Below are 1,100,938 nucleotides of genomic sequence, written 5' to 3'. Positions count from 1 at the left end.
AGGGAAGAGTGACCCTGGCAGAGCATCTGAGTAAAGGGCTGAGGCAGGATGGAGCCAGACTTTTACATGTTGCCATGAGGAGACTATCTGCCCAAGCTCCAGCTTCTTTCTCCCTGGCCCTCTTCACCAGGGGGAGGTGGGACCACAGCCCCCAGAGGGAGCTCCTGGCAGAGGCAGTGAGGCGGATGGCAGGATGGCACGCCCTCACAGGCGGCGTGGAACAAGCCTCGGCTCAGAGGTGACGATGAGCCAGGATGTCAGAACAGCCTGTTCACCACTGCACTGAGATTCCAGCAGCCAAGGTGGCCTCATCCTTAGAGAAGGATCTTTGGTTGTGTGAGTACAGAGAAGCAGTGTCACCTTCACTGCCCAACTCCCCTTACAAAGCTCGAGTCCTCCCCACTTAGGCAGGATGGTGATGGACATGACTGCCCAGCCAGAGGGCCTGCTACCACCAGGAGTCCCTGTCTTGGTGGTTCCCATTCCCACCAGCAGCTGTTCTGGGCAGTCTGCAGTTTTCCTCAGAGAGATCTGGTCCAACCTGCTCCTTTTACAGATGAGGAAGTTGAGTCCCAGGAAGGGGCAGGACTTGTCTTAGGGTTGTGGTGGGCAAAAAGACTCGGGCTGCAGGCTAAGGCCTAGGTTCTGTCCTCCGCGCCCCTCCCAGGCCCTGGGGCCTTCTCAGAACCCCTCTTGGGAGGACCCTGACCAGAACATCTACCCCGGGGGAGTGGAAGGCCCCTGGCGCCGCCCCTGTGCCCCACATGCAGTGGTGTGTGTGGCACATAGGCCCAGATGCTGGGTTCGCCTCCTGGCGCTGGGGCCTTCATCCCACGGTGGCAAGAGAAAACGAGGACAAATAAAAGAGAGAAATTCTCTCCTCGGAAGAGCGTTAGGTGTCTGAATGGCTTCCAAATAAATAAAAGTCTCCTCAGAGCCCCTGGCCAGCACTGACAGTGGCTCTAACTCTCCACGAGACATGTTTTTCTGCCTCCAGGTGGAAGTGAAGAGTGTCAGCGGTGGGCTAAGTCAGGCTCTGACGGAGGCTGCCTTCCATCACCGCCTAACGCCCCATCAGCAGAATGGCCACGGCAAATTGCTTCCTCTGATAGCCGCCCCTCCAGGCCCTCGGAGAGTGGAGACAAGCGGGTGCTGGCCTCCCCCACCAAGACTGGGAAAGAGAAACAACCTGTCTCTAACTTGCTCATTTTGCAAATGAGGGAACTGAGGCACAAAGGGCTTTGGCAACTTGATGAATGAAACCAGCAGGCCCGGGATGTGTCTCCTGAACAAGTTAGCTCTGCTCAATGTGAGCACAGTGGGAAGCCCATTTCCTAACTGGGGTCTCTCTGAGGGCAGGTCCACGCCTCATGCCACCCACCTGCCCCTTCCCAACAGCAGAAGGCACTTGAATGAGGGCAATAAGTACTGATGGTACATGAAGTGGCAGGAGAGATCAAGGCTAGACCCCAGGAAGTAACTCTTGGAGCAATGGGCTATGGAAACTCCCCGAGGAAAGTCCTTTTGCTTCTTCTGTTAAAAGCATCCCTTGGCTTTTGCCCTTCAACCCTTTAGTGGATTAGCTTCTGCTAGGTGGTTGATGGGAGGGCAGGACACAGCTCCACCATCACTTAATTTAACTGATGGCTGCTGTTCCTGCAAGGGGCACTTAGCACTTCATTTGTTGAGCCTGGAAGATGGATGAGGCTAGGTTTACTGAAAGAGGTTGACGCTGGGGCAGGTGGCAACATGGCCCATAGGAGCAGTGTGTTGTGAGAGGCTGGAAGGCCCAGAGAGGCTGCCTTGTCCAATTTCATGAGGCCCCTGCTTTCCGGAGCTGGTGCTGGCACTCAGGACCCTCCCTGTGAGTTCCTTGGACACCAGGCAGGGGGGAGAAGGGAGGCTTTCTGCCAAGAACTAGTCTAGCTTTTCCATTAGCACTGGGTATGGATCTCTCCACTCTCAGAAGCATGGTGCCATCTGCAGCCCTCGCCAGTCTCTCTGGGCTAGATCCTTCAGGACCACTGCCTGTTCCAGGGTCTGAGGTGAGGTGGAGCAGAGAGCAGAGAGGAGGAAGGCATGGACTTCTCTCCCTCGCAGGTGGGAACAGCCTGGGGACATAGATCGCAGAGGAGCCATTCTCGGCCTGGATCTGGAATTAGCCTCAAGCATAAGTCAGATGCACTTAGGATTCAGTAACTACCTAGGCCCTTGGAGGAGGGTATTTTCCAACCCAGTCCCCTATGAAATCTTCAGTGGCACTGACCCCAGGGGGAATGGGTGAGCCATTAGGATCTTCTGAGGAATGTTGTGTGGACTGGAGGCTACTCTGCTGTCTGGGGGGTGCAGTGGAAGCTGGTGGCACTGAAGACAGATGGGCCCAGGCTGGGAAGGCAGCAGGGCCAGAAGCTCCAGCTTCTCAGGCCACACAAAGGGGCAAACAGGCAGGGGTGTCCCTCTCCCTAGAATGGATGGAAACACTCTCCTCTCTTTCCTCTGCATGAAGTAGTACTGGGTTAGGCAAATGAAGGGTGCACCTGGTCTTGATGGAAGGCACAGCTCGTGCCATGTGGCAGGAAAACAGGGGCAGGGATGGGAGTTGACTGGACAGGCAGGGCAGAGGCTGCCTTGGGATCATTGTACCCCAGGTAGACTAGCTGAGGGAGGGGCATCACAGTCCAGAAGGTGTGGGGTGGGGAAGGGGAGGTTGCCCAGGGCACAAGTGCCACAGCTGTACATGGCTTGCAAGGATTCTGGATCCCTTCCCAGCTGGGCCCGGGGTCTAGGCAGGTAGGAAACAACCTGGCTGTTCTGGAGATGACTGAGTCCCAGAATCTATTTCAAAGGATAGTAGGACCTCTGTGGACCCTTTACTCTATTTCATAAATGGGCGAATCAAATCTCAGAGATGCCATGGACTGGGACCAAAGTCACCTACTGAACAATGGCACCTCTGAGATCAGAACCCAGCCCTCTGGGTCCTTATTTGGGGCCATCCATGGTACTCTCTTGTAGTCAGAGCTGGCCCATGTTCCCATCTTGGGTGTCTGTTTTCCACTTGCTGATTAGGGTGCCAGACATCAGAGCAAGACAGGTGCCAGGGCAAATGCAGACAAGCAGAGGGTTCCTCAGTGGCCTAGAGACAGATCCTGGAGGTCTGGGAACTCCCAAGGCAGAGCGGAGCCCTGTCTCTGCAGAATAAGGATGTCAGAGATCTTCGCTGGACTCCAGGCAGGCAGGCGGGGATGCTTGGGAGGCTGCACCCAGGTAGGCCAGTGAGAGTCGGTGGGGGGGCAAGGAGGCTTCTGCCTGTTTGTATCCCCCCAGCTGGAAGGACTCTCGCCTGCTCTCCACCCCCATACCTACCGCCACGGCCTCCCTGAGCCCAGTCTGGCAGCTCCAGAGCACCATCTTGCTGAGGTCTTAATTTCTAAATGAGCGAGGAGGAGTTTTGGAGAGGCAGAGGCGGATGGAGAGACATGCTGAGAGAGACAGAGAGACCTCGGGGAGGATCAGGATGTGGACTCAGCATTTTGCAACAAGCCACTCAGGACTTGCCTGAAGAGCTAAGCCAGCTGCCTTCGGGTGGCTGGGAGAAGGCCATGGACGGAAAGACTGAAGATGAGTCAGGCATGGGGCAGGAGTGGGGGAGGGTGCTCAAACCTAGGGGTAGTAGGTATGCTGGGCATGCTTGGGCCCCTTAAAGGGAAGGGAATTATCAAGTGTTGACGAATGACTAAATACCTATATAATAATACATCACCTCCATTGTGCTGGGGTCTGGAGTCAGGCTTGCCATGTGACTCCTGCCAGTCCTTTGGGAGTGAGGTGGACCCTGACTTCAGAACCCCATATAACCTCCTCCCAGGTTCCTGTGTTGTTCTCTACCAGCTACATGTCTCTGATTGGACTGAGGGCTCCCCATAGGCTCCAGCCGCTCAGTGCCCCCCCACCCCCATACTCACACTGCAGCAATTCTGCTGGACACTCCAGGGCAGGTGTTGCCCATTCAGGCTGGTCTCAGAACACTGGCCTAGCTGTTCTTATAGAAAACTGGGCAAGTCTGGAATCTCCTCACCCCAGGCTCTGCTGACTCCCTCACCCTCCAGACCTGCTCTTGGCAGAGCCTGGGGAACGTACTTGGACCTCACTAAGACTTGCTGCGTCTTCCTGGTAAAGAGGCACTGAGGGAACTCAACCTACAATTGCAGTACCCCTACTCCCAAATTTCCCTGGGGACTGAGAACCTTATGCTCCCCGTACAGAGGAAGAGGGCTTGTCCTGGATCACTCTGGCTTTCCTGTGATTTCTAAGGGAGAATTCTTGACATTTCCACTTGAAAGTGAATGAGGACCATAACCCCCATGATCATTCTCCTCCCTTTCTGTCCCTCCTTCCCCACTACATACCAGGCTAGAAGGATGCCTCATTCCTGTAATAACTTTCCAAGTTGATAGCATTAGCCCCACTGAGTGGAGGAGGAAACTGAGGCTCCAGTGGTCCGGATTGAGTTGTTTGATCTGGTCCGGAAATGGTAGAGATGGGATTGACTCCCAATCCGGTTCATCCTGGGTTGAGTCATGAGGAGTTCATTGTGATCTTTAAAACAAAATTTTTTTAATGAGCCCATCTTATCTCAATATGCAAAGCTATGCACATGGAATGCAAATTAGCACTTCCTGCCCACTCCCAGGGTGGCAGTGTAGCCTTCAGGTTTGACCAACGTCTACCAGGCCTCCTCTCACTTGCTTGGGCTGAACTTCTCTGTTTTCCCCCATCCAAGTCACCTCCAGGCAGGGCTTTTCAGGAAGCAGTTGGGGATCTGTTCCCACAAGGCCAGTGAGCAGACCTCGGATTCCACTGGTGAGGCTAGTGCCTCTGCCCCACCTCCTCCCCTTACCATCCTTGGAGCCCCTGGCCCAGCGGAATTGAATACCTGAACTTTGGGTTGTGTGAAGACAGTGACTGCTTTCTGGTGGGGAACATGGGAAGGCTTTCTGGAAATAGAGGAGAGGGCATTCCAGGTGAAGGGAACATTGGAGAACTAGTAAAAGGTGTAAAGGTAGAATCTGCTCCAGGGAAAGCTAGTGAAGCGTTTAAGGTCTGCTCTGTTTCGAGAAGTGAGCTCTCCATGATGAAAGAGCCCATTGCGCTGGAGCAGGCGAGCCAGGAGGCCAGGAGGCGGGTGGCAGAGCTGGATATCAGCTGTGGCTGCAAATCATAGGAGAAATGTCCCATGAGCACAGGGTGGAAAGGACAATCATCCCCCTGCTTGGCCTGATTCATGGCTGGGGAGGCAGCAGACATTCACTGGGCCCAGGTGACCCTGAGCTCATTACCTAATGTCACCGTGCCTCAGTCTCCTTGAAGGTAGAATGGGTTTAATAACCCCCCTCATCTTTATCTTAGAGCTTCTGGGAAGCACTTGGGGGCTTGATCCATTGCTGAATCATAAACATGCATGGAAGGGATGTACCCAGGGTGCCCTCCAGGCCCAGCACACCCTGAGACTGCTCCAGACAGCTTGGAACTGAGGCACAAGCCAGGGGCAGGACTGGGAGCACATTTCAGAGTGATGGGTTAGTGAGGTTGAGGCAACATGCAGAGACTTTTCCTGCAGCCACTGAGGTACACAGGGAGAGTAGAATGGCCTGTAGAGAAATGTGATAAACAGGAACAGAAGATGGGTGGCCCAGGTCAGCCTGGAAGCTTGCTTTTGTTAGAGACAGCCGGGGAAGGATCCCAGGGAATAAACAGATTTGTCCATTAAATGGGTCAGATGGGGGCAGCTGTTAAGCAGGATGGGGTCTGGAAATCTTGTCAACCTCTCCCAGGACACTGGATTTACAACTGTCTTTTTAAGAAAAACAGAATTCATTTTAAACTAAATTTGATGCAGATCCCCCATATGACAGATTAAAGTGGGGCTGCTCGGGGTGCCTGGGTGGCTCAGTCGGTTAAGCGTCCGACTTCAGCTCAGGTCACGATCTCGCAGTCCATGAGTTCGAGCCCTGCGTTGGGCTCTGGGCTGATGGCTCAGAGCCTGGAGCCTGCTTCCCATTCTGTGTCTCCCTCTCTCTCTGTCCCTCCCCCATTCATATTCTGTCTCTCTCTGTCTCAAAAATAAATAAATGTTAAAAAAAATTTTTTTTCAAAGTGGGGCTGCTCTGATGGAGGATGGCAGAGGGGAGGGGGGCTCCAGAGGCTTTCAGAACAGAGTTAGGGGGTACACCCCACACCAAAGGTGGGCACAAGGAGGGATGGGTGCTGGGCAGAGGCCTTGGCTCCAAACAGGTCTGGACTTGTTTCAACCCTCCTTGGATGACCTTGGGAAAAGCCTTTTACAGCCATGGGCCTCATGTTCCCATCTGCAGAATGGGTACCTTCTTAGTACCTTTGTCCTCAGTTGCTAGAATAAGGGCAGAGACTCCCCCCTCCCCCACACCCCCATCACGGAGAGGGGTTATTTACTCATCTTCCTGAAGCACTGAGGTCTTGGGGAACTCATCTTCCTCCTGGCTCAGCTAATTGGAATTGCTTCCCCCCTCGCCCCCACCTCTCAGTAAATTATGTGAATTCCCCCAGTCAGAGGCCTGGGTGATGGACAGCCCTGTCACAGCAGCCTAAGTGTTTAGAGAGCAATTGTTCTGGGGAAGGCTGCCATTCCTCAAGCCTGTGCTGTGCAAGGCTCTGCGGGGAGAGCCAGCCTGGCCCTGCCCAGGCCCCAGCCCCTGCTCCACCCCTGCCCAGCCACCGGAGCCTGCTCCGCCTAGCCCACCAAGCACGGGCTTCCGGTACGTTATCCTTGTCATAACAATCAGAACAGCCGAGAGGTATTGCTCTTAAACCCTCAACACACATTTTTATAACCTTTCTGTTTAATAAGAAAGAGACAGCTCCAATTAGCTGGGAATATTCTGCAGAAATGGGATTATTTTAAAAGCTCCAGCAATATTATAAAATAGCTTCAGTAAGTGAACAGCTGTTGCTGGGCCCCGCCCGCCACGCACAATGCTCTTCCCACACCCTCTCACCGGGCGGGGGGCCTCCCTCCCCTCTCCAGGCAGCCCAGAGTCCCCAAGAACTCTACTCTGGCTGACAGTCAGGGACCCCTCTACCCCTTACACCCAGCAGCAGGGTGTAAGCTGTGGGGTGTGGGGCATGACGCCCCCTTGTCCTGGGCTGGAGGAGAGGGGTAGTTTGGACCTCCCCCGTGAGGTGAACCATGGCCTTTTAAGAGTCCTGCCTTCTCAAGGAAAGCCTATGTAGGCACGCCAACATCATCTCTAAAGGGCCTCCAGCCCACCCTATTGCCCTGTGACCTGGACATATCCTCCACTGTGAAAGGACTCCTATCCTGTCACAGGCCTCCCTGGCCTTTCTATCTATCCAATCAAGGGTGCAGAGCAGGGTTACCCAGCAACTTCGTTATGGTTACTGTGCATGTTCTGAGTCCACTCTGCCTACACCTGCCCCAGAGCCTGGTGAGCATTTTACCTCAGCTCCCCCACTTCCTCTTTCTTGGGGCCAATGGCCAACCCCTCTTTGGAGCCTCCTCTATTCCCACCCATAGGCCCCTGCATTCCTTCTGTCCAGAAGCAATCTTCTCCATGTTGTGCCCACCACAGTTAGCAGCTTTATTGCAACTGTATCCAAAGTCAAGGTCCTGGGGACCCTGTCCTTTCTCCCTCTTCCCATACCTGCAGGTAAAGCTCTGCAGAAAGGTTCTCAGTTCCCACCTCCCAAAACTCGGGCTGTATTTCATCTATAGCCCCTCCATTGGCAGCCAGCTTCACCTGGGCCACTTTGGGCAGTAGTCCCATGCCTCCTCCCTGGAGCCACCTCAGCGTCTGTGAGGAGAAGCTGGGGGTCAGGGACTTTGGGAAGGTTGTAGGTCCTGTTTGGCATGCTTGGCAGAGGGGCAGAAAGATCTACCTTCCCACTCCCTCTGTCCACTTGCCCCTCAGCCCACAGTGCTGACACCCTATAGTGCTGGGTCTCCCCAAGACTCAGGCTGAACAGCAGACAATATTTGAACACACTTCAGGGAAGGATAGACTTGGAATGGGCCACAGAGTCTGGTTGTATGGTTGGATAACTGAGTCCAACTGAGAGGAAGCTCCAAGGCTATATTTCTAAGACAGGATGGGAGGCAGGACCCAGGCTGTCTGTGCCAGTTCTGGCATTTAACTTTTGTGGGTGCGAGCACAGGTGGTGGGATTTGAACTCTCAGCCCTGGTGTGGTGGGATACAATGAGTTCTGCCTCAGTTGCTCAGGTGACCCAATGTAACTCCCTCCCCTCTCTGAGTCAGGAGCCCTCTGAGGGCAGGACTCCTGGGGCTGAGGTGGGTGATGAGACACTGGGGCAAGCTTCCAGGGAGGGTGGCCTTCTGTGGGTACTCTGGCAGAGCCAGGGCAAGGGCTGGGCCAGAGGCGGCTCTGAGGAATCAGGTCCCCTCCAGGCCTGGCCAGAGAGTGTGGGACCTCAAGGTCCCCCTCGAGGCTACTGGAGAGAGCAGCTCCATGGCCAAGGGACTACCCAAACAATGGACCCCTCCCAGCACCGAGGCTTTGGCCTCACCGGGTGCAAGTCTCAGGGACACTGCCTGGGGAATGGGAACAATTTCAGGGCATCCTTGGGAGGAGACCGCAGCCCAGGAACTGCAGCACGATGCAAATGCACCATGTGCTAAATGGGGAAAAATGAATTTTACACCCAGACAAAGTGACTTTTATCATGTTAACGACCATGGTTTGCTCATCATGTCTGCCGCAGTGAAATGGGGCCTGTGGATGTTTTTCTTTTAGTTCTGCTTTTAAATGGAGGCATTTTCCCCCCTCGTAGCAGACAAGCCAAGCCCCTTAGATTGGGATGACAGAAGTGCCGATTCAGCAAAAACAAAATGGAGGAATTTTTTTTTAATCTTCATCTGTGCCTTCCAGCAAAAATAAGCTCAGAATGAGGAGCTGGGGTGGGTGTGAGGAGCCCTGACCTGGAGACAGGAATATAGCTCTGGCCCAGCTCACCCCCCAAGTTCCCTGTGTGACCTACCTCACCCATTCCTGACCTCAGTTTGCCCACTGGTACCCGGAAAGAGGTGGGCTGGAGCCGAGGCGCTTACAGCCAGAGAGCTGCTCTCCCCTGGCCCTCGACCAGGGAACCAAGTCAAATTCATCACACTGGGTGTGTCTGGGTCCAGAACTGCCTATTCCATTAGACGGACTCCCAGAGGGCAGGCCAGGGTGGAGTTATCATTGAGTCAGTGGTGCCCCCAGTGGCCAATACAAGGCTCTGCATGGAAGGGACACATGTTTGCTGCCAGAGCCAAGGCTACTTCCCTGACATCTGCAATAAGTGTCCAAGAGAAGACTCCTTTAACCAAGTCCCCGAGAGTCCCTCCCAGCTGTGTACCCCGCGCATTTCATTGACACATGGCAACTCCATATTGTGCTCATCAAGAGTCAGGAAAACACCATCTGATGCTTTGTACAGCTGCCCAGCCCAGCACCCAGCTCCCCAGGAGGAGCCTCTGCTGTGCCCAGTGGGGGAGTGCTCAGCTAAGGCAAATGAAGAGGTCTTTGGGGCTGGCATATCTGGGAAACCTCTGCCCTGACACCATGCAGTACTGCTCTGGAAGGCTCACACAGGTCAGGCAGGCAGGGCACTTGATGAGCAGAGATCAGCAGACAATTAGCCAGCCCTAGAGGAGGTAATTAATCAATGTCCGAAGCCTTCCGTCTGGGTCTGCTGTGATCTCTGCCAAGCCGGTGCCCTGGTGGAAGTCAGGGCCTGGACTAGGGTGACAGGGCTGGACTCCGTTGCTGTCAGCACCCCCATTGCCAGCACAAACACCATCACCAACACTGCCTCCAGCAGCTCAGTGTTGCTCTCACCCTCATGATAGCATCAACAGCCAGCCAGGGACTTGCTGTTCCCATCCCCATCCATACTCACCAGTGCTTATGCCTCTGGACTCAAGATGCTTTCACACTGCCCCTTCATTTGCTTCTCATCAGTCCCAAAAGATACACAGGTGGCTCGTTAGTGGGGAGACTGAGGCATAGAGAAGTGAAGGGCCAGGGTGTGAACCTGGCCTCCTGGCATACAGCCCACCATCCCTGACATCCCTCCCCTCCCCTCTCCCAGTTCCACCTGCTCTCAGAGCACATCCCTTCTTCCCATACTAGTCAGGATAGTCTCAGTTAGGCTACAGTAACAACTCTAAAATCTTAGTGGCTTCAAATGATGAAGGTTTCTTTCTTTGTGCGGCTATGTGTCCTTCACAGGTAACCAAGGCTCTGCCCTATGTCATCCTCACACTGAGACCAGGCTGACCAAACAGCCAAAGTCTAGAAAAGGGGAACAGGGCCCTGAAAGGTCTCACACCAGCAATTAACTGCTCTGGCCTGGAAGTGTGGCCTCTGTTCATCATCACTCATTAGCCAGAACCAGACACGCAGCCCCACTTGACCACCAGGGGGCAGGGAGGGGCAACTCTACCTTGAGCCTGGAAGCAGGGAAAACTTGAATTTGCCAACTGCCAACAGTGGCTATGTGATTCCCCCTTCCTTTTCTCCCTCTCTTCACCTCCCAGACCCATGCACCCAAATTCTCCAGCTGCTGGCCCAGCAGGACTTCGAGGGTTGAGATGCAGTTTCCTCAGTTCCTCTGGGATCACACATTGGGCTTCCTGTTTCAGGAAAAGAAGCCCCCCCCTAGGGGATGAGGCTGTGTGAGCCCAGAGGTCCTGGGAGCCTGTCCTGTCTTGGTGGAGGCTTGTGGAAAGGTGGGGAGGGTCTGTGCTGGGCTTCCGGCCGTGACTGGCCATAGGTGTGGTGACGGTTGGGATGCAAGAGGCTGAGGCAGAGATCAGCCAATAGAAGTCTCTTGGGGATTCTGAAAGGTAGAGGATGGGCCAGATATGGGTGGGATTCTCCGTATAGAGGCCACGACAGAGGAGAATGATGAATGAGGTGGCAGAGAGGTGTCCAGCAACTCTGGGTGACCAGCCAGCTGGCTAGTTTTGGGCTGTGAGTCTCATGGTCTATGCAGGCATTTATAAGGCACCATTTGGGGCGTCCCAGTTATACACACTGCTCCTCCAAACCTCTAACCTCAGCCACTTGCAAACTGTTAACCTTGGACAAGTCAGTTAATCTTGCTGCACCCGAGTTTCCACTCATGGAGAAAGGAGGTGTTTCTGCCTGTCTCCTCGCACAGGGAAAGGCTGGTCATAGGATCTGTCTGTCCCTCCTGGCCTCCCAGGGGGCCAGGCCGCAGGAGAAAATCTGAGATTAAAGATTGGAGGGGAAAGGGGCTGCTTGGGGGCTCTGGGTACTGGCTCTGAAATTCTGGGATTCAGCCCCAGGGCCCCACATTCCCAATTTAGTGTTCATTTTGCTCCACCACCACGGACCAGGGTCCAAGGTGAGTGATGAGGTGGCAGGATGGGGAAAGTCTGCATCCAGGTGAGGCCATATCTGGTTCTCCTGGTGCTAGGGTGCCTGTGCCAGGGCAAATGTGGCTCTTCCCACATCATCCATCGCTGGGCCACAGAAGGCTGGTTATGATCAATAAAACCAACAATTATCCTGTCATTACTGATTGTGAGCCTGGGACAGAAGCAGCAGCTGAGCGGGGAGCACTTGGGGTGTGGGGGAGCTCCTGATGAGGACAGCCCACACCTGGGGTGTTGGCCAAGGTTGGGGGCTGCCGCAGATGAGAATAATGGAGACTGCCAGGCAAGGCTGCCCAGGAATAGGGAGCAGGGCCCAACAAAGCAGGAAGGACGAAGCTCTGTCTGAAGGAGGTGGGAGGCAGGCCAGTCCCCACCCAGCTGGGGGAGGAGGCAGCTCTGAATGGGCTAGCTGGCCCCACCCTCTTACCCACTCCCCTCCTGCTGGTGTCTCTCCCCTCCCCAGCAGCCTAAGCTTGGGGAAAGGGATACATCAGGGAAGGTAGTAATTATGAGCAATCCCAGCCACAAATTAATCCCATCCTCTGCCTGCCTATCCCACCTCCCACATCTTGGGATCCCCAAACACTCAGGCAAAATAATCTTGTCACCGCTGCCCCTGAGGGCATGTCATCTTGGTTTCCCAGGCAGGGGAGTGTCTAAGGCAGTGGGTACAGGTCTGGCTGTGGGGAGGTGGGTGGGGGTAGGGAGCAACTGCCACTCTGGAACCTGGGTCCCAGTTCTGGAGAGTGAGAGCTGCTCAGCTCCTGGCCTGGAAACGGAGTACCTGCTCTCTGAGCCCCTTGGAGGGTGGGACCAGCCCAAGGCCCGCTGAGTCAGCCAGGGCTGCAGAGCCACAGCCACCTCAACCCCTCAGTTCTGTTCCCTGTCCTATTCCAGCCCCACAGAGGGGAAATCTCTCTCCATCAGAGGGAAGGGACGAAAGGAGAAGTGATTTATTATTCTATTCCATTATGCCTGTTTCCAGAGAAACTAATTATGGTGCATTGTTGTATTAGATACTTTCAGAAAGATTACATTTTCTTACTTTGGCCGATAAAAAAATTAAATCCATCAGTTTTCCTAAACACATTACAGTAAAGACAGACTTGCTCCTTGTAATTATTAATCAGTCGGATTTGAGGATGCAAAGCGTTTGACTTAAGCTCAATACAGTCACGAACAATGTCCCAGGATCGCATTTGGTATTGAAACAATTTTTCAATTTATTAAAAAGTCATTAAGGCAGTTGAGGTGGGAGGTGCAGGGAGCTGGGCTAAGCCGCTGAGTCAGGGTTGTGGATCTGGCAGTGACGGTAGGCAAGGGGACCTCTGCAAGCAGGAGGAGACCCCAGGTCTGTCTCACTCTTAAGTCCAACTGTATCCAAGGGGCCTGTTCAAGGTGAAACGAGACCTTAAAAGTCAGTTCTTGCCCCCTCCCCAGCAACCCCACCCTATGCCTATCCAGCTGTCCAGAGTCTGCCCCATCCAGACTGAGCTCTATAGGACAGAGCAGTGGGAGTAAAAGGTCCCTCAGGGGACAATTTGACATACTGAGCCTGAGCCCACTTTGCAGTGGTCCTGCACAAACAGCTGAGAGTCCACCTGACTCCCCCACCTCTGGCAGGGAGACCAGCCCCTCCTCCCAGCTCAGGTTCTCAGAGCCCCCAGCTGAGGACATGTGGCTATTTGGAAGGACACCTGGTGTGGCCGGGTGCCTTGTTCCAGTCACTGGCCCTGCTCACTCAATCATTTAATTACTCCTCTGACACTTCCTACTCCCACGAGGGATTTGCAGGGGTTTAAGAGGCTGGCAAGCTACAACCCCAGCTTAGCCTGTGTCCTGGCTGGGATGGGAGCTGAGGGGCCTCAGTAGGACCTACGATCAAGTCACAGCTCAGCCACTTGCAAACTGTTAACCTTGGACAAGTCAGTTAATCTTGCTGCACCTGAGTTTCCACTCATGGAGAAAGGAGGTGTTTCTGCCTGTCTCCTCGCACAGGGAAAGGCTGGTCATAGGATCTGTATGTCCCTCCTGGCCTGGAATTCTGCCATGTCACCACCCTGCCCCTCTGCCATCAAGGCAAAGTCCTGGCTACTCCCTCAGGGGCCACTTTACCCATGTTGTTCCCTCTGACTAGAATCCCTGCCCTCTCCCATGGGTCTTCCTTCTAGAGAATTCCACCCACTCCCCTTTCAAGCCTCTGCTTTAAAGATATTCTCTAAATCTGAACGGGACCTTTAGATGTTCCCATGGCCTCTGGGCTATTCCCTTTTATCACACAGTGCTGACCAGAGTCTTATCTGCCCCATTAAGCATGGACCCCCAAAGAGTCAAATCTTGTTCCTGACCTCCACCAGCAAAGACCTTATGCCCTTCCTCCACCTGAGACTGACCCTAATCTGGCCTGAGACCTTGCTGGACTGAGCTGGCTATTCTTTCTGGGGCTGTATTGGGAGGGTCTAGGATCCCAGAGCCAGAGGATCAGACAGTGCTCGGCCCTCATATGCTCTCTTGATCCAGTGCTGAGAGACCCTATGCAGCAGCAAGACCTTTCAGCCCTACCCCACCCCAGTGCTCTACTCTGGATGTGTTGCCAGGGAAGGAAGACACAACCCCACTCGCAGGATGCCCCATACCCACCAAGAAACCCAGGGTGAGGCAGGGGCTGGGACCAGAACTTAGACTGCCACCGACTTCTGGGTTACCTTGATTTGTTCCGTCTCTATGTGCCTCAGTTTCCCCCTACCATGTTAGCTGAACAGGAATGGAACTGGGAATTAAATATCTGAATGGAGGGAAGACTCCAGGATAGCAAGGACCTGGGAGCAAGGACTGGGGGTTGAGCATTCGCATAATTGGGGGTGACCGGTGAGATTGAGGCTGGACCTGAGGCACAGGGCTGGATTCCAGGCCTGCCTGGCTCCCTACTGTCAGAGCTCACAAGGCCATAGAGAAGGATCTCTGGTGCCAGGCACCCTGCCCCCCTCCCTACACCTCTCACCTGCGGGCAGGTGGAATTGAGCGTGTTCCAGACACTCCATTTCCTGGGAATTTATGGAGGATTTTATCTTCCCTCTTTGATCACCGGTGAGGGGAAGGAGAGGGCACATTTGGCTCCCTCCTCTCCAGAGGGGCAAGGAACAGCAGCCTGGCCACCCTCAAGCTTGGAAAATACTGTCTGAATCCCACCTCAGCAACCCCCCTTCCACCTATGGGGCCTTGTCAGGGCCCGGCGAGTATGGGGAGGGGATGGCAGCCATTTAAGCTGTCACTAGCTCCATCAGAGGATTTAAATCACTGACACAGAGTAACAGCGCTGTAGATTACAGCACGTGAGCCACGCGGGCGCAGCATGGCAGAGGCAGAGGAGGGGTGAGAGGGGAGTAAGGAGGTACAGGCCAAGAGAGGCATAGCTCTGGCACTTCAGTGGTGGTGGGGGGGGCTCTCTGCAGCTGAGGCTGCCTGCCCTTCCACTCAAACTAGCCCCCCACAGAAGCCTCCACACCTCTGGGCTGCTCCTGGGCCCCTCCCCAGGTGGAAGATCCATTCTTTGTTCCCTCCAGATAATGGCTGAGACCATGGCTCATGTCTCTCCCAGATTCTCCATGGACCTTGCATCCACAGCCATGGGCACCTCTGTGAGTGGGTGAGGACAGGAGGGGGGGTGGGGGCACCTGGCAGGGAGCCTGCCTGCTCCTGCTCACAGGCGCCCAGCCATTGTCTCTGATTGCATGGTATTAGCCGTAAATTACAGCCTTTGGGAGGCCGCATGTAAAAATAAAATAAAATAAGTGTCAAAAGACAGAGAAAATATTGATTCTTCAGGGAGAAGAAAAGATGGCTTGGTTAAATTAAAACTTTGAGAGGAAAGCGAGTGTGGGAAGATGGTCCCCAGGACTGGAGAGCAGCCTGGGGCATGGTGGAGGTAGCCAGGCAGACCATGATTCAGTTGGTCAACAAACACACTGGTCTTGAAATCCTGGCCTGTTCAGGCCAATGTGGAGGAGACACAGGAAGGATGTGACACCACTCACTGAGGAGACAACAGACCCATGAGACTCACCAGGAGGGACCCCAGACAGGGACTCACAGGCTGCAGTTTAGCTCTGGCTGGGGCCTGGGTGGGTTGTGGGAGCTCTCCGTGGTGCTGATGGACATATGCTAGGTGAGAGGACTCCTGCCCTCCCAGCCCAGGGAGAATTCCACACTCACCCCTTCTCTGCCTGAGTCTGGGACCTGGAGGGGGGCCCACATTAGAGCCCAGTTTTCCCACCCATCTATTTCCCGCTCCACAAACACTCATCTTCTTGTCCCTCTTCCTTTCCTCTCCCACTGAGAAAGATGGGGAGATTTCCCAAGTCTGACTCATTGGGGGCAGAAACAATGGAAAGACATTCTGGAGGACTGACAATGGCCCTCACTGCTTGGGACAGATGGACCATATCCACAATGATGTTTCCATACAGGTGGCATTTCCCATTGGGGTCTGATATAGATACCAGAACTACAGCATCTTGAGGCCAAGGCCAGGTATTCAGCATCCTTGCATTCCTCGGCCTGTGGGGTTGGGCTGAGGCAGAGAGGATGCTCAGAGCACGGAGAATGTCAGGCCCAAAGAGACAGACAGGAGCCCTTAGAAGTGTTGACTGACAAGGGCTGAAGTGATAGAAAGTGTCTCTCACCGCCTGCAGGTCGGCTAGAGCTCTACCGGGCCCCTTTGAAGGGACCAGGAGAATTCTGAGGCTGCAGCTATTTTTCTAGAGGCTCCTGGGCTTCAGATTGGGGGACTCATTTATTTCTTCAATAAGCAAAATGCATTAAAAGGACACTCCACTCCCAGCAATAGCCTCTGGGTCCTTCACTCACTCCCCATAGCCATGGGCAGAGGGAAGCTCTAAGTTAGCCCTGCCAGGCTCCCTTTCCTGTAATGAAGGAGGTCACAGCAGGGACATCTGTAAGGTGCTTGCCATGAAGGAACAATGATCTGAGCACAGCAAGGGCTGTGTAGCTGTCTCTTGCCAGAGATGGGGAGGGAATTCTTGGGCGTGAGACACGTTGTCACCAGGGGCACCTGCCTGAACCTCTCCCCTTTCCTTCACCTACAGGCTCTGGCCCCACTCACCTAGCTGTTCCCACTTTTCAAGCCTACTGCCCTCAAAGTGTGGCAGGAAGGGGCACTGGAACATGTCGCTGGATAGGTCCTGGCATGGCCTGCAGTGTAGTGCCTGCCCTTATCAGCAAGTGGGTCCTTGCTTGGGAACACCCTCTCTGATGAAGGTGCCCACATGATGCCAGGCATCTGGATGAAAGATGCCTGCCTTCCTGAAGTGGGGAGGTGGGTGGGGCCAGAGCCAGAGCAACCTCTGGTGCCAGGAACCTCTACTCACCTTCCTGCTCAGTAGCCCTGAGGCTGGTCATGTTTAATTCTCCACTGGCACTCAAGGCCAAAGTCTGGCCATGGCTTCCTCTTGCCACTTAGGCTCCCTGACCCTGCAGCCCATGCACAGCTGCCCTGGATGCCCACATGGATGACAACTGCAGGACTCAGGAAGTACCTGGGGTGGGTGACTCTCTGAGGACCCTACAGGGATCTGACCTAAAAGCCCTCTCCTCAGTACCTAAATCTCCTTGACACATCCAGCCACCTCCGGTGTCTTTGAACCTATCCTCCCCTCCCCATAGTTTGGCCCCCAGGGTAGCCTTTCCCCTCATCCCTCCTTCCTCAGCTTCCCTCACTCCAGTGCCTCTTTGAGTCCCCTCCTGTTTACCTCCTCCCCACTCTGAACCCCTCCCCTGCCCAGCCTAGGGGCCATGCTGGCTGATTTCACCTTGAAGCTCCCTTATCACAGTCTCCATCTCCTGCTCAGCCTTAGCTAGAGCAAAATTGTTTTCTTTGTGCTTACCCTGAGCAGTGGGGCCAGAGTGAGTGTGGGGGTGGGATTGGGCTATGGTGGGTGGAAATTCAAGTCCTAAGATCCAAGGGTCTCCTCTGCCCCCTCTTCCGGCATGTGATCCTGTCCCTATTCCCCAACCCCTGGGCCAAGCACAGGTGTGGCTCACCCTAATTTGCTGTTCATGCCCACACTCACTCCTTTCATCCTGGGCTGAGCTGACTTAGCAGACACTTGGATTGCCCTCTCCCCTGTGTGAACATGCTTCCCCCACCCCATGGGTTAGGATGCACACAAGCACACGCTCACATTTCTTTGGACTCCCATTTTGCACTTGTGCTCCCCCTAGGCATGCACATACTCCCCCCGCCCAAACATGTACCCACGTGTGTGCATACACCTAATAGAGACACCTCCAGATCAGAGCCCAGAGAAGCCCAAGAAGTTTCCATTTTCTTGACCCAGTCAAGACACCCTATTGTACAAATGGGAATGCAGAGGCCCACAAGGGTGAAATGGAAGCGGGCATCCTGGGTGGGAGGTAGGGCTGCAAAGTCCCAAGGAGAGGTTAGGGTTAGGAGCCCACCTGGTTTCCCTACTGCCTTCAAGACAGGCCTCTCTGCTGGGCTATTCACCTGGGCACATTCTCTCTCCAGCCTTTATTCCTCCCCAGAGCAATCAAGATCGCATTGCTCTGCCCTAGGGTGTTTCAGTCCCCCATGTCCCTCCATCCCTACCATCCACCCTTTCCTCTCTATCCCTTCCTTTCTATCCCTGGCCACCTCCCCATCAGGAAAATCATCTCAGACCCCAGCCATGGTCTGGAGTCCCAGCTCCAGGATCCTGCTATGTGACCTCAGGCAGGTCATCTCACCTCTCTGAGTTTCCATTTCTTCACAAATGGGGATGATAACAGAGCTGACCTCACAACCTCACAAGATCTTATGAAGCTGAAAGACTTACCTGGAAAGGACTTAGAACAGGGAACAGGTATATTACATTATACCAGCATAATAGTAACAGCAATGGTAATAATAAAGCTGCTGCCCTTCCTGCATCCCCATCCCTGGCCCCACCCTTAAGGATAATTTCTGTATCAAACTTCTTGCAAGAGTTGCCTGCACCCCAGCCACTACTTCTTCTCTACGCACATACTCCTACACGTGTGTGTCCACCCATGGGGGTGCGCCCCCCAAATTCACATTCATATCTAGTACTCTCACATGCTCACACACACACATAAATGGTAAACAGAATATAATTCATTTGTAAAGGAGACTTCAGTCGTGCCATCCATCTTAAGCTAAAATCCAATATTTCCTGGCGCAGCCCGTCGGGTCTTGATGAATGGAGAGGACAAAGGCTCCGACTCACACTCCCTGCTCTCTGGCACATCTAAACGCCAGCCACGAGGGGCCAAGTGGGGCTGGAGGGGCAGGGCAGCAGTCCAGCCATCCTGAAAGGGGTCTTCTAACAGTCTAGCAGCCCAGGTAAGGCCAGAGCAGGAACTCCTCTGCATCTGTCTCCCATCTGTAGCCTCCCAGAGGTTCAGGTGGTTCCTCTCTGATGCTGTATTTTTTCTGGGCCTTTTGGGCCTGTGCATCCTGACTAGGGGATGGGCTGAGCCTCTCCAACTGCCTAGATGCCATTCCCCACTCAATTCCATTTCTCTGTCCCCAGCCTCTTCACTCTCTCAGCTACCCCTTCTTCTTCTTTTTTTTAAATGTTTATTTATTTTTGAGAGAGAGAGAAGAGACAGAGTGCAAGTAGGAGAGGGGCAGAGAGAGAGGGAGACACAGAACCTGAGGCAGGCTCCAGGCCCTGAGCTGTCAGCACAGGGCCTGATGTGGGGCTCGAACCCATGGACCATGAGATCATGACCTGAGCCGAAGTCAGATGCTTAACCAACTGAGCCACCCAGGTGCCCCTCTCAGCTACCCCTTCTGAAACAAGTTCCCCTGTCCCTGCCTGCACTCCACTCCCTTAGAGCCTGAGGCCACTTCTTGAGTACCCCTGGCCTCTGCTAAGATGTTCCACACCCTAGATCACCATTCCTTCCCTTCTTAACCTGAGGAGCTCCTCTGCACCATTCAAGGCCCAGTTCAAATGCCCTTCTCCCAGGAAGCCAGCCCTGACCCTCCTGGAAACAAACGAGTCCCAGCCAGTCAAGGTGATTACGGCCATGCAGCTGGACACGGTGAGGGAGGACAGAGCATCTGTCTGGGGCCCCACCACGTAGGCCCCTGCAGGCCAAGGAGGGGGCTAAGATGCAACCCAGGCAATGGGAATCCATGCAAGGGATTAAGGGGAAACAGCGTGGCCAACTGAAGCTCCTGGGTGTGGTCCTTTCCTGACGGTAAGCCTGGCTGAGGAGCCCCAGCGCGGGCTGTTGGCTGTCGGAGTGCTCAGCTCCCGGTTAGCGCTGGCGCCAGAGCTCGCTAAGTGCACATTCCTCCGCTTGGGGAGTTTGATGGCCCGCGGGGCTTCCTCCGCAATGGCCTATGCTGTTTACGAACCCCTCTCTGGCTTGGAAATAGACTGTCTTTCCTGAACGATTTTCTCTTTTCCCATTTACTAAACATTGATTTCCCCCCTCCTGCGCCTCTAATAGAGCAGAAACCAATACGTCTTTGTTTGCTTTTCTCGCGCGTTTGGGACGCGGGCGGCGGCGGGGGGCGCTGCGGAGGCGGCGGGGCCAGGCGGCGGCTGCGCGCATGTGCATCGGTTCAGGTGGCAGTGCCCTCGCTGAGCTACTCGAGCCCCGGCCGGGCTGCCCAGGCCCACATCTGGGACACCAGTACGGTGCCGGCACACCCAGTCCTCTGGGCTGCCGCGGGGAGTGGTGGCAATGGTACCGGGAAGACAACCTTTTCTTAATCGTTTCCTAACTTTCCTACAGGCAATTTTATTAGCAGTGCCTCACCTCCAGATCCTTCTTTGAAGTCAAGGTACTTCTGGATGAGGGGTCCATTTAGTGCCTGGGCTGCATTCAGTAGTGGCCAAGTGAGGCTGGGACATTCTTTTCTTCTTGCATTCAGTCACCAGACATGTCAGAACACTTGCTGTGAGCCAGGTCTGTTGCTGGCTTGGCATGGAGGAGGATGAGGCCCCTGCTCTAGGGGCTCTAACTACGGGTCCCACACTGCTTTCTCCTCAGGAGGCGCTGGAGTAGAGAGAATTCTTAGACTGAGGCAGCTCTGGCAGGGGAGCGAGGAGCATCAGATTCCTAGGGGTAGGCCCTGGGCAGGCCACTGCTCCCTCTAAGCATCAGATTGTGCATCTGAAAACCCGGACTATAATAGTTCCCTGAACAGAGTGGCTTCAGGAATGAAGTGTTGCCAGCATTGTGCCTGGCATGGTGTAGCTGCTCAAGAAAAGTTCCTTTCCATCCTGGCCCTGCCGTCCCCCTCAGCCCACTGAAGAAGCAAACAAACCAGGGCAGGGAGGAAGAATAACTGAGCATGAGAAGACCTCAGCCACCTGTGGCCATGGTGTTCCCCAGACCAGCCAGCCGTGCAAGCCTTCCCCTTGCAGAGTGGGGATTCAGCTCCCTGGTTGTCAGGAGGAGCTTGGCAGATGGAGTCACTGCTAGACCAGGATTCACATGTGACTTTGGCAAGCGTTTTCCCTCTCTGGACTCTGGTGTCGCTATCTGGAACATGAGTCTGGTGCACAGGTGGGCTAGAACTGCTGACCGAGGCTGGTGCTGCCCATCCTGACCCTCAGGAGCACCCAGGCTTACCAGCACCCACTAACCCACCCCAAGAATAGCTGCCACAGCTCTGGGTCCAAATTTTACTTTGCTGTTATTCGCGGTGGGAGCTTAGGCATATCCCTTCTGTCTTTGTGCCGGCTGATGGCCCCTAGTTCATAGAGTTGTGCTGGGGATCAAATGGCATGAGAGTGTCCAGCTCCTGAAATGCAGTAAAGACTCCATTTGTGGAGAGGGTAGAGGGGCTCAGAGAAAGGAATTGTGGGCCTGGGTGAGATGCCCCAAAGTAGAAGTTAAAACAGGGCCCCTGGCCTCTCTGCCAACAAGTTATGTGGTTACATGTCCATCCAGAACCCCTATTGAGCTTCCCAACAGCTCTGTGAGGGACCTGTTAGAAACTGTGGTTTGTTCCCATTTTACAGATGAAAACAACGGGAACTCAGAGAAGGGAAGGATCTTGCTGAAGTCACACAGCAAGAGAAAGGCAGACCCAGAAGAGGGCCCAGACCTACTGACTCTAGGTTGGGGTAGTCTGTAGTCATTGGATGTGTCAAGAGAAGAGAGGGCACATCTGGCAGGGATCCTGCTGGGAGCAAAGATCTAGAGGCAAGAATATGTATGATGCAGGCTGGAGGAAATGAAAGTCAAGGTCAATTTTTAAACTTCCCAGGAATTTGGCTCTGGCTTGTTTGTGACTAAGTGAAATGTAGGAGGAGACTTCATGGAGTTGTGCCTCATGGAGACAAAAACCAGAAGTCTCAGTGGACAAATACCAAGGGAACAAGGCTAGGGCAGATGCAAAGAGGGGTTTGGGGAGACTGAAGGGCAAAAAATCAGACAGGGATACAGGCAGAGAGATGGAGAGATAGAGGGATGCACAGATAGATGGGTTAACAATGGATAGATGGATGGACAAATGGACAGACCAATGAACAGAATCACTGAGAGCACTGAGCGGGATCCAGCAGAGCCAAGAGGAAGAAGGGTATCCCCATATCCCAAGCAAGAGTACCTGTGTGAGCAAAGGCTCAGAGGTGAGGCTGAGAATGACCTCAGGGCTTTGGGCAGTTGGGAAGGAGGCTGGTATCCATTACAGTAAACCTCAGAGGCCGAGGGCTATGAGGAAAGCAGGACTGGGGTGGCAAGTGGTTGGGAGGTGGGAGAGGAGGTAGTTATGTCCCCCTCCAGACTCCTGCCAACCCCAGAAAAGCCCACAACAGGACAAAGGTGATTCTAGGGTGGGTTGGGTCATTCACATCCTCTAAGGATCACTGTACCCATAACTCCGTACAGTTGGTGCCCAATGTCTATTTGGAGAAAGGGCTCAGATGGAGATGACTTCACTGCACCAGGAGCCAGGTGTGAGGCCGATCTCCAGAGTAAGGCTGTGACCACCCAGGGCCAGCTAGGGCACGTGGTGGGCAAGCGACAGACACCCTGAGGGAGCCAGCTGCAGCCACAGCACAGGGAACCTCAGTAGGGGCCTGGACCAATTAAGAAGGAAGGGGAGGCAGCAATAATTAAAAATTAAAAGCCAACAAGACAGCAGTTTAAAAATGGAAGGAGTGAGTAAAACAATTAGCAGAGATGAGGCAACAGGGCAGGCATGATACAAATGGAGCTGATCACAAAGCACTAATGACATCGGGAAACCTAATTTTTACGGTGTCAGGACTGCGTGATGAAGCACTGGGCCTGCTCCCCTGAACCAGTCTCATGCTGTCTGAGGTCAGTGGCACTTGGTCTCCCTCCGCACACCGCAGAGGGGCCTGAACACGAGGCCTGGGGGCAGAGGGCACCTGCTGGTGGGGAAACTTGGAGGCGGAGAGGCCTAGGGACAGTGCTGGGGGGCGGGGGGGGGGGTGGTGGAGGAGGACAGGACCCTAAGTCTGGGAAACCAAGGCACGAATCGAGGGGGCCAGATATCACCCCCTCAGTGTCGACGCCGACAAGGCAGCGGTGGTGAAGTCACAGTCCTCCCCAGCACGCACCCGGTTGCCGCGGAGACCGGAGGACCCTCCCTGCAGAGGGAGGCTGAGTCAGTTTGAGTAATGGCGGAGAACGCCGCCGCTGATGGGGAAAAATACATCTTCATAACAGGGTGAACCTTTTGGAAAATGGAATAAGTAAAATAATTGAGAGAAAGAAAATTGAGTTTTTATTGCTTTTTAAGTGTTTAAGTGGAGGTTTCATTTAGGGAAATTATCGTTGCTTTTATTTTTAGCCACCCGGTAGGGTAGGGCGGGGCCTGGGAGAGCTTTGATTCGGGGCGGGGCTCTCCTGCCCCTCCTCCGAGGAGCCCCAGGGGCAGTCCATCCATCTCCCCAAGATGGGAAGGCGTCCAGGGCTCCTTCTGGATCGTGCCTTGCCTCATGGTGTGTCTTGGGTCCTGCATCAGGCTGGTTGCTTCACCACCTCTCTTGTCCTTCTCCTGTGTTGGAGCGCCCCCCCCACCCCCGTTCTGTCACAGCTCTTGCCCACACAGTCTGGGATGAGCTGGGGGCCTCCCCCAGGGCTCCTCTTTAGGCTGAGTCTCTGGATGCCCCGCTTTTAATTTCCTGGCTCCTCCTGACTGGTCCTGTGTCTTCTGTCCCCTGCTCTTGTTGAGGGACTCATCCATGATGGAGTGGGGTGGGGGGGGGGGGGGAGGGATTCCTCAGTCTTTGGACCTGATGCCCAGAAAGTGCTTGTTGAGCCTCTCTGATGCCCTCTGCCAAGCCTGGGTGTCTACAGCCGCATCCACCATTCTTATCCCCATTCACTTCCCCGTCCCACCTCTGGCTGGAACCCTTCCACCTCCTGGAAATGGTTCAGTCCAAGGCCACCAAAGACCCCACCAGGCAGATCACACACAGTGGTCGAGGTGGCCTGCCTCTCCAGACCCCAGTGCCCTCCTCTGCCCCATGTCTGGCTGTTACTTGGGGTTCCATCTTGGGCCTACTCCGGTACTCCCTTTTCTGTCTCTGGGATTGGTATCTCCAAGGCTCCAGTCTTCTTAGGATCTTCCAGATTCTCTCCTGAGCCTCACATGGAAAGCCTTGCTGGCTAGTCTTCTTCACTCTTCACTGGACCCACCAACCCTTCTTGTGCAGTTCAACCCCTGATCGATTTATTCCACAGACCCCCTCAGCTCTCACCAACATGGCAGTTCCAGCAACTCCTTGGTCTCCTGCCTCCACTCTTGGGCTCCCTGCCCTGACAGCTTTTTTCAATTCTTCAATAGTGTCAAGCTTTTTTCAACCCCTTTGGGGCCTTTGCTCATGTTATTCTATTTGCTGAGAAACTCCCCCCTTCTTCACTTAGCCTTGCCCAGGCATAGGGGGTACTTTCATCCTTCACGTCGTGAATTGGGAGGCAGAAACCATGATTCATGTTATTTCAGTAACAGAATGGAATTTACTGGCACAAGTAACTGAAAAGTCCAGATCTATGAGCTTCAGGCATAGCTGGATACAGGTGCTCAAACATTATTACCAGAACACAGCCTCTCTATCTTATACTTCTCTGAGTGTGAACTCCATGCCTCTCCAAGACCTTCCATGTCCTTCCCCCTCAGAATACCTCATTCCTGTACCCCCAGCAGAAGCCTCAGCATCGAATTGGTCACATGCCCATCCCAAAAAGTCATTATGGTCCTCAAGCTGGAGGAAGCTGATTGGCCAGGCTTGCACCAAGTCAGGGAGATAGGGGGAGGATGTGTGCTTGTCTCCAACCCATAGAGAGAGAATGATGGAGTCATGGATTCCCCAGGGACAATTGGGAGTGAGCACGGGAGCAGGCCCGGCCACTGCTGAGCTTTCATGCTGCTTTAATTCCCTTTCCTTGATTCATTCCTGAGGTGGGGTGGGTGGGTGGGTGGGGGTGATTCTTTTCTTGTCTGGTCCCCTCTAGGCTGTGCCCCAGAGGCAGGGACCAGGCTGTCTTGTTCACCACAGGATCCCTAGTGCCAATGAGTTAAGGGGAGCCCCCTCGTGTTACAGATGGGGAAACTGAGACAGGGTCTTGGCTAAGATCACACATCTATGTTCATGCTAAGGTGCCCTATGCTCTGCTCCTCATGACATCTCCATTACTCTTCCACCAGCCCCTCCCAACCCTCTTCCGAGTGCTCCCACAGCCATCTCCCCCCTCCCAAATCACCCCCATTCCCACACATGCCTCCATCCGTCTGCCTGTCTGCTCATCTCTCCTACACTCCTCCCATGGTATCCACACTCTGATCTCTACTTCCTCAGTCCCAAAGCTGCCATATGCAGTTCCAAGGCCTTGGTGGCCCCCCACTGATTCTGACATGCACACAACAGCCCCTCACCAGCATGTGGCTTGTTGGCTTGTTAGCAACTGCTTTCCACACCACACACCTGCCTCCCCTCCTGCCCCTTAGCTGCACTGTCTCAGTCCCTTTGGACATGTCTTCTTCCAGATCATGCCTGTCCCAGGGCTCTGTCCCCATTGATGGTCTCATACCTTCTCTCCAAGTCCATCCTTGCTTGTGGCCTCATTCTCATCCTTGGGCCATAGTATGCATGTTGTTCTCCTGGATCCTTTTTTTTTTTTTTGTAATTTTTTTTAATGTTTATTTATTTTTGAGAGAGAGAGAGACAGAGTGTGAGCAGGGGAGGGTCAGAGAGAGAGGGAGACACAGAATCTGAAGCAGGCTTCAGGCTCCGAGTTGTCAGCGCAGAGCATGATGTAGGGCTCGAACCCACAAACCGTGAGATCATGACCTGAGCTGAAGTCAGATGCTTAACTGACTGAGCCTCCCAGGTGCCCCTGTTCTCCTGGATCCTGACCTCTGACTCGAGTCACCTTATGAGACACCTCCCACACTGCACTTAGGATCTATTCCCAGACATGCTGCTCCCACCCACCACCAATCCATCCCTTCTCCCAGCCCTGCACGCCCTATAGAGCACAGGTTACAACACTCTGGTTTGGACAATCCAAACTCCAGATGGGCCTTCCCATCCCACCTCTGCTCAAAACCATCCCTGACTCCCCTATTGTCCTCAGGATCAGCCTAAGCTCCTCCCTCCCACACCTACCACACTGACTGCTCCAACCCACGCCCATGTCCTGACCCTGGCTGCTGGTCTCCACAGATAGACAAAGTGCCATCTCTGGAGGGTGTTTTCATTGGCTTTCTTCCCATGCCCCTGCTGTCCCCAATGCCTAAGTGCTTTCCCTGTCTTCTCCCTACACCCATTCCTTTCCTTGGTTAACTGCTCCTATTCTTCCATCTTAGGTCAGAGATCATCCACTCTAGGGAGACTTCTGTGCCCTCTATCCTGAGCCAGACTCTTGTCCCTGTCTTCTCCCCTGCTGTAGGATGTTTACCCATGTGTGCACTGATTCCTCTTGGTGTCTGCCTGTGTCAAACCCTGAGCCTGGTGCACATTACTGAATGAATGAATGAATGAATGAATGACTTTCCAGTGCTAGGGACTTTCACACATTGGACCGGTTCTTCCAATGCAGGATGTAGGTCAGTCAAAAAGGCCTCCCAGGGCATGTTTGGCAGAGTCCAAGACCAGCATTGCCAATTGAACAGGTCCTAAAGCATCCTGAAATGTGGGTAATATGTCTGTATTATCATCACTGGCCCCTGCCCCACCAGGAGAGGACCCTTGGGAAGCTGAGAGGGCACAAGCTCATCCTCTGCCTACCTTGGGTCTCCTTTACATCCTTCTTATTCTCTCTGCCACCACTGAGTCTCGTCCTGGTCCCTTTGGTCGGTGACCTTGGTCATAGTTCCTTTCCCTTCCCCTTGCCTTCTGCTTTCCTCCCTGGGGTGTGTTCAGGAGCTGTCTCTGGCAGCCTCCCGCCTCACCCCCCCACACACCTTGCCTTGCCAGCTCCCATCCCCTCCTTGTGCAGCCTCTGTTTCCTGAAGCCTTGCCCTCCCTCAGCTGAGTGCAGCTGCTTTCCTCTACGAAGTTAAGTTGAACTGATCTGCTGTTTAATTGCCTGATGTGTTCATTGTCCATGTGGTCCATTGGCAGAGGTGGCTGAGGTGGTGGGCAGGCAGAGAGCTGGGATGTCTCAATGCCTAAGTGGGCACCTGCCTGCCCACCTGGGAGCATAGCAGTGCAGATGTGCTTCCCAGAGTGGCCAGGGCAGCAGGAGAGGACTGCATACACCCACCCACACATGCATTCACCAACACACAACACAACACAAACACACACACACACACACACACACACACACACACACAGGCAGACTCTACTTCTAGCTGCAGCCAACAGCTGTTATCACTGCCTTTCCTGGGCCTGGCATTCAAGGCCTCCATGATCAAGCTGTAATAGACCACGCCAGCCACATCTCCTCAAGGTATTCCTGGACACACTGGGGGCTGACCAGAGGAGGAGGCATTCTATCTTTGTCCATCAGTCTGTCAGTGTGTCTGTGGAGGTGTCAGTCACTCTGGGACTCCCCTCTATAGGCACTTCTCTCTGAGCCTGCCAGGGTGGGCAGGGGTAGGCCAGGCCTCCCACTCACATGCCATCTGCCTTCCTCTCTCAAATTTGCACTGGGAAGCTCCTGAATTCTGCCCAGCCCTGAGTTGACCCCAGGCACTAGGAAAGGAGGAGGGGTGGCAAGGAAGATACCTCCTGGAGGAGGCAGAAGTCAGAGGATGAGCCTTCACTGAGCACCTACCGTGTGAGGAGCTTTTCACACCACTGTAGTTGTTGCATTTGGTTCTTATCACAATCCTGGTCTGTCCCCTGCCCGCACACCCTCCATGTCCCCCTCCCCTTCCAACAAGCAATGAGCTCCTCAGGGAGTGCCCTTCCCAAGTCACACACCCTCCTGCTTGACCCTCTCCAGCATTCCTTGGTTATTTTTGCAAGGCCAAGGATAAATCCCAGTTGCATCTCCTCTCTGGGCCAAGCAGGAACCCTGGGGTGGGCTTGATTGCCCCTTCTGCTCACTGCTAACCTAGGTCCATCTTGCCACATTCCACCATGATACTCACCTCCTTGCCTCCTCACAATGTCCATGTGCCAGGCAACCCCTGAGGTCCTCACCGGCCCTGTGGCAGAGGTGTGCCTCTTGATCCCATTGTATAGGTGGGGAAAGTGAGACATTGAGAGTTTAAGAGACTTGCTGGGGAGCTCACGGTAGAAAGTGGCAGAGGCAGGAAAGGAACTGACCCTGGGTCATCATTGGGCTGGCTGATACCCAACTCCTTTGCACACCTTCCAGACAGATGGGAAGACTGAAGCCCTGAGGCCAAGAAAGAAATGTGCATGGTGGTCCCATGCACTGCAGCATGCTGATATTCAATGCATGGTATTCTTTCCAGAGGACAAAGTTTCCTCCTGAGGATTTCCTGCGGATTGGATTCCAGATTACAGGGAGCATATCTAGGCTGCTTGGGGATGGGATGCAAACCGTCCCAGGCCACAGCACACATTTGCATCCTATGCCCATTACTAGACCCTCTTATCTCTACAGCCCCAGGGGCCTCTCTTTGTAGGGTGCCATTAGCTGTTCCTCCCCTTTGAAGGGAAGTGGTCAAAGGGGTCTTTGTCCAGCGCCAGCCCTGGAAGGCTGACCTTGGATGAGTGAGTACAGTGACCACTGTCAGTAGCCCCCTTCAACTCCTTTCTCTCCCCGAGGGAGAGGGCATGGTGTTGGGGGAGGGAGCAGAGGAGGAGGAGGGGAAGTGCCGAGGAAGAGAAGAGGGAGAAGGGAGGGGAGAAAGGGAGGAGAAGGGTGAGGAGACTGACTATGAGGGAGGGGGAGGGGAAAGGGAGGGAGGGAGGAGGAAGGTGAAGGGAGGAGAGGAAGAGGGAGAAGAGGAGAGGAAAAAGAAGGGGAGGGGAGGGGAGGAGGAAGCACAACCTGACCTGCAGTGAGGCTGGAGGGAGGGGAAGGCTGGCCGCAGGGGAGGCAGCGGTGGCTGCAGGAGACAGATAAGGTTGGGGAGAAAGACGTGGCTGATGGGAGCGGAGGGATTAGGGGCTCCAAGGGCCAGTCCTGGGCCTGTGGGTGGAAACTCAGGAAGAAGGGAGGCTGCCCTATCAGAAGGGATGAGAGAGAAGAGAGATCCCACTCCAGGGGACCCCTGTGCCCTTGGGGAGCAATGAGAAAAGCCCTGCCCCCATTCATCTCTGCTGCCTAGTGAGCTATCCAAGCAGGCTAGGGCCTCTGGACCTGGGCTGGTCAGAGGAACAGGGCAGTGTGGAAGACACCCTGAGCTCAGGGCCCTCCCCTGTAGGGGAGGAAAACTTCCTCCTCTTCCCGTCTGGGTTTTTTGGCTAGCCTAATAGTTAAATTGACATAAGACAGATTAACAGGAGAAAAATATTTAATTTCCTATGTACAGAAGCTCAAAAAATCTGAGACTCAAATAAGTGACCAGCTTTTATACCTTTTGGACAAAAGTGGCAGCTTTTATACCTTTTGGACAAAGAAATTATAAATTTGTGAAGAACTGACAAGGCAAAGTTTGGGGCAGGGGTAGTAAACAGGTGAAGTTCTCGGCCCTGAATTCCCATCTCTGGTGATAAGGGTATCTTTCCACCTCCTGGTACAGGGAGGCTACTTTTCACCTGGGAGATGTATTTCCTGTTTTCAGGGGGACAGAGAAGGGCCAAAGTGTCCTTTCTGCACCAGCTGCTTCTTAAGTAACTTTAATTCCCAAAAATCAGTATGCCAAAATGGCATGTTTTGGGGTGGCTTGCCCTGAGCCCTATCACCTCCAATCAAAGGAGATAACTCATGGCTATGGCAGTCCACCACATGCCAACTTGGCATGCTCACACCCTGGCAGGCATGTATGCCAGCTATGGAGGCAACAGGGACTGTCCCTGCCCTGGCGGAGATTGGCTACCCTTCACACATGTGTCCTATGCAGCTGTGTTCTTACTGAGGGCCACGCACAGTCTCTTGGATTCCCATACTCTGATTGGTGCCTGTGGCCTCTCACCTGGGGCAGGGGGAGACATGCTCATGCCAATTGGGCTGGGCCCCAGTACCAGGTGGGGTAAGGGCACTGCATAGCATGCTGTCATTCTCAGGGCTAGATTCTGAGGACATTCCTCTTCACCTCCTGAAACAGGATAAGGCAGGCTCCTTGGGGAGGCCTATGGGGCCCCTGGGCTCCAAGCTGGAGGAGCCCAGGCCTGAGGCTTCCTGAGTTTGCACTGATCATAAGGCTGAGCCTGGGAACCAAGTCTTTCCTGGCCAGAGGAACACGGCTCAGTGTGGGTGAGGGTGGGACCCCCACCTTGCTAACTGTGCTGTGCCCAGTACCCAACACATGTGGGCATGTTGTGGGCACTCATAGATGTCTGGAGCAGATGAATCTTGAGCTCTTAGAAGCTGAGTTTCCCAGGGGCTTGGTGGGAGGGGGTCACTTCTCCAGTCCCCTGCAGAACTGTGCAGGGACCTACCTGTGGTAGCTTCCTCCCTGGGGGAGTCCAGCTGATGAGACTGGGAGTTAGGGAAGGGCTACCCAGTATCAGCCCCATAGAATAGAGATAGGACCTGTTGGCCAAGAGCCTGGATGCTGAGAGCAGCTGATGGAGATAAATGTTCCCTATCTGGGTGGGGGTCAGGGCTGGCTAAGGTGGCCTTGGGCCTGATGGATGAGTCAGGGGTGGGCCAGGAAGTCGGGGAGGCCTCCTGCAGGGGATCTGTCCATGTAGCAGGGACCCAGCTGCCTGCAGCCTGCCCAGGCCACCTCCATGGGAGGGCTGAGGGTCTGAGGGAGGGGAGAGGCTTGCCCTACCCTGTCACGGGTGTGGATGCTGAGGCCCCGCTGGGCCCACAACTGCCCAGTGGGCCAAACTTCTGTCCAGGCAGGAAATGGTGGGTTTTCCTGGGTATATTTGTCAAGTAGACCAAGACTGTCCTCACAAAGACCTCAGTGTGAGGGCCGAGCTGCTGGAGGGCCTACTCCCAGGCCTTATTTGTTTGTTTGTTCATTCATCTATTCATTTATTCCCACGTCTGCCCCTGGTGTCCTTTCTGGCCTGCTATAAACCCTTCTCCACCCAGTGAGGCCAGGCCCTTCCCACTCTGGCCTCTCCTTGCCCGTGCCACTCTCCTTCTGCCTCACTGGCTTCTTGGCTGTTTCTCTAAGAAACCTCTAGACCTTTGCTTTTGCTGCTGTTGTTTGTTCCCATCTGGAACCCTCCTACCCCTGATGCACGCATGGCTAACAACTCTTGACATTCGGGTGTCAGCCCGGTGCTTCAGGAGCTCCCCCTCCCTGAGTGCCCATCTGAAGCTCCCCCTCCACTTTTTATTTCCAGTCTTGTTTTGTCTCCTTCAGAGCCTAAAAATACCTTGTTTATTGGTTCTTTGTTTATCATCTGTCTTTCCCAGGCGTTGGGGAGCCCAAAGGAGCCATCACCTCACCAAGACCTTCCTAGGAGACAAGGTTTCAGCTGCTTTCCCTACTGGTCCACGAGTGCCCAGGACCCCGGGGGGGAGGACGCACTCAGGTCAGAGTAAGATAGGCCTTGTTTATGGACCAGTAAAAAGAATAAAAAGAGGGTAGTTGCCAGGGCAATTGGCTGCCCATCTCTGAGGGTCTCACATAAAGGCTTAAGGCTTTGATCCAGCCTGTCAGAGGGGGCTCAAATGGTCATCACACACCCAGAAAGTAGGTTCCCCAAGCCCTGCCGTGGTTAAGCCCCAAGGCTGGGGTGCAGAAAGGGTGCATGCCGAGATTGCCACCAAGTCTGGGCACCTCCTTATCCAGTATGATAGAGATAAACGAGAAGCATCTGGAGCTGGAGTGGATGACAAGGAGGCTGATGCAGCCTGAGTGATGCAGGGCTTGGGGAGGGGAACAAGACATTGGGAGGTGAGATGCTGGAAGAATCCAGGACACCATCCCACCATGGTGAAGAAGAGAAATGTGCTGGGGAGTGGGGTGGAGGCAGTGGCTTCTGGGCCCAATTCAACCTCAACCCATGGATGGACAGTGCCAGAGTCTTTAATGCCACCCTGGTGCTGAGTTCTGGATGGGGAACCAAGTAGAGGGCAATGGGACCTTGCACAACAGTCCTGGCTCCTCTCCCCATCTACCCCCACCCTCTTCCTTCTTCCTCTACCTTCCCAGGGTCCTCAGTCTTCAGGAAGGGTCCTCTCTGGTTACCGGCTGGGAATCAGTGGGCATGGTCAGGGCTGTGGGTGTCTCAGGTTGCCAAGCTCCTAAGACCCACCCCAGGAACCCCCAGTCTCTGTTCTTCCCACCCAGCTACTGCCCTAGCAGCCCCTACAAGTGCAGAGAGGAGTCAAGGCCAAAGTTCCCTCATTCCTCTGAGATGGAAGGAAGCCCTGTACCTTGGAGGAACTATGGCCCCATCTTGCCTCAGCTTTGGAGGTCCAGGGCCACCAGATAACCTCAGGGTCCCTTTGGAGGTCAAGTTTACAGCTCCAAAGAGAAAGGACAGAACAAGGCACACTGTGGCTTCCACTGCTGCCACCTGGTGGCTGACAGAGGCAAAACACCTGCTATTCCAGTTTGCTGAAGGAGGTGGAGGGAAGACACTCCTCAGGGTTGGGGGCAGAGGCACAAGGGGGTAGGATATGCACTCCTCTCACCTCCACTAGTATTCTGTCCTGGAACCTGGGCCTTCACTTGCCTTGGCTCAGAGCAACCCCAGGTACCATCAGACACGTACCACTAGAACTTTCCAGAATGCCTTCAAAGCAGATCTGTCTTCAGAGATGACCCATCTGGCCTCTACTGTATTAAGGGAGGATTGGGGGCTAGAATGATAACCAAGATCATAGCTAATGGGTCTTGGTGGCAGAGAAGAGGGGGAGGAATAGGAGCCTAGAGGGAGGAGGGAGAAGGGGGAGCAGAGAGGTGGGTGTAGCCCAGCCAATCCCTGCTCTTCCTTGCCTTACTCTTCAATGAAGCTGGTTCTCTCTTTGCAGGACCTGAGTTAGGTGAGTCCCATGAAGTTCTCCTCAGCACCCTGCAGCTTCTCACGTGTGTTGTGATAGTCCCCCTCCCTGCTCCAGAATTGGGGAGGCTTGCTCAGGACTGTTAGGCCTTGGCCAACTGGCCCCTCAAAGTGTCCTCAGGAAGGAACAGATTTCCCTTCCCACTATCCCTTAATTCCTCACCACTCTGCCTGTATCAAGGTTATGTCAAGGTCACAACATTGACTGAAGGAATTATGGTGTGGTAGGCAAAATTAAAACTGGGTACCAGGAATGACTGTTTCTGGAGTCCAAGCAAAAATCAAATGCAGCACCTAATGTGGGCTTCCCTCTCCTTTTTCTTAACCTCCAAGGGACATATCCCACCTTGCCACCCTATCCTAACAGGGCTGGTCTCCTGACATTGTTTGTCCCTGTCCACTCACCAGGCCACAGGACATGCTATTTCCCCAGTGGCACATTTCCCAAGTCTCAATAACTCATTGAGAATAACCTCCAGGAAAAGATGATGCTGAAATGACTAGATGATAATATGAGGGGAAAATTAACTTGGATCCCTACCTCACACCTTAAAACAAACACCAATTTTAGTTGGATCAAAGCTAGAGGGACCAAAGAATGAAGAACACATTTCCAGGGAAAAACAAGGGGTTTTGTGTGGTTTTAATCTCATATGACCTTTTCTAACTATAACAACAACAACAACAACAACAACAACAACAACACAAAACAAAAACAAGAAAAGCCACAAGAGAAAAAAAAAACAGACACATTTGACTGCATATAAAGCAAACATTTCCGTGTGAAAAAAATAAGATTTAAATATAAACAACAAATTGAGGAAAAGAGTCACGAACTTTGATACTCTATGAAGGGCTCCTATATTCTAGAAGGAAAAGACCAGCAATCCCACTGAAAAATGGGCAAAAGAGATGAACACACAGTTCACACAAAAGGGAATCCAGAAGACTCAACCACAGAAACCATGCTCAACCTTATTCCTCTGAGAGAAATGCAAATTCAAAAGGCAAACTTGTGAAAGGTCAATGCACATTTCTCAGAGAGCAAGGGAGTGGCAGAAACTTGTAGCTGCTTAGTAGAGTGGAAATTGTATAACCTCCATGAGAGCAACTTGGTAATGTCTATCAAAAATTAAAATGCACAGATCCTTGGGCACCTGTGTGGCTCAGTTAGTTAAGCATCCAACTTCGGCTCAGGTCATGATCTGACAGTTTGTGAGTTTGAGACCCGAGTTGGGCTCTGCCCTGAGAGCTCAGAGCCTGCTTCAGACCCTCCCTCTCCCTCTCTCTCTGCCCTTCCCTTTCTCTCTCTCAAAAATAAATAAACATTTTTTTTTAAATGCACAGATTCTTTGATCTAGCACTGCTCACTTCTGGGAATTTATCCTATAGATACACTCACACGCATGTGAAATTATACCCCAGGACATTCACTGTGTGATTCTAAGAGTAATCGGTTGGAAACAGCCCACTCCGAAGAGGAGCCTGGCTGAGTGAATACGGAACAGCCTCCATATTCACTATGTACAGACTATGCAGCTCTTAGAACAGAGGAGGGCGGGGCAGTGCCACATATAGGGGTGTAAGAATGAGGTGTAGTATATGTTCAGGATGTTAACCTCGTGTTTTTTTAAAAGAAGGGTAAGTGCTCTGGAACACTGTGGTACCCTCCAGATCTCTCAGCCCCTATCTTCCCTGCTCTGTCCAGCAAAGTTGAGTTGTATGGGGGGCATCTCCCTGGCTCTGCCCACTGGTGTTGGTTATGACCACTGGGACCCCACCAGAAATTTAGCAGGTGAGAGGAGGAGGCCATGTTTATTCCCTTGGTCCCTCCAAGTCCATCCTCCTTTTGGTTTTTCTAAACAGATATCTGGTCACATCCCTCCCTGTTCACACTCTGTGGCTCCCCATTTCTCTCTGGATAGAAGCCAATCCCCACCTCTGACCATGGGGCCCCACCATGGCTTTTGAGGGTCTGCTCCTGCCAGCTTCCTGGCTGCCTGTTCTCTGTGTCTCCAAATCTCTCCCAGCTACCTGCTCTGTGGCCTCTTCCTGCTACCTGCAACACTCCTCTTACCTGAGGGGACAGCCTCAAAGGAACTCCTTGTCCTCTCCTGGATGCTGGGCTCCTGCCCTCACAGTGTCAGCCCCCATTGTAGTGCCTGCTGCTGGGCTGGGCTCTGCCAGGAGGCTGAAAGCAGGGGCGCTCTTCCCTGAGCCCCACCAGTGCTCCTGGAATGCAGAGTCTAGCCAAGTGAACAGAGGTTCCACGAGGCTCTTGGCCTCTGAATCCCTTCTGAGTCTGAGTTCTGCTGCAGGGCCCAGCTCTGTTCCTTCCAGACGTTGGAGAGAAGGTGCCCTGCTTGACTCACCTATGGGAGACTGGACCAAAAGAGGCGACTGGACCAAAAGACTGGACCCAGGAGACTGGAGACCAAGACTCAGGCAAGAACCCTGGTAGAACAGGCTGCCTGTCAAGACCGGGTAGGAAAGGGGCTGTGTGCAGCCAGAAGCTATGTTTTTTTTTTTTTTTAATTTTTTTTAACGTTTTTTTTTTAAATTTATATTTGAGACAGAGAGAGACAGAGCATGAACGGGGGAGGGGCAGAGAGAGAGGGAGACACAGAATCGGAAACAGGCTCCAGGCTCTGAGCCATCAGCCCAGAGCCTGAAGCGGGGCTCGAACTCACGGACCGCGGGATCGTGACCTGAGCCGAAGTCGGACGCTTAACCGACTGAGCCACCCAGGCGCCCCAGAAGCTATGTTTTTAAAAATAACTTTGCTGTCAGCAGCGGTGAAACAATGTAATAAATATGAGAAATAAATCTCGTTAACATGTAATGAGCTGCCTTATTAATGTGTTAAACTTGTAAGAAATGCTTAAGTGTTTAATTGGCACCTAATGAGGGTGCCAATTAGGAATCATTATACATTTCTTTAAAAAATCGTAATTGGCAGGGGGCCATTTCAATCAATGCCACAGGGCTGGTTTCATAGGGACCCCGTCCTGGTGGTGCATCTGGTAGCCCTACCTGCAGGGCCACGCATCTGGTGGCTAACCCCACTGGAGCCCACAGCAATGTCAGGGCCACCGGGGTTGGACCTGTCCTAAACCCCACCAAGCATCAAGACTCAGTTTCTTCCCAACCACCAAATCCTGCTACTGATTAAAGCCCACCTGAACTGGTGCCTTTGTCAGGAGGCCACCTTGTTCCTTCAGCCAGATGGGGGTAGGGGGAGATTTGGTCCGTTTAGATGCTTCGAGAGGCTGGGAGCTCAGTGAGGATTAGTGGCTGTCCACCAGTGCCCAGCTCACAGAACCTCTGTGTCCCTTAATCAGCTCCCCCAGGAGCCCACAGGAGGAGGCTGAGAGAAGGCTGAGCTGGGAGAGGAGCTGCCACCAGGGTAGGGACCTCTCTGTGGCTGGAGACAGGCTGAGAAGCAGTGCTAAAGAGCATCCTAGGGCACCCTAAGGGCCTCTGAGGGGCAGAATCTGGGTCTCTCTTTCTCTCTCCCTCTCTCAGCTAAATATCATCTTGGTTACCTTTACAAGTAGCCCCTGTGTGTCTGGCAATGCCCAGGGAAAGGCAGTCAATGGACTCAGAGTGGATTCCATCCCTCCTGCCTTCAGGGATCAGCCCCCCTTCCCAGGAAAATAAAGCCAAACAGATCTATATTCCAGGCCAGGCCAGCGGAAGAGAAGCATCTTGAGCAGCCAGAGCATGATTAATTACCAAATTAATTACCAAATTAATCACTCGGGTAATTGCCAGAGAGCTGGGAGGAGGGCAGGGAGGGAGGCTGCTGCCCACCAGGGGCAAGGTCCAGCCAGGGGCAGGGTGGGTCGTGACCCTAGCCCACGCATGGGGCTGGAGGGTTGAGGGCTGGCTGCAGGGGAGGCAGCAGGTTGAAGGCCTTGGGGGCCAGACTAGAGGGCTCCAGAGTTCAGTGAAAGCCTTGCTGGCCTGTGAGTGGAGGATGGAGGGGACATGGGGCAGTGTGGCAAGTAGGCATGGCTGGGAGCCTGGTTAAGGTGACTGGGAGGCTCAGGGAAGATGACCGGGTGGCCTGTGTGAGCATACTGTAAGACTTGGACAGAGGTACTTGGTCCTCTGAGCTGGACAGAGAACATGGTGGGCAAGGGGCCAGCCCCTCCCCTGCAGCCTGTGGACCCCCAGACCTCCTGGGCTCTGAGCCCCTCTGTGGCTCTTGTATTAGGAGTGACCAGGGAGTGGCAAAGCAGCCTCTGCCATCCTCTGGTTTTCAGGAACTGTCAGGAACCAGAGGGACCCCATCTGTCCCAGTGGAAAAATACTCAAGGTGGCCACTTGGAACAAGGCAGAGGGCTCTCTGGCCCCAGAGCTCAGGTTCCACCTTATCCTTCTTGCTTGCCGTACCTGCTACCACTTGTCCCACCCAGGCCAGATCCTAGAGGCTGAACTGTGTTCCTAGGAGACCCCGAGTCAGGTCAGGTTTGGAGGAGGAAACTGCCCCATACTCCTGTCCCCATTTATCAGTGGGGGACCTGGTGGGGCCATTTGTACTGCAGGCAGAGGCAATGTTAGGACTTGAGCTGCTAATAGGGGGTTGGAGGGCAAGACCTTACTTAGGAGGTGTGGCCTGGGCCAGGTGGACCTGCAGCCCCCGTGGACCCCAGGGCTGCCAGAGGGCTGGGCCTATAGGTGACTCCTTCCACTCCTGCAAAGGCCCTATACTCCTCTGGGCCACCCCTTAGATCTTTAGTGTGTTATTTATTTACTTGGTGTGTACCATGTGTCAGGCACTGTTTGAGGCCCTCTACAAATATGAACTCTTAATTGTATCAAGTAGAGAGGACCTGTCCCAGTTTACAGGTGAAGAAATTGAGGCAAGAGGTGCAGAGGCTTGTCTGGGGTTGCAGAGTGGTTAAGCTGGGATTCAGACCAGCTGTTCATGCAGCAAGGGGCATACAGGTGAGTCCAGTTGTCCCAGGGTCCCTGGGCGGGGGTCTCTGGGACCCCTGTCACCGATGCCCATGGTAGAAGGCAGAGCCAACTTACCAGGAGTCATACCTCCTCCTGACAGCTGGAAGAGGGTTCCAGGCCAGTTGTACCACCACTTCCTCCTCGGAGTCAGTCTGCCTGCTGCACTTGACCACCAGTAATCACATTGCAGGAGCTGCGTGTTTCCTGCTATCTGTCTTGCTGGAGATGATATATGGGGAGGAGATGGGCAGCGCCCGCCCTCCCCAGCCACATAGTTTGGCTGCTGCAGGCAGCGAACGCTCCATCTCATGTGTTCACTCATGGGGATACCGGAGCTAAAAGGAGGGGGCATCTCGGTGATATACCCAGGAACCAGCCTCAGCCCAGGACCAGAATGGGGCCTGCCATGAGGGATGCAGGAATGAACCAGATCCATTCAGAGGCTGGCCACAGAATTGGGTTCAAACGCTGTGTGATCTAAGTCACAATCTTACTGAAACTCGGGTGCAGGTGGGATAGCTGATTAATTTCAGAAGAGTTCAGTGGCGGGGGGTGGGGGGGAAGGCTTCATGGCTGGGGGAGGGGAGAAACATTTATTGCCTTTCTGTGTGATGCCTGTGTGGGCACTGCAAGGATTTGAGGTAAAGATGGGACAGGCATTTACAGTGGAGGTCAGGACAGACACAGGTGGCAGTGAGAAAGTTCCAGGAAGGAGTGATCTGCTGATTTGTGAGCTTGGGCCATGACCACCAAAGGGCATGTCCCCCAGCTTCACCCCTGCCCAACCTCCAGCCAGCTGAACCTTCCAGCGGGCCAGCCCTGTCAGGGGCAGGAGAAGGCTGGCTGTCTCTCCTCCCTATGGAAGACCCCTGGTGAAGGTGAGGGGGGCCCAGGCCCTCTGCCACCCTCAGTGCTTGGCACAATCCCCTGCTGGCCCCGAATATCCACAGGGCTGCTGCTGAAAGGTGAGGCACCTTGGGGTTCAGTTTTTATCCCCTGCTGGGCAAGGCTAATTAGATCCTGGGGTGGGGCCTGCTTAGACCCCCTAGGCCCAAGATGGGTGGGGTTTCTAGGGCCTGTGCTCTGGGAAGAGCCATCTTTCATAGTAGAAGTACAAATAACTACATACATTTATTGAAGACTCTCCATGTGCTTTTTATACATTAACTCATTTAATTTCCGTGATGCAAGACCCATTTATCAATCCTCTATTTAGTAAATAGCCCTGAGTACCTAGTATGCACAGGGCTCCGTTCTGGCGGCTCAGGCCACAGCCAAGAACAGTTGCCCTGACCCAGCTCCAGTCCAGACTTGCTCCTGGCGGGGAGGAAGCGAACAGCTTCATTGCACCAGCCATCCAAGAGTCCTGAAAAACGCCTCAAAGCTAAATTTCACCCGGAGTACCGCCCTTGCCCCCGTCGCTCAGCCGGCCTCCACCTGCCTCCCCCGCCACCCTGCCCCACCAACCAACCCCCTAATCTGGGCGTGCACCGCCACCTGGTGGTCACATTGGGAAAGGGCTTAGAACTGAGTGCTCTTGTCTCCAGGAGGAAAACCGTGCTGGCTCTACCCACTCAAGCCCGGGAAGGTCAGCACTTGGGCCTCCTGGGGGCCTCTGGGGGTAGCGGAGATGGGTGTGGTCTGTCTAGGGGACCCTTGCAGCAGCACCACTCTCCTGGCGATTCTTGCAGAGAAGCGTCTGATGCATCCCTGCTCCTACCTGCACCAGTGTAGAAGACAAGGGGTTACTTTGTAGAGAGGCAGTGTGGTCAAGTCATGTAGGGCTGGTCTGGCACAATGTAGGCCTTCCACGTGTGCGGGGTTGCCAGGTGAGATCCCCATCCCCAGTGCCCTGGCTGTGAGGAATCCCATCATTCCTTATACCTTGCTCAGCCTGAAACATCTCCCACCACCTTGTGTCCACTCTGTGCAAGGTCCAACACAGTGAAAGCCTTGCCTTGCCCCCAGCCAGAAGTGATTGACCTCTTTCGAATTCTCCTGTCACCTGACCTGCATCTTTGTCACTTCCTGGGGAGGGGCATGTTGTTGCTGTCAGTATCACTGTTCTGGCTTGCACACCAGGTGGGACTCTCCCACAGCCAGCCCCTTCTGGATGCCCCCTCAGCTCTGGAATCCAGCAGAGGGCCTGGTGTGGGAGCTGGGACCGTTTGAAGGGAACGAGTGAGGGGCAAGAGGAGGGGGCAGCTCTGTCTTCAGAAAACATTCTTTCCTTCTTTTGGAGTGTTGGGTGTGAGCTCTGGGGTTTGCCCTCTGGGGTCAGATCCAGGCCCTGCCTCATGCTGAGCAACCCTACTGTTCTGTGTCTCAGTTTCCCCATCTGTAATATGACCGCACACTTTGGGGCTGCTGGGGGATTATATTGGTTCTGATTCTGCCTGCAAGTGTCCCAGGAGGTTCCCACACACAGATTCTGGGTCTGACCCACCTGCAGGGACTCACAGCAGGAGCCCTGCCCTCCTCCTTCGCTTCAGACTTCATCTTATTGAGTGTCACCTTACTGACCCGTTATTGAGCTCCTGCTAAGTCCCTTAAGTCTCTCATAATCTGGTGTTCTCAGCCTTCTGCCGGTGAAGAGCATCTCCACGAGCTCCAGCCAGGGCAGGGGCCCTCCCTCTCACTGCATGGACTCCTGGGGCCTCCAACCTGCTGGCATGGGAGTGGGGGTGAGATGGGGGGTTAGTGTCTGCCTGCTGGGCGCTGACCAAGAGGGACCTCAGCAGCAGGGCCAGGACTAGGATGAGGCACATGAGGCACCCAGGGCACAAATTTAAGGAGGCACTCATGCTCAGGTTGGTGCACGTGCCATCTGAGTGAGTGGTTCCTTACATTTGGAACCCTAGGCCCCTATTCACTTCACTCTAGTCTTGGCGTCGCCAGATGAACCCTTGACGTGGGGCTTGCAGCGTGAGGGCTGCTCTCCACACCAAATGAGTGAGAGGCTGAGTGCAGGGAGGGATTCAAGGATGGGGCCTGAGGAGAACTGGCAGTGCGGGGTGGGGGTGGGGGTGCAGGGTGCGGGGAGCTCCAGACAAGTGACCTGGCTGAGGCTGGGGGCAGGAAGGCCCCTTGCAGTGCCTGCAGCTACCAGCAGGTAGCAGCACAGGCTGGCGTTGGAGTCTGAGAGGCAGATTGGGAACCCAAGGAGGCAGTGCCTTCTGGGTGCCCTCTCAGGCCCCATTACTGTTTCTAGGGTTTGTCTGAGACTCCTTTCTGGAATGGTGTAGAAGAAAAGCCAAGTGCCTGGCTCTGAGCCTGATGACCTCAGTCTCTGGGTGCTGATGTCTTCCCCTGTAAGATGAATGACGGTAGGCCCTCACAATGGACACTGGGAATAAAGTGAGATTGTGCAGGATGTACTAATCAAGGGTAATTGTTACTAGGACCAGATTCTGGCCATTGTTCAGCCATGCATACCTTTGAGCTGAATGGCACTCCTGCTGGCAGTGGGGAAGACTGACCTGACCCTCCTCCCTCCGTGAGTGATCCACTGGGTCTGGCACATGGCATGAGCTCAATAAATCATGCATCATTATGATTTATTATTGCTATTACTATTATTGGCATTGTTATTTACCCTGAAGTCTTTTATCTCTTGTCACACCCCAGGAAGTAGAGCTGACTGCCCCTCCTAACCCAGGCCTCCAGGCCTCCAGACCTCCAAAGGAAGTGTACTAAGAGCTGGGCGAATGGGAATGGCCAGGGTGAACACCTTTCTCTCCTGTTCAACCAGTGGGTAGAGGACAGGGGGCCCACCAGCCCCAATGGCTGGTACGTCTGCCATTTTCCCCTCCCTACATTCTCCCAGGCCAGACCGCAGGTTGCAGTCAGGTATAGGAGAAGCTGAGGGGACTGGCTGGACCTCAGCCAGAAGATCCTGGGAAGCCCCAGCAAGTGGGCACTTTCATCCAGGAAGCTGACATCCAGGAAGGCAGGAGCTGGACAAGTGTGAGACTGGGAGACTGGGCGCTTCTTGACAGTCACCTGTGGGGCTGGGCAGCCCCAGGTAGGAGAGCTGGCACCTAGCGACAATGTTTCAGAACAGAGGGCTAGCAGACAAGGCCATGGATCCTCCCATGCAATACCACACATGTACTCCTGGATGATATGGGGCTAGAATCCAGGCTGCCATGAAGCCTCAGAAGTGACCTAGTCCTAGCCCTCACCTATGAAAGCTGGGCTGAATCTGTGGCCATTTCTCCTGAGCTACCTATGTGTAAGAGGTCTGGAGACCGGATCTGCCAGGCTAAAGAGACCAGGAAGGTGGGGGCTTAGAGCATTTTGGGCCATCCTGGTGGGTGCAGGCAGATTTGTGCCCTGAGAGACTCCATGCAAAGGCCTGCTGGGCCACATGGGTTGTGGGCCCTGGGCCCAGGCTGTACCAAGTTCAAATCTAGGCTCTGATGTGCCCACTGGCTGTACACAGGGCCCTGGGATGCTTGCCTCTGACTGCTCAGTTGCAAGGTCCTCACATATGAAATGGGAGTGAGAAAACCCTCCTTCTCCAGCCATTTGTGGGCATCAGACATGATGGATGTTGGTCCCCAGTGAGAGATACTCTGGTCCTCCCCCCCTCCCCAGACCTCCAGCCCACACAGGAATTCATAGTCCATCCAGGCACCCAGAGAGTTACCTTTCAAGCTGAGCTTTGAGAAAGAAAGGGACCCTCTAAAGCTGAGGGGAAATCCTGCTTAGGGTGGCAGGGAGGTCTCTGACCCAGACTGTGTACCTCCAGCCAGAGGCTGGGAAAAGGAACCCCCTCCCCAGACAGGTCTCAGCCCCACCTAGCCCTCTGCTCCCCACACAAATGCCCTCCTGGGCTGAGCCTCTAGACCCAGGGTTTCCTCTGTGGTGGAGGAGACCATCCCTATTTTTTGTTCCTCCCCAGCCCCCTATGCCTGCTGACTTTCCTCTAGGTCCCACAGGTGTGTGGAGGTGGTCTCCCCCTGGGGAGAACAGACACCTACCCTGATCTTCTACTTGCAGAATCCAAGAGGCCAGAGTGATGAGTGGGGGTGAGCACCACTGCCAAGGGGCTCTGAGGTAGGGGTGAGAGAGGGCAGACCCAGGCGCAGATGGGACAGCATCCCAGCCTCACCCCTCTCCACTGTACCTGAAGTTCTCCACACTCTCCTCTTCCTCCCCCGCCTCCTCCTCCTCCCCCTCCTCCTCTCCCTGTACTTTCTGCTTACACAGTTCTTGTTCATTTCCCAGCTTCACTGGCCTTTCAAAAGAGGCCTCCGTACAACCATAGATACCTCTGCCTGCAGTTCCCCTTGTCCTGAGCCCACAGAGGCCAGGCTGGATGGGGTGCCAGACCAGCGGCTCCTGGGGTTCCCTCGGATACCCTCAGCCAAGACGCTCCACACTGAGGACTGCTGAGGGGTGCAGTTGGACAGGATAGGGTGGGTTATCTGCCCTCAGCCTCTGAATGCCCCCCCAGGCACACCTGGCCCTTATCCCTGCGTTCTTTTGCATATAGATGTAGATATAAAGATATATAGACATAGGGTATGTATGTATACACATCATACACACACACAGTCATCCTTTTTTCCTATTTGACACCTGCTTCCTCCCATCTCAAATGGAGGTGCAGACACCAACCAATGGAGCTGGTTCACTGACAGGATCACAGTGCTGGGCTCGGTAATGTTTCTGGAAGGAATCAATAGCAAGGTTAAACTGCTACTGGTTTCTGAGCTCACCTCCACAAGAACGACCTTTACATTCTGAAGGTGTCCCTGATGTCTGCCTGCAGCCAGGCAGTGGGGTTACTGTATACACTTTGGCTGGAAGTTGACACTTCACTTCACTAAACAAGGTGGCTTCCTCTGAAGGTGCCCATCCACGTCCACGCTGATAGCACCCACTGCAAAGTGCTGCAGCTTTTACCCTGAAGCCCTGGTTGCTATTCATTTATAGAGGATTCGCTTAGCGATGTATGTGTGTGTGTGGCAGGGGCATTTCACAAGGGCCTCCTTTAACAGACAAGTTCAGGAGCGATAGGGCAGGCAGGTGACTTTCTCCCCCTATTGGCCTCCTTCTCTGGTGAAGAGAGTTCTGGTCAGCCCGCCAGGCCCATGGTCACAAGGACACATCAACTGAATCCTTCCACCATGATATTTATTGATCCCATGCTCTGTGGAAGACCTAGGAATGTGCAGGGAGTTTGGGTCTCCTCCACGATTGGGAGAGAGAGCTAGCAAATAGAAGGTGGGTAGGAGGTATCTGCAAAGGGATAGGGATGAGGCAGTGGCCCTGTCACTCACAAAAAGTTGTACTGTCCACCTACCTGGGCCCACCCTTCGGAAAGGGCATGGAGCAGGCAGCAGGAGAGAATGGTGACAGGGTCCTCCTGGAGCCTCCATCCTGGCCCTAGTCCCTAGGTGCTAGCCTTACTCCATAGGCCTCATTCTTTTAGGGTCCCTTAGACACTGAGTCTTCTGTAGCTCCCACATTTTTGGATTGAGGGGTTATCCAGCAGGATGGGGGGCACACAGCCCATCCATCCCTCTCCTCTCACCCCATGACCCTTAAGAATCCTTCTGCTAGTCTGCGAGACCAGGGTCATCACTGACAGGCCCATCTGTGTGACCCCAATGAGGGTGGCCTATGGAATTCTTGGGGAATCACCTTTACCCAGGGCCCTGGCCTGCAACCCCGGCTCCCAGCCTAGCCCTCCGCCATGGAACTGCTGCTCACCCTGTCCTTGTTTCCTATGCTGGCCTGAAGGCTCAGGTCTTTAGGGGAGGATCTGAATATCACTTAGAGTCCTGGTTTGTGGGATTTTCAATGCTAAAATTGGGCAGTCCTGAGAAAACCAGGAGAGTTGGTCACCCTGGTGTCATTCTCCCCAAACCCTTCTGAACCCTGTAGGTGGTTTCCACACAGATGACCTCAAGGCTTCCCAACTCTACCCACTCTCTGCACCCTGTGATCTGGGAAAGACCACATTATTGTGTTCCCTTTTGTGTTTCAGACCCAGTTCCTATGGATCCTCAGGCACCACACCTCCCCCTAGTCCTTGGGGCTCAAGCCCTCTCCTTCTTCAGGTCCCACAAGGTGCACTTTGCCTCTCCACCCAAGGGGATGGTAGGCATTGTGACTCCATCCCACAGTTGAGACACGAGGCCCCACAGCAGCCTGAACTCAGGGCCAGAGGCATTTCATCAGATAGTTCAAGGAAAGCCAATGGAGCTGCCAGCTCATAGCTGGGCTCCAAGTGACTATGCCAGGCCCCCACACAGCCCTTCACCCATCCTGTCCCTCCTGGTGTTTCACACCCCAAGTGTCACAGACTCACACTCTTTTTGTGTAAACATCTTAATTACATCTTTAATGCTCTCACATGGAGATGCTGTGAGTTAAATTACAGCGTCTGTGCATCCTAAATTACCCACAGCCCTCCAGTTGGTTCAAGTGTTAATGTATTTATAGCATCTAGAGGAGGGAATACATCCCAAATCTTCCCTACATGGGCCTCCTTGGCCCTCACATCCTGACACGTGGTATTTGCCCAACAGAAGGTCTCTGCTGCTGCCCCCGCATCCCCTCCAGAAAGCGGAGGACAGCAATGGTGGCGAGGCTGGGCATGGGGGCATGCTTCTGTGCATGCTCACGTGCGCATGCATGCTCAGAGTAGAAAACTGCTCAGCTCCTGGGGTCTGGCTTAGCCCCATGCCTTGCTCACATGCCCCAGACTGGTAGAAGAATTCCTGAGGGATGTGGGGTGGGTAGACAATGGGTGGGTGGGCTATGCTATCAAATGCTATCAAATAGGTCTGCTTCCCATGGGGCTACCCCCGCCCCATTTCAGGCAGTCAGAAGTCCCCAGATAGCCCACAGCCTGTGACCACTGCCCTCAGACCAGTAGCCTCTCCCACAACCCTAGATCCCCAATATACACCAGGACAGGGAACCATTTTCAGAAGCAGATTACCTGGCTTGTAGAGCCCAGTGAAGAGATGAGATGGGCAGCAGGACCTTCACCTTGGCTTTCCTTTCCCTTCAGTCCCAAACACTGAAGGCAGAGAAGGTGGCCTATCCTGGTGCTCCCACACACATCAAGGGGTGGGGTGGACTTGGAGGCTGGGGCCCATGCAGAAGGTCTTCATCCTACCCTGTGCTGGGATACTCACATCCTACCCTGCACATGGGCACATTCACACACATGTCTGAGGCCTTTGAGCAGGTCCAGGCATTGTGTCCCTCTACACCCGGTCCCCTACTTCCTTTGCTCTTTCCCAGCCAACAGCTGGCTGCCAGGGAGGGTGGCTGGGAGGCCTCATGGACCCTCCAAAATACAGATGGGCCTTGGGTAGGAGCAGCCCTCTTCCTGGCATCCTTGCCCACTTGGCAGTTCTTGCTTCATCCCTGGGCTTCTCCTGGGGCTGAAGAGAAGCCTCTCCACACTGTAGAGGAGGCTCCAGATTCTGAAGACAGGTCTCTCCCTGACAAAGGGGAAACCCTCCCTACTCCTCTCTCCTTTCCCCTCCCATCCCATGTCTCTCCCCCATTTCCTCCACATTAGAGGAGCAGACCATGATGTAAGGAGTCTGGGGAGGACACAAGGAAGCTAGCATAGCTCTCAACCTTCCTGACATGAGGGATGCCCTCCATGCCAGGGCCCTCAGATCAGGGGACATCAGCAGCCAGATGTCCAGCCTGGCCAGGGCCTCTCTTAGAGCCTGGAGAGTCAGCAGGTGGGTCCTGGGAATAGCTGGGCCTTGGCAGGGCAGGTCCTGAGAGTAGGTCTTAACAATCACGGAGTGAGCAGCTCAATGGGCACTCTGGCAGGTGTCTTCATCAGAAGTCCAGGCCTGTCCCCGGGGCACTCATGCATGGATGGCATTGGCTACGTCGGTGAACACCAGCCGGCTGGGCCTCTGCAGTGGGCCCTGAGAGGGGAGAGTGGTCTGCAGAGAGACAGGGGCATCAGGGACCTTGACCAAGGCCATTCACCTCCACCCTTGCTTCCGGGTTTGTCTGTTTTCACTTGGCACCAGCTACGCCTTCCATTTGGAATGCTCTCCTTGCAAGTTCAGCCTGGATATACCAACTGGCTCTGATGACCACCCCCCCCCACCCCCCCCAGCCACCACCAGTTTGCCAGCATGCACTTGCCCTGCGGGCCTAGAGGCTGGATTAATTACGCATGCACCACTCTCTCCCAGCAGAAGGGGGCTCACCTCTGTATCCCCTAGCTCTAGCACAGGGGCTGGACCAGAGGAGGCAGGGAGGCACACAGGAAACAACTGTCAAATTGTCAGTAGTCCCATGGGCTGGGTGGACCAAGGTTCTCAGCCTGATTTCCCAAATATCACAAGTGGGGAATGTGTCCTGATCAGTTGCCACAGAACTGGTGGCAAAATCAGGAGGTCTCTGGACTCCCAGTCTGGACTCTTCCTGAATCCAGTCTCCTAATTCTGCCCTGGCAGGGCCAGCGCCTCCCCCCCCGACCCCCCCCACCGCAACCTGTGGGGTCAAGGCAAGGAGAAATGCAAAGGGGTTTCATGGGTCAGGGAGAGACCAGGCCTCCTCATGTTGCTCTGGCCCTTGGGAATTTTAGGGACTGGTGGCAAATGGCCATGCAGCCCAGTGGCTCTGACAGGGTGACCACACAGGTACCTAACCCTTTGGATGTAGGAGGTGAATTTGGCTGGGGTATCCACACACCCAGGGTTTGTCAGTTGCTAGGAACCCCCTAGTGTAGTCAGGGGTGCCCCTGTTCCAGAATCTGACCCCAATCATGATGTGCTCAGGACCAGGGCCCTCAGGGGGCAGAGGCACCAGCCTCCCAGTTCCAACAATCTCTCCCATCAGTCCTCTCCTGCTTTCCTAGCCAAGGCGTGGGGGCACAGAGGGCAAGAATTAGGACTTTCATTTGCAGACAAGCAGAGGCTCAGAGAGGCCAAGGGGCTGCCAAGATCACTACGTTAGCAGGGGTAGAGCTGGGCTGGATTCCAGGGCTGCCCTGGCCTCATGTAGTCAGTTTATAGGTGGCCACAGGGAAACTCTACCTGTTTCTAAACAAACCTGACAAAACCCATATACCCACTTGACTGTATGGCAGGTGCTGGAAAGCTGCATGAGAAAGGAGGGAGGGGTGGGGGCAGAGGACTCATGAGCAGCCTGCAGCCTGGGTGGGGAGCCTGGTTAGTGCCCACCTTGCCCTGCATGGCCTGCATAGAGGCAGCAGCCTGCATGGAGGCAGCGTCCCGCCCGTGCTCCAGCAGCTCCTGCTCCAGTTCATCTTGTTCCTCCGTAGGGTCGAAGTTGTACATGGGCATGAGCTGGTGGCGGAGCTTCTCCAGCCTGGGGGTGGGGGGAGGCTGCTGGGGGCATGGCAGGTCCTTGCCCTCCCTCCAGCCTTCCGGGCCCTGCCTGATGCCCAGCTGAGCCATAGCACACAGCTATACTTAGGGGGCCTGAGGTTTCCTCTGGGATTAAACGAAAGCTATTTTTGTACCTGCAGTACCACCTCCACCCCTCTGTTAGTTACCCACTGCTGGGACCAGATGGGGCCATGGCCCATGGAGGCATCATCTGTGGGGTCCATGAAGACTGCGTAGGCCAGGGCCGTGTGTGATCCACAGCCTCTGCGGGCCAGGCAGTGTAGGGGAGTCAGTAACCTGGAACTCAGGGTATTGGGGTAAGGGTGGCTCAGCACTCCTGGAGGGAAAGTATTCATCCCCAGCCATGAGTGGGCAGAAGAGGACCTGACTCCCTGACCAGGGAGAGGGGCCCCAATGTTGGTGGGACTCTCTTTTCCCACCCATGTCTCCTGGAGTCCAGCCCAACACTGCCAACAGGCTGGAGTTTTGGGTGGCAACTGGGGAGTTACCTCTTCTTCTTCCTGATGTATAAAACCTGCAAGAGAAGGAGCAGTGTCAAATGGCTGGGAGTGAAGTCCCTGACTAGTCAGCAGTCCCTTGGGACAGGGGGCATCCTGAAGCTGACGATGGGGAGAAGTGTGGGTCCCCATGTCCTCAGGGGATTCCCTCCCAGGGACACACACATCTGCATTTGTGCCTCCTTTTGACATTTACCAGCTGCTGACAGTGCCTGGGCTTCGAGGTGGGGAGCAGGCCCGTGCTTGAGGAGCCCAGCCTGGGAAGACCACGCAGTCAGGCCTGGCCTGCAGACAGGAGGACCCTATCTCTGCCAATATAGACTGTGGTTTCAGCCACTCAGCACCTGCCTCAGACTCCTCAGGGCTGAGGGGGGAGGGAAGATTTCAGCACACCCTCTCCTCTCAACTCTCCCCAGGGAGTACATGGCTTCCCCAGAGCCATGGATGGGCAAAAAGAACAGGGGAGAGGTAGTGGCCAAACTCTGCAAGGCAGTGGCTCTAGGCAAGGCTCTGGGCTGGGCTTCTGAGGTTTCCATGGGAGGCTGATGGGCTTCAGTGGACGGGGCCTGGGGAGGAGAGCGTGAGCCCCTGAATAGCAGCCCAGACTGAACACCGGAGCTCGGATGCTGGAGGAACGTAGAAAGGCCTTGGGTCCTAATCCCCATGGTACAGACTGGAAGATAAAGGCCTAGGCAGTTTGAGGAAACGTGCAAGACCTAAGAGCTCCAGGTGGGAGCAGAACATCCTGATACAAAGCACTGAGAAGGGAAGAAGGGCTGGCCACCAAGGCAGGGACTCCAGGGACCTCTGCCACCACCTGGCTGTTCCCTAAACTGGTGGTTTCTGGCTGCCAGGAGAATGACCACTTCTGCCTGGGGAAAAGCCATGTCCCTAGAGTCTGTCCTCTGTGGTTCTCATATCCTTTGTGCCTCATTCACAGCTTGAATCTGGTTTGGTTTCCAGCCTGGCCCAGAGTTCCTCTTGCTGCTTGTTTCCTCGGAAACCCCAAAGGCCTGAAAAGAAACTGACTTGCCCCTTGCTTTCCATCCCCTCCAGGGGTCACATATGGATGATACCCTTGCTGTCCTGTGGAAAGGATGCTGGGGGAGCTCCAGGTCTCAGACCCAGCCCCCTATCTGCCCTGAACCAGCAGCTTCAGCCCAAGCACCTGGACTCCCTCTACTCCCTCTACTCTGGCCCTTCTCCAAACCCTCCTTACTGCCCTGTGGTCCTGTCCTACAGACGGGTCTTCACGAGAGTCCAAAACCTTTAACCAATCTCCATGCCATGGTCCTGCTGTTCCCTCTGCGCCACCTACTGACACCACCCTCCCACATACCTTCCTTCCAAATCTTCCCACCCCTCACCATCCAGCTGCAGTGCTGCCTTCTCCAGGAAGCCCTCCCATACGACTCCATCTGTGTGAGGCACACAACCTGGCACTGATTTGCCTCTCCTCATACCCAACATGGCCCTGCTGGGGGCTGGCATGAGAGGAGAGGAAGCAGCATTCAGGGAGCATCTCTGAACCTGTTCCCTAGTGCCCAAGAGCTATTTTCTGCCCTCCATTGCCTTTGTCCCACAATCTTCCTACCTCTCTGGTTTGGGCAAGAAGTTCCTCTATCCTGGCCCTCTGAATGTTCCTCCAGAATGAAACGTAAGGGAGTGCTCCCAAATTCCTGGGACAAAATCTTTTGCCTAGAGTCATAAGGGCAGATTCCAGACCCCACATTTTCCCTGAGGTAAGATTGTTTCAGTTTACTTAACTGCCACATTGGTGCCATGGGGAAACATTGGCGCTCTGCCTTGCTCCTGCCCAGGGAGCCCGCTCACTCTGTGTGTTGCATCCTGGCCCTGCTTGCTGGCCAGGAGTTGTTCCCTGGCAGTGATCCGGAGCCTACAGGGCCCATATGGCAACCTTGGTTTAACAGTAGCTCCAGCCAGGTCATGAATGGACCATCCACAGCCTTATTTGCCAGAGCAACCTGGTCCTGAGCCTAGGGCTAGCCATCAGAGTCTGCGAGGGGCAGTGGCCAGGATGCCACCATTGTCAGCCCACCCAGGGGACCACAGGTGCACCCCAACTCAGTCCCTCTAGGCTGCCCTTGGCATCCTTGGTTTATCTGTCTCCTATTTCCCCAAAGAAACCCAGGGCAGGACCTTGTCTCCCTAGTCCCTGGGGACCTGAAGGCTTGGTCCAGGGCAGATGCCCAGTAAATAACTGCCAAGTGAATGAACATTGCCAGCAGGCTGCCATGCCCAGAGCATCCCACCCCTACTCTGCAGCCCAGGTTCTATTCCCATCGCCTTCTGGCCTCTACTCCTATGGCACCCCTCCCCCCACTTGCCTCACTGTCCTGCTTGCTGCTCACAGAAACCCCTGCCTGCCTCCCAACTTTTGCCCATCAGGACCCTCCACCTGGAACAACCCCCTCTCCAACTCCTACATGGCCCCCATGGCCCAGCTCAAGACACCATGTATCCTGAGAACCTTCTCTGGTTCTTCCAGTTGGAGGCAGCCTCTCTGGTCTCTGGGTCCCTAGTGGAAAAATACCTGGAGAAGGGGAAGATCGTGCTATCATTAACAGACAATTATCTTCTGATTAGAGTTTCTAAGATCTAAACACTGACCACCCTCCTCCAACTGACGGCCATCTGGGTCAGCCCCAGCCTGCCAGCTCTTACCATGGCCACAGCCAGGCCAATCACTGTGATGATCCCAAAGGACAGAAGCATTGTGCCCACACCAGCTGTGCCACCAGCCACATCAGGGATTCTGGTGTCATTAAAGCTGGTAGCTTCTGTGCTGAGGGTAGTGGTCTCGGAAGCTGGCCCATCTGTGGCAGGCTCCAGGTCAGGCTCAGAGGTGGGTGGGCGGCTGCTGAACCAGCTCCTGGCAGATGGGATCCTGGAGTTCATGCTGATGCTGGGAGGGCCCTGACTGAGAGACTGCCTGTGGTCAGCCAACCTGCCAACTTGATTCTGACATCAGTAGTGTCCCAGACTGTGGCCCCCCACTATACTTGCAGGTTGCCAACTCCTTGGATAAAGGGAGCTCCCTGGCTCCTTGGGTGCTGGAAAAGAAAGAATAAAAAACCATGAGGCTTAGAACAGGACTCAGTGGTAACATCAAGTACCCCTAAGTTCTGAAGGCACGGGGGAAATAAAAGTTTGAGGGCAAAGGCAAGTTCAAGGGACATCAGGACATGTGCTTTACTTATGTACAGTTCCCATGTGGATTTAGGAAGGTGAAAATGAAGCCCTTCCCCTTCTCTGAGGGTATGATAACCATAGTGATTATACTTGGAAGATGTGAAAGGTGGCGGGGAGGTTTGAAAGAAAAAGTCTCTCCCCTGTGTAATAGCCACCTTCCCACCCCTACTCCCTGCATTTCCCATCTCCTCACTCCCTGCCCCCCATATGCCTCACCTCCTGCTTGGAGAAAAAAATACTGCAGCTTTTTCCTTTCCTGGAGGGAAACACTTGCCCAAGAGTCAGATGACCTTAGGCATGTCACTCCACTTCTGTGTCTCAGTTCTCCTGAGTCTGAGATAAAACAAAAACAAAAACAAAAACAAAACCCCACCTCCCTCACAGGATCGTTAAAATGGCAGAATGAACTGGTTCCTAGAAAAGACTTAGCTCAGCGCAACCCTTGCCCACAGTAAGCACCCAATGTATAGACCTTCCCCACTGGGCAGCCCACTTGGGAAAGGGGAGCCACAGAAGCCCCTGGACCCAGCCAATTTTGTGATCCAGGCTGTGTTTGCAGTGGGGCAGGGCAGGTGTGGAGAGCCCAGGAGGCAGGAAGGGGAGAGAGGCTAAGGTCAGCTCCTCTGGCACGACTTCTCTGCAGGCTCTTAGGGTCACTGGACCTCCATAGGGGAGCTAGGGGCTGCCAGAGACAAGGAAAAACCAGGTGAGCAGGGAGTGTGTCTTCATATGCAGGGATGGAGCACCCACTCTGAGATGATTCTTATCCCCTCCCTCCTCCCTTGGGATGAGAGGGTGGGAGATGTGGCAAGAGGGTGTGGCTTAGGTCTTCCCAGGCCAGAGGGCGCAGGGTAAGGCAAGGTGGGAAGGGGGCCCATTCAAGCTGCCTAAGGGCAGGTCTAGGGAGAAGGGGAGATACACAGCTCATGGCTGCACACATACCTCCCTGTCCTAGCTCATGGGTGTATGTGGGGTGCCTCCCTGTGCAGGTGCATGGGTGTGTGTGTGTGAGGAGTGTACACACCAATGATGGCTCCTTAGGAAGGGGTAAGGTTGGCAGAGGGATATGGGGGCTCATCCCTCTCTGCCCTCTCCCTCCAGCTAGGCTGAACGCGTCAGCAGCCCCAGGTTCTTTCTTGGCTCTGCCTCTGACCCCAGACATGACCTTGGGCCAGACCCTTAACTCTTGCTCTGGGCTCTCTTTATTCCTCGATCCAAAGCAGAGAAAAGGCCCTGCCCATCACTGTCTGGGACTGCCTGAGGGTCCAAAGGGCAAGAGAATGAAACGGGTGAAATGGGTTGGCACCGCGACCTCCGAGAACCCGCATACCGTTCTCTACCAGGTTCCTCAGTCCTCCCTGCTCCAATCCCCATCCCCGCTCTGCGACTCTGTGATTCCTCCATTCTTGCACAGAAGCTGCGACCTCAGCACTTACTTAATCCTCTCTGGGACGCCGAGCTCAGCCGGAGAGGCTAGGGGTGGTGGTGATCGGCAGGAGGCCAGAGCCGGGGACTGCGGGTCCGACCCCAGGTCCGCCCTCCCAGTGAGCTCCGAGCCGGGGCGGGGCCAGCTACAGCGCACCGCCGGCAGCCGTGAGTGCCGGCTCAGTCGGCTTGGGCCGGGACAAGCGGGGCCTGGACCCACCGCGGGGGTGGGGCCGAGGCGAGTAGCCCCAAGGGTCCCCCATGCTCCAGTGCCTAGCCTCTCTGCCCGCTCCGCGCTCTTGGCTCCCGATTGGCTGTCAGGCCCAGAGCCTGCCCGGCACTGGCCCGATTGCCTGTCGCTCTGATCTGGCTCCGCCCCCAGCAGGAGCCGGACACTGGGTGTCGGTTCTTGCAGATCACCCCTCGCTCCCCGTGGCCTTTGCTGAAGTAGGGTAGAGGACCTTGGATGGCTAAGCCCTTCTTGCACTAGAACTCGGGCGGAGCTCTACCTCCGCCGAGATAGACGCGTGCGTCCGAAACGCAGGCGGACGCTGAAGGCTCGGGAGAGCACTGGACTGGGAGTCCTTGGACCTCCATTGAACTCTGGCTCGCCCCTCTATGGCTTTGTGACCTAGAGCAAGATGCTTCCTCTCCCTGGGGCTCGCTTCCTGCTCAGATGGGCTCTACTGAGAGGCCTCTTGGGTAAACGCCCACCCCAGGCTAGAAATGGGGTGCTTAGTTCAGAGAAGTTGGGAGCAGGATCATATTATTATTATTGGATTGGTATTATTATTGGGCAGCCTGACACAATCCTACATATATTCCTCACAATAGCCTCCATCCACAGCGCGATCATCTCAGGGGATGGACCCTCGGATACCTTCTAATCTTCGGGTTTTCAAGGGAGTTTACGAGGATTAAGGGTCTTGGACCGAGCCCAGGAAACTGCATGTTTAATAGTAGTTAACAGTGATCTAGTTAACAATAGATCCTGGTGGTAGGAGGGTGTCAGCAGGTCACACTTTTGTGGGACACTGCCGTGAGTTTTATAGAAGGAGCAACTGAGGCCGAGTGAGCTGGCAACAGCCAGAGTTCGAACCCAGGTCTCCAGCATCCAAACCCTAAAACCTGGGAGCAAGAGGGTCAGAAGCGGCCCTGGGGTCTGGTGACCCTTGGCCCCCAGCGCGGCTCGGACCACTCTCGGCCAGGTCTTGAACACTGGGTCCCGCCCTTAGATTGCTACCGTCCCCAACACTGGAATCCATCCAAGTGCTGCTAGGCCTGTGCAGAGGCTACGCTAGACCACGCCCCTGGACATCGCACTCCAATTCTCAAACCTTGGGCTGGCTGCTTACAGCCCCGTTGGGGCTGACCACGCACCACCGCGGCTGGGTACCCAAATGCCAGCTCGTAGTAGTCCCCGCGGGCTGGGGCCATGTCCCCTCCGTGACCTTCAGGAAGAATGGGGAGACCTGGCTCCTAGGGCGCAACCTCCCACACATCCACGCACCCTGGCGCGGGTGGACTACCGGCGCACCCCGCGTGGCTTTCACAGCCTCCTCAACAGCCCGCAGCGGCTTCCCGGGTGGAACCCAGTAGCACTAGGAACTCTGGAGCTGGGCAACTGGGTCCGCCCGAGTCCTTTCTCAGAAGCACCGACCCCGGAAGCAGGGCGCCCGAGGGTGCTCACGTCGGGTCTTGCATATCCGGGGGCCATGCCCCGGCAGTTTCTGCATCCGGGCGGGCAGGCGCGGTAATTCTTGAGGCCGGTATGTGCTAGAAATGGGAACCGGGACGGGTGCCCCTGGACTGCAGCACTCTCGAGACCCCCACTCCGCGTTATATAGATGAGGAAACAGGCTTGGGGAGAGGCGACCTTGCCTGGGTCATTAACGATGCTTTGCAGAGCTGAGAGGGAAGCTGCGTCCCGGACTTCAGGCCTTGGCTCCTCCTGGGGCAACGCTCAGGTGGACAGAGCTGCTCTGGAGACCGGAGGACGTGGGTTTGTGTCCTGCCTGGGACAGTGCTAGCGAGGTGATTTTAGGCAAGTCGCTTTCCCTCCCAGCTGGTCTCTGAAGGTGTGACACTTAGCAGGTGCTCAGTATGCGAGTTTGGACCTTAGTCCGTGCGACGGGAAAGGGGACCACTAATTTTAAATCTTCTGTTAAATCTTGTTTGTGATAACTTACGTATAAAGTTAACAAATAATCGTCAATTTCTTTTTGGCCGGGGATTTATGCTGATGTTTAGGATTATGGGTTAAACGGGGCAGGGGGAGAATTTTAGCATACAAATCAGTCAAGTACATGCAAAATGTCAAAAGCAAAGCTCCCAAGCAAAGGCAATCTCCTCTCTTCTTGCAATATTAGTTAAGAGCATGTAACATTGAGTCCCTCCCATGTGTTGAGCTGACTCTCAGGCCAACTTTCATTGTCTGCTGCACTGCTCACGTGGAGTTGATGTTATTCTCCCCGTTTTATGGAGGACACTGGAACTCAGAAATAATGACTTTCCCAAGTCGCACACACTAGATGATACAGATCTGTTCAGCCCTCAAGCCTGAGCCCCGACCCATCACCAGGGACTGAGCTCTGGGTTCAGCCCACTTCAGCTAAAAACATGATGAAAACATAATTGGCCAAGACAAGAAGAATCAAATAAGTGGGTGAGGGTCTAAAATGGAGTTAAGGAGGTAGCAGAGCAAGAGCGTGCCCTCTCTCAGGCAGCAGGTCAGGGAAGAGTGGGTCACACAAGACTCAGCTGCTCTCCTGGTTCTTCTCTCTTGCAGGTTGGCAGTCACATCTGGATCAGAGCCACCTTGAGGAGCCAGAGCCTGTGACCATCTCTACCTGGTTGGAGCCAGTGACCCATCTTCAGCAGCTGACATCACTTGGAAGACTTAGGGACCTGGGAGCACTCAGGAGAGCCTTTCCCTGAGACATGGAGCTTGGGGACCGAATGCTCCGGGCCCTCCTGTCTGGCCTGGGAAGGAAGGGAGGCACCAGGGGCTGGGCCTTCAGCTCATGGCAACCCTATCTGCCCCTGGCTGGGTTGTTGAGTGCCACAGAGGTGGTCAGCCACTGGACTGCAGTCTTTGAGAAGAGGGGCATCCCTGAGGCCCAGGCATCCAGTGAGTACATCGTGGCTCATGTCCTTGGAGCCAAAACAGTTAAGTGCAGTGTTGTTAAGAGGGCAGAAAATGGGGGAGGGAGAACCTTAGGGAAGAACATCCAGGCTTTTCTGCCCCACTGAGAATGCTAAGCTAAGAGTGATGGGGTTTTTCTGAAGGCATGTCTTAGATGGATACTTATTCATTCATCCAGCTAATGTTTACAGTGTGTGCCAGGCAGTAGGGATCCAGGGATGACCAAGGTGGTCAGTGTTGGGCCCACAAACATTGTCCACCTAAACCTGGGTCAGGCCCTTGGATCAGGGGAGGCAGCCACTCACATTCTCTGTGGGGCAGTTTCAGAGCCTGAGACCAGTACTTCGGACCCAGCCCCTGAGTCCTTGGCAGCTACAGCATGTGCAGAAGCTGAGTAGCTGCCGATTGCAAAGGTGAGCATCCATGCGCCAGACCTGAGGGCTCTGTGTGGGGAACAGATGTCTGATTTCCTCCAGCCCAACTAGTTTGTGGTCAGGGAGGAGGAAAGTATCCAAGGACTAGGAAGGTGTTGGTCTGAAGGATTGATGAGAGGGGAGTCAGGCAAGTAGAAAAGGAGAAGGGAGGGAGGGAAGGCCTTGGCTCAGAGTCCTGGGGCAAGGAGGACGACCCTGACGCTTTTGGTATCCCACAAGTTCTCTCAAATCAGTCATGGTCCTATTGGTCCAGGCTCTAGCACTGATGTCACCCAGCTGCCTCCTCTGCAGGATGCCTTTGCAGTACATCCTCGGGGAGTGGGACTTTCAAGGGCTCAGTCTGAAGATGGCCCCCCCAGTGTTCATCCCTCGCCCGGAAACTGAGGTAGGTGTGGCACCAGGACAGGGCAGGATGGGGATGAGGGTGGGGTTTAGGGTACCTGTCTTGCTCCAGATTTCCTCCAGGGGGCGCTGGGGCCCTGTGATTATTGTCCTCAGAAGCCTTCCTTTTCCATACTGGTGTCTCCTGGAAGGCTTGGTAGGTGGGGCCAAGAGTGTAGAGGTCTCCTTCTGGCCTCCTTGAGTGTCCTCACATCCCAGACCAATGTCCTAGCTCCCAGACATGGCCTATCCAATCCATGGGGGGAAAGTGCCTTCCTCCTATCTCAGGAGGTGTGGGTGGAGTGGATAGGGCTCCAGCTGGACACCTGGAGGCCTGGTACAGCTATGTGACCTCAGGAAAGTCATTGACCCCTCTGGGCCCAGATGATGAAAGGATTGGGCCAGGGAATCTGTGACTTGGTGGTTCTCTTAGATCCACTGTCTGGTCAGGTAATCACCCGTGTCCCTCATATTACTAGGACTAGGGATTGGGTGGCCCTAGATACTGTCTGTTGGTAAGGCACCCTTACTGTGGGAGAGATGCTTTCTGTAGCCCTTCTTGGGCTTCCCCTTGACCTTATAGGGAGCCAGAGAGAACAGAGCAGGTGGATGGGGCTGTGTGGGGGCTGATGGGCAAGCTAGAGGGCACCAGGCTCTGAGAAGGAGTGTTTCTCAAAAGGTACCCAGGCATACAAACATTCCTAGGAAAGATCATACCTCATTCACCTGCCCAGACAGGTACCCAGAGTCCCACCTCATTTTCCTAGACTCTCTCCCCTGGCCAAGAAACCTTCTGACCCCATTCACTTCCACATCATGTGGTTCAGAGGCCAGGTCCTCACTTTACAGCCCAGTACTGGGAGGGACAGTAGGGAATCTGAGAACCACCTAAAGTCACAGGGCTGCCAGGGGAAGGAGCGTGGGGGCAGCACTCGGACTTTCTGACTCTGGGTCAGGGCCCCACATCTCCCATAGGGCTGTCCCATCTGGGATTGGATGAGCTGGGATGGAATGCGGAGATCCAGAGCAGGAAGTGGTGGTCTGCCACCTGTAGGTTTTTGGGAGGCTACCCTGTGTCTTTCCCAAGCATGTGACCTCTGGCTGGGAGCTCACTTACTGTCTCCTGAGGCTGCCAAGGGTCAGGACATGGGAGGGAAGCTACCATGATGACCTTTCAGTCCCCTCAGAGCTGATCTGACACCAGCCATGTGCTCCAGGGTTCTGAATGTGGAATGTGGACTTCTGGCTCACATGTGGGCCCCCCATTCCTGTGTGGGTCTGGGCCAGAGAGCAGCTCTGTTGCAAGGAGCAGGGGGAGGGGAGAACGGAGGGGGAGGCTGTGGTTGGGAGGTCAGGTCCTCACCTCACTGTGCAGACATTTCTGAGAACTTGCCAGGTTTGCCCCAATGTGAAGCCACATTGGGGGTGCTTTACCAAGAACTTGAGAGGACGTGGCCTGTGGCAGGGAGTAGGGAGAATGGGTGCAGGGAACAGTTCATGGTGCCTGTGATCTTTCTATCACTGGAGGACAGTTTCTGATGATGGGGGCAGAAGTCAGAAATGTGAAGCTGTAGGTGGCATGTGGCTCGATGAGTTGGGTTTTCCCTGTGGGTGGGAAGGTGGCTCAGTCCCCAGGCTGGCGGTGTGTACGGTGGGAAACCCAAGGCTGAGAGTGTGAGCCATTCGTATCCAATTGGGCAAGATGAGGCTCTGCGGGGTATGGGAGGCTCAGTGCCTTATCTGTGATTAGCTTGAAAGAGGCAGTGCCACCTTCATGGGGCTGCTGTCTCAGAGCATCCGAATGGAGGGTACTCACAGCAGTCAGGTCCTGCTGAGGCCTTGGGCTGACTTCTTGACGGAAGCTGTCTGTTCCCCACATTCCCTTCTATCCCCACCCCATCATGGTTTTGGATTCTTCCCTTACTCACCTAGAAGAGGTGCCCTGAGTCTGAGGCCAGCTCAGCTTTCAGCCTCCTCTAACGAGCCACCAATTTCAGGCTGATGGAGGCTGGAGGCTCTTCACTTGGTGAGGAGGAAAGTTTGTGGACTTCTTGCAGGTGTTCTCTACCCCTATAATTGTCCCATAGCCAAGTTGATCCTCAAGTGGTCTGGAGTGTAATAGAGGGTCCAGGGGACACTCAGCTTCATGCGCTCCCTGGGATGGCCGTTCATATATGTTGTATGTCTCTCTGAGGTCAGGGGTGTCTCTCTGAGGTGGCTGGCCAGTGTGGCTGTCCAAGTGGTCATTCTCCAACCAGAGTAGGTCTGTCTGTGGCCAGGAAACCAAGAGAAGTTCACAACCCTGACAAGCCTCAGCTGTCCTACCAGATGCTCAGTATGTGGCTTCAGTGCTGAGCCCGCAATCTCTCCACCACAGCTCTAGACTTCTCGCGCTATGGTAGTCCCAGTGCTATGGGCCCAGGTTGCTGCAAGCACCCCTGCAATCTCCAGTAGTGCCTGGTACAGGACTAGTGGGAGCAAGTGAGGGAAACAGGAAGGGTTGAACCCATAGGCCAAGTCCTACCTGCCTTGAACTTGCTACCCTGGGCACAGGTGAGCTTTGCTCCTGGGATTGGGGGGCCTGGAAGGATAAAATGCCTTTTGGGACTCAGGACTGAGGAGCTTATATGGCAAATGGGTCTGAGTGATCTGGAGCTGTTGAGCTTGACTGTTGATATTGGGAGTTTGGGAGGACCTAGGGGAGTCTGAGACTTAGAGGGTAGCTTCCCACGACCACTGAGAGCTTGCCCAGCACTTGGAAAGTGGCCAGGAGGCCCCTCTGAGGGTCAGGCTTTGCCTGTGGGACACACTGTGATGGGTTAGATTCCTGGTCTTCCCATCATGGAGCCTTCAGTCTGGTAGGAAAGGCAAACTGCATCCTGGACTTTAGACTCATGGTGAGGAGCCATGGTAGAGAGAGCCTGGTGGGGCGGTGGGGGTGAGGAAGCCTTTCTGGAGAGGTGGACCTGTTTATAGATGAAGGGAGCACCCACTTGCAGACCCCTTTGCCCATTCCTGAGCCAGCCCTGCCTAGGATTCCAGGAGTCCCAAGTAGGGAAATTCTCCTAAGGGTTGTCTTTGAGAAGGAAGCACACTGCCCTTTCCCAGTTCCATGCCTGGCTGCTTGGGCCCTCACTCCACTGCTCATTAGAAACAGTTGGCTACTGGGCAGCAGCAGCCCTCCACTCTCACCTCCACCCTGTATTGGTTTTCATGCACAGTCCCTGCAGGTAGCAGATGGGTGGACAAGACTTGAAAGCCTGTTGTTTCCAAAGTGACAGTGTCTATAAGTGTCCCCAGGCCCCCAAGGCAGGTGCAATCAGGCACCTCCCACCACACTATGCCCACTTATTCCCATGCCTTGTGTATGCATGCCACAGCCCTCTTCAGATATGGGGCTTAGGTGGGACTGTGTTCTCCCTACTATGCCCCACCTCCATGGAGGCAATTCCCTGTCCCTCCCTGGGAGACTTCTAAGTTCAGCTCTATGAAGAAGCTGGGGCCACTCTGGCCCCTGATAATTGGCCATCATGAGCTGTGAACTAGGCTCCAGGAGGGGCCTTGACCCCTGGGCCTTAGCTTCCTCATGGACCATTTGTGAGGATCCAACAGATTAATGGAGGGAAAGTTCTGGAATCAGGGCCAGTCAAAGAGGAAGTGGTCGAGGAACATCAGGCATGGTTCTAGCATTGCCATGTGCACAAAACAGAGGCTGTCTATAAAAGGCCTAGCTGAGGTTTATGGAACACTTACCATGTACCAGGAATGGGACCCATGTCTCACGAATGTGTTTCTGTTTAATGTCCCCAGCATCCTGATGAGGTGGGTTATCATCCACTCAGTTTCACAGGTGGGGAATCTGAGGCCTAGAGAGGCAGAGTGACCTGCCCATGGCCTGACATAAAGTTCACTCTAGCTTTAGACACCCCCCTACATTGACCCCTCTAACCATGCTTGGGCCTCTGTGCCAGTACCCCCTGGAGGGCTGGGTTGTCACTAACTCTGATCCAGACCCCTTTGCCTCACAGGAGCTGGTTGAATGGGTGCTGAAAGAAGTGACCCAGAGTTCCTGTCCAATGGGAGCCCAAGGTGGCCCCCTCATCCTGGAAGTGGGCTGCGGATCGGGAGCCATCTCCCTCAGCCTGCTGAGTCAGCTTCCCCAGGTGAGCCCCCTCTGCGTCCCTGTGCCCCACCCTGAGTAGACTGGGATTACCACTCACTGTCCCACAGATCCTTTCCCCACCCATTTCTGCTAGAAGCACTTGAGAGGAGGTGGCCAGATATGGGAAGACAGGGCTGCCCTCAGCCTATCATGGTCATAGCCTCTAACTCTTTTCCCCTTTTCTCTGGCCAGACCCTGGCTACAGAGAGGGGAATGGCTGTTGGGTATTTCCCTCCTCTCTGGTAGGGGTTGGAGGAGAGCTCTGGTCCCCAGCCCTGGCCTCTCCAGGCACCCTGCCCCCTACATACCCATCATTTATTCTTGGGGCAGAGCCGAGTCATTGCTGTGGATAAAGGAGAAGCTGCCATCTGCCTGACCCAGGAGAATGCTCAGAGGTAGGCGGGCTGGGGAGACAGAAGGTCAGGGTTGGGGAAGTCTGACTTTGGGACCTGGTCTCAATCCCTGTTCAGGTATTAAACTCACTGATGTCTGTTTTCTACTCCTAAGAAAGGGGAGGTGGTGGTGGGGGGGTGTTGCCTGGCATGGGTCCCACAGGGTTATGAAGGACAGTGGGCACCAGATAACTGCCAGTCCAAGAAGAGTTTATTCTCACAGTCCTGGTAGCCACAAGTAGGAGCCTCCCCTGTGCTCACCCTCACTTCCCATCTCTTCAGGCTTCGGTTGCTGGACAGAATTCAGATCGTTCCCCTGGATGTGACTTTAGGTATCTTCCCTACCCATCTTCCTTGGGGTGGGGATCCTCAGCACAGGTGCTGAATGGTGGAGAGATGGATGGAGGGCTTCCCCAACACACACACACACACACACACACACACACACACACACACACACACACACACACACACACAGTATCTTAGACCAATCCTGCAAGTCCCTGCTGCCTCCTGGGCTGATTTGACCCATGCAGGGACCAGCCACAGGGTCTTTGTTATTTTCTGAACCCCTGTAACTAGTGAGATCAACTAGGGCTTGCTTGCTTGTTGTCAAGAGATGAGCAGAAGCTCAGGAGAAAAGCTTTAGGACCAGAATACTTTAATACTTTAGTGCCTACCCACGCTGCTCCTGCCTGGCCCAGGCACAGCACAGCTCAGCCACACCTTTGCAGAGTGTTCTTGGGTTCTTGCTGCAGTTCTGGCTTCATTACATATCCATAAGATCTTTGAGCCTCATATGCACCCTCCATAGAGTGATACACCTGGTGTGGCACCTGGCACCTGGATGGAACGGACAAGCAGAGTTGCCAGGAATTGACTGACTAAAGCCAGGCATGCCCTCCACACACCGAGTCCATGTTGGCTATGGGGCAGCATATGGCAGGGCCAGTAGGGTTACAGAGAACAGAGGCTCTTGCATTGACCAAGCAGTCAGAGAGGTCTTCCTAAAGGTGGCACTTGAGCTGAGATTTGAGAGGAGGGAGAGAGGGCAAGGATATTCCATGTGAAAAGTTGCCATCTCAGAGTATACATGCTCCTGGCCAGGCTGCTGGCCGGGGACCCTGGGCACTAATTTGCAGGTCTGGGTTATCAGATCCAGAGATAGGCCCATGGTGTGGCCTGGGGAGGGAGACTACCCAAGGGACATGGTGGCAGGTAGAGCTGCCACCTAGTCTCTGCTGTGTGTTCCCTTTGACCATAGAGGGGAGCTGGTCACACCTCCTGCCCTGGGGCCCCATGGACCTGGTCGTCAGCAACCCTCCCTACATCTTCCACCAAGACATGGAGCAGCTGGCCCCTGAGATCCGCAGGTACAGGGCATGATAGGAGAGAGCCAGGCCTGAGAAGGCCTTGGGGGATGTGTCTGCCCTGGGGGAACTACACCATTGGGAGGGCCAGGGAGGGAGAGGGGACTAAAAGGGACAGTGATGTTGAAAGAGAGGTTCACTTAAGAGCCCACAGACCTACTCGGTTTAGCTTCTGCCTTCCCACTTAAGACCACTGAACTTCTCTGAACCTCATTTCCTGCCTTTGAAAGGGGAGTGATAGACCTTTGTAGGGCCATGAGGAGGACTTAACAATGAATGACATTAGACATTGTATAGAATACATAGAAGGTGCTCAAATGGGTACATCATTTTACAGAAGAATGAGGCCCGGAGAGGGAAGGTGCCTGGTCCAAGGTCATGTAGGGGCTTAGCAAGAAGGCTGGGACTAAGACCCTACTCCAGGCTTTACTGTGAGTCATCCTGTTCTCAAACAAGGGCTGAGAACTAGGGGTAGCCCAGGATCCCTTGGACAAGGCAGCGGTAATGTGGGTCAAGGTGCTGGCTCCCCCTTTCCAGGCTCTCAGGAATGGTCTAGCTAGTTCCAAGCCCCCCCCCCCCCCCTTCAGACTAAGCATAGGAACAGCCTTGCCTCGCTATCAGTCAGTGGGATTCACTAAGCACTCCCAGCACTGCCTGGTGGGCTGCTGCCTATAGCAGGTAGGGGCATCAGAGCTGCTGTTGGGGTCTCCTCCCTCTGTGTCCTCAGATTTTCCTGTCAGCCCAGAGTGTAAGTTCCATGGGGCCCCTTTGTGGAGGGCCCTGCTCAGTTTAAGATACCCCCTGTCCCAGACTCTCACCTTCCACTGTTTTCCCTTCAGCTATGAAGACCCAGTAGCCCTGGATGGTGGGGAGGAGGGCATGGACATCATTACCCACATCTTGGCCCTGGCACCTTGGCTTCTGAAGGACTCTGGGTATGGATAGGGCAGGTCTTCTGGATCTGTCCCAGTGTGTACTAGGCCTGCCCTGACAGTCATTCTGCCCCCACGCCTCCCGGTCCAGGTAACCCAGAAGTGCAGGTCCTAGTCCTGCCTGGTTGAGCTGACCCATTTCTCCTCCATGTAGGAGCATCTTCTTAGAAGTGGATCCAAGACATCCAGAGCTTGTTTGCAGCTGGCTTCAGAGCCGGCCTGACCTGTCCCTTGATCTCGTGGCTGTGCGCAAGGATTTCTGTGGGAGGTGAGCTCTACCTACCCCACCCCTACCTCCATAGTCATAGCCACACTGGTTCTTCCACTCAGGCCATCCACAGCTCTGGCTGTGGGGAGAGTATGCTGTTCCCACACTCTGCTCATCCCCTGGGATTCAGGCAATAATTGGCCTCTTGTCCCTGTCTCCTTAGGCCCAGGTTCCTGCATATCCGGAGGTCTGGGCCACAGTGTGGCTGCCTTATGGAAGCCTGACCAGGGCCCCAGCCTACCAGAGTGCCTGGCTGATCCTTCTTCCTGGAATGCTACTTGGAGGGAGGTGATGGCACTTTCTAGAACCCAGATGCTTATGACATTTCCCATGGCTCTGTGATTCCCCAAGCTCCACATTTCTGGGAGACTTGGGGATAGAAGCAAGGGTGGGGATGTCCTTCTTGGGGTGGCAAAGAACAAGGACATCCATAGTTTGGCTCAGAGCTGAGCAGACCTAGGTTCCCATTCTGGCTTCCCATCACATCAGTGTGGCCAAGGGTAGGTTGCTCAGTGTCTCTGTGAGTGGAATTGCCTTGGGGATGTTGGGAGATATGGCCAATAAAGTGTCAAGAGACCAACAAATAGTCGTCTAATGTTTTGTTACTGTGATTTGTGGGTCCCCTGTCCCCTTGTCCCCAGCCAGTGCTGGGAGTAAGAGCTTCCTCCTGCTCCAGCAGGACTAGCCATCAGTCTCCCATCTGGTGGGAGTGTGAAAGTGCAGTGTGGAGAAAGGCTCATGGGTGCTCCTTTTGGCCTTGGATGCCAGGGGCTTGGGACTAATCAACTCATTCCTAGGGTTCGACCTAGCCCTCAACTGCCCTAGGTACACTCCCACACACCCTGACTGGGTCTAGGCTCTGAGCACAGGAGTATCATCTGAACTTCAGCTCAGAGCTGACTGCCTGCTTCCTGGAGGGGATTGGGCTGAGGGTCTTTGGTGCACAGTTCTGGGGTCACCTATCCTCATTTATTTCACTGAAGGCTTGAGCCAGTAAGGAGTAAGCAGCGTTTATGTTTACTTTTTATTCTCATAGCTTTTGGCTAAAACATTCCTTCCAAGTTGACCTTGCAGTTTCAGGTAACCCATCTGTCCCTGGTTGGAGCTGGGGAGAGTGAGAAACCCAGACAGCGCAGGTAGCTGGTTGTGACCTCCACCCGAGCTCTGGTCTGTGCAGACTTGTGGCCACCAGGAGGCCCGAAAGCCCAGCCCTTCTGTCCACATCGACAGGAAGCCTCCCAGTTGGCAGGTGCTGGTGTGAATCTGCATCAGAGTGGGTCCTGAGGAACATGCCAGACCAGACTGGCTCATCCCACTGGCACTTTCAAGGGCCTGACCTGGTGGTATGGTGGCCAGAGGCAGTATGGTCTGGTGGTCAGTATTCTCTGCTAAAGCTAGGATGCTGGGCTCCAGGGCTGTGTCTTGCACTGGGACCTCGGGCAGCTCCTTTCCCTGCAAGAAGCTGGCTCTTCTGGCTCCAAGGCCAGTGTAAGGTGGCAGCCTCATTTTAGCCTCAGTCAGCCAGGTGGGGTGTGAGCTGGCATCTGAATCCTCACTCCTTCAGCAGGGACTCCCCAAGAGAAGATGTGGCCTGCCTGACATCCCGTGGTGGGAAGTAGCCAAGTGGAGATGGGAAGTTAGGTCCCTGCCTTTGGGGAGTCTGTATTGCTGGGCTCATACCTGGCTTGAGTGACCCACTCCTTCCCCTACTGTGCTGAGGGTCACATCTGCCTTAGCAGGGGCCACACTGCAGCTCCTAAGGCTCCTGTGACCTGCTCCTTGCCCAATGCCAGCCACATGGACTCCAAGCTCCTCCTGACTTCGTTTGAGGAGGATCAGGGACTCCCCATCATGGCTGCCTGGAAGGAACCTGGGAGGGTGCTGTAGGGCACAGCCAGAGAGAGGTTCCTGGCTTTCTGAGCCCCCTTGTGCTCTCCAACCTTTGCCCACATAGGTCCTTATCAGTATCGCCCATCTCTTCTGCCTGTGCCCTTCAGCTCCTGCTGTCTTCAGCAGCATCTCAAGGCAACCTGCCCCATTGTTCCACAGCCTGGGCCACACCTCAGCCAGTACTGGCTTCCCTGATGGTTTCACTCTCCTGGCCTTGGACCTATCACCGAGGAAAGGTCTTGGCAAGCATGTGGATATGTCACCCCAAGAGACCATAATGATGGGAATTACAGTGTCGGGGCAGCTGGGGTCACAGAAGCAGGAGCAACCTTTGGAGACAACCTTCCTAGAAAACCATGAGGCTTGACTCCTCTGATAAAGAGATGCAGGCCAAGTGGACTGGCGGGCCGGGCCTCAAGCCTGCAGCTAGAGGGGTGGCCAGAGGCCCCTGTGGGGACCACGTACAGCACTGGCTTGATTGGGCCTTGGACATTGAGCTCTGATGTTGGAGCCACACCACCCTGAGTTCACATCTTGGCATCTGCCCCTCATCAGGATGTGACCTTGGCCAGATGACTTCACCTCCCTCAGCCTTGGCTTTCATACCTGATAAATGGGACCCTGTGCTTTATCTCATAGGATGGTTCTGAGGAGTCCGCGGGATGCACCTTTGACGGGGCATTGTGTTTTCACCGCTTGCTCCAGAGAGCAGACATGTGGGGAGACACAGGGAGGGCCTGTACCCTTATGTGTCTGTCTGGTGCTTGACACCAAAACAAAGCAGGCAGAGACATGGCAGTTTGGAAAGGAGGGAAGGCAGGGATTTCACTCTTGGGCTCTTGACGTCTACCTGCTCTCTGGAGATGGAGCCCCCAAGAGGCTGGTAGTCTGGCCGCCTAGATTTCCCTCAGCACCTCCTCTCTGCACTAGGACTTGAATGCCCTGAGGTCCAGGCCACAACAATCAGTGGCTCTGCCCCGGAAAGCCAGGCTCACCTGCCCTATCTCCTCCCTCCTTCCTGGGGCCAAAGCAAGAGATGAGTACCCCCCACCCCCGCCCCAGCATGTGTTATGGAGCTGATGGTAGAGTCCAGGCTCTTCAGACCCCTGAGATCTTGAGGGATGTGCCTACTGCCCTTCCAGCCTCCTTCAGCCAACCCTAAGCATGGACAGGGGGTGTGGGAGTCCTTGACTGATGTACTCGGAAAGCAATTCCATCCTGTTTGCTGACAGTTGAGGAAACAGGCTTTGTCTCACAGTTGGGTGCTTGTCCTAACTGCCCTTAGGTTTCTCCATGGGGGCCCATCTAGCTGCCCTATTGAAATGTACCCCTAAACTCGTAAAGCCTTTTTAATTTTTAAAGTTTTTTTAATGTTTATTTAAAAATGTTTTTCTTAATGTTTATTTATTTTTGAGAGACAGAGAGAGACAGAATGATCAGGGAGGGGCAGAGGGAGAGGGAGACACAGAATCCGAAGCAGGCTTCAGGCTCTGAGCTGTCAGCACAGCTGACATGACAGCCCCCTGACATGGGGCTCAAACCCATGAACTGTGAGATCATGACCTGAGCCAAAGTCGGATGCTTAACTGACTGAACCGCCCAGGTGTCCCAATGTTTGTTTATTTTTGAGAGAGAGAGCGCGCACGAGCACAAGAGAGGGAGGGGCAGAGAGAGAGGGAGACAGAATCTGAAGCAGGCTCCAGGATCTGAGCTGTCAGCACAGAGCCCAACACGGGGCTTCAACTCACAGACTGTGAGATCATGACCTGAGTCGAAGTCAGACACAACTGACTGAGACACCCAGGTACCTCGCCCCTAAACCCTTTTCTGCCACCACCCTGTACCTGGACCCTGGGCCATTGACTGCTGCCAATCCCTGCCCTAAACCCTTGGCTGTCTCCTCATGACTTAAGTATGGTCACTGTGTCCTGCAGAGTCCAGGTCTGAAGAGGTGGGAGGGGGGTGGTGATGGCTGTGGGAAAGGCCCTGTGTGGACCCCTTTCAAAGCCCCATCAGTGCTCTGAGTAAGCTTCCATCAGAACAAAGTGTTCCACTGCTGACAGGCTTTGAGAACTGCTTTAACCTTTTCAGGCCAGCATGTCCTTCCCTGTCCACCTTCGGATTCTTTTGTCCACCGCCTTGGACTGCAGCTTCCTCGCAGAACTCTCTATTCCCTAAACATACCTCCTTCCCTTTGCCCAGGCAGTGTCTTCCATCAGGAATGCCTTGCCCACCACTGCCATCCAAATGATCCCTCCCCTCCCTTCAAGCTCCAACATAGATGCTGCCTCCTCCAGAACACCCGCCCTGATCCCTCTGTCCTCCCTCCCTCCTACATACCATGCTCCTAGCCCAAACTTCTGCCAGCACTGATGACATTCTGCCCCATGCATTTGGAAACCTTCCTGTCTCCCTCATCTCTCTAGGGCCCCATGTGGGTCTGGCATACCCTAAGGTCAGTAATGTCCACTCATAAACCAACGATGTGTGTATTTTCTAGAATGGAGCTTGAACTTCCTGTGTGGCTCTTGTCTGATCTGACAGCAGCTTTTGCATATTCTGGTCAATAGGGAGAGAAGAACTATTAGGGCCCAGCCTCCCACCCAAGCTAGGCAGCTGTCCGAGTTAAGCCATGGCTACTAATGGGCTCAAGTGCACCTGATCTGTGCACAGTGGCTGCGCCAGGAGTACAGGCTGTTCTTGGCGGCAACGGGGGCAGGTGCCAGGTTTCCTGGAGCTCTGGGCCCTGGCCAGCCCCCACCCAGAGTCTTGGCCAGAACAGCGGCCTGATCCCCTGTCAGGACTCCTCAGTCCTGGACGAGGCTTCTGGATGGGGTTTGGGATTGGCAAAGCAACCCTACCCCTCCTGTGGCAGACAGAAAAATGGCCCCTAAGATGTCTGTGTCCTAATCCCCCAAACCTGTGAATGTGTTACCTCGCATGGCAAAAGGAACTGCAGGTGTGATTAAGTTAAGGATCTTGAAATGGAAGGATTATCCTGGATTATTCAGATGAGTTCAGTGTAATCAACAAGCGTCCTTATAAGATGGGGGTGGGGAAGGAGATTCGAGGGAAGCAGAGGTCACAGAGAGGCAGTGTGCTGGAGAAAAGGGCCATGAGCCAAGGAATGCAGACAGCCTCTAGACACTGGCAAGGGCGAGGAAATAGATTCTCCCCTAGAGCCTCAAGAAAGAATAGAATCCTGCCAGCGCCTTGATTTTCACCTGGTGAAACTAATTTTGGACTTCTGACCTCCGGAGCTATAAAATGATAAACTTGTGTGGTTTTAAGCCACCAGATTTGTAGTAATATGTTACAGCAGCAGTAGGAAACTAGTACAGATTTTGGTACTTGAAGTGTTGCTGTCACAAATACCTAAAAATGGAAGTGGCTTTGGAAATGGACAGGAGCTGGAGGAAATTTGAGGTGCATGATAGATTGCCTTGAATACCTCTGCTCTGAGAAGGGGGGTGGCTGAGGTGGGGATGGGGAACACCCCTCCATCTGGAGACCTGAGCTGCCCAGGCTCCCTATCCACAGGTCTAACGTGGTAGAGAAGACTGGAAGACTGCTCGGGGTGGGCCCTGGAGAGGCTGGCCTGGCACCAGGGGCAGCTATGGAATAGGACTGCGATCAGGGGAAAGGAGGCAAGGCTGGCTTCCATGGCCCATCTCTGTGGCATGGGGGCCACCCAGGCCTTCAGAGAGGATGTCAGGGACTGGATCCAGCACCTCTTGAGTATATGAAGATGAGCAGGGGCCTTGCACTCTGGGTTGCCAGTACCACATCTGTGAAATGGGCACAAGAGTGCCTGACTTCAGGCTGATGGATCTGAACCCTCTGTGTGAGTTGTGAAGGGTTCGTCTCCTTCCAGTCATCAGCCAGTGCCCAGCTCCTGCTTCAGGTCTGGACTGGGCTTTGTGGCTCAGATAAAATTGAGACATTCCTGGGATTCTCAGCCTGTGATAACCAAACCTGAAATGGCCAGCTAGAGTCCTTGATCCTGTCCCTGTTCAGGCTGGCCAAGTCCTGGGGCTCTTGAAGCCATGGTCCCACCTGAGGAGCCACAAGGAGAGCTACTGGGAGTCCAGGCATGGGCTGATGTGCCTCACGGCAGGTCTGGGAATCTGGATTCTCCTAATATGCTTTCGATGAAGCCAAGAGGGCCTGATCATATTGGGAGGGGTGGATTTTAGCAAGACTAACGTCTACTTCTTGATCTCCCTCTTTCCAAACAGTTCCAAGGAAGGGGCTCACTAGGGGTCACATAGCACTTACCTCCTGACTTGTTGTGCAGTGCTCTCCACCTTCATTGCTGCCAAGGGCCTGTGGTCATTTACTTGGATGGTGTGGCTCTTTCATATGGCTCTTCAGGTAGCTCCTAAACAGAACTGACTTCAACCATTGCTGAGGGGTTGGGTGGAGGACATATCCGGGACAACAATGGGGCCCATGACTCTGACTAGAGCCTGGGGCCACCCTAAATTGGAGAGTGGGATGTTAAGGATAGTCAGCTCGAGAGTGTGGGATGCCATCAGACATGCCAGAAGCAGTGTTGGACAATGGACAAGGGCGTCAGGAGATCCAGATGCGACCAGTGGTGGCATAGGTCAGAGACAGCCCTTGAGGTAAAATTGGGAAGACCACCCTCCCAGGCCCAGTAACCAGGCATCTCCACATGCCAGGTGCCAGGTGCTGCACATGCTGGCATAAATCCTGTCTGCACATCAGGAATGGCTTTCTTGGCCACTAGACAGGTGAAGAGACTAAGACTTAAGTTGCCCAACATCACACAACCAAGAAGTGGCCATGCTGGGGTTTGAACCAGTCCTCTGATGTCCCAGCTAGTGGGCGGGGACTTTGAGCAGGCCCCCTCTGGAGGCTGACTGCATCCCAGGGCCTCAGTTCCCAGAGAGGCTCAGATGCCTGGGGGTGGGGGGAGCGGCAGGGCTGACCTGAGTTTCCAGACAAAGGGGAAAGTGTCAAATCAAACAGAAGCACCAGACGTGGAGCAAGCTTCCTTCCTTCCCAGGTGCCCAGCTTTCACACTCCGCAGCAGAGGAGCCAGATGCAGAGCCCCTGCGTGCGGGGGAGGGGAGGGCAGTGAGAGTGGCTGCTACCGAAAGGAGACTGATGTCCCCTGGACGTGGGGTGGGACTGACAGACATCAGACTCTGCTTCTCAGCTGACAAGTGGGTGGGAAGGTGAGTCCTATCTCAGCATAAGGGGTATGAAGCCTGCCTGGTGGGGGAGGCGTTTTAGGTCCCCAGGCCCGGGAGATCCTGGGAGGAGGCGCTGGGTGGATGTGCCTAAAGCCCTCCTTGAAGGCATTCCACAGCTCAAGAACTAACTACAGCTCCCTCTCTCTGCCTGCACAGAAGTGCGCCATCTCTTCCTCACTCTGCCCAGCCCTTTAGAGCCGTGGATTTTGTTCTTTCAAAGCAAGCTTCAGGTGCAACTCCACCATGTAGTTTTACAAAGATAAAAGCAATACCTTAAACATGAATGTATTTTTAAAGTTCAAATTCTCAACATTTTCTCAGCGTTAAGTCCATCAGGAGGACAGCAGTGAACACACATTTGAACTGGGATTGGGATAGGAGTTGCAGTCTCAAGTCAGCTTTGGTGTCTGGCTTCTTTCAGGGTTTGATTTCAGTGGCACAGGACCAAGTGACCCCTGACTCCCACAAAGAGGTGGTTACAAGTGGTGGCAGTGTTTCTGAAGGCCACCTTGCAGTCTCTTTCATTCACAGGGACAGCAAGAGAAGCTTTATTTCAAGCTCAGTACAAATCCGGTTCTCTGGACACATAGGGAGGAATCTAATGTGTCATAATTTGATGGTGTGCCCATTTGAGTCTGTGCGTGGTTTTTAAAATTGGGCTCCTTACAATAGCTAAAAATATGAAAAGAACAGAGAGGGAAAGCGAGAGGAAGGAAAGGAAAGGAGGAAGGGAAGAGAAGGGAATGAGGAAAGGGAAGGGAAGGGGGAGGAAACTCATGTGTGGCTCCTTTGGGTTCTTGGTGTCGGCAGCCTCTGCCTCCGCCTCTCCTGGGAAGCCCGCCCTGGGCTGCTTTACCCCCACAACCTGGAGATTCCCAGTGCCTCCTTTCATTTAGTGTCTGTCTCAGCAGGTGAATCTGGGCCACATGCTCCTGAAAAGTCTCAGGAGTCCACAATCCCCTCTCGGCTCCAATGTGGACCGATTCAATCCCTGGTTCTGGGGTAGGGAAGAAGGCACCAAGCAGGGAACAGGGACTAGGGGCTTCCCCCCAGGGTGTATGGTGGTGCCTGCACGGGTGGGAGGACTGGAGAACCCAGTGCCCCTGAAAGCCTGGGGTTTCTGTAGTTCTGGGTACCTTCATTTCTGAGAACTTGCTTTGGAAAGAAAGAAATGAGAAGCAAAACCCTAGGGCCCAGCACCCCCCCCCCCCCCCCCCGCCTTCCTGCCTTCCTTCCGCTGAGTCACAGCCAAGAGCTCAGTACCTCAGCCTCCTCTTGGGGCCACTTGGGTGGGGTGGAATTCAGGGTCATGTGAGGATGCAGCATCTGGGACAAGTCTTCTTTTCCTGCCAACATCCTCTGTGAAGTTACTGAGGGCTGAGGCTACTTCCCAAGCTTGGGGAAGGGGTGGCTGAGGTCCTTATCTGTCCTGTCTCTCCTCCCATTGTCAGGCCCATTGTTCACCCACAAGCACTGAGCACCAGCTGTGAATCAAGCCAGCGTTGGGGTGGTTCAGGCAGGAGGTCCTGTCACTGAGGAACTTGTGGACTTGGACAGGGACTTCTCCTGACAGACCCCCAGTGAGTGGCTGTGTCCTTAGGTTTGCTCTAGTCAGCAATGGGGAGCCACAGGAGGCCCTAGGCTCTGGGGAAACCAGGCCACACCACACACGCACCTGATAGAGACTTGCACACCCCTACGCAGGTGCCCCTGTATACAGGCATGTGCAGAGGTGTGGGACTTAAGCACTTGGGTCCATGTCCATGATCACAGGTGTCTGTGCAGGGCTCCCATGGTTGGAGAAGCTCTATGCTTCGGGAGCCAGGTCAGGACTTTGTGTGTGTTAGGGGGGTATCACCCCATCTGAGGCCCAACCACTGTCTCTGAGTCATGGGAGCCCCTGGGAACTTGAGTACTGTGCTCCCATTTCATGGGGAAAAAAGCTGAAGTCCGGAGAGGCCCCCCATCTCAGCCAGGCTCACACAGCAAGTTAGGGGAGATCTGAGAGGGGAGTGAGCCTGACCTGGGTGCCTTGCCCACATTCCTGACCTCTTTGATCTGGCATTTGGGGCTTGACACCCCCCTGATGACCACACTGCATTAAACTCTGCGAGATAAGATTGGTGATTCTCCCAGCAAACTCACCTGAGGACCTACCACAGGGTCTTCCCAAGCTTTATGGACCATTCCCAGGGATTTCCCACATGCCGTCTTTGGTTGGGCCATCCTAGATGCTTGGAATGCTGTCTCTTGCTCTCACTCTCAATCTTCCTCTCTCTCTCCCTCTCTATTAGTCAAATGAAATCCAGCTTCCATATTCGACTTAAATGCTTACTCCATCTTTTCTGACCCCGTGGAACTTTTCCTGTCTCTGGCCTCCCCTGAGCATCTCTTCCCCTTCCACCCACTGCTCACCCACCTACTAAACATAAAATTGATCTTTAGAGGCCAAGGCTGACAGTGGAGGGTCCTTGAGTTAGAGACGGTGGGAGCCACATCCAGGCCAGCTCAGCCTTTCAGACTTTGTCAGTCACTGGGGTGGGCCTGGAGCTAAGACAGGAGACAGCACTACCGGGTGCCACCACCTGCCCCCAGTCCTGCCCCTTCTCTGAAGCGGCAGCAAAGTCCTGCTGTGTCCTCTGAGGGCGGAGGAGACCGCAGCTGACAGAGAAGGCCTGGAGCACTGTGCTCGAGGCAAGATTGGCCCCTCAGAGTTTGTCATTCTGGATTGTGTTTATTCCTCCACACCCCTGAGCACCCCTCAACTATGTGCCAGGTCTGTGCCTGTGTTTGGCAGGTGAAGGGTGAGGGCTGGACAAAGTGTAGAGAACCCTCAGGTTTGTTGGGTGCTGCTGTTTCATAAAATGGCCCCAGACTGAGTTCTCTGCTCCTTCACAGAGCTCTTCCCTTCCACCTGGTCTCGGGAAGGGGGCTTGGGGGCTGCCTTTTCCCCACGAGGCTCTAAGCCCCGTCGCTACATGGCCATGCCCTCACCCCTAACAACTAAGAACTCTGTCCAGGGCTTTAGCTGCTGGCCTTGCTGTGTCTCAGGGAATGGACACAACCGACCTGCCCTCTGGAATGGCCAGCTTGTGTCCAGCCTCTAGTGCAGAGGGCCCAGCTTGGGGAAGGCCATCGGGATTTCACCTGTGCCCCTGGCTCAGGGCCCTGGAGAAAGTTTTGTGGGTTATGGGGGGCGGGGTAGGAGGGGAAACCTCACAGCCAAGGGGAAGGTGGTTTTCAGTTGCGCATGCCTCATTTCCTCCCCTGGCTATCCCAGACCCATGCCCCTAATGAAAAGTCAGCTTTGCTGCTTATCTACTATACAGCTATACAGTGTTTGTTGTTGTTTATTATACAGGGAGATGGCCTAACTGGTTCTTGCTGGTGTACTGGAAAGCTGTTAATGTATGTGGTTTATCCTATAACTGGCCACTTCTTGGTTTCTCTTAGATCTGTTGGTCGTTGCTTCCCTTGGATTTTCTATGCCGATATTTTACCACTGAAAATAATGATAAATTTGTTTTTTTTCCTTTCTAATATTTATAGCTCTTATTTTTTTTCCTTGTCTCATAGCTTGGCTAAGACCTTCAATATAATATTGAAAAATGGTGATGGCTAGAGTACTTGTATCTTGTTTCCCACACATGGAGTGATACCTCTGGTGCCTCCCTATCAAGTGTACTTGCTTTGATTTTGGATAGACAGCCTTTCTCTAGTTAAGGATGGCTCAGTCTCATCCTGGCTGACTCTGTTTTGTTCATTTATTTTAGAAGCTTATTTATTTGCATTATTCATGTAATAAAACTTCAGTGAGTGTTTGCTGATTGTCAGGCCTACACTTGGTACCAGAGTATGAAGGAAAAATGGACACAGATGCTGCCCATAAGGAGTTCATGGCCTAATGGAGGATAGAGGGACATAAACAGGCCTTTATCCTTGGACCACATGGCATGCACTTGATGGCGGTCTGCTCAGCACTGTGCAGGGCACTGGGGATGGGCAGTATTCGGATAAGACCCTGCTCACACAGAACCCCTGGTGGGGTCACATCCTCTCCCACTGAAGTTCCCACATGGCAGTTGCAATGCTCAGCCTAAGGCTTTCTCTGATGCACAGGCCAGCTTGGTAAGTGCCTGAAAGGTCATCCCCCGGAGCAGCCCTAAACCAGTGAAGGTAGGAGTTGGTGGATATGCATCCCAGCTTTCCCACTCCTTGGGTGGAACAACCATGAGATGTGTTCTATTTCATCTCTCAGCTGAGGACTGAGCTTCGGTTGCCTGCAGAGGGAAACTGCTCATTAACACACCTGCCTAAGTTTCCTTTCTTTCCCTGTCTTGCTTCCCCTCTCCTCTATGTCAGAAACTGGGAAGGCTCTGTGATTTTGCCCCACTTGCAAGCTAACAAGTTAGCCCCTTATATTCCCAAGGATGCTGGCAGAAGGCACAAGACTCGTGGTTCAGAAATAAAGATCAGTTTGTTACAGTAACAGTGGTAGACCCAGGATCAGCCTTTTCTTGCACCACTCCCGTGAAGCCCAGTTTCCACAGGATGACCCAGTAAGTACCAGATGGTGCCTACACATGCAGTGGTTTGCATTACAGGAGAGGAACCCTGGGGTCAGGGGGCCCAAATCTTTTATAATAGGCTGCAAGCAAACCTACCAACGTTGCCTCAGAGGGAGATACTATCTTTGTTATACTGGACAATAAACAAATCCTCCTTTTTCCCCTAGAGGGAGATACTATCTCTGTCTTCTAAGGCTGCTTGGTATAATAATCACCCTTGAAAGGATTGCTTGGAACAAGGGAGTCATTGAGCCTATGGGCAAGTATACAGAAATATACTTTCAGAGAACCATGGAGAATTGTCTCCCAACACCCTACTGGTGATTCTTGGCATCACCTCCCAAATAAGCTATTTGTATTTGGATCCTTGTCTTAGGGCCTATTTCTAGGGGAAGCGCCCCCCCACCCCCTGTGCCTGAGACAGGGAGGTGACACTAAACGGGCATTAATGAATTTCTGACGTGACTCTCCTTGCCCCAGACTAACCTGTCCTGAAAATGATGCAGGGGAGCACATGAAAGAAGAAGAAGTTTCCTCACCCAGAATCGATATTGTTGTAACTCCTAGGGAGATGCTCTAAAGGGCTTATAGGGTTTTCTCTTTCATGTTTAAATATTTAACACTTATGGTGGTTGGCTGCCTGTGTGAGGGAGACGTTGGACTTCCTTTTTTTCCCCCAAAGCTTTCCAATACCATCTATTGGAAGTTGTGCCTGATCTGTAACCACTCTCCTCTCATCTGCCTGGGGCCTGCTATTTAGAACATATCACAAAAACGAAAACAATCGATTCACAATAAATGGATTAAAAAACACGTGGGCATCACCATCACTGGGGATTTGACACTCAGTGCTGCCATAGTGTGAGACAGACCCAAACACCCACTCATGCCCCAGGGAAATGCAGGGAGGTTGCGACCCTGCCTCAGAGTTCACAGAGGATTTGAATGTGAATTGGGAAGGTTTATCTCTATAGAAATATAGAAATATTTAACAGTGAATAAAAGTTTCAAAAAGCTAAAGTTTTAGTTTCAAATCTTTTTTTATTTAAATGTTGACATCAGTTCGTTATAACTTATAATGTATATTTTGCCTTTTCATTTTTCTAATTCTGATTATTTTTAAAATAGCTTTTTGGAACATATTTTAAATAATTTTCAATTTTTTAATATATTTAGTTTAATTTATATTTTTGTGCTCTTTGGATATATCACTTTAGTCTTTTAAATCATTACATATCCTCTTGGATAGAAATTATATGAAAAATCTTGATTATAATAACACAACCAATAGTTTTAATGGAATAAAACAAGAACAGTGAATGTTACACAATAAATATGTAATACTCTATGAATTAAGCATGTCTTTATTTATTTCGTCTAACACCACTGAACACCTGGACGTGAGCGATAATTGTGAAACTCAATCATCTTTGATATCTGACTTTCTGATATTAAAAAAAATCTTTTTATAATGTTTATTTTTGAGAAAGAGAGAGAGTGTGAGTGGGGGAGGGGCAGAGAGAGAGGGAGACACAAAGTCTGAAGCAGTTTCCAGGCTCTGAGCTGTCAGCACAGAGCTCAATGCAGTGCTCAAACTCATGAACCGTGAGATTATGTGACCTGAGCCGAAGTCGGACGCTCAACCGACTGAGCCACCCAGGTGCCTCTGACTTTCTGATATTTTTACGTGACTTCCAGACATAGAAAAACTACAGGTTTTCAGATTTTGTATTGTTATGAAAGTTTCTTTGTTGAGTAGGAGGATAGAACACATTTTATTAGCAGTTTATAGCTTGATTTAGGATTTTTAAGTATTTAGATTCTGTAACATGGGCTTCCATTTGTCCTTTTGCCTAGAGCACTGCAAGCATCAGGGCCTGTGCTCCAGTGGGAAAAGCAAATGTGTCCTCGGGTCCCTCTTGCTGCAACAAGGGCCAGAGAAAGAGCACTGCTGGGGCTCATGTCTACATGGGCTCATGTTACGGGGAAGCGGAGGGGTGGGGTGGGATTAGGGAGGAAAAACCCCAAAGAGAAAGAAAGCTACACATATACTCCTTGCCACGATAAAGGTAAGTGATAACATTGTCTCTGTTTTACAGATGATGGCTCACAGACGATTTGTGACTAGCTCAAGTCACGCAGGTGGCCTGGCTCTGAAACCATCTGCAGCAGGGCTCCAGTATCCCCTGAAAACCCAGTAGATGACACCGGCAGCTCTTCCCATTCCGGTTGGGTGGGCTCCGGGTCCAGTTCTCCCATGGTGGGTTCTTTCCAGCCAGCTTGACCTGGGTGCAGGTGCCCAGGCCTCTAGGTGGTGGAAAACTCAGCCTGCTCACGCACTGCCAGCTGCCTCAAGTAGCCTCTGAGAACCGGCACTTCTGAGAACCGGCACTCCCAAGCACAGGCACAGTGATGAACCGTGTCCCTAGGCTGCCCCACCATCCTCCTACAGGGGTCAAAGGACCTCTGTCACAGGCCTGCCTCACGGCTCCATCAGGGCACTGAACCTCAGCCCTTCTCAATCTCAGGACTGGCCCTGCAGGATGGGTTGGGGGCCCTGTTCTCTGGGACGTGTTAGGGTTGGGTGGTAGCAGGCTTGGGGCTGTGCTCAGTGAGAGGCAAAGAGTGACCTGAGGGCATGAGCGGAGAGGCAAATCTCTGCCCACACTGCTATCCAGGCTTGGTTAGGGAGGGTTCTCCGTTTTTCTGAAGGCAAACATGCCCTGAGTGGTTAGAAGGCTGCCCCAAGGCCACCTAGCCAGAGAGGGAGGTCCTTACTTGCCCTCTGTGCCCATCCTGACCTGCCCTCCAGCCCCCTCAGCCAAACTTCCAGGCTCCTGCTCTGATGATGCTGACCCCGCAACCCTGTAATGGGGACACTGAGCTACACCCTCGCAGTGTAGCTGGACCCTAACCCTGTCCCAGACCCAGGTCATAGCCCCCACAGCCTTCCTGGGGGCCCTGTAGCATCTCCCCCCCCCCCCCCCCCATTATCCAGGCAGGGAAGCTGAAACTCCAACTGGCCAGATGTGTGCTTCAGGCTGCACAGCTGGGCATTGGGCTGGGACTACTCTACATGGCCTGACTCTGAAGCCGGGGCCTGTACCCCAACCGTGGGACAAGGATCTGAGGGAAAGGCCATGTAGGAAAAGACTGGCCTATAGGAGTGATAGGAGATCTGGCCAGAAGCTGTCTGTCCATCAGGAAGGGGGACTCTGTGAGTCAGGCCTGGCATTGCTGACCCCACCTTGCTCTCCCTCCTAATCTCCTGAGCCCTTCACACCCTGGCTGCTCACTGGTCTGGGCAATATACTCGTGCCCAATAACCCACCTTCACCTGTGTGCCCACACCTGCACAATGCCCCCCACTTCCCTACTGTTTCTGGTTGTCCACTCTGTGCCTATTCCTGGGCTAGATGTTGAGTACTGCAGAGGCTGTGCCAGACTTGGGCATCTCCTGAGGCCCAGCAGACTTAATGCTGAAATGGGGGGAGTCCCAGGAGACCCCTGCAGTCAGGTAGGGCTTCCTGGAGGCAAGGACCAGAGCTGAGGCCTCAGCACTCTCTCCCCCTCACCGAGGTCACTGCCTGCCCTCTGAGCCTCTCTCCCTGGAGAGGCCAGCAGGTTCCAGGAAGCGTCCCCTCACCCTGCAGTGCTGATTCCAAGAACTGCAGCTCCTGGCAGCGCTAGCTCAGGATCCTTTCCTAGAACACAGGCCTCGCCCCGCCCGGCTGCTGGAGTCTCATTGGGCAGCTGGTGGAGATAATGGAGGAGGGGGTGCCCTGGGAGGAGCCTCTGTAGGAACCAGACACTGGGAGGGGGGCCCAGACTGTCAGCCCAGAGGGGGCCAGGAGGTCAATGAGTGTGAAGACGCTCTGACTTTCCCCCGCTTTCATTCGTTGGCTGTGGGGGGCGGGCTGAGGGGGTGGGCGAGCCCAGTGAATTCAGCTCAGAGCCTCCCTGCACACACAGGAGCCTTGCTCCTTGGATCCAGAAATTCTGCTGGCTGCTGCAACTTCACCCTCCATATCCGATTTTCTGCCACCAGCCTGGCATTCTAGGGTTCCATTCCATGAGCGAATGGCACAGGCCTTACTCTGGCCCCATAGCAGGCCTTCATCAGATAACCTCCAGAGGGACAGGCCAGGGGACAGAAGCATCAGGTTCTAAGCAAAGAGTGAGGGATGGGACAGTCTTAGGGCCCTTTGAAGGACATGACATCTATATTATTAATCCTGTTATAATTTCACCTAGTGTGGTTAGGACAGAGGAAGTCACCCCACCCCATACCCCGGCAAATCAGGTCAGGTACGTGGGGATCTGGGGTGACAGCCCCGGATTCATGGACAAGGACAGGGCCCAACTTCCCTCAAGGTCACTGGGCCTCTCCTCTGGGGCGAGTCCTCCACCCCCACCACCTCTGAGCTGGCAGCAGGCCTGCCTGCCCGCCTGGGACCTGCCAGATCACGTTGAGCAACCAGTTCCTGAGAAGCGTTGAAGGCTGTTTGGTTTAAAATTAACTCCCCCGCTCCTCCCTCCCCTGCCTGTGGGCCTCCTCTGAGTTCTTGGAAGAGGCGCTCTGCTCTTTCTTCCTGGGAAGAGGCCTCCAGCCGCAGCTATGCTGCGATTCTAGTGAAAACACCTCACTCAGGGTGGGGGTGGGGGAGTGCCCACACCATGCCTTCTCTGCACTCTGAAAGACCCAGGGATCCTCCTGGAGTCTAGCATGCCCCAGTTTGCCCACTGAGACCCAGAGGAGAAAGGGGGTGATTGTCAAGGTGCTGATAGGGTGCTACTGTCCCCAGAGCCCACAGCCCCCAATCAGGGACACGCTGTGCTAGCTCTCAGCAAAGAGGTAAAGGGCTATAGAGACACAGTCTGGGCACCTCTGGGTTAAGGAGATCATGCACACTGGCAGTGAACTCAGGACTTTTGCTTCTTTGAGACGTATATGGATCAGAGAGATAAAGCAACCTGCACAGGGTCACCCAGCTTTACTGGCCAGGCTGACAACACTGACCAGGCAATGGCAATAATGCCTAGGGACAGGCCCCACAAGCACCTACATTGGGGTTAGCGTGCTCTCTGAGAGGAGACCGTTGTCTCTCACCCACACTCCTCTAACTGACCTGGGAACCCATTTTCTTCTCGATAGGCCTTCGTCTTCCAGTGTCTCCTTGAGCTCCATGTCTCTGGCGCTTTGGAAAAAAGGTTTTTTGAGAAACTGCTCTTCTAACAGCACCTCCTGCCACGGCCATCTACCCAAAAGAGCTGAGGAAAATAAAGGAATGTTGGCCAAGTGGAAAGGTCAACACACGCGCATGCGCACGCACATGCGCACACACACACACACACACACACACACACACACTCATAATGATGTTGCTCAGAAGTGGGACTGGTGGGGGTAGGGAGCAGTGAAGTACTCTTTGGAAAGAGGCTGAGGGCCTAGAGGCACTTTCGAGAACAAAGCTTTGGCCCAACCCAGACTACAAGTAAAATTTTCACCTCTGATGGAGGAAGACCCCAGCTCTGGTGACATGAAAAGCCCCATCTGGCTCATCTGATGTTGGATGAAGGGAGAATCCTTGGAACAGGGCTCTGCCTGGGGAGCATTTGCTGGGCATCATTCCCCTTCCAGCAATACCATCCCAGTGTGGGTCTTGCTAGTGGGGACTATACGTGGAACTGTCCTGGCGGACTGCCTGGAGGAGTCATGGCAGTCCTGAGTTCCCTCAGGCCTCAGAGACCACTTCTAGTGCTCTGAGCCCTGCCTGCTTCAGCCAGGCCAGGGTCATGGAAGAAACTATCTTTCCATTAAGCATAAAGCTTTGGCCACACCAAAAAGGCTCCTCCTGCTCCAGGCCTGCCTCATCTCCCGCTCATAGGTGAGCATCATCCCACTTACTCCTTGTTACCCCAAAGTCAGATCCAGTCACTCTCCAACCCCCTGGGGCACGGGCACTACCAGTATTTCTATTAGAGGGAGAAACTGAGGTTCCTAGAAGTTAAACTACTTGCTTGGAGTCCCAGAGTGATTTTGGAACTGAGATTTGAACCCTGCCTATCTATTGTTTTCAATTTGGCTGGTTTGCCATTTCAAAGATATCCCTAGGGGACTTTCATGGGAAGTATGGTGTGTGTGTGTGTGTGTGTGTGTGTGTGTGTGTGTGTTTGTGTGTGTATGTGCGTGTGAGATATTTCATAAGAAGACAAAGAATGGCTGTTTTGAATCTATTATTGAAAGTGTTTTCTCCTCTCCAGGCTGGAGACAGTTGGGAAAACTCAGGCTCCAGGGAGATTCCCCAGGATGCAGTAGGTATCTAAAGTAGACAGGAATAAATGCTGGGGAAGTTAGGGAAGACTTCTCAGAAAAGGGGCATTTGAGTTGGGCTTTGAAGGGTGAGTAAGAGTTTGCCCTGGACATTCCCGTATGAATGATACAGTGTGATGGGCTATTAAGAGGGAAGAGAATGGAATGGATTGCCAGTTTTGGAAGCCATGTCCTGGAACCTGGGGTAAGGCACAGGCAAGATATGGTGGGGGAGGGGGAGCCTGTGAATATCACTAAGTGGGGAAGGCAGGGCAAGGTCTGGTTTGTGAGCACCTCACTCAAGATGGTGGTAGGGCTGAGGAGGCCATCAGGATGGTCCAGCTGGGTGAGTGAATGAGGCTATATCTGGGCAAAGCAGCCATGGGGAGCAGCAGGAGGGCAGCTTGAGAGGGACAAGGGGCAAGATGGATGGACATGGGGATGTGAATGTGGGGGTTGTCTCCAAGATGGGGGGACAGTGGAGATGTGTCTAGGGGCTAGTGAAGAGTCCAGGTCTGGACATGGGGAGTCTGAAAGGCCATGAACCCGGCTCTTTGAGTTGCCAGCTAGCAGGCAGCTGATTCCAGTTCAAGAGTTCTAGGGAGAGAGGGACAAGCCCTGGCCTGGGACTCAAAGTCCTGGGCTCTAACCCCATATGTCCACTTCCTCTCTTGGTGACTATGGACAAGCTACTTTGCCTCTCTAGGTTTCAGGCTTGCATCTTTGAAATGAGGTAGACCCAGAGGCACCTGCCCCACTCACTTCCATCACCTGTAGCTCACCTATGAGGTCACAGGCCACTGAGGGCTGGGAGAGGAACAGGCCTGAGGGAGACCACCCCCTAGGTGTGGGGCAAGGGTGGCAGATGGCCTAATCTTTATTGTCACTGTGAGAGAAGTTGCTAGAAGGTTGGGCTGGCTTCACCTCCATCCTAGCCTATGCAGAGACCAGGCCAATGGGTCTGTTCACTAGGACCAGAACCCAAGATCATTGGCAAATGATGCATGAGAGTGGAGGACTGGGCTTGGAGGACAGAGCTGATGGGGAGAGGGGCCACTTACAGCTCCAGGTGGTTCCAGCCCAGCTCTCCTGCAGCCCAGATGGGGACCTCAGCAGACATCAACACCTGCCCAGACCACCTCTCAAAAAAGATGAAAACAATGGACAGAAACAGTTACAATGACAGCTGAAGCAGGTGCCAGATTGAACCCTATCAGACTCTCCTCAGCATTGCCTCATTAATCCTCCTGGGCTCCTCATGTCCCCTCTGAGGGAAGTGCTGTCACTCTCCTCACTTCACAGCCAGGAACCCTCTCAGGTTCTGTGAGGTTGAGGGAAATTCCCAAGAACCAAGTGGACAGCACAATCCAGACTGGAGGGGAGTTTGGGGTAAAACCAGGATGTAGGGGTTGTGTTAGCCAGGATTAAACCTCCAGGGGTCTCTTCTTCTTGGGTCTCAGATGTGGGAGGCTCAGCCTGCCACCCAACGGTGACCATTGCAATGACCCCTCGGGCAGCTGGCTGCGTGGCCTAAGCTGGGGAGGAAGGCCTACACCGTGTAGTCGGGACGGTGAGAACTCACCATGAGAGGTTGTAGAGTTTCTGGCAAAGCTTGAGCCTGCTTTATATTAAAACTGGTCTAACAGGTTGGTATGAGGGGACTGCCCAGGCCTGCACAGGCTCTACTTATCCTGGAGTAAGAGAGCCTCGGCGAGGTCCCCAGAATCCTCTCCTGCTTTCTTGGTTGGGACTTCTTTCAAGCACCTGTCCCCCACTTGACCGTGGGCAGCTCTGCGGGGTGGGAGAGAGCAAGCAGCCCCTCTGAGATAGCAAGCAGCCCGGCCCTGCCCTCAGCCCTCTTCAGACTGGCATTCAGCTTTGGCCCAGCGAGATTTGCTCAGTTGCAGATTAAAAGCTGAGCCCAGGTACAGGGGCACTGATGACCCAGGTGGTGTTAGGATACTTGGTGATCATGAGAGAAACATCCCAGCAAGACCTCACTGACAAGAGGAACCTGGATAACCTAGTGGTAACTCTGTTCCAAAGTCATTCCAGAAGGCTGAGTCTAGCGAGGGGCACCATACAGAATCATCTCCAAACCCACCTCCTCATGACCTGGTAGAATCCTCTGGGGGTGCAGCCTCCATGCCCTGCCTCTGACACCTCCTTCAGAAAGTGTTCCTGACCCCTTACTTCCTTTCTGTGTACCCTCAGCACCCTGCAGTTGCCAAGGCTTTAGTATGTCAGCCCCTGGGTGGCAGAGCAGAACAGAGGTCATTCCAACAAGCTCTCAAATAAAGGTTTGAACCCTGGCTCTGCCACTCACAAACTGTGTGACCCTGAGAAAAAACACCACCTCTTTCTGAGCCTTACTTCTTCTGCTGTAAAGGGGGACAACCTCTGCCAGTATTCAAGGCTGCAGCACAAAGTCCTGGGGCACAAACTCCACCCAGGATCCCCAGGCTGCAGTCCTCGCCTCCTGCTCCCCACCACAACCACCCCTGCCATAGCCTGTACCTCTCAGCCTCCTTTCCAGCTTCCTGTCCCCAGGCCCTGTTGGAGGCCATCCCCCACCCAGCTGACAGGTTTGCCCCTGAGAAATGAACATTAGAATATAGCATTTCCCTGTTAAACTCTGAGGAGGCCCTCCACCACAGTAGAATAAAATTCATGTGCCCCCTCTGCTCTCTCCACCCTTCCTGTCTCCTCAGCCCCCCTGGACAGCCATTCTGGACTTCTTTCTCCTGATCATACCAAGTTTGTTGTTGCCTCAGGGCCTTGGTATTGGTGGTTCCTTCTCCCTGGATGTCTTTTTCCTATGTTGTCTGCATAGCAAGCTGCTGCTCTTTGCTCAGGTGTCCCAGCTCAGTGGCCCCAGAGCTTTCCCTGACCCTCTCATCTGCAGCAGTGTCCCCACACCCAAAGCCACTCTCTGCCCTGTCCCTGCTTTGCTTTCTTTACACTCTTAAAACTTGTCCTGAGTATCTATTTGCTCATTTGTTTATTGTTTCCTGCTCACCAGCCCAGGAGTCCCATGAGGAGGGGGGCTGTGTCCCTCCTGTGTCCCCAAGGCCCAGATGGATTCTGGCCCAGCTGGTGCCTGAGGAGCATGTGTGCTAGTAAAGGACTTAACCAATGGGGGTTTCCATCAGTTATTGTTTGTATATTGTGCAGGGTCCTCCACACCCAACCAGATGGCTCCTCTATTTCTCCCTGGCCAGTGCTGTCAGGGCTCCCATTACTAGCCCGGAACCACCCGGCAGTGAATGTACTGACCAGAGGGTTTTCAGCATCTGTTAGGCTGGGTCTCTGACTTGGGTTTGGGCCTGATGACCTGCCCTCTACTGTCCCTGTTCTGGGCAGGCACCACTCACTCCCCTGACAGGGAGACAAGATTGAAGCAGAAAAATATCAGGTGTTGGAAGTATCTGGCAGCTCCAGGCAAGGTGAGGAAGTATCTCAGTCCCAGGCAAGACCTGGACCCTGGCTTGAGCTGAGGCAAAGGTGAGGGGGACAGGATCCTGTTGATCAGACCAATGTCTGGTCCAGAGACCTTAGCAGGCAAGGACATAGGGGTATAAAACCAGCATCTAAGATCAACTTGCCTGCAAGCTGCCAACCCCAGATGCCTGTCCTTGCCATCTCACATAGCAGCGCGGGGACAGACAGGCAGGCGGGACGCCTCAAGGTAAGCTCTGCTCTGTACCTTACTTCCTCAGCCACTGCCTTGCCCACTCTGGGCCTCAGTTTCCTCATCTGTGGAGTATGGGTCATATTCAGGCCCACTCCCATGGTTGTGGTGAGCACTACAGGAGGTGCAAAGCCCTTGTCCATTGCCAGCACCTGGCAGGCACCCTGAGACACCTCCCCCTCCGAAGAGTTTGTGGGTTTCCTCTTGCTATGGCAGTTTTCTGTCCAGGTCATGGCACCAAGTGGGGAACACCCTGCCTTCAGCCCCTCTGTGTCTACTACTCACCCATTGGGTGACTCAGATTTGTAGGTGGAGCAGACAGCGGGGTCACCTCAGGCACTTTGGGAGTCACAAAGGGGCTGAGATCCAGGCTGAAGCAATGAGGAACAGCAGACATCCCTGGCAGGTCATGGTGACCTGGAGGAGGTGTGCCGTCGGGCCCTGCAGCCAGCAACAGAGAAGGTGCCAGGCTGGGCACCTGGGCCTGGGCACTAGTCCCAGTAAAGTCAGCCTTCGCTCACCTCTTATTCACTCACATCCAGTATCAGGTCTATTCTTTGCCATAACTATCTGCATGCCCATAACGTTTGGCTTTTTATCCATCCCTTCCTGCCTCCTCCGTGTCATCAACATACCAGTCCTTACACCTTCCTGCTCTCAATCTTCCAGCATTTGTCTCTTCTAATCATCTAAGTCCCAAGAAAACAGGAAGGTTAGGACTATTTCTAAAATAAGGGTTAGAAGGTTAGTGAAGGTGCAGAAAATTTCAGGACACAGTGGAATTTACATTACAAAGTCAGACCATCAGATAATGGAGAGTTTTCATTTTAATTGCTCTTCCATCTACTTCTGGTGTGTAGGGCCCTGAAAGGAGAGGGTCCCCAACCCCAACTGGCCTGTGCCAGAACCTCACCAGGTCCCACCTCAGGCCAGACCCTGCCAGCTTACTGGCTGCCATCCCCAACTCCATTGTTCTGTCCCACTGCACAGCATGACTACTTCCCCAGGCCTCCTTGTGGTTGGTAGGGAATATGAGCTTCCCAGTCATGCCCTGGTGCTTTTGTACTCCCTGTACTTTCTCACTGGAATGACTGGCCCTGACTTCTCTGTTGGCTTCCTCCTCTCAAAAGACACTGCCTCCAGGAGTGGGTGCCCCCACAGCACCCATCCCCCAGCATTATCTACTTCCAGTCTTTAATTGATATCTCCTGTTTACACATCTCTCCAGTCTGGTGCTCCTCTGCCACCATCCCCCGCCCTGGCAGTCACCTGGTCAATGACCCTGCAGGCAGTCCAGCTGGCCTTCACCTCCTGCCTCCCATCCTCCAAGGGGAGCAAGAGGTAATGAGAGAGGAAGGCTGCTCCCTGTACCTCCCCGACTCTTCAAAGGGTCCCCTAGCAGGACCTGCTCAGCCACAGGTCACTGGGCCCCAGCTGACCCAGATGTAAAGTGGGGGAAAATAATATAAAAGGGGACAAATTGTGTAAGAACTCAAAAGAGGTCTCACTGAGGTCTCCTTAAATGAAAAGTACAATTTTATTGTCAATACAGAAAAATCAGTGGAAGAAAAAAGACTACCAAACTGGGTTTTGCTTGTTATAATACTTATTTTATAAAGTCTTATCAGATAGGTATTTCTTTCCCTCTCGTGTGCAGGCACCTTCCTGGGCAGGAAGCCGACCCAGCAGAGCTGGAGCAGCAGCTGTGGAGCCAACATGCTGCTTCCTGACACCGCACACACGCTCCCGCAGGCTGGTGCCCCACCGAGACCAGCTCTGTGCAGACAGGGCTCTGTCCTGCGAGGGGGTGAGTGGCAGGCTCTGCTGGGCACTGACACTTTGGCTTCATTTTCTTGTCCACTTTCCCACCCTCCCAAAACAGGGCTGGGGGCAGAAGAGGGTGCACACATTCACAGGTGGGTGGGTCAGTGCCAGGATATCCAGAACTGCCTTGGATCCAGCAACATGTCTCAGGATGGGGCTCTCCACCAGGAGGAACCAGAGAAGTTGGGGCAGAGCTGGGGTCTCCAGAGCACTCAGGACTCAGGGCAGAGAGGTGGGATTGGCTCACCTTGAGACAAACCCAAGGAGAATAAATAAATAAATATTGTATAACTTTGTAGTCCCTCAGCCTGGCCTGTTCCCCCATCAAGGGACTGTCACTGTCAACCTCAGTTCCTCTGGCAGCCATCCTTCCTGAGACAGGCTGGCTAGAAGGAGGGGGCCTGCCCCACCCTGTGGACTGAGACACCAGGGCTGGCAAAGTCTATACAGTTCAGGAGCCCACAACAGGCAAGTGGGGGCTTTGGCCTCACCCACAAGGTGAGACAAGGTCCCGCCTGTCTCCCTCTCTTCTGACACATGGCTCACCACAACGGAGCCACATGGGAGCTGGGGGTGTTGACCTTCAAGTTGTGTGACACTTTTCTCTACCCCTCACCCCCAGCCTTGCTCCTGCTAACTCTTCCTGGTCCAGCTGTCAGGTGCTTGCAGTCACTAGGATAACTGGAGGAGGGACGATGGGAGCCCAAGTCCAGCTGGGGCCCGTGTCCCTTCCAGGGTATGTTTGGGTGAGGCTAGGCGGATGCTCAGGTGGGTCAGAGCTGGAAGGGGTACTGTCGGAGGTAGTCAGCCATGCGCCGGGGCAGTGGCAGGCAGTCAACATCAGCCACCAGACGGTTGATGACAAGGCGGCACAGGTGCTGCAGGCTGCGGGCACTGCTTCTGCGCACAAAGGGCTGCACCAGTTTTAGGTGCACGGCGGTGACTGCAGGGGCAGGCAGTGCTGGGTCACCAGGCGCATCTTCCTTAGGGGTAGGCAGGGCTGGGGTGGGTGCAGGTTCAGGGCTGTCACTTCGGGTGTCAGCAGTACAGGAGGCCACATAGTGCTGCACGAGGCTGACCACGTCTGGGAAGGCCAGGATGCGTGGCCTGGACAGGCAGTTGGAGTCCAGGCGGAAGCTGGAGTCAGCGTACTCAATGCGTACGTTGGTGGGGCCTCGAGTGGTTTTGACAGACAGAGTGAATAGATAGCTGGGGTGGGTGCTGTCGCGTACCAGGAACGTGCCCTCTGGCATCTTCTGCAGGTGTTGTCGGGCCTCGCTGGCCGTAATGGAACCCCAGTACCAGCCTAGGCAAGTGGAGATGGGGCCAAGAGACTAGTCACAGTGGAATTTAGTTGGGGGAACCAACACAGGGCAGGGCAGGACTCTGCCTCCCCCTTTACACTTCCATGGGGAGGACTGTACCCCCCCCCCCCCCCCCATCAGACTCTCCTGGGCAGGGCCATGTCTCTCAAACCAGACTCAACAGACAGAGCTAAGCTTTCCCCATTGGACTTCCCAGGACAAGGCCTGCTTCCCTCCTCAAACTCACCAGATTCCCGGAGGTAAGAGAAAGTCTTGGCTATGCATAGCAGATCCTCCTCAGGGTCCAGCACCTTGGGTTCACTCTCTGGTTGGGCTGGGGTCTCCTCTGCCACCTCCTCCAGGAAGGACCCGGCAGGCAAAGGCTGCATAGCTGGTTCGGGCAGCTCCAGGGACTGGGTCCACAGGGGCCGCTGCCCGATCTGCTCCACAGCCAGCAAAGAACAGGGTCTAGAAGGGGGTGGATGGGCAGTGAGTGGAGGCCCTATGCCCTCCTGTTACCAGAGACCCTCTATACCCCAGACCGGCTATATGACCTCTGGCCAGTCCATCTCACTATGAGCCTCAGTTTCCCCTTTGCCCACTCATGGGCTCAGTGAGATCAGTACCCCGCCTCCCAGCTGTCATCACAAATGACTCCTTGATAGCTTCCCCTACATGTTGATTCTCTTTTGAAAGAGACTTCTCCACCCTCCTGCATTTATTGAACATTAATTAGTCTATTTTGCACCAGCTGACAACACAGATCATGCCCTATAGGATTTCTAGCTCACAATGGACAACTGATGTCCCTGACAATGGTAGGATCCAGTGCAAAGAAGACTCACATGGGTGCCCTGTTGGTTGAGGTGGGCTGATTAGATTAAATGGCTCTGGTTCTGCTTGAGCCATGGCCTGGGCCTTCATGGGGTGCTCCAGAGAGGTCCCAAAATTATGATAGGATGCCTAAGGTCATATGCTACTTCCCCATGGATAGGAGTATCTGTAGGAGGGACCGCGGTCCACACTGGCCAGGGCTTAGAGGCTGGAACAATCTCCCTAAACAGGTCAGACTCCCATCCTGTTTTCTGCTCCTCCCAGCTGAGGGTCTGGGGTGGACAGTGGCTTTAAAGGCACTGGCAAATCCCACTTCCCATAAACAGGACCTCCCACCAAAGAACAGGGTACTCATTCTACATTCCAGGCCCACTCTGGCAAGCCAGTCCTACGAGGCTCTATGATCTTATGTAAACCTTGCTGTTCACTAGGACTGTTCAGCTTCTCTACCCCCTCATAAGGGATGCTACCAGCCCAGATCCTGAGGGGGTTGGCAACACCATCTTGTCAGGTGACTAGAGTTGGGTTGCTGAGCCAGCCCCAATCTGAGCAGTAGCTTTTCTCTAGGGGAAGGCCACCCAGCATGGTGATCCTGGGACTTCCAGGGAGTGAGGGGCAAGGATTGGCTCCCAGGAAGAGACTGCTGATCCTTCCTCACTCCTCAGAAAATACATCCTCAGGCCTCAGTTCTGGGTCTGGTCCCCTACTGGGCCACAGGACACCAAGATAATAAAACCATGGGCCTTGCCTTCAAGGAGAACTTATAACCCAAAGTCACAAACACAAAGAGTGTCATGGGGGAGTCAAGGTCTGCCTGTTCCTGAGCTGAGTCTGCCAGGCCAAAGGAAGGTGTAGGGGAAAGGCACTCCAGGCAGAGATGAGAGCATGGGTAAACTATGCCAGAGATTGCTTATGAGGCAGGATGAGGTAGGCAGAAGCCTTGGCAGGACGCAGGCAGAGGAGCCAGATCTGACAGTGTAGGTTATAGGTGAGCATTAGAAGATGTTAACAAATTGGGAGAAGAGGCCACAAGACCCTGGCACACCACAGTTTGTTTAATACTTTTCCATACCCACTCTGGGTGCACTGTGGGAGCTCTGGAATCCTAGTGGGGGAGCCATGTTCCAAGGAACTAGCTGGTGGCCTGCCTGCTGGGGCCCAAAGCTCAGCTCAGGCTAGCCAGTCAGGCCAGAGCGCCTGGGGGTGGCCATGTCCAGATAGCTTAGCAGGGCACTTGTGGGCATGGGAACCTCTAGGGTCAACAAGGTATCTGGGTGTGTAAGGAGCTGTATTGGTCCCCACAGTTCCTGGTGAGTGACTGTGTATCTTAGGAGGGGTGTGTCCACAGCTGTCGTCATGACGGGGGCGATGGCTTGTGTGTTCCAGGTGTGGGTGGCCTGTACCTGTGTGTGCCTGTTGTGGAACCCAGCCTGTGAGTCCTGCCTGGGGATGCATGCCAGTGGGGCAAACTCAACCCTGAGGGTGGACCCCCTCAAGCAAAGCTGGGAGCCCAAACTTATATTTGGGAATCTCTGCCCCCTACCTTGGGAGGGAACCAGCTGGTTTGTGGCTGTGTGTGTGGAGGTCTTAAAAATCTTGCTCCCTGACACCCAACACTGGTCCTGAGGTTCCAAGGGACTTTTAGCTGGAACAAAGTAAAAAGAGAATGTGGGACTTCAGAACTGGGGGGATCTGGAGGACAGGGTGTGGGGGTATTCAGGAGTCCCAAAATTCAGAGGAGGGGTATGCTGGAGACGGCCAGGGAGAAGTATAGTAGTATAGTTTTCCTGGCACCTCTGGGTTTCCTCCCTGGAAGCAGACCTGCTCAGAGCAAGGGGCACTTCAGCCTTGCCCCACCTTCCAACCTTCTTCACTTGGTACTATGCCAGTTTTGATAACAACAGCCACTGGGCCACCCAGCTCTTCCTGGGTGTGGAGTGCTCACTCATATCTTCTTTCTCACTCCCTGGAGCTTTCTGAGCTCCTGTCAGATCAGTCTGGAGAGTATCAGACCCATTGTTGAAGGGGATGCTGAGGTGGAAGGAATGCTGAAGAAGAATGCTCAGTTGAGGCCAGGACTCTGTCTTACCAGCCTCCACACCATCCTAGTCTTTGAGGAAAGTTGGAGAAGGGAGGCAGCAGTCAAGTCCTCACTGGGATCCCAGACTGGACTGAGGAGGGGCAAGGCAATTGTGGGGGTGCCACGGGCAAAATTCAGGCTCTTCCAAGACCTGCTGCTCAGCCAACCTGGGGGGAGGCGAGGATCTCAGACTGGCTTCCCAAGAAAAGCCTAATTGCTAGCCCATGGCAGAACAGTGAAATCGGAGAGGGGCAGGGGCTAACCTAATGTCAGCAGTAGGCCCTGCGGCCTGCAGGTTAGGGTAGAGCGCTCTGGGCCCAGAAGGGGGTCTGGGCAGGTGAGCCACATCTTGGAGGATAAACTCCGCTGGCGTTCAGCTGCTCCAGCCAGAACCCAGGCTTAGGCTACCCGGTGCTCCTCCCGTCGCCAGCCGACCCCCAGTTTCACTACCCACAGTGCGAATAGGGTGGTGACGGTGTTGTCACCATTCCCTGTTGTCACCCTGAGGTCCTTCCGCACTCGGTCATTTCCGACCCGTCAAGCCCTCTCAATAGCCGGCAGCTAGCACGAGGCGGTACTCTCCCGAACGCCGGGCACCGTCGCCCGGCTGGGACGGCGAGCCGCGCTTACCCCTGAACGCAGAGGACCATGTCCCGGCAGCGGCAGCGGCAGCTCCGGAGCTGAGGCTCAGCCGGACGGTGGAGGCTGGAGGGAGCCCGTGAGCGCAGGTCTCGCTCGTAAGGCAGGCTCCCAGGGCGCACCGGCGACGGGATGGGACTGAGAGGCCAAGGCGCTGGCGGGCCGGGAGGGCGCGGGGGGCGGGCCGGGAGGGTGGGGCGGGGCGAGCCGCCTAATCTTTTGTCCTCTGTGTCCCAGCCCTTCCCGGAAGCGACGTCTTCCTAGAACCGCCGGCAGTGCTGCCGGGCCGGGGAGGGGCGCTGGCGGGGGCGCCGGCTCCTAGAGTAGTCTCAGGGCAGCTAAAGGAAACACCTTTGACAGATTTCCAAGAACTTTCCAGGAAAATGGGGCGGGGCCCCACGCGCCGACCAATCGCAGCTCGGGGGGGCGGGCCAATTGCAGTTTTGAGATGCGAGGCAGACAAACTAGTCGGGTTGAGCGTGACCTAGGGACCACCAGGGAAAAACCGGGTTGAAGAAGGCCAGGGCGGGGCAGGGGTTCTCCGGGACAGGGGTTCTCCCCACCCGAGCGCAGACTTCTTTCGGGCATTCCGCTTCACTGGGGACAGGCCCCTGTATCTCTCTGTAGAACTGGTGGCAGCACGAGGCAGGGTCTTGGGTCTGTTCTCCCAGCTAGCGGCTCCCTCAAGGCGGTCTGTCTGGTGTGCAAGCGCCCCCTGTGGGCCGCACTTGGATCTCCGGACTCTGTGTGCGGTGGTGGGGAAACTGGTGGCATGGGGTGGGGTTTGGAGAAGGACATGGGAGGAGGGGAGGGGCACAGAGGGGGGCCTCAGATCCGAGCAGGTCCGCAGGGGTCACAGCCAAAAGGATCCAGGCGAGAATGTTTTCTCTGAAAGACTTGGGGGAGAAGGCACATCCCAATCTTGGGATGGGGGCAAGTGTGGAGACTTCATTACTCACTTGATGGCTTGGGCACTGGGAGACCACAGCATGGGGCACCTATGTAGGGTGCAGTCTCTTCAGTAGAAACTGTCTACCGCTCCATTATTATGAAGACAAAGGGGCTTCAAGCTGCCAAGCAACAACTAGGATTTGAACCTGGGTACCTGAGTCTCTATGGGGTCAAATCCCAAGTTCTCTACCTCAAGACTCTGTCTTCCCTCTAACTGTAAGTATTTTACAGAACACTTAGTATGTGCCAGGTTCTCTCAGCGATTTCCAGCCTCATTTCATTGTCTAACCATTATATATTGTGTCCTCTTTACAGGTGAGGAGATTGATGCACAGAGAAGTTAAAATGCACCCTAGATCTCACAGCTGACAAGTGGTTAGTTGGGGCTTGTAGCCCAGTTCCCCCCAACGCCCCATCATCTCTAAGTGCCTTAACCTAAACAACTCCTGGGCATCCTTCAAGATCCAGCTTTAAGGTCCTCAGTGAAGCTTCCTGCCTCCAGGCCAGTCCATGTCAGAGTACCCCAATGGTGTCCCCTTGAAAGCTCCCTTACAGATGTCAGTGATTATGCAGTTCTGTATGTTAAATTAGAGGGCCCCAAGGGTTTTGCCCTCCAGCCACCTTTCGTGAATTTGACAGTTACGCACCTCACCTGTGTGCACAGTATGTGGCCTGCCCCCGTTTTGCCCCAGGTGTTGTGGGTCCCCTTGGCCAACTCTTTATCACCTTTCCTGCTGTCTGCTCCCTACACACTCTTGCTCTAACTGCTAGGCCCACATCGCCACCCAGTGGCGAGTCCTCTCATGGTTTCACTCAACAAATTTCCATATTCCAGGATAACCCCTCCTCCCACTCCAGGGATTGGCCTTGTCACAGGATCTCCCTGCTTCTTCCTACCCAAAACAGTCACAAGATGGGTCAGTCACAATAATACACAGCAGTGCCTTCCTCAAAGTCTGGCTTATTTGGTCTCGCTACTCTCATCATTTGCAGCCTCTCCTCCCCCTGAAGGACAGTTCACATGTGTATGTGTGTAGGGGATATATTTAGTCCTCTCCCCCTCTCCCCACACTCACTGGACCTCTTTGCCACTGTAAGCTATTCCAAAGGCCTCAGCCCTAGACTTCTTGGACATACAGCTATCATGGAGGACTGTGTGGCAAAGTCTGCCACCATGAACCCACCCCTGCCCAGCCATCCCAAATGCTGAATTCTCCCATCAGTGTGCAGGTGGTTGCTGGAAAATGAGCAGCTAAGGGAAACCACACCTTCTGACTCTCTTGGATTAAATGAGCAGTTGCAAAACATTTGTCTATGATGGACCTACATGGGAAATGTGTGTGCTTTTGTAAGCACTGGCATTGGTTATGGAGACTGCAAGAGGACAGGCATCACCAGTGCTTACTTTTTACATTTCCCTATGGTTTGAATTTATTATAACAACCAAGTTTTACTTATGCAATTAAATTTTAATTAAAAAGAGATAAGTTAAAAAATACAATTATAAAATGTTTAGAATAATTGTAATCTAATTCCATTTTTAGAAAATAAGATATCTCAGCAACTACAGCATACACTGAGATAACTTTGGCTGGGACAAGGAGCCACCCTCAGCTGCCCAGCACTCTGCTTTTGAGTGGGACCCTGCTTGTCCAGAATGAGATCTTGCTCAGCTTTGGGCTCACCTGGCCCAAACCAATTACCTCCAGAGGGAGGATCCTTCTCCAGTCTCCAAGCTGCAGAAGTTTCCAGATCACAGGGCTTCCTCCAAGGCTCTGAGATCTTGGATCAGATTCTTAAGTGGGACTCAGGGAGAGAGATTCTGGGTCCAGCTAGGCATAAATGTGTGTATGTGTGTGGTGTGCATGTGAATGCCCATGTGTCTGTACACATGTGTACATATTTGTGCATTTGTGTGCATATCTGAACATATGTGAGAGCATATTTGTACATGTGGATGTAGGAATGGGGCAGGGAGGCACAGGGGAGGAGAGCATCATTTGAGGGTAAGAGCTGGGCCCTGGAGTTGTTCTTCAGGGGTTGGGATGGAGACTCTGCCATGACAGCTACTGATGTTAGGCAGGTTGCTTGATCTCTAGTGCTTGTCTGTCTTGTAGGCTGTGTGGGATGTGTTTAGCCCTGCCTACTCTGGTTCCAGTGAGGTCATGGAGTGACCAGGTAGAACACCCACACAGTGTCTAGTCCAAAAGAAGGGTTCAGTACGGTCAGTTGAGGTCATCATCAGGGCCTCTGCTTCACTGAACTCTGCTAGCTTGAAGAGTGTTTCAAGGAGACAGGGCAGAGCCCTGGGCACTTTCCTCCAGCACAGCAGGTTCCAGCTCTCCAGGAACTGCTCTGAAGAGCCTTGGACCTACAGGACCCCAGGAATCCACGTGCACCTACGTGCGTATTTGTGCTGGGGCATGCATGGGAGGTGGGTGAGAGCGTTAGTCCGGCCCAATCCCAAAGCCAGAAGGACTCAAGAGACACCTACGGGTGGGACCTAGGCTGTGCCTGCAGTTATACCAGTGGCCTGTAGATGGCAGCAGAGGCCCGCGCAGAGATCATGACCCAAGTCTCCCTTTCCCAGTACCAAGTGAACCACCTTGTTCCAGTCCCTCAGTCTGAGGGTTGGGGAGTGAGAGGGGTGTGCTGGTGTAGTGCAGATTTGTCCCAGGAGAGAACAACACCCACTGCGACTCTAGACAAGTTGTTTCCTCTCAGGGGTCCTCAGTTTCCTCATCTGTGAAATGAGGTGTTTAACAGCCTGTGATGGTAAAACTGTATCAAAATACCTAAGGTATAAAATGGGCTCAGAATAGAGACCTAAATGTGGAAGGGAGCGCCACATAGCCAAAGAGTATCTGGGGTGGGAGGAGGCGATTTTGTAAACATGATACCAAAAGCTCAAACCAGAAGGTGAAAAGTTGATGGATCTGACAAATGGGAATTTAGGATATCTGGTCTAAGGACGCTTCATCCCAAAGGGGAAAAAAAAAAAAAAAGCCACGGATATGAGCAGGAGATGCACAGAAGGCGAGAGACACCCAGAGCCCGCAGGGATGGGAGAAACGCGAATCACAACGAAATGCCATTTCACGTGGCTCGATGGCAAAAATTAAGACTAGGTACGCTGGCGGTGGGCCACCACTAAGGAAGTCGCAAGCCTTACAAGCCTTGCTAGAGGGCCGTCTGGCAGCGTGCAGAGAAAACGCCCGACTCAAGTGGCTTCCTGTGGCTCCAAGAGAAACTGCGCTGTCACTTCGTAGGTCGCTGGTAAGCTCCGGGACTCTCACTGCCCTCGCGGTCCCGGGGCCCGGGAGCCTAGGAGGTTTCCGCTCTCCTTCGGGAAGCCACGCCCCCTATTTCCGTCGGGGCTCCGGGGCGGGGCCCGCCGGAGGCTCCCTCCACGCCCGGTCCTGCCAGGGCCCGCCTGGCCCTTTAAGGCTGACCAAGCCCGGCCTCAAGTCGGGGACGCGCGGGGCGGGAGCGGGCGGGGGGGGGTGGAGGAAAGGAGGGGGGCGGTCACGTGGGCCGCCGGCGGCGCGACTCTGCTCTAGGCGCTCGCGGCCGCTGGCTCCCGGGACCGCGGTCCCTGCCCCTCGCCTGCGCCGCAGCCAGGTACTCTGCTGTCAGATACGCCCTTGCCAGGTACGCCCTCATAGGGCCCCCTCCACCTCCCTCTCCCAGAACCTCACGGTCACTTGGCGCCCGACCCTTTACCCTCTAGACAGGTGTCAGGCCGGACTCCCTAGTGCTTGGTTGTGCGACCGCCCCTCCTGCCTCGGCTCTGTACTCTCCCGCAGTTCGTCCCGAACTCCCGGCCCCGTCCACGACCCGCAGCCCAGACAGGCTCTAGGGCTCCAATACTGGGGTGTCTTGGAGGAGTCTGAGAGGAACTCATTCTTCCCTTCTCCCTCAGGTGGCCCTGGACGCGCCAGGCTGGGGGCGCCTCTGAGCGCCCCGCGGGGGCCATGGATGACGAGACAGCAGAGGAGCAGGGGGGCCCCGCGCCACCGCAGGGTGCACCCTGCGGACCCGGCTCAACTGGCGCTCCTGTCCTCGGGGGGCGGAGGGAGCCCAAGAAGTACGCAGTGACCGATGACTACCAGTTGTCCAAGCAGGTGCTGGGCCTGGGTGTGAACGGCAAGGTGCTGGAGTGCTTCCACAGGCGTACTGGGCAGAAGTGTGCCCTGAAGGTCAGTGACCCCTCCTGGGTGACCCGGAGGGCCCAACAGCAGAGGCTTGTGGGTGCACATATGCCCAGGACCCCTGCTAAGCTTCTTATGATCAGTATCTCCTTTCATCCTTACACTACCCTGTAAGGTCAGGCTCCTGGTCCTCCTTGCTTTACAGGTGGGGAAGTCGAGGCTCAGCTTAGCTAAACTCAGGATGTCCCTGAGAGCAAGGGGTGGAGTCAGTGTGAGTAGAGTCTGCTCTACCCGGAAGCAGGGAAGGAGCGGTTCCTGACTCTGGGGTTATGGCTGGCTGGGCTTCTGTGTTCCAGCAGGGAGTGGGAGTGGGGGGTGGGGGCTTACTCAGCTTGGTTGTTCCTTCCATGAGAAACTCTTCTTCTCTTTCTTCTCCCCCCACCCTTCCTACTCCCCTCTCCTCTTCTTATTTTTCATGAGAAGCTCTTCTGACTGGAATGAATCTGAGTTTCCTTCTGCCTGAGGCTGAGTCCCCACCAAGGCTTGGGGTGGGGCTGCTTTCTCCTATGGCCCCTGCCTGCCTGGGCTGGAGGGGTGGGAAACTCCCAGGGCTGGCTGGTGGGTAAGGATGGTGCCCATCACGTCTGTGAGCAGGAAACTGCTGATGGGCTCCAGCTGAGTCACCGGCCCCATGTTGAAAGGGGCAGGCCCTGCTTCAAGCCTGACCCACCCTGGTTCCTGGGCAGAGGGTGGGCCAGCCATCTATTCATGTCACACCACAGCCTCCCCTGGAGGCCTGGCTAAGAACTCACTGATACAGATGGAATCCAGGGAGTTCTGGAGGTGGCTGATCTAGCCACATAGTTCTGGCTTAAGTCACTTAGTTCTTGGCCCAGGACCCTGCCTCATACCCAGAATGCCTTGAATCTGTCATCACTGGGAAGTTCACTCCATTGTGGTTTGTGCCAGTGGCCACCTGGATGGGTAGATCATGGCATGGAGAGCAGCTTTGGAGGTTAGAATACAGCAAAGGATCTTCTCATTTTACAGACATTGCAATTATGAGCTTGAGTGCAGGGTTCTGCAGACGTGGCTCTAATCTCTGGCCTGCATTTGCCAGCTCTGTGACCTTGGACTAGGTCCTGGACTCTGGAAACCAGGTTTCTGCCTCTGTTCAGGGGGAAAGATAAGGGGTTTATGTGAGCTTGGAATGTGATGGTGCCTGTAGAGTAATTGGTACTGGGTCTGGTGCAGGTCTGGAGAGGCTACGGGACTTATTTAGGGTACAGTGTCTGCAAGTAACTGAGCAGGGACCTGGGCCCAGCTCCTGTGTCTTTCTTAGGGGCACTGGGGCTGATAGGATGGGTCTGGAGGTGGCTGGTCTGGGCTGGCAAGGCTGAGTCTCAGGCACAGCTTCTTCACCTACTAACCCAGTAGTGAAGTGGGGTTTGGGGTCCTCCTCTGAGTCCTTCGAGGGGGAAGTGGCTGTTCTCAGTGGGGAGTTTCCACCTCTTCCCTCAGCACCATCATAGCTCTCTCACCTCTTAGGAGGTCAGGGGCAGTTTGGGTAGGCAAGGGGCCAAATGAGGCCAGAGAACCTCTTCTTAATACCAAGCCTTTGGCCCTGTGTGCCAAGGCTGAGTTCTGACCAGCCCCTATGGTGTTCCAGATGCTGTGAGCGAGGCAGGGATAGAGGGGGAGGCCAGAGATTGTGGGCCCAGGCAGCACCAGCTTTAAGCAGAGCTGGGTCTAGGCCCTTCCCCATAGATGCTGTGTTTGACAAGTGACTTGGGGGGGGGGGGAACTCTGACTACAACAGTTTCCAAAGCACTTCCTCTTGAATCTAGGGCTTCAATGCTTTCTCTGTTCTGGACTGCGAACTAGGACAGGCCTAGAATAAATTCTCCTGCTGTACCCCTTTAGGCTTTATGGGTGAATATGGCCAGGGCTACTGCCTTGGAACCTTCAGGACCTGGCCCTAAGTTGGCCCTCAAGGGGTACATGGATTAGATGTGGGCCCCACTCCAACACTTTGCTTTTCTTGCCCCCAGCCCCCTTCCAGTGACCAAGTCTGGAAGTTTCTACCATCTGGCAGGTCTTTACCATCTTCCAAGATGGCACTAGTACAACCTCTGGCACATCGTACGTGTACTGTGAGTGGTGGCTCTAACTTTGAGGAAGAGGGTGGCATTTTTCTGCTTAGCCTCTACCCCCTGCCATCTCTGCCCTTCTTGGTGGTCCAGGCCAAGTGCCCTGGCCTCTCTCCATCCCTGTGCTCTTGGCCCTGTTATCCAAGATGGCAGATAGTGCTTACCCTGAAGCCTGGAATGTAGCAGGCCCTCATCAAACAGGAAGAGTTGTGGTCAATGTCCTGTAGCCGTTGCTATTCTCTGGGGGCCCTGGAGGAGCAGGCTCCTCCCCGGGGAGCTGGGCCTCTTCCCCTTTCCCTCAGCTCCTGACACTGCTGTGGTTTATCTTGGCTTCACTCACACTCAGCGGTTCCCTCTTGAGGCCAGTTTCTGCTGCTGGCAGGTCTTTCCACTCTTCAGTCCCCCCTAAGCACTTGCTGCAGTCCCGTTGGCAGGACCTAGAGGACTGTCCGCCAAGCATGGGGGGCAGGGGACTGCCTCCTACTGACCTCCTGCCTATGCCTCCTTCTAGGCCTACCTAATGAAACAGTATGCCTCAGTTTCACTCCTAACTGGGCACAGCCCTGCATATCTGTCCCCCATTAGTCACCCCACCACATTTGAGACACAACCCCTCAATCCTCATCACATATGTGAAAATTGTGACCTGGAGCCTGTGGTCGGAAATCATGTAGCTTGATTAAGATTATAGCAGAGGCCAGAATCTCTTCCCCTCCTGATTTCCTGCCCAGCCCACTTGTGGTCCTCTGCCTCAGGGCAGGCAGAAGTAGCCATGGCACTTAGATAAATAAAAACCTAAAAAGCTTTGAGAAGACAGAGGGGTTCTGCATGCGGAAGAAGTGGATTCTTCTTTCCTACCACTGCTCTCTGGGCTCTGGGGCTAGGGGCCCTCCTCTTTGACCACTGAGTATGTTGGAGGCCCCAGGGCTCCCAGTGCCCTCCTCTTCCCTTCTTCTTCAAATAGAATGGAGTGGTGGGGTGCTGGGTCCCCATGCCGGGGAGTTCCCCACATTGCTCCATGGGTGGGGCTGGCCTGTTGAAGCTGGTGCTGTGGAGCTGGATTTGAGGCTGGGTGGGGCTACCAGGCAGGCCGGTACTTTCTCATTTGGCAGCAGCCACCCCCTTACCTACCAACTCCAGACCGGTCAGATCAGCCTTGGCGGGGCCATTTGTTACCGAGTCAACAAGTCAGGAAGCATGTGGAGGGGCCGGCAGTCCTGTGCAAAGGAGTCCCCAGTAGGGCTTTCACTGTACCCAACCACCTCCCCAACCCCCACCCCATGCCGTCCCTCTCCTGGAAGGAAAGAATTTGAGGAGCTCATGTGCTACCATGCTGGTAGAAAGTTCTGAACTGCCAGGGGTGGGCAATTTGCTATTTAAACAAAGATTCTAGAAAAGGCATCAAACCCTAAAACCTGCAAATAGTGGAGTTTTTGGCAGAGATTGTTTGAGCTGCTTCGTACCTGCTCATGCATTTGCAAGCTGTGCTCAAAGCCTAAACTGCTGCTGGGACTGCCAGGGTCTTCCCACCCTATCCAGGAGCTGACACAGTCTTCAGGCCTTGGTGCTGCAGATTCTAATATTCTCAAAAATGGCCAACAATTTCCCAGACTGTTCTGATGGGTCCTATCCCCAATTCATGAGATGTGTTATGTTACCTAATTCTTGTCATTCCCATTTTATGGACAAAATTGTTGCTATTCAGCAAGGCGAATGACTTGCCCAAGATGCACAGCTGACGAGTGGCAGGACTGTGACGTGAGCCCAGGCAGTTTGATGCCAGAGTCTTAGCATTTAAGTCACCCTGTGCCTCATGCTAGTTTATGGGGACAGGGGATGGTTTCTAAGACTTGGTCCCTGGAAGGGTGCTGTCATCATCTTCTGTGGTTCCACTGGGAGCCCTGATAGCCCCAGCTGGGCCCCAAGTGATGCTGCTGGTATTTGTTTCTATCTGCCCAGCTCTCCTCACTGTGTAAGACTGTCTGCTTGTGAGCAGACAAGTAGTCCTGCAGGCCAGCACACAAGGGCCATGACGGCTGTGGGACTGCCTCAGAAAGGTTGTGTGGTTTGTCTCAAGCCTTTTGAGTCTCAGACAAGCCCAGCCCAGCAGAGTCCAGGCTGCCACAGGCAGGAAGTCAGGTTGGTGAGTGGGCGAGAGGAAACTGTGTCAGGGCTGGGCCAGCCAGGGTAGACTTCCTGGAAGAGACCGCCAGCTTTAATCCAGGCCTCTGATCTGAGAAGGATGTGGATGACAGAGGAGGGCACCGGGTGTGTGTGACAGCATGCTGGTTTGGACAGCTCAACACCTACCAGCTCAACACACTACTCACAGTCGTGTGTCCTGGCAGGACATGGCTGATCTCAGCAGGGCAGGTGTCCAGACCCCAATAAACCCTGGGGAGCCATAGAGGGACTATGAGGGCTCTGTGGAAGAAGGGCCTTGAGAAAGGGCAGCCACTTTCCCTCTCCATTTGCCCACAACTCAGATTCATACCTCACCCCTAGGGGCCTCTGTCTATCTTTGGTATCCTTCCTCACAAAGTGGGCAAAAATCCTCCCTCATTCCCCCAGAGCTTTCTTTCGTGACATCATCAGAACCATTGTAGAGCACTGTTGCTCAGGGTGCTCGAGGAGCTTCTGGGTCACCTGGGCTGTCATTCAGTTCAGGCTGTGTGGGAAGCGCCCGGTCTCTGTAACGACAGAGGTCTGTCATGTCTCTGCTGAGGTTTGTACTTGGGGAAGTGATTTCCCTGCATGGATCCCTCATCTTTCTCTCCAAGGGCCTCCTTGGGATATCATCATGGGATACCCCTGTGAGTGGGCAGCAGGTGGAGCATCTGGCTTTGCAGTCCCCCCACCTCCTTTGGTTCCAGCCTCGTGACTGGCTGCCATGTGTCCAAAGGTGATGGTCACCAGGCAAGAGCTGAAGACTGCAGTCAGCCGTAGGTGTGGTAAGAGTGTGCACCAAACCCTCCTGCATGGGTAGGTCTCCTGCTCTTAGGACAATAAGAACATGGCTTTCACTGGCTCCCGTGATTCTCTAGGAGAATTTTGGTTCTGCTGGCCTGCTCCTGTCTGTTCAAGATCTTATGTGTTCCCACATGAGAGGCTGCCTGGGGTTGAGAGAGAGCAAGGCTCTGGGCTTGAAATCCTTCCTGCCACCTTCTCCCTGAGTGACCCTGGACAAAAAGGCACTTTTGGAATCTTTTGCAAAATCATCATCTCTGTGGTGTACTTGAACCCTGGGTTTGAACATGTGGCCGGAAGGAAGATTCAGTCTTGGTGGCTGTACCTATCCCTGTGTTCCTGCTATGATACAGCACAGGCCAGTAGACACTCTTAGAGGGCAGAGCTCTCATTTGGGGCTGCTTGAGTGCATTTTTTGGTGGCGTGTTATCAGTCTTTATGAGGACTCCCTTGGGCTCATCTTGCATCTGGGGAAGCCAGCCCTTTGTGGGGTGAGAAAGAATAGTGTGAAAGGAACTTTGTATCCTGGACTCCCCCACCCCCTACCCTCCCACCCTTTTGGAATTAAGTGGATTAGGCCCTGTGTGATTGTGAATAAAGTCCTGCTGCTGGGAACCATGGGGGTTTTGCTTAGAGCAGGAGTATGAGAGGAGGCTGCTGCTTGGGGGAATAAGGAGCCTCAGGAGGCCTTTTTAGCACTGGACAGGCCAGAGATGCTGAGAATATTGATTTTGGGTTTTTTTGTGGGTTTGGTATTAGGGTTGCCTTTTTTTTTTTTTTTTTTTTTTTTTTTTTTTAAGGCTAGGGCTTTGTCCTTGCTGCTTTCTCTTTATGGCACTTTCTGTTCTGTCTCGTCCATTTCTTCTTTCCCCTCTCTGTTTCTCCTGCTATCACTTAGTCCTTCCCCTCTCTCACCTTGCCACTTTCTGTCTGAGGAGTTTCAGGCTTAGCTGGGCCTCTTCTCTGCAGCCCGCAGGCTGACGGCAGGCATAGGACAGATGGGGCTGGCCAGGTGCTGGGAATTCATCCTAGTCACTCTGAAAGTCTCCCCCCAACAGTGTAGGGTAGGTGTAGGGCAGGAAAGAGGAACATCTGGCTGTGCCCATGCCACTCACAATGTCCCCTCCTGCTGCTGGCCTTGACCAGTTGCTGGTGGCCTTGGCAGCCAAAACAGTGGAGTCAGGAACATTTAGGCCAAGCTTGTAACCTGAGGTGTCTCCTGTGGAGTGTGGGAAGTTAGTTTCAACTGTGGCCTCCACCTTTGGGTCTTCTTTTATGGCTCAATGGTTTGAGACTTTTGCTCAGGACAACAGTGTGAGACCAGGAGCACTGTGACTCCCAAAGATTCTCTGGCTAAGACTGAGGAGAGGAGCTGGGGTCTGAGCCAGGGCCTCAGAGCCAGTGGGAGGAACTTGTGGAGAGGCTGGGAGGGCTTGAATGTTAGATGCAACCTACCTCTACTCTAGAAGCCAATACTGTCTATGGGCTGCCCCATACTAGCTGGGATGAGGACCCCAGAACATCTGACTCTCTAGCCTGCACCCTGAACCTGACCCCCTCACCTCACTGACCCTCAGAGGCTATTTTCAGGGGTGTAATGGGCCAGGGCCTGGAGCTGCCACACTCATCACCCCATTCCTAAGGGTTCAGCCTCCAACAAGGGGCTCACAACTTGTTCTGTAGGTGTTCCCCCAACATAAAGTTTAATCCCCCTTCTCAGGCTGTGACAGAGGGGCTGGCAAGTACTCTCCATGCTCTCTGGCAGGCAGTGGCACACAGAGTAGGAGTTGGGGGTGGGGGATGGGATAAGAACACCCACTTATCCCTTGAGTGCTTCCTACACACTAACCACAAACAGAAGAATCTAAGAATGGGTTGTATCACTCCAGTGTCATGGATGCAGAGACTGAGACTCAGAAAGGCAAAGTAACTCACTCAGAGTCACATAGCAGGGGCATGCCCTGGCTGGGCTGGAACCCTGGCCTGTGGGCAGCCAAGTTGTGGCTCGCAGCTATCCCTGGGGATCAGGAGCCAGACCTCTCTCCTAGGTCACAGTCTATCCATCTATAAGATGAGGAGCTGGCTGCTCTGCTTGACAAGGTCCCCCGCTTCTAGCAGTGAAGACTTTTTTGGTGGGCAGTGATCGTGGGCAGTGCTGGGGAAGCAGACAGGCAGGTAGTGGCACAAGTAGACAGGCAGCGTGGAGACTGGCTAGAGGGGGCCCCAAGATGCCACTCCTGAGCTAGCTAGTAAGTTTGCCAGGGGAACAGTCAGCTGTGTGACAGGGGTTATGACTCAGCTTTGAAGACCTTTTTCCACTGTACTCCATTGCCCAGTTCAAGCCTTTAGTCAGGCTGAGCCTGTACCAGGGTGCATCTTTACCCTAGGGAGGCCTGAGAGAATGGGGATGAGTCACTGTTTGCCCATTCCTATGACAGGAGTGTCCCTCAGTGCTGCCAGGTTACTACCCTGGTCTCTCAGAGGACTTCCCCTTCCTCATGGCTATGGCTCCATGGCATGATCAGAGACCAGGAAAATTTCCCAGAAGCTGGCTGGGTGTGGGAACCCTCAGAGCCCTCTAGCTGAACAGGAGCAGAAGAGAGAGAGGGGCCGGGGGGGGGGTGGGTGGTGCTGGGGGGCACCAATGGAGATTGGAAGCCACTTGCCCCTGCCTCTCCTGGGAGAAGACTGAGTAAGGTAATGGATGCCTGTGCTCACCCAAGCCTGTGTGGGGAGCTGCAGGGACATGGATGAAGCCAAGTGAATTGAGAGCAATGCCAGCAGATACAGTGTTGGCTGTTGGCTTCAGGAAGAGCAAGTCTGGGGGGTGGAGTTAGAAGTTTCCCTAGGGTCTTTGCACTGTGCCTCTTGGAGTAGTCCAATATGTCCCCCCTCCTGTCTCCCACACACATTTATTCCTTTGTTATCTTTGTGACATCTCCAGGGGGACAGAATCTCAGGGGTGCTGAATCTCCTATCTCTAGGGCTGGCCAGGGGCATGGCCTGCTGGGTGCCCTGGTCATATCCTCACTTGCCTTGGTCACCTTTGCTTAGGGAAGGTGGCCACTGCCCTCTGTAGCCCCAGCAGCTATGTAGGCATCACTGTGGCACAATGTGGGACACACACTGGCTGAGGTGGGAGTCTTTGTGAGGAGGGACCATTGAAGGAACATTGCTTCTGAGGTCAGAATAAAACATTTGTATTTGCTGAAATCTTCCAGTCTTACGGTGAAAATGTCTCATTTTTACACTGTCATAGGAGAAATAGAACCAGGGTAAAGCTTCACTAATTATGTAGCTGATTTTGACAGAAAAATGCTTTTTTCCTCTAAGAAGTTAAAGGAGGATAATAGAACCTGTACCCTCTGAGTATGTACTCAGGGACCTCACAAGGCACCTCAGCTCCTCCCCCCAAACCCCCCACTGTCCGAAGGCTGTGGGCAGAATGCTGGGATCTGATACCTGCCTGGGGCAAAGGGAGTTCTTGTCCTGCCACTTCATGTGTGATCTCTGAGCGGGGTATGTTTGTGTGAAGGTTGTAGCTCTCTCTGGGCCCCTATTTCCACCTGTGAAGTAGATGTTGGTAGTCCCAGACCAGCCTGTCCTCCTGTCCCCATTGCCACGTGTGAGGAGCCTGCACACCACAGATGGGGAACTGGGGCTCAGAGAAATTAAGGAATAAGCCCCAAGGTCACTGCACATTTTGCAGAAGGGGACTTTGCTAAAAAGGATGCATGGAGGACTTGAGGGTATAAAGGTGGCTTCCACTTGAGGGAGTGAAGATATGCCTCTCCTCTAGTCTGCCAAGCTGAGAGCTGGGTGAGTTCCCTGACTTGGGTCCCCAGCTCTCCACCTTGCTTCCCCACCTGCCCCCAGGGTCTCTCCCCTGAGATTAGCCTTCTCATCCTCTCACCACCAGGAAGGGTCTTTCCCCTCCTCACTGAGCTTTTCACAGCAAAACAGAATCCATAGACTCTTGATTTTTCATTAATTTTTGCAAAGCCAGGTCTAATCCTGCCCCTCTCCGGATTTGAGACCATTTTCTGTGACCTGCTGGATTCCAGAGGCTGGGATCCCTCTGGGTGCCAGAGGCTGCATCTGGATTTCCCCAAGTTTTGAAGAACAGGGACATGAAGAGTGTGGGGCCACCTGAGGGCAGATCCAGGGGAATCCTGAAGCCAAGCAAACCTTGAAGCCCATATCCACTCAGTATGCACTTGGTACTGTGCTAATCTAAGCCCTCTGTGTATTCTCATTCCATCTTCATGGCCATCTGGGAACTTGCATACTGTCACTGTTCCCATTTTCCAGATTGGACCAGTGAGGTTCAGAGAGGTTGAATGGCCTGCCCAAAGCTTATAGGCAAGTGGAGGATGGAAGCGACCTCTGCTTCTGGCATCCGGGTCTGTCTGACCTGGAGTCCCATGCCCATAGCTAGTCTTTCATACTACATGGCTCCCAGCCTAGGGTACTGGGATCTCTGGGCTTGCCCAGCCCACACTTATGTTACTGCTGTCTCTGTCCCTCCCTGCCGTGGAGCCCAGCTCAGTTCTCTCTTTCTGGAAGCATTCTTCCCCTCTCCCACCCATCTCCACCTCTCCCCAGACCTGGCACTTCTGCCTTTGTTTCCAGGTTGTCTGTAGCTGGTGGGAAACAGATAAACTGAGGCCATCAAAATTTAGCAAATTGAAGGAGTCTTGCGTTCCTGACTCGACAATTTCCAAATGTGTGTCGGATCTCCTGTCCACAGAGGTTCCTGGGAAGACATCCAGATTGGAGCCTCAGCCACCCTCTCCCATCCTAGGGAGATGGTCAGGGAAGCTCCCAGCTTATCAGCTGTCCTACCCTCATCCCCACACTTCACTCCCTGTGATCAGGTGCTCTGGCCTTGGCCTAGAAGGGGGTTATTTGGGGGCTCCCCTTATTCCTAGGCTCCCTTGGCTAGACTTCCCCACCTTGCCTGCTCTGCCAGGTTCTGGATCTAGAAAGAAAAGAAACGGGAGAGAAGGAGCCAGGACTAGTTCCCTAGGGCTTATATCCTCACCAAGTACCCTAATTTGCAAACTCATCAATAAACCCCCAAATCCTTGAGGACAGACTGCCTGTGGATGCATTCTCAGCCCTAGCTCTGGGCCTAGCCCTCAGGCAGGGCCAGTAAATATTTGCAGAAGTAGGGAAGGGATTTGTAAAATGGGCAGGCCTCCCTGAGCATGAGGGTTGAATCTTGGTTCCCAAAAGACTCCTGGATGCCAGAGGTGGCTTACATATGTAAGCCATGAGACCCCAAGAAGCCCCAAAACCTCCCTGAGCCTGAGTCTCCTCGGCCACTGTTACAATAACCACCAAGTGGCAGAGCCTAGTCTAGACCCCAGGGTATGGGGCCAAACCCCACATATGAAAGGAGCAAAACAGCTATCTGCATGGTCCCCACTGCCTAGATACCAACAGGCAGGTTCAAGTTCTGACTGTCACTGCCCAGCTGTGTGACTTTGGGCAAGTCACCTAACCTCTCAGAATCACCGTTTCCCCACAGTTAAAAGGATGATACTGGTTCTTCTCATGATATGGTGAGCACTGAATGAGGTGATGTCTATGACCAAATGCTGTGGCCAACACACTGCTGGCCGAGCACCAGGGAGACAGTTGTCATGAAGGGGTTGCTAAAACTGATCTGATTCTATCAGTCCCCGAGCATCCAGCTGGGGCCTGGGCATTTGGGGTCTGTGGTGTCATGCAAGCTGACCTCCCTGGAACTTAGCCTCTGAGGAGGAGAGGTAAATGGACAGGGCAAGTGGAGGACAAGATATGGTCAGAACTTAATGAAGCGAGGTCTGATCTGACATGAAGCCAACTAATGCATAGCTGCAGAATTGGTTCCATTAGCTCCTTTAATGAGCTACAAAAGCTGGGGAAATTAGTGTGTGAGAGAATAATGGCACACGTCTGATGCTCTAATTTGAAGCTGTGGCTAAAAAGTTAGATTTGACACTGCCGGCACCTCTCCAAACAGCACTAGTATCCTTGGATGGGGATGGGAGTGGGGGAGTGGAGGCAGTGAGTGAGGGGAAGAGGGGCATGGCTCTGGCTTTATAAGAAGATACTGAGGCCTTAAGAAGGAAATTCCTGCTTCTGAATCCTGAACTTGAGGTCAATCCATACCATCCCATCTCTGAGGCTATGGCTACCATTCTGAGTGGACAGAGCAGCTTGCAAGGGTCAGGGGCTAGCCAGGGGTGGCCCTCATTGGTATTAGCAGCACAAGGCAGGAGTGGTCTCAACAGCTGGCTATAAAATGAATCTTGCCATTCCAGTGGCATGTGTTTCTCATAAAATTAGAGATCTGTCACCATGGGAAAAAAATAATACCAAATAATCAGACTGGGAGCCAGAAGGGATCTTAGATATGGCTGAGTTGAACATTCTTGTCAAAGGGAATGTGGTTAAGTTCAAAGTGTTTGTATGTATGTATGTATGTATGTATGTATTTATTTATTTATTTATTTATTTATTTATGAATGTCTTAAATTTTTAATCCTTTCTTTACAGGTTACCTAGACCATTTTTGATTAAGAAAACTGTAGAAAGTTAGTAAGTGCCACAAGCAAATGCCAGGCGGTGGCATGTGTCAATTTTCCACAGAGTCCTGCTTTGCGGGGTGTCTGAATGTGCTGCTCAGGGTCTCCACTCACATTCGCTGGAGTCAGTTGCGGCAGAGTTAAGTCCACAGGTCGCTTCTCCCTGTATTTATTTGTAAACTCTTCAGTGTTCTTACAGAATTTTTTACGGTCCTTAGAGTATTCTTCAGCTAGATCAGCCCGAAGTGGTACATGGGCTGGGGGTCATTCACCAGTGCTCTGAGGGACTGGATTACTTGGTCGGTTTTGGTTGCTGGCTTCCAGTTTTCAGCACTAATCACCAGCAGACAGACCTGTCCCTTTTCATTGATGTTTGGGTGATAGATCTTTGTTTTAAATATGATCTTCGGCGGTTTGAATGGGTACTCTGCTGGAAAGTTTATTTCGATTCCAAAGACCCCCTTATCATATGGAGGGTTGTCAGGAACAATAAGCCCTTGCCAAGTCAATAAATTAGCTTCATCAACCTGGATGTTCCGGAAGCTTTTCATTCCACATTTGCGGATTTCTTCAAGCTCTTTCATCAGCCTCCTGCTGGCCGCCATCTTGGATCTGGTGCTGCTTCAGAGTGCTTTTTCTTATCCATAGCCTCTCTCTGTAGAGAATAGAAGTTTCCCCACAGTGAACAAAATGTGATTTTAAAACCTGTATTTTCCTATAACATTCTGTCCAGTTCTGCTGCCCGAGTGTTGGGTGTTGAACATGATGTAATCAATAGCCCAGAAATGCAGCTCTTCAGCATTCTGGTCTGCCCTTGCCTGAGGCTGGGACTAGACCCCCAAGTGGGAGAAGATGTGATAGGGGTTAGGGACATACCAGTCCTTCTACCTCTCTCTTTTCCATACTCTGGCACAGAACAAAGCTGAGATTCCCCAGAAAATAAAGGGTCTGGCGATGTTATCTCAGCCTTCTAGTGGATGTGCCAGGCTACAATGCCATGTGCTGGCCTTAGTCTTTAGGAGGGAGTTTATTATCAGATAGTTTCATGCGAATCTTTCTGTATCTTGGAAAATTATTGTCAAAGGCGTTTTCAGAATGTCACACTTTTCCCTCATGTAAGGTCTGATGCAGAATCCCTTTAAGAATTTGGTCTTGGAGGGGTGGCTGGGTGACTCAGTTGGTTATGCATCTGACTTTGGCTCAGGTCATGATCTCACTATTTGTGAGTTCAAGCCCCACATTGGGCTCTGTGCTGACAGCTCAGAGCCTGGAGCTTGCTTTGGATTCTGTGTCTCCCTCTCTCTTTGCCCCTCCACCGCTCTTGCTCTGTCTCTGTCTCTCTCAAAAAAATAAACATTGAAAAAATAAAAAATAAAGATCTTAAAAAAGAAAAAGAATTTCGTCTTGAAAAAAGTTCAAAGAATGTCTGTGCTTCTCTTCATGGGGTGATAAAAGCAGCAGAACCTATCTGGTTTTCTTCTTTGCCAAAACTCCCAGGAAGCTCAGAATTAAATTGTATGTTCAGTTGTAGTTATGAGTTAGTTACATGGGTGTCTGGTATATTTAATTTTTCTCTTCATTCTAAAGAGAATCTGATGTTTTTTGTTTTATTTGTCATGCTTTAGGATTAAAAAATGCCTGAAATCATGTTGTCAATGAATAGAGGAGTGGAAATAATAGACTTCTAGTGGCTCACTGGACAGTGAGAACAACTGGATACCTGGCTTCCAGGAGATTCCCTTTGCTGTAAGAATGATGTCTCTCAAGCCGTGGGTTGTCAAGAACTCCAGAGTTAATATTTCTTAATTTGTTAGTGCCTCACTGATGGGAGAGATTGCAAGCCAGCTCTCTTTCCCCGGAAGGAGTGGGTGTTCCCCTAGAGGCCACACAGCAGGTTGGCCCAGGCTTCAGGTTAACTGGCTGGGAGTGTGGGGGTTGGGGTGGGGTGGGGTGGGGGAGGCTGCCTGTCCAGGCTGGTGGCCTTGGGACTTCCTGTGTGTGAGACAGATGGAGATAGTGTGAACACTTTTACCTGAGAAGAGCCCAGCCCTGGGGTTAGCTGGATGTGGACACTAGATATGTGGGTGAGCATGTGGGCCTGGGTGGATGGCCTTTCTGGGGCTGGGAGGTGGCGGTAGTAGGGTGTTGGGGCTTGTCCCAAAACTGCGTCTTCACAGAGCCACTGCAGACATCCCAGCTCTGTTTGATGCCCTAGGAAAGCAGACAGAGTGCTTTTATAGCTCTGGGCAACGTGAGGTGATGCAGAAGATGGGGCCTCAGTGAGAGAGGAGGTCTGAGCAGAGGGGTCTGGGCTTGGTCACCTGCTTGGGCAAGGCTGTCACAGGTTGAGTTGTGGTAGCAAGACCTCCAGTTTTTTTTGGGCACCTCTCTGTGTCCAGTACTCTGGTAGGCACTTCAGAGAGATAGAAAATGTTGGATGAATAGATGGACAGATGGGTGGTTCCCATCTCTGGGGGTTCAGAGTCACTATTGCAGGGAATGGAGACACATGCATACCCACAGCCCCTCACTTGCACACTTCCCCCACCCCCCATGCTCCCTATACCCATACACCCTCAGGGACACACCCCTATACATGCATGTACCCATGTTCCCGTGCACATCCCTACACACACCCCTGCTCTCGCACACACCTATGCACACGTTTATTTCAGAACAAGTTTCCTGAGTCTTGTAAGCAGTAGTTTTGGCTAGTGCCTCTTCAACTTGGTGTCACCCCCTCCTCCCATTTCCCCTAGGGGAGGGGTTGTCTGGACACTCTCTCAAAAGTCCCTTCTCCTCCCTGTTCAGCCTTGCCACACTCCAGCTTGGTGGCCCCAGGGCAGTGACTTCATCTTCCTGAACCTCTCTTTCCTCAGTCTATAAATTGGGGTTGCTGGTCCCGCCCTGCTTGCCTCATAGGGCGGCACCAGCATTCCCATGAGATAAGGGAAAAGAGAGCGTTTTGTCAACTACAAATTGTTTTCCAAACAGTCAAATGTTGCTATTGCTTTCCCAGCTCCTGAACTCAGGACCTCCTCCATCTACACGTGAAGCCTGTCCTTGGCTGGGACGGAACACAGCAGGGAGGGAGAGAGGGAGCCTGGCCAGTCCCAAGGCCCCCATTCCACCTGGTGCCGCTGGAGGGGCATGGGCCCCGCTGCCTCAACCTTTGTCAGGGTCTACTGTCTGCTGGGGTTGGCAGGGATCTTGGCCATTTGGCTGTAGGGTCTGGGGACAATTTGGCAATGGAGAGTGAGGGAGAAGGGAGAGGTGGAAACAGCCTCATCAAAGCCTGAGTCTAGAGCGGTGTCATTTGTTCAAGGATATGTCATCTCAGATTTGATGCTCATCTACCTGTGGTGGGGGCCCTCACCTCAAGTACAGCCAGGAGCCCACCCTTAGGAGAAAGCCAGAGTTCCGTCTCACAGGTATGTGGGTGCCTGCTGGGCATAGCTGGAGCTGCCCAGGAACCATCACTGACACTTAGTTTTGGTGGACCGCTGGGAGGTCCAGGGGACATGGGATGGGAGTGAGGCAAGGGTGGGGGATCTGCCGAGGTGACTACCCCCCTTCTTTTCTTCCTGGTTGTGACTAGGGACCAGGTGGCCCCCATGAGGTTCAGGTATTTGGATAGGTGTCCGTGGAGACTCAGGGGCCGCTCCATGAAGGCAGTGATGTAGGAGTGGGGCTATGGTAGTTACTTTGCAAGGAGCTTCTGACCTTTGCACCTCTGAACCTCTGAGAGGTTCCCTTCTCCCAATCTAGCCCAAACCCCATAGTTTCCCTCTGTGAGAAACTGAGGCCCAGAGACGCAAAGGAACCACCCAAGGTCACACTGAGAGTAAGAGTAGAACCTGAGCCTCCTATATCTTACCCCTGTGCTCATTTCTATGCCTGGGAAAAAGGGGCTCTTGCTTGGAGACATCTTTTATGAAGGATTGTATGGACTCATGTACCTGCATGACTGAAGCCAGTTTATAGCAATAGCCTGTGGGCTGGAGCAGTCAGGATGGGCTCCTTGGAAGAGGTGGTAAAATCTGGTTCACCATTTGTTGAGCTTTCCTGGGTCCTCCTCAATTTAATCTTATTCTGTCCTCATGGTGAGTTGTGAGGGTTTCATCCTCTTAGCTCTACTTTCTAGGTTTACTTGTTCAATAAATATACAAGTATTATCTGAGCCAGTGCTCTGTGCCAGGCCCAGAAACAGGGACCCACAGGTGACCAGGCAGATTGGCCATGCTCTTGTGGGCCCACGGTCTCATGAGGGAGGCAGCATGGTGCAGCCTGGCTGGGGAATCAGCCGTGTGGCCTGGGACCAGTTACTTTCCCTCTCTGTGCCTCCATTTCTCAGCTAAAGAATGGTGATAACAAAACCCCTTGCTCCTAACATTTATAAAGTGCTCAGAACAGAGCCAGGCACATTGAAAGTGCAATATCTATATGTGTGTGTTTGTTTAAAGAGTTATCAAAGGAACAAGCTAATTGTAGGTTGTGAGCCAGTGCTGCACAGGAGGGAGGTAAAAAGGGTGATGACGTGGGAGCTTGCTGGGGAGCTGGAAGTGTTTCTATCTTGATGAGGGTGTGGGTCACGGGGGTGTGCAGCTGTCAAAACTCATTGAGCTGGGCTCTTGAGGCCTGTGAATTTTACTGTATGTGAAGTATACCTTAATGAGCAAAACACATGTATAAAAAAAGAAAAAGGGTGAAGGGAGAATGCGGAACTCTTGAGGACCTCTTTAGTCGGGGTGGTCAGGGAGGGCTTCTGAGAAGAGGTAACATTGGGGGGACTCCTGGAAGAGGAGAAGGCTCTGGCTATGGAGAAGAAAGATGAGGAAACTGAGGCTCTAAGAGGTTTGGGGCCACACTCAAAGCCAACCCAAGGGATTAAGAGTGACAGCCCAGGAGATTTCTTGGTAGCTGGGCCTGGGTGGGACCAGGTCCACGGCTCTGGCCCCTGTGATCTTCCCTGCAGAGAAGTCAGTGGAGGCATTTATTGTGTCTTCTGGGGGCAGCCATATCTCCACCCCTGTGCCTGTTCTCAGGGCCTTGGCACTCAGAAAAGGACTATTTTAATCCGTGTGGGAAATGGGTTCCTAAATATGGACTGAGTAGGGTGGGAGCCATTCAGAGGCTCCAACTCAGGGCAGCTCCACCTGCTCCTCCACCTCAGCAAAGCACAGGGTACAGTCTTAGGCCATCAGGCCCTCTGGCCCTCCTTGGCCATCCACTCCCTTCCCCCCTCTCTCTCCCACACCTCCCTTCTAGCACTGTGCGCACCCGCCCGTCTTTTGTTTGTTCAGGAGCTCAGTGTTTTCTGTTGGCCCCAGCCAGGGACCTGCAGCTGGACCTGCCCTGCCTCTTCTCTAAAACTGCTTTCAGCCTGATTGGAGGTACAGAGGCAAAAACCACAGGGGGAGGTGCTGGGAGGTCTTTGCAGACAAGGAGACATTTGAGCTGAGCCCAGAAGTTTCCTCAAAAAGAGGGAGTTGGCCCAATGGGGAAGGAGAGGGGCAATGGTGCATGTGGCATAGGCATAGAGTAAGGCTGTTTGGGCCTGGTAAGTACATTATTCTGACCAGAACAGGAAGGGTTGGGAGCCAAAGGTAGCAGGCAATGAGAGGAAGACAAGCCCTGAATGGCAGGGGAGGTGGTGGCTATTATTTGGAGCCATGGGGGAGGGGATTTAAGGGGTGGGGGCAAGGACAGGTAGGGCTGAGGACCTCACTAGGAGTGTTCCAGCTGTGCACTTGGGATTTTATGAGAGAAGAGAGAGGACTCTGGTGTAGGAGTGAGATGCTAGTAACAGGGCAGTGTGAAGAGGGGGTCCTGGAGCCAGTCTGAAGACCCCTCCAGGACACAATCAAGTCAGACCAGACTGGGCAAGAGATAGCAAGGGGCAGGGAGAAGTGTAAGGAGGCCACACAGAAAAGAGGTGTAGAGGGAACAGAGCAGGGATGGAGGATGGTACATCTTGGGTCCTGTGGCTAAAACTGGGGTACCCCTGGCTACAGCCACCTCAGCTAGTGTGGTGAGTGGGAGTGACTGAGCCCCTGCCTTCAGCACTGCAAGCAAGAGTCTGGTACTCAGGAGCTGTGTGGGCAGAGAACTGAGGGATGTTCTGGGAGGCAAAGGCAGCGTGAGCAAAGGACCCATGGTTTCCAGGCTGGGAGTCTGCCTACAGCAGCCTCCATGCACACCCCCACCCTGGACTGGTTAATGGAGCAAGGACCCCAAAACTGGTGGAGGGGCTTGCCCAGCTCCCTGCACCCCCAGGCTAGGTTGTGGTTAGCTGCTGCAGAAATGGGGGAACAGCTATGGGGCAGCAGGCATGAGAGCCTACTGCCTTCCTCTGTGCTCCTGTCTACCTTAGCCTAGAGAGCTTGGTCCCAGAGCTGTTCTTCACAGTGCCCTGCAGAGGAGAAGGCAAGGCCAGGGATGGTACAGTGTCCTGCAGGTACTGAGCAAGATGAAACTGCTCTGAGCTGTAGGCTTGAATTCTGACCCTGGTCCTCAACCCTGATCAACTAGGAAACAAATGGGGCTGGGTCTCAGGTGAGCAGCCCTGTGGGGAGATGGTTTGTCCCTGTTCTCCACATTCTGGACCACCTCACCCCGCATGCTGACTTCTCCTCCTCCCCTATACCTCCTCTGAGCAGGACCACTCCGGGGGGCCTTGCTCATTTCCAGCAACTGGCATTATGGTTGGCAGCCATAGCCTAGGGCTGAGTTAACCTGAATGAGGATCCTGATGCCCGCCCACCCGCCACCTGCCTTGCTGTGATGCATCCTGTAGGGATGACTCTGTTATTACTCCATTTTACTGAGTTGTGGGCTTTGGCTTGGAGCTGTGAATGTTTGCCTGAGGTCACACTGAGTCACTGGGAGAATTCAGCCCCAAACTCAGGCCTCACCTGACCAGGATGTTACCTCCCTCAACTAGGGTGCCCCCTGCCCCCAGACACTACCTATGGGTCTTCAACTCTTATGCCATAACATTGCAAAAGTGCAGCTCGAGGGATGTGTGGCCCCTGACCTGGGGTCTCATACCTGATGTGTGATTTGCTTACAAAGCCCACTCAACTCCCACTTCCCTGGCTGCCCTGGAGAAGGCATGCAGGGCTTCTCTAGCCTCTGAGTCTTTCTAAGCTGTCAGCTACCCCCAGGGCCTTCCTGTGGCCATTGGACCACAAATCAGAGAAACCTAGATTCAAATCCTCATTCTGCCCTTTATAAGATGGGTGACTTTGGGCAGGTCACAGGCCTCTCTGAGCTTATGTATTCTTGTCTGCAAAGTGAGGGCAGTGGCACTATCTGGGTGGCTGCTGGAGAAGTGGGCTGTGAGCCTGACACTTTCTGTGCCTACCTGCCCTCAGCTCCTGTATGACAGCCCCAAGGCCCGGCAGGAGGTGGACCACCACTGGCAGGCCTCAGGAGGCCCCCACATCGTGCGCATCCTGGACGTGTATGAGAACATGCATCACAGCAAGCGCTGTCTGCTCATCATCATGGAATGGTATGCTGGCCTCATTGGTACTCCTGTGGCCCCCAGGCTCCCACCATTCTTCTAGGGGCCCTCTCTGCTCTTCAGATAGCAGCTATGGGAGGCACTCCAGCCCTTGAGGAGTAATGGAGGGGCAGCTTCAGGCATTGCCCATAGAGCTGTGCAGCTGCTAGCCACAAGGCCGTTCCCACAAGGATGGGAAGGGAACCATGGGGGCTCCAATTTGGCTTCCCTGAGTGTGATTTCACTTTGGGAAGAGGGCTGGAAGATTTGTCAGAGAAAGCTGCCAAGTCCTGATTGTGGGTCAGGGGAGATTTGTGGGGGAAGCAGGACACACACAGTCACCTCCTCGATTTGTACTCCTGTGGTCCCTCCAGATACTGGGAGCCAGTGGCCTCTTCTACCTTGAGCTTCTCCCAATAGCACTGTGGCTCAACCCTAGCCTTCCTCAGACCCTGGGCCTCGTGTCTACACCTCAAGCTCCTCCCCACCTACCTTTAAGTCCTCCCTTATCCTATAGGTTAGCAGCTCTTGAGTCAGATTTGGGGTTCAGATCCTGGCTCTACCACCCACTGGCTGTGTGATTTTAGATAGCCCTTAACCTCTCTGAATTTTTGTAACTGCCATGTAAAATGTGGAGGAAGATCTAAATGTAGTATTCACCCTGTACCTGACTCCATTCTAAATGCTCCATGTGTATTGCTTATTCAATCTGTGCAACTCTGTGACACTGGTGCTATAAATCCCATTTTACAAAAGAGGAAGCTGAGGCACAGAGAGGTAAAGGGACCAGCCCTGGGTCACATAGCAGTGCACGTGAAGGGTTTGCCCAGGGTACAACACCCTGTAGGTGTTCAGAAAGCTGTTGTCATGATGATGACAATTGACATCTCCTCCCTTATATGAAGAAGCTGAGGCTTGGATGGAGGGTTGGGCTGCCCAAGCCTCAACCAGATGGGGGCAGTGATCCTGGTGAGGATCCCTGGGGAGCCCACCCTATTTCTAAGAGTCCAGTTAAACCCACCCAAGCTGATGGCCCACTACGCACCAAGTTCTTCAAGGCACGAGGAGGCTGATGCTGACTGTTTCCAGGGGCAGAGCGGCAGGGCCTGAGGTCTGGGCCTGTGATTCAGAGCAGGGGCAGGCTGACACTTGATTAGCCCGCTCCCTGCTTACAGTCACTTTTCTCTTCTAGCATGGAAGGTGGTGAGCTATTCAGCCGGATTCAGGAGCGTGGCGACCAGGCTTTCACTGAGAGAGGTATGTGCATGCAGCTGGACCAGAGGGGGTGTTCCAACTGAGATGAGTCACAAAAAGTTGCTGTGTGATGCTGGGCAAGGCCCTGCTCCTCTCTGTGCCTCAGTCTATGCAGCTGAATAAGAGATGGTGGGATAGAGTGTTCATCCTCCCAAGGACTTCCATGAGTTCAAAATACCTTGTCAGAGATGGACTCTTCATGGCTTTGGGATGGAGGCCTCAAAGCCTCTTGGTGCCAATGAGCATCTCAGCTGGGAAGAGGTAGCCCAGACCTGAGGAAGGAGGTAGAGGGGGACTGTGCTTTCTACCCCCAGAGGAAATTAAGATGAATGGGGGTGAGGGTATAGGATGGGTGTCCTGGGTGGCAGGACTGCTATCACCATCTTGTGCTATTCCAGGGGGGTGATAGGGTGGGGGCCCCAGGCTGCTCGACTTTTGACTGGCATCACTGCCCCCTCCTCTATGTCTGCAGAAGCTGCAGGAATCATGCGGGATATTGGCACTGCCATCCAGTTCCTGCACAGCCGGAACATCGCCCACCGAGACGTCAAGGTGAGGCTCTAGGACCCAGGTTGGGGGACCAGGGAAGGGAGTACACAAGCCTCAATGGCTCCCAGTACCCGCTAGATGGAGGCAAGTTTCCTTGATCAGCATTCAAAGCCTCTGCCCCCTGGCCCAGACTGCTCTTCTCAGCCACTTCTCCCATGGTTTCAGCATATTCCTTCTGCTCTAGCTAGATGGGTCTCCTTGTTTCTTTTAAACACTGTGTAATCCCAGTAGGCTTAAGCAGAAATGAGTGCTTGCCTCAAGCCAGTAGACACTGACAAGCATCTTGTTTAATTCTCATATAACCCTGTGAGATAGGAGCCATTACCCATTTTACAGATGAGGAAGACAGGTCTCAGAGAGAGATTGTACCTTGCCTAAGCCTGCACAGATGCCACACTGGGATTCACTCATTCTTTCTTTCAGCAAGGACTTTTATGAACATGCAATGTACCAGGTCTCAGACAGGGACTGCCTGACACTGTTGTGGCTTCTGTGAAGTAACAGCCATAGTTTTGGTAGATTAGGTCCTCTAACGCCAGCATTTTTTTTTTTTTAATTTTTTTTTCAACGTTTTTCATTTATTTTTGGGACAGAGAGAGACAGAGCATGAATGGGGGAGGGGCAGAGAGAGAGGGAGACACAGAATCGGAAACAGGCTCCAGGCTCCGAGCCATCAGCCCAGAGCCTGACGCGGGGCTCGAACTCATGGACCACGAGATCGTGACCTGGCTGAAGTCGGACGCTTAACCGACTGCGCCACCCAGGCGCCCCATAACGCCAGCATTTTAAGGGAAAGAAGCCATTTGCTGGGAGGCAAGGAGGAACCAGTTGAAGTAGTCCCAGCTCCTGGGTCTGTTTGCCCTTTCAGTGGATGGGATTCAGACACTTTCTAGAGGCTCAGCTCTCCAAATGTCCTATCTAGGGAGGACTGGGTCCTATAGGTCATCAGGATTGGATGCATAAAATGCAAACCACATGAGGCAGTCCCACACACATATGTATACACGTGCCAACCACCATCAGAGCAGAATCTGTGAGTCCTGAGCCCTCTACCTCAGGCTTAGAGCATCACCCTGAGGCTTACTTCTTCCTGAGACTGGGCAGAGAGGAGTGGAGGGCCCAGCTACAATATCAGGCTCCTCCTCTGGCTGAGTACTGCCAGTCCATTTATCTTTTGATTCTGGATACACATGGAGCCAGGACAGACTCACCTTCTGAACCCTTGCTTTATTTTGGCCCTGGCTTCCTTTTTTTCCCAAGGAGAGAAAAACCTTCTTTAGAGGTGACTCCCTTGAATAAACTAAACATGCTTTCCTGCTTTCATCCCAATCCAAGATCAGATCATCTCAAATAGAACTGGAGAAAAAGCTTTCACTGGCTCCAAACTGGAACTCCATCCAATACCATGTCCTTTTACCCCAGCTCTGCTTGAGGGTCTCTCCTTTCCTCCAGAGCTCTAGGTCCTATCTATTCATTAAAAACCAGCTTCAGGACTGCCTCCTCCATGCAGACCTCCCCGCTTCTCTTTTCCTCAGGCTCTCTGTGCTTTGCAACCAGGAAGAACAGCCTCTGTGCAGCTCCTGGGGCCTAAGTGGTGGGGGCTTTCTTCCTGAGCAACCTCGGGCAGGGCTGCCTTGCTCGCTTGTTCCAGGTTGGGCACAGGACATGGGCTTGGCAACATGACAGCCTACCTTGCCCCAGAACCTTCATTTTGGTATTTCATGGCAGCATTACCAACACAGGCTCCAAAGTTCCTGCCCCTGGGCTCTGTGTGGCACTTGGCTTTTCACAGCTTTGGCTGAACACCTGCCTCTGTTTCCCTTCTGCAAAAGGAGGCGTTACCTCCCAGCCACCTTAGTCTTCTCCATATTTGGCCCACATTGTTGGTAACCAGAGCCCCGGTCTTTTTAGTGAGATGGAGCTGGTTCCTCCTGAATGGATTGGGGTGAAGGAAGTCTGCCTGAAGATCATTTTGGGACTCTGCCCCTGCTTGGTGCCTAACTCCAGACCAATGTTTTATCTTCCTGGCCCAGCCTGAAAACCTGCTCTACACGTCCAAGGAGAAAGATGCAGTACTCAAGCTCACTGACTTTGGCTTTGCCAAGGAGACCACCCAAAATGCCCTGCAGACACCCTGCTACACTCCCTATTATGTGGGTGAGTCCTTGGGATATGGTTTGTATGTCCCTACTCCCACTGGACCCTGCTGTGGTGTGGGGCATTCTATGGGTTGCAGAAGCCAAAGGGTTAAAGCCCAGTAAGGAGGGAGGAAAGGATTCTATGGAGGCGGTGATGTGGGGGGCCGGAGGCTGCAAAAATATTCTCCCAAACTTCAGCTTCTGCTTTTGAAAATAGATCCAGGAAAATTCTGGCTGTGGCCTGTGAGCTGAATGACATCACAGCAGCTCTAAATATATACGTGATAAAAGGCTGCCATCAGCTCGGGACGGAGCCCAACCGAGGTTGTTTTTCTCCAGTTTTTATCTTCCTGGGATTCATATTCACAAAGTAGGCAGTCCTCCCCTATTACATTAGAAGGATACAGGGCACCAGCCACTTGTCTTGAGGGAGAGGGTCCCTTAGACCAGGCCATGGACGGGATTTGGGGGTGTCACATACTCATGCTTCCAGAGAAGCTCCCTGCTCCCTTGTGAGTGGGAAGCCCAGATCTGGAAAGTGTCCCTACTGTGAGAGAGGGGTGATGACTCTATTTACAGAGGGCTCTTTTCTCTCAGGGAGGCCTTCCAAGAGAGCTGCTGAAGGGGTGGGGAACCCTTGAGACAGCTGAAACGGTATCCTGTTTACCAGGATGTGTTTTGCAGTATTTTGGCTTGGAAATCTTCTGGCTTGCCCATCATTGCACAGGTGGGAAGAACAAGGCCCCATGGGATGGTAGCCAAGCTGAAAGTGGAAACCAGAGCCCTACCCTTGGCCCCTCCTTGCCCGTGATCTAGGCTGTACATTTAGGGAGACAAGGGACACAGAGCAGCTGGTGGGCTGAGGCCCTTCACCTGTGGCTGGACTCCACCAAATCCCAGACTGACCTTCTCTTCCTCTCCTCCCTCACCAAGGCTGATATTGGCCCGAAGAAGCTAGGAAGCTATCATTCTTTACAGCCCAGCCTAAAAGCAGGTTTATTTTTTCTGGGAGCCGTTTTTCCTCCCCCAACTTCACACACATGCTGCCTTCCCAGAAGGTGCCAGACACCAGTCTGCTCTGCCCCACCCCCCAGCCCAGGCACCTGCTCCCCACCTTTCTCAGGCTTCAGGCTCCTATCTGAGCTCCAAGACCTTTGGTCTGAGAGCCCTCCTGTGCCCTCTGCCCTGCTAGCTCCTGAAGTCTTGGGTCCAGAGAAGTATGACAAGTCGTGTGACATGTGGTCCCTGGGCGTCATCATGTACATCCTGTGAGTACCACCACCTTCACCCCTATACTACCTCCTCATATCCTCAGAACCACTTCTGCTCTGCCCCCCCTCAAACCTTTGGTGAACCTTGAGCGGGTCATTCTTCATGCAGGCTGCCCTTCCCTTCTGGTCAGGGGACACCCCTCCTTCAGGCTGCCTGAAGGTCTCTCCTTGCCAAGGGCAGATGGCATTCCTAGCATGACCCCAGAGTCCAGAGGGCTGGTATTCTTGCCAAGGTGGCTGCCATAGTGGCTGCCTGTCTTCTCAGTCAGGGATTTGGGGAGGGGAATGGGTCCACCCTGGTGCTGCCCTCACACCTGTGCTGAATGACCTCCACTCTCCTGCAGCCTGTGTGGCTTCCCGCCCTTCTACTCCAACACGGGTCAGGCCATCTCCCCAGGGATGAAGAGGAGGATCCGCCTGGGACAGTATGGCTTCCCCAATCCTGAGTGGTCGGAGGTTTCTGAGGATGGTGAGCTTGCTCCACTGGACCCCATCAGCCTTCATTCTGGGAGATACCACTTTGGTGTCAAAGCAACCTACGTTCAGATCTTGTGTGTGTGACATCTCATATCCCATATCCCAGCTGTGTGGCCCTAGGAAGGTTACCCAAACTTTCTGAACCTCAGTTTCTATATCTACCAAATGGGTTCAAAACTCACCTCCTCAAAGTTTCCTCTAACTCCTGTCCCTTATTAAGATTTTCCCTTTGAGGACCCTATATCCATTCTCTATGGCTACTTAATGAGCTCTTCCCAACACTTAGTAGCTTAAAACAAGAAACAGTTATTAGCTCACTGTTTCTATGGGTTAGGAATCTAGGGGCACATGTAGAGCGGGGTGGGGGACTGACTCTGAGGGACTCTGTAACTTCCCCACTCCCCATTCTTCCTCTAGCCAAGCAGCTGATCCGCCTCCTGCTGAAGACAGACCCCACAGAGAGGCTGACCATCACACAGTTCATGAACCATCCCTGGATCAATGTGAGTGCCTCTGTGCCCTCTGGTGGGCAGAGTGGCCAGCTGGAGTGGGGCCGTAGGCAGGAGGGTGATGTCTCTGGAGGTCCTGGGGCAGGCCACAGATGTGTGATAGGACCCCACCGACAGCCTGACTTTGCCACTGCTTCAGTCAGGCTCCTTTGCCTCCCTGAGCCTTGGATGTCCCATCTAAGACAGGAAGAAAGGGGGTGGGGTGGGGAGCCAGTGCTGTCCCAGGTGCCTGCAGGTTCTAATCCATGGGCTTGGGGCTCCTTCCAGCAATCGATGGTGGTGCCACAGACCCCACTCCACACGGCCCGAGTGCTTCAGGAGGATAGAGACCACTGGGATGAGGTCAAGGTAGGTGGATGCTACCTCAGTCTCCTTACAGCTTCCTGAGGTTTGGAAAAAGGGACTCCAGGGTGGTGGCTACCAAGATCCTGCGTCATCAGCCCCTCCCCCATGCCTAGACACAGGACACCTGACTGCACTGGTGTCCAACTGTGGCACTCAGAGCACTGGGCTGTGCTATTGCATTCAGGATGGTGCTCCTGGCTCACGGGGACTTTGGGCCAGGGGCTTAGTGAAGGGGCTTTGGCCATAACCCCCCTACAGTTTCTATTTTGGAGGGTGGTCAGCCTGGTTTTAGACTTAGTGGAAGCCAGGTTTGAGCACATGGGACAGCAGCTCAGAGCCCCAGGATACCCTGAACACAATCTTCAAGCTTCATGTCCTGGGTGACTTTCAAGATGATGTCCCCTGCAGGCCTATGGTTCTTAGCAGGTGACATTAGCCAAGGTCCCTCTCCTACTTACACTAGTGTGGTCCCAGGGAGTCACTATACTTTCTGTGCCTTAGTGGATAAGCTCAGGGTCCACCAGAAAGGACTGTAGTGAGGATTATGTGACACAAGGGGATGGCCCAGTGCTGGGCGCTTGGGCAATAAAGGCTGTCACTGCCCTCATTGACATTAGTAAGGGGCTAGAGGCAGGAGGGTGATGGTTCTTGAGGCCAGTATGTCCTGACCTCCGTGGGTATCTGTCCGCAGGAGGAGATGACCAGTGCCCTGGCAACCATGCGTGTGGACTATGACCAGGTGCAGATCAAGGACCTGAAGACCTCTAACAATCGACTGCTCAACAAGCGGAGAAAGAAGCAGGCAGGCAGCTCCTCAGCCTCACAGGGCTGCAACAACCAGTAGCTCATGGGGCCTTGGATGAGCTGGGCCTCTTGGTGTGGCGTGTAGATCCGAGTATGCTGTGGCCCTGACCCAGAGGGCCTGAGGTCATTATTTGTAACAAAAGGATCGTTTTTTGTTGTGTTTTAATTTGTCACTTGGAACATCAGGATGGGAGACCTTGACTCCAAACCTCATTAGAAAGGGCCCAGAGCCTGGGAGTTAGGGAGCCACCTGCCTCAGCTGCAGAGACTTTGGCCAGAGTGGCCCCAGTGAGACATAGGTCTGTTCTGCGCTGGGACATGGCCTTAGACTTCTAGGCCACTAGGGGTTGTGGCAGACTTCCCTCCTCCCATGGAGATACCCCCTCTGTAGGGTAGGCAGATGGGCCTGGCCTTGGGAAAGGCATCTGGCCATTGGTTGCTATGGTGACCAGGGACCGAGTTGCTGTCTCTGAATGCTGAGTAAGAGAGTAAGGGAGGGAGAAGGGCCAATGGAGGGTCCACCTCTGCCTCCTTGGAGAGGTTTGTCTCCCTCACACTACTTGCCCCTCTCAGGATTCCTCCCTTTGGTCTCCTCGAGGCACCAGGGTCAGTCTGCCTGCCTCGCTGGGGGGTCCAGCCCTATCTTGCTGCAACCCCATCCCACAGGCCCCTTGGAGCTCTCTCTCTGCAGAGTCCCTGGGCCTAGTGATCCTGTTACTACCCCTTACCCAAAGAGTGGCTTCTCATCTCAGGGGAGGGTGGGAGGTATTTTTAACCCTTTTCTACTTTGGAAACTGTCACTGTGACAAAAGCCAGCACAGTTCTCCTGCCCCCACCCACTCACCGGATCCCAGGCAGGAAAGCTTCTCTCTGTAACAGTTCATCCTCCACCTTGTCCTGGTTGATGGCAGGGACTGTCTCTTGGTGTACTTTTTTGAGGGTGGATGGCTGAGGACAGGACCAAGAGGCTTCCCGTTAATCAGGGGTCTCTTTCTACACTCCAGGTCAGACCTGAGGCAGTAGAGGGTTGCTGAGTGATGCTTAGAAGGTCTGGTTCTGGGTCCTGGCTTCAGCCTGAGTGGGACAAGAGAGGACCTTCCTTGCTGGTCCAGGTTTACCCAGGCCCACACTGCCCAGAGTAGCCTCAGGGTTCTCAGTGCCAGATATGGACCTGACAAGTGCCTGATACACATCCTGGTTCCTGACCCCTCTCTCTGGCTGGGAAGCCCTAGACCACATCAGATAGGAAAACACCACTGGGGTTTACATCTAGATATTAATAAACACCATTTTGGCATTTTCTCCTGGTTCCTAGGTTTCTCTGTCTACATGAGTGTACAAAAGTGGCCCAAGGGCAGTTGCTCACACCTACTAGTGACTGCACCCCCTTCAGGCTTGGTAAACATGCCAGGCTGACTCCAGGGCCACTGTGGCCTTGCCAGGCGTGGAAAGGTCAGAGGAGTGGAGGAATGGCAGCTGTCTCATGCCACCAGCTCTGGGGTGCCCAGTGCACTGTGTGTGTGACACCCACCCCCAGGCCCCGCGTGCACCAGTGTCTGCCCACAGTGGCCACCCCCAGCTGCATGCCAGCCTGCTGAAGGGCGGGCAGAGAGCCTGCTGCAGCACTGAGCTATTTTCAGAAGCTGCCAGATTTCATTTGGCAGCGAGAATGTCGGGGAGGGAAGGGGGCGGGACGCTGGAGACTGTCTTTTGACTATTCCGGCAGCAGAGCACCCTCTGCCCTCGGGAGCCCTTGCGGGCAGCCTGGGCGGGGGGGGGGGGGGGCCCTGACTCTGGCATATTCCCTCAGTTCCTATCTTGAAACCTCCCAGTTTTCCAAGAGCTCATCTGGCACCTGCAGCTCTCCCTCCTCCACCTCCCGTCCCCTCAGGGTATGGAGGAGGGGGGAAGATGGTAGAAGGCAGGGAGAAGCCAGCACTCCTGAGATATAGACTCCTTCCTAGCTTGGCGACCTTGGACAAGTCCCCAAGCTCTCCCGCCTCATTTCCTCAACTGCAGTGAGGAGGTAGTGCCCACCCTGGGGAGTCATCTGGGGGCTCCGGGCTGATGCTGTGTGTGAAGTGCTTAGTGAGCTGCCTGGTGCATGGCTAGTGCCCAGCACTCATGTGCTACCCTAGCATACTTAACCATCAGGAAGGAGAGAAATACTTGAAGTTGCCAGAGGGATAAGGAACCCAGCCCCAAATCTACCTCTGGGACTTCCTGCCCAGAAAATCAGGCTTTTGCTACCCACGGGGTTTCATTTCCAAGAGCCTGCTCTCCAGAGCAGGATCATATGGGCTTTCTGAATCGCAGTTCCAGTCCTGGGCTTCAAGAAGGGTGGCCCACCCTTTTGAAGGGCTCCTGGGCTCCCCAGATGAATTCTAGGGGCCTCACGGAACCTGTGGTTCAGACCAACCCTCCTTGTGTACTCTGCCCAGTGAAATGCTGGCCAGATGCAAAGGCAGATAGTCTTTCTAGTCACAAAGCTTAAGAGCTGCAGACGGACTCCTTTGCTCGGTTGCTGAGTATGCACTGTGCCTGAGCCCCCGTGCTGGGTGCAAGGAAAGCAGCAGTGAAAGCTGCACACAGGGCTCTCAGGAGATTTATACTCATCAGGAAGAAGGATAAGCTATCACACATATGTGCCGAATCACAGGCTCAGTATGATCTGTGAAGAAAGGATGTGGCTTGAGAAGGAGGTGTCATAGGGCCTTTTAAGCCAAAGAGATTAATGCACACCAGTGGCTAAGGAGGGTGCCTGATTAATTTATAGGATTGAAGTCAGAATTGCAGGGACCAGGGTCTTGGGGACAGAGGGACTCTGTGCCCCTCAGCTCTGCTTGTCTGTGCTTCTCCCTGGGGCTGTCCTTGATCTTCTGCCTGCATAGCCTTCTTGGCAGCTAAGACCGTGGTTTTAGCAGTTCCAGAGGGGAGGCATCTGCCAGGTGCCTACACTCCAGACCCAGGGAAGGATTTTTATTGGCCATATGTCACCCATCACTGTTGTGGGGAAGTGGCGGGGGGTGACTAGGTCAGGGGGGTGCAGCAGAGGTAGTTAGCAAAGGAGAGGGTGGAATGATTGTCCATGTCTACTTGGCCACTTTCAAGAGCCCAAGAGAAGCATGGTCCCTTGATCTCTGGTATCAGGTATAGCTCTCAAAAGCCAGGGCTAGGAGGCTGGATGCCTGGCTAAGTCACACTCTTTGGGCCTCAGTGTGGCTATCTGTGAAATGGGAGCAAATGTCTCACAATCAGGTAGAATTAGGTGAACTAAAAAGCCAAGTGGCCACATGTTCTCATCAGCCTGTTCAGATACAGGCATTTGCTTGGCCTGCGTGGTGGTTTTCCTGGGAGCTTTCAATAAAGAATCCATAGAGGTGTACTCACATGTGTGCATGAATGAATGCATGTGTGTGTGTGTGTGTGTGTGTGTGTGTGTGAGAGAGAGAGAGAGAGAGAGAGAGAGAGAGAGAGAGAGGTTGAGAGAGAGAGAGATTGCTTCCCAGTGATGCTTCCCCTGACCCAGCTGACAGCAGAGTTCTCTGTCTTGCAAACCTGGTGCTGGCTGGCTTCCAGGAGGCTGGTTCATTGCTATTCCACACCAGCCCCTCTCCACCCTCGATTCAGCCCCTCCAGTGCAGCGTCAGAATTGAGCCTCAAATGCAGCCAGCCGCAACCTCTGCAGGGGGCTCAGTGCTCCCAGGCCTGCTTGAAACTCTCTCTGGCAGGCATGAGGAGGAAGCATAGGCCCTGAGTAGCTGTCTCCAGACCTGACTGCCTTGGGCTGAGCCTTTGCATCTCTAGTGGGTCCTCACAGCTGCCCTCAAACCCAGCAGGGTAAAATTCTTCCCTTTGTCCCACTGGGCACTCAGCACGTTCACCCCTTGGAATTGAGGCCGGCAGCCAGGGAAGGGTCTGGGAAGTTCACTTCCTTCCCTTCGAGTGGGTTAGGGTGGGGTTGGGTTATTTAGTTTAGAGCCAGGACACCTGAGTTTTGGTTTACATGAGGCCTTGGGCAAGGCTGTTCCACTTTTTGAGGTTCCCCAACCTCATCAGTAAAATGAGACATTGATTAAGCAGGGCCAGATCCTTTCTGTACCCTTGGCACACATGCTGCCACCAGTTGATGGCAGATCACACACTTTGCTGGGTCTCGGTTTTCTTATCTTTTAAATGGGAGTAATCCTCACAAGGGTGGGCATTGTGTGGTGGAAAAGGGGAGAGGGACAGCCAAGTCCAAAGGCCTTGGTCACCAATGTTGCCCAAGTGTCTGCTAGGTGACATGTCAAGGTGCCAGGATTCTGCCAGTTCTGCCCTTTTTCTGTTTCCCATCACCAGGAGAAAGCAGCTAGAGAGAAAGTTGGAAACTCAGGGAACCAGTTTGCTGAGGCTCAGAGTAGTTGATCAGGGCAGGTTAATTGGGGTGTGGAGCCACCTGCTGGTCACCTGAGTGAGCATTCAGTAGATGCCTACTGTGTGCCAGAGCCTGAAGGAGCTGTGGTCCTGCCCTGGTGGAGGGGGAGGCTACAACATCACAGTGAACAGCTGCTGTTTATTGAGTGCCTATTGTGTGCCAGGCACACAGTGCTGGGACTTTACATGGACCATCTAAGTCCTCACATTCCCATCTTGCAGATGGAAAAACTGAGCCCCAAGCTCTTAGTCACTGCTCTTCATACTGGAGAAGGTCAGAGGAAGGAATACTACTTTTGGCTGGGGACAAACATGGAAGGATTCCCAGATGTGGTGACATGTGAATTTGGAGAGACAAAGATTTTGGAAAAGGGCATTCCAGCTGGCAGGTAGAGGGGGAGGCAAGGTGAGGAGGCAGGAATGGGATGTGCTTGTGTGAAGGATGGAGAACAAGTAGGTTTAGTGGGTGAGAGGCAACCGTGGCAAGGAGATCTTTCATTTTTTTAAACCCCATCTCCTACAGGAAGGCAGAGTGGGGGCCTCAGGGATGAGGCAGTGGGCACCTGGTAGCAGCTTCCCCCTCTTAGCACGCCCAGAGCAATCTCATGTATTCTCCCCTTCCCACATCCGCATGTGCTTCCCCTAGAGATACGCACAGCTTTTGATGCTAGTTTATCAAACAACCTGTCCACCTCCTCTTTCTGCTGTGGCATTTTCAGGTGGCTCCTGTGTTGCTTCTCAGGGGCCAGATCTTTTGACACCTGGCTCTCTGGGTCTTCAGGATGTGGTAGAGGGGTCCTAGGGCCCTCCACCCCTGCTTCCAACAGAGCTGATTTGTGTACTGGAGTTTCTCCTGAGATGTAATTTGAACAAGAGTTTACATGGTTAAAACATTTTTATTGACCACTGAACCAGAGACAAATAAAATATATCTCAAATCCTGCAGATAGGCATTGCAATCCCATTTTACAGATGGGAAACCAAGGCTCAGAGTGGCTAAGTGGCTTGCCAAAGTCCACGACTAGGCTCTGAAATGGCAAACTATCTTCAAGATGGTCCTTGCTCCACTATCCCTGTCCTCATAGAGGCCAGACTCCATGAGGACAAGCAGGAAGCAGCTACCTGCACTGTCTGGTGGGCTCCAGCCAAGTGCTAAGGGGGAAGCAGTGGTGACTTGTGATCATGGCTCTTATAGGCAGGCTTACTTTCCTCTTTCTTGTGGGAAGTTCAGAGAAAGTTAGGACAAAGAAGAGGTAATGGGGATGAGGTGGCATTGGGGAGCCTTCCTTATCCCAAAAAACCTGCTTCTGCTGCAGGGACAGTGTGGATAAAGCAGATTACACCCCCATTCCCACCCCCAGGCTTCATCTGTGTTTACAGCAAACTGATCAGCCCTCAGACCTGGCCGTGATTCTCTGTGCAGGAACCTGGTGAATCCTTCAGCCACCCCCTGGAACGGCTCCCCAGTGTCGAGACACTCCCCAGTACACCTTCACTTCCAGCTGATGAGACCTTGGTTCATGGGCCATGTCTCCCAACCTGGGCTGTTGGGGGTGCATGGAAGGTTTCAGAGCCTGCCATGGAAAGGCCGAGTGAGTGAGGGGGCTGGGCTTCCCAGCTCTGGGCCTAGCTTTCCAATCCCACTTTCAGCCCATGTTTTGAGCACCTAGAATGTGCCCGGAATGTCTCATATAAGATCTCCTTTAATTTCTGTCTCTCCATTAGCCCTCTTAGGCAGAGGTTATGCTCATCTTGCAGGCAAAGTCACTGAAGTTTGAGGAGTACCAGCTTCCCATATGTGGTATGTGGCAGGGCCAGGTCAGAACCTGGAAATATGGGGCTCTATAATCCCCTCCCTAAGAGGAAATCTGTCCTTGCCCAAAGAGTCTCAACCCTGGCTGATTCCTTCCCTGACCTGGCCTGGCTGAGGTGTCACAAGCCTGCCCTTTCCTTCTGCTGGTCTTCTGTGCCCTGGCTGCCAGAGGAAGGGCTCTTGAGGATCACTTCCCATGCCCTCTAACCTCTGAACCTGGGAAGGGAGTGCCGGTCCCCTCTCAGGGTGGCTTAAGGTCAGGGCACTTTCCTGAGGGTGAGATTGAAGTTGGGCCAGGTTGTGCAGCCTGGGGTATCCTCCCAGCTCTGCTCTGTGACCTTGGACAACTGTCTTAACTTCCCTGAACCCATGTGGACAAGTGACACTTGTCCCCTAGCCTATGAGACTGCAAAAGGGAAGGCACAGAGCCCTGTAGAGCTCTCAGCATGCTATAGGTCCTGAAAAATGTCACCTCACACAAGAGACTGTGGGGTATGATGGTGTACAGGAAAGTATTGAGTCTCAAGCTAAAAGCCTTTAGAAAGGAGGCTGTCTTCCTGGGAAACGCTGCAGTCAGAGCTCCTGTCTGATTGAGCTGCCCACCTATCCTCGGGACATCTTTCTGTCTCTGAACATTCCTGCCAGGCCAGAGCCTAATGGGTTGTGCAGAGGGGCTGGCCAGGGCTGTGGGGGTGGGGGGAGACACATGAGGTAGAGGAGGCTTTGTGCAATGGCAACCAGGCAGGTCCAGAGAACTCCTTCTCACAGGGTCATTAAGGAGTCCTGTGGGGGCACAAGTCTGGTCTCCGCACCAGCCAGATGAGGGGATGAGCTAACCGAGAGTGCCTAATGTGGGCAAGCCTCTCTGGACTATTGGCAGGAGCAAGCTAAGCAGATGGAACTCCTTCTTTAATGACAGAGCTCACAGCCAAAGTGGGGTGACAGGGATAGGGGAGTCAGGGAAGGTCTTTGAGAAGGGCACACTCAGCTAAGGAGGAATACAAGAAGTTGGCTATGAGAAGAGCAGGAGGAGGGGCACCTGGATGACTCGGTTGGTTAAACAACCAGCTTTGGCTCAGGTCACGATCTCACAGTTTGTGAGTTCAAGCCCTGTGTTGGGCTCTGTGCTGACAGCTGAGAGCCTGGAGCCTGCTTCAGATTCTGTGTCTCCCTCTCTCTCTGCCCCTCCCCCTCTTGTGCTCTGTCTCTCTCAAAAATAAACAAAAAAAAAATTTAAAAAAAAGAGCAGGAGGAAAGGCATCCCAAAAAGGGAGACTAGCAAGTGCAAAGGCCCTGGGGCTGAAAAGATCTTCAAGTATCTGAGGAGGAAAAATTAGCATAATGTGCCTGGAGAGTACTATTCTAGGTCAGCTTCCCTTGTACAGAAGTGAGTGTGTGGGCAGCCTTATGGAACACCAGGAAATTGGAATTTTGGAGGTGTCTTTCTCTAGGCTCTGTCCACTGACCATCAACAATAGGATCTGGCTCAGGACAGCTCAGAAAGATGTGAATCAGCCCTCACCTTGCCTTTGACTCTACAAATAGAATATGAGCTCCTGAGACAGAGTTAATATCTAACTGTTGGCAATCATTTGGATCCACTAAACTGTGGACATAAAGCTTGCTGGTGTTGTTAACATCAGCAAAGTCAGTGCCCGTGTCTGTTTCTTTAAAGATAAGAAGCAGTAAGACAGCACTTAACTCTGGAGGCAGATTCTGTAGAGATAGGGTGCTGCCCTCTGGGCCCAGGAGAGAGGAGCTCGCTTCCAATCAGTGAGCTCCTGTAACCGGGGTTCACTCTTATTAGAGTTATGTGACTGCTCAGGTGTCAGATCCTGGGGTGAGGGGTTTGCAGAGATTCTCAGCAACAGTCACACACCATAATCTCAACCAGGAGAAGAGAAGGCCCTCCTCTCTCCAGCTCCTGAGTCAATGCAGGCCTCCAGCCTGGGCTGGGAACACTGCCAAGGGATGAGGGGACCCCAAGGTATTCTTCTCAGGACAGGTACCCCATCTCCTATGCCTAACCCTGGAAGATTTTCTTCTTTCTGTGGCTCTTGAAGTCAGGTGGGTTTTCTCAGCTAATTCTGTGGAATAAATCCTGCCCAAATGAAGCGGGGAGGGCTGCCTGGAGCAGGCAAAGATGCAGTGGGTGGGAGGAGGTTTAGGAGAAAGACAGGAGGCCAGGTTCTGTCCTCTGGGAGGAAGGAGGTCAGAGGTCAGCTGACTCATGCAATGCCACACAGAAGGTTAGTAGTGGAGCTGTGGACAAAGGAAGGCTCCCTGGAGATGGCCATAAAGTTGGGAGTGGGGAGGAGGGCATCAGGATGGGGGGGACCTAGAAGAGCTTGTGGGTTCAGGGCTTCTGATGTTTTCTCCTCAGAGTCCTATTACCTGGAGGGCAAGTGGTGCCTCTTGGGGCCCTGTACTTTCTCATCTCCATGTGTGCCCTCCTGGATTGGCCAAACCTAGCCACCCTCCAAGGATGGGAGTGGATCCAGGAACAGTGAAAGTCCATACACGTGTCGTTCAGACACAACATTGGGAGCAGTTCTAGATAGGATCTGAGAAGGTCAGGGCTGGAAAGTGCCTTATTGTATTTCATTCCCATTTTATAAATGAGAAAGTTGAGGCTCACAAGCCAGCCTCTTAACTTAGACTGCCTGCTCCCACATGTGCAGCCTCCCTGTCCTCTGGTTTGCCAGCTTCCCTTCTCTGGCCTCAGAGTTCTCTTTCAGGTCCTCCTGGTGCCCACCTTCCTCTGCAAAGCTGTTTTCTCTTTTTGCTTGCTCTTAAATGGGACCTTGTCAGCAAGTTGCCATGACTCTCATTTAGTCTTCATTTCCATAGGCCTTCACGTGAGAGGAGTATCAGTGCTCAGCACTGGGAGCAAGAGGTAAGGGGCTCTGCCGGGGGCATGCAGAGAAGGGCAGGTGTGCAGGAAGGCTGGTCCTAGGCACGCTGGGAGGCAGCGGCCTAAGCCTGGAGGCCTGAAGGGTGGGGCTTCCCTATGCAGGGGGCTTCTTTGAGTCTGAGACTTCCAGATCCTGGGCTGGCTGCTGAGGTCCCTCTCTCTGCCACACCCAGGACTAGGACTGCCGGAAGGCTGGGCATATAAGGGATTTCCTGGTTGTGCCTTGAGTACAGAGAGGGCTGCAGCTGTGGAAATTTTGGAAGACATGCCTATTTGATCTGGAGTCCTTGCTCTCCAGCTGAAGGCATGACTGCTCCCTGTAGCCTCCTTCAAGGTGGGAGCTCCAGAGAAGAGAAGCTGCCTCAGCCTGGCTGGCACCTACATTTACTACCAGCTCCTTGAGTGATACCACTACTCAGCTTGGTTTGGGGCTCTTAGCCTCAGCTGGCCACGCCTAGTGCTCTCTCACTGGCCAATGGTTGCCAATGCCAAGGGCCACTATCATTCTCCCTTCTTGGGGTTCTCTCTGCATCTAGACAAGATGTGGGCCACATCCTTGACCTGGATGGAGGTGGGAGAGGGGAAAGCCCCCCCTTCTGCCCTCTCCCCCAGAGTATCTTCCACAGCCTCCAGTCTTCTCCCCATGGATGTCACAGTGCTTGGTCCAGCACTGCCTATTCCAGGTTCTACAGTAGGTTCAAGGCCAGCCCCTGGAAGACTGGTCACTGCTCTTTCCTGGTATAGAGAAGGGGTTTTAGTGTCAGGAAACACCTGGAACTCTGGGGCTGGCTGCTGCCTGTGATCTTGGATAAGGCTCTTCCCTGATTTGGAATCTTAGTTTCCTTGCCCATAAAGCAGCCACAAGGATTCTCACAAGGTTCTTGAGAGGATTCAATGTGAGAACATAAGAGAAAACACCATAACCAGGGAGTCTGCTGCCCCAAGAGTTGAGATAGTCTAGCTCAACTGGAGGGAGTGGGGGGCTCTGGACTATTTCTAGTGTGGGGAGAGGAGAAGGGTCTGGAGGGAAGGTGGCATCTGCTCTGAGAAGAGGACCTGCTCTGAGGCATCTGCTCTGAGAAGGGAAGTTAGGAATCCAGAGGCTCCCATGCTTTGCCAAGGCCTCTGACACTGAGGGTGGTGTGCCATTTACTCCCAAGGATTTCTAAGAGTCAAAGCTTGGGGCTCAGGGAGCCAGGGGAAAATAGTGTTGGGAGCCAGCCTGAAAGAAGGAGAGAGTAGAAGGAGGGAGCAGGAGATGGATTTCTCTTCTCCAAAGGCTACACATGAACTTAAGTCTTCCCTCAGGTGCTGGGTGTTGCATTCTCCCACCTCCTGCCCACAGGACCATTTGGCAGGGATGAGAGAGCTTCATACTGGTGAGGGCCAAGGACTACCTCCCAAGCACAAGACAAACCCTGAGGTTACCACCTGGTTCTAGGCCCAAGGAGGGAAAGCATTCATCCCCCTGCTCCAGTCCATTCCCTGGCAGTCTTGGTCCAGCTCCCCAAGCACAGATCCATACCCACTCCTGCTCTCTAAGGCCAGATTTCTGAGCCCAGAAGTTAAGGCCTGGCCTTGATCTGATGAATGAAGCAGGTCAAATACATGCTATATGCTCCCAGGCCTGATTTATCTAACCTTTCAGAGCATGTCCGAGATGGAGCTATGGAAACGTCCACACAAGGAGTAGCACTGGGTCTGTGATGGGCTCTAAGAACAGTCTGTAGGTTTGTCATTTGGCCACTGTTCTGGTCAAGCAAGTAGCTTCCAAAGTGTGTTTCTGCATTATAGTTTATATAAAGTGAAATCTTAAGTGTAAATCTAAGTCGTATTTTATTTTTAAAATATTTATTTATTGAAATATTTATTATATTTTAATACTATTTTGAAGACATACACATTTTTTTTTCTATTTTTTTAAGAGGTTTACTTTTTTAAGTGTTTGTTTATTTTGAGGGGGCTGGGGGCAGGGAGGGGTAGAGAGAGAGGAAGAGAGAATCTCCAGCTGGCTCTTTGCTGTTGGCATGGAGCCTGAAGTGGGGCTCGATCTCACCAACTGTGAGATCATGACCTGAGCTGAAATCAAGAGTTGGATGCTTAACCTGATGAGCCACCCACACACCCCCAAGAGGTTTAACTTTTTAAAAATAATTTTTAAACATTTGAATATAGTTTTGTGACATACAATGTCACATTAGTTTCAGATGTACAACATAGTTATTCAACTTCGGTATACATTATGCTATGCTCACCACTAGCATAGTTACACTATGTCACCAGACATGCTAGTATGGTACCATCGACTATATTCTCTATGATGTGACTTTTATTCTCGTGACTTACTCATTCCATAACTGGAAGCCTGTATCTCCCACTCCCCTTCACCCATTTTGTCTGCCCCGTATCCTCTTCCTTCTGGCAACCATCAGTTTGTTTTCTGTATTTGTGGGTCTGAGCCTGCTAACTTAGATTATTCTAAACTAATGCATATACTCATGTAACCAGGGTTCTAGTCAGAATATAGAACATTCCCATCACTTCAGAAAGTGCCTAACAGTCCCCCATCACAGATGCTGATCTGATTTCTATCACCATAGGTAAGTTTTGCCTATTCTAGAAGTTCATTTAAGTGGGATTACACAAGTATGCGAGTATGTAGTTTTTCGTGTCTGGCATCTTCTGCTTCTTTTCAAGATTTATCTGTGTTGTTGCATTAGTAGTTCTTTGCTTTTTATTGTTGAGTAATATCACTTTTATGAATATACCACAATTTGATGGTTATTGGGCTGTTCCAGTTTTTGGTTATTATGAAAAAAAGCTGCTATGAACATATACATCTTTATATGGACATCTGCTTTCGTTTCTTTTGGGTAGATATTTATTTATTTATTTATTTATTTATTTATTTATTTATTTATTTAAATGTTTATTTATTTATGAGAGAGAGACAGAGAGCAAGCAGGGGAGGGGCAGAGAGAGAGGGAGACACAAAATCTGAAGCAGGCTCCAGGCTCTGAGCTGTCAGCACAGAGCCGTACACGGGACTCAAACACCATGAACCGTGAGATCATAACCTGAGTCGAAGTCAGGCACTTAACCAACTGAGCCACCCAGGCACTTCAGTTTTGGGTAAATATTTAGGACTGAAATGGCTAGTAAATAACTAGAAGTGAAATTTCTTGACATACATTAAGTATATATTTAACTTTTTAAGAAATGCCAGATTTCAAAAGTGGTTGTATCCTTTTATGTTCCCCCAGCAATTTATGAGACTTCTGATGGCTCCACAACCTCGTCAACATTTGGTGGTATCAGTCCTTTTTATTGTAGCTATTCTGATGGATGCATAGTATTTCATTGTGGTTTTTCATTGTTTGCATTTCTCTAATGATTAATGATGTTTTCATGTGATTATTGGCCAGTTGTAAATCTGTTCAAGTATTTACCCTATTCTCAAACACTGGGTTGTTTGCTTTTTTATTATTGAGTTACAGTAGTTCTTTATATATTCTGGATACACATCCATTGTCATATATAGATGTTGGAAGTGTTTTGGCTTATCTAATCCTGGCTTAGCTACTCATTTTCCTTTTTTAAAAAAATGTTTATTTATTTTTGAGGGGGGTGCAGAGAGTGAGGGAGGCACAGAATTGGGAGCAGGCTCCAGTCTCTGAGCTGCCAGCACAGAGCCCAACGCAGGGCTCGAACACATGTACCATGAGATCATGAACTAAGTCAAAGTTGGATGCTTAACTGACCGAGCCACCCAGGCACCCCTATCTACTCATTTTCTTAATGGGTGCTTAAAATTTTTTTTTAAAAAATATTTATATATTTTTTCAGATATAGAGAGACAGAGTGCGAGAGGGGGAGGGGCAGAGAGAAAGGGAGACACAGAATCCGAAGTAGGCTCCAGACTCTGAGCTGTCAGCACAGAGCCAGATGTGAGGCTCGAACTTGCAGACCATGGGATCATGACCTGAGCTGAAGTTGGTTACTTAACCGACTGAGCCACCCAGGCACCCCAATGGGTGCTTTTGATGAGTGGGAACTTTTAGTTCTTTTGAAGTTCAAGATACCATTTTTTTCTTTTATGATTAGTGCTTTTTATGTCCTCTCTAAGAAATCTTCACTTACTCCAAGGTCATGAACATCCTTTTATGCTTTTCTCCCCTCCTTAATCTGTATAATTTTAGCTTTTACATTTGGGGCCATGATCCACCTGTTATTGATTTTTGAATGTGGTAGAAGCTTAGAATTGAGGTTTATATTTTTCTTGAAGAAAAATAAGCATTTCTTTCCCTGTCAAATTGCTATGGCACTCATCAAAAGCCACTTGACTATATATGTGTGGGTGTAGTTCTGGACTCAAATATCTTCTGTCGATCACCTGATTGTCTACATATCTGCCAATACCATATTGTCTTGATTACATTCAATCCATGAACATGGCGTATCTTTCTATTTAGGTATTTTACACTTTTTTTCTCAGCAATATTTTATAGTCTTGCACATCTTGCATTACATTAACTGCTAGTATTTTCAGTTTTTGGATGTTATTATAAGTAGAATTAAAGAAATTTTTAAATTTCCCAATAGTTAGTTACTAGTTTATGAAAACACAATTGATTTTTTATGTATTAATGTTATATTCTGTGGCATTGCTAAATTTACATATTAGCTCTAGTAGGTTTCTACATTTACAATAATGTTATCTGTGAATAAAGACAGCTTTACTTATTCCTTTCCAATCTTTATGCCTTTATATTTCTTGCCTGTACACTGTCTGGGACTTCTAATACAATGTAGAATAGCAGTAGCGAGAACAGAGTAGAGGCTTTGTTTCTCTGGAGGCCATTCTTTAGACTGGAGGAATGACATGCTGTGATTTACACTTAAAAAAAAAATCCTCTGGCTGCCTGGGAAGAATTGTAGGAGCAAAGTGAAAGCAGGGAGACCAACAAAAGGCTGTAGAATTCTGAGTGAGAAAGGGTGTGGTTTGGTCTGCGATGGGAGATCTGAGATATATTTGGAGTTAGAGTCATTGGACGTGAGACCACTCAATGGACGTGGGGGAAGGAAAGGGGCACCAAGGATGACAGCTAGCATTATTGTGAGCTGTTGGGGTGATGGATCTGCTGCCTCTTGAGAGGAGGAGACATTGGGTGTGCAGCTTTGGCCACTGTCATTTCAAGGTACTATTAAGACATCCAAGGTGTCAGGAGGTCTGCCCAAGTGATGGAGCTAGGGGGCACAGATTTTGGGAGACATTAGACTTAGATTGGATCCAAAGCCACAAGACCAGACAAGAAAGGGGAGATTGTGGAGGAGGATGAAAAGGAGACTTAATCCTGGGGCAGAGGCCCAGGAAACTTGAAAGAGCTGGGAAAGCAGTAAGGTAGGAGGAAAACCAAGAGTAAGGTTTTTGGAATTCTCTTGAAGCAAGTGTTCCAAGAAAGGAATGGTTACTGTGTTGAATGCTCCTAAGCAGGAAAAGTGGGACAAGGACAGAGAGAGAACATCACAGTTTCCACCACGGACATCTTTGGTGGCCTTCACATGGGCACCTCAGTGGGGTGATATAGCTTGAAGCCCAGCTGGAGAGGTGGGGGCTGTAGATAGGGGAAAAGGAGGCAGTGAGTGCAGTGAAGGGGGGTGGCAGCCTTGTCCAAGCAGTCAGTAAGGAGGATTGCAGGGCTCTAGGTGTCTGCTAAGAGACCAAAGCCTCACTGGCCAGGGGGAAAAAGAAAAATGGGCTCTGTGCTCTGGAAGTCAGGAGCCGGGCCAGCCAGTGTAGATGAGTAGACAAGACACCCTGGGGAGGGAAGAGAGGATGAAGCATAGGAATCTATGCTCAGTGCTGTCCCTGGCTCTCTGTCTTGAAAGCCCAGCTTCAAGAACTCCTCCATGCTCATCACCAGGAGGGATGAGCTCTAAGGAGGGTGGAAAGTGGACCCTGGGGTGCAGGGCAGCAGTGTGGCCCAGTTCCATGTGCCGCATCTGTGTTTTGTTTTCTGAGAAAGCTGCACTGCTTTGTACAGGTAAGTTTGTCCTGAGAGTAACATATACTCTTTGGGAAATTGCAGAAAAGAGGGAAAGGTTTACTCCTGGGTATATTTTACTCTGGTTTGTTTCTACATGCACTTGTTCTTGCATAATTATAACTATGCTATGAACAGAATTTGGGGCCTGATTATTTTTCACTGAATGTTACGTAATAGATATTCTCCACGTGGATATATGGCTTTCATTGTTGTTAATGGTTGCATAAAACTGCAAGGGGGTAATGCCCCATGCTCAGTAAATTCATGCCCTACTTGTGGTCATTTGGGTTGCTTCCAATATACAGACAGTATTGCAGTGAATATCTATGTGGATGAAGCTTTTCCTTGATCCATTTTCACAGAATTAATATTTGTGGGTTTGTGATACTCACTTGCCTTATTGGGGGGTCAACTAGAGCCACCCGAGTGAGAAATACTACATGAGGCAGACTGCTCTCACATACCTGACTGCCTGCACACTGTCATTTAATTTTTTTTCTTGTTATTTGATGGACCAAAGAAGGGGCCTTGTAGCTTCAATCTGTCTTTCTTTGATGGTTAGAGAGGATGCTCATTTTTCCATTTATTCATTTACTCAATTTCCATTTGTTCTATTTTCCCTCATTGGAGAGGAGATCCTATCAAAGTGACCCAGTGTGGCTTTCCCAGTGGCTCAACAGGCCCTGCCAGGGCTTTCCTCACCCACTGTAGTGATCTAAGGTCAAAATTTTGTAGACACAAAGTTTTGTGTCTGTCTGTTCAGACTGTCTCCCCCTCACTCACCAGCCAGTTTTTGTGGTCACATTCTTTCTCCTCAAGGCCTCATGAGGCCCTGGCTGCCCAGTTTTCAGTGCCAATACTCCAGGTTAGACCCACATCCTAATATCAGGGAACCGTGGAATAGTCACTGCAGCCTTTCGGTCTGCCCTGTACTTTCTCCTCTAAGCCATCCTCAACTCTGCCCCCAGCCACTTCCCCTGGATCTGGCAGAGCCTTTGGGCAACATGCCTTGACCGACTGACCAATCTAGTCTCTACTGACTGCTAGGAATTCTCTGTCATCTGCCCCCATCCACCTGCCACCTCTCCCAAGGAAATCTCAGACTCTGGTCACACTGGCTTCGTTGCTGCTTCCCCCACATCTTTACTACTGCTTCTCTCTCTGCCTTAGTTCATAAGACCTCCAGCAAGAGTGCCTCTTTACTCCTGAGCCATGTTCAACTAGACTCATCCTTGAAGACCTTGCCTCCTCAGCCAAGTCTTCCTGGATTTTTCCAGTCTACTTGGCGTCCCTGCCTTTGAACATCTGTAGCACTTGTAATCTACATGGGCTCTCTGTAGATTACAATAAGTAGTCCCCTTTCCCCCATCCCACTTCTGAAGGAGTTGAGAAATAAAACCAAGATGGAGGGTAAAGCATCACCTTCTTCATTGATGAAAGCTGGTGGAAGGGGGCAGGAAGCAGCTTACTGTGAGACCAGTTGGACCTGTGAACTGAGCCCAAGATTCAGCCAACCTCCTCCCTCCTCCCATCCCTCTAGCATCACTGCTCTGGCGAGTGAGGCCCAGGGGTCACAGCCAGTGGAGACCAGCATCAGGAAAGGAGCATCAGGAACGAGAAATCTACGCCTTTCCCCACAGTCCATACCTCAGGGAGAAGTACTAAATTCTGTCTTGAATTATTATTTAGTCACTTTCTGTGGGTCTGGTTGCTTCTACTCCACTGTGAGCTCCTTAAGGCGAAGTGTGCACAGCTTCTGATCCTCACAGTGCCTTCAAGTGGGGAAAGAGAACTGGCTCTCAGAAAGCCCCTCCTTCTTCATGCACACCCACCCCTGTGAGGTCTGCAGTTCTGTTCTGAGGGCTTCATTTCTCCATTGATGCTGGCATGAGTAGATGGAAGTCCTATACGTGTAGGCAGGGATGTAACCACTGCCATTCACTCAGGCTGCCTTTCCTCAGAGCAGGCTTCCATGAGGGTGCAGGGTGTGGGGACACAATTACTCCCGGTGCCCTTGTACTAGGAGTGAGAAGAGAAATAAATAAGCAGTTGGGGTGCTACATACATGCTTTGCTCAACCCACAATTGTGCTAAGAGCCTACTTTGGGCCTTTACCAGACTGATGAATGATTGGATCATCCAAGGCCTAGGGGATTAATTATTTTCGGCTGGGCAGGGGATCCATGGACAGAGCCAGGTCACAAACTCCACTGCTCTGCTGGCTGCTGCTTTCTAGAGGAATCTGAGCCCTCACACAATTTGGAGCCCACCTGGTAATGCCTGGATCCCAGAGCTGTGGGTGCACACACATCATTGCACCACGTAGAGTTAGAAAAAGATTTCTCTAAAAATAACCACCGAGGAATATTTAATTTGATAGAAAGACTGTGACTAATGCATGAAACAGAGAGAGTCTGTGTGACAAGACACAGTACAATAATGGGGAAAAATTCATGTTTGACCTTTAAACCAGTGCAAAATGAAATCGATCTAAGCCTTGGCAGCTGAAGACCCTGTGGCTCTAGGGAAACTGGCTATGAGCAGGGGATGGGATGATCATGGAGGAAAAGTGAGGGGAATATGTGGCTTTTAAAGGTGTTGCATCATGGAAATAGATCAGGGAAATCAATACCTTTTGGTGTTAGATAGAGAGAAGGTGGTGCTGAGCTAAGTGCTGGCTGGTGAGAGGCGGACGCGGGAGGCCAGCCCAGCTGGATGGGGGTGACTGAATCACAGGCTGGCTCTAAGGAGAAGCAGATTCCACAAAGGCAAGGAGACCCAGTGTTTCTGGGCAGCAATTGGAGCTGATGGGGCGGGGAGTGAGGTTCCAATGTTGAGCAAACACTTGCCCTGTGCTAGACTCTGTATTGAGAGCTTCATAGGCATTATCCTCCTAATCATCCTGACACATAAGCTGTTATTATTCCCATTTGACAGAGGAAGAAACTGGGGTCAGAGAGATGAAGCTACTTGCCTGGGATCACCCAGTTGGGAAATGTCTGGAGCTGGATGTGAACGCAGAGACTTCAAGTTCTATTTGCTGCTACTAGGTCATTTAAACTTGAAAAAGCCCAAGAATGACAGGTTGGGGTTGGGGCAGGCTGAGTGTGTTGTGGTTTCAGTAGGGCCACATGGTGACGAGTTCTCATGGAACATTGCCATGGATCCTGGCATGGCAGGTTTCTGGGTTGTGATCATTATCCTTATCTTTCCATAATTCATGACTGCATTTTATAAACTCTGATCCATCAACCTCATTGCTAACTGGAGAAGAAAATAGTCTCCATTTCTTAGAGTTGCTCTTCCTCAGTGGCAACAGAGAGAGTGCTGGTCCTACAGGTCAGGGTCCTGCATGTTCCAAGTACACATCCAAGGTGTATTCTCTGGAGACAGTTCCTCAAGCATTTTTTTTTTTTTTCATCCTCTACTATATACATGTTCCTGGAGGAGGAGATTAGCAATGGCCCCTGATTAGATTTAGGGCCAGTTGTTTCTTGGGATGCTTGGTGATATTCTTTCTCTAAAAAACTTTAGCATGGGCAGGGCTGGGGGTGATGAGCAAGGTGTTGAGATCAAAATTGAAGAAGGGGGGCAGAGACCCTCCTGGACTTTGGAGGGTTGGCTCTGACAGGAGGCAAGTTGCTTTTCTTCTCTGAGCCTAGAAATGAGGGCTGAAGCTAGGCTTGGTTGTGCCATCATGAGAATCAAGGAAGGATTGGCTTGACCAGGAGAGAAGGAAGCCCAGCATGGTCCTGGGTGAAGAGTAGTTCTCCATAGCCTCTGTTGGGTGATCCAAGAATTGGGGAGTGTGCCTTTGAGCCCAGCACTTAAGGGGATGGGCCTTTGCCTTGGTTGTTCTCCCAATAAGACCAGGATCTCCTTGAGGAGCCTGATCTTAGGGCTTGGTCTTACTCATGTCTCTCATCTCTGCTTCTGATCCAAGGCCTGGTAATTGTTGGTACCCCCAATATCATGGGACCCAGCAAGGCCCCAGAATCTGGCCTGCTTCCCACACCAGCCACATCTCTCCCCATTCTCCTCTTGCTTGCACTTATCACATCCTGGTCACATTTGCCTTTCCATTCCTCAGATAAATCAAGCTCCTTCTTCACCAGACCTCCCTCCCTAAATGCTGCTCTCTCTGCCTAGAACACTTTCCTTCTTTACTTGGCTGATTTGTCTGCATTGTCAGTTTCCAGTTTAAACACCACTTCCTCCAGGAAGTCTTCCCTGATTTACCAAACTAGGTCAGGCCCCTTGGCGGATGCTCCCTTTGTACACTGTACTCTTCTGTCCTAGTACTTATGTCTCTAATTAGAGATTCACTTGTGTGAATAATTGATTCACTTCTTCTACTCCCCAACAAGATGGCAAACTCTATAATGGAAAAACTATCAACAACTTCTGTTCTGGACCTGGTCCATAACAGGTATTCAATAAATATTTGGTGAGTGATTAAGATTTTCCACACCTCAAGGTGAAAAGTATAAGGAACTGGTGGGAATGAAGGTTCCCTTTCTAGCTCTGGCCACATAGCAATTCAGAGATAAAGTAGGTGGTGCTACACCAAACAAACAGGCTTTGTTTTGCACTTAAGTGAATTAATGAAGACATTGCAATTGGTTGCTTTTTATGTGTAGAGAAATTACCTCTGTCCTGATTTGCAATATCTATGCTATTTTGGGCTGTTTTTCTCTTTTGGGCCTATTTATATTGGAGCAATAATTTCACCATTTGGCTACGCAGAGGCCCAATTAATATTACAAATATGGTCCCATAAAATTCACTTCTTGACATTAGAACGTTTTGTTGCTAATTACTCTCCAAGGTTTTTAATTTCAATTCCTCCTTGGTGACTGAGTGTAGAAATTCAAGGGCACAGTTATTTCCCCCGAAGGGAAAGGAGAACTAAGTAATGCCAAGTTTCTATCTACTTGCCCTTCCTTCCTGTGGGGTATTTGTTTTTCATGCCTTCTCCTCCCTTTTTCCTGGCCAGAAACAAACAACAAACAAACAAAACCCATTTTGGAACAATGATATACATTTCTGGGAAAATAAAAACACTCATTTGCTAATGTATTCATTCAAGCAATATTTACTGAGCACCTACTGTGTGTCAAATCCTGTGTGCTAGGCATTAAGAACACCAAAAATAATATAGCATGGCACTGTCTTGGGGTAGCTCAAAGTCTTGAGTGGGCAGGGAGTCCTGAAGAGCCTGTGACATATCTGGGGGTACTTCTCACGGTAGAGCTTGATAGACACAGCCCATCCACGAGCACCACATCAGTCCCAGTGGTTGAAATCAGGGAGGTTTTGGGCATTTTTCATTTGAAAATCTTGGTTAATCACAGGGAATCTGCATTTTAATAATATTTTGAATGGGTTGATAAAATAGGAACAGATGGTTAAAGTTTGTCATTTTAGGGAAAATAATGAAATATTGCACTGCTTAATCTGTCTTTTTCACACTCTTCCCTATCCCTTCCCCACCGCGAACATATTCAGATGTAGCAAAATTTAAAGCAAAATACTAATAATATCTTCTTAGTCACTTAGGTCTCTTTCCTGAAAGGACCCCAACTTTGTCAGCCAGTTCTGTGTTAACCTACTCTGTTAGCCCTTTACTCCAATGTTGCCTCCTGAGAGGAGAGTTCCAAAAAGGTGTTGCGTTGGGGTGTTGCTTTTGGGGATGCTTGTGCATCTCTCTGCCATGAAGAAAACTAGCTTTGTGGATGCTCTATTAACCAGAGTAGACTCACTCCTAGAGGATCCCAGTGGGGCAGAGATGAGTTGGGAAACAAATGTTTCTGAGCCTCCTATCCACCTGCCCCTGGGCTGTTTATGTGCATAAGTCCTAGTTGCAAGCACTGCCTGATCAAGAGAAGGCAGAGCTAAGTCTACCATCACCTGTACTTTGCTTAGATTTGCCACCATCATCTGTACTCTGCTTAAATTTGCCTCTATTACCACTGCATTTCTCTGAAAATTTCCCACCATTCTGCTTGGACAGAGTATCCGATGAGATCAACCATGAGAGAAGGAAGCGAATGCTGCTCTTGCACCATGGCCAGAAACTCTTGGGAGACTGAGCATCGTGTACCACTTGCCTACTGCTCACCGACTTCAGTAGCAAGAGCCTGCAGGATGCTCCTGGATAAACATCATCTTTGTGGCCACACATTGTTTTATGAGCTGAGTCATCAGACTGGCTGGCTCCTTAAATACTGCTATCTGATTCTCCAGGCAACAGAAAAAAAAGGGGAGAAGATGTGAAGTGTAGCTCATTGAGCTTTGTAGAAGAGTGCCAGTCTCGTTGTCCGAAAGTGATGGGGGGATTTATCATTATGATGTTTGCTTGTGTTAAAAAATTGATTAACTTAAGTTCTATTTAAGTGAAAAAGATGATGCTGTCTGCATTTCTTGTATGTTATATACACAATGTTTGGTTATGGGCTATTTTTAATAGCCACCAATCTTGAACAACTTCCTGTTGAAGACTTGATTCCTTCTTTAGTCAGCAAGTTGCAATTTATCATCTGAGGTAATGAGTTCAATCCAAAAGTAATAGTGACATGTTAAGTCAAACTGTTTGCACACTTGTTTCTTAAATAGCAAACCATGTTTATATTTTACATAGCTACTCAATAAGATGTCTCAATGAATTTTTTAAATTTAATTTTCTCTAAATGTTTATTTATTATCGAGAGACAGAGAGACAGAGCATGAGCATGAGCATGGGAGGGGCAGAGAGAAGGGGAGACACAGAATCTGAAGCAGGCTCTAGGCTCTGAGCTGTCAGCACAGCCTGACACGGGGCTCGAATGCACAAATCGCGAGATCATGACCTAAGCCGAAGTCGACGCTCAACTGACCATCCAGGCGCCCTGATTTTGTTTTTAATTTTAGAGATAGCGACAGAGAGAGAGAGAGAGAGAGCGCAAGGGAGAGGGACAGAGGGAGAGAGAGAGAGAGAGAGAGAGAGAGAGAGAGAGAGAGAAAGAGAGAGAGAGAACCTTAAGCAGTCTCCATGTTCAGCCTAGAGCCCAACACAGGGCTTGATCCCATGACCCTGGAATCACGACTTAGGCCAAAATTAAGAGTCAGACGCTCAACCAGCTGAGCCACCCAGGTGTCCCATCAATGAATTTTTAATTAAAGCCTATATCAAGGAAATTTACTCTTTTTTTTTTTTTTTTAAATTTTTTTTTTTTTTTTAACGTTTATTTATTTTTGAGACAGAGAGAGAGAGACAGAGCATGAACGGGGGAGGAGCAGAGAGAGAGGGAGACACAGAATCGGAAGCAGGCTCCAGGCTCTGGGCCATCAGCCCAGAGCCCGACGCGGGGCTCGAACTCACGGACCGCGAGATCGTGACCTGGCTGAAGTCGGACGCTTAACCGACTGCGCCACCCAGGCGCCCCGGAAATTTACTCTTTTTAACTCAAGTTTCTCAATTGGGAGATTTGTGACTTGCTGAAATAAATTTCTCAGTTTTCTTTTCCAACCTACTGCATTATGATCTCAGGTAACATACAGGTAGACCATTCACCCAAGAGTATATGTTGAATTCCTGTTTGATGGTAGGCATTATGATAGTCTCTGTGTGGGGTAAAAATAAACAGAGCAATCTTTGCCACTTAAAAAGGAAACAGATGTTTGTCAATGTGCAAGGCAGACCCATCTGATCTCTTGGAGGAAAGTGGGGTGAGTAGGTGCTACAGGAAAGGCCCTCGTGGGAGAGCAAAATCTCCTTTTGCCAAGGGCTGTTGGGAAGTTTAAGGGAAGAACAGCCCTTGGAGGGTGAGGAGGATCCATGAGTTTCAAGAGAGGAGAATGAATACATGGGTTGAGTGATACTGTATGCAAAGGCCCAGCCAGAGCCAGGGAAGAGTAGCTGCTTGTATCTAGAGTTGGGACACCCCTGGGGACTTCTGGGAGAGCAGTTTCTGGAGGTGACAGGGTCAGAAAACAGATCATCTGAGAGTCAAATGAATTGCATTAAAATAAAGGGATTTGGAGTGGTTGATTATTCTTCACAGTCATCTAGAAGAGGAAGAAAGAAGGAATGGAAGCTGAGGGTACCAACAGGGCAGATGTTGTTGGTACCACAGAAGGAGCCTATGGAACAGAACTGGATGAAAATGGAGGGCAGAGAGCAACAATGGGGCGGGGATCCTAAGAAGGAGCAGGCAGTGAAGCTGGGTGGTGGTGAAAACATAAAGAAGTGGATGGAGAAGAGGGGAAGGCAGGGTGCCAAGGGTCCTGATTTTCAGAGGCAAGTTGAAGGTTGGCTCACATGTTGGGAGGGGTGTGTGTGTGTGTGTGTGGGGGGGTGCAGTGAGAGTGGACTGACAGTATGAAGAAGGGCTCAGAACAGATGCTGTGGGTATATGAGAGCAGGTGTATATCTCTGCTGAAGCCTGATTCTCCATGATGTGCTCTTTTGCTTCAAGAAAACAATCTAAATTTAGTACAAAGAGCAAGACTGTAGGAGTCTGAGATTTACCAGATGCCCCCTTCTCACCTTGGCCCGTTTTCTTTTCCCTTTACCAGTTGGGATTAATGCATTCCCATCCCTGAGCTGAGGTGTGCAGTTGTTGATTGGGAGTATCTTTGTCTGGGGAAGCTGTCATCTAAGATGAATCCAGACTGGGAACAAGAGAGTAAACTTTGGGAAAACCAGTCATTGGGCTCTGAGACTGTGATCGTGTACATCAGCCAATGGAGTGGAACTAGGAGATGAAATAAGAGCTTTAAGTTTGTTCGTTCAGAAGGTCTGTATAACTTGGCCCACTTGCTAGATAGCTCCCTTTTTGGGAATGTGGGCTTCATTACATGGTGACATTCCAGGGTGGTCACTGGGCAGGGGTCTTCTGGGAACAGTTAGCTACATAAAGATAACTCCTTTATTATGTTCTTGGACTCCCCCAACCCCTCAGTGTATGTAGCTCTTGAGAAACTCAATCATTTACAGAATATTTTCCTAGTACAGGAGTGTGCAGCCTTCATTGGTGGGAGGAGTGAGTCTATAGGTCAGGATTTGGGGATCTGTGGCAATAATCCAGGTGAGTTTAGTCAGGCCTGGAATGAGTAACTAATCATAAAGGGCATTATGAAGAAAGAACCAATAAGATCTGTTGATTACCAAGATATTGTACTAGTCTTGCTTCCTACTCAACAGGTGCGCATCAGGTGTTAGGTAGGTGCTGAGAGTGACTTTAGCCTGGAGCTTGCCTTTTGGGAGCAGTCTTAATGGGAAAAATAAGGCACAAATGCACACAGCTGGAATCCTAGGCAAAAGAAGGGGAGGATCCAGTCTACTAGCTGCAGGATCTGGGAAGCTTTCCTGGAAGTGATGCACTGATCTGGGCTTGGAAGAGTGTTCAAGTGAGGAGTGACACCAGGGTTTTGTCTGGTGACAGATGCTGGTGACAGAGATGGATAAATATGCTGGGATTAGGGCTGGGACCACAACGTGATCCAGGTGCAGGTTAAAGAAGTCCTGCAGTTGCCAGGATTATCCTGATCTTTGGAGAATGGTTGACCTAGGGTCACAAGGTGATATTTGCAGAAGTAAGAGGGAACAGATTTTGGGGGGGAGGAAACAAAGGAGGAAAGTTTTGGGACTGAGCCAAAAGTCCGAATAGCCTATAAGGCAGAGACCTAGGAGGAGCAGAGGCGGTGCCCAGCGCAGGATCCCAGATCCTAACAAGGAAGGGTTTCCTTACTAAGAAGGCTACTCTGATTGTTCACACTCCAAGAATTTACCGCATAGGACAACTCAGCGAAACAAGAACCAAGGAGGCGGTAGGGCTTCGGCCTAGAAGGCATCCCAGAGACGAAGAGCGAGGGGCAACAGTGCCCCACCTTGTTCTCCCGCGGCGACCCCACCTTTCGGGTCCGGCGATACGCAGGGTGGCTCCCAGGACCTTTCCGGGATGGGCAGTGTCCACACTGTGGGCGACACTGGGATGGGTCTGAAAACGGTATCCTTCCCTCCTCCCTTCTCGATCCTCCCTCTCGGACAGAGTCCCGCGGCAATCTCGCTGTGCCAGGCAGGAAGCACCGGACGCGCAAGCCTCTAGCGGCCTAGGGCCTCCCACCTGTCCAGCCCGCCTCTACCATCACTTGCTACCGCCGAGGGCGGGGGTCCACGGAGGAGCTAGGTCTGACCTCCGCGGGGCCGTCCAATCGCCTCTCGCGGATTTCCCTCCGCTGGCGCGCGACGGCGGCGCGTGAGCTCGCGCGCGGGCTCGGGGGGCGCGAGCCCGGGCAGCGCGAGCCCCCGCGCGCCGGGAGTGGCGCATGCGCGGCCGTCCTGCGAGCCCGCTGAGGCGAGCCGAACCGCGGCGGCGCCGGGAGCAGAACAGCGGAGCTGTGAGGGACCGAGCGGCGGCGCGGGAGCAGCGGCGACGGACAGGTGGAGAGACCTCGCCCGCGCCTCCCGGGACTGCTGGGCCGCTCGCGGGAGCCTCGCGGTTCGGACGTGGCGGCAGCGGCATCCCGGACGGCCTGTGAGGGATGCGCCGCCCACTGCCCCGCGCCGCCTGACCGCCCCCGCTTCGGCTTGCGGTGCGCCACAGCCGGGCCCGCGGCCGTCCCCGCCGCGCTGTCGCCCGGCCGCCGCGCCCGCGGGGCCGCGCCCGGCCCGGCCATGTGGACCCCCACGGAGGAGGAGAAATACGGCGTAGGTAGGTGAGGCTCCGGCCTGGCCACAGCAGGGGTCCCAGGGACGCGCCCTTGCTCTGGGCCCCGTAGCGGCCCCGCCTCGATTCGCGCCCGCGCGCTCCCGCCCCTGCCCGCAGGCTGCGCGGCCTCGGCGCGGGGCGGGCGCGGCGGGGGCGGCGGGGGGCGGCGGGGTGTGTGGCGCTGGGGTGGGAGCGGGCCTCCGGCAGTGGGGAGGGCGGCAGGGGGCGCTGGCGGTGCGGCCTCGGCAGGTGCGGCGGGCCGGAGGGGCGGGCACGGTGGGCTGGGCCCCTGTGGCAGTGTGAGGTTTCTGGTGGGGGGTACAGGGCAGTTTTACCCAAGAAGCCAAATCCTGAGAGTCTTGTTTTCTCCGCACCCAATCTCAGTTTTAGCGAGTTTCCGCACCTGAGTTGCTGAGCCCGATGACTGTTTATTTTTTGGACTGGAACCTTTCAAATGGATAAAAAACGTTGACATCATTTTTCCAGTTCAAAATTTTGTAGACATTTGACTGCAAGTGTTTGGTCTGTTTTAATTTGTTCTGCATTCAGTATTAGAAATAATTACTTCACACTGGGAAGGGTTTTTGGACATGTCTCAATGTTACGTTTAGTGTGTGTATATAGTACGGTGTCGTTAAAAACAAAAACACCAACAAACCTGCTTTCAGGTGAGACTGTTATTCATCTTAGAATCCTCTTTTTATCTTACAAGTGTTAAACTCCAGAAGCTAAATGATTCTTGTAACATTAAACTTCTTTAAAAAGAATGAATATTCAGTAATACAAAGGGTTGAATGTTAGTTTTCCTTTTAATAATGCTAGTGTTTTGTGGCAATAACATGATAGAGCTCAGCCACAATGCATTATTGTAAGTCCTGTGCCATCTTATTGGGTTAAAAACAGATTTAAAAGGTTGAGTGTACAGGTTCCCCTACCTCCCAACTTGTAATGGAAAACTATGGATGGGGAAATCTCTCTAAACATAGATTTTTATTTCATGTTTTTTTTCACCTCAGCTCAATCAAGATTTAACTCACAGTTCACTACGAAATAACTTAAAAAAAATTTTAATAAGAAATTTATTCTCAAATTGGTTTCCATACAACACCCAGTGCTCATCCCAACAGGTGCCCTCCTCAAATGCCTATCACCCACCCTCCCCTCCTTCCCACTCCCCATCAACTCTCAGTTTATTCTCAGTTTTTAAGAGTCTCTTATGGGAGCGAAATAACTTTTTAAACTGGCAGTAGTAACAAACATTTAGGAATACAATCAGGCAAGTTATGTGAAAATTGAATTTATTGAAATTTAAGGACCTGCAGAGAGATCTTCTATGTTGGTATAAAATCCTGTTTTGAAAGGTAACTTTCTAAAGTTTTTAATTAGCTGTGCTACAATGGCATGATAGTATGCTAGCATGGAAGCGATAAAAGAAGCCCTATTGTTTGAGTCTCTGTTGAGAAGGAATTGGGAAATGATGCAAAGAGCCAGGATTTGCCTCTGGGGACATTTTACCTTTTCTCTTAGTTCTCTAAATACTATATATATATATATATATATATATATATATATATATATATATATATGGCATGAAATGAAGAGTTGATGGTTTATCTTTTCCATAACTTGCTTTCAGAACTGCTGAACTAGAATAACAAATGATGTGAAAGTGGCACCTAAGTGATAATTCCTTCTGGGAAAGAATCCTTGAGTAGGAGAGTTAGCAGATTTCTGAGTCCTGGCTTCTCTTTACTGGTGTTGTGGGCAAGTTAATATCATTTTCTTAATGTGTAAATTGGGGATAATATTTACCTACAGGGTTGTGAAAATCAAATGAAAGCATACCAGATGCTTAATAAATGTTAATTTCTTCTTTTCCCTGTAGTACTCAGAGTAATAATAATACCAGGTATTTCCTCTGATGTGTTAGTTCTTTGAAGGACACAGTGCAGGGTAATCAAGATAGGCATATGTGAATCTCCAGGCACTAGGATTTGGTGTGTGATTTAATCAGGAAGATGGAATGAAATTCTTGCATTCTTAGGACTGTGGGTTTATCTTTAGAAAAATGGTTATTTCCCGTGGAGAGGACACAGCATTGGGCACAGGGAAGGACCTAAATGCTTTGTAAATGAGAGATGTTGTTATTCTGAAGATATTAGCAGTTGTGATTTAGCGTACTTTAGATGCTTTTCCTGCCAAACAAGGCATCTCTTTTCCTACTTTCTCTCACAGCTTTGTTCTAGTGTCCCTTCCTCAGTTATGGTCTGAAAGTTCTTGTAGAAATTGTTCAAAACTCAGGGTACATCTCTTTCCGTAAGCACGTTAGGACTCTTAGGCTTTTTATTTAGTAAAATCCGGTTCAGCCTATAAAGTAGCTTAAATGTTATACTTACAATAAGAAAAATAGTCAATCAAAAATAGTGTGTTAGCTGCATTATTTAATTGCTAGTTTGAAAATCTATTATTATTCCTAGGAGGTAGTATTTTGAGTTTCAGCTTTGATTTTTATGACCAACTTGGAGCATAGGTTTCTATCTCTGCTTGCTTTGCTAATCCATAATCCTTACAGCAAGGAGGGAAAACTTGTACCTACTCCCTACCAATTTGGAGAAACTGCTTGGATGTTAGTGAGGGAAAAAGTCCCCTGTTGCAGCATTGCAAAGGATTTTTTTTTCCATTGCAGCTATTCATCTGTATTTGACATTGGTAAGGTGTTTGAGATTCTGTAGAAACATTTTACTTTAGCTTTTTTTTTTTTAATACAGGAATTCTATACAGGTTACAACATTTTCAAATTATTTGATTTATTCACCTAGAGCTAGGTGATAAATGAGCTTCTATTCATTGTAATATTCTGTGGTTGACTTTAGAGGAAGGGGAGAAAACTGTTCTTTTTTGAGGTTTAGTCTTGGGTCAGTCACCATGTTGCTGGGGATTCTTACTTAATGTTATACCATATAGAGTCCCAGAGCAGTTCTAATGTTATCTTCATCATACAGATGAAGAAACTGGATCTCAGAGGTGGTTAGTCCTTTTTTGTCCTTCAACAATTGAATATTCTCTTTATTTTTCTTCTTGGCAATGGGCAATATTTTGTGATACGTTTGGCTTTTTTGCTATCCTTCTTTAGTATTAAAGTGGCTGTTTTTTACTGAACCCGTTAGCCATGTGTTGACTCTTTATGTCTCTTTCCCTCTGAGATTCTGTTTTCCTTTCTGTTGCCATGAATGCTTAGAAAGCCCTGTATCTTTCCATTCTTTACTTTACATTTCCAAGAAGCTTCCTCTTCTAAAATGCATTAGGTGAGAACAGTCCACCTATTTTTGTGAAATAGTTGTCTTTTCCCATATTGATGGCACCCAAACTACCCAATATAGAAACCAAAGATCAAGAAAATACTTTTCTCATCCTCTGACAGCAGCAGCAGCAAACACTGATAACAAAACAAGAATGTTTATAATTAACTTCTAAAATAGAATAGCAGCAAAAGTTTGAATACATATGTACTAGTTTGTCATCTTAAGGCTGGAAGCTTGCCTCAGGTCATTATCTTGTTTATTCTGCTGTCATAAGGTAATTTTTTTTTTAATAACTCAGGGCATTTGTTGTTTATTTCCTAATCCACATTTAGTAAATAAACCATGACAGTTTTTCCTCATCACCAACCAGAATACCTGATATTTTAGTTTTGTAATGTTATATTTATTTTTATCTTGTATAAAAAGTAATTCATATTTTCTGCCTTACTTTTACCAGATTTCCTTTTGCTTGATTTTTCCCAGATAGAACAAAAAAACACTTTTAAAAAAAAGCCCTGGGTCCTTAAAAGAAATTTACCTTGTAAAGATCCTGTGGTGCAGAGGCATCTGAAGGCGGAGAAGGAATAGGTTGATGAAACCAGATTGGAAAGAACCAGTGATCACAAAATTTCACTAAATCTGTTGGTAAATAGGCTAAAATAGGCTACAGTTCAGCGAAATAGTGCAAAGGCAGTGGGCTTTTTAGTTACTTGTTCCATGAGGGAATCCCAGTGTTTGAAACCTCTGTAAGGGCCCCATACCTCTCAGAGGTAAAGGCATCTACTAGGGATAGAGAATATATCATATACCCAGGACTTTATTTTGTTTTAAAAAATGAGGATGTGCTTGATGTTTTATGATTGGGGTTTAGTGTTTACAGGGAGCTTCCACATTATGATTCTCCTTGAGCCTTACACCATAATATGTCCTCTTCCCTCTTTTTGAAACAGGTGGGAAAGAAACTTTAGCTGAGAGGAGTTAGGGACTGATCTAGGGAATTTAGGTCAGTTAGTGCTGAGTTGAGATTTGAACGTAGAACTTTGGGAGTCTAAGCCACAGCTTCTTTTACTACATCATGTTGCTTCTGAAAGGACTTTGTCAGTAGCGTATATCTGTGGCTCAAAAGATAAGTCATTCTTGTGGTGCCTGAGTGGCTCAGTCAGTTAAGTGTCTGACTTTGGCTCAGGTCACGATCTCACAGTTCGTGGGTTGGAGCCCATGTCGGGCTCTGTGCTGACAGCTCAGAGCCTGGAGCCTGCTTCAGATTCTGTGTCTCCCTCTCTCTGCCCCTCCCCTGCTTGCGCTCTCTCTCTCTCAAAAATAAATAAACATTAAAAAAAAAAGACTACATAGTATTTATTGTTCTGCTTCTAATTGTAAAGATTTGCATTGGTAATGAATACACATTTAGGACATGACAAGTCAGAAGCACGTTTTTAAAGAACTCTGAAGGATATGTTCGCTTTTTTAAAGACACTATTAGCTGAGAGGAAAGAAGTTGAGTTTGGCAAATATTTATTGAGTGCCTTTTCAAACCAAGAGGTCTTTTTTTTTTTTTTTAAATTTTTTAACGTTTATTTAAAAAACATTTTTTTTAATGTTTATTTATTTTTGAGACAGAGAGAGACACAGCATGAGCAGGGAAGGGGCAGAGAGAGAGGGAGACACGGAATGTGAAGCAGGCTCCAGGCTCTGAGCTGTCAGCACAGAGCCTGACGCGGGGCTCAAACTCACGAACTGTGAGATTGTGACCTGAGCCGAAGTCGGACGCTTAACCGACTGAGCCACCCAGGTGCCCCTAACGTTTATTTATTTTTTAGAGAAAGACAGAGTATGAATAGGGGAGGGTCAGAAAGAGAGGGAGACACAGAATCTGAAACAGGCTCCAGGCTCTGAGCTGTCAGCACAGAGCCCGATGTGGGCCTCGAACTCACAGACCGCGAGATCATGACCTGAGCTGAAGTCGGACACTTAACCGACTGAGCCACGCAGGCGCCCCAACATTTAAAAAATACATTTTTTTAAATGTTTTATTTATTTTTGAGAGAGACAGAGTGCAAGCAGGGGAGGGGCAGAGAGAGAGGGAGACACAGAATTGGAAGTAGGCTCCAGGCTCCGAGCTGTCAGCATAGAGCCTGATGTGGGGCTTGAACTCACAGACCATGAGATCATGACATGAGCTGAAGTTGGATGCTTAACCGACTGAGCCACCCAGGTGCCCTACCACTTAATAGAAAAGTCACTATGCAACAATATTCTGTAGTCTATTCAAATATTACAGTTCATTTTATCATGCAGTGTTAAGGGGCGCCTGTGTGGCTCAGTCGGTTGAGTGTCTGACTTCGGCTCAGGTCATGATCTCGCGGTTGATGAGTTCAAGCCCTGCCTTGGGCTCTGTGCTGACAGCTCAGAGCATGGAGCCTGCTTCAGATTCTGTGTCTCCTCTTTCTCAGCCGCTCCCCTGCTCATGCTCTGTCTCTCTCTGTTGCAAAAATAAGTAAACATTAAACAAAAATTATCATGCAGTGTTAAAAGAGAATGTGCTTTAGAAACATTAAACTAAATTGTAAACATGACACCTTTTTCTGTTTAGCAATTTTAGACATATTTGGAAACGTAACAGTCTCAAGATAATGGTCATTGAAGTTAGAGGTTGAAAGTACTTTATATATATTCATATCATATTTTTACATTGGTGCTAATTTTTATTTTTAATAGTTTGTATTTTGAATCTTTCTTTTGAAATCTGTGTCTTTATTCTTGATGATAAGAATGATCTGAAATTATTCCCAGTGTGTAAGCATTATTGGATATGCTATATTAGGGTTTTAATTCTAACATTATGCTTTTACTCTAATGAACAAACCTGTTTATGATTTTGCTCTCGACTCTTGCATAACCCCTTTTGACACATTTTGTATGGAAAAGCAAGATTTTTTTTTCACATAAAGCCTCAAGGAACTTAAAAAAGTCTTCAAAAATACATTGCCATATTATTTTAGCTGTGGTCCAGGTACTTGCAGTTGATTTGCTATATCACACAGTAGGATACTCTAGTAGAAATAATTACTATGTTGGGAAATGTCATTCAGAAGCTTCCTGTTTTCCTACTTTTCTGCAGTGGAATAAAATCTCAGCCTCCTGCTTCCATCTGTTTCTCCTTCTCTCTTCGAAACTCATTCATGAGCTCTTACTCACTGGTGAGTGAGAACCAAAACTGATGGAAGAATTAGTGTATGATGAATGCAGAACTTTGTATTATAGACTTAGTAACATACCTCAGATAGATGTGCATTTGGCCTTTATTCAGATTCATCTAGTGAAAAGCCCTAACCACTTTTCGGGACAGCCCTATTTTATTGTTTCGAGAGCTGTAATTCGAACATTCTTCCTTACTGAATAGACTCCCTATAATTTCTTAGAAGTCTGTGTTCTGTGCCTATATTTAAATAATTTGCCTCATAGCCCTTCAGTAATTTATAACATTTTAGAATTGTAAGGCATTTTAGAGATACATGGGTTTCAGGCTCTAGAACTAAGTAAGTCTAGTTGGAATAGCTGACATTCATTAAGTGTTTACCACATGCCTAGCACTTTCATGTTATGGCTCAAATTTGCTTTTCAGCCTCATCTGCTGACCTACTGGTACTTTATAATTTAGTGGAACTGAACTTTCACCAAGTCTTTCAATCTCGACTTAATTACACTAGTGCTGTCATGTGCCAGGACTATTTGTCACCCATTAAGTACTTGTTATTTACTGCATCATGTCTCATTCATATTATTCCTTTTATGTGGGGTCTTTTACCTCCTCCATCTCTCAGAGTTTTTCCTGCCTAGCTAGGCTCCTTTCATATATTGTTATCTTTGTAAATCTTTTTAGACCCTTGACCCTCTCTTTCTCCAATTAGATAGATTTTGTTCTTTTAAGTTCATAAAACTTTGTACCTTATAGTGGTATGTTTATTTTGTCCTCTTCCACTAGACTAATGTGTTTCCAATTTTTTACTATGCCCTACAATAAGAAGTACATTTAAAGTTGCTATCTCTGGGGTGCCTGGGTGGCTGTAGGTTCGGCTAAGTATTTCAGTTCAGGTAATGATCTCGCTGCTCGTGGGTTTGAGCGCCACATCGGGCTCTGTGCTGACAGCTTTGAGTCTGGAGCCTGCTTTGGATTCTGTCTCCCTCTCTGTCCCCGCACTTATGCTCTGTCTCTCTCTCAAAAATAAATAAACATTAAAAACAAAATTGCTATCTCTTGTGTGTGTATCTACACATACATAGACTTGTATACACATATATGAAAAAGTTAAAAGTTTTATGATATAGTACTGTGTACTTTGTACAGTGTACTCTGATATTTTCTGTTAAGTGAGAAGTATTGGTGGCAGCTCACTCAATGGATCTTGTGACCCATGGTTAAAAAAAAAACACTGCTTTAGGCTATAAACTCTTAAAAGTAGGGATTGTGCCAAATTTATCTTTGTATTCTTGGCAGATATAACTCAGTGCCAGGCATGTAGAAGGTTTTATTTATTTATTTATTTTTTATTTTTTTTTCCAACGTTTTTTATTTATTTTTGGGACAGAGAGAGACAGAGCATGAACGGGGGAGGGGCAGAGAGAGGGAGACACAGAATCGGAAACAGGCTCCAGGCTCCGAGCCATCAGCCCAGAGCCTGACGCGGGGCTCGAACTCACGGACCGCGAGATCGTGACCTGGCTGAAGTCGGACGCTTAACCGACTGCGCCACCCAGGCGCCCCTAGAAGGTTTTAAAGCTTGATTTTTGGACTTTTGAGCTACCATCTCACACTAATTACTCATACTGAAGTTATAGCAATTAAAACCTAGATTTTATTTTACATGAACTGAAGTCAAGTCTCTTCCATCCTGAACTTGTACGATTGGTAATAAATATAAATGTAAAATTATTAGTTTTATTTAAAAAAGATTTTATATTTATTTCCATTACATTTCATCAAAGGGGAGCATATTTGATTTACCCCTATTGGTCCTAAGTTGGTAGGGGGCTAAACGTATTTGGCTCAGCAGTACAGCCTGTCAGGTCTTTTTGAAGTTTGAATTTTCAATGTCACATATTATTTTTTCTTTGAACCTTTATCTACCCAATTGACAAATTTGTTTTCTTTTTCCAAGTGGTTGGTAAAAGGGTTGAACAGAATCAGAAAAAAATGTTATCTAGTGGGAAATGTCTAGTTTATAGACAAATATATTTTGCTATTTTGAACACAAATAATCTGAATGACTTATTGACATTTTATGAAATTGCCAGCTGTGCCACTTTTGTGAACCTATTCGTGTTTGGGATTAGGGTGGGCTCATAGCCAGATTGTGGTTCATAACCAAGGGGGAAAGATGTTGCTAAAGAGGTCTGTGTGGCCTTATATTTAAGTGTGGAGAACAAAGAAATTATAGCACTAGAAAGATGTTAAGTCCATTTTCATCTTCTGTATGAAATTTCATGTACATTTCATGTACAGGAGGAAGGGTGGCCCCAAACTTTTCTTGAGTTTTGTTTTTGATATTCTCTTCACATTCCCTATACTCTAGATATGCTGGACAACTCATCCTTTTTCCAGACAGGTTTATAACTGTCCTACCTTTGTCACTTTGCTTAGATTCTTATACTATGACAGGAATGCAATGATTACCTTTCTCTGCCTGGGAAATGGCAACTTAAAAAGCTCAAATGTCATCCCTTTGATGCCTTCCCAGCTCTGCCGGATATAAATAAGCACTGTTGCTTGCTCCTACAGCAGTTGGTACCAACCTTTGGTATGGCACTTATCCCTTTAGATGCTTAATTACATCTCTTTACCTTGGGGAATTAAGCTTCTCTAGGACAAGGGACTTTATCTTCATGTTTGTAACCCCAGGACCTAGCAAATAGTGAGTGATCAATAAATGCTTATTTAGGATTCCAATCTAGTGAAGAATTTTATTTTGCTTTGTTAATCCTTATAGTATTTTATTTTTTTCCCAGTAAAAACTTTTAGTTTTATTAAATAATAGTTAAGAAAATCTATGCCAAATGGAGCTATGTTTTAAGTAGTGCTGTGTTTTAAGTCAAATGCTATGAATCATTACCTTTCACTGATCAAGTGACCTTCAAGGTGTATTACCTCTACAGAAGCCTTCTCCTTAGTTCTATAAACTCACAGTATGTCCAGGATTGTTTATATAAAACTAAACCTTAATGAAAAATAGTTTCTTTCCTCTCTTAATATTCTTTTTTAAAAAATAATTTACATCCAAATTAGTTAGCGTATAGTGCAACAATGATTTCAGGAGTAGATTCCTTAGTGCCCCTTACCTATTTAGCCCATCCCCCTTCCCACAACCCCTCCAGTAACCCTCAGTTTGTTCTCCATATTTATGAGTCTCTTATGTTTTGTCCCCCTCCCTGTTTTTATATTATTTTTGTTTCCCTTCCCTTATGTTCATCTGTTTTGTCTCTTGAAGACCTCATATGAGTGAAATCATATGATATTTGTCTTTCTCTGACTGACTAATTTCACTTAGCATAATACCCTCCAATTCCATCCACATAGTTGAAAATGGCAAGATTTCATTCTTTTTGATTGCCGAGTAATACTCCATTGTACGTATGTATGTATGTATGTATGTGTATGTATGTGTGCACACACACACACACACACACACACCCACACACACACTACATCTTCTTTATCCATTCATCCGTCGATGGACATTTGGGCTCTTTCCATACTTTGGCTGTTGTTGATAGTGCTGCTATAAACATTGGGGTGCATGTGTCCTTTCGAAACAGCACACCTGTATCCCTTGGGTAAACACCTGGTAGTGCAATTGCTGGGTCGTAGGGTAGTTCTATTTTTAGTTTTTTGAGGAACCTCCATACTGTTTTCCAGAGTGTCTGCACCAGCTTGCATTCCCAATCCTGATAGTACTTTTTTTTATTTTTTTATTTTTATTTTTTAATTTTTTTCAATATATGAAATTTATTGTCAAATTGGTTTCCGTACAACACCCAGTGCTCATCCCAAAAGGTGCCCTCCTCAATACCCATCACCCACCCTCCCCTCCCTCCCACCCCCTATCAACCCTCAGTTTGTTCTCAGTTTTTAAGAGTCTCTTATGCTTTGGCTCTCTCTCCCACTCTAACCTTTTTTTCTTTTCTTTTTTTCCTTCCCCTCCCCCATAGGTTTCTGTTAAGTTTCTCAGGATCCACATAAGAGTGAAAACATATGGTATCTGTCTTTCTCTGTATGGCTTAATTCACTTAGCATCACACTCTCCAGTTCCATCCACGTTGCTACAAAAGGCCATATTTCATTCTTTCTCATTGCCACGTAGCACTCCATTGTGTATATAAACCACAATTTCTTTATCCATTCATCAGTTGATGGACATTTAGGCTCTTTCCATAATTTGGCTATTGTTGAGAGTGCTGCTATAAACATTGGGGTACAAGTGCCCCTATGCATCCTGATAGTATTTTAATTTTTTTTTTTAACGTTTATTTATTTTTGAGACAGAGAGAGACAGAGCATGAACGGGGGAGGGGCAGAGAGAGAGGGAGACACAGAATTGGAAGCAGGCTCCAGGCTCTGAGCCATCAGCCCAGAGCCCGATGCGGGGCTCGAACTCACGGACTGCGAGATTGTGACCTGAGCCAAAGTCGGACACCTAACCGACCGAGCCACCCAGGCGCCCCATCCTGATAGTATTTTAAAAGTCAACCTCTAAATCTGATAATATTTAGTTGTTAGAATTTTGTGCCATCATGAATACACTTTTTTCCCCTCTTAACCTTTCTATTTCTTGAGCCTGTTAGGAAGGTTTACTGCTGAGTTCAAATGACTGACTTTGGGTGGCAGCCTTAGAATTCCAGTATGAATCCATTTCACCTAGAATTTCACAGTTATCACAACAATGATTCAGAAGTCTTGTAGCAGGTAATTGGGTGTAGTTTGAAATTACCCCAACAATTCTTCTTTCATTTGACACCTTTGGGGAAGCTGTGTTTTGGATGAGTGACTTTTCTAGAGAACTCAAGGTTAAACCTTTAAAAGCACCAAGAAAAGATTTTGTCTTTTTGTTGTTGTTGTTGTTGTTGTTGGAATTTTTTTCTGAAATGTAATGTATTCTTCCCTGTATTGTGAATTCAGTATGTGGAATACATTTAAGCTTTCTCTTTTTCTGTGTAATAATTTTCCTTTTGAGTACATTATATATGTATGTTCATTAGAGAAATGTCAGTAAATATAGAAAAATACACACAAAAAGAAAATAAGGATGATATCTTACTTTTGGTACCCACACATAATCCCTCTCAACATATTAGTGTATCTTTCTAGTCTTTTTCTATAAACACATTTAAGTAGACATTTTTAAATAAATTTAAGGCCATACTGTATATATTGTCCTATAATCTTTTATTTTAAATGTATTATACTATGAACCTTTTCTTATGTCTGGCATGTTCATTGTTTTAATGACTGCTGTTCCATAATATGGATATACTATAATTTACCTAGCCTCCTACTTCTAAACAGTTGGTTGCTTGAAACTAACTATTGCCAGGACAGTGAGGGTTCTTATTTCTCTGTACCCTTGTCACCTTAGGACATTATTTCCTCCACAGATTTGCGTTTTTCAAAAATTCAAAATTGATACATGCTTGAAAGGAATAAATCTTTAAGCATTGCAAAAATAAAGTGTTCCCTATTGCCAGTTCAACTTCTTGGGCATCAGTTATTTAACTGAACTTTCTGACTATTTGATATTATTAATAGAAACAAATGATTATGATGCTAATGCAGTGATACTTGTTTACTTCCTCACTGAAATCCCTAATTCTACTTAGTGATTCTCTTGTTTGCTCCTTTTCTCATCTGATTGTGATGCTCTTAGGGAATTTGGGGTGATATGTGGGACTCTGACTCACTATCAATGACTTGAAATATGTATTTAATTTTTTTTGTATCTCTGTACATTCCTTTTCTTGGTAGATACTTTGAGTATTATCCTTTTCTTTTTCTTACTGGTTAGCCACTCATTGCTGTTCTGTTTCTGTCCCCAGCTATACACTTGCAAGCTAGAACTGAATTGAACTTGTTCAAGGGAAATTGGGTAATCAACTGTGTGAAGAACTAAAGTGGCTTCTCTCTTTTTTGGAGTGAGATTCAGTGCCTTTATGATAGATTCAGTCCTGCTGAAAGAACTTTCTGACTCATGGTCAAGGTGGGGCTCTATAGGAAGGCTCATCTTTGGAACAGAGGCAGTGCTGTGAGAGTGACAGAACCTGATGCATATTTGGTCTGTGCAGAGGGCACTTTCCCTGTGAATGGCTGTTATAGACATGACATGACCTGGTAGTGCTGCAACCATTTTGTTGTCATGAGGAGAGCCAGGAAGGAGGGGTTTTGTTTTACTTTTAGGTCTGGGAAAGGGATTAAAAAGCATTATGGTTTGAGGGAAGGAACCTTTGGAAAATAAAATCTTTTGATACATTTAAACATTGAAATATTAAACAAATTTTAAATGTTTATTTTTATTATTTTTTAATATGAAATTTATTGTCAAATTGGTTTCCATACAACACCCAGTGCTCATCCCAACAGGTGTCCTCCTCAATGCCCATCACCCATCCCCCCCCTCCCTCCCACCCCCCATCAACCCTCAGTTTATTCTTAGTTTTTAAGAGTCTCTTATGGTTTATTTATTTTTGAGAGAGAGAGAGAGAGAGAAAGACAGCATGAGCAGGGGAGGGCGGAGAGGGAGGAAGACAAAGAATCCAGAACAGGCTCCAGGCTCTGAGCTGTTTGCACAGAGCCTGATGTGGGGCTCTGTACCATGAGATCATGACCTGAGTCGAAGTTGGATGCTCAATGGACTGAGCCACCCAGGCGCATATTGAACATATTGAAATATTTAAGCTCTAATGAGACAGTGGTATATGACTATAAGTAATGATACTGTGTTTGTCCCACAGAGCACTCATTGTTTTTATTGATTTGCTTTCTCAGATGCTGTAGCAGGTTTCTGTGTTAGTAATGATCTATTTTATTTTTATTTAAAAAATTTTTTTTTAACTTTTATTTATTTTTGAGACAGAGAGAGACAGAGCATGAATGGGAGAGGGGCAGAGAGAGAGGGAAACACAGAATCGGAAGCAGGCTCCGGGCTCTGAGCCATCAGCCCAGAGCCCGACGCGGGGCTCAAACTCATGGACCGCGAGATCGTGACCTGAGCTGAAGTCGGCCGCTTAACCGACTGAGCCACCCAGGCGCCCCAGTAATGATCTATTTTAATTCGTCAATTCTTCACCTCAATATTTAAAAATTATTTTTATTATGGTAAAATACATTTTACTCATTTTAAGTGTACAATTCAGTGTCATTAAATACATATAAGTTGTTGTATAATCATCACTATTCTTTATTTCCAGAACTTTTTGATCATCTCAAACAGAAAGTCTATACCTCTTCCTACATCTCTTGGAAAACTTTATTTTACTTTGTGTCTCCATGAATTGGACTATTCCAGAAACTTTATATAAATAGAATCATACAGTATTTGTCCTTTTGTTCCTGGCTTACGTTACTTATAGCATAAGGTTTTCAAGGTTCATTTGTGTTGTAGCATATTTCAGAATTTCATTTCTTTTTATGACTGAATAATATTCCATTTTATGTGTATATATGACTTTTTTAATCCATTCATCTGTTGATGTACAATTGGGTTGTTTCCATCTTTTGGCTCTTGTGAATAAAGCTGCTGTATGAACACTGGTGTGTAAGAACACTTAGTGTGCAGGAAGAGTCCTTTTCTTTTTTTTAATATTTGTTTTTGATAGCGAGAGAGAGAGTGCACACATGCATGTGCACAAATTGGGGGGGGCAGGGAGAGAGGGAGGGAGACAGAGGATCTGAAGCAGGCTCTGCGCTGACAGCAGAGAGCCAGATGTGGGACTCAAACTCATGAACTGCTAGATCATGACCTGAGCTGAAGTTGGATGCTTAACCCAGGTGCCCCTTGAATCCTTATTTTCAATTCCCTTGGGTATGTACCTAGGCTTGGAATTGCTGGATCAAATAGTAATTCCATGTTTAACTTTTTGAGAAATTGCCAAACTGTTTTCCACACCAGCTATGCCATTTTCCATTACTAGCAGCAGTGTGTGAGGGTTCCACATCTCTACCAACATTTCTTTTTTAAAAAAAATTTATTTATTTAAATTCAAGTCTGTTAACATACAGTGTAGTATTGGTTTCAGGAGTAGAAGCCAGTGATTCATCACTTACGTATAATACCCAGTGCTCATCTCAACAAGTGTCCTCCCTAATGTCCATCACCCACCTAGCCCATCCCCCCATCCAGCTCCCCTCCAGCAACCCTCAGTTTGTTCTCTGTGGTTAAGAGTCTCTTACGGTTTGCTTCCCTCTCTCTTTTTTTTTTTTTTTAATCTTATTTTCCCTTCCCTTCCCCTATGTTCATCTGTTCTGTTTCTTAAATTCCACATATGAGTGAAATTATATGATAATTTGTCTTTCTCTGACTTATTTTGCTTAGCATACTACACTCTGGTTCCATCAACATTGTTTCAAATGGCAGGGTTTCATTCTTTTTGATTGCTGAATAGTATCCCATTGTATATATATACCACGTCTTCCTTTTTTTTTTAATTTTATTTTTAATTAAAAATTTTTAAATATTTTTATTTATTTTTGAGAGAGAGACAGAATGCAAGTAGGTTAGGGGCAGAGAGAGAGGGAGACACAGAATCTGAAGCAGGTTCCAGGCTCTGAGCTGTCAGCACAGAGCCTGATGTGGGGCTTGAACCCACGAACCGTGAGATCATGACCTGAGCTGAAGTCAGGCGCTCAACCGACTGAGCCACCCAGGCGCCCCTATTTTTTAAAATTTACATCCAAATTAGTTAGCATATAATGCGACAGTGATTTCAGGAGTAGATTCCTTAGTGCCCCTTACCCATTTAGCCCATCCCCCTTCCACAACCCCTCCAGCAACCCTCAGTGTTCTCCATATTTATGAGTCTCTTCTGTTTTGTCCTCCTCCCTATTTTTATATTATTTTTGTTTCCCTTTCCTTATGTTCATCTGTTTTGTCTCTTAAAGTTCTCATATGAGTGAAGTCATATGATTTTTGTCTTTCTCTGACTAATTTCACTTAGCATAATACCCTCCAATTCCATCGATGTAGTTGCAAATGGCAAGATTTCATTCTTTTTTGATTGCCGAGTAATACTCCATTGTGTGTGTGTGTGTGTGTGTGTGTGTGTGTGTGTGTGTATACACACACAACACATTTTCTTTATCCATTCATCCATCAATGGACATTTGGGCTCTTTCCATACTTTGGCTATTGTTGATAGTGCTGCTATAAACATGGGGGTGTGTGTGTCCCTTCGAAACAGCACACCTGTCTCCTGTACCACGTCTTCTTTTTTTTTTTTTTTTTTTTTTTTTTTTTTTGTACCACGTCTTCTGTATCCATTCATCAGTCAATGGACATCTGAATTCTTTCCATAATTGGGCTATTGTTGATAGTGCTGCTGTAAACATTGGGGTGCCTGTGTCCCTTCGAGTCAGCATTTTTGTATACTTTAGATAAATCTATTTTTTATTTTTTGAGGAACCTCCATACTGTTTTCTAGAGCAGCTACACCAGTTTGCATTCCCACCAACAGTGCAAAAGTGTTCCTTTTTCTCTGCATCCTTGCCAATATCTGTTGTTTCCTGAGTTGTTAATTTTAGCCATTCTGACAGGTGTGAGGTGGTATCTCATTGTGGTTTTGATGTGTATTTCCCTGACGATGAGTGATGTTGAGAATCTTTTAATGTGTCTGTTAGCCATCTGGATGTCTTCTTTGGAAAAGTATTCATGTCTTCTGCCATTTCTTGACTACATTATTTGTTTTCTTGGGTGTTGAGTTTGATAATTTCTTTATAGATTTTGGATACTAACCCATTATCTGATATCTAATTTGTAAATATCTTCTCCCATTCTGTAAGCTGCCTTTGAGTTTTGTGGATTGTTCCTTTGCTGTGCAGAAGTTTTATCTTGATGAGGTCCCAGTAGTTCATTTTTGCTTTTATTTCCCTTGCCTCCAGAGACACGTCTAGTAAGAAGTTGCTGTGGCCAAGGTCAAAGAGGTTGTTGCCTGTTTTCTCCTCTAGGATTTTGATGGTGTCCTGTCTCACATTTAGGTCTTTCATCCATTTTGAGTTTATTTTTGTGAATGGTGTAAGAAAGTGGTCTAGTTTCATTCTTCTGCATGTTGCTGTCCAGTTTTCCCAGCATCATTTGCTGAAAAGACTGTCTTTTTTTCCATTGGATACTCTTTTTCTGCTTTGTTGAAGATTAGTTGGCCATACAATTGTGGGTCTATTTCTCTGTTCTGTTCTGTTGACCTGTGTGTCTGTTTTTGTGCCAGTACTATACTGTCTTGATGATTACAGCTTTGTAATACAGCTTGAAGTCCAGAGTTGTGATGCCTCTAGCTTTGCTTTTCTTTTTCAGCATTATGTTGGCTTTTTGGGGTCTTTTCTGGTTCCTACAAATTTTAGGATTGTTTGTTCTAGCTCTGTGAAGAATGCTGGTGTTATTTTGATAGGAATTGCATTGAATTCATAGATTACTTTGTGTGGTATAGATATTTTATTTTTTTTAATTAAAAAATTTTTTTTAACGTTTATTTATTTTTGAGACAGAGAGAGACAGAGCATGAACGGGGGAGGCGCAGAGAGAGAGGGAGACACAGAATCTGAAACAGGCTCCAGGCTCTGAGCTGTCAGCACAGAGCCCGACGCGGGGCTTGAACTCACGGACCGCAAGATCATGACCTGAGCCGAAGTTGGACGCTCAACCGACTGAGCCACCCAGGCACCCCAGTATAGATATTTTAACAATATTCTTCCAATCCATGAGCATGGAATGTTTTTCCATTTCTTTGTGTCTTCTTCAATTTCTTTTATAAGCTTTCTGTAGTTTTCAGCATGCAGATCTTTAACCTCTTTTCACCAACATTTCTTACTTTTTTCATTTTTTGATAATAGCCATCTTAATGACTATGAAGTGGTATCTCATGGTGGTTTTGATTTGCATTTCCCTAATGATTAGTGATGTTGAGCATCTTTTCATGTGCTTATTGGCCATCTGTAGATGTTCTTTGGAGAAATATTCCACTGTATATATATGTCACATTTTGCTTATTCATTCTTTGTGTTTGGACATTTGGGTTGTTCATACCTTTTGGCTATTGCACATAATGCTGTGGTGAACATTTGGCATATGAGTATCTGACTCCCTATTTCCAAATCTTTAGGGTATATACCTAGAAGTAGAATTCTTTATTATATGGTAATTCTGTGTTTAGTTTTTTTGAGGAACCACTATACTGTTTTTCATAGCGCCTGCACTATTTTACCTTCCCACCATCCATGTTACATTCCCACCATCCATGTGCAAGGATTCCCAATTTCTCTACGCCCTTTGCCAGTACATGTTACTTTCTGTTCTTAAAAAACATATTTTTATTAGTGGAATGGGATCTCATTGTGGTTTTGATTTGCATTTCCCTAATAATAATGATGTTGAACTTCTTTTTATGTGATTATTGGCCATTTATAGGTTTTCTTTGGAGAAATGTCTATTCAAGTACCTAGCCCGTTTTTTTTTCTTTTCCAAATTTTTATTTAAATACAGCTAGGTAACATACAATGTAATATTAGTTTCAGGTGTAGAATTTAGTAACTTATCACTTACATACAACACCCAGCGCTCATCACAAGTGCCCTCCTTAATGCCCATCATCTATTTAACCTATCCCTCCTCTTCCCACCTCTCCTCCAGTAACCCTCAGTTTGTTCTGTATAGTTAAGAGTTCTGTTTCCTGGTTTGCCTCTCTTTTTCCCTCTATGTTCATGTGTTTTGTTTCTTAAATTCCACATATGAGTGAAATTGTATGGTATTTCTCTGACTTATTTTGCTTAGCATAGTACTCTATAGCTCCATCCATGTCATTGCAAATGACAAATTTCATTCTTTTTTTTATTTCTTTGCCTGTTTTTAAATAGATCTTTTGTTGTTGTTGTGCTTCTTTTTATATTCTGGATATTAACCCTTTATCAGATACGTGGTTTGCAAATTTTTTTCTGATTTCATGGTTTGCCTTTTCACTCTTTTATACTGTCCTTTGATAGTATAAGTCCTTTGATACACATAAGTTTTTGTTTTTGTTTTTTTTTTAAATTTTTTTAATGTTTATTTTTGACAGAGAGAGAGGGAGAGAGAGACAGAGCATGAGCAGGGGAGGGGCAGAGAAAGAGGGAGACACAGCATCTGAAGCAGGCTCCAGGCTCCAACCTGTCAGCACAGAGCCCAACAACGCTCGAACTCACAGACTGTGAGATCGTGACTTGAGCTGAAGTCGGACGCCCAATGAACTGAGCCACCCAGGTGCCCCAATACACATAAGCTTTTAATTTTGACAAAGTCTAATTTATCTGTTTTCTTTTGCTGCCTGTACTTTTGGTGTCATAGCCAAAAAAAAAAAAAAAAAAAAAATCATGACCAAATTCATCGTGAAGCTTTTCTTTTGAGAGTTTTATAGTTTTAGCGTTTACATGTAGATCTTTGATCCATTTTGAGTTAATTTTTGTATATGGTGTAATGTAGGGTTCCAGCTTCATATTTTGGCATGTGGATATCCAGTATCCCAGCACCACTTGTTGAAGAGTCCTTCCCCATTGAATGGACTTTTAGCATCTTTGTTTGAAAATCACTTGACTGTATATGTGAATCTCTGCTTCTTTTTTTTTTTAATTTTTTTATACATTTATTCATTTTTGAGAGACAGAGACAGACAGAGCACAAGTGGGGGAGGGGCAGAGAGAGAGGGAGACACAGAATCTGAAGCAGGCTCCAGGCTCCGAGCTGTCAGCACAGAGCCTGACGGAGGGCTCGACTCACAGACTGTGAGATCATGACCCGAGCTGAAGTGGGACGCCCAACTGGACTGAGCCACCCAGGCCCCCATGTGAGTGTTTACTTCTGAGCTCTGTTCAAGTATTTATCTGTCTTTATGCTAGTACCACATTGTTTGGATTACTGTAGTTGTGCAGTAGGTTTTGAAATCAGGAATTGAGTTCTCCAACTTTGTTTTCTCAAGATTGTTTTGGTTATTTGGGGTCCCTCAAGATTCTGTGTGAACTTTAGGATGAAATTTTCTGATTTTGCAGAAAATGTCATTGGAATTTTGATAGAGATTGCATTGAATCTGTAGATTGCTTTGAGTAGTGTCATCTTAACAATATTCTTCCAATGAATGACCATCTATGTCTTCACATTTATTTTGGTTGTTTTTATTTTCATATTGTTCATTGTTAGTACATGGAAATACAACTGATTTTTGCATGTCAGTTTTATATCTTGCAATTTCTGATGAACTTCTGAGTTTATCTATTAACTCTGACTTTTTTGGGGAGGGGTATAGATTCTATAAGGTTTTCTACACATAAGACCATATCATCTGCAAAGAAAGATAATTTTAGTTTTTCTTTTCTAATTTGGATGCCTTTTGTTTCTTTTTCTTGCCTAATTGTTGTTGTTGGGACTTCTAGCATTATGTGGAATAAGTGAAAGCAGGCATCTTTGTCTTGTTCCTGATCTTAGGGGCAAGAAAAGCTTTCAGTATTCATCTTTGAGTATGATGCTAGTTGTGGATTTTTCTTATTGGTTATTTTTTCTTTAGCTTTATATTAATTTTCCATTTCACTTAGTCCAAACTATTACTTGTTAGTGGCCTTGCTTTGCATGTTTGTATCTATAAAAGTATGTATCATGTGAATCTGGGCATTTAATCTCTTCCTTCTTCTCAGAATTCATGTTTCATTTTGCTGGTAGTTCTGTGTCCTTCCTCAGTCCCGATTCATTCTTTCTTACCATATTAGTTAATATTTAAGGTGAATATACTAAGAACATTTATATAATTTTAAAGAATAATTTATTTTTTAAATTTTTATTTATTTTTTAAAGAATAATTTAAATCTACACAAGTTAACATGTGGTTATTGTTGGAAAACTAGATGGTAGAGATGAATAAAACACAATTTATTTGGCCCTAATCTTACTACTCAGAGATATTTATATTATGGTTCCCCCTAGATTCCTCTAATCAAATGAAAATGATTTGACAGTTGAATTTGAAGATAATATTTAAATCTTCTTGAGTCAGCACATAAGAGTGGTTCTCACATGTACTTTCACTTAGGGATATTCTAGCTAATTCTTCACTCCATAGAGACTATGTAGTTTAAATCCCAGTGTTGAGAGAAAGGAACTCATGCGATTGTAATGGTTGGAGATTGGTGGAAGCATTTGAAACAGATTTAATATGAAGATATAAGTGGATAGAAATTGTTGAAGAATAATTCATCCCCAAAAATGTAGAATTTGAAATGATTTTAGTTATGATTTGGGGGTGGAAGATAAAGATGGTACTGAGATTAACATGATACAAAGATTGGCAAGATAGTATCAGCTTTAGTTGTTATATTGAGCCTTTGGTATTAAGAGGGAAAGTTTCTTGGCAAGAGTAGAAGAGGAAGAAGTTTTTTTTTTTTTTTGAGGTAATGAAAAACATAGGTAGTAACATGAAATTAAAAGTATAAGTCTAACTGGCAAGTCAAGATACCTCATTGAATTTTTTTTTTAATTGATTCAGTATACATTTGTAGAAGATTTGGTACCTAGGCTCTGTGGAACAATGAAGGAAGAAGGCACAGGTCTATCTAAAAACCTTTAATCTGGAGGATTGTGAAAATTAGATTTGGGAAGTTATATTTTATGAAGGTAATAGTTGAAACAATGCCAGTAGACAGGAGTTTTTAGCTAAGAATTATATATTCATGGAATTTTGGGTCTGGAAGAGACCACAGTGATGTAGCTCAGTCTTTATGTTTTTGTGATGGAATCAGCAAAGTCAGAGATGTATAGTGACTTGCTCGTGGTCACCCACTTTGGCTGGCTATTTAGGTCTTGAATTCAGATCCTGATTCCCTTTACAGGGTTTTTCTCCTGTATCACTCAATCTTGGGAAAAACAAAAAAAAAACCCACATGAGAAGATAGGAATCAGCCTAGAAATATTTATCAGATGCCTGCAATGTGGCATCAAATATTCCTGCTCTTGAGGAATTTATTCAAAGGATTCTTTTAATTATAGTAGAAGTCCATCTCAAATTGAAGCAGAAGGGAGAATGTATTGGTTTATGGAACCAAAAAAGACATGAATGAATCTGGCCTCAGGATAGACTGGGATCAGGGCTTCAAGACATCAGAACCTCTCTGTCTCCCTCTTATATTTAGCATATGTCTATGTGTTAGATTCTTTTTTTGAGGTTATTAACTTTAAATTTACTCCTTTAATTATTAGGAAACATAGCTCCTGGAAGCTCTGGGGTTACATCTTTACAGTGCATGATGGAATAAGAAAGAGTTATTTCCTGTTGGAAAGACTTCAGGGAATGAATGTTATGGCCCAGTCTACTTCACATGCCAACCTTTGGTTGAAGGGGGTCTGACTGACAGTCCCAGTGAATGACATAGAGTGGGGAAACTTTTGTAAAGGGTGAGGATTAGGAATGCTGGGCACACAGAACAGGAAGAAGACTACCGGACACACATACACATCATGCACACACAAAACCATAGTAAATGTCAAATGTAAAAGTAGAATGTGCCACAGGAGTTCAGAGTCTGGGGACACCAGGAAATATTCCCAAGGGTGAAATAACTGAGTCTTGATGAGTGAATAGGATTTTTGTAAGCGAAGAGGAAGCATGAAGGGAGATTCAGCCAGTAGGAAACAGTGAGATAGGACCTAGAGACTTGTGCAGGGTGTTTTTGGAGAACTATGAATAGACCCAACTCCTGTGACATTGGAGAAGATTGGGAAGATGCGTTTGGTTGATAGTGTGAAGGGTCTTGAATGCCAAGTTAAGGAGTTTGACCCTTATTCTGTGGCAGTGGGGAGCCATTGAAACATTTTGATCAAGGGAAAAGATATTTTGGGAAGGTAATCGGAGGAGAAGAGTGATTTTAGATCAGAAAAACTAGATAAAAGAATAATGGAATTTATTTCCAGAGGAACTAAGCAATACTGTTCCTAACATAGAAAACCTATAATAATTGTGAACAAATCACTTAACTACTTCCTGTTTGCCTCGTCAGTAAAATAAATATATTCATCTTTCCTTACTTGAGATCAGAGTTTATATATAATTTTAGTAAGAAAATATTGTGTGGTAGTAGGCATTATTGCTTTATAAATGACTTTATTAACTTTGATACGTATGAGAGAGTGTTCTTCTCTATGGTATTTGGAGATTGTAAGTTGGAAATAGATTATTTGTTGAGGAAATGACAGTTATGTTTTATTAGTTCATAAAGTAAATGGAATTAATACCTTGGGCTTGATTTTCTTTTAGAATATTTCAATTAGTTAAATGACAGAAACAAGTCCTGAAATTAAACTTTAGTGTGATGTGTTAATATTCTTTTTTCATTTTAGTCTTACAATTTTTTTATTACTGAGAATTCTCAAAACTGCCTTTGTAACTGGGATTTTTGACACCTGTACCCTTTAAAACAGTACTAGAACTGCTGTGTACACCGTTTGTGCTCTGGGGGTCTCGAATTCTTGGAGACAATGCTCTTTCAAATCTTCTGTCTGCATCTCTCACTAGTAATTCATGGTCTCTGTGGCCAGGATGGGAGACAGACCCACTTGCTGTCCTTTTTTGTCTATCCTCCATGCCTCTACCCTTAGCTTCCCCCTTTCCCACTCTGAAGGCGTTTCTTTGAAATCTTTGTACTTCTCCTGACTCACCAGGCATTACATGCTCACCTTCCCACCTCATAATTGAAACTCATTTGGGACTCTGAATAGCTAGTTTATCTCTTACATTAAGGCATTTTCACCCCCTTTAAAATTTCTCTTTGCCCAAAGTGTGTTTGAAAAACATTTTAAAAAGGTAGCTTCTAACTTAAAGTGCTTTATCTAGAAGTGGAAAAAGATTATCCAGTATCTCTAATTTATAAGCAGCTGGTTTTTAAAGTTGAGGCTCAGAATTTTGTTCTGAGGACTAGTGTTTGTATTAAAAGGTTTGGCAATGATGTTTTTTTTAAATTTCACATAGAGGAAAGTAAGATTTACTATTCTGTGATATTTTTGTATTACTAGAATTATACTGAAAAGAGTACAACTTTAGAGACACTTGGAATGCTTATGTAGGTTCAGTATGCTTATACGTGGCATAAGCAAATACAATGTACTTAATTCAGAAGAATCCTTATGGATTTAAAAAAGTTATGGAAGTAATGCTTGTGAGAGCCTCCTTTTAACTCCTACCCCTACACCTTCCTCCCAGATGTATCCCTGTTTCCCCCCTCAGGTAACTGCTGTTGGTGTTTCAGACTCTTTCTATGTGTAGATAAAAATGTACAGATGTACATATTTTTTCACAGTAAGCACTGGAATAATAATTTTAAACACATAGCATTTAGTTTGTACTAGGCACTATTGTTAAGTACTTTACATTTATTAACTCTTTTTTTTATGTTTATTTATTTCTGAGACAGAGAGAGACAGAGCATGAACAGGGGAGGGTCAGAGAGAGGGAGACACAGAATCCGAAGCAGTCTCCAGGCTCCGAGCTGTCGGCACAGAGCCTGATGTGGGGCTCGAACTCACAGACTGGGAAATCATGACCTAAGCCGACATCGGGTGCTTAACCGACTGAGCCACCCAGGCGCCCCAACATTTATTAACTCTTTAAATCCTCACTGTAATTCCATGAAGTATATATTATTATTAGCCCTGTTTTTAAAGATGAGGAAACGGAGACACAGGAAGGCTAAGCACCTTGCTCAAGGTTATACAACTGGTAAGTGGTAGAGCTAAGATTCAAACCCAGGCATTCTGGTTTTGGAGTCTGCTTCTTAGTAGGAACATGCCTATGTCTCTGTGGCCACTAAGTCAGAACAAACCTACTTTTGTCCCAGATCATTGACTTAAGGAAACAAATCTTGGTTTTGTTTTTAAAACCTTTTAGGTAAAAGTTTATTATGTATCATTTGTGTTTTATAGCTGTCATCTTTCCTCTATTCTCATGGTGCTTTTTTGAGGGGGAAAAGGGGTAAATGTCAAATTCCATTTTGAGAATCTGTTTAATGTTATGGACCATCTCTCTTCAGGAACATCCACATATGCAAAAATAAAGGTTTACTAGACATGTCGGAGTATTTATGGACTTTAAGCTCATCTTTGGGCTAAGCTGAAGAACCTCTACTTTAAACATTTCATTTGTCTTTTCTCTCCATTGTATATACATTGCTTTTAGCCTGCCCTTTATGTTACTAATTTACTTCTTTATAGGGTTGTTTCTACTTCTTTTTGTTTCTTTCTACTTACTATTTTGCTATTTTTCTTCTTATTTTAGTATCATTATGTACTCATGGATTTTTATTTATTCCATATGATATAATTAGTAATTTTGACTGTAATTCTCAAATTGTTTTAATGATTTTTTAAATGTTTGTTTATTTTTGAGAGAGTGCAAGTGGGGAAGGGGGAGAGAAGGAGGATAGAGGATCCAAAAGCAGGTTTAGCCCTGGTAGCAGTGAGCCCAGTGTGGGGAGTTGAACTCACAAACTGCGAGATCATGGCCTGAGCCGAAGTTGGGCACTCAACTGACTGAACCACCCAGGTGCCCCAAATTGTTCTAGTGCTTTTATTTTTTTTAATTTTATTTTTTATTTTTTCTTATTTATTTATTTATTTATAATATGAAATTTATTGTCAAATTGGTTTCCATACAACACCTAGTGCTCATCCCAACAGGTGCCCTCCTCAGAACTCCTCACCCACCCTCCCCTCCCTCCCACCCCCATCAACCCTCAGTTTGTTCTCAGTTTTTATTTATTTATTTATTTATTTATTTATTTATTTATTTTTTTAATTTTTTTTTTTTCAACGTTTTTTATTTATTTTTGGGACAGAGAGAGACAGAGCATGAACGGGGGAGGGGCAGAGAGAGAGGGAGACACAGAATCGGAAACAGGCTCCAGGCTCCGAGCCATCGGCCCAGAGCCTGACGCGGGGCTCGAACTCACGGACCGTGAGATCGTGACCTGGCTGAAGTCGGACGCTTAACCGACTGCGCCACCCAGGCGCCCCTGTTCTCAGTTTTTAAGAGTCTCTTATGTTTTGGTTCCCTCCCTCTCTAACCTTTTTTTTTTTCCTTCCCCTCTCCCATGGTCTTCAGTTAAGTTTCTCAGGATCCACATAAGAGTGAAAACATATGGTATCTGTCTTTCTCTGTATGACTTATTTCACTTAGCATAACAATCTCCAGTTCCATCCACATTGCTACAAAAAGCCATATTTCATTCTTTCTCATTGCCAAGTAGTATTCCATTGTATATATAAACCACAACTTCTTTATAGAAATGGATTATTTTAAAAAACAATCTGTGACTATAACTTTTGGTAGGACTTCATCTGCCTCTAGAAGTGTATGTATCTGAGGTTGAGGATTTTGAGGTGAAGAGTTAAGATTTATGATTTACTTTTGTATTCTTTGGGAAACTTCTGAAATTTTAGAGAATAAATGTGTTGTTTTAGTGAAATTAAATTATAATATGGGTAACGGAAATAAGAAATGAGTTATAGAGCTTATTTTGCGTTTATACAGAAATTCACTTTCAGTTCATGAAAAACTTGTTGAGGGGCACCTGGGTGATTTATTTAGTTGGGTGTCCAGCTTTGGCTCAGGTCATGATCTTGTGGTTCGTGAATTTAAGCCCCATATCGAGCTCGCTGCTGTCAGCTCAGAGCTCACTTCAGACCCTCTGTTCCCCTCTCTCTGCCCCTCCCCTGCCTGCTGCACTCTCTCAAAAATAAATAAAACATTTAACAAAATTAAAAAAAAACTTGTTGAGAACTTATTTTGTGTTAGGATGAGTTCCTTTTCTTCAAGAATTCATGGTCACATTTAGCATGTTAAGTACAGTAATTCTGGTATGTCTTATATATTGTGGGTGATACAAGAAAAGTGTTACTATCTTTACTCTGATAAATAATATTCTTTTAATTTTTTAATTATTTTTTTACTTTTAGAGAAAGAAAGTGTGCATGCATGTGAGGGCAGAGGGGCAGAGGAAGAGGAGAGAGAGAATCTTAAGCAGGCTCCATGCCCAGGACAGGGCCCAATATTGGGCATGATCTCATGACTCTGAGATCATGACCTGAGCCGAAATCAAGAGTTGGACATTTAACTGACTGAGCCATCCAGGTACCCTGATAAATAATATTCTTTATTTCAATATGTATTTTGAGCTCCAGATACAGAAATTCCAGTATTTATTAGGTATCTACATTTGGGTATCTCACCAGCACATCAGCTACTTGTCTAGATGACTTATGATCCTCCACAGTCTCTTTCAGCCTGTTCTTGTTTTAGTACTTTTTTGCCTCAATAAATGATACCATTCATATGAAGCTAGAATTTTGCCAGTCCATATTCAGTTAGTCACCAAGTATTAAGGATTCTAAACATCTCTGGGGGTAAGGGTAGCAGGCCACCATTATCTTTTTGGATTGCTGGATCAGTGTTTTTGATTGGCCTACCTGCATTCAATTTTGGTATTCTTCTCTACTCCCTTTTCTACACTGTAGCTGCCTGAGTGATTTCACTAAAAACAAATCAGATCTTTTACTCATTTGCTTAAACCCTTTTTGTTGCTTCTCTTAGAGTAACATCCGGATTACTCAAAATGATTTAACAGCCCCTTGGACTTTTGGCTCCTGCTTACCTCTCTAGCTTCATTCTTTGTCACCAAGTCATTAATCTGCTATATCAAACTTTTAAGTTGCTTAAAATGTTGTGTGTTCTTTCTAGACTCTGGATCTTGGAGATTTGACCCTGGTTTATTTCTCTTAACTAGATAACTGCAAGTCTCACTCTCTCCAACTGTATTCAACCAATCTAACATTTGTTAGTTCTTAAGAAAGTTATGCTTTCTCCTGCTTCTTTGCTCTTTGTGCATGCTGTTCTAACACTTATTTTTTTTCCACCCATTTTTGTCTTATATTCATCCTTCAGTTTTCAGCTTAAGTTTCAAGGAGGCCTTCCTTGTCCCTAGACCAGGTTCAGTTCCTCTGCTCAATGCACACATTGTACTTTTTATGTACTTTAACATAGCTCTCAACACATTGTATAGGGATTGCTTGTTTTTTCTTCTCCACTAAAGTGTGAGCTCTGAAAGGGTGGCAGTGAGGTATTTATTTTTTTACTACTGTATCCTCTGCACCTGGCATCTTGCCAGACATATGGAAAATGCTTAGTGTATGTATTGAATGTTGACCAGTGAGTGACATAATTAACTTTGCTTGGGTAGGTTAGGGAATATTTCAAAGAGAAGGAAACGCATGGGTTGAGGCTGAAAAATGAATAGAACTTTTCAGGAGGTTGGAGAGAGAGTGATGAGAGAAAGGGCATTTTGGAGAACATCATTTACAAAGGAGTAAAGGTATAAAAAAGCATGAAGCATAAGGGACCTGATTGCTCATAGTTCCAACCAGGTCAGGTACAGATTTGAGGAATTGTTGAAAGATGAAGAGATCAAGTCATAGAAGGCCTGATACGCCATATTCATCTGTTGGTATTGGGAACCATTCATGTTAAGGAGGGAATTTTATCATCTGCTAAACTCTTACTGTGTCATGGGATTTTTCTTAAAATATATTATCTCATTTAATGCTTACAACAGTCTTCTTTCTGACAACTGAATTTCATCTGGGCTGACTGAAGGCTGCTATCTTATATATCCTGATATATTTGGTGTTTATAATTCTATCCTAAGCAGAATCATATTCTTGGAAGTCAGGTTTTATGTATTATGCTTCTCTGTATCCCACAGAAAATTTAGGTCAGTGTTGTTATAGTTTTATCTCTTCCTCCAGTTTTGGTATAGTCTTATCAGTGCTTCTTTTAAAATGCCTCTCAGTTGAGCACAGCATACCAGATGTAATGTGATCATTTATTTCACAGTAGACTAGAGCTTTTATTGTCTGTGTTCTGTGCCCTGAGAGCTTTGTTGATGAAATTGACAACGACATTGACATTTTTTCTGGGGTAGCCATTTTGTATTGTTTGTTTGTGTTAAGTCACCAAATCTAACCAAGCTTTTCACATGAAGTACTTTTTTTTTTTTTTTTTTTTTTTTTTTTAACGTAAGCTCTACATCCAACATGGTGCTTGAATTCCAGACCCCGAGATCAAGAGTTTCATGCTGTATCGACTGAGCCAGCCAGGCATCCTGAAGTACTTTTAAGAACTTTTGTATTTGTTTAAGTGATGTTTTGGAGCATAAATTAGGGATTTCCATCTTTCTTCCTTTTAGGGATTTCCATCTTTATTCCTATTAAACTTCATTCTGTTGGTTTTAGCCTTGAATTCTGACTTATTTGTTTGGATATCTATCTATCTATATCTACACACACACATGTTTATGTATTTATTTTGAGAGAGAGAGAAAAAGAGCAAGAGCAAGCAAGCATGCTCATGTCCACTAGCAGGGGGAGGGGCAGAGAGAGAGGGAAGAGAGAATCCCAAGCAGTCTCTGCCCTGTCAGCACAGAGCTGGATGTGGGGCTCGAACCCATGAACTGTGAGATCATGACCTGAGCCAACATCAAGAGTCAGATGCTCAACTGACTGAGCCACCTAAGCACCCCAGATATTTTTTAACTCATATATTTAAATAGCTAATAGATGGCTTAAAAATCTCAATATATAAAGGGCTATACAATATTGTGGTTTCCCACCCAGTCCTTCACTCTTTCCACAGTTGTTCTTTATGTATTCTCTCAGAGTTTCTATATGCATATACAGTATAACCAAATATTAATGTGTATTCTTATTTTGAAATATTTTTGTGCACATAAAATGCATGTTATACTTACTATACTTTGTGTTTAGCACTCTTCCCTCCTATCCCAACTTAGTGTTTCTTGGAGATATTTCCAAATAGTCCATAGAGAGCTTTCTTATTTTTAAAAATGTTTATTTATTTTGAAAGAGAGTGGGCAGGGAGCATCGAGAGAGAAGAAGAGAGTCCCAAGCAGGCTCTGCGTTGTCAGTGTGAAGCCTGCCACAGAACTTGATCTCAGGACTGTGAGATCATGACCTGAGCCAAGATCAAGAGTCAGATGCTTAACCCACTGATCCACCCAGGTACCCTGAGAGCGAGCTGGCTTGCTTCCTTCCTTCCTTCCTTCCTTCCTTCCCTCCTTCCTTTCCTTCCTTCCTTCCTTCCTTCCTTCCTTCCTTCCTTCCTTCCTTCCTTCCTTCCTTCTCTTTTAACTTTTTTTAATGTTTATTTAAGAAGAAATTTTTTAATGTTTATTTTATTTTTTTTTTTTTTAATTTTTTTTTCAACGTTTTTTATTTATTTTTGGGACAGAGAGAGACAGAGCATGAACGGGGGAGGGGCAGAGAGAGAGGGAGACACAGAATCGGAAACAGGCTCCAGGCTCCGAGCCATCGGCCCAGAGCCTGACGCGGGGCTCGAACTCACGGACCGCGAGATCGTGACCTGGCTGAAGTCGGACGCTTAACCGACTGCGCCACCCAGGCGCCCCTTAATGTTTATTTTTGAGAGAGAGAGAGAACGAGCATGTGCGCACGCACACATGAGTGGGGGAGGGGCAGAGAGGGAGGGAGACCCAGAATTCGAAGCAGGCTCCAGGCTCTAAGCTGTCAGCATAGAGCCCCACGTGGGGCCCGAACTCACGGACTGTGAGATCATGACCTGAGCCAAAGTCGGATGCTCAACTGACTGAGCCACCCAGGCGCCCCTAATGTTTATTTTTGAGAGAGAGAGAGAGAGAGAGAGAGAGAGAACGAGTGAGCACAGGTGAAGGGCAGAGAGAAAGAGGGAGATACAGAATCTGAAGCAGGCTTCAGGCTCTAAGCTGTCAGCAGCACAGAGCCTGACACAGGGCTCGAACCCATGAACCATGAGTTCATGACCTGAGCCAAAGTCAGACGTTTAACCAGCCAAGCCACCCAGGTGTCCCTCTTTTTTTTTTTTTTTTTTAAATGTATGGCATCTTTTTCTTTCTTTTTTTTTTTTTTTTTAATTTTATTTTTGAGAGAGAGAGAGAGTGCATGAATGTGCAAGTTGGGGAGGGGTAGAGAGAGAGGGAGAGAGAGAGGATCCCAAGCAGGTTCTGCACTATCTATGCAGAGCCTGATGTGGGGCTCAAACTCACGAAGTGTAAGATCATGACCTGAACAGAAATCAAGAGTCAACTGAGCTACTAGGGTGCCCCAAAAGCTTTTGTATTTTTAAAATGTGCAGGGTAGGATGTGCCATAATCCATTAATCAGTCCTTTATTAATGGATATTTGAACTATTTACATTTTTCACTAATCTGTGTTATAGGGATTGACCTTGAATGTGCTTGTCAACCTTCATTTACACTTGTGCAAGTGTATCTGTAGGATAAGATCATAAATGTTAGAGATGTTAAGTCTGTGGGTAAATGCATTTGCCTTTCAGTGGTGGTTAACATTTTTTTCTATATAGATCTTACATTATTTTCTAAGTTTGTTCCTATTTATCCTTTTGTTTGCTGTTGTAAATGAGATCTTTTCTATTGTATTTCTATTGATTGTATGTGTTTATTTATATTTGTGTATGTATACACATATGGACACAATGTTACTCTTATTTTCATTTTATTGTTTTAGTTTATTTTGTTGGTTTTCTGAGTATGTAAAATCACTTACAGAATAGATTTTCTTGTTTTCCCACACCAAATTTTATTTTATTTTTTATTTATTTTTTTAAATTTGGGAGAGAGAGAGAGAGAGAGAGAGAGAGAGGGAGGGAGGGAGGGAGGGAGGAAGGAACAGAGAGAGAGGGAGAGAAAGAATCCCAGGCAGGCTCCACGCTTTTCACGCAGAGTGCAACGTATTTTATCCATATTTCTGCTTTATTAAATTTATTTAATGTTTATTGTCAGTTCTTTTTGTGAAGTTTTCTCAGAATTTCATCCTCTGATACTTTCCTCAGCAAAGAATCATGGACAAGAATTTTTGGTTGTTTAGAACACATTTGTAACTTTTATACTTTAACTTTGTACTTTAAGGACACCTTGGTGGCATAGAACATACTTTGCCTACACTTTATTTCCTTTAGTTTTTCTTTCTTTCTCTTTCTTTCTTTCTCTCTCTCTCTCTCTCTCTGTCTCATTTTCTTTCTCTCTTTTTCTTTCTTTTCTTTCTTTCTTTCTTTCTTTCTTTCTTTCTTTCTTTCTTTCTTTCTTTCTTTCTTTCTTTCTTTCTTTTTTCTGTGTAGTGGTGATTTTATTGGTATAGAATACATTTCCAAGGATGGAATGTCAGGTTCAAAGACTCTATGTATTTTTAATTTAATAGATGTTGTTACATGACTCTTCAAAAAGGCCATAACAATTTACATTTCTAGCACAATGTATAGAAGTGCTCATTTCTTGCATCCCAGCCAGCAATAAATATTATTTGTCCTTTGAATTTTTTTTTCTTGTTTAAAAACTGGGAAGTGATTTCTCACTGCTATTTCATTTTGCATTTTCCTAATTAATTTGCATTTGGATTTGATCTTGTTTTTGTTGGATACTTGCATTTGTATTCTATGTGCATGCATGTATGGATGCTTTTTCTCCCCCTTTTTCTTTTGGGTCTTTTGTTCCACTCTTGCCAATATTTAAGAGCTCTAGATACATTAGAATATTATTTCTTTGTCTTTCATTAGCATTACAATTGTTTTTTAAACTGTCATTTCTCTATTAACTTTGTTTATGCCATTTGTTACAGCTATTCATATATAGTCAATACGATTTCTCACTGTCTCCAGAATATATGTGTAACCGCCTAAATTTATTTTTTTCCACACTTTTATTATTTATTTATTTATTTATTTATTATTTTTTTTTTTTAATTTTTTTTTAACGTTTATTTATTTTTGAGACAGAGAGAGACAGAGCATGAACAGGGGAGGGGCAGAGAGAGAGGGAGACACAGAATCTGAAACAGGCTCCAGGCTCTGAGCTGTCAGCACAGAGCCCGACGCGGGGCTCGAACTCACGGACCGCGAGATCATGACCTGAGCCGAAGTCGGACGCTTAACTGACCAAGCCACCCAGGCGCCCCAATTATTTATTTATTTTTAAATTTACATCCAAGTTAGCATATAGTGCAACAATGATTTCAGGAGTAGATTCCTTAATTTCCCTTACCCACTTAGCCCATCTCCCTTCCCACAACCCCTCCAGTAACCCTCTGTTTGTTCTCCGTATTTAAAAGTCTCTTATGTTTTGTCCCCCTCCCTGTTTTTATATTATTTTTGCTTGCCTTCCCTTATGTTCATCTGTTTTGTATCTTAAAGTCCTCATATGAGTGAAGTCATATGATATTTGTCTTTCTCTGACTAATTTTGCTTAGCATAATAGCCTCTAGTTCCATCCATGTAGGTGCAAATGGCAAGATTTCATTCTTTTTGATTGCCGAGTAGTACTTTGGCTATTGTTGATAGTGCTGCTATAAACATTGGGGTGCATGTGCCCCTTCGAAACAGCATACCTATATCTCTTAGATAAATACCTAGTAGTGCAATTGCTGGGTTGTAGGGTAGTTCTATTTTTAATATTTTGAGGAACCTCCATACTGTATTCCAGAGTGGCTGCATCAGTTTGCATTCCCACCAGCAGTGCCAAAGAGATCCTCTTTCTCCACATCCTCGCCAACATCTATTGTTGCCTGAGTTGTTAATGTTAGCCATTCTGACAGGTGTGAGGTGGTATCTTGTTGTTTTTTTTAATATGAAGTTTATTGTCAAATTGGTTTCTATACAACACCCAGTGCTCATCCCAACAGGTGCCCTCCTCAGTACCCATCACTCACCCCCCACTTCCTCCCACCCCCCATCAACCCTCAGATCGTTCTCAGTTTTTAAGAGTCTCTTATGGTTTGGCTCCCTCCCTCTTTAACTTTTTTTTTCCTTCCCCTCCCCCATGGTCTTCTGTTAAGTTTCTCAGGATCCACATAAGATGTTTATAGCAGCACTTTGAACAATAGCCAAATTATGGAAAGAGCCTAAATGTCCATCAACTGATGAATGGATAAAGAAATTGTGGCTTATATACACAATGGAATACTGTGTGGCAATGAGAAAGAATGAAATCTGGCCATTTGTAGCAACGTGGATGGAACTGGAGAGTGTTACGCTAAGTGAAATAAGTCATACAGAGAAAGACAGATACCATATGTTTTCATTGTGGTTTTGATTTGTATTTCCCTGATGATGAGTGATGTTGAGCATTTTTTCATGTGTTGATTAGCCATCTGGATGTCTTCTTTGGAGAAATGTCTATTCATGTCTTCTGCCGGTTTCTTCACTGGATTATTTTGTTTTTCGGGTGTGGAGTTTGGTGAGTCCTTTATAGATTTTGGATACTAGCCCTTTGTCCGATATGTCATTTGCAAATATCTTTTCCCATTTTGTCGGTTGCCTTTTCATTTTGTTGATTGTTTCCTTTGAAGTGCAGCAGCTTTTTATCTTGATGAGGTCCCAATAGTTCATTTTTGCTTTTAATTCCCTTGCCTTTGGAGATGTGTCAAGTAAGAAATTGCTGTGGCTGAGGTCAGAGAGGTTTTTTCTTGCTTTCTCCTCTAGTGTTTTAATGGTTTCCTGTTTCAGAGTCAGGTTCTTTATCCATTTTGAGTTTATTTTTGTGAATGGTGTAAGAAAGTGGTCTAGTTTCATTCTTCTGAATGTTGTTTTCCAGTTCTCCCAGCATCATTTGTTAAAGAGACTGTTTTTTTCTTTTTAAAGTTTTTGAAGTCCAGTAAAATTTCTAAGCTACATCTTACTCTGAGCATTCTGTAGTACTGTTTCTTGGCACAAAGTGTGTGTTTCAATATTTATCTTAAAAATCTTTATTGGGGCACCTGGGTGGCTCAGTCGGTTAAGCATCTGACTCTTGATTTTGGCTCAGGTCATGATCTCACAGTTCGTGCGTTCTAGCCCCACTGTCTGTGCTGACAGTGCAGAGCCTGCCTGAGATTCTCTCCCTCTTTCCCTCTCTGCCCCTCCTCTGCTCTCTCTCTCTCTCCAATCAATCTTTTTCACACCCCCCCCACAGGAAAACTTTCCCAAATTATATCTTTATAATTATATTCCTAAATTACATCTTTGTTTTGTGTTTGTTTAGTTATTTCAGTTAGGCATATATTGGATTCCTTTTGCTGTTTCTCTAGCTGTACTTTTCCCTTTAATTCTATTTCATATTTGTGGGTTGATGTTTTTAATCAGTTTTAGAAAGATGTCAAGCGTTACCTTTTGAATATTATTTACTATTTTCCCCTCTCTTTTAATGGATACTAGTTGTCAGTTTCTTAGGCCTTTTGAATAAGTTACACATGTCTATTATATACTTCTTGTTTCTTCCCCATTCTTTTCCTCTCTGTTTCAGTTTAGGTATTTTCTGTTGATCTCTCTTCAGTTTAATTCTGTGTTCCGGTGTGTTCAGTCTTTTTTTTTGTTAAGGTTTAATTTTATTTTTGAGAGAGAGAGAAAGAGAGAGCATGACCAAGCTAGCTGGGGAGGGGCAGAGAGAGAGGGAGACACAGAATCTGAATCAGGCTCCAGGCTCTGAGCTGTCAGCACAGAGCCCAGTGTGGGGCTTGAACTCACAAACCATGAGACCATGACCTGAGCCGAAGTCAGATGCTTAAGCGGCTGAGCCACCCAGGCACCCGCTGTGTTCAATCTTCTTATAAACTCCTGTTGAGTGATTTATTTCAGTTATAGAATTTTTCACTGTTAAGAAATCATATTTGATTAGTTTTTATAGATTCTAGTCCTCATTGAATATCTGAAACATTTATTTTATATATTTTTTTCTGAATTTTATTTTTATTTATTTAAAAAATTTTTAATGTTTATTTTTGATAGACACAGAGCACGAATGGGGGAGGGGCAGAGAGGGGGAGACACAGAATCATAAGCAGGCTCTAGGCTCTGAGCTGTCAGGCCATGAGATCATGGCCTGAGTAGAAGTCAGTCGCTTAACTGACTGAGCCACCCAGGCACCCCTGAATTTTCTTTAAAAAAAAAAAGTTTATTTTTGAGAAAGTGCGAGAATGCACAAGCAGGAGAGGGGCAGTGAAAGAGGGGGACAGAAGATCTGAAGCGAGTTCTGTGCTGACAGCAGAGAGCCTGATGTGGCGCTTGAACTCACGAACCATGAGATCGTGACCTGAGCCAAAGTCAGATACTTACCCCACTGAGCCACCCAGGGGCCCCTCTTAATTTTCTTTAACCTACTAATCATAGTTTTTAAAAAAATCCTATTTGGTTAGTCCAATATTTGGATCATCTGTGAATCTTCTATTATCTAGTTTTTCCTCTTGATTATTGGTTATATTTTTTGTCCCACTGCATGTCTAGTAAGTTTTTATTGTATGATGGACATTGCATATAAAAGAATAGTACAGACTCCAGATATAATCTTCTACTGGAGAGTGTTTCTGTCAGTCCAGTCAGGGATTTCAGTAGTTAGATCTGTGTTGCAGTTTTAGTAAGAGTTGGGTCTAGCTCCCCCTTATTATGGTAAAACCTTCCTGAGCTTTTTTATTTGAGAGACTGGTAGATCATGGTCTTTGTGAGTCCTAAAATGCTGTAGAAGTTTAATTTATGTCATTGAGAGGTTTTTGTCTTAGCACACCACTAAATTTGGCAAATTCCTTTGGGTAAGACTGGTTTTCTGTTTGAAGCCTGTCCTTTCCTTTGGCAAGTGTTTATTTCTAAAACACTGTGAAACTTCAGGAAATTTCATTCTCCCATAAAGACATTTCAGCACTTCTTTGTAATTCTCTATATATCTCCAGAATTTAGCAGATCCTGTGGGGTCATGTGTTTGAGCCCTATCAAATTTCCAATTTATTACACCAGTCCCTTGTAACTACTAAATGCTTTGCTGGTTTCTTTTTGTTTTGTTTCAATAGCAACTCTTTGTCTGGAACAAACCCAAACTTCAACCTATATAAATTGGCACATGCTTTGAAGGAAGAAAAACAGCTGGCATTTGTCCTCTTACCTTGGACTGTTTCTCTCTTCTTTGGAATTTTAGGTCATCTGGTGTTTGTTGTTTCCACAGTTTTCTAATGCCTTTGGAAATATGGTATTTGTGATTTATTTAGCTTTTTCTAATTGTTATCATGGGAATGTTAGCCTGCTGTTACTACACATTAACTGTATTGCAATTGACATTTTGTGTTCACTTTTCTAATTTCTATCCTCTACCTTTTACTATGCATTCTGTAATTCTGTGGTGCTTATTTTTTCTTGTGCCTCTTCTAATTTTGTCTTCATTTCTGTTACTTTTTTTTCTTTTCTCTTTTCTTGAGCTGTGTAAATTTTTGTCTCATTTTTTTCTGTTGTCCTAACATCTCTTTCTTCAGTTCTTGTACTTATGCTTTGTGGTCCTTTTTCCTAGAGGCTTTATTGTGTTTTTTAATGGTGAAATGCTTGATCACAACTTTTATCTTCTCCAGTGTAAAGTGATGGATATTCCTTGTCTGTTGGTAAATTTTGCTGCTCTTGTCCACTATTTTTCATTTCGTATTTTAATGGCAATGCTATTCTGGTTGTTTTTTAAACACACCTTTATTGAGGTATAATTCACATACAATAAATTGTATATGTTTAGAGTGTGCCATGTGATACATTTTGATATATGTATGTATAATATTTAACTGTTAATATATATGTATTATGTTTCTAATTATAATATATATTTATAATTATGTTTCTAATTGTGATATTATATTTATAATTATAAACTCATCACCACAGTCATGCTAATGAACATATCAGTTACTCTCAAAAGTTAGCTAGTTCCTTTTGTAATCCCTCTCTCTTGTCTTTCTCTCACCCATTCTTAGGCAACCCTGCTCTACTCTGTGTCATTATAGATTAATTTGCATTTCTAGAATTGTATATAAATGGAATCAAAAGCATGCATTTAACTTTTGGTATGACTTTTTTTGGTAAGTTTATTTATTTATTTTGAGAGAGAGAGAGAGAGAGAGAGAGAGTGTGTGTGCAGGAGGGGGAGAGAGAGAGGGAGAGAATCCCAAGCACCCTCTTCACTGTCAGCATAGAGCCTGATCAATGGCTTGAACTCATGAAATGGGAGATCATGACGTGAGCCAAAATCAAGAGCCATACACATAACTGACCGAGCCACCCAGGTGCCCTGGTCTGACTTTTTTTACTCAGAATAATTATTTTGGGATTCATTCATGTTGCATATCTCAATAGTTTTTTTCCTTTTTATAACTGAGTAGTACTGTTAAACATTAAATTACAGAGAGACACAAATATTTTCTAAACCAAATAGACCCATAACTGGCTGCTTTTATCCCAGGGGAATGGTGGGAGGAGGTGAGAAACTGTCACATATAGGATAGAAGTCAACTGAACTTTCAGAGAACTTTTGAGGATTGATCAGAATCTTGAAGACCTCCAGTCACTGAGCAAGTTTGCACTCACCTGCTAGTCATTTTCCACTGTGTCTTCACTTAGTTTGGGGTGGGAGTGTGCCAGAGGCTGAGAAAAGGGCAGGGGGACTGTGAGGAAACCCCCAAGATTCATGGAGCCTTTACCAAGTGAATGGAAGTGATGTGCCAGTGGTTGGGAATAGGGCATGAAAGGTGAGAGAGATCTCCCTGAGATAAATGAGCACTTCATCGGGAGCATAGCATCAGCTGCTGAAAACTGGGAGAAGGCAGGTGGGCACAAAGTGATTTCCCAAGATATAAAAACCAAGGTGCCTAAGAGGCTGGTAGCTTGGCTGTAAATCAGAGAGAGAGAGGCTGAATGAGATCGAGATCTTCTGTGGCATATGAAGCAGAGACATTTCTTGTGGTTCAGCTGGGCTGGAAAGTCATAGACCTTAAAAATCTTGCTGGTGCTCAAATCTCTAATCTTGCTGAAGAAAAAGTTATGATTCTCTATCCAAACATTTGTGAAACAGTGGTGAGCTAAATTAAAATAGTTGAAATAAATCAAAGGTGAAATAAAGCCAGACCCAGCTTAAGTACCCAGATTGACTCAGTCTCCTAGCCTAGTGGCTCCTATTGTTGTCTGGCATACAATAAAAAATTGTGAGACATGCAATGAAAGAAGATAAAAATGACTCATAATCAAAAGACAAAATAGTCAATAGAAGCAGCCTCATAGATGACCTAGATGTTGGCATTAACAGAGAGGGACTTTAAAGTAACTGTGATAAGTATGCTTTTCATACGTGTATGAAGAGGTGAAGAATTTCAGCAGGGAAGTGGAAACTGTAAAAGAATGAGCCACATAGGAATTTTAGAACCAAAAAGTTCAGGATCAGAAATGAAGAATTCATTTGATGGGCTTAGCTGCAGGACAGGACATAGCAATAGAAAGAATAAGGCAACTGATGGTGCCTTAGAAGTTATCCATGCTAAACTAAAGAAAAAGATGGATGATAATAAAACTGAACAAGTTTTGAGATCTGTAGGATACAATCAAATTAACATATGGGTGCTTGGAATCCCAAAAGGAGACTAGAGAGAAAATGGAATAAAAAATAATTGAGAAAATAATGGCTGAGAATTTTCTAGTATTAATGAAAGATACCAGTGCACAGATCCAAAAAGTTCACAGAAACCCAAATAAGATTACCTAGGTAAATTACATTCAAAGAAAATCTTAAGAGATAAAAGGCACCTTAGTGGAGAAACAACAGGAATAAGTAATAATGTCTCAGAGTTTATAGCATGTGTAGAGGCAAAATATGACAATAGGAACACAAATGATAGGAAAATAGAGATACTGAAATCAGTTTTTACATTGTTTCTGAGATATTAAAATATTACTTAGGGAAGGACTATAGTAAATTAAGGATGCATATCATAGTCTCTGAAGTACTAAAAATACCAAATAGTGTACCTAAAACAGTAGAAAAAACAAGTGAAATTGTAAAATATGTTCAACTAACCAGAAACAAGGGACATGAAGTCACCAGTAATAACAGAGTAGGGAGGTTTAAAGATTCACCCGTCTACCGAAGCAACAATTAAGCTGGTAAAAACTGTTATTATGAACTTTTTTTGAGCTCTGGAATCTAACAAAAACTATAAAACCAGGTGAATGCTTAATGAAGAAAGAGGCTTATAATTTTTGGTAAAAGGGTATTGTGGTCCTTTTACTTACCCACCTGCTATCCCCTACATTGCCCAGCTGGTAACAGCTGTGGGAGCAACAGCCCATGTACCTGGTATGGGTTTCTAGTGCCAGAGTGGGGCAATATGGATTTTATTCTGAAAGAATTGGGGTTGTGTACTTTGACCTGTCTAGTAGTGCCATGAGTGATTAGCTCAAGGTCTTACATTTGTTTTGACCCCTTCAGAACTCTCTCAGGCTGGAGTAGCCTTCTTGGACATTGTTCATTTAAATCACTTAAAGGCATATGCTACCTGCAGCCACCTGGGGCAAAGGACAACAGATGGGACAAGCAGCAGAGACACCGAAAAGCCTAGGAAGGGATAGGGGGTGAAGGAGATAACACGGGGAACTATTAGGCTTTACACAGTGTTTGCCAGGGAATCAAAAGTCTATGTGTATGCCAAGGGCTAGCCACATGCTCAAAAAGACCTGAACTTGCACTTCTGGCTTATTTTTAGGCTCTATGTATGCAGAAATGAAGGTTAGGGCAGAATTGTAAATGGCCTGGCTAAGCATTGAAGGAGTGCCCTAATTCAGGCCAGTCTGCATAGACCAGGAGAGTACTTTTCCTCACCTCCTCATTTTGGCTCCAGGTCTTTAAGAAAATCTCTGTCAGATCTCAGGCTGAGCATTAAGCCAGTGAACAGAGACTTCAGTGGTCACATACCACAAAAAATACACTTTTACAAAGCTAGTTTAGGAAAGTCACTAAACAAACAATTATAACCCACAACAAGCAGAAACAACAAACTCTGGGGAGTGAGAAGAATCAAAATTGTCAGTTACTACATTATAATAAAAGTGTCTAGTTTCCAAGAAAAAAAGATTATGAGACATGCAAAGAAACAAAATCTGTAGCCCATTTATAGAAAAAAAGAAATGAACAGAAACTGTGCCTGAGGATGCCTGGACACTGAACTTACTACACACGACTTTTTATCAGCTGCCTTAAATACTCACAGAGCTAAAGGAAATCATGGGCATAGAACTAAGAAGTCCAGGAGAATGATTACCCACAAAAAACGAAGAACAGAGGAACAAAGAACAAATGGGACCAAAAAAGCCAAGATTATAGACTTAAACCATATAAATAATTATGTTAATTTTTAAATAGACTATCCATTTAAAAGACCAACATTATCAGACTGGATAAAAAAAGCAGTACATAACAATTCACTGTTAACAGGAAATATACTTTAAAGATGAAGATATAGATAATAACTAAAATAGGTTAGAAAAAGATGCTGTACAAACATGCATAAGAAAGCTGGTTTTGCTGTATTACTATGAGACAGAGTAGACTTCAGGGAATACTACCAGAGACAAAGAACAGTTAATAATGATAAAAGTTTCAATTTACTGAAGATTTAAAAATCTTAAATGTGTATATACCAATTAATAGAGGTTTAGCACACGTGAAACAACAGTTGACAGAACTAAAGGGAGAAATAGATGTATCTATAATAATTGGAGATTTATCTTTTAGTAAATGATAGATGAAGCAGACAAAATGTCAGTTAGATTTTGGAAGAGTTAAACTACACTACCAACCAAAACTTGACACAATTGAAATTTTAGATGACTGTACCCAACAGAGGACACAATTTTTTTTTAAATGAAGGTATGTGTGTATGTATGTATGTATGTATTTATTTTTAAAGTAAATAAACAGGACACAATTTTTTTAAATGAAGGTATTTATTTTGTTTTGAAGTTTATTTATTTACTTCATTTTATTTTTTAAATATAATTTATTGTCAAGTTAGCTAACATACAGTGTATACAGTGTGCTCTTGGCCTCGGGAGTAGATTCCCATGATTCGTTACTTACATACAGCACCCAGTGCTCATCCCACAAGTGCCCTCTTTAAATTGCATATGTTATCACCAAGATAGACCATATGCTAACCCAAAAAACGTATCTTAAAAAAATTTCTTTTTTATTTTAGAAAGCAAGTGTGAACAGGGGATAGGGGGAGAGTGAATCTTAAGCAGGCTGCATGCTGAGTGTGGATCCCAGTGTGAGGCTTGAACCCATGACCCTGGGACCATGATCTAAGCTGAAATCAAGATCAGTTGCTCAACTGACTGAGCCACCCAGGTGCCACCAAAAAACATATCTTAATAAATTTTCGAGGATTGAAATAATAGAGTGTGTTCTCCCAACTAGAATAAAATTAACTTAGAGATCAATGATAAGATAATCAGGAAACCCTCACATATTTGGAAATATTTCTAAATAACTCATCAGTCAATTATAAAAAAAACCCACAAAGGAAATTAGAAAATGTTTTGAATTGAATAATGAAAACATACTATCAAAATTTGTGGATGCAGGGGCGCCTGGGTGGCGCAGTCGGTTAAGCGTCCGACTTCAGCCAGGTCACGATCTCGCGGTCCGTGAGTTCGAGCCCCGCGTCAGGCTCTGGGCTGATGGCTCGGAGCCTGGAGCCTGTTTCCGACTCTGTGTCTCCCTCTCTCTGCCCCTCCCCCGTTCATGCTCTGTCTCTCTCTGTCCCAAAAATAAATAAAAAACATTGAAAAAAAAATTAAAAAAAAAAATTTGTGGATGCAATAAATATTGCAATGCTAGAGGAAATTTTATAGTTTAATTTTATTTACTGAAACAAATTTTTTAATGAGCTTGTTACTTTGGAGTGATTTTGGGTTTACAGAGAAGTTGCAGAGGTGGTGCAGAGGGATCCTGTACCCCTCATGCAGTTTCTCCTGATGCCAGCCTCTAAGGTTTCCATGTTGCTTTTGTCCAAACCATGGAAACAGTATTGGTCCATTGATGGAAGGCTCTTTCCCCTGGGCATTACTCTCAGGCCTATTCTACCCAGGCCGTACCTCACACATAGCAATTCTGAGCCTGCTCTAGGCTGTGAGAGTGTCTCTGTGAGACTCATTCAGGGTCTATCTGACATAAGGTGAGGTTCTGGACTTTCAGGGGGAATTGCGCAGGGGTGACTGCTTTTCTTGTCACATCATGGGAAGTTTTATTTTTTTTATTTTTTATTTTTTTTAATATGAAATTTATTGTCAAATTGGTTTCCATACAACACCCAGTGCTCATCCCAACAGGTGCCCTCTTCAGTGTCCATCATCCACTTTCATAGTGGGGAAGTTTTAAATGCTTATATTGGAAAGAAAGAAAGATTTTTTTCTTTACAAGTTTTTATTTAAATTCTAATTAGGTAAAATACAGTGTAGTATTAGTTTTAGGTGTCGAATTCAGTGATTCATCACCTACATACAGCACCCAGTGCTCATCACAACAAGTGCCCTCCTTAATAGCCATCACCTATTTAACACATTCCCACTCACCTCCCCTCTAGCAAGTATCAGTTCTCTATAGTTAAAAGTCTGTGGGTGCCTGGGTGTCTCAGTTGGTTAAGTGTCTGACTCTTGATTTTGGCTCAGGGAATGATCTCATGATTCATGGGATTGAGCCCCATGTTGGGCTCTACACTGACAGGGAGGAGCCTGCTTGGGATTCTCTCTCTCTCTCCTCCTCTCTCTGCCCCTCCCCTGCTCATGTTCACTTTCTCTCTGTCTCTCTCTCTCTCTCTCAAAATAAATAAACTTAAAATAGTCTGTTTCTTGATTTGCCTCTTCTCCCCCCCATGTTCATTTGTTTTGTTTCTTAAATTCCACATGAGTAAAATCATATGGTAATTGTCTTTCTGTGACTTATTTCACTTAGCATAATACTCTCTAGCTCCATCCACTTTGTTGCAAATGGCAATATTTAATTTTTTTTAAGTTTATTTATTTGTTTTGAGAGAGAGAGAGAGAGAGAGAGAGAGGGTGTGTGAATTTTGCAAGTGGGGAGTGGCAGAAGGTGAGGGAGAGAGAGAATCCCAAGCAGGCTCTGCACTGTCAGCATGGAACCTGATGGGCTCAAATCCATGAACTGCAAGCTCATGACCTGAGCTGAAATCAAGAGTTGGATGCTTAACTGACCGAGCCACCCAAGCACTCCAAGATTTAATTCTTTTTTATGGCTGAGTAATATTCCATTGTATAGATATACCACATTTTCTTTATTCATTTATCAGTCGATGGAGATTTAGGCACTTTCCATAATTTGGATGTTGCTGCTGTAAACATTGGAGTGCACGTATCCCTTTGAATGAGTATTTTTGTATCCTTTGGGTAAATAGTAGTGTAATTGCTGGATTGTAGGATAGTTCTATTTTTAACTTTTTGAGGACCCTCCATACTGTTTTCCAGAGTGGTTGGAAGGTAAGAAAGATTTAAAGTGAATAATCCAAGTTACCTACTGGAGAAAATAGAAAAACAATAGCAAATTAAAATAGAATGAAATAAAAAAATCAGAGCAGAAATCAATTAAGTAGAAAATGGATGGAGACTAGAGAAAACTAGTAAAACTAAAAGTGATTTTTTTTTCAACGTTTTTTATTTATTTTTGGGACAGAGAGAGACAGAGCATGAACGGGGGAGGGGCAGAGAGAGAGGGAGACACAGAATCGGAAACAGGCTCCAGGCTCCGAGCCATCAGCCCAGAGCCTGACGCGGGGCTCGAACTCACGGACCGCGAGATCGTGACCTGGCTGAAGTCGGACGCTTAACCGACTGCGCCACCCAGGCGCCCCTAAAAGTGATTTTTTAAAAGGATTAATAAAAATGATAAGTTCTTAGTAAGACTAAATTAAATAAAACATTCATAATGAGAGAACATTAGAGAATATTATGAATCATTTTACTTAAATTCTTGAGAGGCACATTTGAACAAAATTGACACAGGAAGAAATAGAGTGATACTAAATTAAATAAATTCAGTTTCTAATAAAATAATTTTCTCACAAAGAAGACTCAAGTCCCAAATGGTTTCATGTGTGAATTCTGTGAAACATGCTTTTCAAAAGCAAAAGAGGGTGAAACATTTCCTAACTCATTATGAAGCCAGTGTAACTTTTATCTAAAACCCTAATAAGATTAAAAGAAAATTATAGACCAATATCCTTTATGATTATAGATGTAAAAACTCTTGATATAAGCAAATAATTTATATAGATTTATACAATGTATATATTTTATATAATGCTGGATTTACCAATCTAATAAAAGGCACATATGAAGAACCCACATCTAACATTATGCTTAATAATGAAACATAGAATGTTTCCCTTCAAACTTCAGGAACAAAATAAGAACATCTGCCTTTATAAGTTTTTTTTTTATTTTTTAATGTTTATTTATTTTTGAGAGAGAGAGAGACAGAGCGTGAGTAGGGGAGGAGCAGAGCAAGAGGGAGACACAGAATCCAACAGGCTCTGAGCTGTCAGCACAGAGCCCAATGTGGGGCGTGAACCCATGAACTGTGAGATCATGACCTGAGCCAAGTTGGATGCTCAACCAACTGAGCCACCCAGGTGCCCCTGTAAGTTTTATTTGACATTGCTTTGGGAGCTTTGTTCCATAAATCAAGAAAAGAAGTACAAGCATACCTTGGAGATACTGCCGGTTTGGTTTCCAGACCACTGCAATAAACTGAATATCACAATAAAGTGAGTCAAATGACTTGTTTGGTTTCCTAGTGCATATAGAAGTTATGTTTGCACTATAGTGTATTAAGTGTGTAGTAAAATTATGTGTATTAAACAGTGGACATCCCTTAAGTCAGAGAAAGACAAATACTGTATGATTTTACTTGTATGTGGAATTTAAGAAACAAACGAGCAAAGGAAAAAAAGAGGCAAAGCAAGAAACAGATTCTTAACTAGAGAGGACAAACTACCAGAGGGGAGGTAGTTGGGGGGATGGGTTAAATAGGTGATGGGGATTATGGAGTGGACTTGTTGTGATGACCACTGGGTGTCATATGGAGGTATTGAACCACTATATTGTACACCTGAAACTACTATTACACTATATGTTAACTGGAATTGTAATAAAAACTTAAAAAAATAAGCATTTAGAGTCTCCCTCCAAAAATTAAAAGATGCTAAAAAAATGCTAACTATCATCTGAGCTTTCAGCAAATTATAATATTTTTGCTGGTGGAGGGTCTTGATGTTGACAGCTGCTGACTGATTAGAGTGGTGGCTGCTGAAGGTTGGGTGTCTGTGGCAATTTCTTTAAATAAGATAACAGTGAAGTTTGCTGCATTGACTCTTCTTTTTACAAATGATTTTTCTCTGTAGTATGGGATGCTGTTTGATAGCATTTTACCCACAGTAGAACTTCTTCCAGAATTGTAGTCAGTGTCTTAAATCCTGCTGCTGCTTTATCAATGAAGTTGATGTAATATTCTAAATCCTTTATTGTCATTTCACCAGTCTTCACAGCATTGTCACTAGGAGAGGATTCCATCTCAAGAAACCAGTTTGTTTATCCATAAGAAGCAATTCCAGTGTTAAAGTTTTCTCATGAGGGGTGCCTAGGTGGCTCAGTCGGTTGAGTATCAGACTTTGGCTCAGGTCATGATTTCATGGTTCGTGGGTTCGAGCCCTGCGTTGGGCTCTGTGCTGACAGCTCGGAGCCTAAAACCTGCTTTGGATTTTGTGTCTCCCTCTCTCTCTCTACCCCTCCCCCACTCATGCTCTCTCTCTCAAAAATAAATAAACATTAAAAAAAAAGTTTTATCATGAAATTGCAGCAATTCGATCACAGGTTCAGACTCTACTACTAATTTTGGCTCTCTTGCTATTTCCATCACATCTGTGGTTACTTTCTCCACAGAAGTCTTGAATCCTTCAAGGTCATCAATGATGGTTAGAATCAGCTGCTTTCAAACTCCTGTTCATATGGATATTTTGACCTCTTCCTGTGAATCACGAAAGTTCTTAATGACATCTAGAATTATGAATTCTTTCCAGAACTTTTTCAATTTACTTTGTCCAGATAAAGGAACCACTATCTATGGAAGCTGTAACCTTACAAAATTCTTTTTTTTTTTTTGCCTCAAAAAGTGATGCTTATTCAAAGAAAAAAATAAATGGCAAGATGTCCATCCCTTGGTTCCCTTCCCTCCCCTCTCCTGCTCCTCTTAAGCCCCCCATGGACTGAACCCTCAGTAGGGCTAGGTAGCAGGACAGTTCCTTAGATGAGTTCAGGAACATTGAGGGGCATCTCCTCAATGGAGGTGTTGTGGAGGGTTTCCCTATATTGAAGAATCCTCTTGTCTTTTTCTGTCACTATGTCAATAGCCACACCATTATGGCCAAATTGTCCACCAGGACTGATTCTGTCAATATAATTTTCCCTGTTGGTGGGAAGGTCATACTTGATGACTAAAGAAACCTGTGGCACATCAGTGCCTCTGGCCAGCAAATCAGTAGTAATCAATACTCTGCTAAGAGCCAGAGTGAACTCCTTCATGATAACATCTCATTTAACATCGCATTCCATATCTCTGTGCATAGCAGACATGGTGGGGTCTTTGGTGTACATCTTTTCAATGAGTCAATAAACCTTTCTTAGGGTGTTGATGAGTATGACTGCCTGCATGATGGTCAGGGTTTCATACAAGTTACACAATGTGTCCAGCTTCCACTCCTCTCCTTCCACATTGAAGTAGAACCAGTGGATACCCTTCAGGGTCAACTCCTCCTTTTTGAACAGAATCTGATTGGGGTCCCTCATGAACTTCTTGGTCACCTCAAGCATGTTGGAAGGCATTGTAGCTGACAGCAAAACCACCAGGGTGTTGCTGTTGAGCTTTTGGAATATGTCATAGATCTGGTCCTTGAATCCGCGGCTTAACATTTCATCAGCTGGATGGAACTAGAGGGTATTATACTAAGGAAATTAGTCAAAGACAAATACCACATGACTTCACTCATATGAGGACTTAGACACAGAACAGATGAACATAAGGGAAGAGAAACAAAAATAATATAAAAACAGGGAGGGGGACAAGACATAAGAGACTCTTCAATATGGAGAACAAACAGAGGGTTACTAGAGGAGTTGTGGGAGGGGGGATGGGCTAAATGGGTAAGGGGTATTAAGGAATCTACTCCTGAAATCATTGTTGCACTATATGCTAACTAACTTGGATGTAAATTAAAAAAATAAAAAAACCCATTTCATCAACTTGTCCAGTACAAACTACTTGATGTATTTGGGAGACAGGTGTTTCTGGTTAAGCATATCAAACACATGACCTGGGGTACCCATGATGTTATGGGGATCTTGCATCTGCAGCTTCTGCACTTCAGAATGTACATTGGTCCCCCCCAATGCAGGCATGGCAGGGGGCACCCATGTAATATCCTAATACCATGACTACCTTCTGTATCTGCTGAGCTAACTCTCTAGTCGGTGCCAGGACCAAAGCCTGTGTAGTCTTTAGATTCAATTCCATCTTGTTGCAGAATCAATGTGGCAAAAGTGGCTGTTTTCCTAGTCCCAGATTGGGCTGGAGCAATCATATCATAACCCTGATACAAGGAAGAATGCCTTGTTGCTGGATGAAAGAAGGCTTCTCAAAAACATAGGCATAGATGCCACAGAGAAGGGACTCACAGAGGTTCATGTCATTACAGCTGTCAACTTATTTCAGTTACTCTTGATGATACCTTCAGGTGCTACCCATCAGGCCATTGTCTCTGGATCAGGAATCCTGACCTCAGAGACATGATCCTTAGAAACTAGACAAAATATATTTCTTAAATAAAAATACTGACAGTTGAAATTATTCCATGAACCATGGGATAAAATGGATGGTTAGCAAGCATGAAAGCAATATTAATCTTGCAGGATATCTCCATCAGAGGTTTTGGGTGATCAGCTGCATTGTCAATGAGAATATTTTGAAAGGAGACTCTTTTTCCTGAGTGGTAGGTATTAACAGTGGCCCTCAAATATTAGTAAACCATATTGTAAACAGATGTGCTGTCTTTTAGGCTTTACAATGCCACTTATAGAGCACAGGAAGAGTAGATTTAGCATAATTCTTAAGGGCCTTAGAATTTTCAGAATGGTAGGTGAGCATTGGCTTTCACCTTAAAGTCATCAGCTGCATTAGCCCCTAACAGGAGAGTAGCCTATCCTTTGAAACTTTTAAGCCAGGCATTGACTTCTCTCTAGCTTTCTAATGAAAGTCCTAGATAGCATCTTCTTCCAATATAAGGCTGTTTTGTCTACATAGAAAATCTGTTGTTTAGTGTAGCCACCTTCATTAATTATCTTAGCTAGATCTTCTGGATAACTTCCTGCAGCTTCTATGTCAGTAGTTGCTGCTTCATCTTGTACTTATTAGGGAGATGGATGTCTTCTTTCCTTAAACCTCATAAACCAATGTCTGCTAGCTTCAAACTTTTCTTCTGCAGTGCCCTCATCCCTCCCAGTCCTTTGTAGAATGGGATTAATTTGGGGGCTTAAAGGAATGTTGTGGCTGGTTTGATCTTTTATCCAGCATATGTCATCCATATCATCAATAAGACTGTTTTGCTTTCTTATAATTTGTGGGTTCACTGGAGTAGCACTTTCAATTTCCTTCCAAAACATTTCCTTTGCATTCACAACTTGGCTAAGTGTTTGGTGCCAGAGGCCTAGCTTTTGGCCTATTGGCTTTCGACATGCCTTCTTCACTTAGCTTAATTATTTCTAGCTTTTGATTTAAAGTGAGAGACTTGACTTTTCCTTTCAGTTGAATACTTAGAGGCCATTGGAGGGCTATTAATTGGCCTAATTTCAATATTTTTGTGTTTTGGAATAGGGAGGTCTGAGGAGAGGGAGAGAGACAGGGGAATGGCTGGTTGGTAGAGCAGTCAGAACACACACAATATTTACTGGAGGAGTTAAGATGGCAGAGGATAGGGAGACCCTGAGCTTGCCTTGTCCCTTGAACACAACTAGATAAATGTCAAATTACTTTTTTAAATGTTTATTTATTTTTGAGAGAGAGAGAGAGGGAGTGTGAGTGGGAGAGGGGCAGAGAGAGAGGGAGACACAGAATCTGAAGCAGGCTCCAGGCTCTGAGCTGTCAGCACAGAGCCTGATACGGGACTTGAACCCATGAACTGTGAGATCATGACCTGAGCTGAAGTCAGATGCTTAACTGACAGAGCCACCCAGGTGCCCCAATATCAAATTATTCTGAACACCCAAGAAATCGATCTGAGGACTGAGAGAACAAAACTGCACATCTGCAAGTAGGAAAACAACCCCCTCGTGGAGGTAGGAGCTTTGGAGAGTTGATTTGGTGGGCACTGTGGAGGCGAGGGAGCCCTGATCACGGGAAGAGGAGTGAGTGAGTGAGAGACGAAGAATGAAAACAGAGTGACATCATGTGCAGGGGATTTCACAAGAAAACTCTTCCCCCAAACCATTGACTGGGAAAAGAAGAGGAGCTAAGCACTGTAAGCTTTTATAAGTGGCAGAGCACAAAGTGTGAAGTTGGAGGTCTGTGCCATTGCCAGGGTCTCTCCTGGCAGACTTGGTGGTGCTCCAGTGGAGAAGGAGGGCAGAAACCAAGGAGTAGGTAGCATGGTCTGAGGATCCCCTGGGTTGCATGGGGAGAAACAATTCCCCTTCTTGGTGTAGATTTGGGAGAGGTGGCATGACTTCTCTGCGTACAGAAGACCCTACAGATGCCATTGAGCTGCCCCATTCACCAGCAGAGAAACAGGGCCTCCAGCTGAGGGCAGCAAGCCTTGGTGCTGGCTTTCTGTTGCACTTTACCATAAACTCTAAGCTGCTATGCACTTGTGTGATCATTTTCTGGGACAAACCAGCAATTGGCTACAATGCAACAAGACTCTCCCTTAGAAGATCAGCGCAGGTCTGTGTCATAGGGTCTCTGAAATTTGGAGTTTTGAAACCCAGTTACACCTGAGCTAAAACATGGGATGCTGTGCCACCTGGCAGACAGACAACTTGGACACACACCAGGTGAAGGCAGGGATCTGACAGAAGCTGGGGACACAGGAGGGTTGATTGTTTTGCTCTTCTGTGAGGGCTTCCTGTGTAGTGGCAGGCAGGAGCTCCTGTCTTAAGATGAGAGAGCGGGGAAACTCCCATTTTCTCTCCCATTCAGGAGCCCTGACCCATGTCAATGAGTAAAACAGTGCCAGCAAGTAGAGGCTGGAGCCACTTACATCAAGTCCCGCCCCCCTGCATCCTGCAGGTGCATCTCCACTAGGACAAGACCTCCTGAGAATCAGTGCAGCAGGCCCCATTCCCAGAAGACCAGCACAAACCCCTGGCTTGTACCAAGTCTACTGATCATTGAGTGCTGCAAAGGTTTGGCTGTAGGGGAAACAGGATCTAGTGTCCCTTGGGTTTTTTTTTTAATGTTTATTCTTAAGAGAGACAGAGCATGAGTGAGGGAGGGTCAGAGAGAGAGACACACACACACACACACAGAATCTGAAGCAGGATCTAGGCTCCAAGCTGTCAGCACAGAGCCCCACGGGGGCTTGAACTCACGGACTGCAAGATCATGACCTGAGCTGAAGTCAGATGCTCAACCAGCTGAGCCACCCAGGTGCTCCTGGGTTTTTTTCTTTTTAATGGGATACAGGAAAAGCATTTTTTATTTTTAATGTATTTATTATTATTTTATTTATTTGATCTAGCTTCTTTTCATAAGCAGACCCAAATACACCTACGATCTAATTTTGCTTTTAACAAGCAGACCAAAACACACAAAAGAACAGGCTTCCCTTTTAATTTCATTTGTTTGGTAGTTTTTGGTTCTCTTCTTAATATAGCCATTACTCTCAGGAGCAGGAATAAAACAGGCTTTACTAACAAAAAAACAGTGACCTTGATAATTGACAAGATGGAAGAATTCACCTCAAAAGAAGGAATGGGAAGAAGTAACGGCTAGGGATTTAGTCAATGCAGAGGTAAGTAAGATGCTTGAACCAGAATTTAAAACAGTTAAAAGGATACTAAGTGGACTTGAGGAAAGCATAGAAGACACTAGAGAATCCCTTACTGCAGAGATAAAAGAAATAAAAACTGGTCAGGCTGAAATTAAAAATGCTATAACCAAAATGCAAACTAGAATGGATGCCATGACAATGAGGATGAATGAAGCAGAGAATGAGTCAGTGATATAGAAGATAGAATTATAGGGGCGCCTGGGTGGCGCAGTCGGTTGGGCGTCCGACTTCAGCCAGGTCACGATCTCGCGGTCCGTGAGTTCGAGCCCCGCGTCAGGCTCTGGGCTGATGGCTCGGAGCCTGGAGCCTGTTTCCGATTCTGTGTCTCCCTCTCTCTCTGCCCCTCCCCCGTTCATGCTCTGTCTTTCTCTGTCCCAAAAATAAATTAAAAACGTTGAAAAAAAAAAAAAAAAGAAGATAGAATTATAGAAAATAATGAAGCTGAAAAGAAGAGGGAAGCAAAGGTATTGGGTCATGAATGTAGACTTAGGGAACTTAGTGACTCCTTAAAGTGTAGTAACATTCATATCATAGGAGTCCCAGAAGATGAAGAGACAGAAAAAGGGATAGAAGGTTTATTTGAGCAAATTATAGCTGAAAACTTCCCCAGTCTGGAAAGGACACAGACATCAAATTCCAAGAAGCACAGAGAGCTCCCATTAAATATATTAAAAGCCAGCCATTACCAAGACATATCATAGTCAAATACACAAAACACATAGACAAGGAAGGAATTCTGAAAGTAGCAAGGGAAAGGAAAGCCCTTCACCTGTAAGGGAAAACAGATAAGGTTCTCAGTATATCTGTTCCAGAAATTTGGCAGGCCAGAAGGGAGTGGCAGGATATATTCAACATGCTGAATGGGAAACATATGTATCCAAGACTACTTTATCTAGCAAGACTGTCATTCAGAATAGAAGGAGAGATAAAGAGTTTACCAGACAAACAAAAACTAAAAGAGTTCATCATGACCACTAAACCAGTATTGTAAGAAATATATATATATTAAAAAATTTTTTTTAATGTTTATTTTTGACAGAGAGGCAGACCATGAGTGGGGGAGGGGCAGAGAGAGAGCGAGACACAGAATCCAAAGCAGGCTCCAGGCTCTGAGCTGTCAGCACAGAGCCTGATGCAGGGCTTGAACTCACAGACTGCAAGATCATGACCTGAGCCGAAGTCGGATGCTCAACTGACTGAGCCACCGAGGCGCCCCCAGAAATATATATATATTTTAAATGTTTATTTATTTCCTTTGAGAGAGGGGCAGGGCAGAGAGAGAGGGGGTGACAGAGAATCCCAAGCAGCCTCTGTGCTGCCAGAACAGAGCCTGATGGGCTCAAACCCCCAAACTGTGAGATCATGACCTGAGCTGAAACCAAAAGTCGGACACTTAACTGACTGAGCCACCCAGATACCCCTATTAAAGGGACTCTTTGGGGGGGAAAAAGACCAAAAGCAACAAAGACTAAAAAGGAACAGAACATCACCAGAAATACCAACTTTATAGGTAACACAATGGCACTAAATTCATATCTGTGAATAATTACTCTGAATGTATATGGACTAAATGGCTCCAATCAAAAGATGTAAGATCTCAGAGTGGATGAAAGAGAAAAGCCACAAGATACATGTATATGCTGCCTACAAGAGACTAATTTTGGATCTAAGTCACCTGCAGATTGAAAGTGAGAGGGTGGATGGGGCGCCTGCTCAGTCGGTTGAGTGTCCGATTTTGGCTCAGGTCATGATCTCACAGTTTGTGGGTTCAAGCCCCACGACGGGCTCTGTGCTGATAGCTCAGAGCCTGGAGCCTGCTTCGGATTCTGTGTCTCCTTCTCTGTCTGCCCCTCCCCCACTTGTGCTTTATCTCACTCTCAAAAAAACTGTAATAATAAAAAAAAATTAAAAAAATTTAAAAAGTAAGGTTATGGAGAACCATCTATCATGCTAATGGACATCAGAAGAAAGTCGGAGTAGCCATACTTAGACAAACTAGATTTTAAACCTAAGGTTGTAACAAGAGATTAAGAGGGCATTGTATCATAATTAAGGAGTTTCTCTATCAAGAAGATCTAACAGTTGTAAATATATGCCCCCCAACTTGAAGATATATAAATCAGTTAATCACAAATGTAAAGAAACTTATTGATAATAATACCATAATAGTAGGGGACTTTAACACCCCACTTAGAGCAATGGACAGATCATCTAAGCAGAAAATCAACAAGAAAACAATGGCTTTGAATGACACACTGGACTGAATGGACTTAACAGGTATATTCAGAACATTTCATCCTAAAGCAGCCAAATACACATTCTTTTCGAGTGTACACGGAACATTCTCTAGAATATATCATATACTGGGTCACAGATCAGCCCTCAACAGGAACAAAAAGATGGAGATTATACCATGTATATTTTCAGACCATGACGGTATGAAACTTGAAGTCAACCACAAGAAAAAATTTGGGAAGACCACAAATAACATGGAGGTTAAAGAACATCCTACTAAAGAATGAATGAGTTAACAAGGAAATTAAAGAAAATATAAAAAGTACATGGAAGCAAATGAAAATGAAAACATGGCAGTCCGAAACCTTTGGGATGCAGCAAAGGCAGTCCTAAGAGGGAAGTATATTGCAATACAGGCCTACCTCAAGAACCAATACAAGTCTCAAATACATACAATAACCTTATACCTAAAGGAGCTAGAAAAGGAATGGTGGTGAATAAGGCCTTAAGCCAGCAGAGGAAGGGAAATAATAAAGATTAGAGCAGAAATAATGTAGAAACAAAAAAAATCAGTAGAACAGATAAATGAAACTAAGAGCCGGTTCTTCAAAAGAATTAATACAATTGATAAACCCCTAGCTGGACTTATCAAAAAGAGAAAGGACCCAAATAAGTAAAATTATGAATGAAAGAGGAGAGATCACAACCAGCACCACAGAAATACAAACAATTATAAGAGAATATTATGAAAGATTATATGTGAACAAACTGGCTGATCTGGAAGAAGTGGACAAATTCCTAGAAATCTACAAACTAACAAAACTGAAACAGGAAGAAATAGAATATTTGAGCAGACCCATAATTAGCAAAGAAATTGAATCAGTAATCAAAAATCTCTTGACAGGGGCACCTGGGTGTCTGATTCAGCTAAGTATCTGCTTCTTGACTTCAGCTCTGGTCAATATCTTAGGGTTCATAAGATCAAGCCCTGCATTGAGTTCCATGTTGACAGCACAGAGCCTGCTTCAGATTCCCTCTCTCCCTCTCTGTCTCTGACCCTTCCCCTGCTTGCTCTCTCCATCTCTCTCTTAAATAAATAAACATTAAAAAAAAATCTAAGAAACAAATGTCAAGGGCCAGATCGCTTCCCAGGGGAATTCTACCCGACATTTAAATAAGAGGGGTGCCTGGGTGGCTCAGTCGGTTAAGTGTCCGACTTCGGCTCAGGTCATGATCTTGTGGTCCGTGAGTTGGAGCCCCGCGTCGGGCTCTGGGCTGATGGCTCAGAGCCTGGAGCCTGCTTCCAATTCTGTGTCTCCCTCTCTCTCTGCCCCTCCCCCGTTCATGCTCTGTCTCTCTCTGTCCCAAAAATAAATAAACGTTAAATAAGAGTTAATACCTATTCTTCTCAAATTGTCCTAAAAAATAGAAATGGAAGGAAAACTTCCAAACTCATTCTACAAGGTCATCATTACCTTGGTTCCAAAACCAGACATACCTCACTAAAAAGGAGAATTACAGGCCAGTATGCCTGATGAACATGGATGTAAAAATTCTCAACAAGATACCAGCAAATTGAATCCAATAGTACATTGGAAGAGTTATTCACCACGATTAAGTAGGATTTATTCCTAGGCTGCAGGGGTGGTTCATTATCTGCGTATCCGTCAATGTGATATACACATTAATAAAAGAAAGGATAACCATATGATTTTGTCATTAGATGCAGAAAAGACATTTGACAAAACACATCATCTATTCTTGCTAAAAACCTCACATACCTCAACATCATGAAGGCCATATATGAAAAACCCACAGCTAACACCATCCTCAGTGGGGAAAATCTGAGAGCTTTTCCTCTGCAGTTAGGAACAAGACAGGGATGTCCATTCTTACCATTACTATTTAACATAGTACTAGAAGTCTTAGCCTCAGCAATCAGACAACAAAAAGAAAATGCATCCAAATAAGCAAAGAAGACAAACTTTCACTATTTGCAGATGACATGTATGTAGAAAACCTGAAAGACTCTACCAAAAAATTGCTAGAATAGATGAATTCAGCAAAGTCACAGAATATAAAGTCAATGTACAGAAATCGATTGCATTCCTATACACCAATAATGAAGCCGCAGAAAAAGGAATCAAAGAATTGGTCCTGTTGCAATTGTACCAAAAACAATTAGATACCTAGGAATAAACCTAACGAAAGAGGTAAAAGGTCTGTATTCTGAAAACTATAGAACACTTATGAAAGAAATTGAAGAGGGCACAAAGAAATGCATTCCATGCTTATAGATTGGAAGAACAAACATTGTTAAAATGTCTTTCTACCCAAAACAGTCTATACAATTAATGCAACCCCCATCAACATACCAACAGCATATTTCACAGAGCAAGAACAAACAATCTAAAATGTGTATTAAACCACAAAAGACCCTGAATAGCCAAAGCAATCCTGAAAAAGAAAAACAAAACTGGAGGCATCATGATTCCAGATTTCAAGCTATACTTTATAGCTGTAATCATCAAGACAGTATGGTACTGGCACCAAAACAGACACATAGGATTAATGGAACAGAATAGAATACCCAGAAATGGACCCACAACCATATGGTCAACTAATCTTTGACAAAGCAGGAAAGAATATCCAATGGAAAAAAGACAGACTTTTCAACAAATGGTGCTGGGAACATTGGACAGCCACATGGCAGAAGAATGAAACTGGACCACTTTCTTACAGCATACACAAAAATAAATTCAAAATGGATGAAAGACTTAAATGTGATACAGGAAGCCATCAAAATCCTAGAGGAGAACAGAGTCAGCAACCTCTTTGACCTGGCTGGAGCAACTTCTTACTAGACACATTGACAGAGGCAAGGGAAACAAAAGCAAACGTGAACTGTTGGGACTTAATCAGGAAAAAATTTTGGGGTGCCTGGGTGGCTCAGTTAGTTGAGCCTCTGACTTCAGTTCAGGTCATGATATCACAGTTTGTGAGTTCAAGCCCTTCATCAGGCTCACTGCTGTCAGCACAGAGCCAATTCAGATCCTCTGCCCCGCCCCATCCCTCCTCCACTTGTGCTCTCTTTCTCAAAAATAGATAAAAAAAGATAAAAAGCTTCTGCCCAGTGAAAGAAACAATCAGCAAAACTAAAGGGCAGCCTAGAGAATGGGAGAAGATATTTGCAAATGATATATCTGATAAAGGATTAGTATCCAAAATTTATAAAGAACTTATTAAACTCAACACCTAAAAAACAAATAGTTCTGTTAAGAAATGGGCAGGAGGCATGAACAGACACTTTTCCAAAGAAGACATCCAAATGGCTAACAGACACATGAAAAGATGGTCAACATCACTCATCATTAGGGAAATACAAATGCAAACCATGATGAGATACCACCTCACACCTGTCAAAATGGCTAAAATGACCAACACAAGAAACAACAGGTGTTGGTGAGGATGTGTAGAAAGAGGAACACTCTTGCATTGTTGGTGGGAATGTAACCTGGTACAGCCACTCTGGAGAACAGTATGGAGCTTCCTCAGAAAGTTAAAAATAGGACTGTCCTATGCCCTAGTAATTGCATTACTAGGTATTTACCCAAAGGGTTAAAAAATACAGATTCATAGGGGTACATGGACCGTAATGTTTATAGGAGCATTATCAACAAAAGCCAAACTGTGGAAAGAGCCCAAGTGTCTATTGACTGATGAATGGATGAAGATGTGGTGTATCAATACAATGGAATATTACTCAGCCATCAGAAAGAATGAAATCTTTTCCATGTCACCACTTGTGACAACATGGATGCAGCTGGAGTCTATTATGCTAATCAAAATAAGTCAGACAAATACCGTATGATTTCAGTCATATGTGGAATTTAAGAAACAAAACAAATGAACACATGGGAGGGGGCAAAAAGAGGGAGCAAACTATAAGAGACTCTTAACAATAGAGAGCAAACTAAGGGTTGATGTGGGAGATGGGTGTGAGGTAGGCTAGATGGGTGATGGGTATTAAGGAGCACTTGTTATGATACTCACTGGGTGTTGTATGTAAGTAATGAATCTCTGAATTCTCCTCCTGAAACTCATATTTCACTGTATGTTAACTAAGTAGAACTTAAATAAAAATTAAAGAAAAAGAATACGTACATTTATTGATGAAGTTTACCTGTCTTATATGGTCACGGTTCATTGCACCCAATATAGTTACAATAGTAATATTAAAGATCACTGGCCACAGATCAACATAACAAATAAAATAATGATGAAAAAGTTTAAAATATTGCAAGAATTACCAAGATGTGACAAAGAGACATGAACTGAGCTAATACTGTTGGCAAAATGACAGTAATAGACTTTGCTCAAGGCAGGGTTGTAACAGACTTTCAGTTTGTAAAAAATGCAAAATCTGTGACGCACAATAAAGCAAAAGTGCAATAAAATGAGGTATGCCTGTAGCAAACTTGAATATTGGAATTAAAGAAAGAAAACCCTTAAACTTGTAGCTGACCATGATTATGTACACTGTAAAGAATCTAAAAAGAAATTACTGGAATTAATTATGTAGTTGGCAAGGTCTCAGAACAAAGCCAATGTATGTAAAATCAGTTGCTTATTTTTGTTTTTCTAATGAGCAATTTGTGCAATGAAAGAACATGCTTTACAATAACATCAGAAACATTGAATACCTAGGGATAAATACAACGAAATTTGTAAGATATGTAGGAGCTCTAATTTGAAAATAACAAAACATTGTTGAGAAATTAAAGATGTAGATAAGTTGAGAGATAACATGTTCATTGGTTGGAGGACTTATTATTATTATCCCAGTCAATATCCTACCAGACTTTATTCTGCAGAATTTGAGAAGCTAAAATTTATATAGCCACAACAGTTTTTAAAAAGAGTAGTGTTGGAGAGTGTATGCAGTCTGATTTCCATACTACTTTTGAAGGTACAGTGAGCAAGGTAGTATGGTTATTGGTGCAAAGATAGACATTTAGATTAGTGGAACAGAACAGAGTCCATATATACATAACTGACTATGTACATATTGATTTATTTATGTGTTACATGGACTCATGGATGTGGGGATTTTTGACAAAGAGACTATGTAATTGAGTGAATAATGAATGAACAATCTTTTAATCAAATGGTGCTAGAAGACCTTGATACTCATACGGAAAAATGAATCTTGACCTCTGCTCCACAGCATATACAAAAACTAATTTGAAATGGTTCATAGACTGAAAAATCCTCTTTTTTTTGCATTTATGAATCTATTTTAGAAGTCTTTTCTTTTGATATAAAGCATGTAGTTGGGTCTTGCTATGCGTGTCAAACTGAAAATGTCTTTTAATGGATGAATAAAGCCCATTGACATTTATAAATATGACTTAATTTTGGTGTTGACCCTGCCACATTTTAAAAAATAATTGATATATGAATTATACTTGTTATATTTTTTATAGTGTGATGTTCTCTACATCTTTCTGTGCCTTTGTTTTAATCTTTTAGGTATTTAGCAACACTTCTGTTTTTATCCAAGTAATACTTTTTTCAAATGCCCTTAATGTCCTATTTTAGGTTTTTTTTTTTTTTTTTTTTACTATTTTTGCTGTTTAGTTTGCCACTTTCCTGTGTTATCCTTTGACTCTTACCTTTATACAATAAACAGTAAGCTAATTTCACTTTTCTTCTTCCTTCTCTTCCTTCCTTTAATATTTAGTTGCATTGTTTGTATGTTGTCAAAACATACAAAATTTATATATTATTTTAATCCTCACTTCTGCCTCTTTTATTAGATCTATAATTAAATATATCAAATTCACAGTAATTTCCCTTGTAGTTCTTTCTCCAGTCATCTCTTGTTTGGATGAGTCTCATTCTTCAGTAGTTTGTTCAAGAAAGGGAAATGGGTGTAGAATTTCTGGATTATTTAATGCCCAACACCTAAAAAAATGTCTTGGTACTTGAAGGACAGCTTGGTTTGATAGACAATTCTTTTTAAAAAAAATGTTTTTAAACATTTATTTACTATTGACAGACAGAGTATGAGCATGGGAGAGGTAGAGAGATGGGGAGACACAGAATACGAATCAGGCTCCAGGCTCCAAGCTGTCAGCGCAGAGCCAGACACAGGGCTCGAACTCACAAACTGCGAGATCATGACCTGAGCCAAAGTTGGACGCTTAACCGACTGAGCCACCCAGGCGCCCCAGTTTGATAGACAGTTCTTGATTCATACATTACTTCCTATGGTTTCTTGAAAATGCTGCTTTATTGTTACCTTGTTTTTGAGATTTCTGATGTCAGTGTAGTTTTCTTGTTTTCCTGATTTTTTGATGCCTTCAGGGATTTTTTTTCTTTAAAGTTTATTAGCTTTTCTAGGGCATGTCTCAAAGTTTTTCATTATGGGTCAATTTCCCAAGTGCCTGATGGATGATTTCAATATGTAGGTTCAGGTTTTCTTTTGTTTTAAGAAACCTTTTTCAAATTACAGTTTTAATTATTAGGCACATTCCAGTGTTTTGCTTTTAGCTTTTAGGAATTCCATTTAAACTTTAAGTTTAAAATACTCACTTGTCTTCCATTTCAACTACTTTCACTTTCACTCCTTTATCTCATTCATATTCTCATTTCCTTTTTTTTCTTCAATACACAGTATGAAGTTTTCATTCAAATCTGATCTTCATTTCTGATATGATTTTGACTTTCTCTTCTATTTTCACTGGATTTTTTTTTTTGAATCAACTTGTTTCTTTCCTTATTGTTTTCTGGTCCATTTTCAAAGAACGTTTTGTTTTATTTATTTCTGACAGAGAGATGGGGGGAGCAGAGAGAGGGAGAGAGGATCCCAAGCAGGCTCTGCTGTCAGAGTGAAGCCTGATGTGGGGCTCAAACTCACAAACCATGAGATCATGACCTGAGCTGAAACCAAGAGTTGGATGCTTAACTGACTGAGCCACCCAGGCACCTCCATTTCTGGTCTATTTTTGTTTTTATTTTTCAAACTTATAACTCAAGGTTTTTTTTTAATCCTCATATACTTAGATGCTACAAGTGTGTAGTTGTGAGTCACAGTTTTCTTCTACTCCATAGTTAATTTTTTGGTGGGTTGGTGAGGGGGGAACTTAGGACTTTTATTAGTTGAAGTGTTTTCAGCTTTACTTTTCTTTTTCCTCATAGTAATTTCATATAGATGAAGAATGTTTCTTCATCATTTCATGAGCACAGCTGGTTTTTGGCATGGTTTATAAGATTCCTGGTTCAGAAGTGATGTTTTCTGTTGTAGCAAAGTATAATCTCTTTACTGGTTCTCTTTTGAATGAGTGTTGGTGGTGAAGGTTATGTGTCTTTTGACTTTACTTTCTTTCTTTTTTTTTTTTTTTTTTTAATTTCTTTTTTCAGGATCCTAAATTTCCCTCTTTTTTGTCCCTTCATTTTACCATTTAAGAAGATTGCCTTTCCCGGCACCTGGGTGGCTTAGTTAGGCGTCTGACTTTTGCTCAAGTCATGATCTTACGGGTTTCTGGGTTTGAGGGCTCTGAGCAGACAGCTCAGAGCCTTGAACCTGCTTTGGATTCTGTGTCTCCTTCTCTCTCTGCTCCTCCTCTGCTCCTGCTCTGTCTCTCTCTCTCTCAAAAATAAGTAAGATATTAAAAAAAAAGATTGCCTCTCCATTATCCCCTGAATAAATCCCTTCCTAAGACAGTTTTTTTTTAAGTTCCATAGCCACTTTTAAGCACTTTCTCTAAGTTTACACTGATCTACTAGAGTTCTTTTTTCAGTAGTTTTCCCCTTGGAATGGATTTTCTCTTTTTGGGGCTAATTTTTGTTCAGTCTTATTTCATCCATTTTCCTCTCTTTTTTTTCATTGCGGTACACCCCAACCACCCATTTGATCTCTACAAAGGGTTGGAGTGAGAATTCTGAAAACATTTCTGCTGGAAATTGGTATTTATTCTACTTATAGGTAATTTGAAGTTTTTAGTGTTTTGTATCTTTCAGTTGTGTTGACAATGTGGAATTTTTGTGATTTTACTTCTTTTTCTTTGTGGTCTGTAGAGTTGAGGAGGATTTGTTGTGATTAGGATTTATGTAACTGCCATTACCCCAGTAGTCAAAGATGGAAGCTAATGACAGTCTTGAAGGTTTTATAAATCTCAAAATTGTGTAAGCAGCAGTAATTATTATGTAGTTGCTAGTGTTATGTAGCAAATTTTTAATAATTATTAAAGCATCCAGGTTGCAGTGGTATTCAGTTGGTTATCCTTCTGCATTGTTTTCATTTGAAGACTTACTGCCCTGACTACATGCTGTTCATTTCACAGTATGCCTTATAACTCTCCTTTGTAATGGGATCCTATTCTTGTCTTTCCCAAATGATATCATAAAGTATTTTCAAATCATACATCTAATAAGAGGGTAATATCTAAAATACGTAGAGCACTCATACAGGTCAATAAAAAAAATCTGATTTAAAAATGGGCAGAGGAACTGAATGGACATTTTCCAAAGAAGATCTACAAATGACCAAGAGGTACATGAAAAGATACTCAAAATCACTAATTATCAGAGAAATGAAAATCAAAACTACAGTGAAATATCACCTCACATCTGTTAGAATGGTCATCCTCAGGGGCCCTTGGCTGGTACAGTCAGTAGAGAGTGTGACTCTTGATCTTGTGGTTGTGAGTTCAGGCCCCATGTTGGGTAGAGATTACTTAAAAATAAAATCCTTAAAAAATAATAAAATCTTAAGCAGAAGGAATGGTTATCATCAAAAAGGCAAGAGATGTGTTGATGAGGATGTGGGGAAAAGGGAACTCTGGTGCACTGTTAGTGGGAGTGTAAATTGGTGCATTTACTATGGATAATAGTATGGAGGTTCTTCCAAAAATTGAAAATAGAACTACCATATGATCCAGCAATTCCACTTATAGGTATATACATAAAGGAAAGGAAGAGATAACTTCATCTCCAAGTTCATTACAGCATTATTTACAATAGCCAAGAAATGGATACATGCTAAGGGTCCATTGGCAAATGAATGGATAAAAAAAGTGGTGTACCTTGGAATATTATTCAGCCGTAAAAAGAAGGAAATCTTGCCATTTGTAACACAGGTGGACCTTGAGAGCATTATGCTAAGTGAAATAAATCAGGCAGATAAAGAAAAATACTTTATGATATCTAAAACCTCAAATTCATAGGAATAGAACACATTGGAGGTTGCTAGAGACAGGGGATGGAGAATGGGGAAAATGGGTGAAGATGGTGAAAAGGTACAAACTTCTTTTTATAAGAAAAATAAGTTCTGGGGATGTAATGGACCATATGGTGACTATAGTTAACAATACTGTGTTTTACATTTGAAAGTTGCTAAGAGTAAGTCTTAAAAGTTGTCACCATGAGAAAAAAACTTTGTAACTGTGTGAGGTGATGAATATATATATATATATATATATATATATATACACATATACATATATATATGTATTTTTTTCAATATATGAAATTTATTGTCAAGTTGGTTTCCATACAACACCCACTGCTCATCCCAAAAGGTGCCCTCCTCAATACCCATCACCCACCCTCCCTTCCCACCCACCCCCCATCAACCCTCAGTTTGTTCTCAGTTTTTAAGAGTCTCTTATGCTTTGGCTCTCTCCCACTCTAACCTCTTTTTTTTTTTTTTCCTTCCCCTCCCCCATGGGTTTCTGTTAAGTTTCTCAGGATCCACCTAAGAGTGAAAACATATGGTATCTGTCTTTCTCTGTATGGCTTAATTCACTTAGCATCACACTCTCCAGTTCCATCCACGTTGCTACAAAGGGCCATATTTCGTTCTTTCTCATTGCCATGTAGTACTCCATTGTGTTTGAAATATATATTAAATCATTAAGTTGTACACCTTAAATTAGTACAGTTATAGTTGTATCTCAGTAAAACTAGAAAAAAGAGATTAGAAAAGCTAAAATGCAGTTCTGTGAAATATTGACATAAGCAAGGCAGAAAAGGAGAAACAGAAGAACAAAAACCAGGGGCGATAAATAGAAAAATAACTAAATAACAATCACAAACCCAGTTATATAAAATATCATGTTAAATGTTAGTGCACTAAATATTCCAGTTAAAAGGAGGTCTTAATTTAAAAAAAAACAAGACCCAACTATATATATGAAACTACCTATAAATGAAATTCATTTTATTTATTTATTTATTTATTTATTTATTTAAAAATATATTTATTTATTTTGAGAGAGAGTGTGCACACATGAGGGAGGGGCAGAGAGAAAAGGAGAAAGAGAATCTCAAGCAGGTTCCACACTGTCAGCACAGAGCCCAACATGGGGCTTAACCTCATGAACTGTGAGATTGTGACCTGATCCAAAATCAAGAGTGGGATGCTTACTGACTGAACCACCCAGGCACCCCAAAACTCACTTTAAGTATAAATATATAAGTGGTCTGAAAGCAAATGAATGGCAAAAGATACATCATGATAGCAGGAGGTATAAGGAGATGGAGTGGGTATATTAATACCATAGAAATGATTTAAGGTTAACAGAAATAATGAGGAACATTTCATAATAATTAAGAGTCAATCCATCAGTTTCTCCTTTCAGTTACAGTTGACATAAAACTAAAAATCAGTAAATCAGTAAAAGCAAAGATCTGAACATTACCAACTTACCTTGACATTGATATATATAGGATACTACACTCAACAACACAAATGCAGATTCAGATGCACAGATTCAAATTATGTTTACTAGGATATATCCTATTTTGGGTTTTAAAACAATATGTAATAAATTCAGAAAGATTGAAATCACAGAGTATGTTCTCTTGAAACAGAATTAAGTTAGACATCAGTAACAGCTGTGAAAATCTCAAAAATTTGGAAATTAAAACATTTCTCAATAATACTGTGATCCAGGATAAAATCATGGGGTGCCTGGGTTGCTTAGTTGGCTAAAGGTCCGACTCTTGATTTTGGCTTAGGTCATGATATCACAGTTTGTGGGATTGAGCCCCTCATTGGGCTCTGTGCTGGCAGCACGGAGCCTGCTTGGGATTCTCTCTCTGCCCGTCCCCACACTCCCCTCCCACTCCCCACTCCCGTCAGACTGTCTCTCTCTCTTTCTCAAAAATAAATATACATTAAAAAAGGATGAAATACCAAGTGAAATATGGGAATATTTGGAACTGAATAATGATTAATACAACATATCAAAATTTGTGGGTTGCAGCCAAAGCCATACTTAGTGGGTAACATGTAGCTTTAAATGCTTATATCAGCAAACGAGAGATCTAAAATCAATGATGTACAAAATAAAAATCAGTGATCTGAGTTCCCATCTTAGGTAATTAGAAAAAGGAAAAGCATATTAAGTCCAATTTAAGTAAAAGTAAAGAAGAAGGATAGCATAAATCAGTAAAATGAAAATAGAAAAACAATACAAGAAATCAATGGAAATGAAAGCTTGTCTATTGAAAAGAGAAAGTCACTAAGCTTACAGACTGATAGAAAAAAGAGTGGAGACACCAATTACCAATATGAAGAAGAAAAGAGTGTACCACTACAGATCCTACAGATATTAAAAGGATAATAAGGGAATATTACACATTTTATGCTTATGAATTTTGCACCTAAGGTGAAGTGGAAGATTCTTTGAAATATACAAATAACAAAAGTTATTCAAAGAGTAATAGGAAACTATAATAGCCATATATCCACTAAAGAAATAGAATTTGTAATTACAAACTGTTCCACAAAAAAACTCCAGGCCCAGATGGCTTTACTGACAAATTATATAAAACATTTTAGGTAGAAATGATACTAATCCTAAACAAATTGTTTCAGAAAAGAGAGGAGACAACAGTTCCCAATTTATTATTGGAACTGATATTAACTAATACCAAAATCAGACAAACATATTACAAGACAACTGCAGACCAAAATTCATCATAAACATTGGCACACAAATCTTTTTTTAAAATATTTATTTATTTACATCCAAGTTAATTAGCATGTAGTGCAACAATGATTTCAGGAGTAGATTGCAGTGATTCATCCCCTATGTATAACACCCAGTGCTCATCCCAACAAGTGTCTTCCTTAATGTCCCTTAACCCATTTAGCCCATCTCTCCTCCCACGGGATATCCCCTCCAGGGACCCTCTGTTTGTTCTCCTTATTTTAGAGTCTCTTATGTTTTGTCTCCCTGTTTTTATGGCACAAAAATCTTTAATACAGTTTTAGTAAATTAAGTACAAAGGTATATAAAAATGATAATACATCATGAACAATTAGGGTTTATCAAGAGAATGTGAAGGTTGGTTTAATATTAGAAAATCATTCAGTTTAATTTGCTGTCTTAATAGGATAAATAAGAAAAATCATATAATTTTCATAAATGCAAAAAAGTATTTGACAAAATTAAACATTCATGACAAGAACTCTCAGTAAACTGAGAATAAAAATGGCTTTGCAGCTTCATTAAGGGGCATTTACAAAAATTCTATAGCTAACGTAACTCTGTTGTGACTAGTTCAGTGCTTTTCACTAAGATCATGATGTGTAAAAGTCTAAAGCTGACGTCATAAATAATGATGAAACCATACATTTTTTTCCTCTTAAGATTAGAAACAAGGCAAGGCTGTCCATTCTCGCTTTTTCTATTCAGTATTGTATGGTGGTACTAGTTATTGCAATACAACAGTAAAACACACACATACACACACACACACACATTGTAAAGATTGGAAAGGAAAAGCTAAAACTCTTTTACTTTTTACTTTTTATTATTTTTTTTTAAAGTATTTATTTTGAGAGAGAGAGAGAGACCTGCGAGTGTGAGATGGGGGAGGGGCAGAGAGAGAGGAGAGAGAATCCCATGCAGGCTCTGTGCTGTGAGTGTGGGAGCCCGATATGTGGCTTGATCTCACAAACCCTGAAATCATGACCTGAGCTGAAATCAAGAGTTGGACACTTAACCAACTGAGCCACCCAAGCACTCCTAAAACTCTTTTATTCATTTTTTATTTTTATTTTTCTAAAATTCTTTTAAATGCACACATGATTATGTATGTAGAATTCCCTAAGGAATCTAGGGAAAAAAGCTGTTAGAACTAATAATTGAATTTAGTAAGGTCACAGGCTGTAAAGTCAGTATACAAAGCCAATAATATTTTTATGTTAGCAGTGGGCAATTATAAATGGAATTATAAAACAGCTTCTTTTGCTAAAGAGACTGTCTTTTTTCCATTGTATACTTTTTCCTGCTTTGTCAAAGATTAGTTGGCCATACATTTGTGGGTCCAATTCTGGGTTCTCTATTCTATTCCATTGGTCTGTCTGTTTTTGTGCCAATACCATACTGTCTTGACATATTGGATAAAGGGCTAGTATACAAAATCTATAAAGAACTCACCAAACTCCACACCTGAAAAACAAATAATCCAGTGAAGAAATGGGCAGAAGACATGAATAGACACTTTTCCAAAGAAGACATCCAGATGGCCAACAGACACATGAAATGAGGCTCAATGTCACTCATCATCAGGGAAATACAAATCAAAGCCACCTTACACCGGTCAGAGTGGCTAAAGTGAACAAACACATCAGGAAACTATAGATACTGGAGAGGATGTGGAGAAATGGGAACCTTCTTGCACTGCTGGTGGGAATGCAAACTGGTGCAGCCACTCTGGAAAACAGTGTGGAGGTTCCTCAAAAAGTTAAAAATAGAACTACCCCATGACCCAGCAATAGCACTGCTAGGAATTTACCCAAGAGATACAGGAGTGCTGATGCATAGGGGCACTTGGACCCCAATGTTTATAGCAGCACTTTCAACAATAGCCAAATTATGGAAAGAACCTAAATGTACATCAACTGACGAATGGATAAAGAAGATATGGTTTATATATACAATGGAATACTACTTGGCAATGAGAAAGAATGAAATCCTGCCATTTGCAGCAACGTGGATGGAACTGGAAGGTATTATGCTTAGTGAAATAAGTCATACAGAGAAAGACAGATACCGTATGTTTTCACTCACATGTGAATCTTGAGAAATGTAACACAAGACTGTGGGGGAGGGGAAGGGGAAAAAAAGTTACAGAGAGGGAGGGAGGCAAACCATAAGAGACTCTTAAGGACTAAGAACAAACTGAGGGTAGATGAGGAGTGGGGGAGGGGAAAGTGGGTGATGGGCAGGAAGGAGGGCACCTGTTGGGATGAGCACTGGGTGTTGTATGGAAACCAATTTGACAATAAATTATATTTTAAAAAAACACTTCTTTTATGATAGCATTAAAAAATACTTAGGAAAAACAGGGTGCCTGGGTGGCTCAGTCAGTTAAGCGTCCGACTTCGGCTCAGGTCATGATCTCATAGCTCATGAGTGCAAACCCCGTGTCAGGCTCTGTGATGATGGCTCGGAGCCTGGAGCCTGCTTTAGATTCTGTGTCTCCCTCTCTCTCTCTTCCCCTCCCCCACTCACACTCTATCTCCCTCTCTCTCTCAAAAATAATTAAGCATTAAAAAAAATAAAAATAATACTTAGGAACAAAATAGGGAATGATTTGCAAGACCTGCAAAGTGAAAACTACAAAATATTGCAAAGTGATATTAAAGGAAACTTTAATATATGCAGAGACAAATTATGTTTATTGGAAGTTTCAGTGTTGTTAAGATGGCAGTTCTTTTCAAACTGATGTATAGATTCATTACAAAGTCAAAGCTTAGGAGACTTTTTCTTGAATAAGTTGAGAAGCTGATTTTAAAACTTATATGGAGGGCGCCTGGGTGGCGCAGTCGGTTAAGCGTCCGACTTCAGCCAGGTCACGATCTCGCGGTCCGTGAGTTCGAGCCCCGCGTCAGGCTCTGGGCTGATGGCTCGGAGCCTGGAGCCTGTTTCCGATTCTGTGTCTCCCTCTCTCTCTGCCCTCCCCCGTTCATGCTCTGTCTCTCTCTGTCCCAAAAATAAATAAAAATCGTTGGAAAAAAAAAATTAAAAAAAAAAAAAACTTATATGGAAAGACACCATACAATAATAAAAACAATCTTGAAAACGAAGAATAATACTATATGATACACAATATCTGATTTTTTTCCTTTTTCTTTTTTTCTTTATTTTTTTTTAAAGTAGTCTCCACGCTGACCATGGAGTCCATCACGGGGCTCAAACTCACAACTCTCAGATCAAGACCCAAGCTGAAATTGAGTTGTACACTCAACCAACTGAACCAACCAGGCACCCCTTACAATACCTGATTTTAAGACTGGGTGATGGGCATTGAGGAGGGCACTTGTTGGGAGGAGCACTGGGTGTAGTATGTAAGTGATGAATCATGGGAAGCTACCCCCAAATCCAAGAGCACACTGTATACACCGTGTTAGCTAACTTGACAATAAGTTATATATTTATATACTTACATCAGGCTACTGTAATTAAGACAATGTAGTATTGTAGAACTATTGACATAGAGATCAATGAAATTAGATAGAATCCAGAAGTAGACCCATACTTATATGTTCAATTGATTTTGACAAATGAGCTAAGTCAATTCAGTGGGGGAATGGATGGTCTTTTCAAGAAAGGGTATAGGGGGGCGCCTGGGTGGCTCAGTCGGTTGAGCGTCCGACTTCAGCTCAGGTCACGATCTCGCGGTCCGTGAGTTTGAGCCCCGCGTCAGGCTCTGGGCTGATGGCTCAGAGCCTGGAGCCTGCTTCTGATTCTGTGTCTCCCTCTCTCTTTGCCCCTCCCCCGTTCATGCTCTGTCTCTCTCTGTCTCAAAAATAAATAAATGTTAAAAAAAAAAATTAAAAAAAAAAAGGGTATAGGAACAGTTGGATTTCTGTATGAAAAGTAACCTCAACCTTTTTCTTAAGGCAAAATAACTTGAGATGTGTCACAAACTTGAGTCAAAACTATTAAATTTCTGGAGGAAAATGAAGAAGAATATCTTTGTGACTTTACATTAGAGATTTCCTAAATAGGACGCAAAAGGCATAAAGTATGAAAGGAAAAATTTTGATGACTTGCACTGAATCAAAATTAAAAATTTTCCTTTGCAAAGGACACAGTGAAGAAAGCAAAAAGGCATCCGCAGTCCTGGAGAAATTATTTGCAGAACATTTGTATGGCAGATGATTTGTAATCTCAAAACCCAGTAATAACAAGAAAAGAATGGGCAAAAGGTTTGAACAGTCTTTACAAAAGAAAACATAACCAATGGTCAATGAACTGAGCCATTGGTTCAGATGTGTCCACATCTGCATCACCCAGTGGTCATTTTGGCATTGGGTGAATAGACAAAGTGTGGTGTGTCTATAGAATAAAGTACTACTTAACAATTAAAAGGAATGAACTGTTGATACATGCAACAATTTGAGTGAGTTTCAGGGGGGTTATGCTGAATGAAATAAGTCCATCAAAATGGTTACATAGTGTAAGACTTTATTTTTATGGCATTCTCCAAAAGACAAAACTATAATGATAGAAGACAGATCAGCAGTTGCCCTGAGTAGAGATGAGGGAAGGTGTGACTTGAAAGAGATAGTATAAGGGAGTTTCTTTTGGGGTAAATGGAACTGTTCTGAATATGGTTTGTGGTTATAGTAGCGCAAATCTATGGATGTGCTGATTCCTAGAACTATATACCAAAAGAAAAAGTTTCACCTTATAATTTTAAAAATGAAAAGTTAAGTCTAAGATTCATCAGTATTTTGTGTAGCTCTAGTATATTGTACTTCATTAATCCATTCTTCTGTCAGTTCATATTTTTTTTTCCTTCTCTTTTGTTACTAGGGGCAGTGCTGCTATGAACCTTCTTGTGTTGCCTCCTGGCATACATGTATTTTTCTTTAGGGTATGTGATTAGGAAAGGAATTGCTGAATTGTGGCATGTGCAAGTTCCAATCTGAGAAGATAATGCCAAATTGTTTTCCAAAGTGCTCTCAGTTTACATTTTTTTCCTACAGCCTATAAACTTTTTGCATGTCTGAGAATATCTTTGTTTTTAAAAATTTTTTTTCTTAAAAACTGAGAATAAACTGAGGGTTGATGGGGAATGGGAGGGAAGGGAGGGTAGGTGATGGGCATTGAGGAGGGCACCTGTTGGGAGGAGCACTGGGTGTTGTATGGAAACCAATTTGACAATAAATTTCATATTAAAAATTTTTAAAAAAATATTTATATTTCAGAAGAGAGAGAGAGGGGGACAGTACGCAAGTGGGGGAGGGGCAGAGAGAGACAGAGACAGAACTGGAAGCAGGCTCCAGGCTCTGAGCTGTCAGTACAGAGCCTGACACGGGGCTTGAACCCATGAGCCATGAAATTATGACCTGAGCCAAAGTCAGACACTCAACCACATGGGCCCTCCCAGGTGCCCATGAAGATGTCTTCATTTTATCCTAACTCTTACCAATAGTGTAGATATAGAATGCTAAGTTAGAAATTATTTTCCTTCACCATATTTAAGGCAGTGTCTATTGTTTTCTGGCTTGCAGTGTTAGAAGTCTGTGACTCCTGATCTTTTAGGTACAATCTGTTTTTCCTATTTGGAAGCTTATTAATAGAATCATAATTCTCCCAGAGTTCTGGGATTTCACAATACGTTCACACATTTCACAGTTATGTTCTTTGGGTTGGGTTTATTTTTGTCCAATATATTGGGTCCTTGGGGCCCCTTTTTATTAACTCTAAATAGATAGCATGATGCATGAAATAAGTCAGAGAAAGGTAAATACCAGATGATTTCTTCACTCATGTGGAATTTAAGAAACAAAACAGATGAACAGAGGGGAATGGGGGAAAAAAAAGAGGGAGGCAAACCACAAGAGACTCCTAACTGTAGAGAACAAAATGAAGGTTGCTTGAGGGAGGTCGGCCAGGGATGGGCTAAATGAGTGATGGGGATTAAGGAGGTCATTTGTGATGAGAACACTGGGTGTTATACATAAGTGATAAATCACTAAATTCTGCTCCTGAAACCAATATTGCAATATATGTTAACTAGAATTTAAATACAAATTTGAAACATAAATGGATAGCATGAGAATGCCTGAAGGGTAAAAAGTGTTGGATACTAGAATTTGGAGAGCACAGTGTTAGAAAGGGGCTGGAGTTTTTTCTGTGTATGTTCACATAATAGTATTTTTTGTACTCATTGCTACTCCTAAGATGTGCCTGGTGTCGCCCAATCTAGAATAAAAATGCATTTACTTTTCTGGAAAATAAACTTCCAGCCATTTTCCTGAGTGGAGGAAAAGGGATACACTGAGATAATGGATTGGAGGAGGTAAATCTAATGTTCTAAATGCTGCCTAGAAATTTTATATCAATCTTTTCTTATTTTAGCATCTCCCTTGAACTCCTTCCTCCCTACCTCCTTCCCGCCACTTCCAGAGTTACCCGTTACTGCCAGTTCTTGAGCTTAAGAATTTTGAGGTGTAAATTGGGTTGGTTCTTTTTACTATTGGTACGGGTTTGGTTTTCTCAGACTGGTCCATCTGTTTTTCAGCTTTTAAAATTACTTAAGTTTTGTTTCCTTTCCCATTTCTTCATCATATGGGTTACAGGATTAAAAATAAATTTTTTTCTTAACTGTGGTTTTAGTTAGATTTTAGGAGGGAGTGAAATTAGATGTATTTGGCTAGCTTCCTTTACACTTTAAATTTAAAAATTTTATGGTTTCAGTGTTTGGTGGAGCAGGGAAAATGATGATTTTTAAACTTTTACATCCTAACACACCTGGTAAATCATCAAGAAATTACTTCTCATGTATTAGGATACTTGGAGTATAGGGTCTGAAGAAGTTTTTCCTACAAAGAACCAGAAGTTCTGTTTTCTTGAATGCTTGACCCAGGAACTTAAGATTGAGTGCTGTATGCTTGCAAGGTTTTTAGAAATCTGTGGCTATTTTTCCATGGATGTCAGTAAACTTAGGTGCATGTTTCTCAAAGAGTGGCCACAGCTTTCATCAATTCTCAGGCAGGTTTCATCAATTCTCAGGCAAGTTAGGTTTTAAAGTGAAGTGATATACGGGTTTTATCCTATTTTCTATCCTAGGTAAAGTTTGGATCCACCCTTTGAATCCCAGCATTTTGTCAGTGTTTGCCTTTTATTCAGGCAGTTATAACGACGGACTGTTTCCAAATCACAGTAGAAAATTTTAGGGTGTTTTTTCTGCCTTGAATAAAATATCACTTTCTTTTTATTACCTGTTTTCAGTTTATCTGCTGTGTCTAATGAGCCTGGTTTGTATTTCTAGGTTTATGATTTTGCATCAGTAGTCTTAAAACGTTGATATTTCAGGTCTCAGTGTATGGTTGCTAGTAGGATTTTTTTAAATCAGTTTTTGAAAATCATCTTTTTGTATTTCTAGGCAGAAACAATTCTCTATAATTATGCTACTGCATAATGACAATTTTCCAGCTAAATAAACAGCATGTTGAGATTGTGTGCTATGGTTATTGTACTAACTTTTGGAGTCATGTTCTTCAACTTGAGTTTTTTAGAGTTTTATTTAGATTTAGGTGTACTTTAAAATATCTCTAGTCCAGTACTTTTCATCTCTTGTAGTTTTTTGTATTATCTTGCTGTCTTGTTTTCTCATTGACCTATAGTGGGGAATGGTTTAATTGTCCTTCAGGCAGGACAGGTATATACCAGTGTATTGCACTAAATTATGTTTTTGTTAGGTGAAGTCAGTCTACCAATGTGTCTTTCCCTTCTTAATTGTTTTTATTTTATTTTTAGACTAGCTGTCATTTTGTGACTATATATTTTGCATTGTCCTGCAGTATCTTCCTTCAAACATTTCTACTTAAAAAAAATTGAACTACCCATTCTTTAGCACTTCATTTTATTTTTCACTTTAGCATGCACTTGACCATCTGACATACCATATATTTTTGATTTTTTTTTTTACAACCTGTTTATTTCCAGAATGTTTAAGCTTCACAGGCACAAGGGTTTTTATATCTTTTGTTGACTGCTGTGTCTTCAGAGCCTAGAATAGTGCCTGACATATGATAAATACTTGTTGAATGGATTTCTACCCATTCATATGCTTCTCTTTTTCAAAAGAAGTATAAAGAGACAGGTTTTGATTAGGACACAGTCCTAGATTTGAATCCTAATTTGACTTCTTACTAGTTTTGTGACCCTGTTCACTAATTGAACAATTTGTTACCTTTTTCCTTCTCTATGAGACTTGGCAACTAAATTTGGATTTAAAGTGAGCCATCCCAGTTCACCTTGACTGCTTTTAAAAAAAAAACATTACTGGGGCGCCTGGGTGGCTCAGTCGGTTAAGCGGCCAACTTCGGCTCAGGTCATGATCTCGCGGTCCGTGAGTTTGAGCCCCGCGCCAGGCTCTGTGCTGACCGCTCAGAGCCTGGAGCCTGTTTCCAATTCTGTGTCTCCCTCTCTCTCTGCCCCTCCCCTGTTCATGCCCTGTCTCTCTCTGTCTCAAAAATAAATAAACGTTAAAAAAAATTAAAAAAAAATTACCGAATTATAATTGAGATACAATAAGTTGCACCTACGTAAAGTGTCCAATTTGGGGGACACCTGGATGGCTCAGTAGGTTGTGTCTGACTTCAGCTCAAGTCATGATCTAATGGTTCATGAGTTTGAGCCCTGCGTTGGGCTCTGTGCTGACAGCTCAGAGCCTGGAGCCTGCTTTAGATTCTGTGTCTCCCTCCTTTCTCTTTGCCCCTCCCCTGCTCACGCCTGGAGCCTACTTTGGATTCTGTGTTTCTTTCTCTCTCTGCCCTCCCCCACTGTACTCTGTTTCTGTCTCTTTCTCTCAAAAAGAAATAAACATTAAAAAAGTAAACTGTACAATTTGGTAAAATTTGACATATGTATTCACCCTTGAATCCATCACTATAATCACTCCCAAAAGTTTCCTTAATCCCACCCTTTTATCCTTTATCCTTTCTTTCCCTTCTTGTCCCTTTCCTTATCTTCAAACAACTCCTGATGTGCTTTTTGTCGCTGTACATTAGTTTGCATTTTCTAAAATTTTATATAAATTAGTCATACTGCATGTACTCTTCTTTTGCCTGGTTCTTTTCCTTTAGCCTAATTATTTTGAGATTTATCTATGCTTTGTTTATCTATTGCATGTATCAATAGTTCATTCCTTGCTGAATAGTATTCTCTTGTATAGACATGCCACAGTTGTTTATTCATTTGTTGATGGGTATGTGGGTTGTTTCCATTTTTTTGCTAATTACACATAAAGCTTCAATGAGCACCCATGTATATAGGTCTTGGAATGGTTGTCTTTTTCTTTTCCTCTTGGGGAAATAAATACCTGGGAGAGGAATGGCTGGATTATGTGGTATGTGGTTTAACTTCTTTTAGAAACTGCCACACTTTTTCCCAAAATGATAGTGCTGTTTTATAATCTCAGTATATGAGAATTCCAATTTTTTCACATCCTTGCCAACATTTGGTATGGTCAGTCTTTTTAATTAAAGCTAACTATCTGTAGGTATGTAACAATATCTCATTGTGGCTTTAAGTTTGCATTTACCTAGTGACTAATGATGTTGAGCATCCTTTTATGTGCCATCTGTTTACTTTCTTTGGAGTGCATGTACAAATCTTTTTGCCCGTTTAAAAATTAGGCTTTTTTCATATCATTGGGGTTTTTTAGTTCTCGTTGTTTTTGAAATTTTGGAATCATTTATTTAAGTCATGCTTTCCATGATCTTAAAATTTCATGCCCCATATCTCAGTTTTTCTTTTTATCATAATAGCTTTTAAAAATTGTGATCAACTATACATAACATAAAATTTACCATTTTAACCATTTTTGAGTGCATTCACAATGTTGTGTAACCATTACCATTATCTATTTCCAGATCTTTTCATTATCCCAAACAAAAAACTCTAAACTTAGGCCTCCTGGGTGTCTCAGTCGGTTAAGCATTGAACTCTTGTGCTCAGCTGAGGTCTGGATCTCAGGTTGATGAATTCAAGCCCTGCATTGGGCTTCATGAACATGTGAGCCTACTTAAACAAACAAACAAATCACACACAAAAAAAACCCCTTCTAAACTCGCTAAACAGTAACTCCTCATTCTGTCCTCCCCCTGGTCTAGATATTTTATATAACTGGAATCATGTAACCCTTGTCCTTTGTGTTTGGCTTATATCACTTAGCATAATGTTTTCAAGGCTCATCCACTTGTATCATGCATTAGAACTTAATTACTTTTTATTGTTGACAGTATTTTTTTTTTTTTGGCTGACAGTATTTCTGTGTGTGTGTGTGTGTGTGTGTGTGTGTGTGTGTGTGATGTCTATGTGACATTTACTAATTTGTTGAAGGACACTTAGATTGTTTCCATTTTTTGGCTATTGTGATTAATGCTGCTGTGAAAATTGATGCATATGACTGAGTCCCTGTTTTTAGTTCTTTTTGGTATATACGTAGGAGTGGAATTCTTGTATCATATGGTAGTTCTATGTTTAACTTTTTGAGGAACCACCAAACTGTTTTTCATAGCACCTGCACCATTTTACATTTTCACCAGCAATGTACAAGTGTTCCAATTTCTCCACATCCTTGCCAACACTTACTATTTTCTGTTTTTAAAGAGAAAACAGTAGCCATCCTAGTGGGTGTAAAGTAGGTTTCATTTGCATTTTTCTAATGACTAGTGAAATTGGACACCTTTTCATGTGCTTATTACAGCTATTTGTGAAATGTCTATTAAATCCTTTGCCTGTTTTTGAGTTGGATATATTATTTATTTTTATTTCTGTTAAGTTGTAGGACTTTTTATATATTCTGTACATTAAAGACATGGTTGTCTTTACATGGTTAGAGATATTTTCTCCCATTCTGTGGACTGTCTTTTCACTCTGTTAATAGTGTACCTTGATGGACAAAAACTTTTAATTTTGATGAAGTCCAATTTATTTTCTTTTGTTGTGCTTTTGGTGTCCTATCTGAGAAACCATTGTCAAATCTAATGTCATGAATTTGCCCATTCTCTTCTGTGAATTTGATAGCTTTAACTCTTATATTTCAGTCTTTGATCCATTTTGAGTTAATTTTTGTATGTGTGTAAGGTTAAGATCCAACTTCATTTTTTTGCATGTGGATATTCAGTTTTCCCGGCACCCATTTCCCAAAGTCTTTTTTCCCCCATTTGATGGTCTTGGCACTCTTGTTAAAATCTGTTGACTATATGTGTCAGGATTCATTTCTGGCTTTTAATTATATTCCAGTGAATCTATGTGGCTGTCTATATGCCAGTACCATATTGGCTGTTTTCTTTTTTTTTTTTAATGTTTTTTTATTTTTAAGAAATCTCTACACCCAACGTGGGGCTTGCACTCACCACCCCGAGATTAAGAGTCATATGCTCTTCTGACTGAGCCAGCCAGGTACCTCCCATATTGTTTTGATCAGTGTAGTAGTAAGTTTTGAAACTAGAATGTGTGAGTCATACAACTTTGTTCTTTTGTTTTTTGTTTTTTATTAGAGAGAGAGCATGCACGGGAGCAGGGAAGGGGGCAGAGAGAGAAAGAATCCTAAGCAGACTCAGTGCTCAGCATGGATCCCAATGAGGGACTTGATACCATGATCCTGGGATCACAACCTAAACCGAAATCAAGAGTTGGAACTCAACCAACTGAGCCACCCAGGCGCCCCAAACTTTGTTCTTTTTATTTTTTTATTTTTTAATGTTTATCTTTGAGAGAGAGACAGAGCGTGAGCAGGGGAGGGGCAGAGAGAGATGGAGACACAGAATTCTAAGGAAGCTCCAGGCTCCGAGCTGTCAGCACACAGCCTGATGCGGGGCTCGAACTCACACATCATGAGATCATGACCTGAGCCAAAGTTGGACGCCCAACCTATTGCTTCACTCAGGCGCCCCACTTTGTTCTTTTTTAAGATTATTTTGGCTACGTGGAGTTTCTTGAGATTTCCTATGAATTTTAGGGTGGGTTTTTCTATTTCTGCAAAAAATACTCTTGGGATTTTGATAGGAATTGCATTGGATCTGTAGATAGCTTTGGGTGGTATTGTCATCTTAACAGTATTAATTCTGTCAATCATGAACATGGGATATGTTTCCACTTATGTAGATTTTTAATTTCTTTCAGCATTGCTTTGTAGTTTTCACCATACCAAGTCCCATGCGTCTTTGGTTAAATTTATTTCTAAGTGTTTTATTCTTTTTTGATGCTATTGTAAATGGAATTGGGTTACAACCAAGGCAAGTATCTGCACTGGCACATCAGGGATATATCCAAAATGTGTAATACTGAATTTTTGGTGGACAAGGCTCACACTGCCTGCTCTGGCACCAGGCAGTTACTCCAGGAAAGCCGGTTGCTATTCCCATTGCTGGACAGGGGCTGACGAATGGATTGGGATAGCTGATTTGCATATATTGTTCTGCCCAGGATCATCAACATCTCCCTTCATCCCTTCATAGTGAGCACTCCTCTATAAGTGTCCAGTTAGGTTCCAGCATTCCAAGATAGTTGATTCTTGTCATTTTTTCCAGTTCACAGGTTCTTTCAGTGGAGGGACCAACTTGTAGAGCTCTCACTCTGCTGTTGTGTGTGACATCACTCTTATTTTTGGATTTTAAGAGTTTTTAAAAATGTATTTAGGACACAAGTCCTTCATCAGATATATGATTTGTAAAGATTTTCTTCTAGTTTGAGTCTTGTCTTTTCATTCTCTGAACAGTGTCTTTCAAGGAGCAAAAGTTTTAAATTTTGGTGATATGCAGTTTATCAATTTGTCCTTTTATGGCTTATGCTTGTCAAAGAAATGTTTGCCTAGCCTGAGGTCACAATGATTTTCTCTGACATTGTCTTCTGGAAGTTTTATAGTTTTAGGTTTATATTTGGGTCTATTATCCATTTCATCCACTTCAAGTTGTTGTTGTTGTTGTTTTTTAATATGGTACAAGGTATGGACGTAAGCTCTTTTTTTTTTTTTTTTTTTTGTATAGATATCCAGTTGTTCTGGCACCATTTGTTGAACAGGCTGTCCTTTTGACACTGCAGTTTCTTTGTGTCTTTTAAAAAAATTAGCTGTCTGTATATGTGTGGGTTTATTTCTGGAATCTTTATTTTGTTCCACTGATCTGTTAGTCTGTCTTTACATTAATACCATGATGTTTTGATTATTGTAGCTTTATAATAATTATTGAAATCAGGTAGTCTTATTTTTTGAGAGACAGTGCACATGCACGTGTCCATGCATGAGCAGGGGAAGGGCCGAGAGAGAGGTAGAGGGAGAATCCCAAGCAGGCTCCATGCTGCTTTCAGCACAGAGCCCACCCTGGGGCTTGATCTCATGAACCACGAGACCATGACCTGAGCCAGCATCAAGAGTCAGATGCTTAACCGATGGAGTCACTCAGGTACTGATGAAATCATGTGGTCTTAATCTTCTATTTTCTTTTTTAAAGTGTTTTGGCTGTTCTGTCTTTCATTTCTATATAATTTAAAAAAATCAGTTTGTCAGTTTCTACAGAAAACTGGGATTTTGATTGAGATTGCACTGAATCTGTAGGTCAACTTGGAGAATATTGCCATTTTAACCGTATGAAGTCTTTCAACTAATAAACAGGGCATATCTATCCATTTATTTGGGTCTTCTATAATTTGTCTCAGGAATATTTTTCTGTGTACAGATTTTTTCCACTTATTTTTGCCCTGTTTACACCTATGTATTGCATATTTTTATTTATTTATTTATTTATTTATTTATTTATTTATTTATTTTTTAATATATGAAATTTACTGTCAAATTGGTTTCCATACAACACCCAGTGCTCATCCCAAAAGGTGCCCTCCTCAATACCTATGTATTGCATATTTTGATGTTATTTTAAATGATAATATTTTTCAAAATCTCCTTTTATGTTTTCTGCTATTATACAGAAATGTGATTGATTTTTGTGTAGTGATCTTGTAATAAGTAAGTGTACTAAACTCACTTACTAGTTCTAGTTACTTATTTGGTAAATTCCATTTTATTTTCTGTCATCTGGATAATAGATAATAGATAATCCTGTCATCTGCAAATAGAGTTTTACTTCCTTCTATTCCAATTTTGATGATGCTTTTTATTTCTTTTTATTTCCTGACTGTCTGGGTAGGATCTTCAATACAATCTTAAAGGTGGTGAGAGTGGGCATATTTTCTTTTTTCTGATCTTAGAGAGAAAGGATTCAGTCTTATAAAGTTGACTTCTGAAAATTAAACTAGTGAACTCTGAAAATTAAACTAGTGGATGTCAGTAACCACTGTGGGGGAAAACCAAGAGGTTATGTAGGTTGCCAAAGAGTGTGAAATGTTCTCTGTAGAGAGCAAAGACTGCAGTGTGGTCATAACTGGGGAAGGAATGATAAAGGGCATGGACAGTCAAGAGAGTGGAAAAGAGAGTTCCAGAGAGCCAGATGTTGGTAGTATTTGTGTGCTCTTCAGAGAAGAGAGACATGAGTTTTTTTTTTTTTGTTTTGTTTTGTTTTTTTTTTTAACAAAGTACAGTTTCTGGAGGATAGTGCTTTACGGTGGGATAAGGTTGGTACTTTTAGGCTTTGTATGACTTGTATGAAATATCTCCTTTAAACTCTTCACCCCCTTTTACAATGGTTTTTTGCTTACCAAACTGCCTTCTAATACACTTGTGTATTCTCCTACCAGTAGTATTGCCTTGAAAAAGGGACATCAGTGTCTTGGATGATGGGAAAGAAAGTTCTACATTAAAAAGTTAATTATTTAGTAGATTAATTATTTGGGGGGATTAATTATGAGGTGACTACTGTGAGTCAGATGAACTCTCTTGGAATGCCTTCTCATTTGTTGTAAGAAGTAATGCTGTCTTTTAGTTCACTTAGAAGACTGTCATTTTGATTCCTCTTGCTGATAACTAACTTCCCTCTCCTCTTCCTCCCTCTTTTCCCCTCCCCTTCCTCCCCTCCCTTCACCTCCCTTCCCCTCCCCTCCCCTTCCTTCTTAAGATTAAATGTGTTAATATGTGTGATATGCCTAGGAAAATTCTGGAAATGGGAGTAGGCCTTCATCAGTTTAGTCTGTTTCTGTCAACATTCATCTCTTTCCTATAGCCTTTATAGGTATAGCTTTAAATAGCCTTCCTTTACTCCAAATATTTAATTAACATCTTATTCTGTTTCCACAGCCTAGCACAATTTAACATTTAATGTTTGCATAGCTGTAGATGATATTCTTTTTGTCACTTATGTTGGAAGTACATTTCTAGTATGGTATGGCACAAGGGAGTGGGAATAGGGAAGGAAAGATTATATTTAGGGCAAAGGGAAGTTGAAAGAAAAGTAAAAGCTATGGTTTTCTTCTCTACCTGGCCTTTTAAATAGTTTCAGGCAGTTTTCTTATTAGTACCTGTGTTTATCTGGTTTAAAGGCCTAGTGGCTTATTAAGGATAGATATTTTCATGAATCAATTTACAGTCAGTATCTCTTTCCAAACTTATTTTTATACCTATTTTTCTCAGTCCTGTTAGTGCACATCATGTTTGACTACCTCTATGGATTAAGCATGGCTCATAGAAAAATTCCATTGTAGGTGCTCCTTATCACTCAGTAACTATTCTAAAAAGGAAGGAAGGGAAGTATCTCTAGAAGCAAATTACAGTTACATTGTTATATTTACTTTCTAGTGAGACATTAAATAAAAACTTGGGCCCTTTCTGTAAATTTAATCATTACAGATGCACTGAGGTGGCATTTAACTGATATATATATATATATATATATATATATATATATATATATATATATAAAATATATATAAAAATATATATATATATATATTTTTTAAGAGACTAGCTCCATAGTTAATACTCTTCTTTCCATCTCTGTTTTCAATTTATTATACACACTAGATTTTTTCCAGTGTCCTACTAGCCCTTAAGGAATATATAGTCTACTTTTTCTTTTGTATTGCAATGTTTCACTTGCTTTGCATGAGGTAGTGCTAAAGTAATGGCTAATTACCAGTTGTGAAAGAGGTGTGGGTTACTTTGGCATTATTCATGGCCAATTTTTGTGTGCCTTAAGTCAGATTTTCTTTGCTATCCGTGTTCTCCCAGGGTGTGCTGCTCTCTCAATCCAACTCAAGGAACGCAAATTAACTTCATTATGGGCCCAAACAAAACTCAGTTAAGAGGACAAATCTGTTCTAAGAAATCATGTATTACCAAGCCAAACAAATTATTTTTGTTTGAAGCACATATTTTTCTTTTTATTTTCATTGGTATGGATAATACAGAAATGACTATTGTTGGGATTGTTTCTCATTTAATCTAATAATTATCCTGGTGTTAACAAATAGCAATGCAATAATGCTTCAAATGCAAACTATTTTGTATTTTTTTGACCTAGAAATAAGAAAAATAATCATAAAATATGTAAGAGACTGAAAATATTTTTGTGGGTTTCTTAAGCAGTACTAAGGTGATAATGTGGTACACAGTCTGTATTAAAACTATTAAAAATTTTTTAAATGTTTATTTATTTTTGAGTCAGACATTTAACCAAATGAGCCACCCGAGTACCCCTTAAATTGTCTCTTAATATTAATGTTCCCTATGATTAGAATCAGTCGCAAATCTTCATCTGTCAATGCTGATCTGTAATGAGATTTTATGTTTTTCATCTTTAAAAAAAATTTATTTTGAGAGAGAGAGCACGAGTGGGGATGGGCAGAGAAGAGGGAGAGAGAGAATCTCAAGGGGCTCAATGCTGTCAGCACAGATCCCAAAGCAGGGCTTGAACTCACAGTGAGATCATGACCTGAGCTGAAATCGAGTGTTGGATGTTTAATGACTGAGCCACCCAGACGCCCCTCTGTTTTTCATCTTTATAAATACTTTTTAGGACAGATAGATATTACTAAATACTGATGTCAGTCTGTAGGCACATATTTAATTTGAGAATATTCATTATTTGGAAGGCATTTATGGAATTTATTAGCATCTTCTCTTGTTATCTGCCTTTTAGCCTGTCATTACATTTGAGATTAAAGTATTTCCAACCAATAGTTAGGTGAAAGTTCCTCAGTTGCACCATTATATGGGTTTTGAAATACGAAAATTTCCTTTGCAGTTGCATTGAAGTTTAAAAAAAAAACTGCAGGAACTGTATTTTGAGCACAAAAATGTGTACGATCCAAATTTGGGTTAGAATGGAGATACTGTTTCTTTTTTTTAACTTTTTTTTTTTTTTTTTTTCAACATTTTTTATTTATTTTTGGGACAGAGAGAGACAGAGCATGAACGGGGAGGGGCAGAGAGAGAGGGAGACACAGAATCAGAAACAGGCTCCAGGCTCCGAGCCATCAGCCCAGAGCTTGACGCGGGGCTCGAACTCACAGACCGCGAGATCGTGACCTGGCTGAAGTCGGACGCTTAACCGACTGCGCCACCCAGGCGCCCCTCTTTTTTTTAACTTTTGAAAGGATGAGGAGTTTATAAAGCAGCTTAACATTAGTTGTGATTCACATTGGCATCAAAATATCTTTAATATAGTTATGTTTCACAAATAAGTGTGATTTTAATTGGATTCACTAATAAACATTATCAAGACTGGAAGCAAAAATTAATTTCCAAAGCCATTTATTATTTGATAATAGTGGATGAAGGAAGTTCTCATTCAGAAAAATTGCAGTCACATCTTGAAATACAATAAAACTGCAATAAAACCTGACCACTACTAAGCCATCTTGCTGCTGGATACTTTAGCAAGTCAGTATACTTCCCTTATGTTTCTTATAAAAATTCACAGAGGTGAAGATGATCAAGTCCATGTGAGCAAATGAAGTTCATTGTTGGCTAATGGCAGACTAACACATGAGAGTCATATAATTTCTGTAGAGTACTTGCTGATGATCATACAATGAATAACCACAGGTTTTAAACATCTTACATTTTTATAAGCTTTGGAAATTGGTCTAATTAAGTTATTTTCAGCTCATGTATATATTTACTACCATTAATTATAACACATCTTAGTAGCTTCCACTTCAGATGGTACCGAGTTAATGTCTCAACTTGTTCAGTCACTTCAGACTTGGAATTGACTTCTTGAATATAACCGAGCAGTATCAGTAATACATGGTGACTTATTAAGAGTCAAGGAAAGCCACTTGCATTTCTTTGCCTTTTAAAAAAAGTATATCATTCGGTGGTTTTAATGTATTTAAAAAGTTGTGTAATCATCATCACTATCTAATTCCAGAAAATTTTCATCTCCATAAAGAATCCCTGTATCCAGTGACAGTCACTCCACATTCCTCTCTCCCCTCCAAGGATATGGAATTTACTAATCTGCTCTCTGTATCCATGGATATGCCTATTCTGGACATTTCATTTGAATGGAATCCTACAATATGTAGCCTTTTGTGTCTGGCTTCTTTAATTTAGCATAAGTTTTCAAAGCTCATCATGATAGTAGCATGTATCAGTACTTCGTTCTTTTTATGGATGATACTATTCCATTGAATGGATATACTGCATTTTGTTTATACCTTTATCCATTTGATGGATATATGGATTGTTTCTACTTTTTGACTATTACAATTGTGTTATAAACCTTTGTGTCTAACTTTTTGTGTGAGCATATGTTTTCAAGTTTTCTTGGGGTGTATATGTAGGAGTGGAAATTCTGGATCATATAATAATTACACATTTAACTTTTTGAGGAAGTGCCAAACTGTTTTCTACACCAGCTGTACCATTTTATATTCCTACCAGCAATACATCCCTACATTTTTTAAATGTTTATTTATTTGAGAGAGAGAGGGAGAGAGAAAGAAGAGAAGAGAAGAGAGAGAGGAGGAGGGGCCGAGAGAGAAGGAGACCCAGAATCTGAAGCACAGAGCTGTTAGCACAGAGCCTGATGTGGGGCTTGAACTCATGAATGTAGAGATCATGACTTGAACTGAAGTCAGACACTTAACTGACTGAGTCACCCAGGATCCCCAGCATCCCTACATTTTTATTGTCAAACTTTTTTTTTAATTTGCTTTTTTTAAAAAAAATTATTTTTTTAATTTATATCCAAGTTAGTTAGCATGTAGTGCAACAGTGATTTCAGGAATAGATTCTTTAATGCCCATTACCCATTTAGCCTATCCCCCTCTCCCACATCCCCACCAGCAACTCTCTGTTCTCCATATTTAAGAGTCTCTTAAGGACTGAGAACAAACCAAGGGTAGATGGGGGGTGGGGGAGAGGGGAAAGTGGGTGATGGGCAGGGAGAAGGGCACTTGTTGGGATGAGCACTGGGTGTTGTATGGAAACCAATTTGACAATAAGTTATATTAAAAAAAAAGAGTCTCTTATGTTTTTGTCCCCCTCCCTATTTTTATATTATTTTTGCTTCCCTTCCTTTATGTTCATCTGTTTTGTGTCTTAAAGTCCTCATATGAGTGAAGTCATATGATATTTGTCTTTCTCTGACTAATTTCGCTTAGCATAATACCCTCTAGTTCCATCCATGTAGCTGCAGATGGCAGGATTTCATCCTTTTTGATTGCTGAGTAATACTCCAGTGTGTGTGTGTGTGTGTGTGTGTGTGTGTGTATACATATACATATACATATACATATACATATACATATACATATACATACACACACACACACCCCATATCTTCTTTACCCATTTACCTATCCATGGGTATTTGGGCTCTTTCCATACTTTGGCTATTGTTGATAGTGCTGCTATAAACATCGGGGTGCATATGCCCCTTCGAAACAGCATACCCGTATCCCTTGGATAAATACCTAGTAGTGTAATTGCTGGGTCGTAGGGTAGTTCTATTTTTAATGTTTTGAGGAACCTCCATACTGTTTTCCAGAGTGGCTGCACCAGTTTGCATTCCCACCAGCAGTGCCAAAGAGATCCTCTTTCTCCACATCCACACCAACACCTGTTGTTGCCTAAGTTGTTAATGTTAACCATTCTGACAGGTGTGAGGTGGTATCTCATTGCGGTTTTGACGATGAGTGATGTTGACAATTTTTTCATGTGTCGGTTGGCCATCTGGAGGTCTTCTTCGGAGAAGTGTCTATTTATGTCTTTTGCCCATTTCTTCACTGGATTATTTGTTTTTTGGGTGTTGAGTCTGATGAGTTCTTTATAGATTTTGGATACTAACCCTTTATCTGATATGTCGTTTGCAAATATCTTCTCCCATTCTGTTGGTTGCCCTTTAGTTTTGCTGATTGTTTCCTTCACTGTGTAGAAGCTTTTTATTTTGATGAGATCCCAAAAGTTCATTTTTGCTTTTGTTTTCCCTTGCCTCCGGAGATGTGTTGAGTAAGAAGTTGCTGCGGCCAAGCTCAAAGAGGTTTTTGCCTGCTTTCTCCTCAGGGATTTTGATGGTTTCCTGTCTTACATTTAGGTTTTTCATCCATTTTGAGCTTATTTTTGTGTGTGATGTAAGAAAGTGGTCCAGGTTCATTTTCCTGCATGTCGCTGTCCAGTTTTCTCAGCACCACTTCCTGAAGAGACTGTCTTTATTCCATTGGATATTTTTCCCTGCTTTGTCAAAGAGTAGTTGGCCGTATGTTTGTGGGTCCATTTCTGTTTTTTTTATTCTATTCAATTGATATGAGTGTCTGTTTCTTTGCTAGTACCATACTGTCTTGATGATTACAGCTTTGTAATACAGCTTGAAGTCTGGGATTGTGATGCCTCCAGCTTCGGTTTTCTTTTCAAGATTGCTTTCGTTATTCAGGATATTTTCTGGTTCCATACAAATTTTAGGATTGTTTGTTCTAGCTCTGTGAAGAATGCTGGTGTTATTTTGATAGGGATTGCATTGAGTATATGTAGATTGCTTTGGGTAGTAGCGACATTTTAACAATGTTTGTTCTTCTAATCCATGAGCATGGAATATTTTTCCATTTGCTTTGTGTCTTCTTCAGTTTCTTTCATAAGCTTTTTATAGTTTTCAGTGTATATTTTATCTATTCTTATCTTGATGAATAGTTGGGTTGTTTCCAGTTTTGGGCTATTGTGAATAAAGTTGCTGTGAACATTCTTGTGGAAGTTATTTGTTTTGAGTCACTCTGGTGAGGGGTTTATCAATTTTTCTGCATCTTTTTTTTTTTTTTTACTGAAGTATAGTTGATGCACATTGTTACATTAATTTTAGGTGAACAACATAGTGATTCAACAACTCTATAGGTTATGCTATGCTCATCACAAGTATAGTTACCATCTGTCACCATATAACATTATTATAGTAGCATTGATTAACATTCCCTATACGGTACCTTTCATCCCTGTGATGTTCACTCCATAAGTGAAACCTGTACCTTCCACTCTCCACCCATTTGCCCATTTCTTCAAATGCTGCCCCTCTGGCAACTACAAGTTAGTTCTGTGTATTAATGGGTCTTTTTCTGTGTTTTTTTGGTCTGTTTTGTTTTTAGATTCCACACATAAGTGAAATAATATGGTATTTTTCTTTTTCTTTCTAACTTACCTCACTTAGCATAATACCCTCTATGTCCATCCATATTGCTGTGAATGGCAAGGTTTCTTTCTTTTTTGTGAGTAATATTCCACTGTGTATATACACATATATATGTATACCACATCTTCTTTATTCATCTACTTATAGACACTTAGGTTGCTTCCATATCTTGGCTATTGTAAATAATGCTACAATAAACATAGGGCTGTTTATATCTTTTTGAATTCGTGTTCTCATTTTCTTTGGGTAAATACTTAGTAGTGGAATTACCAGGTCATATGGCATTTCTGTTTTTAATTTTTTGAGGAGCCTCCATACTGTTTTCTGCAGTGTTTGTACCAATTTACATTCCCATCATGAGTGTTCCCTTTTCTCCACATTCTCACCAACACTTACTACTTTTTGTCTTTTTGATACTAGCAATTCAAAGAACTTACTTTATTTTTATTTTTTGTGAGCAAAATGTAGCTCTTTTTTGAATTCAGGAATAGAATTTAATGATTCATCACTTACATATAATACCCAGTGTTCACCATAACAAGTGCCCTCCTTAATAGCCATCACCCATTTAGCCCATCTCCCTCTGTCAACCCTTAGTTTTCTATCATGAAGAGTCTTTTGTAGTTTCATTCCCTCCCTCTCTTTTTTCCTCCTTCCCATATCTTCATCAGTTTTGTTTCCTAAATTCCCACATATGATTGAAATCGTATGGTTTTTGTTTTTCTCTGACTTGTTTCGCTAGACATAATACACTTTAGCTCCATCCACATCATTGCAAATGGCAAGATTTCATTCTTTTTGATGGCTGAGTAATATTTCCCACATCTTCTCTATCCATGTCGTTGCAAATAGCAAGATTTCATTTTTTATGGTTGAGTAATATTCCTGTGTGTGTGTGTGTGTGTGTGTGTGTGTGTGTGTGTATGTATGTATTACATCTTCTTTATTCATCTGTGGATGGACAGTTGGGTTGCTTCCATATCTTGGCTATTGTAAATTATGATGCAATAAATATGGGATTCTGATTGGTATGACATATTTTTTCTGTTGTACATTTGCTTTTTATTTCATTAATTTCTGTTTATATTTTTATTATGAGTACTTTGTTTCTCAAAGTATATTCATATTTATTTGGTGATTCTGTTTTTCTCAATGTTTATTTTTGAGAGAGAGAGAGACAGAGCGCAAGTGGGGCAGGGGTAGAGAGAGAGGGAGACACAGAATCCGAAGCAGGCTTCAGGCTCTGAACTGTCAGCACAGAGCAGGGCTTGAACTCATGAACTGTGAGATCATGACTTGAGCCAAAGTCAGATACTTAACTGACTGAGCCACCCAGGTGTCCCTATTTAGTTATTCTCTGTAAAACTATCTGTTTTGGGGTGTCTGGGTGACTCAGTTAAGCATCTGACTCTTGATTTCATTCAGCTCAGGTTATGACCTCACAGTTGTGGGATCGAACCCCGTGTTGTGGTCGTGGGATCCACACCCAGTGTGGAGCCTGCTTGAGATTCTCTCTCTCCCTCTCCTCCTACTCCTCCCCTGTGCATACATGTGCTCTCTCTTTCTCAAAAAAAAAAAAAAGCCTGTTATATTCGATCAGAAGCCTCCAGTGTTTATTTCTTCTTAAGTAATTGAAGTATATTTGCCCCAGAAGGACAGGTGAATGTAAGTCATGCTGATGGAGAGAGACACTCTGATTACAGAAGCATTTTCACACACATACACACACCACTGAGGAACAGTAATTTTGCTAAAATATATTTCGGTATTCTGAGCTACTTAATATTACTGCTCAAAATACAGATTAAGTTGAAAGGGGCTTAGAAATTTGAAAGATGAATTAGTGAAGAAGGGAGAGTATATATTTAAGAAAAGTTAGGGCTTAATTTCAGTGACATTGACCTTGTCTCAGTATTTAAAAATGCTAACAGATGGGGTGCCTGGGTGACTCAGACTTTAGCTCAGGTCATGATCTTGCAGTTCATGAGTTTGAGCCCTACATCCAGCCCCATATTGGGCTCTCTGCTGTCAGTGTGGAGCCTGCTTCAGATCTTTTGTCTCCCTCTCTTTGCCCCTCCCCTGCTCATGTGCATTCTCTCTGGTTCTCTCAAAAATAAATAAACATTAAAAAATCTTTAAAATGCTAATTGATGTATTTGCCTTTGTTTTTCTAGTGATATGCAGCTTTCGAGGATCTGTCCCTCAAGGGTTGGTCTTAGAAATAGGAGAAACGGTCCAGATTTTTGAAAAATGTGAAGGTAAGTATGGATGTATACAGCACACAAATAGTGATACTTTTGGGTAGCATGATATATATTTATTTTGTGGTAATAGATTATCAGCAATCGTTTTGAAACCATAACCAACCACATTATGGTACATTGGGTAGCGTTAGATATATTTATTTTGTGGTAATAGATTATCAGCAATCGTTTTGAAACCATAACCAACCACATTATGGTACATTGTTATAAAATCCTTCCTGATCTATTTTTATCATAAAGGTATGAGCTATTTTGGCTCTAATAGCAACAATTAAATAACTAATTGTTAGCTCTCAGAATGTAATTTTTACATATTATGTCAAATGATTAATTTTGATTTTACAATCAAATAGATAATTTTCTACCCATACTTAGCTGCATTTGAATAGAATTGAATTGTAATTAGTTCATTTGTGTGTTTCTGTTTGATTGGCTGGACGTGATGATCAGTTATAATTAAAACAAGGCAGTAAATATGTGCTCAAATGAAGTTTGGCTTGACTATTAGCCTCTTCTGTGACATATGTGAGTATTTCTGCTGTAACATTTATGTATTATTGAAAATGTGACATTTTTCAAAATCATGTACTCCTATCAACAAGATATATGGTAAAAAAAAAGTTAGGGAGAAATCACACAAAATCAGAGTATTGACAGAAACAAAATTGTTACCATGGATAAGGATCTGGGCAGCCTATGCTGGCAGTTCAGCAGGACTAGAAGCCATCTCAAATTATATAACAGAATGGAAATGTTCCTATGTTCCTATGTGCATGGAGACAATGCACATGAAAATGGAGTTCTGATTCAGTTGCCTGCTGTTAAGATGGATATGGAAGTAAGTGTAACTCAGGAATCATGTAAATTTGAGAGTGCACTTTTCTGGAAAGGGAGCTCTAGTGCAGCACTCATTTAAAATTTTCTTAAAACAGAAATATAAATTAGTACCCCTCACGATAAAAACTCTTAGCAAAATAATAGAAGAAAATTTTCTTAAAAAAATTTTTTTTAATGTTTATTATTTTTGAGAGAGAGAGAGCGAGAGAGTGAGTGAGCAGGTGTGGAGCAGAGAGACACAGGGACAGAATCTAAAGCAGGCTCCAGGCTCTGAGCTGTCAGCATAGAGCTTGACGTGGGGCTCGAACCCACGAACCGTGAGATCATAATCTGAGCCAAAGTCAGATACTTAACTGACTGAGCTACCCAGGCCCCCCTAGAAGGGAATTTTCTTAATCTGGTAAAAGATACCTACTAAAAAGCCATAGCAAATATCATTCGGTTGTAAAATATTGAAAGATTTCCCACTGAGATCTAAAAATAAGGTAAGGAGACTTGCTATCATCATGTCATTTGAACATTGTACTGGCAGTACTAGCTAGTGTGGTAATAAGTACTAACTAGTGTGGTAATAAGAAAAATAAAATACATAAAGAATGGAAAGGTAAAATTGAAACTATCATTTGTATATGATATAATTGTGTATCCAGTAGATTCTATAAAAAAACTATAGGAATAAATAAGGGAACTTAAAAATATTATGGCTACAGTATCAGTATTTTAAATATATATTATTTTCTATGTATTTGCAATTAAAAACTAGAAGATGAATTAAAGAAACAATACTATTTATATAGTATCACAAACAGTAAATGCCTAAAAGTAAATCTAATAAAAAATGATGAGCACTGGGTGTTGTATGGAAACCAATTTGACAATAAATTATATTTAATATAAAAAAATAAAAAAATGAAAGACATCTACATTAAAGACTATAAAATATTATTGATAAAAATTATTTTTATTTTTGTTATTTTTATTTAATTTTTTTAATATGAAATTTATTGTCAAATCGGTTTCCATAAAACACCCAGTGCTCATCCAGCAGGTGCCCTCCTCAATACCCATCACCCACCCTCCCCTCCCTCCCACCTCCCCATCAACCCTCAGTTTGTTCTCAGTTTTTAAGAGTCTCTTATGTTTTGGCTCCCGATAAAAATTAAAGAAAATATAAATAAATGGAAAGATTTGCCATGTTTATAGATTGAAAGACTGTCATAAAGATGTCAGTTCTTCCCAAATTGATCTTGGTTTAATGGAGTCCCAAGAAAAATCCATCAGGTTTGTTCCTTCAGGCATGGAAATTGAAAAGCTGATTCTAACATTTATTTATTTAAAAATTTTTTTTTAATTTTTATTTTTTATTATTTATTTTTTTATTTTTTTCTCAGCTATTTATTTTATTCACTTTTTTTCAACATATGAAATTTATTGTCAAATTGGTTTCCATACAACACCCAGTGCTCATCCCAAAAGGTGCCCTCCTCAATACCCATCACCCACTCTCCCCTCCCTCCCACCCCCCATCAACCCTCAGTTTGTTCTCAGTTTTTCAGAGTCTCTTATGCTTTGGCTCTCTCCCACTCTAACCTCTTTTTTTTTAAATTTTTTTCCTTCCCCTCCCCCATGGGTTTCTGTTAAGTTTCTCAGGATCCACATAAGAGTGAAACCATATGGTATCTGTCTTTCTCTGTATGGCTTATTTCACTTAGCATCACACTCTCCAGTTCCATCCACGTTGCTACAAAGGGCCATATTTCATTCTTTCTCATTGCCACATAGTACTCCATTGTGTATATAAACCACAATTTCTTTATCCATTCATCAGTTGATGGACATTTAGGCTCTTTCCATAATTTGGCTATTGTTGAGAGTGCTGCTATCAACGTTGGGGTACAAGTGCCCCTATGCATCGGTACTCCTGTGTCCCTTGGGTAAATTCCTAGCAGTGCTATTGCTGGGTCATAGGGTAGGTCTATTTTTAATTTTTTGAGGAACCTCCACGCTGTTTTCCAGAGCGGCTGCACCAATTTGCATTCCCACCAACAGTGCAAGAGGGTTCCCATTTCTCCACATCCTCTCCAGCATCTATAGTCTCCTGATTTGTTCATTTTGGCTACTCTGACTGGCGTGAGGTGATATCTGAGTGTGGTTTTGATTTGTATTTCCATGATGAGGAGCAACGTTGAGCATCTTTTCATGTGCCTGTTGGCCATCTGGATGTCTTCTTTAGAGAAGTGTCTATTCATGTTTTCTGCCCATTTCTTCACTGGGTTGTTTTTCGGGTGTGGAGTTTGGTGAGCTCTTTATAGATTTTGTATACTAGTCCTTTGTCTGATATGTCATTTGCAGATATCTTTTCCCATTCCATTGGTTGCCTTTTAGTTTTGTTGGTTGTTTCCTTTGCTGTGCAGAAGATTTTTATCTTCATAAGGTCCCAGTAGTTCATTTTTGCTTTTAATTCCCTTACCTTTGAAGCTGATTCTAACATTTATATGAAAATGCAGAAGGTTACAAATAGCCAAGATAATCATGAAGAAGGCAATAAACTGGAAATTTTATACTACTGGATATCAAGTTTTATTATAAATGAAGACATTGTGGTTTTGGGGTAAAGACAGAATAATGAAACAGAATAGGGAGTCCAGAGACAGACTATCATGTATATTGTCCAGTGATATATGAAAAAGGTGATAATTGCAGCACATTGGGGGAAATGATGTCCTTTACTAGAGGTGATACTGGGCCACCTGGAATAAAAAAATGATAGCCTATTCAATAAATGGTATCGTGTCAATATTGAAAGCAATGAATCTTGATCTCTACCTCATACCATTTGCGCTATATACAATTCCAGATGGAAGGTAGACCTAAATATGAAATGCAAAACCATAATGTACTTTGAAGAAAGTAGAGGCAAATATTCTTCTTGGCCTTTCGGTAGACAGATAATGATTTTTGATAAGGATCCAAAAGCACTAAGCATAAAGGAAAAGATTGGTAAGTTGTACTTTATTCAAATGAAGATCTGTTGTTCAGAAGACATCATTAAGGAGAGAAAAAAGGCAGGTTAGAGAGTGAGAGAGATGTTTGACAAGACTTGTATTTGAGTATATAAGGAACTACTACAAATCAAAATTAAGACATTCCAATAGAAAAATGAGCAGAAGGCTTGACTAGGCTTGGCTCTTCACAAAACAGATACTCCAGTTCATAAACATATGGAAAGGTGTTTAATTTCAGTCAGCAGGTAAATACAAATTAAAACCACAGTGAGATACAACAGTACAGCCACTGGAATGACTAAAATCTAAAACACTGGCAATACCAAGTGCTGGTAAGGGTATAAAACAACTGTTAACTTTTATACACTGCTGGTGGGAGAGGAAAAGGGATAACCAGTTTGGAAAAGTATTTGGCACTATTTACTAAAGTTGAATCAACACATACTGATGATGTAGCAAATCTCTTTGTAGGTATATATCCAAGAGCAAAATACATGTATAAGATGTTAGTAATTGCTTTATTCATAATTGCTGCAAAGTAGGAAAAAACCATATGTTCATCAACAGTAGAATGAGTAAATAAATTGTGGTATATAGCTTCCAATGAATGTGATACGGAAGGGAAAATGATATATTGTTACTACATACAACAATACGGATGAATATCACAGATACATTCTTGACAGAAGTCAGATGTAAAAGTTTATGTTATGGTTCTGTGCTCATAAAGTACAGAACCAGGTAAAACCAATAGCTGGTGATATTTGTCAGAATAGTGGTTAGAAAACCACTCCTATCTCGCTTCTTTTTCTGAGAGTATATCTATGATATTGTTGTGTGTAGTAACAATCCATTTTCCTTTCTGTATCACATTCAACTTAAGGGTGTGTGTATGTGTCAAATGACTGGAAGAGACAGGAGTGACATTTGGGATGCTGATAACATTTTACTTATCTGAGTGGTGGACATACAGTTGTATATTCTTTGAAAGTTTACTTAGTTGTAGACTAATGATTTGTACACTTATGAATGTTACATATCAATAAAAAATTTACTTTAAAAAATAAAAGGACTTGGAAAAAATTTTTATAAAAGTTAAAAAATGTAACAACATGGAGGCATCTAAAAAAATGTGCTGAACAAAAGAGCCAGATATGAAAGTTCACATTCTATATGATTCCACTTATATGAACCTCAAGAACAAGGAACACTACAAATCTGTGGTGATAGAAGACAGAATAGTGATTTCCTGGGAGAGTATTGACTGGAAAGAGGCATGAAGGAACTTTCAGGGTGATTGAAAATTTCTGTCTTGATGAAATATGGGTTACATGGGTGTTACATTTGCCAAAGCTTATAGAATGGTACATTCACAATGTGCATTTCACTGTGTGTAAATTATGCATCAATGAAATGGATTTTTGCTAAAAAAGGACAAAAGTCAAATTACAGACTGGAAAAACTTTTTTGGTGATATAACTGGCAAAGATAAATAGAATATAAAAGAACTCATAAACCAGTGAAAACAAATAACAGATGAGTAGAAAAATGAAGAAAAATATGATCAGGGATTTCACAGCAGTCTTGTCAGCAGTCAAGGAATAGCAAGTTACAATCAGGATGATGAACAATTCCATACTCATTAGAAGACTAAAATGTCTCACATATTGAGTTGTTGGCACAGTTGTTTCAGTGGGCATGCTTATACACTGGGGATATCTTGTGATGGTATATGTGCATATCCTGTGATTTAGCAGTTTAACTTCTAAGTTTATACCTCAAAGAAGTGTTTTTAAGGTAGCCTAATAAAATCATAAGTGGGTTACAAATTCTATTTAGTGCTCACTATCAGCATTAATAAAAAATAGATTAAAGTGTCGAGTATATTGCTGTATCAGTTATTATCCAATTACAGTAATAATTTGAATAGGGAATATTTAATATAAATGTTAACTAGTAAAAAGTGGCTATTTACTGAAAGGGGTAAAAAACATTCAAAGGGATATAGAAATAACAAAAGCAGGAGTCAGCAACTACGTCAGCAACTGAGGTAGAGCCAGTAAGCAAGAAACTAAGAATTTAAAAGAATACTCCCTTGCCTCAAGGCAAAGATTCAGATCCTTTTGGAAAGGTCATGGCTGTCATAGGAACAAGTAGCCTGTCAATGGGGAAGAAACTTTCCAGAGGGCATGGATTGGAACTCATCTATAGGAATAATCTGCTGGGTAGCAGAAAAACTTACGGAATGACATGAGTGAGCCAGAGCTGTCCATAGGTGTAGCTCCTCAGACTTGCCAGAGCCTAAGAGCCATAGCTTGTCTGTGGAGGTGACTGAGGTAAGCACCACTGGGCCTCCAACATGCCAGTCACCTGGCTAGGCTGCTTACAATAAAACAACAGTGCACCAGAACCAGGAAGGGAAGCTCTCCTTTCTGCTCTGGCCTTGCATTGTCCCATTAGTACCCTCTATTGACAAAGCCTAATGCTGGACGTTTTGACAAAGAAGAAATGGTGGTATGTCTATATTAGTCTGGGTTTTCCAGAGAAACAGAACCAGTAGGAGATATGTGTATATTATATTATACACACATACATATGTGTGTGTATATATATATGTGTGTGTGTTGTGTATATATGTATACATATACATATATATATATATACATATACACGTATACATACACATATGTACATATATACATATACACATATACATACATATACACATATATACATATACCCATGTACATATATATGTATATATATTACAAGGAATTGGTTTGCATGGTAATGGAGGTTAACAAGTCTCAGCATCTTTAATTGGCAAGCTAGAGAACCAAGAGAACCAATGTTCTAGTCACAGTCAGAAGGCCTGAGAACCAGGAGAACTGATGGTGTTAAGTTCCAGTCTGATTCCAAGCCTGAATGCAGAAGACCAGAGTCCTAGCTTGAAAACAGGCAGAGAAAGTGAAATCTCTCTTACTCCATCTATTTTTTTGTATTCAGGCCTTCAGTAAATTGGATGAGGCCTGCCCACATTGGGGAAGACAATATGCTTTACTCAGTTTGCTAATAAAAAATGTCACAGTATGATCCAGAAATGCTCTTACAGACACACCCAGAATAATATTTAACCAAGTATCTGGGCACTTGGGTGGCCCAGATAGTTGATACATAGGATTAAACATCATAGGGTTCACTTCCAGGATTAAAAAGCAGGTTAGAGAAGGGTAGATTTGGTGCAGGGGTAGTCAGTTGGTATCTGGCTCAATTGCATGTAACATCATTAAATTTTTTTTCCTTCAGATTTGCTTCAATTTTATGTGTATGGGATTGTGATATAAAATATATTTCTAAATCTGGGCCATGGTAAAAAATATTTGAATGTATTGATCTGGAGAAACTTCTATATATGTACACATAAAGACACCTACAGCATTGTGTGTAGTAGTAAAAAATAGATAACATCCTAAATGTCTACCAACAAGAGAAGGTTAGAGAAATAAATTACGGGATATAACATACATCATGGTGATTATAGTTAATAATACTGTATTATATACTTGAAAGTTGCTAAGAGTAGATCTCAAATGTCACCATAAAAAAGAAATGGTAATTATGTGACTTGATGGAAGTGTCAGCTTGCTTTTATAGTTGTAATAATTTTGCAGTATGTAAGTGTATCAAATCAACATGTTGTATATCTTAAATTTACACAATGCTGTATGTCAATTATAGCTCAATAAAGCTGGAAAAATTTTAAAAATAAAAGCAATAAAATAAATTAATAAAACAACATGAAAAATAACACACTTATATTTCTTTTTCTTATTTTTTTCTATTTTATTCTTATGTATTCACTCTGTAGTGGAACATAAGACTTTAGTTCAGTTATTCTTTCCTATCCCAAAGATATATAAACATGCTTCTTACATTCTTCCAATATACTTATCATCCTTGTTAAATTAGTATTTTTTTATTACTGTAATTCATGGCTGATCTATATAGCATATTGTCATTATATCTTGTATTACCGTTTCGTTCATCTAGAATTAATATTTGACATTTATATTTAAAAATATATATTTATATATTTTATATATACATGTATCACCTTTGCTTTACCCATTCATCTACTGATGGACACTTACGTTGTTTCTGTGTTTTGACTATTGTGAATAATGCTGCAGTGAACTTGGGAATACAGGTATCTAGTTTTAAGTTTTTCAGCAACTTCCATACTGTTTTCCTTAGTGGCTGTACCAATTTACATTCCCATCATCAGTGCACCAGGGTTCCTTTTTCTCTACACCCTTGTGAGCATTTGTTATCTCTTGTCTTTTTGATGGTACCCATCCTAAGAGGTGTGAGGTGATATCTCTTTGTGGTTTTGATTTGGAATTTTGATTTAGAAATTGTTTTGTGACAGCAGTCAGGGGACCTCAGACTATTACTTGATTTTGGTTGTTAGTTAATGTTATTTTCCCTGTCATAAATAATATCAGAATCTAATTGTTTAAAGAGCCAATTCAGGTGGGTACTCTGTCTTCATCACATCCCCTCTAAGCAAGAATTACATTTAAATTCACTTGCTGGGCTCATGCTTGTAAATGAAAGTATGTAAAAAAAAATCTCTAGTTTCATTATTGAGACAATGTTTGTTGCTTATAACATATGCTTTATGCTTGAAGATTCATGCCAATTATCCAGATTGTGTCTGTTTCCTGATTTGTTGTCTGTATAGCTCTCTGAAGACATCTTATTCATGCCCTGTTTTATTATCTAGATTCATGATCCATAGCCTGATTTGACTTTGAGTCTCCTGCTGTAGATTTCTCACTCAGTTCCAGTTTCCAGTTTACCTTGAACATTTCTATCCCCTTCCTCATTATCTTAGTCTGATTTGCCTTAGGTGCCTATTCCTGTGCTGTCCTTAGCCCTAAAATTGATGCTTTCTTTTCTTTTCCCTTTTTTAAAAAGTTTATTTATTTATTTTGAGACAGAAAAAGAGAGTGTAATTGGGGGAGGGTAGAGAGAGGAGACAGAGAGAATCCCAAGCAGGCTCTGCATTGTCAGTGCAGAGTGCAATGTGGGGCTAGAACTACTGAACCAAAACAAACTGTGACCTGAGTTGAAATCAAGAGTTGGTTAGGTTTATTTGTAGGAATTTTATGGTTCTTGGTACAGTTGTGAATGGGATAAATTTCTTTATTTCTCTTTCTGTTGCTTCATTATTAGTGTATAAAGATGCAACCTATTTCTGTATATTAATTTTGTACCCTGCAACTTTGGTGAATTCACGTATCAGTTCTAGCAGACTTTTGGTGGAATATGTCGGGTTTTCCATGTAAAGTATCATGTTGTCTGTGAAAAGTGAAAGTTTGACTTCATCTTTGACAGTTTTGATGCCTTTTATTATATTTTGTTGTCTGATTGCTGATGCTAGGACTTACAATACTATGTTAAATAACAGTGGTGAGAGTGGACATCCCTGTTGTGTTCCTGATCTCAGGGGGAAAGCTGTCAGTTATTCCCCATTGAGGATATTAGCTGTGGGCCTTTCATAAATGGCCTCTATGATGTTTAAGTATGTTCCTTCTATCCTGACTTCCTTGAGGGTTTTCATCAAGACAGGATGCTGTATTTTGTCAAATGCTTTCTCTGCATGTATTGACAGGACCATATGGTTCTTATCTTTTATTTAAAAGATCTGTATGCTGAAAACTGTAGAAAGCTTATGAAGGAAATTGAAGAAGATACAAAGAAATGGAAAAACATTCCATGCTCATGGATTGGAAGAATAAATATTGTTAAAATGTCAATACTACCCAAAGCAATTTACACACTCAATGTAATACCAAGCAAAATTGCACCAGCATTCTTCTCAAAGCTAGACCAAACAATCCTAAAATTCGTATGGAACCACAAAAGACCCCGAATAACCAAAGGAATACTGAAGAAGAAAACCAAAATGGGAGTGATCACAATTCCATACTTTAGCCTCTACTACAAAGCTGTAATCATCAAGACAGTATGGTATGGGCACTAAAACAGACACATAGACCAATGAAATAGAATAGAGATCCCAGAATTGGACCCACAAATGTATGGCCAACTAAACTTTGACAAAACATGAAAGAGTATCCAGTGGAAAAAAGTCTTTTTTTCATTTATTATTTATTATTTATTTATTTTTAATATGAAATTTATTGTCCAGTTGGTTTCCATACAACACCCAGTCCTCATCCCAAAAGGTGCCCTCCTCAATACCCATCACCCACCCTCTCCTCCCTCCCACCCCCCATCAACCCTCAGTTCTCAGTTTTTAAGGGTCTCTTATGCTTTGGCTCTCTCCCTCTCTAACCTCTTTTTTTTTTTTCCTTCCCCTCCCCCATGGTCTTCAGTTAAGTTTCTCAGGATCCACATAAGAGTGAAAACGTATGGTATCTGAAAAGACAGTCTCTTTAACAAATGGTGCTGGGAGAGCTGGACAGCAACATGCAGAAGAATGAAACTAGATCACTTTCTTACACCATACACAAAAATAAACTCAAAATAGATGAAGGACCTGAATGTGAGACAAGAAACCATCAAAACCCTAGAGGAGAAAGCAGGAAAAAACCTCTTTGACTTCAGTGCAGCAATTTCTTTTTAAAATTTTTTTTTTTTTAATGTTTATTTATTTTTGAGACAGAGAGAGACAGAGCATGAACAGGGGAGGGGCAGAGAGAGAGGGAGACACAGAATCTGAAACAGGCTCCAGGCTCTGAGCTGTCAGCACAGAGCCCGACGCGGGGCTCGAACTCACGCACTGCGAGATCGTGACCTGAGCCGAAGTCGGCCGCTTAACCGACTGAGCCACCCAGGCGCCCCTTCAGTGCAGCAATTTCTTACTCAACACATCTCCAAAGGGAAGGGAATTAAAAGCAAAAATGAACTATTGGGACCTCATGAAGATAAAACGCTTCTGCACTGCAAAGGAAACAATCAACAAAACGGAAAGGCAACTGATGGAATGGGAAAAGATATTTGCAAATGACATACTGAACAAAGGGCTAGTATCTAAAAATCTATAAAGAACTCACCAAACTTCACACCCGAAAAACCAATAATCCAGTGAAGAAACGGCAGAAGACATGAATAGACACTTTTCCAGAGAAGACATCCAGATGGCCAACAGGCATGAAAAGATGCTTAACATCACTCATTATCAGGGAAATACAAATCAAAACTACAATGAGATGTCACCTCATGCCAGTCAGAGCGGCTAAAATGAACAAATTAGGAAACTATAAATGCTGGCGAGGATGTGGAGAAATGGGAACCTTCTTACACTGTTGGTGGGAATGCAAATTGATGCAGCCTCTCTGGAAAACAGTGTAGAGGTTCCTCAAAAAATTAAAAATAGAACTACCCCATGACCCAGCAATAGCACTGCTAGGAATTTATCCAAAAGATACAGGAGTGTTGATGTACCCCAATGTTTATAGCAGCACTTTCAACAATAGCCAAAATATGGAAAGAGCCTAAATGTCCATCAACTGATGAATGGATAAAGAAGATGTGGTTTATACATACAATGGAATACTACTTGGCAATGAGAAAGAATGAAATCCTGCCATTTGCAGCAACATGGATGGAACTGGAGGGTATTATGCTAAGTGAAATAAGTCAGGCAGAGAAAGGCAGATACCATATGTTTTCATTTATATGTGGATCTTGAGAAACTTAACAGAAGACCATGGGTGAGGGGAAGGGGAAAAAAAAAGTTACAGAGAGGGAGGGAGGCAAACCATAAGAGACTCTTAAGGACTGAGAATAAACTGAGTGTTGATGGGGGTAGGGGAGAGGGAAAGTGGGTGATGGGCAGGAAAGAGGGCAGCTTTTGGGATGAGCACTGGGTGTTGTATGGAAACCAATTTGACAATAAATTATATTAAAAAAAAAGAGTTGGACACTTAACTGAGCCACCAGGTGCCTCAATGCAGGCTTTTCTGTAAGAACATTTCCACTCTCAAGCTGAATAGTGTAAATCTGATATTTTCTTGAATTATATTATAGGTATAATATAGGTATATATTATGTTACATTATATTAATTCATATGTGTATAATTATATATTATAAGTATATAATATATAAGTATAATACATTGTATTATATACTTGAAAGTTGATATACTTACATACTGAAAAATTATAACAACCATAACAGCAAGCTGACACTTCCATCAAGTCACATAATTATAATTTCTTTTTTACAGTGGCATTTGAGATATACTCTTAGCAACTTTTAAGTTATATATAATATAATACAGGTATATAATATATATAGATATAATATATATATAACCTAGCTTCAGCAATCAGACAATACAAAGAAATAAAAGTCATCCAAATCAGCAAGAAGGAAGTCAAACTTTGACTCTTCTCAGATGACATGATACTTTATATGGAAAATCCAAAAGATTCCACCAAAAAACTGCTGGAACTGATCCATGAATTCATCAAAATTGCAGGATATAAAATCAGTGCATAGAAATCGGTTGCATTTCTATACACCATTAATGAAACAAAGAAAGAGAAATCAAGGAATCGATCCCATTTACGGTTGCACCAAAAACCATAAAATACCTAGGAATAAACCTAACCAAAGAGGTGAAAAATCTATACAGTGAAAACCATAGAAAGCTTATAAAAGAAATTGAAGAAGACACATAAAAGTGGAAAAATATTCCATGCTCATGGATTGGAAGAACAAACACTGTTAAAATGTCAATATTACCCAAAGCAATCTACATATTCAATGCAATCTCTATCAAAATAATACCTGCATTTTTCACGGATCTAGAACAAACAATCCTAAAATTTGTATGGAACCAGGAAAGACCCCGAATAGCCAAAGCAATCTTGAAAAAGAAAACTGAATGGCACAAAAACAGGCACTCAGATCAATGGAACAGAATAGAAAGCCCAGAAATGGGCCCACAAACATATGGCCAACTACTCTTTGACAAAGCAGGGAAAAATATCCAATGGAATAAAGACAGTCTCTTCAGGAAGTGGTGCTGAGAAAACTGGACAGCGACATGCAGGAAAATGAACCTGGACCACTTTCTTACATCACACACAAAAATAAGCTCAAAATGGATGAAAAACCTAAATGTAAGACAGGAAACCATCAAAATCCCTGAGGAGAAAGCAGGCAAAAACCTCTTTGAGCTTGGCCGCAGCAACTTCTTACTCAACACATCTCCGGAGGCAAGGGAAAACAAAAGCAAAAATGAACTTTTGGGATCTCATCAAAATAAAAAGCTTCTACACAGTGAGGGAAACAATCAGCAAAACTAAAGGGCAACCAACAGAATGGGAGAAGATATTTGCAAACGACATATCAGATAAAGGGTTAGTATCCAAAATCTATAAAGAACTCATCAGACTCAACACCCAAAAAACAAATAATCCAGTGAAGAAATGGGCAAAAGACATAAATAGACACTTCTCCGAAGAAGACCTCCAGATGGCCAACCGACACATGAAAAAATTGTCAACATCACTCATCGTCAAAACCGCAATGAGATACCACCTCACACCTGTCAGAATGGTTAACATTAACAACTTAGGCAACAACAGGTGTTGGTGTGGATGTGGAGAAAGAGGATCTCTTTGGCACTGCTGGTGGGAATGCAAACTGGTGCAGCCACTCTGGAAAACAGTATGGAGGTTCCTTAAAACATTAAAAATAGAACTACCCTACGACCCAGCAATTACACTACTAGGTATTTATCCAAGGGATACGGGTATGCTGTTTCGAAGGGGCATATGCACCCCGATGTTTATAGCAGCACTATCAACAATAGCCAAAGTATGGAAAGAGCCCAAATGTCCATCGATGGATGAATGGATAAAGAAGATGTGGTGTATATATACAATGGAATATTACTCGGCAATCAAAAAGAATGAAATCTTGCCATTTGTAGCTGCATGGATGGAACTAGAGGGTATTATGCTAACTGAAATTAGAGAAAGACAAATATCATATGACTTCACTCATATGAGGACTTTAAGATACAAAACAGAACGTAAGAGAAGGGAAGCAAAAATAATATAAAAATAGGGAGGGGGACAAAACATAGGAGACTCTTAAATACAGAAAACAGAGGGTTACTGGAGGGGTTGTGGGAGGGGAGATGGGCTAAATGGGTAAGGGGCACCAGGGAATCTACTCTTGAAATCATTATTGCACTATATGATAACTAACTTGAATGTAAAAAAAAAAATAATAAATTAAAAAAATATGTGCATTTCCAAAAAGAAAGTCTTATGGGTGAGAGACTTATACAAAGAAAGTGACAATCATTCAGGGCTTATCAAAAAGAGTTTATGATGAGCAAATGTTTGGGAAATCAATAAAACAACATCTTAGTGTGTATCTTCCTGTAAGTGAAGGTGCTTTAAATTAAGTGTTATTAAATAATGTGTATATATAAGAAATGATAGTGAATATTGATGATTGATACATTAAAATTAGAATGACTATTAAGAGTTTATTTCTGAATTTTATCATTTGTTTAATTTGAAATAGCATTATAAAAAGGACTGCAAGAAAAAATATTCAACAAGATTTAAATAACTACTTTTAGTAACTATTTGAGATCATTGATTTTTATGGAACACAGAAAACAGTTTGTAAGATAGGAAAGAGAAAAATGTCATCCAAAATTTTGAAACTAAAAGTGTACAAAAGAAAAAAAAGTCCTCAGTCTACGAAAACAAGAACTACAAACAAATCTTGATCTCTTCATACTGGGTTTGTTTTTCATAGTGAAATGTGTACATCAGTCCTGAAACTATTTTGGGTGTGTGTCATCTGATTGAATAACTGAGAAGGGAGCTGCAGACAAGGGAGATCATTGTAGGCTTAGAACCAAATTGGAGGTATCAGTATAAACTCATCATTTCTAATATAAATATAGTAGTTTGTCTCCAAATCTGGCTACTATCAACTTCTTCTCTCCCTGTACATGCACACCAGTCTGCCTAAAAGAGGTGGTATCATTGTCTCCACCTGTTTGAATCCGAGCTTGTCTGTGTCTACTTTTACCAGTAGAATATTCAGGAAAGGACATTGGGCAACTTTGAGACTCTGCCTGCAAGAGCAAAGGCAGTTCTGCTTCCCTCTCATACTCGTGGGATACCTCCTCTCAGAATCTACCCATCATGCAGTGTAAGCCTAACCTACATGGAGAAGACACCTGGAAGTGCTCCAGTTGAAAGTCTTGGCTGAGCTTTCAACTGATGGCCAGCAGCAACTGCCAAGTCTTGGATGTCAATTCCAATCAAACCTCTAGACAACTCCATCCATGGCCACCATTTAACTACAACTGCTTAAAAGCCGCAGGTGAGAACTGCCTCGCTGAGCCCAGTCATAAATGCGAGAGACGTTAATAAGCTGTTGTTTCAAGTCATTATGGCTTGGGGTGCTTTGTTATGCAGCAACAGACAGACAAAAACTACTGAAAGACCTTGAGGGGGGAAAAAAACCACTCCTGAAGCAATGATCTTAATGCCCAGATCAGAGTTCAAATTTTTCTAAATATCATTCCTCATTAAGAGGAACCAATTTTTTGTTTGCTTTAGAAATGGATGATTCTGGGGGCACCTGGATGGCTCAGTCCATTAGGCGTCTGATTCTTAATCTTGGCTCAGGTCACAATCTCATGGTTCATGAGACTGAGCCCTGAGTTGAACTCTGCACTGACAGCACAGAGCCTGCTTGGGATTCTGTCTCTGCCCCTCTTCTGCTTGTGTTCACAGGCTCTCTGTCTCCCTCTCTCTCTAAAATAAAAAAATAAATAAAACATTCAAAAAAACCCCACAAAAACTGAAGCTGGAGGCATCACAGTCCCAGACTTTAAGATGTATTACAAAGTTGTAATCATTAAGACAGTATGGTACTGGCACAAAACAGACACTCAGGTCAATGGAACAGAATAGAGAACCCAGAAATGGACCCACAAACGTATGGCCAGCTAATCTTTGAAAAAGCAGAAAGATATACCAGTGGAAAAAAAAGACAAAGTATGGTGTTGGGAAAACTGGACAGTGACATGCAGAAGAATGAACTTGGCCCACTTTCTTACACCATACACAAAAATACTCTCAAAATGGATGAAAGATTAAACATAAGACAGGAAGCCATCAAAATCCTCGAGGAGAAGCAGGCAAAACATCTTTGACCTTGGCTGCAGCAACTTCTTACTCAACATGTGTCTGGAGGCAAGGGAAAGAGAAGCCAAAATGAACTGCTGGCACCTCATCAAGATAAAAACCTTCTGCATGGTGAAGGAAACAATCAACAAAAGTAAAAGGCAACTGATGGAATGGGAGAAGATATTTGCAAATGACATATCAGATAAAGGGTTAGTATCCTAAATCTATAAGGAACTTACCAAAGTCAACACCCAAGAAACAAATAATACAGTGAAGAAATGGGCAGAAGACATGGATAGACACTTTTCCAAAGAAGACATCCAGATGACTAACAAACACATGAAAAGATGCTCAACGTTACTCATCATCAGGGAAATACAAGTCAAAACCATAATGAGATAGTACTTCACACCTATCAGAATGGCTAAAATGAGCATATCAGGAGACTATAGATGTTGGCAAGGATGTGGAGAAACGGAAATCCTTTTGCACTGCTGGTGGGAATGCAAACTGGTGTGGCTACTCTGGAGAACAGATGGAAGTTCCTCAGAAAATAAAAAGCAAAACTACCCTATGACCTGCAGCTGTACTGCTAGGGTATTTATCCAAAGGATACAAAAATGTGGATTTGAAGGGGCACATGCACCCCAATGTTTATAGCAGCACTATCAACAATAGCCAAATTATGGAAAGAGCCCAATGTCTACAGACCGTGAATGGATAAAGAAGATGTGGTGTACACACAATGGAATACTACTTGGCATTCAAAAAGAATAAAACCTTGCCATTTGCAACACCATAGGTAGAACTGGAATGTATTATGCTAAGTGAAATAAATGAGTCAGACAAAGACAAATACATGATTTCACTCTTATGTGGAATTTGAGAAACACAACAGATGAACATAGGGGAAGGGAAGGAAAAATAAGATAAAAACAGAAAGGGAGGCAAACCATAAGAGACTCTCAACTACAAAGAATAAACTGAGGGTTGTTGGAGGGGAGGCAGGTGGGGGGATGGGCTAAATGGATAATGGGTACTAAGGAGGGCACTTGTTGGGATGAGCATGGGGTGTTAATTGTAAGTGGTGAATCACTAAATTCTACTCCTGAAACCATTATTATACTATATGTTAACTAACTTGGTTTTAAGTAAAACTTAAAAAAGTATATATTTAATAACAAGTTTCTCTTTTAAAGTAGTGTGAAAAATACAAACTAGTTGAAAAATTAGTTTAAAAAATAATATTTTATTCTAAGGGATCTAAGTAATATAAAAGCTTCTTAATTATGTTAGTTTTTCTGTGATTAGGATAAATCCAAATATATATATTAAAAATTTTTTTTAAATCTTTAGTTTTTAGAGAGAGAGAGCATGAGCTGGGGAGGGGCAGAGAGAGAGAGGGAGACATAATCTGAAGCAAGCTCTAGGCTCTGAGCTGACAGCACAGAGCCCAACATGGGGCTCGAACTCACGAACAGTGAGATCATGACCTGAGCCAAAGTTAGAGGCTTAACTGACTGAGCCACCCAGGTGCCCCAGAATGAATCTAAATATTGCCATAATTATTTTGTTTACAGAGGGAGGAAAGTAATTCAGTTCTCATGTTGCTCAAGGTGAATCTGTCAGTGAGTCGGCAAGGTCAGCCAGGTGAAGTCATCTAGAAATCTCCTGATATCTTTTCTAATTTTTGATTTATGCATATTCCAACCAATACGACTATTTTGTGCCAGCTTTCAATTTGTTTAAATTTGGTTTTCCTTTTCTTATCTTGTCTCTCTATAATATTCAGACTAAGAATCAATATCCGTATCAGTGCACTAGTTTTAACTTTCTGATACAGCTGTAGAAAGAAGATATTTCATTATAACTTACATTGTTGAAAAGTTATATAATACCTCCCAAGGTTGGGTACCTGCCTTATTAGTGTAGTTAGTGTACTACTGTACTTTGTTGGATAAACATTCCTGCCAATTTTTAGTGGCATTTTATTTAATTTTTTATTTTTTAAAAAAATGTTAATGCTTATTTTTGACACACACACACACACACACACACAGAGTTGCAAGCACACTCCAAGCTCTGAGCTGTCAGCACAGAACCCATCGTGGGGCTTGAACTCGTGGACTGAGAAATCATGACCTGAGTTGAAGTCGGACACTTAACCGACTGACCCAACCAGATGCCTGTTTAATGGCATTTTAAAGACTTAAATTTTAATGAGATTTTATGGATAGGAAAAATGTACATCTTTCTGATAAGAAAAAAAAATTTCCCTTTTAATGATAATGATTTTATTTTTGTTCATTTTAGGAAATGATTTATGAATGAAAATTGTTACAGATATTCAGATGACTTAGTGTACATTAAGATAGTTCTGAACACATAACCATGTTTTAAATGCCTTTGGCAGATTTTTCATTATGTTTGCAACTTAAGTTAATGTTTAAAATTGATAAGAAGGGAGCCTGGGTGACTCAGTCAGTTGAGTGTTCGACTTCAGCTCAGGTCTTGATCTCATGGTTTGTGAGTTCAAGCCCCACATTAGGCTCTCTGCTGTCAGCACGGAGCCTGCTTTGAATCCTCTGTCCCCTTCACTCTCTGCCCCTCCCCTGTTCATGGGCGCACTCTCTCAAAAATAAATAAACCTTAAAAAAATAAAAGTAAGAGTTTCATAATAATCATTTGCTCTCTACCTACCATATTTTGGCAATAAGTAGATATTATACATTCATTTTTTTTCAGTTAATGCTCAAAATGACCTTTGAAACATTACTACTTCCATGTTTAGGTGATGAAACTTAAGCTTAAGGTGAAGGGAACATAGGTGGTATGTGGCAGACAAGAGGATTCTGCTTGTCTGCTCTGAGTAAGCTATTTGGAATTCATTGAGACTCTAGTTTTGGAAAAACTATTTCTTGAGATCCATTTAAATTTTTTTTATTGTTTATTTTTGAGAGAGAGAGAGAGAGAGAGCGAGAGAGAGAGAGAGCGCGCGTGTGAGCATGAGCGGGGGAAGGGCAGAGAAAGACAGGGACAGAGGATCTAAAGCGGGCTCTGTGCTGACAGCAACAAGCTTGTTGTGGGGCTCGAACTCAGGAGCTGTGAGAACATGACCTGAGCTGAAGTTAGAGGCTCAACTGACTGAGTCACCCAGGTGCCCCTTGAGGTCCATTTCTAAAGTTTATTGGGTTTTGTGGAGCTTGGTGTTTCTCCAAATAGGTTACTTAAAAAGTGAACAAATGAACACTTAACAGATGTATTTATGAGATTTTCTATTTTTGGACATTTGAGCAATAGGGTTTTAAATTAATGGTTTTCTGGTCACTGGGAAGGTTTTCATTCATGGAGTATTTTATGAGAGTTTGTTAAGTTAATGATATACTTTGGACTATAGAAAGAAGACTCAAAGTTTGAAGTTTAAAGTCTTTAAAGATTTTTTTTGAATGTCTAGTTTTGAGAGAGAGAGAGAGAGAGAGAGAGAGAGAGAGCAAGCAGGGGAGGGGCAGAGAGAGAGGGAGACACAGAACATGAAGCAGATTCCAGACTCTGAGCTGTCAGCACAGAACCCGATGTGGGGCTCAAACTCATGACCATGAGATCATGACCTGAGCCAAAGTTGGACGTTTAACTGACTGAGCCACCCAGGTGCCCTGAAGTTTAAATAGATATGTGTTTGTCTCCCTTGGGTCTGTGGTGGGCAGAGGAGGATTGTAAATTTTTTTGTAATTTTATGTATATACTTGAAATCAAATTTGTCAGAGGTTCAGAGTGATGCTGATAATCTAAGTCTGATGTGATCTTTGACAAGTGAATGGCCCAGGCATTTCAAACTTTTGTTTCTCTTCTCTTTGTATTCTCATTTCCTACATATTCACTGCTATTTCCTAGTGTGCCTTCATCAGGATACACCATTGGTTTTGTGGAGAGGATACATGAAACAGATCTTGGGAGATCAGAGTTCTGTTTCTAGTTCTGTTGTGGATGATTTATGACAGCATGACCTTGTGGTGCCTCAGGTTCCCCTCTATAAGATATGCAAGATAGCTATTTTTTTAATGGAAATTTTAGCTACATAGGTGAAGTTTGAGCTTTTGGAGGAAAATTACAGTTTATTTTAAGAAATTGCTCACAATTTTTTCTATCACAGTTTGGGTGCTACTACTAGGACTGAAAAAGATTATGCATCTTTGTATCAGATCTTTATTCTTTTTTGTGTCAGGTCTTTATTCTTTTTAATTGTATTTTTATTACTAAATACAACCATAAATTTACAAACACTTTAGTAACAATTTATTATGGCATATATATCTGGATGAATCTTATGCTTAGAGAAGGCACGTTGGTAGATTATATAAGGATTCTAGTAATATTGAGCTTTTTTCAAAAAATATTTGGAATGCCCCTCAAAGTAACCTTACAAACTCTAAAATGTTGAAAATTTGCTACTGTGTTGAAAATAATGGAACTTTTAAGTTACAATGGAGTATTGAATATTTGTACTTGATTTTGCTTCTTTCTGAAACACTACAGAATGAAAGTATAGGGATTTAAAAAATGCAGTACACCCACTAGGACAAGCAAAGTTGGCAAGGCATTGGAAGAGTGGAAACTATGACTTAACACACCCGAGATAGCTGAATCCCAAGCATGTAGTAGGAATAGCTGGGAACCAACCTTATTTACACTGCAGATCCTTAAAAGGCATAGGAATTAGAGCAGCAGGTCCTTTTAGAAATGAGGATGAAATCATACAGGTCTTCTCCCTTATTTCATCTCCTTTGGTGACAGCTCTCCCTCATACTGATAAAAATTTTGAGGTTTTTTTTTCATAGAGGATAGAACATCTGTGGATTGGGAGACTTCCTGCACAGTTCCAAAGGAAATAGGCTTTGTATTTAAAATGGGATTAAGTGACAGCATTCATACTGAATATTGAATATAGAAACTTCTAGCCTTCATTTCCCACTTGGCTCTCAAAATCCTGGAAGCCAGACCTTTACCTTCCAAAACAGGAGATAGAAGACTCTTTTGGGACAGTCTAAATAGGGCAAGATGAGGGACTTAAAGATGTTGATTGTGCCAGTTATTGACTTACTGTCTGAGTTCTGAACCTGCCCTTCTTAGCCCTTTTTTATGATACTAGAGCTGGAGACTCAGCAAACCACATTTCTTCTCTGCCAGCTGAATCTTTATTAGGTTCTGCCAATAAGAAGGCACTGTAGGGAGACTACTAGGCTGGAGGATGAAGGGCTTGGTTCTTCCTGTTTTTATTTTATCCCTGTAGCAAACTGCTCTGCAGGCAGTTGGTCCCTATAGTATTCTCTATGGCAAGCAGTGGTCTTGGTTCTGATGAGTGGCCTCCAGCAATTCTCACTGTAGCAGTTTCTGCAGTCGCCTACCATTTCATCAGAGATCAGTATCTTAGCTTTTTGGGACCCCTTCTGTAAGTTACTAAGCTTTTTTTCTTGTTTACTTTTAACTTAGCCTTAAAGGTGGCAATATCTTTTCATAGTTGCTACCTTGGTTATATCTTAGAGTTCATTTTTACATTTTAGTCATTCACTATCTTTTACCTATTTAATGATTTAAAAATTTTTTTAATGTTTGTTTATATTTTGAGAGAGAGAGAGAGAGAGAGAGTGAGTAGGGGAGGAGCAGAAAGAGAGGGAGACACAGAATTGGAAGCAGGCTCCAAGCTCTGAGCTGTCAGCACAGAGCCTGATGTGGGGCTTGAACCCACGGACCTCAAGATCATGACCTGAGCCAAAGTCGGACACTTAACTGAGCCATCCAGTGCCCCAATGATTTTTTTAATATTAAATCTTCCTGTTTGAAAGATTGGTTTTTGTGTTCTGACTAGACCCCAGTTGATACCCTGATGTCAGGGTTTTCACAACAAATGGTAGTCCCATCTCCATATAGTGAATCATAAGGTCAGCAAGATTCACCCATGCATTTAGAGTTTCCAGTTAGCTTTTTATTTCCTTTCTTTTGAATATGAACAGGCAATTAATGCTACAAGATATTTGAGGATGCCTCTAATATGAAAGATGGCTCTCTTCCTGTCCCCCCCCCAAAAAAAAAAGAAAAAGAAAAAGAAACTCATGGGAAAGAGTCTACATAGGGTGAAGAAAACTTAAAAAAAAAAACACAAATAAAACTTCCGAATAATGTCCTCAGAGATAAAGGAAGATATTGCATCCATGAAACTAGAATAGTATACTATTAAAAAGGCAAATTAGACAACAGCAAAGAGCTCTTGGAAATTAAAAACATAACAAGAATGAAAAACCTCAGTAGAAGGATTTGAAGATAAAGTTGAGGAAATTCCCCAGAAAGTAGAGCAAAAATACAAGTCATAGAAGGTTAGAAAAGATAAGACAATTCAAGGTCAGCTTCAAGAGGTACATCATTTGTGGAGATTCAGTTACTTAGAGGAAAGAAACTGAAGGATAGAAATAAGCTATGAAATAATTCAGGAAAAATTTCCAGAATGTAAGGACATGGGTTTCCATACTAAAAGGATGCAGCAAGTACCTAACACAAATGAATGAAAATAGACCCATCTCATTGTGAAATTTTAGAATATTGGGACTAAGAAGATTCAGCCAGCATTCAAAGATAGAAATGTACGTACCATACAAAAGATTGGACTTTAACTATGGAAGACAGTGGAGTGGTGTCTTCAAAACATTGACGGAAAATGATTTATAACCAAGAATTTTATAACCCGACCAAACTATGAATTGAATATGAGAATTTTACTAAATATATTTTCTGACATGTGAAGTTTCAGTTGTCCTCCCATATAACTTTACTCAAAAAGCTATGAAGGGATGTGTTTCTGTAGAACAAAGCAATAAGTTAAAGAATAGAAAGATGTGGGATTCAAGAATCAGGAGAACCCAGCACAGGAGAGAATCTTGAACACCAGTTCTCATCATAACAAGTGCCCTCCTTAATAACCATCACCCATCCAGCCCATCCCCTACTCACCTCCCTTTGTCAACCCTCAGTTTGTTCTCTGTTGTTAAGAGTCTGTTGTAGTTTGTTTCCCTCTCTTCTCTTCCCCCCATCCCATATGTTCATCTGTTTTGTTTCTTAAATTCCACATGAGTGAAATCATGTGGTATTTGTCTTTCTCTGATTGACTTATTCCACTTAGCATAATACTCTCTGACTCCATCCATATCATTGCACATGACAAAATTTCATTCCTTTTGATGGCTAATACTCCATTGTAGAGATTTATCGCATATATCTTCTTTATCCATTCATCAGTTGATGGACATTTGGGCTCTTTCCATAGTTTGGCTATTGTTGATAATGCTGCCAAAAACATCAGGGTGCATGGACTCCTTTGAGTCTATATTTTTGTATCCTTTGGATAAATATCTAATACTGCAATTGCTGGATCATAGGGTAGTTCTGTTTCCTTCCTTCCTTCCTTCCTTCCTTCCTTCCTTCCTTCCTTCCTTCCTTCCTTCCTTCCTTCCATACTTATTTATTTTTGAGAGAGAGGGAGAGTGTGAGTGGGGGAGGGGCAGAGAGAGAAGGAGACAGAGGATCCAAAGAGGGCTCTGTGCTGAAAGCAGAGAGCCTGATGTGGGGTCCCAAACTCTGAGATCGTGATCTGAGCTGAAGTTGGACACTTAACTGACTGAGCCACCCAGGTGCCCTTATATATTATATCTGAAGACAGAATGACCAGTTGAGTTTGCCCTAGAATTTTATGTGTACTTGACTTATATAGACAAATTCCTACTCTACTCCATACTCTGCTGCCTGTATAGCTGAGAATATTCATTCTGCCACTGTAAGTCTGTGGATAGAGGGCAAGGAATAGTCTGGAGTTTTTGTGAAGAAAAGGGGCATCTAGAGGGGAAATGGGTAGAAGGGAGGCAACTTTTGGAGATGTGGCAGTGAAGAGCTGTCTAGTAGTGCAGAAGCTTTAGAATTAGCTCTGTTGTAACTCGGAGTTTTTCTCTGCAAAAATGTAATTTGAAGTCCATAGCATCCTCCTACACTTAGTAATGCTGAAGGCATAAATTTTATGTGGCTTTATTAGCCGTTTTTTTAAAAATATATCTTTTTGGAGGTCGTGTGGAGAGATTTGATGCCTGCTGTTATTCTGGTGCCAAATAGAAATCACCTATTCCTTTAACTTTTATGTTTTTTTTTTTTTTTTGAGAGAGAGGGCACCAGTGAGTGAGGGGCAGAGAGAGAATCCCAACAGGGATGGGGGAGGGGGCAGAGAGAGAGAAATAGCATATAATGGGGCTTTATTTTTATTTATTCTGACAATCTGGATTATTTAGTCTATATGCAGGTGATTTAATTATTTTTTTTAATTAGGTTTAAGGCTGTCACCTTGGTCTTTGTGCCTTATTTTATTACTTGATTTATCATTTTTTGCATGCCTTAAATTAACTTAGCATTTTTATTGTTCTATTATTTTTCTCTATTAACTTGTTGGTTTTGAAATATTTTATTTGTACATGCGTTATTGATTTATTAGAGTCTACCTTCAATGTGTACTTTTACTACTTCCAGCAACACATGAACTTTGCAGTGATTTCATTGCATTTACCCTCTCTTGCCTTTTGTTACCACTGTTGTCATATATGTTGCTTCTATCCATATTCATTTGTTCACATTTTTAGCCTTTCTAGTGCTTTTCCTTTCTCATTTTTCATGGTTCTACCTAGGATCATTTTCTTTTTACCACAAGTACTCCTTTTAGTAGTATTTCTTTTAGTTCAGGTTTGCTGCACATTCATTCAGCTTCTGTTTATGTGAATCTGCTTTTAATTTGTCGTCATTTTTGAAAGATGTTTCCCCTGGGTATAGAATTCAAGGTTCATGAAGATGTTCTTATAACATTTTAAAGATTTTACTATCAATTTTTGATTTCCATAGTTTCTGTTGAAAAGTTACTGTGTGTGTTTTATTGTTCCCTTAAAGGTAATGTGGTTCTTATCAGCTCTTTAGCTTCCTGGCTGCTGTTTTCTGCTGGGCTTCTTGGAGCCTTTCCCTGCATCCCAGTTAAGGAATTGGGCAATCCCAAGAGTGGAAATTTTATTGGTAGCTCTCAATGTTAACCTTTTCCTCTTTATATCAGTGGAACGGTCATTTTTGCTGGCATGCTTTTATGGAAAAAGTCAGGTGAATGAAGATCTCACTTTAATGTTCTCTTTTCTAAAGGATTATAGTACCTCAAGTCTTATCTGTGATAGTTGCTATCTCTTGCTTTTCACAGTTGTTTCATGTATTCATTCAGGCTTATATTTGTCCAATATAAATGGTTTGTCAGGGCTAAAACCAAAATTTTGTAAATGTATTTTATATATTTTTGAATTCTACAAGAGTTTTAAAAACATCTTAATCAATGGCAGTATTATTGAAATTTATGGCTCTCCAGAGTGACTAATAAAGGGAAGAAAAACTCATTTGAAAGTAAAGGATGTCAGTTTTTTAAAAAAAGTTTATCTATTTCGAGAGAGAGTGAGAGGGAGAGAGAGAATCCCAAGCAAGCTCTGCCCTGTCAGCGCAGAGCCTGATGTGGGGCTCGAACTCAAGAACCATGAGATCATGACGTGAACTGAGACAGAGTCAGACGCTTAACCAACCGAGCCACCCAGGTGCACCAAAAGATCTTAGTTTTATTTTTATTTATTTACTTATTTTTTTCAGTATAGAATTTTTTTTTCATTATATGAAGTTTATTGTCAAATTGGTTTCCATACAACACCCAGTGCTCATCCCAAAAGGTGCCCTCCTCAATACCCATCACCCACCCTCCCCTCCCTCCCACCCCTCATCAACCCTCAGTTTGTTCTCAGTTTTTCAGAGTCTCTTATGCTTTGGCTCTCTTCCACTCTAACCTCTTTTTTTTTTTCCTTCCCCTCCCCCATGGGCTTCTGTTAAGTTTCTCAGGATCCACGTAAGAGTGAAACCATATGGTATCTGTCTTTCTCAGTATGGCTTATTTCACTTAGCATTACACTCTACAGTTCCATCCATGTTGCTACAAAGGGCCATATTTCATTCTTTCTCATTGCCATGTAGTACTCCATTGTGTATATAAACCACAATTTCTTTATCCATTCATCAGTTGATGGACATTTAGGCTCTTTCCATAATTTGGCTATTGTTGAGAGTGCTGCTATAAACATTGGGGTACAATGCCCCTATGCATCAGTACTCCTGTGTCCCTTGGGTAAATTCCTAGCAGTGCTATTGCTGGGTCATAGGGTAGGTCTATTTTTAATTTTTTGAGGAACCTCCACACTGTTTTCCAGAGTGGCTGCACCAATTTGCATTCCCACCGACAGTGCAAGAGGGTTCCCATTTCTCCACATCCTCTCCAGCATCTATAGTCTCCTGATTTGTTCATTTTGGCCACTCTGACTGGCGTGAGGTGATATCTGAGTGTGGTTTTGATTTGTATTTCCCTGATGAGGAGCGACATTGAGCAAAAAGATCTTAGTTTTAAATGTGCCACTGATTTGTCACCCATTGTTATCTTTTATACTTAGTGCTGATAAATGAAGATTTAAAATAGCATGAAGTTAGTGCAAGTAAGTACACTAGATCATTTGTTGACAGTTTTCAGTGAAAATAATGGAAAGATCATTTTTTATTATGAATATAATTTATTGTCAAATTGGCTTACATACAACACTCTGCTCATCCCAACAAGTGCCCTCCTCAATGCCCATCACCCATTTTCCCTCTCCTCCACCCCCTTGTCCACCCTCGGTTTGTTCTCTGTATTTAATAGTCTCTTGTGATTTGCCTCCCTCCTTCTCTGTTTGTGCCTCTTTTTTCCCCCTTCCCTTCCCCCATGGTCTTCTGTTAAGTTTCTCAAGATCCACATATGAGTGAAAACATAAGATATCTTTCCTTCTCTGACTGACTTATTTCACTTAGCATAATACCCTCCAGTTCCATCCATGTTGCTGCAAATGGCATGACTTCATTCTTTCTCATTGCCAAGTAGTATTCCATTGTATATATAAACCACATTTTCCTTATCCATTCGTCAGTTGATGGACATTTAGGCTCTTTCCATAATTTGGCTATTGTTGAAACCACTGCTGTAAACATTGGGGTACATGTGCCCCTATTCATCAGCACTCCTGTATCCTTTGGGTAAATTCCTAGTAGTGCTATTGCTGGGTCATGGGGTAGTTCTATTTTTAATTTTTTGAGGAACCTCCACACTGTTTTCCAGAGTGGCTGCAGCAGTTTGCATTCCCACCAGCAGTGCCAAAGATATCCTCTTTCTCACATCCTTGCCAGCATTTGTAGTTTCCTGATTTGCTCATTTTAGCGACTCTGGCCAGTGTGAGGTGGTATCTCAGTGTAGCTTTGGTTTGTATTTTCCTGATGATGAGTATCGTTGAGCATCTTCTCATGTGTCTGTTGGCCATCTGGATATCTTCTTTGGAAAAGCATCTATTCATGTCTTCTGCCCATTTCTTCACTGGATTATTTGTTTTTTGGGTGTTGACTTTGGTAAGTTCTTTATAGACTTTGGATACTGGCCCTTTATCCAATATGTCATTTGCAAATATCTTTTCCCATTCCGTTGGTTGCCTTTTAGTTTTGTTGATTGTTTCCCTAGCAGTGCAGAAGCTTTTTATCTTGATGAGGTCCCAGTAGTTCAATTTTGCTTTTAATTCCCTTGCCTTTGGAGATGTGTTGAATAAGAAATTGTTGCAGCTGAGGTCAAAGAAGTTTTTGCCTGCTTTCTCCTCTAGGATTTTGATGGTTTCCTGTCTCACATTTGTGTCTGGAAAGATTATTTTGAATGTAGACCTTTTGAATAAATTTCCACATTTTGAGGTTGAATTCTCTGTATAAATTTATGCAAGTGGTTGGCACTTTGTTTCTTGCCTGTTAGTATATAATTGGAAAAAGAATAGAGAATTGTGTGAGCTGTGCATATTTTTTTTGATGTACCAAAGGAAAAAATCAGTATTTTTAGATAATTATAGATTTTGGTTTTGGTCCTTGATTTTATAGTTGGTCATTTAAATTATTTCTAAAGTAGATCTACATGGAAGTCTGCCTTTCAAAATGAACCATGATTTTTTATTAAACTATTTTTAATCATGACATGGAGTAGAAGAGAAGTTTTGGCTTGTCTCTACTTCTGTGCCACTACTATCCCAGGATGGCGGGTGGGGATAAATAAATTTCCATTTATTTCCTTTTGTCGATGAAGACTATATTACACCTTTGAAATAAAAAGTTTGAAACTTCTTGTTGAAGGGTACTTTTTGCTGAACTGCATTTGGTGCTTTTGATCTGACTTGCTTGTTTTGTACCCAGAATCTTTGTAAAGAACTGCTGTTTGTTGACCATCACATGGCCTGATCTATACAGAGGCTTCATTCTTTTGGGTTAACATTGTTGACACTGTTCTGCAGCCTCTCTGTCAGTAGCCATTGTAGTAGTACTGTTGGCTCTTTTTGATATTATAACCTCACTTACATTGGGTGACTGGGAAGGACAATTCACAGCCTAAATAATAATGCATATTTAACAAAGCAGTAAAGTCAACAGTGTTTGAGATTATAAATGTGAAAACACCTAGCACAGAGCATAGCATAGGGACAGGTGACCACTATATTTTTTCTAAAGGGAAAGTTTTCCCTGTCATTTTATTTATTTATTTATCTAAAAAGTAAACTCTACCCCCAATGTGGGGCTTGCACTCACAACCCTGAGATCAAGAGTTGGAAAAAATATATATATAAAAGGGAATGAAAAAAAAAGTTGGATGCTCTAAGGACTGAGCCAACCTGTGCTCTGACTACTACTTTTTGTCTATATGTTTAAGTAATTGTAGCTTTCAGATGAATAAATAGAGATATATATTTATATATATATATATATAAAATAATATATATGTTAAATAATTAAATATATATTTATATATATTCACACACAAGACTCAGAATATTTTTCTTTTTTAAAAATGTTTATTTGGGGAGCCTGGGTGGCTCAGTCGGTTAAGCATCCGGCTCCAGCTCAGGTCATGATCTCGCAGTTCGTGAGTTCGAGCCCCATGTCGGGCTCTGGTGCTGACAGCTCAGAGCCTGGAGCCTGCTTCAGATTCTGTGTCCCCCTTTCTCTCTGCCCCACCCCTGCTTGTGCTCTGTGTCTCTGTGTCTTTCAAAAATGAATAAACGTAAAAAAATTTTTTTTAAAAAAATAAAAATATTTATTTCTGAGAGAGAGAGAGAGCACGTGAGCACATGTGCAGGGAGGAGCAGAGAGAGGGGGAAACAGAGAATAACAAGCAGGCTCTGTGCTGTCAGCACAGAGCCCAATGCAGGGATTGAACTTATGAACCATGAGATCATGACCTGAGCTGAAATCAAGAGTTGGACACTTAACCAACTGAGCCATGCAGGCACCCCCAGAATATTTTTCTAAATAGACTTTTCTATTAATTAATTGGTATTTCCCTTTTTACTTATTGCTTTTCTAACCTGATGGGATTAAATTTTTAAAAAGTTTCTTTTAAAAAAATCGGAGTTTAAGTGACTTTTTTTTTTTAATATACACAAAGGGTGTTTAACATGACTAATCATGGAAGATGTAATCCAAAGTTGACAAATGTTAATTTTTGCACCTATCTCATTTCCTTTTTTTTTATGTTTATTTTTGAGAGGAGAGAGAGAGAGAGAGAGAGACAGACAGACAGTGTGAGTGGGGGCTCGAACGCACAAACCACAAGACCTGAGCTGAAGTCGGACGCTTAACTGACTGAGCCACCTAGGCACCCTTCTCATTTCTTTTTTTTTTTTTTTTTAAATATTTATTTATTTCTGAGACAGAGACAGAGCATGAGTGGGGTAGGGGCAGAGAGAGAGAGAGGGAGACACAGAATCAGAAGCAGGCTCCAGGCTCTGAGCTGTCAGCACAGAGCTCGATGCGGGGCTCGAACTCACAAACCGTGAGATCATGATCTGAGCTGAAGTCAGTTGCTCAACCGACTGAGCTACCCAGGCACCCCTCTCGTTTCCTTTTTTAAAAATTATTTAAATTTCTTTATTTAAATTAAAGTTAGTTAACATACAGTATAGTATTGGTTTCAGGAGTAGAACCTGTCACTTAAACACCCAGTGCTCATTCCAACCAGTGCCCCCCTTAATGCCCATCACCCATTTAGCCCTTCCCTCCATCCACCTCCCCTCCAACAACCCTCAGTTTCTCTTCTGTATTTAAGAGTTTCTTATGGTTTGCCTCCCTCTCTGTTTTTATCTTATTTTTCCTTCCCTTCCCTTATGTTTATCTGTTGTGTTTCTTAAATTCCACATATGAGTGAAATCACATGATATTTGTTTTAACTCACTTATTTCTCTTAGCATAATACACTGTAGTTCTATCCGTATTGTTGCAAATGGCAAGATTTCATTTTTTGATTGCCGAGTAGTATTCCATTATATGTATATACCACATCTTCTTTATCCACTCATCAGTCAATGGACATCTGGGCTCTTTTTATAATTTGGCTATTGTTGATAGTGCTGCTAAAAACAACAGGGTGCATATGCATTTTTTGTAACCTTTGGATAAATATTTAGTAGTGCAATTGATGGATGTTAGGTTAGTTCTATTTTTAATTTTTTTGAGGAGCCTCCATACTGTTCTCCATAGTGGCTATACCAGTTAGCATTCCCACCAACAGTGCAAAAGAGTTCCCCTTTCTCTACATCCTCACCTACCTATATCTGTTGTTTCCTGAATTGTTAATTTTAGCCATTCTGACACACCTATCTCATTTCATTCACATAGTAAGTACTTAGCACTTATTGGCAATAAGGACTCATACACAGTACTGTGCTTCTTCCCTACTTCTGTGACAATTATCTAGTATTCTCAGTTTCTTCTCTTTGTACAGTAATTACCTTTAAACAGTATAATGCTTTCCTGAGTTCTGTTGTCTTTGAATGTATAGTGAATCCTTAGCTGTCTTTCTAAAATTTATAATTTGCTTCTTGCTCTTCAGTCTAATGTGGTTATATTTTATTTTATTTTTTTTTTATTTTTAAAAAATTTTTTTTTCAACTTTTTTTTTTTTTTATTTATTTTTGGGACAGAGAGAGACAGAGCATGAACGGGGGAGGGTCAAAGAGAGAGGGAGACACAGAATCGGAAACAGGCTCCAGGCTCTGAGCCATCAGCCCAGAGCCTGACGCGGGGCTCGAACTCACGGACCGCGAGATCGTGACCTGGCTGAAGTCGGAAGCTTAACCGACTGCGCCACCCAGGCGCCCCAAATGTGGTTATATTTTAAAAAAAATCAATTTTCTATATTTTTTTTCATCTCCTTTGTGGACCAATTGCTTAAGTAGACTACACTTTGAATACCTTTTAAATTCTAAAATCCCTAGTGATTTCAGTATGAAATAGGATGTAGCACTACATTTCTGCTAGAAATTTAGTTTCATTTGTTACCTTAATTTTTAATCACATTTTACAAAATGACATTGACATGACATTGGTATCATGGTATGGTATTTTTAATGTAAAAGTTTAGGTATACATTATTAAATTTTCTAATTTCACTAGTATATAATTTTATAATTTATTTTACATGATTTTCCATTTTTAGTAAATATAGTCAGTGATGTTTAAGTTGATGAAATGCACATATGTCACTTTTTCAGTGATCTATACTAGGATTATGATATCTGGGTGAAAGAAGTTTACAGGTTGGGACTGTTTCTATATCAAATGAGGCCAAGTTTGGAGGAATGTGAACTCTATAAGCAAATAATTTTTTTAGATATTTGTGCCACAGTGTCACTACAAGCTTTCATCAGGTTACTAAAATCAAATCTGATTTTTCAGTGTCCGCTTAATATCCTAGAGTCTTTCGTTTTAGTGTTATTTTTCCACTTTACTTTTCTATTGTTTGTCATTTTCCATCTTGTGGACCTTTATAAGTAAGTTTTTTTTTTAAATATGAGATTATGATTTGCATTCATTTTTTTAAGTGGGATTATAGCCTGCATTTTATTTTGTTTACTTGTTGTTAGTTCTTTTCCTGTCTCTTTCCAGCAGAGAACTTTTCTCAGTAGTGACTCTTATTTCTTGTGTTGATGAGGTTGATATAAAGACTTTTTAAAATATAATTTATTGTCAGATTGGCTTACATACAACACCCAGTGCTCATCCCAACAAGTGCCCTGCCTCATCCCCCTGTCCATCCTCAGTTTGTTCTCTGTATTAAGAGTCTCTTGTGATTTATCTCTCTCCCTCTCTGTTTGTAACTATTTTTTTCCCCTTCCCTTCCCCCATGGTCTTCTGTTAAGTTTCTCAAGATCCACATATGAATGAAAGCATATGATATCTGTCTTTCTCTGACTGACTTATTTCACTTAGCATAATACCCTCCAGTTCCATCCATGTTGCTGCAAATGGCATGACTTCATTCTTTCTCATTGCCAAGTAGTATTTCATTGAATATATAAACCACATCTTCTTTATCCATTCATCAGTTAATGGACATTTAGGCTCTTTCCATAATTTGGCTATTGTGATATAAAGACTTTTTGTAAATCTAGCTTAAGGAAACCTAGTTTGGCTTTTCATGGAAAACTACACATACACCTAGTAATAAATTATATATTAAAACTATGTAATAAACTATATAGACAAAGAAAATAAGCCTTTTCTCTTAGGCCAGTCTATGTTTTAGGATATTAAATCAAAAGAGACGTTTTGGTTTATTTTAACTCTCATATTCCTAAAGTACTATCTTCATCTGGTGGATTTGGGTAGAAGTCTTAGTTTAAGTCACAAACAGGACGGCCATTAGATGGAAAGCTCTAGATAGTACTTTGTATGAATGTGAATTATGAGTGAAAGTTGAAACAGAGTTATAAGCATGAGAGATTCACTGGTGGCTTTAAAAAAAGTTTATTTGGGGGGGAGGGGCAAAGAGAGACAGGGGGAGACAGAGAATCCTAGGCAGACTCCACACTGGCAGTGCAGAGCCCGATTCAGGGCTCAAACTCATGAACCCTGAGATCAGGACCTGAGCCGAAGTTGGATGCTTAACCAACTGAGCCACAAACGCGCCCCTCACTGGTGGCTTTTTAACAATAAATAAATTGTGATTAAAGTCATATTTGTTAGGCAAGTAGTTTAGATTCTATCAGTGATCACTAATTACGGACAGATTATATGGTAAAAAAAAAAAATTCTTATTTTGCTGGAACAGTTATTCACTTTCCATGGGTGTGGAGGCTCTTTATACTCGTTTACTCTGATTTTGTGTTCAGTGATTGTACTTTCTGTTGCAAGTAGTAAATCTTCTCTGTAAGAGTGTATCAACCTTTTGCTGGTAAGAAGGGAAGATACAGATGTTAGCTCGTGCGCTAATTTGACCTTTGTTAATTGGGTAAGAGTATTTTTCTTTTAATTTACATCCCAACTTTTCCAAAAATGATTTATGAGAGCTGTTTAGGAGTTCGTAGTTTTGGTCCCCTAATGTTTCTTAGAATGAGTAGCATTAAGAAACTTCAGGCTGCAGTTATTTTATTTCAGAAGCCTAGTCTCCCCCATAAAGTCTCCACTTGATAGTACTTAGCAAACAGAGTTTTTTAGTGTATGTTATTTCTCTGTCACACCCTGCCCCCACCCCACAACTGAATTACTACAGTGTGTCAGCCATTGTGCAAGGCACTTTACATGTATCAGTGCTAATTTTATCAACAAACTTGCCAGGTAGGTATTATCACCCCTTATATTACAGATTCACTCTTTCTTGTATTTCCCAAATATTTGAGTACCTAATGGAGGTGTGAAGCACACACTTCTATCTCTTGGAGCTCAGCTGTAAAAGAATGAAATGAAGTCCCTGTTCTCATTGAGAAGAATAAAGAAGGATAAAATAGGAAGAAGGAAATAGACTATGTGCATTGGGGTGGGGTGGGAGGCTTCTGCTATGTATTTATATAGGATAATCATAGAAGGTCTTTCTGAGAAGATAACATTTGGAAGGGGGAATATGTGGAAGTGAGGAAGCAATCCTATGGTTTTCTTTTTTTTTAATTTTTTTTAACGTTTTATTTATTTTTGAGACAGAGAGAGACACAGCATGAATGGGGGAGGGGCAGAGAGAGAGGGAGACACAGAATCGGAAGCAGGCTCCAGGCTCTGAGCCATCAGCCCAAAGCCCGACACGGGGCTCGAACTCGCGGACCGCGAGATCGTGACCTGAGCTGAAGTCGGACGCTTAACCGACTGAGCCACCCAGGCGCCCCAATCCTATGGTTTTCTGAGAGAAGAGCAGTCTAGGCATACATGCAAAAAGTATAAAGGACTGAAGTGTGAGAGCTTGCTTAGTGAGTTGAAGGAATTGCAGGGAGACTGGTGTGACTGTAGTAGAGAGGTTGGTTGGGAAGGAGCAGAGAGAGTAGTGGGAAATGAGGTCAGCAGAGGCTGTAGTAAGGACTTTGGATTTTACTTTGAGATGGGATGACATTAGACAGTTTGACAGAGGAATAACATGCTCAAGGAGTTATACTTTACTTTTGGAATTTGAAGACAGTACTCAAACTTTTCCTAGTAGTTCTTGCATTGTAAAGTTTCATCACCAGACATTTGGGTAAAGTGAAGAATTCTGTGTTTTTCACAACAGTCCTGTGAATAACATGTCCCTACCTTAGAAGTTAGAGAGTTGCAACCAGTTACTGAGGAAAGGAAGATCTGGGGTTTCTGAAGGCAATACTTGTTTAGCATTTCTTTAAATTCAATCATGATATTATGACTTAAGTCAAAGATATACATGATAATTGATTCTCTGAAAGCAGCAGTCTTTGTAGTAAATTATAATATTGAATGTTGTAATAATGCCTTCCTTTCTTCATTCAATATTCCATAAAAACTTAAACCTGAAAGTGTTAGAGTATAAAAATATGTCTGAATCTTAAGTTCCTAATAGTGATCAAGCCATCAGACATTGACTTAAGATGGGAAAGACTCTGATATACTCTTCACTTAAATGCATATGATGACAGTGAGATTGATGAGGAGTCAGGCAATATGACCAAGGGGGTTTTACTTTGTGTCTCAGCATTGCGAAATCTTGGTAGTCAAAGATAAATGAGGAAAATGAAAGGAAGGATTATAGCTAGATTGTCCAGGGTTCTTGTAGTAGAAAAACAGACATTTAAAATATGCTTTATTGTGTTAGCTAATTAAAAACATCTCTTTCCTGTTGATTCTTAATGGTTTTAGAAATATTTGAGTTGTTTTCTTTTTGATTCTTTATCTGAGAAGTTAATGAACTTTTTTGTTCTATATGTAAAAGACAAAACAATTGAGTTCTCTTTCTTCTCTCTTTTCTTTCTTCTTATGCTTTCTTCACTCTCTTCAGTTCTAAATCTTGTATAGAATGGGCACATTTACCAAAATTTGTAGCAGTGTTTTGGTTTTAAGAAAAGGTGATGCCTGAAATTCATTGAGCACAGTTCTCATGACCCTCACAATGGTAGCATCCCATGGAGGTGATAATGTATTTTTGAAGTTGCTTAGTATTCAGCAAAACTGGTCTAAGTCTTACTCTCTTCTTTCCTCCCCACCTCCCAATGAGAAGCAAGAGTTTGTATTGCAGTATAATATATATATATATTTAATTAATAAGGAAACCACTTTTGATAAGCAATATTTTGAGGATTTACTGGATGAGAAATCATTGACCTTTGTAAACATGTTACCTGATCAAGTGTTTACTTGAAGTCTTGAGGTGGTGCTTTATCCTAATTATTCTCTCATTGTCATTTTATAAAAACCTTAAAAAAGTGACATATAGTCATGTGCACCAAAACATCTGTGTAATTATATTGAAGCATTTGGATTCTGTAACTCCTTAATAGTTTTTCTTTGAGTAGTACAAGGGAGATGTTAACATGAATGGCATTGAAGTCAGATAAAAAATGACCTGTCATAAGATTTAACAAGGTAGCCTCAAGAATTTGTGAAATATGAGAAAGTATGGAAGGATGACCAGTACTTTGATACTGTGTGTAATATATTAAAGGCAACAGAGCATTCCTGTAAAAGTCTCCTAGTGCATATGTATAGAAAATTCTCTAAGGATATAATTCTCAACCTTTTCAGACCTAGTACTAGCCTGCCTTTTTATCCCTTTATAATAGGTTTATTGAGATAGAATTCACATACCATAAAATTCACGCTTTAAAAATGTACAGTTCACAGGGCACCTGGTGGCCTAGTTGGTTGAGCATCTGACTGTGGATTTTGGCTCAGGCCATGAGCCAGGGTTGTGGGATTGAGCCCTGAGTTGGGCTCCATGCTGGGCATGGAGCCTGCTTAAGATTCATTCTCTCTCTCTCTCTCACTCTTGCTCTCTCTCTCCCCCTCTAGCTCTCTCCCCGACTTGTGATCTCTTTGCGTCTAAAATAAAATTTAAAAAAATGTACAGTTCACTGTTTTCATGGTACAGAATTGTGCAGCTATCACCACTGACTAATTTTAGAATAGTTTTATCACTTGAGAAAGAAACCCCATTTCCATTAGCAGATACTCCCCCACCCCTTGGCAACCACTAATCTACTTTGTGGATTAGCCTATTCTGGACATTTCATATAAATGTAATTATTCAATTTGTGTGTTCATGGTTCATCTATGTTGAAGCATGTATCAGAACTTGATTGCTTTTTATGGTTAAGTAGTAATGCGTTGTATGCGTATGCCATATTTTATTTATCCATTCATCAGTTGACAGACATCTGGGTTATTTTTACCTTTTGGCTGTTGTGAATACTGCTGCTGTGAACACTTGTGTGCAGATAGTTGTTTGAATACCCATTTAAAATTTATTTGAGTATATACTTAAGAGTGGAATTGTCAGATCATATGGTAGTTCTGTCTTAAACATTGTGAGGAACTAACAAACTGTTTTATTTCTTTCTTTATTATTTTTTTAACCAATAATAATATTCCTATTTATTTATCTACCAAAGGAATTGCTACATTGTATGGTAGTTCTTATTTTGATTTTTTTTAAATATGAAATTTATTGTCAAATTGGTTTCCATACAACACCAGTGCTCATCCCCAAACTGTTTTCTTTAAAAAACTTTTTTTTTAACATTTATTTTTAAGAGACAGAGCATGAGCAGGGGAGGGGCAGAGAGAGAAAGAGACACAGAATCTGAACCAGGCTCCAGGCTCTGAGCTGTCAGCACAGAACCCAACATGGGGCTTGAACCCATGAACTGTGAGATCATGACCTGAGCTAAAGTCAGACACTTAACTGACTGAGCCACCCGATGCCCCTGGCAAACTGTTTTCTAAAGTGTCTGCACCATTTTACAACCTATCAGTAATGTTTGAATGTTCCAATATCTCCATATCTTTGTCAATACTTGTTATTGTCTGTGTTTGTTATTGTAGCCAGTTTATTGGGAGAGAAATGGTATCTCACTATGGTTTTGATTTGTATTTCTTTAATAACTAATGATGTTGAACTTCTTTTGATTTTTTTATTAGTCATTTGTGTGTCTTCTTTGGAGAAATGTTTATTTAAATCCTTTTGCCTGTTGAAAAAAATGATTTATCTTTTCATTTTTAAAAAAGTGTTTATCTTGAGAGAGAAATAGAGAGTGAGCAGGGAGGGGCAGAGAGAGAGAGAGGAAGAGAGAATCCGAAGGAGGCTCCAGGTGACAGTGTAGAGCCTGATGTGGGATCCGAATTCATGAACTGTGAGATCATGGCCTAAGCCGAAATCAAGAGTCGGACACTTAACCAACTGAGCCATGCAGGCGCCCCTATCTTTTTATTTAGTTGCAAGAGTTCTTTGTATATTCTGGATACTGGTCTTTTATTAGGTATATGATATACAAATATTTTTGCCCATTCTGTGGATTGTATTTTTTTAATGTCCTTTGGGGAATAAAACTTTTAATTTTGATGTAGCTGAATTCATTTATTTTTTTTTCTGTTGCTTGTGCATTAAACCAGTGTTTAACACAAGGTCATGAAGATTTTCATCTGTATTTTCTTCTAAGAATCTTTGAATTTGGAAAGCATAAATATTTTTAATGTCTTCTCTGGCAACTCAGACCCCCCTTGCCAATTTCTAGAAATTTCTCTAAAATGCAGTAATATCCCCATTTCAGTGGTAGTGTTTAAGGGATAATATACAGAAGTAGAATTTCAGTGTCATACAGTATGCATATAACAAATACTGCATTGTTTTTGAAAGCGAGGACCATTTATTATCACCCTCGCTAGCAGGATCTGATTTCTCTACATGCTCTTGCCAATATCTGCTTTTGTTAGAATTTAAAATAAAGTGTTAACCAATGTGGTAGATGTGAAATGTTATCCTGGTGCATGTGAGTGTGTGTGTGTGTGTGTGTGTGTGTGTGTGTGTGTATGTATATATATTTATTTTAGTCAGGTTATTGTGGTATAACTTATGTGCAACAAATGTCACCCTTTTGGAGTACTTGTCTATGAATTTTGATAAATGTATAACCCTATAACCATCACCACAGTTAAGATACAGAATATTTTTGTCACCCCCATATGTAATATCAGGCTCCCTGTAGGCAACCTCCCTTCCAATGCCCTTCCCCCCAGCCCTGGCAGCCCTGATGTATTTTCTGGTCCTCTAGTTTTGTGTTTTCTAGAATGTTATATAACTGGAATCATATATTACATAGCCTGTTGTGCCTGGCTTTTTTTTTCACTTAGCATAATGCATTCAAAATTCATTCATGTTGATCTGTGGCTTGCTTTTTCTGAGTAGTATTTCATTGTATAGATTCAAGCCACATTTTATTTATCCATATAGCAGTTGATAGATATTTGAATTGCTTTATTTTTGAAGATTATGAATAAGGTTGTTTTAAACATTGTATATAGATTTTAGTATGGACTTTTTTTTTCATATTGGTGGGATTGGTGGGTCATATAGTAAGTGCATTAAAAAATAGACTTTATTTTTTAGTGTAGTTTTAGGCTACCAACAAAACTGAGAAGAAAGTACTGAGAATTCCCATATACCCTCTGCTCTTACACATGCACAGCCTCTCACACTATCAACATCCACACCAGAGTGGTGTACATTTGTTACAATCAATGAGCCTACATCAACACATTATTATCACCCCAAATACATAGTTTACATCAGGGTTCACTCTTAGTTTTCATTCTGTTGGTTTGGATAAATGTATAAAATGACATGTACCCACCCTTATAGTATCACACAGAATAGTTTCACTGGCCTAAAAATTCTCTCCACCTATTTATCTATCCCTCCTTCCCTCCAACCCTTGACAACCACTGATCTTTTTACTGTTTCCATGGTTTTGCTTTTTACAGGATGTCATGTAGTTGGACTCATATAGTATGTGAATTTTTCAGATTTCCTTTTCTCATTTAGTAGTATGCATTTAAAGTTCTTCCATTTCTTTTTGTGGTTTGATAGCCCATTTCTTTTTATTGCTGAATAATATACCAGTGTCTGGATGTACCACAGTTTATTTATCCATTCACCTACTGAATGATAACTTGGTTGCTTCCAGCTGTTATAAACATTTGGTGCAGGTTTTTTTTGTGGACATAAATGTTCAACTCATTTGAGTAAATACCTTGGAGTCAGACTGATGAATCATATGGTAAGAGTGTATTTAGTTTTGTTAAGAAACTGCCACACTGCCTTACAAAATGGCTTTACCATTTTGGATTCCTACTGGCAATGAATGAGAGTTCCTATTGCTCCACATCCTTATCAGCATGTGGTGGTGTCAGTGATTTGGATTTTGGCCATTAATAATATGTATGTGTAGTATCTCATTTTAATTTATAATTCTCAAATCACATATAATGTTGAACATCTTTTCATATGCTTTTTTGATACCTGTAGATCTTCTTTGGGGAGGTGTCTGTTCAGGTCTTTTGAACATTTTTTTTTAATATGAAATTTTTTGGCAAATTGGTTTCCATACAATACCCAGTGCTCATACCAACAGGTGCCCTCCTCAGTTCCCATCACCCACTTTCCCCTCCTTCCCACCCCTTATCAACCCTCAGTTTATTCTCAGTTTTTAAGAGTCTCTTATGGTTTGGCTCCTTCCCTCTCTGTAACTTTCTTTCCCCCTCCCCTCCCCCCTGGTCTTCTGTTAAGTTTCTCAGGATCCACATAAGAGTGAAAACATATGGTATCTGTCTTTTTCTGTATGACTTATTTCACTTAGCATAACACTCTCCAGTTCCATCCACGTTGCTACAAAAGGCCATATTTCATTCTTTCTCATTGCTACATAGTACTCCATTGTATATATAAACCACAGCTTCTTTATCCATTCATCAGTTGATGGGCATTTAGGCTCTTTCCATAATTTGGCTGTTGTTGAAAGTGCTACTATAAACATTGGGGTCCAAGTGCCCCTATGCATCAGCACTCCTGTATCCCTTGGGTAAATTCCTAGCAGTGCTATTGCTGGGTCATAGGGTAGGTCTATTTTTGATTTTTTGAGGAACCTCCATGCTGTTTTCCAGAGCAGCTGCACCAGTTTGCATTCCCACCAGCAGTGCAAGAGGGTTCCCGTTTCTCCACATCCTCTCCAGCATCTATAGTCTCCTGATTTGCTCATTTTAGCCACTCTGACTGGCGTGAAGTGATATCTGAGTGTGGTTTTGATTTGTATTTCCCTGATGAGGAGTGACATTGAGCATCTTTTCCTGTGCCTGTTGGCCATCTGGATGTCTTCTTTGGAAAAATGTCTATTCATGTCTTCTGCCCATTTCTTCATCCATTTTGAGTTTATTTTTGTTAATGGTGTAAGAAAGTGGTCTAGTTTCATTCTTCTGCATGTTGCTGTCCAGTTCTCCCTGCACCATCTTTTGAACATTTAAAAACAAATTATTTATTAATTTTGAGAGGGGGGAGAGAGAGAGAGAGAGAGAGAGAGAGAGAGAGAGAGAGAGAGAGAGAGAATCCCAAGCAGGCTCCACACTGTCAGCACAGAGCCTGATGTGGGACTCGATCTCACAAACCATGAGATCATGACCTGAGCCAAAATCAAGAGCCAGAGGCTTAACTGACTGAGCTACCCAGGCACTTCTGCCCATTTTGTAATTGAGTGTTTTTTGTTAAGTTTTAAGAATTTTTTGAATATTTTAGTAACAGATTTATATCTGATATGTCTTTTATAAATATTTTCTCCTGGCCTGTGGCTTGTCTTCAAATTTCCTTGAGAGTGTTTTTGTAGAGCAATAGTTTCATTTTAATGAAGTCTAGCTTGATTCTTTCTTTCATGGATCATACATTGGGTGTAGAATCCAAAAGGTCGTTGGCATACACAGGTAATTTAGATTTTCTCTTATGTTATCCAGAAAACTCTAGAGTTTTTAAATTTTATTTTGAGAGAGAGAGAGAGGGAGCACGCGTGAGAATCTCAAGCAGGCTCCACATTCAGCACAGAGCCTGACATGGGACTCTGGGACTCCATTCCACAACCATGAGATCATGACCTGAGCCAAAATCAAAAGTTGGACACTCAAATACTGAGCCCCCTAGGGTGCCCCTCTGGAGTTTTAAGGATTGTACTTTACATTTAGATCTTTGATCCGTTTTGATTTAATTTTTGCGAAGGGTGTAAGGTCTGTGTCTAAATTCATTTTTTTATGATGATGTCCAGTTGTCCCAGCACTCTTTGTTGAAAAGACTACCTTTTCTCCATTGTATCACCTTTGTTCCTTTGTCAAAGATCAGTTGATTATATTTATGTGGGTGTACTTTTGTGCTCTCTGTTCTGTTGATCTGTTTGTTCTTTCTCTAATACTGAACTGTCTTGATTACTGTAGCTTTATAATAGTTTTGAAGTCAGGTAGTGTCGGCTTCCATCTTTTTAACTCTCCTTATGTTAGATTATGTTACATGTTACCTATTCCAAGTATGTTACCTTTTCATATAAACTTTGGAATCAGTTTGTCAATATCCAAAAACAATTTGCTGAGATGTTTACTGGCAGTAGTTTGTCTTATCATGCACAGAAGTTTTAAGTTTTGATGTAGTCCGGTTTATCTATTTTTACTTTGTTGCTTGTGCTTTTGGTGTAATATCCAAGAAATAATTTTCAAGTTTATATCATGAAGATTTTAACTGCTTTTTAAGAGTCTTTTTAACTCTTAGAAGAGCAAAAGCTTAAAACTTTTATGAGGATTACATTATTAATTCTTTTATAGAGTATGCTTAAGAAATCTTTGTCTAACCCAAGGTCACAAAAATGTTCTCCTGTTGTACCAGTTTTACACTTTTACATCTAACTATATGATACATTTTGAGGTAATTTTGTTTATAGTACAAGGTATGGGTAGCAGATTTTTTTTTGTTTTATGTTTTTTTTTTCCTTTGGTATACTTATGTCCAATTATTTCACCACCATTTGTTTAAAAAAAAACTTATTTCTCCATTGAAGTACTTTTGCACCTTTGTTGGAAATCAATTGTTCATTTATGTGTGCATTTATTTCTGGGTTTTCCAGTGTATTTCATTGATCTGTGTATCTGTTCTTTAGCCAGTACCATACTATATTTATTAAGGTAGGTTTATCTTAAGTCTTGAAATTAGGCAGCATGAGTCATTCACATTTTTTATACCTTTTCAAAATTATTTTGGCTATGCTAGTGGTCAGTTGCCTAAATTTTAGAAATAATAGCTGTAAAAATTTTTGCTGGGATTTTGATTGGCATTGCATTGAATCTACAGACCAATTTAGGGTTAATTGGCACCTTAACAAAACTGAGTTTTACAATTCATAAACATGGTAAACCTCTTAATTTATTTTGGTCTTCTTGATTTCCCGTTTTGTCCTTTTCAGGGCTGTTAGTTTTCTGATTTCCATCATTAATATGGGGTTTTGGTTTTCTTTTTTTTTTTTTTCAGTATATGAAATTTATTGTCAAATTGGTTTCCATACAACACCCAGTGCTCATCCCAAAAGGTGCCCTCTTCAATACCCATCACCCACCCTCCCCACCCTCCCACCCCCCATCAACCCTCAGTAGGGGTTTTGGTTTTCAAGCCTAACACAAGGCTGCAGGGAGGATATGGGATAGGGGAATTTTAAAAAGTCTTTGTTCTTACCAAGATTCAAGTTTCTTGAATAAATACTGTTTGGATTATTTCAAGTAAACTGTTAGATATGCGAATTCAACAAAGTCACAGGATATAAAATCAATGTACAGAAATCAGTTGCAATTCTATACACTAATAATGAAGCAGCAGAAAGAGAAATCAAGGAATTGATCCCATTTACATTTGCACTAAAAACTGTAAGATACCTAGGAATAAACCTAACCAAAGAGGTAAAAGATCTGTATGCTGAAAACTGTAGAAAGCCTATGAAAGAAATTGAAGATGACACAAAGAAATGGAATAACATTCCATGCTCATGGTTTGGAAGAACAAATATTTTTAAAATGTCTGTACTACCCAAAGCAATCTATACATTTAATGCAGTCCCTATCCAGGATAACACCAGCATTCTTCATAGAGCTAGAACAAACAATCCTAAAGTTTGTATGGAACCAGAAAAGACCCTGGATAGCCAATGTAACGTTGAAAAAGAAAACCAAAGCTGGAGGTATGACAATTCTGGACTTTAAACTGTATTTCAAAGCTGTAGTCATCAAGGGGCGCCTGGGTGGCGTAGTCAGTTGAGCGTCCGACTTCAGCCAGGTCACGATCTCACGGTCCGTGAGTTTGAGCCCCGCGTCAGGCTCTGGGCTGATGGCTCGGAGCCTGGAGCCTGTTTCCGATTCTGTGTCTCCCTCTCTCTCTGCCCCTCCCCCGTTCATGCTCTGTCTCTCTCTGTCCCAAAAATAAATAAATAAAAAAAAAAACGTTGAAAAAAAAAAGCTGTAGTCATCAAGACAGTATGGTATTGGTACAAACACATACATATAAATGAATGGAATAGAATAGAGAACCCAGAAATGGACATACAAACAAATGGCCAACTAATCTTTGACAAAGCAGGAAAGCGTATCCAATGGCAGGGGATGAAGACAGTCTCTTCAGCAAATGGTGTTGGAAAAACTGGAAAGTGACATGCAGAAGAATGAAACTGGACCCCTTTCTTACACCATACACAAAAATAAATTCAAAATGGATGAAAGACCTAAATGTGAGATGGGAAACCATCAAAATCCTAGAGGAGAAAACAGGCAGCAACCTCTTTGACCTCAGCTGCAGCAACTTCTTACTAGATATTTCTCCAGCAGCAAGGGAAATAAAAGCAAAAATGAACTATTGGGACCTCATCAATATAAACCTTCTGAACAGCAAAGGTAACAGTCAACAAAACTAAATGTTTACTTCCAGAGTTCTATACAATTTGAATTTGAAAGTTTTTGCCAGGATTCTAACTGCTTTTATTGAGGAGAGGCTTTTTGGAGATCCTTACTCTGCCATTCTTGCTGATACCATTCTGTGTTCTGTTTCTTAAGATATTATAACAAGTATTAATAAATGAAGATATTGAAACTCTCAAGGTATAAATTGAGTTTCCCGAATTTATTATCTCAGCTAAACTAAACATAAACAAGGATATTTCTTCTTTTATTGTTTGTTGAGATTTCAGGAAAGTTGATTACTTTCCTCATAGCTTTGTTGTGAGATTTAAAGGTTAATACATGGAACAATCTCTCAATTACAGTACATGGAATTAAGAACAATAAACTCTCACTTATTATTAGCTATTATCAATAATTTCTTTTCCTTCATCTTCCTCCTTTAGATACCACTCATTGGAGATCCCCCCCACCTTTTTTTTTGATGCAAAGCTGAGTTTTACTATTGCTTTTCAAGTCATTGGTTTTATACAGTACAAGAGAGAATTCATCACCTCTTGTCCAGTTCAAAAGGGCAATGGCATTGGTATATACAAGAAGAAAAGACTTGAACATTTTCTGCAATGATAGCTCAAAGCCTATGGAGAAATCATTCTCAAAAAGTTTTATTTGTATGTGAGATTTATCAATATGCTTAGTTCTCTAAAAAAAGTTTTCATAAGTGCTTTTGATGTCTTTCAATTGTTATTTTTAAAGGACATAAAATTATATGATCTGCTTTTTCCTCTGTCCCTGTATAATCATTCAGTTTCCATTTACTAGAAAATATTTTATAAGAGTACAATATTTGGGATAGCAAAGAGGGAAGGACGTTGATTTTTTGAGATTATAGATATCAAATACTGTTATTCTGAAGGCAAAGATAACTAATAAATATGAGTAGGAAATGAATATATATTACTAAAAAGAGACTGTTTATTAGGATCTAAATTGAAAGGATATTTCCCCAAGGAAATCAAAGAAACTCTATGCAGGCTTAGAAGCAAAAATCTTCAGAAAACATCTGCTTTTAAATAATGGAGATTTTCCTTTTTAAACCCAAGAAGAAAAACTATAACAAAACTCTAAAATAATAGATTAGAATTGAGAAAATTTGGTAATATTTCCTTTCTCTGAAAATTGTTTTTACTGTGTAATGGAAACTTTCATTATTATTGCTGTGTATTGCTGTGTATGAATGCTGAGAGGGAATAAATGAAGCACAGACGTCAACATCAGCATCTAGAAAACCAAGAAATGTTCATAGAGTTGAAGTACAGGTCCTTTGAGGTCTTTTAAAATTTTTTGTGTTTTATTCAGTTGAAAGTTTTGCCTTTTGAAGAAAATTGGAAATGTGTTTATTGTAAGACTGTTCCTTTTAGAGTAAATTACTCCTAATAAATCCACCATACTTGTACCTATCTTGGCAAGTTTTGTGTTAATTTTTTCCCTAAAAATTCTCATATGGTGTGTCTTATAGGAAATGACAACAATATGATGTTAATTTCCTTTGTATGCTTTGTTTTAGGTTGGTACAGAGGAGTTTCAACAAAGAAGCCAAATGTAAAGGTATGATAAGTTCATTGTTACTTTTTCTAATATAGGAACCTAACTAGTATGTTTGTTGGATATAAAAACAATTCTTACCTGCACATCTTTTAATCTTTTACAGTAGGCACACTCATCCTTTCCTTTACAGAACTATATCAGACGCTGCTGTGTGTCAGCAGTATTAAAATGTTTCTTTCTTTTTTGATGTTTATTTATTTATTTATGAGAGAGTGAGAGAGTGCGCATGCAAGCTGGGGAGGGACAGAGAGAGGGAGACAGAGAATCCCAAGCAGGCTCTGCACTGTCAGCACAGAGCCTGATGTGGGGCTCGAACCCACAAACCATGAGATCATGACCTGAGCTGAAATCGAGAGTCGGATGTTTAACCGACTGAGCCACTCAGGTGCCTTAAAATGTTTTATTAACATTTTATTTATTTTTGAGACAGAGAGAGACAGAGCATGAACAGGGGAGGGTCAGCGAGAGGGAGACACAGAATCTGAAACAGGCTCCAGGCTCTGAGCTGTCAGCACAGAGCCCGACGCGGGGCTCGAACTCATGGACAGCGAGATCATGACCTGAGCCGAAGTCAGCCGCTTAACCAACTGAGCCACCCAGGCGCCCCTTATTTTTTTTTAAAGGACAGAAAATGCATGTATGATCATAGCTGCAAAGTTTATTTTGAAAAAGCCCATTATGGGGCGCCTGGGTGGCGCAGTCGGTTAAGCGTCCGACTTCAGCCAGGTCACGATCTCGCGGTCCGTGAGTTCGAGCCCCGCGTCAGGCTCTGGGCTGATGGCTCGGAGCCTGGAGCCTGTTTCCGATTCTGTGTCTCCCTCTCTCTCTGCCCCTCCCCCGTTCATGCTGTCTCTCTCTGTCCCAAAAATAAATAAAAAACGTTGAAAAAAAAATTAAAAAAAAAAAAAAAAGAAAAAGCCCATTAGAACACGTAATATTTTTTTCCTTCAAAAAGTAGAGACTTTTTGTAGAGATTTGACAAAAAGTAAAGACTTATTCATAGTCCTAGTCCTGTGGATCCATGGGATTTAGATAAGTTTATTTCTAAAATACAAAATAGAAAAAACTTTCAAATAATGTTCAATTAGATGTCTTTGTTGATGATGATATTCTTGTTAAAATATAAATTTAAACAAGACTTCTTATGAATAGATTTTATGTATTTATTCTGTTTCCAGTAAATATTAATTTGATCAAACAAAATATATTTTAGTTGGCAGTTATAATACATTTAGGAACATTGTTCTTCAGGAATGCATTTGCAAAAACTGCTTTCTCCTCACTCTTTCATATCATTAATATTAGAAGCTTTTATATTTTTCTGTAGCTTAATGTTTAACGTATTTTGCTATTTTTTTGTACAGATAAATAATCAAAATGATCATATACTATTTTTATTAAGAAAGAAAATTGTTCAGAGTTCTAATCATCAACTTTTCCAGTAAGATCATTCATTTTATTAGTTTTTATTAGTTTTTAATGATTATAAGAAGACAGTATCTTCAAATTTTAATTCCTTGCAGCCAGGGCATCTTACCCTTGGCACTGTTCACATTTTGGGCCAGATAATTCTTCATTGTGGGGGGCGGTCTTGTGCATTATAATATACTTGGCAGCATATATGACTCCTACTCACTAAATGTCAGCAACATTTCCCCCCTTGAAGTTGTGGCAGTGAAAAATGTAGACATTGCCAAAGTCCCTTCTCTACCACTACTCATCAGTAATGCTTTTGTGAAAATAATTTCTGTATTTTATGTATTTGTCTTGATTTAAAATTACCAAAAATTTAGAATTTGACTAGATGAGAAATCTCATAAATTATTGGAAAGTTGTAATTTGTGATATTATATACTTTTTATTTATTATAGGTAATATTTGTGACCTTGGCCACCCCATCACCTTGTTTCCAATACTAGTGTTTGAGGATCATTGTGGAGATGATAGTCATTCAAATTATAGTATGTTTGTAATTAAAACAACAATTGATGAACAGTGTATGGCTTTGAAACCTTGTTGAGTGAGACATGAACTATGACACCCTTAAAATATCTACTACTGTATAACAAAGTGTATCAAAATTTAGTGGATTAATTTAATCACCATTTTAACTCTCATTATTTTGTACCTTGACTGGGGCCACCTGGACACTTAGTTATATGGCTATAATCATCTGGAGGATCAGCTGGCTGTGGTGTCCAAGAGGGTCTATTCACATGTCTGGCATCCTGACAAGGATGGCTGGAAGGCTCTCCTCAGCCAGATCACTGATATAGCTAGACTTTCCATATAGTCTCAAGGCTTCTCCATATGACTTCTCTAGCAGATAATCAGAATTCTGTTTTAGAGTTAAGGAAAGGTGCTCAGAATCTCATACCTATTTTCTAAATTTCCTGCAACAAAGGTGTTTAGAGACTGTAGGAGAGACTACCTTGTGATTAATCTTAGGAATGATTTCATAAGCCAATCAAAATGAAGAAACCAAATTAAACTAATCTTAAGCATTAGAGCTCATTTTTTGTCTGATCAGACTCTCTTAATGTCTTTATTTTTGACTAATGACTTCTGAAATTGTGTGTTTTGGTAATACCAACTTCATTCTAGCGTCTTAGATTATTGTAGCATTTATTAATAAAATAACTGTATGCCTTTGAGTAGCGTGTGTTTGTATTCTTAAACTTTAAAAATTTAACAACTGGAAATAAAGATAGAGATAACCATTTCATGGGGCAATGATATTTTGTGGAACCATAGTGAAAATTCTTTATTATTTGTAAAATATAATCATTTAATGATTCTACACACTTAAAGTGATAAAAATGCATTTCTATATATCTTTTATATATATAATTCTGTTTATATATATAATTTTATTTTATATTAATTATATATATATATAATTAATATAATCACAATAAGTAAAAATTTCAGTAGGTTTTTTATAGCTGTTCGTGTTTAAAGAAAATTAAAAGGTGACTTATTATTATGTCTTGAGTTGCGTTTGACTTATAATAAAACTCATAATAGCCTGAATAAAATAATATCTGAACTAGATAGCAAATATAGCATTCAGAAGTATTAATAAGTGGTAAAACATTTCTTTCTATAAAACAGTTTATAAAACTCTCAAAGCTTAATTGTTTTGTTCTTCATGAATACTTTGTAGTAAGATACTACATTCTTAAAGAAAAACTAGGATGAGGAGCACCTGTGTGGCTCAGTGGATTAGGCGTCTGACTCTTGATTTCAGCCAGGTCATGATCTCATGGTTCATGAGATCGAGCCCTGTGTCGGACACTGTGCTGGCAGTGCAGAGCCTCCTTGGGATTCTCTCTTTCTTTCTCTCTGCCCCTCCCCTGCTTGTGCATGCTTGCATGTTGTGCGTGTGTATACTCTCTCTCAAAAATAAATAAACATTAAAAAAAGGAAAATAAAAACTGGGATGATTATAAAATATGCTTTAAGTTACATATTTTTGTGACTATATATTGAAGTTTTACATTTTAAGAGGATACTATGTAGGAAAAATAAACTACTAAATTTTATGCCCAGTGATCTTAAGAATGATAGGTTTTGTCTTTTGCATTTTTTGAAGGCTTTATTTTTGCATCATACACTCCAGGGTAAAACTTATTTAGGCTTTATAATTTTAGAAATCAAAAGTTTTTGAGACATAATATCTTTTGGTGAAATGTCATGTTACATAATTGTTAGGCTTGCCAAAATATTAGCTTTCTTAAGAGCATACATAAAGAATTAAAAAATAAGAGAGTTAGATAAAATTAAGAAAAGGACAATAGATATTTGATAATTTTGTGTTTTTAAATAAAATATATGCTCATGAGGAAAAGAATGAAATTCTAGAAAGTTTATATTTCCCATTTTGTAATTAGCTTTTATGTAATAACTGTCAACTAGATACATAGAATTCTGCCAGATAGCCACAAGGCCTTATAGAATGTTTTACATCATAAAAGCAGAGGTATAGAGGCATGAAATTGCAAGGCATGTTCAAGGAATGTTAGATACTCCAAACTGGCAAGGGCATAGTACAGAAAAATGATGGATGCCAAAGCAGGAAAGGTAGGTTGGATCTATATTTGAAGACTCTTATATGCCAGAGAATATAAGGAATGCTAAAGAATTTGGATTTTGTCTCTCTGGCAACAGGGAATCTGCCATTTAACAGAGGAGTGTATCTACCATTGCTACACAGCATAATTATAAAATGGAGTTTATTGGAGAAACAGTAAGCACCTGTTAAAGATACATATTGAAGTATTTATGCATGAATTCTAAAATTCTCTCTAACGTACTGCATTAGGTAAAAATGTGTATGTGGGGATTAATGAATCAAGATTGACAAAATGTTGTTATTTATCAAAGCTGAGTGATGTGTTCATGTAGGTTCATTATGTTATTCTGTCTAATTTTGTGTGTATTTGACATAGGGATACCATTATTACTTCATAGAATTGTTATGAGGAATCAGTGAACTTATATGAAGCTCCTAACAAAGTGCTTATTAGCACATGATAACAGCGCAATAAATGTTTGCTTCTGTTGCTATAACAACTACTGCTATGGTAGTATAGGGCTGCAAATGAGACTTTAGAGACTTGAGATCACCTTAGAGGACAAAAAAGAGGAACTAGCACAGAGAGACTGAGAAATGGAGGTTATAATTGGCTAAGGAGAAGGAAGTGTGTTTTTTGTTTTTTAGAACATGGTGATTAATGATTTCAAGTACTGTGGAGTAGTGTAGTAGAATGTACTGAGTAGGGGGTATTGTGTTTTGCAATTAGAAGGCCATTGGTGATTTTTAAGAGACTCCCTTTATGTGGATCCTGAGAAACTTAACAGAAGACCATGGGGGAGGGGAAGAGAAAAAAAAATAGAGGTTAGAGAGAGAGGGAGCCAAAACATAAGAGACTCTTAAAAACTGAGAACAAACTGAGGGTTGATGGGGGGGTGGGAGATGGGTACTGAGGAGGGCACCTGTTGGGATGAGCACTGGGTGTTGTATGGAAACCAATTTGACAATAAATTTCATATTAAAAATAAAAAGAGAATCCCATTTAATAGGATTGATAGTAGCAGAGAGCCAGTGTCTAGTGAGTAGGTAATGGGTGAAAGGAAGGAAGTAGATGTAGATTCTAGGGAGTATAAGGTTGTTGGTTTGGGGAGTGGAGAAGTCTGATGAACATTTTGCATTTGATTTATGTAAAATTCTGGAAAATGCTGATAATTTATAATGCCTTAAACCAGTTTAGTGGCTGCCTACTAATAATGTTGAAAAGAGGAATGGATTACAGAAAAGATAAGAGAAAACTTTTGGGGATGATGCAAATTTCTTTATTTTAATTGTGTCCATGGTTTCACTGTATATGTACTATATGCCCAAAGCATCAAATTCTACACATGTGTGCAGTTTATGGTATATCAGCAGTGTGTCATATATCAGCTATACCTCAATAAAGTTGTTTAAAAAAACCATTAAATGGTTTTTTACATCAAACCCTGAAGATGTGATTTCACATTCACTCTGAGAGTTATCATTTTAGTTTCTCAATTTACTTCTACCTGTGGTGGTTAATTTTGATACAGACTTGGTCAAATATGAAGTAATCCTGAGAACTTATCTGATGTTATTTTTAAATGAAGGGAAACTGTAGTTGTCATCAGTAAGAGTTCTAACTGAAAACCTTTTTAAAATGACTTTTATTGTTGTTACTCAGCATTGGAATTTTGTGTATGTGATCTGGAATTTATCTAACAGCCGCATGTTAAGTATACTCCATCAATGGGCCTTAATTATTAGTGTGTTTGTATTGTTGTAGGTGGGGAGAAAGTGGTAGAAGTTGAAAAGAATGAAGGCTAGGTGGTATTTTGTGCAAGGCTTACTTGTGTTTGGAAGTCCTCAAGACCACCCTTAAGTTTGAAGATTTGCTATGAAGACCCACCGGATTCATTATATAGTTGCTCTCAAAAGCTATGAATTACTTTTTGTATTCTATGAGGAATCTGCAAAGGGAAAAAGATGCATGCAGTAAAGTCTGGAGAAATCAGCTACAGGGTTCCAAGAGTCCTTTCCCAGTGGAGTCACACAGGACAAACCTAATTCCCCCAACAACACTGTAACAACACATGTGAAATGCTGCCAACCAGAGAAGCTTGTTTGAGACCTGGTGCCCAGAGTTTTTATTGTCACTGGTGATATAGGCACCTTCTACTTAGTACATAACAAAATTCCGCACTCCCAGAAGGAAAGCACGTATTTGGCGTAAACCATATTGTTTGTGCCAAATAGTTTAGGCACAGTGAGCAATTCTTACCAGTTAATGGTGAGAACTCTCCACAAATTTAAGTTTAAATATGAGAGTTTCAGTTGGTCCATGTTTCAGCAACAGTTTTCATTTTTAGTCTTTTAAATTTTAGCCATTCTAATGAATGGGCCAGCAGTATCTTGTTCTGATTTTAATTTTTATTTATCTGATGACTCAAGAGGTTAAAAATTTTTTCAAATGTTTATTGACCTGTTGCCTCATTTTTCTGTGTAGTATCTGTTTATGTCTTTCACTTACATTTTACTGGGTCTTTTTTTTTTTAATAGAGTTATATGAATTCTTTATTCTGAATACAAGTCCTTGTAAATATTTCTTCTAGTTTGTGGCTTGCCCTTTTTTTTTTAAGCTTATTTATTTTGAGAGAGAGAGAGCAAGCGAGCACACAGGGGTGGGGTAGAGAGAGAGAGAGAGAAAGAGAGCTGGAACTCTGGAACCATGAGATCATGACCTGAGCTGAAATACTTAACTGTCTGAGCCACCCAGGTGCACCTGGCCTTTTTATTTTCTTACTGTTGTGTTCTGAAGAGTAGGTTTTAATTTTGAGGAAGCTAATTTGTCATTTAAGTTTATTTTTGTTTTGGTAGAGCTAATGTTCTGTCTTTAGTATCTTTGTCAAATTCATTTTCTGTCAGTTGGGTTAGTTGTATTTTGTAGGAAATTTGTCAAAAATACTTTTGATTTTTTTGTTATAGTTATTCAAGCTATTTATTGTTTTTTTCATTTTTTAAAAATGTTTTTATTTATTTTTGAGACAGAGAGAGACAGAGCATGAGCAGGGGAGGGGCAGAGAGAGAGGGAGGCACAAAATCTAAAGCAGGCTCCAGGCTCTGAGCTGTTAGCACAGAGCCTGACGCGCGGGGCTCGAACTCACGGAGTGTGAGATCATGACCTGAGCTGAAGTCAGATGCTCAACCGACTGAGCCACCCAGGTGCCCCAGTTATTTTTTAATGTCTGTAAGATATTCAGTGGTAATCCCTCCTTCATTCCAGATTTTAGAAATTTGTGCCCTCTCTTTTTCTTGATCAAATCTACATAGATTTTTGTTGTTTTGTTGATCTTTTGAAAAAAATTAACAACTTTTGACTTCAAACATTTTTTGGTCGATTATTTCAAAGATCTCTGCTTTCTATTATCCTAGTCATTTTATTTACTTTCAGAGTACTCACTTTTATTTTTAAAAGGTGTTTTTGGAAGTGCCTGGGTGGCTCAGTTGGTTGAGCATGCAACTTCAACTCAGGTCATGATCTTAGGGTTCATTAGTTTGAGCCCTATGTTGGACTCTGTGCTGACAGCTCAGAGCCTGGAGCCTCTTCAGATTCTGTGTCTCCTTCTCTTTCTGCCCCTCTCCTGCTTACACACACATACACAAACACACACACACACACACACACACACTCTGTCTGTCTCTCTCTCAAAAATAAATAAAAATAAATTAAAAACATTAAAAAAATAAAAGAATAAAATTTTGCCCTTTCCAATGATGTGGATAGAGCAATTATGCTAAGCAAAAATAAGTCAGTCAGAGAAAGACAAATACCATATGATTTCACTCACATGTGGAATTTAAGAAACAAAACAGATGGACACAGATGGGGAAAAACAGTAAGAGAGGCAAACCAGAAAACAGACTCAACTATAGAGAACAAACTGAAGGTTGCTGGAGGGGAGGGGGGCAAGGGGATTGGTTAAGTAGGTGATGGGTATTAAGGAGGGCACTTGTGATGAGTACTGGGTGTTGTATGTAAGTGATGAATCACTAAATTCTACATCTGAAACTTATATTACACTGTATGTTAGCTAACTGGAATTTAAATTGAAAAAAAATTTTAAATGTTTTATTTATTTTTGAGAGTGAGAGTGCAAGCAGGGAGGGACAGAGAGACAGGGGAGCAGAAGATCAGAAGTGGGCTCTGCGCTGACAACAGCAACCCGATGTGGGGCTCGAACTCACGAACTGTGAGATCATGATCTAAGCCTACATCAGATGTTCAACCAATTGAGCCACTCAGGCACCCCAATTAACTGGAATTTAAATAAAAACATACACTGTTTTATATTATCTCACAGTTTTTTGTTTTTTTTTAACTGCTGTTTAATTTTTTAGGCTTTCCCTCAACTATGTTCCTTTATTTGCGTGGTTTTAATACTAGGTCTTCAAGTGTGCTGCTCTTTCTTCCACAGTATTTAATCTTCCATTAAATACCTTGAATGAAGTTTTCACTTAGATGTGTTTTTCAGCTCTATTATTTCCATTTTGTGCCATTTTGTATATTTATTCCACTTTCATTATGTTCATGGTTTCTTTTAAATTCTTGAGGAAACTTTAATAGTTATTTTTAACTTCATTTCTGCTAGTTACCATTGTATATCATTTTTGGTCTATTTTTATTGATTACTTTTTCTTCTGATTATGGTTTATATTTTCTCATACCTAGTAATTTTTTGTGTTTTCTTTTCCAGAATCTTGAAGTAGTGTTGTTGAATTTATTGATCTGAATTTTGTCATCTTCTTTTAAAGAAAGTTTAATTCTTTTCTTTTTTTAAGTAGGCTCCATGTCCATGTGGGGCTTGAACTCATGGACCCTGAGACCAAGAGTTGCATGTTCTACCAACTGAACCAGCTAGGCATCCCAGAAGTTTAATTCATTTTTGCAGGCAATTAATTCACTTGTAATTCAGCTTGATCCTTAAGGTTTGTTACAGTATGTCTACAGTAGCCTTTACTCTAAGATTGTTTGACCTTGCTCTTAACATGCAGTCTTACTGGGTCCTTATTGCAAGACCATGTGTTCACGGAGTTCTTTCATTCTGGTGGGTTAGCATTTGAATGTGTACCAATCTTATGTTTTTTCCAGGAATTGTTTAGTTTACAGATGTCCATTAATTGCTCTTTTCCTACACTTGTATAGTCTCACTCTGTACGATTGCAGCTTAGTTTTCAGGCAAAGACTCAAGGAAATCTCTATGGGGAATCCTGTAATTCTTAGTCTTCATGATTCCCTTCTGTTCTGTCACACAGAATCCAGCTCTTCCACTCTTCTTTACTGATGTGTACAGTGTTTACTAATGTTTACAAATGTTTACAGTGCTTTGCTCTGTGCTGTTCTGTTTTGATCTATAAAGGCCTCTAGACAAAAAGTGTTAGGAAATTGTATGACTCACTTCCTTTGTTTCCCTTCTCCTAGTGATCACACATTACTGTGCTACTGGTTGTCTAGTTTCTGAAAACAGTTGTTTCACATATTTGGTTCAGTTTTCTAGTTGTTTTTGACAGAAGACAGGTCCTGGTTTTCTTTGTTATATGTTATATTTTTGAGATAATTAAGGATTCATATGCAGTTATAATAAATATAAGGAGATCCAAGTCTTCCATTGATAACATCTTATAAAACTGTAGTACAATATCAAAACCAGGACAGTGACATTAATATAATCAAGAGGCAAAACATTTCCATCAGCACAAGGATCTCTCATTTTGCCTTTTTGTAGCAATACCCACTTCCCCTCCACGTCTACTGCCTTGTGTTTTCTGGCAACCAGTAATCTGTTTTCTGTTTTTTAGAATTTCATTATTTAAAAATGTATGTAAGTGGAGGCATACAGTATGGCAACATTTTGGAATTGGGAATTCTCACTCAGCATAACTGTCTGGAAGTTTGTCCATATTGTTGCATGTATCATTCCTTGGGGCACCTGGGTGGCTCTGTCAGTTTAGCATCTGAATTTGGCTCAGGTCATGATCTCATGGTTTGTGAGTTCAAGCCCTGCATTGAGCTCTGTACTGACAGTGTGGAGCCTGCCTGGGATTCTCTCTCTTGCTCGCTCTCTCTGTCCCCCTCCTTGTGCTCTCTCTCTTTCAGAATTAACAAATACACTTAAAAAATAGTGCGTTCCTTTTTATTTTTGAGTTATATGTTATGGCATGGATATACCATTTGTTTAACCATTCATATTTTGAAGGTTATCCAAGTGTCCAGTTTTTTGCTATTAAAAGAGAACTGTTATAAACATTTACGTACAGGTTTTGTGCTTTCGTGAATGAAAGTTTATATTTCCCTGGAGTAAATGCCCAGGCATGCACTTGTTGGTTTATATGGTAGTTGCAGATGTAGTTTTTAAAGAAACGGTCAAACCAATTTCTAGAGAGGTGGTACCATTATACATTTCCACCTGCAGTGTAGGAGAGATCTAGTTTCTTGGCATTCTTACCAACATTTGATTTTGTCACTGTTTTCTATTTAGTCATTCTGATAGGTGTAGTAGTATCTCATTGTAATTTTAATTTGTATTTCCGTAATGGTTACTGATGTTGAACACATGTTTACTTGCCATCTGTATATGATCTTCACACCTTTTACCCATTTTCTAATTGGACTTTCTGTTTTTAACTATTATGTTTTGGAGTTCTCTATATATTCTAGATACTAGTTTTATATCAGATGTGTGGTTAGAAAAATTTTCTCTCCATCTATATGCTCTTGAACAGAGTCTTTCACAGAGGAAGTTTTAAATTTTGGTGGAGTGTGACTTGGGAGTGTTTCCTCTCATGGATTGTGCATTTGGTGTAAAATCTAAGAGTTCTTTGCCTTCCCTTAGATTTCCTGTGTAGAAGATTTTCTCTTATGTTTTTTCTAAAAGTTACATAGTTTTATCTTTTAAGTCTTTGATCTATTTGAAGTTAATTTTTAGAGCAGGTTTGATGGTGAGGTTGACTTATTCCATCTATACCTGATTTGTTGACACTATCAGGGATATTGTTTTGTGTATGCATGTCCGGTTGCTCCAGCTTCATTTGTTGAAAAGGTTATTTTTCCCCTATTAAATTGCTGTTGTAAAAACAGCAACAGTATATTTGTGTGGGTCTGTTTCTGGTTTCTCCGTTCTATTCCATTGATCTATTTGCCTCTCTGCCAATACTGCAAGTCTTGATTTTTGTAGCTGTCTTGAAATCTGATAGACTGATTTTATTCTCACACTTTATTCTGTTTAAAAATTCTTTTATGTATTATAGTTTCTCTATTTTTCATATAAACTTTAGAAGAATCTTGAGAATATGTAAAAAATCTTGCTAGGATTTTCTAGGGATCATATTAAACATGTGTACTGGTTTGGGGAGAAATGATAGGTTGAGTCTTCAAGTCTGTGCACATAGTCTATCTCATTGGTTATTCAGTGTTTTTGACATTTTCATATACAAGTTATGTATCTGCTTTGTTAGATTACACCTGAGTATATCCTATTTTTGAGTGATTATAAATGGTATTGTATTTTAAATTTCAGTGTGCTCAGGTTCATTGCTAGTATCTAGAAATACATTTGATTTGTGTATGTTTATTTGTGTCCTGTAACCTTTGTTTAACTCTCTTATCAGTTATAGGACTTTTTTTTTTAACTTCCTTGGGATTTTCTATATAGATAATCATGTCATTTGTAAGCAGAGTCATTTTTATCTCTTCATTTCTGAACTGGATGCCTTTTATTTCCTTTTTAAAATTAGTGCTTTATTGGGGCACCTGGATGGCTCAGTCGGTTAAGCATCCGACTTCGGCTCAGGTCATGATCTCATGGTTTGTGAGTTTGAGCCCCAGGCCAGTCTCTGTGCTGACAGCTCAGAGCCTGGAGCCTGCTTTGGATTCTGTGTCTCCCTCTCTTTGCCCCTCCCCTGCTTGTGCTCTGTCTCTCTGTCTCTCAAAAATAAATAAACATTAAAAAAAAATTTAAAATTAGTGCCTTATTTCACTGGCTAGAATTTCCAACACTATGGTGAATATGAATGGTGTCCTTATCTTAGGGGGAAAATATTCATTCTTTCACCATTAAGTATAATGCTTCTTTGTAAGTGCTTTTCATCAAATTAGGAAGTTCTCCTCTATTCCTGGTATTAATTTTACTTAATATTTTTTCAGCTTTATTGAGATATAATTGATAAATAAAGTTGTATGTGTCTAATGTGTACAACATGATGACTTGATATATGTATACTTTGTGAAATGATTTACACAGTTAATTGATTAACACATCTGTCACTTCACATAATAACTTTTTTTTTTTGCTGGTAGAAATGCATAAGATCTATTCTTATAGCAAATTTCTAGTACACAACCCACTTTTATTAGTCATAGTCAATATGTAATACATTAGATCCTCAGAGCTTTTCATCAGCTTATATAAGTTTATTATTCAGCTTATAGCAGAAAGGTTGTACCCTTTGACCATCATGTTCACAATTTCCCCACTTCCTAGCCCCTGGTAGCAACCATTCTACTTTCTGTATGAGTTCAATATTTACTTATTTATTTATAAAACATATACTATTTGTCTTTCTATGTCTGGCTATTTTCATTTAACATAATGTTGCAAATGGCAGAATTTCCTTCTTTCCTTTGGCCGAATAATATTCCATTGTGTGTATGTGTGTGTGTATCCCATCATCTATCTGCTTATCCATTGGTAGACACTTAGGTTGTTTCCATATCTCGGCTATTGTGAATAATGCTATAATGAATATGGGAGTGCAGCTGTCTCTTTGAGACATAATTTATAGTTAAGGTTATATCTTGTCATAGCCAGAGGTGGAATTCCTTGATCATATGTTGGTTCTATATTTAATTTTTTGAGGAACCTAAATAGTGTTTTACATAATGGCCAGAGCAGTTTACATACCACCAACAGTGTATGGGATTTCCTTTTTCCACACTCTCACTGAGACTTGTTATCTTTTTTTTTTTTTTTTTTTTTTTTGATAATAGCCATTCTAACAAATGTGAGGTGATATCTCATTTTGGTTTTGGTTTGTATTTCCTTGCTGATTAGTGATGTTGAACACTTTTTCTTATACCTTTTGGCTGTTTGTATGTCTTTGGAGAAATGTGTATTCAATTCCTTTGTCCATTTTTAAGTCAGTCAGATTATTTGTATTCTGCTTCTGAGTTGTAGGAGTTATAGGAGTTATCAGATTTATGGTTTGCAGATATTTTTGTTTCAGTATGTTTGTTGCCTTTTCATTTTGTTGAGTTTTCCTTTATTGTGCAGAGGCTTTTTGGTTTGATGTAATCCTAATTGTCTGTTTTAGGCTTTTTGTTGCCTGTGCTTTTGGTGTCATATCCAAAAAAGTCATTGTGAAGACCAATGTCAGGGAGCATTTTCCTTGTATTTTCTTCTAGGATTTGTATGGTTTTGGGTCTTATATTTAAATCTTTAATCTGTTCTCAGTTGATTTTTGAGTATGATGTGTAAGGGTGTATTTTTATTCTTTTGCATGTTTATATCCAGTTTTCCTATACAATTAATTGAAGGGAACTATCATTTCCTCATTGTGTATGCTCAGCACCTTAGTCATAAATTAATTGGTTGTATATGTATGGATTTATTTTTGAGCTCTCTATTCTGTTCCTTAGATTTATGTGTCTGTTTTTATGCTAGTGCCTTACTCTTTTGATTACCATAGCTTTTTAATATAGTTTGAAGTCAGGAAGTGTGATGCCTCCAGCTTTGCTCTTCTTGCTCAGGATTGCTTTAGCTCATTGGGGTCTACTGTGGTTCCAGATTAGTTTTAGTATGGTTTCTTCTGTTTTTGTGAAAAGTGCCATGGGAATTTTGGAAGAAATTGCATTGAATCTGTAGATGGTTTTGTGTAGTATGGCCATTTTAACAGTAGTAATTCTTCTAATCCATGAACATGGGATATTTTTAAATTTTTTGTGTCTTCTTCATTTTCTTTCATCTATGTCTTAACAGTTTTCAGTTTCAGTACAGATCTGTCACCTGCTTGGTTATATTTAACCCTAAATATTTTATTCTTTTCGATGCTATCGTAAGAGGATTTTCTTAATTTTTCTGTCTGATAGCTCATTTTAGTTTAAGAAATGCAGCTTATTTTTTGTATATTAATTTTTTATCTTGAAACTTTAACAGCTTTATCAGTTCTGAAAGTTTTTTGGTGGAGGCTTTATGGTTTTCTATATATAAGATCATGTCATAGGCAAAACAGAGACAATTTTAACTTCTTCCTTTCCAATATGGTTGTCTTCACTTATTCTCTTGCCTAGTTGCTCTGGCTAGGACTTCTGTGTTGAACAGAAGTGGTGAAAGTAGGCATCCTTGCCTTCTAACTGATTGTAGAGGTAAAGCTTTCATCAAATATGTTTTCTGTGAGCTTGTCATATGTGGCCTTTATTATGGCAAAGTATATTCTATCTATACCTCTCCATCTATACCTGAGAGTTTTTATCATAATAGGCTATTGAATTTTGTCAAATGCTTTTTCTGCATTTATTGAGATCATATTTTTATCCTTCATTCTGTTAATGTGTGTATCACTTATTGATTTTCGTATGTTGAACTATCCTTGCATTTGATGGATAAGTCCCACTTAATAACAGTATATGATTCTTTTAATGCGCTATTTTTAAATAAAATTTTAATGTCTATTTATTTTTGAGACAGAGACAGTGCACGCAAGGCAGGGGCAGAGAGAGGGGGAGAGAGGATCCAAAGCAGGCTCTGAGCTGACAGCTGTGAGCCCAGTGTGGGGCTTGAACCTATGAACTGCAAGATCATGACTTGAGCCAAAGTTGGATGCTCAACCGACTGAGCCATCCAGGTGCCCCTTTAATGTGCTGTTGAATTTGGCTTGCTAGTATTTTGTTGAGAATATTTTTGTATCTGCATTCATCAGGATATTGGCCTTTAATTTTCTTGTTTTGTTAAGTCAGCATTACCTTGATACATGACAAAGATGTCTGGCTTTGGTATCAACATAATGCAGACTTTGTAAAATGAGCTTTGAGGTGTTACTTCCTCTTCAGTTTTTTGGAAGACCCTGAGAAAGATTTGTATTGATTTTTCTTTAAATCTTTGGTAGAATTCATCAGTTAAACCATCTGTTACTGGACTTGTCTTTGTTCAGAGGTTTGAAACATCTGATTTAATCTTCTTAGTCATAATTGGTTTGTTCAGATTTTCTTTTTTTTAATGTTTATCTTATTTTTGAGAGAGAAAGAGAGCATGGGCAGAGGAGGGGCAGAGAGGAGGGACACAGAGGATCCAAAGCAGGCTCTGCTCTTACAGCAGAGAGCCTGATCTGGTGCTTGAACTCACAGACCGTGAGATCATGACCTGAGCCAAAATCAGGAGTTGGACACTTAACCAACTGAGCCACCCAGGTGCCCCTGTTCAGATTTTCTATTTATGATTCAATCTTGTCAGGGTATATGTTTCTAGCAATCTGTCCATTTCTTTTAGGTTAACCAGTTTGTTGGTGTATAATGGTTCATAGTAATCTCTTATAATCCTTGTATTTTTATGGTATCAGTTGTAGTGTCTCCTCTTTCATTTAAAAAAAAACAAACTATTTTTTTCCAGAATGGCTGCACCAGTTTGCATTCCCACCAATAGTGCAAGAAGGTTCCCATTTCTTCACATTCTCTCCAGCATCTGTAGTCTCCTGATTTGTTCATTTTAGCCACTCTGACTGGCATGAGGTGGTATCTCACTGTGGTTTTGATTGGTACTTCCCTGATGAAGAGTGATGTTGAGCATCTTTTCATATGCCTGTTGGCCATCTGGATGTCTTCTTTAGAGAAGTGTCTATTCATGTTTTTTGCCCATTTCTTCACTGGATTATTTGTTTTTCGGGTGTGGGGTTTGGTAAGTTCTTTATAGATGTTGGATACTAGCCCTTTGTCTGATATGTCATTTGCAAATATAACATTGTGGAGGTTCCTCAAAAAATTAAAAATAGATCTACCCTATGACCCAGCAATAGCACTGCTAGGAATTTACCCAAGGGATACAGGAATGCTGATGCATAGGGGCACTTGTACCCCAATGTTTATAGCAGCACTCTCAACAATAGCCAAATTATGGAAAGAGCCTAAATGTCCATCAACTGATGAATGGGTAAAGAAATTGTGGTTTATATATATAATGGAATACTACTTGGCAATGAGACAGAATGAAATATGGCCTTTTGTAGCAACATGGATGGAACTGGAGAGTGTTACGCTAAGTGAAAGAGAAAGACAGATACCATATCTTTTCACTCTTATGTGGATCCTCAGAAACTTACCAGAAGACCATGGGACAGGGGAAGGAAAAAAAAAGGTTAGAGAGGGTGGTAGCCAACCCATAAGAGACTCTTAAAAACAGAATAAACTGAGGGTTGATGGGGGGTGGGAGGGAGACAAGGGTGGGTGATGGGCATTGAGGAGAGCACCTGTTGGGATGAGCACTGGGTGTTGTATGGAAACCAATTTGACAATAAATTTCATATTAAAAAAATACAAAATAAAAAAAACCAAAAAATAAAAACTGTTTAACTTCAAGTTAGGTAATACACAGTGTTGTATTGGTTTCAGGAGTAGAACCCACTGACTCATCACTTACGTATAACACCCAGTGCTCATCCCAACAAGTGCCCTCCTTAATGCCTATCACCCATTTAACCCAGGCCCCCTGCCCACCTCCCCTCCAGTAACGCTCAGTTTGTTGTGTATATTTAGGAGTCTCTTATGGTTTGCCTCCCTCTCTGTTTTTATCTTATTTTTCTTACCCTTCTCCTATGTTCATCTGTTTTTGTTTCTTATACTCCACACATGAAGTGAAATTAATATTATGTTTGTCTTTCTCTGACTTATTTCGCTTAGCATAATACACTCTAGTTCCATCCATGTTGTCGCAAATGGCAAGATTTCATTCTTTTTGATTGCCAAGGAGTATTCCATTGTGTATATATATATTGTGTATGTGTATATATATATATATATATGTATATATATATATGTATATATGTGTGTGTGTGTATATATATATATATATGCCACATACATACCATATCTTCTTAATCCATTCATCATTCAGTGGACATTTGGGCTCTTTTTATAACTTGGCTATTGTTGATAGTGCTGCTGTTAACATTGGGAGGCATGTTCCCTTTTAAATCAGCATTTTTGTACCCTTTGGATAAATACCTAGTAGTGCAATTGCTGGGTTGTAGGATAGCTCTATTTTTTATTTTTTGAGGAACTTCCATACTGTATTCCAAAGTAGCATCCTTGCCAACATCTGTTGTTTCCTGAGTTGTTAATTTTAGCTATTCTGATAGATGTGAGGTGGTATCTCATTGTGGTTTTGATTTGTATTTCCCTGATGATGAGTGATATTGAGCATCTTTTCATGTGTCTGTTAGCCAACTGGATGTCTTCTTTGGAAAAGTGTCTATTCATGTCTTCTTCCCATTTCTTCACTGGATTATTTGTTTATTCTCTTTCATTTTTGATTTTATATATTTGATTCTTTCTCTTATTTTCTATGTTAGTCTGGCTAAAGGTTTTTCAATTTTTTTTTATCTTTTCAAACAACTAGATCTTAATTTCACTGATGTTTACTAGGCTCTATTTTATTAATTTTGTCTCTATTATATAAACTTCCTTTTCCTAATTTTGGGCTTACTTCATTATTTTAAAAAAATATTTGTTTATTTATGTTGAGAGAGAGAGTGCACATGCATGTGCAAGCTGAGAGAGAGGCAGGGAGAGAGGGAGAGAAGAATCTCAAGCAGGCTCCATGCTGTCAGCTCAGAGCCCGGGCAGGGCTAGATCTCACTAACCATGAGATCATGACCTGAGCCAAAATCAAGAGTTGGATAGTTAATGACCCAGTCACCCAGGTGCCCCCTAAGTCATTATTTTTATAGTTCCTTGAGGTATAAAGTTAGGTTGCTCTTTGACTTTATTTCCTTATTTTAGGCATTTATCACTATAAACCTTCATCTTAGAGCTGCTTTTTCTGTATCCTATAAGTTTTGGTATGTTGTGTTTCCATTTCTATTTGTTTCAGTTATTTTTTGACTTCTCTTTTGATTTCTTCTTTGGCCAATTTGCTGTTCAGGAGTGTGTTGTTTAATTTCCACATATTTGTGAATTCTTGTTATCAATTTCTAGTTTCATACCATTGTGGTTAGAAAAGATAATTGGTATGCTTTTAGTCTTCTTGAGTTGAAGACTTCTTTTAAAAAAATTTTTTTAACATTTATTTATTCTTGAGAGACAGAGTGCAAGCGGGGGAGGGGCAGAGAGAGGGGGAGACACAGAATCTGAAACAGGCTCCAGGCTCTGAGTTGTCAGCACAGAGCCTGACATGGGGCCCGAGCCCACGAACTGTGAGATCATGGCCTGAGCTGAAGTCAGACGCTTAACCGACTGAGCCATCCAGGCACCCTGAGTTAAAGACTTATTTTGTGGCCTAGCGTGTTCTCTACCCTGAGACTATTCTGTGTGTGTTTGAGAAGAGTGCGTATTATGCTGCTGTTAAATTGAATATTCTTTATATGTCTGTTAGTTCCATTTGTTTAAAGTGTAATTTAAGTCTAATAATTTCTTACTAATACTCTGGATCTATCCTTTGTTGAAAGAGGGTATTGATATTCCTTACTTTTTTTGGTAGTGTTGTCTGCTCTCCCTTCAGATCTGTTAGTATTTAATATATTTAGGTGTTCTGTTTTTTTGGGGTGTATACATATTTGTAATTGTTTTATCCTCAGGATAAATTAACCCCGTTGTCATTATATAATCAACTTCTTTGACTCTTGTTTGTGACTTGAAATCTAATTTGTCTGACATAAGTAGAGCTAACTCTGCTTTCTTTTGGTTTACATCTGCATGGACTATATTTTTTTAATTTCCTTTGAGCCTTTGTTTATCCTTAAAGTGAGTTTCTTATAGGCAGCATGTGATTGGGTTATATTTTTAGTCCATTCAGCAACTATATGCCTTTTAATTGGAGAACTTAACCTATTTAAATTTAATTATTAGTATGTTAAGGACTTAATAATGTTATCTTGTTAATTGTTTTCTGGCTTTTTTAGTTCGCTTGTCTTTCCTTTTTCTCTTCATTTGCGAATTGGTGATTTTTCATCATGGTATGGTTTGATTACCTTTTCTTTACCTTTTGAATATCTGTTGTAGGGTTTTTTTCAGCAGTTTCTTTTATTTATTTTATTTTTTATTTTAAAAATTTTTTTAACGTTTATTTATTTTTGAGACAGAGAGAGACAGAGCATGAACTGGGTAGGGGCAGAGAGAGAGGGAAACACAGAATCGGAAGCAGGCTCCAGGCTCTGAGCCATCAGCCCAGAGCCCGACGTGGGGCTCGAACTCACGTACTGCGAGATCCTGACCTGAGCTGAAGTCGGACGCTCAACTGACTGAGCCACCCAGGCGCCCCAGTCTCTGAGCTTTTTAAAAACAACTACTTTGAATTATTTGTTGGGCAAATTGCATATCTGCTTTTTTGGGCTTGGTTACTAGGAAAAATGTGTTCCTTTGGTGTATCATGGTTCTTTTATTTTTCATGTTCCTTGAAGTCTTGCATTTCTTTTTTTTGCGTTTGAAGAAGCAGTCACTTCCTCCATTTTTACTCACTGTCTTTGGTAGAGAAATACCTTTTGTCATCCTGGATGGGTATTCTGAAGCTACCTTAGACCTTTCCTTTGAAGGTACCTGCTCCACACTGCATACTCCTTTTTGGAATGGATTTCTCAAGATTGTGTGCATTCTCTCAATCCTGTAAAATCAGGCCAGTTGCTAACAGTCTCTTGTTTGCTTTACCTAAGGTGGTACTGAATGTTCAAGTTTCTGTGCTTTTTCCAAGTCCTAAGGAGTTGGGTGACTTTCTGCATGTGTTCAGAAACCATCTACAAAGGGTTACATTTGTTGTTGCCCTTGGTGGTACACACAAGGAGCTGGCCATGGAGTTGGGGAGTTGGGAGGTACACAGCATGTTGAAGGTGCCATTGCACCAGTTGGGAAGGTTTACAGGTGAGGTATCCCCATTGGCTCATGGATAGACTTCCTGATGGAGCCTGTAAAGTGATTAGTAGGATCCTTTTATGTCTTTTGGGAGTCCTGACTGCTCTCCTAGCCCCTCCTTGTCCTACAGTTGTGTAGTACACCTCAGTATTCTGGATAGGGTGAGAAAAAAATGAGCCTCTTCAGCAGCAACCCACAAAGTTGAGGAAGCCAGGTGCTCACTCAGATGCTCTCATATTCCCCCATGGGAGAAATCACAGATCTAGAAGTTCTGTCTTGGCAGTGATCTGGGCTGCCTTGTGAGGGATAATGCAGGTAAAGTGAAATTGTTCTTCTTACCCTCTTCAGTGCATCTAGTCTCAGATTTGCTTTTTTTCTCCAACAGTGTGCTGGAACTTCTGAACTTCCACAAGGTCATTCTTGTCTGTGGTTGATTATTAAAAGTAGTTTATTGGTGGGAAAATGATAGAGAACTCCTTCTCCATTTTGCTTATGGTACTTCTCTGATGTTTTTTGCTTTTTTTCCTGAGAGTTTTCTTTTTGTCATGAATTGGTGTTGAAGTTTGTCATATGTTTTTTATGCATTAATATTATTATGTGGTTTTTTTTAGATTTAATTTGGTAGATTACATTGATTGGTTTTTGAATATTGAAAATAACTTGCATCTCTAAAATAAACCTCATGGTGCATAACTCTTCTTATATATTGGATGTTCTATTTGATAACATTTTGTTAAGAATTTTTATATCTATATTCATGAGGGATATGAGGCTATAGTTTTCTTATAGTATCTTTGATTTTGGTATCAGAGTAATACTGGTTTCATAAAATGAATTGCAAAATGTTTTTATTTTTCTCTTTTGTGATTGTGTAGAAGTAGTGTTCGCTCTTCAATCATTTAATAGAATGAAGCAGTGAAGCCATCTAGGTCTGAAGATTTTTTTCTTAGGAGTTTTAAAATATGAATTCAGTTTCCTTAATAGTTATAGGTCTAGTCAAGCTAGTCAAATTATGTTAACCCTTGAATAACATGGGTTTGAACTGCCTGGGTCCACTTCTATGTGAATTTTTGATAAATACAATACAGTACTGTAAATTTGTTTCCTCTTCCTTCTGATTTCCTTAATAATATTTTTCTCTAGCTTACTTTATTGTAAGAATACACTCTATAATATAACATACAATATATGTGTTAATTGACTGTTCATATTGTCAGTAAGGCTTCTGGTCAACAGTAGGCTAATAATAGTTTTTGAGAGGTCATCGTTATATACCGGGTTTTGACTGTGTGGGGGATTGGTGCTCCAACCCTGTGTTATTCAATGACTAACTGTATGTATATATTTTATATTGATTGAGTTATGGTAGTTTGTATTTTAAAAGGAATTGATCCATTTCATGTATGTCATCTATTTATGTATGTAGAGTTTTTGAAGTATTCCTCTATTATCCTTTTAATGTATGTGTAATATCCCATTTCATTCCTGATATTGATAACTTGTATCTTATATGTTTTTTTCTTTGTTAGTCTTGGTAGAAATTAATTACGGGGCGCCTGGGTGGCTCAGTTGGTTAAGCATCCAACTTCAGCTCGGGTCATGATCTCACAGTTTGTGGGTTCGAGCCAGCTGTTCTGACAGCTCAGAGCCTGGAGCTTGCTTCGGATTCTGTGTCTGCCTCTCTCTGTCCCTCCCCTGCTCGCATTCTGTCTTTCTCTCAAAAATAAATGCTAAAAAATAAATAAATTAGTTCTGTTGATCTTTCCAAAGACCAGCTTTATATCTCCTCGATTTTTCTATTGTTTTTCTGTTTAAATTTTGTTGATTTTTACTCTCTTGTTCTTTTTGCTCACTTTCGTTTTATTTTGCTCTTTTCCTTCTAATTTCTTTTTTTTTTCATTTTTATTTATTTTAGGGAGAGAGCGTGAATGGGGGAGAGGGGCAGAAAAAGAGAGAGAGAATCCTAGGCAGGCTCAGTGCTCAGTATGGAGCCCAACGTGGGGCTCGATCCCACAATTCTGAGATCATGACTTGAGCCAATCAGGAGTAGGATGCTCAATCTCCTAAGCCACTGAGGTACCTGTCCTTCTAATTTCTTGAGGAGAGAGCTTAGATTATTGATTTGCAATTTTCCTTTTTATTTTAATTTTTGAAAAAATTTTTAAAAATTTTATTTACTTATTTTTTTTAAGTAGGCTCTGTGGTTAACATGGGGCTTGAACTCAAGCCTGAGATCAAGGGTCTCATGCTCTACTGACTGAGCTGGCCAGGCACCCCATGCATTTTCCTTTTTTTTTTTTTTAATGTTTATTTTGCACAAGAGAGGAAGTGTATGCATGCATGCATGGGGGAGGGACAGAGAAAGAGGGGGAGAGAGAATCTGACAGCACAGAGCCCAAAGTGGGGCCCAATCCCATGAACGAGCTGATATCAAGAGTTGGATGTTTAAATGACTGAGCCACCCAGGAGCCCCTCCTTTTTTAAAAAAAATTTAATGTTTTATTTAGTTTTGAGAGAGACAGAGAGACAAAATATGAGTGGGAGGAGGGGCAGAGAGAGAGGAGACACAGAATCCGCAGCTAATGACACAGAATTGAAAGTCATGAACCATGAGATCATGCCCTGAGCCAATATATACATTTGTATTTCTCTAACTTATTTCACTTAGCATAATGCACTCTAGCCCCATCCATGTCATTGCAAATGGCAGTATTTCAGTTTTTTATGACTAATATTCTATTACACACACACACACACAAGCACACACACACATACCACAGCTTTATTCATTCATCAGTTGATAGACTTTTGGGCTCTTTACATAATTTGGCTATTTTTGGTAATGTTGCTGTCAATACTGGGGTGCACGTGACACTTTGAATCAGTAGTTTTGTATCCTTTGGGTAAATCCCTAGTAGTGCAATTGCTGGGTCATAGAGTAGTTCTATTTTTAACTTTTTGAGGAACCTCCATACTGTTTTCCAGAGTGGCAGCACCAGTTTGCATTTCCACCAACAGTGTAAGAGGGTTCACCTTTCTCCACATCCTCACTGACATTTGTTGTTTCCTGAGTTGTTAATTTTAGTCATTCTGACTCCTGTGGAATTTAGTAAACAGATGAACATGGGGAAGGGGAAAAAAAGAGAGGGAGGCAAACCATGAGAGACTCTTAACTATAGAGACCAAACTGAGGGTTGTTGGAGGGGAGGTGGGCAAGGAATGGGCTAAATGGGTGATGGGTTTTAAGGAGGACACTTATGATGAGCCTGAAGTTTCTCCTGAAACCAATATTACATTACATGTTAACTAATTAAAATGTAAATAAAAAGTTGAAACAAACAACAAAATAATAATATATGCATTTAATGCCAATAAATTTCCTTTCAGCATTTCTCTACTTGTGTCCCAAAAGTTTGATATATTATATTGTCATTTTAATTCAGTTCAGTGTAATTTTTATTTGCTCTGAAAAGTTCTCTTTGATGTGTATGGACTATTTAAGTGTTTATTTATTTTGAGAGAGAGAGAAAGGGGTAGAGAGAGAGAATCCCAAGCACACTCTGCACTCTCAGCACAGTGCCCAACTCAGGGCTTTATCTCATGAACTGTGAGATCATTACCAGAGCCAAAATCAAGAATCAGATGCTCAATGAACTGAGCCACCCACGTGTCCCTGATGCATGGATTATTTAGAAAATTTTTTTTTGTATCTAAGCATTTGAAGATTTTTTTGTTATTCTTCTGTTATTTATTTCCAGTTTGATTTTATTGTGGTTGAAGGAAACATTCTGTGTATGATTTTGATTGTTTTAAATTTGTGACATTTGTGTTTTTGCCCATCATATATCTTAGTATGAGTCATATGTGCACTTGAAAAGAATGTGTATCTGCTTTTGTTGAGTGGATTATTCTGTGAATGCCACTAGATCCTATTGGTCAGTGGTAGTGTTGAGTTCTTTATCATTGCTCTTTTTCTGTTTAGTTCTGTAGGTCTCTGACTATAATTGTAGAGTTGTCTATTTTTATTTCTGTCAGTTTTGCTTCACACATTGTGTAGCTCTGTTATTTAGTGCATATACATTTATGATTGCTGTGTTTTCTTGGTAATTGACTTTGTATCATTATATAATGTTCCATTTTTGTGTCAGAAGAAAGAAAATTATTCTGGCATCTACTTTAATATTAATTATTGCTTTTTTTCATTAACTTTTGCATGTTTTTTTCATGCTTATATTTCTAATTTGCCTAGGATGTTGTATTTATAGTTACATTTGTAGTTAGTTTTTTGTAAACAACATATTATTAGGTCATGTTTTATAATTTCTCTGGCTGTGTGTCTTTTAACTAATTTATTGAGATTATCTACATTTAATGCCATTATTGATTTGTTATTAAGTCTTCCATTTTTTTTTGATTAAAAAAATTTTTTTTAATGTTTATATATTTTTGAGAGAGAGGCAGAGTGTGAGGAGGGGAGGGCAGAGAGAGAGAAGGAGACACAGAACCAAAGCAGGCTCCAGGCTCTGTGCTGTCAGCACAGAGCCTAACACGGGGCTCAAACTCACGAACTGTGAGATCATAACCTGAGCTGAAGTTGGACACTTAACTAACTGAGCCATCCAGGGGCCCCTTTATTTTTTTTATTTCTATTTTTCTTTTCTCTGCTTTCTTTTTCCTCCTCCTTGTGGGTTACTTGAACATTAAAATTTTTTAAAATGTTTTTATTTATTTTTGAGAGAGACCGAGAGAGTGGGGGGTGGGGAGGACAGAGAGAGAGGGAGACAGAGAATCTGAAGCAGCTTCAGGCTCTGAGCTGTCTGCACAAAGCCTGATGCAGATTGAACCCATGAACCATGAGATCATGACCTGAGCCGAAGCCAAATGATTAACCGACTGAGCCACCCTGGCACCCCAGAGCATTTTTTGAGAATTCCATTTTAATGTATCTGTAGTGTTTTTGAGTATATGTCTTTGTAGATCTTTTTAGTGGTTATTCCTAGGTATTATATTGTAAATGAGGAACTCATTACAGTGTGTTGGAATTGCCATTTTTCTGGTTGTGTGAATTGAGAAAACTTGTCTCTCTTTATATTTGTTTACTTTTCTCTTTACAAGTGTGCCAAATATTTTTTCTCATACATGAACCACAACAGATACTGTTATAATTTTTAATTTTTCAAACCATCATACAGAATCTTAAAAATTCAAGAGGATGAAAGTCAATCATATTTCCACACGTTTTTGTTTACCTTCTTTTTTCTTTCTCCCTGATGTTTCAAGATTATTTTGTTTTACCATTTTTCTTATGTTTAGAGAACTTTCTTTTCTTTTAGGATAGATCTGCTGGTAACAAATTCTTTTAGTTTTCTTTCATCTGAAAATCTCCTGACTTCTCTTTCATTCCCAAAGAATATTTCCAGGGGGTATAGGATTCTAAGTTAACAGTTATTTTTTTTTAAATTTATAACATTTATTTATTATTGAGAGACAGAGAGAGACAGAGCATGAACATGGAGGGGCAGAGAGAGGAGGAGACACACAATCCAAAGCAGGCTCCAGGCTCTGAGCTGTTAGCGCAGAGCCTGACTCAGGACTTGAACTCACAAACTGCTAGATCATGACCTGACCTGAAGTTGGACACCCAACCGACTGAGCCACCCAGCCACCCCAATAGTTATTTTCTTTCAGCAGTGAGAACTTTTTGCCACTTCCTTTTGTTCCTTATGTTTTATTAATAAAAATTTAAAAATATTTGGTATTATAAAATTTAAAATTTTAGTTATATTATAAAATTTAAAAAATAGTGGTAAGATTCACATTAGACAGTATCTTCCGTGTTGACATTTAGTACATTCATAGTGTTTTACAGCCATTACCACTATCTAATTCCAAAATCTTCTTGTCACCCCAAATATGAACCCTTATACCAATTCCCCTTTTCCCCCAGCCCTTGACAACTACTCTCTTTGTGGGTTTGCCTATTCTGGATACTTTCGTGGCCTTTTGTGTGTGACTTCTGTTACTCAGTATAATGTTTTCAAGATTATTTGTTGATGTGACATATATTTGTACTTAATTGCTTTTATGTCCGAGTAACATTCCATTTTATGACTATACCACAATATGTTTGTCTGCTTATCAGTTGATGGAGATTTGAATTGTTTCCATGTTTGGCTACTGTGAGTAGTGATGCTCATCCTCTCTCATTTTAGTGAAAAATTCACTGTCATTTGAATTTTTTTTCCACTTGAGGTTAGGTATTGTTTCTCTCTTGCTACTTTTTTTTCTTCTTTTCTTTTCTTTTCTTTTGCCTATAGTATTCAGAAATGTAACTATGTTATGTCTTGGTATGTGTTTCTTTTGGTTTATTCTGTTTGGGGTTTGGTCAGCTTCTTCAATATGGAGGTTTTGTCTTTTGCTAAATTTGGGAAGTTTTCTGTCATTTTTAAAAATTTTAAGTTTTATTAGACTTTATTTTTTAGAACAGTTTTAGGTTTACAGAAAAATTGTACAGAAAGTACATGGAGCCCTCCTTCCTCTTTCAGCTTCTCCTCTTATTCACATTCTGCATTAGTGTGGTACATTTATTACATTTAATGAACCAGTATTTATACACTCCTAATATTATTTATAGTTTACATCAAGGTTCACTCTTTGTGTTTTATGGTTTTGACAAATGCATAATGTCATGTATCTATCATTACAGTCTCATAAGAATAGTTTCATTGCCCTAAAAATACCCATCTATTCATCCCTTTTCTTATCCTCCAGGACTTTTGGCAACCACTGATCTTTTTACTGCGTCTATAATTTGCCTCTTAAAGAATGTTACTTAGTCAGGATCATATAGACTGTAGACTTTTCAGATTGACTTCTTTCGCTGTGCAATATGCAGTTAAGATTCCTCCATGTCTTTTGATGGCTTGATAGGTCATTTATTTTTTATTTTTTTAAAGGTATTATTTTTTTTAAGTGGTCTCCACACCCACATGGAGCTTGAACCCACAGCCCTGAGATCAAGAGTTACACGCTTCACTGACTGAGCCAGCCAAGCACCCCAGTAGCTCATTTCTTTGTATTGCTGAATAATATTCTATTGTCTGGATAGAGTATAGGTTGTTTCTTCATTCACCTATTGAAGGATACCTTGATTGCTTCCAAGTTTGGGCATTTACAAATTAAGCAGCCATAAACATTTGTGTACAGGTTTTTGTGTGGACATAAGTTTTCAACTCACTGGGTAATTACCAATGCATGCAGTTGTTAGATTGTATGGTAAGAGTATATTAATTTTATAAGAAACTTCCAGACTGTCTTCCAACGTGGCTGTACCATTTTGCATTCTCACCAGCAATGGGTGAGAGTTCTTATTGCTTCATATTGTCACTAGGATTTGTTCTGTTCATGTACATTCTAAGCCTTGCCTTTTTTCTTTCTTCTCTCCTCCTAGGACCTGATAATAAGAATGTTAGATTCTGTTTTGTTTTTGCCATAGTCATACAGGTCCCTGAGTCTCTTTTTTTTGTTTTGTTTTTTGTTTTTAAGTCTGTTTTCTCTTTATTGTTTAGTGTCCAAACACTTCTATAATAAAAAGTTGCGGGGTTTTCCACACCAACAACCAATTCTACAGATGTCTGGATACCCGCTGGGTGTCCAAAATTCAGTCCATTTCTGACACTAACTCTGGGTCAGATCCCACATGTTAAGTGCTCAGTCCCACAAGACCATCTTCACTTCAGATGCCAATCTCAAGTCCTAGACTTCTCTACTTCTGATCAACTAGGATAAATTGAGGGTTCCTATGATCCCCTTCTCATGTTTGATTATTTGCTAGAACAGCTCACAGAACTCAGGAAGACAACTTAATTACTATTATCAGTTTATTATAAAGGATCCAACTTAGGAACAGCCAAATAGAAAAGATGCTTACGGCAAGGTATGTAGACTGGGACATGGAGCTTCTATTTCCTTCTTGACATGCCAACCTCATAGTAACTTGATGTGTTCATTAGCCTGGAAGCTCTCCAAACCCTATTGTTTGTTTTTATCAGAATTCCATTATGAAGGCATGATGTATGACATCACTGGCCCTTGGTGATTAACTCAGTCTCCAGCTCCTCTTCCCTCCCTGTGGGTTGGAGAGTGGAGCTGAAAGTACCGACCCTCTAATTGCATGATTCCTCTGGCATCTCCCATTCTGAAGCTGTCTGGGGGCCCACCAAGGGTCACCTCATTAGTATAATCCCCAGTAGGGTTGAAAGGGACTCATCATGAATAACAAAAGATGCTTCTATCCTTCAAAGAGTTTTAGAAACTTTTGTGTTAGGGACTGGAGATGAAGAAATATATATTTCTTATTACATCATAATATCACATTCCAACTGTTATTTCAAATTTTTCTGACTATGGCTCACTGCTTCTTTCCCATGCCTCCTCCATTCTACTGTTTAGACCATTCAACATTTTTTCTTTGTTGAGATGTTTTTGTTTCTTTGCTGAGACTCTTTGGTTTTTTTCTTCCCATTGGTTTCATGCATATTTGTAATTGCTCACTGAAACATTTTTATGATGGCTCCTTTAAAATATTTTCAGATAATTCTAATATCTTTGTTTTCTTTGTGTTGGCATGTATTGCTTTTTTTTTTTCCCATTCAATTTCAGATCTTCCTGGTTCTTGGTATAGACCTGGAACTTTGGACATTATGTTATGAGATATTGCTTCTTATTTAAGCCTTTTGTTTTATTTGGCTTTCCTTGACAATGCTGCTGTAGGAGAAAGAGAGGGTTTGCCTCATTATTGCCAAGTGGGGGCTGAGGGCCATGTTACCCACTCAGCCTCCATTGACACTGAAGGGTGCACACTCCTGTTATTGTTGATTAGGTGTAGGAATTGTACCTTCCTAGTAGTCTTCCACTGATTATTTAGTGGCTGGAAAGCATTGGTAGTGCCTTCTGTTCCCCATGTGGTCTCTGATGACACCAGGAGGAGGGTGGTAGTCTTGTTACTGCTTAGCAGTGGTGAAAGCCCCCACTGTCTTAGGCCTCTTTGGACACCACAGTGGAATGATGGAGGAGTCTCATTAATGCTGATTAGGGGCAGAAGTTCAGGTGGGCTCCACTGCCACTGAGTGGTGGGGGCTTGTTATTGCCCACTTGGGTAGAAAGTCTTGACTCCTAACTTGGCCTTCTCAGACACTATTCCATTGCAAGGTCCAGGTGTGTTATTATAGCGCAATAAAGGTAGAAGTCCATTCTTTCCAGTTGACCTTCCTTGTGTGGGTGGGAGTTGGGCCACAGCTTTTTTGGGGGAGAGGGTTGATGTTTGGAAGCAATGTAGTAGTTATTATTGAAAAGTTTTCTTTGTTGACATGCTGACTCTTTCCTGGTTCTTAAGGCTAGAGAGAACATTCTTTTTTTTGTCTGTGCCTATTGGTGTTTCTAGGTTTCTAGCTTTATCAGATTCAAATAGCAGATGTATAAGGTAAAAGAAAATCTAGGGAATTCACCACTGTATTCTTTCTTGCATCCCAAGGTCCCTAGTTGGTCCACCTTTCCCCTCTACTTTTCAGACTCTTCTTATTTTTACAAGATGTATTTATGTCTAGAGTTTTTTATATATGATATATATCATATGCTTTGTATATGTTATACATGTTGTATGTGTGAAATATCTATATACTTACATATATATTACATATATGTCTCTGTTATATTTATAATGCCCAGAGTTTTTCATTGTACTTAGGAGGAATGGTGAAAACTATGTCTTATTCATCTTCCTGGAAGCACATGCTAATCCTGTATCTTTTTAACTTTTTACTATTCTTCCTTTATAGATAATGGGCTGTCATCATTTAGTTTTGGTTACATGAAGTTACGTGTTTTATCCGTTTTAAGTCCATATTTTCCTGTATTAGGATTTCCTTTTGGTATAGGTTATCTTTTATTACGGGCTGAAATATAAAATGCATTACTGGTAGACTTGATGTCAGCATCATGGTGCTATAAGATGTCCCTAGTTTTTGTCCTCACCCTCAACAACAAATATTCTGTACCCATCATATATGACAGGGGACCCAGAGAAGTCTCACCCAACTGTGCATTGAGTAATATACAGACCTCAGTCAGCTGTGTACCGTGAGGTGACTGAGTTGTCATCTGGGAGCTTCTGAAGGCCCTTGGGTTCTTCAGACGCTTGGTTACCCTTGGGTAACCATTGGATGAGGAAACCTTTGTCGATGTATAGGTTTCTATAGGTGAAGACCCAGCACTCTTTTGGAGCAGAAAATAAGAGTTTGACATTGGAGTGGGTAATAGGAATAATTTCACTTTACCCGCGTCAACTTTACCAAAAGGTAGCAATAGATAAAGACCAAAGGAGATCTTTTTAGACCCATGATTTCTCCCTGAGGGCAAGAGAGAGCATGAAAGTGAGCATCCAGCTTTTCCAGCTTTGTAGATGCTGCCAGAGAGGCTCATTTCTGTCTTGCCATATTCAGAGTCCTAAATTGGGAGTTCCATGATTGAGAGGTGGAAAGAGTTTGGGAAAGTGGCACCTAGAATTTTTGGGTGGCATTAAATAGACGCAGAGCCTACTGTGCAGCAGACTCTATCAAGAAGCCCACCCATTAACTGCTGGGAAAGCCCCCCACTGCCAGATTCCTCATAGGCCCATAGACATCCTCAGTGCTTTGTGTGCCTCACCTACACACACACCCCCACACTGTAGCTGGCTTACTGTGCATACTCTTTAAGGTGGTGGCAAGAGCCAGCTTTGGAAGACTGCTCATGAGTATATACAGAAAGCACACAGAATCTGTAGTCCAGAGACCACAAACTTGAGCTTTAGTGCCACTCTTGGGAAAACATGAGAGAGACTGTCAGCACTCAACCTGGTGCATTATAGGATCAATAAAGGCATACGTGCTGAAGAATTCTGTCACAAAAGTGAGCAAGAAGCTTGGAGCAGGTTCGTGGAAGGTCTGAGAATTTTGCAGAATCTCTAGGAGGGACAGTGGAAGGTATTTCTACCCTGATGGGAATTAGTAAAGACTGGAGGGGGTGACTGCTACTTCAAATGTGAACACCATAACACAAAACTCCCAAGAAACATGAAAAACCAAGGAAATAAACACCACGAAAGGATCATAAAAAATTTTTCCAGTAACTGAATCCAAAGACATGGAGATGTACAATTTTTCTGATAAAGAATTCAAAAAGCTGTATTAAGGAAATTTGATGAGCTAAAGAAAACCCAGAGAGACAATTCATTGAAATCAGGAAAACAGTACATTAACAAAATGAAAAATTTATCAAAGAATTAGAAATAATGAAAAAGAACCAAACAGAAATTCTGGGGTTGAAGTATTCAATGAATGAAATGGTAAAAAAATGCAGTAGAGCACATCAACAGCAGGCTTGATGAAGCAGAAGAAAAAAATAAGTGAAATTAAAGATAGGAACTTTAAAATTATCCAGTCAGAGAAGAAGTGACTAGAAAAGAAGAAAAAAAAATGAGGAAGAGTGAAGAAAGCCTTTATGATCATTGGCAGCTATCAGTAGGACCAATTTGTGAATCATTGAAGTTCTAAAAGGAGAAGAAGAAGAAGAGAGCAGAAAGCATATTAATGGCTGAGAACTTCCCAAATCTAGGGAGAAATTTGGACATCCAAGTTCATGAAGTTAATAGGCCACCAGATAAACTGAACGTGAAGAAATCCCCTCTAAGAGACATTATAATAAAACTGTCAAAGTTACAGACAAGGAGAGATCTTAAAAGCAGCAAGAGAAACAAAGTTTGTAACTTACAAAGTACTCCCACCCCTGATTAGGCTGTCAGTGGATTTCTCAGCAGAAATATTACAGACCAAATGTCCATCAACTGATGAATGGATAAAGAAATTGTGGTTTATATACACTATGGAATACTACGTGGCAATGAGAAAGAATGAGATATGGCCTTTTGTAGCAACGTGGATGGAACTGGAGAGTGTGATGCTAAGTGAAATAAGCCATACAGAGAAAGACAGATACCATATGGTTTCACTCTTATGTGGATCCTGAGAAACTTAACAGAAACCCATGGGGGAGGGGAAGGAAAAAAAAAAAAGAAGTTAGAGTGGGAGAGAGCCAAAGCATAAGAGACTGTTAAAAACTGAGAACAAACTGAGGGTTGATGGGGGGTGGGAGGGAGGGCAGGGTGGGTGATGGGTATTGAGGAGGGCACCTTTTGGGATGAGCACTGGGTATTGTATGGAAACCAATTTGACAATAAATTTCATATATTAATAAAAAAAATAAAATAAAAAAAAAGAAATATTACAGGCCAGAAGAGAGAGAGATAATTATTCCAAGTGGTGAAAGAAAAAAGAACCGCACCAACCAAGAATACTTTACCTAGCAGAGCTGTCCTTCAGAAATTAAGGAGAGATATAAACTTCCCAGCTAAACAAAAGCTGAGGGAATTTATCATCACTAGACCTGCCTTACAAGCAATGCTGAAAGGAGTTCTTCAAGCTGAAATGAAAGGACCCTAATTAGTAACATGAAAAAATGAAAATATAAAACTCTGGTAAAGGTAAGTATATACTCAAATTCAAAATACTCTAATACTATAATATGGTGATATATTAGCTCTAGTGTTAAAAGATGAGAGTGTTTAAAAAACTATAGCTATAATAATTCAAAGTATAGGTAAATTGTGACATCGAAAACAGTAAAAGCAGGGGAGAGTAAAAGAGTAGAGTTTTTGTATATGATCAAAATTAAGTTGTTACTGGCTTAAAATAGACTGTTACAAGTTGTGTTACATAAATACCATAATAACCACAAAGCAAAAACCTATAGTAGAATCACAGAAGATACAGGTATGGGAATCAAAGCATACCACCATGGAAAATCATCAGTTCATAAAGGAAGGCAGCCAAGAGATGAAAAAAGGAACAAGGCAGCTGTAGAACAACTGGAAACAACAAGATGGTAATTCTTTACCTATCAAAAATTACTCAAAATGTGAATGAATTGAATTCCCTAATCAACAGGCCTAAAGTAGCTAGAATGATTAAAAGACAAGGCCCCATTAATTACATACCACCTTTAAGAGACTTACTTCACCTTTAGGGACATACATAAGTTGAAAGTAAAGGGATAGGAAATGATATTTTGTGCAAGTGGAAACCAGAAGAGAACATAGGTAGTTATACTTACTCCAGGTAAAATAGACTTTAAGATAAGAATTGTTGACTAGAGACCAAGAAGGTCATTGTATAATGATAAAGGAATCAGCTCATCAGGAAGATATAGCAATCATATCTATAGGTGCATCAAAACTAATATATTCGTATGTAATAAATATATTAAACAGATACAGATTTGAAGGGAAAATTAGATGATAATACAATAGTAAAAGGACACTTCATTATTTCTGTTTCAGCAATAGATTATCCAGACAAAATCAACAAGGAAACACTTGACTTGAACTGAACTTTAGACCAAACGTATCTCACAGACATAGATACAACACTTCATCCACCAGCATCAGGATATACATTCTTCTCAATTGAAGATGGAACATTCTTCAGAGTAGATCATATGATAGGCCACATAACAAGACTTAGCAAATTTCAGAAGATTGAAATTATACTATGTATCTTTTCAGACCACAATGGTATAAAAGTAGAAATCAATAATGGGAAGAAAACTGGAAAATTCACAAATATGTGCAAATTAAACAACACAGTTCTGAACAAGCAGTGGGTCAGAAAATCAAAAAGGAAATTAAAAAATATCTTGTAACAAATGAAAATGGAAATAGCATACCAAAGCCTATGGCTTGCTCCAGTGTTAAAAGACAATTTTATAATAATCAATGCCTTACAATAAGAAAAAAGAAAATGTCAAATAACCCAACTTTACACCTCAGGGAACTAGAAAAAGAACCAACTATGCTCAAATTCAGCAGATGGAAGGAAATAAAGATCAGAGTGGGAAAAGTGAAATAGAGACCAGAAAACTATAAAAGGATTAACAGGGGTGCCTGGGTGGCTCAGTCGGTTGGGCTCAGGTCATGATCTCGCAGTCTGTGAGTTCGAGCCCCACATCGGTCTCTGGGCTGATGGCTCAGAGCCTGGAGCCTGCTTCGGATTCTGTGTCTCCCTCTCTCTCTGCCACTCCCCTGCTCACACTCTGTCTCTGTCTCTCTCAAAAATAAATAAATACTAAAAAAAAAAAAGGATTAACAAAACTGAGAGCTGTCTTTTTTTTTTTTTTTAAAGATAAACAAAATTGACAAACGCTTAGATTAAAGGGAAAAAAAAGGAAAGACTCAAAATGAGACATAAAATAGGAAGCATTAAAAATGATACCACAGAAGGGTGGCTTAGTTGGTTAAACATCCGACTCTTGAATTTTGGTTCAGGTCATGATTGCATGTTCCTGAAATAGAGACCCACGTGGGGCTCTGCACTGGGTGTGGAGCCTGCCTAACATTTTCTCTTGGGGTGCCTGGGTGGCTTAGTTGGTTGAGTGTCTGACTTTGGCTCAGGTCATGATCTTGCAATTCGTGGTTTGAGCTTCGATTCAGGCTTTGTACTGACAGCTCCAAGCCTGGAGCCGGCTTTGGATTCTGTGTCTCCCTCTCAGCCTCTCCCCTGCTCACACTCTCACCTCTTTCTCTCTCTGTCTCAAAAATAAAACATTAAAAAAAAATTCTCTCTCCCTTGGGGCACTTGGGTGGCTCAGTCATTTGGGCCACTTCGGCTCAGGTCATGATCTTGCAAGTTCATTAGTTCGAGTCCTGCATTAGGCTTGCTACTGTTGGCCTGTCAGCGCAGAAGCTGCTTTAGATCCTCTCTCTGCCCCTCCCCCGCTTGTGCGCTCCCCCAAATAAATAAATATTTTAAAAACCTTAAAGATTCTCTCTCCCCCTCTACCCCTCTGCCCTCCCTTGCTTGCCCTCTCTCTCTCACCAAAAAAAAAAAAACAAAAAAACCAAAAAAACAAAAAACAAAAAACAAAAACCCACAGAAATACAAGGGATTATAAGAGAATGCCATGAACAATTATTTGCCAACAAATTGGATAATATAGAGGAAATGGATGAATTCCTAGAAACATGTAACCTACTAAGGATAAATCAGGAAAAAATAAAAAAAAATATTAATGATCCAGTAATGAGTAAGGAGATTGCATCAGCAATCAAATTCTTCCAACAAAGAAAGTTCAGGACCTGATGACTTTACTGGTGAATTCTACCAAACTTTAAAAAATTAATACCAATTCTTCTCTAACTCTTCCAGAAAATTGAACAGGAGGAAACACTTCCAGGCTCAGTTCATGAGGCCAGTAATACCCTGATACCCAAGCCAGATAAGAATGCTAAATGAAAAAGAAAACCAAAGACAGTATCCCTGATGAATACAGATGCAAAAATTCTCAAAAAATTTTAACAATCCAAATTTAATAGTACATTTAAAGGTTTATATGCCACGATAAAATGGGATTTATCCAAGGAATGAAAGGATGGTTCAACATTATCAAACTAATTAATGTGATACACCTCATTGATAGAATGAAAGATAAAAATCATGTAATCATTTCAGTAGGTGCAGAAAAACCATTTTGACAAAATACAAAATCCTTTCATGAATAGAATTCTCAGAAAAGGGGGTTTAGAAGGAATATATCTCAACATAAAAAAGGCCGTCATATGACAAACCCACAGCTAATGTCATACTCAGTGGTAAATGGGTTTGAAATGAAAGTTTTTCCTCTAAGATGAGAAACAAGACAAGAATCCTCATTTTCACCACTCCTGTTCAACATAGTACTGGAAGTCCTAGCCAGAACAGTCAGGTGAGAAAAGGAAACAGAAGGCATCTAAATCAGAAAGGAAGAAGTAAAATTGTATTTGTTTGCAAATGATTTGATATATGTAGAAAATCCTAAAGACTCCACCAAGAACCTGTTGAAACTAATCAGCAAATTCAGTAAAATTGCAGGATATAAAATTAACACACAGAATTTAGTTGTGTTTCTTACTCTCTAACAATGAAATATTTGAAAAAGAAATACAGCCAACAGTGCTATTCAAAATAGGATTGAAAACAAGCAGATGGTTAGGAATAAATTTAACCAAGGAGGTGAAATATCTGTATACTGAAAACTATAAAATGAATTACTGTAGTCTAGTTGCTGATGGCCTTGTGTGGTATAGATTTATTTTTGGTAGTGATGTGGGCCAAAGAGTATAATATAAAAGAATTGAGACCATTTGTGTTGTATTTGAAGGGTTTCATACATCAGAGAAAAATAACGAAACACTGATTGCAAAACTTAATTTTTTTTTAAAACAATACATCTTTTTGTGCCTTAGGAATTGAAATCAAATGATGGCAAATATCAAAATGGAAACTATTTAGAAAGAGTAAAAAGAAATATTTATGGAAACTTCCAAATTGGTTCATTCTGGTGAATATAAATGTTTGTTAGAGTCTGAGAATTGTTTCTCTAGCTCAGAGCTGGGTAATGTATAAGTTGTTGGTTAGGGGATAGTTTTGTAGATACATGCCAAGCTTTGTATATAAGTCTATATCCTGAGAGTGATTAGGTGGAATATTTCCAATCTGTAACTTAAAATAATCTTTTTGGTTGTTGCTTAAGATCACAGTTTTCACCTGAAGATAGACTCTGAGTGCAAATGACAATGAAATTCCTATCTAATATGTATAGTTTGTGCAATTTTGCATTCTTAATATGCAAAGTGGTTGCTACATTAAGAGCTCTACTGTATTGTTGATTTCCATGCTGAAATCTGGCTGCTATTTTAGTATATATGTGATGTTAATCAGAAATTGCTTTTTCTAATGGGAAATCTTTTCTCTTTTACAGGGTATCTTTCCTGTAAATTATATTCACTTGAAAAAGGCAATTGTCAGTAATAGGGGGTGAGTAGTTGGCCTTACTAAATTTATTCATAATTTTTATAGATTGTGGAGGAAGGCTTTTTTTCATTTTGGTTTGTAGTATAAAATATGCTATTAACATGTTTTCCTGCCAAAAATAAGTTTGCTTTATCATATATAATGTAATATGTAATTCTGAGAATATAATTATTTCTTAAAATACTGACAACTTTAATATCTTTTCTTCTGTACCTGAAAGGTAACCTGGGTTGTGAATTTTCTAAAAACATAATGCATGCAGTATGTTTTTAATAATTTATTTATTACTTTGAGAATAGGTTCTGATAGGATAACAAGTACAATCTCTGAATAGAAGAGAGCAAGATGTAAATACATCAAAGTGTTAACATTTGTTGTTTTTGCACATTCACATTGTGAGTGACTTTTAGAAATTCTTTACTGTCGTGCTCTAATTTTAAAAATAATAAATATATGTTATTATAAAATTGTGATTTTATTTTCCAGAATTTATCATTCTAAAATATAAAATTTAAGGTACTATATAAGTGTGATAGCTTTTGGTACTAGAAATAATGTTTTTGAACACAGGTTGAGTAAGCATCAGAGTTTAGTTAGGGCTTAATCAGGAAACAAGAACTTATGAGTCGCTTTACAAGGTAGAATTTAATATGGGTTATTGTTTACATACATGTTTGAAAATGAAAAAAAAGAGGAAATACTAACGTAACCAAAAATAATAACTTCAGAAAGAAGTCTATACTCTGTAGGCTGGGGATACAAAAGATAATGGGCTGGGGATACTAGAACTCAGGATCTGGGAAGATGGGTCTTGAGATACCGGAGCTCAAACATCTGAGGAGTAAGAACATCACATGGCTGTTGCTGGTATATATGAAGAAGGGCAGTGAGGCTGTTTCTGGGAATGCCAATAACAACTGGAGGCTGGGACCTATTTTCTCTGGTTGGGAACTGTGTATAGGAACAGCAAGAAACACTTCTTCTTGTCTCCTTTTCCCCAGTATCTTTCAGGTGCCCCCAGTAGACAGAGGAGCTTTTGAGGCAAAGTTGGCAAATCCCAGCCTCAGAGTCAGTGCCTAGAAGGGTGGATTTAGAGATGAGAGGTATTATTAGGTGACTGGTATGCATTCTAAGATAAAATTTGTTATTGAGGAATAGTAAGCCTGTAAGAAGATTCTGATATGAATGCATGATCAGCATACCTTTTTTTTATTCTCCTTCTTCTTTTATAAAATATCAAAGACAAACAGATATAGAGAAAGGAAACTTGAAAATCCTCTTTTAGTGAAAGTTTGCAACAAATAGTCTATCTCAAATTTATAGGAAAGACTGCCAAAAGCATCAAGACTGTATAGAAGTTGTGTGGAAAAAGGAAGAGAGAGTGTCTAGACCTGGACCAGGAAGGCATATATTTCTGAAAGTACTAATAATGTGAATAATAATTTCTGAATGTGAATAGCTCACCTCAAAATGCAAAATATAATGCAAAAATACAAAATTCAAAAATAATGCCCCTGATTTATAACACTTAGTTCAGTAATAAGACTGATAAGAGCTGAAATTGACAGAAACTGCATGGAAGTGAGATGAGACAAGGAGATAGAATGTTTAGGGATCTAGAAATAGAGTACCTCAGAAAATGCTAGCAAAATAATACACTTCCTGATTGATAACCAGGGACTCATCTTAAATCCAAGAGCAATGTTCCCTGTTTATAATAGTTGTAAAGGAAATTGAGGACCACTTTGTTAGCAGAAAAATCTCTACCTCGATTCAGTTTGTTTCTGGAAGGCAAAGGAGATATGGCTTAAAGAATTATACAGAGCAGCCATATTTGGGTTTTTTTTTAATGTGTAAGAGAATTGGTTTGATTTCTTTTTTTTTAAATTTTTTTATTATGAAATTTATTGTCAAATTGTTTTCCATACAACACCCAGTGCTCATCCCAACAGGTGCCCTCAATACCCATCACCCACCCCCCCCTTCCTCCCACCCCCCATAAACCCTCAGTTTGTTCTCAGTTTTTAGGAGTCAGAGCAGCCATATTTGTTGGAAGCACACTTTCTCTAAGGAAGCAGAGAAATCGGTTTTTTGATGTAAATTTTAGAAAGCTACGTAGAATCAATTCAGTAGGCAAACCTCCCACAGTTTGGTGGTCCTAAATAATATTTCTGAAATCTGAAGAAAGTATTAAAAAAATTGTCTTTAGGTGCTGAAGAGCAATCAATGTAGGGAGGATCTTTTTTCCCCCAAGTTTTTATTTAAATTCCAGTTAGTTAACATATAGTGTAATATTAGTTGCAGGTGTAGAATGTAGTGATTCATCACAAGTGCCCTCCTTAATCCCCGTCACCTATTTGACCCCTCCCCGCATCCACCTCCCCTCAGGTAACCATCAGTTAATTCTCTATAGTTAAGTATCTGTTTCTTGGTCTCTTTCTGTCGGTCTCTCTCTTTCTCTCTTTAAAATGTATGGAGGATCTTGGGGAATTTTGATCCTTGAAGGAAGGGATTCATAAAGGAAGAGTTCATGTTTATTTTGGCTTTTTTTCCACAGAGAATTTTTCAGTTTGCTGTTAACTGGTGGAGCAGATTCCAAACAGAAAGTGGTAGTCTTTCAGGAATGAGGAAACAGGCTGGAGTTTGGAACTCTCAGGGAGATTGGAAAGTAAGAGGTTAAAACCTGGAGAGAAGAGAACCTCAGAGAATTAGGGTCTTAATCTGTTTGCAAATTCCCCTTAAGTAATTGAGTTAGTTCTAGCTTCTTTTGAGCTATGTAAGAGTTGAGGAATCTTAGAGAGTACAGCTAGCAAACTGAATAGACTTCACCAGCTACTTAATATTGGTGAAAAAAATATTAGAGTTCAAGGACTGGCAAGTTATAGGGGCCTTGGTAAAGTATTTTGGACTTTCTGTTGAGATTGCTAAAGGAACATACCCTGTAAATAAGGGCTATGCCCTTGGATAAAGGACCAAACTAAAGATATATAGGGCAAAAGTGAAATAGTCTAGCCATAACAAAGCGTAAACATCTGAAAACAAGGGATGTTAGAAGAATACTGTCATTCAGAAATAGCCAGTATAATATGTTAATGTGATTTCCCATTTTTTTATACGTGGTATTTTTACTCTGTTCCCTGTTATGAGTTAATTCTCCTTTATCATTTTTTCTCCCCCACTCTTATAAATATTACATTGATGATATATCTCTTTTTGGTATCCTTTTTCTTCCTTAATTTCTATGGCTATTCTTGTTCCATTCTTCCTCTTGGGCCTCCCTTCATCATTCTTCTCTGACTCCTATTCCAAGCCCTTAATCCATGAGCTTTATCTCTACTCTAATCCTTTATGTGCAAAATGTGCCTTTTTTGTTCAGGTAGAGTAAGGTAGACAGTTTGACTACAGTGTGTGAAGGTGACGTCAGTAAAAGGAGATGAGTCCAGAGTGGCAGCAAAGGAATAAATATTGTAGGGCCTTGTAGGCTATGTCAGGGATGTTATCTTTTATTGAATGATCCTGGAAGTCACTAAAAACTTTCAGAAAGAGAAGGGACATATTTTTATTTAACTTTAAAAGTGTTATTCTGGGCTGCTTTGTTGAAACTAGAACTATAGTGGGAAAAGGTCAGAAGCAAGGAGACTTGGTAGAATACTGTAGAGGTCCATGGAAGACAGAATGATAGCTTGGATTCATATGTTCCCTGGTGTGATGAGAAGTGGTAAGGTGCCATATATTTTGAAGTTAGAGCTGACAGTATTTGTTGAGCATGTAGAGTAGACAAAAAGGGAATTGAAGATGACTTCAGGGTTTTTTTGTCTTAATAACCCTGGAGATGTGGTTGCCATTCACAGAAATGTGGAAGCTTGGGAAGGGATATATTTTGGGGAGGAAATCAAAGGATTCAATTTTGGACATGTTAAGTTTAAAATGACTCTTAGACTCAAGTGGAGATATTAGGTAAGCAGTTGACTATGAATGTGGAGTTCTGAGGAGAGTTTGGCACCTCAAACATAGATTTGGAAGTCATCAGCATTCAAATGGTATTTAAAACTACGGGCTGGATGAGAACAGTAAAGGAATTTCTGTAGATGGAGAAGTGAGGTGAAGACAGAATACTGGGGAACTGTAATGTTTAAAGATAAAGTGAAGAAGAGAATCAGAAGAATCTAAAAAGTTGTGCCCAGTGAGGTACGTAGAGAAATGAAACAGTAGTGTCTTGGAGACCAAGCAAAGAAAGTATTTAGAGGATGGACTAATCAAATATGTCTGGTGTTGTTGAGTAAGATTGAAGATCTAGTTAGGAGTGGTTGGGGTAGACTAGTAAGAATGAAAACCCAATAAGAAGAAATTTGAGAGAGAATGAAAGAAGAGGAAGTAGAATACAGGAAAGACTCATGGGCCAAAGACTTAAGACTCTTATAACCATAACTGAAGGGCAGATGGCAACATAATTTGGTTTTGGGATAATTCTTCTATGTAATCCTTTTTAAAAAATCACCAGACTCTTCTTACCTAATTTTTTATTTTGAAAAATTTCAAATCTATACACAGATTACAAGAATAATATAAATAACACCTATATCCTTTCCCCTGAATTTAGTAGTTACGAGCATTTTGCCATATTAAGCTCACGTTCTCTCCCCAGCCTTGCTTTTAACATGAGAGTAAGTTTTAGACATTCTAATACTTTACTGTTAAATATTTGAGTATGTGTCTTCTAAGAAAAAGGACATTCTTTAACATGATCACAATATAATTATTATACTCAAGAAATTTACCATTGATACTAGTACTATAATATATCTAGTTCATATTCAAATATCCCTAATTTTCCCAAGAATGTCCTTTATAGCTGTTTTTGTTTGATTGCTTTTTTTGGTGGGGGTATGGTCTAGGAGTCAAAAAATTAAGTACTGTCAGGCTTTCAGTTATGAGATGAATAAGTCATGGGGGAAAAAGGTACAGCATAAAGAATATAGTCAATGCTTTTGTAATAGTGTTGTTTGGTGACAGATGATAGCTACACTTGTGGTGAGCATAGTGTAATACATAGAGAAATTGAATCACTATGTAGTTCACCTGAAACTAATGTAACATTCTGTGTCAACTATACTGAAATGAAAAAAAAATTTAAATCTTCATAACTGGTGTATAGAAATGAGACAGATTTTTGTATATTCATTTTGTATCATGAGATTTTACTGAATTTGTGTATCAGTTCCAGCAGTTTTTTGGTGGTGTCTTTTGAGTTTTCTATATAGAGTATCATGTCATCTATACATAGTGAAAGTTTGACTTCTTTGCCAATTTGGATGCCTATTATTTCTTTTTGTTGTCTGCTGAGGCTAGGACTTCCAGTACTGTGTTAAATAACAGTGGTGAGAATGGACATCCCTGTCTTGTTCCTGACCCTAGAGGAAAAGCTTTCAGTTTTTCCCCATTGAACATGATATTAGCTGTGGGTTTTTCATATATGGCCTTTATTATGTTGAGGTATGTTCCCGCTAAACCTACTTTGTTGAGGGTCTTTATCATGAATGGATGTTGTACTTTGTCAAGTGCTTTTTCTGCATCTCGAGAGGATCATATGGTTCTTATCTGTTTTATTTCATGTTATGTTATGTTATGTTATGTTATGTTATGTTATGTTATGTTATGTTATGTTAGAGAACATTAGCAGGGGAGAGGGACAGAGGGAGAGAGAAAGAGGGAGGGAGAGAGGGGGGGAAGGAGGGAGATAGAGATGGAGAGAATCTTCAGACTCCATGCTCAGTGTATCATGCTCAATTTGTATCAAGTTGCTTGATTTGCGAATATTGAACCACCCTGGCAAACCAGGAGTAAATCCCACTTGATCATGGTGAATGGTTCTTTTAATGTACTGTTGGATTCAGTTTGCTAATATTTTGTTGCAAAAAGTCTCTTTTTCAGTGTTGTCTTTATCTGGTTTGGAATTGGTAATGCTGGCCTCATGGAATGAGTTTGGGAGTTTTCCTTCCATTTGTATTTTTTGGAACAGTTTGAGAGGAATAGGTATTAACTCGTCTTTAAATGTTTGGTAGAATCCCTCTGTGAAGTCATCTGGCCCTGGACTTTTGTTTGTTTGGAGATGTTTGATTACTGATTCAGTTTTTTTTTCTAGATATCAATCTGTTCAAGTTTTCTATTTCTTCTTGTTTCAGTTTTGGTAGTTTATATGTTTCTAGGATTTTATATCCATTTCTTCCAGATTTTCTGGTTTGTTGACATATAATTTTTCATAATATTCTCATAATTGTTTGTATTTCTCTGGTGTTGGTTGTGATTTCTCCTCTCTCACATGTGATTTATTTATTTGGGTCCTTTCTATTTTTGATAAGTGTGTTCTTTTTTCCTTTTATGATGTTTACATAAAATCTCTGGGTCAAAGAGCACCATAGAAATGCCCAGGTCAGTTGTTTTGCAAAATGTCCCTCAGTTTGTATTTGCCTAAATGTTTTTTCCTAAGTGGGTGATGGGCATTGAGGAGGGCATGTGTTGGGATGAGCACTGGTTGTTGTATAGAAACCAATTTGACAATAAATTTCATATTAAATAAATAAATAAACAAACAAATAAATAAATGTTTTTTTCCTGGTTAGACTCAGCGTAAGCATTTTAGATTGCAATACTACATAGGTGGTGTTGTGGATTAAAACGATCATATTTCTCCTGCAGGTCCTCCCAGCTCATGATATGATTAGCAAGACCAGGGCTTGGGGCTCTACCTTAGTAAATAGTAGCCGAGAACAAAGGCCTCAATCAGTGAACATGCATTGTGTTTCTATCATGTGCCTTCTTCATTGTATCCTGCCATACCTGTGGAAAAGATGACCCTGTGCTCTCAATGCTTCTTAGGATATATCATCTGCTTCTTGGAAAACTTGTACGATTTGTGCTGAAGTGCTTTTGTTTTTGTTTTTTATTTGGTTGACAGGGAATGAAATTACTTGAATAGGCTATGGAAATTTTCTTGTGGGGACTTTTAAAATTTACATAGTTTTCAGTTAGCTTTTAAAGTTTTTCTTTACATCTGGGTTTTCTCATTCTTAAAATGATCCACCAGTTTTTGTAAAGTTTCACTGAAAAAAAATATACATTTGTATATTTGAAGATAGTAAATTTGTAGTAAATTTGAAGATTTTAGGGCTGATAAGAAAAAGATATGGCTACAAGATGGAAGGAACATACTATGAGCTTTATTTAGGCAGAACTTTGACGGGTTGTAAAGGTAAGTCCCTAACAGCTGAAGACCTCCTGGCAGTGCAGGGCCATACCTATAACAGGAAGAGGGCACAGGAACCCCTGGGAGAGAAGGGACTTGTGTATCTAGATTATGTTACTTAGCTGCATGATGGGAAATCTCTGAGTCAAAGATCACCATAGAATAGCAGCGGCTTATGATCTTTTATAGCCCAGGGTGGGTCTAAACTGTGGCTAGCAGTTATTGAGTGCAGCTTTATTAATGTAAAATGACAGTCTCTAAATGGCTAAAAATATGCTTATTTGGGTTATATTAGAAGCAGTTGGATGTAAAATTTTGGCACTGGTGGGCTATGAGCTAATGGTGCTCTCTTGCTGTGAAGAGGTAAATAATACAGGGCCCAGTATACAAGAGACACTTTGGCACATTCATATAACACCATTACATTATGAAACACTTGTAAATATTTTTTATTTTAAATTGTGGGAAGTTAGTGGCATGATTTAAATTAGGAATAACCAACTTCTGTAGTTTTAGGAGTTGTCGGTTTTACTGATTACTAACCAAACTTTAGTTTACTTGAAAAATAGTTTACTTGAAGCAGAGATAATACCTATCCTCCTCAAGCTATTCCAAGAAATAGAAAGGGAAGGAAAACTTCCAAATTCATTCTATGAAGCCAGTATTACTCTGATTCCTAAACCAGACAGAGACCCAGTAAAAAAAGAGAACTACAGGCCAATATCCCTGATGAATATGGATGCAAAAATTCTCAATAAGATACTAGCAAATCGAATTCAACAGCTTATAAAAAGAATTATTCACCATGATCAAGTGGGATTCATTCCTGGGATGCAGGGCTGGTTCAACATTTGCAAATCGATCAATGTGACACATCACATTAACAAAAGAAAAGAGAAGAACCATATGATCCTGTCAATCGATGCAGAAAAGGCCTTTGACAAAATTCAGCACCCTTTCTTAATAAAAACTCTGGAGAAAGTCAGGATAGAAGGAACATACTTAAACATCATAAAAGCCATTTATGAAAAGCCCACAGCTAACATCATCCTCAATGGGGAAAAACTGAGAGCCTTTTCCCTGAAATCAGGAACACGACAGGGATGCCCACTCTCACCGCTGTTGTTTAACATAGTGCTGGAAGTTCTAGCATCAGCAATCAGACAACAAAAGGAAATCAAAGGCATCAAAATTGGCAAAGATGAAGTCAAGCTTTCACTTTTTGCAGATGACATGATACTATACATGGAAAATCCGATAGACTCCACCAAAAGTCTGCTAGAACTGATACATGAATTCAGCAAAGTTGCAGGATACAAAATCAATGTACAGAAGTCAGTTGCATTCTTATACACTAATAATGAAGCAACAGAAAGACAAATAAAGAAACTGATCCCATTCACAATTGCACCAAGAAGCATAAAATACCCAGGAATAAATCTAACCAAAGATGTAAAAGATCTGTATGCTGAAAACTATAGAAAGCTTATGCAGGTAATTGAAGAAGATATAAAGAAATGGAAAGACATTCCCTGCTCATGGATTGGAAGAATAAATATTGTCAAAATGTCAATACTACCCAAAGCTATCTACACATTGAATGCAATCCCAATCAAAATTGCACCAGCATTCTTCTCGAAACTATAACAAGCAATCCTAAAATTCATATGGAACCACAAAAGGCCCCGAATAGCCAAAGTAATTTTGAAGAAGAAGACCAAAGCAGGAGGCATCACAATCCCAGACTTTAGCCTCTACTAAAAAGCTGTAATCATCAAGACAGCATGGTATTGGCACAAAAACAGACACACAGACCAATGGAATAGAATAGAAACCCCAGAACTAGACCCACAAACGTATGGCCAACTCATCTTTGACAAAGCAGGAAAGAACATCCAGTGGAAAAAAGACAGTCTCTTTAACAACTGGTGCTGGGAGAACTGGACAGCAACATGCAGAAGGTTGAAACTAGACCACTTTCTCACCCCATTCACAAAAATAAACTCAAAATGGATAAAGGACCTGAATGTGAGACAGGAAACCATCAAAACCTTAGAGGAGAAAGCAGGAAAAGACCTCTCTGACCTCAGCCGTAGCAATCTCTTACTCGGCACATCCCCAAAGGCAAGGGAATTAAAAGCAAAAGTGAATTACTGGGACCTTATGAAGATAAAAAGCTTCTGCACAGCAAAGGAAACAACCAACAAAACTAAAAGGCAACCAACAGAATGGGAAAAGATATTTGCAAATGACATATCGGACAAAGGGCTAGTATCCAAAATCTATAAAGAGCTCATCAAACTCCACACCCGAAAAACAAATAACCCAGTGAAGAAATGGGCAGAAAACATGAATAGACACTTCTCTAAAGAAGACATCCGGATGGCCAACAGGCACATGAAAAGATGCTCAACGTCGCTCCTTATCAGGGAAATACAAATCAAAACCACACTCAGATATCACCTCACGCCAGTCAGAGTGGCCAAAATGAACAAATCAGGAGACTATAGATGCTGGAGAGGATGTGGAGAAACGGGAACCCTCTTGCACTGTTGGTGGGAATGCAAATTGGTGCAGCCGCTCTGGAAAGCAGTGTGGAGGTTCCTCAGAAAATTAAAAATAGACCTACCCTATGACCCAGCAATAGCACTGCTAAGAATTTACCCAAGGGATACAGGAGTACTGATGCATAGGGGCACTTGTACCCCAATGTTGATAGCAGCACTCTCAACAATAGCCAAATTACGGAAAGAGCCTAAATGTCCATCAACTGATGAATGGATAAAGAAATTGTGGTTTATATACACAATGGAATACTATGTGGCAATGAGAAAAAATGAAATATGGCCTTTTGTAGCAACGTGGATGGAACTGGAGAGTGTGATGCTAAGAGAAATAAGCCATACAGAGAAAGACAGATACCATATGTTTTCACTCTTATGTGGATCCTGAGAAACGTAACAGAAACCCATGGGGGAGGGGAAGGAAAAAAAAAAAAAAAGAGGTTAGAGTGGGAGAGAGCCAAAGCATAAGAGACTGTTAAAAACTGAGAACAAACTGAGGGTTTTTGGGGGTTGGGGGGGAGGGCAGGGTGGGTGATGGGTATTGAGGAGGGCACCTTTTGGGATGAGCACTGGGTGTTGTATGGAAACCAATTTGACAGTAAATTTCATATATTAAAAAAAAATAAAATAAAAAAAAATAAAAAAATAAAATGTTCTCAAAAAAAAAAAAAGAAAAAAGAAAAATAGTTTACTTGAAAAGAAGGTTATATATTTGACCCTAGATTCCTAAATTTATTTTAGGAGGGATGCACAAGGTATTACAGGTAGGCGAATGACATACTCCTCTTATGTTCTGTTTAAGGAATTATTCATGTTCATATTATTTTTTGGATTTGCCTCTTTACTCTGGTTAATGAGTGTGGTTTCAAAGTGGGTTGAGTGTGTGTGGGAGATTGCACATAGGAAAATACATGTGTGCTGTAAGGAACACATGAGAACAGCATCAATTTAAGTACTAATGTATAACATTTCTTTTCTCTGGAACTTTTATTTTTGTTTGTATAGTTACTGAAATAACTTCTGTCTTCATTAGAGATGAACATCAGAACTGATTTTTAAAGAAATTCCTTTTTGCAGTATTTTTTCTAAATGTTCCATTTTCCCTCTTTACTAGATAATTTTCATCAGCTTACAACTTCTTGAACTCATTACTTTGTTTTCTCACAGCAAAATTTCTCAAGAGTTGGCTATGCAACAGTGCTTATTGAATATGAATAAGTAGTCTTTTGGTATATTATGTTCATTATTACTTCTTTATATTTTTGATTTTTAAAAACACATATAATTCTGTAACAAAACTTATTTATACTACTAGAGAAAACAGGCAAAGCCTAGTAACTTGCTGATGGGAAAACTGCAACTTGTATGTGAATGTTTCCTAAATACTTAAGGTAGAGAGAAATGTATGTGTATACACACACTCTAAGGCTGTATTAAATTCTGAGTTGAAATTCATACTCTCTTTGCTCAGAATAAGATAATTAAGTCCCTATTTAAGTATTTGTTTTGTTAGTAACATTTTACCTTAAAAATATTCAGGAGTATGTAAGTTAGTTTAATGTTTGAGACGTGCTTCAGTTTGAACAGATGGTTTTTCACCATTTAAGAAAGAATGTGGTTGAACAAGAGGGTATCATTCTAAGCGAAATTAGTCTGAGGAAGACAAATATATGACTTCACTCATATGAGGACTTTAAGAGACAAAACATGAACATAAGAGAAGGAAAGCAAAAATAATTTAAAAACAGGGAGGAGGACAAAACCTAAGAGACTGTTAAATATGGAGAACAAACAGAGGGTTACTGGAGGGGTTGTGGGAGGGGGATGGGCTAAATGGGTAAGAGGCATTAAGGAATCTAGTCCTGAAATCATTGTTGTACTATGTGATAACTAACTTGAATGTAAATTAAAAAAATAAACTAAAAAAAAAAAAAGAAAGAATGTGGTTGATAAGAGTCACACATTCACCATGACTAAGCCATGGCAGTGCATTGGATATAATGTGTTTTGGTTTCTGCAAAGCATATGACAACCTCATTTAATATCCCTATGGATATATAGGCAAGATGCTAACAAAGTTAATTTATAGATTGTTGGACATCTGTCAAAGAATGTTTATCACTTCTTTCTTTGTGCCAGTGTTCTATTGTACTTAGATTATTCTTACCTGTGTGTCTTCATCTTTAGCTCAGTGCCTGACATGTAGCAGACACTTAGTAAACATGATGGGTAAATGAGTAAGTTAGAGACTTTAACAATTTGATAACTAATATAGTAGTTTTCTGATGGCAAGCCATAGGACATACTTCTTATCCATAGTCATACTTAAAAAAGACTAGATAACCTAGAAATACAAATTAAAACAATTTTTCTTACGTTATTGGAAGGATCTAAGGTAGCTCACAGAAGGAAAGGAAAAGCTAGTGTCCCAGTTTTCAGAAAGGAGAGAAGCTAGAATGGTTCGCTAAATCTGGAATGTAGAACTTACTTAATGTACAGTCTCTTCTGGGTGCCACTCTTGCAGTTTTATACTGTTTTCCATCCATCTGTTACTCTTTCTGAGACTCACATTAACAAGAGAGTGGCACTTATACACTAATAATGAAGCAACAGAAAGACAAAGAAACTGATCCCATTCACAATTGCACCAAGAAGCATAAAATACCTAGGAATAAATCTAACCAAAGATGTAAAAGATCTATATGTTGAAAACTATGGAAAGCTTATGAAGGAATTTGAAGAGGATATAAAGAAATGGAAAAACATTCCGTGCTCATGGGTTGGAAGAATAAATATTTTCAAAATGTCATTACTAGGGGCGCCTGGGTGGCGCAGTCGGTTAAGCGTCCGACTTCAGCCAGGTCACGATCTCACGGTCTGTGAGTTCGAGCCCCGCTTCAGGCTCTGGGCTGATGGCTCGGAGCCTGGAGCCTGTTTCCAATTCTGTGTGTCTCTCTCTCTCTCTGCCCCTTCCCCGTTCATGCTCTGTCTCTCTCTGTCCCAAAAATAAATAAAAAACGTTGAAAAAACAAACAAACAAACAAACAAACAAAAAAAAATGTCATTACTACCCAAAGCTATCTGCACACAATGAAATCCCAATCAAAATTGCACCAGCATTCTTCTTGAAGCTAGAACAAGCAAACCTAAAATTCATATGGAGCCACAAAAGGCCCCGAATAGCCAAAGTAATTTTGAAGAAGACCAAAGCAGGAGGCATCACAATCCCAGACTTTAGCCTCTACTACAAAGCTGTCATCATCAAGACAGCATGGTATTGGCACAAAAACAGACACATAGACCAATGGAATAGAATAGAAACCCCAGAACTAGACCCGCAAAAGTATGGCCAACTCATCTTTGACAAAGCAAGAAAGAATATCCAATGGAAAAAAGTCTCTTTAACAACTGGTGCTGGGAGAACTGGACAGCAACATGCAGAAGGTTGAAACTAGACCACTTTCTCACACCATTCACAAAAATAAACTCAAAATGGATAAAGGACCTGAATGTGAGACAGGGAACCATCAAAACCTTAGAGGAGAAAGCAGGAAAAGACCTCTCTGACCTCAGCCACAGCAATTTCTTACTTGACACATCCCCAAAGGCAAGGGAATTAAAAGCAAAAATGAACTACTGGGAACTCATGAAGATAAAAAGCTTCTGCAGAGCAAAGGAAACAATCAACAAAACTAAAAGGCAATGAACGGTATGGGAAAAGATATTTGCAAATGACATATTGGACAAAGGGCTAGTATCCAAAATCTATAAAGAGCTCATCAAACTCCACACCCAAAACACAAATAACCCAGTGAAGAAATGGGCAGAAAACATGAATAGACACTTCTCTAAAGAAGACATCCGGATGGCCAACAGGCACATGAAAAGATGCTCAACGTCGCTCCTTATCAGGGAAATACAAATCAAAACCACACTCAGATATCACCTCACGCCAGTCAGAGTGGCCAAAATGAACAAATCAGGAGACTATAGATGCTGGAGAGGATGTGGAGAAACGGGAACCCTCTTGCACTGTTGGTGGGAATGCAAACTGGTGCAGCCACTCTGGAAAACAGTGTGGAGGTTCCTCAGAAAATTAAAAATAGACCTACCCTATGACCCAGCAATAGCACTGCTAGGAATTTACCCAAGGGATACAGGAGTACTGATGCCTAGGGGCACTTGCCCAATGTTGATAGCAGCACTCTCAACAATAGCCAAATTACAGAAAGAGCCTAAATGTCCATCAGCTGATGAATGGATAAAGAAATTGTGGTTTATATACACAATGGAGTACAACGTGGCAATGAGAAAGAATGAAATATGGCCCTTTGTAGCAACGTGGATGGAACTGGAGAGTGTGATGCTAAGGGAAATAAGCCATACAGAGAAAGACAGATGCCATATGTTTTCACTCTTATGTGGATCCTGAGAAACGTAACAGAAACCCATGGGGGAGGGGAAGAAAAAAAAAAAGAGGTTAGAGTGGGACAGAAGCAAATCATAAGAGACTCTTAAAAACTGAGAACAGAGACTGGCAGAAGATGGCGGAGTAGGAGGACCCTGGGCTCACCGCGCGTCCTGCTGATCACTTAGATTCCACCTACAACTGCCTAAATAACCCAGGAAACCAGCAGAAGACTAGCAGAATGGAGTCTCCGGAGCCAAGCTCAGACAGAGAGGCCCACAAGAGGGTAGGAAGGGCGGAGAGGCGGTGCGCGCTGCACAGACTGGCGGGAGGGAGCCAGGGAAGAGGGGCAGCCTGCCGGCCAAGCAGAGCCCCTGAGTCTGACTTGCAAAAGTGGAGGGGCTGATGGAGTGTGTTCCGAAAGCAAGAGGGACTTAGCATCTGGGAGGTCATAAGTTAACAGCTCTGCTCGGAAAGCGGGAAGGCTGGAGGACAAAGGGAGGGAGAGTTGCTGAGCCCCGGGATGACAGAGCTCAGTTTGGAGGGGAACAAAGGTGCTAGCTAGCGCCATCTCCCTCGCCCATCCCCCAACCAAAATCCCAAAGGGAACTTGCTTGCTCCACGCAAACACCCAATGCTGTGCTTCTGTGGAGCCATCCCTCCGGCAGCGGGTCTGACTCCCTCCCGCTGCCACAGGGCCCCTCCTGAAGTGGATCACCTAAGGAGAAGCGAGCTAAGCCTGCCCCTCCTGCCCTGTGTACCTTGCCTACCCACCCCAGCTAATACGCCAGATCTCCAGCACCACAAGCCTGGCAGTGTGCAAGTAGCCCAGACGGGCCACGCCACCCCACAGTGAATCCCGCCCCTAGCAGAGGGGAAGAGAAGGCACACACCAGTCTGACTGTGGCCCCAGTGGTGGGCTGGGGACAGACATCCGGTCTGACCACGGCCCCGCCCACCAACTCCTGTTATACACCACAGCACAGGGGAAGTGCCCTGCAGGTCCGCACCACTCCAGGACTATCCAGAATGACCAAACGGAAGAATTCCCCTCAGAAGAATCTCCAGGAAATAACAACAGCTAATGAACTGATCAAATAGGATTTAAATAATATAACAGAAAGTGAGTTTAGAATAATAGTCATAAAATTAATCGCTGGGCTTGAAAACAGTATACAGGACAGCAGAGAATCTCTCGCTACAGAGATCAAGGGACTAAGGAACAGTCAGGAGGAGATGAAAAACGCTTTAAACGACATGCAAAATAAAATGGAAACGACCACGGCTCGCACTGAAGAGGCAGAGGAGAGAATAGGTGAACTAGAAGATAAAATTATGGAAAAAGAGGAAGCTGAGAAAAAGAGAGATAAAAGAATCCAGGAGTATGAGGGGAAAATTAGAGAACTAAGTGATACACTAAAAAGAAATAATATACACATAATTGGTATCCCAGAGGAGGAAGAGAGAGGGAAAGGTGCTGAAGGTGTACTTGAAAAAATAATAGCTGAGAACTTCCCTGAACTGGGGAAGGAAAAAGGCACTGAAATCCAAGAGGCACAGAGAACTTCCTTCAGACGTAACTTGAATCGATCTTCTGCATGACATATCATAGTGAAACTGGCAAAATACAAGGATAAAGAGAAAATTCTGAAAGCAGCAAGGGATAAACGTGCCCTCACATATAAAGGGAGACCTATAAGACTCATGACTGATCTCTCTTTTGAAACTTGGCAGGCCAGAAAGGATTGGCACGAGATCTTCAATGTGTTGAACAGAAAAAATATGCAGCCGAGAATCCTTTATCCAGCAAGTCTGTCATTTAGAATAGAAGGAGAGATAAAAGTCTTCCCAAACAAACAAAAACTGAAGGAATTCATCACCACTAAACCAGCCCTACAAGAGATCCTAAGGGGGATCCTGTGAGACAAAGTACCAGAGACATCGCTACAAGCATAAAACATACAGACATCACAATGACTCTAAACCCATACCTTTTTATAATAACACTGAATGTAAATGGAATAAATGCGCCAACCAAAAGACATAGGGTATCAGAATGGATAAAAAAACAAGACCCATCTATTTGCTGTCTACAAGAGACTCATTTTAGACCTGAGGACACCTTTAGATTGAGAGTGAGGGGACGGAGAACTATTTATCATGCTACTAGAAGCCAAAAGAAAGCTGGACTAGCCATACTTATATCACACAAACTAGACTTTAAATTAAAGGCTGTAACAAGAGATGAAGAAGGGCATTATAATAATTATTACAGGGTCTATCCATCAGGAAGAGCTAACAGTTATAAATGTCTATGCACCGAATACGGGAGCCCCCAAATATATAAAACAATTACTCATAAACATAAGCAACCTCATTGATAAGAATGTGGTCATTGCAGGGGACTTTAACACCCCACTTACAGAAATGGATAGATCATCTAGACACATGGTCAATAAAGAAACAAGGGCCCTGAATGATACATTGGATCAGATGGACTTGACAGATATATTTAGAACTCTGCATCCCAGAGCAACAGAATATACTTTCTTCTTGAATGCACATGGAACATTCTCCAAGATAGATCATATAGTGGGTCACAAAACAGCCCTTCATAAGTTTACAAGAATTGAAATTATACCATGCATACTTTCAGACCAGAATGCTATGAAGCTTGAAATCAACCACTGGAAAACGTCTGGAAAACCTCCAAAAGCATGGAGGTTAAAGAACACCCTACCTTGAGGGGAAGGAAAAAAAAAAAAAGAGGTTAGAGTGGGAGAGAGCCAAAGCATAAGAGACTGTTAAGAACTGAGAACAAACTGAGGGTTGATGAGGGGGTGGGAGGGAGGGGAGGGTGGGTGATGGGTATTGAGGAGGGCACCTTTTGGGATGAGCACTGGGTGTTGTATGGAAACCAATTTGACAATAAATTTCATATATTAAAAAAAAAAAAAGAACACCCTACCTAAGAATGAGTGGGTCAACCAGGCAATTAGAGAAGAAATCAAAAAATATATGGAAACAAACAAAAATGAAAATACAACAATCCAAACGCTTTGGGATGCAGCGAAGGCAGTCCTGAGAGGAAAATACGTTGCAATCCAGGCCTATCTCAAGAAACAAGAAAAATCCCAAATACAAAATCTAACAGCACACCTAAAGGAAATAGAAGCAGAACAGCAAAGGCAGCCTAAACCCAGCATAAGAAGAGAAATAATAAAGATCAGAGCAGAAATAAACGATACAGAATCTAAAAAAACTGTAGAGCAGATCAACGAAACCAAGAGTTGGTTTTTTGAAAAAAATAAACAAAATTGACAAACCTCTAGCCAGGCTTCTCAAAAAGAAAAGGGAGATGACCCAAATAGATAAAATCATGAATGAAAATGGAATTATTATAACCTATCCCTGAGAGATACAAACAATTATCAGGGAATACTATGAAAAATTATATGCCAACAAATTGGACAATCTGGAAGAAATGGACAAATTCCTAAACACCCACACTCTTCCAAAACTCAATCAGGAGGAAATAGAAAGCTTGAACAGACCCATAACCAGCGAAGAAATTGAATTGGTTATCAAAAATCTCCCAACAAATAAGAGTCCAGGACCGGATGGCTTCCCAGGGGAGTTCTACCAGATGTTTAAAGCAGAGATAATACCTATCCTTCTCAAGCTTTTCCAAGAAATAGAAAGGGAAGGAAAACTTCCAGACTCATTCTATGAAGCCAGTATTACTTTGATTCCTAAACCAGACAGAGACCCAGTAAAAAAAGAGAACTACAGGCCAATATCCCTGATGAATATGGATGCAAAAATTCTCAATAAGATACTAGCAAATCGAATTCAACAGCTTATAAAAAGAATTATTCACCATGATCAAGTGGGATTCATTCCTGGGATGCAGGGCTGGTTCAACATTCGCAAATCAATCAACGGGATACATCACATTAATAAAAGAAAAGAGAACCATATGATCCTGTCAATCGATGCAGAAAAGGCCTTTGACAAAATCCAGCACCCTTTCTTAATAAAAACCCTGGAGAAAGTCGGGATAGAAGGAACATACTTAAACATCATAAAAGCCATTTATGAAAAGCCCACAGCTAACATCATCCTCAACGGGGAAAAACTGAGAGCTTTTTCCCTGAGATCAGGAACACGACAGGGATGCCCACTCTCACCGCTGTTGTTTAACATAGTGTTGGAAGTTCTAGCATCAGCAATCAGACAACAAAAGGAAATCAAAGGCATCAAAATTGGCAAAGATGAAGTCAAGCTTTCACTTTTTGCAGATGACATGATACTATACATGGAAAATCCGACAGACTCCACCAAAAGTCTGCTAGAACTGATACATGAATTCAGCAAAATTGCAGGATACAAAATCAATGTACAGAAATCAGTTGCATTCTTATACACTAACAATGAAGCAACAGAAAGACAAATAAAGAAACTGATCCCATTCACAATTGCACCAAGAAGCATAAAATACCTAGGAATAAATCTAACCAAAGATGTAACAGATCTGTATGCTGAAAACTGTAGAAAGCTTATGAAGGTAACTGAAGAAGATATAAAGAAATGGAAAGACATTCCCTGCTCATGGATTGGAAGAATAAATATTGTCAAAATGTCAATACTACCCAAAGCTATCTACACATTGAATGCAATCCCAATCAAAATTGCACCAGCATTCTTCTCGAAACTATAACAAGCAATCCTAAAATTCATATGGAACCACAAAAGGCCCCGAATAGCCAAAGTAATTTTGAAGAAGACCAAAGCAGGAGGCATCACAATCCCAGACTTTAGCCTCTACTACAAAGCTGTAATCATCAAGACAGCATGGTATTGGCATAAAAACAGACACACAGACCAATGGAATAGAATAGAAACCCCAGAACTAGACCCACAAACGTATGGCCAACTCATCTTTAACAAAGCAAGAAAGAACATCCAATGGAAAAAAGACAGTCTCTTTAACAACTGGTGATGGGAGAACTGGACAGCAACATGCAGAAGGTTGAAACTAGACCACTTTCTCACACCATTCACAAAAATAAACTCAAAATGGATAAAGGACCTGAATGTGAGACAGGAAACCATCAAAACCCTAGAGGAGAAAGCAGGAAAAGACCTCTCTGACCTCAGCCACAGCAGTTTCTTACTTGACACATCCCTAAAATCAAGGGAACTAAAAGCAAAAATGAATTACTGGGACTTTATGAAGATAAAAAGCTTCTGCAGAGTAAATGAAACAGCCAACAAAATTAAAAGGGAATGAATGGAATGGGAAAAGATATTTGCAAATGACATATCGGACAAAGGAGTAGTATCCAAAATCTATAAAGAGCTCACCAAACTCCACACCCGAAAAACAAATAACCCAGTGAAGAAATGGGCAGAAAACCTGAATAGACACTTCTCTAAAGAAGACATTTGGATGGCCAACAGGTACATGAAAATGTGCTCAACATCACTCCTCATCAGGGAAATACAAATCAAAACCACACTCAGATATCACCTCACGCCAGTCAGAGTGGCTAAAATGAAGAAATCAGGAGACTATTTGTGCCCATGGATGGTGTGTTTGCAAGCCTTTACATATGGCTCACAATTCTGCAGAAGTACAGATAATCTCTGTAGGATCAGGAGAAGACAAACAACTTGAGCATTTCAGTGTTTTTCCCAGGGATCACCTGGCCTGGCTTTGTGAGATCAAGAGAAGGCATCTTTAGGAATTCTCACTAAATCAGGAGTAAGAGATGCGGAGCAGGAGCATGCATAGAAAAGGTCTGAGAGAGCTTCATAATTTATTCTTGCACTGACTAGTAAAGGCATTTGTCTCCTGAAGTCCTTCAGCAAAGACTAGAGAAGATAAGTTCTTTGAATAAAAGACAGAAATGCAAAACTTCAAGGAATAAGAAAAATTAAGGAAATATGACACCACCAAAGAAATACATTAGTTTTCAATTTACTATCCTGAAAGAAATGGAGATCTATAAATTGCTTGAAAGGGAATTTAACATAATTATTTCCTTTTTTTTCCTAAAAGAAAAAGAAAAAAAAACATAATTATGTTAAAGGAAGCTCAGCAGCTACTATAGAGCATAGATGGATAATGAAATTAGGAAAAGAACAGATGAACAAAAAAGGAAGTTCTACAAAGAGATAGAACTGAAAAAATAAAAGAACCAAATTCTGGAGGTGAAGAATACAGTAAACAAAATGAAAACTGTAATTGATAGTGTTAATAACAGACTTGGTCAAACAGAAGAAAAAATCTGTGAACCCAACAATAAGTCACTTGAAAATATCCAGCCAGAAGAGAGAAAAAAAAAAAAAGAAAAAGAAGGAATGAAAAGGAATGAACACAGTCTACAGGGTTTATGGAATCATCCTCTTGAACTAGTAAATGCCTTGTGGTAGTCCCAGAAGGAGAGGAGAGAGAGTTAGGGTAGAAAACTAATTTAGAGTAATGGCTAAAAACTTCCCAAACCTGGGGAGAGATATGGACATCCAGGTTCATGAAGCTCAAAGCTCTCTAAACAGTTCAACCTAAAGAAGACTTCTTCAAGACGTGTTATATCAAACTGTTAAAAGTTAAAAACAAAGAGAAAAATTTGAAAGTAGCAACATAAAGAGAGTAGTTGCATAGAAGGGAAACTCCATAAAGCTATCAGCAGTTTCACAGCAGAAGCCTAACAAGCCAGGAGTAAATGAGATGATGTATTTATAGTGCTGAAAGAAAAAAAAAAAACCTGCCAACCAAGAATACTTTATCTGTCGAAGTTATCTTTCATATATGAAGGAGAAATAAAGACTTTCCCAGAAAGATAAAACCTGAGGGAGTTAATCTGCACTAGATACATTTTATAAGCAATGCTGCAGGGTGTTTTTGGAGCTGAAAAGGGTATTAGTTAACATGAAAACATATGAAGGTGTAAAACACATTGGTAAAGTATATAGTCAAGTTTAGAATATTTTAATACTGTAATGGTGTGTAAACTACCTTTAACTCTAGTATAAAGGTGAAAAGACAAAGTATTACAAATAATGATAGCCAAAACACCAACATTATTTTTCATAGAACTAGAACAAATAATACAGAAATTTTTATGGAACCCTGAATAGGCCAAAGCAGTCTTAAGAAAGAAGAACAAAGCTGAAGGTATCATAATTCCAGACTTCAAGATATATACTACAAAGCTGTAGAAATCAAAGCAATATGGTACCAGCACAAAAATAGATATAAATGATCAATGGAACAGAAGAGTCCAGAAATAAACATGCTTATATTGTCAGTTAATCTATGCCAAAGAGGCAAGAATATACAATGGGGGAAAAGACAATCTCTTCAATAAGTGATGCTGGGAAAACTGGACAGCTACATGCAGAAGAATGAAACTAGACCACTTTGTTACCCCATATACAAAAATAAAATAAAAATGGATTGAAGACCTAAATATAAGACCTGAAACCATGAAACTCCTAGAAGAGAAAATAGGCAGTAATTTCTCTGACATCAGCTGTAGCAACATTTTTCTAGCTATGTCTCCTAAGGCGAAGGAAAGAAAAGCAAACATAAATTATTGGGACTACATCAATATAAAAAGATTTTGCACAGCAAAGGAAACCATCAACAAAAACAAAAAGGTAACCTACTGAATGGGAGAAGATATTTGCAAATTATCTAATAAGGGGTTATTCAAAATGTATAAAGAATTGATACAACTCAACACCAAAAAACTAAATAATCTCATTAAAAATTGGTAGAAGATTAATTGACCATATAGTTTGAGTTTTCTATTCTGTTCTATTGATCTGTGTGTCTGTTTTTGTGCTAATAGCAAAGTATTTTGATCACTACAGCTTTGTAATATAACTGGAAGTCTGGAATTGTGCTGCCTCTAGCTTTGCTTTGCTTTTTAAAAGTTGCTTTGGCTATTCAGGGTCTTTTGTGGTTCCATACAAATTTTATAATTGTTTGTTCTAGCTCTGTGAAAAATGCTGTTGGTATTTTGATATGGATTACATTAAAAGTGTAGATAGCTTTGGGCAGTGTAGACATTTTAACAATATTTGTTCTTTCAGTCCATGAGCATGGAGTGTCTTTCCATTTCTTTGTGCCCTCTTCAGTTTCTTTCAATAATGTTTTATAGTTTTTAGAGTACAGGCATTTCACTTCTTTGGTTAGGTTTATTGCTAGCTATCTTATGGTTTTTGGTGCAATTGTAAATGGGATCAATTCCTTAATTTCTCTTTCTGCTGTTTCATTATTTGTGTATAGAAATGCAATAAATTTCTGTACGTTGATTTTGTATCCTACAACTTTATTGAACTTGTGTATCAGTTCTAGCAGTGTTTCGTTAGAATCTTTCAGGTTTTCTATATATAGTATGATGTCATCTGCAAATAGTGAAAATTTTATTTCTTCCTTATTGATTTCATTCCCATTATTTCTTTTGGTTGTTTGACTGCTGTGGCTACGGCTTTTTAGTACTATGTTGAATAAAAGTGGTGAGAGTGGACATCTTTGTCTCTTATTCCTGACCTTAGGAGAAAAGCTTTCCATTTTTCCCTGTTGAGGATGATGTTAGCTGTGGTTTTTCATATAAGGCTTTTATTATGTTGAGGTATGTTCCCTCTAAATCTGCTTTGTTGAGGGTTTTTATTATGAATGGATGTTGTTCTTTCTTAAATGCTTTTCTGCATCTATTGAAAGGATCATACAGTTTTTATCCTTTTCTTCGGATATTTTAAAACCTTGGCTACAATTTATGATTATATCCCTCCTTTTACACTATTATTGTTTTGGTCTTTTTTAAAACTTTATTTTCACATGATTAGACCCTTCTTAAGTGTGTTTTGATTTAGCAAAGAATTTACATCGCCAGTCCTCCCTATTAGCTCTTGTTGTTTTCTATTTCATGAATATGTTTTAAATTTTTATAAGTAATATTTTCTAATTTCTAATTTTTTGGACCTCTAGTTTTTAAAAAACTTAAACAGGGGCACCTCTGTGGCTCAGTTGGCTGTGTCCAACTTTGGATCAGGTTGTGATCTCACAGTTCATGAGTTCGAGGCCTGCATTCAGCTCTGTGGTTACAGCTTGGAACCTGGAGCCTGTTTTGAATTCTGTGTCTCCCTTTCTCTCTGCCCCTTCCCTGCTCACGCTCTCTCTCTCTCTCTCTCTCTCTCTCTCTCTCTCAAAAATAAATAAACATTTAAAAAAGTAAAAATAAAAAAATTATACAATTTTTAAAACTTTGTCAGTCTGGACACTCTGAATTATATTTAGTCTTTTCTAATTCTAGAATTGAAGAGTATGGAATTCCCTCTTTGTAATACTTTAGCTATATTATACAAGGTATTATAGTTAGTATGTGTTTCCAAATTGATAATCTCTAGAATATTCTCCTTTAGCTTCATAAAGTTTATATTTTGCTCTTCTGTAATTTGTGGACTGTAGTATAAGTTAAATCTCATCACCACACCCTTTAAAAATGGTCAGAAAGGAACAAGGAAGATAAGAATGAAGTAAAATTTATAAATATATATGATAGAGGAAGGAACAATACGTAGTAGATGATATAGACATGTTTCTCTACCTAGTTGCAGGTATTAATTTTCATTAACGAACTCCTTTTTTTACTACCCATTTTATGATGTTTTTTCTTTAGCACCTCAGCTATGGTATTTGAGCCTTTGGTGATTCAGTATGATAAGGGATGATATAGTTTTTTCGTTAACATTTACCACAGAGTATGACAATATTAGGATGTTCCTTGTGGATCCCTTTGGTTCCATCTGTGTGTCTCCCCACTTCTGTTATATAGCAGTAAACCTGTTTCTTCTTGAGGACTGGCAAAAATTAAACACAACAGCCAATACCAAAACCGCCTCTTTTTTCCCACTTGTGTGCCCAGTGGCAGGAAGTATTTAAAACTGAAACAGCCTCATGGTAATCTCACATTCGGTGTAATTGAATCATGTTCTCATCTGGTATATTCATATTTCACTTGGATTCTATATCAGTGGAGTAAAAAATCCTCAAGAGATTGGAACCTAAAATTTTGCAAGTGAGTCATTATGTTTGAGAGTGAGAAGTGTCCCTTCCATTACTACTTCTTTCTTGACCCATGTTCTGTCTTTGGGAAAAACATAGCTATATTGGTTCCTGGTTCAGAGCATTTATCACATCATGTGGATAGTGCCCCAGTCTTTAAAAAGATAGCATGGTGAATTATTTTAGAGTCCTCTCTGTTGTTCTGTACAGTCCAGTGTTCTGGGTGATGAAGTAATTAGTAATGTCAGTTAATCCTGTGGGCACCAGTCTATTATTCTACTTCTTTTGGTTTCATGTGGGGTCCTTGCACATATTTCAGTTTTACCCACATTAACATGATGGCAAATAAAATATTGAGTAGTCTACTGAAGGTCATGTTTCCAGAGATAAAGGAGGCAGAGGAAGTAAGTCCAAATCCCATCCCTTTTATGGTGAATGGAGTCCAGTGTAGTACACTTGCCAAATTGTGTTGGCTAATCCACTTGGAGGATGATACTATATCAGAGTCTCAGCGTTACCCACTGCTACTAGCCAGTTCTCATTCAACACTTGTACCAGATCAGCCTTGATGAGGGAAAGCCCATGGAGTTAAGCTTATTAATAGCTGTAATGCCTTTTACCACATTCATTGTGGGATATCTGGGGAAGGAAACAGACTGAATTAATGGGACACTTGGAGGAGTGTTGGAAAATTGGCTTCCTTTGCAAGATAACTCTTTAAGTCTTAAGGAAGGCAAGGATACCCTCATGAGTAGAGAAGGAGGGCCTTTTTCTACTGCAAAGGGAAGTATATTAAGGGTGGAACTTGGGCTCTTTTAAGTTGTCCCATGTCATACTTTTATTTCTACCATGCTTTCTAATCAGTAGCCTGCCTTTTATCTTCGTATTTATGGGAAGACATAAATTCAACTGACCTTGTAATTCAGCAAACATCAGGATCAAAACTAGAGTTTGGTTTTTGGTTTTGAGCCCTGAAAGTGAAAGAGAAGATTAATCTAAGTGAACTCTTACACAGAACATCAATAAAGTGAGCATTCAGCTTTTTGTAGCCCTGGTTTTCTGACCACAGATGATCATTCCAATTAGATATTACAGAGTATATTAACTTGTCTCATCTATCCATTCTACATTTGCTAGATTTATTGAACTCTTAGTTTATTTAAAAACATTTTTAATAATTTTATTCAATTATTTTTATTTTTTATATTTTAGTTAATATAGAGTGCAGTATTGGTTTCAGAAGTAGAATTCAGTGATTTATCACTTACATACAACACCCAGTGCTCATTACAAGTGCCTTAATACCCATCACCCATTTAGCCCATCTCCCATCCACCTCCCTCCATCAGCCCTCAGTTTGTTCTCTATTGTTAAGAGTCTCTTGTGGTTTGTTTCCCTTTCTTCTCCCTCCCCCTTCCCATGTTCATCTGTTTTGTTTCTCAACATTCCACATATGAATGAAATCATACTATATTTGTCTTTCTCTGACTTATTTTGCTTAGTCTAATAATTCTAGCTCCATCCATATTGTTGCAAATGGCAAGCTTTCATTTTTTTGATGGATGAGTAATATTCCATAATACACACACACACACACACACACACACCCCACATCTTCTTTATCCATTCATCAGTTGATGGACATTTGCACTCTCTCCATAGTTTGTTGTTAGTACTGCTATAAACATTGGGGTGCACGTACCCCTTAGAATCTGTATTCTTTTTTAAAAATATTTTTAATGTTTATTTTTGAGAGACAGAGAGCGAGCAGGGGAGAGGCAGAGAGAGACACACACACAGACTCTGAAGCAGGCTCCAGGCTTTGAGCTTGTCAGCACAGAGCCTGACATGGGGCTCATGAATCATGACCGCATGAATCATGAGATCATGACCTGAGCCGAAGTTGGATGCTTAACCAACTGAGCCACTCAGGCACCCCACCAAATCTGTATTCTTTTACCATTTGGGTAAATTCCTAATAGTGCAATTGCTGGATTATAGAGAGTTCTATTTTTAGTTTTTTGAGGAACCTCCATACTGTTTCCAGAGTGGCTGTACCAGTTTGCATTCCTACCAACAGTGCAAGAGAGTTTCCCTTTCTCCACATCCTTGCCAACACCTGTCTCCTGTGTTGTTAATTTTAGCCATTCTGACAGGTGTGAGGTGGTATCTCATTGTGGTTTTGATTTGTATTTCCCTGATGATGGGTGATGTTGAGCATCTTTTTATGTGCCTGTTAGGCATCTGGATGTCTTCTTTGGAAAAATGTCTATTCATGTCTTCTGCCCATTTCTTAATGGGATTGTTTGTTTTCTGGGTGTTGAGCTTCATAAATTCTTTATAGATTTTGGATAGAGTTAAAGGGAGAATCAGTAGGTCAGCAGTACCCAGAAAGTTTCTTCCTTTTGATTATGTAGTCCAAATTACCCTTTTATACTTGTCTTTTTTTTTTTTTTGTCTTTGACCTCATTGTTGGTCTATTTAACAAACTGCTTTCTTGTTTTTTTTTTTAAGTTTTAATTATTTATTTATTTATAGAGGGCACAGTGAGGGAGGGGCAGAGAGAGAGAGGGAGAGAGAGAGAGAGAGAGAGAGAGAAAGAGAGAGAGAAGAGAGAGAGAGAGGGAATCCCAGGAGGGGCAGAAAGAGAGAGAGAGAAGTGAGGCTTACCTGAATTGGGCTCATGTTTACCTGAAATGGGACTCAAGCTCACCTGATGTGGGGATCGAGCTCATCTGATGTGGGTCTTGAATTCATGAACCATGAGATCATGACCTGAGCCAAAGTCAGATGCTTAACAACTGAGCCACCCAGGCACCCTTAACAAACTGTTTTGAAACTCAACCTCAGACTTACTGTGCTTGTAGCTGTATGGATTTCTATTGCATGTGTTCTAGGAACCTTGGCATTACCATCACCACAGCTGATTGGGGATTTGGGGGCTTGAAATGGATAGATGAGAGAGGCGATAGGAAGGGAATCAATAATGGTGCGCATGTAAGAAATACTGGAAGAATTATTGACAGCTGCCAAAGAACAATAATTTGAGCATCTCAAGGGCTCTGGGGTAGACTTCTGCATTGTGCAGTATTAGACAACTTAGAGAAGAACACGCTTGTGTCCTAACTTATCACAGCATGACATGAAATGAAAAGTATAGACTTTCTCTGGTTATGCTTTCTTGCTCATCTTACTTCATTGCCTTCTAACTGGTCTCCCCCCTTCTATCCATGGTCTCCTACAGTTTATTCTCAACATAGCTGACAGAGTTATGTGAAAAAAATCATTTTATACTTGTGTTTAAAATCTTCCAATGGCAGGGTGCCTGGGTGGCTCATGAACATCCAACTCTTGATTTCAGCTCAGGTCATGATCTCATGGTTCATGGGATCGAGACCCATGTCAGGCTTCACGCTGACAGCATGTGGCTTGCTTGGGATTCTTTCTCCTTCTCTCTGTGCCCTCCCCACCTCCCACCCCCCACTACTTGTTCACCCCTGCTCACTCACTCGCTCTCTCTCTCTCTCAAAATAAACTTAAAAAGAAATAAAATCTTTCAATGACTTTTATTTCATTCAGAGTAAAAACCAAGTTCTTATAAAGGCTTACAAAGTTATATGACCTGGCTTTGCTCCTTCTACTCTCCCTATTTCTGAGTCTACTTCAGGTACAGTGACTTCCTTGCTTTTATTCGAACATATCAGGGATGCTCCTGCCTTAAGGTTTTTGTTCATGCTGTTTCCTATGCTTGGAGTACTGTCCCTGGCTAAAACTCTGTTACTTCCTTCAGGCCTTTTCTCAAATCTCAGTGAGACACATCCTCACTACCATATTTAATTCTGCCTCCTCATTCCCCTCACCAACTTAAAACTGAATGCTCCCACAGGACTGCTGCCTCTTTAAACTGTCACTGGGGGGTGCCTGGGTGGCTCAGTTGGTTGAGCGTCCGACTTTGGCTCAGGTCATGATCTCACAGTTCATGGGTTTGAGCTCCACATCAGGCTGTGTGCTGACCTCTTGCTCAGAGCCTGGATCCTGCTTCAGATTCTGCGTCTCCTTCTCTCTCTGCCCCTCCCCTGCTCACGCTTTGTCTCACTCTGTTTCTCAAAAATAAATAAATGTAAACTGACTGTTGCTGCCACCAAATTGATTTCTTTCTATTCTCTTCTTCTTTGGGTAATTGGTTTTCCTTTCTAAGTCTGTGGTAGGTTGAGTTCAGGTTATGAGCCTGTACTATAATAATAGAAAGGCTGAGAAATCAAGTGTCTATTATCTTCTGGTTGTATAGTGGAAGGCAGCTCTGTCTCTACATTTGGGGTTTAATCACAGTTTTTCTGCAACACTGCTGTTCTTTTCTGCTGGGAATCCTGTTATGAGTAGGTTGGAATTCTTTCACTTATCTCTCATGTCTCTTGAGTACTCGTTCATACCTTGGGTTACTTTTTTGCTTTGACCTACATTCTAGAGTGATTTCTTCACTACTCCCTTGCTACTAATTTTATTTTGAATTCTGTCCAGCATGTATCCTTTCTGTTGAGATTTTTTCCCCCCTACTGCTAATGTTTTTTGACATTTAAAAAATTGTGATAAAATATTCATAACATACAATTTAGCATTTTAACTATTTTTAAGAGTGCAATCCAGTGGCATTAAGCATATTCACAATGTTGTGCAACCTTCTTGAGTATTCAACTCTAGAATTTTTCATCATCCCAAACAGAGACTCTATATTTCTTAAACAGGTAACTCCCATTACCACTTCCTCCAGCCCCTGGGAACCTCTCTTCTTTCTATCTCTATGAATTCTCCTGTTCTAGGTTCCTCATATAAATAGAATCACACAATATTTGTCCTTTTGTGCCTGGCTTATTTTACTTAGCATAGTGTTTTTGAAGCTCATGCATGTTGTAGCATGTATCAAAATTTCATTTATTTTAAATGTTGAATAATATTCCCTTATATATACGTATTGCATTTTATTATTCTATTCAACCATCAGTGGACATTTTCTTCATATACTTTTCATTTGTAAAATTCTGAGTTGGTTCTTTTGCACATTCATTAGCTCTTGTTTTATTTGTTTTTGCTTGTGTTGCTTCTTTTTCTTTTTTAAATGGAAGTTAACTAATTTCTGTAAACATTATAAAAATTTTTTTATTACATTTATTTATTTTTGAGAGAGTGAGACAGAGCGCAGGTGGGGGATGGGCAGAGAGAGGAGACACAGAATCCAAAGCAGGCTCCAGGCTCTGAGCTGCCATCACAGAACCTGACACAGGGCTCGAATCCATGAACCATGAGATCATGACTTGAGCCGTAGCCAAATTATGGAAAGAGCCTAAATGTCCATCAACTGACGAATGGATAAAGAAGATGTGGTTTGTATATACAATGGAATACTACTTGGCATGAGAAGGAATGAAATCCTTCCATTTGCAGCAACGTGGATGGAACTGGAGGGTATTATGCTAAGTGAAATAAGTCAGGCAGAGAAAGATAGATACCATATGTTTTCACTCATATGTGGATCTTGAGGAACTTAATAGAAGACCATGGGGGAGGGGAAGGAGAAAAAAAGTTACAGAGAGGGAAGGAGGCAAACCATAAGAGACTCTTAAGGACTGAGAACAAACTGAGGTTGATGGGGGAGGGGAGAGGGGAAAGTGAGTGATGGGCAGGAAGGAGGGCAGCTGTTGGGATGAGCACTGGGTATTGTATGGAAACCAATTTGACAATAAATTATATTTAGAAAAAAAAGAAAACAAAAAAAATAATAAAATTCTTTACTTGCCAAAAAAAAAAAAAAAAAAAAAGTCAGATGCTCAACCAACTGACCCACCCAGGCGCCTCTGTTTCCCTCTCTCTTTTAAAACACAACACTCTTATAACATCCCCTGTGTCTGTTTCCATAGGGTCAGGTTTAAATCTCTTAGCCTTGCCCTGATAATACCTTCTGTCTTTTCAGTTACCTGTGTGTCCCCAGCATGAATCCTCTTTAATATGTTTTGCTCATTATTTTCTCTGTACCTTTTTTATAGCTTATTACAGCCTACAGGGTCCTCTCTCTACCTCCTTGCTTTTCAAACCTAACCTTCCTTTGGGAACCTCACTTCCTTCATGTAGCTTTATCGTCAGTTTACAGTGAACATTTTCCTTCAGAACTGCACAAAAACTTATAGTTGATGTCACACAGCATCTATTTGTGCTTTATATTTAAATTTTGTTATTAAGATTGTGATCTCCCTGATTGTTTCTATAAATCTCCTGATTATCTCTGTAGCACTCTTAAAAACATGGAATATAAAAATAATTTCAGAAATTAATGTTTATATGCAGTTATCCAGTAGTTTGAAGAAATAAAGGATGTCTTCTCTTTGAATTCAGTTTTTTGTAGTAAGTCGTTAAGACTTCTTTTTCAGATCTGTCATTTGTCACTGGCTTACTCTCCTTCATCTGAGAAGTTCAGTATGACTTATTTTTAAAAGTTAAACTAAATTAAACCATTTATTTAAACTGTTGTAGTAGTACCTGAAATAATTGGTAAAGTTGAGTCTTGGAGTCACTACCTTGGATGCTAGTGACACAAGGAAAAAAAATATATCCCATTTTACTCTTAAGCCTTTGATGAAAGTTTTTATGTATGTATGTATGTATGTATGTATGTATGTATCTATCTATCTATCTATCTATCTATCTATCTATCTATCTATCTTTCTATCTATCTAAATTCTAGTTAGTTAACATACTGTTTAGTATTGGTTTCAGGAGTAGAACCCAGTGATTCATCAGTTACCTAGAACACCCAGTGCTCATCCCAACAAGTGCCCTTCTTCATGCTCTTTATCCATTTAGCCCATCCCCAACCCATGCCCCCTCTAGCAACCCTCCAGTTTGCTTTCTGTATTTAAGAGTCTGTATGGTTTGCCTCTCTCTCTGTTTTTATCTTATTTTTCCTTCCCTTCCCCTGTGTTCTTTTGTTTCTTAAATTCCATATATGAGTGAAATCGTATGATATTTGTCTTTGTCTGACTTACTTCACTTAGCATAGCACACTCTAGTTCCATCTGTGTTGTTGCAAATGGCAAGATTTCATTCTTTTTGATTGCCGAGTAGTATTCTATTGTACATATATACCACATCTTTATCCATTCATCAGTCGACATTTGGCCTCTTTCCATCATTTGGCTATTGTTGGTAGTACTGCTATAAACATTGGGGTGCATGGGCCCCTTTGAATTAGCATTTTCATATCATCTGGATAAATACCTGGTAGTGCAATTGCTGGATCATAGGGTAGCTTTATTTTTAATTTTTTTGTTTTTAATTTTTATTGTTATTTTAATTGTTATTTTATATTGTTTTTAATTAAATAAATATTTAATTAAATATTTAATTAAAATTGTTATTTTAATTGTTTTATTTTTAATTTTGTTTGTTTTGAGAGAGTGAGCAAGCGCCTGTGTGTGCACGTGTACACTGGAGAGCGGGGGAGGGGCAGAGAGAGAGAGAATCAGAGGATCCAAAGTGGACTCAGTGCCGACAGCAAAGAGCCTGATGTGGGGCTTGAGCTCACAAACCATGAGATCATGACCTGAGCTGATGTCGGACACTTAACTGACTGAGCCACCCAGGTGTCCCACTAGTTTTAATTTTTTGAGGAACCTCCATACTGTTTTCCAGAGTGGCTGCACCAGTTTTCAACCCCACCAATAGTGCAAAAGTGTTCCCCTTTCTCTGCTTCCTTGCCAAGATCTGTTGTTTCCTGAGTTGTTAATTTTTGGAAGTTTTTATTTTAATCAGCTTATAAATTTGATGAATGTGGATAGTTCTCTGGCATCATTCCAAGAAGATTCTTTTTATCTGTTGGACTGAAGCACACAAAATAAAACAATAAAGCCATAAAACACCATCCAGTAACATATATTCATTGATACTCAATATTAATGTACTGAGTTCTTTGAACACAGTGGTGGTTTGTCAACCTATCATACTGTATAAAGACATAATACATAATGATAATAGTTTGTATAATATTTTGCTATTTCCAGGTGGTTGAATAGATTAATAAATCAGAATTATAGATTCTAATCACCTCAGCATATCAGTATATAAAGTTTTTATACCAGAAAATATTTCATTATCCCTCACAATTGGCATAGACATTATAAAAATATTACCAAGTTATGCCCCTACTTTGAACAACCTTTCAGTAACTTTTCAGTTGTTTTACTTGAGTTAAGATCTGGAACATTTAGTATCATTTGAAAAGGCCCTGTCAGAGCTGGCTTCAGCATTACTGGCTTTTTAAAAGTTCTTGTTTATGTGAAATTCTTTCTAATTTTGGTGGCTTCTTGTATACTGTTTCCTCTGCAAGTGACACCATACCTGGTTTTCTCCCTCTCCACACACTTTTCCTGTCATGGCCTTTTTGCATCTTTTGGGCCATTCTACTTCTTCAGAGAAGATTTCACTGATCCTTTCTTTTTAAATCATGTCTCCCAGCTAAAATCTCTGATTGTACACTTTAATTTCCTTCTTAGATTCATCACTGTTCATTTATGTATGTTGTGATTATTTGTCTGTTAATTCCCTATCCAGAACAAGAGCTCTCTGAAGATAGGAACCCTGTCCACTTTTGTTCACTGATAAATCCTTGGCAGTTAGCACAGGGAATGGCACCACAGTTGATGCTGCTTACGAGGTAGGCTGAGGGAAACCCAGTACCTTTCTGACCCTTACCAGGATCAGAATTCCTCTACCAGACCCAGAATTCCTCTACTGACACAGTTTTCTAAGAAAATAGAATACCAGTATAATGAAGGGTTTATAAAATGTTTTAGAAATCAGTGTGTGGGTCCCCTTCCCCTCATTTCCATCAGATCTTTGCATTACTGTTAAGTGTTAAAGGGCACAAATAACTTAAAAAATTAATTTAAGCAAAACTTGGGCAGTATATGGTCTTTCTTTAAAGAAAAAGGCTTAAAAACGGTCTTTAAAAAAATTCTGTTTTAGGGGCTCCTGAGTGGTTCAGTCGGTTAAGTGTCTGACTTCGGCTCAGGTCATGATCTCGTGGTTCATGGGTTCCAGCCCTGCTTTGGGCTCTGTGCTGACAGCTTGGAGCCTGGAGTCATCTTTGGATTCTATGTCTCCCTCTGTCTCTGCCCCTCCCTCCTCGCCCTATGTCTCTCTGAAAAATAAACATTTAAAAATTATTTTAAAAATATTTTATTTTGTATTTATTTTTTTTCTTTTTTGTGTATTTTTATTGAAATTCTAGTTAACATACAGTATAATACTAGCTTCAGGTGTACAGTATAGTGGCTCAACACTTCAGTACAACACCCTGTACTCATCACAAGTGCCCTCTTTATTTCTTTTTTCTTAAAAAAGTCTGTTTTAAAGGCAGTATTTCTAAAAGCAAAATTGAGGACTTATATAGCAAAACCCAGGTATTTTTACATTAATTCAGTCCATTTACATTGTTGCATCATATTACTGCAAAAGAGTCTTTAATCAGTTGGACGTACCTCTCCTTTATATTTGCATGAATTTAAAATTTGAATTACACACATTAAAAATGTCAATAGATAGCATTCTGGTATTTTATCAAAGATAATGTGGCTGTTTGTTGTGGCTCTGGTTGTAGGCAGTATGAAACTGTGGTTCCACTTGAAGATTCTATTGTGACTGAGGTTACAGCAACTCTACAAGAATGGGCCAGTCTGTGGAAACAACTCTATGTGGTAAGTAGTTGATAACTAGCTTACTAGATCATTAAAATTCCATTATACCAAGTGAAAACATTTATCTTACCTATGCCAATTACAAATTTTTAGATTTCTGAATATTTGCAACTTTTCAATGTATGTTCCTAATATTAACTGAGACATAGTACACTGAATGTTGTTCAGTCTGAGGAGAATACATTATTTGTATGCCTGCAGTCCCTCCACCCTATCCCAGTCAATGGAATTTAAGTTCCTTAACACCAGAGATTTTAACTGTCTTACTCACTGCTGTAGCTCCAGAAGCTTTCATAAAATAGGTATTTACTGAATGAATGAGCAAACTTAAGAGTTGCATTGTGAGCCTAATGGTGGGTAAAGGCCAAGAAGTTGTATCCACAGTTTCTTATAGCTAGTAAGCTGATAGGATATGTCATATATAACATGCTTTGCTAAGCCCGTAATTAATAGAAAGATTAGTAAAAACCCAGCCCATATTCTCTGTAAACAGAAGTAGAGAGTGATAGGACACACAAAATCAAGGCTAAACATGAGTGACAAGGTTTGGGTTCAAACAAGATGGAATAAACACATTCTGTATATTCTTCTTAGTAATTACAACAAAAATCCTGGACAAAACCCATAAATCACCTGCCAGAAAACTCTGAAAGTAAAGGAAGAGAAGGTGGAGTGATTAGGGACCTTTGGACTCAAGGATTGAGTGAGTTCCCTGATTGTTGTTTTTTCTTGCCTCCCATATACTTTGGCCTGGGATCTAGAGAAGCCCACAACGTGGATATACTGTTGGGTGCACACAAAAAGCATCAAAGAAAGCCTTTTTTTTTTTTAAGCCAAAGGATGGCACAGCAAGACAGAAACCTTTTAATCTATCCTTTCTGTTCTCCAGACAAACATTGCAATAAAAGCTGCACCCTCATAGCCACCCAAATAGGCATTGCAATAGTGGAACTACTCCATGTCATACACACACTCTTACCCCCATGTGCAGTAACACATGTTTCTCTCCAGTGGAGCCTTAGGTCAAACACTGACTTCTACCCCTCCCCACTATAGTAATGAGGCAGTGCCTCTTTTCATTGGAGTCTGTGGGAAGATTCTGACTTTCACTTCACCACCATTTGCAAGGTGGCACCTTTCTACAGCAGAGCCTGTGGGTGGGACTCTGGATTTCACAACTACCCAGTGTTAACATAGTGATGCCCTTATTTTGCAGAGTTCTGTGGGCAAAACTATGACTTCCTTCTATGCTCTAAAGTAAGGAAGCAGCCTCCATCCACAGAGGAGCCTGTGGTTGGAACTCTTGATTTCCATTTCCCTTATAAGAATAAGTGGGTCCCTTCCCAGCTGAGCCTATAGGCAAGACTGACTTTAACCTCCCCATTATGAGATAGTGCCCCACTCTAGTACACCATGTAAACAGTCCTTTATTTTTCATCCTTGTCCTGCTGAAATGAGGCAGTGCTTCTCACCACCCAAATCCATGCAGAGTGTAAGTGAAGTAGAGTTCTGCTATCTAGGTAACACACAAATGGGGAAAACCAGAAGAGCACTGGAAAGACTTCATGTGCGAAATTGACATATGAATCACAGACCACAAAAGTGAGCCTAGAATTGCATTCTGAATCTAAGCAGATTGACCACCTACTAAAATAGAAGTTTTAAACAGGAATCTGAATGTCATAGTACAATACTTAAAATGTCCAGTGTACAGACTAAATTTATTTGTCATGTAAAATATCAGGAAAACTTTAAGAAGAAAAGATAACAGATGCCAACTTTGAAATTACAAAGACATTGGAATCATCAACAAGGGTTTTAAAACTGCTTTTGTGGGGGCGCCTGGGTGGCGCAGTCGGTTAAGCGTCCGACTTCAGCCAGGTCACGATCTCGCGGTCTGTGAGTTCGAGCCCCGCGTCGGGCTCTGGGCTGATGGCTCGGAGCCTGGAGCCTGTTTCCGATTCTGTGTCTCCCTCTTTCTCTGCCCCTCCCCCGTTCATGCTCTGTCTCTCTCTGTCCCAAAAATAAATAAAAAACGTTGAAAAAAAAAAAAAATTTTAAAACTGCTTTTGTAAAATTGCTCCAGCAAGCAATTAGAGACACTCTTGTTTTTTTTTTTAATTTGCATCTTTATTTACTTACATTATTTTATTTATTATATAATTTATTGTCAAGTTAGCTAACATACAGTGTATACAATGTGCTCATGGCTTTGGGAGTAGATTCCCATGATTCACCACTTACATACAACATCCAGTGCTCATCCCAGCAAGTGCCCTCCTCAATGCCCATCACCTGTTTTACCCGCCTTCCCACCCCCTTCCACCCTCAGTTTGTTCTCTGTATTTAAAAGTCTGGGTGGCCCAGTTGGTTAAGTGTCTGACTTCGGCTCAGGTCATGATCTTGTGGTACATGAATTTGAGCCCCATTTGGGCTCTGTGCTGACAGCTCAGAGCCTGGAGCCTGCTTCAGATTCTGTGTCTTTCTCTCTCTCTGCCCCTCCCCTGCTCATGCTTTGTTTCTCTCCCTCTCTCATAAATAAAAACATACACAAAAATTTTAAAAAATAAAAATAAAGGTCTCTTATAGTTTGCCTCCCTCTCTATTTGTAACTTTTTTTTTTCTTTCCCTTACCCCATGGTCTTCTATTAAATTTCTCAAATTCCACATATGAGTGAAAAAATGATATCTTTCTCTGACTGACTTATTTCACTTAGCATAATACCCTCCAGTTCTGTCCACGTTGTTGCAAATGGCAAGATTTCATTCTTTTTCATTGCCGAATAGTATTCCATTGTGTGTGTGTGTGTGTGTGTGTGTGTGTGTGTGTGTATACACATATACTGTATACACTATATATATATATATATATATATATATATATATACATGCACACATGTATATGCACACACAGTATATATAGACACACTATATATATACACATACTGTATATACACACTATACACACACACACACACACACACACACATCTTTTTTTTTTTTTTTTTTACACCACTTCTTCTTTATCCATTCATCATTTGATGGGCAGTGGGCATTTGGGCTCTTTCCATAATTTGGCTATTGTTGATAATGCTGCTGTTAACATTAGGGTACATGTACCCCTATGAATCATCACTCCTGTATCCTTTGGATAAATTCCTAATAGTGCTATTGCTGGGTCGTAGGGTAATTGTATTTTTAATTTTTTGAGGAACCTCCACACTGTTTTCGAGTTGCTGCACCAGTTTGCATTCCCACCAGCAGTGCAAAGGGGTTCCCCTTTTTCCACACCCTCGCCAACACCTGTTATTTCCTGAGTTGCTAATTTTAGCCACTCTGACTGGTGTGAGGTGGTATCTCAATGTAGTTTTGATTTGTATTTCCCTGATGATGAGCGATGTTGAGCATCTTTTCATGTGTCTGTTAGCCATTGGGATGAAGAGACACTCTTGAAACAAATGAAAACACTCTTGAAACTGCAGCAAGGAAATAGAAAACTTAAAGAATCAAATGAAAATTTTAGAACTGAAAAATAGACTAACAAAAATTTAAAAATTACTAGATAAATTCAATAGCAGAATGGAAAGAACAGAGGAAGGAATTAGTGAGCTTAATGATGGATCAAAAGAAATTATCCAATCTGAATAATGGAGAGAAACTAAATGGAAAAGTAAACTTAGCTTCAGAGACCTGTGGGACAATAACAAAAGATATAACATTTAAGTCATTAGAGGACTAGACAGAAAGGACAGAATGTGGAGTTAAAAAAAAATTGAAGAAATAATGGCTTAAGTCTTCCCAAATTTGGCAAAAGATGTAAGCCAAGAAGCCAAGTAAACTCTAAACAGGATAAACCTAAAGAAATCCATGCACAATCACATTGTAGTTGAATTTCTGAAAATTAAGGCAAAAGAAGCAAATCTTTGTATATATGTATATATATATTTTAAAAAAATTTTTATGTATTTTAAAATTCCAATATAATTAATATACAGTGTTAGATTAGTTTCAGGCGTGCAATTTTGTGATTCAACAATTCTGTACATTACTCAGTACTCATCATGATAAGTGTACTCTTAATCCCTCCCCTTCACCTATTTGACCCATCCCCCCACCCGCCAAAGAAAAAGTTTTAAAAGGAAAACAACACATTACCATTAGGGAAATGACAATTTGAATGACAGCAAATTTGTCATCAGAAACTATGGAAGACACAAGGGAGTGGCCCAACATTTTTCAAGTACTGAAAGGAAAAAAAACATGATGTTACCCCAGATTTGTGTATCCAGGAAAAATATATTTCAGGAATAAAGGAGAAATAAACACATTTTTAGATGAAGGAACCCTAAGAAAATTTGTTGCCGTTGGGTTGGTTCTAAAATAGTAGCTATACAGCATGGATGGAACTGGAGAGTGTGATGCTAAGTGAAATAAGCCATACAGAGAAAGACAGATACCATATGGTTTCACTCTTATGTGGATCCTGAGAAACGTAACAGAAACCCATGGGGGAGGGGAAGGGAAAAAAAAAAAAAAAAGAGGTTAGAGTGGGAGAGAGCCAAAGCATAAGAGACTGTTAAAAACTGAGAACAAACTGAGGGTTGATGGGGGGTGGGAGGGAGGGCAGGGTGGGTGATGGGTATTGAGGAGGGCACCTTTTGGGATGAGCACTGGGTGTTGTATGGAAACCAATTTGACAGTAAATTTCATATATTAAAAAATAAAAAATAAAAAATAAATAAAAATTTTTATAAAAAAAAAATAAATAAAATAAAATAGTAGCTATAATGGATGTTTATCAGATACAAAGTAAGAGATAATGTAAGGACACTTGGAATGTAGGAATGAAGAAATCAATAGAAGGGGTAAATTCTGTTAGGTTTTTAAAGTAGTCTTTGAGGAGACGAAGCAGAAATTATAACACTGATATGGATTTCAGTGTATGTAGAGGTTTATATTTAAGAAAGTTGTATCTAAAATGGTGATGGAAAGGGACATAAACTGTGGTATCTGCATTCTATTTCAAGTAGTAAGATGTTGATACTAGTAGATTATAATACATTATGCATATATGTTATAATCTCTAGAGGAATCATTAAAACTGTTACACAAAGCAATATAATAAAAATGCTATCAATAAACCAAAATGGAATACTGAAATGTTCAAATAACCTATAAGAAATTAAGAAAGGGAAAACAGAGGAAGGTGGAACAGAGGGAACAAAAAAATAAATACTAAAATGGTGGATTTAAATCCTAATATATGAATAATAAAAAGATGAACATTGGCAGAGTTGATAAAAAAGACTTGACTGTGTGCTGTAAGAAACTCCATATATAATGACATAGGAGGTGAAAAGTTAGAAAAATACATACCATTCAAACATTAATAAAAAAAGCCTGAATGGCTATAGTAAGAAAGATTATTATATTAATTATGAATTATTTCTTCCTTAAATATAAATAAAAATAAATAAAATGAATTATATTACTATTAATTAAAGTTGATATCAGAATAAAGAAAAGGGATATTACAGAGTGGTAAAAAGATCAATTTACCAAGAAGATGTAACAATCTTAAATATGCATGCACCAAAAACAGCTGCAAAATAAATGAAATAAAACCTGAAAGGACTGAATAGAGAAAATGGAGAAATCGTTTATTATATTTGGAGATTTATGACCCTTTCCCCTAGTAATCGATATAACCGCTTGACAAAAGTCCCCAAGGATAGTGAAGAACTGAACAATGCCATCAACCATTGGGATCTAATTGAAAGTTTTAGACTGTTCCATCTGATAAAATTGGAATACAGATTGTTTTCAAGCATATGTGGAACATTCACCAAGATTGACAATATCTTGGGTCATAGAACAACTCAACAAATGTTCAGTAATTCATGTCATACAAAGGATAATCTGACATTAATGGAAGCAAAATAGAAATCAGGACCAGACAACAGGAAAATATTGAAGCACTTGGAAATTAACACACTGTTAAATAATCCATGGATCAAAGAGGAAGTCTCAAGAAATAAAAAATATGTTTAAATGAATATAAATGAAAATATAATGTATTATCTGGAAAATAGTGTGGAGGTTCCTCAAAAAATTAAAAATAGAACTACCCTATGACCCAGCAATAGCACTAATAGGAGTTTACCCAAGAGATACAGGAGTGCTGATGCATAGGGTCACGTTACCCCAGTGTTTATAGCAGCGCTTTCAACAATAGCCAAATAATGGAAAGAGCCTAAATGTCCACCAACTGATGAATGGATAAAGAAGATGTGGTGTATATATACAATGGAATACTACTTGGCAATGAGAAAGAATGAACTCCTACCATTTGCAGCAACGTGGATGGAACTGGAAGGTATTATGCTGAGTGAAATAAGTCAGTCAGAGAAGGACAGATACCATATGTTTTCACTCATATGTGGATCTTGAGAAACTTAACAGAAGACCATGGGGGAAGGTAAGGGGAAAAAAATAGATACAAACAGAGAGGGAGGGAGGCGAACCACAAGAAAGTCTTAAATACAGAGAACAAACTGAGGGTGGATGAGGGGTGGAGGAGAGGGAAAATGGGTGATGGGCATTGAGGAGGGCACTTGGGATGAGCACTAGGTATTGTATGTAAACCAATTTGACAATAAATTATATTCATAAAAAATATAATGTATTAAAATGTGTGGAATGCAGTTGAAGCAGTGCTGAGAGGGACATTTATAGCATTAAGTGCATATAATTAAAAAAACATGGTATCAAATCAATAACTACTTCAAGAATCTAATAAAAGAAGATAAACCCAAGCAAGCAGAATGAAAGAAAAAATAAAGAGCAGGGATTAATGAAATTAAAAATAGAAAAACAAGAGAAAAATCAATCAAACCAAAAGCCAGTTTTTAAAATATCAATAAAATTAATAGACATCTACCAAGACTTACAAAGAAAACAACTGAAATAATAATTACCAATATATTTGGACTAAAGAAAGAGATATCACTGTAGATTCCATAGACATTAAATTGACAATAAGAAAATGTTATAAACAACTTCATAACATGTAAGTGAGAATCTAGATGAATCAAACAAATCCTTGAAAATCACAAGTTGCCAAAATTCACCCAAGGTAAAATAGGTAATCTGATTATGCTGCAGGTATTAAAGTAATTGAATTTATGAAAATCCTTCCCAAAAAGAAATGTCTAGGCACAGATAGTTCCACTGGTGAATTCTACCAACAGTCTAAAGAAGAAAAGACAGCAAAATGATTCAGAAAAAGCATTTGAGGAAATCCAACACTCTTATGATAAAAATGCTCAGCAAACTCTGAATAAAGGGAACTTTTTCACCCTGAGAAAGGGCATTCATAAAAACCTACAGCAAATATCATACTTAATTGTGAAAGTCTGCTTTTGGGAACAAGGTGAGGAAGTCTGCTTTTAACAGTTTTATTCCACATAGTTCTAGAAGACTAGAAGATTTAACCAGTGCAGTAAGGCAAGAGCATCCTATTCAAGGCCCAGATCTACCCCCACTACCACCCAAATACAAGATATGCTAAGAAACTGAAGCATGTTTGGTTAGCATTAGATCAGTTTAATAAAGTATGTGCAACACTTGTCTACTAAAAACTATATAAAACATTACTGAAAGAAATTAAAGAAGACCTAAATAAATGGAGCAAGAAGTCATGCTTGTGGGGTGGAAAACTAAATTTTGTTAAGATATCCATTAATTTCAAAATGAATTTTTGCATCAACACAGTAACAAACAAAATTTCAGTGGGCACTTTTGTATAGAAATTGATTACATTGATTCTGCAATATATAAGGAAATATAAATACCTGGGATGTCCAAAGCAAACTTGAGGAAGAACTAAGTTGGAGTATGTGATTTTTTTTTGTGTATGTGATTTCAAGACTTACTATGAAGTACAGTAATCAAGACAAAAGGTATTGACAAAAGGATAGGCATATACATCGGTGGAATAGATAGAGATAATAATTGACCACACAAATATGGTCAATTAACTTTTTCACTTATATACTTTAAATAAAGATTGTATATAATTTAAGGTGTACAACATGATGATTCAATATATATGTAATTGGTGAAATGAGTGCTAGAGGCAACCTAATAAGCATGTCACCTTTCCTCACATAGTTACCATTCCTTGTGTGTGATGAGTGCCCTTGAAATGTACTCTCTTAGCATATTTTTAGTAATCAATGCAGTATTATAGAGTATAGCCCTCATGCCTGTATATTAGGTCTGTGGCTTATTCATCCTCTGTAATTGGAACTTTGTACTCTTTGACCAACATCTCTGTTCTCTGCTTCTGTAATTTATACTTTTTTAGATTCTGTATATGTTATTTAAAATATATATATGCGTGTGTGTGTGTGTATAGTATAATATGTATGTAATCCTAAATGGTATACATTTGTTTCAGTGTTTATATGGTTAGAATTACTCTGTACATATTTTTCTACAACTTCCTTTTATCCCTCAGTAGTATGTTCTCACATTTATTCATGTTGTATTAGTAGTTGTTCATTTAATGGTTATATAGTATTCCATGTGCTTATGCCCTATTTATCCATTCCACTCTTGGTTGACATTAAGGTTAATTCCTTTTTTTTTTTTTTTTTTGCCCATGTTCAAGGGTGAGACTGGTCTATAATTTTCCTTTCTCCAGTGTCCTTGTTCTGGTTTAGGTATCAAGGTTATACTAACCTCATAAAATGAATTGGAGAGTTTTCTCTTTTTTAATTTTCCTATAAAAACTTATATAAGATTGTGATTACCTGTTCCTTTATTTTTTTTTAATGTTTATTTTTGAGAGAGAGTGAGCACAAGTGGGGGAGGGGCAGAGAAAGAGGGAGACACAGAAACTGAAGCAGCCTCCAGGCTCTGAGCTGTCAGCACAGAGCCCAACATGGGTCTCACACTCACGGGCTGTGAGAACATGACCTGGGCCTAAGTTGGACGCTCAACTGACTAAGCCACCCAGGAGCCCCTGTGATTACCTGTTCCTTGAATAGCTGATAGAACTAACCTTTAAACTAGGATAGTATTTTCTTCATTAAATGATACTTTAAATTACAGATTCCATTTCTTTATTGCTTTTGGAATCATTCATGATTTGTTTGTTTTTTTTAAGAGAGAGAGGGGATGGGGAAGGGCAGAGGCATAAAAAGAATCCCAAGCAGACTCTTTGCCCAGAGCAGAACCCCAGATGGGGCTTAATCTCACAACCCTGAGATCATGACCTCAGCAGAAACCAGAAGTCGGATGCTTAACTGACTGAGCTACCCAGGTGCCCCCATTCAGGATTTTTCTTGTCAATTTTGAGAATTTCTTTGTTTTAGGAATTTTTCTATTTCATGTTTTTAATGGTAAAGACATAAATTGCCTTCTGCAATAGTTAATTCCTGTTTTCACTCCTAATATTCTTTATTTGTGCCACCTTATTCATCTCACTTTGACTTGCCAGAGATTTGTCTATTTTAGTAACCTTTTCAGGTAATATCTTTTGGCTTTGCTAACCGTAAGTTATGGTCTCATTTTCTATTTATTTAATTTGTGTTCTTGTTTTTATTTCCTTCTACATTTTTTGTGGGCTTACCCAGTTTTTCTTTTTCCAACTTATATATAGTTGGAAACCTAGCTCATATGTTTTTTTATTTTTATTTTTTTTTTATTTTAGAAAGAGAGAAAGCACGAGCGGGGGAGAGGGACAGAGGAAGAGAGAGAATCTTAAGCTGGCTCCACGCTTGGCAAAACCTGACATGGGACTCAGTCTCATGATTATGAGATCATGACCTGAGCTGAACTCAGGGGTCAGATGCTTAACCAACTGAGGCACCCAGGCGCCCCAGCTCATTTGTTTTTAATTCTTTGTTTAGGTATGTCTAGTGTGCTATGTAACGAGCCATGAGTTCATTGATTACATTTGTTCCAGAAACTCTTTAGTTATTTTTTTTAGTATTTATTTTAATTCCAGTTAGCATACAGTGTTATATTAGTTTCAGGTGAATTACTATAATATAGTAATTCAACATGTCTATAAAACCCTGTGCACATCATGACAAGTGCACTCCTTAATCTCTGTCATCTGTTTCACCCATCCCCCTCACTGCCTCCCCTCTGGTAACCATCAGTTAATTCTCTATAATTAAGAGTCTGATGGCTAAAATCAGCAACACAGGAACAACAGGTGTTGGTGATGATGTGGAGAAAACGGAATACTTGTGCACTGTTGGTGAGAATGCAAACTGGTGTAGCCACTCTGGAAAGCAGTATGGACATTCCTCAAAAAGTTAAAAATAGAATTACATATGATCCAGCAATTGCAGTACTGGGTATTTACCCAAAGAATACAAAAACACTAATCAAAAGGGATACATGGCACCCCGATGTTCATAGCAACATTATTTACAGTAGCCAAGATACGGAATCAGCCCAAATGTCTACTGATTGAATGGATAAAGAAGATGTGGTTAGATATAGGACAGAATTACTCAGCCATAAAAATAATGAAATCTTGCTGTTTGCAATGACATGGATGGAGCTAAAGAGAATAGTGCTAAGCAGAATAAATCAGAGAAAGACAAATACAATATGATTTTCCTCATGTGGAATTTAAGAAACAAAAACAAACAAGCAAAGGAAAAAAATAAGAGACAAAGAATTCTTTAGGTATTTTTTTTAAGTCTGCCTGGTTAGTTTTTACAGCCTTTTCTTCCTGTTACGTACTGTACTCATTTATTTCTTTAAACATAGATATCCATAATATTTTGTATATGATCATTTCAGTGTTCAATTTTTGTACTGATTCAGTTGTCTTTTTTTTTTTTTTTTTTTAATTTTTTTTTTTTTTTCAACGCTTTTTATTTATTTTTGGGACAGAGAGAGACAGAGCATGAACGGGGGAGGGGCAGAGAGAGAGGGAGACACAGAATCGGAAACAGGCTCCAGGCTCCGAGCCATCAGCCCAGGGCCTGACGCGGGGCTCGAACTCACGGGCTGTGAGATCGTGACCTGGCTGAAGTCGGACGCTTAACCGACTGCGCCACCCAGGCGCCCCAGTTGTCTTTTTTAAATTAAATTTATTTTATTTCATTTTTAAATGTTTATTTTTGAGAGAGAGAACGAACTAATGGTACAGGAGCAGAGAGCGAGAGGGAGACAGAGGATCTGAGGTGGGCTCTGCATTGACAGCAGAGAGTCTGATGTGGGGCTGGAACTCAGGAACAGTGAGACCATGACTTGAGCCAAAGTTGGTCACTTACCTGACTGAGCCACCCAGGCCCCCCTGATTCAGTTGTCTTTTTGTTTGCTGACTCTTGTGTATATTTCCTTGTTTTAATCCTGTTTTTGGTGGTTTTGTTTTTGTTTTGCAGCTGATGTTCTTTGGAACTATAACTCTAGGAATTCTTTAAAGCTAGGGTAAAAGCATTTCTCAGAGAAAATTTACATTCGTTTTTGCCAGGTTCTTGGGGTATTACCTGTCTTAGAAACATGTTGAAGTTTATATTGAGGTATTTGATAGGAATTGCATTAAATGTGTAGATTGCTTTGGGTAATATAGACATTTTAACAATATTTCTTCTTCTAATACATGAGCATGGAATGCTTTCCATTTTTTGGTGTCATTTTCAGTTTCTTTCATTAGTGTTTTATAGTTTTCAGTGTTCAGATCTTTTACCTCTTTGGTTAGGTTTATTCCTAGGTATTTATGGTTTTTGGTTTGCTGTAGTGATCAAGATAGTATGACACTGGAACAAAAACAGATACATAGATCAGTGGAACAGAGTAGAAAACCTAGAAGGAACCCACAACTATACAGTCAGTTAATCTTTGACAAAGCAGGAAAAAATATACAGTAAAATAAAGTCTCTTCAACAAATGGTGTTGGGAGAACTGGTCAGCAACATGCAAAAGAGTTAATCTGGACCACTTTCTTACACCATACACAAAAATAAATTCAAAATGGATGAAAGAGCTAAATGTGAGACAGGAAACTATCAAAATCCTAGAGGAGAACACAGGCAGTAACTTCTTTGACATTGACCATAACAACTTCTTTCTAGATATGTTTCCTGAGGCAATGGGAACAAAAGCAAAAATAAACTTGGGACTTTATCAAAATAAAAAGCTTCTGCATAGCAAGGGAAATATGCAACAAAACTAAAAGGCAACCTACAGAATGGGAGAAGATACTTGCAAATGACATATCTGATGAAGGGTTAGTATCCAAAATGCATAATGAATTTATAAAAGTGAAGACCCAGATAACAAATAATCCAGTTAAAAAATGGACAGCAGACATGAGTAGACATTTTTCCAGTGAAGACACACAGATGGTCAACAGACACATGAAAAGATGCTCAGTACCACTGGTCATCAGGGAAATGCAAATCAAAACTACAGTGAGATATCACCTCACACCAGTCAGAATGGCTAATATTAAGAACATAAGAGACAACAGGTGTTGGTGAGGACGCAGAGAAAGGGGAACCCTCATGCACTGTTGGTGGGAATGCACACTGGTATAGTCAATCTGGAAAAAAGTATAGAGGTTTCTCAGAAAGTTAAAAATAGAACTACCCTATGATCCACCAATAGCACTACAAAGTATTTACCAAAGGAATAAAAAAATACAGTTTCAGAGGGGTACATGCATCCTGATGTTTGTAGCATCTTTATCAACAATAGCCAAGATATGGAAGCAGCCCAAGTATCCATTAATTGATGAATGGATAAAGAAGATGTGTATATATACAATGGAAAATTACACAGCCATCAAAAAGAATGAAATCTTGCCATTTGCAAGGATACGGATGGAGTAGAGAGTATAATGCTAAGCAAAATAAGTTAGAGAAAAACAAATATGATTTCACTCATGTGGAATTTAAGAAACAAATTATCATAGGGGAAAAAATGAGAGAGGCAAATCAAGAAACAGACTTTTTTTTAACGTTTTTATTTATTTTTGAGACAGAGACACAGCATGAACGGGGGAGGGGCAGAGAGAGAGGGAGACACAGAATCGGAAGCAGGCTCCAGGCTCTGAGCCATCAGCCCAGAGCCCGACGCGGGGCTCGAACCCACGGACCGCGAGATCGTGACCTGAGCCGAAGTCAGAGGCTTAACCGACTGAGCCACCCAGGCGCCCAAGAAACAGACTCTTAACTATAGAGAACAAACTGATGGTTACCAGAGGGCTGGTGGATAGGAGGATGGGTGAAATAGGTGATGGGGATTAAAGAGTGCACTTGTTGTGATGAGCGTCAGGTGTTGTATAGAAGTGTTGAATCACTATATTGTACACCAGAATCTAATATTACACTGTACATTAAATAACTGGAATTTATTTTTTTTATTTATTATTTTTATTTATTTATTTATTTATTTATTTATTTATTTTTTAATATATGAAATTTACTGTCAAATTGGTTTCCATACAACACCCAGTGCTCATCCCAAAAGGTGCCCTCCTCAATACCCATCACCCACCCTGCCCTCCCTCCCACCCCCCATCAACCCTCAGTTTGTTCTCAGTTTTTAACAGTCTCTTATGCTTTGGCTCTCTCCCACTCTAACCTCTTTTTTTTTTTTTTTTCCCTTCCCCTCCCCCATGGGTTTCTGTTACGTTTCTCAGGATCCACATAAGAGTGAAACCATATGGTATCTGTCTTTCTCTGTATGGCTTATTTCACTTAGCATCACACTCTCCAGTTCCATCCACGTTGCTACAAAAGGCCATATTTCATTTTGGCCAAAATGAAGAAATCAGGAGACTATAGATGCTGGAGAGGATGTGGAGAAACGGGAACCCTCTTGCACTGTTGGTGGGAATGCAAATTGGTGCAGCCGCTCTGGAAAGCAGTGTGGAGGTTCCTCAGAAAATTAAAAATAGACCTACCCTATGACCCAGCAATAGCACTGCTAGGAATTTATCCAAGGGATACAGGAGTACTGATGCATAGGGGCACTTGTACCCCAATGTTTATAGCAGCACTCTCAACAATAGCCAAATTATGGAAAGAGCCTAAATGTCCATCAACTGATGAATGGATAAAGAAATTGTGGTTTATATACACAATGGAATACTACGTGGCAATGAGAAATAACTGGAATTTAAACAAAAACTTAAATTTAGATTGAGGTTTCTTAGGCTGCAACAGTAGAATGAATTCTCTCCTCAGACCCATGGGAGTGCTCATTTGCAGTTGTTGTTCCTTTTTGTGACTCATTCCATCCACAGTCAAGGCTGAGATGGATATGTAGTCCTGTTTCTCTCTGTGATAGGTGGGATTTATTACCTCCGAGTTCATCTCACTGAGGGCATCTGCCTTCTAGAATCCTAGCCTTCTGAGATTTGATTCCACCTCCTGCCTAGCTCTGGCCTAAGATATTTAACTAAAACCCATGGATTAGTGGGTATCCCCAGGGTAAGTGCAGGTGTGATGACAAATTCTCCTTATTTTGATGTAATAGTAGTTTCTGGCTTTACTTTCTTATGCACCCAGCCATATATTAGATATTTTGCTTTCATTTTGCTGTTATCTATTATTTACAGATTTTATGTTATATGAAGGGGTTATCTCTATCTGATTTGTGATAGTTCTACATTTTAAAGTAAGTGTTCTATGCTCCTGAAACCTTCTGTTTCTTTTTTAAAACAGCTTTCTCTAAGAGTCCCTTTCTCTTAAAAACTGACCATTATTTATTGATGGTCTGTATGGACTCATCACTGTTTATACATTTATAACCATTTTCTACTCATAGCAGCATTGTGAGATAGCATTAACATTCTCACTTTTTACTCTGTTAAGTCGCACAGATAGGAAGTTACTTAAGGTGACTTGGTAACACGCTACCTCCCTCTTTCTTCCCCTCTCAGATTTTATTGGACAGGAGTTGATGGGTAAACAAATTTGAGTTATCCTTTTTGCCTCAACCTTGTCTCTAGCCAAGTCCCAGAAAGATTCACCAAATGTTTACATTGTAAAAATAATCCTCATTACTTCTCCATATTTGACTTCATGCGAGTTCACAAATAAAAAACCAGTATCTTCTTCCAATATGGATTCTTTATGGACTGCATAATGGCTTTTTATTTAAACTAATTTCTGGCCAGTATTCAGAGTAAAAGTAATGCTGAAATATTGATCCACTGGTGAGCATTTGGTCCTGATCTATGTCGGTAGAACAATGGATGTAAAAAAAGCTTATTTTTAAAAAATGTATATTTATTTTGAGAGAGAGAGTGCACATAAACAAGGGAGGGGCAGAGAGAGAGGGAGAGAAAGAATCTTAAGCAGGCTGTGCGCTGTCAGCTCAGAGCCCAACTTGGGGCATGAATTCACCAACTGTGAGATCATGACCTGGGCCAAGATCAAGAGTTGGACCCTTAATTGACTGAGTTACTCAGGTGTCCCCCCCCCCACGTTTTTTAAAAGTTTATTTATTTTGAGAGAGAGAGAGCAAGTGGGGTAGGGACAGAGAGAGAGAGAGAGAGACAGAGAGAGAGACCCGAATGCCAGCTCTGTGCTGGCAGCACAGAGCCTGACCCTGGGCTTAATCTCACAAACCGTGAGATCATGACCCCAGCTAAAATCAAGAGTTGGATGCTTAACCAACAGAGCCACCCAAGCAGCCCCTAAAAGATTATTTAAAGATGTACTATTTTGTTTAATCTGCCGTGAGAGTTTTCCTTCATTCATATTAGTATCACTAAAGCTGTTTTGGATTGTCAGATAATTCTCTAATAGTAGTAAGCCATAATTTTAATAAGAATGTTTTAAGCTGTTGTCATGTGTAAAACAAGCTTGAGAAAGAACACTGTTTATGAAAACTATGAAGAGTTATACAGTTCTAACATAAGACTGAAAACTGAAACCTAGGATCTCACTACTGCTCTAATGCTGTAACACTTGATTCCATCATGCTTACCCTAGGATACCATTATGAACTGTGGCAGTTATATTACAGCGTTCATTTCTAACATTCTGTAAAAATGAAGTTTCTGTGAGAAGGGGCATCCTCCTGTTTAAATGTAGTTTGGGCTGAGTTATGAGGCTTCTTTGAAGCACACTTTCAATAGAAATACACTTAATGTTTCAGGCAAACGATGACAGATTGGCTGGGAAGCTTGAGTTCTCTCAGAGGCAACCCAGAGGGGTTGCATGTCCTCTTCTGTGCAGAGCAATTGGGTGAGCAAATTATACCCAAGGACATACATTCAATGAGATATAACCATCTCTGAGGCTTACTTTGTAAATTTGAGTTATGACACCAGCATATTTAAAGAGCTTAAAATATTATAACACTTTCCTAATTCCTGGGAGCTCCTGTTTTTATCTAACAGGAGCTGAAAGTGATTATTTCAGGTATGAGATGTTCTAAAGCTGTGGATCAAAAACATGCAGGAACACAGCATTTTTAGAGCTGGCTCAAAGAGTATAAATCTTTGTTTCTTCCCCAAAAGACTAAATTGGGGGCTAAGAAAGTCTGTTATTATTGTTCATAGAAAAGAGTATTTCCAAGAAAGCAGATGTCTGCCTTTCTCAAAATTCTCTCCTAGAGAAGGACCCTTTTTTTTTTTTTTTTTTAGAAACCTGCTTTAGAAGCTGCATATATTTTCATGCTGTTATACTTACTACCAGCTCTAAACGATGAGTCTGATGTATGTGTGCTATTAGCTTCTCTGTGCCCTCTGAGGATGATGACACTTGTGCTGCAAATTATCATTTCAAATCAGTGTTTACTCATTCGTGGGACTTCACCCACAGCTGAGCCTGCCTTGACTGTGATTCTGAGTTTTTAGTGAGGACAGCTGCTTATTTCCTATGCACTACTTTTTTTTAAGCTCATCAGTTCATCAGCCACTGTTGTATTTTGTTCAGAACTTTTTATTTTTTTAAAGCAGAACATGATCATATTTCAATACACAACTTCTGTACAACCAAAAAGTAAGACATCACCGTAAAATGTTGGTAAGAAAATAGGGTATTTCATTTGCAGTGTATGGCAAATGGTTAACATCCTTAGACATAAATCTCCTAGAAACCAGTTACAAAGACACTAATATTTAAAAACAACAAGTTGCCTTTTATGGAAGATGTTTTAGGTAAATATATGAGAATAGGAAAAAATCCGTGATTGGAGAGCAACTCCAATTTAAAAATAAGAAATTTTAGTACCTGCACACTAACTTTTTGAAGATTGTATTGGTGTGTACAGATATTTTAAGAATCACACATTGTCAAAGGAAGATTCCCTGATTCTTCAGTATAACCTCTTGTATAATTAGATTCTTTATCTTTACCTTGTGAGTCACAGAGTTAGGCTTAATTCATTTTGGCTATATTTATGATATGAAATTGGATAAAAACAAGTAGCCTGGTATTAATTTTGTGAAATACAGGTTGAATTTTGTTATGAGTTATACTGACATATATTTGGTTGGTATGTTGCAGCTTCAGTGCTTGGCATCCATTTTTCCAGTTTATCTTTACTACATTCAAGAAGTTAGGCTGGGAAGATTGCTTTTGTTTTATAGATAAGGCAACTGAGAATTAGAGAATTCAGAGCATCACAACCAAGCTGAAGGAGATAGATTTTGTCTAGATGAGTAGGCAAAATGGAACTAGAATCTAGGTCTCCTTGACTTCAAGTTTTCCATGGTAAGAGATTTAGACTCAGTTAAACTGAATAAATTCACAGTACTTGTTAACCATGAATTGTAAAGATTTTAAAATGAAAAAGTTGGTATTTTGTATTAGTCAAATTTTTATTGTAATATCTGAGTAATGCTAATAAGTGGACAAATTATAATATTGTACTAGGCCTTTTCATTAATATTTGTATATTTGTTTCAAATGTTTAAAATTTTAGGAAAATTTTGATCCATAATACTGCAAATAAATAGCTATTGTTTAAATATGGAAAGAGAACCTTTCTGCCATCAGAAAAGAAAGTATTTTTAGCTAGGTATTGACACTGAAATTAAATTGGCTTCAAATTTAAACTTAATATAAAATAACTTTCTTTTAAAAACTGACATTTAATGAGCATTAGGTTTCATTTCTTATTACTCCTTTAGCCTTTGTAATCTAAATTACCTAGATGGCATTTCAAATCTTGGATGGTTTTAGGACTGCCTTTCTCTGAGAATAACACCGTTAATCTGTCAGAACCAAATGCTGGAATACTTTTCCATTCGGTGTTACTAAAAATAGAGCACCAGTTTTTTTCTGTTTTTTGTTTTTGTTTTTTATTATTGTTTTTGTTTTTGTTTTGGTCTCCTCATTCTGAGAACTTCCATAGCAACACATTGTTAAAGTAGAACAGTGTATTTCAGGGAGGAATTTTTTTTAAAGACAAATAGCACTTCTGTTTACTAAATCTGTGGTACTCAGGGTAAATATTTTAAGGAATGCTTACATTACTGAACACATGACAGAGTTTCAGATTACACCAGATGGATACTTTCAAGTTTTCATCCAGAAACCTTCTGATAACATGACAGATTGTTTGTATTATTCCCTAAGTATCTTTATTAAATTTTAAATATTTGTATTAAAACATGCAACTGAGAAATATGTGAGAATAATTCTAGTTCTCTTCATTTGTTTTTTGACTTCACTAGGTAAATATTATTTATTTATTTTTTTTTAAAGTTTGTTTATTTATTTATTTATTTATTTATTTATTTATTTATTTATTTATTTTTAATATATGAAATTTACTGTCAAATTGGTTTCCATACAACACCCAGTGCTCATCCCAAAAGGTGCCCTCCTCAATACCCATCACCCACCCTGCCCTCCCTCCCACCCCCCATCAACCCTCAGTTTGTTCTCAGTTTTTAACAGTCTTTTATGCTTTGGGTCTCTCCCACTCTAACCTCTTTTTTTTTTTTTTTTCCTTCCCCTCCCCCATGGGTTTCTGTTACGTTTCTCAGGATCCACATAAGAGTGAAACCATATGGTATCTGTCTTTCTCCCTATGGCTTATTTCACTTAGCATCACACTCTCCAGTTCCATCCACGTTGCTACAAAAGGCCATATTTCAATTTTTCTCATTGCCACGTAGTATTCCATTGTGTATATAAACCACAATTTCTTTATCCATTCATCAATTGATGGACATTTAGGCTCTTTCCATAATTTGGCTATTGTTGAGAGTGCTGCTATCAACATTGGGGTACAAGTGCCCCTATGCATCAGTACTCCTGTATCCCTTGGATAAATTCCTAGCAGTGCTATCGCTGGGTCATAGGGTAGGTCTATTTTTAATTTTCTGAGGAACCTCCACACTGCTTTCCAGGGCGGCTGCACCAATTTGCATTCCCACCAACAGTGCAAGAGGGTTCCCGTCTCTCCACATCCTCTCCAGCATCTATAGTCTCCTGATTTCTTCATTTTGGCCACTCTGACTGGCGTGAGGTGGTATCTGAGTGTGGTTTTGATTTGTATTTCCCTGATGAGGAGCGACGTTGAACATCTTTTCATGTGCCTGTTGGCCATCCGGATGTCTTCTTTAGAGAAGTGTCTATTCATGTTTTCTGCCCATTTCTTCACTGGGTTATTTGTTTTTCGGGTGTGGAGTTTGATGAGCTCTTTATAGATTTTGGATACTAGCCCTTTGTCCGATATGTCATTTGCAAATATCTTTTCCCATTCCGTTGGTTGCCTTTTAGTTTTGTTGGTTGTTTCCTTTGCTGTGCAGAGCTTTTTATCTTCATAAGGTCCCAGTAATTCACTTTTGCTTTTAATTCCCTTGCCTTTGGGGATGTGCCGAGTAAGAGATTGCTACGGCTGAGGTCAGAGAGGTCTTTTCCTGCTTTCTCCTCTAAGGTTTTGATGGTTTCCTGTCTCACATTCAGGTCCTTTATCCATTTTGAGTTTATTTTTGTGAATGGTGTGAGAAAGTGGTCTAGTTTCAACCTTCTGCATGTTGCTGTCCAGTTCTCCCAGCACCAGTTGTTAAAGAGACTGTCTTTTTTCCATTGGATGTTCTTTCCTGCTTTGTCAAAGATGAGTTGGCCATACGTTTGTGGGTCTAGTTCTGGGGTTTCTATTCTATTCCATTGGTCTATGTGTCTGTTTTTGTGCCAATACCATGCTGTCTTGATGATGACAGCTTTGTAGTAGAGGCTAAAGTCTGGGATTGTGATGCCTCCTGCTTTGGTCTTCTTGTTCAAAATTACTTTGGCTATTCGGGGCCTTTTGTGGTTCCATATGAATTTTAGGATTGCTTGTTCTAGTTTCGAGAAGAATGCTGGTGCAATTTTGATTGGGATTGCACTGAATGTGTAGATAGCTTTGGGTAGTATTGACATTTTGACAATATTTATTCTTCCAATCCATGAGCAGGGAATGTCTTTCCATTTCTTTATATCTTCTTCAATTACCTGCATAAGCTTTCTATAGTTTTCAGCATACAGATCTTTTACATCTTTGGTTAGATTTATTCCTAGGTATTTTATGCTTCTTGGTGCAGTTGTGAATGGGATCAGTTTCTTTATTTGTCTTTCTGTTGCTTCATTGTTAGTGTATAAGAATGCAACTGATTTCTGTACATTGATTTTGTATCCTGCAACTTTGCTGAATTCATGTATCAGTTCTAGCAGACTTTTGGTGGAGTCTATCGGATTTTCCATGTATAATATCATGTCATCTGCAAAAAGCGAAAGCTTGACTTCATCTTTGCCAATTTTGATGCCTTTGATTTCCTTTTGTTGTCTGATTGCTGATGCTAGACCTTCCAGCACTATATTAAACAACAGCGGTGAGAGTGGGCATCACTGTCGTGTTCCTGATCTCAGGGAAAAAGCTCTCAGTTTTTCCCCGTTGAGGATGATGTTAGCTGTGGGCTTTTCATAAATGGCTTTTATGATGTTTAAGTATGTTCCTTCTATCCCGACTTTCTCCAGGGTTTTTTTTAAGAAAGGGTGCTGGATTTTGTCAAAGGCCTTTTCTGCATCGATTGACAGGATCATATGGTTCTTCTCTTTTTTTTTGTTAATGTGATGTATCACGTTGATCGATTTGCGAATGTTGAACCAGCCCTGCATCCCAGGAATGAATCCCACTTGATCATGGTGAATAATTCTTTTTATATGCTGTTGAATTCGATTTGCTAGTATCTTATTGAGAATTTTTGCGTCCATATTCATCAGAGATATTGGCCTGTAATTCTCTTTTTTTACTGGGTCTCTGTCTGGTTTAGGAATCAAAGTAATACTGGCTTCATAGAATGAGTCTGGAAGTTTTCCTTCCCTTTCTATTTCTTGGAATAGCTTGAGAAGGATAGGTATTATCTCTGCTTTAAACGTCTGGTAGAACTCCCCTGGGAAGCCATCTGGTCCTGGACTCTTATTTGTTGGGAGATTTTTGATAACCGATTCAATTTCTTCACTGGTTATGGGTCTGTTCAAGCTTTCTATTTCCTCCTGATTGAGTTTTGGAAGAGTGTGAGTGTTTAGGAATTTGTCCATTTCTTCCAGGTTGTCCAATTTGTTGGCATATAATTTTCCATAGTATTCCCTGATAATTGTTTGTATCTCTCAGGGATTAGTTGTAATAATTCCATTTTCATTCATGATTTTATCTATTTGGGTCATCTCCCTTTTCTTTTTGAGAAGCCTGGCTAGAGGTTTGTCAATTTTGTTTATTTTTTCAAAAAACCAACTCTTGGTTTCGTTGATCTGCTCTACAGTTTTTTTAGATTCTATATTGTTTATTTCTGCTCTGATCTTTATTATTTCTCTTCTTCTGCTGGGTTTAGGCTGCCTTTGCTGTTCTGCTTCTATTTCCTTTAGGTGTGCTGTTAGATTTTGTATTTGGGATTTTTCTTGTTTCTTGAGGTAGGCCTGGATTGCAATGTATTTTCCTCTCAGGACTGCCTTTGCTGCGTCCCAAAGCGTTTGGATTGTTGTATTTTCATTTTCGTTTGTTTCCATATATTTTTTAATTTCTTCTCTAATTGCCTGGTTGACCCACTCATTCTTTAGTAGGGTGTTCTTTAACCTCCATGCTTTTGGAGGTTTTCCAGACTTTTTCCTGTGGTTGATTTCAAGCTTCATAGCATTGTGGTCTGAAAGTATGCATGGTATAATTTCAATTCTTGTAAACTTATGAAGGGCTGTTTTGTGACCCAGTATATGATCTATCTTGGAGAATGTTCCATGTGCACTTGAGAAGAAAGTATATTCTGTTGCTTTGGGATGCAGAGTTCTAAATATATCTGTCAAGTCCATCTGATCCAATGTATCATTCAGGGCCCTTGTTTCTTTATTGACCATGTGTCTAGATGATCTATCCATTTCTGTAAGTGGGGTGTTAAAGTCCCCTGCAATGACCACATTCTTATCAATGAGGTTGCTTATGTTTATGAGTAATTGTTTTATATATCTGGGGGCTCCGGTATTCGGCGCATAGACATTTATAATTGTTAGCTCTTCCTGATGGATAGACCCTGTAATTATTATATAATGTCCTTCTTCATCTCTTGTTACAGCCTTTAATTTAAAGTCTAGTTTGTCTGATATAAGTATGGCTAGTCCAGCTTTCTTTTGGCTTCCAGTAGCATGATAAATAGTTCTCCATCCCCTCACTCTCAATCTAAAGGTGTCCTCAGGTCTAAAATGAGTCTCTTGTAGACAGCAAATAGATTGGTCTTGTTTTTCTATCCATTCTGATACCCTATGTCTTTTGGTTGGCGCATTTAATCCATTTACATTCAGTGTTATTATAGAAAGATACGGGTTTAGAGTCATTGTGATGTCTGTATGTTTTATGCTTGTAGCGATGTCTCTGGTACTTTGTGTCACAGGATCCCCCTTAGGATCTCTTGTAGGGCTGGTTTAGTGGTGACAAATTCCTTCAGTTTTTGTTTGTTTGGGAAGACCTTTATCTCTCCTTCTATTCTAAATGACAGACTTGCTGGATAAAGGATTCTCGGCTGCATATTTTTTCTGTTTAGCACACTGAAGATATCGTGCCAAGCCTTTCTGGCCTGCCAAGTTTCAAAGGAGAGATCAGTCACGAGTCTTATAGGTCTCCCTTTATATGTGAGGGCACGTTTATCCCTTGCTGCTTTCAGAGTTTTCTCTTTATCCTTGTATTTTGCCAGTTTCACTATGATATGTCGTGCAGAAGATCGATTCAAGTTACGTCTGAAGGGAGTTCTCTGTGCCTCTTGGATTTCAATGCCTTTTTCCTTCCCCAGTTCAGGGAATTTCTCAGCTATAATTTCTTCAAGTACCCCTTCAGCACCTTTCCCTCTCTCTTCCTCCTCTGGGATACCAATTATGCGTATATTATTTCTTTTTAGTGTATCACTTAGTTCTCTAATTTTCCCTTCACACTCCTGGATTTTTTTTATCTCTCTTTCTCTCAGCTTCCTCTTTTTCCATAACTTTATCTTCTAGTTCACCTATTCTCTCCTCTGCCTCTTCAGTGCGAGCCGTCATGGTTTCCATTTTGTTTTGCATTTCGTTTAAAGCGTTTTTCAGCTCCTCGTGACTGTTCCTTAGTCCCTTGATCTCTGTAGCAAGAGATTCTCTGCTGTCCTGTATACTGTTTTCAAGCCCAGCGATTAATTTTATGACTATTATTCTAAATTCACTTTCTGTTATATTATTTAAATCCTTTTTGATCAGTTCATTAGCTGTTGTTATTTCCTGGAGATTCTTCTGAGGGGAATTCTTCCGTTTGGTCATTTTGGGTAGTCCCTGGAGTGGTGAGGACCTGCAGGGCACTTCCCCTGTGCTGTGGTGTGTAACAGGAGTTGGTGGGCGGGGCCGCAGTCCGACCTGATGTCTGCCCCCAGCCCACCGCTGGGGCCACAGTCAGACTGGTGTGTGCCTTCTCTTCCCCTCTCCTAGGGGCCGGATTCACTATGGGGTGGCGTGGCCCGTCTGGGCTACTTGCACACTGCCAGGCTTGTGGTGCTGGGGATCTGGCGTATTAGCTGGGGTGGGTAGGCAAGGTGCACGGGGGCAGGAGGGGCAGGCTTAGCTCGCTTCTCCTTAGGTGATCCACTTCAGGAGGGGCCCTGTGGCAGCGGGAGGGAGTCAGATCTGCTGCGGGAGGTTTGGCTCCACAGAAGCACAGAGTTGGGTGTTTGCGCGGAGCGAGCAAGTTCCCCGTCAGGAACTGGTTCTCTTTGGGATTTTGGCTGGGGGATGGGCGGGGGAGATGGCGCTGGCGAGCGCCTTTGTTCCCCGCCAAGCTGAGCTCTGCCGTCCGGGGGCTCAGCAGCTCTCCCTCCCTTTGTCCTCCAGCCTTCCCGCTTTCCAAGCAGAGCTGTTAACTTATGACCTCCCAGACACTAAATCGCGCTTGCTGTTGGAACACCGTCCGTCCGGCCCCTCCGCTTTTGCCAGCCAGACTTGGGGGCTCCGCTTGGCCGGCGAGCCGCCCCTCTGCCCCGGCTCCCTCCCGCCAGTCCGTGGAGCGCGCACAGCCTCGCCACCCTTCCTACCCTCTTCCGTGGGCCTCTCGTCTGCACTTGGCTCTGGAGACTCCGTTCTGCTAATCCTCTGGTGGTTTTCTGGGTTCTTTAGGCAGGTGTAGATGGAATCTAAGTGATCAGCAGGACGCGCGGTGAGCCCAGCGTCCTCCTACGCCGCCATCTTCCGGAACTCCCTTCACTAGGTAAATTTAGAAGAAAGGATTTCTAAATGACTTATTACCTAAGGCCAAAATGTTCACTCCATAATTTCCTCACTTTATTCTCCTTTTATCTCTTTGAAAGCTTATTTGCAACTTAATTTTTTTTTTTGTTTTTGTTTTTATTTTATGGCCTCTCAGTTGTGGTTGGTTTTTTGTTTGTTTGTTTTGTTTTGTTTTTGTTTGTTTGTTTTTCCTGGAGATTTCTCTTCTGCTTCTCCTACCTTGCAGGCATCACATATTTTCTCACCTGTAGCAATTCTTCCTTTGATACAACTTTCAGCTTCTCCTCTTTCTGTCTAGTCCCACTGCTGTCATTTGAAAACTCATCCTCTCTGGTAAGATTTAGTTTGTTTCCTCCTCTAAACTATTCATATCACTTTTATGTTATTCCTCTGCTTATAAGGTCTCGACTTAGGTTGTCTTCTGTGGGAAGAATAGCAACACATTCATTCTCCTATATACACTGCCTCTGCTCACTCAGGCTTGTGGTTTCACAAGAATGATGATTCTCAAGGTATGATGAGCCAGATCACTTCACTAAACAGCGTCTCTTTATTTCCAACTGCCTATTGGCTTATTAGTCATATCTACCCAGATGTGTACTACATGTGGCTCAAGCCCAGCATGTCCATTCTAGACTCTTTGCTCTCTCATGTTTTTTGTGTCCTCAGGCTCCTGTGAGGATCAGCTATGATAATACTTATGTAAATGTAAATTTTGGATAATCATTATTCAGGATACACTTGTGGAAGGGTATGTGATTAATGGTGGCAGTGCTGAGCATCACACAAGTTTTACATATTCTTAATCAGAGGAAAACAATAATGCATTTATTCAGTTGTCCATTCAACAAATATTGAATATTCAATAGTTTTCAATGTATTGTTCAATGTTCAATACATTACAGTGTGCCCCACCTTGCTGCTGGGATTTAGCAGTTACTAGAAAAGATAATGTCCCTGCCCTTTCAGAACTCACTTTCTAGAGTGGGAAACAGATAATGAACAAACAAGAAATGTATTTAATATATTCTGAGATTCAGGGTGTTTTATATTTTTGATTTATATCAGAAATTTGGAAGCATCTTTTAAAATACATTTTTGTAATTTACATATTTTAAAGGTCATCCATTTTATGTATATAGTTAGGTGATTTTTAGTAAATTTACAGAGTAGTGCAAACATCACCACATCCACCTTTAAAATATTTCCATTACTCCAAAACAGTCCCTCATGTTCATTTGCAATCAATTCACACTCCCACAAAGGCCCAAGTGACCATTTATCTGCCTTCATTCTCTGTAGATTTGCCTTTTCTGGGCATTTCATTTAAATGGAATCACGTGATATGTGGTCTTTTTATATCTGGCTTCTTTTACTTAGTATAATGTTTTTGAGATTTATCCATGTTGTAGCATGCATCAGTAGTTCATTCGTTTTTATCCTGAATTGTATCCCATTCTATGCATATGCATTTTGTTTATTCATAGTTGGTGAACATTTGGATTGTGTTTTTTGGTTACTATGAATAATCCTGCTATGAACATTTGTGTACAAATCTTTGTGTGGACGTGGACATGTTTTCATTTGGGGTGGGGGTAGATACAGAAGAGTAGAATTTCTGGGTCACAGGGTAAATTTATGTTTAACTTTTTAAGAAACTGCCAACTTTCCCACAGTATCCGTACCATTTTCCATTATTACCAGCAGTCTGTGATGGTTTCATTTTCTCTATATTTCTAGCAACACTTGTTATCATCTGCCTTTTTTATCGTAGCTATTTTGGTGGGTGAGAAGTGGTATCTTACTTTAGTAATATTTTACTGTTTTAAAAATTTGAATATAGTTGACACAATATTACATTAGTTTCAGGTGCACAACATAGTGATTCTGCTTCTCAATATATTATGCTATGCTCACCACAAGTGTAGCTACCATCTGTTAACATACAATGCTATTACACTACCATTGACTATATTCCCTATGCTGTACCTTTTATTTCTGTGAGTTATTTATTTCATAAGTGGAAATCTATAGCTCCTACTCCCCCTACCCCATTTTGCCCATCCTCTCACTGCCCCTCCCCTCTAACAACATCAGTTTGTTCTCTGTATTTATAGATTGGTTCTGCTCTTTATTATTTTGGTTTTTTAGATTCTACATATAAGTGGAATTATTTTGTATTTGTATTTCTCTAATTTCACATAATACCCTCTAGATCCATCTGAGTTTTTGCAAGTGGCATATCTTACAGTTTTGATTTATATTTCGTTAGTGGCTGATGTTTGACATCTTTTCATATGCTTATCCATTCATGTATCTTCTTTGGTAAAATGGTCATTCACATCTTTAGCTTAGTTTTTTTTAATGTTTATTTATTATTTTTTTAAATATAATTTATCGTCAAGTTGGCTAACATACAGTGTGTAAAGTGTACTCTTGGCTTTTGGGGTAGATTCCTGTGGTTCATTGCTTACATACAACACCCAGTATTCATCCCATCAAGTGCCCTCCTCAATGCCCATCATCCATTTTTCCCTCCCCCCACCCCCATCCTCCCTCAGTTTTTATTGGGTTGTTTGCCATCTTATTGATTTGAAAAAGTTCTTTGTAAGGTATTCAGATTGGTAAGGAAGAAGTAAAACTGTCACCATTTGTAGGTAGTCTGATACTAACCATAGAAGTTATTATTAGAAGTAATACTATTATTAGAAGTAATACTATTAACTATTATTAGACGTAATACACGAATTCAGAAAAGTTGCAGGATGCAAGATTAACATACAGAAATCTGTTCCAATTCTATATACAAATAACAAAGTAGCAGAAAGAAAAATTAAGAAAACAATTTCATTTACAGTTGCACTAAAAAGAGTAAAATACCTAGATATTAACTTAAGGAAATGAAAGACTGGTACTCTAAAAACTATAAAACACTGATGAAAAGAATTGAAAACAACACAAACAAATGGAAAGATATTCCATGCTCATGGATTGGGATATTTAATATTGTTCAAATGTCTGTGCCACCCAAAACCATCTACAGATTTTCTTTCTTTCTTTCTTTCTTTCTTTCTTTCTTTCTTTCTTTCTTTCTTTCTTTCTTTTCTTTTCTTTTCTTTTCTTTTCTTTTCTTTTCTTTTCTTTTCTTTTCTTTCTTCTCTTTCTTTCTTTCTTTCTTATTATTTTTTCATATATAATTTATTGTCAAATTGGTTTCCATACAACACCCAGTGCTCATCCCAACAGGTGCCCTCCTCTTCAGTGCCCATCACCCACTTTCCCCTCCCCCACCCCCCATCAACCCTGTTTGTTCTCAGTATTTAAGAGTCTCTTATGGTTTGCCTCCTTCCCTCTCTGTAACTTTTTTCCCCCTTCCCCTCCCCCATGGTCTTCTGTTAAGTTTCTCAGGATTCACATAAGAGTGAAAACATATGGTATCTGTCTTTCTCTGTATGACTTATTTCACTTAGCATAACACTCTCCAGTTCTATCCACATTGCTACAAAAGGCCATATTTCATTCTTTCTCATGGCCAAGTAGTATTCCATTGTATATATAAACCACATCTTTATCCATGTGTAAGTTGATGGACATTTAGGCTCTTTACATAATTTGGCTAAACAATCTACAGATTCAGTGCAGTTCCTATCAAAATACCAATAGCATTTTTCACAGAACTAGAACAAATAATTGTGAAATTTGTATGGAACCACAAAAGACCCCAGAATAGCAAAAGCAATCTTTAGAAAGAGGAACAAAGTTGGACATAGGAAAATTTCAGATTTTAAGATGTACTACAAAGCTATAGTAATCAGAACAGTATCATACTGGCACAAAAATAGATCAATGGAACAGAATAGAGAGTCCAGAAATAAACTTATGCTTATATGGACAATTACTCTATGACAAAGGAAGTAAGAATATACAATGGAGGGGCACCTGGGTGGCTCAGTTGGTTAAGCACCTGACTCTTGGTTTTGGCTCAGGTCATGATCTCATGGTTTGTGAGTTCAAACCCCACATTGGGCTCTGCTCTGACAGAATGGAGCCTGCCTAGGATTCTCTCTCTCTCTCCCTCTCTCTGCCCCTCCTCTGCTTTCTCTGTCTCTCAAAATAAATAAACTTTAAAAAAAATTAAAAAAAAAAGAATATACAATGGAGAAGACAGCCCTTCAATTAATGATGCGGGGAAAACTAGGCAGCTACATGCAAAAAAATGAAACTGGACTACTTTTTTTACACCATACACAAAAAATAAAATAAGAATGGATCAAAGACCTAATGTGAAACCTGAAGCCATAAAGCTTGTAGAGTAAAACATAGACAGTAATTTCTTTGGCATTGGCCTCAGCAACATTTTTCTAGATGTCTCATGAGGCAAGGGAAACAAAAGCAAAAGTAAACTGTCAGGATTATATCAAAATAAAAAGCATATGCACAGCAAAGGAAACAATCGGCAAAATAAAAAGGCAACCTTCTGAATAAGAGAAGATATCTGCAAATGTTATATTCAATAAGGGGTTAATATCCAAAATATATAGAGAACTTAAACAACTCAATATCAAAAAAACAATGTAATCAAAACGAACAAAGGACTTGAATAGACATTTTTCCAAAGAATGCATACAGATGGCCAACAGACACATGAAGAGATGCTCAACATCACCAGTTGTCAGGGAAATATAAATCAAAACCACAATGAGATATCACCTCACACCTGTCAGAATGGTTAGTGTCAAATAGGTAAGAAAGAACAAATGTTAGTGGGAATGTAGAGAAGAAGGAACCCTTTGTGCGCTGTTGATGGAATGTAAATTGTTGCAGCCACTGTGGAAGATAGATAACATGGAGGGTCCTCAAAAAATTAAAAGTAGAAATACCATATGATTATAATAGTTTATTTTTTTTAATGTTTATTTATTTTTGAGACAGAGCATGGATGGGGGAGGGTCATAGAGGGAGACACAGAAACAGAAGCAGGCTCCAGGCTTTGAGCTGTTGTCACAGAGCCCGATGCGGGGCTCAAACCCACGGACCATGAGATCATGACCTGAGCCGAAGTCGGACGCTTAACTGACCAAGCCACCCAGGCACCCCTGATTATAATAGTTTAATAGTAGATTTTACATCTTGGAAGTGTGCATCCTTTACCTTTGTTCTTTTTCAAAATTGTTTTGGGTATTCTGGGCACTTTGCATTTCCATATAAAATTTCAGATTAGCTTATCAAAGAAATTAGGAAATATCTTAAAATTAATGACTTACACTTGGCAATTTGTTTCTTTCATAGTGATGTTGCTTACACTGAATGATATCTTAGATTTGGGGAAATATGGTAAAATATCAAATGATGTTACATGCAAAGGAGAGAAATAATGCAGTGAGAAGAATAGGAAGTTTTGGGGGTAATGTTGCATTGTTGTTGTGTAAACAGTGGTGAAACAAGGCCTTCTGGATAAGGTGACTTTTGAACAGAAACTTGAAGAAGGTGAGGAAATGAACCATGGTGAGATCTGGAAAGTGGTCCTATCAGAGAAAGAACAAGTTTAAAAACTCTGAGTTTCCTAAGTCAGGAAAACACTGTTTTTTTTCCAATGACCAAAGATGAAATCATAGTATTATGGCTTTAATTAGACTTTTATCTTATTTATTTGAAGGTTAAGTTGAAAGTCAACCTTTATTTTAGAGAGAATATGATTCTTCCAAAGACAGTACAACATTACATGATATAATTTATCCTTTTACCATCTTGGTTCATTCCTTGGACTTCTTACACCTCTGATCCATTCAGTATAATGTGTATGAAATGGCCTCAGAATTTTAATAGAAAGGTACTAGGATCTTCTAAATGTTTCCCCATCCTCATTTTTTGTGGGGAGAAATCTCAAGCATAATTTTGCTTAGTCCATAATATATAACTACTAGAAATCATTGAAATCATCCATCTAATAAGAACCCATGTCAACAAAAGACTTCAAGATATATTTTATGAAAGTTATGATAGCTTATGATATGTGCTTGAGTGAAGATTCCTCTGCAGATATCTAAAGGCTGTTATATAGTTCCCTGATCTTGGTATTAAAGTGACTCACTCCACTTTTCACACCAGTGTGGATCTTGTGGTCTGTGGAATTCTTTTGTGTGAGATTTTCCCACCTCCCCAAGTTTCCATTGGGGCTTAGAATAATATTTGCCATGAGAAACAGCTATGTTTCTCAATAGATAGATGTAGAGAATATCCAGTTTGGTCTAAGAGAAAGAATGGGTGACACTACTTTTCTTCCCCAGAGCTCAAATAAATCCATGTATGATACCAATATTTAAGCCAGATTTTTATTAAAACTCAATAGGCTTGTAGGAAAATACTATTATTATGCAAGGAGACTGTTAAATCCAGTGAGATCTGTAGCTCAGAGAATATTGCTAATGGCCAGGCTCTGTGTGTGTATGTGTATCATACATGTGATATCTGTGAGATATGTATATTCTGTATATATCTATCTAAAATTCTGTTCTTCCTTGTATGTACTTTGATACTTTCAAGGTTCTACCTGATTCTTTTCATTTATGGGTCTTTTCAGTCATATAAAGACGGTATAAATATCCCTACTTTTATGTAGTAGCTTTGTAAATTAATCTCAGTTTTAAATGCATCAAACTAGCTTTTAAAATATATTGTTTGTTAAACCCTCTTGTAAAATATGTTGTGGTATGTACCCATAATATATTACATGCAAGTCTTGAGTTTCTTTTATCAGCACCTCTAAAGTATTACATAAGCTTTGTACTTTTGTGATTGTCTTTAGGCTTTTCTCATTCTACTTACTAATAGTAAATGTGACAGGGTGGCAGTGTTATTCATCCCTCCCCTTGTGGCATTCATTGTATCTATTTTATTTAGTTCGTGAGTGTAGGCATGAAACAAAATATTAACAAGTCGAATCCAAGTATATAAAAAGGATGACATTATGACCAAGAGTTTATCTCAGAAATACAAACTTGGTTTCACATTTAAAAATCAATGTAGACTTCTGCTCTTGCCCAGGATGGAGTAAGTGGAATTATTCATATTCTTTCACTTGAACAGCAACAACATGGACAATATAAAGAAACTGGGTATGAAGCAACAATGGATAGTGATTTTTGAGAGGTAGGGTATAAGGTGAGCCCTAAGACTGTCTCAGCTTACTACTTTGAGAAAGTTTCTACTTTGCATCATAGGGAGATGAAATTCAAGTGGAGCCCAGGAGACTCTAGAAACTGAGAAGGCAGAACTAGATTCTAGTGAGAACAAAGCAGCCAAAGTTGGCAGGACACAGTACAGTGGAGAGAGCTGTAGAGAGGAGAGGAGGGAAGGGGAAGGGAGAGGAGAAATCCTAGAGATCTGCAGAGGGTCTCTTCAGAGTATTCAGTAGGATGATGATCAGTTCATGCATGTGAGGAAACTACTCAAGGCTTGAGAAACAAATCATTAGAATGATTATAGTACAGTACCTGATATTTACACTGTACTGGTAATAGTGCCTATTCCTACTAGTCACACTGAAAAAAACTTTTAATTTTCATGGAGCATTAGGTAGACTATTCAGAAAAGTCTTACCTCAAATGTGGAAAATTACTGTCTGTGGATTGAGCATGGGAAATCATGAAATATTATAAAAGCAAGACATGAAAGAATCAAACTGTTTCTAAATGGCTTAACTGTATCCCAGAGTAAAACTCTAGGATATTTATAGAAATGTTGAAATTCCCAGCACCCAAATATAATCTATAAGGAGGAGAATAATTAATCATTTGAAATCAACCATGAACTGATATAGATGTTAGGATTAGAAGACAAGGACATTAAAATGGTTGTTATATTTTAGTATGTTCAAAAACTTCAGTGGTGTACGGGAGATATAAAAAACCTTAAGTTGAATTTCTAGAGATGAAAACTTTAATGTTTGGGTTGAAAATGACACTAGATGAGATTAACAGCAGATTGAAGATGGAAAAATTTAGTGAACTTGAAACAGCAATTTAATTACTTAAATGCCTTTAAGTGGTAACTAATAGTTTGAACAAAAATATTAACAGCATTTTGTGGGGTTTATAAGCTATGTGTAAGTAAATGAATAGCAATAGTATTATAAAGGCTGGGAGGGGAGAAATTGAGGTGTACTATTATACTTTTGTAAGGTTTTATACTTTCATGAAGTGGTATAATACCACTTGAAGGTGGATGGTGATAAGTTAAAGAGTGTGCTACAAAGCTTAAAGCAACCACTAAAATAACAATGTGAAGAGTTATGACTAATAAGCCAATAAAGAAGATAAAATGAAATCATAAATATTTCCCAATTAATCCAGAAATAGGTGGAAGAAGAGAAAAGGAGAATCATAGAATAGATGGGAAAAATATAAAACAAATAGCAAGATGGTAGATTTATACCACAATGATATTAATAATCATACTAAATGTAAATGGTCTAAACACTTGATTTAAATGGGAGAGGTTAGATTTATACCACAACTATATTAGTAATAATACTAAATGTATATGGTCTAAACACTCAATTTAAATGGGAGAGGTTAAATGGCCTAAGCACGCCAGTGAAAAGATGGAGATTGTAAAATTGGATTAAAAAAAGAAAGCCCAGGGGAACTTAGGTGTCTCAGTCAGTTATGCGTTCAACTTTTGATTTTGACTCAAGTCTTGATCTCACAGTTTGTGAGTTCTGGCATCCCCTTGGGCTCTGTGCTGACTCACAGAGCCTGCTTGTGATTCTCTCTCTCTCCCTCTCTCTCTCTGCCCTTCCCCCACTCACTCACTCACTATCTCAAAATAAATAAACTTTATTATTTATTTATTTATTTATTTATTTATTTATTTATTTAATATATGAAATTTACTGTCAAATTGGTTTCCATACAACACCCAGTGCTCATCCCAAAAGGTGCCCTCCTCAATACCCATCACCCACCCTCCCCTCCCTCCCACAACCCATCAACCCTCAGTTTGTTCTCAGTTTTTAACAGTCTTTTATGCTTTGGCTCTCTCCCACTCTAACCTTTTTTTTTTTTTTCCTTCCCCTCCCCCATGGGTTTCTGTTACGTTTCTCAGGATCCACATAAGAGTGAAACCATATGGTATCTGTCTTTCTCTGTATGGCTTATTTCACTTAGCATCACACTCTCCAGTTCCATCCACGTTGCTACAAAAGGCCATATTTCATTTTTTCTCATTGCCACGTAGTATTCCATTGTGTATATAAACCACAATTTCTTTATCCATTCATCATTGATGGACATTTAGGCTCTTTCCATAATTTGGCGATTGTTGAGAGTGCTGCTATAAACATTGGGGTACAAGTGCCCCTATGCATCAGTACTCCTGTATCCCTTGGATAAATTCCTAGCAGTGCTATCGCTGGGTCATAGGGTAGGTCTATTTTTAATTTTCTGAGGAACCTCCACACTGCTTTCCAGAGCGGCTGCACCAATTTGCATTCCCACCAACAGTGCAAGAGGGTTCCCGTTTCTCCACATCCTCTCCAGCATCTATAGTCTCCTGATTTGTTCATTTTGGCCACTCTGACTGGCGTGAGGTGATATCTGAGTGTGGTTTTGATTTGTATTTCCCTGATTAGGAGCGACGTTGAACATCTTTTCATGTGCCTGTTGGCCATCCGGATGTCTTCTTTAGAGAAGTGTCTATTCATGTTTTCTGCCCATTTCTTCACTGGGTTATTTGTTTTTTGGGTGTGGAGTTTGGTGAGCTCTTAATAGATTTTGGATACTAGCCCTTTGTCCGATATGTCATTTGCAAATATCTTTTCCCATTCCGTTGGTTGCCTTTTAGTTTTGTTGGTTGTTTCCTTTGCTGTGCAGAAGCTTTTTATCTTCATAAGGTCCCAGTAATTCACTTTTGCTTTTAATTCCCTTGCCTTTGGGGATGTGCCGAGTAAGAGATTGCTACGGCTGAGGTCAGAGAGGTCTTTTCCTGCTTTCTCCTCTAAGGTTTTGATGGTTTCCTGTCTCACATTCAGGTCCTTTATCCATTTTGAGTTTATTTTTGTGAATGGTGTGAGAAAGTGGTCTAGTTTCAACCTTCTGCATGTTGCTGTCCAGTTCTCCCAGCACCAGTTGTTAAAGAGACTATCTTTTTTCCATTGGATATTCTTTCTTGCTTTGTCAAAGATGAGTTGGCCATACTTCTGCGGGTCTAGTTCTGGGGTTTCTATTCTATTCCATTGGTCTGTGTGTCTGTTTTTGTGCCAATACCATGCTGTCTTGATGATTACAGCTTTGTAGTAGAGGCTAAAGTCTGGGATTGTGATGCCTCCTGCTTTGGTCTTCTTGTTCAAAATTACTTTGGCTATTTGGGGCCTTTTGTGGTTCCATATGAATTTTAGGATTGCTTGTTCTAGTTTCGAGAAGAATGCTGGTGCAATTTTGATTGGGATTGCATTGAATGTGTAGATAGCTTTGGGTAGTATTGACATTTTGACAATATTTATTCTTCCAATCCATGAGCAGGGAATGTCTTTCCATTTCTTTAAATCTTCTTCAATTACCTTCATAAGCTTTCTATAGTTTTCAGCATATAGATCTTTTACATCTTTGGTTAGATTTATTCCTAGTTATTTTATGTTTCTTGGTGCAATTGTGAATGGGATCAGTTTCTTTATTTGTCTTTCTGTTGCTTCATTGTTAGTGTATAAGAATGCAACTGATTTCTGTACATTGGTTTTGTATCCTGCAACTTTGCTGAATTCATGTATCAGTTCTAGCAGACTTTTGGTGGAGTCTGTCGGATTTTCCATGTATAATATCATGTCATCTGCAAAAAGTGAAAGCTTGACTTCATCTTTGCCAATTTTGATGCCTTTGATTTCCTTTTGTTGTCCGATTGCTGATGCTAGAACTTCCAGCACTATGTTAAACAACAGCGGTGAGAGTGGGCATCCCTGTCGTGTTCCTGATCTCAGGGAAAAGGCTCTCAGTTTTTCCCCATTGAGGATGATGTTAGCTGGGGGCTTTTCATAAATGGCTTTTATGATCTTTAAGTATGTTCCTTCTATCCCGACTTTCTCAAGGGTTTTTATTAAGAAAGGGTGCTGGATTTTGTCAAAGGCCTTTTCTGCATCGATTGACAGGATCATATGGTTCTTCTCTTTTTTTTTTTTGTTAATGTGATGTATCACGTTGATTGATTTGCGAATGTTGAACCAGCCCTGCATCCCAGGAATGAATCCCACTTGATCATGGTGAATAATTCTTTTTATATGCTGTTGAATTCGAATTGCTAGTATCTTATTGAGAATTTTTGCATCCATATTCATCAGGGATATTGGCCTGTAGTTCTCTTTTTTTACTGGGTCTCTGTCTGGCTTAGGAATCAAAGTAATACTGGCTTCATAGAATGAGTCTGGAAGTTTTCCTTCCCTTTCTATTTCTTGGAATAGCTTGAGAAGGATAGGTATTATCTCTGCTTTAAACGTCTGGTAGAACTCCCCTGGGAAGCCATCTGGTCCTGGACTCTTATTTGTTGGGAGATTTTTGATAACCGATTCAATTTCTTCGCTGGTTATGGGTCTGTTCAAGCTTTCTATTTCCTCCTGATTGAGTTTTGGAAGAGTGTGGGTGTTTAGGAATTTGTCCATTTCTTCCAGGTTGTCCAATTTGTTGGCATATAATTTTCCATAGTATTCCCTGATAATTGTTTGTATCTCTCAGGGATTGTTTGTAATAATTCCATTTTCATTCCTGATTTTATCTATTTGGGTCATCTCCCTTTTCTTTTTGAGAAGCCTGGCTAGAAGTTTGTCAATTTTGTTTATTTTTTCAAAAAACCAACTCTTGGTTTCGTTGATCTGCTCTACAGTTTTTTTAGATTCTATATTGTTTATTTCTGCTCTGATCTTTATTATTTCTCTTCTTCTGCTGGGTTTAGGCTGCCTTTGCTGTTCTGCTTCTTTTTCCTTTAGGTGTGCTGTTAGATTTTGTATTTGGGATTTTTCTTGTTTCTTGAGATAGGCCTGGATTGCAATGTATTTTCCTCTCAGGACTGCCTTCGCTGTGTCCCAAAGCGTTTGGATTGTTGTATTTTCATTTTCGTTTGTTTCCATATATTTTTTGATTTCTTCTCTAATTGCCTGGTTGACCCACTCATTCATTAGTAGGGTGTTCTTTAACCTCCATGCTTTTGGAGGTTTTCCAGACTTTTTCCTGTGGTTGATTTCAAGCTTCATAGCATTGTGGTCTGAAAGTATGCATGGTATAATTTCAATTCTTGTAAACTTATGAAGGGCTGTTTTGTGACCCAGTATATGATCTATCTTGGAGAATGTTCCATGTGCACTCGAGAAGAAAGTATATTCTGTTGCTTTGGGATGCAGAGTTCTAAATATATCTGTCAAGTCCATCTGATCCAATGTGTCATTCAGGGCCCTTGTTTCTTTATTGACCATGTGTCTAGATGATCTATCCATTTCTGTAAGTGGGGTGTTAAAGTCCCCTGCAATGACCACATTCTTATCAATGAGGTTGCTTATGTTTATGAGTAATTGTTTTATATATTTGGGGGCTCCTGTATTCGGCGCATAGACATTTATAACTGTTAGCTCTTCCTGATGGATAGACCTTGTAATTATTATATAATGGCCTTCTTCATCTCTTGTTACAGCCTTTAATTTAAAGTCTAGTTTGTCTGATATAAGTATGGCTAGTCCAGCTTTCTTTTGGCTTCCAGTAGCATGATAAATAGTTCTCCATCCCCTCACTCTCAATCTAAAGGTGTCCTCAGGTCTAAAATGAGTCTCTTGTAGACAGCAAATAGATGGGTCTTGTTTTTTTATCCATTCTGATACCCTATGTCTTTTGGTTGGCGCATTTAATCGATTTACATTCAGTGTTATTATAGAAAGATATGGGTTTAGAGTCATTGTGATGTCTGTATGTTTTATGCTTGTAGCGATGTCTCAGGTACTTTGTGTCACAGGATCCCCCTTAGGATCTCTTGTAGGGCTGGTTTAGTGGTGACAAATTCCTTCAGTTTTTGTTTGTTTGGGAAGACCTTTATCTCTCCTTCTATTCTAAATGACAGACTTGCTGGATAAAGGATTCTCGGCTGCATATTTTTTCTGTTTAGCACACTGAAGATATCGTGCCAAGCCTTTCTGGCCTGCCAAGTTTCAAAGGAGAGATCAGTCACGAGTCTTATAGGTCTCCCTTTATATGTGAGGGCACGTTTATCCCTTGCTGCTTTCAGAATTTTCTTTTTATCCTTGTATTTTGCCAGTTTCACTATGATATGTCGTGCAGAAGATCGATTCAAGTTACGTCTGAAGGGAGTTCTCTGTGCCTCTTGGATTTCAATGCCTTTTTCCTTCCCCAGTTCAGGGAAGTTCTCAGCTATAATTTCTTCAAGTACCCTTCAGCACCTTTCCCTCTCTCTTCCTCCTCTGGGATACCAATTATGCGTACATTATTTCTTTTTAGTGTATCACTTAGTTCTCTAATTTTCCCCTCATACTCCTGGATTTTTTTTATCTCTCTTTCTCTCAGCTTCCTCTTTTTCCATAACTTTATCTTCTAGTTCACCTATTCTCTCCTCTGCCTCTTCAGTGCGAGCCGTCATGGTTTCCATTTTGTTTTGCATTTCGTTTAAAGCGTTTTTCAGCTCCTCGTGACTGTTCCTTAGTCCCTTGATCTCTGTAGCAAGAGATCCTCTGCTGTCCTGTATACTGTTTTCAAGCCCAGCGATTAATTTTATGACTATTATTCTAAATTCACTTTCTGTTATATTATTTAAATCCTTTTTGATCAGTTCATTAGCTGTTGTTATTTCCTGGAGATTCTTCTGAGGGGAATTCTTCCGTTTGGTCATTTTGGGTAGTCCCTGGAGTGGTGAGGACCTGCAGGGCACTTCCCCTGTGCTGTGGTGTGTAACAGGAGTTGGTGGGCGGGGCCGCAGTCCGACCTGATGTCTGCCCCCAGCCCACCGCTGGGGCCACAGTCAGACTGGTGTGTGCCTTCTCTTCCCCTCTCCTAGGGGCTGGATTCACTATGGGGTGGCGTGGCCCGTCTGGGCTACTTGCACACTGCCAGGCTTGTGGTGCTGGGGATCTGGCGTATTAGCTGGGGTGGGTAGGCAAGGTGCACGGGGGCAGGAGGGGCAGGCTTAGCTCGCTTCTCCTTAGGTGATCCACTTCAGGAGGGGCCCTGTGGCAGCGGGAGGGAGTCAGATCTGCTGCGGGAGGTTTGGCTCCGCAGAAGCACAGAGTTGGGTGTTTGCGCGGAGCGAGCAAGTTCCCCGTCAGGAACTGGTTCTCTTTGGGATTTTGGCTGGGGGATGGGCGGGGGAGATGGCGCTGGCGAGCGCCTTTGTTCCCCGCCAAGCTGAGCTCTGCCGTCCGGGGGCTCAGCAGCTCTCCCTCCCTTTGTCCTCCAGCCTTCCCGCTTTCCAAGCAGAGCTGTTAACTTATGACCTCCCAGACACTAAGTCGCGCTTGCTGTCGGAACACAGTCCGTCATGCCCCTCCGCTTTTGCCAGCCAGACTCGGGGACTCTGCTTGGCCTGCGAGCCGCCCCTCTGCCCCGGCTCCCTCCCGCCAGTCCGTGGAGCGCACACCGCTTCGCCACCCTTCCTACCCTCTTCCATGGGCCTCTGGTCTGCGCTTGGCTCCGGAGACTCCGTTCTGCTAATCCTCTGGCGGTTTTCTGGATTATTTAGGCAGGTGTAGGTGGACTCTAAGTGATCACCAGGACGCGCGGTGAGCCCAGAGTCCTCCTACGCCACCATCTTCCCCTCTCTCCGTAAATAAACTTTAAAAAAGAATATGCAGTCAACAAAATCTGGATCGTGGGAAACTGTAAATAAGATGAATAAGGTCCTTAGATAGATTTTAAGGAAATGAAGGGACTGTGATAGAGTAAGAATCTATAGGTTAGGAGAGACTTAAAAGACATCAAAGTTTTTTAGATGGGCAAGATTAAACTATAATGTCTATGAATATACACATGGGTGTTAAAACTAGAAAAAAACATGGGGCGCCTGGGTGGCTTGGTCGGTTGAGCGTCCAACTTCGGCTCAGGTCACGATCTCGCGGTCCGTGAGTTCAAGCCCCACGTCCAGCTCTGTGCTGACAGCTCAGAGCCTGCAGCCTGTTTCAGATTCTGTGTCTCCCTCTCTCTCTGCCCCTCCCCTGTTCATGCTCTGTCTCTCTCTGTCTCAAAAATAAATAAATGTTAAAAAAAAAATTTTTTTTTTTAAAACTAGAAAAAAACATAAAGGAACTGATTACTATAAATGTTAGAATAACAAATAGTTTTGGTGGGAGAAATAAGGGCTGTGGTTGGGTGAATGTCTGGGGTGGTAGCATAGTTCTGCTTCTTGACCTGGGAGGTGTTCACCTTATAATAATTCATTAAGTCATACATTTGATTTGTGTGGTTTTCTGTATTTGTGTTTTAGTTTAGAATAAAAATGTTTTTTAAAAACTTATAAGAACAGCTGAAAACAGAGTGGATATAGCCAAAGAATAAATTAGAAATCTGCAAATTAATATCTAGGAAAATCACTTGCAACATCCAACAAAAATACATAAAAAAATTATGAGAGAATTATTTGAAAATACAGAGGACATTCAGGGGATCCAATATCTGCTTAGTATGAAATAAAATTGAAAATAGCTAGAAATAATAGAAAAGCTAATTCCTGTCCTGTATACTATAGACTAAAAGGCCCCCCCGAATGTCAAAGTAACTATATCTGTCCATCCATTCATCCATCCACATCCATCTGTGAACATAAATGTAGACACACATATCTAGATATACATATAAGTGTACAGGTCTTAAATATACATATAGATAATATCACATTGTGTGTGTGTATATATACGTATATATGTATATATATGTGTGTATATACCTATATACACGTATATATGCATAAATATACGTGTATATATATGTGTGTGTGTATATATATATATATATATATATACATGTATTTATGTGTATATACGTATAGTTTTGTTTTGTTTTTAAGTTTATTTCTAAATGTTTATTTTAGGAGAGAGAGTGTGCATGCATGTGGGGGAGGGGCAGAGAGAGGGAGAGAGAGAATCTCAAGCAGGCTCTATGCTGTCAGCACAGCACAGAGCCTGTTGTGGAGCTCAACCTCATGAACTGTGAGATCATAACCTGAGTTGAAATCAAGAATCAGACACTTAACCAACTGAACCAGCCAGGTGCCACAGTTTATTTATTTATTATGAGGGAGGGAGGGAGGGAGGGAGGGAGGGAGAGAGAGAGAGAGAGAGAGAGAGAGAGAGAGAGAGAGAGAGAGAGAGAATATCACAAGCAAGTTGTGCCCTGTCAGTGTAGAGCCTGACACTGGGCTTGATCCTATGAACTACAAGATCATGACCTCAGGTGAATCGAGAGTTGGACACTTAACTGACTGAGCCATCAGGTACCCACATTATATATATTTTTATGACACTTAACTTTTTTTCACTTTTGTACTCCTAAATTGTCATAATATTTACTTACCTGGTTATTTTAAAAATCTTAAGTATAAACTTGTGTTTTCTCAATCACTAAAATTTCAAACTGAATGTATAAGTTCTGTGTCATCATATGGAACATGTTAATATATTGGACATATGCTCTTAACTTTTAATTACTATTAATAGCCCTTAGTGAACATTTTGTATACTAATTTTTAAAAAAAATTTTGATGTTTATTTTTGAGAGAGAGACAGAGTACAAGCAGGGGAAGGGCAGAGAGAACAGGAGACACAGAATCTGAAGCAGGCTCCAGGCTCTGAGCTGTCAGCACAGAGCCTGATGAGGGGATCAAACCCACAGACCGCAAGATCATGACCTGAGCCAAAGTTGGACGCTCAACTGCTGAGCCATCCAGGTGCCCCTTGTATACTAATTTTTAGCTATATCTTCAGTTGTCCTTTTAAGTAGATTTGTTGAAGAGGAATTTTTGCTTTTCAACAAAAATTTTTTCATTTATACTCTTACCAGTATATTAGATGATCTGGTTATCCTCCCACATCCCCACTGATATTAAATATTAATATTTTTTGTTTTCCATTTAATAGATGAAAAGGTCTCTGATGATTTTAACAGGGGCATCATTGAAATACTTTTACTTGGTTCTGATTGTATAGCTTATCACATTCATAGACTTTTGAGAGGATGTATTTATTTGTTGCATACATTGTATTTATTACCCATTTAAAATGACAACTCTGCTTATAGTCAGTTTAACAAATATATATTAAATACCTACTGTGATTTGCCAGGCATTGTACTTGGCACCAGAACATATAAAAATGATTAAGACAGGTTACTGAACCCAGAAACCTCTATAATACTTAAGGTAAGCATTTTCCCACTATGAATGTATTTTCAGAGGCTTTGAAAAACAGAATATTTTAAATTTATTTAGTAAACCAGGAATGTATTGTTTCCATAACATACCCATCTGTTCCTCTTATAATGTTTTTTGTTAATCTTTTTTTAATAACATTTTTTATACTATGCCAGTGTGGCATGTTTTTATCCTCTTTGCAGTCTATCTTATGCTTACCTTTACTAAATATCTACATATATTTGATTTTACTCCTCACTTTCCAAATATTTGGACTCTGAACCTTGAGCATACTTACTTGAATAGCATTAGTCTGAATCAGTCTGTCATATTCAACCAATATTCACTGAGACCCTACCATATGTGCAGACCTTCCCTATATTAGGACCTGGGAATAAACAGATAAATGGCCTATGATCTTTACCCTAAAGAGTGGTGAAAGAAATAGATGAATAAATTGATTAAAAAAAAAACTATGCAAGTTGAAAACTATGTCCACACAGAAACCTGTACATGGGTGTTTATAGAAACTTGGAAGCAATGAATGTGTCCTTCAATAGCTGAATGGGTTAATGAACTGTGGTACAGTTTGTGGTAAGCATAACATAATGTATGGACTTGTCAAATCACTTTATTGTACACCTGAAATTAACATTGTATTGTCAACTATACTCAAAAAAATTTTAATGAAAATAATATGTATTAATACTGAAAAATCTTCAGTAGGCCAAAATAAAAATGTAGAATCCTAAACAAACAAACTGTGGTACAGACAATGGAATATTACTCAGCACTAATAAGAAATTGACTATCAAGCCATGAAAAGACCAGGAAGAGCTGTAAGTGCATATTACTAAAGTAGTGAGAAAAGCTAATATGAAAACACTATATACTGAGTGATTCCAACTATATGACATTATACAAAAGGGCAATGTATGGAGACAGTAAAAAGATCAACAGTTGTTAATGGTTTGGGGAGAGGGAGAGATGAATAGGCAGAGCACAGAGGATTTTAGGACAGTGAAACTATGATACTATCATGATGGACACATGTTGCTATACATTTATCCAAATCCCTAAAACATACAAAACCAAGAGTGAACCCTTATTTAAACTATGGCTTTGAATGATAATGATGTATAAATGTAGGACCATCAGTTGTAACAAATGTATCACTCTGGTGGGGGCTTTGATAATGGGGGAGGCTATGCATGTGTGGAGGAAGGAAATATATGGGAAATCTCTGCACTTTCTTCTTAATTTTGCTGTGAAGCTAAAGCTGTTATTAAAAAGTCTTTGTTTAAAAAACTATGTAAGTACAGACTTAACAATCTAGTGTAAAACCCAAATATTATGTCCATTAATTCCTTCTTATCATAAACCCCTTTAATCCTCATGTTTGATTTAGTCTGTGATATGTATCTCAAGAATGATTACGTATTCAACTGTGAAGATGAGTGTGGCTACTGTAGATGCCACGCTCAGTATGCAAATGTGGGGTGCCTGGGTAGCTAGCTCAGTCAGTTAAGCGTCTGACTTTGGCTCAAGTCATGATCTGACAGTTCATTAGTTTGAGCCCTTCATCCAGCTCTCTGTTGTCAGCACAAAGCTTGTTTCAGATCCTCTGTCTCCCTCTCTCTCTTTCCCTCCTCCTCCTGTGTGTGTGCTCTTTCACAAAAATAAATAAACATTAAAAAATATATATGCAAATATGACTAATTCACACACACACACACACACACACACACACACACACACACACACACCCTACTCTGTCCTCACCCAGTTGCACAATGACATGATCTTAGTACAGTCTTTCTTAGGCTGGTTCTCATTGTTACTAGAAAATCTTTTGGGATTTCAAAATGAACCTATTAACAGTTTGCATTGCTTTCCCAAATGTTTTGAATATCATATTCTTTTGGGTTTTCTCTCTTGAGATTATGCTAGATCTGTTTTTTCTGCCTTACATCTGGCATGTTTTATATTTTAAAAGACTAGCATTAAAAATATTTATGAGAAGCATATTAAATTACATAGCATAAAAACAGTATACATTTACGTTGAACTCTGTATGTCATCAATCTAAGCTCAGGCTTATATCTTTACAAGAAAGGGTCTGATGGAAGGATCCTAAAGTTGTTCAAGCATGGTTCTTTGCTTTGTGGGAAAAAGTATCATTTATAGGAATAACACACTGTGGGATCCTAAAGTGCTGGAGCCTGGAAACTCATTGCTTAGCAACCACATACTAACTCTGTCTATTCTTCAGGCAACATTCTCTAATTTTCAATCTATTCTTTTTCTTTTATTTTCTTTTTTGAGTATAGTTGACACACAATGTTATATTAGTTTAAGGTGTACAACATAGTGATTGAACAACTCTACCTATACCTTATGCTGTGCTCACCCCAAGTGTAGCTACCATCTGTCACCATATAAGGCTTTTACAGTACCATATATTCCATATGCAGTGCCATTTATTTCCATGACTTATTCATTCTATAACTGGAGGCGTGTTGTATCTCCCATTCCCCATCACCTATTTTGCCTCTCCACCCAGCCTGCTTCCCTCTGGCAACCATCAGTTTGTTTTCTGTATTTATAGGTCTGATTCTGCTTTTTGTTTATTCTCCAGTCCACTTCGAATGGTGTTTGGTGTTTCATCTTTTTCAGCTATAGACATTTTAATGTTTTAGCAAAGACTGCTTCTTTTCTTTGTGATTACTTCCCATAAGGGCCATATGTCAGGGATGTATGCATTCTTAATTGCTTTTGTTTCTTTACAGTCTCTTTATCACAATGCTGATTTTCTGCTATTGAACACACATTGGTGGGATTGATATAAGAAGTGTTTTCTTTTTACATTGATTAATATTCAGAAATTGTTATTTATAAAAATATATAAATTTATTATCTTGGTCTTTTAAAATTTAGTTTAATGTATTAATAAAGATAAATAGTTATCTTTTTAAATTACCATGTATTAATTATTTGCCTAATCTAATTTAATCATTACAACCATTGGTGAGGAGATATAATTATTATTCCATTTTATATAGGAGGTTACTGAGGCATAAATGTTAGATAACCTGTTAAAGGTCACCTTTGATCACTAACACTTTAGTGGCTTATGACAGGTACTTAAAATTTTTTTTTGTTACTGAAATATGGTTGACGTACAATGCTACATTAGTTTCAGGTCTACCACATGGTGACTTGATAGTTCTATACATTACATAGTGCTCACCACAGTAAGTGTAGTTACCATCTGTCACCATGCAGCATTTTTACAACATTATTAATTATTTTCCCTCTGCTATACTTTTCATCCCTTATTTATTTTATAACTGGAAGTTTGTACGTCTTTATCCTCTTCACCTTTTTTACTCATCCCCTCTCCCACTTCTTCCCCTCTGGCAACTACTAGTTTGTTCTCTGTATGACTTTGTTTCTGTTTTTTGTTTGATTGTTTTGTTTTTCAGATTTCATATATAAGTGAAATCAGATGGTATTTTTCTTTTACTCACTTCACTTAGTGTAATATACTCTAGTTGTATCTGTGTTGTCACACATGGCAAGATCTCATTGTTTCTTATGGCTAAGTAATAATACACTTTGTGTATGTGTGTGTGTGTGTATGTATGTATGCATGTGTGTATATATACACATATGTATATATACACCACATATTCTTTATCTATCGATGGACACTAGCATTCATTCCATAACTTGGCTATTTGTGAATAATGCTGCAATAAATGTAGGGTGTGTATATCTTTTAGATGAAGTATTTACATTTCCTTTGGGTAAATATCTCGTAGTGGAATTATTAGGTCATGTGGTATTTCTACTTTTCATTTTTTGAGGAACCTCCATACTATTTTCCATAGTGACTATACCAGTTTACATTTCCACCATTATTACATGAGGGTTCCCTTTTCTCCACATCCTTGCCAATGCTTATTATTCCTTTTGTCTTTCTGATACTAGCCATTCTGACAGGTATACATTGTGGGTTTTTTATTGTAGTTTCAAGTTTTTATTTAAATTCTAGTTAGTTAACATACATTGTAATATTAGTTTCAGGTTTACAATTCAGTGATTCATCACCTATATACAATATCCAGTGCTCATCACAGCATGTGTCCTCCTTAACATTCATCACCCATTTAACCCATTACCCTGCCCACCTCCCCTCCAGCAATCCTCAGTTTTGTTCTCTATACTTCAGAGTCTGTTTTATGGTTTGCCTCTCTCTTTTCTTCCCCCCGTGTTCATCTGTTTTGTTTCTTAAATTTCACCTGTGTGAAGTCATATGGTATTTGTCTTGCTCTGACTTATTTTACTTAGTGTAATACTCTCTAGCTCCATCTACATCATTGCAAATGGCAAGGTTTTATTCTTTTTGATGGCTGAGTAATATTCTATTGTATCTATCTATAGTTATATATATATATATATATATATATATATATATATACACACACACACACACATATACATATATATATACATATACATATATATGTATATATATATATTGTATCTTTATCAATTCATCAATATGTGAACATTTGGGTTCTTTGCATAATTTGGATATTGTTGATAATGGTTCTATAAACATCAAGGTGCATGTGCCCCTTCAAATCCATATTTTTGTATCCTCTGGGTAAACGCCTAGTAGTACAATTGCTGGATCATAGAGTAGATATATATATATATATAGATATATATATATATATATATATATATATATATATATATATATATATATATATATTAACTTTTTGAAGAATTTCCATACTGTTTTCCAGAGTGGCCACTCCAGTTTGTATTCCCACCAGCAGTGTAAGAGCATTCCCCTTTCTCCACATCCTCGCTAACATCTGTTGTTTCTTGTGTTGTTAATTTTGGCTGTTAACCAGTCATTCTGACAGGTGTGAGGTGGTATTTCATTGTGGTTTTGATTTGTATTTCCCTGATGATGAGTGATGCTGAGCATCTTTTCATGTGTCTGTTAACCATCTGGATGTCTTTAGAAAAATGTCTATTCATTTCTTCTGCCCATTTTTAAACTGGATTATTTGGTTTTTTGGGTGTTGGGTTTGCTAAGTTTTTTTTATAGATTTTGAATACTAACCTTTTATCACATATATCATTTGCAAACATCTTCTCCCATTCTGTAGGTTGCCTTTTAGTTTTGTTGATTGTTTCCTTTGCTGTGCAGAAGCTTTTTATTTTGATGAGGTCCTAATAGTTCATTTTTGCTTTTGTTTCCTTTGCCTCAGGAGATGTATCTAGAAAGAAGTTGCTACAGCCAATGTCAAATAGGTTACTGCCTGTGTTCTCCTGTAGGATTTGGATGGTTTCCTATCTGACATTTAGGTTTTTCATTCATTTTTAATTTTTTTATGTGTGTATGGTGTGAGAAAGTGGTCCAATTTCATTGTGGTTTTGATTGGCATTTCCCTGATGTTTAGTGATGTCGAACAGCTTTTCATGTGTTCTTTGGCTATCTGTATGTCCATTTAGGTCCTCTGCCCATTTTAATCAGATTATTTGTTTTTATGGTGTTGAGTGAGTTTGAAATTTTTGCATACAACCCACAGTTAGAAGTACATTTTATATTGCAACCCAATACACACATATAAATAAATGTATGTGTGTGTCTACCAAAATGTATGCAGACACAGCCAAAGATACACTGAAACAAGTAAGTATAAAGTAATAAATCAAATATAAAGTAATGAAACAATACTTATTCTATAGAATGTACTCTATTATGTCCTTATTTCTGGTTTAATTAATTTTATTTATTTATTTATTTATTTATTCATATTTATTTATTTATTTTTCTGTTTTATTCTAAAGCAGTTCCTGATCCCAACCCTCTAGATTTTTATGATTTATTAATAGGATGCAATCCACAGTGTAAAGGGTACTGGTTTAGAAAGTACTATTAATTATATTATTTAATTTCAGTAAAAACCTTTGACAGGTAAAAAGAAACATGGCTTTGGAGGAGAAATATTTCCTTAAGGCCACATAGCAAATACATTATGAATCCAACATTTATAACTTTGCCTAAGTCCCACCCATGTTCTTATTTTTCTTCCTTTCTACCCACTATCTCCAGCTGAAGGAGAAATCATTTTAAGGGAAAATAACAAGCTATTGTATTGTGGCTTATTTGTGCAAGAATACACCAGGAAAATACTTAGAGTCTTACATTTAAAATTAATTTTCATGGGGAGCTTGGGTGGCTCAGTCAGTTGAGCATCTGACTCTTGATTTTGGCTCAGGTCATGGTCTCACAGTCATGGGATTGAGCCCCATGTTGGGCTCCATACTGAGAGTGGAGCCTGCTTGGGATTCTCTCTCTCCCTCTCTCTCAAAAGAAATAAACATTACAAAAATTAATTTTCATGATGTTTAAGGTTAAATAGAAGAAATACATTAATTTAAAGCTTGCCATCCAATTTGCTTTTCTAAGTAAGTGAACTGAAGTCTTAATGTTTCAAAAGTGAGTTTTCCAAAGTGATTTTTATTATCTTGCTATAGGAGTAACCTCATTCATTTAATAGACTTAATTCGCATAGTCAGAAACTAAAAAAGAATAATTTTTATAGGCTTATTATGTTAACTAGAATTTTGTGTTTAGGTGAGATATACTATTGTTATTCATACTCATGACCCTCAAAGTAATGACATTTATTGACAGTTTACCCATAGATTCTTTTTCATGGACATTTTATAAATTGAAGTTTTCATTGTGTCTCTGTGTAACCATCTAATACTGGAAATCAGATATTTAGAATATAAAGAATAAAATCATACACATCACCGATAGGAATATATAATTTACTCTGGATGTTTATGTGACCATATTTTATTCAATGAGAAAGAAAAATGACAATTTAAAGAAAAGTGGGAATGAAGATTAAAAGCAACTTTTATAAATGGGATTAATTTTAGTGTCATCTGAAAGTTTTCTGTTGTATTCCTATTTGTAACTAATAAGCACACTATAAGTCTTATCCAATACCTGAGCACCTACTCTGCAGATAATTTACATTCAGTCCCTGCCTTCAGGAAGCCCACATTCTTACTAGAGAGATCAGTACACAGATAATAGTGTTGTGTGATAAAAGCTGTGAAAGAGGTCTGAGGTAAGGACTCTGGGAAATACAGGTGGGGGGAATTTTATTGTGTCTTGAGTTGATAAAAAAGGATACCCAAAGAAGTTTTCTAGATAGTTTTATCTATGAACTATCTCATAGATAATTAGAATTCTGACTAGTATAGAAAACAGGAAATTTTCCAAGCAGAAGGAACATGAGGATGCGAAAGTACATGGATATTCAGAAGATTATAGATGGTTTTATGTAGCATAATTTTTGATATATGAAAGGAAAACAAAGTTTATCATACTATTTAGGTTTTCTATTTGTCTGGAATAGACTTTTTCAGTTACTATTGTAAGTAGTGTTCGCTTATTTTTTTTCTTTTTAAATGTGTATTTAAATTGTAGTTAACGTACAGTGCAGTATTGGTTTCAGGAATAGAATTCAGTGATTAATCATTTACAACACCCTGTGCTCATCATAGCTAGTGCCCTCCTTAATACCCATCGCCCATCTATCCCGTCCCCTCCCTCCCTCCCTCCATCAACCCTCAGTTCTCTATCATTAAGAGTCTCTAACGGTTTGTTTCCCTCTCTTTTTTCCCCCCTCCCATATGTTCATCTGTTTTGTTTCTTAAACTCCATATATGAGTGAAATCATATAGTATTTGTCTTTCTCTGACTGACTTATTTCACTTAGCATTATACTCTCTAGCTCCATCCACATTGTTGCAAATGACAAGATTTCATTCTTTTTGATGGCTGAGTAATATTCCACTGAACAAGAACCCAGGAAAATCTAAAGTGGTCAGGCTGCAAAAAGATTGGGCCTTTGGTTTTGGTTTGGACCTAAAATGGTTCTGGGAACTCCATTGGCTTAAAATTTTTTTTTAATGCTTTTTTTTTTTTTTTTTTGAGACAGAGAAACAGAGCATGAGCAGGGGAGGGGCAGAGAGAGGGAGACACAGAATCCAAAGCAGGCTCCAGGCTCTGAGCTGTCAGCACAGTGCCTGACATGGGGCTCGAACTCACGGATTGCAAGATCATGACCTGAGCTGAAGTCGGACGCTTAACCGACTGAGCCACCCAGGCGCCCCTGGGAACTGCATTGGCTTTGAATGTTGGAGTTCCTCAAGACTCAGTCCTATGCCCCCTTTTCTTCTCCTCACTACTTTCTTCCTAGGTCATACCCACAGCTTCAGTATCTATCTACCAGTGTCTACCAGAAATTTATCTCTGGCCTTGACTTCTCTTCTGACATTTAGACCCATATATCCAACTGCCTTCTTGCCACCACTAAATTTAATAACCATGGCTGTTTTACAGTCTGTCTGATAATTCTAGTAACTCAAGTCTGTTTCTGATGTTTGGTGTTCTACTACTGATTTTACCCTGGTACCCTATGTTTGGATATCTGGCTATGTTGCTCATTTTTTTGAAATTGAATTTTTAGAGGTACTTTGAAGGGTAAGGTAGAAGAGCCTTCCTCTGCAGAGAATTTGCGTTTACTTCTGCTAGATCTAGGAATACTAGTCTGGAACCACTTTTAACAGAAATAAAATTGAGATGTTTTTGGACTACACCAGGATGCACATTGAATATAAAATTCACAGAAAAGCACTGCAGTAGTGATTATAATCTTTAGGGAAAGGTTCCCTACTCCATCTTCTTTAGCAGTAGACCATCTCCTTAGTCCTGTGGAATGATATGGCTTCTTCTAATTTCTTTATATCCAGAGTGTAGCCTTTTGAGGTTTTAGTTTAATGTGGGAATACCTCCCATTAGGTTCTTCACTTGGGTGAGTTCTCACATGTGTCTTCCTAGCCTGAATAGACTGTCAAAGCTGTGGTTTTGCCTAGATTAACAATTGTCCTTCAGGGAGACACAGTTTCTTAGCTTCTTTCTTTGGGTTTTTACTTTCTTTCAAAATTAGGCTTAATAATTCTTTATCATAATATTGGCTCTTTGATGTTTTTAAGAAACGGGATTTCTGAAGTATTTTATGTAGTAATTTTAGATATTTTTAGAAAGAAGATTTAAATAACCCAGCCTAGAATAACTGGAATTGGAAACCTTCCTACTTATCATCTCACTGAGATTGTCTCAAGGCACCTCAAACCTGGCACTTCCAAAATAACACTCCCAGCCTCCTCTGTTCTTCTATGTTGGTCTTCCTCCATTGTTTATCAGCCTATCTGTGCATATGAAAAATCCATATGAACTCATCATCTAGTTTTCCATTTTCTTGCTACTAAATATCTTTTTAATCTTTCCACCTCCGTCGGTTGCATTCTGATCCATCATTTCTCACCAGTTAAACTGTAGTAGAATGTACACCTCCGTTTTTAGGGTCTTGTATTTTGGTTTTCATAGTATAGCCAAAATTACCCTTTAAAATTCATGTAAATAAAACAAAACAAAACTTCTAATACATGAAAAAGATTGGTAGTTACTAGAGGGGGGAGGGACATTGGGAGAGGGTGAAATGGGTGAAGGTGGTCCAGAGGTACAAACTTCCAGTTATAACATAAGTAAACTATGGGGATGTACAGCATGGTGACTATAGTCAATAATACTGTATTGCACACTTGAAAGTTGCTAACAGGGTAAATCTTAAAAGTTCTCATCACAAGAAAAAAATTTTTGTAACTTTGTGTGGTGACAGATGGTAACTAGACTTACTGTGGTGATCATTTTACAATGTATACAAATACTGAATCATTGTGTTGTATACCTGAAACTAACATAATGTTATATATCAGTTATACTTCAGTTAAAAAATAGATTTGATCATGAAATTGCCCTGCTTAAAATCCTTTATTAGTTTACCATAATTTTCAGAACAGACACCCAAATCTTTATTGTTGTTGATCAGGCCTTATAGGGTCTGATCTGTGCTGCCCCTAGCCACAAGGTCTTGATGGAAGGTCTGTAATATATGACTAGAAGAAGCTATCAGTCCCAGGTTATGAAGTTGCTTTTTATTTTTTAAGGCTGTGGGAAGCCACCAAAGTTTTTTTAAGCAATGGAAGGGTATAATAATATCTGCTTTTACAGCACTGATGATGGAGTGGAGTGGCAAGGCTGAGGAATCTGTGAAGGTTAGAAATACTATAAGCCTGGGCCAGAAGAATGGCAGAGGTTGCATACAAGAAAAACTTTAAAGTGGAATTAGTGAGATCCAGCAACTTGCTGTGTGTGGTTGATAAGTCAAAGAAAATTATAGGAAGATATTTCACATGTAAATTTATCAAACAGTCACTATATATTGGACACTGTTATAAACACTTTAGTATATTCTCTTTTATTCCTCATAGTTACCCTGTGACATAGGTATTATTAATATCTTCAGCTTTTCAGTAAATTCTGACATGGAGAGATTAACTACTTTTCCCATTTGGCACAGCTGTTGAGCAATTGAGATGTTTCAAACCAGGCAGTGTGATTTCAAACCTGTGCTATTTCTCACCTGAGAAATACAGTGGACTGTAGTTGTGTTGGCTAAAACACAAAACATAAGAAGGGGAGCAGACTTTGAGGAACTGGTGTATATATGTCTGAAAATGAGGAAGAAAGGAAAAATAGATTAGTTTGTTTCTGGACATTGAGGAGAAGATCTCTGTAAACATTTGAAAATGTGGGAGTGGATTTTCAGAGGGAGAGTGGAATTGGAGAATGAGGTTGTACAGTCATTAGTGATGTTTAGAGCCAAGAGGGTCCCAAAATTATCTAAGGAAAAAGTGTGATCTCATAGAGATACTGTAGCTTTTAATACCTTCTTCACTTCACATACTCATAACACCTTTGAAGAGCACTTAGCACAGTACTTGAAGTATTCTGAGAGATTAATAAATGTTACCTGTTATTAGTGTGTAGCATATAAAAGTATGGGAAGCAACAAAAACTTTGACATTTGTGTAATTTACTTAAATTGATTTATGATGGTATCTTAGGCATGTTGTGAAAGATCAGGCTTTCCATAGAATATAAATGCCTCTGTATTCCTGAAACAGCAAAAAGGGTTTGGACTGTTATCTTTAGGATTATTTTTTATATAGCATTCTGTATTGATGTACACAACTGTTTCTGTCACTTGTTAACATTCTCAGTAGAACGACTATGCTCCCTCAGGGATTAAATTAGTCAGTTGATTTAAATGGCCTCTGACATCTGTGATAAAGAACCTAAGTTATAACTTTTTGACAGGGGAATGACTGATGTTATTTTTTGTTTTAAACAGATTCAGGTATGGAATTTTTTTTGGCAGTTTAATGAGCACCACCTATAAAGTTTATTGAATATTTAATGAAGAGGCACAGTTCTTAGCATTTATGCTCTGAAATGTTACTTGTGTTCTGAATTCCTGCTCATCGTTCACATGGCTTTGTTCAGTTTAACATGTGCTGAAAAGGTGGAGATCAGGTTACTTAAGAAACTACCAAAGAACCTAAAGTATGGAGTCTGTGATTAGGGGATGTGGAAGGCGTATTTTTAAGGACTTGGTGAAGCAAATAGGATTGCTGAACCATCTATGACTGAAGCAACATCAGGAAACTATTAGGTCTACAGCAAAAAATAATTTGTGATCGGCCATTATTTCTTGAGCTCCTCCTCTTCTGTAGTCTGTGTTTTGCAGTTGGTGAAAAGGGACAGGGTAGAGTATAGAGAATGCACTTAAGTATAAAATATGGCCCTAGACTTCCAGATACTTACAGGCCTTGGGGGAAATAAAGGTTCACACAGGAGAGGTGATAAAGGGCAATTAAAAAAAAATTCTACCTACTCCCTAATGCAGTGAGTACTAGGTCTTGAAAGTTGGAGGTAAATGAGGACAGTTCAGGAAGGATGGTCAAGAAAAGAAAGTAAATTTAAAAGATAGGATCACTGCAGGGTAGGAACATAATAGGAGGAAGTGTTCCAACCTAGATAAATTGGGCAGAATCTCAGAATGTCAGGCATTGGTCTTAGGAATAAGACCAATATGGTGCATCAATTTATTTAGTCATTGTTCTCTCACTAATTCTCTCATTGTTCTCTCCTGTTTGCATGAATATATGCAGGATGTTGAGACCACACCTAATATCCATTAACAACAATAGTTAGTTTTAGATATCAGTGCCAGTGTAGGTATCTTTGTAAGGAATTTATTTTAATAACATTGCTAAAGTTACCAGAAATGTATTAAGAAACCAAAATTTCTTATAAACTCAATGAAGGCAGTTTTGTAGAAGTCAGGTTTGAGAAGTGGGCATATAAAAATATCAGCCTGAAACTTAGTTTAAACATTGCTGACTACACATATATGTAGCCATCCTGATTCTAAACAGTTAAAAAGTGGGGGAGATACTATAGCTTTTAATACCACCTTCACTTGGAGGTACAATTTCTTCTTTACATTCTCAAGAGAGCTCTGTGTTTTCTGGCCTTTGACAATTGTATCATTATGCCTTTTCTTCTATGAGAACAAGTAGGCTCTAATAGACACAAGGCTGGTTACCTAGTTGACCAGGAGCTGCACCTAAGACTTTCAGACAACTAACAGGCAAACATATCCTGAAGGAGGTGGACTCTGGCTGGCATCTGTGTAACCCCCAGGGACCTTCAGCTGATTTTTGTCACGCTCATATTTGTATACACAGACTCAACAAACAAACATTAATGCCCACAAATGTTAGTTTCCTTCACTTTTCCACTTTTTGCCATTGTCTTAGTCTATAAATGAAAGAGTTATTTGCCTATTTTTTCTGCATCACAGTGGTTACCTTTTCTGAAACAAACAAACACAGCTCCATGTCTTAAGTATTGTATAGCAGAATGATTTTAAAGTTCCTGGACGAATTTTGGCCAGAACCAAAAGAAGTACTAAATAACAGCTATTTATGGTATTTTTCTGAATGCCAGTAGCAAGATTTTTATATGGGTATTTCATTAAAAAAACAAGTACAACTACCAGTAAATATATGAAAACATGCCCAAACATACTTTCAAGTAAATACAAACTAAGAAGAGATACAAACTTTCACTTATCAGACTGACAAAACTAAAAAGATTGACAATACCCAGTGTTTGATATTGATGTAGATATAGCCATTTTGGAGTAAAATTTGACAATATCTATCAATCTGTTAAATGTTAAATGTGTACACCATTCTACAAAGTGGGTCCACTTCTAAGATTATGGTACAGATATGCCTTCCCTGGATCACTAAGACACAAGAATGTCTGTGGTACCATCATTGCTAATTGTAGAAGATAGGAACAACCAAAAAGTCTTCAGCATGGACTCATTAAAAGAATTGTGTTGTATTCATTCATTTGATAAAGTTAAAAAAAAAAAACCTCATATGCCCTCTCAGGAAGTTTTCCTCCTAGTCTTTTTTTTTTTTTTAATCTGTAATTCCTTTTTCCTCCTCCTTCTCTAAGGCATAGATAATTTTTCAGTAAGCCCCATTATTTCTATCTTTATATCTTGAGTCTCTCAATTTCTCTCCATCTCTACTTTTTTTCTCACTGATTTGATTCTTTGTTTTTAATGTTTCAAGTTTTTACTTAAATTCTAGTTAACATATAGTGTAATATTAGTTTCAAGAGTAGAATTTAGTGATTCATCACTAACATATAGCACTCAGTTTCATCACAATAAGTGCCCTCTTTTTTAAATTAATTAACTTAAATTCAAGGTAGTTATAGTATTGTATAGAATTGGTTTCCAGGGTAGAACTCAGTGATTCATTGCTTAAGTAAAACACCCAAGCGCTCATCCCAAGTGCCCTCCTTAATGCCCATTGCCCATTTAGCTCAGCCCCCCTACCCAACCTCCTCTCCAGTAACCCTCAGTTTGTTCTCTGTATTTGAGAGTCTCTTATGGTTTGCCTCCCTGTTTTTATCTTATTTTTCCTTCCCTTCCCATATGTTCTTCTGTTGTGTTTCTTAAAATCCACATATGAGTGAAATCATATGATATTTGTCTCTGACTGACTTATCTCACTTAGCATAACACACTCTAGTTGCATCCATGTTGTAGCAAATTTTTGATAGCCAAGTGGCCTTCCATTGTATATATATACCACATCTTTATCCATTCATCAGTTGATGGACATTTGGGCTCTCTCCATAATTTGGCTATTGTTGGTAGTACTACTATGGACGTTGGGGTGTATGTGCCCTCTTTAAATCAGCATTTTTGTATCCTTTGGATAAATACCTAGTAGTGCAATGGCTATATCATAGGGTAGTTCTATTTTTAATTTTTTAAGGAACCTCCATACTGTTTTCCACAGTGGCTGCACCAGTTTGCATTCCCACAAACAGCGCAAAAGGGTTCTCTTTCCACATCCTTGCCAACACCTGTTGTTCCTGAGTTGTTTATTTTAGCCATTCTGACAGTGTGAAGTGGTATCTCATTGTGGTTTTGATTTATATTTCCCTGATAACGAGTGATGTTGAGCATCATTTCATACGTCTGTTTGCTATCTGGGTGTCTTCTTTGGAAAAGTGTCTGTTCATGTCTTCTGCCCATTTCTTCACTGGATTATTTGTTTTTTTGGGTATTGAGTTTGCTAAGTTCTTTATAGATTTTGGATACTAACCCTTTATCCAATATGTCATTTGTAAACATCTTCTCCCATTCTGTAGGCTGTCTTTTAGTTTTGTTGATTGTTTCCTTTGCTGTGCACAAGCTTTTTATCTTGATGAGGTCCCAATAGTTCATTTTTGCTTCTCTTTCTCTTGTCTCCAGAGACATGTTTAGTAAGAAGTTGCTGTGGCTGAGGTCAAAGAGGTTGTTGCATATTTTATCCTCTAGTATTCAGATGGTTTTCTGTCTCACATTTAGGTCTTTAATCCATTTTGGATTTATTTTTGTGTATGGTGTAAGAAAGGGGGCTTATATCATTCTGTATGTTTCTGTCCAGTTTTCCCATCACGATTTGCTGAAGAGACTGTCTTTTCCCCATTCAATACTCTTTCCTGCTTTGTCAAAGGTTGGTTGGCCATTCATTTGTGGGTTCTCTATTATATTTCATTGATTTATGTGTCTGTGTTTGTTACAGTATCATACTATCTTGATGATTATAGCTTTGTTAATATAGCTTGAAGTCCAGAATTGTGATGCCTCCAGCTTGGGTTTTCTTGTTCAACATTACTTTGGCTATTCAGGATTTTCTCTGGTTCCATACAAATTTTACGATTGTTTGTTCTAGCTCTGTGAAGAGTGCTGGTGTTTTTTAAAATTTTATTTATTTATTTTAACAGAGAGAGAGAAAGAGAGAGAGAGAGGGAGGGAGGAGGGGCAGAGAGAGGGTAGAGAGAGAATCCCAAGCAGGCTCTTTACTGCCAGTGAACTCACAAACTGTGAGATCATGTCCTGAACTGAGATCAAGAGTTGGACACTTAAGCAACCAACTGAGCCACCCAGGTGCCTCAGATGCTGTGTTATTTTGATAGAGATTGCATTGAATGTGTAAATTGCTTTGGGTAGTAAAGACATTTTAGCAATATGTGTTCTTCTAATCCATGGCCATGGAATGTTTTTCATTTCTTTATGTCCTCTTCAATTTCTTTCATAAGTTTTCTAGCTTTCAGTGTATAGATCTTTTACTTCTTTGGTTAGGTTTATTCCTAAGTATATTATGGTTTTTGGTTCAATTGTAAATGGGGATTGATTCCTTGATTTCTCTTTCTGCTGCTTCCCTTTTAGTATATAGAAATGCAACCAATTTCTGTATATTGACTTTATATCCTGCACCTTTGCTGAATTCGCCTATCAGTTCTAGAAATTTTGTTGGTTTTGTTTTGTTTTTTAAACTCAGGGAACTAATCATCATGCTTTACTTAGATCGTGAGGCCCCTGGTCTACCTTTAAAATTTTTTTAAATTTAATTTTGATTTTTTTAATGTTTGTTTATTTTTGAGAGAGAGTGCATGATCAGAGGAGGGGCAGAGAGAGAGGGGACAGAGGATCTGAAGTGGGCTCTGTACTGACAGCAGTGAGCCCAATGCGGGGCTTGAACTCACAAACCATGAGATCATGACCTGAGCCAAAGTTGGGTGCTCAACAGACTGAGCCACCCAGGTGCCCCAGTTCTAGCAGTTTTTGGTGGAATCTTTCAGCTTTTCTATGTGGAGTATCATGTCATCTGCAAAGAGGGAAAGTTTGACTTCTTTGCCAGTTTGAATGCCTTTTCTTTCTTTTTGTTGTCTGATTGCTGAGGCTAGGACTTCAAGTACTATGTTGAACAGCAGTGGTGAGAGTGGACATCCCTATCATGTTCCTGATCTGAGGGAGAAAGCTTTTAGTTTTTCCCCACTGAGGATGATGTTAGCTGTGGGTCTTTCATAATGGCCTTTTTGATGTTGAGATATGTTCATCTATTCCTACTTTCTTGAGGGTTTTTATCAAGAAAGGATGCTGTATTTTTTCCACGCTTTTTTTGTATCTATTGAGAGGATCATACAATTCTTATCTTTTCCTTTATTAATGTGATGTATCATGTTGATTGATTGCAAATATTGAACCAGCCCTGCAGCCCAGGAATAAATCCCACCTTATCATGGTGAATAATTTTTTAAAAATATTTTTTAAATGTTTATTTATTTTTGAGAGACAGAACGTGAGTGGGGGAGGAGCAGAGAGAGAGGGAGACACAGAATCCAAAGCAGGCTCCATCCAGGCTCTGAGCTGTCAGCATAGAGCCCGATGCGGGGCCCGAACTCATGAACCGTGAGATCATGACCTGAGCCAGGTCAGATGCTTAACCAGCTGAGGCACCCAGGCATCCCAGTAATTCTTCTAATATACTGTTGGATTTGATTTGCTAGGATCTTGTTGAGAATTTTTGCATCCAGGTTCATCAGGGATATTGGCATGTAATTCTCCTTTTTAGTGGGATCTTTATCTGGTTTTGGAATCAAAGTAATGCTGGCTTCATAGGATGAGTTTGGAAGCTTTAATTCCATTTCTATTTTTTGGAAAAGTTTGAGATGAATGGTTATTAATTCTTTAAATGTCTGATAGAATTACCCAAGGAAGTCATTGGCCCAACACTCTTGATTATTGGGAGATTTTGATAAATGATTCAATTTCTTTGCTAGTTATTGGCCTGTCCAAATTTTCTGTTTCTTCCTGTTTCAGTTTTGGTAGTGTGTGAGTTTCTAGGTATTTGTCCATGTCTTCCATATTGCCCAGTTCGTTGGCGTATAATTTTCATAGTATTCTCCTATAATTGTTTGTATTTTTGTGGTGTTGGTTGTGATCTCTCCCATTTGTGATTTTATCTATTTTGGTCCTCTCTCTTCTTTCTGATGAGTCTGGCTAGGGGGCTATCAGTTTTGTTTATTCTTTCAAAAAAAACAGCACTTAGTTTCATTGATCTGTTCTACTGGTTTTTTGTTTGTTTCTGTATCATTTATTTCTGCTCTAATCTTTATTATTTTCCTTATTCTGCTGGCTTTAGGCTTTATTTGTGGCTCCTTTTCTAGCTCCTTGAGGTGTAAGGTTTAGTTGTGTACTTGGGACCCTTCTTACTTTTTGAAGTAAGGACTTTTTGAGCTTAGGACTGACTTTGCTCCATCCCAAAGGGTTTGTACTGTCATGTTTTCATTTTCATTTGCTTCCATGTATTTTTTTCCTAATTTCCTAGTTAACCCATTCATTCTTCACTAGGATGGTCTTTAACCTCCATATATTTGAGGGCTTTCCAAATTTTTTTCTTGGGGTTTATTTCAAGTTTCATAGCATTGTGATCTGAAAATATGCCTGGTATGATCTTGATCTTTTTGCACCTTTAGGATTGGTCGATTTGTGACCCAGTGTGTGATCTATTCTAGAGAATGTTCCATGTGATGTGCACTCGAGAAGAATGTGTATTCTGCTACTTCAGGATGAAATGTTCAGAATATATCTGTTAAGTCCATCTGATCCAGTGTGTCATTTAAAGCTATTGTTTCCATGTTGATTTTCTGCTTAGATGATCTGCTCATTGCAGTCAGTTGGGTATTAAAGTCTCCTATTATTATGGTACTATTATCAGTGAGTTTCTTTATATTTGTGATTGATTTATATATCTGGCTTCTTTCAAGTTGGGGGCATAAATGCTTACAGTTGTTAGATCTTATTGGTGGATAGATCCCTTAATTATGATAGGATGCTTTTCATCATCTCTTGTTACAGGCTTTGTTTTATTTTTTTATTTTTGTCTTTAAATTTAATTTAATTTTTTTAAATTTACATCCAAATTAGTTAGCATATATGATTTCATAGTGCATCAGTGATTTCAGGAGTAGATTCCTTAGTGCCCCTTACCCATTTAGCCCATCCCCCCTCCCACAACCACTCCAGTAACCCTGTTTGTTCTCCGTATTTAAGAGTCTCTTAGGTTTTGTCCCTCTGCCTGTTTTTATATTATTTTTGTTTCCCTTCCCTTATGTTCATCTGTTTTGTCTCTTAAAGTCCTCATATGAGTGAAGTCATATGATATTTGTCTTTCTCTGACTGATTTCGCTTAGCATAATACCCTCTAGTTCCATCCACATAGTTGCAAATGGCAAGATTTCTTTCTTTTTGATTGCCGAGTAATATTCCATTGTATATATATACCACATCTTCTTTATCCATTCATCCACCGATGGATATTTGGGCTCTTTCCATACTTTGGCTATTGTTGACAGTGCTGATATATACATTGGGGTGCCTATGTCCCTTCGAAACAGCACACCTGTATCCCTTGGATAAATGCCTGGTAGTGCAATTGCTGGGTCGTAGGGTAGTTCTATTTTTAGTTTTTTGAGGAACCTCCATACTCTTTTCCAGAGTGGCTGCACCAGTTTGCATTCCCACAAGTAATGCCAAAGAGATGCTCTTTCTCCATATCCACACCAACGTCTGTTGTCTGAGTTGTTAATGTTAGCCATTCTGAGAGGTGTGAAGTGGTATCTCATTGCGTTTTTGATTTGTATTTCCCTGATGATGAGGGATGTTGAGCATTTTTTCATGTGTCGGTTGGCCATCTAGATGTCTTCTTTGAAGAAGTGTCTATTCATGTCTTTTGCACATTTCTTCACTGGATTATTTGTTTTTGGGTGTTGAGTTTAATAAGTTCTTTATAGATTTTGGATACTAACCCTTTATCTGATATGTCATCTGCAAATATCTTCTCACATTCTTTCGGTTGCCTTTTAGTTTTGATGATGGTTTCCTTTGGTGTGCAGAAGCTTTTTCTTTTGATGAGGTCCCAATAGTTCATTTTTGCTTTTGTTTCCCTTGCCTCCGGAGATGTGTTGAGTAAGAAGTTGCTGTGGCCAAGATCAAAGAGGTTTTTGCCTGATTTCTCCTTGAGGATTTTGGTGGCTTCCTGTCTTACATTGAGGTCTTTAATCCATTTTGAGTTTATTTTTGTGTATGGTGTATGAAAGTGGTCCAGTTCATTCTTCTGCATGTCACTGTCCAGTTTTCCCAGCAGCACTTGCTGAAGAGACTGTCTTTATTCCATTGGATAGCCTTTCCTGCTTTGTCAGAGATGAGTTGGCCATATGTTTGTGGGTCCATTTCTGGGTTCTCTATTCTGTTCCATTGATCTGAATGTCTGTTCTTGTACCAGTACCATACTGTCTTGATGATTAGAGCTTTGTAGTATAGCTTGAAGTCCAGGTTGTGATGCCTCCTGCTTTGGTTTTCTTTTTCAAGATTGCTTTGGCTATTTGGGGTCTTTTCTGGTTCCATACAAATTTTAGGATTGTTTGTTCTAGCTCTGTGAAGAATGCTGGTGTTATTTTGATAGGAATTGCATTGAATATGTAGATTGCTTTGGGTAGTATCGACATTTTAACAATATTTGTTCTTCCTATCCAGGAGCATGGAATCTTTTTCCATTTTTTTATGTCGTCTTCAATTTCTTTCATAAGCTTTCTATAGTTTTCAGTGTATAGACTTTTCTCCTCTTTGGTTAGATTTATTCCTAGGTATTTTATGGTTTTTTGTGCAACTATAAATGGGATCGATTCCTTGATTTCTCTTTATGTTGCTTCATTGTTGGTGTATAGGAATGCAACCGATTTCTGTGCATTGATTTTATATCCTGCAACTTTGCTGAATTCATGAATCAGTTCTAAAAGTTTTTTGGTGGAATCATTTGGGTTTCCTATATAGAGTGTCATGTCATCTGTGAAGAGTGAAAGTTTGACCTCCTCCTGGCTGATTTGGATGCCTTTTATTTCTTTTTGTTGTCTGATTACAGAGGCTAAGACTTTCAATACTATGTTGAATAACAGTGGTGAGAGTGGACATCTCTGTCTCGTTCCCGACCTTAGGGGGAAAGCTCTCAGTTTTTCCCCATTGAGGATGATATTAGTGTTGGGTCACTCATATATGGCTTTTATGATCTTGAGGTACGATTCTTCTATCCCTACTTTCTTGAGGGTTTTTTGTCAAGAAAGGATGCTATATTTTGTCAAATTCTTTCTCTGCATCTATTGAGAGGATCTTATGGTTCTTGTCCTTTCTTTTATTGATGTGATGAATCATGTTAATTGTTTTGCAAATATGGAACCATCCCTGCATCCCAGGTATAAATCCCACTTGGTCGTGGTGAATAACTTTTTTAATGTATTGTTGGATCCGGTTGGCTCATACTTTGTTGAGGATTTTTGCATCCATGTTCATCAGGGAAATTGGTCTATAGTTCTCCTATTTAGTGGGGTCTCTGTTTTGGAACCAAGGTAATGGTGGCCTCATAGAAAGAATTTGGAAGTTTTCCTTCCATTTCTATGTTTTGGAACAGCTTCAAGAGAATAGGTGTTAACTCTTCCTTAAATGTTTGGTACAGTTCCCCTGGAAAGCCATCTAGCCCTGGACTCTTGTTTCTTGGGAGATTTTTGATTACTAATTTGATTTTTTTACTGGCTATGGATCTTTTCAAATTTTCTATTTCTTCCTGTTTCAGTTTTGGTAGTGCATATGTTTCTAGGAATTTGTCCATTTCTTCTCTATTGCCCATTTTATTGGCGTATAATTTCTCATAATATTCTCTTATTACTGTTTTTATTTCTGCTGTGTTGGTTGTGTTCTCTCCTCTTTCATTCTTGATTTTATTTATTTGGGTCCTTTCCTTTTTCTTTTTTATCAAGCTGGCTAGTGGTTTATCAATTTTGTTAATTCTTTCAAAGAACCAGCTTCTGGTTTCATTGATCTGTTCTACTCTTTTTTTGGTTTCGATAGCATTAATTTCTGTTCTAATCTTTATTATTTCCTGTCTTCTACTGGTTTGTAGTTATATTTTGTTCTTTTTCCAGCTCTTTAAGGTATAAGGTTATGTTGTGTATCTGAGATCTTTCTTCCTTCTTTAGGAAGGCCTGGATTGCTATATACTTCAGTTTTATGACCACCTTTGCTGCATCCCAGGGGTTTTGGGTTGTGGTGTTTTCATTTTCATTGGCTTCCATACACTTTTTAATTTCCTCTTTAACTTCTTGGTTGACCTATTCATTCTTTAGTAGGATGTACTTTAGTCTCCAAGTATTTGTTACCTTTCCAAATTTTTTCTTGTGGTTGATTTCGAGTTTCATAGCGTTGCGATCTGAAAATACGTGTGGTATGATCTTGATCTTTTTGTACTTACTGAGGGCTGATTTGTGTCCAAGTATGTGGTCTGTTCTGGAGAACGTTCCATGTGCACTGGAGAAGAATGTATATTCCTCTGCTTTAGGTTAAAATATTCTGAATATATCTGTTAAGTCCATCTGGTCCAATGTGTCATTCAAAGCCATTGTTTCCATGTTGATTTTTGATTAGATGATCTGCCCATTGCTGTGAGTGGGAAGTTGAAGTCTCCTACTATTATGGTATTACTATCAATGAGTTTCTTTATGTTTGTGATTAATTGATTTATATATTTGGGTTTTCACACATTTGGTGCATAAATATTTACAGATTTTAGGTCTTCTTGGTGGATAATCCCCTTAATTATGATATAATGCCCTTCTTCATCTCTTGACACAGTCTTTATTTTAAAGTCTAGATTGTCTGATACAAGTATGGCTACTCCGGCTTTCTTTTGTTGACCATTAGCATGATGGTTCTCCATCCCCTTACTTTAATCTGAAGGTGTCTTTAGGTCTAAAGTGAGTCTCTTGTAAACAGCATATAGATGGATCTGTTTTTCTTATCCATTCTGTTACCCTATGTCTTTTGATTGGAGCATTTAATCTATTGACATTTAGAGTGAGTACTGAAAGATACAAATTTATTGCCATTATATTGTTTGTAGAGTTGGAGTTTCTGGTGGTATTCTCTGGTCCTTTCTAATCTTTGTTGCTTTTGGTATGTATGTATGTATGTATCTATTTATGTATTTATATTTTCATCTTTTCTCCCCTCAGAGAGTGCCCCTCAAAATTTCTTGCAGGGCTGGTTTAGTGGTCACAAACTCCTTTAATTTTTGTTTGTCTGGGAAACTTTTAATCTCTTCTTCTATTTTGGATGACAGCCTTGCTGGATAAAGAATTCTTGGCTGCATATTTTTCTGATTCAGCACATTGAATATATCCTGCCACTCCTTTCTGGCCTGCCAAGTTTCTGTGGATAGGTCTGCTGCAAACCTGATCTGTCTTCCCTTGTAGGTTAAGGACTTTTTTTTTCACTTGCTGCTTTAATGATTCTTTCTTTGCCTGAGTATTTTGTGAATTTGACTATGATATGCCTTGTTGATGGTCGGTTTTTGTTGAATCTAATGGGAGTCCTCTGTGCTTCCTGGATTTTGATGTCTGTGTCTTTCCCCAATTAGGAAAGTTTCTGCTATGATTTGCTCACATAACCCTTCTACCCCCTTTTCTCTCTCTTCCTCTTCTGGGACCCCTATGATTCTGATGTTGTTCCTTTTTAATGAGTCACTGATTTTTTCTAATTCTTAAATCCTGCTCTTTTGCCTTAGTCTCCCTCTTTTTTTTTCTGCTTCATTATTCTCCATAAGTTTGTCCCCTATATCGCTGATTCTCTGCTGTGCCTCATCCATCCTTGCCACCATGGCATCCATTAGAGATTGCAGCTCAGTTATAGCATTTTTTACTTCATCCTGACTAGCTTTTACTTCTTTTATCTCTGCAGAAAGGGATTCTAATCTATTTTCGACCCCAGCTAGTGTTCTTATTATCGTGATTCTAAATTCTGGTTCAGACATCTTGCTTGTATCTGTGTTGGTTAAGTCCCTGGCTGTTATTTCTTCCTGCTCTTTCTTTTGGAGTGAATTCCTTCATTTCATCATTTTGAAGGGAGAAAAGGAATTAACAAGGTAGAAAAAAGATTAAAAAAACTAAAATTAAAAAATATTAAAATTAAAAAATTAAAAACAAACACACACACACAAAATTGAATAAATGATGCTAGATCCTAGGTATGTTTTGGTCTGGGTGTTGAAAATGGCTTGATAGATTAGAGGAAAAGGGGGGGGGAAGAAAATTGTTTGAAAATTTGAAAAAATGAATACACTGAAGTAGACTAAAATGAAATGATGGAAGTAAAATAGAATTTGAAAAAAATTACAGAAAAGTAAAAAATATATAGAAAAATTAAAGAAAAATATTTTTAATAAAAATTGAAAATAAAAATGAATTTTTTCTTTTTTTATTCAAGAAAAAGAAAAATGAAAAAGAAATAAAATTGAATAGTTGGACTGGCTAACAGACTGAAATACAACTGAAATTACTTCGTTTTTCCCTAGAAGTCAAACTATGAAGCACTCTATAGTCCATAAATTAAGTAGGCAGTGAGACTTGTGGTTTTGAAGAGCAATGTTGGCCCAGTTGGGCGGGGCTTAGTGTAACGGCTCCATTCTCCACTAGATGGCGCTGCTGGCCTACTGGGGTGGATTGTTGTGGCACTTGTAGGTGCATATGCATGGGCGCAGTGAAAACGGCATCACCCAGTTACCCAGTCTCTAGGATCGGAACTCTGTTCTCCTTGATCAGCAGTTGGCTCACCCATCCTTTGTCTTTGACTTCTGTCCACTCCCCACTTCCACACTGTCTGTAACCAAGCCCCAGGCAGCACCTCCCTCCCGAGTTTTGTCTCAGATGCGGCTTCCTTACCCAGCCCCCTACTTCTGAGGGACTGTGGCTTTGACCCCCTCCGCCTCTCTGTGGAGGGTCTCACCAAGCAATGACTGGGTGCCGGCCACACTCAGGAATGCTTGTGGGACCATGCTGCTTCTGCTGCCTAGAGACTGTGGCCAGGTGCCAGCCCTGCCCCAGAAAAAGTTCACGAAACAGGGTAGCAGCAGCGCTTCAGGGATTATGGAAAATCACAGCACACATCTGGTACCGGGCTTCACCCCCAATGACCTTGGTCCAACACCAGCTAATGTGGCTGTTCTCTGGGGTCTGCTGGACCTAGGTGGCCTCACAGCCTCTACCAAATGTCCTTCCTGAAGTAGAACCACTTCTCCCCATGTGGCCTGAGAACCTCCTGGACCCCACTCTGCTCCTAGGAATTCGCCCTTCCCACCAGAGCACCAGCAGGTATTGAGCTGTTCATTTTCAGACTGTGCTCCCCCCTGTTTACAGTCTTAATGGAATTTAAACCCTCTCCTTTCTCCTTTCTCCCTTTTTCGTTCAATCCCTGTGGGCTGTTCCAATTTTCCACTTTCTCTCCAGCTGCTTTTGGGGAGGGGTGCTTTTCCCATATTCTCCCCTTCCCCCGACTCCGTTCTCTCTCTGCATGCAAAAGCTGCTCCCTGCCGTCCACAGCTTCTCTCTCCCCAAGTTCACCTCTCCACGCTGCGTGCCTGCTGAATTCTGTGGTTCAGGTTGTGCAGATTGTTGTGTTAATCTTCAGATCAGTTTTCTAGGTGTGCAGGATGGTTTAATGTTGGTCTGGCTACATTTCATGGACGCGAGACACACAAAAAACTTCCATGCTGTTCCGCCATCTTGGCTTCTCCCAGTCTTTGTTTTAAAATGTAGTTTGTCTGGTCCAACTTTCTTTTGACATCCATTAGCATGATAGATGGTTCTCCATACCCTCACTTTCTTTTTTTTTTTAATGTTTTTATTTATTTTTGAGAGACAGAGCATGAGCTGGGGAGGGGCAGAAAGAGAGGAAGACACAGAATTCGAAGCAGGCTCCAGGCTCAGAGCTGTCTGCACAGAGCCCGACAGGGGGCTCAATCTCATGAGCTACGAGATCATGACCTGGGCTGAAGTTGGACGCTCAACTGACTAAGCTCCATCCATCTCCTCACTTTCAATCTTCAGGTATCCTTGGGTCTAAAATGAGTCTCTTATAGGCAGCAGATAGATGGATCTTGTTTTTTTTAAATCCATTCTGACACCGTGTCTTTTGATTGGGACATTTAGTCCATTTACATTCAGAGTGATTATTGAAAGATATGGATTTAACGCCATTGTGTTATCTATACATTTCTTGTTTGTGGTGATGTTTTGGTCCTTTGTAGTCTTTTCTGCCTTTCATCACAGAGTCCTCCTTAGGATCTCATGCAGGGCTGGTTTACTGGTCTTGGCCCTGTAAATAAGCAGTTGCTAGGCACAGAGGGGCAGGGTTTGGTGTAAGTGGGTCCTGCCTCTACTGGGGCTGCTGTGTTGCTCTCTGAAGTTCCACTGTGTTGGTGTTGGGTGGGGGGGAATGGCACCACCCCAATCTCTCATCCCTAGACAGAGGATCTCAACCCCTCAATCCCTTTGTTGAGGCAGCCCTCACAGAACAGCGAGGGCAGTCAGCTTGCCTGTACCACAACTCTCCTGTGTTTTTTCTTTGGCATGCAGCTGAGATTCAAAACCCAAAGTCTTAAAGGACCTGGTACCACATGGGTCTGCTTTTCTCCTGTGGAGTAGAGCCTCTCCACCCTGCTGATAGAAGGCCTTTGGCTGGCACCTGCAAGATCTTTTGTTCTTGGGGAGGCAATAAACCATCTTCCAAAAGTAGTCCAGGAAGACTGTTCTCTCCCAGTGCATCCTGGAGATCTCTTTACCACTCTATGCATTCCAAGGCCAGCTCCCTCCTCCCCCAGGAGCACACACCACACCTCCACTCCAGAGGAAGTTGGGCACTTCCAAAACCTCAAGAGTTTGAGCTCCAAAACCTGTTTTCAAAAAAGAACTGGGACATTCAATACTTCTTTTTCCCCAGTCCATGGTCCAGAGAGGTTTTCCTCTTGTGCTAACTCGATGCCACTCTTTCTCAACCCCTCTTTTTTTCCCTCTCCATTTTGTCTCTCTTTGGAAAGGGTTCCCCCTCTGTGGCACCAGCAGTTTTCTCTCCTTCAGTTCACTTTCACACACGTCACACCTGCCAAGCAGTCTCCCTCCAACTGTGGAGATCCTTCTGCCACTTTGCAGATTGATTTTCTTGTTATTCCAAGTAACCTGACCTCAATACAGCTGTGTTTGAGGGGCAAGGAAAGCCTAGGGTCCCCTACTTCTCCACCATCTTAAATCTTCCCTCAACCAAGTGCCCTCCTTAATCCCATCAACCATTTAACCTATGCCCCTGCTCACCTCCCCTCCAGGAACCCTCAGTTTGTTTTCTGTAGTTAAGAGTCTCTCTTATGGTTTACTTCTCTCTTTCTCTTTTTTTCCCTATATTCATCTGTTTTGTTTCTTAAATTTTACATACGAGTGAAATCATATAGTATTGGTCTTTCTGTGATATGGGTGGAGCTGGAATGTATTATGCTTGCTGATTTGATTTGGGGCGGGGGGAGAAACTGTGTAACACTGGCCTAAATTTTAAAAGAGGAGAAAGGAGGAAGTGGGATGCATGTGGCATTTTATTTTATTTTCCTTTTGTTCATCTCTCCATACAACAAGAACCATAATCTCTTTAAAATGCATTGTGTCTCTTCACTGATCAGCTTTTCAGTGCTTCCCATTTCATTTAGGATAAATATCAACCCCTGGCCATGATCCCTGCCTGTAATCTCTATTTCCCTGTCCCATTTGCCAAAGCACCAAACTGTTTCCCGCCTGGGATCTTTGTTCTTGCTTGTTCTTCTGCTTGCAGTGTTCATCCCCTGACTCTTCACTTTCTGATTCTTCCTTATTCTTTGGTTTCTGCTTAAATGGTGCTTCCTCTGAGAGGCTTTCCCTAGTGGTTTGAAGAACTATTTGTTATTTGTTATCATTCTACTATGTGGATTACTTTCAATGACATTTTCTGTTTATAATTAAGCTTTGTTTCCTCCACTAATCTATAAATTTTTTGAAGATGAGCACTTCTTTTATCTTTGTATATTACCTGACAGTGCACCTATATATACACGTTTGTTCACTTTCCTAATAAAGATTCATTAGGCCTAACCTAAAAATATAGAGTATCTATTAAATAAATGAAAGAATGTATATCTGTTGAAGTTAAAATCAGCATATGCTAAATAAAAATAAACAAGTTGTAGGGCAGTGTATATAAGGAAATATGTTAGTTCTATTTTAGTATAATGTTAGGAAAGAAGATACTCATATGGTGATGTACATATATAGACAAAAGTCTGAATATATATTTTTATACACACACATACACACACACACACACACACACACACACATCGAACCATTAGCGTGGTTACTGTGGAAGTAGGACAGGGAGTGGGGTTGGGAGAGGTACACACAGAAAGTAGAGAACTTTGAATTTAATTTTACATTTGTGTTTTAATAAGAATGTATTGTTTTTATAACTAAAAAAGGTAGTAAATAGGAGTGCCTGGATGGCTCAGTCAGTCAAGCGTCCAACTCTTCATTTTGGCACATGGATTGTGAGTTCGTGCCCCACATTGGGCTCGGTGCTGACAGTGTGGAGCCTGCTTGGGATTCCCTCTCCCTCTCTCTCTCCCCTTGCTCCACTTGTTCTTGCTCTCTCAAAATAAATACACTTTTAAAAAGTAGTAAACAAATGAGAGACTAGAAAGAAACAAACTAAAATGGTAACAGTGAACTCCCTCATCTTAGAAATGGGGCCCAAGAAGGACCAAATTCCTCCTGATTTCCCAGCCCTTGCGTTGGTAGATGCTTTGGTGCTACACTGGTTGCATTGAATGCACTGCCCCAACTCACTCCTTTTGAAGATTGAAAAGTAACTAGCTGAGTATAAGGCTGGGTTAGAGTTGTTTTGTAGTTATTTACTGAATAAAATTAGAATTCCTGTTGGTGGCCAATGCCAACAGGAAAAAAATCATTTGATAAAAACAATTTGCTCAAAGTAAAACAAACTGGAGATACATTTTTTTATTTTTCTGTTGAACATATTGCTGCTTTCTTCATTGTAATTGGAGGGATCTAATTTTATGAAGTTGAGATCCTATGTTAAAAACTTTTTGAAATGAATGATAATGTTAACACTTTTTGAATGCTTGCTGTATTAAAGACATTGTTATCAAGTTTTCATAGCCGCATTGAAGAAAATGGTATTATCTACATTTTATAGATGAGGAAACTGAGATTTAAGGAGGGAACAAAAATTGTCCCATATCACAAAGCTAATAAGCGGAAGAGATAGGTTTAACTGTGGTTTTTTTTAGTCCTCATCCCTCGGGCATATATCTGATGTACCCCAGACGTTTGGCTCCTAATTATACTTCTCTTAAAATCATTGGAGAGCTTTAAAAAAGACTTACACCCAGTCTCCACACCAAGCATTTGAATCAAAATCTCTGGAGATGGCATCCAGAAATTTTTAAAGAAAAAAACAATAACAAACCCTGAGGTGATTCTGATGCAGTGAGGGCTATCCCAGATCATTGGAGCTGACATTGGTAGTTTGCATGTGAGGGGGCACCATTCATTTAGCTGGAGGTGGGGAGACAACAAAGGGAAAATAAATCTCTCATACCTAAGCATAGGCACCTGATATTCCAAAGGCCATGCTCTAAATACTTTTTTCCTGGAATCTTCTTACATATAATGGTTAAAGTATACAGTATCATTAGCATATCAATGTCTTTTAACTTCTTCAAGATCTGAAAGTTTAGTTCCTCTAGGTCTAATTATTTCTGTGGGAACATGTCCAGAGTCTAATAAACAGTGTAAAGATTAACAAACATTATGACTTATTTATTTATTTATTTATTTATTCCCTCTAGGTTTTTATTTAAATTCTATCTAGTTAATGTATGGAGTAATATTAGTTTCATATCAGATTTAGTGATTCATCACTTACAAACAGAATAGAAAACCTAGAAATGAACCCACAATTATATGGACAATTCATTTATGACAAAGCAGGAAAGAACATCCAGTGGAAAAGATAGTCTTTTCAACAAATGGTGTTGGGAAAGCTGGACCACTTTCTTGTCCCATACACAAAAATAAACCCTAAGTGGATAAAAGACCTAAATGGGAGATAGGAGACCTTTAAAATCCTGGAGGGGAACACAGGCAGAAACCTCTTCAACATGGTCCATAGCAAATTTTTATTAGATCTGTCTCCTGAAGCAAGGGAAACAAAAACAAATAAACTATTGGGAGTTCATCAAAATAAAAAGCTTCTGCACAGCGAAGGAAACAAAACTAAAAGGCATCCTGTGGAATGGGAGAAGATATTTGCAAATGACATATCTGACAAATGGTTAATATCCAAAGTATATAAAGAATTTATAAAACTAAACATCACAACTTCTTTGGTAAGGGATTACTAAAATTTAATACACAAAACAATAAATTAGAAGTTAGTTTAAAAATATTTATTTTAGGGACACCTGGGTGGCTTAGTCAGTTAAGTGTCTTAAGTCTTGATTTCAGCTCACATATGATCTCATGGTTCCTGGGATTGAGCCCCACGTCAGGCTCTGTGCTGACAGTGTGGAGTCTGTTTAGGATTGTCTCTCTTACTCTGTTTCTCTCCGGCCCTACCCCACTCACACTCTCTCATTTTCTGAAAATAAACGTTTAAAAAATATTTATTTTATAAACAAAAAACTATCATTCAGATACAGAGTAGATTTAAATGCTACTCCTGGAGTTTGATTAAATAGACTATAGAATTTTTTTTCTTTTTGAACATTCTTTTGGTTAATTTCAGACCTTAAAACAGTCATCCCCAAATATTGGCTTGAAATGTTATCATTAATCTGTACTTTAAATAGTGTTCATCTAATTTTTATTGAATTTTAAGTTCATACAACCAACACTAAGGTCTCTTTAAGAATTAAAAAATACAAGTTAAAATTGCAGCTTATTGTGGTATAGCATTTATTGCTACCAATTAATCAAAATCACTGAAGAATTTTTATGTTGAAAACACCACAGAACAATATTCCCTAATTCATGTTTAGCAGAAAATGACAACTTACATTGAAAATCTGTGTTCAATTTCAGTTAAATGTAAGTATAGGTAACAGTTGTTGGTTAACTTGTCATTTTTTCAATTCAGTATGAAATTTCAAGAGAGTTGTCAAAGGCCTGTATTATTTTTAAAAATTATTTTGTAAATTGGGATAGAATTCATATATTACCAAGTCACCCTTTTATTTATTATTTTATTTTTTAATTTTTAAGTTCTTATTATTTTTTTAAATTGTTCTATTAGTTTCAGGTGTACAGTATAGTGATTCAGCTACACATTACTCAGTGTCCATCACAATAGGTATACTCTTAATCCCCTTTTCCTATTTCACTTATTCCCCTTCCCTATCTCTCCTCTGATAACCATCAATCAGTCTGTTCTCTATATTTGAATCTGTATTTTGGTTTCTCTCTCTTTTTTTTGTTGTTTATTGGTTTTGCTTCTTAAATTCCATATATGTGTGAAATCATATGGTATTTGTCTTTCTCTGATTGGCTTATTTCACTTAGTATTATACCCTCTAGATCCATCCATGTCATTGCAAATGGCAAGATCTCATTGTTTTTTATGGATAAGTAATATTCCATTGTGTGTGTGTGTGTGTGTGTGTGTGTGTGTGTGTGTGTATCCCATATCTCTGTTATCCAATTATCTGTCATTGGACATGGGTTGCTTCCATAATTTGGCTTTAATTTTAAATAATGCTGCAATAAACATAGAGGTGCATATGTCTTTTTGTGTTTTTTTCTTTACAATTACTTTTTTTCTTTTTTAGAGAGAGAGAGAGAGAGAGAGCAGGGGAAGGGCAGAGGGAAAAGGAGAGAGAGAATCTTAAGAAGGTTCCATGCCCAGCATAGAGCCCACCACAGGGCTCAATCTCACGACTGCGAGATCATTGACCTTAGCTGAAATCAAGAGTCAGATGCTTAACTGACTAAGCCACTCAGGCACCCCATCATTTTAAATTAGTGTTTTCATATTTGGGGGGTAAATACCCAGTAGTGTAATTACTGGATCGTGTGGTAATTCTATTTTTAGCTTTTTGAGGAACCTCCATACTGTTGTTCACAACGGCTGCACCACTTTGCATTCCTATCCCTAGTGCACTAGGGTTCATTTTTCTCCACATCCTCAAAAATACTTGTTGTTATAGTAGTTTCAGGTGTACAGTATAGTAATTCAGCAGTTCCATTACATCAGTCACCCTGTGGCCATTATGACAAGTGCACTCCTTAATCTTCATAACCTATTTTATCCATCTCCCACTGGTAACCATCCACTTCCCTCCCCTCTGGTAACCATCAGTATGTTCTCTATAATTAAGAGTCTTTTTAAAAAATTTTTTTAATGTTTATTTATTTTATTTTATTTTATTTTTTTTTTTTCACACTGTATAATTAAAATTTTATTGTAATTCATTTCAATTGCAATTAACTTGGAAAATTATAACTCAAGAAAGTTTGAATGTTTTAAAACATTAAATATACATAGCCTCTGCCAGCTTATCTTATTTGCTCCTACCAGTGAAGCATTTTGCTGTTTCTTTTTTTTTTTTTTTTTTTTTTTTTTTAACTTTTTTCAATGTTTATTTTTGTTTTTTATTATTATTTTTTTTTTTTTTTTAATTAATTTATTTTTTTTTTAATATATGAAATTTACTGTCAAATTGGTTTCCATACAACACCCAGTGCTCATCCCAAAAGGTGCCCTCCTCAATACCCATCACCCACCCTGCCCTCCCTCCCACCCCCCATCAACCCTCAGTTTGTTCTCAGTTTTTAACAGTCTCTTATGCTTTGGCTCTCTCCCACTCTAACCTCTTTTTTTTTTTTTTTCCCTTCCCCTCCCCCATGGGTTTCTGTTACGTTTCTCAGGATCCACATAAGAGTGAAACCATATGGTATCTGTCTTTCTCTGTATGGCTTATTTCACTTAGCATCACACTCTCCAGTTCCATCCATGTTGCTACAAAAGGCCATATTTCATTTTTTCTCATTGCCACGTAATATTCCATTGTGTATATAAACCACAATTTCTTTATCCATTCATCAGTTGATGGACATTTAGGCTCTTTCCATAATTTGGCTATTGTTGAGAGTGCTGCTATAAACATTGGGGTACAAGTGCCCCTATGCATCAGTACTCCTGTATCCCTTGGATAAATTCCTAGCAGTGCTATTGCTGGGTCATAGGGTAGGTCTATTTTTAATTTTCTGAGGAACCTCCACACTGCTTTCCAGAGCGGCTGCACCAATTTGCATTCCCACCAACAGTGCAAGAGGGTTCCCATTTCTCCACATCCTCTCCAGCATCTATAGTCTCCTGATTTCTTCATTTTGGCCACTCTGACTGGCGTGAGGTGGTATCTGAGTGTGGTTTTGATTTGTATTTCCCTGATGAGGAGCGACGTTGAACATCTTTTCATGTGCCTGTTGGCCATCCGGATGTCTTCTTTAGAGAAGTGTCTATTCATGTTTTCTGCCCATTTCTTCACTGGGTTATTTGTTTTTCGGGTGTGGAGTTTGATGAGCTCTTTATAGATTTTGGATACTAGCCCTTTGTCCGATGTGTCATTTGCAAATATCTTTTCCCATTCCGTTGGTTGCCTTTTAGTTTTGTTGGTTGTTTCCTTTGCTGTGCAGAAGCTTTTTATCTTCATAAGGTCCCAGTAATTCACTTTTGCTTTTAATTCCCTTGCCTTTGGGGATGTGCCGAGTAAGAGATTGCTACGGCTGAGGTCAGAGAGGTCTTTTCCTGCTTTCTCCTCTAAGGTTTTGATGGTTTCCTGTCTCACATTCAGGTCCTTTATCCATTTTGAGTTTATTTTTGTGAATGGTGTGAGAAAGTGGTCTAGTTTCAACCTTCTGCATGTTGCTGTCCAGTTCTCCCAGCACCATTTGTTAAAGAGACTGTCTTTTTTCCATTGGATGTTCTTTCCTGCTTTGTCAAAAATGAGTTGGCCATACGTTTGTGGGTCTAGTTCTGGGGTTTCTATTCGATTCCATTGGTCTATGTGTCTGTTTTTATGCCAATACCATGCTGTCTTGATGATGACAGCTTTGTAGTAGAGGCTAAAGTCTGGGATTGTGATGCCTCCTGCTTTGGTCTTCTTCTTCAAAATTACTTTGGCTATTCGGGGCCTTTTGTGGTTCCATATGAATTTTAGGATGGCTTGTTCTAGTTTCAAGAAGAATGCTGGTGCAATTTTGATTGGGATTGCATTGAATGTGTAGATAGCTTTGGGTAGTATTGACATTTTGACAATATTTATTCTTCCAATCCATGAGCAGGGAATGTCTTTCCATTTCTTTATATCTTCTTCAATTACCTGCATAAGCTTTCTATAGTTTTCAGCATACAGATCTTTTACATCTTTGGTTAGATTTATTCCTAGGTATTTTATGCTTCTTGGTGCAATTGTGAATGGGATTAGTTTCTTTATTTGTCTTTCTGTGGCTTCATTGTTAGTGTATAAGAATGCAACTGATTTCTGTACATTGATTTTGTATCCTGCAACTTTGCTGAATTCATGTATCAGTTCTAGCAGACTTTTGGTGGAGTCTATCGGATTTTCCATGTATAATATCATGTCATCTGCAAAAAGTGAAAGCTTGACTTCATCTTTGCCAATTTGGATGCCTTTGATTTCTTTTTGTTGTCTGATTGCTGATGCTAGAACTTCCAGCACTATATTAAACAACAGCGGTGAGAGTGGGCATCCCTGTCGTGTTCCTGATCTCAGGGAAAAAGCTCTCAGTTTTTCCCCATTGAGGCTGATGTTAGCTGTGGGCTTTTCATAAATGGCTTTTATGATCTTTAAGTATGTTCCTTCTATCCCGACTTTCTCAAGGGTTTTTATTAAGAAAGGGTGCTGGATTTTGTCAAAGGCCTTTTCTGCATCGATTGACAGGATCATATGGTTCTTCTCTTTTTTTTTGTTAATGTGATGTATCACGTTGATCGATTTGCGAATGTTGAACCAGCCCTGCATCCCAGGAATGAATCCCACTTGATCATGGTGAATAATCCTTTTTATATGCTGTTGAATTCGATTTGCTAGTATCTTATTGAGAATTTTTGCATCCATATTCATCAGGGATATTGGCCTGTAGTTCTCTTTTTTTACTGGGTCTCTGTCTGGTTTAGGAATCAAAGTAATACTGGCTTCATAGAATGAGTCTGGAAGTTTTCCTTCCCTTTCTATTTCTTGGAATAGCTTGAGAAGGATAGGTATTATCTCTGCTTTAAATGTCTGGTAGAACTCCCCTGGGAAGCCATCTGGTCCTGGACTCTTATTTGTTGGGAGATTTTTGATAACCGATTCAATTTCTTCGCTGGTTATGGGTCTGTTCAAGCTTTCTATTTCCTCCTGATTGAGTTTTGGAAGAGTGTGGGTGTTTAGGAATTTGTCCATTTCTTCAAGGTTGTCCAATTTGTTGGCATATAATTTTTCATAGTATTCCCTGATAATTGTTTGTATCTCTGAGGGATTGGTTGTAATATTTCCATTTTCATTCATGATTTTATCTATTTGGGTCATCTCCCTTTTCTTTTTGAGAAGCCTGGCTAGAGGTTTGTCAATTTTGTTTATTTTTTCAAAAAACCAACTCTTGGTTTCGTTGATCTGCTCTACAGTTTTTTTAGATTCTATATTATTTATTTCTGCTCTGATCTTTATGATTTCTCTTCTTCTGCTGGGTTTAGGCTGCCTTTGCTGTTCTGCTTCTATTTCCTTTAGGTGTGCTGTTAGATTTTGTATTTGGGATTTTTCTTGTTTCTTGAGATAGGCCTGGATTGCAATGTATTTTCCTCTCAGGACTGCCTTCGCTGCATCCCAAAGCGTTTGGATTGTTGTATTTTCATTTTCGTTTGTTTCCATATATTTTTTAATTTCTTCTCTAATTGCCTGGTTGACCCACTCATTCGTTAGTAGGGTGTTCTTTAACCTCCATGCTTTTGGAGGTTTTCCAGACTTTTTCCTGTGGTTGATTTCAAGCTTCATAGCATTGTGGTCTGAAAGTATGCATGGTATAATTTCAATTCTTGTAAACTTATGAAGGGCTGTTTTGTGACCCAGTATATGATCTATCTTGGAGAATGTTCCATGTGCACTCGAGAAGAAAGTATATTCTGTTGCTTTGGGATGCAGAGTTCTAAATATATCTGTCAAGTCCATCTGATCCAATGTATCATTCAGGGCCCTTGTTTCTTTATTGACTGTGTGTCTAGATGATCTATCCATTTCTGTAAGTGGGGTGTTAAAGTCCCCTGCAATGACCACATTCTTATCAATAAGGTTGCTTATGTTTATGAGTAACTGTTTTATATATCTGGGGGCTCCGGTATTTGGCGCATAGACATTTATAATTGTTAGCTCTTCCTGATGGATAGACCCTGTAATTATTATATAATGCCCTTCTTCATCTCTTGTTACAGCCTTTAATTTAAAGTCTAGTTTGTCTGATATAAGTATGGCTACTCCAGCTTTCTTTTGGCTTCCAGTAGCATGATAAATAGTTCTCCATCCCCTCACTCTCAATCTAAAGGTGTCCTCAGATCTCAAATGAGTCTCTTGTAGACAGCAAATAGATGGGTCTTGTTTTTTTATCCATTCTGATACCCTATGTCTTTTGGTTGGTGCATTTAATCCATTTACATTCAGTGTTATTATAGAAAGATACGGGTTTAGAGTCATTGTGATGTCTGTATGTTTTATGCTTGTAGTGATGTCTCTGGTACTTTGTCTCACAGGATCCCCCTTAGGATCTCTTGTAGGGCTGGTTTCGTGGTGACAAATTCCTTCAGTTTTTGTTTGTTTGGGAAGACCTTTATCTCTCCTTCTATTCTAAATGACAGACTTGCTGGATAAAGGATTCTCGGCTGCATATTTTTTCTGTTTAGCACACTGAAGATATCGTGCCAAGCCTTTCTGGCCTGCCAAGTTTCAAAGGAGAGATCAGTCACGAGTCTTATAGGTCTCCCTTTATATGTGAGGGCACGTTTACCCCTTGCTGCTTTCAGAATTTTCTCTTTATCCTTGTATTTTGCCAGTTTCACTATGATATGTCGTGCAGAAGATCGATTCAAGTTACGTCTGAAGGGAGTTCTCTGTGCCTCTTGGATTTCAATGCCTTTTTCCTTCCCCAGTTCAGGGAAGTTCTCAGCTATAATTTCTTCAAGTACCCCTTCAGCACCTTTCCCTCTCTCTTCCTCCTCTGGGATACCAATTATGCGTATATTATTTCTTTTTAGTGTATCACTTAGTTCTCTAATTTTCCCCTCATACTCCTGGATTTTTTTATCTCTCTTTCTTTCAGCTTCCTCTTTCTCCATAACTTTATCTTCTAGTTCACCTATTCTCTCCTCTGCCTCTTCAATCCGAGCCGTCGTGGTTTCCATTTTGTTTTGCATTTCGTTTAAAGCGTTTTTCAGCTCCTCGTGACTGTGCCTTAGTCCCTTGATCTCTGTAGCAAGAGATTCTCTGCTGTCCTGTATACTGTTTTCAAGCCCAGCGATTAATTTTATGACTATTATTCTAAATTCACTTTCTGTTATATTATTTAAATCCTTTTTGATCAGTTCATTAGCTGTTGTTATTTCCTGGAGATTCTTCTGAGGGGAATTCTTCCGTTTGGTCATTTTGGATAGTCCCTGGAGTGGTGAGGACCTGCAGGGCACTTCCCCCGTGCTGTGGTGTATAACTGGAGTTGGTGGGCGGGGCCGCAGTCCGACCTGATATCTGCCCCCAGCCCACCGCTGGGGCCACAGTCAGACTGGTGTGTGCCTTCTCTTCCCCTCTCCTAGGGGCGGGATTCACTGTGGGGTGGTGTGGCCCGTCTGGTCTACTTGCACACTGCCAGGCTTGTGGTGCTGGGGAGCTGGCGTATTAGCTGGGGTGGTTAGGCAAGGTGCACGGGGGCGGGAGGGGCAGGCTTAGCTCGCTTCTCCTTAGGTGATCCACTTCAGGAGGCGCCCTGTGGCAGCGGGAGGGAGTCAGATCCACTGCCGGAGGTTTGGCTCCGCAGAAGCACAGAGTTGGGTGTTTGCGCGGAGCGAGCAAGTTCCCTGGCAGGAACTGGTTCTCTTTGGGATTTTGGCTGGGGGATGGGCGGGGGAGATGGCGCTGGCGAGCGCCTTTGTTCCCCGCCAAGCTGAGCTCTGCCGTCCGGGGGCTCAGCAGCTCTCCCTCCCTTTGTCCTCCAGCCTTCCCGCTTTCTGAGCAGAGCTGTTAACTTATGACCTCCCAGACGCTAAGTCGCGCTTGCTGTCGGAACACAGTCCGTCCGGCCCCTCCGCTTTTGCCAGCCCGACTCGGGGGCTCTGCTTGGCCGGCGAGCCGCCCCTCCGCCCCGGCTCCCTCCCGCCAGTCCGTGGAGCGCGCACCGCCTCGCCGCCCTTCCTACCCTCTTCCGTGGGCCTCTCGTCTGCGCTTGGCTCCGGAGACTCCGTTCTGCTAATCCTCTGGCGGTTTTCTGGGTTATTTAGGCAGGTATAGGTGGAATCTAAGTGATCAGCAGGACGCGCGGTGAGCCCAGCGTCCTCCTACGCCGCCATCTTCCGGAACTCTAATGTTTATTTATTTTAGAGAGAGAGAGAGAGAGGCAGAGAGAGAGGGAGACACAGAATCAGAAGCAGGCTCCAGGCTCTGAGCTGTCAGCACGGACCCCGACGTGTGGCTCGAGCTCACGGACTGTGAGATCATGACCTGAGCTGAAGTCAGGCGCTCAACTGACTGAGCCACCCAGGCTCCCCTAAGAGTCTTTTTTTTTTTTAAGGAGAGATAGAGAGTGCAGGAGGGGCAGAGAGAGAGGGAGAGATAGAGAATTCCAAGCAGATTCCACATTGTCAGTGCAGAGCCCAGTGTGGGGTTTGAACTAATGAACTGTGAGATCATGACCTGAGCTGAAACCAAGAGTGGACGGACACTTAACTGACTGAGCCACCCAGGTGCCCCAAGAGTCTGTTTCTCGATTTGTGTGTCTCTTAGTTTTTCCTTTTCCTTGTTTGTTTTGTTTCTTAAATTCTGCGTAAGTGAAATAATAATCGTATTTGTCTTTCTCTGACTTATTTCACTTAGCAGTATACTCTCTAGCTCCATCCATATCATTGCAAATAGCAAGATTTCATTCTTTTTTATGAATGAATAATATTCCATTGTATATCTATGCCACATATTCTTTACCCATTCATCAATCAGTGGATACTTGGGCTACTTCCAAATCTTGGCTATTGTAAATAATGCTGTTATAAACACTAGGGTGCATGTATCCCTTTGAATTAGGATTCAAAGTTTTTGTATTCTTTGGTTAAGTACCCAGTAGTGCAATTTCTGGATCATAAGGTAATTCTATTTTTAACTTTTTGAGGATCCTCTATACTGTCTTCCACAGTGACCGCACCAGTTTGCATTCAGTGCAAGAGGGTTCCCCTTTCTTCACATCCTCACCAACATGTTATTGTGTTGTTGATTTTAGCCATTCTGACAGGTGTGAGGTGATTGTCATTTTGATTTGCATTTTCCTGATGGTAAGTGATGTTGAGCATCTTTTCATGCGTCTGTTAGCCATCTGTATGTCTTTTTGGAGAAATGTCTGTTTATGTCTTCTGCCCATTTTTAATTGGATTATTTGAGGGTTTTTTTGGTGTTGAGTTGTGTAAGTTATTTATGTATTTTGATCACTAACCTTTTATTGAAATTGTCATTTGCAAATATCTTCTCCCATTCAGTAGGTTGTATTTTAGTTTTGTTGATTGTTTCATTTGCTATGCAGAAGCTTTTTATTTTGATATAGTCCCACTGATTTATTTTTGCTTATCTCCCTTGCCTCAGGAGACATCTTTAAAAATGTTGTTATGGCTGAGGTCATAGAAATTACTTCTTGTGTTCTCTTCTCAGATTTTATGGGTCTCACATTTAGGATTTTAAATTTATTTCGAGTTTATTTTTGTGTATGGTGTGAGAAAGTGGTCCCGTTTCATTCTTTTGCATGTTGACCAGTTTTCCCAACACCATTTGTTGAAGAGACTGTCTTTTTCTCATGGCGTATTCTTGCCTCCTTTGTGATATTGACCATATAAGCATAAATTTATTTCTGGCCTATGTGTTCTGTTCCATTGATCCATGTGTCTGTTTTTATATGAGTACCATACTGTTTTGATTACTACAGCTTTCTTGTATATCTTGAAATCTGGGATTGTGATACGTCCAGTTTGTTCTTCTTTTTCAAGATTGCTTTGGATATTCGATGTCTTTTGGACCTACATACATTTTAGGATTATTTATTCTAGTTCTGTGAAAAATGCTGTTGGAATTTTGATAGGGATTGCATTAAATCTGTAGATTGCTTTGGGATTGCTTATGGACATTCCAACAATATTTACTCTTCTAATCCGTGAACACGGAATATCTTTCCTTTTTTGTGCGTCATCTTCAGTTTCTTTCATCAGTGTTTTATAGTTTTCATAGTACAGGTTTTCACCTCCTTGGTTAAGTTTATTCTTAGGTATTTTGTTATTTTTGGTGTAATTAAAATTGGAATTGTTTTCTTAATTTCTCTTTTTGCTACTCCATTATTAGTGTATAGAAATGCAATGGATTTCTTTTTTTTTTTTTTTTTAAATTTTTTTTTCAACGTTTTTAATTTATTTTTGGGACAGAGAGAGACAGAGCATGAACGGGGGAGGGGCAGAGAGAGAGAGACACAGAATCGGAAACAGGCTCCAGGCTCCGAGCCATCAGCCCAGAGCCTGACGCGGGGCTCGAACTCACGGACCGCGAGATCGTGACCTGGTTGAAGTCGGACGCTTAACCGACTGCGCCACCCAGGCGCCCCAGAAATGCAATGGATTTCTATACATTGATTTTGTGTTCTGTGACCTTACTGAATTCATTTATCAGTTTTAGGTTTTTTTGGTGGAATCTTTAGAAGTTTCCATTTATAGTATCGTGTTATCTATAAATAGTGAAGGTTTTACTTCTTCCTTACCAACTTGGATGCCTTTTATTTCTTTTTGTTTATTTCTTGATTGCTGTGGCTAGGATTTTCAGTACAATGTTGAATAAAAGTAGTGAGAGTGGACATTTTCATTTTGTGCCTGATCTTAGGGGAAAAGCTCTTAGTTTTCCCCCATTGAATGTGAGGTTAACTGTGGGGTTTTCATATAAGGTCTTAATTATGTTGAGGTGTGTTCTCTCTAAACCTACTTTGTTGAGGCTTTAATAATGAATTGTTGCACTTTGTGAAATGCGTTTTTGCATCTGTTGAAACGATCATAGGGTTTTTATCCTTAAACTCTGGTGTCTGACATTGATTGAGTTGTGAATATTGAACCACTCTTGCATCCTGGGAATATATCCCATTTGATCATGGTGAATGATTTCTTTTTTTTTTTCAATATATGAAATTTATTGTCAAATTGGTTTCCATACAACACCCAGTGCTCATCCCAAAAGGTGCCCTCCTCAATACCCATCACTCACCCTCCCCTCCTCCCACCCCTCATCAACCCTCTGTTTGTTCTCAGTTTTTAAGAGTCTCTTATGCTTTGGCTCTCTCCCACTCTAACCTCTTTTTTTTTTTTTTTTCCTTCCCCTCCCCCATGGGTTTCTGTTAAGTTTCTCAGGATCCACATAAGAGTGAAACCATATGGTATCTGTCTTTCTCTGTATGGCTTATTTCACTTAGCATCACACTCTCCAGTGCCATCCACGTTGCTACAAAGGGCCATATTTCATTCTTTCTCATTGCCCTGTAGTACTCCATTGTGTATATAAACCACAATTTCTTTATCCATTCATCAGTTGATGGACATTTAGGCTCTTTCCATAATTTGGCTATTGTTGAGAGTGCTGCTATAAACATTGGGGTACAAGTGCGTCTATGTATCAGTACTCCTGTATCCTTTGGGTAAATTCCTAGCAGTGCTACTGCTGGGTCATAGGGTAGGTCTATTCTTAATTTTTGAAGGAACCTCCACACTGTTTTCCAGAGTGGCTGCACCAGTTTGCATTCCCACCAACAGTGCAAGAGGGTTCCCGTTTCTCCACATCCTCTCCAGGATCTATAGTCTCCTGATTTCTTCATTTTGGCCACTCTGACTGGCGTGAGGTGATATCTGAGTGTGGTTTTGATTTGTATTTCCCTGATAAGGAGCGACGTTGAGCATCTTTTCATGTGCCTGTTGGCCATCCGGATGTCTTCTTTAGAGAAGTGTCTATTTATGTTTTCTGCCCATTTCTTCACTGGGTTATTTGTTTTTCGGGTATGGAGTTTGGTGAGCTCTTTATAGATTTTGGATACTACTCCTTTGTCCGATATGTCATTTGCAAATATCTTTTCCCATTCCATTGGTTGCCTTTTAGTTTTGTTGGTTGTTTCCTTTGCTGTGCAGAAGCTTTTTATCTTCATAAGGTCCCATAATTCATTTTTGCTTTTAGTTCCCTTGCCTTTGAGGATGTGTTGAGTAAGAGATTACTATGGCTGAGGTCAGAGAGGTCTTTTCCTGCTTTCTCCTCTAGGGTTTTGATGGTTTCCTGTCTCACATTCAGGTCCTTTATCCATTTTGAGTTTATTTTTGTGAATGGTGTGAGAAAGTGGTCTAGTTTCAACCTTCTGCATGTTGCTGTCCAGTTCTCCCAGCACCATTTGTTAAAGAGACTTTTTTCCATTGGATGTTCTTTCCTGCTTTGTCAAAGATGAGTTGGCCATACGTTTGTGGGTCTCGTTCTGGGGTTTCTATTCTATTCCATTGGTCTATGTGTCTGTTTTTGTGCCAATACCATGCTGTCTTGATGATTACAGCTTTGTAGTAGAGGCTAAAGTCTGGGATTGTGATGCCTCCTGCTTTGGTCTTCTTGTTCAAAATTACTTTGGCTATTCGGGGCCTTTTGTGGTTCCATATGAATTTTAGAATTGCTTGTTCTAGTTTCGAGAAGAATGCTGGTGCAATTTTGATTGGGATTCCACTGAATGTGTAGATAGCTTTGGGTAGTATTGACATTTTGACAATATTTATTCTTCCAATCCATGAGCAGGGAATGTCTTTCCATTTCTTTATATCTTCTTCAGTTACCTTCATAAGCTTTCTATAGTTTTCAGCATACAGATCTGTTACATCTTTGGTTAGGTTTATTCCTGGGTATTTTATGCTTCTTGGTGCAATTGTGAATGGGATCAGTTTCTTTATTTGTCTTTCTGTTGCTTCATTATTAGTGTATAAGAATGCAACTGATTTCTGTACATTGGTTTTGTATCCTGCAACTTTGCTGAATTCATGTATCAGTTCTAGCAGACTTTTGGTGGAGTCTATCGGATTTTCCATGTGTAGTATCATGTCATCTGCAAAAAGTGAAAGCTTGACTTCATCTTTGCCAATTTTGATGCCTTTGATTTCCTTTTGTTGTCTGATTGCTGATGCTAGAACTTCCAACACTATGTTAAACAACAGCGGTGAGAGTGGGCATCCCTGTCGTGTTCCTGATCTCAGGGAAAAAGCTCTCAGTTTTTCCCCATTGAGGATGATGTTAGCTATGGGCTTTTCATAAATGGCTTTTATGATCTTTAAGTATGTTCCTTCTATCCCGACTTTCTCAAGGGTTTTTATTAAGAAAGGGTGCTGGATTTTGTCAAAGGCCTTTTCTGCATCGATTGACAGGATCATATGGTTCTTCTCTTTTCTTTTATTAATGTGATGTATCACATTGATTGATTTGCAAATGTTGAACCAGCCCTGCATCCCAGGAATGAATCCCACTTGATCATGGTGAATAATTCTTTTTATATGCTGTTGAATTCGAATTGCTAGTATCTTATTGAGAATTTTTGCATCCATATTCATCAGGGATATTGGCCTGTAGTTCTCTTTTTTTACTGGGTCTCTGTCTGGTTTAGGAATCAGAGTAATACTGGCTTCATAGAATGAGTCTGGAAGTTTTCCTTCCCTTTCTATTTCTTGGAATAGCTTGAGAAGGATAGGTATTATCTCTGCTTTAAACGTCTGGTAGAACTGCCCTGGGAAGCCATCTGGTCCTGGACTCTTATTTGTTGGGAGATTTTTGATAACTGATTCAATTTCTTCGCTGGTTATGGGTCTGTTCAAGCTTTCTATTTCCTCCTGATTGAGTTTTGGAAGAGTGTGGGTGTTTAGGAATTTATCCATTTCTTCCAGGTTGTCCAGTTTGTTGGCATATAATTTTTCATAGTATTCCCTGATAATTGTTTGTATCTCTGAGGGATTGTTTGTAATAATTCCATTTTCATTCATGATTTTATCTATTTGGGTCATCTCCCTTTTCTTTTTGAGAAGCCTGGCTAGAGGTTTGTCAATTTTGTTTATTTTTTTTCAAAAAACCAACTCTTGGTTTCGTTGATCTGCTCTACAGTTTCTTTAGATTCTATATTGTTTATTTCTGCTCTGATCTTTATTATTTCTCTTCTTCTGCTGGGTTTAGGCTGCCTTTGCTGTTCTGCTTCTATTTCCTTTAGGTGTGCTGTTAGATTTTGTATTTGGGATTTTTCTTGTTTCTTGAGATAGGCCTGGATTGCAATATATTTTCCTTTCAGGACTGCCTTCGCTGCATCCCAAAGCATTTGGATTATTGTATTTTCATTTTTGTTTGTTTCCATATATTTTTTGATTTCTTCTCTAATTGCCTGGTTGACCCACTCATTCGTTAGTAGGGTGTTCTTTAACCTCCATGCTTTTGGAGGTTTTCCAGACTTTTTCTGTGGTTGATTTCAAGCTTCATTGCATTGTGGTCTGAAAGTATGCATGGTATAATTTCAATTCTTGTATACTTATGAAGGGCTGTTTTGTGACCCAGTATATGATCTGTCTTGGAGAATGTTCCATGCGCACTCGAGAAGAAAGTATATTCTGTTGCTCTGGGATGCAGAGTTCTAAATATATCTGTCAAGTCCATCTGATCCAATGTATCATTCAGGGCCCTTGTTTCTTTATTGACCATGTGTCTAGATGATCTATCCATTTCTGTAAGTGGAGTGTTAAAGTCCCCTGCAATGACCACATTCTTATCAATGAGGTTGCTTATGTTTATGAGTAATTGTTTTATATATTTGGGGGCTCCTGTATTCGGCGCATAGACATTTATAACTGTTAGCTCTTCCTGATGGATAGACCTTGTAATTATTATATAATGGCCTTCTTCATCTCTTGTTACAGCCTTTAATTTAAAGTCTAGTTTGTCTGATATAAGTATGGCTAGTCCAGCTTTCTTTTGGCTTCCAGTAGCATGATAAATAGTTCTCCATCCCCTCACTCTCAATCTAAAGGTGTCCTCAGGTCTAAAATGAGTCTCTTGTAGACAGCAAATAGATGGGTCTTGTTTTTTTATCCATTCTGATACCCTATGTCTTTTGGTTGGCGCATTTAATCCATTTACATTCAGTGTTATTATAGAAAGATACGGGTTTAGAGTCATTGTGATGTCTGTATGTTTTATGCTTGTAGTGATGTCTCTGGTACTTTGTCTCACAGGATCCCCCTTAGGATCTCTTGTAGGGCTGGTTTAGTGGTGACAAATTCCTTCAGTTTTTGTTTGTTTGGGAAGACCTTTATCTCTCCTTCTATTCTAAATGACAGACTTGCTGGAATAAAGGATTCTCGGCTGCATATTTTTTTCTGTTTAGCACACTGAAGATATCGTGCCAATCCTTTCTGGCCTGCCAAGTTTCAAAAGAGAGATCAGTCACGAGTCTTATAGGTCTCCCTTTATATGTGAGGGCACGTTTATCCCTTGCTGCTTTCAGAGTTTTCTCTTTATCCTTGTATTTTGCCAGTTTCACTATGATATGTCATGCAGAAGATTGATTCAAGTTACGTCTGAAGGGAGTTCTCTGTGCCTCTTGGATTTCAATGCCTTTTTCCTTCCCCAGTTCAGGGAATTTCTCAGCTATAATTTCTTCAAGTACCCCTTCAGCACCTTTCCCTCTCTCTTCCTCCTCTGGGATACCAATTATGCGTACATTATTTCTTTTTAGTGTATCACTTAGTTCTCTAATTTTCCCCTCATACTCCTGGATTCTTTTATCTCTCTTTTTCTCAGCTTCCTCTTTTTCCATAACTTTATCTTCTAGTTCACCTATTCTCTCCTCTGCCTCTTGAATCCAAGCCGTGGTCGTTTCCATTTTATTTTGCATGTCGTTTAAAGCGTTTTTCAGCTCCTGCTGACTCTTCCTTAGTCCCTTGATCTCTGTAGCAAGAGATTCTCTGCTGTCCTCTATACAGTTTTCAAGCCCAGCGATTAATTTTATGACTATTATTCTAAATTCACTTTCTGTTATATTATTTAAATCCTTTTTGATCAGTTCATTAGCTGTTGTTATTTCCTGGAGATTCTTTTGAGGGGAATTCTTCCATTTGGTCATTTTGGATAGTCCCTGGAGTGGTGCGGACCTGCAGGGCACTTCCCCTGTGCTGTGGTGTGTAACAGGAGTTGGTGGGCGGGGCCGCAGTCCGACCTGATGTCTGCCCCCAGCCCACCGCTGGGGCCACAGTCAGACTGGTGTGTGCCTTTTCTTCCCCTCTCCTAGGGGCGGGATTCACTGTGGGGTGGCGTGGCCTGTCTGAGCTACTTGCACACTGCCAGGCTTGTGGTGCTGGGGATCTGACGTATTAGCTGGGGTGGGTAGGCAAGGTGCATGGGGGCAGGAGGGGCAGGCTTAGCTCACTTCTCCTTAGGGGATCCACTTCAGGAGGGGCCCTGTGGCAGCGGGAGGGAGTTAGACCCGGTGCAGAGGGATGGCTCCGCAGAAGCACAGCGTTGTGTGTTTGTGTGGAGCAAGCAAGTTCCCTGGCAGGTACCGGTTCCCTTTGGGATTTTGGCTGGGGGATGGGCGAGGGAGATGGCGCTGGCGAGCGCCTTTGTTCCCCACCAAACTGAGCTCTGTCATCCCAGGGCTCAGCAACTCTCCCTCCCTTTGTCCTCCAGCCTTCCCGCTTTCCAAGCAGAGCTGTTAACTTACGACCTCCCAGATACTAAGTCCCTCTTGCTTTCGGAACACACTCCATCTGGCCCCTCTGCTTTTGCAAGCCAGACTCGGGGGCTCTGCTTGGCTGGCAGGCTGCCCCTCCGCCCTGGCTCCCTCCCGCCAGTCTGTGTAGCGCGCACCGCCTCTCCGCCCTTCCTACCCTCTTCTGTGGGCCTCTCGTCTGAGCTTGGCTCCGGAGACTCTGTTCTGCTAGTCGTCTGGCGGTTTTCTGGGCTATTTAGGCAGGTGTAGGTGGAATCTAAGTGATCAGCAGGACGCGCGGTGAGCCCAGCGTCCTCCTATGCCGCCATCTTCTGACAATCTCTGAATGGTTTCTTTTAAGTTCATTTATTTCTTTAACTACACTCTACACCCAACATGGGACTTGAGCTCATGACCCTGAGATCAAGAGTTGCATGTTCCTTTGACTGAACTAGCCAGACACCCCGGTATATGATTTTTTTAATGTATTGTTGGATTCAGTTTGGTAAATCTTTATGAAAGATTTTTCCATCTGTGTTCATCAGAGATATCATCCTGTACTTTTTTTTTTTTTTTTTTTTGTAGCGTCTTTATCTGGTTGTGGTGTCAGGCTAATGCTGGCCTCACAGAATGAATCTGGAAGCTTGCCTACCTCTTTTTTTGGCGGGGGGGGGGGGAGTAGTTTAAGAGTAAGCATTAACTCTTCTTTAAATGTTTGGCACAATCACCTATGAAGCTATGTGGTCCTGGACTTTTGTTTGTTGGACATGTTTTGATTACTGATTCAATTTCATTGCTGGTAAGTGGTCTTTTCAAATTTTCTATTTCTTCTTGATTCAGTTTGGGAGGTTATATGTTTGTAAGAATTTATCCCTTTCTTCTAGATTGCTCAATTTGTTTACATGTAATTTTTTGTAATATTGTCTTATAATCCTTTGTATTTCTTTGGTGTTGATTCTTATTTCTCCTCTTTTATTTCTGATTTTGAGTTCTCTCTCTCTTTCTCTCTCTCTCTCTCTCTCTTTCTCTTTCTCTTTGATGAGTCTAGCTAAAGGTTTATAAATTTTGTTGATATTTTAAAAGAACCAGCTCCTGAGTTCATTGATCTGTTTTCTTTTTTTTTTTTTAAGTTTATTTCATTTATTTCTGCTCTCATCTTTAGTATTTCCTTCCTTCTACTGGTTTTGGGTTTTATTTGTTTTTCTTTTTCTAGCTCCTTTAGGTATAAGATTAGATTGTTTACTTGAGATTTTTCTTCTTGAGGTAAGCCTGTATTGCTATAAATTTCCCTATTAGAACAGATTTTGCTGCATCCTAAAGATTTTGAACTGTAGTGTTTTCATTTTCATTTGTTATCTTGTATTTTTTATTTCCTATTTTATTTCTTGGTTAACCTATTATTTAGTAGCATGTTATTTAACCTCCATGTATTTGTAGTTTTTCCAGATTTTTTCTTGTGGTTGATTTCTAGTTTTATAGCATTGGAAAGAATGCATGGTATGATGTCAGTCTTTTTTAATTTGTTTAGACTTATTTTGTGGCCCAATATGTGATCTTTACTGGAGAATATGCCATGTGTAGTTGAAAGACTGTGTATTCCACTGTTTTAGGATGGAATGTTTTGAATGTATCTGCTGGTCCAACGTGTCATTCAAGCTAACTGTTCCTTGTTGATTTCTGTTTCAGTAATCCATTCGTATAAGTGGGGTGCTAAAGTCCCCTCCTATTATTGTATTAGTATCAATTATTTCCTTTATGTTTGTTATTAGCTGTTTTATTACTTGAGGGCTCCCATGCTGTGTGCATAAATATCTACAATTGTTGTATCTTCTTGTGGATTATTCCGTGTGATTATTTAGTGTCCTTCTTTGTTTCTTCTTACAATATTTGCATTAAAGTCTGTTTTGTCTGATATGAGTATTGCTACCTTAGCTTTCTTTTTACTTCATTTGCTTGATAAATGTTTTTCCATCCTTTCATTTTCAGTCTGCATGTGTCTTTAGGTCTAAAATGAATCTCTTGTAGGCAGCATATAGATAGGTCTTGCTTTTTTATCCATTCCATCACACTATATTTTTTTGAGTGTTTAGATCATTTACATTCAAAGTAATTATTGATAGGTATATATTTATTACCATTTTATTACTTATTTTATGCTTGTTTTTGTAATTTTTCTCTGTTCCTTTCTTCTCTTGCTTTCTTTTCATGTTTTGTTGGCTTTCTTTAGTGATATACTTGGATTCTTTTTTCTTATATCTATTACCAGTTATTGATTTTTGGTTACCATTAGGCTTATATATGACATCTTATGCATATAGTAGTCTATATTATGTTGATAATTGCTTAAATTTGAACCCATTCTAAAAGCACTAAAATTTTACTCCTCTCCCTCCCATGTTTTAGGTGTATGGTGGCATACTTTACATCCTGGTATTTTGTGAATCCCTTGACTGATTTTTATAGGTACACTTAATTTTATTGGTTTTAAAGTCACTCTTTTGATGTATACAATACAGTGGCTTTTAGTGTATTCACAAAGTTACACAGCTATCATCACTAATACCAGACTATTTCATTACCCCCAAAAGAAATCTGTGGAACCGTATAATATTTGACTTTTTGTGTCTGGCTTCTTCTGCTTTGCATGTTTTTAAAGTTCATTCATACTCTGGCATGTATCAGTACTTAATTCCTTTTTATGGCCAAATAATATTCCATTGTATGGATATACCACATTTGGTTTATCTATTTAACTGTTGATATTCTTTGGATTATTTCCACTTTTTGACTAATATGAATAATGCTATCAACTTTCATGTACAAGATTTTTCATGGACATATATATTCCTTTCTTTTGGTTATAGACCTAGGAATGGAACTTCTGGGTCATATGGCAACTCTGTGTTCAACATTTTGAGGAATTACAAAACTGTTTTCCAAAGTAGCTACACCATTTTACATTCCCACAGAATATGGGAATTCTGATTTCTCCACATATTCTTTTCAGTTTGTGGCATAGCCATTGCAGTAGAACTCTGCACTGCAGAGTTCCCCCTTTAGGGTGAGGCACTGGGCTGGCTCTATATGGTGGGGACTCATATGGTAGACTCTCAAGGGCTGGAGGTAGTACGTAGCCCTTGCTTTTACTCATGTATTTATATTTATATCAAGGATTTCTCCAAATAGAAACCCATTTAAGTACTGTGCAGTAGACCTCTGACCTCTAAACTTGAAGCACCACAGGGTCATTCCTCCAGCTTCTCCTTATAGTCTAGGTTATATGCAGCTTTGTGGCTTTAAATTTTTTTTTTTCAACATTTTTTTTTTTTTTTTTTTTTTTGGGACAGAGAGAGACAGAGCATGAACGGGGGAGGGGCAGAGAGAGAGGGAGACACAGAATCGGAAACAGGCTCCAGGCTCCGAGCCATCAGCCCAGAGCCTGACGCGGGGCTCGAACTCACGGACCGCGAGATCATGACCTGGCTGAAGTCGGACGCTTAACCGACTGCGCCACCCAGGCGCCCCATAGCTTTGTGGCTTTAAAGACTGACAAGGCACCTGGGTGGCTTAGCTGGTTAGGCGTCAGCTCAGGTCATGATCTCACGGTTTGTGAGTTTGAGCCCCATGTCAGGCTCTGTGCTGACAGCTCAGAGCCTGGAGCCTCCTTCAGAATCTGTGTCTCCCTCTCTCTGCCCCTCCCTTGCTCATGCTCTCTCTCTTTTTCTCTCTCAAAGAATAAATAAACACTAAAAAAATTTTTTTAAAACTGATCTTCATACTGATGACTTACAAATTTGTATCTCTAGCCAGACATTTTCCCAGTACTCCAGATCCAGATATCCACTGTCTTTCTTTCTTTTTTTTAAAATATAATTTATTGTCAAATTGGTTTCCATACAACACCCAGTGCTCATCCCAACAAGTGCCTTCCTCCCTGCCCATCACCCACTTTTCCCTCTCCCTCACCCCCCATTTACCCTTAGTTTGTTCTCAGTCCTTAAGAGTCTCTTATGGTTTGCCTCCCTCCCTCTCTGTAACCCTTCCTCCCCCCTTTCCCTCCCCCATGGCCTTCTGTTAAGTTTCTCAAGATCCACATGAGTGAAAACATGTGGTATCTGTCTTTCTCTGCCTTTCTAACATCTTTACTTGGATATCTAATAAAAATCTCAAACTCAACATGTTCAAAACAAACCCTTTACACCCTGTCCCCCCACCTTGATCTTCCACATCATATTAAATGGCAATTTTGTTCTCCTAGTAGCTCAGGTCAAAGCATTAAAGTCCCTTGATTTTTCCAAACTTAAAAAAAAATGTATTCTTTGTCATGTGTATTCACTGAAGTTGCTGTTCCTTTAATATGGTTCAACTACAATTTTCAGAGAGATTTCTTTGAATGCTAGTTGCTGAAAAGACCATAAAATAACATGCAAGAAAACCAAAAACCTCTCCTTGTCTTTGCATTTTGGCTCTGTGCTGGGTATTTCTTCAAAATAGTAGCTAGGTTTGCACTGAGCCTAGGAATCAGCCCAAGGTGAAAGGTGAGAGTCTTCTTTGGTCTTGTCTTAGCATGAGTACTTTTGAATGTCATAATTTCAAAAATAATCCTCTGCCAGATTTTTTTTCAGACCTTAAGTTGTCTATTATATGTCCTGAACCATAATCTTTGGTTCCAGGTGTCTGTAGTGTGTTAGTTCACCTTATACCATTTTCTGACAAAGCCTGGATTTTCAATCTATATCCATACTAGGCTAAAGAGAGATAAGTGCCTTCCACCAGTCCTTCAAGTATCCATCAGACAAGTTAGAACAGACACACACAATTATTTCTGAGTAAAGTCTGCTCTGCTCCCTTTATTTATTTATTTTTTTTTTTTAATTTTTTTTTTCAACATTTTTTATTTATTTTTGGGACAGAGAGAGACAGAGCATGAACGGGGGAGGGGCAGAGAGAGAGGGAGACACAGAATCGGAAACAGGCTCCAGGCTCCGAGCCATCAGCCCAGAGCCTGACGCGGGGCTCGAACTCACGGACCGCGAGATCGTGACCTGGCTGAAGTCGGACGCTTAACCGACTGCGCCACCCAGGCGCCCCTGCTCTGCTCCCTTTAGAACCATGGACCAGCATCCCTTACTTGGTACACAGCTTGCTGCTACTTTGACTGCCACTGCTTTAGAATTGTGCCATACTAGAGTCTTAAGCAAGGACAAATAAAAATACTACAAAACTTTCCTGCCATTTTTAAGCTGTGTTTTTCTTGGTTCAACATTCACTTAGTTTCTGTAATCCTTTGACCATTTTCCAGAGTTCTGACAGTATTGGTTCTGACAGGTTTTGCTTGTTTTTCAGTATTTCTATGAAGAAACAAGTGCTTGGAGCTCCCTACTGTGCCATTTTCTAGTGTCACATGGTTCATTTCTTTTTATCCTGAGCAATATTACACTGGATGGATATACCACAAGTTTTCTTCCTATTTGTAAATATTTGGGTTGTTCCCAGCTTTGGTCTCTTCTGAATAAAGCAGTTGTAATGGTTAATTTTATGTGCCAACTTGATTGGGCCATAGGATGCCCAGATATTTGGTCAAACATTCTGTGTGTGTCTGTGAGGATGTTTTGAATGAGGTTAACACTTGATTTTGTAGACTGTGTAAAGCAGATTGCTTTCCCTAATGGGGTTGGCCCTCATCTAATCAGTTGAAGGCTTGAGTAGAACAAAAGGCTGATCCTCCCATGAAGGGGAACTCCTCCCACCTGACTGGGACCTTGGTCTTTTCCTGCCTTTCCTGTACCATCAGCTCTCCTAAATCCCAGCTTGCTGACTGTAGATCTTGAGACTTCCTAGACTCCATAATTGTGTGAGCCAATTCTTTATAATAAGTCTCTCTGCATATGTATACACATCCTGTTAGTTCTGTTTCTCTGGAGAACCCTTACTAGTATAGTCATGAACATCATGTACACATATATATGTCTTTTTATTTCTCTTGGGTATATATCTAGGAGTAGAATAACTAGATCATATAGCATAGGGTCTAGAAACATAAAGAGTCAAACTTGTGAATGTTTGTTTCCAATATAAAATGTTTCAGACATCCAAATTTTCTCCATAGCTGTCCTCAGTGCTTTGAATTTTTCTGTTAACTCGTTTTAAAAAATAGTAACAAAAGAGAAAATGAGAAGAAAATTTCAAAAGATCTTAGTGGCTTTTTACATTGCTTAAAGAGTCACTTATCTGCTTTAGCAGAAAATGATGTATTCAACCTGAGTAATATATTATTATACTTTGTAGTCTGTAGGTTAGTTGGGAATGGGAGCAGGGGCCATGCAGCAAAACACAGAAGACAGGGTCTATTTACAAGTGAAAGTCTAGAATCACTGTCTTCCACATTTCCATATATACTTTTTATTGGTAAAATCTTAAAACATAGAGAGACAAATTTATAAGTACAGTTTAATAGAATGATTCACATTTAATAGTTTAATAGAATTAAACACATATTTAATAGAATTAAACACATATTAATAGTTTAATAGAATGATTCACAAGGCTGCAAATGAAAGGCATACATTTACTCTAAGGATTTATGTGTAGTAGGTCTTAATGAACTTTTAAAGTCTTGACTCTACTAGCTGCTAGGGTATTACTAAAAATTAACATGTTTCATGTAAAATTAGGTAATTTACCTAATTAGGTAAAATTAGGTAAAATTACCTTCTAAAAGATCAAGAAAATTTAAATATGTAAATACCTGGTAAAGGTGATTGTGGTAGGTAGCCTCTAAAATGTACTCCCATGATCCTTGCCCTGTCTTTCGGGATTTCTATACTTTTGAAATCTCCACTTGAGTTTGGGCTGGACTTAAATGACTTGCTTCCAATGAATTGAATACAAACAGAAATGATATAAGATATCACTTCTGAGATTAAATTTTAAAAAGACTAAAATGTATATCTTGACTTCTCTCTGTCTCTTTTCCTGTCTATCTATCTGTCTCTTTAATCATTTGGGGGATAGCCAGCTGCCATATTTCTTTCTTTCTTTCCTTTTTTTTTTAAGTTTTTATTTTAATTCCAGTTAGTTAACTGGAATTAACTATAGTTAACATACAGTGTTGTAATGGTTTCAGGTATACAATATAGTAATTCAGCACTTCCATAAATCACCCTGTACTCATCACAAGTGTACTCCTTAATCCCTATAACCTATTGAATCCATCCTCTAACTCCCCCTCACCTCTTGTAACCATCAGATTGTTCTCTATAATTAAGAGTCTGTTTCTTGCTTTTGTACTTTGCTCTCTCATTTTTTCCCTTTCCTTGTTTGTTTTGCTTTATTTCAAGGCAGACTATGGAGAGGCCCAAGTTAGTAAGTTTGGAAGCAGATTTTACTTCAGCCAGGTCTTGAGATGAGTGAAGCCCAGGTCAATATATTGCTTGTTAACCCTCATGAGAGATGCTGAGCCTGAATCACTCAACTAATCCATTCCCAGATTCCTATTCCATAAAAAGTGAGGTCATGTTTTAAATTTGCAACCAAATTGTATGGTATTTTGTTAATGCAGCAATAGATAGGTAACTAAAACATCTAACAGATAAAAAAACACTTAAGCCTTCTCTTGCAATGAGTATACTAGAAATTGTGGTTACACTCATGCTTAGTAAAGCAGAATTTTGGAACCAGTAAGAGCCTGAGACATGATTAATCATCTCCAAGATACTATATATTCTTCTTAGTTTATTTTCTTTCTCCTTTCTACAATAATGTAAGCTTCTTGACACAGGAGAATTTTAAAAGTTGTTTTGTGCATTGCTATAACCCCAGTCTGTAAAATAGGTTAAGTATATGCTTCCCCTACCATCCTTCATTAGATGGTCAAAATTTCCATATTCTATGGAAATGTAGAATAGTGATGATCACAGTGACTTGCTTTAAAGATATCGCCTACCTTACGATATCAACAGAGGAAGATGGCAGCATAGGAGGACGCTGGGCTCACCACGTCCTGTGGATCACTTAGATTCCACCCACACCTGCCTAAATAACCCAGAAAACCACCAAAAGACTAGCAGAATGGATTCTCTGGAGCCAAGCGTAGGCAAGAGGCCCACGGAAGAGGGTAGGAAGGGAGGAGAGGTGATGCGCACTACACGGACTGGCGGGAGGGAGCCAGGGTGGAGGGGCAGCCCGCCGGCAAAGCAGAGCCCCCGAGTCTGGCTTGCAAAAGCGGAGGGGCCAGAAGGAGTGTGCTTGTTCGGACAGCAAGCGGGACTTAACATCTGGAAGGTTATAAGTTAACAGCTCTGCTCGGAGAGCGGGAGGGCTGGAGGAGAACGGGAGGGAGAGTTGTTGAGCCCGGATGACAGAGCTCAGCCTGGCGGGGAACAAAGGCGCTCGCCAGCGCCATCTCCCTCGCCCAGCCCCCAGTCAAAATCCCAAAGGGAACCAGTTCCCATCATGGAACTTGCTTGCACTGCACAAACACCCAACGCTGTGCTTCTGCGGATCCATCCCTCTGGTGGGTCTGACTCACTCCTGGTGCCGCAGGGCCCTTCCTGAAGCAGATCTCCGAAGGAAAAGCGAGCTGAGCCTGCCCCTCCCAACCCTGTGCACCTTGCTGATCCACCCCAGCTAATACGCCAGATCCCCAGCACCACAAGCCTGGCAGTGTGCAAGTAGCCCAGATGGGCCACGCCACCCCACAGTGAATCCCGCCCCTAGGAGAGGGGAAGAGAAGGTGCACACCCGTCTGACTGTAGACCCAGCGGTGGACTGGGGGCAGACATCAGGTATGACTGTGGCCCCGCCCACCAATGCAAGTTATTCAAGACAGCACAGGGGAAGTGCCGTGCACTCCAGGGACTATCCAAAATGACGAAACGGAAGAATTCCCCTCAAAAACCCTCCAGGAAATAATGACAGCTAACGAACTGATCAAAAACTATTTAAACAATATAACAGAAAGTGAATTTAGAATAATAGTCATAAAATTAATCACTGGGCTTGAAAACACTTATAAAGGAGAGCAGAGAATCTATTGCTACAGAGATCAAAGGATTAAGGAACAGCCAGGAGGAGCTAAAAAATGCTATTAATGAGCTGCAAAATAAAATGTGAGACGACCACAGCTCGGATTGAAGAGGCAGAGAGAATAGGTGAACTAGAAGATAAAATTATGGAAAAAGAAGAAGCTGGGAAAAAGATTAAAAAAATCCAGGAGTATGAGAGGAAAATTAGAGAACTAAGTGATGCACTAAAGAGAAATAATCTACGCATAATTGGTATTCCAGAGGAAGAGAGAGGGAAAGGTGCTGAAGGTGTACTTGAAGAAATAATAGCTGAGAACGTCCCTGATCTGGGGAAGGAAAAAGGCACTGAAATCCAAGAGGCGCAGAGAACTCCCTTCAGACATACCTTGAATCGATCTTCTGCCCAACATATCATAGTGAAACTGGCAAAATACGAGGATAAAGAGAAAATTCTGAAAGCAGCTAGGGATAAACGTGCTCTAACATACAAAGGGAGACCGATAAGACTCGTGACGGATCTCTCTACTGAAACTTAGCAGGCCAGAAAGGGGTGGTAGGAAATCTTCAATGTGATGAACAGAAAAAAAAATATGCAGCCGAGAATCCTCTATCCAGCAAATCTGTCATTTAGAATAGAAGGAGAGACAAAGGTCTTCCCAAACAAAAAACTGAAGGAATTCATCACCACTAACCAGCCCTACAAGAAATCCTAAGGGGGATCCTGTGAGACAAAGTACCAGAGACATCACTACAAGCATGAAACCTACAGACATCACAATGACTCTAACCCATATTTTTCTATAATAACACTGAATGTAAATGGACTAAATGCGCCAACCAAAAGACATAGGGTATCAGAATGGATAAAAAAACAAGACCCATCTAATGTTGTCTCATTTTAGAGACTCATTTTAGACCTGAAGACACTTTCAGATTGAAAGTGAGGGGATGGAGAACTATTTATCATGCTATTGGAAGTCAAAAGAAAGCTGGGGTAGCCATACTTATATCAGACAAACTAGACGTTAAATTAAAGGTTGTAACAAGAGATGAAGAAGGGCATTATATAATAATTACAGGGTCTATTCATCAAGAAGAACTAACAATTATAAATGTCTATGCGCCAAATACGGGAGCCCCCAAATATATAAAACAATTACTCACAAACATAAGCAACCTTATTGATAAGAATGTGGTAATTGCAGGGGACTTTAATACCCCACTTACAACAATGGATAGATCATCTAGACACATGGTCAATAAAGAAACAAATAAAGAAACGATACATTGGATCATATGGACTTGACAGATATATTTATTTTTTTTTAATTTTTTTTTTTCAACGTTTTTTATTTATTTTTGGGACAGAGAGAGACAGAGCATGAACGGGTGAGGGGCAGAGAGAGAGGGAGACACAGAATCGGAAACAGGCTCCAGGCTCCGAGCCATCAGCCCAGAGCCTGACGCGGGGCTCGAACTCACGGACCGCGAGATCGTGACCTGGTTGAAGTCGGACGCTTAACCGACTGCGCCACCCAGGCGCCCCTTGACAGATATATTTAAAACTCTGCATCCCAAAGCAACAGAATATACTTTCTTCTCAAGTGCACATGCAACATTCTCCAAGATAGATCACATACTGGGTCGCAAAACAGCCCTGCATAAGTATAAAAGAATTGAGATCATACCATGCATACTTTTGGACCACAATGTGATGAAGCTTGAAATCAACCACAGGAAAAAGTCTGGAAAACCTCCAAAAGCATGGAGGTTAAAGAACACCATACTAAAGAATGAATGGGTCAACCAGGCAATTAGAGAAGAAATCAAAAAATATATGGAAACAAACAAAAATGAAAATACAACAATCCAAATGCTTTGGGATACAGCAAAGGCAGTCCTGAAAGGAAAATACATTGCAATCCAGGCCTATCTCAAGAAACAAGAAAAATCCCAAATACAAAATCTAACAGCACACCTAAAGGAAATAGAAGCAGAACAGCAAAGACACCCCAAACCCAGCAGAAGAAGAGAAATAATAAAGGTCAGAGCAGAAATAAACAATATAGAATCTAAAAAAACTGTAGAGCAGATCAATGAAATCAAGAGTTGGTTTTTTGAAAAAATAAAAAAAAACTGATAAACCTCTAGCCAGGCTTCTCAAAAAGAAAAGGGAGATGACCCAAATAGATAAAATCAGGAATGAAAATGGAATTATTACAAACAATCCCTCAGAAATACAAGCAATTATCAGGGAACACTATGAAAAAATATATGCCAACAACTGGACAATCTGTAAGAAATGGACAAATTCCCAAACACCCACACACTTCCAAAACTCAAACAGGAGGAAATAGAAAGCTTGAACAGACCCATAACCAGCGAAGAAATTGAATCAGTTATCAAAAATCTCCCCAAAAATAAGAGTCCAGGACCAGATGGCTTCCCTGGGGAATTCTACCAGACATTTAAAGCAGAGATAATACCTATCCTTCTCAAGCTATTCCAAAAAATATAAAGGGAAGGAAAACTTCAGACTCATTCTATGAAGCCAGTATTACTTTGATTCCTAAACCAGACAGAGACCCAGTAAAAAAAGGGAACTGCAGGCCAGTATCCCTGATGAATATGGATGAAAAAACTCTCAATAAGATACTAGCAAATCGAATTCAACAGCATATAAAAAGAATTATTCACCATGATCAAGTGGGATTCATTCCTGGGATGCAGGGCTGGTTCAGCATTCGCAAATCAATCAACGTGATACATTACATTAATAAAAGATAAGAACCGTATGATCCTGGCAATCGATGCAGAAAAAGCATTTGACAAAATTCAGCATCCTTTTTTAATAAAAACCCTCTAGAAACATCATAAAAGCCATTTATGAAAAGCCCACAGCTAATATCATCCTTAATGGGGAAAAACTGAGAGCTTTTCCCCTGAGATCAGGAACATGGCAGGGATGTCCACTCTCACCGCTGTTGTTTAACATAGTGTTGGAAGTGCTAGCATCAGCAATCAGACAACAAAAGGAAATCAAAGGCATCAAAATTGGCAAAGATGAAGTCAATCTTTCTTTCACTTTTTGCAGATGACATGATAATATCCCGACAGACTCCACCAAAAGTCTGCTAGAACTGATACATGAATTCAGCAAAGTTGCAGGATACAAAATTAATGTACAGAAATCAGTTGCATTCTTATACACTAACAATGAAGCAACAGAAAGACAAATAAAGAAACTGATCCCATTCACAACTGCACCAAGAAGCATAAAATACCTAGGAATAAATCTAACCAAAGATGTACAAGATCTGTATGCTGAAAACTATAGAAAGCTTATGAAGGAAATGGAAGAAGATATAAAGAAATGGAAAAACATTCCATGCTCAGGGGTTGGAAGAATAAATATTGTCAAAATGTCAATACTACCCAAAGTTATCTACACATTCAATGCAATCCCAATCAAAATTGCACCAGCATTCTTCTCGAAACTAGAACAAGCAATCCTAAAATTCATATGGAACCACAAAAGGCCCCGAATAGCCAAAGTAATTTTGAAGAAGAAGACCAAAGCAGGAGGCATCACAATCCCAGACTTTAGCCTCTACTACAAAGCTATAATCCTCAAGACAGCATGGTATTGTCACAACAACAGACACATAGACCAATGGAATAGAATAGAAACCCCAGAACGAGACCCACAAACGTATGGCCAACTCATCTTTGACAAAGCAGGAAAGAACATCCAATGGAAAAAAGACAGTCTCTTTAACAACTGGTGCTGGGAGAACTGGACAGCAACATACAGAAGAATGAAACTAGACCACTTTCTTACACCATTCACAAAAATAAACTTAAAATGGATGAAGGACCTGAATGTGAGACAGGAAACCATCAAAACCCTAGAGGAGAAAACAGGAAAAGACCTCTCTGATCTCAAAGGCAAGGAAATTAAAAGTGAAAATGAACTATTGGGACCTTATGAAGATGAAAAGCTTCTGCACAGCAAAGAAACAATCAACAAAACTAAAAGGCAACCAACGGAATGGGAAAAGATATTTGCAAATGACACATCGGACAAAGGGCTAGTATCCACAATCTATAAAGAGCTCACCAAACTCCACACCGGAAAAACAAATAATCCAGTGAAGAAATGGGCACAAAACATGAATAGACACTTCTGTAAAGAAGACATCCAGATGGTCAACAGGCTCATGAAAAGATGCTCAGCATATATAATTTATTGTCAAATTGGCTTCCATACAACACCCAGTGCTCATCCCACAGGTGCCCTCCTCAATACCCATCATCCACTTTCCCCTCCCTCCCACCCCCCATCAACCCTCAATTTGTTCTTGGTATTTAAGAGTCTCTTAATGGTTTGCCTCCTTCCCTCTCTGTAACTTTTTTTTCCCCCTTGCTCTCCCCCTGGTCTTCTGTCAAGTTTCTCAAGATCCACATATGAGTGAAAGCATATGGTATCTGTCTTTCTCTGCCTGACTTATTTCACTTAGCATAACAGTCTCCAGTTCCATCCATGTTGCTATAAATGGTCAGATTTCATTCTTTCTCATTGCCAAGTAGTATTCCATGTGTATATAAACCACATCTTCTTTATCCATTCGTCAGTTGATGGACATTTTGGCTGTTGCCATAACTTGGTTATTGCTGATAGTACTGCCATAAACATTGGGGTGCATTTGCCCTTCAGATCAACATTTTTTTCTATCCTTTGGATGAATACATAGTAGTGCAATTGCTGGATTGTAGGGTAGTTCTATTTTTAATTTTTTGAGGAACCTCCATACTGTTTTCCAGAGTGGCTGTACCAATTTGCATTCCCACCAACAATGCAAAAGAGTTCCTTTTCCTCCACATCCTTGCCAATATCTGTTTTTTTCTGAGTAGTTAATTTTAGCCATTCTGACAGGTGTGAGGTGGTATCATTGTGGTTTTGATTTGTATTTCCATCATTATGAGTGATATTGAGCATCTTTTCATGTGTCTGTTAGCATGTGGATGTCTTCTTTGGAAAAGTGTCTATTCATGTCTTCTGCCCATTTCTTCAGTGGATTATTTGTTTTTTGGGTGTTGAGTTTGCTAAGTTCTTTATAGATTTTGAACACTAACCCTTATCTGATATATGTCATTTGCAAATATCTTCTCCCATTCCATCAGTTGCCTTTTATTTTGTTGATTGTTTCTTTGCAATGCAGAAGCTTTTTATCTTGATGAGGTCCCAGTAATTCATTTTTGCTTCTCTTTCCCTTGCCTCTGGAAACATGCTAAGTAAGACGTTGCTGTGGCCTAGGTCAAAGAAGTTGCTGCTTGTGTTATTCAGTAGGATTTGGATGGTTCCTATCTCACATTAAGTCTTCCATCCATTTTGAATTCATTTTTGTGTATGGTATAAGAAAGTGGCCCAGTTTCATTCTTCATGTCACTGTCCAGTTTTCCCAGCACCATTTGCTAAAGAGACTGTCTTTTTCCCATTAGATGTTCTTTCCTGCTTTGTCAAAGATTAGCTGGCCATACATTTGTGGGTCCACTTCTGGGTTCTCTATTCTAGTACATTGATCTATGTGTCTGTGTTTATGCCACTACCATACTGTCTTGATGACTACAGTTTTGTAATATAGCTTAACGTCCAGAATTATGATGCCTCCAGCTTTCCTTTTCTTTTTCAACATTCCTTTGGCTATTTGGGGTCTTTTGTGGTTCCATACAAGTTTTCTGATTGTTTGTTCTATCTCTGTGAAGAATTCTGGTGTTATTTTGATAGGGATTGCATTGAATGTTTAGATTGCTTTGGGTAGTATAGACATTTTAACAATATTTGTTCTTTCCTCCATTAGCATAGAAGCTTTTCCATTTCTTTGAGTCTTCTTCTGTTTCTTTCATAAGCTTTCTAAAGTTTTCAACATATAGATCTTTTACCTCTTTAGTTAGGTTTATTCCTGGCTATCTTGCGGGTTTTGTTGCAATTGTGAAACCATAAGAGAGCCTTAAATACAGAGAATAAACTGAGGGTTTCTGGGGGGTGGCATGGAGGGATAGGTTAAATGGGTGATGGGCATTAAGGAGGGAATTTTGGGGGGAAGAACACTGTGTTTCATGTCATATGTAAGAGATGAATCACTGGGTTCTACTCCTGAAGCCTAGACTACACTGTATGTTAACTAACTTGAATTTAAATAAGAAAATAAAAATAAAGATACTGCTTACTTAAGTGGAATATATTTTCTACAGTCTGTTTTGAAGCTATATATATTATTCATACACACACACATTACACTTACAAATGTTTTATTTATTTATTTATTTATCTATCTATCTATCTATCTATCTATCTATCTATCTATCTATCTCAATGTAGATAACATACAGTGTAGTCTTGGCTTCAGGAGTAGAATCTAGTGATTCATCACTTAAATATAACACCCAGTGTTCATCCCAACAAGTGCCCTCCTTAATGCCCATCACCCATTTTCCCTACTCCCAATAACCCTCAGTTTGTTCTCTGTATTTCAGAGTCCATTATGTATTTTTAATGTTCCATATTTTATTTGATAATAGTACCTTATTGAGATAGACTTAATCTTATTTTAAAAGTCCTTTGTTACTTCATTTAAAAGTCCTTCATTATTTCATTTAAGAGTGATGACCTTCTTTTTAGGTCACTGTGTTTCATCTTTCATGTTTCTGCTGAGGTTACAGTCTCAGCCACAGTGTCCTGGTCACCATATTTAAAATTGTAAATGTTTATCTCACACTCCTTCTTTCTTTCTTTTTTTTAATACAAAATTTATTGTCAAATTGGTTTCCATACAACACCCAGTGCTCATCCCAACAGGTGCCTTCCTCAGTACCCCTCACCCACTCTCCCCTTCCTCCCACCCCCCATCAACCCTCAGTTTGTTCTCAGTTTTTAAGAGTCTCATGTTTTGGCTCCCTCCCTCTCTAACCTTTTTTTCCTTCCCCTCCCCCATGGTCTTCAGTTAAGTTTCTCAGGATCCAGATAAGAGTGAAAACATACGGTGTCTGTCTTTCTCTGTATGACTTATTTCCCTTAGCATCACACTCTCCAGTTCTATCCACGTTGCTACAAAAGGCCATATTTAATTCTTTCTCACTGCCATGTAGTATTCCATTGTATATATAAACCACAATTTCTTTATCCATTTATCAGTTGATGGACATTTAGGCTCTTTCCATAATTTGGCTATTGTTATAAGTGCTGCTATAAACATTGGGGTCCAAGTGCCCCAATGCGTCAGCACTCCTGTATCCCTTGGGTAAATTCCTAGCAGTGCTATTGCTGGGTCATAGGGTAGATGTATTTTTAATTTTTTGAGAAACCTCCACACTGTTTTCCAGAGCAACTGCACCAGTTTGCATTCCCACCAATAGTGCAAGACGGTTCCTGTTTCTCCACATCCTCGCCAGCATCTATAGTCTCCTGATTTGTTCATTTTGGCCACTCTGACTGGTGTGAGGTGGTATCTGTCACACTCCTTATTTCTTAATCATTCTTTTTCTCTGTAGCATTTATCACCTCTAAGATAATATATATTCTACTTATGTAATATTTTTTCTTCTCTTTCTACTCTAATGGAAGCTTCGTGAGAGGAATTTTTTAAAAAAATTATGTTTGTGCATTGCTATAACCCCAGTATCTAAAACATGGCACATTGTGAGTCCTCAGTAAATATTTTATGAGTTAATGAATGCCTTTGTTGTCAGAATTTCTTTTTTTATATATAACTTTTTTAATGTTTATTATTTTTGAGAGAGAGAGAGAGAGAGAGAGCGAGCATGAGTGGAGGAGGGGCAGAGAAAGAGGGAGACATAGAATCTGATGCAGGCTCCAGACTCTGAGCTGTCAACACAAAGCCTTATGAGGCTCAAACCCACATATCTGGAGATCATGACCTGAGCTGAAGTCAGATCCTTAACCAACTGAGCCACCCAGGTGTCTCTATTGTCAGAATTTCTGAGAGAAGCATCTATTTTGAATATGTTAAGTAAATCATATAAAATTGCTGGTATTTGATCAATTTGGTTATAATAAAATGGCACTTTCATATTCAGCCTAATAAAAGAGCCGATATTTTGGCTATCCACTTGAAATATCACTAAGAATTTTTTGTAAGCTATTTATGTAGTTTATTTATTGTCAATAACAGAATTACATGATGATACTGTGTAGAGGCACTCTTGATATGAATATGATTTTGAGATTTTAGGATCTCTATTAATAGAATTCTTCATTATTTATGCCTTTTTTTTTTGTTACTTAAAATTTTTTTTCTCATCTCTTCCACCAGTAACATAAGGAATATATTGAAATTGTGATAGGTGCATTCTACCTTTTCAACTGCCATTGCTTAGAGACACTGTTGCTAACTGAATCTCAGAGGTATTTCTGACTGATAAATAGTAGACTGGGTCATAATTGCCTTGTCAATACTTGCTGAAGAATGGACATCCAGGAAGTACACTTGACCCTTGAGCAATGTAGGGGCTGGGGGTGTTGACCCCTTGCACAGTGGAAAATCCGTGTATATGAACTTTTGACTCTCTAAAAACTTTACTACTAATAAAGTAGTATTCCTTTATTATTGTTGTTGGCTGGAAGCCTTACCAGTAACATAAACAGTTGATTAACTCATATTTTGTATGTTATATGTATTATGTACTGTTTTCTGACAATAAAGTAAACCAGAGAAAAGAAAGTATTACTAAGAATATTATAAGAGAAAATACATTTACTGTACTGTATTTATTGGGGGGAAAATCTGTGTATAAATGGACCCATGCAGTTCAAGTCCATGTTGTTGTCCAAGGGTCAGCTACAGTTGTAGAGTACACTGAGTCTAACAGAAGGCAAAGCTGTCCTCTCCGGTCAGTATTGAGGAAGGGGGCCTGCAGGGTGCTCTTTTTGAGAGGCTTCTGTGATGACAGGCCCAGAGCACTCAAAAAGATGGCTCCTTGCACTTCCGCTGCCATCATCAAAAAGACAAACCAGCTGTCTCTGTGGAACCCAGTCCAGGACCTGCAGTCTTGCTCTACATTTCAGTTTCTTACTTTCAGTATTTTCAAAAGGAAAAAAAAGAAGCCCATGTTCTGACAGGACTTTTACACTGTCTTTAGAGGACAATCTAGGAGAAGAAATATTGGAATTGTAAGAGCATTTTGTTCCAAAAATAGTTCTGATTGGGGATCCTGCAGAAAGTCAAGCTGATTTGATAGCCTTATCTACGTCTCACATTCTTCAGTATGTCATCTACTCATTGTATATGCATTTTGCTGACTGAAGTGTAAAAATATGAAGAATTAAGAGTACTGAATATTCTGTATCTGGATATGTAAAACATAATCATGTGAAAGTCTTACTTCATGGATTAACTCTTTTTCTGCCTTCCTCCCTTAAATGTCTTTAGCCATGTTTTCTTGTCATCTGTATAATCCCTTTGGGTGTTCTCATACATACCCATTGCATCCACAAACTGTAAATCTCTTTAGCTCCATCCTAGACTTCTGCCATGAATTTGACTCCTATAGCCAACTATTCACTGAACTTCTCTACTAAATCCCATAGATATTTCAACTCAACATATTTAAAAATGCTCCTCCAGTACTTCCCAGTACAGTCCCCTTAAACAACTCATGAAGAAACCTGGGAGTCATCATAGGCTTCTCCTTTTTCTTCACCCCTTTGAATGATCCAAGTTTTATCAATTCTTTTTCCTAAATCTATCACCTCACCAGCTATACCTCCACAGACCTTCATCACTTCTTACCTGGACTTCCTACCTGGTTTTACTGTTCAGACTCATTCTCTCTTGCATTCTGCACCTTCATCAACAGTGTATCCAATATTATTCACACTACTTCCAGAATCACTTCCTAAATTGTAAGTATGAGCATATTCTCCCTCCCTTTCTCCCTTCCTCCCTTTCTTTCCTTCTTTCTTTCTTTCTTTCTTTCTTTCTTTCTTTCTTTCTTTCTTTCTTTCTTTCTTTCTTTCTTTCTTTCCATCCATCCATCATATTATTTCTGATTAAATGCCTCCATTGACTTACTGTCATGTACAGTAATACATGATACAGAATGCAACCAGAATACAACCCAGGCTCTTTAACACGGTATACAAAGCTTTTTGTGATTTAGCTCTCCTTCCCTCTCTAGCTTAATCTCTTCCTATTTTCCCTGCTAATGTTCCTAGAAGGTTCTAGTTCTTCCACACCTCTAGTATCTTCTTCATTCAGTTAATCCCTGCTCCAGCATACCCACTTTTGAGAAGCTTTCCCAGGGTTCAGTGCCCAGCTCCTAAGGCTGCCTCTCTGTAGTATCAGTTAATTTGAGTATATCCTAACTTCTTGTTCATTTGTCTGACCTTTTCACCAACCCTTCTGGACTTTGAGCTTCTTAAAGTCATGGGCAGTTTTGTTTTGTTTTGTTTTGTTTTTCATCTCTATCTACAGTGTTTACCATGGGGTTTGGCACATTGTAGGGGCTTGGTAAATGTTTGACTTAATGGATGGGCATAATGATATCATGAAAGAGTAATTGATAAAGTCACATGAGCTGTCTGCTGAACAGTTTCCTTACCACTACTTGAAGATGATAGTATTGGCTCACAGTGCTGCTGTAATAATTCTGTGCACTAGGGAACTCACTTGAGCTCTGGGTCTTCCCCCTGCTGCATCTAAGCAGTGACCTTCAGTGACCTTGGGTGAGTCATTTAACCTTTCCAGACTTCGAATTCTTCATCTGTCAAGTGGAGGAGAGTACAATATCTGCCTTCCACGTTTGTGGTGAAGATTACAAGACGTGTTTTGCAAGAACTTAGCAATGTCTGAAATGTAATAGGAATATATATGTTTTCCTTTTTTCCTTACTTCATGTTCCCTATTATTTAATTGCTAATTTCTTTCTGTATTTCAGCATTTGTTCTTGGGAATGCCAAAATCTTTGTGTCATTTTCAGTCCATGCAAGTACTTAAACTATAGATTCTTTTTAGGAAAGGCATCTCTCCTTTATTTCCAGCTTTTATAGTCCCTCTTGAAATCTTTTTTTCTGCAAGGAAATATTTTACTTTCTCCCCATAAAGCTCATGATTCTTATATACCACTTTGTACCATAGTTATTTCTCTGGGCTTACAGTGTTTGTGTGCTTTTAAAGGCTGGGCCCATTTCCAGACTTACATTCTCCAAATTTAAAAATTTGCATTTATTCTTTTCAGTCATACATTACTTTCATCTAAGCCGTATATGGATAAATTCTAGGATTAGACACACAGTAGAGAGAATTGTTAGTTTTTTAAAAAACATTATTTATTTAAATTCATCTTAGTTAACATACACTCTAGGATTGGTTTCAGGAGTAGAACCCAGTGATTCATCACTTACATATAACACCCAGTGCTCTTCCCAACAAGTGCCCTCCTTAGTGCCCATCACCCATTTAGCCCATCCCCCTACTTACCTCCCTTCCAGCAACCCTCAGTTTGTTTTCTGTCTTTAAGAGTCTCTTGTGGTTTGCCTTCCTCTCTGTTTTTATATTATTTTTCCTTCTTTTTACCTGTGTTCACCTGTTGTGTTTCCCAAATTCCACATATGAGTGGAATCGTATGATACTTATCTTTCTGTGCCTTATTTTGCTTAGCATAATATACTCTAGTTACATTCACATTGTTGCAAGACTTCATTCTTCCTGATTGCCAAGTAGTATTCCGTTGTATATATATACCACATCTTCTTTATCCATTCATCAGTTGATGGACATTTGGGCTTTTTCCATAATTTGGCTATTGTTGATAGCACTGCTATAAACATTGGGGTGCATATGCCCCTTCAAATCATCATTTTTGTATCCTTTGGACAAATACCTAGTAGTGCAATTGTTGGATTGTAGGGTAGTTCTATTTTTAATTTTTTGAGGAACCTCCATACTGTTTTCCAGAGTGGCTGTACCAATTTGCATTCCCACCAACAGTGCAAAAGGGTTCTCCGCTTTCCACATCCTCACCAACACCTGTTGTTTCCTGAATTGTTATTTGTAGCCATTCTGACAGGTGTGAGGTGGTATCTCATTGTGGTTTTGACTTGTATTTCCCTGTTGATGAGTGATGTTGAGCATCTTTTCATGTGTCTGTTAGCCATCTGGATGTCTTCTTTGGAAAAGTGTCTATTCGTGTCTTCTGCCCATTTCTTCACTGGATTATTTGGTTTTGGGTATTGAGTTTGCTAAGTTCTTTATAGGTTTTGGATACTAACCCTTTATCCTATATGTCATTTGCAAATACCTTCTCCCATTCCATCAGTTGCCTTTTAGTTTTGTTGATTGTTTCCTTTGCTGTGCAGAACCTCTTTATTTTGATGAGGTCCCAGTAATTCATTTTTGCTTCTTTTTCCCTTGTCTCTGAAAACATGTTAAGTAAGAAGTTGCTGTGGCCGAGGTTAAAGAAGTTGCTACCTATGTTATCTTGTAGGAGTCACATGGTTTCCTGTCTCATGTTTAGGTTTTTCATCCATTTTGAATTTACTTTGTGTATGGTGTAAGACAGTGGTCCAGTTTCATTCTTCTGCATGTCAATGTCCAGTTTTCCCAACACCACTTGCTGAAGAGACTTTCTTACATTGGATGTTCATTCGTGCTTTGTCAAAGATTAGTTGGCCATACAACAGGCACATGAAAAGATGTTCAACGTCGCTCCTCATCAGGGAAATACAAATCAAAACCACGCTCAGATACCACCTCACGCCAGTCAGAGTGGCCAAAATGAAGAAATCAGGAGACTATAGATGCTGGAGAGGATGTGGAGAGACGGGAACCCTCTTGCACTGTTGGTGGGAATGCAAATTGGTGCAGCCGCTCTGGAAAGCAGTGTGGAGGTTCCTCAGAAAATTAAAAATAGACCTACCCTATGACCCAGCAATAGCACTGCTAGGAATTTATCCAAGGGATACAGGAGTACTGATGCATAGGGGCACTTGTACCCCAATGTTTATAGCAGCACTCTCAACAATCGCCAAATTATGGAAAGAGCCTAAATGTCCATCAACTGATGAATGGATAAAGAAATTGTGGTTTATATACACAATGGAATACTACGTGGCAATGAGAAAGAATGAAATATGGCCTTTTGTAGCAACGTGGATGGAACTGGAGAGTGTGATGCTAAGTGAAATAAGCCATACAGAGAAAGACAGATACCATATGGTTTCACTCTTATGTGGATCCTGAGAAACGTAACAGAAACCCATGGGGGAGGGGAAGGGAAAAAAAAAAAAAAAAAGAGGTTAGAGTGGGAGAGAGCCAAAGCATAAGAGACTGTTAAAAACTGAGAACAAACTGAGGGTTGATGGGGGGTGGGAGGGAGGGCAGGGTGGGTGATGGGTATTGAGGAGGGCACCTTTTGGGATGAGCACTGGGTGTTGTATGGAAACCAATTTGACAGTAAATTTCATATATTAAAAAATAAATAAATAAATAAATAAAAAAAAAAAAAAAAAAAAAAAGATTAGTTGGCCATATATTTGTTCATCCATTTCTGGGTTCTCTGTCCTGTTCCATTTTTCTGTGTGTCTCTTTTTGTGTCACTACCATACTGTCTTGATGATTATAGGCCAATATCCCTGATGAACCTGGATGCAAAAATTCTCAACAAGATCCTAGCAAATCAAATCCAACAGTACATTAAAAGAACTATTCACCATGATCAGGTGGGATTTATTCCTGGGCACAGGGCTAATTCAATATTCACAAATCAATTAATGTGATATATCACATTAAAAGGAAAGGAAAAGAGGGGCACGTGGGTGGCTCAGTCAGTTAAGTGTCTGATTTCGGCTCAGGTCATGATCTCATGGTTTGTGAGTTTAAGCCCCGCATCAGGCTCTGTGCTGACAGCTCAGAACCTGGAGCCTTCTTCAGATTCTGTGTCTCCCTCTCTCTCTTCTCTGCCCCCTACCTTACTCGCTCTCTGTCTCTGTCTCTCTCTCTCTCTTCTCTCTCTTTCTCTCTCTCAAAAATGAATAAACATTAAAAAGAAATTTTAAAGGGGGTGCCTCGGTGGCTCAGTCGGTTGGGTGTCCTACTTCATCTCAGGTCATGATCTCACAGTTTGTGGATTCAAGCCCTGTGTCAGGCTCTGTGCTGACAGCTCAGAGCTTGGAGCCTGTTTCGGATTCCGTGTCTCCCTGTCTCTCTGCCCCTCCCCTGCTTACACTCTGTCTCTGTCTCAAAAACAAACATCAAAAAAATTAAAGAAAAGAAATTTTATTTATTTATTTATTTATTTATTTATCTATTTTTTAATATATGAAATTTACTGTCAAATTGGTTTCCATACAACACCCAGTGCTCATCCCAAAAGGTGCCCTCCTCAATACCCATCACCCACCCTGCCCTCCCTCCCACCCCCCATCAACCCTCAGTTTGTTCTCAGTTTTTAACAGTCTCTTATGCTTTGGCTCTCTCCCACTCTAACCTCTTTTTTTTTTTTTCCCTTCCCCTCCCCCATGGGTTTCTGTTACGTTTCTCAGGATCCACATAAGAGTGAAACCATATGGTATCTGTCTTTCTCTGTATGGCTTATTTCACTTAGCATCACACTCTCCAGTTCCATCCACGCTGCTACAAAACGCCATATTTCATTTTTTCTCATTGCCACGTAGTATTCCATTGTGTATATAAACCACAATTTCTTTATCCATTCATCAGTTGATGGACATTTAGGCTCTTTCCATAGTTTGGCTATTGTTGAGAGTGCAGCCGCTCTGGAAAGCAGTGTGGAGGTTCCTCAGAAAATTAAAAATAGACCTACCCTATGACCCAGCAATAGCACTGCTAGGAATTTATCCAAGGGATACAGGAGTACTGATGCATAGGGGCACTTGTACCCCAAAGAAAAGAAATTTTAAAGGCAAGTATAAGAACCACATGATCCTCTCGATGCAGAAAAAGCATTTGACAAAATACAGCATCCTTTCTTGATAAAAACTCTAAGAAAACAGGGATAGAAGGAACATATCTCAACATCATAAAGGCCATGTATGAAAGACCCACAGCTAATATCATCCTCAGTAGGGAAAAACTGAGAGCTTTCCCTCTAAGGTCGGAAACACGACAGGGATGTCCATTCTTACCACTGTTGTTCAACATGGTACTAGAAGTCCTTGCCTCAGCAATCAGACGACACAAAGAAAGAAAAGACATGCAAATTGGCAAGGAAGAAGTCAAACTTTCACTCTTTGCCGATGACATGATACTCTACCTGGAAAGTCTGAAGGACTCCACCAGAAAAAACTGCTAGAACTGATACGTGAATTCAGCAAAGTTGCAGGGTATAAAATCAACATACAGAAATCGGTTGCATTTCTGTATACAAATAATGAAGCAGCAGAAAGTGAAGTCAAGGAATCTATCCCATTTACAATGGCACCAAAAGCCCATAAGATATCTAGGAATAAACTAACCAAAGAGATAAAAGATCTGTATGCTGAAAACTATTGAAAAGCTTATGAAAGAAATTGAAGAAGACTCAAAGAAATGGGAAAAATTTCATGCTCATGGATTGGAAGAATAAATATTGTTAAAATATTGATACTACCCAAAACAATCTACACATTCATTGCAATCCCTACCAAAATAACACCAGCATTCTTCACAGAACTAGAACAAACAATTTTAAAATTTGTTTGAAACCACAAAAGACCCCGAATAGCCAAAGGAATGTTGAAAAAGAAAACCAAAGCTGGAAGCATCAAAATTCCAGACTTTAAGCTGTGTTACAAAGGAAATTGTTAGTTTTTCCAACCTGGTCTTCTGCACTGTGTTCTCTGTCACCTGACACTGTCCTCTTACTGAGCAGAGGACATGCAACATATGTAATTCAGCAATCAATTGACTCTTTTCGGGCATTTGTTTCCTTAACAGTCACACCAACCACTTTCTGACTTTTCCACCAAACTGCTGCTGCTCAGAAGTGAACTTCAAGTTGTCTCCTTGGGAAGAGTGATAAGAGACTCTAACCTGCATCATGTATTTATCAGTCGTGTCATCTAAAAAGAAATTATTTTGTAACTTTATTCCTTTGAGAGATTTGATCTATGAATTCAGAAAAATTTTGAAGATGGGGGTATAAATAGGAGAGACAGTAGTCCCTTCTCATGAATATCTTAAATATCCCAAGAAATGACAGTACTTTAATCTCCCAGTTACCTCTGTTATCCAAGAGTGTCAAAGAAATATAAATAGAATAGAGCCTATAAGAAAGGCTGGATAATGATGATTTGGAATTAAGTTGGGTGGACTGTGAGTTCACAGGTCAATTAACACCTGTTTTTCAGGATTATATAGTACATTTGCATGAAAGTATTAAAGGTTTTTGCAAAATATACATACATTGCAATGTAATTATTGCTAGATGGAATGGAATTGCTGGCTTATTACCTATTACCTAATTAGACAAATGTCCAACTTTAATAGATACTTCCAAACAGCTTTCTAAATAATTATAGCAATTTACTTTCCTAGCAACAATTTATGACCATTCTGTATTCTTTTTTTCCCATCAGAATTCTTAGCTTTGTCAGTCTCTTTAATTTTAGCAATTCTGGGGGCGCCTGGGTGGCGCAGTCGGTTAAGCGTCCGACTTCAGCCAGGTCACGATCTCGCGGTCCGTGAGTTCGAGCCCCGCGTCAGGCTCTGGGCTGATGGCTCGGAGCCTGGAGCCTGTTTCCGATTCTGTGTCTCCCTCTCTCTCTGCCCCTCCCCCGTTCATGCTCTGTTTCTCTCTGTCCCAAAAAATAAATTAAAAATGTTGAAAAAAATTTAATTTTAGCAATTCTGTTGAGCATGTATCGGTATTTCATTTGATTTTAATTTGTTTTTTTCCTACTGAAGCTCAACATCTCTTCATAAGATAACTAACTTGACCATTTGGGTATCAGCTTTGTAAAGTTACTGGTTTGTTTTGTTTTGCTTTTTAATTATTTTTTTTCCTGGGACCTGGGTGGCTCAGCCTATTAAGCATCCAACTCTTAATCTCAGCTCAGGTCTTTTAAAATTATTATTATTTGAGAGAGAATGAGTGTAAGAGTGCGGTGAGAGGGTCGGGGGGGGGGGGGCGGAGAGAGGGAGAGGGAGAGGGAAAGTGAGTGAATCTTAAGCAGGCTCCACACACAATGCGGAACTTGACGTGGGACTCATGACCTGAGCCAAAATCAAGAGTCAGATGCTCAACTGACTGAGCCACCCAGGCTTCCCTCAGCTTAGTCTTGATATCAGAGTCATGAATTCAAGTCCCCTGTTCCCATACTAGACATGAAGCCTACTTAAAAAAATTTCAGCTAAATTAAAAATGTTTTTATTGGTTTGTAGACATTTTTATTTATCCTGCATAGGAATCCTTTGTCATACACATTGTTAGAAATATTTTACTCTACTACACTGCCACCTGTATGTTTAATCTCTCAGTGGTATCTTTTAGTGAACTGAAATTCTTCACTTCAGCATAGTCTTATTTATCAGTTTTTTCCTTTATACTTAGCACTTTTTGTGTCCTGTTTAAGAAATTGTTGTCTAACAGAAATTTATGTCTATGTTATAATCTAGAAGCTTTATTGTTTACTTCTCACATTTAAATGTAAGAAACATCTGCAATTGAATTTTGGTCATGGACATATGGGGTCAGTTGGCCAGTTAACCTAGCACTGCATATCAAAAAGAAAATATTTTTTTTCTCACTATACTGCAGCGTTACCTTTGTCCCAAGTCTAATGAGCATATATGTTTGAGTCTGTTTACAGATTCTATTTTATCCTATTGGTTTATTTTTTTATTCTTGTACCAATACAACATGTCATAATTAATGTGGACTTACAAGTCTCAATATCTGCTAGTATAAATTCTCCAGAGTCTTTAAGATATAAGGAAAATTTTAAAGATTTTCTTGGCTATTGGTGGCCCTTGTATTTGTACCTAAATTTTAAAATGTGCATTTCTTGGGGCACCTGGGTGGCTCAGTCAGTTGAGTGTCCAGCCCTTGATTTCAGCTCAGGTCATGATCTCACAGTTCGTGGGATTGAGCCCTGTGTCAGGCTCTGTGCTGACAACATTGAGCCTGCTTGAGGTTTTCTCTCTCTCCCTCTTGCTGCCCTCCCCCCGCCTCAAAATAAATAAACATTTTAAAAAATAATAAAATGAACGTTTCTTAAATTGAAAAAATTGAAATTTACTCTTATCCCCCTCATTAAATCCCTTCTGGAATTTTGATTGGGATTGTATTTGAACCTATAGATCATTTCTGGAAGAATTGACATTTTAACAATATTAGGTTTTCCAATCAGTGAACTTGGTCTGTACCTCCTTCATTTATATAAATCTTTAATTTTTCTCAGCAGTGTTTTGTACTTTTCACTTTAGTGGTCTTGCTTGTATTTCATTAGCTTTATTCTTAGAAATATGTGTTTATTGTTGCTATTATAAGTTGAAAAAATTTAGCTATTTATTTTCCAGTTGTTTGTTAAACTCCCTGTGTTTATGGTAGATTCACTTTGTATTTAGTGACCTCATTCAAGTTATTACTTGTAATCATTTACTTATAGATTCTTCTGGAAGTTCTGTGCATATATAATCATGTTATTCATGGAAGGTAACAATACAAAACATTTTCTCTTCATGTTAATTTTAGTAATGTACTTAAGTAATGTATTCATACAGATTGGAGTTCTTAGCACCTAGTTGAATCTATGGCTTGATGTTTTTCACTGGCTTTGAAAAACTCTAAGTTCAAATATTGCCTCTGTTCCATACTTGTTCTTGCCCTCTTGGACTCCAGTAACATGTGCTTTAGATATATGCACCATCTAGTTATGTGTGTGCTACTAAAATACATGGTAGCAATATGTATTTTATGTGTATGAAAGACACACTGCATCTGTATTGTGTCTCTTACATTTATTTTTCATTCTCTCCATGCTAAGCTCAGATATTTTCTACTGAGATATCTTCTAAACTAACTAATGATTTCTTTTGCTTTACCTTTTGAGTTCTTAAGAACTTCACCTATGACAGTTTTCAGTTTTAGAATTTTATACTTGATTTTTACGGATTCCAGTTGTGTGGTGAAATTCTGTATCTTCTCACCTGTTTTACTGAATATATCAATTATAGTTAGCATAAGGCTATGTCTCATAATTCTAATATCAGGCATGGATCTCTTTCTTTTGATTGTGTTTCCTTTGGTCATGTTTCTTAGTAAGTCTGATAACTTTTTATTGAATGCTAGATACTGTATATAAAAAACTATAGAGGCTTTCTCCTCTTCTCCAAGAGAAGATTTACCTTATCCCTACCAGGAAGTTCCAGTAGGGTCAGATTATCTGATGAGGCTGTATTATATATAGTCTTGGTAAGGTGTGGTCTACCTCTGATTCACATGCATTTTTTAGGATATTTCCTCTAGTGGTTCCAGTTGAGAGACTAGATTGCTTGGTATGTTCTCTCCTTCTTGTCAAGTCCTCAATCCAGTTTTTGTCTATAAAACTGCTAAACTTGTACTTTTAGCTTGCTTTCTGTTAGTCTTTTTTTTAAGTTTATTTATTTATTTTGAACTCAGAAACCACAAGGTCATGACCCAAGCTGAAATCAAGAGCTAGATGCTTAACTGACTGAGCCACCCAGGTGCCCTGTTAGTCTTTTTAACACTGAGGAATAAGCATTTTAAGAATAAGCAAATTGACTGGCTCAGTTGGTCAAATATCTGATTTCAGCTCAAGCCATGATCTTGTGGTTTATGAGTATAGGCCCGTATCAGGCTCACTGCTATCAGCACAGAGTCTGCTTCAGATCCTCTGTCTCCCTCTCTCTGCCCCTACCCTGCTAGTGCTCTCTCAAAATTTTTTAAACGAAATAAATAAAAATACATTTAAAAGAACAAAGCCAGAGGTATCATGCTTTTAGACTTAAAACTACACTACAAAGCCATAGTAACAAAAATAGTATGATACTGGAACAAAAATAGTTAATGGAACAGAATAGAGAGCCCAGAATTAAGTCTTGGCATATACAGTTAATAATACTTAACAACAGAGCCAAGAACACTCAATGGGAAAGGATATTCTTTTCAACAAATGGTACTGAAAACTAGAAACAAACGTAAAAAAATAATGAAATTGGACCCCTGTATTGCACTACTTACAAAAATTAACTTGAAATGAATCAAATATTTAACCATAAAACCTGACACCATTAAACTTCTGGAAGAAATTTTAGGGATGAAGTTCATTGATTTTGGTCTTGGCAGTAATTTTTTGGGCATGACCCCAAAAGCACAAACCATAAATCAACAAAACCAATAAACAAATAAATCAACGAAACCAATCAAATCAACAAATTGGACTACATCAAACTCAAAAGCTTCTTTGCAGTGGGAGAAACAATTGATAAAATGAAAAGACAACCAACAGAATGGGAGAAAATATTTACAAACCATGTATCAGTTAAGGGTTACTATCCAATATATATGAAGAACTCAATGAACTCAATAACAATAAAACAAACAATCTATTTTAAAAATGGGCAGAAGAACTAAATAGACATTTCTCCAAAGAGGATATCAAAATGACCAATGGATACATGAAAAGATGCTCAACGTCACTAATCATCAGGGAAATGCAAATGAAAACCACAAAGAGCTATTACCTCATAACTGTTAAAATGTTATCAAGAAAACAAAAGACAACAGGTGCTAGTGAAGATGTGGTGAAAAGGGAACTCTTACTCCTTGTTGGTGGGAATATAAATTGGTCCAACCACTATGAAAAACAATATGAAGCTTTTTCAAAAGATTAAACATAGATCTGTCATACTGCCCAGCAGTTGCACTTCTAGGGTATATACCCAAAGAAAATAAAAACAGGATTTCAGTGACATCTGTGAACTCCCATGTTTATTGCAGCATTATTCACAAGTAGCCAAGATATAGCCCCAAAGTCCATCAACAGATAAATAGATAAAAAAATATGTGGGGCATACACACAATGGAATATTATTCAGTCACAAGAAAGGAAGATTTCCTCTTATTTGTGACATCATGGATGCACTTTGAGCACAATATGCTAAGCAGGGTAAGTCAGACAGAAATATAAATACCATACTATATCATTTATATGTGGAATATAAGAGTTAAACCTGTAAAAAAAAAAAAAAGTAAAATGGTGGTTACCAGGGGATGAAGGGCAGGGGTCAGATGAGATCTTGCCATTTGCAATAATATGAATAGACCTAGAGAGTATTATGCTATGTGAAATAAGTCAAAGTGAAAAAGACAAGTACCACATGATTTAACTCTTATGTGGAATCTAGAAAGCAAAACAAGTGAATAAACAAACAAAAAGCTGAATCAGACCTGTTAATACAGAGAACAAACTGATGGCTACCAGAAGAAAGACGGTTAGGGGGATGGGCAAAATGAGTAAAGAGAGTGGGAGATAGAGGCTTCCAGTCATAGAATGATTAAGTCACAGGAATAACAGACACAGTGTAAGAAATACAGGCAGTGATATTGCAATAGCATTGTATGGTGACAGATGGTAGGTACACTTATGGTGAGCCTAACATAACATATAGAGAAGTTGAATCACTATGTTGTACGCCTGAAACTAGTGTAACGTTGTGTGTCAACTATACTCAAATAAAAAATTTTTTCAAGTAAAAATTTTTAAATATATTAGGCAGCCTGTGTATTAGTCTTTTCATGGAATAAATGTTGTATGAGAAAATTTAAAAACATCCCTAGAATGCTAGCTTGTAAAAGATTTACAGAGTAGCATCATACATATAGACCATTAATAAAGTTTTGTTTTTTCTTTTTGTTTCAATCCCTTAATCATTTACCAAAAGAACTGTTTTATACCTTACAAAGTAGTGGTAAGCAAAAAGTGACAAAAGTCCCAGCTCTTAGAAACATCTTGGTAAAGAAATCTGGTTTTCTTTCTTGAAGACAACTTACAGAAAAGGAATGATTCCCCAAGTTGTTGCAACTTATTTTAGCAGCATCAGATGAATCTGTCATACAGGGGTTAAGTTAAATCATTGTCTGCTATGGTCTGAATGTTTATATCCTCCCCAAATTCTTATGTGGAAAACCTAGTGCTTGATGTGATGGTATTAGAAAGTGGGGCCTGTGGGGGATGCTTAGGTAATGAGAGTGGAGCCCTATGAATGGAATTAGTGCTTCTGTAAAAGAGACCCCAGTGAGCTCTCTAGACCCTTCTACCATGTGAAGACACAGTGAGAAGTCCACAGTCAGCAATTCAGAAGAGGGCCTTCACCAGAACCTAACCAAGCTGGCACCCTGACTTTGAATTTCTAGCAGTAAGCAATAGATTTCTATTGTATATAAGCCAGCCAGTCTATCGTGTTTTGTTATAGCAGCCCAAAAGGACTAAGACATTATCTCATCATATAAAAGAACACTGCGTTTTTATTAGTCTTCCTTCTCTTTAACCATTGATGATCTTGTTAAAAGCAATAGTATTGTACCAACTATATTAAGTCAGTCATTTCTAAGACTGAATATACAGAAAGGGAATTGGTCTAGGTAAGTGAGAAGTTAACCATAAGAATGGTAAAAAGAAGTGGGTGTTCTTTTTAACATGGGAAAGAAGAGTAGCTTAGCATAGATCTCTTGCACTTTCATTTCTCTTAACAAATATCGGAGGGGAGCTAAGAAGAGCGTATGTTGATTCGTTGTTATTTATAGAGTATGGTGATAACACGTTTGCGTATTAGTCATGTTCTCCTAGTGTTTGACAATAGCTCTTAATGCAGGAAGAAAAGGATTTTTAAAGAGAATTAAGAGCATTTCCAGTACTGTTTCTTTGCATATGCCATTTCCTTGGATTTGAGCCTTGAAATAGCTTTACCCGGGTGTAATTCCAAAATAGGCTTTTGTTTATTCTCCTTTGAATTTGAGTGTCATACTGCTGATGAATTAAACTTACTTTTTATAGATGATAATAATAATAATATGACATGATTTCTTTTTTCTAAGATGCAAATAGATTGGTTCTGTCCTTAAAACAAGGATCAATACTGACAATAATTAAAAGCTTATTATTATCTTATATTGTTTTTACCTACTAGCATTGTTGTTTAGATGACAACTTCATGACACTTAATATCATTTCATCTTGCTGAATTCTTGGTCCCAAGGTATTTTAAACTTTCAGCTAAAGGGGAACTCTAAATTTTTACTCATGATCCTTGAACTATGACATAAATCTTCCATAAACTTAATAAATGCTGATCAGAGTCAAAGGTCCCATAAAAAATGTCCTGTAAGGATTAAGAGAAAAGGCTTGAACTGGGGAGGAATTCATTGCATCAGGCAAGTTGGTGACTCTAGGGAATGTCAGTAAAAGGTAATTTAGAGGCTTCAATGCTGAATCTGTCCTGAAAGGCAGTAAAAGAAGGTAAAAATGAGGTTATCATTTCAAAGAACCTTTGAAATAAGAAAACAAGTTTTCCCTCTGAGAGTTAATGACAAAAGCAGTATATGATTGTTCATAGCGTAGTTGCAGTTACCTTACAAAAAGAATACAACCTGCTACACTTTTTAGGAACTAATACTAATTTTATCTAAAGAAAAATTGTCAGCCAGAAGAGTGATTTTTAAATGATAGAAACACAGGGGAAAAAGAAGTATCACAGAGTCAAATGTTAGTACTACCCATCCAGATACTTTTTAGGGAAAAGGGAGTTCTGTTAGGTTGGCCCTACCTCTTCCATTCTGGGGGCATATTTTGTCTGGTAACCTAGGGTGTATATGCAGTGGGTTGGCAAGGTTCTAGGATCCAGGCAGGAGAAAACTGATTTTTTCAGAAGTCAGCTATAAAATGAAGAGGAATTCAAGATTTGAGCCAGAGAAAGGTAAAAGCCAGGCACTGCAGTAGAACTTAACTGTTCAGAATAATCAGAACCACTGGAAATTTCATGAGGCTCAGTCTACAGAAGCACAGAGGCATTTATACAGCAGAGAAAGATCTGGTTTCATTACATTGTGGAGATGCATGCATTAGACCATGAGACTATCCTTTGAATATCCAAATAACACACTCATTTCCAATTGTTAGAGTCCATTTCAGGTATGCAATTATCTGATGTTTTGACTGTTTATGTATGTGTTACTAAGGCCAGTGCCAACATCAGTCTCTCTTACTGTTCCTCATTGTAGAGCAATAACTTAACATATCGTTTTATTATATTTTCTTTTGAACCTCAAGTGAGGGTTGAGATATTCACACTTGCTGGTTTATGGCACACTACTGTCATTAGTCCACTTAGAGCTCTCCCTTGTTTATTTATTTTTGTTTTTCCATTATTCTCCCACCACCACTACTGTGGGCAATTATCCTAATATATTTAACATATGTTCTTAAATATGTTATTATTCTCCAAAGAGTTTTTATATGTGTGTTTTTAATTTTGCATAAGTTATTGAAATTTGTATTTCCCCAAATAATACAATGTTGCTATGTGTACATCTAAGTTATTATTTCTTGCTGTTGCTCCTAGTTTGCCTCCCAACTTATGATGCTACAGATAGTTCTGTGATAAGCATCCCATAAAAGTTTCCTCAAGAACCTGTTTGAGACTTTCTCTGGGATGTCACTGGGAGTAAGATTGCTGCATTATAAAATATATGCCTATTTTTCCAAATTTATTGAGGTATAATTGGCAAATAAAATTATGTATATTTCAAGCGTATAACACTATGGTTTGATATAGGTATACGTTGGGAAATATTTTACCACAATCAAGTTAATTAACACATCCTTTGCATCACATAGTTACTTTTTTTCCAGTGTGTGTGATGAGAAGGCTTAATATCTACTCTCAGCAAATTTCAAGTATATAATACACAGTACTACCAGCTATAGTCATCATGCTGTACATTAGATCACTATGTATTCATCTTAGTCATCTTATAAGTGAAAGTTTGGACCCTTTGGCCAACATCTCCCAATATCTCCCACCCCAGCCACTAGCAACAATTATTCTACATTTTGTTTCTGAGATTGACTTTCTACAATATAATATAGGGGTGCCTGGGTGGCTCAATCAGTTAAGCATCTGACTTCCACTCAGGTCATGATCTCACAGCTCAAGTGCTCTGTGCTGACAGCTTGAGCTGGGAACCTGCTTCAGATTCTGTGTTTTCCTCTCTTTCTGCCCCTCCCCTGCTCACACTCTCTTTCTTTAAAAAATAAAATAAACATTAAAAACTTAAAAAAATAAATAAAATATAATAAATAATATAAAATATACTAAGAATTTTATATAAGAACCTTACACTAGAATGTACTACATACAATGATATACAAATTAATGCACACTATGTAAGAACCCTAGCTAAGACCCTTACACCAGAATACATTTAGTTTTCCCCTTCTAATTTTTCTATTATCATTGTACATTTTACTTCTACATATGTTTTTGTTCTGTTTTGTTTTACAGCTTTATTGAGGTATCATTGACAAAATCATAAGATTTTCAAAGTGTACGAAGTGATCATTGATAATTTTTTAAAAATTAGTATAATTGATAACACAGTGTTACATTAGTTTCAGGTGTAGTTTCATAGTGATTCAACTTCTCTATACATTATGCTGTGCTCATCACAGGTGTAGCTACCATCTGTCACCATACATGCTATTACAATATCATTGACTTTATGCCTTATGCTCTGCTTTTTATTCCCGTGACTTATTTATTCCATAACTAAAAGCCTGTATCTGTCACTCCTTTCACCCATTTTCCACATACCTCCAGCAGCCATTAGTTATCTGTATTTTCAGGTCTGAGTCTGCTTTTTGTTTGATTGTTTATTCATTTGTTTTGCTTTTTGGATTCTACATAGAGTGAAATCATATGGTATTTGTCTTTTTCAGGTTGACTTATTTCACTTAGCATAATACTTTCTGGGTCTGTTCATGTTATTGCAAATGGCAAGATCTCATCTTTTTTATGGCTGCATAATATTCCAGCGTGTGTGTGTGTGTGTGTGTGTGTGTGTGTGTGTGTGTGTATTATGTGTATACACTACATGTATCTTTTTTATCCATTCATCAGTCAGTGAGCATTGGGGTTGCTTCTATAATTTGGCTATTGTAAATAATGCTACAATAAACACAGGCATGCCTATATCTCTTTGAATTAGTGCTTTCATATTCAGCAATCAACAGAACAAAAAGACAAACAACTGAGCTAAAGAAGATATTTGCAAATTATATCTCTGTGATAAGGGGTTAGTATGCAAAATATATAAAGAACTTACACAACTCAACACCCCAAAACCAAACAATCCAGTTTAAAAATGGACAGCAGACATGAACAGACATTTTTCCAAAGAAGACATACACAGATGGCCAATAGACACATGAAAAGATGATCAATATCACTAATCAGGGAATTGCAAATCAAAATCATAATGATGTATCCCTCACACCTGTCGTAGTGGCTAAAATGAAATAGGCAAGAAACAACAAATGTTGGCAAGGATAAAGAGAAAGAGGAAACCTCCTGCATTGTTGGTGAGAATGTAAATTGGTGCAGCCACTGTGGAAAACAGTATGGAGGTTCCTCAAAAAAACTAAAAATAGAAATGCTGTATGATCCAATAATTTCCTAGTGGGTATTTACTCAAAGAATATGAAAACACTATTTCAAGAAGATAGATAGACCCCTATGTTTATTGCAGCATTATTTACAATAGCCAAATTATAGAAGCAACCCAAGTACTCATTGACTGATGAATGGATAAAGAAGATACAATGGAATATTACTCAGCCATCAAATGAAATCTTGCCATTTGCGACAGCATGGATAAATCTAGAGAGTAGTATTGTAAGTGAAATAACCAATAACTCAGAAAAAGACAAGTACCATATGATTTCACTTATATGTGGAATTTAAGAAACAAATGAACAAAGAAAAAAAGAGACAAACAGACTCTTAAATATAGAGAACAAACTGGTGGTTACCAGATAGGAGGTAGGTGAGGAGATGGTTGAAATACATGAAGGGAATTAAAGGTACACTTATCATGATGAGCACTGAGTAATATAGAGAATCATTGAATCACCATATTGTACACCTGAAACTAATATAACACTTAACTTTAATTATACTAGAAATTAAAAATAAAAAATAAAAGATTTATCAGCAAAGTTTTTATAGTATATTGGTTTTAGTAGTTTACTTAGAGTTCCACATTTATAAGTAAATGCCTAAAGAAATTTTATTAGGGTTGGTCATTATTCTGAAGTCCATTCAACTCTGGGACATGGTCAAAATCGTATTAGTGCTAAGAGCCAGACCATGGATAGTTGTAAGTTTACCATATAATTATCCTCTTGTAGGGATCTTTCTAGTGAACTGGATAACCTTGCCCAAGTAGCACATCTTTGCATTACTATATGTGAGTCTTAGTCTGTTGATCCTCATTAAAGAGATGGAGCTGTGCTGATGAAAGGAAATGGAGTTACCTCTTCTGTTCTCTCTACCAGTCTGGAAATTACAAAAAATTGGGAGGCGTTCAGGGTGGCTACATTGAACAGTGTATGGGGCTAGATATACCTCTTTGTGTGATCTAGAGTAGTGGTTTCCAAACATTTTTATTGTGTATCATAACCATGAAAAGTTTTTCTTTCAACATGCATGTGCGCACACACCCACATATACACTTACCTATAAATCATATACATGTACATGTATGTTTGTTATTTAAAACATACTATAAAATATATACAACTAAATTTTAAACATCAGAAAGATTAATAATATTAATTTTATGTATTTTAAAACCAATATTCTGTTCAGTAAATATCCTCAATAGTATCATCATTGATATATGAGAATTAGGGAATTATGGTATTAGAAGGTTGTATATAACCATATACACGAAAAAAAATTTTTTTTGAGAGACAGAAAGAGACAGAGCATAAGTGGGGGAGGGGCAGAGAGAGAGACACACACAGAATCTGAAGCAGACTCTATGCTCTGAGCTGTCAACACAGAGCCCCATGCAGGGCTCAAACTCACGAACCATGAGATCATGACCTGAGCTAGAGTCAGATGTTTAACCGACTAAGCCACCCAGGTGCCCCTAACCACATACATTTTTAATGAGAATAACTTGATTGGAAATGTTTTATTTTTTTATTAAATTTTTGGTTTTATACTTTGTGAGGCAGCAGTCTGATGGTGGTCCAATGGAATCAAACCTAGTAGAATTTCATATTAGTAATGTTTAATTGTTTCTCATATTTTTCAAGAAAAATATTATGAATCACTTCTGTCTACTTTATTCAGTGTAGCACATTCTTCAAAAGTAAAGGTTTATGTCATCAAAGATATAAAACTTCTTCATATAAAAAGTTGTAAGGCAAGCAAAACTAAACAGTACTTTTTGAAGGACACATACATAGGTAACTAAAATATGAAGGAACAAAAGGATACAAAACAGACTGTGATTACCTGTAGGAGGTTGAAAAAGATTATTATTAGGGATGTGCACATGGTAAGATTCCAGGGCAAAGGCCAGATGTAGTGCCAGGGGTGCCATGGTCATAGTTTGGAAGCACATCTATAAGCCTTGTTGATGTTTGGGAGCCACGACCAGAGCAGAGTGTCTGTTGGAGGGCACAGTTAACACCTGTAATAACCCCAGAGAGATGTTCTCTTTTTGTTGTTTTTGTTAAAAGGATGAAGCAATCAAAGTCACAGAGTTTAGTAAATTTGCCTAAGGCACCACAGATGGCAAGGTTGAAATAGAAGACCATGCATTCTTACTCCAGAGCTAGTACTCTTACCCGCTATGGTATATTGTCTGTCTATATATTTTTTTAATGTTTATTTGTTCTTGAGAGAGAGGGAGACAGAGCATGAGCCAGGGGAGGGTCAGAGACAGGGAACCACAGAATCCGAAGCAGGCTCCAGGCTCTGAGCTGTCAGCACAGAGCCGGACACAGAGCTTGAACTCACAAACTGTGAGATCATGACCTGAGCTGAAGTGGTACGCTTAACCAACTGAGCCACCCAGGTGCCCCATATGTCTCTATATTACAGAATCATGAAACTCAAGAGCCAGGGGTCAGTAGTAGGAAGACAGGAGATTGGATAAATTTCACAGATTGTTTTTAATGGTGATAAACTTGAGGGGTAAATGGTAAAAGGTGGGATGGGGGGGTTGAAGTAAGTTTGTGTTTTTGTTTAAAGTTTCCAGCTGGTTTGTTTGTTTGTTTGTTTGTTTGTTTGTTTCAGTAGGTAAGACAAAGTCATTTAAAAGGACTAGAGCAGACAGGAGTAGGATTTAACACAACACAGTCCCTTTATGCCCTTGGGATTATGGCCTGGTGTGAAAATACTGTTCGAGATGCATCTCTAGATAACTTGAATGCAAATGTGCACTTTCTGCCATTTCCCTTTCTTTGGTGCAGCAGGGTGACTCATATCCTGAAGGGGCTTGGATGGCAGGGTAGCTGCTATCATTCTTGCACTGTATATACATACTGTCACTGGAGCGTGAAAGCTGTGAATGAACAGATACAATTCTCTACAGCATTCTTCTGCTATGGGATGTGTTTCCTTTCTCATCCACTCTGGGAATGAGATGTATATATTTTTTTCAATATATGAAATTTATTGTCAAATTGGTTTCCATACAACACCCAATGCTCATCCCAAAAGGTGCCCTCCTCAATACCCATCACCCACCCCCCCGTCCCTCCCACCCCCCATCAACCCTCAGTTTGTTCTCAGTTTTTCAGAGTCTCTTATGCTTTGGCTCTCTCCCACTCTAACCTCTTTTTTTTTTTTTTCCTTCCCCTCCCCCATGGGTTTCTGTTAAGTTTCTCAGGATCCACATAAGAGTGAAACCATATGGTATCTGTCTTTCTCTGTATGGCTTATTTCACTTAGCATCACACTCTCCAGTTCCATCCACGTTGCTACAAAGGGCCATATTTCGTTCTTTCTCATTGCCATGTAGTACTCCATTGTGTATATAAACCACAATTTCTTTATCCATTCATCAGTTGATGGACATTTAGGCTCTTTCCATAATTTGGCTATTGTTGAGAGTGCTGCTATAAACATTGGGGTACAAGTGCCCCTATGCATCAGTACTCCTGTATCCCTTGGGTAAATTCCTAGCAGTGCTATTGCTGGCTCATAGGGTAGGTCTATTTTTAATTTTCTGAGGAACCTCCACACTGTTTTCCAGAGTGGCTGCACCAATTTGCATTCCCACCAACAGTGCAAGAGGGTTCCCGTTTCTCCACATCCTCTCCAGCATCTATAGTCTCCTGATTTGTTCATTTTGGCCACTCTGGCGTGAGGTGATATCTGAGTGTGGTTTTGATTTGTATTTCCCTGATATGGGAATGAGATATAAAAAAGGTCTAGCTTTTCTGTTGAATCTGACAGGATAATTGCAGGTTTGGCTGGTTTCATTTGTTAATATTTAAAGTAATAAACATCAGTGAAGGCTGGATTGAGACTCAGTTTAACTTTGTGACCCATAGTAATCTGCCTGAGGTAGAGGATGGAGGAGGGCCTTTTATGGTAGGGGTTATTTAATTTCATCTTTAAAAAAATCAGATATATGTATACATGGGTTTTTATTTTTATTTATTTATTTATTTATTTATTTTTATTTTATTTTTGGGACAGAGAGAGACAGAGCATGAACGGGGGAGGGGCAGAGAGAGAGGGAGACACAGAATCGGAAACAGGCTCCAGGCTCCGAGCCATCAGCCCAGAGCCTGACGCGGGGCTCGAACTCACGGACCGCGAGATCGTGACCTGGCTGAAGTCGGACGCTTAACCGACTGCGCCACCCAGGCGCCCCTATATGGGTTTTTAAATCATATATTAAAGGCAACTAGGCCTTAAATGAAAAACAATAGTTTTAGGTCCTGTTTCTCCTCATTCTTGAATCCCACTATACACACATTTTACTCAGCACTTTTAGTTATTTCTTCTGATATTTCATATATCTAAAGAATATTCTTTTAATGTATATCTTGATTTTTTTCTATTTTAGGTATAATTTCATGATCTTCTGGTATAGAAAATGAGAATTAAGCTCTGAATGTTCTTCTACATACTTATATACTCTTCCCTCCTCCAGTACTTCCATAATAGTTACATCACCATTTTGTTGTTGTTGAATCAATATGCAGTTGTTACTATGCCCATATAACTATTTTCACATCTATTTTCACACTATTTCACATCTTAATAGTGAATTAAGTTTACATTTCCTTTCTTGTGTAACTTTGTTTTTTTGTGGTTAATACTTGTTTCTCTTTTCATTTGTTTTGTTTCCTCTGTTTTCTAAGTCTTAACCTTCTAGCAGAATTGAAAATCTCCTTTGAATATGCTTAAACACTTTAGATATTTTACCAGTTTTTTTTTTCTCAGTGATATTTTGTATGGAACCCTCCAACCTCCTATGTTAATCTGCCCTTAGAATTTTCTTTGCCCCTCTCCTAGGTCCCTCTGTCTTCTGGATTAAATCAGTGTCACCTTAATTATTGGTTTACTTTCTAATTTGATGAATCACTGTCTCCATAGCTTCCTGAGAAAAGTGTGTGGGAGAATTTTTTTTTTTTGAGATTTTACATATTTTAAGTGCCTTTTACCTTAGCTTGATTCATAGTTTGGCTTGGAATAAAATTCTTGGTTACAAATAAACTACAGAAGTTTTAAAGCATTTCTTCATTATTTTCTAGTTTCCAGTGTTGTTGACAAATCTAATGTCATTCTATTTCCTGACTCTTTGGTTGACAAGTTTTCTTTCTTTCTTTCTTTTTTTTTTTCCTTTGACAAGTTGTTTTCCATGAAAGATTTTAGGATCATCTCTTTGTTCCCAGTGCTTTGCAATTTTACAATAGTATGTCTTAACTGGATCTTTTTTCCTTGATTATGATCACTATTCCTGAGTTCTATCATCACAGAAACTCATTTCCTTCAGTCCTGGGGCATTTATTGTATTAGTTTCTTGTTTTAGTTTCTTCCTGTCTGTTTCCATATTTCTCTTTTCCTATAATTCTTTTATTGGAATTGGACATCCCAAAATGATTTGTTAATTTTCTTATGTTTTCCCCCCATTTATTCATTGTATTACTTTTTTTGTTCTATTTTACAACAGAATTCTTCAACTTTCTATTCTATCACTTTTACTGAATTTTGCTTTAAATTACACTGATCTTATTTTTAACTTCCAAAAGTTATTTTGAGCTCTGGATCTTTTTCTCCTTTTCTGTTTTATCCTCTTCTTATTTCATGGATGTACTATAATCTCTGTGTTCTCTGAAAATACTGATGATTAGTTTTTTGAAATTTTCTTTTACTCCTGGCATTGTTTCTGTTTCTTCTAGTTTCCATTTTTCTGATTGTTTGGTCTCTTTCCTTCATGTTGGGAGCTTTCTTCATTATATGGTGTTCTTTCCTATTGATATTTAAGAATGAGGCATTAAAAGGGTGCCTGGGTGGCTCAGTTGGTTAAGTATATGACTTTGGCTCAGGTCATGATCTCACGGTTCGTGGGTTCAAGCCCCACGTCAGGGTCTGTGCTGACAGCTCGGAGCCTGGGGCCTGCTTTGGATTCTGTGTCTCCCTCTTTCTCTGCCCCTCCCCTACTCATGCTCTGTCTCTCTTTCTCTCTCTCAAAAATAAATAAACACTAAAAAAAAGGATGAGGCATTAAAATGTTGCCAGAACACTCTGTGAATGGAACTAGTATTTACTAACGAATGGACGTTCTGTAGAGTGATCAGAGAAGGGATGGAGTTTCATGGGAGAAGGGGAGCAACTGTCAGTATTTCTGGGTCTTTTCCCCTGGGCCTAATTTTCCCGGTGAGGAACCTTGCATTTCTTTCCTAGGATGATGTAGTAAACCTGGCTGTCAGCATTTTGGGAGCTCAGTGTGGGAAGGGCACCAGGGATCCCATCATTTACTACCTAATCTTTGACTTAATTTCCCAGTTTTTAATATCATTTGCTCTTTTTGGTGTCTCCATGGTATAGACCCTGTTTTAACCTCTGCAGAGAGTAAACTATCACGTAGAAAAAGGTATCCAGTGGGGAAAGCCTGGATAATGATCTGAAGGTCTTACAGACTTTTTTTTTTTTAGTAGAAAAAAGATAGACTTTGTTTTTTTACAAACAAAAGGAAAACTTTTGTTTGTTTAAGTTTTTATTGAAATTCTAGTTAGTTGACATACAATGTAATATTAGTTTCAAGTGTACAATTTAGTGATTTGACACTTCTAAACAACACTCAGTGCTCAACACACAGCCAACTGCACACCTTAATCCCCATCACCTATTTCACCCATCCCCCCTTTCTCCTCCCCTCTCATAACCATCCGTTTGTTCTCTATAGTTAAGAGTCTTATAGACATTTTTTAATGTTTATTTATTTTTGAGAGAGAGAGAGACACACACACAGAGTGTGAGTCGGGGAGGGGCAGAGAGAGAGGGAGACACAGAATCTCAAGCAGACTCCAGGCTCTGAGCTGTCATCACAGAGCCCAGCACAGGGCTGGAACTCACAAACCACAAGATCATGACCTGAGCCGAAGTCGGATGCATAACTGACTGAGCCACCCAGGCGCCCCAAGTCTTAACAGACTTTTAAAAGACTTTTAACGAATCCTGTTTCCATTCCCCAGGCATGCACTTCAGATCCACCATACACATACGCTTTCAGGGGTTCCTGGTATCTCCAATCCCTGAGTCTTTCTTCACAGACAATAGACTTGATTCTTACTGATTTCCTTCCAACCCTCCCATCCTCCCCACGTGTATTCCCCTCCTTGTCCCCAGGGCTCAGTTTTCAGTCTTTTATTTTCTGCAAGTTAACCTACTTTCCACCTTTTATCTGTAGAATTTGGAGGAAGGGGGAATTGTGCATTGGGAGGATTGGGACTGGTTTCCTATTCATTTCCATATCTGAGAAGAGGTACCTCCAGGAAAGGATTAAATGTTGTCTTTAAGTAGAGGTTTGTTCTATCTTGTGTAGAAGGGCTACCTGTGAGTCTGAGAATGCTTTAGCTGTCCACAGCTCCCTGTCAGGTAAGTTCACTCTGTTCAGAATTGTGAATGGGTGCCCTTGATATCAGCAACTGCAGCCTCCATTTTTTTGTATCACTAACATTTTCCTTATCTTTCAGTTGACTTTGCTCCCTTCTTATCAAGATTCTTCTCTGCTCTAGTGAAAGAATATGATCAGCTTATTTAAACTAAAATAGAAAGAATTTTTAAAGTCTTAGCTCTCCTGGAAATACTTGTGTTATAAAATAAGATTGACACTATGAAGGTCCTATTTTGGTTATTATTAAGTCTGTTTGGGTTGGGAGTGGAATGAAGAAGATATCATGGCCCTTCAGAAATGGAGGAATAAATATGTATGCCAGGCAAATAGATTGTATCAGGCGCACCCCCATATTCGTGAACGGTTTAAAAAGAATTTTCACATTGCTGCTTTGCATTTTTATTTCTTGCAAACATGTGCTTGAAAATCACTGTGAAATAGCTTGGATTTAGGTACTGTTTTGTTTCACAGAAATTTCTCTTTTGACCTTAGTTTTGAGCCTTGGCCAACTGTGTCATGGAACAACCTTAAAATGACAGTGTAAATTCCTGGGTTTAACAATATTTTTGGCAGAAAAGTCATTAGAATGGCAAGTACTGCAGTTTAGATATTTTTATATTATACTGGGATTAGTTGGGGTGCCAGGTGGCTCAGTCAGTTAAGCATCCAACTTTGAATCAGGTCATGATCTTGCAGTCTGTGAGTTCGAGCCCTATGTCAGGCTCTGTGCCGACAGTTCAGAGCCTGGAGCCTGCTTCGGATTCTGTGTCTCCCTCCCTCTGACTCTCCCCTGCTCATGCTTGCTCGCTCGCTCTCTCTCTCTCTCTCTCTCTCAAAAATGAATAAACATTGAAAAAAAAAGAAAGAAAGTGAAAGAATAAGACACCTACCTATATATAAATAAAAGAATGTTCAAAAAGTAAGAAGTAATGGGACGCCTGGGTGGCTCAGTTGGTGAAGCGTCTGACTCTTGATTTCGCCTTGGGTTAGGATCTCATGGTTTGTGAGATAGAGCCTGCATCCGGCTCCATTCTGACAGCTTGGAGTTGGCTTGGGATACTCTCTATCCATCTTTCTCTTCTCCTCCCCCACTCATTCACCATTCACTCTCTGTCTGTCTCTCTCTCAGAAAATAAAAGTAACAAGTCATAGGATAGTTCTGTTTTTTTATTTTATTTTTTATTTTTTATAATTTACATCCAGATTAATTAGCATATAGTGAAATAATGATTTCAGGAGTAGATTCCTTAATAATATAAAAACAGGGAGGGGGACAAAACAGAAGAGACTCATAAATATGGAGAACAAACTGAGGGTAGCTGGAGGGGTTGTGGGAGGGGGATGGGCTAAATGGGTAAGGGGCATTAAGGATAGTTCTATTTTTAATTTTTTGAGGAACCTCCATACTGTTTTCCAGAGTGGCTGTACCAGTTTGCATTCCCACCAGCAGTGCAAGAGGGTTCCCCTCTCTCCACATCCTTTCCAACATCTGTTGTTTCCCGACTTGTTAATTTTAGCCACTCTGATAGGTGTGAGGTGGTACCTCATTGTGGTTGTGATTTGTATTTCCCTGATGATGAGTGATGTTGAACATCATTTCATGTGTCTGTCAGCCATCTGGATGTCTTCTTTGGAAAAGTGTCTATTCATGTCTTCTGCCCATTTCTTCACTGGATTGTTTGGTTTTTGGGTGTTGAGTTTGCTAAGTTCTTTATAGATTTTGGATTCTAACCCTTTATCTGGCATGTCATTTGCAAATGTCTTCTCCCATTCTGTAGACTTTTAGTTTTGTGGATTGTTTCCTTTGCTGTGCAGAAGCTTTTTATCTTCATGAGGTCCCAATAGTTCATGTTTGCTTTTATTTCCCTTGATTCTGGAGACATGTGTATTAGGAAGTTGCTGCAGCCAAGGTCAAAGAGGTTGTTTGTTGCCTATTTTCTCCTCTAGGATTTTGACGGTTTCCTGTCTTACATTTACGTCTTTCATCTATTTTGAATTTATTTTTGTGTAAGGTGTAAGAAAGTGGTTCAGTTTCATTCTTCATGTCACTGTGCGGTTTTCCCAACACCATTTGCTGAAGAGACTTTTTTTTTTTTTCAATTTGATGTTCATTCCTGCTTTGTCGGAGATTAGTTGACCATACATTTGTGGGTACGTCTCTGGGTTCTCTGTTTTGTTCCATTGATTTATGTGTTTATGTTTTTGTTCCATTGATTTATGAATTTATGTTTCTGTGCCAGTATCATACTGTCTTGATGATTACAGCTTTGTAATACAGCTTGAAGTCGGGAATTGTGATGCCTCCAGCTTTCCTTTTCTTTTTCAACATTCCTTTGGCTATTCAGGGTCTTTTGTGGCTCCAAACAAATTTTAGGATTGTTTTTTCTAGCTCTGTGAAGAATGCTGATGTTATTTTGATGGGGATTACATTGAATGTGTATATCGCTTTGGGTAGTATCAACATTTTAACAATATTTATTCTTCCAATCCATGAGCATGGAATTTTTTCCATTTCTTTGAGTCTTCTTCAGTCTCTTTCATAAGCTTTCTGTAGTTTTCAGTATAGATCTTTTACCTCTTTGGTTAGGTTTATTCCTAGGTATCTTATGGTTTTTGGTGCAATTGCAAATGGGATCGATTCCTTGATTTCTCTTTCTGCTACATCATTATTGGTGTATAGAAGTGCAACCAATTTCTGTACATTGATTTTATATGCTGTGACTTTGCTGAATTCATACATGAGTTCTAGCAGTTTTTTGGCGGATTCTTTCAGATTTTCCATGTAGAGCATCATGTCATCTGCAAAGAGTGAAAGTTTGACTTCTTCTTTGCCAATTGCATGCCTTTTCTTTCTTTTTGTTGTCTGATTGCTGAGGCTATGACTTCCAGTACTATGTTGAAGAATAGTGGTGAGAGTGGACATCCATGTTACGTTCCTGACCTTAGGAGAAAAGCTCCGTTTTTCCCCATTGAGGATGATATTAGTTGTAGGCTTTTTATATATGGCCTTTATAAAGTTGAGAAATATTCCTTCTATCCCTATTTTCTTGAGGGTTTTTAATCAAGAAATGATGCTGTATATTGTCACATGTTTTTTATGCATCTATTGAGAAGATCATGCAGTTATTAATCCTTTCTTTTGTTAATGTGATGTATCATGTTGATTGATTTCCAGATACTGAGCCAGCTCTGCAGCCCAGGAGGAAATTTTTTTTTTTTATTGGTTACTTTTATTTATTTTTTTTTATTTTTTAATATATGAAATTTACTGTCAAATTGCTTTCCATACAACACCCAGTGCTCATCCCAAAAGGTGCCCTCCTCAATACCCATCACCCACCCTGCCCTCCCTCCCACCCCCCATCAACCCTCAGTTTGTTCTCAGTTTTTAACAGTCTCTTATGCTTTGGCTCTCTCCCACTCTAACCTCTTTTTTTTTTTTTTTCCTTCCCCTCCCCCATGGGTTTCTGTTACGTTTCTCAGGATCCACATAAGAGTGAAACCATATGGTATCTGTCTTTCTCTGTATGGCTTATTTCACTTAGCATCACACTCTCCAGTTCCAACCACGTTGCTACAAAAGGCCATATTTCATTTTTTCTCATTGCCACGTAGTATTCCATTGTGTACATAAACCACAATTTCTTTATCCATTCATCAGTTGATGGACATTTAGGCTCTTTCCATAATTTGGCTATTGTTGAGAGTGCTGCTATAAACATTGGGGTACAAGTGCCCCTATGCATCAGTACTCCTGTATCCCTTGGATAAATTCCTAGCAGTGCTATTGCTGGGTCATAGGGTAGGTCTATTTTTAATTTTCTGAGGAACCTCCACACTGCTTTCCAGAGCGGCTGCACCAATTTGCATTCCCACCAACAGTGCAAGAGGGTTCCCGTTTCTCCACATCCTCTCCAGCATCTATAGTCTCCTGATTTGTTCATTTTGGCCACTCTGACTGGCGTGAGGTGGTATCTGAGTGTGGTTTTGATTTGTATTTCCCTGATGAGGAGCGACGTTGAACATCTTTTCATGTGCCTGTTGGCCATCCGGATGTCTTCTTTAGAGAAGTGTCTATTCATGTTTTCTGCCCATTTCTTCACTGGGTTATTTGTTTTTCGGGTGTGGAGTTTGATGAGCTCTTTATAGATTTTGGATACTAGCCCTTTGTCCGATGTGTCATTTGCAAATATCTTTTCCCATTCCGTTGGTTGCCTTTTAGTTTTGTTGGTTGTTTCCTTTGCTGTGCAGAAGCTTTTTATCTTCATAAGGTCCCAGTAATTCACTTTTGCTTTTAATTCCCTTGCCTTTGGGGATGTGCCGAGTAAGAGATTGCTACGGCTGAGGTCAGAGAGGTCTTTTCCTGCTTTCTCCTCTAAGGTTTTGATGGTTTCCTGTCTCACATTCAGGTCCTTTATCCATTTTGAGTTTATTTTTGTGAATGGTGTGAGAAAGTGGTCTAGTTTCAACCTTCTGCATGTTGCTGTCCAGTTCTCCCAGCACCATTTGTTAAAGAGACTGTCTTTTTTCCATTAGATGTTCTTTCCTGCTTTGTCAAAGATGAGTTGGCCATACGTTTGTGGGTCTAGTTCTGGGGTTTCTATTCGATTCCATTGCTCTATGTGTCTGTTTTTATGCCAATACCATGCTGTCTTGATGATGACAGCTTTGTAGTAGAGGCTAAAGTCTGGGATTGTGATGCCTCCTGCTTTGGTCTTCTTCTTCAAAATTACTTTGGCTATTCGGGGCCTTTTGTGGTTCCATATGAATTTTAGGATTGCTTGTTCTAGTTTCAAGAAGAATGCTGGTACAATTTTGATTGGGATTGCATTGAATGTGTAGATAGCTTTGGGTAGTATTGACATTTTGACAATATTTATTCTTCCAATCCATGAGCAGGGAATGTCTTTCCATTTCTTTATATCTTCTTCAATTACCTGCATAAGCTTTCTATAGTTTTCAGCATACAGATCTTTTACATCTTTGGTTAGATTTATTCCTAGGTATTTTATGTTTCTTGGTGCAATTGTGAATGGGATCAGTTTCTTTATTTGTCTTTCTGTTGCTTCATTGTTAGTGTATAAGAATGCAACTGATTTCTGTACATTGATTTTGTATCCTGCAACTTTGCTGAATTCATGTATCAGTTCTAGCAGACTTTTGGTGGAGTCTATCGGATTTTCCATGTATAATATCATGTCATCTGCAAAAAGCGAAAGCTTGACTTCATCTTTGCCAATTTGGATGCTTTTGATTTCCTTTTGTTGTCTGATTGCTGATGCTAGAACTTCCAGCACTATATTAAACAACAGCGGTGAGAGTGGGCATCCCTGTCGTGTTCCTGATCTCAGGGAAAAAGCTCTCAGTTTTTCCCCATTGAGGATGATGTTAGCTGTGGGCTTTTCATAAATGGCTTTTATGATGTTTAAGTATGTTCCTTCTATCCCGACTTTCTCAAGGGTTTTTATTAAGAAAGGGTGCTGGATTTTGTCAAAGGCCTTTTCTGCATCGATTGACAGGATCATATGGTTCTTCTCTTTTTTTTTGTTAATGTGGTGTATCACGTTGATCGATTTGCGAATGTTGAACCAGCCCTGCATCCCAGGAATGAATCCCACTTGATCATGGTGAATAATTCTTTTTATATGCTGTTGAATTCGATTTGCTAGTATCTTATTGAGAATTTTTGCATCCATATTCATCAGGGATATTGGCCTGTAGTTCTCTTTTTTTACTGGATCTCTGTCTGGCTTAGGAATCAAAGTAATACTGGCTTCATAGAATGAGTCTGGAAGTTTTCCTTCCCTTTCTATTTCTTGGAATAGCTTGAGAAGGATAGGTATTATCTCTGCTTTAAACGTCTGGTAGAACTCCCCTGGGAAGCCATCTGGTCCTGGACTCTTATTTGTTGGGAGATTTTTGATAACCGATTCAATTTCTTCGCTGGTTATGGGTCTGTTCAAGCTTTCTATTTCCTCCTGATTGAGTTTTGGAAGAGTGTGAGTGTTTAGGAATTTGTCCATTTCTTCCAGGTTGTCCAATTTGTTGGCATATAATTTTTCATAGTATTCCCTGATAATTGTTTGTATCTCTGAGGGATTGGTTGTAATAATTCCATTTTCATTCATGATTTTATCTATTTGGGTCATCTCCCTTTTCTTTTTGAGAAGCCTGGCTAGAGGTTTGTCAATTTTGTTTATTTTTTCAAAAAACCAACTCTTGGTTTCGTTGATCTGCTCTACAGTTTTTTTAGATTCTATATTGTTTATTTCTGCTCTGATCTTTATGATTTCTCTTCTTCTGCTGGGTTTAGGCTGCCTTTGCTGTTCTGCTTCTATTTCCTTTAGGTGTGCTGTTAGATTTTGTATTTGGGATTTTTCTTGTTTCTTGAGATAGGCCTCGATTGCAATGTATTTTCCTCTCAGGACTGCCTTCGCTGCGTCCCAAAGCGTTTGGATTGTTGTATTTTCATTTTCGTTTGTTTCCATATATTTTTTAATTTCTTCTCTAATTGCCTGGTTGACCCACTCATTCGTTAGTAGGGTGTTCTTTAACCTCCATGCTTTTGGAGGTTTTCCAGACTTTTTCCTGTGGTTGATTTCAAGCTTCATAGCATTGTGGTCTGAAAGTATGCATGGTATAATTTCAATTCTTGTAAACTTATGAAGGGCTGTTTTGTGACCCAGTATATGATCTATCTTGGAGAATGTTCCATGTGCACTCGAGAAGAAAGTATATTCTGTTGCTTTGGGATGCAGAGTTCTAAATATATCTGTCAAGTCCATCTGATCCAATGTATCATTCAGGGCCCTTGTTTCTTTATTGACTGTGTGTCTAGATGATCTATCCATTTCTGTAAGTGGGGTGTTAAAGTCCCCTGCAATGACCACATTCTTATCAATAAGGTTGCTTATGTTTATGAGTAACTGTTTTATATATCTGGGGGCTCCGGTATTTGGCGCATAGACATTTATAATTGTTAGCTCTTCCTGATGGATAGACCCTGTAATTATTATATAATGCCCTTCTTCATCTCTTGTTACAGCCTTTAATTTAAAGTCTAGTTTGTCTGATATAAGTATGGCTACTCCAGCTTTCTTTTGGCTTCCAGTAGCATGATAAATAGTTCTCCATCCCCTCACTCTCAATCTAAAGGTGTCCTCAGATCTCAAATGAGTCTCTTGTAGACAGCAAATAGATGGGTCTTGTTTTTTTATCCATTCTGATACCCTATGTCTTTTGGTTGGCGCATTTAATCCATTTACATTCAGTGTTATTATAGAAAGATACGGGTTTAGAGTCATTGTGATGTCTGTATGTTTTATGCTTGTAGTGATGTCTCTGGTACTTTGTCTCACAGGATCCCCCTTAGGATCTCTTGTAGGGCTGGTTTCGTGGTGACAAATTCCTTCAGTTTTTGTTTGTTTGGGAAGACCTTTATCTCTCCTTCTATTCTAAATGACAGACTTGCTGGATAAAGGATTCTCGGCTGCATATTTTTTCTGTTTAGCACACTGAAGATATCGTGCCAAGCCTTTCTGGCCTGCCAAGTTTCAAAGGAGAGATCAGTCACGAGTCTTATAGGTCTCCCTTTATATGTGAGGGCACGTTTATCCCTTGCTGCTTTCAGAATTTTCTCTTTATCCTTGTATTTTGCCAGTTTCACTATGATATGTCGTGCAGAAGATCGATTCAAGTTACGTCTGAAGGGAGTTCTCTGTGCCTCTTGGATTTCAATGCCTTTTTCCTTCCCCAGTTCAGGGAAGTTCTCAGCCATAATTTCTTCAAGTACCCCTTCAGCACCTTTCCCTCTCTCTTCCTCCTCTGGGATACCAATTATGCGTATATTATTTCTTTTTAGTGTATCACTTAGTTCTCTAATTTTCCCCTCATACTCCTGGATTTTTTTATCTCTCTTTCTTTCAGCTTCCTCTTTCTCCATAACTTTATCTTCTAGTTCACCTATTCTCTCCTCTGCCTCTTCAATCCGAGCCGTCGTGGTTTCCATTTTGTTTTGCATTTCGTTTAAAGCGTTTTTCAGCTCCTCGTGACTGTTCCTTAGTCCCTTGATCTCTGTAGCAAGAGATTCTCTGCTGTCCTGTATACTGTTTTCAAGCCCAGCGATTAATTTTATGACTATTATTCTAAATTCACTTTCTGTTATATTATTTAAATCCTTTTTGATCAGTTCATTAGCTGTTGTTATTTCCTGGAGATTCTTCTGAGGGGAATTCTTCCGTTTGGTCATTTTGGACAGTCCCTGGAGTGGTGAGGACCCACAGGGCACTTCCCCCGTGCTGTGGTGTGTAACTGGAGTTGGTGGGCGGGGCCGCAGCCTGACCTGATGTCTGCCCCCAGCCCACCGCTGGGGCCACAGTCAGACTGGTGTGTGCCTTCTCTTCCCCTCTCCTAGGGGCGGGATTCACTGTGGGGTGGTGTGGCCCGTCTGGTCTACTTGCACACTGCCAGGCTTGTGGTGCTGGGGATCTGGCGTATTAGCTGGGGTGGGTAGGCAAGGTGCACGGGGGCGGGAGGGGCAGGCTTAGCTCGCTTCTCCTTAGGTGATCCACTTCAGGAGGGGCCCTGTGGCAGTGGGAGGGAGTCAGATCCGCTGCCGGAGGTTTGGCTCCGCGGAAGCACAGAGTTGGGTGTTTGCGTGGAGCGAGCAAGTTCCCTGGCAGGAACTGGTTCTCTTTGGGATTTTGGCGGGGGGAATGGGCGGGGGAGATGGCGCTGGCGAGCGCCTTTGTTCCCCGCCAAGCTGAGCTCTGCCGTCCGGGGGCTCAGCAGCTCTCCCTCCCTTTGTCCTCCAGCCTTCCCGCTTTCTGAGCAGAGCTGTTAACTTATGACCTCCCAGACGCTAAGTCGCGCTTGCTGTCGGAACACAGTCCGTCCGGCCCCTCCGCTTTTGCCAGCCCAACTCGGGGGCTCTGCTTGGCCGGCGAGCCGCCCCTCCGCCCCGGCTCCCTCCCGCCAGTCCGTGGAGCGCGCACCGCCTCGCCGCCCTTCCTACCCTCTTCCGTGGGCCTCTGGTCTGCGCTTGGCTCCGGAGACTCCGTTCTGCTAATCCTCTGGCGGTTTTCTGGGTTCTTTAGGCAGGTGTAGGTGGAATCTAAGTGATCAGCAGGACGCGCGGTGAGCCCAGCGTCCTCCTATGCCACCATCTTCCGGAACTCCCCCAGGAGGAAATTGACTTGAATGTGGTGAATGATTCTTTTATAGTATTGTTGGATTTGATATGGCAGTATCTTGTTGGGAATTTTGGCATCCATGTTCTTCAGGGAAATTGGTCTGTAATTCTCCTTTTTAGTGGGGTCTTTGTCTGATTTTGGAATTAAGGTAATAGTGGCCCCATAGAATGAGTTTGGAAGTTTTCCTTCCATTTCTATTCTTTGGAATAGCTTCAAAAGAGTAGGTATTAACTCCCCATTAAGTGTTTAGTAGAATTCCCCTAGAAAGCCATCCAGCTCTGGACTCTTGTTTCTTTGGGAGATTTTTGATTACTGATTCATTATCTTTACTGGTTGACCCATAACCAGTAAGTAAATTGAATTAGTAATCAAAAATCTGCCAAAAAACAAAAGTCCAGGGCCAGATGGCTTTCCAGGTAAATTGTATCAAACATTTAAGGAAGAGTTAACACCTATTCTCTTGAAGCTGTTCCAAAAAATAGAAATGGAAGGAAAACTTCCAAACTCATTCTATGAAGCCAGCATTACCTTGATTCCAAACCAGACAGAGACCCCACTAAAAAGGAGAACTGTAGTCAATTTCCCTGATGAACATGGATGCAAAAATCCTCAACAAGATATTAGCCAACCGAATCCAACAATACATTAAAAAAATTATTTACCACGACCACATGGGATTTATACCTGGGATGCAGGGCTGGTTCAATATCCACAAAACAATCAATGTGATTCATCACATCAATAAAAGAAAGGACAAGAACCACATGATCCTTTCAGTAGATACAGAGAAAGCATTTGACAAAACACATTATCCTTTCTTGATAAAAGCCATCAAGAAAGTAGGGACAGAAGGAGCATACCTCAAGATCATAGAAGCCATATATGAAAGACCCAACGCTAATATCATCCTCAGTGGGGAAAAACTGAGAGCTTTCCCCCTAAGGTCAGGACTGAGACAGGGATGTCCACTCTTGTCACTGTTATTCAACTAAGTATTGGAAGTCTTAGCCTCTGTAATAAGACAACACAAAGAAATAAAAGGCATCCAGATTGGCCAGGAGCAGGTCAAACTTTCGCTTTTCGCAGATGACATGATATTCTATATGGAAAACCCAAAAGATTCCACCAATAACTGCTAGAATTGATTCATCAATTCAGCAAAGTTGCAGGATATAAAATCAATGCACAGAAATCGGTTGCATTCCTATTCACCAACAATGAAGCGACAGAAAGAGAAATCAAGGAATCGATCCCATTTACAGTTGCACAAAAAAAAACATAAAATGCCCATGAATAAATCTAACCAAAGAGGAGAAAAATCTATACACTGAAAACTATAGAAAGCTTTTTAAAGAAATTGAAGACGATGCAAAGAAATGGAAAAAGATTCCATGCTCCTGGATAGGAAGAACAAATATTGTTAAAATGTCCATACTACCCAAAGCAATCTACATGTTCAATGCAATCCCTATCAAAATAAAACCAGCGTTCTTCACAGAGCTAGAACAAATAATCCTAAAATTTGTACGGAACCAGAAAAGACCCCAAATAGCCAAAGCAATCTTGAAAAAGAAAACCAAAGCAGGAGGCATCACAATCCCAGACTTCAGGCTATACTACAAAGGTGTAAACATCAAGACAGTATGGTGTTGGCACAAGAACAGACACTCAGATCAATGGAACAGAATAGAGAACCCAGAAATGGACCCACACACATATGGCCAACTCATCTCTGACAAAGCAGGAAAGTGGAATAAAGACAGTCTCTTCAGCAAGTGGTGCTGGGAAAACTGGACAGCGACATGCAGAAGAATGAACCTCGACCACTTTCTTACGCCATACACAAAAATAAACTCAAAATGGATGAAAGACCTCAATGTAAGACAGGAAGCCGTCAAAATCCTTGAGGAGAAAGCAGGCAAAAACCTCTTTGACCTTGGCCATAGCAACTTCTTACTCAACATGTCTCTGGAGGCAAGGGAAACAAAAGCAAAAATGAAGTACTGGGACCTCATCAAAATAAAAAGCTTCTGCACAGTGAAGGAAACAATCAGCAAAACTAAAAGGCAACTGACAGAATGGGAGAAGATATTTGCAGATGACATTTCAGATAAAGGGTTAGTATCCAAAATCTACAAAGAACTTATCAAACTCAACACCCAAAAATAAATAATCAAGTGGAGAAATGGACACAAGACATGAGTAGACCCTTCTTCAGAGAAGACATCCAGATGGCCAACCGACACATGAAAAAAATGCTCAACATCACTCATCATCAGGGAAATACAAACGAAAACCACAATGAGATACCACCTTACACCTGTCAGAATGGCTAACATTAACAACTCAGGCAACAATAGATGTTGGCAAGGATGAGGAGAGAGAGGATCCCTTTTGCACTGCTGCTGGGAATGCAAGCTGGAGCAGTCACTCTGGAAAACAGTATGGAGGTTCCTCAAAAAATTAAAAATAGAACTACCCTATGACCCAGCAATTGCACTACTAGGCATTTATCCAAGGGATACAGGTGTACTGTTTTTTTTTTTAAGAAAAAAATTTTTTAATTTATTTTTATTATTATTTTTAATATGAAATTTACTGTCAAATTGGTTTCCATACAATACCCAGTGCTCATCCCCAATAGGTGCCCTCCTCAATACCCATCACCCACCCTCCCCTCCCTCCCACCCCCCATCAACCTTCAGTTTGTTCTCAGTTTTTAAGAGTCTCTTATGTTTTGGCTCCCTCCCTCTCTAACCTTTTTTCTTTCCTTCCCCTCCCCCATGGTCTTCTGTTAAGTTTCTCAGGATCCACATGAAAGTGAAAACATATAGTATCTGTCTTTCTCTGTGTGACTTATTTCACTTAGCATAACACTCTCCAGTTCCATCCACGTTGCTACAAAAGCCGTATTTTATTCTTTCTCACTGCCACATAGTATTCCATTGTGTATATAAACCACAATTTCTTTACCCATTCATCAGTTGATGGACATTTAGGCTCAGGTGTACTGTTTTGAAGGGACACATGTACCACCATGTTTATAGCAGCGCTATCAATAGCCAAGGTATGGAAAGAGCCCAAATGTCCATCGGTGGATGAATGGATAAAGAAGATGTGGTAATATATACAATGGAGTATTACTCGGTAATCAAAAAGAAAGAAATTTTGCCATTTGCAACTATGTGGATGGAACTAGAGGGTATTATCCTAAATGAAATTAGTCAGTCAGTGAAAGACAAATATCATTATGACTTCACTCATATGAGTGCTAAGACACAGAACAGATGAACACAAGGAAAGGGAAGCAAAAATCATATAAAAACAGGGAGGGGGACAAAACCTAAGAGACTCTTAAATATGGAGAACAAACAGGGTTACTGTATGGGTTGTGGGCGGGGGGGGGATGGGCTAAATGGGTAAGGGGCATTAAGGAATCTACTCCTGAAATCATTGTTGCACTATATGCTAACTAACTTGGATGTAAATTAAAAAAAAAAAAGAATATTCAATAAAAGTAAAATAAAAATAAAAAGAACATCACCAGAAACATCAACTCTACAGGCAACACAATGGCACTCAGTTCATATCTTTCAATAATCATTCTAAATGTAACTGGACTAAATTCTCCAATCACCTATCCTCTCCCCTCCTTGAAAAGAAAGCTGTTTTCTTTTCAGAAAACTTAGTCCTCCCCATTATCCAAGTTTCAGACCTCGTCCCTTGACACTTCTACTTTTCTTTTCTTTTTTTTTTCTTTTTAATTTTTTAATACATGAAATTTACTGTCAAATTGGTTTCCATACAACACCCAGTGCTCATCCTAACAGGTGCCATCCACAATGCCCATCACTGACTTTCCCCTCTCTCCCACCCCCCATCAACTCTCAGTTTGTTCTCAGTTTTTAAGAGTGTCTTATGGTTTGCTTCATTCCCTCTGTGTAACTTTTTATTTTCCCCTTCCCCTTCCCTCTAGTCTTCTGTTAAGTTTCTCGGGACCTATAAGAGTGAAAAAATAAGGTATCTGTCTTTCTCTGCATGACTTATTTCACTTAGCATAACACTCTCCAGTTCCATCCATGTTGGAAGAAAATTTTTGCAATATTACATTCTTTCTCACTGCCACATAGTATTCCATTGTGTACATAAACCACAATTTCTTTACCCATTCATCAGTTGATGGACATTTAGGCTCTTTCCATAATTTGGCTATTGTTGAAAGTACTGCTATAAACATTGGGGTACAAGTGCCCCTATGCATCAGTACTCCTGTATCCCTTGGGTAAATTCCTAGCAGTGCTACTGCTGGGTCATAGGGTAGGTCTATTTTTAATTTCTTGAGGAACCTCCACACTGTTTTCCAGAGTGGCTGCACCAGTTTGCATTCTCACCAACAGTGCAAGAGAGTTTCCGTTTCTCCACATCCTCTCCAGCATCTATAGTCTCCTGATTTGTTCATTTTGGCCACTCTGACTGGCATGAGGTGATATCTGAGTGTGGTTTTGATTTGTATTTCCCTGATGAGGAGCAATGTTGAGCATCTTTTCATGTGCCTGTTGGCCATCTGGATGTCGTCCTTAGAGAAGTGTCTATTCATGTTTTCTGCCCATTTCTTCACTGGATTATTTGTTTTTTGGGTGTGGAGTTTGGTGAGCTCTTTATAGATTTTGGATACTAGCCCTTTGTCCGATATGTCATTTGCAAATACCTTTTCCCATTGTGTTAGTTACCTTTTAGTTTTGTTGATTATTTCCTTTGCTGTGCAGAAGCTTTTATCTCCGTGAGGTCCCAATAGTTCATTTTTCCTTTTAATTCCCGTGCCTTTGGGGATGTGACAGGTAAGAAATTGCTGTGGCTGAGGTCAGAGTGGTCTTTTCCTGTTTTCTCGTCTAGGGTTTTGATGGTTTCCTGTCTCACATTCAGGTCCTTCATCCATTTTGAGTTTATTTTTGTGAATGGTGTAAGAAAGTGGTCTAGTTTCATTCTTCTGTATGTTGCTGTCCAGCTCTCCCAGCACCCTTTGTTAAAGAGACTGTCTTTTTTCCATTGGATATTCTTTCCTGCTTTGTCAAAGATGAGTTGGCCATACGTTTGTGGGTCTCGTTCTGGGGTTTCTATTCGATTCCATTGCTCTATGTGTCTGTTGTTGTGACAATACCATGCTGTCTTGAGGATTACAGCTTTGTAGTAGAGGCTAAAGTCTGGGATTGTGATGCCTCCTGCTTTGGTCTTCTTCTTCAAAATTACTTTGGCTATTCGGGGCCTTTTGTGGTTCCATATGAATTTTAGAATTGCTTGTTCTAGCTTAGAGAAGAATGCTGGTGCAATTTTGATTGGGATTGCATTGAATGTGTAGATAACTTTGGGTAGTGTTGACATTTTGACAATATTTATTCTTCCAACCCCTGAGCATGGAATGTTTTTCCATTTCTTTATATCTTCTTCCATTTCCTTCATAAGCTTTCTATAGTTTTCAGCATACAGATCTTGTACATCTTTGGTTAGATTTATTCCTAGGTATTTTATGCTTCTTGGTGCAATTATGAATGGGATCAGTGTCTTTATTTGTCTTTCTGTTGCTTCATTATTAGTGTATAAGAATGAAACTGATTTCTGTACATTAATTTTGTATCCTGCAACTTTGCTGAATTCATGTATCAGTTCTAGCAGACTTTTGGTGGAGTCTGTCGGGATATTATCATGTCATCTGCAAAAAGTGAAAGAAAGATTGACTTCATCTTTGCCAATTTTGATGCCTTTGATTTCCTTTTGTTGTCTGCTGATGCTAGCACTTCCAACACTATGTTAAACAACAGTGGTGAGAGTGGGCATCCCTGTCGTGTTCCTGATCTCAGGTGGAAAGCTCTCAGTTTTTCCCCATTAAGGATGATATTAGCTGTGGGCTTTTCATAAATGGCTTTTATGATGTTTAAGTATGTTCCTTCTATCCCGACTTTCTCGAGGGTTTTTATTAAGAAAGGATGCTGAATTTTGTCAAATGCTTTTTCTGCATCGATTGCCAGGATCATACGGTTCTTATCTTTTATTAATGTGATGTATCACGTTGATTGATTTGCGAATGTTGAACCAACCCTGCATCCCAGGAATGAATCCCACTTGATCATGGTGAATAATTCTTTTTATAAGCTGTTGAAATTGATTTGCTAGTATCTTATTGAGAGTTTTTGCATCCATTTTCATCAGGGATATTGGCCTGCAGTTCTCTTTTTTTACTGGGTCTCTGTCTGGTTTAGGAATCAAAGTAATACTGGCTTCTTAGAATCAATCTGGAAGTTGTCCTTCCCTTTATATTTTTTGGAATAGCTTGAGAAGGATAGGTATTATCTCTGCTTTAAATGTCTGGTAGAATTCCCCAGGGAAGCCATCTGGTCCTGGACTCTTATTTTTGGGGAGATTTTTGATAACTGATTCAATTTCTTCGCTGGTTATGGTTCTGTTCAAGCTTTCTATTTCCTCCTGTTTGAGTTTTGGAAGAGTGTGGGTGTTTAGGAATTTGTCCATTTCTTCCAGATTGTCCAGTTGTTGGCATATATTTTTTCATAGTATTCCCTGATAATTGCTTGTATTTCTGAGGGATTGTTTGTAATAATTCCATTTTCATTCCTGATTTTATCTATATGGGTCGTCTCCCTTTTCTTTTTGAGAAGCCTGGCTAGAGGTTTATCAGGTTTTTTTTTTTTTTTTTAAAAACCAACTCTTGATTTCATTGATCTGCTCTACAGTTTTTTTAGATTATATATTGTTTATTTCTGCTCTGACCTTTATTATTTCTCTTCTTCTGCTGGGTTTGGGGTGTCTTTGCTGTTCTGCTTCTATTTTCTTTAGGTGTGCTGTTAGATTTTGTATTTGGGATTTTTCTTGTTTCTTGAGATAGGCCTGGATTGCAATGTATTTTCCTTTCAGGACTGCCTTCGCTGCATCCCAAAGCATTTGGATTGTTGTATTTTCATTTTCGTGTCTTTCCATATATTTTTAAATTTCTTCTCTAATTGCCTGGTTGACCCATTCATTCTTTAGTACGGTGGTCTTTAACCTCCATGCTTTTGGAGGTTTTCCAGACTTTTTCTGTGGTTGATTTCAAGCTTCATTGCATTGTGGTCTGAAAGTATGCATGGTATGATCTCAATTCTTGTATACTTATGAAGGGCTGTTTTGTGATCCAGTATGTGATCTATCTTGGAGAATGTTGCATGTGCACTTGAGAAGAAAGTATTTTCTGTTGCTTTGGGATGCAGAGTTTTAAATATATCTGTCAAGTCCATATGATCCAATGTATCATTGTTTCTTTATTTGTTTCTTTATTGACCATGTGTCTAGATGATCTATCCATTGTTGTAAGTGGGGTATTAAAGTCCCCTGCAATTACCACATTCTTATCAGTAAGGTTGCTTATGTTTGTGAGTAATTGTTTTATATATTTGGGGGCTCCCGTATTCGGCACATAGACATTTATAATTGTTAGTTCTTCTTGATGGATAGACCGTGTAATTATTATATAATGCCCTTTTTCATCTCGTGTTACAACCTTTAATTTAAAGTCTAGTTTGTGTGATATAAGTATGGCTACCCCAGCTTTCTTTTGGCTTCCAGTAGCATGATAAATAGTTCTCCATCCCCTCACTTTCAATCTGAAAGTGTCTTCAGGTCTAAAATGAGTCTCTTGTAGACAGCAAATAGATGGGTCTTGTTTTTTATCCATTATGATACTCTATGTCTTTTGGTTGGCACATTTAGTCCATTTACATTCAGTGTTATTATAGAAAAATATGGGTTTAGACTCATTGTGATGTCTGTAGGTTTCATGCTTGTAGCGATGTCTCTGGTACTTTGTCTCACAGGATCTCCCTTAGGATTTCTTGTAGGGCTGGTTTAGTGGTGATGAATTCCTTCAGTTTTTGTTTGTTTGGGAAGACCTTTATCTCTCCTTCTATTCTAAATGACAGATTTGCTGGATAGAGGATTCTCGGCTGCATATTTTTTTTCTGTTCATCACATTGAAGATTTCCTGCCAATCCTTTCTGGCCTGCCAAGTTTCAGTAGAGAGATCCGTCACTAGTCTTATCAGTCTCCCTTTATATTTTAGAGCACGTTTATCCCTAGCTGCTTTCAGAATTTTCTCTTTATCCTCGTATTTTGCCAGTTTCTCTATGATATGTCGTGCAGAAGATCGATTCAAGTTACGTCTGAAGGGAGTTCTCTGTGCCTCTTGGATTTCAGTGCCTTTTTCCTTCCCCAGATCAGGGACGTTCTCAGCTATTATTTCTTCAAGTACCCCTTCAGCACCTTTCCCTCTCTCTTCCTCCTCTGGAATACCAATTATGCGTAGATTATTTCTCTTTAGTGCATCACTTAGTTCTCTAATTTTCCCCTCATACTCCTGGATTTTTTTATCTCTCTTTTTCTCAGCTTCTTCTTTTTCCATAATTTTATCTTCTAGTTCACCTATTCTCTCCTCTGCCTCTTCAATCCGAACTGTGGTCGTCTCCATTTTATTTTGTAGCTCATTAATAGCATTTTTTAGCTCCTCGTGACTGTTCCTTAGTCCCTTGATCTCTGTAGCAATAGATTCTCTGCTGTCCTTTTTACTGTTTTCAAGCCCAGCGATTAATTTTATGACTATTATTCTAAATTCACTTTCTGTTATATTGTTTAAATCGTTTTTGATCAATTCGTTAGCTGTCATTATTGCCTGGAGGGTTTTTTGAGGGGAATTCTTCCGTTTCGTTATTTTGGATAGTCCCTGGAGTGGTGCAGATCTGCAGGGCACTTCCTCTGTGCTGTCTTGAATAACTTGCATTGGTGGGCGGGGCCGCAGTCAGACCTGATGTCTGCCCCCAGCCCACCCTGGGTCTACAGTCAGAGGGTGTGCACCTTCTCTTCCCCTCTCCTAGGGGCGGGATTCACTGTGGGGTGGCGTGGCCCATCTGGGCTACTTGCACACTGCCTGGCTTGTGGTGCTGGGGATCTGGCGTATTAGCTGGGGTGGATCAGCAAGGTGCACAGGGTCGGGAGGGGCAGGCTCAGCTCGCTTTTCCTTCGGAGATCTGCTTCAGGAGGGGCCCTGTGGCACTGGGATTGAGTCAGACCCGCCGGAGGGGTGGCTCCACAGAAGCACAGCGTTGGGTGTTTGCGCGGTGCAAACAAGTTCTGTGATGGGAACTGGTTCCCTTTGGGATTTTGGCTGGGGGATGGGTGAGGGAGATGGCGTTGTCAAGCGCCTTTGTTCCCCGCCATGCTGAGCTCTGTTGTCCGGGGCTCAACAACTCTCCCTCCCGTTCTCCTCCAGCCCTCCCGCTCTCCGAGCAGAGCTGTTAACTTATAACCTTCCAGATGTTAAGCCCCGCTTGCTGTGCGAACACACTCCTTCTGGCCCCTCCGCTTTTGCAAGCCAGACTCGGGGGCTCTGCTTTGCCGGGGGGCTTCCCCTCTGCCCCGGCTCCCTCCCGTCCGTGTAGTGCGCATTGCCTCTCCGCCCTTCCTACCCTCTTCCATGGGCCTCTTGTCTACGCTTGGCTCCAGAAAATCCGTTCTGCTAGTCTTCTGGTGGTTTTCTGGGTTATTTAGGCAGGTGTGGGTGGAATCTAAGTGATCCACAGGACGCGGTGAGCCCAGTGTCCTCCTACGCCACCGTCTTCCCAACAAAAATTTTAAGAAATTAAAAAAAATTTTTGTTGTTTCTGTGTCCAAGAAAGGGAGAAGAAAGAAAAAACAATGTAAGTATAAACAGAAGCAAAGAAAATGAACAAGCAAACAGGATGAAATCCAAATGAAGCTGCATCCTGTTCCCTTAGAACTTATACTTTGGAGCACACTTTAGTCCGTAGACTAAGCAGGTGGAAGGGATTTGTGCTGGTCTTCTGGGGGATGTGTCTGGAGGGCACAGGAGCATGGAGCTTGGTGTAGTGGCTCCGTTTGCCACTTGGTGGTGCTTCTTAGCTCACTGTGGTCTATCCATGAGGTAAAAGTGGCTTCACCCAGCTCTCTAGTCTCTGGCTTGGAAATTTTGTGCCCTCACAGACACACTATCAAGCACCCCTCCTTTATCTCAGGCTTCCGTCTGTTCCCCACCTTTACCCTGTATCCAAGCTGTCTGCCTGCCAGGTGTTACTTTGCTCTAGAGTTTTATCTGAGATGGGGCTGTGTTTCAAAACGCAGCACTTCAGAGACCCCTGTGGCTTTGGACCCATTCTGATTCTCTGGAGGAGGGTTTTGCCAAGCAATGGCAAGTCCTGGCTTGTCCCTGAAAATGTTGTGCAGCAGCAGAGGCTTAGAGTTTATGGTAAATCAGAACACACAACTGCCACCAAGTTTTGCTGTACTCTGGGGTCTTTGTTCCAATATCGGTAAATGTGGCAGCTCTCCATGGTCTGCCAGGACTTTTGCCTGTGGAGAAACCATATGGCCTCTACCAAATGCACTCCAAGCTGGGGAACTGCTTCTCCCTGTGTGGTACACAGACCCCTCAGACCACACTGCCTAATCATGGGAGTTTCCTCTACTTCCTCACCAGAATACCACCAGGCACTGAACTCTGGACCTTTAGATTCTTTGCTCCACTGTTTATAGAATCCTGGTGATGTTAAAACCCTCTCCTTTCTCTTTCTCAATGGTTTTGGGGAACAGATTTCTTGTCTAGTCCCCTGTGTTTTCACTCTTTCTCTCCAGCTTCTTTTGGGGGTAGTGCTTTTCTTGTGTGTTCCAACATGCTGCACTCTCTCCCTTTCTCTTTGTCCTCTCCACAAAAAAGGTTCCCTACCCTCCATGGCTCCGTGGCTTTTCTCTCCTTCAGTTTACCTCTCTGCACTATGTATCTGCCAAGTTCTCTGGCTCAAATTATGCAGATTGTTGCGTTAATCCTCAGATCGATTTCCTAGGTGTTCAAAATGGTTTTATGCTAATATAGCTGCATTTCAGGGGCAAGACAAGCTCAGGGTCTCCATACTACTCTGCCATCTTAACTCGCCCCGCCCTTTAAAAAAATTCTCCTGCATTTATTTTAGCCTTGATAGGAACTAGGGATGATTATGCAGGAAAGCTAAAACTTACCACCAACCTAATTGTACTGTTATTTTAATCTACTGAAGAGCAGGAGTCTCAGTAGAAAAGCATCGTTCAGCCAAAGTGAGACATTCAACTGTCCTGTGGTGTCAAGTGTTCCTAGGTAAATTTTGTACTCTGTGGCCAGTCACTCAAGATTGCTCACTTTGAATGGTGTGTGTTTATTGCCAGCAAACCCAAGAGTGCAGTGTGGTGTCAGAGCAGTGCTAGTGGAGCAGCCTCTAGTACTAGGAGCTCTGGTCACAGAGCTCATTGGGTTGGCCTGGAGAAAGAAATTAGCATCACATTGATTGTAATCATAGTTCTGCTTTCTGATGATGTGACCCGTTTCATTCTTAGTGCAGAGTTAGCATTCCTGGCTTCATATAATTAAAAACAACTAATTTTGTAGTGGGAGAAAATACTGTACAGTTTTTCCAATTATCTGCATAACAAACGACTCCAAGTCTTAGTGGCTTAAAACAACTGTTTATTATATTTCATTCTTCTCTGGATAGAGTGAGCTCAGTTGGGTGGTTTTCACAGAGGGTTTCTCATGTTGCAGTCAGATTTTGGTAGGGGCTGTAATCTCCTGAAAGTTCTCCTGGGCTAGGGATAGCAACTAAGTTGGCTCACTCACACAGTGGGACTGCTTAATGGAGTGTCTCCTTGTGGCCTTTCCATGCAGCTTGGGCTTTTAACAGCATGACAGCTGGATTCTAAGAGGGAACCTTCCAGAAGGAGCATATATTCCAAGAGACAGGAAGCTGAAGCTGCTGGACAAGTTAAGGACAGCTTCTAGAACTAGCTTTAGCTTCCTGCTGTTGTGTTCAGTTGATCAGAGCAGTCTTAGGGCCTTCCTAGATTCAAAGGTGTGAAGAAACAGACTCTATCTCATACTGGACGCGTGTGAAGGTCACATTTTTGCAGAATAGTATTTGGGATGGGAGTATTGTAGTCATCTTTGGACAGTACGGTCTGTTAGAAACTCTTAATAAATGACTGTTTAATGCCTTAAAGGAGTATATTAGTATATTTTTGCATTGATACTGTATGTGTATGTGTGCATGTATGTGTTGCATAAACACTGTGTGTATGTGTGTATATGTGTGTGTGTAAATATACATGCATACACATACATATATGTGATACATACATACTTACATACATGGTATTTCAGCATCAATATACATTATTACCCTTGGCTTAAAAAACACACACAACCACACTTTTAATTAGTGTTCACAAAACTCAAAATCATCTGACAGTTGAACTCTCTACCTCTTGTTGAGGTTGTGTTACCACTCTCTATGGAACTTTTACAACTTCTTCCCTATTCTGAAATCTCTAACACTCCCTCCCACTCTAGTCACTCTCGGCTGATGACCTTGCTTCTTTTTTTCCTTGAGAATAAAGCACCTGGAGGAAAAATTTCGTTTTCCTGTCACCAAATCTCCCAAATGCCCTTGTCATTATCCGTATTCTATGCTTTTCCTCTGTGACAATATATGGAATATCTAGCCTAAGCAGAGCTTCCCTTCTTGGGGACCCGTCTCTTCTTGGCTACTCAAAGACTTAATATCTGCATCATCAAATTTTTTTCTTTTTACTATATCATTCCCTTCAGCATACGAGTATCCTGAAATTTTGTTTCATTGAAAAAAAAACCCCTCCCCTGATTGCACAGCATTATTCTACTATCTTATTTCTCTGCTTCCAATTACTGAAAATTCTACAAGAGTTGTCTGTGTTCTGTTCCCATTTTTCTTCTCTCCCATTACTCTTGAATTCACTCCAACAATTTCATCAAAATTGCCCTTATAGGTATCAGTGATGGCCACCACAAACCCAAATGCAGTGCTTAACTCTCAGTCTGTATTTCATTTAACTTCTCAGTCAGTGCATTTGACAAAGTCCTCATTAAAACCCTGTATTCAGTACACTCCTGCTTTTCCTCTCATCTCACTCCTTTCTCCTTCTTTGTTTCCTGTGCTAGATACTCCTCTAGATGACCTCTAAATACTGGAATTCAATGTCAAACCTAACATGTTAAAATTGAACATTGTTTCCCTCCTCCAGTCATGCTTCCCAGGCCAAGAAAAAGAGAAATCCTTGACTCCACTCATATCCCACATCTGATATATCCACAGATCCTGACAGCTTTAACCTACAAAACATGTCAAAACCCCAGGCCCTAAAAGTTTTACATTATGCTTCTTACCTTTGTCTAGTCAACTGTAATCCTGTGGATTGTTGTAATAAATAGCCTGCTGACTGGAACCCCTGCCTTCCTTTTTGCCTTTTCGTGGTTTATTCTCAGCAGCACTCAGAGTGATGCTTTCAAGCCTTAATCCTATCACATCATTCTCCTTATCTTCAGTGGCATTCCATCTTGCTTGGAATAAAAGCCAAACCCTTTAACATGGCTTACCAAAGCCCTGCCTGATCTGGTCTCTGGTACTTCTCTGACTGCATCATCACCACTCTCCCCCTTGTTCACTTTGCTGAAGGTACACTGACCTCTCTGTTCTCTCTGAACATGCCAAGTCCACTTCCACATCAAGGCATTTGTTCTTGCTGTTTTTTATGCCTCTAAAACTTCCCCAGTTTTGTTTTCAATTTGTTTTAAATTTGAACTTCCTCAGTTTTCCCAAATGCTGTCACCTTGTTTCATTCAGGTTTCTAGTTAAAGTTCAGCTCCCAAAGAAGCCCACCCTACCTGAAGTATTACCTTCCCCCACTCCCCAGCCAACCCACCCTTTGCCACCCACTATTTCTATTCTGCTATAATTTTATTTTTAGAACTTATCACTACCATTATTTATTTGTCTGCAGCCTGTCTCTGCTCTCTAGAATGAAGCCATGAGAGTAGGGACTTTTTTTTTTATATGAAATTTATTGTCAAATTGGTTACCATACAATACCCAGTGCTCATCACAACAGGTGCCCTCCTCAGTGCCCATCACCCACTTTCCCCTCCCTCCCACCCCCCATCAACCCTCAGTTTATTCTGTTTTTAAGAGTAGGGTGGGGACTTTTGATCACAACATAGTGATAGCATTCATCAGGTGCTTCATAAGCGTTTGTAATCAAGTGATTGAATAAATGCTTGTGTGTATGTATGCAGTGGATTATTGGGTATGGTTTGATGGGAAAATAATCTAATTTTCTATTTTAAACTTTGGTGGCCCTATTTTATCAAAAATAAATGAATATGCTGGAAGGAGACACCACATTGCCTTTGTTGCTTACCTTAAGATCTCAATATTCTAAATGATATAATTTTCTTAGGCCTTTTTATATGAACTGACAAGGATTTTTAAGTTCATTCTGCCAGCATTGTGTACCATTAAGGTACTTAACTTTTCTTTGTATAAACATTGAGTGAAAAAGGATCTCATGCTATTAGCAATGATGTAGTTAGAGTGCATGATTCCTGAGGTCTTCTATTTAAAAATACTTTGCCTGTGAGGGGCGCCTGAGTGGCTCAGTCAGTTAAGCGTCTGACTTCAGCTCAGGTCATGATCTCGTGGTTCATGAGTTAAACCCCCACATTGAGCTCTGTGCTGACAGCTCAGAGCCTGGAGCCTGCTTCAGATTCTGTGTCTCCCTCTCTCACTGCCCCTCCCCTGCTTGCACTCAGTCCCTCTCTCAAAAATAAATAAACATAGGGGCGCCTGGGTGGCGCAGTCGGTTAAGCGTCCGACTTCAGCCAGGTCATGATCTCGCGGTCCGTGAGTTCGAGCCCCGCGTCAGGCTCTGGGCTGATGTCTTGGAGCCTGGAGCCTGTTTCCGATTCTGTGTCTCCCTCTCTCTCTGCCCCTCCCCCGTTCATGCTCTGTCTCTCTCTGTCCCAAAAATAAATAAAAAAACATTGGAAAAAAAAAATTTTAAAAAAAAATAAAATAAAATAAATAAATAAATAAACATAAAAAAAAATAGTTTCTCTGTGAGATGGATTTTAAAAGTCTAATGCTCCATTAGATGAATTCTAAGTAGCATGAGGTCTTGAACATTTTAATCATAAGATCATTGCCATGAATATTAGCTGATTCTGCTGGTTTGTCATTTACTTTATTATTAATTTTATTTATAGTTAACTTTAATCAAGCTTATTTTGGCAAGTGTCTTTTTAGAGGAAATTCTAGATAGAGGCTTTAGTAACCCTATGGTACAGGTTGATCTGACTTTAAAAAGCATTCTTTAGGGGCGCCTGGGTGGCGCAGTCGGTTAAGCGTCCGACTTCAGCCAGGTCACGATCTCGCGGTCCGTGAGTTCGAGCCCCGCGTCAGGCTCTGGGCTGATGGCTCGGAGCCTGGAGCCTGTTTCCGATTCTGTGTCTCCCTCTCTCTCTGCCCCTCCCCCGTTCATGCTCTGTCTCTCTCTGTCCCAAAAATAAATAAAAAAATAAATAAATAAAAAGCATTCTTTATAGAAAAGTTACATTCCAAGAGTTTTAATTGTCATATAGAATCATGCTTCTCTATAACCGAAAGAGAAACCTAAAAATTTCCAAACCAGGATTGCACTTGTGAGCAAATAAGACTTTAGTTTTTAAATCTATGTTCTTAAGTAAATCTTTTTCATCAAGTATCTACTGTCATGGCATTTACACTTTTTATCTGTTAAAAGCCCTATCATGTCCATAATTAAATTCATTAAGGTGTTTCCATTTAACTCTTACAAAGGTGACATTTTTTATTAAACTGAAAAGAGTTCATATCTTTGACACTAGGGATGCATATTGTTTACAAAAGCTAATTAAAACTAGATGAGGCCTGGAAACCTGGAGTGAATATTACTCCAGAGATTGTGGCTTTTTATTGGAACCTTAGTTCCTTCAAAGTAGGGCAAGTGATTCTCTCTTCCCTTCCCCAACTTGAGTATCCCTCGTAGAGAAACCAGAGATGTTACATACATAGTAACTTCTGACAGGAAAATCAGCTGTAGACTCCTATGAGTCTAACTTTGTGTTCTGATTAAGTTTAGTAACTCTGATTTACTGGAAAATGAATTGTCCAAAATGGAGTAGAGATAAATGGTATTTTGCATGATCCAGAGGAATTGTATTACTTGTTAGATGTTATCTATATAGAGATGTTTAGACAGTAGGAACTAAGTACTTTGTTTTAAGATCCTTAAATATGCTCCTCTTTACATTGCCTTTTTTAGAGATTCAGAGAAATGAACACTTCATAGTTTAACTATTTCTCTTTCTTTTTCATTCTTTTTCCCTATCCCTTTTTCATGTCACCCAAAACCAAAAATGCCCTTTCAGAAACACAAAGTAGATCTTTTCTACAAGCTACGCCATGTGATGAACGAACTTATTGACCTTCGAAGGCAGCTACTGTCTGGTCACCTCACTCAGGATCAGGTGCGGGAGGTTAAGCGGCATATCACCGTGCGCCTGGACTGGGGTAATGAGTAAGTATGAATATCATTTGGGCATTTCAGTTACTTTATGTTAACTCAGTTCTTAAAGAGTTTGAACCTGATCAAAACTCTCTTTAGTGATTAAAAGACATTATTATATTCCGCACTAAGCTTTGATCATTTTTAAGATGAGTAGTTGTTTCTTTTGGTTTAGCAAAGGGCACTTACTGGCTCTACACACTGAAACTCACACAGTTTTTTATTTTATTTTATTTTTTATTTTTTTAAATTTACATCCAAATTAGTTAGCATATAGTGCAACAATGATTTCAAGAGTAGATTCCTTAGTGCCCCTTACCCATTTAGCCCATCCCCCCTCCCACAACCCCTTCAGTAACCCTCAGTTTGTTCTCCATATATCTCAATTTTTATTTTCACTTCTGGAATATTAAATAATTGGACTGCATTATCCTGTGAGGTCTCTTCCAGCTCAAATTCTTTGATTCTAGATCTCAGTAATCAGAGTACATACACTTCTGTTTCATCTTTTAGTATCTTTATTTTTTCATGTGATTTCTGTGTCTTTTACATTTTATAGCCATGCAATTTATCTGAGTGTGCATATACTCCAAATGGGAACTGTCTACATCTCTACTTCAGAATATTCTTAACTAATTTGTCATTCAAAAATAGTCCTGCATTTATGCAGGAGGTATGGTTATTTGTCATATATAACATTCTAAGACTTTGGCTTGGGAAGCTAGAGTAGATAGTATTCAAATTTTATTTCTTCCTAAATATAATAATTGATACAATTCTCAAGTGATTTTGTCTCATTATCTTAAAATCAAGTCCATTGAACTTTAAAGTGTCCAGGTTGTTTCCTGGTCATACATATACTTTATGTATGTTTTAGTACAAGTCTTTAGCTCCTCACCCTCTCAAGATGTCATTGAAATGAAAAATAAAAAGAATGGGAGGGGGCCTAGCAATAAATGGAATATATGAACTCATTTCTAGAAGCTTGAATGTAGATAGAGTATTAATGATGAAGGAAGCCCAGTATATGTGGAAGAAACTTTAGCTAATGAAAGAGATGTTCTGTCCAGCAGTTTGCAGAATCATGGAGGAGCATACCTTGGTGCTTAAAAAGGCAGGGGGAGGGGCGCCTGGGTGGCGCAGTCGGTTAAGCGTCCGACTTCAGCCAGGTCACGATCTCGCGGTCTGTGAGTTCGAGCCCCGCGTCAGGCTCTGGGCTGATGGCTCGGAGCCTGGAGCCTGTTTCCGATTCTGTGTCTCCCTCTGTCTCTGCCCCTCCCCCATTCATGCTCTGTCTTTCTCTGTCCCAAAAATAAATAAAAAACGTTGAAAAAAAAAAATTAAAAAAAAAAAAAAAAACGCAGGGGGATTGCTTAAAAGTATATAAAAGGAATAACCCACTGCCATGAGTAGAAAGACTGGCAGCCAGTCGTTTCAGATAAACAAATACAAAGACAGACTTCCTGGGGGGAACTGGGCAACAAGAGTGTACTCTGGGACCTTTATTACAAAGCCCTCCATATTGTGTTATGTAAGGGTTTCAAATTGTAATGACCAGATCCCTTCCACTTACCAGAAAGAAACTTTGCTGGTCACCCACCATGTGCAAAAACTCCCCACACTTCTAGTGCTTTTTAAATTGGGATGGACAGGGGCGCCTTGAGGTGGCTTGGTCGGTTAAGCATCCGACTTCGGCTCAGGTCGTAATCTCACAGTCCGTGGGTTCGAGCCCCGTGTCAGGCTGTGCTGACAGCTTGGAGCCTGGAGCCTGCTTCAGATTCTGTGTCTCTTTCTCTCTCTGCCCCTCCCCCACTCATGCTCTGTCTCTGTCTCTCAAAAAAATGAATAAACGTTAAAAAAAATTTTTTTAATTAAAAAAATAAATATATTGGGATGGACAGTTGAGTATCACCAGGTATTAAAAAAAAAAAGTTAGGGAGCCAAACCATAAGAGACTCTTAAAAACTGAGAATAAACTGAGGGTTGATGGGGGTGGGAGGGAGGGGAAAGTGTGTGATGGGCATTGAGGAGGGCACCTGTTGGGATGAGCACTGGGTGTTGTATGGAAGCCAATTTGACAATAAATTTCATATTAAAAAAAAAGAAAGAAAAGATTAGATTCATAGTGATATGGTTAAAATAAAAAATAAAAGAAACCAAAAAAAATCCTTCCATAGAGAAGAGAGAAAGACCAGGATAAACAAAATACTTTGCACCATTGGAAGGAAATAACCCGGCCCTCAAGACAACTAGACATTAGTAAAGAACTTAAAAAAAAAATCTCTCAGCACCCTCAGAGAGAGTCAAAATCCATTATGTAAAATAAAGTACTCTGAAAAAGAAATAGAGAATGTGATTTCCCAAATAAAACATTCAAAAAGAGAACAGTAAGATAATTTTATGTTATTTCTGGGAAAATAAAACAAAAAGATGGGAAATGTTTGAAGAAAGAAGAGCAATACAAAGGTTCAGTCCAGGGGGCCTAATATCAGATGCTATAATTTCCAGAAAAAGAACACAGGCAATAAAGAGGAGATCCTAAAGAAATTATAGAAGAGAATTTCCCAGAGCCAAAGAGCCAGGAGTCTTGGATTGGAAGATCCCACCAAATACCTAACATAATGAATGGCGGAAAAGCCCAAAATCCACAGCAAGGCATTGTAAGATATTTCAGTATTCCAGGGATGAAGAGAAGATCCTAAAAGGTTTTCAGGCAGGAAAACAAGTCTTCTTACAAAATAATAAGAATCACACCAACCTCAAAAGTTTTATCAGTAATACCAGATTCTAGGATATAATGAAGTAGTATCTTCACAATTCTGTAGGAAATGGTTTGACAGCCGGAATTGTATTAACAGCAAAACTATCTAATTAAGTGTAAGGGCCAGCTAAAACCATTTTAAAGTATTCATGGAAGTGGAAGTTACCTTTCATGGCTCCTTTCTTAAGAAGGGACTTGACAAGTGAATGTGTTCTTACAAAAGTGGAACAGCACATTAGGAAGGAGGAAACACAAAATCTAATAAAGTCGATCCAACCCAGAGTGGTGCTGTTCTTCCTTAGAAAAGAAAACAAAAAGTACAACCCTAAATTGGCTATTTGTGAACTTTTGAAGTGACAGAGTTCTGTCCTTGTTTGTTTCATTAAATTAAACCCTCTCTTGACTGTCAGTAGGTTACCTGGCACACACCACAGACTCCTTGTATGATATAATATGGATTCAGGTGTACCATAGATCAGACAGTATTCTCTAAATCTAACTTCAGCAATAAAAATCTTAGCAAAATACTGTATGTTACATATGGCATAGCTACTGATCCTACTTCCTCAGCCACAAACAGTACTGTTATAAAATGGTATTATATTTATTTAATAAATCAAAGGCAGTAATAATTTCAAAAATAATATTACTATGTGCCAAGCAAATTGTAAACTTGAACCAATGACACCAAGTTGTATATAAATCATTATGTTGCAGTTTAGCTGTAATTATACATACCAGTAAATAAGGAAGAGAAATATTCAAGAAGAGAAAGAGAGAAAGACCAGTGAAGGAAACAATCAGCAAAACTAAAAGGCAACTGACAGAATGGGGGAAGATATTTATAAATGGCATATCAGATAAAGGGTTAGTATCTAAAATATATAAAGAACTTATCAAACTCAACACCCAAAAAACAAATAATCCATTGAAGAAATGGGCAAAAGACACTAACTGACACTTCTCCAAAGAACACATCCAGATGGCCAACCGACACATGAAAAAATGCTCAATGTCACTTATTGTGGAAATACAAATCAAAACCACGAGATACCACATTACACCTGTCAGAAAGGTGAACATTAACAACTCAGGCAACAACAGATGTTGGAGAGGATGTGGAGAAAGAGGATCTCTTTTGCAATGTTGGTGGGAATGCAAGCTGATGCAGCCACTCTGGAAAGCAGCTACTCTGGAAAACACTCTCAAAAAACTAAAAATAGAACTACCCTATGACCCAGCAATTGCACTATTAAGCATTTATCCATGGGATACAGGTGTGCTGTTTCGAAGGGACACATGTACCCCCATGTTTATAGTAGCACTATCAACAATAGCCAAAGTATGGAAAGAGCCTAAATGTCCATCGATGGATGAATGGATAAAGAAGATGTGGTATATATATACAATGAAGTATTACTTGGTAATCAAAAAGAATGAAATCTTGCCATTTGCAACTACATGGATGGAACTGGAGGGTATTATGCTAAGTGAAGTTAGTCAGAGAAAGACAAAAATCATGACTTCACTATACGAGGACTTTAGGAGACAAAACAAATGAACATAAGGGAAGGGAAACAAAAATAATATAAAAACAGGGAAGGGGACAAAACAGAAGAGACTCATAAATATGGAGAACAAACTGAGGGTTGCTAGAGGGGGTGTGGGAGGGAGGGTTGGCTAAATGGGTAAGGGGCACTAAGGAATCTACTCCTGAAATCATTGTTGTACTATATGCTAACTAATTTAGATGTAAATTTTAAAAAATAAAAAATTAAATTAAAAAAAAAGTTATGTTCTTATATTTTTAGAAACTGAAATATGAAGGGCATAAAACAAAGTTGTGCTCAAATGAGCTGGCCATTATGTCTGCATAAGTCTGTTCAAAGAGTAAGTCAGTTAATTATATCCTCTCCAAAGGAATTTTAAAATTATTTCTAGTAATGTAATTTTAATGTGTTAATATTTTCAGCACCTTCCATAAAGATGTTACTAGAAGTTTCTTCTCTTTAATCTCACATTATATAGCATAGCTAAATTAAATTTGTGTTAATCCAGGATTGACACATCTTAACTGATCTTTACCTTAGAAAAACACCTAAGGAATGCTTTATTCATAGAATAATTTATGAGATTTTTGTATTTCTTCTTCAGGTAGAAAGTACAGATTTGAATATAGTCTAAACACTTTATAAGCTGTTGAATTAGGAATTAGGATAATGTTTCTATTGATCATAAATATCAAATGAAACAATCGGTATCTTTTTATTCCAAAGTCTCAACATTAAGACAAATCACCAATAAATACATAATTTCCAGTTCTTCTCTTGTCTTTATCTTCTTCTGTCATATTCTCTCTACCCCCCCCCCCTTTTTGTACCTTCTCTCTCAGATTTTTCATGCATCTTAACCCACCCATATCCCATTCTTCCCACTTAGTTCTTCCCCTCACCAAGGAAATTCCTTTTAGAGGAAGCAGCACAAGCAGAAGCTTGGGTTGTAGTATGCAGAAAATCCTGCCACCCCATCCCTCACCCCAACAAGTTTCCTCTGAGTAGATTTTAGCTAGGACTCGGAAGGTCCTATGACTCAGTACTTTTCCTGTAAGGACATGGTGATATTTTCCAGCTTTAGGACATCTGAAATTAGCAGAAGTTTCCAGTGACTTCTTAGAGTTACTCTGATACAGGGTGTTGTGCCTGTCAATTAGTAACTTGCCATATCCAAGAAATCTGAGATAACAATGTTTAAAGTATTCATGTGTCAAAATCCTTTGAAGTTATGTTCAAATGGCTAAATTTCTCTCTCCCTTCCTCTCTCACTCTCCCTCTCTCTCCCTCTCTCTCTCCCCTCAGTCCTCTCTTCGTCTGTCTCTCTGCATCTGTTTTGCTCATCATCATCCCCTGAACTTAGCACAATACCTGCCCTTGGCAGGCACCATATGAATGTATCTAATACAACAGGTTTGTTTTTATGCCTGGTGACCACTCATTCACCAATCTGTATTTGTTTCCTCTGGATTGATACACTGACACAAAAATCATCCCTCAAACTATTGTGACTAAATTGATTACAGTCACTTATTAGTACTTAACCGTCATGGTTATTAGTAGAAAATAGCAGGTAGAAGTGGGAATACCATAGGCTCAGAGTAAGACAGACATAGTTTGAGACAAGCCCAACTCTGCTGCCTTAATAGTCCACCTAGTTAACCTCTCTGTACTTTAGTTTTCTCAATTTTAAAATGGATCTAATACTGTCTACTTCCCATAGTGCTTAAAGATGATATATATAAAATGCCTATCCCAAGTAAATGTTCAGTAAAGAGTAGCTGTTATTAGTTATGTCATATTATGTTATTGTATAAATATAAATATACTAGGCTTTCATTAGTGTAGTTATTAGCCATATGATCTCTTTACAATAAGTGTTAGAAAAAGCCAGTACATACAGGAAATCCTAGTATCGCTAGTCTTTCTCAACCAATTTTGGGAGAGAACTAAGTTCTGGCGCCTTAACACATCCATTGTATATGATTAATTAACTTCAAATTATTTTCTGTGTTCTGTGGTTTAGATGAGGAACCCCAGAAGAAAAAGATACAATAGAAAATAGAATATAAAACATTCTTACATATGTATATATATATATGTATATATATATATGTATGTATTACATATATATATGTAATATATATATACATATATATATTAGAATGCACATATATGTGTGTGTGTGTGTATATATGTATATATATGTATACATATATATGTATATATATACATATATATATATATATGATTCAAATAATTTGATATAGAGTTTCAGGGCCTTTAAAGAGCTGCACCTGAAAGAATGTAGGACTAGGAATATCTCTTATTCACTCCTGTGTCCATAAGTTCAGCATGAGGCTAGCACAGAGTAGGTGGTAATAAAGTATTGAACTATTGGAATGAATGAGTGATCAGTGCCAGGTGGCAAGACAAGACTAAATGTTTTTGTGAAGAATGTGCACCTATAGGATTAGACTATTTTTGAAAACTCAGCTCTATACTACATCTGTATATAGATATACATAGATGTATTAATTCTCCTGCTTGTGTCCCTCTGTTCAAGAGTCTCTTTTTCAGATATTGTATCTCTTTGATCACCATCCTTGTAATTTAAGCCATATTTTTGTTAATGATGTCACACGTAATTATGATAATTATAACAGCAGTAATAGTTTGCAGTGCCAGACAGTGTGCTAAATGCTTCCATGGATTGATCTTTACAACAGCCTGTGATAGTAGATAAGATAGTGTGGCCTGGTGGAAGAGCCAAAATGCAAACCAGGCAATCTGACACCAGAGCCCATGCTCCTCAGTATTCTGTTGCACTGCCTCCCCATGCTGCAAAGACAGGGAAGAGACTACATTGACCACTCCCTGCACTTACTGTTCACTATTCTAGGGTAAACCACTGAGAGAAATAGAAACCTCTTTTCCAGAATAAAATTTGTAGTGAACGAGTGTGGCTTCTCACCATGCAGCATCTCTGCCTTTTTTTCAGTGAGGCCAGTCCTCTGATCTCTGATTTAGCTTTGGAAAACTACTCTTCCTCCTGTGAAGACTATCTCAGTAGAAGGAACTCAGTCTTTGGTTTTTATAAGATCACCCATTAATAATCTTTCTATTGCCTATGATAATGAAATCAAGAAACTAAAAGGAACTGTGCTCTAGTGACAGGGGAGAATCAGTGTGATGAATATGAACATTTGCTTGACTCACAACTGCTGTATTCTCCATACCCAGCACCATTGGTGGGAAATGGTAGGTCCTCAGAGAAGTACCTATGGGGTGAGTGGATGGGTGTCTGCATGGATAGTTGAATGGACAAGCAAGCTAAGTGTATCAGAGTGCTAAGACAGAGTGTACATAAATGCCAGTCTCCAGGCATGCCCATTGCTCTGTGTGGTACACAACCACAGAGCACATACACTCAATCCTAGTCCTATTGACTTAGGTCCATTGGAATTTTTTTCTTATGCTGTTGTTTTGAAAACATCTGTTTTGAGTGGAATATGTGCACAGTCTTTTTGTTATTTTATTGTAATATTTAGACTATCATATATTTTGTGAGCACTAATGGTTAAAGAATATGTATAGAATTTTGATTCATTTTTGTATTTAAAATGTTTCAAAAGAAGGACTATAGAAATTTGGGAAATGTTTTTAATGATGAGTTGGATGATTCCACTTCCCTAATGCAAATACTAATGCCATTTAAAAATCTTTCCTCTGTTTTTCTAAATGTATATAAAAGTATTTTAAATACTTTGAGATCATATCTGCAAAATTATCTTTATGGTGTAAATTGCTTTTTATGATAAGAAAGGTAGAAAGGATGTGCTTCAGCTTTCTCTTGCTTTCCATGACACTGCTGCTTTTACATCCCTTAAGTGTTAGAAGCCAGAGACCTGAAATATCAGAGAAATTAAGAATAGCTAATATGAGGTGACTGAATGGAATATTTCCTTGATGTAAGAACACAGGATCCCAGTGGTAGAAAAATTAAATCTCTTATCAACTTAAGTATATTCTATAATCAGATTCGGGGCGCCTGGGTGGCGCAGTCGGTTAAGCGTCCGACTTCAGCCAGGTCACGATCTCGCGGTCCGTGAGTTCGAGCCCCGCGTCAGGCTCTGGGCTGATGGCTCGGAGCCTGGAGCCTGTTTCCGATTCTGTGTCTCCCTCTCTCTCTGCCCCTCCCCCGTTCATGCTCTGTCTCTCTCTGTCCCAAAAATAAATAAAAAACGTTGAAAAAAAAATTAAAAAAAAAAAAAGATTCAGTGGCATGGCTTTACCATTAAACTGTAAGCTATCATAGTTAAAGCCAACAGTGTATTACTACTGATCTCAACATGCAAAACTGAGGATTTTGTTTTTTGCACTTAGTACCAAAAATTATTTCTTCTTTAAAAATTCATGTTTTTCTATTAAGGATAATGTAAGTTATAATATATATAATAGAAAAACTTGAGTTTTTATCTTTTAGTAGAAAAATAGATTTCTTCTTTATTCTTGCCTGCTGAAAAGTACCAATCTAAATTTTGATTCTTAATCATGGTAATCGCTTTAGCCTATACAATTAGTATATTTGCTCCCACCTTTTTCATATAGGTTCTTATTTTTATTTTAGCAATCTTACTGCAACTTCTTTAACCTCTTCATATCTTTTCCTATGAATAGGTTATAAATTATAAAGAAAACAAATCTGCATTTTGGATGTACACATAGTTTTATCTTAGATGAGTGGTGCTTTTATGCACAGAAAGAGTCCACGGAATTAGTTTTTCTAGCATCTTCCTTTAAAAAAATTTTTTTGATGTTTATTTATTTTTGATGACAGAGCATGAGCAGGAGAGGGGCAAAAAGAGAAGGAGACACAGAATCCGAAGCAGGCTCCAGGCTCTGAGCTGTCAGCACAGAGCCCAATGCAGGGTTTGAACACAGGAACTGTGAGACCATGACCTGAGCCACAGTTGGTTGCTTAACCGACTGAGCCACCTAAGTGCCCCTGTTTTGCTAGCATTTTCTAAAAGCAGTTCATCATCCAGTTGAAGAGAAAAAAAATATACTCCTTTCATTGTCTATAGAATACTTTTGCGAGATGCAGTGATTCATAACCCTTGTGCTGTAGTATAGGGTGGTCACAGAGCAGCTCTGAAACCCTAAGAATTATTGACTATCTCCTCAGAAAAAATTCATACATGAATACACACATACTGTTGTAAGCAGTTTTGGGGGCCACAATTCCCTAACTCCATTTGACTCCAGGTTTAGAAAGTAAGAAAGCTAACATTTACTGAATATAAATTATGTTTCATATTTGAACCCAAGATTTCTGGTTCACTGGAGTTATTTTCACTGTTTCATACTAACTGCCAATCAATTGCCAATCACTATCTTTTATTCTTTCCTCCCCAAGTTATACCAGATCTTCTGAATATGGGGATATTTTTTAGGAGTAATACTCCTTGGTTAAACTTTCATCTAAAGTTTCTTAAGATATTGACTAATGTGTGGTAAAGTCTTTACTATAACCAATGTCATATTAATTAAATTGGAAATGAGATAAAAACTCAACTAGGGGCGCCCAGGTGGCTCAGTCAGTTAAGTGTCGACTTCAGCTCAGGTCATGATCGCATGGTTCATGGGTTCAAGCCCCACATCAGGCTCTGTGCTGACAGCCTATTTCGGATTCTGTGTCTCCCTCTCTCTCTGCCCCTCCCTGCTCATGCTCTATCCCTGTCTGTCTCTCAAAAATGAATAAACATTAAAAAAATTTTTTTTAACTCTTATTCATTTTTGAGAGACAGAGACAGCTTATGAGCGGATGAGGGGCAGAGAGAGAGGGAAACACAAAATCTGAAGCAGGCTCCAGGCTCCAAGCTGTCAGCACAGAGCCTGACGTGGGGCTCAAACTCACAAACTGTGAGATCATAACCTGAGCAAAGTCGGATGCTTAACCAACTGAGCCACCAAGGCGACCCCCCAAAATTTTTTTAACTCAACTAAAACATACATTCTTTGAGTTTGATATCTTTCAGAGGTGATTTTTATGTGTTTGAATTACAAATCTACTTAGATCCTGAATGATTTTTTCATGCTAATGAAAGTAATGCATGACTAAGCCTTGAGCATACTTGTAGGATTGGTAGGATGAGAAAAATGAACATGACTTATCAATGATCTATAGAAAATACATTCTTAATTCAAACAATCTGTTAGAGACATGGTATTGAATAAATTCATTTTTCCATCAGAAGGGGGAACTACTTGGGGATTAAAACTATCACGGTCTTAAAATCCCCAGCCTCATTTATTTACCTAATGGTGAGCACAATTAGCTGTTACTGTATAAAGGCATGTCCCTGCTGGGGTAATGTCTCAACCTCTGTACACAAGGTTATGGCAGATAAGAACTTCTGGGCACATAAAAGGAGATGAGTAATTGAAGGACATGGCATGCTGAGTGTGTTCTTTCTCTTTACTAGGCATTTGGGCCTGGACTTGGTGCCTCGAAAGGACTTTGAAGTAGTGGATTCAGACCAGATTAGTGTCTCAGATCTCTATAAAATGGTAAGAAATCTAACACAGGGTAAGCTTGTTCCTACACACTTCATTATTTCTTCTTTGTTTGTTATTCCTAATTACACTATGAAACAGTATTGCTAAAATTGTTCCTTTGTCTTTGTCCCAGTGTATGTAAGGGATCTTCCTAATTCTGACACTACATATCACCATTGCTTTCTAAATGGAAATACTGTGCAAGGCTGTATTGTAATATCCAGGGATCATTTATCTGTTGGTTTTGCTAGTGAATGGAGCTCCTTCAGCCTGCATCCAAAATTCTGTCTCTCACCACCTCTTAAGAAGGGAAGGTAGTTGAAGCTGTAAAGATCCAGTTTATTGGTTAATGTAGTGATTGAACCTGGAAATAATTTAAAGTATAGTAAGAGATAGACGTGATACATCTTTAGCTGTATATTGACTGTTACTAAAATGTATTGAGTTAATTGATGATGAAGATTACATTTTACAGACTGAATGAGAAGTAACTAAAGGTAAAAAATTTTAAGGTAAAACAAATAAAGATCAGAAGCCTCAGGTGACTATTAAGCTTAAACTAAGGGACTGGGTAAAATATTGCTTTGTGGAGTTATGTATTTGAGTGTTTATTGAAAGAATTACAAGTTTCTATTTAAGGAAAGTGTAATTTTTTAGGTAACTTTGAGGGTACAAAGTATGTTGCCTGGTCAAGGACCTTTGGAAATTTTCCTAAGTAATACACAAGTAACATATCAATTGCTAATGTATATTTGCTAGTGTAGGAAAGCATTTGTGTATAGTTGCCCTAATTATGCTCTGTTCAGTATGATGCTGTAAAGCATGAGATTTAGAGATTAAAGATGAACAAGACTTATCCCATCCCTTGAGAATATCACCATCTGGAGTATCGATGTTCTTTACCCTTTCTGGATCATGGAGATCGGAGAGAATTTCTTCCCAGGACAATGCAAGTATGGTTTTGCATACAAAGTTTTACCCTCAGTTTTAAGTAATTGACAGTTACTTCTGATGTTTTCCCATGAAGTCCATACATGGCCCCCAGGTTGAGAAACTAGTCTAGTGGGATCAAATAGACCACAAAGAAACAATTGCTGTATATGTGCTGTGTGCCATAAATTTATTAAGATGTTGCTAGAGGGAGTGACTGATTATCTGGGGCTGGGAAAAATCAGTGAAAACTTCCAGTAACTTTGGTAACTTTGGCATGTAAGTATGTGTTAATAATTAGGAGGTAAGTCACAGAAGGAGGCAAGGGTCAGATCATGAAGAGTTTTATAAGCCCCATGTTACACTTTGTCCAGTAGTCTGGTATAGCTATGGGAGTAACATGATTGGGTATGGGTTTCAAATGCTGACTCTGTCTTTAGAGAATGTAAAATGCAGAAGACTGGAATCAGGAAGGAAAGAGACCACAGAAGTGATTCAGGCAATAAATAATGACTAGACAGCAATAAGAATGAAGAAGAAATGCAGTAGAGAATGTAGATGTTAGTAAATAAAAATGATGAATTTTGATCAATTAGATGTGGAAAGTGAAGGGTGATATTGAGAGTTTGAGGCTAAGACCTCTCCTTAGAATGGTGGCTTAGAGGATGCTATTTTTGATGAGGATTTTGCATTTTATTCTAAGTGTGACAGAAAGCCTATGAAGGTGTTTGAGCAGAGGAATCACATAATCTGGCTTACATTTTAAAAGGATCCCTCCAGCTGATGTGTGCAGAAGGACCAGAGTGGGGCAAGAATGGAATTAGGGAGCAGTCATTCAAGCAAAATATTTTAATTTTTGGTATTTGGGCCAGAGTTGGAGCAATGAAAGTAGTAAGAAATTGTTGGATTCTGAATGTGTGTTGGAGACAAATCCATTCAGAGTTGGTGATAGATTGATTTGGTATATGTGTGTACAAAAAAGAGGAAGGTCAGAGAAGAATGACTCCTATGTTTTGATCTTCCCAACTTTGACCTTGTAAAAGTGGAATAGGAAATACTGTGGGAGAAGCAGGTTTCGGAGTATAGCAGTGGGAATCAATACATTGGTCTGGTTTTTCTTTTCAAGTTTGAGATGACTTTTAGACTGCCAAACTGAGATGCTGAAAGTCTGGTGTTCAGAAGTGAAGCTCAGATATAACAACTTCAGAGTCATCAGAATATTATGTGGTATTACCATTTAAAGATGTTGGATGAGATTACCATTACCTTCCACAAACCTTCATACAGTGAAACCCAGTATTCAGCAGATCCTACACAGCACTTCTGGACAGCCAGACATCAATAAACATTGGAGGAAACCTCGCACATAAAAGTCAGAGACAGAACAAATACATGTGAAAGGAAATTGGAAGAAACAGACAAGTCAATAGAAGAAAATGGTGGTTGCTGTCTGCAAAGAGAAATCCAGAGACAGCCAAGAAACAGAGTGGAACAATCTAAGAAGCAATTGAAGGAGTTCTAGAAAATTACAAATGAGTTAACTGGTATAAACTTGATAAAAATATTAGAAAACAGGATGACACCAATAAAAAATTAGCAATAGGAGAGAAATGTTAGGAAAGTTAGAGGTTTGATCCAAGAGGTCCAATATCCAGATAATGGAGTTAAAGAAGAAAGAACAGAGATAAATAAAATTACTGAAGAAATCATATTAAAAACTTTTCCAGGGTAGTGATATCACCAAGATGGTGGAGTAGAAGATTCCATCCCCTGTCCTCCCATGAAGATCAACATTTAGACAGGCACAAATGAAAGATAGCTCTGGGAGAGCTCAGAAGAAAACCATCACTTAAGAAGCTTCAGCCACACAATGGAGAAAAAAAACCTCAGAATAACCAGACAAAAAGCATAGGAAGAACACTTTCATTTTGCTACATCATTCCATGCCCCAGGCTGGCACTACTTAGCAACAAGAAGGAACTCCCTAGCCTAAAAGGATTCCCCTCTCCAGGAAAAGGAGAAGAAGATAGGTGACCAGCTTTCCCAGCCCTTCAGGCACTGTATAAAGGATCCTCTTCAATTTTACCCCATCAAGAGACTGGCAAAGCTGAGACATCTAGAGATAGGTAGGAACAAGGAAAAGGACAGGGGCTACCCATATCTGCCATGCGGCGAGAGTGACCATGGTTCCCACTGGCCTGCTGGGTATAGGATCCCAGCAGCCTTCACTTCTGAGGACTTGAACAACCCTTATAGATGCTGCAAACCCCCTCAGCTTTCATCACTGAGGTCCTCATCATGGACCCTAGGAGACTGCTGCACAGAGAACCTCAGCATCTTTCACCTTTGAAGAAACCAGTGGCCAGCAAAGCTGCTACAGAACCCCTGCAAATTTTCTCACCCAAGTTTTTCACCCTGCAGGTATTTGCATTCACAGATGCCAGCCCCCTAAGCACCTCCTGCTCCCTCCCCACCCCTCTCTGGGGCATTAAATATGCAGTAGCTAGCCTAGCCTCTGTGGCTGTGCACATGTAACATGCCAGCCTAGATTCCCATGGCTGAGTTCTGTGGTTGTGCATATGTTCATATGTAGCCCCTGCTGCTGCGTACCTGCTGGCCTGACTTCTGTCATTGACCTTCATTGCCGTGCATGCTCCCATGGTGAACTCCTGTATACACAGGAGTGTATGCCAATAACCAAGGCCCCCACAGCTGCTTATGGGCCCAGATCTGCCCTAGACAGTTGTACGTGGCCTTCATTGCTGGACACACCTAAAGCTAACCCCTGAAGCTATGCACCTGCATACTGCCAGGCCAGTCTCTGTCCCGGTCTCCAATGCTTCCTACAGCTATGCGAATGCATGCCAGTAACCAGAGCCCCTGCAGTTGCTAGTGCATGTGCAGTTGGCATCTGCCTCTTGTGCTGGTCCCATTAACTGTGTGTCTTGCAGCTTTCCCCTGACACTTTGCAGGTACCTTGAAGCTGAAGGTATACATACTACTAGCTCTGACCACCACTGCTGCCTGCCCAGGTTCCTAGACACTGGACTTAGAAGAGCCACTGAGGACCCCACCAACCATTGCAGACACTGTAGACCCTCTGCACCTCTCTACAAAATCCCATGGTTGTCGCTATTGTTGATCCATGTGGCCTAAGCCAGTGAGACACACACTCCTGGCCCCAGAATTGCCATATGCCCTACACTTGGCATCCTGCACCACTAGACCCAGAGTCATAGCATTCTCTAGCATGCCTCTACCTATCAGTGAAGATCTTTCCTCACTGAACTCATTCAGTATAGTCTTGAAATGGTGACTGCTCTTCACATACATAGATAACTATTCAAGAGTACAGGAATCACAAAGAATCAGGGAAATGTGACATGAGCAAAGGAACACAGTAAACTTTCAGTGACCCCAAAGAAATGGAGATATACAAATTGCTGACAGATAATTCAAAATAATTGTTCTAAGATGCTCAGAGGGCTTGTAGCTCTCACAAAAAAAAAATTCAACAAAACTGGGTAAATAATACAAGAACAAAATGAAAAGTTCAACAAAAAGAAAATATAAAAAACAATGAAATAAATTTTGGAGCTGAAGGATACAAAGACTGAAGAATCAATAGAAAGCTTCAATATCAGAATGGACTCCTACAACTATATGGTCAATGAATCTTCAACAAAGCAGGAAAGACTATTCAATGGAAAAAAAACAAGACAGTCTTTTCAACAAATAGTGTTGGGAAAACTGGACAGAAACATGCAGAAGAATGAAACTGGAACACTTTCTTACAACAGACACAAAAATAAATTCAAAATGAAGGACCTAAACAGGAGACAGGAAACCATCAAAATGCTAGATAACACAGGCAGCAACCTCTTCAACCTTGGCCGGAGTAACTTCTCACCAAGAGTAACATCTCATGAAAGGCCAGGGAAACAAAAGCAAACATGACCTATTGGGTCTTTTCTTAAAATGTATTACTTTAAAATTTTGTTATATAATTTTATTTTTTTAAATTTACATCCAAATTAGTTAGCACATAGTGCAACAATGATTTCAGGAGTAGATTTCTTAGTGCCCCTTACCCATTTAGCCCATCCCCTCTCCCACACCCCCTCCAGTAACCCTCAGTTTGTTCTCCATATTCATGAGTCTCTTCTGTTTTGTCCCCCTCCTTGTTTTTATATTATTTTTGTTTCCCTTCCCTTACATTAATCTGTTTTGCCTCTTAAAGTCCTCATATAAGTGAAGTCATATATTTGTCTTTCTCTGACTAATTTCATTATTTTTTAATTTTTTTAACGTTTATTAATTTTTGAGAGAGAGAGACAGAGCATGAGCAGGGAAGGGGCAGAGAGAGGGAGACATAGAATCCGAAGCAGGCTCCGGGCTCTGAGCTGTCAGTATAGAGCCTGACACAGAGCTCTAACTCATGAACTGTGATATCATTACCTGAGCTGAAGTTGGATGCTTAATCGACTGAGCCACCCAGGCACCCCAACCTATTAATCAAGATAAAAAGCTTCTGCACAGTGAAGGAGACAGTCAACAAAACTAAAAGGCAGCCTGCAGAATGGGAGAAGATATTTGCAAACAACGTATGTGATAAAAGGTTAGTATCCAAAGTCTGTAAAGAACTTATCCAACTCAACATCCAAAAAAATAATAATAATCCAGTGAAGAAATGGCAGAAGACATGCATAGATACTTTCCAAAGAAGACATCAGATGGCTAACAGACACATGAAAAGATACTTAACATCACATCATCAGGGAAATACAAATCAAAAGCATGATGAGATACCAGCTCACACCTGTCAAAATGGCTAAAATTAACAACACAAGAAACAAAAGGTGTTGGTGAGGATGCAGAGAAAGGGGAACCCTCTTGCACTTGTGGTGGGAATGCAAACTTGTGCAGGCACTCTGGAAAACAATATGGAAGTTCCTCAAGAAACTAAAAATAGAACTACCCTATAATCCAGCAATTACACTATTAGGAATTTACCCAAAGAATACAAAAATACAGATTCAAAGGGGTACATGCACTCCAGTGTTTATAGCAGTGCTGTCAACAATAGCCAAATTATGGAAAGAGCTCAAATATCCATCGACTGATGAATGGATAAAAAGATGTGGTACATATATACAAGGGAATACTGCTTGGTGATGAAGAAGAATGAAACCTCTCCATTTGCAACAACATGGATGGAACTAGAATGTATTATGCTAAGCAAAACAAGCCAGTCAGAGAAAGACAGATACCGTGACTTCACTCGTGGTATTTAAGAAACAAGATAGATGAACATAGGAGAAAGGAAAGAAAAATGAGATAAAAACAGAGAGGGAGGCAAACCATAAAAGACTTAACTACAGAAACTGAGGGTTGCTGGAGGGGAAGTGGGTAGGGGATGGGCTAAATGGGCGTTAAGGGCACTTGTTGGGAAAGCACCGGGTATTCTATGTAAGTGATGAATCACTGGGTTCTACTCCTGAAACCAGTACTACACTGTATGGTAACTAACTTGAATTTAAATAAATAAATGTAAATATTTTTTAAATGCCAATGGGATTTTTTAGAAATGAAATTCTAAATTTCATATGGAACCACAATAGACCCTGGAGGCATCACACTTCCTGATTTCTTTTTTTTTTTTAATTTTTTAATGTTTATTCATTTTTGAAAGACAGAGAGACAGAGCACAAGCAAGGGTGGGGCAGAGAGAGAGGGGGGCACAGAATCTGAAGCAGGCTCCAGGCTCTGAGCTGTCAGCAGAGCCCAACGCAGGGCTCAAACTCACGAACCGCGAGATCATGACCTGAGCCAAAGTTGGATGCTCACCCAACTGAGCCACCCAGGCTCTCCTCTGATTTCAAACTACATTATAAATTTATAGTAATCAAAACAGTATGGTACTGGCTTGATGAACAGACCAATGGAGCAGAATTGAGACCCCAGAAATAAACCCACACGTATATGGTCAACTAATGTTTGCAAGGGAGCCAATAATATTCAATGAGGGAAGGATAGTCTCTTCAGTAAATGTTGGGAAAACTGGATATTCAAATGCAGAAGAATGAAAATTGTACTTCTATCTTACACTGCTCACAAAAATTAACTCTAAGGACTTAAATGTTAGACCTGAAACTGTAATCTCCTAGAAGAAAACATAAAGCAAAGCTGCTTGACCTTGCTGTTGCCAGTGGTTTTTGAATATGACACCAAAAGCACAATAGCAAAAGCAAAAATTAACAAGTGGGACAACATTAAAATAAAAGTTTCTGTGCAGCAAAAGAAACAATTAACAAAATGAAAAGTCAGCCTACAGAAGAGGAGAAAATATTCACAAACCATAAAGGGTTAATATCCAAACTATGTAAGGAACTCCTAAAGCTCAAGAGAAAAAAAAACAGTCTGATTTTTTAAATGGGCAGAGGATCTGACTTTTTTCCAAAGAAGACACAAAAATACATGAAAAGGTGTTCAGTATCATTAACCGTTAGGGAAGCGCAAATCAAAACCACAATGAAATATTACCTCACATCTGTTAGAATGCCTGTCATCAAAAAGACAGGAGGTACTAACTTCCAGTTATAAAATAAATAATTCACCGAGTTGAAAGTAAAGCCTAGGGAATATAGTCAGTAATAACATAATGACATTGAATGGTGACAGATGGTGACTACACTTAACTGTAGTGAGCATTGAGTAATGTATCATATTGTTGAATCAATGTTGTACACCTGAAACTAATATAACACTGTATGTTGATTATATTTTAATAATAAAAAGTAAAAGAGAAAAAGAATTTTTTAAAAGATGAGATAAATAGTGGCAAGGATATGTAGCAAAGAGAACTCTCGTGCACCATTGTTGGAAATATAAATTTGTATAGTCACTGTGAAAAGCAGAATGGAGATTCCTCAAAAAATAGAAAATAGAACGGTATGATCCAGCAATTCCACTTTTGGGTATATATCCAAAGAAATTGGAATTCAGATCTCAGAGGATAGCTGTACTTCCTTGTTCATTGAAGCACTATTCACAGTAGCCAAGACATAGAAACACTTAAGTGTCCATTGATGGATGAATGGAGAAATAAAATACAGTATATATACAATAAAATATTAATCACCCATAATAAAGAAGGAAATCCTACCATTTATAGCAAAATTGATGAACCCTGAGAGCATTATACTAAGTGAAATAAATCAGAGAATGACAAATAATACTTTATGATCTCATTTATATGTGGAATTTTAAAAAGCTGAAATAATAGAAACAAAGAGTAGATTGTTGGTTGCCAGGAGTGGGGAGTAGGGGAAATGAGATATTAGTCAAAGGGTACAAACTTTCAGTTATAAGAGGATTAAATTCTGGGTATCTAATGTAACACATGGTGACAGTCGTTCACTATAGTGTATTGTGTACTTGAAGGTTGTTAAAAGAGTAGATCTTAAATGTTCTCACCATACCAACAACCAAAAAAAGGTAATTATGTTAGGTGAAAGACGTGTTAACTAACCTTATTGTGGTACTTATTTTGCAATATTGTATGTGTATCAAATCATCATGTTGTGCACCTTAGACTTATATAATATGTTAATCATATCTCAGTAAAGCTGGCAAAAAAAAAAAACCTTTTCCAGAGCATAGATATGAGTCTCCAGATTGAAAAGTCCTAATAAGTATTTAGCACTTAATTGTGAAATTTCAGCTCACTAAAGTTGAAACCTTCCAGTGAGAAAAATAGGTCACCTACTAAGGATTTGTCCTAAGAATAGCATTTGTCTTCCTAATAGCAACGCTGAAAACTAGAAAATAACGAAACACTGCCTTTAAAATTCTGAGGGAAAATAAAATTTGTCTTAGAATTCTGCATTTACTCTGCTATATTATCAATCAAATGGGAAAGTTGCCCGAAGAAAATTTTGGTCACTCAAAGTATAAAAACAAATGAATAAAAAGTCTCTCTTTTTTAGGAAACTACTAAACAATAAATTATTTCTTTAAAATAAGGGAGTAAATGAAAAGATGCTATTAGCTTTTATGTGCCATACAGGAAAGGGAATGAAAGAAGTGCAGAGAATTCTCAGGTTACCATCAGAGGAACATTCCAGGATGACAGTTGTGCAATAGGCCTAGACAGTAACTGGTCTAGATGAAAGCAGAGGGGCAGTCAGGAGGAAATGTCTCTAGGAGAAAAATGACTTCATAGAGTATTTGGTAGTTTTATCCATAGCAGTCTACATATTTAATGCAATCCCTATCAAAATACCATCAGCACTTTTCAGAGAGCTAGAGAAAACAATCCTAAGATCTGTATGGAACCACAAAAGACCCTGAATAGTCAAAGCAATCCTGAAAAAGAAAAACAAAGCTGGAGATACCATGATTCTGGATTTGAAACTATATTATAAAGCTGTAGTCATCAAGATAGTATGGGACTGGCACAAACACAGTCAATGGAACAGAATAGAATACCCAAAAATGGACCCACAACTATATAGTCAACTAATCTTCAACAAAACACGAAAGAATATCCAATGGAAGAAAGACAGTCTCTTCAACAGTTGGGAAAACTGGACAGCAACATTCAGAAGAATGATGCTAGACCACTAGCTTAGACCATACACAAAAATAAGTTCAAAATAGATGAAAGACCTAAATGTGAGATAGGAAACCGTCAAAACCCTAGAGGAGAAAAAAGGCAGCAATCTGTTTGACCTCAGCCAGAGCAACTTCTTACTAGACACTTTGCCAAAGGCCAGGGAAACAAAAGCAAACATAAACAATTGAGACTTATGATAAAAAGCTTCTGCCAGTAAAGGAAACAATAAACAAAACTAAAATGCAGCCTACATAATGGTAGAAGGTATTTGCAAATGACATATCTGATAGAGGGTTAGAATCCAAAATCTATAAAGAATTTAGCAAACTCAACTCCCAAAATACAAATAATCCAGTGAAGAAATGGACAAAAGACATGAATAGACACTTTTCCAAAGAAGATATCCATATGGCTAACAGACACATGAAAAGATGCTCAACATCACTCATCAACAGGGAAATACAAGTCAAAACCACAATGAAATACCACCTCACATCTGTAAAAACAGCTAAAATAAGCAGCACAGGAAACAACAGGTGTTGGTGATGTTGTAGAGAGAGGGGAACCCTTTTGCACTGTTGGTGGGAATGCAAACTGGTGCGGCCACTCTGGAAAACAGTATGGAGGTCTCTCAAAAAATTAAAAATAGAACTATCCTGTGATCCAGCATTTGCACTACTGGGTATTTATCCAAAGGATATAGGTGTACTGTTTTAAGGGGCACATGCACCCCAATCTTTATGGCAGTGCTATCAACAATAGCCAAGTTATGGAAAGAGCCCATATGGAGTGTCCATTGACTGATGAATGGATGAAAAGATGTGGCATATATTGAATACTACTTGTGATGAAAAATAATGAAATCTTGTCATTTGCAACAACTAGAGGGTATTAGGTTAAGCGAAATAAGTCAGAGAAAGTTATTAAATGGTTTCATTCATATGTGGAATTTGAGAAACACAACAGAACACAGGGGAAGGGAAGGAAAAATAAGATAAAAACAGAAGGAGGTAAACTATAAGAGACTCTTAAAGACAGAGAACAAACTGAGGGTTGCTAGAGGGGAGGTGGGTGGGGGATGGGTTAAATGGGTGATGGGCCTTAAGGAGGGCATTTTTTGGGACAAACGTTGGGTGTCATATATAAGAGATGAATCACTGGGTTCTACTCTTGAAGCTGAGACTATACTGTATATTAACTAACTTGAATTTAAATTTAAAAAAACACACAATGAGATACCACCAAACTCTCTCACTATCGAGAGAGCCCAAATATCCATCAACTGATGAATGATAAAGAAGATGTGGTATAATAATGAAGAAACAGGAAGAGAAATAAACTGAGCCCATTCACAATTGCACCAAGAAACATAAAATAACTAGGAATAAACCTAACCAAAGATGTAAAAGATCTGTATGCTGAAAACTACAGAAAGCTCATGAAGGAATGAAAGAAGATACAAAGAAATGAAAAAACATTCCCTGCTTATAGATTGGAAGAATAAATATTGTTAAAATATCAATACTACCCAAAGCTATCTACACATTCAATGCAATCCCAATCAAAATTGCACCAGCATTCTTCTCGAAACTAGAACAAGCAATCCTAAAATTCATATGGAACCACAAAAGGCCCCAAATAGCCAAAGTAATTTTGAACAAGAAGACCAAAGCAGGAGGCATCACAATCCCAGACTTTAGCCTCTACTACAAAGCTGTAATCATCAAGACAGCATGGTATTGGCATAAAAACAGACACATAGACCAATGGAATAGAATAGAAACCCCAGAACTAGACCCACAAACGTATGGCCAACTCATCTTTGACAAAGCAGGAAAGAACATCCAATGGAAAAAAGACAGTCTCTTTAACAACTGGTGCTGGGAGAACTGGACAGCAACATGCAGAAGGTTGAAACTAGACCACTTTCTCACACCATTCACAAAAATAAACTCAAAATGGATAAAGGACCTGAATGTGAGACAGGAAACCATCAAAACCTTAGAGGAGAAAGCAGGAAAAGACCTCTCTGACCTCAGCCGTAGCAATCTCATACTCGGCACATCCCCAAAGGCAAGGGAATTAAAAGCAAAAGTGAATTACTGGGACCTCACGGAGATAAAAGCTTCTGCACAGCAAAGGAAATAATCAACAAAACTAAAAGGTAACTAACACAATGGGAAAAGGTATTTGCAAATGACATATCGGACAAAGGGCTAGTATCCAAAATCTATAAAGAGCTCATCAAACTCCACACCCGAAAAACAAATAACCCAGTAAAGAAATGGGCAGAAAACATGAATAGACACTTCTCTAAAGAAAAATCTCTTTATATGCACAGATTTTCTATTCTATATGACAAGAACCAGAAGAATCCCCTAATTCTCCTCAGTTCTTGCTTCTGCATAATAACAAGTCCAAATGCACTTTCAACGACAGAGAACTGGTGCCGCCCAAACTAAAAAGCATTTCAAAGGGCAACAACAAAGTATTTGTGTTAATTTTAATTAGCTATGCCTCTTTGGGGAATGGACACTTGAAGATTATATAAGAGCTTCTAAATTGTGGGGAGATCTAACAAAATACTTACATTATAACCTCCTGTTATGTTGTTATCTTTCCACATTAGCATGTGTTGGGAACTGTATTAGTCTGTTATCTTCTAGTGCTAATTAATGTTTTTATTAGATCAATGTTTGTACTTTCATTTCTGGACTTAAATCAATTGATTAAATTTGCTAGCAATGAAGCATCGTTTTATTAGTGATCTGACTAGATTGGTCTTGTATTTCCTTGTAAGACCCACAATACTTAACACAGTTCCAAATATATATAGCAGGCAATTAATTGTGTTATTCAATTGAATAGAATGTCTGAAGTTGCAGGGTTTTTTCCCCTATTGGTAGACTTTTGTAGACTAAATGAACCAGAGACTTCAAAGGGCTGAAAACGCCTTCTGTATGGGGGAAATTTGCCAGAACAGTAATGTAGTGCATACATTTTTTTAATGAGAAAGGAAAATTTATTCCAAACACAAAGGACACAAAAGCAATTGTAAGAGAATATTTTCTTGAATTATCTGGTAATAAATGAGAAAACTTGGATGAAATAAAAAAGTTTTCCTAGGAAAAGGTAGATTACCAGTATTAACAGAAATACAGATTTAAAAGAAATAAGTATTAGTATTTGGCTCACCAGATAGACATCTGGCCACCCAAATATTTTTATATATACTCACAGAGGTCTTTGAATATTTTATGTTATTAATTATAAAATATGATGGTAACATTAACAGCAAGCAATTCTATGAGGTTTATAACCAGGAAACAAATTGCTGAATGGTTAGGTAATAACATTTTCAGCGCTAATACGTTAGGTCATATTTTTTTCCAAAATGACTATATATACCCCCACTAGCAATGTCCATACAATTCTTAATTAATTTATATTTTTGATGTACATTTACCTATGTACTTCAAATATAAAATGATTAAGATAGGGTTTTTTTTGCTCTCTGAGGGCAAAGTCTAGAGTTAGGTAGCAAACACACAGAAATAATACATTATGGCCCTAATACAGGTGGTGATGGTTCTGAAGAGGGATATTATCAGCTGGCCAGCTGAATGCCACCTAAAGGGGAAGTGGTTTTTCCCTACGGTGCCATGAAAGAGGTTCCAGAATGTCAGTTTTGATGCCTTACCCACGCAACATTTGTTAGACTGGTTTGAAAATTCTCTTCAAATTTGGTGCTTCTAAAATCTAGAATGACATTTGTTATTGTCAAAAGGGAGTTCACCGAAATTAGCTATAAACTCCTGTATATAGTTATAATTGAATATTTGTGTTGAGGATTGGTAGTCATTTTTAGGATTTAATCAGTAACTCCACTTGAGAAGAATCACTTAGTGTAGTCCCTGAATGTAAAATAGAACAATGGAAAGCATTTTAGGCCAATAACCTTCCCAGTGGGATATGGGTCATTAAACCATAGAAAACTTTTTTTTGAAAGCCTGAGTTTTAAAAATGTTTTATTTATTTTGGGAGAGAGAGAACACAAAATGTGTGCACATGTGAGTCAGGTGAAGGGCAGAGAGAGGAAGAGAGAGAATCCCAAGCAGGCTCTGCACTGTCAGTGCAGCGCCCAATGCGGGGCTCAGTCTCACTAAGCATGAGATCATGACCTGAGCTGAAATCAAGAGTTGGTTGCTTAATGGACTGAGCCACTCAGGCATCCGGAAAGCCTAATTTTTTAGAAACCTTTTTGTATACATTTTCTTTTATACATATACATTCTATGTGATGATTTCCCCAGCTGTTGGAGGCCTATTTTATTATATTTAATATGCATCATGGGAACATATAGTCCCATCAATGAACATTAATAATCAATAATAAATTACTAATATAGCTAATAATACACATGAATATTTAATAATTAGCAAATATGGCTAGTAAGATACATTTAAATTAACATTTAATTGTATTCAGTTTTCCAAATGGACACATTTAACCCTAAATTAAAAAAATGAAATCGGGGCGCCTGGGTGGCGCAGTCGGTTAAGCGGCCGACTTCAGCCAGGTCACGATCTCGCGGTCCGTGAGTTCGAGCCCCGCGTCAGGCTCTGGGCTGATGGCTTGGAGCCTGGAGCCTGTTTCCGATTCTGTGTCTCCCTCTCTCTCTGCCCCTCCCCCGTTCATGCTATGTCTCTCTCTGTCCCAAAAATAAATAAAAAACGTTGAAAAAAAATTTAAAAAAAAAATGAAATCAGTCTACTCAGCAACCATCCTTCCTACCCACGTGGTGTAGAATAGTTCACCAAATGAGTGTTGTCTCCCACTTCTAGGTCCCAAAGAGAGCAAATAGAAACTCTCATTGTTGCGTTTAACAAGACCAGGGACTGAACATACCAGGTTACCATACCAGGTTAATCTGCACAAAACCCTGTGAGGTTGAGTTCAGCACAAAATGTTATCCTCACTTTTATATGAGCAAAGACAAATGTGAGTCAAGATAAAACCAGGTGGTCTCACTTCTGCACTTAGGTCCCTAACTACTGTTCCATGCAGCTTCCTGTTAGGTAATTTGAGCCTCACAGTAACTGAGAGAAAGACAATAAAAGCTTTTATCTCAGTTTTACAGGTGAGGAAAATGTCTCTTGGAGAGAGTAAGCAATTTATCTGATTTCACAACCCTTTTACATTTAGCTGGGATTGGAATCTGCTTCTTCTAACATCAGCCAGCAGTAAAGGAACAGCATGTTGGGGGTGAGGGGTGCTTCAGGTTAAAGACTACACATCCTCCAGAGTAGAAAGCCTGAATAAGCTGGATCTTGCAGCTCAGGAGGTGGTAGAGGGTGTGGGGCAAAACAGCACCAAAGCAAAAATCTACTAGCAAGAGCCCATCACTTGGGTGGTTGGTACTCTGAGCTGGAGAGTCTTGGGTTTGAATCCAGACTTTGCCACCTTCTTGCTGTATGATCTTCAGCACATCACTTTCTTACACCAAGCTTTTTATCAGAATTAAATGAGAACATATAAGTAAAAGACTACAGAATGCCTAACATATAGAGGCTGCTGAATAACAGTTACTTTCTTTCCCAGTTGAGTGAATTTTTCTTTTTTTCTTTCCATAGCACTTATCTAGCCGGCAGAGCGTACAGCAAAGCACATCCCAGGTAAGCAGTCTAACTAGGCCTCCCAGTATTTCCCTCAGCTCTTTCTTTTAAGAGATCACAACATGGGGATGCACCAGCCAGTGATAGCCACCCCTGATGTCTTGATTGTGTGGTGCCTTCAATCTAAATGGCCCTGGTCTCTAAGCGGATTTGCCTGGTCTCCAGGCACTGCCAGCAGCAAAGGAACAAATTTACTTAAGCACAATTAAAATAAAGTAGACGGGAGACTAAAATGAATCCATCTGGGAGAAAATAGAAGTGTCATTTAGTATGGTAGCTATTACCATCTAACAATGTAAATCAAGTGCATCAGGGTGACAGTGTCTCCAAAAAATAACTTTGAATTTAGAAGTTTGTGGAGAATTTATAAATTTGTGATCTTGTGGAGACTTTAAGTTCATTCATAAGTTGGAATTACTGTTCCTATATCTCCTCCACTCAGTTTACTTCTCCCAGCTGCATATTTGCCCACTTCAAACCAAGTATATTGACACAGTACTCCCTTAGTAGCAGAGAAAACACCTTTTCTCTGTCTTAAATGATCCCCTTTGGTAGTATGAGGAAAGCCAGTCATTTAGTTTTCATTTTATTTATGACCAATGCATGAATAACTAAAATTGGAATCACTGTTTTTTGCCTTCCTCATTAGGTAGATACGATGCGCCCACGTCATGGAGAAACCTGTCGGATGCCAGTGCCACATCACTTCTTCCTCAGTCTGAAGAGTTTCACCTACAATACCATTGGAGAAGATACTGATGTCTTCTTTTCCTTATATGATATGAGAGAAGGCAAGCAGATCAGGTAAAAGTTACTAGAGGTTGTGGTGAGGTTGAGATTGTATAAGGATGGTATTGCTTGGGTCATAAGCATCTCTGGCCTTCAGAGAAGATAGATGACAGAGAAAGAAAAACAAGATTAGGTGACCTCTTCTTACTTAGCAGGGAGTTTTGCCTCAAATCCCAGTTTACCTTGAAGTCACGTGTGGCCTCTTTTTTATCCTGTGCCTATTTCCACATGGAAGTTCAACCCCAGTCTTGGCTGTTACCACCTCAGAGAGAGAAGAGGATGCAACTCTTCAGTGCCAGAGAAAACGCATAAGAGAAACATAGAACAAAGCAAGTTCAGCAGAGAGGTCCAGCTCCAGAATACAGTACCCTGGGCCCTGCCTTGCTGCACGTGGGAGAGAGGGTTCACAGTGTAGTAGGCTAATGGTGTCCTGTCTAAGAGCAGCCAAGCCCTCAATGCCATTCCAGCCCTGCAAAGGGGAGAGAGCATCTTCCGGACTGAAGGGAAGGTTGGTCTGACTCCATTGTTCCTCTTTTCCTTGGATTGGAAGAGAGGCCACAGAACAGGTCTGATATGCAGCAGACCATGTATTTGGGGAGAGCAGTGAAGCCTTTAAGCATGAGCAAGTGCAGCAGTGCTTTCATCATGAAAGGTGGGGAGGAGTCAAGGAGACATTCCAGGCTTCTGTTTCTCTACAGGCCAGCACAGCTCTGATGGGTGAGATGATCTTTATAGCCAACTTAGACTTTTAGGGCATCCAGACATTTCTCTGTGGTCATCTTCTAGGTGGGGTGGGGAGAAAGTAAATTTGGGGGTGCTTTTATATTGCTTGGAAACTTCCTGTATTCAAAGTGCTTTAAGGGTTTTTTATTTTTTTTATTTTTCACTTAAAAACTGAAATCATGGTTTCATTTTTCCAATTGCATGTTATATACAAGAAAATTAAAAATGGAAGTTATAACAGTACAAAAGGAAAGCAGTTAGTTTGCATGCTTCCCAGTACCTCTGTTCTTGACAGGCCTTGCCCCGCAAATTAAAACACCTTGCTTCACTTTGGCATAGGGATAAAATGATACATTTACTGATGGGGGCATGTGGAATTTCCTTGTCACCAGTAGCTCCCAGCATGTGTGTCTAGGAAAGCTGTGGCTAAAGGTAGTTGTGGCAGGGATGACAGCTACAGCTGCTGTGCACAGGTAAGACTGTAGGCCAGGGCTATGGAGATGCAGATTCTGGCTGCTCCTGTTTTCCTCCTAGGTCAGAGATTTGTAAACTTATTACTTATTTTTGTATATGGAAGAATCCTTTCTTTCTTTTTTTTAAACGTTTTATTTATTTTTGAGACAGAGAGAGACAGAGCATGAACAGGGGAGGGTCAGAGAGAGGGAGACACAGAATCCGAAACAGGCTCCAGGCTCTGAGCTGTCAGCACAGAGCCCAACGCGGGGCTCGAACTCATGGACCGCGAGATCGTGACCTGAGCCGAAGTCGGCCGCTCAACTGACTGAGCCATCCAGGCGCCCCAAGAATCCTTTCTTTAACCTAAATTTTATGAGAAAGTTCAATAAATAAAACAGGTAAAATAGAACTACTTCACTGTTGAAGGGAAAGGGGAAATAATAGGAATCTCACTATGCCCCTTACCCCACCCAGTATTCTGTGTGACCACTGAAAGTCCATGAGCTGCAGTTTAAAAACCAGAGCACCCTACTTAATCATCCTTGAGTGCCAGGGATTGTGTCTTCTCTTTCCATGATGACAGCACCACACACAGTGTCTGTGCTCAGTACATGCTTTCTCGGGCTTACTGCACAGAGAAGATCTAAGCCCAGCAGAGACACCCCAGCTCTGGTCCACGTGAGGTTATTAATGCATCAGTTGTTTTTTCTTTGGGCTTATTATTTGTAATTGAGCCTCAAGAAACAATAAAATATTTTAAAAGAAGAAAAGTGAAAAAATGTTCTTTTTTGTAGAGCTGCTGGAAATGTTTTGGTCTTTTAAAAATCCCTAGACTGAATTAGAGAACTATACCACCTTCCCATTCACATAATAAAACTGTAAGGTCCTTAGTTGAAAATACTACTTCCTTCCTTTAGTTTTAAGAGTAAACTAGTAAGCAGAATTTAAATCTAGATTTAATTGTTAAACGTTCTTTCTTCTTTCCATTAGGATCTGTGTAGTTGTATAAGCCTTCAAAAATTTTAGTTCAGTCCCAACACAGTGTGGAAGTTCCTCAAAAAATTAAAAATAGAACTACCCTATGACCCAGCAATAGCACTGCTAGGAATTTACCCAAAGGATACAGGAGTGCTGATGCATAGGGGCACTTGTACCCCAATGTTTATAGCAGCACTTTGAACAATAGCCAAATTATGGAAAGAGCCTAAATGTCCATCAAATGATGAATGGATTTAAAAAAATGTGAATGGATAAAGAAATTGTGGTTTATATATACAATGGAATACTACTTGGCAATGAGAAAGAATAAAATCTGGCCTTTTGTCACAACGTGGATGGAACTGGAGAGTGTTATGCTAAGTGAAATAAGTCTTACAGAGAAAGACAGATACCATATGTTTTCACTCTTATGTGGATCCTGAGAAACTTAACAGAAGACCATGGGGGAGGGGAAGGGAAAAAAAAATTAGGGAGGGAGCCAAACAATAAAAGACTCTTAGAAACTGAGAATAAACTGAGGGTTAATGGGGGATGGGAGGGAAGGGGAAAGTGGGTGATGGGCATTGAGGAGGGCACCTGTTGGGATGAGCACTGTGTGTTGTATGGAAGTGTATGGAAACCAATTTGACAATAAATTTCATATTAAAAAATTTTTTTAGTTCACTGAGCTGATGATGCCAGCTATGTGTACTTTCATAATAATTAGGTATTAAACTGGTCATATATTACTTCCTTGAATTAGTTATCAGAGATCATGAAAAGTTAGGAATGTGTTAGATCAGGGGCACAGAGTGTTGATACAAAGCAGTCAGTCTGATCAAGCAAACAGTGCTAGTCTAGTGTTCAGTATCGCCAGGACACTCTCACCTCTGTGCTGAGGACAGGTTTGAGCCGGGGGAACAGGCTCCAGAGAGGACCAGCTGTTCTTGCACTGTAAGTCTCATTGCTGATCTGACAGACATATCTCGGGAGGCTCCAGTGCATGGCAGACTGCAAACCCACATAGCATATCCTGATAGATGTTGGCTGATGAGTGTTAAACAGTCTGCAGGAGGGAAGAAGCAGCAGCTGGTAGGACATTAGCAGCTCTGACTGTTTTTGTGACATTTTATCATTCTGAATAAAATTGTAAATATTTAGCCTTGAAATCTAAATCTCTGATTAAGATCTCTCCCCTGAGCTTCAGAGCCTCATTTCCTTTTTCCTACCAGACATCTGCCCTTATATGTTCCTCAGACATTTCTGCCTCAGCGTATCTAAACTGAATTCATTTTCTTTCCTCACACATACACTTCTTCCTGTGTTCCTTGAATCAAGTGAAAGGCATTATCATTTGCTCAGAGATCCATGTCAGAAACTTTGGGATCCTTTTAGGCTCCTCTCTCTATATCTGCTTCCTTTCTCATTTAACCACTATATCTTATCAACTTCTGTCTCCCAAATATCAGTGACATCACTCCCCCTATTCCATCCCCCCTGTCACCCCAGAACCTTCACATTTCTCCCCAAATACAATTCCCTGAATCTACTACCTTCCTACCCTGAGTTACTGTCCACAGCACCACCATACTTATTTGTTAATATATATATATTTTTTTTCAATATATGAAATTTATTGTCAAATTGGTTTCCATGAAACACCCAGTGCTCATCCCAAAAGGTGCCCTCCTCAATACTCATCACCCACCCTCCCCTCCCTCCCACCCCCCATCAACCCTCAGTTTGTTCTCAGTTTTTCAGAGTCTCTTATGCTTTGGCTCTCTCCCACTCTAACCTCTTTTTTTTTTTTTTTTTCCTTCCCCTTACATGGGTTTCTGTTAAGTTTCTCAGGATCCACATAAGAGTGAAAACATATGGTATCTGTCTTTCTCTGTATGGCTTAATTCACTTAGCATCACACTCTCCAGTTCCATCCACGTTGCTACAAAGGGCCATATTTCGTTCTTTCTCATTGCCATGTAGTACTCCATTGTGTATATAAACCACAGTTTCTTTATCCATTCATCAGTTGATGGACATTTAGACTCTTTCCATAATTTGGCTATTGTTGAGAGTGCTGCTATAAACATTGGGGTACAAGTGCCCCTATGCATCAGTACTCCTGTATCCCTTGGGTAAATTCCTAGCAGTGCTATTGCTGGGTCATAGGGTAGGTCTATTTTTAATTTTCTGAGGAACCTCCACACTGTTTTCCAGAGTGGCTGCACCAATTTGCATTCCCACCAACAGTGCAAGAGGGTTCCCGTTTCTCCACATCCTCTCCAGCATCTATAGTCTCCTGATTTGTTCATTTTGGCCACTCTGACTGGCGTGAGGTGATACCTGAGTGTGGTTTTGATTTGTATTTCTCTGATAAGGAGTGACGTTGAGCATCTTTTCATGTGCCTGTTGGCCATCTGGATGTCTTCTTTAGAGAAGTGTCTATTCATGTTTTCTGCCCATTTCTTCACTGGGTTATTTGTTTTTCGGGTGTGGAGTTTGGTGAGCTCTTCACAGATTTTGGATACTAGCCCTTTGTCCAATGTGTCATTTGCAAATATCTTTTCCCATTCCGTTGGTTGCCTTTTAGTTTTGTTGGTTGTTTCCTTTGCTGTGCAGAAGCTTTTTATCTTCATAAGGTCCCAGTAATTCACTTTTGCTTTTAATTCCCTTGCCTTTGGGGATGTGCCGAGTAAGAGATTGCTACGGCTGAGGTCAGAGAGGTCTTTTCCTGCTTTCTCCTCTAAGGTTTTGATGGTTTCCTGTCTCACATTCAGGTCCTTTATCCATTTTGAGTTTATTTTTGTGAATGGTGTGAGAAAGTGGTCTAGTTTCAACCTTCTGCATGTTGCTGTCCAGTTCTCCCAGCACCAGTTGTTAAAGAGACTGTCTTTTTTCCACTGGATGTTCTTTCCTGCTTTGTCAAAGATGAGTTGGCCATACGTTTGTGGGTCTAGTTCTGGGGTTTCTATTCTATTCCATTGGTCTGTGTGTCTGTTTTTGTGCCAATACCATGCTGTCTTGATGATGACAGCTTTGTAGTAGAGGCTAAAGTCTAGGATTGTGATGCCTCCTGTTTTGGTCTTCTTCTTCAAAATTACTTTGGCTATTCAGGGCCTTTTGTGGTTCCATATGAATTTTAGAATTGCTTGTTCTAGTTTCAAGAAGAATGCTGGTACAATTTTGATTGGGATTGCATTGAATGTGTAGATAGCTTTGGGTAGTATTGACATTTTGACAATATTTATTCTTCCAATCCATGAGCAGGGAATGTCTTTCCATTTCTTTAAATCTTCTTCAATTACCTTCATAAGCTTTCTATAGTTTTCAGCATACAGATCTGTTACATCTTTGGTTAGGTTTATTCCTAGGTATTTTATGCTTCTTGGTGCAATTGTGAATGGGATCAGTTTCTTTATTTGTCTTTCTGTTGCTTCATTGTTAGTGTATAAGAATGCAACTGACTTCTGTACATTGATTTTGTATCCTGCAACTTTGCTGAATTCATGTATCAGTTCTAGCAGACTTTTGGTGGAGTCTACCGGATTTTCCATGTATAGTATCATGTCATCTGCAAAAAGTGAAAGCTTGACTTCATCTTTGCCAATTTTGATGCCTTTGATTTCCTTATGTTGTCTGATTGCTGATGCTAGAGCTTCCAACACTATGTTAAACAACAGCGGTGAGAGTGGGCATCCCTGTCGTGTTCCTGATCTCAGGGAAAAAGCTCTCAGTTTTTCCCCGTTGAGGATGATGTTAGCTGTGGGCTTTTCATAAATGGCTTTTATGATGTTTAAGTATGTTCCTTCTATCCCGACTTTCTCCAGGGTTTTTATTAAGAAAGGGTGCTGGATTTTGTCAAAGGCCTTTTCTGCACCGATTGACAGGATCATATGGTTCTTCTCTTTTCTTTTATTAATGTGATGTATCACATTGATTGATTTGCGAATGTTGAACCAGCCCTGCATCCCAGGAATGAATCCCACTTGATCATGGTGAATAATTCTTTTTATAAGCTGTTGAATTCGATTTGCTAGTATCTTATTGAGAATTTTTGCATCCATATTCATCAGGGATATTGGCCTGTAGTTCTCTTTTTTTACTGGGTCTCTGTCTGGTTTAGGAATCAAAGTAATACTGGCTTCATAGAATGAGTCTGAAGTTTTCCTTCCCTTTCTATTTCTTGGAATAGCTTGAGAAGGATAGGTATTATCTCTGCTTTAAACATCTGGTAGAACTGCCCTGGGAAGCCATCTGGTCCTGGACTCTTATTTGTTGGGAGATTTTTGATAACCAATTCAATTTCTTCACTGGTTATGGGTCTGTTCAAGCTTTCTATTTCCTCCTGATTGAGTTTTGGAAGAGTGTGGGTGTTTAGGAATTTGTCCATTTCTTCCAGGTTGTCCAATTTGTTGGCATATAATTTTTCATAGTATTCCCTGATAATTGTTTGTATCTCTCAGGGATTGGTTGTAATAATTCCATTTTCATTCATGATTTTATCTATTTAGGTCATCTCCCTTTTCTTTTCGAGAAGCCTGGCTAGAGGTTTGTCAATTTTGTTTATTTTTTTTAAAAAACCAACTCTTGGTTTCGTTGATCTGCTCTACAGTTTTTTTAGATTCTATATTGTTTATTTCTGCTCTGATCTTTATTATTTCTCTTCTTCTGCTGAGTTTAGGCTGCCTTTGCTGTTCTGCTTCTATTTCCTTTAGGTGTGCTGTTAGATTTTGTATTTGGGATTTTTCTTGTTTCTTGAGATAGGCCTGGATTGCAATGTATTTTCCTTTCAGGACTGCCTTCGCTGCATCCCAAAGCGTTTGGATTGTTGTATTTTCATTTTCGTTTGTTTCCATATATTTTTTAATTTCTTCTTTAATTGCCTGGTTGACCCACTCATTCTTTTTTTTTTTTTTTTTTTTTAATTTTTTTTTCAACGTTTTTTATTTATTTTTGGGACAGAGAGAGACAGAGCATGAACGGGGGAGGGGCAGAGAGAGAGGGAGACACAGAATCGGAAACAGGCTCCAGGCTCCGAGCCATCAGCCCAGAGCCTGACGCGGGGCTCGAACTCACGGACCGCGAGATCGTGACCTGGCTGAAGTCGGACGCTTAACCGACTGCGCCACCCAGGCGCCCCAACCCACTCATTCTTTAGTAGGGTGTTCTTTAACCTCCATGCTTTTGGAGGTTTTCCAGACTTTTTCCTGTGGTTGATTTCAAGCTTCATAGCATTCTGGTCTGAAAGTATGCATGATATAATTTCAATTCTTGTATACTTATGAAGGGCTGTTTTGTGACCCAGTATATGATCTCTCTTGGAGAATGGCGCTGGCTAGCGCCTTTGTTCCCCGCCAAACTGAGCTCTGTCGTCCCGGGGCTCAGCAACTCTCCCTCCCTTTGTCCTCCAGCCTTCCTGCTTTCTGAGCAGAGCTGTTAACTTATGACCTCCCAGATGCTAAGTCCCTCTTGCTTTTGGAACACACTCCATCCGGCCCCTCCGCTTTTGCAAGCCAGACTCGGGGGCTCTGCTTGGCCGGCAGGCTGCCCCTCCGCCCCGGCTCCCTCCCGCCAGTCCGTGCAGCGCGCACCACCTCTCCGCCCTTCCTACCCTCTTCCGTGGGCCTTTCGTCTGTGCTTGGCTCCGGAGACTCCATTCTCCTAGTCTTCTGGTAGTTTTCTGGGTTATTTAGGCAGTTGTAGGTGGAATCTAAGTGATCAGCAGGACGTGGGGTGAGCCCAGCGTCCTCCTACACCGCCATCTTCTCCGTGAGCTTAATATATATTTTTAATATTTATTTTTTGAGGGAGAGAGACAGAGCATAGCATGAGCATGAGCGGCGGAAGGGCAGAGAAAGAGGAAAACACAGAATCAGAAGCAGGCTCCAGGCTCTGAGGTATCAGCACAAAGCCTGACGTGGGGCTCAAACTCACGGACCAAGAGACCATGACCTGAGCCAAAGTCCGACGCTTATCCAACTGAGCCACCCAGGCACCCACATATTTATCTTTTAAAAAATGCAAACTGTTCACCTTAGCTCCCACTTAACCTAAAGCTCTTGTTATTTAGTGTGGCATAAAAGGCCCAGCATGATATAATTCTATTTCTTTAGTTTTATTTCCCGCATCCTGATGACTTCAATGTCTTTCCCTAAACATGCCTTGCTCTTTCATGCCTCCCTACCCTTGTTGGCTTGTTAAACTCCTATCTTTTAAAACTCAACTATGTGAAACTCTCCTCAGTATTTATGGGTAGAATAAGGCCCTGGGACTTCATTGTGCCCATGATGACACCCTGTACCTAGCTTTATACCATTACTAGATATTACATTGTAATTGTACACATGCATGTAGATTTTCCCCATTGGAATGGGAGCTTTCTTATGTGTCTTTGTACCATTTCTCCCCAGTGAGTGCTAAGCACAGAATTTTGGATATTGGATCATTAGATAACTATTTATTGAGTGAATGAATGGATAAGTGCATCTGTCAAATAAGTACCAATCTGCTGTGAATCAAGAAATTTTTATTTAATTGAACAGTTTATCAAACATTTACTAAGAATTTCTTTTTTGGGGCCCCTGTAATGACTTCTTGTGATTTATGGGTTAAAAAGGAATGTCATTGACCCTGAAGAGGTCTGTACAGGACATTATAGGATTTCTAAAAGGTGGGAAACATGTTTTCCTGATCTTAAGTCCCAAAGCTGAGTGGTAAAATAGGATTAAAGCATATGTCTTACATGCAGCAAGACTTTTAAGCACACTAAGCAGTCAGGAAAAACCAAACAAAAAATAACCTTTCAGATAGAAGGTTTTACAGAGTCTTTTAAGTTAAAAAAATGGAAGTCCTAAATCATTGGTTGTTTTACATATTTTTCTAAAAATTCACATTTCAGACCTTGCTTTGTATTTAGGATTAAACTGTATAGTTTGGGAAAGAAATACAATCAGCTTTACAATGTAATACACTGAGAGAAATGGCTTTTCCTGTCATGGTGACCACATCAGCCGTCACCAAGGTTTTGAACTCTATTCAAAGAACTATTTTTAAAGAGATAAAAGAGGGGGCGCCTGGGTGACTCAGTCAGCTAAGTATCCTAGCTCTTGATTTCAGCTCAGGTCATGATCTCACAGTTTGTGGGATCGAGCCCCACATCAGAGGCCACACTGACAGCATGGAGCCTGCTTAAGATTCTCTTCTCTCCTTCTCTCTCTCTCCCCCGACCCGCACTCATGTGCGCTCTCTCTCTCTCTCTCTCTCTCTCTCAAAATAAATAAATTAACATAAAATAAAACAAAGGGATGCCTGGGTGGCTCAGTCCGTTGAGCATCAGACTTTGGCTCAGGTCATGATGTCACCGTGCATGAGTTTGGGCTTCCTGTGGGGCTTGCTCCTGTCAGTGCAGAGCCTGCTTTGGATCCTCTGTCCACCTCTCTCGGTCCCTTCCCTGCTTGTGCTCTCCCTCTCTCTGAAAAATATATTGACATTTAAAATAAGAAGAAGAAAAAGGAAAAAGAAGTCAGAGAAGAGGAGGATCATTGAAAGACTAAGAAGCCGGGGCGCCTGGGTGGCGCAGTCGGTTAAGCGTCCGACTTCAGCCAGGTCACGATCTCGCGGTCCGTGAGTTCGAGCCCCGCGTCAGGCTCTGGGCTGATGGCTCAGAGCCTGGAGCCTGTTTCCGATTCTGTGTCTCCCTCTCTCTCTTCCCCTCCCCCGTTCATGCTATGTCTCTCTCTGTCCCAAAAATAAATAAAAAACGTTGAAAAAAAATTAAAAAAAAAAAAAAAAGAAAGACTAAGAAGCCAAAACAGGCTCTTGGAGAAAATGAAAGTAGTTGAATTAAAGATTAGCCAGAATCTGGATAGGGTACTAATTCATTGTTCAACAGGTATTTATTTAACATCTATTATCCTTTGGGATAGATGAGCAAGAGATAAGCAAGAGAAATATCTGCTTGTCTTTCTGGAGCTTATGCTGTAGTAGAGAGACTAGCTGTCTCTACTAGAGAGATCACCGAACACATGATTAAATGAATAAGTATGTAGTTTGAAAAGTGCAATAGGTGCTATGAAGGAAAGTCATGCAGAATGCTCCGAAACCTCATGTAGACTGGAGTGAGGGGAGGCTCTTATGGCATCCATGCTGAGACTTAAAGTGATGTAAGTCATGTAAATCCTTATGTTTACTCATGTAAACATAAAGAGTGGATAATGTGATCTAGGCAGAAGAAGGCATAGATGCAAGGAAAAAACTTGGTATATACAGAGAATTGAATGGTGGTTGGTATTCCTGGAATGTTTCAAGTAAGAGAAGGAAAGGATATCACAAGAGGGTTGAAGAGATAGTGAGGTACCAGATTATGCAGGGCCTTATAGCCACAAAAGAATTTTGAATTTTATTGTAAGTTTAGGAGAGAAGATATTCAAGCACAGAAAGTACCAAAGGCAAAAGCATGAGTCAGACACCGTAAAGATATCAATGTATGTATGTAGGAAATTAGAAGAGGTTATTAGAGCTAGGAAAAGGTTTGTATTGACAGTAAACTCCAGGTCTTGAACCTGTTTCTTACCCATCTTTGCTCATAGCCCCTTTAACAATGAAAGAATTCAGTAAATGTCTGATCAAAAGATGTGTTAGAGACAAGATTAAATACATCTAGGATAGCCCTGAAAACCCAACACACTAATTTAGATTTTATGGATTAGATAACCCTATGAATCCTTGAACAGGGGAATAACATGAATGACATGTTGAAGGTGGTGTTTTGAGATTATCACAGTGGTAATATATAGGTTAAACTAGAAAAATAGATAAGTTAGAAGCTGTTGCATACATGAAACGGTAAAGCCCCAGGATAAGGAGGCTAGTAGGAAGATTAAAGAAGATACAGCATCATGCCCTGTAAGGTGTGGACCCAGCTGATCACCTCTATACCCTGATTTCCTATCATTCCCCACTTGATCACTCTACAATGGCCTCCTGAAAATATAACACATTTCTACTTTAGGCACTTTCTTTACATCTGTTTCCTAGATGTCTTCATGGTGCTTGCATCCTCCCCTTCTTCAGGTTTTGTTTTTTGGGTTTGTTTTTGGTTTTTTTGCAGTCACAAAAATTTTTTTCATTTTATTTTAATATACTTTATTGTCAAATTGGCTTCCATACAACGAATGATACCTTCTTCAGGTTTTTACTCAAGTATCACCCTTTCAGGCTTTTCCTGGCCACATAATCGAATTGAAACCATCATTGCCACCATCTCCCACATATACATGCACATTCTCAGTGTCTCTTCCTTCTTTTGTATTTGTCCCTAGCACTTAACACCATTTAGCATACTAAATAGTTTATATATTTACCTTTTTATTGTCTGTGTTCCATCACTGGACTGTAAGCACTATGAGAACAGAGATTTTTTTTTAATTCTCTGAACCTATCTGAGAGAGTTTTGGCACATGGTAGGTACTCAGTAATTACTTATTGAATGGATGAGTAGTCTACTAATTATAACAATAAACTTAGTTACTCCTTTTATCTCTTTTTCTCTCTATTTATAAAACCTATAACTCAATGATGTGGGTTTTTTTTTTTTTACCTTGGAGACAAGAAGAGTGATGCTATAATTACTGAAGCCAGCTGAGTGAAAGAAGTGATGAGTTCAATTTTGGCTATGTTGAGTTTGAAGTGATAGCTAAACAACCCAGGCCATGTGGTGAGGGCATCTGGGATGCAGGTGAGATGTCACAGATGAAGATGAGAATTTTCATGGGAATAGTTTCTGCATGCAGAAACAAGGCTATCTGAAAAAGTAAGAACATATGTAAAGAGCAAAGGACAAAACACAGGGAATATTTCAGTCATTAAGAAAACATTTTATATATACCTAACACACACAATGTACTACTGTCAAGTAATTTAGGAATTCATTTAAGATTGGGGAATAAGTGCCAATAAAAGAGAAGAAACAGTTGAACACAGCTGGAAGCATTATACTACTTGATTTCAAAATATATTACAAAGCTACAGTAATCAAGACAGTATGATCCTGGCATAAAAACAGACATAATGACCAATGGAATAGCCAGAAATAAACTTACACATATATTATCAACTGATCTTTGTAAGGGTTCCAAGAATATACAACTGGGAAAAGGATAGTCTCTTCAATAAATGGTGTTAAGAAAAATGTATATTCACATGTGAAAGAATGAAATTTTTCATACCATTCACAAAAATTAACTCAAAATGGATTAAAGACTTAATACATAAGACATTAAATCTTAAAACTTATATAAGAAGAAGTTCTATAAGACAACAGAGAAACAGCTTATTGACATTAGCTATGGCAGTGATATTTTGGATATGGCACCAAAAACATAAGCTTTGTTGCAAAAATAGACAAGTGGGATTTTATCAGACTAAAAAATTTCATTCCGCACAGCAGAGGAAACAGACAACAAAATGGAAAAGCAACCTATGATATTGGAGAAAATATTTGCAAACCATATATATGATAAAGTGTTAATAATCAAAATATATAAGGAATTCCTACAACTCAGTAGTGAAAAAAACCCAGGTAACCCATTTAAAAAATAGGCAAAGGAACTGAATAGACATTTCTCCAAAGGAGACAAATACATAGATAACAGATGTATGAAAAGATGTTCAACATGACTAATCAGCAGGGAAATGTGAATCAAAATCACAATGAAATATCACCTCACACCTATTAGAATACCTGTCATCAAAAAACAAAAGACAAAAGTGTTGGGAAGGATGTGGAGAAAAGGGAACGCTTGTACACACATTAGTGACATAAATTGGTACAGCCAGTATGGAAAACAGTATGGAGGTTCCTCAAAAAATAGAAATTAGAGAAAGATAAATATATGATTTCACTCATATGTGGAATTTAAGAAACACAACAGATGAACATAGGGGAAGGGAAGGAAAAATAAGACAAAATCAGAGAGGGAGGCCAACCATAAGAGACTCTTAATTACAGAGAACAGAGGGGAGGTGGGCGGGGGGGATGGGCTAAATGGGTGATGGGTACTAAGGAGGGCAGTTGTTGGGATGAGCACTGGGTGTTCTATGTAAGTGATAAATCACTGGGTTCTACTCCTGAAACTAATACTACATTGTATGTTAACTAACTTGAATTTAAATAAATAAATTTAAAATAAAAATAAATAAAAATTTAAAAATAGAAAATAGAACTACTCTATGATCCATCAATCCCACCTTTAGGTGTACATCCAAAGGAATTTAAATTAGGATCTCAAAGAGATAGCTACACTCCCATGTTCATTGCAACATTATTTACTCTAGCAAAGACATTGAAATAACCTAAATGCTCATCAGTGGATGAATGGGTAAAGAAAATGTGGCATATACATGCAGTGTAATATTGTTCAACCTTAACAAAAGAGAGACACCCTCCCATTTGCAACAACATAGATAAATTTGGAAGACATTATATTTTGAAATAAGCCAGACATAGAAGGACAAATATTACATGATACCACTCACATGAGGAATCTAAAATAGTCAAATTCACAGGATCAGGGAGTAAAATGGTGGTTGTCAGAGCCTGGGGGGGAGAGGAAAATGGGGAGGTATTAGAGACAAAGTTCCAGTTACACAAGATAAGTAAGTCCTAGAGTTTTACTGCACAGCATAGTAGTTATGGTTAACAATACTGTGTTGTATACTTCAAAAATTTGCTCAAAGGGCAGAATGTTGTGTTCTTATCTCACACTATAAATAAATATTAATAATTAATAGAGTGGGAAGAAACTTCTGGAGGTGATGGATATGTTTATAGCATAGATTGTGATGATAGTTTCACAGGTATATACTTAACTACAAACTCATTCAGTTGTATACATTAAATATACACAGATTGTCATATGCCAATCATACCTCAATAAAGTGATTAAAGAAAAAAGAAATGTGGGGAGATGTGAATTTTCCTAGCAAGTGTTGCACCTAATAAGAATTTAAGACTTCCTAAAGTGTATATATAATACATAACTGGCATGACAGACATTATGCAGCTTTGTTTCACTTATGCTCTGAAACAGAAGTTTCTGACATAACCAATGATCTCATTACAGGAAAATAAAATTTTCTTCTGAAGGAAAAAAAAAACAGAAGGAATTACCTTACTCTCTTCTTTTTAAGATGGCATTTTCACTTCCTACATTCTGCATAGTTTAGCCATTTATTATGTTCATCACTTACTGTCTGTTTCCTTATTTTGTCTTTTTAAATAAAAGCTCCTTCTGGGCAGGGATGTATTTATTTTGTTTACTGAGTTACCCAAGTGCCTGAAACAGTGCTTGCCACCTAATAAGTGTTCGGTAAATATTTGTGAATAAATGATTGTAACTATCCAGAATGTAGCAAAGAGATATAAGGTGATGAAAAATATGAAAGAAGTATGGGACATGGAGAACAGAATGAGAAAGAATAATAAACACCTAACTAGAATCACAGGAAAACAGAAAAGTTTTCATCATTGATGAAAACACAAAAGATTGCTTATTTGCTTTGCTCTCACAAGATTCTTCCTTGGGAGCAGGATACTCTGACAGTTGTCAGAGGGTGGAGAATCCAAGATTGTTAAAAAGAATTTGTCCTCTTCTACACCACCTCACTCTATAGTAAATGGTGAATAATAGAACATCCAAGTTGGTGAACAGATGAACATAAGGGAAGAGAAACAAAAATAATATAAAAACAGGGAGGGAGACAAAACATAAGAGACTCATAAATATGGAGAACAAACAGAGGGTTACTGTAGGGGGTATGGGAGGGGGGATGGTCTAAATGGGTAAGGGGCACTAAGGAATCTACTCCTGAAACCATTGTTGCACTATATGCTAACTAATTTGGTTGTAAATTAAAAAATAATAAAATTAAATTAAAAAAAATAAAAGAACATCCAAGTTGGGCCAAAGTGGTTTGCTTTTAACAGATAAGTATAAATTGGGAAAAGACATGAAGCTCACTGATGATTTATAGTGTCTTGATTGAAGGTTTCACCACCAAAGACTTTGGACTATTTGACTTTTAAAGCACTGTTGCAGGACACCTGGGTGGCTCAGTCAATTAAGTGTCCGACTCCTGATCTTGGCTCAGGTCATGATCTCACAGTTTGTGGGATTGAGACTCCCTCCATCAGGCTCTGTGCTGACACCACTGAGCCTGCTTGGGATTCTCTCTCTCTCTGTCCCTCCCACCCCTTCTCAAAACAAATAACTTAAAAAAAACACTGTTGCACAGATAACAATTAAAATTTAAGAAAGTTGTTCACAAAGAAACCCTTAGATTCCCTAATCCAATATAGATTCAGATGTGACTTTGTTTTGGAATATAGTTTATTCTCAAGTTAGCTAACATACAGTATATACAGTATGCTCTTGGCTTCTGGAATAGATTCCCATGATTCACTTACATACAATACCCAGTGGTCATCCCAACAAGTGGCCTCCTCAATGCCCATCACCCATTTTCCCCTCCCTCTCCAACCCCCATCAGCCCTCAGTTTGTTCTCTGTATTTAAGAGTCTCTTATGGATTGCCTCCCTCTGTTTATAACTGTTTTTCCCCTTCCCTTCCCCCATGGTCTTCTGTTAAGTTTCTCAAATATCACATATGAGTGGAAACATATTATATCTGTCTTTCTCTGACTGACATATTTCACTTAGCATAATACCTCTAGTTCTATCCACATTGTTGCAAATGGCAAGATTTCATCTTTTTCATTGGCAAGTAGTATTCCATCGTATATATAAACCACATCTTCATTATCCATTCATCAGTTCATGAACAGTTGGGCTCTTTCCATAATTTGGCTATTGTTGATAGCACTGCTATAAACATTGGGGTACATGTGCCCCTATGAGTCAGCACTCCTGTATCCTTTGGATAAATTTCTAGTAGTGCTATTGCTGGGTCATAGGGTAATTCTATTTTTAATTTTTTGAGGAACCTCCACACTTTTTTCCAGAGTGGCTGGACCAGTTTGCATTTCTACCAACAGTGCAAGTGTTCCTCACCAACGTCTGTTGTTTCCTGAGTTGTTAACTGCTTTAAATGAGGTCAAAGACTACCATTTACAGAGCACTTCAAATTACTCTTATGGAAGAGCCATGGTGCAGCTGTTCCTTTGTCTGCTTCCACATGCTGGCCTTTGTGAATAGCTGCCCACAGACTGTAAGAGTGTTTGTCAGCAGGTGGATGCTTTCCTGTGCCCCTCAATTTTGCTGAGTACCTCCTCCGTGTTTACACACCAACTATTAACAAACCAGGTCATTAGAAAGTCCCCCTCACCCCCAAAAAAGAAAAATAAATGAATTACATTTTAAGTTTAGGATGCTAGAATAAGAAACACAAAGTACAGAAGCTTTTTATCTTCATAAGGTCCCAGTAATTCACTTTTGCTTTTAATTCCCTTGCCTTTGGGGATGTGCCGAGTAAGAGATTGCTACGGCTGAGGTCAGAGAGGTCTTTTCCTGCTTTCTCCTCTAAGGTTTTGATGGTTTCCTGTCTCACATTCAGGTCCTTTATCCATTTTGAGTTTATTTTTGTGAATGGTGTGAGAAAGTGGTCTAGTTTCAACCTTCTGCATGTTGCTGTCCAGTTCTCCCAGCACCATTTGTTAAAGAGACTGTCTTTTTTCCATTGGATGTTCTTTCCTGCTTTGTCAAAAATGAGTTGGCCATACGTTTGTGGGTCTAGTTCTATGGTTTCACTCTTATGTGGATCCTGAGAAACGTAACAGAAACCCATGGGGGAGGGGAAGGGAAAAAAAAAAAAAAAAGAGGTTAGAGTGGGAGAGAGCCAAAGCATAAGAGACTGTTAAAAACTGAGAACAAACTGAGGGTTGATGGGGGGTGGGAGGGAGGGCAGGGTGGGTGATGGGTATTGAGGAGGGCACCTTTTGGGATGAGCACTGGGTGTTGTATGGAAACCAATTTGACAGTAAATTTCATATATTAAAAAATAAAAAAAATAAAAAAAAATAAAAAAAAAGAAACACAAAGTAAACTTAAAACATACAGAAGAAAATAACAGAACCTAAAGAAAGGGTCAATAAAATAAAAACTGATCATCTGAAAAAAGAAACAAAAAATAGACATACCTGCTTTGGAAAAATGCCTGTTCAGGTCCTCTGCCCATTTTTAGATTGGATTACATTTTCTGGTGTTGATTTCTATTCTTTATATATTTTGGATACCAACCCCTTATCAGATATATCATTTGCAAATATCTTCTCCCATTCTGTAGGTTATCTTTTTGTTTTGTTGATGGTTTCCTTTGCTGTTCAAGAGCTTTTTATTTTGGTGTAGCCCCAGTAGTTTAGTTTGGTTTGGTTTCTCTTGCCTGAGGAGACGGATCTAGAGAAAAATGTTTCTGTGGCTGATGTGAAAGAAAGTAATGCCTATGTTTTCTTCTAAGAATTTTGTGGTTTGTTGATATGGAACTCTTGGTGGAAATGCAAATTGATGCAGCCACTGTGGAAAACAGTATGGAAGTTCCTCAAAAAATTAAAAATACAATTATCAGGTAATTCTACTCCTGGATATTTACCCAAAGTAAATGAAAACACTAATTTGAAAAGATATATGCATCCCTATGTTTATTGTAGCATTTGCAATAGCCAAGATAGGGAAATAGCCCAAGTATTCATCAGTAGATGAATGGATAAAGAAGATGTGCTATCAATGGAATATTACTCAGACATTAAAAAGAATTAAATCTTGCCATTTGCAATGACATGGGTGGACCTAGAGGGTATAATGCTAAGTGAAAAAAGTCAAACAGAGAAAGACAAATATCACATAATTTCACTCATATGTGGAATTTAAGAAATAAAACAAATAAAAAAAGATAAAAAACCAGACTCTTTTTTTCCTTTCTCTTTATTTATTTTTTTTTAATTTACATCCAAGTTAGTATATAGTGCAACAATGATTTCAGGAGTAGATTCCTTAATTCCCTTTACCCATTTAGCCCACCGCCTCTCCCACACACCCCCCAGTAACCCTCTGTTCTCCATATTTATGAGTCTCTTAGGTTTTGTCCCCCTCCCTGTTTTTATATTATTTTTGCTTCCCTTCCCTTATGTTCATCTGTTTTGTATCTTAAGGTCCTCATCTGAGTGAAGTCATATGATATTTGTCTTTCTCTTACTAATTTCGCTTGGCATAATACCCTCTAGTTCCATCCACATAGTTGCAAATGGCAAGATTTCATTCTTTCTGACTGCCGAGTAATACTCCATTGTATATACATACCACATCTTCTTTATCCATTCATCCATTGATGGACATTTGGGCTCTTTCCATACTTTAGATATTGTTGATAGTGCTGCTGTAAACATGGGGGAGCATGTGCCCCTTTGAAACAGCATACCTGTATCCCTTGGGTAAATGCATAGTAGTGCAATTGCTGGGTCGTAAGGTAGTTCTATTTTTAATTGTTTGAGGAACCTCCATACTCTTTTCCAGAGTGGCTGCACCAGTTTGCATTCCCACCAGCAGTGCCAAAGAGATCCTCTTTCTTCACATCCTCACCAACATCTGTTGTTGCCTGAGTTGTTAATGTTAGCCATTCTGACAGGTGTGAGGTTGTATCTCATTGTGGTTTTGATTTGTATTTCCCTGATGATGAGTGATGTTGAGCATTTTTTCATGTGTCAGTTGGCCATCTGGATGTCTTCTTTGGAGAAGTGTCTATTCATGTCTTTTGCCCATTTTTTCACTGGATTATTTGTTTTTTAGGTGTTGAGTTTGATAAGTTCTTTATAGATTTTGGATCCTAACCTTTTATCTGATATTTCATTTGCAAATATCTTCTCCCATTCTGTCAGTTGCCTTTTAGTTTTGTTGATTGTTTCTTTTGCTGTGCAGAAGCTTTTTCTTTTGTTGAGGTCCCAGTAGTTCATTTTTGCCTTTGTTTCCCTTGCCTCCGGAGATGTGTTGAGTAAGAAATAGCTGCAGGCAAGATCAAAGAGGTTTTTGCCTGCTTTCTCCTCAAGGATTTTGATGGCTTCCTGTCTCACATTGAGGTCTTTCATCCATTTTGAGTTTATTTTTGTGTACGGTGTAAGAAAGTGGGCCAGGTTCATTTTTCTGCATGTCACTGTCCAGATTTCCCAGCACTGCTTACTGAAGAGTCTGTCTTTATTCCATTGGATATTTTTTCCTGCTTTGTCTAAGATTAGTTGGCCATACGTTTGTGGGTCCATTTCTGGGTTCTCTGTTCTGTTCCATTAATCTGAGTGTCTGTTCTTGTGCCAGTACCATACTGTCTTGATGATTACAGCTTTGTAATACAGTTTGATGTCTGGGATTGTGATGCCTCCAGCTTTGGAAAAAAACAGACTCTTAAATACAGAACAGACTGGTAGTTGCCAGAATGGAGGTGGGTGGAGGGATGGATGAAAGAGATAAAGGGTATGAAGAGTACCATTATCTTAATGAGTACTGAGAAATGTATAGAATTGTTGAATCATCATATTATATACCTGAAACTAGTATAACACTGTATGTTAATTATCTTCAAGTAAAAAAATTTAAATAGATGCAAAAGGTCAGTAGCAAGAATAATCAAGAAAAAAGACACAGATAAACCACACATATTAGAAAATTATATAGAACATATTTTTAAATTAATAACATAAAATTAACTTAAAAACATTTTTTAATGTTTATTTATTTTTGAGAGAGAGAATACAAGCAGGGGAAGGGCAAAGAGAGAGGAAGACACAGATTCCAAAGCAGGCTCCAGGCTCTGAGCTGTCAGCACAGAGCCCCAACACGGGGCTCAAACCCACGAACCATGAGATCATGACCTGAGCTGAAGTCAGATGCTTAACTAACTGAGCCCAGGCACCCCAAAATTAACTGTTTTAAAGTGAACAGTTGAGTGGCATTTACTGCATTTGCAGTGTTGTGCAAACCATCACTTCTGTCTAGTTCCAAAACAGTTTCATACCCCAAAAGGAAGCCCTGAATCTAATAAACAGTTGTTCTTTATTTCCCTCCTCAGCCCACTCCTGCTTACAGCCTCTAGTCTGCATTCCATCTTTGTAGATTTATGTATTCTAAATATTTCATGTAAATGGAATTGTATGTGACCTTTTGCATCTGATTTATTTTAGTTATAATGTATTTAAGGTTCATTCATGTTGTAGCACACATCAGTACTTCATTTCTTTAAATGTCTCATTAATATTCCATTGTATGGACTATGCCACAAATTGTTTATGTGTTCATTTGTTGTTGGGTAGTTGCAGTGTTTCTACCTTTTGGCTGTAGTGAATAGTACTGCCGAGAACACATATGCATATGTATTTGTTTGATTGCCTGCCTTCTATTCTTTTAGGTATTTATCTAGAAGTAGAACTGCTGGGTCTTCTGGGTCATATAGTAATTCTGTGTTTTACATTTGAGGAACTGCCAAATTGTTTTTCACAGAAACCTAACCATTTTACATTCCCACCAGCAATGTGTGAGGGTTCCAATTTCAGCACATCCATGTCAACACTTGTAATTTTCTTTTTTTCTTCTAGCTATCCTACAGGGTGTGAATGTGAATTAGCACCTCATTTTGGTTTGATTTGCCTTTTAGTGGTGACTAATGATGTGAGCATTTTTCATGTGTTTGTTCACCATTTGTATATCTTGGAGAAATATGTATTCAAGTCCTTTGCCTATTTTTAATTGGATTATGTGTCCTTTTTTGGAAATTTAAAATATATATTTTTTAACTGAATATTTTGTTTTGTTCCAGAGTTTTATTTAAATTCCATTTAGTGGGGTACCTGGGTGGTTCAGTCAGTTGAGCGTCCAACTCTTGATTTTGGCTGAGGTCATCATCTCACGGTTGTGAGATCGAGCCCCATGTCAGGCTCCATGCTGAGTGTGGGGCCTGCTTGGGATTCCCTCTCTCCCTCTCTCTCTCTGTCCCTCCCCTACTCATGCTCTTGCTCTCTCTAAAAATAAATAAACATTTAAAAAAATAAAGTTAAGTTAGTTAACATATAGTATAATATTAGTTTCAGGAGTGAGTAGAATTTCATGGTTCATCACTTACATATAACACCCATTGCTCATCCCAACAAGTGCCCTCCTTAATGCCCATCACCCATTTAGCTCATTCCCTACCTACTTCCCCTTCAGCAACCGTCAGTTTGTTCTCTTTGGTTAAGAGTCTTTTATGGTTTGCTTCTCTCTTTTTCCCCCTATGTTCATCTGTTTTGTTTCTTAAATTCCACATGTGAATGAAATCGTATAGTATTTATCTTTCTCTGACTGACTTATTTTACTTAGCATAATACACTCTGGCTCCATCCATATTGTTGCAAATGGCAATATTTCATTCTTTATTATGGCTAATATTCCACTGTGTGTGTGTATACACATATATATACACATACACACACACACACACACACACACACACACACACACACACACCACATCTTCTTTACCCACTCATCAGCCAATGGACATTTGGGCTCTTCCCGTAACTTGGGTTTTGTTAATACTGCTATAAACAATGGAATATTTTTTAAAAAATTTCATTCCAGGGGCGCCTGGGTGGCGCAGTCGGTTAAGCGGCCGACTTCAGCCAGGTCACGATCTCGCGGTCCGTGAGTTCGAGCCCCGCGTCGGGCTCTGTGCTGACAGCTCGGAGCCTGGAGCCTGTTTCGGATTCTGTGTCTCCCTCTCTCTCTGCCCCTCCCCCGTTCATGCTTTGTCTCTCTCTGTCCCAAAAATAAATAAAAAACGTTGAAAAAAAAAATTAAAAAAAAAAAAATTTCATTCCAGTGTAGTTAATATACAGTGTTATATTAGTTTCATGTGTACAATATAGTGATTCAACAATTCCATATATCACCTGGTGCTCATTATGACAAGTATATTCCTTAATCCCCATCACCTGTTTCACCCATACCCCCACCCACCTCCCCTCTGGTAACCATCAGTTTGTTCTCTATAGTTAAGAGTCTGTCTCTTGGTTTGTCTGTCTGTCTGTCTGTCTGTCTCTCTCTCTCTCCCTTTGCTCATTGGTTTTGTTTCTTAAATATGGGTGAAATCATATGGTATTTGTCTTTCCTTGACCGACTGACTTCACTTAGCATTATATTGTCTAGTTCCATCCATATTATTGCAAATGGCAAGATTTCATTCTTTTTTATGACTAAATAATATTCCTGTGTGTGTGTGTGTGTGTGTGTGTGTGTGTGTGTGTGTGTGTGTGTGTTATAGATATCTCACATCTTCTTTATTCATTCATCCATTGATGGACACTTGGGCTGCTTCCATAAATTACTATTATAAATAATGCTGCAATAAGCATAGGGGTGCATGTATCTCTTCAAATTATTGGTTTCTCATTCTCAGGGTAAATACTCAGCAATGAAATTACTGGATTATGGAGTAGTTCTATTTTTAATTTTTTTGAGGAATCTCCATACTGTCTTCCACAGTGGCTATACCAGTTTGTATTCCCACCAACAGTACATGAGGGTTCCTTTTTTTCCACATCCTTACCAACACTTGTCATTTCTTGAGTTTTTATTTTGGCCATTCTGACAGGTTTGAGGTGATATCTCATTGTATGTTTGATTTGCATTTCCTTGATGATAAGTGATGTTGAGCATCTTTTCATGTGTCTGTTAGTCAGCTCTGTGTCTTCTTCAGAGAGGTGTCTGTTCATGTTTTCTGCCCATTTTTTAATTGGATTCTTTGTTCTTTGGGTGTTGGACTGTATAAGTTCTTTATATATTTTGAATACTAACCCTTTGTCAGATATGTAATTTGCAAATATCTTCTCCCATTCAATACATTGCCTTTTAGTTTTGTTGGTCATTTCCTTTGCTTTGTAGAAGCTTTTTATTTTGATGAAATCCCAATAGTTTATTTTTGCTTTTGTTTTCCTTGACTTAAGAGACATATCTAGAAAGATGTTGTTATGGCTAATGTCAGAGAAATCACTGGTTGGGCTCTTTTGTAAGATTTTTATGGTTTCAGGTATCACATTTAGGTCCTTAATCAATTTAGGGTTTATTTTTGTGTATGGTGTAAGAAAGTGCTCCAATTTCATTCTTTTGCATGTGTCCAGCTTTCCTCACACCTTTTGTTGAAGAAACTGTCTTTTTCCCAATGCACATTCTTGCCTTCTTTGTCATAGATTAATTGACCATATAAGTGTAAATTTATTTCTGGTCTCTGTATTCTAGTCCATTGATCCATGTGTCTGTTTATGTACCAATACCATACTGTTGTGGTTACTACAGCTTTGTAATATAACTTGAAGTCTAGAATTGTGATACCTCCAATTCTGTTTTTCTTTTTCAAGATTGCTGTTTGTCTTTTTGTTAAGTTATGAGTTCTTTATAAATTTCCTGGATATTAGACCTTCATCAGATATATGATTTGCAAATTTTTTCTCCCATTCTGTAGGTTGTCTTTTCACTTCCTTGATAATGTCCTTTGATGCACAGCAGTTTTTGGTTTGATGAGGTCCACTTCATCAATTTTTTTCTTTTGTTGCTTGTGCTTTTGGAGTCATAGAACACATTTTTAAAATTACATAGACATACTGTGAACAACTTGATACCAATAAACTTGTGTTCATATGTGTAAGAATGTTATCTTTATAGTAGCAAATATCTTAAAGCAGTCTAAATGTCCATAAGTCAAAAGATAACTAAGTATATAATAGTATAACCTTTGAAAAGACAGAAGTGAAAAGAAGTGAGAGGGGAACTGAATTAGGTTTCAATTGTTGCATAACAAATTTCAACAAATTATAAATTCAAAAAGACCCATTTTTTAGTTCACAATGATGTAAGTTAGAAGTCTGCCATAACATGGCTGGGTTCTCTGCTCAGGGTATCACAAAGCTGAAGTCAAAGTGTCAACTGGGCTATGATCTAGTCTGAAATCTCTAGGGGAAATATGCTTCCAAGGTCATTGGTTGTTGGCAGGATTCACTTCCTTAGAGTTGTAGGATTGAGGTTCCCATTTCCTTGCTGGCTTTCATCAAGGAGCTGCTCTTAGCAGCAAAAGATCACCTGCTTTCCTTGCTATGTAGCCTCCTTCATCTTTAGGTTAGCAGCAGTGCAGTGAATCCTTCCCATGCTTTGAACCTCCGACTTCCTTTTCTGCAACTAGTTGGAGAATTCTGTACTTTTAAAAGATTAATGGTCAGAGAAATGGGAACCCTCTTGCACTGTTGGCGGGAATGCAAATTGGTGCAGCTACTCTGGAAAACAGTGTGGAGGTTCCTCAAAAAATTAAAAATAGGACTACCCTATAACCCAGCAATAGCACTGCTAGGAATTTACCCAAAGGATACAGGAGTGCTGATGCATAGGGGCACTTGGACCCCAATGTTTATAGCAGCACTTTCAACAATAGCCAAATTATGGAAAGAGCCTAAATGTCCATCAACTGACGAATGGATAAAGAAGATATATATACAATGGAATACTATTTGGCAATGAGAAAGAATGAAATCTGGCCATTTGTAGCAATGTGGATGGAACTGGAGAGTATTATGCTAAGTGAAATAAGTCAGGCAGAGAAAGACAGGTACCATATGTTTTCACTCATATGTGGATCCTGAGAAACTTAACAGAAGACCAGGGGGGGAGGGGAAGAGGGGAAAAGAAAGTTACAGAGAGGGAAGGAGGCAAACCATGAGACTCTTAAATACTGAGAACAAACTGAGGGTTGATGGGGGATGGGAGGGAGGGGAAAAGTGGGTGATGGGCACTAAGGAGGGCACCTGTTGGGATGAGCACTGGGTGTTGTATGGAAACCAATTTGACAATAAATTTTGTATATATATAAATATGTATACATATGTGTATATATATGTGTGTGTACATATATATACATACATATATGTATGTATATATATATGTATATATATATACATATATATACAAAACAATTATTTTTATAGAAGACACACACACAAAAATAAATAAATAAAAGATTCATGGTACTGGGTCATACCCAGATAATCTCCCTATCTTACGTTCAATTGTATCATATAATATAACCTAATCATGGGAGTAAAAGCCACTATATTTACAGTCACAGGGATTTGCAACCCCAGGATTGAGGGAGAAATTTGGAGGACCATCTTAGAATCAATCTACCTACAGCAGGGATTGCTTCTACATAAACGCATTCTATATATTAAAAAAAACACACACAAATATTGTCCAGTGAAAACAGCAAGTTTACAATCGTAGGTATAGTATGACCTGTATTTGTGGGGAAAACCTATATATGCTATATGCATATAATGCATAATACAATCTTCAGTAATTTTTTAAAAGACTAAAATTTCTAAGAATTCTTGAACTGACTGATATTTAAAGTTTTGGTAGTGATACTTTCTTAAAGTAGCTGGCAATAGTCTTATAACAAACTATAAAAAATATTGGCTTTTCTGGGTGAGTAGATAAATAGACCAGAATGTTTCATTTATACTTCTCCCCTTCAAGTAGCCAGCTTCTGATGTCAGTGTGTAACAAACATCTACTTTGCTTTGGAGTGATAATGAGGTAATAGAAGAACAAAGCCTATAAACAGCCAGAATTTAAAATGTCCTTTGTATTTTTTCCTTAATATCATAGATTCCCCTTCTATAGCGAAGGCATTACCTTTGTTAAAAAATTATTTTTTCTGTATACACATCTACTAAGATTGTTAACCATTGGGGTGCCTAGGTGGCTCAGTCGGTTAAACATCTGACTCTTGATTTCGGCTCAGGTCATGATCTTAAGGTTTGTGAGATTGAGCCCTGCATCAGACTCTGAGATAGTGAGGAGTGTGCTTGGGATTCTCACTCTCTCCCTCTGCCTCCTCCCTGCGCATGCATGCTTTCTCTCTCTCTCTCTCTCTCTCTCTTAAAATAAGTAAATAAACTTAAAGAAGATTGTTAACCATTATATTAATCTATTTAATAATTACCACATAATTACTTCCTCAAAATAGTACAAATAATTTTCTTTTAGAATAGAATTTGTGTTATACTTTGTATTTGTTCTGTGTGGATTCACTTGTTCTTTCTATTATGTGAATTTTCATATTCATACAAAAAGTATTGTGTAACCAACTTATTTTCTGTGTACCTCTGGTGTGTCTGTTAATATGCCTAGTTCTCTTGCTGACTCTTTACCAATTTAGCAAAGTGCTTTAAAGTATCAGGGTACAAATGATTGATTTCATCACTCAACTGGCTTTCTCCGAGGAGCCTTCTCTTTGCCAGGTTTTTCTGCGAGGCCTTGAGAACACAAAGTTTCCCTCAAAAACTTTATCTTTCTTGATTATCACATGAAAACACTTATGTTAGCTATCTTTTCATGGCTGCTGTGCAGAGTAAGCTAAAATACTTCATTTCTTATTCTTCTGGAGTTTATTGAGCATTCAAAATACCCTTGCGTAGAATTAACTTTTTCTTGAAAATCAGCTGTTTCTGTAGTTGAAGTACAGAACTCTCCTTGAGAGTCCAGCATTCTACCCAAATGAGATAATTTGCCTCTGTGAAAATCTCAGGTGTCCTTGAAAGGAATTTTCCTTTAAAATGATATGTGAGAATTTTGTTTATTAAATCAAACAGTTTTGCTTCCCCCTGCCAAAAAGTTCATGTCTTACAATGCAACTGGAGCATATTGGCAGGAGCTTAGGCAGCCGATGAGGGGCCTGCAGTTCAGTCTTGATCCTTCCACTCAGGACCCCATGGTATGGTCTAGCCTGCCTTAACTTGCTCTGGAATATAGCCTCCAGCTCACTACCCAACACTGCCCCCAAGGATTTCCTGTGAGTCCCCATAGGAATAAAAGGAACTACCACCCTGGCTCAAGTGACTGTCAGCATCGCCTTCCTTTTCTACTCTGCTCTCTAGTCTGTCATTGTCAATATGCATATCTTCCTTGGAAATTACAGAGGTCTAGAGAAATTAAAAATTAGCTCAGTCTCTGTCTGTGATCATCCATGGGTCTGTGATCTATGGATGGAGAAACCAACACACAGATACTTAAGTGAAACTTCTTATAATCCTATTGTCTTATAAGCTTTTTCATTAATATATTCTTATATAATGCAAAACTGAAAATATAGAATGAATGCAAATATAGTTTAAACCTAAATATATTTCATTCCAGTGGCCAAGCCAATCCAACATACTTTCATATAATGCTTTTCATATATATGCCCAAGGCACAGGTCTTGTTCACAAACATTAGAGTAAAAATCTGCTAAGAGGTAGTCAAAGTGAAACTTTCACTTTAGGTATATACCATTATCTATGATTTAACCTGTGTCTCTTTTCATCTGAGAATAAGATCAGAAGTTGGCCTCTTGTGTATGCCAATAGTTATTATGCTCTGACTCTTGATGTCAGACTAGAGAAAACTTTTTTTTTAATTTTTTTAAAGTTTACTTATTTTTGAGAGAGAGAAAGAGCGAGCACACATGCATGCACAAGCTGGGGAGGGGCAGAGAGAGAGAGGGTGACACAGAATCCAAAGCAGGCTCCAGGCTCTGAGCTGTCAGCACAGAGCCCGATGTGGGGCTCAAACACACAAGCTGTGAGATCATGACCTGAACCGAAGTTGGATGCTTAACTGACTGAGCCACCCAGGCGCCCCTTGAGAAAACTTTTTTAATGTTTATTTATTTTTGAGAGAGAGAAAGTAGAGAGGGGAGGGACAAAGAGAGTGGGAGAGAACCCCAAGTAGGTTCCATGCTGTCGGCACAGAACCTGATGTGGGGTTCAGATCCCACAAACCATGAAATCATAACCTGAGCTGAAATCAAGAGCCAGATGCTCACCTGACTGATACAGTGTCCTATAGAGTTTAGATTAAAACATTAAAAGAAATGGTCAGGTTCCTGAAGAAGATTTTTGTTTACAAGGAATTTGCCTTTTGTCTAGACCATAATGCACAGTACGTACTAGAATAGAATGACTAATGCTTCTGATATAAGTTCAAAAAAAACTTTGGCTGGAGTGGCATCTGGAGAATTAAGGGGTGTAAAAATAGAAATTATAGTAGATTGGTATAGTAATTTATTTATGAATCGGGTGTTTATGTTGCACTTAACTATGTGCCTCCACTGTTACAGGCTCTAGAGATGGCTGTAAATAGAACACATAAAAATTGCTGCTCTCCTGAAGCTCACATTCTGGTAGTGAGAATCAGTCCATAAATACAACAAATAAGTAAAGTGTATAGTATATTTGGAGAGAGAAGTCTTATTGAATAGAAAAACTAAACTATAAGGGGGATTTTGCTATCTTGAATAAAGTCAGGATAAGCCATTCCAGAGAAGGTGAATATACTATGGGGCCATCTTCCAGAGAAAAGATCTCTTGTCTACCATCCTCTCATCATTGGATCTCAAAATGACTCCAAACTAATAAGGTGGAGCCAAGGGATGGAATTATAATCAGCCTTCTCACCCTTGGTCATTTAAGGATAAGTAAACTAGATGGGAGGCCTTTGCCATAATCCAGATGAGAAACAAGGGTGGCTTGGATTTGGGCTGTCTTTTAAAGGTACAGATGTGCTGGTTTCATTTCTGGCATGGTAGAGTGTGCCCCTATCAGGCTAGCTCCTATCAGGCTAACCCCTGTTAACACTGGCTGAAAAACAAAAAACAATCACCTTAAGGTTCTGCGAAATGAACAGAAGCAGGCAGATACTGGAGGGGAGTAAAAACTTGAAGGAAGGGACCAACACAGGGTGAATTTCCTTTTTTGTGGTCTGGTCTGAGTTGTAGTCTCAGAACATTGTAGGGTAGCTAAAACTCCAGTAGAAAGCCTCCACATTTTTAGCCTGAGGAACTAACACATGGAGCCTGGGGCAAGCATGACCAGTGCAGGGAGTCTTGAGGAGGAGAGGGGAGGAGATGGAGAATCCCAAATTCTATATATGGACACTGCCCGTGTCAGCGGGTGATCCTGAAACACAAATAGGCAAGGCAAACTCGAAGAAGCTAGCAACTAAGGCTAAAAGAAAATTGAGATTTGACCTGCCATCAGTCACAGGAGAAACATTAAAGATTAAGCCTAAACAAGTTAATTCCTATTAAAACAAAAATACTAACTAAACCTCTTAAGAAGACTATAAAAGAATCCAGTGTCATGTTGTATGGAAACCAATTTGACAGTAAATTTCATATATTAAAAAAATAAATAAATAAATAAATAAATAAATAAACATTAAAAAAAAAGACAAAAAAAAAAAAGAATCCAGTGTCACAGCATAACAATTATAATGTCCAAGATACAGCCCAAAATTATGTTATATCCAAAGAACCACAAAAATGTAACCTATTCTCAGACAAAAAGGCAACCAACAGAAGCCGATCATGAGAGAACTAAGGTGTTGGGATTGTCAGACAAAGCTTTTAAAGCAGCTCTTATAACATGTTCAATGAGTGAATAAATAGTAAAACTCTCAACAGAAAAATACAAAATATTTCTTTAAATAACCAAATGGAAACGGACCCACAAATGTATGGCCAACTAATCTTCGACAAAGCAGGAAAGAACAGCCAATGGAAAAAGTCTCTTCAACAAATGGTCCTGCAAAAACTGGACAGTGACATCCAGAAGAATGAAACTGGATCACTTTGCTGCACCATGCACAAAAAAAAAATTCAAAATGGATGAAAGACTTAAATGTAAGACAGGAAACCATCAAATCCTAGAGGAGAAAATAAGCAGCAACCTCTTTGACCTCAGCCAGAGCAACTTCTTACTAGACATATCTCCAGAGGCAAGGGAAGCAAAGACAAAATGAACTATTGGGACCTCATCAAGATAAAAAAGCTTCTGCACAGTGAAGGAAGCAATCAACAAAACTAAAAGGCAACCTACACAATGGTAGAAGATATTTGCAAATGACATATTGGATAAAGGGTTAGTATCCAAAATCTATAAAGAACTTAGCAAATTCAACACCCAGAAACCAAATAATCCAGTGAAGAAATTGACAGAAGACATGAGTAGACACTTTTCCAAAGAAGACATCCAGATGACTAACATACACATGAAAAGTTGCTTGACATCACTCATCATCAGGGAAATACAAATCAAAACCACACTGAGATACCACCTTACACCTGTCAAAATGGCTAAAATAAGCAACTCAGGAAACAACAGATGCTGGCGAGGATGCAGAGAAAGGGGAACCCTTTTGCACTGTTGGTGGGAATGCAAACAGGTGCAGCCACTCTGGAAAACAGTATAGAGGTGCCTCAAAAAATTAAAAATAGAACTATCCTATGGCCCAGAAATTGCACAACTAGAGACTTATCCAAAGGATACAATACTGAGTCGAAGGTACACGTGCACCCCAATGTTTATAGCAGCCAAATTGTGGAAAGAACCCAAATGTCTACCAACTGATGAATGGATAAAGAAGATGTGGTGTGTGTGTAAACACACATACATGCATATATACATACGTAATGGAATATTACTCCACAATCAAGAAGAATGAAATCTTGCATTTGCGACAACGTGGATGGGATGGAACTAGAGTGTATTATGCTAAGTGAAACAAGTCAGAGAAAGATAAATACCCTAAGATTTCACTCATATGTGGAATTTAAGAAACACAACAGATGAACATAGCGGAAGGGAAGGAAAAACAAGATAAAAACAGAGAGGGAGGCAAACCATAAGACTCTTAGAGAACAAACTGAGGGTTTCTGGAGGGAGTTGGGTGGGGGAGAGGGCTAAATGGTTGATGTGCATTTAGGAGGGCACTTGTCGGGATGAGCACTGGGTGTTACATGTAAGTAAATTCTCCTGAAACCAATACTACACTGTATGTTAACTAACTTGAATTCAAATTTTAAAAAAATAACCAAATGGAGATTTTAGAACTGAAAAATATATCTATATTAAGAATATCTGATAAAAAAAGTACATCTGGATGAGGTTAATTGAACCATGAGATGAGATGAAAATATCTCTGGATGAGGTTAATTGAACCATGAGATGAGAATCAGTGAATATAAAGACCAATATGAATTATCCAGTCTAAAGAGAAAAAAATATTGAAAAAAAAGCAAAATAAACAACAAAACCTTATGGTGACAATTTCAAAAAAGACTCATACTGGAATTTCATAAGGAGACAGGAAGAAGAATGGGTCCAAAAAACATTTGAAGAAGTAAGGCAAATAACTTCAACAAATTTTGCGAAAGACATAAATTTACAGATTCAAGAAACCCATTAAACACAAAACAGGATAAATATGACACATCATTGTCTAACTACTTAAAACCAATACAAAGGAAGATCTTAAAAGCAGCTAGTAAAAATGACACATTGCATACAGGGTAACAACAATTCAAGTGATCATGGGCTTTTTATCAGAAACTATAGCGACCAGAAGACAGTAGAAAACATCTTTACAGTGTTGAAGGAAAGAACTTGGAAGTGATGAGAGAAGATGGCAGCATAGGAGGACACTGGGCTTACCGCATCCTACTGATCACTTAGATTCCACCCACATCTGCCTAAATAACCCAGAAAACCACCAGAAGACTAGCAGAACGGACTCTCCTGAGCCAAGCATAGACAAGTGGCCCACGGAAGAGGGTAGGAAGGGCGGAGAGGTGGTGCGTGCTATAGGGACTGGCAGGAGGGAGCTGGGGCAGTGGAGGGGCAGCCCGCCCGGCAAGGCAGAGCCCCAGAGTCTGGTTTGCAAAAGCAGAGGGGCCGGACTGCGTGAGTTCTGACAGCCAGCAGGACTTAACATCTGGAATGTTATAAGTCAACAGCTCTGCTCAGAGAGCGGGAGGGCAAGAGGACACCGGGAGGGAGAGTTGTTGAGCCCCAGAAGACAGAGCTCAGCTCAGCAGGGAACAAAGGCACTGGTCAGCGCCATCTCCCTCACCCATCCCCCAGCCAAAATCCCAAAGGGAACCAGTTTCTGTCACCGAACTTGCTGGCACCGTGAAAACACCCAACGCTGTGCTTCTTTGGATCCATCCCTCCAACAGGTCTGCCTGCCTCCCTCCCGGTGCTACAGGGCCCCTCCTGCAGGGGACCACCAACAACAAAGTGAGCTAAGCCTGCCCCTCCCGCCCCTGTGGACCTTGCAGATCCACCCCGGCTAATACACCAATCCCATAGAAGCACTACCACAAGCCTGGAAGTGTGCAAGTAGCCCAGATGGGCCACACCACTCCACAGTAAGTCCTGCCCCTGGGAGAGGGGAAGATAAGGTACACACCAGTCTGACTGTGGCCCCAGTGGTGGGCTTGGGGCAGACCTCCGGTCTGTGGCCCCGCCCATCAACACAAGTTACTCCAGACAGCACAAGGGAAGTGCCCTGCAGTTCCACACCGCTCCAGGGACTATCCAAAATGATGAAATGGAAGAATTCTCCTCCAAAGAAACTCTAGGAAGTACCGACAGCTAACGAATTGGTCAAAAATGATTTAAGCAATATAACGGAACATGAATTTAAAATAATAGTCATAAAATTCATCGCTGGGCTTGAAAAAGGTATAGAGGACAGCAGAGAATCTATTGCTACAGAGATCAAGGGACTAAGAAATGGTCATGAGGAGCTAAAAAATGCTATAAATGAGTTGCAAAATAAAATGGAGGTGACCACAGCTCGGGTTGAGGAGGCAGAGGAGAGAATAGGTGAATTGGAAGATAAAATTATGCAAAAAGAGGAAGCTGAGAAAAAGATTTAAAAAATCCAGGAGTATGTGGGGAGAATTAGAGAACTAAGTGATGCAATGAAACACAACAATATCCGTATAATAGGGATTCCAGAGGAGGAAGAGAGAGAGCAAGGCGCTGAAGGTGTACTTGAACAAATCATACCTGAGAACTTCCCTGATCTGGGGAAGGAAAAAGGCATTGAAATCCAAGAGGCACAGAGAACTCCCTTCAGACATAACTTGAATTGATCTTCCGCACAACATATCAGTGTGAAACTGGCAAAATACAAGGATAAAGAGAAAAATCTGAAAGCAGCTAGGGATAAACACGCTCTAACATATAAAGGGAGACCAATAAGACTAGTCACAGACCTATCTACTGAAACTTGGCAGGCCATAAAGGAATGGCAGGAAATCTTCAATGTGATGAACAGAAAAAATATGTGGCTGAGAATCCTTTATCCAGCAAGTCTGTCATTTAGAATACAAGGAGAGATAAAGGTCTTCCCAAACAAACAAACAAACAAACAAACACTGAAGGATTTCATCACCACTAAACCAGCCTTATGAGAGATCCTAAGGGGGATTCTGTGAGTGAAATGTTGCAAGGACCACAAAGTACCAGAGACATCACTACAAGCATGAAACCTATAGACATCACAATGACTCTAAACCCAATCTTTCTATAATAACACTGAATGTAAATGGACTAAATGCTCCAACCAAAAGACATAGGGTATCAGAATGGATAGAAAAACAAGACCCATCTATTTGCTGTCTACAAGAGACTCATTTTAGACCTGAGGACACCTTCAGATTGAAAGTGAGGGGATGGAGAACTATCTATCATGCTACTGGAAGTCAAAAGAAAGCTGAAGTAGCCATACTTATATCAGACAAACTAGACTTTAAATTAAAGGCTGTAACAAGAGATGAAGAAGGGCATTATATAATAATTACAGGGTCTATCCATCAGGAAGAGTTAACAATTATAAATGTCTATGTGCCAAATATGGGAGCCCCCAAATATATAAAACAATCACAAATATAACCAACCTTATTGATAAGAATGTGGTAATTGCAAGGGAATTTAACACTCCACTTACAGAAATGGATAGATCATCTAGACACAGGATCAATAAAGAAACAAATAAAGAAACAATGATACATTGGATCAGATGGACTTGACAGATATTATCTAGAACGCTGCATCCCAAAGCAACAGAATATACTTTCTTCTCCAGTGCACATGCAACATTCTCCAAGATAGATCAGATACTGGGTCACAAATCAGCCCTTCATAAGTATACAAGAATTGAGATCATACCATGCATACTTTCAGACCACAATGCTATGAAACTTGAAATCACCCACAGGAAAAAGTCTGGAAAACCTCCAAAAGCATGGAGGTTAAAGAACACCATACTAAAGAATGAATAGGTCAACCAGGCAATTAGAGAAGAAATTTAAAAATATATGGAAACAAACGAAAATGAAAATACAGCAATCCAAATGCTTTGGGATGAAGCGAAGGCAGTCCTGAGAGGAAAATACATTGCAATCCAGGCCTATCTCAAGAAACAAGAAAAATCCCAAATACAAAATCTAACAGCACACCTAAAGAAAATAGAAGCAGAACAGCAAAGACACCCCAAACCCAGCAGAAGAAGAGAAATAATAAAGGTCAGAGTAGAAATAAACAATATAGAATCTAAAAAAACTGTAGAGCAGATCAACGAAACCAAGAGTTGGTTTTTTGAAAAAATAAACAAAATTGATAAACCTCTAGCCAGGCTTCTTAAAAAGAAGAGGGAGAGGACCCAAAAGGATAAAATCATGAATGAAATGGAATTATTACAACCAATCCCTCAGAGACACAAACAATTATCAGGGAATACTATGAAAAATTATATGCCAACAAACTGGACAACCTGGAAGAAATGCATAAATTCCTAAACACCCACACTCTTCCAAACCTCAAACAGGAAGAAATAGAAAACTTGAACAGACCCATAACCAGTGAAGAAATTGAATCAGTTATCAAAAATCTCCCAACAAATAAGAGTCCAGGACCAGATGGCTTCCCTGGGGAATTCTACCAGACATTTAAAGCAGAGATAATACCTATCCTTTTCAAGCTATTCCAAAAAATAGAAAGGGAAGGAAAACTTCCAGACTCATTCTAAGAAGCCAGCATTACTTTGATTCCTAAACCAGAGATCCAGCAAAAAAAGAGAACTGCAGGCCAATATCCCTGATGAATATGGATGCAAAACTCTCAATAAGATACTAGCAAGTCTAATTCAACAGCATATAAAAAGAATTATACACCATGATCAAATGGGATTCATTCCTGGGCTGCAGGGCTGGTTCAACATTCGCAAATCAATCAATGTGATACATCACATTAATAAAAGAAAAGGTAAGAACCGTATGATCCTGGCAATCGATGCAGAAAAAGCATTTGACAAAGTTCAGCATCGTTTCTTAATAAAAACCCTCGAGAAAGTCGGGATAGAAGGAACATACTTAAACATCATAAAAGCCATTTATGAAAAGCCCACAGCTAACATCATCCTCAACGGGGAAAAACTGAGAGCTTTCTCCCTGAGATCAGGAACACGACAGGGATGTCCACTCTCACCGCTGTTGTTTAACATAGTGTTGGAAGTGCTAGCATCAGCAATTAGACAACAAAAGGAAATTAAAGGCATCAAAAATGGCAAAGATGAAGTCAAGCTTTCACTTTTGCAGATGAAATGATATTATACATGGAAAACCTGATAGACTCTACCAGAAGTCTGCTAGAACTGATACATGAGTTCAGCAAAGTCGCAGGATACAAAATCAATGTACAGAAATCAGTTGCATTCTTATACACTAACAATGAAGCAACAGACAAATAAAGAAACTGATCCCATTCACAATTGCACCAAGAAGCATAAAATACCTAGGAATAAACCTAACCAAAGATGTAAAAGATCTGTCTGCTGGAAACTATAGAAAGCTTATGAAGGAAATGGAAGAAGATATAAAGAAATGGAAAAACATTCCATGCTCATGGATTGGAAGAATAAATATTGTTAAAATGTCAATACTACCCAAAGCTATCTATAAATTCAATGCAATCCCAATAAAAATTGCACCAGCATTCTTCTCGAAGCTAGAACAAGCAATCCTAAAATTTGTTTGGAACCACAAAAGACCCTGAATAGCCAAAGTAATTTTGAAGAAGACCAAAGCAGTAGGCATCAAAATCCCAGACTTCAAAAAAAAAAAAAAAAAAAAAATCCCAGACTTCAACCTCTACTACAAAGCTGTAATCATCAAGACAGCATGGTATTGACACAAAAACAGACGCGTAGACCAATGGAATAGAATAGAAACCCCAGAATTAGACCCACCAAAGTATGGCCAACTAATCTTTGACAAAGCAGGAAAGAATATCCAATGGAAAAAAGTCTCTTTAACAAATGGTGCTGGGAGAGCTGGACAGCAACATGCAGAAGAATGAAACTAGACCACTTTCTTACACCGTTCACAAAAATAAACTCAAAATGGATGAAGGACCTGAATGTGAGACAGGAAACCACCAAAACCCTAGAGGAAAAAGCAGGAAAAAACTTTTCTGACCTCAGCCGCAGCAATTTCTTACTTGACACATCTCGAAAGGCAAGGGAATTAAAAGCAAAAATGAATGATTGGGATCTCATGAAGATAAAAAGCTTCAGCACTGCAAAGGAAACAGTCAACAAAACTAAAAGGCAACCAACGAAATGGGAAAAGATATTTGCAAATGACATATCGGGCAAAGGGCTAGTATCTAAATTCTATAAAGAACTCACCAAACTCCACACCCGAAAAGCAAATAATCCAATGAATAAATGGGCAGAAAACATGAATAGACACTTCTCTAAAGAAGACATCCGGATGACCAACAGGCACATGAAAGATGCTCAACGTCACTCCTCCTCAGGGAAATACAAATCAAAACCACACTCAGATATCACCTCACGCCAGTCAGAGTGGCTAAAATGAACAAATCAGGAGACTATAGATGCTGGCAAGGATGTGGAGAAATGGGAACCCTCTTGCACTAGTGGTGGGAATGCAAACTGGTGCATCCGCTCTGGAAAACAGCATGGAGGTTCCTCAAAAAGTTAAAAATAGACCTACCCTATGACTCAGCAATAGCACTGCTAGGAATTTACCCAAGGGATACAGGAGTGCTGATGCATAGGGGCACTTGGACCCCAGTGTTTATAGCAACACTGTCAACAATAGCCAAATTATGGAAAGAGCCTAAATGTCCATCAAATGATGAATGGATAAAGGAATTGTGGTTTATATATACAATGGAATATTACTTGGCAATGAGAAAGAATGAAATATGGCCTTTTGTCACAACATGGATGGAACTGGAGAGTGTTATGCTAAGTGAAATAAGTCATACAGAGAAAGACAGATACCATATGTTTTCACTCCTATGTGGATCCTGAGAAACTTAACAGAAGACCATGGGGGAGGGAAGAAAAAAAAAGAGATTAGAGAGGGAGGGAGGCAAAACATAAGAGACTCTTAAAAACTGAGAACAAACTGAGGGTTGATGGGGGATGGAGGGAGAGGAGGGTGGGTGATGGGTATTGATGAGGGCACCTGCTGGGATGAACACTGAGTGTTGTATGGAAACCAATTTGACAATTTTATTAAAAAATACAATAATAAAAATAAATTAAAAAATAAAAAAGTGTTGAAGGCCACACACAGAATTATATATCTGGTGAAAAATATCTTTCAAGAATAAAGATGAAATGAAGATATTTTCAAATAAAAGAATAGTAAGAGAATATGTCACCAGTAGAATTGTATATCAAAATATGCTAACTGCAGCTAACTGGTTCTCCAGGCTCAAAGAAAGAATTAGAGGGAAACCCAGATTTTCAGGAATGATTGAAGAGCACTGGAAATGGTAAATATATGGGTAAATATAAAAGTCGATATACAGATGCTAATTCCTCCCTCACTTCTTTTTTAGAGGATTATATGTGCAAACAAAAATGTTACAGAGCCTGCAGTGAACTGGTAACATTTATTAAATGAACTAATGACTTGTTTTAAACTCTGAAGATGGACTTCCAGCATCAAGTCTACAGTTGCAAAAATGACTTTGTGTAGAATCTAGATTAATTCAAATAAAGGCATTCTCTCCTTTGCCCCATTTCTACTCCTGCCTCAAGGCCAAAGCTACAGGTAGAGTGATTCAGGCAGGTTAGCCACTCCCACTCCTATCCCAGCATGTACTTGGCTGCACACCTTGGACTGCTCATTCCCACCAGTTGCTAGTCAATGGAAGACGGTTCTCACAGGATCCACTGTTCCATCCTGGTCCAACAGATCATTTAAATAGCTGCTGTAGTCTTCTCAAATACAGCTACTGCAGATCACAATCTTTAGAGCCAGTAGAAAGCCAGTAGAAAGTGCCAGAGATTTCAGGGCCCAGGTTGGGATATCCATTGATCACCACTAAGGTCTTTGTTAAAGGGAAAAAAAAAAAAATGACTGACACATTCGTTAAAGACAGTAAGGCAGACTTTCTTCAGGATATTGTGATGGGTTTAAGGATCACCGCAATAGGATTTTGTTGTAGAGGAGAGAGATTGGCTCAACTACGATTACATCAAGGAAAAGTGGGAATTTATGACCAAAGAGCAGGGTTGGGAGTCAGTGGATAGAAAAATCACATTGGGACACAATGACAACCATTGAATTCGAAGATCATCTAGGGAGGTTTTAAATGATGTGGTGTTTTTTTTTTTTTATTTAACTTTATTTTTTATTTTTTAAAATTTACATCCAAATTAGTTAGTATATAGTGAAGCAATGATTTCAGTAGATTCCTTAATGCCCCTTACCCATTTAGCCCATCTGCCCTCCCATAATCCCTCCAGCAACCCTCAGTTTGTTCTCCATATTTATGAGTCTCTTTTGTTTTGTCCCCCTCCCTGTTTTCATATTATTTTTGTTTCCCTTCCCTTATGTTCATCTGTTTTGTCTCTTAAAGTCCTCATATGAGTGAAGTCATATGATTTTTGTCTTTCTCTGACTAATTTCACTTAGCATAATACCCTCCAGTTCCATCCACGTAGTTGCAAATGGCAAGATTTCATTCTTTTTGATTGCTGAGTAATACCCCGTTGTATATATATACCACATCTTCTTTATTCATTCATCCATTGATGGACATTTGGGCTCTTTCCCTACTTTGGCTATTGTTGATAGTGCTGCTATAAACATGGGGATGCATGTGTCCCTTCGAAACAGCACTCATGTATCCCATGGATAAATGCCTAGTAGTGCAATTTCTGGGTCGTCGGGTAGTTCTATTTTTAGTTTTTTGAGGAACCTCCATACTGTTTTCCAGAGTGGCTGCACCAGCTTGCATTCCCACCAACATTGCAAAAGAGATCCTCTTTCTCCACATCCTCACCAACATCTGTTGTTGCCTGAGTTGTTAATGTTAGCCATTCTGACAGGTGTCAGGTAGTATCTCATTGTGGTTTTGATTTCTATTTCCCTGATGATGAGTGATGTTGAGCATTTTTTCATGTGTCGGTTGGCCATCTGGATGTCTTCTCTGAAGAAGTGTTTATTCATGTCTTGTGCACATTTCTTCACTGGATTATGTGTTTTTTGGGTGTTGAGTTTGATAAGTTCTTTGTAGATTTTGGATACTAACCCTTTATCTGATATGTCCTTTGCAAATGTCTTTTCCCATTCTGTCGGTTGCCTTTTAGTTTTGCTGATTGTTTCCTTCACTGTGCAGAAGCTTTTTGTTTTGATGAGGTCCCAGTACTTCATTTTTGCTTTTGTTTCCCTTGCCTCCGGAGACGTGTTGAGTAAGAAATTGCTGCAGGCAAGATCAAAGAGGTTTTTGCCTGCTTTCTCCTCGAGGATTTTGACGGCTTCCTGTCTTACATTGAGGTCTTTCATCCATTTTGAGTTTATTTTTGTGTATGGTGTAAGAAAGTGGGCCAGGTTCATTCTTCTGCATGTCGCTGTCCAGTGTTCCCAGCACCACCTGCTGAAGAGACTGTCTTTATTCCATTGGATAGTCTTTCCTGCTTTGTCAAAGATGAGTTGGCCATACGTTTGTGGGTCCATTTCTGGGTTCTCTATTCTGTTCCATTGATCTGAATGTCTGTCCTTGTGCCAGTTCCATACTGTCTTGATGATTACAGCTTTGTAGTATAGCTTGAAGTCTGGGATTGTGATGCCTCCTGCTTTGGTTTTCTTTTTCAAGATTGCTTTGGCTATTTGGGGTCTTTTCTGGTTCCATACAAATTTTAGGATTGTTTGTTCTAGCTCTGTGAAGAATGCTGGTGTTATTTTGTTAGGGATTGTGTTGAATATGTAGATTGCTTTGGGTAGTATCGACATTTTAACAATATTTGTTCTTCCTATCCAGGAGCATGGAATCTTTTTCCATTTCTTTGTGTCGTCTTCAATTTCTTTCATCAGCTTTCTAAAGTTTTCAGTGTATAGATTTTTCACCTCTTTGGTTAGATTTATTCCTAGGTATTTTATGGATTTTTGTGCAACTGTAAATGGGATCGATTCCTTGATTTCTCTTTCTGTCGCTTCATTGTTGGTGTATAGGAATGCAACCGATTTCTGTGCATTGATTTTATATCCTGCAACTTTGCTGAATTCATGAATCAGTTCTAGCAGTTTTTTTGGTGGAATCTTTTGGGTTTTCCATATAGAGTATCATGTCATCTGAGAAGAGTGAAAGTTTAACCTGCTCCTGGCCTATTTAGATGCCTTTTATTTCTTTGTGTTGTCTGATTGCAGAGGCTAAGGCTTCCAATACTTAGTTGAATAACAGTGGTGAGAGTGGACATCCCTGTCTCAGTCCTGACCTTAGGGGGAAAGCTCTCAGTTTTTCCCCATTGAGGATGATATTAGCATTGGGTTGCACATATATGGCTTTTATGATCTCGAGGTATGATCCTTCTATCCCTACTTTCTTGAGGGTTTTTATCAAGAAATGATGCTGTATTTTGTCAGATGCTTTCTCTGCATCTATTGAGATCATATGGTTCTTGTCCTTTCTTTTATTGATGTGATGAATCACGTTAATTGTTTTGTGGATATTGAACCAGGCTGAATCCCAGATATAAATCCCACTTGGTCGTGGTGAATAATTTTTTTAATGTACTGTTGGATCCAGTTGGCTAATATCTTGTTGAGGATTTTTGCATCCATGTTCATCAGGGAAATTGGTCTGTAGGTCTCCTTTTTAGTGGGGTCTCTGTCTGGTTTTGGAATCAGGGTAATGCTGGCTTCATAGAAAGAGTTTGGAAGTTTTCCTTCCATTTCTATTTTTTGGAACAGCTTCAAGAGAATAGGTGTTAACTCTTCCTTAAATGTTTGGTAGAATTCCCCTGGACACCCATCTCACCCTGGACTCTTGTTTTTTGGCAGATTTTTTATTACTAATTCGATTTCCTTACTGGTTATGGGTCTGTTCAAATTTTCTATTTCTTCCTGTTTCAGTTTTGGTAGTGTATATGTTTCTACAAATTTGTCCATTTCTTCCAGATTGCCCATTTTGTTGGCATATAATTGCTCATAATATTCTCTTATTATTGTTTTTATTTCTGTTGTGTTGGTTGTGATTTCTCCTCTTTCATTCTTGATTTTACTGATTTGGGACCTTTCCTTTTTCTTCTTGATCAGACTGGCTAGTGGTTTATCAATTTTGTTAATTCTTTCAAAGAACCATCTCCTGGTTTCATTGATCTGTTTTACTGGTTTTTTTTGGTTTCAATAGCATTAATTTCTGCTCTAATCTTTATTATTTCCTGTCTTCTGCTGGTTTTGGGTTTTATTTGGTGTTCTTTTTCCAGCTCCTTAAGGTGTAAGGTTAGGTTGTGTATCTGAGATCTTTCTTCCTTCTTTAGGAAGGCCGGGATTGCCAAATACTTTCCTCTTATGACCACCTTTGCTGCATCCCAGAGGTTTTGGGTTGTGGTGCTATCATTAAATGATGTGTTTTAACTATTGGATAAGAAGAAACTAACTCACAATTGAGGAGTGAATGGTCAGTGCAGAAACGTAGAGGCAGGGATGAGGAAGAAGTTTGGTAGAAAAGAGTAGCAGAGCTGAGGGGACTTTTAGAAGGGAACATGAAGATAGAAGAGATAGTGTGATGGGGCATGGTCCCACAGGGACTGGGGAGAAGGGATGGAAATGCCTGGAATCACAAATAAGTTGGATTAGGCTCTGATAAATTTTGAAGACAACCATATCCAGTGATTTTTATTTTCTAATGAGGCTTAGGGAGAAATATTAATGTTTGGATCAGTCTCTGTGGGAAAGGAGGGATAGAAAGGGACAGGAGTGAACACTCCTTGAGTGCATGTGATGTGTCAAGCCCTATGCCAGGAGCTTTATAGTGTCACCTAATTCAGTCCCTACATCCACTCTAAATGTGAACACTTTGCTAGTATCCAGTCCAGGATTCAAGTCCTGGTCTGCCCCCTACTTTATTTCCATTACACCATACTGCCACAGGGATTCATAAGAGAATAGCCAAGCAGATTTCAGGATAACCATAAGATAGAAATAAGAAACTTTTAAGGAGACCTAATGGTCATCGTCATGGATTCCAGCAGCCAAGGGGTCTGTACTTGGTGACTACTCACTGTACCTTCTAAAAACAATAGACAGATTTCTCTATCAGCAATCCCCTGAGGTACAGATTCTTGATGCCAGAATGTCATATCACCGGAAGCACATCAGGAGCCTAGGTTTAAGAGAAAAGCTGAGGAAAAAAAACTTACTGAGATCAAAATAAAACATTTATCTGCTTCAGAAACCCTGAAATGTAAGTTGTTTTACTTTTTGGTTTGCCTTGAATTTTTGCACTGAAACATCTTTTTACTTCCATTAAGAAATTTGTGGGTTATATATTTAGGCTTAAACTGATAAGGCTGAGTACCCTATGGATAGCTTCAGAATAACAGTTAGCTTAGTTTATCCTAATTAGTTAAAGGCATTTGTGTAGGCTAAAAGCAAAAGAAATGTGGCTATGGAGGAAATGGAGGAATCATCTTGCAGGCAGCGTCCCACTGCCCAGAAGAGCATCCTGGCATCTAACCTGGGCTTACAAGATGTATGGATGAATGAAGACGCAGAAGTAAGCCAGGGAGAAGGAGTACAGAACCTTTGGTACTCTATTCTCAGAAGATCGCATGTGCACACAGACAATATGCATATCCCCTTTACATCCTGCTTCTGAAGGTACACGGAGCTTGTGAAAGCTGTCTGATCCCAAGTTCTGAAGACTCCCCTTTAAGGCCTAAACAGCCCACTCTGGGAATGGTCCCTGTGCTATCTTAGTACCCATGCTTTGGCATCCACCTCATTCCACCTGTCTGCTCTGGCTGCACATTCTATTTCTGACCAGGGTGTGGTCAGCCATGACCAGTCTGTGGCTTTATCCTGCTTCCCCTGAGGATAATTCAACCTACCCATGGTTCATTCCTAATCCCAGTTCTTCCTGAGATGCTCCAGCCTCATCCCTATAAGTCAGGACTCATCAGGATTCCCGAGCTTAACCTCTAAGGTTTGTCCTTGCCCTTGTCTTAAACTCTCTGAACTCACTCCTGACAGAGCAGACCCTACCTACTTTATCATGGTTATTGCTGCCAAATAAGCTAAGACTACTTAACTCCTCTGTGCTTTCATTTCCTCAACTATAAAATAGTAGTGTCTTGCCTTTTCTGCACCATCATAGTATGTGTGGTTGACTGTTCCTTGCTGTATCTTCTCACAAGAATTTCAGGATCAAGAGATTCCTGGCCAAGAAACCAAAGCAGAATCATCACATTCCCCAGTGGATATGGATGAAAACTGGTAATAAAATCAGGTACAACTCCAAGAGGAGACATTGCAGAACCACCAAGCTGGGTCTATAAGGAATCACATATGAGGTGGTACACATATTTATGCTGCATGAAGTCCACTTGCTCATATCATATACTATGTAAACATCACCACTACTTGAACAATGGACATGTTTTATTAGAAGATGATTTTTCTCTGTTACTATGCTTCTGCACCAGTAGTTTGGTTCAGTAATAAATATGGGAGACCTTTTGTTTGAAAAAAAATAGTAGTGTCTCCCTAATTACAGTGCCTAGAACAAGGCCCTGGAAGATAGTAAATCTCAGTAAATATTCACAATTACCATCTTTATTGTACGTGTTTAAGTTTTGCTCTCGAGTCCAAAAATCTGTGTTCTTTATATGCTTTAGTTGGGCTTGTGAAAGATGGTAAGGGCAAATAAAGGTCAGTTCCCCTGCAAAGATTCTTCCCACTACAGAGGCTCTGCTTTTGCTAGGCTGCCAGGCAGCCTTCCCTGGGACCTCAAGTAGCAGGATTCTCTATCAGCTTTGCCTGGGTGACAGGACAGCAGAGAGATTCCATGAAGCTAAGATGTCATCAGAGCCCTGTGGTGGCAGCAGCACACTTATAATATTCATTTATTGCTATGAAGCTCTTGAGAGCCTTTAAAGCAGGAAAAAGCTGTGTATGTACAGATTGGAGCCTTCTGGGGGGGGAACTACCCCTTTATTTCCCATTTTGCTCACAGCTACCTTGATATTTTAATTGTTCTGTCCTTATAAGCACAAAGTCACTAGAATTCAAGAAGATTTTAAGTGGTAAAGTTTATTTTTATTTAGTAAGTCTCTATGAACTGTAAGCCTCTATGCTTGATTCTTTGAGGGTTGCAGAGATGTAGGCAATTACTGTCCCTGCTACTTTATAGACAAGAACACTGGACTTAAAAGATGTGTTAGAGATCCCTAGGATAATCCCTAGTGGTCACTCATTAGGAGGACTTTTGGGATTCAGCATACAGCTGTATTCATAGCTGAGATTTATTACAGTGACATACTAAGGATACACTGCTGGATCATAAGGGAGAAGTACACAGGCAGAGCCTGGAGGAATCTATGTGCAGGCCTGTTTATGCTTTCTCCCTCACATGGAGTGATCACACAGAGCACACTCTTCCAGCAGTGAAGATGTAGTAATATCTGAGTGTTTTGGCCCCAGGAAGCCCATTAGAGACCCAGCACCCAATGTTTATAGGTGGCTGTCATATAGGCACCCTCTCCTTACCATGTATAAAATTCCCAGAATGGAAGCAGAAGTTCAGCATAAACTGTATTGCTCACGAAAACAGTCTAGGCTAGTGAGCCACCCTTAACTGTTAGGAACTCTTCAAGAAGCAAAGGCCAGCCTTGCGAGCATACCTTTCTAAGGATAGCAGTTTCAGCCTTGCTATGTTAACTCTTCTGCACTGAGAAGGTGTCACATATGTACACACCAGATCTAATGCTAGCCTGTCAGAATTGCTGCCCTAAATAGGGGAGAAACAGGTCCCTTCTGACTAATAGGGCCATAGAAGGCTTCATGCCACCGCATGTTTGAGCTGGGCCTCAAAAGATAGGTAGGAATTGAGCAGCAGAGAGAAATGGTGAGATAAGTTGCAGTGAGCAAAGAATACTTTTAGGGAAAGGCAAGCAGGCCCATCTGACATGAATCAAGGTATGTTGAGACTTAGAGACATAGCTATTTTCAAATTGGTTTATTTCTTCTTTTTTTTCAAATTTATTATTTTGAGAGGAAGAGAGAACACACAGGTGCGCACAGGGAAGGGACAGAGAGAGAGGGAGAGAGAAGAGAATACCAAGCAGGCTCCACACTATCAGTGCAGAGCTGGATGTGGGGCTCGATCTCACAAACCTTGAGATCATGACCTGGGCCAAGATCAAGAGTCAGACACTTGGGGCGCCTAGGTGGCTCAGTCGGTTAAGCGTCCAACTTCAGCTCAGGTCATAGTCTCACAGTTCGTGGGTTCAAGACCCGTGTCAGGCTATGTGCTGACAGCTCAGATCCTGCAGCCTGCTTCAGATTCTGTCTCCCTCTCTCTCTGCCTTTCACCCACTCACACTCTGTCTCTCTCATTCAAAAATAAGTAAACATTAAAAATAAAAAAGAGTCGGACACTTAACCAGCTAAGCCACCTGAGCACCCTGGTTTGTTTATTTTTGCTCAATATTTTGCTCAATATTATCAAGAAAGACAATCGGAATGAGTACAGGCTTTGGAGAATCCAGACTTAAGTTGAAATTTTGTCTCTATACCTTGTTAGCAATGTTACTATAATGTTTTTAAAATAATATCACTAATTTTCCCACATTAAGGGAGAATAAAAAAAGAATTTGACATAGTTACAGTGAAATTTGTTCCTATATTTTAAACTTCTTTTTGAGGAACCTCCATGCTGTTTTCCAGAGCGGCTGCACCAGTTTGCATTCCCACCAACAGTGCAAGAGGGTTCCTGTTTCTCCACATCCTTGCCAGCATCTATAGTCTCCTGATTTGTTCATTTTAGCCACTCTGACTGGCGTGAGGTGATATCTGAGTGTGGTTTTGATTTCTATTTCCCTGAGGAGTGACGTTGAGCATCTTTTCATGTGCCTGTTGGCCATCTGGATGTCTTCTTTAGAGAAGTGTCTATTCATGTTTTCTGCCCATTTCTTCACTGGATTATTTGCTTTTCAGGTGTGGAGTTTGGTGAGTTCTTTATAGATTTTGGATACTAGCCCTTTGTCTGGTATGTCATTTGCAAATATCTTTTCCCATTCCATAAGTTGCCTTTTAGTTTTGATGATTGTTTTCTTTACAGTCCAGAAGCTTTTTATCTTCATGAGGTCCCAATCATTCATTTTTGCTTTTAATTCCCTTGCCTTTCAAGATGTGTCAAGTAAGAAATTGCTGCGGTTGAGGTCAGAGAGGTTATTTTCCTGCCTTTTCCTCTAGGGTTTTGGTGGTTTCCTGTCTCACATTCAGGTCCTTCATCCATTTTGAGTTTATTTTTGTTAATGGTGTAAGAAAGTGGTCTAGTTTCATTCTTCTGCATGTTGCTGTCCAGCTCTCCCAGCACCATTTGTTAAAGAGACTGTCCTTTTTCCATTTGATATTGTTTCCTGCTTTGTCAAAGATTAGTTGTGGCCATACTTTTGTGGGTCCAATTCTGGAGTCTCTATTCTATTCCATTGGTCTACGCGTCTGTTTTTATGTCAATACCATGCTGTCTTGATGATTACAGCTTTGTACTAGAGGTTAAAGTCTGGGATTGTGATGTCTTCCGCTTTAGTCTTCTTCAATATTACTTTGGCTATTTGGGGTCTTTTGTGGTTCCATATGAATTTTAGGATTGCTTGTTCTAGCTTCGAGAAGAATGCTGTTGCAGTGGTGATTGGGATTGCATTGAATGTGTAGATAGCTTTGGGTAGTATTGACATTTTAACAATATTTATTCTTCCAATCCATGAGCATGGAATGTTTTTCCATTTCTTTATACCTTCTTCAATTTCCTTCATAAGCTTTCTACAGTCCTATGACCAAGGAATAGCACTGCTAGGAATTTACCCAAGGGATACAGGAGTGCTGATGCATAGGGGCACTTGGACCCCAATGTTTATAGCAGTACTTTCAACAGTAGCCAAATTATGGCATGAGCCTAAATGTCCATCAACTGATGAATGGATAAAGAAATTGTGGTTTATATACACAATGGAATACTACTTGGCAAGGAGAAAGAATGAAATCTGGCCTTTTGTCGCAGCATGGATGGAACTGGAGAGTGTTATCCTAAGTGAAATAAGTCATACAGAGAAAGACAGATACCATATGTTTTCACTCTTATGTGGATCCTGAGAAACTTAACAGAAGACCATGGGGGAGGGGAAGGGGAAAAAAAAGTTAGAGAGGGAGGGAGCCAAATCATAAGAGACTCTTAAAAACTGAGAATAAACTGAGGGTTGATGGGGGTTGGGAGGGAGGGGAAAGTGGATGATGGGCATTGAGGAGGACACCTGTTGGGATGAGTACTGTGTGTTGTATGGAAACAAATTTGACAATAAATTTCATTTAAAAAAAGAAAAAAACTTCTTGAAAAAAATTTAGAATTTTTATTTTTTTTATGTTTATTTATTTATTTATTTATTTAACATATGAAATTTACTGTCAAATTGGTTTCCATACAACACCCAGTGCTCATCCCAAAAGGTGCCCTCCTCAATACCCATCAACCACCCTCCCTTCCCTCCCACCACCCATCAAGCCTCAGTTTGTTCTCAGTTTTTAACAGTCTCTTATGCTTTGGCTCTCTCCCACTCTAACCTCTTTTTTTTTTTTTTTTTCCCTTCCCCTCCCCCATGGGTTTCTGTTACGTTTCTCAGGATCCACATAAGAGTGAAACCATATGGTATCTGTCTTTCTCTGTATGGCTTATTTCACTTAGCATCACACTCCCCAGTTCCATCCACGTTGATACAAAACGCCATATTTCATTTTTTCTCATTGCCACATAGTATTCCATTGTGTATATAAACCACAATTTCTTTATCCATTCATCAGTTGATGGACATTTAGGCTCTTTCCATAATTTGGCTATTGTTGAGAGTGCTGCTATAAACATTGGGGTACAAGTGCCCCTATGCATCAGTACTCCTGTATCCCTGGATAAATTCCTAGCAGTGCTATTGCTGGGTCATAGGGTAGGTCTATTTTTAATTTTCTGAGGAACCTCCACACTGTTTTCCAGAGCGGCTGCACCAATTTGCATTCCCACCAACAGTGCAAGAGGGTTCCCGTTTCTCCACATCCTCTCCAGCATCTATAGTCTCCTGATTTGTTCATTTTAGCCACTCTGACTGGCGTGAGGTGATATCTGAGTGTGGTTTTGATTTGTATTTCCCTGATAAGGAGTGACGTTGAGCATCTTTTCATGTGCCTGTTGGCCATCCGGATGTCTTCTTTAGAGAAGTGTCTATTCATGTTTTCTGCCCATTTCTTCACTGGGTTATTTGTTTTTCAGGTGTGGAGTTTGGTGAGCTCTTAATAGATTTTGGATACTAGCCCTTTGTCTGATATGTCATTTGCAAATATCTTTTCCCATTCCGTTGGTTGCCTTTTAGTTTTGTTGGTTGTTTCCTTTGCTGTGCAGAAGCTTTTTATCTTCATAAGGTCCCAGTAATTCACTTTTGCTTTTAATTCCCTTGCCTTTGGGGATGTGCCGAGTAAGAGATTGCTACGGCTGAGGTCAGAGAGGTCTTTTCCTGCTTTCTCCTCTAAGGTTTTGATGGTTTCCTGTCTCACATTCAGGTCCTTTATCCATTTTGAGTTTATTTTTGTGAATGGTGTGAGAAAGTGGTCTAGTTTCAACCTTCTGCATGTTGCTGTCCAGTTCTCCCAGCACCAGTTGTTAAAGAGACTGTCTTTTTTCCACTGGATGTTCTTTCCTGCTTTGTCAAAGATGAGTTGGCCATACGTTTGTGGGTCTAGTTCTGGGGTTTCTATTCTATTCCATTGGTCTGTGTGTCTGTTTTTGTGCCAATACCATGCTGTCTTGATGATTACAGCTTTTTAGTAGAGGCTAAAGTCTGGGATTGTGATGCCTCCTGCTTTGGTCTTCTTCTTCAAAATTACTTTGGCTATTCGGGGCCTTTTGTGGTTCCATATGAATTTTAGGATTGCTTGTTCTAGTTTCGAGAAGAATGCTGGTGCAATTTTGATTGGGATTGCACTGAATGTGTAGATAGCTTTGGGTAGTATTGACATTTTGACAATATTTATTCTTCCAATCCATGAGCAGGGAATGTCTTTCCATTTCTTTATATCTTCTTCAATTACCTGCATAAGCTTTCTATAGTTTTCAACATACAGCTCTTTTACATCTTTGATTAGATTTATTCCTAGGTATTTTATGCTTCTTGGTGCAATTGTGAATGGGATCAGTTTCTTTATTTGTCTTTCTGTTGCTTCATTGTTAGTGTATAAGAATGCAACTGATTTCTGTACATTGATTTTGTATCCTGCAACTTTGCTGAATTCATGTATCAGTTCTAGCAGACTTTTGATGGAGTCTATCGGATTTTCCATGTATAATATCATGTCATCTGCAAAAAGCGAAAGCTTGACTTCATCTTCGCCAATTTTGATGCCTTTGATTTCCTTTTGTTGTTTGATTACTGATGCTAGAACTTCCAGCACTATGTTAAACAACAGCGGTGAGAGTGGGCATCCCTGTCGTGTTCCTGATCTCAGGGAAAAGGCTCTCAGTTTTTCCCCGTTGAGGATGATGTTAGCTGTGGGCTTTTCATAAATGGCTTTTATGATCTTTAAGTATGTTTCTTCTATCCCCACTTTCTCCAGGGTTTTTATTAAGAAAGGGTGCTGGATTTTGTCAAAGGCCTTTTCTGCATCGATTGACAGAATCATCATATGGTTCTTCTCTTTTTTTTTTTTTTTGTTAATGTGATGTATCACCTTGATTGATTTGCGAATGTTGAACCAGCCCTGCATCCCAGGAATGAATCCCACTTGATCATGGTGAATAATTCTTTTTATAAGCTGTTGAATTCGATTTGCTAGTATCTTATTGAGAATTTTTGCATCCATATTCATCAGGGATATTGGCCTGTAGTTCTTTTTTTTTACTGGGTCTCTGTCTGGTTTAGGAATCAAAGTAATACTGGCTTCATAGAATGAGTCTGGAAGTTTTCCTTCCCTTTCTATTTCTTGGAATAGCTTGAGAAGGATAGGTATTATCTCTGCTTTAAACGTCTGGTAGAACTCCCCTGGGAAGCCATCTGGTCCTGGACTCTTATTTGTTGGGAGATTTTTGATAACCGATTCAATTTCTTCGCTGGTTATGGGTCTGTTCAAGCTTTCTATTTCCTCCTGATTGAGTTTTGGAAGAGTGTGGGTGTTTAGGAATTTATGCATTTCTTCCAGGTTGTCCAGTTTGTTGGCATATAATTTTTCATAGTATTCCCTGATAATTGTTTGTGTCTCTGAGGGATTGGTTGTAATAATTCCATTTTCATTCATGATTTTATCTATTTGGGCCATCTCCCTTTTCTTTTTGAGAAGCCTGGCTAGAGGTTTGTCAATTTTGTTTATTTTTTCAAAAAACCAACTCTTGGTTTCGTTGATCTGCTCTACAGTTTTTTTAGATTCTATATTGTTTATTTCTGCTCTGATCTTTATTATTTCTCTTCTTCTGCTGAGTTTAGGCTGCCTTTGCTGTTCTGCTTCTATTTCCTTTAGGTGTGTTGTTAGATTTTGTATTTGGGATTTTTCTTGTTTCTTGAGATAGGCCTGGATTGCAATGTATTTTCCTCTCAGGACTGCCTTCGCTGCATCCCAAAGCATTTGGATTATTGTATTTTCATTTTTGTTTGTTTCCATATATTTTTTGATTTCTTCTATAATTGCCTGGTTGACCCACTCATTCTTTAGTAGGGTGTTCTTTAACCTCCATGCTTTTGGAGGTTTTCCAGACTTTTTCCTGTGGTTGATTTCAAGCTTCATAGCATTCTGGTCTGAAAGTATGCATGGTATAATTTCAATTCTTGTATACTTATGAAGGGCTGTTTTGTACCCAGTATATGATCTATCTTGGAGAATGTTCCATGCGCACTCAAGAAGAAAGTATATTCTGTTGCTTTGGGATGCAGAGTTCTAAATATATCTGTCAAGTCCATCTGATCCAATGTATCATTCAGGCCCCTTGTTTCTTTATTGACCGTGTGTCTAGATGATCTATCCATTTCTGTAAGTGGGGTGTTAAAGTCCCCTGCAATTACCACATTCTTATCAATAAGGTTGCTTATGTTTATGAGTAATTGTTTTATATATTTGGGGGCTCCTGTATTCAGCGCATAGACATTTATAACTGTTAGCTCTTCCTGATGGATAGACCCTGTAATTATTATATAATGCCCTTCTTCATCTCTTGTTGCAGCCTTTAATTTAAAGTCTAGTTTGTCTGATATAAGTATGGCTAGTCCAGCTTTCTTTTGGCTTCCAGTAGCATGATAAATAGTTCTCCATCCCCTCACTCTCAATCTAAAGGTGTCCTCAGGTCTAAAATGAGTCTCTTGTAGACAGCAAATAGATGGGTCTTGTTTTTTTATCCATTCTGATACCCTATGTCTTTTGGTTGGCACATTTAATCCATTTACATTCAGTGTTATTATAGAAAGATACGGGTTTAGAGTCATTGTGATGTCTGTATGTTTTACGCTTGTAGTGATGTCTCTAGTACTTTGTCTCACAGGATCCCCCTTAGGATCTCTTGTAGGGCTGGTTTAGTGCTGACAAATTCCTTCAGTTTTTGTTTGTTTGGGAAGACCTTTATCTCTCCTTCTATTCTAAATGACAGACTTGCTGGATAAAGGATTCTCGGCTGCATATTTTTTCTGTTCAACACATTGTAGATCTCCTGCCAATCCTTTCTGGCCTGCCAAGTTTCAAAAGAGAGATCAGTCATGAGTCTTATAGGTCTCCCTTTATATGTTAGGGCACGTTTATCCCTTTCTGCTTTCAGAATTTTCTCTTTATCCTTGTATTTTGCCAGTTTCACTATGATAGGTCGTGCAGAAGATCGATTCAAGTTACGTCTGAAGGGAGTTCTCTGTGCCTCTTGGATTTCAATGCCTTTTTCCTTCCCCAGTTCAGGGAAGTTCTCAGCTATAATTTCTTCAAGTACCCCTTCAGCACCTTTCCCTCTCTCTTCCTCCTCTGGGATACCAATTATGCGTACATTATTTCTTTTTAGTGTATCACTTAGTTCTCTAATTTTTCCCTCATACTCCTGGATTTTTTTATCTCTCTTTCTCTCAGCTTCCTCTTTTTCCATAACTTTATCTTCTAGTTCACCTATTCTCTCCTGTGCCTCTTCAATCTGAGCCGTCGTCATTTCCATTTTGTTTTGCATTTCGTTTAAAGCGCTTTTCAGCTCCTCGTGACTGTTCCTTAGTCCCTTGATCTCTGTGGCAAGAAATTCTCTGCTGTCCTCTATACTGTTTTCAAGCCCAGCGATTAATTTTATGACTATTATTCTAAATTCACTTTCTGTTATATTATTTAAATCCTTTTTGATCAGTTCATTAGCTTTTGTTATTTCCTGGAGATTCTTCTGAGGGGAATTCTTCCGTTTGGTCATTTTGGATAGTTCCTGGAGTGGTGAGGACCTGCAGGGCACTTCCCTTGTGCTGTGGTGTATAACTGGAGTTGGGCGGGGCCGCAGTCCGACCTGATGTCTGCCCCCAGCCCACCGCTGGGGCCACAGTCAGACTGGTGTGTGCCTTCTCTTCCCCTCTGCTAGGGGCGGGATTCACTGTGGGGTGGCGTGGCCCGTCTGAGCTACTTGCACACTGCCAGGCTTGTGGTGCTGGGGATCTGGCGTATTAGCTGGGGTGGGTAGGCAAGGTGCACAGGGGCAGGAGGGGCAGGCTTAGCTCGCTTCTCCTTAGGTGATCCACATCAGGAGGGGCCCTGTGGCAGCGGGAGGGAGTCAGATCCGCTGCCAGAGGTTTGGCTCCGCGGAAGCACAGAGTTGGGTGTTTGCGCGGAGCGAGCAAGTTACCTGGCAGGAACTGGTTCTCTTTGGGATTTTGGCTGGGGGATGGGCGGGGGAGATGGCGCTGGCGAGTGCCTTTGTTCCTCGCCAAGCTGAGCTCTGCCATCCGGGGGCTCAGCAGCTCTCCCTCCCTTTGTCCTTCAGCCTTCCCACTTTCTGAGCAGAGCTGTTAACTTATGACCTCCCAGACGCTAAGTCGCGCTTGCTGTCGGAACACAGTCCGTTAGGCCCCTCCGCTTTTGCCTGCCAGACTCGGGGGCTCTGCTTGGCCGGCAAGCCGCCCCGGCTCCCTCCCGCCAGTCCGTGGAGCACGCACCGCCTCACTGCCCTTCCTACCCTCTCCCGTGTGCCTCTGGTCTGCGCTTGGCTCTGGAGACTCCGTTCTGCTAATCCTCTGGCGGTTTTCTGGGTTATTTAGGCAGGTGTAGGTGGAATCTAAGTGATCAGCAGGACGCCCGGTAAGCCCAGCGTCCTCCTACGCCGCCATCTTCCCTCCGACCTCTAGAATTTTTAAATACTTTAAAATTTTTAGTACTTAGGAAATCTTTATTGGCTCTTGTTTCTTGAGATTATTCCTGGGCTTTCTCAGTCTTATTCTTTAAAAGCTTAGAAAATGTCGAGTAAAATATCTGACAGATTTAAGTATTCATTTGACTTTCAAGTTGACTCAGTCTTCTAGCTTCCACTCAAAAAACAATCAGGATTCTCCTGTGTGTATTTATTTTGGTTCCTATAAGCTGTGCTCTTCCCATCAGGATTCCCTCTTGACATATAATATGTTAAACAGAAAAACTTTACCTCATTGAAACACAGAAATAGCAGCAAAAATAGTGACACAAACAAGTTAATAAGTATAAATAATGTATATTCTGGTATCCATAGAAGACTCATGTCGTTACAATAGGCCAAATCTGTAAGAGTGTGTGTGTGTGTGTGTGTGTGTGTGTGTGTGCGTGTGTTGTATAGCAGACCATGAAAAAACATGGGCAAATGGTATTTTTCTTACATCTGTGAATATATATTCTTCCTTCTCTATATCATGCCAAACAGAGAAAAACATGTGCAGTGAGTAAAGGAATGAAACTTAAAAGGACATAAATGTTCACATTCTGAACAAAGAACTGGAAAGCACAGAACAAAAGATTATCAATGTAAATGAGGGTAACGAGGGAGGAGGGGAACAAGATCAGAAAGATAACTCTTTCCATTGAAAATTTGGAGTACTCCTGCCAGGTTCCCGCTCATCGCATGAAACAATGTATGAGAAGATGCTGATTAACTCTAAAGTGTAGTATACATGTTGATAATTGCTCTCATCCTGTTCAAAACCTTGGTGTGTGTTTGTTTCATTTCCATTTTGCTGTGTAGAAATTCCAAAACGTAACTGTGAGGACTGGAAAGCCTTATGCACTGAATTCCTGGAGAGAGGGATGTTTGTTCAAAGTTTGTTTTGCTTGCCGTCAGATCCTACTAGTGAAAGAGTGAATTTTTGAGGCTATCCTTTTCTAGTTAGTAGAATATGCATTAAGAAATCATGATTAGGGGCGCCTGGGTGGCGCAGTCGGTTAAGCGTCTGACTTCAGCCAGGTCACGATCTCGCGGTCCGTGAGTTCGAGCCCCGCGTCAGGCTCTGGGCTGATGGCTCGGAGCCTGGAGCCTGTTTCCGATTCTGTGTCTCCCTCTCTCTCTGCCCCTCCCCTGTTCATGCTCTGTCTCTCTCTGTCCCAAAAATAAATAGGGGCGCCTGGGTGGCGCAGTCGGTTAAGCGTCCGACTTCAGCCAGGTCACGATCTCGCGGTCCGTGAGTTCGAGCCCCGCGTCAGGCTCTGGGCTGATGGCTCGGAGCCTGGAGCCTGTTTCCGATTCTGTGTCTCCCTCTCTCTCTGCCCCTCCCCTGTTCATGCTCTGTCTCTCTCTGTCCCAAAAATAAATTAAAAACATTGAGAAAAAAATTTAAAAAAAAAAAAAATAAATAAATAAATAAACAAAAAACGTTGAAAAAAAATTAAAAAAAAAGAAATCATGATTAGATTATGTTGAGTATGATCTTTCATAAAAGACAGTCATTTTTCTATATTCCTGCCAAGACAGTGTTTTTACATGAAGCCTTAGAGAGCAAGCACACCTGAGCATTTAAGTCTTTCCCGTTTGCATAGTAAATAAATTGGAAAACATTATAATAAATAAATAAGAAAACATTAGGTCATGTTATCAGTGATTTGCTCTTAAATGCTTTATTTTTCTATGGTAATGCTTGACCACATATTTAAGTACAGTAAGATAAATTACAAGGTAGCATTTTTTCTATATACTTGAGGAAAGAGTTCTTAGCCAAACTGTTTTTTTTTTTTTTCAGCTCTCATTTACTAGTTTCTTTCAGAACTACTAGGTCTGGGTTACTCTTGGGAAGTTACAAAGGACCTATCTATGAAGGGTGCATTTGTCTATACCAGACAAAAGAACTGTTCCTGAACTCAGAGAAGCAGCCACTGCTCTAACATTGCTTATTTGGCATCAAGGGCTAGCATGATTACTTTTCTCTGACACTCCAGACTGCTTGACCTTCAGCTGAGAAATATAAAAGTGTGGCACTTCTTTAGGCCCCATAGATTGGCAAAACACATAAGAGTCAGAGTCGGTCTTCTTGCCTCCCAACTTCCCCACACGTATGTACACCTTTCTTAGAAGTATTATGACTTGAATGTTGGAGACAGCAAAGATGAACTGATTTAGCATTGTGCTGTCCTGTCAGCGGGGCCTCACCCTCACTGCACCCCCATTTATTCATCTATGTGCTCTTTATTGTTAGCATTGAGAGCCCGATCCTGGCATGCGAGCATAAATCATTAGAGTGAAAACAACTGTAGCTTCCCACATAACTGATCCTTAAGTTACCATTTAGTTCCAATTTCACGAGAAGTATGTTATTTCTAAAGACCCTTTAGGGGCTGCACAATTAGAAAAATGCTATTATAAATGGTCAAGAATATGTGATAACACGTTTACTCATGTGTCTCTTTTGCTTTTAGAGAAAATGAAAAGAATCTGTTTCCTGGGATTGTTTGTCATTTAAGTCTCTACTTGTTCCAAATCAGGCAAACCATGGTTCCCATCACCTCTCAGTCTCCTGGATGTGAATGCCATAAACTTCAAATAGACTAGGTGTCACCAGCAGAGCTGGAATGAGAGTTTGGCATAAATTTTCTAATCAAAAGGGTCAGGTGCCCCATGTGGGTAATAGAGATTATGAGGCTAGCTGGATTTTCTTCATGTAGCACCTCTGGGAGCCTAATCAAACAGATGCAGATTAGAATTGCAACTTGACCATTCTCTCTCTACTTTCTGATCTCAAGCTAGGAATTTTATCCCTCTGACTGTTTCTTCAGAGATGAAATACCAATTATGAGGATTAAACACAAGAAAAAAGGCAAGAAAAGAAACACTTTAAACAATGTCTGGTATATAAAAGATGCTCATTAAGTAGCTGCCGTTGCTGCTGCGACAGCAAGTGATAAGGACCTGGGGCTGCATCTTCCACCCATCTCTTTTCCCTGAACTTTAGACTTGGGCTTTTTATCGGCCTGTTTTTGGTTCATCTACATATCCCACAGAGACTTCAAATTCAGCGTACACATCTGAACTTTATATCTTCCCTGGTTGACTACCAGATGCAATCAACTGCTACATGTGGTCAGCTTATATCTCACATCCATTCTCTGTCTTCTGTTCCCAAAAAGCATCATAGCTTGATGGGGCTGCTCCAATTATCCTGCGAGTATTTTCTATATTACCAACTTGCCTTCAACACTGTGGCCCTAGTGATCATTCTAAAGATTTAAAAGATCAACATTATTTCTCATAGTTGAACTTTCCTGTCCTCTATAAGGCCCATAATGAGGTTTTCCAAACTTGGTAATCCTAACAACTGAGACTTTAAAAAAAATACAAATTCTTGGATTCTCTCCAGAATTCCTCTTTGAGTCCTTTCCTCTGGAGATTCTGATCCAGAAGACCTGGGATGGAGTCCAGGAATCTTCATTTTAATAAACTGCCAGTTATTCCTGATGATAGCCAAGTTTGAAGAACCCCCACATGTAAGTCCACACTGTGGATTTGTCCACTGTGTTACATAGCACTTTGATCACTCCCCACCTTTCCAGTGCCCTCCTAATTCATGCTTGGAGCCTTCCCACCATCAAGTTGCCTCAGACCTCTGAGAGTCTGCGTTTGAAGCACTCTCCTGAAATCTCCTTCTCTTCATCTCTAACTACCCCTTACCAAAGCTGAAAGCCTGGCAATATTGCAAGAATCCTTTACGATATCTCCTTTGGGCAGCCTACCCTAATCCCAGTAGAACTTGTCAGCAGTCCCTGTCTGAGTAACTATAGCATTTTCACATTGTGTTGTAATTTTGGCTTTATGTGGATCTCCGAGTAGACTCAAAGCCTTGAGGATAGGGAAGGACCATTTCATTTCTCTATTCCCAGTATCCAACTCAGTTTCTGAAATATCCTAGAGGTTTATGAATGCTTGTTGAAAGAATGAAAAGGAGAGAAGAAGGCTGGAAAGAATCCTTGAGTTGTACTAGTAATTATAAAATATTCTTTGGAGCCCTGAAGTATCTCAGGGACAAGTAGTGATTGGTTAGCAAAGAGGCCTAAGTAGGGAGGACTCCTCCCTCTGTTCCGCTTCCCCCCACCTCTGATTCAACCAAAGTAGTTCTCTTTATAAATCTTTCGTATATTGAACAGTGTAAGGTTTCATTGTAAAGAGAAAAGCTGATGCTAAAATATTTGAAAACCACAGTAGTGATTTGCCTCTATGAAACCACTTTATACGCATTTCTGTTGTTGTGCTTCAGAATGCAGTGGGGAAACTTGAAGAACTTGAGAAATGAGCCAAGTGACCTAAATTGGAAAATGAATCTATGAGGAAATACTAGAGGTTTTTTAATCTGTTGGAATGTACTGTGTAGTACCACCTTGGGGCTACTTGTCCATTTTTAAGCACCTGGGAGGTTATCATGAGAAAGATGCTAAGTATTTGCCATCCATCTCCACAGAGGACCAAATGGGAAACATGAAGATTAGTTGAAAGAGTTGAGAGAATTCCTCTGAATTTATTTGAGGAGCATGCTTATATTTCCAAAACAGAGTCTTCAGGAAACACTCTCCCTAAATATCAGAGACCGTTTCTGCTTCAGCATAGACTGGTACATCATTGGCAGTCACCGAACATTTGCTTTGAGGGATGCATAAATTACCACCCATAGAGATGTGTATGCATGTGTGAATTAGAATTTTCATAAAATCAAGTGATGTTAAAATTAAGACACTAGTAGACTTGTCACAGATTCAAATTATGGAATTCATTTGTAGCAACTTGCTCAATAATGTGAAGTTATGAAATTAATGTAACTTCATATACTATTCATGCATAGCTCATCATAAAGACAAGTAAATGCAGAGAAGCTCTCTTATAATGTTGCTTATTAAACAGTAAGAATTTAACACCATCTCTTTTTTTCTTTTGAAAGAATTGGAGTTTTCTCACCCATATTTAAGGGAAAAACTGATATTTTGCTCTCTTATAGAAGATGTTTGTAAAACCTCAAGAATAAATTTTACTCTTTTGGCTACAGTTCCTTTCATACCTTTGGGAAATCTGTAGCTCCGGTTGGCAAATAGATTTGATCAGCATTTATCAAACTTTGTACAGATTCCCTTGCCTTACACAAAAGCAGCTTGTGGGGTCAAATGTCACCTGTCCCACTTGGTATTTAAAACATACAACATTTTAAGCCTCTGAGAAGTCCTAGAGGATAGAAACCTGTTTAACTGTATTTAATTCAGAATTTCCCACTTTTTTGACCACTTCAGGAAACATTGGACAGATATTTGCCTTCAGATACTTTGAATGTTAATAGAAAGCATCATTTGGAAATCTTGCCATTCACAACTACGTGGATGGAACTAGAGGGTATTAGGCTAAGTGAAATTAGTCAGAGAAAGACAAATATCATATGACTTCACTCATTTGAGGACTTAAAGATACAAAGCAGATGAACATAAGGGAAGGGAAGCAAAAATATAAAAACAGGGAGGGGACAAAGACATAAGAGCCTCTTAAATATGGAGAACAAACAGAGGGTTACTGGAGGGGTTGTTGGGGGAGGGGTTGGGGGACTAAATGGGTAAGGGGCATTAAGGAATCTACTCCTGAAATCATTGTTGCACTGTATGCTAACTAACTTTGATGTAAATTTAAAAAGTAAATTAAATAAAAAATTTAAAAAAAAGAAAGCATCATTTGTTTATCATACCCGAGAAGCTAGCAAAACGGGAAACAATTAGATGTATTCCCAAAGCTCCATGAAATGAAAGAAACAGTTCTTTTTTTCACAAATTGTGAAGAAGGCTAGGTGAAACCAGAAGCATGAAAGGCTCTAGGAAATTTGAAGGTCATGTGGGCACTATAAGAACTCGGGCCTCCTCTCACTGTTGAGGAGAAAGATAAGTTCTTGGATTCTGATAGGACCAGCAACCCTGCCACTCAGGAATTTGTTTTATATACCCTTTTATCTTTGGACCAGAGCTTGATGTAGCCTCTCCAAACGACACACCTCTCTGTGGGTATCTAGCAGCTCCAAACAGCAACCTCCCTGATAGACGTCTGCCCTTGAGAGATTCACAGAGATTGGTAGTGTGAGAGTATAGCTGTTGCAGGTGTTCCTTCAAAGATGCAGAAGTGATGATACGTTCTCTTGAAAAGACATAAACTTCCTAAAAATACATTTATACTCCTGTATCAAGTTAAGAGCTAACTGGGTGGTTGTTAAATGCATTATACACATGTTAGGATAGATCAACTACAATAACAGGAAAATGTTACTTTGATGTGCTTGTTTCCTGTTTCTCTGATAAGCTTCAACTTTCCATTACTAAAACTACAAACTTATTTGTATCTACACCTATTGTTTCCTCCTGCATTCTTTCCTTGATTCTCTCAGTTCTTCTAGGACGTGGGAACCTTTTTTTCCTTTGCCAATTATTTTCTGTCTTTCCTCTGTCTTCAGTATCTCATCTTCTTCTAACATTGTCCTAATATAAGTCATCTTGGGTGCCTGGGTGGCTCAGTCAGTTAAACATCTGACTTTAGCTCAGGTCATGATCTCACAGCTCATGAGTTTGAGCCCTGTGTCGGGCTCTGTGCTAACAGCTCAGTACCTGGAGCCTGCTTCGGATTTTGTGTCTCCCTCTCTCTCTCTACCCCTCCCCTGCTTGTGCTCTGACTCCCTCTCCTTCAAAATAAATAAACATTAAAAAACAATTAAAAAAAAAGAAGTAAGTGTCCTTTGGTGCATCCCATCTTTTTTTGAAGTCAGGTTGTTGAACTGTAATTTGCATGTAGTAAAATTCACTCTTTTTAATACATCCTTTGGTGAGTTTTGACAAATTTATAGCTGTAAGACCACCACCATATTCAAGAAGTAGAACCTTTCATCACCCCAGAAATTTCCCTCATGCACCTTTGCAGTCAATCCCTGCCCTCCTTCCTCAACCCTGGCAACTCCTGATCTGGTTTCCATCCTTACAGTTTTGCCTATTCTAGATTATAAGTGAAGGTATACAGTATATGGTCTTTTGTGATTGATTGGCTTCTTTCACTTAGCATACATTTTTGAGATTCATCCATATTATTATATATCTCAGTAGTTCTTATTGCGAAGTAATACATATTTTTATTAATATAAAATTATATATTTTATTAATAAGTAAAAATATTTATATATTTTATATAATATAATATATATAATCCACCATTGTGTGGATATTCCATTATATGGATTGTCCACTCATTTCCTTTTGGACATTTGGGTTCTTTACAGTTTCTCTTAGGAATAAAGCTGCTACAAATATTCACTTTTGGTCTTTGTGTGGACATAAGTTTTCATTTCTGCTGAGTAAATACCTAAAAGTAGAATTGTTGGGTCATGTAATATGTTTAACTTTATAAGAAACTCTCAGACTATTTTCTAAAGTGGCTGTACCAGTTTGTATTTCCCTCAACAGTTTATGAGAGGTCTAGTTGCTCTACATTCTCACCAGTCCTTGGTATATCTAATCTTTAGTTTTAGCCATTCTAATAGGTGTATAGTGGTACCTCACTGTGCTTTTAATGTTCATTTCTATAATGATTAATGTTTTCTTAAGCTTATTTGCTATCCCTGTATGTTCTTTGGTGAAGATCTGTTCAGATATTTTGTTCATTTTTAAATTGAGTTATTACTTATAAAGAACTCTCAGAACTCAATAGTGTGTTCTCCATACAGTCCTTTCTTAGATGAGTGTTTGTAAATATTTTCTCTCAGTCTATAGCTTGTCTTTTCACTTTCTTAAGAGTGTCTTTCTAAGAGAAGATGGTTTTAATTTTGATAAAGTACAGTTTATCATTTTGTTGTGATTCATGATATTTTCTTAATAATCTGAGATCACAAATATTTTTCTTTAATGCTAAATATAGAAATAATAAATGTGAGTAAAATATAAAAATGTACTTGTCTTCATTTTTGTCCTGTGTTTTCTTCTTACAGTTTTATAGTTTTAGCTCCTATATTTAGGTCTATGATCCATTCAACTTAATTGCCTTGTAGGCAAGGATCACGGTTTAGTTTTTTTCATATGGATTGTTAAGCACGATTTGTTGAAATTACTATGCTCCTTTGCTGAATTTTGGTGCCTTTATTGATAATGTGTGTGTGTGTGTGTGTGTGTGTGTGTGTACACATGTTAATAAAGACCTCCCTCAACCCAACATGCCCATTCAGCTATAAATTCATCACTTCCACCTTTTCATAGTTTTTCACTGAAGAGTAGTCTAGACTCACTGTTTCTGCCTTCTCACTTCTTACTTCTCACACTGGGCTCTTTCTCTACCATTCCACTAAAACAGTTATTGCAAGAATCACACTAGTCTCTTTTCTGAACTATCAGGGACACTCTTGTGCTTCTCTCATTTGATTCTCAGTGGCCTTTGACCTCAATGACCCCTCCCTCCTCTTTTGGACATTTTCTTCCCTTGACTGACATAACATCCCACCATCCTCCTTATTTTTGTTGTTTTTCTGTTTGTCCCCATGTGTCTACTTTGCTAGCTGTATTTCTCTTGCCTGCTTCCTAAATATCAATGTCCCTCAGGATTCCAACCAAAGCCGTTTTTTTTTTCTTCTCCTTCTGTGTACATCTTCTCCTTATTCCCATCCAATCCCCTGGCTGAAAAAAATTTCAAGTTTACATCTGGCCCAAATAATTTCTCAGCTTCATTTCTGCATATTTAATTGTCTACCAGGACCACAAGCTCTATGAAAAAAAGTACCTTGTATGCATCTTGTTCCCATTTGTATTCCCATGTTTAGCACACAGAATTTAACAACTTTGTTGACTAAATGAACAGATGAATACATGAACAAAGTAAGCAACCTATGAAGTTGATATTAATTCTAGTACAATATTTTAATATTTACCTTTTTACTGATACCACATGTATGTAGTGAGTACATGACTGTGGGCACAGGAGAAATAAATTACTTTTAGAATCACATACTTAGTCTTTGCCATGGCTCAGTTTTCCTGTTGCAGTTGGTGGGGAGCCTTGGGATGAAGAGGTGGGAAACTGAGCCTGGGCAGGAGCAGGCTACAGTGAGAGAGTGAAGAGACACCTCTCCAGATGTCACAAACACTCTCTCTCAGGTTTTTTAATCCAGTAATTTCCTTCAGGAATTAAGTAATAACTGTGTTGTTTGGGGAATAAAATATTTTAATGACCCCATTAAATTCTGATGGTAACTTTAGTTATAATACATTATTTCTCTTTGACTTTTTGCCCAAATTTTTGTAAGTCCCTATAACATTTTTTTTAGTACTAAAATTATTCTTAAGAGTTTTATAGGAAGACGTAAACTGGGTAACGTAGGTTCTTTTGGCTCTAGTATGATGAACATTTTTATGATCCATGGTTCAGTCAGAGAATGTGTATGTTTGTTATGGGCTTAGCGTTATGACTGGAGCTTTGGGTGTATTTGGAAAAAAATACTAGATACTATCTTCATTTTGCCCCTCAGGGAGCACACACCTTTAGGGAGAGAAGAGCCACAACCAGCAAATAAACAACAGCTGTTATGTAGTTTATAGTGTCCAGTGCATGCTGCTTGGCAAGAAGAATAGTGTCCTGCCATTAGACATGTACTTTTGGCCTTGCCTGTCACTATGAGCTGTTCTGAAAGTGTTTAGGGTTTCTCTATAAATGCCCTTTTTATTTGTTTTGGAGCATGTGGTCCCTTACATTTCTCTGTCTCTCTCTCCTACATTTCAGTGAGCGGTTTCTGGTGAGACTGAACAAGAATGGTGGGCCAAGGAACCCAGAGAAGATAGAACGAATGTGTGCCCTTTTTACAGTATGTGCAAATTCTCTTTCCCTTCACTGCTGTTGACTCTAGCCAGGGGCCTCCTGTGTGGATATTGTCACCCTGGAAACAAGCATTTATTCTTCTCCACACACTGGGGAGAATAGGACTTGATTTATGTTTCTATCAGGTTTTAATGAAAAATATTTAAAGAAAACTGAAATCAGCCACAATTTTTAATTGAACTTTTTGTTAAAGAAATATAATCAAATACATTTTACTAGTGTAGATTTTATAAGCTATTTAATAGAATAGACAAAACCTTAGAGAAGTCTTTCTTACTTTTATTATTTAAGGCCACTGGGAATTTCTCTGATGTAGAAGTATAGTTTCTCTAAAGGCATCCACCAGATTTATAGCTTTGCAGTTTTTTAGTGAGTGCAGAGTGCATAGAAAGAGAGACAAACTAAGTAGTTCATCTCTCTCACATACCAAATGGAGGGTCTTTTCCTGCTATTATCTATACTTTCATTTTTTCCAACAAACCATGCTGTCATTGATGGTCTCTAAGACCATAGGCATCAGCTCAGAGAAGTCTTATTAATCTGCTTATGGAAAGTGCTCAGTCTCACAATTCTTCAGGTTGATTCTGATATACTAAATATTTTTTATTTAGTTAAAAAACTAAGTGTTCAGCTTTGTTCATTTCAGTTAATTTATTTGCTAAAGGAAAAAACAAGACTATGTTACAATTTTAAACCAGTTTTGACTCTCACGGATTCTTTAATCTGCTTCAGTGATACTGAGATACATGAAGACCCATTAATGAAAGGAGGTGTGATAGTCTCACAGTGCCATTGCCCTTATGTATGGTGCATGGTTGATAGGTGACAGTCAGGTAGCTCAGAGCTTACATTGTGCCTCTTAGACACAAGTGGGACTTATCTAAGGATCCGATATGTGACTTTCTCTGAAAGATAAAATTGGATTTGTTTACCTGACTTTTTTGTTCATTTACCACAACTTTATCTTTCAAAATCTCAATGTTACTGCAGAATCAGAAGCCACTTTCACGGGGATAGCTTCTAGTGAAAATGCTCCAGATATACAGAAAGATTTATAAGACTAGTAAAGATAAGTGATTTTTTTAATCCATCTTTGAATCTCCTAAACCTTAGGAGATAATACGGGAAGAAAGAGCAGGTAAAGCAGACCTATGAAGGCAGTTAAGGGAGGTGCAGTGGTTTAGTCTGGGAAAATCAACACTGTTTCTTCAGTAGGAAAGAACAAGGGAAAAAGTACAAGTTGCAGTTCATTGGATTTAGGTTAGAATATTGGGGGAGAGCTTCTGAAGTGAGAGTGTCTAAACACTGAGATGATCCTCTGGGGCCATTTTTCCGAAACAATAAGTAAGAAATGAGACACACATCTGTCTAGAATGCCTCCGTGACTATAGGAGGTCTTTCTGGATCCTGGCTCTCTGATATTATTTGGTTAAAGCAGCAAAAGAAATAATTGATTCCTTGTTCTTTGGCATCAGAGCTTTGTGCATGTGCTATCCTTGAATATCATGAGTGCAGTCCTTGTCTCTTGAAAAATGAACTTAATTATGATGTTTCAATGTAATTACAGTAAATCAAAAATTTCATTTCGCAGCATTTTAATTATCTATATTGGCCCAGAGGCCTAAGCTGTACTCTGACTTTATAAATCAAAGATGCACATAACATTCATGATGTGCTCTTATTCTGCCACAATGGGAAGACACAAGGCTGCTAAAAATACCACTCCTATACTTCCCTTTGCACTATAGCCCTGGATTTTTTTAAGATCCCAAGAAGTGATTTGAGAAATTTTTACAAAGCACATGAAATTTTTGAACAAGATCATCTTAGCCAGAATTTTCATGTTTAACTTTAAGTTATATGAAGTAATAATTTTGGTGGAACCTATTTTCTCACTTAAGACTTGAGTTCCTCCAGTGGGCTAAAGGAGTTTTAAAGATTGGCATATGTGCTACAAAGTTTGAGAGTAAATGCACAAAAATGCAGCCAAAGCTGTGGTCGATGCCAGCCTGTTAGCTTACCTCAACATCAAGAAGAGAGAACCATACAAACTGCAGTTTTGCAGGATTACATAAGCAGACTTCAGAGCCACATTACAGACCAGCACATTACTCATGGTTCAACCCTGTTCTCTGTAAAACCTGTGTTTTTTTTCTGACCTTGTTAGATTTCAGAGCTTCCTGTCCGGGAAGAATTTTATCAAGAAGGAGGTGTTTCATATTTATGTGAATGTCTAATACTGTGAGGATTTTGCTAACTTTCATGATAAACAGTGGCTATGAGTGTATGAGTGTGTGAGAACATGTCTGTGAATTTACTCATTATTCAATACCCAGTGATTCACACAAAGTGCCTGGCAAATACTAGGGCCTCCATAATGATTTATTACATAAGTAAATGAATATGTTTATTTTTTATTATATTTGAGTGACCAACTCAGAAAATGAACTTGTGCTGTTTTCCCTGCTTTCATTGGCATTAGATTTTCTACGTTTATTTATACTCTACTGCTTCTTCTGTAGCATAAGTATGAATACACTGGCTTTGTTTTATATTTGTAAATCCCATTATCTCTACAGAAAAAGGGCAGTTCAGGCACAGGAAAGTGAGTTGACTTTTCCATGTTTCAAATGGAACATCATTAACTGAGTCTAAGATGCTGAACCCCGAGTAGGATTGGAGTGTATATGCTCCAATGAGTAAATCTAAATTCTTATTCTGCTCACCAGATGAATGGTGGGAATCTCTCCTCCCATCTTGGTTTTACAGGACTTGTAAGTATTTTAACCTGGATAGTCATACTTGGTACTTAGTCTTAACGACTGTATGTTTACTAACTCTGTGTTAACTGTGTTTAACCATACACTTATGTTTAATGTGATAGCTTTCACATTGAAATTTGACATTGAAATTATGTGGGACTGACAATAATTTTACTTAAAATGTTTTTTTTTTACTGAATATTACCATTACATACTTATTCACTTCAAATAAATACCACACAGAGTTCTGGGTACCATGTACAACATGGTCAGAAAGGGCCCCTACTTGGAACTACTTGGACAATACCATAAACTGTATGTAAGTTTTCTTTCTTCCACATACTAAGAGCCAATAGAGAGGTCCTGTGCTCATGTGTACAGCTGATCTGATTATTGTTTGATCATCTTTGGTAACTGGCTTGAATTCTGAGATGTAGGGATTAGTAATTAAACTGGTTATTTGATAGTTTGGATTAACACAGTCCAAGCTATGTAGAAGGAACCATTTCATTTTGAAATGTGTCAAACATTTCTATATCTTTCAGTAAATAGATATATTTCAGTCCCCCCAAAAAAACACATATAAGTGGTAATCTGTTTTTTAATTTTTATTTGTTATTTAGTAGCCATTTTTAATGTGTCAAAATACAGTGATATTTTGAGGATGTCGTTTTAAATTACATTTCTAAATTAAAGAAATTGGTGAAATGGAACCTGAACCATACTTTTTCAATATCAAAAGACATCTTTCATGTAAAAATATTTCTTAGTGTTTCCAGAGATACCAACTCATGTTAAATTATTTTGTAATCTGTTTCATTACAAGCACGTTTCATTATTCCATCAAGAATTTGGTGAAACATCATAACCATCTAGAATCTAAAACTTTCAATTTCACCCTTGCACATTACTTTTTAATGTCTCCTCTCCTTTGGTATGTTTTGGCCCACTCCATAGGGTAGAGCTGGGACTGCGGGGAGGCAAGCAAAGCCCAGGACCCTGAGAGTGAGACCTCCTTATTAAACTTTGCACCCTAGATGCCTTGCTTGCCTCACCCTGGTCCTAACCCTGCAACAAGGTATAAAAATAAAGCAAACATGGAGACTCTGGATCTCAAAGCTCATTCGAAATTATAACTGTCACTTGATTGTCCCTTTCCTGGATTTACTAAAAAGAGAAAAGCAAAGGGGACCAATCAGAAGATGAAAGATAGGAAGGAAAGGAAACGAAGGGACCTTTTCTTTAGAAGCAAAAGGGAAATCTTGGAAACCTGTCCCATTAAGGACAGAGGTTATTCCATCAATCATTATGAATTCACAACAGTATTTCAGAGTGAGCAGTGGTTGTTGACCTGGAGAAAAGTCTGAAACAGAGTATATATTAAAGAGTGTGTTATTACTTTAAGTACAATTGAAGTATAAATACATAATCATGATTTTTATAATAAAAATAATGATAATTTTTATTTCAAAATGTGTTCTTAGCATAAATAACTTAATGTATAAAATCATTTTCATAACTCTAATTTTATAAGTTCCTGACTGGATCAGATTTGTTTACTTATAGGAAGCCCTTAGAATTTTCCAGATAAGATTATTTTCAGCATTATACTTCAGTATGGATGATGCATATCTGAAGTTAGAAATGGACATCCAATTATTGAGGTTTCATTAAGGCTAAATTAGTCTCTTCGCAAGGGAACATATCTACTGTATAATAATCATTGTGGACAACAGAACAAACATAAAATTAGTAAAGAATAAACTTAGAATTTTAGTCATTAATAAGCTGATTGGTGTTTTCCCATTTTTTTCCTGCATTGAACGCTCCTTTTGTTATAAAATATTTTCATGTGATATTAGAATAAACATGGATAAGGCAATATCAAGATGATTTATAATGTGAAAACTCTTGTAGATATTTGTTGGGTGTTCTCAATAAAAGCTGGAAAAATATTATCAATAAGATAAACTCCCAGAGGCATATAAGATATTCAAACTTTCACTGCAGGAATCTTATAAACACTAAACCTCTATGTGCTTTAGTCCCTCTCCCCATCTATAACATTTGCTAAAAGCAACAAAGGCAAATGATTATGAGGTTCAAAATGAATTTTTATTATTTTCTGTGTATTTATTGCCTTAATTTACTTGTTTTCTTTTCTTTCCTTAGGATCTGAGCAGCAAAGATATGAAGAGAGATTTATATATAGTTGCGCATGTGATACGAATAGGTACTGTCGACCTTATCCGTTCACATGACTAAGACCAGTCCACCTTGGGATAAGTATCTACTATGTTTGAGCTCTATCATCTCCCTAGCTCTTACCTACAATGTCAGGTCTCACGATGAGCATCTAGCTTGTATTGGAACTCTACCTTAGGCTCAGCTGCTCTGGTAGCTATGAATTTGACATAAATGAAAGTATTTTTTCACTTAAAATCTTCTGCTCCCTACTTGGTTTTGGACCCAAGCTCTTTATTTCAAGGGGTCTGATTTTTCGTATTCTTTCTATCACAATGCCCTGCCTTTGTACCAGCTTTCCATTTCAGAGATCTTACAGCGGGTTGCAGGCTTGCCAACTTAACTGGTGGTGAATGGCCTTTGTTGGATTTTGTATCCAAAAGTATGTATCTGTGCTATTTTACAGTAAATTACTGTCCTTGCTGCAGTAGATGTATAGTATATCACTTTTACCACACCCAAGATGAAAACAGTGATTTTTGCTACTGTTCCGTGGTTGATTTGCTCAGCTTTATTTCAGGCGTATGACATAATTTGGAGGGTATGACTAACCAAGTCTTCCTTGATAGGTTTGGGTTCTGGCATATCTTGTACATTTTTGTCAAAGAATATTTTTTAATCCTTTGCCAACAAAACACCTATTTTGCTATACTTTTGGGTTCTGTTTTGCTGTACTTCATAAGCATTTGCTGAGGTTCCAGTTTGATTTTTGCAAGTCCTCTTGCCACTATAGGCACAGCCTTGGTAGGCAGGAGAGGCAAGCTCCTATTCACTTTCTGAGACTACTTTGGCTCCAGCCGTGGTTCAGGAGCAGCTGGAAGAATAACATGTGGTTGTTTGGTTGGAAGAATAACACATTGTTACTATCTTTGCATACATAGTTTTTACCTGGCAGCTAAAACATTAAACTTTGTATCCTTAATATGCCTAAGAAGTTTAAGTCTGTTAACACACTGGTTTTTCTAAGAAATTTGTAAAACCACTGTTTCATTCTAATATTATTAATAAATGGACGGTTGGTATTAAGGTAGATAATAAGTATGATCAATTGAATGTGGTGCAAGGGAAGAGCCCTGGCCAAAGGCCTATTTGGCATTCCTCCACATACAGATTCTGCATCCTCGGATGGCTCCCTTCAATCCTAAATTAGTCTTCCGATTTAGCGTATCTCTAAGCTAGCACCTATATTTCTGGCATCCTTGGATGACAATCAGGTGATACTGGAAAGGAGCATGGAGTTCTCAGTGTGACTGGTGTTTCCTGCTGTGCTCCAGGCCGGATGCTCCTGAATGACTCAAAGAAAGGCCCTGCTCACCTGCACTACCGGCGACCATATGGCTGTGCAGTCCTAAGCATCCTGGATGTTCTACAGTCGCTCACAGAATTAAAGGAAGAAAAGGACTTTGTTCTTAAGGTTTACACGTAAGTAATAGACATCAAAAATATTAATGATTTGCAACATAAGGCATTCCAGCAGTACCCTTGAGAGCAGCAGCATTCAAGCTTTGTGGGACACAAAACCACCAGAGTATGTAGGATAGGGAGTTTTTTGAAAATACAGAGATTTTGATCTAAGGTTTGGGGTGGGGCTCAGGAAGCTATATTCTTAGTAAGTTTCCCATGTGATCCTAAAGCAGCTAAATTTGGAAAATTCTATCCTAAGCTAGAAGTCTGGCAGTATAATCTTCTAAACTGCCTCTTCTATTTAGGATTAACCAACATTATTACATATTTATAGAAAAGCTAATAATGCAATTTCTTATGTGTTTTGGATGTAAGAGTCATCTTTGTCTAATACTTGCCCCCTAGCTATTGTAACTGAGGTAGGTACCAATGCAGATTGCTTCAAAGAATGATCATGAGTCAAATTGCCTGTCTTTAAAGAAAAACAAGTTTTTCTGAGGAGCTGTGGCTTCACTCTTCACATCTGGGACCACAGATCCATAAGTCACACCCAGTTAGCCCTGGCATTATTTTTAGTGTTCAACAGCCAATGAATCTGCCTTATAGAAGCAGTGCATCCTCCTCCTGATTCTTGTTAAGCAATAGAAAAAAACAAATGAAGAAAAGAAACACGGAATTGAGGCATATCATCAGTCTTTTCAGGTAGAGACTTAGGAATGAATAGTAGTGCTGAAAACATGATCAGTGGAGAGTTTAGTGAGTTTTCAAAGCAAGTGTATTTCTAACTATGAGAATTAAAAAAAAACAAAACAATTATCTGTCCTCTATGGTTTTAACCCAATACTGTTTTCCCAAATAAAATCTAATACTGTCAATCACCATGTTAATATATCTTCACCATAATATTGTATGGATATTTTTCTGTATTATCTGTTATGATTCAGGCATAAAATGAACTTACTTCACAATTACACTTAATTTGGGCCTTTATAAAATCAACCACACTTTTACTGATTTTAAAATAAAAGTACAGACCCCCTTATTACATATTTTGCCATAAGTACTATTCTGTTCAGAGTTCTGTACTTTATGGGATGAGGATCTTCCTTTGGAATAGTAACCTAAAAAGGAAATTTTGGTGGGTTTTCTCTTCCTTTCATGCATCAGTCACAGACTTGCTCCATATACCAAGTCTCTTCATCGATAGCTGGTGGGAACTGCTTCTTGAAACACCTTCCTCCCTTTGAAAAGGACTAAACAGGAATCCAAAGTCATCATCATTATCTTTTACTCCACTCTATCCTCCCCAAGGGCAAGGAGTTTATAGATAGCACTCCTGAATTGCATCTCTTTGCATGTATCAGCTGTTCCTTGCTTCAGTGCGAATTCTCATTGTGGATAGGGGCTTGCACAGCATCTCTCTTGAAATCACGCTGTCAGGCTTAATTGGCCTAATTGCTTCTAAAACAACAGAAGATGGTTACCAAAAAAGTTTTTTGAAGGATAATAGAGTCAAAATGTAGGATAATTTTTCCGTTTGAAAATATTAAGACTGTCAGACAGACTTCCCAAATGCATGTTTGTGAAATTGATTTTGTGCACAGTATGGAATTCCTCTAGGATTAGTGCTTTAAATCCACATCAACACAGTGAATCCAGCTCTCAGAAGAAGCAATGTTTTCCAATGAGTTTCATGAGACAGCTCTGTTACATTAAATTGGAAACTTTAAGGGCTTACTAATTGCTATTGATAGTGTTTTAGCCTTTGTTAGGAAAGGATTTTGCAAGGATTAAAAAAAACCTTGCATAATTTTAATCAATGAATTGGCAAAGTATCTCATTAGTTGTTGACATTCTCATCATTTCTTTCATTATTCAGAGTCAGCCTCAACCAGCGAAGATTGAAGCTCCCATATGTTTCTTGCTATAACCATTGTTCTGGCTTTATAGATGTTGTTTAATGTCATGTGTGTGTGGTAAAGGCCTCACATCCTTTTAAGAAAATCTCAACAAGAAGACAAGACATGAAAACCAGGTTGCTTCCTAGTGTGCCAGAAGCCTTAAAAGTCACAAATGAATAACAACTATATGCAGTTCAGTCTGATATAGATGTCATATGTTTCCTCTTGGCCAGAGGGACTGGGGTCACAGGCAGGCACAGGGCATGTTGAACCTGGAGCCTAGGACACAAAAGGAGAAGAGTGCTAATAAGCTAAAGCCAACACTGGGGTGAAGTCAGGGTGCCGTAAATGATGCATGTGACCAAATACATGATGCTTCTGAATGTGCAGTGACCAATTCAAATTCACAATGAGACAGTTCAAATAAACATGTTTAGGTCAACCTTAATGAAATAAAAAAAACAACTAGAATATTAAATCTATTATGTTATATTTTAAATGATATTTTATATTAAATGTGTAGTACCCATTACATACTCAATCACATGTTATATAAAATTGAGAAGTATTGCTTTTTCCCCACTCTCACGTGGTATAAGAAAATTTTATTCAAATTCTTCATATGCAACCATGCCATCAGGTTTTTATCAACATTAGAGCCACTTTCTATGTCATTTGACATGGTTTTCCAAGGCACATTCTTTCACTCCAATCAGGTTGGTTTTGATTTATCACTCTTTGAATCCTTGATGATGCTTTCACCAAAAGTTCATCTTGAGACTCAATTACATTTTTGCTGAACACTTGGACACTTTATGTTTCTGTGTCTTCATTTGTCCTGTAGGCCCTTGTATGTGACCTTAATGATACTGCTATTTACTATGCTGCTTTTAAGGTGAGTTTTACAATAACGTCCAGGTCTTCAATTTGGAAGTCATACCCAAGAATTATTACTAAATCTGTGTAATTTTGCTATTTAAAAAAAATGTTTTAACCGATTGTGTCAGATAAGCTTTATGAGCATCTAAAACTTGCATTGATTGAGATAATTTCAAGCTAATGTCACTTACCCTAAACAGTGCTCTGACATTTGAAATAAAGGGATTCAGAGAATGCCCCATAACATGAAAGGATTTGTGAGGATGGAAATGTAAGGTGGCAACCTCTTCTCTTTTGTGATGACTGGAAGGGACCCTCTCCTTGTATTTGAGATAGACACAGACATTTCCTCTGAACACTGCCTTTGGTGTCTTTGTTTCATAGCCACCTTATCCACGAAACTGCCGCAAGTTAAGAGTACTTGTTTAGGAGCCATTCTTAAATAGACACCCATTTGTAGATGGGTAAAGGGCCATTGGGCCATCCTTATTTTGGTACAGGCCAAAAAAAAAAAAAAGCTCAAGTCTTTATGTATAACAACATTAAATGAAAATACTGCTTCTCACTTGCAAGTCACTTAAAGCAGTAGCTCATATTTCTCCCTCTCCTAACTCAGTTCTTCCCAATTTTCTGTGAATCATCTCCTTCCCAATTTTCCACAGATCATCATCTACCCAGGACTGTTACCTGCTTTGTCTGTTGTCAGTGTATGAGCATCTATACCAAATGTCTGCTCAGGCCATACAAAGAAGACCTAAATCCAGAAGGTCTGTGCCTATGGAACTGCTCTGTTTTGACTTGCAGTGCCTACTCTCTAGCCTCAGAGTCCAGTGGATTTGTTTGTGTGTTAGTGCTGCTGCAAAACAGAACTCATTAAATATAAGTGAGAGTAAAGAAAGTCAGCTCAGGATTACTCACTCCTGTTCATGTAGAGGTGAGAAAGCTCATGACTCTAACATATACCTAAGTGTTGGCGCATTGAGGTCCCAAGTATTTTCTGCCACAGGCTTGAAAAACACACATGCATTCTCCCCTCCTTTTCTGTTCTCCAGTGAGTGTGACATTGAAAGAATGATGGCTTTAAGAGTAGACCAACAGTGGGGCGCCTGGGTGGCGCAGTCGGTTAAGCGGCCGACTTCAGCTCAGGTCATGATCTCGCGGTCCGTGAGTTCGAGCCCCGCGTCGGGCTCTGTGCTGACAGCTCGGAGCCTGGAGCCTGTTTCCGATTCTGTGTCTCCCTCTCTCTCTGCCCCTCCCCCGTTCATGCTCTGTCTCTCTCTCTGTCCCAAAAATAAATAAAAAACGTTGAAAAAAAAATTAAAAAAAAAAAAAAAAAGAGTAGACCAACAGAGAACTTCCTTCATATAACAACTTTGGTAGCTGATTTAAAAGTAGCCAGATGGGGGCGCATAGGTGATTCAGTCAGTTGAGCATCTGACTTCAGCTCAGATCATGATCTCACGGGTTCATGAGTTTGAGCCCCGAATTGGGCTCTGTGCTGACAGCTCAAAGCCTGGAGCCTGCTTCAGATTCTGTGTCTCCCTCTGCCTCTGCCCCTTCCCTGCTCATGCTCTGTCTCTCTGTCTCTCATAAATAAATAAATATTTTAAAAAATAAAATAAAATAATAAAAGTAGCTAGTGGTATGTATGATCCCATCTTGATTTTTTTTAAGATAATACTTTCATCTATTAGAAGGTTGGATAGAAGAGAGGATTGGTAGATAGAAGCTGTTAGATATACAGAAATCATCCTAATTCCCTGAACTTCAGTTTCCTCATCTACAAAATTGAAAAAAAAAAAAAAAAAAGAATAAGGTAATATAAGAGACCAAAAAATCCATATGAACTAGTGAATCAAACAGGAAAAACTAGTATATAAATGAGAGGGAATAAGGTATAACCAAGAAATGGGCATGCAGCCTGTCATCTAAAAAGGAGTTTCCTTGGGGCGCCTGGGTGGCTCAGTTGGTTAAACAGCCGACTCCGGCACAGGTCATGATCTCGCTGTCCATGAGTTCTAGCCCCGCGTCGGGCTCTGTGCTGACAGCTCAGAGCCTGGAGCCTGTTTCAGATTCTGTGTCTCCCTCTCTCTGACCCTCCCCCGTTCATGCTCTGTCTCTCTCTGTCTCAAAAATAAATAAATGTTGGGGCGCCCGGGTGGCTCGGTCGGTTAAGCGTCCGACTTCGGCTCAGGTCACGATCTCACGGTCCGTGAGTTCGAGCCCCGCGTCGGGCTCTGGGCTGATGGCCCAGAGCCTGGAGCCTGCTTCCGATTCTGTGTCTCCCTCTCTCTCTGCCCCTCCCCCGTTCATGCTCTGTCTCTCTCTGTCTCAAAAATAATAAAATAAACATTAAAAAATTAAAAAAAAATAATAAATAAATAAATAAATAAATGTTAAAAAAAATTTTTTTAATAAATAAATAAAAAGGAGTTTCTTTTATTATTTTTGCTAATGACTCTTGGTTATTGGCAAGTTCCACTTTTACATCTAAACTATAAATCCTATATAATTCCATGCATGATATCTTCATTACTCTATGGAGTCACATAAAATTCAACCTATTTTCAGTAGAAATGCCAGCATACATTTGCCTCATGCTCTGTACTCTTTCAGAGCCCTTCTAGATAATATAATCACACTGCAACTTCATACCAACCCTGTGCACTGAGTGGAGCTTCACTATCTTACAGAGGAAGAGATGGTCAACACCACAGTTGAGTAAGTGACTCAGCGAATTAATGGCATTTCTTCAAAGAACAAGAAATGGTAGTGATCATATTTTTTAAATAATTTTTTTAATGTTTATTTATGAGACAGAGCATGAGCAGGGGAGCGACAGAGAGAGGGAGACACAGAATCCGAAGCAGGCTCCAGGCTTTGAGCTGTCAGCACAGAGCCTGATGTGGGAGTTGAACTCATGAACCGTGAGATCATGACCTGAGCCAAAGTTGGATACTTAATCAACTGAGCCACCAAGGCACCCCTGAAGTGATTATATTTTGATTTAAAAATTAATCTTTCATTTAACATATAATAATTCAAAAAAAAGCAACAATAACAAAAAATTCTAGGCATAGAAGGCATATCATAAGCTTTACTTGACATGTTATTTTTTATTTTTTAAAATTTACATCCAAATTAGTTAGCATATAGTGAAACAATGATTTCAGGAGTAGATTCCTTAATACCCCTTACCCATTTAGCCCATCCCCCCTGCCAAAACCCCTCCAGTAACCCTCAGTTTGTTCTCCATATTTATGAGTCTCTTTTGTTTTGTCCCCCTCCCTGTTTTCATATTATTTTTGTTTCCCTTCTCTTATGTTCATCTGTTTTGTCTCTTAAAGTCCTCATATGAGTGAAGTCATATGATTTTTGTCTCTCTCTGACTAATTTCACTTAGCATAATACCCTCCAGTTCCATCCACGTAGTTGCAAATGGCAAGATTTCATTCTTTTTGATTGCTGAGTAATACCCCGTTGTATATATATACCACATCTTCTTTATTCATTCATCCATTGATGGACATTTGGGCTCTTTCCATACCTTGGCTATTGTTGATAGTGCTGCTATAAACATGGGGGTGCATGTGTCCCTTCGAAACAGCACTCATGTATCCCATGGATAAATGCCTAGTAGTGCAATTGCTGGGTCGTCGGGTAGTTCTATTTTTAGTTTTTTGAGGAACCTCCATACTGTTTTCCAGAGTGGCTGCACCAGCTTGCATTCCCACCAACATTGCAAAAGAGATCCTCTTTCTCCACATCCTCACCAACATCTGTTGTTGCCTGAGTTGTTAATGTTAGCCATTCTGACAGGTGTCAGGTAGTATCTCATTGTGGTTTTGATTTCTATTTCCCTGATGATGAGTGATGTTGAGCATTTTTTCATGTGTCGGTTGGCCATCTGGATGTCTTCTCTGAAGAAGTGTTTATTCATGTCTTGTGCACATTTCTTCACTGGATTATGTGTTTTTTGGGTGTTGAGTTTGATAAGTTCTTTGTAGATTTTGGATACTAACCCTTTATCTGATATGTCCTTTGCAAATGTCTTTTCCCATTCTGTCGGTTGCCTTTTAGTTTTGCTGATTGTTTCCTTTGTGTGCAGAAGCTTTTTATTTTGATGAGGTCCCAGTACTTCATTTTTGCTTGTTTCCCTTGCCTCTGGAAACGTGTTGAGTAAGAAATTGCTGCAGGCAAGATCAAAGAGGTTTTTGCCTGCTTTCTCCTCAAGGATTTTGACGGCTTCCTGTCTTACATTGAGGTCTTTCATCCATTTTGAGTTTATTTTTGTGTATGGTGTAAGAAAGTGGGCCAGGTTCATTCTTCTGCATGTCGCTGTCCAGTGTTCCCAGCACCACCTGCTGAAGAGACTGTCTTTATTCCATTGGATAGTCTTTCCTGCTTTGTCAAAGATGAGTTGGCCATACGTTTGTGGGTCCATTTCTGGGTTCTCTATTCTGTTCCATTGATCTGAGTGTCTGTCCTTGTGCCAGTTCCATACTGTCTTGATGATTACAGCTTTGTAGTATAGCTTGAAGTCTGGGATTGTGATGCCTCCTGCTTTGGTTTTCTTTTTCAAGATTGCTTTGGCTATTTGGGGTCTTTTCTGGTTCCATACAAATTTTAGGATTGTTTGTTCTAGCTCTGTGAAGAATGCTGGTGTTATTTTGTTAGGGATTGTGTTGAATATGTAGATTGCTTTGGGTAGTATCGACATTTTAACAATATTTGTTCTTCCTATCCAGGAGCATGGAATCTTTTTCCATTTCTTTGTGTCGTCTTCAATTTCTTTCATCAGCTTTCTAAAGTTTTCAGTGTATAGATTTTTCACCTCTTTGGTTAGATTTATTCCTAGGTATTTTATGGATTTTTGTGCAACTGTAAATGGGATCGATTCCTTGATTTCTCTTTCTGTCGCTTCATTGTTGGTGTATAGGAATGCAACCGATTTCTGTGCATTGATTTTATATCCTGCAACTTTGCTGAATTCATGAATCAGTTCTAGCAGTTTTTTGGTGGAATCTTTTGGGTTTTCCATATAGAGTATCATGTCAACTGCGAAGAGTGAAAGTTTAACCTGCTCATGGCCAATTTGGATGCCTTTTATTTCTTTGTGTTGTCTTATTATAGAGGCTAAGACTTCCAATACTTAGTTGAATAACAGTGGTGAGAGTGGACATCCCTGTCTCAGTCCTGACCTTAGGGGGAAAGCTCTCAGTTTTTCCCCATTGAGGATGATATTAGAGTTGGGTTGTTCATATATGGCTTTTATGATCTCGAGGTATGATCCTTCTATCCCTACTTTCTTTAGGGTTTTTATCAAGAAAGGATGCTGTATTTTACTTGACATGTTATTTTTAAGTGTCAATTCTTTATGGCCAATATGTAGTTTTTATTGCTGTGGCTTGGGTTATCATATTTCTTATTAACTAGTAATAATAAAGGCACAAATTAGGTTAAAAACTGCATTAATATTTGTGTGAAAATTTGAACATGTCTAACCAGAAGTAAACCCTAATAGAAATAAATGCAAAATATATCATCCATCACAAAGATACATGTAAAAACATAGATCATACAGTACAAAAACTGCTATAAAAGAACATTTAAAAAATCAGAAAGCCTAGAGGAAAGGACAGAAGTCCCATTCATATCAATTATAATAATAAAAATAATTGAGCTGAAAGAAAATCCTATTAGGTAAAAATTTCCAAAGTAAAGTTAAAAACACAGAATCTATATATATGATATTCATGAGATTCACAAAAAAGAGACACAAGAAGTGTAAAAATAAAGCATCTAAGTATAAGAAATACAAACAAATGTCACAATATTGATGATAAATTGTAAGGTGAAAGGTATGAAATGGGTGTGCTATGTCAGGAGTGTCAGGATTGGTAGAAAAAGAACATACACACACACACACTATAAAAGTAAATTTAGTTTCATATTTCATCCTCCAAGAATACATGATCTCACTGGAAACAAAGTGGTCTCTCAGGGCAGTCACAGACACAGCACGTGACAGCACCACTTACTCTCTCAGCCCCAGAATCCTCAGCAGAACCAGCCCCAGATTACATGGTCTCTGCAAAGTAGAAGGTTACTACTCTGCTAGTCATTAGATTCAGGGTTCATAGTCCCATTCTGGAGAAATTTGCCCAACAGTCTATATATCTCAGTTTAAAGGAAGTTGACCAAATTCGGCCTTCTTAACTGGTGGAGAAAGGAGAGCCAGCACCCAGGTGTCCTTACCAACATCTCCACCCCCAGTTTGCCAGAATTCCAGAAAGCCCTTTTCTCCCTCCACAGGAATAGAGATTTACTTATACTGATATGTGTTGGAATTTATAGTGAAGATCTAATTGTTGTGACCTTAATGCATATAATAAATATTGACTCAAAATTATTATAGTCAGTTTATTACAAATACAAAGAGAAGATAAAAGTACAATAAAAGCAAGAGAATTTAATATGCATCTTGACATACAGGAAGACAAAAATAAATAAGGATGGAAATAAATATTTAAATCAGGTAAATAAATCTGACTTAGAGAATCTGAATAAGATTGATGTGACAGAAAATAATAGTCAGCATCTTTGAACACTCATCATGGGCCATTGTTACTCCTCTTTTATAGATAAGAAAACAGGGCATAGAGCCATGAGGCATGTGCTTGAGCAGCCTGGTAAGAGACCATGCTCTTAACCTCTTACTCTCCTACTTCCAGATAAGGTGAGCATAATTTGTCATCTAAATCAGGACATTCTGATAATCAAAAGGAGTGCTGTTGATGCCAGTACAGCAGGTGTAAATGGAGTATCCCAGCTCATCAAGCCATATGGTCCTCCCAGCTCTAAACAAATCTTTTATCCAACGAACAGAATACATCTTTTCCAGTGCCTGTGGAACATTTACAAAAATTATTCATAGAAAAAATTTCCATAAATTCAATAAGGCACAAGCCACACTCTCTGATCACAGTGCAATTAGCATATAATGCATCATATTAGTTATCCAAAAGGGAAAAGCCATATAATCACCCTGATAATCAAAAAAGATATTTGACGAAGGTCAATCTTCATTCCCAATTATTTAATAATTTCAGCTTATTAAAGTCAGAATAAAATGTTGTTTGTTGCAGTTTGAGGAAGTTAATGGATATCAGTAATTTGGTTCTGAGAGCAAAATGTTAAGCAGCTATAAATAGAAATGGATATATGATGTAGAATAGAATCAAAATTTATAGTGTGTATATGTACATCTCTATATGTGTGTATGTAAATAGTATAAATAAACATGTCACTTTTATTAGCAAGAAAACTTAAATTTGAGATCATAGTTTATTTAGATCTATGAGCCACACGGACTTTTATATTTGTTTCCCATGGCTACTATAACAGATTACCGCAAGGGTGGTGATGTATAACATAGAAATTTATTCTCACAATCTGGAGGCCACAAATCTGAAATCAAGATGCCAGCAGGACCACACTCCTTCTGGAGGCTCTAGGGGAAAATCTGTTCTTTGCATCTTCTGGGGGCTGTCAGCCTGCCTTGTCTTAGGGCTTCATCACTCTAATTCTGCTTCTGTGGTCACATTGCCTCCTCCTCTTCTGTCTGTAACTTCTTCTCATCTCTTAAATCTTCCCCTGCCTTTCTCTAAGGACATTTGTCATTGAGGTTGGACTCACCCAGATCATCCAGGATTATCTACTGATCTCAAGAACCTTAATTTAATTACATCTGCGAAGACCCTTTTTCCAAATAAGGTAACATTCACAGGTCCCAGGGATTAGGATATGGATATACTTTTTAGGTGCCACCATTCAACCCACTACAACTTGTGATTAATGTGAACCCTGAATTAGAAAGACTATTAGAGTCATCATCAATGTGGAGCCTCTGTGGAGGCACAGAGGGATTGTGTGTTTTCTGCAAACAGGTTGGTCCCAAAAGAGGGGAGAGGCAGAACTGAGATGTTCATGCCCAGGTCCTTCTCCTAAAAGCACTGGCCAAAGAAGTCACTCCTTCTCCCAGGAAAGTGACTATAAGGGGCCAAAAAGTGTTACTCATGGAAGAAGCCCTTCTATCACCTGGAAAGAGAAGTTAAATTAAGTATTCCTATTAAAGAGAGAGAGAGAGAGAGAGTGTGTGTGTGTGTGTGTGCGCACGCATGCTATTTGTCTTTTTTTTTTAAGTCTGTGTTAAAATAAACATATATAAGTTGTAAAATAAGAAATAGTTTAAATTTCTCATAAATAAAAATGTAATTTCTCATGGCCTATGAGTGCACATCCAGAATATATCAAATTGGTTTATTTATATCAGCTTGGTCTTGGAGATTCTGTTCAATTGGGCCATTTTTATAGAAATATGTGCTGTTTTTCTTCGTTCTTCTGGATACTTCTCTCTTTTTTTGCACTATAAGTAAGGACTACATAAAACAGTGGTCAGCATCAGTAGTGTTCTTAAATCTGTAGGTTGTTGCCTCTTTTCCAGCTTTTTAGGACTTTCAACCAAATAAAGGCCAAAATAAAGCAGGTCGCACCCAATGGGAGAGAATTTTAATATGGAGTATTTGCACTAAATTAAGTTTTAAACCATAGGCAAGACTAAATAGTTGTAGTAGAGACAAAATGGGAATGCTGACTGACATCAGGGACACAAGTACCCTGAAGCCTGGTATAGGAGTAAGGCTTTCAGGGTTACAGTACTCTGTAGCCTCTTTTTCTCTACACCAGCTTTGGGGACCAGGCAGACCTATGTTTAGACTCCAGCTCATTTCACTCTTCTCAGTAAAATGAACATGGTAATACCAATCTTATAGGATTATGAGAATTAAGTGAAATAAAATATGGGAATATACTCTAACCACTACTTCCCTATAGTAGGCCCCCTTCTAAAAATGCAAACTTAAAGGTCTTACAAATAGCCCTTTAAAATTTCTTAAGCATTTTTTTGTGTTGCCCCCCTTGGGGAAAGATGAGAAGAAAGTTGGGTGAATAGCCATCATAAACACGGAAATTTAGAAGTTAAAGAGGTGGTGGGAATGCAAGCTGGTGCAGACACTCTGGAAAACAGTATGGAGGTTCCTCAAAAAACTAAAAATAGAACTACCCTATGACCCAGCAATTGCACTACTAGGCATTTATCCACAGGATACAGGTGTGCTGTTTTGAAGGGATACATGCACCCCCATGTTTATAGCAGCACTATCAACAATAGCCAAAGTATGGAAAGAGCCCAAATGTCCATAGATGGATGAATGGATAAAGAAGATGTGGTATATACATACACTGGAGTATTACTCGCCAATCAAAAAGAATGAAATCTTGCCATTTGCAACTACATTGATGGAACTGGAGGGTATTATGCTAAGTGAAATTAGTCAGTCAGAGAAAGACAAAAATCATATGACTTTACTCATATGAGGACTTTAAGAGACAAAACAGATGAACATAAGGGAAGGGAAACAAAAATAATATAAAAACAGGGAGGGGGACAAAACAGAAGAGACTCTCAAATATGGAGAACAAACTGAGGGTTACTGAAGGAGTTGTGGGAGGGCTACAATGGGCTCCCCATTGTAGAGGGATGGGCTAAATCGGTAAGGGGCACTAAGGAATCTACTCCTGAAATCATTGTTGCACTATATGCTAACTAATTTGGATGTTAACTTTAAAAAAAAAAAAAAAGTTAAGGAGGTGGTAGGGAAGAGGCAAATGCTACTGTGTGCTCTGGTGCATCAGTGAATGAGAAGAGTATTCTGAACTCTGTTGAACAGAGCCTGCACACCTGCTCCGGTAATTCTGGTGCTCTGGATACTTGGGAATCGCATGCAGAAAACCAAAAACCTCTCGCCTCTCTGTCCTATCCCTTGAGTAAAATCCCTGGACATGTAGTAGTTGAAGTACTATGCTGGTTATCTCCTCTGTGAGGAGAGCAGACTGCTACAGAGGCATTACAGACCTCTTTTCAATCATAATCCCTCATGTGTCTCATAATTGAGGACAAACTACCAACATCAATAATCATGCTCTAAATATTAATTTGATTGGGTATAACATGATGCTTCTATAATCACAACTCATTTGATTACTTAATAAATGTTTATATTTATAATTTTTCCTTACAAAATACCCTAGTGATTGGTTAAAATATGCTGATGACACCACATCCACTTAGTTTTAGATGATTTAAGTAACCCCTTGGCATTTAGGAAAGGGAGACATTTGAAAGATCAGTTAGGAGGTGATTACACTGGTCCAGAAGAGAGATGATAATGGTTAAACCAAGACCATGAAGAGGAGAGATCAATAAGGTAATACACATTGTCAATGTGAAAGTGGTTGACAAAGCAGTATCTCCACTGTACTGCCAAAAACCATTAATATTTTATTGGAGAAATGCTGAAGTTACACCATCTATCAGAGGGAGGGAGTTAATTTTCAAGACTCTTCTTTTGCAGTGAGAGGGGGAGTATGTTATTTATGACAAACTGTAGTCAGATTTCTGTTAAAGAAAGTAACTACTGATCTTGTAAACCTAGAAAGTGACAAAAAAAAGCTGACAGCAAGACAAGTCTTTGAATCCTCACCAGCTGGGCACTCTGATGTACTGACTGGTTGGAAGAGATGAGACAGTAAGCATGTCAGACAGGAAGGGCTGGATGTACTGCTGCCAGCACCTCTCACTTTTGATTTCCAACCGAGTTGCTAAATCACAAGTGCTCATCTTAAAGAACGGTCTCCCTCTTCCTTTGTTTGGAAGGAATTCTATAAGTAGAAAATTACCCTCACAGCTCTGGACTATGAGAACCTCATCTCTGATAATTCTTTGCAACATCTCTGAGTAACTGAGGCTTACTTATGCTGACTCAGGAGTCCAAAGAGTAATAAAATTAAACTAATGACTAATTTCCTTTATCTCTGCATGACTTCTATACAAACCCTTTTACTTAGTTGTGTTTCACATTGCGTGTACTTCACGCTCCTGGACTTTTTCTGTTGTTAAGTCTTTACACTATTTTTTTGTTCCTTACTCTTTGATATCTTTTTTATTATTTGAGTGTAGCTGACACACAACATTATATTAATTTCAGGTGTACAGCATAAGTATTCATTTTCCCTATACATTATGCTATGCTCACCACAAAACAAAAACAAAAACAGAAATACCATACCAAATCCAACAATTACACTACTATTTACCCAAAGAAAACAAAAGCACTAATTCAAAAAGATATATGCACCCCTGTGTTTATTGCAGTATTATTTACAATAGCCAAAATGTGGAAGCAACCCAGGTGTGTCCATCAATAGATGAATAAATAAGATATGGTACACACACACACACACACACACACAAATGGAATATTGTGCAGCTTAAAAAAAAAAAAAAAGATCTTGCCATTTGTGACAACATGGATGGACCTAGAGGGCATTGTGTTAGGTAAAATAAGTCAGACTGAAAGTCAAATACCATATGATTTCACATGCTAAAACTCTCACTGGGGTCTCCTATTTAAGTGGCCATGCTGGACTGCACACTTCTGAGTAAGCATGGAAAAATCCTGTAAGTTTTCCTTTGTGCATGGGTCTTACATTTTGGAAGGTCATACCTTCCTATGCAACAGGGAAAGGGGATGCCAAGGCTATAGAGACTCCTGTTGTCACATGGAATTTTCAAGAGATGACCATAATCTCATTTCAGTTGTTTCATTGAGGTGTCTGCATTAGGATGAGGAATCCCTGGTGTCTGTAAACTACACCAAGTACTTGTGTGGTTGTAGCTGTTTTGGAATTGCCCTTTAGAGAAATTAACAGAGGTGCAGTGTTGTTCCTCTTTTCTCTCTTTTGTCCCAATCTCGAAACCCCTAGGAAAGGACTTTATATGTTTAGACATTTCAACATTTTCTGCTAAGCCTTCCTTCCTCTTGATTATAGAGGATTTCACAGTGGACCAAACTCACTATTCTCCTAAACTTTTCTTCCTCTCTTGGCCTGGCTGAAACAGCAACAAGCAAATATCCACACTGCTCTGAGCTTAATAGGATTTTCCTCTGGAGCCAGTATAAAGACTATTGAATGATGACACAAAGTCAGCGCAAGGCATGGCAGTGGTAATTGTCTAGAGGAACTGTTATTTCCCCTCTCAGGAACTTGCCTCTGGAACCTACTGTGTGTGTGTGTGTGTGTGTGTGTGTGTGTGTGTGTGTGTGTGTGGTGTGTAAGAGACTAGAAGAGAAAACTTAGGGGCACCTGGGTTGTACAGTCAGTTAAGCGTCTGACTTCAGCTCAGGTCGTGATCTCACGGTTCGTGCATTCAAGCCCTGCGTCAGGCTCTGTGCTAACAGCTCAGAGCCTGGAGCCTGCTTCAAATCCTCTATATCGTTCTCTCTCTTCCATCTCCCACTCATTCATATTCATTCTCTTTCTCTCTCTCTCTCTCTCTCTCTCAAAAAAAAAAAAGAAAAGCTTGTGATGTAGGAGATTGCTACTTTAGAGAATAGGATATTTTGCCAATTAAAAATATTTGTTGACATTCATTTTAGAGTTTCCACCCTTTACCCAAGTGTGAATCTTCCATGAGCCTTAACAGAAAACATGCCTTGTCTAATTTAGTAAAACAGGAAAGTGAGTTTGAAGTTTGCCTTCAAAGTTGGTGTTTCAGTTGGAACATCAGACCAGATGTTTAAAAGCCTTGAGAGCCATAACACCTGTCCTTCTGTTGCAGGTGCAACAACGAGAGTGAGTGGTCCCAGATCCACGAGAATATCATCCGCAAGTCCAGCGCCAAGTATTCTGCTCCCAGTGCCAGCCATGGTAACATAGTTCTCTGGCTAGAAAACTTTGTGTTGCATTTACTGTTCCTGATCATACAGACCTATAGATCATACATTGAATTTGTGTGGATCAGCCGCCATATGTAAAGTTCAATTCCCCACAGACATTTATTCTCCTGCCCAGTCATTTTCTACTATTTCTTTTTGTGGTAATTTGAGACCTTCCCTAATTACTTTCAACCAAAATACATTTTCTGTTCTTTCTATAATGGATTCCATGTGCTTTGATAGGTAACTTAAGTTCTAATTTAAATCAAAAGCAAACAAAAAGGTTTCAGAGTTTGTGACATTGTGAAGTCTGTGTTTTCCTGAATAAAGAATACACACCCCAGCCAAAAATAAAAGACAAATATTAATAATCACTTTTTCTATTCCTGTTCAGTGTTAGCATCACAAAGAAAGTCTGACACTAATGAGAATCAGTGTTTGGTCTGCCAATATCATTCAGGAACTGAAATAGACAATCTTTATTTCACAGCAGCTTTTATCTCCGTTCAATTTCTTTTCCTTTCCCCTCCTTTTCTTTTAAAACTGTTTAATTTCTGTCTAAATCTTGGTGCAATTCCCCACATTAGAAAGATTGTGTTTTCTAAATTGAACATTAATTGCTTGATTAAATTAGAAGCACTATTTAAAAGCCTCTGAGCTTTTATATACCCTTGAAGATAGCTATCAAGTTTACATAGAACCATGCTTATTCCGACAGTTTTACCTATCAGTTATTTCATAATATCTTTTACATAACCTTATTTGTTTTTTAACTTTCATAGCCTCATTATAAATACAAGTGGGCCTTACATGACATTCTAAAGCCACTGCGAAGCATGGAAGTTTCCAAAGTTGTTAAGAAGGACTTAATTTTTTTCTTTATCAGGATCAGCACATATTCAACTAGGATGGCCCTCAGAACAACTCCACACCAGAGGCTGCAAAGTTTGAGACCCCCAGATGGGAGTATTTGATTTCTCTAAAACTCTGTAGCACAGGGAGCCTCAGGGTCTCTCTCACAATTTTTAAGTGGCTGGTTTTTTTCTATGTATGTGCCTGGATGCCAGGGAACTCCAAGCAGTGCTTGAAAGGGAAGGGAGTCCATATTTCTCACCTAAAACTAGGCTAAAGCAGGAGGCAAATAAAATCTTGCTTTTAAAATATAAAAAAGTTACTGGTTCAGTGGCTGGGTGGCTCAGTAGGTTGAATGTCCTACTCTTGATTTCAGCTCAGGTCATGATCCCAGGGTCATGGGATCGTGCCCCACATCAGGCTCTGCTTAGCATGGAGCCAGCTTAAAATTCTCTCTCCCTCTGCCCCTCTTCCCTGCTCACAGTTTTTAATTATAAAAGAAAAAAAAAAGTTACTGGTAATCTGGAAAACTCCCATTCATATCCATGTTTGTGGTGTGCTTTGCTTTATTTACTGTACTTGATTTGTAAACAGTTACCTTTGGATACAAGTTCTTGAGACATATGATTAAAACATGAGAACATTTTGGGGAACCTGGGTGGCTCAGTCAGTTAAGTGTCTGACTTAGGCTCAGGTCGTGATCCCCCAGTTCATGGGTTCAAGCCCTGCATTGGGTTCTCTGCTGACAGCTCAGAGCCTGGAGCCTACTTCAGATCTGTGTGCCTCTCTCTCTGCCCCTCCCCACTTCTCTCTCTCTCTCTCAAATAAACATTAAAAACTTTTTTTTAAAAAAACATGGAGAACATTTTAGAAGAAAGATGGTAGTAATAATACACTTTTTAAAACAGCTGAAAGAGGGGTGCCTGGGTGGCTCAGTCGGTTAAGCGGCTGACTTCAGCTCAGGTCATGATCTCGCGGTCCGTGAGTTCGAGCCCCGTGTCGGGCTCTGTGCTGACAGCTCAGAGCCTGGAGCCTGTTTCAGATTCTGTGTCTCCCTCTCTCTGACCCTCCCCCATTCATGCTCTGTCTCTCTCTGTCTCAAAAATAAATGAACGTTAAAAATTTTTTTTAAAAAAATAAATAAAAGTTTAAAAAAAAACAGCTGAAAGAGTAGTTTCCCCCATTACCTCACCAGACTAAGATGCTGAATTGTGTCTCATTCCCTAGAGTGAGCAGGGATGGTGCCATCTTCAGTGTCTGTGGTTTTTGTCTGGAACTCACAAACACTGGCCATTCAAACAGTGTTAGAAAGGCACCCCAGACTTCAGATAGCCTTAGTTAGGGTGTCCCAGTTAGAGGTCTCCATGTACTTGTGGAAAATCCAGGAGGAGAAATAGGCTGCTTCTCTTTGAAGTGTGTGTCTGATGGCTTCTAGGCAAGGCTTGACTTGGAAGCTGTTGAGATCTTGGAAATTACCTGTTTCAACTCCTTCATTAAATAAATGAGGAAACTGAAGCTCAATGAAGTGACTTCATGGCTAAAGCAGGGAGCCCTGGTTTCCATACTCCAGGCCACTGGCTTTCCACTCTGTTGCCAAGCTTCTCAGCCTGGGTTTTCTACTACAGGATTGTAGGGTCTTCATGTCAAAAAATTTCATAGACTACTCAAGGAATAGTTCAGGTCTTTATTAGCCTCCTTAATTAAAGACATGTCATTATAAAAAATTAACTTTGCTATAAACTGTCACCCATCTTTGTTAAACATTGTGGACAGTTAATTGCCTTGGCAGTTCTGTTTCAGAACTCAGTAGTGCTCTCCCTTCGAGTTAAATCATACAAAATTCAGAAGGAATTACTATATTAGTTTTAGGTGCTGAGACTAAAACTGTCATTCATCACTAACTCCCTTAGATTGGCCTCTTAGATATGTAGCCACAGAACTAACTTTTAGTAATTCCAGTAGCATGAAGATCATTAAAAACAAGTGAAAACAAAACAGTTGAGAAATTAATTTTCTATGTATTTTTTGATGACTTATACAGCTTTCTTTATGTTTCTTGGGCTGGGATTAATTTACATTATTAATCCTCACTCATCTCTTCACAGAGATGGGGGTTGAGAGGGACAAGGGCCAGGTTGCTGACCTTCCAGTATTCCACACAAATGTGGGATATTTTTATGGGACAGTCTTAATCTGAGATGAAATTTAGTAAGAAAACAGTTTTCTTGTGTCAGAGATCATTTTAACAGAGAAATTGTAATAGAATTAGTTACTTTCAAGTTCGTTGGCTTGAGAGCCAGGTGATTGGTAGGTAGATGAGCAAGTGTTGCTAAAGGACTGGTTGCATATTCGGTAGGCGAGTGGGTCACTTTTCTGAGTTATTTACAGAGGCTCTTTTGTCCTGAGGACCATGCTTAGCATTATTTGGCATGTGCCTCAATCACTCAGGGCTTCAGAACCAGGAAGAGGACTCACATATTCCAGGATCCCAATTTCTACAAAAGCAGATGAAGTTTTATAGCCTCCATTGGTGACTTCTTTCATCCTTCATGTGCCTTTTCATGTGTTCTCTTGCATAAACTGAAGCCCTTTTCCTCTTGCTTGTCACACTTCAGAGCAGCTATTCAGAATTCCTTTTGGATAGCTCAAAAGCTAGATGTACCTCTCCCAGTGTCTTCAGTCTGCATCCTCACAAGTTGCACTTTGCATCTCTAGGCCAATTTGGTTGCTCAGAAAATGAGATAAAAGGTAGGAAAGGTAGTCAGTGGGCACTTGAATGAATAATCCTTGCCAGTGCCAAATGAGAAGGATGAACCCATTGATTTTCTTTTCCTTTGCCCTCTATCATCTCAGATTCTGGGAATTGTCTGATCCTTAGCTATCTGCTCCAGTTTAGGCTGTCTCCTAGGATGGTGGACCCCTGTTCGCCCAGAGGATAATATCTGATAGCCATGTAAAGATACCACAGATAAATGTGCTGGGGCTGTGGGGGAGGGGTTGTGAGTACCTCACAAGCTGCTCTCTTCTGAAGAGTTTATTGTGATCTGGATTCTGACCTCCAGCCTTTCAGGCTCATAGGTTATTTGTAGTTGAGTCCACCACGTAATTAGGCTATAAAAAAAATAGGGTGTTCAAAACCTAAACACTAACCAGACTAACAACTGGAATACCATATATCTGCTTTCCAGAGCACTGTGATCTCATTGTTAATGATACCTGGGACATCATATGTGCAATCTCAGGGTTCTTGGGGTACATGAATTTGGCCAAAGCAATAAGATCATCTTGAGGTTCTTTCTGAGTTGCAGTGGAACCCTGATGACCCCCCAGCCCAGCTATGAGAGTACATGTTCCTTGTTACTAGGATACTTTGATCTGACAGATAGAGTGCCTGTGACTGTTCTGTGTGACATCTCTCTTTCTCCACTTCTCCATTCCCTCTCTCCTCTCCATTTCCAAACCACTCTTATCCTACAACTCTTGTCACTGTCTCCATTCTAGCCACTACTTTTCTGGTTATCCTAACTATCATAATTCCCAGGTTTTTAGATTGATGAGTTTGCTCCCTGCTGACACATAGATCAGCATCTTCATCATCCTATTAGCAGCTAATCTCATTCACAGAGTCTCAGAATCACTTCCTAACTCTATCTGGGCTTGACCTCCCAGCCTTCTAGCCAGTGGCTATAGTAGTAACCCTCGGGGGCAGGGGAGAGGATGGTTTCCAGGAGATTCTTACTTTGTGCAAAACTCCTAGGGTACATACAAGTAATGAAGTGGAAGCCAGCTCACCTGGGGACACATTACAGGTTCTCCCATGTTCTGAACAAAGCTTTTGGGATCATCTGGAAGATCTGAAGCTTATAGTCTGAAGCAAAGCTCAGTTAGCCCCACAAAACATCCCTTCTTTTCCTTGAAGTGCAGTGGTTCCCTGAAGGGAACGTGATGTCTGCTCTGCTGCTGTCTTTACAAGCCGTTGCAAGGTTGAACCAGCAAGTCGCTTCCCACATTTTAGCATACTCCTAGCAGAAAACAGCACCTCTTAGCTCATTCATTTTCAGCTGGGGGGACATCCTGGCACAGGGTCTTCTTTGTTTCTAGTCTGCCGTTGTTTCTGTAGATTTCTCTGGGTTCCTAAATGTATGGTTTATGTAGTTCAACCCTCCCATTCAGTGAGTGTTTGCTAGGGGCCAGCCGGGCCCTGGGCTAGATGCTGAGGAACAGAGAAAAAGGCAACTCAGTCTCCCAGACCTCGGTCTGTATATAATAAACTAGTTCTCTGAGTTGTTGAAGTTATCTTTTCTTAAATAGCTTTCTAGAATGTTTCTTCAGAATAGTATATACTTTCTACATCAAAATTTTTCTCAAGAAAAATGCTAAACTTTGCATATTTTCCTCCTGAAAAAAAATGTGACTCTTTATGTCATTTCTAGTACTACAAAACAGGGTGGAAATGTGGTTCTGAGTAAGAAAATGCTTATGTTTTTGCAGGTCTTATCATCTCTCTGCAGCTTCTCCGTGGAGATATGGAACAGATTAGGAGGGAAAACCCCATGATATTTAATAGGGGATTGGCAATTACAAGAAAATTGGGATTTCCTGATGTCATCATGCCAGGTAGGCTGCACTTCTTGGGACTGGGTTGGGAGAAGGGTTAGAAGGATGGAGTCCATTGCTTCTCTCATCAGCAGATGGTAAACTGTGCTGTGGAGGAGCCATGCAGCCATTAAAAGCCTCTGTATCCCAAGCCAGGTTGCTGACTACAATCTGGAGTCAGTGGCTCCTTGTTGGCATTTTTTCCAGAAGCCTCCACATCATATTCACCAACGTGACATCTGCAACATGACAACCCAGAAGATGGGCTTTGTTGTCTCCTATAGAGACTGGGTGGTAGGAAAGAGGTTAGAGTGGGAGAGAGCCAAAGCATAAGAGACTGTTAAAAACTGAGAACAAACTGAGGGTTGATGGGGGGTGGGAGGGAGGGCAGGGTGGGTGATGGGTATTGAGGAGGGCACCTTTTGGGATGAGCACTGGGTGTTGTATGGAAACCAATTTGACAGTAAATTTCATATATTAAAAAATAAAAAATAAATAAATAAATAAATAAATAAAAATAAAATAAAATAAAATAAAAAAAAAATAAATAAATAAATAAATAAATAAATAAATAAATAACTAGAGACTGGGTGGTAGGAACTGACATGGAACTCTTCTTAGGGGGATGCCTTTTACTTTTTTCTCTTCCATTACATTTCCTAGAAAATTGGCTCACAAGAACTTCCTCTTTAAGGGGAAAAATATACCAAAATATGTGCCTGTAGTATTGATGAATCCAATTCATGTAGGAAAACCAGATGTATTTTAATGTATCAGAAAACAAATGGGGCAAATGGTATAAGTTAGGCACTAGGAATAGTACTACCTAGACAGTTTCTCAGGAATTGGCTCACTGTTCCCATCTAATGCCCAATGGAGAGCTAGTGCAGAAGGTGGAAATGCATCAACCCTCACGTGTGGTTCTAGCAGTTCAATCCCAGGTTCACATTTCCTAGTCAGGCAGATACAGGCAAAGCATCCAAAGTGGATCAAAACAGGCCATCAGAGCCACAAGGGCCTTAGGGTGTGAGGGAAGGACGGGAGTGACTCATATAGAGGGCAGGTGGTCTGATAAGCAGAGAAGATGTGAACAAAGACAGGGGAATCTGAACAGGCAAATAGCTGGTTTTCTGAATGGATTACAGGAGTAATGGACCTACCCTTTCCATTGAGTTTTAATGATCTGGTAAAAGCTTATTTGCTTCTGTTTGAAAGAGCCAGGGCAGGCCAGACTGAACTGATTGTCACCACTCTAAATATCACCTATTTGGACTTCTTCATGGTGTTCTAAATCCGCTTGTTGGAAATATTTGTCAACACAAACCCAAAGCAGAGTATGGTCTGAGCACAGAGAAGGCCCATGTGATAGATTCCAGCTGGCTTACAACTTCCCACACTATGCCTGGACTTGTTTTCTGTTATCTGCTTCCCCCACTCGTAGACACTGTGAATGCAGAACAAGCTGCTGTGAACAGCCCTCATCTCCTGCTCTGCACACAGAAGGATCTTTGTGGGATCCTAGGCCACTCGATCAATTCCATGTTTATCTTTAAATGCTTGGGAGACTTCATGCTTATGAAGGGCCCACATCTGACTGTTGGAGAACGATGTCCTTCACAGTGTCCTGACACTATTCCACAGCCCTGGTTATCAGGACAAGAAGAGCCCAGGCATAGTCCTGGGTTCTTGACAAAATGTCATAGAAGAAAGAATAAATGGTTACCAAAATTGATCTGGTGATTTTTTTTAAGTTAGATATCCAGGCTCATGAGGTGGAGTCATATATTCTAAGAGATATATTTAAAGTCCTTCCTTTCTTTTAAGAACTTAAGATTTGTACATTTGGGCATTTCCTTCCTCTTAGCCTTCACAGTCAGAGAATTAAAACCAAGTGAAGTGAACAGAGACTAAAAAGAAACAAAATTTAGTGAAAAAATTCTTAAGCAAAGTTTGATTTTAAGAATTAGGTTGTCCAACCCTCACCTATGGAAAGAAATCTTTTTGTAGAGCACCCTGCATCTCTTTGCATCATCAACACACAGGTTTGTAAAGGACCTGGGTATGCTAGACATGTCTTGGGAAATCAGCTGCATTAGGCATTGGTGAAGGAAGCTGAGGTTAAGGGAGTTTTCCCTCCCCTAGGCAGCTAAGGGACCATCATAGGATTTGTCTCCACAGGGCTCAGACACTGGGCCATCCTGGGAGGTCCAGGCCAGGCCTGTGAGTATGCTGCTTCCTGGGTTGTCTGCCTTTGAGCACTAAGTGCCAAAACTGAAAGTGAGGATTGGTTCACAGGCAGGAAGCAGTCCTTTGTGCATAATCTGGCTCCCTCTCTACCCTTCTTCCCCGTGAGGAAAGATTTTTTTTTTTGCAGATGGGCACTCCCAGGGTTGTGAGCTAACAACTGACTGATAGACCTCTTAATGCACTCCACGATCTCATCAGAGTGGATTTGCCATTCTCAGGCCTGGTGACAGCGCTGGCCTGCAGGTTCTGCTGGAGCAACAGTAAAAGTGGTATAGGAATGTTTTACATGCAGTTGCCCTGTCTTGGGAAACCATGTAGCCAGAACTCCCTTGGCTTCCTGGCCACCTGTCCACCTGCAGCTGATCCATCTGTCACCTGTAGGAGTGTTGTACCTGGGCTGCAGCAGTCCCTCCATCCTTACAGTGCTGGTGTGACCAAGTTACAAGAAGTTGCAACTTCTTGGCACATGGACATATATATGAGAAATGAACAAGGCAATGAATTATGTAACTGTGAGCATTCTAACACTTAAGTCTGAGAGATTGGAGTAAATGGAAAAATTATAATTACTCATAAACTATGATTCTTATTTTAAAACAGCATTTGATAGAAATTTCCAGGCACTCATTTGGAGAGGTCTTTTTTGTCAGGATGATCCAGATAGGGCTCAAAGCATATTGACAGAGCTTAGAGCTCTGAGTTACAGAGTTCAACCAGGCTCTAGCCACACCAGTATCCAACATACAATTTTGAAAAAGGTCCCTCTGATCATCTCCCATTGCTTTCCAAGGGTGTGTACATACACATCATGTGACTACTGTGAACAGGAGATGTGCTACTCTGTGCCACAGCTGAAGTCCTGACTATACAGCTATCCAGCTCTGCTCATGACCCGTGGTAGCGAGCTAGAGGCAAGAGTGCTATTGCTGGTGGTCCCAGAAAAGACACACTCCAACCAAGGAGATGACATTCTAGACTATAGAAGAACAAATAGATATGGGAATTTAAGCCTAATTTTGAAACTAAGCATTCACAGCTTTTACTGGTTGGTCACCATATTCCTGAGGGCACGTCCTTCTTCTGTCCAAACTCACTTTAGTTCAGTTCAAAAGCTAAAAACTTCTTTCCTAGGTTTTTTTTTTTTTTCAAGATGAGCAGGAAAGACCAGAGTAGGACAGGTGTTCCAGGTGAACAAGTTAGAGTTAACGTTGTTCCAGTGAAGTAACCAAAATAAAACTTTAAAGAGAACTGCTGGCCAAAAGACTATAAACTGAAAGGAACGATTTAAAATTTTTTGCTCAAGAAGAGGCTGTGCCCTCCTGCAGACCATCCCCAAGCTAGAAGAGCTGGGCCACCACCTCCTAAATCCCTCTGGAGTGCTTAGCTTTCCTGGAAAGCCTATTCCCTGGAGTCAGTAGTACAGAGTTCTGTCACATGGCTCTGTGGGAATTACATTTTAACTTGTTTTCTAAGTCTTGAATTTTTTTAATTTTATTTTTTATTTTTTAAAATTTACATCCAAATTAGTTAGCATATAGTGCAACAATGATTTCAGGAGTAGATTCCTTAGTGCCCCTTACCCACTTAGCCCATCTGCCCTCCCACAACCCCTCCAGTAACCCTCAGTTTGTTCTCCATATTTATGAGTCTCTTCTGTTTTGTCCCCCTCCCTGTTGGTATATTTGTTTCCCTTCGCTTATGTTCATCTGTTTTGTCTCTTAAAGTCCTCATATGAGTGAAGTCATATGATTTTTGTCTTTCTCTGACTAATTTCACTTAGCATAATACCCTCCAGTTCCATTCACATAGTTGCAAATGGCAAGATTTCATTCTTTTTGATTGCCGAGTAATACTCCATTGTATACATATACCACTAGCCAGTTTGATCAAAAAGAAAAAGGACCCAAATAAATAAGAATGAAAGAAGAGAGATCACAACCAACACAGCAGAAATAAAAACAATAAGAGAATATTATGAGCAATTATATGCCAATAAAATGGGCAATAGGGAAGAAATGGACAAATTCCTAGAAACAAATACACTGCCAAAACTGAAACAGGAAGAAATAGAAAATTTGAACAGACCCATAACTAGTAAGGAAATCAAATTAATAATCAAAAATGTCCCAAAAAACAAGAGTCCAGGGCCAGATGGCTTTCCAGGGGAATTCTACCAAACATTTAAGGAAGAGTTAACACCTATTCTCTTGAAGCTGTTCCAAAAAATAGAAATGGAAGGAAAACTTCCAAACTCTTTCTATGAAGCCAGCATTACCCTGATTCCAAAACCAGACAGAGACCCCACTAAAAAGGAGAACTATAGACCAATTTCCCTGATGAACATGGATGCAAAAATCCTCAACAAGATATTAGCCAACCAGATACAACAATACACTAAAAAAATTATTCACCACGACCAAGTGGGATTTATACCTGGGATGCAGGGCTGTTTCAATATCCACAAAACAATTAACGTGATCCATCACATCAATAAAAGAAAGGACAAGAACCATATGATCCTCTCAATAGATGCAGAGTTTTTTAAGTGGTCTTCTTTCTTGGTAGAAGAAACCTGCTTTTGAGTTAGTGTGCTCTGGCTCAGGGCCAGGTTTTTCCCAAATCAGTGGTTCTCCAGTGTTAGTATGTATCCGAGTCACCTGCAGGCCTTGCAGACACAGAATGCTGGGCCCACCCCCCATGAATTTCTAATGCAGTAGGATTGGCGTGGGACCCAACAATTTACATTCCTTATAAGCTCTGAGACGATGGTAATATTGCTTGGTTGGGACCCCTTTTGAGAACCATGTCCTAGAGAGGACTCTGCCTTAGGGAGGCTTTGTCCCTCCCTAAGTCAGACCTGGCACAAGTACTGCTCTCTGGGTTTGCTCTGAACTTGCCCGTTAGAAGGCAACTCTGCAGGCATGGCATCCTTCTAGGGGACCCTCTGATTCTTGCCCTTGTGCTCAGAAATACACTCTGTCCTTTGCTTTGACTCTTGATAAAAAGTGCATGCTTCATCACCGACCTGCAAGTGATGTTTTTTTTTTTCTCTTTTCCTGTTTGTCTTAATTGTTCTTGTCTCTCTCTGTGCTGTCCCCTCATTGTCGCCCCTTTCTTTCTGGTGCAGAGATGAAGATAGTTGGGTGTAAGTTCCTGCTTTTGTGTGTCCTGTCTGCTTTTGCCTGCTTTGTTTCCATCTTCATTTGTTTCATGGAATGTTGGAATACTGGGGTGGGGTATCATGTACATTATTAATCCTTCATCAGCCTCACCCTTTGGGGTAACTGACAAAAAAAGAAGATACTAGCCCAATCTAGAAGACTGTGTATTACTTTAGGTGTTCATTAAGATCTGAAGTAACTAAGAACATAGTGGAATGTTTAGAAAACGTTAAGAAGCCCTAGGTGTATAGCTACGGGGAAAGTTTCTATGAGACACATCAGCTACTTCCATTGAAAGGAAAATGAGTAGTGCTTATCCCAGGCTATACAGAATCAGAAAGGTAGAAAGCTTCTCTTTTCAGCTCTGTTGGACACATCTCACACAAAAGACAAAGGCATGACTTTTGAAAGAAAGCTCTCCTCAGGAAGAGTGATGAAAGTATTTACCACAAGTAGTGGTGGTCAGTCTGACTGTCAAATGAGGCTTTGGCAATATCTAAGGGATGATTTAGGAATGATCACATCTGGTCTGACAACAGGTTGGAAGATCATTACATCCTTGACCCAAGAAAGGAATAACCATATATAAATGATGTCAGACCATGCCCATTCTTGTCTTCCTGTTAGAGCAGGGAACATCACTGACCTTGTAACCGTTGAAACCAGTAGAAGTGTGACACTGAAGACGTGGTTTGAAAATAAAATACTCATGAGTATATTTCTCTTATCCCAGTTCCTTTCCCCAGCAGCAGCTGTTGTTAACCATTTTCTTCTTAATTTTTTTTTAACATTTATTTATTTTTGAGACAGAGAGAGACAGAGCATGAACGGGGGAGGGTCAGAGAGAGGGAGACACAGAATTTGAAATAGGCTCCAGGCTCTGAGCTGTCAGCACAGAGCCCGATGTGGGGCTCGAACTCACGGACCGTGAGATCATGACCTGAGCTGAAGTCGGCCGCTTAACCGACTGAGCCACCCAGGCACCCCAACCATTTTCTTCTGTAAACATCCAGAGATAGGCTATGCACAAACCATATTTCATTTTTGTTTTTTTCTTTTTGTGCAAATGGTAGAACACTATGCCCATTGTCCTGAGCTAAGAATTATTGGAATTTATTCCGTGTGAAGCATGTGGGACCACCTCTATTTTCTCATTGTTTTTAATGGGTGCATATGGTTCTACTTTCTGGGTGAATCACAATTTGTATAGCCCTTTATTGTGTGTATTTAGATTATTTCCAGTCTTGTGTTACTACAGTGATTCAAAATAAATATCCTTGTATTTAAAAAAAGAAAGAAGGTAAAGAACCTGTCTTTTCTAGATACTCTCAGAATTCCCATAAGAGTCTTTTTTGGCAGGGGGAGAGGTCTCTTCTTTAAAATAATGGGTACCTGGGTGGCTCAGTCGGTTGGGCGACAGACTTCCGCTCAGGTCATGATCTCCCAGTTCATGAGTCGAGCCCCACATTGGGCTCTGTGCTGACAGCTCAGAGCCTGGAGCCTGCTTCGGATTCTGTATCTCCCTCTCCCTCTGCCCCTCCCTGACTCATGCGCTCTCTCTCTCTCTCTCTCTCTCTCTCTCTCTCTCTCTCTCTGTCTCTCTCTCTCTGTCTCTCAGAAATAAATATTAAAAAAAAAAAAAAAATAAGGGGCACCTGGGTGGCTCAGTTGGGCGTCCGACTTCGGCTAGGGTCATGATCTCACAGTTTGTGGGTTTGAGCCCCACATCAGGCTCTGTGCTGACAGCTTGGAGCCTGGAGCCTGCTTTGGATTCTGTGTCTCCCTCTCCCTCTGCCCCTCCCCCACTCATGCTCTGTCTCTGTCTCTCTCAAAATCATTATAAACAAACATTTAAAAAATAAAATAAGAACTACAACACATTACAACATTGGTCATATGCCTGAAATTGTCTAAGTTGAATGGTTGTTAATGTCTCCATATCCCCATGATGCTGTCGGAGGACTTCACTCCTATTCTGCCAAAAGATAAAATTGGTGCCATCCTGAGCAGGCTGCTATGTCTGCTGAGAGAGAGAAGGTTAGTTCTAGTTTCACATGATCTTAAGGGAAAGAAAGCACTCTCCCTCCTAATCCTATCTAGAAGTAGACAAGGTATAAGTAAATAATAGTGTTAAATACTAGTATCCTTGAACCCAAATCTTCCTAATATGTGGTATGACTCATTTATACAGAAGGAACATGAATGTAATAAAGAGTCTAAACAAGACTGAGTGCCCAAATCTGTATTGGCTGTCCTGGATTATTTCTCTTGGGATGGAATTCTACATAGGCTAGAGCCATGTGGACCCAAAATTCCTGGTAAGGCTGGAGTATCTGGCAGGAGATTCTCTTGCTAACAGATGCTCTGGTGCCCAAGCCAGACCTCAGAGGTTCTGAAACCTCTCCAAAGACTGCTGTCAGAAGAGATGTGCAAACACATTGTGAGCTCTGTTTCTCCAGTGTCATACCAGGGTGCAGGTCTTCAGAGGATCACACCTGGCCACTGAGGTATGCAATTCTCTGTGACTGCTGGATGCAGCTTTGTCACAGTGTTCTTGGCCCCCTAAGATTTCTGGTAGCTGAAGAACACTGTTTCCTTCTAAGACCTCCCACTCCATAAAGACCCCAGAATATTTCAGGCCAATCCCTGACATAAGAAGGTGGCTTCAGGTTCATTACCCTGCTCCTTCCCAGCAGCTGCTTATTTATACTCACAAGAATCTGGATTTTTGATGTGTATTTGCAGTGTAGTAAAGCTGTTCTTGACACATAAACACCCAAGCCAGGTATCAGGAAACTATAGTCCCTGGGCCAAATCCAGCCAGAGGCCTATTTTTGTACCACCTGCCAGCTGAGAATGTTTTTTCACATTTTAAAAGGGTTGTGAAAGCAAAGAACATGTAACAGAGACCTATGTGACCCAAAAAATCTTAAAATATTTACTATCTGGCTTCTTACAGAAAAAGTTGGCCAACCTCTACCTACTCTTAAGTCCCTAGTTCTCTGGCAAGCAGCTATACCAACAGCTGGCTACTCTCTGAGACTGTGAAAAGAACAAAGTTTATTCCGTGGCCCTCCTATAAGAACAATCTCATGCATTCATCTTTCCATTCAAGAAACTCTGTTGCATGTCAGCTGAGCACTAAACAGAGATAAAAAGGCATTGCTGATGCTTTTAGATGCTCTGCCAACCTTAGGAAGCAGAGCACACCTAACAAAGGGAGGCAGAGTTGCCCTCAATAATACCTACTCCCACATCCCGCAGAAAAACCTCCCACTTCCATACCCCTCTCAGCATTCCTCTGTTCTGCTTAAGGGCTGCCTAGTCCCTAACACCCAGAAAAATTTCAGCAGCAGCTTCCCAGCAAACCCCCATGGTCTGGTTCCCTGGCATTAAACCCTGAAGAACATCAGAATTGCCTTGTGATTTTTGGTTTTGTTTAATGTATGTACACAAGCCTCACCCAATACCAACTGGAATCTCAAGAGGTAGACGCTAGAAATCTGTTTTAATAAGTTTCCAGGTGATTAGAATACAGCCACCCACCCAGTGTTCTGTAAACTAACCTCACAAACTACTGCTCAGGCCTTCTCTTTCCCATCCTCATTGTAATGTGCCTGTCCTCATCCCTCTCCTGGTAATATTTCCTTGCAATTGGCGCTAAAGTTTATAGGAGCCTCCTGGAGACAGTGCCTTAACCCAAACACATGATTCCACTGTAGGCTTTGTGAACATGTAACATGTAATAAGGACAGCTGAAGAGCAGGGAATCTCAGGAGCTATCTGTCAGGCAGGCCTGGGTCGTTAGATCCCAGGAGCCTTTCACATTGGCTGCTTCTTAGGTTTTCTCCTAGTTCCAGGAGAATTAGTGGAGAGCTCTATTTAAATGATCCCCAGAGAGCTTTTGACAAGAAGGCCCCAGCAACATTAACTATCACAGTTCTAGAAATTGAGGCCATAAGTTGCAAAACTGCAACCCATAAAGCGGCCTAATACCTATTCTGCTGAGAATAGTCCTGGTGTAGGCAAGTCTGTTCTCCAAATAAAGAGCAGCAAAAGATCTGATGAAATCAAGCTGCTTCAGTCTGTAACTCAGAGGGTATGTTTACTTGTATTGATAAATTGTCTCAGCAAGATATCACTAAAGGCATTCTATTTAAATAGGAAGTTTTAAAAGAATGAAAGCTGTAGGAATATCTAGCTCAGCCCTTCCATTTGAAATTAGCATGTTGATTTAAAATGCTCCAGAGGAGCTGCCCCAGAAACCATGGGCTCACTCTATATAATCAACACAGACCAAATTCGGTCATTATCAATCTCCAAGATAATACCCACTTTTGTATGAGTATTCTGTATCATATATTGATAGGAAAAGCTCACATGTTTCATTTGAAGGACACGTTTATTTATGGTTAACTGTTGTGGAGAGCCACAGAAATTTAAAATGTTTGTACATGCTAGAATATTATTGCTGGTAGCCGGTATCTGCTTTTACAAGTCATGTGGATTACCTTGAGAATACCTTCTAGAGAGTGCTGGTTTAAACCAGAGTAATAGTTAAACAAAGTACCTATTCTGTAGATTAGATGTTAAAATTCTCTAGACTATTCACTTTCTGCCAAATCAGTGTAGAAATTTAATAATTACTTAAATTCCATAGAAGAGCTAATGTGTAAGTAAAAGACTTTTATCAAAAGAAGGTTCTAAGATGTCTGTTTCAATTGTTAAAAATTCAAGGTGTAACCAACTGTGATTTGTCCCATTATAATACCAATTACCTATAGTAAAGTTCCCATTTAATTTTGAATTTTACTTTTAGGAATGATTTTATTCAGCATCTGCCCTTACAATAGCAAAATGATGGATTTGACTTTCCCTGCCGCTTTCCTTTCCTACCTTACCTGCACACCTGAGTGCTATTTTAATGATATGCTTGAAGGGCCCAAGCAGAGATGTCCAAAGGAGGCAGATTAAAGTCCAGACTCCTGAGAATTCAAAGTAGAGGCTTTCCTCAGCCAGGAGGGAAGTCCATGTGAACTGCAAGAATAGACATCCTCTAGGCTGTCCTGCCTATCCAGCAGTTAGTTGCATTTGTATGTGATTTTCAGAACATAATTTCCTTTCCCTTCATGGTAGCCTCAGGGCTGTTGGGGAACAAGATGTTTTTCACGCATTAGAGAAAGTTCCCTGGGCTGTCAGAGAATAATTAATTGCTTCTCGTTGGCTGTTCTTCCTCACTTATGCTGAAGTATTTTGAGAACTTCATTATGCAACTAAATAACCATGGCTGCACTTCTGGTATAGTAAGACCACCTGAATAATAGGTCTGGTCATGAAGACCTCCACAGCTCAAGATATATGCCAGTTTTAGTCTATCACGTTTCATGCATAGGAGATACTAAGACACTTGCATAATCAGAAAGGTAGTCTGTGCAGAAAATGAGCCATCATCATGTATCTGACCAAACCAGAAAGCTTACTTGCTAACCAAAAACAATATCTGTTTATTTCATTGTGATTCCAAGTAATGAACATTTTCAGATTTTTCAGTTTTGCTAAGAACTGAGGTAGAAAGAATGTTTTGAATTGGCTTACTTTGCAAGTTAATCTTTCCATCACCTCTCAGTTGAGTTCTTCAGGCTGTTAGCACATCTTCACTTTGACCTTACATGTTTTCCTATACCATTTTTTTCCCTTTGAAGATTTTTTTTCCCAGGACTTTACATTGTTGTTGTTGTGGTTGTCATCGTGGTTGTTGTTTTGAAAGTCAAAATACCTTCTTTAGAATGTATGAATAAAATTGGTCATGTTACAAACTTAGAAGCTTAGAGCAGCCCAAATGAGCTCTTCTTACACATGAATAGACAATCCCCTTCCCCTAAAAAAAGGCAGATGTGGTCATTTCTTAGGTCATTTCGGCTTGCAGTTTGGGCTTCACCTGCCCAAGTCTCGAGCAGAGATATTGGCAAAGTGGGCAGAAGTCAGAGAGAAGCAAAGAGCATAACAGATTGTTACCCCAGTGCTTTAGCACCTGTGCTTCTGGGAAGTCATCTGCTCCCAGAGCACTTGCAACACAAAGAAGAAAAAAAATGACAGTCCAGTGACCTGGGTCTGGCATTCCAGCAAGGGATGGGATTTGGAGCTAAGCCTCCAGAAGGAAAAAGTAGTGTATCCTCTAGTCAGACTCAGAAGGGTTGCAAGTTGAAAAAGAAAACCTGTAAAGGAAAAAGGAAACCACTTTTTTTTTTGGAGTGATTAGTAGTTAAGTAGTAGACATAATACAATAAATGTTATTCCTGTTGATTCTAAAAATCTTCCCCCTTTGGAAGGTTTAGATTTCAGCTATTCTCCTGGAAGATAGAGAGACTGAGTAGTCACCTGTAATACAAGAGAAGATTCTCTGCCTCAGCTTTTCCCACCCTGGACAAGCTGTGGTGAACACCTTTAGAAATTAGACTTAGAGAGCACCTGACTAACCAACAGAGTGCTGCCGCACTGATATCAGTAGAATGTCCACCGTTATTAACCAAGCTTGCAATGCTCTGAGCACCCACCTCAACACTGGAGGATCCAAATGCTAGCCTGGTCCTCCGTACAAACGGGGCAGTGTGGCTCCTATGGTCTTGAAGACATGACATTTCTCTCCCCATAGGTGATATCCGCAATGACCTGTACCTAACCTTGGAGAAGGGGGATTTCGAGAGAGGGGGAAAGAGTGTACAAAAGAATATTGAAGTGACCATGTATGTGCTTTACGCAGATGGAGAAATACTGAAGGTAAGACTTGCCAGTCAGTTGGGAAAGGAGGCTAATCCTGTAATAATTTTAATGAGTCTATGGACTTTATTCAGAGACCCATTCATCAAGCAGACTGCACTCACATCACCACATATGCATTCTTCTCTGCCTTTTCTTCAAGGAAACCCTGCAGTATGCTTTGATAATGACTTCCAGTGTCACACAGCCTTTCTAGAAATTCTTCCCAGTCTGACCTCAATCCTTCCTGCTCCAATTTAGACCTATTCCCTCTAGTTGTGTCCTACATGTTACTTTTTCTGCCATTCTGTCTAGCATCAAGCTACCTACTTTTGGCAACTGTTATTAGGTCCCACTCTTTTTGTTCCTTAAGCTAATGAAAGCTAAAAAAAAGTTTCTCTTTGGTCAAGAGTAGGACTTAGGCACTCACTTGCTGGTACCAAGTTATGTGACAAGGAACAGCAGACTCAGGCTGTAAAAGATTATTTCCAGCCAATGCCAGTACAAGGATGCAAGTGTATCTTCTGTCACTCTTCATTCAAAGTGAAGACCTGGAGTGCTGTTTTTCCACTGTCAGTATGTCAGATTTCCCTCAGTCATGTCATGGTGAAGTCCCTGGCAAGTAACAAGGCATCATTTGCACAGCACTTGACAGAAGGCAAATCACTCTTTTATAGACCTCACTCCTATATGTTGACAATAGCCTTGTGAGGTAGGCAGAGCAGGAGTGGTCATCCACATTTTACAGAAGTAAATAGGTAAAATTAGTCAAAATCATCCCCCAAAGCTAGAAATAAATGGAGGATATTGTTTAATTGGTGGTAGAAGCACTGATTTTTGTTTCATTTTTAAAAGCCCATCTCGAAGACTAAGGCGTGTCCATTGTTGGCATGGATAATGCCAAGGTCAGCAGAGCTGTCAGCTGCTCAGACCACCCTTGTGCAGATAGGGAGCTGCTCCTGATTGTATTGCCTGCAACTTCCTGTCTTCCAGGAAGATGGGACTACATCTTCATGGCAATATCTGAAAACAGGAGGTCAAATTAAATCTAGTCTGCCTTGTCTATATCCAAAAACAGTCAGCCAAGGGCAACCTAAAATGCCAGTGCAACATTGGGGTAAGGAAGATTAGAAAACAAGCTCTCTCCACTTTATAAATTAATTCATTTTCTAATCAGGTAAAGTGCCATATACAGTTGACTTCTCCTGTGGAGTTCATTGTTTCCTTTCTTAATGAGGATGAAGAACCTATCTTAGTGGTTCACATACACTGTTCAGCTGCCCTCCAGTTTATTGAGCAGCGTGTGTGGTTACTTTTGCCCCACGGAAAAGAAGGAGCATTGTTGACTGCTGATTCCTTATGCCATCTACACAGTTGTTTCCAAAAGTATTGAGTTTAAGTCAAATGAATTTTCTCATCTTGTAGATTTGGCCTGGTGGGAAAATAAGACTTGCGCAAAGGAGAAAGTGTCCTAGTGACAGAGAAATCCAGGGGCTTCCTCCAGCAAGATCACACTTTATTTTGCTTCTCTCTTCCAGGATTGTATAAGCTTGGGTTCAGGAGAGCCAAACAGGAGTTCCTACCACTCCTTTGTCCTCTACCACAGTAATAGTCCTCGCTGGGGAGAAATTATCAAATTGCCCATCCCCATTGACCGCTTCCGGGGCTCCCACCTGCGCTTCGAGTTCAGACATTGTTCCAGTGAGTGAGACTTCTCTCCACATTCCTTGGAAGATATGAATGTTCTATTGTCTCAGAGTTCTTTCCTCAGAAAGAGAATTAAGAGGGTTCTTATTGTTGGGGCAATAAAATGAGTTCTGAATAAATGGGTACTCAGAGATGGGGTGTCAACAGAGGCTGTTCTGTGTACAGTGACTCAAAACCAAAAAAGGTCTGGTACTCATCCTTCTTTGTGTCTGGTCCAGACAGTGGATAATTACCAGTGTTATCCTCCTTTGGATGTCTCCTGTGTACATATTAAACTGTTCCTTAAAGAGCCTCTGATTTATCAAGACTAGCAATCTAGTTTCTATTTGGGTCTAGATAGCCTGTGTACCTTGGGATGTAAGTGGAAATTCAGTCTAATACATTTCTCATCATTCCTGCAGTCAGGTATGTACCTAATTAATTAAAGTAAGGGACAAAGAAGTAAAGAATGTAGGTGATAAGCACAAGGGGAATTTCTGTTAAAACGCAAAGTGAAGGGCAAAAACAACTAACACTTAGCTCTGGTTGCAGCAAAGGACAAAGGGGAAAAGAAACTCTTTGGCTTTGCATTCTCACCCCTGATGCGGGATGATGGCACCACTCTCTCAGATGACATCCATGAGCTCTATGTGTACAAGGTATGGAGCCTGTCTGTCTCTCACCTCAACCTTCACACTCCTGAAGCCACTCTCACACATGGTTCTGAGTTAGGTGGCTTTCAGTGGGCAGGCCAAAGGATCCAGGGTAGTGCGCTGGTGGATGACAGCAGGACAGCTGTGGGCAGGCTTTTGTCATGTAACTACAGTGACCTTCCTCCCACAAGTAATGCCAGCAGGCCCTTTGTCCCTCACCTCCCACTCCACAAGTAATGGAAGTCTATTACCAACTCCTCTGTGCCATTAGCTAGTACATTCAGAGTCCTGCCATTTGAGATTATGGTTTTGTCAGCTATCACAGCATGGCTGCCACCCAAAGTTGCCTGCACAGCAGATGGAGGCCACCTGCCCCACCATGTTCTCTCTAAAAGGCATGTGAGCCATATGGGGAGTTTCTGAACAGAAAGCACTCTTCTAAGAGGACCTGAGGCCCAAGATCTAGCCTCAGGAAGATGAGAGCAAACATCAACATCGAAAAATCTGTGACCTGAGTTTTCTACATGTCATGGTTCAGGAAACATTCTGTGTTCTCTACTTTTGCCTGCAGTGTGATGAGAATAGCACATTTAACAACCATGCTCTGTACCTGGGCTTGCCCTGCTGCAAAGAGGACTACAATGGCTGCCCTAACATCCCCTCCAGCCTCATCTTCCAGCGCAGCACCAAAGAGTCTTTCTTCATTTCCACACAGCTCTCCTCCACCAAACTCACCCAGAATGGTAGGTGGTGGTACCTGCAGGGTGCTGCGCTCCCTGTCCTCAGTGACTGGTTCCATGTTGCTGATACATGCTAAGGGAAACAGAAGTCAATTGCTTTTTCATGCTACAGTGAGGGCATTCTTTTCATCTGAAGTCGAAGGAACCACTTGGTAATAGCAACCTGTAAGATTTCCCGTGATTTTATTAGCTCCAGAATGCACCTCCAGATTTCACAGATGTGTCTTTGGCCTTGATGTCACCACTAAAGAGTCTGTTGTAATGTTGGCAGCTACTTCTCTTCCCCCAGATTCCACCTGTCCTTGGCAGGGAAAGTCTGGGCTTTGCTTGTCCTTGGCATAGCCAGTGTTCACTACTTTTGGGCTTGCTTTGTAGTGGACCTCCTTGCTCTGCTGAAATGGAAGGCTTTTCCAGACCGGATCATGGACATACTAGGGCGGCTGCGGCATGTCAGTGGAGAAGAAATTGTTAAGGTATGCCTTCCTATAATTCATAGATGCTACCTAAGTAAGAATCTGGGCAGAAGGTCTTACTTCACCTTGATTTCTACCAGTATACCTCTAAGACCATTTCTCAAAATATAATTAGTGAGTAGGACTAGAGTTATTTTTCTTTTTATTTTTTTTTCAGTTAGCTTCTTTTTTAAAAGTAAGTATTACATCAGGTTTATTACCTTTTAGAAACTAAGTTATAAACCCTATTTTCTGGCTTTTTTTTCTTCCTAGAAAGTAAAATGATAATTAGAAACATACCCAGTGCTTTGTGCTGCCTCCTCTTCCTTCCTTAGGTCTCTTTTTCATTTTCCTTATCTGTAACCCTTTTACCACGAACCTGGCCTGAAGTCTTTCTGGCCGTACTCACTTGATTATCTAGAAGAACTCTAAATACTCTCCATTAACTTGTAGCTGCTGCTTTTGCCCAGTCTCTCACTTACAGTCCATACCAGAAACCTTTTCCTACTCCCTGCCTCAACTGCTTTCTCTAGATACCTTTGTGACTTTTCCCTTCTATGGCCCCGTCAGGTTGACAGCAATACTACAAGTCCCCTGTTGTCTTCTGTAAGGCTTCTCTGCATTGCACAGAGTGTTTGCCCACCTGGCACCTCCTGATGGTGAAAGTGCTGCAGGTGGATTCTGCACAATGGACTGAAGTCTGCTGAGGAAAGTGGAGGTGCTTTTGATGATGAGCAAGAGCAGTGGAATGTAGAATAGACACTAAGTGTCAAGAAGACAACTTGTCATCAGTGAGCATTGCTCTGTCATTATAATTATCAAATCAATTAGCACAGATACCCTATCTGTACTTTAATTTTATAGCTCCATTGACTCAGTAACACACAACATGCTGTCTCCAAATGAGAAACAATTTTAAAGTCTGTATACATCTGTATATTTTTATGAAGTTTTGTCTGAATTTTGTTTAAATCAATTAGAGTATCATAAATTTTAAAAAGAACTCTTAACCAGGCTAATACTAGTTTTTGAAACTTAAGATCAGTTTATTCTCAGGGCATATTTTTCTTCTAAATATATCCAATATTGCACTGTATGTTAACTAAAATATAAAAATAAACATATTTAAAATATCAATTAGCAGACAAGGTATTAAGAGAAGTGTATGATTTTTTTTTGAGAGAGAGCAAGTGAGCATGAGTGGGAGTGGGGGTAGGGGCAGGGGAAGAGAAAGAATCTTAAGCAGGCTCCACGCCCAGCATGGAGCGCAACACAGGGCTCAATCTCATGACCCTGAGATCAGGACTTAAGTAGAATAAAGAGTCAGACACTTAACCTAGTGAGCCACCCAGGCACCCCAAAGTCTGATCTTTTTGAGGCTGAGTAGTGTTGTATTTCCAGTAAGAGACTATCTTATCAGCATATCTGCTTTTAGCATCAATAATTGATCTCAAACTACCAGAAGAGAGTGTGAAAAGAATGTGCCAGCATTTTTAAATATTATTTTTTACTTTTTATTAGACTATTTCAAATATACACAAAAGTAAAATGGTATAAAGAACCCTACATGTATCTATCACCTAGCACCAGCAGTCATCACCCTATGGCCGATCCTGCCCATCAACGCTGCCATCCAAACCTTCCACCTTAGACTTGTTTTAAAGTAAGTTGTAACTTGGCAGTGAGAAAGAATGAAATCATGCCATTTGCAGCAATATGTGAATAAAACTGGAAGGTATTACGCTGAGTGGAATAAGTCAGTCAGAAAAGGACAGATATCATATGTTTTCACTTATATGTGGATCTTGAGAAACTTAACAGAAGACCATGGGGGAAGGGAAGGAGAGAAAAATAGTTACAGAGAGGGAGGGAGGCAAGCCACAAGAGACTCTTAAATACAGAGAACAAACTGAGGGTGGATGGGGGGGAGGGGAGAGAGGAATATGGGTGATGGGCATTGAGGAGGGCACCTGTTGGGATGAGCACTGGGTGTTGTATGTAAGTGATGAACCATGGGAATCTACCCCAAAAACCAAGAGCACACTTTACACACTGTATGTTAGCCAATTTGACAATAAATTATATTAAATTTAATAATAAAGAATAAACAAATAAGATAAAATAAACATTGTATCATTCAATTGCCTTTTGACCAACAGAATGTTAGACTTTACTTTGGAAGAAGACTGTCAGTATCCTTGAGTATTATTCTCTCCCTTGGATTTTGTATCTTAGAAAGAAAAAGGCATATGTTAAAAACAAAAAACAAAAACAAAATGGTACTTCTTTTACCCTCATTGACAGACCTCAGCAACAGCTTTCTCCCTTCTCCCAGAATACTGATTTCTAGACCAAAACATGGTTTCTATAGTTAAGACCTAGCCTGCCACACCCTCATTCAAATGTCCTTTAAAGAGTTAGGCCACAATAAAGAGTGAGGGGCTACTAAACTCTTTAGGGTCCCAGGAGAGTGAACTCTTTTTCTCAAAATGAATTTGGCATCAGACTCACTTAGATTGACTTTATTTCAAAATTACAATTCTACATGGATGTCCTGTTTTTTTAAGTGACCGTTCTTTCCATAGAAATTTTGCACTTACCGCTCTGGAAAGCAGTGTGGAGGTTCCTCAGAAAATTAAAAATAGACCTACCCTATGACCCAGCAATAGCACTGCTAGGAATTTATCCAAGGGATACAGGAGTACTGATGCATAGGGGCACTTGTACCCCAATGTTTATAGCAGCACTCTCAACAATAGCCAAATTATGGAAAGAGCCTAAATGTCCATCAACTGATGAATGGATAAAGAAATTGTGGTTTCTATACACAATGGAATACTACGTGGCAATGAGAAAAAATGAAATATGGCCTTTTGTAGCAACGTGGATGGAACTGGAGAGTGTGATGCTAAGTGAAATAAGCCATACAGAGAAAGACAGATACCATATGGTTTCACTCTTATGTGGATCCTGAGAAACGTAACAGAAACCCATGGGGGAGGGGAAGGGAAAAAAAAAAAAAAAAAGAGGTTAGAGTGGGAGAGAGCCAAAGCATAAGAGACTGTTAAAAACTGAGAACAAACTGAGGGTTGATGGGGGGTGGGAGGGAGGGCAGGGTGGGTGATGGGTATTGAGGAGGGCACCTTTTGGGATGAGCACTGGGTGTTGTATGGAAACCAATTTGACAGTAAATTTCATATATTAAAAAATAAATAAATAAATAAATAAATAAATAAATAAATAAATAAATAAGAAATTTTGCACTTACCCAAGAGGAAGAGCCTCTCCAAATATCTCTCAGGGCCCTTAGCTAGGTGAAGGTGGGATCCTAGATTAGTTTAGTTTAAGTGGTGATTTGAGATCTTAGGAGATCTTTGAGTTTGTTTATTGGGAGATGAGTTCATTGGTGTATGGAAGTTTGACCATGTGTTCAAGGTCCTAAGATCTGAGCCGTCTGGTTTTTATGTTGCAGTTTCTGCAGGACATCTTAGATACACTCTTTGTGATTTTGGATGATAATACAGAGAAATATGGCCTGTTGGTGTTTCAGTCTCTGGTAAGTCTCACCCCTCCTGACTTTTCATTTTTATTTATTATTTCTGTCATATGTTTTTAAAAATACAAGGGAGGCAGTTTATTAGAGTGAGTCAGTATAACATCTATGCAGATGTTTCCAATAGAAAAGTGGCTGAGGAGTGTCACCCAAGGAAGACCAACCAACCTACCAACCGGGCAGATCCCTACAGCATCAAATTTGAAGAATTCAGCATGGCCAGGTCTGGGCCTCAGTAGTTTTGATACCTCAGTCTCATCACTGTTGCAGAGTTGCCTAGCCCCTGAAATAGAGACCTACACCAATAAAAGGCTTGGAGACTGGTATAGGAAACCAGATGACCTGTTTTTTCACCTACAAAAATAGGGTATAATGGCCAGGAAGAGAAGAGTCTCATCTGTGATGGTCTGAGCATCACACTCTCTCCCTTTGGGCAGTTGTTTGGGAACCCAAGTCTCTGTAGGTTGCTTAGTGAGAATGGACAGTGATTTGAATGTTCAGTGCATTTTGCTTAATATATCCTGTCCTATAGGAGTGCTGTATATTCAAGAACCATATACTGTAAGTCTACCTGATAGATGAGGAGCAGAAGCGAGAGTTAAAATGGCACTTGCGTAGATTGCCCCTCTGGCTTTTCTTCCTTGCTTTCCTGGCCAGCCAGCCCCATTTCGGAAGGGCACAGCCTTTCATAGGTTGAACTGGCTCAGAGGACAATCTTTTTTTTTGGTCTCTTTTCCAAATTTTTTGAGACACCTTAGAATTTATGCCACCTTACACAGGTATCGCTTTGCCTTTTCCTAGTCTGTATTGTGTCATCCAGCATTATTATGAAGAGAGAGGCTCAGAGTAACACTAGCACAAACGGATGAGTCCCAAGTCCAGACTGGGTGGCCGGGGGCTGTGGGAATAGAGCAGACAAGACAGAAATACAGGCACAGAATAGAAATCTTACATTCTCTGCCCATGGAAAACACTAGAGAAAATACTGATGGTTTGTCATTTCTTGAAGAAGCAAGAGTTCTGTTTCCTGCTGGGGATAAGTCCAGGGTCTCCAGTGAACTGTAGTACCCTACATCTCCTTCAGGTATTCATCATCAACTTGCTCAGAGACATCAAGTATTTCCACTTCCGGCCTGTAATGGACACATACATCCAGAAGCACTTTGCTGGAGCCCTGGCGTACAAGTAAGTTCCATTTGGCATCATCATTAGGATTTGTGTTTGAATAGAAGGACAGGCTTAAAAAAAGTTCCATGACAACCACCATTCATTCAGCTGACATTTTTTTAACTTCATTTTTTTCTAATTCTGATAAAATACACATAATGTAAAATAATACCATTTAACTAAAAAAAATTTTTTAATGTTTATTTATTTTTGAGAGACATAGAGAGGCAGATTGGGAGTGAAGGAGGGGCAGAGAGAAAGAAGGAGACACAGAATCAGAAGCAGGCTCCAGGCTTTGAGCTGTCAACACAGCCTGATGCAGGGCTCAAACCCATGGACCCCGCACAAGATCATCACCTAAGCCGAAGTCAGACGATTAACCAACTGAGCCACCCGGCGCCCCCCCCCCATTTTAACTATTTTTAAGTGTACAGCTCAGTGGCATTAAGTATGTCCACATTGTTGTACAACCATCACCACCATCTATCTCAAGAACTATTTTCATCTTGCAAAACTGAAACTCTGTAACCCTTAAATAATAACTCCCCATCACCTCCACCGTCCCTTAGCAACCTCCATTGTTACACTTTCTCTTTTAATTTGCTTATTGTAGGAACTTCATGTAAATTGAGTCATACAATATTTATCTTTTTGTGTCTGGTTTATTTCACTTACCATGTCTTCAAGTTCCATCTATGTTGTAGCATATGTCAAAATTGCCTTCCTTTTAAAGGCTGAATAATGTTACATTGTATGTATGTACCACATTATGTTTATCCACTCATCCATCAATGAATACTTGGGTTGGTCTCACTTTTTAGTTATTGTGAATAATGCTGCTATGAACATGGGTATACAAATATCTCTTTGAGACTTTGATTTCATTTCTCTTGGGTATATACCCAGAAGTGGGATTGACCACTATACTGTTTTCCACAGCAGTGGCTGCAGCATTTTACATTCTTGCCAGCAGTGTTCAAGGGTTCCAATTTCTCCACATCCTCAAGCAAAGACTTTTTATTTTTTGTTGTGTTTGGAGAGGGATTTTTTTTTAGAGTCATCATGCTAACTGGTGTGAAGTGGTATCTCATTGTGGTTTCAATTTGCATTTTCCTAATGATTAATGATGCAGAGCATCTCTTCATGTATTTATTGACCATTTGTATATCTTCGTTGGAGAAAAATTTATTCAAGTCCTTTGCCCATTTTAAAAAAATGTTTGTTTGTTTATTTATTTATTTACTTATTTATTTATTTTGAGGGGGATGCACAGAGAGGGAGGGAAAGAGAGAGAATCCAAGCAGGCTCCACGCCCAGGGCAGAGCCCAATGCAGGGCTCAATCTCATGACTGCAAGATCATGACCTAAACCAATTTGAAGAGTCAGAAACTCAACCAACTGAGCCACCCAGGCACCCCTCCTTTGCCCATTTTTTAATCAGGTTGTTTGGTTTTTTAAGTGTTGTTTTTCCAGTTCTATGTTGAGTGGAAGTAGAAAAAGAAGGCATCCTTATTCCTGATCTTAGAGGAACAACTTTCTTTCACTGTTGAGTAGGATATTGGTTGTGGTCTTTCAGCTGACATTTTAAACCATAGTTTACTACACAATTGTCATTCTTTTCCTTCCAAGAACTGGCGGCAAAGCTACTAAAAGTAAGTCTTGCTTTTTCATTGAGAAACATGAATAGCTAAAAATGGCACCAACAAATAAATGTCAAAGAAATAAAAAACTATTGATAAAAGATATAATATAAATAGTTAACATGGAAAACAGAAATTATCTAAAACCATTAAGGCAATTTAAAATTGCCTCATTTTCTTCTATAGAATTAGCACAATTTTTGAAAATATATATAAAACCAACGGGTGACGAGGCTGTGGAGTCACTGGAACTCTGACACTTTGATATCACTCTGTAGAGCGGGCACTTGCTGTAGAGTGAGCAAGGAGAGGCACATAGGACCATATACCTTTATCCAGAATCTGCTACTTACTAGTTATTGTTGTATGTTCTGGAGACATAGAAATTTTAGACAAAACAAAATTACAGGTGAAGTCTAGGACTCTGGGAAAACTTTCTTATCAAAGAAAAAATGTGTGTCAGGGAAAGAGAGGAAGAATGATTATAATTGCTAATTAAAATGTGGCAACTCTACAGACGAGGCATGTTGTATGGTCTCAGATGATCTGAAGATTTCACATTTGTAACGGACCCATCACTCAATTCTGCCTCATAAGCAGTATGTTTATTTTTCCTGTGTGGCAAATTCAGGGCTGCAAAAATTTCAAGCTGCATTGCTTTTGAGTTAAAGTGGGGTTTCTGGAACTGTTCTCTTTCCCAGGGAGCTCATTCGCTGTTTGAAGTGGTACATGGACTGCTCAGCAGAACTGATTCGACAGGACCACATTCAGGAAGCCATGAGGGTAATGTACTGAGCTCACTGTACATAAAGGGCCCACCCCTGCTGTTGTTTGTCAGTAATTTCAATGGTTTAGTATGCAGAACAAGTGTTGACATCCCAGTACACTGGCCTGCTTTCAGGAATGCCTTGGACCACATAATTCCCCATTGTCCACCTTAATTTTGCCCCAGAAGACCTTTATTCCTAACAGTGTTATCTTAAAGCAGGAAGGAGGGATGATGTACATGCAACTCCTGGCCATCCTTCCTGACTGGTTTTGCCAGCAGCATCCATCTCTGCTTCCACTGGCCAAAGCATCATATCTCCTTCTAAACCAATGTTGGTGGCAACATTAATTAGACTTAAGATCTTCCAACTTTTCCTGTCTTCAGTGGTTACTAAACATTGTTTTTTAGAACTGTTTTAAGTAAAAAGAGCTGATTGGATGCACTGTATATGGATACATTAAGAAGATAATCTTAAAACCTTGACCTTTGGAAGAAACCGGAGTCCCCCATGGCAGCACTCCTGCATGGACAGGTTCCGAGATAAGGCAGCCTTTTGCATTTCTGGGCAGCTCCAGTTTTCAGGGGACCATCGTCATTGTGAGTTAACTTCACTTTCTGGTAACTTCTTTTCATGGTACTTCTACTGTGGAGACCCACTGAGAGAATGTTGATTTCTCTTTTGCTCAACAGTTCTCAAGATAGCTTTTTAAAGAAAGTTGCCATATCCCTTGGGAACTCACAGCAAGTTCATGCTTTCTCCCTTTCTGCCCCGACATTTTCTTGTTCTTGAGTTATTTTTTTTTTAGTTGCTTTTTAACCACGTCTTTCCCACCCTTTCCAGTTAGTAATAAAAGAAGAGTGGCAACAAAGTAGTTCTGCTTTTTCTCTGTCCTCTTTTAATTTCACATCATTTGCTCTGAGTACCATTGGGCCTGTGATTTTGTTGTTCTTGTCCACATGGTAACAGGTGAGACAGGTGCTTCCCTAAACATTACCAGACTGAAGAAGCAAAATAAAATCATAGGTCTGTGTTTCCCCTGCCTCTTCTCCATATGTTCTGTAAAAATCTAAGGCCATAAGTATTATTTCTGTCCTTCTTCATATAATACATGTCTACAAAGCAGTCAGCATCTGTTGTGGATGCCAAGATGCAAAGAAGAATAAGACAGACCTCTTCCTTGCCTTGAAGAACACATCCCCATTGAAGCATGCTCAAACACAGGTGTAGAGCAGAGTTCTGAGTGTGATGTGGGGACAGAGCCTGCATTCTGTTCTTCTTTAAACCCAGTACCTGGCAGCTGCCTCAGACAATATTTGAGGGGATAAAAGTTGAGTGAAATGCAAAAGATTCTATGGGAGTCCCTAAATTAATTGCTCAGGATACTGAGAAAGCATCACAGAAGAAGTTGTTTTCTCCTAACAATCAGTCATTCAGTCATTCCGTCAAATCAGTGTTACTTGATACCTGCCATGTGTCAGACACCGTAGTAGACGCTGGAGATTCAGCAGGGGCCCAAGCAAAAAAGGCTGTGCTTTCATAGCACTTCCATCCAAGTGGAGGAAAGACAGACAATAAATATACAAATTAAGTGGGGAAAAAAACGTGATAAGTAAGAACTATGAAGGAAATTTACTTCAGATCAAAATTTTAGGGAAAGTTTGTCTGAGGGGGTGACCTCTGGGCTGAAATCGATGTGAAGAGCTGGGGGATGAGCATTCCAGACCGGAAACAGCATGTTTAAAAGCCTGGGTGGGAAACAACTTGAGTTTTCAAGCAACCAAAAAGTAGCTGATGTGACCAAAGCAGGGAATCAATTTCAAACATTAAATTGGATGTGTGAAGTGATAGAAAGGAAGAAGTGCTGGTTCCAAAGAATCTGGCTAGATCAGCTGAGTTGATATCAGGGTTACTTAGGGAGATGCAGAATTCTGGGAGAAGATCAGGTTTGGGTGGAAAGAAAGAAGATATCCATTTGGGGGAGCACTTTTCTGAGGTACTTTCATACTTATTCTTACCACTGCAAACCTGTTTGAATGGCCTCTCATACTAATGCATCCAGTACTAAGGTTTTATCAGGTCATTTCCCCTTCTTCTTCAAGTTTTAGTTGACAAGTCCTCCTGACCAAACCAGTAAATCTCTAATCAGTCCTGTTTTCATCCTTCACAGGATGCGTATGGTCCTGGTCTAGCACCTCTCAGTCTGGTATGATAAAATGTGGACCAGGAAACCTCTTCTTACTCTTGATTCAATACATCCTGCCACTCATTCGCATATCTTCCTTTCACTTTCAAAGTTGTGGCCTTTCTAAGAAAGTTTGACCACTAAGGAATATGAAAATAAAGAGTCTTTTGTTTTCTTACTTGGTTATTTTGTTTGTCCCTTGTGAATGACCTGTAGGAGGTATCTTTGACAGGTTTGAGTTTGGTATTTGGCAAGATATTCTAAAAAGACAGCACACTTTTCACTGGTGAGCTATCTCAGGTCCCCCAAGGAACCATGAAGAGAAAATAGCAGGCACAATGGATCTTCTTGGTGCTTGAAAGGTTGTAATAACTTTTAGGATCTCTTTTTCTTTCAGGCTTATTAACTTAAGTAGAAATGCAAAGAGTGGCTGCTTCACCCACCATTAAGTGTTTCATTGTCTCCATGAAGTGTTGGGAGCACCCTTGAACTGTGAACAAACTCCATAGGCTCCACCACTCACCTCCTTCCTCACTGGCCCACCCTCTTCTCTTTCCCCGGTTGCATTAGTCAGAGGCAACCGGCCATCACCTGGTCCTTCCCATGCTGGTACTGACCATAAAAATCAAGAGGAGTGGGCAAGGGAAGTCAGGTGGTGATGGATGACTGGAAGGGACTTATTTTTTATCCCTCATGCAGGTTTTCGCAGGGCCATCTTGGACGTTGTTTTATATTTTAAAATTTAATGAAGATACTAAGCTCTCAGGCCCAGGAAATGCAAGCAATTTTTCTGTCTGGTTCTGCCCTTCACTATGAAACTAGTGGATGTTTCAAGCCATTCAATACACTTCTTGTGTTAGCTGTTTCAAACTGGAAAAAGAAAACAGGTCATGAGGTACACATTTTCCCTTTTAAAATTAGAGTATGTAGCACACATCTCCCTGGTTCTTTTCAGACCAGGCATTAAAAGTCTGGAATGGAGGCTGTAGCATTTATGCTGCTGAGGCCATACACTTTAATTTTTTCTAATGCAATCTTCTGGTACAAGGCTTGGAAGACATATTTTTTCTAACCTAGCCATTCTACAATGCCTACTGAATTCTATATGGGCTGCAAAACAAAACAAAATGAGGTTTTGTTTTACCAAACCTTTTGATAGATACATAGGTCATGAAAGGTAGCTTGAGAATTGTTTTCTATTTTATATTTCAAGTAACTGAGCTCCATTTGTTTCATCCTTGGATAAGTTTCTCTCCCAATGTCTCTGCCTTCCCAGTGTCTGGGAAATCTGTGGCATTTCTTTGATTAGAAAGCATAGTCTTAGATCTTCAATCTGTTCTCTTAAAAGATAATTACTGTGCTCATAAGCATGGGCCAAGCTGTAAGGACTCCTCAGAATTAGATACTGCTCCCAAAATAAGTTATGGGAGCTTCATCTTCTGCATTGTTCAAAAATTGTCTGTGGGAAGGTGTCTGGGTTTGGAAGAGGATAGAGAGTGGGTGTGTCAGGTCCACCTGGGGCTGTGCAACCTGGGGCAAGTTTTCTCCAGACTTAATGTCCAGTGAGAAGGCTGGCACCATGTCAGACCCCAGCTATATCTCAAAGGTGCAGAAGGCTCCTTAAGGACTTTTCCTTCTTGGAATAAATTTAAGAGAGGTTACATCATTGCTTTTGAAGCCTCTTATTTCCAGACCTGAAAAAAATACAAAGAAACTTCATTTTCTTTGGATCCTATATGGTCTTGAATTCAGCTGTTGTGGTTCCTCAGTCTGTGGTTCCTCAATTCCAGAACCACAGAAACAGTTGTAAATTAATTTGATGATTCCTCAGTAAGAAGACAGCTGCTGCTCAGTGACCAGTTGGACTTTGGAGATAAAATTAAAAAAAAAAAAAAAGTGCTTGTCTCCACAGTTGAAATTGTTCATCATCTGATTTTGGTATAGAATTTGCTGTTACTTTACCCTTTATTCCCTGCTGTGTTAGCTCTTGGCCATCTTTAACACCTCTCCATCCCTTTTACTTAGGCCTTGGAGTACCTTTTCAAGTTCATCGTGCAGTCCAGGATCCTGTACTCCCGAGCCACCTGTGGGATGGAAGAGGAGCAATTCCGGTCCAGCATCCAAGAACTTTTCCAGTCCATCCGGTTTGTGCTTAGTCTGGACAGCAGAAACTCAGAAACACTCCTTTTCACTCAGGTCTGTAAGCTGCAGGGAAATTTTGCTGCTGGATCCTTGTCTGTCTTAATGGCTGGTTTCTTTGTCCTCTGGCTTCTAGAGTTGAAGAAGCCCTGCCAGGCTCCTATGTGTTGGGTAAAGGGTGACTTGAAGGAAATACCTAATGGAACAAAATGCTATTTTTACTTCAAAGTCAGCTATGTCCCAGCTACCAAATATAAGATAGCCCAGTGGCTTTAGGGTGGGGAAGAAGCACAACTTTATTCTCAGAAGACTCTTTAATTTTTTTTTTAATTTTTTTAACTTTGAGAGAGAGCAAGCACAACCAGGGGAGGAGCATGGAGGAGAGACAGAATCCCAAGCAGGCTCCATGCTACCAGCACACAGCCCGATGTGGGCCTCCAGCTCAGAACATTGAGATCATGACCTGAGATCAAGAGTCAGACGCTCAACCAGCTGAGCTACCCAGGCACCCCTCAGAAGCCCTCTTTAAACCAAATATATTTAGTTACATACTTTTTGTCATTTATGAACATCTTATTTAAAGGGGATATTTATAACATAATGGAGAATTTTATTTCCTAGTCACTGTTAATTTTTTTTTAACTTTTTAAATAAACTTTAGTACTTATCCGTTCCAGAAGTTAAGAGTGAAATAGGCAGAAATAACTAGAAAACTTTGCTTAAGAATTAAGATTAGGGGCACTTGGGTGGCTCAGTCAGTGAAGCGTCCGACTTCGGTTCAGGTCATGATCTCACAGACTGTGGGTTGGAGCCCCACATCGGGCTCTGCACTGACAGCTCAGAACCTGGAGCCTGTTTTGGATTCTGTGTCTCCCTCTCTCTCTCTGCCCCTCCCCTGCTCACACTCTGTCTTTCTCTCTCTCTCAAAAATAAACTTTAAAAATTTTTTTTAAAGAATTAAGATAAAATTCTATTAGAAATATCAGTGTGGGAAGGAAATTTGCTTCCTTATATTAGAAATGCCCAGTTAGCACTGTTGGTGGGAATGCAAATTGGTGCAGCTGCTCTGGAAAGCAGTGTGGAGGTTCCTCAGAAAATTAAAAATAGACCTACCCTATGACCCAGCAATAGCACTGCTAGGAATTTTTCCAAGGGATACAGGAGTACTGATGCATAGGGGCACTTGTACCCCAATGTTTATAGCAGCACTCTCAACAATAGCCAAATTATGGAAAGAGCCTAAATGTCCATCAACTGATGAATGGATAAAGAAATTGTGGTTTCTATACACAATGGAATACTATGTGGCAATGAGAAAAAATGAAATATGGCCTTTTGTAGCAACGTGGATGGAACTGGAGAGTGTGATGCTAAGTGAAATAAGCCATACAGAGAAAGACAGATACCATATGGTTTCACTCTTATGTGGATCCTGAGAAACATAACAGAAACCCATGGGGGAGGGGAAGGAAAAAAAAAAAAAAAGAGGTTAGAGTGGGAGAGAGCCAAAGCATAAGAGACTGTTAAAAACTGAGAACAAACTGAGGGTTGATGGGGGGTGGGAGGGAGGGCAGGGTGGGTGATGGGTATTGAGGAGGGCACCTTTTGGGATGAGCATTGGGTGTTGTATGGAAACCAATTTGACAGTAAATTTCATATATTAATAAATAAATAAATAAATAAATAAATAAATAAATAAATAAAAAGAAATGCCCAGTTAGTTAATCTGTTACCTTTTCCAAGTAGCTTCATCCTAGAAAGGATCCAAGATAGTGTTTATTACCCCAGTCACAAGGGGGTTATTTTCTTATACAAATAAATTCAGAATTTTATCTAATAGATTCCATTTCTTTGATTTTTTTGAAGCCAATTATTATTCAAAACCTATCAGCAAAGATCAGACAGCCTCTCTCACATCCATTCATTCAGTTGCTGCCAGGACTGTCATGAGTGCAAATATATGTTTAAATATCTCCTTTAAGATTAGAGTAGTCTGGGGGGGCGCCTGGGTGGCTCAGTTGGTTAAGCATCCAACTCTTGATTTTGGCTCAGGTCATGATCCTACAGTTCATGAGATCGAGTCCTGAGTTGGGCTCTGTGCTGACAGTGCAGAGCCTGCTTGGGATTCTCTTTCTCCCTCTCTCGACCTCTCCCCTGCTCTCACACTGTCTCTCTCTGGTTCATTCTCTGTCTCTCTGTCTCTCTCTCTCTCTCTCTCTCTCTCTCTCAATAAATGAACATTTAAAAAAAAGATTAGAGGGGCGCCTGGGTGGCGCAGTCGGTTAAGCGTCCGACTTCAGCCAGGTCACGATCTCGCGGTCCGTGAGTTCGAGCCCCGCGTCAGGCTCTGGGCCGATGGCTCGGAGCCTGGAGCCTGTTTCCGATTCTGTGTCTCCCTCTCTGTCTGCCCCTCCCCCGTTCATGCTCTGTCTCTCTCTGTCCCAAAAATAAATAAAAAACATTGAAAAAAAATTTTTAAAAAAATAAAAAAATAAAAAAATAAAATAAAAATAAAAAAAAGATTAGAATAGTCTGCTCTTTTGTTTTCCACTTGACCCTATGTTGCCCCAATGCCAATTGCCTTTAAGCCCCTTGGACCAGAGAACAGGTGAGCAACTGTGAATGAAACTCTTTAAGTGAGGATTCTTCAAGGTCTCCAGGTGCCTCTGTAAGAAAGGCTCATTTGATGGTCTCTCCTCCAGAGTACTCCAAGCAACTTCTCTTCCTCCTTGTGTCTCTCCTCTAGCTCATTGGTTCCTGCCAACAAGGTCCCAGGACACCTACTCTTCCTTTCAGCATACAGAGATATGGGGAGCTCAGAGGTAGCTAGCAGAGCAGGGCAGATATGCTTTCTGAGAACTTGGCAATGCCTTGTACTGCATGGCATACTCCTATCTCATCAGGATAGTTCAGATTTAGTCTCAGCTTAGACCCATGTCAGGATCAGACCTGCTTCTTTGGTGCCAGGCTCATGTTTCATAAGTTTCAGAATTCTCAGCAAGTCTGTGGTTCAGTCAGATTATGTCTTTGCTTCTGACCACTAGGAGATGTTAGGGTGCAAGGATCCTTCTGTTCTGGTGCATAAGTATGGGAAAGCTCACCATTTAAGAGAGCATTTACTATTTGCCTTTGATTATTAAGGACCTGCTTTTCCCCCTTTGTCTTTTGTATCTAACTGCTTATGACAGCATGTTTTTGTGCTTGTTCTAATCATTGCAAAAAAATCTCTGATATCCCAGGAAGTTTTAATCTATAGATAGAATTCATGTAAGTTCTATTCTTGGGCCTGGCCTGAGCAGAATTCATGTAAGTTCAATTCTTGGGCCTGGCCTTAGCATAGACTGTAGAATGACAGACATGTTTCCCCATGGCATACATTTTTACTCACTCTAGGCCTGCTTGATAAAGCAGTCAAGGAAAACAGCCTCCCATTCACTACCTGCCACGCAGGAAAAGTACACTCTCATCTTCTCATCTCAAAGTGACATTTCATTACCCTTTGTGAATTCTAGGTTAATAATGTAAGAGTATTGAGAAGTGGAAAAGCTTTCTTCATGTTGCTTCCAGACAAGAGAGAATGCGGACCAGTATTTATTGAAAGCCAATGATGTGCCAAGCACTCTAACTGGAAACTAACTTAATGCATCTAATTTTTTTCATGCCAATACCAGGAGATAAGTGATATTATCATCTTTATTTTATAGATAAGAAAACTGATATTAGGCAAATAACTCACCCAAGGTGATGCGACAGATAAGTAGTAAAGTTGAGATTTGAACTCATGTCTGTCTAATTCCAAAAGCCATTCTCTTTCTCCTATACTACTCTGCCTGTAAAAGGCTCTTGAACTATTATCAGGTATTCATAAAGAGTCTACCTCATGGGTCTACCAGAGCCAAGATCCATGAAGAGAATTCTCCGAACACACAGACTCCTGCCCATGCCCAAGGCCATCTAGGTTGCTGAACTCTATGCCAACATAATCATCAGTTGTCAAGAATTCATAGCTGACTAAATCCATACAGTCTCCATCCTTTTGGATTTACACTTGAGACTGCCAAGCATCACAGATGAAGGGCATCATTTATAAAGTCTTCAGATTTCATGGTTTCAGATAAATGTGTCCATCCTGGGGGAAATGGTCCAGCTCACAGAGCTGGATTGCTGGCTACAGGGCTGTGAACGGAGTTCAGCTCATGCTGCTTGGTGGTGCCCAGCTCTCTCTGCTATAGTTTCTTTGAGAGGTTCCTGGCTTGAATTTGAGACCAAAATTAGAAAGTCAAGTGTTTGATCATAGAGACAGACAAAAAATTTAAATCCATTTTGTAAACAAAATAGCTATGGCTGTTAAACCATATTGAGCTGATTTCTTTTTATATTCCCTTCTCTTGCCAGCAAATATGCTGGCAAGTTATGAAAGTTTCAAGTGGCCTGGGCCCCAGCAAATTTTGTTTTGGTTTCCTTTGTACTCTTCCCTATTTTATGCCCCAAGGGTGCTGTAGGGATGTGTGGAGTCAAAGGCCAGGGAGGAGCTCATGTGAGACAGGGGTGCTACAATGCCATTTCAACCTCTTGTATTATTATTGTCTGAGCATGTGAGAAAGACAGACAACGAACTCTGTGCTAACTGCAGCTTCACTTGCTTCTGCAGGCTGCACTCCTCAATTCTTTCCCAACCATCTTTGATGAGCTGCTGCAAATGTTCACCGTGCAGGAGGTAGCAGAGTTTGTAAGAGGGACTCTGGGGAGCATGCCCAGCACTGTGCACATTGGGCAGTCAATGGATGTGGTGAAGCTGCAGTCCATCGCCAGGACCGTGGATAGCCGCCTGTTTTCTTTCTCAGGTAAATCAAGTTGGGATGAGAATCAGACTCACCTTTCCTCCTTTCCAGGGTGTTGTCAAGTGGTAATCAAAGGATCAGTTTTATCAACCATCATGCAAGAAGCCTGTGGCCCTAAAAATTCAGAGTTTTGGGTACACTCCATTAGATACTACAGCCAAGATCTAGGCCTACTGCCTCACTCATGATTTATCCCTAGGGACCCACACCCTGGGGCATGCCCATGAGGTGGCTTGTGGAGCAACTTCTAGGCCTACAGGCCTAGCCAGCTTCCCCCACACCCAGCAAGATGGAAAGGAGGGGGAACAAGAGAGAAGGGGATCCCAATGGGGATAAGGATAAGTCAAGGAAATAAGAGAGATCTTGAAAGGGGGCCCTGAGGACCGACTGTGTTTTCTTTGTTCCTTATCTCACCAGTCACATAGATTCCCTTCCTGTCTTTGAAAGACAGAGAGATGGACAGTGAGCCTTCCATACTCCCCAAGAGGTCAAGACAGACTAACAAATGATCAACAGCCCAGATTGCCTTTCAGAAAGAACCTGCACATTCACACCTGAAACCACATTCAAGAGATCATCCTGGCAGTGGTACCAAATATTCAGTGGCCAAATGTTATGATCAATATGAAACTGATCCTTTAAATGGAATGTTACAATCAGAATAAATTTCTAGGGCACAGGAATAAATCTGAAATTCGAGAAAAACAATTATTATTAGAATTTTTATAACTATAATTTTTGGTAATAAAAATTTTTAAGTTGGACTTTTAAAGTATATGAACAGTAATTTCTCAACCAAGTGCTACACATAATTGCAATACTAAATAAATGTTCCCTTTAACTTAACTCTGCCAGTGTAAGGTATTATTCATGGCAAAGCTGCCACCAGGAGAGTCATCTTTTCTCTACCAGTAGCTATTTATGGTAAACACTTCTCTCTTCCTCAGTTCCTAGATTAAAGATTTTATCACTAGTTTGGACACATTAGCACTGAGGCCACTGCACGCATTCAAGCTTTGTGCACTGCTTAAAGATGCTTTCTGAATATGTGGGAAGGGGGACATCAGACTGCCCTCACTGACATCCTTTATTTCTAATATTATTGCATGCACTTGCTGCTTCCCATAATCACTTAAGAAAAATTGTTCTTTGGGCAGCCTTGGTGGCTCCGTCAGCTGATCGTCCAACTTCGGTTCAGGTCATGATCTCACACAGCTCATGAGTTCGAGCCCCATGTCGGGCTCTGTGCTGACAGCTCAGAGTCTGGAGCCTGCTTCAGATTCTGTGTCTCCCTCTCTCTCTCTGCCCCTCACCCACTCGTGCCATGTCACTGTCTCTCAAAAACAAATAAACGTTAAAAAAAATTTTTTTAAAGAAAGAAAAATTGTTCTTAAACTTTATGTGGCAGTGACACATGTAGTTGGATTTTGAGATGACAAGCCACCCCCAAATTCTCATTTGCATCTCAATTTCACTGAATGCTTCAGTTGCAACATGTTCCTTGAAGCAGCACCTTAAGGTGGTGTCTCTTAAGCAACACTTATATTCTCAGAGCACATCAGTTTGGTCTTTTCAGCTGGTTCCAGTAATAAACTATTTTCTCAGCAGATAGTTATTGGTTGATATAAATCCTGCTATGTTCGTATAATTTTGGACTGCAAAATGTATTATGAACTTCTCTTTTGTCTACACATCCTTTTAAACATAGAATAGCTATCATTCCATTTTATATTCTAACTATTTGACAAGACAACCCCCAAATCTCTTGTATGTCATGTAGTTTGTCTTTGGCTAAAAAACAGATTTTCTTTCTGAATTTTATCTGAAACATGTAACTGTGGTCAAATGTGAACAATAAATCCAAAATGCCCTGGTGTGTTTGTATTACTAACAATCTGACTAAATCCTGCTGGCCAGGTATGAAGGTACCTGTAGAATCACACAGTCACTGACCACATAGGAATGCAGAGCATCACAAACATGTTCACACTTGTATTTTACTTTGTCTTCTCACCACACCTGTGAAGTAAATCCAATTAGCACCTCATTGTACACATAGGAAAAATCAAGCCCATTGGAGGAATCAACCTGCCTAAGGTCTTAGGATGAATTAATAAAAGATCTTGAACTAGGATTCAGCCTTCCTGACAGGGTTCTTTTTTTTTTTAAGTTTATTTATTTATTTTGAGAGAGAAAGAGAGTGTGTGAGTATGTGTGTGTGCGCGTGCACATGCACACACTAGTTGGGGAGGGGCAGAGAGAGAGGGAGAGAGAGAATCCCAAGTGGGCTCCTGGCTGTCAGCGTAGAGCCTGATATTGGGCTTGATCTCTTGAACTGTGAGATCATGACCTGAGCCGAAACCAAGGGCCAGACACTTAACCAACTGAGCCACCCAGATGCCCCTGTCAGGGTCCTAAATATAGTTGTCTCCTGATAGTGTTGTTCAGTTAACAGGGAGGGGAAAACTTAGGATTGGCAGTAAGGGTTAGCTAATTATCAAAGGCTTATGAGAAGACAAAATCCTGCTACTATTCCATTCATTGCTGTGGGCATGCCAAGCTTGTCCACTAAGCCTAAGGGGAAAAGGAGGTAGGCCTAATGGCTGCCACAAAGTAAATGCTCATGGGGGGAAGGGGGGAGTGCCAGGCCAACTAGTCAGAGCATCATAAAGAGTGACCATTTATAATGCATAGCAGGTCTGCAGGTTCAATCAGTGTAGTTCATAGAACTAGGTATGTCAATTGAATGGAATTTTCAGTGTAAGCTATGCTTTTAATTTGGGATCTAGTCATTAAAGAGATTTCATTTGGGAGCAATTTCCTAACATTCATCCTGCACAAAATACCATAGATACTGAGGCTTGAAATGAGAAAGAAGGAAAGAGAAATGGAAGGATAATGCTGTGGGATGTTTTATAATGTCCAGGAGGTGGGCTTTTTGGCCCTCATAAGGGAAGGGAGTGACCTCCATCTTGGCACTGGTTTCAACCCCATTTGCTTTGAGACCAGTTAAGTCTCGCAGTGTCACTGGCTCCCAGAAGTAGTTAGTTCTTCTCTAAAGGGCTTCTTCACCTTTGTGTTTTCTCTCTCAGAATCCCGCCGCATCCTGCTTCCTGTGGTTCTCCATCACATTCACCTTCACCTGAGGCAGCAGAAGGAGCTGCTGATCTGCTCAGGGATTCTTGGCAGCATCTTCTCCATCGTCAAGACCAGCTCTCTGGTAGCGGCCCCGTGCCCACTCCATCTCCCCTCAGCTCTGCCCCCGTCTTGTATTACTTTAACCAGAGGCAGACCAACAAAGATCACTTTGTACACTTCTCAGTCAGAGAAGCTTTCATCAGTGGCAGGAAGGTGCTCAAGTGAGCAGAGGCCTGTGTATGCTGAGCAGGCTTCTCAACACAACACAGTTTTGCTATTTGAAAAAGTTGCATTTCTGAAATGTAGTTCTCTTTAACACCAGAAAGCCGAATCCTGTGCCATGTTCTGTTATTATCAAAAGGTATTAATCCTATGTTCCTGAGAGTGTTCTGAGGATACTAAGGCACAAGCACAGGGAGACAAGCCCAGGCTGAGAGGCAGCTTGCTCATTCAGACTTTTCTGTCAGCTTCCTGGCAGCTTGATTCCACCCATATGACATTCCATACCATGCCAGATGAGGTCAGGACATAGGAGAGATAATTGTTGCCCACAAGAGTTCTGAGCCTCATGGGATGATAGAGTTGGACTTTAAAGATGAGGTTTCAACTGGTACTGCTTTTGCCTATTTTCTTTCCTCTTTACTTTTTCTTTTAAAAAGAGGTCTATGGTGGGAGGGGAAGGAAGGAAGGAAAGACATGTATCAGGCATGAATAAAGGTAGGAATTTATTTTAATGATATTTATTTTATGTATTTATGGTAATAGGAAAAATGGTTATTTCTTAGAGAAAATTTGTAAACTATAGGAAAGTATAAAGAAAGAAATTAAGAACAAGAATGAGTTTTTTATTACAACATCTTAAGAGGAGATGAGGTTTCTGGAGAATAAAATTACAACTGCATTTAAAATGAAGGCCAGTATTCTAGATGAGTCTTTTTTTTTTTTTTGTCAGTTATATCCATATCCAAAATCTTGTCCCATTTTGTGTCTGTCTTTTCATTTTTGCTGCTATTTCTTTTGATAAACAGAATAATTAATTCTAATGCAACAGAATGTATGTCCTTTCATTTATGGTTACTGCTTTCTGTGTATTTTCCTAGAATAAAGTTACATAGATACTCCTCTATAAAAAATAAATAAAATAAAATGAAGGCCAGTAGACAGGTGATAAGAGTGCAAGGTTAGGCTATCCATGTGGAACAGGAGAGGTCCTGAAAAAAAAAAAAGAGTGTGGTTGGTTTGAGTGAGATACAGGGCCTCAATAGGGTGCTTTGGTGTCCAGACTTAAAGTACCATCTGGTGACAGGGCCCTGCTTGGCAGAGTGCCTATGGTGCTTGTAGTGGCCCTATTGTTTGCTCTTGGCTCCAGGCAAGGCTTGGCAGCTCTCCTTCCCACCAGGCCTCAGAGAGGCAACACCAAGCACATAAGGTCTATTAGCAGCCCAAGGCCAGACTTGAGGAAGTGGGAGACTTATTGCTAAATAAAGGAGAGAAACTGAAGGGAAAATAAAGGGAAGGAAAGGAATGGAGGAGGAATGGAAACAGGTAAAAACCTGAAAGAGATGGTCTGGTTGTATCTGTGGTACTAGAGTCAGGTGTAATTAGTTGCTTACAACTAGTCAGAGAGACATCACAGGTGAGAGTGTTAGCGATCAGTATAGCAGATGATAAAAATGACTTTAGCACCAAGAGTTGCTCCAATTCTTCATGTGGAATGGGTCACAGTATAATTATATTAAATGAATGGATTGGGGTGGAATTTAAGCTCCATGAGCATAAAGATACTATCTTTCTTGTTCACCTTTCTATACTCAGGTTCACAAAAAGTGAGTGGCACATGGTAACTGCTTAATGAATAATGGGTTGGTGGATGGATGGACAGATAGACATTTGTACCAGTAATAATAAAAAGAGGCTGGAGAAGGGGCAGTGAGAATCTCTGAGATAAATAAAATTAGGCTACAAGATTTGAGATTCAACATGAGAGGTCTATAGAAGGACAGCACAGACACTTCCTAAATTCAGAGTGTGGTGGCTGAGAAGCAGCCCTTAGTGGGGTCCTGCCATTGTTTTTGTGAGGCTGCCTGAGAAAGACACACTGAGACCAGAGTCCTTCAGGTGGAACAGGAAACATGAGCAAGAATGCTGAGAAGCTCAAAAGAGAGATGTAGACATATCTGAGCAACAGTGGGGCCAGCAAAGCTTGAGATTGCCTAAGGAGAAAGCCCTGAGAAGAAAACATTCCTTTTAAAGACTGAAATACTTCTATGTGCATTCAGGTGTGTGTTAGCAGTCCTGAAGGTGCCACCACCACACCTTGTGGCATGAATACCATTTTCTCAAAGTGTTAGCAGTGTTGTGCTTTCTCCAGACTCTTCTAGGGAAATCAAGGTAAACAGGTACTTCAGGACCTTTGCTTCTGCCTTGTATACTGAAATTAAGGTATCTACCTGAGGTTCAGAACTGTGGGTGTCAAGTGGTGCTGGGTTAGGCGAAGACCCGGCTACCATACCAGGGCAACAGAGACAGGTTTGCCTCACCTTTTCTCAGAGCTGTTGTCCCAGGTCCTTGACATCTCATGCTAGTGAAGCCAAAAGCTCAGTGTTGAGAGTCCAATCAGAAGACCACTCCTGATGCCACACACTTTGTAAGTGCTGCCAGCTGCACGTCAGCCAGGTTGGTGCTAACGGTGTGCTCTCTCACTGCTCGCTCCAGGAGGCAGATGTCATGGAGGAGGTAGAAATGATGGTGGAGAGCCTCCTGGACGTGCTCTTGCAGACTCTGCTCACCATCATGAGCAAATCGCACGCTCAGGAGGCGGTAAGAGGGCAGCGGTGCCCGCAGTGCACAGCCGAGATCACTGTTAGTAACTAACATTCAGGTTTTCTTGCCTTCTTTTCTAACCTGGGGCTCCTCCACACCAACCCCACCTCCCCATAGCACCACCTTCATCTCCACCTCCCTGCATGGTTGTCAGCATGCTGCCTTCTTCCTTTCTCGCATCTGGCTCCTGTCTCCACTCTGAAGGCTCTATGTTTGTAGTCCCAGAAGTCTACTCTAGGGCACATGTGGGGAATGCTCCCTGTCTCGCTTTCCTGCACACTGTCTCTGTTGGCCTTTGCCTTTGTGCCAACTCATTTCCTGTTCTGTAGAGTGGAGCAGAGATGCAGTAAGAGATTGAAGGGGGAAAATGGAGTATTCCTTCTAGTAGCAGGCTCTCCTAAATGATGTGCACAACAGAATAATTTTCTTAGAATTTGGTTGTATCTACAAACTACTATTTTTGTACACAACATTTGTATCTAAATGTCTAGCATCAGGAAAAAATGTGATGAGTTAGAATTGCACTGGCATTACTGGACAATTAGAAGAGAAACAGCCTGGGGAAACGTCTCAGGAGGGACAGAGAGACAGCCCCCACTCCTCCACCCAGAGTGGACTTCTTACCCCTGATGGCAGAACACAATAAACAGGTTGCACGGACTCTTCCGTTTGGCAGGTGAGAGACTGCAGTGGTTTCCTTGAAGCAAATTCTCTGTGGGAGCTAGCCAAACCCCAGTACGCTAGGGAGGGAAAGGGGAACAGAGAGCAGGCATGTGTTCTGAAGCACTGGGCTTAGAAAGAATGTTCCCTTTGGATCTCCTGTTGAGAGCACTCTCACTATAGGTAAAAAACATGTACCCTGGTGTGTCCTGGTAACCCATCCTTCTGACCAACAACTACACAATGCTTGCTATAGGCCTACCCCTGCTTTATGCACTTTACAAATATTAACTCAGTTAGCTACACTAAATTACATAGTTTTAATGAAGATGATAATAACTGCATAATTTACTAGGAAGTGCTCAGTAAATTATGTACAAAAAAAGTACATACTGGACTTTTTCACTGAAAAGTTTTATGTGCATTCATTCCTCCAATCCTCCTACTAAATCTAGGAATTATAGATTATGCCCATTATTATGCCCATGCTCAGATAAAACTGAGGTTCATATACATGTATATGTTCTACACATATACATTTGTAGAATAATTTCATGTGTCTAGAAATGATTTGAGAGCCAAAAATATTGTTGTCAAATTTCCATGAGTTTAAAAATATTTGGTCAGCTTCCCTATGCCAAAAATTGCCCTAAGATGGTAAAATTCTTGGAGTCCTTAAAACAAGGTCTTCTTCCATGTTATCCAAGTTGCAACTTGAAGGAATCTTAAAGGCTCATTTTTGTATCCATAAATTTTTACTTATCTTAAAGCCCATAATTCACCTTCTCATAAAGGTCAGTTTTGACTCTACTTTCCAGAAAGTTATGTCGAACTACTTTGTTCCATCTTCCTGCTCCAGTAACCACATGTAAGCTCTATGAGGTCCCCAGAAGAATTTTGAAGAAGGGCCATCCCATCTTGGAGCAATATGGGAAGAGCCCACATTCTGCCCAGAGAAGGCCAAGCACCCTGTTCTGAGTAATCCCTTTCAACTTCAGTACAATGGCCTGGAAATATATAGTGACAAAGGATTGTGTAGCCAAAAATTTCCTAGGAAAAAAACCGAGACTTTCTGTCTCACTTTGCAATATTTCTTTGTTATAGGTTAAGGTTTTACCATTAGTCCCATGCTACAGAAGTCTTATTAAAACTCCCAAGCCCTTCAGAAAACTTAGCAGAAAGGAAAACTCATTTTCAGGGCCAGAGTTCTCACCTTCCCTTTCATGATCATTGGGGCCATCTCAGACCCTTCCTTCTCTCCTTGCCCTCTGTGGATTGGGGAAACACAGCTCTTGTGATTAGTTGCACCAAGTGTTTTCTCGGTTGGTCCCCAGGGTGAGTATGTGTCCTGCCTTCTCTCGCTGCTCCGCCAGATGTGTGACACCCATTACCAGCACCTCCTGGACAACTTCCAGAGCAAAGATGAACTCAAGGTAGGCAGCAAACCTACCTCAGAACTGACTTTTCACCCAGGAAAGGAAACATGCAGCTAAGACTGACCAGGGGCTTTCTCCTGCCAGGGGAGCAAGTACAAGTGACCAGCTCTGCCTAGGGTGAAGGGTTCACCAGCCCCACTTTACAGCTGTGAGTGTACGGCTTCCCAAAGCTGAAAGCCAGCAGTGTTCTTACACACCCAGACCTCAGTAACACTGGCAAGTTTTCACTAATAGCAGCCCTGTGACCATGTCCCTATATGAGAGACTGCTCTAGGCCATCGTAGCTGTCAGCAAACCAGAATTCTTCCCTTTCTTATGAACTCAGCACTCATCTTATATTTTGCCCCTCCAAATCAGACTCCACTGTTTAATAACTATATGATAAATAATAATAATAATAATAATAATAATAATGGCAACTTTTCATTAAAATGTATTTCTGGAAGTGACCTGTAGAGAGCAAAAGTGAGCACTGCCCATTGGCTACAGACTCCAGATCTAGAGCACCAGGGCAGATAGGGCAGAGAAATGGGCCATGATCCAGACAAGGGAGCATTCCCAAGCTTCTAGTGGTATCACTGCTGACAAACTACTGGGGCTATGTCTTTGCCTTAGAATGTGCTACTTACTAAGTTCATCCCTTGACGAGCAAACTACTGCAAATTTTAGTTGTATGCTCTGCCTCCATTCAGAACCACAGCATTTGCATTTCATAATAATGCATTATATTGTTTTTCATTTGCATGACCTTTATTAATCATATTGTATCAGTTAATAAGTATTAGGCGTCACTTGCTAGTATTTGATCTTGCCTGCCTTTCCACAGACATGGATCTCTGCAGATTGTTATCATTAACTCATTGCCATAAGGTCAGCCTATCTTCTTGGAGGGATGAACTTTGACAGCCTTGAAGTGAGCCAAAAGTTAGCCAGAGCCCAAAGCTCACATCCAAGTCAAGCAGTGCTTGAGCTGGGGTGTGGAGCCTGAAAATCCAGTGTTGGCTGTTCTAGAGCATTTTCATCACATGTGTTATACTAACTGATTTGCATCCAAAAGCTCAGGCTAGCATCATTCTCTTACTTTTTAATTAAATGTTTATTTTTATAACAATATATATACATAAATTTTTTATTTTTAAATTTGTTATTCATTTATTGAAAGCCTGCTGTGTGCAAGCACTATACCCAGAACTTTGTGGGTTTTTAAATTTTTAATTATACAGGGTCTTAAAAGTCAAAACATATTACAAAGCTTATAACATAAAATGGTCATTCCCTGCCTCAACCTGACCCCATGTCCAATTGCTACTCCCCAAAAGCAGCCACTTTGAACTCTTTTGCTGTTCTTCAAGTTTCTACTGCCATTTAAAATTTTAACTGTCAAGGGGCACCTGGGTGGCGTAGTCGGTTGGGCGTCCGACTTCAGCCAGGTCACGATCTCGCGGTCCGTGGGTTCGAGCCCCGCGTCAGGCTCTGGGTTGATGGCTCAGAGCCTGGAGCCTGTTTCCGATTCTGTGTCTCCCTCTCTCTCTGCCCCTCCCCTGTTCATGCTCTGTCTCTCTCTGTCCCAAAAATAAATAAATGTGGAAAAAAAAATTTTTTTAAATTTTAACTGTCAAAAAAAAATGATAAATAAAATTTTAACTGTCAGTTATTATCTATTTTCTTCTTCCCATGAAAGATGAGGGTGATTCTTCTGTATCATTCCTCCTCCCCCCCCCACACACACATACACATCTTTCCTCTCTTTCTTCCAATATAGGTGGTTACTTTATTCCAATATAGTTTGCATACACTCTTGTTTAAGTTGGTAATCAACTCTTCTTTATTACAGCTAGGTAAATACTGTGGTGACCCAACTACTATGCTACTACACTTCCTTTCTTGTAAAACTTTGTTTTTTTCTGGAATTAATTGCTCCTTTTGTTATTTGCATGTTTCTTATTTCCTTTTGGTTTTTAAATCTGGCTAGGCTTTCCTACTACCTCTCTGTAATAAATCTCTCCTTCCAGCATTCCTCAAGGTCAAATCTGTTGGATACTGTCAGGTCACTTTTTTTTTCCTGGAAACTTGCCCTGTTTTTATTTGTTTCAGGAAACAAAGTTAGAGACAAAAGTTAGAGACTTTCCTCCTATATGTACAGACTTTTGGATGTCAGTCCTGGGTCTGAAAGTGAAGTGCTCTGGTGCTACTTAGAAGCTGTATATGTGTGCAAGGCTTGTCTCCAGCAGGCTTCCCTGTAGCTGACTAAAGAGGGTCTGGTCATTTGGTCAGAGCATCCTCTAATTCCTATAGCTACTGGTGTGTTCTCTTGGACTTGTGTATTTCCTGAGAGAGGAATCATTTACCCTTCCTAGGGATGGAGTAGCCTGCCAATATTTGGGGAACCAAATAACACAAAGGGTCTGGGGACCTTCCAGTGTAGCAGGTAAACTTTGTATCAGTGCCTATTTTCATTTTGGTATGTCCACCCTCATATGTTGCTGTATCCTTGAGAACAGATCTCAGTAATCAGCTACTCCAGAGAGCAGCCCACAGTCTTCTGACAGGATGGGGAAAGCCTGGTCACCCAGGGACGTGAGATGGCAGAAGCGATCTTAGGGAGACTGTCAATCAATCTTCCTGGTTTTAGCCCTCATATCCCAGTCCCACAGAGGTACCTGGCGATGCCTACAGTTTCTGAGATCCTTGCTTCCTGTTGCTATCACTTCCAAAGGCTCTTGGCTGTCATCTTTCTCAAGTATATTAAGTCAGTCACCATGAAAGCTTTCAAAATTTGTTCACCTCTTCTGATTACTGTGTTCTTATTTCCTGTTTCCTTTGTCTCTGTGGACATATGTATTTCTTAACTATCATTTTAGAGGATTTGAGCTGAAACAGAGATGAGGGAACATATGCAGTCCACCACACCAAATATAGAGTTCTGTACATACGTTCTTTTTTTCATGACAGCATTATTGAGATATAATTTGTATACCATAAAATTTACACTTTTAAACTATACAGTTAAGTGTCCCTGATTATATCCCTCTTAAAAGACATCACAAATTAACAAGATCAAGCTAATAATTTATAACTTTGCACAAAGAAAAGCCCAAGACCAGATGGCTTAATTGGTACATTCTACCAAATTTTTAAGGAAGAATTAATACCAATCCTTCACAAGCTCTTACAAGAAATAGAAGAGGAGGGAACCCAACTCATTTTATGAGGCCAGTATTACCCTGACATGGAAACCAAAAACAGACATCACAGGAAAAGAAAACTATAGACCAATATCCCTTATAAATATAAATGCAAAACCTTTAGCAGCATACTAGCAAACAGAATCCAGGAACATATTAAAAGAGGCATACACCATGATCAAGTGGGATTGAACACAGAAATGCAAGGTTGGCTTAATATATGCTAATCAATCAATGTAATACACCATTAAATAGAATAAAGGACCAAAAGAGGATCATCATAATGGGTGTTAAAAAAACACATTTTTAAAAAAAATCCACCAGCCTTTCATGATATAATCATTCAACAAACTAGAAATAGAAGGGAATTTCTTCAGACTGATGAAGGACATCTATGAAAAATCCACAGCTAACATCAGACTTAATAAGAAAAGATTTAATGCTTTCCTCTTAAGGTCAGGAACAAGAGAAAGACATCTGCTCTAACCTCTTATATTCATTATATTGGAGGATCTAGCTGGAGCATTTAGGCACAAAAAGAAATAAAAGTCACCCAGGTGGGAAAGGAAGAAGTAAAACTATGTCCTCAAATGACATGATTTTGTTTACAGAAAATCCTAAGACATCCAAAAAATACTATCAGAAGTAATAAGTTCAGCAAAGTTGCAGGATACACAATTAATGTACAAAAATCAATGGTATTTCTTAGCACTAGCAATGAACAATTCAAAAATAAAATTAAGAGACCAGTTCCATTTATAATAGTATAAAAACAAATAAAATAATTAGGAAAATTGATTTTAAAAGACATAAATGAAAAGACACCCCATGTTCATAGATTGGAACACTTAATACTGTTAAGACAGTATTTCACAAAGTGATATATAGGTTTTAATATAAGACCTCTCCAAGTTCGAGCTGCCATTTTGCAGAGGTTGACAGTCTGATCTATAATTCATAGTGGAATGAAAGGGACTCAGAATAGCCAAATGGTCTTGAAAAAGAAAACAAAATTGAAGGATTCATACTTCCCAGTTTCAAAACTTACAAAAAAATAACAGTAATCAGAATTGGTACTAGCATAAAGATAGACATAAAGATCAATGGAATTGGATTGAGAGTCTAACTAAACCTTTGTATTTAGTCATTTGATTTTCAATAATATTGCCAAGATAATTCAAAGAGTAAAGCAGTCATTTCAGCAAATGGTGCTGGGACAATTTGATATCTCTGTGCCAAAAAAAAAAAAAAAAACAGTTGTACCTCTACCTCATATCATATTTTAAAAATCAACAGGAAAGGGATCATAGACCTAAATGTAAGAGCTAAACTATAAACTTCTTAGAAGGAAACATAGGAGTGTATCTTTGTGTCCTTCAGTTTAGCAGTGATTTCTTAGTTATGACACCAAAAGCAAGCAACAAAAGAAAAAACAGATGTAGACTTCATCAAAATTAAAAACTTATGTATTTCAAAGTATGCCAACAAGAAAGTGAAACAACCCACAGAATGGAAGAAAATATTGACAAATCATATCTACTAAAGGACTTGCATGTAAAATATATAGAGAACTCTTACAATTCAAGAATAAAAAGGCAACTTGATTTCAAAATGGGCAAAGTATTTGAATAGACATTTCCTCAAAGAAGATACAGATGGCCAACAGGCATATGAAAAGATGCTCAGCGTCACTCCTCATCAGGGAAATACAAATCAAAACCACACTCAGATACCACCTCACGCCAGGCAGAGTGGCCAAAATGAACAAATCAGGAGACTCTAGATGCTGGCAAGGATGTGGAGAAACGGGAACCCTCTTGCACTGTTAGTGGGAATGCAAACTGATGCAGCCACTCTGGAAAACAGTGTGGAGGTTCCTCAAAAAATTAAAAATAGATCTACCCTATGAGCCATCAATAGCACAGCTAGGAATTTACCCAAGGGATACAGGAGTGCTGATGCATAGGGGCACTTGGACCCCAATGTTTATAGCAGCACTTTCAACAATAGCCAAATTATGGAAAGAGCCTAAATGTCCATCAACTGATGAATGGATAAAGAAATTGTGGTTTATATACACAATGGAGTACTACGTGGCAATGAGAAAGAATGAAATATGGCCTTTTGTACCAACGTGGATGGAACTGGAGAGTGTTATGCTAAGTGAAATAAGCCATACAGAGGAAGACAGATACCATATGTTTTCACTCTTATGTGGATCCTGAGACTTAACAGAAGACCATGGGGGAGGGGAAGGGGGAAAAAAAGGTTAGAGAAGGAGGGAGCCAAACCATAAGAGACTCTTAAAAACTGGGAATAAACTGAGGGTTGATGGGGGGTGGGAGGGAGAGGACGGTGGGTGATGGGCATTGAGGAGAGCACCTGTTGGGATGAGCACTGGATGTTGTATGGAAACCAATTTGACAATAAATTTCATATTTAAAAAAAAAGATACATAAATTGCCAATACACACATGAAAAGATGTTTAACATCATTCATTAGTCATTAGGGAAATGCGAGTCAAAACCACAATAAGACACCACTTCACATTGAGAGTGGATATAATCAAAAAGACAAATATTAATTCTAGTTTAAATATTTGGTGGAATTCACCAGTGAAGCCATCTGGTCATGCACTTTTCTTAGTGTGAATCTTTTAAATTATTAATTTCATCTCTTCATTTATGATAGGTCTATTCAGATTTTGTTTCATTTTAAATGAATTCTGGTTTTTTGTATCTTTCTAAGAATTTTTCCATTTCATTGAGGTTATATAATTTGTTGGTGTACATTTATTTATGGTAGTACCTTATAATCCTTTTTAGTTCTGTGTCATTGGTAATGGTGTCCCTTCTTTCATTCCTAATTTTAGTAATAGTGTCTTCTTTCTCTCTTTTTTTTCCCTCTTTTTTCTTGGGTTTGTCAATTTTGTTGATCTTTTCAAAGAATCAACTTTCGGTTTCATTTTTTGCTCTGTTCTGTTCTGTCTGTTTCACTTATTATTCCCTTCTACTTGCTTTATGTTTAGTTTGCTCTTCTTTCTCTAGTTCCTTAAGGTGTAAGGTGGGTTTTGATTTGAGATCTTAACTCTTTTTATTTTATTTTATTTTATTATTTATTTTTGAGAGGGAAAGAGAGGGAGAGAATGAGCATGAGTGGGGGAGGGGCAGAGAGAGAGGGGGACAGAGGATCTGAAGCAGGCTCTGTGCTGACAGCAGCCAGCCATTGTGGGGCTCAGACTCACAAACTGTGAGATCATGACCTGAGCCAAAGTCAGCTACTCAACCAACTAAGCCACCCAGGCACTCCAAGACCTTATCTCTTTTTAATGTAGGCACTATAGCTATAAGTCATAGCTTCATCCCATAAATTTTGATTTGATGTTTTCATTTTTATTCATCTCAAAGTATTCCTAGTTTCACTTGTGCTTTCTTGTTTAACCCATTGGTTATTTGGGAGTTTATTGTTTAAGTCACATATATTTTTTAATTTATTTATTTTGAGAGAGAGAGCAAACACTGAAGCAGGGTGAGGGGCAGAGAGAGAACCCCAAGTAGACTCCACAGTCAGCTCAGAGCCCAGTGTGGGGTTTGAACTCACCAACCCATGAGATTATGACCTGAGTGGAAATCAAGAGATGGATGCTTAACCAACTGAGCCACCCATGCACCCCCTAATACACATGTGTTTTACTTTCCCAAATTTCCTTCTACTATAGATTTCTAACTCCCTTCCATAGTGGTTGAAGAACATGCTTTATATGATTTCATTTCTCTTAAATATATTGAGGCTTTTTTTATGGACTGACATACATTCTGTCCTAGAGAAGAGAATGCATATATCCTTCTATGTGTATCCTGCTATTGTGGGATGGAGTGTCTATGTTATATGTCTATTAGGTCTAATTAGTCTATAGTATTGTTCAGGATTTCTTTTTCCTTGCTGATACTCTATTTAGTTGTGCTATACATTATTGAAAGTGGTATATTGAAGCCTCCAACTACCATTGTTGAATTGTCTATTTTTCCTTTTAATTCTGTCAGATTTTGCTTCATGTGTTCTGGGGTTCTGTTTTAAATGCATATATGTTAATTAAGTCTTTAAAACATATTGGCTCTTTAGTTATTATAAAATGGTGGGGTTTTTTGGTCTCTAATGACAGTTTTTGTTAAAGTCTATATTGTTTAATATCAATATAGCCATACCAGCTCTCTTTTGGGTACCATTTTCATTGAGTATATTTCCTATCCTTTTACTGTCAATATATTTATGTCTTTGAATCTAAAGTATGTATCTTGTAGACCACATATAATTGGATAATGTTTCTTTGTTATCCATCTTTCCATCTCTGCCTTTTGATTAGAATGTTTCATTCATTTACATTTACTGTAATTACCAATAAGTTAGGATGTACATCTGCCATTTTGCTGTTTGTTTCATATCTGTCTTATATCTTCTTTGTCCCTCTTTTCCTCCATTTATCCCTTGTTTTATGTTAAATAAATATTTTTAGTGTGCCATTTTAATTCCTTCATTGTTTCTTTTAGTATATTTTTAAAGTTATTTTCTTAGTGATTGCCCTGGGAATTACAATTAACATCTTAAAACTATCTACCAATTTCATTTTATAGTATACAAAACCTTGCTCCAACAAAACTCCAGTTCTTTCCCCTTTTTGTGCTGTTACTGTCATATAAATTACATATTTATATATTATAATCTCATCAACATAGTTTTATAAATATTGCTTTATGCAGTTGCCTTGTAAATCAAAAAGGAAAAGAGTAAATGAATTTACATATATACTATCTTCTATATTTACCTATATAGTCACCTTTCCTAGTGCTTTATATTTCTTTATATCAATTAAGTTACTTTTATTTAAGTCTGAGAGACTCCCATTAGTATTTCTTATAGGGCAGGTCTACTAATAAATTCTCACAGTTTTGGGGTTTTTTTTTTTTTACTCTTAAGAATTTTTTTTTTACATTACATTTTTCTTTACATTAAGAATGTCTTAATTTTGTCTTCATTTTTGAATGATAGTCTCGCTAGATTCAGGACTCTTTGTTCATGTTATTTCAGTACTTTGAATATGTCATTCTAATACCTTCTGGCCTCCATCATATCTGCTGGTAAGTTACCTATTATTGAAAATCATTTGCACATGATAAATTATTTTTCTCTTGTCGCTTTCAAGATTCTCTCTTTGTTTTTGGCATTTGGCAGTTTCACTATGATATGTCTGTATATAGATTTCTTTGATCTTATCCTATCTGGAGTTCATTGAGCTGTTTGGATGTGTAATTGGAGTTTTTTCATCAAATTTGGGTTAACCAATATTCCTTCAAAAAGTTCTTCAACATCTCCTCCTCTTTTTCTCTCCTCTTTTTCTGATTCTCCTATTATTTGTATGTTTTTACAATTGGTGGTGTCCCACAGGTCTCATGCTTTGTTTGTTTTTCTCCATATTTTTCTTTCTGTTCCTCTGAACAATCTCAGTTGACCTATCTTTTAAATTTGCTGATTCTTTCTTCTGTCAGTTCAAATCTGCTGTTGAGCTTCTCTAGCAAAATTTACATTTTAGGTATGGTACTATTAAACTCTAAAATTTCTACTTAATGCTTTTTAAATAATTTATATCTATTTTATTGATATTCTCTATTTGGTGAGATAATGTCCTTGTACTTTCCTTTAATTCTTTGGCATGGTTTCCTTTAGTTCTTTGAGGGTATTATAACAGCTGATTTAAAGTCTTTTCCTAGTAAGTCCAGTATTTGAGCTACCTCAGGTAAAGTTTCTCTTGACTTCTTTTTCCTGTGTATGGGTCATACTTTCATGTTTAATTTCATATCTTATAATTTTTTTGTTGAAAACTGGAAAATGTAAATAATGTGGCAACTCTGGAAATCAGATCTCACCCCACCCACCCCACATCCCAGGATTAGTTGTTGTTGCTTTTTTTTGTTTTGTTGTTGTTATTGATATTTGTTTGCTTGCTTGTTTAGTGACTTTCCTGGACTAATTCTTTAATGTCTGTATTCTTTGTTGTGTGAAGCCACTGAGGTCTTCATTCAGTTAGCTTAGTGGTCGGCTAACACCTAGACAGAGATTTCCTTAAATGCCTTAAGCCAATAAGTCTTTGATACTTTGCTAAGTGTCTGTATGCATGTATTGGGCCTCACCTTCAGTGCTCCAGCAGTTTACATTATTGCCTTAGCCTTCACTTCCTACTTCTCATAGAGCCACAAAGTCAGCCAGGGTGAGAGATTAGGTTTCTTCGGTCTTTCCTTGGAATATGTACAGCCCTAACATGTGTGTGGACTTCCAGATTCCCAGGTATATGTCAGAGATTTTCAAAGTCCCTATACACACACACACACACACACACACACACACACATATATCATTCCCCAGATTTTCTTTTAACTCTTCTGGCAATTTTCTTACGTGTTCTGATATGGCCTCTTCATGCAGCTGGGATGTTAAATCCTTATGGCTGATTTTTTTCCCCAATAAATGCCCCCAAGTAAAAGGCTCTTCTCACTGAGTAAGCTCTGAACCAGATCGAACAAGCTCTCTGAATGGGAATTTCCTAGGTTGCTGCCAGACAGATAGAAAAGTTAACAATTTTCTGAGGACGGCACTTTTGAGGGAGCTCCAAAACCATTTTGTCCCTTCTAGTGAATGCTAAGCTGCTGGTTTTCACTATTACTGTGGTTCTGCAGTTGCTTGTTTTCAAGGATACCATGGAGGTAGGAAGAAGAAGGGGATGGGAATAGGGCAAATTAAAATGCAATGAAGTCCACTGTTCTACTAAGATTCAACCCATTTTTCTTGAATAGCACTCTTTGGATTGTTGTAAGTCCTTGCTTAACCTGTCTTTGCCAGTATTCTCATTGCTTTCATATAGGAGCACATTTTTGGAGGTCTTCATTCTGCCATTCCTAAAGTGCTTCTCCTGTCAATGTGTTCTTAACATCCACGAAAGCAGATTCTTAGCATGAAGTGCCCAAGGGCCAGGGCCCAAAGAATGAGACCCACAGACCCAGTTGGATACCGGTTCTGATGGGCTGTAATTTTCCCTATGCTTTGGGATTTAGGTACTAGGCTCAGTGGGTACAGAGCTGCATCTGTTCTACCCAGTTTGGGTCTTCTCCCATCTGGCCTACATCTGACTCTCATGCAGTCCTCTAAAAGAGAAGTAACTCACAAAGGGAATCGGAATCTGACCCACTGATTCCACCCATTCTTATGGTCTAGAGGTCAGGAAAGCCCTGTTGAGGAAATGCATGCTGTAGTAGTAGTGGTGGTATCTCACATCAGATTTTCCTCCTGGATCAGGAATTCCTGCTGAAGATTTTCTGTGTGTTCCGGAACCTGATGAAGATGAGTGTCTTCCCTCGGGACTGGATGGTGATGAGACTTCTCACAAGCAAGTGAGTGTGGAAGCACCAGCATCAACAGAGCTATTCTCAGACTAAGGAGAGAGAGTGTGTGTGAGAGGCAGAGAGAAAGCAAGACAGAGATGATTGCCAAGGCCTTGGGGACAGAGAGAATTGGGTAAATGTGAAAAATGTTTGGAGGCACAATCAGCAGGACTTGACTGTTTACCATAAATTCAAGAAGAAAGCATTGAAGATAGTTCAAAATGGAGTCTTAAGTGCCTGGCAGATGATGCCATGGTTCATATAGAAAAGGAATACAAAGGATGTGAAATAATAATACCCAGAGAAGGTTCCTCCTTGAGGAAGACCTGTTTCATGGACCACTGGCCTTTGTTGCTCTCTAGTTGCAAGCAGTATCCCAAGCCCTCCTCTTCATTTGATTTGTGTTGTCTGCCAGATATTGCTTGCCTCCCACAGCTAATGCTCATTACCCACCCAAGACCTGGCTGTAAGGCTTTGACCACTTCTGAGTCCAGCCACAGAATTCACCCTTAGACTGCCCCCAGTCGCCTGTTCCATTCATATTTCTAGCCTGTACTTCTAATTGGCAAACCAGGAGAGTGATGCAGGTGGTAAGGTGCTAACTCATCTGGTTTCCCTCCACTCAGGAGAAAGCCACTTGGTTTCCACTTTCTAGCCCTCTGCCTTCTCCCACTGATTCGCTTTTTATGTTGGCAATACATGTAACATAGTGGCATTACTTATGTTAGATATTCACAAGGTATCAGTACGGTCTTTCCACTTTGTATCTTTTATGGAGCACTTTTTTTCTTTTTTCAAAATTGCAAACATTTTATAGAGAACAGAAGAATGGTTATAAACAAAGTTGCACATGTATTTCCTCAAATCATGGATTTTCCATTTGACTGTCTTTTGTTTCTTTCTCTTAGCTCTACTCAGAGCACTTCATGGTCCTCCTCAGCCCATCCTACAGGAACAACCTCTTCTTTTAAGGCTTTTACCTTTCAAATTTGTTACTTCCTGTGCTGGTCTCTCTAATGCACTTTTTTTTTTTGCCTTGCCTCTCTTCTGCACCAAAGCCAGGATAGTCAGTGTTAGACATACGTTCTTTTGCCTGGCACCTAAGGCCCTCTGTAATCAAACCCTTACCTGCCTGTCCCACTTCATTTCCTCTCTGCTTTAACCTGTGCCCTTGACTCTGGCAAGCCAGGCTCCCATTGCTCCTTGTATTTGCCCAGGCTAAAATTGAGAGTGATATTCTAGACCAAAGGCTGAAAACAAATGACTTATAGATAAAAATAATAGTATATGATAAGAGTATATGATAAAAGGGATTTAATCATTATAAATGCTTATTATCAAGTAAAATAAAATTATTCTCTAAGTTCTCTGGTAGTCATTATATACATTCATTACCCAAAAGTCCTCAAAATACTAGAATCACTCTTTGAACTAGAAGAAATCGTAAAGAACCAACTAACTTCCCCCACCCCTGTTATAGGGAGGGACCCTTGGGCTCAGGCAGAAGTTGTACCAAGGTCAGGTAATGGCAGAGCCAGGCCTAGAACCCACTGATGTTCTATGCTGTCCTGCCAACTATGGAGCATTTCTCCCAGACCAGTTTTCTGTGAGGTTTCTGCCATCTATCCATTTCCCTCATAGTTACATCTTAGATGAGAGCAAGTTGTACTCAAGATGTTTACTCATAGGTCATAGATGCTAAGTTGACAGATGCCATTGTTAGTCTTTTAACTCTGCCAATGCCTTGTTCCCTTACTACAGTATTATAGTCACTACTGTCCAGTACCTGTCTTCTGCACTGCACAAGAATTTTACAGAGACAGACTTCGACTTTAAGGTAGGAGCTCCTGAGATCCATTGCTATATTTGTAATAACACTAGAAAGCCAAAAAGCAAGCTCACTGTTTTTGTTCCTGTTTTTGTTTTACTTAAAATTAACAACCATTTTATTTTACTCACAATTTTTCAGGTCAGGAATTTGAAATGGACTTAGCTAGGTGTCAGATGTGTGGCTGGGAGCTGGGGCAGGCTCACTGGGCTTTTGCTTTATTAATATGCTCATAGTATTGAACCACTTCCAAGTTTGATAATGACTAGGATATGACCCAAGAGTCTCCCTTTTGGAGGTACCGGGAACCAGACATCCAGGAGTAGGCTTTCTAGGCCAGAAACAACACTGTTGGTTTTAAGAGGAGTCAAGAAAGAAAAAAAAAGTTGTTTGCAAAGACATTTATAAAGGAAAAAAATCAAAATCTTAAAATTGTAAAATGAATTCTGTGCTACATCCATATATTTAGAATCTCTCCTTGCAAGGTTAAGGACTTGGGCTGTCACAAGTTTTCTCTTTCTCTGTCTCTCTAGGTGTGGAATTCTTATTTTAGCCTGGCAGTTCTGTTCATAAATCAGCCAAGCCTTCAGCTAGAAATCATCACTTCAGCCAAGAGGAAGAAGATTATAGATAAGTAAGACATATGTTTCTTATTCACCTCCCTACCACACATCCAGATAGGGTTATGTTTCCATGAGCGGTTCCTCAGAAGTCCACAAGATTCTCACTGGGTAGCTTTCCAAAGAGCCAAATGTGAGAGTTCAGTTGACAGCCAAATGACGTAGTGCTGGGGGAAGCATTAGAGACAGTGCTGAAGTGCTAGCCTTATTGGGTTTATAGCCCCACCTTCCTGAACTTTCTCCCACTGAAAGCTGGATCCTGTGTTATTATTTCCAGGTATGGGGACATGCGTGTGATGATGGCTTATGAACTGTTCAGCATGTGGCAGAATTTGGGTAGGTCTTTTCTTCCTATTTTTCCCTTCCACATATTGCATAGCCAAATAAAAAGTGATAAGACTAGTAACTTCCCCCAGGTTTTATGGATGTTAATTCAGACCAAAGTGACCTTTACATATCTTTAACGTAACACCTCAGGTGGAAGTTGCCACACATGTACACGGAGCCTTTTTGAGGGAGAGTTAGGCTGAGAAGCAAGACCCCAGTAACACACATGCACGTTCCCTTTTTTGAGAAATAAAGTCCAAAGGAGAAGAGTATGAAGGCTCTAGGAGTTTTTTCCAGTTTAAGAACTGATGCCAGTAAGATCTTCTGTACTCTTCATGTCCCAGTCCAAAAGTGGCAGACTCAAAAACATAGATCTTTTTTTTAATTAAGTGTTTAATTTTAATCCCAATATAGTTAACATACAGTGTTATATTAGTTACAGGTGTACAATATAGTGATTCAGCATTTCTGTACATTACTCAGTGTTCATCATGGTAAGTGCACAGAAGCATAGATCTTGGAAATACTCAGCACATGAGCAAGGGCAGCTATTCATTTCCATAAATATTGAAACATCTTTTGGGTCTCTGGTATTCAGGCCATGCAGATCAGGTTTCTGCCACCAGTTGCACGAAGATTGCATGCAAGAAGGGAATTGCAGCCCCTACGTGAGCTTGATTTTAGCTCCCTTTCCTTCAGCAGCTTCTCTAATACCCAGTGCTTTGGATCTGAAATTGTCAGATTGTTTGGTGGAATCCTTGTATTGCCCTGGTGACTAGGAGAGCCATCCTTTGGTATTATAGGCTTCTGAGTGGCCTCTCAGGATACTAGAGAAGCTGTTACCCTGAAAAGCCATTACCCTTCCTAGCTCTTACTGTTTTCAAATGAGTTCATGCCTCTGAAGCCTTAGGAATGGTAGTCATAAAATCTCCCAGTCCTCCATTAACCATCTCAGTCACTAACCCTAAAGCAGCAAACAAGGTGGGAGGCATTCCTGCCAGTGAAGATTAGGGCTTCCTTCTGTGAGTGGGGATACATTTCACCAAGCAGGCTTTCCAATTCAGTACTCTTACACCCTGCATCCAGCATAGTCTGGGTATAGGTCTTAACCCTGAAGTTGACTCTGAAATTCCCAGGAACACAAGGTACTAATAAACTGTACCAAATACCAAGATTGGAATATGTAGAATCAGCCTCAGGGCTAATATTGGCCCCTTAGATAGGCTTTCACAATAGAAGAAACCAAAAAAGATGCCAAATTTGCCTGGTAAAGCTATTCCTGACTCTATCTTGTGTGTGTGTGTGTGTGTGTGTGTGTGTGTGTGTGTGTGTGTGTGTTTGCGTGTAAATGGCATTTTCTGGTCCTCAAGAATGGATTTTACTTGGCTATAGCAATCATTACACTGGTCCACAGTTTGTCTCCTTTATAGACTCTGAAGGACTGAAAGTAAAGCTCTGTAAAATGGTTCACTCTGTTCCACCACTGCAAGAAAGAGAAAAGTTCTGTCCCACAGTCCTCAGGACTTGCCCTGGCTTCTGAGAACATGCCCCAGATTGCAGGCCAGTCAAGGAAGCCTGCATCACCCACTTCCCATGGAAAGAATGTTGGGGGATGAGCTGGTCTAGTCTGTGTAGATGCAGTGCTACCATCAGAGTGCAATGTGAAGACAAGGGACAGACATGGGGAGGAGCACAGACAGAGTCCCTGAGCCATTCTGTCCAAGTAGGGCTGCGCAGGAGGCTCCTGCTAACTCAGGAGGAAACCTTTTGGGCAGACATGAGCACAGACTTTGAAGAGGCCCATGAACTTCAGGCCTCTGGTGGCTGGACCAGGGTCTATGAAAACCTCATCACTTATTTATTTTTATTTTTTATATTAAATATAATTTATTGTAAAGTTGGTTTCAGTGCAACACTCAGTGGTCATCCCAACACGTGCCCTCCTCAATGCCTATCACCCACTTTCCCCTCTCCCCCACCCCCATCAACCCTCAGTTTGTTCTCAGTATTTAAGAAACTCTTAAATGCCTTTGGGCTAGAGGTAGAGACCCCAGGGATAGTGCATTGTGTTTAAGCAGAAATGGATAAATATTCCTTGCTAAATAAATGCTGAACAATATGAAACTGTCATAGGTTACTCAGAAATCCTATTCTGTCTAAAGTAGTGAACTCTGTTCCTTGACCTTGGAATGATTTTCGGGTAGTTTCCCCATAAATTCTTTGGAAAGGCAATTTATGCCTGTTGAACATTTGTTTTAGCTGGGATGGGCCAGTTTTATCTATGAATTCTAAAAAGCCAAGGAAAAGAGTATCTCAGAGAGCCATAGGGGAGAGCTTGCTTTCCTCTCAATGTTTCCAGGGCAGATGAAAGTATCTGCTATGGCCACACTTGGGAAGCTTCTATAGAAGGAGCAAAGAAAGCATAAACTAATATGTATTGGGTTTTGTTGTTCAGGTGAACATAAGATCCACTTTATTCCGGGAATGATTGGTCCTTTTCTGGGTGTGACACTGGTCCCACAGCCAGAAGTACGGAACATCATGATTCCCATCTTTCATGACATGATGGACTGGGAGCAGAGGAAAAATGGCAACTTTAAACAGGTAAGATGACAACTTCTCTCCTCTGAATGGACCCCTTCTGCCCAGGCAGGTTATCCAGATGGCCAGACTATGTTTCTAGTGGGAATGGCTACAGCCCATCTTGGCTTGCCCATTTTGAATCCTGTTCAAGGGTTTTCCCTTAATTGCTGACCAGAATTGATTTGTGGATTCTCTTCATGAAGCTAGAGGTCAGAAAAGAATAATAGGAAAGGAATGAACATGATATAAAGAAATTTTCTGTTCAAGGAGAGAGTGACTGAGACTGTGATCAAGTTTCATTCAGGAGAGGCCCTGGGAGCATAGTACCCTTCCTCTCTAGTGCATGGTCCAGGCATTTCTAGGGCTAGAGCCAAGATCATATGACGTCTCATGGCTCATGGTAGCCCAGAATTTCATAGACTCCTGCACAGAGGGGTGGGTCCAGAAGGTATAAGCCCTTAGCTTCTGACTAAGTCACTTCAGACTGTTCCTCTATGCATATCTTCTGCCACCTCTAAGGCAGAGGAGATGGCCCCTGCCTTTTTATGTGTAGCTCCAAGGAATAGGGCTAGGACCAATAGTGGTCAGTGGTAGGGAAGCTGATTTTAGCTAATAAAAGAAGTAACTTGCTAGCAACAGGAACTGTCCAGTGTAAGCTAGCCTGCTTTGGGAGATGGGGAGATCTTTGCTGGTGATTCTCAAGCAGAAGCTCCCAGGAGACCTCTAGAAGAAATTTATGTATTGGATTGGAGACTGTACCCGTTTCCCAGTAAGCTCCCTCCTAACCCTGTGACTCTGAGATAACCAGTGGTCTTGTAGTAAGTAGTTGTAACAGTGAGGAACAGACCAGACAGACAATAATTTTTAAATTCTTACTTGTTTATTTGTTTGTTTTTAAGTTTACAAAGAGCAGAATTCATTCTTTGTGATTTAAAGTTCTGTAAATTTTGATAAACACATAGTCATGTAACCACCACCACAATCAAGATTTTTGAAATTCCTAAGAATTCCATCATGCTACCATTTTGTAGTCAAACCTTCCCCCTACCTTTAACCTATGACAGTCTGTTCTCCATCACTGTAGGTGTGCCTTTTCCCGAATGTCATTTGAATGAAATAATGTAGAATGTAGCCTTTTGAGTCTGACTTCTTTCACTCAGCATAATGCCATCCAGAGGTTCATCCATGTTGTTGCACATACCAATTTTTCTGTTGCTGAGTGGTATTCCATTGCAGTTATTCACTATTTGAAAGACATTTGCACTATTTCCACTTTTTGTTGGTTATGAATAAAGCTATTAAAAATATTTCTTTACAGGTTTTTGTATGAATATAAACTTTCATTTTTCTTAGGTAAATTTCTAGGAATAGGATTGTTGGCTATTGTAAATGTATGTTTAACTTTATAAGATGCTATCAAATTTTATTCCCAAATGGCTATGCCATTTTTTCTTTTTTTTTTAATATAATTTATTGTCAAGTTGGCTTACATACAACACCCAGTGCTCATCCCAACAGGTGCCCTCCTTCCTGCCCATCACCCACTTTCCCCTCCTCCACTCCCCATCTACCCTCGGTTTGTTCTCAGTCCTTAAGAGCCTCTTATGGTTTGCCTCCCTCCCTCTCTGTAACTTTTTTTTCCCCTTCCCTTCGCCCATGGTCTTCTGTTAAGTTTCTCAAGATCCACATATGAGTGAATACATATATCTGTCTTTCTCTGATGGACTTATTTCACTTAGCATAATACCTTCCAGTTCCATCCACATTGCTGCAAATTTGAAATCCCAGCAGCATTGTATGAGAGTTTTAGTCCATATGCTCATCAGAATTTGATATCATCTCTTTGTGTGTGTTTTTTAGCCATTCTAATAGATACATAGTTGTATATCTTGGTGGTTTTAATTTCCATTTCTTTAATGATTAATGATGTTGAGCATCTTTTAATGTGTTTCTGTCTTTATATCTTCTTTGGTGAAATGGTTATTCAAAACTTGTATTCATTTTAATTGGGTTATTTGTTTTCCTGTTGTTGAGTTTGAGAGTTCTTTATGTATTCTAGATGTAAGTCTTTTGTTGAATATATGATTTACAAATATTTCCTCCCAGTCTTTAGCTTGGCTTCCCACTTACAATAGTGTTTTTCACAGAATGAAAATTTTTAATTCTTATGCAATCCATTTTATCAATGGTTTTCTTCTATAGATCATGCTTTTGAGATCATATCTGAGAAATCTTTGCCCAGGACCATGAAATTTTTTCTCCTGTGTTTCTTCTAGAGGTTTTATAATTTTATATTTAGATCTATTACCTATTTTGAGGTAGGCTTTGTGTAAGATGTGAAGTATGGGTCAAGACTTTTTTTTTTCCTTTTCACACATGGAGGTCCAACACCTTTGTTAAGAGAAAAACTATTCTTTGTCAAAAATCAGTTCACTGTATGTGTACAGTTCTCTCCACATGTACATAGTATACAGTTCTCCAGTCTTTCCATTGATCTATGTCTTACCTTTCACCATTCCCACACAGTCTTGATTATGGTAGCTTCATAGTCTTAAAATCAAGCGGTGTGAATTCTCCAAATTTTTTTTTCAGTATTGTCTTACCTATTCCAGTTCCTTTTCTTTTAAGTCTCAGAATTAGCATGTCAATATCTTCAGAAATTACTGCTGAGATTTTGGTTGAGATTGCATTATAATCTGTAGATCAAATTGGAAAGAATCGATATCTTAGTAATACTTAATCATACTTCTAGTCCATTAAGGCAATATGTCTTTCCATTTTTTAGGTATTCTTTTATTTTTTCATTAATGTTTTATAGTTTCAGCATACAGATTTGTACATGTTAGATTTATATGTTAAGTATTTCCTGGTTTTTGGTGCTATTATAAATTATTCTGATTTTTAAATTTTACTTTCCAGTTGTTTGTTGCTAGTACATAGAAATACAGTTGTTTTGTATATTAATATTATATCCTGCACCCTTGCTAAACTTACTTATTAGCTGTAGAAGGTTTTGGAGATTCCTTGGGATTTTCTATTTAGTTAATCCTATCACTTTCATTTTTTTATGAAATTTATTGTCAAATTGGTTTCCATACAATACCCAGTGCTCTAATCCTTTCACTTTCAAACAGAGACTGTTTTATTTCTTCCTTTCTAATCTGTATGCCCCTTATTTTTTTTTTTTTTTCTACTTCATTGCACTGGCTAGGACCTCTGGTCTGGTGTTAAATAAGAGTGATGAGAGTGGACATCCTTGCTTTGCTCTTAATCTTCAGGGGAAGTATTTGGTGTTTCACAATTAAGTATGATGCTAGCTAGTTGTAGGTTTTTTATAAATGTTCTTTATCATGGGTAAATAGTATTTAACATAAGAATCCATTTTTGGAGTGTGCAACTCTAATGCCTTCATTTCTTCAGAAAATAATAACTTCAAACAGAAAAGAACTTAATTTTCTTTTTTTTCACAACCTTCTAAATTATGCAAAATGCACAACTGCCTGATGAGAGAACCTAGTTATGGAGAAGCAGATGACATTGCAGAACTGCACCATGGGTCACTGAGTTTGTTAAAAGAGGGTCTAGGGGGGCGCCTGGGTGGCGCAGTCGGTTAAGCGTCCGACTTCAGCCAGGTCACGATCTCGCGTTCCGTGAGTTCGAGCCCCGCGTCAGGCTCTGGGCTGATGGCTCAGAGCCTGGAGCCTGTTTCTGATTCTGTGTCTCCCTCTCTCTCTGCCCCTCCCCCGTTCATGCTCTGTCTCTCTCTGTCCCAAAAATAAAAAAAATAAAAAACGTTGAAAAAAAAAATTAAAAAAATAAAAAATAAAAAATAAAAAAATAAAAGAGGGTCTAGGCTGTATTCCACCATTACGACTAGTGAATAAAGAAGGATAACTTTGTGGAAGACTAAGTTGGAACTCATTTCTCACACTTTAAGACTCAGCTGTTAAGTTGTGTTCTTTCCCTCATTAAGGCTATCGTGGGGTTCCTGGACAGCTCAGTCAGTTAAGTATCTGACTCTTGATTTCAGCTCAGGTGATGATCTCACAGTTTGTGGAATTGAATCCCGTGTTGGGCTTCACGCTGGCAGCACGGAACCTGGAATTCTCTCACCCTCTCTCTGCCCCTCCCCCGCTTGCACACGTGCACTCACTCTGTCTCTCTCTCTCTTTCTCTCTCTCGAAATAAATAAACTTTAAAAAAAGACTATCATGAAAAATTGATATCAAGCAAGCCATGTAAAACCTTGTTGACTCTGGTAAGCAAAATCTTGCTGCTGCTTCCCTTTGCCACCAAATATTTTTAAACAGTGGTCTACTTGTGGCTTTCCAGTTTTCCAAGCACCATTTGTTAAAGAGACTGTCTTTTTTCCATTGGATATGCATAGGGGCATTTGTACCCCAATGTTTATAGCAGCACTTTCAACAATAGCCAAATTATGGAAAGAGCCTAAATGTCCATCAACTGATGAATGGATAAAAAAAATTGTGGTTTATATACACAATGGAGTACTACGTGGCAATGAGAAAGAATGAAATATGGCCTTTTGTAGCAATGTGGATGGAACTGGAGAGTGTTATGCTAAGTGAAATAAGTCATACAGAGAAAGACAGACACCATATGTTTTCACTCCTATGTGGATCCTGAGAAACTTAACAGAAGACCATGGGGGAAGGGAAGGAAAAAGAAAAAAAAAAAAAGGTTAGAGAGGGAGGGAGCCAAAACATAAGAGACTCTTAAAAACAAGAAACTGAGGGTTGATGGAGGGTGGGAGGGAGGAGAAGGTGGGTGATGGGTATTGAGGAGGGCACTTGTTGGGATGAGCACTGGGTATTGTATGGAAACCAATTTGACAATAAAGTTCATATTTTAAAAAAAAAGTGGTCTACTCTTTTCATCCCCACATTTCCATTTCCCACCCTCCTATCCATCCAGTCTAATATGTATTGTATACCCACTTCTGTTGAAGTTGCTCTCTGCAAGAACACCCATAACCTTTGGGGCACCTGGGTGGCTTGGTCAGTTAAGTGTTCCATTCTTGATTTTGGCTCAGGTCATTATTTCACAGTTCGTGAATTCGAGCCCCATGTCGGACTCTGCACCGACAGTGTGGAGCCTGCTTGGGATTTTCTCTCTCTCCCTCTCTCTCTTCCCCTCCCCTGCTCTCTCTCACTCTCAAAATAAGTAAATAAACATTTTTTTAAATGTTAAGAAAAAAATACCACCCATAACCAAATTACCAAAATTTTTGTCTTGATTACAGTTGTGCTATCCACAGCTTTGGCTCTGTTAACTACTCCCCTACTTCTTCCCACCTACTAAAAATATTTCTTCTAATTATAAAAACAATAGGTATTTAATGTAGAAAAATTAAAATTCAGATAAGCTATAATGAAAAAATTTAATCCATAATCCTACTATTTTAGTAACTTGTGGGGGAGACAGGTTATGTCTTTTTAGACTGTTTTTTCCCCATACGTAGAGGTTTTTGAGTTAAAAAATGGAATCATTGTGTATATTGGGGTTCAGGGGCCATTGTGTGTATTGACTTTTAATCTCCCCTTTTTAGTAACATGTTTTCATCACCATCTCTTCATGTCAGTTCATGATCCTCTGTCCTGCACTCAGTTTAGAGGCTACACAGTCGTCCATTGCATGGCCTACCCCACAATGTATTTAGTCAGCTCCTAGTTTTAGAAACATAAGTTCATTCCAAATTGTTGTTGTTAATATTGCAAAACACATATCCATTCCTAATTATTCTCTGAGATAAACTTCTCAATTGTAATTCCAGGGTCAAAGAGGCTTCCTTAATTAGGTTCTTTTTTTTTTAAATATGAAATTTATTGTCAAATTGGTTTCCATACAATACCCAGTGCTCATCCCAACAGGTGCCCTCCTCAGCACCCCTCACCCACCCTCCCCTCCCTTCCACCCCCCTATCAGCCCTCAGTTTCTTGTTTTTAACAGTCTCCTATGTTTTGGCTCCCTCCCCCTCTAACCTTTTTTTTTTCTTTTTCCTTCCCATCCCCCATGGTCTTCTGTTAAGTTTCTCAGGATCCACATAGGAGTGAAAACATATGGTGTCTTTCTTTCTCTGTATGACTTATTTCACTTAGCATAACACTCTCCAGTTCCATCCACATTGCTACAAAAGGCCATATTTCATTCTTTCTCATTGCCACGTAGTACTCCATTGTGTATGTAAACCACAATTTCCTTATCCATTCATCAGTTGATGGACATTTAGGCTCTTTCCATAATTTGGCTATTGTTGAAAGTGCTGCTATAAACATTGGGGTCCAAGTGCCCCTATGCATCAGCACTCCTGTATCCCTTGGGTAAATTCCTACCAGTGCTATTGCTGGGTCATAGGGTAGTTCTATTTTTAATTTCTTGAGGAACCTCCATGCTGTTTTCCAGAGCGGCTGCACCAATTTGCATTCCCACCAACAGTGCAAGAGGGTTCCCGTTTCTCCACATCCTTGCCAGCATCTATAGTCTCCTGATTTGTTCATTTTAGCCACTCTGACAGGCGTGAGGTGGTATCTGAGTGTAGTTTTGATCTGTATTACCCTGAGGAGGAGTGACATTGAGCATCTTTTCATGTGCCTGTTGGCCATCCGGGTGTTTTCTTTAGAGAAGTGTCTATTCATGTTTTCTGCCCATTTCTTCACTGGGTTATTTGTTTTTCGGGTGTGGAGTTTGGTGAGCTCTTTATAGATTTTAGATACTAGCCCTTTGTCTGATATGTCATTTGCAAATATCTTTTCCCATTCCGTTGGTTGCCTTTTAGTTTTGTTGGTTGTTTCCTTTGCTGTGCAGAAGCTTTTCATCTTTATAAGGTCCCAGTAGTTCATTTTTGCTTTTAATTCCCTTGCTTTTGGGGATGTGTCAAGTAAGAAATTGCTATGGCTGAGGTCAGAGAGGTCTTTTCCTGCTTTCTCCTCTAGGGTTTTGATGGTTTCCTCTCTCACATTCAGGTCCTTTATCCATTTTGAGTTTATTTTTGTTAATGGTGTAAGAAAGTGGTCTAGTTTCAATCTTCTGCATGTTGCTGTCCAGTTCTCCCAGCACCATTTGTTAAAGAGACTGTCTTTTTTCCATTGGATGTTCTTTCCTGCTTTGTCAAAGATGAGTTGGCCATACGTTTGTGGGTCTAGTTCTGGGGGTTCTATTCTATTCCATTGGTCTATGTGTCTGTTTTTGTGTCAATACCATGCTGTCTTGATGATTACAGCTTTGTAGTAGAGGCTAAAGTCTGGGATTGTGATGCCTCCTGCTTTGGTCTTCTTCTTCAAAATTACTTTGGCTATTCAGGGCCTTTTGTGGTTCCATATGAATTTTAGGATTGCTTGTTCTAGTTTCGAGAAGAATGCTGGTGCAATTTTGATTGGGATTGCATTGAATGTGTAGATAGCTTTGGGTAGTATTGACATTTTGACAATATTTATTCTTCGAATCAATGAGCAAGGAATGTTTTTCCATTTCTTTATATCTTCTTCCATTTCCTTCATAAGCTTTCTGTAGTTTCCAGCAGACAGATCTTTTACATCTTTGGTTAGGTTTATTCCTAGGTATTTTATGCTTCTTGGTGCAATTGTGAATGGGATAAATTTCTTTATTTGTCTTTCTGTTGCTTCATTGTTAGTGTATAAGAATGTAACTGATTTCTGTACATTGATTTTGTATCCTGCGACTTTGCTGAACTCATGTATCAGTTCTAGCAGACTTCTGGTGGAGTCTGTCAGGTTTTCCATGTATAATATCATGTCATCTGCAAAAAGTGAAAGCTTGACTTCATCTTTGCCATTTTTGATGCCTTTGATTTCCTTTTGTTGTCTAATTGCTGATGCTAGCACTTCCAACACTATGTTAAACAACAGCGGTGAGAGTGGACATCCCTGTCGTGTTCCTGATCTCAGGGAGAAAGCTCTCAGTTTTTCCCCATTGAGGATGATATTAGCTGTGGGCTTTTCATAAATGGCTTTTATGATGTTTAAGTATGTTCCTTCTATCCCGACTTTCTCGAGGGTTTTTATTAAGAAACGATGCTGAACTTTGTCAAATGCTTTTTCTGCATCGATTGCCAGGATCATACGGTTCTTACCTTTTCTTTTATTAATGTGATGTATCACATTGATTGATTTGCGAATGTTGAACCAGCCCTGCAGCCCAGGAATGAATCCCACTTGATCATGGTGTATAATTCTTTTTATATGCTGTTGAATTTGACTTGCTAGTATCTTATCGAGAGTTTTTGCATCCATATTCATCAGGGATATTGGCCTGCAGTTCTCTTTTTTTGCTGGGTCTCTGGTTTAGGAATCAAAGTAATGCTGGCTTCATAGAATGAGTCTGGAAGTTTTCCTTCCCTTTCTATTTTTTGGAATAGCTTGAAAAGGATAGGTATTATCTCTGCTTTAAATGTCTGGTAGAAAGAATGAAATATGGCCCTTTGTAGCAACATGGATGGAACTGGAGAGTGTTATGCTAAGTGAAATGAGCCGTATAGACAAAGACAGATACCATATGGTTTCACTCTTATGTGGATCCTGAGAAACTTAACAGAAACCCATGGGGGAGGGGAAGGAAAAAAAAAGAGGTTAGAGTGGAAGAGAGCCAAAGCATAAGGGACTCTAAAACTCTGAGAACAAACTGAGGGTTGACGGGGGGTGGGAGGGAGGGGAGGGTGGGTGATGGGTATTGAGGAGGGCACCTTTTGGGATGAGCACTGGGTGTTGTATGGAAACCAATTTGACAATAAATTTCATATATTGAAAAAAAATTTTTAAATAAAAATCAATAAATAAATAAATGTCTGGTAGAATTCCCCAGGGAAGCCATCTGGTCCTGGACTCTTATTTGTTGGGAGATTTTTGATAACTGATTCAATTTCTTCACTGGATATGGATCTGTTCAAGTTTTCTATTTCTTACTGTTTGAGTTTTGGAAGAGTGTGGGTGCTTAGGAATTTGTCCATTTCTTCCAGGTTGTCCAGTTTGTTGGCATATAATTTTTCATAGTATTCCCTGATAATTGCTTGTATCTCTGAGGGATTGGTTGTAATAATTCCATTTTCATTCATGATTTTATCCCTTTGGGTTCTCTCCCTTTTCTTTTTGAGAAGCCTGGCTAGAGGTTTATCAATTTTGTTTATTTTTTCAAGAAAACCAACTCTTGGTTTCATTGATCTGCTCTACAGTTTTTTTAGATTCTATATTGTTTATTTCTGCTCTGACCTTTATTATTTCTCTTCTGCTGCTGGGTTTGGGGTGTCTTCTTCTGCTGGGTTTGTGCTGTTCTGCTTCTGTATCCTTTAGGTGTGCTGTTAGATTTTGTATTTGGGATTTTTCTTGGTTCTTGAGATAGGCCTGGATTGCAATGTATTTTCCTCTCAGGACTACCTTTGCTGCATCCCAAAGCATTTGGATTGTTGTATTTTCATTTTCATTTGTTTCCATATATTGTTAAATTTCTTCTCTAATTGCCTGGTTGACCCATTCATTCTTTAGTAGGGTCTTCTTTAACCTCCATGCTTTTGGAGGTTTTCCAGACTTTTTCCTGTGGTTGATTTCAAGCTTCATAGCATTGTGGTCTGAAAGTATGCATGGTATGATCTCAATTCTTGTATATTTATGAAGGGCTGATTTGTGACCCAGTATGTGATCTATCTTGGAGAATGTTGCATGCGCACTGGAGAAGAAAGTATATTCTGTTGCTTTGGGATGCAGAGTTCTAAATATATCTGTCAAGTCCATCTGATCCAGTGTATCATTGTTTCTTTATTTGTTTCTTTATTGATCCTGTGTCTAGATGATCTATCCATTGTTGTAGGTGGAGTATTAAAGTCCCCTGCAGTTACCAGATTCTTATCAATAAGGTTGCTTATGTTTGTGATTGTTTTATATATTTGGGGGCTCCCATATTCGGCACATAGACATTTATAATTATTAGCTCTTTCTGATGGATAGACCCTGTAATTATTATATAATGCCCTTCTTCATCTCTTGTTACAGCCTTTAATTTAAAGTCTAGTTTGTCTGATATAAGTATGGCTACTTCAGCTTTCTTTTGACTTCCAGTAGCATGATAGATAGTTCTCCATCCCCTCACTTTCAATCTGAAGGTGTCCTCAGGTCTAAAATGAGTCTCTTGTAGACAGCAAATAGATGGGTCTTGTTTTTCTATCCACTCTGATACCCTATGTCTTTTGGTTGGAGCATTTAGTCCATTTACATTCAGTGTTATTATGGAAAGATATGGGTTTAGAGTCATTGTGATGTCTGTAGGTTTCATGCTTGTGGTGATGTCTCTGGTACTTTGTGGTCCTTGCAACATTTCACTCACAGAATCCCCCTTAGGATCTCTCATAGGGCTGGTTTAGTGGTGATGAAATCCTTCAGTGTTTGTTTGTTTGGGAAGACCTTTATCTCTCCTTGTATTCTAAATGACAGACTTGCTGGATAAAGGATTCTCAGCCACATATTTTTTTTCTGTTCATCACATTGAAGATTTCCTGCCATTCCTTTCTGGCCTGCCAAGTTTCAGTAGATAGGTCTGTGACTAGTCTTATAGGTCTCCCTTTATAAGTTAGAGCTTAATTACGTTCTTACAACCCCACTTCTCACAACTCTGCTGTTCTTTGACGTCTCAGACTGCAGGCTACCCTTTCTGCGTGCCCCACACCAAGCACTGACCATGCTGGCCTGTGTTAGCTGTTGTCCCTGCCTCCTCTACCAGATGATGAGCTAGGTATTGGACACCATGGCTGTTTCTTGTGCATTTTTCCTTAGAACCCAACGTAGTCCCTGAGACATGTTAGATTCATGGAGATGAAAATCAAAGTTAACATTTATTGAGCACTTCTAAGAGCTAGAGCACAGGGACACCAAAGAAGACTGTTAACCACCATTACTGCTTCACAAACAAGGAAATATAAGCTTAGAGAAGTAAATATCTTGCCCTGAAGTAGGCAGCTGGTTGTCACAGGACAAATATTTGTTGAATGTATAATAAGATGTCACTTGTCACTTCAGGAATATTGATTCCATAGAATAAAAGTAATTCTGAAAACCCAAAATTGTCAATATTACCAACTATGACATGATATATATATTTTTTTTTAATGTTTATTTTTGAGAGAGAGAGAAACAGTGTGAGTGGGGAAGGGGCAGAGAGAGAGAGAGACACAGAATCTAAAGCAGGCTCCAGGCTCCGAGCTGTCAGCTCAGAGCCCGACATAGGGCTCAAACCTAGGAACCTTGAGATCATGACCTGAGCCAAAGTCGGACACTTAACTTCCTGAGCCACCCAGGTACCCCATGACACGATACATTTGAAGAACTTAGCATTTTATTTGACTTAAAGACATTGGTTTTGCATACATTGATCTGCAGCATTACTTGTTTTGGATTTCTCAGTTTCTCCTAATAACTTCTCCCTTTATCAGCACTATAGAGGGTGATGAATCAATATCCCCATATCCTCCCATCACCAACTCCTCTGCCTAATACAGAAGTTCTAACACTTGAATAGGCATCACAACTGGGAGGGCTTATTGAAACAGATTGCTTCTCCTTTTCCCAAGTTTATGATCCACTGGGAGCCTGAGAATCTTCATTTCTAATGATATCTAATGACTGATACTGCTAGCCCAGGGGCCCATTTTGAGAATTCAAGGGAACTACTGCACCCATGTTTACACAGTCATACCCCCTGCTGCTCCAGGTCCCTTTCCCCTATTTGCCGTGTCCTGGAAAACACAATCTACCTATACCTGCATGTTTGAAGAGAGATCCCTTGTTATAAACAGACCCTTCTTCCCCTGGGAGGTTTGTGGGCCACTGATTGACCCAGTAAGAAGAGACAAGATTTGAACTGAGAATGAGATCCCTTGGCCTCTGGTCCTGGCTCTATCTGACTTTACATGACCCCAGGCAAGTCCCTGCTGAAGTCTCTTCTCCACACAGAGAAAGACATGGCATCAATCCCTAAGGACCCCTGGTCTCAGATTTTCTTTCTCTGAAATGCATATTCAAGCAGCTGACTCATCAGGCCATACATGAATGTACGACAGTCTCTGCGGAGCAGACCACTGTAAACAGAGCCACATTTATTCATCCATTCTCATTTCCTGCTGAAGGGGTTCAGAAACCATAATTGCCTACAATGAATTTTCTAATTCAATTATTTTTTTATAACTTCATTGCTTTAGGACTCTTTGGCCCTATGTGAAGTGAGAAAATGCTTCTGTTATAGCTCATTATTAAAAGCAGCCATGCCTCTTTGTTTATATGAAGTATTTATATAAATAATACCAAAATACCACATTTATTTTTTTTAATATGATTTATTGTCAAACTAGCTAACATACAGTATATACAGTGTTCTCTTGGATTCGGGAGTAGATTTCCATGATTCATCACTTACATACAACACCCAGTGCTCATCCCAAGTGCCCTCCTCAGTGCCCATCACTCATTTCCCCTACCCCCATCAACCCCTCAGTTTGTTCTCTGTATTTAAGAGTCTCTTATGGTTTGCCTCCCTCCCTCTCTGTTTGTAACTATTTTTTTTTCCTTCCCTTCCTCCATGGCCTTCAGTTAAGTTTCTCAAATTCCACATATGAGTGAAAACATATATCTGTCTTTGTCTGACTGAGTTTCTCTTATTTCACTTAGCATACTACCCTCCAGTTCCATCCTCGTTGTTGCAAATGGCAAGATTTCATTCTTTTTCATCACTTAGTAGTATTCCATTGTGTATATAAACCACATTTTCTTTATCCATTCATCACTTGATGGACATTTGGACTCTTTCCATAATTTGGCTATTGTTGATAGCACTGCTATGAATATTAGGGTGCATGTACCCCTATGAATCAGCACGCTGTTTCCTTTGGATAAATTCCCAGTAGTGTTCTTGCTGGGTCATAGTGTAATTCTGTTTTCAATTTTTTGAGGAGCCTCCACACTGTTTTCCAGAGTGGCTGCACCAGTTTGCATTCCCACCAACAGTGCAAGAGAGTTACCCTTTTTCCACATCCTCATCAACATCTGTTGTTTCCTGAGTTGTTAATTTTAGCCACTCTTGAGTGGTGTGAGGTGCCACAATACTACATGAAAAATTTTTAATTTTTTCTTTAATGTTTATTACTTTTGAGAGAGAGAGAGAGACAGTGGGAGCAGAGTAGGGACAGAGAGAAGGAGACACAGAATCCAAAGCAGGCTCCAGGCTCTGAGCTGTCAGCAGAGCCTGATGCAGGGCTCAAACTCACGAGCAGTGGGATCATGACCTGAGCCAACGTCAGACACTCAACCAACTGAGCCACCAGGTGCTCCCAGTACCACATTTTAAAGGCTAATGAGGGGTTTAAAAGACTTTTATCTCACATCACTTATGACTAATTTCTCACCTCAGAGTAAATCCAGTGAGGCTTGTTGGAAGTGCCTGAGCACTGCTGAACACCTTGCAGATCAGTTGGGTAGGAAAAAGTACAGTATTGCTCCTCACGGTTTAAGAATTCAGTAACAAATGCAGGTGCCCCAGTGATGAGGCAGTGGCGAGGCAGCAGCCCCAAGGGCTCTAGGTCCTATGGGGACAAACAGTGGAGCTTTTTATCCTGAAGTAGAATCTCTGAAGGATACACTCATACCTTGCTCAACTCAGAATCATGTCAGTCATTCGAGTTAGGGCTAGCCCTGCTGCAAGCTTCCTTTGTGACTGGCTGACTAGAGGGTAAAGTTCTAACCAAATGTATTTTACTCACACAAATTCTTTTGAGTGTACATTTTTTTAAGAAAGAGAAACACTTGACAAAGACCTCTTTTGTATCCAAAATACTTTTCTTTCCATGGAATCCTTGCCTTTTGACCCTAGACTGGGAAAAGAGTATCTGAGGTGTGTAAGTTCCAACTTTAAACCACTGGAGTGGGGAGCCTTCCTAATCAAGGGGGGCAGAGTGGTTTCTTGGTGCTGTGGATGAGGTCCTGCCTTCCCTCGGATTTATTTGGTACAAGGACAAAATCAGGAAGCAGTTCCCAGCCATTCTCACCTGTGGTAGGAGCTAGATTTCCCAATCTTCCTCTGAGGTCAGCTTGGGTTCATGAAGTCTCTGCTTCCCTCTAGGTGGAGGCTGAGCTGATTGACAAGCTGGACAGCATGGTGTCAGAAGGGAAAGGCGACGAGAGTTACAGAGAGCTCTTCGGCCTGCTGTAAGCTGCTTTAGCCCCAAGCACCCCACACTGGGGGAGGGGGTGAAATGGGCTGATGAGGGGTAGGGGTGCAACCCATGCTGGCTGGGCTTCAGAGGGTGAGTATCAGGAGTGACCTAGATTGTTCCTAGTCAGTAGGACGGTGGCATTATGGCAGCAAGCTCTCAGGGATTGCCATAGTTGACTAAAGAGGTAGAGACAGGCGGTAACTCTGAGCTCTTAGATTTGCTGATAGGAAAAGGGTCTTTATATGTCTTCATAGCATGCACTGTATCCAGTTGGGCACACAGCCCATGGGGACTCTCTGAGGGCTCAGTGCTGGCATTTCTGAGAGGTAAAAAGTTAAATCCTTGCTTCATAAGATGGTACAATCAACTTGAAAAAACACTACCATGGATCTTGTGACTTTAAAAGTTGTGCCCACTCTCCAGGACAGTTTCCCTGTTTGTGAAACAGGGTGTTTGTACTGAGTGATGTCAGGGATTTTCCCAGGTCTACATTCATAGCTCCTGTCTTTTTTTTTTTAACATTTATTTATTTTTGAGACACAGAGAGACAGAGCATGAACAGGGGAGGGTCAGAAAGAGGGAGACACAGAATCTGAAACAGGCTCCAGGCTCTGAGCTGTCAGCACAGAGCCCGATGCGGGGCTCAAACTCACGGACCGCGAGATCAACCTGAGCCAAAGTCGGACGCTTAACCGACTGAGCCACCCAGGCGCCCCTCATAGCTCCTGTCTTGAAATGTTGGAGGCCAAGAGTCTTTGCCACAGGGCTAAGTCCAAAGGAGGGACTCAGGAGAGCCATGATTCCCCCAGATAGATAGTGATGCTGGACATTTTATCTTCCAAAAAAACAAAATCTTTAGACTTTTATAGCTCTAGAGTCCCCTCCCATCTCACTCATTATTTCCAGCTTTAATATTTTCTTTGTTTTCATGCCATTTTGAAGACAAGCCTATAACATATTTTTCCAATAATAATACTGTACATTTGCTTAGAACTTTACAGTGTACAAATGTGTTGATGTTTCTTACTTAATCCTCACAACACACCTGTGAAGTGAGCAGGGCAGAAATTATCTTCATGACTAAAGGTGGTGAAACTGAGATGAGGAAAGTGTTAGCATGCCCTCGGTTGAATGACCTGTGAAAAGCCGATCTGGGGGAGGACTCAGATCTTCCAGTTTCAAGAAGGGGGAATCTTTCTACTATATCCTACCCACTTTGTTCCTTAATGAGTCACACAAAATGTGAATTTATGAAATTTAAGTAAGTATAATTTGTGCAAATGAATCTATACCTTAGTATTTTTCTTTTAGCTAAAGATGTTTCTAACTGTGGAAATAATGCAGAGAAATCTCTTCCTAAGTCACTAACAGATGATTTTACTACAAAGGACAAAGCACACAAATAACTTGCACTTACTAATTACCTGACCAAATAGTGTTTCATAAACTCTTCTAAATCATGTTTGAGGACTGAAAACTTCCGAGAACCATAAAGCAGCATTTCCCAATTTGTGTTTTGGGGAAGTTGCTGGGGGAAAAAAGTAAGTGGTCAGTTCAGAAAAGATTCAATTAAACAAAATTGAGCAGACCTCTATTACAGGACTTAGCAAAGCCTTTAATAGGCAGAAAGATGTGAAATATCTCTGACAGGAGTGTGTAGTGACCAGCATTTCCCAGGCTTGTTTGCTCGCAGAGCACCTTTCTTGGTCCTCCAGGACAGCAGAGCTCTGGAGAATAGTTTGGGAAATACTGACACAGTGGCTTCATCCACACAGCTCAGAGGCCAGAGCAATGGTGTGCCTTCTCTCTCTAGTAATATAGGTCACATGGGAAACCCTCACTTTCCCAGAAGCCTCAGCTCAGGCCATATACTCTGTGTGGGGAAGACTGTCGCCGTCATGGCAGCATTAACAGCAGCCAGGTTGTGAGTGGGAGTACCCAGTGCTGGGCTTTTAGCTGGGCCTGCCACTCCAGGTGACTTTCATGACTTTTAGGGAGTGAGGGACAGTGTAGAAAGGAATCAGGAATGAGACCTGGACCTGGGCTCATCACTAGAGCAAGCAGAAATTCTAGGTCATCATCCTCTAGGAGAGGTCTGTGGGAAGGCAGAGAAGCCAGAGGCTACCCTGAGGTGCCAGGAGCATGGGCTGGCAAATGAGAAAAGGACCTGGGCATTTAGCTCTTGTCTCTGGCAATTTTCACTTGGAAACATCCCCTGACAGTGGAGATGACCAGGTATAACTCCTAGTTTCACTCACTGCCCTTCATACTGGGCCCTCAAGACTAGTCGGAACCTTTTCCTGGTTTACATGAAAAGTTGAGTTTGTATGTTTGCTGAGGATGCCTCTGAGTGGTGATGGAGGTAGTTGGCCAACTGCAAAGCCAGATCCATCCTCAGTGGGCTCTTATTCATCTGCTGTTTTAGAACAAACCTCACAGCATACACCTAAAGGGCTGGGGCTTTAAAACCCCTTCCTCAGTTCATTGGCATCCTTAGGAATTATACAGGAAAATGGAAAATATGCTCATCTGTTCCTGCCAGTTCAGTAATCACCTTGTCTTTGCTTTCTGCTGCATGGAGTAGAACCCAGCTGTTTGGGCCCTACCCCAGGTAAGACTGTAGTGTGGTAAGTCTTCTGTCTCCAGATCCATCACAGGCTCCATGGGCTCTGGGACCTCACTTTTGTGCCCAAGGAAGGCTCATAAATTGTATACTGTGTTTGTTTCCCTCCATCCTCCCACTAATAGCCTACTGGAGAAGGTTGAACAGGAAACATGGCGTGAAACCGGCATTTCCTTTGTGACCTCAGTCACCCGCCTCATGGAACGCCTTCTTGACTACAGGTATCTTCTCAGGCACCTACCTATCTGACCTTTTGTCTGATCAGGATACTTGCCTCAGCAAGGACATCCTCTGACCTTAAAATTGAAACCATGTGGCCTTCAGGGGGAGGACTCTTCTGGTTTGGGTGCCATCATCAGTCATTGGGAATCTAGTGATGGCCAAAGAGAGGGAAAGAGTCCTCTCCCAGGGGTAGGCCAGGGCTTCCTAGGATCCCCCCTGATATGTGAGCACATATATCCAGGAGGCATCCCAGGGACACGCAGGTTTCCATCCAGAAAGGTCACAGCTCAGAGCAATGCAGCGAACAACTGTAGGTCCTTTGTGCTGTGTTCCTGAGAGCCATATGACAGATGGGCGGGGAAATATCACCCGGTACAGAAGTGTGACACAGCAGGACTTCCAGTTGGTTTTTCCAGGCACTGGGGATCCTACTTTTCCATGCCTCCATTCTTTGCCTAAAGTGTTTTTTTCTGTCCCTTGGTCCTGACCGTGAACAGATTAGAGGAAGCAGCCTGTGAGCTCAGAGATCTTTATGCTATGTTTAGTTTGAGAGTTCATATAAAATTAGTTTTTTCATGAAATCTTGCTTTCTGTCATATCACAGCTTTTGAATTACTCCAGATGGGGCAATGAAGCCACCATTGCAGGCTTCATTATTCTCTTAGCAGAGTTCATGTGGTGGCTAAGGGTACCTTTTAGGAGCCTAGAGGGAGGTGATAGGGAATGAGGAATGACAGAGGAAATCCATCCCCAAGCAATAGTTGTCTTCTCTGTGCTACAAGACATGTAAACGCCAAAGGAGAGCACTTCCAACCCATGCATCAGGAAATGAGGGGGTTTAGGCCACCTCCAGTTGCTGCTGAATAGAAGGTACTCCTATGGCAAGACTTCTGCTTTGCAGAAGACTCAGGTGTCCAGTGTACTATCTGGACATGGAAATGGAATTCCTGAGAAATGGGTTCCCATGTTAGGCATCCCCTCTTCCTGTAGCACAGTTGTGCTTGTGCAAGTTTCAGCCCATTTTTCCTGGACCTTAAAAGTTGACAAGTGGCCTTTTGGGGATGCCTTTTAGAATAGTGGACTCCTTTGTTCATGCCATATCCCCAGCCTTTTCTGTACCTGCTATCAGACAGGGAAGAGGGATGCACAAAACTCTATACCTCCCCCGCCCTAAAACATTTACTAAAGGTTAAGCTCTATTCACTGTGGCCTACCAGAAAGAGCCTAAATTAATTTCTTAGCCTAGTTCTAGCTGCCTGTTTGATTTTTGTATCTACCTTGTACAAACAACTCAAACTCATGGCCAAACCCAATTTCATTCTCTTCCATTTCTTGTCTCAATAATGGGTTCATTAATAAACAAAGTTCATGCTCTTTCACATGGCAGCAAAGCCCCTTCATAAACTGGCCTTTGCCTACTCCTCCAGCCCTGTTGCTTGACAGTCCCAGCACCCATGTGCACATGCTAACCTCCTAGTGTTGCTCCCTGTTAACACAAAAGGAAATACCACAATGTTTATCATGGCTCTTATCTGTTAAAAATACACTATGTGCTTTGTGCTTGACAAGCATTATCTCTAATCCCATAAGGAGCTGTGAAGGGTTATCCCTGTTTTTATCAGTGAAGAAACACCAGTGATAGGAAATGCCATTGCTGGGATTTGAACCCACATCTGACTCAAGAGCCATGCCCTATTCTTTCATCCGTGTTGTCTCCACTCACATCCCTTCTCTTCAGGCTTCTCTACATGCTATGTCCTCCCAAGAGTGGCCTTCCTACCAAGCCCCATCAAGGAAGTTTTGCCAGATAAAAGCTTACCTGGATCTCTGTATACACTTCTTTCAAAGCATCAGTCACCTTGCATGATTATCATTTGTCACCTTTCTGACTCATTCAATTGAAGAGAGAAGCCTCTTGAGGACAGGGACCTTGTCCTTATCTCCCTGGTCCCAAGTGTACAGTATATATTGACCAATTGGAAGACTGTGCAGGAACCAAAGTAGTCTCTTTTACCCCAGTGCAATTTAGTGCAATAAGAACCTACTAAGAAAATAGTTGACAGATACATATACATTGATTAGGCAAATAATTAATAGGTTATACTCCAGAATGATCTGAACCTAGAGTGTGAGACTCTGTTTTAGACTAGCATGAACCTTAAGTACTCAGAGGAGTACCTCTTCAACTTTTGTGTGAATGATACTCTGTGTCAGATATAAGATGCTCACTGGTGGCAACTGTATTTCTCAGGTTAGGAAGCAGAGCCCCGTGGGGTAGGGGGAGTGGTTCTTAGTGCCCTGGAACATACAGGGACAGGGCTAGGGTTGCCAAGCCCTTGGGACTTTAAGTGTAACCTCCACCTGGAAGAGGAACTGGAGGTTATGGAGCCTTCCTTTCTCAGGCCTCTCCAGTTGCACTAAGGGCTGCCTGGGCCCTGGTCTAGGTCACCACAAGCCCAGTGCTCACAACCGGTTGCTTCAGAAGCCTCTTTAGGAGGGTCTTCCCTGTTCGTCCTCCAGAGAAAGAACAGGGGAAAGCAATGGCTGCACCCAAGTCAGAGGCTTTAAAAGGTGTCCTCTATGTTGAGTAGCCACACAGAAGTGATGCACAGCCACACAGAAGAGAAGAGGCAGCTGTTAGTAGTGCATGGGAGAGGTGGTCATAGAGCACAAAGGTGTAGGGAATGCCCCTGCCATCACAGGGTTGAGGACAATACTTTCCTGTTTAATTGACTTGGCAATGAAGTTCTAGTTATAGCCAAACAGAAGGTGATGCCTGGTAAGTGTTTCAGATGCTTTCTAGAAAAAACAAAACAAACAAAAACAAAAAAAACATTAAATGCCAAAGTAGCTAGTTGAGACCTCACTACTCTCTATCCGCCAACTTATTGGAGAGACAGATGCTTCCTGCCACTTTCTATGTTGCTTGTAACTAACTAGTTGGCCATCTGGTCCACCTCTTAAAAAGTCACAGCACTTTCCTGTCCCTACTAGCACTAAAAGGTTCTGCAGTAGCCTGTTAAGGACCCCCATGTCTGACTACAGAGGAACCAAATGCCATATGGCAGTTAGGGAACCAAAAAAGGAGGACGACCTTGGTTTCAAATCCCACAGAGCTGCCACTTCTGATAGTAGCCCTCCATAGAAGGGAGGACACTTGGCTTTGCAGAATATCATGAGAGTTGTGTGGATTTTTCAGTATTCCTTTCTTTCAAAGAAGTTATCCCTTTGTGAGCTGGATTGCAGCTGGGAAGGCGGGAATAACTAACTTTGTCACATTATCACCCAGAGGTTCAGTGACTTGGACTAAGGCTCCTGACTCCCAACTGTGATGTTTCTCACTGGGCCCCATGCCTGTTAGTAGAGCAAAGTCAAGATACTCTCTCCACCTGATCTTAGTGGTCCATAAACCCACTTATGCTGCCTTTCCCTAACACACAGCTACACAAGGAACTGTATCTATATGCCAGGGCACTGTAGAGTGCCATAGAAGGAGACACAGCAAACAGATGGAACTCTGGCTGGCTGTGTGTAGAGGAGGCTTCTGGCGAGATTCACCATTCTGGTTCTCCTTCTCCTTTGTCTCCTTGTGCCAAGCCTCTGCTACTTCCAGAGGAGCTTGGTTTTGACCAGTCCTCCTCTCTCCCTAGGGAAGGATCCATTCTCAGTGTTCCTGTTGTTCTGTGTCTCACAGACCAGCCTTGACCCCTCTTACACCCAACCCTGCTCTGATCAGCATGAATGTAACTCAGCCCTGGGTGAAGCTACCCCTAAATCAGAAAGAAACTTTAAACCTGCTGCTTCTACTTAGTACACAGGAAGGAAACCATAGGGAGAAAAGCCAGTAAGATGGTTAACATGGTGGCCATGCCACGGTTGCTGTAACCACAGGGTCTTGAAGCTAGGTCTCTGGAGTGGAGCATATTGGCTTCTGTTGAACGCTGACCTACAAAATGAAACTTTCCCTGTAAGAAAAGCTCTGTGCCTCTCCTTCTGGGGACTTGAGGATTTGACGTTTATCTTTACTGATACACTCTTCTGTGCTGAGGATATTGGTACTACCCTAATGTACCATCTGGGCTCTACAGTCTGCCACCAGAATGAGAGGTTCAGTTGAACAGAGATCTCTGAACCCTAGGAGTGGGTCCAAACCTCAGAGGGAGCTCACTGTATAGCCCCCACCTGTGGAAGCATTTTCTGTTGGAGAGCATCTTAATTTAGGGTTTAGTTATACTAATGCCTCTGTGACACTGCAGTTCTATGCATTGTTCCAGAGCCACCACTTCATGCCATGGGACATTCATCTGTGCTTTCCTTTCCAGGGACTGCATGAAAGGAGAGGAAACAGAGAATAAGAAGATTGGCTGCACTGTTAACCTGATGGTGAGAAGACATGGGCCCCTCCTCCTATCTGCCCAGCGGAATAGCTTCTGGCCTGCACTGTGACAGGCTTGGCCATTCTACTGTGGCTGCAAGCCTAAGGACTTGAGTCAGGATATCAGCTCTGTCCCTAATATCTCAGAGACCTGCACCTCACCAGTCACATTTTCACTTGAGAAAGGAATGTTCTCCTTGGACAGAACTCTACCCTTGGCCTCTTAACAAGGTCCAGTCAACCCTGAAATACCCTAATTCCCAGTCTGCCTTGGCACTCCTCCTCTTTCTCAATATTTGGACTCCTGCAGATCTGCCATTCGTTCCACCATACCTGGGGAGCAGTTGTGCCTTCTGGCTGATCCTTTCTCTTGCTGGTGCTGTCTGTGTCCATGGCCTGCCCTCCTCCTGTCCAGTACACCCAGGGCTTTGGCCAGCTGCCTGGAGCTCAGGTATGGCCTCCATAGGTGGAAACCTCTCTCATCTTTATGCGTATTTCCTTTTCTCTCTCACAGAACTTTTACAAATCTGAGATTAACAAAGAAGAGATGTATATCCGCTATATCCATAAGCTTTGTGACATGCATTTGCAGGCTGAAAACTACACAGGTGAGTAGAAGGGGGACCCAACCATGTCTCCCTGTGAGGACAGACTGGACAGGTATGCACAGCTAGCAGAGAAAGGCTCTGAGCTGGTGCCTGACAGATCTTAGTGGAGTGTTGGGGCTTATGTTGCCCCCTCACTTCATTCTTTCCCTCAAATCCTTTGTCACATATGGCAGAAAGAAAGCAGGCATAAATTCCACTTGTGCCTTCATGCCATGTCCTCTGCTGTCTGAGGCTGTTCTGCTCTCTCCTTGCCTCCTGTCCATCCCCTCTGAGGCCTCAAGGGTAACCTCCAAATTCTCATGCACTAGGTTCAGAGCATCCTGAGCTCACTGTCCCTCTCTAAGAGCAGAGCCTTCTTGACCTTGAAAACCTTCACAGCCAGAGCTACATGAGGCCATAACACTGAAATATCTGCCTAACTTCTGAACTTGCTAGCAGAACTGCTTTGCAGTCTAGGCTCTTCCCCGCAAAATGCACAGCAGCCCCACTTTGATTTTCCAATAGAAAGTATTGAGAGTGTTCATCTGGCTTTCTGACGGACCATATAGGGCCCCTTTCTACAATTTATTACTAAGGCCCTTTCTAATAGAACAAATTTAAAAGCATTTCAGCCTGCCTGTCACACTGTTTACTGAGTACCACTCAGTCAGGAGGGTATGTGCATGCATGTATCTCCTGACTGATCACTTGGTGCCATAGCTTCCCCAAAATAGCCACCTTCTTCACTGTGGTGGCCAGCCACTACATCCTAGCTCTTGAGCCATAGGACTTGAATTTGTGTGACAAACCATGAAATTCAAGCTATTCTTATCCACAAACATTACTAGAATTAGATGGGTTTGTAGAAACACAGAACCCTCCTTCCTTATTTCTAGATGTAAGGGATTGTTTGGCATAGATTCCACCTTTTCTGACCACATAAGTTAACAAGAATTAAATCTGAAATGACTAGACTGAATCTGCCATTCTCTCCGTCTACTTCCACCCATGATTGCAGCAAGCCTCTGAGAAGACAATAGACTTTGATAAATTCCATATAATATAGAGGCATTTACTAAATTCCTAGAGGTCTGGGCCATGACTGAGAGGTGGGGTCAGGGATTTGGACAGACAGAGAGGGTGCTAAGCCTTGTCTCTGGCAGCCTCAGGAATAACATCTGAAAAGGATATGATCAGAAAAGAAAAAAATTTCACCTGGTTTCCTAAATTCCAAAGGGAGCCCTTGAGTGCCTCAGGAGCTTGTTCCCCAGAAATAAAAGACTTCCCATCTGGATCCAGTAAGGAGGCATGTGCATCCCTGGGCAGGAAGGTCCAGTGACCAGAGCACAGGCAGAGAGGCAAGGATAAGGATGAGGAAGAGCCTGGGGAGTGGCTGCAGGCAGGTGTGTTTGGCTAAAACTGGAAGTGGGTCACGGAATAGTTAGAAATGAGATTCTTCACAGTTATTGGTAGCGGACTTGAGTAGGGCCTTGAAGGCCAGACAAAAGCTAGAGCTAATTACCTTACCACTAGGAGATGCCCACCAAAAATGACCAAATAGAACAGGAAAGAGCAGACTGTATAATGAGGACCCTGATCAGTGGCTGTAATTAAGTGTGACTCATGCCTTAGAATTTAGGGCCACAGTATTTAGTTGTTCTTGTTTTATATAACTTTCTTGAACAGTTCCACATGTAGGGTAAAGTGTCACTAGGCCTCTGCCCTGAGTTCAGCATCAACTTTGAGCTCCTCCAGGAATGGAGCTTCTGGCTACAGGCCCATCACACACTTACCACCATTTACACGTCTCTCTGGTCCTTGTAGAAACAGTAGAGACGAAGGCCATGCTAAGGTCAGAAAATGTTACTGTAGGCACTGGGGCTGGCTTAGGGAGGGCTGAGAGAAGACTTGATCAGTGCCCTCCTGCAAGAGCCAGTTCTGAGAAGGTTGGAAAGGAAGCTGTAATACATTGACTAAAAAGGAACCCAAGAATTGTCTCTGACATGTCTGTGTCTCCCAAAGCAAGGTAACTTGTGCACAAATTCTCAGGTAGCTCGGTCATACTTCATCTGGAGCCCAGTATTGATAATTAGGCTATGAGAGGAAGTTGTCTACCAGGATCCTTGACTCCTTAATGCTATGGGCAAAGGTTATTGGCTGGCTGGGCAGCCCCTCTATGTAACCTTTGGTATCCAGTTTCCCTGACCTGGGCTGCACATGCCCTATCCTAGCAGAGTGCTTGGGCTAGTCCCCTGGCACCAGACTCCCCCTGGACCCCTGAGGAGAAGTCCCTGGGTCTCCATATTGCCTGTTCCCCACAGAGGCCGCATTCACTCTGCTCCTCTACTGTGAGCTGCTGCAGTGGGAAGAACGGCCACTTCGGGAATTCCTCCACTACCCATCCCAGACAGAGTGGCAGCGGAAAGAGGGACTGTGCCGCAAGATCATCCACTACTTCAACAAAGGCAAGGTAGGTGTCATTAGGCAAGCTGTTCAGCTCTTTGGGTTCTACAATAATGCATGCCATCTAGGCATGCTGCAGAGGGTGGTGTGGGGGCGATAAGTGGGTGGATGTCCATGTATGTGCATCAGCTTTGGAGGCAGCATGATTTTCTCTGGGGAAAAAAATATATAACAGTTTAATTCTGTGGTTTGGAAACCAATTCCAGATTGAGGGTATGAGACAGCCCCACAGAGCACCCTTGCATGTCTATAAATGCTGATGCTCCTATAGCAGGAGCTTCTGCCCCTCCCCTTACATTTATTAGATTACATAGAGAATTAATGTTGATTTTCTAATCTGCCATAGAACATATGAGCTATAAAAACGAATGGATTTTAACCTTAGTCAAAGGAGGCCTGTCCTGCCTCTTACTAGTACATGTACTTATCTTGGATTTCCCTTCATCACAGCACAGACTAGACTTCTATCATCGGGATTCTTCCCCATCAGGCTTGAATCTGTAGGATTGGCAGGCAGTGTCAGCATTGGTTTAGGCCTCCTTGGTGCTTCCCAGCCATCCTGCTTCTATCTCTCAGCAGGCTCCTTATGGGGCTTTCTGACCACCTACAGTTGGTTGTGGCCCATACACTGAAAAGGCTGGGGTTGTGTGACTTGTTGATGCTGTTTGCTCATTATTCAGCTTTGATCATTGCTTTAAAAACCTGAATTTGGGGTGCCTGGGTGGCTCAGTTGGTTAAGCATCTGACTTCGGTTCAGGTCATGATCTCACAGTTCATGGGTTCATGTCCCACATCAGGCTCTGTACTGACAGCTAAGAGCCTGGAGCCTGGTTTAGATTCTGTGTCTCCCTCTCTCTCTGCCCCTCCCCTGCTCACACTCTGTCTCTCTCTGTCTCTCAAAAATGAATAAACGTTAAACAATTTTTTTAAAGGCTGAATTTAAGGAGCGCCTGGGTGGTTCAGTTGGTTAAGTGTCCAACTTCAGCTTAGGTCATGATCTCACAGTTCGTGAGTTCAAGCCCCACGTTGGGCTCTGTGCTGACAGCTCAGAGCCTGGAGCTTGCTTCAGATTCTGTGTCTCCCTCTCTCTCTGCCCCTTCCCCTCTCATGCTCTGTGTCTCTCTCTCTCCTTCTCATAAATAAACATTTAAAAAATTATTTTATTTTATTTTATTTTACTTTTTAATTTTATTTTTTATTTTTTAAAATTTACATCCAAATTAGTTATCATATAGCAAAACAATGATTTCAGGAATAGATTCCTTAATACCCCTTACCCATTTAGGAAATTGGGTTTTTTTAATGTATTTATTCATCATAAAAAAGAAAGATTTAAACATTAATGGCTTTTGCTCATAAATCAGAAAACATTCATCAGTTTTATATAACATAGGAAACATCTTTGTCAAAAGCATTCACCCATGCAGGAACCTTTCCAGAATCTCAGGAGCTCTTGTGTAACCTAGCCTGGAAAGGGAGCCCATGCTCAGCATTCGGGCAGCCACGTGTGACTGATCCATAGTGCCAGCCCAAAGCCTCCTCTTGTTGCTGGTCCAGGGCTGGACTTAAAGCCCCACACCACTATACTTTCAAGCCTGCCTTTCTGGCACCCAGCCCACCTGGAACTGTCATCTACCCACATCCCCAGCAAGCCCTGCCAGCTCAGGAGTGGAATGATCATGGTGTGAGTGTGCATAAGTGCTTTTAGTGTATTAGTTCTCTTTGCTTTCCGTGGGCACAGAGTACACAGTGGAGAGTTGTCTTGTTCTGACAGAGCCTACCAGTGGGACATGGGAGCATTAATCGTTCCCCTCTTCACTAAACACTACAGTAGTGTTTAGAAAAGCAGGTTTAAAGCTTAGTATGGATGAAAGAATGAAATGCAAAACCTGCTTGAGTATCATAGATGAACAGATTTGGGGGAAGGACTGGAAGGCTCCGTAGGCCACCTTCTTGAGGATTTCGCACTCATTCTAGTAACCCTGTTTTTTCTGTGAATTTCTGGAGGAGCAAGTTCTGTGCTGAGTGCAGAGCCCTTTCATAAGCTCATCCTCAAAGAGATATTTATCACATTCTTGAGTTAATATAGAGGGTCCAACTTATGTGTTTCTGTGCCTCAGTACCCCCGTAGAACCAGTGGATAGGGCTAACCAGCTCTTTAAAGCATTCAAGTTATTATTATTATTATCATTATTACTATTACTATTGGCTCCAGAAAAGCAAAATCAGGCTGCTGCAGAAAAAGTGTTCCTGTAGGGTTCTTGGTGTCCAGAGAAAAGCTGCCTTGACAGCAGGAGGAGGGCAAAAAAGAAGACTCTAGGGATGGGCAGGTAAAGGGGTTATAGCCCTCAGCATTCCCAGCACACCCTGCCTCACAAGCCAGGCCCTCTACTTTTCTTCCACACTCTCCCAGCCTCTCTGTTATATGCTTTATACAGATAACCTGACTTCCTTTGGTCCTGTGTTTATTTCCTGAGCACCCAGAAGGACTGAGTCAGAAGTTCAACTCATGGCCATACTCTAACCCTGGGCCATTCCCTTCAGTGATGAGAGCCTGGAGCCTGCCCCAAGCTGGACTGAGTTCCAGTCCACAGAGGGTCAGCACTCCCAGGCCAGACAAGGAGAAAGGAAAGAAGTAACGTTGAAAAGAAGGAAGGAGAGGCTCAAAAATGAGAGTTGGTCCTCCATCGCAGGGCAGAGGGAGCAGACAGGAAGGAAAGCTAGCAGAGGGCTCTGACACCTATTTATCTGGCATACAGACCATTAAGACTAGAGCAGCCTTCTCTGTGGGGCTGGGCTTGGGCTCTCCTGACTGAGAGTTGCTATTGCCCACACTCCTCTGAAGAAACGATGAATCCGTTGCTTCTAATATGTTGTGTGTAAACAGAAGTACAGGGGCGCCTGGGTGGCTCAGTCGGTTAAGCGTCCAACTTCGGCTCAGGTCATGATCTTGTGGTCCGTGAGTTCAAGCCCCGCGTCGGGTTCTGTGCTGACTGCTCAGAGCCTGGAGCCTGTTTCGGATTCTGTGTCTCCCTCTCTCTGACCCTCCCCCGTTCATGCTCTGTCTCTCTCTGTCTCAAAAAATAAATAAACATTAAAAAAAATTAAAAAAAAAAAAAAAAAAGAAGAAGTACAAAGACCACCAGTCTGAGTCCTGGGCCTTTGCCTTCCTTTTCACTTTGATTAGAATGAGCCCTAAGTGAGTGTAGCTTTGGGGTCATCCCTGTCAAAGGGGCCACAAGGATGTGTAAAAGCACCCATCTTGCCAGAGCTGGTAGAAATAATTGGATTTCAGACATTGGTAAGAAGTTTTGGAGTTGGATTTGCCTCCTGCCAGAAGGCACGAAACCAAGAGAAAAAATTTAACCAGGGATGCACTGTACCAGCAACACATTCCTCACCTGTGATCAGAGGCAGCTCTCAAAGCCCCCAGACCCACCAGAGTTCCAGCACAATCCCTTAAGGCTGACAGAATGTCTTAAAACTCTTGGTCCTGGCTCACTCTAAAGATAATTGAGGGTGGGTGGGAGGAGGGCTTGGAGCAGGAGGGCAAATTACACAAATCAGGCAGAGATGCCAGCAAGGCAGATGAACATTAATCCCGGTAGGGAAGAAGACCTGCTTTACTGGGAGCTACAGGATGCTAACTGGCTGAGTGCCATTAGCCCTACGTGGGGCCCTTATCACCTAAATGAGCAGTTCCCCATGGGGCGCTCTTGGCAAGCTGGCCACAGGTCTGTGCACAGCTCAGCTGCTTAGCCGGCCCCCATGGAGCTGCCTGCCAGGCAGACCCTATTGAGGATCCTTGGCTAAAACCTGCCCAAGTAGCACTTGGAGCCGGAAGGGGAGCTGACATGTGCCCCTCAAAAGGGGTATAATATGGGGGTATAAAAGGTTTCCTAGCTCACTGGGGCAGAGGCATTGTATTGGCTCAGGGAGCCAGGGTCTATTTAAAAATTCCCTTTGGTTTGTTTCAATATTTTTAATTGGCCCTGTGGTTTCAATCCATATGACATTAATTCTTTCAAAGGATAGAAATAATCTGCTCTTTTTGAGAAACACAGTCCCAGATGACATAGTGTTGTCCTTCTCCTTGATGCTATTTCAAATAGTATTTTTTAAAAATATAGTTCTTACTATTAAAACATTCATGTTGAAATATGACTAGGTGAAATTATACGATGTCTGAGATTTGCTTCAAAAACTCTGGGGGGCAGTAAGTGGTTGGGGTATGAATGATACAAGACTGGCAATGAGTTGCCAATGACAACTAGTCATTGTTGAGGCTGGGTGATGAGTACCTAGGGGTTCATTCGTCTCTTTTTCTATATGCTTAAAATGTCCTATAATAAAAATTTTTTAATTAGCATTTAGAAGTTGGCAAGAAGAGCCTGGCTGAAATATCAAGTAAACCAGTGATTCCCAGTCTAACAAAAGAAAGCACTATATAAAAAGCAGGGGAAATGGGCAGTACTAGCCCTTAGTGAAGGCCCCTTAAGCCCTCCACAGGCACCTGTTATATGGGCCTGTAACTGTAACAGGGGCCACACCACAGAGACAGCCTGGGACCTCACTAGGCAAGGATCATCTGAAACCTTCTTTGAGATTTGAATATTTCTATAAAGGAAGTTGTCAGGCCTACTACTAAGTCCTTAGGTAGCCACTTTCTGCTTGGTTTTTTTAATTGTTTCTGAGCTTCAGTGATCTTAATTCAAAACTCATTGTTTCTGGAGTTCCTGTGTGGCACAGTCGGTTAAGCATCTGACTTTGGCTCAGATCATGATTTCATGGTTTGTGGGTTCGGGCCCCACATCGGGCTCTGTGCAGACAGCTCAGAGCCTAGAGCCTGCTTCAGATTCTGTGTCTCCCTTTCTGTCCCTCCCTCACTCACACTCTGTCTCTCTCTTTCCCAATAATAAATAAACATTTAAGAAAAAATTTAAGTCATTGTTTCTGCCCAGGTGTCCATTGACAGATGAATGGATAAAGAAGAGGTGGTATATATATATACAATGGAATATTAGCCATAAAAAAGTGAAATCTTGCCATTTGCGACAACACAGACAGAGTTAGAGAGTATTATGCTAAGCAAAATAAGTCAGAGAAAGACAAATATCATATGATCTCACTCATACATGGAATTTAAAAAACAAAACAAACAGGCAAAGGGAAAAAGAGAGACAAACCAAGAAACAAACTCTTAACTATAGAGAACAAACGGATGGTACCAGAGGGGAGGTGGGTGGGGAGATGGATGAAATAGGTGATGGGGATTAAGGAGTGCACTTGCTGTGATGAGCACTGGGTGTTATATGGAAGCATGGAATCACTATATTGTACACCAGAATCTAATATTACATTGTATGTTAACTAACTGGAATTAAATAAAAGCAAAAGTCATTGCTTCCTTCATTAACTTACTAAATAAATCTTTATTATCTGCTCATGCCTGGCACTGGTCTAGGCTCTGAGGATAAAGTAAATAAACAGGGTTCCTGCCCTCATGTAGTTTATCATCTATTGAGATTAATGTAACAAAAAAGTAAATACCTTTAAAGATAACTTGGGAGTACTGAAACAGACAATGGCTGGGGAAGTTCCTGTCCTTGATGAGGTGGTCAGGAAATGGCCTTTTGGAGATAGAGAGATTTGAGGAGAAACCTAAAAGCAACAACCTTGAGCTAGAAAGCCAGAGCACTGTGTGTTGTGCTCCACAGACTCATCTTGAGCAGATGTTCTTTGTGACAGATGAGTTGCAGGGGACCTTTGGTTGTGCCCTCTAATGTATTTGATGAGTCTAGGCCATTCTGAGGATGTCTGAGGTGCTGAAGCCTTGTTCCTATTTCCAACACAGAGCTGGGAGTTTGGAATCCCACTGTGCAGGGAGCTGGCATGTCAATACGAGAGCCTCTACGATTATCAGAGCCTCAGCTGGATTCGGGTGAGCTTTGTCTCTTCCCCCAACCCAACCCTGACTGGAGGTACTAGCATTGTCCTGGCATCCATTTCTGAGTGAGCATTCACTGCAGGTCTAGCCCTTGCTTTAGTGCTGTGGATGTACAGGAGAAGCAGAGGCCAAGGTTCCTACCCTTGAGATATTTGCAGTCTGACTGGGGAACTAAAACACACACCTGACAAATGATTATATGATCCAGACCCCAAGGGCCACTGGTGCTGGGGGAAGGGAGAAGCAGCATATGCAGGATAAGAAGGGGGAGTTCACGGAAGAGATGGCAGCTCACCTTCACAAAGAAGCTTCACCTAAAATGATTTTGCTCAGGGATGTTTCATATGAAAACTTTATAAGATCTTTCCCTGCTTTGGCTTGTGGTCACTTTCAAACACCTTGTTCTTATTCCCTTCTTTGATGCAAAATATTCAAAAATTAAGTGAAATGTCCCATGGACTTTGAAGGTCTCCACCAGATTTTCCTGGCTGCTGGTGCTGGATTCTGAGCCATAACAGCTACAAACTTCAATAGCAAAGAGAAGCCAGCAGTGTCAGCTTACCCTCCTCCTGCACCCTCTGCAGCATGGCCAGCTGTGCCACGTTCCCTGATCCAAATGGATATTTGGATCTTTGTAATAGATGTAGTTCTCTAGAAGTAGCTTCTTGACTGGTCTTTGGAGGCCACTGCTCCTCAGCAAGCTGGCTTGATTTAGTGTGTTACAACTATCTTCCCAGTCAAAATTCAGTGAGTTTTTCTGAATATGAAGCCAGGTCAGCCAATACTAAGAAACTTACTGATGTTGGTAATGCCAGAAATCATAGATATTGGTTCAACTTTCAAAGTTTAAAATCTCCTAAATTGGAACCAGTACCAGTGTTGCTGGCAACTGAGACTTTTTCACTGTGATTATTAGCATCTTTAGTCCGATAATAGATGAGCAAGAGCAGTGCAGTTAGACTGATGGAAAATGGTGCTGAGAATAGCGGTTTGCCACCAATTAACTAACATGAGCTAGAAGTCATTTGGTGTAATGAGTATCAGTCAAAACCAGAAATCCCTGGGCAAAAAAAAATTCATGTTAAACCTGTGCCCCCTGAAAGTTCAGGAAGCCTGGATCTGTATCAGGTTGGGCCCACCCACTGGGTAGGACATTATGAGCACTGGGCTGCTGTCCCCACCCTACCATCAGAGGATGATGGAAGAGGAGGGTTTCCTCTTCCATTATGAGGCAACCTGGGGAGATGCTGACCATGGCTAGGGGCTCACTTCTCACACAGTCTTTCCAAAAGACAGTGTCTACTTGGACCTGGGAGAACTTGCTTTGGACACCAGTAACAGTCAGGCCAACCTAAAGGCAGCTGCCTTTCTTGTTCACAGAAAATGGAGGCCAGCTACTATGACAACATCATGGAGCAGCAACGCCTGGAGCCTGAGTTCTTTCGAGTTGGCTTCTATGGCAGGAAGTTTCCTTTCTTCCTTCGGGTGAGTCCATTCAGGTAGTCACAAGAACTTATATTTTACACAGTAATTCATTTATAACCTGTTTTTTATCTTTTCCCCTGTTCTACTGAATACTACTTTTTGAAGGACTAACTAGTCAACAAAAAGCTTTTGGTTTTACTTGATTGGACTGGCTCCCAACTTTAGATTTTGTTTTACTCTGCTGTACTATTTTGTAGCTACCTGGAATATACAAGGGTGACTTTCTTACCAAATCAACCAAATTCCTGCAGGAAATGACCAGGGTCTGAGAATGTCCCATAGGTATGTCTAGAAGCCTTCCAATTTATAGTTCCAATGCCTGTAATTCTCCATTGTGACTATTTTTAGCCAAATAGGACACCAGTACAACCCTGACCTAAACAGGATGCTGGCCTGTTGGGTTTTGTCATTTAAGATGATGGCTCTACACCAGGCTGCACTGTATGCTCTGTGGTCAGGATCGAGAACCTGTTGATTTCAGAGAAGCTTGTGAGCTGTCAAATGGGATCTGGCTATGGAAAGCCTTTTATTGGCAGCCAGTTTTCTATCCCCGGATGGTGAAAGCCATTTCTCCCACCTGGAAGGCTGAGGTGGGATACCAACAGAGAAGGAATGACTGACTATAGACATACTGACACCAGCTGAACAGTTGTGATTCTCTTCTTTATTCCACATAAGCCAGAGGCTCCAGGAAATGTCAGTCTGGGCTTGTAGGCTACAGCCCATAGAGATTCATCATTCTCAGGGGACCTAAAAGAAGCTGTGCTGATGAAGGGGCCTTGAGCTGCAGTTGGGACCTAACACTAGCTCTGACTGTCCCCAGTCCCAATATCTTACTAATGTTCCATGTTTACAAGTCTCAACCAGCAGCTGGGAAAGTTCATAGAATCCCTTTGATATGTTTGGGATCCTGTCTTATTGGAAAAATTCCTTTCGTCAGTGAGCAATGATGAGCTTGGTATCACATCACAGGTCAGTTGGGCTTAGTGGCTCCTTTAAAAAAAAAAAAAAAAGCCAGGGGCGCCTGGGTGGCTTGGTTGGTTAAGCGTCAGACTTTGGCTCAGGTCATGATCTCACCATCCGTGAGTTCAAGCCCCGCGTTGGGCTCTGTGCTGACCGCTCAGAGCCTGCAGCCTGTTTCAGATTCTGTGTCTCCCTCTCTCTCTGCCCCTCCCCCGGTCATGCTCTGTCTCTCTCTGTCTCAAAAATAAATAAACATTAAAAAAAATTTTTTTTAATGAAAAAAAGAAAAAGAAAAAAGCCAGTCTGCTAGCAAGAGTCCAGGCTAACCACATTTTAGGTGGTAAGGCAGGTCAACTTTCACATTTCCTAGGCAGTAATCATTCTAGGTGAAAAAGAAAATTGACTTCTGCAGGAACTAGTAACACTGACAGGGCTAGCAAGTACACTGCGCCTAATTGTGACCCGCAGGAAGGCTCCAATTCCAGTCCACAGGAATGTTTCTAGCAGCAGAATGTGAATGAGAAGAGGGTCTCCTCAGGAGGACCAGACTTGACTTGTTCACTCTCTAGGGACCATCCACTTCAGGCATCTCAGAAGTGGCATATTTGCTGCCTCCACCAGCAGAGATTATACAAAAGCAATGGAAGTAGAGGTCAGCAGAAGAGAAAGAAGGAATTACACAAGAATAAGAAACCAAAAGCATCTCTATAAAGTCCTTAGACAAACTAATGATTCTGGCCTTGTAACTTCTTTCTCATTTTGTCTTTGCAAAGTACGCTTTATTATTATTTTATTCTCCTTGTTTAGTCCCACAATTTGTATATCATAAACCAGATTGTACTCTAAAACATCATTATTTTGGATACTACAAAATCAGGCCCTTGGTATCCTCATTTCTTTCCCCTTCAAACAGGAGTTCTCCATCGTGGTTTGCCCTGGCTTCCACCACTCATGCTTATGTCACAGGGTATATCAGTGTCTCAGGGTACTCAGAGCTTTCTGACAAGTAAGACCTGGCATAGAACCTGCATCTGAGCCATCCAAATAATGCTTGCAGGTGACAGTCTGAATGTTCAAATGTGGTTTCAGCAGTGCCAGTAAGGGAGGAAGAATAACAATCGGTGTTAGGAAATGTCACCCATCAGTCCATCTCTGTCTCCACACAAGGGGCATTCCCTAGGAGCTGTGTTTCCTGCATGCAGATCCACCTGGCCTAGCCACATGCTGCCTTCCCTTCCCTCCACTGCTCAGTTCATCTCTGGCAAATGTAGTAAGTCCCAGTAGAGGTAGCTGTTTGCCTGGTAAATGGCAAGGACAAAGTACAAAGCAGCAGCAGCCAGATCTGTCTCATGTGAGGATGCTGGGTATCCTCAACTTGAAACTGACAACCAGCATCAAGGTCAATGCTATGTGCCTTCCTCCTGCTGGGCCTTCCCCAGAAGGCTAGGCTACTCCCTCACCTTCCTTGAACACATAGGCCATCTATTACTTTAGCTCTGTCAGCTTGGTTTCCCTGGACCATCTGCCTCTCTTGCTTTGCAAATGTGATTATCTACTAATCTGCACAGGGACAGGAAAACATCCAGCCTTCCCTTCTTGGGGGAATTTCTGTTTCTCTTTATTTGACCCAGGAACAGATACTGGTGAGGGTTGTACATTTCTGATTTGATATGAAAAGACCAATTCTTTACAATTATCTTCTTTGTCAGTTCTGCTTATCAAGCAATGGACTTAGAAATGTCTCTTGTCCTTTAACTATTGGTCTGTTCACTGGAGAGGCCAGCCTGCTCCTCCTGACCGTGACTTCCCTTCTGGTATTGTTTTTCCACTCTGATTCATCCAGACATGTAGCCCAGCCTTAGCTGAGTTCTTCTATAGTAAGAGGAGAGGTGAAAAGGGGGCAGAAATTCTGTTCCAAAAGGTGTGAAGTCCTCCAGGACCTGGCCTATAATCATCCCTGTACCAGTAACCATATGGCTGGCCCTGTGGAACTTCTCTCTTTTCCTCTGAAGACATGCCAGGAGGGGCTGCCAGTGCCTGATGCAACTTTGTCAAAGAGGATCTAGTGAGGTAGTTGGGCAGGCAGACATATATCACCAGAGGGCTGGAGAAGTGTTCCATTCACTCGTGACCAGCTGTGAGGGAGGCATACCAGGGTTGAGGGGGCCCTGTTATTACTGCAGCCCACTAGAAGAAAAACTGAGACCTAACCCAAACCAAATATGGTATTAACAGGGTTTAAGAAATGTGTAGTTAGGATGGTGTCTATTTGTTCTGCTGACATAATTGCAAAGGAATTTACTGCCCATATAGTAAATAATTACTGAATACCTACTGGACACTGAATAATGTTTGGACTGTTTGTTCCCACTAACCAAAGTGGCCCTTCAAAAGCATGCACTTGGTCACCCCCCTGTTAAGATTTATGTGGTGGCACCCCTGGAGATCATTCCTTGCAGGCATCTTCCTCACCCTCCCACCTCTCCACACACAACCTTTTCCTGTACAGGCTGTTGCTGCCCTGGTTGTCACTGTGCCCACATAGAGTACCCTTCCCCACTCCTCCCTCAGAGCTGCCCAGGTGGGCCTTTTAGGACTCTTCTCAGGCATGGCCTTTTCTAAAATCCCACCCTTCACCTCTCAACCCTTCCTGGGTAAGGCGCCCTCCCTCCTTTGCTTCCTGCAACTTGTACCCTGCCTCCCAGCTGCCACATCACAGTGCAAGTCTCCCTTTTTCTGTCCCTCTCCCTTCTAGATCATCATTTCCCTTTGGGCAGAGTCTGAGTGCTATGCCCCATGCCTGTCACAGGGGCTCCTAGGACATGCTTGTGACACAAGTAGCTATTGACACCCATGTGGAGGTGGGGGCTGTGGGCAAGGCATAGAGCATGCTCTCTTGTTTGTGGCAGAACAAAGAATACGTGTGTCGGGGCCATGACTACGAGAGGCTGGAGGCCTTCCAGCAGAGGATGCTCAGCGAGTTCCCACAGGCGGTCGCCATGCAGCACCCCAACCACCCCGACGATGCCATCCTGCAGTGTGATGCCCAGTGTATCTTTCTATGTTTGGTAGGGGAAGGTGGGCTGGGGTCCTGGGAGGTGAGGCCCACCCAGTCAGCTGCCCCTATGCTATGTTGTTGGTCTTACAGGCTAAGTTACCCATAAGTCCTGAACAAAATATGTCCTCATCACTGAACCCACACTTAGCAGGACCCTCATGCAGCCTCGTACAGAAGAAGCATGGCATGCCCTTAGCTGTGGGTGCCTGAAGCAGGGCTTCTGCGGGACCTTCATCCCTCAGGCTGGGCTGCTACCATCACCTAAGTCCCTACCTGGCCCTGTGAAGGACCTGCCTAGGCATCCAGAAGCAGGCACTGTACAGGGTAATTGGGGATCCCACCAGAACTCTTGCCACAGGGATAACTACCATTTCTATCCCCTGCTCCACTCCTGTGTGCATCTGTTATTATCCCTAGTCTTTGTCAGGAGGACTGAGGTACAGCCCTGGGAGTGGGTGTGGAGGGTACGGGGAAGGAGATGGAGAGTGCCTGTGTTTTTAGTGGTACTTGGAAGTGTGGATACAAATACTGGCCTCCCCCTCATCTCCCTCACACAGCTTCCTTGGAGACCTCATGAGAGTCACCACTGTATAAGCTTGTTCCAGGGAGGGAGAACAGGTGGACTCCCATGTTATCTCTCTACAAAGACCCCAAATAGTATTCTTATTAAAAGATTGTTCTGCAGTAAATACAGTTTACCTACACTGGGCAGGCTTAGGCCTTTGCAACTTTCTTGCTCCTGTGGTGTGGCCACCTGCATTCTTCTGACCCCTTTCCCTTCTTTCTTGGCTGTTGACATCTCACCTTGGCTGAGTGCTCAGAAGGCTCAATGCTAGAGCGGGAAGAGGGTGCAGATAGGGAAATCTGATCTAACTGTGCCTGAGTCTGTGCAAGGGTCCTGCTCCTTGCTGCTGCCAGGAGGGAACAGGGGCTATGGGGCTCTTTTCTCCTTTGGGTGATGACAGGGGTCAGTATTCAGATCCATCCCTTGGGCAAGTCTGGGTTTCCCCTTCACTTCCTGCCCAGACTTGCAGATCTATGCGGTGACACCCATTCCAGATTATGTGGATGTCCTGCAAATGGATAGGGTCCCAGATCGCGTCAAGAGCTTCTACCGTGTCAACAATGTGAGGAAGTTCCGGTACGACAGGCCTTTTCACAAAGGCCCCAAGGACAAGGAGAATGAATTCAAGGTGAACAACAGTGGGAAAGTAGGGGCAGTGGGGCCAGGGGCAAGCCCCACTTTCTCAGGATCTTGTCCCTGTCTCATCCCTCAAGCAGGCAGGTGTGGAAGAAATTGCTTAATGGCCTGTCCCTGTCTGTGCCATCCTTACAGAGCCTGTGGATCGAGCGTACCACACTGACCCTCACCCACAGCTTGCCTGGCATCTCTCGGTGGTTCGAAGTGGAGAGGAGGGAACTGGTGAGACACGTTTTGGATGGGGCTGATCTTCACGGCTGCTCCCTCAGCCCTGGCTCTGGGGACCTTTCTCTAAGGACCAAAGACAGAAAGAGAGCTTCGGCCACCTGCCTGGCCTGGACTGCCACAGGCCAGTCCTGTGTCAGAAGCTTTGTACATCTTCTCCCTTTTAATCCTGACAACACCAGGGGAGCAGATATTTTTAATCTCCCAATTTACAAATGTGGAAACTATTCTCTGAGGTTCAGGAAGTCAGAGCTCTCTGACTTCAAAACCGATGTTCTTCACTCTTTACTATACTTCTAAGTGCCAAAAAATCAGAAGAGAACATTTGAAAGGGGTCAGGGAGTCTTAAGTCCACAGGAACAAGGGTGAGAATCAGCATCACTGGCCTTAGATCCCTGTTCTCAGGATCATTATGAAGAAGGGGTTGTCATCATGTCTGGGACAACATTGTGTGCCCTGTGCCCTGTGCCCTCAGGTGGAGGTGAGCCCTCTGGAGAATGCCATCCAAGTGGTTGAGAACAAGAACCAGGAACTACGGGCCCTGATTAGCCAGTATCAACACAGACAGGCACACGGCAACATCAATCTGCTCAGCATGTGCCTGAATGGCGTCATCGATGCCGCTGTCAATGGAGGTGTCGCAAGATACCAAGAGGTGAGCTGGGCCCTGGACCAAACCCACAACAGGCAGCCTTGCTGAGAAGGTGGTTCTCAGGCTCCTCTCCTTGAGGCCCCAGCCTTCTAGGGCAGCCTTCCCAGCTAGCCCTCCCCTAGCTGTGCCTCAGCCGACTGGAGGATGGTCCCGGGCATGAGGCTCACTACCACTCCTCGTTTCTGTGGCATGGCTCTCCTATGGGACCGTCTCTTCTTTTTTATTCTCTGAACTCTGACAGATGAGTAATCCATCTGATTAGGGAAGGATGTTAAATGGCCTCCAAGAGGAGCCCTGGAGCCCAGCCCTTCACAAGAAGCAAGTTGTGGGTGGCTAAGAGACTGAGCCCTACACCCTGGCCACCAGCCCTACCTGCCCTACCCAGACCATCAAAGCTCTGTGAGGGACTGGGACCAGTACCCAGGCTTAGATTATTTGACCACCTTCAGTCCTTCTTAGATGCAAAAAAGCACACCTCCGATTGCAGGAGGTCCAAGCAGGCCAGGCTGGAGATGGTGTGTGTACCTGTGAGGAGTCGGGACCTTCCTTTCAAATGGTACCTTAGACTTACACTTCCTGGGTCCCCTCTAAGGGGTAGTCCTGGGAAGTCTTCCTGATTGAGCCTTTCCTTTCTCAGGCCTTCTTTGACAAAGATTATATTGCCAAGCACCCAGGAGATGCAGAGAAGATCACCCAGCTCAAGGAGCTCATGCAGGAGCAGGTATGTCTTACAGGGCTTAGAGGCCAGTGGCCACGAGGGAAAAGCTATGCACCACAGGATGGCTGCAGTTGTCAAGGTCCACTCCCTGACTTGCAGAGTGGCCTTATCTGTCACCCTAATAGGTCCATGTCCTTGGAGTTGGGCTCGCAGTTCATGAGAAGTTTGTGCACCCAGAGATGCGCCCTCTGCATAAGAAGCTAATTGATCAGTTCCAGATGATGCGGGCCAGCCTCTACCATGTAAGCTGATCCCTGTCATGCCCCTGCTGCCGTAGAACCAGATGCCATTCCCTGCAGACTGTGCAACAAGCCAAAGGAAAGGGTGGGGGGAATGTGAAGGAAAAGCTGTCCCCACCACAGAGGGGCAAGAGGCAGAGGTGAGTGTTCTATCCAGGGGAAGGATGCCCAGGATCCCCTCACTCACTCCCATCCCTGAGGAGGAGTCAGATTCAAGGGCAAAGAATGTTTTTCAAGGTACTGTGCTGGTGAAGAGAGGTTTTCACATGAGGAAGAAAAGAGCTAAATTATGTGATCCACATGTAGATATCTCTTTGGAGATATTTTTCATCTCAAGAACCTACAGAGGTAAGACATAGCTTGAGCCAGCCCTCTCTCCCCATCTCCCTCTTTCCCCTCTTTCCCTTGCCATCTTCATGCCCTCTTGCTCCAGAAGTTCTCCCGACTCTGACCTGGCTCTTGGGCTTCAACAGCAGGGTTGGCCCAAAGACGGATTCACACAAGCAAAAGCAGAGCCTGTATTCCAGGACTAGTTTCCCCTCAGCAGTCTCGCAGGGAATGCTGGCTGGCAGAGAACAGGGCCCAGGTGGTCTTGAAACCCCTGTTTATGTGCCCTCACCCCATTTTCAACAATAAAGCTGACTCCAGGTGTTTCAAGAGAAACCTATCTGCTAAATAGTCTGGCTGCCAGATCTCAAGAGGTGTGAACCTTATTATCTGCGACAAGGAAAATAGAGCTGTTTGGTGTTAGGCAAGGCCATCTCGGACAAGAGGCTCCTCTTCAGAGATGATCACTGGCCCTAGAGAGGCTGGACCACTCAGACTCAGTGGCCTAACCTGTTGGGGTTGACTTGCCTTGTTCTTGATGCTGGTGGCCCCCAGTGCATGTCTCAACCATTCCTGCCCAGTTGTAGATAGCATGGACTCCAAAAAGAGAAAAAGAAGCTTGTCTGTAGTTTGAGAAGTGGGCACATATTTCAGAGGAAAGCCTATTGGGCCTGAAATTTCTCCTTTCTGTAATGATTTTCCCATGGTATTTCAGGGTGAAACATGCAGAGAAAGTGAAAGTCTTTTGTGTTTCTACCTTAAAATTAAAATATCCATTTAGTGAAGAACTTGGGTAGTGTCACTAAATCTAATGGGTATTCTATTACTGCTCATTCTTGGTTAGTCTCTGCTATGTGCAAACTTCCTCATCACCACAAGTGACCCAAGCAGGCTAGAGCCTGACCACTAGAACAGGAGATGTACTCTGCCATGCAAGGCTGTTGGGTCACTTTAGCAAAGATCACAAAATACTCACCCACATACATCAAGGTCTCCAGGACACACATGGAGGTGTCCTCTCCAGTTTACCCTTCTTTTTCATTTCATCGTGTTTTGGGAGAAGGGCATGGAAAACCTGCTGCTTCTTTAGGCCAAGCTCAGAAATATCCCCAGTAGGACTTAGGGCCCACATCAGGATTCTACATCATTTGTCCCCATAAACTGTGTCACAGGCAACTTAACCCAGGACACTGAGAGTTGGGCCATTTAGCAGTCCAGTAAACCCAACCCCAGTCCTTACGTAAACTGACTGACAGCTGTTAATCAACTCCTCGTCTCCTGCTTCTCAGCTCTTAGTCCACTTATTCTATACCAAGAATGCCTCTTAACACACTCCTGTGAACTCAGAGCAACTTCAGCCTATTCCAGATGTGTTCTCTTAGTAGGATCAACCCAAGGCCTCTCAGCCTCTGGTCTAGACTCCAGTGCAGTTAGGAGAGTGTTTTAGTCATGAAGGGGCCATTGCCTAAAAGAAGTCAGCAATTCAGTTCTGCCAAAAGTATCTGATTTTTTTTTCTTTTTACATTCTTCTTTTACATTTTTACCACTAGCCAGCCCTTCCCTCTCACCCCTTAATTACTTATTCATTGTTTACTCTGATGAAGGGACATTCATTTCTCAACAGGAGTTTCCAGGTTTGGACAAGCTAAGTCCTGCATGTTCAGGCACCAGCACCCCACGGGGAAATGTCCTAGCATCCCATAGTCCCATGAGCCCTGAGAGCATCAAGATGACCCACCGGCACAGGTACGGCCTTAGAGCTGGGGAGGGTCCCCTCCATGGAGGTAAGTCTGGATGTCAAAGGTCAGAGCAAGAAAGCTTGAAATAGTAGGTGTGTGTATTCACTCACATACCCTCTGACCCATGCACACATCAAACACACAGCTCCTGCCATAGGACCCATGGTCACATCCAGTCATCCTGGGAGAGAGAGAAGTGTACATGGTACTGTGAGAACATAGAGGAGGGGGCATTTGGGGTAGGTCTTGAAGGGTAAGTAGAAGTTTGTGAGGCAGAAATGGGATGGGGTTAGGAGGGTGATAGAACAAGATCCAGACAAAGAGACTAACGTATGCAGGCATCTCAAGATGTGAACAAGCCAGCCTGGTCAGCCCTACCAGCAGAGTCTTGTGGCTGGAGTGCAGGATTCCAGGGCATGGAAGGGGGCCAGTTCCAGCTCTAAATGGGCCATGTTCATTCAGGCCTTTGGACTTGATCCCAAGGGGAATGAGGATCACCAGTCAGTTTAAGGGAGAGAACGACATGGTGATGTGGAAGCACATCAAGGTGTCCCTACTCTGAACTCAGGAGTCCTGGTCTGTCTGGGCTCAACTGAAGATACTCCAAGCCTCCAGGGCAGGAAGGCCAGATCAGAGGAGGAGCCAGGGAGAAGAGCCCCTTACTTGGGTTTGTTTTCCAATGTAAGTAGTAAGTCAGCACAGAGTGGGCCTCTATAAATAAGAAGGAATGAATGAAAAGGACTGCCTACTATTGATAGAGGAGGGTATTTTGATGAGCCTGTAACCACAGATGTGGAAGGAAGTCAACAGATGGTTCCTAGCCAGCTATTTTGACAGCTTCCTCATACCAGGAAGATACCCCTGGCCTAGGAGCCTAGGAGCAAATCCCAGCAGGGGGTGGCTACTGGCTCAGAGTAACATCGCATAGGAAGGGGACCTGGAATCCTTGACCTGATTGAGCATATCACTTTCATCCCTCCTAACTGAAAAACTACTTATATAATCAGATGGAGTGGCCATAAACCATTTAACTCCAAATAGAGACTTTGCCGGCCTACTATTGGCCCTGCCAGAACAGGGGCCCCTGAGCAGCAGGCAGGGATTCAGGACTGCCCCAGGCCTCAAATGGGTATAAGCATTAACTCTGAAACCCTCTAAACTAGTGTCATCTGAGGCTAGGGGTGACTGTTTCACACACACCCTTACACTGTCCCCCTACCACCTAGCAAGGTTTCTCAGCTCCCCGCCTGACTCCTCCCTATCTCCCACTCTTGTTCACAGCCCCATGAACTTGATGGGCACAGGTCGCCATTCGTCATCCTCTCTCTCCTCACATGCATCTAGCGAAGCAGGAAACGTGGTGGTTCTGGGTGACAGCTCCATGGGCGAGGCTCCCGAGGATCTATACCACCATATGCAGGTACCAGAGCTGTCCAAGGAGTGTGGGCCAGAGCACCGTACCTGGAGGACTCGCCTCTCTGCTGGCTTATTTGGTCTGAGGGCTCATACCCCTGCCTAGTTCTCTAGTTTCTGAAATCAGAATACCCAGAGCCAGTAAAACTGCCTTCCCTCCGCTCCATCCCATGTCAATAAAGTTCCCAGGCATCATTTTCCAAGAAGGAAATCTAGCTTCAGTCATGATTGCTCTTAGAGATCCCATGGGAAAGGTCCTCTGCCAAATTGCCTTCCTTCCTGGCATTTCTGATGGCTAAGTCCTGCATCCTATATGGGCACCATCATTAGAATCGACCCAACAGCCCTGCTCCATGGGTGGTAAGGGTAACCTATAGTGCCAGCCACCATCCTGGCCCCCATCAGGACCCAGGGTACCTCATCAGACACTGGGTCTGGGCACCTCATGGCATGAAGAAGCCAACTCTGGGCCAGTCCTACAATCCTGGCCATTCAGACCTCTATCCTGCTGATTTTTCTCCCTTTGCAGCTCGCGTATCCCAACCCCAGGTACCAGGGCTCAATCACCAACGTCTCTGTTCTGTCCTCGTCCCAGGCAAGCCCTTCTTCCTCCAGCCTGAGTTCTACTCACTCAGCACCATCCCAGATGATTACCTCTGCCCCTTCCAGTGCCCGAGGTAAGGAGGGCAGGGCGCTGCTTGCAGAAGGGAGGAGAGGGCCTCATGAGCCCCACTTGTCCTCCTCTCATCTGTGGCTCTGTCTTTGAAAGCGGCCCTGTGACTTAGAGAATGTTCCCCTTTTAGCACTAAGGACTCAAGGGTTCCCAGCTCAGCAGTCTGTCTGGCTTCAGACCCTGCCCTGAGTAGCGGTTATAGCTATGCTACCACCGAGGTGGCTGGCTGTCGCATCTCCACCTCAGTAAGAGGACATGTGGCCCAGGAGAAAGCTCAGTTCTTTTCCATTGAAACATTTGCAAGAATAAAAATCAAAGTTAAGGCAACAATGAGTCTTATCTTGAGGAACTGAGCATGAATGCACAGTATGAAAATTAAATTTGAAGGCTAAACTTAACCCTGGAAAATATTATTCTAAAAAAGAACAGCAACCAAAAAGACCTTGTCAGCTAAGAAAGGCGTAATCAGGAGAGATGGCTCTGTGAAAAGCTATTTACTTTGCCAGTTATTGCCTGATTTCGTATTCATTGGCTCAATATTGTTTTCTGAGCCAGCATCTTTTTCACAATCTGATCCTAGTTCTCAGTGAAATTTGATTCTCTGCCCTTTTAGACAGAAGCATTTGCAGTGGAATGGAAATCAGCTATAGTGACTAGGATCTAGTGCTTCTCAGGGTGGCTGTGCAGGATGGCAACAGAAAGGAGTGGTCTGAGCTCACCAGGCGGTCACTGGCTATTGCTTCCAGGCTTGCAGTCTCTCATGAGCTTGCAGTCAGATGTCACCTGAGGCTGGAATCATCTAAAGGTTCAGCTAGGCTGCATATCCAAGATGGCAGCTGGAAGCTCAGCTGGGGCTGTCCACCAGAGTCACTTTGGAGGGTCTTTACTTGTACCTCGGGCTTCTCACAGCATGCAGCTGATTTTTCTCAGAACAGGCATTCTAAGGTACCCAGGCAGAGTTGCAAGGCTTCTTATTACCCAACCTTGGAAACCCATAATGGTCCTTTTGCCACATTCTGTCAACTAGTCAAGTCACTAAGGCCAACCTAGAGACCAAGGTGGGGAATGAGACTGCACCTCATCATGTGAAGAGTGGCATGTGTGTTTTTGAAGGGAAGGCATTGGTGGTTTCCATCTCTGGAGACAAGCTATCACAGGGGCCAAACTCCAGGATAGCATATAGAGAAAGGCTGACAGAAGCCCTTTCCCTTTCTGGAGTAGACATTAAGTACAAAAGTAAACATTCCCAAAGCTGGGAATGGTGATGAGTGCAGAGGCAACTAAGAAGGAGCAGGAATTCACTTCTAGGCTACACCATCCATGCAATCCATGTGCAGGCCTATCTGGAGAAAACCGTAGGCCAGTATGTAGCATACCAGCAGTAGGCCCTGTGAGAGAAGATGGAGAGAGATCTGGAATCACAGAAGAAGACTGCTTTTTCAGATAGATGTGGTAGATGAAGTAGGAGATGCACTGGGGGCATGGAGGGAAGGGAGAAGTCTGCTCTTTTTTCTGGTTGTTACGGGTAAAGGGAAGGCTTTTATGGAGAAGGTGTTCTGGAGAGTCCTTTGCATTGGAGTCCCCTCCCCCACACCCAAGAGTGGTCATGACACCAGTGGCCTACCTCACCAAGCCCATTGACACTCTCTGCTGTGGTCCCTGTTGAAATCTTCCAGAAGGCCTGCAAGGCACAGTCTAAACTCCTGTAAGTAGGCAGCTCCCCCTAATGGTCAAAAGACTGAGTGGAGCTAGGAAACCTGGAGATTCTGATTGATCCTCCTTGAATACCTCATGCTGGGACATAGCCTCCCTTGGGTTTACCAGACTACAACTCAAGCAGTTCAAAAGTCCTGTGACACCAAAGCCCTTGTGGTATATAAATGTTTTAATGAAAAGTAACCATCATTCTCTGCTACCATGGGATTGGCTGCCCAGGGCTGAGGGCAGTGAGAAAAGTGAGGTGGCAGAATTGGAAAACTTGGCAGTAGCACAAAGCACCTCTCTGTTATAGCACAAGAGGGGCCTCCATCACATGGATTCAAATCCTCAGCACAGCATCTGGGGCCTGCAGGCTACTGTCCCTCCATCCTAGCACCCCTGACATGTGTCAGTACATGGAGTATGCAGCTGTGGGGTTGGCCTGGTGGGCCAGGCTGTGAGTTCTGTGAGATCAGGGACCATGGCCAGCCTGAGTCAGGCAGTGTGCCATGTTCCAACCACGTGCCTGGTGTGGAATGGGTGTTAGGTTGGAGTTTGATGTAACTGGATTGGTGTAAAGGTGCATGTCTCTTTCTGTGCACACTAAGTAAAAGGGTCCTGTCCAGAGCTGTGGCTGGCAGGGCTCAGAGAGCATTCAGTTTCTTGCTGGGAAGGCACTATAGAAATCATTGCAATTAGGAACTCTTTTCCATTTTTCTCTAAACAGCCATTACTGATTTTTATTATACTGACTTCTTCAAGGTATTTAAGGCTCATCTTCTTGGTCTAAAATGAGTACAAGAGGAATGTCGCAGCTTCCTGGGGAAGCTGACTGCAGAGACCTATTTTAGTTGTGCTCTGACAGTGCTTTCATGGCATAGTCAAAGGAAGGCCCCAGGGACCCTGGGTTTCAAGGACACAGAGCCTCCAGAGCTGCAGGTTCACTTCTCAGATGGAGCCCTTGGACTCTCTAGCTTCACTAAGAGCACGCCACAGAGGGGTTTCAACCACTTGAGCCAGCCAGAGGCTGCCCATGGGCTAGTTTCTCATGGACATGCTGGTGTCTGGCATGAGTGGTACACGTCTGGAGGGCCTTCCAAATGATCCATTCCCAAAGAAAGTCAGAAAGCTGTTCTCTCTATTTCTGTGGAAGGTACCCTCAAGGACCATAGGCTGACAGGTTCCTGAAGACCTATAGCTGTGGCCTGCATTGATGGGGACTGGACCACCACATCTGCTGAGGTCTGGCCTCTGTAACAGCCCCTCAGGCCAGAGGATATCACCACAGAAGCCTCACAAAAGAAGAGCAGGAACCAAGTCAACTCAAGAGCCTGGCTTAAAGCCCCACAACTCCCAGACTAGCTCCCATATGACCCCCAAGTTCACTGAAGGGCAAGTCTCAGAGAGAGAAACTCTGGAGAGCCACCTGTATGTAGGGCCCTGGGCCCCCAGCCAGCCTGGCTCTGGAGCTATGGTAGGACAGCAAGGAAAGCAGAGGCCAGGCTCTGGAGGCCTCGAATATGGGAAGGAGAAGCCTTTGGGCAAAGGTGGTAGGGGGTCAGCTGAGAACAGGGCCAGTTGGTATCTGGAGACGGTAAGTGTGGGGAGACACAATGCGTCAAGTAAGAACCATGCCACTATGTTATCTCAGTGTCTCTGTCTCTGTGTGATGCCTCCATTGCAAGCTGGCCTGTGCCCATGGCTGGGCCCCCTGAAAGAGCCCAGCATCCAGGTCACCCCATATCCCAAGAGCGCTGGGTGCAGGGGGCCCTTTGGGGCCCAGCTCCTGTCCTCGGTTCTCATGATCTGCCTCTAAGCATCGTGAGGGGGCTCTATCAGTGGGCCTGCATTGCCCCAGTCTGCAGTATGCCCACCTCAGCTGGGACGTCAGGTGTGGCCCCACCACCATCTCACCAGCGGGCTCTGCTTCATTCCTCCTGTGCTTGCTGAGCTCATCCTCACCCCAGCTGCAAGGGGACACCTACCCTGGTTCCCTGGCCCCAAGGATGCTTGCCCGCTGGGCCTTCCATCTGTGGCTTGTCATCTGTGCGTGATTGTTCTCACTTGGTTACAGGCTCTCCCTCTCTGCCAGATAAGTACCGCCACGCCCGGGAAATGATGTTGCTGCTGCCCACACACCGGGACCGCCCAAGCAGTGCCATGTATCCAGCAGCCATCCTGGAGAACGGACAGGTAGTGGACCCAGACTACTGACTGCCCTCTGCTGCAAGTATGGCGGCCTGGGCTGCCCTCATTGCATCTGCTAGGCTTTCTATATTGCCCTGTGTGCCTCCTTCATTCTGCCATAAGACCCTCAGAAGGCTGCTGGGTGCCCACTCTGGACAGGACTGCAGTGACTCTGAGGATCAGCAATCCAGATGGAGTGGACCTGTAGGAAGAATGCTGGCGGGTTAGAGCCACAATTGCTTGTGTGGCTGTCCTTCTTGCCAACCCATTGCTTGTACAGCTTCCTGGACTCCTTATCCATAAACAGTCTAGCAGAGGAACCTCATTCTTTCTTATCCTGAGAAGGCAGTGGTGGACATGGGTCTGGAGGATGGTCTTCCTCCCTGTGTGTGTGAAGGGCATCCTCACTGAGACAGACTCTGCCTCTTTCATCCATCCATCTATCTGAAGCCCCTCATTGCCTCTTGAGGCTACTCTCTCCACCATTTACACAGCTCTCTGGATGTCCTACCTGGGGGCCTTGAACAAAGAGCTGTGGGGATTAACTCCTTCCTCTGCCCAATCTGCCTGCCCTTCTATCAGAGTCCATGAAAATCACCTCCAAGCAACTGTTACCTAGTCCCAGAGTGCAAGGTGTTTCTCAGCTGTACTTCCTTGTGCCTGGTCAGCCCTGCCAGGTAGAGGGAGCAGGCCTGCTTGGCAGCTGCCCATCAAAACAGTGAGTCCTGTCCGTGACTTTCTAGGCTTGAGTGCTGCCCTTTGCCTTATCCACATTGCTAACTTGGGCCTGTGCAAGGATCTCCAGGAGGCCAAGCCTGCCAGTGCTGAGGGGTAGAGGGGTGCCTCAGTCCTTTCTGCCAATGGGTCTCCCTGTCAGGACAGAGGGATACAGTTAGATACCCTCAGGTACCTATGTCCTTTTTCTTGGCCATGTACAAGACAGCTTGGAGCCCAGCCAGGCATTGTAGGGAGGTGCCTCCAATGTTGACATGGCAGCACTCAGAGCCAGATAGCGAGGGACAGTCTTCCTATGGCTGAGCATGATCGGTACCACTGCTTTGATTTCCCTGTCTTCTCTTAATATGATCTGGCTCCTGGGCCCATAGCTCTGCCTCCTGAGGTGTAACTGGTTGTTTTCACCATCTTTGATATTTTTCTCCCCCCTCAGCTGCCAAATTTCCAGCGGGCCCTGTTCCAGCAAGTGGTCGGATCCTGCAAACCCTGCAGTGATCCCAATCTGTCTGTGGCTGAAAAAGGTATTGTTCCCCTTTCCAGGTGGCCTTCCCCCATGTCTGTCCCCATCCTGAGTGTCTGACTCTTGTCCCTGAGCACCAACTGGCCAAGGCTGTGCCACACTCCAACACCCAGGCCTGTCTGTGTGTCCAGAGTCCTGACCAACTCCTGTGCTCACTGTTTAACCCATGTCCGGTTTGATGCTAAGTTTGGATCCTGTTAGTTTATGTATCTCTCTCCCAAGGGCCCACCTTCAGAGAGGCCCCAGCAGCTACCTGCCCTGAGCCCACGTTTATGGAAACTCAGGCTGTTGTGTTCAGACTGTTGGGCTTCTCCCAACCAGCTCCAGGATTCAGCAGGCCCGATGGCCCCTTGTCACTCTCAACTTGGGCCCTCAGGGACCTCTCCTTATTGCTCAGAATAGGCCTGTGGCTGAGCAAGCTCCTAGAAGAATGGGAATGACAGACCATGGCAAAGTGAATTTCCCAGAGACAATCCTCTCCAAGGAAGCCCTAGGTACTCTGAGTTGAGTCCTCCTGCAGCCACTCTGGCCAGCAAGTGGCCAGCTGCTATGAGTCTATCTTATTAGCAGGGATTACAAGCCCATCAACTTGGGCATGAACCCGGGCAGTCCTTAGAACAGGGGATGTTTGGATAGTGGAGTTTTACCCTGTGTCCCGCTGCAGCAAGCTGATGGAAGAACCAGACTTGGACCCTACATGACCCTGGCCCAAAGCCTCACACATGGAGATCTGACTTAATTTTAACACAAAGCAATACCTATATGAGGATTATGCTAGACCACCTGCCACCCAGAACCTGGCCCCATATCAGCCCCTCTCCCTGTAGTTTCCCCTCCCTTTCCTTCATCTGGTGGAGCTTAGGGCAAATTCAGTCCCCAGGAATACAAGTTGCTGTCCCATCAGAACCTGTACCTCCAAAGCTGTCACCATGTTGTCATTGCACCTCCTCACCAAGTGCTGTCTACTGTCCCCACTGTCATTGTTCCTCCCTTGCTCACCACAAAGGACATGCCTCTGTGTCTTCTTTAAGGAGACCAGACACTGGGTCCACAACCTCAGTGGCTGGTAGGCATAGGTACCAGGTGCTCAACCACAAAGGATATGGAGATTCCCGCCGAAGATGACTTCCTAGCCTCAAGCCTGCACATCCCAAAAACATGCGGCTTACCTGGACCTTGCACCTATTCCCACAAAATAGAGTGCCATTTTGGCCTCAGGGGCCAAAATCCACAGTATCTTTTCTTCACCTGAGATGTGGGGCCATCTGAAAACTAGCCAAGAGCACAGAAGAGCTCAGAGCTCAAGTGGGTGCTGGTGGCCAGACCAGGACCCTATGCCAACCGGACAAAGAAGAACACCAGGCCTCAGACCAGGCTGCAGCAAGAAGCTGGACATGCCCATCCCCAAGTGTGGGAAGGAAAGAGGCTGAGGCCACAGCAAGCATGTCCATGCCACAGTGCCAGTGTTTTGTGGGCAGCAAATAAGACATTTGCCTAGTGGGAACACACAGGCCAGAGTAGTGGCTCCCTAAGTCTCTTCCTGGATCCTCCAGGGCAGAAGCTATACATACTTATCACCATTCTCTTGTCATCAGGATCCTGAGTCCCACAAGGACTCTGCTTCTCACTTGTCATCTCTCTTTGCCAGGCAGTGACTCTCAGGCCAGTGCTGGACCTCCGTTCACAGAGACAGAGCAAGAAATGGCCAGGCCACAGTAGGGATTGCCCCCTTCTGCCAGGATAAGTCGCTCCATCTTAGACTTTCCACTAGCCCCAGTGCATTTGTGTCACATGGCAGAGGTCCATGGGCCTCATTGCTCACCAACATCAGTCTATAGGGTGAACTAGATGGTTCTAGATCACTGGAGTGGCTCAGGCAGGCACCCTTTGAAAAGCCCTGCAGCCTGCCAGCTTTTTTGCCCCATAGCCTCGCTGCCCACAAGTTCCTGTGGGTTCTTGTGGGTGAACATCTGTGGCCCTGCAGTGAGAGCTTGGGCTGTCAGGACCCCTTTGGGGAAGCTGCCCAGACCCACCTCCAAGCTTCTTAATTCCTGAAATTCGGGGGCTTTTTTTTTTTTTTAGAACTTTTCTCTTTGGAGAGAGCAAGTTTCAGTGATGAGGACCCAGAAGCTCATGCCCCATCTTGAGGAGAGTCTGTGTGAGAATGGGCCTATCTTCTTCTTCAGTTGCCTCAGGCTCTCCAAGGAGGCCTTCTGGTGGAATCCACCTGGTGCTCATCACATTCAGAATTCTTTCCTCCCTTTAGGCAACAGCTGAGTGCCTGCCCACCCAATCACTGCCATGCCCTCCCACCAGCCACCTGCCATCAGCTATCCCATGAGACTGAGCAGTCCTTAGAACTGAGGCTGTTCAGGTAGTAGAGTTCTACCTTGTGTTCTACTGCAAGCCCTCGAGTTCCTCACTAATGGGAAGGAAGGAGAAGGGCATAACTATCTTATCCCTGGACCACATGGGCCCAGCCCCTCCTGGCCACATCCTCCTTGAAGGCTAGACCCCAGCTCCTTCCTTTCCAGAACCTCTCTATTCCTTTAGGCGCTAGCATTTCCCGCTCAGTACCTGGCGCTGGAAGAGCACAAACCCCAGCCTCTTCGAGCACACTTGAGTTATAACTGCCTCAGAACAAAGCTGGGGGCTAGGTCTCTGAATTATGAGCTGCTTCCCTGCTGCTGATAGCCCAAAAGGGAGATTATGTTTGCCTAGCTCCATTAGAGAAAAGACACATTTCTTGTCAGTGGTATTTGGTCTCCAGGAGGAGTTGGCCAACAGTATTTATATGTCCCCTGCTGTTCCTGCAGAGTGGCACCCTCTAGCCCAAGATCCAGCCATTCTTCCTTTCCTCTCCTCTCCTGCAAAGTTGCTCACCTCAGCTGTGGCTGGGGGAGGGGTGTGAACGGACCAGTATTCTGGCACTGGCCTCCTTCCTTGGCATAGATGGACACTGTTTCCCTTTGTCCAAGGCCCGCTCTACCCTGCATCCATGGCATGTGGATGCCAGGAACTGGGCCTCTCTGCAAGCCTAAAAGCACCCTCATTCCCACAGCCCTCCCTTTTCTTGGGAAGCCACGGGTGGAACCAGACCTGAGCCACAACTCTTGGGCTGTATACTCTTCCCTTCAGCAGGCACACCAATCCTTGCCTGAAAACCCTTTGTGCATCCCAAATCCAGTCAGTAGGCAGAGAAGCAGTGGGGTGGGAACAGCTTGTATGTTACCAGAGGCCTTTTGGGGGGCAACTCCTGCCCACACCCTGGCTGTGCACTAGCTCTAGGATGGGGCAGTCTGTGCCTCTCGCCCCCTGTGCTCCCTGCTTTTCCTGTTAGGCCAGGGCAGTTGGAGAGCCCTGACTTGGCTCTGGTGAGGAGCTCTGTGGCCTGCATTCTGTCTGCATTCTGTCCCATCAGCCTGTTCCACTCTGCTCTGCTCACTTCTGTTCTCTGTCCTCTTCTGACAAATCCCAGAGGCTGCAGATGTTCACTCCTTGCTGCACTGTCTCTCAGCTTGCCTCACCCTGAGTACTCTTCAGACGTCAGTCCACTCTGCTGCTATCCTCTTAAGCAGCTTCTGCCCCTGGTCACTCTCCCCCATGGGCCACAGTGTCTCACGTGACCAGTGTTTTTGGGGGCTGGCATGCCACTCACACATGTGCTGGCTACACAGTGCACACCTGGAGAAGCCATAGGCTGTAAGATGGGCTTCTCCCTGAGGATGGCTCAGAAGTAACCTCCCTTCATGCCATCTGTTTCCACCCTTCAGCAGTGCCAGCAGCCCCCAGCAGCTGGAGCCTGGATAGCGGAGCCCGAGAGGCCCAGCCCTTCCTGTCTGCCCACATGGGGCGCATCCTGGCCCCCCCAGTGCCTCCCCGAAGCCTGCTGCATGGTAAGAAGACCTCCAGCGGGTCCCCCAGATAGCCCCTGGTTTCAGACTCAACTCAGAGGCGAGGGTAGCAGCCCTCGAGACTAAGAAGATGGGCCATTCTCTGGGCTGACTCAGCCAAGGAAGAAATATCCCCACCACAGGAAGAAGCCTGCTGGGCTTTGGGGTCGTGAGGTTTCCAAGTACAGCAGGTGAGCTCAGGAAGGCCTTCCCAACCAGGGGGGCTGAAGACAATGGAACAGACTGTGCTGGCCGGCTCCTCACCAGCCTGTCGGAGAGCTACAACTGCCTGTGGCCCACCGTTCCATGGGCTTGGCCGTACTTGACCTTCTTGACCTTCTGTGTGGCACAGGTGCCTTTTACTCCAGCAGCCTGTTTTGGAGAACTTCAGTGAAAAGAGAGGTTTTTCTGTGACCTTCAATGCTGAGGGGTGCCCAGGAGACTCTTCCCACAGCTGCGCAGTTGGAAGATGTGCCAGCACACAGCCCAAGAAAGCCCCAGCTAAGGCTCTTGTTCTATTCCCTTTGCAGGTCATTACTCCCTACACTTTGACGCCTTCCACCACCCCCTGGGTGACACCCCCCCGGCCCTGCCTGCCCGGACTCTGCGCAAGGTAATGTATTGAAGCAACAGCCCCACAAGAGTGTGAAAGGAATCTTCTTGTCTGCTCTGGAATCTCCTGGGTCTACGAAAAGAACCACAGCCCTTCCGTGCTCCTCTGTCCCAGAGCAACCAGCGTGGCAGAAGCTGGGGGTGGCCAGAGCCACACTTGTGATGCAGATGACCCATGTGTCCTGCAATCAATGCGATGGGGACAGGGAGGTCAGAGGGTCCTGGGGACAGCAACACACGAGTACCCTGAATGCGCCGGCAAGGGGCAGTGAGGGGCTTGGGGACTCCCTGCTGACACCACTAGATATCAATGCACTACAGTTCAAGAAGTGAAAAGACATTTCCATGGTAGATCAGAGAGCATTTTACACTAGAGGCCAGTCAAAAGCAAGAAACAGGAGGCAGCAAAGCCTTATGAAAACTCCTTAATTTTTCTGCATGTTGGAAAAGACAGTCTCTGTCACAGATTTTAGCAACAGAATGCATTCATCTGGCCTATGTCCCCTGGGGTTCTTCCTGCTCTCTGCACTGGCCTGCCCATCCAGCCCTTCTGTCAGCACCCCAGAGCCACACGGGATATAAATGCCTAGCAGCCAGGCCAGGGCCATTTTTGTCCACAGAAATGTAGCTGATTCTGGGGTTCCACTGGCTTGCTTGGGGGGCAGCTGCTGAAGAAACAAATGTGTATCCAATATGTGCGGGTACTTGGTCCTCTCTTCACCTAGTGGGCCAGCCCACCTGTCTGGAGAAAGGGATTCTAATATGCCCACCCTTTCCTTTGCAGTCTCCTCTCCACCCTATCCCAGCCTCCCCCACAAGCCCCCAGTCAGGTCTGGACGGCAGCAACTCTACACTGTCTGGCAGTGCCAGCAGCGGCGTGTCCTCCCTGAGCGAGAGTAACTTTGGGCACTCCTCAGAGGTCCCACCTCGAACTGACACCATGGACTCCATGCCAAGCCAGGCCTGGAATGCAGATGAAGATCTTGAGCCACCCTACCTCCCTGTCCACTACAGCCTCTCCGAGTCCGCCGTTCTGGACTCCATCAAGGCCCAGCCATGCCGAAGCCACTCAGCACCGGGGTGTGTCATCCCTCAGGACCCCATGGACCCACCTGCGCTGCCACCCAAGCCCTACCACACCCGCCTGCCGGCCCTGGAGCATGATGAAGGTGTGCTGCTACGCGAAGATGCTGACAGGCCTCGGGGCCTGCACCGCAAGGCCTCACTGCCCCCAGGGAGCGCCAAGGAAGAGCAGGCCCGCATGGCCTGGGAACACGGCCGAGGGGAACAGTGAGGGGCAAGGAGGCGGCTGGGACGCCGCCCTCTGTGAGCAGCTTGCCCATCCACTCCAGGTCTGAAAAGCAAGTCCCCTCACCAGGGAGCCAGAGAGGCCTGGCACTCAGGAGAGAACCACCCCGAGTCTACGTTCTACTGCCGTGAACTTGTGTGTTGCCATGTACAGAGGCCGCAGCAGCATGAAGGGTTGTGGCTTCTCTTTTTATTTCATTTTCTACGTTTCCATTCTATGGGTTTTCCTTTCTTTCCTTTGTGCAGTAGATGCTTTCTTCCTCCTGCAGTTCCAGACCACGTGGAGCTATATGGAGATATTGCACAGAGAGAATTGCTTTGCAGCTTTGCAGGGCCCAGGGGTAGGAGCTCCAGGCCCTCCCTCCAGGGCAGAGATGCACAGAAGAATGGAAATTGCACTAGGGACTTCTTCTGTTGCTGTGTGGACAGAAGAACTCATGGTTGTATTCAGGGATCGCAAGGACCACGTGGACTACATGTCACAGGTGGACAAGGGAGCTACAAGCCGTTTTGCACAAATGCCTACCCACCTGCCCACTCTTCCATCCAGGAGTGCGAGACTGAGGGGCTGCTTGAGCCAGCCTGCCAGCTCAGGCATGTGACCTGGCCTAACTGCATGCCCAGGGCACACTGCCAAGCTTCCATGGGCCAGCCCTGTCTCTCACTCTACCTTGGATTTTTCCATCGCTTTTATTTGACCATTTGCTCCCTTACATTCTCCATACACCTCATGCCCTGCAGGAGCCCCCTTGATGAATGGATCTGCAAAGGTTATCTCCCACCCTCTGCCCCCGGCGCTTGTGTGGGGGTGTGGAGCCAGAGGCCCTAGCCACCTTCTTCCCCATGGCCCAGGAGGCCAAGTGTTGAGAGACAAGCTGGTATAGAGCGAGGCTGGGGTGTGGCAGGGGCCAGAAATCCTCTTTCAGAAGTGGCCAGAATGCCTGTCATCCAGTTCCTGAATCAGGGATTTTCAGCACTACCTCTGAGCAGTGGGGCTGGCTGCCCAGCCAGGCTTCCAGCCCTGAGGACTCGTGGTAAGGTTCAGCAAGCTTCTAGGTAAAGAGGGTGGGAGGAAGCCCCTCCTTTGGAAGCAGAGAGCCACACAGGTTGAATTATCCTCTCTCAAGTGGCCAAGTGTAGCTCGCCGCCCCCCCCCCCTCCAAGCCCACGGGGACCACCACTCAGGGTTCAGGGTGGGCAGGAGGGCAGTTTCTCCAGCCTTCCCAATCTTTTGAGCAGAGCGCAATGGTATCTTTATAGGAAACTTTTTCAGGTCAGGGCATGGATTTTTCTCTTGGTTTATTATTGGGGGGGGCGGGGGATAAGGTGGGGTGGTAATAGTATTTTACCAGGGTGCTTCTAAGTTACTTAAAAAAAAGTCTACAAAATTTTTTTTTTCATTTGCATAAGTTCACAACTTTGATGGTCACAAGGCTGCCTTCTCCTTATTGAGCAGATGTGTTCTCCCCTAGTTCCTCTTCTGGCCAGGCCCTGGGCCCTAGACCTCCATCCTTTCCCCCACAGCCCACCTTTCCAAACAGACAAGGCCAGCCAAGGTGTTCTTTTCTTGTAAACAAATGCCAGCTTATCGAACAGGAAATGCCAGCAAGTAACCAATTGGGTAGATGAAGGGCCACATTACCTTCAGGGCATCTGGGGGTGTCTCTCACTAGGGGTCATTTCTGATAATTATAAGGATAGCTCTAGGTAGAGTGGGTGAGTCATGGCAACCCTGACCTCAGAGGGCAGGCGTAGAGTATGTGGTGTTCACAAGTGTTAGAGAGTTGGGGGCTAGCTCTGGATTTGAATTTTAGGTAGAAGGGCATCTTTAGATTTTAGGGCACTTCTGAACCTCAATCCCTGGACAAGGCAGTCATCACATAAGAACATCGACCTTCTCCACCTTGTAGCACAGGAGGGTAGGGAGGGCAGTGTGGGTTGTGGGTTCGTTTGGCCTTGCTTTTTTATGTAAGGTAAGCTAGGTTTGTCTTCCCTTTCCGTTTTCCCTAACTGGATGAAAGGACATAATCCAAATCCCTTTTGTTGGAGAAAGGCCAGTCTGAGGGGAAGTGGGAGGCCAGAAATGAGAATCCTCTGAAAAGATTGTGAAATACGGATTTTCATTCTTTCAAGCTTATTTGTAAATACCTATTTGAATGCTGTGTATTTGTACAGGAATTTGAGCAAAAAATGTATAGAGTGTGATGTCCAATTGGTATTCAGCCCTATAAATGTGTTTTTAACCTCTGGCATTCTGTGCTTATTTAAAATAAGAAAACTTCTAACCTTTTTTTTTTGTGTGTGTATTTATGTTTAAAAAAGTGGTTTAAAAATTATCTTATACCTGTACCAGAAAGCAAAGTTAAGAGGAAAAACAATTTGTACTAGTGTCCCAAAAAGTATTTTACTGTATATATTGTGGTAGCATGTTCTAAATCCAACAAGTAATGTGAATTTTAGATGTAAATATCTGCCACTTGATTCTCCCCCTTTCCCCACTCCTTTGACTGCTGTGATGTGAATTAAAGATGAATACCTGATACTGACCCACTGAATTCACTGAATGGGAGCAGCCCAAGTGCCCCTCTCCATCCCTTGTCGCTGGGCTCCAAGCCCTTTAGCCCCATAGAAACCTCTCTGCACGGAGCACGGAGCCAGCCTTTTCCACGCCCTGCCTTCAGACAGCCAGCCAAGCCCTGCACTTGGAAGGGAGGGCAGCCAAAGAGGAAACCCCCTCGAGTGCTCGTCGGCTGACTCGCGGGCCCCCACCCAGGAGGCGCCCCCGGCAGCCAGGGATCCTGAGGCTCGGTGGGAAAACCGGAGGCGGCGGGCCAGTCCTTTAGCTCCCCGCTGAGGCGGGCCGGCTCGGATCTTACAGCCACAGCACCTAAGGAGGCCAGGCGCTCCCCGAGGCCTAGGACGGCCGCTCGGAGAGGGCCCTTCCAATGAGAAATCCTCCAGCCCAGCTTCTGTCCACCCCGGCCGGCGTCCAGTTAGCTCCTACAAGACGGGTTCCGGCCTGATGCGGACATTCAGACCGTGTCGGCAGGCCTCGCGGGCGCAAGAGCTTCCGCAGACGATCCCGAAGCCTGGATCCTCCGCCCACGGTATCGTTTGAAAAAAAGAAAACCTCCCGAAACCTGGCCTTGCAGCGGTCAGCTCTCCCTGCCTGCCCTTGGGGCCCCGGGGCGGGGAGGGATTTTTCGGGAAGACGTGGGTCCCAGAGCAGGGACTACTCGGGACAAGTCAGGCGCAAAGCTGAAGCCGAACCCCACACCAGTCCTCTGCGCCAGTCCGCGACGCCCCGCCTCTGTCACAGCTGCTGCCCCTACTCAAGATGGCGGCCCGGATCCCTTCCGCCGCCTTCGCGGCCGCTTCCTGCCGGCCGCCCTGGTTCAATCAGCGGCCGACAACTGTCTAGGGCCAAGGGCGGGCGAAGCTACCAGCCAATAAGAAAGGGCAGCGTGGAGCCGCCCGTCTGGGCTCCCGGGCGCGTGGACCAATGAGAGCGCGGCGTGTGGGAGGGCGCGGGGTCCGCCCGCCAATGGGGAACTACGGCGCGCGGCCGGGACCCGGAGGCAGCTCCTCACGGCGGGCGCGGTTCAGTCCGGCAGCGGCGGCGGCGGCGGCGGTGGAGGAGGAGGAGGATGTGGGCCACGCAGGGGCTGGCGGTGGCGCTGGCTCTGAGCGTGTTGCCTGGCGGCCGGGCTCTGCGGCCAGGCGACTGCGAAGGTGCGGCGGGGCCGGGGTCCGCTCACCGAGGCCGGCCTGGCGGCGGCTCTGAACCCACCCAGACCACCGAACGGCCGAGAGGCCGGGGCTGGAACGGGCGGGGGCGGCGGCCGTCCCAGCGGGGTCCGCCCGAAGAGGGGCGGACGCCGGCCTAGAAAACAGTTCCTGAGCCTAGGAAACTGGTCCAACAAGAAAAAGTTGGAACTAGATCGTGCAGAAAACTTGGCTTGAAATTGAGATAACGCCGGAGTTTCTTTCCTTTCCCATCACGGGGCAGAGGCTCTCCCTGGCCCAGGTCGGGAGTCCCCAGGGCCGGCCATGGGCACCATTCTGGGGCCGGTGGGCCTGCGAAGCCGCACCTCGGGTTCGATGTTGTATTTGGAAATGAGAAGCGTTTGGATTGTTTTTGTCTCCGCCCTCCGGTTTGGCCTCTTCTGAGGTCACAGTGAGTCCATCCCAAGGACACGTGTTCAATCTCGGCTTAAACTTTATGGAAGGAGCAGGGAGGAGCCATGTGTGGGTCACTGGGTGATGCTCGTTCCCCATGTGCCCTAGGTGTACCAAGGGACCCCAGCAACCCGGAGGTGGGTTCTGCCCGCCCGTGGGCACCTGAGAAAACCCGGTGATGGAAAAACTCATCTCTCACCTTGTCTGCTATTTAAATTGTTGACGGAGTTCCCTCCTGGTGGATTGGGGTGCACCTTGGTGATTGTTGAGCATCTCCCTTCCCTCTCTTTTCCAGTCTGTATCTCTTATCTGGGAAGATTTTATCAGGACCTCAAAGATCGAGATGTCACATTCTCACCATCCTCTGTTGAAAAAGAGCTTATAAAATTCTGCCGGGAAGCAAGAGGCAAAGAGAATCGGTTGGTGAGTAGCTGGTTACCCTCCTTGGCTGGCCCTGCCCACTTGCCTGTTCAGGAGGTTAACTGTTCTGTTAGTATGCTAGTGTGGGACTCCAGTCTCCAGTGTTTTCATGAATTCTGCAGTTGTGAGGTTTTGTTACCCTGTTAGTATTGAATGAGCACGTACTGGGTGCTGGGCACTGGGAGTATCAGTGGGGAGAAATGACAGGCAAACAAATGACAGCAGTGGGATGAGTGTCCAGCAGAAAATAGACCACGGTGCTCTGGCAGAGAGGGTAGATGCTGATTTAGGCAAAATAGTCAAGAATCTCTCTGAGGAAGAGTTGTCATTGCAAGGCAGGAGGGAAGAGCATCCCAGGAAGAGAGAACAACCATGTGAGTGTTCAGAGGCCACGTGCGAGGACACAAGATAACAAAGTGGGCACAGGGTATGCCAGAGCTGAATTGGGACAAGAGCCCTAATGAAATGATTTTTGTAGCTTTAATTTCCCTGGCAATCGCTGGTTTGTCTTTTTTTATTTTTATTTCTTAATTTTTTAAATGTTTTTATTTATTTTTGAAGGAGAGAGAGAGAGCATGAGAGGGGGAGGAGCAGAGAGGGAGACACAGAATTGGAAGCAGGCCCCAGGCTCTAAGCTGTCAGCACAGAGCCAGATGCGCGGCTCGAACTCACGAACTGTGAGATCTTGACCTGAGCCGAAGTCAGACGCTTAACCGACTGAGCCACCCAGGCGCCCCTGTGTGTCTTTTTTTTTTAAAGGTCTGAATCCTGGCGACTCTTAAACTTATGTGGAGGTTGTCAGCTCTGGGACTGAGCATGTATTAAGAGCCCAGGGTTTACGCTGACTGAATCTGACCACTGGTACAGAGAGGGTGTGGGGAAAGGGGGTCCTGGCAAAGAGATGTTTTGAGATACCAGTGTTTTGTGGAGGAGAAGGCTTTCAAGGGAAACCTCCTGAAGGTCATTGTCCTTTCTTGCTGCAGTGCTACTACATTGGGGCCACAGATGACGCTGCCACTAAGATCATCAACGAGGTGTCGAAGCCCCTGGCCCACCACATCCCTGTGGAGAAGGTCTGTGAGAAGCTCAAAAAGAAGGACAGCCAAATCTGTGAGCTAAAGTATGGTGAGTGTGGCTAAACCTTATTTAACAAACACAGACCCTCTGAGCTCAGGCATTAGGAGTCGACTTTGTAGCTGGGAGAGGCAGGTGAGAAACGAGAGCCTCGTGAGCTTTATAGCCAGGTAGACTGTGCTAAGTGAGGGGCAGGGTGGATCTGGCCTCATGGGTGGAGGTCTGAATAGGCCTCACTGAGGAGGTGACATTCAACATACTTTGGAGGCAGGCGGTAGATTAGCCAAGGGGAACAGCTAAGGGAAGAACATTCCAGGCTGAGCAAACAGGCAGTGCAGAGGCAGCCAGAGGCATGGCCGGTAGACAGGGCACAGAGGGCCTTGCAGGTTGGTGAAGATTTGGCTTCAGATCTTTAATCTGAGTCAAGTTGGGAACATGGGATTTTGAGCAGAGAAGGGATGTGGCCTGACCTGTCCTGGCCATAAGCTCTGAAGGCCCAGCAATCTTCCTCATTTTGAAGAGAAATGCTGTGTGCGGACAGGCAGGCCAGGAGTTCCAGCTGCTGCAGCATCTCTCTTGCCGACATTACTGGTGGGGAAAAGCAGGCCTCAGAAACAGGACCAGGAATAGTTGTCCTCGTCTGTAAAGTTTAAGCAGCACCAGCATATTTTACTGTGACTTGAGTGTCCAAGGGCCTGTGTTTGTCCACTTGTGTCAAGGATGCCCAGTCTCCTGACTGTGACCTGACAGGCTGTTGGCTCAAGGTCTCTCTGTGGTCACAAGTGGTTGTGGAGAGAGTAAGCTCTTGACCAGGGCCTGTGTTGGGAAATTGGAGCTAGGGGGTCTCTCTGCTCTGTCACCGTGGAGCTGTCATTCTACAGTGACTTGACCTCTACTGTGACTATTTTTCAAGGCACTTGGAGTGGGAACCACATTTCTCCTGTAAGGTTCCTCCTGTAAGAACCATGTAGCCCCCATCCCTGTCCTTGGCAATACTGCATGTCTGGGTGGATGCTGCCAGCATGAGACCAGCCTTCCGGTGAAAGGGCCCAGGCCAGTTCCCCCAGTTCAGGGCATTGAGCACAGACACACACCTGCAGGTGTCTAGAAACGTCTGTCCCCCTCTGACCAGTAGGACTGCTTGTTTTAATGGATGGGAGGCTGTGCTGGGGTGACCCATCCCAGGACTATGAGGGTCCTTGGCCACTCCCACGAGCTCTCCCTACTCTCTCCTCCAGACAAGCAGATTGACCTGAGCACAGTGGACCTGAAGAAGCTCCGGGTTAAAGAACTCAAGAAGATCCTGGACGACTGGGGGGAGACGTGCAAAGGCTGTGCAGAAAAGTCTGACTACATCCGGAAGATTAATGAACTGATGCCTAAATATGCCCCCAAGGCAGCCGGTTCACGGACTGATTTGTAGTCTGCCCGCCCCCCGCTGCACCTGTGGGGAAAGCATTCCACTTGCGTCTTCCCTGCAGCCTTTTTGTAATTTATTTTTTAGGCAGGGTCCTGACAATGTCAGGTGTGAAGCCTGGAGCTCTCCTGCCAATGCTGGCTCTACAGCGCCCCCTGGGGGGTTCACTTTGTTCTGTTGCTGGTTTACTCTAGGACTTCAAAGTGTGTTTGGGAATTTTTTATTAAAGGAAGAACATTTCTAGCTGTCCCTGGAGAATTAAAGTGAATCTGAAATAGGATTTCAGCCCTAACGAAGATCCCAGCAGTTTATGCTTTCCAGTTCACAAGAGTTGTCTGCTATCTTCACATCTGCCCCTTGGCCGCCAGTGCCGGAGATGCCAGGCAGGACACGGGCTGAGGCATGGGGGCTCGTGCAGGACTGGAGGCGAGCCCGGGAGAAGACTGGGTCCCATGCCTCACCCTGAGGTGACTTGGAGTGGAAGTCCCACCTGGGGAGCTGGAGGCCGAACAGCCTCTTGGCAGAGCACAGGGGGTTGAATCTGGTGTGCAAGGGAGGGGCTTATATCAGGGCTGGGTCCGAGCAGGACTGAGGGTATGTTTAGTATGGTTTTCTGGAATGATGACTTCAGTAGCTGCCTGTGTTCAGTACCATCACATTTCTAAAGATGCTCTTGGCCTGGCTTCCTCCACCAAGCACCATCCAGATCTGGCCATCTACTTGGTCATCTGAGTTTGTGGTGTAGGGTCAGTCCCAAGCCTCTGATGCCTAATTGGGGTTTTGTGAGATATGCAGAGGTCGGTTTATACAAAGAGTCAGTGAGAGCTTGCCTTTTGCCTTTGTTTACCCAAGATAAGTCTAAAATAGTTGAGGTCTTGTCCCCAAAGTGTCTCCAGAGTCTGGTTTTTTTAGTTACTTCTGGGGTTGGCTCTTGGGGAACCCAGTTGTCAGTGTAAGCTGTGGCTTGGTGGACACCCCTTTGCTTCTTGGGCCTGCAGAGACCACCTGAAGGGAAAGACCAGTGGTGCTTTTCCAAGAAAGACTTCAGTCTTCCTTTTTTGCAGTTTATAAATTATACAGTTGCTAAATTCAGTTTGCCTACACAGGCCTTGTCACAGCCTGCTGTGGCATCCACTAGTGCCGTGGCCCCACATTTTGCACATCTACAACACCACGTCTAAGAGGAAAGCAAGGTTGAGCCACTTCTCAGGCCAAGACTTCCTTGTTTTGGAGAATGAGCTGTTAGGATCTGACAAGCACAGTGTCCTGATCCCCTTACAGGCACTGAGAAAATCCACAGCTAAAGGCAGAAGCCTTAGGAGATGGATGGCCATGGCCTACAGGCCACACTGAACACAAGAACAGGGAAAACAACAACCTCTCCTACTGTAGGGCTGACCCCCGAGGTTATCTATGAAAGGGTTAACTCGTCCCTTCTGGAAGTGTGGGTCAGTTCTGGCAATGTTACGGGTGTTTTCGTTTAAGCTTTCCCCCTTGCACCTGCCTCAGCTGTTCCAGGAGTGGTTTATTTATGGTTGTGGGAGGAGGAGGATGAACTGGTAGGCTTTAACCCACCCCACAGTTGCCTTGCTGAAGTTGGGTCAGGTTCTGCAATGCTTCCAACAGCTCTCGGGGGAATGAAGCCATCCTGAGGGGGCTTGGGCGCCTGGGCAGAATTCATTCCACCCACCCCACTGGCCCCACATCTCGCCTGGAGGTGAACAGAAGGGCACTGGTCAGCCAGAGGTAAGCGTGGCAAGCTGTGGTAACTACTGGATTTGGCTTTGTCTTCACCCATGGCTCCGTGGCCCTGTCCTTAGAGCCCACTGTCTGCTCAGGTGGCTGCAGCAGAGGGCGGGCCCAGTGGCGCCAAGGAGCCCATTCCCACTTGGTAAACGGCAGGTTTGCTGGCTCGCCTGCCAGGTCTGGCCTTGTGCATTCAGAGCCCATGGCCTCGCAGCCTTTACGGCGATCACTGCATAGGATACCAGAACGCTAAGGATGCCTGTTCTGTGGGCGGTGGGTCCTGGACGGGGCCTATGGAGGTTCTCGGGCCTGTCCATTCCGGACCCTAATCGGGAGACGGCCGTGGTGGGGATTAGGGGGAGGCTACGTAAAGAGCCACTGGGTTAAGACCCGGGAGCCCGGCGCCCACAGACGCTGCCACTCCTACTCCACGCGTCGTGGGACGCCCAGGGCCCGCAGCCCACGGGGGTCAGAGTCAGTGCAAGCCAGCCTGGCTCTCAGGAGGGCCATGATTTCCGCGTAGCCCAGAGCCTTGGCCGCGGGGTGGCGTCAGAGCTCACTTTCAGGCCCACCCGGGGTCATGTGGCACGGAGAGGCGCCGTCCGATGACGTATGCCGGCGCAGCTCTCGCCCCGCCCGCCGCCGGGTCACGTGACAGTCCGGCGCAGCCTGATAACGCGACGCCCGGCCCCTGGGCGCTGCTCCCGCCCCGCCCCGCTGCCACCGCCGCGCTGAGTCCTTTTGTCCAAGATGGCGGCGCCGGGGGCGCTGCCTCCTCGGCCGCCGCCGCCGCCGCTGTGAGGGGCCTGCGGGCCGCCCGCCCGCCCGCTGCGCCGGCGCCATGAAGAGGCAGAGCGAGCGAGACTCGAGCCCAAGCGGGCGCGGCTCGTCATCGTCGGCCAAGCGGCCGCGGGAGCGCGAACGGGAGGCGGAGGCGGGCGGGCGGCGGGCAGCGCACAAGGCCTCGGGCGGCGCCAAGCATCCCGTTCCAACGCGGGCCCGCGACAAACCCCGCGGTAGCGGGGGCGGCGGGGGTGGGCATCGCGACGGCCGCGGCGCCGGGGACGCGAATCACCGTGCGAGCAGCGGCCGCTCCTCGGGCTCGGGCGCCGGCGGCGGGGGACGCGGCGGCAAGGCCTCCGGGGACCCAGGCGCTTCAGGTGCTTCGCCCCGCGCGTCTCCGCTGCCGCCGCCTCCGCCACCGCCCGGGACCGAGCCCGCGGGTCCCGGCTCGTCGGCGGCCGCACCTGAGTACAAGACGCTGCTCATCAGCAGCCTGAGCCCTGCGCTGCCCGCCGAGCACCTCGAGGACCGGCTCTTCCATCAGTTCAAGCGCTTCGGTGAGATCAGCCTGCGCCTGTCGCACACGCCAGAGCTGGGCCGCGTGGCCTACGTGAACTTCCGGCACCCGCAGGACGCACGCGAGGCCCGCCAGCACGCCCTGGCCCGCCAGCTGCTGCTCTACGACCGGCCGCTCAAGGTGGAGCCCGTGTACCTGCGCGGCGGCGGCGGCGGTGGCGGCGGCAGTGGTGGCGGCGGTGGGAGCAGCCGGCGAAGCAGCAGCAGCAGCGCTGCCGCCTCCACGCCGCCCCCAGGTCCCCCCGCCCCCGCGGACCCGCTAGGCTACCTGCCACTGCACAGTGGCTACCAATATAAGCAGCGCTCGCTGTCCCCCGTAGCCGCCCCGCCGCTGCGGGAGCCTCGTGCTCGCCACGCCGCCGCAGCCTTTGCCCTGGATGCTGCCGCCGCTGCCGCAGTGGGACTATCCCGGGAGCGGGCCCTGGACTACTACGGGCTTTACGACGATCGCGGGCGTCCCTACGGCTACCCGGCCGTGTGCGAGGAGGACCTGATGCCTGAGGACGACCAGCGCGCCACGCGCAACCTCTTCATTGGGAACCTGGACCACAGCGTGTCTGAGGTGGAGTTGCGGCGGGCCTTCGAGAAGTACGGCATCATCGAGGAGGTGGTCATCAAGAGACCTGCCCGTGGCCAGGGCGGTGCGTATGCCTTCCTCAAGTTCCAGAACCTAGACATGGCCCACAGGGCTAAGGTGGCCATGTCAGGCCGGGTGATTGGCCGCAACCCCATTAAGATAGGCTATGGCAAGGCCAACCCCACCACTCGCCTCTGGGTGGGTGGCCTGGGACCTAACACCTCACTGGCTGCTCTGGCCCGGGAGTTTGATCGCTTTGGGAGCATTCGAACCATTGATCACGTCAAGGGAGATAGCTTTGCTTACATCCAGTATGAGAGCTTGGATGCAGCCCAGGCTGCCTGTGCAAAAATGAGGGGCTTTCCCTTGGGTGGTCCAGACCGAAGGCTGCGTGTGGATTTTGCCAAAGCAGAGGAGACTCGATATCCCCAGCAGTACCAGCCCTCACCCCTCCCCGTGCATTATGAGCTGCTGCCGGATGGATATACCCGGCACCGAAACCTGGATGCTGACCTGCGGGTGCGGGATAGGACCCCCCCACACCTCCTGTACTCAGACCGAGACCGGACCTTTTTGGAAGGGGACTGGACCAGCCCTAGTAAAAGCTCTGACCGGCGAAACAGCTTGGAGGGCTACAGCCGCTCGGTGCGCAGCCGGAGTGGGGAACGCTGGGGAGATGGGGACCGGGGCCTGCCCAAGCCCTGGGAGGAGAGGCGGAAGCGGAGGAGCCTTTCCAGTGACCGCGGGAGGACAACCCACTCCCCTTACGAGGAACGGAGCAGGACCAAGGGTGGTGGGCAGCAGGTGGACCGGGGCTCTGATCGCACTCCTGAGCGCAGCCGTAAGGAGAACCACGCCAGTGATGGGACCAAGGAGTCAAGCAGCAATTCTCTCAGCAACAGCAGACATGGGGCTGAGGAGCGGAGTCACCACCACCACCATGAGGCTCCAGACTCTTCCCACGGGAAGAAGACACGAGAGAGCGAGCGCAATCATCGGACCTCTGAGGCTGAGCCCAAGCCTCTGGAAGAGCCAAAACACGAGACCAAAAAGCTCAAGAATCTTTCTGAGTATGCCCAGACACTGCAGCTGGGTTGGAATGGGCTTCTAGTGTTGAAAAACAGTTGCTTCCCGACATCTATGCACATCCTAGAGGGGGACCAAGGGGTTATCACCGGCCTCCTCAAAGATCACACTTCTGGGAGCAAGCTGACCCAGTTGAAGATCGCCCAGCGCCTGCGACTGGACCAGCCCAAGCTCGATGAGGTCACACGGCGCATCAAGCAGGGGAGCCCCAATGGCTATGCAGTGCTTCTAGCCACCCAGGCAACCCCCAGCGGGCCTAGCACTGAGGGGATGCCCACGGTGGAGCCAGGCCTACAGAGGCGGCTTCTCAGGAACCTGGTCTCCTACTTGAAACAGAAGCAGGCCGCGGGGGTGATCAGCCTGCCGGTGGGTGGTTCCAAGGGCAGAGACAGCACGGGCATGCTCTATGCCTTCCCGCCCTGTGACTTTTCACAGCAGTACCTCCAGTCAGCACTGAGGACATTGGGCAAGCTAGAAGAAGAACACATGGTGATAGTTATAGTAAGAGACACTGCCTAGCCCAGACCTGTTTCCAGCTCCGCATTTGTGTCACAAAAGCAGTCATTTTAAAATCTGATTCCCCACCTCCTACTCCCTTGGTTTGAATTCTCTGCTGGGTTATTTTGGTTCATTTGGTGGGGGAACAGAGTCCTGACCCCTACCAACACTAAGTTCTTAGATTTTTGAGGGGTTTTTTTACAGCGATGAGCAAAGGGACTCCTGTCACATTGATTTCTAGTGTACAAGATACTGTCTGCTGTGTTCTGTATTTTTTTATTTTTTGACTAACTGTATGGAAAGTTGTCAGTAAAGCCTTTGTCAGAGGATGGATTTTTAATCCTGTTGAGAGTCTTGGTTTAATCAAGTTTTTCCCCACTGCACACAAATGCGCCATCTTTGCGGCACTGGTGTAGCTCAGAGTTCTGATGGATTGTCCGCTCTCAGTCCCTCAGCTCTTTGGGCTGAGTCAGGACTGTGTTCACGTTTTTAACCTTGGCTGAGAGCAGTTGGGCTTCAATTTGCCTCTGGACCCTACCTTGCCTGCCTGAGCAAAGCCCATGCAAAGGGAAGGGGTGAGCCTAAGGTCTATAACCAGCAGCTGTGGTAGTTTTGGAGTTTTTGTTCTCTTGCCCTAAACGTGCGTGTTCATCCACTTGAGGTGTAGCTGTTGGACAAGGTGCCCGATCTTGAGGTCTTTTTGCGAGCCGGTAGTCTAGCAGTTGTGTGGTCTTGTAGTCATGGGGAAGAACAGTGTAATATTGGTGCCAAGGGGCCTCATTCTCACATATCCACGCAGGCTCCCCCTCTTGTTCAGCCTCGCAGCCTTAATGTGGCAGCCCAGGAATGCTCAGTTGGAGACCGAGCTGCCTCAAACTCCCAGGGACACTAGAGGCCAAATGTTGGAATGGAGGGTGAGAGGAAGCTTCTCTGGGCTAATTCTTGAACTTGACCCAATGTTTGTGAATTCTGGTTCTTCCTTTGGTTATTCGTGGCTGATGTGTCAAAGGAACAGGCCTCTGCCCAGTAACTAGAGCTTTTGTGAGGGACACTGAATCCCCAGACCGAAGAATTTTTGCAGTGCTGCAAGGGAACGTGATGGGTTAGGAAGATGCTCTTAACTGGCTTACCTGTTTCTCAGGTGCAAGGTAAGAGAGAGTGCCTCAGCCTCTTGCCCTGCTGCTGAGGTGGAACCACTGGAAGAAAGGTGCTTCTGTGGGGAATGCGGTCACAGGTACCAAGCTTTGGCTTGTTGGCTTGAATGGCTTTGACTAGCACTGCCCAAGCTAGGGGGCAATGTGGAGGCATCCTTGAGCTGGGAGGGACTCTTTAAAGAATTACTAATGCTGTCATCCCTGGTCTCTAGTGAGGTCATAGGGCAAATGAAGCCAGCACCATTGGAGACCAGGGAGGGAAACCAGTCATACAGCAGTTGTCACCATGTCCCAAAAGGCCCATTGTCAGAGCTGAGGGACAGCAGAAGCCCCAGTAAGAGAAATGAACCCCCCAAAGGCCAGGAACTCTAGGTTCTGTGGGCCATGCCACTCTGCTGGCCTGGCCCATTACCCCAGCTGGGGCAAGGCAACACAGGTGACAGCCGGATGTTTTGAGAGAGTTGTGAAGTGGAGGCTGAGGCTCAGTGTATCCTGCATGGAGAATACATGCTTGTCCACAAGGACAATGAAGGAGGTGGCTTTTAGGGACCTTGGAGATTTAAAATGAACAGGGTAAGGTGCCTGGGCAAGTACTGCTCACTGGGCTAAAGCTGGTACTCATGAGAGAACAAGCATGTTCACAACAGAAAACCTTAACAAAGGAGGTGTTAAATGTGTTTATTTGTCTGTACTTGAGCTGTGGTAACACCTGCAGGGTGTCTAAGCAAGTCAATGGGGGGGGGGGGGCAGCTGACCACAGCTCCACCATCCTGGGGTAGCTCATAGTGCCAGGAGTGGCCCTTATCTTGTTCAGAGCAAGCGAGGTAGGGGTGACCTGAAGACACATCACAGGGCTTCCTGCAGATCTTTGAGAAATGCCTGGGTCACACACAGGCCAGAGGTGCCTTGCCCCTTAAGTCCCAAACTTCTTTGGGCTGATCCTTCATAGAGTGGGTGCTCAGAACCCAGAATACTACACCTCCTAGCATTCCCAGATGGAAACCTGGAGAAGACACTTCAACGCTTGACTTGTCCGCTCTTCAGGGATAGGTGTTCTCTGTTCCCAAAAGGAAATATAGTAAAGAGCCACGCCTACTGTGTGACCTTCCTCCTCCTCTTCCTTGGACCCTCTTCTCAACCACTTCCTTCCTTTGGCTCTTAAGACACAGCAGGTTCTGTGAACTTCTCTCAGAAAGGCCTTGGCCAGCACTAGTAAGGGTAAGTCAGGTGGTCAAGGCACTGGTTGATTTCAGACTGCCCCAGAGAGAACAATTTAACTGCAGGCATCAAGCACCTCCACCTGGGGGTTCGGGTCCTCTCTGAAGGGTTGCTTAAAAAAAAAAAAAAAAAAAAAAAAAAAAAAAAAAAAAAAAAAAAAAAAACTGAGGCAAAAAAAAAAAAATGTGAAAAAAAGTTTGCCTCCTCATTGGTTTGCTAGTATCGTACAGATTTCTTCCTAAGTGACTCCAATCTTAAGCCCTGGTATAGTAAGAAATAGGGCTGATGTCTCAAGCCTCTCAGGGCGCTTCCCTAAAGGCACGTTGTCAAGTCAACCAGAACTTTGCTTTCCTGCTAGAGGTCCTCATCTCCACCCCAGAGACCCGTAGGCACTCCCAAGAGCTGCTGGCAGAGTTTAGGGACACAGCCAGTGGCTCAGCTGAGTTCCTGACTAGAATATAGCGCTTTTACTACTGGCCTTTTAACCTGCTTTCTTCTGCATCCAGCACCAGCAATCAAGGCTACACCATGGGTCAGGTGTTAGCAACCCATTAAAGCTGAGGCATGAAGCTGAGACCTCTGCTCTCTAAAGGACCAAGAGCTAGCTACCTGACACAGGCCCGCATGTGTGTGTGTGTGTGTGTGTGTGTGTGTGTGTGTGTGTGTGACAAATTGTATGGTATTCCAAAGCCCTCTGTCAGCCCCTGGTGAGTTTTAGCCATGTTGTCTTGCTTACTTCACAACCAAATTTGTCCCCTCTTCTCTTGGCAAAGGGAGAAAAAAGTCTCTAGCCATGTGATACCTACATAATAGAAACCAAGAAGCTATTACTTGAGCGAACTCAAAGGAAGAGACAGGTCTGTTTACTGGGAAGGAAAGCAGGGTGAGGTGGGATCAGTGAAAAGGTCAGAGCATGTGGCACTTCCCTGGCAGTAGCGCAGTTTTAACCAACCGCAGGCTGATTTTGGAGGCCCGAAACTGCATCTGCAAACCCAGGCTGCCCAAGCCCCCGCTGCCCCCAAACCACCAAAAGTGAACAACTCCGGTCTATCACTGTCCCTTGAGGAAACTGGTGACAGTCACCCACCCGACTATAGAGGTGGCCAAAACGTTTTCACTCCTTAGCTTTGCCAGCATGTTTCTCCAAAACTCCCCAGGACCCCTAACTTGCCAATTCCACCAAACATGTACTGCAGAGCTGCCTTCTTGAGTCAGTCTGGGACAGAGAGATGTGCCCACGGTGGACAATGCCCAAGCCTCTCCTCCACCCCACGTGGTTGGTTCTCGGGCACAGACCGTTACTCCCTCTGGAGCACGGCTGCAGACCAGGTTTAGACACTGTGACTAAGCTACTTTTCTCCCCAGAGTGCTTTATTTGGGCAGAATGTGTTCTCACTGCCATCCTGGACTGCCTCTCCCAGAAGGCATCTTCTCTACTGGCTGGCTAGAGCTGCAGGGAAAGGGACCATCACACTTTGGTAAAGAGAACAGGGAAAGGCCATGAACAAACAAAGACAGACTTGTAGTTTATTTTGTATTTTTTTTTAAATAAATACACTTTACATTAAAGAAAAAAGGCCTTTGATTTGTAATTTCCACATTGGGGAGAAAGGGAAGAAAAAAATTTTTGAAAAACAATCACAAAGAAAAATAGAGGGAGTGAACTTATATCCTAAGTTCCCTCAACTCCACAAAACCAATATCCACAACGACCTTGCTGCCCCCAAACCATGAAGGTGGGTGAACCTGGGAATTTACTCAGCAAACAAGCAGTGCCTTCCTCCCCACCTCGGGCACGAAGGAAAGCAAATTAACCTGACAGCATATGAGGCAACAAAACAGGTTAAAAAATCATATATTATATTTATAATAAAATACTCTTAATCCTTATCAATTTAAGAAACCACGATTTTCCTTTTCATTTAAATACGTATGTAAAAATGCCTCTGTATTGTTCTTTAGACATCATTTTCTTCCATAGAAAATGAAGTGCAGGGACAAGAGACCTGGTGGATATAAGTTCATACCCTCAGTTATAAATGCCTGTTTTTTTTTTCTTTTTAAGTTTTATAAAAAACTATTTCTTGTTCTTTAAGTAAAGAACGTTATACAAAGAAAATATATTGTGAAATAACCCCAGAGACATGTTTTTTCCCCCCCCCCTTGAGGAAAGAGCTGTCCATCCTAGGAGAAGGGGGGAAGCAGAATAGGGCCTAAACCCTGTTGTCTTTTTGTGGTTGTTATTGTTTTAGAAGGACCCTTAGATTCCAGTGAGGCTCTCTAAGCCATATTCCTCTGAATGCAGGGCATGCAGTTCCTTAAAAGACAGCCCTGGGAGATGGGGAAGGGAAGGTGTTCTGAATTCATCTGACTCAGTTTCTCGCCTGTCAAGAATGTCTTCCATATGATGATGGTCCCTCATTCATTCAGAGATAAGATGATGTCATCTTCCAAATCAGAGTTGTCAGAGCTGTCCGCTGAAAGGGAAGAAGACAGAGAGACTAGGTTATGCACTAGGCTTACAGGAAGCTTTTAGGAAGGAAACACCTACATACACACATTTATGCTTGAGCAGAGTTAACTGCCAGTTTCCAGAAAGAAGAAAACACAACAATTAACTACTTGGAGCTGGCTCTGGAGAATATACTTGTTGGCAACAGTGGCCACCCTGGGGCCTTTTACTCTCGTGCCTTTCAAAGGGCCTGGATGCAATGCTCTCTGCTTTCCAGAGGTGCTTCCTGCTGGGGGCGGGGGGGGGGGGGGGGGGGGGGGTTGGCTAAAGGAACAAGGCAAGCCCTGAAGCTTCTGCATAGCTGCAAAGGGGCAGGGCTGAGGGAGTAATGACTGAGCCCTTTGGCCTCGTGTCCTTCAGGGATGGGTGCACAGGCCTGCCCGATCCCCCTAGGACCACTAAAAAGGGAGGCCAAGCCCAAGCAAGAGTGAGATTTCTCTTAAACTCTCAACAACTCTCTTATCAAAGACCTCATAAAGGTAGAGACTGTCAACCTAGGATTCATTCCTCTGTAAGTTCTGAATATAATCAGCAGGGAACAAGCTCCCAGAAAGGTACAGGCCGGCATGCAGCAACACCAGAGGAGGAGTACCTAGAAACTCTAGGTTGGAGACCAGCAGGGAGTAGCTATGACACCGTGGAATGTGGCACCATGTCTCTGGCACAGGAGGAGCACTCCGCTTGACCATCGGCCTTCTCAGGCAGTGAATAGACCACATTAACACCTCTGGAAGGATCCACTGAGGAATGAAACTAGGCAAAAGAACCTTCAAAATGAGGTAGATACACCATTGTCTGTCTGATCAAGATCGGAGGGAAACATAGTACCTAGGCTCCTAAGGACTCTAGTACTTGCTGAAGGAAGGTGAGGGAAAAGTCTCGGTGCCCCCTTTGATTACAGTTCAGGAAGCCATGAAACCTTTTTAACAAGGTCTCCAAGGAAGTAGACAGATTGTGAGCGGGAGCCTTGCAAATGCCCACAGGCTGTGGGGTTCCCACATAGAGAGGGGACACCAATGGTTCCAAAAAATTCCCCATCAGCCTTTCCCAGATACCTGAGAACTCTCAGGAAAGCTGAGGCAAGAACAATGCATGTTCCCAAACCTTCCTTCATTCACTACAATCTCCTTTACGAAGAAAACTGAAGTGGATAAAGTGAAACCAGCAAACAGACGGCTGTGATACAAGAAAGCCCTGAATGTAAACGAGAGGTAACTGGAAAAGTCAGTGCTTCTGGGCCTACAAGGGCACAAGCACGACCCGACTACTAGTGAGGAGCAGGGATGTCAGGGCAGGAAGATCAGAGAACTAACATCTGAGCTGAACCAAACGGCCTTGTCAGCTTCCCTGCTGCAAGAACTCCAGGAGGAAGCGCCAACAGAAAAAGGTAGGGCCTGCTCTCCACAGCCAAGCACAGCACCATGTCCCAGCCGTGGCAGACCTCCAGGGAGTCCCCTAGTGCTCCTGTGATGTATGATCCAGCAATGCCAGACTGCCTGCCTGACACCTGACCGTCAGCTGTGCAGCTGCTAAGAGCTTAACAACTGTGCCTCACATCTAAGGAGTAAAAATGCAGCTGCACAAGGACTGAGACACAATCTTTAAGCAAATCAGGCACAGGGTCTGAGAGAAGCTTCAGGGCCTGGGCGCAGACTCCATTCTTGGTGGTCAGGTGACAGGACATCTTTCTCTAGCTTCCTTAGCCTCTTCTCACCCTCAAGTGTTGAAGAGCCCCAACCCCAGACTCTGGTCAGGACCTCTCCTTCTAAAAGGCCCTCTGAGGCAAAGGCAGTCTAGATGTAAAAAATCAGTCCCTGCAGTGTTTAACCTGCTGCCTCTACAACACACAAGCTTTTGGGGAAAGCAGAACTGACTGCAACAGAGAAACACACAAGACTTCAGCGTCAAGGTGTTTTCTCTTCCCAAGGCTGGGGCTCTGCATGTGAAACTGATCACTGGCTCTCTATAGGACCTGGGCCTAGCAAAGTTATGGGGTGGCACAGGGCTGCGGTTTTCAATAGTCTCAATGACTTTCATCACATCCTAAAAGGGCTACTACATGAGCTCAGAACGGTTAAGAGCTAATCTGAGTAGTGTGACACAAAATATCAGCATACCAAGGGTACAGAGAATGCTCCCTCTGCTCTGCTGTAAACTCCGGGAAGGGGCCGGGGGGAGGGGGTTGTTCTCTACAAAACAGACAGCAATGCAGTACATGCTATATCCATGCTGCCTCCATATCACCACCTCAGCTCTGGAGCCCAAGCTGAAATGTCCTCAAGTTGTCGACTATTACAGCATATTCACATCATAAATATTCCCACCAAAATAAAGTAATAGTCTCATTGCTAAAAGAATTAAGGTTCTCCAGATTACCTCTTGGGCCTGAAGGAATTTCCTAAAGAGTTAATAAAGGAGGCAGTAATTTTACAGGCCAAAAACAAATTTAGTGGCTTTATATTCAAGAATAAAAAAATGAGTGACCATCTCATGTCAGGAGCACCGCTGCCAGCTGCACTCCTGGCCTGTTACTTGCAATTGAAGGAAACACAACTTGTACCCCATGTGGCACTATTCACAGATGACAAAAAGTTCACTAAAAATTGTCCTTTTACTCCCATCAATACTGTCATGTGTCCATGACCCTTAGTCCCTCTTACCTGGCTCTCTGACCATGGCTAGGGACAAGGCAAGTCCTCCTCCACTGAATCACCTCAACCTCCAATATAGAAAAATGGAAGCTGGTAAAGAGCAGACGAGCAGATAGAGAAGGCATTCCCTCCCAACCCCCACAGAGCCTCCTCAAAATACAACTTCAGCAAGAGGATTTCTGTAACAAAGTCTCCCCTAAGCCAACTGCCTTCCATCTTGAAGGCTAGAAGCACATGTAAGATTTATCCCAAAGAAATTGGATTTGGGTCACTGTGGAATAGAATCTTTTATACATATGTTTAAATATATACCACAACCACCCTCTGCTTACACACACACACGTTCCTCCTACCACCAAACACCAATGATTATAAAAACCAAGCAACTACTATGAAGACGCTTGGCATAAGTTGGGCCTAAGCCAGCACACAGTATTTCCTGTAAATGAATTTCATGTAAATGTTCTGCATCTGTGCTGTTCGAAATGGTAACCACATGTGGCTGCCAAGTACTTCAATTGTGGACATGAATGAGGAAATGAATTTTTAATTTAATTAAAATTTTAATGGCTGCATGTGGTTAGTAGCCACCATATTAGGCATAATACCTGCCATAGTTGTGAGAATGCTGGCCGGGTTAGCTACATGAATATGGCTGGGTATCAGAGAGACTGCTCCCCAGTCAGCCAGGGTAGCACAAGGAAGAACCAGGACCACAGCAAGTGCGTCACTGTCAACAGGCAGCCAGATATGTCCTCTTGAAATGGGTAGAGTATAATTGCAGAGCCAGCAAACTCTTAGAACTAACAGCTGGTTTATTTGGGATTCATTAGCATAGTCAGGGGTCAACTTCAGAAACTTGTCCTAAAGAGAAATTAGTAGGAAAATTAGAGGTTGTTCTTGATAACTTTGAGCCGGGGGCAGAGCAGGGGATCAGTGGGCAAAACAGAAGCCAAAAAGAAACATTTGTTGCCTAGCCTCTAAGAAGGCTTAGGCAAAAGCACAGGAAAAGATTCCAACACAAGAGAGCTTTTACTTCTTCGTAACTTTAAAAAGAAGGAGGCACAGCACCCCCATAAGCAGCTGCTGACTCCGGCTCTGCCCCTCAGGAAGAACTACATTCTAAGGCTAATCCTCTAAAGCAGAAATCGACAGACTATGTGGCCCACCGGCCAAACCAAGCCCACCATGCATGTTTGTAAATAAACTTTTACTTCTGAATCAGAGCCACAATCATTAAATTATGTCTTGTGTCTGGCTGCTTTTACACTACAACAGCAGAGCTGAAGAGCTGCAAGAGACACCATATGGCCCACAAAGCATAAAATATTTAACTGTCCAGCCTTTAAGAAAAAGTTTGCCAACCTCTGTTTTACAGATGAGATAACAGCCTTTTAGTTACACAGCCTGGTGAAAGCAGAGGATTGGAGATGCGAAATCGCTTTTCCTCAAGGTGCCAGAGTGGTGAATCTATAGTTATGGGGCACAGAACCCTGGTGTGGCTTGCTGGCTGGGAGGGCGCAGGGAAGGGACCTCTCCCTGGGTACCAAGATTCAGCTTCAGGGTCAGCCCTACACTTACTGTCCCCCAGGATCAGTTCCACTTCCTCGTCCGCATCAGAGTCCTCGTCCTCCCCATCCTCTCCCTCCTCTAGAAGGTTCGCTAGCTCCTCGTCAGAGGGAGAAAAGTCATTGTCCCCATCCTCCCCTGCGTTCTCGTTGTTGTCATCCTCCTCCAACTCCGCCTCCAGCAACTGGTCAGTGTCAAGCTCATCTAGATCATCAGTGTCGTCATCATCTTCATCGTCATCTTCTTCCTCCTGTTCTTCCTCTTCCTGGTAAGAGAGCATGAGGTCCATTAAGAAAACACAGAGGCCTAAGCGCATGTGGGCCACATGGGGAATCTTTCCCTCCTTCTCAAAGGACAGGGGAGGAAACTGTCAGGAGAGAGAGTGGTAATCTAGGTAATCTAATGAAGACTGAGACAGGCCAGACATGTTCCCCAAGATTCTCAAAGCACCTCTCAGATAAGGATTACTGGTCACTCCACAAAGGCATTACTAGTCACACAGCCCTTACCCAAGAAAGCACACAACTCACCTCACAGAGGTCTTTGCCAGCAGCATTCTAGGTTCCTAAATAACTAATAACAAAACCCAGGAGGCGCTTCTCTCTCTCTTGCGTCAACCAAACCAAGTAAAATCAGTTGGGGCACTGGAACAAAAGCTTCTACTAGAATCTAAAAAGCAATGCTTTAACAAGACAGAGAAAGAACACAGCTGCTGAGCCAGCTCCTAAGCCCTTCAAGTTCTTGCCCTTGCTCTTATAACCAAAGATGTGATCATCTAATTGTCCAACAAAACTGACTTTTACAATACAGAACAGATACCCACATTTTCGGTTATAAGCCACACACACAAAAACACACAAAAAGTATGTTAGAGAAACCATCCTCCCTTCCACATTCTTAAGAGAGCTTTCCAAGGCAGGAAAACTACCAGAAAACTAACAAAATACTTGGTTCTGGGTACCCTGAGCTTTGTAAAGGATACATTCTGGCATCTGCCAGAGTTCAACTTTGCACTAGAATTCAAATTGTGTCCTCTCCTGCTTGAAAGGAAACCAAGACACCTCTGCTTTGATAAGGATGACAGGTGTTCCCAAGTAAATGTAACCAACATTCACTTATCCTTCTGCTCAAACACCAACTGTCAACCTTGCCAGTAGCAAAGCGCTTCTTCTAATTCCTGCAATAAAATATAAAATTCACTTAATACATTGCCCTAATGAAAGCCAAGAAAGAACAAGCCCAACATGCACAGAAAAAAATATGTAGAACACATTTTTAAAAGTGCTGCTACATGGCAATCACTTAAAAACCAAAAATTCTGTGCTCATTTGGCCACTACAGTTCATCAACTATAATGTAAATTAGGCTCACTCACATTCAGCAGAGTAGCCCTGCTTTACGGACTTTTGATAATTTTGGAACCATCCTTTAGAGACATTTTGACATACTGTTTGACCCAGTGACTTGGACTTTTCAACAATTTCTGGCAGCTATATGGGAAAAACTAATCCCTTTAAATACCCAGTAATCCTAAGGCCTGTACAAACGTGTATATGGTCTAGACCAGAGTTTGTATGCAATTGTGTGTGAAAGCACATGACAGCCTGATAACAGTGTTCCCACAGCCTTGGCCACGTATCACCTCCACAAGGATGGCTAAGTAAGCATTCATCCACTGAAAAAATGCTGAGAGTACTTGGAGGCAGTAATGACAAACTGGGACACAGACAAGCTCCTCAGCCCCTACAAACACATGAGCTCATACAAATACTGGGAGAAGGCAGAAGGCTCAAAATTCAGGGAAATAATCCAAAGTGCTTACCAAATTACAACTCTTGCCTCTTTTTTCCAGGCATATTTTCATGGCCTTGACCAAAATTAGTTTAATCCATTAATAAAGTACCACAGTTAAAAACAAGTACATTAAAGAAGAGAATATCCAAAGCCCTGTGTTTCTTAAGCCTCTGTGGGACAATATATAAAATTTAAGATGGCATAATTTTTTATTTTTGATTCTAAAATTAATAGTTACTGATATGCATGTTCGGCATTATTTAACGACTATGGGACAAGGGGCGCCTGGGTGGCTCAGTCAGTTAAGCGGCCGACTTTGGCTCAGGTCATGATCTCGCGGTCCGTGAGTTCGAGCCCCGCGTCGGGCTCTGTGCTGACAGCTCGGAGCCTGGAGCCTGTTTCAGATTCTGTGTCTCCCTCTCTCTGACCCTCCCCCGTTCATGCTCTCTCTCTGTCTCAAAAATAAATAAATGTTGAAAAAAAAAAATTAAAAAAAAAAATAAATAAAGACTATGGGACAGGCAAAAATGCCCAGGCTTTGGGATCAAACACGCCTGGGTTAGAATCCTGACTTTGCCAATTACATGTTATGTAAACCTAGGCAATTTACATAAATTTTCAATGTCCCATAACTTTTAAAGGTCTACTGTTGAGTGGTTATGTAAAAGGTCACACTGTTCAAACAGGTATCTGTTAGCCAGCAAATTTCAGAAGGCCATTCGCTTTCATTTCTAAAGACATCAAAGCCTAGCTGATCCAAGAGAACTGCGAAAAACCTCCTAAATCAAAAGCAATCCTAGAAAATAACTCACTCAGAGTGTGAGCTCTGAACCATATATAACATTCCAAATTCCTCCAAAAGACTAAAAATCCAACCCTTATTTAATCTTGAAGTAGAAGAAATAGTTTATATATATTCACCCCAGAAGGCCATGAGGTCTTATAGGAGGACCATGAAAGGGCAAGGAGTAGGAAGGGGAGCTGTATCTGCATCTCAAGTAAAACCCATCACTTCATCATTTATACTCTATGATTAATGACCAACGCCGGTTTAATATATGTTGTTACACATGGATATAGCCATAAACTCACTTTCTAAATTTTAAATCTGAAACCCGAATCATGAAACAGCAGCTCACAAGATCTGTCCAAAATACTGTAGAATCTAATTCTGTAGCTGAACTCAATAGAAAGTCCAGGAAATAATTTTAGGAATATTCTCTGCTGGTTTTAAGTACCTGGTTGGTAACATAAGCCCCTCTCCTTCAGTGGAAGCCAGCCTTCCACTCATGCTCCACACAGCGGTCCTCTCTGGATCTCGTTACCACAGTCACTCACTTCCCACCCCACACACCTAAACTTCCCTCACACTTCTCTCACTGGCTTCTCACCTTCTCTGAAGAGGGTAAGCTTGCACAAACCGAACTACTTCTCAATCCACATAGGCTCCACATTACTTCCACCTAAACCCTATTCTAGGTCTCTGGACCCACTGCCACCTGCTCAATCATTAGTCGACTGATACAATACCTGACTTTGGGATGATTTACTCTGCTTCACAGAGCTGTTGCTAGGATATAAGGGGGAGAAAAACATGTCTGCATGTACGCATAATAATCTCTTTGGAAAGTGCCTGGCATATATGAAGTGTTCAACAATAGTTTGTTTTTCCTATTATAAGGACGGAAACCTATTTCCTATTACAAGAAAAAGGAAGGCCTGAATGGTCAATGGTGGGGCTTCTCTATAGTGACTGACACTAATCCTGGCCTCTGCACTGGGTTCATCTGTACCAGGTCTCTTGCAGATTTCCTAGGCACACAGGTTCCTACAACTTTTATTTCTGTCTTTATATTTCCTAATTCCTAAATCTTGAACTCTCAGACAGCTCTACCCATTCGTACCACAGAAGTTTAAAATCTCTTAATTCTAAAACTGAATTCAAAGCATCTCTAAACCTAGTACCTTTTCCATACTTCTCCCAGTTAGCAGGTGAAAAATCTCATACATCTTTCACTTCTCCCACTCCTATGGCTTCACATCCAGTTGACTATAGTGTTTCCCACAAATCTCAGGTCCCCAGGACTCCCTCCTACCCACTCTCCTTACACTCACCAACCACATTCTCCCTCCTGCTGCCCATCTCTGGTCTCTCCAGCTCTCTATGGTTATCCCATCCCAGATCCAAAACCCCAGGAGCTCCATAAACACATCCATGTTCCAGAATTACAACAGAAGCACTATTTACTGAACATTTTTCTAATGCCAACTTCTGTGAATCTCAATTTCTTATTAAAGAGGTGATTTAATTTAATTTAGTCAGTGACTCCTATTCAGATAATGATTCTCAGAATCACCTGGGAAAAAGTTTTCCAAAATACATATTCCAGGCTGACAGAACTAACCTTTATGAATGAAGCTCACACAAGTGGATTTTGGAAAGGTTCCCCAGGAATTGTGAAGTGCACCCCCAATGAAGCACTGCACAAGATGTCCTCTAAAACACCTTCTAGTTCTAAAGTTCTACTTTTTTGTAATAATATACCCTATCCACAGACTCCTAATGACAGAATCAAAAAAGTGATTCCAGGTATTCCAATGACCTTCTCTGCTACATCCAACTGTCTTATACTCTAGGACTTAATGTGATTTTTTAAATTAGTGCAGCATTTGTGTCTAGACCATTCAAAATTCTTCTTGAATACATGTCTCTTTTTCAAGAGAAATAGCTTTTACCAACCTCTTAGAAAACCAAACCTCTGGTCATACTTTAAGAATAGTTCATCTTGGGGCACCAGGGTGGCTCAATTGGTTAAGCGTCCAACTTCAGCTCAGGTCATGATCTCATGGTCCATGAGTTGTAGCCTCGCATTGGGCTCTGTGCTCACAGCTCAGAGCCTGGAGTCTGCTTCAGATTCTGTGGCTCCCACTCTCTCTGCCCCTCCCCCACTCATGCTCTGTCTCTCTCACTCTCAAAAATGAGTAAATGTTAAAAAAAATTTTTTTTAATATTAATAATAAGAATAGTTAATCTAGGGGCGCCTCGGCTCAGTCGGTTAAACATCCAACTCTTGGCTTCGGCTCAGGTCATGATCTCAATGATTCATGAGTTCAAGCCCCACATCAGGCTCTGTGCTAACAGTGTAGAGCCTGTTTGTGATTCTCTCTCATCTTTCTCTCTGCCCCTACCTCACCCACATTCTCTCTCTCATAAATAAATAAACTGAAAAAAAAATAATAAAAAAAATAAAAACAGTTCACCTAAAAACTAGGATAGTTTGGGGTACCTGGGTGGCTCAGTTAGTTAAAGGCCTGATTCTTGATTTCAGCTCAGGTCATGATCTCACACTTCGTGAGTTTGAGCCCCATCAGGCTCTTCACTGACAGCGTGTAACCTGCTTGGGATTCTGTTTCTCTCTCAGTCCCTCCTCTGCTCACTCTCTTAAACATTTAAAAATCAAATACATACATACATAACCAGGATAGCTTTATAAAGTGTAATTAAAACCTAAGCCTACTCTGTTGACATTCTAATGTGTCATATTTTTATAAAAGTTAAACTCCTGCTCCTCCTTTGGACACTTGTTCCTAGTGTTAACAATCATTAAAATAAAAGGTTTATTTCAGAGTCATAAACACTTGTGTTTTTCTCTCCTCATGAGCAGAATCTAATTCATGTACATTTTAAAAATTTAGGGGGAGAGAAAAAGCCCTTTCAGGAATCACTGACCAGGCTTATAGCAGGTGTGTAATCAGTAAAGACTCTTACCATCTGCTTCTAGGCAGTGCAGAACACACAGGAAGCACAGCACACAGTGTGTCCCAGATTCCAAAATAGAGTGGAGAAAAGAGAGCATTATTCCTTTTTAATTTAAGGTTAACTATAATTAGTTGAAATGTATTGCCTTTTCAAAATTCTAGGAACAATTATCAATTAACTAATCTTTGGTTTTATAAGCATCCTAAAAGCCAACATCAAAGTTGACTGAATTGTTTTTTTTTAAAAATGACACAGACACCAAAATTCCAATGGATAATATGAGCTTTCACAAATGACTGACTTGTCTGTGCTTTCATCAAATGCCTGAAGGCTAGAGGACTAGCAACCTTAGGAACCAAATATTATGGATGTCAAACACATCATATATGTTTTCATTCAACAATATATTGATTCCATTCATCTCTTCTTGTTAATCTCCAAACTTATTTAAACATAAGGGTAAAAGACAACCATTTTTATGGTATGTAAATTATATCTCAATAAAGCTTTTTAAATAAATAACTATTTAAACAGGTACTTTATGCTGGACCATTTTATCAGGTGGCAGCTGACCATTCATACCTCTGATTTTATTTTGCTAAAATGAAAAGGCAAATTCAAAGATGTCAGTCACAGGTGCCAGCATCCCTGAGCCATATAAGTCAGACCTGGGAAATCTGAGAAGACCTAAGAGCAGATATCTAGACTAGGACAAAACTTTGAATGGCAAATGACTTGTAAGAAAATTAATTCTCTAGTTTTAAAATTAGGTGAGGTGCACAAAGGAAAAATAGTTAAAAATAAAATCAAGCTGGCAGAGGAAAGACAGAAATCTGATGGCTGGTAAATACAGTAAAAACACTACTGCAAGATTCCAGGAGGACATGTGAATCAACAGAATTCAGGTTACAAGGGGAACATACTTGAAGAGATATGGTCTATCCCACTAAAACATCTCTAAATAAAAACCAAAATGCCAATGACTTAAGAATAAAACCAGTTCTCTAATAAGGTCCTTTATATATGAAATGCACCAGACAATCCTTAAGGACAGTGGTGTCAATATGTAATGAAACAAGCCTTGAAATACAGAAGAAATGCTAACTCACCTACATTGCCTGCAGACACCTAGTCTCCTCCCAGCTAAAGGCTTTTAGGTTTTTCCACAGACTGGGCCTTAGGGCCACTCGTTAGGACCCCCTTGAGTCTGCCCCTCTCAACCTTGGTTTTCCATGACAAGAAAGCCTCTATTTGATCCTTCCTGCATCTGAGTATCAGAAGTCCTAACAACTACCCTACCTACCCCTTTTCTAATCTCTTTTTCCCTTAACCTCTCAAAAGGAAAGTTAAATAGAAGCACAGGAAAAAAATCAGTAAGTCCTTTCTCTTAAGTTGTTCACAGCTAGCCATGAAAAATTCCCCTCTTATCACTTCGTGTCTGGAGAGCAATGAGGCCAACAGAGGGAACAGCAACTCTCCAGACCCAAAGGTGTCTAGGGCAATGCTAGCTTCTCTTTTCTTGACCTTCTCCTTCAAAGATAATGGGTGCCACATGGACTGGACACAGGTGACAGTCACCAAGTAAGATTATTATTGCCACTCCCTCATAAACTGCAAGGATGTGGGAGGGTAGAAATAATGGTGTTGATAAGGAACTTCAAATAAGCCCAGTTTTTGGTTTAGGTTTACAGGACAACATGTAACATCCGAAAAGTAACATCTCAACATCAGTTGAGATACAACTGATATCTGGTAGTGATAAGATGGTCTGCAGCCACCTTTACCACTGTAATGTACTGACAAATAGCTCAAAAACATCATCTTCTTTATCTATTCAAGGATAAAGTACATCTTGTTTCATGACAGGTAAAGTGGAAAAGAGTATGATGCATTAAGGGAGTGGGATGTCTAAGGTAACAACAGGCCATGAGAATAAAAGAACAGACTCTATTAAGAAACCAACCTAAGGCTCACCAACAATGAAGCAACAGAAAGAAATCAAGGAATCGATCCCATTTACAACTGCACCAAAAACCATAAAATACCTAGGAATAAATCTAACCAAAGAGGAGAAAAGTCTATACACTGAAAACTATAGAAAGCTTATGAAAGAAATTGAAGAAGACACAAAAAAATGGAAAAAGATTCCATGCTCCTGGATAGGAAAAACAAATATTGTTAAAGTGTCAATATTACCCAAAGCAATCTACATATTCAATGCAATCCCGATCAAAATAACACCAGCATTCTTCACAGAGCTAGAACAATCCTAAAATTTGTATGGAACCAGAAAAGACCCCAAATAGCCAAAGCAATCTTGAAAAAGAAAACCAAAGCAGGAGGCATCACAATCCCGGACTTCAAGCCATACTACAAAGCTCTAATCATCAAGACAGTATGGTACTGGTACAAGAACAGACACTCAGATCAGTGGAACAGAATAGAGAACCCAGAAATGGACCCACAAACATACAGCCAACTAATCTTTGACAGAGCAAGAAAGAATATCCAGTGGAATAAAGACAGTCTCTTCAGCAAGTGGTGTTGGGAAAACTGGACAGCGACATGCAGAAGAATGAACCTTGACCACTTTCTTACACCATACACAAAAATAAACTCAAAACAGATGAAAGACCTAAATGTAAGACAGGAAGCCATCAAAATCCTCGAGGAGAAAGCAGGCAAAAACCTCTTTGATCTTGCCTGCAGCAACTTCTTACTCAAGACGTCTCCGGAGGCAAGGGAAACAAAAGCGTAAATGAACTACTGGGACCTCATCAAAATAAAAACTTCTGCACAACGAAGGAAACAATCAGCAAAACTAAAAAGCAACCGACAGAATGGGAGAAGATATTTGCAAAGGACAGATCAGATAAAGGGTTAGTAACCAAAATCTATAAAGGACTTATCAAACTAAACACCCAAATAACATATAATCCAGTGAAGAAATGGGCACAAGACATGAATAGACACTTCTCCAAAGAAGACATCCAGGTGGCCGACTGACACATGAAAAAATGTTCAACATCACTCATCATCAGGGAAATACAAAGCAAAACCACAATGAGATACTACCTGATACCTGTCAGAATGGCTAACATTAGCAACTCAGGCAACAGATGTTGGCGAGGATGCAGAGAAAGAGGATCTCTTTTGCATTGTTAGTGGGAATGCAAGCTGGTGCAGCCACTCTGGAAAACAGTATGGAGGTTCCTCAAAAAATTAAAAATAGAACTACCCTATGACCCAGCAATTGCACTACTAGATATTTATCCAAGGGATACAGGTGTGCTGTTTCAAAGGGACACATACATCCCAATGTTCAGAGCAGCATGATCAACAATAGCCAAAGTATGGAAAGAGCCCACATGTCCATCAATGGATGAATGGATAAAAAAGATGTTGTGTGTGTGTGTGTGTGTGTGTGGACACACACTCACACAATGGAGTATTACTCGGCAATCAAAAAGAATGAAATCTTGCCATTTGCAACTATGTGGATGGAACTGGAGGGTATTATGGTAAGCGAAATTAGTCAGCAAAAGACAAGTATCATATGACTTCACTCATATGAGCACTTTAAGAGACAAAACAGATGAACATAAGGGAAGGGAAACCAAAATAATATAAAAACAGGAAGGGGGACAAAACATAAAAGACTTAAATATGGAGAACAAACAGGGCATTACTGGAAGGGTTGTGGGAGGGGGATGGGCTAAATGGGTAAGGGGCATTAAGGAATCTACTCCTGAAATCATTGTTGCACTATATGCTAACTAATTTGGATGTAAATTTAAAAAAATAAAATTTTTTAAAAAAGAAAGAAAGAAACCAACCTAAGGCAACCATGTAACATTTGGAGGCTCTAACACCACTTAGAAAACATGAAGGCCATGTCACAAATAAATCAAAGTTCTGAAGTATCCTTCTGAAGACCTCTCCCTTTTACCCATATCTCAGAACTCACGTGAGCTTTAAACACTGCAGGCTCCTCTTACCCATGACCAAGGAAATCACTGAGGACCCTCCAAGCCATGCAGCTGGAAAGCATTAACGGAAATCTCCTTCCCCACTAGGGATCCCTAGCTGCATTGGTTTCAACTCCAGAAGAGTTGAAGTGGTTTCAACTCCAGAGCCTAACGATCCGTTTTAATAAATATGGCATTCAAAAAACTATGGTACTGCTTCTGGTTTCCAGCGTGGCATATAAGAAGCTTAAAGTCACCAATCCTAACACGTAAAAAGCTTGATAAACTGAAAAATCAACAACTCCTCTTAAATTCGACAGAGGTGGGGTCAGAGAGGCACCACTGTCCCCAGAATTGGAGACACCAACAAGAAAATACAGAGAATAGCAACTTGTCAGAGCATAAACCCAAAAGGATAAACCTTCACAGGAACCAGTGCCAAGGCAGGGAAACCTGAACTGTAACTGACAAATTACTAGACACAATTCTAAGGATAAATGTGAGAGATTAAAAACTCCAGGGGGACGGAGTCATCAGGGCCCCCACACTTTTGTGAGTTTCACCTCCCAGAGGTTGACCAGGTTCTCACTGTGAATATCAGAGAAAAATCCCCTTGGGCCTCCCACAGGAGGTGGAGGGGGACCATTTTGAAATACATCAGAGCATTCTCTTCTTCTTAACAAGACCTCCCCTCAGGAGAAACTATTTAACCAAAGCCTAACCTGCTGGGACATTATCAGAGCCTAACTGACCTGGGGGAAGGGAAATATCCAACTTCAGCCACTCTAGCCCTCTGATCCCTCCCAAAGGGGATAGAAAAGACTGAGAAATGTGTGAAGTTCACAGTACACAAGTATAGATTCACTGAAACACTGAGACCTACTTATAGAACTGTAAAACACTTCAGGGAGCCTGGGTGGCTCAGTCGGTTGAGCATCCGACTTCAGCTCAGGTCATGATCTCACGGCTTGTGGGTTCGAGCCCCACGTCGGGCTCTGTGCTGGCAGCTCAGGGCCTGGAGTCTGCTTCCGATTCTGTGTCTCCCTCTCTCTCTCTGCCCCTCCCCCACTTATGCTGTGTCTCTGTCTCTCAAAAATAAATAAATGTAAAAAAAAAAAACTGTAAAACACTTCCCTGGCCCCACACCTTGCTACCACATTACCAAAGACCAATTTACAGCAGTTCTTTTTACCCAGCACATGATATCCAGGTATCAAGAAAAAAATTATAAGACATACTAAAAAGGAAAAAAAACACAGTTTGAAGAGACAGAACAAGCATCAGAACCAAACTTAGATATGGCAGGGGTTGTAAGAATAAGAATATAAAACAACCATGATTAAGACGCTAAGGGGGCTCTCTAATGGATAAACTGGACAGCATGCAAGAACAGATAGACAATGGGAGCAGGGCAGGGAAATTCAAAGAAAGAACCAAAAAGAAATGCTATCAATCAGAGACACTGTGGTAGCAATGAAGAATGGCTTTGATGGGCTTTATTAGTAGACTACACAGCTAAGTAAAAAATCTCTGAGCTTGAGGATATCTCAATAGATACCACCAAAACAGAAAAGCAGAGGAACAAAGACTGAAAAACACAGAACAAAATATCCAAGAACTGAGGGATGAGTACAAAAGGAATAACATACACATAATGGGAATTCTAGAAGGAAAAGAAAAAAAGGAACAAAAGAAATATTTGAAGCAATGATGACTGAAAATTTTGCCAAAATTAATGTCAGACACCACACCACAGATCCAGGAAGCTCTAAGAAAACTGAGCAAGATAAATGCCCCCAAAAAACCTATACCTAGGCACATCATTTTCAAATTACAGAAAAACAAAGATTAAAAAAAAAAAAAAATCCTTAAAGAAGCCAAAGGGGAAAAAACATCTTACCTGTAGAGGAAAACAGATAAAAATTGTATCTCACATCTCCTCAGAAATCATACAAGCAAGAGAGAGGGAAGTGAAATACTTAAAATGCTGAGACACAAAAACCACTAACCTAGAATTCCATAGCTCTGTCCTGTGAAAGTATCCTTCAAAAGTGGAGAAATAAAGACTTATTCAGACAAAACAATACAAAACCTGAGGGAATTTGTTGCCAGTAGACCTGTCTAGCAAGAAATGTTAAATTCTTCAGAGAGAAGGATAATCATCAAGGTCAGAAACTCCAATCTATATAAAGGAAGAAAAGCACAGGAGAAGGAACAAATGAAGGTAGACTAAACATTTTATTTTTCTTATTCTTTTTTTTTTTTAATGTTTATTTATTTTTGAGAGAGAGACAGAGACAGAGACAGAGCACAAGCGGGAGAGGGGCAGAGAGTGAGGGAGACACAGAATTGGAAGCAGGCTCCAGGCCCTGAGCTGTCAGCACAGAGCCCAATGCAGGGCTCAAAGCCATGAACAATGAGATCATGACCTGAGCCAAAGTCAGATGCTCAACTGACTGAGCCACCCAGGTGTCCCTTATTTTCTCATTCTTAATTGATCTTTGTTCAAAATAATAAGTTTCTCCAAACAACACCAATAACTTGTGTGATTATGTATTATTATGTATATATGTACATATGCTTATATATAAATGAAAGACAGCAATAAGATATGAGAAATACATGGGAACTAGGATTATTCTACCATAAGGTGCTTGTACTACCTGTAAAGAGAGAGAGTATCATTTGAAAGTGGACTTGGATTACTTGTAAATGTATATATTGCAACCTCTAGGGCAACTACTAAAAAAAGTAAAATTAAATAAATAAATATAACTAATAGGCTAACAAAGGAGTGGAATCCTAGAAAAATGCTCCATTAAAACCAAAAAAAGCAGAAAAAGAGTAGCAGACAGAAACAGGAAGAAAAAACAAGGGCAACACATAGAAATCAGCAAGAAATACAGTAGATACAAAGCCAACTATATCAATAATCACTTAGAATCTCATTCCAAATGCATCAATTAAAAGACATTATTGATGTGGACCAAGAAACAAAACCCAGCTACATATTGTCCCCTAGAAACCCACTTTAAATATAAAGACACATATAGATTAAAAATAAATGGTGGGAAAAAGATATACCATGCTAACATGAATTTAAAAAAACTAGGGTAGGGGCGCCTGGGTGGCGCAGTCGGTTAAGCGGCCGACTTCAGCCAGGTCACGATCTCGCGGTCTGTGAGTTCGAGCCCCGCGTCGGGCTCTGTGCTGACAGCTCGGAGCCTGGAGCCTGTTTCCAAATCTGTGTCTCCCTTTCTCTCTGCCCCTCCCCCGTTCATGCTCTGTGTCTCTCTGTCCCAAAAATAAATAAAAAACGTTGGAAAAAAAAAAAATTTAAAAAAACTAGGGTAACTGTATTACTTTTAGACAAAGCACACTTCAGACCAAGGAAAGTTATTAGTGATAAAGAAAGGCATTATGTGATGATAAAGGGGTCAATTCTCCAAGAAAACATAATAATCCTTAATACATGTGTGCCTAACAGAACATCAAAATACACGAGGCAAAACTGACAGAACTGCAAGGAGAAAATAATGAATCTACTTATTGTAATGGAGACTTCAATACCCCTTTATCAGAAATGGAAAAATACATCAGGCAGAAAACCAGTAAGGACACAGTTGAAGTGATCAATACCATCAATAAACTGAGTATAATGGACATCTACAGACTACTTTGTCCAACAACTGAATACACATTCTTAAGCTCACATGAAACATTCACCAAGATAGATGACATTCTGGGCCATAAAGCACACCTTAACAAATTTAAAATAGAAATCATAATAATGTTTGCTCTCAGACCACAATGGCATTAAACTAAAAATCAGTAACAGAAATATAGCTAGAAAACCCCAAAATACTTAGAGATTAATTTTTTTTTAATGTTTATTTACTTTTGAGAGAGAGAGAGAGAGAGAGAGAGAGAGCATGAGCAGGGTAGGGACAGAAAGAGAGGGAGACACAGAATCCAAAGCAGTCTCCAGACTCTGAGCTATCAGCACAAAGCCTGACGCGAGGCTCAAACCCATGGACTGTGAGATCATGACCTGAGCCAAAGTCCGATGCTTAACTGACTGAGCACCCAGGTGCCCCAAAATATTGGAGATTAAACAACACACTTCTAAATAGCAAGATTCAAAGAAGAAATCTCAGAAAATACTTTGAACTAAATGAAAATGAAAACTCACATAAAATTTTGTGGGGTACAGTGAAAGCAGTGCATAGAGGGAAATTTAGAGCACTGAATGCAAATTATTAGAAAGGCAGACCTAAAATCAATCAGCTAAGTTTCCACCTTAGGAAACTAGAAATAGAAGAGCAAATCAAGGAACTCTTGGGTGGCTTAGTTGGTTGGGTGTCTGGCTCTTGACTGCAGCTCAGGTCATGATGTCACAGTTCATGAGATCGAGCCCCCATGTAGGGGTCTGCACTGACAGCAGAGCCTGCTTGGGATTCTCTCTCCCCCTCTCTCTGCCTCTCCCCTGCTCACACACTCTCTCTCTCGCAAAATAAATATATAAACTTAAAAAAAAAAAAGAGCAAATCAAATCCAAAGTAAGCAGAAGAAAAGTAGGAATAGAAATTAAAGTAGAAATCAATGAAATTGGAAACAGGAAATTAATAGAGAAAATCAATGCAATCAAAATCTTGCTCTTTAAAAAGATATAATAGGGGTGTCCTCAGTTGGTTAAGCGTCCAACTCTTTATTTCTGCTCTGGCCATGATCTCATGGTTCATGAGATAGAGTCCCATAACAAGATCCAAGCTGACACCGCGGAGACTGCTTGAGGTTCTCTCTCCCTCTCTCTCTGCCCATCCCCTGCTCATACTCACTTTCTCCCTCAAGAAATAAAATAAAAAGATTGATAATTGATAAGTCTCTAGCAGGCTAAGAAAAAAAGAGGGCACAAATTACTAATATCAGAAATGAAAGAGGAGACATCATTACAGATCCCATGGACATTTAAAGGATAAATTCTATGAACAGGACACCTGGCTGGCTCAGTTGGAGAAGCATGTGACTTCTGATCTCAGGGTCATAAGTTTGAGCCCCACATTAGGTATAAAGATTACTAAAATAAATAAGTATTTTAAAAATTCTATGAACAACTCTATGCCCACAAATTTGATAACCTAGATGAAATAGACCAATTCCTTGAAAGACAACACCATTTGCCAAAATGCACACAAGAACGTGACAATCTCAATAGGCCTTTAGCTATTAAAGAGACTGATTCAATAATTAATAACCTTCCAAAACAGAAAGCACCAGGCCCACATGGGTTTGCTGCTGACTTCTACTAAACATAAAAAATTACATCAATTTTTTTAATATCTCTTCTAGAAGACAGAAGCAGATAAAATTCTTCCTGACTCATTATATGAAGCCAGCATTACACTAACAGCAACACCAAGGACATTACAGTAGTCCCCCTCTCCTTATCCAACAGGGATGGGGTCTAAGACCACTCCCCCCAACCCACAGTGGATGCCTGAAACTGAGGATAGCACCAAACCCTGTATTTTTTCCTATACATGTACGCCTATGATAAAATTTAATTTATTAGGCACAGTAAGAGATTAACAATAACTTTTGTGAATATGGTCTTTCTCAAAATCTTATTGTACTGTACTCACCCTTCTTGTGGTGATATGAGATGATAAAAAGCCTACGTAATAAGATGAAGTGAGGTGAATGACATAGGCACTGTGATGTAGGCTACTACTGACCTTCTGACCATACATCAGAAAGAAGACCATCTGGGGGCACCTGGGTGGCTCAGTCGGTTAAGCGTCCGAGTTCGGCTCAGGTCATGATCTCTCGGTTTGTAGGTTCAAGCACCATTTTGGGTTCTGTGCTAACAGTTCAGAGCCTGGAGCCTGCTTCAGATCCTGCATCTTCCTCTCTCTCTCTCTGCCCCTCCCCCACTCACACTCTGTCACTCTCTCTCAAAAATAAACAAACATTAAAAAAAATTTTTTTTGGGGGGGTGCCTGGGTGGCTCCGTCGGTTGGGCATCCGACTTCAGCTCAGGTCACAATCTCACAGCTCGTGAGTTCGAGCCCCGCATCAGGCTCTGTGCTGACAGCTCAGAGCCTGGAGCCTGCTTCGGATTCTGTGTCTCTGTCTCTCTCTCTCCCCTCCCCTCCTCTGCTCATGCTCTGCCTCTCTCTGTCTCAAAAATGAATAAACATTAAAAAAATAATAATAATTAAAAAATTTTTTTTAATTTTTTTTAATTAAAAAAAATGGGGTGCCTGTGTGGCTCAGTTGGTTGAGTGTACAACTTCGGCTCAGGTCATGATCTCACAGCTTGTGGGTTGGAGCCCCACTGTGCTGACAGCTCAGAGCCTAGAGCCTGCTTCAGATTCTGCGTCTCCCTCTCTCTGCCTTTTCCCACTTGTGCTGTCTCTCTCTAAAATAAACAAACATTAAAAAAATTTTAAATATGGGGCGCCTGGGTGGCTCAGTCAGTTGAGCGTCTGACTTTGGCTCAGGTCATGATCTCACAGCTTGTGAGTTCAAGCCCCGCGTTGGGCTCTGTGCTGACAGCTCGGAGCCTAAAGCCTGCTTTGGAGTCTGTGTCTCCCTCTCTCTCTGCCCCTAACCCACTTGCATTCTGTCTCTGTCTCTCTCAAAAATAAATAAACATTAAAATAAATGTTAATGGGGTGCCTGGGTGGCTCAGTCGGTTAAGCGTCCGACTTCGACTCAGGTCCCAATCTCGCGGTCCGTGAGTTTGAGCCCCGCGTTGGGCTCTGGGCTGATGGTTGGGAGCCTGGAGCCTGCTTCCGATTCTGTGTCTCCCTCTCTCTCTGCCCCTCCCCCGTTCGTGCTCTGTCCCTCTCTGTCTCAAAAATAAATAAACGTTAAAAAAAAATTAAAAATAATAATAATAATAAATGTTAATATAATTAATAAATAAATAAATAAATAAATAAGGACCATCTGTTTCCAGACTGGAGTTGACTTCAGGTATCTGAAACCACGGAAAGTGAAACCACGGAAAGCAAAAGTACAGAGGGGGGGAAGGGGTACTACTGCACAAGAAATTAAAACTACAGTCCAACATGTCTCATGACCACAGACATAAAAATCCTCAACACAATATTAGCAAATCATATCAGACACTATATACAAAGAATTATAAAAGCACAACCAAATAGGACGTACTACAGCTATGCAAGGCTGGTTCACATTTTAAAATCTAATTAATGTAATTCACTACTTCAATAGGCTAAAGAAATAAGATTTTATCAACAGATTCAAAAAAGACTAACAAAACCCAACACCCGTAACTAAAAACTCTTGAGTAAGATGGGAACGGAGGGTAACTTCTTCAACTAGATAAAGAACATCTATAAAAAAAAAACACAGCTTGGGCGCCTGGGTGGCACTGTCAGTTAAGCGTCCAACTCTTGATCTCGGATGAGGTCATGATCTCATAGTTCATGAGTTCGAGCCACACGTCAGCCTCTGTGCTGATGGCACGGAGCCTGCTGGGGGCTCTGTCTCTCCCTCTTTCTCTGCCCCTCCCCGCCTGTGCTTGCTCTCTCTCAAAATAAATAAATAAACTTTAAAAAAAATCAAAAAAACAAACAGCTAACACCATACTTTATGATGAAAAATTCAAAACTTTCCTGCTAAGATCAGGATCAAGATCACTGATTTTCAAAATCATACTAAAAGTCCTACTTATAAGACAACAGGAAATAAAAGGGTACATTTTACAGAAATAAAACTGTCTTTGTTTGCAGATAATATGATTGTCTTTGCAGAAAATCCCAAAGAAATGACAATTAAAACTGGATTAAACAATTATAGCAGGGTTGCAGGATACAAGGTTAATTCAGTCTTTCCTATGTAACAGTTTTCCTGTACACCAACAATGAACAAATGGAAACTAAAATTAAAAACACAATATCACTTATATTAGCCCCACCTCTCAAAATGAAATACTTAGGTAATCCATCAGGTATTAGGTAAACCTAACAAAATATGTACAATATCTGTATGAGGAAAACTACGTAACTCTGACGAAAGAAATCAAAGAATTAAATAAATGAAGAGAGTCCATGTTCATGGATAGGAAGACGCAATACTGTCAAGATGTCAGATCTTCCTAACCTGATCTATACATATAAACTCAATGCACTCCCTTCAAAATCTCAGCAAGTTATGTTGTAGATACCAACAAATGGATTCAAAAGTTTATACAGAGAAGCAAACAATCCAGAATAGTCAACACAATATTGAAGGTGAACAGAGTTGGAGGACTGGCACAACACAACTTCAAAACTTACTATAAAGTAACAGTAATCAAGACAGTATAGTATTGGACAAAAAATACAAACAAATAGATCAGTGGAACACAGTAGAGAGCCCAGAAATAGATCCACATAAAGAAAGTCAACTGATCTTGGACAAAGGAGCACAGGCAATACAACGGGTATTTAAACTGGGCATCTAGAAGCAAAAAAATTCATCTAAACACAGGTCTTACACTCTTTACAAAAATTAACTCAAAAAGAATCACAGACCCAAGTGTGAAATGCACAACTACCTATAAAACTCCTAGAAAATAACAGGAGAAAATCTACATGACCTTGAATTTAAAGATAACTTTTTAGATGCAACCTCAAAGTCACAATTCACAAAAGAAATAATTGATAAGGTGGACTTTATTAACACAAAAACTTCTGCTCTGTGACAGTGTCAAGAGAATGAGACAACAAGCTATAAACTAAGAGGAAATATTTGCAAATGACCTATCAGATAAAGGACTATTAGCCAAACCATTAAAAAAAAAACTCTTACAACTCAATAAAAACACAAGAAACCCAATTTAAAAATAGGCCAATGACTTTGACACCTCACCAAAGAAGATCTACAAATGGCAAATATGGAAATGATGCTTCACATCATAAGTCATCAGGAAAATGCAAATTAAAATAACAATGAGAAAGCCTTCCACTTAGAATCTCCCTGAGGTGTGCCTGGGTGGCTCAGTAAGTTAAGCATCCAACTCTTGATTTCGGGTCAGGTCATGACCTGCCAGCTCATAGGATTGGATGGAGCCCTGGGTCATCAGGCTCTGTGCTGACAGTGTGGATCCTGCTTGGGATTCTCTCTCCCTCCCTCTCTGCCCCACCCCCGCTCGTACTTACTCGTTCTCAAAATAAGTAAATAAAGATTAAAAAAGGAAAAAGAAGGAACTCCCTAAAGTGGGGAAGGGGCCCAAAACAGACTGTGGAGAAAGTCTCCTTCCTTTTGGTCTGGTACCAGGCATCAGTAAGGGTGTCAGGAGGTTCAGTTAAATAATTTTCAGAAAACATTTGTAGCAGGCTCATAAAACTTCAAGATCTTGATTCCTTTCTACTCAAAAAAATCAAACCACACATTTTGATTGTGTGTAGAGGTTGTTCAACTAAAGGAACATCTACTAATTTTTTAATTAATTAAATAGTGATATATACTACTACATACCTATTAAAATAGCCAAAATCTGAAATACTGACAACACCAAATGCTGGTGAGGATGTGGAGCAATAAGAATTCTCATTTGCTGATGATGAAAATGCAAAATGGTATAGCTCCTTTGCTAGAGGGTTTGTCAGTTTCTGATGAAATTAAACATACTCTTCCCATACAATCTACCAACTGAACTCCTTAGTATTTACCCAAATACAAAAGCCTGCACATTGATGTTTATAGGAGCTTTATGAATAGAGAATGTAGTGTGAGCCCACTTGACAGGAAAGATCTGCTGAAAGTCAGAAGTTTAAGAAACTCTTCACAACTGATACAGACACACCACATAGGCAAACACCCAGCATAATATGACCGTAACTTAAAATCCCCTATGAAAAAAAGCAAACTAAGATTCTGTGAGACATACTACCTACCCACATTTTATAAATGCTTAATTTCTAAAAGCATCAAAATCTTCTCTCTACTTATAAGCTCCAATCCATTACTGTGAAAAAAGACTATGCTATAAAACTGAGAAAATGCAAACCACAACTTTATAAAGCTTAAGCCATTTCTGTGACCCATCTCAGCAGATTGATTTTTCTGTTTTGTATTGACATTGGGAATATGGGGGCTGCTCATCCTAAAGCCACACAAGGCACTACTCCTGAAAGTGAGTTCAAAGAAATCTCTAAAACAGTATCAGAGATTGCTAACATCCAAATTAATCTATAAACAGAACTCACAGAACTGTCAGGAACTGTTTTATAATAACAAAAATAAATAAATTTATTTATTAAATATATTAATTATATTATATTATATTATATATAATTAAATATATTATAAAGTTTTATAATAACAAAAATCTACTTTCTTCAAAGTTTTAGTTAGTGATTTTAGTGACAACAGGCCTGCAGAATATGCCAACAGGTAACAAAAGCTGATATTAAAAAAATCCTTACAGCAAAAACCAGAAGACCATAACCTCTATAAAGTACAGCAACAAGAAATCTCAAAGACCACTGACCTGGTCCTCCTCTTCATCCTCATCCTCTGCCAAACGTTGCCTGCCCACTTCATATAGCCTGCATACTGTGTCCATGTTCAGAGCATCCATGCTGCCTTGGTTCTGAAAATAAAACACCCAATCCACGAAGAGCAGTTAGTTTTCAGAAGGCTAACATCTACATCTCAGTTATAACTGGCACCCATGCACCTTGACCCTGTAACTGTCAAAGTTTCTGATACCCAAAATTCTTGAACTAACTCTGAAAATGTTATACCCAGGCCACAGAAAGGGAAAGAAAACAGGATAAGAAGGCTTTGGCAGGGCAAGGAATATTAAGCAAAAGAGAGACCACCATCCTCAGAATGAACCTGTCTTGCTCTGTCAAGAGATCCAGACTCCTCTCAGAAAGGGATCACAGTGACTCCAAGATATTAGACGATGAGACTGTCCATGATGTTTTATACTGGAATTTTCTTATTATTTCTCTTACAATGTAGATCTCTCCATCAAGCAAGTAGGTTATCAATAATCTACCTTTGGAAATGCATCAACTTTAGAACACATCTTAGATCAGACAAAATGCCTGTAGTATAACTTGAAAATGATCCTAAAGATCAAAACAAAACAGCAGGGTTTCTGCTAGCTCCCTTTACCTCAATGACAGCAAGATAGCAGTCTTTGGTGTCTGTACACAGGTCAAAGATGTTCCGTTTCACATCAATGGTTGCTAGAAAACAAAATGTGTCAAGACTCAGGATTGGACTATTGCTCTGACCTTAAAACCAGCTTTTCCTCTAAAGGAATTTTAAGGTGATTGCTCCTAAATAGTTCCATAACCTCTTGGCTTTTCAATGAAGAATTACAGAAAAGGATGATCTTAAATATGGAAAACCAAAACATGACAAAACATACAATGTCTGCCCCTTCAAGCTTACCTATAGGTTTGTAGTCAGTTGCATTAAATGTTCGGAAGGATGATCCAAAAGGGCTTTTCATCCTCTCTTCCATTAAGTCATCCTCATCATCTGCCTGCAACATAGCTAATTGGGAGGAAAGGGAAAGGGGGCCAAGGAGCAAAATACTTTTAGAAATCAGAAACCTCCCCTATTCACAAGTGCAGAAAATATTAATGGACAATATTTTCTGCACTTGTGAATAGGGGATGTTTCTTTGTAGTAAATTCATTCTATCTAATTAGTCCCTTTCAACGTATCCTACTAGCATACCCCCGAACAGTATCCTCAACCTTTCATCTAGCTCCCAACAAGTGTTATAACTAAAGGCCAGCAACATCATAAAAGCACAAATGCAACAAGTTCATAAGGATACAGATGGGAAATTAATGCATGAAATTTCTTTCTGTACAAGATGTACTTGTTATCTTCACCCTAAATCAACACTATTTTCATCAATAAACTTTGTCACCATTTGTGCTATCATTTTATCTTTTAGGTTACAACCCTCAAATGCTTTCCAATTCATATTTGAGAGATATTTCCAAACCAAAAGTATCAAATTAATGAGAGGGGAGAGAAGGGAGAAAAAGAATAATGTAGAGAAGTAAAAAGTTTATTACCTCCATACATCACTGTCCCCGTGTGGTTGAACACAACACGACACTGATCCAGAGCAGGAACTGTGTGTAAAAGATGGAAAGTGCGAAGATCCCACTAGGAGGGAAGGGGTCAAGGAAAACTATTTTATACAAAATTTCTTATGTAAACTCATAGGAGAAATTCCAAAATATCTCTTTTTTCCTCTCCTGTTGAGATATGAATGCTTTAAAGGGAATGCTTTAAAGGTAAAGTAAAGAGGAACCTAGGAGGCTCAGTTGGTTAAGCATCCGACTTCAGCTCAGGTCACGATCTTGCAGTTCATGAGTTCGAGCCCTGCATCAGGTTCTGTGCTGACAACTCAGGGCATGGAGCCTGCCTCAGATTCTGGGTCTCCCTCTCCTCTGCCCCTCCCCTACTCACGCTCTGTCTCTCACTCTAAAAAAAAAAAAAAAAAAAAAAAATATATATATATATATATATTATATATATATATATATAAACATGAAAAAATTTAAAAAGTAAATAAATAAATAAAGGTAAAGTAAAAATGCTTTCAAAGTAAACAAAAGCATATAGAATGCTTATTATCAAGTAACACCCTTGAAAATCTCCTATGGTATCCTCATATACATGAAAACTACACGAGCTCCCTTCATCTCAACAGCATCAATTCACTTTACACTTGTGACTTCTGCAGTGCAAAAGTAAAATCCTTCTGAAGATATAAAAGTCAACTTAATATGTGAAGTACAAGGTAAGAATCTGGTGGTCACTCTTCTCAATACAAAAAAAAACATGCTAATGAAAGTTCACTGGTAATTACCAACCATTGGAGATTAACTAACACTTCAAATCAAAAGAGAGGCACCAAATTATTACCTGTGTGGATACTTTAACAGGGTGTGGGTGGAAAGATAAATTATTTCTGCATCACAAACTAGATAACAAATGGAAAATAAGACATGGGTGTAAAGGATACAATCTCAGTATTAATGATGACCTCCAGCCCATTTGGATGGAAAACGCCACTGATGTTCATGTTGAACTTGTCAAACTTGTGGATGGCTTGTGCAGAGCGGACATCCCAGAGGACGCCATCATTTAAGACAAGATCATCTGTAGGATTAAAGGTGGCACAGTTCCTCTTGTAGTTGTTGGCAAGATCTGGGTTAAACAGAGTCAACAGCTTGTTGCCAGTCTGAATATCATAAATCTTTAGAGAAGAAGGGGTGGGAAGAGAAAAATCAGACCAATCCATCCACTAACAATTCGAAGAGAAGCTGTGTAAAATATCTCTCCATGCTTTCCAAATCCCAACAAAATCACAAAAGCCCTAATACTGTAGAATACCTGGAAAGTACGAAGAGTACACCCATCCAAGCAATGTTTAAGTGCTTTGGTTCCCATTCAAGGTTTGAAAAGTCTCTTTCCCACAAGAAAATGAAAAGAGAGATGGCAATAAGGATAAGAAAACCCTCTTCTACCCTTCCCCCTTTCAAGAAACAGAAAATGTTTCTACAATAGAAACTGAGAAATTAAATTCATATGGATGGACCAACGATTAACCATAGAATACTATTAAAGAGGGACTTTTTGAAGAAAGGCATCAATGACATACCCCTTTCTCCTTAAAAATCTCCCAATACACATATTTTAGCCCTACAATAGTAAAAGTTCCAAATGTACAATGTGCAACCCATACAAAGACCAGATCTTTCCCATCACCTTACAGACATGCTGTAGTATTTCCAATCTTTAAAAAAAAAAAAAAAAAAAAAGAATCCTCCTTTAATATAGGAACAATAAGGAGACACAAGAAAACAATCAAATCAAGATCATGAGACAAGACAACTAGCCTGGTCTCTTCAAAAGTCAATGTCATGAAAACTGGAGAAATGGTTCTTGGCTTTAAAACATTAGTAAGACATAACAACCAATGCAATATGTGAATCTTGGCTGGATCCTGGTTCAAAAAACAAAAAACAAAAAACAAAAAGCATTTGAAACCAAACACATCAGGAACAACAGGGAAAACTGAGTATGGAATGGATATTAGATGACACTTGGGAATTACTATAGATTTTCTTATATTTGATAAGAGTATAATTATGTAGTAAAATGTCCTTATTGCTAGAATATGCATGCTGTAAGACTTAGAAATAAAATGTGTTTGCAACTTACTTTCAAATGATTCAGAAATACATACATATTAACACAGGAAGAACATATGGTGAAATATTAAACTGATGAATCCAGGTAATAGGTGTATGTACTATTCTTTCAATTTCTCTACATATTTTAACATTTTCAAATGAAAAGCTTGAGAAACCCTCCCTTCACAACCCCATATTCCCACCATTACCCTCAAGCTACTACACCCCACTTTTCTGTTTTTTCTGCAAAAAACACTTCAGAAAACTTGTCTCTACTCAGTGTCTCCACTTCCCTGTTCTCTCATGAGAACAGATTTTCACCCCAGTGCACAGAACTAGCTCCTGACGAGGTTAACAAGAAGATCCATATTGTTAAATCAAAGGTAATTCTCAATTCTCATCTTATGAACTCATTAACAGTTTCTGACCAGTTGATCAATTCTTCCTTGAAAGGATCTTCCCCCTTGCCTTCTGGGGCACATCTTTTTCCTGAGGTCTCCTGCTGTCCATTCTTTTTGGTCTCCTTCTCAAGTCCCTCCTCACATGGCAAATTCGAAATATTGGCATATGCCAGGACTCTGTCCCCTCAGTTCTCTTCTCTAGCCTCCTTAACGATTTCATCTAGTCTCATGGCTCTATCAACCCGTGAATAACTCCTATATTTATATCCCCTATCCCAGACCTCTCTTCTGAACTCCCATTTTGTATATTCAACTACCCATTCCCTACCTGAATGTCTAATAACAAACTTCCTGTGTCCAAAAACCCAGAGCCCGGCTGTATCACTTCTCATCACCTGTACCATGCCCTCCTGGGCCCAGCCCCACTACAGTCCTCACATGTGAGCTGGCTTGACACACTCCTAACTGGAAAGCCTGCTCTTGCTTCTCTCACAGAAACCAGACTCACACTTTAGGAACTTTACATCCCATCATGTGTCTTCTGCTCAGCCTCCAGTGCCTCCATCTCACTCAGAGAAGCCAAAGGTCCTAACAACAAACACCCTATATATAAGATGCTACTATGATATGTGTCACCCATTCCCCCACAACACTGAGCTGAGCTCTTACCCCTCTTCCCTCTTCCACCTCCAAAGGGCTTTTCCCTTGGTCTTAAAACACTTTTCCCCCCAGATATCTGCATGACACTTCCTTCAAAACATTCCTGGGGTGCTGGGTGGCTCAGTCAGTTAAGCATCCAACTTTGGCTCAGGTCATGATCTCACAGTACGTGAGTTTGAGCCCTGCACTGGGCTCTCTCCTGTCAGCACGGAGCCCAGTTCAGATCTTCTGTCCCCTCTCTTTGCCCTCCCCTGCTTGTGCATGTGTACTCTCAAAAATTAAAAAAAAAGGTGGGGGGTGCGCCTGGGTGGCTCAGTCGGTTGAGCCTCCAACTTCGGCTCAGGTCATGATCTCACAGTTTGTGAGTTCAAGCCCCACGTCGGGCTCTGTGCTGACAGCTCAGAGTCTTGAGCCTGCTTCGGATTCTGTGTCTCCCTCTCTCTGTCCCTTCCCGCTCATGCTCTGTCTCTGTCTCCCAAAGATGAATAAATGTTAAAAAAAAAATTTTTTTTTTAATAAAAATAAAAAATTAAAAAATTAAAAAAAAAATACTCCTTAAACATCACCCTATCAGTGATACTGACCATCCTAGATAAAAGAGAAGTCCCTCACAGCACCATCAAGCATTTCCTTTTACCCTGCTTTCTTTTCCTTGGCAGCACTTATGACATACCATATATTTGCTTCTCTATTTGTCTCCCCAGTGAGGCTTCATAAAAGCAGGGACTTATATTTCATCTAAAACTTAGTAAGTATTTGAAAATAACTGCTGTGCTAATCATACCTTTCTTAAGTTGTCGGATTAGTTCATGTTTGGTCCCACATGGCTTATAACTACTTTACTACACTTCTAGATTTTATCTGGAAAGAATATCACTAAGTAATTTCTTGCTGCCCTTAGGACTGCCCTTCAGTCCAGAGTTTTCATTACAAACAAATGGGCATATCAGTTTGAAAGCAGTGGATTCTTGGGGCGCCTGGGTGGCGCAGTCGGTTAAGCGTCCGACTTCGGCCAGGTCACGATCTCGCGGTCCGTGAGTTCGAGCCCCGCGTCGGGCTCTGGGCTGATGGCTCAGAGCCTGGAGCCTGTTTCCGATTCTGTGTCTCCCTCTCTCTCTCTGCCCCTCCCCCGTTCATGCTCTGTCTCTCTCTGTCCCAAAAATAAATAAAAAACGTTGAAAAAAAAAAAAATTTTTTTAAAAAAAAGAAAGCAGTGGATTCTTAAGTACTTACGTGGGCAATGTCTCCTTTTGTACCTATGACTCGATCCTGAGAGTGCTTACTGAACTCAACATAGTGATCTTCTGTGAAGGAATGCCTACAAACAACAAAAGTACTTAAGTGATACACCTTCAGGAAACAGTCACTGAGCCGACTGAAAATAAACATGATTCTCAACCTCCTGCCTGACTATACTCATCTGAGGATTCTCAGCAACCAAAGAGAAAAAACTGTATACTTAAGGTTTAAAAAAAAAATCCCTCCATCAGTTTAACCAAGCAGATCCAAAAGAATTAATTAATTAGCAGGAATTACTTTGTTAAAAAAAAAATGGATTGGGGCGCCTGGGTGGCGCAGTCGGTTAAGCGTCCGACTTCAGCCAGGTCACGATCTCGCGGTCCGTGAGTTCGAGCCCCGCGTCGGGCTCTGGGCTGATGGCTCGGAGCCTGGAACCTGTTTCCGATTCTGTGTCTCCCTCTCTCTCTGCCCCTCCCCCGTTCATGCTCTGTCTCTCTCTGTCCCAAAAATAAATTAAAAACATTAAAAAAAAATTTTTGAAAAAAAAAAAAAATGGATAACAAGCCACACGTCTTTGAAACATACCCCAGCAAAGAGTACGACTATCATATGTGAACATGAGAAATTACACAGATGTGCCATTTTGGATTAGTGAAGGGTCAGCTGTGTGATGGGACTGGTAAGAATACTTGGTAAGAATATCTCAGAATTAAGGATAAAACCTTATTAAACATGAGCGACAGACAAGGAAGAGAGAAGTTAGCAATAACTCACAGCATTCGTCTTTTCCCAAAAGGCTTCAAGTTGAAGAATCGGATGAAGGGAAATATAAATTAGGTAAATTGTAGAACAGAAAAAGTTGGGTTATAAAAAATACATACATACTTCATATCAAATACTGATTTCATTCCCCAAAGTGCAGACAGAGGCTGGCTCCAAGTAGCAGATGTCAGCAGCAAGGACCCATCCTAAAAGAAGAAGGAGGCCCAAGGCGGGTAGTCACATGTTTATATAAATGCTGTCTGCCTATAGCATTTTAACATACAAGCTCAAAAATTATTATTGTATTATATAGAAAATAGAAAAACTACGAAGGACCAAGAAGTGTTCGAAACTGCTGGGATTTAAGTATGTGCACATGCAAGGTCCTAAAAAAATACCTAAATTTAAGAAAAGACTAACTCCTCCTGAGCTAGTAACAAAAAATACAATAGTTCCAAGGGTAGGGGAAGAAAAAAACTTGGGAAGATGTCAAAGATGGTTCCACCTTTCTTAACATTTGGCCATATATCTCAGTCTCCCTCACCTGAAATATCAGTCAAGTGAAAACATGTCTTAGACTTTCTTAGCTAACAACTCTTAGGATTTTTTCAAAAAGAAAGCCCATTAAGGGGCCCCTGGGTGGCTCAGTCGGTTAAGCTTCCGACTTCGGCTCAGGTCATGACTTCGCAGTTCGTGGGTTCAAGCCCCTGGAGCCTGCTTTGGATTCTGTGTCTCCCTCTCTCTCTCTCTGCCCCTCCCTGGCTCACACTCTGTGTGTGTGTATCTCTCTCTCTCTCAAAATAAATAAACATTAAAAAAAAAATTTTTTTTAATACTTTAAAAAAAAAAAGAAAGCCCAATAAAGGCTGAGTCTCCTTTACTCTAGTATCAGGAAAACTATCCTTGTCATCTTAACAGTCCTAACTTTTAGAAATAAAGGTGTCAATTCCATCCACAGAATACTAATAAACCATGACCCACTAGAACCATATAATGCTTTTTTCCTAAAAACTCACAGTACTTTGAGATTTCTGACACAAAAAGAAAACTTCTGTGATCATAGTTTCCATCTGAGGCAAATTAAAAAAGAAAGGTTCACACACACATACACATACACATATGACTCTTAGAAGAAGGTTGGCAAACTTTTTTTTACTTAAAGAGCCAAACAGTAAACACATTAGGCTTTGTAAGCCATATGATCTGTGTCACAACTACTCAACTCTGCCATTGTAGCACAGAAGCAGCCACAGACCACACATAAACAGATAGGCATGGCTATGTTCCAATAAAAGTTTATGTACAAATTAACAGCCAGCCCACAAGCCCACAGTTACCAACTCATCGAAGAAGAATGAATGAGAACCACCTAGGAAGGGACTCTTACCCTGGAAGGTTCAAGATGTGTGATAGCCGAATTGTGACAGTTATAGCTGGCTTCCTCTTGTCCACTAAACACATTATAGAGCTTCAACTGCCCAGTGCAGGTGCCAAGCATCAGGAACCGCTCCCGTGCTGAGAATGCACAGCAAGTGAAACCACTCTCATCCTCATTGGCTTCCCTGAACACTGAAATAGGACGGAACCTAAGCAAAAAAAAAAAAAAAAAAAAAAATTCAGAGACAACGCACAAGGACTCCAAAAAAAGAAAACTTTGCTAAAAGGATGAAAGAAAAATTAAAAAAAAAAGAGCATTTATGTTTCAAATGGGTTCTCCCAAAATATAGTGACCTTCAGTGCTTCCTTTTCATTTTAAGTGAGAGAAAAGGACCTCCACTTCCAAGTTTTAACAATAACAAAAGTCCTCATATTTGAAACTTGTGATCCCCTCATCTTTATGTGAGATTTGTAAAGAATCAGAACAGGAAACAACTGGACCAGCACAAAAACAAGTTTGGGAGTCTAGTTAGGAACAGGATGTTGCATGAGTTCTAGAAAACACACTAGTTGTAACAAGAACACAGAGTATCCTTATCCTAATAATATCCTAACAATAACAATCACATAAGGAACCCCTGGTTGACAAAGGGGGTACAGTCACATTACTCATGTATTTACACAAAGTGACAATCACTGGTATTTCAGACCAACAAATAGTCCAGCTTTCTGGAATCATCACACTTTGATTTAAATAGAAGAATCATGGGGCGCCTGGGTGGCTTGGTCGGTTAAGCATCCGACTTCGGCTCAGGTCATGATCTCACGGTCCGTGGGTTCGAGCCCCGCGTCGGGCTCTGCGCTGACCACTCAGAGCCTGGAGCCTGTTTCAGATTCTGTGTCTCCCTCTCTCTGTGACCCTCCCCCGTTCATGCTCTGTCTCTCTCTGTCTCAAAAATAAATAAACGTTAAAAAAAATTTTTTTTAAATAAATAAATAAATAGATAGATAGATAGATAGATAGATAGAAGAATCATTCCAATTCCCAGGTAGTGAGGTGGCCTCTCCTTACCTGCTAAAGATAAGGTGCCTATCAAAGCATCCGCCATCCACCCCTCCATACTTTGGAAATGATGCCCTGCGGTTTAGCCTTGAGGTAAAGTTTATTGGCGCTTGCCGCCTCTGTTTTGGCTCAGGACACTGATGAGGAGTAAAGAGGGAGAAAGGTGGGCAGGTGGCAACTGGGTTCTTGCAGCGAGCATGCTGCTCTCTAAGATATTCTGTGATGATACTGTCCAGCGTAGGTGGGGAAGGAAGATGTCTGTCCAACTGCTTTTTTATGGCTGGGCTTTGGCTATAGGCGCCATGGTCCGACTTCTGCCGCAACACTCTGATTTTCCTGCCATTGCAGGGTGATGGCCTCTCTCTGATAAAACTGATCCTACCAATCAAGGGGGAATTGCCTGCGTAAGATGGGCCAGGCAAGGCTAGTGAACCTTGCGGGGGCCGTGGCTGAGGATGGGCAGTGGGGGCAGGAGGGGCAGTGGCACCCACAGAAGCATGGCTGCCCAGTCGAGTTGCAATGCCGTTGGCGATGCGAGGTGTTCGGGGAAGAGAGACGGGAGAAGCAGCAGCAGTGACTGGGGTGAAGGCAGAAGAATGAGAAGCGGCAGTCATGGGCAAGTCAGCCTCTTTCGTCAGCACGGTTGCTGTCTCCCCAAGCCCTTTAGAAATGAGATGGTTACGTATCAACAGAAGCAGCTCTTTCTCAGGGAAGGAAATCCTTGACTGGGCAACAACATCTGCTTTTTGCAGTCGTGCCAGAGACACATCAGTGCCAATGAGAAGAGGCTTTCCTGACACTCGTTCAATGAGCTCAGCGGCATACTTGCAGAACTTGACATGATCACTGCGCTTGTCCTGCAGCACAGGCTCCTTCATCAACTGCTGGATCTGGCAGCTGCTGAAAAGGGGCAGTTTGCTGATGATCTGCCGGACAGTGCTACTTCGAGAAAGGCCCACTAGGGCCTTGCAGGCCAGAGCCCTTATCTGGTCTGCATCAGTGATGGGCATCTTGATGGATAATAAAGACAGGAGCACCTTGATGCCATTGTTGGACTGAACCACATTCCACATCTTGGCCAGGGTGTGCTCGCTACTTTTTGGAGTCTGAGGCAGCTTTCTCCGAGGAGTTCCAGAGATAAACTTGCCAATACTGGAAATTCGGTTATCCGGGCCACAAACACAATTGATGATAATCTGAAGTGCTGACTTCTGAATTTCAGCATCATGGATAAAGAACTCACCCTCAGCCACTCCCAAAATAATGCTGATACCTATTGGGGAGAAATACAAAACATTTTATATTGTTCTTCAAAAAACTAACAGCCAAATTCAATGATTGTTCCAGAGTCAAAATTTAGACTTCGATTCATTTTGTTCCACCTGAAACTACTGTACCATTTTATTAAAGGACAAGGAACTTTTTGAATAAAATACAATCAGTTCTACTACAATATAGCTTCATGATACAATACTTCATATGCAGTTGTTAAACAGGGGAATGAGGTCGGTATTATGTGGAAGTTACCAGGGTCATGTGCAATTACCAGGGTCATGTGCAAAAAAAAATAGCAGGAATAAATTAAAACCTTTAGCAGGAAGGAGAAAAACCCTCAGCTTGGCTGCCACAATGGCATCAGGAACCCTTTCTGCTATATATGAATAAAGTTAAAAACAAGTGGCTGCACCTCAGGCTTTCTCCCCAAAGTGGTACACCCCAAGACCCACAGCCAGTCATACCACTTCCCATGCTCACTTTAGCAGGAGCCCTTACCTGACCTGTTCTTAATACGATACATTTTCCTTTTGTTATTATGTATGATAGCTTCTATCCATTCTGAGCTGCTTGCCAATTACGGAGTTAGGGCTCAGATTACAAAGTTGCTTTAAGTTTTCTACTGTCTGCCCTAACCCATTTTTCCCATAAACTTTATTTTTGGCATAAGACTCTGCAGAGTACAGGTTTTCAAGAATGAACCTGTACCATCATAGCACATGTATCACTTAGAAAACCTGAGTTCACCAACACAACTGATTCCCTTATATAGGGGCAACTGGGTGGTTCAGTCAGTTAAGATTCCGACTCGGCTCAGGTCATGATCTCGCAGTTCATGAATTCGAGCCCCGCGTTGGGCTCTGTGCTGACAGCTCAGAGCCTGGAGCCTGCTTCAGATTGTGTGTCTCCTCTCTCTGTCCCACTCCCACTCGTGCAGTGTGCATGTGTCTCTCTCTCAAAAATAAACATTAAAAATAATAATAAAAACAAATAAAAGTATATAGCACAACTTAGATGGGACAAGGCATTCTCCACTACTACCTTCTGTTCTAATATTGCAACTCAGGTACACAACTACGGCCAGAATTGCAAAAGAAAACAAATCCAGACCAAGCAATCACAAAAATGGAAAGGTACAACCTACCTACAGTGGAGACGGTGGAGCCAGCCTCATCTAGCACATCCACTGATTCTGCCAACTGCAGCTGGATTTTTGGCACAACAGTGAGAATAGCCAGAACATCCAAAGCAAAGCGCACAGTATCATTCCTGGACAGGAAAAACAATTAGTTAAACGGAAACTAGGAGACAGTCAAAACAAAAAAGTTAAACTGAGATACAGAATAGATCAGAACTACTACCTATGTGGCTCTGTCCCTAGCCAAGACATGAAGAGAGCATTTGTAAGTCACCATGACATTACTTTCAAAACAGTGGGGATGGAATTTTCCCCACTGCTAAAATTAAAAACAAAGGATAATCCCTAATGCTGATAAGGATGTATAAGGACAATGCTCTCAAACTTTTGGTGGGAGTACAAATAGGGCCCTCATTTTGAAAAACACTCTAGAAATAGGAAACGAGATTCTAAAAACGTGCCTAAGCTTTAGCGCAGGAATTTCACCTGGAAGAATTTGTCCTAAGGAAATAATCAGAAATACAAACAAGGGGCGCCTGGGTGGCTCAGTTGGTTGAGCGACCGACTTCGGCTCAGGTCATGATCTCACGGTTCGTGAGTTCGAGCCCCGCGTTGGGCTCTGTGCTGGCAGCTCGGAGCCTGGAGCCTGCTTCGGATTCTGTGTCTCCCTCTCTTTCTGCCCCTCCCCCACTCATGCTCTGTCTCTCTCTGTCTCAGAAATAAATAAACATTAAAATTAAAAAAAAAAAAAATACAAACAAGCATTTATGTGTTAAGATGTCCATTATCACATCGTTTAAAGTAACAAAAGAATTAGAAAACCTACACAGATAGTAGGAACACATGTGTGTTAAGTTATAGTACACTCATCTGATGAACTATTCTGCAGCTACGGACAGTCCTTCTCAAAGAATTCTAAAGAACAAAGGGAGAGGCTCAAAATACAACATTAATAAAATAGAAAACATAAGATATAAAATTGTAAGTCTGACCATACCAAGTATTGATAAAAAGGCAGAGAAATGAGAATCCCCATATCCTGCTGTTGAGATGAAAATGGTAAAGCAACATCCAATAAAGATGAAATGCAGGCACCCTACAATCCAGCTATATACATCATATCCCCAAAGAGACCCCAAAAGGAGGTATGTGGTATCATTCATTTGATAGCAAAAAAGGAAGTAACAAACACTAAATGTCCATCAATAGGGTAATAAACTAATACAGAAACACGTGAATTCAAATAAATATCAACATATATACATCTCAAAAACACAAGGTTGAAAAAAGCAAGTTGCAAAAGATGCATACAGGATAACATATAATTTAAAAACATACAAAGGAGTATTCTATTATTGCTTATACACACACATGTGTGTGGTATAAAAATATAAATGGAGAGATATACTCCAAATTCAGAAGATTGGTCACTATGGAGAGGCAGAAAAAGGAATTGAGAAAGAAGCAAATAATGCCACCACATGCCAACACTGCATATTGGGTTGTTATATTAGCCTCTGTACATTTTGTATATTGAATTATTTCATAAAAAGATGAATTTGGTTAAATTCTATGATCTCAATTAGGTGTATTTACACACATTATGGAAAAAAGACTAGAGAAATTAACAGTAGCTGAAAATCATTTCCTTCTCTAAGGTTCTGTATATTCTAAACAGAAACAAGTATTTGATTTTTAGAAACAAACTTTTAAAGGACACATTCCCAATATATTTCTATTTTCTTAGTAATCAAATATGAATTTGCCACTCAAAAAATGTATTTATAACATTCCTAGTTATCTTCTGAGCTTTCATCATCTTTTCAACAAAGTTCAAGTGAATATAATAATCTACTTTAATACTCTAAAACAGTGGTTCTCAGGGCACCTGCATGGCTTGTTCAGTTAAGGGTCCGACTCTTGATACTGGCTCAGATCATGATCTCACAGTCATGAGATCAAGCCCCACGTTGGGCTCACCACAGAGTGTGGAGCCTGCTTGGGATTCTCTCTCTCTGCCCCTTCCCACTCACACTCTCTTTCTCAAAATAATTATTTAAAACTTAAATAAGTAAATAAAAGTAAAACACAGTTCTCCAAGTGTGGTTAGGGGAACCCAGTGATCTCTGAGACCCTTTCAGAAAGTCCCCTGATATAAAAACTATTTTCAGGGGCGCCTGGGTAGCTCAGTTGGTTAAGCATCCAGGTTTCGGCTCAGGTCATGATCTTGAGGTTCATGGGTTCGAGCCCCATATTGGGCACTACACTGACCATGTGAAGCCTGTGTGGGATCCTCCCTCCCTCTGCCCTCCCTGGCGCACGTGCATGCTTTCTTTTTCTCTCTCTCATAAAATAACCTAAAAAAAATTTTTTTAATTATTTTCATAATAATACCAGGATGTTAGTTTCCTTTCTCACTTTCATTCTCTCACAAGTGGCTACTAGAGCTTTCTGAGGCTATGTCATGTGTGATGTCACAAAAGAGTGAATACAGAAGCAGATATGAGATATTAGGCAGACATTTAAAAACCTTGCTGAAATCATCTGGTTTTATTCTGGAAACTTTTCATAAAAAATGCTAACGTGTAATGGGGTTAAGATTATTTTTAAGTAAATTCATAAGTATTTTTACATTTACTCAGTTATACTTTCTAATTGTTAAATATCAACAGATTTAACACAAAAACAAAAGCTCTTTGGGGTTCTCAATTTTTAATACAATAAAAGGGTCCTGAGACCAAAAAGTTTTAAAATGGCTGCTCCAAAAGTTATCCCCCTAGATTTACTATCCTGGCATTTCACAAACAAGCCATATGCACCCTAAATAAGGCAGTCTTGTCTTTATGACAATGAATGGATAGGGAAAGAAGGTAAAGAATCACTCTTCATAAACTTTGTTACTGTCTTCTCTTCAGATTCTATCTTTTCCAAAATATAACTTTCTCTGATATCATGCTCAAGTAGAACCCACCCAAACTCCTGATTCTATCAGCTGTCCTTTTCTGAGCCTCATCCTGCTGTGCCCTGACTGCTTTTAACTGAATTGTGAAAATCATAAAAGCACAAAATACAGTTTTCTGTGAAAGAAGATTATGTGTGGCTGTCAGCCAGTAGAGAGATGTTTAAAGTCTAAGTACCAAAAAAAAATACTGAACTGCAGTCTCAAGACAGGACTTCAAACCCACCTCTGCAGCTGTGTAAATTACATAACTTCTGTAAGAGCACAGACCTTGATCCCCATCTTTTGTGCAGTATTCATAATCATCAGAACCATATATATAAACAAAAATTCTGTAAATTAAAAATATTATCTTCCGGGGGCGCCTGGGTGGCTCAGTCGGGTTAAGTGTCCGACTCGGCTCAGGTCATGACCTCATGGTTCATGGGTTCGAGCCCCTTATCGGGCTCTGTGATGACAGCTCAGAGCCTGAAGCCTGCTTTGGATTCTGTGTCTTCCTCTCTCCCTGCCCCTCCTCTGCTCATGCTCTGTCTCTCTCTCTCTCAAAAATAAAGATTTTTAAAAATTAAGAAAAAATAGATTATCTTCGTAGGGGCACCTGGATGGCTCAGTCAAGCGTCTGACTTCGCCTCAGGTCATGATCTCATGATTTGTGGGTTCGAGCCCCACATCAGGCTCTCTGCTGTCATCACAGAGCCTGCTTTGGATCCTCTCTCTCTCTCCACCACTCCCCCACTAGTGCATGCACACATGCACACGCACTCTCTCAAAAATAAACATTTAAATTATATATATATGTGTGTGTGTGTGTGTGTGTATATATATACATACGTATATATGTATATACGTATGTATATATATATTATCCTCTTTAATCTACTTTCTCAGATTCACACTCAAAATTTCAATTCAGTTCAACAAATGTTTGCTAAGCATACACTATATACAAACCAATATCACCTTAACCAAAAGGCAGAATCTAACTTCATTTAAAACCTCTCTCTAATCCCACCTTGCATAATAGGTCTTCCAATTGCAGGCAATAGAAATAAGCTGCAACAAGAGTTGAACACAAGAAAGTTTGAGGAAGACTTCAGCTGGTTCCCAATATAGCTGCGCTGGACCATACTCTATCAAAAACTCCATCATTTCCACAATCTGTTCATGAGTATATGAACACGCCTATAAGGAGAGATGCATATTATTAAAGAACTCTATTACCTGCTTGCTACCTTCCTCATCACAGCTCAATAGTCAACAAGTTTTGATAAACCTAAGTAATAACAGCTTTCAAATTTCACAATTGAGTCAATAGCCCACATGTGAAATAATGAATATGTCTAATCTTTTACTTATAATTAGACTCATAATACATTTTGCCCAAAAAAGGTAACAAAATGTTCACAACTTGTTGGTACATATATTTCACAACTTGGAAAAGAAGTACCACATAAAATAACTGGTTTCTTTTCAATTTGTGATTTTTTAAAACACATCTTTATTCCAAAACACATCAAGAAAGTTAAAAAATGATACAGAAGTGGAGTAACAGACGTGCCCTTTCAGAAAAAAAATTCCACACAGAAGGAGGCAGTATATCTAGTACTTTTCATAGAAGAAAGCCCTTTTATACACACTTCAGTTCATCTTTTAGTTTTAATATCCCAGAGAAGTAGCAACTTACAACTAGGAGCAAAACAAGTCCCTGATACATCCATGTTCAAGTATGCTGCCTCTACACAAGGCAAGTATAATCCAACAATGTACATACTGCATAAACCCCATTGATCTCAATGAGTGTTAGGCCTAACAATGTTATAAGAGTTAACTTTTCCTTTTATGGCAAGGTCCTCTCACCTTGTATGGGGGTTGAGGATGGACAAGAATGCCACCCTCAGTCCTCTGAAGTGACTGTTTTACTTGTTCCAATTTAATGGCCAGGTGAGCCTCAAAGTACTTGCGCAAGGCCATGCAGGTATGTTTCCCAGTTTGGCGGCTAGCAAATATTTCATCATCACTCAGAAGTGCACCCTGATCTTCCAAATTTAGAATCTCCAAAGTACTGATCTATTAGGAAAGAGACAAAAAGATGGGGAAAAAGGGAAGGAAGGAAAAAACAGAAAGAAAAAAGTAAAAGGAGGAAAAGGATTACAGTAAACTTTTATGCTCAACAAGACTAACAAACATCAAAGCATATTTGTCTATAAAAGATGTTAAGAGTTGCCATATATAAGCAAAACATTAAACAGTTACTGAAAAATTACATAGCTTGTAATCATGTTGAAAGACATTCAGGCACAAAACCACTGCTTTAAGAAAGATCAAGATTATCAACACAATTCCCCCTATGAGATTAGTATATTCAAGGCAAGTCTACAATGGCAGAGTCCTCTAACCGCTTAAGAGAAGTAAAATACTTCATTCACAAAAAATGATAGCAAAATTCTTCTAGTCAAAAGCTGTTTCTTGGGGAGCCTGGCTGGCTCACTTGGTGGAGCAAGTGATTCTTGATCACAGGGTTGTCAGTTCGAATCCCACATTAGATGCTGAGATTACTTAAAAATGAAATCTTAAAAAAAAAAAAAAAAAAAGGTTCCTCTCTTCAACACTACTGAAAGGCAGCCAAGACAAGCAAGACCCCTATTCCTCACAAAAAGAAGCCACTGAGAACCTCACCAAATTCACCAGACGACGAAGACCATCATAGCGGTCAAAGAGCTCCAACACAGCCCGAAAGGAGAAGCAAATTGAGAAAAACATGGTAGCATGGCAGCATCCTGAGGCATGAGAACATTCCATTAACCACAGAGTATAGTTCACCACGTCAGACAGAACATTGTGGGGATGCATACAAACCTGCAAAAAATAAAACAGTTTTTAAAAATTTCAGGCAAAAGAACCTTCAAAAAGGGATGAAAAATTCACCACTGTAGCTAGCTATCTGTGCAGAATACAATGATCATCACTAATGCAGTCATTCTGAGTTTAAAACTTAAGTTACAAATGAAATTCTGTAACAATCTATTCCAAACTGAAGACCCTAAATTTAGATACTTAAATTTGAGCTATTTACTGAATGCCAAATTTTGCAAATATTTACATCCTCTAATGCTCACAGTGTTCAGTTCCATAGGGTATCAGTTCCCACTTAGAAGGTAAGAGGGTGTCTGAATGGCTCAGTTGGTTAAGCATCCAACTCTTTTTTCTTTGTTTTAGAGAGAGAAAGAGAGAGAGAGAGAGAGAGCAAGCTCAATCAGGGGAGGGACAGAAAGAAAATCCCAAGCAGGCTCTGCACTGCCAGCATGGAGCCCAATGTGGGGCTCAAACCCACGAACGATGAGATCATGACCTGAGCTGAAATCAAGAGTCAGACACTTAACCAACTGAGCCACACAAGTGCCCCATAAGCATCCAATTCTTGATTTTAGCTCAGGTCATGATCTCACAGTAGTGAGACTGAGCCCAGAGATGGCTCTGTGCTGGGTGAGGAGCCTGCCTAAGATTTTGTCTCTCTCTGCCCCTCCCCAGCTCGCATGTTCTGTCTCACTCTCAAAAAATAAAATAAAATAAAAAAGATGAGAAAGAAGCTCAAAGAGATAAGAGACTATCCATGGGTGATAAAAGTGACTTGAACCTTCTGATACTAAAGTCTACAAGTTTGTTATCCACTCACTGATTCGTTTCACATACATTTCGATGTCTCCTATGGATCAAAACGTCTCCTATGGATCAATGAATTCTAAAGTATTCCCCAGGTTTACTTTTTTATCTTAGCCATAATTAATTTTGTATACACACCTACAGATTAAGTTACTATTCTCAAAAGAATACATATCTTTGCATAATGTTGATCACAAAAGGGAAAAAAATTAAAACTAAAACATTATTAACAAATATGCAAAGATGAATCAAGACATAGCCCAAGAAGAATTTACCAACTTCACTCTACCAGAAGAGCCAAAACACACAGAACATTAGAAAAAATATTCCAGGCATGGAAATGATAAGAGCTTCCCTAGGTGTGTCTAGGGACCCACTACTTTTCAAATGTAACTCATTCACATTTTTTTTTTTTAAATCACTAAATAAACAAGTCTTAACTGGAAAAACAGAAGAACCAGATGGGGAAACTCTGGAGCCCTGAGAACAACAGGAATTATTTTATCTCCACCACACATTATTTGTTAACACATACAAAGCATCATCTGTTTTTATAATAGATTAACTCTAAAACCCAAAATATAACTCCATTAACGACATCTGACAAGAGCCCAAGAACTAATACTAATTCAACAGAAATGGCAAAAACTAAATAAAGCCCCTAGACCTCAATCTACCTTGCTTTTTTTTTTTAATTCAAATAGGAGAAAAAACAATCTTTTGTAAACAATTTTACATTTTTAGAATGCTTTGTGAAAGCCATATATTCATCATGTTCTCTAATTCTTTCATTAAAATTATTTTCATTAAAATTTCATTAAAAAACTCCCAACTACTCATTTTTTTCTGTGAAGGTGCTAACAAGTCTCCTCACCAAATCCCATTCCCAAACTCTAAATGGACTGGACTTACTCTTTCCATGGCATCCTGGTTGTAGGACAGGTAATACAAGCACATGGATACACCAGTTGCAGCCATAGAAGGACGAGGAATTTCCAGTAATTTCTGTACTCCACCATGCGCAACAAATTCTGTGGCAAACTTGTTATGGAGCAGGAGAGATGCAAGGTGCTAAACAAAGAGGACACATGTTACTGTGGAAGGATCTAGAATAATCACAAAATCTTTTCACAAAACATTAAATCAAGCTGCTAAATAAAAGGAATCCTCTGAAGTAGACAACCACTCCCTCACAACAGAAATAAAACCAGTACTGCTTAAAGGGAAATAAAAAAACAGAGAAAACCCTCTATGGTATGTGAATTATATCTCAATAAAGCTGGGGGGGGGGGGGAACCTATTAAGATTTCCTAACATCCCCTTCTAACACCAAAGGTTTTCATAAAGGTGAAAAACAAGAAATGAAAAATACTGCCATAAACAATGACATAGTCCCACAACCATTTTATTATTACATAGCTTCCCTAAAGGATTTTTCTTAACCTTCCCATTTTAATCCTTTAAATATAATCAGCTCTATGTTCTAGTTTTGGCTCAGTCACAGACTTATCATCTAATAAAATACCAAACTCTGTCTTCTTTTTTTTTTTAATTTTTTTTTAATGTTATTATTTATTTTTGAAGGAGAGAGACAGAGCATGAGCGGGGGAGGAACAGAGAGAGAGGGAGACACAGAACCCAAAGCAGGCTCCAGGCTCTAAGCTGTCAGCACAGAGCCCAATGCGGGGCTCGAACTCACAACCGTGAGATCATGACCTGAGCTGAAGTCAGACGCTTAACTGACTGAGCCACCCAGACACCCCAAAATTTTGTATTCTTTTATACTGAACCTCATTATATATAACTCCAAATAACCATCTTCAACAAATTACCAAACTAGCAAATGTTTGGAACTTATCAGAATGCACTTTAAACAGATCTTTAAAAGCATGTGATCTTTCAAGTTTTGTTAACTTCCTGTTCAGTTCCCACTAGTCTCTCTGGGTAGACCTGGTCTTCTGGGCAATTTTAAAGGCAGGAAGTACAATGCAAGCAGCAGGCTACTTCATGACCTTCAACCCAAGCTAATGTGGACAGGGCCTCGGAAGAACTAGAGCTCCCCCTCGTGTTTCTCGTGCCAAGGTGTCTTCCAGATGGTGAAGCAGGCACAAAGTAGAGACAAAACAGACTGGAAAGTATGTAACTGGATACAAATCTTGCCAGGGTTAATGGCAAAAACAACAGGTATGTACCTTCTTCAGAAGTTCTCTCAACACCCAGATTCAGACTAATCCTCATATGTAATTCAAATCTCTTACCTCTTTACTCTTTTTGTCTGTTATCCAAGTCTGTCCTCCAAGTAGCTAAACCACATATCCCTGCCAACCCTTAGAAGATGGCATGTAGTTTTTCTCACGTCCCTACCATAAAGTGGCAGTTCCACTGCCAGGATAGGTAGAAGAGAAAAGAGAGTAATAAGCAGGTTCAACCTTACCAATACAAAGCCTATAACCTAGATCACTTTGCTCATGTAAGCAAAGATTCTACTTTCTCTCTTTATATTGTATCTCCGTATAAGGTCTGGTTCTTCAAATGACTACATTTTAACCCATTTTTATTTTAACTTCAACACCTATCCTCCTCTCCTATATAACTGAACCTTCCTTTTGAACAAAGGAGTACATATCTTTCTACATTATTTCCCTGTAAGAAAGATCTCTTGCCAACTTTTCCCTGTTCACCCTTATTTCATTTTCTTTAATCCCCTATGACTCTGCATGGAAACAGCTGAATAACAATATCCATTATAATTCCTCATACATAACCTATGGAAATAGCAACTGCCCAAATCCCCTCTTCCACTATCTCCTGGTTCAGGACAGGATGCTGCATCTGAAAGCAAGACCTTTGGACTAGAGAGAACTCTGACCTCTAGCTGCATTCCATTGTTCAAAGTATAATGAATTTACACACACACACACACACACACACACACACACTACATCCACACACAGGGATATGTTATACAGGGTATGTCTGACCTCCTCCATGTTTAAAATTTCTGGCATCTGAAAGGCAACTTTCCTCACCTCCATTTCATTTCAATATACTCTGGAACTCTGCTGTCCAATGCAGTAATCATTGGCCACACGAGACTAAGATAAAAAATTCAATGCCTCAGTGACACTAGCTACATTTTAAGTGCTCATACAGCTAGTAGCCACTGTATTGAAAAGCAGAGACATAGAAAATTTCCACCATTACTAAAACTTTTTTTTAATTTTTTTCATGTTTATTTTTGAGAGAGAGAGAGACACACACACACACACACACACACACACACACACACACAGAGTATGAGTGGGGGAGGGGCAAAGAGCGAGGGTGACACAGAATCTGAAGCAGGCTCCTGGCTCTGAGCTGTCAGCACAGAACCTGACACGGGGCTCGAACTCACAAGCTGTGAGATCAAGACCTGAGCTGAAGTCGGATGCTTAACCGACTGAGCCTCCCAGGCGCCCCTCTACCATTACTGAAACTTCTATTAGATAGCATAGCTCTAGAATATCAAAAATAAAGTTGTTTCTTTCTTTCTTTTTTTTCCCCTTAAAGTTGTAACTTTAAAGAGCCAGAAAGAGCATCACTTCTTTTTTCAGAGGTCTTTTCTGGAAACATTTCTCAGGAAGAAGACAATACTCCTTCCTTTGTGCCCCATACTTTTTCCACAACATCTATAATATCTAAAAGAAATCATAGGCTTACATGACTGTCTTAAGCAAACTATAAAGATTTGATTTACCTAAAAGTGTAAACATCACAGAAAGGTACTCTGTTCATTAGTTACCTGGTGAGTAGAATTATATGATAGCCACAATGTTATTCATTCAATTTATCTCTCTCCATTCAGATTACTTGAATAAGTATGAATTTCGTGGGCTAGCTAACCTGCCCTCCCCTATTTAGTGCCTCTGCAACCCAGGAAGTCACTTACCTCTACTGAATTTAGGTCTGCCTCTACTTCTTTACTCATTTTCCAATTCACATTTTGTTTACTCTAGATAAGCTAACATCATACGCTATGTAAATGATGAAGAATTCAGAAAAAGTAATGTTGCCTGACAAAGAATATTTAAAAAGTAAGATATAAGATATTATACACATAGTTTTCCACTCCTATGCAGCAAAAATAACTGAGGCCATCCCCAGATCTAGATCCACTCTCTACCATTCAACCCTATAGGACAGACTCCTGAATTTCTGTGAAACCACTTGGTAAGTAAGCCTCATCTCTTCTACTGAAATAAGAAATTTTCAATTGTTCCTATTTTGACACATCTGGCAATGAAAATGCCCTGAGCAATAAAACTCAGAGATGCTATACACCAAAACACATGGGTACATCCATGTCAATAAAACACTCAGTACCTAACATTTTCAAGAATTTTACCCCAAGTGGGGCACCTGGCTGACCCAATCAGTGGAGTGCACGACTCCTGACCTCAAGGTTGTGACTTTGAACGCCATGTGAGGTGTACAGATTACTTAAAAAAAAAAAAAAAAAAATCTTAAAAAATTTTTTTTACCTTGAGCGCCTCAAATGTAAGCAGGACATCATTAGTCTGTTTCAGGTCAATATAGAACATCATTAATTCCCGTGATCCAAGTTGCATGAATATGGGAAGTAACTGAAATGAAAACAAAAATAAATCTTAACACTGGGTTTATTTTCACATATTTCCTGTTCCATTATGAAGACAAAAGATTTTAAAAAAATGAGGTACCCCCCCACTCCCTTATAAACATACAAACCCACTTTTATCAAATAAACCTACATCTGAAGTGACCTAAGACTTTACCAGTGGCATAAGACTTCACCAGTTTGAGGCAAAGACTTTTCTGTATTAGAGTAAAAACACCTCAGAGTATAAAATGCTACCTAAAATATCTCAGAAATAAGCACTAGTCCCAAAGTGTGAACAGCATTCTTCCCAATAAGCTTACCTCCTGATATTCTCCTAGGGGGGTCAAATACTGGAGAATGAGTCGCTGCTCAATAGCAGGAGTCATAGGATAAAGAGTATAATTGGTGCCAATCACCCAAGGGGACATTTCTGACCAGCTGCTATTAGATAGCTCAACAAACATACGATCTGGATCAGATGCTGAGAAACCCAACTTCTGCTTGGCTTTCCTAAAACTCTCTCTGTCACCCTGTTTTGCTGACTTGTTTTTCCTCAATCCTCCCTCGTCAGGTTTGGCTGCTGAGTTCACTCTACTACTGGTCTTGTGGCCTGAATCAAGATGAAAGGAAATCTCCATGTCCCCAGAGGCTTCCTCTTGTTCACCATCCACTACATCTACAGCCATGTCGCCATAGTCCATATCCACAGCTTCTTCATCCAGAGGCAAAAGGGGTTCAGAGGAGAGCTTTCGCGGGCTGGGACGCTTGTTTTCCTGCCGCAAAGCCACTTCCTGAAGTTGTAGCTCCCTCAGTCTTCGAAGTACTATTGCCACCTATCAACAGATATTGGAATAAAAGGCCTTATTTCTTCTGCATCTTAATTTAAATGAGTCTTAATAAATAATTCTTATTTCCATTTAAGGAGAAGTAGACCCTCATGCAGTTATTTCAGTATCTGGAAATGGCAAAGATTTGATAAATGCTTTGACCTAATTCCTACAGCTTAATGAAATAAACAGCTAAAACTCTCATTCCTCATAAAATTTCCCAGAGAACCCAAACCACATTTGCACATCAGACATCATTCATAGCTGATCTATCTGGATCAAGCTGGGCTGGACCATCACACCTGAAGAGGCAGACACTAGACATATTCATGATTTTAAAAAAATGTCCAGGGGCGCCTGGGTGGCTCAGTCGGTTGAGCGACTGACTTCAGCTCAGGTCATGATCTCACGGTTTGTGAGTTCAAGCCCTACGTCGGGCTCTGTGCTGAGAGCTCAGAGCCTGGAGCCTGCTTCGGATTCTGTGTCTCCCTCTCTCTGTCCCTCCCCCACTCATGCTCTCTCTCTGTCTCAGAAATAAACATTAAAAAAAAAAAGTCTGAAAACATGAAGGCTTCTCAAACTTATACCTGTTGTAAATGCATTGTTAGATATTGCCATCTACATAATTATACAATCTATTTTTCAAGTTCACTACTTTTTCATGTTTTAAGTATTTTATTTTTTATTTATTTTTGAGAGAGAAAGACAGGGTGCAAGCGGGGGAGGGGCAGACAGAGCGGGAGACACAGAATCTGAAGCAGGCTCCAGGCTCTGAGCTGTTAGCACAGAGCCTGATGTGGGGCTCTAACCCATGGAACAAGAGATCAGGACCTGAGCCAAAGTCAGACACTCAACCAAAGGCACCCCTTAAGTACTTTTTTTTTTTTTTTTTTTTATAAATTTTTTTCAACGTTTTTTATTTATTTTTGGGACAGAGAGAGACAGAGCATGAACGGGGGAGGGGCAGAGAGAGAGGGAGACACAGAATCAGAAACAGGCTCCAGGCTCCGAGCCATCAGCCCAGAGCCTGACGTGGGGCTCGAACTCACGGACCGCGAGATCGTGACCTGGCTGAAGTCGGACGCTTAACCGACTGCGCCACCCAGGCGCCCCCTTAAGTACTTATTTTTTGAGCCAACACTAAAATATAGCATTATGCTTAGTTTTAAAAAAAAAAAAAAAAAAAAAGAAAGAAATTATGCCTGCAATTTACTTCGAACTACATAAAAAAAAAAGGATGGTGGATGAAATAAAAGAAAAGGTGGATGGATGGATGGGTATGCATGGGTATAGTAAAATGTTCACAAACAATTTAAGTGGTATGTACACAGCTGTTCTCTGTAAAATTCTATTTTGCTGTATGTTTGAAAATTTTCATAATCCAAATGTTGGGATATGATCCTTGATAAGATGAAAAATGGCTATTTTCAAGTTAAAAAAAGTAAAATCAAAACTATTATGAAAAGTAATTTTGAGGGGTGCCTGGGTGGCTCAGTCAGTTAAGCGTCCAACTCTTGATCTTGGCTCAGGTCATGATCTCACAGTCTGTGAGATCAAGCCCCGCATCGGGCTCTGCACAGACAGCACAGAGCCCGCATGGGATTCTCTCTCTCCCTCTCTGCCCCTCCCCAGCTCGCTCTTTCTCTCAGAATACACAGACTTAAAAAAAAAAAAAAAGTTATCTTGAAATGTCAAAATTATAGCTATATTCCAGTACCATATAATGAATAAGATCTACCTTTTCTTTTTTTTTTTTTTTTTTTAATTTTTTTTTTCAACGTTTTTTATTTATTTTTGGGACAGAGAGAGACAGAGCATGAACGGGGGAGGGGCAGAGAGAGAGGGAGACACAGAATCGGAAACAGGCTCCAGGCTCCGAGCCATCAGCCCAGAGCCTGACGCGGGGCTCGAACTCACGGACCGCGAGATCGTGACCTGGCTGAAGTCGGACGCTTAACCGACTGCACCACCCAGGCGCCCCAAGATCTACCTTTCGAGTTCAGGTAGTAAGGAAAGAACTTGTGAATACTCTCCCACCTTATACAAAAAGTAATTCTAACATAGTCCTTACCAGCTGTGAATTCTCATCTCTATAGTTGGCAGCAATGTCTTGATTCTCCATAGCACCTCCTAACAGTCCAGTAGAATACGTCCTCAATGGCTGATCAGCCTCTCGGGCCCATTTGAAAAGATTCTCAACAATTCCCTCCTATAGTAAAGGAAATTAAATAGTACAATTCAGCAAAGACCATTTTCATAATTAAAGACATAAGCAAAGATTTTAGTCTTATGAAAGAATCTCTTAGGGGCGCCTGGGTGGCGCAATCGGTTGAGCGTCCGACTTCAGCCAGGTCACGATCTCGCGGTCCGTGAGTTCGAGCCCCGCGTCAGGCTCTGGGCTGATGGCTCGGAGCCTGGAGCCTGTTTCTGATTCTGTGTCTCCCTCTCTCTCTGCCCCTCCCCCGTTCATGCTCTGTCTCTCTCTGTCCCAAAAATAAATAAAAAACGTTGAAAAAAAAAAAAATTAAAAAAAAAAAAAAAAAAAAGAATCTCTTAATAAGATATTTCAATGCTGCTCATAAATTTAAAAATGCAAGTAAAGTGTCTAAGTGGATTAAAGTATCTGTACATCTGTGAAATAGATTCCTATCTAGCCACTGAAATTCAAGCTAAAGATCAATAATCACATAACAGTCTTACCTTAGATGTTTGAGACCCAAAATATTCCATGACCAAGAGGGAAGCACTAAAACTTCTATATTCTCTGAAGTTCACAATGCACAATTAACATTACTAATGAGAAGTCATCCATCAAAGTACTTAACACCACATATCCCAAACTCATTTTTCATTAGTTTTTTTTATGAAATAGTACACATAAACATGCATACTCCAGGGGCAACTGAGTGGCTCAGTCAGTTAAGCACCTGACTTCAGCTCAGGTCATGATCTCATGGTTTGTGGATTTGAGGCCCGCATCAGGCTCTGTGCTGATAGCTCAGAGCCTGGAGCCTGCTTTGGATTCTGTGTCTCCCTCTCTCTCTGCTCCTTCTCGCCACGCGCTCTCTCTCTCTCTCTCTCTCTCTCAAAAATAAATTAAACGTTAAAAACAATTTTTTAATTAAAAAAACATGTATAGTCCAATCAAAGAAAATGAAAATCACCCACGATCTACTTGAGATCTTCCATGTGTTCCTCCTTATACCACCTGTGTCCTCTCTTCCCAAAAGGTACCCATGTTACTAAATGTTAACAATTTTCTCATTAAACTTGTTAAAGTTATATGCTTTGAACTGTATAAACCACATGATACTGCATTTTTCTGCAAGTTATTATTCACCATTATGTTCTTTACATTCACCTATATTATTACATGTAATTGTCACAAATAGCATTCAACATAAGACAGACTTTAGACACAATTACTTATTAACTTCTATCAACCTTACGTGATTAGGTAAGTATTTACTGAAAAGGAAACTGAGTCACAATAAGGTTAAGTAACATAAGTGAAAGAGCTGGGGTCTGATCCCAGGCAGTTGACCTCCAGATGTTCTTCACCTCCGTATTTTGCTGCTATTTTGTTGGCTTAAAAACCACAACTCTGTGAGTCTGAGCCCCACAAGAGGGCTCTGTGCTGACAGCTCAGAGTCTGGAGCCTGCTTCAGATTCTGTGTCTCCCTCTCTCTCTGCCCCTCCCCTACTCGTGCTCTCACTCTCAAAAATAAACACAAAAAAAAAATCTTTAAATAAAAAACTAAAAAAAAAAAAAAACAGAAAAAAAACAACTATTTTTGTGCAAGCCTATCCATAGCTATCCACAGAGCAGACATCTAGGATCAGAACTACTAAATCAGGGGGCACCTGGGTGGCTGAGTCAGTTAAGCATCTGACTCCAGCTCAGGTCATGATCTCACAGTTCGTGAGTTCGAACACCAAGTGCTAACAGCACAGAACCTGCAGCCTGCTTCAGATTCTATGTCTCCCTCTCTCTCTGCCCCTCCCCTGCTTGCACTGTCTCTCTCTCTCTCTCTCTCTCAAAAGTAAATAAACATTAAAAAAAAAAATAAACTACTAAACAGGGGCGCCTGGGTGGCTCAGTTGGTTAAGTGTCCAACTTTGGCTCAGGTCATGATCTCACAGTCTGTGAGTTCGAGCCCCGCATCAAGCTATCTACTGTCAGCACAGAGGCAGTTTCAAATCCTCTATCCTCCTCTATCTCTGCCCCTCCCTCACATGCGCACACTCTTTCTCAAAAATAATTAAAAAAAAAAAAAAAAAAAACTGCATCATGGATGTAGGATATGTGCATGCTCAACTTTACCAGAGAATGCCAGGCTATTTTCCAAAGTGACTGCAACAATTCACATTTCCACCAACAGTGAATACTTTTTTTCTACATCTCTGTCAACACTTGACCACAGTCATACTTTTCACCTTCTGTAGTCTGGTGGGTATAAAAACAGCACTGCATATAATTTGAATTCATCATTATTAATGAGGTTCAGCATTTTTTCATTCCTGTTGACCATTTAGGCTTCCATTTCTGTGAAATACACAGCTTTTACAAGTGTTTTATGATAAACACAAGCTCATAATTTTTATGTAATCATACTTAACAGTATTTTCTTTTAAATTTTGTGCATTTTGTATCTTAAATTCTTCCCTAAGGTCATGGAGTCATTATCCCATATATTTCTAAACATTTTAACCTCTTTTCAAAAAATTAACCCTCTGAAAAACACATGCTGAGAAATTTTGTTTTAAAATATTGACATGAGGGGTTCCTGGGTGACTCAATCAGTTGAGCTTCAACTTCGGCTCAGGTCATGATCCCACAGCTGGTGAGTTCAAGACCCGTGTCCAGCTCTGTGCTGACAGCTCAGAACCTGGAGACTACTTCAGATTCTGTGTCTCCCTCTCTCTCTCTGCCCCTCCCCTGTTCATTCTCTCTCTCAAAAAAAAAAAAATTAATGAAAACATTAAAAAATTTTTTCAAAAAAATATATTGACATGAGAAGTGCCTAGGTGGCTCAGTCGGTTAAGTGTCTGACTCTTTGTTTCAGCTCAGATCATGGTATCACGGTTCTATCTTCAGCTGTGTCTAAACTTCACTCTAATTCATCTACTATATTTTTAAATTCAATAACTGTAAACTTTATACACACTAGCTCTCTGTTTCCTTTCCCAAATGGCCATTTTTCTCCCATGGTCTTGGACTTTTGTTAAGAATTTAGATTCTTTTTTTTTTTTTTTTTTAACATATCCAATAATTTTGAACCTTTTAAACCATTCTTAAGTGTACAATTCAGAGTGATTAAGTACATTTACAATGTTGCATAACCATCACCACTGTTTTTCCAAACCTTATTATCCCAAACAGAAACTCTGTACCCCCACTTTCAATAATAGATAGAACCAAACAGAAGATCAGTAAGGAAACATAAGAGTCGAACACTATAAACCAATTACACCTAACAGACACACAGAGAATACTCCACCCAACAAGACCAGAATATACATTCTTCTTAAGTACACATGGATCATTTTCCAGGATAGACCATGTTAAACAACAACAGGGTTAATAAATTAAGAAGAATAAACTCTTACAAAGAATTTTTTCCAATCACATTGAAATTAAATAAGAAATAAACAACCTAAGGAAAACTGGACAATTCATATGTGGAAATTAATACACTTTTAAATAACCCAGGGGTCAAAGAAGTCACAGGGAAATTAGAAATACCTTGAGATGAATGCATACCAAAATTTGTGGGAGGTGTCACAAGCATTGCTAAGAGGGAAATTCATGGCTGCAAACATACATACAATTAAAAAAAAGATGGATCTCAAATCCCTAATAACCTAACTGTACACTTTAAGGAACTAGAAAAAGAGCAAACAAAACCCAAAGGTAATAGAAGCAAATAATAAAGATTAGAGTGAAGATAAGTAAAACAGCAAATAGAAAAATACAGAAAATGAAACCAAAAGTTGTTTCTTTGAAAAGATCCAACAATATTGACAAATCTTGAACAAGACCCAAAGAAATTTTAAAAATAAAAATAAAAAAGACTCACATTACTCTCAAAACTGAAAGAGAGGAATGCCTGGGTGGCTCAGTCAGTTAGGCATCCAACTCTTAAGTTTTAGCTCAGGTCATGATCTCAAGGTTCAGGAGTTCAAGCCCCACATCAGGCTCTGTGCTGACAGTGTAGAGCCTGCTTGGGATTCTCTCTCTCCCTCTCTCTCTGCTCCTCCCACTCTCTTTCTCTCTCTTCCTCAAAATAAACAAACTTAAAAAACAAATAAAATTTAAAAATACAAACAAAAGTTTGTACCAATCTTACTACCAATCTTGCAGAAATAAAAAAAAACATAAAACACTATAAACAATTATATACCAACAAAATGAATAACTTAGGTAAGATGACAAAATGGACAAATTCCTAGATACACAATCTACCAAAACTGATTCATAAAGAAAAACTGATTAAGACCTAAGGAGTAAGGAGACTGAATCAGTCATCAAAAATCTCCCAAAATAGAAAAACTCAGGACCAGATGAATTCATTGGTGAATTGTACACTAAACATTTAAAGAATACCAATCTTTCTCAAACTCTTCCAAAAAATAAGGGAACACTTCAAACTCATTCCATTAGGCCAGCGTTATCCTGATGCCAAAGACACTATAAGAAAACTACAGAACAATATCCCTTATGAATACTGATACAAAAAAACCTCAATAAAATACCACAGCAGCACAGTAAAAGGATTATACACCATGATCAATGAATGGATTTATCCAGGAATGCAAGCATAGTTCAACATACAAAAACCAATCTAGTACACCAAACTACACACAATAAAATGAGTGTGAAATTACTGTGAATTAATGGAAAACCATCTGACCATCTCAACTGATACAAAAAGAATCTGCCAAAAATCAACACACTTTCATTAAAATACTTAATAAATTAGGAACAGAAGGAAACCTCCTTAATATCATAAAAGCCAGTTATGGAAAATCCACCCACACTCAACATTATACTCAACAATCAAAAAGACTAACAGACTTTCTCCCTAACATCAAGAACAAGACAGAGGCGCCTGAGTGGCTCAGCTGATTAAGCATCCGACTTTGACTGAGGTCCATGGGTGTCCAGCTCTGTGTTGACAGCTCAGAGCCTGGAGCCTGCTTCAGATTCTGTCTCCCTCTCTCTCTGCCCTTCCCCTGCTCATGAGCGCACACATGCTCTCTCTCAAAAATAAGCACTAAAAACAATTTTAGGAAAAAAAGAACAAGACAAAGATGTCTGCTTTCACTACTTCTATTCAACACAGTAAGTTCTAGCCAGAACTGGACACGAAAAAGAAATTAAAGGCATTTATGTTGGAAAAGAAGAAATAAAATTATCTCTATTCACAGATGACATGATATTTTATGTAGAAAACTTCTAAGATTCCACATACAATGTTAGAATAAATGAATTCAACAAAGTTACAGCATACAAAATCAGTTACATTTCTCTTTTTTTTTTAATGTTTATTTTTGAGAGAGCATGAGCAGGGAAGGGGCAGAGAGAGAGGGAGACATAGAATCCAAAGCAGGCTCCAGGCTCTGAGCTGTCAGCACAAAGTCCAACATGGGGCTCGAATACACAAGCCGTGAGATCCCTGAGCCGAAGTCGGACACTCAACCAAATGAGCCACCCAGGTGCCCCATCAGTTGCATTTCTATGCACTAGTAATGAAAAATCCAAAAAGAAAACACATCCAGTCATTTAAAAGGGACTTCCTAATATCTTTCAGATATCTGTTCTATTTGATTCTTCTCTTTATTTTTATTGTTAATTCCTAATCCTGAAAAATTATTTCCTGGTGTATTTTGTAATGTTTTTGTGAACTCACTTCACCTGGAAATTGCTGTTCTCTGAAATCCATTATAGCCTGGATTATGAGAGCTTTCCCCAAGAGTAATTTTACATTTGCTTTTGTCAGACACTCAAGGAATATGGTGAGTTCAGGACAATTATTTTGTTGTTAATTTCTTGACTTTGGGGTTCCTATTCATATGGCAGAAATTTCAAACATACACCAAAATAAAGGTTGTGCCCAGAGTGTCTCAGAGATTTATCCTCCCCTACCCCACACACTCACCCCCTGCCATCAGAGTGGAGTCACAGACTGAGAAACCAGTCACCTTCCATGGCAGTAGGCAGATACTTCTCTTTTGCACTGTTTCATTGAAGGTCCTTTGGGAGTACTGGTTTTACACAGGGGTCGAGGTCCCAGTTCCAACTGTTCAGCCAAGGTTTTATCTCCTGTCCTCAACTACCACTTTGTTTTTACAGTTACCTCTGGCACCTAGGGATTTCTCTAAGAGTTTATTGCAATTTACCTGGAATCTGTATGTGCATGCAATAGGAAAGTTTCCAAGTTATCCTGGATAGATCTGGGTCTCCTCCCTTCTTTCTTAAAACCATTTTTTTTCCCTCTCAGCTTCTGAAAGGTCATATATTCATGGTTTTCTTCCTACCTCACAGGATGCTGTGAGGACTAATACATGATGCAAAACAAATGCTTAGCACAGGGCTAGCACTTAATAAATGGTAGCCATCTACCTATTAAATGATCTCATGGACACTTTTTTCATAAAGCACCTATTAACATTTTAGAGGAATCTTAATGTTCCAGAATATAAAATCTGAGAAACACTCACTTACAGATTATACTTTCTGAGACCTCAGTCTCTCTGATTTTATCCCTCCCACCTCCAATAATTTAAGGACAACCTCAAAGAGAAAAACATCAAAACAATACTTAAAAAATAAGTCCCTAGAGGCACCTGGGTGGCTCAGTCCATTAATCATCCAACTTCAGCTCAGGTCATGATCTGGTGGTCCATGGGTTCAAGCCCTGCATCAGGCTCTGTGCTAACAGCTCAGAGCCTGAAGCCTGCTTCGGATTCTGTGTCTCCCCCTCTCTCTCTGCCCCTCCCCTGCTTGCGTTGTCTCTCTCTCAAAAATAAACATTAAAAAAATTTTTTTAATAAAAATTTAAAAACTTTTTTAAAAAAGTCCCTAAAAGTCCTGACCTGACTTAACACTGACAAACTTAACCATAGGAAAAACCTAGTACAGGAACACCTTGGTAGCTCTGTGGGTTGAACATTCAACTCTTGATTTTGGCTCAGGTCATGATCCCAGTATCACGGTATCAGGCCCCACATTGGGCTCCACACTGAGCATGGAGCCTGTTTAAGATTCTCTTTCCCTCTCCCTCTGTCTCTCCCCTGCCTGCATGTGTACATGACCTCACATGCGCTCTCTCTTAAAAGAAAAGAAAAACCAGGGCGCCTGGGTGGGTGGCTCAGTCGGTTGAGCATCCAACTTCGGCTCAGGTCATGATCTTCCGTTTCATGAGTTCGAGTCCCACATCGGGCTCTGTGCTGACAGCTCAAAGCCTGGAGCCTGCTTTGGATTCTGTGTCTCCCCCTCTCTCTGCCCCTCCCCTGCTTGTGCTGTCTCTCAAAAAAATGAATAAATGTTAAAAAAAAAAAAAAAAAAAGAAAAACCTATTACATAAATAATATTAAAGTGCTCAGTTCTGTAACACGCTTAATATAATGAAGAAAACTACAGTCAAATAATTGTAAATAAAATGTAAAGCTATTTCACTATCTCTGAAAGTACAAATAAGCAACTTTTTTTAAAAAATAGTGGCTAAAATAGAATCGATTTAGTGAAATATCAGAATGTATCACACAAAGAGTAAACAATGTTCAAAAAACTTTTTTCATATACTTACTGTATGTACTGGGTTGCAACGTAAAAACATGTTACTACAGTTCACAAAGTTTAAGAAATACTGCTGTAAAGCAGAGTCTGAACCAGAGCTTTGTAAAACACCAGTAGCCCATCTTTCCAAAAATAATGATCTCTAACTCATTAATTTACAAGTTATAATTGTATTTTAAAGTAAAATATTGGTTCACACCAAAAAATTTGCATAGGATACTTCTGAAAGATAAAGATCATCATGTAATCCAACATTAAGGCCTCACAATCTCAAAGAAGTTTGTAATCTGTGCTCTAGGACACTGGATTCAAGGCTATGTTATTTCCTATCTAACATGTGATTTTGCTTTAATAATTCACTTCTCTCACCAGAAATGAGTTATTATGAAACAAATTTTATTACTCAAAAAAATCCCTCAGTGTTTCTGACATCCAAAGGGTATTTACTTCATTCTAAATATACAATGATGCAACTATAAAGAACCAGAGATGACTTTCCTACAATGACAACCAGGACACTTTTACAAAGCACAGTAAAATCATCTATAGTCTTCTACAAATCTTGCATATACAAATACACTGCTATAAATGCTTCATTTGTCATCTTGGTTTTCAAAAGAATGCATATTAAGGGGCAGCTGGATGGCTCAGCTGGTTAAGTGCCCAACTCTTGCTTTCAGCTCAGGTCAATCTCATGGTTTGTGGGATCGAGCTCGAGCCCCACCCCCACCCCCACTCAGGCTCCGTGCTTACAGCTCGGAGACTGCTTGGGATTCTCTCTCTCCCTCTTCCTCTCTGCCCCTCCCCTGGTCACACACATGCTCTCTCTCTCAAAATAAACAAACATTTAATAAAAAATGCATATTAAAATATTTCTGACAAGTATATAGATGTTTTTGGTCTCCCACAATCATAACTAATTGGAGATTTTTAAAACTTGTCTGTATACAATGTGCAAATCACAACATTAATTACAATGCTATTCTCTAAGATACCTTATGTGATACAATTGCGTAACAATTTCCTTAAAAGTTAAATGATGGGGAACTTGAGTGGCTCAGTCAGTTAAGTGTCCAACTCTTGATCTGCCTCAGGTCATGATCTCACCATTTGTGAATTCAAGCCCCATGTCAGAGTTGTCAGCACAGAGCCTACTTGGGATTCTCTCTCCCTCTCTCTGCCCCTCCCCGCTTGCACACACACTCTCTCAAAAAAAGAAAAATAAACTTTTAAAAAAGTTAAATGAAAATCTATTTCCAGATCTTTCATTTGGTTTCTACATTTAACTACACTAAGACCTCCAGATTGTTTCAGAACATTAAATTTTAATATCTTTGAGAAAAAGAAAATTATGTGACATACCCAATTCACACTGCAAATTCTTTTTTTTTATTTATTTTTTTTTTTTCAACGTTTTTTATTTATTTTTGGGACAGAGAGAGACAGAGCATGAACGGGGGAGGGGCAGAGAGAGAGGGAGACACAGAATCGGAAACAGGCTCCAGGCTCCGAGCCATCAGCCCAGAGCCTGACGCGGGGCTCGAACTCACGGACCGCGAGATCGTGACCTGGCTGAAGTCGGACGCTTAACCGACTGCGCCACCCAGGCGCCCCCACACTGCAAATTCTTAATGCTGAGAACAAAATATCTGTATTACTTCTAAAAACAGAGCAACAAATTTTTGACATTTGAAGTATACACACACACTCACTATCACAGTCACTATCAAATTACCATTTTCTGGTCTTCATAGTACTTATCCTTATTTGAAATTATCAGTTTATTTGTATGTGCCCTCCCAAATACATTATGTGAAATCTTCCATCTTGCTGACAAAAGTATTATCAACACCCACCATAAGACACAGCACAAAACAGATCTTCAAATACTAACAAAATATTAAATACTACCCCCAAAAAATTAAAAATAATAAATACCACAAGAATAGAATGGGTTTCCTCAAAGTAGAAAAGTCCTTCCTCACTAAGGAAGACAACTCATGAAGAATAAGAGTTTGGATAATATCATAAATCCATTCTAAAACCATACAATCTTAACCAGGGCGCCTGGATGGCTCAGAGAGTTAAGCATCTGGCTTCGGCTCAGGTCATGATGTCATGGTTCATGGGTTCAAGCCACACGTCAGGCTCTGCTGACAGCTCAGTCTGGAGACTGTTACAGATTCTGTGTCTCCCTCTCCCTCTGCCCCTCCTGGACTTGTGTTCTATCTCTCTCAAAATAAACATTAAAAAAAAAAATTTGGGGGGCGCCTGGGTGGCTCAGTCGGTTAAGCGTCCGACTTCGGCTCAGGTCACGATCTCACGGTCCGTGAGTTCGAGCCCCGCGTCGGGCTCTGTGCTGACAGCTCAGAGCCTGGAGCCTGCTTCAGATTCTGTGTCTCCCTCTCTCTCTGACTCTCCCCCATTCATGCTCTGTCTCTGTCTCAAAAATAAATAAACATACAATTTTAATAATTGTATATTATTATATACAATTTGTATATTGTATACAATATACAAATAATATACAATTGTATATTGTTATATACAATATAATAATTGTATATTATTAAATAATAACTTAATAAACATACAATTAACATACAATCTTAAGACTTAAGATATACTATAGCACCTAAGCAGTAAGTACTCATGAAAACAATTACTCTTATATTTTTATTGATTTCTTATATTTCTATAACATATTATTGTCATAAAAATGTGTAACAATTATCTTAACAAAGACAAATCAAACAGATCAACATTCAATTTAAAAATAAAATGACTTTTCTTTTTAGTAAGTACCTTTTCTTGAAAGACAACAGCAGTTTCCAGCCCTGGCATGATGTCCAATAGAAGTCTGCAAGCTGCAGTATTCAAAGGGGGCTCTCGGCTTGTCATCACATATGCATTCACCAGCTGTAAAAAAACAGAGGAATACTTTTCATCTGAAATTCAACCCAGGCAAATTAATGAAGTCTAATAAACTCAATACATTCCCATCACTTCCCTAAGAGGTATTTAAGAAGATTATACCTAACAATTACTAATTAAACCCTTAATTATTATAACCCACTGAGCCATGATGGGATCATATATTTCTTCTGCAGCTTTAATGTCAAATCCTCCCAAAAGAACAAATCAGCAACCACAGAAATTAAAGCTCAAAGAATATCAAGAAGGGGGGCCTGGGTGGCTCAGTCAGTCAGTTAAGCATCTGACTCCTGATTTCAAATCAGGTCATGATCTCATGGTCCTGAGATGGAGGCAATGTCAGGCTCCAAGCTGGGTATGGAGCCTGCTTAAGATTCTCCCTCTCTCCATCACCCTCTGCCACTCCCCCACTTGGGCACATGCGCTCTCTCTCAAAAAAGAGTATCCAGAAGAAATCACTCCCTATTCTTTTTTTAACCCCTATTCTTACATACACTTTTTCAGAAGGATAAAGCAGGGCAAGACAACCAACCCCCTCCAGATTCTTGACAATAATTAATGAAAAACTTGAATTTTGTACTTCTACTATAAATACATTTAATATTATATACAAATTATAAACATATATAAATGCGTTAATAAAACTTCCTTCTAGGGGCGCCTGGGTGGCTCAGTCGGTTGAGCGTCCGACTTCAGCTCAGGTCACGATCTCGCGGTCCGCGAGTTCGAGCCCCGCATCAGGCTCTGGGCTGATGGCTCAGAGCCTGGAGCTTGCTTCCGATTCTGTGTCTCCCTCTCTCTCTGCCCCTCCCCCGTTCATGCTGTGTCTCTCTCTGTCTCAAAAATAAATAAACGTTAAAAAAAAAAAAAATTAAAAAAAAACTTCCTTCTAGTACTCAAATATTATTGAATTTCTACTACTAAGTGGCACTGTATTCCGTGCTGGGTATACAACAGTGAATAAGATGCAGTCCCACCATCAAAGGGTTCATAATCCAACAGAAGTGACAGTTGGAAAAACAAATATCATGAGTATACAATGCTACAGAAGTCTGTAGGAGGTCACACAACCCCTGCAGAGGAATCAGAGAAAGGCTTAGAGGGGGAGGGATTTCAAGCTAGAATGTAAAGGACAAGTAGGAGTAGCTAAGGAAGAGTGGGGAGGAGAGGCGAGACAAAAGGCAAGAATTTAAAATTAAAAAGAACAAAAGCCAGAAAGATTGGGTTTATAAACCGAGGAATTTAAAATTCATCTTGAGGCCAATGGGAAACCACTAATAGATTACAAGCAAGAGGACGCCATGATCACTTTTTGCATTTTAGAAAAATTTCTGGGCTATAAAGTGAAGAATAGGTTGGAAGAGAACAAGACAAGATGAGAAATCAATTAAGAGGTTATTAGGATCACCAAGAGAGAGATGGTAGTGGCTAAACTAAGGTCTGGCAACAAGGACATAAAGAAATGGAGGGATTTATGAAGTTAAATGAAAAGCAATGATAAGACCTGTAAGTTTAACTGAATAAGGAACTTGGAAAAATAAAGTTGTCTAGCTGGCTAGACAAGGACATCATTACTGAGCTAGAGAACAAGAGAAACAGACTATACAGCACACAATTAGACAGGTGGAATTCAAGGTGCCTGTGGGGAATATCCAAGTGGGGATATCTAGAGGACAGCTCAACATTTCCAGAGAAGCAGAGAAGAGACACTGGTGATCAAGAAATAAATTGGAGTTAATACAATACAGAAAATAATAGTTAATACAGTACAGATAATAATAATAGTACTTACTGAGCCCTCATGTACCAAGTTCTGTGCTAAGCACTTTTTTTTTTAGCATATGTGCTGCCGAAGCGAGCACGGCACTTTTCATGACTCATTTCATTCAAAGGTTACAAAAATATTTTAAAGAGAGGATCATCCCTATTTTATAGATTAGGAAAATAAAGCTTGGAGAAAATGAAGTTTGGAGAGGCTTAAGTTGCCTCAAGATCAAACTGTCAGTGAACAGTGAAGTTCCATTTAAACCCAAAACATGGACCCCAAAGCCCATGCTCTCAAGGATCATGCAATTCGGCCTCCAAAAACAAACCTAACAGCTACAACTTACCGAATAATTACTATCTCGGGCCCTGTGAATGCTATATATATTCCCCCCACCTCATTTATTTCTCAACAGCCCTGAGTTAGAGAAGGTACTTTTGTCTCCCTCCACATGCCCAATGCACACACCACAGTGTCAGTGCAGAATCATGCCTCATACATACATCACTCTGAGTTTTCTATTCAGAAATTCAAGAAAACGTCTATATTCCCAAACTCAAAATCATCTTGCCCTAGGATGAGTACAGATGCCTTGGGAGTCCTTGCCATATTCAAACAATGAAAATACACACCAAAGAGAAAACACCTTGGCCATGACCAGGACTTTGGTAAGAAAGAAATCCATGACGACTCTTAGCTTGTTGAACCAATACCAAACAAACAAACAAACAAACAAAATCTACCCACACTATTCCCAACTTTGTCAAGACCTCAAGAGAAAACAAACTATTTACAAACAATAAAGGTATAGCATCCACTGATGATAATCTCTGGAGAAAAGTAAGAAGCAAACCTACTGCATTCATGAAATCATCATTCTTGAAGAGTATTCTCAGCAAGTGGCCCAGCATACACTCTGGATCAGCTCGACCTACCAAAAGAAGAGGGGAGGAACAAACAAAGGAATGAGTAAGTCATCCCAGTCAAGCAACTCAGACCTCTGGAAAGGCACCTGGGTTATTACAAGTACCATTAAAATGCCAGCAAAAATAAACAGAAAGAAAAACTTTTTTGATGAATCAGATTTCATAAGAAACATTCTCTAAAATTAAAAGTGACAATATAAAAACTTGAGACACTGCTCTCTAACTTTCCCATCTCCCAGCACATTGCCTACACAGCCATGCCAAACTAAATAAATGTGCAGTAGACCCAGACCAGCATTACTAAGAGTACACAAGGTCTAAAAAAGAATCATAAAGGAGCCTAAGGGAAAGAAAACCCCTGATTTCCCAGCCAGATTTAGGTAGGAAGCACTTCTTTTGATGGGTGGCCTGGAGGAGGTAAGACTCCAAATCTAATCTCTTTTTCAACTATATACCAAGAGTAGCAGAAATGCATCCTCAAACCTGTAATGATATTCCAGGTTGTAGGGGCAGGCACAGGAAGGGAATCCCACTAAGTAATACCAACTCTAAAGATATGTAAGTTTGGCCATCTTAACTTCTCAGCTCCAGGGGAAAGAAAGGCCAGGAACCTAGAATCTACTCAATACAGGTAAAAGAATTAATGATTGGTAAAATTATTGGTTTTTAAAACAGATACCATCTATTTTAATTTTCCTTTAAGATCATTAGAGTGGCAAATTTAGTCAAACTCAAAATACAATTTAGGATAAAGAGAAGATGTGAGCCACTGCTATGAAGTTTCTACCAAGCTATAATCAGTATTCCAAGGTAAACCACAAAAAGAAAAGTTACAGAATGGTATCATAAAAACTAGAATGAAGACCTCAGATTACCTTTCTCTCTTAATAAATGACAAAACTGGCATCCTCATTTTTATTAATAGAAATTATACCTAATAACATAAGAGGTAGGGAGGAAAAAAACTGTCTTTAAAATTTTCTCCTGAAAAGTGTATCAATCATCATTCTGTCTCTCCCTTCTTCATACCATTTCATCCTTTCCAAGGCCTTTCCAAGGTCACTAAGCATGATCATCTCTCTTTTAATTCTTTTCATAACCCCATAAGTTAACTTAGTTTCTTCTCTCACATTCACATTTATACTTATGCTCTGATTGCCTCACTGAAGATAAGAGTTAAATAGGTGAATAGTTCTCCAAAGTCACAAGTGAGGATGTCTAGGACAAGAGCAACAGGTAACATCACATAAATAACTAGACACTCAATTTGAAATGCCTAGCTTACTTATATTTGAGAACAAAAGTTTAGGAAATAGAAATAAACCCTGTACCATTCCGGTATATATACAATGTTCTTATTTTTATAAGTCCCACTCATTCTCATCTCTCTCCGCACATACAATATCTCTTTTTTCCACAAAGGACTGCTTCTCACTTCACACAGAGAAAGTTTGATTTAAGCTTTCCCACTGGTACTCTTAGAGAAGACATAAAATGGCAAAGTCTCAAGTCTCATATAGTTCTGTATCATACCAAATTCTATGCCAAAGCAGACTGGATTGTCATGGTTCTAATTAGCCCAAAATAAAACCAAATTAACATGAAATGGCATACTTCAGCTGCTGAGATACTAAAGCAGACATCAAGAACCCTATTTATTATTCAAGGTTCCAAGTATCCGTTTCATAACTAAAAGGAAGGCACTGAATGTATTCAACTACATTTCCTCAGAGTAAAAGGGTAATTATCCCTTTTATTTCTTCAAAGAATCCAAGTTCATAACTGTTTCAAACTTATTTGAAAAATTAAAGCACAGAGAATAATCTCTTCTGTGTTAAAAGTCAGAAAGGGAGAACATTTTCCTCTTTTTAAGTAATCCTATCAATGGAGTCAATAAGGTACACCTACATAATTTAGCTCCTTAGTTATCCTCTATTTGATATGTAAATATTACAAAAATTTCAATTTTTCTAGAAATTTATTTTTCCTTACTACCTCACCTTGAACAATATTTTAACAATTAGATGGTCTTAAAACTTAGCATGAAAGATGCTATTTCAATTTTCCTATTAAGCTATCTTCTTTTGTAAGAAAATTAGAACCAGGCTTAAGAGAACACAGGTCTCACCAGGATGTCGGTCATCAAATGGGTCTGGATCCCCCTTACGATATTCTTCAGTTTCTTTTTCAATCAATTCAGACATCCTAGCACAAAGGGAAGACAGGGTCAACTCTAGACAAGCATACAAAAAAAAAATGTACTACCACCTACTATAGTCAATTCAACAAAGTGTAAAATAAAAGTAAAAAGTGAGAAAAAAGATATTTTCCTAATGAACACAGAGATCTAAATAAAACAATGTCCACTCCCAAACTCATTCTTCTCTCCACTTTCCTGTCTCAAAAAATTGGACTACCATCCCCTCAAGGAGCCAAAAACCTAGGAGTCATCGTTAAAACCTTCCCTTTCTCCTCACTCCCACAACAATTCTTTTTGGCACTACCTACACAGGTATCTCCTGACTTCATTTTTTTTTTTTTTAAGTTTTGTTTATTTTGAGACAGAAAGAGCGCAAGCAGGGGAGGGGCAGAGAGAATCCCAAGTAAGTTCCGTGCTGTCAGCATGGAGCCTGACACAGAGCTCAAACTCAAGAACCATGAGATCATGACCTGAGCCAAAATCAAGAGTCAGGCTACTTAACCAACTGAGCCACCCAGCGACCCTCAATCATTTCTTTAAATCTTGACCATTCCTATCCCTGCCCAGAACACCATCATCAAATGCCTGAACCACCTGCAACAGCCTTTTCTCCAAACTTCTTGCTTCAATGTTTGACAATTCATTCTCCAACTTCCAGCAACTTACCACAATAACTTCAATTAAATCCAAGTATGACCATGGCTTATACTAACCCAGCCTCTGTTGGCATCTCTGACTTCTACTCTCCATTCCAGTTTAATAAGCTTCAGTCACATGGTCTTCTCTGCTCTTCAGAGAGTTCACAATTGTTTCAGGGCCCTAAGTGCTGTTACTTCAGCTTGTGACATTTTCCCCCCACCCCCACTCCTAAGCTCCCACCCATATCCCAAGCAATCACTCATCTGCTTTCTATCATCACAGATTAGTTTTGCCTGTACTAGAATTTAATATAAATGGAATTGTTTACACTATTTTTATGACTGGCTTCTTTAGCTCAGCATATTTTGCGTGATCCACGTTATTTGTTACATGTATCATTAGTCTTTTTTTATTCATGCCTTCTTTTTGAAATAAGAAAAATCACATTTTGAATACTCTAAGACTGATATTTTAACCTATTATAATGACAATCAAATACAAGGTTTTCACACTCTCCAGTATCTGTCATGCTCTGTCCTAACTCAAACTCTCCTATATGCTTTATGTCTACAAAACCATACTTCCTAGTCTTAAAAGTTAAGCAACCTGCAAAAACTCTTGCCCATTCTGGTATATTTTTCCCCAGTAAGTCTCCAAAGTATTTCTACTTTTTCTACCCTTCCCTTTAAACTCTGAGAATTATCTTTGCCACAAAGGGCTGTGACATAAAATGTTTAGAATTACATACCGTAAGATCTACTAGTATCTTCAGTTGAAACTAAGCAATACAGCACAGAAATTAAAAACATGGATTCTGGAGCCAGATGGCTAAGGTTCAAATCATACCTTTTCCACTGTGTGTGACTATGATCAAGTTATTTAACCTTTCTGTGCCTCATCCGTAAGATGAGAGGAATAGTCCCTACCTTAGAGAGTTTCCTTGAGGTTTAAGGTAATATATGTACTCTGCTTTGAACAAAACCTTACACGTGAGAGCTAGTTAAGTGTGGTTACAATGAAAACTAAGAATCGAAAAAAAAACAAACAGAAAAACAATTTAAGGTAGATTTGACTGGGATGGGGCAGGAAGGAGTCTTATGGAGGTAGTACTCAAGTTCTTTAATGTGATATAGATGATAGTTTTGCAAGTAAAGAATCCATCAAGCAGAGTACTGTACAGTACATGTCTCAATGATATGAAAAAACAAACCGTAGAACTTGGGTAACGCTCACATAGCTTGGCCCAATTCCAGTCTCTTTTCACAGAATCAAGTCAAAGATTTGACTATAATAAATAAAAAAACATAGGGGCGCCTGGGTGGCGCAGTCGGTTAAGCGTCCGACTTCAGCCAGGTCACGATCTCGCGGTCCGTGAGTTTGAGCCCCGCGTCAGGCTCTGGGCTGATGGCTCAGAGCCTGGAGCCTGTTTCCGATTCTGTGTCTCCCTCTCTCTCTGCCCCTCCCCCGTTCATGCTCTGTCTCTCTCTGTCCCAAAAATAAATAAAAAAATTAAAAAAAAAAAAAAAAAGTTGAATAAATAAAAAAACATAAATAGTAAATAAAAAGTCTAAGATAAAAAAACATATTTTTCTTAGGAAAATTGCCAGAAAAGTAGTGAAAGTTGTGGCAAATAAAAGAAGAGGCAAGCCTGAAATTCATTTGCTGTTCATGGAATATACCAAAACACCCAAAACATGCAGTCAGTTGAGGTGGGGGTAAAGAAGAGACCACAGACATGTGAAAGAACTTCAGGAAATATCCAGTGAACTACCACACCCACAATTTGGATGACGGGAATTGCCCATTTCAAAAATACTGGACTTTTAACACATCCTACTAGCTCTTAAACCTGTCTAACGTTGAATATCCTTAAAGATCTTGCTCCATGTTACTTTATTTTCCACTCCTACTTTATATTCGCCCTTCACTATGATAGAGGGCCCTTTCCTCACTGCCACAAAAACATGCCCCACACCTTTTGGGGTGAGCACTGGGTGTTGTATGGAAACCAATTTGACAATAAACTTCATATATTGAATAAATAAATAAATAAATAAATAAATAAATAAATAAATAAAAATTTAAAAAGAAAATGCCCCAGTTCCTTCTCCTCTCGATGCTTTTTCTAGTCACATTTTTCGCTTTTCCTAGAAAACCTTCTTTCTCTGCTTCTCATCAAGCTATATCCACCATCTTTCAATTCCCTATTCCAAAAAACCTTTACCACAGGAATTAGGAGTTAAAACCCAAAATTCTAAGCTTAGGTCTCCACTGTCTGGCTGTCTTTTGCAAGCAGCTCCAAGGGAGGGTGCCATTTAACAATGCAGCTCTAAGTGATACTTTTAGTGACAAATGAGGAAACTGAGGTTCAGGGAAGTGTCTGATAGTTGCAACACACAAAAGGTCCTCAAATATTTGCTGAGTGAATAAAAGAAACTGACTCATTAACATTCTTTCCATACTCATAACCATTGCAATATTAAGGAACCATACTGCCCAATTTAACACTTCATTAGATATTAATTTGTACTACTACTCATTGTTTTGTATCTGCTAGTTGCCCCCCAGATGGTGATCTCCTTGAAGACAGAGCCCCTCTAGGCTTTGCACTACTGAATATCACAGCACAGTGACTACGTAGAGGGTCAAATATGATCATGAATGTGAAATATTCTTCAAAATAAAACATTGAGTATCTTTAGTATATGTACTCAATAAATACTTTTTCCAATTAGGTGAAACTACCACTAACATTATTATCCCTATTTATGACTCTCTTCTTTTAGTTACAGCAATAGTTCATATTTTAACTGCACAATACTTAGACTCTTTAATTCACTATGGCTGCATTTCAAGTATCTTGTGATGAGTAGTTCTTAATCTCCAATGTCTCTACAAATTAAAATCCACTTTCCACCAGTCAGCAATAATCCTGTTCCTAAAAAAAAATAAACTGCACTTTTCACATGTTCCCCATGTATCAACAGCAACAAAGCATTTATCCCTATTTAAACTTTCAAAAGATCATAGTTCTCTTTATTCCTATAGAATACATCATTGCATAAACAAAAGGCTTTTTTCTCTGCTGTATCAAAGATTAGATGTTAAAGATCCCCATGTTCCAGTGACCTCCTCTTTAGAAAAACCATGGGCATCCCTCTCCAGCCTGTATTTTTCATTCTCCTGTTTAATACAATCATTTAGTAAAATTATGTCCCACATAGTTACTATGTACCAGGCATGCAAATGTCACTGTCCAAGAAGACACCAATAAAAAAGGTGTAGTACCTGTCTTTAAAAAACTTACAATTTAGTAAAGTGACACATGAAAAAAAAAAAAAAAAAAGAATTATAGTACAATGTGATTAATTAAAATGAGGGGAATTATACCACATTTTATATGTGTGTGTATATGTGCATATACACGCATACATATATATGAATGACAGAAGTATTAAAAAAGAAAAAAAGGAGTGCCCAAACTTACCTGGGAATGTCAAAGTCAGAGAAGGTTTTACAGACATGATTCTCAAAACTGATTTTTTGCCAGGCAGACAGACATACCAAAGAAAGGCATTTCAGGCTAAAGGAACACAGACATTAGAAAATACCATACTATTCCTTACTGAAAGAGACTAATACTATGAGGCAGAAAAGGGAAGCGGGGGCCAAATCATAAATGGCTTCCTAGACTACTCTACAAAGTTTATATTTTATTCTGTAGGAAAAATGGAGTCAGAGAAGAATTACAATCAAAGACATAAAAATCAGATTTGTGTTTAGAAAGAGGACTCTTTCAGCCAATAGAAGGATGTATTGGAGGAGGGTAAACTGGATATGGAGAGAAAATTCACACTGCCTAAGAGGCCAATCAAGACATGATCAGTATCTAATGAACAAAGTGGTAAGGGGGAATAGGGAAGAAGAAGAAAAAGCAGAAATCCTGCTTGGGGGCTAAACTGTACTAGAGAGGAATACACTGGGGAGATGGTTTTCAGGTTTTTAGTTTGAAACTATGTACAGCAAGCAGGGAGTACAAAAGCACAAACTGTGAAAGAAGGCGGAGGCAGGATGAATATGATAAGCTCTATTGTAGACATGGTATGTTTCAGGTGTCTGCAAATAGCCAAGTAAAGATGGGTACACCAAGCAGCTGAGAAAAGGGTCTGAAATTTTTAAAAAGAGGAGTCTGAAGCAGAAATAGAGATTTTAAACTGAACCTAGGAATAATGTTTTAAATCATGGACAGGAACAAAACTAGGTAGAATATTCAGGGTGAAGAGAAAAGAGAACCACTAACAAAACCCTAGGATTGAAACACAGACAAGACAAGAACCTAAGAAAGAGAATAAGAACTAACAGCCTCAAAGGAAAAGTAAGAAATGTAAGAGCTTCAAGAAGTAGTGAGACAAAGATGGATTTAGAATTCACATTCAAGATAAAAATGTTCGCCTACTCTCCAATTTTTCCCTTTTTTTAAATGAATTTTTAAAAATATATAATTGTTTATACCTGGTAAGGATAGGTACCATGTCCTGCCCACTGCCATGTTCCTTTTCCCACTGCTCCAGCAGGGTAGTGAGCTCAGCTTTGGAGTCCACATGCACCGCTACTGTAGTCATGGCTTGGCCTAAGGAATCAAAAATATAAGTAAATAACACATGAACACAGGCAAATAAACTGGACATACTTCCTACAGTGATAAAGGGAGAGAAAAGGGATGAGCAAGCAACAAAAACTTAACTCTGAGACCCCCCCCCTCAGATAATTTCATTTGTGGTACAGTGGGAAACCCAGCACTGGGAGCCGGAATACTCTTCAAGTCCTTTCACCCCCTCCCAACCTCGGTTTGCTTAACTGTCAAATGAGACAAACTGGATGAAAACTGTGATTCTTACCTTTCTAGGATCAGGAACCCCTTTTGAGAATCAGACAAAAAGCTGGGATCCCTTTCTCTCCTCAAAAATGCATACGTCTACATACCACACATACAAAAATCCCTTGACTTAGATCTCTGAGGACCAAAATTCTGAAGCTACATATTTTGAGAGAGAACGAGAGAGAGAGCACGTGTGCACAAGCAGAGGAGGGTCACACACACAGAGAGAGAGAGAGAGAGAGAGAGAGAGAGAGAGAATATCCCAAGCAAACTCCATACTATCAGCACAGACTCCAATGCAGGGCTCAATCTCGTGAACCATGAGATCATGACCTGAGCTGAAATCAAGAGTCAGACACTTAACCGACTAAGCCACCCACCCAGGGTCCCTGAAGCTTTTTTTTTTTTTTTTAATAGAAAACGTAGCAAAAACCACTCCCCGAAATATTTTGCTCTCGTAAATCTTTGGGGGAAAGTTCTATGAAAGATAAATAATATATTCCTGTCAATTCTTAACAAAAGGCCAAGAACTAAAGTGGATCATTACCAACATGAAAGTTGAGGAGCATTATAAACCCATTTATCCTTCAGGCTTCCTAACCTCTCTCACAGCTGATTTCCTAGGAAGAGCATGAGAGGATGGAAAGAAGGAGAGAAGTTGCTAGGTTGAGTGGTCAGTCCACGGATACAGAGGGACAGGGAGCTGAGACAAGCTTTGAAGGAGATGCCATGAGACATCCACATGAGGAAGAAAAGTCTATTTATAAGGGGCTCCAAAAGGGATAAATGAGACTCAAATGTTTAGATGGCTTACAGACCAACTTCTTTGCCAAAGTAGTCTTAAGATCAAAATGTCAGACTTTCCCTGCAAAATTTGTTTTCACAGAAATAGCAACCACTCCATAAAAACACTTTAACACTAGAAAGGGATTACTATCTGATCTAGAATTATTAACTCTTCTAAAGATATCTACCATAAGACCAAAGGAAATACATGTGAAAAATACCACCAACTGTCTAGAATGTAAATATTTGTGGAGCACCTGGCTTGCTCAGTCAGAGGAGCATGCACATCTTGATTTCAGGGTCATGAGTTCAAGCCCCACGTTGGGTGCAGAGATTACTTAAATAAATTAAAAAAAAAAAAAAAAAAACTTTATTTATTTTTTTTTTTTAATTTTTTTTTTTCAACGTTTTTTTATTTATTTTTGGACAGAGAGAGACAGAGCATGAACGGGGGAGGGGCAGAGAGAGGGAGACACAGATCGGAAACAGGCTCCAGGCTCCGAGCCATCAGCCCAGAGCCTGACGCGGGGCTCGAACTCACGGACCGCGAGATCGTGACCTGGCTGAAGTCGGACGCTTAACCGACTGCGCCACCCAGGCGCCCCAAAAAAACTTTAAAAAATAAAATAAAATGTAAATATTCGTGTTTTAATAAAGTAGAGGCACTTCTAACAGTACACTGTGATTCATGTCACCAAAGGAGACTATTTCCAAATAAAAATTTTTTAAAGTCTTCTTTTCTGCAGAGAAGAATCCACATTTTTATTGTTTTAACTTTTTTATTTTTTCTTGAGAGAGAGCATGAACGGATGAGGGGCAGAGGAAGGGAGAGAGAGAATCCCAAGCAGGCTCCAGGCTGTGAGCACAGAGCCCAAAACGAGACTTGATCTCACAAACCACGAGATCATGACCTGAGTTCAAGTCAGCTTAACTGCCTGAGCCACCCAGGAACCCCCAAGAATCCACATTTTTAGCCTCTCTAGCCAGAGTCACAAAAAAGGAAATACTGCAGGTGTGACTAATACAGACCTCTGATTTTAACTTGAGAAAACCCAGGTTGTATTTTTCAGTCACCATGGACTATGCATTTTTTAAAATAACTGTATTTGGAATGATTTTAGATTCATAAAAAAATTGCAAAGGTAGTAGAGAGAATTCAAATATACCCCTCATCCAGTTCAGTTTCCCCTAATGCACCATATTAGTTTATAGCAGCACAATATCAAAATTAAGAAACCCAACATTGAGGGGCATGTGAGTGGTTCAACTGGTTAAGCATCAGAGACTCTCAGTTCTATGCATTGGCATATATGTCTATCTTAATGCCAGCAGCACAGTGTTTTAATCACTGTAGCTTTGTAGTAAGTTTTGAAATAAGTGTGAGGGGCACCTGGGTGGTTCCGCTGGTTGAGCATCTGACTCTTGATTTCAGCTCAGGTCATGATCCCAGGTTGTGGTATCGAGCCCCACTTTGGGCTCCACACTAAGCATGGCGACTGCTTAAGATTCTCTCTCTTCCTCTCCCTGGTTTGCGTTGGAAGGAAGGAAGGAAGAAAGGAAGGAAGGAGAAGAAAGAAAGAAAGAAAGAAAGAAAGAAAGAAAGAAAGAAAGAAAGAAAGAAAGACCCAACATTGATACTTTATCATTAAATAAACTCAACTTAATTCAGATTTCACCAGGTTTTCCATCCATGTCCTTTTTCTGTTCCAAGATCTCATCCAGGATACCATGTAGCACTTAGTTGTCATGTCTCCCTAGTGTACTCTGGTCTACAAGAGTTTTTGAGTTGTTTCTTGTTTTTTCAGGACCTTCACAATCTTGAGGAATACTAGCACTAGGAGTTGGGGGGGGGGGGCACAATAATTTAAGCCAATTTTTTTAGACAGTAAAATTTTATGATGAAGATCTAGAAACCGGGCAAAGCAGTAACAGCAAAATTAATCTCTTAAGACACATCCCAAAAGTGTTAAAAAAAAAGATGGCTTTCCTGGTGAACTCTAATAAACACTTAAAGAAAATTAACATCAATCCTCAAATCCTTTCACAACATAGAAGAGAAAGGACACTTGCTAATCTATTCCATGAAGCCAGCATTACCCTTATGCCAAAACCATATAAAGCCATCACAAGAAAACTACAAATATCTTTCATCAATACAGATGCAAAAACCCTCAACAAAATACTAGCAAGCTGAACACAGCAACATGTTAACAGAATTACAGATCATGACCATGTGGGATTTATCCTAGGAATGCAAAAGTGGTTCAACATACAAAAATCAACGTACTATATTAATAGGATGAAAAAAAAGAACGCATGCTCATCTCATTAACAGAGAAAAAAACATCTGATAAAATCCATTACCCTTTTGTGAAAAAAGAAAAAGTAAACAAACTCAAACTGGGAACAGAAAAGAACTTCCTCAACATGGTAAAGGGTATTTAAAAAACCCACAGAAGGGCACCTGGGTGGCTCAGTCAGTTAAGCATTCGACTCTTGATTTCAGCTCAGGTCATGATCTCATGGTTCGTGAGTTTGAACTCCATGTCTGGCTCTGCGTGGACAGGGATTCTTGAGATTCTCACTGTCTCTCCCTCTCTTTCTCTGCCCCTCCCCCACTCACACTCTCCCTCAAAATAAATAAACTTAAAAAAAAAACCCACAGGTAACATTACACTCAATGGTGAGAATGAAAGCTTTCTCCCTAAAAATCACAAAAAAAGACAAGGATGCCTGCTTTCACACTTATATTAAACACTGTACTGGAGTTCTAGCCAGAGCAATTAAATAAGAAAAAAGAAAGAAAGAAAAAGCATCCAAGTTGGAAAAGAAGTAAAACTATCCTTACTCACAGGTAACATAATCTATATATAGAAAATCCTAGAGAATTCACAAAAAAAAACGCTAATTAACAAATTTTAGGAACGTTACAGAGTACAAGATCAACACAAAGAATCAGTTGTACTGCTACATGCCAGCAACAAACAATCCAAATATGAAATTTAGAAAATAATTTTGGGGCACCTAGGTTGACTCAGCTGAGCATCTGACACTTCATTTCAGTCATTTCAGTCAGGTCATGATCCCAGAGTCGTGGAATAGAGCCAAATTCCCTCTTGGGGCACCTGGGTGGCTCAGTCAGTTAAGCATCTGATTTCAGCTCAGGTCATGATATTGTGACTCATGAGTTAGAGCCCTACATCGGGCTCTCTGCTGTTAGCATGGAGCCCGCTTTGGGATCCTCTGTCCCACTCTCTCTGCCCTCCCCCACTTGCTTTCTTTGTCTCAAAAATGAATAAACATTTTTTAAGTTTCATTTATAATAGCACCAAAAATAACAAAATATTAAGAAGTTTAACTCCAAAAAGCACAAGATTTATACACTGAAAACTACAACATATTGCTGGAATAAATTAGAGAAGACTTGGGGGCGCCTGGGTGGCGCAGTCGGTTGAGCGTCCGACTTCAGCCAGGTCACGATCTTGCGGTCCGTGAGTTCGAGCCCCACATCAGGCTCTGGGCTGATGGCTCGGAGCCTGGAGCCTGTTTCCGATTCTGTGTCTCCCTCTCTCTCTGCCCCTCCCCCGTTCATGCTCTGTCTCTCTCTGTCCCAAAAATAAATAAAAAACGTTGAAAAAAAAAAATTAGAGAAGACTTAAATACAGGAAAAGACACCTTATGTTCACGTTATTAGAAGATTTAATACTGTTAAGAAAGCAATAGTCTCCGAAATGGTCAATAGTCAGTGCAATCTGCATCAAAATCTTAATGACATTTTTTTGCAAAAATGGAAACACTGATAACTAAAACTATCTTTAAAAGAACAAAATTGGAGGATTCACACTTCAGATTTCATTTACTTATTTTAATCTGAGAGAGAGAGAGAGAGAGAGAGAGAGAGAGAGAGAATCCTAAGCAGGCTCCATGCTCAGCACAGAGCCCAATGAAGGGCTCGATCCCACAACCCTGGGATCATGACCTGAGCCGAAATCAAGAATCAGATGCTGAACCAACTGAGCCACCCAGACACCTCCCACACTTATTTCAAAACTTACTACAAAGCTACAGTGATCAAAATAGTGTGGTACTGGCATTAAGATAGACATATACACCAATGCAACAGAACCAAGAGTCCAGAAATAAAAATTCACATTTATAATCAACTAATTTTCAACAAGTATGCCACACCATTCAATAGGGAAAGAATTTATTGAAAGACCAATAGACCATTATTAGAAAGACTAATGGTGCTGAAACAACTGGATATCCACATACAAAAGAATGAGGCTGAGGCCTTGACTCATACCACATACAATAATTAACTCAAAATGGATCAAAGACCTAAATGTGGAAACTTACACTATAAAACTCTTAGAGGTACACATAAGGGTAAATCTTCATGGCCCTGAAATTGGCAAAGGATTTTTATTTATGACAGCAAAAGCATAAACAAAAGAACAAACACATAAACTGGACTTCAATGTTTAAAACTTTTGTGCATCAAGTGACATTATCAAGAAAATGAAAAGACAATCCATGAAATGGGAGAAAATATTTGCAAATCATATCTGATAAGGATCTAGTATCCAAGATATATAAAGAACAATTCAACAACAACAACAAAAAAACCTGACTTAAAAAAGGGCAGAGAACCTGAATGGGCACTTCTCCAAAAGATGCTCTATATCATAAGATGATCTATATTCATCAAAGAAATGAATATCAAAACCACAATAAGATACCACTTACATCAACTAAAATGACTAGAATCAAAAAATCAGAAAAGAATGATCATAAGGGTGCCTGGTGGTTCAGTGAGATAAGTGTCCAACTCTTGATTTCGACTCAGGTCATTATTCTCCCAGTTCACAGGATCGAGCCCCGCATTAGGCTCTGTGCTGTCAGGCTATGTGCTGTCAGCTGCTTGAGATTCTCTCTCTCTACCCCTCCCGCTCACACACAGATGCTCTCTATCAAAATAAACATTAAAAAGAAGAAGAAAATAATGATCATTGGCATGGATGTGGAGAAAATGGAAAGCACACTGTTGGTGGTAACATAAAATGGCATAACAACTATGGAAAACAGTTTGGTGCCTCCTCAAAAACTTTTTAAAAAGTTAAACATAGAATTACCATATGACCCAGCAATTCCACACTAAGGTATATGCACAAAAGAACTGAAAAAGATACTCAAAGAAGTATTTGTACACAAATGTTCAAAGTTAGCATATTCACAATAGCCAAAAGGTGGAAACAATAGCCAAAAGATGTTTATCGAAAAATGAGTGGATAAACACAATGTGGTTACATTTATACAATGCAATATTACTCAGCCACAGAAAGAAATGAAGTACTGATATATGTTAGAGCTGTGAAAGAAAACTGAAAATATTCAGGGCACCTGAGCGGCTCAGGGGGTTAAGCATCCAACTCTTGATTTCAGTTCAGGTTATGATCTCACAGTTCATGTGATCAAGCCCTGCATCAGGCTCCACGCTGATGGTGTGGAGCCTGTTTGGGATTTGGGGATTTCTGGCTCTCTCTCTCTCCATCCTCCTTCCAAATAAATAAGTAAAACTTTAAAAAAAAAAAATTGAAAATACACTAAGTGAAAGAAGCCAGACACAAAGGGTTATATATTTTATGATTCTATTTACACAAAACATCCAGAATAGGTAAATTTATCAGAAACTTGCCTACTGGTTGCCAGGGGCTTGGGATTGGGGGAACATATGGAGTACTGTCTAAAGGAAATGGGGTGATGAAAACATCTTGAAACTAAAAGACATTGTAATGGTTGCACAACATTGTTAGTCTACTAAATACCACTGAATTGAACGCTATAAAATGGTCAGTGGTCAATTTATGGTATGTGAATTTGACCACAAGTTTTTTTAAGTGGGAAAAAAATCAGGAGGGAATGCCTCTTGGATAACTTAAGAGATCAACATAGAACATATAAAGGCAAAGTTTAAGGAAGATATTATGTTTAATAAAGGTTAACTCAAGGGGCACCTGGGTGGCTCAGTCCTTAAGCCTCTGGCTTCGGCTCAGGTCATGATCTTGTGGTTCAAGAGTTCGAGCCCCACATCAGGCTGTCTACTCTCAACACAGAACCCCACTTCAGATCCTCTGTCTCCCTCCCTCTCTGCCCTTCCCTGCCTCACACTCAATCTCCTCTCTTAAAAATAAACAAACATTTAAAAAAAAATAAAACTAATGGGGTACCTGGGTGGCTCAGTCAGTTGGGGGTCCGACTTCAGCTCCGGTCATGATCTCACAGCTCGTGAGTTCGAGCCCCACATCAGGCACTGTGCTGACAGCTCGGAGCCTGGAGCCTGCTTAGGATTCTGTGTTTCCTTTCTACCCTTCCCCCACTCACACTCTGTCGCTTCTTCAAAAATAAATATTTAAAATTTTTTTTAAAAATAAAAAGTTTAAGAAGAAAAAGGTAAAATCAAGGGCACTGAAATACTAAAATTTTAGAGTTCAATTTAGAAACACATATATTCTTTTGGCATCATTTTCAAAACTTCCATTTAATTATGTTTATGAATAACTATAATTTGGGGAATAACTTTCACTTGCCCAGGCAAAACTTAAACTTGTAATTGACTAAATTAATATTGGGGTGCCTAGGTGGCTCAGTTGATTGTGTGCTCAACTTTGGCTCAAGCCATGATCTCACAGTTGGGTGAGTTCGAGCCCCGCATAGGGCTCTGCGCTGACAGCCTGAGATCTACTTTGGATTCCGTGTCTCCCTATCTCTGCCCTTCCCCCGCCTCTCAAAAATAAATAAGCATTAAAAATATTTTTTTAAAAATATCAATGATAATTTACTTTATTATCAATGAAAGACCATTAATATAAAATGTTAAAGGTGCAGTCATCTTGTTATGCACATGACAGTGAAGGTACATTACTCAATTCACCAAAGTGAGCTCTTTAAGTGGTACACAGAATTTATGGCCTATCCAATAGTGACACAATAGTTACCAATTACTGAATATTAATATGGGACATTTGGCTAATTTCTAATGTTATTCTGAATTTTCACAACAACCCTACCCTTTTTTTTTACAGATAATAAAAGGGGCTCAGAGAAGTCCCAACGACCAATCAATTGGTACTTTGGTAGAAAAGGATTTCAAGCATTCATATGCCAACTCTGCAAATATACCCATGAGATCCTGGGTCAAGTTATTTAACTTCTCCAAATCTCAATTTCCTTATCTGTGAAGTGGAAGTGGTTGTTCTGAAGGCTAAATGGTAATACTGTCCATGCAATGAAATAAAGGCCCACAAAAAATATGCGGAATGTCCTAAACCTAAAGGTTGCCTGCTAAATATTTAGAGATGATGTGTCTGCAACTAACTTCCAAATGGTTCCACAAAATAAGAAATATACACCACACCTATAGAGAAAATATAACAAGATATTAACAATCATTGAATTGGAATGGATAAACAATCGTTTAAAATTTTCCATAAAAGTTGAAAAAAGGGGCGCCTGGGTGGCTCATTCCCAGACAATAGTATCTTGGAAAATGACACAGAAATAAAGTCTGAAGGCTTTGAAAGAGAATAACATTTTTCTTGAAAGCATCTTGTACATAAAAAGTAGCAAATTTGGAGCACCTGGGTGGCTCACTCAGTTAGGCTTCTGACTTCGGCTCAGGTCATGATCTTACAGCTCGTGAGTTCGAGCCCCGCGTCAGGCTCTGTGCTGACAGCTCAGAGCCTGGAGCCTGCTTCTGCTTCTGTGTCTCCCTCTCTCTCTGCCCCTAACCCAGCCGCATTCTGTCTCTGTCTCTCTCAAAAATGAATAAACATTAAAAAAAATTTTTTTAAGTTGAAAAAAATAAGAAGCATTTCCTTTACTAATTTGAACCAACTCTTAAGTATGTGTCAAATGAGAAAAGCAAAGTGTGTGTGTGTGTGTGTACACATTCACGTACACGCACCTTACCCTGGAATAAAAGATCTCTGGAAAAACACACAAGCACCAGATAATATCTACTACTTTTGTGAAGGTAACAAATTTTCTGAGATAATGAAAGGAAAAACATTTTTCAGTATAGGTTGTTAACCTAGCTCTACCATTTTTCCACTATTTTGTAACCTTTTGTAATTTCTTAAATCATAAAATCTGTCCTCCCCAAATACACAATACTTAATGGCCTACCTGGCAGAAACTATACCAAAGCCTAAAATAAAGTCCATATTAAGGACAGATCTTGTAAGGCTAAAATCGTGGAACAAATGTCTCAAAGCATTCTTAGTTTTTAAATAAAGTTTGAAGATTCAAGTAAAATTTACCCAATAATAAGGATGACAAGATCACATATAACAATTTTCTATTCGGCGTCCATAACAATGACAAAATAAGGAAATTGATAATAAACTCAACTTCATTCACTCCAAACTATCTGGTAGTTCATTCTACCAGTTTCTTCCTCTACTAAATTTAATTGTACAACAGAACACTGCACTCAGCAACTACTCAAGGGATTTTGAGGATAAAATTACGCCCTTTATATTCCCCAATTTCTGTATTATCTCAACATCCAAAAATGTATCACCAAATAGATAATACTGCTACGTACAAAAATCTTGACAGCATCAAGAAAAAAAAATACGAAATCAATTCCTAAAGAGTCTTAATATACAAGCTTATATAAACCTTAAAGGTAAAGTTCAGTACACTGGAAAACGAAAATTACAGGACATTGCCAATGAACTCCTCGCTCTGTACATTAACAAAGCGTTTAGAACAGGAAGATGATGCTAATAATTAAACGTGTATACTAATTAAAAGGCTTCGCTGAAAAGACTGAGTAAAGAAAAACTAAGGCCAATGTGACATGGACAAAGACGATTCATTTGGGACTCAAAAAGAACCATTACCCACACTCCAAAATTATTCTTCAAATTCGAAACCCAAGAGCGAGCACTACAGTAAGAGGAAGTGAGACGGAAACCGTCTAGGAAGAGAAGAGTTGAGCAAATGCCTGTCACCCTAGTTGAAAACGACCATAACCCCCGGAAATAGGCTCCCGGGAAGCTCAGCGAGCACTCCGAGGTTTGGTTCCCTGCAGTAGGACCCACACGCCTCTCCCTCCGTCCCTCCCCTCCACCATAGGGGTGGGAGGAGTGCTCGGAAAGCTCCGCCCCCCTCGCCCGGTCAGAGAGCCGGGCGGGTGAAAAGGGAGGTGGCACGAGGCCGAGGGAGGGGAGAGCCCGCCCAGGTGACTGGAGCTGGAGGCGGAGACACAGCCAGGGAAGGGGGCCGCCGTACGGCAAGGAAGATGGAGCCCCCCAGCCCGTACGGAACGGAAAATGGGAAGACCAGGACGAAAAAGGTTAACGAGGGGAAGGGGAGGCACCCCTCCTCCAGGCAGGGGCAAGCACACCCCCGCCCCCCACTCCGGGCGGAAGAGTTACTCTCGGGAAGCTTCTTTTGCGGACTGAGAGAAGAACGTGGAGGCCCCGCCCCCGAGCCAAGAATCTGAAGAAGGAAAAGTCCTGTCAGGCCTCAGACCCAGCCTCCCCGGCGGCCCGGCCCGCCCCCTCCTCGCCGGCGGCCCAGGCAGGTGCCGCCCCTCCCCCAGCCCGGCGCCCACTCTCCCTCCCGTCTTGACCACGCGCCCTGTCTCCTCTCGGCCCTCCCAGAGATCCGTCTCCCTTCTTCCCCCACTCACCTTCCCGGGCGGCTCCGCCGCTCCCCCCTGACCCCGCCAGCGGCCACAGTTCACACACACCGCCTCAGGTCCCGCACTCACTCTCCCTCACTCACACACAGCGCGACCACAGCTCCAGAGCGGCCCACATATTATGCGTCACTCGCGCGCTACGTGCCGCGCGCGCGCGCGTCCCGACTTGGCGCGAGGCTCGCTGGAAGGGGGCGGGAGGAAAACGCCAGCGCGAGGGAAGAAAAATCGAAGAGCCCGGGGCCGCCTGGGAAATGAAGTTCCTCTTCTAGGGGCGGAGCCCATCAGTCTTGATTGGCGCTTGAGTACTTACTCCCGGCGCATTGACTTCTGGGATTTATAGTTTTCCCGCCTGGATGCGAACTGCTGTGTACTCATTGGCTGCTTCGGAAGGCGGAAGCGCATAGTGAGGCACCAGAGCCACACAAGCTAGCGTAGGCTACGACCAATTGACACCTTCTCAGTAACCTTATTCTGCCCTGTATGACTGGAGTGAGCTGCTGTTTTATTCTCTCATTTGCCTTTTATACCTAGAGTATACCATTATCTAGGAAAATATTTGCTACAAGCTTATCAGAAAGCACAGCATTCATGAAACAGAAGACACTGGTTTTGTCTTCCTTTCTATTCAAGACTTAACTTGTGGGATCAGTATTTATCCTAGGTGTCATATGAGGCAGAGAAAAGGAAAAAATTAAAAGGCCATAGATTAAGGCAGGGTCATCTAATTTAATTCCTTTATTTTGCAGCTGGGAAAAGTAAGGCCCAGAGAGAGTTAAATGACTTACCTAGCATCTCACACCCAATTAGCAATGGAACCAGAACGATTCTTGCCTCTGACTCAGGTATCCCTTTTTAGGGACATGAAAAATATATGTGATTCCACAGCTGAGCAAAATCTCTCCCTGATAAGATCCTACCCAGCTTTTCTCTCTCCAGGAGAACTGAACAAGTTTTTATGCATTTCTATGGAGTCCTCACAGCCAACACTTTCACAGGGGGATCAGGAACCCAGCAAACCTGCCTGCTGCTATACTCAGGTTCCACAACTAGTAAAAAGCTGGCCAGAACCTGGATGCTGGATCTCTTGATTCCATTCCCCTTTTTCCAGAAAAGAGACCTCCCTCCTCATTTAACTATGTAACTTGGAGCAGCTGTTCAGACACAAAATTCTAGACTGTGGGGTGGCAGCGCCAGACTTGTCACCTCTCTGCAACCCTTTTACCCGCAATGACGGCACAGCTCACTTCTTTGTGCTTTTGGAACTTTGCCTATGTTAGTAATGGCCACTACCATTTCCTTTGATTTTACAGCAGGCTCAGTTCTGAGCCAAGTGTTTAACCCACACTTTTTCCTTTAACCTTCACTACTACCCCACAGGGTAGATACAGTTAGCCACCTATACAGATGAGAAATCTGAGCCCAGAGAAGTGGCCCAAGGAACGGGGATCAGGTTTGTGGGTCCAGAGGCTGCACTCACAGCTTTCCTATACCTATCCTCCAGCACTCCTTGAACTGACTTTCTTACTGTGCCTCCCTGAGCCACAAAACCAAAATGCATGAGGTTAGCGCATTTAAGCCTTAGATACCCTCCCTCTGTCCATGGTCTAGGTAACACAGCTGTGATTTCCCCACTGGCTGGGAACCTGAAAGAGCCCTTGTGGGAACCCACGGTCCCACTCACCTGCTCCTGGTGCAGCCTCAGTCTGCCACCAGATGGCACTGCTCCCCTTCAGAAACTCAGAAGGGGGCTTTGGGTCAATGATGGGATTGAAGAGCATCACAGAGGGACTTTGGAAAAGCCAGGACCTGGCACAAAAACAGACACATAGACCAATGGAATAGAATAGAGACTCCAGAATTGGACCCACAAAAGTATGGCCAACTAATCTTTGACAAAGCAGGAAAGAATATCCAATGGAAAAAAGACAGTCTCTTTAACATGGTGCTGGGAGAACTGGGCAGCAACATGCAGAAGAATGAAACTAGACCATTTTCTTACACCATTCACACAAATAAACTCAAAATGGATAAAGGGCCTAAATGTGAGACAGGAAGCCATCAAAACCCTAAAGGAGAAAGCAGGAAAAAACCTCTCTGACCTCAGCCACAGCAATTTCTTACTCGACACATCTCCAAAGGCAAGGGAATTAACAGCAAAAATGAAATACTGGGACCTCATGAAATAAAAAGCTTCTGCACAGCAAAGGAAACAATCAGCAAAACTAAAAGGCAACCAACGGAATTGGAAAAGATATTTGCAAGTGACATATTGGACAAAGGGCTAGTATCCAAAATCTATAAGGAACTCACCAAACTCCACACCGAAAAACAAATAATCCAGTGAAGCAATGGGCAGAGAACATGAATAGACACTTCTCTAAAGAAGACATCCAGATGGCCAACAGGCACATGAGAAGATGCTCAATGTCACTCCTCATCAGGGAAATAAATACAAGTCAAAACCACGCTCAGATACCACCTCACGCCAGTGAGAGTAGCTAAAATGAACAAATCAGGAGACTATAGATGCTGGTGAGGATGTGGAGAAACGGGAACCCTCTTGCACTGCTGGTGGGAATGCAAACTGGTGCAGCTGCTCTGGAAAACAGCATGGAGGTTCCTCAAAAAATTAAAAATAGAACTACCCTATGACCCAGCAATAGCACTGCTAGGAATTTACCCAAGGGATACAGGAGTGCTGATGCATAGGGGCACTTGGACCCCAATGTTTATAGCAGCGCTTTCAACAATAGCCAAATTATGGAAAGAGCCTAAATGTCCATCAACTGATGAATGGATAAAGAAATTGTGGTTTATGTACACAATGGAGTACTACTTGGCAATGAGAAATAATGAAATATGGCCTTTTGTAGCAATGTGGATGGAACTGGAGAGTGTTATGCTAAGTGAAATAAGTCATACAGAGAAAGACAGATACCATATGTTTTCACTCCTATGTGGATCCTGAGAAACTTACCAGAAGACCATGGGGGAGGGGGAGGGAAAAAAAGTTAGAGAGGGAGAGAGCCAAACCATAAGAGGCTCTTAAAAACTGAGAATAAACTGAGGGTTGATGGGGGGTGGGAGGGAGGGGGGGTAGGTGATGGGCATTGAGGAGGGCACCTGTTGGGATGAGCACTGGGTGTTGTATGAAACCAATTTGACAATAAAGTTCATCTTAAAAAATTTTTGTAATTAAAAATAGGAAAAGCCAGGACCCAGGAGGCTGGAGAAGCAGAGCAGGAGCTATACATGGCCTGTAGCGTGGTCCTCTCTAGAACCTTTGCTCCACAATGCCTGCAGCCTCCCTACCCCTGCCAACACACACACAGCCACACAATTGATGGCACTCCCAGACTGCCACTCTGGGAAGGGGAGGAGACGGCACCCTTGTTTTCCAGGCTGCAGATGCATTCCAAGCATATTCACTGATACATTTCACAGCACAGGAACGTGTGCCAGATACACAAGCATGCACACCTATGCATTGGCACCAGGCCTCACAGACAACATTTTGACATCTAAGCACATACAAGCATAAATCCACAGATAGTCCAGGCCCACACACCTGGTTTGGTTCGGCACATTGTCTGTGAATCACTGGAAAGAGATTCCTTGGCCTCTTTGGAAGAACATCTCTGGACTGTCCTCCCCTGCTCTGCCTGTGCTGAAACCCTCCCTATGGTGTGCCTCAGAAACAGCAGGCACCATCCAAAAGTCATGCTTACAGGGCTGCCTGGTGGCATATAAAGGGCAAGAGCAGCCCATCCCTGGCCCCAACACCAAGAGCTACAGAGTTGGGTATGTTCTACCTGCCCTTACCCCTAAGCATGACCATGTACTGGAGTAGGAAAATCAATAGCACCAAGTCCTCTGGGCCTCAGGATGTTCCACCCCTCTCTGCCACCCCTTCTTTCCAGTCACCTACTTCCAGGCTCACTAGATCCGGGTGTTCTCACCAGCGCATTCCCACACTGGTGCCCACAGTTCCTGGGCCTCCTCCTACAACTCCTTGGGACCAGAAGATCAGGCCAGCTATCCCACATCAACCCCCGCTCCACTGTTGGCTGAACAAGACTGCTTCCGCAAGTGTCCAAGTGTCACAGGAGCCACCATGGAGTAGCTTAGGGCTGTGAGGCTCTGAGGGCCCCAGTGTGGACAAAGAGGGAATTCCAGTCATTCATTTGGTGCCCTCCTCCTGCCTGGGAACCTTGGCAGCCCCCTAGAAAAATAGAACACTTACCACCATTGCCCATGAGGTGTGCAAAAAACCACTCCTATATGACAGCATCCACATCCACCACTCTTGTTTTGCAGAGGGAAAAAATGAGACTCCACAAAGTTTGAACCCCACCTTGTCCAGTGGCCACAGTAGCTGTGGTCTCCAGAAGTCAGTCTCTGCCTCCTATTCCCACAGGTTCAACTTCATAGAGGGGCCTGAGGCTCAAGTAGGAAATGAAGCAGACCACCCCCCCCAACCCCCCCCCCCCCCAGCTCCCACCTACCAGGGTCTCAACAAGACTGAAGAGCCTCCGGAAGAGCCCCATGCAATCTTTAGGACATACTTGTATTTTTTTATATATTTTTCATCTGAAATTAAAAGTGAACTGGTCATCCTGGGGCACCTGGGTGGCTCAGTGGGTACGGCATCTGACTCTTGATTTTGGCTTATGTCATGATCTCACGGTTCACGGGACTGAGCCCCGTGTCAGGCTCTGCACTGACAGTGTGCAGCCTGCTTGGGATTTTCTCTCTCCCTCTCTCTCTGCTTCTCTCGCAAGCATTCTCTTACTCTCTTATCAAAATAAATAAATAAACATTTTTAAAAAGTGAACTGGTCATCTTATATTTTATCTGGCAACACCACCTCAGAACCACTGCTCAGCCCTGGACCCCAAGGACTCCCTGCATGTGGTCCCCAGAGCCTCTCTTAAATCATCTGCAAAATAGTTAGAAGCAAATAAGAACAGCTGTCTCCCAAAGGGTTTCATTAGACAGGCAAAGCAGTCAAGGCTCCTTTAGCCACAAGCTGATGATGTGAGTGCTATTAGGCTCAAATTCTTCCCATCTACCCTTCTCTCTTTAACCCCATTGGTTGTGGTCAAGAATAAGAAAATAGTTTTTCCTCTTTACTGGGAAGAGTTTGCAGATGGAGATGGGTCACCAGTGGAGTCCAGCCTGGGAAGAAAATAGACCTGCATCCTAATACTGGTGCTCCCATTTACCAGCTGTGGAACCTTGGCCTAATCACTCCGCCTCCCGAGCTTCAGTTTCTTTTGCTGGAAAGTAGAAATAACATCTTCTTTCTAGCATTGAGGATTAAATGTGATAATGCATGTAAAATACTCGGCTTGAGGCCTACCACACAGTAAGTGTTAGAGAAGTGATGACTATTCCTATTTTGATTATTCTTGGTCTAATGCTGTCCCTGTTTAAGTTCTTCAGCTGGTTTCTCTTTGCTCCCAGGACTAGCTGCTGGCAGAGCTCAGGTTTTCCTCATTTAAATGAGAAATGAGCTCCTAACCAGAAAAAAATCCTAGGGCATATTTTCAAAAGTGCTGGGAAGTAGCAAAGGAACCACCCGGGGGGGGGGGGGGGATCACCTGTCCACCTCTCTGTCCCACCCCAGAACTGAAAATTGCACGGGTCAGAGGGTGGTTTAAGAAGATCTGTTCCTAGGCCTCCAGATGCTTTAAGAGCTTTAAGAGCTACCACTGATCAAAGGTGAAAGTAGTCAAGGCCAAAGAGCCCCTTAGATGTAAAACCAGACATGTCACCTTCCCAAACCAGCCTATCCACCCTGCCTCCCTGCTGGGAGGCCTGTATCTAGAATCCTTGCCCAGAGCACACTTGCTTCTTTCTCTGGGTCCTCTGGCAGGATGGTGATGTCACAAAGTAGAGGGCAGAGGGTTTGGCCATAGATATACCCTGGACTACCCTCACAGTGAACCTGCCCATCACAAACAAGGGCTGCAGCATGAAGAGGGCCAACCTCTACCTTCCAGGTACCTGCACTACCTATCAGATGACAGCCTGGCTGCCAGTTAGCATCCCTGCTGACTCCTGTGGCCTGCCCTTTCCAGAGACTATGCTCCAGGTAAGAGGGTGAGGAACAGGTGCAAGGAAGGTAAAGAGAAAGCACCCCCAGCCTCTTTTGCCTCACGTTCCTGGAATCATAAGCTCTTCCAGGAGGAACAACAGTGGAGTCAGAATTGGAGAGAAAAGACCTTGGATTTTTGACAATACCTGTTTGTGGCCATGAAACCTTTCTATGGAATTCAGGGATCTCAGTCCTGACCTATTTGAAGGTACTCTGGAGACCACAGGGGCAGACCCTGATGAAGACTCAGGTCACATAAAACATCTATCAGTCTTTTTACTTTGAAAAGCCTAGAGAAGATTAGCTTTGTGTAATGGAAGGAGGCTCAGCTGACTTCCCATTCAGAGGCCAGAGACCCACCGTCGCCACCACCACTTGAAGTATCCACCACCTCCTGCCCCTCCCTAAACCTTGCTGCAATGGGCCTGGACCTCTGAGACATATTGCCAGGGTAGCCAGGAATATCCAGTTAGGTCTGGGAGTTGAAGTCATTAAGGAAAGGTGTTTCTAAGTGTAGAAGATGTCCTGGGCTCTTACCATGAGGCAGTTCCTCTTCATTCCCTCAGAGGTGGGGGTGTCTCTCCATGAAAAGTCACATGGTGTTTCTGGGGGGAGCCCCTCTGTCTAGTTCCTGCTTCATCTGGTCCAAACTTGTCACAAGATGGCCTTTTGTGAAGTCACAAAGCTGGCTGCCTCCCCACAGGACCAGGGACCAGGACAACCAGGGATTAGTGGGAATTACTTGGGGCTATGGAGGGCTTCAGAAGTGGCCTTTGGACCCTGAGGGAGGTGGGGGGCCTAGAGGGGCTCGGGTTGTAAAGCATGAGGGGGTCAGTCGGAGACCTGGGGATGAGAACAGTTTCTCAGATCTTGGTCATTGCAGGGAGGTAAGAACAGCAGGCGCCTGGGTCTGTGGTCTGTGGTCTTTGGCCATCATCCTGTCCCTTGAGACCCAGAGGAAGAGGGTGAATAGAGGGCCCCACCCCAATTGAATACATATAAAAGTTCTGATCACTGATGTTCTGGATGTTCCATGGCAAAGAGAGGTTAAGACCTCTGAGCTGAGGATTCAGTCTTCCCCTCAGTGCAATCCATCGATGGTCATTCACTTGTGGTTGAATTTTCCACCTGTTTCCTGGGCAAGCGCATGCTCTCACATTCTTCTGCATTGATAAGCAGCCCCGTTGGCCTTGGGATACCTCACCCTCACCTGCTCAGAGGAAGAAAAAGGTTGGGAGAATAAATGGGAATACCCAGAGCCCACTCTCTCCAGGGTATAGAAATTTCTACCACCAGAGAAGCTAACCCATAAAAGAAAACAGGAGGGAGAAGAAAGTTTCACTACATATAGTATACAAAGTCAACCACTGCTGTGGAAGGTCACAATTTGTAGGGGGGAGGGGGATTCAGGAGAGCCACTTGATTGAAGTCTTGTTTAAAAAATTTGTTTTAGGGGCACCTGGGTGGCTCAGTCGGTTAAGTGGCCGACTTCCGCTCAGGTCATGATCTCGCGGTCCGTGAGTTCGAGCCCCGCATCGGGCTCTGTGCTGATGGCTCTGTGCTGATGGCTCGGAGCCTGGAGCCTGCTTCTGTTTCTGTGTCTCCCTCTCGCTGCCCCTCCCCCATTCATGCTCTGTCTCTCTCTGCCTTTCAAAAATGAATAAATGTTAAAAAAAATTTAAAAAAAAAAATTTGTTTTAGTATTTATTTTTAAGAGAGAAAAAGAGACAGAGCACTAGTGGGGGAGAGGCAGAGAGGGAGACACAGACTCTAGGCTCTGAGCTGTTAGCACAGAGCCTGATGCAGGGTTCAAACCCATGAACCTTGAGATCATGACCTGAGTCGAAGTCAGACACTTAACTGACTGAGCCACCCAGGCACCCCTGAAGCCTTGTTTAAAAAAAATCAAGAGGGGTGCCTGGGTGGCTCAGTCAGTTGAGCCTCCAACTTCAGGTCAGGTCATGATCTCACAGCCTGTGAGTTCAAGTGCTGTGTTGGACTCTGTGCTGACAGCTCGGAGCCTGGAGCCTGCTTCAGATTCTGTCTCTCTCTCTTTCTCTCTCTCTCTCTCTCTCTCTCTTTCTCTCTCTCTGCCCCTTCCCCACTCACTTTCTGTCTCTCTCTCTCAAAATAATTTTTTTTAATCAATAAAAAATATTTTCTGTGAAGTTAAGGATTCCTGAGTTTCAGCTCTATGCCTCACCTTGTATCCTGTGTCACTTGGGCTGAGGAGGATGCAGCACATGATGGAGATGACATGTCCTGCTCTCAAGGGCCCACAGTCTAGGAACTGAGTGACTGTGCCCAGCTGCCTTCCTTTTTTTTTTAATTTTTTAAAATGTTTTACTTATTTTTGAGAGACAGAGAGAGACAGCATGAGTGGGAGAAGGCAGAGAAAGAGAGGGAGACCCAGAATATGAAGGCTCCAGGCTCTGAGCTGTCAGCACAGAGTCCGACATGGGGCTCGAACTCACGAGGGCCGTGAGATCATGACCTGAGCCGAAGTCGGAGGCTCAACCCACTGAGCCACCCAGGTGACACCCCCCCCCCCCCCCCCCCGCCAAGTTGCCTTCCTTAAAGAGAAAGCTATGGCCCAGGAAGTGGTGGGGCAGCCTGGAATCCCTAGGGCCCTACCTCCCAGGTCAGGTCCCTACATTTACCTGAAGGTAAGAACAGACTAGAATCATGAGGGCTTTTGACATTAGAGCCAAGGCAGCTTCACACTGTCTCTCGGGGGCTGAAGTTCTGGGTCTTGGGGTCATTCATTCTGTTAAGAGTGGCCCTCCCCCATGTGGCTCCTCTCTTGGCCATTTTTGTTGCAGCATTGAAGCCATACTTCCACAGAGGGTCTTCTACTGTATACTCTATGGAGCCTGCGAGTGTGCTGTGGGGACAGGCCTGGTCTAAGGGGTAAAAGACTAGAGGGCGACCCTGGGCAAGTTTCCCCATCAGAAGTTTACTAGAGCTACGGTTTTTAAATTTTGTTAGTATTATTTTAGTGTAGAATCCTTTTTTTTTTTTTCCCCAGTGAAATCTTGTACATCTGTTCATTAAGTAGAAAAAAGAAGCCATGTTGGGAGTTGGAGGACACCGTGTGGCAGAGTTCCTACCAATTCTGAGGAACTCCTTAGGATTCTAAGGAACTCAGTTTGAAAACCATCTGTCATGTGGCTTCCAGACCCATCTTGGCTTAGCCTGCCATAAATCTGTGACTTCAAAGCCCAGGCTTTAAAAAGAAAGAGAGCAGGCTAAGGAATACCACATTTAGTGGCCACCTCAGAGTCCTGTCCTGAGTAACTTCCCCCACTATCACTTCCAGTTCCTGGTCCTGGCTCGGCTTAATTACAACCGCCAGTACATCTCCAACCCACCTCTCACCTCGCCCTCTACTCCTAACTTTGATTCTCTTTTATGGGTTCTGAAATCAGCATCCAGGGCTCTGTGGCCCAAAGCCCACATAGGTGTCCTAAGTCAGGAGCACATCAGGCACCTTTCTGAACCTGAGTTCAGTAGGCAGGAGACAGGAGATTCTCATTCTCTGGGTAGCATTCAGATTTGCCTCTCTTCTGAGATTCTTGTAGCCTCCAGAATTGTCCTTGTCCTTTTTTAAAGTTTTTTTTGGAGCTTTTTGTGTGGGTTTTTGTTTTTTTTGAGAGAGAGTGCACACGTGCATGTGAGTGGGGGAGAGGCAGAGAGGGAGAGGAGGAAAGAGACACTCAAGCAGGCTCCACACTCAGCACAGAGCCCAAAAAAGGGGCTCTATCTCACAACCCTGAGGCCATGAGTTGAGCCAAAATCAAGAGTCAGACACTCAACCGACTGAGCCACCCAGGCGCCCCTCTCCTTGTCCTTTTTTGAATGCAGGACATACTAATTTCATGGGGCTGCAAGCCTTACCTAGGAGCCAGAAAATACTCAGGGCAGCCTGGGTGGAGAGCAAACCCTGCCCTCCCCCATTTCTTTTCCTCAAAGATGCAGAGCAGAGAGCAAGGTGGGCTCCCCACCCCCAAACCTGTTAGGACTGGATTCCAGGGGCTTTAGTTTCAAAGAATCCATAAAAAGCATCATGGCCTTGGCTACTCTGAGGAGGACCAGAAATTCAAGAGGGCAGAGTAATGGTGCTGTGGACCTTGTTACAGAGAAAGGTAGTTACATTGTAGCAGAAAACAAAGGCTACTGCTTTTTCTCTGCCCTGATGGCTAGGGAGGCAGGGCAAAGACAGCAGACATTCCCTAGGGCCAGGCATGGTGCAGCAAAAACAAGGCTCTTCAGTAAGCTGAGAGGCTAGTACAAGGTTCTCTGCCCTAGCTGCACATTTGAATCACCTGTGGAGTTTTGATGATCTCCCAGTGCCAGGAGCCTGTTCCAGATCAATTAAATCAGTATCTCTACAGATGGGTCACAGACACTATTGTTTCCCAAAGCTCCACAGGTGATTCATTCACAGCCAAAGCCAAGAATACTGGTCTGGGGTGAGAAGCTGGCATCAAACAGAATGTGGATGTGATGCTCTTCACCCTGAGGTGGGCCTGGAGACTTGAAATCCTGGGGGCCAAGTGAGCTGGGCCCTGCTGCTACTGGAAGCCATGGGATCCTCTGTTACTCTCCTACCTACATACCCACTCACCTGCCACACACACACACACACACACACACACACACACACACACACACCAGAGCACCTATTCCAGTGAAAGTGGGACAGAAGGCTCAGTGATCCAGCCCCAGGGAAGGAGAACATGCGCCCTGATTTAGAATCCTGACCCTGCTCCTCTTTAGCTATGTGGCCTGACAACACTTCTGGGTCTCAATTTCTCATCCATAAAATGGGGGAATAATGCTTACTTTGAAGGTGGTTACAAGGAAGTACCCAGCTCACAGGAAGAGCACTAGAGATTGGGCCGCTAAGCAATAGGAGCCCAGACTCCCTCTGTCAGCTGAGACATGGCCGTAGGGATCAGCTGTCCAACTCTCTGGTTTTTCACATGAAGATCTCAAAGTCCAGAGGGGAGAAGTTTTCCCAGGATACCAGCCTTCCAATCTCCCTCTGCCCCAGGAGCTTCACATCATGGCAGCCTTCCTGTGTTGGGCTTTAGCTCTCCTCATCCAGCAAAAGTCCAAAAATGATCTCTAGGGCTTCTAAAGAAGTAAGCAGGGATTTTATAATAACCTTTAGAATGTCTTATTGGAGATGCTTGGCTGACCTTGGGGTAGAGGGTATCCAATCTGGCCATTTGGCCCCAATGGGCTATTTGTCTCCACTCCCTTCTGATAGTCCTTATCCTAAAAAGAAGGTTCATCACCTCAGTACTAAGGGTGAACCCCACCCCCACCCCCCCCCCCCCGCCGGCCTCCCGAGGCTGAGGACTACAGAACAAGGATCCACTCTGCCCCTGAGGCCTGGGCCTTGGGTTAGAAAGAGTGGGCAGGGCAGATTGCTTTTCCATATAAGCTCTTTTTGTACTTTAGCTTCGAAGCCACTGAACATGTACTGCTTTGGTAAAAATAAATCGTATTGAAAAGTAAAACTATACATGTCACCATACATTTGTCCAAATCCATAGAATATACAAACACCAAGAGTGCTAATAAACTACAGACTCTGGGAGATGGTGATGAGTCAGTGTAGGTTCACTGATTGTGACAAATGTACCACTCTGGTGGAGAATGTTGGTAATTGAGGAGGCTGGGGTGAGGGAGGAGGCGGGTGTGGGGGGAAGTGTGGGGGCTGTGTACTTTCTGCTCAATTTTGTTGTGAATCTAAAACTTCTCTAAAAATGTTAAGTAGAGGGGCACCTGGGTGGTTCAGTCGGTTGAGTGTCTGACTTTGGCTCAATTCATGATCTCGCAGTTCATGGGTTCGAGCTCCACATTGGGCTCTGTGCTGACAGCTCAGAGCCTGGAGTCTGCTTCGGATTCTGTGTCTCCCTCTCTTTCTGCCCCTCTCCTGCTTGCATTCTGTCTCTCTCTCAAAAATAAACATTAGGGGCGCCTGGGTGGCGCAGTCGGTTAAGCGTCCGACTTCAGCCAGGTCACGATCTCACGGTCCGTGAGTTCGAGCCCCGCGTCAGGCTCTGGGCTGATGGCTCGGAGCCTGGAGCCTGTTTCCGATTCTGTGTCTCCCTCTCTCTCTGCCCCTCCCCCGTTCATGCTCTGTCTCTCTCTGTCCCAAAAATAAATAAAAAACGTTGAGAAAAAAAAATTTAAAAAAAAAAATAAACATTAAAAAATTGCTTTAATAGAAATAAAAATAGTAAGTAGATAGAAGTAAAACGGATATATACAGAGAATAATAGTACCCTTCCCATGGTGTCTGCAAGGATTATATGAGCTAATGAACATTAAGGACTTAGCCTGACCCAGGTAATTGCTCAGTATGAGTTGGCTTTTGTGTTTTATTCTAAAGCCATCTCTGTCCCGTGGTTTCCTCTCAGCTGCCACTCATGAGAGGGAGATGGTGGGAACAGATCTTTCCCACCCTTTATCTCAGGATGCTGAGGCACCAGAGGCTTTGTCACTAGCTCAGTCACATGGTTTAACTGGTGATGCTACAGCCAGGCCTCTGGTGAAAGTTACTGACCTTTGTGCAGCTAGAGTTCTGCACTAAGTCCAGGCAGACACAGAGCATCTCCTTTGAGCAAGGTTCCATGCTCAGACCCTCAAAGTGTTCTTTCAACAGTCCTACAAGGTAGGCATCATTGCTCCATTTTAACAGATGAGTAAGCTGTGGCTCAGAGAAATTAACTAACTTGTCCAAGCCTGCTCGGCTATAAGGACAAAGTCCAGAACTCCTGCTTTCTCCATCAGAAAAGGAGGCACAGGAGGTGAGCATTCGGCCAGTACCCTAGCTTGACCTACGGTACTTATCCCCTCCTCCAGCAGCCTTTCGAAGATGCCACCTTGGAGGACAACATCTTCTTCCCAGGAGGACTTGAGCAGCCCAGTGGCGTCCCCCAGGTCTGTTGGGATACCTGCTCTGGGGAAGGATGAGGAAGCATCCCAACCCCTCTCTTTTGGAGTCTGGAGTTGGAGATGCTGGAGTATAGAGGGCCTGATTCCCCATCCTCCCTCTCCCAGCCTACCTAGCTGCCTTTTTAGGCAGCTCATTCTTCCCTGTGTTAACTTTCTTGCCTACTTCCTTCTTCAGGTGAAAGGGAAATGATGAAGATGAGTTATCCTGGAGGCCCAAACCTTCAATGTGGTAGCTGGGCATAATCTGGGAAGGCTTCCTGCAAGTGGTAAGGGTCAGGGCCAGACTGTAAAAAGTGGAAATAAATAGATGGAGAGAACCATGGGAAAAACCCAAACTGTGATTTCCCTCTCCTTCTTAGAACTGTAGGTGCATCACCTCCTAATAGACATTCATTTGCTCATTCTTTCATTCATTGATGGAGCACCATGTGCTGGGTAGGAAACAGGATTCTACCTCACGTCCACAGGCTCTTCAGGTTGATAGCCACACAAACAGCCAAACAATGTGACAGTGGCTGTAATGAACATGTTCTGGGACCCCACAGGCTGCTAAAGCGCATCAGAGCATTCAAGAGAGTTGACATGTGGCTCCTTAAGGACCAGCTCTGTGTTTCCTAAACCCCAGATATACTTACATAGGAAACAAATGGTTTTTATAAAAACAAAAAGTTCACTTTGCTCTCACACAATATTCAGTGTTCCATTGTGTTTGTAACCCCACATCCAACTATGGAAAAGTTTCTCTGGATCCCAGTAGTTCTTAACTCTTTTTTTTTTTTTCTGTTTTTTTTTCTTTTATTGTGATAAAATACATATACATATAAAAGTTTACCCTTTTAACCTTTTTTTTTTTAATTTTTTTCAACGTTTTTTATTTTTATTTTTGGGACAGAGAGAGACATAGCATGAACGGGGGAGGGCCAGAGAGAGAGGGAGACACAGAATCGGAAACAGGCTCCAGGCTCTGAGCCATCAGCCCAGAGCCTGACGCGGGGCTCGAACTCACGGACCGCGAGATCATGACCTGGCTGAAGTCGGACGCTTAACCGACTGCGCCACCCAGGCGCCCCTTAACCTTTTTAAGTGTACAGTTCAATGGCACTAAATATATTCATAATGTACAACCATGACCACCATCCATCATCTTCATTGTAGCTCTTCTATTTTTTAAAATTGAAACTCTCTACCCATTAATATTAACTCCCCATTCTCTGTTCCCCCCAGTCCCTGGCAACTACCATTCTACTTTCTGTTCTGTGAATTTGACTGCTTTAGATACCTCAGGTAAGTGGAATCTTACAGAGGCGCCTGAGTGGCTCACTCGGTTAAGCTTCCAACTTTGGCTCAGGTCATGGTCTCGGGGTCTGTGAGTTCCAGCCCCACATTGGACTCTGTGCTGACAGCTCAGAGCCTGGAGCCTGCTTTGGATTCTGTGTCTCCCTCTCTCACTGTCTCTCATGCTCTGTCTCTCTTACTCTCAAAAATAAATAAACATTAAAATTTTTTTTTAAAAGTGGAATCTTACAGTATCTGTCTTTCAAATGACTGACCTCAAGATTCCTCCATGTTGTAGCATGCAACAGGATTTCCTTCCTTTTAGAGGCTAAATAATATTCCACGGTATGTATATATCACCTTTTGTTCGTGCATTTATGCATCAATGGACACGGGTTCCTTCCACATTTTAGCTATTGTGAATAATGCTGCTATGAAACATGGATGTATAAATATCTCTTTGAGATGCTGTTTTCAGTTCTTCGGGGTACATACTCAGAAGTGGAATTGCTACATTATATGGTAAATCTAGTTTTAATTTTTTGTAGAGCCACTGTACTGTTTCCACAGTTGCTGTGTCATTTTACATTCTCACAAACAATGCAGAAAAGTTCCAATTTCTCCACTTCCTCACCAACACTTGTTCTTTCTGTTTATTTTTTTTTTAAGTTTATTTATTTTTGAGGGGGCCTGGCAGACAGAGAGCGTGAGACACAGAATCCGAAGCAGGCTCCAGGCTCTGAGCTGTCAGCACAGAGCTCGATAAGGGGCTCAAACTCATGAACTGTGAGATCATGACCTGAGCCGAAGTCGGACACTTAACCAGCTGAGTCACCCAGGCACCGCTATTTCTGTTTATTTCATTGCTAATGTATAGAAATGAAACTTATTTTGTGTGTTGACTTGTTTCCTGCTACTTTGCTGAATTCGTTTATTAGTTCTAGCAGTTTTTTTTGTTTGTTTGTTTGTTTGGAATCTTTAGGGTTTCCTACATATGAGATCCTATTATCTTCAAACAGGGATTATTTTACTTCTTCCTTTCCAACTTAGATGCCTTTAATTTCTTTTTCTGGACTAATTTCTCTGGTTAAAATTCCAGTACTGTATTGAATAGAAGTGGCAAAAGCAGGCATCCATCGTTACCTTGTTCCTGATGTTGGAGGAAGAGCTTTCAGATTTTCACCATTGTGATTTGGGCTTGTTTTTTGCTGTGGGTTTTTTTATATATGACTTCTATCATATTGAAGTAGTTTCCTTCTGTTACTCGTTCTTTTAGTGATTTTATCATGAAAAGGTGTTGAATTTTGTCAAATGTTTTTTCTCTATCAATTGAGATTATGTGCTTCCTCCTCCTTCATTTTGTTAGTAATACCCTGATTGATTTTAGTATGATGAACTATTCTTGCATTCCAGGAATAGATCACAATTGGTTGTAGTGTATATTCCTTTTAGTATGCTGCTGAATTTGGTTTGCTAATATTCTATTAAGTATTTTTTCATCAGTGTTCATAAGGTATAATTATATGTAGTTTTCTTGTAGTGTCTTTTATCCGACTTTGATATTGGCAATGTTGGCCTTGTAGGATAAGTTAGCAAGTGTTCTTTCCTCTTCATTTATTTGGAAGTTTGAGAAGGATTGGTATTAGTTCTTCTTTAAATATTGCATAGAGTGGCACCTGGGTGACTCAGTTGGCTAAAGTGTCTGGCTTCGGACCAGTTCATGATCTCACAGTTTGTGAATTTGAACCCTGCATCAGGCTCTCTGCTGTCAGCACAGAGCCCACTTTGGATCTTCCCTCCCCCTCTCTTTCTGCCCCTCCCCCCACCTCTCAAAGATAAATAAACTTTTTTTTTTTTAATGTTGGGTAGAATTCACCAATGAAGCTATTAGGTTCAGGGTTTTATTTGTTGGGAGACTTTAGATTACTGATTCAATCTCCTTACTAGTTGTAGGTCTACTCAAAATTTCTATTTCTTCATGATTTAATCTTGGTGGGTTTTGTGTTTCAAGAAATTTGTCCACTTCATCCAGCTTACTATGTTCATAATAATCTCTTACAATCTTTTTTATTTCTGTAGGATCATTAGTAATGTTCCCACTTCCATTTTTTTTATTTTAGCAATTTGAATTAGATTTAGTAATCTCTTTTATTCTTGGTCAGTCTAACTAAAGTTTTGTCAACTTTATTGATCTTTTGTTTTTAAGTTTATTTGTTTATTTTTGACAGAGAGAGAGAGAGAGAGAGCAAGTGGAGAGGGGCAGAGAGAGAGGGAAAGAGAGATAGTCCCAAGCAGGGTCCACATTGTCAGTGCAGAGCCTGATGCAGGGCTCGAACCCATGAACTGTGAAATCATGACCTGAGCCAAAGTCAGGCACTTAACCAACTGAGCCACCCAGGTGCCCCTATTGATCTTTTCAAAGAACCAACTTCTGGTTTCATGAATTTTCTTTATTCTCAATTTCATTTATCTTATAGGTCTTTACCTTGCTACAAATCCTCTCCCCAGAAAACTACCCATACATCTCAAAGTCTACATACATATTGAGGGGTCTTCACTGATCCTTAAAACCGAGGGATCTCCACTGACAGATTAAACTGGGTAGAGAGCAGGACAAGGAAAAAGGAATGGAGCTGACACTCATGACTCATCAGGTGCTATTTCAATGAGAGCCTCTTAAACTTTATTGTGGTAGTTTGGGTTGGGTCCTTAGCATCTGTCTTTCTAACAAGCTATCAAGTGAGGCCAGGGCTATTGCTTCTGGTCCCTGCTTTACACAATGAGGCTCTAAGCAACCCTACCCTCTCTAGCGCTGCTTCTCTGCCTTTCAGGTAAGCTCCCCTCTCCACAAAAGTCATCCCCAGGTAGGCAGGTGTCCCACTGACTCCTCCCTTCCCTTATCCCCACTTGTAGTTATGAAGACCAAACCATGCCATTTCCTAAACAGTGCTGACCCCATTTGTCCATTTGTGCTCTCCCACACCCTCATTTTAGGCCAGCAACATCTGCTGGGATCATCACAGAGTTCTCACTACCCATGGTATGATCCCCTAACCTTCACTGTTAGTGCAATTTTTTTTTAGTTTATTTGTTTATTTTGAAAAAGAGAGAGTGTACAAGTGGAGAAGAGGCAGAAAGAGAGAGGGAGAGAGAGAATCCCAAGCATGCTCCACGCTGACAGTGCAGAACCGGATGCAGGGATCAAACTTACAGGCGGTAAGAATATGACCTGAGCCGAAAAGAAGAGTCAGATGCTTAACCAACTGAGACACCCATGTGCCCCATATTTTTTTCCAGTTTATTTATTTATTTTTGAGACAGGTGGAGGGGCACAGAGGGAGGGGGACAGAGGATCTGAAGTTGGCTCTGTGCTGACAGCCCTGATGCAGGGCTCAAACTCACAAACTGCGAAATCATGACCTAATTCGAAGCTTAACCAACTGAGCCACCCAGATGCCCCTCTTAGTGCAATTTAAATTGCAAGTCGTTTTAGACTTCAATGTGCCTTACAAGGGCATGTGTGACTCTAGTCCTGGTCACAACTCTAGTCTTGTTTCTTTCCATCTTACTCGCACAGTTCCTACCTCTTGGCTTTTGCCTATTCTGTTCCCCCCTACTCAGAATCCTCTTCCCTGCCTTTTATCCAACTCTCACTCCTTCTCCTGACCTGGTCTGCCTGTCCCCCCACCCCTTCCTTTTAGCTCAGCCAGGTTGGGAGCCTACCTGACCACTCCTGCCTCAGTTGGGGTCATTTTGATGATCCCTAAAACCCCTGAAACTCCCTTAAGTAAAACAAGGTACTGAAGAGAAGGGGGTACTTTCTGGACTTCTCCAGCAGGAGCCCTCACCTTTCCTTCCCCTCCCTCTTCTGAGACTCCCAGCCCAATGCCCTCTGACTGGTTGTGTCATAGCTCTCTGTACCTTCGAAACTTGAAATTCTTGGGATATAGAATTCAATTGGCCCATCTGTAATTAGGTATTCTCCCCGGGCCAATCAGCTACTGCTGGATAACTGAGACATATAGCATAAACATAGCCTCCAGGCCCCATTTCTGAGTGGGTGGGAAGTTTTGGAAAGGGGAGCGTGAGCTAAGTAGTCTCCAAGATGTCTCCTGCAATTCTTAAGGTATTTAACCTGTGCTTCCGTCTCATAGTGGTATAACTGCTTGCTCCTGGTCTGCCTTTCCCAGTGGACATTAGCTCTAAGGACAGAGGCCAAGCTGTATAACTGTCTTCAGGGCTGAAACAGAATGTACCCAATAAATATTTGTGGAATGAAATGCCAAGAAAGCCCAGAGAAAGGACTGGCCTTTATGTTCATGGAGACAACCCGGAAGAGATGACATTTGGGCCAGGAATTAAAGGAGAGTGAGTTTATGGGGCACCTGTGTGGCATAGTCTGTTCAGCGTCGACTCTTGATGTTGGCTCAGATCATGATCTCATGGTTCGTGAGTTTGAGCCCTGCATCAAGCTCTGCACTGATGGTGTGGAGACTGCTTGGGATTCTGTCTCTCCTTATCTCTGCCCCTCCCCTGCTTGTGCTCTCTCTCTCTCTCTCTCTCTCTCTCAAAATAAAGAAATAAACTTAAAAATTTTAATTAAAAAAAAAAAAAAAGCAGAGTGAGTTTACTAACCGGGAGTAGAGGTTTAGGTTTAGCAAGAGGGAATGGTGGTCCTATGGTCTGAGTTGGTCCAACCACACATTACTGAGCACCCAACAATTAACAACACATTGGGTGATTGCTGTGGGGCCAGGGTAAGGCCTAGAAAGGGGTGAGAAGTAACCAAAGGGGAGATTGGATTCCTAGAGTATCTAAACCAAATATTCCTTCCCCTGCACCCCCACTGGTAGTTTGTTCTCATGGGGATTAAGGCTGTAAAATAATTATGTTTGTGTGCCTGTATCCCCCAGGAGTCTCAGGGGCTGTGGTTTTTAACCTTTATAAAACAAATCCCCAGGGTTTTTTTGATGAACCTGAATCCCCTGATGGCAACATGAGGACTGTGGACACCCCTAATATTCTGTTCAATACATGTTAATGGAAACCAATTTTGTAGTAGACTTGGGGCTACTGAGACGGACCAACCTGGTCCCATCTGGAGGAGTCAAATATAATTTACAATAAGAATGAAATAGGTGCCCAAGATAATTACAGCAGTACAGCTGAGTCTTGGGAATCCCAGCCAATCTCTTGTAGAGGTGAGTGTGAGCTTGTGATCATCTCTAGAAGATAGTGGGAGTGACTTAACAGTGAAAATGTTAGCCTAATTTTTTCTTTCTTTCTTTCTTTCTTTCTTTATTTATTTTTAATTTTTTTTTTAATTTTTTTTTTCAATGTTTTTTATTTATTTTTGGGACAGAGAGAGACAGAGCATGAACGGGGGAGGGACAGAGAGAGGGAGACACAGAGTCGGAAACAGGCTCCAGGCTCCGAGCCATCAGCCCAGAGCCTGACGCGGGGCTCGAACTCACGGACCGCGAGATCGTGACCTGGCTGAAGTCAGACGCTTAACCGACTGCGCCACCCAGGCGCCCCTAGCCTAATTTTTTCTGAACTAAATAAACGTGCACATACATTTAACACTTCCAAAGAAAGTTTATAGCCATTTTCTCATTTCTTTTTCGCCATTGCAAGCATATTATTTGCATTTTACAGATGAAGAACTCATCTCAGGGAGGTTAAGTGATTTGCCCAAGGTCATACAACATGTGGGAGGAGATGGTTCCTCCCCAACCTCCATTCTTGAGGAAGAACCCTTCACTGCTTGGAGAGAGTTATAACTCCTTCCAGATACTCTCAAATTCTCTCCAGACCATGGAGCCTGTAAATGATGACCATTTCAGAAAAAGAGCTATTGAACACCTACTGTGTGGAAAGCATCATTTCTTCTCCCTTATAAATAATAAGCATGCTCTCAGAAAAAAACCAGTATAAGTCATTTACCCTTGAAGTAAATAAATTCTCCCACTTTCCCTAAACATCTTAAAAATATGTATGTATGTATTTAATTTGAATTCTCAGATCTGAGTTCAAATTCTGGTTCCACTAGTTAGTGGCTGTGAGATCTCATGCAACTCAACCTCTCTAAGCTTGTTTTTTGATTTTTTAAAATTGAGGTAAAATTGGGGCACCTGGGTAGCTCAGTTGGTTGAGCATCCTGCTTCACCTCAGGACATAATCTTGCGGTTTATGAGTTCAAGCCCTGCATCTGGCTCTCTGGTGTCAGCATGGAGCCCACTGTGGATCCTCTGTCCCCCTCTCTTTCTACCCCTCCCCTGCTCACACTCTCTGCAAAATAAATAAAATGTTAAAATTGAGGTAAAATTCACATAAGTGAACCACTTTAAATGAACAATTCACAATATTATACAATCACCACTTCTATCTGCTTTTAAAATATTTTCATCACCTCAAAATAAAACCCCATTCTTTTTATTTTTATTTTTATTAATTTATTTTTTCAGTATATGAAGTTTACTGTCAAATTGAAAACCCCATATACATTAAGCAATTACTTTCCATTCCATTGCCGGCTCCCCCACCCCCAGCCTTGCTTTCTGTCCTATGGATTTACCTATTCTGTATATTTCATATAAATGAAATCATACAACATGTGAGTTCTTGTGTTTAGTTCATTTACTTAGTGTATTTTCAATATGGTACTACATGTCATAGCATGTAGCAGGACGTCTTCATTCCTTTTTGTGGCTAAATTACATTCAATTGTATGTATATACTACTTTCGTTTATCCATTCATCTGCTGATAAACACTGGGGTGTTTCCACCTTTTGGATACTGTGAATATTGTTGCAATGGACTTTGGCATACAAGTATCTGATTGTGAGTCCCCATTCTCAATTCTTCGGGGGTACATCCCCAGGGATGAAATTCCTGTGTCACAATAATTCTATGTTTAGCTTTTTGAGGAACTGCCAAACAGTTTTCCACAGTGATTATACATTTTACATTCCTATCATCAAGACACAAGTATTCTAGTGTCCATATCCTCTCTAACACTTATTATTTTCTAGGGGTTTTTTGTTTTTTGTTTTTGTTTTTGTTTTGCATTATTTTGTAATAGTCATCCTGATGGGTATGAAGTAGTATCTCATTGTGGTTTTTATTTGCATTTCCCTAATAATTAGTGATTTTAAGTATATTTTCACATCCTTACTAGCTATTTGTATATCTTTTATAGAAAAATGTCTATTCAAGTCATTTGCTCATTTTCAGTCTGGTTACTTGTATTCTGTTGAATTCTAGGAGTTCTTTACATATTCTGGATATCAATCCCTTATCAGATACATGATTTGAAATATTTCTTTCATTCCATGGCTTATCTTTTTCACTCTTTGTTGGTGTACTTTGATGTACACCAGTGTTTCATTTTCATAAAGCTGAATTTATATATTTTTCTTTTTTTTAATTTTTAAATGTTTTTATTTTGAGAGGGAGAGAGCACCAGTGGAGGAGGGGCAGAGAGAGAGGGGGAGGCTCCAACCTCAGGCTCCAGGCTCTGAGCTGTCAGCACAGAGCCTGACAGGGTGTGGTGGTGGGGCTCCAACTCACAGACTGTGAGATCATGACCTGAGCTGAAGTTGGATGCTTAACTGACTGAGCCACCCAGGTGCCTCTATATATTTCTTTTGTTGCCTGTGCTTTTGTTGTCTTATCCAAGAAATCATTGCCAAATTCAATGTCATAAAGCTATTGCCCTATGGTTTTTTTTCTTTTAAAAAATATTTTTATTTATTTTTGAGAGAAACAGCACGAGAGGGGGCAGAACAGAGAGAGGGGGATAGAGTATTTGAAGTGGACTCTGCGCTGACAGCAGCAAGCTCAATGTGGGGCTCAAACTCATGAACCATGAGATCATGAGCTGAGTGGAAGTTGGATGCTCAATCAACTGAGCTGCCCAGGTGCTCCTGTTTTGTTTTGTTTTTTGTTTTAAATTGTTATTTATTTTTGAGAGAGAAAAAAGGCAAGGGAGGGACATAAAGAGAGGGAGACAGAGAATCCGGAGCAGGCTCCAAGCTGTCAGCACAGAGCCTGACGTGGGGCTCGAACTCACTAACTGTGAGATCATGACCCCAGCTGAAGCTGGATGCTCAACCAACTGAGCCACCCAGGCACCCCTGTTTTTTTTTTTTAAAGAGAGAACACAAGTGGAGGAAAGGGAGAGAGAGAGAGAGAGAGAGAGAGAGAGAATATTAAGCAGCCTCCCTGCTCAGCACTGAGCCTGATGGGGGCTTGATCCCACAGCCCTGGGATTATAACCTGAGCCAATATCAAGAGTTGGACATTCAACTAACTGAGCCACCCAGGAGGCCTTGCCCTATGTTTTCTTTTAAGAGTTTTATAGCGATAGGTTTTACATTTAGGTATTTGATCCATTTTGAGTTAATTTTTGTATATGGTGTAAGGTAAGGGTCCAGTTTCCTTCTTTTGCATGTAGATATCCAGTTTTCCCAGCACCATTTATTGAAAATACCATCCTTTCTCCCACTTAATAGTCTTGGCATCCTTATAGAAAATCATGTGACCATATACACGAGGCTTTATTTCTGGGTTTTATGCTATTCCATTTGGTCTATATGCCTGTCTATGCCAGTACCACACTGTTTTGATTACTGTAGATTTATAGTAAGTTTTCAAATCAGGATCATTTCCAGCTTTGTTCTTCTTTTTCAAGATTATTTTTGGCCATTTGGAGTCCCTTGCAACTCCATATGATTTAGGATGGATTGTTCCATTTCTGCAAAAGACAGAAACAAAAACACGTTGCAATTTGATGGGGACTACATCAAATGTGTAGATTGTTTAGGGTAGCATTGAATCCAACAATATTAAGTCTTCCAGTCCATAAAAACAGAATGTCTCTCCATTTCTTTGTATTTAATTTCTTTTACCAATGTTTTATGGTTTTCAGAGTACAAGTCTTTTGTCTCTGGTTAAGTTTACTCCTAAGTATTTTATTCTTTTTGATGCTAATGTAAATAGGATGGTTTTCTTAATTTCCTTTTCAGATTGTTCAGTGTTTATGTATAGAAATGCAACTGATTTTTGTATATTGGTTTTGTGTCCTGTACCTTTGCTGAATGTTTATTAGTCCTTTTTTGGGTGGTGTGGAATGTTTAGAGTTTTCTACATATAAGAGCATGTCATCTGTGAACAGACAATTTTACTTCCTCTTTTCCAATTTGGATGCCTTTTATTTCCTTTTCTTGCCTAATTGCTCCTGTTAGGACCACCAGTACTATCTTGGATAGAAATGATGAGAGTGGGCATGCTTGTCTTATTCCTGATCTTAGAAGAGAAAGTTTCAGTTTTTCACCATTGACTATGATGTTAGCTATGGGCTTTTCAATAAGACCTTTATTGTGTTGAGGTGAGTTTCTTCTATTCCTAGTTTGTTGAGGTGGTTTTTTTTTTTAATCACAAAAGGGCCAATTTAGATGCTTTTCATTTTTTTCTTGCCTAATTGCTCTGACTAGAACTTCCAGTACAATATTAAATGGCAGTGGTAAAAATAGACATCCTGGTCTTGTTCCTGGTCTGGAGGAGAAAGCTTTCAAAGCTTTCAGTACTTCACCATCAAGTACAATATTAGCTGTGGATTTTTTATAAGTGCCCTTTATCATATTAAGGAAATTCCCTTCCTTCCTAGTTTTCTGAGTGTTTTTATCATGAAAGCAAGCCCTACCTCTGAGAGCATCCATGTGTAGTAAGGGCAGGTAAATCTTCATGGCTCTGGAGCCCAGGGCCCCTCACATTACCCACCCAACCTTAACAGAGGGTGGGTTAAATAGAACCTCAGCCACTAAATCTAGAATAGAAATCTAGAATCCCAATTCATCAAGCCAAACCCTGAAGTCCAGCTAGGATGACTTCTTTTTTTTTTTTAAGTTTTTTTTTTTAATGTTTATTTATTTATTTTGAAAGAGAAGGGAGCATGACTGGGAGAGGGGCAGTGAGAGAGGAAGCAAGAGAATCCCAGGCAGGCTCTGCACTGCCAGTGCACAACCTAACATGGGGCTCGATCCCATGAAAGAATGCCTAGAAACAACATGAAAACATATGAAAGTATAAAACTCATTGATAAAGTTAAATATACAGTCAAATTCAGGGCACTCTAATATTGTAATGGTGGTGCATAAATCACTTTTTAATTTATTTTTTAAACTTACATCCAAGTTAGGGTTTTTTTTTTTTTTTAAGAGAGAGTGCATGAGCCGGAGAGAGAGAACCTTAAGCAAGCTCCACACTCAGCATGGAGCCTGGTGCCGGGCTCAATCTCACAATCATGACCTGATTGGAAATCAAGAGTGGGATGCCCAACCTGCTGAGCCACACAGGTGCCCTTAAGTTTCTTTATTTTATTTATTTAAAAATTTGTTAATATTTATTTATTTTTGAGAGAGACAGAGTGTGAGCTGGGGAGGAGCAGAGAGAGAGGGAGAATCTGAAGCAGGCTCCAGGCTCTGAGCTATCAGCACAGAGCCTGATGTAGGGCTGGAACCCATGAACCATGAGATCATGACCTGAGCTGAAGTCCAACACTTAACTGACTGAGCCACCCAGGTTCCTTTAAGTTTTTATTTTAATCACCTGGTCCTCATCACAAGTACACTCCTTAATTCACATCACTTATTTCACCCATTCCCCCCATCCTCTGGTACCCATCAGTTTGTTCTCTAGAATTAAGAGGTAGGATGACTTAGTGCACCTGGGTGGCTCATTTAGCTAGGCATCCAACTTCAGCTCAGGTCATGATCTCACGGTTTGTGAGTTTGAGCCCCACATTAGGCTCCACATTGACAGTGCAGAGCCTGTTTGGGAGTGTCTCTCTCTCTCTCTCTCTCTGCCCCTCCCCCACCCATGCTTTCTTTCACTATCAAAATAAATAAGCAAACTTAAAAAAAAAGTAGGATAACTTATTTCTTGTCCTTTTAGATCCCTGATTTTCCCCATGCTGTTCTGCTATCCAAAACATTATCCTTAAAGGCCCTTCTTCTTTCAGCTGAAGCTGAAAGCTATTGAGCTTTTCTGTATCTCTTTTAGGGCTTGGGGATCTTGGTAAGATTGACAAGGTTCCTTGTTGCATGGACCTCACAATCTAATTAGGGGAGAGAGATGATAAACCTATGAAGAAAAAATGTCAGGTAATATTAAATGTTCTGCAGATAGAGAAAATAGGGTGGTTTAATGGTCACTAGGCAGTTACTTAGATTGAGTAGGTAGTCATGGAGGGCTTCTCTGAGTAAGCTGATGAATTTGATGGAACTGAATGGAATTATTCTCTGTAGGACTTTTTAAAAAGCAACTGTTTCCATGACAACTATCTATGGACTTAACAAATGTGCATGGTCATTTATAAGTATAGTAATGTGTGCTACTTTCCTAGGACAGTTGATCAACAGCATCTTTCACACCATTTCCAGCCAGTGCCAGCCCTAAAAAGCGATCCCTCAATACCACACAATTTGGGAGCAAGCTACAAGCCACTTCTCTACTCTCTAGGACAGTCATCTGAGGTTCTCACCACACCCCATGCTGCCCCTGAGCTTTGGCCCTTCTGCCTAGAATTCTCCTTTCCTGAGCCTTTATATGCTTCTCTGTAGCATTCTTGGCGTGCTTACCTCATCAGGGTCTTATTAAATGCCTCCCCGCTCCTGATGGCCTCTCCCATAGTCTCTGTTTTATGTTCTTTTCAGCACTCATTAGAATTTGAAATTATTTTGTACTATTTGTCTCTCCTGTTTAGAAGGTAAGATGCTTCAGGGCAAAGATGTGTTTTCTTTTGCTCAGCACTGTGTTCCCTGGGGGCCTATGTGAGCACCTGAAATACAGTTTGGGGACAATAAATGTTTGCTGAATGAACATCCACATGGAACAGGATTGTATTAGCTAACACTCTACAGATGAGAATCTTCCAAGCTCAACTGTAAGCATAGTTCTTCATTCACTTCAGTGCGTGGTTATGAGAGTGGGCTCTGGATCTAGATGTCCTGTACTCAAACCCCTACCCTCTTCTTACTTGTCAAGTAAGATCCCCAAGCACTTTTTCCAACTTTGAAGGGATGCTAATTGTATATACCTCAATGTCAATGTAAAGATTAAATGAGTTAATACCTATAAAATGTTTATAGTTATGCTTGGCATGTCTTGTTACTATTCCCTAGTATCCAGTGCAGTGCCTGGTACCCAGTAAGTAATTGCCAAATATAAATGAAATTTTATGGTACAGCAATTATTCCAGGCTTTCATTAGACATTGTGGTGGATTTCTTTAAAAAGCTTCCCAGAGGGGCACCTGGCTGGCTCAGTTGATAGAACATGCGACTCTTGATATCGGGGTCTTGAGTTCACACTCCACATTAGGTGTGGAGCCTACTTTAAAAAAATTGTAAAAAGCCTCCTAGAGATTATAATCTAGTATGAGGGAAGTGGTGTGTAAACAAAAAGTTTAAAAAATATCCCAAGAATAGGATGGCTATCAAAGAGACAAAATTATCTGCCACTTTGGAACCTGGTTCATAGTGATGATGGCATCTAGGATCTTTGGCATCCAGAAGTGGGGATGGGTTCAAGTTTGGCTGATGGAGGAAGCATTGAGCTGGCTTCTATGGAATGGGGAGGTGGTGAAACAGGGTAAAGGTAGAGGGTGTTTTTTCCAGGTGTGAGTTCATAGTGATGGAGAAGGCCTAGTTCTAGTTTCTGATTGACTAGCAAGTTGCTGATGTGTTTTGTCTCAGGAAGATCTCAGATTTTTAAACCTTGTTTGAAGGTAGGGCCATCAATAGGTAGGTATACATGTAACTCACTCTAGAAATTCCCCCCCAATAGAACCCATTTTCCTACAGGTGGATTGGGGATAACATGATCTCCAAAGGTAGTTGTGAGAGCATAACATCATCCAAGTAGTCAGGGAAGCTTTGGAAGTCAAGGAAACCATGATATCACAGAAGGGCAATAGCATCTTGGGAGGAGGGAATGGAAGGGGCTTCTATTACCAGGGGAGCCAGCCCTGGCCCTTGTTGCTCCAACCTCAGTGACAAAGGAGGAACGTAAGTGTGGGTATCTTTGATGGTTGTGTATTTAGTCTTTTAGGGGGGAGATAAACAATAAGATTCCTTTTTCAAGCCTCTGCCCAGCCTCACTGGTCTCTTTCTTCTCCCTTTGGTCATCTTTAAGATTCTTGTCTAAATTTGCTTCAGCCCTTGAGACCAAATCCGTTTATGTGCCACATACCAAGAGTCCAAGCTAAGAGACCAACTGGGGAAAATGCAAAGCGTGGAGCAGAAAGGCATCAGAATGCTAATCTGACCTCAAGATGCTGAGAGAAGTGAACCAGCTTTTGAGGGATCCTTTGTCCTTTAAGAGCCTAGGATGAATTCCTCCTACTTGAGGGAACGCAGAGCCTTCAAAGGTTTTGAGTGTGCTTTCTAACCCAGGAGACTGATGTTTCCAAATGGCTATCACAATGCCTTTAGACAGGCAGAGCCCTTTCCTTACTCCCAGGAGATAATCTAGAAGGAAATATATGTGTGTATATGTGTGACACAGTGACAAAATTTCATTCAGGTACAAGTGACTGATATCAGAGGCCTTTGGAAAGTCTCTTCAGACAAGGGAGAAGGGTATCAGGGTAAACTTTCCTGAGTGTCAGTAGCCACAGGACTGAGAATGGGAAATTTGAGAACGTGTGAAAGCTGTAATACTTTTTGGAGCACCTCTGAAGATATAAATTCCCACCCATAGTTTGGAACACACACTTGTATTTTTATAACGTAATTTGTTCCAAAAATAACTATGTCTGATATCCAGAAGTGTGAAGGCTCAGAAGAAAAGGGAAGTGGGGAAGAGAAAGGATTTTTTATCCTCTTGATTTTGTGAGGAAAACAAAACAAGTCTTCCAAAAAAAAAAAAAAGATCCGCTTTTATAATTTTCTCAGCATCTTGCCAGTGTTCACTTACTGGGAGGAAGAGGAGGAGGAGGAGGAGGAGGATAAGACCTGGGGCTGTAGTGGAGAGAGCTGACACAATACACTCTTCTCATTAACTGGCGCCCACAGGGCAGCAATTCCCAATTTAAGGAAGGAGAATCTGCATCCTTACCCTTCCAATCGCTCCATACCCACCAGCCCTCCCCCCCCCCCACTCCCCCGTGTCAGTGATGTAAAAAGCCCTTTCTTGTCCCTGCTGCTCTTTTCAGGAAATTCTGAAGATAGCCTCAGACAACAGGAAACGGGACAGGAGGTGGGGTTGGAGGGGGGAAAACCGACAGTTACATGGTACACATCAATTTCATGGGTCCTTGAGGGCTGTGCACAACCTCTGTAATGAGACTGTAGTAATAGCAGCGATCATCATTGGCAGCATTGCCAATGACCGTGCCTCAATGTTGAACCCCATATCTCCGTGCCAACCACTTGCATCATCGCATTCAATCCTCACAAGCCTCCCCCAAGCGAGGAATGAGGAGGAACCGAGGCTCAATTGAAGCACTGGTGGCTGGTGGGGTGCAAACCCATTCTGTCCCACCCACCCCGGAACCGTTCCCAGGTGGATTCAGGCCTGGGATTTTCGTGCCACATTCACTCCTGAAACGGTCATCTGTAGCACGGATGGTTCCATCTAGGGACGAATTACGGTCCACCCGGCACTGGGAAAGAACGGCCTCCGGGCAGCTCTCAGCGGAACTTTCCTGTCGGCGGCGCGTGTTCCCGTCCGGGCGGCCGGGCGCGCGGTCCAGGAGGGGGACACTTTCTGGCGCGGACCGCGAGAGGAGTCTGCGAGCGCCGCCGCCGGAGAATACCGACTCTCGGCCCGAGCCAGCCCGCGGCGCCCGGGCCTGGCCGGCCACTTCCCGCCTCAGCCGCCACCTCCGCCCCCGCCGCCGCAGACGCAGCCGAGCAGGAGAAGCGGGAAGCGCAGCCAGTTGGCCCTGCCCGGCCCGGCGCGGCCCGGAGCCGCGGCGCAGGAGGTGAGTGCCGGTGCTGGCCCCCGGCTCCGGGCTTGGGCCGCCGGGACGGCAACAATGGGGGCCGAGTGGGGACGCGGCCCGGGCCCGTGGCTCTCAGCGGCCTGGGGCAGCAAGCCCGTCCTAGCGGCCCGGGCCTTGGGGCGCTGGATCCCCACTGGGGAACTCCAGTGGCCGGAGCCTTGGCTGGGGTTTTGGCCTCGACCCGGGGCCTCTGTGGCTTGGTATTTAGTATCTTGGTAGCCAGGAAAGGGAGTCACAGGGGCTCGGAGACTTAACTCCAGTGGTGTGCGCTCTTGACGCTTAATGCGGACACCCTGGAAGCTAACCATAGTGGGGTGGATGTGGGGGGGGGGGGGGCTTGCGTTTGGAATTCTAGGGCCCTCCGTGTGCCTGGTCCCTAAGGCACATCGGGATGTGTCTCCCCCCGCGCCCCCTCCGTCCCACGTCTGTGAGCTTGGCCGACTGGGGTCTGGCTGGGGAGTAGAGGCACTGGGAGTTTAGCTTCTCTGGGGTAACCCGTGATTGGTTCCTGGAACGACTGGAAGCTCAGCTGGGCACAGAGGAGTTGAGCAAAGAGCTGGATTCTCTGGCCCAGATGTATCCTGGCGTTGAAGGGTTCTCAGGCAGGGAACTGAATGTCACCAGAGTGTCACGGTGAGTAGCGTTGCCTCCCTTGGTGTTAGGGTGAGCTGGAGTTGTGATTTGGAGAGTGTAGAGAAGTGTTGGTAGGCTGCCGAGTTTGGTAGGTTGCTTTATGTGGGCCACGGTGATGGCAGCCTGGGAGATGAACAGGAGAACTTTGCAGAGTGGGCTTTCTGATAGAGAATGACCTCTTACTGCGGGGGAGTGGGTGACTCAGATCTGTTAGGATTCCCGTGCTTGCTAGTGGATGTGGCTGACTATGTTAGTGACTGGACACCAAGGTGGATGGGGCTGGAAAGGGCTTTTGGGGGCTGAAAGAGTTTGTTCCAGAGTAGAAGACACTGTGGAATCATTCCTTTTCACTCCAAGTCAGAATGGTAGCTGTCCTTGACAGTATTTTAAGTAAAGAATTTCTTTGTGGTATTTGGATCCAAAGCTTTCTTCTGTACTTTTCTTTTTTTTTTTTTTTCCTCCTGTTTTTGAATTGTGACTCATACTTTCATTTCAGCACTGTGGCTATTGTTTGTAATGCTAGACAAACTTAGACACCATAATATATGTAAATTCTAGGGGTTTTCAGTCCAATTCTTAGAAATCTAAATTAATTTCAGAGCCTGTTTTCACTAATTTGTGTGTCATTGTTTAATGTGTGCAACTCTACAGAGGGATGTGAAAACCCTAACAGTTTATGTTGTTAAATGTTCTTTGTATCCCTAATCCATGAAACTTCATTTTCTCCTGCCATGAAGTCATTATGTTGAATCTGTTAAATCTTAGTGACTGCCATTTGAGCTTTTACAGAACATTATCTTCTTCACTAGAAGTGTTCTCCGTCTTCAGTGAATTTGGTCTGCACACTGTGTCTCATCTGTATTATTGAAGGCAGTGTGCAAACTCCAGCTCTGAGGCCTGCAGCTGTGCACCAGAGCTCTGTGTGTAGCATTCAGGCAAAGTTGGTGTGTTGTCTGTAGATGAGGTATGAAACTCTATACAACAAATTGCAGTATCAGACCATTGCACCTTCTGAGTTTATTTAGAGTGTTAAGAGGTACTGCCCAGTTGGAGTCTATAAATTTTCAGTGAAATGTGAGGTAATTCTGACTATCTGTAGGTTGTACTAATAGTTCTGGTTTCCCCCCCTTAATCTTTAAAAAATCCTGTATGTCCCTTGATTTCTGTCTCTCTTAAATTTTTATATTTTAAATAGTTAACTCTTTCATAAACCAGTGTCTGTTGAATTATGACAGGTACTGTGTTGGGCATCTTTACAATGGTGATATTTTTGGCATTTTAATAGTAGTTCTTAGTTCAGAAGTGGCTATAGGTCTGTGAGAGAAGAAGTGGTTCAGGTATATTATGCTTTTAATTGGTAAAGCTGCTGAATGAAGTTTTTTATACAGTATTAATTTTGACTAGTGAAAATTGATTGTCTTCATATATTTTCATGAAAAAGGTGAGCTATAATGTGTTCACATTAGTATGGGATTGTTTTTGCATTAATTTAAATACACCTGTTAACTTTAAGTATTTCTGTAGACAAACCACAGGTAACATTTTGTTTCTGTGTGTGTTTGTGAATAGTGATTTATAAATACTGTATATGTGCTTGGGTTCCCCAGGAAGCCGTCACACTTTCCTTTCCACTGTGGTTTGGGAGCATGAAGGCGTTGCTTACCCCCTTTGTCTGGTTCACTGTATGTAGGCTGGGAGTGTCTGCTGATCACTTGGAGTGCTGTCCCCTAGAACAGGAGGAATAAGATTGAGGTAAGGCTCAGTCTATTTGAAATTGCTTGCCTCTTGGTTTTCACTGCATACAATATAATGTAAATTATATTTGAAAAAAAATTTTTGCCTTAATCGTTAATCTCCATTCTGATCTAGTAGAATGAAATTCTGTCCTTTGCTCTCTTCTCTCTCTGTGTTTATATTTTGGCCAAAAATCCAAGGCACTCACATGATAAATTCTTTAAAATATCTTTCATTTTCTGTCTAGAATGTTCACTTGATCAAAGAAAAGAAAAAATGGTTTACATATGTTGTTTTGAAAAAAATTTTTTTATTATTACATTTTATTTATTTTTGATAGACAGAGCACAAGTGGGGGAGGGGCAGAGAGAGACGGAGACACAGAATCCAAAGCAGGCTCCAGGCTCTGAGCTGTCAGCACAGAGCCCAGTGCAGGGCTTGAACCCACAAACCGCGAGATCATGACCTGAGCGGAAGTCAGAAGCTTAACCTACTGAGCCACCCAGGTGCCCCAACATATGTTGTTTTAAAAGCAAAGTGATTGCTGAAAGAAGTGTTTTTGAATACCTCTTAGTCAAATGGATTGACTTCAGAAACTCTTGGAAAGAAGCCTTAGAGTTTTTGCTTTTTTTTTTTTTTTTTTAAATTTTTTTAACGTTTATTTATTTTTTGAGAGACAGAACTTGAGCAGGGAAGGGGCAGAGAGAGAGAGGGAGTTACAGAATCCAAAGCAGGCTCCAGGCTCTGAGCTGTCAGTACAGAGCCCAATGCGGGGCTCAAACCCACAAACTGTGAGATCATGACCTGAGCCGAAGTCGGACACTTAACTGACTGAGCCACACAGGCGCCCTGTGATTTTGCTTTATGTAGGAAAATTCTGAGGTGTCTAGTACAATAGGAAGGGCATGGTCTTTGGAGTCATCCCACCTCTACTTCTTTCTTGCTTTTTGACCTGGGTAAGCTGTTAACCTTTCTGAGCCTTGTTTTATTTATTTATTTTTTTCCTTCTGTAAAATGAGGATAGTATAACCTTCTCTGCAGATTGTATTGGGGACTGAAGATGAAAGCCTAGTACTTTGTAGGTAGTCAGTGCTTGCTGTTAGTAGTAGTGTCTTGCTCTTAGTAGCTGTTAGTGTAGTTAGAAGTAGTAATGAGGGCACTATTTTCAGTAGTATTAGTAGTAGGAGCATAGCCAGGTGCTGTGCATGGATGAGGGGCTCAGTTTCTTTGTCTGGTGAGGAAGGCAGCCTGCTGTCTGCACCTGTTTGTACTCTGGACAGGTGAGAGAATTGCCGAGGTAGTCTTTATCTAGTACTGGTGGGCAGGAGTCCACACTATAAAGTCCAAGGTCATTCCTGGCACTGGTAGGTTTTTTTCCTGGCAGTTTCTATGGAGAAGCCAGGAGGTAACTGTTCGGCATGTCCTTGTTTTGAGAACTGTAAGCATTACCATTTACACTGCTAGAGTATGACAGGCAGCATCATGTTCTGTGTATCCCATGGTCAGGATGTTTCTCTAGCTTTCGTCTTATCAGAGACCTGGCTTTGGTCTTTTTGCTAGGAAGGCTCCAGATGCTAGAGAGATTTGTCATCTTTCTCTAATTTGGGGTATTTTGATAGAATATAGCACTCTGTTCAGAAAGTTTTTGATGAACAGAAGGTTGACAGCCTTTGTTACAGAATTGTTCAGTTTTATTTTTTCCCTATGGGAGGAAAAAAAGAAGTCAAGAGAAAAGTAAGAATAAGTGTAAGCCAGATAGAAGTAATTAGAAATAACCGGCCATACAACTCTTCCAGTTTTCCTTAGTCAAATCCCTCCTCCATTGTGGCTGGTCTTTAACTTCTGTTAAAAGTAAATAATATTCCTTTAGCCTTAAAATACTGTGAACATCTAGATCCTAGTATGTCTCTATTTCAACATCTCACCTTTAGACTCAGCCACTCCTGTGTCTTCTTTCTAGTCCCTCTTCTGCCACAATTTCTCTGGCACTTGATGCTGTTGTTACAGTGAACTCCTTGAACATCCCAGCATGCTGAAGCTATTCCTCTCCTAACTTTCTTCCCCATTCTAGTGATTTTCTGACTCTTAGTCTTGCATTTACCAGGAATTAAGGCACCACCATCTCTTAAAAGATTCTTTGATTCTTTCTGGATTAAGCTGAATGCCTCTCCTTTATCTGGCCATTGCAGTTCTGTCCAAGCTTCTTTCATAATTACTCTGTACACTGTACTCTTAACTTTTGGTATATTTGTGTGTTTTACAGGCTAGGTTGTAATCTGCTTGAGAGCAGGACCTTGTCTTATTTATCCTTATATCCTAATACCTAACCATCTCTGGCACTGAGTAGCTACTCAGTAAATCTTTGTGGAATGAACAAATGAATGACCTCTGCATATGAAGTGACAGGAAATCATTCCTTGTGGAGCTGGTGGTGTGATGAGTGTTCTGATTTTAAGGCTGTGTCTGATCCTGGCTGAAACAGTGCTTCTGCCTTTGTACTTACAGGTTGTTAAAAGCAATACTTTGTTTTGATTGAAAATGTGTTGCTTATTCCATATGTTCATAGTTTTCAGGCTGGGGGGGCTATTACTTGCTTTCTGTGGGTCTGGCAAAAGTTTCATTTGGAAAAAATGGAAGTTTTTCGTTGGTATTATCTAGATTTTCCTTTGGCCATTTACTGCTCTGAGCACTTTGTCCTCATGCATGAAGAAGAGAGACTAGTCAGTTTGGGTCACAAGGTCTCCAGACAGCTAGTGGCCAGCCTGGGAGTGTGTAACGAATTTAACACCAGGATGTTGTGACTTTTACCGGCTGATGGACCTTTTGGAATTGAGCTCAATGTCACCATTTTCAGGATACAAGATTAGTTGCTCAAACTTTATTCAGGAATTTGAAGTCAGTGACTATGAAATTATCTGTACTAGTTCTTTGCTTAGCCTAATACTGTACTAAAACTGGAACTGATGAATTAATTCTTTGTTAGGAGGCTATGTGTTCTGAGTTACTAACCTAGAAATTATGGAATTGTGCCAATTTCATAAGTCACCCTCTTGGTTCTTCTTTGTGGTAAGATAACTTGAGGGTGTACTATCTAAATTGATTTACATTTTCATGGTTGATCAGATCACATAAGAATCCCACTGAATGCCAAGTGTGAGGAACCTTATTAAAGCCTATATCATGTAGTCTTCTTTCATGCAGTTGACAAATATAACATACTGCAGAAAAGGAAAGCATGAAAAGTAGTTAAAGGTAAAAATTGATATGAGATAAGGAAAACTGAAACAAAGTATAAGGCACATTAAATGTGGCAAGCAACTGTTGAAGATATTCTGTGAGCAGTGTTGAGATTTTGAGAAGGAAATTGTTGTAATGTAGGTTAGAAGCAATAAAAACAAAAATCATTTCAGCCAGCATAGGCACATTGGCTTTACTAGCGCCCACTTATGGTCTTAAAACATCATCAGTGAAAGTCATACATAGGCAGAAATGAAAATGTTTGCTTTATAAGTATACCTTGCACACGTATGGTATTACAGCTCATAACTTTCATATACATTTACTTTACCCTCCCAACAACGCTGTGAAGCAGGTAGCCCCATTTTACAGTTGACGAAACAAACACAAAAGTGAAGTAGCTTGCTTTCAAGTGCACAAAGCCATTAAGAAGAAAAGCTTCTAGGTTTTCTGATACTAAGTTTAGGACCCCTTTTATGTCCTTATAGGATATTGTTAGGGCTTCAGTTTGGGGGGACAGTTACCCCTTATTCCAGGCTTCTGGCCAGGAAAGGATACCCACAAAGAATATAGTGCCACGCAGGGAGTAGAGCATCTGCTCTGTTAACAGTTGCCTGGAAACTCTGGAAGAGGCTGAATGGGGGAGGAACCTAGAGGGAGAGGAGCCCCACTGTCCTCAACATCACTTATTGGTCAAGAGAAAAACCCAGAATCAGGTGGAAATGTTTTTTTGCAATATTTGACACTAGTAGTGGTCTTCCTCCTAACATAATGATGTATAGAAATTGGACCCCAAAAAATGTGGGAAAGAATTCTTTAGGTGTGATTCTGACTTGAGCTCAGGCTCTCTGCCCTCATTGTGCCTTCCAGTTCCACTGTGTTCCCCACACTGTTTCTCCACCTTTCTCTTCCCCACTGTTTCACCCACCTCAGCTTGGATGCTGGTTTGCCATGGCCCCACAGTTTCAGTGCTGCCTTCCCTGGGTCTGAGAACCCTTTGCCTGCCTGACTTTGTATACCGTCTGTTCTGCCAGTTGCCATCCCTAAACTTTCACCTCTGGCTTCTTTTGGTAACCCTAGGTTGCTTAGTGTTTATAGGGAATCAGGAAAATGGGATGTGTTGACTGACCGCAGTTCCCACTGCTTCAGTTGAGTTGAGCTCTGACCCTCATGGTGCTCCTGTGCTGCCTTCTTAGGGTCCCATTCCCATAGCAACTGCTTGCATGTTTCCCAAAGCTCATTTTTTCTTTTTTTTTTTCTTTTTAAAATTTTTGTTTGTTTTGTTTTTTATTTTTAATATTTATTATTTTTGAGAGAAAGAGAGGGAGCTTGCACATAAGTGGGCGAAGGGCAGAGAGAGAGGGAGACAGAGGATCCGAAGTGGGCTCTGTGCTGACAGCAGAGAGCCTGATGTGGGACTTTAACTCATGAACACAGACCATGACCTGAGCTGAAGTCAGAGGCTCAACTGACTGAGACACCCAGGTGCCTCTCTCTCTCTTTTTTAATTTTAAATTTTAATTTTTTTATATTTTTAAAGTAATCTTTACCCAGTGTGGGGCTTGAACCCACAACCTGAAGATCAAGAGTTGTAGCTCCACTGACTGAGCCAGCCAGGCACTGCCCCAAGGCTCATTTTTCCCTTAGGCCCTAGACCTGCCCTCCATCTCCCTCATTCATTTTTTTTTTTAAGTTTCTTTATTTATTTTGAGAGAGAGAAAGAGAGAGAGAGAACATGGTGTTGGGGACAGAGAGTGAGGGATAGGGAGAATTCCAAACAGGCTCTGGGGAGGGCTTAATCCCAGGCACCGTGAGATCATGAGCTGAGCTGAAACCAAGAGTTGGATGCTTAACCAACTGAGCCCCGGGCTCCCCCCTCCCTCATTCTTGACCGTGACCTCACTTTAAGGCTTGTGCTCCCTATTTTTCCCCCTTGTCTTTGTATCATGACACTTTCATTGCTCAGAGTCTCTTGCTTTGGAAAGTCCTTAACTTTTTAACCCCACCCCCACCCCGCTGATTATACCAGTAATATATGAGCACGGTAAAATTCAGGCATTTTTTAAGTAAGGAAAGGAAACCAGAATCCCATGTCTCAGTGTTAATCACCATTAAGAATTCAGTCTATATTTATTCACATTTTTTTCTACTATGTATGCTAATGTGAATGTATGTGAAAGAGAGAGGTAAGTCCTTTTTACAGAAATGGGATCACAATATAGCTACTCTTCTACAAATATTTTTCAATATGTGTGTAACTAATATATAATATATAACTATATTTCCTTACCACCTGTTTTATCTAGGTCTCTTAATGCTTTGTGGTTTGGCTTAATGGTTTTATCTTGAACATTTTCTCCTGTTTAGTACATGTATCTATCATATATTTTAATAGTTACATGGTATTATATTGCATTGTATCAACTTTTCTAGTCCCCTGGTGACAGACATTTGTTTCTGTCTTTGTAGCAACAAGCATCCTTGTGTGTATGTATATACATATATATATATACACACATATACATATATATATGTGTGTATATATATATATGTATATACATACACACAAGATGCACCTCTTTGTATACATTATATACATCTTTATATACATTGTATACTTCCTAGGCAAACTCCTACAAATAGAATTTCTTTGTCAAAGGATACACATGTTGGGGTGCCTGGTTGGCTGAGTCAGCTAAGCATGGTACTTCAGCTCAGGTCATAATCTCATGGTTTGTGAGTTCGAGCCCCGCATTAGGTGCTGTGCTGATAGCTCAGAGCCTGGAACCTGCTTTAGATTCTGTCTCCCTCTCTGTCTGCCCCTCCCCTGCTTGCAATCTCTCTCTCTCTCTCTCTCTCTCAACAATAAACAAACATTAAAAAATTAAAAAACAAAAGATATGCATGTTTAAAATTTTTCTGGCAATAGGGGCACCTAGGTGGCTCGTCAGTTAAGCATCTGACTTTGCCTCAGGTCATGATCTTATGGGTTGTGAGTTCGAGCCCCCACATCAAACTCTGTGCTGATAGCTCAGAGCCTAGAGCCTGCTTCGGATTCTATGACTCCCTGTCTCTCTGCACCCCCTCCCCACCCTCTGCCAACTCACGCTCTGTTTCTCTCTCTCCCTCTCTCTCAGAAATAAACAAATAAAATTTTTCTAGACGTTACCAAATAACTTTAAAAAGATTGTATTTTTTCTTCTTTAGCACTGAACATTATCAATATATTTAATCTTTGCCAATTTGAACCCTATGTAACTAATTTGTTTGAAGCCTAGATAACATTTTCTTGTTGAGGAGAATGAGCATCTTTTCATGTATTTGTTTCATATATTATCGATCAATTAATTAGTTAGTTGATTAATCGGTGTCTCCTTTCTAGCATATTCCTGTTCTCTCCCCTTTTAGTTTTTACCTTACATGCAAGGTAGAACCATAATAACTTTACTTAGTTCTGGGCCTCTCATGCTACCCTAGCCTTCTCCTTCCTATCCTTGTTTCTTATCTAAAATGCAGTTTTACTGCCATTTCCGTACCACCTGTTTTATCTATGTGTCTTAATGTTTTGTGTTCTGGCTTCTGGTCTTATGTGTCTCCTGAACACTATTTCTGAGGTGAAATCCATGTTGTTGGGGCAACATTTTTTCTTCTGGATGTTTGTTCTCCCTTGTTTTGACCAACTTCTCACTCCCCACCGTCTTTGCAGGGAGGGAAGTCACGCATGAATGAACTTTTTACTATGGAAAATTTCAAACATATACAGCAACAGGGAGTATAGTGTATTAACCCCATGTACCTATCACCCAGTTTCAACAATTATCAGCATTTCCCCAATTTTTTCTTTCAATTGTCCTCCTCACTTTTTTGTTGTTGTTGGTATGTTAAATTTTTTTTAATGTTTATTTATTCATTTTATTTAAAAAAAAATTTTTTTTAACATTTATTTATTTTTGAGACAGAGAGAGACAGAGCATGAACGGGGGAGGGTCAGAGAGAGAGGGAGACACAGAATCTGAAACAGGCTCTAGGCTCTGAGCCATCAGCACAGAGCCCGACGCGGGGCTGGAACTCACGGACCGTGAGATCATGACCTGAGCCGAAGTCGGACGCTCAACTGACTGAGCCACCCAGGCGCCCCTCATTTTATTTTTTAATGTTTATTTTTGAGAGAGAGACACAGAGTGCGAGCAGGGGAGGGGCAGAGAGAGAAGGAAACACAGAATCTGAAGCAGGCTCCAGGCTCTGAGCTGTCAGCACAGAGCCTGATGTGGGGCTCGAACTCATGAACTGCAAGGTCATGACCTGAGCTGAACCGACTTGGCCACCCACGTGTCCCTGTTGTGGGTATGTTTTAAAGCTAAATCTCAGACATTGTCATTGAGTGTATATGTCTTACTAACAAGAACATTCTGGTTTTTTTTAAACATCATTACCTTGCCATTTTCTACCCTACTAAAAATTAACACTATTTCCCAGATAGTGAGGACTTGATTTTTAATCCTGACTCTGATACCTGCTGTTTAACTTGGGCAATTTATAAGTTTGTTTTCTCCTCTTGAATGGTAGTGAGGATAATCATGATAATTCTGTCTCATCAGATTGTTGTGAGATTATCTCATATACTCCCACATAAAGTGCTTAGTACAGTGCTTTACCTACGTGGGGTGCAAACATATTTTGTCTCACTCTGTCTTTATTCATCCATTCATTCATTCAGCAGATATTTTTTGAACATGTGTGTTTTAGCCGAAGAGGAGACATTGACCTTGGCTTCTAGGATTCTGCACTGTCTTAATTCTCTGCCTTCCTCTCAGATGTGCCTTTGTAAAAGTCCTTCCTTTTGTCCCGTGGATATGGATATAACCCAGGTTTGTTGTTTTCCTTCTATTCCCTCTGTATCCTGGCCCTCAGAGACCTAGCTCTTCCACTCCCACCACCTCAGGCTCTCTAAGTGACTCAATTCTATAACCCTTGTTTCTTTATCAAGCAGTAAACCCACATTTCTTCCTGGCTTTTGGACATTTTTGTCTGACCAGGGGAATTACTGTAAAGTGCACTGAATTGAGTCTGCAGACCAGGACTGCAGCTACATCTTGGCCACTAACTTCATGGCTTGGGCAATTCAGTCACCTCTCTTGGTCTTGGTGTTCTCGGTCAGAAGGACAGAAGGGCTGAGTTAGAGTCTGAAGTCCTATCCAGCTTTAAAAGCCTATCAGCTGTGAGGAGGTGGTTTTAGAAGTGTCCTACTCAACATATATGGAACCATAGCCACCATTCTGCTCCCCAAACAAGTTTCTGGCTTCCCCACCTGGCCCGTCCCAGGAAATCCAGGCTTTACCCTGTGGCTCTTCCCTCTCATTTGTCCTCAGCATAAGACTGGTTACCTCATGGCTAGATCTTCAGTTAGTCTTGATTCCTGGCTCTTCCTGGAACATACCTTTGCATCTATTTTCACATTGTTTCCTTTGGTTATGTTCATGTTGTTTCCCCTGAGTTCTGGCCATTGAAATTATGACCATCTTGGTAGGCTTAGTTCAGGTGACAGCTTTATCCATATTGGAAGTGAGTCTTCCCTCCTCTGACTCTCATGACTAGCAGTATATCAGTGACATTTTACAATATGCCTGGTACTTCAGATATTTGCATAAGTTTTTTCTTTTTTCTTTTTTTACCTTCTGGTTTGTAATCTCCTTTAGTACAGTTACCACATTTACGTTGTGTATTATTTTTCATCATACAGTATTTAGCATAATTCATTGTGCTAATAGTTTTGCAATAAATGCTTGTTGAATAAGTGACTGAACTAAAGTGGACTTTTCTTCAAGGTAAGAACATTTATAGAATTTTTTAAATTTTTTAATGTTTATTAATTTTTTGAGAAAGAGAGAGAGAGAGAGTGAGTAGGAGAGGGGCAGAGAGAGAGAGAGAGAGAGAGAGAGAGAGAGAGAGAGAATCTAAAACAGGCTCCTGGCTCTGAGCTGTTAGCATAGAGCCTGATGTGGAGCTTGAACTCACGAACTGTGAGATCATTATTGAGCCAAAGTCAGATGCTTAAATGGCTGAGCCACCCAGGCGCCCCTACAGAAATGTTTTTAAACCCCAGAGTTCAAAGGATGTGTTAATTAAATAGTCAAGAATGAAGAAGGCTTAGCTTGTGAAATGGTACTAATGGTACTAATTTAGACACTAATTCCTTGATTTCAAAATTCAAAGAATCCTCTCGTTTCCTGTCTTGTCTCAGAGTTGGGAACATTTTTGACTTTTGGATAATATGACTTAGTTTCTCCAAAGCATTGCTGTTAACACTGTTGTCATCATGGAGTAGCTAAAGATAATCAACATTTATTGGAAGCTAACTTACCATATGCTAGGCAATGTGCTATTTTTTCACTTAATTTAAAAAATAATTGGGGCGCCTGGGTGGCGCAGTCGGTTAAGCATCCGACTTCAGTCAGGTCACGATCTCGCGGTCTGTGAGTTCGAGCCCCGCGTCAGGCTCTGGGCTGATGGCTCGGAGCCTGGAGCCTGTTTCCGATTCTGTGTCTCCCTCTCTCTCTGCCCCTCCCCCGTTCATGCTCTGTCTCTCTCTGTCCCAAAAATAAATAAAAAACGTTGAAAAAAAAAATTTTTTTAAAAAATAAAAAATAATCTTATATGAGATATACACTATTACTGTTCTCATTTTATAAATGAAGAAACCTATGTTTAGAGAAATTAGGTAACTTCTTATTTATTTATTAACATTTTTAAATGTTTATTTTTTTTGAGAGAGGGAGTTTGTGTGTGAAAGTGCTTGCAGGGGAGGAGCAGAGAGAGAGGGAGAGACAATCCCAAGTAGGCTCCATGCTCTTAGCACAAAGCCTGAGTGGGGCTCGATCCCAGGAACTGTGAGATCATGACCTGAGCCTAAATCAAGAGTCAGAAGCTCAACCCACAGAGCCATCCAGGTTCCCCTTTTAATGTCCTTTAGATAGAAAATGGCAATGCTGGGACTCTGACTCAGGCCATATCATCTTAGAGACCATATTCTTTTTTTTTTTTTTTTTAAGCTTATTTATTTTTGAGACAGAGAGTGTGTGCACACGCATGTGGGAGAGGCAGAGAAAGAGGGGAGAGAGAGAACCCTAAGTAGGCTTTGCACTGTCAGCAAGGAGCCCGATATGAGGCTTGAACTCACGAACTGTGAGATCATGACCTGAACTGAAACAAAGAGTCATTAATTTTTTTTTTTAATTTTTTCTTGAATGTTTATTTATATTTTAGAGAGAGAGAGACAGAGAGTGTGTGTGAGTGGCAGAGTGGCAGAGAGAGAGGGAGACACAGAATCTGAAACAGGCTCAGCCGAGCTGTCAGCACAGAGCCCGATGCAGGGCTCGAACCCACAAACTGAGATCATGACCTGAGCTGAAGTTGGACACTTAACCGACTGAGCCACCCAGACACCCCTGCCCATGTTCTTTTTTATTTTTTATTTGTGTTTTTTTTTTTCCCCCCAGAGGCCGTATTCTCCTCCTCCTCCTTTTTTTTTTTTTTTTTTTTTTTTAAAGTAGGCTGCACACCCAGCATGGAGCCCAATGTGAGGCTTGAACTCAACGACCCTGAGATCAATACCTGAGCTGAGATCAATCAAGAGTTGGACCCTTAACTGAGCCAACCATGCCCCCTAGAGACCATATTCTTAATTGGTTTTACTGCTTTCCTGTCCAAAACACATTTACTGCCAGTTGGCTCTTTTGGCATTTATTTTCACTCATCTCTTATCCAATAACTTGCATGAGTTTCTTCATTTTTCCCTTCCCAATACCAGCTATCCTTCTGTTGTTCTTCCTGATTTGGTGAAGGTATGCCTTTGTTCTTTGGAGTCATCCAGACTTCAAGCCTCAAAGTCCTATTTAATTCCTCCCTTTCCTTCCCATGCAGCAATTGTTTGAGTTTTCCTTGGTAGTGCCTTACCCTTGCTCCATTCTTTCTGGTTTCTTTGCCTTCCTCTTAACCTAAGCCCTCCAGGTCTAGTCCTGGATTATGACAGCTGATCTTTTTCCCTCCATTCTTCCACCTTTGCAGTTCTGAAAGGATTGCCTTTCACCCTTCTCTCTCCAGTTAAAAATCCTTGTGTGGTTCCTGTATCTGAGGTTTCTAAAAGCCAGTTTTCAAATAGTGTCGTAATCATGTGTAGGACTTCTTTAAAGCATGTTAAGTCTTCAGAATAAAACTATGAGGCTGATGCTATTATTTACAGTTTAGAGATGGAAAAATGGAGGCTTAATGAGACTGAGTCACTTACACAAGATCACTATTGGTGGGAACTGGGGAACTATGTATTTTTAATAAGCTCTTCAGATTCTGATGCCCTGAAAACACCAGGTTTAGGAAACACCAGGCAGCCTTTAACTCCTTTTAGAATCCCTTCCCTAAATATCTTTGTGGTTCCAGTGACCCCACCATATCTGAAATTTTTGTAGCATTTGACTCTTGATTGTGCCCATCTTGCTGATGTATTTCCTGATAGTGTACTTCTCTGGCTGGTTCTTTCTCTGCCTCTCTGACTTTCTGTGCAGGCTGCTATTCTCTACTCCCTCATGGTTTGGCCCATGCTTGGCTACCCTTTCCCTTCTACACATACTCCCTGAGTCTCTTCCATATTGGTGCTTCAGCTACCTGAATATGGTAGGAACACCCAAATCTGTTTTTCTGACCCCAGTTCACTTTCCAGCTATTTCTGGGATTTTACCATTAACGACACTTTATATAGAGAGAGTAGGGAAGGGGCAGAGAGAGAGAGAGAGAGAGAGAGAGGGAGAGAGAGAATCCCAAGCAGGCTCCATGCTGTCAGCGTGGAGCCTGACGTGGGTCTCTATCCTAGGAACTGTGAGATCATGACCTGAGCCAAAGAAATCAGGAGTCAGATCCTTAACCGACTGGGCCACCCAGGTGTCCCTATTAACAACACTATTATCTGCACCATTGTTTGAGCTGGAAACCTGGGCCATGGATAAAAGCTTGGAGTCTGGAGTTATAAGTCTCAGTTGAAATTGAATTCTACTACTCTCTAGCTGGGTAAAATTGGGACAGGCCACTTAACCTCTCTAAACCTTAGATTTCTTCTTTGTGGAATGGGGATAACCTTACTTTCCTCATGGTATTGTAGTGAAGATACTATGAGAGAATGTTGATGAAACGTTTGTAACGATTTGGTTGATATTTATGGTGCCCTTCCTGTGTACCAAGGACTGTGTTGGGTGCTGGGGAGATAGTGGTGAGTAAGGCTGCCCTCATGGGGCTCCAGTTGACTACTGAACCCTTACTGTTTTTTTCTTCTTAGTCTCTAATATTTCCTCTTTTCTCCTTTCTCATTGCCACTACTGTGGTTCAGGGTGTCCCCACCTTTTGCCAAGTGTTATAGCAGCTTCCTGCCTAATTTCCTTGCCTTCACACAGCCACCAGTGTTCCTTTTAGATTGGGAATTCAGATGATGCCACTTATCTTTCAGTGGCTCTCATTAGGGGCATATAGACTATGGGGAGCATTGCATAGAGATTGATATCAAGTCCATTTCTGAGCACAGCAGAGAAGGACTCATGGTATACTAGTTATATCTGCCAGAGACATAGAAAGGAAAGTGTTACCAAGTGCCACATGTTTGCCAATCCTTGTATAGGACAAAGTTCAGGCTTCTTAGTAAGGTCTTCACGATACTGCTAGATCAGGATCTGGCCTGTCTGCTTCTCATCTCTTGCAATTTCCCCATTTATTCCCCCAACCTATATTCCCATGGAACTGGACTTCAGCATATGTCATTCTCTCTCTCTGAATGACTTCATCCTTCTCTTCTCAAAGCTCTAATATTCAGATCCATTGCCTGCTCTGGAAAGCCTTCACCAGCTTTTCAAGGCAAAATTATCTCCTCCATCTTGTAGAACCTTATTTGCTCCTTCCTTCCCTTCCTTCCTTCTTCTGAAATATAATTCACATATCTTGAATTTCACCATTTTATTTTATTTTATTTTTTATTTTATTTTTTTTTTTTGGGGACAGAGAGAGACAGAGCATGAACGGGGGAGGGGCAGAGAGAGGGAGACACAGAATCGGAAACAGGCTCCAGGCTCCGAGCCATCAGCCCAGAGCCTGACGCGGGGCTCGAACTCACGGACCGCGAGATCGTGACCTGGCTGAAGTCGGACGCTTAACCGACTGCGCCACCCAGGCGCCCCTAATTTCACCATTTTTAATTGTTCAGTTGAGTGGCTTTTAGTACATTCACAAGGTTATACAACCATTACCACTGTCTAATTCCAGAGCATCTCATTACTACAAAAAGAAACCCACGTTTATTAAGCCATCACTCCCTATTCTCCCTTTCCCCCCATCGCGTGGTAACCACCACTAATCCACTTTCTGTTTCTGTGGATTTGCCTGTTCTGGGCATTTCAAGTAAATGGAATCAGACAGTATGTGGCCTTCTGTGACTGGCTTGTCTCACGTAGCATGATGTTTTCAAGGTTCATCCATGTTGTAGCATGTGTCAGTACTTCATTCCCTTTTTAGTTTATTTTGAGAGAGAGTGAGCTGGGAAGGGGCAGAGAGAAAGGGAGAGAGAGAATCCCAAGGAGGCTCCATGCTATCACTGTGGAGCCCAATATGGGGCTTGAACCCATGAACCATGAGATCATGACCTGAGCCAAAATCAAGAGTTGGATGCTTAACGTGGATGGAACTGGAGAGTTTGATGCTAAGTGAAATAAGCCATACAGAGAAAGACAGATACCATATGGTTTCACTCTTATGTGGATCCTGAGAAACGTAACAGAAACCCATGGGGGAGGGGAAGGGAAAAAAAAAAAAAAGAGGTTAGAGTGGGAGAGAGCCAAAGCATAAGAGACTGTTAAAAACTGAGAACAAACTGAGGGTTGATGGGGGGTGGGAGGGAGGGCAGGGTGGGTGATGGGTATTGAGGAGGGCACCTTTTGGGATGAGCACTGGGTGTTGTATGGAAACCAATTTGACAGTAAATTTCATATATTAAAAAATAAAAATTAAAAAAAAAAAAAAAAAAAAAAAAAAAAAAAAAAAAGAGTTGGATGCTTAACCAACTGAGCCAGCCAGGTGGCCCTGTATGTACTACATTTTGTTAATCCATTTATCAGTTGAACCTTAGTCACGTGTTGGATTTGCCAGATTGCTCACAGTGTGTGCTTACATATCTGTGTCAGTTGATGGGATGATCCCTGAAGGGTTCTAGTCATCACTCTATGTCCAGGATTCTCTCTGTGTATCTTCAGTGTCTACGAGTGCTGGTCAAAGGAGATGTTTAATAAGTATGTAATGATGAATCATTTTATCTCTCTTTCCAGAAAACCTGATACTTTCTGCCTTTTCAGTACTCCTCAGATCCAAGCCATGATTCCTATGTGGAATGTCCTCTCCTTCCCTCTTCACTTGTCCAGTTCTGTTTTTTGTGTTTTTTTTGTTTTTTTTTTTTTTTAAGATTTTATTTTTAAGTAATCTCTATACCCAACATGGGGCTCGAACCTGTGACCCCAAGATCAAGAGTTGGCATGCTCCACTGACTGAGCCAGCTAGTTAAGACAAACTTAACCCCCTTGTTTGTCTAATTCTGCTTTGCTTCAGGGTTGTTTCAAGATCTGCCTCTTCCAGAACCCCTTCCAGCAGCATTTAAACCTCAGATGCTATTGCTTTCTTCTCTGAACTCTGGTGCATTTGGGGTCTCTATCATTCATTAGACACTTAATAAATATAATCTTAACTCTGTCCTTAACTAGATTGACAGTAGGCCCACCAACACTGATTCCTTTTTTGCATTCCCAATAAAAAGGTACTATAATTATGTAATGGAATTACATCTAACATTTTACCTTACTCAAATTGAACTATTGTTTGCAAAAGGAGAAAAAAGAGAAAGAAATAATGACTTAAATAGTGAGGTAATTTCTACTCAGTGAGTAAGTACCCACAGGCAGTGTATGCAGGCAATGTTGTTAATATGGTTGACAAAAATCTATAAATTTAAAGAATTCTTGATCATTTGCAGAAGAGAAGTTGTTAAAGTGGTATGCTGATGAGTTGGTAAGTATTGTACCAAAAAAAAAAAAAAAAAAAAAAAGAATTGGGGGCCTTAGAGAATTGTTGACTTAAAAAGATTTGGAAATGATAAGGAAGAGGACGAATAAGGAAAGCTTGCAAGCTGGAATCTTCATACAATTGCTTGACTGGTCCAAGCAGCAAAACACATGAGGGTTTAACTTCTGAACATTGTAACCCTTTGGAATTATTTTCAGTGTATATATCTATATGAGTACATACATGAAACTATTTATACTGTATTTATGTGGGCAATTGAATAGGTTTTTCAAGGGTGACTATTGATGGTCTTTTTTCAGATGCTGCTTTAGGCCTTCATGTGAGCCCTAGCTAAGATGGGGCCCCTGTAGTAGGTACCCAGTTAATTATTGTTGGCAGTTTGAGCACATGGTTCCTGGATGTGGATATGAATAGGGGCATTCACAGCCTGGAAAATATGATGCTACTAAGGATGGGGATAAGGCCAAGGAGGATTTGTTCGCTGACAGTTTGACTTTAATGAAAATACATGTATAAAGGCAAAATGCTGATTTTACAATTATAAACTAAAACAAAAGAAATAAAAATAACATTTTCTAAAAGTTTATTTCTTCATTTTGAGAGAGTGCACACGAGCATGTGCACACATGAGCAGGGGAGGGGCAGAGAACGAGAGAGAGCAGAGCCCCACTCTGAGCTTGATCCCATGAACCTCAAGATCACCACTGGAGCTGAAATTAAGAGTCAGCTGCTTAACCAACTGAGCCACCCAAGTGCCCCTAACTTTTTGGTAAAACTACCACCCAGAGATAAAAACAGTTAACCTTTTGGTGCATTTCCTTTTTTTTTTTAATGGTTATTTTTGAGAGAGAGAGAGAGAGTGCATGTGAGCAAGGGAGGAGCAGAGAGGGGGTACAGAGGATCTGAAGTGGGCTCTGTGCTGAGAGCAGAGAGACCAATGCAGGGCTCGAATTCATGAACCACGAGATCATGACCTGAGCTGAAGTCAGATGCTTAACCGACTGAGCCACCCAGTTGTCCCAGTGCATTTCCTTTATTTCCTTCTTGTCTTTTTTTTTCCTGTGCATATATAAATACTTGGAAGAATGTCATTTTATTTTGTAAAGTGGGATTTAAGTATTAATAAGCTTTTTGTGTGCTTTTTATTATAACATTATATTGTAAAAATTGTCTTGAAACTCTTCCCCTGAAATTTGCTCTACTGTGTATGTTCTCAGAGAGACCCTTCCTCTAACAGGTTAGAAGTCTTTTTGGCAGAGCCATCTGTTTCATATATTCGTAGATTTATTTGTTCAGAACCTCACCAGGCCTGTTTTGCAAGCTCTGGTTAGGGCAATTTGGAATTCACCAATGCTCACTGAACCAGTGCTCTCAGCCCAAATTCTCAATCAGAGAGGCCTGTGGCACGGTCACATCTGTCAGATGGCCCCTGCTAGACTTGCTTTTCATCTATTGACTCTATAGTGGATATTTCAGGTTAAATGTTTTTAAAAACATTTTAGATGGTTAGAGGAAGGCTTGATTTTTTTCCTTTGTTGTTGGTTTTTTTTTTAATTAAAATTAAAACCATGTGCTATGGCAGCATCTTAAAGAACAATTCCATGTCAAGGGCATTTTGGCCAGTTTTTCTCTCTTAAAGATTCACTTCTCATACTATTATTCCATGAGTAAAAGTAGCAAAGAATGATGTGTTGTGGAGTATAAAATCCGTGTATTATGAGAAATCAAATCTATGAAGTAGTAACAGCATCAATAAAATAGCCTATTGAAGTAGAAACTGTTAGCCTTTCATATTTAATGTGTTTAAGTTTTGTTTCCTCCGATATTCTTCCTTCCTCGGGTTATGTCTCTCAATCTATCTAGCCTGCCATAGGAGTCTTGAATCTGTTTTTAAAAATTTTTTTATGTTTACTTATTTTGAGAGCAAGACAGACAGAATGTGAGCAGGGGAGGGGCAGAGAGGAGACACAGAATCTGAAGCAGGCTCCAGGCTTTGAGCTGTCAGCACAGAGCCCGACATGGGGCTTGAACCCATGAACCGTGAGATCATGACCTGAGCCAAAGTTGGATGTCTAACCAACTGAGCCACCCAGGCATCCCAGGAGTCTTGAATCTTAATGTGGGTAGAACATTTGGTTCTTACTGCTTATATAAATTTCATTTCTGGCTTAAAGGGAGACTATCTGTGTCCTGGATATTTTTCTTTTAGTAACTGTGGTGTCTTATGCTTGGTAACTTTTTGCCCCACCTGTCTGCTGGAGATCTGAACTGATATATTCCAGAGCCCTATTTGTTTCTTCTGGGAGTGGGCCTTTTGGTATGTGTTATTCTCACTGTCTGTGCGTTCTCTCTCCTACTGTTTTACTCACTCGTTTGTAGATTTGGTTTATCCAGTTTTGTCTGGTTGGAATGCCTATTTTCTGGGCTTGGGGCCAATTTTTTACTTAACTTTTGGGTAAAACCGTACAGTATCCTAGCTGCTGTCTGCAGAGATGAGCTCTCCAAAAGCAGTTTTATTTGTTTAGAAACCAGATAGCACATATTATGGTGGAAGATGTTATACACATGCTGGAAAGAAAAACAGGCTCTCCCTAAGTGGAACATTGATTGTCTATATGAGAACCAGCGTACTGCTGTGTACTGGGATGTCTCACATACTAGTGTTTTCAAATGGGCTGGAGCTGCGATAAGACTGTAGTGTTTTCATGAGAAACGTTGTAAAATAAGTTACACATCTGTGTAGGATTTGTGGTGTGCTAGGTTGTTAAGGGTTTATTGTGTTGCTGGGTCATATGCTTTGTGAACCCTTACTGCACCTGAAGTGTAGGTGTCATTACCCAGATGGGGAGAAGGTAAGTAATTTGTCCCAGTTAAGTAACGCCATTAACCTGGGTCTCTCTGACATCAAAGAGCTTCCACTCTGTGATATACCTACTGTCTCTTCAGCATTGCTGATAGTAAAAGCTGGGATATGCATGACATCTGGTCTCCAGCCTGGGCTGATGTCTGAGGAAGAGGTGACAGTGCCACCCTAGCCACTGGTTAGGGAAACCTGGAAGAGAAGCCTCTTGTGTCTTTTACTCTTGTTGAGGCTTGAAGAACAGCACTCCTTTAGCTCTTTATTTTACCTCCTAAGTAGTTCTCAAGTCTCGACTTTCCTCTGGCTTTTTAACTGGCTCTATTTCCTGTTTTTTATTCCATCTTCACATTTCTTCCAGCAAATTTTTCTCCCAGACCATGCTTTGAACTTACCACATGCTAAATACTGAGCTGTGTTATCTTCATAATACAGTTTACACTTATATTAATTCCCCACTTGAGCCTCTTAATAATCCTTGAAGGTAGGGGGTACCTCCATTTTACAGGTGAAGAAACCATGGCCCAGAGAGGTTAAGTGACTTGCCCAAGGTTACAGTAAAAAATGAGCTGGGATTTGTTTTTGGTTTGAAACTGCATATACCTATTCTTTTATCCAACATTCTGTGGTGCAGAGTGATCTTTATAAAAGACAGATCTGATCATGTCATTCTGACCTTCTTGTAGGCTAAGATCCAATCTCCTTAGCATGTATTCAGGGTGCTCCATGACCTTTGCTCTCTTACTTCTCCAGGCTCATTTTCTACTCTTTCCTCATACTTCCCACTTTATGCTCCAATAGTACAAATGTCTTGGATTCCCTTTAGCATATTCTGCTCTTCCTTGTCTTTGAATTATTGCTTATAGAGTTCCCTGTCTTTGAACTCTTCCCTCCTCTTCCCTGGTCATCTCCGATCCCCATCTCTAGTCTTCCCCACCCCACCCCCATACCTAACTCTGCCCAACTTTTCCTTCAAAACTCACTTTGGGCCTCACTAACACTTGATCTGACCTGTGTTTGTGCTTTACCTTTGTGTCCCCACTAGATAGTAGTTAATAAGTTTTTGTTGAGCTGAACAGAATTCTTAGACATGTGACTATCTAAAAAGGCATTCCAGAGACCATCAAGCTTCCACAATGATGAGTTGTTTTGTCAGTTTTAATAACTGGGAGTAGATAAAGGTCAATTTTGGACAGGAGGGATGTAACGTGTTACTAAAAACAGAGCTTGGGGTTTTCTGATTTTGGCACTTGGATGTGTTAGAACTGTTTTTTGTAAAATCATCTTTTTCTTCCTTTTAAAAATTGGACCTCTACTGCTACACAGGATTCTTTTCACTAGTACCCTTGGAGGTTTTAATCCTTAAGTTATAGCTTTGGTTTCATGTGGTGATTGAGCTTTCCAAGTACTGGTTCTCAGTCATCACTTCTTTCTCTGAAGCTTCACAGAACAGCCCGATCCAAGATCTCAGAGCCTCTTTATGTCAGTGTACAGAGAATGTGTGTTTTAGTAAAAGAACCTCTTGGTTTGTAAAGTCATGGGCTCTACGCCTTCCTCTCCCCACCCAGCCCCAGCGTGTTTATCACAAATCACAAGGGTCAGCAGTTAGAATGTAGTAATACCATAGCATTTGCATTATCATTTTGTTGAGAGGGTTTATTTCTTTTTAACTGTTTTCTGTGTGTAAGCATTTGGTAGTACATTTAGTGAATTTTAACTGATTGTTAAGTCTGCAGATAATGAAAGTATTGACTTTCCCTGATACTGGAAAAGGCCCAGGTGTGGGAGGATTAGTTACTAGGTGGTAGAGTATCAGCTCGTCCTCCACAGATCATAATCCCTTTCCTTTCACTAATGTTCCTCGATTCCCTAAATAATCTGTGGCTATTTTCAAATCTTCCTTAAAAATCGATTACAGTAGTCCCCCTTTACCAGTGGGGGATAACATCCCCAGTGGATGACTGAAGCCACACATAGTACCAAACTCTATATATGCTGTGTTTTTTGTTTTTTTTTTTTAATTTTTTTTTCAACGTTTTTAATTTATTTTTGGGACAGAGAGAGACAGAGCATGAACGGGGAAGGGGCAGAGAGAGAGGGAGACACAGAATCGGAAACAGGCTCCAGGCTCCGAGCCATCAACCCAGAGCCTGACGCGGGGCTCGAACTCACGGACCGCGAGATCGTGACCTGGCTGAAGTCGGACGCTTAACCGACTGCGCCACCCAGGCGCCCCTGCTGTGTTTTTTTCTTACACATACATACATACATACATACATACCTATGATAAAGTTTAATTTTATAAATTAGACACAGTAAGAGGTTAGCAGTAAAAAATGATAAAATAGAACAATTATAATAATATACTAAATAAAATTATGTGAATGTGGTCTTTTTCTCTCAAAATATCTTACTGTATTGCACTCACCCTTCTTGTGATGATGAGAGATGATAAAATGTCTATTTGATGAGATGAGGTGAGGTGAATGCTGTAGGCATTGTAACATAGTATTAGGCTACCACTGACCAGAAGGAAGACCTTCTGATAAGTAGATTACTGTACTTCCTGTCAAGTTTGGAGGCAGCCTAGATGGAGACACCTTTTGGAAAACAAAATTAAATAATTGAGCTAGTGATGTGTTTTTCAGGATTTTGAGTCAGCTGGCTATAGCATCTTTCTCCTGGTGTTAATGTGTTGTGTAGACAAGCCTTCTGAAGTATTTGAAGCTGCTGCCAGGTCCTAGTAAGGACTCAGGAAATCTCTAGGCCAGGAATATCTTTTCCAGAGCAATGAAGGAATTTGTCTGTGCCTTACACAGGAAATCAAATGCCTACCGTGGGCCACAATTAGAATACAGTAGACTTGGCGTCCCCCATTACATGTAACTGAAGATGTGAGATTTGTCATCCAGGATGCCTAACCAAATGTAAACAGAGCAAGAAATTAAAAATGGACTAGGTAAGAAGTATAAGAGGTGCTCTTGGAGTCTTCCTTCCCTTTAACCCTCTAAAGAAGAGGCTAATTAATATTCTTGGTGTTCAGTAAGCATGGATATTGGATTCTTATCTAAACCAGAGACAGGCTGTTGAAGAAACTAGCCCAGATGTGATATTATAATAGGGGAAAAAGAGTTAAAGAGAGGCAGTTAGAGCTGTGCAGGAGCATGGAGTGCATGTTATGTATATGTTTATAATAGGATGCTGTTAAGAAACCACTTTTCATTTGAGGATCATGTTTGATTCCTTTCTACAAATCCAAATGGGAGAAACTTTATTTCTTCTCATTTTGTTGATGACAGTGGAGGGTATGGGACTCCTGAAGGCAGTGTCTAGAGGTGAGGACAGAGAGGCCTTTTCACTCCTGTACACTACTGAGTTTAATTGCCAGTCTCAGGTGCTCTGGGAAGCCAACATAAATTGCATGGATTGAGCTTCAAGAACATGTATAAATATTAAACCATCTTAGTCTTTCAGATTCTTTTCTGTATTTTATTTTATTTTTTTAAATTTACATCCAAATTAGTTAGCATATAGTGCAACAAGGGTTTCAGGAGTAGATTCCTTAATGTCCCTTACCCATTTAGCCCATCCCCCCTCCCACAACCCCTCCAGTAACCCTCTGTTTGTTCTCCATATTTAAGAGTCTCTTACGTTTTGTCCCCCTCCCTGTTTTATATTATTTTTACTTCCCTTCCCTTGTGTTCATCTGTTCTGTGTCTTAAAGACCTCATATGAGTGACGTCATATGATATTTGTCTTCCTCTGACTAATTTTGCTTAGCATAATACCCTCTGGTTCCATCCACATTGTTGCAAATGGCAAGATTTCATTCTTTTTGATTGTCGAGTAATACTCCATTGTGTATATATACCACGTCTTCTTTATCCATTCATCCATCAATGGACATTTGGGCTCTTTCCATACTTCGGCTGTTGTTGATAGTGCTGCTGTAAACATTAGGGTGCATGTGTCCTTTCGAAACAGCATACTTGTATCCCTTGGATAAATGCCTAGTAGTGCAATTGCTGGGTCGTAGGGTAGTTCTATCTTTAATTTTTTGAGGAATCTCCATACGTTTTCCTGAGTGGCTGCACCAGTTTGCATTCCCACCAGCAGTGCAAAAGAGATCCTCTTTCTCCACATCCTCGCCAACATCTGTTGTTGCCCGAGTTGTTAATGTTAGCCATTCTGACAGGTGTGAGGTGGTATCTCATTGTGGCTTTGATTTGTATTTTCCTGAAGATGAGTGATGTTGAGCATTTTTTCATGTGTCAGTCGGCCATCTGGATGTCTTCTTTGGAGAAGTGTCTATTCATGTCTTTTGCCCATTTCTTCACCGGATTATTTGTTATTTGGGTGTTGAGTTTGATAAGTTCTTTATAGATTTTGGATACTGACCCTTTATCTGATATGTCCTTTGCAAATATCTTTTCCCATTCCGTCGGGTGCCTTTTAGTTTTGCTGATTGTTTCCTTCACTGTGCAGAAGCTTTTTCTTTTGATGAGGTCCCAGTAGTTCATTTTTGCTTTTGTTTCCCTTGCCTCCGGAGACGTGTTGAGTAAGGAGTTGCTGCAGCCGAGATCAAAGAGGTTTTTGCCTGCTTTCTCCTTGAGGATTTTGATGGCTTCCTGTCTTACTTTTAGGTCTTTCATCCGTTTTGAGTTTATTTTTGTGTATGGTGTAAGAAAGTGGTCGAGGTTCATTCTTCTGCATGTCGCTGTCCAGTTTTCCCAGCACCACTTGCTGAAGAGACTGTCTTTATTCCACCGGATATTCTTTCCTGCTTTGTCAAAGATTAGTTGGCTATACGTTTGTGGGTCCATTTCTGGGTTCTCTGTTCTGTGCTGTTGATCTGAGTGTCTGTTTTTGTGCCAGTACCATACTGTCTTGATGATTAGGGCTTTGTAGTATAGCTTGAAGTCCAGGATTGTGATGCCTCCTGCTTTGGTTTTCTTTTTCAAGATTGCTTTGGCTATTTGGGGTCTTTTCTGGCTCCATACAAATTTTAGGATTGTTCTAGCTCTGTGAAGAATGCTGGTGTTATTTTGATAGGAATTGCATTGAATATGTAGATTACTTTGGGTAGTATCGAGATTTTAACAATATTTATTTTTCCTATCCAGGAGCATGGAATCTTTTTCCATTTTTTTATGTTGTCTTCAATTTCTTTCATAAGCTTTCTATAGTTTTCAGTGTATAGACTTTTCTCCTCTTTGGTTAGATTTATTCCTAGGTATTTTATGGTTTTTGGTGCAATTGTAAATGGGATTGATTCCTTGATTTCTCTTTCTGTTGCTTCAGTGTTGGTATATAGGAATGCAACTGATTTCTGTGCATTGATTTTATATCCTGTGACTTTGCTGAATTCATGGATCAGTTCTAGCAGTTTTTTGGTGGAATCTTTTGGGTTTTCCACATAGAATATCATATCATCTGCAAAGTGTGAAAGTTTGACCTCCTCCTGGCTGATTTGGATGCCTTTTATTTCGTTGTGTTGTCTGATTGCAGAGGCTAAGACTTACAATACTATGTTGAATAACAGTGGTGAGAGTGGACATCCCTGTCTTGTCCCTGACCTTAGGGGGGAAGCTGTCAGTTTTTCTCCGTTGAGGATGATATTAGCATTGGGTCTTTCATATATGGCTTTTATGATCTCGAGGTATGATCCTTCTATCCCTACTTTCTTGAGGGTTTTTATCAAGAAAGGATACTGTGTTTTGTCAAATGCTTTCTCTGCATCTATTGAGAGGATCATGTGGTTCTTGTGCTTTCTTGTATTGATGTGATGAATCACATTGATTGTTTTGTAGATATTGAACCAGCCCTGCATCCCAGGTATGAATCTCACTTGGTCATGGTGAACATATTTTTTAATGTATTATTGGATCTGGTTGGCCAATATCTTGTTGAGGATTTTTGCATCCATGTTCATCAGGGAAATTGGTCTATAGTTCTCCTTTTTAGTGGGGCCTTTGGTCTGGTTTTGGAATCAAGGCAATGCTGGCTTCATAGAAAGAGTTTGGAAGTTTTCCTTCCACTTCTATTTTTTGGAACAGCTTCAAGAGAATAGGTGTTAACTCTTCCTTAAATGTTTGGTAGAATTCCCCTGAAATGCCATCTGGCCCTGGACTCTTGTTTTTTGGGAGAGTTTTGATTACTAATTTGATTTCTTTACTGGTTATGGGTCTGTTCAAATTTTCTTTTTTTAAATTTTTTTTTTAACATTTATTTATTTTTGAGAGAGAGCGACAGAGCATGAGCAGGGGAGGGGCAAAGAGAGAGGGAGACACAGAATCCAAAGCAGGCTCCAGGCTCCAAGCTATCAGCACAGAGCCTGATGCGGGGCTCGGACTCACAAACCACAAGGTCATGACCTGAGCCAAAGTCGGATGCTTAACCGGCTGAGCCACCCAGGTGCCCCTGTTCAAATTTTGTTTCTTCCTGTTTCAGTTTTGGTAGTTTATGTTTCTAGGAATTTGTCCATTTCTTCCAGATTGCTCATTTTATTGGTGTATAATTGCTCATAATATTCTCTTACTATTGTTTTTATTTCTGCTGTGTTGGTTGTTGATCTCTTCATTCTTGGTTTTATTTATTTTGGTCCTTTCCTTTTTCTTTTTGATCCAATTGGCTAGTGGTTTATCAATTTTATTAATTCTTTCAAAGAACCAGCTTCTGGTTTCATTTTCAAAATCTTTTCTAATTGAAATTAGGACCTTTTGTCTGCAGAGTTGCTTAACACTGGTGTTACTGGACCCCACTTGTCTTGTTTTTAAGGAAAGGAGGCTTTGGGGAGTAGGAGTGTAGTTTCCTTGGGAAGTGACTGTCTTTCCCCAAAGGTACCCCCCCCCCCCCCCCCCCGCAACCTTACGCTGTCTAGCATAGGTAGAACAGAGCCTGCTGTCCTGGTGTATCAGCAAGTATGTTCTTCCTTCACAGTGTGTTTATCTCTGCCAAATGTTGATTCTTATTACTTTATTTTTATTGTATTTTAAAAGTTTATGTAAGTAATCTCTACACCCAACGTGGGGCTTGAACTCACAACCCCCAGATCAAGGGTGGCACACTCTTCTAACTGAGCCAGCCAGGCACCACGAATCTTATTACTTAAAAAAAAAAAATCCTTGTATGTTAATCCAGTTAGAACTAACGTGAGAATTTTAAGCGATACAATTTGAAACATAGCTCAGTAGCTGTGGAAGATCAGATCAGAATGCCACAAGCGTTGTGTCCTGAGTCCTTGACAGAGGTGACTTAGGGTTGGGTCACCAGCTGGGATGATGTGATGAACCTCCACTTATCCCAGTTTCCATCATAAGAGCTGGAACTGATTTTTTTAACTATTTTTTTTTTTAATGTTTATTTATTTTTGAGAGAGAGAGTCAGCACAAGCAGGGCAGGGGCAGAGAGAGAGGGAGACACAGAATCTGAAGCAGGCTTCAGGCTCTGAGCTGTCAGCACAGAGTCCAACACGGGGCTTGAACCCATGAACCATGAGATCATGACCTGAGCCTAAGTTGGATGCTTAACCTACTGAACCACCCAGATGCCCCTTAAACTAATTAAAAAAAAATTTTTTTTAACGTTTGTTTTTGAGACTGAGAGAGACAGAGCATGAATGGGGGAGGGTCAGAGAGAGAGGGAGACACAGAATCTGAAACAGGCTCCAGGCCCTGAGCTGTCAGCACAGAGCCTGACGCGGGGCTTGAACTCATGGACCGCGAGATCATGACCTGAGCCGAAGTTGGACGCTTAACCGACTGAGCCACCCAGGTGCCCCTCCCTTGAACTAATTTTTAATGCCAAAAAATGACTTTTAGGGGTGGCTACCTGTCAGAGCTTTTATTTACTATTTTGGATGGTGGTTGGTTATTGTTTATTTTGTTTATCTCAAACATAGAAGAATATTCAGAATAATAAAACAAAAAAATGTTCGTGGCCCCCCAGCTTTGTCATATCTCAATATTATACCATAATCCTGCTTCAGATATTCGTACTTAAAAAAACAAACCAGAGTGAAGATATTTCACTTCTCAGTGCTGTTTACTTCCTTACCCCAGTGATAACACTGTTCTGAATTATATATTCTCATGCATGTTTTCCTTTTTTATTGCATGTGTGTTTCTTTACAACATTGAGTGTTGTTTTGTATATTTTAAATGCTTTTTTAAAATGTTTATTTATTTTTGAGAGAGAGATACAGAGCGCGAGTGGGGAAGGGGCAGAGAGAGAGGGAGACAACAGAACTGGAAGCAGGCTCCAGGCTCTGAGCTGTCATTACAGAGCCTGACGTGGGGCTTGAACTCATGAACTGTGAGATCATGACCTGAGCCAAAGTTGGACGCTCAACCAACTTGAGCCTCCCAGGTGCCCCAGTTGTTTTGTTTATTTTTTAAACTTTATATAAATGGTTATTATCTTGTATTTATTTTTCTGCAGCTTTCTTTTTCACTTAATGTCATTGAAGTTTATCCATATTGATTTATGTTATATTCTAGTTCATTTATTTCAAGTTATATAATATTCCATTAGATGAGAGGGCTATAATATGTTTATGCATGTTCCTATTAATGAATGTTTAGATTGCTTTTTATTTGTCACTGATCCTAACTGTGTTACAATGAAGATTCAAAATTTCCTTGTATACCTGTTCTAGAATTTCTCTAGGAGCAAAATTTATAATTCATAGGGCTGAGCATGTTTAACCCTGGTAGATATTTCCAGTTATTCAAAGTGTCAGTTTGCACTCCCACCAGTTGTGTGTAGGAATCCTTGCTTAGCAGCCTCTCCAGCATTTTGTACTGTCAGACTGTGGCAAAAACTTTATCGAATGTGTATAAAATGTTTCTTGGTCGTTTGAGTTTTCTCTTCTAAGAGTTACCCAGTCGTATCCTTTATCTTCTTACTGTTTTTTTTAATTTAATTTATTTTTTAATTTACATCCAAATTAGTATATAGTGCAACAATGATTTCAGGAGTAGATTCCTTAATGCCCCTTACCCATTTAGCCCATCCCCCCTCCCACAACCCCTCCAGTAACCCTCTGTTTGTTCTCCGTATTTAAGTCTCTTATGTTTTGCCCCCTCCCTGTTTTTATATAATTTTTGTTTCCTTTCCCTTACGTTCATCTGTTTTATCTCTTAAAGTCCTCATATGAGTGAAGTCATATGATATTTGTCTTTCTCTGACTAATTTCGCTTATCATAATACCCTCCAGTTCCACCCACGTAGTTGCAAATGGCAAGATTTCTTTCTTTTTGATTGCCGAGTAATACTCCATTGTATATATATACCACATCTTCTTTATCCATTCATCCATCGATGGACATTTGGGCTCTTTCCATACTTTGGCTATTGTTGATAGTGCTACTATAAACATTGAGGTGCATGTGTCCCTTTGAAATAGCACACCTGTATCCCTTGGATAAATACCTAGTAGTGCAATTGCTGGGTCGTAGGGTAGTTCTATTTTTAATTTTTTGAGGAAACTCCATACGTTTTCCAGAGTGGCTGCACCAGTTTGCATTCCCACCAGCAGTGCAAAAGAGATCCTCTTTCTCCATATCCTCGCCAACATCTGTTGTTGCCTGAGTTGTTAATGTTAGTCATTCTAACAAGTGTAAGGTGGTATCTCATTGTGACTTCTTACTGGTTTTTAAAGAGGTGCTCATATATTGTGGATACTAATCCTTTTACTGGCTCTATATCTACAGGTTATCTCCCAGACTTTGGCTTATCTTTGCTTTGTTTGTATTTTCTTGTGCATTTTTGTTTTTGATGTAGTGGAATTTATTGATCTTTTCCTTTACAGTTTACACATTTTGTGCCTGGGGATTTTGATTAGAAGTGCATTTGATTAGGGGCGCCTGGGTGGCTCAGTCGGTTAAGCGGCCGACTTCAGCTCAGGTCACAATCTCGCGGTCCATGAGTTCGAGCCCCGCATCGGGCTCTGGGCTGATGGCTCAGAGCCTGGAGCCTGCTTCCGATTCTGTCTCCCTCTCTCTCTGCCCCTCCCCCGTTCATGCTCTGTCTCTGTCTCAAAAATAAATAAAACATTAAAAAAAAAATTTTAGAAGTGCATTTGATTAGATGTTCATTTGATTAGAAGTTAATAGGGAGGGGTACCTGGTTAAGCCTCCAACTTGACCTCAGGTCATGATCTCACGGTTTGTGGGCTCAAGCCCCTCGTTGGGTTCTGTGCTGACAGCTCAGAGCCTGGAGCCTGCTTTGGATTCTGTCTCCTTCTCTCTCTGTCCCTCCCCTACTTGCACTCTCTTTCAAAAACAAAATATTAAAAAAAAATTAAAAATCAAAAAGCTTATAGGGAGAATTGACATTTTGTAATAGTCTCCATCTTGGAACATGTCAATCTTTCTGATTATTTAGGTCTTTTTTAATGTGTTTATTTCTTTTTAGTTTTTATTTTTTAAAGTTTATTTATTTTGAGAGAGAGAGAGAATGGGAAGGGCAGGGAGAGGGAGAGAGAGAGAGACTCCCAAGCAGGCTCTGCACTGTCAGCGCAGAGCCCCATGTGGGGCTCAAACTCATGAACCATGAGCTCATGACCTGAGTGGAAACCAAGAGGTGGACGCTTAACCAACTCAGCCACCCAGGCGCCCCTCTTTTAATGTCTTTAAATGAAGTGTTATGCTTTTTGTCACAAAAATCCTAACATACCTTTCCCTAGATTTATTGTCAGGTAACATATGGATATTGTTGCTATTGTAAATAATATTTTTAAAATTATACTTTCTAAATGGGTGTTAACTGCATATAGAAATAATAAGATAGGTTTTTCTATATTAATCTTTCACATAACTGCCTTACTATGCTCTCCTGTATTTTTTTTTAACTCCTGTATTTCTAATAGTAGTTTACCTGTACATTTTCTATGTTGAAATAATAGGATCCTCAATTGTTGACAGTTTTCTTTCTTTGTTCCAATTTTTATGGTTTCTATGTGTGTCTTATTTATTGGTTAGAATCTCTAACAACTTGATGTTGATAGAAATTTTGATAGCATGCAACCACGTCTTGTTCCTGAATTTACAGTGTATGTTCCCATATGTTCTCATACTAAATGTGGTGTGGTGGCTTTTGGTGGACTCCTTTTATCCAGTGAAGGAAGTTTTCACCTAGTTTGCTAAGAGTTTGTTTGCTTTTGTAATCATAAATTAGTTCTAAATTTTATGAAAGTTTTTTCTGCATCTTTTGAGATAGCATGTAGCTTATTATCTCCTTCAATCTGGTAGTTGTATTATCAGAAATTTTTGGGAAACTAGGGTTGCCTGAGTGGCTCGGTTGAACGTCCAACTTTAGCTCAGGTCATGATCTCACAGTTTGTGAGTTCAAGCCCCGTGTCGGGCTCTGTGCTGACAGCTCGAAGCCTGGAGCCTGCTTCGGATTCTGTCTCCTTCTCTCTCTGCCTCTCCCCTCTTGTGCTCTGTCTCTCTGTCTCTCAAAATAAATAAATGTAAACAAAAAAATTTTTTAAAGAAATTTTTAGGAAACTAGTTTTAGTCTTCCCTGTTGGCTCTTGCTTTTGTTTGATTAGTTGTTGATGTGTTTGTACTTTTGGATTGTGAGTGCATCTTCAATAAGGCTTTATCTATGGGACTCTTATGTGGCCCAGATTGGGGTGTGTCCCAGAGATGTTTTGCATTTACTTCTAGCTGACTAGTGTGTATCACTTGCCTGGGACCACTTTAGTTTTGATTAATTTCTTGGACTATGTAGATTAGATACTTTTTTCCCCTCCTCCAAACTAGGTTGACACAGCTTTTATGTTGTCTTCTATGTTGCTGGTTATTTTCTGTATCATTCTTTCCTGGGAGTATAGCTCTTCATGTTCTGTCTTTATGTAGAGGTTGCAGTCTTTCCTTTTTAGCTTCTTTGAACCCCAAGGCATTGTTTCTTATCTTACTTCCACCCATCCCTAAGACTGGCACCCTCCTCTTCTCCTTGGACTGCCATTGTGTTAGCTCTCAAGAGTATTTGTGTTTTCAGTTTGCTTTTCATTCTTGGTCCTTGGTCCATTCTGTTACTTTTTTTGGTGAAAACTGTTGTGCATTTAAAATGGATGCATATTGGGGTGCCTGGGTGGCTCAGTTGGTTTAGCATCCGACTTCAGCTCAGGTCATGATCTTGCAGTCCGTGGATTCGAGCTCTGTGTCAGGCTCTGTGCTGACAGCTCAGAGCCTGGACCCTGCTTCGGATTCTATGTCTCTCTCTCTCTCTCTCTGCCCGTCCCTTGCTCATGCGTGCTTTCTCTCTCTCTCTCTCTTTCTCTCTCTCTCTCAAAAATAAACATTAAAAAAATTAAAAATTAAAATGGATACATTTATATAGAATTTTACCCATGTGTTTAGATGTTTTGCATTGGGAAAATTTGCAAGATCTCCTGTCTGCCAAGGTGCCAAGCAGGAAGCTCTTGTCCAAATTATTAGATGGACCTTGTTACTGTGGTGCTATCTTGTTGGTTTCTACTAGATAGCTTCTAGAGCTGTTAACCTGGCATCTTCTGGTGCTGTCCTACCTTCATGACTCTCGTATACCCAGTATTCAAGTACTCACTATCAGTAATTTCTTTTACGGATAGTAATTTTAGAGACTTTGGGGAGAAAAAGTATAATCCATAGAGAAGCTATAAAATAGCACACTTAATCTTGGGTTTTACTAATTCTGAAATTTGAAATGGAATGTATTTCATAGTTCTTGATCAAGGTAACAGCAACACTAAAGCAGCATTTGTAAAATGGCACAAGTTCTTTCCATACTTTTATGTTAGTGGCATTTTTTAGAAGCCTGTCCAAGCTCAAAATATGTAATTATTCTTATAATTTCAATATTTTATTTATTATAGAGAGTTTATAAATAACTACAGTTTGTATAGTACTAATATCAAGTCAAAAATATACATAGAAGCCTGCCTCGTATGTCATATCCAAACTAGTGTAAAAATAATGTTATGAACTTCATTAAGAGCAGACACGTTTGGAATGTGAAGAGGCTCACTTGTCAGAATTGTTTGTTGTGGAAGCTATTGTTTTTTGTTTGTTTTTTGTTTTTATCTTTAGTTAACGGGAGAGATGATTAGGAGATTCAGGAACTCCTTGTGATGTGGAGGGTTCAGTAGTTTCTTGATTAGCTTGGCTGAGTGGCAGCTCTAGCCCTGCATTTGTAACTAGGCCAGTGCCACCATTGAATTAGCTGGGCCTTTCATTCAGCTCCCTGTGATGTGACAGTGAGTTGCACTCCTTCTTGTATGCTGTGGTGAGCAGGAGGGAAGCTTAGCTCCTCATCCTGTCCTTTTTCTATCACTTACTACCTTTCTGTTTTTCATGCATTTGTATTTTGCCCATGGTGCTGGGGCAATGTCCACTTGAGAACAAGCCACAAGAATGAGTAATAACTACTTGTTAAGTAAAAGACCAGAAGATTGGAACTTCCTTAACTTTGCCCAAACCCAGCCCTGGAGTGTGTCCTTGAGATTTGGCAGTTGTCTCTAGGTGTTCCACTTTTATTCTTCACTCTCAATCAACTAGATTATTCTTGGATGGTGGATGCCAACTTTTGTAGGTTGGCATAGTGAGTGCTGATGCGACAGAGGCTTGGTTTAATTCCAGGGCAGCCTCGCCCTGGTTAGAGAGCAACCGTGCAGGCCTAGACTGTACCCTTAACTGCACTAGGGTTCATGAGTATCTTGGGCACCAGGGATCAAGTATGTTTAGTGTGATTAGGGAAGAAAATACATTGTAAATTTCCTAGTGGGACAGAAACATCATTTTTTTTTTTTTTTGTATTAAGGGTATCATTTTAAATTATGATTAGATTTGATTTGGTATTTTTATTTACTCAAATGCTACAGACTTCTTTGGTGTCCCCAAATGACACTGTTACTGATTCTTTCTGTTTTGGAGTCAGATAGTCTTATGGCTTCTTGCTCTGCATCATTCTTTGAGGCATGTATATTGTATCACTTCCACAATGCCTGGCAGAATGTCTTTATTATGTCATACATAGGCTTTGGACCGAATTAATTGCTAGCCTTTCTGCCTTTTCTTTTGACCATTATTTCTACAAAATAACTATCAGCTACTTTTTTCTTTGAAGTATTTCCTCAAGCTTTTTGTTCATCTCAGTCCGTGACCTTTATCCCCTCTATCATTATAGTATCTCATGGCCATAAGATTACTATGTGGATTATTTTGATCTCTTGTACCTCCCATATGGTGTAATGAAGTTGTGGCCTTGCCTCCATGGAATAAGCATCTTTTTCTGAAGAGTGATGAGTACATGGTTTGGTGTATGTACCCACACAAGCCATGTTGCAGTCTTTGAGAGATGGCCTTTCTTCCCAAGGGTTAATGTCCATTTTTACATCATTTCTGTTTACAGAGATGAGGTTTCCCTGCAGGTCCCCTTCTTACTTGCAAAATCTGTAGCCTGAGTTTTGTCCAGATTCATATGCTTTTCGTCAAAGAATTATAGGAGTATTAGTTTGAAAGAAGAAGCTTTTTTTCTACTTCACTATATTGGCTTTAGGTCAAGTACACACTCTTTTTCCTCCACCTGTTTTTGCTAATGTTCAGATGTCACTGTTTTTGTCAATATTCATGTCCAGTGTTAGACCAGAGAGAGACTTATAGGGCACGTTTACTTAAGTAACTGGTTCAGTGGTATGAATCTTAAGCTACTTATTTCTTTAATGCTGAAGTGTGTGAAGTGTGTGTGTGTGTGTGTGTGTGTGTGTGTGTGTGTGTAAGAACCTAAGAAACTGGGCACAGGTTGAATAACCTTGGCCATAAAGTAACAGTGAAACATGTAATCTAGATAGATTACATAAGTCTCCTTAGAAGATTGTTCAGAATTGGGCCACATCTACACAAAGAAGGAGGACAAGCTGGTGAGTCCAATTTCTACCTGCTGGTGGGGTGCTATTTGTTTATGACATTGACCAGACCTAGAGCCTTCCAGAGGGAACCCAGGTGAGACTTGCCTCAGAGATGATTCCAGTTCCTGCTGGGCTCCCGAGGAAGAGGGAGAGAGGCCTACCCCCTACCAAGAGGACATCCTGTCTGTGCATGAGGATGCTGGGAGGCTTAATTTAATTAGCCTTTTTAACCCTATGTTTTTTGTGTCTTAACGGAAAGGAAGTTTCATACTAATTTGTTACTAATTAACTATAGAGAATAGTCAGCTAGGTAATCCTTCAAATCTGTACTTTGAAAGAAGGTATTTTTATACTTGGTAAGTGTTTAAATCTTTGGAAAACTAGGAATAGATAATTTTATTCTCTTTTTCACTGTCTTTTAGAAGGTTGTTTATTTATTTTTGCCACTAAAGACTTCATTGGTGTATTTCCTAAAGACGTTTTCTTATATAATCACAAAATAATTCTCAAGATCAGGAAATATAATATTGATATAATACTATTGTCTAAACCATAGTCCATATTCCATTGCTTCAACTATTCTCAGTTCTGGCTTTTATAGCTATTTTCTTCCCCAGATCCAGGATCTCATCCAGGATCCCATGTTGCATTTAGTCTCCTTTAATCTGAAATTATTCTTCAAGAATTATTTTATGTATATGGTGGGGTATACACGGTTAGCCCCTGGATTCTTGTCTTCTAGTTCATATTCTGATCCTTACTTCCTCATGGCATTCTGGAGAAAGGTGCTGCCACCTTGAGAAAAAAGGGATTGTATTTGAATGGAACTCATTTTGATTCTTCTACATTTTGGTAGCTACTAATAGATTTGGCAGTCTAAGAGGGTGTGTTGGCCAAGGGAAGTATCTAATAACAAGTGATGGTTAGACTCTATATGTAATTTGAACTGCTTGCGTTACTAATGATCCTCATTGGTTCTGCTAGTTTTTCATTACTCTCATAATCAGTTTTTATTATCCGTTGGAAATATAGAAAATAATGCATATTTGATCAGTGGTTCTTTTCCTTTTTTGTGATTTGAGAGGTAAATGCAGTATGGATTCCCATTTACAAATCCCTGTGCCATTTAATAATTTAAGTCCACTGGAAATGTAACATTTAGTAGTTTAAAGGTGCAGGCTACCTCTTGCACTGAAGTAAATACCACAGTTTATTTTTGCACATGTGAAGTCAAGAAATAATAGATCTTCAGACTTTTTGTTGCACTTTTTACTATGGTTTGTCACTTAAATCTTTATGGCACCGGGATATTTCCCAGTACCAATAACCAATTCTCTGATTCTCCAGATACCAAATGGGTGTCCAACAATTCATTTCTGACACTATTCCAAGTTAGCAGAGACCTAAGGCTAAGGACTCAGTCCCATAAGACTTTCCCCTACTTCAGATGCCAGTTGTAAGTCCTTGGCTATCCATACTTCTGACTGACCATAAATCAGGGCTCCTATGACCCCCCTCCTTAGGCTCAATAATTTGCAAGAATGACTCACAGAACTCAGGAATATACTTATGTTTACTGGTTTATTTGAAAGGACACAGCTCAGAACAGCTAAGCGGAAGAGATGCATAGGGCAAAATATGGGGGAGGAGTGGCATGGAGTTCAATGCCTTTTCCAGTTGTGCCATTCTCCCAGCGTCTCAGTGTATTCACTGACCCAGAAGCTCTCTGAATCTCAGAGTTCAAGAGTTTTTATAGAACTTACTCTCCAGCTCCCCATCTCCCATCTTGGGAGGTTGGCGGGCAGGGCTGAAAGTGCCAGTCTTTTAGTCACTGGGTCTTTTTGGTGACCAGTGCCATCATGAGGCTGTCTAGGGGCTCTACCCTAAGTTACTTTGTTGGCACGGATTCAGCTGTGATCAAAAGAGGGCTCAGGGTAAACAGCAGAAGACACTCCTGTCACTCAGAAAATTCTAAGGGTTTGGGAGCTCTGCCAGGAACCAGGGAAAAGGACCAAATATATTTTTGTTTTGTACCAAAGGCACCATAGGAGTATGCACCTGACTAGTCTTACCATTCACTTTAGAACTGTGAAGAGTGGAGCCAGATGAGTTTACTTATATTGGTGTGCCTGGCTGGCTGGCTGGCTCAGCTGTAGAGCATGTGACTCTATTTTTTTTTTTTTTTTAATGTTTATTCATTTTTGAGAGATGGAGAGAGACAGTGTGAGTAGGGGAGGGGCAGAGAGAGAGGGAGACAAAGAATCTGAAGCACACTCCAAGCTCTTAGCTGTCAGCACAGAGCCTGACACGGGGCTCGAACCCATGGACTGTGAGATCATGACCTGAGCTGAAGTCGGATGTTTAACTGACTGAGCCACCCAGGCGCCTGGAGTATGTGACTCTTGATCTCAGGATCGTGAGTTCAAGCCCCACGGTGGGTGGGGAGCCTACTTAAAAAAAAAAAAAAAAAAAAGCATAGAAACGTTTATGTCTTTAAGGAGCTTAGCTTAGTACACAGAGTGCCCAAGTTACTGGCAAAGCTAACAAAAACTTGAGTAAGCATGTAAATACAGTGATATTAGTATATCATATTTTTTCCTATAGAATATTTTGAAAATATGCATGTATATCACAAAATAGTAGTTATCCATTAAAATTTTAGTTAATTGGTAGTAGATACCAATTTAGGAAAAACATAGTATGCAACCTGTATACCCTGTAGTTATAACTATTTAAAAATGAATGACAACTGAAAATCTAAAGCAATCAACATCAACTCAGCAAATTAGTGGCTATTTGCATTATAGAAGGATTCATGTAGAGTTCCTGTTATAGTTTTATTTTTAAAAGTTTTGATTTATTGAAATGCTACTAGCACAGAGCTTTTCAGGACTGTATCTGGTACATAAGTTGACTAGATATGGAGAGATCGTCCCCAAAGTTGGTGCTGAATGTTTGCAGGACTATGAAGGGCAAACCATCCCCTCTGTGCTCAGCTTGTGTTTGTCTGAGTTTGAAGACAACCAGCCTTGAGCTCCATGGCTCTGTGATAGTTAGAAACTCCTAAGAGAAAGGAAGAGCCTCAGAGGGCTGGGACTTTGGGAACAGACTGGTCAGGGACAGTGGAGGTGGTTGTAGATAGAGGGAGTTGGAGAGATGAGACACTGGCCATAATTTGGCTTCTCTCCAAGCCACTTCAGTCTTACCATCTAGTAGATAAACCCGACCTGCTTTTAGGCTGGTCTGCACTCAGGGCTGGTTTGGGCCTCAGCAAGCCTAGGGAAAGTAGGCCAAACATGCCCCCACCATGTAGATCCTCATCTCTGTCATCCTCACTTTAAGAATTGAGAGCTGTGTGGAAAGAGATACAGGGGTCACAAGTTGAATGGTAACATATTTAGCCAGAATTGCTTTTACTCTGTATTCAGAGATCCAGGGACCTTACTTTTAATTTTAATTTTAATTTTAATTTTTTATTTTCATTTTTATTATTTTTATTTTTATTTTTTACTGCCCTTAGATTATAATGTACATGTGGCGTGCGTGTGTGTGTGTGTGTGTGTGTGTGTGTGTGTGTGAGAGAGAGAGAGAGAGAGAAGAGAGAGAGAGAGAAGAGAGGGAGAAAATTTTTCAGAGCCCAGATTCCTCTGGGGAGCATTGGCTATGTCACATAACCTTCTCACAGCCAAAGCTGTCACCGCTGCTTTAGTTCATATCTTACCAACTCAATTGTTTGTTGCCCTCCCTCCCCCCTTTTTTTCCATCTGACTCCATGGAGAATTAAATGAGCCTTTAATTTGCTCCTCTCAGCAGTGGCCTTCTAGAGTTTTACTCCGACTTATTCAAAATACCTGGGACTGACCCTGCAGGGATGCGCTGCTCAGTGACCTCTTGGATGAAGAGCCTAAGTCAGGGAGCAAACACAAGAAACCTCAGCCCTTGGCCATTTTAAATTTTTTTTTTTCAACGTTTTTTATTTATTTTTGGGACAGAGAGAGACAGAGCATGAACGGGGGAGGGGCAGAGAGAGAGGGAGACACAGAATCGGAAACAGGCTCCAGGCTCCGAGCCATCAGCCCAGAGCCTGACACGGGGCTCGAACTCACGGACCGCGAGATCGTGACCTGGCTGAAGTCGGACGCTTAACCGACTGCGCCACCTAGGCGCCCCAGCCCTTGGCCATTTTAAAGAGGTTGTGGATTATAGTAAAAGTAAAAGTTTGACTTTTCAAATGTAGTATTAACTTTAGTCACTGAGAAAGTTTGCCCTTGATGCTGAATTACATCTATAAAATAACCTGTATACCATTAATATATCAGATTAATCTTGTACTTTTTTATCTGAATACAGTATGGAACTGTCCAGATATTTTTTGTTGTTCATGTAATGTGATTCTGTTTGTTACATTTTTTTAAATGCTAATTTTTCTTTATGATACCTGAAAATATGGACTCTAAGACTATAGATTTCAAACTATTTGGTCTCAGGATCCTTTTATACTCTTAAAAATTATTGAAGATCCCAAAAAGCTTTTGTTTATACGGGTTATAATGGTTAATCTTCACTGTATTAGAAATTAAAACAAATTAAAAATATCAATTTCTTTAAAAAGTAATAAACTTGGAGCACCTGGGTAGCTCAGTCAGTTAAATGTCCACCTCTTTTTAAATTCTTTAATTTATTTAATTTTATTTATTTTTTATTTTTTAAAATTTACATCCAAGTTAGTTAGCATATAGTGCAACAATGATTTCAGGAGTAGATTCCTTAATGTCCCTTACCCATTTAGCCCATCCCCCCTCCCACAACCCCTCCAGTAACCCTGTTTGTTCTCCATATTTAAGAGTCTCTTACGTTTTGTCCCCCTCCCTGTTTTATATTATTTTTACTTCCCTTCCCTTGTGTTCATCTGTTCTGTGTCTTAAAGACCTCATATGAGTGACGTCATATGATATTTGTCTTCCTCTGACTAATTTTGCTTAGCATAATACCCTCTGGTTCCATCCACATTGTTGCAAATGGCAAGATTTCATTCTTTTTTTGACGACACATACTCCATTGTGTATATATACCACGTCTTCTTTATCCATTCATCCATCAATGGACATTTGGGCTCTTTCCATACTTCGGCTGTTGTTGTTGTTGTTGTTGTTGTTGTTTTTAACGTTTATTTATTTTTGAAACAGGGAGAGACAGAGCATGAATGGGGGAGGGTTAGAGAGAGAGGGAGACACAGAATCTGAAACAGGCTCCAGGCTCTGAGCTGTCAGCACAGAGCCCGATGCGGGGTTTGAACTCACGGACCGCGAGATCATGACCTGAGCCAAAGCCGGATGCCTAACCGACTGAGCCACCCAGGCGCCCCACTTCAGCTATTGTTGATAGTGCTGCTGTAAACATTAGGGTGCATGTGTCCCTTCGAAACAGCATACTTGTATCCCTTGGATAAATGCCTAGTAGTGCAATTGCTGGGTCGTAGGGTAGTTCTATCTTTAATTTTTTGAGGAATCTCCATACGTTTTCCAGAGTGGCTGCACCAGTTTGCATTCCCACAAGCAGTGCAAAAGAGATCCTCTTTCTCCACATCCTCGCCAACATCTGTTGTTGCCCGAGTTGTTAATGTTAGCCATTCTGACAGGTGTGAGGTGGTATCTCATTGTGGCTTTGATTTGTATTTTCCTGAAGATGAGTGATGTTGAGCATTTTTTCATGTGTCAGTCGGCCATCTGGATGTCTTCTTTGGAGAAGTGTCTATTCATGTCTTTTGCCCATTTCTTCACCGGATTATTTGTTATTTGGGTGTTGAGTTTGATAAGTTCTTTATAGATTTTGGATACTGACCCTTTATCTGATATGTCCTTTGCAAATATCTTTTCCCATTCCGTCGGGTGCCTTTTAGTTTTGCTGATTGTTTCCTTCACTGTGCAGAAGCTTTTTCTTTTGATGAGGTCCCAGTAGTTCATTTTTGCTTTTGTTTCCCTTGCCTCTGGAGACGTGTTGAGTAAGGAGTTGCTGCAGCCGAGATCAAAGAGGTTTTTGCCTGCTTTCTCCTTGAGGATTTTGATGGCTTCCTGTCTTACTTTTAGGTCTTTCATCCGTTTTGAGTTTATTTTTGTGTATGGTGTAAGAAAGTGGTCGAGGTTCATTCTTCTGCATGTCGCTGTCCAGTTTTCCCAGCACCACTTGCTGAAGAGACTGTCTTTATTCCACCGGATATTCTTTCCTGCTTTGTCAAAGATTAGTTGGCTATACGTTTGTGGGTCCATTTCTGGGTTCTCTGTTCTGTGCTGTTGATCTGAGTGTCTGTTTTTGTGCCAGTACCATACTGTCTTGATGATAACAGCTTTGTAGTACAGCTTGAAGTCCACCAACTCTTGATTTTAGCTCAGGTCATGTTCTCATGGTTCGTGAGACTGAGCTCTGTGCTGACAGGAGCATTCTTGGGATTCTCTCTCCCTCCCTCTCTGCCCCTTCCTCTCACTCTCTCTCAAAATAAATAAATAAACATTAAAAACAATTAAAATAATAAACTCAATATGTATTAAATAATTTTTAATGAAAAATAATTGTTTTCCAAAAGAAAAAAATTAGAAGAGTTGAATTGTTTGACACATTTTAAAATTTGAAAATGTCTGATTGAATAGAGATAGCTAGATCCTCAGATCTGCTTCTACATATAATTTGTTGTCACTTATTGTTTTGTTAATTTACTGTATTGTAGAAGTAGATGAAGAAGGCGGGTGGAAAATGGATGAGTGTTTTAATAGCCTTTTCAGGTAATTGTGGGTATTCTTTATTTTTTTTTTTTTTTTTTTTTTAATTTTTTTTCAACGTTTTTTATTTATTTTTGGGACAGAGAGAGACAGAGCATGAACAGGGGAGGGGCAGAGAGAGAGGGAGACACAGAATCAGAAACAGGCTCCAGGCTCCGAGCCATCAGCCCAGAGCCTGACGCGGGGCTCGAACTCACGGACCGCGAGATCGTGACCTGGCTGAAGTCGGACGCTTAACCGACTGCGCCACCCAGGCGCCCCAGTGGGTATTCTTTAATACTGTATCTAAACTCTGACAAGTGGTAGTTTCTTCAAGGTTAATTGTAATATGGAATTCGAAACCACATCCAGGAACTTCTTGTATTCTATTACATTAAAATCCATTGGTCTGTCTTGCACTTCGGATGGTTCTTTAACCCATGTATGATTTTGACTTTGTGGCTCCCTTGAAAGTGTCTTCAGGACCCCAGGGGTCCCTGGACCAGGATTTGAGAACTGCTGTCAGAGAATCTGGAAGGGATCTTGAAGATGAACTAGAGTCCATCTCTCTCCTAGCTAGAACAAGAGGGGTAATGGAAGCTGAGGGAGAACTGATTTGACCAAGGTCATGCAGCTAGTTTCCCATAGAGCTATGGCTAGAATTTAGGGTTTTGTTTTGTTTTGTTTTCTCTTTTAAGAGAGACAGAGACAGCATGAGAGGGGGAGGGGCAGAAAGAGAGGGAGAGAGAGAATCCCAAGCAGGCTTTGCACTGTCAGCACAGAACCTGATATGGGGCTCAAACCCACAAACCATGAGATCATGACCTGAGCCGAAACCAAGAATCAGACGCTTAACCACTGAGCCACCTAGGCATCCCTGGAATTAAGATTTCTTGACTGATTCTGTAAACATGGCTCCAGTGCCTCTGTTGTGCTTTGTGCTGAGTCCCTGGGCCTGGCCCCACTGCATTGCCTTTTGGGGAGAGTTGTCTCCTGTGGCTTTCCTCCTTAGAGCCCTGAATGTTTTGTTCACCGTCTTTTCCTTATTTTGTCTTAATTAAGCTCCACATTGCCAAAAGTCTCATTAATAAAATATTTCAAGCTGTGTCACTTTCTAGCTCTGTACCTGCTTTGTGCGTATTAAATGTGTTCTTAAGTGACTGAAAGGTTATTAAAAGGCATTTGGACTACATGTATGCATTGGGCTTTTGTCTTGCCCAGGAAAGGTGTTTTGAAATAACTTCAGAGATCCACAGTTGATCTCTCAGCAGACTGGAAGAATCTTATTGATACCCTGTGAGTACTGGAAGTGGACTGAACTCTTTTTTTAAAAAGTCTTTGAATTATATAAATTGCTTGACTAATGTGTTTCTTTGAAGTGTTGCCTAAAGTTTTAGACTGAATGTTTTCATGCTTTTAAGACTTCATACCCCTTGCAAATTAGCATAAATGCATGGTTTTGTTTATACTCTTAATGGAAAAAGAAGTGTGCATGGCACTCACTGTGGAATTGCTTTGAGATAATTTGAGGAAATTTAATATAACTCAAGGTTATCAAAATTAATGAGGACATGGCAGTTTGGAATGGTTTCTTTTATATCAAACATAGCATCAGGATGCTGCTGAGGACCTCTGAAATTGCATGGGCTGCCCTACAGTGGTGAGGCAGTATGTGCCCACAGTTCTATGATTTTAGTGTGCACTCTCCAAGCATGGTCTGCTTTGTGAACAAAGGCTTTGCTAGTATGTGTGTATGTCTTTGTGTTTTTCTCTCCTGTGTATTCTCCTCCCCAGGGGTGTGTCTTAGGGCTGTGCCTGCATGATTAATTTCACTGATTCTTAGCCAGGCACCACTCTATAGACAGGTGACATTGTTTTTGAACTTAGCAGGGCAGAGGAACCAAATTTTCCTTTACTCTCAAGGCTGTAAGGGGCTGGCCTGGGATTGGCTGTGGGTTTCTTCATAACTATATATAGCCTCTTTTAGCAAACACAATATATTAAACTGTAGACCTTAACATATTACTTAGGGATTGGATATTTACATTTCAGAGTGATTCTTTTTAGAGTTTCTTTAAATAGCTAGTTCTCTAGTTTCATTAAGATAGAATTTGATTCCCAGAATTTGCTTTGTAGGAATACAGGTCCTCATTAAGGTGTAGCACACCCATAATCACTCTCCTAGCGCTCCTCTTCCCTGGAGGTTGAGGCAGTGTTTCACATGGGCTGAGGAGCAAATGAGGGAGATACATTTTTTCCTTATCACCTTTTTCCTCACCTCTAACAGTTCTACTGAGAGCTAATTTCTTGAATCAGGCTGTCTGTGTTTGAAAGGCTGTGCCCACATGGAAGTGTTTGTATGTGTGGATACCCTTATAGACAGAATGTAATTGACTGTGCTGCTGCCCCCCCAAGGTTAACTATTCCTCTGACATTTTCCCTTTGTTGCTTTTTTTTGTTTTTGTTTTTTGATGTTTATTTATTTTGAGGGACCGCGCATGCATGTGCATAAGCAGGGGAGGGGCAGAGAGAAAGGGAGAGAGAGAGTCCTAAGCAGGCTCCATGCTGTAAGCCCAGAGGCTGAACCGTGAGATCATGACCTGAGCTGAGATCAGGGGTCAGACACTTAACCAACTGAGCCACCTGGGCATCCCTGTTGCTTTTTTGAAGGAGATCAGTAACAGCAAAACCTGCCCTTTGAGTCGTTGGTATGATTTTGAAGAGTGGAGAAAATTCATTTGTGTCATCTCTGTAAAGAAGTTTTAGTGGCTCTTGCAAGGTAGGGAAAGAGAATAACCAAATTTGGTGGGATTTAAGAAATCTATCACTCTCCACTTTATTCTGTTATGGGCATCTGATGGCCTGGGTACTATTTTATTTTTAAATAATTTTATTTTTTTATTTTAACATTTATTTATTTTTGAGAGACAGAGACCAAGCACGAGCAGGGGAGGGGCAGAGAGAGAGAGGGAGACACAGAATCTGAAGTAGGCTCCATGCTCTGAGCTATCAGCACAGAGCCTAATGTGGGGCTTGAACCCACAAACCGCAAGATCATGACCTGAGCTGAGGTCAGACACTTAACTGACTGAGCCACCCAGGTACTCCTGGCCTGGGTACTATTTTAAAATGTCCTGTACTTAAAATGTTTTGAGTGGGGGCCTGGACCAATGTCTCAAATTCTAGTAGTATGTGTGGTTGTTGATTTTTTTTTTTAAGTGTTTTTTTATTTTTAAGAGAGAGAGAGAGAGAGACAGAGCTTCAGTGGGGTAGGGACAGAGAGAGAGGGAGGGAGATACAGAATCTGAAGGCTTTGAGGTGTCAGCACAGAGCCCGATGCAGGGCTTGAACTCGCAAACTGTGAGATCATGACCTGAGCTGAAGTCATATGCTTGACTGACTGAGCCACCCAGGCGCCCCTGGTTGTTGACGTTTAATTGATATTTGCTTCTATCTATTAGGAGCTTGGGACTGAGGTTATTTTGAAGATGTTTGTTAACTAGGTTTACAGGAGGCTTCTCATTATTATTGTTTACCTCTAAGTGATTGTCATTCTTCCACAACCACACAATTTCTTCTCTGAAATGACAGACATTCAGATTACATTAAGGTACTTGCTAATTAAAAATTGTCTTCTAAAAGCCACTCCATAATCAACCAAACACACTGTAAGCAAAACACTTATCTCAAGCAGTCTAGGATGAACCAGAGGGGTTATGCTGATTATAAACATTGACTTCCACATACAGAGTAGCTGCTGTTGAGTTATCATCATTACTCATCTTCAGAATAATTTTCATTTCCAAAGCTGCTGACATCTAATTGATTTACTACTTCCTTTCAAAACCTAATGAACTTAAAGATATAGGATAGTTATTCCCTGAGAAATTTGGAATTTGTCACTCAGTGAATGGTGACTCAGCATTAGTTATATTAATTTGTATTTGTGGAACACCTTTTTTCCCTGTGCCTTAATACACTTTGTACGTGTTTTGGAAGTGCGTTATTAATGCAAAAATTTTAATTTTATTACTAAATCATTTCACAGATTTTTTTTTTGTTGTTTCATTGTCTTGAGAGGCTAAGTGCATGACCCACCAGGACACATACACACTCATAATTCCTGTGGCTTTTAACTAAACAGTCTTGAACTTAAATTCTAGCTTTCTAGAACTCTAAAGGATCCAGTTTATTTCATTTTGTTTCAGGAGGACATAAAAATTCTGTTTCAAATTGTGTCTGGACCTTAATAAGAGATTTCAGTTCTGGAATAGTTTTTGTGTTGAATAATTAGAGACTTGTATTTTAGTTTTTATTTTGGGAGATGGGAGGAATTTTAGGATAACCTGATTGTGGATGTGGTTGTCTGTAGCAGTTTGTCGTATAAAAGATTATTTATTTTGTGTTCTTCCTCCACATTTTATTATGAAAAATTTGAAATATACAGAAAAATGGAAAGAATTGGTCAGTGAGTCTTTATGTTAACATTTTACTATATTTGCTTTATCTCAGAGCAGTCTTTACCTTGTTTTTGTCCCCCTCAAGAAGAAATGACTTTTTAATTTTTTTAAACGTTTATTTATTTTTGAGACAGAGAGAGACAGAGCATGAACGGGGGAGGGGCAGAGAGAGAGGGAGTCACAGAATCTGAAACAGGCTCCGGGCTCCGAGCTGTCAGCACAGAGCCCGACGCGGGGCTCGAACTCACGGACCGTGAGATCGTGACCTGAGCCGAAGTCGGAGGCTTAACCGACCAAGCCACCCAGGCGCCCCAAGAAGAAATGACTTTGGGGCGCCTGGGTGGCGCAGTCGGTTAAGCGGCCGACTTCAGCTCAGGTCACGATCTCGCGGTCCGTGAGTTCGAGCCCCGCGTCGGGCTCTGTGCTGACAGCTCGGAGCCCGGAGCCTGTTTCCGATTCTGTGTCTCCCTCTCTCTCTGCCCCTCCCCCGTTCATGCTCTCTCTCTCTGTCCCAAAAATAAATAAAAAACGTTGAAAAAAAAATTAAAAAAAAAAAAAAAAAGAAGAAACGACTTTTATAGCTGATAGTAAAGTAGACCAAGTGAGAGCGAAAGAGTGAGACAGACAGACATGCACAGTGCCTGGCACATAGAAGGGTTAATAGAGCAAGTTGGCAAATGAGGGAGTGAACGTGAATGAATGAATTGATCTAAATAGGACATGCTTCCAGCTCCAGGCCACAAAGAAACAATTCTCAGCTAAATACCTGCCCTTAGGGATTTACTGTTTGGTCTGAAGGTGAGAAACCGCAGAAGGCAAACCACTTTGCCAGGTAACCCATGTGAAGGCTTCAGTGAAGGTCAGCATAGTCAAGCATGGCTATTGGAGTTCAGAAGCAGGAATATGGTCCCAGAAGACTGGGGCAGTTGACCAAGACTTCTTGGAAGAAGTTGAGCTGGAATTGGGCTAAGAGGTAGGACAGAACCTGAGAGCAGAGATGGGCACAGGGGCATTCTGGCCCATGGGGAGCCTGAGGTTCCCCACATACTTGGGAGGAGTGGGAGTGTGCTAAATAGCCAGCTGCCTGCTGGAAGCCTTCTATTCAGGTGGTTAGAGAGTGGGACTGCCTTCTGGGTAGTGCTCCAAGGCAGGACCTGGCCCTGCTCTAGGCAGGACCCACTCACTCCCTGTTCCTTGAGTACTCCCAGTTACTCTCACTCCTGGGCTCTGCCCTTGCTGCTCACTCTCCATAGAACACACTCTCCCCAGATGTCTGTGTGTCTCCCTCTTCTTCTGGCCTCTTTTCAATGAGAACTTCTCCCTGATCTCTTTCTGGCATGCAGCAGCCTCTTAGCACTCCCCAACATGCTTCCTACTGTGTCCCCAAAGCCTAGTATAGTGCCCGTGATTATATATCTATAATGTGTATTTGTATATGTATGGATAAACAGAAATTTAGAGAGTTGATGCTCAGGAAGTTGAAGGAATGAACAAATGGTAATTCTGAGGCATAGAGTGTGTTTGGTCACTTTAAGATATTTTCATGTCCAAGCAGCTAAGAGAAACTTGAGCTTCTCAGGGTTAGTGCACTTGTGAGGAAGGTGGAGATTCGGGTATGGTTAGCTTGCCCTTCTAGGGCATTCATCCTTGGCATTTTCTCTTTGAAAGAATCCTGTTCCTAAGTGAAGCCCTTGGTGATTCTGATGCCTCTTTTCTTTCTTTCAGGACCCCTGCAGTGTACCATGAGTCGGTAATGCCCACTGAGGACCTCTGGGAGCCATGTCAGACGAATCCGCCTCAGGGAGCGATCCAGACCTGGACCCGGACGTGGAGCTGGAGGATGCGGAAGAGGAGGAGGAGGAGGAGGAAGTGGCAGTGGAGGAGCACGGCAGGGATGACGCGGAAGACCTACTGGATGGTGAGTGGCTCTACTGAGTGACATGGGTTGTCTTTTCTTTTCTTTTCTTCTAGTGGATTTTTTGCTGGAAAAGCATGGTATTTCCAGTTGGATTTCTTAGGTCATCTATTGTGAGAAGGCAGACACTGGTTGCATAGCAACAATTAACTCATATGCTCTTTCTCAGGAAGTGAATTGTTGTTCCTCTATCTAGGCCTCACTTTAGTGCTGGAAGAACCTTTAGCATTTAACTCGTCTTTGACAGACATGTGGATTCAGATTCAAAGATTTGAGAGTAGAGCATACTTGCCCGAGTCATGGAGAAATCAGTAGCAGAGTCCTTGTGGCAAGACTTTGTGGTCTGGGGGTCATGGATTCATCAGATGGCTACAGGCAGGTGTGGGGGTAACCGTGAGTTTCCTGAAATTATATGCACAATTCTGCTTGTATGGACATGAGGGGATTACCTAGGGAGAGATTCTCAGATGAAAGGTACACAACTCCGGAAAGCTTACTGCATCTCCTGTGGTGCTGCTCTGCCTCCCAGCCATTTCTAGTGACTATAGATTGCTTCTGATGGGAGAGAACTGCACCTTCATAGCTGGTAGACCCCCTCTGGACTCCTATTTGGCTCAACCCTTCCTTTGCCCCCAACTTGTTGAAGTGGCATTGACTTTTTCTTCTCTAGTCCAGTGTGAGGTCATCTGGCCAGCCATAGAGCTTCTCAGTTCATTCCAGCCTTGCATGGCATAGGATGGAGTTGTTTGCAAGCTTCCTGTTAACTGAGGAATAAAGTTTTTGTCTGTTGTTTATAACAGACCACACTAGTAGAACTAGGAAAATGTGCTACTATTCTTCTCCAGATTCTAGGAGAATGAACATCAATTCTGTTTCTTTGCTGCTGGTACTGTCTTCAGTTCTCATTCATCCTGACAGTTGTCACGTTGTTCAGGGATCAGTTTTTCCTCATTTATACTGTTTAGGAGTCTCTGCCCTATTTCCACTTCACCTCTGGCAGGGAAATTACCATTTTATTTATTTATTTTTCCTGATATCATTTGCTGTCCACTGTAATTCAGTTGGAGTCTCCCAAGATGGTACTGTAGTTCCTTTCTATATAAAGTAGAATAAGTAGAAATAATGGAAGATAGTGTGTGCTGGAACGGTATACCATCATACTGTCTTGATGTGCTCGCTTCGGCAGCACATATACATCATACTGTCTTGCCTTGGTCTCATGGTTCTTAAGATGGCATTAGAGTGCCCCTGGTATCTGCATCACTTTTTGCTTTTTATCATTTGGGTTCTCAGAATTATATTTCAGCTACCCCCTAGATTCATGTCAGGTTTAGATTGGATTTTAGATGTTGCTGGTGGGTATAATGGATATATACACACAGTTTTCCCTCTTGGCTTCTTGGAATTCTGTTTTCCTTGTTCGGTTCTTAATTATTAAGACAAAACAAAACATATCCTTCTGTGCACTTTATTATTTATTTAGAAGCGGCAAGATTTTTTAAAATTACTTTTTAATGTTTATTAAAAAAATTGTTTTTAATGTTTATTTTTGAGAGAGAGACAGACAGACAGACAGACAGACAGTGGGAGCAAAGTAGGGGCAGAGAGAGGGAGACACAGAATCCAAAGCACGCTCCAGGCTCTGAGCTGACAGTACAGAGCCTGATGCAGGGCTCAAACTCAGAAACCGCAAGATCAAGACCCGAGCTGAAGTCGGGTGCTTAACCAACTGAACCACCCAGGTGCCCCTAGAAGTGGTGAGAATTTAATTGTGATTTGTTACAGCTGTGTAACTGGAGGTTTTTTGTTTGTTTGTTTTTACTATTTATACAACTCTCAGATGAAACGATTTTTTAAAAATTTGAAATGACTTATTTTTATTGCTTTTAAAGTTCCGAGTGTTAAAGTGTTTGGTAGGTACTTTTTCTCTTGCCTTGCTAGGGTTATCTAACTTCTTGGAATTTGATTAAGTATCCTTTTGATGTTTCACTGTAGTGTTAGAGCTGTGCTCACCCAGGCACTCCCAAATGGAAGTGATACTTGTGTTACTTGTGGCAATTCTGCCCCTGTTTTAGAGCTCACAGTTTTCCTGGTTCTCTCATTTTGAACACTATGAAATTTTGCTGAAACATCTGAGACCTGCCTGTTTGTTCAGTCTTGCCTTTCTTGCCTTGGCTTGCTGGTCATCTCACAACCTTAATGGGTAGAGCGGCCCGCTATTCTAAAATTAGGAATAGCTATGAATAGTCTTAGCTGGTATAGTGTGATGTGGCCTTTTGTTGTCTTGGAGCAGTCTTTCTCAACCTGGGATGATTTTACCTCCCAGGGGACAATTTACAACGTCTGAAAACAGTTTTGATTGTCACGACTTCTGGGAGGTGGGGGAGAAATGCTACTGGCATCTTGTGGGCAGAGACCAGGGATGCTGCTAAACATCCTACATTGCACAGGACAGCTCCGTCCTACACACAGTTATTGTGGCCAAATATCAATAGTGCTGAGATTGAGAAACACTTTCAAAAAAGAAATTATTACTTCAGCTTTTTTTATTTGAAGTTTCATTTCTATTGGATATCAATAACTCACTTTTATAGTGCTTCTTCATGGTTTGTACAAACATCTGAACAATCGTACTAACCTTTTCAAAGAACTGTCTTTTGGCTTTGTTGATTCTCTTGATTTGTGTTTACTTTCTTTGTAATTTCTACCTATAATGATCTTCCTTCTACTTCTAGCAGTACTTTCAAACTTCTTAAGAATGTGCTTACCTTTTTTTCCTAATAAAAACAATCAAAATTATAAATTTCCCTCTAAGTACTGCTTTAGTCCATCCCCTCACAAACATTTTGACATACTTTATCCTACTTTATCTTGATAATCCTATCTGTTAGGCAGAGCAGATACATTTTAGGGATGAGGAAACTGAGGCTCAGAAAGGCAAATGGCTTACTCAGTATAACTTTACAAGAAAGTGGCGGAGCTGGGCCTTTGGTTTCCAAAGTGGTACTCCTTTTTCAAATCCATGTTGCTTCTGAGACTATAGATTCATATCATTCCCTACCTGTAATGGGTTGCTTTCTCTCTTAGTTTGTGCTTTAAGGAAAGAAGTTGATTGGTAATACTGTTGACTAGAGATGAGAGAACAATTAGAATAGCATGAGTAATGGCAAAGTAGAAGGGCAAGTATGGCATATGCTAGAGAATGGTGAGCTATCTTGTTTGATGTAGAATTGGACACATTAGGGGGATGACCAGAGTGAGACTGGAGTGGTGGCCTGGAATCAGGTTAGGAAGGAGTTTAGAATTTGTTTTATAGGCAGCATGGAATTGACGGAAGTTTTTACTGGGGAGCATTCATTAAACCTTTGATTTTTAGGAATGTTGTTTTAGCAGCATGAAGAAGAGATGGCCTATTAGATGGTGAAGACCAACTAGGTCTGTGTTAGAACTTTACAGAAAGGATTAATGAGGATTTGAACTGTTTGGATCAGTTGACCTACACAGGAGTAGTAAATGGTCAGATTTGTAACAGTGGAATTTATAGGACTTGGTGACTTACTTGATGTGTGAGGCAGGTTGAAGATGGAATAGGTAAAGCCTGGGAAGATAATGAAATCTTTACAAAGGTGGGAAGAATAGTATAGGGAGTGGGGGAATTAGAGATGTAGCTTTGCTACATTAAATTGGGGCATTATCTCCTCCTTGATACTGACCTTTGAACGTTGACTTGTGGGGTAGTAGTCTGAGAATAAGGAGACTTTGGCTCTTGGGGAGTAGCACCATGATTTTGTCTTTAAAAAGGTAGAAAACAGTGCTTTCCATTTCTAACACATTAGGGGCTCTTGGCATGTTGTGAAACATTTTTGAGTGGTTTTTGTTTCCCCTGTTTGTTTTTTCTTTTTCTTTTAGAGAGAAAGAGCAAGAGAGCAAGAGAGCATGTGTATGAATGGGGAAGAAGGGCAGAGAGAGGGAGAATCTCAAGCAGGCTCCATGCTCAGCATGGAACCTGACATGGGGCTCAATTCCCTGACCCTGGGATCATGACCTGAACTGAAATCAAGAGCATACCCTCAACTGACTGAGCCAACCCAGGCGTCCCTCATTCCCCTGTTTTTCTTTTCTCCAGATGTCTGTGTTGAGTTTTCTCTATTCTCTTGGAATGGTGGGAGAAGTTGGATGTCAGCACCTTATGGGGTCTCTGATTATCAAAGGTAGAGGTTCAAAACCTGGTGCCTCTGGGAATTGGCTTTCCTCATGCAAAATGTTTTTCTGGTTCAGTATTTTCTTCTAGCTCAGCTTCAGGTCCAATGTCTTGCCCCAGATAAAGCACTTAGAAATATTTAGATGAAGGGAACTCCTAGAATAATCTAGCCTTTACAAAAAAAGTTCATTTTCAGTTGCTGCTTAATGTGTATTCCAGTGGATGTATAAGTGTCGCACAGCTGGTATCTGTCACAGAGTCCTATGTTTACATAGCTTTGTAAAAAGATCTTTCTTTGCCTTGGTGGTTCATTAGCACATTTGTTTTCCTCAGCATCACTCCACTGTAAGCCTTCAGTGCAACTGTAAGTGATGGAGTTTAGACCAAGAGATATTTTCAAGGGTTTTCCTGTCTATACAAATGGCAAAGATCTTAACATCTGTTTCCCCAAGGTAGCTTCTTGTCCTCTTGCAGCAGGGAGACAGGGAGAAAAATAGCAAGAAACCTGGTCCTGAATATGCACTAGTGGTTGGGTGGGTGGAGGGGATGCTTAAAATTTAAACTATTAATTAACAAGGACTTCATGTGTTTCTTATTAACATTCATCTGGATTAATGGATCCAATTCCTGATTTCACTTGTTCTCCAAGTGAATAATGAATCTTAGTTTAAAAAAAAATTTTTTTTTTAAGTTTATTTATTTTGAGAGAGACGGAGACAGCATGAGTGGTGGAAGGGCACCTAGAGAGGGAGAGAGAGAATCCCAAGTGGGCTCCACACTGCCAGTACAGAGCCCAATGTGGGGCTTGAACCCACAAAGCAGTGAGATCATGACCTGAGCCAAAACCAAGAGTCAGACGCTTAACCAACTGAGTCACCCAGGCACCCCTGAATCTTAGTTAATAATATGATTCCCCTTTCCATTGCCACTTGCACTTCTTTTAGGCTACCTTTATTCTTGTGAAATATTTGCAAGGAAAAGCCAGATGTCCCATTTCTTTCCTGCAGTATTTTTACTCTATTACCTGTGCCAGTTTCTCTGGTCTTTGCTTGGTTCTCCAGGAGGATTCTGGGGCCACCACCCTCTTTTCTTCTGAGAGCATTCCACTCATCCAAGCTGTTTGGCCCATGTTGTGAACAGCCTCATTAACCTAACACAAGAGTAGGGTTTTTCTAATGGAATATTACTAGAAAACAAACCAAAGCCCCAGCCAGAAACTGCAGACTTAAAAAACTTATTTGTTACTCTAAGAATGATTGCCTGCCAAAAGGTTTCATTTCCAAACTCATTTCCTCAGGCCGTGGTAGGCATACTGGGAGTTTATGAAGCTTCAGGATGAACATGACAAACCTTGTTGGAGTGCCAGTTTTATCAGGAGATAGGTGGAGTGGTGTTGGGGGTTGGGGGTTAGTACTTTGGTAAGGAATTTTAAAAAATTGTAAAAGGGGCGCCTGGGTGGCGCAGTCGGTTAAGCGTCCGACTTCAGCCAGGTCACGATCTCGCGGTCCGTGAGTTCGAGCCCCGCGTCAGGCTCTGGGCTGACGGCTCGGAGCCTGGAGCCTGTTTCCGATTCTGTGTCTCCCTCTCTCTCTGCCCCTCCCCCGTTCATGCTCTGTCTCTCTCTGTCCCAAAAATAAATTAAAAAAAAAAAAAAAAAGTTGAAAAAAAAATTTAAAAAAATTGTAATAAAAATTAGGCATAGAAAATAATTCATATGCATTTTTAAGGTAAAATAAGATTTTTTTTTTCAAATAAATTTCAGAGTTTAGAATTTTGGATCATGCCATGAGAGCCCCCCAAGGGATAAGAACGTTTTCTGCAGACATTCAGGACTCGTCAGTGGAAAAGTTTGAGAGGCCCTGGCTTAAGTTAATCAAGATCTGGGCACAGACTGCCTTGATGGGCACATCTTTTTAGAACATGAAGGCCTTCTTTTTTTGTTGTTTTATTCTTGTCTGTTTTACATGGCATATCAGGATACTGAGATCCTGGAACTGGAGCTAGATATGTTCCTTCTGGAACCTGCTTCATAGCCATCTTATTGACAGAAAGCTAACCTCCTGAATATCAACTTTGGCCTCAGGCTGAGCTCCTTCACCTTAGACCACTGAGTAGGGAAAGCTGATCTTCTCAACCTCTGGATCTCTGCCTTCCCTGCAGAGAGTTTGCTTTGTGCTTTTTCACTGACCCCTTTCTATTTGTCCTCTTTGCTTACAATGTAAAGAATTAGGGGTAAAGTGTTCTAGGCAGAGGGCCAGGGCAAAGGCCCTGGTGTGGGAACAAATTTGCTGTTTAAGAATCAGGAACATAGAGGCCATGGTGGCTGAAGCGTAGAGAATAGAGGCCAGAGTGGTCTGGGATGAGATAGGGAGGGCCTGAGCATGTAGGGCCAGCGGTAGCAGTTTGAGATATACCCAAACCCTGGTTTTATTCGTTTGGGTTCCAACATGCTTTTTCAGATTCTCACCGCGAGTTCTGGACATATCATTAAACAGTAGCAGTCTGCAGGAAAAGTCATGCTCTCTGAGCAGCTGGAAGTGGAAGAGGTGTAGGGGAGCTTCCAGAAATTTGAACTAAGATCAGAGTGGGTGGGGTGATTTCAGCAATCTAATGGGAACTCTAACCAATGTTTTCTCCCTCCAATGGAAGCCCCCAGGGCCCTTCAGAAGGCAGCATAGTCTATGGAGTTGTAGTTTTCACCCTTTTTTATGACCTTTCTGTTACATTAGACATTCTTAGTTTAATTTCTTCCTTTTCTAAGAATAGTTTTTAAAGGAAATATTTATTTATTTTGAGAGACGGAGCGTGCACATGTGCACTCCCGTGTGAACCAGGGAGGGGCAGAGACAGAGGGAGAGAGAATCCTAAGAAGGCTTGGCGCTCTTGGTGCAGAGCCCAACACAGGGCTCAATCGCATGAACCGTGAGACCATGACCTGAGCCGAAATCAAGAGACGATGCTTAACTGACTGAGCCACCCAGACATTCCTAGATCCATTTTTAAAAATTTAGTGTGATAGAATCCATTCCTGTTGTTCATTTTAATACTCAAATTGTCCTGGGTTTGGCTAGTGGGAGCCCATTTCAGCTGACTTCAATATTCCTTTGACATGTTCCCTACAATTTGTGAGCACTTCCTTTTCTTTCTGGTACAACGGTGTTCCAAGCCTAGCTTATATCTTCTCTGTTCTGACCTGGGAATTGGCCTTTTCTCCAAACTCCTGGTTTCTTTTAGAGGGAAATGGTACTTAGAAACCAAGATCTGGGCTATACATATGCTCAATACTACTAGGATATCATTGATTGTTGGCTCTTTTGGTCTCTAGAGCTAGGAAATACATTTATTTAAAAAATTGTGTTCAGGGACGTCTGGGTGGCAGTTAAGCGTCTGACTTCAGCTCAGGTCATAATCTCGTGGCTCGTGGGTTCGAGCCCTGCATTGGGCTCTGTGCTGACACGGTGAAGCCTGCTTCAGATCCTCTGTCTCCCTCTCTCTGTGCCCCTCCTCATTCATTCTCTCTCTCTCTCTCTCTCTCTCTCTCTCTCTCTCTCTCTCTCTCTCAAAAATAAAAAAATAAAACTTAAAAAAATAAATTAAAAATTGTGTTCATAACAGTGCTCTTAATTTTACTCCTTCTCCCATTCCTTACCTGTGTCTCCCTTTTCACCCGGTGAGAACCTGGTTCCCAGTAGCATCACGGTATTTATTCATTTGTTCAATTGTACAGTACACTCAAAATAGTTTCAGATATCCACTACAAACAATAAGTCTAAAGTTCAAGATTATTTTTGCAATTTTTTTCCTTTTAATATATCTCACTTAAACTGCATAGACAGAGTACTATATTGTCAAAAAGTTTACTTGGATTTTTGTTTGTTTTTCCAGCTTATCAAGGTTTAATTGTATACTGTGTATATACCCTTAAAGCTATCATCAAGTTAGTGAGCATATTTGTCACCCCTGAAAGTTTCCTTACCCCTTTTGAAGTCCTTCCCTCCCCTCCCTGCCTTCCAACCCTGTCTCTAGTGAACCATTGATCTGCTTTCTGCCCTTACTGATTAGTTTCTATTTTATAGAATTTTGGTATAAATGAAACCACATAGTAGTTTTGTTAACGAAGTGGATATGGATTGTGTGAAAGAAAGAAGGTAAGGATCAATCCCAAAGTTTTTGGATTGAACAGCTTGAAGATGCCATTTTCTGAGCTTGGAAAGATTGGGGGAGAGGCACAGAATGGGGACAGACAAAAGTGTAGTTTTAGAGACATGTTAAGTTTGACATGTCTTATGGCTCCAAGCTAAGATGTTGAGAAGGCAGTTACTTAGATTACTGAGTTGAAGTTCAGAAGAGAAGTCTACATTGAAGATAAAAACATGGGCTATATCTGTATATAAATGGTACTTATGACATGGGACAGGATGAGATCATCCCAGGAATAAGAGAAGTAATCTGAGTGACTAAGCACTGGACACTCAGCACTGGGGAGGGTGATAAAGAGGGTCTAGGAAAGAAGACTGAGAAGAAATGGCCACTGACGTAGTAGGAAACCCAAGAGAAAAGTGCTGTGGTGGCTTAAAAAAAAAAAAAATTTCAAGGAGGAAGTGATCAACTGTGTTAGTTAAAGGCTAGCAATAACCAGGGTAGTATCAGGAGTAAGAATTGACTGCTGGATATTTGTAGTATTTGCAAATCAATCAACATAATACATCACATTAATAAGAGAAAGGATAAAAACCTTATCATCATTTCAATAGATGCAGAAAACGCATTTGACAAAGTAGAACATTCATGATAGAAACCCTCAAGAAAGTAGGTTTAGAGGGAACATACCTCAACATAATAAAGGCCTTATATGTAAAACTCACAGTTAACATCATCAGTGGGGAAAAACAGAGCTTTTTCCCTAAGGTCAGGAACAAGACAAAGATGTCTACTCTCACCACTTTTGTTCAACATAGTACCGGAAGTCCTAGCCATAGCAGTCAGACAACAAAAAGAAATAAAAGGAATCTACATCAGTAAGGAAGAAGTAAAACTTACATTATTTGCAGATGACATAATACTATATATAGAAAACCCTAAATACTCCACCAAAAAACTACTAGAACTATAAATGAAATCAGTAAGGTCATAGGATACAAAATCAATATACAGAAATCTGTTGCATTTCTATACACTAATAATGAAGCAGCAGAAAGAGGAATTAAGAAAACAATCCCATTTACAATTGTACAGAAAAAAAAAAAAAAGTAGCCTAGGAATAAACTTAACCAAAGAGGTGAAAGACCTGTACTCTGAAAACTATAAAATATTGATGAAAGAAATTGAAGACGACAAAAAGAAATGGAAAGGCATTCTGTGCTCATGGATCAGAAGAACAAATATTGTTAAAATGTCTATACTACCCCAAACAATCCACAGGTTTCATGCAATCCCTCTGAAAACACCAACAGCATTTTTCACAGGACTAGAACAAATAATCCTAAAATTTGTATGGAACCAAGAAAGACCTCAAACAACCAAAGCAGGCTTGAAAAAGAAAATAATTTGAGGTATCACAATTTCAGACCTCAAGTTATATTACAAAGCTATAGTAATCAAAACAGTATGGTAATGGAACAAAAAATAGACACACATATCAATGGAAAGAATAGAAAGCCCAGAAATAAATGCACAATTGTATGGTCAATTAATCTTTGACAAAGGAGGAAAGAATATACAATGGGAAAAAGACAGTCTTTTCAACAAATGGTTTTGGGAAAATTGGACAGCTACATGCAAAAGAATGAAACTGGACCACTTTCTTATACCATACACAAAAACAAATTTTAAATGGATTAAAGACCTAAATGTGAAACCCGAAACCATAAAAATCCCAGAAGAGAACACAGGCAGTAATCTCTCTGACATTGGTTGTAGCAACATCTTTCTAGATGTGTCTACTGAGGCAAGGGAAACAAAAGCTAAAATAAATTATTGGGACTACATCAAAATAAAAATCGTCTGCACAACAGGGGTGCCTGGGTGGCTCAGTCAGTTAAGTGTCTGATTCGGTTTTGGCTCAGGTCATGATCTCTCACGAGTTCAAGCCCTGCATCAGGCTCTGTGCTGATGGCATGGAGCCTGCTTGGTATTCTCTCTCCCTCTCTCTCTGCCCTTCCCCTGCTCTCTCTCTCTCTCTCTCTCTCTCTCTCTCTCTCTCAAAATAGATAAATAAACTTACAAAAAAAATTTTTAAAAAAAGATCTTTTGTACAACAAAGGAACCAACCAACAAAACTGAAAGACAATCTAGTGACTGGGAGAAGAAATTTGTAAATGATATATCTGATAAAGTGTTAGTACCCAAAGTATATAAAGAACTTATACAACTCAACATAATAATAATAATAATAGTAATAAAAAAAATGGGTAGAAGAGATGAATAGACATTTCTTCAAAGAAGACATCCAGATGGCCAAGATGCTTAACATCACTCATCGGGGAAATGCAAATCAAAACCACAATGAAATATCACCCCACACCTGTCAGAATGGCTAAAATGAAAAACACAAGAAACAAGCGTCAACAAGGATGTGTAGAAAAAGGAACCCTCGTGCACTGTTGCTGGAAATGCAAACTGGTACAGTCACTGTGGAAGACAGTATGGCGGTTCCTCAAAAAATTAGAGAACTACCCTATGATCCAAGAATTGAACTACTGGCTATTTACCCAAAAAAATAGAAAAGCACTGGCTCAAAAAGATACATGGATCCTTTGTTTATTGCAGCATCACTTACAATGGCAGCAGCCCAAGTGTTCATCAGTAGATGAATGAATAAAGAGGATGTAATGTGTATACACACACATAAATACAATGGAATATTATTCAGCCACAAAAAGAACAAAATCTTGCCATTTGTAATAACATGGATGGATCTAGAAATATAATGCTAAGCAAAATAAGCCAGTCAGAGAAGGACAAATATTATATTATTTCATTCATGTGGAATTTAAGAAACAAGACAAAAGAAAAAAAAAGACACAAACAAAAAAAACAGACTCTTAACTATAGAGAACAAACTGATGGTTGCCAGAGGGGACATGGGTGGGGGCATGGGTGAAATAGGTGAAGGGGACTAATAATACACTTATCTTGATGAGCACTGAATAATATATGGAATTGTTGAATTACTGTAATGTACACCTAAAACTGATATAACACTGTTAATTACACTGGAATTAAAATTAAAAGAGAATTGGCTGTCAGATTTAGCAGTGTGGGCGTCCTTGGTGACCTTGATGAGCATTTCAGTGCCATGATAGGGGCTAACATAAGAACAGGTGGAGGGGCGCCTGGGTGGCTCATTTGGATAAGCGGCCGACTTTGGCTCAGGTCACGATCTTGCGGTCTGTGAGTTCGAGCCCCGCGTCGGGCTCTGTGCTGACAGCTCAGAGCCTGGAGCCTGTTTCAGATTCTGTGTCTCCCTCTCTCTCTGCCCCTCCCCTGTTCATTCTCTGTCTCCCTCTGTCTCAAAAATAAATAAACGTTAAAAAAAAAAAAATTAAAAAAAAAAAAAACAGGTGGAGAGGAATTGGAGACCCTAAGAATAGACAAGTTTTTTGAGGGGTTTTGCTATAAAAGGAAACAAAAAGAAGAAGCAATAAATGAGGGGGTATTTGAGGTCAAGGAAAGGCTTTTTTAGGGGTGCCTGAGTGGTTCAGTTGGTTGAGTGTCTTACTCCTGATTATGGCTCAGGTCATGATCTCGCGGTTCATGGGATCCAGCCCCATGTTAGGCTCTGTGCTGACAGTGTGGAGCCTGCTTGGGATTCTCTATCTCTCCCTCTCTCTCTCTCTCTCAAATAAATCTAAAAAACATTAAAAATAAAAAGAAAGGCTTTTTTAAAAGTTAAAAAGTTTCATCCTTCTAACTTTTTGCCAGTGGGGCTTATCAGGTAGGGAGGGAGAAATGGATGACACAGTATAGTTGGGGGCAGTCCCTACTGGCTCAAGCCAAGACCTGGGAAAAATCCTTTACCTCAGCATGTTAGTGTGTAATAGAAAGGAACACCCCTCAGGGCAAGGTAATCATCTTCCTCTAAATTTTTGTATCTTGGGCAAGACCTTGCTGAGCCTTCAGGTTCACTTCTGCAAGATGAAATTCTGCAACCTGAGCTCTAGATCTGTTGTTTTCTCATTCTGGATGAAGATGTGGAAGTATGGGCATGTTTTTAGGAACAAAGAGGAATCACCAAAGTGGAGAAAAGGGCTGTGAATCTGCATGGAAGGCCAGTTTAGCCATGTATTAGCTCTCTATTGCATTTTAGCATTTTTTTCTCAACTTAGATGACCAGCACCAGTCCTTAAATTACAGATTCATGACAGATCTTTTTATTCTGTATTTGTTTTATCCTCTTCCCTTCCCCAGAAAGTTGTATCACCTCTTCCTGAGACAAGTTGGATATCTGTTGTTGGACTGATTTTTTAGAGTAGCCTAAATCAAGAATTTAGGGTAACTTCTTACTAGAAATGAAGTAGTGCCAATTTTGCAACCATTTCCTGTCCTTTTCTGTGTGCCAGGCTTAAAGACACAAAGGTGCAGAGTTCGGGTGTGCTGGGGGCAGAAGATTGTTTGTAAATCTGCAGCAGGAAAGCGTGTCAGATGTTGACCCAGTTGTTCAGAGTGACTTTATAGGACCTTCAACCCTCTTTCCCAATAATCCAGGGGGTGGGAACTTCTGACTGTGAGTTTAATTTGCATTTCCCTGATTATTTAAGATGTTAGGCTTTTTCCATATGCTTATGACCATTTTCAGTCTTGTAAAGTGTCTGAACACATTTTTTGGAACATTTTTCTTTCCTTTCATCTATTTCTTTTTTTTCAACGTTTTTTTTTTTTTTTTTTTTTTTTTTTTGGGGGACAGAGAGAGACAGAGCATGAACGGGGGAGGGGCAGAGAGAGAGGGAGACACAGAATCGGAAACAGGCTCCAGGCTCCGAGCCATCGGCCCAGAGCCCGACGCGGGGCTCGAACTCACGGACCGCGAGATCGTGACCTGGCTGAAGTCGGACGCTTAACCGACTGCGCCACCCAGGCGCCCCTCCTTTCATCTATTTCTTATTGATTGGAATTCTTCATATCTGGTTATGAGTCTTATTGGGTACACACACACACACACACACACACATATCTTTTCCTTCTATATTGCTTGATTTTTCACTTTTAATTGTGTTTTGTGGGGCTTATTTTGCAGTTTTATGCTCCTTTTTATATTGTATTTTTGATGAATAGATATTTTAATTATAATGAAATCAAATTTATTTTTATCCTTTATGTTTAGTGCTTTAGTGCTTCCCCAAGGTCATGAAGATATTGTTATTTTTTAGAAGCTTTAAATGTTTTACCTTCACATTTAGGTCAGTGATCCATCGTGAATTGATTTTTGTATGGTGTGAGGTAGGGGTCAAGGTTCATCGTTCTCATTTCCAAATATGATTATCTAATTGATTCAGCATTCTGCATTGCATTTTCCTGTACCTTTTGTTATAAACTGAGGCACAGTACATACATAGCTGTCTCTGAACTCTATTTTTTTTCCACATAACTTTCAGGGAAATGGGAATAGAGGGGAAATTATGCAGTGTGGTGGCTAAGAGCATGAACTCTGGAGACAGATCAGTCACCTGGGTTTAGATCCTATCTTTACTACTTAATGGCTTTCAGGCAAGTTTCCTTATCTGTAAAATGGGAATAATGGTAGCACTATCTACTTAATAGGGCTGTTTTGAGGACTGAATGAGTTAATGTTTATAGTATTTGTAATGGCCTTGGACATGCAGTGCATGGGATCCAAATCTAGTAGGGCTCACTGCAGACCTGGTGCTGGGCCTGTAGCTATTCACCAGCTACTTTGTCTGCCCTGACCTCACAGTTCCCAGCAATCCTCCTGAAGGAGTGTCTTTAAGTGTTTTGTAAATTGTATTCTGAAGTCTTATAGTAGTCTTTGGTCCAATTTAGAGTACAGAAGCAGGATGTGCCAGGTTTGAATAAAATTCCCCAAACAGCATACCAAGAGAGAAAGCATCAGTTACTAACCTTGTCTCCCCAGATATATTGACAGGCACTGCAGCCTAACAATGTTGAGCACATGCTGAAATAAAAATAAAAAGGAAGAAACCTAGAGATGGTCTTCTATAGGCTTTTAGGCAGAGACCTGAAAGAGAATATGGGTTACAATTAAATTAGAATCTAACACATCCCTGTTAGATAAGGAAATGAGAAAAGAGGGACACAGCATCTGCAAGGGCCCAGAGCCTCTGAGAGCACCATGCTTTTGAGGCTAGAGAACATGGAACTGAGAGTGTGTGGGTGGAGGGAGGTTTTTGGTAGTCAGGTAGTGAGCTAGCAATCAGGAAAGGCATGAAGGATTTCAGATTTTATCCTAAGAGCAGAAGGGATAGTTTTAAAGTGTTTTAAAAGATCCTGGGTGGGTGGAGACTGTGACTAGAGTGGATTCACAAAGCTCACTCTTTCTGCAGTGTGGATTGCAGGGAGGCAGGGAGACTCTGGAGGCCAGAGCAAGAATCCAGACCAAGTAGTACAGTGGTGTGGAGAGAAGAAGAGAGGGATATTTAGGTAACTTCTTAGAGCACAGAATTCATGACTGAATATGAGGAAATGAGAGAAAGCAAGAATGAATGAGGCTTTTTTCCCTTGATGGTCACTGAGTGTGGTGGAGGTCTAAAGAGTTGCTACTCTGTGGGGTGTGGGATGCTGGGAGAGCTACTGCGGAATGCTCTTCCACTATAGAGACTTTGTGCTTATGTTCTTAGCCACTCTTCTTTTAATTGTCCCCTTCACCCATTAGGAAGCAAGGCTGTTGTGTAATGTGCTCCTGGATAAGTACATATTTTCTTTGCATTTTCTACAGCCCCAAGGAAAAGGTTTGTTATTTTATTTTTATTTCTTAAATTAAATTTATTTAATTAATTAAGTAATTAATTTTTAAGTAATCCCTGCACCCAACATGGGGCTCAGACTCATGATCCCAAGATCAACAGTCTCATGCTCTACTGACTGAACCAGCCAGGCATCCTTGTGGTTTTATTTTTAATATGATCAGCCAGAAAGGGCCTTACCAGTCTTTCTTTGATCAGAGCAACTCTCTAGCCTTTTGCATTCATGGAGTTAACATTTAAGGTTCCAGCCAATGAGACTATTCCGAGAGTCTGTAATCTGCACTAGTTTATTATTTTGCCAAGGCATGACTTTTAATGATGCTCTCTTCAGGTTGGGGTGTGGAGAGTGAGTCCTGTCCTGTCCTCCAGAGCATCTGCTCCTCAACCTACCCTGTTCTCTGCTCTCAGATCAGAAATTCTGACGGGATTGTTTAAATGTTTCAGTTGTACATGAATGCATTTTGTGGAAGAAATTATGTGCTGTAGCAGTATTCTCTAATTTGGGCATTTTGCAAAGGTATCTTCTCTCTTGCCTCCTGTGCTTTCCCTTCATGATGTCTGTTGTGAAGTCTGATTTGATGCTTTGCTTGTGAAACCCTACTCTTTGTTCACAGCCTTTTCTCACCTAATGAATCCTTCTGGGAATTTGAGGTTTTATTTTTTGTGGTTGGTAGCCTCAATACATCAAAATGTTCATGAGTAGAATGAAAAAGTAAAAGTTCTGTTGATTGACCTTCCCCACCTCCTCCCTGCAATACAGATTCCTAGCATGCTTTTGTTTGTCCATTGGACCAGCTTTACTGTCTTCTAGGTTAACAGACACAAGTAACACATTTTGAAGGATTATCACCTTAGTGTGTGTACCCAAGTCCTCTCTCAAAAGACACAGAATGAGCTTTTGCTATTTCTCTTTGCTCATTCCCTCTTAAAAGAGGCAGCACTTAATGCCATCCTAGTTTCCTCTTGCTTGTTGTGGACACCCTTACATGGGAGTCCTAGTGGAGTTTGCATGTTATGGAAAGATTTGTATGTTATTCTGTGCTTCTGCCACCATTTAAAGTGGGTTTGCAGGCAGGAGAATGGGTGTGAGGTTTTGCCAGCCTGAGGTCCAGAGGGAGGGGCAACAGTTTCCCAAGGCCATAAACAGGCTTATTCTCTTCATTCTTCTTTTAAAATCCCCACTTTGATGATGCTGAGATCCTGTTTTCCCCTCTTACACTCAGCTGTCAGGCTCAGTGGGGATGCCTGGAGATTGCTTTCTAGCCTCCTTGAGAGAGGCTGCCAATTGGAGTCCTCACAGAAGAGCAGGAAGCCCAGCATGGACTGACATGTCCCTTGAACCAGCTCCAGTCTTGACACTTCTCTCTGGTTATATAACATCAAGCAGCTGCAGCTTCCAGAACCACTTTATTCCTTATAGTGCTGAATGGCAGGTGGAGGAAGCACTGACCCTTTAGTGATCCTGAAGTTTCCAGGAATAATTTGCTTGAGTATTTAATTCTATTTTTATTTCTCCCATGTTTGCATCACTCATACTTTGGGAAATAAGCAAGGCAATAGTCCATTGCTTCAGTCTTCCCACTAAGGTCCTTAGCCTAGTCCCTATTTATTGATTGATTTATTTAGGGTGATGTTTTTTAAATTTTTTATTATTTTTAAAAGTATTTATTTAATTTTTTATTTTAACGTTTATTTATTTATTTTGTGAGAGAGAGAGCACAAGCGGGGAAGGGACAGAGAGAAGGAGAAAGAGAATCCCAAGCAGGCTCCGTGCTGTCAGTGCAGAGCCCCACACGGAGCTGGTTCTCACAAACCGTGAGATCATGACCTGAGCCAAAATTAAGTTTTGGTCGCTCAACCAACTAGGCCACTCAGGCACCCCGAAGTTTTTTTTTTTTTTTTTTTTTTTTAGTGTTTTATTTGTTTTTGAGAGAGATAGTGCAAGCTGGGAAGGGACAGAGAAGCAGGGGACAGAGGATCTGAAGCTCAACTGACTGAGCCACCCAGGCACCCCTCACATAATCCTTTTTAAAAATCTTTATTAGACAGTTAAGAGACCTTTGGAAGTAAAATTACAAGGGAAAATTTTGAGGAAAGAGTGGCCAGTCTATTATCACTCGAGACCTTTAGCAGATCTGGAAGGAAGAGCTCTCCCCACCCCAGGCAGCTGACTGAAGATCGCTAGGTGCCATGGTCACCAGGTGCCTTGGGTCATATGTTGCTCTTGGATGGGCTGCAGCTGTTTCCAGATAGGATTCAGCTCTTCAACTTTGCATGCTGGGTAGTGGGGTTTCCCTCCCTTAATGTGTTACAATGGCTAGATGTTGTGTTGCTTCTGGAATTCTGGGGGATGGAAGGATGGGGTAAATCAGGCTGAGTATATATGATCAGCATTAATGTTTAGCATGGAGACTTCAGGGAAGGAGGGGAAAAAATTAGTGTGAGTGTTCTCATGGCTGATGGAATAATAAAGTTGAGTGATTGGCGTAAGTGTGGGAATACTTCAAGAACCAGCCTACATTTCTTCAGTTTTGACTACCGTAGGCGATGAAGTTTTTCAGATTTGTAAGTATTCTGTATTACACTTACAACTCCTTTGCTATTTGTTTTATAAGTAGTATCTAGTCTGTGGCTTATCTCTTAACATTGTTGATAGTGTTCTTTGTTGTAAAAAAAAAAAAAAGAATCTGTAATTTTATTGTAGTCACTTTAAATAAGCTTTTCCATTGTTCAGTGGTCATTTATTTCATGGGTGGAAAAGAGGCATATTTTAAAGATTGGAATGTGGTTTTCATCAACATCTTTGTTCTTAAGTGTTTATTTTGAGAGGGGGGTGTGGAGAAAGCATGAGCAGGGGAAAGCATGAGCAGGGGAGGGGCAGAGAGAGAGGGAGAGAGAAAATCCCAAGCAGGCTCCTTGCCATCAGCACAGAGCCCAATGCGCGGCTCAGACCCACAAATTGTGAAATCATGACCTAAGCGGAAATCAAGAGTCAGACGCCCAACCGAGCCACCCAGGCACCCCTCATTTTTTTTTTTAAGGATGCCTTGTGAAGAGCAGAAGTTTTTAATTTTGATGAAGCACTTTTATCATTTTTTTCGCTTGTGGTTCAAGCTTTTTGTATCCTGCTTAAGAAATCTTTACTTACCCTAGGGGTGCCTGGGTGGCTCAGTTGGTCGAGTGTCTGACTTCACCTCAGGTCATGATCTCACAGTTCATGGTTTCGAGCCCTGCATGAAGCTCTGTGCTGACAGCCTGGAGCCTGCTTCGGATTCTGTGTCTCCCTCTCTCTCTGTCCCTCCCCTACTCTCTTTCTTTCTTTCAAAAATAAACATTAAAAAAAAAAAAAGAAAGAAATCTTGACTAACCCTAAAGTTGCGAATATTTTCTACTACATTTTCTGCTAGAAGTTTTATAGTTTAAGCTTTTATATTTAGGCCTTGATCCATTTTGAATTATTGTTTATGTATAATATGTAATGAGGTGAGAATTGTATCTGTTGCAAATGGTGTGTTGGAAAGATTATCTTTCTCCATTGAATTACTTTTAATTACCTTTACAAAGAATCAATTGACTATAAATGTGTGGTCTAATTCTGGACTGTATTATATTAATTACTATGTTTATCCCTAGGCAAAATCATAATTACTGTAGTTTCAATCAGATAGTACAAGAATTCCAACTTCATTGTTGTCTTAAAAAATTATTTTGATTACTGTAGGACTTTTGCATTTTCATAAGAATTTTAGACTTCTGTCAATTTCAGTTGCAGATAGTGGCCACAGTTAAAATAGCAAAGTGAAAGCTACATTGCCTTTTATGCTAGCCTTGGAAGTTATAGTGTCACTTCTGTCTTATTCTTTTGGTTATAAGCAAGTCATAAGCCCACCCAGATTCAAGAGAAAAAGATTAGAATTTATTTCTCAATAGGAGGAGGATCAGGGTCAAACTGTAGGAAAGCATTGGGATGAAAGATATTGTTACATTCATCTTTGGAAAAAAGACTGCCACATTCCAGCCTCTGGCCACAGTAATTCACATCATCCCACAAGCAAAATACACTGCCCCCTTTCCTCAAGACCCTCAAAGTTTCATTCCATTTCAGCATCAGTTTATAGTCCAAGATCTTGTCATCTAACTCAGATCCATGTGTGAATGTGGCTTTTAGTTGTAGTTTCTTGAATTCACTCCCTAAGTACAGTTTCTCTTATCTGAAGACTTTTTTCTAAGTCTTTTGTTTAACAGAGATCTTCTAGGCATGCCTGCAAAATCTTTAGGAGGCTTTTAGTCTGTTTGAAAAGGTCTATGAGGCACTACTTTAAATATTTCTGAAATCATAACAAAGGATCTTACAGGTCTACCCTGGATTTGATATCAATTTTCCATGCTACTACTGGTGATAGAGTTGCTAAACTGTCTGAAACAGTGTTTCTTTTCCTTTAGCTTTCTGTAACATTTTCCTTTAAGCCTTCATCAATAATCTCCTTGAGACCCTTTGGGCTTTTATGACCAGTTTCCTTATGACCCTTCCAGCTTCTTCTCACCACTTAACACCAAACGCAAAACCATACTCTAATTTTTTATTGATTTGTTTATTCTTATTTACCCCAAGTACCAAGTTTCTGTTTCAGTTACTGTGTCATAAATTTCCCCAAAACTTAAATGATTTAAAACAATAACATTTATTATTTCTTTTGGTTGCTGCTTGGCTGACAGTCTAACATCTAGGCCATCTAGATTTCCCTCCTTCCCTCCCTTCCTCTCTGCCTTCCTTCCTTTCTTTTTCAATTTTTTTAAAGTAAGCCCTACCCCCAGTGTGGGGCTGAAACTCACCACTCCAAGATCAAGAGTTGCAAGCTCTACTGACTGAGCCAGACAGGTGCCCCCAGATTTCTCCTGATTGAATTTTTCTTGACTATGGATACTTTCCTGTTTCTTTGCATATCTGGTGATTTTTGAGTAAATAAAATGGTCTTTGTGCATAATATATTGTAGAGGCTCTGCATTCTTGTTCATTCTGATTTTCACAGGCAGTTCAGTTACTGATTGATCCATCACCTTGAACTTATGAAGCCTTGGTTTTATGCCATTTTAGTACCAATCTGTGAAAAGCCCAAGATGTTTTCCAATCTAATTTGGTAGGACTCAATCTCTAAATTCTCTCTTCTTGCAGACCTTGTCAGGGCTTGGTTTTAGGCTTTGTTAGGGAGGATCCAGTATATAGGTCTTACTTTAGAATGTGGTTCATACTCTTAGGGACAGCCTTTCTTTTGTCTCAGCAAGATGTCAGGGGTGTTATATAAAATGTTAATGACATCTTTAAACTCTGGCAAGTCTACAACTCCCCAATTCCCCTGGCATTGCTCTTCCCCTAGCACTGCTAGGCTTCTAGTATCTCTATGCTGCTCTCACTGTGGTCAGATACATACTCTGAATGATTTCACTTGTTTGAAATGTGTTGAGGTTTGCTTTATGGTGCAGTATATGGACAATTTTGATAAATGATGCATGAGCTGTTGAAAACAATGTGTGTTTTGTCATTGTTGAGTGAAGTGTTCTAAATATGTTTTTTAATCCAGGTTTGTTGTTTCATTCAGTTCTTGTATAGCCTTACTGGTGTTTTTGTCTGTTGTCTCATATTCTTGAAAGAGACTTGTTAGTCTCTCATTATGATTATAGATTTCTGTATTTCTTCTTTCAGTTTTGTCAGTTTTAATGTATTTTGACACTAAGGTGTTGTGTGTATACAGAATTGATATTGTTATATTCTCTTTGTACAATGACCCTTTGTCATTATGAAACATCCCTTTTTATTTCTAGTAATGCTTCTTACCCTAATGTCTCTTTCACCTGATTTAATATAGATAGATATGTCAGCTTTTGATTAGTGTTTATTAGTGTTTATTCTTTTACTTTTTTTTTTTTTTTGGTCTATTCTTTTACTTTCAACTTTTTCTCTGTTCTTATTTGTTTTTCATGCTTGCACCAGTTAGTTGGGTTTTGTTTTTTTGATTCAGTCTGACAGTTTTAGTCTTTTAATTGAAATATTTAGTCAATTTATAGTTTATGTAATTATTGATAGAGTTGTGTTAAAATTTATTATCTTGCTGTTTATTTTCTATATCATCTTCTATTTTGTTCTTTTTCCTTTGGATTAATCAAGTTGTTGGCATTTTTTTGGTTTTTGTTTTTGTATGATTCAGTTTTCTTCCTATTGGCTTGTTAGTTATACAATCTTTTACTATGCTTTTAGTGGTTATTTAGGTTATGGTATGCATCCTTGTCTAATATAAATCATTGCTTTTATTACTTCCCCAACTGTATTAGAACCTTAGAACATTTTGTTTTATTTTATTTTATTTTATCTTATTATTTATTTTTAACCTTACAGCATTTTAAATCTGTTTACTTCTTTCTTGCCTTTTAGGTTATATATCCTTATTTTAACTCTACACATTTTACTTAATTTTTTTTAATGTTTACTTTTGAGAGAGAGAGAGAGAGAGAGAGAGAGAGAAAGAGTGAGCGAGTGAGTGAGTGAGCATGAGTGGGGGAGGGGCGGGGGGGGGGGGACACAGAATCTGAAACAGGCTTCAGGCTCTGAGCTGTCAGTGCAGAGCCTGACATGGGGCTTGAACCTATGAACTGGGAGATCATGACCTGAGCTGAAGTCAGATGTTTAACTGACTGAGTCATCCAGGCACCCCTTAATTCTACACATTTTAAATGCTATAAAATGTTATTGTTTTTCTATAGTCAGTATTCATTATATTTGCCACATCTATACCCTTTTTGTTTATTTATTTATTTATTTATTTATTTATTTATTTATTTATTTATTTATTTATTTTTAGGAGTTTATTTGAGCAAACATCAAATAGGGTGGTACCAACTAGAAGAGGTTAGGAGCCTTTCCTTTTATGGTGTTTTTCATTCCTTCATTTCTTTCTTTCTTTCTTTCTTTCTTTCTTTCTTTCTTTCTTTCTTTCTTTCTTTTTTTTTTTTTTGTCTGAGATCATTTTTTTTTCTGTCTCAAGGACTCCCTTTGGTATTTAGGTTTGAAAATGTTTTTTGGCAACAAATTTAATCTGTGTTTCTGTTTGTCTGAAAATTGCTTTATTTTGCCCTCATTTTTGAATGATGTATTAGCTGGTACAAAATTCTAGGTTGCTAGTTACTTTCTTTCAACACTTAGAAGATTTTCCACTGTCTTCTAGCATCTTTCATGTCTGAAAAATGCATTGCCATTCCTATTGTTGCTCCTTTGAAGGTAATGTGTTCTCCCCCACTTATGACTACTTGTACAGCTTTTTACTTGGTATTAGTTTTCAAAAGTTTTGCAATAAGCTCCCTAGGAATGATTTTTTGTTGTGTTTTGTTTTTTTCTATTTATCCTACCTGTCATCCATAGAGCTTCTTGATTCCAGTTATTATATATGTTATTTCTAGAATTTCCCTTTGATTGTCTTTTTTTATTGAGTCTGATTATTTGGTGACATTATCCCTGTTTTCATTTTCCCCATTTCTTTGTTTTCTTGCACAGTTTATCAGTTATTTATTTATTTTTTTTAAGTGTCTAGACCACCAGTGATTCTGGTTCTGTTGTCTGTTTATCACCTCTTAGTTGGTTTTTTTTTTTTTTTGATACATTATCTTATTTTATTCAAATACCAGTCTGATCACACATGGTCCAAAAACACTCAAATAACAAACCAAGTATAGACAGATGTTAAAGATTGGTCTTCAAATATCATAGCCAATGATCATAGCCACGCTTTCCTATGATCTCGCTGACATAAAATCACATCCACACCTCAGTAGCCACCAAACCATTCAGCAGAGCTTCCTTAACTGTGAGCTCTTTGAAGCTACCCGTTTGAGCACTCTTGACTATTTTTTTCAAGCTCTGAATAGCTGTAGGGATCTCAGCAGGGGTTGGAGGAACCAACTCAACCTTGGCATAGTGTCAAAATGTGGCCAATTGAGTCTTCGAGCAAGTCACAGCAGCCTTCACCAGCTCTGGGGCCTTCTCTGTGAGGTTACAGACAAACTGGGCCATGATTCCACGATTTTCCCTCTCAGTTTTTGACCATTTGGTCTTGTCTCCTGGCATAGCTGGTAATTTTTCATTGAATGCTGGGCAGTGTACATAAAAAGTTATAGAGACTATGGATAATATCTTTAGAGAAGTTTTCCTTTTCTTCTTCTAGGCACATACAGTGGGGCTGATCACCTTAATCCAGCAGGACAAAGTTGAATAAATGTCAGATCATAGTTTATAAGCCTTTGTTTACTCCTGGCACACCCCTGTTTCTAGAGTAAGGCCATCCCATAGATTCCACTTGAGAACGAAGGTGTTCCCTGGAACCATCTGCTCTGGTGGTTCCTAAATTTCTAATCCTTCTCTGCACCTTGAGATTGCAGAAACATATTCTCTGCTTTTCAGTGGCTTTTAGCTTAGCTTTTTAGTCTCCCATCTCACCTTTAGAGCAAAGCAAATGACCTGATGAAAATGAACTGAGTTTTTGGCTCAGTTTTGCTTTTCCCATTTCATTAGGATCATGGTCCCTCATGTCTTCAATTTTTGTCTTTTTAGCCTCATGAAATTGTCAAAAGTTCTGGTTTCTTTGCTTTTTATTAACAGCCCTCAGTTTGGATGACTCTCAGTTTGCCCCAACACTCAGACTTGGCAAAAGACGGGAATAAATGGCAGGAGAATGCTAGCTCACCTCTTCTTAATTTCCCTTTCTCTGTAATCTTGTCCCTTCTACTTCTGGTTCTCTCAGCATCTCTTCAATGCCTTCAAAAAGGTTTTGTTGTTTTTAAATTCAATAACATGTTTCTAGCTATTCTTAGTGCAAGCAGTGGTTTGCCTCAAGCTATTCCATCTTAGCTGGAAGCAGAAGCACCAAGCCAACATTTTAAAATATGTATATATTCTTATTGAGGTACATTTTAAAGTTATAATTCAATGATTTTTAGTGTATTCACAAGGTTTTTAACTATCACTACTGTCTAATTTCAGAACATTTTCATTACTCCAAGAAACAACCCTGTTATCCATAGGCAGGCACTCCCATTACTCTCTCTCTCAGCCCCTTGCAACCACTATCCTGCTTGCTATCTATGTAGATTTACTTGTTCTGGGCATTTCTATAAGTGTAATTGTACAATATGAGGCCTTTTGTGTCAGACTTCTTTAACTTAGTGCAATGACTAAGCCAACTGTGTGTATGTGTGTGTTAAAATATATGTAACATCGGGGCGCCTGGGTGGCGCAGTCGGTTAAGCGTCCGACTTCAGCCAGGTCACAATCTCGCGGTCCGTGAGTTCGAGCCCCGCATCAGGCTCTGGGCTGATGGCTCGGAGCCTGGAGCCTGTTTCCGATTCTGTGTCTCCCTCTCTCTCTGCCCCTCCCCCGTTCATGCTCTGTCTCTGTCCCAAAAATAAATAAAAAACATTAAAAAAAAAATTTTTTTTTTTAAAAATAAAATATATGTAACATGAAATTTACCATTTTGGCCATTTTAAAGTGTAGAATTCTGTGGCATTAAGTACATTTATACTGTTTTGTAACCTTCACCACTATCCATTACCAAAACTTTTTAATCATTCCATATTGAAACTCTGTACCCTTTAAATCATCACTCTCCATCACTTTCTGTCTTTATTTTAACTATGCTAAATACTTCATATAAATAGAATCATGCAGTATTTGTCCTTTTGTGACTGAATTATTTAATTTAACATAATATCCTCAAGAATCACGTTGTAACCCAGCAATTGCACTACTAGGTATTTATCCAAGGGATACAGGTGTGCTGTTTCAAAGGGGCACATGCACCCCAATGTTTATAGCAGTGCTATTGGCATTAGCCAAAATATGGAAACAGCCCAATTGTCCATCGATGGGTAAATGGATAAAGAAGATGTGGTGTATATATATACAATGCAGTATTACTCGACAATCAAAAAAAAAAAAAAATGAGATCTTGCCATTTGCAACTATGTGGATGGAACTGGGGGGTATTATGCCAAGCAAAATAAGTCAGAGAAAGACAAATATCATATGACTTCACTCATATGTGGAATTTAAGATACAAAAAAGACGAACATAAGGGAAGGGAAGCAAAAATAATATAAAAACAGGGAAGGGGACAAAACATAAGAGACTCTTAAATACAGAGAACGAACAGGGTTGCTGGAGGGGTTGTGGGTGGGGGGATGGGCTAAATGGGTAAGGGGCATTAAGAAAGACACTTGTTTTTCTTAATGAAGCACTGGGTGTTATACATAGGGGATGAATCACTAGAATCTACTTCTGAAATCATTATTGCACTAGATGCTAACTAACTTGGATGTAAATTTAAAAATAAATAATAAAAGAAACAAAAAGAATCATGTTGTGGCATGTGTCAGAATTTCTTTCTAAGGCTGAATAATATTCTATTGTATGTATATATCACATTTTACTTACCCTTTTATCCATCAGTGGATACCTAGGTTGTTTCCTTGTTTTAGCTATTATGAATAATGATCCTGTGAGCAAGACTGTATGTCAAGACTCTGCTTTCAGTTCTTTTGAGTATATGTCCAGAAGTGGAATGGCTGGATCACATGGCACTCCAGTGTTCTAACTTATTGAGGGATTGCCCTACTGTTTTCCATAGCAGCTGTGTCATTGTGCATTCTTTTTTTGGGAGGGGGGGAATAATGATGAATTCAATTTTATTTATTCTTTTTTTAATTTTATTTTTTAAATTTATATCCAAATTAGCATATAGTGCAACAATAATTTCAGGAGTAGATTCCCTAATGCCCCCTACCCATTTAGCCCATCCCCCATCCCACAACCCCTCCAGTAACCCTCTGTTCTCCATGTTTAAGAGTCTCTTACATTTTGTCCCCCTCCCTGTTTTATATTATTTTTGTTTCCCTTCCCTTATGTTCATCTGTTCTGTGTCTTAAAGTCCTCATATGAGTGAAGTCATAGGATACTTGTCTTTCTCTGACTAATTTCACTTAGCATAGTACCCTCCAGTTCCATCCACATTGTTGCAAACGGCAAGATTTCATTCTTTTTAATTGCCGAGTAATACTCCATTGTGTGTGTGTGTGTGTGTGTGTGTGTGTGTGTGTGTGTGTGTGTGTGTATACACACCACATCTTCTTTATCCATTCATCCATCAATGGACATTTGGGCTCTTTCCATACTTTGGCTATTGTTGATAATGCTGCTGTAAACATTGAGGAGCATGTGCCCCTTTGAAACAGCATACTTGTATCCCTTGGATAAATACCTAGTAGTGCAATTGCTGGGTCGTAAGGTAGTTCTATTTTTAATTTTTTGAGGAATCTCCATACTGTTTTCCAGAGTGGCTGCACCAACTTGCATTCCTACCAGCAATGCAAAAGAGATCCTCTTTCTCCACATCCTCACCAACAGCTGTCATTGCCTGAGTTGTTAATGTTAGCCATTCTGACAGGGGTAAGGTGGTATCTCATTGTGGCTTTGATTTGTATTTTCCTGAAGATGAGTGATGTTGAGCATTTTTTCATGTGTCAGTCGGCCATCTGGATGTCTTCTTTGGAGAAGTGTCTATTCATGTCTTTTGCCCATTTCTTCACCGGATTATTTGTTATTTGGGTGTTGAGTTTGATAAGTTCTTTATAGATTTTGGATACTAACCCTTTATCTGATATGTCCTTTGCAAATATCTTTTCCCATTCCGTCGGGTGCCTTTTAGTTTTGCTGATTGTTTCCTTCACTGTGCAGAAGATTTTTCTTTTGATGAGGTCCCAATAGTTCATTTTTGCTTTTGTTTCCCTTGCCTCCAGAGATGTGTTGAGTGAGAAGTTGCTGCGGCCAAGATCAAAGAGGTTTTTGCCTGCTTTTTCCTGGATCATCATGGATTTTGATGGCTTCCTGTCTTACTTTTAGGTCTTTCATCCATTTTGAGTTTATTTTTGTGTATGGTGTAAGAAAGTTGTCCAGGTTCATTTTTCTGCATGTCACTGTCCAGTTTTCCCAGCACCACTTGCTGAAGAGACTGTCTTTATTCCACTGGATATTCTTTCCTGCTTTGTCAAAGATTAGTTGGCCATACATTTGTGGGTCCATTTCTGGGTTCTCTATTCTGTTCCGTTGATCTGAGTGTCTTTTTTTGTGCCATCATTGTGCATTCTTGCCAATAGTGCACAAGGTTCTCCACATCCTTGCTAATACTTTTATTTATTTTGTTTTGATAGTAGCCACCCTAAATGGGTGTACAGTGATAAGTTATGGTAGTGTCGATTTACATTTCCCTAATGATTAGTGATTTTAAGCATCTTTTATTAATTGGCCACTTGTGTGTCTTCTTTGGAGAAATATCTATCTTTTGCCATTTTTGTATCAGTTTTTTGTTGTTACGTTTTAGGAGTTCTCTATATATTCTGGATATTAATCCCAGATCAGATACATGGTTTGCAAATATTTACTCTCATTCCAAGGGTTGTCTTTTCATTCTGTTGATAGTGTCTTTTCATGCACAAAAGTTTTTAAGTTTTCATGAAGTCCAGTTTGTCTTTTTTTTTCTTTTATTGCCTGTGCTTTTGGTTTCATATCCAAGAAATCATTGCCAAACCCAGTGTCATGAAGTTTTTTCCCTATGTTTCCTTCTAAGTTTTATAGTTTAAGGTTTTACATTTAGGTCTTTGATCTATTTTGAGTTAATTTTTGTATATGGTATAAGTTAAGGATCTAGTTTCATTCTTTAGCATGTGGATATTTGGTTTTCCCAACACCACTCGCTGAAGACTGTCCTTTTCCTATGAATGGTATTGGCACTCTTGTTGTAAATGCTTTGATCATGTACGTGAGGGCTTATTTCTGGGCTGTTCATCTTATTTCATTGGTTTCTATATCTGTCTTTATGCCAGTTCCACACTGTTTTGATTACTGTAGCTTTATATTAAGTTTTGAAATCAGGAAGTGTGTATTCTCCTTTGTTCTTTTTCAAAATTTTTTGCCTATTTTTGTAAGCAAAATTTTACTGGAACATAGCTACACTTGTTCACTTCTGTGTTTATGTATGGCTGCTTTTGAGCTACTCTGGTAATGCTGGCTCATTACAACAGAGACTGTATGACCCACACAACCTAAAGTATATACTATCAAGACTTTTTATAGGCAATGTTTGCCAATATCTAAATATTTAAAGTCTTTGCCACTACAAATGCAAATAAAAACTAAGAAACAGCCTGAATGAAAAACCTTCTGTGATATACTGATAGCCTACCATTAAAATGACAAGCATGTGGAGTGTGTCAAAGAAATATTTATATGTATGCAACAAGTGACCAAAGGAGAACATAAAATGATGTGTATTCATTGGTTATCAGTATGGAATATGCAAATGTATATTAACAAATATGGAAAAATTGAGATCTAAATAGTTTAGAGATTAGTGCTTGTTACATTTTATCTTCCATTAAGACTTCTAAAACAGTTGTGAAGTTTTTATTTGGGAAAATCTCAAACGAAATAAAAAGAGAGAGACAATAGTAAAATGAACCCTGTATTCCCAGTATTCTCTGCCATAGTTGTGAATACAAGGTTAGTCTTGTTTCATCTGTTCCCCCCAACCTTGGATTACTTCCAAGTAGATCTTTTTTTTTTTAAGACCTTACCAGCAACTTTTTTTTTTAATGTTTTTATTTTATTATTTTTGAGAGGGAGAGAGACAGAGTGGGTGAGGGACAGAGAGAGAGGGAGACACAGAATCTGAAGCAGGCTCCAAGCTCTGAGCTGTCAGCACAGAGCCTGATGCAGGGCTCAAACCCATGAACTGTGACTTGAGCTGAAGTTGGAAGCTTAACTGACTGAGCCTCCCAGCTGCCCCTGGAAGTAGATCCTTAATGTTGTGACATTTTATCTGTAAACTTCAAAGTATATTTACTTTGTCTTCTAACATATAAAGTCCTAGAAACAGAAACACAATACCATTATCAAACCTAAATATTTTAAATAAACAATTCCTTGTATCATAAAATATCCAGATAATCTCTGATTATCTTTTAAAAATTATTTTTACTGTTAATTCCACATTTCTACATTTAGTTCATTTGTCTTAAATTTCTTTAATCTGAGCTTTCCCTACTTCTTTTTCATTTTCTTTTTTTCCTTGCAGCTTATTTTCAGAAGAAAAGGATTCACTTGTCACTGTAGTTTTATGCATTTCTAGATTTTGCTGATTGCATCCTTGTGGTCTTGCTTAACAAATTTAACATAGTTCTTTTGTTTTTTAAAAATCATGGATGTTATCCTTATTACATTGTCAGCTGATTCAAATACATCAATACATTGTCAGCTGGTTTTTTGCTTGAAAATCAGCTACCTGGATGTTGTAATACTGCTTTAACCACCTCTTGGTGTCTCAGCTAAGAATGCCTCAGTTCGCCTGGAAATCCACCACAGGTACTGGCTGCTGCTGAAATCACTTCGGGTACAGATGACAATCTTGGTTGCTCAGTGAGGCTGTCCTTCTGCATTTGACTTGGACCTCCACTCTGGTACGTGCTGTCCTGTAATCTTTCTCAGGTGTTAGCGGTCCCTGGCCCGCTCCATCACACCGCTGGTTCTCCTCAGGACAGTGTCAGGCCTCTCCAGTGGCCACTCCACTCTGCCAACATAGTTCTTTTTCCCTGTGGTTTTGCAAACTGGGAGTGAGATCTCAAGGTGTGTTGAGATTCAAGTAATGTTTTGACACATATATGTAACAGTTGCAGTGTATACATCCTATCGCATTACATCAAGAGGAATATGGTAAGGCTTAGAATTCACTGATCTTTGTTTATACAGATGGGATTGAGAAGAAGAGATGGAACATCTGGAGAAAGGGCCCTGGAAGTGTTTGTACCTTATACCCCCAATGAGTGAAAAAGAGATTTTTCTTTCAAAGCTCCTCATTTGCCTAGTCATATTTGTCATGGTGGCGTTCATAACTCATTCCTGAGAAGCTTATGTAACTGTTCATTGGTGTTTATATAACTCTGGTGATTGCTGCTCACAGCTGGCTCACGTGAAGGAGAAAGTTCAGGGGTATTTGTGACCAGAACTGATTCTGTGATTCTGAATTTGGGTTGTAATAGTCAATGACTTTTAAACCACATGTCTCTTTACCTCCTTGTTGAACCATTTCTCTTTTTCCTCAATGACTTTTGGTGGAGTATATTCCAGAATTTTAGGGAGGGCTATTTTTTTGAAAGTTAATTATTTTGATTAGGTTGTAAATTTACAAGGTCCAAAATTCAGAAGATACAAAAGAGCATGCAGTGAAAAGTTACATTCTAACTTAGAGGAAAATTAATTATAGAAATTTTGAAATAATAGTTTATTATTAAGAACAGTTTAAGATGTGGTATATATTGTGATACTACATAAAAACCAGAAACTTCATAATAAGCATCATGAAGCAGCAGTGAAGCACTTATAAAACATTGACTTACATGACAGCAGACTTTTTAAGTATCAATACATCTGTAAATTAAAGCTCTTTAACAAACAAACAGTAGTTGTTGAACCCAGAAGCTGAAGATTACTGATAAGGAGCTGGTTTAGACCTGTATCCTCTAAGAATACAGGGGAAACCTGTGTCTGAATTAAGTGTGCATGAGAATTGTATATACTATAATCATTTTATTTTTATATTTTTTAAATGTTTATTTATTTTGAGAAAGAGAGAGAGTGTGAGCAGGGGAGGGGCCGAGAGAGGGAGAGACTGAATCCCAAGCAGACTGCGCTGTCCGTGCACAGCCCGATGCAGGACTTGATCTCACGAACTGTGAGATTATGACCCGAGCCGAAATCAAGAGTCGAATGCTTAACTGACTGAGCCACCCAGGAACACCTAGTGTGATCATTTTAAAATTGCTGCTGTACTTAGCCACGTTCGATCCTGGGTCAGATAGGAATTCATAGCTAGGCCTCACAAGTTGGAATGTTTGATTGTGAATTTGTCTGTGATACTGAAAGGTTGTCAGATTCTGTTCTTCCTCCTTCCAGAAACAGCCCACTCTGCAAGGCAGAAACCAGAAGAAAGAAATATAACAGTTGGCAACAAATTCCCACTCCTGGATAGATCAAGTTCAGACCCTTTGGCTTGACATTCAAGGCCTGCCCTGTATACTTTGACTCTGTCCTGTCTGCCTACTCTCTAACCTTGCTTCAAATGTTCCTCCAAGTGGTTACTCAATAAATTTGCTTGTGAAATAGAAACTAAAGGGCTTAAAGCCAGGAGAACATCAAATTTCATTATCAGAACCAGGTCAGAGAACCAAAGCACTAAGTTGAAGTGTACCAACCCAGCCTCAAGTGTAACTATGTAGGGCAAGCTGCAGTGTTGGTGGAAGTAGCTATTTAGCAGTAGTTATCCCCTCTTAGGGACTCTGCTGTCCAGCCATCTGTTCCTTTGGGAGGAGGAATATTATGGCTTCCCTTTTAGTAGAGAAGAATTCAGGGCTGTGAGTTAGGAAGAAGGTGACAGTAATGTTATGTGACAATGCCAAGGGAGCATTAGCTCTTTGGGGTGGGGGGCAGCCTGAAGGAATGATAGTTCTTAAAGAAAACAGAATTGCTGAGCTTTCCTCTTGTAGTGCTTCAGGTGGAAATAGGAGAGGACTGTTTGAGGGGAGGGCAGTGGATTTGGGAGGGCAGCCAGTCGGACTTGCATCTCCTTCAGAGCTTCTCTTTTAGTTCTCATGTCTGGGTGGAGACAAAGCAGTAGCACCTTACTTTCTCAGTAGGTGGAAGATGTCCATAAGCCAGGGCTCATGTTGCATTCCCAATGCTTCTTGCCACCCTGGACTCTGTCTTTGGGAGACCTTTTGTAAAAGGCCTGCTGTGGATCCTGTGGTAACAGAGAACTGTGATGTTTTAACCTCTTGCTCATGTTAATGGTATTGCAGTGCCCCATCATGAACATTCCTTGTCTGGTGCCTCCCTTGGCCATTTCTCCTTTGTCTTCAAAAAGCAAAGGTTATCTGCTTTAAACCTTCATGGTCTCTCAGTGTGAGGGCCAAAAAAGATGCTTCCACTGCTGCTGCAGGGGAGTGAATCACTCTGGGTATTCACATGGGACTGTGTGTGCATGTGTGCACACATGTCCACATCCACTACCCATTTCTATCCCCAACTTTTACAGTGGCCACATCAACTTCCCCTCCTCAGCCAAACAACTGGCGGGAGAATGTAGAATGCTAGGAAGACAAGGCCTTGGAGGTAGTCCTCCCTGGGACAGGGACTGACTTCTGTGCCAGCATCCAGGAAGGATCTGGGTCTACATCTTAGTCTGCCTTGGGCAAAGAGCTCCTGGGGAGAGACAGGGAAATGGTTATTGGGTTGGAAGGCCCCTCCTGCTGCTGTTTTGCTTAATTCATTTTAGCCAGTATTGAACTACATGTATTTTTCCAACTATTCCACCTTATTTTAAGTCTCTATTCCTGGGGCTCCTGGGTGGCTCAGTCAGTTGAGTATAAGTTCAGGTCATGATCTCACAGTGTGTGAGTTTGAGCCCCACATTGGCTCTGCACTGACAGTGTGGAGCCTGCTTGGGATTCTCTCTCTCCTACTCTATGCCCCTTCCCCACTTGTTCTCTCTCTCTCTGAAAATAAAAATAAATAAACTTAAAAAAGGATAATTTTAAAGTCTCTTCCTTTTGCTTATGCTCCTATATCTGCCTAGAGTGTTCTTTCTTTTCTTTTACTGTCTGTTACCTACTTATTGTATTAGGTTAAACCCAGGTTTCACCTTTCCTAAGGAAGTACTCCACCCTCCATGACTGGATTGGGTGTCTTTTCCCAAAGTGTTGTTGCTATTAGGCACTCACCACATGTGTTTCTCCATGTGGACCATTCCACTGTGCCTGGGCACAGGGCCTGGTACTCAAATGTTCATATGTGTGTTAGGCTAAACTAAAAGACAGAGGGTGCAGGAGAAGCAACAGTGCCTAGTTTGTGGCAGTCTCATGTGGAGAGATTTGGAATGAAGATGTGTACAGTTTCATGCGGCAGGTGTGTGTGTGTGTGTGCATGTGTATTTGTAAGAAACACTCATTTTGTGAGAAAAAAATGCAGTTTGTATCATTTCTGCTTCTCCTTTTGCTTTCTTATTTTTGATTTTTGATTAGGATATATAAAGTTTGAGTTTTCCAAACAAATAAACACTGCTACCCAGAATGGCTGAATAAGCCCCCCATAGCTTTGTTTGCTGCTAGACTGTTCAATGTGATTGGGAGTATGGAGTTCCATGGAGTTTGGCAGACCTGGGTTTAAAGAAGAGTATTTTCCCTGAGAGAGCTGGTGACATCCCCATTTTATAAATGTGGGAACCATGGCTCAGAGAAGTTGAACCCATGAACATAGAACTACCAAGTGGCAGAGCCCGGATTCAACTAGTACCACCTAGGGAGTAGCCCAGAGAGAAAGAGAAAACCACCATTAGAACATCATAATAATAATTACTCCAGGTAAGATCCACTGATGAATGTTAAAATTAGTGGGTAAATTTTAAGAAACAGAATATTTGCATCCTCAAGGCCTCAGAGTCCCCTACCACTCTAAATATTTATTTGCATATAGTTTTAACATATGTCCAGAAATTCTTTGATGCCCCTCTTTCCAGGAGATTGAGCTTAATTCATTTCCCATTGAATGTGAGCTGGGCTTAGTGATTTGCTTCTTTTATTATTTTTCTTTTTTTTCATGTTTGTTTATTTTTGAGAGAGAAAAGGTGCAAGTAGGGGGAGGGGACAGAGAGAGAGGGAGACACAGAATTCAAAGCAGGCTCCAGGCTCTGAGCTGTTAACACAGAGCCCAACACAGGGCTCAAACTCACAAACCATGAGATCATGACCTAAGCCAAAATCGGATGCTTAACCAACTGAGCCACCCAGGCGCCCTATGATTTGCTTCTAATGAATAAAATATAGAAAGGTAAAAATAGTAATTTTACAGTGGAGAAATCTGGCAGATACCACTTTAAACAAGTGATCAAGGTTAATGTCGCCAGTAATAAGTCATGTTGATATCATGTACCCTGATAAGATGTGATGAGAAGGGCACTTTATCTCTATGGTATTCTCCCCTCCCCCCACCCCAACCATAACTTCAGTCTAATCATGAAAATACATCAGATGCTCAGATTAGGGGACAGTCCGCAAAACACCTGGCCAGTACTTTTTAAAAAATTGTTGAGGGGGCGCCTGGGTGGCGCAGTCGGTTAAGCGTCCGACTTCAGCCAGGTCACGATCTCGCGGTCCGTGAGTTCGAGCCCCGCGTCAGGCTCTGGGCTGATGGCTCGGAGCCTGGAGCCTGTTTCCGATTCTGTGTCTCCCTCTCTCTCTGCCCCTCCCCCGTTCATGCTCTGTCTCTCTCTGTCCCAAAAATAAATTAAAAAATGTTGAAAAAAAAAAATTTTTTTAAAAATTGTTGAGGTCATGAAAGACAAGAATACACTGAGAAACTGCCACAGTTGAGAGAGACTGAGACATGACAGCTAATGCAATATGATATTCTGGATGGGATCCTATAATAGAAAAAGGACATTAGTGAACAACTGGTGAAATCCAAATAAAATTTAAAGTTCGGTTAAAAGCAAACAAAAATCATCCCACCAAACCCCCAAACTTCCTGAGTCCTTCCTGCCTGAAAGCCAAGTGGCATTGACTAGTGCACCTCAGTTACAGCATTTATGTTCTAGTTTTAAATTGCTCTTACCTTTGGGAAAGACCTTTTGGTTGTGTAGTGCTTGTATTTGGGAGGCTCTGGTGGATTTGGGGACAAGCTTATGGTCTGTATGACTGTCAAAGCCTGCCCATCCAGTAATCAGAATGCTGCTCAGCAGATTGAGGAAGAGGGTTGTACATACGGACCCTCCTACCCCACCTCAGTCCTTGCGGGTGTTTGATGCCACAAATGACATTCCCTCTGCCAGGAATTTCGTCCCCTTTCTGCCTCCTCAGGGCAATACCTTTAGATATTCTGCTCACCTTTCAAGGCTTCACTCACATTTTACCTTCCATATTTCTTGTGCGATAATACCACAAAGTAGTGTCTTTCATATTCCTGTGACCCTAAGGCAGTTATTCTTGGTTTAGCTAATTACCTCTGGTTAGAAAAATGACGTCTTAAAATTTTAAGTTCTCTAGGTCAGTTAGCCTGTCCTTCCTGTGGTATTTAGCATACCTTGCCTTATTATGTCTAGAAAACAAACTCCTTGAAAGGAAGGAGTCTTACAAATATCCCTTGAAGCATCTTGGACAGTGTTTTCCATGTTGTAGGTCCTCATTGAATGGTCAATGAATTAAATGAGTGAACACTTTAAGACAGTGAAAGGAGGAATATTCCTCTTGTTGGCAGATGAGACTTGCTTAGTGTCACACAGGTGAGTGTGAGCTGTTTTCGGAACCTACTGTCACTTTCAGAGCATTCTGTGGCCATGAAACTTTCTTACTCTGATCATAGTGGTAAATTATAGCAAGTGTGAAGGCTATCATTTGTTGTGAGCCTACTCTAGAGCAGGCTTGGTTCTAGACACACACACTGTTTAGTCCTCACAACAGCTCTGAAATGTAGGCATCACTATTCCCATCTTATAGATAAATCCATTGAGATTCAGAGAGATGTAAGTCACTTGCCTTAGATCACCAACTAATAAGATGCTGAGTTGAGGTTTGAACCTAGGTGTGCCTGGCATCAAAACCTGTTTTTCTCCCAGTAAACGTCAGTCCCTGGCACCTCTCTCCCTTTGTCTTTTCAGACCCATCCCTGGAAGACATGTGTGGCACTGAGTGTGCCCAACTGGAGGAAGATGGGCAGCGGCCACCGCGGTGCACTTCAACTACCTCATCTCAGTCTGAGCCTTCAGAGCAGCTTAGGCGCCACCAAGGCAAGAGCCTCACCTCCGAGGACCCCAAAAAGAAGAGAGCTCAGAAGCCCTCCCACATGAGGAGAAACATACGGTGAGCTGTGCTCAGGGTAAGAGGAGAAGGGAAGGAATAGAGAGAGATATTGCCTTCATTTGAAGGCTGTCAGTAGCAGGACTGGTTTGAGCAGGAGGGTCCCCTTTCCAAAAAAGAAAAGTATAAGCTGTGTGCCCTAATTAATAGTGGAGATGCAGCTCAGGACCACCCCCAGGCTGTCTGAGGTTGTGGGGCAGACACGGATGATGCTCAAGCTGTGCTGGGGAGTATTCCACTCTCTGGAGGCCCTGGGAGACAGCCCAGGGATGATAGGGTGCTCTGGTTGGACAGTTTTTTTCCTTTATTTTTCCCTTACGTTTCAAAACAGGGGAAGATAAAGGAAAAGAAGTTGGGTTCTCATTTTCTTAGCGCTCAACTTCAATTGACAAGGGCCTGTCTGGCCCAAAGAAGGCTTCTTCCTTGAGCTAAGAGAATGGCAGATGTGAACTTCCTTCACTGTCTAAATCCCCTACAGTCCTTCCATCACATAACCATTTTGCTATCGAAAGGAGATAAATGATATCCTATTCTCCTACTCTCATTTTTTTAACATAATGATAGCTTGAAAGTATTATTTAAAGTTTACGAAATGAGGATGTGGGATAAATAAGGATCTATAATTCTACCCTCCTATATAACAACTCTATATTTTAATACTGCTTTTCAACTTCATGAATCATGTATTACTCTTTTACTCTTGATCTGTTATGTGCAAAGATGAGTTTTCAGGAGCATCTCTCAGGAAGTTAAATAATATGGAAAAATGTTAGCCCACAGTCACCTGAACCTTGAAGTTCACCCCCCGCCCCACTCCCTTTTTTTTTTTTTTTTTTTTTTTGCCTCTCCTGTTGCATGGGTGTGTGGGACTGACATGGCTTCTCCTCCTCTTGCCTCAGCTCTCTGAGCTCAGCAATGAGCTCTTTAGCTTGTCATTACATTGTCCAAATTTCCAGTGAACCAACCCAAGTGCTCACTCTTATTGTAATGTTTAGAAAGCTGCTCCGGGAGGATCAGTTGGAGCCCGTTACCAAAGCAGCACAACAGGAAGAGTTGGAAAGAAGGAAACGCCTGGAGCAGCAGAGGAAGGATTACGCAGCCCCCATTCCTACTGTTCCCCTGGAGTTCCTTCCTGGTAAGCAGCAGAGTTGGTGGGAAAGGCCCTGCCTGAAGTATAAGGAGAAGAGGCCTTTGGCACACACAATGGTTAAGGGCAGATCTGAAATAAGATCGTGGCCTCTCAGGAATCATTTTGAGTCATTCGGTTTCTTAGGAGCAGATGATCAGAAATATCTTACTGAAAAAGTTAAGATGGGGAGACCTGGGTGGCTCAGTCAGTTAAGTGTCTGACTCTTGATTTAGCTCAGGTCATGATATCATAGTTTGTCGGTTCAAGCCCCATCGTCTCCCACTCTCTCTGCCCCTCCCCTGCTCACGATCTCTCTCTCTCTCTCTCTCTGAAAAATAAACATTAAAAAAATTTTTTAAATAAGATGAAAAGTTAAGATGGTTAAACGTGTACCCCTCACGGGGACTCGGCTAGCTCAGTGGGTAGAGCATGTGACTCTTGGTAGCAGGGTCATGAGTTCGAGCCCCACATTGGACCTCGTTAAAAAATAATTATTATTATATTTTTATTTATATATATTACATATCTTATGTATTATATTTATATTTTATACATAATTTATATATTTTAGTAATATATACTTAATAACCAGGAGATAAGAACCAGTAAAGACAAGGGAAGTTAGAAAGGGAACTGAGGTGTTTGAGATACCCTCAACTTCTCTCCTCAGGGGATAGTCCCCTTGAGAGTGACAAAGGTAAAGGGCTGATGAATCATTTGGGGAAATAAGTTTACACTAAAGGTGGTTTTGGCATTCCCTTCCATCTTTTTTTCCCTAGAGGAAATTGTCTTAAGAGCAAGCGATGGTCCCCAACTGCCTCCTCGGGTCCTGTCCCAGGAAGTCATTTGTTTGGACAGCAGCAGTGGCAGTGAGGATGAAAAAAGCAGTCGAGATGGTAAGGTCGAGCCAGAGGTGTCTCTGCTTCCTTCTGACTCAGTGTTCACCCTGATTGATTGGCTGTACATCTGAATAGAAATCAGTCCTTCCCCATTTGTTTTGGGGTCTGACTGTGACAAATATCCCTGGGTCTCCTTGTAAATGTAAGGTTTTCCCTTATCTTAACTTGAAGCCATAAGAGAGAAATAGTAAAACTCAAAATTTTATAAGTGATGACAAGTTCTAACTTTGTTCCCATGCTGTAAGCTTTGATAATGGGCAGTAAATTATCTCTGCTCCCTGGGTTTTGGTTTTTGTTTTGTTTTGTTGGCTATCTCAGAAGTGATTGAACTGAGCTCTGGAGAGGAAGATACCCTGCATATTGTGGACAGCAGCGAATCTGTCAGTGAGGAAGATGAGGAAGAGGAGAAGGGTGGTACCCACGTGAATGATGTCTTAAACCAGCGAGATGCTCTGGGGCGGGTCCTTGTCAATCTGAACCACCCTCCGGAGGAGGAGAATGTCTTCCTGGCCCCACAGTTGGCACGGGCAGTGAAACCTCATCAGGTACAGCAAATCTTGATTCTTTTCTTTGTTTCCTTTCAGCTTCTTTGCTGAGGACATTACCTGCTGGTGGTTGTCAGCATCAGAGCCTGTGAAGTACTTGTTTGGTACCACGAGCAGTTATTAGAAAGCCCTGATCCTTCCTCCTGGCACTTGATGCTTCAGGATTTTTTTTTTAATTGGAATATGAATGTATTTTTTTATTAGGATGCTCACAAGAATGGCACACTAGTACTGTCTTTCTGATGTGATGAAGAATACATACATCTGACCCACACTGTGGCAGGGGTAAGGGCTCTCAGAGCTGGTACCAAGTATCCACTGAAGACATCTCCATTCACCAGAGAGGATGTTTCTTTGACTCCAGCATCTTTACTGTAGCTTCTAGTCAGGTCTCCATGCCTTGGGCCCAGACTTCTTCATTCCAGCACAAGTTGACCCTCTTTTTTCTTGACACTGTGAACTCCTTCAAGACCTAGGTCAACTGCCCCATGTCTAACTTGCCCAGACAGGCTCCGGAATTCTGCAACACATCTTTGGTATGCTGCTGCCCTGCCACCCTCAGGGGCATGGTTAGGAGTTGGGGAGAGGGGGAATAGCATCACATTACCAAAGCAAACGGCAGGGGCATATTAGCACATGACACTTGGACATACACCTAACAACCTCATAGGATACATGCTTTTCCCCAAGTGCTACATAATCCCCATAGAGAGCAAACACTTATGGAATGATTTTTTATGCCAGGCACAAGGGACACAAAGTGAATGGTGTTTACATACATCATGTCCTACACACAATGGGAAATTAGCACCTGAAAGCTAGAACCAGATCTCTATCCTGGCTCTTCCCTGCCTTTGAATGGTGTCACTGCTCTGTTTCTGCCTGTTCTCAGCATTTAGTTCATTTTTCAAAAGGGAGGATAAGATGGCAGAGAGAGTAAAATGGGAGATTGGACTGGGGTGGGTGATTAATATATGGGTAACAACCTGTAAAACAAAAATAATACAAAAAATGTAAAATCCAGATTTAGTAGTATAATATAGGAAGAGAAGGTAGCTGGAAGTACTACATGCTAACCTAGACAATATGATACACAACCCCGCAGGGGGACGACTCAGTGAGGAGTGGGGCAGAGGCTGCCTCTTTAGACTAAGAGCCTTTCAGTTGGACTGCTGAATGGACTAGATATGCTGCTTCATCTGTAAGCTTTCTTTGATGATGATAAAACAGGTGAAGACAGGCCTGGACACCCCACAGGCCCACCCCATGGCCTGCTTGGAGCCCACAAATACATAAGGCACATTCTTATCCTCACATAGCAGCAGAATGTGCAGGATGATCTCCAGGGCCTCAGCATCTGCAGCCATCATGATGAACTGAGAGATGGCTCTGTTGAGGATTTTGGTGGCTTCATTAGCTCCTGAAGCTGCTTGTAGTTACATGGATGCTGAACAAGGTCCAGTAGTTTCTTGGTGAGGTGGGTATCTGCAAGGTGATAGGCCTTTGGATTTACATCAGCCTCCGTCATTTCTGTGATTCCATGGTCTTGCCACCCCTCTGGGAGTGCAGCCAATGTCAGAGCAGGAGCACACACTTCAGCCAGAAAGGAGGAGTAGATGCTTCAGGATTTCTGATGAATGGGAAGGGCAAGTCTCAGGTTTGCCATATCATGTAGAGGTATCAGATCTCTTGGCTTAATACTCTTGAGCTTTCTCCTGTGAGATCTGCAAGACTGACTGAGATGCTGTCTGGAGGACAGTGCCTTGGTTAGGAAATTGATTTGACTCTGGAAGTGGTTCCAGAAGAGATGTAAGAGTCAGAAGTCTGAGGAACTTTCTGATAGGAGGGAGCAGAGTAGATTTTGTTGACCCAGAGCTGTGAACCAAAACCAGTGAGTGGAGGTTCCATGAAGGCAGAGGTTGACTCAATGTAAGAACTCTTCACAATAAGAACTCCTTATGGAATGGGCTATCTTGAGGTGAGCGGCTAAGGGCTGAGTGAGAGACCCTGTCAAGAATTTGGTACTGCAGATTTTTGCCTCAGATAGGCCATTGTACCAGGTGAATGATTTTCTGTGTTTTCTCTAAGAAGACTGTCATCAGCCAATAGACCATTCAGGGTACAGGGAGACTTCTGTAACCATCCACACCAACTGTCTGGTATAGTGTCTGCTCCTTTACTTAATTCTAACTCCAAGATGAATAAAACCGAATCTTGGTCTTTGCCAGCTCCTTTAACTATTGCCTCTGTTTGCCCTTTATCAGATTGGTGGGATCCGGTTCCTGTATGATAATCTGGTTGAATCCCTGGAGAGGTTTAAGACCAGTAGTGGTTTTGGCTGTATCCTGGCCCATAGCATGGGTCTGGGGAAAACTTTGCAAGTGATCTCCTTCATTGACGTCCTCTTCCGCCACACGCCAGCCAAAACTGTCCTTGCCATTGTGCCGGTAAGAGTTCAGTCACCCCTCTGAGGAGCTCTGGGTTAATGCCTTTCTGGGTACTAAACAGCTTGATGAGCTCAGCTTTGAGCTTGTTTCTTAAAATCCTTTTTCTGGACTTGGCTTTCTGACAGGTTAATACTCTTCAGAATTGGTTGGCAGAGTTCAACATGTGGCTTCCAGCACCTGAAGCCCTTCCAGCTGACAACAAGCCTGAAGAAGTCCAGCCTCGGTTCTTTAAAGTTCACATCTTGAATGATGAGCACAAGTAAGTGGCCTACTCTCTCCTCTTCTCCCTTTCCTTTTAGACTTCTTTCCAGGATCTGGATATCAGGGCACTAATCCAGATTCCTTTTGGTTTCTTGATGTGGTCATCCCCCCTGCCCCCCACTGCCCATTCCTTGATACTCATTTTTTCTCTACCTAGCTTTTCAATAAAGTCAGAGTTAGGTAGCTTGGGAAATGTCTTATGTTCTGCTTGAAGGTGCTTTTATATCCTGAAAAATACGCATACATCATCCTATTTGCCCATGTGAATGGTAATAAAATTCAACATGGTGAAATGAAACTATCCATCTTCTAACTTTTCACCTTTTACATTTCTTTCTTAGAAGCCTAATCAACAGTCTCTTTTAAGCCCCTGTTTACAGTTGACCTTTACTGGTACAACTTCCAAGTTTTGAAAAGGGTAAACTTTTGTTTTAGATTTGAATAAAATTATATTTCCATTCTATACATTCAATTTGATTTCCAAAATTCTAAAGCTATTTCTTGGTCCAAGCTAGCCATCCATGCTACCCTTTCCCCTTGTTGGCATGGATAATTGAGAAGATAGACTTTCTCTTCTTCAGAGGCTGCCTTTTGTGATGTTTGGTCACATACATCAAAATGAGGAGACTGTGGGCGGCCCCCTAGGTGATTGATCACCTGCTCTTGTTTCTTGGGTTTCAGGACTGTTAGTCCACATGCAGTTAATGAATTAGAATCAGGACTCAGTTGTTTAGGAGTGGAGAGACTGTGCTCTTAGTGTCATCTGGGCTCTGCTGCCCTTTCTCCTTTACTGCTTGTCCTTAGCTCTTTGCTCATTGGGGCCTGGGAAGGTAAAATGCAGAATATTGCCCTTGCTTTTACTATCTTGTGTTTATTGTGGGAATAATTTGAAATTCTCCCTCAAATGTAGAATTGTAGTCATGCATGTACATCCAAGGGAGTCATTACTTTTGCTTGCCTTGTGCCATTGCATTTCCGTTTTTCTGATGTTTAACTGTCATTGGTGACCTCCCCATCCATCCTCAGTGCGGTTAGCATCTTTGGGATACTGGGAAGGGGGGCAGCCAGCAAGCCCTATGGTGCTACCACTGAAGTCCTTGGCAATAAGGACTTCTGAATGTACATCAACGCAGCTCTAATTGTGAGCAATTCTTTCTGGGGAGCAGTGGAAGCAATAATTTTTTTCTCTGTTCACTCTTGCAGGACAATGGCAGCTCGTGCTAAAGTGATGGCTGATTGGGTATCAGAGGGTGGGGTGCTACTGATGGGGTACGAAATGTACAGACTCCTCACCCTGAAGAAATCCTTTGCCACAGGTAGATCGAAGAAAACCAAGAAACGGTCTCACCCGGTCATCATTGATCTGGATGAGGAAGATCGACAGCAGGAGTTTCGGAGAGGTGGGTAGCCTATCCTGGGGATACTCTTAGGGGTAGTGTTTCAGGAAGAAATAGTGTCTGTGGTAGCACCAAGTCAGATGTGAAGATTATTGATGTGAGTTGTATTGTCATGAACCAGAAATCCAGGTCCCTAAGATAGGTGGGATGACCTCCACTGGCTCTCAGAAGATATTGCTTTCCTTGCCTGTTGTGGAATTCTGGGTGGGCCACTCATAGACTGGCTTAGGGAGACTCCCCTGCCCATCTGACCCTGTTTCTCTCACAGAGCAGTTGGGAAAGTGACTTTTCCTCTCACCACATCCTAGAGGTGTTCTGGGATAGCATTAAGAAAATATTTACAAAGTATTTAAATCACTGATATGCAGAGTAATAATCATATTGTGACTTTATAAAAGGAGAATTTATCCCAGGTTTGTTTTTTGTTTTGTTTTGTTTTGTTTTGTTTTAGTGAAAGTCGTTCCTCTCGTAGTGATAGTTCTGCTCCATCTTCTAAGGGCTTTGCCTGTTTGGGGAAGAAAGTTTTTTTTAGGTTCAGAGGCTGTTTCATTTTATAGGTCTCTCCATCTATAGATTATGTTTGTGCTAGGTTTGCTTCTGTGGTAGAGCTGGGATGAATTTGCCATTTAGCAATGACTGGCAGGTAACTCCAGAAAGATTTTGTCCTTTAGCTAGCTCCCCACCAGCCAGCCTGCAGATGGTGCAGAGACACTGGCAATGGTGAAAGTCGACTGAAGTATCTGGATGATTCCAGTCAGTCTCACTTAGACCCATTAAAAAAAAAAAAAAAAAAAAAAATTTTTTTTTTATAAAAATGTTTATTTTTGAGAGAGACAGACAGAAGGCGAGCAGGGGAGGGGCAGAGAGAGAAGGTGAGACACAGAATCTGAAGCAGGCTCTGGACTCTGAGCTGTCAGCACAGAGCCTGATGGAGGGCTCAAACTCACAAACGGTGAGATCATGACCTGAGCCAGAGTTGGATGCTTAACCGACTGAGCCATCTGAGTGCCTCTCACTCAGACCCATTTTTAATCCTAGGCTGGTAGTCTGTAAAGTCACACTCTGCCACCCAGTTGATATAAGCCCTAGGTAGGAATGTGAGGTATTTTACTTTGAGCGTAAAGGAGAAAAAGAAAAAAGATAAGGAAAGGAAAGAGGGAAAAGAGATATTTACTGCAAGAGTCAATAGTCCAGGTTAACGTGTCACACCAAATGCACAGGAGCCTGGATGGTTGGCTCCCTTTCACTAATGGGGGCTGACTCTTGCTTTCCTGCTTCCTTCATTTCTTCTGTCTCCTCCAGGGTGCACCCCTACTTCTCATATTGTTGACTAAGAGCAGGCCCTCTCACCCTCTGACTCCGGATCCTCTTCCCTCCCTAGAGTTTGAGAAGGCCTTATGCCGCCCTGGCCCTGATGTGGTGATTTGTGACGAGGGACACCGCATCAAAAACTGCCAGGCCAGCACCTCACAGGCCCTGAAGAACATTCGCTCTCGCCGCCGAGTGGTGCTGACCGGGTATCCCCTGCAGAACAACCTCATTGAGTACTGGTGCATGGTGGACTTTGTGCGCCCAGACTTCCTCGGCACCCGGCAGGAGTTCAGCAACATGTTTGAACGCCCCATCCTGAATGGGCAGTGTATTGACAGCACGCCTCAGGATGTCCGCCTCATGCGGTACCGGAGCCACGTCTTGCACAGCCTCCTGGAAGGCTTTGTGCAGAGGTGAGCCATCCTCAGGGCCCTGTGTTTTGAACCATCAGAGACCCATTGGTGTAACAGGCATGCAAAGCTGTCCCAAAGGGGGACTGTTACAGCAGGAGGGTCCCTCCCTAGTGGGTGATAGTAAAACTTTCCTTTTACTGAGTAGCTTTTCCTGAATAGCACACAAATGATGGATAGCCACTGTTTCAGTCCTCTGAAAGTTTGGCCTAGAAGTACTTCTCTCAGAAGTTAATCTTTGAAGTTTCTAGGGATACCTACCTTACTTGCTGAGAAGCAAAAGAGAGCTAGCCTTCTGCTGACTCTGAAAGCATAGAAATGCTGGTTCCTGGGGGCATGGCCTCACCAGTGTCAGCATCTCGGTAGATGTAGTTAGGCTGGTCTAAAACAATTTCCTTGTTTTTCCTTGTTAAGATGGAATATGTGCAGAAAGCTTAGAGAAACAGCCCTAGATCTGGGTATGAACCTGGAGCTCCCGGTCTCTGCCACCCAGTCCTCTTTGCTTTAGTTCTTATCCTTAAAATGAGTTTCTTCTGATGATCGCTAAACCAATCCTTATTGTTGTAAGTCTGTTGTGAATGTTGAGATCCTCAAAAGGAGGTGTGGCAGAAATGCAGGATTCTTTTGTTATCCTGCACTGACACCTCCTGGCCACACTGGCTTGATGATTCTGATCTCTGCCTTTGTAGGAGAGGCCACACTGTGCTGAAGATTCATCTACCTGCCAAGGAAGAAAATGTGATCCTGGTGCGGCTCTCAAAGATCCAGCGAGATTTGTACACACAGTTCATGGACCGTTTCCGAGACTGTGGTAGCAGTGGCTGGCTGGGGCTGAACCCCCTCAAGGCTTTCTGTGTGTGCTGCAAGGTGTGTTGAGGCCTCAGGGAATACTGAGATATGAATGAAGGTTGCACATGGTCCCAAGGAAGTTATTCCTGCTAGGAGTCCTTGATAAGGGAAGAATAAAGTGACAGGGGTCCCCCTCGGTTTGCTGCATTGAAGAACTGGGGGCCCCAAGGAGAAATATGCTGGTTGTGTGCTGCACAGTTCCTGGGGGTGCCACTCAGCCTGTGATATAAATGGTGCTCCTTGCAGTTGTGCAGTTCATCTGGTCAACTTGTGGTACCAAACTTGAGAAATCACTTCCTTTCTCACTGATTTTTTTTCACTTGGGAGAAAGGGGTAGTGGAAAAACATTGTGGGGCAGTTTTTGACTGTTAGCATAATCAAGATGCAAGAAATATATAGCTTAGACAAGTTATTGGGGTACCTTGTGTTTGATTCTGCGTTTAATCAGATTGAGACCTCTTTCATCCTGATAATGTTTGAGATGGTTTGGGGATAGTAAGGCCCAGGTATCTAGCACTAAGCTTCATGAATAGGTTGATGAACCCTGACTTATCTTTAGTATGTGCTTCTTGTTGACTAATGAAGGACCTGCTTCTTTGACAGCTGTCAGCCAGCCTGTTGGGTATTATTCCCAACTGACCACTGCTTTAATGAGTCAACTGAAGGGGTATGTCAGGGGACAGATGGGATTTCAAAATGTTTCTTTTGTAACCACAGTCCTAGACCAGGGCCAGGAAGCTACAGCAGATATGGTCTGTGAGGATGCTACAGTGCCAACACACCCTTCCTATCCCCCCACCTCTGCCCCCACCCCAGGAATTCTCAACTCCTGCTGGGAACAGTCCCTGAAATGACTTCTGGTTGGTCATCTGTAAGTTAGATACATTTGTCCATAGGAAGAGATTGGTCTTGTTTCGTAGTTTCAGACAGTAGTTGGCTGTAGCCACACAGTGAAACAGCGGCATTCTTACCCTTATTTAAATAAGAATGCAAGGCTTGTGACACAGCCTTTTTGATTATGCCTATGGGCTTATGGGCATGCCTGCTGGTATGAACTCTTCCCCTTGTGTTATGGTGATCACAGTTAGTTAAAATGAATGCGTAGGCTCTTTGGCTATGAGGGAGTTGGAGATACTTTAATTTTTAGCGTGACGGTGTATGCTGTAGGACCAGTGTGTGTTTCAGCAAGTACATGTTTCCTGACTCTCTGGGACACCCTTAGCTTGTTCTCTGCCCTGTGTCATTTCCCCTTTAACTTGAACTCCAGATCTGGAATCACCCGGATGTGCTGTATGAAGCCCTTCAGAAGGAGAGTCTGGCCAATGAGCAGGACCTAGATGTGGAAGAACTTGGCTCAGCTGGGACTAGTGCTCGCTGCCCATCACAGGGAACAAAAGGCAAGGGGGAGGACAGCACCTTGGCTTCCTCAATGGGAGAAGCAACCAATAGCAAATTCCTACAAGGGGTTGGCTTCAACCCTTTCCAGGAGCGAGGCAACAACATTGTCACATATGAATGGGTGAGTCAAGCAGAAACTTCTATGCCCATAAACCACTGCTGAGAAGGGATGGTACAAAGCAAAGCCTATGTGGGAAGAGGGTGGGGGTTGTACAATGCATTGTGCTGCCAAGTATCTGCAGGGAACTATAAAGGTTGCCCATGAGTTTCTGCCTTGGAAGGAGTGAATTTTATTTCTAGTGATCTGGCCACGGACCTTCTCTAAGCTGCCTCATTTCTCTATTGCAGGCCAAGGACCTTTTGACTAATTACCAGACTGGGGTCTTAGAGAACTCTCCCAAAATGGTATTGCTTTTCCACCTGATTGAGGAAAGTGTGAAGCTTGGGGACAAGATTCTCGTGTTCAGGTAGGAAAAGAAATTCCCCAATATTACTGTGTATCTATAGTAGAGTGACATAGCCCCTACAGAGTAAGACTGTCTGGGGTAACCCCAGCTCCTTTTTGTTTTGTTTTGTTTTGTTTTCATGCCTCTGCAAACCAGTGCTTCTTGTGAGGACCTTCTTGCATTTCATCTCATTCTTGGAGTTTCTTATTTTGCCCAATGTGATTTCTCTGCAGAGAACTGTTTAAAACCCTAGGCTGACATTGGAGTCATAGTCTAACCCTTCATACTGTGGCCCACATCAGATCTGGCCTGTGGCTTGCCTGAAAGCTAGTTTTTACATTTTTAAACGTTTTAAAAGAAGAAGAAGAAGAAGAATATTCAACAGACTGAATGTGGTCTGCAAAGCCTAAAAATATTTAGTATCTGGCCTTTTCCAGAAAACATTTGCTGACCTCTGATCTAATCTGCTTCGGTCCCTCCCCAGCCTTTTTTTTTTTTAATTAAAAACAATTAAGGAGGAGGGCACCTGGCTGGCTCAGTCAGTAGAGCATGGTGACTCTTGCTCTCAGGGTTGTGAGTTCAAACCCCACGCTGGGTGTGGAGTCTACTTAAAAAAAAAAAAAAAAAAAAAAATATATATATATATATATATATATATATATATATATATATATATATATTTTTTTTTTTTGTTGTTGTTGTTGTTGTTGTTGTTGTTGCTTTGTATGTAAGGTCAAATAAGTAATATGATTTGTTCCAGAGTTACATTCTGTGGCCAGAGTTTTGAGTTCCATCAAGGCTTGACTCTTCAGGGAAACAGACATATTTTCTTTCAAACAGACATGCTTTCTTTTTGCTCTGGCTAGATTATGCCCCCATTAGGCTAAGGGGTATCTTGGGAGCCTCAGAGTAAAGGTTTCCATGTGTGGCACACGTTGAGAGGAGAGCGGTAATTCTAACTGGGGGGGAGTTTAGTGTACCACTGGTTTTATATATCACTTCTGAGGAGACTGCTTCTCTTTATAACTTGAAAGCCCTAGTAAGACCCATAATTTTGATTGTGGCCTGTAGTTAGATCTAATGTATGTAACGTTGGTTTTTAATGCTGATCCTATTTGTTACTATGTACTGAGCTAAACCCCAGAATTTAGGGGAAGTAATTGAGGAAGAATTGAGGAAGTAATAGGGTAGCAAATTTAGTGGGGGTGGTGATAAGTGTATGGACGACTCTGCTCCCATTATGAGCTAGGGAGAATACCCCTAGTGGTTCTTTGTGGGGTTACCTCTTATGGGGAGCAGGTTCTGGGAGCTCCCACTATCAGAAGGCTATATATGATTGTGAGTCCACTGGGGAACAAGATTCCCTTGGGTCTGGGAGCCTTCTGAACCAAATGTTGTCCCTTCCAGCCAGAGCCTTTCCACTTTGGCTCTCATCGAGGAATTCCTAGGGAAACGAGAAGTGCCCTGTCTACCTGGTGCTGATGGGCAAGGAGTACAGAAGTGGGTTCGAAACGTCAGCTACTTCCGTGAGTTCACTGCTGCTTTGTTTCTGGAGCCTTGGCAGGGTCTGCTTAAGGCTTTCCTTTCCTTCTCTGCATTTTTGTCTTCTACTCCGTTCTCCACCAAATGTGTAGGAGTATCCGGAGTAACCAAAAGCAGGGAGGTATTGAGAGCAAGCTGCTATGTGTGAGGCACTGTACTAGGGGCTGGGGAGCTTGGGCAAGATATGGGGAGAGCAGAGAAGTAGAAGACATAAACCTTGTCTTCATCTGAGATACAGCAACTCCAAGACAAATACAAAGCAGCACTGATCGAGTGCCCTTATAGGTTCTAAGGAGAATAGAATCGTTGTGGGAAGGATGATTGGAGAAGGATTCCTGGAGGAGGCAGAACTTGCAGTAGACTGGTAAAGATGGGGAGAATTTGAATATACAGAGTTAGTGTGGCCCAAAGATCATTCTAGGAAGAAGCAACAGAGTGAATATAGGCCATGATCATGCATTCTGTACAGGGGAGATAGTATCCCTAAGAGGGTGAAAATTGGTTCTTGAGGGGACAAAAAAAAAAAAAAAGCTTAACTTTTCAAAAATATAAAGCTCAAATAGGCATCCAGTAAATAAACATATACAGTATATCTGTGGCATTTAAATTTTCATGAGGGACGTGTCAATTGGGGAGAAAAATGTATAAAAAGGCTTCTTAAAGGGGGTGGTCATGAAAAACAAAAGTTGAGAAATATTAACCTCATGTACTTACTGTCCAGATATTGACATTTGGGCCAGATAATTCTTTTTGTAGGTTGGGCAGGGAGGGGGGGGTGCGGCAAGGGGGTGCTGTCCTGTGCATTGTAGGACTTTTAGTAGCGTCCCTGGTCACTATTCGTTAGATGACAGTAGCATCCACCCAGTTATAACATCCAAAAATGTCTCCAGACGCTGCCAACTGTCCCCTGTAGGGTGGGAGGGCAAGGAAATAACCCTTGTTGAGAAACACTGGCCTAAAGGAAGTATTTAGAGAATAGAGGTTCATGGGTGGTAGGAAGACCCAATGCCGAGCTGTGCTTGGGAACTGTGGGAACTCAGGTTGGAAAGGTAGGTCGGGGTGCCAGTTGAAAGAGCCTCTAATACCAATTAAACTGATACTTCCTATAACAGTCATCATCCAGTCCTCCATGTGGTATTTCATCTCCTTAGCTTTGTCCTTTTCTCTCTTTTCCCTAGGGTGACAAATGTAGCCCCTCCTCTCTTATTCATGCTGCTGCTTCTTTTTTTTTTTTTTTTTTTTTTTTCCTTCCAAGATTTTATATAAATTCAAGTTAGTTAAGGGTAGTATTAGTTTCAGGAGTGACTTAGTGATTCATCACTTATATACAACACCCAGTGCTCATCACAAGTGCCCTCCTTAATACTCATCATGCATTTAGCCCATCCCCCACCCACCTCCCTGCCAGCAACCCTCAGTTTGTTCTCTATAGTTAAGAGTTTCTTAGGTTTGCCTCCTTCTCTGTTTTTATCTTATTTTATTTTTCCTTCCCTATGTTCATCTGTTTTATGTCTTAAATTACACATATAAATGAAATCATAGGGTATTTGTCTTTCTCTGACTTATTTCACTTAGCATAATATCATCCAGCTCCATCCATGTTGCAAATGGCAAGATTTCATTCTTTTTCATTGCTGAGTAGTATTCCATTGTATGTTACATACATACAAACCACATCTTCTTTATCCATTCATCAGTCAGTGGACATTTGGGCTTTTTCCATAATTTGGCTGTTGTTGATAATGCTGCTATAAACATTGGGGTGCATGTCCCCCCCCCTTTTTTTTTGCTTGTGCCCCTTTGAATCAATATTTTTGTATCCTTTGGATACATACCGAGTAGTGCAGTTGCTAGGTTGTAGGGTAGTTCTATCTTTAACTTTCTGAGGAACCTCCACACTCTTTTCCAGAGTGGCTGCTCCAATTTGCATTACCACCAACAGTGTAAGAGTGTTCCCCTTTCTCTGCATCCATGCCAACATCTGTTGTTTCCTGAGTTATTAATTTTAGCCATTCTGACAGGTATGAGGTGGTATCTCATTGTGGTTTTAATCATCCCTGATGATGAGTGATGTTGAGCATTTTTTCATGTGTCTGTTAAGCCATTTGTATGTCTGCTTTCAAGAAATGTCTGTTCATGTCTTCTGCCCATTTCTTAACTGATTTTTTTTTGGTGTTTTTGGGTATTGAGTTTGATAAGTTCTTTATAGATTTTGGATACTAGCCCTTTCTCCGATATGTCATTTGCAAGTATCTTCTCCCATTCTGTAGATTGCCTTTTAGTTTTGTTGATTGTTTTCTTTGCTGTTATTCATGCTTCTTAATTGAAGGTTACTTTTCCCCCTTCCTTTGAACTTCCTTCTTTTCATCCATATGCCCCATCCCACTGCCCCAGATCTATTCTTTTTAATGTCTCCTTATAGTAAGCTCTTAATCATAGGAGTTTGTTAACAATGCAAATTCCTGGTGGAGGGACAACATCCATATCACAACACAGAACTCTTAGTCCTTGTGCACTCACCAGGATTTACAGGACTGAGGTAGAGAGGTCACCCTGAGCCAGCTTTTACCAAGCTTCCGTATTTAGAGTGGTTCTTATGCAATCTAAAGTCTAGGAACCTTGACCTTAGAATTAGTTTGTCTATTAAAGGGAGAAACATAGTTTGTAATCCTTGTTGCACATGGCGATATTTGAAAATTATGGGTGCCTGCGACTCACTGTAGACCCATGGAATGTCCATGGGGGTGGAATCAGAATACTGTAGTGTATTTGTTTTGTTTTAAAAACACATTTGCCCAGTGATTTTGCTGTGTACCCGTGCCCTTATATGTCCATTTCTTGTGGTTTTCCTTCTGTCCTAGGGCTAGATGGTAGCACCCCTGCCTTTGAGAGGGAGCGGCTCATTAATCAGTTCAATGATCCCAGCAACCTCACCACCTGGCTATTCCTTCTGTCCACAAGGTGAGTGGATCCTGAGAGCGGAGGTCAGAGGGCTGTATTCAGGGCAGCTAGCCACGTGGGCAGGTACCCAAAGGTTCATCCGAGTTTCATCAGAAGAGATCTGCTCGGGTTTGTGACTTGTTTTTGAAGTCAGAGAGGGGACCCCAAAAGGAAGTTGTGTTAGAAAGGTAGTCATCATGATAGTGTCACGAAGTTCTTTGAGCCCTTCATTAATAATAGTCATACTTAGCTTTTCTCTCAGGAGTATTCTGAATCTTAGATGATGGGATTAATGTGAAAGTGCTTTAAAAAGTAGAAAGTGTAATGTAACTGTAAAAGGCGATGGCATTATTTGTCTTATGCCAAGCAGCTTGAAGGCTGTGCTGTGTTCTGCCATCAGAATGCCCTTGATGGGTGTGAACTAGTCATTTTCCTAAGCTGTTAGACTAAACACACCAGAAACATCTGTATGCAGAGGTTTCCCTTCACCAAGTGACCTCACTCTGGGGCCAGGATGCAGGGGCCTTACTAATTACAGAGGAGCAGAGAGTGGGTTTTCTTTCAAAACTGGTCAACACTTCTGTTTTGGATTTTCAGGGCATACTTTTCAGTGCTTGAGCAATGTACTGTTCATCAGCAGGAGAGTACAATCCTCCAGTATGTCATGCTTAGGACAAAGGAGGTGATATGGGGCTATCAGTCACAGTCAAATTTCAGTTTGAAAACGGTCTTTAAAACGAAAGGTTCTGTGATTGTTGGCTTGTGTTTTACAGGGCTGGATGCTTGGGTGTGAATCTGATCGGTGCCAACCGAGTGGTGGTGTTTGATGCTTCTTGGAACCCTTGCCATGATGCCCAGGCAGTGTGTCGGGTATACCGTTATGGCCAGAAAAAGCCCTGTCATATCTATCGCCTTGTGGCTGATTTCACCCTTGAAAAGAAGATCTATGACCGACAGATTTCCAAGCAGGGCATGTCAGGTAGGGTATCTTTCAGGCACAATATTATCCTTATTGTATCAGTGGTGGGAGGGGAGGGGCAGGTTGTAGGAACACAGGTAAGCTTTGAATCACAGAAAGTCAGCAGTTCCTCCCATCTCATTCTGATTCAAATAATTGCTTAAGAGGTGATTGACCTCAACTTGTCCTGGGCAGGTTTAATGATAAGAACTGAGTGTAGGTATACAGGTTTCTCTTATGATATTTCCATTTCACCAGGGCCTCAGACCTGGTCTTTGACTTTCAAATATGGGATGGACTGAGGTAGTTTAGATATTAGTGACAGTTATACCAACCACAACCTCTCTTGTCTGCCAACCTTTGTAGCTGTGCTTTTGCAGTCTTCTCTGCCACATACTGACTTTCTCCATGTCTTCTCGCTTCTAGATCGGGTGGTGGATGATCTCAATCCAATGCTGAACTTTACCCGGAAGGAGGTGGAGAACCTACTGCACTTTGTTGAGAAGGAGCCAGCTCCCCAAGCATCCTTGAACATAAAGGGGATCAAGGAGCCAGTACTCCAACTTGCCTGTCTGAAGTACCCTCACCTCATCACCAAGGTGAGAGCCTGGGATGCATGCAGTTCCCAGTACAGCAGTCTCCACTCAGGGAAGCTTGTCTAGCAAACTACTTTCCTTCATCTGAAGCTTTGTTTCATACAGAAGACTTGAACTTATCTGGTTCTCTCCTTACCCTGTGAAGTTTCCCACCCCAGTCTTATTCTAGCAGTGCTCACCTCAGCCATGTGGAATAATTTGTCCAGTGTGAGTTTTTCCTAGCAGAAAGAAGGGGTAAAGTTCTAGAAATGTAGTCTAGTAATTCTCTGAACTCTCCCATCCTTTTATTTTTTAAGTGTTTATTTATTTTGGAAGAGAGAGAGAGTGAGCATATGTGCCGTACCCGTGTGAGCCAAGGAGAGAGAGGGAGATAGAGAAAATCCCAAGCAGGCTCCACACAGTCAGTGTGGAGCCCAACACGGGGCTCCATCTCACAAACCATGAGATCATGACTTGAGCCGAGATTAAGAGTTGGATGCTTAATGGACTGAGCTACCCAGGCGCCCCTCTCCCATCCTTTTGATATAGAAGGCACATTTGGGCTGTCTAAAGGTGGGGCTGGGTTAAAGTTGTGAGTTATACTCTTGACAAAAAGACAGTAAACCTGCTTATGTGTCTGTGAGCAGGCTCTTTGCGAGTGCTGGAGATAGCCAGCCCTTTCTCAGTTTCAGAGTAAGCCTCATTGTATATCAGTTGTGTTGGCACAGACTGATAATTAAATCAGTGTCCTCCTGTGTCCCCAGGAGCCTTTTGAGCATGAGTCACTGCTCCTTAACCGAAAGGATCACAAGCTGACCAAGGCTGAGAAAAAAGCAGCAAAGAAAAGCTATGAGGAAGACAAGCGCACATCCGTCCCCTATACCCGCCCGTCGTATGCGCAGTATTACCCTGCAAGCGACCAGAACCTGACCAGCATCCCTGCTTTCAGTCAGAGAAACTGGTGAGTCACTGAAAGGGGAGGAAGGCCTGCTGCTGGGCCAGGCCCAAACCTTTTGACTGGTTCTGTTTTTAAAAAATTTAAAAAAAAAAAATTTTTTTATGTTTATTTACTTCTGAGACAGAGAGAGACCAAGCATGAGTGGGGGAGGGGCAGAGAGAGAGGGAGACACAGAATCAGAAGCAGGCTCGAGGATCTGAGCTGTCAGAACAGAGCCCGACACGGGGCTCGAACTCACAAACTGTGAGATCATGACCTGAACCGAAGTTGGTCGCTCAACCAATTGAGCCACCCAGGTTGAGCCCTGACTGGTTCTGTTTTAACAAAGGGAGAGCCTATAACTTGCTTGCTGGCTGTTGTGAACCGACAGGTTCTGCTCTTGGATGAGGTTCCAAAGCAGTTCAGCAGCCCTGGTGTTTTAAGTGGCTCTGGCTGAAAGAGTGACCTACTGGCTTTGTGACTCAGAAGAGTCCTTCTAGACTCCTGGAGAGGTGCAGCTTCCCAAGACACAGAGGCCCACCCCTCCCACACAGCTGCCTTCATATCTGTAGCGCCTTGGTCCTAGATCTTGCTTAAGCAGTGAAGTTCAAGGGTGAAGGCCAGGTCTTTTGCGGGTCTTGGATTGCAGTCAAGGAATTCTGCTGCTCTTAATGGGATTTTCATTGTGTGGCTGTGCCACAATTCTGAGAAAAAAATCTTTTTCTTGAGAACAGCTTCCAAAGTATGAACATGATAGAAGCCAGTTGCTAAGCAAAGAGCTTCTTTGTAAGAAATTACAAAACATTATCTACGTTTAATTTTTTTCATTTTAAGGCAAAGTACTTCATAGGCCTTACCAGATTGACTGCCTGATTGAGTGGTTTGCATTAAAAAATTTTTTTGTTTTATTATCCTTTTTTTAAAAGTTTTTTTACCTTTATTTATTTTCGAGAGACAGAGCACAAGTGGGGAAGGGCAGAGAGAGAGAGAGGGAGACACAGAATACGAAGCAGGCTCCAGGCTCTGAGCTGTCAGCACAGAGCCCAATGCGGGGCTTGAACTCACGAACCTTGAGATTATGACCTGAGGTGAAGTCGGACGCTTAACTGACTGAGCCACCCAGGTGCCCCTAAAACTTTTTTCCTATGAAGATTACGTGTTAAAAAAAAAACTTGACAAATGAGGTTCTAAGGGAAATGAAACCATGTAAATTTTACTTAAGACTAATTTTTGGTGAGTAAATTTGCTACTCTTTTTTTTTTTTTTAATGTTTATTTTTGAGAGAGAGACAGAGCATGAGCAGGGGAGGGGCAGGGAGAGGAAGACACAGAATCCAAAGCAGCTCTAGGTTCTGAGCTGTCAGCACAGAGCCTGAGGCGGGGCTTGAACTCATGAACCGTGAGATCGTGACCTGAGCCCAAGTCAGAAGCCTAACTGAGTGAGCCACCCAGGTGCTCCAAATTTGCTACTTTTTATGTACAAGATGCTTTCAAGAAAAATGTTATTCTCTTTCAAAGCCTTCAGACTTTATTTCTGTGTCATTTTCCAAGATACTATTGTCTGGGAATGTTCTCCTTTCTTGTCCTCCACCTGTTTTTTCTCTTTTCTGGGCTTCCCCATGAAGCAACAGGAGTAAGCCTGAACCCAGTGAGAAAAAAGCCATGTTGGGGGAAGATGTGACAAATGGGCTGGGCTGTGGGCTTTTGTGGCCCATCTCTGGTTCTGTGGGAGGCACTAGCCTCTCACAGCACTTGATGAGCCATACCATGATCCTGTTGATTCTTCCTCCTGTCTGGGTATATGTGAGAAGGGCTTTCTGCCCAATTTCCTTGCTTCAACCCCTGCAGAGTAGGGAGCTTAGGCTAGGTTCCTGTTACCCTGACTTTTACCCTGATCTGACTTTGAATTCTGGGAAGACTCCCACTGGCATCTGACCAGGGCTGCTAGCCCTGCTAACTCCTGCAAAGCCACCCTGGGCAGACTGAGGAAATGGGACTCAGAGCATAGGAAATGAGACATAGAGCTTACTGTGCTCTGTGGCCTATCTAGGAATACAGGAGTCCACAGGGCCCAGAGGGCTACCCAAAATTGCCTGTAGCAACCTCAGAGCAATGTTCTTCGGTCAGGTCAGAAAGAATATACCAGTCCAAGGAGGTCTCCCCGCCAAGACTGAAGACCAAAGGCACAAATTTCAGAAAGCTTAGAGACAGGATCTTAATTTCAAAAATCTTAAATCAGGAGTAGTTTTCTCAAGGTACCAACATTCACTTGAAAGTGAAGAATGAGGAGTGCATCATTGACCATCGGGTAACATTTGGCATGCTGGCATAAGATGCACAGCGGTGCTCAGGCTGGCCATGGCTGTGTGCCATTCAGAGACCCAGGTTCTGTGAACAGCGTTTTGGCTGCCGCTGCTTTTGTAGTGGTCATGACTAGAGGAGTACTTTGGACATTGGCCCCAGGAGGAGCCCAATGAAGTGTAATGTGGAGGAGAGAGGTGTCTGCATTACTTATTGAAACTAGAGGTTCCAGATAATAAAGATGGTTGATGTTGAACATGTGCTCTCTCAAGATCACCTGAACATGTGGCATTACATGGCCTTTTCCTGGGTGAGTGGGGAAAATTACACCCCTTTGCCTTCAACTTGGCATGCACTGTGTTCTGAAGAATTTCTTCTCCCTTATTGCATCTTTACCTTTTCCTAACTTCCCTCCAAGGACTAATCCCTAATGTATGTAGATAGTCCAAATTCTAGAGGAGCAAATGTCACCTCAGATCTCCAAAAAGATATTATTCTGCTGACATCTGATTCTTCTTTGACTCTGAGAGGCTGTATGTCTTAGTGCCACTCTGTCTCAGTCCTGCTTCTAGTCTCCTTTTGAATTGGCCATACTCTGCAGGTTTTTCTGGTTCTTCTCAATAGCAGCTGAGAATGGGGGCACTGTAGAATGGGGGAATCTGGAGAAACTCTGCAGCCTTTGCAGAAAGGTAAGGGCTGTTCTGCTAAAGTCTCTTAGTGTGTTTGTCTTTCTCTCACAGGCAGCCAACACTGAAGAGTGATGAGAAGCCTGTGGCCAGTGTTCGTCCTGTGCAGTCCACCCCCATCCCCATGATGCCCCGGCATGTCCCACTGGGAGGCAGTGTAAGCTCTGCCTCCAGCACAAATCCAGCCATGAACTTCCCGATCAACTACCTACAGCGAGCGGGGGTCCTTGTGCAGAAGGTGGTCACCACAACAGGTTGGGAACTCCTAGGTCCTCTTCCAGGGCTGCCTATCCCTTTTAAACTTACTTTGTTCATTCAGGAAGTATTTATTAAACACCTTTTATATTGTAGACCTTACTACACTGGCACTGTGGGTAAAAATAGAGAAGATAGTCCCTGATCTTGAGGAATTTGCATTCTAATGGAATATCTTAAGAATTCTAACATGGAACTGGGTTTTTTTAAATGTGATATGTAGGATAGACACTGTAGAGATTGTGGAAATTTCACGGGAACACAGAGTTGGTCTGAGAGGTGTGAATGTGTTGAGTCCTGTCTGACTGTAGGGTCAGCTGGGTATAAACTGTCAACTTCCCTAATTAATTAGAATACCTGAATGTCACTTGCTTCTTTCTTTGTGAGTTTGATGTGAATTGAGCATGGTGGGCCAGTGGTAGGAGGCTGGCAGCCTGTCTCTCTCTGCAGTTGGTTCTTTGGGAAGGAAAGCATTTCATGGAGCTGTTTTTCATCTTATTACCTAGAAATATTCATGGTACATAAATTTGAATAAAAATACCTTAGATTTTTGAGTATGAAAATAATATGTGTCCATTATAAAAAATTGTGAAATGACTAAAGACAAAAAGCGAGCCCCTTATAATCCTACTTCTGCTGATTCTCAAACATACGTTTTATTCTTTAGTTAGGTGTGGAGTAATGCCAGCAAGGAAGAGGATGAGGCCACTTTTGGAGCCTAAAGTGATGTGGAGCAGATGGATTCAGATGGCTTAGAGAGGAGGACAACAAACAAATATAGAAATAATCATTTGAACTAGAACTTTTTCCAAACTAAAACTATGAATTTTTAATTAAATCAAGGGAAATTGATCAGAAAGATGATCAGATTTTTTAAAAGGTTCTCATTCTCACAGTATTCTTTGCTAGGCAACTGTGAGAGGAGGCCCTGCTTGCTTCTCCTCCCTTGGTTCAGACCTCTGCTCCACTGAGAGGCTTTAGGGAAGCCATTGAGGAACAGGGGTAGACACGGACTTTGCATCTTCTTCCCTTCTCAGTCAGGTAATCTAAATCTGAGGTCTGTATCTTCACTAGATATTGTTATTCCTGGACTCAACAGCTCCACAGATGTACAGGCGAGAATTAATGCTGGTGAGAGCATTCACATCATCCGTGGGACGAAAGGTAAGAGCCCGACTACAGGGCCCATCCTCTACTTTTGGTTCAGAGTGTGGGACTGGGAAGCAGAATAAATATATATGGCCTGAGCTAGAGGGAGGATAGGAATCGTCCTATGTAAGAATGTCACATGTGGAGGAAGCATGAGAAGAAGCATTTCTAGGAGCTTAGCAGAGTTGGGGTGGGCCCAAAAGAGATCTGTCTGTGGCTTAAAAGAAGAGCGTTAGGGTCTCTCCATTCCTGTATTTTTGTCCTTGTTTTTATGGAGAATCTTGAGTTGAGTTTGAATAGACACCATGTTTTGTATCAGTCACAGTGTGTTGATAGTGATGCTATCAGCTAGAAGTGCCTGGGTGCGACCTGGTGGTGTACTAATCATGGCAAGCCCCCACAGACATTTCCCAGAGCCAGTGTGGTGACTGGACTGGCCCTGTGGTTCTTACTGTGATTGCATGATGCACCTCAGCAGCAACCATCAGTGGACTTTGAAAAAACAAAGTTTATGACTCACAGGTCCTGGTAGGTGCACAGCACCCCAGGGCCACACAATGAGTTTATGGGTAGAGAAACGGGGAGAGAAGGCCTGGGTTTCTATTAGGATCCAGGAGTTGGGGTGGTTAGAGTTTTGTGGGTTACTCTTTATTGGTAAATTTAAAATGTAAGAGCAGGAATTAGGGAATGGGAAAGGAAAAGCAGGGTCACTCAGGGTTCAATTTTCTGGGTTACTCTGGGCTTTCTAAAAGGGGAACTTCATGGGTAGGCACAGTCTGGTTCCTTATCTACTTGTTTAGTTAGTAGCTGTCATACAGGTGCAATTGGCTTATTTGAGATAGATGCGTTTGAAGTGGATTCCTTGTTAAACAACAGCTTAATGCCTGGCACTTACACTGCACACAGGGAGACCAAAAGTGGAGGGAAAGAGCTGTGGAATGGGTTATTAGCTAACATGTATGTTGCTGTGTTGTCTTACCCACTTGCTCAGAGTGGGGTGGAGGTCTCAATTAGGAAATGTATTGGGTAGATAAATTAGTATCTGTGGGTTGCATGACAGACATTTTGAGTGTGGTAATTTAAAAAGTCCACTGCCTCTGTCCTGCTTATAGACTGTAGACAGAGATGAGATTACTGGAATGAGAAGTCTGGACTGGACATTGTCAGAATGCATTCTGAACCTATCATTCATATCAACCTTTACTACGAGGCTCCCTGAGGCTATTTAGCAAGGAGATTTTGCCGTAGCTTCTGTTGGGTCAAAGTACCTTTTAGGCTCAGGGAAAAGATGCCATGAAGTACATGACCCACAGAGAAGATTATACCCAGCCTCCTTACCAGATTCTTCCTAGCCTAAAGCATGGGTCAGCAAACTATGGCCCATGGGCCAAAGCCAACCTGCTTGGATTCTGTAACTGTGAGCTAAGCATGGGTTTTACGTTTTTAATTGGCTAAAAAAAAAATCAAAAGAATACTGTTTTGTGACACCTAAAAATTATATGAAATTCACATTTCAGTGTCCCTAAATAAAGATGTTTGGAGCACAGCCATGCCCAGCTGTTTTCAATCTATAGTAGCAGAGTTGCGTGGTTGTAACAGAGACCTTTTGGACCACAAAGGCAAAAATATTTACCAGCTGGCCCTTTAAGAAAAAGTTTGCTGACCTTTAGCCCAGAGGCAGCCCTGACCTTCCTGGAGATTGATATCAAAAAACAGAGAAGGTAGGGTTGTGCCCTATGGGAACAGAATGCTGGTCTTAAATTATTCCTATCAAGGTAGAAGAAGGTGTTGAGGCAACGAGGCTCCTTCTTCCCAGATTAAGAGGACTCCTGCCAGAGTACTTCATCCAGAACCAAGGCAGCCAGCTTACTCTCTTTCACAGCATCCTGTTTATTTTCTCCATTGCATTTCATCTTTCCTGATATTTTCTGGTATCATTGTCTCTTTCTCTAGAGGTTGAGCCCTGTGAGACAGGTCCCTTTTCTGTCTTAACGTTCTTCAGTGTCTACAACAATGCCTCATAGTCACACAGTCTTATGGAGTAAATGAGTAATACTGGGTCCACAGTTCAATCGGTCCACTTGTCATTTCAGGGGATCTCAAGAAAGGGCATAAGACCTAATTTTATAGCTGGTTTCCCAGCCCACGATGCCTAGGCCTGGGGTTCCCAGGGTTGGCTGATTGTGTATCTGCTTCTAGCAGCCTTCCTCCTGTTTTTTGTTAGGGACATACATTCGCACCAGTGATGGGCGGATCTTTGCTGTCCGAGCAACTGGCAAACCGAAGGTCCCAGAAGATGGTCGGATGGCTGCCTCAGGTATAGGGCTTCTACTTTCTATTGACCTGCATGGCATTTGTTTGTTTGTTTGTTTTGGTTTGTAATTAATTAATTTTTTGAATAACGTGTATATAGTTCACAATTCAAAAGGTTTAAGAGGGGTAAAGTGAAAAGTAAGTTTTGCTCCCCCCACACTCCCAGCCATCTATTGCTCCTTTCTGAAGGTGCTACTCTCATTTGCTTTCTTCAGAGATACATTATACATATACTTGGTACAGGAATGTGTGTGTGTGTGTGTGTGTGTGTGTGTGTGTGTGTGTTAAGTATACATATGTAACTTTTCTCTGTATTTAAAAAAAATTTTTTTTTGATATTTATTTTTGAGAGAGAGAGAGACAGAGCGTGAGTGGGAGAGGAGCAAAGACAGAGAGAGGGAGACACAGAATCCAAGGCAGGCTCCAGGCTCTGAGTTGTCAGCACAGAGCCCAACACAGGGCTCGAACCCACAAACCGTGAGATCATGACCTAAGCTAAAGTTGGACACTTAACCAACTGAGCCACCCAGGCATCCCATCTCTGTATTTTTATTTTTTATTTATTATTTTAAACTTTATTTATTTATTTTGAAAGAGAGGGAGAGCTCGAGCTCAAGCAGGGGAGGAGCAGAGAGAGAAATCCCAAGCAGGCTCCACACTGTCAGCGCAGAGCCTGACAAACCCACAAACCGTGAGATCATGACCTAAGCTGACATCAAGAGTCAGACGCCTAACTGGCTGAGCCACCCAGGCTCCCCCTTTATATTTTTAAAACAGATGCTAACTTACTATACTATACTGTTTATTTTTTCACTCACTAGTGTATCTCAGTACTTGTTCCTTACCATTTCTTTAGATGTGCCTTATTGAAGGTGTACACAGGATGCTGTTAGATGGGTATAACACAGCGCATTACCGAGATCCCTGTCCTTGGACATTTACATTGTTTCACTCCCCTCTTAACAGTACTGGTTCATAGTCATGTGGGTATGTCTATAGGATGAATTCCTAGAAGTGGGATTGCCAAGTCAAAGAGTGTGTATGTGGCACATTAACAGTGTTAGGAACTCTGTCCAAGTTCCCCTCTACAGGAGTGCCTCTCATCTATCCTTCCTCTGTGGAGTATGAGCACTAGACTGCTCTTGCTTCCAGCTTTTATTATGGAAATTTCCATACCTCCAGACAAGTTGAAAGAACAGCACGGTGAGCACCCATGTACCCTGCATCTAGGTCCAATGACTGTTACTGTTCTCATAAACTTTCTTCTCTCTCTCCCTTCCTATTATTGGAACTATTTGCAAATAGTGCTGAAGATGTCGTGTCATTTTACCTTTTAAGTACTTCAGCACACATCTCTTAAGAGTAAGGACATTCTCCTCCTAGCCACAACACCATTATCACATTAAAAAGCTTAAAACTCCATAATAGTACCTGCTATCTAGACTATATCCCCACTTGTCCCCGTTGTCTTTCATGGCCATGGATTGGGTTTTGTTTTTAAACCAGGATGGACCTTTTTTTAAACTTCATTTTCCTTTTCCCTCCCATCTTGGTCACTGGCTGTCTCTGCCCCCAGGAAGAGTCCAACTTGTTGCAGAAATGATCTCTTAGCTTTTCATATTCATTATCTCCTAGAATTCACTTTGGTCGAGTTTCACAGATTGGGTACCTGGGGTGTAGAGAAGTTATATGCCTTATCATAGACTCGTTTCCTAGATCAAAGGATTTCTTTCTTTGTAACTGGGAAAAGTTGACTGGGTGATGTTTGGATATCAAACTCTTTGAATTTGGGGGACCACAGGACAAGGGTTTTTTTTTTAATGGAATTTTTCCTATACTCTCCTTCTCTCCCTGGCCATTTTGGTTCTCAGTTACCTACATTTTATCCCCAGGTTCCCAGGGGCCTTCTCTCGAATCCACAAGCAACGGCAGACACAGTGCCTCATCACCCAAAGCCCCCGACCCCGAGGGGCTGGCCAGGCCCGTCTCTCCAGACAGCCCGGAGATCATCAGTGAGCTCCAGCAGTATGCAGATGTGGCTGCCGCCAGGGAATCCCAACAGAGCTCCCCAAACTCCAGTGCCGCCCTGCCTGGCCCCCCGGCTCAACTCGTGGACAGCAGTGCTGTTCCTGGGACAGCTCTCGGGACTGAGCCTCGACATGGGGGTCATTGCCTCAATAGTTCCCTCTTGGTGACCGGCCAGCCCTGTGGTGACAGGAACCCAGTGTTGGACTTACGGGGCCATAAGCGAAAGATGGCCACGCCACCTGCTGCCCAAGAGTCAGCCCGCCGGCGGTCCAGGAAAGGCCACCTGCCAGCCCCCGTGCAGCCGTACGAACACGGGTATCCAGTTTCTGGCGGGTTTGCCATGCCACCCGTCTCCTTAAACCATAACCTCACCGCTCCCTTCACCTCCCAGGCTGGGGAGAACTCCTTGTTTATGGGCAGTACCCCCTCCTACTACCAGCTGTCCAATTTGCTGGCAGATGCCCGCCTGGTGTTTCCAGTGACTACTGACCCTCTGGTGCCAGCAGGCCCCGTCAGTTCCTCCTCCACGGCTACCTCAGTCACTGCCAGCAACCCCACCTTCATGCTCAACCCGTCTGTTCCAGGGATACTACCCAGCTATTCACTCCCATTCTCACAGCCACTCCTGTCCGAGCCAAGGATGTTTGCGCCTTTTCCTTCCCCTGTCTTACCCAGCAACCTTTCACGGGGCATGTCTGTCTACCCAGGCTACATGTCCCCACATGCAGGCTACCCTGCTGGCGGCCTCCTCCGGTCCCAGGTGCCTCCATTTGACTCTCATGAGGTTGCTGAGGTGGGCTTCAGCTCCAATGATGATGAGGATAAGGACGATGATGTGATAGAGGTCACTGGGAAATAGCTGGGGAGCCCCTCTCCACCTCACTCGGGGCCCCCCAGCAGGTTGCCCACCAAGCTGAAAGGCAGCAATCTGGGCTTTCTGAGAATAGGGCACTTGGCAGGAGGGGAAAGGAAGAGGGCAAAGAAAGGTGGTTGACTGTAGTGGCAGGGCTCTGTTGCTGTGTAACAAAAGAGGCAAAATAATCCAACAGAGCAGCAATAGCGGGAAATCAGGGACCCAAAACAGGAATGAAGGGGCAGGGCAGCCTGCCTCTCTTCTTGCCTGCCTTGCTTATGCTGTGTGCTTGCTTGCTTGCCTGCCATCTGAGTGTAGAAGCTCACATCCCATTTCTGTCTTTGGGAACATTCTCTCCCAAGAGAGCTGCCTTACTGGGTGACTTAGCTTGGCCTGGAGAGGGGAGGGGAGGGAAGGAGGGTAAGTGAAGGAGGGTGGGCAGGGAGAACAGAATGAGATTTCATATGAAGTGGAGTCTTTCTGGGGGTGGGGGGGAAGAAGCAGACCAGGTGTGTGTGTGTGTGTGTGTGTGTGTGTGTGTGTGTGTGTGTACACGTACGTACTTGTATGTAACAGAGCAGGGGTGGAGGTGGGAGGGGAGGGTGGGAGGCACTAAGCGGGAAACTAAAAAATGAATTTATCTTTTTTAAAATGGAAATCAGAGTGTGTTGGTTCATGGCAACTATTAGTATCGGGATGAGCCCAGGAAAAGAGCCATGGAACCCACAAGTTTCCTTCTGGTTGGGTGAAGAGAAGGCCCAGCTAATCCAAGTCCCTGGTTTTCAGAGCCACATTTATTTTAGAATTTGGGGGAAATTATGAGAGAAAATGGGCATTACCAATCTCTGTCTCTTTCCCCAGTGGCTGTCTCTGAGCAGATTTCCCTTCACAGGGTGTGAGATTGTATGCAGAGGCTGGGAGCGGGGGGGAACACTGTGTTGTGTGAGCAAGAGGTCATGCAGTTGTGGCCAGAAAAGACCTTCTTCACAAGGATGGACCTGAGCCCCCAACCTGCCTATCCTTGTGGCCTTTCCTTTCCTTCCCCGCTAGAAAGCTCCATGTTAATTTATTTCTTATGGGCAATTATTTATTATTTGGACTTTCCATGTGTCTTGTTTTTCTTGGGGGGGGGGGGCGGTTAGATTTTAGGAGGGTAGGAGATAGGAAGGGAAATGTTAATATCTCCCAGATCCCATAGCTGCTGGTAAACAAGTCCCAGGTAGATGGTGAATTGACCAAGGAAAGAGAGTTAGGCTTGACCGAGGTTTACACTAAACAGCTGTTTTCGGGAAATGGCCTCTCAGGAAGACCAGTGAATCCTGTGACTGGATAGTTAGTGCAGGTGAGACTCATTCCACAGAGATTGAAACTTGGGATCATGGAATTTGCCATTGGGAAGTCGGTGACCCCAAATTTGGAGCTGTGTCCTCCTGGGATGACTTTAAGGTAGGCTCTCTATGCTGAATAGTGAAGCTCTGCATAGGTGACTGCTGGGTTGAGAGAATAGACTGCTGATTTCGTATTAGGAAATGTCTTGGCCTCCCCAGCCTGACAGATGATCATTGTGGCCTGGTGTCTGTTATCTCCATCCTCTTTGAAGGAACACAGAGCAGCCCTTCCTCTGTAGGAGCCTTAAGTCTGGCTTTTGTCTTAAAAGAATACATCAGTCATTCTGGGTCTCCTCTTTCTTGTTGCCAGTGGCAGAGGAGGGGGTACCTAGTCTTTAAGCATAAACACTGGCTGTCTTCCTATTGGCTCTTTTCCCCCCTGCTACTGAGACTTTGCTAGGCAGTTCTTTATAAAGAACAAACCTGTCTGGCTTTAGAGTTTTGCCACCTATTCATGGGTCCCCACTGGGCAGCTGCTGCACCTGCCTCTTTCCAGCCTTGGAGGCAGCTTAGCCAAGTCTCCCCTAGTAGTAGTTGCTTCTGCAACTCTTCTGACAAGTTTGTTTCCATTGTTAGAGGGCTTTAGCACATTCTGGGGTATTGTCCCCAGAGAAGAGACAAGGAGATGGCTAATGGGGGTGCATGCATGCATGTGTGTGTGTTTGTGTGCTGTCCAGTTGCACCAAAAGTGGAACTTAAAGACCTTTCTCTCTCTGTTTTCATAGGTACCCTGTCAGACACTTAGCTCTCCTACTCATAGAAGCCTTAGATCTACAATTTAGCTATGCAAATTATTTTAATAATTTTAAAATAGCAGTTCCAACCAGTGCTTTCTCTTTCAGAGGTATCCCAAGAATGATGGTGAAGGGACTCAGTTGGAGTGGGCTCTCAGATTTGAGGCTGGTGCAGTAGGAGCGAGCTAGCCTGGATCTCTGATTTGCAGAGCACACTCACAATCTGGGCTACAACTGATGCCTCTAAGGCCCCCAGAGCACTGGGATGCCAGAGGTGTGTGTGTGTGTGTGTGTGTGTGTGGTGTTAGGGAAGGAGGAATATGTCTGTGTTTACCTCTAGGAAATCACAGCAGCAGGCTCTGAGAATCTGGAAATTATCAGCAAAGAATTGAAACCAGTCACTAGAAGGATGGGCCTTTGAAGGTACCAGGAAGTGAACGGGTATTCTGAGAGGCAATACATACCTGCTCTCTACCCACTGATTCCAGGGGCTGGGTCTTACTTCAGGTCAGAAGAGGCAATAGTTTGGGGAAGCTGACCTGGCTAGAGAAGCCTTTTTTTGATATGTGCAGCTTATATTGTATAAAGGCTATGGGGTGGGATCATGGGAAATTAGAATGCTACCAGTTTCATGTTTGGGGTTTTTTTTGTTTTTTAATCTGAAAAAACACTTTTCTGCTATCTCTTTATGTGTGCTGGTAGGCAAGTGTGCATGCACATCAAACATGAGCATGTGTGTGAGGGAAACAGGAAATGTCTCAGAGCCTAAGAACCATGTTTTACAGCCTCTTTGATCAGAAACACTTGGTGGTGGCTTTCAACCACCATCTAGGCCTGAGTGACGGGAGGATGGTGATAATGGGTGGCGGGGGGGTGGGTGGTGGGGAGGGATGTGCAGTGGATCAGGCATCTCAGCATTTTCCCCTCACCATTGTCTTCCAAAGGATGTTTTCAAGGACCTCTCAAGCTTGATCCATCTGGCTTAGTCTGAATCCTCAGCCTAGGGAATATAGTACTACTTAATGATTCAGGATTACCATTTGTAATGATGTTCAATTTTCTTTTCTTAATATCTTTGTGGATGAAAATGGAACCAGAGACAAAGTAGCCATTTCAGTAAGAAAGTAAATGAACCATGTTGGATCAGATCATTGGATATCTGCCAAGTTCACACCCCTCGAGTTGTGCTTTTTGAGCATCTATCTCTTCACCTCCTGACTTAAGGAGAACTCTTTCTGGTCCTTGGAACTCTCTTCTCTAGGAATTAGTATGTGGTATCTCTGTATATACTTGTGATTCACAACTAAATATGAAATTGCCCTCTCTAGGGCGTGAAGCAGTTAACTGGGGTAAAGTTTTGCTAATAGGTTGAAACAACCAAACTTTAGTGGTCTGGGTGGGATGGTCACTCCCAAAGCTGTCAGCAGAGCAAGGCTGTCTGTCTCAGTCCGTTTGAGCCTGGCATTGCTGTGGCATTGCTCTGGAACCGAGTCCTCATCCCATGGGGAAGGTCTGGGGGTTATACATTCCTTATTCCTAGTGTTCCTGGCCGTGACCCCCTTCCTTCTGCTTCCCAGTTCCCTGTGAGTCCTCAGAAGACCAGTCTCCCTTCTGAGTCATGGCCTCCTGTGCACCCAGATAAATCATTCTTTCCCCAGCAAAACTCTGAGATAAGAGCTCTTTCCCCCAACAGACCCCCAGGAGACTTTCTGGCCCTCCTCTGACTTGTTCCCAGGAGATCTGCACCTCAAGGCCTGAGAATGCTGCGCTTTCCATCAGCCACCGTCAGACTCTGTCCCCTCCTACTGACTCTTCTGCCCTATGTGTTCTGATGTGACCCCTTCATGTCTCTTCTGTGCCACTAGCTTGGCCCTAGGCCTTTTATGAATACCAAGTCTTAACGATGAACTTCCCGAGCAGGCAGTGGCCAACTTACTTCTTCATTCTTCAGGGACCTGAGTCTGCCCCTTTCCTCTCTCACAGGTTGGTTGGATATAGTAATCCAGTGCATTGGGAAGAGGTAGCCAGGCAGGCTGTGGAGTCTGTAGTGCAGAGGGCTTGGGGAGATTTGGGTACTCTGTTACCACTACTGGGATGATATTCAGAAGAGGGGACCTCATACTGTGACCTGACCCAGGACCCTTCTCTGGAAGAGAGCTCAGCCCAGGGGTGTGTGTGTGTGTGTGTGTGTGTGTGTGTGTGTGTGTGTGTGAAAGAGTGTGCGTGTGTGTGCGCGCATGCGTGTGCGCGAGAGAGAGTGTGCATTCGTGCATATGGGTGTAAACTGTTATCTGGTTGTGTTACTCAGGGTGGGCTGGGGACTCACGGGAAAATTCCCCCTCAGCCTGCCCAAGACTGGTTTTATCCTGTACCCTCTCCAGAAGGGTCAGGGGAAGAGGGTCCAGGTGGGTTGAGGGGGTCGCAATGGATAACCACTAAGGCCACACTGCTGCCGGGAGGAGTTGCGGGAGGGGGGGGGGGGGGGGAGATATGAAGTGGCCCCAGGGACCTGGCACCTGGCTTTGGTTTTCCATCTTCTTTCCTCAGGACGCCCCCTGAGGCCTGGGACCTGCTGCGCCTGGCTTTGAGGAGCATCTGTGTCTGGGTGCTCCAGCTGCTGGTGTGATCATGGGCTTCCCTCCTCTCTCAGCAGGGCAGGTGCTCCTGCCCCAGAGACTGGGCAACTGGCTGTTTCTATGACGTATTTATTTTTACTTGTGTTTCATGTCACTTTTTTAAAAAAGCAAACAGAACAATTGTAAGTCAGTATAACTGCCTATCAGTTTTCTTTATTTCTCTTTTTGTAAAATAAAATTTAAATTCCAGAAGGCAGTGTTGTTTGATCAAGAAATTGTCTTAACAGCTGGCTGGCTGACTGGGTGGTGAAAGGGATATAAACTTAGAGTATAGTGGGCACTGGGATGGTACTTGGTGTGAGTGGGGTGGGGGAGAGAGGTGGGAATAGAGGGCAGACTGCTGGTAGGCTCTTTGTTGCAATGGGGTTCACTAGGCTTTTTCTGCCTTTGCTCACCTGAAGAGGACCGCATTTCCAGGCTCTAGATGAAACATCGAAACTGACTCAGAGTGGCTTAAAGCTAGATGATCCTCAATCATGGCAAGTCCTGCTGGGGCAGCCCTAACCAGACTGTGGGGGATTGGGGATTGGGTGCAGCATCAGTGCCTTCAGAGAATGGGAGATGACTGGTGGCAGGGTATGCAGACTGTCTTACACTGCATATGCCTTCTCCATTTGTTATCTGGGTTAGTGGATCTAACCATTGCCTCACAGAGAACTGTCCAGGGCTTTGGAATATGAGACGTAAGGGAAGGTGAGGGCAGTCCACTCTTTGTCTCCACGTTTGGTCCCTGTAAGGGGAGAAGCCCTATGGAAAGAGTCTCTGGAAGTTTGCAGAGGGAGAATTAAAGTGGCTCTGTGGGGGTTTCTTGGACAGAGAAAGGCAGGAGGAGACAAAGGCCAAGTCTGGGTTCATGAGAGGATTCATACTATTGGGGGAGAGGACTGGGAGTGGAGTGTGGGTGGGGCAGATGGCTAAGGTGGAACAGGTCTGCTTACACTTATTTCTAGAGGGAAGAGGACTGTGTCTTAGCTGCCTTAGCTGTTGGCCAGCAGAGGTCTTGCAAAAAATCCCTACCAAAGGTTGGGCTTGCTCTGTTGGGAGCAGCCTGAGATGAAAGGGAGGAGTGGGGACTTGTGGCCAGCAGCTTCTATCACAGGTAGACTCTCCATTGACAACAGAGATGGTGAAGCTCCTAAGGCACACCCTGAACTCTGACGTGGGCATCTGGAATTCCCCAGCCAGCCTGAAGGAAGTGAGCAGAGAGGACAAGATGAGGAAAGAGCAGCTCCAGACAACGGTTTCTTGGGAGAATCTCATCAGATTCTGAGAAACAGGAAAAATGACCAGGTGAACATTGTGTTCAGAAGCTGTCTTGTCTCTGAACCATGAATTGGCCCTTATCTCACAGGAAATGCTTTCAAGTGTATAGCCCACTTGCCTGGAGCACCTAAAGGGTTTGATCATGTGTTTGATGTTCATAAGCAAAATCGAACTGCCATGACTCTGCCAGTCCAGCCCTGAGTGCCTGTGAGGGGCCAGCTGCTCTTCCTACCAGTGTTTGCCCAGAGTGCTGGGGATAGGCTTGGCCCTGTGGATGAGGGTCATTCTTTCCTGCCTGGGGTTGGAACAGTGTGAAGTAGTGGGAAAGGAAGCCAGGATTATGAGTGTCTCCGTGTGTTCAGTCTGCCCTTTGCTAGTGCAGTAGTGGAATCCAGAATAAGATGATTCCCCTCCCAAATATCAATCCTCTGTGTCAGAGGCACCAAGGTAGCTCTTGGCTCAGCCCGTCATGTAGCCAAGCTTAGGAGCATAGTTGTTCCCTCTCCTACCCCTTCCACTGCAAGACTGGGCCTCTCAGGAGGGCAGAGTTTTATCTTTAGGGCTCTAGAAGAGTGCTTTGTATAGTTTGTAGGTCCTCAGAAATATGAGCTGAGGATTCAGCCTATGTTCAAGGAGTTTACACTAGAATACCTTAAGCTAGAAGGTCAGCCCAACCTCCCCCAGGCACTTCCAGGGCTCTGGGGAGGAGACTGCAAGGGGGCGGTTCCTGCTTAGCTCCAAGAGGGTAGGGCCTTAGTTCCGTTTCTTCAGTATCCCCAGCCCCTTGAACTGTCCTGGCAAGGAGTGTTACTCAGTAAATGTTGGGTGGATGAATGACCACTCCTGTGGTTGGGGGTGGGGTGGGGTGGAGTGTTGGAGGCATGACTGATATTTGCGCTATTCCAGAGGTTGGATCCACTAGCTTCTTCCCTGAGTCCAAGCTGGGCGTCAGTTTCCTCAGTTGTAAAACGGGGGCAGGTAGCCTTGACTTGCTGGGTTCCCAGGTCCATCGGGAAGCTACAATGAGAGGAAGTGGCAGGACGAAGGGTACTACAAATAAATGCCATAGGCTGATACTGCTGTGCTGAACTTCCCAAGCCTCTTCAAACCCTTCACTCTGGTGCGGGCTTCCTTGGACCCAGTCTGGCTCTCTACTGTGGGCCACCAGGCTGACTTACCCCAACACCTGGGGCCGGGTAAGTTTGTGGGAGGCAGGAAAGTGCTCAGTGGGCTCCGCCCCTGACAGCTCCGGGGGCTGGGCGCCGCTCGATGCTAAGACCGGGCGGGGCAGGCCTCCGCCCTCCGGTACCGCGCGCACGCGCCCACGGCCACGGCCACGTCCCGCCGCGAGAGGGGGCGGAGCGAGCGTGCGCGGCGGGCGCGCGCAGGCTCCGCGACCTAGCCTGGAGCCGCCTGCGCGGATCGGCGTCCGCGGCGGGCGGCCGCTGAGGTGAGGGCTGGGCCGGAGGAGAGGCGTCCCCGCCAGGGCGGCCTCACGCGCGCTGAGGGCCTGGAGCCTCCGTCTGTCCGGGCGCGACCTCAGGGGTCCCCGCGTCCCCTTCGTGACCCCCGCAGCCCAGGGCGCTCTTTGCATCTCGTCTCGCCCACAGCTGGGTCCAAGGGCCCGGCTAGGTCCAAGGGCCCGAACGCGACCTTGGACCAGCCTACCACCCCGCGTTGCCCCGGCTTCGGCCACGGGGCACGCCCCGAGCCAGAGGAGCCGGAGCCAGGGGTGGAGGGTGGGGGTTGGGGAACTGAGGCAAAAACCGCACTTTAGCTCCGCCCCTATCCCTGGAGGCCGCGCCTCCGCCGTGGCTGCAAACTTTAGATTCTCTTAAGTTACGGAGGTGTGTGAGGCCCCGTGAGGTCATGGCTGAAAAGAAAGGAGCTGGGTAAATAAGCGAGGCGCGAGTGAGCAGGGCTGGAAGCGCAGAGTGGGAGTCGGCGCACCTCAGTCCCGCGCAGGCCTGGGTCTTTCCGCCGCTCACTGGCACCGAAGTTTAAGGGCCCGGCCCACTGCCGCGGCGCAAGTGAGCAGCCTCAGGAAGCCTCGCCGGCTAGGGTCAGAGACGACCACCCCCGGTCTCTGACCCGAGGAGAAACCGATGTCAGCCACAGGGGCTGTTTCAAAGCCAGTTACAGAGGCTGGAACCCTCCAGGAAGAGTACTGTCCAAGAACAGGGGCATAAGCACAGCCCCAGTGAAGAGTTGACATTATGAGGCCGAGTTTGGCTTCTGATTTCCTTAAGCGGTAGGACGAGGTAGAGGTGCAGCCTTGTGGTGAGGAGGGAGTTCCTGTAGAGGCCCTAGTGGGCTTTCCCCGAAAAGGGAACAGTCAGGGCACGGTGCCCAGCTCAGTGGTGATTTTCTCTCTGCCCCCAGCACTGGAGTACTTGGAGCATTTGGTCCCTGCGGCGCTGGATGCCATGAGTTGCTAAAAGTGAGCCTGGCTTTTCAGGTGAGCTTCCTCGGCCCTTCTCCTGCCCTTTCTCTTGAGTATGGGGAAATACACTTTGCCCTGCCTCCCTCCTGTGCTGACCTAAGCTCTGGGGTGCATTTTCCCTCTCTTCTGAGTACTTTAGGAGGTGAGAGGAAGAGGGAGGTGGGAACTAAGTTCCTTTGAGGTAGACGGGGAACGTGCAGCCGAGAGGGTAGGTCAAAGTGAAGGATGGTCACTCTCAAGGCAGCTGAGACCTAGCTGCTGAGTAAGAGCTTCCAGCTGAGAGCCTTGGGCTCAGAGATGTCCCAACATGGATTAAATGCTTGAGCCTTTCTGGAAATCCTGTCACTTGGGAGAAGAAAGTGAAAATGGCAGCCTGGAGTCAGACTGCCTGAGTTCCTAGTGCCTGCATTTTGGTCCAAGTCTTTCTATTTAGTACCTGTGTGACCTTGGGGGAAGTCTCTTAACTTCCTGATCCTTACCTACCTTGTTTTGAGGATTAATAAAGTAGCTGTGTTTCAACATTTGGATAGTGCCTGGCATATAGTAAGTACCGTAGATTAGTACACTATAGTAAGTGAAAGATTTATCGTCATCATCATCATCATCACCAAGGAAAATAGGAATGAAACTAACTGGAGGCAAGATGAGTAGGATGGCCAATGCATCCAAAAAAAGCACAACTGTGGCGCAGGAACAAGGATGGCTAAGACCAGTGTGATGCACCTCCATGCTATGACATCAAAGGTTTAGGAGTTTAGTTTGCCTCTTTGTTAAGGCAAACACTATGTGTATGTTGACTCCAAAGACCATTTTTCAGCAAAAAATTTTGACACCCAGAACCCACAGGGAACAAATTATTCCATAGAGCTAAATTTCCCATAGGGCTGAAGCATTGATTTCCACCTCCCAAATCTTTTAAATTTTTGTTTATTTATATTTTAGAGCAAGAGTGCACGAATGGGGCAGAGGAACAGAGGAGAGAGAGAGAGAGAGAGAGAGAGAGAGAGAGAGAGAGAGAGAGAATCTCAAGCAGCCTCTACACTCAGTGGAGCCTGATGGGTTCGATCCCAAGACCCCGGGATCATGACTCAAGCCAAAATCAAGAGTTAGACACTCAACCTACTTAGCCATCCTGGTGCCCCAAATCTTTTAAATTTTAAATACTTGGAGTGAGAATATTCCTCCAGTGGGTCACATGTTTCCCTTCCTCTTTAAACTGCTGTGATTTTCCACCCCCCCTGGGGGACTCAAATCAAGCCCTTTGTATAAGAGGGTTGGGCTTCTGGCCCCAAGCTTCATAGAGGGCTGGACATAGAGGGCTGGACAGTCTGCCTTGAATGGCTCACACACCAACCTCTATGTTGTGTTCCTGGCCCTGCTTTTGGATAGCTTCTCTGTTTCTTTGTTGTTGTTGTTGTTTTCCTTGAAATGAGTGTCTTTATTGCTTGTAGCATACAAAAAGGAGGAATGAGGAAAGGCCAATGGGGAGGAGGGACAATTGTCAGATAAACGACATAAACACAAAAAGGAAAAAAAGACACCCTCACCTCACCCCAGGATGCCTTTCCACAAACTACCTAGTAGAGAAGGTGGGGTGGCAAGATCAAAACTACAAAAACTAATTCTAAACACCTGGAGATGCTGATGGGGAGAGGGACAGGGCAGCAAGTGGACCCAGCTGTGGCTCCCTCTAGGTTGGCACCCCTTCCCCATGGGATGAACTGCTTGGGCCAGGGATAAGCAATTGTTCTCCCTGGTGTGTTTCCATTTCTAACAAACTTGTCTTCCTCCTCTTTGTTTCTAATCTGTGGGCTGGAAAAGTGGGATGAAGCTTGTTAGTACCATTGGCTCAAGTCTGGGAAGCACAGTGCTGGACTTTGTTCTGGCTGCTTTGGCTGATTTGATCCGATCTTTCCTTGGTTCTGGATGGGTGAGCTTGCTGGATAGCAAGATTCTGAGGGCCCGATGTGCTTCACAAAGGAGAGTTTCCTATGAAAGTCTCTTCCTGTGGTACATTTTCCCCATGGGGTTTTGTTCCTTATGGTTTCCCTATTTGTTAATAAATGATTGGACCCTGGTGCTTGCCCATCCTCCCTCTGATAGTGGTCCATGAGGCTTGGGGAAGCTGGGCAGGCAGTGTGGCTCTGCTGTGGGAAGGAAGAAGTAAGGTAGGGAAAAGGCAAGCTGGCTTTCTTGCCCATCTTGAGGGAGGCTGGTCAGGGCTGGGAGTATGTCCATAGCTGACTCACTCCTGTTCACCTCTATGACTCAGTTTCCCCAGGTGTGACCAAGGCTGCCAGCTGACAGGCAGAGCTGTTCTGAGAGCCTCAACAATTGTGATTAAGAAATAAAGAGGCTTGTGGCTTCAGTCATCCTTTGTAGCTCTCTTCTAGGTCACTTCTGTGTGTAAACACCCTGGTCCCTCCTCCTCCTGGGTCAGAGCACCCAAGGCAGGGCTGAGGTTGGGCCATAAGTGGCTGGCGGGCAGGTGGGCACATTGGTCAGAGCAGGCTACCAGCCTCCTCTCCCTCCTGTCTCTTTTGCAGCTGTCTTGGGGGCACAGTGTCGGGGGCACAGAGCCATGTCTGACCTGCTTCTCCTAGGCCTGATTGTGGGCCTGACTCTGCTGCTGCTGCTGACACTGCTGGCCTTTGCTGGGTACTCAGGGCTGCTGTCTGGGGTGGTGGTGAGTGCCGGCTCACCCCCCATCCGCAATGTCACTGTGGCCTACAAGTTCCACGTGGGGCCCTACAGCGAGACTGGGAGGCTTTTCACCGAGAGCTGCAGTGTCTCCCCCAAGCTCCGCTCCATCGCCGTCTACTACGACAACCCCCACATGGTAAGGAGCCTCCTGTTCCCTGGCTGCGGTTCTGCCCCATGGATGGACATGGGGCCGGGGGGTTGTAGTTTCTGAGGAAGGGGTGGGAAAATCTGTGATCTGGTCCTGCAGACAACCTCTTCTCTGAGCTTGAAGCTCCTTCCAGATTTAGCTTGGACTCCTGTGCCAGGCATCCATATGCTCCTTTCTATTTGCCCAGGTCTGGTTCTTGGCTCATAGCTACCCATAGCTACCCATGGACTTCTGACTGCAGGGGGCCACAGCATTGTGTGTCTCTAGTTTCTGCCAAGGCTTTCGTCCCCTGCCTCCTCTTGCTGTCCCTCCCTCTTCCATCCCCATTTGAGAGCCAGTACTCTAAGGCCAGGCTGTTCAGATTCTGCCTCTCTTTGGGGTCATACCTTGTTGTTTCTGTGCCTTCCCTCTTTTAGCTTTCCTGCTGTGGCTGCAGCTCCTGTGGGCTTGAGAGGGCAGGCCCTGGGCATGGGGCTTAGAATCCTACCTCTTCAGCCATTTTGGTGACTCCTGCCTCAGTCATATGGCATCTCTTTGGATGTCAAGCTGCCTGGTTGCAGGAGGGCCTGGTGGAGAGGAGGGGGCAAGTGGAACCAGGTGAGCTCCCCAGAATGTCTAGGATGCTGGGCTCACAGACGAGCCCAGCATCACTGGCACCCTGTGGGTGTCTGGCTGTACTTACAGCCTGTGGTGAGTCAGGGCTCACCAATGTGGCCTCCTGCCATGCCATGGGGTGGTACTGCCCACAGCTGCATGGGCTGGCAGCTCTGCCAAGAGTTCTTCAGCCTTCAGCTTGGAGCCTTGGCAAACAGGCCATTGGGAATCCCCAGCTCTGGTTTCCTTGTCTGAAGAGCTCAAGTAGGCAAGGCCTATAGCCTACCCACTGTCTGCTGACCAAGCCTCACTGGAGTACTTAGTCGAAACAAGGGTGTACTGACTGTCTGTGCCAGGTTCTGCATGACGTCTGCACTCCGGAGATGAACAGACCTGGCCCTTCCCTCAAAAACTTTCATGTGTTTGGCAAGTCAGCCCCATGCAAATGAATTTCTAATAGCCGCTATACTCGATGCCCACAGAGCTTTGAGCTGTGCATTTGGGGAGGGTACTCAAGTCTGCCCAAGAGGCTTAGAGAGGAGGTGGACTTTAGCTGGGACATCTCCCATGAGTAGAACTTTGCTCTGCCACGAAGGGCCTCCTGACTGAGGGAAGTATAGCAGTAAAGGCTTACAGACATGGGATGACAGGGGAAGTGTGGCCAGTGGACATGTGTGGGTGAAGAAAGTGGTAGAAAGGTTCACTGGGCCAGGCAGTGGGAAGAAGAGCAGGGTGGGAGGCAAGGCACAGCACAGTTTGCCCCCTGTGACTTAGGAAGCTAACTGGATGGCAGGTGGAGGAGAGGAGGAGATGAGACAGGGAGGCCATTGAGGAGATTGGGCTGGGCCTAGGTGAGAGGTGACATGGCCTGGTTGAGGGATGAATAGATGATGAGGATTTGAGGTCACATGGTTGGGAGATGGCACTAAGTGGGAGTCTAGAGCACTGGAACCTTAAGTGGCATGGGGCAGGTGCTAGGCTTTGGGAAGCTCCTGGACCAGATGCCCGACCCCGACCCTTGCAGGGCTCCATTATGTAGGACCCTGCCCCTCTTATATGCCCTCCCCTGGTCTCTGCCCCTCTTTCCTCACCTGATCCAGTTAGAGACTCTGCAGGCCTCAGTGGTGGGAAGGAGGAGAGTCCTTGCAGTTGCCTCTGTCCTCATCAGCATGTCCTGTTCCTAAAGAAGCATGTTGCCACTTGGGTTGGAAATGCTAATTCCAGGATGGGAAAGAGCCAAAGCAGCAGTATACCTTGAGGTCAGTGCTGGAGGCTGGTCCAGGGAAGAGTGAGGTAGAAAAACCCTGGCATGTAGTGCTCTTCCCATGGCCTTCTAGCCCAGTCCTCCATACAATTGTCCTTGAGGTCAGGTGGCCTTGGGTGTCCAGGGTTGGCTGGGTGCAGCCTGACTTGGGTGCCAGTCTTGGGGGACCACAGCCTGAGAGTATAGCCTCAAGGCTGGCAGCCCTGGGTTCTGATTCTGTCTCATCACTGTCATGCTTTGGATCTTGATCGTGTCACATAATCTCTCTGGGCCTCTGTTTCTTCGTCTATAGAGCTGTGTTAAGATATCTGCTTCATAGGTTGTCTGGCAAGAATTAAATTAAGTGACACAGGTGAGGCATTCATCCTACAACCTGGCCCTCAGTAGCTGTTTAACAACAACAAAAAGGGTGGACAAAATATTCATATTAATTAGGTACACTGAGACATTAGGCTGAGCTCTCATGACCTAGGCCTAGACCTTGGCCTGGCTATGGACATCTGGCTGGCTCAGAGGACAAACGTATAGGTCAAAGTGGCCCCTCTGATCCTGTTCCTCTCAGTCCTGGGTCACTCTAGAAGATACTGTGTCCACATTCAGAGCTGGGTTATACCCTGACACCTGGGATGGCTCAGGGATGCTTAGTCTCCACCTACTTTTAGAGTTGGGCAGTATATTTCTGCCTAGAAGAGATTCTCACAAAAGCTTTAGGGAACCATGGACCCTCAGACTTCAAGTGCTCATGACTATCACAGACTATCTGGTCTCTAAGGACCTAAGGCCACAGGTTCCACAGTGCTTATGTTATAGAGGAAGAGACTGAGGATCATATAGCAAGAGTTGTATTGATCTCACACAGTTCACGCATGCTTTTTTTTTTAAGCTGTATTTGAATACTTGATCTATGCCATGCTGCTGGGCACTGGGGCACCTCGGGGACCAAAGGGCCTAGCCCTCAGGACCTCTCAGTGTGGGTATATCAGGGGAGCCTGGGGGAGAAACCCCATCCAATCCTGGGGAAGACTAAGAATCCAAGCCTTCTCCCTCGGCTGCCTCCCTAAGCAGTGTCCAGCATGGGGCCCTGTGTATTTGTGGTTCACAGAAGGAAGGGACAGGATCTAGGTTGCACTGTTGTGTGGCCCATCCCCACACCCTCTCCCTCTCCCTCTCCCAGCTGAGCACAATGGGGGCCAGAACCTGCTTCTGTGTGAATGTAGGGAGGAATGAGGCTATTTCAGGCTCTGTGAGTGGGACAGGGAGTGACCAGGTGAGAGGTGGCCACCTGCTGTCATTGCTGCCCTCCCCCATAATGTGTGGACTGACAGCTCTCTAGCCACTCCCCTTCTAGGCCTCAGCTCCTGGCCTCAGCTGAGCAGGAGGACGCTGGTTTCTGAGAAAGGCCTGGTGGGGCCTCACTTGGCTGTGGGCCCAGGAGTGACACCGGAAAGGGCACCACTGAGGCGGGGTCATGGCAATTGCTGTGGACTCTTTTGTGTCAAATGCTGTTTGAGCATATATATCTCATCAGCTTTGTGTCCTGGATTTGTCAGCATATATATGTCAGTCAACTCCGGATCCTGGAGTTCTGTATGGGAGGAAGTTGCAGGGTCTGGGGAAGTGTTGGGCAAGATAAAGGATTCCATTCTCTATCCCTGAGGGCCTTTGGAGAGGTAGGACGAGGAATGAGGGAGCATGTGACAGGAAGCGGACAGACCCTGGCAGTGACTCATAGGTGTTCCTTCCCTCTCCAGGGCTCAACATTCTTGGAGTGCAGCCATTTCTTCTTCTTTTTTTTTTTTTTTTTTTAATTTTTTTTTTTTCAACATTTTTTTTTTATTTATTTTTGGGACAGAGAGAGACAGAGCATGAACGGGGGAGGGGCAGAGAGAGAGGGAGACACAGAATCGGAAACAGGCTCCAGGCTCCGAGCCATCAGCCCAGAGCCTGACGCGGGGCTTGAACTCACGGACCGCGAGATCGTGACCTGGCTGAAGTCGGACGCTTAACCGACTGCGCCACCCAGGCGCCCCAACCATTTCTTCTTCTAAGGACCAAGGGAGGGAGTGCGTTCCAGAGTCAGTCACTGATCTGTGCCTGCTCCCTTCCCTCAGTGCACAAGCATGTGAACACACACATACACACACACACAGATCCAATTCTGCCCTTGTAAAGCTGGAGAAGGGTCAGAACTGCTCTGCTCTCAGCCCTGCTTCTGAGGTGCAGTGTGGGGGTCTGGACAATGACTTTAGCCTCCCCTCCTTGGCCTGGTCCCTCTGGGAGCCTTGGGTGTTGGTGGGAGGGAAGGAGCTGGGAAGAAGACCCCTGGTGGCTCACTTGATCCTGGCCAGCTCTGGCCTGTGGATAGGCTGTACTGGCTCAGCTGCTCTCACCATGCCCATGGATCTGTCCTGTGTGCCAGCCTGGCCCTCCACCTGTTGCCCCACCCTCTGCTGCTACCGCCTTCACTGCTGTTTGGGCCTTAAGCAACCTGTCTGCCTGCCCTTGTGGGGAGCCTGACTGAGGCAAATGGGGCGTGGTAGCCAGTTCAGTTTACCTGGCTGAGGCCTAGGAGAGGGTGCTTGCCCTAGGCATGGGGCAGATATGGGAACTGGTGGTGCTTGGGTTCTGCCTTTAGTAAACTAGACTGTATTGAAGCTCCTTTTTTCTCTTGAGTCCACTGAAAGCCAGCTTGGGACCACCACGTCTGCAGGGGCTAAGGCTGGTAAGAGTATGGATTTAGGCCTGTGCTGCACTTCCCCTTCCCCTTTAGTGTGTTTGGGGATGGGGCGTCCTGCACTCCCAGGAGACATTGAGAGACCACATGGACCCTGGGAAGGAATGAGGGAGTGGGATTTCCCAGGGTTGACCCTTGACAAAGGGCAGTGGGAATGTGGGCTAGCTGGTGTTTCCCAAAGCCCAGACCATTCCCTACCTCAGTTACCTGCGATGATTTTCTACTAGATGGAGTCCAGGCTTTTGCTCTATAAGCAGTTTAACTGTGTGGGGCAGCCCTGGAAAGGCACATCCCCTCTTCTCAGCAGAGCTGTCTTTGGTAGGGAGGAGGACTGAGGTGTGGTGTAGGAAGAGAGGGCTTTGGACTCTTTCTGAGTTTGAATCAAGGCCCCACTGCTTCCTGGAGTGTGATTCTGAGTGAGTCACTTGGCCTTTCCAAGAATCTCTACCTCAGGGGTTTTATTTCTCTAAGGACTAAGTAATAAGGGTAAGGCCCAATACCTGGCCCCCAGTAGATGCTTAGCACTCTTGCCTACCCCCACCCCCATGCCTCATGTCACTAGAGCTTTGTACTTTTGGGAAACCTGCTTGCCTGCCTCTGGCCTAGCCTCCTGCAGGTAGCCTAGGCCATGTGAGGAGGTACAGCATAGAGAGAGTCCATTGTGCAGGCCATTCCTAGCTAAGCTAGGCCCTCAGGGATAGAGAATGGAATCCTTTATCTTGCCCAACACTTCCCCAGGGCTGTGGCTGCTCTGTTCCCCTTGGGGGGGGGGGGGGTACCAGTGCAAGTGAAGGGCATTGTTGCTGTTTCTCCCCTTACTATGGGCAGCTCTGGGCTGGATATGCTGACCAGGGAGGAGTCAAGGCAGCCCTCCAGGCCTGAGATTGGCAAGCATTGCACCTCTCCTTGTCAGATGTTGCAGGTTATGGACCTAGGGCTGGCCATTTCTACTGACGAGCCATTGACCCCAAAATGGGCCAGCTGACACCATTTTCCTTTCCTGGATCCTGGAAGATAATCAGTCTTGTCCTATTTCCAGTGAAGTCTTGGCCAGACAGGAACCTTCTTTTCTTCTTCTTTTTTTAAATGTTTATTTATTTGTTTTGAGAGAGAGTGGTCATGTGTGTGGGAGGGAGGGGCAGAAAGAGAGAGAGGGAGAGAGAGAATCCCAAGCAGGCTGTGTACTATCAGTGCAGAGCCCAACATGGGTCTCAGTCTCACACACTTTGCGATCATGACCTGAGCCAAAATCAAGAGTCAGATGCTTAACTGACTGAGCCATCCAGGCACCCTGGGACCCTCTTTTCACTATGGCTTCACCAATAGGGTCAACCTGTTACTGCAAGACCTCTCTGGAAAGGGTAGTGGGGCCAATTTGTGCCCAGAAGCTTTAGATTCCAAGCAGACCACCCTCTTCTCCCATGCCAGAACTCAAGAGGCCTCATAGCTCTTGTTCTAGGCATAAGTACCCTGAGAAATGACTGCTACAGAGAGGAAAGGGAGCAAGCAGATGGAACTAAGAGGCCCAGGCTGACCTCCTAGGGCCGGGCCCAAATAGAGACGTTGTATTGAACCAAGGTGGGTGGAGTTTCTAGCTATCAGGACATTCCTTTACCTTCTAGGCTCCTGACAACCTCAGTGGGCCATTCTCTTGGAGGTGGGCATGGGCTCTCCAGGGAGCCCAGGGAAGCCTTCCCCTGCTCCTAAGCCAGCTTTGCCATTCCCCAGCTAGTCTTAGGGCCTGTTCCCTCTTCTTGCTGGTGCCTAGTTCAGCTGCCTCCTGGCTCCACCTTGGTACAGAGCTGCTTAGTAGTTGGTGGACTTGCTGAGTAACCACTTTGTTTGCCCCTTAGCCACTGGCCAGGGTAGAACAGGGAAGAGGTGGTGGGTGGGGGAACAGGAAATGTCCTCACTTGTGGAAATGAGGGGTTGCTCAGACAGAAAGGAAGAACCTGTGGCTAACACACCTTCAAGATCTCAGAAGTCGTGCCTCCTTATTAGCTGCTTCCCTTTCCTTTGATGAGCATTCCTCTTTTCAAGTTGGAGGAAGAAAAGTTTTGCTCATGTGCAGGGCCCCTGTGTGTACATGTGTGTGCATGCGTGTGCTGTTGCTGAGCACAGCCCAAGAACTTAATGTGTGGACAGGATCCTGGGCCATTTTGTCTAGAAGCCTAGAGTGGTGGGGAGAGATGGAGAGGCTGTCAGTTACCATGCAGCACAAGGCCTGCTCCTTTGGGTGAATGTTTGGGATCATAGAGGAAGAGCTGCTCGGCAGAGAGCATCAGAAGGCTTTGAGTAGGAGGGTTGAGCTGAGTCTTGAAGAATGGGCAGGAGTTGCCCAGGCAGAAGGAACTCTGGAGTAGGGTGAAGAAGGACACTCTAGGCAGAGGAAGTAGCTTATGCAAAGGCAGGAAGCATGGGAGGACGTGGCATGTCTGGGAAGCTGCAAATAGTTCTGTGTGGGTGTGTGCAGGGTTGTGGTGGGAGAGGAGGTTGGCAAGGTGGGCTGGGCCAGAACCTAGATTTGTCCCTCCCTCTGCCACTCAGATGCTCATGGGCACCTGCCCACCTGGGTTCTGGCCCCTGCTGGGGCCTTGGGGATGCAAAAAAGGAGTGTTAGGTGAATGTGTGGACAAATCTAGGCAGTATTGTGTGGACGACGTAAGGCAATGTTGCATGCTGGGCTCGGGAATTTCATCCTAGAGCTGAATTGGGAGCCATTGAAAAGTTCTAAGCAGGGTGGTCATGGGTGTTGTGGTGCTTTTTTGGGGATTGAGGAGGATGTTGAGCTGGGAGCTCCATGAGGGCTGCTGAAGTGATCCCAGAAAAGATCCTGGGACCCAGTCCCAGGTGGGCCAGAGGTGATCAGGTGACCTTCCATCCATTTCTCCATCTAACCTATATTGAATATTTCTTTTGTGTATCCTAAGTTGCTGGGGTCTGGATCATGGTGATTGGTATTACAGCAGGCACTGTCCCTTGGTCTGTCAGCAGGAGGCCTTGCTGGTATGTCCAGTCTCAACCCTTTGGTGTGAATGGAGCAGTTGCACCATCTGTAGACAAAAGGTGGTACTGCACTTGCCTGGGTTGGGTGGGAGGAGTGGCCAGCTGGCTAAGTGACTGCTTCCAGGTAGAGTTGATGGAGGCAAGAGTTTACAGCAAAATGTTGGGAGGGGGGGTGCCACGGAGCTACCCTGAAAGACTCCCCAGGAGGGTGCTTGAACCTGAAGATGGGCAAGGAGGAGCTACATGTTAAGAAGTTTGGTGAATGGGCATTCTCCAGGCCAAGGGTCACTTGTTTTTCCTGTGTCATAGCTATTAATACAACCAACAACATTTACAGAGCACTTGTTAAGTTCTGTACCAGGATGAGCCCTCATATAAAGCATCTCATTTAATATGTCAATTCTGAAAGGAACTGGCACTCAAGAAACCAAGGGACTTATCCAGAGTCACACAAGTCAAGATTCACACCCAGTCCTGCCTCCCTCTAGAAGGTGTGGTCCAGACTGCTGGACCATATTGCCTGCCAGTAAAGCCCTGAGCTAGGCTTGATGACGTAGCATTCAAGGGTGCAGCATGGGTGCCCTAGCTGCAGAGAGCTGTGAGACTGCATAGAAGTGAGAGTCTGGAGTTGGTGCATGAGTCCCAGGCAAAGTGAGACTATAAGGACAGAGCTAGGTTGATCAAAGAGAGGCAGAGCAGGGCTGAGAAAACCCTAGGACATTGTTGACAGGGCTTGGAAAGGGAGGGCAGAGGCAAGAACAGGTCAAAATGACTTCATGGTGCTGGGAAGGTAGGCTGGGAAGAGGAGCACCTGAGGTAGAGGGAGTTTGAATTTATGGGTCATTCACTGGGCCCCAGGTAGTGGGAGAAAGGGACCCTCGGGTCAAGGGAAATCTAGGATTGACAGCACAAGGTCTGTAATGAGTGTCTTAGATTCCAGATCAGATACCCCTGGGGGCATCAGGGTCTGGTATAGACTCAGGTGGCAAGAAATGAGACAAATTGGGACCCCTTGACACCAGAAGGAAAGGTGAGTGCTGGGCCTTACAGGCCTGGGATCAGGCCTAGGAAGTGTGTAGACTCACATGGAGCCCCACCTGCCTTGGGTTTATGTGAGCCAGGAGAGGGAGGGCAGCTAGGGAGGGGAGCAGAGTACAGCGATGTGCAGGTACTGGGGGCCCAGGGAGATTTGGAGGGGAAGGAGCATTCTCCAGCTGAGCCAGGAAAGGACTTGGCAAGTGTGGTCTGGGATGGGGGCATGGGTTGGAAAGGAGGTCCGGAGGCTCTGGTGATGGTGGCTGGCCCTGCCTGAGGAACCTGGGAAGAGAATCTCACAGTTTCATCAGCAACCCAGAGTCCAGTGTGGTCCCGCTTCCTGATCAGTGCTTCCTGCAGCCTCTCCACAGCCAGCACAGGGTCTGGCATGCTTGTTGGAAGCATAAATGAAGGGATGGATGAGTCCTGCAGCAAGATGCTATAGGCTGGGGCCACGGATAGGTTCTAGCAGGAAAATACTTCTCTCCGTCCTGGTATCTGGGGCTGTGGCCTATTGGAACTGGTGGTTCTGCCAGGCCTGAGCTGTCACAGAACCCAAGTGGCAAGAGTTCCAAGAGCCTCCTTCCTTCGCCCAACACTAACACCCCTGCTCTCAACACTAACACTTCCTGCTCTTCCTCCCCAGGTACCCCCTGAGAAGTGCCGCTGTGCAGTAGGCAGCATTCTGAGTGAAGGTGAGGAGTCACCCTCCTCTGAGCTCATCCAGCTCTACCAGAAATTTGGCTTCAAGGTGTTCTCCTTCCCGGCACCCAGCCATGTGGTGACGGCCACCTTCCCCTATACCTCCACCCTGTCCATCTGGCTGGCTACCCGCCGTGTCCATCCTGCCCTGGATGCCTACATCAAGGTGAGAGACAGGCCTGGGGTATGCGTGTGCTGGGGGACAGCCAGTCCTTTGGGTGAAAGCCAGGGAGGACTGCCCAGGCTGGGAGGAAAAGCTGGTTTGGGGAGGGCAGCACCATGGGACCCCCATGGAGCAGGTGCCTGTGGAGCTAGGAATTTGGACAGAGGCTACTGGCATCTGTCCCAAATGCCCAAGACCTTGTGGGTGCCAGAGCATCTACTGGGAGCACAGGGAGCTTGTTCAGAAACTTAGCCTGGTCAGTTTGGCTCTGGCTTGGACCAGAGACATTTTTAGTTCTCAGGCCCCACTCCAGGCTCAGATGGATGGCCAGGTCTACCCTGACCCTTTCCTGATAGAGGCCCACAGAACAAGAGCCCTGAGGCTTCGGTGGCTGGCAGGCCCCAGATGTTACTGTGTTGCCCTTGGCCCGGCCCACGCATGGGCTTATGCACCTGCTGCCTGAGCGCAGGGCTGGGGCAGTGGTGAACCCTGTCTCCTTCAGTTCCTGACCTAGTCTTTAGGAACGCTGGCAGGCTGGCCTACCTGAAGGAAGGAAGAGAGCCAGATACTAGGAGAATCTGATGAGGGGTCTCTGTGTCCACAGAGATTTTTTGAAACTTTCACTGTTGCACATCCCTCCTCCTCTGAAACATTTTGTAAACTTGGGTATTAGGGAAATGGCCCAGTTGGGCTTGAAAGCAATTGCTTATTCATCCATTCAGCTTGAATTTACTGAATGTCTATGTGCCACTTACTGTGCTGGACACAATGTGAGATGCTGGACACAGTGGTAGATAGGTATTGACAGCAAGTGGTAGAGACAGGTAATAAATATCAGACAAGGGGTGTCCAGCTGGCTCAGTTGGTGGAACGTGCGACTCTTGATCTCAGTTTGAGATGTCAGTTTGAGCCCCATGATGGGTGTAGAGATTACATAAAAATAAAATATTTTTTAAAAAGATAAATGTCAAACAAAAATGGGATATGTGCTAGAAAAGAATGGTGAGAAAAATCAGGGGTCCAGCTTGGATAGAGTGGTTAGGGACAGCCTCTTGGAGGAGGTTACCTCCCGGGTAGAGTCCTGAAAGAGCCCTTGGAGAAGGGGTTAAGAAGATTCCAGGCAGAGCAGAGTGGGAGCATGGGTTTGATCTAAAGGTGGTGAGAAATCACTGCAGTGTTGCATCCAGGAAAATAATACATCATCTCTAACCACGTGTATACAGAATAAGCTCTCTCATCCTGGGCAGTGGGTACTGGGTCCCAGATCATATTGGTCAGTGGAGGTACTTAAGAAGCTGTCAGGATTTCTAGTGTGAATGGTGGTGGCTTGGACTTGGGCAGTGGCTGTAGAGATACAGAAAAGGTGGAGATTTACAGTCTATTTTGGAGGTAGAACTGATGGACTTGTGCATGGATTGGATGTCGTGAAGAGGCTGGAGAAGGAGGAGTCACAGCAGGCTCCAGTCCCCTTCAGCCTGGGCAGGTGGACAGGTGTGTAGTGGTGCTTTTAACTGAGATGTGGAGAGCTGAGGGAGGACCTGGTTTGGGGGGTGGGGGTGCAACCAGCTCTGTGGGCTGTATAGTGGGGGAGCTGCCTGGGAGACATCTTGGTAGAGGTGTGGAATCCCCAGTGCCATGTGCAGTTTGGACTTCAGAGAGGATTGGGGTGGTAGATATGTTTAGGGACCTGAGCCAGTGGATAGTATACACCCTGGGGACAGTTCCTGGCAGCAAGGGCTGTGCACGGAGCACAGCCAATGTGGCTAGGGTCAAGGAACAGGAGAAGAAAGTCAGCAGGAATTTGAATTTGGTGGATTTGAAGGAATTCGATGGCTTTGTTCTCTAGAGCAGCCTGGAGGAAGGGACAAAGCCTTGGTGATGGATAATGGGAGCTCAAACAGTCTTGGTTAGGGAGGTGTAGAGTCTGGTGTCAGGGCTGGGGAATGAATGAATGAATGGGTCACCAGCTGTGGCCTTGGTGGTCAGGACGGGAAGAGAAGAAACAGGAGGGCTGTTGCTGTGGCAGGGCAGGAGCGTGAGGAGGACAGAGGTGGATTTCCTTTGTGAGCTGGCAGTGGCAGCTGGTAGGGTGCTGGAGGGGTTGTGCTTGCCTGGTGGTAAGTTGGACTAGAGGCTGAGGGGCAAGGTGAGGCAAGAGGTGGGGTCGCTGGCTGGTGGTAAGGGCAGGAGGGCAGGCATTGGTCCACTCAGCATGCTTCCTGAAGAAAGGCTGCTGTGTGGTGTCTCCATTCCTGTCAGTGCCATCCTCAACCTCAGGATTGGCAGAGCACCCCCGGGAAGAGACTTTGTGGGTTCCAGACCTCAGAACAGGACGTGTGGCATGTGGTGTGGTGGCGAGCAGCTCAGCCACCAAAGCCTTTTCCTGGCTTCAGGGGTTTATTTTTAGACACCTTTGTCCAAATTTCCCGGCCCCTGACAGCTTCACAAGTTGCCTGGTTTTGACGTCACCTCTTTGATGAAAGCCCTTCCTCCTCCTTCCTCCCGTGGGAGCCTGTTAGTTGTGCTCTGGGCTTCATTCTCCTGGGGTGGGGGCTGGAGCAGGGGGCTACCATTCTCTTTCTTGCCTTGGATGAAGAAGCCAGGAGTATAGGAGAGAGCAAGGGGCTTCTCCAGGGATGTCTGTGAGGCACAGTGCTATGGGAGAAGAGAGATGCCAGGCTGCCCCCAGTGGAGGCATGGCCCAAGGTGCTCTGATGGTTTCTGGAGGCAGGGGTCACCTCTGCCCCTGTGTTTAGCCTGACCTTGTGTCTCGGGGAGCACATCACATGAAATGAGGAAGGGGCTCAGCCTGTAGTGGACGGGGGGGTGGCCATGTGCCTCTCAGCCTAGGAAACAGAAGATAATTATAAAGCTCCCTCCCACACCTGCCCTCTTCCCCCACTGCCCTGGGACCAGAGAAAGAAGGCTGCTAATGAGACTATGGGCTCTTCTGACTGTCCCAGCTCTGACAGATAGCTGCCTTTGTGTGTATGTGTGTGTACGTGTATGTGTGCCCTTCTTTTTCTCCGCCTCTCTGGCTTTCAAGATCTGAGGCTGGGTTTGCTGTGAAGGTGTTTCAAATGGAATGACAGCAGCCATCGGCTTTCTGTTTCAGGAGAGGTGAGGGAGGCCAGTAGTTGTGCTGCCAGAAGGATGGAAGGAAGGGCTTGGCAGGCTGGAGCAGGGGGCAGGGTGAATGGTCTCAGGGTTTTGGGTGAGGGAGGTGGAGAGCAGGTGCTGTCCTGGCAGTTGCAGATGTGCCTGAGGCTGGGGCAGGATTGACCTCATGGGACAGAAAGGCCCTGGGGGTCACTGTAAGGAACCCAAAGATGAAGCATTTGTCAGGTTTCTGTGAGGATTCTGGGAGGATGGATAGATCCCCAGCTTTGTGGTCTGTGTAGCAGCCCCTGGCTCTCCGGCCAGCCCTCCCCACCTTGGCAGCCTGGCACGCTGAGCTGTAAGGGCTAGAACTCTCTGCCTTTTTTCACATAAACCACCGGGGGGCCCTAGGCAGAGCAATCTGGGACAGCATTTGTGTGAGGGATGCCTGGGTACCACGTGACTATTATTTTATGTGGAAGATGCCCCAGCTTTGTCAGGCTGCTCCACCAGAGTCCAAGGAGGTGGCCTCAGGACAGGAGGAGACCTGTCCCAGGAAGTGGGGTCTTTTGGCATCTGCAGGAGGAAACTGAACTTCCCTGAAATTTCAGGGCCACCGAAGAGTTGGGGCCCAAGTGTCAGCCCAGAGCAATAGGCAAAGGCTCCCAGATTCACCACAGGGTAGAACCAGTCTTAATGAGTGTTCAGGGAACGCTTGGGGCACATGGAGCAGACCAGGACCGAGTGAGAGGCCTGGGGATCCCATGTATGAGACTGTGTGTGAGAGGCCCCTGAGCTCAGTACATGGCTCACAGCTATCTGAAGCAGTTGTTAGGGAGGTCACTGAGAGTGTGAGACTGCCCAGCCCAGTCCCCCTGTGCCTGACTACCTCTCAACAGCATCCCTGATCTTCATAATCCCCCTTCCCCAAGGTTTCTGCTTTCTAGGAGTTTTCAGGGGAGGGTCCTTGTGATGTTTGGACATCTCCTGAGTTTAGGGAGACAAAGGGCATTGTCCATGTGGGAGCTGGTTGGCTGGGTAATACAGGTAGGCCTTGGAGGTCAGGTATTGGCTGTTTCTCCATAGAATTGTGGGGAAGCTGGGGCAGATGGGGGCGGGGTGGATATAGTGAGCTGGTTGTTTGGGGGAGTCTTGGTGGTAAAGTTTTGGGACAGCTGGGTTGATGGGATTGTCTTACTAGGGGTTTAAAGTAGCAGGAACCCCAGACCATAGCTCTCAGACCTCTTTGGGACAGGAGTTTAGGGCTATGCTTAGGTGCCCCTGTGTCTTGGCAGCCAGGGGTAGGGGACTACACTTGGTCCCTTACTTGCTTCAACTGGAGTGGCTCTTCCTCTGGGTTTTAATGAACCAGATGATCTCGTGAGCTTTTGTTTGGAGAAGGACATCTAAGGCTTAAGTGGTTTGAAAACCTCTGTCCTTAGAGAGGGGCATAGCTGGGCAGATGCCCCCTCTACCCCTGGCCAACTGCATGTCTGTTGCAGATCCCGAGGACACTGTGGCAGCTGCAGTGTGAGTGGAGCTGGGAGGCGCCCGGGCTCATCCCAAGTGCAAGCCAAGGGCAGTGCCCCCAGAAGAAGCAGTTGTTTCTGGGGAGCATGACTGACTGGGAGTTGGAGCTAAGGGGAGTCCTGCAGTTCTCCCTGGGGTGGTGGTGACTGAACTCTTGAGTGGTAGATGATCAGATGGTGTCACAGAGCAGCCAGCTGGGGACTAAGGAACAGGGGCCTCAGCAAGGTGCCTGCAAGAGTGAGTTGGTCTGTTGAGCTGTGGGAGTCTGTTGCTTCTTCCTAGTAGCATGGTTAGCCTGGGGTCCTCTCCAGTGGCTCAGAATCTTCTGTATGTGTTTCCACTTATCCTACCTGGGTAAATTTGAGGGAGTCAGTGCTGGGGGCGGGCAGGATTTGAGTCCACTCTGGGGCTAGAACACTAGTGGGGAGTAACATGGCCCAGGCAGTGGGAATCTAGGTGAGGACACCCCAGTGGGATGTGAAATTTAGGGTAATCGCTCTCTGTGCCCATCACCTTTGCTGAGCAAATGTGGGAGGGTTCCTAGCTTTATCTTTTTTTCAGAATTTATTTACTTTGAAAGAGAAAGAGCTGGGGAGGGGCAGAGAGAGGGAGAGAGAGAGAAAATCCCAAGCAGGCTCCACACTGCCAGTGTGGAGCCCGATATGGGGCTCAAACCCACAAACTGTGAGATCACGACCTGAGCCAAAATTGAGAATCAGACACTTAACCAACTGAGCCACCCAGGTGGCCCTGAACTTTATTTTTAATAAGGGAGGCCCTCTTGGCACCTCAGCTCAGTTGCTTACCTCAGCAGTTATTTACTGAGCCCTCTTTTATGCTGCATTGTTCAGGGGATGGGGGAACCAGCTAGGAGGCAATCGTAGGGTCACAATCAAAGCCGACATTCCCTGGAAAAGGGAGGTTACCCAAGGTTAGTGGCTAAGTCCAGACTGGATGCCCTGGGCCGAGTATCATTTTTTTTTTTTTTTTAATTTTTTTTTTTTTTCAACGTTTTTTATTTATTTTTGGGACAGAGAGAGACAGAGCATGAACGGGGGAGGGGCAGAGAGAGAGGGAGACACAGAATCGGAAGCAGGCTCCAGGCTCCGAGCCATCAGCCCAGAGCCTGACGCGGGGCTCGAACTCACGGACCGCGAGATCGTGACCTGGCTGAAGTCGGACGCTTAACCGACTGTGCCACCCAGGCGCCCCTGGGCCGAGTATCATTTTGATGGTTATGTGCCTTTTGCCACTTTGCCTCATCCATGAATGGGCCTGGGCCCAAGAGGTTCAGGACTTGTCATGAACTTGGGATACACTTGGGATGGTCCCCAGAGTGAGCATGGGTTGGCAGCAGTGTGAGCCAACATCTAATTGACCCTCTTTCTATAGTAGGTGGGCAGTCAGAGCTGAAGCTACTGGTCTGGAAGTCAGCTTGGGGAGCCAGAAGCAAAGGCAGGAAGAGCCTGGCTGCCCATTTGCCCAGCAGGTTCCCATTAAGGAAGACCTTCGCAGTTGCTCTGGGCACAGGAAGCAGCTGCTGCAGGTGCCTTATTGGGCCTCATATCCTCACCCCCAGTGAGGTGGAGACAGCTCCATTCCCAGGCTTCCCTTACTGAGGCTCACTTGCCGGTGCTGCCACCTGCACTCTCAGCAGTGCCAGGACCTGGGGCTGAGTGACAGGCCCCAAGAATTCTTTCCTTGCCCATTTCCCCCAGTCACAGGGTTTAGGCATGCCCAGGGAGAGTGGGGTGGGAAGGGGAGGGATGGATTCACTAGGAAAGGCAAAGCAACCTTTGGAAGGTGGTGGCATTTAGGCTTAGCTTTGAAAGAAAGGTAGCATTTCCCGAGGTGAAAAAGGAGGTCAGGCAGAGTCACTGATTTGGGCATGGCTTGTAAGTACATGTGGCTAGAGTGCAGGGGAGGAGCAAAAGTTCGGGCCCAAGAGATGAAGCTGGGTCCTAAATGCTCCAGGCAGCCACTGATAGTGTCTGAGCAGATGAGTGACCGCATCCAAGCTGGGCTTTGTAACAGGATTTCAGCACAGAGATGGGGAGGGAGAGCTGGAGGCCACATAGCTGAGCTCTGAATGACACTCTACTCCCAGATGCCCTCAAACCACGAGAAGCCTCCTACCTTATCAGGGCATGGCTTCCCTGACTCCCTTTAGTGAACTCCTCCTGGAGGCTGGTACCCACAGGAGGCCAGGTCTCTCCCCTCTGCTGGCCTAGGCCCTAGAACCTGTTCCTCAGTCTCTCTGGCTTCACCTCTTTCCCCTCCCCTACCCCAGGGCTGAAAGCACAAAGCCAGCCTTTGCTGGGGCGGGCGTGGGAGCCACTACTCTCGAAATACCAGCTCAGATGTGGTAGCTTGGCAGTCCTCAGGACCCTGGGGGCTGAGGCTTGTCTGGATGGTGCTGTGGGGTTGGGCTGTCACCAATCCAGAGGGAGTCTTCTTCCCTAGGCAGGTGAGATTTACCAAGGAAGAATTCTGTTGCTCTTCTCCACAAAGCTTGGGATTCCAGGAATGAGGGAAAGGGGAGAGATTTTGAGGAGGGGGCTTGTCATCCAGAGCAGAAAAACTCTGCCCTTTAGCAGAGCCCTCAGATAAGGAAGTTTAGCTGTCTGATTATACAGATAGGAAAACCTAAGTCTCCAGAGAAAGGGCTTTCCTAGGGGGTGGGTGGAGGGCAGAAGTCAGAGGTACCAGTTAGAGATGAGAAATTCAGGACCGCCTCCTCACCTACCTCCCCTCCTTCCCCCTCTCCTCTTCATCCTTACTTGCCCACTTGTCCTTCCCCTCTGGCACTTCCTGATGTCTCTGGCTCCCAGGTGCTTGGCTTCATGGTTCCATCTGCACCGAGCAGCCTTCCTGCTGCTGGATAATCAATCAGTAACATATTTGTCAGCTTGTGAACCTTACAGGGCTCAAGGTCCTTGACTGCACAGATGCTTCAGAGAATGGCTGGGTCTTGGAGAGGGGTGGGATGTGGAGCCTGCCATGGTAACAGCAGCGTCTGGGAGGCCGTGTCTCCCCTCCCTTATTTGGAAGGGAGAGTGGGGGGGATCCCAGGGCTGAGCTTCCAAGTCTCCCATAGGGTCCTCACCCTCAGGCTCCCTGCCCCCTGGTCCTACTCCACAAGGGCCTAAGAAGGCCAGATTGGGACTGAGCTGGGTTGGAAATTGGCCTTCTGGGCCCTGGGAAAGGGAAAGGCTGGGCTTGGCTGCAGGGTCAGAGGCTTCCTGGTTCAGATGGGAACTAGGGTGCTTAAGGGCCTGGGTCTCCTGTGCCTACTTAGAGGGAATCACCCTCCCCTGCTCCTTAGTGCCCCAGTCTGCCCTGGTCTGATGGCTGCCGAGGCCCCCTCTTGAGCTGCCCAGGAAGCCTGAGTATGCAGGAATATGAGCAGAGGTGTAAATTGCATGGCAAGCTGTTGGCTCTGAGGTGAAAATGAAAAGTCTTGAGGCAGTGGCGCCAGCAGGCACAGCAGGCTGGGGTGCCAGGCACAGCGCCCTCCTTCCCCACCCTACTCTCCCTCACACCATCCCCTTTTTGCAGTCTTCCCCAGCTTCCTGCCCAAGCCTGGCTCCTCTGCCAGCCCCTCCCTTGCCATCTGGGGGGCTTTCAGGTAGACATGACCCCACAAAGCCTTCATTTGTTGCTTCCATTATGTTTTCTAAGTAGCTGACTGGTGCACAGAAAACTGGGCTTGGCTGTTTTGTTAATTTTGTGATCTTAACATTTGTGGTAGTTTCTCCAGTCGACTCCTTTTGAGTTTTTCAAGTATATAATTGTCCTATCTTTCAGTGATGGTGTTTTTATTCACCTTTTCCAGTTTCTCACTTCTTTTAGGATCATCTGTTCCAGTCTCTTTATTTTACAGTTGGGAATATTGAGACCCATAGAGAAGCCATCTATTCATCAATAGCTAGGCTCTGGGTTCTTGCCTGGAGCTCTCTCTGCCACTTCTGCCCCTTCGCTCCCCTCCCTGGCAGCTCCATCTCACTCTTTGTCTCCTTTGCCCATCATTTTCATAGCTTCGAGCCCTCCTGCTACAAGTGGCGGGGGGAGGTTCTCACCCACCCTTCTGCAGGCTCTCCCTGATGGCACTGCAGGGACCCCAGAGCTATCTCGTGCTATCCCCTCCCACTCCACAGACAGGTTTAAGTTCTGGGCCAGAGGCTGTTGGGAGGCCCAGTGGAGATGAGAGACAGCCAGGGAGAGGGAAGTTGATGGAAGTTCCTGGGAAGAATAATAACAATGTGCCACATTCTAGCTGTAGCAGCGCCTGCTGTGCCTCCCCCATCACTTTGCACGTGTGATGCAGACCAGTTGCCTAAGGGGCCTCCAGGGTCTGAGCCCCCATTTGTAGGGAGTGCTGTGTGCAGGCGGGTGCACATTGGTGCCTGTGTAATTAAAAATGAGCATGCCTCACTTCACCCAGTGAGGAGATGCCACCACCTCGGGTGGGATGCAACAGCTGTTTGCTGGCATTGTAGCTGCCCAGCTGTCCAGCCTGGAATGGAGGGATGGGTAGGACTGGGCAGCTCAGGGTGAACAGGGAGGCTCAGAGCCCCTCACCCCAGTGAGGCAAAGGGCTGTGATTGGGTAGAGACAACAGAGCAGAACTCATCTTTTTCTGGGTCTCAAATGCAGGTGGGAGATGTGTGACCCAATCCTTGGCCCGTACCCTTTGCCTCATCCTTTTGGGGATTTGAGTCCACCTAGCTCTGAGCAGACCCAGCATCCAGGCAGGTTGGGAGTGTGATCCAACCTCAGTCTCCACCTGGACCTGACCTTTTCTGCCCCACATCCCCTTCCCACATCTAGCCAAAGCCAAGGGCATGGGTTGGTTGGTGCCCAAATGAGAGTAGTTCAGGTCTTCTCTCTTACTCTCATCCTCCCCTCTCCTGATGCAGTATGAACTACCAAGGGAAGCACTGCGGGTGGCATGGGGAAACCTTGGCCCACCATGACCATCTAAGCCTCTGTAGGAGCCCTAAGCTGCATGGGCCAAAATCCTTGCCTTCCACCCACCCAGTAATGAGCTCAGCCTGAGGTGAGAAGGGAATATATGGTGTGTTACCAAGGTAGCTGAGGCAGTGGCACCCTGGCAGCCTGTGTACACCGTTTCTTCCCTTGTCTATCAGCACCCCTAGGGGGATGAGCCCATGTCAGTGCAGCAGTGGTATTGGAGGAAGTGCCGTTGACAGGTCTCCTGGAAATCCCTGCATTATGGGTGGTGTTCCAAGTCCCCCTCTTGTTTCTTCTGTGAAAAGCCCAGGTGGGAGGTAAGCCTTGGAGATGTGTCTGAGGAACTAGAACTCCTGAATCCAGTTTCTAGCAGTTCCTGGTGGCCCCTTGGCATAGTGACTTTTTTTCTATTAGGTGGGAAGGATTGTGGATGACTGCATCTCTCCCTCCAAGGAGAGAGACCTTGTGGTCTCCTTGATTCTGTGTGGGAGTGAGTTGCTTTGGGTTGTGGCTTCATCAAATAGCCGGTGGCTTCAGTGGCCAGAGTAGATTCCCCTGTCCTGCTAATGCTTCCTGGAGCCTCTGGCTATCTGGGCTGTGGGAGGGGGTGTGCCCAGGGCTGGAAGGACACCAGGCCCATCCAGACCCCTTTGCCCAGCAGTACCAGTCAGTGTGGCATTGACTTGGTGTCCTTGTCCCTTGGCAGTCTGTTCTCCAAGGGCTCCCTGGGGCTAGCTGAGGGAGAGGCAGCTGGTCTTGCCTTTCTCCAATGATTTTCCAATATTTATCAGCTCATCGACATGCATCCCAGGTCACAGCTCCTTCTGTGTAGCAAGGACCTGAGAGCTGGCCCATGGTTTACCCTCTCTTCCCTCAGAGGCTCTACCTGGCTGCAGGGGGCGGGGGGGGGGGGGCAGGGCAAGGCTTGTCCTCTGCCTAATCCGTTAGGGACAGGGCTTATGGCTAGTCCTGTCCCTCATCCCCCAGCCCCGGTTGGGCTCATTATTGCTCTGGGGGCAGAACATGGAGGGGGGCTTGAGGAGAGGCTACAGGGACAACTATAAACCCCTCCCTTGCCTATGGGCCTGAGTTGGAAGTTTGCACCTTTGCTTTCCTCCTGCTTCTCTCCTTTGCCCCGAGTCTGAATTTTGACAGGACCTGGCATGTGTTAAAATGATTTGAGGCTGAGCCGTCAGTGAGATTTTTAATTAGCTCCCTGTCTCCTTCCACCAGGGAGGGCCAGGGGCCCCCAGGTGGTGGGGGGAGGGCCAGGCTGGGCTTGGGTGGGAGGCTGCCCCTCCAGGGGCCTGGGGGCAGGCATGGGCAGCTGGCACTCCTTGTGTGGGATGCTATAAGGAGGGAGAGCTGGACAGGGAAGGAAGGGCTGTGTAGCCAGGCCAGTTCTCTCTCTCTCTCCTCTGTCTCCCCTGTTCCTCTGTTCTCCCCGATGGCTTTGAGATGAAGGCGATGGCAAGGATGGAGGATGCAGTTTCCATGGCAACGAGGCTGTCCACAGCCAGGCAACTTCAGAGCCGGGCTCTCCGGAAGAGGCAGATGCGCAGAGCAGCCACAGAGCTGCCTCTCGCCTGCCAATGAGGGGGCTGGCAAAGCAGGTGGTAAGGGTGGCTGCCTGGTACTGCCCACCCTGATGCCCAGCCTAGAGGGGAGACTGAAAAAAGGACTACTCTCTCTTATCATCCCTGTTACTTCCAGAAGGGAAGCCAGGCAGGTGGTTTGAGTGTTGACAAGAGTTGGCGTAGGGTTCCATTGTCCCTGGAATTTCTTGGTGGGCACAGACTCTTGTTCCTGGGAGCATCTCCCAAAGCTAAAATTGTACATCCCTTGAGATATGGACTACCAGGTGGCTGATGACCACTCAGCAGATTTCCTCTGCACCTTTTGAATACCCAGAGCATGGGCATGTTGGTGAAAGCTATGCCCTGATTGGTTTCGGGGACCTTTTTCTTCCCTCTAGCTGCCAAGGAAGGACTTGGATTTTCTTCAGGGAGACCCCCCGACCCTGGGCTTGTGACATGGCATAGTTCACTGAGGGGGGCTCAGGTTTGGCAGATGCTCCCAGTGCTGGCATTAGAGTAACCCCCAGAGCCTGGTAGCTCCTACTTCCTGATGTCGTGTTCTTGTTCATCCTCCTGAGGACCAGGGCTGAGTGAGTGTGTGGGTAGCTGGAAAAGCAGAGGCAGCCATCGGTGTATGTGGAGATGGGAGGAGCTGGGCATGTGGACTCATGAGGTAGCATGAAGAGCACCCCAGATTGGCAAAAAATACTGGACTCAAACTATTGAAAATAATGACTTTCCTTCACTGACCCTGCAGTGTTTGAGCGCATGGAGACTTAGGGTGCAGGGCCTTGCCCGCATTACCCATGGAGTCAGGTGAGGTGAGCTGCAGGTGGACCTTGGCCAGGCCATCTACTTACCCTGCGGGGTCCCAGACATACCCTGTCCCTTCTGGCTGCTGGACTCCCTGGCTGATAAACCTTCCAGGCTCACGTTTCCTCTTCTCTTTCCCTGGGGGGTTCATTTTTACCCTTCTTCACTGCTTTAATTGGAAGGGGTTCCTCAACCCTAATGTTGGCCAGGGAGGTGGACAAGTAGAGTCCTAGAGTGGCTTCTCCCTACCAGGCAATAAGTCTTTCATTACTGCTAAGTGGAAGGCTCATTTCAGAGCTCATGATGAGAGCCGGGCATGTGCTATAAATAGTCGTGTTGTGAAGGCTGGCGGGTGAGCAGTGATAGGGCAGGGGCCTCACAGTCATCTTAGTGGGTAATTGCACTCCATGGCAGGAAAGGGGGGCAGGCTGGGGAGCAAAATGGGCTTGACCCCTGTTGTGAGTGTTTCTGACTGCCTCAGTACAACTCTGGCATGTGTCTTTGCCCCCTTCCACACACACTGGGGGTGGGGAGATCTTTGGGGTTTGTGTCCAGGCAGAGGGGAGTAGAGTGCCTGTCTCAGAACTTGGGGCCCTATAAACTGGTACTTCGGCTGCCTGGGGAATTGGGGTGATGTTCAGTGCTAGTTCTACTTGTCCTGCCTGCCCCTCCAGCTTAGGGTCTGCCTCTTTCCCCTTGGCTGAAACTCTGGGAAGGTGCTAGAAGGGGTGGGAACCAACCATATCTGGTAGCCTTGAAGGTTGGCATAGACCTGACCTGGTAGGGGAATGGGAGTGCAAGAGGGGTTTAGTTGGCCGGGAGCCCCTGTCCAGGGTTTGTCAGTAACATGTCTGCAAGGGCAGGAGCTGGAAGCCTAAAGGTCAGGGGCAGTGACCTTTCCTTTCTGATATCTCTGGGTCAATCAACATTGTCCAGGGTGGAGGGGACGTCAGGGCCTGAGGATCCTGGGATGGGAAACCTAGCAGGTCACAACTTGGCTTGGCTTGGGTGGCTGGGGCCATAGTTCATGGTGTCCCTGTCCCTGGGGTAGTCTGGGGCGCTAAGCTTCATGGCTCCTTGAGACCATTGCTTTCTGGAACAGTCTTTTGGTTTCAGGCATACAGATAGGACCAGTGGTTCCAGGCCCCTGGATTCTTTTAGCACCCGCCCCAGGGTGTTGTCCAAAGGACTCCTGTTCGTTAGACCACTGCCTCCTGGAGTATGGGGCCCTGCTCTTAGGGTGCTCTGTGTGTGCCTCCCTCAGCAGAGGTTTGGCACTTGGGGGAGATTGAGTTAGGAGACAGAGCCAGCCCCCTGGGAGGGAATGCACAATCGACAGTTCCTAGGGCCCCTCAGGGACAAGTGGGTCAGAAGCCCCATAGGTCTCATTCCACCTTTTGCCACTTTCCAACAAGGGGCGGAAGCTGTGTGCCCACCCTCGGCTAGAGATCTACCAGCAAGACCAGATCTATTTCATGTGCCCGCTGGCACGGCAGGGAGACTTCTACGTGCCTGAGGTGAAGGAGACAGAGCGGAAAAGCCGAGGGCTCACAGAGGCCACTGACGCCCAGATGGATGGCACAGGTATGGATGGTGGGGCCCTCTGTGGAGCCTCTCCCTGGACATGTGGGGCATGGTTTAGGAGACTCCTCCATGGCTGGGTTGGCACTGTGGGTGTCCAGGCTAAGCTTGACAGAGGTGGAGGAAGGAGACGTGCCTACCCCGGACCCACATGCAGAATTGCCTGTTTCCAGATACATGGATCCATGTAGATGTGGATTTACACATGTTACCCCTGGCAACACAGATACAAAGACCCTGCCTGGATTCCCTTCAGATGCAACAGGGAGTACCCTTGGAAACTGAGCTCACAGACAGCTGGATGCTCATGGGAGGTGGATGCAGCTGTTTGGGAAAAGCATCACTTGGGTGGGGCTCATCAGGGAGTAAGCCTGGCACTGGATCTGGAAGGTACAGGGGGAACAGGTTGTTCTCCTGTCCCCCTGTATGGAACCCAGCCAGAAGAAGGATGCTTTCTCCCTTCTGAAGAGCAGCCAGAGAGCATGCAGAGGGCAGCCAGAAGATCAGTGCCTGCCCCTTCCACCAGAGCCAGCCTTCATATCCCAAGTCCAGGCCAGCTGGTGGTTTGCCTGCTCTCAGTCCCCCTCCCTTCCATCACCTCTCCGACCCTGGGCTGTTCCCAGGAGCAAGGGGGCCTGCTGGTAATATCCTAAGGAATCCAGCCCTTGTCCATGCTCGTGGAGCCTTGTGTAATCGATTCTGGAGGCCCAAGATCTGTGGGAGTGGTACAGGGCTGGAGAAGAGCAGCTGTCCCTCTCTCTTTAGATTTCGTCTGCCCAGCCAGTCTTCCATAGCCAAGGTCACCCTAGAGTGGTGTACGTTGTAGCAGGGGGTGGGGGTACTGAGAGTCAGTCTCCACTCCCTAGAGGCCATGTCCAACACAGTTAACTTCATCTGCCACTTAATTATCTCCATGGGGCACTGCTCCACCCGCCTGGTGGAGCCCAGCAGACATTCTTCAGTGCCCCTACTGTGGGCACAAGACATGGCACAAGGTCACCAGGCCCAGGCAGTCCCCAGGAAAGGAAGGGGGAGTGCCTTGACCTTCCTTCAACCTCCCTGTGCTGCTTACACCCCACCCGGGCCCCCCGTCCTTGGCCCACCCACCCAGCTTCTCTCCCAAACACTGCCTGCCAGGGGTGTTGAAGGACTGCTTGGCACCTGCTGCAGCTGGCTGCAGCCGTGGCTCCCACGCCCCCAGAGCCTTGGCCTGTCCTCCCCACTAGCCTGCCGGCCCACTCCCTGGTGGGGGCACCAAGGGGTCTGCCCACCTCTGACAGGGTCTGCCCTGACACCCAGGGCGGACTCTGAGCATGTGTCTGCCAGGTGCATGTCATTTGCATGGCAGTGTGTGCTGGGTACTTGGCTGCCCAGGGCTTGGCCTGCCCCTGCCTGCCTCCCTACTGGGGCCTCCACTTGGGCTAGGAGGTGAAAGGGGATGATTAGCTGCCTTATGCCTGTTATTACATTGATGTATTATTTAGCTCCAGAGAAGCAATGAATATTTGATCTCCCTGCACTGGCTGTGGGCGTTGGAGGAAGGAGGGACTGGGGTGAAGGTGGTAGCTTCATTCCCTGCCCCAGCAGCCCTAGAGACTTAGGTGCTATTCTTCCTTGCCAGGCCTCCTGTGCCCTGGGACACAGGCCCAAGACTCTGGAACTTCCTCTGGTGCAGACCTTGGTAGGCTTAGAGGGATGCCACTTCCCTGCCTTGGACTCATTTGCCAGAAATGTCCCCAGGGGCTGTCCTTATCCCAGCATACTGGGCCCCAGCCTGAAGGGGCCTCCCTGGGCTCCTTCCTCTGATCACCCCTAGCCTAGGAGCTGGGAGAGGGAGGAGAAGGCAGCTGGCAGCTAAGCAGGCAGGTTCCCATATCCAGATCCCAAGAGAGCCATTGGGTAAGTGGGCTGGTGGAACATGACAGTTTAATGGGGCCTGGGGGCCCCATTTCATTTGCTCTTTTCAGGCCTACAGCCCCTGGTGCACTGATTATCAGTTAAGGAGTGACTAAGAGGCTGGAGTCCTGCCCCAGAGTCAGAAGGAACCACCCATAACTCAGGATGTAACCCAAGGTCACTCATGGATGCCTCTATTCTGGGCATCATGATTGGGGCCCAGCCAGAAGAGGGCCCTGGACCAGAAGCCTGGCACTTCCAGGGTCCACTTCACCTCTGCCAGTTGGCCCAAAGGACATCTTCTCAGGGCCAAGGGGACTGGAGAGCGGACTCCAAGTCTCCCCATCCTTACGCTAGTCCCCATCTGAGGCACAGTGTAAGTTCCAGGCCAAGTCCAAATGCCAAGCATTCCCCAGCTGCTCCTGGCTCGGGGCTGCATCACCATGGAGACAGGATCTGGGGAAGTTGGCCCACCCTTCACCTCTGTGATGTTTGACAGCTGCCCCTCTCCCTCTCACATAGGAAGGGAGACATATCAGCCTTCTCTCAATCTGGATTCTTACACAGCAGGCCTGAGCTCTTTGTCCCTCCTTGCCCCCTGCCAACTGTTGTCAGTTTCTCTGATCTGGGGAGATGAATTGAAGGGTTGCTCCTGAAGAGGGCAGATGAAGTGTCTGCTTGCCTGGAGGATGTGTTAGGGGTGGGAGGAACAGACTGGGAGGGACCTGGACTATCACCCCTGTCTCAGGGCTCTCCAGCTGCCCTCAGAGTGCTCTCCTGGTCCCCTTCTGCTGCCTTGCGGCTCAGGAATCACCAGTCGTTGGAGATATTTAAGGGCTCCTCTGGGATGACCCATGCATATGGGAAGAAAGCCTTTAAAATGCTTTATCCCAGTACCCTCCTTCCTTGCAGCTGGTTTCCTAGGACTTCTCCATCCCACTCCTGCCCTAGCTGCCTCCTCAAATCAGGGCTCTGTGGGCCAGAGGCTGAGGCCAGCTGCCTTCCTGGATACGGCTGCTCCTTGGGGAGCCCTGCATGAGGGAGGGGACAAGAGAGTAGGCCTCCTGGTCCATTCTCCTGTCCTCATGCCTTGTAGGCACTGTCTGTAGCTGACCTTGAACAAACCTTTCTCTAAGCCTGAAATGGGGGGTGGAGGAGGGGACAGTACTTGAGTCTTTTTGTTCTACCCTTAGCTCCTCACCTCAGGGCTGAGTGGTCCTTAATGGACTGTTGGGGGGTGGGGGTGGGGCAGCAGGCTTTGTGAGCGAGCAGGGAGCTGTGAGGCTATTTCAGGGGAGGGAGAGGAGTGCACAGCTGACTGCCCTCCCTCACCCTCTCTTCCTTTGCCCTGTCAGTGCAGCCCTGCTCAGGGCAGAGGCCAGAGGCCAGCTGCAACGAGTCTCCTGAGCCAGGGCCCGCTTTATTATTCATGAGCACACTATGTATGCTGGATTGCTGAACAAGTGATAAGGCCTCTGTCCTCTCCCTGGAGGAGGGGAGGGCATGGGGGTCCTAGCTAATGTGTACTCCCTCTTCCTGGTCCAGGAGCTGATACGATGAGTGACACGAGTTCTGTAAGCCTGGAGGTTGGTCCTGGCAGCCAGGAGACTTCAGCTGCCACACTGTCCCCTGGGGTGAACAGCCGTGGCTGGGACGATGGTGACACCCGCAGTGAGCACAGCTATAGCGAGTCGGGCGCCAGTGGCTCATCTTTTGAGGAGCTGGACCTGGAAGGCGAGGGACCCCTGGGAGAGCCAAGGCTGAGCCCTGAGGCTGAACTCCTAGGGGCTGCCAAGTGGCCCCGGGAACCTAGTACCCCCGAGAAGGGTGAGGAGTAACCCTAGGCTCATACCCTCCTGGGGTGCAATCGCTAAGGAACTGAGCAGACTCTCCAGCCCTCTTCCTCCTTCACCTCTCAGGCCCAGGGTGGGGCCTGGGGCCTCAGGGGGACCTGATTTCCACTGCCCTGGGCTCTAGCTAAGCCTTCTTACCACACTTTTGGCTCCCAGGGCCAAAGGAGCCAGGGACTGTAATCTGCACCCAGACCCTGGGGCTACTGCCCCTCTGACATCTTTTTTCAGATTCACATTGGAGCTTCCAGAACCAGAATAAAGCGTATAATTTTCTTGTTTCACCTGGATTTGGGCTGTGCATTTGTGTATTTGTTTCACCCTGAGGAGCCCTGTGCAGATAGGTTGGGGGTGGGCAGAAGTACCCCTAGCCTGGGGAGAGGAGGGAATATGTCAAGGTACTCTGGGGTGAGAGGAGGAAGCGGGATATTGAAGGCCCTCCACTCCCTGCTCTTTGGCTCCAGTTGACAGCTGCTTCTCCGTTGCAGCAGCCCCAAAGGCTCCCCAGGCTGCTGGGAAACAGGCAGAGCAAGTCAAGGGGAGTAAGGGCCAAGCATGGGGTGCCCTTTGGGGCCCAGGAGTGGGGAGCTCACAGCCTGCCTTTGCTTCCAAGGGATGCCTTTGTATCTGTAGCTCAAGTGTGCCCATGCTCATGCTGGTATCTAGTTAGCAGGTGAAGACATCCCTGCTGTGCCTGCCAGTGTCTGTGTACCTTTGTGTGTAACTGCACACACATGCACACATGCCTTTGGCTCTGTGTGTGTAACTAAGGTGGGTCTGTTCATGGTGGTCTCAGGTGAAGCTGTGCCCAAGTAGGCATTAGGATGTGATTGTGGCTGGGTGTGGCTGTATTTGTGTGGATGGCTATGTGGTTATGTGCACGTGGTACTGTGCTTTATGTGTCTTAACTATATGTGATGGTACTGACAGAGGTGTGAGACTGGCTGGCTAGGAGCATCACTGTGGGGGCTTTGTCCATATACATCTATCTGTGTGTAGCTGTGTGTCTGTATACAGCTGTATTGTGTGTTCACATGTAAAGCTATGTGCTTTTCTGTGTGTCACATGTAAAGCTATAGGTCAGTGCATCTGTGTCTGTGAGTTTAGTTATAGATGTGTAGATATGTCCATGTGTATGGTTATATGTATATGATGGGGTGTCTATATATACAGCTGTTTGTCTGCATGTAAAGTTATGTATTATGGCTGTGTGTACATCTGTGCGTATAGTTGCATGTACTTCTCTGTGTGTGGCCATGTCCATATATACAACTCTGTAAGGCTGGGTGTCTTTGTGTGCACGGCTGGGAGTGGTGGCTGCATAGCTGGGTACATACATGTGAACATACATGCATGTCCATGTGCTGCAGTGGGACTGTGTAGGCCACTTCTGTGGGCCGCATAATGGGCCTCTGGGACTGGTGCTGTGTTTAAAGCCCTGTGTCTTTTGTGAGGCTGTCTTAGTGAGGGGGGCAGGGATTGCTGTGTGGTCCTCTTACCTCAGCACCCTGCTGCTATCAACCCCTCTGGTCCAAGGGCCCAGCTCATCACTCACTTACCCCAGGCAGCAGTTGCTCTGAACCAGCCAGAGAGGATGAGAGCAGCCAGGGCTGGAAGACAACATATCTATCTCCCCAGCCTTGTCTGACAGCTCTGAACCCTCATTCTGCTGTCACCTCACCTACCTCCCATTAGCAATGGAGTTTGTGTTTGTGTTTGATGTGTGTGTTTCACAGCCGTGCTCTTTCCAACCCAGTGGGGGTACTGGGTTTCTGCATCCTGGGATAAAGTCTATCCTTTCTTGGTGACACCCCTCCCCCCTAACTGCCAAACACACATGTAGGTGCATGTGCCAGAGGGACCTGGGCTTGGCATGGGCTCATTAGCATGTGTCTGAGCTAGCTTTGCCTCTGCTGACACCTGTGGAAGAAAGGGCAGTGCCAGGGGAGCAGATATAGGGATGCTGTGTGCCTTAGCACCTAGTGTGTGCATGCTTCATGCAGGCTCCAGGGCTAAACCTGGGTGTGGGCCCCCTCCCCTGAACCCTTCAGCACAATCAGGGGCTGCAGTTTATCCACCACCTTCTACCCATGGGGGCGTCCTTCTCCATTCTGCTGCAGGAGAGAAGAAGAGTCAAGAGCATCTTCTCAGAGCTGTCCTCCCTCTGCTCGGGCTCCAGCTCCTGTTCCCTCCTACGCAGCAGCCAGTTTCAGGAGCCTCCTCCCCACCCCTCCTCCCCTCCCAGATCCCCTGCCAGCCCCAGCATGTCCCTTAGAGTTGACCCTAGTCATTGGCTCTGTAGCACCCCCCACACACCCCAGGTTGATGTATCTTTGCCATAAATATTTGTATATGAGGGTGGGGATTAGTGGAGTTGGTGGGGGAGGAGGTCAGTGCGGGGTGTGTATAGGGGGCGGATAGCAGCTTTAAAGGTCATCTGCAGGAAGAGGAGGCCCCATTCTCCTCTGACCGCCCCCCCATCTCTTCCTCTAGTGACTCAGGCCCCAGCTCTCACGTGGGGCCAAAGACATATGCCCCTACCCCAGGCCTGGCATGTGGACTGAACTGCAGTCTGTGGATGGAGAGAATGGATGTGAGGACAGGGAAAGACTCGTCGCAGCAGGCTAAGCTCTCTACCTATCTCCCACATGCCCCCTTACCTATCTCCCAATGGCACCTTTGGACCCTATGGCTAGCCCCTCCGCTCTCAAAGATGGAACGCCATAACATTGTGCGCACCTCCTGGGGCTCAGTGACCTTACCAGCCCCGTGTCTCTTGTCCCGTGCCCGCTGCTCTGTGGGATGCAGTCTGACGGCGGGGTAGAGGGGGCAGATAGGCACCTGCTCCTGCGCATAGCAGGAGCGCCCGAGGATTCAGCACCACGCGGTGGACAGCTCCGGGACGAAAGCCCCGCGAAGAACAGAAGCCGGAGGCGCAGGGCAAGGAGCGGTGCAGGAGTCTGGAGGGAGGCGAGGCCGGGTTGGGAGCGGGAGATCCGGAGTGGGGAGGAACGGAGGAGGGGCTGGGGGCGGGCCGGGGCCAGGGGCGGGGCGGGCCGCGATTGAAAGCGGCCGGGCGAGCGGGCGGACGGAGAGCGCAGAGCTGCCGAGAGAGCGAGCTAGTGAGCGAGAGCTGGAACCCTGCGCCCCCGGCTCCTCTCCGTTTCTCTCCGCGCCGGAGTCGGGCGCGCCAGGTAGGGTAAGCCCGTGGTGCCGCGGCCGCCGCCGACCTTATAGAGCCTGACCCCATGTCCCAGCGTCCCGCGGGCCCTCGAGTTCTGGGGCGCTCGGGCCGGGGCGTCCAGCCAGAGCTCGCCAGGAGCTCTGGGAAGCGGGAAGACAACCCCAGGCGTCCCGCCTTTCTTCCCCAGAGAACGCACGCCCTGCATCACGCTCCTTCGTTCCTCCTCTCCTTACATCCTTTGGTCTGTCTTTCTGTCTGTGCCTCTATCTTTGTGTCAGCCTGCGGGTCTCAATCACTCCTTGCCCAGGCCCCCTGGCTGCCCGCCTCTGGGATTCTATCTCCCTTCAGGGTATTGTCCCTGTCTGAATTTGGGTCCTGGCCGCCCCTGTGGGAGGCTTGTGGTTTTGACCCGTTTGGACCTCAGCCCCCATCTGGGTCCCTTCCTCATCTGTGTTGGTCTTCATGCTTGCCTCTCTCTCCTGGTTGCCTGGTTGAACTGCTGCTTTCCCGGTACCCACAGGATCCCAGTCTCCTTGCCCTGGCACCAGTGGGAGGTTAACCCTGGGGAGCTGAGGGGCAAAGTGAAGAACCCCAGTCTCTGTGCCAGGACATGGGGTCCTTGAACTAGTGGCTAACCTTATTCAGCCTCAGTTTCCTTCTCCTAGCCTTCCCAAGCCTGCGTGATTGTGAGAGCCTGTGTGGGGTGGGCATCTGGGAGGGTAGCTGGGGCACAAATGATGAAGTGCAGAGTGGAAGAGGGAAGGAGGTGTCCCTGAGGGCCAGGGCCAGGGTGGACAGGATAGGGAAAGGATGAGGATAAGGAGATTAGAGATGGTTCTGAGATGGTTCTGATGCTTGGTTCTGAGCTGAAGAAAACACAGGGGCATAAAGTCTCAAACGGCATTCTATGCAGAGCTGAGGTGCCCAAAAGTCTCACCTTGAGCAATTTTGAGATTTTGACTAGATGAACTGACCCTGTCCCTGGACACACACATATGCTCACATTGACTTTTCCTGTTGACTTAAGACCTGTGGCCACTTCAGTTTCCCTCCCTGGGGCCAACCTCTCTACCTTGCTGTCAAACTCCCAGGGTCTAGAGTCTCTATTACATCCTCAGTCAGGGGCTCTGGGGATGGCTTTTTAAGAACTAGAGGCTAGGACCCTTGGGTGCTCACCCTGGGTTCCAGGCTCTCTAGGAGTTGGAGACTACCCTTCGGAGATTTTTCCTTCCCTCTTCTGTGGTGGTTTCTCAGGCACAATGGCTCATTTCTGGGAATGCAAGATTCAAGATAGAGATTGGACCCCTAAGTTTATATTCTAACCTGGCTCCTGCTGCAAAAGTGTTGACTCTGGGGTCCTGGGAGATTTGTGCAAGTTCTTGGACACTCTTTGATTCACAGCAGGATTGGTGTTAGCTGAGTTCTCCTAACTTATGTCTGGGCCTCTACTCTCTACCTCCCTCCCTCTCTGCTGAGTATGGAATGGGCACAGAGGTCATCTAAAAACCCAGATGAGGGCAAGGCTGAGAAACAGGTCAATGGGTGTCTCAGGAGCTTCTCAGCTTAGTCAGTGATACCACCTCTCCCTGGCTCCCTAGGAAAGTCCCTAGGTGAGGGAATTGGGGACGGCAGAGTCAGAAGGGGTAGCCACTCTCGGGTTCCACCTCTCCCTGTTTGTCTGTCTGTCTCTTTCTCTGCAGGAGCTGGGCCCCTTCTTATCTCTCTTCCTGCCTGTCCTTTCCTGGTCCCTGTTTTCTCCTTTCTTTGCCTTTGCTGCTTCTACCCTCATCCCCTGGAGGCCCAGGTCTGCTGGACCCATCCATCCCCTTTGGGACAATGGGATCACTGCTTGGGCTCCTGGCACTGCTTCTGCTATGGGGCACTGTGGCTGAGGGCCCCGCCAAGAAGGTGCTGACCCTGGAGGGGGACCTGGTCCTGGGTGGGCTGTTCCCGGTACACCAGAAGGGCGGCCTGGCAGAGGAGTGTGGGCCTGTCAATGAGCATCGTGGCATCCAGCGCCTGGAGGCCATGCTTTTTGCACTGGACCGCATCAACCGTGACCCACGCCTGCTGCCGGGTGTGCGCCTGGGCGCGCACATACTCGACAGCTGCTCCAAGGACACACATGCCCTGGAGCAGGCACTCGACTTCGTGCGTGCCTCACTTAGCCGTGGTGCCGATGGCTCACGCCACATCTGCCCCGACGGCTCTTATGCCACCCACGGTGATGCTCCCACTGCCATCACTGGTGTCATTGGCGGCTCCTACAGCGACGTCTCCATTCAGGTATGTGGGGCTGCCCAAATGGGGACTGGGGAGGGAGGCCAGAGGCAGGGGCCCAGAATTCCCTTTGTGCAGGGGCTCTAGGCTGCCATGTATTAGAAGGGGGGCGAGGAGCTTCCTTTAAGTAGCTTTTTACAGAATACCAAGAAAGTCCCCTGTCACATGATGCAGGCTGACTTTTAGAAATTGTATAAGGAAAACATCCCACTTGCATCACATACACACACACAGCTGATGTTAAAGAGTCCTAAGAAGCTTAATAGCCAGGCCTCTTGGATCAGAACCCCAGGTGTGAATCCTGGCTCCCAGACATACTATGTGACACTGGGTGCTATTTCTCTCTTCTGTGCCTCAGTTTCCTCCTTACAGAACAGGACTCATAACACTTGCCACTCTTAAGGTTGCGGTGGAAATTTAATGAGGTAATACATGCAAAGCTTGTGTCAGAGGCATAATCAATATTAACTGCTATTGTTATTAACCCATTTTACAGATGAGGAAACTGAGGCTTGAAGAGTGGCAGGCACTGGCAAAGTGGAGACATTCACCTAGAGCTCACAGCCAAGGGCCTCCAACTCTGTCAGATCACCTCTCCATGGACTAGAAAGGGGTGAAAGATAGAAGCCAGGAGCATCCCAGAGAAGAGAAACAGGGATGGGGACCCCGGAGGAAGAGAAGCAGAATGGGTGAAGTGGGGGGAGGGTCCCTTAGGGTCTTTGGGGGGACAGGATTTGCAGGGGTGGGAAGGTAAGGGAATGAGACCCTCCCTCCTGCTTTCTCACAGACTGGCCCAGCTGATATCGTGGGCATGCGTGGCTGCTTTAGCCCATGTGGGACCCTCCCCCTCCCTGACTGGGTCCCACCTCTTGCCTGGACACTTACCTGCCTGGTGCCCAGAATAGGTTGCCGGAAGATGAGGCCAGAACTGGGATCAGGATTAGAATTTGCACAGAGGGCCTTGGCTGGGGCTTCAGCTTCCTTTACAAGGCCAGCTAAGGGCACTGCAGTCAGAGGCAGGGCCAGGACCCCTGACCTGGCACACTTAATCAGGAGAAATGAAGCAGGAGTCTGAACTGTGGAGGCAGCTTCTGACCTGGGATGGGGGAGGCCTCCTCATCCTCTTACTGCAGGAAGTGAGTTACCTGTTCTGCTAGTCCCAGCTGCTGGAGGTGGCCAGTAGCAACTTGGACAGGTATGGCTGTGCTGGCACCCACATCTGCCATATCCCACCTGCTGATGCTTTCAGGGGCCTCCAGGGTGCTTTCCCAGCATCCACCCTCTCCACAGTTCTTAGGGCTCCATGCATTCATCTCCAGTCCAGTTACTTTCCTCCCACCCCAAGCTGCCTGCCTCCTGTACCAGGGCCCACACTTCAACATTGGTCTGCTTTTTCCTTGTCTGAGTCAAAACAAGGCCCAGCCCTTCATCTTAGGCTGAACCTGCCTGTTAATAATTCCTCCTCATTTCAGCCCCATCTCTCCTGCCCAAACCCCTATCATCTTCCTTTTGCCCGGCACTGTGACCTCACATGCATTTTCATTTTTCCCTCCTCAGCAGCCTCATCAGGCAGGAATGAGAAACTGAGGCTCAGGGAGGTTTGCTAACTTGCCCAGGGACACAGAGGCAGAAAGTACGAGAGGAGAAGGCATTGAGACTGTCAGAGTAAGAGCCTGTGTCCCAGGTGCAAAGGCAGGACCTACCTCCCACGTGTGGAAACTGGGCCTTGTCCTGCTCTCACCTACCCATCCCACCATGTCCTTGTCTGTCTCCCACTCTAGCGGGCAGGTCCTAGGGACCCAAGGGTAGGAGATGGCCTGCCAGGTGGTCAGCGGTAAGCAGGAAGCCTTGTTTATTTCAAGTTCAGCCATCCGATGGCAGCCAAGATCTGGGTCTCCTTTCCTGAGGAAGCCTTTTCCTTCTTTCTCCATCATTCCATCAGGATGGACTCTGGGGAAAGGTTACCTGCCCCAAATAGGTAGAGAGCCCAAGAGCCCTGAGCATCCCAGCTAGTGGCCTGCCCCCTGCCCTGTGCAGCCAAGTACCAACCTCTCCCAGCCCAAGCTTTGGGCCCTCCCTTGCTTCCCTACTTTTGCTACTGCTCTGCATCTGAAGGGTGACAGTAGAGGGGTCCTGGTGTGGCTCCGGAGCCAGGTGCCTCAGCCCTAGGTCTTCTCTCTCCCAGCCCTTGGGAAGGAGTGGAACACTCCCTACCCCCAGAGGGAAGACACATCAAGACAGGGTATGGGTCTTTGGGGAGAAGCAGACCTCAGGGCTGACTACACAGACACTTGATCCCAAGGTCGAGTAGCTGTGAGAAACACATTTGTCTTTCGAGTTTGACCTGATCTCTGATCTTGGCCCTCTCTACTGGTCCCCCAGGTGGCCAATCTCCTGCGGCTATTTCAGATTCCACAGATCAGCTATGCCTCCACCAGTGCCAAGCTGAGCGACAAGTCCCGCTATGACTACTTTGCCCGCACTGTGCCCCCCGACTTCTTCCAAGCCAAGGCCATGGCCGAGATTCTCCGCTTCTTCAACTGGACATATGTGTCCACTGTGGCATCCGAGGGTGACTATGGTGAGACAGGCATCGAAGCCTTTGAGCTGGAGGCCCGTGCCCGCAACATCTGTGTGGCCACCTCGGAGAAGGTGGGCCGTGCCATGAGCCGCGCAGCTTTCGAAGGCGTGGTGCGAGCCCTACTGCAGAAGCCCAGTGCCCGTGTGGCTGTCCTGTTCACCCGCTCCGAGGACGCACGCGAGCTCCTCGCGGCCACCCGGCGTCTCAACGCCAGCTTCACCTGGGTGGCCAGTGATGGCTGGGGTGCCCTGGAGAGCGTGGTGGCCGGCAGCGAAGGGGCCGCTGAGGGCGCCATCACTATCGAGCTGGCCTCCTATCCCATCAGCGACTTTGCCTCCTACTTCCAGAGCCTGGACCCTTGGAACAACAGCCGGAACCCCTGGTTCCGTGAGTTTTGGGAGCAGAGGTTTGGCTGTAGCTTCCGGCGGCGAGATTGTGCAGCCCATTCGCTGCGCTCCGTGCCCTTTGAGCAAGAGTCCAAGATCATGTTTGTGGTCAACGCAGTGTATGCCATGGCCCATGCACTGCACAACATGCACCGAGCCCTCTGCCCCAACACCACACACCTCTGCGATGCAATGCGGCCTGTCAACGGGCGCCGCCTCTACAAGGACTTCGTGCTCAATGTCAAGTTTGATGGTAATGGGGCTGGCTAGTGTCCAGCAGTTTTCTGGCCTTCAGCAGGCAAGAGGGATCGGGTCTTCAGGTTCCATTACCTGACTAAGAAAACGTAGCCTACGGCAAGTGAGGGAGTCACCCGGGGGTGGGGGAGGGCTGGGATGTGATCCAGGACAAGGATGGCTAGACAGAGGGGACTCCAACTGGAGCCAGGGCTGAGGTTTCACTTTCTGGCCTCATCCTGCACTGAGGGTCTCTAGTTCCTATTTGAACCTTGCTCTCTCTCTCCCTCCTGCCTCTTTATCATGCGGAGAGTAGGGACTGGGGGCCCTCGAGCCCATTCTCAGGCAGCAAAACATCAGTGGGAGTCAGAATAAGGGTGGGTTGAGAGTGAGCATCAGGTGGCACTCTATTTTCTGGGAAAATTCTATTCCTCGTCTTGATTTTTCCATTCAAGGTGGCCACAGTCTCTTCATACCAAAATTTATTTTAATAAACGTTCCAGCTTTACGAAAAATGAATGCCTCAGAATCATCACTGTGCTTCAGGAAGCATCACTGTAGGAGCAGTGGGAGGGAGGGAGTGGGGAGCAGTGCCAGGGCCCCCAAAGCCTACTGGCCCAGGGTTAAGATGAATAATAATTCCAATGAGATTTATATTCAGAGTTGTGGGAGAATCAGGGGAGGGGTTAGGATTGGACTCGGGTGCATGAGGTTGCCATCAGAGCAAGGCTCAATTCAGCCCACTGAGCTAGGTAGGATTTATTGGAGGGCTCGAGTTGGATTCTGAGGACTTTGAGGCTGGCTTGAAGGAGCAGGGGTTGCATGGAACCTGCAAGGGACTCCAGGCTGCATCATTCACCATATGGAGCCTTATGCACATCATCTGCTAGTATGAACCCCAACTTCTCACTGGAACCTGGGATGACAGGGGTCCTGCTTCCTCTTGAGCCTGGCTGGGAGATGTGAGGTTCCCGGGTGAGGGGAGATGGGGAAGAGAAGTGCCTTGTGAGCTGCGTGATGAGCGCATCTAAAGTTGGGGTTCAGCTAGCACTGATGTGAGTATTAGGACTAGAGGGGAGAGAGTTGACTTGTCATCAAGAGAATTAAGTGGGACCAGGACTGGACCTGAGGCTGAATTTAGGTGTGAGGGTGTCCGTGTTAAGTCTGGGGGGAGGGCTGCAGTGTGTGTTGTGATAAGGTTGGGGTCTAGGGTCTGGGGTCTGGGTTGGAAGTTACTGGAGACTAGGCATAAAGCTAGGTTTTGGGGAGTCATGGTTGGGCGTTGGTGTGGACATTAGGTCTGTGGAGATGCCTGGGCTTTGAGGTTGAGGTTTTATTTGGAGTTTAGAGTTGAGATTTGTTGTAGCCTCTCATTTAGAACAATGGCTGGGGTTAAGTCCAGCTTTAGTGTTGGGATGGGGCTCAGAAGGACAAGGAGTGGCCTCAGGTCGGGGTCTGGGTTCCATGTTAGGGTGAGGGTGGAGGTCACATCAAGACTACCCACCAATCCAACCTTCTCTTCCCTCCCCAATTCCAGCCCCCTTCCGCCCAGCTGACACACACAATGAAGTCCGCTTCGACCGCTTTGGTGATGGTATTGGTCGCTACAACATCTTCACCTACCTGCGGGCAGGCAGTGGGCGCTATCGCTACCAGAAGGTGGGCTACTGGGCCGAAGGCCTGACCCTGGACACCAGCCTCATCCCATGGGCCTCGCCCTTGGCCGGCCCCCTGCCCACGTCTCGCTGCAGTGAGCCCTGTCTCCAGAATGAGGTGAAGAGTGTGCAGCCAGGGGAGGTCTGCTGCTGGCTCTGCATCCCCTGCCAGCCTTACGAGTACCGGCTGGACGAGTTCACTTGTGCTGACTGTGGCCTGGGCTACTGGCCCAACGCCAGCCTGACTGGCTGCTTTGAGCTGCCCCAGGAGTACATCCGCTGGGGTGATGCTTGGGCCGTGGGACCAGTCACCATCGCCTGCCTAGGCGCCCTGGCCACCCTCTTCGTGCTGGGTGTCTTTGTGCGGCACAATGCCACCCCAGTGGTTAAGGCCTCAGGCCGAGAGCTCTGCTACATCCTGCTGGGCGGTGTCTTCCTCTGCTACTGCATGACCTTCATCTTCATTGCCAAGCCATCCACGGTTGTGTGCACCCTACGGCGCCTTGGTTTGGGCACCGCCTTCTCTGTCTGCTACTCAGCTCTGCTCACCAAGACCAATCGCATCGCGCGCATCTTCGGTGGGGCCCGGGAGGGAGCCCAGCGGCCACGCTTCATCAGTCCTGCCTCACAGGTGGCCATCTGCCTGGCGCTTATCTCGGGCCAGCTGCTCATTGTGGCTGCCTGGCTGGTGGTGGAAGCACCGGGCACCGGCAAGGAGACAGCCCCGGAGCGGCGGGAGGTGGTGACATTGCGCTGCAACCATCGAGATGCAAGCATGCTGGGCTCACTGGCCTACAACGTGCTCCTCATCGCGCTCTGCACGCTCTATGCCTTCAAAACCCGCAAGTGCCCCGAGAACTTCAATGAGGCCAAATTCATAGGCTTTACCATGTACACCACCTGCATCATCTGGCTGGCCTTCCTGCCCATCTTCTATGTCACCTCCAGTGACTACCGGGTGAGCCACCTGCCACAGAGTGGCAGCGGGGTTGGGGGTGGGTCCTGGACCTCTTGTTTCCTGGTGTCTCATTTACTCTTCTGATAACTCTGAGGCTCCAATAGGCTGAAAGCTCACCCAGCTTGCAGTGGCCCAGTTGGGACTGGATCCCAGGGGAAGGTGGGAAGGTTGAGTGGGGACTAAGACAATGGACAAGGAGGTGGAGGAGTTAGAGCTGAGGTTTCAGGACTCAGATGTCACCCCCTAAGCTCGAGGAGAGGCATGGACTGAAATATGTCCAGATGGGCAGATGCTCTGCCCTGCTCCATGGAGGGGTTGGCTGCAGAAGGGGACACTTGGTTTCTGCTCTTGGGTAGCTCCTGGGCTAGTGGGTGGGTGACCAGGGGATCAACTAAAGAACTAAGTCAGGAAATGTTGTTGACTTGTTTAGGTCCTAGTGAGAGCACAGAAGAGGGAGGTGTGTGTGTGGTGTGTATGTGGTGTGTGTGTGTGTGTGTGTGTGTGTGTGTGTGTGTGTGTGTGTGGAGAGAGAGAGAGAGAGAGAGAGAGAGAGAGAGAGAGAGAAAGAGAGAGAGAATCATGGAGGGCTTCTTGGAAGAGGAGTCCTTGAACTGGGCTCTGCAAGACAGGCAGGTTTCAATAGGTTGGATGGAGAAGGTAGGGAAGGGCAGTCAATACAGAGGCCGATTGGAGCAGAGGGCGTGCATTGACCTCCCTTGTTGAGGAGGGGAGGCACAAACGGTGCAAGATAGGCAGAGGTGAGGGTGGAAAGTGGGAATGGGAATGGTGGGCTATCAGGCCACATGGCCTCAGAGGGTACCATGCTCTGATGCCTCTTGGAGCCTTGCAGTGTAGCACAGTGCCCCTGGAGTTGTGCAGCTCTGGGGTTGAGAGATGAAAGCAGGAAAGGCAGAGAAGCTGAAGCACAGAGCAGTAGGAGATCTAGGGGATAGGGTTGAGGGAGTTTTAAGCAGGTGGAAACTACCCCAGTTGGTGGCTTCCAAGCAAAGTTCCAACTGGCACTGAGTGTCTCATAGGTCTCCTCACCTTCTAGGGGGCCATGGCTGCTTTAAATGGGGGTGGTCAGGGAATGCCTCTCTGCAGAGGTGACAGATGAGCTGTCCTCTAGACAGTAAGAGGATCATCTTGTTGAATCCTCACGACTCTGGAGTAAACTCCGTGGCTCTCCCCATTTTACAGACGAAGAAACGGAGACTCAGGGAGGTTCAATCCCTTGCCTAAGGTCACTCAGCTTGGGAGTGTAGAGCAGGGTCTGAACTGACAATCTTAACAATTAAAGGAGCAGGAAAATCGAGACAAGAGCCCCTGCAAAGGCCCTTTCCCCCAGGACAGAGGTATGGTGGGCAGTGCTGGGGGCCAGGGCGGCTGGGTTTGGCTGTTGTTGCACCTGCTGGGCCACCTGCCTGGTTGGTGGAGGCCAGGGCTGGGGAGGGAATCTGCTCTGACTCAGCCTGCATTTGCATATGATTTGCATTTGCATGCCAATCATAGTTGGCTAAGGACTAACCTGGACACACACACACGCAGTATCCACACATGCACACATGCACACACACACACTCATGCACACACACATACCTGCACGCATATGCATGCAGATACACACTTATACACACACTGGCAGACACACTCCGATGCACACATACATTCCTGCAACCCTGCATGTTCACCCCCCTCAGCTGGAACTTTGATCTCCCTGGGAAGGTGGTTCACGGGCTGACACTGGGACTGTGCCCACCTTCCTAGAAATCCTTTGGGGCTTGGCAAATGGACCAAGACCCAGTGTTGGATGCTTACCATCTCCCCTACTCCCTACCCCTGCAGCCTGACAGGGGTCATGGGGCCAGACTCATCCTTGACTTCACCCATCCCAGGTGCAGACCACCACCATGTGCGTGTCGGTCAGCCTCAGCGGCTCTGTGGTGCTCGGCTGTCTCTTTGCGCCCAAGCTGCACATCATCCTTTTCCAGCCACAGAAGAACGTGGTTAGCCATCGTGCACCCACCAGCCGCTTCAGCAGCGCCGCCACCAGGGCCAGCTCCAGCCTCGGCCAAGGTCAGCATTCACCCTAAGCAGCCTGCTCTCTGCCTCAGCTCCTCAACATGGGGACCACTCTTTGGGTTGCTGGGATTCCTTGGCTGGAGGTGGAGAGCTCCTTAGATGAGGCTGGATAGGAGAGGGAGGGGTGAAGGCGGGAAACTTCCCTCCACACTCCTGCTTGCCCTGCTGTCTGCCTCTGTGAAGGACCTGAGGGTTGGCCCCAATCTCTGACTTCCTTTCCTAGGGTCTGGCTCCCAGTTTGTCCCCACCGTTTGCAACGGCCGTGAGGTGGTAGATTCAACAACATCGTCGCTTTGAAGACCCCACATTCCTGCCCCCACACAGCTGCTCCCTGGAATCCGGTGCACCCCCACATCCAGGGCCAGGAGGAAGTCAGCTGGAGCATTGCAATAACCCCAACCCCATGCCCGCCCCCGCAGCCACTTACCTACCTACTTATTCCAACCCTTCAGAGTCAGAAGTCAGGGTCCTTGGCCCGGGAGCCTCTGCAGCAGCCACCAACTGTCCTCGCAGCATGTCCCCTCCTTGCTAGGCCCAGGCAGGACTCAGAAGGGAGCAAGCCAGGATCTACTCTGCCCTGGAACAGGATGGCCGAGGACCACCGGCCCCAATCCCCAATCAGCAAAGGTGCTTCCAGCCCCACCCTTCCCTCCTTCTAGGGCCTTTTTAATTTTTTACATAAGTTATTCTGGGATGGGGAGGGGGATTATTGTGGGGGCCATCCCTCCCTGTGCATAGTAGTTTGTCCTGTGGTTTATTTTGTATTACCTGTAAATAAAGTGTCTTTATTTAAAAAAAAAAAAATCACTCGTTGCCTTTGACCCAGGGAGACCCCTCATGCCCTCCACAGCCGCCCAACCTTCCTTTCCATAGTATTTGTTGACTCTGATCTGTGCCTGCTCTGTGCCGGATGCTAGGATCTGGCAGCCAGCAAGACAGACCCAGTCCTGCTTGGTTGGGGAGACAGAAGATGAAAAAGCCATCCTCTCTGAAAAGGATCCCCCGCAGAGCAGGGGGGATCTACTGGGATGAGAGCAGGGGGCTTCAAGGGACTCAGGCTCCTCTGACAGCGCAAGGGAGGACCCGGATGGTGTGGGCGGTAGGGCAGGAGGGGCGGCCGACTGTGACCCGTAACTGTGGGCTTTTCCACAGCTGGCCTGCCTGGCACTCGGAAGAGCTACTGGTTAGCACAAAGCCAGGCTGAGCCTTGGTATGGAGGGAACCAAGAGGAGACACAGCTGAACATTGCCTGTTCTGGTACCGTGTACAGAGCCAGAAAGAGCTGGTGTGGAGGGAGGAGATGAAGCAGGAAGGACAGAGCCTGGGCAGTTAGAGAGGTCATCTGCTGTCAGACTGTGAGAGGTGGAAGAAGGGGCCTCCTCCAGTCTCGGAGGAGCTCTCCCCCAACTGCCTGGGTCGTGGGGCCCGGGGCCCTAGGGCATCCTCCCACCCCCGCACTTGCCATCTGGGGCTCACCAGCAGAGGGCGCAGAGGCAGGGTTTCAGGCACAGCGCTCAGCCAGGCAACCGCTGCCCTCCTGTGGCGTAGGGGGGCAGTGGGCACAGAACTCAAACAGGAGCAGAACCTGGCACCTTCTGGGGTGCCCCGGCACTGAGGAGTCTCAGAGGGACAAGGTCTTGTGTTGGGAGATGGGCAGGCCAGGGACATTGGTTGTTTTTAAGTTAATTCATTTGCAGTTACAGGCTAGCAAGGCTGTGGAAATTTGGGTTAACAATTTTAAAAATATAAACAGAAAACAAAACAAAACAACAATTGCAGGAGTGGCTCTTCCTCTCCAGCCAATATCTGAAGTGTAGGAGTGCCACATAACATACAAATGCCTAGTTACATTTGAACGGCATATAAACAATGAATAAATTTTTAGTATAAGTATGTCCCATGCTATATTTGAGACATAATTATACTAAACATTCTGTTGTTTATCTGACATTCAAATTTAACTGGGCATCCTGTATTTTCATTTGCTAATTTTGGCAAGACTACTGGGGTGTCTCTTTTCAGGGTCCCTGGTCTTGAGTGACCCAGGCCTGGGTGCAGCCCCCAGTGGCTGAGCACCGGGGCACTGTATCCCATGGGACCTGTGGTGCTGATCTGTGCTTCCAGTGTGGCCTTTTCTGGATCTTCCTGCAAAACTGGACCCAGGAAGCATTTGCCCACCTTCCCAGCTTCTGGACAGGCCAAGATGTGCTCTGATGTTTTGCACCAGGGGGAGCAACCCTCCTTTCCATGGCTTCAGCTATTTACTTTAAAATGTAATAATAGGGGTGCCTGGGTGGCTCAGTCGGTTAAGTGTCCAACTTCGGCTCAGGTCATGATCTTGCGGTTCGTGAGTTCAAGCCCCGCGTTGGGCTCTGTGCTGACAGCTCAGAGCCTGAAGCCTGCTTCAGATTCTGTGTCTCCCTCTCTCTCTCTGACCCTCCCCCGTTCATGCCCTGTCTCTCTCTGTCTCAAAAATAAATAAACATTAAAAAAATTTTAATATAATAATAATAATAGTTAAAAGTAGTTATTAAAATGGCTCATAACTAAGGAGGTACAAGGAATATTCAGTGAAGAATCACCTTCTGTCCCTGTCACCCATCACCTGGGGGCAGAAGGTGGATGAAGAGTTCCTGAGGGCCAGTCCTCACATCTGCCCACACAGATCCTTCCACCACCACCTCTGCCTTGCCTTCTCCACGCCCACACTGTTGTGGGCAGAGAATCTGCTGGATTTCACTCCTCAACTCTCACATGTTGCTCGGACCAGGCCCTTCCAGCTGCCCCTGCCCCCGCCCTCCCCCTGGTCCTGACCATCCTAGGCTTATGTCCCTGCTGTCCCTGCTCAGTACCACATCCATGTCCCACAAAGCCCTGGTGCCGGAACCAGGTGGGGGCCCAGGGGTCCCTGCTGGGCTGGCCCTGCTTATGTGAGACTTGGAGTCCTCCAAGGAGAGCCCTGCCCTTTCTGGGGCCTGACAGCTGAGATGCCAAACATTTGGGGTTCTCTCCAGCCATAGGGAATTGACTGTCCTTCAGTGTAACCAGCAGTCTGCTTTGCTTGGGCAGCTGTCCTGTGGCTTTGCCCACAGCTCCACCCTACCCTTCTGCCACCCTTTCACCTGTCCCTTGCACTGGTCCTGGGCAAGCTACAGCAGCCTGTCTGGGTGGGCCTGACTCTCTCTCTCTCTCAAGCAGGAGTCCCCGTGGCATGGTCAAGGCCACTCTTTTCATGGCTCCCCCAGTCCTGTCATGGGATCAGGGAGAGTGAGCCCTTTCCAGAGGAGGCCCTTGAGATAGAAAGAATATTGAAATCCAAGAAGCTGGTGATGTATTGAGCAAAGGTGTTGGGGACAAAAAAAAAAAAAAAAAAATAGAGCTGAGGGGAGGACACAGAGCTGGGAAAATGATTCAAGCTGTTCCACATCCCCTGGGTCCTGTGGGGAGACTTGCCCCATGGCTACATTCATACAGAGTTCTTTCTCCATTATCCCCACCCCACCCTGGCTGCTCTTGCCTCCTCCCTTGGGTTCCGGGGTCAGGAGAGGTATAGGGGAAAGGAGGGGTCACTGAGGATCTCAAAACCCTCTGAAAATGTCCCCACCCCAACTTCCTGCAGGAAAAGAAAGGAGCCTGGCCTCCCCACCCATGGGCCAACAGGCCATTGAGCACTAAAGATGGGGTGTCCTCAGTCAGGGGGGGAGGGGCTAGATCTGGGAAAAACAGGGGAAGGAGGTGGGGGACTAAAGGAAAGTGAAAAGCTGGAGGGTGCAAAGGGAGGAGGAGAGAAATGGAGGAAACTGGGAGGAAGACAGTGGCGGGGGGAAGGGGGGTGGCGGGCAGCCAGAGGAGGGAGAAAGTAAAACATGGAAGCTTTAAACCCCAAGGGCTCTCATCAAGAAGGCAGGTTTGTTTATTTGTTTGTTTGTTTGTTTTTTAAAGAAAAATCACTTTATTCTTTCTGTGGAAACAATATACGCTCCCTATAAACAGTTTAAGCATTGTGGAAAAATTAAAAAAAAAAAAAGTATTAGTTCCAGTTGCATGATTCAAATATAACCATCATTAACATTTCTGGTGCAGCATCCTAGACATATTTCCATGCATTTTTTACAGATAGAAGGAGGGATAGAAATACTTTCATAAAAATGGGATCATGCCATATGTCTATTTTCTTAGTGAGGATTTAATTTTACTTGATTCTAATTGAAGAAAATGAATCTGAAAGTAAAACTGAAGAAATTCTTGAACTTCACAGACATTTCTTCACCACACAAGATATGTTCCCCCTGAAAAATCACAGTAGGTTGAAGAAAAGAGAGAGTGACCTTTAGAGGTATACATTTGGCTAGTCTCAGGGAATCTGAGGTGAGTCTGACCTGTGGCCAACGTCACCCCATGAAGGAAAGGACAGTGGGCCCTCCACCACGTACACTGCACCTGTCCCAGGAATTGTTGTCTAAGTTGTCACTGTGCACTGTCGCACTGAGGCAGACGCCCACAGGTTCCAGGTGGCTCACATGGTGTTTGTATTTCAGCCATGCCACACCTGGCCCTCCCATCTCTGCATTCACGTTGGTTCTCATCCCTCAGGTATGGCGGCATGGAAGCTCTGGGATGCTGAGCTCCCTGTAATGAGTCCTTTCTCTGGGCAAAATAAACTGGGTGCTGGGACAGCCTCTTGGTCACAACATCTGAAACTCACTCTGGCGGTCTTTCAGCATCATTATGTTTTTATTAACCACATTTTCCTTATAGGCCATATTGACTGATCCCTTGTTGAGAAATTGAGAACATTAGCATTAGCTAGTAGTTTTACACTGTCCAGTTTTATCTCGTCTAAATTGTTTGGTAACAGTAATTTACTTAGTTATTTCATATTCATTGTTTATCCAAGGCATCCACAGGTTGCTGCCTTCCTCTTCCGCTTCCTCATTCCTGAGTTCAAACTTTTTTTTTTTTAGTTTATTTATTTATTTTGAGAGAGAGAGAGAGAGAGAGAGCACAAGCAGGGGAGGGACAGAGAAAGAGAGGGTGAGAGGGAGAGAGAGAGGATCCCAAGTGGGCTCTGAGCTGCCATTAAGGAGCCCCACACAGGGCTCTGTCTCACAACTGTGAGACCATGACCTGAGCAGAAATCAAGAGTCAGATGCTTAACCAACTGGGCCACCCAGGTGCCCCCTTGAGTTCCAACTTTTGATGTCACTTTTTTTTTTTAATTTTTTTAAAATGTTTATTTTTGAGGGAGAGACAGAGTACAAGAGGAGGAGGGGCAGAGAGAGAGGGAGACACAGAATCTGAAGCAGGCCCCAGGCTCAGCACAGAGCCTGACTGGGGCTCAAACCCACCCACCACAAGATCAGGACCTGAGCCAAAGTCGGACACCCAACTGACTGAGCCACCCAGGTGCCCCTTGATGTCACTTTTAATTGTTGGAATTTTATTAAGTAGTTTTTCTTTTTCATGGAAGGCTTGTGGTCCCCATATTCTGACTTCTTTTATATTTGACAATGTCCTTTCCCCCCCATTTTCCATGAATGTTATTATGAAGATTGTCTTATTAGCTTATTTTACCAAATTTTAATGTAACTCATATATATTTTTTTAATGTTTCATTTATTTTTGAGAGAGGGAGAGAGCACGAGCAGAGGAGGGACAGAGAGAGAGGGGGAAGGACAGAGGATCCAAAGCAGGCTCTGTGCTGACAGCAGAGAGCCTGACTTGGGTCTCAAACCCACAAACTGTGAGATCATGACCTGAGCCGAAGTCAGACACTTAACCAACTGAGCTATCCAGGCGCCCCTTTAATGTAACTCATCTTAATTAAAACATCCCTTTGTCTCTAATGATTACTTCCCCTTTTTGCTATGACAATTTTTTTATCCTTTTAATTAAAATAATATACATTTATTGAGCATTTACTGTGCTCTGGACTGTGTGTGTATAGAAGTGTATAAGAGTACATATTGTACTTAGCTTGTTTCATTTAATCCAGTAGTCATGTTAGGTGCTTTTTATTAATATACCCATTATACAGACATGAAATAAAAGTTTTATTGAAAAATGTATACAATTCATAGAGGTAGATCTCAATGCATTTTTTTCACAAAGTGAACACACCTTTAAACTATCACCCAGATTAGTGATGGAGATATTTTCCTCTTGACTTTGTACTTGAATAAAAATGAACTGGTTTTAGTATTTGGGGGTCCGTGCTCTTTTTTTAAAAAGTTACAACTTCATATTATTTCATTTTTATATAGTTTAAATTTTAAAAGTGTTTGCCTTATAAGAAAATCGTGAGAGACAATACAGAGAGTTCCTACAGGCCCCACACCCAGATTCCTCTATTAGTTTACATTAGTAAATTAGTAACAAATAGTACATGTTTACAATTAATGGGGAAACAGTGGTACCTTCTTATTAACTAAAAATTCATAGCTGATTCAGATTTCCTAGTTTCCCCCTAATACCCTTTTTCTGTTCCAGGATCCCACCCAGGATACCGCTTACGCGCTGTTGGAGGAAGCGGCCTGGGGCACGTGGCCGCTGGCTGCTGAGCCACAAGCTGGATCCGGGCCTCAGGGGCTCCTCGCCCCTCCCCTGTCCCTGGAATGCGCGCAGCCGCCATCCGACTGCGGGAGCCATTTTCAAGCAGGAGGCCTGGAGAGAGCAACGTGGCGCTGAGAACTTCTGAACGGGGCTAAGGCCTCAGATCCTGCAGGGTCAAAGACAAGCCTGGACCAGCCTGTAAGTCGGCTTGCTTCTTAAACCCGCCACCTACCAGTCTGGAGCGCCCTGGCCCTTCCTTCCGTCTCTCCTTGCCCTCCGTGTCCTCGGCCACCAGTTTTCCACCCAACAGGCTCCTCTTTTTTTAATTAAACACACACACACACACACACACACACACACACACACACACACACACACACAAAACTTTTTAGCGGCGTCTGGGTGGCTCAGTCCGTTGAGTGTCCGACTTCGGCTCAGGTCATGATCCCGCGATTGGTGAGTTTGAGCCCGTGTAGGACTCTGTACTGACAGCTGGGAGACTGGAGCCTTCTTGGATTCTGTGTCTCCCCCTCTCTCTGCCCCTCCCCGCTCATACTCTGTCCCTCTCTCAAAAAATAAAAGTAAACATAAAAAAAAAACTTTAAAAAATATCTCTTTTTTCCCCAGTTTTATTGATACAGTCGACCCATATCTCTGTGTATCTCAGGTGTACAGCAGAGTGGTCTGACTTACACATATTGTGCAATGATCACCACAAAAAATTTAGTTAGCATCTGTTATCTCTTGGAGATAAAATGAAAAGAAAAAGCAAAACAAGGAAAAAACCTTTTTTCCTTGTGACAAGAACTCTTGGGATCCACTCTGTTGACTTCCCTGTATAAGCTTGGAGCAGCATAGCTTCAGTCACTACGCGGTAGGGGACATCCCTAGCACTCACTTGTTTTGTCACTGGAGGCCTGTATCTTCGACCACCTTCCTCACGGTCCACACTCTTCCCCTCAAAACTTGGTGGGCATTTCTCTGTTGTCTTCTAGCCTTGAGTGGTTGCTGTAGGGAGATTTGAGGCTTGTCTGATTTTAAAACAAATATTGAGCAGTATTCTGCATACTATAAGATGCACAGATTTTAGGGGTACAATTCTGTGAATTTTGACAAACGTGTACCCTGATGTAAACATCACCCAAATCTAGATATATAACTTTCTCTTTCCTCCTCAAAGATCCCCCTTGCCCCTTTTCCAGTAACTACCACGTCCTCCCAGAGATGACCACTGTTTGATTCTGATCACCATTAACTAGCTTTGCCTAGAACTTTATATAAATAGAGTCATACCATATGTACCCTTTTGTGTCTGACTTTTTTCTCTAAATCTGTTTATGTGATTCATCCATGTTGCTGTGAGAATCGAATCTTTGTTTCTTTTTTATTGCCGAGTAATATTCTGTTGTACAAATACACTGGAATTCCGCTCTCCATTCTCCTGTAGATGTATATTGGATTGTTTCCAATTTTTAAAGCTATTATAAATACATCTACTATGAACACTTTTGAGCAAGCCTTTTTGTAGACATAGGTTTTCAACTTTCTCTAGTAAATGCCTAAGAGTAGAATGGCTGAGTCATAGAGTCAGGGATTTTTAATCTTTATTAGAAATTTCCAAATGGTTTTCTCAAGTGATTATGCCATTAAAAACTGTTTTTTCAACATTTATTCATTTTTGAGAGACAGAGAGAGACAGAGTGTGAGTGGGGTCGGGTCAGAGAGAGAGGGAGACACAGAATCTGAAGTAGGCTCCAGGCTCTGAGCTGTCAGCACAGAGCCTGACGCGGATCTCTAACTCATGGACCACGAGATCATGACCTGAGCTGAGGTCAGACACTTAACCGAATGAGCCACCCAGGCACCCCTTGATTGTGCCATTTTACACCAATATATCCCAGATACTCTTTGCCACTTGCCAGTCCTTTTAACTGTAGTGGGTGTCTAGTGGCATCTTACTCTGTGTGTGTGTGTGTGTGTGTGTGTGTGTGTGTGTGTGTGTGTTTAATGTTCATTTTTAAGAGAGAGCGCGCATGTGCGTGTGCCTGTGAGCTGGGGAAGGGCAGAGAGGGGAACGGAGGATCGGAAGCGGGCTCTGGGATGACAGCAGCAAGCCCAATATGGGGCTGGAACTCACCAACCACAAGATCATGACCTTAGCGGAAGTCAGATACTCAACTGAGCCACGCAGACGCCCCCTTATTATGGTTTTAATTTGTGTTTCTCTGGTGGTAAATTATACTGAGAAGTTTCTCTCCTTCTTTTCAGCTATTCTGTATCTTCTTTTTTGAAGTACTTCAAATCTTTTGCCCATTTTTATTGGGCTATTTTTTTAATACTGTTTTGTAGGAATTCTTTATATGTGCAGGATGAGTTTATTGGATAAATGTATTGTGAACCTTTTCCCTATTCTGTAGCTTTGCTTTTACTTATCTTACTCAGTTAATGAGCAAAGACTTTAATTTTGTTTTTTTATGGTTAGTGCCTTACATTTTTTTTTTAGTATAGTTGACACACAATGTGACATTAATTTCAGGTGTACAGCATAGTGACTCAACTTCTCTATATGTTCTGCTGTGCTCACCACAGGTGTAGCTGCCATCTGTCACCAGACATGCTATTACAGTACCATTGCCTGTACTCCCTATGCTGTGCCTTTTATCCTCGTGACTTATTCATTCCATGACTGGAAGCCTGTATCACGCACTCTTCTTCACCCATTTTGCCCATTCCCCTGCCCCCCTTCCCTCTGGTATATGGTTATTACCTTTATGATCTGTCCAAGAAATCTTTGCCTGCCCCAAGTTTGTGAACATTTTCTCCTGTTTTTTTGGTCTATACTTTTTTTTAAGAGGCAAAACTAATATAACATAAAACTAACCATTTTAAAATTGGCAATTCAGTGGCATTTAATAAATTCACACTGTTACACAATCAACACCTCTCTATAGTTCTGAAACATTTTCATCATCTCAAATAAAACCCTGGACCCATTAAGCAGTTACTCCCCATTCTTCCTTCCTTCAGCCTGTGGCAAATCACCAATCAATCTACTTTCTATCTCTATTGATTTTCCTATTCTGGATATTGGTATAAACGGAATCATGCAGTATGTGATCCTGTGTGTCTGGCTTCTTTCACTTAGCTGATGGTTGGATACCAGACTGTTATCAGATGTATGATTTGTAAATATTCTCTCCTATTCTGTAGGTTGTCTTTTTGCTTTCTTGATAATGTCCTTTGATGCACTCACGTTTTTTATTTCGGTGAAATAATTTATCTATATTCCCTTTTGTTGCTTATGCTTTTGGTGTAACCTAAAAATTCATTGCCAAATCCAAGGTCATGAAGATTTTTACCCCTTGCCTTCTTCTAAGAGTTTTATGGTATTAGCTCTTATATTTAGGTCCTTGATCCATTGTGAGTTAATTTTTATGTACAGTGGGAGGAGTCCAACTTCATTTTTTCCATATGAATAGTCGTCTCAGCACTACATCTATCTGTATGCCTGTACCACACTGATTTGATTACTATAATTTCATAGTAAGTTTTGAAATTGTGAAATGTGAGTACTCTAATTTTGTCCTTTTTTTTTTTCAAAATTGTTTTGACTATTCAATTCCATATGAATTTGAAGATTTGCTTTTTTATTTCTGTAGATAAGACCATTGGAGTTTTGATAGGAATTGTACTGGATTTGTAGCCCACTTTGGGGATTATTGCCATCTTAACAAAATTATTAAGTCTTCCAACCCATGAACACAGGATGTTTTTCTATTTACTTAGATCTTCTATAATTTCTTTCAGCAATATTTTATAGTTTCCATATGTGAGTCTTTCACTTCCCTGAGTAGATTTGTTCCTAGTTACGCTATTCTTTGTGATACTATTGTAAATTATGGAATTGTCTTCTTAATTTCATTTTCAGATTGTTCATTACTGGTGTATAGTAGCACAACTGATTTTTGTGTGTTGGTATTGAATCTGCCACTTTGCTGAATTCATTTCTTACTTCTAGTAGTTTTTTAAAAAAAATTCTTTGGGATGTATTATTTGTGCAATTATGTCACCTGTGAACAGAGATAGCTTTATTCTTTATTTTCCAGTTTGGATGCTTTATTTCCCTTGCCTAATTTCTCTGGTTAGAACTTACAGTACAGTGTTGAAGAACATTGGTGAAAGTGGGCATCCTTGTCTTTATTTCTAATCTTAGGGAGAAAGCTGTGTCTTTTTACCATTGAGTATGATGTTAGCAGGGGCGTTTTCCTAATTGCCCTTTATCATGTTCAGGATCTTCCATTCCTTGTTCTCTGAATGTTTTCATCATGAAAGGATGTTGGATTTTGCCAAAACCTTTCACTGCATCAATGGAGATGTTCGTAGGATTTTTTTCCCCTTTGTTCAATTACATTGAATGGCTTTTGTATGTTGAACCGCCTTAAATCCCAGGGATAAATCTCACTTGGTCATTGTGTACAGTCTTTTTAATATGCTTTTGGATCTGCTTTAGTCGTATATTGTTGAGGATTTTCGCATCTAGATTCATAAGGGATATCGATCTGCAGTTTTCTTTCCTTGTGGCATCCATGCCTGGTTTTGGCATGAGGGTAATATTGGCCTCATAGAATGAGTTAGGAAGTATTCTCTCTTCTGTGTTCTGGAAGAGTTTGGAAAAGGTTGGTGTTAATTTTTTAAATGTCTAGTATAATTCACCAGTAAAGCCACCTGATCCTGACCTTTTCATATCGGGAGGTTTTTGATTAGTGATTCAATCTCTGATAGGTCTATTTCAGATTTTTCTTTGGGGCAGTTTTGATAATTTGTGTGTTTCTATGAATGGGTCCAATTCATCTATATTATCTGATTTGTTGGAGTATAATTGTTCATAGTATACTTAGAATTCTTTTTATTAAAAACCATTTTTTAAGTTTACTTATTTATTTTGAGAGAGAGAAGGAGAGAGAATGAGTGAGTATGAGTGGGAGAAGGGCAGAGAGAGAGAGGGAGAGAGAGAATCCCAAACAGGCTCTGTGCTGACAGCAGGGCTCGAACTCCCAAACAGAGAGATCATGACCTGAACCAAAACCAAGAGTCTGACACTTGACTAACTGAGCCACCCAGGAGCCCCTCTTATAATTCTTTTTAAAGCCACTCTTTCAAGGCATGATTGACATACAGAAAGCTGTACATATTTAATGTATACAATACCATTAGTTTGGAGATAAGTCTACACCCATGAGACCATCACTGAAATCAAGGCCATCCAAAAGATTCCTTCCTTTCTCTTTATTTACTAAATTAAAATTTTTTCTTTTTTGCTAAGAGCCCTTGGCAAAAAAAAAAAAAAATCTACCTTCTTAGCTAATATTTAAGTATACAATACAGTATTGTTCATTATGGGCTCTATGTTGTGTGGCAGATCTCCAGAATTTACTCATCTTACATAACAAACTTTGTACGCTTTGGCCGCCACTTCTCCCAAGCATTATGGTAATGATTATTCTACTCTCTTTGAATTGGACTATTTTAGATTTCTCATAAAAGTGGGATCATGCAGCATTTGTCCTTCTGTATCTGGCTTATTTCACTTAGCATAATGTCCTCCAGGTTTATTCGTGTTGCAAATGACAGCATTTCCTTCCTTTTTATGGCCACTAATATCCCACTGTGAGTGTGTGATAGGATATATGTCACGTTTTCTTTTTTTTTTTTTTAACTGAAGTATAATTAGCATACAGTGTTATATTACTTTGCACAACATAATGATTCAACAATTCTGTTTTTTCTCACCCCCACGATGATTCAGCAACTGTATACATTACTCAGTGCTCATCATGATAAGTGTACTCTTAATCCTCTTTATCTATTTCACCCACCACCACCACCACCCCCCATTTCCCCTCTGGCAACCATCAGTTTGTTCTCTGTATTTAAAAGTCTGGTTTCGGGGGAGCACCTGGGTGGCTCAGTCAGTTAAGCGTCCAACACTTGATTTCAGCTCAGGCCATGATCTCACGGTTTGTGGGATCAAGTCCCACGATAGACTTTGCACTGATGGCGTGGCGTGTGCTTGGGATTCTCCCTCTCTTCTCTCTTCCCTTCCCCTGCTCACTCTCTCTCTTTCTCTCAAAATAAATAAATAAACATTAAAAAGAGTCTGGTTTTTTGTTTGTCTCTTTTCTGTTTTTTATTTGTTCTGTTTATTAAATTCCACATGTGGGTAAAATCATATGGTATTTGTCTTTCTCTTTTTTACTTATTTCACTTAGCATTATGTACTCTAAGTCCAATCATGTTGTTGCAAATGACAAGATCTCATTCTTTTTTATGGCTGAGTAATATTCTATTGTGCATATAGACCACATCTTCTTTGTCCATTCATCTATTGATAGGCAACTTGGTTGCTTCCATATCTTTGCTATTGTAAATAATGCTGCAATAAACATACAAGTGCATATATCTTTTAGAATTAGTGTTTTCATATTCTTTGGATAAATATCTAGTAGTGGAATTACTCAATCATATCGTAATTCTATTTTAAATTTTTTTAAGGAAACTCTATATTGTTTTCCACAGTGGCTGCACCAGTTTACATTCCCATCACAAGTGTATGGGACTTCCTTTTTCTCCACATCCTCACCAACACTTGTTTCTTGTCTTTTTTTTTTTTTTTTTTTTTGAGAGATAAAGAGAGAGAGAGATGGACAGAGAGGGAGAGAGAGAATCCTAGACAGGCTGCACACTGTCAGCTCAGAGCCCTACAGGGTCCAGTCCAGCGAACCATGGGATCATGACCTGAGCCAAAACTGAGAGATGCTTAACTGACTGAGCCACCAGGTGCTCCTTGTTTCTTGTCTTTTTGATTCTAGCCATTCTGAAAGGTGTAAGGAGATACCTTATTGCGGTTTTGATTTGCATTTCCCTGATGATGAGTGATGTTGAGCACATTTTCATTTACCTATTGGCCATTTGTATGTCTTCTTTGGTGAAATGTGTGTTCAAGTCCTTTACCTATTTGGTTTTTTTGTTTGTTTGTTCGTTCGTTGTTACTGAGTTGTAGGAGTTCCTTATATTTTTTGGATATTGACCCCTTACCAGATAGATGGTTTGCAAATATTTTCTCCTGTTCCATAAGTTGCTTTTTCATTTTGTTGATTGTTTCCTTTGTTGTGAAGAAGCTTTTTAATTTGGTGGAGTCCCACTTATGTATTTTTTTAAATGCCTGTGCTTTTGTTCATATCCAAGAAATCATACCAAGTCCAATGTCTAGAAGGTTTTCCCTATGTTTTCTTCTAAACGTTTTATTGTTTTAGCTTTTACATCTGAGTCTTTAATCCATTTTGAGTTGACTTTTATATGTGGTGTGAAATAAAGGTACAATATCTTTCTTTTGCATGTGGAAGTCTAATTTTCCCATCACCACCTGTTGAAGAGACTGTTTTTTTCCCTATTGTGCATTCTTGGCACTCTTGTCGAAGACCAATTGATCATATATGCATGGGTTTATTTCTGGGCTCCCTATTCAGTTCCACTGACCTATATGTCTGTTATTATGTCAATACCATACTGTTTGATTACTGGAGCTTTATAATATAGTCTGTAATCAAGGAATAGGATACCTCCAGCATTATCCTTCTTGCTCAAAATTGCTTTGGTTATTTGGGGTCTTCTTTGGTTCCAAATGAATTTTGTTATTTCTGTAAAAAAAAAATGCCATTGGAATTTTGATAGAGATTAAATTGAATCTGTAGATTATTTTGGATCATATGTACATTTTGATGGCATTAATTTTTCTAATCCATAAACATGGGGTATTCTTCCATTAATTTATGTCTCTAATTTCTCTCATCAGTGTTTTATAGTTTAAAGTGTACAAGTCTTTCACCTCCTTGGTTAAGTTTATTCCCAGGTATTTTGTTCTTTTTGATGTTATTGTAAATGGTACTGTCTTCCTAATTTCCTTTTCAGATAGGTCATTGTTAGTGTATAGAAATGCAACTGATTGGGGCGTCTGGGTGGCTCAGTTGGTTAAGTGTCCGACTTCGGCTCAGGTCATGGTCTCACAGTTCGTGGGTTCCAGCTCTGTGTCAGGCTTTATGATGACAGCTCAGACACTGGCGCCTGCTCTTGATTCGGTGTCTCCCTCTCTTCCCCCTCACCCTCCCCCTTACACTCTGTCTCTCTCTCAAAAGTAAACATTAAAAACATTTAAAAAAACAAAGAAATACACCTGAGTTTTGTTTGTTTGTTGATTTTGCATCCTGAAACTTTACTGAAAGTGTTTGGGTCTAACAGGTTTTGTGTGTGTGTGTGTGTGTGTGTGTGTGTGTGTGTGTGTGTAATCTTTAGGGTTTTTAACATATGAGATCATGACATCTGCAAACAGACCATTTTACTTTTTTCTTTTGGATTTAGAGTTTTTAAAATTTTTCTTGCTTAATTGCTCTGAGTAAGACTTCTGGTACTATGTTGAATAGAAAAGAGTGGACACCCATTCCTTGCTCCAAATCTTAGAGAAAAAACTTTCACCTTTTCACCACTGAGTATGATTTCACCACTGAGTATGCTATTAACTTTGGGCTTTTCGTAAATGTCCTTTATTATGTTCCTTCTAAATAAGCGTCTTTTTTTTTTTAATGTTTATTTATGTTTGAGAAAGAATGGAGGAGGGACAGAGAGAGAGGGAGATAGAGAAGCCCATGCAGAGCTTGAACTCATGAACCTGAGCATAGGTTGCTTAACTGACTGAGCCGTCTGCGTACCCCTGACTAAGTTCCTTCGATACCTAATTTGTTGAGAGTTGTGGTTTTGTTTCAATCACAAAAGGGTGTTGAATTTTGTCAAATGTTCTTCTGCATCTTGAGATGATCATGTGATTTTTATCCTTCGTTCTGTTAATGTGGTATCTCACACTGATTCATTTGCGTTTGTTGGGATCTTTTTGTTTGTTTTGTTTTTTTATTTGAGAGAGAGAGAGAATGGGAGTGGAGGAGAGGGGCAGCAGAAAGAGAGAGTGTATCTTAAATAGGCTTCACAGCGGGGGGCCTGACATGGGGCTCGATCCCATGACCCTGGGATCATGACTTGAGCCAAAATCAAGAGTCACATGCTTAACCGATTGAGCCCCCAGGTCTCTGGGATCTTTGTATTCTAGGGATAAATCCTACTTGGTCACTGTGTATGATCCTTTTAATGAGCTAATAAATTTGGTTTGCTAGTATTTTCTTGAGGGATTTTGCATCTATATTCATCAAGAATATTGGCCTGAAGTTTTCTTTTCTTGTGGTGTTTTTGACTTTTGTATCAGGGTAGTATTGGCCTCATAAAATGAATTTGAAGTGTTCTCTCTTCTTCTAATTTGTAAGAGTTTGGGGACTGTTTTTAATTTTGCTTTAAATGTTTGGTAGAATTCACCCATGAAGCTATCTGGTCCTAGACTTTTATTTGTTGAGAGTGGGGGTTTTTTTTCAAAATTTTATTTAAATTCTAGTTAGTTAACATACAGTGCAGTATTGGTTTTAAGAGTAGAATTCAGTGGTTCATCACTTACATACAACACCCGGGCTCATCAGAACAGGTGCCCTCCTTAATACCCATCACCCATGTATCCCATACCCCACCCATCTCTCTCCATCAGCCCTTAGTTTGTTCTCCATCCATAAGAGTCTCTTACAGTTTGTTTCCCTCTTTTTTGTCCCCCATTCTGTATGTTCATCTGTTTTGTTTCTTAAATTGCACATATGAGTGAAATCATATGGTATTGTTTTTCTCTGACTGACTTATTTCACTTAGCATAATACATTCTAGCTCCACCCACATCATCGCAAATGGCAAGATTTCATTCATTTTGATGGCTGAGTAATATTCGATTGCATATATGCCACTTATTCTTTATCCATTTATTAGTCAGTGGACATTTGGGCTCTTTCCATAGATCAGCTATTTTTGATAATGCTGCTACAAACATCAGGATCCATGTACACCTTTGAATCTGTATTTTTGTGTCCTTTGGGTAAATACCTAGTAGTGTAATTGCTAGATCTAAGATAGTTATATTTTTAACTTTTTGAGGAACCTCCGTATTGTTTTCCAGAGTGGCTGCACCAGTTTGCATTCCTACCAACAGTGCAAGAGGGTTTCCCTTTCTCCACATCCTTGCCAACACTTGTTTCCTGTGTTGTTAATTTTAGCCATTCTGACAGGTGTGAGGTGGTATCTCATTGTGGTTTTTATTTGTATTTCCCTGATGATGAGTGATGTTGAGCATCTTTTCATGTGTCTGTTAGCCATCTGGATGTCTTCTTTGGAAAAATGTGTATTCATGTCTTCTGTTGTTGGGAGTGTTTTGATTGCAGCTTTAGCCTTCCTTTTTGTTATTGGTCTGTCCAGGCTTTCTGTTTGTTGATTCAGTCTTGATAGATGATGTGTTTCTAGGAATTTTTTGACTTCTGCTGCATTGCCCAGTTTGTTGGCATATAGTTTTTCATAATAGTCCCTTATGATTCTTTTTATTTCTGTAGCATCAATTGTAAAGTTTCCTCTTTTACTCACAATTTTATTTATTTGAATCTTCTCTCTTTTTCTTAGTCCATCAACCCTTAATTTTATCAATGTTTAAATTGTTTTTGTATTCTCTGTTTCATTTATTTCTGCTTTATTTTTTTCTTTCTACCGATTTGGCGTTTAGTTTGTTCTTTTTCTAGTTCTTTGCGGTATAAAGTTAGGTTGTTTGAAATCTTCTATTTTTATTTACTTATTTATTTTTATTTTTTAAGTAGGCTCCGTGCCCATTGTGGGGCTTGAACTCACAACTGTGAGATCAAAAGTCAGATACTGTACCCACTGAGCCAGGCAGGGGCCCCTGAAATCTTCTATTTTAGATAGACATTTGTTGCTATAAATTTCCTTTGTACAACTGCTTTTGCTACATCTTACAAGTTTTGGTATAAGGTATTTTCACTTTTGTTTGTTTATGAATATATTTTCTAATTTCCTTTTCTATTTCTTCTTTGGCTCAACGGCTAAGAGTTTGTTGTTTAATTTCTATGTATTAGTGAATTTCCCCCTTTTCTTTCTGTTATTGATTTCTATTTTCATTGCATTGTGATTAGAAAAGATACTTGGAATGACTTCACTCTTCTTAAGTTTATTAAGATTTGTTTTGTGACCTAGCATATGATCTATCCTGGAGAAAAAAATGTGCCCTTGAGAAAAATGAATATGCTGCTGCTGTTGGGGGGAATGTTTTACATAGGCCTGTTAGAGCCATTTGGTCTATAGTGTTGTTCAATTCTGTTTCCTTATTGATTTTCTGTCTGGATGATTTATCCATTACTGAGAGTGGGGTATTAAAATCTCCTACTATTTTATTGTATTGGTGTGTATTTCTCCATTTATATCTGCCAGCATTGGCTCTGTATACTTAGGTGCTTTGATGTTGAGTGTACGCATATTTCAAGCTGTTATATATTCTTGTTGCATTGACCCTTTAATCATTATACAATAACCTTCTTTGCTACTCTCTTGGTTCCCATTTGCATGTAATATCTTCCTCTATCCCTTCATGTGTAGCCTATGTGTGTCCTTAAATCTAAGGTGACTTGTAGACAGCATGTTGTTTGGTTTTGTTTTTTTTTTTTTTCTTATTTTTTTAAAGGCTTTCCTTTTTTTTAAAATTAATTTGTTTATTTTGAGGGGGTTAGGGGCAGAGAGAGAGGGAGAGAGAGAATCCCAAGCAGGCTCTGCTCTGTCACTGTGGAACCTGACACAAGGCTCAAACTCACTAACTGAACCTTAAGATAATGACCTGAGCCAAAATCAAGAGTTGGATGCTCAGCAATTAACCCACCCAGGTGCCCCGGCTTTGTTTTTAAATCCATTCATCCATGCTTCTTGGCCTTTTGGCTAAGATCAAGTGTAAATCCATTCATCCACGATATGTCTTTTGATTGGATTGTTTAGTCTATTTATATTTGAAGTAATTATTGATAGGTAAAGACTTACTCTTGCCATTTTGTTAATTGTTTTATGTCTTTTTTGTAGCTCTCTTATTCATATCTTACTCTCTTGTCTTTATTGTGATTTGAAGGGATTTTTTTTTGTCGTGATATGCTTTGATTCTTTTCTCTTTATCTTTTGTGTACCTACTTTGGGTTATTTCCTTTGTGCTTACTGTGAGGTTTACATCAAACAATTTATAGGTATGTCAGTCTATTTTAAGCTGTAACAACTTAACTTTAATCATATATAAAAGCTCTACATGTTATCCCCCCCACACACATGTTTTGTTATTGATGTCAGATTTTACCTTAAAAAAATTTTTTTTTTAATGTTTATTTTTGAGAGAGAGAGAGAGTGCATGTGAGCAGGGAAGGGGCAGAGAGAGAGGGAGACACAGAATCTGAAGCAGGTTCCAGGCTCTGAGCTGTCAGCACAGAGCCCAACGCAGGGCTCAAACCCACAAACTGTGGGATCATGACCTGAGCCCAAGTCTGCCGCTTAACTGACTGAGCCACCCAGGTGCCCCAGATTTTACTTTTTTAAAAATTTGTGCTTTCATTAACAACTTTGTTTATAGTTATTCTTTAAAAAAATTTTTTTAAAAAATTTGTCCTTGAGAGAGAAACAGAGTGTGAGTGGGGGAGGTGCAGAGAGAGAGGGAGACACAGAATCTGAAGTAGGCTCCAGGCTCTGAGCTGCCAGCACAGAGCCTGATTCAGGGCTCGAACCCACGAACTGTGAGATCATGCCTTGAGCTGAAGTCAGACACCTAACTGACTGAGTCACCCAGGTGCCCGTTTATAGTTATTCTTAGTACTTCTGTACTTTACTTTTTACACCAGTGTTAAAAGTGATTTACATTACCATTACATTACCATTACAGTATGACAGTATTCTGTATTTGTCTTTATACTTACCTTTACTAGTAAGATTTATACTTTCATATGCTTTCATGTTCCTGTTTAATGTCTTTTCATTTCAACTTAAAGAACTCTTGTTGGTACTTCTCATAAGGCATGTCTAATGGTGAAAAACTCCCTCAGATTTTGTTGGTCTGGGGCAGTCTTTATTTTTACCTCATTCTTGAAGGACAGTTTTGCTGAATATAGTATTGCTGGTTGACATTTTTGTCCCCTTTCTGTTTGAGATCTTTCTCTTTTTTTTTTTTTCATTTTTTAAATTGTTTTTATTTATTTTTGAGAGAGAGAGAGCACAAGTGGGGAAGGGCCATAGAGAAAAAGAGACACAGAATTTGAAGCAGGCCCCAGGCTCTGAGCTGTTAGCACAGAGTCCAATGCAACAGCCTGAGCCGAAATTGGACGCTTAACTGACTGAGTTACCCAGGCACCCCGAGATCTCTCTTTTTAAAATAGTAATAGTACAGCCATTACAGCTCTTTTGTTTACTGTTTGCATGGAATCTGTCTTTCCATCCTTTTACTTTCTTTTTTTTTTTAATGCTTTTTTATTTTTGAGAGAGACAGAGACACAGTGTGAGCGGGGGAGGGGCAGAGAGAAAGGGAGACAGAATCCAGAGCAGCCTTCAGGCTCTGAGTAAGCTGTCAGCACAGAGCCTGACGTAGGGCTTGAACTCACAAACTGTGAGATCATGACTTGAGCCAAAGTCAGACGCTTAACCAACTGAGCCACCCAAGCACCCCTCATCCTTTTACTTTCAACCTTTCTGTCTTTGAATCTAAAGTCTCTTAGGGGCTCTTTAAAAATATCCCACTCCCTTCTCATCTCCCTGATTTCTAATGAGAAATCCATTAATTTTACTAAGTCTCTTATGCATGATGAATTTTTCTTTGGCTAATGTTAAGATTCTCTTTTTGTCATTGGCCTTAGACAATTTAATTATAAAGTGCCTCAGTGTGGGTTTCTTTATGTTTATCCTTCTTGGAGTTCATTGAACTTTTAGGATATTTAGATTATTGTATTTTATTAAATGTGAGACGTTTTCAGGCACTGTGTCTTCACATATTCTGTCTGCCCCTTACTCTCTGTCCTCTTAATCTGGGATTCCCATTATGCATATTTTAGTACTTTTGATGGTGTCTCACTCTCCTAAGCTCTGTTCCCCTTTCTTCATTCTTCTTTTATTTATTCTCCTCAGACTGGATTGTCCTATCTTCAAGTTCACTGATTCTTTCTTCTGCCTGCTGAAATCTGCTGAAAACTACCTTTTAGTAGTTTTCATTTTGGTTACTGTACATTTCAACTCTAGATTTTCTATTTGGTTCCTTTTTATAATTTATTTTTCTTTATCAATATTCTCTATTTGTTCATACATTGTTGTCCCAGTTTCCTTTAACTCTTTGTCCCTGATATCCTGTAGCTTTTTGAGAATATGTAGGACTGTTGATTTAGATTCTTTTTCTGGTAGACTCAATGTCTGTGCTTCCTCAGGGACAATTTCTGGTCATTTCTCCTGTGAATGTGTCATACTTTCCTGTTTCTTCACATGTTTTGTAACTTTTTGTTGAAAACTGGACATTTTGATTATAGTGTGGCAACTCTGGAAGTCAGAATCTTCTCTCTTCCCAAGTTGTGTTTTTGTGGCTTGTTGTGGGCTATGGTTGTTTGGTTAGTGACTTTTCTAAATTATTATTTTAAGTCTGTGTTCTTTTTTAAATGTTTATGTATTTTTGGGAGAGAGAGTGTGTGTGTGTGCATGCATGTGTATGGAGTAGGGGCAAAGAGAGAAGAGGACAGAGGATCCAAAGTGGGCTCCATGCTGACAGCAGTGAACCCAACATGGGGCTTGAACCCATGAACCATATGATCATGACCTGAACCAAAGTCGGATGCTCAACCGACTTAGCCACCCAAGCTCCCCAAGTCTATGTTCTTTTTAATGTGTGGTCTCTGAAGTCTGTCTTCCTTTACCTGTGTTCAGCTAGTGATTTATTGGAAAATTTCTTGAATTCCAAGAGAGAAAAGAAAAAAGAACTCTTCTACTTTTTGCAAGTTGATTCTGCACTGGGACACTCCCTCAACACTTAGCCAGGCCATTTAGCCTGGCCATCTGCCTTAGTCTTTGCTTCCAAACAGCTTAGGGATGAGACAGGGATGAAAGATTTAGGTCTTTGCAGGTGTCTTCTGAGCATAAGTCTTGCCCTGGTCATGAACATGGCTTTTTTAATTTCCCAGTACACATAGGCACTTTGAATGCCTTAATTTCTGAAGGAAACTACACCCAGATTTTCCCATGAGGCTTTTAGTACTCTGTTGCCTGCCTAATATATAATCTTTTCCCCCAAACAGCTGAGGTTGTTCATTTGCCTTACATTGTTCCAGGAACGCTTACTGCTTTTCCACCCCAAATGAGCTCTGAGATTGGCAAACCGAAGGCAGGTGCCTTGCATTAGTCCTTCAGGTAACACCCAGACAGATTAGACCAGCAAACATGATTCTATGGTCTGCTCTGCTCTGGAATCAGTAACCAGGTCCCACACTGGGGATATGGGCTGCCATCTGCAAGACAGCCCTCATTCTGAAGAGGAGGGATGGGACAATGGCAAGTAAAAATTCCACAAAGTCTTCCTACTGTTTTTAAATTGCCTTTTTCTTTAATCAGCATTCATTTGGTTGCTGTAAACTTTTGACTGTTTTGTAGAGTTCTGACAAAGTTGGTTTTGATAGTTTTTGTTTGACTTTTTGATGTTTCTATGGAGGAATGGGCCTAGGAGCCATCCACTGTGTCATTTTCATGGATATCACTACATTCCTTTTTTTTGTTTCCTAGAAACTTTATTTTTAGCTTTTAGATTTAGGACTTAGATCATACTAGTTGACCACAAATGGGTGAGACTCTTTCCAGATTCTATTTTGTTTCATTGATCTATTTATCTTAATAAACACCACATTGTCTTAATTACTGTAGCTTTCTAGTAAAGCTTGAGGTCAGGTGAGGTAAGCTCTTCAATTTTATTTGATTTTTTTCAAGACTGTCTTGGCTGTTCTAGGTCCTTTGCTTTTCAACATAGGTTTTAGAATCAGCCTTTAAAGTTGCACAAAAACAATCTTCTGGAATTTTGTTTGGGATTGTATTGAATATATAGATCAATTTGTGGGAAACTGTAATCTTAGCAATATTGTCACTCAATTCATGAATATGGCATATTTTTTCATTTATTTCAGTCTTCTTTAATTTCTCTCAGCAATGTTGTGTAGTTTTCAGCATGGAAATCTTCTATTTATGTTTCTTAGGCATTTGATTTTTTTTTTTGATGCTATTGGAAATGCTTATTTAAGTTTAATTTCATTTTCCAGTTTTTTGTTAGTTATAATTTACTTTTTTACTGTGGTAAAATATACATGACATAAAATTTGCCCTTTTAACTATTTTTTTTTTAATGTTTTTTTTAATTTTTTTTATTTTTGGGACAGAGAGAGACAGAGCATGAACGGGGGAGGGGCAGAGAGAGAGGGAGACACAGAATCGGAAACAGGCTCCAGGCTCCGAGCCATCAGCCCAGAGCCCGACGCGGGGCTCGAACTCACGGACCGCGAGATCGTGACCTGGCTGAAGTCGGACGCTTAACCGACTGCGCCACCCAGGCGCCCCTGCCCTTTTAACTATTTTTAAGAGAATGTTTCTATGGGATTAAATACATTCATGCTGTTATGTAACCATCACCACCATCCATCTTTTTCATCTTCTCCACATGACTCTGTATCCATTAAACATTAATTTCCCGTTCCCTCCTCCCCCTCCCCCTGGCAAACAGCATTCTACTTTCTGTCTCTATGAATTTGGCTACTCTTGAAGTTTCATATAAGAGGAATCATAATAGTATTTGTTTTTTTGTGACTGGCTTATTTCATTTAGCATATGTCCTCAGGATTCATTCATATCATAAATATGTTGATGTTTCCTTCTTTTTGAGGGCAGAATAACATTCCATATGTGCTAATTTTGTTTATGCATTCATCTATCAATGGACACTTGGGTTGCTTCCACCTTTTGGTTATTGTGAATATGTTGCTATAACCATGGGTCATACTATCTGTTGAATTTCTCCTTTCACTTCTTTTGGGTGTATACCTAGAACTGGACTTGCTGGGTCATATGGTAATTCCATTTTTAATATTTTGAGAATTGCCATACAATTTTCTACAATAGCTGTACCATTTTGCATTCCTACCAGCAGTGCACAAACTTTTCAATTTCTCCACATCCTTGCCAACACTTGCTATTTTGGGTTTTTTTGTTTGTTGGTTTTTTTCAGAAAAGCCTTCATATCCTAATGGATACAAAGTGATATCTTATCATGGTTTTGATTTGCATTTCCCTAATGATTAGTGATGCTGCACATCTTTTCATGTGCTTGTTGGCCATTTATATATCTTCTTTGGACAATTGATTTTTGTATATTGACATTATATCCCATGACTGTACTAAACTCACATATTCAAGTAGGTGTTCAAGTAGATACTTAATGACTTTCTATGTACACAATCAAGCTGTTTACAAATGCAGACAGCTTTAGTACTTTTGTTCTAGTCATTATGCCTTTTATTTTTTATATTAACAGCCTTTCATTTTAAAGCAGTTTTAGGTTTATGGAAAAATTGAGCAGAAAATAGAAGTCCCATGGGCTCCCTGCTCCTCATCCTGCTGCACACAGTTTAGCTTATTATTAACATCTTGTATTAGCGTGGTACATTTATTACAATTGACAAACCAGTATTGCTGCATTATTATTAACTAAAGCCCATGGTTTACATCAGAGCTCACTTTGTGTTTTGTAGTTCTCTGGTTTTTGACAAATACATAATTTCATGTATCTGCATTTATAGTATCATACAGAATAAAATGCTCCTATGGTTTCACCTGTTCATCCCTCATTCCCTCCACCAGACACCTGCCAACCATTTACTGTCTCCATAGTTTGCCTTTTCCAGAATGTCATATAGTTGGAATCATGCAATATGTTACCTTTTCAGATTTAAGTTCAAAATTCCTCCATGTCTTTTTGTGGCTTGACAGCTTGTTTCTTTTTATCACTAAATATTCCATTGTGGTATGGATGTACCGCAGTAAGTTTATCAGTTACCCATTGGAAAGTCTTCTTGGTTGCCTTCAACTTTTGACAATTGTGAATACAACTGCTGTAAACATTCATATGCAGATTTTTGTGTAGACATAAGTGTTCAACTCACTTGAGTAAATACAAAGAAGCTGAATTGCTGGATCATATAGGGAGCCTATGTTTGGTTCTGTATTAAACCATCAAACTGTCCTCCAGAGTGGCTGTGCCATTTAGCATTCCCACCAGCATTGAATAAGCATTCCTGTTGCTCCACATCTTAGCCAGCATTTGGTGTTGTCAGTGTTTTGGATTTTTGACTTCCTAATAGATGTGTAGGGTTATTTCATTATTGTTTTAATTTTCAATTCTTTAATAATGTATTATGTTGAATATCTTTTCATATGCTAGTTTGCCATCTGTACCTCTTTTCTGGTGAAGTGTCTGCTTGGTCTTTTCTTCATTTTTAATGAGTTGTTCATTTTCTTATTATTAAGTTTTCAGGGTTATTTGTACATTTTAGATAACAAATCTTTATCAACTGTCTTTTGCAAACATTTTCTTCCAGTTTGTGGTTTCTTTTCTCATTCTCATAACCACTGTCTTTTGCAGAACAGAAGCTTTTATTTTAATGAGGTCCAGCTTATCAATTCTTTCACGGCTCTCGGAGTATTATACTTCTGTGATCCATTTTGAGTTAATTTTGTAAAAAGTGTAAGGTCTGTGTCTAGCTTCACCTTTTTTGCATGTGGATGTTGTTTTTTAACATCATTCATTAAAAAAAACCTTTCCATTGGATTGCCTTTGCTCCATTTTCAAAGTTCAGTTGACTATATTTGTGTGAGTCTATTTCTGGGCTCTCTCTTCTGTTCCATTGATCTATTCTTTCAACAATACTGCACTATCTTAATTACTGTATCTGTACTGCAAATCTTGTAATTGCACAGCGCCGTCTCATTTTGGGTTTGCCATGTGGGACAGAGAGAAGCAGAAGACAAGGCAGGATGGAGGCCCTGAATGGTGGAATCAGAACTGAGATTGGAGATGTATCAGGTGAGGGGCTTGAGAGCATGGGGTGAGCATCCTGGGAGCAAGAATGAAATGCCACCTGGGAATCCTTTTTCAGAGCTGCAAGGGACCAGTAGGAGATGGGCCCTTACTTGCTGAACTATCTTCTTAGGGGCCTAGTATGCTGGGCCAGTCTGAAGGTCAGTATATTTCTTTGTTGATCAGGCCTAGGGCAATATCTCTTGGGGACACAATGTCACTTGGGCAAAGAGCAAGAATGGAGATACAAAGTCCCCCAGAGTGTGCTCAGGACCACTCCTGCCCCAAGGCTACAAGCGTCTCCCCCTCCCCCACCCATCCTTACTTCTAGTGTTTCGGTGTATTCTCAGGGAGAGTTCCTTCTCCAGCTCAATTCTCAATGATGATGGGGAAGAGAAGGGAAGTTCTGTGATGTTCTGTGAGGGTTTGAGAGGTCTGACTCGGAAAGCCCCACCTACAGCCTCACCTCTGCTGAGGAGCTCTGGGTGTCTCCACCAATCCAGGCCAACTCTAGCCACAGACCTGGCTGCTAAAGGAGATCCTCTCTGTGGAATCCCATCCTATGTCTCATTGATTTCTTCTGCCTCAGGCTGTCTGTTGCCCAACACCCACAGGTCCAGACACCTCCGGTTCTCAAGACCCCCGGCCATTAGAGGGACACCCAAGGTGGTAGTTTAGACCTTGGATGAAGCTTGGCCTTCTTGGGCTGGTCCCTGAGTCTCCATTGCTCACACAGGAATGGTGCCATATTCCTGGGGTCCTGTCTCTGGGGATAAGAGGCCCCACGTATTTTCCCCCCAACAGCCTCTCCCCATCCCAGCCCCAGCTACCTGTGTTTCCTTGCTTCCAAGAATTTTCCACCAAAGGAGCTCTCCCTCTGAATCCCTGTTTTACTTTGCATTCTTAGCTCATCGCATAGTGGAAAGCCTTAATTACCTTGAGCCTGGCGAGCAGTTTGGACTTCTGCATCACCATCCCCAGGTAGGACCACATGGGCCTAGTGGGCTATATTACCTGAGCTGGGAAAGGCTTAACTCAGCGGTTTTCAAATCATGGTTGCACACTGAATTCCAATATCCAGGCCTCTCCACGGACCAGTAAAAGTAGGATCTCTGGATGTGCCCAGGCATTGGTATGTTTTGTGTCCTAGGGGCTTCCAATGAAACATAGGTTGAGAATCAGAGATGTAAAGCCTTGCCAGCCTGGGTTTTAACCATCTCTCGCTGCAGGGGTGGTGCCTACAGGGAAAGTCATGCAGAATTCTGCCATATTCAGCATGCAGACCTAGCGAGTCTCCTGCCTCTCAGGCCAGCAAGGCGGGCAGATGAGAGCTGTGTCCAGAGCTCCTGGAGGGGTTCCTTTGGAAGAGCAAGCTATGGCTGCATCACTGCCACCTGCAGCTACTGGAGGCAATGGGTGTCAGACTGATCCCTGAATCCCCGTCTCTGCCATAGCTGTTCTGGAAACACCCTCCTGTGAGCCCCACACGCACGCACGCACACCCCTGAGGAGAGGGGAAGCCTTACCCAGATGCAAGGCCCCTGAGGACCTCTGATTTCTGTACACTTCCTCCCACCCCTCAGGCAAGGCCACCCATTGCAGACACCTGGGGAGGGTCATGAGCCTCAGGCTTCTGGGAGGCAGGTTCAGAGACAAATATCTGAGGGACCTTGAGCATCCAGGCAGAGGCTGTGAGAGACAGAAACAGAGGGCTGAGCCTGGGTGCTGAGAGTTAGCAAGAAATTCAGCCAGCACAGGCCATCAGCTCCTGAGACAGGCCCTGCAGGGGGCGTGGCCGTCTGTGGGAGGGTTGGGGCAAATACAGTGGATCTTGGGGGGAGGCCAGAAGAGCTGCTTCTGAAGATGTGGTAAGATTTAGAGGTCATATCCCTAAACCAATGACTTCCAGTGGCATAGGGACAGTCCTTGCCTACCCTTGGACTCCCTATGCTTGTTTCCTCAGCCCTACCTCCCTGGGCTCTCTCTCCCTTCCCCCACAGTGCCTGGTTTTCCCAGGAAGTGGCCAGCAGAGGGGAGGGAAACCTTGTCTCTCAACCCCTGGTGGTGGAAGCGGCAGGCACAGCTGCTGCTCCTGGGCTCCTGTCCTGGTCTTCCCCAGAGGCTAGCTCTGGCTGACTATCCCCCAGTGAGGCACAGCTCCTGTCCTGCTGTTGCTCAGCTGGATGCCCTGTCTTCCTGGCTCCCTGTCAAACACTGCACTGGCCCTGAGGACCCTGCCTAGCATAGGCCTGTGGAATCCTGGTCTTCCCAGCTGGCTCTGGCTGCAGCCTGACTCTCTGGTGTCCTATCTTGAATGGAGATGCCTGGGGAGGGGCTGCAGAAAAATAAAGCCCAATGCCTAACCCTGCTTGTGGAGAGAGCTGGGGTCAGGCTGGCTGAGGTGTCAGAGCCTGTCCTGGGTCCTGGGGTCTCTTCTGGGTACAGGATGGGTCAGATTTGCATTAAGAGTAAGGGCCTAGAGTGGGGTACCCTGGGATGGGCTGATCCCTCTTTTATGGCTTCTAATTTCCAAAGAGCAAGAGTATGCTCAGTTAAGTGTCTTTATTGGAAAAGAGATCCAGTCTCCTTGGCTCTACTAGTGCCCTAGGTCAAGAGAATTTCGATGTCAAGTTCCAGCCGGCTGGCTTTGACCTCATAGCGGCCCCGGATCAGACCCCGGGTTTGACTGGTATGCCAGCGCCAGTGAGACTGGATGATGCAGGCCGCTTGGCGTGCCTGAAGAAATCGTCTGCGAGCCTGCCACATCCGAACCTGTGCCTGCACTTTCACCACTGCCCACTCCTGGCAGGTGTAGAGTCTTAGTGCCAGGCGCCGTCTCTGCTCCAGCATCTTGGCCTGCATCGACCTCCACCAGCACTGGATGACCCAGGCCCTGAGTGCTGTGTGCAGTAACGTCCGGCGCACCATGTTGCCACGCCACCATGACTGAATCTTTACAGCTGCGTTCTCTAACTGATCAGGGGAGGGAAGAACACGGAGATGCTTATTGGGGTACCCTCCCATTTCTGTCCCCATCTGTGGTGCTGGGTAGAAAGGGGGCCTGGCACAGCTGGCCCTGCCCTCCCATTTCCAGGCCCATTCATCTTATTTCCAGTTCCCCACTCATCAGTAGTCACTGCTTATTATCTGTCAGGCAGACCCTTTCCGTGTGGGTGTTACTCACATTTTGTGTGTCCATGGCCCTGGTCTTCAGAGTCCACTCATTTATCAGGCCACCCTAGTCTTTAGCCCCGCCCTCAACTGTTAGTCACCCCCCCCCCTCCAGTTAGACTCCGCCCACCTGCACACAGGTCTCCTCCCTCATCAGGTCCTGTCCATCCACATTTTTGCCACATCTCTCTCCTCTCTCCTCTTGTTCGTGCCTCCTTCCGGATTGACCAGTCCCCTCATTTGTTAATTCCCATCATTTTGGAGGTCGGCCGTTATCTCTTGCTTGCAGTATATTTCGCAGACCCAACTAGCCTCTTAAGTCTTGCTCTTTCTACACTTTCCAGTCACTTATTTCTGTTCCTGTTGGCAGCAGCAATAAGAGACTCATGCAGCTTTCCTTCAAGTAAGGGGTTTTACTTAGGAATACTCCTAGCCAGTTTGGATTTCCAGAAGCTTAAGTGTCAGAGCCCGTGGGAGGGCCTCCAAACAGTGCATTCACAGGCTAGTATGCTTTCATGTAAAATTTGTGAAAGCAAGACAGTTGAAGAGGGCCTCTGTCTCCCCCTGTCTGACCACCTCTGTCACTCTTCTACTGGGTGGTGTTGGAATGGCTGCAGCCCTTTTTGGGACATGACTAAGGAGAAACAGCTGGGATATGCGTACTTAGTATGGGTTAAATGAGACAGATTTATGTCGTTCACAGTCACCGTGGGGAATAGATACATCCTTGCCAACCATTCCACTAGAAATGGCTTCCAGGAAGGCTCTCACCAGTTACTGTGTCATGGTAAGAAGATGCAGCGACACATGCTGCTACGGTGATGTGAACATGCCCTACAGCACCAGGCACCAGAAGTAGGTGGGCGGGGGAGGAAAACGGAGGTTTGAAAAGTATGGAGATAAAAGCTGCTCTGTAGAAAGTTCTTCCTCTTATTAGACATGTAAAACCGTAACTGGAAGATTCTGTTCTCACTGATGCCCGCTTAAAACTGACGTTCTGTCTTGTTGGGAATATACCTGCTAATGCAGTGAGACCATTATAAACATGCCATACTTTTCTCTTATTTTGGCGTGAATTTTGTGAAAGGGAATTGATCAGAATTCCTGTGATTTCAGTGCAGCAACTAGCAGAGCTACTCAGAACAAACTGTGTAAGTCAGCATGAGAAATCATACTTTACTTCATGGCATCCTGAGTATCTATAATAAATAAGTTTCTATCAAAAATGATATTACAAAATCATCATATTCAGAAGTAATCAAAGGTTATGCTGCAAAAAGATGTAGGAAAAGCATGATAGAGGTGGGAAGGTGAGCTAATATATACATGATGCTATGCTTTGGTATTTGCCAACTTTTGAGAATTTACAATTTGTTGTCCTTTCTGTATTTGTCCTTCATTATTTACTTGCCAATTTCAAGCTTGTAATTTTGTATTCTTTTTCTTAAAGTAGGCCTTCCAAATTATATAAGCCTCAGGCCCCACAAAACCTGGATCTGCCCTGCCGTGTGTAAGAATGCAATTGTGCAGCCAGGTCTCCTGGGAGCTCACAGAAAACTGCGATTCCAGGATTCAGGGTTGGGACTGGAAGTGCGGACGCAGGTGATGCAGAGATGCCGGGCGTCCTTTGGGATCTGGAAGGCCATTGTGGCTCTGGCTTTAGCATGCGTGTTAGCATTCATTTTTCTGCATGAGGGTTTGCTAGGCATCCGCTGCCTGTTGGGCTATGCACTGTCTGTGGCTCCTGTTTATGTGTATTTGAGACCTTGTGTGAACGCTCATTCTCATGGCCATGGCATTGGCCATTGGGGTGTCTCAGAGGTTCTGTCCCTCTTGTCAGCCGCACAAGCTCTTTGCATCATGTGAAAAGTCCTCTGGAGCAGACTGTGTTGCTTCCTTTAATAACTGTCAATCTGGGTGAGCAGAGAGCTGATATCAGTGTCTTAAAGGCCTCCATCCCTGCACTCAGCTGTTGGTCCTGGCATCAGGCATCTATCCACTCCCAGTCCAGTCCCCCAGATTTTGCAGAAGGGATCCACAGGCTGTGGGCATGGCCAGTGTTCGGAGGCTCAGTCCATCTGGGCCAGGTTGCCATGATCAGGGTGTCAGATCCCACTATTCCTTGTGAGTCTCTCCCCTACCCCACTCTGGCCTAGGTGTGTTGTTGCCAGAATACCTTGGCTTTGTCTCCTTCTTAGAAGTCTCTGGGAGAACCTGCTGGCCCCTTTTATGTTCATGCTTTTATAGGTATTCACAAAGTGGCAGCAGATGGGGCCGAGAGGTAAGATTACAGACCTCGAGCCTTGGTCTCTATTTCATCAGTCCCCTCCGCTCCCCAGCTTCCGGCTCTCTTCTCTTCCTTGCTTGATTTCTTGATCTGATTATAAAATGGTACATATGTTGCTAACATTTCAAATAATGCAGAAACATGTAAGGTGGAAAGTGGATTTCCCATGAAATTTGCCTCCAAAGCTCTTCCTCCAGAATTTATACCATGCACAGACTAGTTTACATTTTCTATTAAAAATAGTTTCTTTTTAATTCATATATTTCAAACTAAAATATCCCTTAGCAATCCTTCTTGGCATTAGTACTAATTCCAGCTTGGAGAGTATCCTGGACAATTAGTTATGCCTTTATAGACACGGTACATCCATGTACCTAAGGAAATATAAAACTGTTTTGTGTGTTTTATGTATTTTTTTAAGTTAATTGAGGTAAAAATTACATAACATAAAATTGACCATTTTAACCATTTTATTATTTTGTTTATTTAGAGAGACAGCACAAGCGTTAGAGGGAGAGAAAGAATCTTAAGCAGGCTCCACACCCAACACGGAGCCCAACACGGGGCTTGATCTCAAACCCTGAGATCATGACTTGAGCCAAAACGAAGAGTTGGTTGCTGGGGGCGCCGGGGTGGCTCAGTTGGTTGAGTGTCCGACTTCAGCTCGAGTCATGATCTCATGGTTCGTGAGTTTGAGCCCCGCATTGGGCTCTGTGCTAACAGCTCAGAGCCTGGAGCCTGCTTCTGCTTCTGTGTCTCTCTCTCTTTCTGGCCCTAACCCACTCGCATTCTGTCTCTGTTTCTCTCAAAAATAAATAAACATTAAAAAAAATTAAAAAATATATTTTCTTCCATTTTGTAGGTTGTTTTTTCCTCTTTTATATAATGACCTTTGGTGCACAAAAGTTCTTAATTCTGTTGACATCCAATTTATCTATTTTTCTTCCATTGCTTATACTTCGGTGCTAGAGCTAAGAATCCATCCACTGCCAAATCCAAGCTCATAAAGTGTTACTCCTGTGTTTTCTTCTCAGAGTTTTATAGTTTTATCTCTTACCTTTGGGACTTCAATCGATTATGAGTTAATATTTGTATATGCTGTGAGACAAGAATGCAACTCCATGCTTTTGCAGAGGGTTACCCAGTTGTCCAGGCAGCATTTGCTGAAGAGAATATCCTTTCCCCTGAGTCTTGGTGTCCTTGTTGAAAAATCAGTTGAACACAGGGGCTCTTGGGTGTCTCAGTTGGTTAAGCCTCTGACTTTGGCTCAGGTCATGATCTCGTGGTTCTTGAGTTCAGGCCCCACACTGGGCTTTCTGCTGAGCCTGCTTCAGATCCTCTGTCTCCTTCTCTCTCTGCCCTTCCCCTGCTCTTGCTCTCTCTTTCTCAAAAAATAAATAAAGTTAGAAAATTAAAAAATAAAAGAAAAATCAATTGAACATAGATCTATAGGTTTATTTCTGGTCTTTCAATTCTAATCCATTGATCTACATATCTAGATAGTACCATACTATCTTGATCACTGTAGCTTTGTAGTAAGCTTTGAAATTGAGAAGTTTGAGTCCTCCAACTTTATCTTTTTCAAGATCATTTTGGCTATTCTGACACCTTGGCAATTCCATCTGAGCTTTCCGTTTCTGTAAAAAAAAAAAAAAGGGCAGTGAGAATGAAAGGTATTGCATTGAATCTGTAAATCAATTTGGAGAATATTAAGTCTTCTGACCCATGAACACAGAATATCTTTCCATATACTTAGGTCTCCTTTAATTTCTTTCAGTGTTTTATAGTTTTAAGTCTACAAGTCCTACACCTGCTTGGTTAAATTTATTCCTAAGTATTTTTATTCTTTTTAAACAATTGCTTAGGTTTATTTACTTTGAGAGAGAGAGAGAGTGTGTGTGAATGGGGCAGGTGCAGAGAGAAAGGGTGGGGGACAGGATTTGAAGCAGGCTCTGTGCTGACAGCGGAGAGCCCGATGCAGGGCCCAAACCCATGGTTCATCTAACTTGGATGCATTTTAGTTCTCTTTCTTGTTTAATTGCCTTGGTTAAAACTTCCAGTATGATGTTGAATAACAGTGATGAAAGCAGATTATCTTGGTCTTATTCCTCATCTTAGAGAAAAAACTTTCAGTCTTTCACCATTGAGAACAATGTCAGTTGTGGGTTTTCCATAGCTGCCCTTTATCAAGTTGAGAAATTTCCTTCTACTCCCAGGTTATTGAATGCTTTTATCATGAAAAGATACTAGATTTTGTCAATTCTTTTTCTGTATCAATTGAGATGATCATGTGATTTTCCCCTTTATTAACATTGATTTTCATATGTTGCACTTGCCTTGCTCCCATTCCTGGGATAAATCCCATTAGGTCCCATTGTATAATCCCTTTAATACGTTTTTGGATTTGATTCCCTGATTTTTTTTTTTTTGAAGTTTTTGCATCTGTACTCATAATTGGTATTGGTCTTTAGAGTTTTTTTCTTATGGTATCTTTGTCAGGAGTTGGCATCATGGAAGTGCTGCCCTCAAGGAATGAGTTAGGAAGCATTCTCTTCTGTTTTTGGGAAGAATGTTAGAAGGAATGGTATCAGTTCTTCTTTAATGTTTTATAAAATTCACCAATAAAGTCGGCTGGCCTTGGGCTTTTCTTTGTTAGAAGTTTTTAAACTGTTGATTCAATCTTTTTCCTTGTTACAGGCCCATTCAGATTTTCTATTTCTTCTTCAGTCAGTTTTGGTTGTTTGTGTGTGGCTAGGAATTTGCCCATTTCCCCTTGGTTATCTAATTTGCTGGTATAGCAAATTGTTTGTAAGATTCTCATGATCTTTTTATTCTATAAGGTCCCCACTTTCATTCCTGATTTTACTAATTTGAGTTTTCAGTCTAGCTAAAGGCTTGTCAATTCTGTTGGTCTTTTTAGAGAATCATCTTGGTTTTATTGATCTATTGTTTATCTTATTTTCTATTCTGTTCATCTTAGCTCTAATCTTTATTATTTCTGCCCTATTTGCATTTAGTTTGCTCTTCTTTTTCTAGTTTTTTGAGGTGGAAGGTTATTAATTTGACATATTCTTTTTTTTAAGTCTATTTATTTAAGTAAAGTATGCCCAATGTGGGGCTCAAACTTATGACCCTGAGATCAAGAGTGACTCTCTATTCTGACTGAGCCAGCCAGGTGCCCTGAGATATTTCTTCTTTTTTTAATGGAGGCATTCACAGCTATAAATTTCCTTCTGAGCACTGCTTTTGCTATATCCCATCCATTTTGGGATGTTGTGTTTTTGTTTTTAATCATATAAAAGTATTTTCTACTTTTCCTTGGGATTTCTTTTTGACCCATAGTTATTTAAAAGTATGTTTTTTGGGGCATGCACCTGTGTGGCTCAGTCTGTTAAGCATCCAACTTCAGCTTAGATCATGATCTCCTGGTTTGTGAGTTTGAGCCCTGCGTCGCGCTCTGTGCTGGCAACTCAGAGCCCGGATCCTACTTCGGATTCTGTGTCTCCATCTCTCTCTGCCCCTCACTCACTCATGCTCTGTCTTTCTCTCTCAAAAATAAATAAACATTAAAAAAAAATTTTTTTTAAGTGTGTTTTTAGTAGGGGTTGTCTGGGTGGCTCAGTCATTTGAATGTCTGACTCTTGATTTCGGCTCAGGTCATGATCTCATGGTTTGTAAGATCGAGCTCCACATCGGCCTCGGGCTTCAGGCTCTGGACTAACAACGTGGAGCCTGCCTGGGATTCTCTTTCTCTCCCTCTCTCTCTCCCCCTCCTCCACTCTTGAACGTGCATACACACTCTCTCTCAAAATAAATAAATACTCTTTTTTTAAAGTGTTTTTGGAGCCCCTGGGTGGCTCAGTCGGTTAAGTGTCCAACTTCGGCCCAGGTCATGATCTCACAGTTCATGGATTCAAGCCCCGCGTGAGGCTCTTTTGCTGACAGCTTAGAGCCTGGAGCCTTTTTCAGATTCTGTTTCTCCCTCTCTCTCTGCACCTCCCCAGCTCATGCTTGCACTCTCTCTCTGTCAAAAATAAATAAACTTAAAAAAAATTTTTTTTAAATAAAGTGTGGTTTTGATTTTCACAGAGTGGTGAATTTTCCAGATTTCCTTCTATTATTTTTATTAACATTCTACTATATATGTATATATATACTATGTATATATATATATTTCTATTTTCCTTCCATGTGGTCAGAGAAGATACTCTGTATGATTTCAACCTTTTTCAATTCATTGAGATTTGTTTTGTGGCCTAATATATGTTCTGTCCTGAAGAATGTTTTACATGCCTTCGAGGAGAATGGTGTTCTGCTGTTGTTGGGAGGGGTGTTCTCTAGATGTCTGTCAGGTCTGGTTGCTATATAGTGATGTCTAAATCTTCTCTTTCCCTAGTATCTTTTGTCTAATTGATCAAATGATTAGTCTCCAGCTATTATTGTTGAACTTTCTATTTCTCCACTGATTTCTGTCAGGTTTTGCTTCCTATATTTTGAGACTTTTGTTACTTTCATATATGTTTATAATTATTAATTTTTTTTTTTTTTTTTTTTGAGAGAGAGAGAGAGCTTGTGCAAGTGGGGGAGAGGAGCAGAGGGAGGGAGAGAGAATCTTAAGGAGGCTTCACACCCAGCGCAGGGCCCAATGCGGGACTTGAACTCACTGGCCTGAGATTAAGACCTGAGCTGAGGGGCACCTGGGTGGCTCAGTCGGTTAAGCGTCCGACTTCAGCTCAGGTCACAATCTCGCGGTCCATGGGTTTGCGCCCCGCGTCGGGCTCTGGGCTGATGGCTCTGGGCTGATGGCTCGGAGCCTAGAGCCTGCTTCCGATTCTGTGTCTCCCTCTCTCTGCCCCTCCCCCATTCATGCTCTGTCTCTCTCTGTCTCAAAAATAAATAAAGGCTAAAAAAAAATTAAAAAAAAAAAAAAGACCTGAGCTGAAATCAAGAGTCAAATGCCTAACTGACTGAGCCACCCAGGCACCCCTATAATTATAACATATTCTTGATAGATTGACTCTCTTATTACTAGATAACATCTTTGTTTTTTATACGATTTTTGTCTTAAACTCTACTGTATCTGATATTAGTATATCTACCCAGCTCTCTTTTGGTACGGTTTTCCTGGAGTATCTTTTTCCATCCTTCCTCTTTCAACCTGTTTGTGTTCTTGGATACAAAGAGAGTGTTTTGTAGACAATATAGTTGGATCATGTTTCTTTGTTATAATCTAGTCTGTCATTCTCTGCTTTTGATTGGAGAGTTTAAGCTGTTTAATGTAATCATGGATAAGAAAGAACTGACATTTTGCTGTTTTCTATATGTGATATCCTTGTTGTTTTCTTTCTTTTATTTAAAAAAAATTTTTTTAATGTTTATTTTTGAGAGAGAGAGAGACAGAGTACAAGCAGGGGAGAGGCAGAGAGAGAGGGAGACACAGAATCCGAAGCAGGCTCCAGGCTCTGAGCTGTCAGCAAAGAGCCTGATGCAGGGCTCAAACTCATGAACAATGAGATCATGACCTGAGCCAAAGTCGGACGCTTAACCGACTGAACCACCCAGGCACCCCTCTTGTTGTTTTTAGTTCCTCCTTTACTGCCTTCTTTTGTGTTAGGTTTTCTAGTTTACCATTTTGATTCCTTTTTTGTTTCCTTTACTATATATTTTTAAATTTTTTGTTAGTGTCACTCCAAAGATCACAATTAGCACCTTAAATTACGACAGCCCACTCAAATTAATACAATTTAGTTTCAACTGTATATAAAAATTTTGACCCTGTATTGCTCCACCCTCTCTTATGCTGTTATTGTCCTTACAGATTAATTTATTATTAAGTATTTAATAGTTTGTTGTTGTTGTGGACGGAATGTTTTATCCAACTGAATTTCCATTTGGTTACTATTAATACAGAGAAACACCGCTGATTTTTATATATTTATTTTATGAGGCCACATGCCAAATTTTCTACTATTTCTCATAGACTGTTTTTTCTCATTAGATTCTCTTAGAGTTTCAAAGTATACGATCACATCAGCAACAGAAGGAAATAGTTTTTATTTCCTTTTCAAAACTTATACTAATTTTCCCATCCTGTTGCATTTGCGGGACCCAAAGCACTGTGCATAATAGGAATGATAGAAGGCATCCCTGTCAGGTTCCTGATTTTATTGGAAATTGTTTTCTTTCCCCTTACCATTTAGAATGCTGTTTGCCTGAAACAAAATAAGTCTTCATCAATTTTAAGTAGTTTCTTCCTATTGCAGAGTGTTACTAAGATCTGCTGAACTTTATAAGCATCCTTTTAGGCATATATTGACTTGGCCAAGTGGCTGTTCATTTTTACTTTGAATTGTTCACTAAGGACATATGCTAATTCTTCCTGATACTGAGCCATTCCTGGAATAAACTTGATTTAATCCCACTGTACGATTCTTTTGACATTGCTGGATTCTATTTGGTAATGTTTATTTCACATTTTTACATTTATATGGATTAGGGAAATTGGGCTATTACCTTGGTCAGCAAACCACTGTACCTGCCCAAGCAAATCTGGCCAATTTTGGTACAATCCATGACCTAAGAATGGTTTTTACATGTTTAAATGGTTGGAAAAAAAATCAAAATAATAATAATATTTTGCAACACTTGAAATTATATCAGAGTCAAATTTCAGTGTCCATAATAAAGATTTATTGGAACACTACCACACTCCTCTATTTCCATAATGTCTCTGGCTGCCTTTGTGTTCCAACACAGAGAGTTAAGTACTTGCAACAGACACCGTATGGCCTGCAAACCTTAAATATAGACTCTTTGGCTCTTTACAGGAAAAGTTTGCCAACCCCTGGTCTGTCTAGCTTTCTTTTTGGCGCCTATCTTTATCAGGTTTGGTGTGAATGTTAAGTTGGCTTCCTGAAAGGAATTAGAGAGTTTTCCCTCTGTTTTCCTATTATGTGGTATCATTTAAATAGATTTGGAGTTATCTCCTCTGTAAATGTTAAATGAAACTCAGCCATAAAACCATCTGGTTCCCAGGCAATATTTAATACATAATAAATATAATCTTCTGTGGTAATTGATCTATTCAAGTTTTCAACTTTTCTTGGGTTGATTTTAATAATTTATATTTTGCTAGGAAATCATCCATTTCCTCAATATTTTCAAATTTGGTTAGCCATAAAATTGAACAGAATACTCTCTCCAAATAATTATAAATTTACTGTAGTCCTCAGCTCTCATTTCCTATTTTGTATATTTTTACCCCCTCTCTTTTTTTTAAATCTGGTTCATAGAAGTTTATATATTTTATTAGTCTTTTTCAAATAACCAGTCTTTTTTTTTTTTAATGTTTATTTACTTTTGAGAGAGAGAGAGAGAGAGAGAGAGAGAGCAAGCTGGGGAGGGGCAGAGAGAGAGGAAGATACAGAATCTGAAGCAGGCTCCAGACTCTGAGCTGTCAGCACAGAGCCTGACACGAGGCTTAAAGTCACAAACTGCGACATCATGACGTGAGCTGCAATCAGATGCTTAACGGACTGAGCCACCCAGGCACCCCTCAAATAAGGGGGTCTTAAGCTTATTTATCTTTCCTGTAATTTTTTTTTGGGGGGGCAGGGGGGAGTGTCTGTTTCAGTAATTTGAAATTTTATTTCTTTGTATTATCTCCCTTGTCCTCATTTGTTTTGGATCCTTCTATCATTTTTGTTCTTGTTTTTATCTTCATTCAAAGGATGAGTACTGGGTTTCCACATTTTTGGTCTTTCTTCCTTAATAACGAAGGCTTTGTGGCTGTGAGAGTCTGTCCATGTCCAGGCTTCATTAGGAAATAGTCTCTTTTCAGAAAAAAATAACAAGTAGTCTTCTTTTTCTTTTTGCTGTTTCGGTAGTTTGTGATTTTATTTTGGTTTCGCCTTCCATCAAAGGTTTTCCTTAATTTCCAATGAGGTAACACTTTAAACATGTCTAACGTATTTGTTTCTGATATAATTAGACATACTGATTATAATTGTAAATTGAGGGGTGCCTGGGTGGCTCAGTTGGTTAAGCGTCCAACTTCAGCTCAGGTCATGATCTCGCGGTTCGTGAGTTCGAGCCCCACATTGGGCTCTGCACTGACAGCTCAGAGCCTGGAGCCTGCTTTGGATTCTATCTCCCTCTCTCTCTGCCCCTCCCCTGCTCACACTCTGTCTCTCTCTGTCTCAAAAATAAATTAACATTACAAAAATTTTTTTTAATTGTAAATTAAGCTCTTTTTGCCGGCCAAGTGCATGCCAGCCCTTTGTAAATATTCTTGGATGTATGAAATAAGTGATTGCTTTCCGTTTTGAAAGATGTGAAGTTCTGCATGTGTTGATGAATTTTGTTTGTTATCATTTCTTAGTTCCCCTGTGCCCTTAGTTTTGGCTACAGATGTTGAAATCTCTTATAATAATGATCACATTCTCCCTGCGTTTTATACTTCTGGCAGTTTGTCAATTAATTCTTTTGTCCAGAACACTGACAACTAATAAAATTTAAGGGGGGGTGAAGGTGGGAGATAAGTGATAAGTATATAAGGAAATTATGTTTTCAAAACTATAAGTCTTTAGCTATAAGAATTTTTATAAGTGAACTTTTTGGCAGCAAAGTCACGTAGGGAGGGAAATGTTTCAAAACATTTGTTTTTCTAAAAGCATTTTCCATGGCATCTTATTTTGGCTGATTAGGAGCTCCCTCTAGAGGCTAGAAAAATTGCAGCACCAGGGTTTCTTTCTGTGACTTGTGAGTTCAGTAAGTAACATTTCTGTTTAGGGTTTTTTGCAGGAATCTTTCTAACACACTAGTCATTGTTGGTGAGGGTTAGCATTGTCAAAACTAGACAGTGGGATCCATAAACCCCTTCGTCAGTGCACAGCAATCACAAATGACCATCTGTCCCAATTCATGGAAAGCTCATTTATTTGTTGGTTTGTTTTCCTCACTGGAATGTGACCTCCATGCAGGTAGGGACTTTCCCTGTCTCACTCTTTGCTTTAACAAATGCCTGTAATAGTACCTGGCACATAGTAGGGGTTCAGTAATTGTTGAATGGATGAGTGAATTTTTGAGCAGAAATTCTTTGCTTAGTGTTGCTTGGAATCCATGACTAGGCCTGGGGCCAAGGGAAGGCACTTGTCCATGAACTAGGGCTGAGTGGCCTGTGCTCAGTGGGATTTATTTCACTGGATTAGACCAAATTAATTTACTCAACACTTATTTATTGAGCATCCACTCTGCCACAAAGTGTTGTAGAGGCTGGGGATCCAACAGTGAAAAAAATCAGGCAAGATTCCTGTATTTATGGAACAGTTATGTAGAGAATGTTTGGATAGTAATGTTTGTTATAAAGAAAAGTTGGATGGGGGGCAGAGCATGCTGGATGGAAAGGAGGTACCGCTTTTATAGGGGTGGTCAGATTGTGAGTCACTTCATGATGAAGGAGGCAGGGAGGAAGCTATACAGGTCTCTGGGGGATGGGAGGTGTCAAGGAGCTGAAGCAAGAATGTCCCTGGCATGTTCGAGTGACACTAGGGAGGCTGGTATGGCAGAAGCAGAGTAAGAGAGGAGGAAAGGAAGGAAGATGAAGTCAGAAAGATAAATTTAGGAGATACACCGCAGAGATGTGAAATACTAGAGAGGATGTTTGGGATCTTTCCAGCAAGGGGAAGAACCTTGTAAGTCAAGGGCAAGAGTGAGGCTGGGCTTTCCCACAGACGTCTGTACTTCCAAAAGTGGCTTCCAGGTTGCCTAATCAGAGATCATTTGCTTGCAAAGAGTCTGATCATGACCATGGTTGACAGATCCTAAGGTGGTGATGATGTGGCCGACACGTCAGGAGATGGGAGGTGTGCTAGGATGGTACAGGGTATATAAGGAAGACCACGGAACCAGATTCTTGCTGAACTAAGCTAAATTAAGAAGAGAACGCCCTTAGACCCCAAGGGTGAGGGGTGCAGGGACCATTACTCTCTCTCAGCTCTTGTCCTCAGGGCGTCTGGTCAGTGTTACCCAAACTGCCGCCACCACCCTCCACTGACCAATGAAAACCTTGAAAATGAAAATTCTTGGGGTGCCTGGGTGGCTCAGTCAGTTAAGCACCTGACTTCAGCTCAGGTCATGATCTCACAGTTTGTGAGTTCAAGCCCCATGTCAGGGTCTTTGCTGACAGCTCGGAGCCTAGAGCCTGCTTCAGATTCTGTGTCTGCCTCTCCTCTCTGCCCCTCCCCCACTTGCTCTCTCTCTCTCTCTCTCTCTCTCTCTCTCAAAAATAAACAAACATTAAAAATAAAAGAAAATGAAAACTCTTGAAACCTGCCAACATCTGCTGATTCCAGAAAGGAGCAGTCTCCATTTGAGATAACAGAACAAGATTGACTTTCTGGACACTGAAAAGATTCTCTGCAGCTTCATCCTGTTTTTTTGGACTCTTTAATACCGTTTCACAGACTGCTAATCATGCTGAGCTTTCTAGTGTGAGTGGGGGTGACAAGGGCACCGCCCCGGACTCTACTGCCTGGGCGGGGTGGAGCATGCCCTGTTGCCAGCACTTCTGCTGCATCTGGATGAATGTCGTACTCTGCAGGCTCGGCTCCAGATGCAGAGCCTGGCTGCAGTCAGTACTGTCAGTGGGCCTGATCACCTGACTGGGAGTTGTCACGTTATGGTCACTCATCCAATGCTGCCTTAAGATGAGGCTCAGGCCCCATATGCACAACTAATGATGGTATCTGATGGAGTGGCCTGAGCCCCTGAGAAATCTTAGTGGATACATGAAAGGGGATGGAGCTGTAGAAGAATGACCTTGTTGTGGCAGACTTGCACATATGCATATAGGTTACAAAAGGCAAAAGCTTGAACCACAGTGAATCTAAGTCTTTGACCGGACACCTTGGGATCCTCCTGGAACGGAGGAAGATGAGGGAGCAGAGGGCATGTCAGGACCTGCTGTCTTCCCTGGGAAGCTGTTACGAGACCGTTGCCATCTCCCCCTGGGTTCTGAAGAAGAGCAGGGCTCTTTGCCCTGCCCCCCCCCCAAAGAACTGCAGAATATAAAGCCACCCAGCAGTAGCTTAGATTGGGCCCCTCAGCAATGACTTGAACTGCAGTCATCTGGCCCTTTTATTTCATATCTTTCCTGTTGTTGCATGGGGACAAGAACCACAGGGACATGGCGCTTTGAATAATCTTGCTTTCACTGTCTACCAGAGTGATAAACTGTCTGAATCAAAAGTGGCCCACTGCATCCTTACCAGCAAGCCCAGTCAGGCGTTGGCCTTGGTTTTCCCTTGTCATGTGTCTTGAGGGTGTTTGATAGAAAGCCATGCACCAGGTGCAGTTTGTCTGTCTTGGTTACTATGAAGCGTCTGGGCTGGGAGAGCTGCAAGTTAAAATGCTCACCTTGTGCCTGAGTAACTGGAACGATAGAAAAGACCAGTAGGAAACGAAGACACCGGTTCTCCGTGCCAGGGTGCTCCCTGTGGGTGGAAGGTGGGGAGGAATGCATGCATGGGTAGCTGTTGGGCTCCTGAGGAGACCGACATTGCCATGCATGTGGATTTCCTGACCTGCGCTTTCTACAGAGCTAAGGAAACCTAGTGCTAGATGAAAGTCCACCGTGTCTTGAGTTTGATGGCTAACCTACTCTGCTGGTGGTGCAACAGATCTGAACTTTGAGACCGAGAACAGAAAGAAATCCAAATGTGTCAGCAGTCACCATAAGTGTAATGCATTAACTCAGCAATTAAAAATCAGGTTCATAGGTGGAATTAAATACATTAAATGCATCTACCAAATGTTTATAATAGGGACAGCTAAAGCAAAGTAACACAAATTCGAAAACAAAAAGGTGAAGATATATCAGGCAAACTCTCAACAAAAGAAAGCTATTGCAACATAGAATAGAATAAATAGGACATAAAATGGAATTTAAACACTGGAAGGACTAAAAGTGTTTTATACTAGGGGTCAGCAAACTGTGGCCCACTGGCCAATCCAACCAACTGCCTGTTTTTATAAAAAATGTTTTTTTAGGACACAGCCACTCTTGTCTGTTTACATATTGTGTATGGCTGCTGTGGAGCTACAATGGCAGGGTTGAGCAGTTGCTACAGAGACTAGATGGCTGGCAGAGCCCAAAATATTTACTATCTGGCTCTTGGCAGCTCCTGTTCTTGTTTTTGTTAAGTTTATTTATTTTGAGAGAGAGAGTGCACGCATGTAGTGGGGTGGGGGGAGAGAGAGGGAGAGAGAATCCCAAGCAGGCCCCATTGCTCAGCACAGAGCTGGAAGGGGCTCGATCTCATGAATTGTGAGATCATGACCTGAGCCAAAAACCAAGAGTTAGTCATTTAACCATTTGAACCACCCAGGCGCTCCGCAGGTCCTTTTTTAAACCAATGAAAGGAACATTATTCCAAGAAGCCATAATAACTGGGAATGTGTATGTATTCAACAACATAACTTCAAAACGTGTAAATAGGCGCACCTGGGTGGCTTAGTCAGTTAAGCATCCAGCTTCGGCTCAGGTCATGATCTCGAAGTTCATGGGTTGGAGCCCTGCATCAGGCTCTGTGCTGACAGCTTGGAGCCTGGAGCCTGCTTCGGATTCTGTGTCTCCTTCTCTCTCTGCCCGTCCCCCACTTGCACTCTGTCTCTCTCTCTCTCTCTCAAAAATAAACAAACATTTAACTTGTAGAAAAAACCCAAAAAGCTGATAGAGTTACAGAGACAAGTAGAAAATTCTACACGTATACTTATCCCGGACATTCACAGGATAAAGTGGACCAAAAAAAGATAATATTTGAAATAGCTATTGGATATATGTGGAACCTTGTTTTTAAGCACACGACACTATCAGCAAACATTCTTGGGGCACCTGGCTGGCTCAGTCGGTGGAGTATATGACCCTTGATCTTGGGGTTGTAAGTTTGAGCCCCACATTGGGTGTAAAGATTGAAATTTTTTTAATCTTAAAAAAGAAAAAAATTCTCGTGCCCTGAAGTTCGAATTGTAAAAAGTAGAGACAGTTGAAAAGGGAGTAGCAGAGCTGAGGCTCATGCCTAGACATGTGAGGGTTATGAGCGGTGGTGGCCAAGCCCCAGTTCCTCAGTAATCAATGTTACAAGGCAGGGAAAAGAAAAAGAATAAAGATCATAAAGAAATGGTGGTAGCAAGAAAAGTTAGGACATAAAAATTAACCGAACTGGAGAAAGTGGCCCAGAGTGAGTTCTGCAAAAGCCCTGCAGAGCCCAAAGCTGCCTTGAATTCCATCCGCATCTTCAAGATGCTCCATTTTATGACCATTTCTTTACATGCATCTCCAGAACATCCTCTTCCTTATATTTGCTTCCATCACATGAGCTAGCCCGAGGGAATCCATGAAGGGAAACAAAGTAAAATCTCCTCCTGACCATGTCACCACAGCCATGACCCAGTGCCATGGCAGACATATACATAGATGGTTGGGGAAAAGCCCAGGAAGGAAGTCCTGGTGGACCTTGTCCTTCCAGTTGGCATTGGCTGCCACAGAAAATCTTGAGGTGGCTGGCTTGCTATGGAAGAAAATTAAGGCACCAGCCCTGAGGTATTAAACCTTTGGATACCTGGGTTTCCTGTACCATCTCATGTAGTAAGGAGCAAGAATTTTATATACTGGGCTGCAGTGCTCAAATTTTGTTCCTCACGTACAATATCTAAAAAATAAAAAGGACCAACAGTGTGTCTGTGAAGCACGGAGGAGAGCTGGAGAGATACGTGCTGAGTGGCATCTAGATTTAGCTGGGAAGGACATCTTCAAGTACCCACAGAAGAAGAGGAAAGAAAGCTGACCCGAAGACAAGGGATCAGGCCATGAAAAACATGTGCAGGGCTGGCTAGAAAGAAAAGAAAACTTTGGACCAGTATCCCTTATGAACTCTGATGCAAAAATCCTTTTTAAAAATACTAGCAAACTGAATTCAGCAGCATATTAAAAGCTTTATACACATGACCAAGTGGGATTCATTCCTGAAATGCAAGAATGGTTCAACATACAGAACCCATCAATGTAGTACACCACATTAACAGAATGAAGGGGAAAAAACCACACGATCATTTCAATTAATGCAGAAAAAGCATTTGACAAAATTCAGTACCTTTTCATGATAAAAACACTAGGCAAACTAGGAATAGAATGAAACTAAGTCAACATAATAAAAGCTATATATGAACATCACAGTGAACATGGTACTCAATGGTGAAAGACTAAAAGCGTCTCTAAGGTCAGGAACAAGATAAAGATGTCTGTTTTCACCACTTCTGTTCAACATAGTGTTAGCCAGAGCAGTTAGGCAAGAAATTTAAATAAAAGGCATCCAAATGGTAAAGGGAAACATAAAATTATCTCTGTTCACATATGATAAGATATTATATGTAGAAAACATTAAAGATTCTACTAACTGTGATAACTAATAAATTAATTAAGCAAAGTAGCAAGATGCCAAGTCAATGATAGAAAGCAGTTGTTCCCGGTAAACTAAAAATGAGCAGTCTGAAAAGGAAATTACAAAATTCATTTGCAATAGCATAAAAAAGAATAAAACAGGAACAAACATAACCAAGAAAATGAAAGACAAGTGTTCAATGAAAACTACAAAACATTGCTGAAAATAATTAAGACAAAAATAGATGGAAACACACCCCATATGCATGGATTGGAAGACTTAAGGTAATCTATAGATTCAACACCATCTCTATCAAAGTTCAAAAGACATTTTTTGGCAGAAATAGAAAAAGTCCATTCTAAAATTCATATGGACTCTCAAAGAACTCTGAATAGCCAAAACAGCCTTGAAAAGGAAGAACAAAACTGAAGGACTCACACATTCTTGATTCCTGATTTCAAAAGTTACTACCAAACAAACAAACAAACAAACAAAAAACATTAAAAAAAGTTACTACAGTGTTACAATAATCAAAGCACTGTGGTACCAGCATAAAGACAGACCAATGGAATAGAACAGAGAGCCCAGAAATAAACCCTCACTTATGTAGTCAAGTAATTTTTGACAAGGATGCCAAGACCCCTCAAAAGAGAAAGGAAACTTTTTAAAAAATGGTGCTGGGAAAACTATCTTCACATGCAAAAGAAGGAAATTGGACCCTTATCTAACACTATATTAAAAAATTAATTCAAAGTGGATCAAACACCTGAATGTAAGACCTAAAGCTCTCAGAAGAAAGCACGGGGCAAAAGCTGCACAACATTCGACTTGGCAGTGATTTCTTGGATGTGGCACCAAAGATACAGGAAACCAAAAAATAGACAAATTAAGCTATAATTTTGTGTATCAAAAGACGCTATTGTCAGAGTAAAATGGCAGCCCACAGAATGGGGAAAAATACTTGAAATCATATATTTGATTAGGAGATTAATATCTAGAGTATATAGAGAACTAAAATTCCGTAAGAAACAGCCCAATTTGAATAAGGACTTGAATAAGTGTTTCTCCAAAGAAGACATACAAATGGTCAATAAATACACGTAAAAATGCTCAACATCACTGATCATTAGGGAAATGCAAATCAAAACTACAGTGAGACACACCTTACATTCATAAGGATGGATACTATTAAAAAAAAAAAAACAAAACCCAGCAGAGGCACCTGGGTGGCTCACTCGGTTGAGCATCCGACTTGGGCTCACGTCATGACCTTGCAGTTAGTGAGTTGGAGCCCCACCTCAGGCTCGCTGCTGTCAGCCAGTCAGCGCAGAGCCTGCTTCAGATCCTCTGTCCCCCTCTTTCTGCCCCTCCCTCACTTGCACTCTCTCTCTCAAAAAAAAAAACACAAAAAACCCCACAAATAACAACTGTTGGGGAGGATGTAGAGAAATTGGAACCCTCGTGCACTGTTGGTGGGGATGTAAAATGGTGCAGCCACCATAGAAACAGCTCAGTGAACACTCAAAAAATTAAAAATAGAATTTACCTTGAGAAAAAAAAAATTTTTTTTTTAAAAAATAGATTTTACCATGTGATCTAGCAATCCCACTTCTGGATATATGCCCAAAAGAATTGAAAATGAGTCTCAAAAAGATATTTGTACACCCATGTTTATGTCAGCAATTTTCACAACAGTTAAAATGTGAAAGCCACCCAAGTGGCCATTGGTAGATGTATGAATAAACAGAATGTGGTATATACACACAATGGAACATTATTCAGCCTTTAATGGGAAAGAAATTCTGACACATTCTACAGCATGGATGAGCCTTGACAACATTATGTTAAGTGAAGTAAGTCATTCACAGAAAGAAATGATTCCATGTATATGAGGCACCTCAAGCAGTCAAATTCATAGGACAGAAATTTTAACATGAAAATGAGTAAACTACTGATAACCACAACATAGGTGAATCTCAAAAATGTTATGCTAGGGGTGCCTGGGTGGCTCAGTCGGTTAAGCGTCTGACTTTGGCTCAGGTCATGATCTTGCAGTTCATGAGTTCGAGCCATACATGGGGCTCTGTGCTGACAGCTCAGAGCCTAGAGCCTGCTTTGAATTCTATGTCTCCCTCTCTCTCTGCTCTTCCCCTGCTCACACTCTGTCTCTCTCTCTCTCTCACAAAAATAAATATTTTAAAAATGTTATGCTAAATGAAAGAAGCCAGACGTTAAAGAGTACTTACAGGATGATCCCATTTATATAAAGTTAGAAAACCGGCAAAAGGAAAATACAGGTAAAATAATTCAGAATAGAATTTACATCTAGGTATAAAAGGTCTTGCCTGCAAACAGCACAAAGAGACAGAGAAATTTGCTATATCTTGTTTTGGAACGGTGGTTACCTGGAAATACAGAATTGTGAAAACTCATCAAACACCATTAAGAAGCACTTAATAAAACCACAAAGAATGAGGTTGTTCTCTATGGACTGACATGGAAGGTGTTAGTAAAACAAATTGAATTGCACAATATGGTCTCTGTCTAGATTCATATTCTATGTATGTGTTATAAAGGCGTTATTTTTTCTTAATTTTTTTTCATTAAAAATTTTTTTTTAATGTTTATTTTTGAGAGAGAGAGAGCGAGCATGTGCGAGGTGGGGGAGGGTCACAGAGAAAGGGAGATGGAGGATCCGAAGGTTGGTTTGGAGGATCACAAACCCAAGAGTCATGACCTGAGCTGCAGTCAGACACTTAACTGACTGAGCCACCAAGGTGCCCCTATTTTATTTTATTTATTTTTTTTAATTTTTTTAATCTTTATTTATTTTTGAGAGAGACAGAGCATGAGCGGGGAAGGAACAGAGAGAGAGGGAGACAGAATCTGAAGCAGGCTCCAGGCTTCCAGCTGTCAGCACAGAGCCCGACACGGGGCTTGAACCCACGAACCGTGACATCATAACCTGAGCCGAAGTCGGACGCTTAACCGACCAGGCCACCCAAGTCCCTCAAGGTGCCCTTATTTAAAAGAAAAAAATGTTTATTTATTTTTGAGAGACACAGAGAGAGAACAGGGGAGGAACAGAGAAAGAGAGAGGAGAGAGAGAATCCCAAGCAGGCTCCACACTGTCTGTGTAGACCCCAACGTGGGACTCAAACCCATGAACCATGAGATCATGACCTGAGCTGAAATCAAGAGTCGACGCTCAACCAACTGTGCCACCCAGGTGCCCCTAAAGACCTTATTTTTAAAGGGGGGAGGGGGGCGCCTGGGTGGCGCAGTCGGTTAAGCGTCTGACTTCAGCCAGGTCACGATCTCGCGGTCCGTGAGTTCGAGCCCCGCGTCAGGCTCTGGGCTGATGGCTCGGAGCCTGGAGCCTGTTTCCGATTCTGTGTCTCCCTCTCTCTCTGCCCCTCCCCCGTTCATGCTCTGTCTCTCTCTCTGTCCCAAAAATAAATAAAAAACGTTGAAAAAAAAAAATAAAGGGGGGAGGGTTAGGGAAATAAACACTATAAAAATTTAACAATCATCTTTGATGAGGATAGTGGTGGCTGGGCATCCCCCATGGCTGGGTCTGCCCTTGTATGTACCAATAAAGGGTGTCTACACATTTGGCAGTTTCGTGGATTTGAGAAGGGACCACTTCCTTTCCTTTTTCCTTCTCCTTCCTCAGGCAGGTTCTGCTTTTTCTAGCCCCTGACCCTAACTTTTTTTTTTTTTAATTTTTTTTTTTCAACGTTTTTTATTTATTTTTGGGACAGAGAGAGACAGAGCATGAACGGGGGAGGGGCAGAGAGAGAGGGAGACGCAGAATCGGAAACAGGCTCCAGGCTCCGAGCCATCAGCCCAGAGCCTGACGCGGGGCTCGAACTCACGGACCGCGAGATCGTGACCTGGCTGAAGTCGGACGCTTAACCAACTGCGCCACCCAGGTGCCCCCCCGACCCTAACTTTGTATTACCTTGACTCCTTTTAGTATGGGGCCAGGTTTTTTATGTCTTTGCATACAACAAACAGGTCCCAGTTTTGTTCTGTTAGGTACTGGAATTTGGCTTATCACTATTTGACTTTTCTCTCACAAAGCTGGTGCTCCATCATTTGGGCTTTCAGGCAGACTTAGGTTGGCAGTTCTTGGGTTGTGTCTCAGATCAGCTTCATCCCTCAGATCATCCATCCTCTCTGAATGTCTCTGTCTGTCTCTGCCTCTCTCACACGCACGCATGCACACACAGTTGTAGATATGGCATGGATGTTCCTATGTCATAATTGATAATCATAATGGTCCTATGGGTTCCCATTGCTGCGCTGACTCCACCTGTTTTTTCCTCCCCGCAACAGTGTCCACATCGCCACATTAGCAGGGCTCATCATCCCCTTTTCTCTACCCTTCCCTTTCCCCTCTTCTCTCCTTCATTATGCTCAGATAACATTTCCCATGCTTTTTGCCTCTCTGTTCTCTCAAACTCCTGTCTGAATTAGGACTCCTTCAGTTGCAAATGACAGAAAACTGACTTGGCTTAAGCAAAAGAGACTTTACCGCTTCACTTAAAACTTACGGGGTGTATTAGTTTATGTGGCTGCTGCAACAAATTACCACAAACATGGGAGCTTAAAACAACAGAAATTTGTTCTCTCGCAGTTCTGTAGGCTGGAGTCTGAAATCAAGGTAATCAGGAGAGCCATACTCCCCCAACAAGCTCTAGAGAATTCCTTCCTTGCCTCTTCCAGCTTCTGCTGTGACCTCTGCCGTGACCTCTGCCTGCATCCTGACATCGCCTTCCCTTTTGTGTCTCTCTCAAAACTCCCTCGGCACCTCTCTGATGAAGCGTGCGTGTGATCGCATTATCCCATATAATCCAGGATAAGCCCCTCCTCACTAGACCCTTCACTTAATCCCATCTTTTACGGTAGGAGGTCACTTTCCCAAATTCCAGAGATTTGATGTGGTTATCTTTTGGAGGCCCATTTTTCAAGGGGCAGATGTGGCTCAAGCTGCAGCTAGATTCAGGACCCCAGACAGTATTACCAGGTCCCTCCTTGATTCCTTTTTTATCTTTCTGGTCTGCAAAGCTAGGTGGAGCTTAAAATAGAGAATGCTATGACATAGGAAACCCTAGCCTACCTCATGCTCAGTCAACCTGATGGCCACTTATGGAAATCTATCACATAGAAGAAGGCCTGGGTCGAGGCCACCCTAAGCCTCTGCTCCTGATGACAGATCTGGCAAATCTCCTCTCCGAAATAGACCCTAGGGTTCAGGCTCACTGGGATGGGAATAGAGACAGGGAACATGTTCTAACACGTGTCCCCAGGGAGTATAGAAATTGGGCTTTATTTTTCTGCATCTCTTGCCCAGGCATCTCCACTCAGGGTAGGACAACAGAGTCTGGCTGTAGCCAGAGCCAGCAGGGAAGGTCAGAGCAAGAGCCGAGAAGCAGCATCTGAGCCGAGAAGCAGCATCTGTGCGTGCAGCCTCCCTCCCCAGGGGCTGAGTGACAAAGCATTCCTCCCTTCTGCTGGCCACTTCCTGGGAAAACCAGGCATGGAAGCCATAAAACAGTATCGCGATAAGTCCAGGCATATTAGAAATTATGACAAATGTAATCTGCAGTATTCATCTATTAAAAATACAGAGTTTATTGCTGGATCAAAAGACACCTGTATTTTGTTGCCCAATCTGCGCCTGAGCTGTTGCTAGCCGCGCGTACTCCCCACTGCTCTCCCATGGGCCAGCAGGCAGTGGGGGGTAAGGTGAGCCCACCGCTCACCTTACATGGGCAGGTGCTGCAGAGGGAGGGCCAGATCCGGGCTGAGCGAGGCCTTGCACTTGACAAGTGAGCTCCAAGGTTGAGAAAATGGATTCAAGTGAACCGGAGACCCGGACAATGGAAACGAAGGGAGACCAAAGGAGTGTTTGAAAATCTTCTTCCAGACAAGCTTGTGTTGCTTCTGGAGTATCCCTTGGAGCAGAAGACTCTGAACCCCGAACTCTGCAAAGCCTGGAGAAGACATGCCACCTCCCCCAGCAGGACACAGAGGTTCACCAGGAGTGGTGTGAACTCATTGTTAGGCACAAATATACAAAAGCTTACCAAGATGTGGAGAGATTCTTCCATGAGGTTCAGGCCATGGGCATATACATGTACCGGGAGCTGATGGTGAGTGAGGATGCCAGACAGTCGCAGGTCGCCCACAGGTGCTTTGAGCTGACCAAGGAGCAGGTGGACAGATCCTCAGCCAAGGTGGTGGCTGAGATGTTGTTCTGAAGAGGAAAGATCACAGTTCATGCATCTACTCCTATGTCTGGTGGGAGCAGGATGGCAATGACCCTGGACATCAAAGAAAGGGTCATGGGGCTGCTATAGCCAGCAACTAGTAGCAGCATCCAGGTCTTGGTGCTTCTCCTTCCAGAGGCTTCTCTCCCTAGAGCTCAGCTACTGCGTGGTGCCTTTGTCCCCTGCCCCGAACTTGCCACCTCAAGATACTGAATCTGAACTGGATCTCTTCTGTTAAGGCAATTCTTTCACACAGATGATGAAAGCTGTCAGAGATACATCAGAAAACCTGCTGAACATTTTGCATGGATCCCCTCAGCATATGGCTGCACTAGATATTTCTAGAATTCCAGGAAGTCACAGAGATTCTGTATAGTGGGACTAGTGAACACCATTTGATATTCTTCTCTGGGTCATTTCAGAAAGATTCTGCAGAATTATTTTGATCGATAGGTCTGTTGTTTAGATTTTTCCAAAACTTTTAAACCCTTGCTAAAAGGGCAGGGTAAGATCCAAGATGTATTGATAATGAAACATAGTGGATTACTATTTTTATATTCCTGTGTGCTTCTGAATTTAATACTGTTTTAAAAAAGAGAAGAATGATGTTACCCAAGAGGTATCCTCTGCAAGTTGGTTCTGTCCCTCTCCCGCCTACCAGTCTCCTTGTCACCTTTCTGGATGGTTCCAGGAGCATGAAGGGTGTGCTCCTGCCCTGATGAGCCACAGCGGGAGCCTGTGGGGCTGTCACCCTTTCCCCGAGCGCACATAAAAGGAAACCAAGCTTCCCAGCATGTCCGGAAGGAGGATGGTGTGAAACCATGAGAGAGAGGCCGTAGTGGTCTGTGCAGTCCTGAGATTGTGCCATGGGCTGCAATGAATGAGAACGGTTTGGAGCCTGGTTCCAGGCTGTGTTCACCTGGCTCTGCATCTGGCCTGTGGGGGTAAGTGTGGCTTTAACACATTCCATCATTAGAAGCTCTTGGTCAGAATTCTCTACTGGTGACTGTTATTCTAGAAGGTTTACTGGGGGGAGAGGTGCTGCTCTTCACTGTTACATGTGCTCTACGTATGACTGTATGTGCTTTGTTTACAAATCCTTTGGTTCAAGAATCAAATTTTGATTTTTGAATTTTAATAAATGCAAGAATGCTGAAAAAAAGACACCTGTATTTTGTTAACAAAACGTGATGGAAGTTGAAAATAAGGCAGTGGATAAAAATATAGCATAGCAGGGGTTCAACTTGTCAAAATCACTGTGTTGTACACCTGAAGCTAATTTAACCTTGTGTATCAATGTACTTCGATTTAAAAACACACAAATGATCCAGGAGAGACTTCCACTTCTGATAATGCTGTGATAAGTAATTAGGATTAATCCATTTCCTGAGAATAACTGGAAGAACTGGTCAAAATATATTTTTTTAAATTTCTGCTTGAATGGATTGAAAAGTAACAATATAGGAGCTCCTGGGTGGCTCTGTCCATTAAGCATCCAACTTCGGCTCAGGTCATGATCTCATGGTTCGTGGGTTTGAGCCCCATGTCAGGTTCTGCGCTGACAGCTCAGAGCCTGGAGCGTGCTTTGGATTCTGTGTCTGCCTCTCTCTCTCTGCCCCTCCCTCGCTTATGCTCTCTCTCTCAAAAATAAATAGACTTTTAAAAAAAGGAAAAAAATTAACAATATAGTAAAAAATTTCTGGGCCGTGATCTAAACTAAGAAAGAAATTAAAAGATGCAAGCCTGGCATTTGGGGGTTGTCCAACACCTATATCTCCAAGCAGATGCTTCCCGTGCCTTCCATGTGTCCCTCCCACCTCTGCCTGTATCTTTCAGCCTACACCTGTCTTCCCCAACCCCCTCATCCTGTTAACTTCACACTAACACCTTCCAACCTTAGATGGCCTCCTCTCTACATACCCCCTTTTTGTGGCTTTATTAAGTGCTTCTTAATAGAGTTTGATGAGTTTTCATAATTCTGTATTCCCTGATAACCACCATCCAAAATAAGATTACAAAATTTCTTTTTCTTTGTGCTGTTTGCAGGCAACACTTCTTACATTTTACCCCCAGATGTCAACTCCATTCTGAATTATCTTACCTATGGTTTAGTTTTGCTTGTTTTCTAACTTTATATAAATGGAATCATCCTGTGAATGCTCTTTGATGTCTTTCATTTAGCATAATGTTTTTTTTTTTTTTAATTTTCTTTCAACGTTTTTTATTTATTTTTTGGGACAGAGAGAGACAGAGCATGAACGGGGGAGGGGCAGAGAGAGAGGGAGACACAGAATCGGAAACAGGCTCCAGGCTCCGAGCCATCAGCCCAGAGCCTGACGCGGGGCTCGAACTCACGGACCGCGAGATCGTGACCTGGCTGAAGTCGGACGCTTAACCGACTGCGCCACCCAGGCGCCCCTCATTTAGCATAATGTTTTTTGAGATTCATCTGTTATCGTGTGTATCAGTAGTTCACGTTTATTACCGTCTATTATTTCATTAAATGAATATACCACAATTTCTTTGTCTAGTCACCTGTTGGTAAACACTAGGGTTGTTTCCAACGTTGTCCTCTTTGAATAAAGTTGCTATGAACAGGCATGCACAGCTCTTTTGTAGACATGTGTTTTCATTTCTCTTGTATAAATACCTATGAGTAGAACTGCAGAGTTATAGGGTGGATATATGGTTAACTTCATTAGAAACTGCCAAACCCCTTTCCAAAGTGCTATTTCTTACCTTCCCACCAGCAGTGTTATTAAAGATTCAACTGCTGTGTGTCTTTGCCAATATTTGGTGTTGTATTTTTTATTTTCGCCATTCTCTAAGATATCTTATTGTGGTGCGAATTTTCCTTTCCCTCATGACTAATGATGTTGGGTATCTTTTCGTGTGCTTCCCAGCCATTCGTAAACCTTTTGTGAAGCATTTAAGATTTTGCTCCAAACTCCTTGTTTCTAATGCTTATTTGGTTCCATTATTTGTTTGAACTGAAATGCGTGTTATTGAATTCTCTATTAATAAATGTCTAAATTGTCTCAACTTTATGCTTTTACCAACCAGCCAGAAATGACTGTCTCTATATACACTTTGGTGCCAGTGGGCCAGTATTTTCAGTGTCCTGCCTTTTTAGCCGAATTTTGGGCATTTGGCATAGGAAAGAGTGGGAGGATTTCCACATTTTCACCAAAACAAACTCTACTGTCTGGAACCATCCTGGTGCCTGAGTCATAGGTGCACTTATGACATCATAATCCTGTCTCCTTCTTCCCTCTTCCTGCCGGGCTGTGGCTGGGAGAGCACAGACCTGGGGGCAGTGAAAACATTGAGCTCCTAATCATGGGGGATTTAGGGGATTGCAGACCGGAGGGGATTTGAACCATTTATGTCCCAAGTCATGGGCATTTGGTTTTGTGTAAGAGAGAGCCACCCAAAGTTGCAGTCAGGGGAAGGTGGATTTGCACAGTTAACTCAGGGTGCCAGTCCTACATCTAGGGTCTCTGGGCAAGGCAGGAGGTTGAGTGGTGGATTTGGCACAAAGTTGTACAAAGGGCACCTACCGATACCTTTCCCCTCTAAACTCTGATTACAGAAGGATGGCCAGTTTTGTGAAATCACAATAGAAGAAGACATTGATGAAACCAGATCGATGAAGGAGAAAGAGAAAAAGAAAAAAACACAGCCTTCACCCACACCGCCACCCCCTCCACCAAAGGTGAGTGAGAGGTCCTCAAAGTTGAAGGTTAACTCCTAGTTGCAGCATCTCTGACCTGAGTCACTCAACAGTGATGGGTTGTCCTCTCTGTGCCCCATAGCATGGCATGATCCTGGAATTTGTCATCTGAACTAGGATCCACAGGTGAAAGATAGTGCTATCAATGATTCCTCAGGAACAATAAGCATAACCCCAGAATGTCCCTGGGCAACGAGGATGAATGGTTGGCCTATCCCAAGCTGGAGTGAGTAGGGATGGACTCATCCTTGATTATCTTGCCCTCTTAGTTCCTTCTCGGTCAGAGAAAGGTGGGTGACTGAGGCACGGAGACTTGGTTGTAGGGAGGGGAACAAGTGGGGATCAGACCATGTCAAGCTGGGGAGTGGAATGGTGAGCCAGTGTAGGGAAGGCATTGCCACGAACAGGGAGAGCAGAGTGTAGAACTGTGTGGGAGCACGTGTGTGTGTGTGTGTGTATGTGCACACATGTGTGCATGTATGCATGCTAACTAAAGTTAAGGGTGTGAGAACCAAAAAGAGTGAAAGTGAGAAATGAGTAAGACTCATTCTCACTCAGTAAGGACTCCAGACCATGTGGAGCAGGGAAACTTCTATACTGTGACTTCCCAGAGGGACACAGCAGGTTGTGGGTTGAGCTGGAGTCAGGCATGAAAGGTGAGCAAAGGATGCCACTTCTCCAGCCTCCAAGTGGGATGTAAGGGAAGGGATATTGCACCCCAGGTAGGTGGCCAGGCCCATGTGCAACACGATACATGATGTACTGGTTCCAGGCTGGCCAACCAGGTCCATGTCACCACGTGGTAGCTAGGACGTATAAGGACCCTGAGATGCAGGGGACAGACAGTGTGATGTGTCCAGGTCCATTAATCAGAGAGGGGCAGAGACAGGACATCTATCTGGTCTACTGGCTCCCTGCCTAGTCCTCCTGAAATCCTGAGGAAGGGGACGTTGTTGACAAAGGATCAGGAGCCATTCCTGGCACAGCCTGGAGCTGAGTTGGGTGGGGAATGTCCCCTGAGAGTCCCTTCTTTGTCTTTGCAACCTCTTCCCCCAAAGAAAAAGAAGCTCCCTGACCAAGAACAGAAAGCCATAAAGATCCAGGCCTGGTGGCGGGGCACCCTGGTGCGCAGGACATTGCTGCATGCGACACTCAGAGCATGGATCATTCAGCAGTGGTGGAAGATGACACTGGCAAAGCTGCTGGAAAAGAGGAAACGAGCAGCCCTAGAGTCCTATGCGCAGCAAGAATGGGCAGTGGTCAAGCTACAGTCCTTGGTCCGCATGTGGCACATACGCCAGCGATACTGCCGTTTGCTCCACGCTGCCCGCATCATTCAGCTGTATTGGCGCTGGCATAATTGCCATAGCCGTGGCTTTTTCCAGGGCAGCTATGACCTCACAGCATCCCATCTGGGACTAGAACTCGAGATTTTTCTGGGGTCACAGATTTGTCGGATTACAGACTGCATCCCCTTCCCAATAAAGAGCTAATCAGGTCTGCTCCAACTCTTGTGTCACCAGATCTCTGTCACAAGCTCCAGGAGGTCCTGTGTCAGCAAAGGGTCAGGGAAAATGATGGCAGATACCAGGCATGTCACGGTCAGCTCTGAGGAAGTGGCAGAGGTCATCTGGGGTCCCTTGTGGAAAAGGATTCTAACTACCAGGTTCTGGGTGAGGGGGATCTGTAATTGATTAGCAATGTCTGCCATGGGTAGGAGAGTTGGGGATGCAGGGCCACCAACTCCACCAACTCCAGGGAGACTCCTTCACACTGTGGTCCATATAAATGGCACCTCCTGTAGTTATGCCACATGGAGGTTGTGTCCCCTGATGCCCTTAATTCTTCCATGTCTTCCCATTAAATGTAGAACAATTCAAAAAGCCTCCCATGGTCTAGATAAGCCTGCAGGGTCTGGCCCTGACCACATCGCCCTCTCCATGTCCTCCTTGGCCCACCCTGCTATTCAGACCTCCCCCGCACATTCCCATCTCAGCAATTTGCATCTGCTGCCTCCTCTCCTTGGATGCTCTTACCAGGTGGAGCTCCCCCTCCGTTCAGGTGTGTCTCTGCTCCACTCTCTCTCCTCAAGGAGACCTTCTTTGACCACCTTATTGAAATGCCTTCCCCACCTTACTGTACGCTCTAGCTCCTGACTCTGCTTTCCTCTTTTCAAAGTTCCCATCACTACCCAAGGTTATCTTGCCTCATTTTCTATTTTCTGTTGCCCCCACTAGAGGATGAGCTTCAGGAGAATAAGGACTCTGGGTTCAAATCTGTGTTCCCAGAACCTAGGTCAGTAGGTTCTGTTTCTTCATCTCTCTCCCTTTCCAATATGTTATTGTATGTACATTTTAGGTTTTGTATATCATGTCATTTTGTCATCTTAAAAAAAAAAAAAAGTCCCTTTCTGGGTTGGGAGACACTGCCCCACCCAGGTCTAGCCAGTTAGTTCTTAGAGATAGCTAAGGACTCATCCCAGAGCACGCCTTTCATCTGCAAGCTAACCTATTCAGGGAGGTACCTCCTTTCTCTCTGTCCTCTACACCCCAGAGGGCTGTATTTCTCTGCCTTAATTATCCCAAACCAGGTACTAGGCACCTGCCCACCCCCAACAGCTTAGGGGCCACAGAAAACACTCAAACCAGTCCATTCTAACCTGTTACCCTTTCCTGCCTTGCCTTTCCCACTCCGACATAGGCCATGGGAAAAGTTTTTCCCTCATCCTTGTCTTCTGCCACCTGACAAAAACCTGATGACCCTGTGTGACATGCGATGACCTCCTCTTTGAGACATTGGAGTATAATAAACTTTATTTTGTGCTTCTATTTTCTTGCAGCTGCACCTGACTGATCATCACATGAAAGAACACAAAACATGAATATAATTTAAGTAAAATTTACTTAACCATTTTTAGATTAGCCATATAATATTAACGATTAATATAAGACTAAAAATTCAGTGGCCTTTAGTACCTTCACCATGTTAAGCAACCACTGTCTTCTGTATCAAGTTCTAAAACATTTTCATGGTCCTAAAAGAAAATCCTGTACCCATTAAGGGGCACCTGGGTGGCTCAGTCAGCTAAGCATCTGACTCTTTTTTTTTTTTTTTAATTTTTTTTAACGTTTTATTTATTTTTGAGACAGGGAGAGACAGAGCATGAACGGGGGAGGGTCAGAGAGAGGGAGACACAGAATCCGAAACAGGCTCCAGGCTCTGAGCTGTCAGCACAGAACCCGACGCGGGGCTCGAACTCACTGACCGCGAGATCACGACCTGAGCTGAAGTCGGCCGCTCAACCGACTGAGCCACCCAGGCGCCCCGCATCTGACTCTTTATTTTGACTCAGGTCACGATCTCATGGTTGTGAAATCGAGCCCCACATCAGGCTCTGTGCCTAGCATGAAGACTGCTTGGGATTCTCTCTCCCTCTCCCTGCCTCTCTGCCCCCTCCCACTCACACACACTCCCTCTCTCAAAATAAATACATAAACATTAAAAAAAAAAAGAAAGAAAACCAAAGAAAGCGTTCCTGGGTGGCTCAGTCATGATCTCGCAGTTCATGGATTTGAGTCCTGCTTTGGGCTCTGTGCTGACAGCTCAGAACCTGGAGCCTGCCCCTCCCATGCTCATGCTCTGTCTCTCTCTCTCTCTCAAAAATAAATAAACATTAAAATTTTTTTAAATAAATAAACATTGAAAATAATTTTTAAAAAAGAAAAGAAAACCTTATACTCATTAAGCGTTAATTCCCTGGTACCCCGTCCTCCTGCCAGTGGCAACTGCCAATCTGCATTCTGTCTCCATAAGTTTACCTACTCTGGACTTTTCATATAAATGGAATAATAAAATATTTTGTCTGGTTTCTTACACTTCCTATGGTTTTGAGGCTCATCCACACCGTAGTATGCATCAGTACTTCATGACTTTTTATAGCTTATTAACATTGTGTGTCTATACCAGCTTTTGTTTATCCCCTCATTTTTTTTAACTTTTTAAAAAATCTATTTATTTTGAGGCAGAGGGTAGGAAGGGGCAGAGAGACAGGAAGAGAGAGAATTCCAAGCAAGCTTCGCACTGTCAGCACTGAGCCCCGTGTGGGGCTCGAACTCACGAACCTCAAGACCATGACCTAAGCCGAAACCAAGAGCTGGACGCCCAACTGATGGAGCCACCCAGGAACCCCATTCCACTCATCTTTTGATAGATATTTGGATTGTGTGCACCTTTTGGCTACGTGAATAATGTCACTACAAATATTTAGCCACTACACGACACTACATTCCCACCAATGGGGTACAGGGTTCTAATTTTTCTACATCTTTTCTGACACTTTTTTTTCATTTTTGCAAATTCTAGCCAACCCAGTGAGTGGGAAGTGGTATCTCATTGCAGTCTGATTCACATTTCCCTCATGATGAATGATGTTGGGCATCTTTTGTGCCTTTTGGTCATTTGTCCACCTCTGGAGAAAAGTCTGTTCAAGCTTTGAGAAACTTTTCATTAGGTTGTGGCTGTCTTTTTGCAGTTTCAATGAACATTTATGTAATGAATGAATACACAATCCTACCAGGACTTGAATTTGTGGCTTCACGATGGTTCACAGCCTATTTTCTGGAAACAGCTGCCCCACCATCCCTGAATGAATCTCTCAGACAACCATCCTAGGTCCTTCATACCCCAGTTGACATGTTATTCTAGGATTTTTGGAATTATTATGTCTCTCTGGCAATGCTTCCATGTGTGTATGTGTGTGTGTATATATGGGCAATGGAAGGAGGATCTATTGGTCTCGCCATTTCATCTGCAGATACTGCTCTCTCTGTTGGTTTTCATCTCTCTATGTGTCTCGGTCTATCCCTCATAATTCTGTCTCTCATTATATCTATAATCTGTTTCTCAGTATCTTTCTCCCCCAGTCTGGGCCTCCCTCTGTCCTACACATTTCATGATGTCATGTCTCCTTGTCTCTGTTTTTCAGTTCACTGGATTTTCTGGATCTGTACCTTTCTGGTAGAGATCATTAATAGCTAACCTGCCTTAGATGTATTTCTTCTCTTCTAGGTCTTGCTTGCCCCTTATCCCTAAGAGCCCCTCAAAGATGGAGAAGTGTCATGGAGGGTACCGATATGGTTGCTCCTGGATGATGGAGGCATGCACCTAACCTAAACTCAGCCTAGGACATGCAAGTACTTAGAAATGTCAGAATATTTTATGCATGTGGCCACAGCGATTGGTTCAGGAATGAGTGCATGACATAAGTCAGGCCATTGAGTCTCTGTTGTGGTGCTGTATTGAAACTCCTAGGATTACCAACTATAAGGATTACGAAACCGGAGCTGCTAGGGGCACCACATGGAAATAGCTGAGAATGGAACTGACACAGAGTAAAGTGGATCCATCAGCTGCCAAGAGAAAGACTAAGCCGTGAGGATTCCTTTGGGCCTCTGGAGCCAGCCATGCCTGAAGCTACAACTACCTATACTATGGGAATTCATTTTGTGAGCCAATAAACCTTCATTTTCACTTATGTCAGTTTGTTAAAACAGCAAAAAAAAAAAAAAAAAAAAAAAAAACCTCACTAGATTGATAAACATTTAAATATTACTCAGGGATCAAAAAGAAATCTTGCCATTTGCAACAATGTGGATAGAGCTAGAGTGTAGTATGCTAAGCGAAATAAGTCAGAGAAAGACAAATATCATATGATTTCACTCATATGTGGAACTTAGGAAACAAAAGGAAGTGCCTGGGTGGCTCAGTTGGTTAAGTGTCCAACTTCAGCTCGGGTTATGATCTCACGGCTGGTGGGTTTGAACCCCACGTTGGGCTCTGTGCTGACAGCTCAGAGGTTGGAGCCTGCTTCAGATTCTTTGTCTCCCTCTCTCTCTGCCTCTCCTCTGCTCGTGCTCTCTCTCTCTCAAAAATAAACATTAAAAAAATTTTAAATAAAAAAAGAAAACAGGTGAATATAGGGGAAGAGAAGGAAAAATAAAATAAGATAAAAACAGAGAAGGAGGCAGACCATAAGAGACTCTTAAATACAGAGAACAAACTGAGGGCAGCTGGAGGGGAGGTGCCTGGGGAGATAGGCTAAATGGGTGATGGGCATTAAGGAAGATATTTGTTGGGATGAACACTGGGTGTTACATGTAAGTGATGAATCACTAAATTCTACTCCTGAAACCACTGCTACACTATATATTAACTAACTTGAATTTAAATTTTTAAAAAAGACTTAAATAAAATGTAAGGACAAAAAAAATTAAAAGAGATTGAATTTGATGTGAACTGCTTCTCAGAAAGTGGTTTTCAAAAATTAGTTTTTGAGTTAGAAACCTGACAGAAGGTGTGCCTAAGGAATTCTCAAGTAAGTGTGGGGTTCTCTCTCATTTAATGAACCCAGTTCTTCTAATGCTGTGTAGTGTGGTGAAAAGGGAAAGTGCTATAGATTGATGGGTAAATCAGCTAATTATCTAGAATCAGAATGAATGAATGTGAATCTAATCATGGATTGGTCACCTATGAGCCAAATGTGGAGTCTTTAGCCTAGTTCAACAAGTCAGCAGGCAGGAGTCATGGGCAACCATCAGCCGTTCATGAAACAACTGTGTTAGGAATGAATAGAATTGTCAGGTCCTTCTCTTGCCTCACTTGACTTCACAAAGCACATGTGTGCAGTCTTCACTTCTAGGATAACCTCTGAGCTGTGTCTCTTGAAGTGGACATCCTATTATATGTGTTGGATCGAAATAGAGCAATGCTTTTCAAACTGTAGCATACATCACAATCATGTGAGGGGGCTCATCAAAGCAGATTGCTGGCCCCACCCAACATATCTGATTTAGTTTACAGGGTCCCAAGAATGAGTATTTCTAGTATGTTTTCTAGGTAATGCTGTGGCTGCTGTTCTAGGGAACCCCACTTTGAGAACCACTGGGGTAGATCTTAACTATGTGGTCACTGTGAAGGACAGCATGACCAAAATAGCAGAGCCGCACATAAATTGGAGGTTTATTTCTCTTTTCCAAAGAAGTTGAGAAATAGGTGTCCAAACCCCGGGATGGCACTTCACAGGGTGAAGAATCCTAGCCCCTTCTACCTTGTTACTCTGCTGTATATGGTCTGTGAGCCCAAGATCACCTCATGATCCCAAATGGCTGTTTCAACTTCAACAATCCCCTCCACAATCTAGCCAGCGAGGAGGAAGGAGAAGGAGAAAGGCATGTTCCTTCTCTTTTAGGGCATATCCTTGAAGTTACATATGCCACTCTTGTCCATAGCTCAAAGGAGGTAACAGAAGACCGAATAAAAGGGGAGATATACCATATAGTTATTGATAGAATGACTCAACATTGTAAAATTGCAAATTATCTCCAAGTTGATCTCCAGGTGAAACTCAATTCCTATAAGAATCTGATCAGGAGTTTTTGGGAACTTGACAAGCTGATAAAAAATCATATTAGGTAAGTGTCTACAATCAGTTAAGACAGTTTTGACAAAAAGACCAGAGCTAGGAGTATGGTAAAGCACATGAAAATACATCAAAAGACTGTAATAATAACAGTGTGTAGTTGAGACACTAAGAATCTAAGGTGAGGAGTAAACATTTAAATAAGGATTTGTTGGATTTCCCTCATCCCATTCTCTTCCTTCATGTGTACAGCTGGCAATAGCCCCTCCTCCACCCTGGCTGAAGAGAGTTTTCTTTTCTGCATAAGTTGAACCAGAGAGGATCTAGACTCCAATATTTCAGTCATGGCGGAAGGCAGAGGTGGCGGAAGGCATACTAAAATGGAGCGATCAATTGAAAGTGTGTAGGCTAGACAGTGAGGCCTCCAACCCTTGGTGCCAACTCAGCTCCCTGAAGGCTTGCAGTCAGTCAGGTTTCATTCCACTCTCTGACTCGAGGTTCTGGGATTCCTTTCTGGGACATCAGTCAATTATTGCTACGCAAATGCTGCATGGCAGACTGCCACAAGCCTCAGTGGCAGGCAGCAGTAAGCATGCTGACCTAGGCTGTGTTTAGCTGGGGTAGCTTGGCTAGAGAAACTCTGCCCCACGTTTCTCATCCTCTTCCTCATACCCCGGGCACTTCCTTGTTGGCAATGGCAGAAGTCCAAGAGGGTAAACATAAATTGGCAAAGACTTTCAAAGCCAAGGCCAAACTTGCATGTCATCATTCCACCTTATTCTGTTGGCCAAAGCACATCACATTGCCAATCTAAGGCACAGGAAGATAGATTCTGTCCCCTTACGGGAAGAAACTACAAAGTCCCATAGGAAGAAGTATGAATGTAAGACCACTAAAGCAATCTACCACAAGCTCCAAAGAATAAAACAAATGAATGCTAATTTGGGGGGTCCCCCACTGAAACAAAACCCAACTCTGCCTTATTAACCTACTCTGAGTGGTACCAGTTAAGAAACCGCACCCATGCACCCTGAGCTTCCCTTTGGCATTTTAGTGCCACGCTCACACACATGAATAAACAACCAAGGATCATTAACATGAGAGACTGAAATAAAAAGAAAAAAGGGGACTTAAAAGAAAAGAGATCGTACTGGGAACAGAAGAAAAAGGTTTAAAAAACCAAACTTAACAATTACAACTACTATTCTCTCTTTTTTTTTTATCTTTATTTATTTTTGAGAGAGAGAGACAGAGCACGAGCCGGGGAGGGGCAGAGAAAGAGGGAGACACAGAATCCGAAGCAGGCTCCAGGCTCTGAGCTGTTGGCACAGAGCTGGTGGGGCTGGAACCCATGAACCATGAGATCATGACCTGAGCCAAAGTAAGATGCTTAACGGACTGAGCCGCTCAGGTGCCCCTATTACTACTATTCCTAATAAAAGATAACAAATCAATGAAATAAGAATACTGTGCTATAAAAGAATAATCCAAGGACAAGAAAGAGCTCTTGAAAGTTAAGACTTTTAAAAATGGAGAATACCTTCTAAAAAAGTAGAATAAAAAGACAAAATAGTGTAGAAAATATTGGAAAATTAGAGGATCAATCTATGATCTAATAGGTTTTCTCTAAGTATTAAAATGGAGAAAATTGAAAGGTAGAAATGATTTTTTTAAAACTAATACAATAAAGTTTCCAATAGTTGAATAATACAAATTTTATAAACTAATGTGCCCCATACAGTGAGTGAGGCAGGGAGTGGGGGAACATCTCAGAGAGGCTGAGAACAACACGTCTAGTGGGTGTGAGGGATCTGGGATGGTTGGCTCAGAAATATTGGGACAGTTGTTTCTAGGGAGTAGGATTTGAACCCTGATGAAGACATAAATCTAAGACCTAGATGGAATCATGTATTCCTTCACTATGCAATCACTTATTGAAACAACAGTAATTTCAGAACATCCTAAAAACTAAAGATAAGGGATAAGGAGAAAATCCTAAAAGCTTCCAGAGAGGAAAAAATAAGTCCCATCATATGGAGAAAGGAATCAGAGTAACATTAGACCTCTAGGAAAACAGTTAAAGCAATTCCTCAAAATTCTGAGGGAAAACTATTTTCAGTCTAGAATTCCATACTCAGCAACACTATCAATCAGATTTGAAGGTGTAAAAAAAAGTCATTTTCAGACATGCAAATCTCTACATATTGATATCTATATACTTTTTCTTAGGAAACTATCATAACATGTGCTCTATCCAAAATAGGGACTAAATCCAAGAAAGAGGGAGACCCAATGTGCAGGATCATGTTCTGTCACTTGGTGAAGACCTCAGTGTAAGGTGTAAACCAGAATTTAACAGGAAAATATGTGACCCTGGATGAGAAAGCACGAATTTAAAAAATTTCAAAAGCACAATTACAAAGGGAGAAATGGATGGAATGATATCTGTGCAATGAATAACACCATGAAGAAAGTCAGCTGGCCGATGATTGTTGGGGAGAGAATATTTGTAACATATCTATCCACAAAAGGTTGTCCAAGGAAGTCATCCAAGAGGATGATGGGAATCCAACAGAAAAAAATAGGCCAAGGACTCTATCAGGCAATTACACAGAGATGCTAGAAGGTCAAGATGAAATAATCATAAGAGCTGAAAGACACGGAGCAGTACTAGGACCAGGTGCCATTCCAAGGACTTCACCTTCATGAATCTCCACAAGAGCTCCTTGGAGGAGGAACCATGTTTCTATCTTCACTTTGCCCAGGAGGAAACAGACACTACTGGAAGACTTGCTCAAGTGCACACAGCTAGAAAGGGTCTGTGTCAAGGTTGGATCCCTGTTATTCACCCTGAAGAATCCTGCTCTGCTCAAGTCCCTAGTGAGAGAAATGGAAATTAAAAGAGCAAGGTGACACCACTTCACGTCTTTCAGTTCGGCGAAAATTACGAGGTGATTGACAGAGGTTGCACTGGTGGTGCCACTGTGGAAAACAATCTGTCAGCATTTAGTAGCATGGAGGGACCACCTGTCCCATGACACAGCAAGCCACCCCC

General features: G+C 42.4%; 14 protein-coding genes, 2 long non-coding RNA genes and 5 pseudogenes across 63 annotated transcripts; 11 read left to right on the top strand and 10 right to left on the bottom strand.

Annotated features, from left to right (window-relative positions):
- Positions 1 to 12,711: 12,711 nt before the first annotated feature.
- Positions 12,712 to 22,863, bottom strand: LOC131508470 (uncharacterized). The gene is made up of 3 exons (XR_009260029.1): positions 22,076 to 22,863; positions 20,275 to 21,265; positions 12,712 to 12,849 (listed from the first exon to the last, which is right to left on the bottom strand). It is a non-coding gene; the product is annotated as an uncharacterized LOC131508470 (long non-coding RNA).
- Positions 22,864 to 45,292: 22,429 nt separating this feature from the next.
- C4H3orf18 (chromosome 4 C3orf18 homolog) lies at positions 45,293 to 53,912 on the bottom strand. Of its 3 annotated transcripts, none has more exons than XM_058726799.1 (6): positions 53,381 to 53,912; positions 52,267 to 52,383; positions 51,523 to 51,911; positions 48,829 to 48,854; positions 48,152 to 48,299; positions 45,293 to 46,900 (listed from the first exon to the last, which is right to left on the bottom strand). In XM_058726799.1, exons 3-6 carry the CDS (start codon positions 51,754 to 51,756, stop codon positions 46,820 to 46,822), a joined length of 489 nt encoding a protein of 162 aa, XP_058582782.1. In that variant the 5' UTR covers positions 51,757 to 51,911; positions 52,267 to 52,383; positions 53,381 to 53,912; the 3' UTR covers positions 45,293 to 46,819. The 3 variants fall into 3 exon arrangements, with proteins under 3 accessions (XP_058582782.1, XP_058582781.1, XP_058582783.1); XM_058726798.1 differs by having other exon boundaries at positions 53,487 to 53,912; XM_058726800.1 differs by lacking the exons at positions 51,523 to 51,911; positions 52,267 to 52,383; positions 53,381 to 53,912 and adding an exon at positions 50,432 to 51,322.
- Positions 53,913 to 55,172: 1,260 nt separating this feature from the next.
- Positions 55,173 to 65,143, top strand: HEMK1 (HemK methyltransferase family member 1). Of its 5 annotated transcripts, XM_058726793.1 has the most exons (11): positions 55,173 to 55,244; positions 56,264 to 56,643; positions 56,942 to 57,033; positions 57,346 to 57,439; positions 61,464 to 61,598; positions 61,928 to 61,992; positions 62,272 to 62,321; positions 63,254 to 63,362; positions 64,199 to 64,294; positions 64,446 to 64,559; positions 64,723 to 65,143. In XM_058726793.1, the coding sequence occupies exons 2-11, from the start codon at positions 56,416 to 56,418 to the stop codon at positions 64,781 to 64,783; spliced, it is 1,044 nt and encodes a 347-aa protein (XP_058582776.1). In that variant the 5' UTR covers positions 55,173 to 55,244; positions 56,264 to 56,415; the 3' UTR covers positions 64,784 to 65,143. The 5 variants fall into 5 exon arrangements, with proteins under 5 accessions (XP_058582776.1, XP_058582777.1, XP_058582778.1 ...); XM_058726794.1 differs by lacking the exon at positions 64,199 to 64,294; XM_058726797.1 differs by lacking the exon at positions 55,173 to 55,244 and having other exon boundaries at positions 56,467 to 56,605.
- Positions 65,144 to 87,756: 22,613 nt separating this feature from the next.
- Positions 87,757 to 93,095, bottom strand: CISH (cytokine inducible SH2 containing protein). 3 transcript variants are annotated; one of them, XM_058726790.1, is made up of 4 exons: positions 92,916 to 93,093; positions 92,295 to 92,452; positions 89,619 to 89,839; positions 87,757 to 89,373 (listed from the first exon to the last, which is right to left on the bottom strand). In XM_058726790.1, exons 3-4 carry the CDS (start codon positions 89,758 to 89,760, stop codon positions 88,841 to 88,843), a joined length of 675 nt encoding a protein of 224 aa, XP_058582773.1. In that variant the 5' UTR covers positions 89,761 to 89,839; positions 92,295 to 92,452; positions 92,916 to 93,093; the 3' UTR covers positions 87,757 to 88,840. The 3 variants fall into 3 exon arrangements, with proteins under 3 accessions (XP_058582773.1, XP_058582774.1, XP_058582772.1); XM_058726791.1 differs by lacking the exon at positions 92,295 to 92,452 and adding an exon at positions 91,749 to 91,850; XM_058726789.1 differs by lacking the exon at positions 92,295 to 92,452 and having other exon boundaries at positions 92,916 to 93,095.
- A 4,277-nt stretch (positions 93,096 to 97,372) lies between these two features.
- On the top strand, positions 97,373 to 125,874 carry MAPKAPK3 (MAPK activated protein kinase 3). Of its 2 annotated transcripts, none has more exons than XM_058726787.1 (11): positions 97,373 to 97,526; positions 97,798 to 98,074; positions 117,095 to 117,234; positions 118,418 to 118,482; positions 118,952 to 119,031; positions 121,062 to 121,185; positions 122,359 to 122,434; positions 122,782 to 122,906; positions 123,332 to 123,417; positions 123,691 to 123,771; positions 124,460 to 125,874. In XM_058726787.1, exons 2-11 carry the CDS (start codon positions 97,850 to 97,852, stop codon positions 124,610 to 124,612), a joined length of 1,155 nt encoding a protein of 384 aa, XP_058582770.1. In that variant the 5' UTR covers positions 97,373 to 97,526; positions 97,798 to 97,849; the 3' UTR covers positions 124,613 to 125,874. The 2 variants fall into 2 exon arrangements, with proteins under 2 accessions (XP_058582770.1, XP_058582771.1); XM_058726788.1 differs by having other exon boundaries at positions 97,402 to 97,496.
- On the bottom strand, positions 109,664 to 110,335 carry LOC131510115 (ubiquitin-conjugating enzyme E2 L3-like; annotated as a pseudogene).
- Positions 125,875 to 150,053: 24,179 nt separating the features above from the next.
- On the top strand, positions 150,054 to 745,462 carry DOCK3 (dedicator of cytokinesis 3). Of its 13 annotated transcripts, none has more exons than XM_058726766.1 (55): positions 150,055 to 150,456; positions 239,990 to 240,073; positions 286,065 to 286,105; positions 323,149 to 323,204; positions 357,141 to 357,237; positions 514,440 to 514,588; positions 525,376 to 525,460; positions 540,629 to 540,670; positions 541,320 to 541,474; positions 605,245 to 605,326; positions 610,275 to 610,335; positions 611,621 to 611,768; positions 627,273 to 627,361; positions 632,713 to 632,838; positions 638,192 to 638,209; positions 644,878 to 645,002; positions 646,520 to 646,682; positions 647,220 to 647,326; positions 647,892 to 648,063; positions 648,436 to 648,533; positions 651,985 to 652,068; positions 653,150 to 653,250; positions 655,574 to 655,655; positions 659,850 to 660,020; positions 664,615 to 664,807; positions 667,897 to 668,024; positions 670,658 to 670,762; positions 672,760 to 672,858; positions 683,392 to 683,486; positions 685,239 to 685,314; positions 685,839 to 685,939; positions 686,203 to 686,261; positions 688,708 to 688,856; positions 702,966 to 703,051; positions 705,644 to 705,670; positions 705,808 to 705,903; positions 710,227 to 710,287; positions 710,794 to 710,887; positions 713,188 to 713,336; positions 719,184 to 719,270; positions 720,657 to 720,761; positions 724,634 to 724,775; positions 725,809 to 725,975; positions 726,119 to 726,205; positions 726,684 to 726,863; positions 727,498 to 727,581; positions 727,704 to 727,820; positions 729,769 to 729,890; positions 731,165 to 731,303; positions 731,826 to 731,973; positions 735,742 to 735,860; positions 737,023 to 737,110; positions 740,883 to 741,005; positions 741,533 to 741,615; positions 742,399 to 745,462. In XM_058726766.1, exons 1-55 carry the CDS (start codon positions 150,420 to 150,422, stop codon positions 742,906 to 742,908), a joined length of 6,192 nt encoding a protein of 2,063 aa, XP_058582749.1. In that variant the 5' UTR covers positions 150,055 to 150,419; the 3' UTR covers positions 742,909 to 745,462. The 13 variants fall into 13 exon arrangements, with proteins under 13 accessions (XP_058582757.1, XP_058582749.1, XP_058582751.1 ...); XM_058726768.1 differs by having other exon boundaries at positions 670,658 to 670,804; positions 731,892 to 731,973; positions 735,760 to 735,860; XM_058726767.1 differs by having other exon boundaries at positions 670,658 to 670,804; positions 731,892 to 731,973.
- Positions 197,226 to 201,310, bottom strand: LOC131508339 (eukaryotic initiation factor 4A-I-like; annotated as a pseudogene).
- LOC131508338 (large ribosomal subunit protein eL39-like) lies at positions 584,455 to 585,428 on the top strand. The gene is made up of 2 exons (XM_058723451.1): positions 584,455 to 584,562; positions 585,182 to 585,428. Exons 1-2 carry the CDS (start codon positions 584,455 to 584,457, stop codon positions 585,341 to 585,343), a joined length of 270 nt encoding a protein of 89 aa, XP_058579434.1. The 3' UTR covers positions 585,344 to 585,428.
- Positions 745,463 to 746,259: 797 nt separating the features above from the next.
- On the top strand, positions 746,260 to 750,261 carry MANF (mesencephalic astrocyte derived neurotrophic factor). The gene is made up of 5 exons (XM_058723575.1): positions 746,260 to 746,337; positions 746,432 to 746,654; positions 747,397 to 747,524; positions 748,505 to 748,646; positions 749,834 to 750,261. The coding sequence occupies exons 1-5, from the start codon at positions 746,260 to 746,262 to the stop codon at positions 750,016 to 750,018; spliced, it is 756 nt and encodes a 251-aa protein (XP_058579558.1). The 3' UTR covers positions 750,019 to 750,261.
- Positions 750,262 to 750,386: 125 nt separating this feature from the next.
- RBM15B (RNA binding motif protein 15B) lies at positions 750,387 to 755,618 on the top strand. The gene has a single exon (XM_058726786.1). The coding sequence runs from the start codon at positions 752,600 to 752,602 to the stop codon at positions 755,297 to 755,299; it is 2,700 nt and encodes an 899-aa protein (XP_058582769.1). The 5' UTR covers positions 750,387 to 752,599; the 3' UTR covers positions 755,300 to 755,618.
- Positions 755,619 to 756,043: 425 nt separating this feature from the next.
- Positions 756,044 to 848,485, bottom strand: DCAF1 (DDB1 and CUL4 associated factor 1). 16 transcript variants are annotated; one of them, XR_009260905.1, is made up of 26 exons: positions 843,412 to 843,512; positions 830,863 to 830,980; positions 825,640 to 825,716; positions 823,443 to 823,516; positions 820,692 to 820,805; positions 810,156 to 810,293; positions 807,578 to 808,090; positions 807,160 to 807,261; positions 803,549 to 803,707; positions 801,653 to 801,832; positions 800,834 to 801,043; positions 799,989 to 800,158; positions 796,024 to 796,148; positions 793,614 to 794,877; positions 792,552 to 792,750; positions 791,288 to 791,370; positions 790,397 to 790,481; positions 786,929 to 787,162; positions 785,970 to 786,063; positions 785,329 to 785,433; positions 785,047 to 785,120; positions 784,412 to 784,513; positions 764,395 to 764,647; positions 760,035 to 760,127; positions 759,047 to 759,123; positions 756,044 to 757,489 (listed from the first exon to the last, which is right to left on the bottom strand). XR_009260905.1 is itself a non-coding variant. In XM_058726776.1 (25 exons), the coding sequence occupies exons 1-24, from the start codon at positions 843,506 to 843,508 to the stop codon at positions 760,069 to 760,071; spliced, it is 4,629 nt and encodes a 1,542-aa protein (XP_058582759.1). In that variant the 5' UTR covers positions 843,509 to 843,512; the 3' UTR covers positions 758,349 to 759,123; positions 760,035 to 760,068. The 16 variants fall into 16 exon arrangements, 10 of the variants coding, with proteins under 10 accessions (XP_058582759.1, XP_058582760.1, XP_058582764.1 ...); XR_009260903.1 differs by having other exon boundaries at positions 759,047 to 759,100; XR_009260907.1 differs by lacking the exon at positions 756,044 to 757,489 and adding an exon at positions 758,343 to 758,452.
- LOC131510112 (uncharacterized) lies at positions 847,650 to 867,735 on the top strand. 2 transcript variants are annotated; one of them, XR_009260911.1, is made up of 5 exons: positions 847,650 to 847,827; positions 854,638 to 854,787; positions 854,978 to 855,068; positions 856,027 to 856,086; positions 867,486 to 867,735. It is a non-coding gene; the product is annotated as an uncharacterized LOC131510112 (long non-coding RNA). The 2 variants fall into 2 exon arrangements; XR_009260910.1 differs by lacking the exons at positions 856,027 to 856,086; positions 867,486 to 867,735 and having other exon boundaries at positions 854,978 to 855,296.
- Positions 867,736 to 870,846: 3,111 nt separating this feature from the next.
- Positions 870,847 to 988,383, top strand: RAD54L2 (RAD54 like 2). 3 transcript variants are annotated; one of them, XM_058726753.1, is made up of 23 exons: positions 870,847 to 871,066; positions 873,411 to 873,472; positions 919,478 to 919,670; positions 955,607 to 955,808; positions 956,801 to 956,940; positions 957,714 to 957,830; positions 958,152 to 958,378; positions 960,643 to 960,825; positions 960,951 to 961,084; positions 962,290 to 962,486; positions 963,865 to 964,207; positions 964,894 to 965,071; positions 966,321 to 966,572; positions 966,800 to 966,918; positions 968,305 to 968,423; positions 971,301 to 971,400; positions 972,153 to 972,358; positions 972,764 to 972,936; positions 973,677 to 973,873; positions 976,890 to 977,089; positions 978,165 to 978,254; positions 980,464 to 980,556; positions 982,445 to 988,383. In XM_058726753.1, exons 3-23 carry the CDS (start codon positions 919,532 to 919,534, stop codon positions 983,437 to 983,439), a joined length of 4,404 nt encoding a protein of 1,467 aa, XP_058582736.1. In that variant the 5' UTR covers positions 870,847 to 871,066; positions 873,411 to 873,472; positions 919,478 to 919,531; the 3' UTR covers positions 983,440 to 988,383. The 3 variants fall into 3 exon arrangements, with proteins under 3 accessions (XP_058582736.1, XP_058582734.1, XP_058582735.1); XM_058726751.1 differs by having other exon boundaries at positions 873,328 to 873,472; XM_058726752.1 differs by lacking the exon at positions 873,411 to 873,472.
- On the bottom strand, positions 942,443 to 942,867 carry LOC131510105 (ATP synthase subunit g, mitochondrial-like; annotated as a pseudogene).
- LOC131510106 (SNRPN upstream reading frame protein-like) lies at positions 949,207 to 949,416 on the bottom strand (annotated as a pseudogene).
- On the bottom strand, positions 959,539 to 959,985 carry LOC131508337 (NHP2-like protein 1; annotated as a pseudogene).
- A 2,458-nt stretch (positions 988,384 to 990,841) lies between the features above and the next one.
- Positions 990,842 to 1,023,862, top strand: TEX264 (testis expressed 264, ER-phagy receptor). 5 transcript variants are annotated; one of them, XM_058726758.1, is made up of 6 exons: positions 990,842 to 990,904; positions 991,837 to 991,912; positions 994,444 to 994,736; positions 1,004,028 to 1,004,249; positions 1,017,655 to 1,017,823; positions 1,021,262 to 1,021,856. In XM_058726758.1, exons 3-6 carry the CDS (start codon positions 994,479 to 994,481, stop codon positions 1,021,552 to 1,021,554), a joined length of 942 nt encoding a protein of 313 aa, XP_058582741.1. In that variant the 5' UTR covers positions 990,842 to 990,904; positions 991,837 to 991,912; positions 994,444 to 994,478; the 3' UTR covers positions 1,021,555 to 1,021,856. The 5 variants fall into 5 exon arrangements, with proteins under 5 accessions (XP_058582741.1, XP_058582744.1, XP_058582743.1 ...); XM_058726761.1 differs by lacking the exons at positions 990,842 to 990,904; positions 994,444 to 994,736 and adding an exon at positions 991,309 to 991,346; XM_058726760.1 differs by lacking the exons at positions 990,842 to 990,904; positions 994,444 to 994,736 and adding an exon at positions 991,370 to 991,705.
- Positions 1,023,863 to 1,024,619: 757 nt separating this feature from the next.
- On the top strand, positions 1,024,620 to 1,035,733 carry GRM2 (glutamate metabotropic receptor 2). Of its 5 annotated transcripts, none has more exons than XR_009260901.1 (6): positions 1,024,620 to 1,027,036; positions 1,029,413 to 1,030,250; positions 1,031,769 to 1,032,844; positions 1,034,145 to 1,034,199; positions 1,034,740 to 1,034,920; positions 1,035,150 to 1,035,733. XR_009260901.1 is itself a non-coding variant. In XM_058726755.1 (6 exons), the coding sequence occupies exons 2-6, from the start codon at positions 1,026,587 to 1,026,589 to the stop codon at positions 1,035,221 to 1,035,223; spliced, it is 2,619 nt and encodes an 872-aa protein (XP_058582738.1). In that variant the 5' UTR covers positions 1,024,650 to 1,024,760; positions 1,026,451 to 1,026,586; the 3' UTR covers positions 1,035,224 to 1,035,730. The 5 variants fall into 5 exon arrangements, 3 of the variants coding, with proteins under 3 accessions (XP_058582739.1, XP_058582737.1, XP_058582738.1); XM_058726755.1 differs by lacking the exon at positions 1,034,145 to 1,034,199 and having other exon boundaries at positions 1,024,650 to 1,024,760; positions 1,026,451 to 1,027,036; positions 1,035,150 to 1,035,730; XR_009260902.1 differs by lacking the exon at positions 1,035,150 to 1,035,733 and having other exon boundaries at positions 1,034,045 to 1,034,199; positions 1,034,740 to 1,034,827.
- Positions 1,035,734 to 1,060,501: 24,768 nt separating this feature from the next.
- LOC131510097 (IQ domain-containing protein F5-like) lies at positions 1,060,502 to 1,091,974 on the top strand. Its single transcript, XM_058726743.1, has 4 exons — positions 1,060,502 to 1,060,565; positions 1,061,467 to 1,061,540; positions 1,090,326 to 1,090,448; positions 1,091,525 to 1,091,974. The coding sequence occupies exons 1-4, from the start codon at positions 1,060,517 to 1,060,519 to the stop codon at positions 1,091,957 to 1,091,959; spliced, it is 681 nt and encodes a 226-aa protein (XP_058582726.1). The 5' UTR covers positions 1,060,502 to 1,060,516; the 3' UTR covers positions 1,091,960 to 1,091,974.
- On the bottom strand, positions 1,063,107 to 1,063,826 carry IQCF6 (IQ motif containing F6). The gene is made up of 2 exons (XM_058726750.1): positions 1,063,744 to 1,063,826; positions 1,063,107 to 1,063,532 (listed from the first exon to the last, which is right to left on the bottom strand). Exons 1-2 carry the CDS (start codon positions 1,063,756 to 1,063,758, stop codon positions 1,063,164 to 1,063,166), a joined length of 384 nt encoding a protein of 127 aa, XP_058582733.1. The 5' UTR covers positions 1,063,759 to 1,063,826; the 3' UTR covers positions 1,063,107 to 1,063,163.
- Positions 1,091,975 to 1,100,938: the final 8,964 nt, after the last annotated feature.

The sequence above is a fragment of the Neofelis nebulosa genome, chromosome 4 (assembly GCF_028018385.1).
Source record: "Neofelis nebulosa isolate mNeoNeb1 chromosome 4, mNeoNeb1.pri, whole genome shotgun sequence".
NCBI classification, from domain to species: Eukaryota; Metazoa; Chordata; class Mammalia; order Carnivora; family Felidae; genus Neofelis; species Neofelis nebulosa.
Note: the sequence above shows the minus strand (reverse complement) of the source record. Positions and strands in the feature narration are given on the sequence as shown.

What these genes read in the sequence shown, in the direction of transcription:
- C4H3orf18 (XM_058726799.1), bottom strand. Translation starts at nt 51,756, where the DNA reads ATGAACTCCAGGATCCCATCTGCCAGGAGCTGGTTCAGCAGCCGCCCA. An exon ending in TTGGCCTGGCTGTGGCCATG is followed by an intron (nt 48,855 to 51,522) that starts GTAAGAGCTGGC and finishes CTTCTCTTGCAG; the next exon opens with GTTTTATACATCAGGAAGAA. An exon ending in TGCAGGCCATGCAGGGCAAG is followed by an intron (nt 46,901 to 48,151) that starts GTGGGCACTAAC and finishes GTCTCTCTGCAG; the next exon opens with ACCACTCTCCCCTCTCAGGG.
- HEMK1 (XM_058726793.1), top strand. Translation starts at nt 56,416, where the DNA reads ATGGAGCTTGGGGACCGAATGCTCCGGGCCCTCCTGTCTGGCCTGGGA. An exon ending in AGTAGCTGCCGATTGCAAAG is followed by an intron (nt 57,034 to 57,345) that starts GTGAGCATCCAT and finishes CCTCCTCTGCAG; the next exon opens with GATGCCTTTGCAGTACATCC. An exon ending in ACCCAGGAGAATGCTCAGAG is followed by an intron (nt 61,993 to 62,271) that starts GTAGGCGGGCTG and finishes CCATCTCTTCAG; the next exon opens with GCTTCGGTTGCTGGACAGAA.
- CISH (XM_058726789.1), bottom strand. Translation starts at nt 92,935, where the DNA reads ATGGTCCTCTGCGTTCAGGG. An exon ending in ATGGTCCTCTGCGTTCAGGG is followed by an intron (nt 89,840 to 92,915) that starts GTAAGCGCGGCT and finishes ACCCCCTTCTAG; the next exon opens with ACCCTGTTCTTTGCTGGCTG. An exon ending in CTCTTACCTCCGGGAATCTG is followed by an intron (nt 89,374 to 89,618) that starts GTGAGTTTGAGG and finishes CCACTTGCCTAG; the next exon opens with GCTGGTACTGGGGTTCCATT.
- MAPKAPK3 (XM_058726787.1), top strand. Translation starts at nt 97,850, where the DNA reads ATGGATGACGAGACAGCAGAGGAGCAGGGGGGCCCCGCGCCACCGCAG. An exon ending in GGCAGAAGTGTGCCCTGAAG is followed by an intron (nt 98,075 to 117,094) that starts GTCAGTGACCCC and finishes ACCTGCCCTCAG; the next exon opens with CTCCTGTATGACAGCCCCAA. An exon ending in TCGCCCACCGAGACGTCAAG is followed by an intron (nt 119,032 to 121,061) that starts GTGAGGCTCTAG and finishes TTCCTGGCCCAG; the next exon opens with CCTGAAAACCTGCTCTACAC.
- DOCK3 (XM_058726762.1), top strand. Translation starts at nt 150,420, where the DNA reads ATGTGGACCCCCACGGAGGAGGAGAAATACGGCGTAG. An exon ending in AGAGAAGGCAAGCAGATCAG is followed by an intron (nt 541,475 to 605,244) that starts GTAAAAGTTACT and finishes CCTACATTTCAG; the next exon opens with TGAGCGGTTTCTGGTGAGAC. An exon ending in GCTGCACTGTTAACCTGATG is followed by an intron (nt 710,288 to 710,793) that starts GTGAGAAGACAT and finishes TCTCTCTCACAG; the next exon opens with AACTTTTACAAATCTGAGAT.
- LOC131508338 (XM_058723451.1), top strand. Translation starts at nt 584,455, where the DNA reads ATGGAGGAAATGGAGGAATCATCTTGCAGGCAGCGTCCCACTGCCCAG. An exon ending in GGATGAATGAAGACGCAGAA is followed by an intron (nt 584,563 to 585,181) that starts GTAAGCCAGGGA and finishes GGTTGACTGTTC; the next exon opens with CTTGCTGTATCTTCTCACAA.
- MANF (XM_058723575.1), top strand. Translation starts at nt 746,260, where the DNA reads ATGGCGGCCCGGATCCCTTCCGCCGCCTTCGCGGCCGCTTCCTGCCGG. An exon ending in TCAATCAGCGGCCGACAACT is followed by an intron (nt 746,338 to 746,431) that starts GTCTAGGGCCAA and finishes GACCAATGAGAG; the next exon opens with CGCGGCGTGTGGGAGGGCGC. An exon ending in GCGGCCAGGCGACTGCGAAG is followed by an intron (nt 746,655 to 747,396) that starts GTGCGGCGGGGC and finishes TCTCTTTTCCAG; the next exon opens with TCTGTATCTCTTATCTGGGA.
- RBM15B (XM_058726786.1), top strand. Translation starts at nt 752,600, where the DNA reads ATGAAGAGGCAGAGCGAGCGAGACTCGAGCCCAAGCGGGCGCGGCTCG.
- DCAF1 (XM_058726776.1), bottom strand. Translation starts at nt 843,508, where the DNA reads ATGCTCTTCAATCCCATCATTGACCCAAAGCCCCCTTCTGAGTTTCTG. An exon ending in ATTTGATGACCGACATCCTG is followed by an intron (nt 823,517 to 825,639) that starts GTGAGACCTGTG and finishes TTCTTTTGGTAG; the next exon opens with GTCGAGCTGATCCAGAGTGT. An exon ending in GGGGACAGTGATGTATGGAG is followed by an intron (nt 785,434 to 785,969) that starts GTAATAAACTTT and finishes CCTCCCAATTAG; the next exon opens with CTATGTTGCAGGCAGATGAT.
- RAD54L2 (XM_058726752.1), top strand. Translation starts at nt 919,532, where the DNA reads ATGTCAGACGAATCCGCCTCAGGGAGCGATCCAGACCTGGACCCGGAC. An exon ending in ACAGCAGGAGTTTCGGAGAG is followed by an intron (nt 962,487 to 963,864) that starts GTGGGTAGCCTA and finishes TTCCCTCCCTAG; the next exon opens with AGTTTGAGAAGGCCTTATGC. An exon ending in TTCCAAGCAGGGCATGTCAG is followed by an intron (nt 972,359 to 972,763) that starts GTAGGGTATCTT and finishes TCTCGCTTCTAG; the next exon opens with ATCGGGTGGTGGATGATCTC.
- TEX264 (XM_058726758.1), top strand. Translation starts at nt 994,479, where the DNA reads ATGTCTGACCTGCTTCTCCTAGGCCTGATTGTGGGCCTGACTCTGCTG. An exon ending in ACTACGACAACCCCCACATG is followed by an intron (nt 994,737 to 1,004,027) that starts GTAAGGAGCCTC and finishes CTTCCTCCCCAG; the next exon opens with GTACCCCCTGAGAAGTGCCG. An exon ending in CGCCCAGATGGATGGCACAG is followed by an intron (nt 1,017,824 to 1,021,261) that starts GTATGGATGGTG and finishes TTCCTGGTCCAG; the next exon opens with GAGCTGATACGATGAGTGAC.
- GRM2 (XM_058726754.1), top strand. Translation starts at nt 1,026,587, where the DNA reads ATGGGATCACTGCTTGGGCTCCTGGCACTGCTTCTGCTATGGGGCACT. An exon ending in ACAGCGACGTCTCCATTCAG is followed by an intron (nt 1,027,037 to 1,029,412) that starts GTATGTGGGGCT and finishes CTGGTCCCCCAG; the next exon opens with GTGGCCAATCTCCTGCGGCT. An exon ending in GCTCAATGTCAAGTTTGATG is followed by an intron (nt 1,030,251 to 1,031,768) that starts GTAATGGGGCTG and finishes CCCCAATTCCAG; the next exon opens with CCCCCTTCCGCCCAGCTGAC.
- LOC131510097 (XM_058726743.1), top strand. Translation starts at nt 1,060,517, where the DNA reads ATGGAGGCCCTGAATGGTGGAATCAGAACTGAGATTGGAGATGTATCA. An exon ending in TTCTGCATCACCATCCCCAG is followed by an intron (nt 1,061,541 to 1,090,325) that starts GTAGGACCACAT and finishes CTCTGATTACAG; the next exon opens with AAGGATGGCCAGTTTTGTGA. An exon ending in CGCCACCCCCTCCACCAAAG is followed by an intron (nt 1,090,449 to 1,091,524) that starts GTGAGTGAGAGG and finishes CTTCCCCCAAAG; the next exon opens with AAAAAGAAGCTCCCTGACCA.